Source organism: Ambystoma mexicanum, chromosome 7p, assembly GCF_040938575.1.
Source record: "Ambystoma mexicanum isolate Mex_15411 chromosome 7p, UKY_AmexF1_1, whole genome shotgun sequence".
In the NCBI taxonomy this organism is placed as follows: domain Eukaryota; kingdom Metazoa; phylum Chordata; class Amphibia; order Caudata; family Ambystomatidae; genus Ambystoma; species Ambystoma mexicanum.
The window spans coordinates 783,550,049-784,703,481 of NC_090939.1; the positions used below are offsets into that span (position 1 = coordinate 783,550,049).

At 44.7% G+C, this 1,153,433-nt stretch overlaps 1 protein-coding gene, 1 long non-coding RNA gene and 1 pseudogene across 3 annotated transcripts; 1 reads left to right on the forward strand and 2 right to left on the reverse strand.

Annotated features, from left to right (window-relative positions):
* Positions 1 to 197,321: 197,321 nt before the first annotated feature.
* POU3F3 (POU class 3 homeobox 3) lies at positions 197,322 to 368,768 on the reverse strand. 2 transcript variants are annotated; one of them, XR_011283552.1, is made up of 3 exons: positions 364,712 to 368,768; positions 242,815 to 242,905; positions 197,322 to 197,450 (listed from the first exon to the last, which is right to left on the reverse strand). XR_011283552.1 is itself a non-coding variant. In XM_069636924.1 (1 exon), exon 1 carries the CDS (start codon positions 367,609 to 367,611, stop codon positions 366,400 to 366,402), a length of 1,212 nt encoding a protein of 403 aa, XP_069493025.1. In that variant the 5' UTR covers positions 367,612 to 368,768; the 3' UTR covers positions 364,362 to 366,399. The 2 variants fall into 2 exon arrangements, 1 of the variants encoding a protein (XP_069493025.1); XM_069636924.1 differs by lacking the exons at positions 197,322 to 197,450; positions 242,815 to 242,905 and having other exon boundaries at positions 364,362 to 368,768.
* A 3,787-nt stretch (positions 368,769 to 372,555) lies between these two features.
* Positions 372,556 to 673,384, forward strand: LOC138526323 (uncharacterized). Its single transcript, XR_011283554.1, has 4 exons — positions 372,556 to 373,357; positions 548,804 to 548,904; positions 586,182 to 586,274; positions 671,641 to 673,384. It is a non-coding gene; the product is annotated as an uncharacterized lncRNA (long non-coding RNA).
* LOC138526678 (5S ribosomal RNA) lies at positions 559,021 to 559,129 on the reverse strand (annotated as a pseudogene).
* Positions 673,385 to 1,153,433: the final 480,049 nt, after the last annotated feature.

Below are 1,153,433 nucleotides of genomic sequence, written 5' to 3' on the forward strand. Positions count from 1 at the left end.
GCTTCTGTCAAAGCGAGTTCCGTTCCACGCAGAAGCAGCACAAACTCCTACCTCCCCTTGGCGGTCTTGGTGCCTGGATTAGGCAAACGCAGGTTACCGCGACCCCCACGGGGAAAGAGGGTTGGGGTCCTTGGATTGGATGGGTAGAGGGTTGTTAGGTACACCGGGTTGAGGTTTAGGGAGCGGTTATGGATAGGCAGGGGATTTCTAGGAAAGGCATGCTCCTTGGCTCTGTCCTCGGCTAGCTGTTACAATAGGCAGAGGTATTGCAGCCTTCACGGCTTTTTCCACATCACATGCATTCCCTCATACATGCGTTACCCTTTTCTGAGATCAAGACATGCATCCAACATTCATGCATGCGTTACCCACTTGGTGTTGTAGCCCCACACTCTGTTATAATCAGCACAGAGGTGGAAATTCGAATTGCAGGTTAGAAACAATAACGTAACAGTATGCTATTCAGTATCTCCAGTTGTTCAGGAAAATAAAACAAAATACTGGATTGGAGCGAGCACTCCTGTGCGTGCACAACAAATCAGACTGTTTTCATGCATAGGCAAATAACTTATAGGCACTTAGCTCTGGCTTCGCCAAGCGTCCTGCTCCCTTGCGGTTTGGGCGGTTTCTGTAGGCTGCTAGGGCTGAGGCGTTTTCGTTCCTGACACACACACAAAAAGAAAACTGTTAGTGCGTGCCCCCCTAGAAGTGTGTAGATCCTGTCTCCCAATCAGCCCAAACAATGCCCTCAACTGGCGAGCATAACGTAGCATGCAGTTAGGAGTTAGTATGTTGAAGCGTTCCACTATTCACTCGTGGTCGCTTCCCAGAAGTTAGTATTTCAAAACTGGTCACAAACTCGCTCTGGAAAACTTCCGTAGCAGTAACACTAGAGCGGCATTTATCTCATGAAGCGCGGGGCCAAGGAAGGTGTTTTCCGGCTAGGACGGGCCCCGCAAGGGAGGTTTTGTCAGAGCTCCGCTGAATGCGTCCTGTCCGATGCAATCTCAAGCCCGAACAAGCGTTTGCGGGTTGCGCATGCGCGGTAGCTCTCTCGCGCATGCGCGATGCCTTGGGCGTGGGCCTGGGCGTTGCCTGAGCCATTTGCAGGTCCCGTGTGCCTGGCTTGTTCCAGAGAGTCGGCTCGGCAGCTGGGGCTGTGGTCCTATGCCCGGAGGCTGCTGGGATTTGAAGTCCTGCTACGAGCCTCTTCTTGCTTCTAATTGTCCTGCTATCACACAAAGCACATCTGCAACCTGGACACAAATGACATCTACTTAATGGCTTACCATACCTGTTCCAGCAGCAACTTTATGCTTTCCTTCATTAGTGTTCGCCTTTACGACACATACATGGAAATGTGTGGTCTGCTCACATGCTGGAACTTCAACCCTAACCTCAGGCACTGGCTGGTAGCTGCCATCAATCTAGAATCAGGGAGTCGACCACCAATCTCAGCAACTTCAAAGTCTTTGGTAAAAGTGGTGGCCATTTTAAGAATGACTTTCATTTGACACCAACATGGCAATGCCCAGGTCCTTTCAACTAATGATACCAGGAAAAAGTCTCAAGAACATGTCACAAGAGCAGGTTTCCAGAGCCATTCTGAAGGGTCAGGAAAATAAGGACCACGTCTCCCACAATTACCCTCTTTTACTGAGAGAAAATCCAGCGCATAAGTGGGAAAATCAACCACCAATTCAAGGGAATACAAAATCTGGGGAAAACATGGAAAACCCACAGCAGCGACTTTCCCATCCTGCAGAGAATCGCTATAACAGACCTAGCTTTCCCTACCGCATCCAGGGTAAATGGGAGAGGCGTGCCTAATCCCTACACACCACCCGGGTACCCAGTGACCACTCCACTTCTTCTCTAAAACACAAGGGAACATGAGAAAAAGGGCACCTATTTTCTTCCTACAACTCCAACCCCGAGAGACAGAAAGTTCTCCTGTAATCAACACCTCCGTTGGAATCAATAGGTGAAACACCTGCACAACAGAAACATTTGCCCAAACTCCCTATTCACTGAAGGGAGTTTAGAAACACTGCGTACAGTGGGCAGACAACACCGACGCCAGGAAAAGGAGGTCCTGCAGCAGGATGGTGGACCCAGGACAGCTGCGACATAATGGCAGACAGCAATTTACACAGAATATATATTTTCTAATTCTGGCTGCCATATCTAATGACTCCTATCCTAGATGCTGGACTACAGCATCACTTTTCCTCTCAGCCTTCTTAAATAGAACACCTGCCCTTTCGAGCCAATTAGAAATAACCCTTGAAGACCAAACTCTACAAGGGCCAGATTTGAAGATAAGGAGAGAGCGGAGATGTGATGTGCACAGTTGGCAGGTTGTAATAACAAAGAGCTGGAGTTCTGTTGGACCAAGGTGAGAAACCCAGATTGTACAAAAAGGCAAGGAGAAGTAGAAAAGAAGGAGAGTGGCAAATGGTGGGGAGAAAGAGAAAACCTGGAGATTGGAAGATGGAGATGACAAAGAAAATCTGGAGTGTGAAAGAAGGTGGGAAAAGAAGGAAAACTCAGAGAGCAGAAGAAGGTGGAGAGAAAGAGAAATCACAGAGAGTGGAGAAAGGCAGAGAGAAAGACAAAACCCTGCGATTGGAAGACGATGGAGAAAATAGAAAACCTGGGGATTGACAAAAGGAGGGGAGAAAGAGAAAACCTGAAGTGTGTAGAGCGTAGAGAGAAGAAGAAAAACCAGATAGAATAGGAGGTTAGGGAGATGGAGCATTCCTGGAGAGAGAAAGAAGGTGGAAAGAAAATTAAACCCCAGAGAGTGAAAGAAGTTAAATAGAAAGAGAAAAACACAGATTCAAAGAAATGGCAGAGAAATAGATAACCAGAAGAATTGAAGAAAGTCAGGAGAAAAAGAAGACAAAGAAGACTGAAAGAGTGGAAGATGGCGGAGGGAAAGAGTACAACTGGAGAATGAAAGAACGTGTGGAGAAAGAGAAAATCCAAAGAATGGAAGAAGGTAAAGAGAAAGTGAAACCCCACTGAATGGAAGAAGTTGGGGAGGAAGAGAAAACCTGGTGAGTGAAAGAGGGCAAAAAATAAAACCCTGAGAGTGGAAGAAGAAGGGGAGATAGAGATAAGATGGAGATGAAGATGGTGATGAAGAAGAAAAAACCTGCAGAGTGGAAGAAAGTGGTGGAAATAAAAAGAAAACCCACAGATGGAAGAAGGAAGCAAGAAATTGAGTACACAGAGAGGGATGAAGATTGAGTTGAAGTCAGAGCACCGGCAGTGAAGGAAAAATCAGAGAAAAAGATTAGAGCAGTGGTGAAAGGAGGAAGTGAAGAGTGTCAAGAGGGGGAAAGAGAGAAGAAGTGAAATCCCTTGCTCCCAGGAAGAAAAAAATATTAGCGGAAATGTTCCCACAGGAAAAGAGAGGAGGAAGACGCCCAGAAGCATAAGAGGAGCAGAAGTAGGTGAGCAGAACATCACATATCAGGAAGGAGCAGAAAGAGTGAGCTGGGTCCTTGTACCCAATAACTGGCCAGAAGAATGATTGGGGCAATTACCCAGAAGAGACTATTTCACAATGTGGGAACACTTTTAATAGACCCAGATAAACTAAAAACTACCCTGACAAAGAAAATACCCCACCTTGTGTCAGTAGTGGGATCGCTGAACCTGGCAAAATGTTCAAACCATGGGCCTCATAACGACTTCGGAGATAGCCATGGCGCTATTGGCGACATGGCTGCCTCCAAAATCGGGTCCGGGTTCCCTGAATGGAGAATTACCGGCCATTCCCAGTTTGGAGGGCCCGGTAATTCCTCCTACAGGGTACCCGGGCCCAGTCCTTCCCCATTCCCATTTGAGCCCCCATAGGGCTCAATGGGAATGGGTGCAGGAGCTAACAACGGGCCGATTACGACCGGCTCGTTGTTAGCTCCCTGGTCCCCTGGCGGGACCCGCTCTGGACGTCTGGTAATACCAGACTTCCAGAGCGGGTCCCGCGTGGGGACCTCGTAATATTGCAGAATGGGTTTAACGGCGCCGCCAACATTAGCGGCGCCCAATAACACATTCTGCAATACTTACATTGAGGCCCCATGTCTTCCAGTTAGGTGTGGATGACACAAGCTCAGGAGGTTGCGTCATTTCAGTCTGTAATAAAAACAACCTGATGGGTTCCCCCAATGAAGTCATTTATTTATTTATTTTTTCATTTATAAAGTGCACAAAAACCCGAAAGCATCGAGGCGCTGTTGCAAGTACCAGTTATATGTAGCCAGTAGGCTCTTGATAGATAATGCAGACAGATTCATAGTTACATACAGGAGCAAGGTTAAATTACAGTAGTAAGTTACATGCAGATCATAAGACCAGAGGATCAAGTGTGAGCTCATGTAGTTATGTAAAGAGCAACGTTTTTAAAGCTCTGCAGAAGACCCAAAAGGATTCTTCAGCTCTCAACGCCTGTGGCAGGGCGTTTCATTGTTTGGTGGCAATGGATGGAAAGCTCGAGTCTCCCGCTTTAGTGCGTTTAAATCTGGGCTGGACTAGCCGGTGTGAGTATGGTGTTTTTGTGAGCCTGGACAAGACCGTCTTGGCTATTTTCTGGCATAGGTAGAGTGGGGCAGATCTGGAGATGCACCTGTGACTGGTCAAGAGGGTCTTGAATATAATCCTTTCTTGGACTGGGAGCCAATGAACAGCTCTGCAGGGCGGTCGAGATATGTTCGGTTTTAGGAATGTTCAGTGCCGCTCACAGGCAATTATTTTGGATCGTCTATAGTTTTTTAATGTTTTCTGCCGAGGTACCTTCGAAGAGTGCATTGCAGTAGTCTAGCCTAGCACCGACCACGACATGCACAATGGGTTGGCAGCTATCTGTGGTCAGGAAAGGTCCAGCAGCTTTTAATAGCTTGGTAGTGTATGCTGCTGGCATTCACTTGTTGAGTCAGGGAGAGGGTTGCATCGCGGATTACCCCCAGAGTTTTCACTGCAGGAGAGACTGTAATTGGAGTGCCATCATTGTTGAACGCTGAGTATCTCGGGTCAAGTTTTTTAGCACCGTTGGGGTCCCACCAGAAGGAGTTCGGTCTTCTCGTCATTTAGACATAGGCCATGTCTAGCCATCCAGGCTTGGATGGTTGCCTAGGCTCTGTTGAAGGTGTCAGCATCATTGGAGTCATTTTCAGCGAGGGGCAGAAGGATTTGCGTATCATCAGCATAGTTAGTGTAGGCTATGCCGAGTGAGTCCAAGAGGTTGAAAAGGGACTTAGTAAATATATTATAAAGCATGGGAGGGATGCAGGATCCTTCTGGGACTCCACATGTGATTGGGTCTGGGGGAGCACTTATGTTGTCAGCAAAAGCCTTTCATTGTTCTGTCCTCTAGGAAGGAGGTGATCCATGTTAAGGCTTCTGATGAGCAGGACCCTGAGGTGGTCAGATGGTGGCAGAGGATTTTATGGTCGACTAGGTCAAAGGCAGCGGATAGATCTAGAAGGAGAAGCAGGGCAGGCCTTCCTTTATCCCTGATATCATCAATCAGTTTTTTGAGATCTAGGAGTGCTGAATCTTTGCCATGGCCTGGGTGGAATCCAGACTGCTGCATTCACAGGGTCTGGTTCTCCACCAGGTGATGTTGAATTTGGATGTAGGATTCTCTGTCCATAATGTTTAGTAGAAAGGGGACTGTGGTAATCAGTATGTTGTTGTTTAGCAGTGCTGGGTCAAGAGTGGGTTTTTTCAGCAGAAGGAGAACCCAAGCTTGCTTAAAGGTAGAGGGCACTATGCTCATCTAAAAGGAGGCATTAATGAATGCTGTGATGAAGGGTGTTCATGAATCAGCACAGTCTTTAATGAGCAATGCAGGGCAGACATCTCCTTTACATCTTGAGGTTTTAAGGTCCTTTAAGATGTGAAGTGTTTCTGGTGCAGTTACTTTTTTTAAGCAGAACAGGGAGATGCTGAGGCTGTTGGTGGTGGAAAGGGTGGAGTCGGCGGTGCTGCTGAGCAGCCGCAATATGGCTGCCACTTTCTGAGCTCCTGTGCTGGCCGCCCGCTCTCCGTTCCGAAGAGCCCACTTGTAGGGATCCTACTTGCGTAATAGCGATGGCTTGTAGCGCCGGAAGGGGTGGTGCACATATGTGGTAAATCGGGCCAAAAGTGTGTGCTGGACACTGTGATACTGGCTGTACTTGAAACCGTGGCCTGAGCAGTCTATCATCTGGAAGCAGAGCTGCGGGCCGGAGGCAGTGAGATGCGGTGGGGCTCCGTCGGCTGACTGGTATCTGTGTCAGAAGGGATGGCTGAGAGGATCCTCGGCCAGGAGAGACATGCTATCGGCGAGGCTGTGCTCCTACTGGGGACTGCGTGGGCCCCGCCTGCCATTGGCCGCTCGAGAGGATGGAGAGCCTCAGAAACTCACTCTACGAGGCGAGCGATGGGAGCGGGCAGGGACCCATAGCATGGGGGAAGCTTGGCACTCCTCCACAGTGCCACATTAAAACTGGTCTGGATACTGACTGGGGAACTTACTACCGACCATCACCTCTTGCTTTTGACTAACTGCACACACGTAGTTAGGCTAGTCTTTGTCGCAGAGCTAGGACTTGCTGGTGATACCTACAGCGACACCAGAGCCACATGGGCTTCTAGAACACTCCTTGAACATGCAGTGTGTAACCCTACAGACATTGATAATAGCCACGATTGGAACATACATAATCACAAAGTTCTGCCCACGCAAAACTGAGCAACCCTAAACAAGAGACTGAACTTGGGTACTGCATCTGACCTGCTATGGCAGAGAGCATCTTGGGAGGGACAGGCCCCGCAGTTGGGTTAATATCAGTGCGCCAATACAACTTGGCCCGCAACCATGTCGAAGGGAGGAGGTGACCAGAAGAGGCAAAGCACGATGGATGCGTCTGCGTGACAATCCAGTTACTCCCGGGTGGAGACATCTTCTGAGGCCCAGGTGGTGGTGAAGTCTGCGGCACCACTTTCTGATACTCCAAACCTTAAACACCTGATGGAGGTTATGCATGCTGGCTTCGCCTCCATGACAGACAAGTTAGACGATATTACAACGAATATAAGTACCCCCAATGGTAAAATGGAACGTGTATGTGTGAGGATGATGGAAGCCGAGACACACATTGGAACAGCAGAGGATGATATGCATGCCCTTAAGTCTCAGATGACAACCTTGGCCACAGACTTAAAGAAGGCCCTATCTAAGTGCGATGACCTTGAATCCAGGCTGCGTAGGAGTAACATACGCATTGTGGGGGCTCCGGGAAGACTTTGGCCGTGGCCAATGGTGATGGCTATCGAAAGACTATTGAAAGAGTTGCTTGGTGACCAAGGCTTCTTCTCCATGTTTGTATTCGAAATAGCCCACAGAACACTGAATGTATGCCCTAGACCTGGTGCACCTACCAGAGCAATTATTGCAAAGTTTCTCAATTACGGGGACCGTGATACTGCTATATGCCTGGCCAGGGAGAAGGGTCCACTACAGTATGAAAACACAACAATTCACATCTATCCATACCTCTCCACCGTTGTTCAGCTGGAATGGAAATCCTTCATGGGTGTCAAACGAATGCTGCGCAAGAGGGCCACTCCCTATGCCATGCTTTTCCCAGCATGACTGTGCATACAACACCAGGGTAAAACTCTTTTTTTATGATCCCGGAGGAAGCTGTGGCTTATATTGAAGCCAATATACTGATTACTCCCCAATCGGCAGCAAACCGCAATGACGGGAATGCACCCTTGTCAAAATGACTATGATTACTGTGACACTGATAAGTGCCTTGACTTCACTAGGCGATACTTGCCAGATGTTGCTGCATTTGCGACCTCCACTACAACTTAGAACCTGGATCTAAATATACTACTTAATGTACTTACCTGCTGCAGACTCCAGATTCCTATAACATTTCTATAGGTCTTGAAGGGCGTGCCATCGCCGGGGAACTCAGGTGCAGAGACAGTTGCCCCCAGGCAAAGTTGCTCTTGCTTGTTGACTCATATCGGCACAGGTTGGGGTTGTGCGCTAGAGTTGGGGATGAGGCAGAGGGGGGGCAAGCAATACATGGCCCAGAATGGGAGGGCAGGAAGGGTGGGATAGGGGAATGGGATGAAAAACTGGGTTAAATATTGTTCAGCCAGTCACAAAATCAAATATATGTTTAATGTTTATATGTGGACTTTCACAAGAGTAAAATGGCCTGTTCGTCCAGGAAACACACATGCCTACACTTTCAATTACATTGATGACTCTTAACATCTTAAGCTGGAATGTACGTGGGCTTGGGATTTATGCAAAAGTAAGGAGAGTGATATTTCATGTGAACCGACATGATATCCAGATTCTATTCCTGCAGGAAACTCACGCATGAGGGAGCATGAATGGTACGTTTGCTAAAGAATGGTGACCAAATAGGTTCCTTACAGATTACTCAACATAGTCCAGAGGGGTGATGACACTTATATATGAACAAGTCACCATTGTTTTTCTACACTTGCATATAGACCCGGAGGGCCGTTATGTTGTTCTACATTGTAAGCTACTTAACAGGGAAGTGCTTTTAGTAAATTCATTTGATCCCAACCTAGATGACCCAGGGTTTAATCTAAAACTGGCAGATGCAATAATGGTGTATCTGTTTGTTCGATTGTGTGTGGGGGGATATGAACACCATTTTGAATCATCTGGACCTGGATCGCACCGGGTTGGCACCCAAATCCTTATCAAGGGCAGCTGGATTTATCCTTAAATAATTACTAGATCTCCGACTGCACGACATATGGCTCACCCTACACCTGAGTGAGAGAGGATTCACCTACTACTCTACCGTGCATGACATGTCGCCCAGGATAGATGTGTTTTTTAATCTCTGACCAGTTGGTGGGGATGACAGTAGATTCTATTATACTTCCCTGTACCTACTCTGATCACTCCCCGGTTAACTTTCCCCTGCCCTGGAGGATTACCCCTGGCAGCTGCTGCATTTGGTGGTTTAGATCACTGGCCCTGCAAGACATGGTCTTCCGGACAGACTTGGACGAATGACAATGGAACTGTATCACAAGCTACGCTCTAGGTTTTCATCAAGGGCATGTCCATGTCACGTGAATTCGGTGTACTCCGCGCCATATGTAGAAACATAGCTAGCAGTGAAGACAAGCTTAAGAAAACTGGAAATTGACCTTGGGACTACACCGAGTCACCTTACATGCTATCAAAACGCAGTTAGAGAATTTTCAGCAGCTGGCGGACAGAGAGGTGAAGTATTTTGCCAGACCTGCCATGGCTAGACTATATGGAGAGGGTGAGAGGCCGGGATGAACTCTGTCCAATCTGGCACACCGAAAGGGGGGACGGAGTCATATACTAGGAGTTAGGGATGAACATCAAGCGCTGCGGTACGGAAAGCAGGAAATCAATGCAATATTTATGCAATTCAATATGGCACTCTACCAGGCACAAGAACTGGGAGATGAACAGGGCCTTGAAGACCTATTGGAGTCCATCACCATGTCCATAGTATCGCTGAGTGCCAGGGCTCATCTCAACACTCGGGTTACGCCGGAGGAAATACTGCGCGCAACTAAAGAGCTGCCGAGTAACAAGGCACTGGGCACTGACAGACTCACAGCAGAGTTCTATATGGAATATGGGCCACTCTTAGTGCCCCCTATGTTGAAACCTTGGGAAGAGTCCAGTCGGGAGGGACAACTCCCACAGTTGCTGCGTGAGGCGGTTGTGGTTGTATTACTTAAACCTGACAAACCAAGTGAGAAATGTGCCTCCTGCAGACCACTGTCATTGATGAATGCTGAGACCAAGGTGTATGCCAACGTGTTGACCAATAGACAACTGCCTTTAATCCCATCCCTGATTCATAGTGACCAAGCCAGTTTTATCCCAGGTAGAGCGACATCCCTTCCGCAACGGTTTAATATCATGGCCCACAAAACCCCTACAGCTAATGCGATGGCTGTGCACTTGATGCCCAAACGGCAGTCGATATGGTGTTTTGGTCGTTTTTATTTGCTACTGTCTGAAAATGTGTCCTGGGTGACACATGTATAAAATATATTATGATCCTGTGCACGAAACCCATGGCTACTGTTAGGACTAACACGACACAGTCAGTCACATTTGAACTCAGAAGAGAGACACAGCAAGTTTGCCGATTGTCACCTCTGCCATTTGCTCTGGCAACAGAACCTATGGCTGATTTGATCTGCTCACGGAACAGGGGTAAGGGCATTTGAATAAGTGGACCCCCCGAAATTATATCATTATATGTGGATGATGTCCTATTATACATAAGAGACCCGCAACATAACCCAGACCCTATAAGGCAAGACATCACTAAACTTGGGATGTACTCTGGGTTCACAGAGAACTACGGGAAATCTGAGATATTTCCTCTGGCAGATAACACTCCTCGATCCCGAGTGTGCGTCCCATTAAAATGGTCACCAGACAGCTTGAAGTACCTGGGAATGATGGTGTCTAGATCTAAGAATACTTTGCTTACTGATAACTATGAAACCCTAGTACGCTACGTGAGCAGTAAAATGTCTAAATGGGAGTGAATATCTATGTTACTGACAGGTAGACTGGTGTTAATTAGCATGATACTAGTACCCAAAATGCTATATAAGTTTGGGAATGTGCCGGTATAGACGGGTAGGTAATTCTTTGCCGATCTACATAAAAAAATGTCCCAGTTCCTGTGGCATGCTGGTGCCATATGGATAAAATGAGATACAATGGCATTGCCATACGACATGGGCCGATTCAACTGACCTAATATTGAAGTGTACTGGATGGCGGCCCAAGCATTATTTGTCACCTACTGGTATGGCGCAGATGAGGCTCCACCACATGTTAAGTTGGAAAGGGGTGCTGCAGGCGGTTTAGAAATGAAGACACTGATATTAGACAATACATATAGGGACAACTGCCCGTATGAACCCGTACTTGCTACGATGGGAGCCTGGAGATTTATCTTTCTTAGAATAAATGTTAAAGCTCCATACTACTGCTGGCTACTGCTATGGAGCTTTCGTCACCTCTCCCAACACACAATACTGCAATACGCAGACAGTGGGAGCCGCAGGGCTACCGCACTATAGAGGATCTGTTCCCAGATGGGAAGTTCTTGACACTGGAGGATTGAAAGAGGAAGCATGGGGAAATGGGGTTGGAACTATTACAGTTCTATAGACTCCAAGCAGCAGTACAAAAATGGTGGGAAAGCTCCCTGTTAGAACCCCAAGAAAAAAACTACTGGCTTAAATCTCTAATTCCAGCGGGTGCCGACATATATTGGCTACCCTATATAAGGCAATACTAGCTGGGACCCGGCCGGGGCAGGATCCCTCACGTGCGACGTGGGCGTTTGAGTTGGGCCATGAGATCACTGATGGGGAATGACTGGCCATGTGCACATTTACTACGTTAGTAGCTATGACCATGTGGATGAAGCTCATTCAGTACAAGATACTACATATGCTACATTACATGCCATATAAACTTCAGAAAATATATCCGAACCATGCAGGCTTATGCCCACGATGCCTAGCGGGGGAGGCCGGGTACATTCACATGCTACGGAATTGTCCAGGTTTGATACAGTACTGGGAACAGACATATGTCAAAATGTCTGAGGTTGCGGGGAGGCACTTGACTGAGTCTCTGATGTTTGCATTGTTTGGAATATGGCAGGATATACCTGAGAGACGGTTCAGAGCTTTTCTGAATGTGGGATGTATGCTGGTGAAAAGAGGTATTTTGAAAAAATGAAAAAACTCACTGCCCACCAACGATAGGGGAATGGCTCCAAGACTTAACCTGGGTTAATGAACGTGAAGATATGTACATCTCAACACAGCCGCACACCACGTCTCGCCCCAAAGATATATGGAGGGAGATTGAGCTTATATATAGTTCACGTGACCTGCAACTTGAGGATATCTCATGATAATGTAACAATGCTAATGCAATAACTGAATAATTATATGTATACTGACTGGTTGTTCCTTTGATTTGTGACTGCTGAACTTAAATAAAGTTTTAAAAAATAAAAATTAAAGGGAAATGGTGGAGTCAGCAGTGACCAGTTGGGCAGGTTTCCAGGTCAGTCGTTTAATGCGGCTTATTTTGTGTAACATTTCAATTTTTAGGATCATAGCATTCTGTATTCTTGTACACCATGCCTTGTCTTTAGTAAGGGGAGAAGGTGGGGAGATGGGGGCTTCCAATTCCTTGAGGATGGTAAAAAGTTCTATGGTGTCAGAATTGCCTTTGGTTATTCTGGTATTGGAGGCTGTAGCTTTGGTGTGGATAATGGCTACTTTGTACAGTTTGGCAGCCCTTGTGAATGCTAGACTTAGTCCATCTGAGCTTTTTTTTTCCAGCACGTTTCTGCATGTTGCTTTCTAGGGCGGAGCTCAAGGAGGTCTGAGGTGAACCAGTAGTTAATATGTCCTGCTGGTTTGGCTTTTTCAGGTAGTAAAGATTTGATGGAGTCCACTGTGGTCATTAGGGTAGTGATATAGAGGTTTGCTAGGGTCTCTGGGTCAAGTGAGCCAAGGTGCTCTTGTTTGAGGGGAGTAATGTAGGGTAGGATATGATCCTCTGTGAGTTTGCATGAGTTACGTGCCAGGGTATGGGGGGGTGATGTGGTTGTAGGTTTGTTATGGTGGCTGAGTGGGATAGTGAAGGTGATAATATGATGGTCAAACCTTGGACAGGGAAAGTTGGATCTGTTGTGACAGGGCAATTAAGGTATGCAATCCAGCCCAGGGAGTGGTCTTTGGCATGCGTAGGACACACTCATACAGTGTTTGAATCCCAAGACATTCATGGAGTTGGCAAAGGAGGAGGCATTCAGGTCAGCAGGGTCATTCAAGCCCAGGTTCATGTCGCCAAGAAGGATAATTTTTGACAGGGGCTTGACTTTGTTGCCAAAAGTGAGGAGAAGGTCTCCCACAAAGTTTAGTAAGGGACCTGGTGGGCAGTAGATCACGTGGGCTATACTAGTGTTTATGGGGCAGGTGGTAAGCTTCACAGATATGATGTGGACGTTTTCAATGGTGTCAAATGTCCTGACATACTCTATTGAACTCCAAATCCCTAGTAGCACATGCCACGGAAATTGCCGACCTGATCCAGAGAGATGACCTAGACTTCCTCGCCATCACTGAGACATGGCTACACCCCACTGCAGGTCCTATGCTGACAGTCCCTGATGGCTACTCTATTCTGAGAGAAGACAGACTAAAATCCACAGGAGGAGGCATCGCTATTATTTACAAATGTAGCCTGTCTATGAGATTAGCTACCCCGATCGACGTCCACTCATGTGAACTACTGTCAGTTAAAGTACCACTTACCAATGCCCAAACCCTTAATATCCACCTGATATATTGCCCCCGGGCCCTCCCAGGACATTTGAGGATGATATTAACACTAACCTGTCTAGTAATCTCAAAAGCTCAACGCAAGTACTTCTACTTGGAGACTTGAATATGGGCTTTAATTACCCATCAGACCAGCTTGCCCTAACTACAGCTAACATCCTCTCAGAACACAGCCGCACACTTTTCTGATGACGTGGTTACCTGGATTAGATCATTCTTAAATGGTAGAACAATGAGGGTCTTCTCGCCTCTAGTAGCTGCCGACCCCATACCCATAACCTGTGGTGTGCCTCAGGGATCTTGCGTCTCGCCACACTCTACATTTTTACTAAGACCCTTTTCAATGATCTGGATCATCTCGGTATCACCTACACTAACTATACAGATGATACCCAGATCCTCCTCCGCTTTCAGGGGATTATGAAAAGGATTTGGCCTTGGTGAACAGAGTGTACATCATCATCCAGGCATGGATGGACATGCATGGTCTATGCCTGAATGATGATAAAAACCGAGCTCATCATCCTGGGCACCCCCTCTAAGCTAAAAAAACAAGGTTCTGACTATTCCTCATTCACAATTGATGGCAATAGTATTAAAGTAGAACACGAGATAAAAACACTAGGCTTTTACCTTGACTCAAACCTCTCATTTGCCAAACAGGTCAATTCTTTAGCATCCTCCGCGGCTTACCATGCAAACTTATTGCACCGGCAAGCCATTTCTCTCTGACAGTAGCTGCACCATCCTGGCCAGAGTCCTCATCCTGTCTCGCCTGGACTATTGCAATGCCCTCTACTTAGGATCGACTGCTACTTTCAGAAGATTCCAAAAATTACAAAACAATGCGCTTAGAGCGGCATTAGGCATTTCCAGAAGAGATCACATCTGCAAGAGCAGCCAACAGAACAACTGGCTTCCAATCAAAGACAAAATCCTGCTAAAAACCTTGTCGCTCACCCACAAATCTCTCAACAATGCTGCCCCCATCTACCTGGCCGAGAGATTCCATGAACAGACTTCCCTGAGAACACCTAGATCAGCTAACAGAGATCGCCTCTCCATACCTAGTTTCAAACACTCCACTATCGGAGGCAACAGCTTCCCCGTGAAAGCAGCCAAATTGTGGAACTCCCTGCCTCGCACACTGAGAATAGACCAATCTTAAGAAAAAAAACTTCAGATCCAACATCATTATGTGGATGAAATCTAATAACCAGTAAAGAAAACTCCTGCTCAGCAAGCAGCTAGGACTCACTGCTACGGTACCTTATGCCTGCATGGAGTGTATCATTCCTTGCTTCTCTCATCTTGCTACCTTTGTGGTAACTACAACTGCCCTACTCACTGCCTGTATACCTGTACTTATCTCCGCCCACCCGGTTATATATCTAAACACCCTAACCTTGTATATATAGCTTATGTAAGATGTCTGTATCATTTGTATATACTCCACTTGTATCTTAAATAGGTACCATCTGTATATACCCTCGTGTAGTTAATGACTTGTATGTACATTTTTATACCTTTTCTGTTGTAACTAAGCCTTGCATATACTTGTAACTGCTGCACCCTGTTACCCTGTATGATGCGCATTATAAATAATAAAACAAACAAACAAACAATGTGTATGACATATTCAGTACTCACAACTATTGAGTCCAGGGAAAGGAGAGAGTCCAGCTTGAAATAGAATGAATATAAAGGTTTCACTTGGATGCTGTGGAGTTCTAACCCCAATGCTATCCACGTTTGGCACCACAATCAAGATTACCTTTTGTTTGTCTTCCACTGAACATCCAAGGGAACCTATGGAGCTAGTTTATATTTTTCATTCAAAGGGAATGCCATTGCTTTATTCCATTGTGAGAGTGTGGTTTACAGAAGATCCAATCAGACCCATCTACGCCGAGATCGGATCCACTGAATCCCACATCTGGAGGAGCCCTGGGATCCTGTACTTCGAGAAGAACAACAAGAGGCCAGATTCCCACAAGAGGACCTACATTTCATCTCGGTACCTCGGACACCACCACACCTTTCCCAGATGATCTAACAACCATGCTGAAAAATCAAATACACCACCTTAGAGTCCTGCGTATGTGTCATTTCTAGCGAAAACTGTTATTTTATCGAAGTGAATTACTTTGTGGTAATTCACTCCAAAAAGATAATGTTGTGGGGAAGAAAATATAAATGCGCATTGTGGGGTAAGGGCTTTTGGGGGGCAGTGTGGGAAGGGGTGGAAACTTGAAAGGGGGTATGGCGAGGGGACTCCTATTTTAAAAAAAGAGAAAAAACGAAGAAAAAAAGTTCTTTTGCAGATGTGAATTACAAGAAAGTAATACACTTCGATAAAACAATGTATTACCATTTCTAATGGCATTACAGGGCCTGCTACATGACAATCAAGCAAGATGTGGCCCTGACATGGATACGAAGCCTATCCTGGTCAGCATACCAATGACTGCAGAATGGCAGCTGATGGAGGCTGTGCTGGCAGCACCCTGATCCTTTCAACACTGCTGACAGCTGCTGGTAACCTGTCTTTTCTAACTTGGGGCCTCTGGCCTGGCAAATTATTGGGTTTGCTCGTTTCTCAACAATTGTGCCCAGACAGTAACTCTGCCACCTTTCCCTCTAATCGGGTTCCCTTGAATGCGAGGAGCCTCATGGGTCTGTTCTCTCCCCCCTGCATTATACTCTGTACCCCTCACCCCCAACTCATCTGACAGATGTATTCATGTCCTGTGGCCTGCATGTTTTATGTATGCAGGCAACACACATATTTTCTCGAGGCTACACGGAAACGTACCCAGTACTTCTGAAAATCCTGCCATGGATAGTCCATAACACCCTAAAACGAAACTACATTAAGACATAAGTACTTGCCTGTCGTTCTTATTTATGGTCTGTGCCCCTGTCACAAACATACCTTGGGCTATGTCCTCCCACATTTTCTGTTGTTAAAAAAATGTGGGAGTTAAACTTGATTCTGCTTCCGCTCTAGTCCCGCTCATTTTCAGCCGTTGTACAAAAGGTGTTTCTTTCATTTACCCTAATAGCAAAGAATACTTCACCTTACCTTTCCTGACAACGTGGTGACACACAGCACGCCGAGATGTAACTTGAATAAACATCAACGTTTGAAGGCCATTCCTCTTGACTGACAGCCTACTCCAACCTTCTCAAGGCCCTATTTGGGTGAAGCCCCAGCCCTGCACGCAGTGCACGGGGGCAGACGGTGTGCGCTCCATCTTCTCTCTGGTATGACGCAATGGCACATTTGAACGATGCCATTGCATCCCCGAGAGCGCAGAAAGTAAAATTGGACACTAGTGTGCTTTGCTAGCTTTCAGGCAAAGCACGCTTGGATTCTGTTGCAGCACATGACTGCTGAAAAAGATGACACGTGCTACTTTTTGAAATGCACATATATACGAAATATCGGTATCTTTACATGATCTGTATGTTGGATTACATATATGCCACATAATTTACGAATATATGTGATATATGATTTATGTCACAGCTAGGTCATTCATGTATATACTGTTTGCATATATATGAAACATATACATTTTATTTGTGGCATATGCGTTGTTTAGGTTCCCGCATACGCATTACCGGCACTTATCTCTGAGTTAAAATTTGGCAGCTCTGATGTAAACACATATTACTGGATCAACAGGGGTCCTCGCCTTTTACGTGGGAAATGCATGGCTCTTTAAAATGGAGGACGGTATGAAATGATAGAAAGCTGTATTTTCCCTGTCACCAGGAGCCCCCCCATAGGTTTCTGCAGACACTACATCCTGGCCCTGGTCGCATTTGAGACATTGTAATGGACAGTGGTGGAAGTGTACGAAAAGAAGTAGTGGAACTATGTTCCCTGCTGGCCTGCACCCACTCCCCACAAACCCCATTGCCACGACCCCTCCCACACACAATAAACCCCCCCAAACACTTTTACCTGCTGTTTAAGGGAACGTTCAGTGCAGCGCAATGAAAGTACAAGTCTCAACTTCTTCCTACACTTTTATTTTAAAACGAAACCATTCCGGAACGGTTTCTTTTTAAAATAAAAGTATAGGAGCTGCAAAAGGTAATTTAAAAAAGTAGAGGAGCACCGCTCCCGCCCGCTCCCGCTCATTTCGACCATGGACCATCAAATCACTTATGTTCTGTTAGAAGGGTGCAAACAATTCTGTGCACTGGAATTTCAATACGCAGAGTTGACTAAACTAGGTGGCTCAGAAGCCATAAACGAATGTACTCCATGAGTAATCCCCACTCCCTGGTACTGGCTCCTCACACATGTGCTATGCTTTGCCACGCTGACTCTGCAGGAGAGCTTTCATGTCTAGGTGACGTGCGCTTCTTCAGAGGAGGTTAAAGATATGAACCAGACACGGTCACATATGAGTGTGTGGAAAGTCCTGGTTACCTTGCAAAAATGCCGTTTCTGCTGAATCTTGTAAATAAAAAGATTCTCACACCGGATGCAGTGTTTTAAGGTGTGTTTCATTATTCTTCATAGTGTAGGCATATGGTTTAAAAGTGGTCAGCCGACACATGTTTCGGCCCCAGAGGGTCCTTATCAAGGCAGGTAAGAAATGGTGTGCAGGGGGTGTGTTACCCCAATGAGCTTCAGTAAGGGCCGTGTGGCAATTTCATAAGGTCGGGTCTAGTTGAGTTCAAGGCTAATGCCGCCATGAGTGATTGCATGCATCCTTGGCACTTTCTCATATTTCAGTGGTCTTCAAACGCTTTCATGCTAAGACACGCTTCAGACAGTCGTGAAGCTGCTGGATAAGCATCAGACACCGTTTTCAAGAGACCACCTCTACCCATGGTTGAAGGGCAGGAGGTGGGAGCTGTGAACCAGTCGCACGCCAAGTGACCAAGTGCCCACACACTTCAGAGGCGTAGACAGGGTAGGGCCTGAGTGGGCAAGGCCCACCCAAAATCTGTTAATGCCCACTCAACAGCACTGTGCGGGGATTTACAGATGTTAATGTCACTGCGGTGGGCCCAACTACATTAGCTTCAGGCCCAACTAGTTAGACAATCCTGGCTACGCCTCTGACACACTCATACACACCTCTCCCACTTTTGAGTCTCCAAGGCGTGTGAAATGAGGATGGCCCTGTGTGTTCAGTATTAGGCATCTGTTGTGTTAGCACATTTACTCCAACAAGAATAGCACTATCAAAAGGAGGGAGAGCTGAGATGTTTGTTTTTGTGGTAGGAGTGCTGGGGAGAAGCCTGCTCCAGCCGCTTTACGCCCAGAGACATGGAGGATGAGTGCGCATATCCCACACACCAGGCAGCATCAACATGTTGTTGACTAAGGATGAGATTTACACAGTGTAGGGGAGCAATTGATTCCCTCCCATCCTTATGTCTCTCTTTTTTAATTCCTTATCGCTGCATCGTTGTCTAATATCCACTTCTCAGCCTTGTCCTTCTGCCTTACACAGCCCTGCATTTAAAGCCTATCTCTGTTCTCTCTTTTCCTTCTTCCTGCACGTGTTCTATCTCCCTTCTTCCTTGTCGATCCTGACTGTCCATTTCACCCATTCTCCTGTTCACTCCCCTTCCCACTTGCACGCTCGCTCTTCCTTTTCATCCTCTCAAATTCTCTCCCTTATCTCCCCATGGTGTACACTTACACCTCTCCTCGTTCTCCGGGGTTGTCTTATTTCTCCTGGCCCCACCAGATGATTCTGCCTTTTGACCCTGTTCTACAATCAGTTTTTTCTACTTCTTTCCTTCCTTTTGTGTATGATCCATCTCTCCAACACACCCATTCTTTCTCTTTTCCCCTTCAAATCTGCCTCTTCTTTTCATGTATACCTTGTTCTTCCTGTTCTCTCTTCTACTATTTCCCACCTTTTCTGTATCATTCCTCTTCTCTCTAATCCCTCTAAATCTTATTTCCTCTTCCATCCCCCCTTTCAGCCCTCCCTCTTATCTTCTCTCACCCTCTCCCTCTTGGTCTATCGCTCTCATTCTGTATCCCACTCCCTGCTCATTCTGGTGGTCTCCCTACAAAATAACCTTCGCTCTGTCTCTCCGTCCTATTCAGTCTTTCGCTCTGCTTCTGTATCTCCGTTCTATTTCATCCTATTCTAGCCATCCTTGTTTTCATGTACTAATCTGTCCTTCCCACCTATTCTGTCTCTCCCTCCCGTTTAATGTCTCCCTCATATTATGTCTCTCACATTCTGTATATGCCTCCCATTCTCTCTCCCCCTACCCTCCTTTCTAGTCTCTCACTCCCTCTTGTTTTGTGTTGTCCTCTTCTGCCATAATCTGCCCCTCTGATTCTGTCTCTTCCCCATTCTGCCCGCTCCTATTCAATCTTATTATGTCTCCCATTACTGTTCACTGTCTCCTTTTTATTCTGTACTATTCTGTCTCTCATATCTTGTGTCTTCCTCTTATTCTGTCTTAGTCTAGCTTTTGCATTCTGTCTCTACCCCGTAGTCTGTCTCTCCCTCCTGTTTGTGCCTCTCTCTAATTCTGCCCCAGTTGGCCCCTCACATTCTGTCTCTACCAGACAGTCTGTTTCCCCCACCAAGACTTTCCTATTCTGTCTCTGCCTCCTAGTCCGTCCCCCCTTCTGTTTTGCCTACCCTTAGTCTGTCTTAATCAGTCCATCTTATTCTGTCCTAGTCTGCCCATCACATTCCATCCCTCCCATTTAGGCTATCTCCCCACCTATTCTGTTCTACTCTGTCACTCCCTCCTTGTCTGTTCTGTAGCTCCCTCCTTCTCTGTCCTGTTCTGTATTTCCCCTTTGCTCTGGCTCTCCATCTAATTCTGCCCTTGTCTGCCTCTCCTTCCAAGTCTGTTCTCCATCATATTGTGTCCTATTCTGTCTCTCCTTCCAACTCTGTCTCTCCCTCCTGTTTGTCCTCCTCCCTATTCTGTCCTTATCTTTGCCTTGCATTCTGTCTCTCTGCCCAACTCGGGTTCTCCCATCGTATTCTCTCTTATTCTGTCTTTCCTTCCTGTTTGCTTACTCCCTCTTATGCAGTTCTAGTCGGTTCCTCCCTACTTGCAAGGTCGGGCTGGAACATAAAATTGTCTCGGGCAGATTTGCACATGGCAATTCATTCCTTTTGTGACAAACTCAGTGGTACACAAGAGGTAGGATTTTGATAAAATGTAATGCAAATTGTGCATTTTAAAGAATATTCAGTAACAATGGTCAAACCTACTAGCCAAATGGTGAAGTAACGTATTGAACTGGCCCAATAAAGTGGCCCACTTTGACCAAACAAACTGTCCCATACTAGCATTTTGCGTTTTTGGTTTGGGCTTTGCCCTATTGCCCTATAGGCTAGTCCGAGCCTGCCGGTCTGTCTTTCCCTTGCACAGTGTGTCTGGCTGTCTCGCCCTCTCAGTGCCGGCCTTAGTTGTGGCAGCACCCCGAGCAGAAAAAGAACAATTTGGCGTCCCCTTGCCCCCGCCGCACTCCTGGTCAATTGGGGGAAGGGAGGGTGGAGGCGTCAAATGTTTCTTTTCGGTGGTGAGAGAAGGCGTCCCTTTGAAATTAAATGCACCCGCGGAAGCAGGCGTTTTTAACAACCATAGGGTGCTGCAGCACTCTATATAGATGATTATCTCCCCACACCCGCGCTGGAGCAGGGAGGTAATTATTTCAATAGGGTGCCAGCACCCTATTGTTGTGACACTTCTCCCACCATGCCAGCTCGGGATAGCTCTTGAAAGGCTCCCCGAGCTGGTGCCCTGGGGGTCTGTGATGCCCTGTGCAGTCGCCCAGCCCACCCTGCTCTAAGGCCGGCCCTTCTCCCTCGCATGGTCTGTCTCTGTCTTCCTTCTAGACTGTCTAAGGATGTCTCTCCCTCCTAGTCTGTCCCCTCCTATTCTGCCTGCATCCCTCCCAACCTGTCCCACTCTGCTACCCTGTCTCTCCCTCCTATCTTGTCTCTCCATACCAGCCTATCTCTTCCTCCTTTACCAATTATACTAATGTATGTTTTCCTGAAGGTTGATGCTAAGTCAGCTGCCCTGAACAGCTATCCTTTCTTTCAGGTCTGATTGTCGTATCCTTTCCATTTTCATGCAGCCTCTTTTTTTCAATCCTGTTTCCTTTTCTCACATATAGACACGTGTTCTTTGTCTCTCCCACTTGTTCTCTTCCACCCTCCTTTTCCCCTCCTGTTCTGCCTTTTCTCCCCCCTCACCCATTCATCTTCTCTGACCCTTGTTTTCTGCATTCTCGTTCTCCCCTCCCTGCCTCCCCCACCAATCCAGTGTCATTCGCCAGCTGGCTGCACTGCCTCCTCTCCTTGCTTTCTTCGGTCCTCTAGGCCTGGTCTGGCAGATACCCATCAAATGGAGAGAGAGGGCTGAGGCTGCAGCCTTCCTTCTCATCCATGCCGAGAAACAGGCTCGGACTGGGACAAGAAATAGGCCCGGTCACCCAAAAAAAAGTGGCCCACCCCTCGCCTCAAAAAAGTTGCCCACCTCTCGCCTCACGACCCTTGACCTCTGATGACATCACCAGAAGTGATGTCATTTGAGCCCACCCCAAAGTGACATCCCAGGAAGCTATCAAACACGACCTTTCACCCCTTGACAAAACAGGAAATGGCATCAAATAGCATTGTCCCTAAGTACACTAAATCACTGTGAATCCAAGCAGATGTCCAAGGCCAAATGATATTTTATAGCACTTACGCTTAAGCTCTTTTTATAGAACAAATATGCATACAATATCACCCAACCTGTGTTGTACTCATGTATCGACCTAAGAAGGATGAAAGGCTTTTTGAAAAAAAATGTGGGACAAAAATATCTTTTAAAAAAAAAAAAATCTTCCAAACTGGCCCAGGCATGGGCAGAACCCGGCCCCAACTCCCCAGGGGCGATTTCGTCCCGGCCACGGGCCGAGGGGCCAATCCGACTCTGCCGAGAAAGACAATGAACACTGCATAGAAGTTATTTCATGCTGTATTTATTTTTTGAAAGACGCACTTGACGCTGAGGTCGCAAAGTGGATGTTACTGTTATTTAAGCTTTGGGACTCCTGCCCCCCTGTCCCCACAGGTATGGTGCCAAGCCCCACCAGGTAGGTGCGCCCCACAGTTTGAATTACATTCTATGTTTGCAAAGATTACTCCCTCGACACCTTATAAGGGTTTGTTATTGGATTGCTAGTCTGTAATTAAACAGTACATTAGCCCAATGAAAGTGTGTTGTATCCCATGATTGGAAAAATGATGCAAACCAGTGGCATGGCTGTATGATGTGGAATGCTAATTGCGTGGCATGAGATTTGGTGGCTGGGTGTTGGTTAGGGATGGTGTGTGTGTCCAGTGAGTGTTCTCAATCTATCCTGTGATTGTAGCTGCAATCTAAGAACAAAACAACATGCAACTGAGTCCTGGGGCTCCAGCATGATCCATACAACTTGCACACCTAAATGTCCAAGCAAACTCTGCAGCTCTCGGCCATTACAGTCCCCTCTCTCTGTCTCTCTCTCTCTCTCTCTCTCTCTCTGTACATAGTCCCCTTTTGTACTGGAAATACTATGCTTGTAAATGAAGCCATTTTAGAATGTCACGGTGGCCACCTTAACATGATATTGTTGTCATTTGCAAAGGGTTTTGCTATTTCATTAAGACGAATGAGAAGTTGTGCCTTAATTGATAACGGTCCGGTAAATACAGTCATCCATAGATCGCCCTAATGCTTTCACCGAGAGTGAGCTACTTTAGGTAAACAAATAACAGTAATTACATCAGTGTGACAGGCAAATAGCAGGGTCTGCTGAACATAATGCACACATATAGTTACAGTCTTGATTCATGGAGGGAGAATTGTAGGGCCTCTGGAAGGTTTGTAGCAAATTGCACAATTGGTGACGGACAGATATGAAATATTCAATGTAACACAGCAAGTATCCTTCTTTCCACTGAGATAAATCAAATTCATTTTCATATTTGATATTTTTGCATAGAACCTACTCACTTATTTACATTAACTCGCCTGAGATGTAGTTAATAGAGATGGCGCTCTGTTGAAGAGAGCGGTTTTATGTATCGTGCAATGTTAATAGCATACATTGCAGGCATACACTTGGTACGTTTCAGCGATAAAGACCACAATGGATTCAGTCTTCATTTGTTGAATTCTTTTTTGTTTCCTCTTTCCATGTAGACAGGATGCCGGCAAACTCAGATTTTCCTTGGAACTATGTAAAGGGGAAGCGTTATCCGTAAAATGGTGTGAAGGAATGTGAGGTGTGGAAATGCTAACCTAAGTTCCCTGTACGCTGCGTGTATGTGCCAGCATGCACCAGGGACGTCATTTCACCAAAATGCCAGGGGTAGTGAAAGTGACATCATACGACCCTTGACCTCTGATGACATTGCAGGAAGTGATGTTATTTGACCGCAACCCAAAGGGATATCACAGGAAGCGATGGAACACAACCTTTCACTCTTTGACAAAACAGGAAGTGGCATCACATAGCATTGTTCCTAAGTACACTACTAAAAATATGATCATGATATCACTATAATGTGATATACATTTCATACAAGAATGAATCACCATATGTATCATTAATATCAGTGGGCCTCATTACAACTCTGGCCGTAGTCGTGCCGGTAAAAACAGCAGGCTGCTGCCGGAGTTGCGTATTTTTTTCGGTGCCTGGCAATGGGGAATCACCGGGGTATTACAGCCCGGCGGTCCCTGAAGCCAGGCATTGGAAAAAGGTACTCCCCATTCCCATTTGAGTCCTATAGGACTCAATGGGATTGGGGAAGACTGTAGCACCAGCATCATTCATAATGGTTCCAGTGCTACCGTCAAAGTCTGCGAGTGGGTGCCTTTCCGCCCGCCAGGTCAGACCTGGCGGGCGGAAAGGCACCCGGGCCCACAAACTTGTACTCTGCCAGTCCGGTAACAACAGTGCCGGGGAGCCTACAAGCGCGGGAAGGTGGGTGGGACGTATGGAGAAAAGGGGACTATAGACTATGAGTACACTAGTCACTACAGTAAATAACATTGATTACTCATATGTCCCGTCCCCTTTCCTCCATCCTTGTGGGTGATTCCACCAAACAAGAGCATGGGGTGGAGCAGTGACAGCATGTCTCATATCTAGGGAGAAGTAAACAGGTTCCACAGAACCACCTGACCAAACTCATCATGGCACCTGGAGCTGGTGTCCAGAGGAATAGTGCTTGCAGAAAGCCGACGGAGTGGTCAAAGTAGCTGCCCTGCTGATGAGATTCCAAGAAGCAATTGTCTGAAACGCGAACTGCCGTGGCTTTAGCCCTAACCACATGGGCATGAATCTCCTCCGGTACCCGCTTGTCCATAGCTGTATATGCCTCTGAAATGGCTTGAAGTATCCAATGGGCGATAGAAGCCTTGGAATCCTGAGAACTCGGGTAGGAGCCACCAAAAGTCACACACAATACCTCAGACTTCCTGAAGAATTTGGTCTGAGAGAGGTAAAACCTAAGGACCTCTTGAGGTCCAGGGAATGTAGGACCCTCTTTGCCTCTGACTACGGTTTCGGTAAGAACACCGGCAGGCAGATCTCTTAATTCAGATAAAATGGAGAGACCACCTTGGGCAAGAAGTTTGGGTGAGGGCGCAAGATGACAGTGTGGTTGTGAAATGTGGTGAACGGCTCACATGAAGACAATGCCTGCAGCTCTCTGACCCAGCCCTCAGAGGTGAGAGCTACATGCAAAACGGTCTTTAGCGTTACCAGCCGGATGTCAGCAGAGGCCAGTGTCTCGAAAGTTTTGCGCTGCAAAGCTGCAAGAACCACATTGAGGTCCCAGACCGGATGCGGCCTATTCACCGGAGGAAGCAACAGGTGAAGTGCAATGTAGGGTAAGTGCGAGCCTCCAAGGGTGGAGGGTGAGCAGACGCAAGTGCTGAGGATAGACCGAAGCTGGGACAATTGGATGTGGGAGGTCAGGGCCCCGAGGATGCATAAGAGCCCTGAACACCAATCAAGCAACTGTGCGATTAGCAGAGGAGAGAGGGAGGGAAGGAGGAGGTAAAGAGGAAGGTCTTGAGGATCTTCCAGAATTTAAGAAAGTCCTGCTCAAGACCAAGAGGGAAAGAGGGAGCGGGAGGCTGTTCCAAAGAAGGGAGCCAGCCGAGGAAAGCGATAGTCCTCCTGCCCTCTGTTTAGCAAAACGTTTTACATACAAGGAGTTGGTGCCAGAGGAGCGTGGAGCTCTAGAGGGGGAATATTTTGTAAGAGAGAGTTGTAGATAGTGTTCTCCCCGACCCCAGACAGCCTTATGTTTGATACAGATGTTTTGTTTGCTTGTTTGTTTGTTTTATTTATAAAGGTGCACCTAACCCTCAGGTAACTGGGCACAGATGGTTACAAGTTTACTTTAGGCTTCATGTTACAAGTATTACATAGTAGTATATACAATATGTGCACAAGATAAACAATTTGAAGAAGAAACACAATCTGATATGTACATAAGATGCAGTTTGCAGAAGAAACTAAATTTGATGTGTACATAAGATGCACAGTTTGCAGAAGAAACTAAATTTGATACAGATGCAGATTTGAGTAAGAAAAAAACAGACATACAGTACAGGATACTAGTTATTTACAACATCGTAGATGAGTAGAAGAGGTAATCAGGATAGTCATGACCAAGGTGAGAAATATATGAGATGCTGAATTCAGTACAAGGAGTGCAGTGGGAGTTACTTGTCGTTAGTTCTCATCCAGTTCAAGGTATTACGCCTAAAGCTGTGGAAGGATTGGTTCACTCTTAAGGAGTGTGGGAGTGTGTTCCAGGTCTGTGCTGCCATGACAGGGAAGCTACTTCCTCCAGATTTTTTAATTTGAATCTTAGTATGACAAGGCAATCGGGGTTAGCTTTTCTGGTTGGGCGAGAATTGGGTTTCATGATTATTCTCTCCGCTAGGTACGATGGTGCAGCATTGTTGAGACATTTGTACGTGAGGGAAACTGTTTTGAGCAGAAATCTGTCCTTGAAGGACAGCCAGTTATTTTGTCTTCTTAGCTCTGATATATACTCTCTGTTTGGAATACTTAGTGCCGTTCTAAGTGCATTATTCTGTAAAATTTGAATTTTATTCACAATGTGCTTGCTCGCACCTAAGTATAAGACATTACACTAGTCCAATTTCGAGAGTATGAGGGCATTGGCTAAGGTGATGCAACTCGCTTTAGTTAGGAACTGCCTGCAGGCCCTGATTAACTTACATGTATATGCTGTTGCTGATGCCATGGAGTTGACTTATTTATTTAAGGTTAGTGCAGAATCAAGGTAAAAGCCTAGAGTTTTTACTTCCTTTACAACCTTAATGGAGTTCCTGTCAATGTTAAAGGCGGCGTAGTTCGTGTTGAGTTTTTTCAGATTGGCGATAGTTCCAAGTATCAAGAGCTCGGTTTTGTTGTCATTCAGGCATAAGCCATGGGCTGCCATCCATGCCTGAATGATTAGGTAAATTCTATTCACAAGAGCCGTGTCCTTGGTGTAATCACCTGAAAGAGGTATGAGGATCTGGGTGTCATCTGCATAGTTTGTGTAGGTGACACCCAGATTATCCAATTTGTCGAACAAGGGCTTTGTGAATACATTGTACATAGATGGCAATACAAAAGAGCCTTGCGCTATGCCACCAGTTATTGGGATGGGGTCTGCTGCAGATGACTGAGAGAAGACTCTCATGGTCCTGTTATTTAAGAAAGATTGGACCCAAGCTATCGCATCCTTTGAAAAGTATGCTGATGAGGCCAGGTGTTTGCATTGTACATCATGATCCACCAGGTCAAAGGCAGCTGATAAGTCAAGGAGGAGTAGCAAGGCAGTTTTCCCTTTGTCCTTGAGCTCATCGATTTGGGTTTTTAAGTCAATTAATGCCATTTCTGTGCCTTGTTGAGGCCTAAAGCTTGACAGCCCGGCACCTAAGAGCTGGTTGGTTTCTAGATACCTCTGTATCTTAAGGTATGCTACTTTATCAATTATTTTAAATGGAAAAGGTACTGTTGTAATCAGCCTATAGTTAGTTGGGATAGATGGGTACAGAGTTTGTTTTTTTACAGGGGTAAAACCCAAGATTCTTTTAGGTTGCTTGGGACAATGCCCGACGAGAAGGAAGCATTGATTAGCTTAGATGTGAATGGCGCCAGGTCTCTGGTCACATCTTTGATGATCTGGACCGGGCAACTGTCTCCCTGGCATCTAGAAGGTTTTAAGGACAATATGATTGTTTTTACTTCAGGTGTCGAACGGAAAAACAAATTGTACCCTCTTGATCGTATATATTGGCCTAAGCCCAGTCGCTCTGCGAGGAAATCCGCGTTGCAAGGTCCTGACCTTAGATCAGTTTTAGCCGCCATTTTAGGTTCATCCGCCATTTTGATTCTCACTCCAAAGTCACCCTGTGTTCTAAGATGGTGGACAGTGTTGTTCTGCTTGTAGCATGGTCAGCTTGACCTCCACATATGAGTTAATGCTTAAACTGCCCGGAGGCCAAATGTTAGGGTCATGTAATGAGACCTTGTCCTTCGTTGACCTGTGGATAGAGGATTACCTGCACCAACGATACTAATCAATGAACCTATGTTATGCACAATATTGTTCGAGCGTTTGATGTGAACACTTGTTTGACTATATTGTATGAGAATATGTACGAAGACTTAATATAGAATCCAAAGACACACTGTTGCTATTGTAAACCATTGGAGAATGTATTAAGGATAATCTATAAATGTATAGATGCATAAATTAGGAACGAACTCGGCATGAACCCCTAGCCCAAGGAAATGGTTAACCTGCAAGTGGGCTGAACATCAGATTACATATTGTATAAAAGACACAACCATTCTGATGTACAGCCCCACTCACTGCACACACCGAACAGGGCCGGTATTCGCTGTGTTGTACTGAGGGCCTGATAGCTATCTATTGCTTTGTTCTTTGATAACTGTTCAGTTGTAGAATAATGATCTGTGTATCCTTTGAACCCGCGTTTGGTGTATTTCCTTTTGGGGTACTCAGCCTTGATATTCTCTTTTTGCTTTCACAGATGGTGCCCGAATAGGGACCCTCAAGATTGATGCCAGCTCGTTGAAGGTTGACGCGGCTATCGGACTGGGATCGGACGGTGTAAAGGGGGCCTCTTTCCTGAATGAGAAGCGACACCTCAGCAGCGCTGCATGGCCCGATCCCTGGACGGTGAGCACGCGGTCCGAGTCGGCATCTTGACGAGGGTCCACATATCGAGGTGGGCAGATTTGCCAAAATCACCAAACACGAGGTAAACTTAGTTAGAAAACTTTGAAATCCAATCGGACCTTAGGATTTGATCAGGTGAGTTGTGACCCGATTCTTAAGTATCCTGATAATTTGTTTTGGTGCATTGCACTCGCGAGTTCAATTACTGACTGGGTAACACCAGTATTCTGATATGCCTGGGAAATTGTCTGCCTGCTTCAGGGCGTTATTCCGCAGTGACAGACAATCTTTGGAATTTGGCCGACCGGCACCATTGGAGGGGTCGCTGGCGTGTACTATGTACTGTAAGCACGGCATTGGTAGTATAGTATTTAATAATATTTGGCACAGACAAACTAGGCATGCTTCCGAACTTCAGTGGCCAATCAATGGTAGTTTTCAAATCCCTCGTATAGAGTATTTAGAATCTATATTATTAAAGAAAAAGGCTAGACCTGCAGCATTTGATGTATTACAGAATTGGAAGAAAGAAGCTTTACAGCAGCTTAAGGGTAGAGAAAAACATGCGCGCCGTCATAAGACGAATGCCGAAAAAGCGTTGTTATATTACCAAAATAAACAGTCTGAGTCAGCTAGGAATATGGATAGGGCTTTCTCACTTGGTATCCAGAAAATCTATCCTTCTAAAGACTTTCATGTTTCTGACGAACTTATTGATAAATTGTTGAATGAACGAACGCCACGCGCCACTGCGCCACCTCCGTATGTTCCTCTTCCTGCTTTTATTCCTGTTCCTGCTCCTCCTGCTCCTCCTGCTCCTCCTATTGTTCCTCCTCCTCCAGTTGTTGGTCCTACTTTTGTCACTGCTCCCCCACCTGCTCCACCACCTTACCTGTTGTACCAGTGATTGCACCTCCGTTGAACTTGCCTTCTCTCCCTCTTCCAAGTGGTTCTACACCGCTTGTAGTAGATCGGGGAGCGGGATCGAGGGTTGTCACTCGTAATACTGTGTCTCCTCAGAAAAAACGTGAGTTAATTGCGTGGGCTAAGCATTGCATGGAGAAGGGTGATCAAGGTAGTGTTTTTGCCACACTTTCTAATGCAGACAGTTTTCCTGAGAAAAACGTTTTTATTGAGGGATTAGGGTCAGACTAAATGATATACATCTTCCACAAGGATTGAGGGATCCAAATACTTTAGTGTTTTCTAGAGACACTGCAGAAAAAGTGCAAGAGCATGTTGAGAGGGTACTTGAGTATAGAAGGGAGCTGGAAAGGTTACAGAATGAAGATGAAGATGGAGATAGTTTGGGTACTATGTTCGTGCAAAAACAGTTCCTTGCTTGTTGTAAATTGATAACTGAGGAAACACAGATTTGCACGAAAGACGCGATTAGATGGATCTCAGACACATCGATAACTCACGTTGAAGTATATGGCACGTATAGTCAGTATACGCCAGAAATGCAGAGAAAAGTGATGCAGGTAATGGTAGAATACCTACAGGGTGAGTGTGTAAAAAGAAAGATTTGTTGTCCCGCAGTGTTATTGAGTATTTACAAGAGAGCGTTTTCATTCGACACTTCTTGGGCTGCTCTAGCGCTCGATTTGGCTCTGTTGCTTAGTAAGCGTTCAGAGTTGCCTACTTCTCAGTTGCCGTAGAGAGAGGTTCCTCCGACACTTGTCGCAAAAGTCGAGGTTCCAGCGGATGTCGGAACGGGTGCGCAGGTCTATGAAATTCCTGCACACTATGTGTCACAGTTTGTTCATGTCCTGTTCTCGAGACAGGAAGTGAACACCATTAGACAATCTATCCCTGACATTAGGAAGAACCCGACAGGGTTCTACAAAGAAATAGAGCCTGTTTTGCAATCCTCAGTATTCACGCTAAGTGATATTGATCTGTTATTTCCTGTGCTTCTGCCTGTTGACTTGTGGAAACAGGTTAGAACTATAGACGATGTAGCAGGGCTAGGAGACACATGGACTAACATAATTAGACTCGATGGACTAAGGCCATCTGGTGAAAGACCGCCTAAGGTGATACTAACTTCACCTGACAGAATAGTTGCAAAATTGAAAACTATAATTCCCGAAAAAAGAATTATTTGGGACAAGCTTACTGCCTGTGTTCAAGGAAAGTCTGAGGGTGCTACCAAGTTCTTTAATCGGTTCAAACAGGTATTTTCAGATTTCAGTGGACAAGACTTAGGGACACAGTTTGGGAAAAGATTATTTGTAGACAAATTTGTGTGTGGATTGCTGCCTGACATCCAGTCGCAAATTATGTCTTCTGAGAGCACTTGGCAAGCGAAGTCTCAATCAGAAGTACTGCATATGGCTCAGTACTACGAGAATTGTGTCAATCATGAAAAAGAGTCAAAAAAAGGAAAGGTGATTTGAAGACAAAAATATTATTACAGCAAATTGTTAGAGGCCCTAGAAGGGGTAGTTCACAATTTAGAGGTCAGTATGTTCCACAAGGTAATGCGCCCTTGGGTCCTGTAAACATTAACCAGTGTGCCTATTGTAGGCAAGAGGGTCATTGGCGTGCACAATGCCCGATCCTCCAACAGATGTCAAATAACACATTTTGGGAATATGGGTAGATGATCCAGAGGTCGCCCGGGTGTAGGGGGCCGTGGTAGAGGTCAGTTTTCACTGGATTCACAGCAACCTTTTTCACAGGACAATCAGGCATCAGGTATGGATACTAGAAACATTTTTGATCATCCTTCTGCCGCATACCTCTCTGAAGAACTTCCTTTTGACGACATTCTGTTTCGCCAGGATTGCCCGAAGCAGGGTTTGGAACCAACACCTATTCCCGTTAATCAGAAAGGTCCCTGTGTTGAAATGATAGTGGGAAATAGGAAACATCTATTCTTGATAGATACGGGGGCACAGAAGTGTTCCATTGATCATTCTCGGGTTCCAAACATTCCACTGTCAGGGCAAACCAATGTTTCTGTAGGGTTTTCTGGCACACCAGTTGTTTGTCCGGTTTCTTCGTCGGTACCTATTTCTTTGGGTCCTTTTATGGACCATTGTCCATTCCTTTTGACTTCAAATTGTGGAGAGAATTTGCTGGGGTTGAATCTGTTGAAGGAATTAAATACAGTAATTCATTGTTCTTCTGATGGAGTGCGTTTGACGATTTCACCACTGCAACTTTCTGTCTCTCAAATCTTGACCAGACCTTTGCCCCCGGAATTTAGTGATGTTCCGGAGTGTTTGTGGGCATTGACGACAATGATGTCGGTGTTTTGCAAATTGAGCCTGTTAAAATTGTCTTGAAACATGGAGTAAAGCTACCACGTATTCCACAATATAAGATTTCAGTCGATGGCGAGCAAGCTTTGAAATGCATCGTCTCCGATTTTGTGCATCGAGGGGTGATCGAGGAAATTGCAGGTAGTTTGTGCACTCACTACTTAGTGTTGTGGGTCTAAAGAATGCTTTCTTTAGTATTTCTATACACAAAGACAGTAGATACTTGTTCGCGTTCACCTTAGTGGGACGTTCATTTACTTTCACCCATGCACCGCAAGGTTACACGGAAAGTCCTAGCATCTATAATAGGGCTTTGAAAGAGCATCTCGCCAACCTTGAGTTGCCCTCTACTTGTACACTGCTTCAATATGTTGATGACTTGCTTTTAGCTGCTGACTCAGAGAGCGCTTGTAAGGAGGGCACTGTGTTGTTGCTTATTCACCTGGCTAAACATGGACATAAAGCTTTGTTTAAAAAATGTCAATATTGTTGTCAGGAGGTCGCCTATTTAGGCTATCTCCTGTCAAAGGAGGGAAGAAGGTTGACACCTGAACGGATAAAACTCATTTCTAGTATGTCTGCCCCGAATACACAGAAAGAAGTTAGAGCCTTGATATGAATGGCTTCTTACTGTAGGCAGTGGATCCCTAACTTTTCACTAGTGATTAAGCCGATGTTGGCTCTGACGAAGAAGGGCATTTCTTCGCCATTGCCGTGGAACATGGAGCACCAGCGTGCATTTGATTGTGCTTGGCACCGGTTTTGGGCACACCAAATTATGAAAAGGCCTTTGTGTTGTTTGTGCATGAATGTGATGGATGTGCTTTGACTGTATTAACACAGGATCATGGAGGGAAGAATAGGCTGTGCGGCTACCTTTCTTCCGCCCTTGATCCTGTAGCATGCGCTTTGCCAAGATGTTTGCGAGCTGTCACTGCTGCTGCTGCGTCTGTAAAACAGAGTGAGGGAATGATCCTAGGCCATGCTTTAACCCTGATGGTACCTCACTCTGTGGATGTTCTACTGAACAGAACTCAAACACAACACCTCACTTCTGCACGGTTGATGAGATATGAATTGATCTTGTTTGCACCACACATACAAATTAAGAGGTGTTGTGTTCTTAATCCGGCTGAACTCTTACCTTTCCAGCAAGGTACTGCTTGCAGTGACGAAGATTCACATGATCGCCTTTACACTACCGAACAAGAGACAAAGGGTAGAATTGATCTGAAAGATACTCCTTTGACTAATCCACAAGGGGAGCTGTTTTGCAATGGCTCCTTTTTCAAACTTCCGGATGGTACATCCACAGCTGCTTATGCAATCACTACATTGAGCACGGTCGTGGAAACCAAGAGAATCACACATAACTCTGCGCAGGCCGCAGAGATTATAGCATTGACCCGAGTTGTGAACTTTCCGAAGGGCTTACTGTGAATATATACACAGACAGTCAGTATGCCTTTGGCGTGGTTCACAACTTTGGGAGACGTTGGTCAGAAAGAGGGTTCTTGACTTCACATGGTACAAAAATCCAGCATGGCTCCTTGATAGTACGGCTGCTCTCAGCGCTTGCACTCCCTACTCAGCTAGCTATCGTAAAATGTGCAGCGTATCAGAAGATTGTAGATGATGTAGGAAAAGGGAATGCTTTTGCTGATTAGATAGCTAAACAGACTGCCACTGATCTCTCTTCAGACATGTATACTTCAAGGGAAGCCACAAATGCCTGTTCTATGGATGAGGGTATTGATTCCGTAAGGGATATCCAAGCTGATGCCACATTAGAAGAGTCTAAGAAATGGGCTGAGGGCTTGGGGAAACTTGATGACAATGGGTGTTGGGTGGACAGAGTTGAAGGGAAATGGCTACTTCCCGACGCGTACATTATGATGATGGTTGGTATGGCTCATGGTCCCACACACATATGTGCTTGTAAAATCACAAAAATGTTGGAAAAATTATGGGTAAATGATAAAATCTCTAAAGTAGCTGAACGCTTTGTTCAGGAATGTATGATCTGTTTACAGCATAATGTGGTAAAGGGCACAACAACTCCTAGGGGTAGTTTTGGTCCACCTTCTGTCCCCTTCGAGGTTATCCACTTTGATTTTATTGAGATGGAACGGTGTAATAATCTAAAGTAAGTGTTAGTCGGATTCTGTGCTTTTAGCAAATAGGTCGAGGCTTTTCCTGTTAAAGATGCTACAGCCATGACTACTGCAAAGACTATGTTAAAAGAATACTTCCCGAGATTCGGGCTACCAAGAGTCATCTGGTCGGAAAGGGTCCACATTTTATCGCTGCTGTAGTTCTGCAGATATGTGCAGGATTACAGATCGATAAACGGTTCCATTCGGCCAGACACGCTCAGAGTGCCGATTAGTGGAAAGACACAACGACATCATCAAAAACAAGCTTGCTAAGACGTGTGCCGGCACCAAACTCAAATGGCCGGACGCCTTACTGATCGTGTTATTATCAATGCGGACAACCCCTCAAACTAAGACTGGGCTCTCTCCCTTTGAGGTGGTTATGGGGAGACCTGCTAATATCTGGAATGTTCCGAAATGTCGTTCTTTGCAAAATGTTCAAAATGTACTTCTTTCAGATTACTGTAGCCAGTTGACTAAAAACTTGATTTATCACCGGGTGCGAGAGGCTTTACCTGTATGATACAAGGGGCCCGGTCACAGCATATGGCCTGGGGATTGGGTCCTCGTAAAATCCTTTGAGTGATCTTCTTGCCTCGTACCTTCATGGCGGGGCCCCTTCCAAGTCCTGCTGGTCACACAGACTGCAGTGCGGGTGGCAGGCAGGAAAACTTGGATCCATGCGACACATACCAAGAAGATTCCACACCGAGTGCCAATAAAGAAGAAGCAGAACCCCTCATCAGTTCTGTAACCAACAATCCGGAAGCAGTAAATAGCACCAAAAGTGTGTCGGGGATTCTCCCTGATCCTGTGAGGTCTGGGGAAACAGCCATCACATCCCCACAGTCTCCGACCATTTTGTTTCCGGAGGTGATTCCCAGTTGTACCTCTGACCTTGCTTTCGCTCATTCGCCGATTCCAGTGGGAAGTGACGACATGTTGTTCACGGATCAATCAATACCAGGGATCACAAGGTACGATCTGCTTCCAAGGAAATAGACTTACGGAACGGTTCGGCTGTTCGCTCAGAGGAGAAAGTTGTCAAGGGCTTGCCTTTTTGGCCTGATTTATTGTTTGAAAAGGGGATTCTGTTGGCTAGGGTTTGTGGAAGGACTAAGAAGACGCCCTGCCTGGAGGTCGCCAGCTAAGAACACTGGTGTTTTTGTCTGAAGATTACAATGCCTGCAAGCGCAACCGCTCATACATGACTGATAAGTGAACATGTGACCAGCTGTGAAAATGGACAAACTGTTACGAGGGCCCTGAAAACGTACTGCTGTTTTGTGATAATATTAATTGGGTTTATAATAGTCATTGTTTTAGGCTTCTGGTATCTAGAAGAAGTACATCCACTTGAGAATTTGTTGCCGACTGAAAATGTACCTACTGTTTCTACTCCTTTCGTGCACCTGCACACTCTATCTCCAAGAGACTCTCAGCACAGACAGAGATATCATAATAATACACTATTACTCATCATGAATGCTACACATGCCATCTTCAACAAATCTAATTGTTGGGTCTGCTTGCATTAACCGCAACATGGGGATAAGGGGCTAGGTTGGTATATCCATCCTCCACCTTTGACAACTGCATGCTATGCTTCGCTAAGAGCACTATTCTTTGGTCGCTGGAACGATAGCATCTCAGGGAACTTTGATGGGACTAATTTGAATCAGTTTGAAAAATGAGTTCTGACTCCCTTGGGATGCTCGCTCTTTGCAAATAGGAGTAAGCTCAATGTTGCTTCTATTAGGCCTTTTCAATCTTTGATCTCCTTCAAGATGGTTCCTATAGGCAATAAGGATGCCACAACTCCTTCTTACACTGTTAACCATATCCCCGATTCAGTTTCTTTCTGCATACAGAGGAATGGTAATCAGTCAATGGGTGATTTTAAAGGTTGCGCCAACGTTGCGAATTTGACTGGGGAGGACAGACCTTTGTATGTAGGCGAACCTGTCTACTTTGTTTGCGGTAATGTAGCATTTCCATGGTTACCCAGGGATTGGCAGGGAACTTGTTATTTAGGGACCCTGTTACCCGGGGTATTCATAGTCAGTACTGTGGAAGTTTAAAAGGCTCGCCCACGGCGGGACGAGAATGGTGACACTTCAGCACAAGTTCTGGGAGATGTAGCAAAATCCTTTATGCCGTTTTGGGGACAAGTAATGAACTCTGAGGATATCAGGAGACTAGCGAGAGTACTGGAGAGAACCATCAACCGGACCACTGACATACTCTATAATATGACTTTAGAACAGAAAGCAATAAGGTTAGTAGCACTTCAGAACCGGATGGCATTAGATGTCATCCTGGCTGAACGTGGAGGGGTATGTAAATTAGTGGGGTCTGCTTGCTGTGTTTTTGTGCCAGATTCCTCCCCAACTATCTTCAAGGCAATACAGAATCTGTATGTCTTAAGTTCAGAAGTGCATGTTCCCGAGGGAAACTGGGATCTTAGCGCATGGTTCTGGGACTTCTTGGGATCTTGGGGTTGGAAGCTACTTTCGGTCTTGCTGATCATTTTAGTTGTGTTGTTTCTTTGTTGTTGTTTACAATGTCTTCCTGGTATATGTTCGATGCTAGGGGGATGTTGGGCACAGGCGATGGGTACATTAGGACGTAAGGTATACGCCCCAGACAAAAGCTCAAATGAATATGTGCTGAAAGAAATCTTAGTAACTAATCTTATGGCCATTGATATCTCCGATAGTGATTCAGTGTGTATGGACATTGAGACGTGGAGTTATTCGTAAAGTGACTAGAAGTAGTTTAGCGCTTGGCTTAGGCCAAAAGGAGGGTTTGTCGAACGGGAAATCATATTATACCCTCTTGATCGTATATATTGGCCTAAACTCAGTCGCTCTGCGAGGAAATCCGCATTGCAAGGTCCTGACCTTAGATCAGTTTTAGCTGCCATTTTAGGTTCATCCGCCATTTTGATTCTCACTCCAAAGTCACCCTGTGTTCTCAGCTAGTGGACAGTGTTGTTTTGCTTGTAGCATGGTCGTCTTGACCTCCACATATGAGTTAATGCTTAAACTGCCTGCAGGCCAAATGTTGGGTCATGTAATGAGACCTTGTCCTTCGTTGACCTGTGGATAGAGGATTACCTGTACCAACGATACTAATCCATGAACCTATATTATGCACAGTATTGTTTGAGCGTTTGATGTGAACACTTGTTTGACTATATTGTATGAGAATATGTACGAAGACTTAATATAGAATCCAAAGACACACTGTTGCTATTGTAAACTATTGTAGAATGTATTAAGAGTAATCCGTAAATGTATAGATGCATAAATTAGGAACGCACTCGGCATGAACCCCTAGCCCAAGGAAATGGTTAACCTGCAAGTGCGCTGAACATCAGATTACATATTGTATAAAAGACACCACCATTCTGATGTACAGCCCCACTCACTGCACACACTGAATAGGGCTGATATTCGCTGTGTTGTACTGAGGGCCTGATAGCTCTCTGTTGCTTTGTTCTTTGAAAACTGTTCAGTTGTAGAATAAAGATCTGTGTATCTATTGAACCCGCGTTTGGTGTATTTCCTTTTGGGGTACTCAGCCTCGATATTCTCTTTTTGCTTTCACACAGGGATGGTGACTTTGAAAAATCTAAATGGTTCTGGTAAATTAGTAGAGTGAGTTGGCATTACAACCTGTGTGCCAGAATTTGGCAGGTTGGCTTCTTTATTGCCAATTTTATTTTGGAGTAAGGCAATTTTGTTCGTAAGGGCCTGCTGAATATTGGAGCACCATGATTTGTCCTTAGTAGCATTATTAATGGCTGGGATTGGGGCTTCCATTTCTCTTAGGATCACAAATAATTCTTTAGTGTTGGAGCATGCTTTATTGATCCTCTCGTTGTAGGTGTCTGTTTTTGTGCAAATTATTTCTTTTTTGTAAAGGGTGGCAAAGGTCATCAAGTTAGTCTTATTTTCTCCAGAAGGATGGTGAAGTCAGGTTATTTCCTGTTTTCTTTTTTCTAATCAGAGGGCTTTTAACTGTGCTGTGAGAGTAGATCAGATACTGTGTGAGCATGTTGATTGTTGGAGTCATTAATGCCAAGGATGAAGTCCTCCGGCAGTAAAATTTGTGAGGAGTCTTTGGTGTTGACTGATAGGATTGTGGAGATATCCTCCTCAAAGGTACCAATAGTTCCTGGGTTGTCTGTATACTAAGTCGATAGTTAGTGTTCGTGAGTTAGAGATGGGCACTTTAGCTGAGAGGATTTCACATGATTTAACTGTTGGTGACAGGACTAATCTTATAGCCAGGTTCGATTTAGCGATGAGGGCAATGCCTCTTCTTCTAGTATGAATGAATATGGTAGTTGTCAGGCACTGCTAGAGAGAGGGCTGGGCCTGCAGCTACATGTAGCCAAGACTCAGTAGTAGCTAAAATGTCAAGGTTGTCCAGTAAGATCAAGTCTGCTATTTAATTAGCATGTGCTACTACGGATCAAGCATTGATTAGAGCATCTATCAAATTAGTAGAGGTTTTAGGCTCTTGGTGATCGATAAGTGTGGTCTGGCTTACTTTTTTTGTTGAGAGGTTGTTAGATTTGAGATTTTGGAAGTTAGCGATAGCAGGATTATTTGAACTATGGTAAGATTTGGCCTGCTAGGAGTCATTTCTGGTAATAAGGCATGGATTAGTGAAGGTACTAGTCCTAGGCTCATAAAGACAAGGTAATCTGGTGCGAACTCTATTATTTCTTAATGAACCAGGGCATGGGCTGTTAGATATGGTGATAGAAGTGTCTGCCAAAATAACGGGTAATAATGAGCAGTTCAGGTCGTAACCCTGATGTGATAGGTTAGATTTTGTATCAGACGAAGGCATTGGTCCAGGTTTTGTTAAATTAGTCTCTAGTGATTGTAAGCCCATTTTGGGTAAGCTTGGACCGGACGTTGTTTTTGTCTCCTGTATGAGCATTGTTTTGTTAATCCTAGTCAAGGTTTGCTGGCCTATGTTGTATGTCCCTATGGCTGATGTCGGTTGGGTTACAGCTAGCATGGTATACAAAAATAGTAACAGCTGGTCAGTCATAGGATACATAGTTCAAATCAAGTGTGACAATCGTAATGTATAGGAAAATGTTCTAGGGGATAGCAGTCTGTGAAACAAGATTACACATATAGTAATGAATCACCGGCTATCAGTGTGACTAATTATATGCAGGCAGGCTAGGGATCGCAGGTGATGAAATAGAATAATACTGCAATAATAGTAATAATAAAAATAGACCGTGAAATGACATAAAGATGGTGAGATTATAATCATGAGCATCACAGGCAGGTGGTAGATTAGAGCCAGAGAAGACGGTAATAAAGGCAGTATGCATGTGCAGGCTTAAAGAGCGAGTAATGTGGTCAATTACAGATCGTAGACTTGCAACTCTGGGTGGATACTTGTGCGTGAGGGTGAGTAGACATAGGCCGTGCAAGATGTTATGAACAATCAAAGTGATGGCACGTAATAGATGGGGTGCACAGCATGATTGGTGTGAATTGCAGCAGGCATGTGTTGAGATCGGGAAGGCCCATCTCACAGTGTACGGTTGGGGTCAATGTTAACGGCCAGGCTGGCTGAAAGATTTGTAGTGGAAGGAGTGCAGGGAACCAAGCTCGGTGGTGGAGGCATTAGGCGGCTTGATTAGTGAGCGTTTCAACAAGTAGTGTGGGTGGTCATGAGCATTAGATTGCGTCACCGCCTTATTAGATAGGATGCAGGTGAAATGAATACTCAACCAACTCAACACTCACCAGCAGCTCCGAAGGTACGGTGCCTCAGCCGGCATACATGCAAAGTTCTACAGGTGTAGACAGTAGTTCGGTTGAAGCAGGCAGGTGGATCGTGGGTTGTGTCGAGTACCTGGACTTGGTGCCTGGTGACTCTGGACAGGCTCAGGATAGGAGCTTTATGCGTAGAGCCTTAGCGGAAAGTGCCAGCTTCCGCCTACCGGTTAGCTGGTGGAGGGGATATTGGGACGAGCATCAATGAGTGGCGCTCATGTAGGAGGCTGCGTCCCTCAGGAGAAGGACAGCACCATTTGGAGATTCACAGAATAGCTGTGGGTGAATGTAGAATAAGGCATAGATTACCGGCAGTAGCTCATCAGAGCTGTAGAACACTCTGATCACCACGCTATATTCATCTATTGTTTCACTCGGCTGAGCATGGCAGCAATGTGCTTCATAGTGTCGTGGAAGGCAAGTGCGGTATCGAGCGAGAGTGGGGGTTCCCAAATTGTGTCCAAGGTCTTACCTCTAGGCAAGAAGTCTCTGCGCTGATGGATTTGAATTTAATCCATGAAGCAACCGCGAGCCAGTGAAGATTTTTCAAGTCAGGAGAGATGCAGTATCTGGGTTTGAGGCCAAGTATAAGTCTTGCTACCCTATTCTGGATTAGCTGGAAGGGTCGCAGGGTGGAAGAAGGTAGATTCAGGAGGAGGCCATTGCAATATTCAAGCCTAGAGAGAACCAGGGTTCGGGTAACATTGAGCTTCTGGGGTAATGTGAGAAAAGGTTTAATTCCTTTGAGAAGAAAGAGCTGAAAGTGGGACTTCTTGTAAATGTCCTGAGTTTGAGGGAGGAAGGAGAGAGAGAGGTCGAAGATGATCTTGGCGCATACGTCTCCTTCCATTGCTGTAGTTAAGTCCAGGATATACCTGTTCTGGAGAGTCATCAGCCTGATGGCTCTTAATTCTTCTCTGACTGCATTGAATCCTGATATTGTTGCATTAATCATCTACAGCAGCTCTGATCTTGTAATCTGCAGCCACTTGCCGTTTATTGCAGCTTGAAGTCCTGGCAAGAATATAGCTGTCATTATAATTTCCGTCTTGCTGAACAGTTTATTCTCATCTGGGATATTGTCACAGGACACCATTGATTTTGCTAAAAAATAATTGCTTCTCTTCGGTCGGCGGGGTTCGGGTGATCTTCTCCTCTTCAGGTGTTCATCCATTTATGGAAATTCATCAATATGGAGATCACTTTTGGTAATCACCAATGCTGGAACCTGCAGTATTACAATGGATCATATTCCTCCCCAATTTGTAGGTAACTGCATGTAGGCTCTGGATCCGCAGGCCCTATATCAATACATTAACACTGCAGTTCCTCCATTAATTCCTGGGACTTCAATTATCTGTCCATATCCATTATTTTTTCCAACCAGGATCAGGCCATCAGTCCTGAAGCATGTTGCTGCATTCTTCAGTGGTGTTATAGAAACTGGTCCTGCTTCATTGTTGACCCATGTGAGTCTTTGTGTACTTGGCCCATGCTTCCAGGCATTTGTCACTCACTATCTGCACTAAACTTGCTGATTATTTCTTCAATAGATGTACAGGGCAGGCCAATAGCCCTTCTTCCCATCCAGCACTGGTAAAGACATGTCAATATTTCACTAGCTGAGGTCTTTCTCTGCATCTTGGCTCTCCTGGCTATTCAGTTATGTCTGAGCAATTCAGCTTACTCATCTGCACGACCTTTATTTGTTCTCCTATCTGGGATGGATAAATGAGTTTCTTGCTTGGCCATGCTAATCCATTTTCCATGCTTCTTGTCTTCACATAGGTATCTTCATATGAGAATGCCACTTTGGATCGACATCATAACATAGCCCATTTTCCTTCAAATTGTCTTCCGATGTTGCATGCTGCTAGAGGACTGAGGCATTTTGCAACATGTGCATCACGTGAAGACATTTCTCTTACAGTAAATTGATTGTTTGGATGGCAATGAATCTCTAAAATGTTGAAGCCTCTCCATCTTGTTTTAACCTTAAAATGTACATTTGTCACCTCCTTTTTAATCACTTCTGCATCAAAAACTGGAGTATTATTGTAAGTATCACTCTCTAGACAATACAGTTGTTCTTTGGGTCCTCCAAGAATGTAATAATGTGTATTTCTCTTTGAATTAAAGCTGGATAAGTCTGGAGTATATAGGAAAAAAAGAATAGATAAGAATGTATCTACTAGTATAATAATAGGTATCATAAATGATGGTCGATATTCTTCTTTTTTCCTTCAAAGTTCAGACGGTTGTATGTGATTTTACTGACTCAAATATCAGAGTGGTAAATTTCATCATGATCATAATGGCGAAACACACCGTTTTTTAGAAAACAATTTGGGGGGGGGCAAGACCACATTTATTTACCGTTATAATGCCACCCAACCCCATCCCGACCCATTTTAACGTGTTGCCCCACTACCCCATATATATTTAATTAATATTTTCTGTGTTTTTCAGCATTATGTACTTCGGTCAAATGTTTTGTTTTGAATAAATTACTGGTACCAGTCCAAACTCTCTCGCATTGTCTCTTGAGCCTGTTTAAAAGGAGTGCTCCAAGGTAATTGGAAGTCTATTTTCTCTGTAACAAATCTGGAAACCAATGATCTTTAGTTGGTTTTGAAAAATATTGAACCCTAATCTGTAGGGCTTGAGTGCACTTCTTTCTCCTTATTCTTGTTTCTAGCCATGTGGCGGGTCTGCATATGTGGAACTACTTGTCTTGCTTCTCTTGTGCTGTCTTTGGGAGTGGCCGATGTTTCTGTTTTATATGGTTTGACATCCCCACGCTCTTCGCCCCCTTAATTTCACTGCAGTGGGGGCAGCTTCCTCTACTTCATGAGGACCCTCGAAGTGAGACACACTCCAGGTGCGTACTATCACCTAGTCTCCTGTGTACAACCTTGTTTTATTTTCGTATATCTTCTGTTTCATGCACTTGATTGTCTTTGTTGCTTCCTTTTGACCCTTCCCTTCTATTCTAGATCTGTTGAGACATGAAAGAAACACTTGAAATCATTGTTGCTAAATAATCATGCATCTCATCACCTAATACTCTCCATACGCTGTGGGCAACCTAGTTGAAGGAGTCAATGGCGTTCTCATTCAGCGTCCAGTCATGAACTCATGAGGGGTTAGATGGTGATCTGAACCAGGCTGGTTTCTCAATGCAAACAAAGAAAGGGGCAGACAATGCAACCACCCCTTTTTCAAAGTGATTTTGATTTTGACTATCCTCTCTTTAAGGAGTATGTTTAATCTCTCACAGATACCATTGACCTGTGAGTGACAAGCAGACGAAAATCTGTCTTTTATACCGAACAGAAGTACTATCTTTTTGAAAAGTTCATTTACAAAATACAGTCCATTGTCAGACTGCAAACCCTCACACACACCCCATCTGGGGAACACCTTGTGTACCAGAAACATGGCAGCACACCAGGCATCAGGGTGTGTGCATCCATCCACAAAAAGGACACACTACAACCAGCATATATCTATAACAATTACATATCTGTAGCATATCTACATAATCTATATGTAAATGCTGAAATAGGCCTCTGGGTCTAGGCATTGCTCCACTTACTGTTCACAAAGTGTGTCCTGCAGTGAATTTCTGACACACAATGCAATTCACAATGAACTGTGCCACATGTTCCAGGAGATTAGGTGAGAACCATTTTTCTGCAATTGTTGCAGCTAGACTCTCTTGAGTCGTGTGTTGGGTAGTGAAGCTGCTCCACCACTACTCTCAATAATGCTAGAGGCATAACTGGCTTCCCAGTACTATTCTGCCTCCAAATCGCCTCAGCGGGGGATAAAGAACATCCCTGCTTTCTCCATAAATCTTGTTCTTCTTGTGGACGTCGACCTTGTATTTCAATTAACTGAACAATAGACAGCATGTTAAAGTCTCTTCCTTCACTAACATGCGTTTGTTAAATACCTTCTTTCTCTAAATTAGATATGGGTAGATAATAGGCTGATTTTTGGGCCTCTATGTCTAAGGCTTTGTTTCTGCAGGAAATTAAATTTGCTCGTTAAAAGTGCGCTAAATATTCTATGACTGCTATGCCCAATGAATGACTTAATGCTTCTATAAGACTATCCAATAGGGACGCATGTTGCACTGAAGTGCAGTCTGCATGGAGGAAGCCCCTTCTTTTCCAGCATGACAGACCTGCATGCACAGTTGACGTCACATAGGTGGGGTCAGAGTACACTATCACTTCCTCATCCTCAAAGCTCTGCAGCACATAGATGAGCGCCACTAATTCAGCTGATTGTGCTGAATAATTTGAAGACAACCTCATGCTTGTTACAACCTCAAATTCCCCTTCTCTATTCTTCGGTTTCACTACCACTGATCCCGTATGCCTTTCCACGGTCGTTTGGTACATTTTTGAAGAACCATCAATAAAAACAACTTCCCCCCTCCCAATGGCATTTCTCTAACTTGGGGGATTTCATTATCATTCTCAATATTCACTGTGCAATAATGTACATAGGCATCCTCTCCTACTGGTTCGGCTAAAAACATTGCTGGATTCACTGTTTAACATCTAACAATTTTAACTGCAGGGTTGGAAAAATCATATCATACCCTGATGCTCGTTGTCAGGTCAATGTACTTTTGGGTTTCTCTAAAATTGCAAATAATGCATGCTCTACAAATAACGTTAGTGAACACCCCATCGTTATACTTGCAGCTTTTTTTATTGCAATTTGAGCAATAGCTAAAAATTGCTCACAGGGATAGTGTCTCTTCATTACTGGATCTAAAATCCCACTATAATAAGCCAGTGGTTTATGTCCATGTCATAATGTCGTCTTCTGTGTAAGAACTGCTGTCATGACTTCTCCATTTGAACGGGAGAATACATACAATTCTTCACTGTAATCTGGGATTCCCAACACAGGGGCTGTACTGATTGCTTTTTTCAATTCTTCAAACCCTTCAGTCATTTAATCTGTCCATGTTATCATGCTCTTATCTATTAGTGCTTCATTAAGTCCTTCTAAAAGCGGTCGAATGTATGTGCTGTAATCAAAAACCAAAGCCCTGCAATGATTGCATAGGCCTATTAAAGTTTGCCTTTCCTTCACTGTTTTAGGTGCTACAGTTTTTAAGATTGCCTCTGCTCTTTCAGGTGTCACTTTTCTCCCTTCATGAGAGATCAACTGACCTATATACAAGACTTCCTCCTGACAATATTGTAATTTCTCCTTATCTACCTTGTATCCTTTCTATGAGAGTATAGTCACAAGTTTAATTGAGTCTTCTCTGCACCTTTCTTCTGTCTCACTACACACCAAAATGTCATCCACATACTGAATTATTGCATTTTCGAGTTGGTCATTACACAGGTCCATCTGAAGGATTCTCAGTACCCCAGAGGCAAACAAGTATGTTTCAGGTGGATCCTCTATAGGAAAAGGAATTCAAATCTTGTGAATCGTCATGAAGGATAATCAAAAAGAATGCATTCTTTAAATCAACAACTGTGAAATATTTGCTGCAGACAAAATGTTACATAGTATCATTGCAGGATTTGGAACTAAGCGAAACTCAGCTTCGACTATATTATTTAGGGTGCGAAGGTCCTGGATAAATCTCCACAGCCCCCTTGTTGATTTCTTTCACAGGGTACAAGGCTGTGTTACATGACAAATCTGATGGCATCAATATGCCTTGCTTCATTAAACCGGAAATGGTCTCACATATACCTTCATCCGCCTCTCTAGACATTTCGGTATAACTTTGCTCGTGGTAAAAGAGTTCCTGGTTTAAATTAATGTTTAACTGCACCTGTCCCTTTTAATAACCCCACATCATATGGGCTCTTGGTCTACACAATCTCTAGAACCTTTTCCAAGTCTTCCTGAAATAAATGGTGGTCTTCTTTTTACCAATGCCATTCTCTGCGGTATTTCTATATTTTTTACTTTAATTCAATAATTGATACTTATAAAAAACACTAGCTCATCATCATCTGTAAAATCTGTCAACCCTAACCTCATCTGAGAGCTATCACTGTCCTCCATCCCCTTCTTTCATCATCTGTCCCATGAAGCATCACTCTTTCTTCTATGACCACTTATGCTTCTAATTCTAAGGGAATGATCTGCCTTTCCTCATCATCCATAGGGATTTCTGCCCTGAACAAAAATTCAGCAGGTATTCTTAATATTTTATGTGCCAACCTGCGTAACCATGACAATAAAATAGTCACTCCATACAAAAATACTTCTGGATTTAAAAGCACTCCTCATAATGGTTTATGGGCTGTAAAGGCTAGTATAAACTCTCTCACTTTCATATAGTGTATCCCTGGAGGAGAGCACACAATTCCTTCATCTGTGAAAGATATCGTGTTAAGCTTTGTCATTAAGGCATGTCCCAATATATTGACTGGCGTCTGCCTAGAGTATAACAATGGCATTGACATATCATGTTCTGCTATATAAATTGGTAATTCTTCTATAAAAGGAACTAAATTCATTGCCCCAGAGAACCCTGGAGCATTCATGGCAGTTCCTGACATTTATTTCCCCTCACGGACACAGGAACGAGTGGCTCCAGTGTCTACTAAAAACAAAAATGTCTTGCCTCCTATCGTCACCTTGACCCTTGGTTCCTCTTTGGGGTCTGGTATCACTGATAGTGCTGAACAAATCAAGTCACTCTGTGGGCTGTCCTATTGTTATTGTAATTGTTTATTTGTAAAGAGGTTATACACAAATGGAGTGCTTCATAGTGCTTCAAGGAGGGAAGGGAACAAGGGGATATCATCGTCATTCTTAGGCCTTAAATATTCTGAATGATCTAAGAGCAATACTAGCATATTAGGCCAGGGTATTTCTACTAGTATAGGTGGTGACAAAGAGTGGGGTGGGAGTGGGGGGGAGCAGAACATACAAGACAAATAAAAAGGTTGGTCACCAATGCACCTATGCATGCAGGCACAGCAAGATAGGCATGGGAGTTAGAGGAAGACAGGACAGATAAACATGCTTAGCCAAGTACTTTCAAGGTTGTGCAAGTGCGCAGACAGAAGTGCAAGGGAGGGGGAAAGGGACAAGTACGCCCGGTCCTGCAGGGGCCATGGTTAAGTGCAGAGTACGTGCCACTCTCATGGAACGCATTCCGCATGCAGTAATGCAAGGCAGAGTACGGAGGCCCGGAGGCAAGTGCAGGACTGGCGGGGGAGCCTGGGACCTGTGAGGCTCTGGAGGTGTACCAGTCAACTGAATGAACAGGTTGGGGAGGAGAACGAAGGAAGGAAGCAGGAGAGAAGAGAAAGGTGGTTAGAAAGGGAGATTGAGAGAGAAAGAGGAAGAGAAGAAGAATGTCTTGAGGAGTTTCCGGTACTTAAGGAGGTCTGGCTCAAGACAGAGAGAGGTAGGTAAGCTGTTCCAGAGGGAGACACCTGCAGAGGATAAGGATCTACCCCCAAATCCCTGTTTGAAAAAGCGTCTCACCCACAGAGAGTTGGAAGAGGCCGCGCGGAGGGCTCTGGAAGGAGAATATTTAGGAAGAGAGCGTTGTAGATAGTCATGACCCCTGCCCTGAAAGCTTTGTGGACTATGCAGAGGCACTTGAACTTGATCCTTGGATCCATGGGGAGCCAGTGAAGGGATTTCAGCACTGGAGAGATGCGGTCCCTGGGCTTGAGGCTAAGGATAAGTCTTGAGTTTCTGTTCTGGATAAAATGAAGAGGTCGAAGAGTAGACGTGGGAACATTGCGAAAGAGACTGTTGCAGTAGTCCAGTCTGGAGAGAACCAGGGCTGTGGAGACAGTGAGCCTCTGGGGGAAGGTGAGAAAAGGTAGAATGCCTCTGGGGAGGTGCAGCCATTAATGGGACTTTTTGGACATATCCGAGATGTGAGAAGAGAAGGAGAAAGTAGAGTCGAAGATGGCCCCCAGATTTTTTGCCTCACTAGTGGGTGGGGGTGCAGGACCACGGGTGGTTGGCCAGAGTGAAAGTGGGAAAACAGAAGCAGAGGTCCCTATGAGGATGATCTTTGTTTTACTAGCATTAAGGCAGAGATCATTAGCAGCACACCAGGCCTGAATTGCGGACAGACAGTCTGGGATGAGCGAGGAGGAAGAGGCCGAGGGTAGCCTGAAAGAGAGCTGTGTGTCATCCGCATAACACTGAAAGCTGGAGTTGAAGGCAGAGATCATGTGGGCTAAAGAGGCCATGTACACATTGAAAAAACAGGGGATATATTAGATCCCTGGGGGACACCACAAGTAGAAAGAGAGATAGCGTAGACTAAGGAGCCAAGTTCTACCTGGGAAGGATGGTCAGAGAGAAAGGATGCTAGCCACGCCAGGGATTGATCAGTGATGTCCAGGGTCTCACAGAGACGGGAGATCAGGATGTTGTGGTTTACCGTATCAAAGGTAGAGGAGAGGTCAAGGAGCATGAGGACAGAGGGAGAGTTAGAGTCAAGGTTTAAGAGCAGGTCTTCACAGGTGTTCAGAAGAGCAGTTTCCGTGCCTCTGGATGCTTAAAAGCCAGACTGATGTTCTTGGAGACAACTAGCATATTCAGTGTGGAGGGTAAGCTGTGAGAAAGCCAACTTCTCCACGAGTTTGCCCAGGAAAGGAGTGATGGAGATCGGAGGATAGTTTGCTGGAATAGTAGGGTCGGCAGAGGGTTTTTTGAGCAGAGGGAACACAAGAGAATGCTTGGAGGGGAAGACTCCATTGGCAAAGGAGAGGTTGCAAAGGTCTGCCAAGGCTGGAGCTAGCAAGTCAATGTTGTACTTCATGGCTTTGGGGGGGCAGGGGTACACCTCTTTGGAAGAAACTTTCATAGACCAGACTTGTCCAGAGACCTCCTCAGGTGTGACAGGGGAGAGGGAGGAGAGAAGAAGGGGAGTTGTGGTGGAGGCCGAAGGAAGCCCAGGAGATGATGATGCATGAGTGGGTGTGGAGAGGGAGAAGACAGGATGTCCTCTGTTTTGGTGGTGAAGTCTGCAGCCAGGGCTGAGCAAAGGACCTGGGTGGTTGTGGTAGAGAAAGAGACTGCAGTAGGATTGCACAGTTCCTTACAGACTTTAAAATGTTTGTCCATGTTGTTGGATGCTGCAGAGATATGGACTCTTTTCTTGGACGAGATGCAGAGTCTATATTGCCTTTGCAGAAGACAGCAGGCCAGCTTGTCAGAGGGTGTGCCTGAAGATCCCCATTTCCATTCTGCTGCTCTGCACTTGCGTTTAAGGTCAGCCAGGTCAGGGCCATACCAAGAGTTCCACTTTTTGGCACGCTACAGTCGGACCCTCATGACAGGGGCAAGGATGTCGAAAGTATTGAAGATGGAAAGGTGAAAGTTAGAGAGGGCTGTATCAGGGTGGGAGTCAGCTGCAAGAATAGGACAGGAGAGTAGATGGAGGCAAAGGCAGCCACTGACACTTTTTCATGGGTCGGAGGACCTTGAAACTTTTAGGAAGTGCTGGGTGTGCCAGTGCTAAAGGAGGGGAAAGCTTCAAGTGAGAGGAGAGACAAGAGTGATCAGTCCATGAGAGTGGGGTGGTGAGGGGAACAGAGAGAGGAATGTCTGTGGAGATAAGAGCATCCAAGGTGTGGCCGGCAGTGTGCATCAGACCAGAAGGTAGAATGGAGAGAGAGAGCGAGTTGCATAGGTTGCCGAAAGCTCCTGAAGAGTCAGGAGAGTCAAGATGGATGTTGAGATCCCCCAACAGGACGAGTTGGGAAGAGGAGGAAAGTAGGGAAGAAACCAGGTCAGCCCATTCCGAGAGGAAGAGAGTGGAATGGCCCGATGGCCGATAGAAGATGGCACGAGTAAGAGAGGAGACAGGAGAGAGAGAGAGAGAGCCTGCAGACCAGGTATTCAAAGGAGGAATAGGCCTGAGTGGGGATAGTGAAAACAGGGATCCACTCTGGAAAGATTAGGGCAATTCCCCCTCCTGTTCCCTTGGGCCTGGGTTCAGAGAGAATCTTGTATCCTTCAGGGAAGAGAGAGTCAAATCTCACGATAGAGCTGTCCTTAAACCAGATCTCCATGAGAGCAAGAACATCAGGATCCAGGTGTTCCAAGAGGTGGCAGATGTGGGAAGAGTGCTTGACTACAGAGCGAGAGTTAAGCGTGGCAACATGGAGCAGATCGCTATTTCTGAAAGACTTACAGGGGGTGCAAGGGACAGAGGTCCCCACCATAAGGGGCGCAGGTGCCAGAGAGATAGAGGCAGGAGAAGGCAGAGGGGCTGAAGGGAGTGCAGGCAAAGGAGCTGGGACAGTGATAGAGGGCAAGGGAGCCAGTGAGGAGCAAGGCAGAAAGTTAATAAGGCGAGGGAGGAACTTATCAAAAAGAAGGAGGTTCGGTTGAGGCCGCTATACCAAGACGGCACCATTGCGATAGACATTTAGGATGACCCTGGAGGTCAAGGAGAAGGCAAGAAGGACCTCCCAGCGGGTGCCACCATTGATGTGTGAGGAAGGGTAGCAGCCATATGTAGAGTCCAAAGGTCATGGGAGGGAACGAAAAAGATGATGTCTGTGAGAGCCTCTCTGGCGGATGCACTGACATAGATATCCGCGATAGGAAAGCCTGGGTTGCAGCCAAGTGTGTCCTTCTTAAGTTTCTTCCTGCCAGACTGAGTGAGCAGTGAGGGATAGGAGATAGAGAAGCAGTTTGAGAAAATAGGAGAGATAGAGAGCACAATTGTGAAGGGGACAAGGTGTGGTGCACTTAACCAGACTGAGCAACTGGGGCACGTGGTAGGGAGTCGACATGAGGGTGCAGGCTCACAAGGAACATAATAGGAATTGAAAAGCAGTGGAAGCTAAAAGGGGGGTACAAGAGGGCGAGAAGATGAGACAATACAAGAGCAAGGAAGTAAATTGGATATCGAACTAGCAGAACATAATAGTGCAGGATGAAAACACACCTAAATTCAATTTTTAAACAACAGATACAATCAATGACAGGATGAAAGCACACCTAAATTCGATGTTTAAACTACAGATACAATCAATGACAGGATGAAAGCATTTCTAAATTAGATTTTTAAACAGCAGACACAATCAATGCAGGATGAAAGCACACCTAAATTCAATTTTTGAACAACAGATACAATCAAGGACAGGATGAAAGCACACCTAAATTCGATTTTTAAACAAAAGACACAATCATTGCAGGATGAAAGCACATCTAAATTCAATTTATACACAAAAGACACAATCATTGCAGGATGAAAGCACACCTAAATTCGATTTTTAAAACAACAGATAACATCAATGTAGGATGAAAGCACACCTAAATTAGAGTATTGTGACACAGGTGTTATACCGAAGCAGTGCCGAAGTGATGGCAGTGTGGAGGGGGCTTAGGAATACAAAGAGTCAACCTAGGGGGTAGGTCATGGAGTACAAGTGGACATATGGCAACAGAGATAGGGCAATGAGATGCCCTAGGAGGCAGAGGGAGGAAGTCACAGAGAGATGAGGCAGGCAATAGAACAACAGTCAGCACTCACGTGACGGCAGGGGGGAGTCCACAGTCTAGGGGCACACAGAAAAGAACCAAGCATGAAACATGTCTTTGCCAGCAGTGACAAAAGGAGGGGCTGCATGCCCAGCCAGGCCCGGACAGGCACAGACAAGAGCCTTAGGAGTGGGGCCTGGGGAGGTGGGTCGGCATTTGCCTGCCGGCTTGCTGATTGGGTCTAAGCAGGTAGAGAGGCCGAATCACAGCCTTACAGCCAGAATAACAGGCACTCCAGTGACTAAACAAAGGGAGAGCCATCGTGGAAATGGAGGTCAGTGCTGTCTCAACAGTGGATTCAGCCCAAAAGCGCCAAAAAATACGGCGCGAGCGCTCGAGGCACAAACCAAATTGAGTTCCTTTTTTCAAAATAAACCAAAATTATTTGCAAAAATTCTTCTTTTTTTTTCTTTTTCTTTTTGCCATGTGTGCCACTTGCACAGGGAAAGTGGTTGTTGCCCCAAGAAGCCCAGGAGGGGCTTACCTGTGGAAGGAGAGGGATTTCATAGACTCCCAAACTCCATAAGGAGTGTCTTGATGCAGGCTTCCTTCCTCAATTGTGGATATAATGTCATCCCTGTACCTGTGAATGGATTTCCTCCTATTGCAGTTACACTCCCCATTTTGGGTACAGGTGCCTGCTGTGTTCCTGAAGTCACCATAAATCGTGTAGTCCTCCAGAGTAGCCCCCATCCCAAAAGAGAGGAGTCTGTCATCATCACCAGGGTAGGCTACGTTAGGGTGAAGGGGGCACCCACTGAAACATTGCCATCCATCAACCACCAGCGAAGATCGGGCAGGAGGAGTGGGGGTATTGGAATCCTGTCCGACTGAGACCCCATCTCCTGATCCCAATTGGCCAATAGGTGGAGCTGTAGATGCCGCATCTTGAGGCTAGCCTGCTGTACAATGAGCACACAGGAGGCCATCAGCACCAGAAGGTGCTGGAACTACAATTCTGAGGTGGAAGAGTTGGTCAGAAAGTGCCCTATCGCCTTGTGAAGAGAGAAAAGCCTCTCAGGCATGAGGAAGACAAGATCCTGGGACGGGCATAACTGTGACTTCCTCAGGTTGCGGTATAGGTTATGGCCCTCCAAGTGGAGGAGACCCGCCACTTGGAGGGCCATCAACTTCATCAACTTCATCAAGACACGAGGGGCCAAGATAAGGCCGAAAGGCAGCACCTTGTACTGAAAGTGGTACAACATAATAGTGAACGGTGGAAACTTCTGATGCGGCTGGTAGATGGGGACATGCAGGTACGCATCCTTGAGGTCTATGGAACACATCTAGTCCCCTGCACATAGAGCCTGTGTAATGAGTGCAGGAGTAATCATCTTAAAGCGTTCGAGCGGTAAAGAAAGATTGAGAAATGACCGGTTTAGAACTACCCTCAGGCCAGCCTGGTTGTTCTTGGGTACCGCAAAAACCCTGGAGTAGAAACCAGAGCCCGTGTCTGACTGAGGAACCGGTTCCACTGCCTGCATCTCCAGGAGCAAGAGGACCTCCTGTAAAAGATCCAGGGACCCAATCTGATGAAGAGGAGGAGGGGATGGTAGAGGAAAATGAAGAGGAAGACTGAAGCCCATGGACACTATAGATAGGATACAAGGGTTCTTGAAAAGCCGCTTCCAGTTGTCCTGAAAAAGAGCCAGTCATCCCTCTACTGGGGAGCTGTGTTCCCTGACCGCAGCGTCACTGCTTCTTGGCATCAGAGGTGGGTTCAGAGGAGGGGGAGCGGAAAAACCTACACAAAGCCCTCTGCTGATTTCTCCTGTTGTCACTGGGCGACTCGTCAGGCCTCCACATATCTCAGTCCTGAAACCCCTTGAAGCCAGTGAAAGCGCAAGGTTTGAATTTGGTCCTGCCCTGAGAGGCAAGACTTCTACTCTGGCTTTGCCACGATGGCCAAGGTCTTGGTGGTTCGAGTGGAGATTTTCTTCTTTGTCAACACGTCATCGGTTGATGAATGAAAGAGGTCCATGGCCTCAAAGCGCAGATCTAGGATCCGCTCTTGCACATCAGATAAAAATGTAGCGGCATGCTTCCACACCGTTTTTCTCATCTCAACACCCAGGCACAGCCCTCTGCTGGCTGTGTTGATGTGGGAGACCAAAGACTCCATGACGTCATGTGCAACGGCCCAGGCATCTGCCAGACTGGCCTTGAACGAGGCTTGCCTCTCCAGAGGGAGGTCAGGCAAAATCTCCCCGAGCTCCCCCCACAGATTCTGGTTAACCTTGACCAAAAGGGCATTGGCATTGGCCTGCCGCAGATGCCATCCTGATATGGCATGACAGTGTTTGCCCAAAGGCTCAAAGACCCTCTCCTCCTTGAAAATACAACTGGAACTGGCTACCGAGCAGGACGATGACACAGCTGATTGTTTAGAATAGAGGGAGGCCACAGCCACCACCGAAGACTGCAGCTGAGTATGGGAGGTGGGAGTATTGGCTCCCCTGGGCTTCTCCCATACCTTTCTTACCGCCTGCAGGACATCCTTTTGGAGAGGGATGCCAGAGCGGAATGTGGTGTGCTTGCCAAACACCTCTGCTATCACTCCCGACTGATGGGGGTCTTCCTCAGGCAGATGGACCCCCACAAACTGAACAAGGCACTCAAGGCTGTCATGGTCTTAACGGACACTGAGGTTTAATTGTCTTGGTTGCCATTGTCATCATCGCTGTCACCCCCCCTTTTTTACAGACCACAGGGAGCCCGTGCCTTGGGACACATGTGGCAGCGTGGTCCCCCCTAGGTCTGGAGCCGAAGACAGGTCCAACAGTGTTGAGGGGGAGGCATAGGTCGTATTGGAGGAGGTAGAGGGGTCTGAACATTCGGTAGGGCTTGGACTGGGAGAGCGACTGGTACCGGCACCAGTGGCCCTGCAGAAATGGGCAGAGGGACCAGAGGAGGAGGCCGGGGAGACATCACCTGCAGGATTACCTCCTTTACTATATCCTTCAGGAGCCCTGTCATCTGAGTTGAGCGCATGAGGAGGAAGAAGCGCTCGAAGAAACGATCCTCGGTAGTTGTTGGATCCGTAGGGGCCCAGTCCTGCGAACCACTGGGCCGCTGCTCCTAGTCAAAGCACAGAGGCACTTGAGGTGTGTAGACGTAAGGCTGCGATGGGTAGATGTACCCCTGAGGAGACCAGATGCCTGTATCATACAGTCTGCTGCCGCTTCCTGAGGGAAGGGCACTTGGACCTTATTGCAAGGCTCATTCAATGGACGATAGCATGAGCATGCCCTGGTTTGAATCCAAAATGGCTGCCGGCCTAGCAGGCTCTGCCACGTGCCTAACTGCCATTTTGGGGCCTTGCACCATGCCCTGTGTGGGAGGGTGTGAAGGCGCAGAGCCACGTACAGGCTTTGACATGGGAGGACATGTTCTGGGTCCTGAATCCGAAACAGCAGCGTCAACCACAGAGATCACTCTGGTAGGCTCTGAGCCCTCAGCCGACTGGCCAGTAGTCGAAACACCCTGACTCATGACCTCAGAGTGAACTCTGGTAGGCTGTGCGCCCTCGGCAACTGTAATGGTAGTCATGCTGGATCGTGCCGAGGCCTGACTCTTGGCGGTAGCATCCGACGATCCTTTACCCCTTAGGGTTGAAGAAGAGGACAAACTTGATCACCTTTCCGAGGACAGCCTGATAGGGCCCCTGAGACCTTCAGCTTGAGAGCCGGCAGACTTGACTGCCTCAGGCATGTGCATGGAATTCCTGGAAGCCTTAGAGGCCTCAGGCCTGCCAGAACCTGAATCCAAGGAACCCTTGCCTGTGGGAACCCCCTGGGAGGAGTCACCCCACTGAGGAGCCGTGCTGAACAGAGGGCCTATCTTGTCTTGAGAAGAGGTCCTGGAGATGAAGCTATTAAGGTTCACCGGAGGAGAAGTGTGGAAGATTTCCCTCCAACGCAACAACTGATTCTTCAATGCTCTGTGACTGAGAGTACTGCAAGCCATGCGCACGTCCCAGCAGTGATCAGGCCCCAGACACTGAAGACAGAGTGCATGCGGGACCGAGGCCGGGAACAAGTGGTCACATGAGGCACATCTCATGAATCCTCCAGCAGCTGACATGTGCCGGGAGAGGTGAGGCACCAAAGGGAGGTTAAATAAGATTGAAAAACAAAAACGGGGAGCAAGCGTATAGCTAAACAAGTCTCTGCCCTGGCTGCCAGGTCTGACACAGTCTTTGTGGAAAAAGGGACTGAGGTGAAGCTCCAGAGAGCAGGGCCTCGGAGGGGCGTTCCTATGCCTGAGGCCATGCCCGCACGCTATACTAAATTCAAAGTGGATGCTCACTTTTTCACTGACAAAGGTTCTGGTACTGTCCCCATGTTGGGGGACACCCACAAGGATGGAGGAAAGGGGACAGGATGTATAAGTAGTGCCTTTAACATAATTACTTGCACTTTTGCCAGCATTATTCCCGCACTGGGAAACTTGTAATGAGGGCCATTGTCTGTTCCCTTTCCATATGTTGAAGACCCAAAGGTCCTTAAATGTATAGTTCGCATGAACACAACTACTGAACACCATTTCAGTCTTATTTGGCATCTCCCAGAGCCTTTGCAGAGGAAGACGCCTGTTCTGAGGAGGACAGGCATAATAATACTACTGTGTCATATTAACAAGCCTACATTTAGTTTAGTTTTCTGGGAAACATAGAGGCAACTTTGCCACTAGTTTTCCTTACATGTGATCTATTATACAGTAGACATTTGTTGGACTGTTGTACAATATAAGGTTAATATAAACTGCTGTACTATGATTGACAAAGAAAGAACAATCTAAATTGTCCCCTCCAGCGCATTTTTAGAATTTCAAGAATGTGCAGGGGGAAAACCCCTCAAAACCCCCTATAAATTAGATTTAAACTGAAAGTTTAAAATCAGTCCAGGTGAACCTCATTTTTTGGTCCATTCCATGAACCTGTCCCTCTACCTGCCCTGCTATCCTCTCCTACCTAATATTGCTACATGTAGCCAGACTATCCCCATTAACTCCACAAGGGTCACTGCAGAACTATGTATTCTGTTACTCATCTGCCTCTAACCAAATGAACCTATAATTCCCAGACTGGAAATCAACATGTATAGAGCGGAAGGGGGTGTGTCACGATTAATCAGGCGGTCACTCTCAACTCAGGGGTTTTTATTTCCCGCCAAGCAAAGTGGTGCACACCCAAAGCACTTATACAGATTCAACTTTACTGAGGCCTCCCACTTATTTTGCACCTCCCCAACAAATACCCTATTTACCCCATATAAGCTAGGAACCAGGCCGGTGTATGGTAAGAATATATATATTTATTTAAGGTTTGACAAAATGGAATTGGAACGCCCTCTCACCTAGTGCCCTGATCAGGTGAGACCGCTTTGACAGACAAGGGGAGAGCTGCTAAAATTGGAACAAGGTGTATTTACATTACTATACCGCCCAGGAGTATTTGGTTTTCCTGAGAGATTTGACGTAACAGGTTCTGTTCTTTTTTTGGATGTTTTGATGACATTAACAAATAGCGGAGAGCTGCGAGGAGGTGCAATCTTGCAGAGAGTCCTGACTTTTTCTAATTGAAGTCTTTCTTTGCCTTTCATTGAGGCACAGGGTTTAAAAACCCATTTTGGCAGCGGAGCGGCCGCAGAGAGCTGCGAGGAGGGGCAGTCTTGCAGAGAGTCCTGACTTTTTCTAATTGAAGTCTTTCTTTGCCTTTCATTGAGGTACAGGGTTTAAAAACCTATTTTGGCCACGGAGCGGCCGCGGAGAGCTGCGAGGAGGTGCAGTCTTGCAGAGAGTCCTGACTTTTTCTAATTGAAGTCTTTCTTTGCCTTTCATTGAGGCACAGGGTTTAAAAACCCATTTTGGCCGCGGAGCAGCCGTGGAGAGCTGCGAGGACATGCAGTCTTGCAGTCTGACTGACTGGCTGACCGGGTGATAGCAACACGCAAAGCCTCTCAAGCAAAACAAATCATGATTCAAAACCACTAACAAACAGTTGCAAAAATAGAAAAACCAGAGATGGTAAACCGTACCACTATGGAGATCCCCCCCTCTGGCTGAAGCACCTTTGATAACTGACTCTGAAGAAACAGGCCGCTTGCTGAGAAGTGGCCTCCTAACCACAAAAACCTCATTAGCAATTCAGGCACGTAAGACATTTGAAAGTATCCCCCAAAGTGAAATGGCTAATACACACTGTGTGCCAAAAGCAAACTTTTCACCTCCAATCCCCCCCTCAGATCGCCCCACAAGTATGGCCTACCTTGGAATTGGGCCGCGCAGTCGGGTATCGTGCTCGCCGGCTGCCACGCACCCACAGGGGAGTTCCCAGCTGGAAAGGCAGCTCGCTGCGAGTTTCCCATGGTGAGACTGTGAGTGCGAGCGGGGAAATGTCACCGGAGGAGACGACCGCACGGGTGGGAGGGGAGGAGGAGATAGAGGTGGCCACGCAGCTCCCCGAGCAAAGTCTCCCCGGAGACGCTGGCGGCGCTCGAGCCGCGGAGCACAAGGAGGAGGGGAAGGGGACCCTGGGCAGGCCCGTCGGAGAACAGCAAGGGCCAAGCTCGACGTCTAATGAAGAGAAGGAAGGAGCGTCCAAGGCTGATGGTGGCTGCAATCTGCCCCCTGGTGGCATGTCAAAGAAATCACACAAAACTACAAACATAGCTGAAACAAACTCGCATAATCTAACCACAGAAAAAGGATTAAAAATGTTTCTAGACCAGACCATTTCAAAGAAAGGAAAAATAACAGAAAATAATGCATCCTGTCAAAATCTGCAAGTTGAAACGGAGGTTCATCCAGTGACAGCAAGAGCTGATCTATCAAGCGCTGATTTAAACTTAACAGACATTAGAGAAAACAACTCTCTCAATGGAACCATATCATACTTGGAAGACGCTGACAAACAAGAAATAGACGACCTTAACATCTTGAGAGAACACAACTGGATTAAAACATACACTTAATTGGCAACAGATAATCAGGGCGAGGAATTGCGCCAAAAAGATTCGAATTACTTACCTATCGATCAAAATGATGAAGAAAAAGAAGAAAATACTTCTGAGTTCAAATCAAAGGAAACCTTGGGTAACCAAAACACAAAAACACAAAAAGACATGGATGCAAAAAATTTAACACAACCTGCTCATCAACCCCCAACTTCAGAATGCCACCAAAGTTGACTGACACAAATGAAACCCAAACAAACCTTTTAGAACAACAAAAGAACGAGGTATTTCAGTTTTTTAAAAAAAACTGTGAATATCAGTGCCAGTATCAGTATTATTTTTGGGAAAAATTCTAAGGAGTCCACGTCCCAAAATCCTGGACATCATCCTTGATGAAACAAAGAGCAAAACAAAAAAAAAACAAATGCTGACGACTTGGTACAACAACTTACTGGAACAATCAGAAAAAATTGGATGCTCTGAATGGGACATAGAACGTATTCCTGGAAAAATAAAGAAAAAATAATAAACTCAAGATTGGATCAAGACGCTAGAAAAAGCAGAAGAGCACACATCCCTGACCCATCATACAATCAATACACAAAGGATCGACGAGGTAAGAAATTACCTAACAAAATTTCCAGACAAACGACTACGCACAATTTTTCTAAGAGCACACCTGAATGTCTTGAAGATGAAAGAAATGTTATTCCTGAGAAAGCAGTCAAAAGACAACAACTGTCGCTACTGCAACAGTTTGGAGACCGAAACAGTGCGACACCTACTCCTTCACTGTCCGGGGACAGATAAACTTAGAACAACTTACCTGCAACAACATGGACTTACATATCTAACCATAAGTGAAGAAGACTGGTGGAATAAGCTAATGAGTGGAGATTCCACGACCTTGACCGTGGCAACAGCCAAGTTCCTGGAAAGCTTGGAGTTGGAAGAAAAGTCAACTGGGAAAAAATAGAAAATTGATGATTACAAAGAAGAAAAATAGCACACACGGGAAGTGTATCTGAGGATATAAGCAAGCTAGAGGAAACTTTTACTTTTCCCTTCAAACACGCAAGCAAGAGAATGACTTTGTAAAAATTGTAATTAATTAAACACAAAATAAAAATAAAATGGAATAGCAACCAAAAATCTCAATCACCAATACTGTGGCACTACACCATATTACAACTCCAAATTGCTTTCTGTTATTAAAACAACACAGGTAGAATTTTGAAATATGCAGTCACAACTTACATCAGATTTAATTGCAAATTTACCAATAGAAAGGCTTTATTTTGAGTAAGGCAATGTTTGAGAAAGAACTGCAAATGGGAAAATTGTTTTTTGTAGGCCTTTATTTGAAAGGCAAGATTGGGAAAAGGAACTCAATGGGAAAATCATTTTGGGCTTTTATTTGAAAAACAAGGTTTGGAAAACAAACTCAAATGTGGAAATCGTTTTTCAACACACATTCAAAGGACATGCAGTGCTTTGGGATTCTGGTTTGGGATGCAAGGGTATAAATGGGAAATTGCGTTTGGCAACACACATACAATTGAGATGTAAGGTGTTGTTATTCTAGTTTGAGATGCAGGGGAATAAATGGGAAAAATATTTTAACCCCTCCCCATTCACTTGAAAGGTAGCATTTTAGGATTACTTCTTTCGGGATTCAGGGACCTCCTTTCTGGACAGGAGTTAGGGGTTTCAGAAGGACAGTCACCCAAGTCTTTATTGAGTATACCGGCTCTAACAAACCGGCATGAACTTTGTTAATTTCAAACTCTAACAACACTTATCCCATGAATTTCTATATGGGAATTAACTGATTTAACTTCAATTCAATGTTCTAAGGATCCCCTCCCCACCACAATTTACTGGAAAGGATTAAGGCAGGCGGTTCACAACACAATTCAATTTAAATGTATAGGGGGATTTTATATAGTGGAATTATTTTGAAGTAGACTTAATAAAATGTGCCAAGGGTTTCCCAGTACCACCCTCCTACCCGCTATGCGAGGTAGAGATTAAGGCTGGCAGTTCCCCCAACACTTCCAATAGCTTTGGGATATATCTACTTACATGGGAGGCCTTGGTTAGGAAAAACAACAGAGCTCCTCTAAGTACAGCACATATCTGGTTTAGGGCTTCAGTCAAGGATTTTCTCCTGCACCCAGACTCCCTCTGGTTCCTCTGATGGGGTCTCAGCTGTTTGTAGGTTAAAGGGTTGAATACAAAGGGTCGAAATGTAACACATTCGAGTCAAAAGGACCGAAAATAAAAGACTGAATACCTTTTTTTGGGGGGGGTCTGCCCAAGCCCCTGTTTTTGGCAAATAACCATGAATTTTACCTATACCAAAACCCCCCAAAAAATACATAAAAAAAGACATTTGGTCTTGCATTTGATCCTTTTGTTTTCGAATTAATGACTGGACACTGTCTCAGCTAGCTTCTAGATTTCCCTGTCATTGTCTCCAATGCAAAGATTGAGGCCTCTCTGCCAGTTGTTCCTCACCAGAGTCCAGCAGTAGAGAAACCATGTTCTGATGCCAAATTTACCTCTTACAGGTCTGATGACACTCCTACATTATCATAATTCCCACGGTAAGGATTGTCTAGCACTCTCCCTTCACCTCCCTCCAAGACACCCACTGGCTGCTGATCGGACCAGGAGTTGGGAGGTATGGGTTACAGAAGCTGAGGGAGGAGGAAAAATACATAATTTCAAAACGGCATGTGGGTTTGACCTTTTTGGGTTCTGAAAATCTAACAACATGGCAGCTATGCTCATTTTTCAGGCAACTGCATGAATCCATATATTTTCTAATTCTACTTTTTATGTAGAGTCAGAAAATACTAAATTTATTTTGTCATGCCCTTACTGAGCAGAGCTATAGTTTTTCATGCTTTGTGGCTGCACCGTAATAGTTACAACTCTTACAGTACATACTTCTAACATTAATTTCACCATCAAAAACTCTATCAATGTTTCCAGTTCCTCAGATGTTGTCACAGGTTTCCCCCCTTCTCACCTGTCTGTGTTGCCTGATGTCCTCTTTAGGCGGAGTCTTCTTTCGTATGGTTCGGGACTTAAATAAGCCCGCTCTGCCGTCCTCGGCTTCCAGATTACGTTCAGCTTCGATGTCCAGGATCAAAGGAAAACTCTGGGAATATTCAGGAAGGAGTAGTGGGGCACGCGGAAGTGACGCAGTAATTCCGGGAAGACTGGATAAGAATGGAGAAGTCAGGAGAAGGAAATCCAGGGGCCAGGGGATAGCAAGTAGCACAAGAGAAGGTACGGAGCACATGTCCAATCACAGCTAGTAGCAGCGTTGAAATGCGCGGGGCCGCGGGGGTGTGGTTTCTTTATAGAGGACGTTGCGTAGAACGTGAAGACTGGTGAGCAGCGTTCTGAGCTTGCGGCCATGTTGGTAGTATTATGGAGTGTAAGGCCCAACGTGTCAGGGACCAGGAGGACCAGAAGGGGCGAGTTTGATGGTTCATGACAGATGTATGGACTTGCAAGAATCATAATTCTGATCATAAATTAACTTATGTACATCACAGAAATTTCGATTTTGTATGGTCCCAACTGGCTTTTTATCCCCTTTATTATGAATCCAGGTTGCCAGTCTGGGCTCACAGGGACACACACTGTTCTTTTTATTTTGGAAAATGGGTTTAATGTTAAACATATGGCAGTGCATTATATGAGAGTTAGTTTCACATTCAGATCACACCAAGCAGTTTCATTTTCTCCAAACCACATGACTGGGACATCTGGCTTTTCACCCCATTTGATTCTGCCCTCCCGCCCTGAGCTTCAAAGGTCTTTGCTTGGAGCTAATGCAACCTTTATTGGGAGGTTTGACCTCAAGGGTCATTTATGTTGGTCATGTTATCTGTAGCTCCACAGTTCAAATCTAATTCACTGTATTTTTAACATTTGCACTGAAAGCCAGATATGTTTCCTTTGTTGGCCCAGCTCAGAGAAAAAAACAAGATGCAATTCACAATTCTGAAAGGCTAGCATATTACATTTACCCACTGTGTATATGTAACTTTCAATTCTGCACCAGGGCCTGCTGTTCACAATATAATCTTTCTTTATATACTGTATAAACAGAAATAAGTTCACACAAATCGACCATAGTTACATAAGGAACCAGTGTTCAAATGTGCACCAAACAAAATAGGCCTTTCTCTTTGCATGCTGTGATTTTATATTATGAAATTAAGTCTGTATATTCCTGATGAATGCAATCTGTCATTTGACTTTATTTCTTAAATGTAAGGCATCATTCCTCCTTTTTAGCTTCCAAATGACGAGCGTTTAAAATGTATCTTTTCTTTCAATGTGCACTGTTGCAGTTTTGAATCTGTAAAAGTGTGCATTTTCCCTTTTTACGTGAAGTCAGCATCCGCAATGCCACATGTCTTTTTTTGGAATCCATTGGACAATGTCAGTAATATTACAGTTCTGAGTCTCACTCTTCTTCACCCGAGTGCCTGTACATTCTAACAAAATGGAGGGAGGCCCATTCTCGTTCATTCACTAGGCCTCATTTTGGAAAAGAAGTGATTTGGACTGGCCTGCATATTCCAATGGGTGTTGCACAAGTCAGTTTTGCTCTCCTCGTATGGTCTGGCATGGCCTCTCTTGGACATTCTGGGGCTGTCTTTCTACCCCCAAAGTGCCCCCGGGTCTTTGACTCAGGTGACCCTTACAAAAAAGCAAGGGAGGGAGAGTGGGGTTTTTGTTTTATCTTTTTGTTTTGGGCCTTTCCATGAATTTCCTCACTGGAGCACGTCCACTCTTTTCCTGTCCTGAGGGAGTGGCATGCTGGTCTGCACTCCACTCTGTTCAGATTTTGGGGTTTTGGTCCTGGACGCCTTCCCTTTTTGGAAACTCCAACCATCAAGCTATGAACATAAGGAGTTATTGAATTTGCAGAGAGTAAAGGAGAGGTTAAGTATTTTATACAATACTTCTTCCCCTGGTAAATAGACATATAACTTGAACAACAAAACAACATCACATAACACATTGACATTGATCTCCCTTACATAAAAATATCTACACAGATTATTCATATTTCTTTCCCTGATTTTATACATTATTTGTAAGTATACATTCTTTTACTCCCTTTTAATGTGCAATATTCTCCATCTGGGTTTCCATCCTTTCCTTTCATTCTTCAGATGGTTCCTGGGCTCTACCCTCACTGGGCTCTTCAATCAATCATAAAGTCTGTCTGGGGTAACAGCTCTTCAACTGATTGATAGGGACCGATTTCTCTTTCGTATGTTCTCCCTTAGGGATGCAGATCTTATAGGTGACAGGTGAGATTTTATTGACAATTTCAAAGGCACTGCACCAAGAGGGGAGGAACTTCCACTCCTTGGTCTGGTTCCTTTGGAAATTGTACAAGTATGCCCTGTCTCCTACTTCATACTCCTTCTTGGTGGTTTTTAAGTTGTATTAGGCTTTATTTCCTTCTGCCAACCTTTCTAAATTGCGCTGAGGGTACGCAAAAACATGCTGGAGGTGTTTCCATACATTCTCAATGTACTCATGGGTAGTGGACGCGTTGATCAGGGTCTGCTCTTGAGTTCTGTAGAGCAGATGCTGATGTAGAACAATTTGTCATCCAGTCATGAGTCATATAGAGCGATTTTGGTTGCTGAAGATGGCGTGGACCTGATGGCCATTAGGACAAGTGGTAATCAGATGTCCCAACTTGGTCCAGAGTCCACCACAAACTTCTTCAAGATGCCACATTTGTTTTAGTGTACCTCTCAACTCCCCCGTTTGAGGCTGGGTGGTAGGCAATGTGTAGTTTTCTCTTTACCCCTAGTATCTCCCACATCTTCGTCATCACCTCGCTGGTAAAATTACTTCCTCGGTCCGACTCAATCCTTTGGGGAAGGACAAAATGAGAGAAGATGTGATTGATCATTAGTGCGGCTGCTGTCTCCAACTTACAATTTGGGGGCGGAAGACATTCTACCCACTTGGTAAATAAGCATGTTACGGTCAGCATGTACTTGTTTCCTCTAGAGGAGCAAATCACTGGCCTGATGAAAGGGGAGCTCTGTGTGTGAGAGAACTTGGCTGAAACTGAGGACACACAAGACACCCCTTTAAGTAGATGTCGAGCTCTTGGCCCATGTGTGGCAATATGCGACCTCGCACAAGATTTCTAATGTGGTATGAAACCACCTATGACCCGCAGAGGCTGTGGCATGGGTCTGACTTAACATCAGGCTTTGGAATGACGTATGTACCACCCACTGGTCACATCCAGATATGGATCTCCGTAACAACAAACCGCCTTGGATTCAGAACATTTTGATAAACCTCATCAACAGCCGGAGATCCTCCTTCCCGGTATAACCAGATTCTGTCAGAGGAAAATTCACAGGGTCTTTAATATGTTCTTTTTTGTGCCATAATCAAATCTGCATTTGGGGTTTCTTTACTCCACTGGGCAGTCGAGAGTTCATTATTGGCATGGGATTGGGACCTAGTGATAGCAGAATCCTGCATTTGCCCCAACAGGGATTCATTTTCTATGAGATCCCTGTGAATGGCTCTGGTTTTGGCCAAATGGTCAGCCAAGTCATTCCCAGTTTTGTCTGGTCCCTCTATTTTGTAGTGACCTCTTAAACTTTTTCCAATAGATGGTCCTCTCATTAGAGGTTTCCAGATCATCAATTGATTGGATGAATTTCCTGCGCTTGAGTGGTTTGTTAGCTGCACACAGCATGCCTTGATTTGTCCAATTAATCAGGTGTTCAACTAACCCATTCCTGACAAAATCTGAATCAGTGATTATGACCAGTTCTATGAGTTGGTGTTGCATGGCAGTGAGGATGGCTTGATGTACCACCTTCAACTCTGCCACCTGACTACTTCGTGGACCTATTCTTTACCCAGCAGAGGTTTCTGGGGCATCATTCACCCAGGCATTCCCAATGCCAGCCACTCATTATTTTTTCCCATTATTGTCAACATGGTAGGAGCACCCATCCACATAAACTGTGGGTATCACCTGACACGTGTCTTCCTCATAGACATTTTGCAGGGAAGTAAGATACGCGTCCATATTGTCATTGGTCCTTAGACTTTCATTCTTGAGACAGTTTTCTTGAGCAGAGTCATGCAAGTCAGTCAATCCTTGCACTCAAGGACTCTTATTGGTTTGGTCATATCAGACCTCCACAGGAAAGCTTTGCATGGACAGAAACCAGGAAGTCATTCTGGAATTACTTACATTCCCTGTTCGGATTTGGTTGCTTTGTAAGTATTGCAAGGGTTGGTGAGTCTTGCTCATGTATAAGATTACTTTGTTGACCTTGTCGTGATTATGGTATAATACCGCTGTTAAGCAAGTATTTGAGAACCCTGTTGCCAAGAAGAACTCCTTGTTCTTTATGGGGTAAGCCAAACAAGGGGCTTGGGAAAAGGTTCTCTTTAGTTGTTTTACTGCCTCAGATTGTTCTGGACCCCACTCCCACTTGACCAAGGTCTTTAATAAATGGACCAATGGTTGTGTGACTTCTGCGTAGTCATCAATGAATTTATACAGATTTGTGCTCTGCAAATGTGCCAGACATTCATTTGATTCATTCAAAAAGCCAATGTCTTCTTGAAAGGTTTAATATTTAAGTCTTGATGTTGCATTATTTGGCCATATGTACTAACACGTGTTTCGGCCACCTGGGCCTTTCTCAAAGCTGGCCTCAATGTTGTACATTCACTGCAAGAAACTACTGCTTTATAGCATACAACATTATATTAATAACATATAATATTCAATGTTCATCATATGTTTGTGCAAACAGAAAGCAAGGGATTGGTTTTGAGTAGGATTGGAAAGGGAAGAGTGACAGTAGCATCTACCATTAGTTACACTAAAAGTTTCTACATATCTGACCAATTCATTTAAACAAATCTTCAAAACACTTGGTCGCAATTTTACACATATCAGTAGTGTGCCCATGTGACTCCTTTATCACTCTAATATACAAGCATGGGTCAAAGCTTGCTTTATAAGATGCCCTATCCAGTGTGGTTATTTCACTCAGTTGTTGTCATGAACTTCAGATCACGCCCCTTTTGGACCTCGTGGTCCCTGTCTCAACGGGGCTTACATTCCGTACTACTTCCAACATGGCCATCCAGAGCTGAAGCCCTTGTTGGCTCCATGCGCTGAACGCGGCGTGATCTATTTATAGACCACGCCTTCCGCGGCTCTGTGCGTCTCAATGGTATTGCAGAGTAGCCTCAGACGTGTGTTCGTAGCTCGCGGTATTGTTTCCTTTGTCCCAGTGCTATTACCCGCTCCTGACCCTTTCCCCCTTCCTGATTCCGAGCATTACTAGCCTTCCCAGACTCCCGGATTCCTGGACTCCGCGCTCCCGGAACTAAACGCAACCTGGAACCAGACGAGACTCGAGCAGCGCTGTTCAAGACCAGGAGCGTTCACAAGAAGGCAGCGATCGAAGACACCGGCAAACACCGGACCCAGGTGAGAAGGGGGGAACTCCTTGACAGTTTGAGACGCCACCCGATCGAACCTAAAAACGAGATGGAATCCGCTGTGCAGGACTTAATGCGACGCATGCAAGAATTATCAACCAAGGTTCAAAATCTTAAGGCGGAAAACGCTGCGCTCAAACAATTGGTCTTATCCCGGGATTCTGCTACAAAGGAGGGTGCCCTGTTGGGCGGTATTGTTGACAAGTATGATGGTTCGGCAAAAACACTTCACGGATTCCTGGATTCATGCCTGGTCCACTTTACCTTTAAGCCCTATTATTTCTCGACTCCTAGGGCTAAGGTGGGTTTCATCATATCCCACCTTTCCGGTAACGCCTTAACTTGGGCAACACCCCTTGTTAACTCCGGCGATGCCCTCCTAGACGATTATGATGGGTTCATACAGGCCCTTAAAGGCATGTTTGACCGTCCAGAGCAGGTCTATACTGCCCAAGAACGCTTGCTGGACTTTCAACAGGGCTCCCAAGATATGCTCACTTTTGTGACCAGATTTAAACAATTGGCTAAGGAAGCAGACTGGTCCTCTGAGGCTAGTTTTACCCTGTTCAGGAGAGGCCTGAACGATGAGATCAAGGATGAATTGGCCAGGGTGGCCAGACCTAATTCATTCCAAGCACTAATGGACCTGGCCTTGCAAATGGACTTTCGCATCGAGGGAAAGGAAGGCTGAAAGGAAGAAATCCAAGGGAAACCCACCCAAGACGTCCTTTGAGAGCACAGCCAGAACGAACGCAAACCCAAGTCCAGCCCCAGAACCTGAACCCATGCAAATTGGAGCCCTTCGTGGACCCATATCACCTCAAGAAAGATTGAGAAGGATCCATACAGGTTTGTGTATGTATTGTGCTTCAGACAAACATTTGGTCAGGGAATGTCCTCTGGCACCTCCTCAGCATTCGGGAAACGCCAGCTCCCGATCTTAAATGGAGCAGAGATTCAGGAGAGAGATGTTTTCTCCACATCAATTCCATCCTTGAACTCTCCTGGACAAAACAGTTTGGTCATACTACAGGCCTTCCTGTCCCCCTCCAAAGACAAGACCTGTCCTATTCTGGCCTTGGTGGACTGCGGAGCTATGGGAATTTGCTTTGATCAAGACTGGGTTGTTAGTCATCATATTCCGTATGAGACACGAAACACCATGCAGCCGGTGGAAGCTATTGACGGAAGACCCTTCTCTTCAGGACCCATAAGCCTGCAGACTAAAGAGATCCAACTTTCCATAAACCATCATCAAGAGCGGATTACATTCGACATCATTAGGTCAGACCATTACCCCATGGTTTTGGGAAAGCCCTGGTTACAAAAGCACAATCCGTATATCAATTGGACAGCAGGATCATTATTCCTGGGCTCAGAGTTCTATATGTCCCACTGTCTATCCCTGGACCCCTCCTCGGTAACTTCTAAAGAACCACCAAGAGACCAAGAAACACCACTCATGGTTTCCAATATCATACAACTTCCAGAGGCCTATCAGGGATATGCTGATGTATTTTCTACTGCCATAGTCCAAGCCTTACCCCCTCACAGGTACGGATGCCTCAGCTGTAATTCCCTTCGGCAGAATGTTCATTCTTTCCAAACCCGAGAAAAAGGCCCTTCGGGAATACCTAGACACTAATTTTGAAAACGGCACCATAAGACCCTCGAAATCTCCAGCAGGTGCTTCGTTGTTCTTCGTTCCCAAGAAGGATACCAAGGAACTCAGACCTTGCCTCGACTATAGAGGCTTAAATCAATGCACCCTCAAGGATCGGTACCCACTGCCCCTGATCTCGGATATCCTGGAAGCTGTGAGAGGAGCCGTAATATTCACCAAATTGGATCTCAGGGGTGCCTACCATCTGATCCGTATCCGGGAAGGAGACGAGTGGAAGACCGCCTTTAGAACACCCTTTGGCCACTACGAGTACCTGGTCATGCCCTTTGGACTAGCCAATGCCCCAGCAGTATTCCAACGTTTTATGGATAGGGTGTTCTCTGATATGTTGTTTCACTTCGTCATTGTCTATCTGGATGACATATTGATTTTTTTCAATGACCCTCTGAAGCATGAAGGACTTGTTAACGCAGTTCTACAAAGACTCCGGGAACATCACCTCTTAGCCAAGCCTGAAAAATGTTTGTTTCACGTTACCACTGTGCACTATCTGGGATTTATCCTTAGTCCAGAGGGGATTGGCATGGATCCTTCAAAAGTAAAGGCCATTCTCGCCTGGCCTACTCCCACGTCCGTGAAACAAATCCAATCCTTCCTAGGACTAGCCAATTTCTACCGAAAGTTCATAGCCACTTTTTCCGAGATTGTACAACCTATAGTGGCTCTGCTAAAGAAGGACACCCCATTTGTCTGGTCAACATTACAAGAAACTGCATTCCAGCGTTTGAAGACCGAGTTCACACAAGCTCCCATTTTGGCTCAACCCGATACAAGTCAACCCTTTTTAGTGGAAATGGATGCCTCTAATTATGCTATAGGAGCAGTGTTGAAGCAGAAAATGGAGGACGATTTGGAACACCCCATTGCTTATCTTTCAAGAACCTTAACTCCTAGTGAAACACACTACTCCGTCCTGGAAAAGGAACTCTTCGCCATTCGCCAAGCCTTCACTGAATGGCGACACCTACTTCTGGGAGCCAGGCATCCTGTCCAAGTCCGTACTGATCATTGAAACCTTCAGATTCTATAGTCACTGGAGTGCAGGAACAGTCGTCAGGCACGTTGGGCTTACTTTTTTGCCCAGTATCAGTTCCACATTACCCATGTCCCTGGATCACAGAACCTGATCGCTGACGCCTTGTCTCGCCGTCCTGACTACGTGACCACTGAAGATAAGGCATTCCCTAAAATGTTTTCTCCACGATCTTCATAGCCCAAGCAGTTGATCTCCTGGAAGAAGTCCGATCACAAGCCCAATCCTCAGAAATATGGAAGGACATTTCTACAAGAAATCACTGGAAATTAAGAGCCAAGGAAGGCTACTTATTCAAGGACAATGTTCTACTCATTCCTACATGGAAGTTACAGCAAAAAATAATAAACCTTTGTCATGACACTCTCCATTCCGGGCACCGGGGTATCACCAACACCCTCCATCTTATACAGAGACAGTTCTGGTGGCCTAAAATGAAGTCTGACGTACAGCAATACATCCAGGTTTGTATAACCTGTGCCCAAAATAAACATGATAACAAAAGACCGGCGGGTCTTCTTCTGCAGCCCACTCTACCCTCTAAACCATGGGAAATTATCGCTACAGACTTCATAGTGGAGTTACCACCTTCCCGAGGATATACTACCATCATGGTCACCATAGATTTGTTTACCCATATGGCCCATTTTACGCCACTGATGAAACTACCCTCCTCTTCAGAGCTAGCTGGAATATTTCTGGAACACATATTCCGCCTACATGGGCTTCCTTCCAAGATCATATCTGACCGGGGTCCCCAATACATTTCACAATTCTGGAAACAACTCTGTCGGGTACTAGGAATCCAACGTGCCCTCTCTTCAGGTTATCACCCCCAAACCAACGGAGCCACAGAACGTGCAAATCAGACCATGGAACAATATCTCCGATGTTTTGCCACCAAGGTCCAGGAGGACTGGTCTCTCCTGATACCCATTGCGGAATTCGCCTACAACAACTCCGAACACTCAGCGCTACAGACCAGCCCTATTTATTTTAGTCAGGGGTTCCATCCATTGGTTTTACCCTCGGTTCTTCCTTACCCTACACCAGTACCTACTGTGACTCCTGGATCGAAACTCTTATCAACATTCACCGGGAGGCTAAAGAACACTTAGAGAAAGCCAGATTACAGACCCAGAGGTATGCGGATTCCAAGAGAAGACCAGGTCCTTCCTATACGGTTGGTGACCGAGTGTGGTTGTCATCAAAACGACTCCCCCGACACTTGCGACCAAACAAGCTGGCTCCCCGCTACTATGGTCCATTTCCCATCAAGGAGATTATCAATCCTGTCTCATATCGAATCAAGCTACCTGACGCCTGGAAAATAATTAATCCAGTTATTCACACATCCCTATTGAAGCCCTACATCCAATCCTCTCGAAAATCCAGTAGACCTCCTCCTCTACTGGTTGACAACCAACTGGAATATGAGGTGTCCCGGATTTGTGACTCCAGGTATAAGCGGGGCCATCTTCAATATCTAGTAGAGTGGAAAGGATATCCCCCTAGCGAAAGGACCTGGGAACCTGTTTCAAATATCAAGGCTCCTCGGTTGCTCAGAAGATTTCACCTAATACACCCGGGCAAACCTGGAGGGAAAGGCCTTCGGAGGAGGCATGCTGTCATGAACTTCAGATCACGCCCCTTTTGGACCTCCTGGTCCCTGTCTCAACGGGGCTTACATTCCTTACTACTTCCATAATGGCCGTCCAGAGCTGAAGCCCTTGTTCTCTCCATGCGCTAAACGCGGTGTGATCTATTTATAGACGACGCCTTCCGCGGCTCCGCTCGTCTCAATGCTATTGCAGAGTAGCCTCAGACGTGTGTTCCTAGCTCGCGGTATTATTTCCTTTGTCCCAGTGCTATTACCCGCTCCTGACCCTTTCCCCTTCCTGATTCCGAGCATTACTAGCCTTCCCAGACTCCCGGATTCCTAGACTCCGCGCTCCAGGAACTAAACGCAACCTGGAACTAGACGAGACTCGAGCAGCGCTGTTCAAGACCAGGAGCGTTCGCAAGAAGGCAGCGATCGAAGACACCGGCAAACACCGGACCCAGGTGAGAAGGGGGGAACTCCTTGACAGTTGTTTCACTAATCCCACATTCCTCTTAATTCATACACCCTCTATGGTTTCAACTTCTGTGACAAAACCTACATTTTTATATAAATAATCCTCATCACCAACATGACAGTCCAATTGTTTCCTAAATAAGTTTAACTACTCACCAGTCCCTTGCTAATGCCTTAGTATACCATGCTTTTTATTCACATTTATCAGGGATAGGCCCCTAAGTCCTGCAAAAAATGTAATTTCATTGTGTCTATTTCATTAATCAGTTTCAACCTACACCTCATCTATCTGCCCCTCACTTACTCTTACTGTCCTATTTAAGTCCCACTCTTGTTGTTCTAAGTGTTTATGCTCGTAATAGATATTTGTGGGTTGAAAAAACACAGAGAGACTGCCCACTGTTTTCTATTTTTTACTTTTATCCTTACTATTCCTGTGGTCAATTAGACTCCCAGACCAATGTAGCCTATCTCTGCACCCTCAGCTATACTATCTCCAGATATTTCCTTGCTTCCAACTTTAGTATTTCTTCTGACATCCCACATGCATGTTTGTCGCCGCGGGTGCCATTTCGGATGATTTAAATGTCTGTCAATTCTCAATGACGTCATGTGTTATTGCGTGCAATGTCCTGACATCCCTGCGTTCCCACAGCCATACTTTGGGAAACCCTCTCAGGTTCCCAACTCATATAATGCCATGGCATTGCAGATATAAGCAACAGTCCCTAATTTCCCACTGTTAACTCTATCACTCTGCAAATACTAATGACTTTCTCATCACAAGGTTATTTGCCATATATTTTAATGTCTATAGTACCTTACCTACAAGGAATCTTTATACATGAATGTATCATTATACCTCTGCTTAATTATTAAGTGCCTTAGCGTCACCTACTGCTATGTCAATTGTGCATATTTCATCCGAGTTAGTTAGTTCCATTTATAAGGGTAAATTATTTCTGCATTAGTCAACCCACGATCACTTGTTGTGTAATTTAGTCCACTTACTATACTGCCTAGACTACAAACACTACTTACATAAATCTATTTTTTATTCTTCCACTCTATACTATGGTCGTAATGGGTTATATCTCATTCCAGAAAACCTAATTCCTGATTAGATCCACTTTCCACTATCTGTATTTAATTCCAAGGCACAAATCTATTATCCCATATTCATGTTAGTGGTGCACTAGCTTAACAGCCTCTTAGGTCTGTATTGTCATAAGTACTCTCCACTACTCATTGTTCCCAATTCTGTAAGTGTTGTAAATACTCCACCCCACTTAAACCATATGGCTACTAGTCCTGTGGGATTCCCATTCATAGAAAAAAGCCCATCTGGTGATCCTTATTTAAACTAAATTCAATCATTCATATTTTGCAAATTGTCCTTGCCTTCATCTGTTTTAGGACACACTCCGGGGCTAATTCATGGAATTATTTGCGCTGAAAAACTGGGATTTGTGCGCCATTCTGCCCGCAAATCCCTGTTTAACAAATGTGGATTTGAGGGCAGAATGGCGCACAAATCCCCGTTTTTCGGAGCAAATAATTCCATGAATCAGCCCCTCCATGTTTTCTCCTCTTTTATTCAATACAACCTTCTTTAAGCCAAAAAAATCTCAGGCCCTGCTTGTTCTTTAGTTGATGTTCTGATTGCCAATGTACCGGGTTTTTAAAGGTACTGTGGATCGGATGAATTATCCCACAGGATTCTAATTTTCTAATAATCCGTGTGAGTGACTCCATAGACACGAGAGGTAAACAATATTGCTTCACAAATACTGGAGCTATCTCTGGGTCCGTGGGTATGGTGGTTGAATGTATCTCTGTGCATCCACAGTCATATTAATCCAATGAAAAGATATCTTGAAATCTAGAAAGACCTGCTTTAGCTTCTGTTTTTGCTCTTTGGTCTCAAATGCATCAGCAAGATTGATTTGTTCTTTGATCATCTGCTTAAATCCTGGAAAGACCATGGGCTTGGCATTTTCAGCGGTATCCTCCAGTTGGGTGGAGAGATCTCTTATGATGGTGTTGGCCTGTATGTGAGGTTCCAAGGATGGGAGGTAGTCATTGTTGACTTAGAATACCACCTCATCCTCATCCTTCCTGTTGTCATAGGTCACCTCTTCCACACCATAAGAGCTGAAAGGGTACACCAAGAAACTCCCCCCTTGCCTGGTGAATATCCTTTCCGTAGTGGTACCGTCATTGATATTGAAGCAGTCATTTGGGATTGGTCCAATGATCTCAAACCTAAATCAATAAAATAATGTTGGGCATCAGTCGCCATTCCAATAAAGATGTCTGCACCCAAAGTGATTCTTCAAGGCTCGCTGTTATCCACCAATATTCTAATGGTGTCGTGTTCTAGGTCAACTAGGGGTGTCAGATGTAAGTACAAACCTTGTTGGAGATAATGATTCAAATTTATATAGACGTCCTGATTTTTTAGGTTCTGTCCTTGCTTAATTTTTAGGGGAATTTTAAATTGTCACACCTGTCCTAGGATGGTAACCTCTTGTCTCACTTGAACTTCAACCGCATAAAGAAGCAATGAGTTGACCGGAATGCTTTCTCAATGTTGTCAAAGCCCATGGTGTTACCCCCCCGCCCTCAGTTGGGACCTAGCTTAATTATTAATTAGGTCCAAATTAATTGTGAATCAATTGAGAATGTCAGAACTTAATAAAAGGTGGAAGGGACATCTCTCACGACCCAACAATGATGTTCTATGCATTTGTCGCCAATGTACATTTTTAGCATGCACCTGCTAGGCAGGAGATGTTTGGAATTTGGGGATTTCAGGCCTGCTTCCCGTTTTTCAATCAATTTAAATGTTGGAATGGTCTGATCTTTTGGGAGTTTCCTGAATAATGCTTTGCTGAGGAAGCTTCTTCCTTTATTCAGGCATACTCTGTTGAGAACAGGCTCCTCCCCCTCATTTATCTGAATAGGGAAAAACAGCTGTTCACCCTTTATATGGATGTTGGTCAAACATTGAGCTGGATTTTCACCATCTTTCATCATGGGATTTGGGTTTTCCTCTGATGTTGGACTAGTATAACATTACAGAGTATTCCCTTCCAGAGTGGAATGCCACTTAAAACTGGGAAGAAGGTTGATTTTCAAGAATGGAAAAGGGTTCCCATCACCAGTTTGATCACCTATTGAGTTGAAAGTGATGTATGGTACTTGACTGTCCCTGAAATGGAATTCTTTTTTGTAGGACTGTTCAATCACATGGGAGGTGCCATTCAAACTCACATTATTTGTGCTTTGTTTTAGTTTGATCGTCCAGTTAGTCTGGGTCCAGAGGACTTTGTTCACGCAGTCAATCAGGGGTGATAACCTCTGAAGGAGGTCATTCCCCAATAGACAAAGTGTGCCCTCCAGAGTCAAAAATGTCACTGTATGTTTCACCCCATGTCACCCAATTTGTATTTCCAGATCTGCAGTCCCTTTGATGGGAATATCATTTGTGAGGGAAATTTGGTGACTCACCTCCTTCCTAAATTTAGTTGGTCGAAGGAATTTTTGGACAGGAGGGTGGCTTGGGATCCAGTATCCACCAACGCTGATAATGCACACTGTACCTGTATGGTGAGGGAAGCATAACATCTTCCATCTCTCTCCTCAAGGGGACAAAGAAAATCTGCATTATGGGCCACTTGGCAGTTATCTTTTTTATATTGAACTCTGACACTGGGTGATCTTGGACAGTGTTCTGTGTCCGAGTCCAGGAATCTGTAAAAAAAGATTTTGGACCCAGAAGCAGGTGGGATTGGGAAGTCCTATTATTCCCTTGATTCTTTGCTGTCCCCCTTTTCGTGGTGGAGACAGTTCCCCACACCTGTTTAGGGGGGAAGATACATCTGTGTTTTCTGGGTCCTCTGGGTGACATTGTTTGGGTTTAAGAGCTTCTTGCTCTGGGTCGGTTTCCATACTTTTTAATTTATTTTTATTTTATTTTTTAATTTATTTTTTTAATTTGTCTTATTTATTTTCTGAAAGGAACAACATACAACCAGCACACTGTGCTAAAAAAACAAAAAAAAACCTCCCCCCTTTGACACACCATAGCTTGACATTGTTCATCAATTCTATGAATATAGTTTGCATGGGCAATTATTATGATTGTTACAACTGGTCAGTTCTCAGATTCCTCCAGTAACGTTTAGCTAATGAATGGCATCACACGTGGGTGTATTCTTGTCCCCCTGTCTGCCCAATTAATTCCCCCATTTGGTGCCAACTGCTGAGGCCCCAGCATCTTCAGTTGCAGGTTGTTGGAGCAAATAATGTGTATACGCATCCCACATGCCAGTATCGCCGCACCGTTGCCTGTTCATCGATCCCCATCCATTCTCCATGTCATTACAATACATAATGTCATCTTTCCATGGTGAAATTTTGGGAGATATCCCCCTTCCCCACAGCATGGCCACTCTCCGCTTAGCCAGTATGAGGAGCAGGGTTACTAATTTACACATTCCTCAGGGAACCTCTTTAGTGTAGCCCAACAATCCCATCATTGGGTCAGGTCTCATTTTTTGGCCTATAATCCCACCAATCATTTCAAACACTCCTTCCCAGAAATGTTGTATGTTTGGACAGCTCCAAGCAATGTGAAGGAAATCAGCCATTTCTGATTGACACCTATAGTATCTTCCTGTGGCGCCCGGGAAAAATTCCTTAATTCTAGCAGGTGTGTAATAAAATTGGTGAATATATTTAAAATGGATCAGTTTAAATCCAGCATTGATAGCTCCCTTCCGAATTCCCTCACAACAGTATTTCCATGTATCCTCCGGGATCTCCCTTCCCAATGATCTCTCCCATTTTTCCTGCAGGTGTGGTGCTCCCATGCCCCTGGATTGGATGAACTTCGAGTATAGCCCCATGGTTATACGTCTTCCCTTCAGGACTTTAAGTGTCTTATCCAAAGTAGGGGATATCGGCGGTTGGTTGGGAAAGGTGCTAAACACCAAGCATAGACTCACCTTGAGCCTGAAGTGTAGAAATACATCTAGGGCTGATAGTGTCCCCCTCCCCCTCAATTCCCCCAGGGTCACAAACCTTCCCTCAGGAAACAGATCTACAAAGCATGTGATGCCCAATTTTTTTGTCATATCTAAAAAGCGTTTCTCACTAGCAATGGGTATCCCTGGTGTATATATCACTGGAAGCTGGGGTGAGTAGCAAACTCCACCCTTCCTCTTCTGTTCTAATTTAATCCAGGCCCTGAACATTACCTCCACCAGGTTCTTTGGGAAGTGTACACGACTTGAGGCCAGCAAGATGATCGACCTAAGTAGATTGGGCGCAGCTACCGCTCTTTCCAAGTCTATATGGCTCCTGTCGTGTTGCAGCCTATGCCAATATACCAAAAACCAAGCTTGCACTACCTCATAGTATGCCTCAAACTCAGGTAGAGCTAGACCCCCTTCTGACACAGGGGCCACCAACTTATCCCACAAAACTCTGGCTCTGCCCACATGAATTGTATCATTGCAGCTTTCAGGCTACGAAAGTAATCCCCGGGGACCGTCACTGGGGCATTCAGAAAGATATAGAGAAGCCTGGGAAGCAGCGTCATCTTAACAACGGATATCCACCCATATAAATTCAGTGGGAGCTTCTTCCACCGACATAGGGCTTCCCTGACCTTGTTCAGAGTTTGACGTAGTTGTTATGATACACCACTGGCTGGTCACTCATGATAGAAATGCATAGGTAATTTGTGTAAGTCATGTGCCATTGGAATCCCCATGTGTCTTGAAATTGGGTTGGGGCTTCTGTTAGTGGGAACAGCACTGATTTGGACGTGTTCACCCATAGCCCCGATACCTCCCTGAATCCCTGAACTTCCCTCATCACCAGGGATCCAGATTCACCCCAGGATATTTAATAAACAGTACCAAGTCATCGGCATACAATGAGATTATTCATTTATGGTTATATAGGTGGATCCCCCGGTGCAAATGTATGTCTCTGACCCTTTCAGCCAATGCCTCGATCACCAAGGCGAAAAGTAGGGGTGACAAGGGACATCCATGTCGTGTGCCCCTCTCTAGAGGGAAGGTCGACGTTAGTTGGCCATTCACCCTCAGCCTAGCCGTCGGCTGTGTATACAGCAATTTCACCATGTTTATGTAGTGGGCCCCCATTCCCATGCAATGAAGGACAGAAAACATGAACGGCCATTCAACAGAATCAAACACCTTGGTGGCGTCCAGCAAGGCAGCCAACAGCGAGTCCCTGGGGGCACCGCTGCCATTAGCCCAAACATTCTCCTAAGGCCATATGAGGTAGAGCGGCCCAGAATGAATCCCGCTTGGTCCGCTAATACCATCTCTGGTTTAAAGGGCGATAATCATGAGGCCAGAATTTTGCTAGGATCTTATTGTCACTGTTGATTAATGAGATTGGGCGATATGAGGAGCATTCATTACCTGGCTTATCGGGTTTCAACAAAACCACCACCATTGCCTCCCACAGTGAATTGGGCAGGGTTCCTGTTTCTAAACTATGCGGTACATCTCTAGCAGGTGAGGGGCCAAAGAGTCCGCAAAATACTTATAAAATTCTGCTGTAAACCCGTCGGGCCCCGGTGATTTCCTGGTCGGCAGAGATTTAATTGCATTCAATAACTCCTCTAACGATAATGGACGATGCAGGTGTTCCCTCTGAGCATCCGTGCATCAATGCAGCGCAACCCATCGAAATAGTCCTCAATATCCTCACGGGATTCACGTAGATGCGAGGAGTACAAGTGGCTGTAGAACCGGAAGAACTGCTGAACTGTCTCCATATACTCAAATTTGTTATTCCCTTGCTCATCTGCAATCACCTGATTTCTTCCTGTGAAACTATACATTTTTGTCGCCCTTGCCAGGGTTCGGCCAGGTTTATTGCCTTCCCCATATTGCCATATATTAGTCGCATTTCTCATAAACTTACCTTCCCTTAGCGCTAGTGTTTGAAACTCCTGCCGGTGCTTAAGGATCTCAGCCCGAATTTGGTCTGAGGGAGCCGAGTTGGCTACTTGCAGCTTTTGTGGGATATCCTCCTTAGCCGCCATTTCCCTCCTAATTAGTTTAAGACTGCCTGCTTCCTTGGATATGCATTTGCCCCTTATCATGCACTTCAAGCTCTCCTAGAGTATCCCTGGAGACTGCACTGAGCCCACGTTTAGTTCAAGGGAGGTATTGATCGCTACTTGCAAGCCGTCCCTAAATACCGTGTCTGAGAGGCCTTCACTCTTGAATCGCAATGGGATCTCCCCCCTAACCTGACCTTCTAATCCCAGGTCAAGAAGCGCAGGCGCATGGTCCGAAAGGGTGCGAGCAAGGATCTCGACCCTTCTGACCCAAACCAACGATGATTGCGAGATGAGAAAGAAATATAGCCTCGCGGCCGATCTGTGGTGTCGGAGTGACAAGTATACTGCCGTGACCCTGGGTGTCTCACTCTACACACATCGACGACATCCCACAGGAATGACACCTCTCGCAGACAATTCATCCCTCTACTCCCTCCCTCCTGTACACCTCTAGATCTGTCTAATTTGGGTTGCATCACAGCGTTGAAATCCCCAGCCCTAATCACCTCCCCAGTCGATAAACTTCCAAGCTGCCAATCTATCCAATCAAGGGTCTCTACTATGTCCTTACTGGGCCCATAGTAGTTAATTAATGTGTATAGTTTCCCTTGTATGGTGCCCTGCACTATAAGGCCTCTACCTCCTTCATCCTTTATCACTGTGGTCTGATGGAACCCAACCTCATGGTGGGTCAGTGTGCAAACCCCCCTGGCGTATGTGGAGTAGGACGAAAAATACCTGTGACAGCCCCATGTATTTCCAAAGGTAGTTTCCTTGTCCCTTGTTAAGTGTGTCTCCTATAGAAATGCTATTTCAACCTTGTGTCTCAGTATATACAGCAGTATCTTGCAGCATTTTATGAGGCACTTCAAACCTCTAACATTCCACATGCAAAATTTAAGTGATGCCATACATCAAGCTACTAATTGTGCAGCCCGTAAATTGACCCACCATTCCAGATCGGTGTGGCAGAGCATCCTTAGAAGTGCCAGATTCAAGTGTGTCAAACCCACCCTCCACCCCCACCAACAGCCCCAACTTGTCAGTGAACATATGGCCCCTCCCCCCTCCTTCCTGCTGAACCCCACAACTTCCAAACTGAGATCTGTTCGTCAGACCTCCTTGTAGCTTCCGCCTGAGGAGCCGCTCTGAGCCCAACCAACCCCACACCCCCCGAAAAGTAGAGCTCCCCCCAGCTGCATCAAAAGTAAGCAGCAGTGGCTTTAAAGGATATGGCGAAACAAAGTCTTTAGTGTTTGTTTTTCCCTCTCTGTCGGGGCTGTCTCGGCAGCCTTTCCAAGAAGTTGGAGGCCTCTTCCGGAGTGTGAAAGAACACCACTTTGCCATCATGCTCTATTCGAAGCTTTGCCGGGAACAGCAATGCATATCAAATCCCTTGATCATGTAGTTGCTTCTTTACTTCCAAAAATGTTCTCCTACATGCCTGGACTTTATCCAAAAAATCAGGGAACATTCTGATGTTATCCCCTCTGTAAGTCACTGTTCCCTTCTCACATGCTTTTCGGAGGGCAACATCCTGATCTCGGTAGTTTAACATCCGCGCTATGATCGGCCATGGGGATGCCCCAGGGATTGTGTTCTTTCCCGAAGGCACCCAATGCACTCTCTCCACTATATACATATCGGAGAAGCCTTCAGGAACAAGAGCCTCCTTAAGCATAACCTCCACGAGAGGTTCCTTATTTCTCTGATCCACTGTTTCCGGCACGCCGACTATTCGTAGATTGTTCCTCCAGGAGCATGATTCCAATTCGTCCTGTTTGTCTGTCAGTTCTTTCAATGCCATTTTCACCGATGTCATATCTCTAACGAGGGAGTTGGACTCATCCTCAGCAGTCGACACCCTGCCTTCCACTTCGTCCAGCCGGTCACCATGTTTGTCTAGTCTGACCTGAATGTGGTCGACCTTGCAGGTTCGCGTGTCCATTTTTCCATCCAGGGCCTGTATACTAGACTGTAGCTGGTTGAACATTATTTCTATATCCTGGAAGGCTCCCAAAGGATCAACCGCAGGTGGCGACTGTATCCCCCGGGACTGCTCCATAGGTTCTGCGTTCTTTGCCGGAGCCAAATTGTCGAACCGCAGCTTAGACTGTTGTTGTCTACCTCCTTTGCCAGATTTGGACATCCCTTTTCTACTGATCGGGGGACCCTGCTCGGTACTCTGCAAGGGTTGATCCCTAGGGGTCCGACCCGCAAGTGACTCCGGCCAGGTATTGCTGCTATGTCAGACCCGTGTCAGCTGTGTTGTGGTGTTGCGGGTATGCCAGCCAGTGGTGTTGAACCCGCACCCCTCTCTCCACCACGGGGTCGTATGGTGAACTAGGCCAATATGGAGTATGTTGCTCCTAATGTGATGGATCGGGCTATGCTGCTTGGGCTGCGCCCAGCCCTACTCAGTTCCTGCACTGCCAGCAGGGGCCTTATTCCAATGTGTTGCCTGGTCCCGCACTTATTTAGCCAAGCAGTGTACCTGGATCTCTTTTCGGAGGGGCCCCCACAGATTTCGGGCTGACGCTATCTGGAGGCAAATATCGTGATCCTGCGTCCAGCCGAAGCTAGAGCACACACTGACCCACCCTTTTCTGACATGCCTCCAGTCCATGACCAGTGTCGACCCCCTCGATTACATGGGCTGCGCTGTTGCTCCTCAGCACCACGTGGGCACCGCGTCTCTGCCCGCGACTGGTGCGGAGTAGTGAGTCTTCACCCCACCCAGTGCCTCCATGTCACCCAGATACCGCAGCTCCTCCAGCTATCCGCCGCGTCCGCTCTTGATCTCCTGTCACCTGCGGCTCCCCCGACCCCAGCCCAAGCCGTGAGTGCCAAGGCCTGGGGGGTCGGAGGTCTCTGTACCCAAAGGATCCCCAGGCAATCTCCGACTGTAGCCTTAGTGCCTGTAGGTGCGCGCCATCGAGGCAGAGCTGCACAGTGTATGAGAGGATTGCATCCACCTCTTTCCCCATCTGCCCGAGGGCCAGCTCTGGAGCGTCTGCTGGCTATTTCCGTAGTGCTCTGCTGTGTCGCCATGCCCCAGCCGCCACAGGTGCTTAGGAGAAGCCCCAAGACAGGCAACCAGAAGTCGGATCTCTGTGCCCAGCAGTCCTCCAGGCAATCCCCGACCTTGGCCCTAATGTCTATGGAGGTGTGCTGCTGGGATAAGGCCACATAGCATGTAGGGAAGGATTACACCCACCTCCTTCCCGTCCGTCTGGAGGCAAGCCCAGGCACACCCGCTGGTAAGATCAAAGGTGTTTTCCTGTTCTGTCATATGCCAGCCACGTAGATGTTCATGTGGAGTTCCACGCACCCCCTCTCACACGGATGGCCATTAAAGACCCGCGTGTTCCCCTCACCATCCTCCACACTCCACACTTCCTCCAGATGTGGGGTTCCTGAAAATGCTGCCCCAGTCTCCCGGCCAGATTTGTGCAGCGAGGGCCACTTCCCAGGCTCCGGTGCATTTGTGCCCATCGCTAGTGTGATGGGGGCTGAATCGCACCCAGGGCTCTCCGAGACAACTCAGAGCCTCAGTCCGTGGTAGAGGCCCAGTCCTCCACAAACGGTCCTTCCTGACCTTTAGTGCCTCCGAAAACATCACCAGCCTGAGGACGGCACCCTTGTGTAGACATGCCCCGCTCGCGAGGACAAAACAGTGCGGGGGGAGCTCCTAATATTTGCCGGATTTATCAGGGTATCAGAGAGCTCACAGGCTTGCAGCCATTTTGGCTCGGCTCTCGAGCACCCTCCCCCGGTTTCCATACTTACTGCATCAAAATCAGGGTTTTTTGGGACCCATTTTTCCTTGGGAGGCATCCCTGCATCCCTGAAAGAGAAGATTTTCTTCCATGAACTCTCCAGGGATTCTTCTCTTTCGAAAGGGATGATGCGGACTCACTCCACAAAGTGGGTTGTCTTTGCCTTCGATTTCTCCTGCTTATCCTCTGTGCTTTAGGTTCCAGCTTTTCGGGGGTAGAAGATTCATGTTCAGGCTCAGAGGTGCCAAGGGGTTTAGTTCTGGTGGGAAAGGTTAGGGTTTGAAGGGTATCTGGGAAAGAAGCGTAGATTGGGGGGTGGAGTATTACTTCCCTCCCGAGGGAAGTTTGGAGGGAAGTTTTAGGAATGTTTTCCTGGGTGGTACTTACTTGGTTGGGCCCCCCTTTCTGTGCCGGGGGAGTGTAGACATACCCGAGGATGGGTCTGTTACCCTTGAATTTAGGACTGATGTAGGTGGCAGGGTCAGATGGAACATTGCTCTGGTACCCTCTCGTCCTGCTTATTGGTGGAAGGAGTATTTTTAGGCCCCCCATCACCAAGTCCAATGGGGAATATTTTTCACCTCTGCTAGTTTTGCTTTGCAGCTGCAGGTTTGTTTGATGGTTTGGGGTTTCTGGGGTTATTCTTATTTTCAGAGGGCTTTTGGACCTCATAGATCCTGGTGGCCTATTCAATCACCCAACTCAGGGTCCTACACTCATGGAAATCCCTTACTTGTTTGGTCATTATGTATTTTGGCAATGCATGAAAAAAAGTGCTGATGAACTTCCGGCTATTGATGTTCACGCACCTAAAAGTCTCTGTAAATGCTTGTTTCAGCTCCTGTACAAACTCTGTAGGTGCTTGGTCTTCCCCACATTGCAGGTTGTATGCCGCCATGCGGGCCTCCTGCGGGTTCCTATGAATTGAGAAGTGTTTAAGAATAGCCGCCTTATAGGTGGGCCATTTTTGGAGATTTTGGTCCTCCAGCACTGCAAAGAAGCTGGGGTATTCAGTGGAGAATGTCCATTTAGCAAATTACATGCAATTCCTATAATTTCCAATACCAAATGATGTCATCACTTGGTCATTCAGCTCTAGATGCTCCCATACCGAATATATTCTTATGGTAGGGAGTCATGAAGCTCTTTATGGCCTTTATCTGTGGAATTGGTTCTTTCACAAGACATTTCTTCTGTTTGGCAGACTTCCTTTTATGCTGCATCTGAGTCCACTCATCCTCTGATTCAGTCCTGCTACTGTTGGTCGTCCATTCCCTGCCCTCTAGGCATTCCATACCTCTATGAGAAAGGGAATACCTCCCAGAATTACGGGGTCTGAACTTTACTCTCCTGTGGTACTGTGGGCTCTCTGGGTAATTTCCCTTATGCTCCCCTTTTCACACCGTAGAGTACTCATCATCTTCATCCCCCCTTCCAGGGATGGTGGGAAATTCCCCCACCTCCCTGTAGGTGTGAAGATTTTTAAGATGCTTTTTTGAGGCCAGGTGATCCTTCGTAACTTCATTGTCTGCCAGTCCAACTCCCCGATCTTTTCAGAATAGGAGCCCTCCTGGTCAGAATCCATGCTGGGGTATTTTTAAATTTCCAGACCCCACTGGTCCAGCCACCTTCCCTTCTACTCAGTAACCCTGAACCCTCATCAATGTCGGATAAGGACTGACCTTCTGGATCAGTTGGGCTAGTCCTGGGTGAGTCCAGTTGCCTCATGTATCCCTAGTCTTGAGAGTTGGTTTGCATGAAGTCATCTGCACTCTGTACATATGTGCGGTGAGTTGGCTTCAGGTCTCTGGTAGAGAGGTCATCACTCCGTAATCAGTGGGCACTTTTCCATACCCTGAATGGTCAGGGTGTCTCAAAGCCTGTTTATATTCAGCTATTTCACTTTCCAACCTCTCACATTTTTTTTTTTTTTTTTTTTATTATTGTATTTGGTTTACAAGAAACCTTTACAAAAAAAATTATCTTTAAAAGGTAGAAAAGCATTCATTACATTTAAATTTCAACTATACAAACAAGCGTTAAAACATAGATCCAATTTCCAGTTAAGATTTTAAGATTTCCAGAGAATATGGGACAAATTTAAATTTTAAAGAGTTCGGTGCAAAATACACTGCAGCATTAAAATTATACCGACACTAAACTTTAAAATTTACAAAATTCTAAAATAGAAAAGAAGCCTGCAGAGAATAAAGAGAAATTTCATAGAGTCAGGCATAGTCATAACAAGCATAATCATAACAGCGGGGCGTATAAATCTAAAGCTTTGATAAATCCAGCCACAGCAAGTCCATCCTTAGTGTTTGAAATAGTGAGACACTGAGACCAGATAAAATGGGGCTCCCCCATTTGCCCCATTACATTAAAACGTCCTAGATATTTGTCCCTTAAAGCTGTCAAAGCAGTACAGTCTAAAAAGAGATGCCGAGCGGTTTCAATCACCCCCATAGTTTTGCAGAAACGGCAACTAGGATCTAAATCAGAGAACTCCTTCCTTTTATGTAAAACTTCCCAAGTAGGGAGGAGATTCCATCTGAGTTTAATGAGAAGGGAGCGATAATATCTGTTGGGGAATTGGTTCAAAATAAAAGACAACAGGCCTCTTTTTTTATGATCAAATTGTAGATCTCTCAGAGAGGGGTACGAGTGTAGTTTTTCAATAGTATTACTCCAGTCATGAGAAAAGAGACTCTCCTTGACCTTATTCGGATTCGTTAGTAGGGTGTCCCTATCGGAGGAAATATCCAACAGGGTCCTGTCACAGAGATCACTAAAAGCGTTGAGATATAGATTCTTGACTAAATGTCCCTGGGTAGAAATCATGTGGCCCACATCAGCATAGAGAGTGTCAGGTTTAGGAGAAAGCAAAGCTGAAAAAAGTGAGAGAATCCTCCAGAGAATCCTGGCTCGAAATGAGACTAACCCTAAGTCATACCTAATAGCCGCTATTGGAATGGAATTTGGTAGTTTTAGAATTTTCCTCCAGTAGATACCCTCAAGAGAGTCCCAGAAAGTCAAAAGTGCCAAGTAGTGAAATTCCATTCCGTACAAAAGTTTAGGAGTAACCTTACCCTTGAAAAAATCTACTACAGGCTTAAGGGAGAACATACCATATTTATTATCTAATTTGAGGGATTGGGAGATGAGAGGGAGCAATTTGTGTCTGAGAAATCGTCTAAGTTCGATCGCCGAGGGTCTAGCCAAAATCAGATAACCAAGATAGACGATTTTGTTTGCTCTAATTATATTTTCGCCACCTATTTTCCATACTTTATTATTCCCCATTCTCCCCTTTGAAAAGACCATAGTACGGGTTTTGCTCGGGTTAATCTTAAGGCCATTAAGAATACCATATTCTTCAAATTTACATATGAGTCTCTGCAGGCCCACTTTAGTTTTGTCAAAAAGAAGAAAGTCGTCGGCATAAGCCAACCATGAAAGCCTCAGATCCCCTAGTTTAGCACTCACCATGCCTGCATTTCTCAGGAAGTCATCCACATCGGCCATATAAAGGATAAAGAGACAGGGAGCTAACGAGCAACCTTGTCTCACCCCAATACGTGTCCTAATCCTTCTGGAGAGGGTTCCTGCCAAGTCGAGCCTGATATGGACCCCTGAATTGTCATACATGGCCATGATAAGAGATAGAAGCCCTGCCGGAATGCCCCATTTGGTTAGTTTTCCCCATAGTCTTGACCTGATAACCAGGTCAAAAGCATTTGACAGGTCAATAGATGCAACATAGAGAGGACCATCATATTTACCCCAAGAAGCGGATTGTAGGGCACTGAGAATAAGACCATTGAGATTAGTTGAGTGGCCTGCCCTAAAGCCTGTTTGTAGTTTGGGGAGAATATGATTTTCCCTGATCCAGACATTAAGGTGCGAGAGCAACAAGGAGGCAAAAAGCTTACAATCCGCATCTATAAGTGAGATAGGTCTATAATTTTTGACCTCGTTACGCAGGCCTCTTTTGAAAATTGGGACAATGTGAGCAGTTTGCCAACTAGTGGGTACCTTCCTGGAGTTAACGACATCTTCAAAGAGCAGAGAAAGGAGGTTAGCCCAGAGAACTGGCTCAGCTTTGAATGTGTTGTTAGTAAGGCCTTTAGGCCCAGGAGCCCTAGATTTCTTGGCTTTGGAGATGAGTCCAAGTATTGTCTCGAAATCAGTCAGAGGTTTCCATGAGTCTTTAGAGGGGTTGTTCCCCAAAGGACAGGGAACTGATCCCTCACCCCCAATGTCAAAGAGTTTGGTGTAGTGCTCAACCCATTGAGCCTCAGGAATGGCATTTATCTGGTCGGCGACCGCCGCATTATCTAGTCTAGCTACTGTAACCCAAAATGCCCTCAGATCTCGTTTTATGAGCACTGCAAGCATATGATCTGCATCATTTTGTAGCATAGAAGCTTTTCTAAACTTGCAGTAGTTTTTATATTTTTGGCGGATGGTTTTAATTTTTTTATTTTTGTCGGCCCATTCCGTGTCTAGGGCTTGTACATCTCTAATGAGTTTCTTAGTGAGACCCTTTTCGTTAGCCAATTCTTGATCAAATCTATGAGGGTGAGATATTTTAATAACACCTTTCCTAAGCTGGCCGTGAATACTGCGCTGTAGGGCAGTGAGAAAGCTATCGAAATGACCTGTATTGAAAACTGCCAATTTCCAACAAAAAGAGGTATGGTTGAAAGAAGAGATCAGTTTACGATTCAGTAGGCTGATATTGAAAGGAGTCCAACGAACCCCTGTCCCTTGTCCCACAGTTTGGAGATGGGTAGGTCCCCCCACGGGCAAAGACTTAGTTGGAAGGAGACAAAGAAATGAGACCCGAAGAATACCATGGTCACTCCATGAATTGAAGGAAACCTCGACATTAGACGAGAAAGGAGTGAGAGAATGATCTACAAACACGTAGTCTAAGGTAGATGTTAATGAAGATCTACGCCATGTGGGTCGAGATAGATTGGTAGCGTCGTAGTAACCATTGAGACAAGTAAGACCCACTGAATCCATGGCGAGATTCCAACAACGACCACGTGCAAATTTCATGCCTAGGCGGGAGTCGTCCTCCATTGCTAGTCCCAAGTCGTCATATTTGGATTCGGAAAAGATAGAGCAATCCGAATTAAGATCACCTGCCAGGATCAGTTTACCCCTGGGATGCACAGATCTCCAAGAAAGAAGCATATCCGTTAACTTTTGCAAAAACGGCTCCAGAGGAGAGATTCCCTTGTGCCAATATACATTAACCAGAAGTAGAGTAACCGTAAGATCAAGAGAGAACACCTCCAGGGCCAGGATACCAAAAGGCGTATCCAAAAGCACCTTAGACCTATAACCCAAGGAAGTTCTTAATCCCATGAGAAGACCCCCCGATGGCCTCCCTCCCAGGCTGGGTCTAGCATTTTGAGAAAAGATATTAAACCCATCTAGAATGGGAGTTGAGAGCATCCAGGTTTCTTGAAGAAAAAAGCAGTGTGAAGCCCTGATCACAGTAACAGTATCTAAGTTCGTAAAGAGGTGAGAGTTACCTCTAGAATTCCAAGAGAGAAACTCAAAGGAATTCACAGGAAGAGCATCTGGAGGTAGTTCTGGATTTATCAGGAGGGACTCATTTCCACAGACCTGCAGTGACCTGTGCCCAATTGCGGAAGTGTCCATTTGATTTGGGCATGAATTGCCTCCCATGGGGCTGTGAGGTTCTTTCCGGATAATATACCATAGTGAGATTATCCCTATATTTTGGATCCCCTTCATTGTTAGTGGAGGGCTGGGTGGATTTCAGTAAATTTGCTTCAAAGCCAAGTTGCTTTAACCCTTCCTTATGTCCCATGATCAAATCCAAAACCACTCTTGATTTAAGGATGATGTTACTAACATCTACCCGGTCATGAATGGGAAAGATAATGCTATCCAAGTCATAGCTAGAGATGAGTGAGAGCGAGGGAAGTTGATGGAAGATCTTTAAAATATTTCCACGGTTTAAGCAAATTGGCGTATCTTGGCCCCAAAGGCTGGTAAGTTGTATAATATCCTGAGGAGCTTTTGATTCTGACATATTGGGAAGGGAGTCAGAGATCTTTTTGGTAAAATGAGATAAAGAATCAACCGCCAAGTCGGGACCCCTAGCACCTCTTAGTATAGTCCTATTTTGAATAGCATTTGGACCCACTGGGAGTCTTTCACAGAGATTGAGAGAAGTATTGTAGCAAACAGAATCGAGCCCAAAGGGAGCACCTTCACGGTCCATAAACGGGGCAGCAATAGGTAAACTTAGAAAAGCTGGGTTAGAAGGGAGAGGGGCAGAAGAATCCCTCTCTAATAAGGCTCCCATATCCCCGTCCCTCGTTATAAGCTCAGTTGTCACAGGGCAACCCTCAGTGACAGCAGTGAGCGTTGGCTCCAGAGATAGGGGCGGGGTGGAAGAAGCCCCATCAAGGGACAGGCATACATTAGATTTAGGCACTGCCCCACATACAGTTTTAGGAGCCAGTATCTCCCGGAAAAGATGTTTGACCATATCAATGTTAACCAGGTTTGCTGTAGTCATTGGCCGAGTAGTCTCTGAGTGACTCTGAACTGACCCTGATATACAGTTAGATAAGATAGTCGGGGATACTGCATCAGTAGAGAAATCCTTTGCTTTAACAGTAGCATAAGTAGTAGGCACAGTCAAGGCATTAACGGAGGTCGGCTTTGGTAAAGTTGCGGTTGTTGTCAGGGTACCAGAAGCCACAGAGTCCACAACCCCCTCGATATTGGGTCCCACTACTAGAGAAGGAATGTTATTAATCGAAAGACCATCAACCACACCATCCGGTAAGGGAGATAGAACTGCTGTAATGGGAAGTAGGTCAGCTGTGGCTGCATTAGCCACCCTAGTCGGAATGGGGGTCCTAAAAGCCACTGAATCAGCATGGTTCTCAGTCCCCTTCGGAACGAGAGTAGTAGATGAGGAAGCCACAGTATTCGCCAAGAAGAGATTTTTAAAAAATTGATTCGTATAAGAATTTAGATGTTTCACGTTTTTCTGATTTTTAGTTTTCTTCATTTGCTGAGTGATTTTCCTTTTCCTTCCTATACAGGGCACAACTTTTTGATGTAGGATTTCTTTGATGGGTTCAATGGAAATAGATGAATTCTCAGAAGTCGAAATAGATATGAACTCCAAGGAGGAGGCGATGGGGGGACCCTTGGAGAGATCTGCCAGTTCTGAAGACCCTCCCATAAGGGGAGGACCTTGAACAATAAGATTAGGAAGCTGACCAGCCGCTTCCTCTTGGACTTTCTCCTCCATTGATACCATCGTAAGTTTGGTATGAGGGGTAGTTAGTAGTGGCTTCGATCCAGTAAACTTTCGCCGACCCTCAGAGGTAGTTATCGACATCTTAGCGGGTTGGGTACAAGAATTCAAAACTGGACCTTGAGGGGCCGTAGAACTCTGGCCCTGAACTAAAACTACCTCCTGCATACTTGGCGTGATCACGGTAAGTCCTTTATGTACGGTATGGGCTGCAGAGGGTAGTTGATTAAGAGGAATACGGTCATGACCGTGTGTAGGCAAAAGTGGATGTTCTTCCTTTATAATTTTAACTAGCTCTTCAAATCTGTCAAGGCCCTCTAACCTAGAATAAATTTCAGATAAGAGGAGAGAGTGCGATCTGACCTCAGACCATATATTGTCATACAAACTCACAAAGGAACTCAAAACCATATTCAGAGCCGAAATAGTGGGTTGGGAAAGTTTAATTCTTTCATCTGCCTCCTTAAGAGTGTGATGTAAGATCGATTCGCTACCCTGATCCTTTTTTGAGTCTGGGAGTAAACCCCTTTCTTTCAACCAATTTTGTTTCTCTGTGTACTCATCAATAAAATTGATGAGATCAGTAGGAGAGCCTGCAAAAGAATCATCACAAATTTGCTGGGTGACATTATTAGTATTGTTGCAATTAGGGGCCTGGTGACTATCAGCAATTGCCCTGTCTGCACATTCTATGATGCTGATATCGTCAATATCCTGAGGTAAAGGATCTTCAATCACCAATTTCTTAGCTACATCAACTAGATTGGTATGATCTAATGAAGAAACTGTAGGAAGTGAGTGTAAGGATTTAACAAGGGTACTAGAAGTGGACCTCTTTCCAAAGAAGTGTGAAATGTTTTTCCCTTGAATTGGTTTCCCTTGGATACCCAGATTGGATTTAATTTTAAGGGAGGGATTATGGGATTTGTTAAATGGAGTTTTGAACATAGTAGGAGTCGATTTCCCTTTGGGCGTATATGGAGTACCAGCCACATTAGTAGACAGATAAACATGTATAGTCGAAGTATGATTAATGGCCCTAATTGCAGAGTTAACCTCGAGTGGAGGTTCAGTGGAGGGAAGAGCAGAGTTCCCATTAACCGTTATCCTTGGTAGTGCGGAGGCAGTAGCTACAGAGTCAGCCGCCCTAACAGATAGGATAGGCATCCTGGAGTCAGAGTTGGCAGATGTTGAAAGAACGGAATTAACCACATTGTTATTGGAGTAATCCAGATGGCCCTTATCTTTTTGAGGGGTAGCCCCTTTTGCAAGATTAGAGGCTAAGGTAGCTGCTAGGCGTTCTTCCTGTGTGTCTATCGAGATATCATGAGTTCCATTAAAAATGCAGCTATTGTAGGCTGCATTGCGGGGTAAACTACCCATAGCATTAAGTACCTCGGACCTATCGCTGACATGGATTTGAGCCCGGGCTAGGGTTTTAAGGAGTAAAGGGTTATAAGGGGCATCTGGTGGAACATGCTGTAAATTCCCCATTGTGACCGGGGAGGGACTGACAGTAATAACTGATGAGACAGAGGGTAAATTACCAGTAGCAGACGGAGTCGAGGCCAGGGAGGCCTCCATAGCTGTCTGACTTCGCAGTCCCTTGCGAGTCATTCAGAGAGAACCAGAGCCCAGTAGTTAAAAACAGGGGACTTAAGAATATAGCAGCGAAAGGTTAAGCTAAAAATAGACTGAAATTGCAATGATACCTATTATATACACCACAGTCAATAAGAAATATGAGCACAGCAATCTAATAATTAATAAATGTTACACTGAAGACCAAGGCAACCTCAGCCAACAAAAAAGAAAGAAAATAATAACAATTGTCCCAAGAACACTCTTAGATTAAAAATACAGAAAGAAATGGATCTATGCAGCCCCCCCGCCCCAAAACAGAGTAATAAAAACAAATGTATTGTGAGCTAAGGATAAATAATCTTAGTCCATACGTAATCAAAGAGGATTAATTTTAGCAGAAACCACAGTTGTCTGAGGATCTAAGAGGAGCGCTCAGTCTCAGGGTAGGGAACGCCCGACAGCTTGTGGAGCTGCCAGAGTCCGACTCTCCACCCCAGACCCTTAGAGCTGATGAAGTGATATGTACTTTGCAACAAGATCCGAGGTCAGGCTACTCACAGATCACAGCCGAACAGCAAAACAGCGTCTCCAGCCCTTACTGCCTCCAGGGCTTAACGCCACACGGGCGGTTATGCCTGGAATAAATGCCGGAGATAAATGTCACGTGATGTCACGTGACCGCAACAGTACCCGCCTCCTCCAGGAAGCGATGCGGGGAGCAGCAAGAGCACACACAGCTCGCAGTGCTGCTGTAGTGAGTGGCAAGAAAAAATAACGTTCCTCTTTCCAAGCGCTCCTTCACAGTTCCATAAAACACCTCTCACATTTGTATTTCTCAGTCCCTATCACTTGCTGGTATGCAGAGGCCTGAGTTTTTAATTCTGACACCAGTGATTGAGTGGCTTCTAGCACTTTACTCTGTGCCATTAATCAGTCTCTTAGTCCCTTGTTCTCTTCACAAAAGGGCTCATTTTCCTTCTGTGAGGCTTGCATTGCCTGCGCAAATTCAGAGCATTTCTTTTTCAGGAGACTAACCTACTGACCTTGCACAATTTTGGCCTGTGTAGCCTGCACTAGGTCACTCCCTGCTTGCCTCACACATTCCGTTAATTATGCATTTTCAAGCCTACTGTCAGTCCGTTCCTGAGAACATGACTCACTTTTCTCCATGTCCTTCCTTAACTGACAAACTTCCTGAAACAGGGCACTATTCTCTTGGCTTAATGCATTATTTTCTTCTCTCCACTGCTCTCTCTGCTGTTTCAAGGTGTTCAGATCTTGGTGCATCTGATCAAACTCACCTTGAGAGTCAACCCCTTTGTTACTTAACTGCTCGTTCTCTGTTTTCAGCTTTAGTTGTTTTACCTGTGATTGAAATGTGAAAATGTCCTCTAAGCAGGCTCTATTATGAACAACCTGCTCATTTAATTTGTGTTGACTTGTGCTCCGATTTTCAACACATTCTTTATACTCCCCTTGTAGTACAGAAAATTGAGTCTTGTGCTCTGCATTTGCTTGCTGTTGTGTTGTTAACTCATCTTTTAGCTGTTCAATAACATTTTCAAATTTTAGTTTTTTCTTCTAATTGTTTCAGCTTTTTCTGGGCCTGGTTCAAAAGCTTAGCCTGCTTTTGCACAGAGTCCACACTATTCTGTTATCTTTCTACCATGATCAGCATATGGAAATACATGTATGTTGTGACCTGAGCCATTTTAAGTTGCTCATCTTTGCTGGTTTGTGTGATGTGAAAGTCTGTAAGTGCCTGATGTAACAGACCTTTATCCTGTCACATGTCACCATTTGTAGAGGTAACCTACTGTATCATTCTGGCTCACCACATTTTGTGTTCTTCTTCCACCCATTCATCTTTGATAAATAATTTGGATGGGAGGTGCTTCCTGGCCATATTGATTTCTACGGTGCTCATTCTGAAATGTATTCTGCAACCTTATATACACTCTATACAAGGGCAGAAATCTCAACTCTGTTGCTGCTTAGTTTCCACTCACAATGACAACAAAGCTTTCAATGTACTGTAATGCAATTACATCCAAACAAATAATCTACTGCTACTGCAACTGTCACAAGTGAAAACTCTCAACCAATTCCTGCCCGCGAGCCCCCAGTTTGTCACAATTTATTGGGCGGTCACTCTCAACTCAGGGAGTTCCTCCACCAAGCAAGGTGGCGTGAAACAAAGCATTTTGCAGATTAAACTACAGTGAGGCATCCAACCTATATAATACCATTCAGCAAATACCCTCTTTACCACCAATAAGCTAGGAACCTGGCCAGTGTATGGTAAGAATATATATTTATTTAAGTTTCTACAAAGAATAATAGAACATTCATCAAAACATCAGACACCCACGCAGTGGCACTACACAATATCACAATTTCAATCTACTTGCACCAATTGATAGACATATTTCTAATGGACTTCAAGATACTACAGATAATACAACACACAGGTAAAATTGAGCGATGGGCAGTCATCACTTTACATCAGAGTTCTTGAAATTGAACCCATAGAACAATATAACTCACACAGTGATTGCTTAGTTTTTTAGCAAGCTCTTTTCACCCAGCAACCCCCACCCCCAGGCATCAGTTATATATCACCCCTTAATTTGAAGGCAAAGTACAGGGAGTCGAAATACAGCAGGAGCATCATTTTGGGTTTTTATTAAAAAGGCAGGGTTTGGGAAATAAACACAATGGCAAAATCATTTGGCTTTTTATTCGAAAGGCAGGGTTTGAGAAATAAACCCAATAGGTAAATCATGTTGCCTTTTTATTTGAAAGGTAAGGTTTGGGAATGAACTATCTGGGAAAAATGACCTCTCTGGGAAAAATGTCAACACACAACAAAGTGAGAGCAAGGCTTTGGGGGTTCTGGTTCAGGAATAAATGTGAATAAATGGGAAATTTCGTGTTGTACCACTCATACAAGGGACATGTAACGCTTTGGGATTCTTGTTTGAAATGAATGGGAAAATGTTTTAACACGCTCTACATTCACTTCAAAGGTAGAGTTTTAGGGTTACTTTTTTTGGGATTAAGGAAACCCCCTTCTTTACAGAAGTCAGGGGTTTCATCAAAAAAGTCACCCAAGTACTTATTGTTTGTACCGGCTCTAACACACTGCACATGTACTTTGTTAGTTTTGAAATCTACCAACACTCATCCTGTGATTTTTCTATAAGAGAATTAATTGATTTAACTTTTATTGAATGTGCTAAGGGTCTACACCGTTTTATCCCCGCCCTCACAATTTAACGGAAAGGATTAAGGCAGGCAGTTGCCACCACAATTCAATTTAAATGGATAGGGTGGTTTTCTACAGAGGAATTAATTTGAGTTATATTTAATAAAATGGGCCAAGGGTCTCCTCAGTTCGACCCCTCTAACCACTATTTGAGATGGAGGTTAAGGCTGGTAGATTCCCCCACACTTTTGTTGCCATTTGGATCAATCAATTTAAATGGGAGGCCCTGGTTATGGGGCATCCAGGGAAACAGCAGGGCTCCTCTGAGGACAGCAAAGATCTGCTCACAGGCTTCTTTCATGAATAGTCCCCAGCACCCAATCCTAATCTGGCTCCTCAAATGGCAGGCCCAGCTAGCTTCTAGATTTCACAGTCTGTGTCTCCTATGTAAGGTTTAAGGCCTTTCCGGGTAACAGTTGGCATTGGTAGCTCTCCTTGCCTCTCTGCTAGTTGTTCCTAGCAAGAGTCCAGAAGTAGACTACCTCCAGAAATATAGTGGAAAAGTTAAGTCCAAGAGTCCCTCTCAGATTGAACACTGATCTCCTATAGGGCTGGTAACATTCACATATTATGATAATTCCCTCAATATGGATTGGTTAGCTCTCTCCCTCAATCTCTCCCCATACGCCCACTGCCTGCTGATAGGACAAGGACTTGGGAGGTGTGGATGATGGAGGCTGAGGGAGGAGAAAGATTCTTCATCCCAAAATGACAGATGGGTTTACCTTTTTAGTCTTCTTAAACTCTCACAACATGGCAGCTACCTTAATTTTTCAGATAAATGTAGGAACCTATATATTTTTTAGTTCCATAGTTTATGGCGAGTTGGAAAATACTAATCTTATTTCGGCACGCCCTTCCTGAGAGGAGCTACCATTTCTTTCGATTTGCTCCTGAGCTGAAATAGTGAACAATCTGACACTTCATGATTCAAACATTAATTTCCCAATCTATCACCAGGCCAACTTTCCATTTTCTCAGAATTATGAGAAGGCTGGGATCATAATTGTCTTCATAACTCAAATTGTATACATCACACAGAATAAATATGTCCACGGTACCAATGTGCTTTTTATCCCCTTTAATATGAGTCTGGGATGAGCTCAGTGGAACACACAATGCTCTTTTAATTAAGGAAAATGTAATTCTATGTTAACCAGCCAATGCTACACATGTGTCCCTCAGTTTCACAATAGCCCCCCCTTTTAAAGTTTAATTTCTCTTCTGTCACATGACCAGGACATCTGCCTGGCTCATATTATGCTACCTTCGCCCTCCTTAGCATCAAAAGACCATGTTCGGGGCTAATGGACAGTTAGTGGTGAAGTTTGACCTTAAGGTAATTTCTGCTGGCTGTGTTATCTACAGCCTCCACAATTCTGATCTAATTATCTGTAATTCCTATCATTTAAACTGAAAACCAGGCCTGCTTTTCCTGATGGGCCCAGCCCAAAGGTCTTGAGGTCAAAGTTTCAGAGACGCAGACCTTTCAATTCAGTGGGGAAAGCAAGCTACATACATAATTCTAACAGAATCGCATTTTAAATTGAAAAGATGTATTCAACATGACATTTTTCTATTGCATCTGGTCCTGCTGTTTATAACTACAATACAATATTTATATAGATATAAGTTCACTTTTGGTATTAATCACCCATATGCTATAGTTTAACATAGGAAAGTGTTCACTTCTACAAAAACAAATAGCCCTTTCTCTTTACATGCTGTCATGTTACATGATGAAAATAAGTCCACTTATTAGTACAAATGCAAAATGCTTGGCTTCAGTTTGGATTTCTGGATCACCATCTTGTGCTACATAAAAGTCAATGGGCCTCATTATGAGTTTGCTGGTCCGGGAACTACGGTACCGGTAAGCTTGCCAGTACCGTAGTTCCCAGAAAGGCAAACTACGAGTTGTGCTCGTGGGTGCCTTTCTGCCTGCTAGGTCGGACCTGGCGGGCAGAAACGCACCCGCAAACACAGCATGTCGGATGCACAGGCACCGTTATAAACGGTACCTGTGCATACGATCTCCCCATTCCCATTCGGCCCTATGTGGGCCGAATGGGAATGGGGAGCATCTTTTTTCCAGAGCCTGCAAATAGGCAAATAACGGGGCCGGCGGGGCCAAAATGCCCCGGTAATTGGCCATTCGCGGGTGCTGGAAAATATTTCAAGTTTGGCGGCAGCCTGCCGGTTTTATCGGCATGGCTACCACCAAACTTGTAATGAGGCCCAATGTCCCATGCTGCTATGTCTCTTTAAGTTGAAATTGTAACTTTTCATATTTTAGATACAAAGGTATTTCCAGCACCACATGTCTTTTCCCATTCATTGGGGATACCGAGCAGTTTTAAGCTCTCAGGTACATTCCCTTTCACTTGAGTGCCTGTCCATTTTAACACAGTGGAAGGAGGGCCATTCTTTCATTTCACTAGGTCTTATGTCGGCAATCACTGTTTTGTACTGGCTTTTATATTCCAATGGGACTCTACATCAGCCAGCTTCACTCTCACAATAGGGGCCTAGCAATGCCTCTCAATCTCTGTCATTCTCAGACTGTATTTTCACCCCACAGAATCTAATGTCTGCACCTCTACTTCCACTATTATTCCTATTGTTCCGCGGTCCATTCCAACTTGGGATACTTTCTTGCCTCTCTGTAAGACTGTCTCTATTAGCCTTTTGTCATTTATGCATGAAATGTATGTATGGGATTCAGACAGTGAAACGGGAAGCAACATAATGCTGTACATAGGGGACTATGCAAGGGATTTACAAGTAAGGATTTAGGGGTAGCAGAGGTTCTGAGATTCATAAAGTGAGATGGGGAGGTGGAACACAAAAGGAGCAAAAGGATGAGTGGAGGGATCAGCAGTTCCAAGATGTTCCTTTAACCTTATGGTATTCAGGTCATTCATGAAGTGGGACAGTATCATATGCATTGGTAGCTAGTTTCAGAGACAAGGTGAGTGGCAGGAAAATAGGAAAATGCTGGTTTCCTGTTTTCCACTTTTGCAGTCTTTCTTTCCGACCTGGCTATGTTGCAGCTTCTGAGGGTGCTCTGGTCTCTGAAGAAAGTGAGTGTCTTGGCCAAGTAGAGTCGTGTTCTGGTTGTGACAGCTTTGCAGTTGATGTAAGAAGTCTTGAACAAGATGCGTGCGTGAAGTGAGAGACACTGCAGCTCCTTGAGGAATGGGGCGAAGTGGTCGCATTCTTGAAGACGGCTCCCTTCTCTGATGTTCCACTTCTTGGTTATCTGATTAAGCTGATTACCACACTCATCTCCTCCTTGTGGATTTCTCTTGCAAAAGCCAAATTAAGCCAAAGGATATTCCTACATTCACTACTCGTGCTGCAAAGTAGACAATACTGTTGTGCCCATTGTGGATACATTTCTTGAGAAGTGTGCAGCAGTTTAATTTTCCTTTCACGTATCCAAGCATTCTATTTTGTGGGACAATCAATCTGGTTTCTCTCTTTGGAATAAAACTGAGATGGCTATCTTTCAGGAGGTTGGTGATGCCATGTGCTTGCTGGATTCCACGGGGACAGTCTATATAGTCTCCTTGATCACTTTTGGTATGGTCAAGCACAAGGTACTGATTAACTTCTTATGTGCCAGTATGAGCTTGGCTGATCCTGTCCTGCCCAGGTACATGTTGTTTTCAAGTAGGATTTTCCAGGGCAAGCCCCTTACCAAGGTAGTGTGGAGTTTCTCAGGGATCAATTATATCTCTCATATTATTTGCCATATACATGAAACCTTTGGGCGATTTGGTGTACAAGTTGGGTTTCAAAGTACACCAGCATTCTGATAACACTCAGATCAATCTCAAAGTGGTATCCCTGGCAGATAGCCTCCAAATGAGGGACTGTTTTGGAGCAACTGGATATCTCTATCATCACTGAAACTAAACCCTTCTAAAACTAAGTTCCTCTTGGTAACTTCTGCTTCCTCCCCTGCTGCACATTTTCAAGAGAGACTTACTGCACTTTCTCCTCTTGTAAACACACCAAACTTGGTGTTCCCTATAAAATCCCTTGGGTTCACCCTTGATTCCAGCTTGAACCTTGAATCACTTATTTATCATCTTTCACAATCCTGTTTTATTTTTCAGTTGTCTTTGCATCATATGTGTAACCTTTAATACTTCCCTCAGACTTTAGTACCACTATTCACGCCTTGGTCCTTTCACGTCCTGATGTTATGAATGCTGTTTTCTAGGACTTTCAGCTTTTGCCTTGGCCCATCTGAAGAATATTTTGTTCTCCTGGCTCATTTAATCTTAGAGATACAGCATTTGGAGCACATCACCCCCATGTTAATTTCTCTCCCCTGGCTTCCAGTTCACTCTAGATCACTTTTCAAGATCTGCTGTCTTACGTACAAGGCAGTGGTATTGATCCATCTGGCTTACCTGGCTGATCAATTGAGCATTTCTCATTGATTAAGGCCCACTGGGAGTGCTGATATTTTCTGGTTAGTTGCACCGCGTTTTAAGTATTCTTGCTTTTTGACTCAAGCTTTCGCATCTGCTGCTCCTCGCACTTGGAATACCCTTCCTCATTCCATAAATGTACTCTTTATTTTACTATTTTACTTGAATTCAGGAAGGACTTCATGATGTATTTGTTTCAGATTGCTTATAGTTCATTTTAGTTTGGTCCTTTACAATTGTATCTATTAATGTTTTTAAGATTCTATATTATTTTATCTAGATTTCAAATTGATTTTCCAAACTAATTAATTGCATAATGCTCCAATGCCTTTGGACCAGGGGTGTACTTTATAAAACATTTAAATAAATAAACACATTATGTTTTTTTGACAAGAGCCCCTCATTCTTTGTTTAGTGTTTGCATTCTGTAAGGAACGCATGATGGCAATAGGAAAGATAGACACAATTGATCACAGTTCAAGGTTGATTATTGAACTATAAATGCACGGTGGAAAAATGCCTAACCTAAACCTAAATCTAAGATGGGAGCAACCCTCGACCATCAAATGATAAATAAGGCAGTCCTAGTGGCGTTGTGTCAAAATAAAAGGGCCTATGCTAAGAAAAACCTATTGCCAATTCCTTACAACTAATCACAGAAAGAGTGTGGGATAGGGTATCAAAGTAAGTGAAACAGTCTTCAAATAATAAGTCAGGATGTGATTGCCTTGATGTCTCGATTCCCCACGTTTTTAGCAAAGGACAAGGTGGGACTTTGGAGCACAGCATGCACTCGAGCCTTCCCAGCATGAGCTGACAGTTCCGTTCCAGCTCAGCTGGCAAAGCACCCGCTCGAGCCTTCTCAGCACGAGCCGACAATTCCATTCCAGCTATCAGGTTTTTCAGTAAAGTCTCTTTTCAATAAAAGTCACTTTTCTTAGAGGCTGATGTATTTAACAAACACAAAGTTCAGCTTCACGTAGACTTGCTCAAGGGAAGCCCTTATTTATATATTTTTATGTCTAGTTCGTGTACTCTAGATGACAACCCTTATATAACACCCCTCTCTTAGAATCCCCCTGACCCCACTGAGCCAAGAAGTAAGTTTGTTTTGCAAATTTAAAAGGTTTATTTGAGAATTAAACTATATATATATATATATATATGTATATATATATATATATATATATATATATATCGCACTTTTATAATAAATTAATAATTGATATCACACTTAGATATATGACAGTTAGTGATCAACAATGGATGATGTGATACTAGCACACTGGGTAATTACTTAGGAGTAGTATAGAGGATAAGGTAGCTGAGAATGCTTTATATGGTACAAGGAAATGCAAGGTGGAAAAGAAGCAACACAGGAATAAACTTGATATGATTTCAGCAACACATAATATAATCACTTTTCCCCTTTTGGCAATTCACCCCCCCTCTATGCAATGTAAGGAGGTGTAAGTGACACACACAGTCTTCAGGAATACAATCACAGTACAATCCGAATTCAGTTCCCCCCTAGTAAGCTTAGATCACAAGGATGATTTTAAACACAGGCAAAATCCTTTTAAATGTGGTGGCAATGAAGTGAAAAATATACTCAAATTGCTTTTAATTCCGTATAGGAGGTTCAGGGTGAGTGAGAGCTACTTTAAATTAGTTCAGGATCACTTTAGCAATGCTCTATGAATGATTGTCAGGTTGCAAACGAATTTCAGCAAAGGAAAGCAAGGACAAATATTTTTACACGTGGCTGAAATGAAGCAAAATGTCAAATCGTGGCAATTTAGTCGCGTGCGTCGAGCACAATTATGGAGGAAGTATAGGGAGTAGCAAATCGGGTTAGAGCTTGTTGGAAGCTTAGGATCTCAGCTTCTAAATAAAAGTTAAATCTCGCTTTTATCACAAACGGTTCAAGAGATACGGACAATTTTGTGGAGGCCGATTTTCAGAAATGAAATTGTAAAGTTTCAGAATGACAGATGACAGTTTTGCAGCTTTAAAGTCACAGAAGGACACACAATGCTATGGTGGAGTTCTAGAGAGGTTAAAATAGTTTGAATTAGATTATTTTAAACTAAGAGATTGGTTTAGCACAGTTCTGGCTGGGTACTCACACTATATGTTGTACAGGAATGCGACTTCGTCACGGGTCGGGGCAGGATTGGCTGCGGTTCTCTCGCCACGGACGGTCTTTAGTACCGGTTCTCTGGTTACAGTGGTCTGGGTCAGCTCTGCTCTGCTGGTCTGGTCTGGCACTCGGCGCTTCACAAAGGTCTGGTCTCTGGTTCCGGGTACAGCTCTGCTTTCTGGGTGTTTCTGGCACAGGGTTTTAGGCCAGAATCAAACAGCTCAGCCCGGCTCTTGTACTCTGATGTGCCCCTTGGAAGTCTGGGGTGAATCAGCTTGCAAAAGATTTTGAGGCCTGCTGACAAATTCTGAAGTCTGAATTCAAAGTTCTGGTCTCTGTCTGGATTTGAAGTCTAAGTGCTGGATCTGGTGTCTTCTGGCAAAACGCTACGCAAGAAATCAGCTTGAAGTGGGAAGTGAATGTCCCTACCTGTCCTGCACAGTCTCCTTTTATGTGTTTAGAAAGTGGGAGGGTGGGCTCATCTTCTATGCCCAACCCTCTCAACTTATCATTGGCCAGTTCCTCCTCTCTTCCTTGATTGGGGGAACTGGGTTATGAGTCATAGTGATGAGGTAGGTTTATGGTCAGAGGATCCTCCCCTTGTCAAATTGCACACAAATCTATTTCTGATCCAAATACATATTTATCTATGTACCATTTTTCTAATATTATACGTCCAGTTAACATATTTTCTGTAGCACCAAACCATCCGATCCCTGTCTTTGTAAGATGTTGTGTCCACTTATGACAGAATTCTGCCCTTTTCATCCAGATAACGACCTCTAAACCTTTCCAGATTTTACACAAATGTGCACCAGGGATATGGGTTTCAGATGATAAAGTGTCAAATTCTTAACATGCATACATTTGGAGTAACAACCTTTTTCCCGCTACTATCCCCAAGAACATACCACAGGGTCCTAACAGCTCTTAAAATGTGCACAGAAAAATCACAAGAATGATGATGTTATTTATATAATTTTTACAAGTCCGCACTATGAATTATCCATCTTTTTAAAATTATGCTCTGGTCCCAAAGGGGTGTGGTTTTCCAAAGCACATGGTGGAATTTCTGGTTTATCCACTTCCCCCAAGCTCAGCTGGCTCACAGATGCAGTGCCCCTCCCCGATTCCTTCCAAGAGGAAGCCATTTACGACCCCCCTAATTTAACATTTGCCTGGGCCAAGGACAGTGCTTTGTTTAGTTTCCTGTAGTCCCCAGGTGCTCCTCCCCTAATTCAATCAGAGAGGTGTCATCTCCTTTTGGCAGGGGCAGCAGAATGCAGCCAGGCCTGGGAACACAGCTGCTGATCAAGTTTCAACTCCTGTCGGGGGTGGTTGTCAGGCAGAATTCAATCTCTTTAAGCCGGCTTCAGCTAAATGTCACTTTGGTACCAAGTTTTCTACATTCAAATCAAACTGACAATTTTTACACATGCAGCTAGAACGCTGATTCTAAGTTCAAAACTATGACATTTCAACAGTTGCAAACTATGTGACACTCAACAGTAGGTCACTCATTTATTTTAAACATTTAGATTTTAGTGTCTTTCAGTCCAATTTCACTGCTGACATCCACAGCTCAGCCAGTTTTGTTATAAACATTGTTTTGGGCTCTTTCTCTTTCCAGATTTTGTATACACACAAGACTACACTTTGCCAAATGTCTGCTGGTGTTCATTGAGATTTTTGAATATCTTGCAATGTTTAAAATAGGCATTTTTAGCTTGCATTTCAGAGAAACAAAGGGGATTTCAACGTGCTTTTTTATTTTAGCCACCGGCACTGCTGTTTTTCCTTTGGCACACATTTCACTCATGGCACTCCTGGCCCCTCACGCTCGCACTGGTGGGTGGCAGGTCAGGGGACCATTTTGCTGTGCGCAAAACTGCGCGGTTCTCCAGGATTCTGGTGCAAATGTGGGCTTTTCCGCCCTCTTGGATTTCCTAAGCCCACAGCATCAAGTGTTGCAGCATAATAACTTGAACATGGGCCAAGACACCCAACAAGCCCCCCCGCCCGACTGCGCTTTGAATTCGAGTCGAGGGGGAGTCAGGTGCAAAGGATGTTTTGATCCACGCGTTGGTATGTCCGCATCCTCTTCTTCCAATTCCGCAGATGGCACAGTTCAGCATCTTTTCCTCCATCCGGTTGGATCGATCGGTTCTCCTCGCCTGTCCTGATGGGAATATTGGGTGGTACCCCGGGCCCCTCGGATCTTTGCTCCCGGTCTCCAGGTCGTCTTCTGTGGTCAGTCTCTGGGTTTCATCTCTCCTAGGATGATAAAGCAAAAGCAGCAATACCTATTCGTAGACATTTCTCCCCCACTTTTGATATAGTGGGGCGGCATATACATTTTATAGTCAAAAACATGAACATATACATTTTTTTAACTCAGGAGGCAAGAACATATTCAAGAATCATAGAATTTTATAGGCTATATGTGGAATATTTTAGGGTGGAACTGAATTAATCTGGAGCGGTCCCCTCTGGTATTGCAGAGGACTTCTCCAGTTGCTGCAGAGTGTGCCTGGGATGGCAACACTTTAGCTGATTTATATGGAACCACTTGTCTTCCCCTTCCGCCAGACTACCTTTGGGGATGCGGATCTTATAAGCTACTGGGGAGATCTTGTCTATAATTTCAAACGGTCCCTTCCATGTAGGCAAAAGTTTTCGCTGTTTGGCCTGGTTTCTTTTGGAAATGGTATAGATAGACCCGGTCTCCCACATTATATACTTTCCTGGAAGTTTTCAAATCGTAATGGGTCTTCATGCTATCAGCTGATCTTTCTAGATTCCTCTGAGCATAGGCAAAAGCATGTTGAAGGTGTTTTCTTAAATTCTCCACATACTCATGAGTTGTGGAGGCATTTATCAATGTCTGCTCTTGGGTCCTGTAGAGCAAATGCTGGGGAAGCACCATCTTGCGTCCAGTCATCAGCTCAAATGGTGACATTTTAGTTGCAGATGAAGGGGTAGATCTGATGGCCATTAGGACCAGAGGAAATCGGATATCCCAACTTGGCCCAGAATCTGCCACAAACTTTTTTAAGATGCTCACAATGGTCCGGTTGTAGCGTTCTACTGCCCAAGAAGAAGCTGGCCAGTAAGCAATATGTAACTTCCTTTTGACCCCCAGTATCTCCCACATCTTTGTCATTACCTCGCTGGTGAAATTGCTACCTCTGTCTGACTCAATCCTTTGAGGTAGACCAAAACGGGAAAAGATGTGGTTAATTATCAGGGCAGCTGCTGTTTCTGCCTTGCAGTTTGGGGCCTGGAGACATTCCGCCCACTTGGTAAACAAGCATGTGACAGTCAACATGTACTTGTTTCCTCTAGACGAGCGAATTACAGGGCCTACAAAGTCGATTTGCAAATCTGACCATGGCAGTGTCATCCCCCTCTTTTGGAGAGGCGCACAGTGTGTGAGGGATGATGGCTGAAATTGTGCACACACCATACACCCCTTCAAGTATTGGTCGAGGTCCTGCCCCATGTCTGGCCAGTATGCAACCTCTCTTAAGATCTCAAGTGTTGTGTGAAACCCCCTATGACCGGATGAGGCCACATCATGGGCGTGACTTAACATCAGGCTTCGGAATGAGGTAGGGACCACCCACTGATCATGGCCAGCTTGGGATTTCCTTACCAACAAACCGTCTTGGATTCGGAACATCTTTGGACATTTCATCAACACTCTAAGGTCTTCCTTCCCAATGTAATCGGTATCCGTCAGGGGAAAGTTCTCAGGGTCCTCAATGTGTTGGTAAAACTTACCAATTATTGGATCCCCCTTTTGAGCCGTAGTTAAATCAGCATCAGGGGTCTCCTTACTCCATTGTGCAGTTGAAAGATCATTGTGACCATTTGTCTGGGACCTAGTGATAGCAGTGACCTGGATTCACCCCAACAGGGACTCTATTTCTATTAGATCCCCTTGGATGGCCCCGGTTTTGGCCAGCTGATCAGCTAAGTCATTTCCAGTTTTGTCTGGTCCCTCTACTTTGGAATGACCCTTGATCTTTTTCCAGTAGATGGTCATCCCATTCGATGTGACCATATCATCAATATTTTGGATTAACTTCCCATGTGTCAATGGTTTGTTGTTAACACATAGCATGCCTCTGGTTTTCCAATTAACCAGGTGCTCCACGAACCCGTTCCGTACATAATCTGAATCTGTGATTATGACCAGTTCGCGGAGTTGATGGTGGACAGCAGTGAGGATGGCTTGATGCACAGCCATCAACTCTGCTACCTGACTACTTCGGGGACCAATTTTGTACCCAGCGGAGGGTTCTGGGGACTCATTCACCCATGCATTCCCTACGCCGGCCACCAGTTCTTTCTCCCCGTTGTTGTCAACATGGTAAGAGCATCCATCCACATAGACAGTGGGCATTCCCTCACACTGGTCTTCTTCAAAGACTTTGTGGGGGGAAATAAGGTATGCCTCCATGTTGTCCTTGATTTTTAGACTTTCGTCCTCGAGACAGTTTTCCCTTGCACAATCATGCAAGTCAGCCAGACCTTGCGCGAGGGGACTCTTCTTGATTTGGCCATATCTGACCTCCACAGGAAAGCCTTGCATTGACAGAATCCAGGAAGTAATTCAGGAATTACTCACATTTCCGGCCCGGATTCTGTCACTTTGGAGATATTGCAGAGGCTGGTGTGGAGTCTCCACTATGATGTGTTCCCCCTGGATGAACGGGCGGTAAATCTTCAATGCCCACACCATTGCCAGGAGTGCCTTCTCACAATCGTTGAATTTTTCCTCCACAGAGGATAAAGTTTTGCTCGCATAGGAGATTACTTTATTGACCTTGTCATGCTTTTGGTATAATACTGCCGTCAAGCACGTATTAGAGAACCCTGTCTCCAGGAAGAACTCCTTGTTTCTGACAGGGTAAGCTAGGCAAGGCGCTTGTGAGAGGCTTCTTTTGAGTTGTCTTACTGCCTCGGATTGTTCTGGACCCCATTCCCACTTGACCCCCCCTTCAAAAGATGAATCAGGGGTCTGGTGATCTCTGCGTAGCCCTCAATGAACTTTCTGCTGTAATTAGTCAGTCCAAGGAGGCTCCTTAGTTCCCGCAGAGTGGTGGGGTCTTTCAGTTTCTGAAGTGCTTCCACTTTCTTTTCCTGGGGACAGAGACCCTGAGGAGTAATCTCATGCCCCAAGAAATTAACACGTGTTCTACACCACTGTGCTTTCTGAAAGGAAAGTTTTGCTCCGGCGTTCCTCAACTGTGTCAGAACATAACAAATCTCCACTATGTGTTCCTCCACAGATGAACTTTTGATGAGGACATCATCTACATAAGCCAGGTTACCCCTCACACCCAGGTCGGGCATGGCCTTGTGTAGGAAAATGTTGAATTCATTGCCAGAGTTGAGGTATCCGAAAGGAGTTCGGGTCCATGTGTACTGCTGGCCCCCAAAGGTAAAAGCCAGTTTGTATTGGTCCTCCCTACTGACAGGCACGGTCCAGTATCCATTGGTCAGGTCTATTGCTGTGAATACCTGTGACCCCTGAATCTGGGCCAGCCCTTGGTCAATGTAGGGCAGAGGCCATCGGGAAGTATGGAACCGTTTGTTGAGCTCCCTAAGGTCGGCGCAGAGTCTCCACTGGCTGTTTGGCTTCAATATTCCCAGCACCGGATTATTGAAGGTGCTGTGTACTGGACGGATTATTCCCCGGGACTCAAGGTTCTTAATTATTTCAGTAAGGGACTCAGTGGATGCGAGAGGCAAACGATATTGCTTCACAAACACTGGAGTCATTCCAGGGTCCGTGGGAATTGTTGTGGTGTGGATGTCGGTGCGACCACAGTCATATGAGTCTACCGCAAAGAGATCTTGGAAATCCAAGAAAACTTGTTTCAACTTTTGCTTCTGTTCCAGGGTCACACAGGCATCAGCCAGGTTGACTCTCTCTTCCACCATCTGCCTGAAGCCTGGAAAGACTTCTGCTTTTGCTATCTCAGCGGCCTTCTCCAGCTGGGTGGAGAAGTCCCTGGTCAGAGTGCTGATTTGGACTGGAGGCTTCAGGTGGGAAAGGCAGCCCTCATGGACCTGGAAAATCACCTCATCCCTTCTGAAGTCACAAGTCACGTCTTCCTTACCATAAGGGCAAGAAGTGTACACCAGGAAGTTCCCCCCCATGCCGGGTAAAGATCCTGTCTGGTGTTGTATTGTCATCACTGTCACTGTCAACACAGTCCTTGGGGATTGGTCCTAACAGTTCATTTCCTAAATCAATGGAGAAATGTCGGTCATCAACCACCATTCCAATAATGGTACCTGCGGCTATAGTAATACTCTGTAAGTCGCTGTTATCCACCTCTATTGGAATGGTGTCAAGTTCTATGTTGACTAATGGTGTTGGGTTTACCCCTAACCCTTGTTGTTGGAGAGAAGCATTTAGATGAATATAAGCATCAGGGTTTTTCAATTTTTGTCCTCTTTTAACTTTCACTTCCAGGGAGAATTGTCGGGTCCTTTCTGGGATGGTGACTTCCTCTTTAATCTGAATTTTGACTGCATAAGGTAGCAATTGAGCTGACCTACATGCTTTTTCTGGATCATCAAAGCCCATGGGATTATCCGCTAATCGGGACCAAGCTTTGAAGTTTATTAGGTCCAAACTAATGGCAAAGCGATTGAGAATGTCACTGCCTAAGTAAAAGGCGGCAGTGACGCCTTGCACGACCCAACAATTATGGACTATGCTCTTGTTGCCAATGAAGATTTTGAGCATACACCTGCTTGGCAGGAGATGTTTCGAATTGGGTGTTTCCAGATCCATTTCCCATTTGTCTATTAGTTTGAATGTGGGAATGGCTGGATCTTTTTGGAGTTGGCAGAACATGGCTTCGCTGATGAAGCTCTTACCGTTGTGCACACATACTCGATCGAGAACAGAGTCCTTCCCATCATTTAACTGAACAGGGATGAACAACTGCTCTCCAATTTGCTGAATATCAGCCAGGCTCTGAGCTGATTTCACATCTTTCTGGACTATAGGAGTGGGAGTGTCTGATTGTGGATTGGTAAAGAATTTCAGAGTGTTTCCTTCCAGTGTGGAATACCACCTTAAACTGGAAGGAAGGTTGATTTTCAGAAATAGAGAGGACCCCCCATCACCAGTCTGTTGTCCTACTGCTATTACTGTCACATCTGGAATTTGGTTGTTCTGGAAGTGAAATTCTACTTGGTCAGATTTTTGTTTAACCATGTGGCAGGTGCCATTTAAGCTAACATGGTTGACACTCTGTTTTAATTTTATTGGTCGGCTAGTCTGGGTCCAGAGGACCTTGTTTACACAATCTATTAGGGGTGACAACCTTCTCAGGAGGTCATTCCCTAGTAAACAAGGGGTGCCCTCTGGAGTCACTACTATGACAGGGTGTTTCACCTTGTGTCGCCCAATTTTGATGTCCAAATCTGCAGTCCCCTCGATGGGAATTTCCTTCCCGTCAAAGTTCTGCAGTTGTCCAGGAAGAGAGGTGAGAGGAATACGGTAATTCTCCCCCTTCCTACATTTAGTGCATCAAAGGCCCTTCTGGACAGAAGGGTAGCTTGGGATCCAGTGTCCAACAGCGCCAAAATTGTACCCTGCCCCTGTACTTGTACCGGGGCATAATATCTTCCCTCCTTCTCCTCAAGGGGGCACAGATAATGCACATTTTTGGACAACTGGTGGGCTAACTTTCTGGTTTTGGACATTGAGAGAGAAGAGATTTGGGCAGAATTCTGTGAAGAGCCTGGGTAATCTGAAAGAAAAAGTTGGCAACTGGAAATGGTTTCGGGTTCTGGGCCATCCGCCCTTTTTGGAGGCAGTCATCAGGATGGGTTTGACCCATGGGATTTTGGTATTGTTGGTTCTGGGATAGAATGATGGGCGGCGACAGCTCAATCCTCACATCTACCCAGTCTATTGATTCGGTTTTAGGTTCCCCTGGTTCCAGTTCTGGGCCGCCCCCCGCTCTTTGGAGGCAGTCACCCGGATGGGTTTGAACCAGGAAGTTTGGTTTTGTTGGTTCTGGGTTAGGATGATGGGCGGCGACAGCTCAATCCCCACATCTACCCAGTCTGGATTGGAATCTCTTGGGACCCATTTTTCCTTGGGAGGAGTTCCCCCATCTCTGAAGGAGAAGATCCTTTTCCCAGCATCCTCTGAGGATCCCTCTCCCACAAATTGGAAGACGTGTACCTCCTCCACAATGTGGGTCTGTTTGGGTCCTTTGTTTCTCCTACCTCCTCTCTGCTCCTTGGGTGGCAGACTTTCAGGGGTAGAAGATTTAGTTTCCGGTTCCTGGGTTTCCAGGGGCTGTTTACAAGTTGGGAAGGAAGCTTCCTCCAAGGCTTTACACCCCCCTTCCCCTTGTGCCTCCTCCCTGGGAACCAGTGGGTTATCGGGGTGCTGCCCCCGTCATTGTTCTGGAGCACCAAGCCCAGAGTTTGGGGCATTCTGCGCTGGCATGCTCACATGAGGGTTCTGTTGCGCCCTCAGCATGTGACCCAGATCCCGTGCCATGTTTTGGACCGGGCGCTCAAGTTGGGAAACCCGCTCAGGCTGATACGGGGTTCTGTTTTCTCCCCTGGGCTGATCCCGGGAAGGGTAGCTATCCCTTCTCTGGTAATACCCTGGGTTGGGAAGATTTGGGTACCCCTCCACCATTGGCCTCCCCTCTCCCAGATTAGGTTGTCTGGGCTCAGGGAATTGGGGAAAGAAAGATGGATGGTTTTGGGGTTGGAAATTGGGTGGATACCTGGGAAAAAAGATCTGCCCAGTGTTTGGGGAATTTCTGCCCTCCTGTGGGAAGTTAGGAGGGAGGTTCCCTAGGTCAGGTGCTTGGCTGGATCCCCCCCCTTGGGCTGGAGGAGTCCACACATAACCCAGGATTGGTCTGTTTCCCTTGTAGCGGGGACTTACATAGTCAGGGGAGCGGGGACCCCATTTGTGGGACTACCTCCTCGACTCCCTGTCTGTGACTGGCCCGAGGGCCTTCTGGGCTGTGAATTATTTGGTGCAGGCAGGTTTTTAGGCCCCCCCCATCTCCAAATCTAAAACGGGGGCAACCTTTACCTCTGCCACCTTAGCAGCAACAGGGGTGCTGTTGGTTTTGGGGTTTTTGGGCTGATTCTTATTTTCCACCGGTTTCTGCACCTCATAGATGCGGGTGGCTTGCTCAATGACCCAGTCTAAAGATCTTTTCTCGTGAAAATCTCTCACGAGCTGGGTCATTATGTATTTCGGGAGAGCATGGAAAAATGTGTTGACGAATTCTCTGCTGTCCGTGCGCACCCTTCTGGTGGTCTGCGCAAAGGCACGCTTCAATTCTTGCACAAATTCTTGTGGGGCCTGATCCTCCCCTCATTGCAAATTGTATGCTGCCTTGTGAGCCTCTTGCGGATTTCTATGCACAGAAAAGTGTTTCAAGATGGCCGCCCTATAGGTGGACCATCTTGAATTATCTTGGTCCTCCAGCCCCGCAAAGAAACTGGAGTATTCTGGGGAGAATCTCCATTTAACGTACTGGATGCAGCTACTGCTGTCCTTCAAATGGAAGGTCTCTATCATTTGCTCAAAGAGCTCCAAGAGTTCCCAAACAGAATACTTGGAGTTCTTGTGATAAGGGGTGATGACACTCCGTATTGCCTTGATCTGCTTTAAGGGGTCCTTAAGCAAGGCCCTTTTTGCCTTATTGGCCTTTTTGGTTCGGGTAATCCTGGTCCACTCATCCTCTGACTCAGAAGCACTGCTCCCAGAGGTGCCCGTCTGATCTTCCAGGTTTTCCCAGATTCTGCGAGCCTGGGAGTGGCTGCCAGAATGTGGGGACCTGGTCTCCTGTGTCCTGTGATGCTCAGAGGAGTCTTCAGATCCCTACTTGCTACCAGGATTTGCTGGGTACCCCCTCCCACTGACCTAACTGGGAAGAGGTTTTCAGGATGCCCTTAGTGGGCCTACTCTCCTGGGGTTCCCCACTAAATTGCACTGTGCTTAGGTGCCCATGCCCGGATGCCCGCCCATCCATTCCTGGGTGGTACTGGCTTATGAGCCCCTTCCTTTTGGCTGGATAGTAATCTGCCATCCCTGGGGCCATGTGCTCATGTGCGCCAGGGGACATGAGGGTGGCAGAGTCCAGTGACTGGGAGAGATGAAGGCCTCTGGTACTAGGGCTCCTGAGGTTATGCTCAGGTGTTTCCCTTTCCCAGTGAACTTCATCTCTATCAGCCCCTGCTCCTGGTTGCAATGCAAGAGCCTGGGCTTTCAGTTCCTCAACCAAGGCCTTACTAGACTCTATCAGTCTCTCCTGCATGGTTACCTGTTGCTGGAGCCTATCATTGTGCTGACAGAGAGCCTCATTCTCTCTCTGTGCCTCCTAATTGGTCCTGGAATACTGGGCCAGTCTTTGCTGCAGGAGGGTTATCTCCTGAGTCCCATCCCTACTGGTCTGCTCCTTTCTTGCCAGAGCATCTTCCACCCTCCTGGTGTGCTCTAGCAAGTCGTGATGCTCTTTTTGGAGGTCACCCAGCCCCTGGAGGGTCAGGTGATTTCCTTCAATTTTTTCTTTTAATTGGCAGACTTCCTGGCCTAAGGTGTCCCTTTACTGACTAAGAGCCTGCATCTGTGCCGCCAGGTCGTCCCTCTGCCTTTGAAAGGCACTAGCTTTCTGCCGTTCTTGATCAAACTCTGCCTGGGTATCCAGGTCTTTCAAAATCAATTTATTGCTTTCCTCTTTCTCTCTGTCTAGTCGAATTTGCAGGGTGGCTACCTGCTCTGTGCATGCCCTGTTAAAGTCTAGTTGTTGCTCCAGCTTTTTCTGGCTGTGCAGTAGGGAGTCCAACCCTTCTCGGTACTCCTTCTGCAAGGCCAGAAATCTGGTATCCTGGTCAGCCTTTTCCTTTTGCAGGATATCCATATCCTTCTTCATTTTAATGATGTATTGTCTACTCTCATTTTCTGACTCCTGGCTTCTGTGCAGCCTCTGCTCAGAAGAGACCAGGTCAGATGGGCCTTTTCTAACGCCATCTGTTGCCTATTTGCCAGATCTTGGCCTTCAGCACATTTGTCCTGCATGGCTCCCATATATAGATACAAATATGCTGCTATCCTGGCAATCTTATTGTGTTCATCTTTGGCTTTAGAAGCCATGTATAGTTCACTCAGGGCCACATGTAAGGGACCCTGATCTCTCCACATATCTGACCCAGTTGTAGTGACCTGTTGTGTGATCGCCTGCAACCATAAATTTTGGTCCTGTTCAGACCATTCACCTCTCACAAACAGTTTATGTAAGAGGTGCTCCCTAGCTATCTTCATATCTACCAAGGTCGTCATTCTGGAGATTGATTTCCTTCCTGACTTACAGAAGTTTGTATTTTATTTTGCAAAACAGACCGTTTCCTTAGAGCTTTCCTTTGAGGAGTGCTTTACAACGTAACACAGCGTGGTGATATAACCGGATATGTATCCTGTCAGCTGGCACACTGTATTAATCTGCACCAGTGATAGATCCAATCCAGAATCCCCGGCTACGAGCCCCCACTTTGTTAAAGAATCCAATCAAGCAGTCCGACTAAGTCAGTGCCTTGTCTGGGAATGCTCAAGGGGAGCCCTTATTTATATATTTTTATGTCCAGTTTGTGTACTCTGGATGACAACCCTTATATAACACACCTCTCTTAGAATCCCCCTGACTCCACTGAGCCAAGATGTAAGTTTGGTTTGCAAATTTAAAAGGTTTATTTGAGAATTAAACTATATATATATATCACACTTTTATAATAAATTAATAATTGATATCACACTTAGACATATGACAGTGAGTGATCAACAATGGATGATGGGATACTAGCACACTGGGTTATTACTTAGGAGTAGTATAGAGGATAAGGTAGCTGAGAATGCTTTATATGGTACAAGGAAATGCAAGGTGTAAAAGAAGCAACACAGGAATAAACTTGATATGATTTCAGCAACACATAATAGAATCACTTTTCCACTTTTGGCAATTCACCCCCCCCTCTATGCAATGTAAGGAGGTGGAAGTGACACACACAGTCTTCAGGAATACAATCACAGTACAATCCAAATTCAGTTCCCCCCCAAGCCAGCTTAGATCACAAGGATGATTTTAAACACAGGCAAAATCCTTTTAAATGTGGTGGCAATGAAGTGAAAAATATACTCAAATTGCTTTTAATTCCCTATAGGAGGTTCAGGGTGAGTGAGAGCTACTTTAAATTAGTTCATGATCACTTTAGCAATGCTCTATGAATGATTGTCAGGTTGCAAATGAATTTCAGCAAAGGAAAGCAAGGACAAATATTTTTACACGTGGCTGAAATGAAGCAAACTGTCAAATCGCTACAATTTAGTCGCGTGCGTCGAGCGCAATCACAGAGGAAGTATAAGGAGTAGCAGGTCGGTTTAGAGCTTGTTGTAAAACTTAGAATCTTAGAAACGGTTCAAGAGATACGGACGTTTTCGTGGAGGTAGATTTTTAGAAATGAAATTTTAAAGTTTCAGAATGATAGATGACAGTTTTGCAGCTTTAAAGTCACAGAAGGACACACAATTCTATGGTGTAGTTCTAGATAGGTTAAAATAGTTTGAATTAGATTATTTTAAACTAAGAGATTGGTTTAGCACAGTTCTGGCTGGGTACTCACACTATATGTTGGACAGGAATGCGACTTCGTCACGGGTCGGGTCAGGATTGGCTGCGGTTCTCTCACCACGGACGGTCTTTAGTACCGGTTCTCTGGTTACAGTGGTCTGGGTCAGCTCTGCTCTGCTGGTCTGGTCTGGCACTCGGCGCTTCACAAAGGTCTAGTCTCTGGTTCCGGGTACAGCTCTGCTTTCTGGGTGTTTCTAGCACAGGGTTTTAGGCCAGAATCAAACAGCTCAGCCCGGCTGTTTTACTCTGATGTGCCCCTTGGAAGTCTGGGGTGAATCAGTTTGCAAAAGATTTTGAGGCCTGCTGACAAATTCTGAAGTCTGAATTCAAAATTCTGGTCTCTGTCTGGATTTGAAGTCTAAGTGCTGGATCTGGTGTCTTCTGGCAAAACGCTCCGCAAGAAATCAGCTTGAAGTGGGAAGTGAATGTCCCTACCTGTCCTGGACAGTCTCCTTTTATGTGTTTAGAAAGTGGGAGGGTCGGCTCATCTTCTATGCCCAACCCTCTCAAATTATCATTGGCCAGTTCCTCCTCTCTCCCTTGATTGGGGGAACTGGGTTGTGAGTCAGAGTGATGAGGTAGGTTTATGGTCAGAGGATCCACCCCTTGTCAAATTGCACACAAATCTATTTCTGATCCAAATACATATTTATCTATGTACAATTTTTCTAATATTATACGTCCAGTTAACATATTTTCTGTAGCACCAACCCATCTGATCCCTGTCTTTGTAAGATGTTGTGTCCACTTATGACAGAATTCTTCCCTTTTCATCCAGATAACGACCTCTAAACCTTTCCCGATTTTACACAAATGTGCACCAGGGATATGGGTTTCAGATGATAAAGTGTCAGATTTTTAACATGCATACATTTGGAGTAACAACCTTTTTCTGCTGCTATCCCCAAGAACATACCACAGGGTCCTAACAGCTCTTAAAATGTGCACAGAAAAATCACAAGAATGATGATGTTATTTATATAATTTTTACAAGTCCGCACTATGAATTATCCATCTTTTTAAAATTATGCTCTGGCCCCAAAGGGGTGTGGTTTTCCAAAGCACATGGTGGAATTTCTGGTTTATCCACTTCCCCCAAGCTCAGCTGGCTCACAGATGCAGTGCCCCTCCCTGATTCCTTCCAAGAGGAAGCCATTTACGACCCCCCTAATTTAACATTTGCCTGGGCCAAGGACAGTGCTTTGTTTAGTTTCCTGTAGTCCCCAGGTGCTCCTCCCCTAATTCAATCAGAGAGGTGTCATCTCCTTTTGGTAGGGGCAGCAGAATGCAGCCAGGCCTGGGAACACAGCTGCTGATCAAGTTTCAACTCCTGTCGGGGGTGGTAGTCAGGCAGAATTCAATCTCTTTAAGCCGGCTTCAGCTAAATGTCACTTTGGTACCCAGTTTTCTACATTCAAATCAAACTGACAATGTTTACACATGCAGCTAGAACGCTGATTCTAAGTTCAAAACTATGACATTTCAACATTTGCAAACTATGTGACACTCAACAGTAGGTCACTCATTTATTTTAAACATTTAGATTTTAGTGTCTTTCAGTCCAATTTCACTTCAGCTGCTGACATCCACAGCTCAGCCAGTTTTGTTATAAACATTGGGCCGCATTCCGAGTATGGCGGTAAGGGATACCGGTCACCGTTAATGAGACCGATGCCGGTAATCCCTTACCGCCACATTCCGAGTTCCCTTTGCGCCCTCGTCCTTAACGCCTGCTTTTAGCAGGCGTTAGGAACGAGGGCGCAAAGGGGCTTTTAAGCCAATAACGGTGACCGTAAAGTACGGTCACCGTTATTTGCAATTTCCCCATTCCCATTGAGCCCTATGGGGGCTCATTTGGGAATGGGAAAGAGCCCTGGGGAATGGGAAATTACCGCCCTGGTCAACTCGGAATAGGGCGGTAATTTCACATTCCACCAGGGCGGTGCCGGTACGGGTCCGGCGCCGACCAAGGCGCTAATAGCGCCATTGGTTAGCGCCAGACTCGGAATGAGGCCCATTGTTTTGGGCTCTTTCTCTTTCCAGATTTTGTATGCACACAAGACTACATTCTGCCAAATGTCTGCTGGTGTTCATTGAGATTTTTGAATATCTTGCAATGTTTAAAATAGGCATTTTTAGCTTGCATTTCAGAGAAACAAAGGTGATTTCAACGCGCTTTTTTATTTTAGCCACCGGCACTGCTGTTTTTCCTTTGGCACACATTTCACTCATGGCACTCCTGGCCCCTCACGCCCGCACTGGTGGGTGGCAGGTCAGGGGACCATTTTGCTGTGCGCAAAACTGCGCGGTTCTCCAGGATACTGGCTCAAATGTGGGCTTTTCCGCCCTCCTGGATTTCCTAAACCCACAGCACCAAGTCTTGCAGCATAATAACTTGAACGTGGGCCAAGACACCCAACAGACATTTGGGTGACAGCTTCAACCTTGGGTCCCCATCTTCCGGGCGCAGACCCTTCACAATATTGCTTTTAACAATTTCATTTAAAAAAGTTCCCTTCTCAGTGACCTTTGGGTGATAGCTTTCCACCCCTGGATCTCCCTCGACCGAGCTCGAATCCCAATTGACAAGGGGGATACTTTCCTTCCCCTTGTCTTGCAATACTTCTTGCTTTCACACATATTAATATCTTGTTAATCAGGTTTTCAGCTTTGCCCCTTGTTACTGGTTTCTCTCTGCCGGGGTCACTCTCACCACCATTTGGTTGTCAGTTTTCTTCTGCCGGGTTCACTCGCACCAACCTTTTGGTTGTCGGTTTCCCTCTGCCGGGTTCACTCTCACCGACATTCGGTTATAAACAGTTCATCATGGGACTTTAGACTTCGCCCCTTCTCATTTGCACCCCTCCATCGGGTTCACTCTTGCAAACCTTTAAAAAATACAATTAATGTATTAATGTACACCATACAGGATTCACTTCCCTTTGCTTTCGCAATCATCTGCTGGTCCAAGACTTCCGATGGTACAGAGGACTTTACAAGACCCCTGAATGACCACTTCAACCTCTTTTCGCCTCTCCCCAAGGATTTATGGTTATGGGAGTCTTTCTACCAATGGGTAATCGCCTAGAGTTTCCTGCCTGAGCACCCACGTGGTGTTGGCCTCTTCTATTGCTGGTTTTCCCCCTTTTGTAGCTTCTCAAAGTTCAAATTAGCCATTGGTTATTTTTCGTTCAACACAGTTCAGTTTCTTATCGGTTCTCCCCTGGACTCACTGGCTGTGATGAACTGCTTGCCTTTCTTTATGCATGGAGTCAAGGTTGGTACCACCGAGACCAACGTCCTTCCTGGCTTGATTATCAGCAGAAGAGGGTCTTGCATACCATGGACATCTGCTGCAACATACGCTGCCCTTTGTTCTTAATCTTATGTCTTCATTTGCAGAGGCTTCACAGGCCTGGCTCAGAAAGGGCAAGGTCACTGCTCTCCTTGTCACCCCCTCGGTCTGTGCCGTCTTTCTCCTCCTCTTGAACTGAGGAGGAGTTCTGCTGAGTTAGCCCTTATGTCGTGCGGTCTGTCTTGTTCAACTTGTGCTCTTGTGCTCTACCTTTTATCCCTCTGACGAAAGGAAAGGGCCGTCAGGTGTGTGTCATTCAGATCAACAATTTTAGGGTTAGTCTGTTGTTTTCTACATTGGGGAAAGTGTTGGTATCAGAAAAGGGTGGGCAGTGTTTTGGAATATCCTATGTGGTAGGAGGGGGAAGAGGTGTTGTAGGGAATTGTAACCCTCATAAGGAGAGGGATGGTAGTGATCTTGCAAGGGTGGTTTTTGTAGGATTTGTGGAGTGAACGGGAATGACCCTGATTATTGGCGGAAAATAAACAGGGGGGATTGTGGGAACGGTCGTGTTTGGACCACATAGACTGGGAGTGTGACAAACCATAATCAGAGAGACGTGGAGAAGAATGACTGGGAGTGTGCGGATAGGAAACAGAAAATCAGATACTCTGTGAGTTATGGGTTTTAAGTGTTACAGGGTTCAGGCTCCTAGGGTATTTGACAGATATGGAGGGGTCATTGGATTTGGGTAAGGGGCATTCTGTGGGTGGAAGAGAGGTAGATGTGCAACAACCCATAAAGGTCTCAGGGACTTCATCGTCCTCACCTTTGTCCCTGGGTACATACTATGTCTCACCTTGTTATGCTATGTTATGTTAGTTAAATTTATTAAGTGCACGTACGCCCGAAGGCAGCATGGCGCTGAAGCATGAGCAGAAGTAGATTTTCACCAGAGTCTAGAACACAAATGTTTTCAGTGATCAGCGAAAGGAGAGGTGGTCCACGGTCTTATGCAAGGTGAGAGAAAGAGTGTTCCATGCCTTGACGGCAGCCACCGAGAAAACACGCCTGCCTGTCTGAGTCACTCTAAACCAAGGAACCACAACAAGAGAGGTAGACTGTGAATGGAGGCACTTAGTAGGAGTATAATGTGGACATTTTTGTCTGAATGTATTCTGCCCCCATGCCAAAAAGAGGCATGATGCACAATACACATGGATTTGAACAGAATCCGATTTTCCACTTGAAGCCAGTGGAACTGTCTCAAAAATGGGGTCATATGGGCTCCAAAAGGAGGACGAAGAATGGCCCTAACTGCAGAATTCTGCAGTATCTGGAGCTGATTTATCAAATAGCGTAGTTGAGCAAGATAGAGCAAGTTGCAGTAGTCTAGGCCACTCATTACAAGCGCTGTGGCCACAGGTGCCTGACAGTTTATGGGAATGAAGGGGAGAACTTTCCTAACAATGAAGAGTTTGAAGTGGTCAGCTTACATACTGCCACAACCTCTTCATCCATGGCAAGGGAGGAGGAAATCTTGATCCCCCAAATTCCTGACCGATGAAACCGGTATAGGAAGGGGACCAAGAGATGCAGGCCAGCAGGCTGTGTTTCAAAAGAGAAGAGGAGAGGTGGTACCAACAACCAGCACCTCAATCTTACTACCATTTAATTTCAGCCAGTTAGCCGTCATCCACGCTCTCACATCCTCGAGACACTTCCTAAGCCGACTGGCCATATCAGACTGATTCAAGTCTAAGCGGGCCAAAATGTGCGTGTCGTCGGTGTAGGAATAGTATCGAAAGCCATGGGACATGATAAGCAACAAAAGAGGCCTAATATAAAGATTAAACAAAATCGGTGAAAGGGCAGATGCCTGCGGGACACCACAGGAAAGTAGAACCGGGCTAGAATGAAAAGGGGGAAGAGAGACCAACTGGGAGCAATCGGCCAGATAGACGATGAACCAGTAAAGTACTTTGCCGGACAGACCTGGGGCAGCAGTCTGGAGATCATGGTAGGATGGTCAACTGTGTCGAACACAGCCAACAGATCTAATAGCACTACTCTTCCGATGCCCCTTTGATCCACCAGATCATCAAGTACCGAATTAAGGACTGATTCAGTTCTTCCCCTTCCTGGCCAAAAACCCAATTGAAATGAGTCAAAATAAGAGGAAGATTCCAGAAAAGTGGACAGCAAAGGAGAAACCAGAGCTTCCAACAGCTTCATGAGGAAGGGTAATAATGAGATTGGTCGGTAATTAGCCAACACCTCAGGGTCCAGGGAGGGCTTTTTTAATAAAGGAATTACCAGGGCGTGCTTAAGTGCAGGAGGGATCACCCCATGAGTGAAAGATGCATTAAGTGCTACAGTAATATGAGGAAATTAGAGCCCTCAAATTTTCCTTCAGGAGAGCCAGAGGGTTGGCGTCACCAGTGGAGGCTGATTTCAAATGTTGGATGGCAGCAAGAATGTCTAAATCCAAAAAGATATGAAACAAGGACCAAATCCCATTAACCAAGGAATCCTCACCATGGGCTACAGCAGTAGGCGGATTATCCCCCAAACATAACCCTTGATTCCCCTACGCAGGTGATCCTCTCTAGCTCGTACACCACCAGGGTTGGGGTATGAGAGTGCCAGCCCGTCCTTGGCCACCTGAATAAGGGATTCTTGAAGTCTATCCAGGATAATACCATCAGGGTTCTCACAATTCTTACACATGCTTTATATACTGTTTTGCTTGATCTTTACAGCCAGGATAGAACTTTGAATCAATTATAGCCCTATTCCAAATAAGACCCTATGAGAATTCATATTTTCAGGTCTGCCGGCAAAAAAAAGTTAGGGCTGAATCACTCTGTCATGTTTCAGGAGGATTTGTTTCAGCAACTTAATGAGAAATTAAACAGGAAATTGATTGATGAAGATACATTAAAAAAAAAATGGACTGCACCTGTTTTAGAGAAATCAGGATGAACTAAAATATGCCCCTACAAAATATGTTATTTATACCCACTTAAAAAAATAACACAAATCAGATCAGGCAGAAAAATGACTATTTGTTTAAAGTACAATCTCTTTTATAACTCAAATCTCAGAAAACGTTCTAAGCTGGCTTAGAATTTAGGATCCTTTTTTAAAAGGTATTTCTAGAGACTTGGTGCCCAATTATTCAAATTTTAACTTGTGACAAGCTTTTTTCCATCTTCATAATTTCAAAGACCTGAGGAATTTCCCATTTCTATCAAGGCCCTGAATGTGGTGTTATAGTGCAATGTAAACATGACATATTTATCAAACTGAACAAACATCAATCGTACAAATATTGGAAATAGGAAGACACAGCGGTGCTCATGTTGATTGTGCCCATATATTGCATTATTATGTTTGCACTTATTTATAAGTAGTCCTCTCGTGCAATATGAATTGTCTTCGTATAAAGGTGGACCAGGGCTGAAGTGTAGAATATACACCATTTGATGGATAAGATAGTAAATGTCACCTGCAATGCACATGCAATGCATACAACAGTTACAGTAATACCAATTGTTTCCATATAGTTTTTGAAGTTGCAAAAATCAGAATTACAAGTGGATTCCAACCTCTCTGCCGGGAATCAAATAAATGCAGGTGGCGATGTCTGTGCATTACCTTCACAGAGCGGATGGTGGTGGTGAATGCATGCTTAACACTTTGCCGCTCTGCTCAGTGAAGACAGTTAAAAAACATCACATGGATCATAATTTACTGATGGGACCATGTCTCCACCAGTAAGTTAGGATTTGTGCTAGGCCCCCAATGTGTCCTTGGAACAACAGCGAAATACCAGCAAGTAAATGGAGGACGTATAAACAAACCCCTCTGGGGCCATTTCTGAAAGCAGTTATGAGCAACTCTGACTTAACCTTGACTTGAACCTGAAGATGGCTATTTGGTGCACAGGGAAGTTACTGTGAGTAGCTCTCACTTACTCCTGACTTATTCCTGACTTACTAGGTGAAATACAGGAGTAAGTCAGAATGACTTGTAAAATCTTTGCGAATTGAATCACCATCTCCAGATAACTTTAACATTAATCTGTGAGTACCGGTCCCACAAACAGATGGTCTAGTTCACCCAGGTAGGGGCTTAATACACCACTATCTTGACAAGCTTGGTGCCATAAGATCACTACTGTTGTGATGTATGTAGTATAAAAGCTTTTGAACAAAGCATTTTGTGCAGTATAAAAGATTCCTAGTGTAATCATATGACATTACATTGCATTGCATTCCATTTGATTCCACTCCTTGAAAGTGTTCTTTGGCATAGTCAGGTGGCCAGTCCACAGAAAGGGTGTTTAAGAGAATTTGTCCTTCCCATGGTCTCCTACGTTCTGAATGCAGTGACATAGGGCCCTTTAAGACGAGGTAGCAATACTTTGAGATGGATGGGGATGCAGAAGTTACTCAAACATCAATAATCAAATCGACTGAGGAAGTTGGCAAAACGGCGATGTTTAGTTGCAATTGTCTAAAACAGGGAGTTACAACGGACATCAACAGGCGTCAGTTCGATTTCTCTCACATCATTTCATAAAAAATACAACTTTTATAGTAAAAACTCATCATAAGTGATGTCACACTATGTGGCAAACTACAAAAACCTACTTGTGATAGGATTACAGGGAAGATCTAAGTATATGTTACATACTCACGAGGAAAGTGATTGGGTCTCTACTGTCAGGTGGGCAACTAAACCCATCCCAAGTGCAAATCATCTTTTGTGTCACTTTAATACACAATACTTCATTGGTTATACAAACTATAATGCTCTCTGATACGTGGCCCCCTACCATTGGTTTGGCACCTTTGTAATCTTCTGGAATATTCCACATGCTAGCAGAATACAGGCTACCATACCAGGTGCATGGAAGGTCGGCGTGATCATTCCTCCCCTTCCAATTAACCCCACATCTATCATCACTCTTGCAATCTGCCAGTCAATTAGGCTTTGAACTTGCCCTTGTTGAGCTCTCTGTGCCTGAGAAATAAAGGGAGTATCTTCTTGGTTCCGGTGTAGCTCGACCCAATGTCCATTTTGATCTGACCATGTGACTGGGAGACCGCACTTTCAAGCCTTTTGCAGCATTTGATTCTATTAAATTATGAACTCTTGACGCCTTCAGTGGTTTTCCATTCCACCTCAAACAGAAGTTTTTTTTTTCTCATGTTCATACTACTGGATGGACACCCAGGCTCACAGTGGCCTCTTGTTCTTGGTGCTGGGACAGCCAAGCCTTTCTTGAATTTCTCTTTTGCCATCAGTACTTTTCCAACTACGCCACATTGAAAACTCTTTCCAATCACAGGTTTCAGCCTTGCTTATAGTGCACTGTGGAATATCCAGGTTCTATACATTGCTATGTATTTATACATTGGCCCATCGCCCCAAAACTATTCAATACGTAGCCAATCTTAAGATTACTTTGTCTACTTGCGTTACTGTGTCTGTACACGTGTAAACTGATTTAAATATTCTTCAGCGTTTCTGTAGCTTGTGCATCTTCATCTCGAGCCCAAATCTTTACCATCTTCTCTTCAGAGCTTATAGAATGTCTATATTCTTTTGCCTCATGCATCTTTTCTAGGTGCGTCATCTTCTGCTCCACATGACATAACCAATCTTCTTTCATGTTCAAATGCACACTTCCTCTGGCACTTTATCCAATAGGACACAATGGGGGTCATTCTGAGTTGGGCGGTAAGGATTTACGGGCACCGGTAAGGGTGCCGGTGCCGGTAAACCCTTACCACCCTACTCCAAGGTCCCTTAGCGGGTCCCAGCAGGAACGGCTGGACTGACCAGCCGTTCTCTGCGGGTCCCATTAAGGGACCTTGGAGCTAATAACGGGTCCATTATTAGCGCTTTCCCCATTCCCATTGAGCCCTATCGGGGCTCAAATGGGAATGGGGAATGGTTTACTGAATGGGGATTTACCGGGTCCTCTAGGGTCGGAATGACCCGGTAAGTCCCCATTCAGTCAGACCGGACCCGGGTTTGGAGGCAGCCATGGCGCTAATAGCGCCATGGCTGCCTCCAAACTCGTAATGACCCCCCACCGTCTTTGTGCATGTATGTAGGGTTTTCTCAATGGATACCTTGTTTCCATGATTCTCTGTGGTACAGGCATCCTTAGCGGCACTGCATGTGTTGCAATTTCCACCTCCCAACATATAGGCAGCATGGGGGCGGAGCTTTTGGTGGGGACACTTGACTCCTCCTTTACACTTCCTCCTCTGGACAATTCATCGACCACTCTCTCATCACTCTTCACATCAATACATCCTCGTCTGAAGAAATGCTTCTTTGGTACCCATATCTTCATGACTCCTTTCAGGCCTCCTGCTGATTTCACATGCTCATCAACACTTCAGGTCATAAGCATACATTGTCCAGTGGGACTGCAGTAGAACCATCTCCCCACAGACTTCTTGTGGTTCTTAGGGTGCAGGAACTTCATTCCCTCAGGTGCATGGATGCTGGCCTTTACGTAGTCTCTGATTTCTTCATTTGTCAGCTTCTAAGGTTCCAATCCTGATTCAACATCAATCACAATCTTCATTCCTAGTGCCTTCTTTGCAGTCTTCTTGCATTATGTGATTATTATCCTGATCACAGAGAATCCAAACATGATCATCACCAACAGGGCTCCAAACAACTTGAAAATGTTTGCCATCCATTGTGGAACCTGTGAGCAAATCAATCCAAATCAGCTGTCATCACCAATGTCTTCTACTTCATCTTCCATCTTAACATGCAGGTTTGTCAGCATCATTATGGCCTCTGTCAAGGTACCATTCTCGTCATCATAAGAAGGTATGAATATGCAACATGATTCTCCGATTTTGATACAAACATCTTCATCCTTAGCTGTGATCATGTCCAGGACATATCTGTTCTGAAGAGTCATCAGTCTTATGGCTCCCATCTGGTTATTTGTAACCATTTAGTGTTTGCTTCTGTCTGGATCCTGGGCATGAAGATAATCATGAATATTGATGAAGTCTTACTAAACAATCTGTGTTCATATGGGATGGAATCAAAGGCATCTATTGACTTGGCTGAGAAGTAATTTTCCCTTTACGTAAAATTCACACTGAACCTGGCTTTATTCCATTGGAATCAGAAAGCCACACCCTGCATTCTTTATGGCCTTGAAACACAGCCGATTTGGACTCCATTTTCATTTGACAAATTGCAAGCCAAATTTTGGAGAAGCATTCTCTCCTTGCCATCATGTATTCCAGGCTCATGGCTTCACTATGAACTTGGCTTAGTCTCGCTCCATGCTGTCTACTTGTGGCAGCTATGTGATCTCTTCCGGAAATGTTTGATTTCGACAGATTGTCATAACATCTTACAAATTTTGTCATCACTTTTGTTCTCAACTACGCATGTCTTTGTACAAAAATGGATGAGGGAAGTTTACTTTGCCCTAGCTAGAGCTGATATTACTGTAGAGATCCTCGTCACAAATCCAGACAAAGCTAAACATATGTTATGCCTCCATGACTGGATTGTGACCCAGACTAGATTCCTAAAATATAAGAACCATTGTGATCTACGTTTCTAGCCCAAACATATGAAAATGATGCAATCGTATTTGGTAAAATCCCCTTCACCTGCTATGCGAAGTGCCATCTTAAGGCTGCGCTTCAACCTGTGGCCCATGCGCGTCATTCAAGCAAGACGCAAAATTATAGATACACAAATTAATTTCTGTCGTTTCTGTATGAATAGAGCCTCTCCGGAGGTGATTGAGCATCTCATTTCAATCTGTCCCGCATTAACAGAGCTGCAACAAATTTATTTTGGTGATCATTGTTCCTACTTGGGCTCATTGGAAGTGGAGCTACGATAGCCTTATATTTTATGTGCTGACAAAATGTCCATTCAATTAGCATCTGTTAATTTCCTAAAAGCCCTTAAGTTGGATTCATAACTGACCAAGAAGTGTTTTTGATGTTTTATTGCAAATGTGGTGTGATTCATTTTTTTTAATGAAAAATGTGTTTACTTTCATATGTATGCATATTTTATATTGATATTGAAAAGTTGATATAATGTCAGCTAAATCAATAAAAAATAAAAAATAAATTCTCCCTCTTCATCTGATTTTGGAGCTCAACAGATCTCTTCTTCCTCGGGTGAGCATCTGCTTTGGAAAATTCACCAATGTTCAAGTCCCTCTTTGGGATCACTAATGCTGGAACAGGATCAATCACTATAGAACACAGTTCTCCCCAAACTCTGGGCAGCTTGATGTAAGCCCTGGATCCACAGGCCCAGCAGTGATCCATTATCACTGCTGTCCTGTCCTTCATTCCTGGCACATCAAAGATTCATCCACATTGCTGATTTTCTTCAACTTTTCTCGTGCCATTGTTTCTGAAGCATCGTTGTGCACTACCAAAGGCATTATCTGCAATGGACCTCCTCTGTCTTTGACCCATGTGAGAAGCTTTGCAATCTTTGGCCATAAAGGTTTGCACAGTCGTTCTGCATGTTCTACAGTTGATTTGTATGATCCCTGTGTTGTTGCATGTGCTTTACATATAACCACACCTTCTTCCCATCCATCTGGAGAAAGCACTGTTCCCGGGATCTGCATCTGACCTCTTTCTTTGCATCTTTGAACCTCTTCATCAGTTTTCCCTTGATAGTTGAGTCTTCTGTTGATTTGCCATTTGATTCCTCCTCCTGTCATACCAGGCTGTTCATATCTTATCACATGATTTCTGGTGTGTGCTCTTGCTCTTATCTTTATCTCTTGCACATAGTCGTCTTCATCAGGTGCTGACCATTCTGTCACCCATGCCATAGATGCTGTTCGACCCTGGAATTGACCTTTTCTGAGGCAGAGTACAAGGTGAGTAAAGCAATGGGCTGTTTGAACATCTATTTCAATAGCTATGTATATCTTAGATGTCCCCATAGCATAACGCAGGAGTGCACATACATAGCAATCCTCCTCAGAGGTTCTCTTTCCCACCTCCTTCATGTGCTGATACCACGTAATGTACCCTAAATGTGCTGTACTGTCCATATAATCATTCAATTCATTATAATCAATCCTCCCTTGCACTTCTCTTGGGTCTCTGTTTCATTCTTGCCAAATGCTTCTCCTTATAATGACCATAAAGTAAATAAAAATGGATCTCCCTCCAAAGGTTAGCTTTGGATATTTTGTCACATGTATAGATACCTCTGTATGAGCTACTGGAGTAGGGACATTCACATAAGGCCTTGGCTTTCTCACAATGTCTAGTTCTGCCAAGGTAACTGGAGTGGAAACAATCAAAGGGACTACTGCTTTCTTAGGACCAATGTGAATTAGCAGAATCAGAAAAAACAATGATAAAAGTAGAGCATGCATACATTATACATCAATACATGAGGCTCCTACATGAGGCTCCACCATCAATGCCTCTCCACACGTTGTTGACTCAGCTCACTGTTTGGACCTGCAATATGCTCTATGGAAAATATGTTTGCCTGTGATTACTTTTTAAGGAAGCATAAACTCTCTTTATTCAGGCAGACTTGTCAGATGCTGTGGTAGTTATCGAATCTGCTGAAGGATTTCCACAAGTAACTGGCTGATTGCTAGATGGTTTATAGTGTCACTCATTAACACAAAGGTGTTGGTCTCTCACCAAACAAGGTAAGGATGAACTTGAAGCAAATAGTACAAGATCAAAGCAAGTAGTTTGTGGGCATCATCGTTAGACAGGACCATCTGTACCTCCAGTAAAATGCTCAGGTAATAGTGCAATCTGCTCCATTATAGCTGCCAATAGGCATCTAATAGCCGAGCCATTCTTAGGATCCTGGAAAAAAACATGTATGTTAGACAGCAAGAAGTAGTTTGTGTATGTCAGCATCAGGAAGGACCATAGGCATCTCCAAAGAGAAACTCATTGAGAAACGAATCCAGGAACTGCTCCCTCTTCCAGTCGTCAAAAACAAAGTCAATATCTGGCATGTTTTGCTTACTTCCGCACTTCACAGTCCAATGTCAACAAAGCCCCTGTGGTTCAATAACAAGTAGCTTTTTAACTCCTTGGTTTAGCAGCTACAAGGGAGTGATCACAATCCAACGTACTCTTTATCTGTCTACTGGACAGTCTCTGCGTCCTACGTCCTTGTTATCGATCTAGTCTGTATGTGCTGAACTTCTTCACCATGACTTTCTTCCGAATAGGTTGGGGGTGATGCGGCCTCTCCAGAGTAAACTTTCACGTCACCTTGATGTATCCAAGCCCATCGTCCTAAGTCCTTTACTGCTGATGGAGTAATGTCCTCCACCACCAAAGGGCCATTGAAACAGGTCTCATGTCACTTTCGTTTAAAGTTTCTGATCAGTATTTGATCTCCAGGAAAAAGTCTAGGTACAGGTCATTCTTGAATTGTGGTTGCTGTATGGTCTTCATCTGTGCTCTGAGACAGACATCCCGTCCGCTTGACTTGATCTGAAATGACGGAGATATTAGCCGTCATATGTGTTAAGTACGCATGTAGCTCATCTCCTAACAATTCTTCCGTTTTCTGGGCATCACTCCTAGTCTTCAATGGAGGAGTAAGTGGCATTCTCATTTGCCTCCCTGTAACTAGTTCATGGGGTGTGAGGTGGTGGTCTGAGCCAGGCTAATTTCTTAATGCATATAATGCAAGGGGCAAGCAATGCAGCCATCCCTTTTTCAGTGTTAGTTTCAATTTGGCTATTCTCTGTTTGAGCAGACCGTTGAGCCTCTCACATATTCCGTTCACTTGCGGTTGATAAGCAGAAGAAAACTTGTGCTTGATGCTCAATAATAAGCTTATTTGTTCAAAACCTCATTCACAAAATGGGGGCCATTATCCGATCTCAGCACCTCACATATTCCCAATCTAGGAAATACTTCTCGGACTAAAACCTTCACAGCATAAGTAGCATCAGGGTGTGTGCTTGGACCGGCCTCTATCCACCTAGAGAAGGGACACACCACCACTATCATATAGCTATATCCATTACAGACTTGCAGCATGTCAACATAGTCAATATGTAAATGCTGCAACGGACCAGTTGGTCGAGGAATTACTCCTCTGACTGTTCGCAGCGTGTGCACAGCAGTAAACATTTGACATATGATGCAGTTCACTACATAACAAGCTACATGTTCTAACAGGTTCGGCATGAACCAGTCCTCCGCAGTTGTTGCTGCAAGGCTCTCCCTAGTGACATGCGCTGGGTAGTGCAGCTGTTCTAACACCACCTTTAATAAGGCTACAGGCATCACCAGTTTACCAGTGCTGCCTTGTCACCACAGTACCTCGGAAGAGTATAAAGAACACACCCTGCATGGCCACAGGTCTTTCACTTCCTGTTGGGCTTGACCCTGTACTTCCATGAGTTGCGTTTTCGATAAGTGGTTAAAACTTTCAATCACAACCATCATCCCAACCATTATTTCTTTCACATCAGGCATATCCAAACTCATTGTCAGATGAATATGCGACCCTTTTTGCGTCTTCGTACACTGCTTGTTTTCTGCATGAAATAAAGTCTGTTCTCTTAGTGTGCATTGCTCAGAGGTAGCCCGTCCTTTTCCAATGTGCTAGGCCTGCGTGCACGGTGGACATCACATAGGTGGGGTCACTATACACTGTTACTTTCTGGTCTGCGTGTTTCTCGAGTGCAACAATTAGCGCCACTAATTCGGAAGCCTCTGCTGAAAAGTGAGACGGTAGTCTTGCACTCGCCATTACTTCAAATTCCCCATTACCCTTGTGTTTTACCACAGCGACACCTGAATGCCTTTCTTCATTAGTTTGATGGATCCTCGAAGAACCATCAATAAAGAGAATCTCCCCTGCTGCTCGAGCATTTTCTTTCACTCTCAGAATATCATCATAGAATTCCTCATAATTCTAACAATGATGTACTTGTTCATCCTCTGCCAGTGGTTCAGCTACAAACGTGGCAGGGTTCACCATTTTACACCTGACTATTTATTATCAGTGGCTTCGATATAACCACCTCATAAAGAGAGGCTCTTTGAGATGTCAGTGTGCCTTTAGGTTTCTCCAAGACAGCAAACAAAGCAGGCTCAACAAATAACGTCATGGAACACCCCATTACTATGGTTGCAGATTTCTCAATAGCAAACACAGTGGCTGCCAACGATTGTTCACAAGGGAAGTGACCCCTCATTACTGGGTCCAAAATCCCACTGTAATATGCCAGGGCCTTGTACCCCTATATAGTTCTCTGCGTGTGTACTGCTGTCATAACTGTTACATACGCATGCAAGAATAAAAATAACTCCTCAGAATAATTGGGGATTCCCAAAACTGGTGCTGTGCATATTGCCTTTTTTACTTAGTGAAACCCCTCTTCCATTTCCTCAATTTTTTTACTGATTCACCTGTGCCTTTTTCAGTGCCTTCATCAATGGTCTTGTTTACACAAGAGCTATTAATTCTTACGAATTATAATCAAATATCCATGCTCTAACATAACTGCACAGTCCTAAAAACTGTTGCATTTGCTTTATTGTGTGTGGTTTTGCTGTTTTCAAAATTGCCTCAGCTCTTTCATGTGTTACCTTCTTTCCTTTGTGTGAGATTAACTGCCCTATGTACACCACCTCTTCTTGGCAGTACTGCACTTTCTCTCTGTGTACCTTATACCCTTTCTCTGCTAGAATAATCATTAGCTGAATCAAGTCTCGTCTGTACTCTTCTTTTGATGTGCTGCAGACTAAAATGTCATCTACGTACTGCAGCACAACACTTGACAAATCAATATTGCTCAGGTCCATCTGCAGGGCCCTATTGAAAATCGATGGAGACGCACAGTACCCCCTTATGCAACAGGATTGAGAAAAACACATTTTTCATGTCAATCACAGTGAAACATTGTGCTTCAACAGGGATACTACTTGGGATCGTTGACGGATTTGGAACTAGAGGAAACTCTGCCTCTACAATCTGGTTAATCAGCCTAAGATCCTGAATCAAATGCCATTACCCCCTTTTGATTTCTTGATAGGGTACACTGCAGTACTGCATAGTGACTCTGACGTCACTAAGATTCCTTGATCCAACATGGCCGATATAGTCTTAAAAATTCTCTCATTTGCTTCTCGAGACATAGAGTACTGTCTTGCTTGAGGTACAATTTCTCCTGGCTTCAGCTTAATCTTGACTTCTCCCACCCCCTTCAATAGGCCTACGTCATGGGGGCCCGTAGTCCATAAAGAAGTCAGCACTTTCTCTATATCCTCATAAAAAAATGAGGGACGCAGCCACAAAATCATCATTTTCTGTGGGATCTCTCTCCTCTCTGTCCTGATCCAATATGTAATGCTCACCTCAAAGACTACGGGGGTTATTCCGAGGTTGGTGCTAAGGGAACAACGATGCCGGTAAAGGAATACCGGCATCGATTACCGCTATGGGCTATTCTGACCAGCCGGACCGCTGTTAGCGGCATCGTAAAGTACGATGTCGTAAATAGCGGTCTGGGGCGCGGGCACGCGACCCACCATGCCGGCATTAGCGGCATGCCATTAACTGGAGTAGATTACATGTGAAGCGGACATGCAAATAACGGCTTCATGAAGGTGGAAAAAGTGGTTACCGGCATGCCGTAAATACCAGCATCGCCGACCTACCGTAAAATGCCCTGAGCAGTGTTCACAAGTGCCACAGGTGCACACAATCAGCACAGGTGGAGGCAATGGAGTCTGGCCCAGTATAAAAGGAGCACACCCACACACCACACTCCCTCCCACACCAAGATCATTCCAATAGTAGCAGCATTACTGGAGCTGGAGGACATGCTTGCATTGCCACAACATCAACAAAAACAACAACAGCCACCACCACAGAGGAGAAGGAAGATGAGACAGGGCCAGCATGCCCAACCTGTGCAGCCACTGTTGCCACGCCAGCAGCCCCCAATCCCTCGCATCAGAGCCAGTCCATTCAACCTAACCCCTGAGCATATCCACAACCTCTACCGTCTGGACCGGGACACCATCACCACCATAGTGGAGCTGATACACGACGACATAGTGAGCCTCATTGAAATACGCACCGCCACCCCCCTCATTTGCTTGCCACAGGCACCTACCAGCACACAGTGGGGCACATGCATGGCATATCACAACCCTTATTTTCCCGAATACTGAACCAAGTGCTGGATGCCCTCCTCAAGCGCACAAGGGACTACATATCCCTACCACGGAGTCCCCAGGAGATATTTGATATAAAAGTTGCCTTCCATGCACTGGCAGGCATGCCAAATTGTGTAGGTGCCCTCGACTGCACCCACGTGGAGTTGGTGGTCCCACATGCCATGGAGGCAGTGTACTGCAACCACAAGCAATACCACTCCATCAATGTGCAGATGGTATGCGACGCCAGCAAGATCATCACACATTGTTGTGCCCAATATCCCGGATCAACTCATGACTCTATGGTCCTGGGGAACTCCACGCTACCACGCTTCATGGAGCGACATGCTAGACAACATGCCTGGCTGCTTGGTAAATTGCATGACCGGCCCATGGCATTGAAATGGAGGGAGAGATGCACACACCACCCTGGTGTCATTTGTGTGGTGACTGCACGATGTGCACATCAATGAACACTGTGCCCCAAAGCATCCCAAATGGTACATGACACCCAAATCCCATAGAAATGAAGTAAGGTTGACATCTTTCACTACATGACTAACAGGAAACCACCCCACATCCCACAACACGTCCACCACTCATCAGCGGCCCTCACCCTGCGTAACGCCATCTTGCACCATGCAGTGCATATGCACTATGTGGCTGTCTCCAGCATATCACGTCACAGGACAAGCATGCCTGTGAGTGAATCAAACTGAACCTACTACGGAATCCACTGTCTAGCACAGGGTCGGCACACCCACAGTAGTGCTGCATGTCACCATGGGAATGGTCAGCACTGATTGCCAATGCTCCCTCTAAGTAAATCTCGCAGAACACAACACATCACTGATTTGACACTAACACAGCTGTGTGCGTACACGATGCATGTGCAACAAGACGTCAGTGCACACCATGTATCATCTTGAAGATGCAACCCACACCATCAGTCCATGGCAAAGTACACACTGAGGGACTGAAAAAGGCGTCAATACATCCAGGGACATATGCATGTGGCCAATGCAAACCTGCAGGCATGTGTGACTAGTACAGCTGGCCATCATTATTCACCTGACATTTACCTTTAATTGCCTCTCCTGTAGGTGATAGTGGCTATCCCTTGAAGCTGTGGCCCCTCACCCCTGTCCGAAACACACAGAAGAGGCACGAGGAGGACTACAACCATTACCATACTCGTACCCGTGTGGACATCGAGGAGACCTTTAGCTTGTTTATGGCACGATTTTGCTGCCTCAGCCGGTCTGATGGGGCAGTCCTCTACAGGCATGAGAAGGTAGTCAAGACCATCATGGCATGTGTCAAGCTGCACGATATGTGCATCCGCCGGAACGTGACCCTGCCTCCTTACATTGAACTGCTACCACCTGGTGATGATGAAGGGGAAGAAGAAGATGTGGCTGGACATCATCGCAGTGCCGATGCACATGAGGGACGTGCTGTGTGCAAGTCAGTGATTGCACAATATCAGTGACACACTTGGCAGCAGAGGGTGACATGATGGTTGGACAGAGGGCACTGGGTGTGGGGGTTCATCTACACTATGCACTGTAATTGAATAAATGACACATGCGCAATGATGAATGTCCACTCAGGTCTTGTTTTTCACACAACCAGTGTATTAAATGTAACAATGTAAACGTGAGTGAAAAATCCCTCCACCACCCTCATCCCTCTCCCACTCCCCCACAACTCCCCCACACGCCCTCACCCCCCTCCCCCTCCCCAACAACTCCCCCACATACACTCACCCCCTCCCCCTCCCCCCACAACTCCCCCACACACCCTCACCCCCTTCCCCTCCCCCCACAACTCCCCCACACAAGTCCCATTGTGTCTCCAAAGCCTACATGAAGCTGCCCTGACAATTAATCAGCACTCCCTGGTCCAGGGGGCTGCATGTCTTTCCGGTGCTGGGTACGGGCCGACCTGCGGAGCGGGCTTGTTTGCATAGAACTGGAAAAAGACGGTGTGGCCGCTTGCTGTGGATGTGTAGCGGGATGCCCTGCCTCCATGGCATCCGCAATGCGGCCTAACACCTGCCAGAGGGCCGCGACCTCCTTGCAGAGGCGGCTGGTGTTGTCAGAGAATGATCTTGCCATGGAGGCAGTGTTGTCCATGATGGACCTGTCTAGTGCGGCTAAGTCCTGATGCCACTCCTCTCTGGCCAGCCTGTTGTCCTAGACAAACTCACGCACAAGGGCAGTTAGCAGATAAGACCGCTGAGGCCCTGCGGGTGCACCTGTGGAGGTAGTCGGCCTGTGGCTGTCCTGCCCAGCCCGCTCAGCCTCCCTAGCCCTGAATATTGGACTGAAGTGTCTCTCTGTCTGCTCATGACCAGACGGCTCTGGGGTGGTGGCATGCTCTGTATCGAGCGACAATACTTGAGGGTATGCCGGTGGAGTTGGGGTATGCACCACATCCGAAACATCGTCCTCCATAGGGACCCAGATGTCCTCCTGTGTGTCCTCCACAGTCAGGGATGCCGTGGCTGCCACCTGCCCAGCCAAACTCGACTCCTCCGATTGTGGTGTGGTGCCTCCCCCTCCACGGGCCTTGGTGGCACCGGTGCAATGGGTACCTGGGGTTGCTTGCATGTTGGTACACGGCGCACCCTGGGTTGTCCCCTTGAGGTTGAAGGATGGTTGCTGTCATCCCGGGACCTCTTCCGGGGTGTGGTCTGTGCAGGGCTGCGTCCTGCCCATCGGTGTCATGGTCAGTGCCTGTGGGGGTCGAAGAGAGGGACGGCATGAGTGATGTTTTGATAGGCATCATACATACATTAGGACAAATGCTCCTCCACACAATTGGGGGTAATAGGCATTTGTGTTTGGATGAGCACGTTCTTTGATACATGGGTGGTTAATGCAGGCATACGTCGTTGTCACTCATGTTGCCCAGGAGTAGTGATATCTGACATGCATAGTATTTTGGCCATGCACGCTGTGTGACTCGTGGCATTTCCAACTTTGTGTGGTATGTGTCATGTACGATATTGCCTTGCACCAGTCATCTGCATGTGTCTGTAATGCATCAACCTACTTTGGTGGGAGTGTGTGTGTATGTGGGTGATCATGGCTTGACTCTTGGAACTGACATATTGGTTGACTTTCATCAGAATTGGCATAGCAATGTTTACTTTGGACACTCAACTCCATCGCCCGATGTTGTGGTGCCAAACTCCATCTCGCCAACACCTTCAATACCTTCCATCCCTATCATGCTGGCGCAGATGTCCTCCCATGGGGTGAGTTTGATTGGGGGACTGGGACCTCCTCCTATTTCCATGGCCTTGCTGCGGTTCACACAGTGGATGTTTCTTACCCTTAGTCGCAGGTCGTCCCAGTGCTTGCAGAAGTCTTTAATTGTGCGTGGTGTGTTCCCCACAGCCCTTACCTTCTGGGCAACAAGTGCCCAGATCTCTTTCTTCTTTAGCACTGCCTCTCTCTTCATGTTGTTAGAGAACACAATGGCAGCATGCTCCTGCAGTGTGTCCACCAGCATCTGCAGCTCATCCTCATAGAACCGTTCTTTCCGCAGGCGGGCAGCTCCCTTCTTCAGGGCCTTAGGCATAGTGGTGCTGGAGGTGGATGTTTTGCAAAAATCAACACAGTCCCAGGGATCCTGTGTGGTGAGGATGGCAACAGATTGTGTTTTTAAAGATGGTTGCCGTGCTTCTTCCCGTTCCTGTACGATGACGCTACTTCCGGTTCCGCTTATTAGCGGTGACCGCTAATAACGGTCACTGCTATTTACGGTCACCGCTAATGCCGCTTTGAACAATATCGGTAGTGTTAGCTGTGCTATGCTTGATGCCACTAAGGGCATTTTGGGTGCCTTTAACGGCATGGCGCAAAATACCTTACCGGCATGGCGTAAAGCTCGTGCCCGCGAAGTCTGAATAGTCCTCTATTAGCGGACTGCTGACAGCCCAGACACGCTATTTACGTCATGCCGGTAAGGGACGTTACTTACCTCCAAACTCGTAATGAGGGCCTACATCGTCATCTGACGGGCCATCTATAAACATATCCTTGTCAGTGACGTCAGTCAGTCGGTATCCTTCCCCAATAGCAATCACTGTTCTCCATGGTCTGCCATCATCATCAAATCCTTTGAGCATGGCCAACTCCCCTCGCACTATTGCTGGGGATATATTTCTTAGGGAAACATCTATCCCCCCTCTTCGTCCATGGGAATCTGTTGCCTGAACAAGAATTCATCAGGTATTCTCATTACCTTTCCCACTAAACCGGGTAGCCATGTTAAAATGCGTACCGCATCGTGAAAGACTTCTGGCTCTAGCGGTGCTTCTCACATAGATATTTCTCCTGTAAATGCTATGATAAATTTGCCCATGTTTAAATAATGTATTTCTGGCATTGAACACTATGCCTTCATCAGTGAAAGAGATTGTCATATTTAGCTTCATCATTAGATCTCTGCCCAGTATATTAAGTGGTGCCTGGGTCGAATACAATAGTGGAACAGACATGTCACATTCTCGTATAGAGACTGTTTTAGTAAAAGGAACTCTACTTGGAGCTCCTGAGAACCCTTGAGCATTCATGGCATTACCCGACAATTAACATTTTCCCTCTTGTATACATGAGCGAATCGCCCCATTGTCTACAAAAAAAGAAAAGTATTTGCCTCCTATCGTGATGTCAATCCTTGATTCCTCTTGAGGATTAGGCTTCACAGATACTACTGAACACATCAAGTCACCCAGTGACCTGTCCTATTGTGGGCACATACTTATTCCCGTACCCGTTTAAAGATTCCCACCCATGACAGTGACATCCCCTATCCTAGGAGTCAACACCTGTCCTGTGTTTGCACTCTGCTGTATTTGCCTGGGTGCATGGTGCGACTGCCCTTGAGGCGGATTCAATGGTGCTTGCTGTGCTTACAAAGTCTGCTGTGCTGGTGGCACCTGTGTTTGATACACTGTCTGATCTTGGGCTAACCCATCCCTACTTTGTGGGCTATATGCTGGAGGATAAGCTGTTCCCGCCCTCTTGAGAATTGCCCATTCTGCACATACCCTTGGCTCCCACATGTTCGCACAATGTGCCCTGTCATTCCACATGTTCAACACACAGAAGGGAATCTTCTAACTTGCCCATCCAGCGTGCCTTGATTACCACCCAATTTATTCTGAAAACCTCCTTGATTACTCTGAATGTTTCCCTGATTATTCTGAAAGCCTCCTCTTCCGCGGAAGCCTCCTCTGCCTCTCAGCTTAAATCTGTGCCCTCCTTGATCAAACTGCTGTTAGTTATTCTACTGTGGCATACCTGATGCTTGCTATGCTCCTGGCCCTTCTCCACTAGTCAGCATCGCCCCTTCTATTGCATACTTCGACAACTTCTTCTGTACTAACTTAGTTTCCTCAAGCTTCCTAGCATTCTCTCTCTTTCAATTTTTCTCTTGCAACAATCGGCAATGATGTGCGGTGGTCAACTGTATTTCTGGACATGGTTTCACCTCCATATCATCCAGCTTCTTGAGCTGTCTCTGCACCTGATCTTGCAACCCCTGACATAATATATGATAAAATACAGGTATAGATTTTCCCCATGGCACTCGAGTTTCCAAAGACCACTGCTCTTAAAATTTGAATGTAAGCAAGCAGTTCTTCTCCTTCCTGCATCTTATGTGCCATTATAGCTCCCATATCCGACGTATCAGGATACTGTACTTGGAGCGCTTTCCATACTGCCGCTCTACAATTAATGAACAGTGCACCATTGTGCGCTGTGTTCTGTGGTGTGACACTTGCATACCCTTCTCACGTCCAAATGTCATCAGCCCTATCCCCAAGGATAGCTGCTAGAAGACCCTTAATGACCCCTATAGCTAACTTGTTTCCTCCTGTCATTTTTCTAATTCATAGATCCATTTTCCAGCACCAAAGTTAAACTCAGAAGTTTGCACCTTAAATTATCCTTGTCCATTTGGGGCTACGGAATATTCTGTGGTCTGGTTCCTCCTTTTTCTAACAAGGCAAACTGCAAAATACCAAAATAACAATCGGTTTCCATCGTCTGCCTATCCATAGTAGGGACAATGGTTCCCATTCACACTCTTCCTGGCAGTGACCTTAGTCTGTTCACGTATGGTGGCGAGTCCCCTCTTACACTATGGGATCGCCCTTTAGGTCGACCTGGCCGTGCCACAAGCTCTGGCGTCCTTGGTTTAGGTGGGCCCAGATCTGACCATCTAACCTCTTTATCTGTTCAAAAACATCCCTCAAAACCACATGCACCAGCTCCCACCTACACACAGAAGGTTTCCCTGTCTTCGTCTGACATGTCTTGCCCCCAACTCGTGTGGCTGTCCTTTTTCTTGTCTCCATTTTGAGCCAGCCTGTCCAAAGACAAAGCTCTGGGCTCAAATCTAAACGAGCTTCCCTCCTTACCTCATAACTGGGAAATCTCAAATCGATCATCTTTCCCTTTATTTTTTAATTCACCTTTCATCCTCATCTCTCGATAAACCTTGTCAATTTTATCTCCTATATCTCCTATCTCAAAATCCTCCTCTAGATTTACTCTAGAGGGCCCTGGCATGGTTCTTGCAATGGGAAGAACTCATCTAACTCCTCCCAATGCTACTACTGGATTTGGCTCTCTTAGCTCTTTTTCAATGCGATCATCTCTTAGCTTTTTTTCAATACGCTCAATGTTGCATGCGCCCTGTCTTCTCTTTCTTTCCATCTCCTCATCAAATGCCTTTCAGTTCTATGCTTTGTCTCTGACCCTCTCTTCCTCCTGTCTTTTTGCATCTCCTCTCATTTGCCCTAGGCACCTCTTTGTCTCTGCGTCCTTGCATTCTGTTCTCTCTCAATTTCTGCTCTTCCTCTTCTTCTCTCTTTTTTCTAGCCTGTCTCGTTCTTCGATTGCTCTCTGCCTGTTCTCATATTTTCTTTGTTCGTCCGCTCTTTCCTCTTTTCTTAACTGCTCTTCCTCATACAGTTGCTCTCGTCTTAATCTACTCTTCTTTTTTAGCCGCATCTTCTTTCAATCATTTTTCCCATTCCCTGTCTTTTCTATCTTGCTCATCTTGATCTTCCCCTTGCCGTACTTCCTCAATGCTCTTCCCATCAAGTTGAGCAATGTCTGATCGCCCATCCATTCGTTCTGTATGAGCGCTATCTCGTCCGCTTTGTCTTTTTCTCCTTTCCATCTCTTAATTTCCTGTTCTATATCTAGAGTCATAGTCGGTCATTCACTTCTCTCTTTGTCCCGTGGGACTTTAGAGATCAGACATCCCTTTCTGAATTTTTTTCTGGACTTTTGTCACTGCTACATGCAGACGGCTCATGCGTCAGATTACTATATCCTGCCGCTGCCTTAAGCTCTCTTAATGAATATACTCCATCTTTTGGACTATCATCATTTTCTTCAGGCACGGTGGTGGGAGCAGAAGGTGCGAAGCCCCCCTTTTAACACTGGTTAAGCATCCAGCCTTCAGGAGGCAGGTCTTTCCATTCCTCCTGGTACATTTTCCAAAGCTCCAGGCTAGCTAATCTTTTTTCTAACTTCTTGCCCGTATACGCTGCATGCAAGTATGTGGTCATGTGTTGCAAAACTGCTTTTGCCAGTTATCATTTTATCTGCCGTGCCCTTAACCCAGTCTGCACTATATTATGTAAGCTTGGGTGCATGTGTTGGCAGCTGTTTGCACAGGTGTATGAGTGAAGTGTCATCTTCCATCATGACAGGTCACAATTGACTGTCAATACTTACCGTCATTTTACACAGAAAATACTTTTCGGAAAAATAATACAATATGAGCGTGCACCAATCATTGCAGCTGTAATCCCCTATGTCTCACTTTACATCAATCTACATATTCACTCAATACCTTTGTCAACTAAAGAAATAAATAATCTATTCTCAGCCTTTTACCACAATCTAAAGGTTGTCGTTCTTTGACATTTCATCGTTTCTTTATCACATACACTACATACAATATACGGACAGACAGACTGACAGACTGGCCGGGCCACATATACTTTGACCAATGCTCTTCATGGCTAGTCGCCCCTAATAATGACTCCAATTGGAGTGTGAATTGTTTTCTTTAATGGATCTCCGATATATCGTTACAGGTTTTAAAACAACTCCTTCTAGATGTCCTTGACGTAGGATTTCTAGGCTTATCTTTTATGGATCGCTCCTCATCCACAACCAAGTGGCTCGGAAGTGGCTGTTGTGCTGGGGAGAACGTTCCGTGACTACTGTGGAGTCTGCTTCAATTACCTTGTCCGTGCTGATATTGGCCATGCCCCCCTCCTTACAAGTCATCAATACTTGCCACCCGCGCGCTCCTGCGCGTGCGCTCCGAGAAGTGGCTCAGAAGTGGCTGCTGTGCTGGGGAGAACATTTCATGACTACTGTGGAGCCTGCTTCAATTACTGTGTCCGTGCTGGTATGCACTCAATCACCCACCAAGCCTCTTTTGTGGACTTCTATGGACCTTCTAAAATATTTACAAGTGCTTATACTGAATTATAGTACCTAAATTTACTTTTATTCCACTTTTAGATATTGGCCACGCCCCTTCCTTATGAGTCATCAATACTTGCCACCCTGCAAGCGCCACACCACTTGGCCTAAGGTTCTTTTATTTTCTCCCCCGTGTGATTACCACTATGACTGCGTATCGCAGGCACGTCCAGACTGTAGCAGCCTTGCAATGAGTTTATTGTGGTTTGAATCCAACGTAATTATATGACATTTCCATATGTCCTATTGCCTGTTTTATTTTGTCGAGGAAAGCATGAAAGCCTGCTATTTTAGATCTTTTTAGATAATTTTAGATAATTGTGTCTTGTTGAACATACTCAATTTTAAAGTATTTTGAGTATCTTGTTTCTGTAAATTGCGAATTGCCCTCTGTGCCCTGTGCTGAGTGTGTTTAATGTGTTCAGAGCTACGTGTGGTACTGGGTAACAACACATATTAATGTACTGTCCACTTATTAGTTATTAGTTGGTTTACTTTGCATCGCATTGCTCTTTTGATCTGAAAGAAGATTGATATTGGACCGTCAGCTATTGTTTGTGTGTCATACCGATGTGCAGGCATGGACGACCATGATAAAGAAATTGCTATGCACAAAAATTTGCACGATAGGCGCGTACGTGTCCCGAAGATTATCACACGTCCTAAAAAAGGTGTTGTCCAGGGAAACTCTATTACTGATTATTTTGCGAAAACTCCAATCCCTACCATAAATGCCCAACATGCGACCATTGATAAGGAACTTCGCAATATGGCAACTGTTGATTTGGTATCAGAACTGACATTCAACCTTGGATGTGTGAGTGCTAAGCTCCTATGCGATGTCTTTTGTGCTCAACCTAACACTAACTGCGTGGATTTGTCTGAGGTTAAGGTTTTTAATAATGCTGCTCCAAGTGCCAGTCCTAGTCACCTAGACCCTAATGTTGATGATGTTGTGCCTGGCATTGCCACTACCACTAACTCTACTGTTGTAACGCTTGGGGCCACGAGTAATAGTGGCCTACTAGCTAATGCTAACACTAACGCTATTGTTCATAGGGAGCATGACAATAATGGTAAGAGCACTATCGGTATATCCATCTCCGAGGTTGAAGAACTAGATATTGAGTATATGGGCATTGATCCCGAAATATCTCTAGCTGAGGTTGTCCCTACCCCATTGTTCTTTACTCCTCCCACTAAGATGGCAGCATCATTGGGACCTGATATTTCCATTGTCCCCAATGTAAAGCCTGTATTGAAGAATGAGGGTGGTTTCGATGTTGGCATCCCATATGTATTCAGTTTCAACACTATCACACCACGTAAGAAGAAACTAAGCTGTTCTCATAATGTTATTACTGACTATGGTGAAGGATCATGTGTTAATAATGATGTGGATTCGAGCATGAATTCAGATGAAATGTTTAATGCCCTAGAAAACTTGCTCTCGATGTTACTTGAGAAATGTGCACATTTAGAAACCAAAATTGATGTCCAATCCTTACTAATCCACTCCACATTGAAAGAGTATCATTGTGAAGTGTGTGCAAGTATGCGAAGTACGACACCTATAAAAACCCTGCCCGAAGTAAAGGTTAAGAGAAATCTCAAGGGTCAAGGTAGGATTGTAGCGAAGAAGACCACTCTGGTCAAAAAGAAATCCAGTAGTGTACACCAGGCCATTATGTATAGTAAGCATACTGTTAAAAAGCAAAAAGATCTAGCCATAAGACCAAATGACGGACGTCTGAATGCCACCCCTGTTATTGGGTCTGAAGTACCCATAGAAGTTGAAGCCGAGAATAACTGTGACCAAGTGATAGATATCCCTCGGGCTAAAGAGTTGCCCTCTAATGATATCCAGACTGTTCCAAAATGTAACTGTGTGCTAGTAGAATCCTTGCAGTCTTCTGTTATGGCAATTGAGCCATCAACAAGGCCGTCACAGGCAGCAGGACCTACCAATATTCCCGCGATATCCAATCAATCCACACTACCTGATGCTTGGGTACTAAAAAACACTGCTAACACCTCTTCATTCACACAAATACTGGCAGTGGTGGGAATTGCACAGGAATGCTATCAGCCTTACAAATCACATTAGTTCACATGGAAAAGTGTCCTTCCCCTCTGAACCGTGCTGCTGTACTGAGCTTATTTAAAACCATTGTTCCTTTAAGGGTAATCACATCTAGTGATATTCGTTTGGTTGGCCAGCTCGAGCTTCCTAACCAATACATTACTAATGTATGTTTTGAAGCTGAAGCTACGCTGAACTACATAATGGGTTATGAAGTCGAGCTACTACATCTTGGCTATGCTATACATAAAGTATTGATACCTGCCGTAAAATTGCGTAACAGCTCTGCAGAACAGAGGTCTAATATTACTAACCCACATGTCCCTATTTCAAATACACAAGCAAGTGCGGTATACGAGAAATGTCCGCCAATACAAGGAACCAACACTGTGAAAAATAGTACCGACGTTATCCCTGAAGGTTACTGGCAATGGTTGCCTCTGAGCTTTGAGCCCAATTTTGCAGAATCTCGCCAATGACCAGTTTCTTTGCAGTTTCTCTATTCCTGGAATACCCGAGGGCACACACATCTGTTCCAGGATGAGGGCTTGATTGAATGTATGGCACTTTTTAACATCATTGCACTCCAAGAAACATGGTTAACTGTGTAAATACAGATAGATGACAGAAGCACCGTTCATCAAATAGCCTTGAAGGGCCCCCTTGGTCGTCCGAAAGGTGGTTTGTTGATATCTGTGCAATCACCATGGACGATTATGAAACTAACACTTTCTACTGAGTATGTATTAGTAGCTAAACTAACTTGTCTGTCGGTAGTTCTAATTGTCATCAACATATACGATCCCCCCAATAGCGCCTATACGGTAAGGAATAGCATGACTGTTGATACTGTGTTGAAACTGTACAACCATCGTTACCCTATATGGCCCTTGGGTGATCTGAATGCGAAAATTGGAGACTACTGTCAATCTGACGAGTTGTTGGGTGCCTCGTCCAAATCAGAAATCCACCCAGTGACTAACAGACAAGGTAAGAAATTGGTAAATGCCATGCACACTCATAATCTTGCGAAACGTAATGACCTAACTCTCAGTGATGTTCCTATGAACTACACTAGGGTTGAGATTAGATCTGCAGCCACACTTGATTACATTTTTACTAATCATATTGGATTTCACTCTGCAACCTCTGTGTCTACTATTCGCTATTCCAGGTAAAGGAGTAGAAAGTCATGATTATGATGAAAACGGGATGCTCAGCATTAATGAAGGCAATAACAGAATAGTTCCGCATAGCCGCAACATCGAGTGTGTTTCCCAATTGGTATCCACTCTACTAGCAGAGTTTATCAAGGAGGGTGTGTCTGGCATGAACACTGGTAACCAAATTTTGCAAAACTTCACAGAGCTTATGCAAAATATCCAGAAACAAGTGGGTGAACATAGAAACTACAAATCGGTTGGGGAACGCTGTAATATGCCTATTCCGCACAGGCCTGGGAATGACAAAATGATTAATGAAGCAAAAAAGAATATTCGTAACGAAATTCGTATTGTAGTAAGAAAAAATGATTCTTTGCTGACAGAACACGCGGTTGCATGCCATATTAAAAAACTTAAAAAGAACTATAAAGATTGGCTTAAAATGCACAAACGCGAATGTGAAACCAAATTGTGGAAAAAAAATTGCACTGGTGGCCCTGACTAATAACAAACAAGGAATCTGGCATCTGCTTAGCAAAACCCAAAAAACACGATTTGACAATTAATTGCATTACTGAAGCAGCATGGGCCCATTACATCAATGGTACACTGGGTAAAGTCGAATCATCTGCAAATATCACTCTACCTCCTGAAGTTATGTGGGTCTGTAAATCCTCAGAACTTGACATCGTTAGGATTATTGAAAATCTTAAGAATTCACGGGCAGCGGGACCGGATGGGGTTTGTAATCTAGTCAAAAAACAGCCAGAATTGTGGGGGGGGCTGCACTTATGTTGTTATTCAAACAAATAGGGAAGCTTGGTGCAATTCCTCGATCATGGAAGACAAGCCACATACTAATGGTGTATAAGAAAGGGTCATGGGACAACCCGGCAAACTTTAGAATGTTGGCAATGCTAGATGTTTCATCTAAGATCTTTACCAAGGTATTGCTCCAGGAACTTAATGCGTGGATAAGTGAACATAACATCCTACCCTCGAATCAAATCGGTTTCCGTGACAAATCAAGCACCACACACAATTTGTTGTTATCAACTACTTCGATCGAGCACGCTTGGAGCAAACCCAACCTTGATGTCTATTGCGCATATATCGACTTTTCTGCCGCATTCAATACCATTCTTAGAAACAGACTATGGAATAAATTATATTCATGGGGGATCCCACAAGGTCTCCTAAAGATGATAATGTTGCAACACTCAGAGACTTCTGTACGCATAAGACTCAATGCGGCTGGTAAACTCTCTAAATTCATGGCCACTAGCTGTGGAGTGAAGCAAGGTTGCATGATCGCTGCTATCCTTTTCAACTTCTATCTGTCAGATATGATGAAAGCATTCCTTATCCCTGAGGCAAATCCCGTGAGAGTAAATGGAGTAACTATTGGTTGGCTTGCCTATGCTGACGACATGCTGTTATTGGATTACACTCCAGCGGGTCTTCAGCATATGCTTGTCTCCCTGGTCACCTATTCCTCCGAGAATGGATTGACCATTAATATCGACAAGAGTAAGATAATGGTCTTTTCAAATAAACGTAGAATCAAGAAATACTCGTGGAACCTGGCCTTTAAAAAAGTTGAACAGGTGAAATCATATAAATACTTGGGAGTAATCATTGATGAAAGGTTGAATTGGGATGGACAATGGTCAGAAATCAAAAGCCGTTGCACCGTGGCCGCAAATTCTCTGAGTGTATTCATCGGTAGAAACTGCTGTTTCTCTGCCACCACAGTTCTTAATATCTACTTGGCAAAAATTAGATCAATGTTGCTCTATGCCGTTGAAATATGGGGTCACAAGTTTGCCAAACGTGGTGCGGTTTCTTAATCCAAACTTTTAAGAAAACTATTATGTCTACCCCCAAATGTTAGTGTGGAATACCTATACTTGGAATTTAACATCAGAAGCTATTTGTATGCATATATTTGCCAATGCGTTTTGTTTTATGAAAAAGTTGTGACACTTTCCACTGATACAATTTTTGTGCCATATGTAAAAGTGTATCTCAGTTTTGAAGGCAATGTGTTGATTGGTACTTTTGGTACCATCCAAAGACTCCATCGAACATGGTCAAATGGGTGTGTCCCAGGAACTTTGTACCTCCTAGTCTTCAAAATGAGACTTAAGAAAAAAGTACATGACTATTGCCATGAACAAAACACAGTAAATTTAGCATCTAAAAGGTTCAGTAGCTGGTTCTTGGATGAGTATTTGAGTAGAGTCTCGCCTCCTCAATACATTGTAGCCGACCCCAATACGGTACCTTTCGCACCGAATTAATGATGAAATTCAACACTACTGTTGCACTGGAGACTAATGGTGTCAGAATGGGAATTCCACATATGTCAAAGTACTGTCGCCTGTGTGGAGTTAATGTTGTTGAGTCTCTCCATCATATTATTATGTGTTGTGAAAGTTTAAATGATCTGCGAATCAGGTGCTTTAAATCATATAACAATGGCACTGTGATGACTGGCATATCCGATCAATGGAGGATTTTTAAGAGAGGAAACGATATTAACCTGATATATTTTATTGTTGTTTTTTATCTGAAGATTGTCACAATTTTAAAATATATTGAATGAGATATATTGGAATTCAAATGTTTTTAGATTTTGTGTATTTATGTTGTTTGTCTATGTGTTATCCAAAGCCTATGGCTAGATGTATATCTAACAATAAATAAATAAATACTTTTACTCAATGCTCTTTGTCATTAACTCAAATACCCAACCAAACCTCTGTTACTCTTTCCACATTATCACTTTCCCCATTTAATACACAGTTATGCTTTGCCAGCTCTCTCAATCTACTCACCATTTGCTTTTCAGCTCCTGATCCTCGGGATCGTCTTCTCCTTAGCCGGCCACTTCAGCCTTTGGTCCGCTCAGCTACCTGTAGAAACCGGGAGGGGTATTCCGAGAAGGAGGGACCCATCCCACCTATTTTTTAGTGACTTGCACATTTTTACTACTGGTCGCTATCTACAGGGAGCTTCACGTTCCTAAAGCTATATGGCGGAGGACATCAGATATTTCCGAGACCCTTAAAAGCCTACTGGGTTGACGCACCTCGAACCATCATCTCTCAGCTACCACATGAACCCAATGACCTAGGGCTCTTTAAGATGAGGTAGCAATACTGTGAGATGAATGGGGATGCAGAAGTTACTCAAACATCAATAATGAAACCAACTCAGGAAGTTGGCAAAACGTTGCTGTTTTATTTTGCAATTGTCTAAAACAGGGATTTACAACGGACATAAAAGGACATTCGCCCTGTTTCTCTCAGAGCATTTAATAAAAAACACAACTTGTATAGTTAAAACTTGTCATAAGTGACATCACACTATGTGGCAAACTACAAAAACCTACTTGGGGATGTGATAAGATTACAGGGAACATCTAAGTATATGTCCCATACTCACGGGGGAAGTGATTGGGTCTCTACTGTCAGGTGGGCAACTAAACCCATCCCAAGTGAAAATTATCTTTCGTGTCACTCTAATACTCGACCCTTCATTGGTTATACAAACTATAGGACTCTCTGATACATGGCCCCCTACCCTTCTGGAATATTCCACACACTAGCAGCACGCAGGCTACCATACCAGGTGCATGGAAAGTCGGCGTGATCATGCCTCCCCTTCCAATTAGCCCCACTTCTATCATCACACATGCAGTCTGCCAATCAATTAGGCTTTGAACTTGGCCTTGTAGAGGCTCTCTACCTTTGAGAAATACAGGGAGTATCTTCTTGGTTTCAGGGTAGCTCGACCCAATGTCTATTTTGATCTGACCATGTGACTGGGAGACTGCATTTTCAAGCCTTTTGTAGCATTTAATTCTATTAAATGATGAACTCATGATGCCTTCTGTGTTTTTCCATTCCACGTCAAACAGAAGTTGTTTCTTTCTCACATTCATTGTAACTACTGGATGGACACCCAGGCTCACAGTGGCCTCGTCTTCTTGGTGTTGGGTCAGCCAAGCCTTTCTTGAATTTCTCTTTTGCCACCAGTATTTTTCCAACTACACTACATTGAAAACTCTTTCCAATCATGGGTTGCAGCCCTGCTCTAAAGTGCACTGTGGAATATCCAGGTACTATACATTCCTATGTATTATACATTGGCGCATCACCGCAAAACTATTCACTACATAGCCATCCCTAAGATCACTTTGTCTACATTTGTTACTGCATCTGTACAAGTGTAAAATGATTTACATATTATTCAGTGTTTCTGTAACATGAGCATCTTCATCTCGAGCCCGAAATGTTGCTCATCTTTACCATCTTCTCTTCAGAGATTATAGAATGTTTATATTCTTCTGCCTCGTTCTAGGTGCATCTTTTCTAGGTGCATCATCTTCTGCTCCGCATGACGTCATCAATCTTCTTTCTTGTTCAAATACACACTTCCTCTTGCCCGTTATCCAAAAGGACACTATGGCCTCATTATATGTCAGGCGGTAAGGGGTTAACAGCGCCGGTAAAGGTGCCGGCGCCGTGAACCCCGTACCGCCTGATTACGAGGTCCCCTCACGGGACCCGCTCTGCACGTCTGGGTTTACCAGACGTGCAGAGCGGGTCCTGCGAGGGGAAGAGGGAGCAAACAACGGGCCGTTCGTAATCGGCCCGTTGTTTCCTCCCTCTCCCATTCCCATTCAGCCCCCATGGGGAAGGTCCGTGCCCGGGTTCCTGAAGGGAGGAATTACCGGGCCCTCCGAACTCGGAATGGCCCGGTAATTCCCCATTCTGGGAACCCGGACCCGATTTTGGCATAGTTGGAATGACGGCCTATGTCTTCGTTCATGTATGTAGGGTTTTCTCAATGGATACTTTGTTTCCATGATTCTCTGTGGTGCAGGCATCCTTACTGGAACTATATGTATTGCAATTTCCGGCTCCCAACATGTAGGCAGTATGAGGGTGGAACTTTTGGTGGGGGTACTTGACTCCTCCTCTCCAGTTCAGACTCCAAGATCCCGAGCACAGTCCCCCAGGGTGTACCAACACCTCTTCTGTTTGCAGCAGGCTCCTGAACCATGTATTTATTTATTTGCTGCATTTAGTCCCTAGGCTTTGAAACATGGTGCAGTGTCTCAAAGCACAAGAGAGCAAATTTAAGGCAGTATGTATCTCTATAACAATACAAAAAACAAATAATTCTGCATGCCACCATGTCTTTCCAGTGAGGGTTCTAGCCTCATGCATGTCATTTAGGTGTAGCTAGGGTTACCTCCTGCTGCCCCAGGCAGTCTCACTGGCACTGTTTCTGCAACCCCTGCCCTACTGGCCCTCACACTTAGATGTCAAAGGGTGATTATTGTTCAGTGATAAAAGCATTGTTGGTGTGGAATAAATTACTTTGGTTTTGGCACTTTAAGTGTCTTTAGTACCGTTCACCTTTGCACCAATATGACTGCTTCTACAGTGCGAGCCACTGCCACAAGTAATTCCTGACGAGCTGTGCTTTTACACAAGGAAGCTAAGCATTTCTATCAATAGGACTTACCAAGGCATTGAAAGTGAGCGTCCCCCAAAAATGCAATGCTAACTCCTCAATGAGAATCAGTAATGGACACACACCAGGAGGGAATGAGACCAGGACCAAGTGCGGGTGAAAATAAAAGTAAAGTTTATCCAAAACAAAATAGGGCAAGCAGAGTGGACGGGTCAGCTGGGCTCTTCGGGGTGGAGCACAGGGTCAGGTGATGTCCGAGCTGTTACAATTTATTCTACATAGCAGTTGCCCTTGTGGCCACACATACCTTGAACATCATTTAAATTGAACACATGGGAGATATATTACTAAACATATGACCTGAACGATAAAAGTGAGAATACATGGGTCCAGGTGGCAAGCTTATTCATGAGATCATGTTGTCACATTCATCAACCATTCCTTTAGATCTCAGAAGACAATTATTTATTGTTTGTTATTGTGAAGAGAATATATTGCCAGACATGGGATCAGGGGTCTTGGGTGAACTTGGGTGGCATGCTGATGAGGTGCATGCAATCTTACTTCAAAAGACACTGGGGTGAGCGGTTTATTGCCCATATTTCTGTAACCAGAGTCTGGGGGTGCGAGGCAAGATCATAGTGGCGTCATGAGTCAGGGGGCTGAGGGGAGGGTGGAAATTTGGTGCAGGCTCAGCAGAAGAATGAGAGGTTACATTTGTAGCATCAGAGGATCAGTGAGAACAAAGGCCTTCAGCCATCAGACCAGCATGAGGGGGGAGGGTGGTGGGGGCTGAGTGCACAGCGCTGCAAGGCAGGGAGAGAGAGAGAGTGCTCTGGGGCCTGTTGAGTTGGGTCCCGTTCACTTTGTAGGGTTATATGTAAATCATTAGGATGAGGTAAAACTAAATCATTGTGACTACAGGTACATCAAAATAATGAGTTAACTCTGATTACAATATAGGTTATACGGTTATGTTTACCATAATCATCATGCTGCGAAAATGAATCTAGTTACATTAGCCTTGTGGCTGCGCCGTTTTATATTACATACATGAGAGACGTATAGTAGTTGAACACGTTTGTGAACATCCATAATATTAGAAAACCATCGAGCATCTGGATCTTATAACTTGCATCGTACTGAATGAGTAAATTAACAGATCGTACACCAGTGTAAGTCTTTAACAAAAGGATAATAGTCAACCAACAATATGGGGCGTAGACAGGTAAACCATAGCTTTATTTGCAGTGAAATAGGTAAAGATCGTCTTGTTTCATTTCATAAAATCAGCCCCTTGATATACAACTACAGAAGGGGATTTATAGTCTTCACAGAGGGATTAGCACTGTGGGTGAAACGGAATGGCACACAGGCGATAGGTACACGTCTGTTACTTTAAAAATGGAGCGAGGTTGGTGGGGTTATCCAAAGCATATGTCATAAATGTAGGGTCTCCAAGGGATGGGGACATGTTTGTGGAGATTAATTGTTTTTCTCAATCCCAACCTTTGTGCTGGTCATTCACAGGTCAGTGATAGACTGCGGAAGGTGAAAGATACAGTGTTTGTCTTGTAGCTTGTTTGCGCCTAGTCTCCTGTGAGAACAGGCCTGCTGCAGGGACACGAAGGGGAGGAGGGTGAGGGAAATAGCTGGCCTGCTGTGCACGATCTTAAAGGGAGAGCTGCAGCCCTGCGGGCTGGTTTGCTCATGAGGCCTGTGTTAGCATGTACAAAATGGAGTTGGAGTGTGGTCCAAAAATGGAGTCTGTAATCCGCCTTCTGATCAAGTTATGCATCCACATGGGTCGTCCCGTGTCTAACCAGCATCCCTGGCCACAGGTGCATGGGTAGCCGTTGGAAGAATCATAATGTGCAGGTGGGTTGGAATGGAGGGAAGGGGGGGCATAGAAGACCTTTCCTCCCATACAGCATCCTTGGAAATATTATTGTAGAGACAGCAAGTTTGGTTAAGTGTGATGTTTTATGCCTTATTTGTGACACCTCATTGCTAACTGTGCACTGCAATTATTCCTACGCACTATTTTACATTTAGGAAATCACCTTATGTACATACAAAGGGATGAGGATTTTCCAATGGGATTGTGCCATTATAAAACCGTTCTGTGAACCAGGTCCCAAGTGAGTAATGCCAGGTAGTGTATTCTTCTTGAATTTTGAAAGAAAGAAATCCTGCTTCAACAGGTTTTGTTTCATTTGTATTTTCATATGCTTCATATATCCACTTTATCAAACACAAACAAATGCTCTGCTCATGAAAGAAAACAATGCAGACATGGATGTCATTTGGGGGTCGCCAGGTGTTGCAGCTTCGACCCCTGAGGTCTCCCTTGCTACCCCTAGAAAAAAACTTTTTTTGTTTTTTAAATGCAAGCTCCTGCGCTGTGGCCATCGCCATGTGGCTCTTTCTTTCTGGAGTCACTGGCTTTCTTTTTCAGGCCTCTTAAAGAAACAGGGGGTTCCACCAGTGTAACACTTTGAGCAATGACCCTAAATAAGAAAGACTAGGAATAACAAATAATGTGTCTTTCTTGAATTCTATAGAATAATTGCTAGAATCATTAAAGTTTTATTTCAGGCACACTTCAGGGGGTGAGACACTGATTTAGTTGGTTGTTAAATACCTTAATTCAGCCTTTCATCCTTCTGAGGTTGATTAATGAGTACCAACACAGATTGGGTGATTATTGTATGTATATTTGTTCTATATAAAGCACTGAAGCGTACGTGCTATATACTAACACATCATCATTTGGCCTTGGATGTCTGCTTTCATTCAAAGTAATTTGGTAATATGGGCGGATACACACTGATAATAATTATACATATGGTTATCCATTCTTGTATGAAAGGTATATCACATTATAGTGGTATTGTAACCATATTTTTCATAGTGTACTTAGGAATTTGCTATGTGATGCCACTTCCTGTTTTGCCAAGGGGTGAAAGGCCATGTTCCATCGCTTCCTGTGATGTCACTTCAGGGAGGGATTGTGATGCTGGAAATGCATCGGAGGGACAGGGCCTCTGTATCCTTGTCCTTTACTGCCTTTTATCGTGTGTCTGTCGTGTGTTCATGTGGGACTCCTGGCGGTGTAGCTCTCTCTTTTGGTTTGGTGTACAGACCCATGGGATACCCTTATGGCACCCATGGGTTGGGGTACAACCCTGTGCCCCTAGTGTATGTTTTTGGGCACCTGTCTGTGGCCCACAGAGCAGGGTATGGGCTGGTGGTAGCTCCATGCTGAATTTGACAGGTGCCCTGAGTATCCTCCATTTTGGGATACCCAGGCCCTGCCATTGGAATCAGTTGATTCCTGATAGGAAACAAGATAGCCCCCGTGTCCTCTTGCTTTCTATTGCCTATTACCTTGTTTTCCCAAAGTCCTGGGAAGCCCTGACTCTGTCCCTTCCCCTGACCGGCTGTTGGGTGGAAGTTCCATATATGGTGTTGTTGTGAAGTCCAGGCCAGACTGGCTGGAGCCTTCCCAGTGACTGTATGTTGTGGGTACACCCTGTGGGTGGGACCTGGGTGAATGGAGTGTGTGACGAGTACACATTCTGTGTTGTGGGTGTCTAGTATCTGGTGTTTGACACAATGGGCCTCATTACACGGATGGCGGAGAACCATGGCGCTATTAGCGCCATGGTTCATGCCGGTAAAATACCGGCACCGCCTTGGCGGAAAGGGGAATTACCGCCCCATTCCAAGGTTGGCGGGGCGGTAATTCCCCCTTCCACCATTGCCCTTCCCCATTCCCATTTTTGCCCCATAGGGCTCAATGGGAATAGGGAAGGCGCTAATTACGGTACCGCAAATTGCGGTACCATAATTAGCTCCCTGGGTCCCTTTGCGGGTTGGTTTTTAACGCCTGCAAATAGCAGGCGTTAAATCCCCCAACCCGCAAAGGGACCTTGTAGTAAGGCGGTAAGGATTTACCGGTACTGGTATTTTACCAGTACCGGTAAATCCTTACCGTCATCCGTGTAATGAGGCCCAATGACTGAGATAGCCCTGCCTGAAACTGGTATGAATGCAGTGTGGAGTGTTGAATGGCTGGGTACTTGTCCCAATACACATAACTTGTTGTGAGTGTCTGGAGAGGAGTGAATGGCCTGAATGCACTATGCACCTGATTGGATGCCTGCCTGCATGAATGCCCTGCTGACCGATTGGTTGCCTGTGTGTGACCCAGCAGAATGAATGGAAGATCAACTCATATATCTGGGGGCCTCTCACTGCTAGAATTCGTGTTCAGAAACTGAAGAGTAACTAGAGTGAAACCGAAGCTCAACCTTGAAGCCCTGCTGTTGCTCTCCTTCATCAATCTGAAAGCTGCTGTGTCTCGAAGGACTGACCCAGAGAGGGCATGGTAAGGTGCCCTCTTCCCGAGCTATGAGGGACCATCGTGCACCAGCTGATCTTTGCCAAAGCTCCCTGGTAGACAGACCTACGACAGGCTGCCGACCGGAGATGGGGACTGACACGGAATCCCAAGGAGAAGCACCCAGACTGTTGGCCACTACTGTCGACGATTGCTGTCACCGACAGGAGCGGCCGTGCTCCCGTTTGCCTAAGAACTTCATTTGATCCAAGGACGCTCTCATCTGCATCGCCGCCCGCTTTATCCCACTGGAGAAGGCCCAACTGTCGACGCGCCGAGGAGCATCCGCCGGTGGGTTTCCCACCACCTAAAGACCACAGAGACGCCGATGACTCGACGCCTTTGCTGGGCCACAGTTCTTCATCATCTCTTTGCGGTCCAGAACTATCATCACTGAGGTGCCCCGCATACCTCTTCCTTGCAGGACGCCAACGCTCCGTCATCGATGAGCATCGCTAAGAACGAAGCTGCCACTTCACCGCCGTAGTTCACCCTGTTCTCCGTCGGACGTTCGACGACCTGTGACTTCTGCCTTAAAGGGAGGGCACTCAAGAAGGGCCGTCGATTTCCCGTTGACGAACGCTACAATTCCAGGTACATTGGGGCTGTAGAACTATTGTAGAGGGAAATAAGACTCATAGAACAATACATGGACTGGGCTTGTGATACAGCTTTGCTTTACAGGTTGCCCAGGTGGGGGGATCCCTACACAGAACTGTGTCTAGTGGTAGGGGCCAGTATTCTGCCAATTGTTCTAACCAACTGCTTTCCTCCTACGTCTAAAGTTGGCTTCCTTTATTAATTTGATCTGTGTGACATTTAACCAGAGTACAGTTGATGCACTTTAATGAGATCTGCTAATAATTGTGGTACCACTTTAGAACTGTATATATTTACCATTGTTGATTTTCTGAGCACAAAGTGAGTTATTGTGATAGTGTACATAACCTTGAATATTAATTATATAAAGACTGTGTTTTAACTAATACAGTGTGTGGACATTCCTTTGTGGGGGTGTGGGGACTACACTGTACTTAAGAACCAGCCTGCATCCCCTCCTGAGAAGCTAGGCCTTGATTGCTCGACCATAGCTACCGAATAGAGAATCTTGGCTGGGGTCCTCTGTGCCTCTCCTCTACCATATAGAGAGCAGAACTACAGACACCCTCTCCGCTCCTTTACACTGGTGGCAGCGGTGGGATGCTCATGGTTTTAATATTCAGTGTATAACCGTGCCACTTACAAAATATCTGCACTTTATTAAATTGAGGTTTACTTATGTACAAGATAACTGCATTACAAGCAATGAAGTCTATTGCAAATGGTAAATTGACTAGGATGAGCTTAGCGGCTCTCCAGAGTGCTTGTGAAGCCAGGTAGTTAGACTTTGTGGATAAGTCTAGGGCTGAGCTGATAGCTGCCCTGGTGGACTACTAGACTGATTGTGAAACTCTTGAAGGGGGGATGCAACCAATGAGGACTCTGCCCCTGGGGTTGTTGCTGAATCTATTTCTGGGAATGCCACCATTCCTGCTGCCTCTGCTCCAAACACCAGCAATTCCTTGGAGCTTGAGTTATTAAGGATGAAATTGGCCTTGGAATACCGCAAGTTGGAAATAGATGCTGAGCTTAAGAAAGAGGAGCTGGCACAGCAAGTGGAACTCAAGAATAGGGATCTTGAACTCAAAGACAAGGACACTGAATGTCAGAGAATCCAGCTAGAGAAAGCTAGAGTGGAGACTTCAGCTAAACCCAGAGAGAGTGTCAGGTCCCCAGCCACCAAGTTTATGAAAGATTTGGTTGGTGTGTTTGTGGAGGGTTCTGATATCCTCCAATGGATTGAAGCATTTGAGATGGCTTGTGCAATTCATGATGTTGATAAGAGAGATTGGGCTAAGTGTTTGTTAAGCAGAGTGCCTCAGACTGGATATGACTGTATTCTGAAACTGAGTGTGGAAGAAAGGGGTCAGCATGAGTGCATGAAGTCTGCTTTGATTGCCAAGTTTGGCAAGACACCTACCCAATACCTTAAAGGGTTCAGATACTTTAAGAAAAGAGAGAATGGGCCTCATTCCGAGTAGGGCGCAAAGGGATACCGGGCACTGTTAAGGACATCGGTGCCGGTAATCCCTTTGCGCCCTACTACGAGTTGCCTTAGCGGGTCCCTTCCTTATTGCCTGGTTTTACCAGGCGTTAAGGACGGGACCCGCTAAGTGAAATCAGAGCCAATAACGGTACCACAAATTGTGGTACTGTTATTAGCTACTTCCCCCTTCCCATTGAGCCCTATGGGGGCTGAAATGGGAATGGGGAATGGTTTGGTGAATGGGGACTTATTGGTCCCGCCAAGGTCAGACTGGACCGGTAAGTCCCCATCTCACCAAACCGGACACGGTACCGGTATGGGAGGTAGTCATGGCGCAAATAGCGCCATGACTACCTCCATACTCGGAATGAGGCCCAATGTGTCTTGGGTTGCCTGGGTGAGTGCTGCGCAAATGAACATTATGGGGTAGATTGATGGTTACAAAGTGAAAACGTTTGTTGAATTGTCTCACCTTTTGTTTCTTGAGCATTTTTCTGAAGCTTGTTCACCAGAGCTGCGTCAGTATGTTGCTGACCAGAACATTTTGGATCCCTTTAAGCTGGCTAGGTTGGCTGACAAGTGGGTTTCCCACCCGGTGTCCCCTAAGGACTCCAGTAGGAAGGACAAGGACAAAGAAAAGGGGACCTCTCAGAAAGCTGAGGAGTCCCAAAAGCAGTCACAGTCGGGTAAACCAAAACCTTCCTCTCCTAAGACCCACAAATCTAGTGGGGATAAGTCATCTCTTGGTGGGAATAAGAGTAGTGGTACACCTGCTGCAAAGCAGGCTCCCAGTGGTTCCAGTACCGTACCCCGCACTCCTGGCACTTGTTGGGATTGTGGGGCTCTGGATCACAGAAGGGGTGACTCCAAGTGTAAAGGTAAGCTACTTGGAGTACAGGCTGTCAGCCTGAGCTACCCTTACCCCATGTCTGAGGTGGAGGCCACTGTCCTCCCCTTCTCTACAGGAATCACATTGGGTGCTCCTGTAGAGATTTCCTTAGTGTCCCTTGCGGCCTGGGACCAGTACGCAGAAGTACTGGCGACTATCCCACAGAACAACCGTAGGTTTTTGAGGAGTGTCCTCTTGAATGGCCAGCCTTCTACTGGTTTGAGAGACACTGGGGCAAGCATGACAGTGGTGGACAGGACCCTGCTCAAGCCAGAGGACTATGTAGGTGCTACTCTGAGAACCATCAGGTTAGCTGGTGGGCCTCCGAAATTATCGTCTGTAGCCTTAGTCACCCTCATGATTGAAGACAAGACAGCAAAGCTTCCTGACCTGGTTCAGGACAATGTCCCTGCTAACATTCTGTTAGGTAATGATCTAGCAGAGTTGGGGTTGATCTCGGATGGTCTCCCCATGACTGCTGCTGCAGTCACTAGGTCACAGGTGACACCGGGTCTGGCTGTGAGTCAGCTACCCGAGCCAAAGGCGAGGCCTAAGGCAAGAAGAAGGAAGAACAAGAAGGCCACCTCTGTGCAGGGGGCTCCTTCTCTTCCTGCTGTTCCTACAGCACCCATTGGGATCCATGCTCCAGACAGGCTGGATCCAGTGGAAAACCCAAACTCAACTCCTGAGGGAGAAGAGACAGAAGACTCTCCTGTGGGAGAGGTTCTCAACCTGGAGGCCCACCCCGATCTTCAATGCTTGTTAGCTGAAGGGGGACCCTCCCGGGCAGACCTCTATAAGAGACAGAGAGAGTGCCACTCTCTCGAGGGTCTGAGGAAACAGGCCCTGTCCCTGGCACAAGGAGAAGTGCCTAGGACATTCCGAATCGATTGGGAGGGTGAGCTCCTTGTTAGTGAGCCCACTAAGCCTGAACCTGGTGCCCTCAAGAGGTTGGTGGTACCCCAGGTTTACAGGCCCTTCCTGCTGCAGTTGGCGCATGAGGTGCCCTTGGCTGGTCATCTTGGGACCAAGAAGACTAAGCAGAGGCTATCTGCCCATTTCTACTGGCCACGGATGGGAGTAGAAGTGGAGTCCCGCTGCAGGACCTGCCCAACTTGTCAGTTGTCTGGCAAGACTGGAGGCAGTGTCATTGCCCCCACTGCAACCATTGCCAGTGGTTGGCACACCGTTTGAGAGGGTGGGCATCGACATTGTCGGTCCCCTTGACCCTCCCACTTCAGGTGGACATCGGTTCATCCTGGTCTTGGTAGATGATGCCACCAGGTACCCTGAGGCTATACCCCTTCGGACTGTAACTGCCAAGGAGGTTGCCAGGGCTTTCCTGGGCATTTTTACCTGTGTTGGATTCCCCAAAGAGGTTGTCTCTGACAGAGGGTCCAACTTCATGTCTAGTTACATGAAAACCACGTGGAAAGAGTGCGGGGTAACCTACAAGTTCTCCACCTCTTACCACCCCCCGACCAATGGTCTGGTTGAGAGATTTAATAAAACTCTCAAGGGCATGCTAGGTGCTTTGGAAGAGCCCCTAAGGAGGAAAGCGGATATCCTCCTGCCATGCCTGCTGTTTTCTTACAGAGAGGTACCTCAAGAGGGTGTTGCTTTCAGCCCCTTTGAGTTACTCTTTGGACATCCCATGAGGGGGCCCCTTGCCTTGATCAGACAAGGTTTGGAAGCCACCCCTCCAGGTCCCGCCAAGCAAGTGGGGGACTATATGGTAGGCCTCAGATGCAGGATGACACAGATGATGGGCCAGGCAACAGCAAATCTCAAGGCCAGCCAGGAATTGAACAGGTACTGGCATGACCTTAAAGCCTCGCAAGTGGATTGGACTCCAGGACAGGAAATCCTTGTGATGGAGCCTACCAAGCCTAGAGCTTTGGCAGACAAGTGGACTGGACCCTTCAGGATCATCTCCAAGATGGGCGAAGCCAATTATTTGGTTGACATGGGAGTCCCTGGGGTAGCCCCTCAGGTATTCCATGTTAACAGGCTCAAGCCTTTCCACAGGCGAGCAGAAGTTGCATGTCTTTTGCTAGCTTCAGAGCAAGAAGAGGATGAGAGTGAGCCCCTTCCTGATTTGCTGCATAGCAACCTTCAGGATGGCTCAGTGGAGGGAGTACATCTCTCTCCAGATCTGACAGCAGAGCAGCAGAGGGCCTGCAGGTCTTTGCTCTGGCAGTATGCTGCTCTGTTTTCCCTGAAACCAGGCCTTACACTGTGGTGTAGGCACGAAATTGACACTAATGACAGTGTGCCTGTCAAAAGCAGGTGCTACCGTATGTCAGATACAGTTAAGAACCACATCCAGGCTGAGGTCGCCAAGATGTTGGATCTGGGTGTTATTGAACCCTCAACTCGTCCCTGGTCCAGTCCAGTGGTCCTTGTCCCCAAGGCAAGTTCCCAGGCAGGTACCAAGGATTGGAGGTTCTGTGTGGACTACCGAGGAGTCAATGCCGTCACCAAAACTGACGTGCACCCATTGCCCAGGGCTGATGAGCTCGTGGACACCATAGCTGAGCACCTTTGACCTTACCTCAGGCTATTGGCAATTCGCTCTGATGAATCATGCTAAGGAAAAGACGGCATTCTCAACACCTGAGGGACTCTACCAGTTAAGGGTCATGCCTTTTGGGTTGAAGAATGCCCCTGCCACCTTCCAGAGATTGGTCAATCATGTGCACAGCGGGCTGGAGTCCTTTTGTGTGGCCTACCTAGACGACATTGCCGTCTACAGTTCCACCTGGGAAGAGCATTTGACACACCTGGATAAGGTGTTGCAGGTCTTGAAAAGGGCTAACCTCACTATCAAGGCCACCAGGTGTCAGATAGCTCTGGGGAAAGTCACATATCTTGGTCATGAGGTAGGAGGGGGTCAAATCCAACCTCTCCCCAGTAAGGTACAGGATGCACATGACTGGGAGACTCCCACTACTCAAACACAGGTGAGAGCCTTTTTTTTAGGCCTCACTGGGTACTATCGCAATTTCATGGCAGACTATGGAACCATAGCTGCACTCATGACAGCTCTGACTTCAAACAACCTAGGAAGGTTAATTGGACTGAAGACTGTCAGAGGGCCTTCATCGTCCAGACGGATGCCTGTGTCACCGGAATTGGAGCTGTCTTGTCCCAGTTAGATAACCAAAGAAGAGAGCATCCTATCATATTCATCAGTAGACAACTCAAGGGTAGAGAACTTAGGTGGGCTACTGTTGAAACGGAATGTTTTAGTATAGTTTGGAGCCTTTTAGGCCCTACCTTACTGGGTCTACCTTCTAGGTCCAAACAGATCATAAGCCCCTTAAGTGGCTTATGCAGATGAAGGGTGAAAACTCGAAAATGCTCAGGTGGTCCATTAGCCTGCAAGGGCTAGACTTCACCATAGAGCACAGACCAGGGAAGAGTCACGATAATGCAGATGGCCTTTCCAGAAGGTATGTTGACTATCTGGATGAGGTTGTATATCTTGTGGGAGATAAGGCACCCTAACCTCAGTCTGGGGGTCGACTGTGATGCTGGAAATGCATCGGAGGGACAGGGCCTCCGTATCCTTGTCCTTTACTGCCTTTTATCGTGTGTTCTGTCATGTTTTCCGTGCAGGAGTTCATGTGGGACTACTAGCGGTGCAGCTCTCTCTTTTGGTTTGTAATTGCGGTACCGTAATTAGCTACCTGGTCCCTTTGCGGGTTGGTTTTTAACGCCTGCAAAAAGCAGGCGTTAAATTCCCCAACCCGCAAAGGGACCTCGTAGTAAGGCAGTAAGGATTTACCAGTGCTGGTAAAATACCGGTACCGGTAAACCCTTACCGCCATCCGTGTAATGAGGCCCAATGACTTTGATAGCCCTGCCCGAAGCTGGTATGAATGCAGTGTGGAGTGTTGAACGGCTGGGTACTTGTCCCAATACATATAACTTGTTGTGAGAGTCTGGAGAGGAGTGAATGGCCTGAATGCACTATGCACCTGATTGGATGCCTGCCTGAATGCCCTTCTGACCGATTGGTTGCCTGAGTGTGACCTAGCAGAATGAATGGGAGATCAACTAGTATATCTGGGGTCCTCTCACTGCTAGAATTCGTGTTCAGAAGCTGAAGGGTAACTGGAGTGAAACTGAAGCTTAACCTTGAAGCCCTGCTGGAAGAGAAGAATTGCTGTTGCTCTCCTTCATCAATCTGAAAGCTTGTGTGTCTCCAAGGACTGACCCACAGAGGGCCTGGTAAGGCACCCTCTTCCCGAGCTATGAGGGACTATCGTGCACCAGCTGATCTTTGCCAAAGCTCCCTGGTAGACAGACCTATGACAGGCTGCCGACCGGAGATGGGGACTGCCGGGGAATCCCAAGGAGAAGCGCCCGGACTGTTGTCCTCCACTGTCGATGACCGCCGTCGCCGACTGGAGCCGCCGTGCTCCCGTTTGCCTAAGAACTTCATTTGATCCAAGGACGCTCTCGTTTTACATCACCGCCGCTTTATCCCGCTGGAGAAGGCCCGACCGTCGATGCGCCAAGGAGCATCCGCCGGTGGGTTTCCCGCCACCTAAAGACCGCAGAGACGCCAACGACTCGACGCCCTTGCTGGGCCACAGTTCTTCATTATCTCTTTGCGGTCCAGAACTATCGTCACTGAGGTGCCCCGCACGCCTCTTCCTTGCAGGACACCAATGCTCCGTCGTCGACGAGCACCACTAGGAACGAAGCTGCCACTTCACCCCCATAGTTCACCCTGTTCTCCGTCAGACGTTCGACGTCCCGTGACTCCTGCCTTATAGGGAGGGCACTCAAGAAGGGCCGCCAATTTCCCATCGACGAACGCTACAATTACAGGTACATTGGGGCTGTAGAACTATTGTAGAGGGAAATAAGACTCATAAAACAATACATGGACTGGGCTTGTGATACATCTTTGCTTTACAGGTTGTCCAGGTGGGGGGGTCTCCACACAGAACTGTGTCTAGTGGTAGGGGCCAGTATTCTGCCAATTGTTCTAACCAACTGCTTTCCTCCTACCTCTATCATTGGTTTCCTTTATTAATTTGATCTGTGTGACATTTCACCAAAGTACAGTTGATGCACTTTAATGAGATCTGCTAATAATTGTGGTAACACTTTCGAACTGTATGTATTTACCATTGTTGATTTCTGAGCACAAAGTGAGCTATTGTGATAGTGTACATAACCTTGAATGTTAATTATATAAAGACTGTGTTTTAACTAATACAGTGTGTGGACATTCCTTTGTGGGGGTTTGTGGACTACACTGAATTTAAGAAGCAGCCTGCATCACCTCCTGAGAAGCTAGGCCTTGATTGCTCGACCATAGCTACCGAATAGAGAATCTTGGCTGGGGTCCTCTGTGCCTCTCCTCTATCATATAGAGAGCAGAATTACAGACACCCCCCTCCGGTCCTTTACAGGGATCAAATGATATCACTTCCTGAGATGTCATCAGAGGTCAAGGGTCGTGTGATGCCACTTCCTCTCCCCCTGGCATTTTGGTGAAATGCCATTCCTGAATTCAAACATCTTTGTTGGGATGGTAGTAGATGTGAACTACTGGGTGAATTGCAGACAATGAAACAGGCTCAGATCCTGAGTTTTATACCTGACCAACATGTGCGACCCTGGGCAAATTACCTCACAGGGCCTAATTTCCCTTAACTTCTCAAATGGAGATCACCAGAAGTGATTCACTTTATGTTTTTACTATAAAAAACAAACAACCCTAATCGTTCATCTGTCATTTCCGGCTTTACCTTGCTTATGACTGATGCTGATAACAGTATTTACAATAGCCAGGTGTTTAAGGCTGCACTTAGCAATGATCACGTCACTTGGGTTGATGAGTCAGTCACTTTATATGCTTCTATATGCTTTACATGTTTTTTGATGCTTAACTTGATATAAGTGCATATGAGTTTGAGCTTAGTATATTACAGAAGGGCCTGGCAGGTGAGGCAGTATGTAGCCTATTATGAAGATACCTGGAATGTGAGGCTTTACCAGATAGAAGATGGCAGTAACTGTGCTATGCAACCTGTAATACCCTTGCTATGTTTTGCCATTCCATGAACTGCTGTGTTTTCTTAGGATTGGTGTGATACGCTTTGTTAGGCTATGCAAAGCCATGTAATATTGATACTGCTGGGGCATTATGTGTAATCCTCTGTTACGATCTATTTGGTTGTGGTCAAATGCATGCATTAACTTGAAACTATGCTTTTGATTCACACATTCATTTTGCATTTGATTGGGTGGTCCTTGCACCCTACCCCCTACAGACACACACACCCCCTACAGACACACACACCTGCTTAGGTTTCTATTTCGTGCCTCACTGCATCTGCACCTCACTCTGCTCGACCCTTGTGTTTTCCTTTTCAATCCTCCCTTGCCAGCTGCGATCTTGTAACCGATTGCATGTTTTGGTTTTAAAGGAGCTTTGCTTGTTTTTTGTTTGTACTTATTTGTTCACTTATTCACCCTTTCATTTAGTTTTTTGGGTCATGATGCCGGTTTTGTTATACTGGCTGATTATGTTGTGGTATGTCAAGTTGCATTATGTCATGTTTTGTTTTTTCATTTCACATTGTCAAGTTGCACGTTAAAAGGCTGACGAGCAGTTTGAAGCAGCCAGAAGGTCACAGCAACAAATAACACGTATGAGCGGCCCTCAGTTCATTTAAAGAGCCCTAACCACCAAAGCGGGTCTGAAAATGTACGCTGGTAAGCAGAGTCGTTAGCCCTGTCGGACCCTAAAATCCCATGTTGCCTTATTTTAGAAGGGCAAGGTAACTGTTGAGGAGGATCGACAAGTCTGTATTATGCAGATCAACTTTCGAAAGAGCCCAGCCTCAGCCCAATAGGAATCATGCCTCCCACATCACTATAACCCTCTGCAGCAAGTTCATAACTGGCCCCAGGAACTTCTAGGAACACCATGGTTCTGCTGCCAGAGAATCCACAATTCATAACTCAACCTCATTTATAAGTAAAGTCATTCCTCCCAGCCAGCCGGCCTTTGTAACCTCATTGTATGTGGCTGATGGGCGTCAAGAGATGTTTTTTCTTCTAGCCAGATGAGTGAAGCAAGGGTCTTAAATAGCTCTAGACCACAGCTCGACAACCTTTAGCTCACCAAATATTTTGGACTACAACTCCCAACAGCACTAATTTTACATAAGAGCCAGGCTTATATGTACAGCTGGTCTGGTCGGCGACTCATAATTCAACACTTGTAACTAAGGTAATTCATTTATTTTAGCAGGTAAATCTACTGTGGAATGGGGATTGGAGACCCCTAGTTCCACATGTTCATGTTCCAGTATAGTCGCAGGTCACTGGATTGACGGTAAACCAAGGAAAAACCTGTCATAAACAGTAGTACAAAACTAGAAAGAAAATCCAGGACTTTGCGCCCAATAGAACGGATATGTGTTTTATTACTAGATTGGCCCTTTGGTGATAACACGTGTTTTGGCCCTTCTTGGCCTTTTTAAAATGAGGGCTGTTACATTTATACATATATATCCATATAATTCCTCGCCGGAAGTCATTAACTCGTCTTTGTTAAATTGTGCTGAACTGGGTATAATCCCTTCGACGTAAATGTGGATGTGTATCAGTCATACGCGTTGGCTTGCTCTGAATGCGACAACAGCACTAGCCAGCATAATCAAAGCTGATGGGTCATGGGTAGTCCAAAACACCTGGAGAGCTACAGCTTGCAGACCTCTGCTGTGGACCCTCGCCACATTCATAAGTAAAAGATCATTCCATTTAAAAACGACCACTGGTATGTGTAATCCCATTCTTTCCATTACACTTCCTCTCCTTTGTCTGTGTCCCTATTTAAGTGTGGATGCGTTTTAAAATGCCTGATCATATTTAATTTAGAACTTTGCAAGCTGATCCATTAAACAGCAACATTCAATTTGGTGCCCATGATGGTCAGAACAATATGCAAATACATTGTGCTGAAATGTGTTATTTGTTCACATGCTTGTTTTGTTGTGAATGACCAACACACGTGCCAGGATTTTACTACTTAGTTGGCTGGTGTCACGAAATAAACCCTGCTCCGTAAAAACTCCCCATGGGAGATTTTATTTCCTAGCCCTAAATTAAATAGTGGCAACACTGAGCCTCACACATCATTGGTAAATATGAGCTTCGTAACCATGCACTGCCTAAGTGACAGGGATGGCGGAGCTGCTGTTTTGCTTTGGGAATTATACTGCAGACGGTTGGCTGTTGTTTAACGGCTCCGTTTTCTGTTGGAGTCCAGCGCGTGCAATGTGTTTCACTCTGTCTGCCTGGGGTTATTTTATCGATAGATGCTGCGTTTGCTGCATCGCTTTAGATGCATGGTTTTAATAGATACACACGTTTGGGATGGGCTCAGATGATTCAAATGATTCCAGCAAATCCGAGGCAGGCGTCTGAAGATTGGAAACAGGTTTCAAGAAATAGGCTCGTCCCTGCTTTTAAAATGTATTCAGCATTTTAGCTAATTGCCAACAGATGCCGGCTGACTCTGACAACGCGCCCACTGGAGAGCATGGCGAGAGAGCTGTGGACACTAGGAAAACAGAGAGGGGAGCTGCCTAGGAGAAGCGGGAGGAAGACGTAGGCACTTCCTTAAGAGTTTAGCTGACAGGCGGGTGTACATCGACACGTGCTACACATCTCTCTCTGGACTAGTGCTCGCCCACCTGGTTTTTTCACGTAAACGATATGACGCATTATTTGTTTCTCTCTCTGTCTCCACGATTTCTCTTTCACTCTCACTACACCTGTCAATCAATTGATTGATTGGTCTATCTATCCAGCCTATCTGTCTGTCTGCTGTATCAATTGTGTATTTGTGTGCATACAGGTCGGACTGGAGCATAACATTATCTCTGGCACCAATGAAAAAGTGGCCCATAGTTGCAAATGGAAATTCATTCCTTTTGTGACAGACTGTTTGACCAGTAATGCGATGCACATTTTGCAATTTAAAGAACATTCATTCAGCAGCAGTGGTCAAAACTATTAGCAGCATAGTGAAGTAACTCATCAAACTGGCCCACTTTGATTTTAAAAATTGCCCTATAGGCCAGTCAGAGCCTGTTTTCTCTCTCTCGGTCTCCCTCTCCCTCTCGTTCTCCCTCTCCCTCTCTCCATATGAAAGCCCTTGATACTTTCTCTGTCTCTTTTTCCCCTCTTGACCACTCATGAGACATGAAGAGCTCTCATGATATGGCCTCAGGGAAATCTATTGCATAATCAATATTAAAAATGTTTGTTCCAATAGCCTCCACCGTAGGTTTTGGAGTCTGTTATTTTGTGGTACTTCTTAAATGTATCTTGCATATAAAACATCTCATCAACATAACATTGTACATCATTCTTTGCAAACATCTAGAATCATATCATAAATGAAAGAGACTGCACCATTATGTTACATCCTGAAAGATCCCTCAGGGCCCGTAGTAAAACACGTACCTCAAGTACAGTAAGTATTCAGAGAGAGAGTGTGTGTGTGTGTGTGTGTGTATATATATATATATGTGTATATATATATATATATACATATATATATATATGTTACACAGCCACGGTAGCTATGTTAAATTGCTAATCCCATAGGAAGAGCACTTTTTGGGCGGCTTATAACTTCGCTCCCCCTGGACGAATCCTCACTAAACTTTGCAAAAAAAGTATATGGCCCACTCTGAATTTTGGTGAGGTTTGGTCCAAGGGGGGGCAAAGTCATAGGTGGGTCCCAACATTTCTTTTTTCCCATAGACTTAATGGGGGAAAAACATTGTGCATGGCTACAGGTCAAGCCTCTGGGATGGATGTTTACCAAATTTGCGGCTGGAGCAGCGGTTTGGTGCCGAAAGAGTGCTTTTGCAAATTTGGTGAAAATCTGTACTTTTTTTTTAAACTATCAAAAGGTAGGTCTGAAAAAATTAGTGATATCTATGTCCACTCCGCGGTCACACTTCCCTGTTCGCTCCGTGGACAAGATAACGATTGGCTAATCGGGTGCGTCATGTCCGCGGACATGTGACGCATTCGCTCATTGGATGGTGAAGAGCGTGAAGTGCATCAGTTTGCTCCGATGCGCCCGCCATCTTTCATCCATGTTTTGATGTCCGCGGACATCGCCGCAAAATCATATAATAAAATACAACATTGCACTTGTTAAACTTATCAAATACTGTCTCGGAAGGTGAGGGTTGATGAGGCTGGGATGGATGTGGCAGCAAGAAGTAAAAAAGTGGTACTTTTTGTCATGAAAGTTATACCGTACATTTGGAGGTGTTCCTCAATATAATGTGCGTAAAGTACAGGCGAAGGACTAATGTGACTGTGTTACAATGTATTTAAAATAATATTGGAGTCAGACTGGCACCCCCTAGAGTTTGGCATCTGAGGCAGCAACCTGCAGTGTTTGATGGAAAACAGCAGCTCTGCACGTGTATGTGAGTACCAGTTCTCATGAATGCGTTGAGCCATGTTGTTGCAAAGTGAGAATGTATTTGGATTCTGAGTGAAGGTCACCAGCTTTGATTTTTTGGTTGCGAGCTAAGGAAGCCCACACATGGGACAGACACTATAAGGGTCAATTGTTTTTTGACCTTGAGGGAAAGGAAATATTCAGTAAGAATGCAGTAAGAGGAGGTTTACAATAAGGAACATTTGATAAGGTTATGCATTCCAAAGGTTTGTAAGGAACATGTAAAATCAGTTCATGAAGATTCTTTGGTGCGAGCGGATTGAGCATTGCAGTCTAAGTTACGCGAAGAGAATGGAGACAGTGAATTTTATGTAAGTTTGCTTTTGACGACTGTACACCGGAACAAGCTTTAATTTATTATTGTCTGAACATTAATTTTGGCAATGTAACTGAAGTACTATCTTTCTGTGTGGTTGTCATTTTTTTGTGGTTCTGGGGAGTGCAGAATCTAGGTGTATGTAGACTAACAGTAGATTCACCCAGGTTCAACACTAATATTTCTTTAAAATGTCATGTATGACCATATTGATTTGTGCATCAGTTTCCATGTTCTTTTTGGCTTTTTTGAGATTGTTTCCTCTGCGTGCTAATCGTTAGTTTAGACTGTGGAGCTTCACCTACTCCATAGGCATCCTCAGTGCAGTGACTCAGGGTTGTCTTTTTCAGACTTCCCACTTTAAACTCCATATTCTGGGACTGACTACTGTCTCTCAGAACATGTAATGTTGCCATTGACTTAGCCTTTTTAATTCCACAGACCCAGTACAAACTATCTTACATAGAGTACTGAAAAGGGTTAATAGTTATCCCTTTTTGTATATCTCCCATGGAATATTATTTCGTTCACCTTTCTTTAAGATTTGGCTGGTGGCAGTGGTATCTACCATAGTTTTCCTACTGCGGTCTATGTAAATAGCCTTGGTACTGTTTTAGGCTATCTTAGTAGCCTTGAGCTTAAATCCGCTGGACCCCATTTACTTTTATTTGGTTCTGGCTGGGTTTATTCGCCATTTCTTTTTGTAAAGGTCTTTCTCGTGTTTTACTCTGCGTGCCAAACCAGGTTTGGTTCTTTTGTTCACCCTCCTTTGTCGGGCTTCTGCACATAAGCCCTCCTTAGGCACCTGAGAGTCTAGGTAGACAGGATGTGAGGGAGGGGTTTTAGGCCCCCTGCACAGGGTCTCTTTGGAGACCCAAGTCACACTCTTATTTGATTGGCTAAGTGCCCCTTGCTGTGTGATTGACAGCCAGGCTGTGTGAATGGGGGAAAACTGCATATAAAGCAGGTCTCTGGGATTTGGAAGGCAGAGTTGCCACTGGATTGAGGGAACCGAAGAGAAGCTGAAAGAAGAGGATCACTACCACGACTGAACCTCCCGGTGAAGCCCTGCTGTGGGTACGAATCACCAAACTTTGACGACAGAGAAGATCTGCAAGGAATCTTCTTCCCTTGAGCTGGTGGGACCAACCAGTTCACCAAATATCAAGCAAGGCCCCCCTCCCCTGGTCGAATTTTCTGTTCATCGCTGCAGGAGAACCGGAGAGCCAGGAGGCTCAGACCCTGTTTGGGTTTTAAGGAGCACACCTTTTATTTGTTACTTTGCTCTGCTGCTGGTTTCTTCCCTGGGCAGTGCAGGACCCGCCAGTCTTCCTACTTCATGTCAGTCCGACAGTGGCTTCGGTAACCGTGAGCCTGCAGGACCTGCCAGGAACTTCTGCCTCAGCTACAGCCTTCTTCTCCATTTAAGGTACTGTTCTAACCCGGTTGTCCGTTCCGTCCAACCATGGTGAAAGTGTTTGAAATCTTTTGTCAATCCGAGAGCTTGTCCTTTTCTACTCTTTTAAATAATTTTGCTTTGAACTCTTTGCAAAGACTTGACCGCGAACTACTATGGAATGTGTGATCCTCTGCAAAGACTCTGTACCATTAACATTGGCCCAGGCCTATTGATTTGAATCCTCATGGTAGCCTTTTCTAGATTGCCCTGTCTACTTACTCATTGGCACTGCTTAATTTTGAATAACTTTGTCCTTCCCTCCCTTTTAAATTGCTCGAGTGCCTTTTTGCTCACACTTCATGTTGAGGTTAACTTGTCCAGAATTCATCAGGTGTTGTGTAGTATATTAAGACTGTGATTTTTCTGCTGCTTTACTTAGTGAATTGTTTTACAACTGATGTGTAAATAAATGTATATTGGTCTACTCAGAAACCTTGAGTCAGTGTTTGTTTGAACCATAGTAATGACTGTCCTTTGTGAAACTGTTGATACTGCTCACTTTACTCTTGAGATAATTCTGGCTGCTCAGCCATACCAATTTACTTTGTAGTACAGGCTTGTACCAAAGGTGAATTTGTACTTGCACTTGTAGTCTTAACTGTGTGTGGTGTTCCCAAAGGTACTGCATATGATTCTGCCTAACAGGGGGTGGTGTAGTGCATAGAATAAACAGTAAAATGAAAGACTAAATAAATAAAAGTGAGGCCAGCTGGTGGCAAGTGCAATGGTAAGTGCAGACTGTTAGGCAGAATTACATGCAGTACCCTTTGGGAACACTACACACAATTAAGAATACAGGTATAAGCACAATCTCACCTTTGGTACAAGCCTGCACTGCACAGTTATGTGGTAGCAGTGGCTGAGCAGCCAGTCTTATCTCAAGAGGGATGTGAGCCGTATAAGATGTTACACAAAGGACTTGCAATCACAGTAGTTCAAACAAACACTATTCAAGGTTTCTTGGTAAAGGAATATACATTTATTTACACAGTCAGTTGAAAAACATTCCACTAGTAAGAAGCAGCTCAATACCACACTATAATACACTAGAGTACACAACCAATATGTTTCTGAACAAGTTAGGCTCCCCTGAAGTGGGAGCAAAATGGCACTTCAGTAACTTTCAAAAGGGGTAGAAAGACAAAGGTTAAAATAATTAAAGCACAATTACATTCATAGGCATGGCAAATAGTTGCAGTTCACTACAACAGCAATTCAATTCATTAGGCCTGGGCCAAAGTCAATGGTTCAGTGTCTTGGATAGGATACCACATTTCTGGTAGTAAACGGTTAAGTCTTTGCCAATGTTCGAAGAAGTAGTTTGCCAGAAAAAGAGTTATATGTCGGATTAGGAGCGAACAATACTCCAAAGTTGGGAAAGTTTCACAAACTTTCACCACAGCAGAAAAGATTTACACACCGTGTTTGCACAGTACCTTAGGTATGAAGAAAAGCTGTAGCTGAGGAAGTTGTTCCTGGCAGTTCCTGCAAATCTCGCTGTTCCTGAGCATCAGTCATGGGGACAAGAAGGAGGATGTCGGGAGGTTCCTGCACTGCCCATGGAAGAGGCCACAAGCTTGGATAAGCGTCGGTTTTAAAGTGTGAGTGCCTTAAAGTCCACAATCTGGTATCCTTCTCACTAGCTATCCGGTTTTCAACAGCACTCTGATAAAAATTCGACCAGTATGGAGATGATGCCAGGTGGCTTACGAGTTGGTTGTTCCCACCAGCTCAAGGGAAGAAGTCGTCCTTGAAGGGCTTCTCTGTCGATGGAGTTTCAGACAATTTCGGACCTGCAGCTGGGCATGACAGGGCAAACCAACGGTCCAGGAGATGCAGCAGTCGTCTTCCTTCAGCTAGTCTTTGGTTCTTTCATTCCAGTTGTCGACTCTGCCGTCCAAGTCCAAGAGACCTGCTTTTAAAAAGTTTTCTCCCATTCATTCCAGCCTAGCTGGCACTGACCCAGCAGGGTGGCTGTCATTGCTGGGCAGTCAGCCAGCCAATCACACCAGAGTGCATGCAATTCTGTAAGGAGACTAAGCAAAGGGAGTTTCGGGCACCTCCCTCACATCCTGGTCACCCCAGACACTCAGGCGCCAGAAGAGGGCTTCAGCACTGAAGCCCGCTGTAGGGCATCAGACAAAAGGACCAAACCTAGTTTGGCGCGCAGAGTTAAACACAAGAAGGACCTTTCCTAAAAGAAACGGCGCAAAAAGATGACCGGAGTCTGTTTTTACAGAGGGGTCATGGGCGCCATTTTGAAAAACATGGTGGACCCAATTTTTAGCTACCGGTGTTTGCAATCGGGAAAAATCATGGTAGTTCATTCTAAAACCACCGCCACCAGCCATATCAAGAGGAAAGAGTAACATTTGACAGTTACATGAGAGTTTAGACACTGGGGATGCTAGGCAACCCCTCCAGCACTCTATAGAAAGATAGTGTGTGCTAGGTCTATGAATTTAAAAAGACTAGCAAAGCCAAAGTAACTTTACATGCTCTGGGAGACGGTAGTCAGTCCCAGAGAAGGTATTTAAACCTTGGGGAGTCTGAAAGACACCCTTGTGCCACTGCACTGAAGGTGCTGTGTGACACACAAGAAAAAGATGATGCCTATGGAGTTGTTTAAAAATCCATATCCAAAGAACAAAAAAGTAAAACACACATCAAAATAAATGAAAGAGTGGGAAAAAAGGATCACACTCTTTCCAGATAAAACTTAAAATCATATAAATCCAGCAAAGTTGCTGGGGTTCTCAAAATGTAAGGGAAATTAGCACATTCTTGAGAATTCTCCCTAACACAGACATCAGGTGTCAAGTTCTGGTAAGGGACTGTAAAGATACAGAAACAGTCCCCCATTGCAAGGGTGGCCAGGGTGGTAGTGCAGGTTTGCAGCTGGCGGGGAGTGGACCTGGGCCTGAGCTCAGAGGGTTGCCAGGTAAACAGTGCAGTTTCAGGTTCAACATGGGAGAGGAGGAGAGAAATCAGAAGCAAAGAGGAAAGTCTTGAGGGGCTTCTGGAACCGGAGATGGTTCTCCTCAAGTTTCAGAAAGGCAGGAAGGCTGTTCCAGGCAGAGGCCCCAGCCGAAGAAAGAGATAAACCACAAACTTGTTGCTTGGAGAAGAGACTAACCCTGAGGGAGTTGGAGGCGGATGAGGAAGAGCTCAAGAAGGAAGATATTTAGGAAAAGAGAGTTGAAGGTATTGAGGCCCCAGGCCCCAGAAGACCTTATGGACAATGCAGAGGGTTTTGAACTTAATCCTCGCTACCACTGGGAGCCAGTGCAGAGATTCCAGTCCTGGACAGATATGATCCCTGGGCTTGAGGCCAAGGACAAGTCTCGCAGTCCTGTTTTGGATTAACTGGCGGGCAGTGCGGCACCCGCAAGCACAGCAAGTCGGATGCACCGGCACTGTTGTAAATGGTGCTGGTGGCATCTAACGTCCCCATTCCCATTGAGCCCTATAGGGCTCAAATGGGAATGGGGATGTACTGGGCCCGGCACCTGCGAAAGGGCAATTGCCATGTCTGGCTGTGCCGGAATAGCCTGGTAATTGCCCATTCGCAGGTGCCGGACCCATATGCGAGTTTGGAGGTAGCCTTGCCGGTTTTACCGGCAAGGCTACCTCCAACCTGTAATCAGGCACAGTGAACTTTGTCCTATGGCTGGGCCTTCCATTGTTGGTGCAGGGGATTTCCAGGGCCCAGTTCCTCTTGCATGCAGACAGGGAGGCTGATAACAATTCCCCTGCCACCCATTTACAGGTGGTAGCAGAGGACGGTCACTAAGACCCCTAGTCAATAAGACCGTCTTTTTTCACACTGTGTGCCCGAAGAAATGCTTTGCGACCCACGAGGACTGGATTGGAAACCACATGTGAATATTGAGAAGGTCGTCAGTAGCTGCCTTTGAAAAATGTCTGCACGTTCCCTGTGGGACGCCAAGCAGACCAGACGGAAGAGTGGAAGGTTGTGGGAGAGGCAGTGCCCGAGGGCTTCAGCATATCCGCAGAGTGTATACTACAAATATTGGGGGGGGGGGGAATTGTTCTTTGTCATTTGTTTTATGTCGTTGTGAAGGATCCCTGTTTCCAGGCACTTTAGCTCCGTTACGGATGGATAAAAAGAGAGACAGCATTTTTTCTTTTTTTAAAGGATACCTGTTCTCTAGGCAGTCAGCTTAGTTTGTGGATGAAAAAGTCAAAAGACAAAAAAAGGATACCTGTTTTCTAGGCAATTAGCTTAGTTTATAGATGACTTATGTATGGATCTTTGTATCTATGTGCTAGCGTAGTTCGCTTATGTGACAAAAGGCGGTTTCTTAGTTTATCTCATGGAGATGTACTCCTGTGCGATGGTATCGATGGAGAACCACATGTTTTTGGTATCCCCTGTGATTGAAAAGCAGGAAGACTGCCGTATGTTATGTCATTTGTGTTGTTGTGTTTTGGCATGTTGTAACACTTGAGTGTATTTGAAGTATTGTTATTCTTACTCAAAGTATTGGGATTTTAGTCTTAAGCTTGTGATGTTACATATAAGGTTTTGAATATGACATGGTGCATTGATATGGGAGTAAAGGCCCGTAGTGGGGCACAGATGCAGTGGCAAGAGAAAAGAAAAAAGAGAGAAATTGGAAGAATTTAGAAACAGATGAGGTGTTTTTTAACTTGATGAAGTGATGTTTATAGTGTTAAAGAATGTTATGTCATTTGGGTTGCGCTTGCAGAGCACGTGACAGATTTGTAGCTTGGCCTTTAAGGGCGGAGAATACAGTGTGGGCAGTACGCAGAGGATGCTCTTGTTGACAGTGGTGAGCCGGAGAGTCTGGTGGAATGTTTGGGGAATTGTTACGGTTTGACGAGAATCCGATTGAGAACTGACAATAATTGTGAAATGTATAAATTGGAAAATTGTTTAAATGTGTAAAAAATCCCGGTTTGAGGTCAAGTAAGTATCGGCAGTCAGAAGTGACATGCCACATTGGGGGATACACCATTTAAGCATTTGTGCAAGTCCCTTCACTGATACCAAGACAAAATATGTAAGAAAGTATACCAGGGAATGGACTTGCGATCGAGAGGGCAAAATGGTGAAGCCATGGTCCCGGGAGGGCAGTCTCTCCCAATATGTGCTGCAACACATGACTGTGTATTTACGTGCTGCCTATGAAGGAAAAATATTGAGTTACAGATTAGCTATATTGGAGCTATGGAAAATGAGGATCCACCCAAGAAGGATTGGATGCTGAGCAAGCGTGATGTGTGGGGTGAAGCGCCCACGGCTACAGCTCCTCCTCCCCCTCCTCTAACCGCAGACACCACCGTGGAAATTGAGGGATTTTACCCCTTGAAGGAACTAAAAGCAGTGACAGGATATACTAATACCGTTTATGCACCACCCGCATATAGAGGCAAAGATGTGAGGTGTAGCAGCCAAATAAGAGAATCTGAATATGAAGCACTGACAAAACGTATAAGCACATTGACTTTATGAGACAAGACTGTTTGTACGTCATTTAAGCTTCTCATGTCATCGAATTTACTCACAATGTATCTCATACTAATGAGGGTTAAACACTGGTGCTCCATATAAATTATCAAGTACATACTATCTTGAATGATAAAATTGATCATATGTCAACTATGTGGTACATGGTATTGAACGGATATCATAGTGGTAAGGCATTATTCACTTTATAAGAGAAAATGCTGATAAGCACATTGCACTTTAAGAGACAAAAGTGACCACATATTAATTATGGGGTACATGCTGTTTAATGTATATTATAGCTGTCAGTTATGATGCATTTTATGAGACAAAATTGAACTGAATTAAAACAGAATGTTTGTGCTGTCTAATACTATATAGTTTACATTATTTAGATTTAAGTACTTGTGTCACCAAATCGACATCAATATTGTGGTTTACCACACACCTTATGCCATCGAAGCATCATGACCAATCCATCATCAGTCTAAATTTGACAACAAACATTTTAAAAGCAGTTTGTTACCAAGCGCCATACATTTTATACCACTGACGTAGGATAAATGGCATGTGATCAGTTTTATTGGGAATAAATACTTAAAGTTTGGTTAAAGATTTGTGAATATCATACATATATATTCAAAATGTCTTGTGATTTTGTCATATACACACTCAGCATGGCGACCAAGATGTACCGTGGTAGTCTATAATGCAAATGACTTGTCCTTGTTAAAGGGACGTTATGGTTAAGTTGCGCTACATAAAACCTATAAAATTCAAAGTAAAAAACTTTGTTAAAGTGACATTATGGTTCCAAGTAATACTAAAAACCCCTGAGATTCGCAAGTTATGGTAAGCTAAGTTACCATAACTCGTGCCACCACTGTGCACTGCTAAGACTAAAACCCAGGACATCAAAGATGACATCACAAATTCCATTGATGACATCACTGGTGACATCACATATCTGGCTTCCTCTTTTTTCCATTACTGACATATGTAGGCCTGTAACAGTCAGGAAATAAAAATTAAAAAACTACTATATTTGTAGACTTATACTTCAAATATGTTCTTACGGTAATTCACTTGGGGTTCACTCACAGCATATGAAACATCTACATAATGGAAAACACATACTTCGAAGATAGCAATGCTTTGTATGCATGAAGATGATCAGTAGGGTTATCATCACTTTTTTGTAGTTCTGCTGTTTTTTCATTACTGTACTTTCCCTGGATATACTCATATTTGTATACATTGTATCCACATTACTTTCCTTAGGGTCCAGTCACATTATGTGATACTTGTGCATAGGGAAGTAGTAGCTTTAAAGCAGCGCAATCATTTCTGTACATGAAGGTAATCAGTTAGGTTATGAAGATTGTCTGGTAATACTGCTGTTTTGTTCTTTACTTCATTTTCCCTGTATGTGCTCATATTACTATGTGTTGTTGTCTGTTTCTGTTTTGTTTGCAATATTGCAATTATGTAGTAACTGGGTGTTGTTAGCTACTTACTAAATGTTTCACACTACGCAAAACTCTAATAGGAAAGCATTCACCATTTTGCAATTCAACATGGCAAGATTATTAATATTGCACCTCCATCATGTATGCTCCACACAATGCCTATGTTTCTACATGAGTATCTTAGTATACTAAAGAACTTCATAATAGAATTCTATTTGTAATATTGCATTGCTTAATGCACTACGCACCTCATGATATTTATTCCAATGACCCTTCACACTTTTATATCAACATTACAATGAGAACCCCTTGTACAGACTTTTCCTGAAAAGTAAATACACATGTGATGTCATCAGTGATGTCATCAATGACATTTGTGATGTCATCTTTGGTGTCCTGGGTGTTAGTCTTAGCAGAGCACGGTGGTGGCGTGAGTTATGGTAACTTAGCTTACCGTAACTGGCGAATTTCAGGGGATTTTTGGTTTTACAATGTTTTTTTCTCTGAATTTCATAGGTTTTTAGTAGCACAACTTAACTATAACGTCCCTTTTACAAAGTTTTTTTACTAAATTTCATAGGATTTTAGTAGCACAACTTAATCATAACATTCCTGTAACAATGTTTTTTCACTGAATTTCATATGTTTTTAGTAGCGCAACCTAACCATAACACCCCTTTAACAAAGTTTTTTCACTGAATATATATATAGATAATATACATTTTATAAATGTTTACTAAGATTCCCTTAGTTTATATACATATAACATAGAACATAGTGAACCCCTTTCCTGCGCTAGTGGTTCTGATGTCCACGGACAATGCGCCTGTTCGCAGACGGACTCGGACAACATCAACACTATCCAAAAACTCAGGGAATATCTTACATTGTTGTATCATGCAATAGAAACACTGAACAAGTACAAAAAGCAGCACATAAACACATTACATTTAATAATAACTAAGAAGTGGAAACTGTATATGTAGGACATTGACCGTCCATTTAAATAGCTTATGCAACAGAATGGAATATACCAAAACAAAATAAATATGCCTCCAACATATTTACCTCACAGAAACTACACAGCAAAAAGCAGCAGCAAACTTACGCAGCGGTAACAGCAAAATTTACCAAGAAACTAGTAAGTACACTACATTTATTTTATATATTTATAAACTTTCTGTATTAGGTACAGTAAAACTAATATTTATTTTTTTTACACAGAAATTTCGAGTACTTTGGAATGGCTGGAAGAACATTTCCCTCGGGATGAAATGAGTGAAGACAGTGATACTAATGGTAGACACTACATTTCTCTATATAAGCCAATTAATAACCATTACTTTATGTGTACTTAACATTTTTTTTAACAGACCATACAGACACTAAAAGTAATATACCAAGAGAGACGTTAGAAAATCCTCTGCAGCGAATGGAGCTAAAAATTGATATGTTAATTAAAAATGTCATTCTTTTAAAAGACTTTGTGGAGGACCACATAAAAGAAAACATTAAGAGGCCGATTCATGGAATAATTAGCGCGGCGCAAGTGGGCAAAAACGTGCGAATCGCAGTGGAATAGCGAAAATCGCAGTGCAAGTGCGAAAATCGCACGAAAAGCAGCGCACGTCGATTCATGGAAGGCCGTGCGCGAGAAAACCAGCGGATGTGCGATAAAAAAGTGCGCGGCGCACGTTGGAGCACGTTGGCGCACAGGCCATCTAACAGCGTGCGCCAGGTCACAGCGAAAATCGCACAGGCCACAGCGAAATTCGCACATAGCGCGGCGCACGCAATAAAAGTAGGCGGAACACGGGCGTAACACTCGGAATGGGGAACAACTTGCCAAAACGTGGGCGTCACGGGGGAAGTACAGGGCACAAGTGCGCGGAACGCCCACACGCTCGCCTACAACACGTATTCATGGAATAGAATAGGGGAAAAAAGCGCACGCTCAAACCAGCGCACAGGCACAAACACGACCGCCACAAGAAAGGAGGCGGTAGCGTCTCTGCGGCTGTAAGAAATGTGCGCCAAAAGGTGCGCCAACAAATAGCACCTATATACTGCCATGATGAATCTCCCATACTGTGGCCCTCCAGGAAAAATGACGTGCAAAGGGGTACCCACAAACACGGACACCCGCTGACAAAAAATACGTGTGCATGTATACCGGGGTGCGCGGGAAGTGTCACATGCGATTTGCAGGGTACGTGCATCACAGGGGTTTGCGTGAAGTTATTCACGCGATCGGGCCTGGGGGAGCGGGCTACGTGTATTACAGGGGTTCGCGTGAAGTTCCTCACGCGATCGGGCCTGGGGGAGCGGGCTACGTGTATTACAGGGGTTCGCGTGAAGTTCCTCACGCGATCGGGCCTGGGGGAGCGGGCTACGTGTATTTCAGGGGTTCGCGTGAAATTCCACACGCGATCGGGCCTGGGGGAGCGGGCTACGTGTATTACAGGGGTTCGCGTGAAGTTCCTCACGCGATCGGGCCTGGGGGAGCGTGCTACGTGTATTTCAGGGGTTCGCTTGAAGTTTCACACGCGAATAGCCTGGGCGCGTGAATTTGAGGGGTGCGCGGGAAGTTCCTCACGCGATCGGGCCTGGGGGAGCGGGCTACGTGTATTACAGGGGTTCGCGGGAAGTTCCACACGCGAATAGCCTGGGCGCGTGAATTTGAGGGGTGCGCGGGAAGTTCCACACGCGAATAGCCTGGGCGCGTGTATTTCAGGGGTGCGCGGGAAGTTCCACACGCGAATAGCCTGGGCGCGTGTATTTCAGGGGTTCGCTGGAAGTTCCACACGCGAATAGCCTGGGCGCGTGAATTTGAGGGGTGCGCGGGAAGTTCCACACGCGAATAGCCTGGGCGCGTCTATTTCAGGGGTTCGCGGGAAGTTCCACACGCGAATAGCCTGGGCGCGTGTATTTCAGGGGTGCGCGGGAAGTTCCACACGCGAATAGCCTGGGCGCGTGTATTTCAGGGGTTCGCGGGAAGTTCCACACGCGAATAGCCTGGGCGCGTGTATTTCAGGGGTTCGCGGGAAGTTCCACACGCGAATAGCCTGGGCGCGTGTATTTCAGGGGTGCGCGGGGAGTTCCACACGCGAATAGCCTGGGCGCGTGTATTTCAGGGGTGCGCGGGAAGTTCCACACGCGAATAGCCTGGGCGCGTGTATTTCAGGGGTGCGCGGGAAGTTCCACACTCGAATAGCCTGGGCGCGTGTATTTCAGGGGTGCGCGGGAAGTTTTACACGCGAATAGCCTGGGCACGTGTATTTCAGGGGTGCGCGGGAAGTTTTACACGCGATTTCTGCACGGTACGTGTATTTCAGGGGTGCCGGGGAGTCCCACATGTGATTTGACAGTGTGGGTCCTCCCAGGTGTACCCTGTACACCCTCCACGGCCCCTGCAGGCAGCCCACACCACAGGGGACTACCCTGCATCCCTGGTCATGTCCCGCAGGCAGCCCACCCAACATGGGCATGCCCCCCAGCAAAGGCACATGTCTCCTTGAACTAATGAACACCAACACATGTCCCCTTGCACCCCCACCCCCCAGCACTGTGGGGCACATGCCAGCAGTCCCCCACCCATGTCCAACTCATGTCCCCCACCACCCCCACCCCCCAGCACTGTGGGGCACCTGCCAGTAGGCCCCCACCCATGTCCAACTCATGTCTCCCACCACCCCCACCCCCCAGCCACCAGGGTCACCCTCCACCAGGGCCCCACTCATGTCTCCCACCACCCCCACCCCCCAGCACTGTGGGGCACCTGCCAGCAGGCCCCCACCCATGTCCAACTCATGTCTCCCACCACCCCCACCCCCCAGCACTGTGGGGCACCTGCCAGTAGGCCCCCACCCATGTCCAACTCATGTCTCCCACCACCCCCACCCCCCAGCCACCAGGGTCACCCTCCACCAGGGCCCCACTCATGTCTCCCACCACCCCCACCCCCCAGCACTGTGGGGCACCTGCCAGCAGGCCCCCACCCATGTCCAACTCATGTCTCCCACCACCCCCACCCCCCAGCACTGTGGGGCACCTGCCAGCAGTCCCCCACCCATGTCTAACTCATGTCCCCCACCACCCCCACCCCCCAGCACTGTGGGGCACCTGCCAGTAGGCCCCCACCCATGTCCAACTCATGTCTCCCACCACCCCCACCCCCCAGCCACCAGGGTCACCCTCCACCAGGGCCCCACTCATGTCTCCCACCACCCCCACCCCCCAGCACTGTGGGGCACCTGCCAGCAGGCCCCCACCCATGTCCAACTCATGTCCCCCACCCCCCCCAGCACTGAGGGGCACCTGCCAGTAGGCCCCCACCCATGTCCAACTCATGTCTCCCACCACCCCCACCCCCCAGCCACCAGGGTCACCCTCCACCAGGGCCCCACTCATGTCTCCCACCACCCCCACCCCCCATCACTGTGGGGCACCTGCCAGCAGGCCCCCACCCATGTCCAACTCATGTCTCCCACCACCCCCACCCCCCAGCACTGTGGGGCACCTGCCAGTAGGCCCCCACCCATGTCCAACTCATGTCTCCCACCACCCCCACCCCCCAGCACTGTGGGGCACCTGCCAGTAGGCCCCCACCCATGTCCAACTCATGTCTCCCACCACCCCCACCCCCCAGCCACAAGGGTCACCCTCCACCAGGGCCCCACTCATGTCTCCCACCACCCCCACCCCCCAGCACTGTGGGGCACCTGCCAGCAGTCCCCCACCCATGTCCAACTCATGTCTCCCACCACCCCCACCCCCCAGCCACCAGGGTCACCCTCCACCAGGGCCCCACTCATGTCTCCCACCACCCCCACCCCCCAGCACTGTGGGGCACCTGCCAGCAGGCCCCCACCCATGTCCAACTCATGTCTCCCACCACCCCCACCCCCCAGCCACCAGGGTCACCCTCCACCAGGGCCCCACTCATGTCTCCCACCACCCCCACCCCCCAGCACTGTGGGGCACCTGCCAGCAGGCCCCCACCCATGTCCAACTCATGTCTCCCACCACCCCCACCCCCCAGCACTGTGGGGCACCTGCCAGCAGTCCCCCACCCATGTCCAACTCATGTCCCCCACCACCCCCACCCCCCAGCACTGTGGGGCACCTGCCAGTAGGCCCCCAACCATGTCCAACTCATGTCTCCCACCACCCCCAGCCACCAGGGTCACCCTCCACCAGGGCCCCACTCATGTCTCCCACCACCCCCACCCCCCAGCACTGTGGGGCACCTGCCAGCAGGCCCCCACCCATGTCCAACTCATGTCTCCCACCACCCCCACCCCCCAGCACTGTGGGGCACCTGCCAGCAGGCCCCCACCCATGTCCAATCCATGCCCCCCTGCACCTGGGTCCCAACATTCCCCAATCATGTCCGTAATGCCCATCCTCCCCTTCCAAAAGGCCCAACCAACTATCACACCCACCCACATATCAAAGGCAATTACATGTTACACCCCCAATGTAAATAATGCAATTTAACACATGTCTGTCACACACAATGGCTGCAAGTGAATGACAAAACACCCAACATGACATGCCTGAAAGCAATGAGATGATACGACACATTGAAGATTAAAAAAATAATATGTATTGAACAGCAAATAAGAAAAAACACAAAGCAAATCAAACAATACAAGATGAATGTCCAAGAAAAAATTATGAAAAATTAAAATAAGCCAATTAAGAAGATCATCCTGGGTCCATGAGCCCTACCAAATTAAACCTAACTGACTACTAACTAAAAAGGGAACTATATACAAAAAAGTGGTGCATTGTCCAATCGCAACCAAAAAAAAATCAAAAAAACAAAGGAAACCTAACCCTAACTATACAACTATATACAAAGGCAGCGGGCTATTCGGACGGCTCACTGGTTGTTGTCATGGGCCAGGGCATCATCGAACTCCTGGTCAATGGCTTGGAGGCGGGCATGTTCCCTGGCCCCGAGGTCCCGCAGGGATAACGCAGTGTCAAGCTCAAACTCCCTGCGAAGACCCTCGAGGCACTCAGCCCACCTCAGCGCCCTCCGCATGGAGTCCTCCGCCCTGACCATCGTGAGCCGTTCCTCCTCTGCCCGCTGCCGCTCCGCACCTATCCGCTGGCACAACCTCTCCCACACGGAAGCCACTCCCATTCCAGGGTTCTCCTGCCCTCCGGCCGATGCCTGCACCCCTGATGTTGATGGCCCCGAGCCATGATGCCTCCCACGTTGAGCCTGCTGCTGCCTCCGACGCAACTGCCTGTGCCAGCATGACGGCATCCAGGCTGATGGAAACCACCGACGCCGTCGTGCACGTGCCCTGCCCGATGATGCCGTCACATCCTCCATCTGCTGGGGTCCAGTTGCTCTGGTGTCCACCCCTGCTGGATCTCTGACTCCCGACTGTGGCAGGGATGGGATCCCCACCGAGCTGGCTGCATTGGTCGGGGCAGGTCCACAGGGGGCCCTGGTGGCATCTGGGCTGGAAGACGGCAAGGAGAACGACTGGTGGATAGCCTGCACAGAGGAGGAGAGGGCCGCCACATTGGCCAACACATGCAGGAAACCCCCGAACATGGCCGATCCCAATTGGGCCACGTCGGCACGGTGCACTTCGTGATGACGTGCGTGCTCCTCCCGGGAAGCACGCACGGCATCACGAATCACAACCGTGCGCAACGCGACCCCAATCAGGACCTTCTCCGCACGGCCAGGGGTTCCCACGTCCGCAGGTGGAGGGGAGTCAGGTGACATGGACATCCCCTCTACCTGCGGACAGGCCTGGGACGGGGCATCCCTGCTGGTGCATGGTGGTGCACTCACAGGGTCAGGGACAGCGACATGCACAGGCCCCTCCACGGTGACCTGTGCTGCCTCCTGCCCCTGGCCCTGGACTGCACCACTTGCACCAGCAGGGATGCCCCCACCAGGCCCCATGTGTGCCCCAGTGGCGGCCTCCTCCTCCTCTGTGCAAACCACCAACCTGGATGGCTCCTCACCGTCTCCCACCGTAGCAGGCCCCTGTGGGGGCTCACCCACCCCTTCCGCTGCAGCCGTGGGGGCATCCCCGCCGCCTTGCTCCACAGCGCCGTCTCCGCCCTCTTCTTCACTAGCCGCTACGTAGAGGGAGACAAAGAACACAAGCATCAGGGCACTGTACAATGGTCCCCTAGACAGGAAGCAATAGCAGATGAGCACCACTGTCAAAGTACACTTCCATCATGTCCCTCCACAACACATGGGTCAGTCCAGGCAAAACACACACAGTAACAGGCATGGTGCATGCCATGGACATTTCCATGCATGTCCAATGGACTCTTGAAACATTCAATGATATGTAACTCACATGCATCATGCCTCATGCCCATCACATGCACACACTTCACCTCAGTCACATCCATCTGGCCCCAAACACACCAAACACAGCGGATACAAGGGTAATTTTGCTGCTTTACTGAATCTCTGCATTGTCACACACATGTGTCATGCATCCATGGCATGCACAAGTCACAGACACGCAGGTCAGGCACACAGACATGGCTACCATATATGTACCTGGCATCAGCACCCATCCCTCACCCCCACCCATGTTCAGGTACAGAGACTGGCATGCTCTCATGTTCATAATCTGATTAGGGCTCCCCATGCGGCATTTCAACACATGCAACAACCATGTGCATCACACATCACTGGTCGCACATGCATTACCATGATGTCCCTGCACACATACATGCATACATGGCCTATGGCACACATACAGGCAAGTATCATAGAACCAGCAAACCGCAACATGCCCTGTGTCACACAGTAATGCATGGACACTTACCGCTCAACTCCAGACGGGCCTCCCTCTCAAGGATCTGGGCGTGGAGCGCTGGGCGTACGCGTTCCAGGACCCTCATCTGGATGGTACTCATGCGGCCCCGGCCCCCCTCCACGAGGCGCCGGGCCTTCACAAGGGTCCTGGACCTCAAGTCCTCCCAGCGCTTCTTGATCTTCAGGACGTCGCGGGTTGCCACCCCCTCCGCGTTGATGGCAACCACACAGTCGGCCCAGATCCTCTGCCGTCCTTCCTTGCTGGCGCGGGACGATCCAAAGAGGGCATCATACTGCCCCAGGACATGCTCCACCAGGACACCAACTTCGGTGACAGTGAAGCTGGTGCCCCTCTGCCCCTCTGGCCTGGGGTTGCCACTGGTGCCAGATGTGGAAGTGCCCGACATGGCAACCCCAGAGGCAGGTGTGTGTGGGCAACTGGGTCCTGGGGCTGGGCTGTGGAGCGATGTAATACCAGTCGGGAGTCTTCAGTTCCAGCAGGGGTGGACACAGCAACTGGACCCCTGCAGATGGCTACTGTGCAGGCACCAAATGGCAGGGCACGGTGGCAGCAGGCAGGCAGGCAGGCAGGCAGCAGCAGATGGCACGTGGGAGGCTGCTCGGGGCACTGGGGGGCAGTAACTCGGCCTTCTGGGCAGGAGCGTGGGCTTCCGTGTGTTTTCGCGTGGCCAGCTTGATACGGAGTGATTTGGCACGTGAAAATCCTGCACGTCAGAGTGAAATCCGAGGAAAGGCCCTTAGCGCGTAAGCGCGTCAGCACGCATACGCGATTCTATTGGACCAGAGTCCCTCAGCGCGTAAGCGCGTCTGTGACGTGACCCGCACGGGTGTTCCCCACTCAGGACGTGATGACGGGGCACACGTGGAGATACTGCACGTCAGAGTGTCATCGCGTGTAATTGGACAAAAGTGCGCGTACACGCGATTGGCCTATGTATGTGTATTTAATGGGTGCGCGGCCACTTACACACGCAAGTACGTCAGCGAACCTGTATCACGTGGTGCGTGTGAATTTCCGCACGCTATTGGACTGGGAACTGGATTCCAGGGCTGCGCGGGTCACACGCTGTATCCCGTGGTGCGTGTGAATTTCCACACGCTATTGGACTGGGAACTGGATTCCAGGGCTGCGCGGGTCACACGCTGTATCCCGTGGTGCGTGTGAATTTCCACACGCTATTGGACTGGGAACTGGATTCCAGGGCTGCGCGGGTCACACGCTGTATCCCGTGGTGTGTGTGAATTTCCACACGCTATTGGACTGGGAACAGGATTCCAGGGGTGCGCGGGTCACACGCTCGCCTAGAACACGCGCTAAGCATAAATTGCGGACTTTAACAATAACAAGCTCAGACGCCAGGATGAACATACCGTTCCTAGCAGCAGTGGCAGTGGGCTACCAAAGGAGGAGGAGGAGGATAGTCAGGGCCAGAATATTCACACCCAGAACCAGCCTTTTCGGGATGCCTGATGACCAGGTGTATGGGAGGTACAGGTTTCCACCACACATCATACTGGACCTGGTGAGTGAGTGGGAGGATGACCTCACATCACCCACCCTGTGCTCCCAAGCACTCAGCCCCCTGGAGAAGGTCCTCAATGTACTGCACTTCTTAGTGCCATAGTGGGTGGGGTGTCACAGGCCACCCAGTCACGCTGCCTACACCAGGTCTTGAACATCATGACTGCACGCCCATCAGTCCGCAGGCACATATACCTGCCCAGAACACCTGCAGAAAGGCATGCTGCCGCCCTGGATTTTTACGCAGTGGCACGATTCCCCAAAGTGCTAGGTGCCATCGACTGCACCCATGTGGCTCTACGTCCCCCCAGGGCATCTGAGCACATCTATAGGAACCGCAAGCACTGGCATTCCATCAACGTGCAGGTAGCATGTAATGCCAAGGGAATCATCACCTCAGTATATGCCAACTATCCCGGCTCCACCCACGACAGCTTCATTTACCGAATGTCCACCCTAAGCCGGGACCTAGAAGCTGGGCGGCATGGCGATACATGGCTGCTTGGTGAGTATGTATGCCACTGCACATGCATGCATGTTGGATACTGAGCAAGGTCACAACCTCACCAATGATACCAATCCCCACCTCCACAGGGGACAGTGCCTACCCTCTCAGCCCCCACATGATGACGCCAATTCGGAACCCCACCACGCCACCCCAGGTAAGATTTAACACAGCCCACATTACAACCAGGGGCATAGTGGAGCGCACATTCGGAGTGCTGAAGTCACGCTTTCGCTCCCTTGACCGTTCTGGCGGGCAGCTGTTATACGCTCCCCCAGTAGTGTGCAGGATCATAGTGGCAGCATGTGTCCTGCACAACGTTGCAACACGACGGGGCCTGGCCGTGGACATGGTGGTGGCCCCACATCCCCAACCACATGCACAGCCGCTGCGCATGGGAGGGGAAAGGGCACGGGGGGAGGCAGCCCGTACACAGCTAGTGGCTAATTACTTCACATAGAAATCACACCCCTGTGGAGTGCACACTGCCCTGGCACATTCCATCTGACAATCAATGATGACTCAACCTGACACTGATCCTGAATGTGTGGAGAATGAACCGGGAATTCCATGTCAGCTTGAGATTGTTCACCTGGAAGTGTCACAATGTGTGCATCCCTACCCACACAGACACCACCAATGCAGTTTTGTGAAGTTACACATTGAAGCAGCTAAAATGAATACCCACTTGCAAAATGCAACAAGAGGACAGTGCCATGTCAGCCAACCCAACCCCAGCACTGCCACACGACACACCGTGCCATGTCATGCTAATTGCAGGTAAACAAAGTAATCCCCACAACATGACATCACTCTCACTATGTACAATGGCACTATTAGAAACCTGCAACACCTGAAATGCTCACAGCAATGCCGGACCAACAACATACTTGAGCACGTAGTACCATTAACATGACATCAAAAATGTTACATATTAGTAGTCTCACCACCTGGAAATGCCTGCACTCCCACCACTACCAACTGTGCAGTGTTGGCGCCATGTAGAGTTGTAGGTGCACTGCTGCCAACATGGTCCCCATCGCCAGACTAGAGGTCCTTGTGTGGACTTGAGGAAGGGACCTGCAAATTGGGAGGTAGACACAGAAGAAGAGTTACACATCAATGCAACATGCAGTGTACAACACAACAGCAATATGCACTATGAATGTATACACAGTATTGACTACAGACTGGCCACACAGCTTATGGGAGTCCAACGTCACTGTGTAATTCACTGTCACTTGGGCACACCCTTTGCAAGCCCATGGAAACGGGAAGCAGGAGGGGTGTGTGTGACTCAAACCCAAGCATCTGAACCAAATACATTACAAGCCTGCATGTGCCCAGCCACAATGCAGCGTATGCCCACAGGAACCACGGAAGCCAACAGATCGGAGCCAACAGATCGGAGCCAACAGATCGGAGCCAACAGATCGGAGCCAACAGATCGGAGCCAACAGATCGTCCCAAAAAAATTGGGAATAAAAGAAATCAAAATAAAAATAAAAATAAGAAACAATCAAAAATGGCCATTGATGGGCCCGGGGGGGTTGGGGAGGCCACCCAGGAGGTCCGAGGACAGGATGCACACCAGAACCCACCTGCGTGGATCCTGGGAAGATAAAACACCTCCATGGGCTCATGGCCCACACGGCTACCCTATTGTGGGAGTGTCACTGCTGTCGCTATTATCACCCTGTGCAGCTGCATCCGGAGGTGGTTGCACTATGGGAGGCAGCCCACGCAAGGCCCTAGTCTGCTCCTCCATGGCTGCAAGCATGCGGGTGTGGTAGGTCTGGTTCTGGAGGATGAGTGTGCGGAGGTCCCCATGCAACAACTCACTGGATGCCCGGACCTCCGCCCTCGTTGCCTGCATCTCAGCTGAGAGCGTACGGGTGAGACGCTCCAGCTGCTGTTCTGTCCTTTGGTGTGTTGAAGCCTCAAGCTCAACAAGAGTTGTCCTGAGGTGTAGGAGCTCCTGCCTCAGGGCTTCCCTGTGGCCCTGGGACTCAATGGAGATGGCCTCCTGCAGAGTCGCCAGTGCCGCCCGCCTGTCCCTGTTGGACCCCAACATGTCCTCCCTGTGTGACTGGCAGATGGAGTCGGTTGCCTGCTCTAGTCGCTCCATCAGCCTTTCTGGGGGGACAATGGAAGTGGCCACCCTATCCATGGCCTGAGCCATCATCTCGGATGATGCAGCCTGTTGGGTAGCCATACCGTAAATGGATTGCTCCCATGCGGTATTGCCGGGTGGCGTACGGCCACCACGTCGGCGGGCACCACACCTGTCTGGGGCAAGGCGAACTGCGCCTTGCTGTGCCGGCACTGCCTGAGGCTGCAGGACTGCATTCCCCCTCTGATCTGCTGGCCCAGGAACAGGATCAGATGTCGCGGAGTGTGACCCTGCATCCGTAACCACCAAAGGCGTAGCTGCCAACACTGACATCCCCATGGAGGGTACTGACCCTGGTGCAGGTGGGTGAGACAGAACAGAATCCCTCCCTGGAACACTCACCAGCGACGGCACGTAGGTCTCATCCGAATCAACACCTGAGTACAGCTCGGGGGAGGTGCAGCCAGAGACACCCCTTGAGAGCACGACCTGCAGCACTTGTGGGTTCTCCCCCACCACCACACCACGTCCCTCACTGGTGGTTGGTCGGCCCTGGGACACCTCCTGGGTCTGCACCATCTCCACAACCCCAGCAGTATCAGGTGCGTCTTCCCCTGCAAAGACATGAAAACAAAGTAATGGAAACAGGCATTAGCACCATGGCACACATTGAGGGCTGAGAAGCAAGAGAACCAGTACTTGATTGACACATGTCCCACATGACTAAAACCCTCCCATGCATGCACCCTCACTGCGTATGAAGTGCAGGCAAATGGCACACACTGATGACACCAAGATGGAAGATGAACAAATTTTCTGCATGCTGCCTGGCAGTGGCATCACACATTGGCCTGTGATTGGCAGGTGAAACACACATGCCATCACACAGATGGCATGTACCATTGCTATTGAGTGAAGATGGAGAGGAGGGCAGCACCTATTCATTCAGTCCAGTTCCCGCATGTAATAGCTTTTCTGATTCTAACAGGTCAGATTTTTCACCTGGAGCTGCCAGTCTGAAATGGTCAAATAGCACAGGGACATGTGTGTACAAATGATATCCAGGTAACAAAGTCACTCCACTTTACCATACCCATGTCAGACATGTGACTAGTGGACAGCGACATGCCTAGTGAAAGTGGTGGAATGCAAACAAACTGACTGAATGAACAGTGAAAAATAAGCAAATATGTTGTGTCAAGGTGACACTTCAAGGGCAACTGGCGTGCAGTTGTGCTAGATGTCTACTGTTGGCAGAAGGGATACTGCTATGGCCAAATGCAGCTGCGCAGGAAGTATTGCATGAAGCACATGGCTGACCCATACGACTGAGGCGCACACACTCTCACCTGGCACCCAAACAGAAGCCCTCACACACACACACCATGCACATGTATGACACACACATGCATGTGCACTCACCGGACAATGCCTCGTAATCAGCCAGATCTCCCACGCCTTGGATCTGTTCCTCCGTGACGTAGGTCCCAGCGACTGACTCATGTGGAGTGAGTTCCATGTCTACTACTGGAGACCCACCTCCAGTCACTAGAGTTGTGGCATGACTTGAGGCCAGCTTACTCTTTGCCCTGCGCTTCAGGTCATTCCAGCGCTTATAGCAATCATTGGCTGTGCGCCTCACGATTCCAAGGGCACTTACGATGTCCGCAACGGTCTGCCAGTGTGCCTGGCGTTGTGCAGGTGTGGTCTTGGATCCTGCAACAATGACCATCTCGTTGTCATGTCCGGACACATACTCGACAAGTGCATTCAGTTCGTCATCCGTGAAGCTGGGCTTCCTGGACGGGCCGGACTGTGTAGCCGTGTCTGGGGCATCAGCCTGTGCCGGACGAGCACTCTTCCTCTTCCGCTTGGAAGGTGGTGGTGATCCTGAGTGTCCTGCGCCGCTCTGGACACTAGGGGCAGGAGCCCTGGTGGACTCTGTATCAGGAGTGTGGGATTGCACACTCAGCATGGGAGTTGGTGCAGGCATTGGCTCTAGTGTGATGGTGTCAGGGGGAATGTCAGCAGCATGGACTAGGACCGACACTGTCCTGGCTGGGTGTGTGAGGGCTGGGGTGGATGGAGCCGCAGCTGCCCCTGCAGCCACTCCGCCCTGCCTCCTTGGTGCAGCAGATGACCTTGCTGCCCCAGATCCACGTGGCATGATGGCATCAACGTGCACCAGCGCACGTGTCGTAGCCCTGCTGACCTGGAAGTCAGCCATGGAGTCAGCCAGGTCTGGTGCCACAATGGGCTGGTCCAACAAGGGCTGAGCATGGATGGTGTCAGCCACTTCAGCCTCAACGGGAGGGGGGGAGGGGTGGGAGGGGGGGGATGATGGGTGCCCTTGACTGGTCCTCCACACATGGGGGGACAGGCTCACCCTGCAAGTTACGACCACGTCCCCTACCGGATCCACCACGGCCACCACTTGTGGCTCTTCCACCTTTGCCACCCTTACGGAATCCTCGCCTCCCAGCCATGGCACTGATATTAATGTGCGTATGGGAGTGGCTGTAGACAATTGTCCTGGGCAATTGGGGGTCAAAGGGGTTGGGTACCAGATGGTAATTGTACCCTAGTGCTCTAGCACGGCTGATTGTAACCCCTGGGGAAAGATGACGGGTCACGCAACGCACAGGAGGCCCAAAAAAGGGAGATGACGTGCACGCAACCCCTCCTAGACCACGTGTGCAGAAAGAAAAACCTGCACTACGCTGTGGCACCCAGTAACACAAGAATGAACGTATGCGTGTCACACGCAGCCTAGAATGACCTCTGAAGGGGTAGGCTACACACGGGGCAAGCACAGAAGTTGGATACGTGCATGACTCACCGTCTGCCAGGTAAAAGAGCGTGAAGAATGAGCGCGTTTGGCTGGCTAAACCCCCGCCAAAAGAAGATGTGTACGCTGTCTGAGAAGACAGGACAACAGTAGAAGGGGACACTGTTTGAGGGAACAGGCCCAGGTAAACCAGTAAAAGAGAAAAAAGAGAAAAAGCTGTCAGAGGTAACAGGGAATACGAACTGGAAACGCCGTGAAGTAAATCGCGTGTGAAACGACAAGAAGTACAGAATTCACCCACTCGCTCTCCACGAAAAGCACGTACAAGGAAATGGTGTTCTACATGTACCTTATATACAGGCCCACACGTACAGCGTCACTTACGCGGCGTGTACGTTCACCAATCACACGCTTTGTCACTCCTGCGTGTAGATCCATTTTCACCAATCACACGCTTTGTCACTTCTGCGTGTAGATCCATTTTCACCATTCACACGCTTTGTCACTTCTGCGTGTAGATCCATTTTCACCAATCACACGCTTTGTCACTTCTACGTGTACATCCATTTTCACCAATCACACGCTTTGACACTGGGACGTGTCACGCAACAATTTCCTGCACGTGCAGGTGACTATAGGCGCGCATATGCTGTTGACGGGTTTACGCGCTAAGGCCCTTTGCTGACGTGTGGGATTTCACTACCTATCAGGCTGTCCACGCGTTCACACACGAGAGACCACGCTCCTGGCCAGGAGGCCAAATTACTGCCCCCCAGAGCCCTGAGCACGCTACCACCTGCCATCTGCTGCTGCCTGACTGCCTGCTGGCCACGTGCCCCACAGTGCTGGTGGGTGGGGGTGTTGGGAGACATGGGTGGGGGCCTGGTGGAGGGTGCCCCTGCACTGGTGGGGGTGGTGGGAGACATGGGTGGGGGCTTGGTGGAGAGTGCCCCTGGTGGCGGGGGGGTGGGGGTGGTGGGAGACATGGGTGGGGGCCTGGTGGAGGCTGCCCCTGGTGGCGGGAGGGTGGGGGTGGTGGGAGACATGAGTGGGGGCCTGGTGGAGGCTGCCCCTGCACTGCTGGGGGGTAGGGGTGCAGGGGGACATGAGCAGGTGTGCAGGGTAGTCCCCTGTTTTGTAGGCTGCCTGCAGGGGCCGTGGAGGGTGTACAGGGAACACCTGTGAGGACCCACCCAGCCTAATCGCGTGTGATGATTCCCACGCACCCCTGTAATACACGTACCCTGGCCAATCGCGTGTTAAACTTCCCGCGTACCCCTGTAATACACGTACCCTGGGCAATCGCGTGTTAAACTTCCCACGCACCCCTGTAATACACGTACCCTGGCCAATCGCGTGTTAAACTTCCCGCGTACCCCTGTAATACACGTACCCTGGGCAATCGCGTGTTAAACTTCCCACGCACCCCTGTAATACACGTACCCTGGCCAATCGCGTGTTAAACTTCCCGCGTACCCCTGTAATACACGTACCCTGGCCAATCGCGTGTTAAACTTCCCGCGTACCCCTGTAATACACGTACCCTGGCTAATCGCGTGTTAAACTTCCCGCGTACCCCTGTAATACACGTACCCTGGGCAATCGCGTGTTAAACTTCCCGCGTACCCCTGTAATACACGTACCCTGGCTAATCGCGTGTATAACTTCCCGCGTACCCCTGTAATACACGTACCCTGGCCAATCGCGTGTTAAACTTCCCGCGTACCCCTGTAATACACGTACCCTGGCTAATCGCGTGTTAAACTTCCCGCGTACCCCTGTAATACACTTACCCTGGCTAATCGCGTGTTAAACTTCCCGCGTACCCCTGTAATACACGTACCCTGGCCAATCGCGTGTTAAACTTCCCGCGTACCCCTGTAATACACGTACCCTGGCCAATCGCGTGTATAACTTCACGCGTACCCCTGTAATACACGTACCCTGGCCAATCGCGTGTTAAACTTCCCGCGTATCCCTGTAATACACGTACCCTGGCCAATCGCGTGTTAAACTTCCCGCGTACCCCTGTAATACACGTACCCTGGCTAATCGCGTGTTAAACTTCCCGCGTACCCCTGTAATACACTTACCCTGGCTAATCGCGTGTTAAACTTCCCGCGTACCCCTGTAATACACGTACCCTGGCCAATCGCGTGTTAAACTTCCCACGTACCCCTGTAATACACGTACCCTGGCTAATCGCGTGTATGACTTCACGTGTACCCCTGATATGCACGTTACCCGCTTTGCGTTCCTTGTTTGGCAGCCCTGTAAACTGGTCCAGGGTTAGCGCAGCCCTTTGCGATGATTTAGCGATTTTGATGGCTTTTCCTTGCGCGAGGGCGTTCTTGGGGGCGTTACTGGCGCTGCTGCAGGGTCGCTGCGATACTCTGCGCCACGGCTGGTTTGGGAGCATGAAATCCATGAATACGCTGTGCGCGGAAATCGGTTTTAGCGCACGTGCCTGGCGCAGTCAATCGCACGCGGACACTCTGCGCCAGCCGCTTGCGACACTTTTCAGCGAAATTCTATGAATTACCCTGTCAATATCACTGTCCCACATGTACCTGTTCCCCTTCTCCATGTCCCAGCCAACTATGCCCAAACCCTCCCCAGCAAGAAAAATGTTACAATGAGACTTCTATCTCTTCCTCCCCTCCCATCTATCATGTCCAAACTCCTAATTCCCCTGTATTTGTTTCAGTTTCTGCTTTCCCCTCTCTTTTGTAATTTTTATACTGTTATACAATAATAAAATAATAAGTGTGTTTTTAGTATATTCCTGTGTCTTATTTTTTTAAAAGGCAGTTAGGGTGTCCGCGGACAGCTCGGCTGTTGGGGATGTTTGCAATTAACCAAAATGGGGGTGTCCGAAGGACATTATACCTGTTTGTACTGTAGACAATCAAAATGGAGGTGTCCTTAGGACACACAAGATGTCCACCTGTCCATAATTAACCAAAATGGTAGTGTCCTAAGGACACTATACCTGTTCGTACTGTTCGTAATTTAAATGGAGGTGTCCTTAGGACACATATGATGTCCGCTTGTCTGCAATTAACCAAAAAGGGGGTGTCCTAAGGACACTATACCTGTTTGCACTGTCCATAGTCAAAATAGGGTGTCCGCAGGACACTAAATCAGTCTGCATGTCCGTAACTATTCAAATTAAGGTATCCTAAGAACATTCCCCCTGTTCGCAATGTCCGCAACTAGAATGAATATATCCGTAGAACACATATCCCGTCCACCTATGCACAAAGTTGTGACGCACATTTATTTTATTTGGGGAATTCAACACTGTTCGTAGAACACCCGCGCGCATGTGTATCACACTCTTGGGTCCTACGAACAGTGCGGATGTCCGTAACTGTCCGCCGCCTGTGTGTCGCATTTTTAATTAGTTCGGGGACTGGACCACTGTCCGTAGAACATCTGCACGCATGCGCACAACCGACCCTGCGCATTTGGTGTTCTACAGACAGCCGTCCCTTTCGTGAACGTGTCCGCGATGTCATCATGTGACCACACCCATACTAAGCATAACGAACAATTTCCGGGCCCCTGGACACCTAAAAAGTGATTTTTTAAGCAATCAAAGGTATTTTTCTGGGAAAGTTCACCCTTGCACATGTCCCAGACCATGTCCCTTGCGATCTGCATACTTTTTGGAACTTTTTTAATACTTTTTGGGTGTTCAAAGTGTCCACAGACAGCGCAGGTGTCCACGAAGCTCTCCCCCCACCATAAAAGGCCACACCCTAGAACTGCTCCTTATTCTGTTTTTGGAGTTCCAGGACAGACACTGCTGAATTTTATATTCTGCCAATTGCTGCCTTTGCTGTGCCTCCTGAAACCATTGAAGATGGCAACCATGGCTGCTGCTACTACTACTGGTGTTACTTCTTCCTCAGCACCACCCCCACCCTCTCCACCACCACCACTTCCCCAAGGGCCTGCAGAGGGGAACAGGCGTGAGGATGCATAGGAGAGTGATGAAGAGGATGAAGAGGATGAGGTAGTGGAAGTCCCTACAACTAACAACCATTGTGAATCTTGGGTGTGCAGGTTATTTACCACTCTTGATGGAGTACCAAAAGCACATGCAACCAAGGTGCTCTGCACTCAGTGCCAGATGGTGCTGAGTCGTGGCAAGCTATGGTACTATATCAATGAAGCGACACCTACGGTCATTCCACGGTGGGTGTACCGTGCGATAAACGTAGTAGGTTGAGTTCCCATGCAGCATCCTCCATGTCCACTCCTGCCACCACAAGAGACACTCCTGTGGGACAGAGCATCCCTCCAGCTGCCTCGTAGGCCATACGTGATGCTGTTGACCCTTACCTTTCAAGAGTCACAGTATTGTGCATGTACTGCGAAGCAGTACTCTGCAGGGGGGAGAACCTTCGAAGTGCTTTCGAGGCTGCGGTCAAGGAGCATGAGAAGGACTGCTACCTACCTGAATAAGGCACACCCTACATCTTCTTCTCTCCACCTGCCCTTTCTTATCCCCGTGGTTGGTGTCCCTTCCTTACCCTCCTTTCCCTTCCTTTCCTTGTGTCATATTTAAAAAAACAAAAAATATATGAAACATGAAAAACCAAAAGAAAACGGCTCTTTTCAGAGCTGCCTTTCACAATTTAAAAATAGAAGTGTCAATGAAATTCTGCCAGGCCCTGTGCATTTTTTAGAAGTACGTGGACTGTCCACGGACCTCTAAACTCTTTGCAGTGCTGCCCTGTCAGAACCATTCACCTTTCTCTGGGAGGAAGTGGTGGCTCTGAAAAGAGCCTTTTTGTGGTGTTTTTGTGTGTTTCAAAAACTTTAAATGGTCAACACCTACTGCAAAATGGATTGCTATAATTCCAAAAAGGGTTGCAATGCTTTTTGTATATTTCGCAGAAAAATCTGATTGCCAGCATAAGTAAGATGTACTCCATCTCTGCGAAAAATGTGTGTGCTACAAAACATAATATTTCATTGTGAAAAGAGGACATGCCAACATCTCTCAAAAAGGCACAAACAGCCTTGTTGACATTGCGCCTCGCTTTGTCCATTTGTGGACAAAATGAAGAAGAACGCAGCTACATTTGTCTCTGCGCAATACGAGGAAAAATTACTCCGGAGTTTGGAAACATGTCCATGTCTTTCCCAAGTCTGTCTTTCATTGCAAATTGCAAAGAGATTCTAGATACATGTCCTAAACTGTTCCCTCCACAATTAATAATAATAATGTCTGGATTACGCTGTGTCACCAAAGTAGCACAAAGAGGTACCAAATCCAACTTGTTCATTCCACGCACTTCATGCCAGTGCACTTCCACATGAGGGAATCCAAGATGTACAGCCACTCCGCTGCGATCTGCATGCACCACCAACCAATGTATCCATGAGTCTCCAAAAATCCAGACAATCTGATTTCTAAAACACACAGCCATAGCTATCTGCTCTCCTCTCAGGAAAAAGTCTTTCTGTCAAAGTCCCTCCTTACATATCACACCCAGTAAACCTTATTGACCAATCCCTTGCCCTGCTAAGTTTCATTTGCATGCCTCTCAGCCTCAAAATCCCCATATGTATCACGCACTGTCCGCGGACTACCGCGGTGTCCGTGGACAAATCAAAAAATCTGAGAGTGGGGAATGAAAATTTAAATAGTGTGCCCCAGTTCCCCATTGAGGTTGGCTCTGAAAAGATTTTTTTTGCAGATGCTTCAGAAACATCTTTTATTTTGTATTTTTGTGTTTTTTTCCTTATTTTCCTCCAGAAATCTTCACATTAGCTTCTCCAAAGCAATCCATAGGTTCCAAAACAGCATGGCATTTCCATAAAAGATAAAGACATGCCATCTTCTTTAAAGTATTCAACATTACCAGAGCCAGTGTTGTCATTATTGCAAAAGAACATGCCAGCTCTAGTCATAAAAGTAAACTTGCCTCGGTTGATTAAACACCTAGCAACATTTTGCTGAGGACAAAAAACAGAACTATTGTCCCATATTGCCCTAGGTATCAAACCAAAAAAAAATGATCTTGTCATTTGGAAGTAGTTTCATTACTTCCTGAACCAAGTTTTGCAGATCTTCCAACAAAGTAGGGGCACTGACATAGCCCAAATGCAAAGCACCACAGTGTAGAACAACCACATGTGGACTGTTCACCCTGCCCATATCTTCACAAAATTGTACAATAGCCTGCAAATTTAAACCAGGCACAGTGCTCCACACCACCTCCACTCCTTTTACATCAAAATGTTTTGCCACATTACTACATTTTGCATACTGCTCCAAACCATGCACAAACATATCTCCAAGCACCAACACGCTGACTTTCTCCACCTCTGCCATCTTCACTAAACACAACCTCTCTCAAAACAAAGCAGAACCTCAACACCTCATTGGCTAACCCCAGATGTGGCACGGTGTCCGCGGGGCATGTAACAATGGGGCAGCCCTTCTACCCTTTCCACTTCACTCTCTGCACATTTCCTCATTGGCTACTGTTAAGCAGTCACGCAACCATCAACCAGTCACATGCAAGAACTCTACATCTAACTCCATCATCACAGATCAGCACTTTAGATGTACTAATGATCACTCTCAGTACAATTGGGCTGTGACTGCAAAGGACCTACAGCAATACTCCCCAATATGTCTACTTGCAAATTCATGCACATCCACGTGCATGAACACAAACTACAGGTATGAATATTTTCTGCACAGTACATGTACAGCTCTTGTATGAATGCATATAAACAGAGTAACTGCCACTTACCCTGTATAACCTGTAAAACAAACTTACTGTCATTTCTCCCATCTGATATGATCAAGTGTCACATGTAAACCTGTCTGCTCTCCAAATTTTTATTTACACACGTAGCTTTCTAAGAAAGTGTCATTGCATGTTAAACAATGAGAGAAATAACAGTATAATTGTGGAAAAAGGCTCTGTAGTGTGTTATAAAATGACACACAACCAGGATCCATAGATGCATCTTTATTCATGCACACAGATAAGCAATATCATTTAAAAGGCTCCCAGCTGAAACAACACAACTGCCTCCACATCAAATCCTTCTGCTTTATTTCCCACACCTTCACAAATGCATACATTGCATGCTTTTCTGTACGGTTCCTCCCATTTACCCTGTAAAAATAGAAAAAAAGCATATGATTATTTCTTCTATCTCCTAACATCCAATAACGCTGCCTTAAAAAGCCAAGTGTACTCTGTGTGCTTACTATTGTACTGATTAGTAAAGCACAGTCAACTAATAGATTCTAAAAATATATAGGATGCACATAGGCAAATGAAAGCGCATGTACATACTATGCTCAGTTATCAGAAAGCACTAGTACTGTAAAACAAAGAAATCAATGTCTACATAAACAACAGCGCTATTAACACACATATTTACTAACTTGCTTCTTTTACAATTGCAGTGAAGACCACTCTCCTGAAAAGCAGCAGGGTCTGAAGTATGAACAAGAATTCAGAGGAAACCTACTCTTTCCATACAGAAAAGCAAGTGCAATACTGCTATAATGTTCTAACTGTTACTCAAACACAGTAGAATTCTAGCATTGTAGAACAAACAATTGTATTAACCCTGTAACATTAGATTTAGTATTATGCTTCCCCTCACGAGCTGCATACTTTGTATTGTCATCTGAACACCAGTATAGTAACACACAAATACAAGAATAGCCTTCCCAACCTGATGTAGCTGCTCATAGCACAATCGCACACCTCCACATACATCCTTACCATCATACTCAGACACTCATGCAAAAAGCACACATACACTGCACAACAGCCCAAACCACATTTTCTTTTGTTCTCCAACAGACCCCAAAGAATGCCTACCAAAAAGAAACTCTGTAGAAAGCAACGCAGAAGTAAACAAATTCAAAATAAAACTCTCCAAAATAAGCATCCACCTCTAGCAGAATGTGTACAAAAAGTTCAAACAAAACAGGTAATACAGTCATTAAGGAAAACAAAACAAGCTTCCAGTACAGAAACATTGCCTTCTTTTTCAAAATGTAAAGCAAAACAAAAAGTGATTAACCAGACTTCAGCTACCACTACTCCTAACACTGTACCTACAAATCTTGATGTAGTGGGAAGTATGCATACAAAAAATAAATGTACAAAAAATGTCCCACCACAGAGTCCTTCAGAACCTTATAAAAACAGGAGATAAATCACGCACAACCCTTAAAACCTACCGTAGAAAATTAATTCTAAGCTCTCATAGACAGTGCAATACTTCTCTAAAGGAAATTATTTATTTTGGTTTTAAACAGAATGAAACCACTAACAAAACTAAGTACTAAACTACAAAACAGACTTCACAAAAAACAGAATACAAACAAAAATAGCTTCTCAGACATCTGTGGAGGTGAAAGGAGTCACACCACAAGCACAGAACCATATTTCAATGAAGAAGAATACAAACAAAAGCAAACATACTCAATTGCCATACATAGCAGCGGATGAGGTTATGAAAAACTTAATAATACCATTATGGAACAAGAAACACTGCTCACAAAAATATACCCAGAATAGTCAGTATCACCTCTCCATTCCACTGACCCAATACGTCCAGTCTACAAATGGCTGTGCACACCAATGTGTAACATTGCCAAAAAATCTTTCAAATCTTTACACCAGTTCCTCAATCAGTATGTGAAAGGCAAAGACAAATTCAAAATGAAACTACTACAAAATATGGATGCCTCTCCAGTGCGCAAATACACAGGACTACAAGGACATTTAATAGACTGCATTTCTGGACCTATTTGCAAAAGCACCTCCCATCATATCAAAATGATATCAACACATCATTCAACTATAAGAAATGTGGTTCATAATCTGTACTACGCCAAAAGTCCTGCTTTAGCACTAGTCAATTTAAATAACAATCTTCTACATGGTACAGACAAACAACTACTCAAAGAAATACAGCATATCCAAAGAAAATATTTTGGAAGTGAAAACCACTTATAAAAACTGTAGACATAGCGTACATAATAGAAGACAATGAAGATTCCAAATGGTTCAATTAGCTCTCTATACTATAGCAGAAAACAAATACGAAATCACTGACCCCCTTAATACTTTGCAGTTACTGCACTGCAAAACTTGGCAACAACCAAACACCTTCACGTGCTATCACAAATACCTTGGAATTATTCCCACTACCAAAACCCCTGCAACAACTCAACATATATGAGACCATCATAATTCAAACCGTGCACCCATTTCAATCAATAATAAGCCTTCAAACAAAAACAGCAACATTACCTCTCTCTGAATTAGTGAAAGGCATGCGTGGCAAAGTAGTTTATTTGCCATTACATCTCAAAGAAAATGTACACACTCTGGGAGTGCAACGTCCAATAGATCAATCTTTAATTATCTTAGTAAATGGCGTACCTACAAAAGACAAAGAAATTTGGCGACAACTTGTGGATTTACATAAAGTTAGACAAGCCCTGCAATATCTATAAGACAACAATGAATACTACAAAGAAATGTATATTGAAGAAAACCTGAGGGAAACCACTGAAATAATTCCAGAGTCATTAGAAACTGGTCAATGTCAATTTCTAGACCCTGCTACAGAATCCAATATTTGAGACCATTATACAATTCATCCATTACACTCTAAAGACATCATAGATGATGCACTGGAAAAATACCAAATGCAACAAGCCAAAGGATATCCAATCAGCATATGGGAAAAAAGTATAGAAGCACGTACCTTTCCTCTACTCTTTCCTACTGGAAAAGGAGGAAGGTATGATGATAGACCCACACAAATAACAGCATCATAATACTGCTCTTTACAAATGTATTCTGAAGACCCCAGATTCAGACAAAACTTGGAATTCATATTCCACCTTCTCTTTGAAAGTGAACTAGCAACTCTATGCTACGCACACACATTAAAATCAGGTACTCATTTTCAAAATATGTCAGCTATGCAATTACTACAATAAGTGCAAGAAAAAGATAAGGTTTTACAGTCAAGCATTACAAATCTTTTAGCAAACATGCATGGTACAAAAGAATACTAGTTCCGACGTAACAGAGATGTACGTTGTATGATAAGAAACCTTGGGCCACCCACTTGGTTTGTGACATTAATTTGTGCAGAATATGCAAGGGAAGATTTACACGACTTCCCACGCATAGCAAACTAAAACAAAACAAACATAGAAATAATAACACCAGGAGAACTCTGCTCTCTAGATCCTGTAAATATATCAAGATATTTCCATCATCGCTTCATTGCTATGCTACACTTCATTTGTAATAAAACTATTCCTCCCCTCGGAGAAGTGCAACACTTCTTTTGGAGAAAAGAATACCAATCCAGAGGAGCACCACCCATTCATATGCTTTTGTGGTTTAAAGATGCTCCTAAATTTGGTCAGGACATTGATGCCACTGTTTTACAGATTATCCAAAAATATGTCACTTGTGAAATCCCTTCACAAACAACACATAGTGACCTTCAGGCACACATTTTACAATTTCAAAGACACAAATGTGGGAAACATTGTCATCGCAAATATAAAAACAAGGGGAAATACTACACCAAATGCTGCTTTGGTTTCCCTAGCGCAGTTTCAACAACAGGTCAAGTAAACAACTTCATGTCTTCAGTTAGACATAGTGTCAAAGGTAAATCACCTAATAAAACATATTGCATAAAAAGAACAGAAGAATCATCAATCTACATCAATGATTACAATGCAATCATTGCCCTCCTATGAAATGCAAACATAGATGTGCAGTACATTGCAGACAATTCCACTGCAGTTGCACAATATGTCCCAGCCTACTTAACCAAAGCAGTAAAAACAGAGCTCCAAGACCTCTGGGATGACATATCATCTGACAAAACACTATCACCGAAATTGTACAGTTTAGGCATAAACATGCTGTCCCATAGAGAATGTGGCTGCTATGAAGGTGCAGACCGTTTAACCGGTACTGCCTTGAATCGAAAATCTGAAAATATAGTATGGCTAAGTCTTGATCCTGATAAATCTAGAAAAAGAGTTCTCAAATCATAGGAGGACATAGAAACAATAGCCAAAAATTATCACAACAGCCAAGACATGTTGAAAAACAATTTACTAGACACATACTACCCAAACAGGAGTACCACATCGGAAACCATGTGTGTACACCACGTAGCCCAAAATTTCACATACAAAAATAGTATTAAACCAGATGAAAAGAAAGGTAGATACAGAGTAGCAAACTGTGAAGGCAGCTTAGTGAAACTTACCAAACAGAGCTTAATCAATCATATCAAATTGTCTTTAAAAACTCCTCAACATAAAGAACTGTATTACATGTCCCTGCTACAACTTTTTCAACCATGGAGAAAAGAAGAAGAGTTACTAGATACCTATGACTCCTATGAAGACACTTTCAAAGCAAATGAAAGCACTATAACAGATGTTAACTTTGCACAGTACCAAACAATGTTGCACAATGCACAGCAACACAAAGAAGAACTCCAGGCACACCTAGATGTGGACACTCCTGACAGTAGTTAACCTTCTGTAACTGGAAGCCAAGAACCACTTGGACAGCCACTCATAGCAAATGAGGCAGAATTAGCCATGACAGAAGTTGAAAACACCATGTGTCAGTATGAGCAATCTACAGAAGACTTTGTTGTACTGAAATCACAACTAAGCAATGAGCAGTTTAAGATTTTCCAAGAAGTAACAAAACAAATTGAACATGGTGTGCAACATGAAAGTAAAAACTGTACCTGCCAAGACTACAAACTTATACTATTATACGTGAGTGGTCAAGCTGGTTCAGGCAAAGCATTCTTAATCAGAATCATCAGCAAGTTCCTCCAACAATTGAGAAACAACAAACTGTCAGCTGTTGTAACTGCCCTCACAGGTTTAGCTGCCTACAACATAGGCGGTGTCACTTTACAACGATTACTACTCCTTCCAGTAGAACACCAAAAAAATGAGAATACTTCAAACTTTCTCCAGAAGCTGCAATGGAACTATGCAGAGTTTTCAAACAAATGAAAATGCTGCTAATAGATGAGGTGAGCAGGGTCCCCAACCTAATGTTGGCTTTGATTCACCTCAGATTACAAGAGGTCCTCAAAACAGACTACAAAGAGCTCTTTGGAGGAAAACACATAATTTTTTTCAGAGATCTTCTTCAATTAACACCAGTGAAAGGTGAACCTATTTTTAAAATCTTAGGGCACAAACAGTGCCGTAAAATTCTTGGTAGAATTAGAAATGTCAACCTTTGGCAACATTTTCAATACAGAGAATCAACTGAAAACATGTGTCAGTCTGCAGACCTCACATATGCCAACATTTCTAAAAGTATTAGAGTTGGTGTACTATCTCAAGAAGCACAATCTATATTAAAAACCAGGCACATCCATGCACTATATGGACATAACTCATGTGCTACTGATGTCATGGAACAATTAGCACACAAAAATGTCAATTGTATGTCCTTGATGCCAACTCTTGTAAGCTGTTCAAAATTTTATGAAACAATGTTAAAAATAGAATTTCAGCCAGTAGTTCAAATTGGCTCCACAGACAAACTGGACGTACATGGTATAACACTACCCATGTGTCAACAAGCCACAACAAGGCTTAACACCTTAGAAAACTCTATCTCTAACACAGCTGGTTTGGAGAAAATATTAAAATGATCTTTAAACTGTAGAGTAATGCTTAAACATAACCTTGACATGGAGCAAGGACTAGTTAATGGAGCACTTGGTACAGTTGTTGGCTTTCAAACATACACACGTGACAACATTCAATTTGTCAATATTCTCTTTGACAAACTATCTGAAGTTAAAAGGATAGGATGCTCAACAGCCTGTTTCCTTCTTTTCAAAGACATGTGTGTACGCAGAGAACCGTTTTCTCTAACTCTAGCATATGCAGTCACCATTCACAAATCACAAAGTCTTACCCTAGATAAATCAATCATAGATATTGGTAGCACAGTCTTTAAAGAAGGCATGAGCTATGTAGCACTATCATGCTTATGTACACTTGATGGACTATTTCTAATCAACTTTGATGCATGTAAAGTAAATGCTGCTATTCCTTGCATTCTAGAATACAATAGACTTCGTTCACTCTATACCTCCCATTTAAAAACCTATCCTGTTCCGCAAAAAGCAAATGTTGTAAAAGAAAACTACTTCAGACTCAAACTATGCAGGATTTCAATGCAATTCCTTCAAAGAAATTGAAAGAAGCTAATACTTCATCAAGCACCACAACAAAAGAAGGATCTACTGCTCAAAGTAACTCAACTACCTCTTCAAAGAAGCAACAATACTCTGAACAAATGACTTGGACACAGAACTGTCAGGTCCATTCAAATTTTCAAATACATCTGGTGTAAATTGCTACGCATATTAGCAATAAATATTCTGTTGCAATTGCCACCAATTATTGACAACATTTACTTACATGGTACAGACCAATTGTGTTTGCAAATGTTATTCCTTCGTAGAAATGCAACCAACAATCCTGACAACACTTACAGGGTTCATGGAATAAGACAGGAATTGGACTAATGTGCTGGAATGGTCAAATTCACTCTAAACTCACAGGAAGATCCACAATAATTTCTAATGTAGTTGCTGCAAGTACTAGAAAACAAAAACATACCTATAAATGAAATCTTTCAGATTTCATACATGTTGAAACATACATGCACTCTTTGCAGGCATGTAGTACAAGAAGAAGTTCCTAATGAATGCTTCGTCTATGTATCCATACCTAACCTTGAATCCATTCCATTTCAGGAACTTGTACAAAATGCAAACCATAGCAGATTATGTGCTACCTGTAATTCAGATAATCACTCCAGCTTATAAATACAGTCACACACTGAATATGTAATAGTAATGCTTTTACATTACAATGCAGATGGTACCAAAAACAACTGCAAGCTGACTGGATTCACACATGGTCAAGTATCACTTGGTAAGAAAACCTTCACAACATTGGGAATAGTCTACCATGCAGGAGCCACAACCAATGCAGGTCACTACACTACATATATAAAAAAGAAATGTGACTGGTTGGAATGTAATTATACTACCATTACTCTAAAACAGAGATTATCAGCAAATCTTGTAAATGCTTATTTAATATTCTTACAACCAAAGTTTAAAAACTAATCTGTACATGAACATTAACAAAACTTAAACGTCAAAACTATGTACTGTTACAATACGCCCACAGGTTTCTATCTGCCCCAAGATTCTGCAACAAGTAAACAGATAACTGTATACCACTAAAATGTGAATGAAATAAACAGTTAGAATACACCAACAGGTATCTAACTGCCCTAAAATTCTGCAACAAGCAAACCGATAAATACCACTAAAATCAAACAAGAAATATACAGTTAGAATACACCAACACGTATCTAACTGTCCCAGAAATCTGCAACAAGCCAACATATAGATGTATAGCATGAAACAAGAAATAAACAGAATATGCCAACATGTATCTAGCTGCCCCAAAAATCTGCAACAAAACAGCAGATAGATGAATACCACTAAAATGGAGAAAGAAATACACACATATAATACACCAACTACTAATTGCAACAATACTACCACAACTTCCAAAACAAAACCATACACCTATTCAATTCCTCCTACTGAAATCAATGAAATAAATATATAGAACCACAACGTAGAAAGGTTTTTTTTTTTTTTAATCCAGCATGGATTTCTTTCCCACAGACCCAATGATTTAATAAACAAACACAGGAACCGAGCAAATTGCACAGTACACTGGTTTGAACTATGGCACTTCTAAAGTACTAACTATGAGGGTCAACAAAATACAGAAATGTCTATTGTGCAATGCAATAACTCAGTATGAACTACCTACACTAATATATGATCTTTTCTTTTATCACAGGGATTGAAAAATAATGTCTGCTCCAATTACCCATGTCATGAAAGAACTTACATACAACCACAAACACACAGTAAGTATATCATGAATGGACTCACAAACACCACACCCATTCAAGCAAACATCTACCCATATACCACAATCCAAAATGTTTGCTTCCATGGGTAGCTCTTGCAGCAGTGCTTGTTGCCAAACCCAACAATCTTGAATGCGTGGCCTGACCAAAACTCTACATACAGCCCAAACAAATGAAACAGTACACACACTTTTGAGAACATATATCCCCTAAGCAGCCCACATACCACAGTCATAATGTTTAGTAGCATGGGTGTGTTATGCTGCGGTGGTTTTGGCCAGGGACTAGAGTCTTGGGTGCAGCAAGACCTTAGGACCTGGCCACAACCACTGCAGCATAACACACCCATAGAATCAAACACCTACCAAATATCCACAACCCAAAAACATAATACATCCACCTCAAAACCTATCCACTTCAATTAACATTCTAAAAATAATTACAATCAATGCTCTACTAACAACCCAAAACCAACATCATGCTAAAGTAAAATAGCAAGTAGGGTGCCCCGTATTTAATATGTCCATGGACAACCGCAGTGACCGCCGACACCGCAACCACATCAAGGCCTCCGGCCACCTAAACAAATACAGCATTTGACCCATCTCTTATTCCCCCCTCCAAGCACTCCTACACAACAACACACTCCCCAAAATTGGATTTATGCTCACTTCCGTGCTGTCCAATATGGCGAGTGCATTGAAACAATGTGATGCACCTTACACTTTATCCCAGCCAATCAGAGAACACGTTGCGTGTCCATGGACATGACGTATGCCGATTATCCAATCTGAGTCCTGTCTGCGGAGCGAACAGGGAAGTGTGTCCACAGAGTGGACATAGAGATCACTCATTTTTTTAGACCTACTTTTCGGTAGTTTTAAAAAAAACTACTGGACAGATTTTCACCGAATTTACAAAAGCATGCTTTTGGGACCAAGCTGCCACTCCTGCCACAAATTTGGTGAAAATCCATCCAGCGGTTGGGGCTGTAGGCGCGACAGAAATCTTTTCTCCATTCAGTCTATTGGAAAAAAGAAATTTAGGGACTCCCCTGTAACTTTGCCCCCCCGGGACCAAACATCACCAAACTTAGCAAAAAGAGTGGGCAATATACTTTTTTTCCAAAAATTGGTGAGGATTCGTCCAGGGGGAGCGAAGTTATAAGCCACCCAAAAAGTGCTCTTCCTATGGGTTCAGCAACTTAACCATAACTACACAGCCACTACCTATATATATGTATATATATATATTCAGTAAAAAAACTTTGTTAAAGGGACGTTATGGTTAAGTTGCACTACTAAAAACCTATGAAATTCAGTACAAAAAACTTTGTTAAAGGGATGTTATGGTTCAAAGTAAAACTGAAAAACCCCTGAAATTCGTCAGTTATGGTAAGCTAAGCAACCATAACTCGCGCCACCGTGCACTGCTAACATTAACACCCAGGACATCAAAGATGACATCACAAATGTCATTGATGACATCACTGATGATATCACATGTCTGGCTCACCCTATTTTCCTTTACTGACATATCTAGGCCACATAGTTCTGTTCAGTAACAGTCAAGAACTAAAAATTGAAAATATACTATATTTGTAGACTTATCCTTCAATCAAGTTCTTACAATAATTCCCTTAGGTTCAAGTCACATGATATGAAACATATACATAGCGGAAGACACAGGCTTGAAAGAAAATAATCCTTTCTGTGCATGAAGATACTCATTAGGATTATCAGCACTTTCTCATACTGTAATTTCCTGTAAATAACCATATTTGTATATATTGTACTCACACTTCTTCCCTTAGAGTCCAGTCACATCATGTGATACACATACATACAGTAAGTAGCAGCTTTGAAACAGAGCAATCATTTCTCTGCATATACTCATATTTGTATGTGTTATTGTCTCTTTGTGTTTTGTCTGTAATAATGCAATTATGTATTGAGTAGGTTTTATTAGCTACTTATTACATATTTCACAGTACACAAAACTCTAATAAAAAAGCAGATATTCATTTCACTATTCAACATGGCACGATTATGACTATTGCACCTTCATCATGTATGCTGCACACACTGCATATGTTTCTATATGAGTAGCTTAGTATACTGGATTGAACTTCAGAATAGAATGCTATTTATATCAATGCATTGCTTAGTGCACTAATAAGCTCATGATATTTATTCCAATGATCCTTGACACTTTTTGCTCAGCATTATAAGAATCTCTTGTACAGAGTTTTCATGAAAAGTAAATGCACTTGTGATGTCATCAGTGATGCCATCAATGACATTTGTGATGCCATCTTTGATGTCCTGAGCGTTAATGTTAGCAGTGCACTGTGGCGTGAGTTATGGTTGCTTAGCTTACCATAACTGGTGAATTTCATGGGTTTTTTGGTTTTACTTTCAACCATAACGTCCCTTTAACAATGTTTTTTTACTGAATTTCATAGGTTTTTATTAGCGTAACTTGACCATAACCTCCCTTTATCAAATTTTATTTTACTGAATATACATATTCATAGTGTAAATTTGATAGATGTTCACTAGGATTCCCTTACTTTATATGCATGCAACATTGAACATACTCAACCCCTAGCTAGTGATTCTGATGTCCGCGGACCGTGCGAATGTCCGAGGACGGACACAGACAACACCAATACTACCCAAAAACTCAGGGAACTCTGAAATTGTTATATCATACCATATGAACACTGAACAAGTTGAAAAACCAACACACAAACACATTTTACATAGTAATGAATAAGAATTAGAACTTATATATCTAACACATCAAACAACCATTTAAATACCATATATAGTAAAAATGGAATATACCAAAACAAGAAAGGTATGCTTCTAACATAATTACCTCACAGAAACATCACAACTAGGAGCAGCAGCAGATCTACAAAACAGTGAGAAGACAACTTAACACAATCTAGTAAGTAAACTTTTTTTTCTTATATATTTCTAAAATGTCTATATTAAATACAATAAAAGTAATATATATTTGTTTTCCTCACAGAAATGTCAAATACTTTAGAATGGCTTGAGGAGAATTTCCCACATGGTGAAATGTCTCAAGATAGTGAAACTAATGGTAGACACTTCTCTATATAACCAAATTAACAATAATTACTTTATGTACACTTAACATATATATATATATTTTTAACAGGTCATACAAAAAATGAAAACAATATACAACAAGATACTTTAGAACAAACTCTCCACGGCATGGAAGAAAAAATGAACAAGCTCATGACAAATTTCCACCTTTTGAAAGATTTTGTGGAGGACCATATAAAAGAAAAAAATAGATACCATTGTGCAACATGTGCCTGTCCCCCCTCTCCATATCCCAGTCAATTATCCCCAAACCCTCACCACATAGAAAAACATTTTGATGAAATTTCCACCCCCTCATCTCCTCCTATCCATCCTCTTGAAAACCCCAATTCCCCTGTGTTTGGTCTGCTTCTGCTACCCCTTCTCAATCATAAATTGTACATATATATAATATAATGAAAAATAAATGTTATGTGTGTGTTAATTTAGTCCTTTGTGTTTTTTTTTTTAAAAAAGCCAGTTTTGGTGTTCCTTCGTGTTTTCTTTTTTTAAAAGCCAGTTTTGGTGTCCGCGGACAACATGGGTGTCCTAAAATGTTCGTAAATAAAGGAAATGGGGATGTCCTGAGGACGCTATACCTGTCTGTGCTGTTCGTAGGCAGGTTGATACTGTCCTGAGAACACAAGTGGTGTCCTGAAATGTTCGTAAATAAACAAAATGGGGGTGTCCTGAGGACGCTATGCCTGTCTGTATTGTTCGCAAGCGAGTTGAAACTGTTCTAAGAACACACGCAGTGTCCTGAAATTTTTGTAAATAAACAAAAGGGGGGTGTCCTGAGGACGCTATGCCTGTCCGTATTTTTCGCAAGCGAGTTGAAACTGTTCTAAGAACACACGCGGTGTCCTGAAATGTTCGTAAATAAACAAAATGGGGGTATCCTGAGGACGCTATGCCTGTCCGTATTGTACGCAAGCGGATTGAAACTGTTCTCAGAACACATGCGGTGTCCTGAAAAGTTCATAAATAAACAAAATGGGGGTGTCCTGAAGACGCTATGCCTGTCCGTATTGTCCGTAGGCAAGTTGAACACTGTTCTAAGAACACATCAAGTGTCCCGGGATGTTCGTAAATAAACAAAATGGGGGTGTCCTGAGGACGCTATGTCTATCCGTATTGTTCGCAGGCGAGTTGAAACTGTTCTCAGAACACACGCGGTGTCCTGAAAAGTTCATAAATAAACAAAATGGGGGTGTCCTGAGGACGCTAGACCTGTCCGTGCTGTTCCATAGGCAGGTTGAAACTGTTCTAAGAACACATCAAGTGTCCCGGGATGTTCATAAATAAACAAAATGGGGGTGTCCTCAGGACGCTATGCCTGTCCATATTGTTCGCAGGTGAGTTGAAACTGTTCTAAGAACACAGGCAGTATCCTGAAATGTCATAAATAAACAAAATGGGGGTGTCCTGAGGACGCTATGCCTGTCCGTATTGTTCGCAAGCGGATTGAAACTGTTCTCAGAACACATGCAGTGTCCTGAAAAGTTCATAAATAAACAAAATGGGGGTGTCCTGAGGATGCTATGCCTGTCCGTATTGTCCATAGGCAAGTTGAACACTGTTCTAAGAACACATCAAGTGTCCCTGGATGTTCATAAATAAACAAAATGGGGGTGTCCTGAGGACGCTATGCCTGTCCGTATTGTTCGCAGGCGAGTTAAAACTGTTCTCAGAACACACGCGGTGTCCTAAAAAGTTCATAAATAAACAAAATGGGGGTGTCCTGAGGACGCTAGACCTGTCCGTGCTGTTCATAGGCAGGTTGAAACTGTTCTAAGAACACATCAAGTGTCCCGGGATGTTCATAAATAAACAAAATGGGGTGTCCTCAGGACGCTATGCCTGTCCGTATTGTTCGCAGGCGAGTTGAAACTGTTCTAAGAACACAGGCAGAATCCTGAAATGTCGTAAATAAACAAAATGGGGGTGTCCTGAGGACACTATACCTGTCCGTACTGTTCGTAGGCAGGTTGAAACTGTTCTAAGAACACACGCAGTGTCCTGAAATGTTTGTAAATAAACAAAATGGGGGTGTCCTGAGGACGCTATGCCTGTCCGTATTGTTCGCAAGCGGATTGAAACTGTTCTAAGAACAAACGCCTGTCCGTAACTGTTTGTTTCACTTGTGTCACACCTTTAATTAGCTTCAGGACCCGAACAGTGTCCGTAGAACACCAACGCGCATGTGCAAAACAGTTTCAGTGTATTTGGTGCCCTGCGGACACCCGTTCCCTTCGCGGACATGTTCGCGAAGCCATCATGTAACCGCACCCACACTGAGCGTGTGTTCTGACTGCGGACACTGTTCATGTCCCTGAACAATTTAAAACTACCATTTCAGGCAATCCACAATATTTTTCAATAATAAATCACCATAGCACAAGTCCCAGACAGTAATCCTGACTTTCTACATACTTTTTGGGACTTTTTGAAGCTTTATTTGATGTTCAATCTGTCCGTGGATTGCGCGGGTGTCCGCGAAGCGTGCACAAGCACCCCTATAAAAGGCCACACCCCAGAGCTCATCCTCATTGTGTTTCTTCCTATCTTACAGAAAACAGTGCATTTTTGCTGCCAATTTTCCAGATTTATTTCTGAAACCTGATGGCATCCATGGCTCCACTACTGCCATCTGGTGCTACATCTGCCTCAGCACGACCCCCACCCCCTCCACCACCACCACCTCCCCAAGGGCCTGAGGAGGGGAACAGGAGTGAGGATGGAGAGGAGGATGAAGAGGATGACGAGAATGAGGTAGTGGAAGTCCTTACAACCAGCACTCGCTGTGAGTCTTGGGTGTGGCAGTTATTTACCATTCATGCTAACATACCTAAGGTGCGTGCGAACAAAGTCACCTGCAACCAGTGCAAAATGGTACTGAGTCGTGGGAGGCCTGGTTCGTACAGCTTTGGTACGACTCCTATGAAGTGACACCTAAGGTCGTTCCACGGTGGGGCCGTTCGCAAGGTTGGACCTTCATGGTAGCTTGACTTCCTCTACTACATCCTCCGTTTCCCATCCTGTAACCACAAGGAACACTCCTGTGGGACAGCGTATTCCTCCAGCTGCCTCACAGGCCATTTGCAATGCTGATGACCCTTACCTTTCGAGGGTCACAGTTGTGTGTGTGTACTGCGACGCAGTACTCTACAAGGGGGAGAGACTTCGTAGTGCTTTCGAGACTACAGTCTCAGAGCACGAGAAGACCTGCCCACTACCTAAGTAAGGCCCACCCTACATCTTCCTCTCTCCACCCGCCCTTTCTTATCCCCGTGGTTGGTGTCCCCCCCTTACCCTCCCCTCCTCTCCTAGTTTGTCATGTGTAAAAAACCAAAAGAATATACAACAACAAAAATAAAAAAAAAGGCTCTTTCCAGAGCCGCCTTTCACAGTTTAAAAATAGAAGTGGAAAATAAATGGAGCAGGGCCTTGTGTATTTTTTAGAAGTCTGCGGACAGTTTGCGGACATCTAAAATTTTGGGGTGCTGCCCTATCATAACCATTGCACTTTTGTCTGGGTGGAACTGGTGGCTCTGAAAAGAGCTTTTTGGTGGTGTTTGTTTGTGTTTGAAAAACTTGAAATGGTCAACACCTACTGCAAAATGGATGGCTGTAATTCCAAAAAAGGTCGCAATGCATTTTGTACATTTTTTCAGAAAAATCTGATTGCCAGCATAAGTAAGATGGACTCCATCTCTGCGAAAAATATATGTGCTACGAAACATAATATTTTCATTGTGAAAAGAGGACATGCCAACATCTCTTAGAAAGGCACAAACAGCTTTATGGACATTGCACCCCGCTTTCTCCATTTGTGGCCCAAATGAAGAAGAACGCAGCCACATTTGTCTCTGCGCAATCCGAGAAAAAAATACTTGAGAATTTGGAAACATGTCCATGACCTTCCCAAGTCCTTCTTTCATTGCAAATTGCAAAGACATTCCAGACACATGTCCTAAACTATTCCCTCCACAATGAATTATCATTTTGTCTAGGTGATGCTCTGTCTCAAAAGTAGCACAAAGAGGTAGAAAGTCCAACCACTTCATTCCACGTACTCCATGCCAGTGCACTTCCACATGTGGGAATCCAAGATCTACAGCTACTCCACAGCTTCCTGCATGCACCTTCAACCAATGTATCCACGAGTCTCCCAAAATCCAAACAATCTGTTTTCTGAAACACACAGCCATAGCTATCTGTTCGTCTCTCAGGAAAAAGAGTATCTGACAAACTCTCTCCTGGCACAACACACCCACTAAACTTTACTGACCAATCCCTTGCTCTGCTCATTCTCATTTGCATGCCTACCCACCCCAAAATCCCTGTATGTAACACGCGATGTCCACGGACTACCGCCATGTCCGCGGACATATCGTAACATGGACAGCCCTTCTACCATTTCCACTTCACTCTCTGTGCCATTCCCTCATTGGATATAGCTAAGCAGTCACACGACCATCCACCAGTCACATCCAAGACCTCTACATCTAACTCCATCATCATAGATCAGCACTTCAAATGTACTTTTAATCTGAGTACAAGTGTCATATCATTAGAAAGCACCTACTACAAGAAATACTGTACAAGTCTCCAAGATTTCTACTTGCAGCTGCATGCATATCCATATGCATGAACACAAACTACAGGTATGCATATTTTCTGTATAGTACATGTACAATTCTTATACATTCATATAAACAGAATAACTGACTTTTAACTTGTATAACCTATAAAATGAACTTACTGGTATTTTTCCCATCTGCTATAATCAACTGTCACTTCCAAACCTATCTGCTATTTAATTTCTTTTTACACACACATTTGCAGAGCATGTTGAACTAACATATTTAAAGTAAAATATGAAGACTGCACATAGTCAGACAAAATTGCATGCACACAGTATGTTCAGATATCAAACAAGAATACTTTTACAAAAACATAAAAATCAATGTCTAAATTAACATCAGTGCTATAAACACAAAAAATTACTAATTTGTTTCCTTTACTATTGCATTGAAGACCACTCTCCTGAAAAGCAGCAGCAGAATTTGAAGTACAAACAACAACTCAGAAGAAACCTGCTCATTCCACAAAAAAAGTAAGTTAAATACCACCATAATATTTTTACTATTACTCAAACACACTGTGGGGTTCATTCATGCTATTTCTGCGCCTAAAAACAGAGATTGTGCACCATTCTGTCCACAAATCCCCATTTGTGAAACAGGGATTTACAGGCAGAATGGCGCACAAATCCCCATGTTTCGGTGCACAAATGACATAACTCAGCCCCTAGAATTTTGATATAATAGAACAAACAACTGTTTTAATTCTATACCATTAGATTTACTATGTGTGCTTCTCCTCACCACTAGCTTACTTTCTACTGTCATCTGAACCCCAGTTTAGTAGCCCATAAATTCAAGAATACCCATCCCAACTAGTTGTAGTTGCCCAATGCACAATCACACACTATCACATACATCTTTATCATCATACTCAGACACTTCATGCACACAGCACACATACATTGCAGAACACCCCAACCCATACCTTCTGCCTATCAAAAATCAAGTCCGTAGAAAGCAACGCTGAAGTAGAGCAAATGAAAATAGAAGTGTCCAAAATAAGCATCCATCTCTAGCACAATTTGTACAAAAAGTTCAAACAAAACAGGTAATACAGTCATTTAGCGAAACAAAACAAGCTTCAAGTACAGAAACGTTGCCTCCTCTATCAAAATGTAAAACGAAACAGAAAACGATTAACAAGAACTCAGCTAACACTTCTTTTAAAACTGTTCCTATAAATCTTGATATAGTACCAAGTAAGCATACCAAAAAAATTATTTTAGCAAAAATGTTCTGCCACAGAGTCCTTCAAAATCTTATAAAAACAGGAGAGAAATCATGCACAACCCTTAAAACCTACCGTAGGAAATTAATCTTAGAAGCTTTGATAGACAGTGCAATCCTTCACAAAAGAAAGTTATTTATTTTAGTGTTAAACAAAATGAAACCACTAACAAAACTAATGACTAAATTACAGAAATGACTTCTCAATAAGCGAAATATCACCAAAAAAAAAGAAACAAATACAATTGCCATACATAGCAGTGGACGAGGTTATGAAAAAGTTAATAATACCATAATGGAACAAGAAATACTGCTTACAAAAATATCCCAGAAAACTTAGAATTACCTCTCAATTCAACTGAACCAGAACTTCTAGTATACAAATGGCCATGCATGTCAATGTGTAACATTCCCAAAAAATCTTTCAAGTCTTTACGCCAATTTTCAATCAGTGTGTGAAAGGCAAAGACAAAATCAAAATTAAACTACTGCAAAATATGGATACCTGTCCAGTGCGCAAGTACACAGGACTGCAAGGACATTCATTGGCCTGCATTTCAGGACCTACTTCAAAACCACCTCCCATTATATGAAAAGGATATCAACACATCATTCAACTATAAGAAATCTAGTCTATAAATGGTACTATGCTAAAAGTCCTGCTTTAGCACTAGCCAATTTAAATAACATTCTTCTACATGGTACAGCAAAAGACCTACTTGAAGAAATCGACTATATTCAGAAAAAATATTTTGGAAATGAAAGCCTCTTACAGAATGCAATAGCTTTACAACAAATTAGCAACAATTCTTCGCATGGCAACCTTCTACTACACACATATAAAAAAGAAATACTGAAATTTAAAAGTATATCTGCTGAAGTACCAAACCATGTGTGTGTATGTTGTCACAGAACTTTTTATAAAAGTAACACAAAAACTGTAGACCTAACATACAATTTAGAAGACGATGAAGATTCTAAATGGTTTGAATTAGCTCCCTACTTTATAGCAGAAAACAAATATGAAATAACTGACCCCTTAATACTTTGCAGTTACTGCACTAGAAAACTTGACAACAACCAAACTCCTTCACATGCTATCACAAATAATTTGGAATTATTTCCACTACAAAAACCCCTACAACAACTCCATTTATTTTTTCAAACAGTGCACCCCTTTCAAGCAATAATACGCCTTCAACCAAAAACTGAAAAAATTACCTCCCTCTGAATTGGTGAATTTGTGGCAAAGTAGTGTATTTACCATTAGATCTAAAACAAAATGTGCACACTCTGGGAGTACAACGTCCAATGGAGCAACCTTTAATTATCTTAGTAAATGGTGTACCTACAAAAGACAAAAACATTTGGCAACAACTGGTAGACTTACATAAAGTTAGACAAGCCTTGCAATATCTAAAAGACAATAATGAATACTGCAAAGAAATTATTATTGAAGAAAACCTGAAGGAAACCACTGAAATTCAAGAGTCACCAGAAACTGGTCAATTTGAGCTTCTAGATCCTGCTACAGTATCCAATACTTTAGACCATTATACAATTCACCCATTGCACTCTAATGACACCGTAGAAGATGCACTAGAAATGTACCAAATGCGACAAACAAAAGGATCACCAATCAGCATATGGGAAAAAGTATAAAAGCACGTGCTTTTCCTCTACTCTTTCCTACTGGCAAAGGAGGAAGGTACGATGATAGACCTATTCAAATAAAAGCATCAGAATACCGCTCGTTACGGATGTATTCTGAAGATCCCAGATTTAGACAAAATGTGGAAGACATATTCCACCTACTCTTTGAAAGTGAACTAGCAACTCTATGTTACGGAGTTACACACACATTAAAATCAGGACCCACTTTCAAAATACGTCAGCTACACAATTATTACAAAAAGTGCAAGAAAAAGATGAGGTTTTACAATCAAATTTTACAAATCTATTAGCAAACATGCATGGTACTAAAGAGTACTGGTTCCGACGTCATGGGGATGTACGTTGTATGATAAGAAACCTTGGCCCACCCACTTGGTTTGTTACATTAAGTTGTGCAGAATATGCATGGGAAGATTTACATGATTTCCTACGCATATCAAACAAAAACAAAACAAACATAGATATACTAACACCTGGAGAACTTTGTTCTCTAGATCCTGTTAATGTTTCTAGATATTTTTATCATCGCTTCATTGCTATGCTACACTTTATTTGTAATAAAACTGTTCCTCCCCTCGGAGAAGTGCAACACTTCTTTTGGAGAAAGGAATACCAAGCCAGAGGAGCACCACATATCCACATGCTTTTATGGATTAAAGATGCTCCTAAATTTGGTCAAGACAATGATGCCACTGTGTTACAGTTTATCGAAAAATATGTCACTTGTGAAATTCCATCGGAAGCAACAAATAGTGATCTTCATGCACAAATTTTACAATTTCAAAGACACAAATGTGGCAAATATTGTCGTCGCAAATACAAAAACAAAGGGAAATACTACACTAAATGCCGATTTGGTTTCCCTAGACAAGTTATAAAAACAGGTCAAGTGAACAACTTCATGTCTTCAGTTAGACATGGTGTTAAAGGTAAATCACCTAAAAATACATATTACATAAAAAGAACAGAAGAAGAAAAATATATCAATGATTACAATGCAATCATTGCCCTCTTGTGGAATGCAAACATAGATGTGCAGTACATTGCAGACAATTCCACTGCAGTTGCACGATATGTTACAGAATACTTAACCAAAGTAGAAAAAAACAGAGCTCTGGAATGACCTGTCATCAGACAAAACACTGTCTCAGAAATTATACAGCTTGGGCATAAAAATGCTCTCCCATAGAGAATGTGGCTCCTATGAATCAGCAGATCGTTTAACCGGTACTGCTTTGTATGGAAAATCTAAAAATATAGTATGGCTAAGTCTTGGTCCTGCTAAATCTAGAAAAAGAGTTCTGAAATCATACGACGACATAGAAACAATAGCCAAAAATGAACAGCCAAGACATTTTGAAAAACAATTTGCTGGACACATACTACCCAAACAGAAGTACCACTTTGGAAACCATGTGTCTATACCACATAGCCCAAAACTTCACATACAAAAATAATATAAAACCTGATGAAATCAAAGGTAGATACAGAGTGACAAATTGTGAAGACAGCTTAGTAAAACTCACCAAATTTAATTAATCATATCAAATTGTCATTAAAGACTCCTCAACATAAAGAACTATATTACAAGTCCCTGCTACAACTCTTTAAACCACAGAGAAAAGAAGAAGAAATACTAGATAACTATGACTCCTACGAAGATGCTTTCAAAGCATATATAAGCACTATAACTGATGTAAACTTTACACACTAAAAAAAATGTTGCACAATGAACATCAACACGAAGAAGAACTCCAGGCCCAACTAGATAAGGACACTCCTGACAGGAGTCAACCTTCTGTAACAGGAAGCCAAAACCCCTGGGACAGCCACTAATAGCAAATGAGGCAGAATTAGCTATGACGGAAGTAGAAAACACCATGTGTCAGTATGAAGATAAAGAAGACTTAACTATACTACAATCAAAACTAAACAATGAGCAACGTAGCATTTTTCAAGAAATAACAAAAGAAATTGCACATGATGTACAACATGAAAATAAAGAATGCACCTGCCAAAATTACAAACCTATGCTACTGTACGTCAGTGGTGAAGCTGGTTCTGGCAAAACATTCTTAATCAAAATCATCAGGAAATTCCTTCAACAATTGACAAACAACAAACTGTCAGCTGTTGTCACTGCCCTCACAGGTTTAGCTGCCTACAACATAGGCGGTGTATTAAACAGAGTATTAAAACAAATGAAAAAATGAAATTGCTACTAATATATGAAGTGAGCATGGTCTCCAACCTAATGTTGGCTTTGATTCACCTCAGATTACAAGAAGTACTCAAAACAAACTACAAAGAGCTCTTTGTAGGAAAAAACATTATTGTTTTTGGAGATCTTCTTCAATTGACACCAGTGAAAAGTGAGTCTATTTTTAAAACCTTAGGACAAAAACTCTGCCGTAAAACTGTTGGCAGCATAGGAAATGTCAACCTTTGGCTACATTTCCAATACAGAGAATTAACAGAAAACATGCCGTAATCTGCAGATCTCACTTATGCCAACATCTTAAAAAGTATTAGAGTTGGTATACTATCTCAAGAGCACAAGCAATATTGAAAACCTGCCACATTCATGCACTTTATGGCAATAATGCATGTGCTACGGATTTTATGGAACAATTAGCGCACATAAATGTCAATTGCATGGCCTTAATGCAAACTCTTGTAAGTTGTTTCAAATTCAATGAAACAATGTTAAAAAAAGAAATGCAACCCCTAATTGAAATTAGCACCACAAACAAACTAGACATACATGGTATGACACTACCTATGTGTGAGCAAGCTACAACAAGACTAAATAGTTTAGAAAATTCAATCTCCAACACACCTGGATTGGAAAAATATTAAAATTATCCTTAAATTGTAGAGTAATGCTTAACGTAAACTTGACGTGGATCAAGGACTAGTTAATGGAGCACTGGGTGCAGTTGTTGGCTTTCAAACATACCCACGTGACAACAACAATCAGTTTGTCAATATTCTCTTTGACAAACTTTCAGAAGTGAAAAGGATAGGACGCTCAACAGCTCGATTCCTTCTCTTCAAAGACATGTATGTACGCAGAGAACAATTTTCTCTAACTCTTGCATACGCAGTCACCATTCATAAATCACAAGGTCTTACCCTAGACAAAGCATTGATAGACATTGGTAACACAGTCTTTAAAGAAGGAATGAGTTACGTAGCACTATCATGCTTTCGGTCTATTTCTAATCAACTTTGATGCAAGTAAAGTAAACGCTGATATTCCTTGCATTTTAGAATACGATAGACTTCATTCACTCTACACCCCCATCTAAAAACATATCCTGTTCCACAAAAAGTAAAACGTTGTATAAGAAAACTAAATTAAACTGAAATGCAACAGGATGTTACTGCAAATCCTCCAAAGAGAGTAAAAGAAACTAATACTACATCAAGTACGACAAGCAAAAAAGAACCTATTAGGGAAAGTAAACCATCAATGACATTTGTGATGTCATCTTTGATGTCCTGGGTGGTAGTGGTAGCAGTGCATGGTGGCGCGAGTTATGGTTGCTTAGCTTACCACAACTGGCGAATTTCAGGGGTTTTTCGGTTTTACTTTGAACCATAACGTCCCTTTAACTAAGTTTTTTTACTGAATTTGATAGGTTTTTAGCAGCGCAACTTAACCATAACGTCCCTTTTAACAAAGTTTTTTCATTGAATTTCATAGGTTTTTATTAATGCAATTTTACCATAACGTCCCTTTAACAAGGTTGTTTTTACAGAATTTCTATGTTTTTAGTAGCACAACTTAACCATAATATCCCTGACTTTATATACATGTAACATAGAACATACTGAACCCCTAGCTAGTGATTTCGATGTCTGTGGACTACCACCATGTTCGCGGACATATCGAAAATCTGAGTGTGGTGAATGTAAATTTAAATAGTGTGCCCCATTTCCCCTTTGAGGTTGGCTCTGAAAAGAGCCGTTTTTTGGGGTTTTTTTTGCAGATGCTTGACAGACACCTGTTATTTTGTATTTTTTTTTCTTACTTTACTCCTAAAATCTTCACATAACCTTCTTCAAAGCAACCCTTACATTCCAAAACAGAATGGCATTTCCCATAAAAAATAAGGAAATGCCATCTTCTTTAAAATAAACAGCATTACTGGAATCAATATACTCATTATTACAGAAGAACATACTAGCTCTAAGCATGAAGGCACACATGCCTCGGTTGATTACACACCTAGCATTGTGTTGCTGAGGACAAAAAACTGAACTATTGTCCCATATTGCCCTAGGTACTAATCCGGAAAAAATTACTTTGGCATTTGGAAGGATGTTCGTTACTGCTTGAACCAAGTGTTCCAAATGTGCCAACAAAGTAAGGGCACTGACATAGCCCAAATGGAAAGCACCATAGTGCAAAACTACCACATGGGGACTGTTCATCCTGCCCATATCTTCACAAACTTGTACAATTCCCTGTACATTGCAATCAGGCAGAGTGCTCCACACCACCTCCACTCCTTTAACATCAAAATTCTTTACAACATGCCTGCATTGAGCATACTGTTGTAAACCATCCACAAACATATCTCCAAGTACCAACACTCTGACTTTCTCCACTTCTGCCATCTTCACTACACACAGTCTCTTTGAATACAAATCCACAACCTCAACATCTGATTGGCTGATCCCTACAGTCTTCTTTCCATGCTGGATTTGCAGGAAAACCCCAGATGAAGCATGCCCTGTCCGCGGACCGCGTAACTCTTAGACAGCCTTTCTACCATTTCCACTTCACTCTCTGTGCCATTCCCTCATTGGATACAGCTAAGAAGGCACACAATACGGAGAACGTCCTCAGAACACCCCCATTTTGTTTATTTACGAACATTTCAAAACACCACGAGTGTTCTTAGAACACATTCAACTTGCCAGCAAACAATACGGACAACGTCCTCAGAACACCCCATTTTCTTTATGTACGAACATTTCAGGACATGGCGAGTGTTCTTAGAACACTTTCAGCTTGACAATGAACAATACAGACAACGTCTTCAGGACACCCCCTGCAAACATTCCAGGACCCCACGAGTCTTCTTAGAACACTTTCAATTGACACCGAATCCATTCTGTTTATTTACGAACATTTCAGAACAGCCGTGTTGTCTGCAGAAAAATCGAACACAACAAAAGCGTCTAGCACATAAAAAAACAGAACATTGAACCTATCTCATACTCCCCCCACCCTCCCCAAACACTCTTACACACCAACACACTCCACTAAATACAATTTTAATCCAAGTTTCACCGCGCTGTCCGCGCGGTCGTCGGCGAATGCAAGATGGCGGGCGCCACAAAAAATCTGACGCGCTCCACGCCCCACGCCGTCCAATCAGCGAACACGTCGCATGTCCGCGGACATCACGCAAGCCACCCAGCCAATCAGGGCACTGTCTGCGGAGCGAACCGGGAAGTCCGTCCGCGAAGCGAACAGAGATATCACTAATTTATTTCCTTTACATTTTGGTCATTTTAAAAAAAACTACTGGACGGATTTACACCAAATTTGCAAAATCACGCTTTCGGGAGCGAGCCCCCACTCCTGCCGCAAATTTGGTGTAAATACGTCCAGCGGTTTGGGCTGTAGGCGTGCGCAAAATTTTTTTCCCATTATGTCTATGGGAAAAAACAAAAGTTTTGGGACCCCCCTAAAACTTTGCCCCCCCCTGGACCAAACCTCTCCGAACTTTGCAAAGAAATCCAGAGTGGGCCATATACTTTTTTGCAAAGTTTGGTGAGGATTCGTCCAGAGGGAGCAAAGTTATAAGCCACCCAAAAAATGCTCTTCCTATGGAAACACCAACTTAACCACAACTACATGTACGCTACCGTGTCCATGTAATAAGTACAACCATCGCAGCAAATCTTACTAATAGTGACTTATAACTTCAGTGCTTATAAATTTGGTCTTGGCCATGCACCTAAGACTCTAGGCTCTGGCCACAACCACCGCAGCATATCACACCCATAGTAGCTTATAACTTAAGTGCTTATAAATTTGGTCTTGTCCATGCACCCAAGACTCTAGGCCCTGCCCACAACCACCACAGCATATGACACTCATACTGGCGTATAACTTTGTTGCTTATAAATTTGTTCTTTGGTCCCAAAGTTATAAGCCACTTTGGGTGTGATATGCTGCGGTGGTTGTCGCCAGGGCTTAGAGTCTTGGGTGCATGGCCGTACCTAGACTCTATGCCCTGGCCACAACCACCGCAGCATATCACACCCATAGATTCAAATATTTTAACTATGCCATATGGGCACTTTAGATGTCCGCAAACATTATGAGTGTTCTTAGAACATTTTCAACTTGCCTGCGAACAGTACGGACAGGTAAAGCGTCGTCGTCAGGACACCCCCATTTTGTTTATTTATGAACATTTCAGAACACTGTGTGTGTTCTTAGAACAGTTTCAACTTGCCTGCGAACAATACGGACAGGCATAGCGTCCTCAGGACACACCCATTTTGTTTATTTACAAACATTTCAGGACACCTCGTGTGTTCTTAGAACAATTTCAACTTGCCTACTGACAATACGGACAGCGTCCTCAGGACACCCCCATTTCGTTTATTTGTGAACATTTCAGGACACCGCGTGTGTTCTTAGAACAGTTTCAACTTGCCTGCGAACAATACGGACAAACGTAGCGTCCTCAGGGCACACCCATTTAGTTTATTTGCGAACATTTCAGGACACCGCGTGTGTTCTTAGGACAGTTTCAGCTTGCTTGCGAACAATACAGACATCTCTAGCGTCCTCAGAACACCCCCATTTTGTTTATTTACGAACATCCCAGGATAGTTGATGTGTTCTTAGAACAATTTCAACTTGCCTACGAACAGCACGGACAGGTATAGCATCCTCAGGACACCCCCATTTTGTTTATTTACGAACATCGCAGGACACATGTTCTGAGAACAATTTCAACTTCCCTATGAACAATACGGACAGCGTCCTCAGGACACCCCCATTTCGTTTATTTACGAACATTTTAGGACACCGCCTGTATTCTTAGAACAGTTTCAACTTGCCTGCGAACAATACGGACAGTCATAGCGTCCTCAGGACACACCCATTTCATTTATTTACGAACATTTCAGGACACCACTTTCGTTCTTAGGACAGTTTCAGCTTGCTTGAGAACAATACGGACAGGTCTACCGTCCTCAGAACACCCCCATTTCATTTATTTACGAACATCCTAGGACACATGATGTGTTCTTAGAACAGTTTCAACTAACCACGAACAGTACAAACAGGTATCGCGTCCTCAGGACACCCCCATTTCATTTATTTACGAACATTTCAGGACACCCGTGTTGTCCACGGTCAGAATGAACTCAACAGGGGTGCCTGCCACCTAAATAAATACAACATTTAACCCATCTCTTACTCCCCCACCATCCCCCAACAGTCTTACACGCCAACAACTTGACTAAATAGTATTTTTCCACCAAGTTTCACTGCGCTGTCCGCGGATGTCCGCAAATACAAGATGGCGGCCGTGCCAACGAAAACTGACGCAACACAAGCTCTCAACCACCCAATCAGCAAACACGTCCTATGTCCGCGGACACAACGCACATGGCCCAGCCAATCAGGTCCCTGTCCGCGGAGCGAACAGGGAAGTGTGTCCGTGGACCGAACATAGATATCACTAATTATATGTGACCTACTTTTTGGTCATTTTAAAAAAAACTACTTGACGGATTTTCACCAAATGTGCAAAAGCACGCTTTCGGGACAAAGCCACCGCTCCTGGCCCAAATTTGGTGAAAATCCGTCCAGCGGTTTGGGCTGTAGGCGTGAGCAAAGTTTTTTCCCCATTCAGTCTATGGGAAAAAAAGAAGTTTTGGGACCCCCCCTTATAACTTTGCCCCCCCTGGACCAAACTTTGCAGAAAAATTCAGAGTGACCCATATACTTTTTTTGCAAAGTTTGGTGAGGATTCGTCCAGGGAGAGCGAAGTTATAAGCCACCCAAAAAGGGCTCTTCCTATGGAAACAGCAACTTAACCATAACTACACAGCCACTACCGTGGCTGTGTAATATAAATATATATCTCCAAGGAAAAACGTTAGTTGCAGGGACGCTAAGGTGAGAAAGTAATGCAACAAAACCCCTGAAATTCAGCTAAAGCCACCTTAAATTCGCGCACCTGTTGCGCAGCCTATGACCACAATGATGACATCACAGCACATCACTGATGACATCACTAATTACATGTTGTATGAGAACACTGATGACATTCCAAATCACTTCACTGATGCCATCACTGGTGACAACACTTATTGCATTGACTATAACTGATTATATCAAAAATGGAATTAGACATAACATAATTGATAAGTTAGCTCATGAAAACTTTGATTACCCTCATAAAAATGTAGGCCATGTACTTGGTCATAACAAAGGCTGGGGTCACTGGCCAGTACCAAAGACCATAGCTAGTGGTCGGCTAATGTTAAAAAAATACCAATGTGCTTGGTTAAAAGCCATGCCTAGTAGCTTGTCACTGTTTTCAAATATACAGTGGGCAACATTCAAATCTGCAGTAAATGGCCATGGCTAAAGGTTATAGCTACTGCCCATTACTATGTTAAAATATACCGTCCGCATAGCTCAAAAGCGGCTAGTATCGTGTTGAAGACCATGGCTACTGGATGGTTAGTGTATATAATATACAATGGGCATGGCTGAAGGCCATAGCTAGTGGCTCGTTAGTATTCTATAATACACTGGGGCACGGCCAAGGGCCATCGCTTATTGCATTTAATTATTGTAAAATATACAGTGGACATGGCCAAAAGGTGTCCAAACTGCTCAAGGTCAAAGGCCATGTCTAGTGGCCCATTTACATGTTAGAAAATATAGTGGGCACAGTCAAAGATAGTGGCCACTGGCCTGTATTGTCCTAATGTCCATGGCTAGTGCCTCACCATTGTATATAATATACAGTGGACACGGTTGAAATCTGTACCACTGGTAAAGGCCAAAGTATGCTGTTGGTAGACTATTAGGGGCTGATTCATGGAATTATGTGCGCGAAAAATGGGCTTTGTGCGCCATTCTGCTCGCAAATCCCCATTTGTGAAACAGGGATTTTCGGCAGAATGGCGCACAAAGCCCGTTTTTCGGCGCACATAATTCCATGAATCAGCCCCTTAGTATTTTAAAATGTTCAGTGCACATGGGTGAAGGTTGTCACCACTATTCATGACTGAAAGCCATGACTAGTATCCATTGATGTGTTAAAATATATTGGGTCATGCACACTGACCATGGCTAAAAGCCATGCTTAAGACCAGTTATTGTTGTAATGTAATTATTGTTGTCACCAGTGATGGCATCAGTGATGTGATTTGTAATGTCATCAGTGTTCTCATACAACATGTAATTAGAGATGTCATCAGTGAAGTTATCATTGGGGTCATAAGCTGCGCAACAGGGGGCATGAAGTTAAGGTGGCTTGAGCTGAATTTCGGAGGTTTTGTTGCATTATGTTCTCACCTTAACGTCCCTGCAACTAAAGTTTTTTCCTTGGATTTCAAGGGTTTTGTTACACGGTATTGCTCATCTTAACTTCCCTGCAACTAACTTTTGTCCATGAATTTCAAGGGTTTTGTTATTGCATAGATAATTCATATTAATAATATGCACAATTCAGCCAATCTAAACACTGTATTATGCCTATAAAGTAAAATAGAAAGCAATCGAAGAACCGCATACCCCTAAATATACCTGTTGTTTCAAAGAAAAGTGTGCATATGTACTGAAAGGCAAGTCCCGTTTTACGCTCACTCCAGAGTGAATACACCCCACTAGGGAAATAAGCCAGGAGAAAGCGTTGCAAGGATAACTAGTTTTAATAGTACAGAATACAAATATCAGCAAACGACTCTGCTGCTTGAGAACATTCTGGCTAATCTGAGAGCAGGCAGAATCTTACAAAGCTGTATGGGGTCATCATATACAGTAGCAACTGGTACCACTGATTGGCAAGACCATATACATGGGCCTGCTTCATAGGGGATGCCAGGCTACTATTGGTTGGTTTCCTCGCTGTCTATCATGCTCCACGTGGGTCAGCTGGGCTCATTCTGTTGTCTGGTGAAGGTTAGGTTGCTCTGAAAATGCAATGTTACATTTATACTAACGTGGTAAACCTACTACTACATCAGTGTTACATGCACCTGGGCAGCTGGGGGGTTGGTGCCAGGGCGAAGTAAGGAAGAAATACAGTCATGCTGACTGACACATTCTGGGCTTCGTTGATACCACACCTAAGGTTGCCAGCCTGGTTTTAGATCTATAATGTATCTCTCCCTTTAACTTGCGTTACAAAGGACGTGTTTTCTTCTGGGGGGTGAAACAGTTGCGTACGCTTAGATCTTTTATGGGTGCTTGATTTGTGCTAGCACAGGGGGATTGCTTGCTTACCATAGAATGCAGAGGTCTGGGGATCGGGTCAGTGATGTGGGGTTGGCTTTGGGCTGGCTGGGTGGGGGTAAAAAACCTGCTGGCAGCTTAGTGGTGATGAATGGGTGGTGTGCAGAGTCTGGTTCTGTCTCACACTCTTGCAGGGCGCATTCCTTTGAATGATACTAAATGTTTGCAACAAAGAAGGGACATGGGGGAAGTGGACTTCTATGAGAACTGGCGATGTGGATTGATTCTGCCTTAATGATGTTGGGCCTAGTAACATCTTTCCATGGAGCTCAGCTGGTGCAGCATGGTCATGCAAGCCTTTGTTTTTGTCATAAATACAAAATGGTGTCTCTTTCTACACGTCTCCTAATGCCATGCATCTATTGTTCACGCTATGTTGCTTGTCGTACTGAATTTAATAGTGTGGTTTTCTCTCCCCTTAAGCACTACACTATCTCATAGGGGATTCACCTCACCAGAAAGCACTTAGGAGGGTGTGGAATATACTCAATTCCATTGCAAGAGTACTTAACTTGTTAAAGTATTTAAATGTATATGTACTGTTCATGATTCGGTAATACAATCTTACAGTAACTGCAATATATTTAAATATAAATATTTACTAGACTACTGCCCATATATGCGTAGATAAATGTATATATTTTGTTAAATCATTTTTTTAAAGACGCATCTCCTAAGGATACATGTGTGGCTATGCTATATGACTGGAGGGGCGTGGGTAATCTGCATATCCGAAATGAGCCAATAGAACGTCCGCATCCTTTGACATGGCTATGCATCTTTGCGCCTAATACACCAGCCAATAGTTTCCCATGCTGCGGTTCCGTGCTGAGATATTATACACACCAACAAAGGAACCAATTACAATTTGCGAAGTATGAACGTGATTATGCCCATGCCATTTAATGTAACCTGCACGCACAAATAAACCAATGCGATGTACAACTCCTGTGACGCAGCTATGCCTCTTCTCGAAAAATGCAATCATAATACACACTGCAACTCTGTGCCTACATGTGACTGATACGCCCGTCAATGATTCATCCAAACAAATGTTGCACTTCATCGATATGGTTACAGCTACACCATTTGACAGCATCCACGCATGCAATACTGTCCAATCAGGTGGTCCTGCAGTTTATAGCCGCGAATAATCACCACACCCACAAAAACATAACTTTACATTAATCATTGCTTTATGTACTTACTAGTGAAAGTAGCTACAAGCACTTTTGGCACTTTACCCCTTAATCTCCTTAACCTTTTTGGCCAGTTTTCCCAAAATCCAATTTTCCTTTGTCTTGTGATTTAATTAGTTTGTCAATTTTCTGTTTTACTTTTTTCTTTTCCTTTTTTAAAAAACTTTGCAGCATCGCCTTTTTTGTGCTGTCATTTTATTCTTTTATATTTTCCTCCCCACTTGGACATTGAAACATGTCTGACCATGACAGTAGGAGCAGTGAGGATGGCGTTATCATTTGGATGGACAATCCTTCACCAACAAGGAAGAAGCACACAGGCATGAAGAAAACTGCAGACAGTTTGCGCTTCTTTAAAGTCAAGGAACACCAGTCCAGGAAAGAGGTGGAAGAGCTACTGTGCACCTTCTGCAACAAGACTCTACTCTGTGGTCCTTCCAATATTCTATCTCAAAGTCTGGGAACTTCAATAATGATTAACCATCTGGTGAGAGTCCACTCAGAGGATGTTGATGATGAATATCGTAAAGCCCATGAACATCAAGAAAGAAAAATGCATGGGACCCATTCTTTGAATAGACGAAGGTCAGCACCACCTTCAGAACCTCCATCCAACAGTACAGCAACAACACCAAATACAAATGAAACATCTACATCAGCAGTGGTATCCACTACATTGACTCCTCTGTTGCTGACACCCGACCGTTCCAGGATGCAAGTCATGTTTAAAGGATGCTGAGAATGGGTAGTCAAGGAAGATGCCACAATTGAGCAATGACTAAAGTTAATCACTTAACATCAGATTACCTGTCATGCTTAGTATTTTTTTTAAGTGGCAATTTATTTCACCCTTTTTTTAAAAAAAAATCAAAAAATTCCGAAAATGTGTTGCATTTTATTTTTATTCCCTTTGTTAAATGTTTCATCTTTCTGTCTTTTCCTCCCCTATTCCAACCACCTCTTTCCATTCCCTAAAAAACCTTCTTAAAGGCCACCTTTTAGGATACAAAAATAGATAAAATTAAACACATACTACTAAAATATATTACATTAAACACACACTACTAAAATATATTACATTAAACACACACTACTAAAATATATTACAATAGTTACTGTAATTTATTTAAGGCATTTTCAGTACTCAAAATTGTCAATTGTTGCCTATAGCCGTGACTATCAGAGCCGCAAGTAAAAGTACCTCAGTCGTTGGTTACCTTAGCCGCACACCAAAAATCCTGCTACTGATTGGTTGGTACCATTAACACGGCTAAACATAATATAATGAAACAGAATAAACAATTCTTTGTAAGTGCATATATATTTTACAGAGATACATTTATCCAAAGTCTTACCAAATACCTATGTCCTTCCATTTTTCTTCCATATTTGAAGTCTGAAAAAATATGTATTCAATATTAATGGTACATGCCATTTATGCTGTACACTATCACCAATGCATTGGTACTATGGTGTTCATCATAACAAAAGAAAAACAAAATCATTTATGTTTTTTTCTCCTTATGATACTAAATAATACTGATTGTATTCCAAGTATACAACCATTATCAAGTTGTGTTCATTAATCATGCTATAGAAGAAAGAACTTCTCAATGGAGAAAAATAAATCTGTTCTGTTATTTAAAAAACGTAATATTTAAGTTATCATGAACTACTTTTTGCATCAGCAAATAGGAATACGAATTGCTTCTACAACATCCATAGTTTGTACACCAATAAGTGCATTTCACTACAATGCACATATATTGCAATACTATACAAAGATTACTTTATGCTACATGATGACTAATTTACACATTACTTCATGCAACCTTCAACAGGAAACCAAAACATATAACCTAACTATGTCTTCAGTTTTACAGAGAAATAAATGAAGACATGCCAACACTGTAACATTATTTTGAGTATTAATCTTTTTAGACTATAGTCATATATATATTATAAATAATGTGTAGACAGTAAAAAATGTTGTGAATAAACATATTAACTCTTATCAAAAACGACATTAATATACATCCTTTGTCCTTGGTGCAGTGTGTCTCACTCTGACTGTGATGATGGTAGTGGCACCCCATGCACATATGTGCACATGCATGTTCCATGTGCATCCCATGTATGCCCCTAGGTGTCCTTGACCGCCTGCTCACTGTAGTATGCCTCCAGGATAATCCAAGTGTCATGTTATTTGGACAGCCATTTCATGCTCAATGTGGGTCTGTGTGTCATCACACACGACTTTAGGGTGTCCACATCTGCATCATGCACATGGCTCCCCCTGTTACCGTCCCACTGCCTCTTTTCAACTGATGTTGTGTCTTCTGCATGCATGGGTGTACTATTGATGGTTCCTCATCTGTCCTGCATCATGTCCACTTCTCATCGGCTGTAGTGACATTTGACTGACGACATGCAATAGACGCATGCCAACACTGTCTGCCAATGCACAGTTCTGTGGGGAACCTTTCATTGCCATGCAGTGCCTCCCTGCTATTGCCCAGAGAGTGGGTGTTTCACAATATCCATGTTACATGGTACATGCCATTTGCACATGATGGCTGCAATTGCCCTTACACTGTCGTCATGTTTGCAGATTGACCTCACTACGTATGTGTTGATGTTGGAAGTTGAGGGGCTACACATGCACTGCATCACACACATTCACTCCTGTGCCAAGTTTAGACCTTCAACATGCCACCACAATGTTGCTGTGTGATAGTGACCTGCCATGTATGTACCCATGCCCCTCTTTTCACTGTATAGAAACGCACAAGCGTAGGTGCCTCCTGTGACCCATGTACTCTGCATAGTTGATGGTAGTTGAGTGCTGCACATGAACATGCATGTTACATGTGTCATGGTGTGTTTGTTTTGATTTCCAGCTGTGGCTATTTGTGTGTTCCCCCATGCTTATGCTACGTGCCATCTCTTTGGTGCCATCTCTCATTTCTGCTTTGGATATTTGCCTGCTAGTGGTTGTGTGTGATTGCCTTCACATTTTGCACACATGCCTTTCTGCTTTTGGGATGTGTCTTCATGTTTCTTTTGTTTACGTTGCAGGTGATGACGCACTGGCAGCAGAGGATGAAGATGTCATCCCAGACACGGAGGTCAGTTAACATCAACAACCAGGCACCAGTGGTGCTCGTGGGGTGGCAGCCCACGAGAACCCACTGGTGCTCCAGGCCATCGTGTCCAAAGCTGACTCTGAGTCAGGCTCTGATGTATCCTCTAACCACTATGTTGAGCTGGATCTGCATCATGACTTGTCGTCACCGATAAGTGATCCAGTGTTGGATGATCTTCTATTCCGCGACACCTGCAGTAGGGGGACAGGCAGGGTTGCAATGTCTGCCTGTGGTGGTTACGGGTGCATGGTCACACTCAACACCAGTTGGCCATGTTCATGGGGCATCAGGTCGATGGAGAGATGCAGTCCTGCAGCCGCGGGCGGCACCAACCCTGCAAGGACCACGGCTCCTTGGGCCCAGCAGGTGTGGTGTCCGGCAACGCGGTGGCCATGTGCCACCGGGGGTGAACTGAGTGGGAGCATGCCATGATTGCCATAGCACAGCAACAAGGGGGAGCAGTTGAGATGATTGCTCAAGGTATGGAAAGTGTGGCCTGTTCCATCCTCCCCTCTGCAAGGCAAGTGGAGCTCCAGCAGCGGGCTACGTGTTCCACGTGCCGCTCACTCAGGCTGGGCATGGCGGCGTCTGAAAGGGCGCGCCAGGCTGAAATGGTAGTTCTGCGTCAAGCACTTGATGCTCAAGCAGAGGCACACTGTGAGGCCCTGAGGGTGGAACACCAATCCCTCTGAGCTGGCTGTGCTCTGGATGAACGAGAGTAGGTGGGCAGAAGACAGGATGGTGCAGCTTGGAAGAACCATCTCAGATCAACTCCATGCAAGCCGTGAGTCACACCGTTTGTCATGTGAAGCAATGCAGGCAGAACTCCGTCTTACATGTCAGTCCTTGCAGGAGGAAGCACGTGTGACATTTGAGGTAATGCATGCTGACCTACATGTCATTGCCATGCAGGACCTGGCTTACCAGACCTGCATGCTTGCTGCCATTGAGGGGTAAGGCGCGGCCAGGCGTGGTGAGGCAACTGAGCCATGTCCACCTTCTGATCTCCATCCAGAGGGTGACAATGACAATTATTTTTTTCCTATAAATAATTATTTTATTTTTTATTTTCTGCTGATTTTTCATTAACTGCATTTGTTTGGTCTAGTTTGCATTCATGTGACAGTGTGGTGCTTTGTGGCATTTGAACGCATCCACTGTGTGTTCCAGCTGGGCCCATTCAGGCTTGTCTTGTGTATGTGTTTTGCTTGAGGTCCTGACACAGATGCTACTCCTACTTCCGCTTTCCATGGGCTCACAAGGATGGCTCGGTGTGACAGCATCTCACACAGGGGCATTGGGCTTCCGTCATATCTGGGGCCAGCCTGCAGTCCTATTTGTGTTTAAACCACTAGCGGGTATTCTGGATGGCTTCTCCAATGCATGTCTGCACTTCACTTTGGTGAGTATTCTGTTGACTGTGCATTTCATCATCTTGCTTATGATATGTATTGACTGTCTATGTTCATGCACTTCCTGCTGTAGGTGGTACCATGCACCCTTTGGCTGTGTAACACACACTGATGGTGGGAGGGGTCCGTGTGCTGACAATGTTGCATTGGGACTCTTGCCCTACAGTGATTTTGATATGCCACATGAAGGCTGCACGTTGAATTATCCATGTCACCACGCATTTCAACAACCCCCCCCATTCCTTCTTGCCCTGCTTTGGCTATCTTGCAGTCCTGCCTGGTGTTTTGATGTGCCATTTGAAGTATGGCCGCATTGCTTTTGACTTGACTGTCATGTTTGTGTCCTGGACCTGCTCCCCCCAATGGTTGCACTTGGCCCTTGTGACAATCCGGCCAACCAGGGGACTGGAGCCTGCCACAACTACCAAAGGCCCACAATGGAGGCCCTGTCTAGCCCTGTCCACCACCCTTCTGGTGTAATTGTCTGGGTCCCTTGATTGCCCCCTGTCTCCCCTGCCCCCGCCAGTCTCCCTCTGTCTCCCCCTTCATCATTACACCCCCTCTCCTTCTGCACCATCTTCTTTCCCTCTGCCCCCTGTGTGTGCTTTCTTCCCTCCTCTCCCTCTTCATGCATTTAAACCTTGGCCCCCTCCTCCCTTCTCTACTCCCTCTCCCTCTCCACCACCCTTTCCCCTCCTCCTTGTCCTCTGTCTGTCTTTTTCCGCCACTACCCCAATTGCCATCAGGCATGGTGATAGGTAGCCGCTTGTTCTTTGCAGTCACTTCCCCCTCTGCCTCCGTCCATCCGCCCCCCACCTTCACCTTTTTGAATTTTATTTTGGCACTTACTTTTATCATCGGTCCCTCCACCACTGATTACAGGTCATCTGTTCCCCCTTTCCCTTCTGTGTTTCTTCTCCCCCTCACCAGCACTATCTTGATTCTTTGTCAACCTTCCACACTTGTTTTGTTACTCTCCCCACCTCTTCCCTCCTCTTCCCTCACTGCCCTCCTTATGTGAATCCTGTACTGCAACTATTGCCATCAGGCATAGCAAAGTTGATGCTAGTTTTGTTTTCCAACATTCCCTCCCTAGACTCGCCCTTATTGTTCCAGGCACGTGTAATATGTACTTTGATTTGATAGTTCATTTTCACATTCTGGACTGTTTGAAGGACTTGTAGAAATGTACTGTTCTTCTCCCTTGCTCCTTCCCTTCTTGAGGCACTTTGATAAACTTTGTGTGTAGGCCCTATAAGGATTTTCAATGAATCAGTGATTGCTCACTGTCTGCCATTGTCGATGTGGGTACTCTGTACATGATATGTTCTGCTGGTCAATGGCTGATCCTATGCTGGGCTTTATTTTGAGGTGTCAGGGGATGGGTGTAGTTTAACACACATGGGGGTCCTTGAGTGCAATGTTCACTTGCGTTGTGTACAGGATACTGAGGCTCACTTCATTTCACATGCATGTATTCGATGCATGTCCCTACTGACACAAACACTTAGGAAACGCCCCCCACACCAACTACATTGACACCATGCACACACGTGCACCCAGATTGCCTTCTCAGGCATGCTGTGTCCCGACAATCCATGTTCACTTCCGAGTCATTGATCGTGTTCATGCATGACATGGTACTATTTGGTTGATTGCACTTTTTTTTTTAATGATGCTCAAGGGGTTTCCCCAATGCAATGCACACTCACTGTGCTGTCCGGTGAGCGGTGTGTTGCAGGGGACGCACACACAGCACACAGTGTTTGAAATGCCAATTTTCTATTGTCCAATGTTCATGCCAACAGGTATTCTGACTTTTGTTGCTTGCACCACTGGTGGCAAGCATTTGTGACACCGTTTTCAGGGTGTGAGGTTTTGTTCAGTCATTTCTTCAGATTCCATGTCAGGTGTAATTGTCTGGTGCCTATTTACATTTCTCACGTGGCACTTCATGACTATTGTGTCAATTGTTGTGCATATGGTTTGATGTTTTGCCGTTGCATACCATGGTATGGTGTGGCAGACAGGGGTCATGGGGGTTGGGAGGGTTTCGGTGGCATACCAGTACTTTCGTTCCCTGTTTTCCGGGGGAGGGAGGTGGACATGCACCTTGCATGTGTTCCCTTTGATCATATGGGAGTGGGTGTGTTTAAGTAGCTAGGGATGCACACAATGTAGCACTTCTGTGGACACATTCTCAGGGTGACAGTAAACTGTCCCTTTCTCACCATCGATTGTCACCTGGTATGTGCCAGACCTGTGTGCACTCCGCAGGGGTTGGAGGGGTTGGAGTTTAGGTGAAAAATGTGGCCACAAGCTGGGTAAGGGCATGTGCAGCAGCGTGCGTGTGGTTGGGGATGTAGGGGCACCACCATGTCCACCGGTACGCCATGCCATGTTGCAACATTGTGCAGGACACATGCTGCCACAATGATCCTGCACACTACTGGGGCTGCATATAGTAGCTGTCCGCCAGAGCGGTCAAGGGAGCGGGAGGGTGACTTGAGCACTCCGAATGTGCGCTCCACTATGGCCCTGGTTGCAATATGGGCTGCGTTGTATCTTACCTGGGGTGGTGTGGTGGGGTTCTGTATTGGGGTCATCATGTGGGTGCTCAGAGGATAGGCACTCTCCCCTGGTAAGGTGATAATGGATGTCATTAATTGGGCTTGTGTATTTGTCTGTGTGTGACATGCATGCATGTGCACAGGAATTTGTACTCACCTAGGAGCCATGTGCCGCCATGCTTCCCAGCTTCCAGGGCCTGGCTCAGGGCAGACATTCTGAATATGAAACTGTCATGGGTGGACCCAGGATAGTTTGTATAGACAGAGGTGATGATTCCCTTGGCATTGCATACAACCTGCACGTTGATGCAATACCAGTGCTTCAGTGCTTACGGTTGCGGTTGATGTTTTCAGTGGCTCTAGGTGGACGTAGGGCCACATGGGTGCAATCTATGGCACCGAGCACTTTGGGCAAGTGTGCCACCCTTTAGAAGTCCTGGACCAAGGCCTGCCTTTCTGCGGGTGTTCTGGGCATGTATATGTGCCTGCAGACTGAGGGACGCGCAGTGATGATTGCCAACACCTGGTGTAGGCAACTTGACTGCGTTGGCTGTGAGACGCCCCCCACTATGGCAGTTGTCCGCCGAAATCACCCAGTGGTCAAAAATTGTAGTACATTGAGCCCCTTCGCCAAGGGGCTCAATGCTTGGGAGCACAGGGTGGGTGATGTGAGTTCATCCTCCCGCTCCCTGACCAGCTCTAGGATGATATGAGGTGGAAACCTATACCTGCCATAGACCTGGTCATCAGGCATCCCAAAAAGGCTGGTCCTAGCCAAACCTATGCAGGGCCTGGCTATTCTCCTCCTCCTGCGTTGTCCCACGATCACTGCTGCGAGGAATGGGACATTCATCGTAGCTGTATATGCTTCTTTGTTGTTTGCGTGCACTTTTGTGCTGCACATGGGTGCTTCTGCCTGCTTTCGTGTGGCGGAAGTATTTGTGCATGTGCGTGTGTTTTGAGGTGTGTGGGTTTTCCCTATTCGATTCAATGAATACGTGTTGTTCTCTAGAGTGTGGGCGTTGCGTGTGTTTCCCAGCGGTACTTCCCATGTTACGCCTACATTTTCACGCTTTGTTCCCCATTCCCCGTGTTCCGCCCCCTTTTTAGGTGGGTGCGTGACAAGATGTGCGCTTTCCCCGTTCCTGTTGCTCCCGCGTTTGGAAAGTTGCAGTGACGTGTAAGATAAGCATGGATTTGGCGCACATTTTCAAGCTTGCACAAGTTTATGCCACAATTTCCGGCGCACATTTATTCCATGAATTACCCCCTATGTATAGTAGTGTTCACATAACTAAACCCTGCCACATGCACTATCCTGGCTTTTCCCCTACAAACTAATAACTACTACTGCTAATCAACAGAAATATATCAGAATCTATGTCCTCCCTTCACTGCTCATCCCCAATCTACTAAACTTTCAACGGCTATATGCCCTAACCAGCTCCAGAAAGATTTCTTAACAAACCTCATCAATAATACTGTTTCCCCAACCCACTATGCAACACCATTCATTTGACATCTTATACACATTACCCATTTCTTACATACCATAATAATTTGACATCCACACCACGTCCAGACAAAATGGTGTAAATTGTTGAAACCCAATACATGCCATAACAGAGAAAACAGGATTTAGAAAAAACAGTAAGTCGATAACCTGACAAAATAGATGCTGGAAAATCAGCCATTTGCTCTACCTGCAATGCCAAATTTTGCACAAAAAAACGCCAAAATAACCTACACCACTAAGAAGGTGGGCATGACTGCCACATGCTCTGAAAGGAAGCCAAGATGCATCCACTTCAGCCACTGTGAACATGATAAGCCTACCTGCACTTTATAGAAGACTCAGAGTACCATAAAACCTGGTGGAACCCTCCTCCTGTATCTTATGCACCTGTCCCTACTGATTAAAGGAATAATAACAGTCATGCAACACATGGCCCTGCAGGTAAGGAGAAGAACATGATAGCCACACATATCCAGGGTCACACTGTCCCCATAGGGACAAAGTAAAATGTCAAGAAACTGTATTAGCTGCATCAGCTCCCCATCATCTACATACTCCAGCGCATTGACAGAGACCGTGAATGCAAATGAAATATACACACTACCATGTGACATCATTTGAAGTTGGTAGCTACACGCCATTGTTTTAAACAAACTCCTCCTAATACACTGCTGGCATTGTTCATGACCTGTTACAGCCAACATTTCCACACATACTGACAAAGGTGGTAATGGCTCCCCTACACCATGCAACAACACACATGGCTACCGAAAATCCCAGGGGCAACAGATAATATAGAAAGATGATTTTACATCATTGACCAGTTCGAAAACAACAATGGTTTCCTGAACTGCACACATGTGCGATATGCCATGCATGTCACTGATTGGTAGGAAACAAGCAGGGACGTCTTTTGGGTGTATCGCCAGAGGTGGCAAGTGCGACCTCTGAGGTCTCCCTTGCAACCTCTGTGGTCTCCCTTGTGATCTCTAAAAAAAACAAGATATATATATATATATATATATATATATATATATATATATATATTTAAATTTTTTGCAATGCAACCTCCTGGGCTGTGGCAAGGACCATGTGGCTCTTTAATTCGGGAGTGGCTAGCTTTCTTGTTCAGGCACCTTAAAAAAAGAAGAAAAATAAGAGCATGAGGGCCACAAGTCTAACACTTTCAGCACTTAACCTAAATAAGAAAGAATAGGAATGCCAAAAAATTTGTCTTTCTGGAATTCTATACAATAATTGCTAGACTCATTAAAGGTTTATTTCAGGCACACTTCAAGGGGTGAGTCTCTGATTTAGTCTGTTCTAACGCCTCAACTCAGCCTTTCATCCTTCTGAGGTCGATAAATGGGTACCAACACAGATTGGGTGATATTGGATGTATATTTCTTCTATGTAAAGCTCTTAAGCTTAAGTGCTATATAATAACACACCATTATCATCTAGTCATGGATGTCTGCTTGCAATCACAGTAATTTGGTAATATGGGCCTATACACACTGATCTTAAGGATACATATGGCGATCCATTCAGGTATGAAATGTACATCACATTATAGTGATATCGTAACCATATTTTTCGTAGTGTACAATGCTATGTGATGCCACTTCCTGAATTGTCAACCGGTGAAAGATCGTGTTCCATCGCTTCCCGCGATATCACTTTGGGGTGGGGTCAAATGACATCACTTCCTGTGATGTCATCCGGGGTCAAGGGTCGTGTGATGTCACTTCCGCTACCCCTGGCATTTTGGTGAAATGACGTCCCTGGAAACACGTCTTCCATAACTGTAAACAATAGCAAGCCCTAAATGTACAGATTACATGTGATGCAGACATAAACTGCACACCAAGTTTCACCAGGATCTCTAGGTCCACACAGCACTGCATGGTACTGTAAAACACTACCCTGGATGCATTCATGGTCACACACATGGGCCAACTGGCATGCCTCCTTGCTAACTGAAACATAGAGAGTGACAAGGGAATGACTCGGGACTTCAACACTAAGTGCCACTTAAGGTATAGGGCCCAAATACCGCCTGAGGGTGATGGTACAAGTCTGATTGGAGGTGGACAGTTACTATATAACCCACAATTATCAAATATATCTCCAAGAACATCCCAAATGATATGATATCATGACTCATTTATAACACACCTGTACACATGTATTTCAAGATCAACAAGAAAAGGGAGGGAAGACAGAGGGAAGACAAGACAAACAATCTTACTAGGCCTTATGTCATTCAGATCATACAAGTGCAAAAAAAAAGTGCAAACAGGAAAGGAGGGAGGAAGTGCAACGGAGAGCGGAGAGGAAAACAGGACCCACATGCTGTGAGTAAGTGCAGCCATTGCAGCACTCCTCTGGGTAGTGCAAGGACACTACTAACTGCTTATCCTCTTTGAAGTACACTGGAATTATTCTCAGGAATATTGTCACCTGTTCATGAAGAGTGGTGAAAACAATGTACTGGGTGCTTTACTCGAACATGATAGTGATAACATATCTGCAGAATATCAATCCGGTAAATACTAATACCATATGTGGTCAAGAGAGGTGTACTGGATGATTATTCCTTTTCCGCCACACATGCAGTTATAGCAATTACTGCATGCAAAAACACAACAAAATTGCATTTCAGAAAACCAGTAATCTATCATTGCTTGCAGTAATGGTCATACCAGAAGCAAAAACACCACATATGCTCAAATAGACACCTCCGTGGGTAACCATCATAGCAGTCCAATTCAACAATAATAACAGCCAATGAAAGGCATCCATTTTTCTGGATAGTCTGCTTAGATGCCTGTGATTAGCAAGTGTACATTAAACAAGACCTTTTTAGGATAACATGTATGGTTAAAGCCTCTATGCCCATCGTACGCACCAATGTTCCACATTAGCAAATACAGTATGAATAAGTGTTTGTTTGTACAACATATTAGGCCTTACTACACTCTTGCTTCTGCCAGCACCCATTTAATCACTACTTCTTAGCCATCCTCAACAAAAAGGATACACAATTAACTATCTCAGCTGATTCCACCCTTCTCAGCATAATAACACAGTAGCCTAATACACTCCCCTGCCTTTCCCATACAGGCTAATAACTACTACTGCTAATAAACAAAAATATATCAGCATATATGTCCTCCCTTCACTGTCCATACCCACTTTACTAAAGTTTCAATGGCCATAAGCCCTAGACCAGCCCCAGAATATGTTCTTAACAAACCTCTTCAATAATACTGTTCCCCAACTCACTCTGCAACACCATTAATTTGACATCTTATACACATTACCCATTTCTTACAAACCATAAATATTCGACATACACACAACATCCAGAAAAAGGGTGTGATATATCAAAACCAAATACATGCCATAACAGAGAAAACAGGATTTAGAAAAAACAGGCTATAGATAAACTGACAGATACTTGAAAATCAACAATTTCCTCTATCTGCAATGCCAAATATAAAACATTAAACCACCAAAATAACCTCCACCCCTAAAGAGGTAGGCATGACTGCCATGTGCTCTGAAAGGAAACAGAAATGCAACTGCCCATTAACTTTGCGAACTTCTAATATGTCTGCGCTTGAAACCATACATTTTTCAATGATAAATCTAATCACCAATATGGGGTCTCATAAAACAGCTTAATATTCAACTACAAAGCACACACACAGATACAAACATTGTCAAGAGTAGAGTTATACTGCTTCGTTAACACATGGATTTTTTATGCACCCTCATTCATATCACATCTTCCAATGTCACTAGGAAACAACCTTTATTTGCATATATATTTTCTGGCAAACATTAGCATAGCATACCATGTCATACTGCTTCATCACCCTCCTAAAAGCACTGAGGTAAAATATAGAAAACCCTACTTTGAAAATAATACTTATAAACTTGACCAAATGAGACACCTAAACATACTTCAGTTATCTTATACATACAATAATTCCAACTGTACATAAAGTATATAAAAACACACTATCACTCACCTCAGCTGCTCCAAATAATGAATAGATCTTCAACAGAACCAAATTGAGAACATGTGCAACTCCGAGTTCAGAAAACATATTGTCAAATGTTCACACAAATGTTACTTTCATAGCTTTCACAATTCAATGACACAAGAAGAGGACTGTAGAAAGCAAACAAGTAAAAGGACAAACACATTTCTATCACAAGCTATTTCAATCAATCAACCCCAACACAATCCTTCAAATAATACTTTATATAAGATTTACACACTACATTAAAAAAACTTTTATTTTCTTTCTAATTTTTCCCAATAATGTACCCGCGGCTTTAACCCTAGTTACACACAGAAAACCCACATACATTTCTCTGAGTGGCTCTTAAAAGACCCTTTGGATTCTTCTACCAACACATCACCAAAATATTCAATCAGAGAAATACTCGTCACCACCATGATGATTCAAAACATTTTGAAAAACTTGTCTGTGCTCTTCCTTTAGATGATTAATTTTCATTTTTCAAAGAGAAAAAAACCTGTGCTCCCTGTCAACAATATTTCTCCACAATCGCAGCATATACCTCTAATTTCAAACACTTCATCTAATATAATATTATAAAACCAAAAATCCCTTGTAAGCCAATGCTTTGGGAACGTATCACCTATGTCACAAAATCGCTATTAACTCGGTTCTCAAAACATTCTCCACAACCTTCTGAACAAAGATATTCCTCTCCTTCTGGATCTGCCTCAATGTTTCAAATATCAAATACAACAATAAATATACCCGAAAAACAGCACTGTTTCCTAAGGGTGCACCTCACCCATCTACAATTGTATTGGCATGTATAAACATCACTCAAAAAATACATTCTGTCAAGGGCTGTATACATTTCAACAGAATCTGAGCTAAATGAAATCCTATTGGCAGCCATCCACCACACAAACAATGAACAACCTATCACAAAGCAAACACAAACATTCCACCTTCTCCCCTCATTAATCTTCCACCATTTCAAATTCTAACTCTGAACTCACAAGAAGTGATTCTCAGTACCACTAGAACATTGGAACAATACATGGACATGGAATGGCTGGAGGAGAATTAACCTACAGAAGTAGAAATTAGAAAAGAAGACACGCAAATCAATGCCCCAGAATCAGATACACCACAATCAGGATTTTGTAAGTATTCTATACATTCATGTAAAATATGACTAACAAATACATTTAAATTAACAAATATCAGTCACCAAACCCATGTAATGTATCTACCTATTGTCAAACTATCAAATGTGTATGCACCCAACCCACATATTTAGAAACTGTATTATATCTTCAATTGTTGAAAAATATTTCAAATATTTTCAAACAGATGAAGAAGTGATTCAAGTGTCTAGAAGATTCACAAAGGAAGCACCACAACACGGACCCACCAATCTGATTATGGATTCCTTGATATAATTAAAACAAATAATGATAAATATACAAAAAGGCATGCAAGCAATGAAAAAGGACATTGAACATTTGAAAGTAACCATGGAGAGTACAAATGCAGAATATTTGGCTATAGAACAGGATATATCAAGTATTACAACTAAAACTGAAAAAACATGACCACATCCCCTGCCAAGTAAAGTTGTTTTCAGCAAACTGTGTTTGAATATTTATTTACCCCTTTCAAATATTTATCTATGTATTGGTCATTTGTTAGGCGCTTGTACAATTAGCAAAACTGTTTCAATGCACCCACATGGCAACAGGATGGGGACAGAGGAAGGTAGAAAGGAATTACAACAAAATAAAATTGAATTAAAAGTACAACAAATCATGAATGTAAGGGAGGGGAGACAAACCTACTATGCCTTGTTAGTGTTCAGAACGTGCAAGTGCAGAGGGGTGGGGGTAATGGATAGGTGCTGTGGTGCTCAAGGCGAAGTGCTCTTGGTGAAGTGCTAAGGAGAGAGACATAGGGTGCAACCACCTGTGGGGGTTGAGCCTAAGCAAGTACAGTAAGACAGTGGCTGGGATGTGAGATGTGGGGGGTCAGGGCCCCAAGGAAACATAAGGGCCCTGCACATCAGTCACGCTACTGTATGATTACCAGGGACGGGAGGAGGAGAAAGAGGAGGAAAAGAGAAAGGTCTTGAGGTTTTCCAGAACTTGAGGAGTTCCTGATCAAGACACAGGGGTACAAATATGTACACCTATATGCATAATTATTGATTTAAAAGTATTTCAAATGTTACACTAACTGTTTGCAAACACTACACTCAATACATATTTGAGAAATATTCAAAATGTAATTACTTTTAAAAAATATATGTTTAGCTGCGGCTACCAAAATATCCAATCATGCTGCATCATCGTAATCATGCCTGGGACACCCCTCGGTCATTGCTGCACTTACCAGCATCTCCAACTGCCGATGCCTTATTGAGCTGGATCCTAGCCACGGCTATACATCTATGTTTTAAAAAAAATATATGATGTCCTTCTATCTGAAAAAAGAAAACAGAAAACATTCAATGACACACACACTTTAATAAATAACACAAGTTAATACACACATTTTTATTACCCTCATATTGTATATGCAGTGCATCATATGCACTATATAGGAGACACAACATTAGTGTATAGTACACTGTTGTTCGCCTTGCACATACTAATCATTGGGTCATTGGGAGAAAAAAATCCAACCTGGATTAAAAAAAAACATACAATCTAAAAAAAACTATCAGAAAACATCACAACAAAAAAACAGGTATTTATAAACTGGGTGAAAGTAAGCAAAAAACATTATACTGGTAGCATGCAGAACAAATTATGAGAAGGTTAAGAAAACTTGGAGAACACAAGAAAATACAGTGGGATAAGTAAACTTGGAGAACAAGAGAAAATAGTGTAGGAAAAATAAATTTGGAGAACAAGTCATCAAACAAATATAAGCAGGGGGAGGTAGAGTGACTCGTGGGATGAGAGTCTGCCGTCTACATTCATTGCTGTAGGAGATTGCCGTGTTGAGTGTTCTACATTTGTGGATAGAACGTATAAAACTCATGTCACACGGCGGAGCCATGGCAGAGTGAGGTATAGTGACTCGTGACCCGTCAACTGGTGGCTGGGGTTGAGCACTCGCTGATCTGCTGTTGGATTCTTCTGCCCATTGGATGTGGAAGGTAGGAATTCCAGTATTGATCTATTCCATGGTGAGCGCTATTTACGCACGTATTAGCTACACGTTGAGAGTTAAATTGTTGCAAGGCGAGCGACCATGGACTGTTGGTGCTCAACTTTAAAAATATGTGTATTTAGCGTGACAACCCACGTCAAGGTTAAACCGTCGGCACTACAGTTTTTATTGTTGTTCTATTTATACTGAAATATTGACACGAGACTGGCAGTGTGCCACCCCCCGATTCTATGTAAACTGGACTTTCTAATATATAAGGATTGACTTCCTATTCTCTGACACAGAGACTTTTTAGTCACATTGTCGCACACTTGACCTTTTTGTGAGTTTTTACAGTACAGTATAATATGAAACTGAAAGCTACAAAGCGGGTGGGCCTTAGGAGTGACATGCTCCATAAGGGAAAAAGACAGCGGAGCCCTGACCCAGCCCGTAAATTAAAGGATCAGCCTAAGAAGAAATGGGGGAGGATTGATCATTTTACGGTTCAATCTACAATTCCTGGTTATTTTCCTGGGCTACACAAGGATGAAGTTTAAGGCAGCCGGCTGAACCAGTCTGGCCTTGCTTCTTCTGGTCTGCCTTCGGGGCAGAAGGAAAATCTGGATATGGAGATAGAGAACATTGCCATTTCAGAGATAGGACCTGGAGAGATTAACCTGGATACCATTAAGGACACTATTACTGATTGTTCCTCTTCGGTGCATTCTCTAGACAATAACGGATTCTTACTTAATTTATGTAAGTCTCTGCAAGGTTAGCCGCTGGGCGCAGTTATCCATGGGAAGGAGGTGCAAATCCCGGGGAACTCGCCCTTGACTCCTGATATGGACTGCCTTTTTGGAGATATGGTATCTCAAGGTTGGAGGGGCAAAGACAAAGGATGGGAGGTACCACCATTAGTGGGTAATGGCTTTATTTAATTTGAGTACAAAACCATATCAGAGAGATTGGATGATGTACATAGGATCTGTTCTAATCTAGTGTTAAATCAGCTCCAAACCCAAAAACAATTGAATATTGTGATTAAGGCCTTAGGGCTACAGACTCTGGATCCTAGGTACCCAGGTGAAGATATGAAGCCCTGCTCTATGAGGAAACAACAGACAGATGAAGCTGCAGTATTGAGTTCAGTAGCAGATCAGGCCAGGGTGCCTGTTATATCTGACGAGCAGGAAGATAGAGGCAGTCATATCACTCTTGAAGATACTGGGAACACATGGAGAACAGATGATTCGGTTAACATTACAGCAGCCAATGAAGAAGATGCGCTAGAGGCATTATGTGCCGAAATCTCGGTGATGGGGAGATCTGAACCCTTGATGTCTGACAAACGATCTGAAAACCTGGTAAAGGATAAACATTGGGGACACAAAATCGGATATTTATTAATCAGGAATATTTTGAGAAAACCTCTATTGCAGCAGCTAAATGGTTAACTGGTCCTGTAAAAGTTAAGAGAGTTACTCATACTTTAGCTGATGGATCCAGCAGAAGTGTGTTATTAAGAGCCCCTCTTGACAAATGGACCCTACCGCGGATGGGGACTGGAGAACATGCTGCCACTCTGGGGTTCAAAATGTGGGACCATTTGGGTCTCAATCTGTCTCTACATATGCAGCTAAGTATGGCCCTCATCCTAAGTAGGAAGTTGGAAATGGGTGTCCCTTAACAGAGCATAATCCTAAAATAAGGTTACCACCACGGGTTAAGTTTGGTGAAGGGTTACCCGATGAGGATGTGTTTTTCTCTTCCTTAAAGGCTGCTAAAGGGATAGAGCCTAGTGCAGACCTACAAGTTAATTTACGGGACAAGACAGTAGCTGCAATTAGACCCGGGTGTATGGTTAAGCTGGGTGAAAAGAACACCACGGCAGCCAGCCCTTTTATGAACAGAACTAATTTACTGCAGATGTTGGCCTCAGTGCCATGGTTGTGCACTATGAGATTGGCTGCCATACTGGAATTAGCTTTACCCAAAAGGTATAGTCCCATGAATTGGGTGGTGTTGCGAGTTGCTAGCCCAGCTGTGGCTGCCTTAATGTGTGCCAATGTTGATGCCTTGGAAACATTGGGTTGTAGTCTGCTGGTATGTGAAGAAGTAATGAATGGAGACTTGGGGGGGGGCCGGGACAATTAGGTATATTTATCATCTATGGGGCACTGGGAATCTCTGAATCTACACATGGTGACCGTAGGAGGGTTACGGGGATGGCGATTCCCTCCCAGGATAAAGTTGATAGGTGCTGATCTATTGATTTAATTAGCTGGAACACTCGTAGGCACAGTCATTTGTTTTATAAGGATGGATCTCTGGCAACACCGCTGGGCGCCGATATGTTTATGCTTCAGGAGACCTGGCTTGATTGCCCAGTATATTTTGAGAAAGTTGGTTTGGGTGTTCGGGGTGCAGTCTAACCATTCAGGAAATCTTATAAAACGGAATGAAAGGAAATTGGATACGATTGGTAGAAAGGTTAATAGCCTTGACCCTAATGAGGTGGTGTCACTGGGGGTTATGGAAGGGGATGCCATTGAAGATTGGAATAGGCAATTGGCTACTTCCACCGGGAAATGCTGTACATGACAATATGTGTTACACCCTAAGAATAACCCTACTTTTGACTCTGTGGTTTGAGACGCTAAGCGCGACATGCACAGGGATTAAAAATAGATCAGGGTTTCTACCCAGACCTGGGAAGTTAAGAAAGCTAAAATACGTATAGTTAAGAACACCTACAGGGGATGGTGTAAGCGCTGGAAATATTCCCTTAGAAATAAATCTTTGCAAGAAATGATAGGGATCCTCAGTAAGAGAAACTATAAGGATATATGAAGGCAACTAAATACAGTTAAGTCTGCTAACGAAGTTAGGACCCTTAACCCTATACAGGAAAGAGTATGGGTTGACTATATTAAGAAGACTAATGGGGAGGGTGATTTCTCGCCCTCACCAAGCTTCTCTTTGCAGGAATGGAAGTTGAATATAAATGAGGGTATCCTAGAGGAAAAGATCTTGAGTTTAAGTAATTCCAGAGCACCTTGACCTAATGGTCTGGCTAATATTGTACTCAAGTTGAACCCAGGGATGTGGGCAAAAATACTATATATCCTCTTTAATAGAGTCTGTATTACACAATGTTTTCCCAGATCCTGGAAAGAAGCAGTGCTGGTGCCTGTTTATAAAAAAGGTGTGCCACAGCACCAAAGAATTATAGGCTCTTATCTTTGTTGGATTCAACAGGAAAAATATTTGGGACATTTGTACTTACAGCCATACAAAAATGGGTTGATGACTCAAGCATTTTGAATTTTGCCCAAACGGGGTTCACACCTGGATGCAGTACATCACATAACCTTATTGTGATGGATGTCAAGTATAGGGATGCTACGGGTATGGACGGGAAAACTGTATACTCCATATTTGTGGATTTTCAGGCTAATTTGATCAGATGAACAGGCAAGAACTCTGGGCTAAAATGGAGGGTTGGGGGTGCCCGAGGCGGTTGCTTAATGTTCTCAAAGGCTTGCACCATGACGCATCTGTACGTGTTAGGTTGGATGACAAGCGGGGTCTTTCGGCACCTCTTTATGCTAGCATGGGGGTCAAGCAGGGATGTATGCGGCTGCCCCTGCTTTATTGTATCTATACAGCGGACCTCCTGCTAATATTTTCACAGACTTTCGGCTGTTGCCCTAAAATAGGTGTTCGACTTTTACCATGCATGTTATATGCGGATGATCTTGTCTTGTTTAATTTTAGTGGAATTAAGAGTATGTTTGAAAAACCTATAGAATATACGATTGCCAATGACCTAACAATTAATTTGGATAAAACCATGCTTCAACATTATTGAAGGGATAGGCCACTGAGAGGCAAGGAGTTCTATATCTTAAAAAAAGAACACCTCCCTGCATTGTGAATTGCTTTCTCTCCTGGCAAATACCCATGGCAGTACCTTGAAAGTGGTAAGCAAGGACTTCGATAGCTGGGTTGTAAAATGTCTAGGTAAAATTGCTTGGAGCCCCAACTTTAGTCGTTGCACTAGCTTCAAAGTTCTAAAACGGATAATTTAAAAAGAAGCTTTGCTTGTGGGGCTGGACTAACAATTATGATCATTTGTATAGTTTAAGTACACATGTGGAAGTGGCATGTGTTACCCCTATATATCTTAAGGCGCAAAGATATTTTAAGTGCTGTCCGAGTCCAGGTCTGAGAATGCTTTTGTTCAGACTAAGGACCAACCAGCTACCCACATTGTTGAAGTTAGGTCCTTGCTATAATATTCCTCGTTAAGAGTGTACATGCCGGGTACGTGTTAGTGAGAGTATATTAGTATCTACGAGATATCTGTTTACGGAGTGTCTAGGACTGGCATCTGCTTTTGTAGAGATTCTTGGGTGCTTTGTCCATAATCTTGAGTCCATAAAATCGGATCATGTTTGGTTCTACTGCTTAAATACAGAAAGCCAAGAGCTACACTTTGCTCTGTACCGTTTGTGGAAAATGATTTTGAAAATATTGTTGAGTGTACCCCCTTTGTGTACTAATAGGTGCTAAGGATACTGCAGATTGGAGGGTGGGGATGCACAAGTATGCTAGGGGTCTCTCTCATGGGAGATTTTATGTATGTATACTAGAATTTTTCTGATTTTCAGTTTAATAGTTATATTAATTATTTATTATATTAAGATTAATGGGATTGCTTAATGAACTATATGAATTCCTGATGTGAGCATATGGATGAATTTTAATTTTAATTTTAATGAGTAGTGCTGACGATTTATAGGTTTAGTCGAAGTGGATGTTATGTACTATTAGTTCGGTTGAGTACGTAAAGTAAGATATTAGATATTAGGTATTCTATCAAAATTTGCAATTGTAATTGTATTATCAATTGATTTTGCATGTAAGCATTTTGTGATATGATGTTGCTAATTGATAATGTGTTTTTAGTACATGCATTTTAACTGAATGATCACTGAAATTTGTAAACGTTTTATTACTGAATACAAATAAACAAATAAATAAAATATAGTCTACCAAACTACTTTCTTTTACTTTTTCATTTTTGGCAGCATTGTCTTTTTCATGTTGTCATTTTCATTGTTTTATATTTTGCTCCCTACCGAAACATTCCAACATGTCTGAATATGGGAGCACAAGTACTGACGACGTCATCATTTGGACCAACAATCCACATGAATGAAAATAAACTGCAGAAAGTTGGCACTACTTCAAAGTCAAGAACAATGTGCATAAAAAGAGGCAGAGGAGGTACTCTTCACCTTTTATAATAGAACTCTATGCCTTGGACCTTCCAATGTTCCAACGCAAAGTCTTGGAACGTCAATAATGATTAATCCATCATAAAAGAAAATGCATGGGTCCCATTCCTTACATAGACGGAGATCAGCACCACCTGCAGCACCTCCATCCACTAATACACTAACGTCAACAGCGGTATCAAATGCACAGACTTCACTGACTTCCCTCATCACTGGAGTTGTGAGCAGTGGTTATATGAAATCAACCATCACACACTGAAGGGGCTGCCACCAACAGCCAGAGTCTTAAAATAAGTGGACCAATGCATTTAAAGAATCATCCAAAATGCTAGAAAGGTCACAAAGGAGGCTTTTCATGAAGAGTCTACAGATGTACTGCTCCCATGGCCGACAGTACCACTATTTTTTGAGCATAGGTTGACCTTTCACAGGAGTTAACTGTACAACCTTTAGTGCAAATCCACTGCGATGATGATAACAATGCAGCTACAAGAAAATACAAAAATAAGCACATTACAAAAATGAACTTGCACAACACCACCAACTGAATTACCTCACAAAACACCCAAAACACCTACAAGTAATGCATAGCTCAAAATACATTAGAAGTACAAGAGGTAGAATCAAATAAATCATCAGCCTTAATAACAAATATAAAAGCTACATGTCCACATTTTTCAAACTTAAAAAATACAGTAAATTATAATTGCCACTTAAACACAGCAAATTAATAAAATAATAATGAACACTATATGATAGCAATGGTCACTACAACTAACAGACACAAAACTGCAAATAAACCTTAAAATCTGTAGATATTTATTAAATTACTTTCACATCAGCCACACTCCTGCCATGTCAGAATTCAGAATCAAAAGGACAAAACTGCAGAAAATGACAGATTTTATACTTTCCAAAAGAAACACCTAAAAAGATGACTATATACCAATAAAACTACTAAGATGGCTGCCACATTTTCAGTACAGCCTATCATGAGGCCCTACACAAATGCAAAAGTAACAACCACCAATGACAAACAATGAAACTTACACAAACCCACCTAGCATCTTTCATTGACGCGGCTGTTCGACGCGTATACAGAACCTGATTTGTACGCGCCGCAACACCCACATTTTCCTGCAAGCCCGAAATCAAACTAAACTGGCTTTCAAAACTTCAAATCAAATAAGTGAACAACTAAGTGCATAAAATAACACACACAAATAGAATTCTGTACTGTATCATGCACATGAACATATGCTTATTGCACAGAAAATGTATATTTATAGACACAGCTGTACATTTACCTACGGCTCCAGCCGCGACAAATGAAACATGGAATAGTTTTGACACGCCTACACATGTGCTTTTTATAGACGCAACAATTCTACCGTCCGTCCTATACACCTATTAAGTAGCTGCAACTGTTCACAAAATCCTAAAATTCAAAATTGGGAAACTGGGAGACTTCCCCAGACCTATCATTGCCAAGCTCCTAAGTTATCGGGACAGAGACCACATATTAAGACTAGCCAGGGAAAGAAAAGAACTGCAAATGGGATCCCAAGTCATTCAAATTTTTCCACACTTCTCGGTTGCTGTTCAACAGGAGAGACTCCACTTCAACAGGATGAAGAAACTACTGTGGAAGCGAAGCATCCAATAAGCCATGCTTTTCCCAGCATGCCTTCGATTCCAGTTCCGGGGGAAACTCTATTTTTACTGTCCCAGAGGAAGCGCTAAAATTCATTGAATCCCCGGCGAGCATCTGCCTGAGAATCGCCCACCGGACTGAAGTCTCGCACAAGGTTGATCACATAACACTGCTGTAATATGGTTTGCTTGAGGTGTCCTAACCTACTCGACGTAAAGTATTATATAGTTATGTTTACAAGTTTCATGTGCCGCCTCAGCGACAGCTATCCCCCACACAATGGCTTTGTTCTGGTTTACATGTTTGCCTGCTGTCATAAGCGGGCTGGTTGGGGTTCTAGGGTTTCAAGGGGGAGGCCCAGGGTACATTAAACTGCGAGTTGGGGAAGGATAGTGTAGGTGGGGGTGGAATCAGGGGCGGGGGATGGAGGGAGAGAAATGTTCAAAGTTAGTTGGTGGAAAAGTTCAAAAATTCCTTGGCAGGGGGGTGCAGGCACTCGTTGTGCAAAACAATTCAGGGGAGTGCATGGAACAAGACAGAAGCGGCTCAGGGGGATATTGTCCGGTCAGCAATATGATGATTAAATTGATGAGCGGGAACATCTGGGGGCTGGGGAACTACTCAAAAGCAAGGAAGATTGTGGCTTATGCGAACCAGCACAGGGTCAAAGTCCTTTTACTACAGGAAACCCATGCGGAGGCAGATGTTTGCAGGAATGTTGCACCCGCCTGAGCTGGTAAAAGATACTACACCTCCTATTCAAAGCAATCTTGTCGCATTTTGACACTCATGAATAAATCATTAAGACTCACATAAACACATGTTATGTTATAATGCACTGCTCATTGGCAGGGACGGCTCTTTTACTTGTAAACACCAATGGTCTGAATGTGGACTCCCCGGAATTCTTCAATGAAATATTCGGGATTATCTCCACATATACCGGGTATGATAATTTGGTGGGGACATGAACCTGATCCTGGATTTGATGCTTGATAGAATGGGCGGCGCTCCCAGACCCCTCTCCATGGTGTCCCACCAGTTACTGACATATATGGAGGACCTCCAACTAAGGAATGCCTGACACCTCAGGCACCGACGGCCTGAGAATTGACCTACTATTTGCCAGCACATGACATGGTACCTTTCTGGTTTCCAGTATGCTACTTGGCAGGATAGCTGAGGCAGACATCCAACCACGCACATTGCCTTATGACTCCCCAGTACTCCTAAAATTGTGAACTGACAGGCCCATTAATCAAGCTAATTGCTGGAGATTCAAGTCAGATGCATTGAAAGACATAGGGGCTCATTCTGAGCCTGCTGGTCTGGAAACAATGATGCCGGTAAGCTTACCGGCACGTTGTTTCCGGACTGGCGTATTACAGGTCTGCATGCTGAAGCCGCTGTGCCCGACAGGTTGGACCCTGCCCAGAGGCCACAGTAAGCGGAACATCACGGAAGCACTGGCACCATTATTAACGGTGCCAGTACTTCCAAATTGACAATTTACCAACGTCTGACTTTATGGACTGCCAGGTTTGTAATCCCACAGTGTTACTGACAAGTCAGGCACCAGTAAATTATTATGGGTACGGCAGCAACCTGCCGGAAGTACCAGCACGGTTACCACTGGACTCACAATGAGCCCCATTGTCTTTAAATCTGACATCAAATCTGACATTGAATCCTTGTTTTCCAACAATAGGAAGGGGATACATCTGAAGGCATCAGTTGGCAGGCATTTAAAGTGTCCATACGGGGAATGTCGATCTCCAGGGAGGCAGGTGTCCAAAAATAATTAGGAGGGACCTACAAAAATGTAAAGACCACCTTAAGGCTCTTGAGGGGGAACATGCCCGAACATCAGACCATAAGATGCTGGTGCTTATTCGGCGTGAGTTGAAACTATTCAGGTTGCATGCCGAATGTGAGGTCCGGTTCCTGCCCAGTGACGGCCAGGAAGTATGGGGAGGGTGAACGTCCCGGTAAATTGCTTGCTAGAGTGGTCAGAACCAAACATGGGCAAAATATGGTAGATAGTATACTAGACAACCTGGGGGATGCCAAATGTAACGATCAGAACTTCCTCTGGCTGTTCCGCAAATTTTATGGCTTACTATATGGGGCAGATCCTCATCATGACCCTTCGGGCATAATGGCCTGGTTGGATGGCGTTACATTCTCAAGACTTAGTTCTCAAGCGACAGAAAGCTTGAGTGCCCCCCTCACAGTAGAGGAATTAATTACAATAATAAGAGACCTACCCAATGGCAAGGCTCCTGGCCCTTACAGACTAACAGCTGAGTTCTTCCACAAATACTGTGCTCTGCTGGCTCACCGCCTTATAGAGGTCTGGGATTAATCGCTGATTAACTCTGTTCTACCCAATCTATGCGGAAGGCCACCATCACAGTGTTATTGAAGCCTGGACAGCCTGGTAGTGAATGCAGGTCCTATCGCCCGCTCTCCCTTATGAACGTTGACAGAAAACCTTTGTGAAACCATTTGTAAACCGTATCCTTCCACTTCTTCCCCATATAGTCCACCCACCAAGATCAGGTGGGGTTTATACCTGCCACATCCACATCCCTCAACATTAGGCGATTGTTCAATGTGCTCGCAAGAATAGACCTGACCTCTGAGGCGGTGGCGGTAATGCTTGATGCAGAGAAAGCATTTGACATGGTCTCCTGGGAATGCTTATATGTGGTTCTGGATAAAATGTGTTTTGGTCCTGTGATTCTCAGATTTATTAAACTCCTTTACTCAGTCTCCTTACGAGGGTACTGGTCAACTACTGTCCATCAGACCAGTTCATGTTGGGAAGAGGAACATGTCAAGGTTGTTCCTTCTCTCCTATACTGTTCGCACTGGCCATCGAACCTATAGTAGACTTTGTACGCGACCACTACCACTGTATTCGTCTTTTGGGCTCCCCAGAAATAATCTCACTCTATGCAGATGATGTTATGCTTTATGTACGAAACCCACTTGTTAATTTAAATCCAATTATGCAACACATTACACTTTTTGGCGAATATTCAGGGGTTTGTAATAAATTATGCTAAATCTGAGGTTTTCCCCCTGATGGAATGTCGGGAGCCTCTGGGGGAATTTCCCCTATGTTTGTCCCCAAAAGGCATCAGGTACCTGTATGCTGATTTACCAGGAGAGGGCCTCCCTCATACTAGATAACTATACATCCATTGAGGGGTATATCAGAGATAAGTTTACCAGGTGATCCCCACTTCCAATATCACTGGCATGTAGACTCTCCATAGTTAAAATGATCCTTTTGCCAAAGCTTCTGTATACTTTTAGCAATGTTCCACTCTGGCCAGGCAAGGTATTCTTTGCCAGGATACACGGCATGCTTGTGCAATTTTTATGGCACGCAGGGGCTGTGCAGAAGAAATGAGTTGACATGACTCCGGGATATGAAGAAGGGGGATTTGCAGCCCACACCTCGAAATCTATTGGTTAGCGGCCCAGTCCCAATTTGCATCTCACTGGTATGGGGCTGCCTCACAACCCCCCCATGTAAAGCTGAAACGGCTGGCTGCAGGGGTGCGGGGGGTCAGATCTCAGGACACTCATACTAGATGGTAGGTATTCAGACAACTGCCCATTCGACCCTGTGCAGACAACAATACTTGCGTGGCACTCAATCTTCCTCCAGACAGGGGCACATCATCCATAAAACAAGTGGCTTCCCCTGTGGAAATTCCGGGTATTAGACCCCACATGGGACAAGACTGTGAGCAAACACTGGGAGAGTCTGGGATATCATGCGCTAGCACATCTATTTCCAGATGTGTGCTTCACTCCCCACAAACCTGGCGTCAGTAACATAAAGATGCAGCCACTGAACAGATACAATACTACAGAATAAGAGCAGCTGTCACCTCATGGTGACCCGACTACCCCTCAGAACCCTTGGAAAACGCAGAGTTGATATACATTGCCAATTCTTATGCCTGTCAAAGTATCCCTTCCAGTATATATAAAAAGATTCTGCTCAAAACAACCCATACGTATGTTTCCTTAAACTCCAGATTTAGACATATACAATACAAACTGCTGAACAGGCTTTACTACACCCCCAGGAAACTGGGTAAAATGCCTGGCATGGGGGAATAGCTATGCCCATGGTGCCATCACCCAAATGCTGACCATCTGCACATGTTCTGGGAATGCCCCACCCTCTGGGACTTCTGGGTTTCAGTTATAAAGACTCTGTCAGACATTGTCAATGTTACACTGGTCCCCACCCCACGGGGGGCACTATTTGGGGGATGGCCTGCATTTTCCAATAAATGTCTCCGCTCATTTGACAACTTGGGTTGCATGATTGCTAAGCAATTTATATTGATGAGGTAGAAGGACAGATGCCCACCCGCCACTGAAACCTGACTAGTGGGCTTAACGTGGGCACAAAACAGTGAAGATGCTTATATAGAGACACTGCCCTCTACATCCAGACCTAAAGACACTTGGGCGGAATTTTGATCCTACCTAGCTACCCGAGCCCAGGAGTAGAACTATAAAGGTTGGATAGACTGTAGCCATAACCCATTTGATCACTGTTGTTATAACTCATATGAAATACATACCAACTGTTGACCTACTGCCACGTCTAACCCTACATGCTACTACCCATGTATAATGATGCACTATGATCCTGATATTGTTTTCAGTGTTATACACTGTACCTGCCAGGTTAAATAAAGTTTTAAGAAAACTGTGTGGCTAATTGGAGACAGTTGGCTGTTTTGGTTATTTGCTTTTTGTGAGAAACAAAATATTAACATGGACTAAGGTTTGACAGATTTTACCATTAAATGGTTTGGTTTCGGGAAATGCTTTGGTTCTGCGTTTTTCCAAAATTGTTAAGTCTGAGAAGTACTGGGCACCCAGATGTCATACTAATTCATTGTGGAGGCAATGATTTGGGCAATGTACAAGGGGTGTCCCTTACTTTAATGATGAAACAAGACATGGGAAAACTAATGGAACTATTTCCTCAAACCATCTCTATCTCTTCCAATCTCACTCAGAGGCAAACATGGAACATACAGTTCTTCATGGCCAATTTCTATAGGCATGATGGAGTCCACCTAACCGATGAAGGAAATGCAGTGTTCCTTCATAACATCAAAACAGCACTCCTGATGTGCTAAAGTTCTACCCTCATTGTACCCCCAAAAAAGTCCTTTTAAGGACTACTCATCATACATAACTACACAAATACAATAAATAATAAGTAAAACATTGTTTTATTTAACCCACAACTACAGTTCATTGACTTTTACTTTAGCCGTGGCTACAAAAAAGTCAGTTAAAAGTGAGACTGACTTCAAGTTTTATACTACAATTAACTTAAATGATGAATATAGAGCAACACTACACATGTACTAATGTAAAGTAACTGAAAAATAAGAATCATGAAAAAATACCTAACAGCAAACTAGATAGGCAAACATTGCACACTCACACAACATAATATCATAAGTGAGAATAGACAACCTAAAATACATTGTGTGGCGCACCTAAAACTAGACTATAGTTGCTCCTTTTTATATTAATTTTGTTAAACTATTTTCTTCTATCTTTCTCCAAAGTCTCACATGCTGAAAAGTCTGAAAACACGCATCCAAAATAGAAAAGACTCTCTAATACTTACCAGGTCACTGATTTTTCACCCCCGGTGTCACTGTACCTAGACTAAGTACTTTCAAAAAAATATAAAACACTGACACCTCAAATTATATAGCCGTGGATACTAAACTACACATACCTTCGGCTATCTGTAGTCCTCTGTAGCCCTGGATATAGCCGTGAATATCGGCAAAATGGCCGGAAAAACAATTCTTTCCTGCACCAACCCCCTGCACCTCACCATTTTCCCCCCTCATCTGTGCCAGCTCCACACACTCCCTATATGGCCTCCTCACCTCCCTTGCCCTCTCCCTTTCACTCCAGAGCACACGCTGCTTCTGTGACGCAGTTTGCTTTAAAATGTCGGCTACTTGCAGGTATAGCCGAGGCTACAGAAAACTTTGCTAGCTATCGCCCCACCTCTACCCAGATGGCATTTGTATGTTTTTTGACCTGCAAATGGCTTTTTACTGTGTTTCATTTTCCCATAACCTCGGCTATAGCCTCGAATATCTCTTGCATCAATAGAAAAACAAGGTGGTAGTTTCATTTCTGAAAACCATGATCCTGCAATGCACCATGGGAGATATAACTAAATTTTTTGGGGAAGGGAGCACCTCCTTCTCCATCACATTTTAAAATAACCACAGCATGGAATAACCACAAATTACTCATGGCGTGCGAGTCAACGTTTCATGCCCAAGTTGTTTTGGGCCTGGTCCAAATCCGTCCATTGGTTTGGGCTGTGCACTTTGGCATAAATGTTGGAAAGAAAATGTATTTTATACGCTTCATAACTTTTTGATTTTTTAAGAAATCTTTACAGAACTTTGCAGTCTTGAAGGGCCCTGAGACCTTTAATCACTTAAAGAGAAGACTCACCTTAACTATTTAATTATATCTTGAGTTGCTCTTATGCTAGAGTTATGGTTGCATGACACTTTGCATAGCAAACTGCAAATATGTTTTCCTCTGTAACTTTTGTTCTCATCCATCAATGCTTATCATGCCCAAAATGCCTGCTAAATAAACATGTTTTTTGCTTTACTGTTTCGATAGACTGAAAAATCATTCTTTTGACAAGCATACCTCAGAACTCTCTGCATTCATTTTCAAAATCTTTAGCACACACATAGTCCGTACCCTGATGTTTTGCATGGCGGAGCATTTTGAAAACCAGATCAACCAAACATATAGATACTGCGGGCTTAATTTACAAAAACTTTAGTGTGACGCAAAGTGACTTTGTGCCACGATAAAAGGCTTTTTATGATTCACACATAGGACTTTGCGGTGGGCCTTCTTTGCGAGTTGCTTGAGCGTTTCACGTGTCACGGGCGGGAACGGTCAGCACAAAGATTCATAAGGGGGCGGAATATGCAAAATTCTAATTAAAGGAGGAAAATGAGGGATTACATGGGCGTGGGGCGGGAGGCACCACGCAAAGAAACAGAACCAATAACACAATTGTGCCTGACTTCAAAGGAGAATGATCTTACCGCCAACGTCACCCATCGCAAAGTGCAATGTAAAAGCAGAATGCAACCCAACTAACATACAATTGCCAAAATGCCAGATCCAGCATTGCTAGCGCTGATATTACTGCATGGAAGGAGGAGGAGGGCCAGAATCTTCCATCCCCAAACAACAATATTTGGGATGCCAGATGAGGAGGTGCATGGAAGATATTGCTTCCCTCCCCATGTCATCCTAGACCTGGTCTGGGAGGCGGGAGAATGACCTGGCATCACCCACAATATGCTCACAGCTGTGACACCTATGATCAAAGTGCTATCAGCCTTACACTTCCTGGCCACTGTATCATTCCAGAGTTCCAAGACATTGTTGGGGGTATGTTACAGCCCACACAATCAAGGTGCCTCAACCAGGTCTTGCACTGCATCCTAGCACGTGTGCATAGAGACATCCACATGCCATGCACACTCGAGGCAGCGAAGAGAGTGTGCCAGGAATTCTTAGAAGTGGCACATTTTTCATGGGTCCTGGGAGCCATCGACTACACCCATGTAGCACTGCACCCCCCGAGACATAGAGCACATATATCGCAACAGGAACATGTTCATTCCATAAGTATGCAGCTGATCTGTGATGCAAAGGCACACATCATGCATGTGAATACCAACTACCCAGGATGCATGCACGATATCTGCATCTTGTGTCATTCACCTGTATACCATACCCTGGCATCTGGAACCTTTGACAACACCTAGCTCATCAGTATCAGCTGTCACGCTAGCAGTCCCATTACACACAGAAAATAAAGAAATGACATCCCATTTAATGAATAAACATCACCATAGCAATTGTCATATGGGCATCAATTGATCATGGACCTAGGTTTGGGAAGCAACAGAGTGACTCGCAATCATAGGGGGAATAACACAGTGAGAGAAGCAGAGAGAAAGGGAGCAGAGAAGCAAGCAAGGGAATGTGAGGGTGGGCAATTGGCATCAAGGGAGTGGCAAGCAATCAGGCAGAGGAAACAGCAGGGAACAGATCACAGTGTCCTAGGTAGGGCAGTGAGGGTAGGGTGTGTGGACCCACATTTTAGTGAGGAGACATTTCTTGAAGAGGAAGGTCCTGGGATCAATCCTGAACTCGGAAAGTGACGGGTCGAGTTTGAAGTTGATGGGGAAGATGTTCCAGATTCTTGGAGCATAGTCAAATAAGGCCTGACCCCTGATTCTTTCCTTCCTTCGCCGTCAGAGTGGGAATCTTCACATTACTTCACTTCTGGTGGATTGCGGCCCTCTGTAGATGCAAAGTTTCTCAGTGAGGTAGCTTGGGGACTTCAGGGATCCAGTCTTGTAGATGATGCAACACAATGTGCACATGATGTGTGCCTGCAGTGGAAGCCATATCTGCTTGATGAGGATTGGTGTGATGTGGATGAAATTGCAGAGCCATTTGATGAGCCTTGCTGTAGCATGCAAGGAACATCTCTGGGGTACCGGTGTAGGAGGTCCCTAGCTTTGATGTGTTGGAGGAGGTGTGTGGCTACTGTTTCATCAAGGATCTTACCTAGTAAGGAAAGATGGTGCACTATTTGCTGAGATTGACTGGGTCCATTGTTGATTCCTCAAGATGTCGAAGGATCTGTCCTCTCTTCAGGCGTCGAGTGTAAGGTGCTTTGACTTAGGCAGCAGTTGATGATTGTTACGCAGAATTCTATGCAGTACCCTTTGGGGACACCACACACAATTAGGACTACAAGTGACAGTACAAATTCACATTTGGTACAAGCCTGTACTACACAGTAAAGTGGTAGCGATGGTTCAGCAGCCAGACTTATCTCAAGAGTAAAGTGAGCAGTATCAATAGTTATACAAAGGACAGCAATTACTATGATTCAAACAAACACTGACTCAAGGTTTCTGAGTAAAAGAATATACATTTTTTTGCACGTCAGTTATTAAACATTTCACTATTATCAAGCAGTAGAAGAATCACGTTAACAATACACTACACCGCACCCAATAGATTCTAGACAAGATAGGCTCAAAATGAAGTGTGAGCAAAATGGCACTCCAGCAATTTAAGAGGGAGGGAAAGAAAAAGGTAAACAGAAATTGAGCAGCACCAACAAGTAAGTAAGCAGGGCAATCTAGAAAAGGCAACTACAGTGAGGAAATCAAATTAAAGGGGCCTGGCCCAAAGTCAATGGACCAAAGTCTTTGCAGAGGATCACACAGTTCAGAGTAGTTTGAGGTTAAGTCTTTGCCAAGAGTTCAGAAAGAGGTTTGTCGGATGAAGTTACTTTAAAGAAGAGAGAAGGACAAGCCCTCGGATTGGCGAAAGATTTCACACACTTTCACTGTGGCTGGACGAAACGAACAACTGCGTTAGCACAGTACCTTTAAAGCAGAAGAATGCTGTAGTAGAGGCAGACGTTCCTGGCAGGTCCTGCAGGATCACGGTTCCTGAAGCGACTGACGGACTGACAAGAAGGAGGAAGAATGGAGTGTCCTGCACTGCCCAGGTAAGAAACCAGCAGCAGAGCAAAGTAACGAAAAAAGGTGCGCTCCTTAAAATACAAGCAGGGTCCGTTCCTCCTGGCTATCCGGTTCACTGTAGCTCTGTACAGCAAATTCGACCAGAGAAGGGAGGCCTTGCGAGCAGTTTGGTGAACTGGTTGTTCCCACCAGCTCAAGGGGAGAAGATTCCTTGCAGATCTTCCCTGTCATTGAAGTTTGCAGAGTCGGACCTGCAGCAGGGCTTCACTGGGAGGTTCAGTCGTGGTAGAGGTCCTCTTCTGTCAGCTTCTCGTCGGCTCTCTTGATCCAGTGGCGACTCTGCCTTTCCAGATCCAGAGACCTGCTTTTTATGCAGTTTTCCCCCATTCACACAGCCTGGATGTCACCAAGGCCAATCGTATCAGAGTGCGACACAGGTCTCCAAGGAGACCCTGTGCTGGGAGTCCTAAACCCTCCCTCATATCCTGTCCCCCTCAGACACACAGGCGCCTAAGGAGGGCTTCTGTGCAGAAGCCTGCGAAAGAACGGTGAACAAAGGAACCAAACCTGGTTTGGCGTGCAGAGTAAAACACGAGAAAGACTTTTACAAAAAGAAATGGCAAATAAACCCAGCTGGAACCGTATAAAAATGTAAATGGTCCAGAGGGTTTGAGGCGCTGTCCAGTTAAAGCATCGAATGAAAAAGGATCGAATGTTTTCGTATAGGTAAAAAAAATGTTTTTTACCAAAAAAAATGGAGGTTGGGGGGAAACATTTTTTTTAAAAAAAACAAAAGAAAATTCGATCCTTTTGTTTTTGGTACTTTTGAGTCGATCCTTTGACCAATCAACCCTTTTTTTTCAATCCTTTAACTTATGACCATTTGAGGCTACCAAGATAGCCTAAAACAATACCAGGGCTATTTAAGATAACTGCGGTAGGAAAAATAGGGTAGTTACCACTGCCACCAGCTAATTCTTAATGAAAAGGGAACAAAACAATGTTCCAACAGAAACAGACAAAAAGGGGTAAGTATTGACCCTTTCCAGAACTCTATGTAAGATAGTTTGTACTGGGTCTATGAGTTTTAAAAGAGACTAATAAAGTCAATGGCAACTTTACAAGCTCTGAGAGACAGTAGTTAGTCCCAGAAAATGGAGTCAGAGTTTGGGAAGTCTAAAAAGACAACCCTGTGTCACTGCACTGAAGGTGCTGTGTAACACGCAATAGAAAGATGATGCCTATGGAGTAGGTGAGGCTCCACAGTCTATGAACACAAGAAAATGTTAAACACACACAGCAAAAGACATTTAAGAGTGGACAAAAAGGCTCACACTATTACCAGGTGAAAAAAATAAATCCTAGAAATCCAGCAAAGCTGCTGAGGGACTCAGTAGGTAAGGGAAATCAGCCATTCTGGGGAATTCTCCCTAACACTCACCACCCCTCTTCCCCCAGACTAAGGGACAGAAGGATTTAATCCACTCCTGGATGAATCTCTTCCTCTAGTCGGTTAAAAACATCCTAGAGAGACCATCAGCATTTTGGTGGTGACATCATGCTCCATGCTCAATGGTGAAATCAAACCCTTGCAGGCAGATTGACCATCTTAGAAGTTTTGGGTTCTCCCCTTTCATTTGTATTAAGCATCTCAAGGGTTGGTGGTCAGTTTGAATCACAAAAGTAGATCCATACAAGTCTAAACTTCTTCAAATACGACACAATGGCAAAACATTCACACTCTATGGTTGCCCAACTTGTTTCTGGATCCTTCAGTTTCCTACTGATGAAGCAAATGGGGCGCTCCCTACCTTTCTCATCCAGTTGACTAAGGATTGCACCTATACCTGTATTGGATGCATCTGTCTGCACAATGAAGGGTTGGTGATAATCAGGAGCTCTTAGGACTGGAGCTTGACAAAGGGCTTTCTTCAGGCTTTCATAGGCTTGAGTGGACTCCTCATTCCATCTAACCTTTTTAGGGAATATTGGAGAGGATATTACATGCAAGGGAGAAGCTCTGGTCCCATAGTTCTCTCTGAAATTCCTGTAGTACCCAGTGAGTCCCACGAAGGCTCTCACTTGGGTTTGAGTAGTCGAGGTGGCCCAGTTTTGCACAGCTTGTACTTTGCTGGGCAATGGCCTTATGTCACCTCCTCCTACTTCATGACCAAGGTAGAGCACTTTGCTCTGACCAATTTGACATTTGCTTGCCTTTATGGTCAGATGGGCCTGCTCAAGAGCCTGCAAAACATATCCTAAGTGATCAACATGTTCTTTCCATGTAGGGCTGAACACTGCAATGTCATCGAAGTATGCCATGCAGAAGTCCTACATCCCATTCAGAACTTGATTGACCATCCTTTGGAATGTAGCAGGTGCATTCCTTAGTCCAAAAGGCATAACCTTAAACTGGTAGAGGACTGCTGGTGTGTAGAATGCAGTTTTCTCCTTGGCATGGTCTGTCAGGGCTATTTGCCAATAGCCTGACGTTAGATCTAACGTACTGAGGTACTTGGCTGAACCAAGTCTATCCACCAGTTCATCTGTCCTTGGCAAAGGATGGACATCAGTCTTTGTGACTGCATTTAGAGCTCTATAGTCCACACATAATCTCAACTCCTTGGTTCCTGCATTTGGTACTAGAACAACTGGAATAGACCATGGGCTGGTAGAGGGCTCTATAACCCCTGAGAACAAGCATCTTGTTGACCTCTCCTTTGAACTGGGATCTCACATGTTCTGACATTCTGTAACCTCTGTTTTTCACAGGTAAACAGTCACCAGTGAGAATATCATGCTGGCCCCAAGGGATCAAGCCTGGTGAAAGTGAAAACAGGGAGGCAAACTGATTTAACAGAACTTTGCACTCCTCCTGTTGTTCAGATGTCAGTTGAGAAGAGAGATTGACTCCTTCTATGTTCTCATCCAAAGGTTGGCCTCTGAGGAGGTCAGGTAGAGGTTCACTCTCCTACTCCTTTTGAGCTGAAGCTAGAAGCAAAGCTCCCACTTCTGGTCTTGAGACATATGTCTTCAAATGGTTTGTGTGGATGTCTCTGGGAGCCTCCTTAGGTCTGCCTAAACCCACCAAATAGTTCACCTCTCCAAGTTTGCCCACAACCTTGAAGGGTCCTCTCCATTTGTCCTGCAAGACCCTCTGTCTTGTTGGCACCATAACTAATACAAGCTGGTCTTGAATAAACTCAACCATGCTGGCCTTCTGGTCATGCTAATGTGTGACCAGAGCCTGACCTGCTTTTAAGTTATCACTAGCTTCTGCCATCATGTGTGCAATTCTCCTCTTGAGACCTATCACACAGTTAGTCACTCTGGCTGGCTTGGGGGTAGGAGCACTTTCCAATCCCTCCTTAATCTGAGCCAATGACCTCTAACTGGATGGCCACAGAGAGGTTCAAAGGGACTGTAACCACCTCTCTCCTGGGGGACTTCTCTATAAGCAAAGAGAAGGCATGGCAGTAGAAGGTCCCACTTTCTTTTAAAGGGTTCCTCTAAAGCACCTATCATGCTCTTCATAGTTCGATTAAACCTCTCTACCAGTCCATTTGTCTGTGGATGGTAGGCTGTAGAAAACTTGTAAGTGACACCACAGTTCTTCCACATGGCTTGCATGTGGTGGGACATACAATTGAATCCCCTGTCGGATATCACTTTCTTAGGAAACCCTCCACTGGTAAAAATACCAAGTAGAGCCTTAGCCACAGCCTTAGCCATAACAGTTCTCATAGGTATTACTTCAGGATACCTAGTAGCATGATCTACTACAACCAGGATAAACCTGCTTCCTGAATGTTTGGGAGGGTCGAGAGGACCAACAATGTCGATGCCCACCCTCTCAAAAGGATCTCCCACCACTGGGCGAGGCACCAGGAACTTCTAGACAAGCAAGCTCCACTTAAAAACAAACATGTCCGGCTAAACTCAAACCACCAGAGTTGGTACACGCCCAAACTTGCTACACTCAAAACTGAAAAAATTAAATTGGAGAGAGAATGGCATAAAACCCCTTCCAAGTCCAATAAAGAAAATTGGAAAAAATGTGACCTTTTATACAGAGCCAAATTAACAGAAGTCAAAAAGAACTTCTACAATGACCAAATCACTAGCGCCTCAAACTCAACAGGCAAACTGTTCCAAATTTTAAAATCCCTTGAAAAGCCTCTGACTCTTTCACCATCTTTCCAACCAACCTTGGCAGACTGCGAACAAGTCCAAACAGCGTTCTCCAACAAAATCAAAAAAGCCAGAGATAATATAATTAACTGTAAATTAATAGAAACATTACCCTTGCACCAAACTAGTGAGGGGAATCCAGAACTTAATATTTCCACATTTTATTTCTCACCCGTTTCGGTAGAAGATATGCTGGATATGCTTTCACCCATGAACTGCACTTCCTGCTCCGAAAATATCCTACCCCCCAAATTCATTCTAAATAACGCAGACATGTTCGCCCCCTTTTTATGTCGCATGACAAATGCCTCTTTCAGGGATAGGAAAGTCCCTGTTGAAATAAAAACAGTCACGGTCACTCCATTGGTAAGAAAACCTGGTTTAGACCAACAGGACCCGACAAATCTCAGGCCTATCACAAATTGAAATTTCTTGCTGAAAATCCTTGATAAAATTGCCACAAAACAGCTACAAGAATATGTAGACAAGCACTGCCTCCTGCATCCACAATAATCAGGTTTCAGAAGCGCATATAGCACTGAATCAGCATTGTTGGATTTACAAACCAAAATGCTAGGCATCCTTGACAAAGGAAAGGCAGGCCTGCTAGTTCTTTTGGACCTCTCGGCAGCTTTTGATTTATTAGATCACGGCAAGCACTGAGAGGCCCTAGACACAGCTGGAAATTGCTCCAAGGAAGCTATTGATTGGTTATCGTCCTTTTTAGAGGATAGGAACTCTAAAATCACTTGGGGAGGTAATTCCACATATTCTAGCACAGTGGACTGTGGTGTTCCACAGGGAGCCGGTTTCTCTCCATTGCTTTTTAATCTGTACATTCGTTGTCTCTGCACCCTTCTCACACAGCTTGGGATCTTTTTTACCAACTTTGCAGATGACACACAGCTCATTTTGGAATTGGGTGGTAACCACACTTCTGACAGCAACAGATCAACAGCCATTTATAACACAATAGAAAACTGGATGAAATCACACTGGATGTGCTTAAATAGCTCTAAAACAGAGCTCATTACATTTGGCTCCATAAAAGCCCTAAAATACCTAGGCCCTGACTACTCCTCATTCCGCTGGCTAGCTGTGACTGAACATATCATTTTCAAATCACTGACACTGGTTCACCGTTGCCTTAATGGAACGGCCCCAGCATACCTGAAGAAAGAATTCAACTGGTATGAGCCAGGACGAAGCTTAAGAGCCGCTAAACAAGGACTGCTTAAGCCCAGTCACCCCAGAGCCAAATCCACAGGTCTAGGCAGAGCATTTCCTAAAAAGGCCATCTCCCACTGGAATGAGCTACCTCGGAACCTTAGACTCGAAAGCAATTTGATATCTTTTAGAAAACAGTTGAAAACCACACTTTTCAAATAAGAAACCCCTTACTATGCTGCGCTCATGTAGAGCCTGGTTCCTCTCTTCCTTATTGTTCTGTCCTATCACCTTTCCGTCCTTGTGCCTTTGTCACGCCCTGATGTCTGCGGGCTTTCAGCGTGAAATAAATAAATAAATAAATAAATAAATAAATAAATAAATATACATTCTTGGCTCCACTCTTGCCAGAGTTTTGGCAAGTGTGACAGCTCCTATATACATAATGTGTCAACTTCTGAACCCATCTTAGGCCAGTAGAAGTATAAGGAGAGCCTTTCCTTGGTCTTTTTGAAGCTCAAATGACCAGCCAAAGGTATCTCATGTGCAAACTGTAGGAACTCTCGTCTGTTGGCTAGGGGCACTGCAATTCTTTTGAAGTCCCCAGGGATAGACTCAGCCGGTTCACTGTAGAAGAGGTCATCTTCCCAGCTCAATCTATGCTTTCCAACTTCTTGCCCATCAGGTTCAGAAGCAGCCTGTTGTCAAAGACCTTCGAGAGTAGGACATTCTCTTTGTCCTTTGCTGAAGTCTGCCCTGTTGCGTCCACCTTCTGCCAGTAAAGACTGCAGCTCAGGGTGGTCAACAGGGTCCAGATCCCCAACCAAAACAGGGTCTTCCTCCAGATCTGACTCTTCAGAAACTGGATCAACCACACTGGGTTGTACCTCACCCTCTGCCTCAGCAGATGAAGGAGTCACATGTGTGACCTTGGACAATCATGGGGATGTCCTTGTTGGTAGCACAGGGGTACTGACTGTTTTTTTTTCTTGAGGTCTTGGGTTTCCCCTTTGCCTCTTTCTTTCCAGAAATAGCAGTGAGCAAATCCTGTGGAATAGGAGTGATAGCTTCCTATATCAACTCCTCTGGAGAGCCTCTCAAGGTCCTCTCCCTTGCAGGCCTAGTGAGCTCCTGTCTCATCTTACTGGGAGGCTTGGGGGTACGAGTCACAACTCCAAGAGTTTTCAGGTCATTACCCAACAGGACTCTCCCAGGCACTTCACTCTGCACACTAACAGGTATTTTGACAGTGATATCATTACACTGGATGAGAGCTGGTAACTAGGGAAGCATTTGCACAGGGCCTCCAGCAAACTTGCGTTTGGGTGCCTTAGCAACATCCTCCACCTTGAATAATTATTCATCCACCAAAGTTATGCTGGCTCCAGTGTCTCCGATGGCAGGAGTCTCCTGGCCATTCACAAGAACCCTATCTTTATAATACTCTTTGGTATTATCTGGGATGGAATTATAGACATCTAAATTCTGTTGTTCCCACAAGCCCAGGGACACTAAAGGAACTCTAGCTGAGATTCTCATGGGTTCATCAGCCAGTAGGTGAAGGTTTCCACTTGCCATAGGTACTTCTTCCTCTGGGGAGAAGGCTAAGGAGACAGTGTGGACCCCCGAAGGTTTACCCTTATATCTGGGATCCCCTTTCACATAGCCAGTTGACCCACAAACATAGCATTTACCAAATTTACCAAATGTCTTGATGAATGGGGGTTTGTTCTGACCTCCATCTGGTTTGGGTCCAGATGGTGCACTAGCCTTATTCAGTTTCCCTTGTGTTTTATCCTTATGTTGCTGTTTGTGGCCCTGTTTTGCATTGGAGGTATTTGAATTCTCCTTGTTATCTTTCTTTGGCTGCTTTCCCTCATCCTTCTTATGAGTTGCCCAGAATCCTTGTGAGTAGCCATGTTGGCAACCCACAAGTCAGCAGCCTTAGCTAACTTCTTTGGATCTATCGCCTTAGAATCAGCCAAGTGCTGACTGAACTCAGGAGAGCAGGCATCATAAATTGACTCCAACATAACAAGATTTCACATACCTTCATAAGTGTTTACTCTGTAACCCTTAACCCAACCATCTACGTTTTTCAAACATTCACATACCTGGGTAGCCCAAGGGGTACCATCATGCGTTATGAGAGTCCTAAACCTCTTAAGGAGTCTTTCCAAATCTAGCAATTAAAGCTAGCATCACACATTCATAATCCATCCTATCCACCTCCCCCAACTCCATCACAACATCGGATGCAACAGTGGGTAGCCTAGAGAAGAGCCAAGGAAGCACCTGATTCCCTGTAATGTCTTGAATCCCATGGTTATATTCATACATTGCCAACCAATGCAAAATATCAAGTTTAGCCTCATACACACCCACACGTTCTTTAGGCATACAGGGTCTCTTAGGATTGGAAGACATAGAAGACTCTGGGAGAGAAGCATTTTCAATAGAAAACTTTTTCATTTCCAAGGCATCGTTCATCTCCATTTCTCTGAGCTTAAGTTCTTGATGCTTTTGTTCAGTTTGAACATTTAAACGTTTAAATTCCAATTGAAGCCTCATCTTTTCTAGAGCAATGAATTCAGGACTGAGTGTAGGACCTGCAGGGGTCCCAGTGGACAAAGGTTGAGGTTGCTGAGCAGGTAAGGGAGCAGTGAGGTATACATTATGAGACACCACTGCCTCTTCTAACTCATCAATAATAGACACACTATCATCCTCAATATTTTCCACATTTGCTGAGGGGTCAGGTATTTCAGACCCACCCTCCAGACTTTGTTTCTCTAACAACCTTTCAATCAATTCAGACTTTTTGCCTTTAACAGAGAGTTTCCTTTCTCTACACAAGTTTTTCAGATAATCCACAGTGTAACTAAGGAGGGTCTCCTGACTGTAGCTTTCCATATCAGACATAATTAATATTTCTTTTTAGTGATGTTTAGCCTTGTGGTTAGTTGATCCAAGGTAACAGCAGCACTCTAAGTGAAATCACTATACTTGATCCTCACCGCTGTACACCAGTGTTAGGCAGAATTATATGCAGTACCCTTTGGGAACACCACACACAATTAGGACTACAAGTGATAGTACAAATTCACCTTTGGTACAAGCCTGTACTACACAGTAAAGTGGTAGCGATTACTGAGCAGCCAGACTTATCTCAAGAGTAAAGTGAGCAGTATCAATAGTTACACAAAGGACAGCAATTACTTTGATTCAAACAAACACTGACTCAAGGTTTCTGAGTAAAAGAATATACATATATATACACGTCAGTTATTAAACATTTCACTATTATCAAGCAGTAGAAAACTCACGCTACCAATACATTACATCACACCCAATAGATTCTGGACAAGTTAGGCTCAAAATGAAGTGTGAGCAAAATGGCACTCCAGCAATTTAAGAGGGAGGGAAAGACAAAGGTGAACAGAAATTGAGCAGCCACAGACTTGGTAATCAGAATTGGTAATCAGGCCTCCTTCTCCTCTGGCTCTCCCGTGGTTTTTTCAATCATTGCTCCTGTAGTCTGCATGGAGTTAACACCCCTGTGTTTGGGTATCTATTTATACCTCCGCGTCTGGGATCTTCTCTTGAGTTTATCTTCTTTCCCAGCACCTGATTTATTTTCTCTCTTTTCACTTGGTTTATAATAGGTGGCACATGGTGGGTACATAATTCTAAATCTTAAGTATTGAGTTTGCTTTATGAGGTGTGGCACTGCCGTATATTTATGCAGTAATGCTCTTCTCTTGCAGTCTTCTGTTCCATACCTCCTGATGAAGACGTTGTACAATAGACACACCACGTCGAAACCGGTTGAGTTTTGTATACAAGGGATGTGATCCATACCACATGTTCATCTTTAGATCTGCCCTTGCGATAAATTGTATTAATAACTTTTTTCTATTGTATGTCTTTCTGCTCTTATAAAAACCAAAAAAAAAAACGTACTAAAATTATTAGTTGTGATGTGAGGATTGTGCTCGCTCCCCAGTATGAATTAACTTTGTCATTTTTTAGCCAATGTTATCTGGATGATTGTCACGTTGAATGTTGTATGGGTTGAATGCTGCACTATGAATGGTTTGGATGTTGGACTAATTTTTAGCCATGCTTTATATGTACCTCCATTGTTGTGATATGAAATAACATGTTCTTTAAAGCACTGTGTCATTAACTGATCATTTTTCAAATTTCTGTATCATGATTAAATAAATTTGATACAATTTCTAAGTAACACAGTTTTGTTCTCTGGACAATTTTTCCGGATTTCTGTAGTACAATAATACTCTGGTCCAGAGTATAGAGTTTCCCTGCTCTCTTCTGTTTTTGCAGAAATTGAGCAGCACCAACAGGTAAGTAAGCAGGGCAATCTAGAAAAAGGAACTACAGTGAGAAAATCAAATTAAAGGGGCCTGGCCCAAAGTCAATGGACCAAAGTCTTTGCAGAGGATCACACAGTTAAGAGCAGTTTGCGGTTAAGTCTTTGCCAAGAGTTCAGAATGAAGTTGGTCGGAAAAAAGTTACTTCAAAGAAGGGAGAAGGACAAGCCCTCGGATTGACAAAAGATTTCACACACTTTCACCGCGGCTGGACAAAATGAACAACTGGGTTAGCACAGTACCTTCAAAGCAGAAGAATGCTGTAGCTGAGGCAAATGTTCATGGCAGGTCCTGCAGGCTCACGGTTCCTGAAGCGACTGTCAGACTGTCAAGAAGGAAGAAGACTGGAGGGTCCTGCACTGCCCAGGGAAGAAACCAGCAGCAGAGCAAAGTGACGAATAACAGGTGCGCTCCTTAAAACGCAAGCAAGGTCCGTTCCTCCAGGCTATCTGGTTCACTGTAGCTCTGTACAGCAAATTCGACCAGAGAAGGGAGGCCTAGCGAGCAGTTTGGTGAACTGGTTGTTCCCACCACCTCAAGGGGAGAAGATTAATTGCAGATCTTCCCTGTCATCGAAGTTTGAAGATTCGGACCCGCAGCAGGGCTTCACCAGGAGGTTCAGTCATGGTATAGGTCCTCTTCTGACAGCTTCTCAACGGCTCTCTTGATCCAGTGGTGACTCTGCCTTTCCAGAGCCAGAGAAATGCTTTGTATGCAGTTTTCCCCCATTCACACAGCCTGGCTGTCAATCACACAGCAAGGTGGCTGTCCCGCCGGGACAGTCACCATAGCCAATCATATCAGAGTGTGACATAGGTCTCCAAGGAGACCCTGTTCAGGAAGTCCTAAACCTCTCGCTCACATCCTATCCCCCTCAGACATACAGGCGCCTAAGGAGGGCTTCTGTGAAGAAGCCTGCAAAAGGACGGTGAACAAAGGAACCAAACCTGGTTTGGTGTGCAGAGTAAAACACGAGAACGACTTTTGCAAAAAGAAATGGTGAATAAACCCAGCCGGAACTGTATAAAAACATATATGGTCCAGCAGGTTTAAGTTCTAGGCTACCAAGATAGCCTAAAACAATACAGGGCTATTTAAAATAACAGAGGTAGCAAAAATAAGGTATTTACCACTGCTACCAAAGTCTTAATGAAAAGGGAACGAAACAATGTTTCAAAAGAAACAGACAAAAAGAGGTAAGTATTAACCCTTTCCAGAACTCTATGTAAGATAGTTTGTACTGGGTCTGTGAGTTTTAAAAGAGACTAATAAAGTCAATGGCAACTTTACATGCTCTGGGAGACAGTAGTCAGTCCCAGAAAATGGAGTCTGCGTTTCGGAAGTCTAAAAAGACAACCCTGTGTCACTGTACTGAAGCTGCTGTGTAACACACAGTACAAAGCTGATGCCTATGTAGTAGGTGAGGCTACACAGTCTATGAACACAAGAAAATGTTAAACACATACAGCAAAACACATTTAAGAGTGGATAAAAAGTCTCACACTCTTAACAGGTGAAAAAAATAAATCCTAGAAATCCAGCAAAGCTGCTGAGGGACCCAGTAGGTAAGGGAAATTAGCCATTCTGGAGAATTCTCCCTAACAATGATTGACAGCTAAGTGTGGAGTGCTGCAGTCAGATGGCTCTTGGGAATGCAGGCAGGATGTTGTCGGCATACTATGTGGCCTTGAGGGGTGCTACGGTGTCAGTGAGGGCTTACATAGTTAGTGTTTTGAATGTTGAGCAGGTAGTTGTGGTATTGTGAAATTGGATGTGTAGTCTGCTGTCAGTTGTTGAGTTTGTATTGGTATTGGTATTGTTTATTTATAAAGCACCTATACACAGGCAAGTATTTCAAAGCACTCAAGGAGTGTGGGAACACAAGGAAAAAACAACAGTTGCTCAGACTCCCCTTGAATTTCTGAAGCGATAACGGTCTGCACAGGCAGATTAAGTGAATATGGAACATTTGACAGTTTAAGATACAACAAATAGGCCTGACGGCGATTATGCAGTTTTTTTAATTGCACCTTAAAGGGTGAGACAAGGAAGGACAGAACAGTCTATGGCAGAGCTGTAGTGCACGTGCAGGCAGGACAAGGGAGGGGCAGGGGACCAAGTGCACCCAATCGGAGAGATTCGGGAAGTGCGGGGACAGTAGCTTTCAAGATTTTTTTCAAGTGCAGGGAGTGGGTGGGGTGCAGGGCCCTGAGGCAAGTGCAGAAGGACTGGCAGGGGTGTCTGGTACCTCTGAGACTCTGGGGTACACCAGGTGGCCAGTCAGGGAGCTGTATGGAAAGGAGGGGGTGAGGGAAGAGTAGAGAGCAAGGTTAGCAGGATGAGAGAGAAGGAAGAGGAGAAGAGGAAGGTCTTGAGGAGTTTCTGGAACTTAAGAATATCAGGCTCAAGATATGGGGTGGCAAGGAGGCTGTTACAGAGGGAGGCGCCTACTGAGGAAAGAGATCTCCCTCCAAATCTCTGTTTGGAGAACCTGCTCACTCGCAGAAGGTTGGAGGTAAATGAGCGGAGGGCTCGGGAGGGACAGTATCTAGAAAGGCAATGTTGAAGTTAAGTAGGTCCCAGGCCCCAGAAAGCCCTGTAGACAATACAGAGGGTCTTGGATTTGATCCTTGCAGGCAAGGGGAGCAAGTGGAGGGATTTCAGTGCCAGAGGGATGCGGTCCCTGGCCTTGAGGCCAAGGATAAGTCTTGCAGCTCCTTTCTGGTTGAGTTGCAGTGGGCGCAGGGCAGAAGCAGGGTGGTGGAGGTAGAGGCTGTTGCAGTAGTGCAGTCCAGCCTAGAGAGAACCAGGGCTCTGGAGACAGTGAGCCACTGGGGGAAAGTGAGAAATGGTAGAGTGCCTCTGAGGAAGTGTAGTTGATAGACTTGTTGGAGATGTCAGAAATGTGTGAGAAGAAGGAGATAGTGGAGTTGAAGATGATTCCAAGGTTTTTGGCCTCACATGTGGGGGTGGCCGCAGGGCCATGGGAGGCCGGCCAGAGTGAGAGCGGGAAAGCGGGAGCAGGGGTCCCAATGCAAACAATCTCAGTTTTACTGTTGTTGAGACAGAGCTCGTTTGCAATAGACCATGCCTGAATAGCGGACAGACAGTCAGGTATGAGCTAGGAGGAGGTGGCTGAGGGTAGCCTGAAGGATAGTTGCGTGTCATCTGGAAATTACAGGTGAAAGTGCCAATCACACGTGCATGGGTGCCATGTAGATGTTGAAGAACCAGAGGGATAGGTTGGAGCCATGGGGATCGCCGCAGGTTGAGAGGGTATTAGTCGAGAGAAAGGCATCAAGTTAGACCTATGATAGGCGGTTGGAGAGAAAAGAGGTTAACCAAGCCATTGCCTGACCTGTGATTCCCAGGGTGTCACAAAGCCATGAGATCAGGATGTTGTGGTTAACCTTGTCAAAGGCGGAGGAGAGATCAAGGAAAATGAGGACAGAGGGAGAGTTAGTGTCAAGATTTGAGAGCAGGTCTTCACAGGTGTTCAGAAGAGCAGTTTCCGTGCCTGTGGATTCTCTAAAGCCAGACTGATGGTCATGGAAACAACTGATTGATTCTGTGTGGAGGTTTAGCTGAGAGATAGCCAGCTTCTCCAGGAGTTTTCCAAGGAAAGGAGTGATAGAGATCGGGCGGTAGCTTGACAGAATGGAGGGGTCAGCAGAGGCTTTCTTGGGCAGAGGGTGCACAAGGGAGTGCTTGAGAGAAGTTGGGAAAACTCCAGTGAAAAGGGAGAGGTCGCCAAGACTGGTGCGAGGGAGTCAATGTTGTCCTTAATGGTTTTGGAAGGGCAAGGGTCCACTTGGTGTCTATGTGTTGTCAGACCATGTTGGTCTTGTGGCTGAAGAAAGAGTAGATCTTGGTGGATCATTTGATGGAGTGTGCTATGGGTGGGTCCGGAACAGGGTTGCTGCAGTGCCTGATGGCCAAGAAGAAGGCTCTGCTTACATAGTCAACCTTGGCTATGGTGTTTTGGTAGTAGTCGACCTTAGCAGGGTCAATCAATCATCTGAGTGCAGCTTGGAGTTCCTTGAGCAGGTTGAGGTTGGATGTGCAGCTGCATAATTAGCCAATGTGGTAACTGATGGTTACTCTGTTCATTGACTTGGTTGCTGGGTTACTAGGGATGATGAAGTTGCAGAGGAAGATGTAGATGACATGTGTGAGAGATATAGTGTTCATCAAATCATTGAAGTATTCCATGAATGAGCCATTGGGCTTGGGCGGCCTGTAGATGAGGCAAAAAATGACTGTGTCTACTTGTAAGAGTAGGAATTGGCATGATTGTTAAAGAAAAGAGCCAATGGTGGCATCCTTCTGTTGGATTCATGGCCATGCTGACTTGTGAATAATGGTGAGGCCTCGGCCAACCTTTTTTGGACGGTCCAGTTGTACAAATCTTCAGCTGTTGGGGTTGAGGACATCTAGGATGTAGGTGGAGGCAGATGTTATCCATGTCTCAGTAATGAAGATGTCATCCATGTCATGATGAGGTCAATGATGTCAGTTGGATGGTTGATTTCTGAGCGGACATTGGCGAGCATCACTTTTCGTGTAGTGGTGGATGCTGGGGTGGTGAATGGGTTTGAGGCTGCCGTGATGTGGTGTCCATGATGTCTCTGGTGAGTGGCATGTTTGGTGATGAGTGGTGATGGCAGGGAGGATCTGATGGAAGAGAGGGGTGAAGTACATAAACATAAATGATCCCATTTATTATCTTTTTCTCCTTTGCAGGGGGCAGTGCCTATCCGCTGTCACCATTCCTGTTGACACCGACCAGGAATCCAGGAATCCAGTCACCCGAGGTGAGGTGTCTGACAATGCAGCACACATCGCCACTTGGGGCATAGTGGAACACACATCCAGAATGCGTAATTGGTGTATTGCTATATGCTCCACCTGCAGTATTAAAAATCATTGTGGCATGATTTGTCCTGGATAATATTGCCACACATCTTGGTACAGCAATAACAGTGCAAACGGGCTTCCGTTCTCATCCACTGGCACCACCTATTCCCTTAACAGGCCAAAAGGCACAGGGACTGGACACATGCAACCAGGTAGTACAAACCTACTTTGCATGAATTATAAACCATGTGGAACACAGTCAGCAAATCCACATCCCTGATGGCCTTCAGTGATGCAATCCGGCTGATCCAGCTTGCCCATAACAACACCCTGAGAATGTGTTCAATGGATTGGCAAACACTGTGTGCCCCATAACACAATAGTAAACTGCCAACTCATTGGCATCCTTCACATTAAGTGCAATAGCCACGTCCACACTTAAGTCGGAAGAAAAGTGTCCATGTCACACTCTCAAGATTCTTGGTATTTTAAAGCCAGCCCCTGGAACGATATCTCTATCGCATGTCTTTCCCTGAGTCGCATGCATCAAGTAAAAAGAAAATTAATTCTCACTGGACAGCCATCTTTATGCTAGCTCCTTCTGCACCATTATTGCTGGTCCTGCTCACCTCCACCCACCACTGCCATGCATGTGCTCCTGCAATTGGGTAAATAAACTGCTGGCCAGCCACTGCATCTGTTTACCTGTCCAGTCAGCATAATGCCCTGCCCATAAAACTGTCAATGTCCCCTCATGACTCCCGTAGCACTCTGTACTACTGCACTTCTGTCTCTTCCACATCTCACCAGTGGGGGCTGATATTCACACACATCTCTGCTCCTACCTGGGTGGGTACTGGCCTAGCCACTACCCTAATGCACATGGCATGTGTGGCCATACCACCTGATGGAACCGCCACTGTCTCCAACCTTGGAGTAGCCCCATTTCTGTTGTCCTGACACCAACCCTGGCAGGGTTGGGCCACTTTTCCTGTCATCAGTGGCCACATTTGTTGGTGGAGCCCTGCCCATGCACCCACTCTCCCCCCTGCTTGCTCAAGTGTACCCCACTATCCTATACATTAACAGTTGTGGCACACACATCTACAACCCCTTAAGGTGTCCTTCATGAACCACCACCACTGCAGTACTTCTGCCATCCTCAACCTCTACTTCTCCCTGTGTGTCCTCCTGCCTACATGTCCCGATGCCCCATCAACAGAGGACCCACAACCTTTGTCAGCACACCTGCACCCTATCAAGGCCCTCACCAGTACCAATTTCCATGTCAAATCCCCCCTACTTGAACCACTCCTCTAACCTTGCCCTCTATCTATGTGTCTACAACCTCCTCCTCTGGTGTGACATCCTACCACTTTGTCACTCCCTGTGTCAGTGCACCCGCCACAGAGGTATCTCCCCTACCATCTCTACCTGTTCTGTCATGTCTGACAACAATTCATCCAGCTGGCACATACATACCCTGCCAATGAGACAAAGGCACACACTCTGCATCCCTTGGGTTGCATGCCCCCACCTTCTATTGCAATTCACCCCTGACCACCTGCCCAGACAACAAGTGAAGTGAGAAGAAGCGTAGAGTGCTCTGTTGCCACATTAATGAGAGATCAATCAGACATTAGCACATTTGAGATAATGTTCATACTACCTTCTCACAACAGTGGGCTCACAGTTCCAGTAAAAGCAGTTGACGCTCCTCTGCAAGGGGAAGAAATGTCATAACACCTGCCTCTAAACACTTGCCACCCTCCGCCTAACCTTAGTCTGCGTGAGCTGCATCCCCTTGTTACCTTCCCTGGTTGGTGTAGCACCACTCCATGGGCATTCACTGCCCACACACCCCCTCCTCATGCTACCCTCAACATGTCCATTGTCCTATCATGAAGGTGTTCTCCAAATATTACACAAAGCAATCTAGCTACTCACAGGCTACACCATTGTGGATGAATGATGTACGGTCACATAAACCTCACAATCACAAGTTCTGGAGCACATTAATGTGAACACAGCCACAGCATTACACATGTGACATGAGAATGTCATTTAAGCCTCCAACATCCAAACCTCACCATCAATGCACAACATACTTCACACATCATGCACATGCATACTGGATGCTCCTCCTACGTGGATTGTGAGAGTCAGGTGTGTTGCAGGCACATGCATCATGGAGTTGGGATAAAAGTCTGACATGACAGGAGTATCAAATAAATGCCACAAACAAAATAACCTATTGCATGACGCATCACCAAATACATGTGCACAGGAACTTCCCCGGTAGATTGACTCCAAGCAGTAAGCTGTGGAGATGTAACCTGTAACACAAAGCACATGCACAGCTGATTAAGGAGACATGCACACACTCAATCATGTAGGACAACTCACATCTTAAGAGATAGTGTCCATCACTCAATTATCTCCATCAACTAATGTACATGCCAAACCCTATGAGTGCCACAACATGCACAATTAGAATTCATATATCATCAGCCATGCTAATGAATGACAGTACACAACCTTACCTGGTGGTACTGCTGTTGTGCTTTGCATCCCTCAGCTCCTGCACCTAACACTGATCCTCCACATTGGTGCTGGGAGTGTCAGTGTCCAGCAGAGGGAATGGGAAATTGGGTTGAAATAGCTTGATCAGGTGTGCTTTCAGGGAAAGGGGGCACTGGCTGAGACAAATAATTTGAAAATACATTTGACAAATGCTTGGACTTGCTAGAGGAGTTTGACAGACTGCACATACACATCAATGTAGAATGGAATGTTCACCTGTATGTAGGAGGCCGTAGCAATCCACAAGACCATGTCAGTTGAGTTCACTGTTCATATCCGGTCCCCCCGCTCCATAATGTGCCCAGTAGCATGGGCAGTTAACTCACTGCCCTCTAGACCACTATGTCCCTGTGTTACGCTCACCTGATCTCTGCAGAGACGTTGGGGCACGGTTGCAGCCCTCCCACAAATTAGATCACCCCGTCAGGTCTCTCCCCCTGCGGATAAGTTGTGGACTGCGACAATTGGTGACACTGCTCCTGCATGGATATGAGAAAATGTGAGTGCGCTAATCGAAGACTATGAGACCTCTCAAATCCTTCTACCCAAGGTGCGATTTCTGTGGGCATGTACCAGCCCATAAGGCTCACCTGTTATTTATTGATGGTGAGCTCTCCGTCCTGCTACTTCTGGCAGGGGCGCTTGTTGATGGGATCTAGTTACTTCACTGATCCCTGGTAAGTAATAGTCCAGTCCAGCTGCGACTATGCTTCTCTTGATTGATAGTAAGTGTCTTTCAATGTCTCTTGTCTTTCCCTCTTTCTGTTTTCTCTTTGCCCCTTCTCGCTTTCTGTCTTGGTATTATTGCTCTCAATATTGTTGTTAATTCCTGAATAACGTTTTCTCTTCTGTTTTCTTCCCAATAGTTGGAAATGCAACCCAGAAGCAGTTGTGGAGGTGCGGAACGCGGACGGGAGGAAGATAGATGAAACCGCAATGTCTGACAACAGGTAAGTGATGGTTTAAGGAAAAGCGTGAGGTGCGGTGGTAGCGCGACCTTAAACTTAATGTCTTTTTAATGTCTAACCTTGCCTTTCACTTTTACTTGCAGGTGCTGCGGTTGCGGACAAAGCGCGTAGTGCTGCAGTGCCAAGGAGAAGATTTCAGCGTCCCTGGAGCATTGAAGATGAGCTGCGGTTCCACGATGAATATTTTAGCGTTCCGGAAGGTTTGAAGGTGAGCTGCGGTACCAAGATGAAGATGTCAGCGTTCTGTAAGATTTGAAGAAGACGCACACAGGTGAGAGCAGATTCCCCAGATGGTAACTATAAAGGCAGGAAACAGGATTTCCAAGGTAAAGTTTAATCCCAGGCGGCGGTAAGCGTTATGCTGCATATAAGTGCAGAATAACGCAAAGCGTCTGCCTTGTGGATTGGAGCAGCTTATATAGCTGTGATCGTGGGCACGCCCACTAGGCCTGGTTTGCCTGCCACATCCTGCCACTCCTAGTGAGTCAGCACGTGCAAGGCGACCCAGTAATAGCAGCCCCACCCAAGAGTACACCTGGGGCTGCTTTAGTGATGGAAGTTCCCATGTTAAATGCACCTTGCACCCGAAATGAGGTGCTATATTCACAATAAAAGCATTCTTGTCCCTCGAATGAATGTTCTTGTTGACTTTTGTTCATGAGCCTGGCACCAAAGGCACCAGGACTATGTCTATCCAGGCCCCGTCTGTGTTCTTGGCCCAATGACCATGACACCCTGTCACGTGTACATAATGCAAACAGTCCACCTTGGACATGGAAAATCATAGCAAAATCCATGTGCTTTGGGAAGCCAGGGTGCATGTAGAAGGGGTGGAGATGGTGGCAAGAGACTAGGAGTGTGTGGGTACATGGGCAATGGCATTACCTGAATAGTTTACTTGGAACCCCCATCGTGTGGTGGAAGCTGGGATGGTGCACTCTGAGAATGCAATGGCAAAGCCTGGTGCTCACTGGCTACAGCCACTCGTGAGAGGGATGAACACATGAGGGTGCCAATTGCAACAAGGTGCTGACGATCACTAACATCTCCTCATGCAGAATTTCTCTCAAGGAATCATTGTCTTGACAGTGGCTTGCCCTTGAGGCCAACAGCCCCATATGCAGGGTTTGCCTTGAGGTGGTCAACTCCTGCCGCAAGACGTCCTTTAAAGCCAAAACATCATCATGCAGTGATGCCTATAGGCAGAATCCTCCTTGTGAGTTGCATGGTTCTGTTGTGTCCTTTCTCCTCTCCTGCCGCAATAGGTGTAGTTTGCCAGTGAGTGCAGCATTGGAGGAAATGACATTTTTCACCAGGCAACAGATGTCCCTGGTCAACTCTTGCAGGACCATTGACCACTTGTACACAGCAACTCCTCCTCCCACTCCAAGTGTCCTGTGGGCACACGGCCACCATGTGTGCGTGGCCTACCAAGCCGGGCCAATCGCAGTGAATCCACTGTCATAGGCTGGCACTCTATAACCCTCCCACGGACATCAGCCACCGCTGCTGACTCCATGATGGTTGGAGGCAACCTTGCATAGACACAATCCACCATTGAAGCAGGCCTCTCCACTGCCGGTACCAGGGTCTCCTGGCTCTCCTCCTCAGTATCAGCAGCCTCTAGGAACACAAGGAGCTCCAAGGCATCCAAACTATTCATTGCTGGCCCTTCAACCATGTCCCTCAATATGCCTTCCTCACCTGATTCTGCAGCATTGTCGGAAGACAAGTCGGCAGGCCTGCTGATGATGGCCTGCAACAGTGAAGGATTCTCACCAGACACAACACTGGGGCTGCATTGGTGGATGGTTGTGCCTCACCCCCACCTCCTCCACATTCTCATTCTCCTCATCTGCTGTGTCATCACCTGCATGAAGTCAAACAACAAAATTCGGGGGCCCAGCTATCCACCTCAACATGCATATTCAAATCAAATGGCTACAGACTCAAAAGGGCCTGGCACACATGCATCAGACAGTGTAACTGGCCATTGGATAATGTGAACTGCACGGGTGGGTGACTGCTCTGATCAGTCATGTTGGGACACATTGGGTCATGCATCAAGCCAAAGATTGGATAGGTAGGTGATCATGCACGCAGCCAGACATGTATGAGATTGAAACATGTAACAGTAGACAGGTGGAGTTCAGTGCTTCATTGCTGAGCCCTTTCTCAACTTCATACATGCAACACATACACGTATCATGTTTTCTCCTGCTGACATTACTTTCCAAACAGATTTTGTGTAATGAACATCACCATCACCCCATTTGCCAGATTCGGAAAGGCACAAATAGTTGTTCAACATTCTCACATGCATCTTTCCCATGTTTGAGGAGACTACGACATGGAAATGACCAATGTGCACTTACATGACCACTAAAGAATTGACAATCAAAACGTGTAAGGAACATCACTCATCAAGCATAGTTTGGACTACCACAGTAACTTCTGTCTCAAATACCCCCTCATGCTACTTCTCACAGAAATATTTGCTCATTCATGTCCACTGGCCGCCAGGGCCAGTGAATGGATAACTCTGACATCAATCACTGTTTTAGCATTGCTACAAACTTCTATATACAGTAATGTGTGCTGTGAAATGAATGCCAACCACTAACATAGATCAAGCATCCAGCTTCATGTAATGCAACATGTAATGCAAGTGACCATAGGTGTATTACTGCATTACTTATAGCATATCTTGTGTTGAGGATACACATATTCACCATGCACACATGGCACTCATCTGATGTGGCTGCATAAGTGTCCATGACTCTCACACCAACCACCTGATCACTGGTGATGAGTCCACTGGTGACCCCCTTCAAATGGAGTTTGCTCCTCTAAATGTAGTGTTCCAACTCCAGTAGCCTGGGCAGAGGCCACATTGCTGCTGAGCTTCTCTCCGTAGTAAGGTTAGACATCCTCTGCTAGACCTCTTCTGCAGTGTGCCTCTCCACCCCACAGGGATTTATGAGATCTTGGACCTCCTGCCACATCCTCTATCACTGGTTCACAGTAAGGGTACTGCCGTCCCAAGGGTACAGGTCGACATGGTGTTCTTGCACATAATCTGTGAGGATTGTTCGCTCCTAATCAGTGAAGCACTTCCTTGGTTGGCTCATCTCCATATCCTGTGGCTCTTTGTGGGGTGCTGCCTGTGCCTTATCTGCAGGCTAGCGCGACTTAGCCTTAGTAGTCCTTGGTGCTACTGGGGCACCTGTAGGGACACCAACACGTTCTGAAGGTGAAACCTTCTTCTGTCCTCGTCCCCGTCCTCTCCATGGAGCCCTGTCACTCATGGTGCAATGGGATTGTTGAGTGGAAAGTGTTCTCCAACGCACAATGTAAGGCACGTTTATGGCAAGGTACCCCAAATATCACTGCCTCTGCAAATGCCAGGAAATCTGCTTGGTACCCCAAATATTGCTGTCTCTGTGCACACCACAATATTCACTTGGTACCTGCCAGAAAATGTGCTTGGTACCCCCAAATATCACATCTCTGTACACGACAGGAAATCTGTTTGGTACCCCCAAATATTGTCATCTCCGCGCATGCCAGAAAAAGTGCATGCAGGTTGGATACACTCATGAGCACGTTATTTACAGCGTTACACTGAGTGGGATGTGGAAATAACATGCATGGACCCTTCCTCTGGTTTTGTAACTGCTGCCTCATGCATGAAATGGGAGACACCTGGGCCTTGCTGTTACTCCTGTCTTGTGCCATGTTTTGCCTCCTCCATCCATATTTTGCCTCCAAACCTCTACATCTCCTGCTGCGTAGTAGTGTATCCCTGGCTGCTGACCACTCGCACTACCTTGGAGTGCCCGGTATTTCTCCGTTGTCTGTTCTTCTGTGGCTCTCCTGCTAGGCTCTGTAACCACCTAATCTGCCATATTAGGACTTCCAAACCTTAATACCACCACCACAGACCCACAGTAAATGTAATCAGGGCCCAGATTCACACTACCAGCCTCAGTTGCACCATTTCAGCAACATCAACCAGCACCCACAAGGTGAGGCTAAGGGATGTCAACTTTTTTGCTGCAGAAGTTGGCATCATGGGTGAATAGGTCCTGACCTATTATGAAGTCCACTTGAATCTGCAAGATGTAGCTTGGGACATGTGGCCATCAGAAGATCTGGCCAGACATCATGGCTGCTTCAACGCGGAGGTGGTGGCAGTCCACATAGTGAACAATGCTAAGAATCGCTTGGACAACCTTAGGATCCGGAGACAGGCAAAAGTGAAAGCAGCCCTTAAGGTAAGTGTTTCTGCTGAGGTGCACTCTGCAGGCAGCCATCAGGTGACACCCCTTCACATCTCAATCCGGTAGAGGATCAACCCAGTGGTCCATATCCAGGTCCTTCACCTGCTGGCATGTATACAAGCTGCTGGGGAGTACTCGCAAGGTGAACATTTCCACAGATTTAGTATGTCTTGCATGGTTGTGCATGAATTGAGCAAGTTAGTGCCTTTCTCAGCATGTTTGTTGCACAATCCCTAACTGGCATGTATCATCATGCCGCCACCCGAAGTATGTAATGGCACACATCTGTGAAGTGGACTGGTGTAGGAATGAGCTCTGACAGCTTTTGGTGACAAAGTATACTTGTGTACATGCAATGTGAAATGCTGACAGCAAGACCTCAGATAGAACACTAGCCAGATTGATGTGTTGAAGGCATGTGAGGTACATTCATGCACACCTCCTCTATGGGTTGTTCAATTGTGTATGATGATTGTGTCATCTCCACTCAGCAGCTGAAACTGGAACATGGGTTTTGATGTGTGGTCATGACAATTTAGCACATTTGACTATCTGAATAAACATTGGGACCTGCCAGGCAAACTTGTCATCATGACATTTGTTCATTTTGGGAGTAACAGCACTGCTGCTTCATCCTCTGCAACGGGTGCATATACATGCTGCATGCTTTCATGATGGACTGTCATAGGTGCATGTTGCAAGATGTGGTTGGATGGAGATGTGCCTATGGTGCTACAGACACATGTGGCCAGGTGCCCTTTCTGTGGCCCTGTCTGCAGGACACACTTGGGTCACAGCTTCATTGGGCCTCATTACGAGCATGGCAGTAGCCATGCCCACTACCGGCACCGCCACCCGTGATTGGGCAATAACCGGCCCATGATGAGTTTAATAGGCCGGTAATTGCCCATTCATGGGTGGCGGTATTGCCGGGCTCCCGATTCCCATTCTGCCCAATAGGGCAGAATGGGGGTGGGGAGCATGGAGGCGCCTGCACCGTTGATAACGGTGCTGGCGCAATTACAAGTTATTCTCGCGGGTGCCGCACAGCCCACCAGGTAAGACCTGGTGGGCTGTCAGGCACCCACGTGCATAACTCGTAATTCGGCGGGACGGTATGAACGGTGCCAGTTCCTTACTGGCACCATTCATACCGTCACCGCCAACATTATAATGAGGCCCATTGTCATTGTGATGTGAAACCAGTTATTGTCATGTGTATGTGGCCACACATCCATGTGCTATGCTCACATGTGCATGTCTCATCATTGTGACTTATCATTTTGATTTCAGTTGCCACACTGGCTTCATTCAGATTGTTGAGCATGGTCCTGTGTGTGTGAGGCAGTTGATTGTTCACTAATGTTGACAGAATGCTACTGATACAATTGAGGAGTGTACACATGCATAGACACTTATGATTGATTTCTATGTTCTGTGTTCCTTTTCCCACAGTTGCAGCAGCTGAATAAGAGGATACACACTATGGATCTGGATCCCAGGCCCAAGACCTGCAGACGCAGGCCCAGAACCCAGGCACACCCAGTTGTATCCACCTCCTCTGAGGGTGATGTGCCTGGGTGAGCATCCCAATCAGATGGCACTGCTGCTGAGCAGGAGGAGTCTCCGGATCCCATTGTTGTGTGTAAGGAAGGCATGGTATCAAACAGTAAGACAGACACAATTGACTATGGTTCAAGGATGTTTATTGAACTGCAATTGGGTTTGAAAAATGTCTATCTAATCCCAAATCTAAATATGGGAGCAAGCTACGACCATCAAATAATAATAACACAGTCTTAGTGATGTCTTGTCAAAATAAAAGGGCCTATGAAAATAAACCTATTGACAATCTTTACTTCCAAATACAAATGGTGTGGGAAGCAATGTTATACAGAAGAAAAGTTTTCAAGAAATGATATGTAAGAATAGTTGAGCCGTTAGCTTCCCTTCCCCACGTTTTCAGCACGGGACAAGGCGGCACACTCGAATTTAGCACATACTTTGGCCTTTCTAGCATGAGGATCCAGTTCAAAATCTCAGTATGAGGACCTTCTGTGCCAAAGTCTCTTTGCCATTCAAAGTCTCTTATTTCAGAGGGCCTGATGTGACAAACAAACATTCAAAGTTCCTTTCTCATCAGGATTCTTATATGCACAACTTCTCAGGTGATTCACTATTCAACCCGGGTCCCCCTCTGCCAGCTAAGATCCACTTTAACACAGAGCTTTCAATTGGTCTCCCTCCACGGGCTCGGACCAAATTTATCTCATTTTCCAAACTTTCTTTACTGTGCACAGGATTTTGCTTGACCCGTCACAGGAACACTTCGATTCACAATTATTTGTTCTCTTCTTAATACAACCTTTTAACTTTCATTTCTGCCACTTCTCAGCTGGATACCTTACATAGACCTTCAAATGAGCACCCATGCGGTACCAGAGCACTCTGTTAAAGGTATCATATCTGGCTTTTCAAAGTTCAAACACTCATCAGCAGGTCACCTTTCCTTGTGTCTTTCCAATACTTGTTCATTTCAGCGCTCACCATACAATGTTGCTGCTTGCAACCTTGGCTTCAACACAGACCGGTCCTGTATCGTCTCCCCAACTCACCGACAGTGTTGATTTCACTGATGCTGCTATAGATGCATAGGTGCAAAGCTTCGAGATTGGTAAAGCTCCTTGATGGGTCATGATTATGCAAGCAGGTCAGCTGGACTCATCAGGGTGGAGCTCCGGTCAGATGATGGTTGATTGATATATGTGTGACTATTGTAACATTTGCCCTTGCGGCCACACATACTCATTCAGTGTCACTAGTAATTCATGATGCCCTGTGAAAGCAACTCGTTATTCTAACATCACAAGAAAAATAACACGTAACTCTAAGTGCGAATATTTCATCATCGCAGGATACCCTATACACCAGGTGGGCTGCCGCATGGGTTCAAGTGGCTTATCAGGGGGCACATTGCAGGGATACCTCTATCAATTTCTCTTTGTTAGATCTAGCAAAGGGACATCTTTATAGTCTGTTAGTATAACAGTAAATATATGGCCACCATGGTCAGTCAGGGTTGAGGTGAACTGGACTGCTTTCCAGTCAGAGGGCACATGATATACATCAGAGAGGCGGTGGGGTGAGAGGGGTCTGGGGGCCCATGAAGGTGAATACCTAGTGCTGGCTCCAAGGGGAGGTGAGGGGTTACAATCAAAGCATCACATCGCCGGTAGAACCAAGGCTTTACATCTCAGCCTGGCTAGAGGGGGGAAGGTGGGGGCTGGCATGCGGCGCTGCTGGAGATGGGAGAAGAGGCCCTGTATCTTTCTGGCCGTCCCTTGTTTAGTTCTGCAGGGGACACACTCACACAGGGAGCATATGAATGAGGTAGGAATAGGTTAGTATGTGTGTAAATACAATAACAGGGTGTATGATACACCACATATAACATAGTTTGCACAATTCAATTCTCAGGAATTATACGATTTGAGAAAACTGCTCTATATACACTTTACCACATACCATGAAAAGACCGTACATATGGCGATACTGCTTGGTCAGGCAGAGAATTATACACATTTTAGAAAACGATTGAGTACATATTGGCGTTAAACATTGCCTCGTGCAGTCTACAGCAACCAATGCTTATTTGATCGAGGGTGAGGAGCTTAAACATACAATTCATGGCTTCTCTGGGTACAGACGGGGATAGGTGAGGGTCGCCTTGTTTCATTATATGCAATCAATCTCGTGGCATACAACAACAGAAGTGAATTTATAGTCCCTTGAGGGGAATTATCTGCATGGGTGACACTGTTTGGCACACAGGCTTGGCATACGTGTCTGGCACTTCAAACAGGGAACAGGGTTGGGGGATTATCCACAGCATGTGTTGAGGGGACAGTACAAGTTTTATGGAGTCTGCTTGTTTGTCTCAAACCCCGGCTTCGACCGGTCATTTTCAGGTCATTGATGGACTGTGGAAGGTGAAAGATACAGTGTTTATCATGTAACTTGTTCGCGCCTAGTCTCCTGTGAGAACAGACCTGCAGCAGGGCCACGGAGGGGAGGAGGGCGAGGGAAGTGACTTGTTCGCTGTGCACGATCAGAAGGGAGAGCTGCATCGCTGCGGGTCACCTGTGCCAGTGAGGCCTAAGTTGTTATGTTCAAAATGGAGTCTGAGTGTGTCACAAAATGGAATCTGGTACCATACTACTGAATGAGCTTTGCAGCAACATGTGTCGGCATGCAGTCATCCTGCATCCCAGGCCATGGCGCACAGGTGGCTGCTGGACAAGCCATAGTCTGAATGCTGGTGAGAATGGAGGGCAGGGGGGCATTGAGGACCTTTCCTTCCATAGAGCCTCATAGAGGTGGAAGTCGGTAGTGTGGCAGATGAGGTGGTCACTGAGCCTACCCAGGAACCTACAGGGGAACAGGCTATGGAGGAACACCATGCAATTGATGGCATAAACGTTCTGTACTCCCCCAATGCAGGCTATAATCCAGTTGGAGGGTGTACCTGCACTGCAGACACATTGCAGGCAGCAGGAGATGTTGTTGGTAAGGCAGCAAATCCTGGATGGCATTGCTAGCAAGATGAGGAAAGAAGGTGCATATCTGGTGCAAGTGAGGCAGAATGCATGACAATGCCTGAAGGCCCTGGTGTCTTCAAAGGTGGCTTTTGTGAGGCAGCAGGATGAGGAGAGGCAGTGGAAACATGAGGCGGCAATCGGCAGGGCCAGGTCTAAGGCAGCTGAGAGGTTGGCGCGAGCTGCCCTCCTTGAGGAGTCTTGCAAGGCAACGGAGGACATTGTGTCGAGGATGAGGGAGGGGCTGCAAGCCCTCCAGGAAACACTGAGGCCCGCCTGCAAGAGGCAGATGTGGATGGGGTATCCGGCTTGGTTGAGGCACTTGTCAGAGATTATCAATGACTAGTCCGGTGACTCTTCTATATAGTTCAGTAGTTGTAAGTTTCCTTTTATTTGTTTCATTTATTTTTTCCATAATATTTTGTTTCCGATTTGTAAATAGTTTTGCATTAATACATTTACATTTTAATAAATTATTTTTCTTTATTGTGCATTTGGTTATTATGCAAACCTTAAGCACATTTACAAAATCAGATATACCAAATGTTCAATCAATTATTCACATCACATTTTACACAACAACAACGTAGGGCCTCATTATGAGTCCAGCGGTAGCCGTGCTGGTAAAATCAGCAGGCTGCCGCCAGACTCGTGCATTTTTCCAGCGCCTGGCTTCCTGGAATAATTGGGGGAATACAACCCCAGCGTTCCGGGAAGTCAGGTGCGAGAAAAATGTAAATCCCCATTCCCATTGAGTCCAATAGGACTCAATGGGAATGGGGATGAGGAAAGCACTGACACCATTAATAACGGTGCCATTGCTTCCGTGAAAGTCTGCCAGCGGGTGCCGTCCCACCTGCCAGGTCAGACATTGCAGGCAGGACGGCAGCCATTCACAGACTCGTAGTGTGGCGGTCTGGTAACAATGGTGCCATTAGGCGTACCTCACCTTTGTTACCGGACTGGCACACTTGTAATGAGGCGCATACACATTTAATGTATGTCATTTAAAATAGCTAATATAGAGAAAAATAAAAAAGTTCAGGTATCAGCATCACAATTAAAAATATCAGGAATAAAAGGATCTCCATAAAATACAAATTCTATAGCATCTCATGTTGAAAATATAGTGTTCAAATTAATTTAAGACTTTTTCTTAAAGAGCATCAAAGCCTCTTTCCAAATATAATAAGCAGCAACTCTGATAATTATTCATTGGGCCTCATTATGAGGCTGGCGGTAGAACAGGCACGGCTGCCGCCGGTATCCATTTTTTCCCGGCACCCGCAAATGGCCAATTACCAGGTCATGCGGAGTTCGGCAGACCCGGTAATTGCCCATTTGCAGGTGCCGGTAATAAGGGACTCCCCATTCCCATTCAGCCCCATGGAGCTGAATGGGAATGGGGAAGGTGGTAGCACGGTACCGGTGCTACCATCAAGTACTGCTTGTGGGTGCCGGTACAGCTACCAGGTCAGACCTGGTGGCTGCAAGGGCACCCGTGGGCAAAACTCCTAGTATGGCGGTACAGTAAAAAAAGTGCCGGTAGCGATACCGGCGCCGTTGTTGCCTTACCACCATACTTGAAATGAGGCCCATTCTGCACAGAAAAGGGTACTCCAGAACTGGTCATTTTCAATATTGTCAATATGCTCTATGAAGTTACGTATCGCTTACAATAATGAGATATTAATATAGGATATAAAGTCAGAACATGTCGGCTTGTCTCAATCACCATCCTGCACAGGCAACATCATTTTTTTCATGAGCCATATTTTCCCAAGCACCTACATGATCTAATGTAGAAAGGAGTTTGAGCCTTAAATAAAGAATAAACCATTTTAAGGCCAGAGGACAATACTTAGATTGGTACAGGGAGCATTTAATACAAAACTTTGCAGAGAAAGGTTTGTATATCTTTTCTTATACTGTAGTTTTTCCAGATTATTTAGCCTATCCCAGTCTCTAGATTTTTCTTCAGAATATGGTCTATATTGGGCATTTCAAGAGCCAAACACGATGCTAATCCCAATGATGTCAAAATAAATAATGCAGACTGTTCCAGTTCAAATATAAAAGAGGATAATCTCAAAGTAAGATATTCTTTGCCCATAATGCTCAATAGTTTATTGGGATTAGATTAAGATTAAATCAATTTAAGAAAAATGCTAGAACATTGAATTAGCAATATTGAAATTAATGAAGAGAGACCAAAATCCATCCTCAGATCCTCAACAGGGACTGGGTAAATTCATTACAGAACAGAGCATTTTTCCGTCAAACTTTCCAAGCCACTTGATTTGCCTCAGAGAAAGCACCTGTAAACCATAGACTGTTGCTGGAATAATGCTGTCCTGTACATTTTTTATAATTTTCCAAATTATTAACTCCTCTACTGTCTATATAACGTTTAATTACCAACCATTTTTTCCAGATCTTAGTGGTAATAACAACCTTGTAGAAGTGGAAATTAGGGTTAAGTCTTATAGAACTTTACGGTTATTTAATTTTCAAGAAAAGGGAGGCTTTTTTGGGAGTCTGCCACCTAAACATATGATTTTTGTTTTAGAAGTATTAATTATGAAATTATTTTCTGCAAACTTTGCGAGAGCATCTATTGAATGCTGTAGCCTTATGGGAGTCACATCGAAGAGGATTGTGTCATCAGCAAAACAAAAAAACAAAGCCACTACACAGCCTCTCCATTTATCCTTGGAGGTATGATTTTTACAGCATCGATGGTATCTGCCATATCTGAAAAATATAGATTGCACAATAGGGGTTCAAGAACGCACCCCTGTTTCACACCATGATTAGTTTTAATAAATCCACTAAGGTCCCCCTCCTGATTCAAATGAACTGTAACAGTTGTATGCATATGCAAAGTTTTAAAAAAATATAACAAATGAGCGTCAATCCCCCATTGTTCAAGTTTATTCAATAAAAGGGGATGGCATATTAAATCAAATGCCTTTGTATAGTCTATAAAACAATAATACAGATTAGAAGCAGGGTGATGCCGAGTCTCTGCCATGAGATATTGAATAGTGGAACTATTGGCTAAAATGCAATTTGCCTGAAAACATTTCAATAGGTCTCTATCTTGCACCCATTTATTAAGTTTACCTAATAAAACCAGAGAAGATTTTTTGGCTTGTGTCAAGCATGATATGATATGATATGATATGGCATTTGTAACGCGCCTATACACAAGTGTTTCAAGGCGCATAGCTAATAATCGATAATTTAAAGGGTCATGTCTATCGCCCTTTTTGTGCATAGGTATCATTATAGATTTCCTCCAACTACTTTAAACATTCACTGTTTTTCTATACATATAAATAGTTCCAAAAGGACTTTAGCCCAGAATTCAGGATTTACTTTCATGGTGATATTTGCCATGCCCTCAGGCCCCAGAACCTGGGAGTACTTCAGTTTATTAATGAAGAAAATAATATCATCAATCTCGAATCCCTCATCAAAGAACTTCATCTAGGAGAAATAGTTTTCATCGTCACTCTCTTCATTTTCAGGGTCAAAGAATAATTTAGTAATACATATTTCCCGTTGGCGTTTTGAATCTGCATTTAGTTCAAGGGGGGCCGATCCCACCAAATACTCCCTGTATCTTGACCAGAATGTTTGATTGTCATTTTTTTTCAAAATCCCAAATAAGAGCTTCCAGTTGGGACTATTTATAGAATACTTATTTTGAGTTAATCCTTTTTTATATCTAGTGGTTGGAATGCTAAGCTTTACTTTACTTTACTTTATTACATTTATATAGCGTGGCAACAGACTCAATGCGTGTGAGCGCTGCAAGACAGAAACGACAAATAACAAAGATCATAGAAAAACAGGTGTAAAATCTAAAAAGAGGTAGTACTCAGATAAAAACTATACATAAATTAATTAAAAAGGTAAGTCTTCAGTCTTTCCTTAAAGATCTCAAGTGACACGATGCATCTCATGTCCAGTGGTAGGGCGTTCCAGTCCTTCGGTCCAGTAGAGAAGAAAGCTGACTTGGTCACTCTGGTAGTTTGGCATTTCGGTTTGAATAAAAAGTACTGATTATTAGACCTTAGTGTTCCAGTGTTGTTTCTAATGATAAGGAGCTGTTGTAGATATTCAGGAATGTTGCCAAATCTACATTTTTGTACTAGAGTCAGAGTCCTGAATAAGATTCTGGACTCTACAGGCAGCCAGTGGAGTTCACATCTTGCCGTTGTGACTTGTTCTCTGTATTTAAGTTTCATACCAGTTCTGATTGCCCCATTTTGTCATACTTGCAGTCTGTTACAATCAGACTTATTAAGTCCCATAAGGAGACTAGAACAGTAGTCTATTTCTGATCCTATTATAGCTCTGACGATGGTTTCTGCATTATCTTGAGATATAAGGGTCCTTAAGTGCGCTAAGAGTTTGATATAATAGGCACATGATGATACCAGACTACTAACATGTTGCTTCATAGTCAGATGTTGGTCAAAGATCACCCCCAATGTTTTCACCTTTTTTAGTGGCATGATAGTTTCTTCTCCCAGCTGAAAACCATCATACTATGGCCGAGTTTAATTTAGAGTGTATGGGTGTCCTATGACGAGCAACTCAGTTTTTGATTTATTCAGGTCCAACTTGTGGACCATCCAGGTTTCAATTAAGGTAAAAACTCTATTGATGTCAAGTTCGTCTGCACTATGAGAACCATAGAGCGGGATGACACATTGTGTGTCATCCGCGTAGTTGGTAAATTTTATGTTCTCATGGTCAAGCATTGCGAAAAGAGGAGCTGTGAAAATATTATAAAAACAGGGGGAGGTGCATGCACCCTGGGGAACACTGCAGGTGATTTTGATGGATTCAGATTCTGCTGTGCGGCAAACAACCCTGCTATCACGGTTGTTAAGTAATGATGAGACCCATTTACATGCAAGGGGAGAAATTAGCTACTTCACATAACCTGGTGGCGAAAGATCAAGTAGCATAAGTAATGAGGCTTCATTACGATCCATACAGGACATTAGCTTGGACTTGAGTTCTAAGAGCGCATTCTCAGTTCCAAAGCTGAACCGGAATCCCGACTGGTGGTCATTTAGTACGGGATATTTCTTTAGGTGATCTGAAATTTGTATATAGGCCACACAATCAAGGATTTTAAGGAGGAACGCCATATTAGTAATAGGCCGATAGTTGTTTGGCATATCGACTGAGAGGCCAGGCTTTTTCAGGATGGGCATAACCCATTCCTTCTTGAGATCCTGAGGTACCCTGCCAGTGGTTATAGAGGTATTAACACATTTACAGATAGAGGTGATTAAGGAGGGGGCACAGGTTTTAATCAGCATGGTGGCATGATTATCATTCTTACATTTTGTGGGCTTGAGTTGGTTAATAATAATTTCTAATTCCTTTTCCACTATGGGGATAAGTTAAATGTAGGAATGAGCAGTGACCTTTGAAAGGACCAATCTGCAGGCTTAGGCTGGTACATTTTAAGTTGTTATTCCTTTCCAGGATCTTTTCCTTGATGGTATCTAGTTTCTTATGCATAGCTTGTTGCATTACATTACACCAAGAGACATCATCCGTGATGGATCTCTCTGTGGTGGTGTGATTAGTTCTTTCTTGTTCTTTCAAAGCTGCTTCTCTTCAAAGCATATTGATGGACGTCTTCTAATAATTGCCTTGGTCATATGATATTCCACTTTTCTTTGTTGTATCAGAAAGTCAGATGATGCAAAATTATCTTTTCCAGATTTAGTAGCAAAGGGAGATTTCTTAATATATAAGTGGTCGGCTAAATTTGCAATCATACCATCAATGTCCCAATTATGAGATGCCAACCATGATTCAAGCTAATTTTGATTTGCTAGTATAATATTATTTATGTTGCTTAACATTTTCCCAATCCATAAAACATGGTTTCCTTGTAGGTTTACTTTAACTACAGCACAAAAGTGAGAGCGGAGGTGGGATTGCCTTAAACCAGATGTCCAAATAAGGACAGTATGATCACTTAATTTGTTATGAAAAATATTTAGCAGATCACAACATCTAATCATTTTGGTATTCATAATGAAATAATCTATTTAAGATTTAGACCGCCGATTGGTCTAAGTGTAATTAAGATCAGGATTCTCAAACCTTTCTAAATCATAACTTTAAAAATACTTTTTCCAAACACGATCATTATTACATATAAAATAAGCTGAATTATTTGTAGAGTCATACATTTCGTTTGGCAAATTGCAGAATTAAGTCACCCGTGATCAAAACCCAATTTGTAGGATATCGATTGTACCAAGATAAAAACAATTTTTCAATTAGACTTTGTATTTTCTTTGTAGCCAAGCTACTAGGTGGATTGGATGCATTAATGATCAGTAAACTTTCATTAATCTGATGTTGATAATATGAAGCGGATAACACATAAGGGAGACAAGTATCAATAGTAAAAGGCTCAAGGGTCTATCTAGCCTTAGCTCCAATAGTCAGGCCTCCACTAGGATGGCCTCTACGAGATTGCATTGCAGGATTACACAGGATATGGTATCCATCAATATTAAAATGTTCTATTATCCATGTTTCCTGCAATATAGAGATATCTGAGGACATAAGCAAGGAAAGATCCAGAGGCTTGCCAAGGAAGGATCTATACCCTCTGGTATTCTGTGAAACCAGTTTAGAGCATTCTTTTGTGTTTTTAGTCAGATTTTCTTCATAGCAACCGCTTCACTGATCCATTGCTCATTATGTCATCTATGCTCTGTTATTTTATCAGCATAAACCGCAGAGGCCAATAACAATGCACATTCTGAGCTATGGCTTTCCAATTAATAATTCATATAATCAGAAGCTGACTTCTGTTGTATCTTTAGCTGGCAAGTTCAATAAATGTTTCAGACAAATTATTAATTGAAGACACAGCCTCCAGCTCTTTTGCACATATTTTAAGAGATGCAACTGTTGGGAAGGGGCTGACCCCTTCCCACCACCGTTAGTTCTTTAGAGTAAGGCGAGCTGCATTTGAGGCACTATGATGAGCCAGGGGAGATGGTGGCAGGACCCCAGCCCAATATAATCAACCAACATAGTGCACTGCAGGGCAAAAGCAAGACTGTCATTTTTCGTAGATGTTAGTGATCATAGTTAGGAGATAAGGCCTGCGCAGGGAATGCAGTATTTCATGTACCAGGCCCTAATAGCGAGACGAGGGAAACTTCCAGCCATGCCTGAGCTCCCATGAGGACAACCCATACCCCAACCACATTCAAGCTCATTCATTGTTCTAACAGCATTGCAAAGATGTTTTTCTACCCGAAAGGAATGTGCCCTACAAGGCCGCAAGCATAGACAGGCGCCTGGTATGAATGTTATCTCACACTGGCCAAAGCTCCCAGGCGACCAGGAGTTAAAGCCGATAAAACCGACTAAGCCCCAAGATCCCTGAATTCCATGGCACCAGGTGACCTTATACCATCAACCCTAAAGTAACAAGTCTTGAATGTTCAAAGTGAGTGGACATTGCACATAATTAAGCTTACAATCATACAATTTGTATTGTGAGGTGCTCAGAGGGATACATTATAGTTCAAATCAAGGGTGGAGACCTTGGGAACCAGATGGCACAAAGGGGGGGTGAGTGAAATGTGTGTACGGAGGTCAGAGGGCCCCAGAACCTCCTTTTTGCCAGTCTTAAACCCATCCAGGTGCACAGTATAATGATGAAGTAGCATTGTATTAGGGTGTAGTTATTTTTGTTCTTTGACGTTTGGCGGTGAGAAGAAGATGATCTTGCAGCCCCCATGTGATGTAAGACGGACAGATTGGTCTGGAACCAATGACCTGGCATCCCTTATGGAGCAAGTGGATCCTGTATGGGAGCGCACCAAGCAGCCAGGTGTGTTTTTACTGTATGGTATTGCATGATGATGATGATATGTCTCCTCTTAAACCTCTGCTTGTAACCTTCTTCAGCAGAAAGTTTTTGGCAGCAGTTTTCTTTGCTGTTGCTCTCATCTTTGTGTGCAATTCCTTTCTTCACTAGCGGGTTGTATTCTTTCTGGTCTGAGCATTCAGGAGCATGCATTCAATTGGTGACCCCGAGGTGACCGTAGTGCGCCCCGTATTTGCGGAGGCTTCCATGTAACTTCTTCAGAAGCAGCCATGCCCACCTACAGCGATCAACCCTGAAAAAACATGTATTCTGAGTGGATTAGCAGGAGCTACTTTAAGAGAAGTCCTCTCTGCTTTTTGAAGCAGGGTGCGGCTCTGAGGAGAGTGCAGGCTGGTGATGAAATCCTGTAACGGAGGAATTCGGGTGAGCATACACATGTGAGTACACTCTTGTAGCGATAACAAGTAGGGGACAGAGGCATGGGGAAGTGTGAGAGGTGTGAACATGTGGAGAGCAAGGTTGTTCATGTGACGTGGGTGTGGTTTGTGTTATTTCTTATTGGTGTTTGCATTGTTAAGAGATTATTTTGGTAAGGCATTATAAGGTAATGCAAAGGTAAGGCAAAGGGAAGGGAGGGAGCCCCTCTTCGAAAGGGGAGGCAAGGTGGTAGCATGATAAAATATATTATTTAAAGAAGGAATACGAAAATTAAAGTTCTGGTCTCGTGTAAGTAGCAGACTTGAAACAAGTAGTGGTTGTTATTCCAGCTTATTATTTTAGTTTATTGTATTTGTGTTTTATTGGATGAAGAACAGGCCCTAGGAGGAGCATTAATTGTGTGTGTTTCAGCGTGGTGTGGCATTGAATGGTTTTGTGAAGTAGTGTGTGTGTGGGGGAGGGGGACAAAAAAGGGTGGGGGTACATTTTCTTTTTTGTCACAAGCAGCAGCAGCGTGTGTGGTGCATTAGCAGGGCTTTGCGGGGTCAGTGAGACACAGGCATCACCAGCATGGAGGGAAAAACACCAATAGAGGATATGTACAAGGCCCTGCCACTGTAGTGTGACAGGGTGGAGAAATGCCATAAACACTGGATCGCAGAGATGAGAGCATTGGGGATGCCCTGCCTGTGGCCAGAGCAGGGCTAACACAATAAGAGCATCTTGGAACATATGTCCACATTTTTAGTAGCTACGTATAAGGGGAAACAGCTACAGAAGAGAAATTAAATTTTGGACCTCTGGCAAATGTTTGAGGACACAGTGGTCCAAGGGGATGGAGCGGGTAACAGATACAGAAAGATGGAAAGTGCAGGAGGGGAGAAGGTGATGGTGGGATGCCAGCAGAACATGGGGGATTATGTCCCTCGAAAGCGTGTCCCACAGACTGGTACACAAATCCAACCTAGGTACCCACTGTGATGGAGACACCTTCTGCATCAGTAACACCACAGGCTACCGCTGCCCCACCCCCAAATGCGCACCCGCCTGAAGTATCGGCACACACGGGTGTCAGGCAGAGGGAGTTTGAAGAAAAGTTGGCAGAGTTGCTAGCAAAGCTGAACAGGGTGCAGGTATCCTTAAGAGAAGTGAGGGATGTAAGGGTGTTGGAAAAAGGATCAGAAGAATGGCAATCAGCGGAATTCTTGCTCAGGATGTATAATGATGGAATAAGAAGCGTATGTGTTGAGAAGGAGGGAACAAAGGGTGAGTGAATACTCTTGGGACTGGAGAATACAGTGTTGGGAAACAATGAGAGGGAGGACGACAATGGCATGTTTGAGGAGGGACAGGGTGATGAAGAAACAAGGGGTGAATAGGCAGCTGAGAGTACCCCCCAAGTAGAAGACTCGTGGGGGGGGGTGGAGGTTGAGGAATATGGCGGCCGGGTGGCATTAGCAAGGAAAGGAGAAATTGGGAAAAAAGGTGTGGGAAGTGGGGCAAAGATGCAGATGCCCCTCTTACATAAGGGGGCAGGGAGGACACAGTATGTACCCTGGACACTGACAGATAAAAACAACTTGATTAAGGCTCTCCCACAGCTCACAACAGGGGTGAGCTTGAAAAGCAAACCGCAGGGGAGCCCCTGGCAGTGGGTGATATCAAGAGCATGATGGGCGCTATAATTGTGGACCAGGCTGGGGGATGTGTGGGTGAAACCTGGGAATCCAGGGAGTAACCCTGAGGGACAATGCACACGATGGAGCATCATGCAATTGAAATAGAGCACAGGTGAGCAATACGCTACAAAGGGCTTTCCCAGATACCCCCGATTTACAGTCTCTGATGCAGTGTACAATTGGCGATGATCAGGACCCAGCTAAATTCATTCTTAAATTACAAACAATGTGGAGAGGTGAAATGGGAGGACCGTGAGATTGTTAATACCATTTTTCTATTTTATTGTAAAGAGGTGCTTACCAAAGGAAGTTTAGAAAGCATTAGATAAGATTGTGGGTATCGAAGCAAAGGGGTGGCCGGAGATACAGAGTATAATAGTGCACCACTGTAAAAGAATCAAGGAGAGGAACAGGAAAACAGCCCAAAGGCATCAAATGGAGCAAGCAAAATTGGTAGAAAGGAAATTGGCTAAAGTTTTTTGACCAGGCACCGGTGTCAATGCCAGTACAGGTGGAGGGGACAGAGAGCACCCAACAAGTCATGAGCAGCACTATTGTTGCATTCTGTGCTGAAGGAGGACAAGGACACTGGGGTGGGGGCAACAGTATCTAGGCCCAAAGTGGCAGCCAGCAAGGAGGAACACAGCGAGGAAGAGGAGCTTCCGAGGAGCAAGAGGGGGGATTTGGACCCAGATAAGGGCAATGCTGATAATACACACAATGACAAGGGAGGTGGTGGTTCGTAGGACTCCCGGACACCCAGACATGTTCTTTTATGGTATTACAGTGCTCATGGAGGCAGTGCCTCAGATCGCTAAAGAGTGTTGGCAAGTCCCCACAGATTTCATCTTTTGTGCAGTTGTGTCACCTGAACTGGTGGCAGGAACAATATTGTCACTGCACTTACAGGGATTGTTGGTCTCTGATAAGAGGGTTGTCATGCTAGAAATAGACAAGGATGGGTGTGAGTGGCGCACAGTGCTCTGTATAGATACAACAGTACCGTTAAAGGAATTGACGGATGAAAAAATGGGGAGATGATATTAGAGATTTGTATCCCCTGCGACGTAATGGTGCAGTACCGAAGGGTGCAGTGCCCCCTGATGGTAGTACTAACTCCACCTTTATTTCTTGCCGAAGACTTACAACACATGCCTCCACATTTGTGCACTACAAATCCACACGATGTGGGACTACTGAAAGACGTGACCCCTGTGCAAATAAAAACTAAATACAGGTGCGGTGCTACCCAGGGTAAAACAATACCTGTTATCAAGGGAGGCAGAGGAGTGCATCAGAACAATAACACAGCGATATACCCTGTCAAGAAATCAACAGGGAGCAATTGGAGAATGATTCAGGACTTACGTCCCCTCCATGATTTGATTTGATTTGATTTGATTTGATTTGATTTGTTTATTTATAATCGCGCACCGAATGAAATTAATTGTATCTGAGTGTCGATGTTCACTGAAAAAATTCAACTCTCGTATTTGTAAGGCACTTATCACAAAAAAAAGATTTGACCCATCAACATTCAGTTTGGCAGGTCACCATCAGCAGAACAGGTGAGTCTTCACTGCCTTTTGGAATGAAGTAAGGTTTTCATGTTCTCGAATAGCTATCGGCAGACTATTCCAGAGTTTGGGGCCATAAACTCCAAATCTATGGTCCCCTTTACTCAAGTATCTAGATCGGGGTATTTCCATCAACAACTTGTCACTAGAACGAAGTTGGCGGCCTGGGATATAAACATTGATTTTATCCACTAAGTAGCTTGGTGCAAGCTGGTTCACACATTTGAACATAAGACAAAAGATTTTAAAGTCTATGCGCTCCTTCACAGCCAACCAGTGTAGAGACCGTCTTAGATAGTAGATTGGGGAAGACTTTGCCACCCTGAAAACCAGTCTGACTGCTGCATTTTTTGTTACTTGCAGTCTGTGTAGTTGAAACTCTGGCATTCCCGTCATAAGAGCTTTTCCATAGTCCAGTCTTGAGTTAATAAGAGTCCCCACGACTAAGGCCCGATCCTTGTCTGCTAAAAATGGGAGAATCTCTCTAAGCATCCGTAGTGTATAAAACATGGATTGGACTTTTGCACTCAATTGGGCTACACTCCCCATGTTGTCTTCCCAAATACAGCCCAGGTTTCTTATCTTTGAGGAGAACTCCAGTTGTGAACCAAAGAAACAGTGTGACGATCCCTGATTCGTCTGGTGCAGATGGCATTTAGAGCCAAACAGTGCTACCTCTGTTTTATTGGCATTTAGTAGTAACTGGTTGGTACTCATTCATGTTTGGACTTCCTTTAGGTAGTGTTCAACTAGTTCAAATGTCTGCTCTATTCCTTCCACTCTCAAAATATCTGAGTATCGTCAGCATATGAATGGAATTTCCCCTCGATATTTCCTCAGTATATACATAAGAGGTTTTATATATATAGGTTAAATATGAGAGGGGAAAGTGAAGAAACTTGTGGAAACTCTGAGAAAAATCCTTCAAATGTAACCCTATGTTCTCTTTCAGACAAAAAAGACCTAAACCAATGTAGAGCTTTTGCAGCTACCCCCCACCCCCAACCCTCAACCTCCTCTAAGCAGCTCAACAAGATATTATGGTCTACCTTATCAAATGTGGCAGACAAATTCAGCATAACCAACCTGGATAGATCCCCTTGATCCGCTGACTCCAGCGGGTCATCCCAAATTGTCAATAATGCGGTCTCCATTCTGAAACCTGGTTGGAAACCTGATTATAAGGGGTTTGTTTGTTTGTTTGTTTGTTTATTAATTTGTAAGGTGCACCGAACCCGTAGGTAGCAGGGCGCCACATATACAAGGGTATTTAAAGCTTAGGTTACATAGTATGATAGGTTACCTAGTATGATAGGTTACATACATGTAACCTATCATACTAGGTAACCTAAGCTTTAAATATCCTTGTATATGCAGATACATATAATGGCATATTACATGGATGTAGGATGGTACAGATAGGGTTACATAGTGAGACAGGTTGCATATAGATAGACAGTGGCAAGGATAAAACCAGGGGGTACATAGTAGAATATACTTTGTGAAGTAAGGCCTGGTGAGTACAAGAAAAGCAGGCATGGGTACTGTCATGATGCCCGCTCCCGGGGAGCCGGTTCAAGCCCTGCGTCCCCGAAAGCGGACATCCAGTCCCCAAGGAAGGACCCAGCAACCCCATATAGGGGCCCTTTGGACAGTGTCCTGGCGCCTATGGCGCCAGGCTCATTATGGGAGTGCTTGGGTGCACTTACCTGATGCAGACCATGCTGCAGGATCCCGGCCTCCTTGAGGCCTGAAAGGAACTACTTTACCTGTGGGACTAATTTACCATCCGGGCGTGGTCGGGGAAGGATACATACCTGATTGGAGGAAGGATACATACCTGGAACTTCTTCCAAGGCTATTTAAACCCCACCCGAACAGCCACACGTGCTTCGTGTTGTTCTGTATCTAGCAGCTGGACGCTCACCGTGTCTGCTCCTGCATCCTGACTTCTGCCACGCCTGCCAGCATCCTGGATCACCTGCAAAGGAAGAGAAGAAGAGAACAGAAGAAGGAAAAGTCCTTACCTGCTAAATCCGCATCCCGGAGACATCTCGCCGACAATCCTGAAAAGGAAGACTTTTATTTAAAAGCTCATCGCGTCGATCGCTGCAGCGCCGCATTCCACTCACCTTTACAGGGTGCCTCCATGTTCAGCAGCGATCATCCGGATTCGCAGTCACGCCCCAGTGCCTAGGGAGAAAAAGACAAGAAAAAAAGGGGAGAGAGAGAAGGGAATAAGGAAAGCTAAATCTCCATGTTAAGACTTACCTGTTGATTCATTCCCTTTTCATTTCGGGTCCGCGCCGCATTCTGGCATTTCCGGACCCCGGCCCCCAAGGGGAAAAAAAGACATCAGCGTTAATGAGCGAATGAAAAGACATTACCAAAAAACGCTCATTAAAGACTTACCTGATTTCTACAAGGATTTCACCTGTCATCTCGGGTCGGTGCCTGTTCCCCGGCATTCCGTACCCCGGCCCCTACGGGGAAAAAGACACTAGCATTAGTACATTAATGCATGGACACAAGGGGAACCTCTTATCAAAAAACTTACCTGGAAGCCAAGCAAGTTTGGTTCTCACCAATCCGAAAATCCAGTGAAGTAACTGGATACCAACGCGCCCCTGCATCAGAAGCAGGATGGAGAGCTTGTCCTTCCAGACCCTAAGGTGAGACGCTACGGGGAATCACAGAAGGGTTTCGAGGAGGGTGAGAGGGGAAAGTGGGAGGCCCTTTGCATTACCCCGCAGACAGTTAATCCCCTAGTTTCGCCTACAGAAGGATACTTCTGCGAGCCAGACAAGCCAGATTTGGGGGCCCGGTCCAGTCTGTCTTCCGAACCCTGCGCATCACCTTAGAAGAGGTCACAGCAGCGCAAACCAGCCAGCGCCTCCGTGGGAGTCAGGTGAGCGTTACAGAACGCAAAGCCTTCCTACAAATTCCCTCCCAGGCGCTATGGAAAGTTCTGAGACTGATCAGTTGGCCCAATTACTGGGGGAATTATGGGCCGAAGTATATGCCGCTCGTCAAGAGACTAATGCCCTCAGGAGGGAATTAATAATTTCAAAGGAAAGAACTGATGACCGGGCCAGACAGCTTTTGCAAGGTCAAGCTGGGCAAACTCCTCTACCCGGTTCCGGAGGGAACCCCGCTCCTGTGGTTTCCAGTAACCCTGTGCAGATTAATCTACCTGGAAACATGCCGCTGGCCCCACCCGAACGCTTTGCTGGGGACCCCAAACGATTCGCCGTATTCATGAATCAGTGTCGTTTGCACTTCCTATGCAGACCTGGAGCCTTCCCTAATGATCAGACCAAGGTAGCCTTTGTATTGTTATATCTCAGCGGCTGCGCTGCCGATTGGTCAGTTCCACTGGTTACTCAAGATGACCCGATTCTCCGTGATTTTCAAGGGTTTCAAGCAAGCATGGAAAGGTTATTTGCTCGACACTCTCAGGGGCAGGCTCTGGATGACGAACTTCTATCCCTGCGACAGGGCAATCAGGACCTCCAATCCTATATTGCAACCTTTAATAGACTAATTGTGGAAACAGGATGGCCAGAGGATAAAAGAGTCACGTTGTTTTATCGAGGCCTACGCGGAGAACTTAAAGATGTCTTGGCCCAAGTTGTAAATCCGCCCCAAGAATGCACAGAGTATATAGACTTAGTGGTCCAATTGGATCACAGACTTCAAAACAGAAAAGCAGATCGGTCCAGGTTTGAGACCCGGGTGTTGGTCAAGACCCATGCTAACCCCAATGGAGTTGATGTCACTGAGCCTATGCAAATTGGAGGGGTTAAAGGACCCCTAACTCAAAAGGAACGTGAAAGGAGGCGGCAGTTAAAATTATGTCTTTATTGTGGGAATTCTGGACACTTTCTACGAGATTGCCTGGCAAAACCGCCCCGAAACGCGGTAGGAGCCGCTGATAAAAACCATGAAGACTCTGTTTCGGGAAACGACTCCGCCTGACAAGCGTAGGGGTCCGCTTGCCGAGCTTGAAAACTAACTCTCAGACCTCGCATTTCATTGTGCCAATGGTTCTCGTAGATCCAGAACAGCCTAAGCGGTTGCATGCAATAAAGGCATACATCGATAGTGGGGCTATTGGAAACTATGTGGATCGTGAATTGGTCTCTAGGATTAACCTCCCTCTCCGTCCTAAAACCAGCAAAGATGTCATCACCACAGTCGATGGAACTGAAATCGCCTCTGGACCGGTAACACATTCCACTACTGAGGTGACTCTTATTGGTCCCGACGGCCATCGGGAGAGTGTTGTGTTTGATGTAATCAAGGCTCCACAGTTTCAGGTTAATCTTGGAATCCCTTGGTTAGAGACACATAATCCTCGAATTGATTGGCGAGCTAAGAGAATAACCTTCCCGGATTGTACACAAACCTGCTACCCAGAAAACCTGAAGATTAATCTACCATCTGTAACCTCTGCCTCCATGCAACTACCTCCGGAATACCAAGACTTTCAGGACGTCTTCCAAAAGGAACAGGCCAACACGTTACCTCCTCACAGATCGTACAATTGCCAAATCGATCTGGTCCCGGTGCACAACCCCCTTGTAGCAGGATTTATGCCCTTACCGAACCTGAGAACTTGCATTTGAGACAATATTTGGATCAATACCTAGCTAATGGTTTCATTCGCCCGTCAAAGTCCCCGGCATCCTCGGCTTTGTTCTTCGTGCCCAAAAAAGAAGGCGACCTTAGAACTTGTATCGATTACCGCGCATTGAACCAGATAACGGTTAAAAACCGTTATCCTCTGCCTCTGATCCCTGAACTCCTTGACCAGGTGAAGGACGCTTGCATATACACCAAGTTAGATCTCCCGGGGGCTTATCATTTGGTACGAGTTAAAGAAGGCGACGAATGGAAAACTGCCTTCCGTACTAAATACGGATTATTCGAGTACCAGGTGATGCCTTTCGGATTGTGTAACGCGCTGGCTGCCTTCCAATACTTCATGAATGATGTCCTTCGGGAACTCATCGATGTTTGTGTAGTCGTATATATCAATGACATTCTGGTGTACTCCTCTTCGGAATCTGATCACAGAAAACACGTCAGGGCAGTACTTGAAAAACTGCGCCAACACAAACTATTTGCTAAATTGGAGAAATGTGTTTTCCATACCACAGAAGTCGAGTTTCTAGGTTTCATCCTGACACCCAAAGAGTCCGAATGGACTCAAGAAAAGTGGATGCCATCCTCAAATGCCCATCACCTAGCTCTGTAAAAGGGGTTCAAAGCATGCTCGGCTTTGCCAATTTCTATCGCAGGTTTATCCCGGAATTTTCACGCGTGGTACAACCCATTACTGCACTCTTGAGGAAAAATAAACGTTTTGAATGGTCTGAAAAAGCCGAGCAGGCCTTTCAGGATTTAAAAGCTAAGTTTACCTCCGCACCTATATTGAAACACCCGCGTCCAGATCTCCCTTATGTCGTCGAGACTGACGCATGCAGCCTAGCCATGGGAGCTGTCCTGTCCCAAAGAGATCCCGAAACCAACCAACTGCATCCCGTAGCATTTTGGTCCAGAAAATTCTCGGCACCCGAGGTTAATTATGCAATCACTGGCAAAGAACTGTTAGCCATTAAGTCCACTTTTAAAGCCTGGCGGCATTATCTGCTTGGCGCTCGACATACCATCACAGTGATCACTGATCACCGGAATTTACAGCATTTGAAAACCGCTAAGGCTCAGTCATCACAGCAGCTCCGATGGGCTTTGTTTTTCGCTGAATTTGATTTTGTGATTACCTATCGACCTGGCTGCAAGAATGGCAAAGCAGACGCCTTATCCCGAATTGGAATGGGAGAATCTGATACAAACTCAGAACCAGTACCAATAATTCCCGAACAGAGGATTCTAGGCATGACTTCGTTACAGACGCTTGAAGACATTCAAGCCAGAGTGAAACAACTCCTGGACCCTACAACCTTACAGGATTGGATACAAAAGGGATCAGACTTTACCATAGATAATGGTTTACCTTATTTCCAAGGACGCTTATTCCTGCCACATAAGGAATTACACGAACTAGTTATTTCCGGTTATCATGATACATTAATAGAGGGACACCCCGGTATTGCCAAGACAGAGGAAAAGGTGAAACGACAATTTTGGTGGCCCTCTTGGCGAAAAGATGTTAAATCTTTTGTGATGTCCTGTGGTGTTTGCGCCCAAAATAAAAGTCAAAAGAAAAGACCAGCCGGTCTCCTTCAACCTCTAGACCAGGGGTCTCCAACCTTTACGTTAGCTAGAGCTACTTGTAGTGGAGGCCAACAGTGGAGAGCTACCAGCGGGCGATATCGGGATGGGGATATTTATAAACCTCAGAATTTTTGCCAATATTTCTTGGGCCTGATTATTTCCCCTCTATAAATAGATGGAATAACATATGCCTTCACGATTATATTAAGAACTTCGTAAACCTCTTTGTTGCATTATTATTTATTAGTAGCTGTCTCATAAAAAGACAGATATTTGTTGGACTACCACACAAATATCCTATAATTTATGTGCCCCTTCCTTTGCGTGTTATGCAGGCTCTCTACATGCTGGGCACGCTATTGTTTTCCAAACGTGCATTTCACACTTCCATAAAAAAACAAAAGTAATTTCCAAACTGAAAAATGCTGCTTGCGTTCACTAGTTTTCTTTTAAATGCTTTTTTTGTCAGACACCACACATACTCTGTTATTTGTGTACCCCTCTGTGTTTTAGCACAGGTTATATTTATAAAGATGTTATATGCTTGTCAAACTGGTTTATCACAGCCTTAAGAAAGGTGAACATGTCACTGCTACCAGGCCTTTTCTTAATTGGTTATCTGAAACTCAATATCATGTGCCCGCTACAGAAACAACTTTGTAAAGCGTCCCCCAAATTTTCAACCATCGAGACCTACCTTATAGGTCTGGGGGGGATCATCTGATACACTTCAACCAACCTCCTTTCCATCTGCAAATTCCAATATAAAGCTATTGCTGGCACACTAGTTTACATGTTTTGTACACAGCAGTGGAGCTGTAGTCCAAGCAACCTGAGAAGCCAGCCATCCAATGTTTGCATCCTCAAAGCCCTCACATCTTCTAACATATGCCACCTCTTTAATCCATGTGGTGAGGGAGTGACCCCCACCATTCTGTTCTTTTCAATTCATGCTAGGCTCACGGAGCGGCATGAGAAACATTTTGCTGCTCTTTTCAGTTTGTGTTAGGTTCGCGCAGCGTCCCAAGAAACTTTGTGCCGCTCTTTTAGATTTGTGCTAGGTTCGCCCAGTGGCACGAGATACGTTGTGCTGCTCATTTCGTTCTGTGCTGGGTACACAGAGCCGCATGAGAAACTTTGCACAGCTTGTTTCAGTTCATGAGATGGTACAACAAACATTGTGCTTCTCCTTTTGAGATGCAGCGGTGGTGGAACTGTGGATTGCGGTGAAACAAATCGAAATCTTACCGATTTTGCTTACGCAGCTGGCAGAACAGAATTTCACAATCTTACCAAGCCTATTCCTGTGCAGAGTTCCCTCTATGAATCAGGGGACTTGCATGCAGTGGTGCACAGGATATGAATGTGAGATGCAAAGAGCACAATGATTAGGTTGAGTATAAAGCAATAATTGTTTGGGAGCGTGGGAGCAGAAAATCAGTGTTTGGTTGGATGGATAAACAGGTATTACTTTTTTGGGCGTGGGAGTAGAAAATCAGCTACTGTCTTGAGTGTAATTCACACATGTGACTTTTATGGGTCGAGGAGAACCGAGTCCCAGTGGGTCACTTGCATGCGATACCCATGTGGTGTTTTTGGTCTGTGGAAGCAGAAAATCACATTGTCTGGATTTAGGATACAGGTGCAGAAAATCACAGTGACCTGCTTAAGTGTGATACACATAACTATTTGGGTGAGCAAGTATACAATCACAGAGCGCGTCTTCAATGTGATGCACATGTGATTTCTTAGGGTATGAATGCAGAATATAAGTGACTGACTTGAGTTTGATGCACACCAGACATAACCTTTATAAGAGTGTGGTACGCCCGCTTGGCATTTTGGATGAGGGAGTCATAGAAAGGAGGGCCATCTTGTAGAGCCCAGAACGATCCTCAGAGTTTTGAGGGTCATATTAGCTCCCTGGAATCACAAGGCATTCACAGGGGCACAGGATTCAAGAGGGATTCTGTGCCACCAACTAGTCTTGCCGCTGCATGTTCGGGTCAGGGAGTATGGTGGCAAGCAGGCTTCTTTTTCTGATGCATAAACAGAGGAGCAGATGACGTCTATTTACCTTGCAGGGCCTGCCATCCACAGTCTGTTCCTCAAATTCCTGGTCGACTTTGAAGTTGATTTCGGTAGTGTGGACAGTTGTGTAGGTTTTTATGTAGAAATTCTCACCATTTTGCTTGATCTCCACTGCCGGTTTAGAACCGCGGCCACAGCAATCTTTCGCAGCATGACTTGTAAACCTTGTAAATCTAGATGTCTCGTCCTTAATGGATTCCATCTAGCTGACACTGTGTGGCTCACACTGATCCTGCCCCAGCCCCTCGGACATCTCTGCAAACAAGAGTGAGCTCGCTCAATCAACACAGTGTCGAGGGGGCGCACAAGGCCATCTGTGGTACTACAGGCGACCACAGTAGCAAAATGTGATACTGACATCCGTCAGTGAATTCACAAGCAGCTCCAGTGGCACAGCAGGCAAGCTTCTCGCCTGCAAGTGGGGAGGACCAGGGTTCGGATCCCGAGCATAGACAGTAACTGCAAAACACACCAGAAAACAATTGCAATTCAGATAGTGTTTATTTTTCAGAATCTCCAGCGCAGGCGACTGAAGAGGCTCAGGCGAGCTACTGGTAGCTCGCGATCGACTGTTTGGCGACCTCTGCTCTAGACATACCGCCAGCACCCTGGCACCCCCTATCAATGGATTTTATTACGGACCTGCCTCCTTGTTCGGGGTGCAATACTATTCTGGTAATTGTGGATTTGTTTTCCAAAATGGCCCACTTTATTCCTTTGAAAGGTTTACCTTCAGCTTCTGTCCTAGCCAAAGAATTCCTCGAAAATATTGTTCGGCTACATGGATTCCCATTTATACTAATCTGTGACCGGGGAAGCCAATTCATTTCCCACTTCTGGCGCAAATGTTGTCAAATGGCGCAGATCGACGTAAGATTATCGACCAGTCACCACCCTCAGACCGATGGCCTGAAAGGAACTACTTTACCTGTGGGACTAATTTACCATCCGGGCGTGGTCGGAGAAGGATACATACCTGATTGGAGGAAGGATACATACCTGGAACTTCTTCCAAGGCTATTTAAACCCCACCCGAACAGCCACACGTGCTTCGTGTTGTTCTGCATCTAGCAGCTGGACGCTCACCGTGTCTGCTCCTGCATCCTGACTTCTGCCACGCCTGCCAGCATCCTGGATCACCTGCAAAGGAAGAGAAGAAGAGAACAGAAGAAGGAAAAGTCCTTACCTGCTAAATCCGCATCCCAGAGACATCTCGCCGACAATCCTGAAAAGGAAGACTTTTATTTAAAAGCTCATCGCGTCGATCACTGCAGCGCCGCATTCCACTCACTTTTAGAGGGCGCCTCCATGTTCAGCAGCGATCATCCGGATTCGCAGTCACGCCCCAGCGCCTAGGGAGAAAAAGACAAGAACAAAAGGTGAGAGAGAGAAGGGAATAAGGAAAGCTAAATCTCCATGTTAAGACTTACCTGTTGATTCATTCCCTTTTCATTTCGGGTCCGCGCCGCATCCTGCCATTTCTGGACCCCGGCCCCTAAGGGGAAAAAAAGACATCAGCGTTAATGAGCGAATGAAAAGACATTACCAAAAAACGCTCATTAAAGACTTACCTGATTTCTACAAGGATTTAACCTCTCATCTCAGGTCGGTGCCTGTTCCCCGGCATTCCGTACCCCGGCCCCTATGGGGAAAAAGACACTAGCATTAGTACATTAATGCATGGACACAAGGGGAACCTCTTATCAAAAAACTTACCTGGAAGCCAAGCAAGTTTGGTTCTCACCAATCCGAAAATCCAGTGAAGTAACTGGATACCAACGCGCCCCTGCATCAGAAGCAGGATGGAGAGCTTGTCCTTCCAGACCCTAAGGTGAGACGCTACGGGGAATCACAGAAGGGTTTCGAGGAGGGTGAGAGGGGAAAGTGGGAGGCCGATTGCATTACCCCGCAGACAGTTAATCCCCTATTTTCGCCTACAGAAGGATACTTCTGCGAGCCAGACAAGCCAGATTTGGGGGCCCCGTCCAGTCCGTCTTCCGAACCCTGCGCATCACATTAGAAGAGGTCACAGCAGCGCGAACCAGCCAGCGCCTCCGTGGGAGTCAGGTGAGCGTTACAGGTACAGTGCGTTGTCCAGGGCACACATGTCAAGTGAGTATGATAATTACAAATCTGAACATGCTAGGTCAAATGTCATTGAATCGTAGCCAGTTCACAGTGTTACGTCTAAAGCTGAGGAAGGATTGGTCAGTTCTGAGAGAGAGAGGTAGAGCATTTCAGGACTGCGAGGCTTTTACTGGGAAGCTTTTACCTCCAGGTTTTATTTGCTTAAATCTGGGTATGTTCGGACAAAAAGTGTTAGCCGCTCTAAAGGGGTGGGTGGAGTGTTTTCTTGCGAATCTCTCCATTAGGTAAGGGGGTGCTGTGTTGTGTAGGCATTTGAAAGTAAGGGAGACTGTTTTAAGCAGGATTCTGTCATTTATCTTTAGCCAATGGTGTTCTCTTCTAATTTCTGAGACATGTTTTCTAATAGCTATGTTCAGAGCAGTTCTTAGCGCATTGTTCTGCAAGATTTGGATTTTGTCTAAGATATACTTGTTAGCGCCTAGGTATAAGGCGTTACAGTAATCCAATTTTGACAGTATTGGTGTCTTAGCAAGGATGATGCAGCTAGCCTTGGATAGGAATGGCTGACAAGCCCTAATTAGCTTGCATGTGTAGGCAGAAGATGATGCCAAAGAGTTTATCTGTTTGCTACGGGTTAGAGTGGAATCAAGGTAGAAGCCTAACGTTTTCACTTCTGTAACTACCTTGATTATGTTTCCATCTATATTGAAGGCAGAGTAGCTGGAATTTAGTTTCTTTAAGTTGGCAGCTGAACCGAGAATCAGGAGCTCCATTTTGTTGTCATTTAGGCATAAGCCATGGGTTGCCATCCATGCCTGAATGAGGAGGTAGATTTTATTTACCAAAGCCACGTCCTCGCCGTAATTGCCCGAAAGGGGAATCAGGATATGGGTGTCATCTGCATAGTTAGTATTGGTGACACCCAGCCTGTCTAATTTGTTAAACAGAGGGTTTGTAAATATATTGTACATGGTCGGCGATACACAAGATCCTTGTGGAACACCGCATGTAGTCTGGATAGGGTCTGCAGATGCCGGTGGGGAGAAAGAAAACTCTCATTGTTCTGTTATTTAAGAATTATTGCACCCAAGCTATGGCGTCCCTTGAAAAGGGGCAGCCAAGGCCAGATGTTTGCACAGAACTTCGTGGTCCACCAGGTCAAAGGCGGCCGACAGGTCAAGTAGGAGTACCATGGCAATTTTCCCTTTGTCCTTGAGTTCATCAATTTGGGTTTTTAGGTCGATTAAAGATGTTTCCGTACCATTTTGTGGCCTGAAACCAGACTGGCAAGATCCTAGGAGATGGTTGGCCTCAGGATAGTTCTGTATTTGCAGGTACGCTACTTTGTGGATTATTTTGAGGAGGAAGGGCACTGTGGTGATGGGCCTGTAATTAGTTGGGATGGAGGGGTCCAGAGTCTGTTTTCTTAGCAAGGGTAGCACCCAAGAATCTTTTAAGTTACTTGGGACAGTATTGGTCATGAAAGAGGCATTAATTAGTTTTGTGATAAAAGGTGCTAGGTCTCTCCCTGCATCTTTGATTACTTGGCTGTGGCAGTTGTCACCCTTGCAGTTGGAGGGTTTCAATAATGACATTAGTTTTTCTGTTTCATGAATGGATACTTTAGTAAATCTAAAGGGTTCTGGGAGTTGGTGGGGAAGGTTGGTTGTGGCTCAGCATTTGGCAAGGAGGCTTTTTTGTCTGCAATTTTATTTTGAAGTAGTGTTATTTTGTTGACTAAAGCATTCTGTATGCTTGTACACCATGGTTTATCCTTGGGCACGTTGACGGTGGGCAGATTGGGAATTCCATTTCTCGTAAAATCACAAAAATGTACTTGGTATTGGAACTGGCATTAGTGATTCTTTCATCATAGAGTTCTTTTTTGTGCAAATGATTTCCTTTTTGTAATTTTTAGCAAAGTCGGTGAAGTTCAGCTTGTTTTCCGCTTACGGGGTGTGGCATCGTAAGGTTTCTAATTTTCTTTTTTGTAGACTCAGGTTTTTAAGATGCAGTGTAAACCATGCATTGAGATGAGCATGTTGTTTGCTTCTGTGCATTTTGATAGGTGCGATTGTGTCTAGTGCCTTGGACATGGTATTATGGTAAGCTTCGACCAGGAGGTTAGGGTCAGAGGCACTTGGGAGAGAGTTGAGCGAAGGTAGGATAAGTGGTAGTAGTTTATCCGCTGTAATTTTTTTGTTGCTCCTAGTAGGGAGGGGAGGTGCCATGATTTTGTCTTTAGCCAGTTGCCTGGGCGTGGCTAGGGTAAAAGCTATCAGATGGTGGTCAGTCCACAATTGTGGGGTCACCATAGTGATAGAAGTTTCTCAATTCAGGTAAACCACCCAGTCTAAGGTCCTGGCTTTGATGTGGGTTGGTAGGGATACTCTTTGGGTTAATCCGTGTTCTGAGAGAATGTTGGCTACTTCTTGGGCATCTTTATCCGCAGGATCATTGAAACCGAGATTAAAATCACCCAATAATATTATTTGTGAAGAATCTTTGGTATTATTAGGCAGAATACTGGATAGATCCTCCTCGAAGGTGCCGAAAGGGCCCGGAGGTCTGTAAAGTAGGTAAATGGTTAGAGTGCAGCAATTGGAGATGGGAAGTTTGGCAGTAAGAATTTCACATGATTTGATAGGAGGTGAGGGCGTGAGTCTTAGGGCAAGGTCAGCTTTAGCTATGAGGGCTAAGCCGCCTCCTTTGGTATTAGTTCTGTCTGCTCTGAGTATTTGGTAATTGTCAGGTACTGCTAGTGTAAGGGCTGGGCCAGCAGTATCATGCACCCATGACTCTGTGACAGCTAAGATGTCCAGGTCCGCCGTAGAGATCAGGTCGGCAATTTCTGTGTCATGTGCTACTAGTGATCTCGCGTTGATCAGAGCTCCAGAAATATTGGTCATATTTTTAGGATCCTGTGATCTGGTGCAGAGAGGTTTAAGTGGAATGGTATTAATTTTAGTCTTGTGAGGAAGGAGGGACATAGAGGTCAGTGATCCCAACAGGGTCTCTGTGCCAAGGATAGGTACATATTCGAGCACAGGGGTATTTCTGTAATTTTTAAGATTAGGCGTCAGACTCTTGCTACTCCTAGGCTCATGAAGGCGTGATAGTCTGGCCCGGAGTCTGTTGTTTCTTACCGATAGAGGGCACGGTAGGCCCCTAGTATAGGTCATATTAGAGGCTATGAATTGCAGGATGATTATTGCTAGAATGAGAGATGGTGGGGACAACTGGTAGTTCCTAGGGGGCATAGTTTTACAGTTACTCAGTTACTCAGTTACTTAGTTGCAAACAATTTGTAGTCAGCAGGGATTAGGCCCTGTTCTTATAGTAGAACGACTAGTAGAGCAGGATTAGGCAGTCAGTGCAGTAAGCTAGAAATCAGGCCAGGTTGATATAACTGAGCAGGGCTGGTCATGCAAAAACTATGGTAAAAAGGGATAGCAGGCTAATATAATTTGTCAGATTGCACAGAGATGCTGGTTATGCTAGAATTAAGGCAATCAAGTTGTAAGATAGAGAACAGGCCAGATTGATATAGTTTGAACAGGGACTGGTCATGCATAAACAACGATCAACAGTAAGATAGGTAATAGGCCAAGTTACTATAATTCAAGAAAAAGGGGGTCTTGCATAAACAATAATCAACCGGCATAACAGGCTAATGTGATTCATCTGGTTATATAGGAGTGCTGGTTATGCAAGGATTAAGGAAAACAAGCAGTAAGCTCGAAAACAGGCCAAGTTAATATAATTCAACAGGGGCTGGTCAGGCATCAGCTATGGTCAACAAGCATGGGCTAATATGATTCACGTTGAAATCAAGCATGCATAGGTTACTATATTTCAAGGAAAAAGGTTAAGCATTGGGCAAGGTTAATGCAGGTTCGTACAGTAGGGTGAACATCATACATAACTTAGTGCAATTCAGGGGGGTCTAACAAGTTTTCCTTCTCCACGTGTTCCTAGCGTTTAACAGTAACAGTTTTTTCCCAAATGTTCCTAGGCCATGGTAGGCCTGCCATTGATGTGGTACAGAAAGAATTTCCGGCGGTTCCAAATCCTGTGACAATTCTATGCAGTATCCGCAAAGAGGCCACACATATCACTGTAGCGGACTTGAAGAATGCATCCTTCTCGGTTCCACTCCATCCTGAGTCAAGGTACCTTATGGCATTTACACAGGGCCAAATGAGATTTGAACTCACTAGGTTACCTCAGGGGTACTTTGAGAGCCCGAGCATCTTTAACAGGATACTGCACATTGATTATGGGAACTTCAGGTACCCAGCACGATTACCCAGTACATGGATGATCTGCTAATGTATAGTGACAGTGAGCAGCACTGCTAAATGGATTCCATTATACTCCTACAATTGCTGGCCCATAAGGGGTAAAAGGTAAAGAAGGCTAAGTTGCAATGCTGCCAACTGAGGTGCTCTATATGGGGAAGTTCATATTAGCAAATGGTGAAAGAATACTGCCAGATAGGGGAGCATCAGTACGCGCCACCCCCAGTCCTGCCTCAGTTAAAGAAATGCAGATGTTTTTGAGGCTGTGCAACTACTGTAGGGCATGGATTTTAGATTACGCGGCATACACAAATCCACTTCAGCGGACCCTTAAGAAAGCACACAAAATGATGGAGCATAAGCTATAGTGGACTGCAGATATGATCAAACAGTTTGAGGATCTAAAATAAGTCATTAGTTCAGAACCCGTACTGGCCAGCCCAGACTACACACAGGAATTGTACTTGTTCTCACATTCAGATGGCCAGCTCATGACCTCAGTGTTGACACAGAAGAGCACTATGGGTCATAAGCCATTGGCCTAATTCAGCGGCACACTGGATTCAGTGATGCAAGGGCAGTTTGTGTGCGAACAAGCATTAGCAACTGCTGCATTTGCAATAGAAAAGGTTCTTCTATGGTAATTGGGTTCTCAGTTATGTTGTATGTGGAACACTCTCTATTTGCTATCCTGGAAAGGTCCAAATCCAACCTGACCACACAGTGATCTTCGGGGTACAAGATTATTATTTCAAAGCCCCACATTCATGTGGTTAGATGCAAAACAGTGAAACCTGCCACCTTCCTAACAAATATGCCCACTGCCGAAGATCTAACGGTGCAAACGAGGGGACATTCCCAAAGCAAACGATTACACATTGACAGAGGGTGAGGTACTGTTTGTTGATGGGTCATCCCCAATTGACCAAGAGAGTGGACAGAGACATACAGGGGCAGCTGTGGTACGACTTGAGGAAGGGGAGTATGGATTGGTGGTTATGAAAAGATTGCCCATGCATTATTCTGCAAAGGCGGCAGAGGTTATAGTGCTCATTGAAGTATGGAGAGTGTTTCAAGGGTGCCGTGTTACAATATATTCAAACTCTGCATTTGTCACAACACCTTTGCGCGCCGGTCTATCCCACTGGAAGGGGAGGGGGCTTCTGAGTGAATGCAGCACTTCTAGAAACAGTGACAGAAGCATTATCCCAGCCATCTGTTGTGGCGGTTGTCAAGTGTGCCACCCACACTAACGGGACAGATAAAATATCAATGGGGAATGCAGCTGCTGATGCGCCAGCCACAATAGTGGTATATCTGCCAAATACAATGCCTGCTGAGCACATCGTGACCACCCCACCAGCAAGCAAACATCCAGTACCTTATACAGCATTGCCTATCTCCCAGATAATTGAGGTGCAGGGAAGGGTACCAGAAAGGGAGAAAGAATTGTGCTTACAAAAGGGATGCAAGCAATCCCCAACAGATTTATCGTGGAGAGAATAGAGCTTCAGGAAGACAGTAATGCCCCAGTAACTGCTAGCAGTTGCAACTGATTAGTTACACTACACATCCCACAGTTTGAAGCAGCATATCACAGCAGATATACAGGGGGACTGGTTCATACCAAACATTCAGAAGAACAGCACAGAAATGGTCTTACATTGCACCACATGTAAAGGTTTTAGTACTGGGATGACACTACGGACATTATGGGGCAAATTACTCTGCCCTACTGGGCCATTCCGTGAATTACACATAGATTATGCCGATGTTACGCTCACCTGGTATCCACAGGGATGCCACCCAACAGGGTTACTCACTGGTATGCTTCTCAGCTTTGCCCTGATGTGGTCTGCGGGGAAGGTTCTGCCTGAAAATACAGGAGGACGGTGTTCAAGACTGACCGACTGGGGTAAGTATCCTTCCTCCGCCTCCGTATGATTTCAGTCCCTCTGGCGCCCTCTCCTCACCTTGTGGTACAATTAGGTATGCTCTCCGTCCTGCCTTCTTTGCAGGGGCACGTTATCTTTCATGGGCGAGTGTGGTCCAGTTACTTCACTGACGCCGGCCCGTTTGATATTGTTCAGGTAGGTCTTATTGCTGTTCTTTAGTTTTGTTGCTATCCTGCATGCCTTTCTTTGTTTAAAATGTCTCTTTTTTCATGCGGAGCTTCAGCGCGGCGAACTGGCTTGGTTGAGCCCCGCTGGTAAATGATGGCACATTAAGAGCGCTATGATGCGGTAAGTAAGCGCTATGCGCAGCGCTGCAAAGTCTTGCCTTTGCTAACCTGTGTTTTGCTTCCTTGTAGGTCGCGGTGTTCTTCAGCGCGAGTGGAATGTCCGGAGTGGTGCCAGCCGAGAGGCGACCAGCCAGGTAAGCCTTTTGAGCATTTCGTAATTTGTAAATGTCTCTACTGCTTTCTTTAATGTTGCCTCTATCGTCCTCTTTCAGGTCGTTCTGTCCGGGAGGCGTGCAGATTTGAGGAAGCTGTTCTCAGTAGCTGCAAGCGTTTAAAGATGAAGACTGCAGGTAAGTTGCTGCTGCTAATGATGTTCCTTTTGTCTCCCTGCAGGTTCTGCTTCTCCGAGGTTCGAGGGAATAGCTGTATATACATAATTCATGCCAGCTTTTGTAAACTACTATGTAGGTTTTTGTCAAACTAAATAATAAGTGTACATTTCCATTTTGCAAATGAATATTTGTGTGACACTACTAATGTTGTTATTCTTCCCAATCAAAAACTAGGCCCAACTCATAGTACTCTGTATGTTACTGTTTCACACACAGCACTCATTATTTAGTGCATGACTTGTGTTATTGGTCCAAATTAAGCCAAATACACGATATATTTTTTTTGTCATAATATTGATGTTGATGTTTTTTTAGCCAAAATCAGGCCCTATACACAGCTCTCATTGCTTGATACATGATCTGTGTCATTTACTTTGATTAAGTTTACTCCTTAGACAAGTAAGGGCTAGCCAGGGTTAGTTTTTTCTTTTTTATCTTGGTCCATTTTCTTTGCCACCATTTAATCTTTTTTTCGGCAATATACATATGCTGTTTGCACATGCATAACCTAATGTGGGTACCCCTACTTATGCTAATTTTTGTATGATTCCATTTCCATGATCCTATTTTCATTGATGTAATTGGTAAATCAATGCCTTTTGTTTTTACAAATTGTGTTGTTCATGTATGTTCTCTGTTGTATTATGTACTTATCAAATTGGCATACCTTTTGCCATAAACAATAAAACGAAAGAAAGTTTATTTTTTCAGATTAGTGTCCCTATTTCATTCCCTTATGGTTACTGTGACTGGTGAGATACCTATTGACAATCTGTTATAAACTGCTGTTCAAGCTACCAGTTGACTAACTACTGATAGCTACATAAATCATTTTTTCAACTACGTCCGTTCAGGAACACTCTTGTGTTTTCGAGGGAATAGCTGGACATGGTGAGCGTCACGTTGCAAGCTGCAAAGTAACGCGAAACGTGTTGTCTTGCTCAGGTGTGGTTTAAATAGCCCCAACAAAATAGTCCAGGTAAAGTAGTCCCTGGGCTACCACACCCAAAACACTAGACCGCATAGCTTGGTTTTCAGGAACCAAGCTATGTGGATGCCTCCATGTTGGCTGACAATGCAATAAAGTAGTTCCCAAGCACATTGTTTTTCATGGTGTATGAGCCAGGCTTTGAGGGGGTTTTGGGTGAGGGTTGTGACAGCACCCCCCCTAAGGCCCCTCCCATGGTGTTCCTTCTGTCTGGCCCAGGTTTGGTTGGGAAGTTCCGATGGAATTTCCTGATTAGACGTGGTGCGTGGATATTCTCACTGGGCTCCCAGGATCTATCTTGTGGTCCAAATCCTTTCCAATCAACAAGATAATATAGCTTGGTCCTAGAGTATTTAGAGTGCAAAATATCTTTGACTTCGAATTCTGGTTCTCCGTCAACAAGTATGGGCTTAGGTGGTGTCCCAATCCGTGTGCCGGGTTGCATTGGTTTCAGGAGGAACACATGGAATACCGGGTGGATGTGTAGATTAGGTGGTAAATCCAGTTTCAGGACTGCTGGGTTGATAATTGCCTTAATTGTATAGGGTCCTAAGAATCTGGGATGAAAGGTTCGGGTTCCCTTGATGGGTACGAATTTAGCGGCTAACCAAACTTTGTGCCCTACTTGATAATCAGGGGCCTTTTTCCGGTGTTGGTCGGCAAATCTCTTTTGTTTTTCTTTGGCATGAATAAGGTGTTCCTTTGCCCTTTTGAAAGCCTGAGTAATGGTTGTGTGTAGAGTCTTTACCGCTGACATTTCCAAGCTGGCTGGAAGGTCTAGTTCAGAGGTACGTGGATGTATGCCATAAAGGGTATAGAAGGCCATTTGTCCCATGCTTGAATGCAAAGAATTGTCATATGCATATTCGACTATCCGTAGTAGGTCTTCCAATTCCTTTGTTCGTGGTGCAGCATGCACCGTTAATATTGCTCGAGTCTCTGATTGGTTCTCTCGGTTTGGCCGTTCATTTGGGGATGGTGACTGGTAGATAGCCGAACATCGATCTGCGCCATTGCACAACACTTTTTCCAGAGGTTTGAAACAAACTGGCTGCCTCGATCAGAGACCTGAACCGAAGGCAAGCCATGTACCTTAACCACGCCCTCCAAGAACACTTTGGCTGCGTCTGGGAGGCCTTTGAGACAAATAAAATGGCCCATCTTCGAGAATAAGTCCACAACTACAAGGATGGTGTTAAACCCTTGGCTTGGAGGTAGATCAGTGATGAAGTCAAGGGAAAGAGTGTGCCATGGAACTGGAGGAATGTCCAATGGTTGTAGGAGACCAGATGGTTTTTGTTTCTGTGATTTAATTTGTGCGCAGACAACGCAGGACTGAATATACTGAATGATGTCCTTATGCCAGGTAGGCCACCAAAAGTTCTCTTTCACCTTAGCTAGGGTTTTGGCCATCCCAGGATGCTTTTCAATAAGTAAATCGTGATAGTTTGAAATAATATGCTGTTGTAATTCCTTCTTGGGTACATATGGGCGATCCCTAAAAAAGGGTAGATGTTCCTTGATGGTATATTGTTCTCCTTGAGTTTGCCATGCGAGGTAGGCATCAGGATTCATTGTCCACTGGATTTCTTTTCGTAGTTCTGCTTGTGTTAAGGCTGTTGTGATACCCAAGAGTTTGTCTTCAGGTATAATAGGTACTGGGTCTGGAGTTGTATATACTATTTCATCTATGCCCATGCGAGATAAGGCATCCGCCTTTCCGTTTCTGACTCCTGGTCGAAATGTGATTACATATCCATATTCGGCAAAGAAAAGGGCCCACCGCAATTGCCACGAGGACTGGGCCTTGGCTGTTTTGAGATATTGCAGGTTTCGGTGGTCTGTGATGACTGTAATGGTGTGTCTGGCCCCCAGAAGGTAGTGCCTCCAGGCTTTAAAGGAGGACTTGATAGCCAGGAGTTCCTTGTCCATGATGGCATAATTTATCTCTGGAGGTGAGAACTTTTTCGACCAGAAGGCCACAGGATGTAGCTGGCCGGTTTCCGGGTCTCTCTGTGAAAGGACAGCCCCCATTGCGAGACTTGACGCATCGGTTTCAACGGCATAAGGGAGGTCTGAACGAGGATGTCGCAGGATTGGAGCAGAGGTAAAACTTTGTTTAAGTTCCTGAAAGGCTTCTTCTGCTTCTTCGGTCCAAGCAAACTTTTTATTGTTTTTTCGTAATCCTACTGTGATTGGGTGCACAACCTGAGAGAAGTCTGGGATGAACCGGCGGGAGAAGTTCGCAAAGCCCAGCATGCTTGGTACCCCTTTCAGAGACGTCGGTGAAGGCCATTTCAGAATGGCATCTACCTTGTGCACGTCCATTCTGATGCCTCCTGGAGTAAGGATAAAACCAAGAAATTCTACTTCGGTGACGTGAAAAAAGCATTTTCAAGCTTTGCAAACAAGTGATGTTGACGGAGCTTGGTGAGGACTGAACAAACATGCCTGACATGATCTTGTTCCGAGGCTGAGTATACTAAGATGTCGTCTATGTACACTAAGGCGCACACATCAATTAACTCCCTTAAGACGTCATTCATGAAATATTGGAATGCCGCAGGAGCGTTGCATAACCTGAAGGGCATGACTTGATATTCAAACAAGCCGTACTTAGTACGGAAGGCGGTTTTCCATTCATCTACTTTTCTGACTCGGACCAGGTGGTACGCTCCTCGAAGGTCCAATATGGTATAAATCTGGGCATCTTTAACTTGGTCTAGCATCTCAGGGATAAGTGGCAATGGGTAGCGGTTCTTCGCGGTGATCTGGTTCAATGCGCGGTAGTCAATACAAGTTCTCAAGTCTCCTTCCTTTTTTGGTACAAAGAACAAAGGACTGGCTGCCTGGGACTTCGAAGGACGGATAAATCAGTTTGCAAGGTACTGGTCTAAATAGGATTTCAAATGAAGGTTTTCTGGTTCTGTGAGAGCGTAGATCCTGCCGCAAGGGATTTGTGCACCAGGAACAAGGTCAATCTGACAGTCATAGGGCCTGTGCGGCAGAAATGTATTGGCTTGGTCGTTTGGAAATGCTCCAGGCCTACAAAGAAAATGAAGGCGGCACTGATTGATGAATGCTGCATACTTCCATGGGTCGCCCTAGAACCTTTCTGGTGGTGCCAGGGGCATTGTTCCAGGTAACGTGATCTGTACCGGAGTGGGTGGTATGGCAGGGTTAAGCATTGTTGGATTGCTTCCAGGTAGAGGCGTCTGTCCTGCCTGTGATTGCAAGTATTGCCTGCTAATCTCTTCAGTGAGTTCTTTGGTCACTATTAGGTCTCTCCGGAGGGCATTAGTCTCTTGTCGGGCAGAATGAACCTCAGCACGAAGCTCTCCCAGTAATTGGGCCAATTGGTCAATTTCTGATGTCTCCATGGCGCCCAGGTGGATTTGTTATGGTAGGCTTCGCGTTCTGTTACGCTCACCTGGTATCCACAGGGACGCCACCCAGCTGGGTTACTCGCTGGTATGCTTCTCAGCTTTGCCCTGATGTGGTCTGCGGGAAGGTTCTGCCTGAAAATATAGGAGGACTGTGTTCAATACTGACCGACTGGGGTAAGTATCCTCCCTCCACCCCCGTATGATTTCAGTCCCTCTGGCGCCCTCTCCTCACCTTGTGGTAGAATTAGTCGTGCTCTCCGTCCTGTCTTCTTTGCAGGGGCGCGTTGTCTTTCATGGGCAAGTGCGGTCCAGTTACTTCACTGACGCCGGCCTGTTTGATATTGTTCAGGTAGGTCTTATTGCTGTTCTTTAGTTTTGTTGCTATCCTGCATGCCTTTCTTTGTTTAAAATGTCTCTTTTTTCTCCCTTAGGTATGGGGAGCTTCAGCGCAGAAAACTGGCTTGGTTGAGCCCCGCTGGTAAATGATGGTGCATTAAGAGCGCTATGATGCGGTAAGTAAGCGCTATGAGCAGCGCTGCAAAGTCTTGCCTTTGCTAACCTGTGTTTTCCTTCCTTGTAGGTCACGGTGTTCTTCAGCGCAAGTGGAATGTCTGGAGTGGTGCCAGCCGAGAGGCGACCAGCCAGGTAAGCCTTTTCAGCAGTTCATAATTTGTAAATGACACTACTGCTTTCTTTAATGTTGCCTCTATCTTCCTCTTTCAGGTCGTTCTGTACGGGAGGCTTGCAGATCCGAGCAAGCTGTTCTCAGTAGCTGAGAGTGTTTAAAGATGAAGACTGCAGGTAAGATGCTGCTGCTAATGATGTTCCTTTTGTCTCCTTGCAGGTTCTGCTTCTCCGAGGTTTGAGGGAATAGCTGGACACGGTGAGCGTCACGTTGCAAGTTGCAAAGTAACATGAAGCGTGTTGTCTTGCTCGGGTGTGGTTTAAATAGCCCCAACAAAATAGTCTAGGTAAAGTAGTCCCTAGGCTACCACACCGAAAACACTAGACCGCATAGCTTGGTTCTTAGGAACCAAGCTATGTCGATGCCTCCATGTTGGCTGACAATACAATAAAGTAGTTCCCAAGCACATTGTTCTACATGGTGTATGAGCCTGGCGCCATAGGCACCAGGACTGGCCCCATGAGGGCTTTTGAAGAGGATGCCAGGCTCTAGAGGCCCGAGTCCTGGCTCCACCTGGCCAATGGGTGTGCCAAAGGGGGTTTTGGGCGAGGGTCCTGACAGCCGACATGGGTGAGCGTTCCAATTGCTCCAGGTATCTCATAGTAGTGGTTTGCCCTTTCTAAAGGTGGGTGGAAGCAGGGCCTTGCGCACATCCGGATGCCAAATGTGCTGCTAGGTTTTTGGTGTGCAAGGCTTTTCCTCGATGGGGTGTGTGTGAGGTTTTAAGGTCAGACAATGACACACATTTTTCAATGCACTGTTTCAGCACGTGACAGCACTACTTGTTATTAAGCACTGGATGTGTTCAATTTACCACCTACAGGTCAAAGGCATTGTGGAAAGGATCAACAGGCTCATCAAAAGCAAATTGTCCAAACTGTGTACAATGTTGAAGTAGAACTTGGTGCATTGTTTGCCCTCGGCCTTCTTTAGTTTACTCACACAGCCCAGCAAATACCAATATTTGTCACCTCACGAGGTGGTCACTGGTCGGCATATGCTCACCCCCATATCATCTATAAGAAGAGCTTCAGAATGTATAGGGCAGCAGCGATGTTAGGTGACGAGTTCAAAGATTATTTGACCACACTGATGTGGGCAATTAAATGTGTCTCCCAACAGTCTGCACCTCCCAGAATTGAGACAGTAGACACACCAGACATAGCAACTACAACAGCAACAGATCTTGGCTGCATGACCACACAACCACTGCTGCCTGGTGACTTTGTGTACATTGGAAATTTTTTACATAGGTGGAACAACCCTCGGTTCCACAGGCCCTACGAGTAGGTGTTTTGCACTCTCCTCACTGTGAATAAAAAGGGCTTGCGATATTAGGTCCACCTCTCCGATGTCTGCAGAGCACCTCCAGACAGCACGTAGGTACCTCAGTTATCTTAAAGAAGTGGGTAGTACCTGCGCCCTATCTACCTCACTGGCCTCTGCAGGCACAGCAAGTGTGTAGCGTCACACTCCTCTAATGGGCCAAAGCTCAGCTGCTAGATCTGTATTTTTTTATTTTGGGAGCTCTTTTTCTCTCTGTCTCTCTCTTTTCTCTCACTTTCTCTCTCTCTGTAAAGTAACGTCTTGTACGTCTCTCCTTTTTTTTGTTCAGTGTATTCTGCTTCCATTTCAGTTGAGAAGATGTTGGACCTCACCATTGTAAATAACTTTGTTTTTTTTTATTGGTTTAATCAAACCTTTAAAAAAGATGACATTACATTTAACTGTTCATATTAACAAATATCGCTATTAGCGAATAGAATACATCAAAAAATAAAAAAATGAACACTGAATTCGGCAAAGTACATCACAAATCGAAGACCTATATTTAAGTCCATTTGTCTTGCGATTTGGTCAATTCTTCATCAATGTGTTTAAGGAGAAATATTAGAGCTTATGTTCGTTTATTATTGACATCTCTGAAACATTCTTCCCACCATTCTTCCATGGTATGATGTGGTTTGTTTGCCACAATTGATTCAAACAGTGTCATTCTTATCGTGGAGAAGGCTTTAGAGGTAAGAATCAGCTGTTTGATGTTTTCTCATATTTGGTCCATCTCATAATTACTTGTTTGATCTTAAACTGATTTAGCCTGAATTTCATTAGTAAGATTCTTTTTTGTTTGTCTGGGCATTTTTCAAGATATTTGTAGATTGAATTGTAGGCTTTTCCTTCAAAGGGGACATTCTTCAATGGTGAATATTTTGTTCTGTTTATGCAAGTGCTAATCCAATCGGTTTCCCACAGTTTTTACTTTACGGCATCTGGATTTTCTTTCAGAGTGAGTACATCACTATTTATGTCCGTCAGGATCTGATGACATTAGTTTATCCAGGCTGAAAAAACTGTATTTGATTGTTTATCCGCCAAATCATGCAAAATTTTCATTTGCGGTGCACCATTTGGCACGATTATCTTGCGAAAGATTGACAGAGTGTTCCATGTAACCTTTGCATTTACAGAGATTAGCCCCAATTCATATCTTAATACTGCTGCCGGTATTCCTCTAGCAACTTTCAAAATTACTGTTTGTTAAGTAGGGATTTGAAGTGTAGATGCACAAATGATAATATAAAGGCATATGCCTGTTACTGTGGAATTACCGTTATTGTAGGTTTATGTATGATATTGATGGTATTCTTCGGGCTTTATTGGGGAGAGTCTGTTATTGGGCAGGTCATATAAAGGGGGGAATTGGACTGTATACTTGAATGGGACAGTACATATACATGTTAACAATGTTAGTGGATTTACATATATAAATAGCAACAGGAATGTTAATAATAAAAATGGAAATACATATAGGAGTAGCAATAGTGTTGGTACAAGTAATGGTTATGATTATAGCAACAATAACACGACAACGAGCCTGCATGCACAATTGGTAATGAGGATAATAGTACAGAGTTTGTTTCCAGTAATTCAAGGACTGTTTAATAATTCAAAACAGTATGATGACATTTTCAATAGCAATGTTAAGGCCGGCACCCCTGAGAGTGTGTATAGAAAAATGAAAAGGGAAGAACAAAAGAATAATGATATGTATCAAGGGCTGGGTTTGGATGCGATTGAGGATATACACCACCCCAAGTTTATTAACAGTTGGTACACTGACATGAGTAGCATGGGAAGAAACATTGTGAATGGAAGTTATTATGTGTGTTCACTCATTCCCCATGTGTCAGGGGCTCCCAAGGTGTTAGTACTGCAAGCATTCCCAATTATAGAGGCGCAATGCCTCGTTCATGTTGTACTATGCAGAATAAAAGGATCGTTCCAGGCACATATTGTGCAACTACAAATGATGGGTCCAGATCTTGGGAAGTGCCAATGTAGTAGGGCAATTGTTGGCTAGAAAGCAGGTGCCCCCCTGCCTTCCCCAGAAAAAAACAGAATTACAAAATCAGAACAGACCCATTTGAAACTGCACTTTAAATCCTCCTGGTAATGCAGCTGGCACAAAGAACAGTTATTTTCGCTGCACAAGTAGGGACAGAGAAGTCATTAGCTTGCACAATTAGTGTGCTTTTTTAAATAGAATAGACTATGTGGCAGGTAAGCATGTACCAAGGATAAGATCTTAGCAGGGTAAACGCAGGATGACTACAAAATATTTATTCATAAAAATGTCAAGAGCAGAATGGCGATCACGTATTGCGAACAAGGTCTTGAGCCTCAGCGACTCATGGCATGGGAGCTAACATGGGCTATTTGATTTAAATAAAATAAGGCAAAGCGCTTGTCTCTCTCGCGCTCTCACCTACATAAATGTGTCAACATGCAGCCAGTTTGTGGATAGTGTGACCACATTCTGACCGATGAAGCACATGTGTCTTTTTTCACTACAGAAGTAATTTAGGGCCTACCAATTAATTTCCAGATATGATGAGGTGGCACTTTTTAGGGAACGGTCCATAGGTGGGATTTTAGGTGATGATTGCCCAATCCGTTTTTTGTAGACCTATAGGATTCCATATGTAGCTTAGTAGAGGGTGCCAATTATCAGGAGTGATAGGTTTTCATAACTGTGACATCACAATGACTCATTTGTAATATATAAACTCCTGTTTTCTGTTCAAACGTTGGAGAATGTTGGAGTGAGAGTTTGGCTTTTATTTTGCTTTCTACCCAGTCTACTGCAACAAATTGGTTACCTTGAATTTGGCATACCACAATCACTCTGTGTTGTCTCTTTTTTGACAAATACCAGTTAGAGGGCTATTTGGCTTTGTGAGCCCACTTTGATGGTGAAAGGGCGTAGATATGTCAATAACAAATGGCAGGACACCACACTGTCTTTCCTGCCAGAAGGACTGGTAACATATGACAAGGAAGTGATAGGACAGGTGGACAATTTGTGTTCTCAGATATGGACAGAGCATATCACAAAGCTGATATGGATTGCAACAATGGAAAAGCCGGTGCGAGTGCACAGGGAAAAATTATATGGACTTTGTTTCCGCAGCAAGGGTAGCATCTTTGGCGGCTCAAACGAACGTTGCAATAAGGCTCTCCTGATTCCAGACATGAAGAAGGGAATGGCCGCTGTGATGGATTACTACTGGGTCTGTGGCCAACATGCTTACTTGCACCTCACACCATTATGTGGGGCTATTTTTATTTTTTTTATTTTATTTTATTTATTAATATACTTTTAGCCAAATTGGCTTTGTATATATACATCATTTCATTACAACACATCATTTAAAATACGACGTAATCAGTCAACATAAACCACGTGGCATTACACAGAACAAGAGAGAACATATTTTCACATTTTTCTTTTGAGTTGGTCTTCGCAAGGTGACATCCTACCTCATAATTTAAACAATAAAAATAGGTCATCTGGTAAATATTCAAAAAATCTCTCTTGCCAGTTCCTCTAAAATCTCTGTACATTGCATAAGAAATGTCACAATGTGGGGCTATTGTTCGCTAACCACACTACATTCAGTGCTACTAGTAATACCAGAAGAACACCTGAAGGGGAAAATTGCCTGCTGAGTAGCCTACTAGCCCGCCATATTTGAAAAAGAAGTACAGAACCTGTTTCCCACACAACAGCTGTGCATCCTGCCAGGGAAAGGACAGTTTCAACAACTTCAGAGGAAGAAAAAATCGAATTACATATCCGAAGATCCCTCCTCTTAGCTTGCTGAAATACCACAGGAGTACCGACTCCTCAGCTCAGCAGAATCCTTTTTCGCATCTCTACCAGTTGCCGGGAGTGGAGGCCGCAGCAAATGCCAAATGGCTGCAGATTGTGACCTGGAAGCTGGTCCAGCTGGTGAATGACGCAGAGAATGGGTACAACATGATCAAGGTTGAGTTGCGTGCATTGAGACTTATGATGATGCAAAACCTCTACGTTCTGGACATGTTAACTGCAAGGGAAGTCAGGGTTTGCAAAAGGTTTGGCCATTCCTGCTGTATGTTTGTGCCTTCAGAAGAGGCAGAGAGTGCGTTGTTATCCCACATCATTTCAGCGGTCCATGACCTGGGTGTTCGCATGAATAAGGAGGGAGGAGTACAGGAGAGTGACTGGTTTACCTTAGCATTTGACTGGGCCCCGTCTTGGCTCAGAGTGATCATGAAGATGTTGATGCCTATTATCATGTTCACCTTAGTTATCTTCTGCACCTGCCAACTGTGCCTCCGATGTGTTGCCAATGCGGCACCCAATAGCATAAGAATGATGGTGTCAATTGGGGTTTCAAAAGCATCTTGTGAGACAAAATATAGTGAAGTACATACTGATATTGTACAGAGTGACCCTAAGTATGAACTGCTCCCCATCCAGTATGGAGATGAAGTTGACCGCCAATACAACACTATTATTACTATACCCCCAGATCTAGAGAACTACACAGAGGTTTGGGTGGACCTGGTGGGGGTTGGGGGTTGCATCTATATGACTTGTTCACCTGAGGAATATGCATGTAAGGGGAGAGTTTGAGGTCAGTATGCACAGCCATATGTGGAAGCAGAGAGGAGAGAATGGGAGTGCAGGGGTATTAAGGAGTTTGTTACTGTAGAAGTAACAAAAGGGGGGAATGTTGGGAATGGGGTGACCCTGTCCCACCACCTAAGTGCTTTGAAGTAAGGCGAGCTGCATGCCTGGGTGGGACAGGGGAGAGAGGAGATGGTGGTAGAACCCCATCTGTTATACTTAATTATATTAATGTTAATTACACTTTTCAGGTTCAAATCATCAATAGAAATCACCCCCTGTTTCTCTGGGAAAATGAGGTTACAGGACTGGATCTCCTTATTTGAGACAAATATAGAGCCCACCTGGTTGTCCCTCTGCTCCCCGGCCAAAGCTTGAGAACAGAGAGACCCCAGGGAAACCCAGAAGGGAAAAAAACCCTGTGCAGGGCAGCCAGAGTGCGAAGATCCGTGTAATGGCTCCTGTTCTACTGGAGGATTCAGGATTCACTCTGCACTTGGACTGAAGGTGGAGGGCCGATGACAGGTGGTGTTACTAAATCATACAGAGAATAGAATGATTAGTTAAGAGTTAAGGAGTAGAACTGTACCCAAGAGTGGACAGATACTTTCCTCCTCCCTCGACCTGCTTACCCCTGCAAAAGTACGATAGAGAGTTGTGAAGTGCTTCAAAAGAATCCCTGCCTGGGCGAAAGTATGACGTCTGATGGAACACAAAAGGATAATCAGAATTCCCTATCTCGGAGGTGGAAAGACCTATGCCTAATTTATGAATCTTCGGAAAAGGCTTACCACTTTGAGGAATGTTAAGATTCTCGTTCGGGAGAGGGTTCCTGTCGGAGTAAAGGACGGGGCTGTGGAGGTTATAAGCCGGGTCTGAATGGGAAGAAAGAGCGGTCAGCACTACAATCGGGAACCACAGACTGAATCCGAAACAGATCGTGTCCTTAGAAGAGAGGACTTACCAAATGTGGGTGAGACGTCAGAGACGCATCAGAACCCCAGACGACAACTCGATTTGAAGAAAGAGATCTTGTACAATTCCAGAAACGTAGCAAGTCTGAAATCTATAGTTAAGTAAGATATAACAAAAAAGAAGGATAGGTTAGAGGCGTAGCATGAAAGAAAGTAGCTTAAGTAATAAGCAAGTGATAAATACAATTTGCCTAACGAACTCACCGAGCGTTGCAGAACTCCTTGGAGAGTAGCAACGTGAAATGCACTGAATCTTGTCCAAGAATATACTCCTCCGGAAGTAGGCGTTTCCAACTGTGGGATCTTCCTGATGGCATTCACTAGAACGCATCTCGGGACTACTGTGGCCTCCATATTGAAGGAATCCCTCTTCAAGTCTTGAATGCTCAAAGAGAGAGGACATGGCACGTCTTTAAGCTTACAATCACATGATTTGTATTGTTAGGTGCTGGGAGGGATACATTATAGTTCAAAATGAGGGTGGAGACCTTGGAGCCGGATGGCATGAAAGGGAGTGAGTGGAATGTGTGTACGGAGGTCAGAGTGCCCCAGAACCTCCTTTGTGCCAGTCTTAAAGCCTGCCAGTTGCACAATATATCGATGAAGCAGCATTGTGTTAAGAGTGTAGTTAATTTGTTCTTTGACCTTAGGCAATGAGAAGAAGATGATCTCTGCAGCACCCACGTGATGGAAGACAGATGGACTGGGCTGGGACCATTGACCTGGCATCCCTTATGGAGCAAGCAGATTCTATAGATGCACACACCAACCAGTCGCTTGTGTTTTTACTGTATGTATTGTGTCATGATGATGATGTGTCTGCTCTTATGCCTCTACTTGTACCCTTCATTAGTAGAACGTTCTTGGCAGCAGAGTTCATTGCTGTTGCTCTCATCTTTTTGTGAGATTAAAACTTGTTATCCTCACAAGATCGACTTGGGCCTAGCGGTTTGTATTCTCTCTGGTGTGAGCATTCAGGGGTGTACCTTCACAACCATCAATGGTGAGACAAATTCAATTATTGCCCAGTTAGTTGAACTCTGAATCCTTGGCAGCTCTATATGAATAATGTCCTCAGAGCTTTGCATACAAAGTTGATTTGTCTTGGAAAAAATAGCCAGGATAACACTATTTAAAAATGGACTGGAATTTGTGGGATATAGTTCTTCAAGTTTAACCCATTTGCCCAATGATCTAGTATCGCCATCAAGTATAACCTTCTCATTATCTGGTTGGTTAACTAAGTTCCACTCATTTAGAGGGGGATCTGAAAATGATTGTACCAGAGCCTGCGTAGCAGTGAGATTACTATCTCTTCGTACAGGCCTATAATGCCATAGTAAAAGTTCCTTATCTAGTTGTTGTTGAGGCAGTAGTTGCGCTTGGCTATTCATCACACATGCGTTAGGAACCATAGAAGAGCTTATCATTTGGGGGGGGCACCTGGCCAGTGGGCCCACTAGTAGGTACTTGCAACCAGCGGTCCATGGGACCATGAAGCTGAACCTGACTTACCGTACCATCTTGTAGAGTATGTGTTACTGTAGTCTTAGCAGTTTGAGATAAAACAGTATTTTTGCAGATACAATCTACAGTGACCTTTCCTGAATTTACTAGGACAATACACTTTTTTGTTTACTTCCTTTCTGTGGATTGGTCTAGACTTAGTTTTTCATCTAGGAAGTGTAGATTCTGATGGCAATCGTTCATTAATAGTTATGACCTTATTAGAAAGCAGAGGCAAAATCATCTCCTCATAGTCCCAGTCTTGCTCTGATTCAGTTTGAAGGACTATGGTACCTTTTTCTTGCAAATTAAGTGACCGAATAGTACCTCGATCTAAAGCATGCTCTAATTGGTGTAAATTAAATTGTATAACATGTTCAGAAGAATTCAAAGGATTGTTCCTAATAATAACAGTTCCCGTAGTATTTGGTTCCGCTGGTGTCAGTGAATTCTCCAAAATTACATCTACTGCCTTTGCCAAAATGTGTTTGAAAACGTGTTTGAAATCCTGCTGCTCTCTCACAATGTAAACAGCGCTTCAATGCTCAATGTGATCGCTTTTAAGGTAGACATGGGTAAGGGCTAAGCATTTATTAAAGAACCTTTCAGAGACACTTTCGATCTCACTTTCACTTTCACTCTCATTCTCAAAGGAGTCAGAGAATCAGAAGATGCCAGTCTTGCAAGGTCGGGAGAAGCAGATAGATTTGTCCTGATTAAGTTTTCACAAGCATCAGCAAATAAAACAGATTTCTCTGATTTGCCTAAGAAATCGCGTTGCAAACCCATTCACATATTAATTAGGGAATGATTGTTATTGATGGTTGGCAAGAGGTTAGTAACCACATGAAGAGGCAGAGAGAAGGATTCAATATTAGTTGTTGCTCCGGCTACTGGTGCAGCAAGATCAAGAAGATTGGTAATGGTTGATTGTATGCTGATACATCTGTATACTTTAGCCTTTTTCTGGGTACTGATAGTGCAATCAGGACTTCTTAGTCTCTTGCCGGGTCGAGAGGACGGACTCCCTAGGCCACATCTGCAAGTGGCAGAGTGCTTCATATAGTGTATTTAAGAAAGATAATACTGGTATATGACTCACCACTCCCTGCTCTCGGCACTTGACACGAGAACCAAGACACACTTCGCCACTCCTCGACACATGCGCTGACGCGCGGGCACATGGTTTTTCAAGTTGCTGAAGACAGGCTTAGTAGAGAGCACAAAGCACACTGATACTGGTAGACAAAAAAATACAATCCCGGAGCAATCGGCAGCAATGTAATCCACTCAATGAAAAGTCTATCACAAGACCCGATGCTCCTCGAATATTTTTATATTCAACATCACCATTTTCCGTCTCTTGGTACCATGTGCAACATGTCTTGGTTTGCTTATTTTTGTGCTTTTTTGTCCAGGTGCACCTTTTGTTTGAACATGATCTTCAACTAAATTTGTCCTATGGTTGTCATGTCATGTGGTTCTAGGGCATCTTCTGTGGGTAATATTGGTGTTGGCCTCTTTTCTTGGGACATGTGTGCATGATGCTTCAGGTGAGTGCACTGTTTGCTAGGGTGCCTTCATTTTATTTTATTTTATTTATTGGATAATTGTAAGGCACTTATACAACAAGACAGTGTTTCAAAGCACCACAAGGCATCAGGGATGGAAACAAGGGAGCAAATCACAAAGAAAGTGACAATGAATAAATTGAAATGAACAGCAGTCCTACTAGGCCTTGTGACTTTCAGAGCATGCAAGTGCAGTGAGAAAAGTGGGGTGGGGGTACGTTATATTAGGGGCACCCAGCGGGGAAGTGCCAGAGGTGCCTGTTGGGAAGGCAACAGGTAAGTGTGTGGGTGGAGACATCCGAAATGAAGAGGGAAGTCTACCGCCCAACAGGTAAGTGCAGGGTGGAGGCAAACCACCTGACAGGCGGGTGTGGGCCTAGAGGGAGGTACAGGGGGGTGTGCTGATGGTGATTGGGTAGAAGGTCAGGACCCTATAGGACTCTTGAGGGACCAGGCCACCAATCTCAGTGGCAGAGGGTATGGTTAGCACAGGAGGGGGAGAGGGAAGGAGGAGGATAAGAGAAAGGTCTTGAGATGTTTGCGGAACTTAAGGTGATCCGGGTCAAGATGGAGGGGGAGAGAGGTGGATTGTTCCATAGGAGGGAGCCAGCAGAAGAGAGAGAGATCTGTCCTCAGCTCTCTTTTTGGAGAAATGTTTGATCAGCAGAGAGTTGGAGCAAGAAGATCAAAGGGATCTAGAAGCAGAGTATTTGCTAAGAAAGAGCTGCATGTAGTGGGGTCCCATGGCCAAGACAGCTTTGTGGGTGATGCAAAGGGTCTTGAATTTGATCCTTGCAGCAAACAGGAGCCAGTGGAGATATTTTACAACTGGAGAGATACAATCCCTGGTTTTGAGGCCAAGGATAAGTCTTGCAGCCCTATTATGGATTAGTTTAAGAGGACGGTGTGATGAAAGAGGCAGGTTGAGGAAGAGGCTGATACAGTAATAAAGCCTGGAGAGGACCAGAGCTCTAGAGACATTGAGCTTCTGGGAGAAGGTGAGGAAAGTGAGAATGCCTCTAACAAGTTGAAGTTGAAAGTGGTCCTTCTTGGCAAGGTCCCAGATGTGAGGAGTAAAAGAAACAGAGGAGTCAAAGATGACCTTAAGGTTTCTGGCTTCAGTGGAAGGAGAGGGAGGTGAGCCAATAGAGGATGGCCAGAGTGCAGGAGGGAAAAGTGGAACAGGAGTCCCAATAGGAAGAATCTCGGTCTCACTGGCATTAAGGCAGAGATCATTGGAGGTGCACCAAGACTGAATAGCAGACAGGCAGTCAGGGATGATAGAGGAGGAGGAAGGGAGAGGGGAGCTTGAGGAAGAGGTGTGTGTCATCAGTGTAATACTGGAAATGAGGAGAGAAAGCAGAGATTGGGTGAGCAGGTGATGCAAGGTAGATGTTGAAAAGCCAAGGCGAGAGGATATAGCCTTGGTGCATACCACACATAGAGAGAGTAGTGGTGGAGGTGAAGGAGACCAAGAGAACCTGGCAAGGATGGTCAGTGAGTAAGGAGGTCAACCAATCCAGTGCCCGGTCAGAGATACCAAGGTTATCATGGACCTGTTTTATAAGGATAGAATGGTTGACTGTGTCAAAGGCGGAGGAGAGGTCAAGGAGAATGAGAACAGCAGGAGAGTTAGAGTCATGGTTTGCAAGCAGCTCTTTGTGGATGTTCAGGAGAGTAGTTTCTGTGCCTCTGGATGCTCGGAATCCAGATTGATGGTTGTATAAACAACCATTGAGCTCAGTGTGATGGGTCAGTTGGGGGAAGAACAACTTCTCTAGGAGTTTTCCAAGGAAGAGTGTAATAGAGATAGGCCGTAGTTGGCGGGACACAAGGGGTCAGCTGAAGGATTTTTTAGGAGAGGGTGCACAAGGGAGTGCTTGAGAGAGGAAGGGAATGAGCCAGAGGCTAACGAGTGGTTGCAGAAGTCAACAAGAGCTGGAGCAAGTGAGGAGATGTAATTAATGATTCTGGAATAACAGGGAGACACCTGTTTGGATGAGACCTTCATAGAGCGGATTACTCTAGAGACCTCATTTGTTGTGATAAGTGAGAAAGAGGAGAGAGTGGGTGTGGGTAGAGTGGAGGCCAAGAGGAGCAGGGGGTATGGGGAGAATCGGAGTGGCAAGAAGAGAGAGAGGTCAGAGGCGAAATGGGTAGCCAGAGCAGTAAAGAGGGACTGAGAGGAAAGAGGCATAGTGGAGACTGCAGATGGATTGGCAAGTTCCTTGCAGATTTTGAAGTATTCAGCCATGTTGTTAGAAGCTCCAGAGATACAGGCCTTGATGTGGGCCAGAGTCGTACCAACTGTTACACTTGGAGGAAGGTTTCAGTTGGATCATCATGACAGGGGCAAAAATGTCAAAAGTGTTAGTGATAGCAAGATGAAGATTGGCAAGGAAAGAGTCAGTGGGAGAGTCAGGAAGCGGGGAAGGAGGATGGATGAAGGTGTTGGCAAAGGCAGCAGCTGACACTCGTTTCATTGGTCGGGTGACTGCAGAGGAGGCTGGAAATGCTGGTTGAGGCTCGGTCAGGGGGCCGAGAGGTCCCAGATGAGAAGAGAGGAGAGAGTAGTCAGACCATGAAATATGGGTAGTGAGGGGGTTGGAGAACAGGTGATCAGTTGGGATGAAGGCATCAAGAGTGTGTCTGGCAGAGTGGGTAGGGTCGGAAGGGAGAATAGTGAAGGAGAGAGAGGTACAGAGATCACAGAGGCAGGAATAGTGGAGTCAAGGTGGGTGTTGAAGTCACCAAGGAGGAGGAGTTTAAAGGTAGAAGTCAGAAGAGAGGAGGTAAAGTCAACCCATTCCGAAAGGAAGATAGACACAGCACCAGGGGGCCTGTAGATAGTATCCAGGGTGAGAGAGAGAGAGAGAGAGAGAGAGAGAGAGTCAATAGACACCATGCTTGTAGACAGGACTTTCAAAGGAGGAGTAGGGCTGGCTGGGTATGAGAGAAGTAGGGACCCACGCAGGGAAGATCAGTCCTAATCTACCACCAGATAGGTTGGGCCAAGGCTTGGAGAGAATCTTGCAGCCATTAGGGAGGAGGGAGTCAAAAGCAGTGACAGAGCTGGCATTGAACCATGTCTCGTGAGAATTAGGACATTGAGATCAAAGTCTGTAAGAAGGAGGCAGATGTCAGAAGAATGTCTGACAGCAGAACGAGCATTCGTAGTGGCTAAGTGAAGCTGGTCACCACCTTTTGAAGGTTACGCTCACCTGGTCTCAGGGGGGGCATTGGGGCACGGTTGGAACCCTCCCTGGAGCTGACTCCCTCGGGTTGCTTCTTTTCCCTCAACGGCTGCTTTTTCGTAGGCCTGGAAGGCTGGACCTGTTCCAGTGAGAGGATGAGAGACAATGAGGCTAGCCTGGTGGAGCCGCAGTTCCCTTCCGCCCTTTCGTGCCAGAATGTGGTGCGCAGAAGTTTACCCATGCAGGCTCACCTAATAATATGTAAGGGCGAGCTCTCCATTCTGCTTTCTTTCAGCAGGGGTACTGTGGATGTACCTAGTTACGTCACTGGTCCTGATTGCGGTGGTCCAGACTTGCTGCGACGATTCTGTCTCGAAGGTAAGTGTTTATGACTTTCTTATTGTCCGTGTTCTTGTAATGATACTGTCCCAAGGAATATTGTTCGTAATGGTATATTGTTCTTTCTCCCCTGTAGCAATGAAGATGATGATCCAGGAGCGTGTGATGACAAGGAAGCAGCTGTGGGAGTTTCCAGCACTAGTAGGTAAGCGGGTGGTTTCTGAAACTGCACCAAGTTCATAAATAATGTCTCTTTAGTGAGTTAAGGTCTGTGCGATCGCTCACCTTGTATCTCTTACTCTCTTTGCAGATGTGGCAGGTCGGCGATGGTTGGAGAATGGTATCCGACTCCTGATGGTGGTTGGAGATGAAGGCCTGCGTGGAGGCAGCACCCGAAGAAGGTCCCGGGTAGATAGAATTTGAATCAGGTAAGGTTGCTGGGCTGTACCTGTCGAGGGCTCTGGGAAGGTGAGTATGACTGCGGTTGAGACGAGAGCAGATGGCGATGCTTCCGGCGACAAAGCTATCACAGGTAAGGCTTGCGCGGCGACTGCAGAGTGAAAGCAGATGACTGTGCTTCCAACAATGGTGTGATTGCAGGTAAGGCGTGAGCTGTGACTGTAGAGAGGGAAGCTCGTGACAATGCTTCCGACGATGATGTGTTCCCGGTAAGATGGCCCCACCTAGCTCCTCCTTCTGGCTTCTGCACGTGCCTTCCCTGAGCTATTCGGGCCCCGCCCGGCCTTGCTGCACATGCCCCTGGTATTCTGTGTGCTGAGCACACTTTGAAATGAGATTGGTGCCATAGGCGCCAAGACTGGGTCCATTGGGACCCTGTATGTAGTGGAGGGCTGAGCTCCTGCCTAGTGTCCATGACAGTGGTTCACCCATGGGAGGAGGTGTAGGAGGTGCAGTGAGAGAGGAAGGAGGTGTAGCTGGAGAAGGTAGGAAGTTGATGAGGGCTGGCAGATGCTGGTCGAAGAGAAAAAGATTGGGTCGAGGACCCTGGGCCATGACAGTGCCATTGTGATAGATTTTAATGATGTACCTAGAAGATGAGCAATGCACCAAGAGTTCTTCCCATATATTGTCACCATTAATGGGTCAAGAGGAAAAAGGAGAGAGGGTAGAGATCAGATGGGAGTTCCATAGGTCTGGAGAAGGGACAGAGAAGAGGATTTCAGTGATAGTCCGTCTGGAAGTGGCACTAACGTAGATGTCAGCAATAGGTAGCCAGCATTAGAGGCCAAGAAATCTTTCTTAAACTTTTTTCTTTCAGACTTTGTGAGAGAGGAGGGATAGGTGATAAAGTACCAATTAGAATATATGGGGAAGATGGAGAGAGCCATAGAGGTGGAGGAAGGGGGAACAGGTTAAGAGGCTGCACAATGCATATGCAAACACACCAGGCGGCATAGCAGCCGAGGGAGGCAGGAGGATGCACAGATGTAAAGAACACCTTAATTCAACTTTTCAGCAGGCACATAAATGCAGCACAAGATATAGGATGCACAGATGTAAAGCACACCTAAATTCGACTTTTCAGCAGGCACTTAAGTGCAGCACAAAATATAGGTTGCACAGAAGTAAAGCACACCTAAAATCGAATTTTCCAATAAGCACTGCCAGCACATCTAGATTTGAGGTTCCAAGTACAAGCAAAGGAAACATATATTTGAGATTCAAAGGTGAAGAAGGGAAACCTAGCCGTGAAAAGTGAGGTCAGCTGCAGACATGAGAAAGGCCAAGGCATTAGTGAAGTGAGCGCAGTTTGGCTGTTCCCAGTCTTACATTAGGTCAGCAGGTGGTTGACACACAGATTGCATTGGTGCGGAAGACATTGTAAAGACCATGGCTTTGGGAGAGTCAGGGGGACAGTGGAAGTGAGAGCCCTGAGAGACAAGGGGAGGACAGAGCAGGGAACATGAAGAACTCATGCAAACTGAAACATAACTCCATTTGAGTCAGACAGAACATTTGTAAGGAAGTCTGAGTTCTCAGGTGAATATGGAAAATGCAGGAAATGTGATCCAGTGCAGGAGGTAGAGGCCACAGTATGGGAATTTGCATGTGGCACCAGAGAGAGTTTACAGGCTTACCAGCAGAGGAGCACTGGAAGATACGGAGAATGCAGCCACATTACTGGATAGGGCCAGAATGGGTAAGCCTCTGCCCTTAGGTAAAGCCCTTGGATGAGGGCCAGCATTTGCTTGTCGGTTACCGGGATCACCGATGATAGGTGGAGCAGCCGTATGTATTGTCCACATACGTACAAGGCCCATGTACATATGTGGACAATAGTAGATGTATGGCGATTACATGTTTTCAGTTACACGTGTTTCAAGTCTTTGTCATACAGATCTGTTGCTTTGGTAATTCCATGCTTTACAATACACGCTAGTTGGTCATTATTGGACATGTTGTGCATGGGCGTTTCAACCATGTATGGTGTGGTTGGCATGGCACTTCCTTTGTAAATGTTTTCATGAGTGATGAGTCATGTTGGGGGTTGTTTGGGGTAGACATGGTGGCATTACTTTGATTGACTTGCCCATATGGCCATGTGGACATGTATTTCACAAATAGGGATTTGACCAACACAAGGGTGGAGCTAACAAGGTATCTTTGCCTGATGCCATTCATGGTGCTGGGGCATTTGTTGTTTGCTGTCAGGGTATCAGTGTTTTTTGGGTATGTTTTTGATTGTATGTCTACTGGCGGTGTGGTGGGGAGAAATTTGAAGATGAGAGGTATATTTTATTGTGATGTTTTGGGTCTCTTATTGATGATGCGTACTAATTTGTTCAAGTGTCTGACCAGATATTCCACAGAGAAGAGGGGCATTTGAGGTATCTGGTGACATCTCATTCCCCTCTGCCCATTCACTTTTCCAGATTTCAGTTTCTTGTATGTTGTGTACCTTTATGCTCAGAGCAGTTTAGGTGGCCCTTTGGCACTTGCTTGCCCATGTGGATGTGCTCACACTTCCACAACTGGTATAGCTTATTGGCATTGGGATGACAAGAAGGGATGTGGTCTCACTCTGATTCACAGGGCTCCACACCTCACATGTGGACCATGTCACCTGGGCATGCAGGGAGCAAAGTGTAGCTTCAGAAACAATATGGTTGGCTGTTGTTGTGTTATGTTATTTTTTAAAGGTTCTTATACCGCTCACTCTCACCAACTGCATAGTTTCTTGGCCCTCTGGCAAATCTGTAACGCAAGGGGGGAGTCAGGAAGGTTAGTAGGACTGAGTGGGAGAAGGAGCAAGAGAGCTGTGACGTGCTGTTGACAGCTTCAGTTTGGTTGACTTTGTTCACTGAGCGTAGGTGTGTTTTTCAGTTTGTAGCTGCCATGTGCTGTTGGGTGAAGCTATGTGTGGTTTGTTTCATTGGGGCACAGTAGTGAAGTGTGTGCGGTTTGTTGTGCTTTTGAGGTATGTTTGTGTCAGAGTTTAAGTTGGATATGCAGGAGGGTGAGTTTTTAGTAAGTTTGGTTAGTGGCAGTGCCCATTCCTACCCCCGGTGTTATGACTAACTGTGGCCCATATCCCTTCCCTTCCTATACATTCTGGTGTGCTGTAATGAACACATCTATCGTGTATGCAGAAGTGTATATGTTTGGTAAGGTTATTTATTGGCACTATCTTTTCTACCCCCAATGTTCGGACTAAGTGTGGCATTTGTCACTTCTCCTTAAGTACATTTTAATGTGCAGCAATTACCACGTGCACAGGTTCCATCGGGGGGGTGTTCCCTGCGGTCCATCCATTCTCAGATCGGGACACCTCTCTCCCCCCTGTTTCCATTTTAGGCCCTCTATTAGTGGTCCAAATAAGTAGGGCCCATCTCCCTCCCGTTTCCTCTTTGACTCTCTATAGGGATGGCAAAGAGGAGGTTGCTGCCTGAGCAGTTCTTCCTCCATGACCTATAGGGGTAGGTGAAAATCTGCATCATTGCTTTTGTACTGCCTGGGCACTTCCTCTTTGACTAGGAGCAGTTAATTTTGAAAGGACTGCCGTCTCCAGGCCTGTGAGGATGGTGGATGTTGAAACTAGCGGATGGCTGATCCCAAAGATTTCACTGCAACCTTTGAACCTGTAGCTTCTCTAGACTGTCATCCACCTTGGGCCCAAATAGGTTGGACCATCAATGGACATATCCAGAATCTTTGATTGCACATCAGGGGCAAATGCAGTCATGCAAATCTCGAGATTACTACACTAGACCCCATGCCTCTGCCCATGCAGCCTGACGTGTCTAGGCCCGACTTTAGAGATTGACAGGCAATCTCTTTCCCATCATTTATGATGTTCTCAAACCCTTCTTGCATTTCACCTTCAGGAATGTTCTCCACAGTTTGAGCAATTACATTACATAAGGTGTTGGTGTAGTTTGCAAATGCACAAGATGCGTTAATGGTTTTCAATGCCATGCTACCAGAAGAGAAGACATTTTGCGAGGGTGTCATAACGTTTACTGTCCCTATCAAGATGGATGTAGGATAAGCTGCAGCTTTTGAAGAGGACATTGCGGCCTGTACAACTAAACTCTCTGGAGTTGGATGCCTAGAGAAGAAATCAGGGTCCACAGAAGAAGGCCTGTATTTTTTTTACCGGCTCCTTGTTAACAGCCAGAGTAGTGTCTGTTTTTTTCCATACCTCCATAATTGGATTCTTTGGTGCTGTATGGAATGGCAGTACAAATTCCTTAGGAGGGCAGTTCTCTAATATGTCAGTGAGATCATCTTGGTTTATGGCCTTTGCCAGATGACCCCATCCCAAATATTCAACTACCCTATTCATGACAGTTCTATAGGCAGCATTAGGGTGAGAGTGCATATCTGGTTTGTCAAATTCAACATCAGGGGAGGTATCCAAACTACTTGCATCCTTCAAACATGAGGCCAAATCTTCTAGGCATGATAGATCTGAAATCAATGCTTCTGGATGTTAAAGATTTTTTCTAAAGTCCACCAATGGTAGGAATTTATAAAACTATACCCCTGGCATACAAATCCTCAACTTGTAATACAGGCCTGTACCACTCAAGGTATTGGTAGTATGGCAGAGAGGCCAGGCTCATCCCAGGAGGGAGATGTGGCATGCATAGATATTCATTGCTCTGGAGGGAACAGCCCTGCATCACTGAAACCAGTTCACAGACAGGCCTACTATGCGAATGGCAGACAGTCTTTAAACTCTTGCACTAATCACACATATGCTCAGGTCGCAGATTTGTGCGACGAGAGAGCAGGTAATGAAGTGGTGTGTGGGTGGTTGATGGAGGGGTTAACCACAATCATGAGTGAGGTAGTGGTGGTTGTTTGGTGTCCCCAGAATTCAGAGCGTTCTATGGTATAGCAGGCTGGAGGTGGCCAGGGTGCTGCCCGCACTCAGCAGGGGTTTCCCAATTACTGAGATTCTTGCTGGGAGCTTCACAAACTGCCATGATGTATGTCCACATTGGTAAAGGAAGGCTGGGCAAGCTGGATATCCAGTGGTATCATGTGGAATACCACAATACACACTGGTAGCACCTGGGATGGGTGTAATAGAGCCTCCCAGCCGATCGGGATACTCGGAAGCAGGCTTTACTTCAGATATTGCATGAGTTCTGATTCAGATGCATAGCAGGAGGACACGACATTTGATCCCGTTCAATCAAGCCCTTAGTGCCCCGTGCCCCTTCGCCATTTCCACATACTCCCCTCCTCACCCTAGTACTCAGTTACCTGCCACTGCCTAGCGCCTCACTGGCTCCAGGAATGCTCACTGTTCTAACTCTTCACCTTTGCAGCAATGACCACCATGAAAAGGGAGAAGGGATGACCTGTAGATTCCCTTCTCCCTACGTCCATGGCAGCCATTTTGTTCAATAATTGTTTTCTTAAATTGAGAAAAGCCAACCACGCCATTTCTCAACTGCTGGGAGCTAATAGTAGTAAACCCGTTAATGGCCACATCACAGGGTCTGGCAATGGGCCAGGGCTCACATTAAGGTCAGAGCAAAACTCAGGCCCCCTGGCCGCCACCCGACCCGGCAATGACTGCCCATCAAGGGGTTTATTGCTTAAATGTTTGGAAACTCAGTCACCAGGTGTGCTTTGCACAACAAAATCCCTGAAAGAAATAAGAAAATGTTACCTATGTATAGAATCTTATGTGTTTACATTTTATAATTGATTTCCAGGATAGAGTAACACATAGTGGGTCATTACAAGTTTGGAGGTACACCCCCTTACCAGCTACCGGGTACGGGTTCCTCGAATGAGGAATTACCGGGCCATTCCAACCTTGGAGGACCCGGTAATTCCTCATTCAAGGAACCCGGACCCGGTACATCCCCATTCCCATTCAAGCCCCCATAGGGCTCAATGGGAATGGGGAGGGTGCTAACAATTGGCCCGTTAATAACGGGCCTGTTTTTAGCACCCTGGTCTGCTCGCGGGACCCGCTAAGGGAGCCTGGTAAAACCAGGCGCCCTTAGAGGGTTCCTGCTAGCAGACTCGTAATGAGGCGTTAAACGGTTGACGGCGCCGGCACCTTTACCGGTGCTGTTAACCCCTTAATGCCTCACTCGTAATGACCCCCATAGAGTAGGAAACATGCTCCCTTCGTTTCCCTGCTCACTGCAGGAATCTTCACCATCGCCACCCACACCTAATTTTGATGAGGCCAGATTGACTCGAATCCCTATGGTTTACCACCTATCTTTTCCGTTTGTAATGATGGATTTGTACATGAGGCTGCCATGTTACACTGGTGATTTAGATGTATATTCCAGGTGGGACGGAAAATGTCAAAGATCATTGCAGTTGTGCAGCTAAGTGTTATCCATGGGGGAAGCCATGGAAGGGGTGACTGTCCTAGATTCACCAGCATTGCTTCCAAGTGATTATGTTTGAGGAGGATGTCTTCCATGTGTAGTTCATGGAAGACACAGACCAGAGGAGTTGAAGAAGGTCAGTGCTCCACAGTGAACTGGGCATGGGTGTTCAAGATTCATCGCTGGTAAGTTTTTTTGAAGTTACAACGATTGTAAAGCTAGCACTGCCATCATACCGAACAAGGCCTGAAACCCTGTTCATCACCTTGTAGAGACAGTGAATGGGTGTGGTTATCCATTACTGTTAGGTATATGACTGTACCCCTTTCCCAACAGGCCATGTGTGTGTGCCAGCATACAGTTTTGCTTGTTCAGCAGCCAACAAAATGTGTACATCTGTGGGAGTTTATTTATTGTGTCCCTAAGTGCAAGAGGTATGGAGATACAGGGAGCTGTTGTCAGGAAAATGTTGTTGCCAAATTACATGTGAGTGTATGTGGTCTACTATGGTGGACTGAAGATTCATCATGGACCCCTGCAAGCAAGATAGTTCAATGGATATTTACTTACACATTTCACATTTAATCCAACTCATGGTGTCAGCAATGTGCACTGAAAGAGTACGAGTGGATATCGGGGTAACGTATATTTAGGGTCTATTACTGTGATGTTGCATCTTGTTGGAGCAAGTACTATGTGGGAGAGGATTGTGTATAGCTATTCCGATTTGGGGGTGCAGATTAGTGGGCATGCTGGGACGAGTGTGGACTTGTGGTTGCTGCCTTAACGTAGGGTGTTGAGGCTAAGCTTAGTGGAGGTACTGGGATGTGTCTAGACTTGTCTTGTTCGGCCTTAATGTAGGGTGTTGAGGCGCAGATTAGTGGAGGTGCTGGCTTGAGGGTGGATTTAAGGGTTCAGCCTTAATGTTTGGTGTTGAAGTGCAGATTAGTGGGGGTGGTGGGACAGGGAGGAATTATGGGTGCTCATTTAATGTAGGGCGTTGGGGCACAGATTAGTGGAGGCACTTGGAAGATGGTGTACTTGTGGGTTCAGCCTTAATGCAGGGTGTTGGGGTGCACATTAGTGGGAGTGCTGAGACGGGGGAGGTATTGTGGGTGTAGCCTTAATGTAGGGTGTTGTGGCACAGATTAGTAGAGGTATGGGACGAAGGTGGACTTGTCGGTTGCAGAAGAAGAGTGGAAGTAATGGTGATTGCTGGTAAGTAATCCTTGATTACTTCTTTTTCATGGTACCAGTGCAAAAGTTGTTCGACAGCACTATGTTCATTTTGCCCTGAGGGCGTGATGTGAGCATTGCGGGCACTACTCATTTTTCTTTGCGCTGTAGGTTTCTGCACATCTTTAATTCTATTAATCAGCTCCGAACTCTGTTCATTTGGGCAGCACGATGTTCGTGGAAGCGCTATTTTGCGCAGACTTAGTGGTTTTTTTGTAAATTAGGCCCTACATTTTTCATTTAAATAGTATAATTCATATGTACATGCACGGTAGGTGTGGACAAGAAAAAGAAATAAAAATACACAGCAAAATGCACATAAAAATCTCCTGCCCCCAAGAAACGCATGCAGTCATGCACAGTAAGGTTGGTGGAGCCAAAGTTAAATGTGTAACTTGAAATTAAAAAGTTACAGTGAAATGCATGAGAGGATCCACTGCACCCACCATGCAATAGTGTGGAGACACATGCACAGTATGGTCGAAAGGACAACAATGAAATGAAAAATGTACTCCAAAATAAAACAAATATGTCATAAAATGCACAAGATGATTTGCTGCACTCTACATGCAGTAGGGCTGTCGTGCATGCACAGTAGTGCTGAAGGGAAAAAAAATGACCAGAAAAGCCCAATGCATAATGAAAAATATACTGCAAAAAAACATGCACGGCTTACAAAAAACCCACACAGCAGCCTAGTCATCAATGTATAGTAGAGCTGCAGGGACAAAACTAAATAAAGCTATAACATGCAATGCGCATAAACATGCACGCCACCAACACACATTTGTTCAGGGGCAATTGGGCCTCACTAACCAATAAAAAAAGTATTGGAAAATCATTAAAAAAGAATACACAGATTTAAACATTTGTCACTTCACACATTTCTGCAAACATAGGCAACATACAAATCAGGCAATACTGCCTCATATAAATCAATGAAATCACTTGGTAAAAATGTTTGAAAAAGTTAAGGCTGCTACTTGTTCAGGTATAAGCTCATATTAAGCACTAAATATAACACTATTACACGGATGGCGGTGGACCAAGGTGCTATTAGCACCTTGGTCCATGCCGGTACCGGCACCGCCTTGGAGGAAAGGGGAATTGCCGCCCTATTCCAAGGTTGGTGGAGCGGTAATTCCCCCTTCCCCCATTGCCCTTCCCCATTCCCATTTTTGCCCCATAGGGCATAATGGGAATGGGGAAGGTGCTAATTACGGCACCGCAAATTACGGTACCGTAATTAACTCCCTGGTCCCTTTGCGGGTTGGTTTTTAACGCCTGCAAAAAGCAGGCGTTAAATTCTCCAAACCGCAAAGGGACCTCGTAGTAAGGCGGTAAGGGTTTACCGGTACCGGTAAAATACAGGTACCGGTAAACCCTTACCGCCTACCGTGTAATGAGGCCCTAAGTCATGGAAATTAAATAATTAACCAAGTATGGATTTCAACTAATGGAAAACATGAGCACTATATTGAAATAAATAATGGATAACGTGTACAATACGGTTTATTAATATCATGTTGAACATCTCCTGGCATTTTCAAATGCCTACCTTGTTTATATGTTCATTTTGCCAGATTCCCTAGATGCAATTATGGCAGCATCAGGCAAGGCTATGCATACTGTGTACGTAATGCTTGGAGAAAGAAAACATATACTGTGATATTTTTTTTTTATTTCTGGGGTAGCCATAAACCGTAAGCCCTGTGATGTTGACTGGTTTGGGTTAGCAGAGAATCCAAGTTCAGGAACAGCAGAGGATATTGCATTTGTCACCACGTAATATTGTGAATATTTTGACCATACTCATGGGGGGCTGTATTCGCCTGGGCTTTTTGATATTTTTAATTAAATGGAATGATGGTAGACCAACCTCAGGAAAATGTGTGGGGCAAATCCACACACATTTTCCTATGCTCACACCAAGACAAACGCATAGACCTGTGAACTCTGGGTGGACACAGTCTGCAGGCACAGCAGCCCTATCATATTCAGTTGGAATGTGGCAGCCAGGGGTAAACTAGGTCATCTCCTGGAAGGGGGAGGACTAAGCTTCCCCCTGCCATGGCCAGCCTGATTAACTAATTAAGGCTCCATGTATCCACCCTTCTCTTTTGTTAGGCCCTTCAGCTGGTGGCTTCGATTAACATACCAATTAGATGGTACTTCAAACAGGCCCACATGATGCCTGGCTGCAGAGGTTAACTTTCAAATGTAACTATGTCAACCTGAAGCTAGCTCCCACCCTCAGTATCAATCACAGTGATCTATCATGTCTGGGACTGTGTGTTTACAGTAGGCTACCCCAGTAGGGGGACCCCATTCATAAGGTACAAGAATGTGTTTGCAGGGGCCAGGGAGTCTGGTCTTGCCACAGCTTCAAGGGAGACCTGCCTCTTTAAGAGAGATCCATCAACCAGAGAGACTCTTTGATCAACAACAGACAGGAAGATGGATGGGACACAGTATCACACGTTTTCACCCCTTTACCTTTCCTGTTGAAAAGCACTCTGGTTATGCTCCCATGCATACACGACATTATTTCTAGGGACCCCAAGATTGGTTCATTAAGGTAGGCTTAGCCTGCACCAATCACTGTGCCCCATTTGGCTTTAAAAGAGGGCTGAGCGCCTCTTTTGGCAGGTCATCTGAAGACTTCTCAAGAAGTAAGAAAGAACTCATCCTTGGTCCCTGGCTGAAGGTGTTGTCTACATTATATCTTCTCCTAGTGAAGGAGGACCAGGATATCCAAAGAGGGAAGAAAGATCCCTCCCCTAAACTCCTCCTAGGGAACAAAGGGAGAAAATAACTCAGAGGACCCTCCAGCCGTTCCAGGACTGGTACCCAGACAGCACACAGTGGGCCCAGCTAGGCTCTGCAGCAGGCTGGAAAGGAATGTCCAGAAGGTCTCTGAATCTACACCCAAGGACAAGGCAGCTGCCTACAACACACTCCACAGCTGTGGGCCATCCTCCTCAAAGGACGACACAAGCCCATTGTAGAAGCTGGGAGAAGTGCCTCTATGAGCATCTACCCACTTCCGCCCTAAAGGACATTTTCGACCCAGTTCAGCTCTTCGATCTGCAACCGACAGCAACGCTGACCATTACCAAGCCGCTGTTGCTTTAAGACATCCAGGAACTCTTGACCAGTGCTTCAGAACCGTCGATCAGCACTGAGAAAACGATTCCTGACCCCAAGCCACTGTGTAGGCCAGCCTGCAGCCATTCATCCAGCTTCGCTCGCCAAACCGTTTTGCCACCTGATACCCGCAGCTGACTCCTGTCTCAAACTCTGTCACAGAAGTCCTGAAGCTGACTCGACTCTGTCAAGCACCAAGAACATCTACAGCACAACGTGCACTGTGATTCTATCCCCATTGTCCTTACCAGAATGTCCCTAGGGACATTTTAAGGCTCATTGCTCCCTTTGTGCTGAAGCCAAGAAACCTTAAACTGTTGTGGTTATTAACCATGGCGACTACCCTCCTGTCAGTATCTAGGGTGCATCCCTTTCCTTCTTTGAAACTGTCTGTCCTCTGCATTCCTGTACAGAGTGGGTTGTATTTCGTAGTTTTGCTAGAAATGTCTGTTGTAATATAAATAAAGTAGATATTTTTGATACAACCTTGACTGGACAGTTCCTGTTATCACTGGGTGATAATTGTATTTTCACTCTAATGCAACTAACCAACGATCCATGGCCTTTCTGAGATAAGCCTGCCATTCTATCCACGTTACCAAAATTGGACAAGGAGGTTTCTAATTTGCCAGTTATTCCAATCTGTTCGAATCCAGGGGCTGATTGATGGTTTAGAAACTGATATTCACCCCTAGACCACTGGTACGCCAGAAGTTGATTCATCACAAATATGCTGCATTTTAACTCTATGAAAAATATTTGTGTTTTTATTCGGTGAAAATGCTAAACGTCCCTTTTTACTCAATGAAAAGTAAAATCACACATTAAAAATGAATATGTTTAAGTGGCTTGAGATCTCTGCAGCAAGAGTGCTAACCATCTGAGCAATCTTTTCAGATACATGATGTATGTAGATTCTTGATTGTGTTATGGTGCCTGTGCTTGTGACCTTGTAACTGCTACCTGTCCAGTGTTGCTAGACAACATGGCATCGTTAGGAATTGACAGATCTGCAATCATACATGTTCTGCTCTCTTTCTCTCCCTCTCTCTCTCTCTCTCTCCTTTACTTACGTCCTCTAGTTGTACTATCCAACAAAGATCATTCACTATACAGCTGCAGTTCCTCAATGTAGGAAATAAAACATGATTGCGTGGTTTTCCTGGAATACAGATGATCTGCACGGGACCTGAAAGACCATCTCGAGGTGGTGGCCGTGGGTGACATCAGTAGGTCTGAAGAAGAGCAATGATGTAGTATTGGGTTATGAGGCGAAATCTGCAGTAATGCAACCTCTTCCTATTGGATGGTAAATGCAAACATCTGCCAACCATAGTCTGCAAATCATCAAACGTATGCTGATATCGTCACTAGAGAGAAATATTTTAAAATAATGTCCAACATATGGGTAAAATACATCTTTGTGTATTATTGTGCAAACTGCAGTGATTATTTAAAAAAAATGCTAAATGTATGGGCATTCTTCGTTAAACATACTACAATACTGTAATGTATAATCAAGAAGTCACATATACTTAAAGAGCCAAAGATACAATGGTCCTGATTCACAAAGTGTTTTTCAGTGGGATGATTTTCTTTTAGAAAAACGCGTTTGCTTATCAGTCCCAAGAGGTATATGATGGTTACCAGGTCCTCTGTCTGTGGGTGATGCTCATCTCCAGAATCCGAATAGAGAGATGCAGAGAGAGGGAGGAGAGAAACAGAGTGGGATGTAAATAGTGCTATATCCAGAGAGAGAGAGAGAGAGAGAGAGGGAGAGAGAGAGAGAGAGAGAGAGAGAGAGAGAGAGAGAGAGTGAGAGATATGCATGAACATGATGTTAATATAACGATTAGGATGTCTCTTTAAAACTCAACCGTTCCTTGGACTAACTCTCCAGTTGTATGAAATGTTGAAACGACCCTGCGTTTGTGTTTTTCTTAGTTCTTATGCCTGTGGTTTTTCCAAAGTGTGAACAATGTTAAGTTTACCTACCAGCAACCTCCTTGAGTCCTTCTCGTTGCATCACAGTCCTTGGATGAGAGTGGTTGGGTGTGCTTGTCTTCTTTTCCACGGCTCTTCGCAGTGCCTGTCGCCCTGGGACAGAAACACGGCCGCTCTGTAGTGTTGGTGCCTTTAGTTGCCTTCTCTTCGAGGGGTACTGGGAGATGGTGGGAGTATTGTATGTTTTAAGGCCTTATATCCGTGTACTTTTCCAAAGTGTGAATAACGTTGGGTGTACTTACCTGCAATCTCCTTAAATGGAGCCCTTCTCGTCCCCATCACGGTCCTTACATAATAGGGGTTGGGGGTGTTTGCGTTCATTTCCACGGGTCTTAGTGGAGCGAGGGGTACCCAGGGAAGGAAACTTGAAGCATTTGCAGTGTTGGTGCCTTTAGCTGCCTTCTCTTGGGGGCATGGGGAAGGGGCGGCTACGTGTGAACCAGTTCTAACTTTTTGTCGCAAGTTACTTTGCTGGCTGCGTCATGTGTTCCAGTAAACACTGACTTACGTAAGAAGATCCCGGTGAAGGGGCTTTCTGGAAAACCCTGTCACAGAACACGATGCAGACGGAGCATAATATCACTTATAGGAAGAGCAGTACAATTCATTCGTGCTTCACCCCGTGGGCATTTCGGATGTGTGCAAAGGGCTGCCGATGTGGCACAGCGAACAGTGCGGAAATGTACGCGCACATCTATACCACAAACTACCACACACGTGTATACATTCCTTCCAGAACCTTCCGGCGCAGGGTCGTCGCCTCGTTTGCGATGTTCTTGAACTTCGTCTGCCCAAATAAACATGACGCTGTTTATCATAAAGCACTTTATTTGAATGTCAGAGTTTCTTGACAGACCGTTTAAATTGAGAAAATGGAATAACGGGTTACTTGTATGACCTCATTAACAGCTCCTACCGTAAACGGCGTTCACGGTCAATTGCAACTGTGGACAATTTCGTGGGTTTCGAACATGGGAAAAGTAAGTAAGAGGAAAAGAAAAGTGTGGGAGTGCTAGGATTAGAATTGGGGTTGGGAGCCGAGGACAAGGAGTAGCCAAGGGCAACTAAAAAGTTGGGAAAGCTATGAGATAGAGAGGGGTAAAAATATAGGTAAAAACGGAAGTGCAAAGAAACAGAGATGCGGGTAGCATGGATGGGGGGCTATCAAGTACAAGTGTGGAAAGAACATAGTAAAGAAAGCATGGGAAGGAAAAAAACGTTCAGAGAATGTAGGTACAGGTCGCCACTAAAAAAATGAAAAATAAAAACACAAAGCCAGATAAGAAAAATCGCCATAAAAATAAAATCCACTTTCGTCATCACAAGCGGCCAACACAATATCTATATCAAAGAAAATCGCCGTTAACACATCCAGCCATGTTTGGGGGCATGCTTGCTTGTCTGCCTGAGTTCTCCGTGCATGCTGTTGCTATTGTGCAGTCCAGATCAGGTCACACCCGCACACTGCACGTTTTTCGGACACGTCAAGCAGCCAGTGAGTGGCGGGGCAACTGCACGTTTGAGTCGCGGGTACACGCCACGCACTTACACGTATTCTGAGGCCGTGAACTCCGCGTGTGGAGGATCTAACGAGTTTCGCCTACGACTTCTATTGCTCCAAGAAGTAGCTGCACTTCTCGGCAGGAAAGTTGCTGTAATGTATAAGAAAGAAGGAGGCCAGAGAATGAGGTGAAACGCGGTGTATTTCGACATACGTTATTTAAAGTCACTTTTAAGAAATAGGTTCCCTTGCGCAGATGCGCGTGTGTGTGTTGACTATTCAAGCGCGCGCCGACGAGGGTGTGGGTGATGTGTGGAAGGTGGGTGGGTCGATGATGTGAAGTGTGGGAGGTGGAGACGGCTAGCTAGATAGCTAGTTACATGGACGCCTACAAACGAAACGCAAGTGCGTGGCCTTCAGAGCGCATGTGTGGTACTTGAGTGAGATGGACGACGCGTTCTTTGATGCACGGTGCCACTGCCACGCTTAGAGAGCCACCAACATGGTGCTAAAACTTCAACATGCTTAAAACTAGTCCGTTCATTTTCAAGCCTAACCTTCTAAAATGTCAGTTGTGCAGTGACATAACACGTGGACATGTGTCTGTGTACAGGGGAAAAAAAAGAATCGAGAAGCCGAGACAGCTTCTGGAAATGCGTCTACATAACGGCACCCACAGACTGCGGGAAGGTGAGGCTGTCACGACCCCAAAACCCCCGCCCCACCCACACCTCTAACTCGCCAGGACTCGAATTTATCTGAACGTGGGAGAATGTAGAGGCACGAAGTCGAGGACGGGATGGCGAGGGAGGGTGATGGGAATTACATGAAGGTGACGAGGCGAACATAAGGAGGGCTGGGGATAGCCAGAGGGAAGAGGGAGAAAAATAGAGACTCGGGAAAATAGCAAAATACAGTGAGTAAGAGACAGAGGAAAAGGCGGAGAAATGGGGAGATGTTGGCGTAGAGATCGGGGCTAAAGATAAGGAAGCAAGAAAGAGAGAGAGACAGAGAGAGATAAAGAAAGAGAGGAGCGAGAGACGATGAATCGGGATATTCGCTGTTTGCTGGCCATCTCAGAGCATACGCGTTCTGTTGGCTAGCAACGTTGCATTATGTAATGGGAGTCCTTCCTTCCTAGGTTTGAAGACGGAAGGGTGCCCAGGTGAAACACACGATTCGCACGTTGACGGGGAACACCTTCCATTGCTTGGAATTGGCTGGGGAGGCAATGTTCTGTTGTGGGTGGAAAGCTCGTGGTACCTCGCCCAGAGGTAACGCCTGCATGTGTGCGCTGAATTGTAACGTCAAAGTAAAATGGCGCCTGAGAGGCCATGCAGGTGGTATAAACACACACACACGCGCCCCCGTGTTTCGCAAACACCTTCTGCCACCACATGTCTTGCTTTTGCCACCTCGGCATCAGACGTGGCCTCGCACGGGAGCATGTGCGGTGCTGCAAAGCCCGCAGCCCCCCTGGGAACCGGCTGCCCAGGCCCGCTGGACCTGCCATTCTACGGGCCTGTCAAAGAGAAATCTGAAATGAAAGCGACTCTTGCACCATCAGATTTGACAGGGCTTTCCAAGTGTGGGTGTCTGGCCAATAGGAAATCAGCCCCGTAAAGAAAGTTTCCCTCCATCGCCCTTTCTCTCGGCCGTGATTTTTGTTCCCTTCTAAACGCTCCACGGCTCTAACCCACGAAGGCATTGTGAAAGTTGCCCATTGAACAGTAGGGGGAAGGGGATTAGCCAGGGGAGGGGCCTCTGTCTTCCCAAGGAACTTGTAACAACAGTCGGAGGGGAGTTTTCTTCTATGAAAAGTGTCACTGCTCATTCTCTCTGCCCTTCTCCCCTTTTCTGCGTGGCTTTGTTGGATGTAAAAAGGCCTCATTCACAAAATGGCGGCCATGGAATATTTGTGTGGCAGTGACCTCGTATGCAGGAGCAGAGTGCCTGGAAAATATAACATCTGCTGTTAAGGGCCCCCAGTGCCCCTACTTCACACCGCGAACATTTCCCTATCCTCCTCGTTTATTTCACAAGTTTAAAACAATATATATACGTGCAGGAACCAATAGACCAAGTTGCATAAGAATATCAGAGACACCTAAATGCAGCAAAATGAAGGGGAGAAGGGAAGAAGGGGCTTGTGCCTTTAAGCGCAGGACTCTTGTCTGGCATTTCAACTAGAAGAGTCGGCATTTCTTTACTTGGGTGGAATATATAGAATTATAGATGGATAGCTATCACCTATGGAGATGTAGCGGGTCTTACATTCACTCTGCTGTTGCAAGCTACTCGCCTATAACGGCATTTTGGGAATGGCACCTGTGCATCTATTGTTCACCCCTGTGCAGCCCCATGGACCAACATTGCAGTGGGTGGAGAGGAGGGGACTGAGAGGGAACTATGAAAAAGACATTAGGGTCCTTTAACCTCGCCCTTCAGCAACCCAAGCAATGGCAACAAATAGCAGGCAGAGGAAATGCCATATAACTCTGACATGACATCCAAACAGGAATATATAGCATTTAGAAAGGGGGGATAATAAACAACGACTCGGATTCTGGCTCAGCACAGGCTCCCTGTACGAGTGCAGCCTCATTTCCTAGTTCAAGCAGTGAGCCGGATTCTCAAAGACCCTTCCAATGGGTGCATCCAATTGAAAAACGCGAAGGGAATCAGGCCCAGTGTGTTTTCTTACTGAGGGAGCGCACAGCACGAGGCCATTTTGAGGGTGGGATTTCATACCAAGAGGGGCCCTCATTCACCGGGGTCCAAATGCGTAATTAAACCAGACGGGTTTGTGGGGGGTGTCTATGTGTTTGTATGTGTCCATGTTTACATCTACGAATCTCGTTCTCTTCTCTAAGTACATCTCACTCTGTTTCTCTCTCTCCTCCCTCTCTCTGCATATAGCACTATTTACATCTCACTCTGTTTCTCTCTCTCCTCCCCCTCTCTGCGTCTGTCTATCCCCCCTCTCTCTGGACATACCACTATTTACATCTCACTCTGTTACTCTCTCTCCCCCCTCTCTGCATCTGTCCATTCCTCTCTCTCTCTCTCCCTCTGGATATAGCACTATTTACATCTCACTCCGTTACTCTCTCTCTCCCTCTCTGCACCTGTCCATTCCTCTCTCTCTCTCTCTCTCTCTCTCTCAGGATATAGCACTATTTACATCTCACTATGTTTCTCTCTCTCCTCCCTCTCTCTGCATATAGCACTATTTACATCTCACTCTGTTTCTCTCTCTCCTCCCTCTCTCTGCATATAGCACTATTTACATCTCACTCCATTACTCTCTCTCTCTCTCCCTCTCTGCACCTGTCCATTCCTCTCTCTCTCTCTCTCTCTCTCTGGATATAGCACTATTTACACCTCACTCTGTTTCTCTCTCTCCTCCCTCTCTCTGCATATAGCACTATTTACATCTCACTCGGTTTCTCTCTCTCCTCCCTCTCTCTGCATCTCTCTATTCCTCTCTCCCTCACCCCCTCTGGATATAGCACTATTTACATCTTACTCTGTTACTCTCTCTCCTCCCTCTCTGCATCTTTCCATTCCCATCTCTCTCTCTCTCTCTCTGGATATAGCACTATTTACATCTCACTCTGTTTCTCTCCCTCCTCCCTCTCTGTGCATATCTCTATACCTATCCCTCTTGATATAGCACTATTTACATCTGACTCTGTTTCTCTCTTTCCTCCCTCTCTCTGCGTCTGTCTATTCCACCTCTCGCTCTGGATATACCACTATTTACATCTCACTCTGTTTCTCTCCCTCTCTGTGCATATCTCTATAACTATCCCTCTTGATATAGCACTATTTACATCTGACTCTGTTTCTCTCTTTCCTCCCTCTCTCTGCGTCTGTCTATTCCCCGTCTCGCGCTGAATGTACCACTATTTACATCTCACTCTGTTTCTCTCTCTCCTCCCTCTCTCTGCGTCTCTCTATTCCTCTCTCCCTCTCTCTGGATATACCACTGTTTACATCTCCCTCTGTTTCTCTCTCTCTCTCTCTCTCTCTCTCTCTCTCTCTCTCTCTCTCTCTCTCTCTCTCTCTCTCTCTCTCTCTCTCTGGATATAGCACTATTTACATCCCACTCTGTTTCTCTCCTCCCTCTCTCTGCATCTCTCTATTCCTTTCGCTCTCTGTATATAGCACTATTAACATCTCACTCTGTTTCTCTCTCTCTCTCTTGGTGTCTCTCACTTTGTATACTTTGTATATCTGTTCATTCTCCTTTCTCTAGCTGCACCGCTAGCTACACCGCACTCTTTTTCTCCCTCTCTCCCTTGTGTGTCCCTCTCTGTGCATCGCTGTGTTCTTCTCCCTCTCTGCATCACTATCTAAATCTGACTGTTTCTCTCTGCCTCTCTCTCGGTTCTTCTTTCTATGTGTCCGCAACTCTGTCCATTTCTTTGTAATTAATAATGTATATCTTGACGGCATGGACACACAGCTGTAAAGTGTGTCGTTTATGTGGGAAACAACATACACAACAACTAACATGAAATGATCAAACAGCGAGTAGACATAGTAAACCGTTTGCACGCAGAACCCATGAAAAGTGCTCCGTGTGTGGAGAATTCGTGAACCCCTCCCTCACTTCAGGTGATGTTCCCGGCTAGGAGAACGCGGCAAGTGCCGTCATGGCGTCCCCGGGGGTATCTCGAACACAGTAACAATGGTCGGGCAACCGCCCCCCACCCTCCGAATCTGGCATGAGTTGCTACGTACAATGGCAAGCCTTGCGAGCCAGTGGCATGAACTTAAAAGGGTTGTTTTTTTGCCCCGCCACTGAACTGAGTTGGTGTTGTGGGGCCCACACGCCCCGCCACCCCCTCAGGGGCTGCCTCACTCACATGGCACCTAGTGTGCCCGCGACCGGGGGTGGCAGGCAGTTCCAGGGAGGCACCCCCCCCCTCCGCCCCCCGGCTCCCACTCTCTTCCGGTTGATGCCACAGAGGGAGGTGGGCTGCATTACACTGAATACACAAACACGAGTGTGACACGATAGCTGCCACCAAAAGTCTGACACCTTCATGTAGGTTTCCGAGCCTCTTTAGTGTTGATAAACTGCATGGAAACGCTTCGTGAAATCCCATATGCACTCATTTTTCCACCCGCAGAGACGGCACACAGGGAGCACGCGCTAAGCAGGGGGTTACAATCCAGCCTAACACACGTGACACAGCCCACACCGGTGCCAACCAGGAATGAAATTCTACGCTACCAGGACCCCTCATACACACAGGGGCTGCCACCGTTTGAAATATAAGGCTTCAATACTGCGTTTTTCAGTAATATGGGACTATTGAAAACGCGTTTGTTTTCAATGAGGTTTTCCCATTGAAACACTCTTCTGCATATCAGGCCCTATGTTTTGATACACATATAGCTACAGATATATGGATAGATAGCTAGCAGGTGAGGTGAATGGTGGTCGTATAAGGTATCCCAATGAAAACTCGCAGTAAATGGAGGACCAGGACACACGAGTTTAGGACACAGATGCCAGCCTTCATATTAAATATATGATGACGCGAGGGACTATTATGACACGAGTTTCGTGCGCCGACAATACCTGGGCACCTCTCACTCGAACTTCTGCAATTTGTCTAAAGTGTACGGTTGTGTCTGTTGTTATGTAGCCACGTTTGTCCACGCCACAGGCCCCTCTCACAAACCCACTGTCCAGTTAGGTGTTTCTAAACTTTCTGGGTTACACCCGAGTGCCCGCAAATGGAATTTCCAAAGGAAAAAGCTCGAGTTTGGGCCTCTGTCTGCGGCTGGCGCTGTGGAGCTTCGTGGCTCACGGACGGCTACATCTTTGCCACCGTCCCTGGCCCTGGTATTGGGGGCCTGGAGTCTTGGAATTAGATCGGATGGTGTTAGATACGCCCCGGTTTTTTTAAAAAAAGAATAATAATTCTTTGCTAATGAATACACATTCATCAACATGATTGCACGTGGCGTGGAAGAAAACGTCACTTTGCCGTTCCTGCAGTCATTTAATCGCATGTCTTTTCTTTTTTTTTTGAAAGAAAGAAAAGAGTTTTGAATATATATGACTTTAAATCACCGATGGATGTTTGTCTCAATACTGTAAAATGACTTCCTAGTGGGCGCCAGACACTGTTATTGTCCTGGCGACTAAGTCCAGTCGCTAGCGAGTTGGGGGTGACAGTAGACAGTTCGCTTCCAGTCACCCCAAGAAAAAGCCACGATTTTCTTAATGCCTCGTGCACGGGATTTCTGAATATGACCGTGTCTTTACGTTTTCACAAAAAGTGAAAGTTCAGAATTGTTGGACGGCTTTTTATCGTGTTCACGCCTTCAGCCGCCATTTTCGCCTGTATTGTGACAGTGCCGAATACACACGCGAGCAAAGTAAACATACGTGAAAGTTATAAACAAGAATACAGCCAGGCTAAAAGGGGCAGTTTTGGGCCTCAGTTGGCATGCAAAAGACATACCACTGTGACTATCGCGATAATGAGAGCACACTTCCCTGAGAAAGCAGAGCATTCTAATGCCACAAAGCTCTCGCCGTGACTTTGGGTGGCAGCGAGCAGGAACCCTTCACACGGCGACAAACTGTAAAGCCAAATTCTACAAAGACACGACGACTTTACAAGACCTTTCCCGCTGAGGTAATAAGGGGCACCTGATATGACCTCAAACTGCTTTTACCTCACATAATGTGCAACACCCACATAAAAAAGAGCGAAGCAAAATGTAGCCAGCCCATTCACATACACTTGAACAGGAAAAACAGTGCAACGTCGGTTTACTGGGTCTATTTTTTCACCATTGCCAATCTTGGTACCGTTTCACGAAAGCTGGGTAAACATGGCTATTATGCGACCCGAGAAGAAAAATGGCGCCAAAATGCAATTGTATCTTTTTATTGGAATGACCCAGGCCTTTGTGAAAGGTGGTTGCCTCCGTATACGGCTTCCAATCCCATTTTCGCGACATGGGTGCCAAAGCTGAAGCCATGACGCATATTTACCGAAAGACATGCGTCATAACCCAGCTTGTGCGACACAACCTGCGGTGAACATGGTTTATCCCATTGCCCCACTGGCAGACAATTCGGGTTCCTTGTGAAACGTAGACTCGCGAAGAACCCGCCCCCCAACTGACACGTCCCACCACAACAAAATGATGAATGTTTCTTAAAGGGGATTGATTATTGGGTGCGTAGAAGTTCACCAGGCATTCGGACAGGTACAGGTGTGAACACAGACAAGCAGGAAAGCGGACGAGGTCTGTGAATCTTTACGTTTCTCCATTCACCTCCAAGCTTGCTCGTCGAACTCTTACCGTGGCATGTTAACAATTCACTGCGCTGTGCATTGGGAACCACAATTTGTATTTACACGTTTTCTGGTGCAGATGCGTCATCGCTCGTGCCAGACGGAGGCAAGTGCTGATCATTTATGTGTCGCCGGCGGTGAGGTAGACTAAAGCCCTCACGATCGCATGTAATTAAATGCGGGGGTCGGTGGGGTTCTCATAGGGCGGCAGAGGCCTCTGCCAGGATGCAAAGTTGGGTTGCTGTGTCAGAGTGGCATTTTTATTAATGGCAATACAAAAAGCAGGCATATTATTAGCCCTGCTTGCATTCAGTTACCAGGCAACCAGTGTATGGTAATTCATCCGCGAAATTTAAATCTTGGGGAGAGAGGATCAGGCGGCGTCTGCCTGAATGGTGGCAGCCACGAGGAAGCACGACATACCTCTGCTACAACTACTGGTGGAGCCAGGGAGCAAGATGGGGGGGGGGGCGTTCGGGGGGTGGCGAGGGATTGGGAGAGAGCGAGCGAAACAGAGGGAGAGAGAAGTTGGGAGGACGAGAGAGGCAGAGATGGCGAAAGGGCGAGCGACAACAATCGGGAGAGTGGCAGAGTCAAACAGACAGATAAAATATGAGAGACAGGGAGAGTCCAAGAGAGACGGAGAGAGCTGGAGACAAAGATAGAGAGTCGGGCGGAGGTAGACAAAGAGAGAGACATTCACACGTTGGGGGACAGAGTGATAGAGAGAGCGTGCTCGAGAGGACAACGGGCACGGAGATGAAGAAACTGTTTTGGAGAGAGAGAAAGACGATAGCATACTCGTAATGTTGACAAACTGAAACCAAATAAAGAGTAAAAACCTAACGAAAAAGGCCAGCTTCTCGCAAATCTGCAATGGCAGGGGTGCACAGTACACACACCGCACCATAACGCGCGCACAGCCATTTTATATTGACGCCCCTCATCACGCTGCTCTACAGTAATGCCCATGGTGTGGGCGTCCTGCGTTGCCATATGTGTGCAGGCAAAGCACTTTATTTTTGTTCCCCTACACTTTAGGGTGCACGGGGTCGCGCGTGCGTTTTCTCCGCATCGCAGTGCTCTGCGCAAGTTCCTTGTTTTGTTGAATTCCCCTCTTTTTTATCAGCTGCGGCGGTTCTTGTTTATAGAGAGGCTGGCTGTCCATAAACAGGCCCTTAGGTGACGAATGTCAAACATCCCCCCTGCCTTTCCCTTTTCGAGCAGTAGCGGCCTTCTCTTAAGATTGATGGCAGTGGCACACCCGGCCCCCGCCCCCACCCTCTGCGAGCCGAGTTAACGATTAAGAAACGAATCCCTGTTATTAATTGCCGGAGTCAAGGTCAAGACCCAGAATCGACCCGGCAGCCATCACGTCACCGGCGTGACCTTTAGCTGCAGGTTAACACCAGAGCGATGGGGCTAACGGGGACAGGCCGTCCCCGCAGAAGCAGGGCCCCTGCATTGGGGCTCTCCAGGGGACTGGCTGCGTGTGCAAGAGATGCGATAAACACAACTGCCGTGTTACCCCGCATAAGCAGAGGCAAGCACACGGAAACGCACCCAGGCCGCAAAAGGCACAACGCAGAGAAACGCACAGACAAGCAGGCGCGCTGGCAAACACGCAGACAGACACGCTCACAGATATGGGTGCAGACTAGCAATACGACGACTCCGATATTCACAAAATACAAATATACAAAGCGACACTAGTAGAAACAATGGTGAACTCATATTATACACGTTTAAACACAATGCACATTCTCACAAAGCACTATGTATAAACGGACATATAAACCGATGGGGAATCACACACAAACGCACTAGCACAGTACACCCTCGAGGTGTAAACGTACACCTGTGGGCTGCAGTGCACTTTACAAATACAAATAAACACACACACAGGTTCGCACAGGTACGCAGGCCACTGCTCGCAAGCGAGAGCTCCCGTTTAATATGTAAGGCTCTCTGCTTGGCGTGGGATAGAGCTTCGGCGGCCATATCGCACGCAAGCCACGAGCACGTGCTTTCTGCCACGTTCCACTCATTGTGGCAATCTTAGGCTGGTGACACGCGGCACGCGGGGCAGCATTCTCGCGATAGCTTAGGTCGGGTAATGGTAGGAGCGGGGAGGCACCTTCTCGTCACAGCGTCGCCTACTGAATTCCGCTTCTCAGAGCATGCGCCCTCATTAATTTCAACTTAAAACATTCAGACGAATTATACCAACACGTCTTCCACACAGCTGACACATTTCTCATGAGTTAAAATACGGCACTGGCATCGCTCAATCTGGCAACGCAAGCCACAGCTTTTAAAAGATCCTAATAGATATTTTCCTAAAACAGTATGCGTTATTAAGTTTGCATAAGGAACATGCATTTTGTTGAGTCACTTATCCGATGAGTTCAATACCCTGGGCCTCAGTTACACATTCGATTTTCAATGGCGCACTCCCAAATTAAAACGTGCTGCGAGTCCAGCCCTTTGGAAGGAAGGATGAGGAATTTCTCGACCACTTTCTCTAGCAATGTGTCATGGAGACACCCACACGCCCCAGTGCAGTGGATATTGGTCGTTTCATTGCAGTGCGTCGGGTGGATGCGGGGTACACCGTGGGCATGATTTACAAAAGCGTTTTACAAAGGCGCAATCCCATAGAAAAAAAGACTTTGTAAATCAGGCACTATATATTTCCTTTTCAAATCAGTGAAGCAGGTGGGTGGGAACTAGCCAGAGGTGCGTGCTATGACTACCAAAAAGTGATCAAAACTAGTAAAACAAGTGTGATGCCAGGGTGTCAAATCGCCATACACACTTCACTGCGCCCACAATTGTGACAGAGTGGTAGCTTGATGGACGGATTGCAATAGGGGTGGGCGGGGGGGGGGGGGGGTCGCTGGAGCGAGGGACAGGCCGGGGGCAACGCATAGATGCGCCGAGAGGGCAGTCTCGTGCCCGCGCAATGTCATCAGGTGCACGCCTCGCCGTGTTTCACCGTTGATGCATCTTATTGCCAACGATACAATGCCACATCGGAACCGCCAGGTCACGACAAGTCACCAGTTTTCACCTGGAGACTGCTGCGCAGTGCGCAGACACATGGTGCTATGTTCAAACAGTACGGGCTTCTAGACGCAAATATGGATCCCCTGGTGCAATGGTAAAAATATAGTCTAGATAAATGACAACAGACTGGGAGAAGGACGAGAAAGAGAGCGGGTGGGGGGTGGGCGGGGGGTAGAGGGAGGATAGAGAAAGACAGCCATACCCATGAGGGTACGAGAGAGGAAGCAGGTCAGACAGACACATTGAGACACTGTGAGGGAAAGAGAAAGAAAGAAAGAAAGAAAGAAAGAAAGAAAGAAAGAAAGAAAGAAAGAAAGAAAGAAAGAAAGAAAGAAAGAAAGAAAGAAAGAAAGAAAGAAAAAGAATGGTAGTAGACAAAATAGCGAGAGAGAAACAACGAGAAAAGGGGATGACATAGAGTGAAGAAAGAAAGACAGAGAAACAAAAAGAATGGGAAATGTAGCAAGACACGAGAGAGACAGTGAGAGAGAGACAGGCATGGTGGGAGAGAAAGAGACAGAGGAAGTAAGCAATGGAAAGAGTACAAAGTGAGACTGTGAGAGATAACATTGTGAGCAACTCGGTTCAAGAACTTAAGACAGCGATAAAGGCAAGCGAAGAGTGATGCACTCAGGCAGAGTCAAAGAAAGAAAACAAGGTATACATAGAGAGTTAGCAAGCTAGATATATAGAAGGATGGTAGATGGTGAGAAAGATCCAAGGAGAAAGGGGCGGGGGGGGGGATAGAGAGATAGAGCATGATCACCAGATTCAGCCAAAGAAGAATGGATAGAGAAGATTGATAGATAGACCCAAAGATGGGTGGACAGATTGCTAGCTAGCTAGATACTTGGAATGGAGACAGATAGTCAGACCAATGATGGATAGATAGGTAGATAGAGCCATGGGTGGATACATAGATTGATAGATGTACCCCATGCCAGAAGGACAGACCAACAGAGGTGTCAACAGATATGCCAAATGATGAATGGATAGACAGATAGACACAAGAATATATATATATATATAGCTGGACCCAAGGATGGATGGACAGATAGCTAGATAGACACGGAGTGGTGACAGGTAGATGGATAGATAGAAGTTTCAACAGGTACACACAATGATGAATGGATAGATAGATGGACAGATAGATAGGCCCATAGATAGATACATAGCTAGACCAAACAATGGCTAGACAGACAGATTGGTGACAGATAGATGTATATAGATTGATAGATATATAGATTGATAGACAGGCCAATGATAGATGATGAATAGATAGCTAGATATGTAGATACATAGAGCCAAGGGTTGATAGATAGATGCACCTAATGGCAGAAAGACAGAAAATAGATAGACAGACATGTCAACAGATATGCCCAATGATTAATGGATAGATAGATGGAGAGACCCAAAGATGGAAAAATAGATAGGTAGAGACACGTAAATTGGTGACGTATAGGTAGATAACTAGCTAGATAGAGAGAAAGATAGAAATGTCAACAAATACACCCAATAATGAATAGATAGATAGATGGGTAGATAGACAAATAGACAGACCCAAGGATGGATATATAGCTAGATAGAAAGATTGGTGACAGATAGATGGATGGATAGATTGCTAGATATATTGCTAGATAGTTAGATATGTATATCTATAAAAAGACCAACGATGGATAGATAGATGGAACAACTGTGAAAGATAGTGAGCTAAAGACTCTGGGTAAGGCTCTTGTAACCAGGACTAATGTCTGGCAGAGAGTCTCCCAGGACCCCCCTTGTTATTTAATGAATACACAGAGCCAAGTATCCACAGATAGATGAAGCCAATGACAGAAGGATATATTCATAGATATATCGATAGCAGACACCCAATGGTGGATGATAAATAGACAGGCAGACAGACGGGTGGTTAGAAAAATAGATAGATAGACCAAAGTGTGCATAAATAAATAGATGGGCAGACAAATAGCTCACCAAATGAAGGGGCAGGAAGACAGCGATAATGGTGGACGGTGGCTGTGCGGATGAGTTTATGTGTGGGCGAGACACACGCCTCTACCCATTCTATGATATGGAGACATGTGAGGAAATTACTATTTCAAACACTAAGACGGAGAAAAATGCTCCAGTGAAGAAAGTGAGGCGAACATGCGAGTACCACACGAGAGCACAGAAGACATACGTACTAGGAAGGTTGTGTGTTGCCCATCGTACTGCCATGGCAATCCGGTCTGTGTTACAGTCCCGATATCTACATCTACAATGTGTGCGTGGATCTACACGTGCATGCGTATTCGCGTATAGGTCCACATTCCATGCATGCATTCGGAAGCACGTGATCACAGACTGCTGGGCAAATGCAGGAAGAGAGGGAGGTGACGCGTGGATTCCAGTGTGACACGGGGAAGGGGAGGCGTTATGGGGCACACCTTCTGAGAGACGGAGAGACATGACAGAGTTTCAAAGAGAGGCGCTGGTAGCTGTAGAGCAAGACAGGGAGACAAGGGCTATACATAGTGGATCAAGGAGAACGTGATTGCAGGTCTGTCTATATAGCTTCCCCCCCCTGTCTATTTATCTCTCTATCCGCTTAACTAGCTATTCTGCTCTGTCTATCTCACGCGATTCTTCACCCGCCACCAAAGCTATTGGCATATCCAAGGGTGCCCGTTCCACAGAGAAACTTAAACAGTTCTGCCGAGGCGATGTAGTTACTAGAGAGTGAGGCGCATAGGCGGGGGGGGGGGGGGGTGGACTGACAGATGGAGACAAAGAAGTGAGTTGAGAAGGAGCGGGGGTGAAAGTACGCGGCAACACAGAGCATCACAATGGAAAGTGTCAGTGTGCGTGAGAGAGAGAGGGTGTGTAGGGTGTACATGTGCATCACGAGGCATCCACAAGAGCTACGAGTGCACAGTGTGTATATCATGAGTTAACCCATTCAGTTAAACGTACCCAGCGTCCCGGTCAGTACAAATGCAGATTTGCAAATTTGCAAATCGTTTTTCAATGGGATGTTCCCACTGAATAACTGGTAAATCGGGCCCAGCGTTTGAGCGGGTATACACGTTAACTAAGCCTGCGGGGACATGTCCGTGGGGCAGAAACACGGAAGCATCTTCCAGCCCTATCTAGGGACGCCTCGTACGGGGCAGCGCAGCTTTCTTCCCTTTCTATTATGCCCGCGCCATGAGCCCCAGCTACAGCCGAGCCTGCGGGCCCTGGTCCATGCAGCGCCCAGCCGTTCACGCCACGGCCGGGCACAGAGTGCGCAGCCAGGCCTCTGCGCTGGGCACACACGCCGAACGCCCTATGACACCCCCAAGACATCTACAAACCATCACCCACCCCATGTCCAGATGAACGCCACCACCCGTGGGCCTGATTTACAAAGCGCGTTTCAATGGGAGCTCCCTTTTGACAAACCCCTTGGTAAATCAGACCACATGTGTGTAAAAAGCACTGCACCTCGCGCGCTTATAACAGCAGCCACCAAGAACACTAGACATTGCCGTCAGAAGAAATACCACATGCCATGCAAAGGTTTCGCACGCCAATCCAGCTTTCACGGGAGAGCTCGGGCGCTATAGCCGAGCTGGTCCTTTCCTGAGCCTTGCTTTCAGCAGCTTGTCCCCAAAATACACCCGAGCAGCAGCCCCGGGCACGGCCTGGGAATAATGCACGTTCACGACCAAAGGATTACGCGCCTCGTCCCCTGGATTAAAAAGCAAAACCAGCAGCCACCCTGATCGCATTTGTTATACATATATATCATTAAAAAAAATGCTAATTTGATGAAGGACAGATTGAAAAGTTTTCCAGTGATCGCTATGTTGCCACATACGCAATGGGGCGTGCGCGCTCTTTTGCGGCATAATAAGCACAGCAGATCGATTGCACGTGCAGACATTGCGGGTCACACATTGCAGCAGCGTTGTTGTGATGCAAAGAACACCTTTTCATTGTTAACACTCGGCGTGAGCTCGTAATTGGACATTTGAAATTGTGATGCTAATCACATATTTTAATTTGTGTTAATAAAATGTAATTCTTTAATTGGAAACAGGAAGGACACGGATAAAAACGGTCAGCGTAGAAATGTATGCAGTTTTACCAGTATGCCAGACCTGCGTGTTTTCCAAAATACATTTTAAAAAGGGATTTGTGTTTGTGTGTGTGTTTGCACAATAGCAACGCTTCGGAATACTGATGTGCGCTGAAACATGTAAACAAACCATGCATCAATGAGTCAGGCCTTTCTAAACGACCACATATAAACGAACACCTTACCGGGCTGTAGACTTACTTTACGGTTCTAGTGGCAAAGAATATCGGAAAATACCTTTCCGTTCCTCTACAACGTCGGCTATAGTCAGTGGAAAGGTGTCATGGTGACATCTCTTTGCATTTTGCAGTACTTCCGGTGTCATTAATAGGTCACACAAACATGTGCTCGCTCAGTGCCCGAATTTCGGCAAATAAAAACTAAAAGATAAATTTGAACACACCGTTCCTTATGCACCAGACAAAGAATAAGGTCATTCTAAACAAATTTATTGTCTCCGTCAGCTCTCACGGAATCACTACTCGAAATTAAATTACAATAAAATTATCACATCAAAAAAGAGACCCTTATCGACTAACCACGGTCCATTTTCTCAATCGCTTTTTGATACTTTGTGCTCGTCTGAAAAAAACACGTCATACAAGATCTGGGGAAAAATAAATTACTGTTTGTTTTTTTGCAGCAGTTCATAGGTATTTCTTGAATAAAATATTAAAAGAAGTCATTTGATGAAAATATAAAGCAAATATTTTATTTAGATCAACAACGGATCTAACAACTCTATATTGCCGTCTTTCGAAAAGTCTGTTTATTAAAACCTACCAAAAAACACTGCGCGGAAATGGCAGTATTGCGAGGAGCGCGTCCGGGGCCCCCGTCCGAGCAACGCTGGCAGCCGATCCCGGGGAGGCGGGGGTCCAGATAAGTGCCACTGCAGGCGCCCAGAGTCTTTGCAAGCGCCACGATCCCAAGAAAGCCCGGATATTTAAAACAATAATAAAAATAGTTTTCATATAAAAAGGAGCGACACTACAATGATACGAGTGGGCCTTGCTATTTCCAGCATCCCGAGGCGACGGGGAGAGGTCAACGCCGGGTATGTGGAGAAAGGAAAAGGATTCCTGCACAGTCCCCCGTTGATTAAGTGACAAACCCTAACCCCCCCTCCCCCCCCGCACCCCCTCCCCCCGCTCCTTCCCGTAGGCCGGTTTTTCTGCCTTGTGCCAGGCGCCCTGTTTTCTTTTCCTAACCAGCATTTTATGTTCCTGTCGGGTTGTGCTTGTGAGCCTTGGCCCCTGCTGCCCCACCGCCAACTGTGCAGCTTTATTCCAGCACCGATAAGACTATTAACTGCGGGGGGTGGGGTGGCTACTGGGTGCAAGGGCGGGAATCCCGGGACCTTGCGAGGTGGCACGGAGACACCCCGATATATGGGTATTGGGCAGATCATATTAAGGTTTCCTTGTGTGCAGGGCTATTGGCGAGCACGTGTTCTGGGCATCACCACGATTGTGGATATTACATATAAAAGGCAGAGTTTAACACCTGGCTGGTAGCAGCATTCAGGGAATCCCGCTTAGTATTAGTTTGGCTTGAAAGGGTGTCAATTGATTTTTTTTTTAAGAAAGCTACCTTTGTTCTTTCCTCCATTCATCTGCAAATCAGTGCCCAGAAAACCTAAATATCTTAAATGGATTAGGCAAAGGACATGCGCCCACAGATCAGGGCAATTTCCAATGGGGTGAGGGTGGGGGGGGCTCTGCTTGGCTGCCATGCCCCACCGTCCTGGCTAGGCCGTCCTACGGGGCTGTGAGTGTAAAGGCCCCGTGAGTCTGGGAGATGTGGTACCCCAGTACCCACAACAAAGAAAATAGAGTGATGGGTTCATGGCAATGCCCTTCCAGGGGAGCTACGTGATAGCTGAGCCAGGGGGCAATGCGATGGGCGTCTGAAGATCGCCAAACCGACCAGGATCATGCCAATAATGGAATGCTATTCAGAAATGAAAACTTGACTTTTGGGACAAATCTCCACTGTGCCTCTCATTTGCTATCATATATATATATATATATATATATATATATATATCTGCAGTATGCATGATCTGGTTTAGCTTGGGGTGACTGTGCTTCCCTCTCCCGACTCCTTAATCCACACCCGCTGACCCCCCACGTCTGTCCATCCCTTACATGGCAACGCAATAATGTAGTTTGGGCATGGGTGTGTATATAAAAAAAAAGCAGAGTCTGGTTGTCAGGGCAGCTCTGGTTCGAAGCTCCTGGGGCCACCCCCTCTCCTCTGGTGGCGCCCCCTGGCCTCTCCGTCCCTAGCACCGTCGCCAGTCTTGCAGGGAGTCTGGTCACATAAGAGGGGAGTCTGGCTGCCGCGGCAGCTCTGGCTTGGGGTCCCCGGGCTTCCCTCTGGTCCCACGGGTGACGGGCCTCCCTCTGCGTGGGGGGGCACCGTGCTGTTCGTGTCGGTGCGCCGCCCCCTCCACGGAGCTGCCCCTCTCACTGGACGCTGGTCTGCATGCCGTGGTGCGGGGGCGGCGTGTCGTGGCCGCCCACCTGCGGGTAGCCGTCGTCGGGCCCCTGCTGCTGCGGGGGCAGGCCGGGCGGCGTCATGCGCTTCTCCTTCTGTCGCCGGTTGCAGAACCAGACCCGCACCACCTCCTTCTCCAGCTGCAGGCTGTCGGCCAGCGCCGTGATCTCCTGCGCCGAGGGCTTGGGGCACTTGAGGAAGTGGCTCTCGAGCGCCCCCTTGACGCCCACCTCGATGGAGGTGCGCTTCTTGCGCTTGCGGCCCTGCGCGGCGATCTTGTCGATGCTGGTGGGCGAGCCCGTGGACGAGTCGGCCTCCTCCAGCCACTTGTTGAGCAGCGGCTTCAGCTTGCACATGTTCTTGAAGCTCAGCTGCAGCGCCTCGAAGCGGCAGATGGTGGTCTGCGAGAAGACGTTGCCGTAGAGGGTGCCCAGAGCCAGGCCCACGTCGGCCTGCGTGAAGCCCAGCTTGATGCGCCGCTGCTTGAACTGCTTGGCGAACTGCTCCAGGTCGTCCGAGGTGGGGGTGTCCTCGTCGGAGTGCGGGTCCTGGTGGTGGTGCTGCGGTGGCGGCGGGTGGTGCTGGTGCGGGTGGTGGTGCTGATGGTGGTGGTGATGGTGCTCCCCGAGGTCGGTCGTGTCCCCTCGCAGGTGCACGAGGCCCTGGCTGCCCGGGGGGCTCAGCATGCCGTTTACCGTGAAGCCCCCGGACTGCGTGTAGAGCAGAGGCTGCGGCTGCTGCCCCCCGCCGCCGCCCCCGCCGCCCAGGGAGGAGAGGTGGGCGGCCGTGGCGGCCCCCCACGGGTGAGTCTGGTGAGGGGGGCCCAGGTGCGGCCGGTGGTGCAGGGGGGCCCCAGAGTGCAGCTCCTCTCTGTTGCTCTTGACGTCCTGCTGCTGCTGCCCGGGGCTGCCCGCCATGCCCACCGGGCTGGAGGACCAGGGCGAGCCGCCCTCGGAAGGAGCGTGTGGCAGGGCGCTCACCCACTGGTGGCTCAGCATGTGGCCCCCGTTGCTGGCTGCCGCCATGGCCCCCTGCATGAAGTCGCTCTGCACCATCTTGACGGAGGACGGGTGGTACCCGCCAGACACCGAGGTGACCACAGAGTTGTCCGAGTGGCCCAGGGAGCCCGCCGAGAGCAGGCCGTTGCTGGGCAAGTAAGGGTTAGAAGCCGCCGTAGCCATTGCTTCCCCCCTGCCCGTCGCAATCCACAGGTTGGTGCTTTAGTGTTCCTTCTGGTACTTGGTTAGTAGCTGTCCCTTCACTCGGCCTCTTGTCGCCTTTACTCTGCTCACCGGATCATTTCATGGAAACATCATAGGCAACGGCCTGGACTTCGGTTACCTCTTGCGAATACACAAGCAACTTTTTCCTCGAGTCCTCGTTCCCTTTGGAAGGCGTGTGGATTTTATCTGCTTCCCGCAAGTGAGCCTGCTGTTTTCATAGCCACAGCTTCCAGTGATGGTGGGGACGATGCATGGCTTGGAAAGTTTATTGCTCCAGCCGCCCTGCGGAAGAGAAGTTTGCTCCCGCTCTCTCTGTAACAGTCCCAGCCCAATACATCATGGACACCGTATTCTGCTGCCGCAGTTTTCGGGCGCACCCGGTACCTGTTAATGATGCACAGTACGGGGTTGCACTTTTGGCTTCGTGCTTCTCCACGGTCTCTGTACTGCTCCGCAAGTGATGGACAGGGTGGAGGTGCAGCACTGGCTCTAATGATGCATGGTCTTGAGATGCAAAGCTGGGGGAGTACCTCTTCGCCACTGAGCCAGCACACACCTCCCTAAGTTCTGCACACGCCTGTGCTATTTACTACTGGCTCGGTACCTTTTGCTTCAATGATGCACAGCAGTGGCGTGCCGTGTTGCTTCGGTACTCCTCCAATAAAGAAGCACGGCACTGGCTCGTAGTGCTGAATGGGTCGCTCTTCTCTAGCGATGGCCAGTGTCGCCCTGCAGCGGTGGAGTCCTGCCCTTCGCCAAGAAAGGTTATGCTGGAGTCCGCTTGTGGCGCCTCCTCCCGGGCTGTAGCGCTTGTGGTGTGTGGTGCCGCCTCTGTGCGTCTCCCGCAGCTGTGCCTGGCTGCCTCTCCTGCAGTGCCGGGGCGCTGCGGGGTCACCGCCCGCCTTGTCTCTGCAGCTCCAGCGACGCACGCACAGCTCGGGTAGAAGTTGTCTCGAGCGGCGGTGGAAGAGGCTGGGCACTCTAGCCCCTGCTCGTCCGCTCTCTACTGCCCCGCGCGCTGACAGCTCTGGCGGCCGCTCTCTCTCCCTCCCTCGCCGAGCGGGCGCAGCGCAATGTTTACCCTCAGCCCGGCGCGCGCACACCAGCGCGCTGCACGCGGCACAAGGAAGTCGAGCGGCAGGGCCCCCGCCGATTGGCTGCCCGCTGCGTGATTGGCACCTCTGGAAATGGACGCGCGGGCCCCCCTTCCGGCCGTTTCGATTGGTTGCTTTTTAATTCAGGCGAAGTGTCGTAGTGTGGATGGAACAATCCCCCCCCCTCTCTTCCCACCTCCTCCCAAACAGTTAACTCCTGATCCCCGGCAAGAGAACCTGCTATCTCACAGCAGCAAGGACCTTCACCGCAGGAACAGTCTTTTTTCCTGGTGTCAGATCTCTTGCGTGCATAGGTCTCGCTGTAAACAGATGTGGCTGCAATACCCAGGCGTGTTTAGCGTGTCAGTGTTTTGGCCAAATCCAGCCAGAGTAGACAAAGAAAGAACATTTACTGCGAGATGCAGAGGGTGTGAATTCCACACCACGGCTTTAAAGGTGATAATGCTCCTTTTATTATCTTAAGTGTGCATTACACAGGTTAATATCTCTAAAAATATGCCGCAGCTATATTGGACATATCCCAGACATTTTGGGAGAACGTTGTTTGATTTAGAGAAATATACATTCCTGACTCTAGAATGTTTCTGATGGTGCAACCATAAACGTACAATTAGAGTATACGTGAATTCACACATCATCCACCCGCCCGCCCGCCCATGTTCGAAGTCAAATAGCCTACGTCTTCACCCCTTAACTTGATCCTTACCCTCACGTACACCTTTTCACACCGAACATAAGTCTGTCCCACATAGCCCCCTTCATATATCCAATATTTAGAATACTGTTCCCATAAGAACATTCATACCATATTCTTTGACCTGAAATTGTTTCAGAGAAAGCTATTTGTAGGCTTCGCTTTGCGAATTACCACACGAATATAAATCATAGTTGTTGAGGGTTGTTTTCTTTATCGCCAGTTTACTTTTTAAAGAGTTAATCGGAGTTTCAGCTTGGGAGGAGTGGGGGCAGGTGGTGGATTGGGGAATTGCGTCCAAGCGGAAATGCTTCACACAAGCAACCCTCTTGATCCATGAAAAAAGGGAAAGTGGCAACCAAAACAAGGGCACATTGAACTCTCCTTCGGGACTTCCCCTGAAAAATGACGTTCCAACCAGCCAGAGAAGCCCATTTGCTGGCGTCTCTGTTTATCCTGTGTAGCTACGAGAAAACACATTGCCCATACTTTGATCTATCTGTCTGTCTGTCTATCTATCCATCCACCTATCCTTTGATTGGGCTTTTAATCGATCCATGGGTGGATCATTCTATCTATCTATCCTTGGATGGGGCTGTTTATCGATCATTGGGTGGATCATTCTATCTATCTATGAAATGCTGTGATATGATATGATATTTTAGAGGGTAGCCAGGTAACCCGTGCAGTGACAAACAGGAGATCACCAGGGAAGAGCAAGCAAGAAGGCATCTATCTATCTAGCTCTCTATCTTTCTATCTTTGGATGGGTCACTCAGTCATTCTTTATATCTATCTATCTTTCTATCTATCCTTGTATGGGTCTATCTATCGAGCTATCTGTTTATATATCTTTATCTCTCTCTGTCAATCTTTCCATCTATCCTTTTTTGGGTCAGTCTGTTGATCCCTGCGTGAGTCTGTCTATCTATCTATCTATCTATCTATCTATCTATCTATCTATCTATCTATCTATCTATCTATCTATCTATCTATCTATCTATCTATCTATCTCTATATCCATCGGTCTATCCTTGGGTGGATTTTCTTTCTTTCTTTCTTTCTTTCTTTCTTTCTTTCTTTCTTTCTTTCTTTCTTTCTTTCTTTCTTTCTTTCTTTCTTTCTTTCTTTCTTTCTTTCTTTCTTTCTTTCTTTCTTTCTTTCTTTCTTTCTTTCTTTCTTTCATTGTGTAGGTCTATCCATCTCTATATCCAGTGGTGGAAATGGAAAAAAAATGGTGGGGGATCCCACACGGGCGGGGTGGGGGCAGAGTTTGGGGTGGCTGTGCCCGAGGAGGCGGAGTTAAGGGGGGGCAGAGCTGGCAGTTGACCTCAGATCAAAGGAAATGTCCAAAATAATAGTTTAAATGGCACAATTTCCTTCATGCTGCTTCTTTTCCAAAATATATATATATATATATATATATCAATTCCACTTTAAACCACTTCCATGGTAATGGTGATGAGTTACTTCACTATGCGGATAATAGTTTTGACCAGTGTTGCTGAGTAAATATTCTTTAAAATGCACAATTTGCACTCCCTTTTATTTAAAAAAAAACTTCCCCTTGGGTACTATTCAAGCACAGTGATTTCTGTTCGCCATAAGCAACGTTTTCCTTTACTTGAACCACATCCAGCACAGGTCCAGCAGCTCCCCTCTGAAAGCAGTTGGGTGGCAGCATTGTGTGTGATGTTAATAGGGGTATTTATGTATGCAATGTTTGTCAGATACCTGTATATTTATTTATTTATGCATTGTTTGTCGGATAGAGATATCCCTCAAAGATTGCATAAATAAATAAATTATTTGGGTCCATGTATCCTACAAACATTGCATAAATAAATAAATAAACTGAGTTGTGGCTGAGGGGGTCGTGGCTGAGGACTGTAACTTCCTCTTGTGACCTCTTGCATGGGGTCGCCAGAGGAGGTTACAGTTTGCTCGCAAGTGCTTTTTTTCTTTTTTTTCTTTCTCTCCCCAGCGCAGAGCAAGGGTTTTGGGTGGCTGACTCTGGCCGGATCCCGAGATCCGGCTACATATCTGGTGCCAAATCTCGGATCCGGCAAGAGCGGGCCCAATGACCAGCGCTGTCTATATCATCCATCTATCTTTCGGTGGATCTATCTATATATTTCTCTGCCTACCTATCTTTCCATCCTTTTGTATGTCTTTCTATCTCTATATCCATCCATGTATCCTTGGGTGGATCGCTCTATTTATTTATCTGCCTACCTATCTATCCATCCTTGCGTAGGTCTATCTCTATATCTATCCATCCATTCTTGGGTGGATCTATCTATCTATTTATCGATCTGCCTACCCATCTATCCATCCTTGCGTAGGTCTATCTATCTCCATATCCATCCATCTATCATTGGTCTGTCTATCTATCTATCTATCTATCTATCTATCTATCTATCTATCTATCTATCCATCTTTGTGTAGGTGTATCTATCTTTATATCCATCCATCTATCCTTGGGTGGGTCTATCTATCTATATGTCTACCTATCTATCCATCCTTGTGTAGGTCTATCTCTCTATATATCCATCCATCTATCCTTGGGTGGATCTATCTATTTACCTACCTGTCTACCTATCCATTCATCCTTGTGTAGGTTTATCTACCTCTATATCCATCCATCCTTGGCGTCCGTCTCTCTCTCTCTCTCTCCACCTCTAACCTGTCTATGCCGTTCTGCTGAACCTCTTGCTGGGTTCTTCTACACACGTCTTTGCCTTGTATACAGCAATCTCTCTATTGCATCATCAGTACAGTTGTCCTACAGTATTCCCTATGTATTTCCCGGAATTTTATCTGCATTTGGACGCCCTTGTAATATGGGAAAATGCATTTTAAAACCCATTCGACCGAATCTGTCGACCCCCCCACCCCCCACCTCCCCTCAAAAGCCCCTTATTCAGGAGCTGTTTCGCAGCATTTTTCTGATCCGGTGATTACCCGTGCGCTGATAAGATGGGTTGGGACTCTGCCCAACTCCTGCCCTGACTGGCAAAAGATAGCACCTCGGGGGGGTTTAGAAAAACACTGACTTGAAGTATCCAGCTCCGAGGGGGGACGGCGACTCGGCCATCAACCTGGCCTCTTTCCTGTCCCCCTTCCGTCCTCCAACAGCTCAGGGTTCTTCCCGCAGCAGCGACCCAACACAGTTTTCATTGAATAAATCTGAAATCTCCAGGTGCAGACGTTTGGATAGCCAGTGCCAGAGCCCCGTGTTTTCCTTTCCAGCCGATTTTGCTTGGATCAGGCTCAAAAACGCGAGCGAGTCTCGTGGTTTTTGTTTACACTGAATGGGGAGGATCGGAGCGGTGCCGCGGGGCCGTCTTTCATTAATATACAGTGAGGATTTTGTCTAAATTACTGCTATGAATTTCACAGTGCCGGCTTTCAAAAGGCGTCTCAGGTGGCCCGATGCAACGCGATAGCTGCTCTGCAAACAGACACACGCCACCCCGTCCCAGACTCCCGAAAGCCAGGCAGCAGACGCCGCAGCCACCAAAATACAGCGTTTTCGGAAGTTTTCGCTCTCTTTTTTTTAGTGAAGGACCCTCCTCCCCTCCCTTCTCTTTCCAGAACCTGGTTGTTTTGTCTGGGAGAGGGAAAAAAAACATCTAAAGTATAACAAGGGGAGAACAGTTAGTGCTGATTTACATTTGCATAAATTTTCATATATTTTGGTGAAAATAATAGACCCGGGGAAGGCTCGGCTTAGTGGTGTCAGTGCAAAGGGAAACGCTACGGTGTTCGTTTCTCTGGAGTCGAGAACTCGCGCTTTCTACACCCCCCCCCCCACCTCCTGTGCCGTCGCCTTGTGAAACACCCCCCAAAAAAAACCAAACTTTTTGGTGTCGTCGTTCTGGCAGCTCAGTGGGTAAGTTGCGTTTTTCCTCTCTCTTTTTAAAAGCTGTTGTGACGCAGATTCTCCGGCAGAAACCGTGGCATTTGCCTGGGAGGCAAGGCAGGGGGAATAGAGAAATCAGGGGGCGGGGGGGGGGGGGGGGGGCAAAATGCAACCTGAGGGGAAGGTGGTTTTGCATGTTATGTGCTATTTTTGCTCGATATGCATCTGTTTGCTACTCGTTTCCATAAGGCGGTGCGCATTACTCGGTTGTTGGGATGGTGCCTGTGTGAGAGGTCGTCGAATAAATGGGCAGATATTTTGAAGGGTGCGTTATCCGTGATTCATTAGACTATATATAATGCATACGCTGCAACCACAAAAAATAGGGGGGCGCCGCATATGAACAGATAAGCGACCAGTCGAGCCTGCCGCAGAGGCAACCTTAGACCTCCACCGCGCCCCCCTTTGTGAATGTCCCCAAGGACGAGGGTGCTTGCAGGGGCGCCTGTGATAGCCGGAGGGGTCGGAGGAGTTAGAGAGGGGACAGGAGGCGGATGCCTGGGCACACAAGGGGTTAACGCAGGCACTTGGCAGCAGCCGGCTCAGGCCACCGCATTCCCCACCCCCTCGAGCACCGCCGCAATGATAGCCCACCAGAGGCAGCCAGGGCTCCATCAATCAAAAACTAACCAGGACATCCCTGCATTTCATCCCTCAAAGGCCGCTCGGCGGCAGCAGGGGGACGCGGCGTCAGAGCCGAACTCCAAAATGCAGTCCCACACGCTGCCCCGCACCCACGTCCGAAGCGTCATAGTTTACACGGGGGCACCCGCCCCCCGGCACCCCCGCGTCCATCTCAGCATCAATGTATTTCCAAGTCACGGTGCCAAGGGGCAATGCCATTTCGCGACCGGGCGCTTCTCGCCCTCCTTGCTTTGCCCACACCCGGCTGGGTGCCGGTTGGGTTCAGAATGTGGCGAGTGAGAGAGCACGCCTGGCATTCAGTAAATAAAGGGGGGTTGTTAGCGGGGGGACACGGGGAATTTCCCCTTAGCAACCGGGACTCCTCTGACACATTCACTCTGCTTAAAATTTAACAAAACGCCACCAGCTTTTATCTGGACTTCGCCATTTCACCGAAAAAAAGGGCCGAAGGATTCTGCTGACGATGTCCACGGTGGTCCACAATTTCCCCTCCCCCCCAAAAAAATGTCGGCTTGGAGGACCGCAGCACTAAAACGAGGGGCATGTTTGCTTTGCAATCCGATGGGGACTGGCCCCCTCGTTGTAACCTGGCTTTTCTCGCCGCCTCTCCAAGACGTTCCCCTGCCTCCGTGCTGGGGTTAACGCCGTGTTTGCCACTGGAACAGATGCCGTACAGAGAGCCGCTCCCCGAAGATCATTTGTTCCCTTGACGGGGGAACATTTCTGAGCCGAACACATTGGTTGCCATAGAGAAAGAAATAAAAGAGGGAACACTGGTCGCATTAAGCTATATGTTTGTGCACTGGGCTCAGGATGAAAGGGTGGGCTGCGAGAAACGCGCCAAACCCGACCTTCTCAACTTCACCAAAAGTCGGTTTATTGTGTTCTGAACTTTAGCAGTTGAAACATATACGCTAATTTTATGTGTTGTCATTAATTTTATATGGTACGGTTTACTGAACAAAATAAACTTCTGAAGTGTTGGTTGGGAGCCGGCAATATCTCATTGGGCCGCAGGGGGGCGCCGCTAGACGTCACACGAGTGAGGGGAGAGCAGACGGATGACAAGTCAAACGCGCGGTTGTTTCTGAGCGGAAAGAAGCACAGAAAGTACGGAGACGATCTTGTTTGAGGGGGGCTGGCACCGGACAAGTTTTTTCGTGAAGTGCACGGAGATGTATGCACCGCACTGGCTCCCGTCCAAAACCAAGCCCCAGTTTGACCCCAAATACCCATCCAATTAAAAAAAAAAAAATCTCGAACGTTCCTATTATTTCAAAACCTTAACTGCCATGGCGGTTTTAGCCTGCACTGAAAAAGGCCCAAGAACTCCTGTGACGCCCAGGCCGCTTTTTTTTAAAGTAGTTCATATTTTTGGGAGCCATGAAACATACCCCCGTGTTACTCGTTTCCAAAGTTTTTTTGTTTGTAAATGGCAGGTTGGTGAGGGTGTTTTTGTTCAGGGGCCTTTGCATACAATACTACGCAGTAATTCAATGGGCGCTTCGGCTGCACACATATTTGTAGACGTAGCACCCCAATATCGAGACCATTACATTACAATTCACTCTCTAATCGTAGACGCCGTGGATGTTAAAAAAGAAAACGGACACTTTTTTTTCAATGAGAGCTCGGCACATCGGACTTTAAATGTTAGTCTTCTAGATACTTGTCTAAAACAACTATCAGGCCGTAGAAAAGCGTAAGCTTCACTCGGCAGTGCTCCTGGCCCCTCATAGTATTTGGTTTGCAATCAAAGTTCGCTGGCATAGTCCCTGCTGGCCAGGGTGTCAATGTGTTGCCGAAGAACGTGGCATTGCTTGCCCAATACCCAGCATGTATGAACATTTCGACTCTGAAAATGCAAACGTTTCCGTGGGAATCAAAGCTGTACCTGGCAATGTAAGGCGCGGAGGGCATTCCCATGCTAAAAAAAAAAAAAAAAAAAAAACTCACGTGTAGTCCCAAGTGAGAAACAGCAAACAACAGTAGTGCGTGATCTTAAATGCTGAACAAGCCGATGTCATGTTATAACGCTCCACAAGTCGATGCCACGTTATAACGCTCCCACCGGTGCAGGCGCAGGGCTCCTATTTATAAACATGGCCTTCTCTGCGCTGCCCAAGCACTCGCCCTACCATGTTTTAGTCTCCACTGGAAGTTTAACACCGCTATGTTTGGACTTGTCTTTAGCCGCCATCTTGCCCCCCGCCCCAAAAACAAAACAACAGGTATTCGCGGCATTTTAGATATGAATGCAGCAGAGTGACCGAGGGCGCACAGATGCCTTCTATTCTGTTCCAACACCACTGAAAACCAAGCACATTCTAACGGAGACACAACATGAGCAGGGATTCCAAATTCTTTAAATGCCGAGCAAACGCTTCTACGGTGTTTGCCAACCGAGCCTCCCATGTCTTAAACTTTGTGACAGGGCATGTCATGCAGGACTCGGGAAACTAATTTGAAATTTGCAAATCCGAGGAAATGTGCGAAGGCAGGTGAACACATGCGCGCATGTGTAAGCACACCATCAACCCCTTCAAAGGCAACGCTCAAAGGGAAACACATAATTGGTTTCCGATTTCCATAAATTATGCGTGCGGGGATTTCACTGGCTGTTCATAGTGCACAGCGCCACGAGCCATGTTCTGTCCATGGGAAAAGTAAAGCAAGACACCCCAATGCATAAATATCAACTTCAGGCGACCGATGCAAAATGGGGCCTTCGTAGCATCATTAGAGAACAACACTTTTCAGCAACACACTCTAGGAATGCACCGCAACTTTATCATGTAGTCTGTGGGAAGTGGCCGGAAGCTGGCCATCACTGCATTCCTAGAAGGAGAGTGTTGGGCTGCGTGATACCGGAAGTGGAAAGCAACACACGCGCACTCGGTGATGCCGAATGCAGCCAATATCCCTTTCTTAGCCGTGCCAATTAGCCACTCCAAAGGCAGTCTCCGCTCCCATCTCTGCTATGCACTCTTCGGAAACCCCTCCCTCATTTCCAGGGAGACTGCCAGGCCTTCCACTTGACCAGAGCTCGGGTGAAGGCAGGCCACTGCAGATTGTGACAGCTCTGCCTATGTATTATCCTTTTTTATGTGCAACTAGGAAGCAGGCTATTGTTCCAGAAGCTTGATGCAGAATGAAGCAAGCCAGGTTTAAGGTGCTAATTTTCCGGGGATTCACGTCCACATCCAGACAAGCCCTCTCCTCCCCCCCGTGTTGCTGGTTGTACCCCAGGTCCCCAAGCTGCACTTAACTCTCAATGTGTGCCAACACCGGGCAGCCACGCTCCAGTGTCAATGTGTGTAACGAACGAGTGGAGCGGATGAGTGTACAGCACTGATGAGTATGTAGAGCCGATGAACGCATGGAGCAGATGGGTTTGTAGAGCGAACAAAATGTATAGAACGAACCTACCCGCACGGAACTGCGCGACATACATATTATGCCTTGGAATGAAGGGAACATTTGAAAAACATACATCATATCACACCCCACGCTTACTCTCTCCCTTACACCACCACTCAACTAGAACACAGAGATACTATGACACCATTCGGTATAACTGTTCTCATATCTGCATTCTCCCGCTGACTCCACATCACTCTATGTAAACAATGCTGGTTTTTACACCCCCCAGCCAGGCGTTCTCCTCAGGCCTAACGCAGCCACACTCATTCTGGATAAAGCCGGCCAGAGCGAACACATATTCCTGACCTCTCAACCACCACACCTACCGCTAAGAAGCAGCTACCACTTGAATTCTGCACCAGCTGCACACATACCTGGTGCACACACGCACCTTTTAGACTCTCTCTACTCTCTCTACTGACCCGAACTTCGGTTCCCAAGGGCGTTCAAACTACCAGCGCCTTCAGACCATACCAATGGTATATAAGGCGCTATGTAAATGCAAAATAACATAACATAACATATTAACAACAATGATAATAATTCAAACGAGAACAACTTGGCATGAGGTGAAAGCGGAACTTGTATCCTTGTATCCACAATGCTTAGATTACGTCCATGCTAAATCGCGTATTTCTCAAATGTGTCGAAGTAAAACTACGTAGGCAACCTTAGATAGTACTTATCACGAGGCACAACTCTACCCCGAAGCTGTGTCTTTCACACTGTTCGGGATCATTTCTCAACGCTCTTAAAACAGCACGCTCCCTGCTGCGTCACTCGTCGCAACATGGCGCAGTTCAGAGTAACGTACTGTGGAGTGAATGTGTGCAGCCCACTGCAAGCCCTCTAGCGTATTTACTTCTTACGTGACGCATCCTAGCGGCAATACCGAATTACAAAATACCAGATTTTTAGATTCCACTGCCCCGTTTGTGCCAGGAATTGCTCAAACGCACCTGGGACTATTTCACCAAGGGAAGTGGCATGTCATAGTTTGAACCACCAGAATCCCCCCAAGCCCCAAACCACGCTTGGCATTGACGGGCACGTCCCTTTGTTCACAGAACACCCAAGACAAACACAATTACATATAACGCCCGAATTTCTGGAGAATTCGACCAGGCTGCCCTTTAGTTTTTCTTGCAATGGAAGCTTTGTTTTATTTGCTTTTTGGGTTCAATATAAGTGTATACATATTTTCACAAGACATAAACTTAAGGACCACCGCCACCTCCAGCGAGGTGAGCGGGCAGGCAGTTAGTGAAAGACAGCCGTGCACACGAGGGGGTTTGCTGGAGAGGGGAGGGGGCGGCAACGGACTAACCAATAGGTGGGGGCTCGGAGGATGCCCCACGTGTGGCGAGTACACATATGTGCACGTCGCTGGTTCCCTGTTGATTTATGCACAGCGAGGCGCGCACGGATCCCACCTCCTCAGTGAATGTGCGAGTGTGGGTGGAGGGGGGCGGGGGGTTGTGCCAGGGGCTTCTTTTGTTCCCGGGAGCTGATTGGGAGCATAGCCGCTTTGTTACACGTTTAGCGGGGTTGTGTGCGTTGGCAGGACCCAGCCCAGCACAGAGGATGGGGCTGCACGGCTATCCCTAGAGCAGGCAGCATTTTGGATGGTGGCAGCTGAGAGGGAAAATGTACGGTGTGACGCCAAGACGTGCGGCTCCCATTGATGCAGCGTGACCATGTCCTTACAGCACGCACTGCGTGCCATCTTTTCGCTATCCAGTGTCAGGCCGTCTTTTTGACACTGCCCTGTCTACGTTTCCTCGGAGCTTTACTGGAGCCAGAGGTCCAGCTCGCGGGGTTGTGCTGTCTTCCCCCGAGGCACGAAGGCCTGTTCTGCGGCGTGGGGGATTTTAGGGGGGGTGCAGCCAGGCCTGCAGGGAGACACAAAGGGATAAGCGACCCTGCGCTGGGAGGCAAAACCCCACATTGCTTTTATCCCCGAGTTGAGTCTCTCTGGCAGGAAGAAGAAAGAACTCATTAGCTGCTTATCGCATGTGCTGCCCCTGCCAGTGTGTGAGTGGTGCGTGGCCGTGTGTGTGTGTGTGTGTGTGTGCGTGGCGACCGGTTGCGGGAAACCCACTATTTGACTAGGATTAATAGACGGGGTGGACGCTGGCTCGTGGACGGTCATCATTTCATAAACCGCACGCCCCCCACAGTGGACCGTTCGTCACGCGGACGCGCGAGTTCACACGGGGTGTGGAAAGGCGCTCGATTGCGCTTGACAATGTGGCTGCGCCCCTCCCCCACGCCTCCGCCATGCTCAAGGTTGGGTGCAGCTCGCGGTGCTGCTTGCTCCGCGTGTGTTTGACAAGCAGGGCTGCCTCGCCCAGGAGCGGGGCGTGTGGTGGGTCCCAGCCCAGCATTACGTTAATCAAGGCCTTATTTCCCCTGGGAGACGCAACAAATGAGAGCAAGTCCCGGGGAAATTGCATGGCCAAGGCACTTAGCGCGGGAGCTAATCGCTATGTCCGAGGGAGGCACTTTCCTTGCGTACCGGTGGGCGTTTAGAAATGGAAATCCACGTCATCATTTCACACGCTTATTCCGCTGTTAAAGCGAACACCCCATGTACGGAAAACTGTAACGTACAGGACATATAATAATACATGAAATACGCCGATGCTGCATCAGAGCAGGCCCCCATGCAATTTTAGGACCTGCGTGCAAAAGAAGATGCCTGCGGCGCGTTATGATAAATAAATAAATAAATAAAAAATATGCACTCTGGAATGAATTCCCAAGCAGAGGTGCATAGTCTTGTATCTGGTTCCAAGACACTGCAGCTGCACATGTATCGCTTTAGATTGAACATAGGTTATTATTACCCAACCGAAAAAAGGGGTGCTCAATGTATGGACCGAGGAAGGATGAAAGGCTGACTCACCATGTCAGGATGTGAACCTGCGACCTGCAGCTCAAACACAGACCACAGCAGCGCTCAACCTCTGAGCTATCTTATGGGCTGCGCATGTGGATCTTGTGGATGCCGCGTGCATTTGTACTGGACGCATTCAAGTTATATAGCGGTGGACAGAGCTGGCAATTTATTATTATCACTATGGGTTTGGAACACCCAACCCCCGCTACCTCCACACACTGTATATAATAATAATTTTGATAATATAGCGCTTTAATCTAAAGCACTTTGCATGGGACATATTAACAAACATTACTATTGTCACCCAATCAAAATTGGTACTCATTTATTGGTCTCAAAAGATGAAAGGCTGAGTTGGCCTTGCTGGGATTCTAACCTGTAACCTGCAGATCAAACACAGATCATATCAAGGAGCGTTTAACCCGCTGAGGCAACAGAGCTGACCCCACCTGAGGTCGAAACGTTGCACTTCAAGTCACGCTTCTTCAGACAGAATTGGAAAAAGCCCAAGTACTTACAGACTACTCTGAATGAATTCCATCTCAGCAACATTCACTGAACCTGCTGAGCTACCTTTGCAGCTTTCTAGTTGGGAGCTTGCCACTCAACTTTCAAGTAAATCAACATGGGATGTGCATTCCTAATACTGTACAAAATCATCACACTATCAACAGTCCAGTTCATGTACATGATTTCATCTCCAGCGTCATTGACTTTGCACACAGTCATATTTTGGATGTTCACTCGGATACGAACAACTGTAAACATATACGGGGCAAAGGGAGTTTCCCACCCCCATTGCTAAAGAACTAATAGGCTCTTTTTCCCTATGTACCCGGCACCTATGGTGGCAGCAGCATTGCCCCTGTGTTGGGTATGGGTGATAACTTATACAGCATATCTTTGCCAATTGACATCATGGTCCTGGGTGGAAAATTAGAAAAGGATGTTCAGAAGAGAAAAGCAGGAAAGAAAATCAGGAGGTCAGGTTTGTTGGGGATATTTCAATTTTCATTGTGGAATAGATATGTTTTCAGGACCCGATAAAGCGATGGCCAGGCAACAAATGGAGGCCAGAGGACTATTTCGCAATGCAGTGCCGGAACTGAGAAAGTGTGACCACCTGCGTGGGAATGATGGGACTGGGGCACAGTGAACAGCGGCTGATTAGAAGAGCAGAGAATGGATGGCGGCTCAGAAAATAGGCTTTTCCTGAAGTAATCAAGGCTTCCTTCCTGTAGTCCACCACAGGCAAGGCATCAGACCTTCAAGCTAATTCGCTTTTGAATAGGAAGCCAATGCAGTTTGGCCATGAGGGGTTTAGATGGTGACGAGAGGTAGACATCGTGGCCAGATGGGCTGCTTATAACCAGTGCATAACCTGTGGCGGTGTTTGCCAGGGCCCAGCCCTGGCACTTATTTATGAGCTACTGGAGGTGTCAAGTTGTGGAGGTGCACCCAATTTCCTTAATATGATCGCAATTAAGCGTAATTCAATGAATAACATAAATGACTTTCAGGTGCTCCTTTTTGGGTCTGTGCTACCAGATCTGAAAGTAGTAAAGAAAATCAACAGGGGACAAGCAAGGACACACTTTTAACAATGCAGTTGTTGGATATCAATGAATTTGTAAATGACAGTATGGTTTTTCATAAAACAGAAATTTTTAATATATAGATTTCCACAATTAAAGTATGTTCCGACATACATATGATATATTCCAATATTCAGTGTGATCTCAAAACATAATTCACAAAACAAATGAGATTCAATCGATGCAACATTCGCAGGGTGTACATCGTGATACAATAATACAATTCACATTAGATACTCATGTGTTTCATAATACAGGATTTGTTTGTGTGGTCTATCCGGACCTCTTGATAGGATTTAATATATTAAGAAGTGAACAATACAAACAATTATAACAACTTCTGATTAACAATTCTTATCTCTGATATGTTGGTGGATATGTTGGTGGATGGCCATTCCCAGTATATTCCATTTGTTCATTATAATGTGCAGGCAGGGCAAGTTAGATGACACTTAACTATATATAATTAGCACAGTCATTGTAAACATTTAGTGTACATGCAAATACAGAAGTCATGATGGTTAGCTAAGTCTTATAAATAACAGTTCAAGTCCCACTCCATATTCATCCCACTGGGATGCACAGTGTCAAGTTTGTCAATCCAATAGATTTATCTCTGTTGAAGTAGTCTGGTTAGATCGCCCCATCTCTTTCGAGTAGATTGTTACTGAAATTAAATAGGATAACCCCACTGAAGACTCTGGTAACCATTACTAAATGGAACTATTTCTTTATTTCTAGAAAAGAGTATAAAATTCTGATATCTTAACCTGAAGAAGTGAGGAGGAGGCCCGAAACGCGTAGTCAAAGGATTGGCGATGCGATGCTGAGTGATTTCAGCACTTCAAAAGAATTAATATATTAACTTCTATCAAGATGTCCGGATAGACAACACATACAAATCTTGTATTATGAAGCACATGAGAATCTAATGTGAATTATATTATTGTAACACGATGCACATACACGCTGCACATTTGATATCAATTGAATATCATTTGTTTTGTGAATTATGTTTTGAGATCACACTGAATATTGGAATATATCACATGTATGTCGTCACATACATTAATTGTGGAAATCTATGTATAAAAAAATATGTTTTGTGAAAAACCATAATGTCGTTTACAAATTCATTAATATCCAACAACTGTATTGTTAAAAGTGTGCCCTTGCTTTTCCCCTGTTGATTTTGGAGGGATCTTTCTTTCCTTATTTATGAGCCCCAGCACTTCTTTTCTCAGACGCAGTTTGATTAGGATGTGGTGTTTTAGCAACTTTATTATTGTACCTGCCGGTCACATAATAAACACCTATAGAATGAGAGCAAAATGTAAATGATGATTGTGTTCAAAGACACACAAACATTGGGCTCATGTCAAGACACAATGAGTATGGTATGTTTATTGGCATATGTAAATAACACTTCTGCCACAGTGAGTACACCCATCAACCAAAATAAGACGGTGGTAGTTGCAGCTTTAACCCCATATATGTTGACAGGATGGGGAGCAGCGGTGAGTGATGGCAACACCGGCAGGGAGCTGCCCATCCTGACGTATCATGGGCGTGTTAGAAAATATTTGAACCCCGGCACTTCTTTTTTTTTTTCCAGAAATTAAGCTCTGCTTACAACCCCTGTTTTCTTTTTGGCTACTGATGTCACTTTTAGAATTCTGAATAGCTAAAGTATGCTTTTAACTTTTGACCGTTTTATTAACTTGTTTTCTTTGCTTGCTATATCTATGTTTGTTCACAAAAATTTGAACTCTCAGGGTCAAAGGGCAAGTGATGCAAATTCTTGTGACGTCAGTGGGAGGATATATAATGGGTTAAGTAATAATGTTTTTCATGTAGAGCTTGGTTGGTGCTAATTTGGGAACGATAAAGGGATGACCAGACTGTACTGAAATTCTTAACTCTGATTGCTGGTTACGGACAGATCTGCTTGATTCTTCTACCCTGCTCCACCCCCCACGCCTCCCCGCAGCCTACATCTGCAGGAGTCTGTTCTGATACATTCTGGTTTCACCATCACCGTCTTGGGCCAATGCTGGATTGACTTTTATGGACTTCATTGATTCACGGTGCGTCACCCTTTCTCAACTCTCATGCTGGACTTCCTTTGCATCCTGTACTCATGGTGGCCCTGAATCATGCTGTTCCCATCATCATCTTGTATCCTGGCTTGTAACATTATTTGTTAGTACTGACTTCTGCAATTGTATTCTCTCTCCCCTCTTGCTTCTCCACTCTTTTTGACTGCTTACTCCGTTCTCTCTTCCTCTCCCTTTCTCCCTCTCCCTTTCTCCATCTCCTCCCCTTACTTTCTTCTATGTACTTACTCTATCAGAATTGTCCCTGAACCTAGTATGATGTCAACCTCATCTGTCTCCTCCCCCTACAACACTATCTGAAATGTCATCAGGCCTAGTATGATAGTCACATGTTTTGTCCCCCCCACTCTCCCTCACCTTTGTTTTTCTCCGGCTCTACCAGAAATGTCGTCAGGCCTAGTATGGTAGTTGCCTGTCGGTTTCCATCTCCTTCCCACTCTCCCCCTCCCTTACTTATATATATGTCTTATCTATGTCGCCAATCCAAGTGCAATAGTTAATTTCACATCCTTACTGTTCATGGCGTGTAAGAATGTCATTGTATTTTCCCCTTGTTCCCTCCCTTAACTTGAAGCGCTTTGAAACACATTGTGTACAGGTGCTTTATAAATGAACTATCATATCATAACATAACAATCATATCTTCATGGAGAGCCCAGCATTTATATCTTACTGTCAATTCATGGCAGGTCCCTTCTGCTATCACTGCAACCTTTGACACATGACACTTCTGGAGTAATGTTATGTTGACCTGATTTTATTTATTTATTTATTGCATTTTTAAAGCGCTCAGGCACTGTTAGGGGAATATGTCTCTTAGTTGTGTAATTATAACACACTTAATACCTGGAGGTTTTAAGCGCGTATCCGGGGATCGAACCTGTGTTGCTTCGTGTCATCTTGTTTCCAAGGCGAGCACGTTGCTGCTGAGCTATCCTCCCGGGACACCGCTGTGGTCTCAAAGCACCAATCCTTGCACGTGAAAGTGGTGTATTGTGCCAGACCTTTGTCTGCTGGACGAGGGAGAATGCAGCGTGCAATAATAATGTGGTAGAAAAGTGTGAAACGCTATTACAGACTGAGGGAGGCAGACTCAGTTCAAATGTGAGTTGACACATAGGTGTATGTGTTGAGTTTACATATGGGCTGTATTCCCAGGTAGTTTTGGGGTAATATGAGATCCTATGATGTAGTGCTTGGCCAATCCTGGTAGATTTGTAGCTTTTGTTACCTGGAAGTCTATTCAAGAACCACAGCCACATTCTGAGCATTAATACTCAGACTGCCATGCTATAGCCAGACACTGTTAGGTCTAAGAGCAGAGCTTGTGAAGAAGCCATTTTGTTCTTAACACAAGGACAAAGGGAATAGGTGGGGTATTATGTGGGTAGGTTTTGCCTGGCACCCAAAGAACCCCAATTATGCAGCCTGTGTCACAGGGACATTTTCCATTAAAGAGGATGACGTGGATTTGGGAATGACTGTTATGTGGATGGGGCAGGAGTGGAGAAAACCACATTTTTAATATCAATTCTTGATATGGGTTGGGGCAGCTTTAAAAAAAGAATGCAACTACTTTTTTTTATCACACAGATGGTGGAATATTTGGGGGTGGGCAACCACTGGCACAAGCCACGCTCAGTATATTTGCTATAAATAAACGAATGGATAAGAGCAAACATAAAATATCAGCCTCTTTGGTCATGATCTTGGATACTGAAGTATCCTTCATTCTAGAGGAGTTAAACTACCATATCACGCATGCCTTCGTTCGTCTACGCCATTTTTGAACGACCCCCTTACTGACAATTTCCCAAAGGATTGTCACACTGTGATAGTTCCAGCATCGATTGATGCAACAGTATCTATAGAGGCCTTTCTGCTCAGTCTTCAGCTAAACTCCAAGGGGTGAAAAACAAGTTGACTCATCCTATCATAGACATGGGCTGGCTCGACCGTGTAACACCAGCACTCAAGTTACAGTGTCTACCAATTAAACAGAAGGTTGCATTGAGTACTTCTGCCAAACTCATAAAGGTCATAGGTAACTCATAGGTAACCTACCAACCTACAATATCCCTTAGGTTGATTTGAATAGTAGACTATCCTTACATATAGGGTAGTGTTATGTTACTCTGCTTTTGTGCTGCATACACTGTTATTCTAACTGGGGTCGCCAGACCTTAGTCTGCTTGGAAGAATTGCATTAGGGACGGTAAAGTTAGAGGGAGGGAAAGTGGGAAAGGAGTTTTCACACAGTGGGAAGATACATGCTAGGCAGGGCTAAATGCTTCTATTGGTATGGATGCATATTTGTCTATTATATATGGACTATCTTTTATGGAGGAGAAACTCAGAAAATATGTGTTGAACTAATATATCCACCCGAATTCCAAGGCAGTAGTGGAGTGTTACATGATGGAGATCGAGTAGTGTTGGTTGCTTGAGGGGCTCGAGAGCTTTCGTCAGCAATATTGGTAGATATATAGGCTTGCAATACCTGTCCTGTCTATTAATGGTACAGCAGAACAATCCTTGAGGAATAATTCTGTGGCTGCCAAGCCATCTCAGAAGATGGACTGATGAAAGAGCACGAAACGTGAGAGGCGCAGAGGCGCATGCTGTTGGTAACAAAAGGCAAGGGAATGCAAAGTGAATATGTTAAGTCTAGTCCTAGATTGGAGAGTAGATGATGTTTGAGTTCCGTTTAGCTCTTAACGCCACCTGACAGTACTGAGGGGCAGGGAGACATCTTTCTGGATGCAAGCCAGCAATGCAGCCCAAGACTGCACCAAGAGCAGCCTTGTGCCCGAGCTGCAGTTGCCTGGTTTGCTTAACAGGTGGCATTGCAGAGTCGCAGGACAATCTTCACGCCCATACATCAGAGAATGGTAGTACAAATGTGCTGGTGGCAGAACATTATACCTTCAAGGCTCAACCCTATGGCGTCCTGCCCTCCATCATCTTTGCCCAAAGAAAGTATGCACCAAATTGCGGATAGAGCTTAACCCATTTCCAGCAACCGCTTGATGAACACTAAGCTTTGCACCCTATTAGGCATTGCATCACTTCACATTCTTGCTTCCACCTTCCCTACTCCGAAAAGCGCTCTGGAGCAGCCGAAGAGCATTGATATACACATGTATGCATGCTAAGCTTCACACTCGATAAGAGACAGCTTCACCATAAATCCTACCTTATGCCTACCCTACTGTATAATTATATCCTGAGCCCCTGCCTCGCATCCCAACCAAGAGAATTAATTCAGTAGAGACTCCTAGCCGACGAACTCCACTACCGCAAGTCCTCTAGAGTGGCCGTATAGCCGTGCGAGCACACTCTACAAAAACTCAAATAAATTAGCACACATACATAAGATAAAGGGTGCAGTGAGTGCAATCACTCTTACAACCCACATTATATTGCCAGAAACGTCATGAAACAATGAATGGATCCTCGTTGAAAAGGTATTGTACCGTTTGAAACTACCTTTATTGAACACTCAGGATTGCAACATGTTAATAAACAGTGGTTGATAAGTGGCATACATACCCATAGACACACCTAAAGGCATAGTTTAATAAAAAAAAAAACAGCAGTCAGTTTGATTAAATTACTTGGGTTTGATGGAAGTCACGTGACTATCAAGAAGATATGGGGTAGATATGAGTTTTTACTTACTGATTTTATATTCCTTTGCATAGACTATCTGGAAATAGGGGTAAGGCTTGAGAGCAACCTGGTGACTGACATTCTGGGCAGATACTCTGGTAAAATACTTAGACTATAATGAAGTGTGGGGATACAGCTACAGTAGTCGATCGGGCAGATATCTCTTGGGTTATCTGCTGAGAAGTGCTGAAGTAGTAGAAAGAGAACATTATCCTGAAAACACTTTTTCGTTTTGCTGCAAATATGTTGGCTTCTTTTTGCTGGTAGTGAAAATGCAGTTTGGAATTTCCATTTTTTTTTTACATTGAGGAACCCTTGATACCCTCCTTCCCCTTCCATATAGTCCCCTTCCCATTATCTCTCAGTTTTTACGGGTAAACGGATAAGCTGCAATTGGTGGTATTGCTGCCAGCAAAAATAAGCTGCCAAAAAGAGCTGGTAGGGTTATTTTTTCAGCAGCAAGTATTAGAACAGGGACGTTTGGAGCTTTGTCTTTACACGCTTTATGGGCGCTTTGAAACGGTTTATATCCTCAAATAAAACACATTTTGCTAGCTACTATTTGTATTTGAAGCATCCAAACAGGTCATTTGATTTCATTGTGTATGACTAGAGAAGACAGATATGTGAGCGTTCCCACTTTATTAAGGGATAATCCTTGGCGCCCATATAGAGGAGATTAGAGCGAGTACCAAAGTTTAACAGTGATGTACATTTTCTTTTAAATTTAATAAAAACTTGGAAAAAGTCGGAGCTAAGCAAGTATGCAGGGGGCTTTTTGGAAAAAAAGGACAATGCGTTTTTGGAAGTTAGTACATGTTTCATTAAAGAGTAGTTGCTATTGTACTGCCAACTGATTTGGCTGATTTGCGATTTGCGGCTATGTTCCAAAATTTGAAGCAAATTATGCAAGGCTGTGAAGGATGCCCACAACCTGCCCGCAGCGGAGGTCTTCAACCACCATGTTACTTCTCATTCAGGCGACACCTAAGAGCCGCAACACTTTATCTTCTAATATTGTGCTTCCACCGGATCAAACTCTCGCCTGAATTATATTCTGAGCCTCTACCTCGCACCCCCCATCCCTGAGAATAAATTCAGAAGAGACTCCCAGCTGGCGAACTCCACACCACGCCTACTGGGCTGGCTGTGTCCTTGTCCTGCTAATAAATCAGAAGGCCGACCCAGAGCTCAGCTGTGTGTTCAACATCTTGGAGTTATTATTTAAATGGCACATCTTGCCACGTGTATGTATAATCAACAAATGTTATCAGACAATGTAACTGATTCACTTTCAGTCAAACATGGTAAATCAAAGAGTCCTCTGCTTGTGGTTCCTTGATGCCGTTTTCTAAATGTGATGGAGGAGAACATTAATTTCTTATCTGGCTATTCAGGTAATTCTAAAGATTAACTTGATATAATTCGGCCATTGTCTGTAAACTCCATAATCTGCCCTTCAAGATTAGTGGGTGGGGCTATGCACATTTCCCAAATAAGCAAATTCTTTATAGGAGGTCTAATGGGGTGTAATTCAGAAGTGACCTTCTAGCCCACTGTGAAAAGTTGGGATCTTTGTAGTTCATTGGGTTGCCATGTTGAGTGCTACAGACAATCTTTTCAACAAAACCCTTCTTGCTGAATTTGCTAAAATAAGTGTAACATCTAGATTCCCAAACAGGCATTCAAGCAGGAGTTTAAAAAAGAAATAAATATTTATAAAGCGCAACGTCTGCAAGGCATCTTGGTACTAACCCACAGGTTAAAAAAAATGAAGAGCATCAAAAGCTAAAAAAGAAAAGTCTTCAAAGAGCGACGGAACAGGAGATGATTTTTTGCACTACCAAGTGTTACTGGGAGAGGATTCCATGATTTCATAGCCGCTACCGAGAATGTGCGGCCGCCCACACGAGAGAGTCGGAAACGAGGCACTTGAATAGTATACCCTGCCAATGAAGGAAGCACACGATTGGGTACATACGGATGGAACTTAGGTTGAAGATATTCAGCGCCAGTGTCAAAAAATTTGTTGTGCAAAAAAAACATAGATTTAAATTGGACTTTTTGGTATACAGGGATCCAATGGAGCTGGCGTAATATAGGAGAGATGTGAGCCACCATGGGACTATGGACCACAGCTCTAGCAGCAGTATTCTACAGAAGCTGAAGCTGGCGTATCAAACAGTCAGGCTGGGCTAAGAAAAGTGAGTTGCAATAATCAGCCCTACTGAGAACAAGGGAAGCAACAACTGGTGCATGCAATTGGGATTGAATGAAATGAAGAAACTTTCAAAGTGGCCTGAGTTTAAGATGGCCACTTTGGCAAACTGAGGCTATCTGGTAGTGTTCACTCTATCATATTGTGCAATTCTTCCATGAATGGCTAGAATTATCTTTGAAATCAGTGTCCAAGTGCCATGCTATAGGTTAGGATAAAGATGGGGAGTCCCAACCCATCTCTAATCTATAGTTTCTTCTCAATCATTCAGGATCTCCTCTTAAGGGTAATGACCTACAGATTATTTTTGTGGTTATGGAAATTGGCATGCTCCTGCATAGGGGATGAACTACTCACTGTCGGACCAGAGGGGAGGACTGCAACAGTGGGAGGTCACTACGAGAAGCCGCTCAGTATTGTGCAATCGTTCAATAAATGGACAAAATAAAATAACATCCAAGTACTAGTGGATCCAGACAAGTAGCAACACATGAACAATTCCATGGGGCAATAAGTAGGACCACTTAAAGACACTCAACATTTTGACTACAGTGACAACAACATACACCTGTCTACAGTGACTGCATTCAGAAAGACCCTAAATCAACCATGAAAGAAGTTCAGGGGACACTAAAAGCCCCATTGACTAACCTTTGTTTGAGTGCCAGAATGTGGATACCCATGGAAATGAAGAGCTGACTGGTGGAATACGGCTTTCAAGCAAGCAGGAATTCCTCCTTTTTTAGTACTATTTTGAAGATTCCTTAAAACTTTGTCCAGTCCCTGGGAACTTTGTCCAGACCCTGGGATATTTGTGTAATAGAATAAACTTGGTTGAGCCTTATTTCTCGAGTCCTAAGTTGTTTATTCATTTCTCTTCTCTGACAAGTCCCACAAATGATTATCATGAGCGATTTTAAACCTTTTCTCTGCTTTTGATACGATCAGTAGTGGACAAACCCTGGAAAAAAAGGAAGGCTGGGTTTACAAATGGTTCTTCTTAAAATGTTGTTGGCCCTTTATGAGGACACATGGGTCCAGTTAAGATGGGGCATAGAATGATGGCTCTTAAGACAGATTTCAACACCAGTGGGTTTGAAGCTGTCCCGTGTCCTGGCACCTACCATCTTCAATGTACTTGGGGGTGCTCTTCTTATATACATCAAGAAGTGCACAGAATGCCACCCACATTTGGAGTTGCATACAGTGTAAATGTCATCGTAAGCGAAGAATACCGTATTCAATGAATCGGACCAATCCATGCAACATAGTTTTCTCTGGGACTAGAAGAAATCCCCCTTTCGTTTAGTAAAAAACAAAACGAATATGACATCTGGAACACAAAAAGAAGAAAAAAAGAAAATAGTTTGAAGAGTTAATTCGCTCCTGAATCCGGGATTTAAGATATTAACATAGTCCAAATACGATGTACACTATGGGCAACCCTCCCCTCTTGGTTAATTCACATATTTTCCCCAATATATATATGAAAGGCAATACCCAGGTTCTAACTTCATATCGAACAGCCACCTTAAATGACAATGAGGTTAGAGATTTCACGAAAACAATATTGATAAACTTGTAGGAGTGGGTAGGTGAGGAAAACATCTTCAAATAGTTTCAAGGTAGCTTCACATCAGACGACTCCACCATCTACCAGGATCATATTCTTAACTATCTGGATAATAAGGGCACCAAGATGTCAAAGGGCAATATGTGCGAGGATCTCGGATTACTCATCACAATTCAACTTAATTGAAAGAAAAATGCTCTGAGAGAAACCGAGGATGATAACTATGAAGCCCGATCTCAATAACATGACTCAGCGATTTTACGGGGCTAATTTGGCAGAAAAATAAACATCTCAAAAAGTGTCAAACATGTATCACTTATGGCATGCTTCCAATGAATTCCTTAAGTAGAAGACCTAATGAAAGACTAACAAACTAATGAAGAACACCGAAGACCGTCCTTTAGTCAAAATTATTTGGTCTCCATACTCTTTTATATTAATGACCCAGTATGGCTTGTAACTACACCAACATCAGTACAACTAATTATATTATGCACAGAACACTAATACAGAGGCATTAAGATCAAAACAAGCCCAAGAAAACCACAGGAAAAACTGGGAGAGGTGCAGCGCTCCACTTACATATAAATCAATTTCTTGGATATGATCCACTGATGGACGATATAAAAAATAAGGGAAACATCAGACCAAGCAGCAGTTGGCATTTTCGATTTTACCTACACCTTTGGCGTCTCCCCTTAATTATAGCCACACAATAGCTAGATCAAAATTGACTCTATAAGAAGATATTGTGTGGCGATCAAGGGCACCAATGGGATCCGTAGAAACGTAAACGTTTCCCATCAAAGACTGTGGCAATGGAACCAGAATCCTCCTCACTCCTACTTACCAGCATGCCTGGAAGCAGGTCAGTTTCACTCTGCCCGACATACAAGCAGGAAGGTGGTTATGCACAATGCAACAATGTGAAACTCATCTAAAATCAAGGACCTAATTGACACACGTTGTCTTTCCAGACTCTACCCTTCTAGGAGGCCCTTAGATCCACTTTCTGATTTGAATGTTATGAATAAATAAGAAAAAATCATACCAGCCCACCAGAGGTGAAGACGTTCCTGAAAAAAGAAGCCATGAAGCTAACAATTCTGATTACATCTTGTACTCATTTATTTATTTAATTGTTTTTTATAACACGCTTAATACCTGAGTTTAGTTTCTAAGCACGGATTTGGGATTTGAACTTCTGTTCTTCTGCGTGCTTTTGCTTCCATGACCAGCACGTTGCCCCTGTGTTGGCCTCTGTTCAAGGCTAATACACAGCTCATACCAAGCTAACCGCAGAAAGACAAACACAAAACCATTCTAAACAAGACACATTACAGAATGGGATGGGTGGAAGGGAAAGTCAAAATGGCGGCTCAAACGGGAACAAAATGCCCAAACTGGACCTTTAAATGCAACCTTTTGTAACCAACAGTACACATATGGAAGACACGAAAACCTTTGCCTTGTCAAGCGCAAGCGATATCAAGGGAGCTCGAGTTGGAAGAGAGCTTGGGAATAACAGAGGGTGATCTCTGTGACTGCAAGCTGAACTAAAAAAGACGTATCCACATAACTCTGAAACATACAACTACCGAGAGGCCAGATAACTATAGACAAACCAACAGATGAGCTTCGGAAGGTGATGCTCCTTATCAAAATACATTGCATGGGCTCCCAAAGACATGGCACATATCCCCTACAGATTACGGCCATAAATAATCATCAAAAAGCACAACAAAGTGGAGTGGAATGGCCTTTCGGGACACTAAACTGAAAAAGGTGATTTCCAACTCAACCTAGGATAAGAGGCCATCACCCTAAATTGAAGGGGAAGAAAATATAGGTAGATGAAGCAGAAACTATAAGAAAATTGATATGTCTACCTGGTATATGCTCCAGTAAAGCACAAAAAGAAACACTGATGGGAAAATGAAAGAGGCCATCCTGCCTAAAATACTGCCACCTATGGAATAAGAACTAAAATGCTCTCGATAAAATGCTAGACGAGGGCAGGGGAATGCAACACCAAGATTGCAATTAGATGCACCTAGATCAAGTTGCATTCCCAACCCCTTCTGCAGTAGGGCAGACACCACCAAGAAGAATGCCCTGCCCGCAAATGGGGGTCCTACGATGTCCATCGCCAGAGCTGGACTTCCACCCTGAGCTCAGATTGTGGACCCACGCAAAACTAAGGCTAAGGACATGATTTACCAAACATATTTAGTGGGATTGCACCATTGTAAAATAAATGCTTTTGTACATCAGGCCCTATGTCTCGGATTTCAAATCTCTGTGACACTTGCTTACTACCCTATGCCAGCTCATGCAATACACCATTCGTACGTCTGATCACCCCCCTGCCCACCAATTAATTGCCATATACTTCCCCCTCCTCACTTACCTCCTCTGTTTTTAACACATATTTTTATTTTTATTTACTGTGATTTTAAACTAGGCTTGGAAAAGTTGAAAGACTGAATCCTAAATAAAGGCATTTGGATGAGACCGATATCCCCCGGCAGCAGTGTTTCAATACTATTGTTAAAATGGTTTGATGGTAAACTATATAAAAACAGGCAAGCATGGTTTGTGAAGGTTAGCACTTTGAAAAGGTTGTATACTAATTGACCTTTTCACAATTGATCTCGGTAGAATTGACCTCGGGAGAATTGACCTAATTTAGAAGGTCAATTAGGACGTATATGCGGGGGGAACCCCCCAAAATCCCCACCCAATCCAAAACCCCCCGCAACACCCCACCCAATCCCCTTATATTATTTACAATCCAAAACCAACCCAATACATATATAAAATAACTAAAACAATATAAAGGTCGATTTTTCAGAAGGTAACTTAGGACCACTATAATTAGGTCAATTGTGCAAAAGGTCAATTGTAAAAGGTCAATGTGTGCAATACCCTTTGAAAACACGTGTGCAGTGTTAGTCAGGACCTTATGTGCAGGTAGTTGAGAGTATATGTACATTGTTGTATTAAACAACAAACCTACGTTTTAAGAGTTTGCAGGGGAATACAATTGATGCCAGCACTTTTCTGGTTTGATGGACTGTTCAGGGGTCTACCAGCGCTCCTACGTATCGAAGCATTGAAGGGGAATGTGATCCCATCTGCTATTTTTAGGGTTGAAACTTGATACAACTTCAAAGCAGCGAACCTATAAATATTGGGGAGTAAATTATGAAAGAGGCAAAAATGGGATGCAGCAAAGACCTCAGAGTGAGTTAATTAAGGTACAGCTGGAGAATGACCTACTCAAATCCAGGGCACTTAAGTCACAGTCAACAAACTGTAGCACAGTTGTGTCTTTTCTAGTAGCCAGTGAATGGGGTTGCGTGAGTGATACTCTTATGTTACATTCTGAGAAAAGCAGGCCTTTGGTGTGTGTCTGTATATCAGGATAGATGGGGACCACCAAACTATGGGTATTAGCAAACTCCCCCCATTTGCAATATCCTGGGAGGGATTATAAGCATACATGCCAACCCTCCCAATTTAGGCGGGAGACTGCCGATTTTCGAGTGAAAAATACTGCTATTTTTCACGTTCTCCTGCCTAAAATAATTATTTCCCCAATGCATTTCTATGGCGAAATTGTTGTCTCCCGATTTCGCTGTAGAAATCTCCCTCTCAGCTGCTTCGGAATGTTGGCATGTATGTATAAGACACACTTTACAAACCTGGGAACATGGAGTGATTGTGAACATTCTCCTAACAAAATGTCTCCTATTGATAAAACTAGAAACTGATAAACATGAACAAAGCCGCCCAAGGATATTTGAGTGGGTTCCCTGCATGGCAAGAAAGGGATTCCTGATGTCCGTTTTAACACTTCTAGCTGCTGCCTTTTGAGGTTGCTGACTGTGTTGCGCCATTGTCGAAGCATTTACTGCTTTTGCCTGAACATTTCAAAGATTATTGTTCATTCCACAATACAAGTTTACCAATGGTAGAAGTGTTGAGGTTATTGTTGAAGCTGCCTGGAATACAAGTGTATATTTGTGTGCTGGGATTTTCTGAAAACATTAGAAACAATTAGGGGCCAGGTGTACACTGATAGATTGACGCTCCCTGCATCCTTTTATGAAATATAACGGTAAAAAGCAACAAAAAAAAATCAATGGGTGAATTTGCTCTTGACATTTTTATGGCAATCCAAGATGAATTTGACAATGGTTGTATTTGAGAGATGTCTACGTTCTGTCTGTATTATTATGAATTCATTGGCAAGAGGAAGCAGGCGATTTAATTTTAGTGTGAATTTACACAATTGTGTTTTTTTTGTGCTTTATGAAATACATCGTGCTTCCTATTTAGAATGAATATTAGAGGCTGAAGTAAACAACACACACTATTACACATTCACATTTGAAGCAATGCATGGATGGAATTGTGAACCCAAGCAATCAATGCATGACTTTCATGATGTATAACTAATTAAAAAACAAACAACTAGTACAGTAAGATCAGGAGAAAGATTAGGACAGTACTGCCCACCAGCTGCCAACTCTAGCCACCTTTGTGGGGCAATCATAGAGGTGACGTGCTCGGGGGTTGCCGAGAACAGTCCGAGGTTTCGATCTTAGCAACTGATATTAACAGCCATGCTCTTCTTTCCATTAGGACTCCCTGTAAAAGTGAACGTTTTATCATCAAACCATTATGGGTCACATTGCACACCCCAACATAGGTGTCTGAGAAAACTCTGCAAGGAAAGGTTCACAGTAATTGAGGATTTACCTGTGTCAAATATTGGGAGAAACAGGCTGGGGTTTTGTAGGATGTACAGCGTTCCAGCCGGGGTTCAAGACAAGATTTTGTGATTAAAGTATTTTACTCACTATTTTGGGAACATGGGAGTATACCATTTTTTAAGGGAGTAAATAGATAGCTTTCGTTCCCCACTGGTGCATTTGTAACCACATACAATACATCTCAATGTTTAAAAACAGGCATTTTCTTGTAATTCAGTCATTCTTTGAATGTAGTCATTCTCATAACTCAAAAGAGACATGTTCATCATATAGACTGTCTTCACGCCAGACATCACTACAGCAGATGCCCTCTTCTTAGAAGGAGCTGCTGGCCAGAACACAACACCTGAGCACAGCGGAAATGGCACCAGGGGCCTGGCACATGTACAGCTGTTCCACCAGATTGCTCTTTGTTGGGAATATTGGCCGGATGTAAAGGGGTACAATGGGCAGGTATGCTGCTTGTCTAGAGGCCGGGTCCAGTGTACTGCAAATAAGTGCCATAACGTACCAAGAGCAAACTGATAACATTCTAGTACTTATGTGAGCACTCACAAAGATAGGGTTACTGCTTCATAGCAAAAACGACTCAGATTATAATTCTTCTTTTATAACGCACTTAATACTGAAGAGGTTTCTGAGTGCGATCTTCGAACTTGTGTTGATATGCATTGTCTTGCATACAAGACAAAGGTGTTGCCCCTGACCTATCCTCCCGGCCTTGCCTTCTGAAGAAAAGTCATCTTTAAAAAATTGTTGAACACCTTCCCAAACTTGAATGATCAGGTGATGCTCAAACATCAATGATCAGATAATGCCCACCAAGTGGAAGAAAGCTAATGTTGGATAGAGCTGCTTAAATTAAATTGTTAAAATCCCACCCACAATTTGTTTAACCAAAATTTTGAAATTGATGATCCAAAAAGAAAGCTGATAAATCTGCTGGGGAGTTGAGGGTATGTAAAACATTTTGATCAATTATTTTGATTTTAGTTTTATAATGTTTTATCAAAGCAGTTATCACAGGTTATCATGCTATTAAGCAATAACTATATGCAAAATAATGTTAAAATGGAAAATTGCAATTGATGACAGAGGGCATTTATGATATGCTTGAAAGAGCAGCGTTTAGCTATAGTCAGATGGTGGGCTGAATAGTATTCTAATATTTAGGAGTAACCAACAAGTATGCAAATCATCTCCACTCAATAACAGTCTGTTCAAATATTTGTCAGACATATTTGCAGTGAATATCCATCCAGCATTCCTGCATTCCACAAGTTAGCGGGTTGACGAGCCAACTCACATTCAACGTGAACGTGGGATTCTTAGTGGAAAAAAAATATGGTGATGGAACAGGATGGGTACAGATACAGAACAGATGTAGCGACAGACAAGGCAATGGAAATCTTTAAAAACACAGAGCCAAGTGACATTGAAGACGCAGTAGAAAAAGTCCCAGTGACGAGATGTATTGACATTTATACTCTGCCTGCTACCATCATAGCGGTTTCCTGACATGGACGCTTGTCCAAGTACACGCATAATGGGGGCCACACAAGCGTTGTCCGGATCTCAGTCTGTGATTTGAAGGAAAGAGATAGGGTCAGGGGAGACTGTAAAAGAGGGAGTAGAGGAAAGTATGCTAGGTAGAACATAAAGATATGCTAAGGAGTGAAAGTGTAAGCATGCGTACATGTACTAGTGTACAGGAAAGATGGTGTCCTTGGTGATGTTTGCATCTTTGTTTCCATTTTGGTGATTATTTTTACTTTGTTAAGAATTACCCTTAGGGGGGTGTATGGTCACGTGATAGGCTCATGATGCACTCGAGCCCTCCGTGGATTGTGGTAGCCCGAGTGAAGAAGGGAAATCACTTTGCATCCGCCATGATCTCTCAGGTCAAAGTGCTGGAGTTGCTGAGACTAATAGCGTAAATACCGCTACATCAGAGAGTGCCTGTGTGAGAAGAAGCATACAGGTGCATGAAATGGGCCAGGCAGAGTTTCTAGGATGCTGGGGTGGGGGCTTGTCAAGCCGAAACTAGCTAATCCCAATGGTTCCCAAGAATGTGCTCAGCAACACTGCAGACATTTAATCGCTTCTCCCTTAACATGTTGCCTTTGTTGGCATCATGTTTGTTTTTGGTTTTTTTTACAAAAGTGAATAAGAGTCACAGCTTCAATTATTTCTGTAGATGTAGTGTACTCCATTTGGGGTTAGCCCAGAGCAGGGGGTTGGCCGTCATACAAGCACACACCACTTTAGTGTTTAAAATATGAGGTACGCCTTTAGAAGGAGATGAACAAAATCATTCTTTTTAAGAGATATACACAGTAGGGACGCCCCAAAGAGCAGAGGGGGCCTTATATTTACAACATATATCACAATAAGCAGACAGATTTGTAGCATAGCAAAAGATAACATTATTTAGAGTAAAGTGAACTATTGCTCTGGAGGGATGAAAATCATATGAAGACAAACAGACCAGCAATAGTCCATATGATGAGATAATGGTATAATGCTAGACTGTCCTGGCTGAATAATCAAGCAATGGGTGAGTTCTGTGAACGTTGAAAAGGTGAAAATGTCACCATTAGTTGACAAAAAAGGGTGCAAAGAAAAAGGGAAGTGAAGGAGGAAAAGACATCAAGGTTTAGGATAATGCCGAATCAGAGATAGAGGTTTGAGCAGCCATGATGGATGGAGGAGACAGAAAGGGAAGATGCCAATGAAAAAGAAAGAAAACAGTCGGTTAACTTAAGTGGAAAGTCAAAAGAGAAAGAAGACATCCCAGACTGCACCACAGTGAGCCAGTAAGAGTGAGTAATGGCGATTGGGCAAGAGTGCCAAATGCATAGGCATGGAAGGAGATCACAAAAGAACAAAGTGGTACTGAGTGGTGGTATCAAGAGTGAACTATGGACTAGGCCACTTGGAACACCAAAACCAATAGCATAACCTCCATGTGGAAAAAGCGAAGGTGCAGTCAGAGACGTGAGACCAGAGCCAGTAACAGCGTGGCAAGGGATCCGAATGGACAGGAGTGTAGATAGAAACACGCAGTGATACCGGGAGTGAAACAAAGACGAGAGTTTGAGATGAGGAGAAGCGAGTGCATAAATGAGCTTGTTAGACACATCTGACTTTACAGCACCAGGACCTGCTTCCTAGATCTACTATCGCCAACATGAGCTAAAAGAGCTAGACCCTGAGAACAGTAGTCTTTGCAGATCTCTCTAGACGTGGTACTCAACAGGTTCAGTAACAACAATACCAATATAATGTCACTCCATTGTCCTTGAGTAAAAAAGGCAGTACGATGCAATTACACTTTTTCCGACTAAATCTGGCGATAGTCCTGTAGTTATGACAGCAGAACTGGCCAATTGCATTTAAAATTATGTAATTGTAACATCATAAGTGGAAGATAACAGGATATTCTCTCTTTGGAATTTTACTGGGCCCTTCTCATACTCATTAGCAGCAATGATTCATTGTTACTGTAGCAACGCTGTTGAGAGGAGGCTCCAGTCTTTGATGCCCCGCCCCACATCCTGTTACCAAGGTCCTGGAAGAACCAATGTAACTGACAAGCAACTGAACTGTGCTAAAACACAGTGTAGCAGTCAATGATCTAGTCGCTTCTACAGTAGCAGCCTGCTGTTATTCTTTTAGCATACAGACAAATGCACTGTCATGAAGTGATCATCTGTGACTTATAAATCCTCATAATGTAGTATTCGGGGTTACCCAAGTTGATATTAATCTTCTAGGTGGATATAACAATTTGTGCACATTTGTAATCCACAATGTTAGTGAGAGGATTTTGGAAATAAGCACAGCTCACAGATGAAGCGGCAGCCCAAAGACTAATCGCTCGAGCGTTCAAGCGCATTCTCTCTCGGAAAGCCACTATTTCGAAAAAATAAAGGGCCCATTTTCTAAACAATCTACAACAGTGGGAAGCGTGAGGGAAGGGGGGCCTACAAGCAACCCCTCCAATAGGTTTATGACAATTCACTAATAGACCAAAAAATGCTTGTTGGTCAAACACTGTTTCAGGCGGGGGGAAGGGGCTGGAGGGGGGTGGGGCTAACAGATCCGTCAAGCAAAAAGGTCAGACTGATTATGGTTGTCAACAAAAATACATATTGTATTCTTATACCATAAGGTTAAAAACTTATTTGAATCCTTTGCTACATATAACAGTACAAAAATCCAGTTTGTTACAAGAAAACAAGGGGTTTCCTTCACACTAATGCAATGAAAGTGTCCAGTGCTGTGCAAACAGAATTCACTACGTAAAACTCACATCACGCACGCCATTGACACTCATACTCTTCCAATCATTCCTGTTTATAAAATATCATACATTTTCTAAACACCACAGCATTTGTCCTTCCTTCCTGGCACCTGCTGAGTGCACAGAAAGCATATAAAACATTGCCACTTTGGTATCACATAGAATAACATACCCCCCATTAACCCTTTAAATGCCAGCGACAAGCCGGCCCGTCGGTAAAAACCGCTCCAGGTTGCCACCGAGGAGCCGGCTCGTCGGTGGCACTTAAGGGGTTAATGAGGGAGGAAATGCTGGCGGGTTTGGGCGGTGAATACCGCAATTTAAAAAAAAAACCATTGGCACTGGGGGGGAACCTCAATGGCACTTAAGAGAGTTTAAGGCTATTTTAAGACATCTCTGATTTCGGTGCCTGTACAGACTGCTAGACATTGCCACTTTGGCATCATATAGAATAACATACCCCCATTAAGTACAGTTTAAGGCTATTTTAAGACACCTCTGATTTCGGTGCCTGTACAGACTGCTAGACATTGCCACTTTGGCATCATATAGAATAACATACCCCCATTAAGTACAGTTTAAGGCTATTTTAAGACACCTCTGATTTCGGTGCCTGTACAGAGTGCTAGACGGACCCAGACACTTACCCGGCTGATTACATTTCACTGACATATTATATGCTTGTGGTTTTGAGTGAGGACTCGATTCCTGTGTGGGTACACATCCCTGGTGGTTCGTAAAAACACTGCAATGTGCAATGTATTCTGCACATATGTGTTGCCAAGTTTCCTCCTTGAAGACTCACTTTAGTTTCCATTGAGACCATACACACACACATATGTTGACATCAATGTATTAAGCTACTGTTAATTCGGTGCTGAACAATGTCAATTTTGCTGAGACATTTCTCCATTTTGACATTTTCCCTGTTGGCGTGCTGTTGCTTAAAATGGGGGAAAACCAGCGACTGAAAAATAAACGTAATGCAACATATTAATGTATATTTCATGCGACACATAGAGCAAACCATACTTCTCAAGGGCTTTAACAAAAAACAGCAGACTTATTTTGCCATTGTTTCTCTACAAACATGCAAGAACATGCTACATACTTTGAAGACATATATCTTTATGGGCATGGCTAGTGCTGCAGAGCTCACCCATTTCCATGCAATGCTAGGAGACAGAACAACTTAAAACACACGTTAGTGTAGGGAAAATAGTTTTTCCGAAACTGAAATAGGGGCAATCTAAGTTCACTTCAAATGTAAAGCCAGTACAATAGGCATAGAAAAGGGACATCAATAGGTGAACATTGATATAGGAAAGACCAGAATGTGTTGCCCTGCAGCCCCCTGCCTGGTGGCTCCACACACCACCCTTGAGAGCTGCTTGACCTAGCAGGTAGCCTGAGGTGCTCCTCCTGGCTCCCCATAGCTCTTTCCTTTGGGCCGTCCTCCAGCACTTGTCCACTCCTCTGCTCCCCCTTTTCCTTCCCCGTTCCCCGCACTTCTCATCAATGCACTTGCACGGCTGAATGCCACACGGCTTAGTAGGACCACAACTGTTTATTTAATATTGTTGCTTTTTGTTTCTTACCACTGTTATTATCTTCCCTTCCCATTTAGCCTTGTGGCGCTTTGAAACACAATTCTGTTGAATAAAGCACCTTACAAATGATGAATACATCAAATAAATAAATTATAGCCTAGGATAACAGTGTTTCATACTTCCAGCTAGATTTTGGACATTTTGAAAACCCCACACTGCTATTTTGGGGTCATTGCAACAATTCCAGGATCCTTATAATATAGTCAACACATTTCCAGGGAGATTTTGTTTTGTTTTCTGCTGAATATGTGCATTATAATAATGATTATATATTCTGATAGCTGCCAACTTGGAACAATATTGGGGCAATGGGTGTACATACACTTTGTGCATGTTCTATGCCCTCTTCTCCGTAGCCCCTTCCTTCCTTTTCCCCTGCTTTAAAATCACCTTCTGCTGCCTACTCAATCAATTCTAGTTTCCTCACTTCCATTTCATCTCTTCCCCACACTCTCTTTCATTGATTCCTCTCGATTGCAGAGTCATTGGGTCTTCTGGCAGCAGTAAGACATGTTCATGTTTGCACTGTCTTTATCTGACCCAAGGCTTCCCACTGCAGCTGCAGCCACAGAGAAGGGCTCGGAAAAGGATCATACTTCAACCCTTACTCAAAGTGGCACATTGCATTGTTTTCTAGAGGCATGTAGGGACAGTTGGACATGGTAATAAAACCAGGGACTGTCACACGACTTTAGTCCCCGTTAGTAAAATATGTGTTTTGACTTTGCACATCGCCAAGCACATAATGAGTATCCTCTTATTTGTTGATGGTGTGCAAACGTTGTGCAGTGGCAGGCAAGGGCTGTACTGTTGCTGCACAGTGACCAGTTGAGAATACTGACCTTTGTGTGTATCACTCTGTTCATAAGCAGACGCTGACGTAAATAACAATGCTTCTGTTGCAACATTAGGCTTTTCACTGCTCTTTTATTAATAATAATTCTACTTTGTCCCTATCTACCCCCCCTTCCCCCCGCCACCCCACACAAAACAACACACTGCTTATCCCCCAGTCTTTATCTTCTAGGTTACTAGGATTTTCAAAGGAAGCCAGTTGCCATAGGGAATGTTTGCTTAACATGACTCATTTTCATTGCCTTCTATTTTCAGTTTGCACCAAAGTGCAACAGACTGCTGTGCAAAATAAAAAAATGATACGCTCATCCTCACTGAATGAGATGTGCAACTATTCCAATGGTTAACTGAAACATTTAAGAAGGTCTGAGGCAATTCAGGGCCTTGACCAAAGTTGAAGAATAATTCCGACAATAATATGGCTTTTCACTATGACGTCACTGTTTTTAACCAACTGCACACAAGGCCTTTCATGAGCGAGCTCAGGGAACAGTGGCATAGCATGAAGCCATATTCTCAAAAGAAGGGACAGTGGCACATCATGAGGCTATATTCTGAGAGCATAGGGAACAGCGACACTGCACAATGCCATGTTGAGAGTGCCCAAAGAACAGTGACACAGCATGACACCATATTATGAAAGCAGAGGGCACAGTGACACAGCATGAGGCCGTTTTCTGTGAACAATGGCAGGAGTGACACAGCTTGAGGCCATAGTCTGAGAACAAAGGGAACATTGATACATCATGAGGCCATATTCTGAGAAAACAAGGAGCAGTGATACAGAATGAGGTCATATTCTGAGAACACAGGAAACAGCTGAACAGAATGAGGCCATTTTCTGAGAACACAGGAAACAGCAAAACAGAATGAAGCCACATTTTCTAAGCACAGTGAACAGTGGCACATCATTAGGCTATGTTTTGAGAACAGAGGGAGCAGCAACAACACAAGGCTGCATTGTGAGAACATAGAGAACAGTGACACAAAATGAGGCCCTATTATGGCAACAGACAGCACGATGACACAGCATGAGGCAATTTTCTGATAACAATGGGAAGAGCAACACAGCATGACGTCATAGTCTGAGAACAAAGGGAACAGAGATACAGCAGGATGCCATAATCTGAAAACATAAGGAACAGTGATACAGAATGGGGCCATACTGTGAGAACCTAGGAAAAAGCAACACAGAATGAGGGCATATTCAGGGAACACAGGAAACATTGATATAGTATGAGGCCATATTGTGAGAACACAGGGAACAGCGAAACAGAATGAAGCCATATGCTGAGAAAAAACACAAAGTTCTCACAGTGTACTCCAAGTGAAATGATCGGTAAAAGAGTATACACTAAATGTCAAGATTTAGAGTAAGATGGAACTTAAGGTACGGGGGAGAAAAGATTGATCCTGGCACATGGACCAAAAATACTATTGGGAACTTTATCTGTTGCCATATCTTGAGAAAACTGGGAACAGCGGAACAGAATGAAGCCATATTTTGATAACACGGGCAACAGCAAAACAGAGCGAATCCATATTTTGAGAGCTCAGGGAACAGTGGCACATTAGGTGACTATGCTCTGAGAACACAGGGAACAGTGACACAGCACTAGGCTATATTCTGAGAACAGCGACACAGCATGAAACCTTATTATGAGAACAGACAGCAAAATCACACAGCATGAGCCAATTTTCTGAGAAGAATCGGAAGATCAACACAGCATGAGGCCATAGTCTGAGAACACAGGGATCAGTGATACAGAATGAGGCCATATTGTGAGAACAAAGGAAACAGCGAAACAGAATGAGGCCATATTCTGAGAACAAAGGCAACAGCGAAACAGAATGAGGCCATATTCTGAGAACACAAGGAACAGACAACAGCAACAGAGCCTGACACCATTTTCTGAGAACACAGGTCTTATACTTCATGATTCCATATTCTGAAAACAGGAACAATGATACGACGTGATGCCATATTGTGAGAACACAGGGAACAGCAATAAAGCATGATGACATGTTTTGGGAACACACGGAACAACTATACAGCATGATGTCATATTCTGAGAACACAGGTAATAGCGAAACAGAATGAGGCCATACTCTGGGAACACAGGGAACAGTGATATGGCATGAGGCCATATTGTGAGAACATAGGGAACCGTGAAACAGAATGAGGCCCTATTCCAGGAACACAGGGACACTGATACAGTATGAGGCCATATTTTGAGAACCCAGGGAACAGTGAAACAGAATGAAAGCATATTCTGAGAACACAGGGAATAATAATACAGTATAAGGCCACATTTTGAGAACACATAGAACAGCAAAACAGAACAAAGCCATATTTTGAGAACTCAGGGAACAGTATTCCATTAGGAGGTTACGTTCTGAGAACACAGGGAATAGTGATAAAGCACTAGGCTACATTCCGAGAACACTGGGAACAGTGACACAGCATGAGACCTTATTATGAGAACAGACAGCGAAATCACACAGCATGAGGCCATAGTCTGAGAATACAGGGATCAGTGATACAGAATGAGACCATATTCTGAGAACACAGAGAAGAGCAACAGAGAATGCCGCTATTTTCTGAGAGCACAGGGAACATAGATCATGATGCCATATTGTGACAACATAGGGAACAATGATACGGCATGGGAGCATATTGTGAGAACATCATATTGCGAGAACGTTGGGAATAGTGAAACAGAATGAAGACCTATTCTGGGAACACAGGGAACAATGATACAGTATGAGCCATATTGTGAGAACACAGGGAACAGCGAAACAGAATGAGGCCATATTCTGGGAACACAGGGAACACCGATAGAGTATGAGGCCATATTATGAGAACACAGGGAACTGCCATAACACATGATACTATATTGTGAGAATACAGGGAAGAGTGATACAGCATGATGCTATTTTCTGAAAATATAAGGAACTGAAATAACTCAAGGCCGTATTCTGCACTCGCAGGAAACAGTGATAAAACAGGATACTATGTCCTCAGTACTTTTCAATGTCATAGACATCCACATTGACTTTCCAGTGCCCTGAAATTGTATTTTCTGCACTACAGGCAAGTATTTGGTTTATTTATTTATTTGTTCAGTAGTATTTCTGAGTTTGCACATATCTACAGGGGGAGGGGAGCACTTTGCAGACAGCTATTGCTTGTGCGTCAACCTAGCCACAGGGTCAGTAGAGCACGTTGCAGACAACTGTGGCAAGACACATGTTTCCAATGCTGCAGTGAAGCACGGTGGAAGAAAAGCCCAGAAGAGAGAAAAAAGAAGAAGAAGAAGAAGGGGATAAAAAAGTTGTGTTGGGGGAGAAAATCCCGGTAGTAGGGGAAAATTGTGAACAAAGTAAAGCAAGGCAGTACTACAGAAAGGGCATGAACTCTATTTTAGGGACTCCCACCACAGCGGCTTTTGGTTGATGATTCCAACGGGAACATGCAAAAGATCAACTAATACATGTAAATCGTTATCTAACAGGGATTAGGAGAATAATGTTTGAGGTTTTTAGGCAGCCTCTGTGCAGGACCAATTACAGTTTCCGAGGATAACATGTGGACATTGAGAGTCAGTAGTCACATGATGTACATGTAAACCTCCTTAAAGCATTATAGGCCCTGATAGGTAATGAACCATGGAGAGCTAATCTTGGCTTGGTGGAGCCCACTAGTGTTCTCATTTTATGTTGACACTGCTTTCTAATGCTTGATCAGGAAGTGCTGGAAGGGCAGCACTTTGAAATGTAATCAAAGACGGCAACCGGAGTGCCAATTACAATCCAGATTTTGGCAAAAAAACTTGATAATCCCTTCTGATTTGGGCAGAGGAGAAAGCTCTTAGTTCACTCACAGAAACAGATTTTGTGAAATAAACACTCAGCATTGGTCCTTCTTGGAGGTAAGGTAGTGACAAACCAGGTCCAGGCTTTATGTTCAGCCATTGCTGAGCTTTTGCAGAATGAATCAATTTGTTTATATGGTAGTTATATCAGCTGCAGGGAGGAATCTCTCGAGGATTAGCCCTGGAGCATTTCCCTTCCCTGTTTGAGCAGTCATCCCCTGGAAATGTCTATATCAGACAAAACACGTACAGTGGTTAGAACGGATGGAGTGGGTGGAACGGATGGAGTGGGCGGAACGGATGGAGTGGGTAGAACGGATGGATGGGGTGGAACGGATGGAGAGAGTGGAACAGATGGAGTGGGTAGAATGAATAAATGAATGGAACAGACTGAAGGGATGGTAGGAGTCGAACAGATAAAACGAATGTGTGGGTTGAACGTATGAGACTAACAAACAGATTGTACGAATAGAAAAATGAGTAGCTTTAACAAAATGCAACAGATCAAATGGACTGAACAGATGCAGTGGATGAAATGGATACAGTAGACAGTACAGATGGAGTTGATGAAACAAAAGGAGCAAAGGGAACAGTTGGAGTGGACCAATCTGATGGAGTAGATGGAATAGATGAAGTGAATGGAACAGGTTGAGTGGATGAGACATGTAGAATGGATGGAACTGATAAAGTGGATGGAACAGATGGAATGGATGAACAGATGGAGTTTATAGAACAGATGGAGTGGATGGAGCAGAAGGAATGGATGAAACAGAAGGAGTGGGTGGAACAGATGGAATAGATGGAACTGATGGAGTCGAACGAAAAAGTTGGAATGGATAGAACGGATAGAGCAGATGGAATGAACAGAGTGAACTGGAGTGGATGGAACAGATGGAGTGGATGGAATAGATGGAACAGGTGAAGTGGATAGAACAGATGGAGTGGATCGAATTGATAAACCAGATGGAATGAATAGACCAGTTGGAACCAACCAAATGGATGGAACAGATGGAGTGGATAGAACAGATGGAGTGGAGGGAACAGATGGCGTGGAGGGAACAGATGGAGTGGATGGAGTGGATGGAGTGGATGGAACGGATACAGTAGATGGACCGGATGGAGTGGACAGATTGGATGGAGTGGATGGATTGGATGGAGTGGATGAAACGAACGGAGTGGATGGAACGGATGGAGTGGATGGAACGGATGGAGTGGATGGAACGGATAGAGTGAATGGAACGGATAGAGTGTATGTAACGGAGAGTATGGATGGAACTGATAGAGTGGATGGAATGGATCGAATGGATGGAATGGTTGGAGTGCAAGGAACGCTTGGAGTGCAAGGAACGCTTGGTAGTTGGTGGGTGTTTTGTGATGCCCACCAAAGGCCAGCAATCAGCTGGTGACTTTTTTAAAATCGATTTGGTAGGGTTGTGAAAAAAAAGTAAATTATTTTATTTTGTTTTAGCGTATGTTCTTAAGACAGTTTTCATTTCTGGGCATGCACCTCTTTAACCTTTTTGATCTTTCAATTATTGTTATGGATCTTGGCCCTGTTTTTGTGGCAAGAGGGACACGTACTTAATTCCCCCTGCCAATGCAATGCAACCCTTTTTGAATTTGGGTGAATGCCAGGGTTTTCTTAAAGCCCCCTATTTTGGACATGGGGGGAATTTTAGACCACCCTACATTGGTTTTAGTGGATACATTGGAGACAGCTGTAATTTGGTTTTGGCTTCACTGGCCCAAAAGCCAATTGACCACATTGATAGCCCAATGTACCATTTTTATAGCCATTTAGGTATCAACCTTTTTTTTTTCTAAAGTCTAAATTGTCTTTTCTGCACACATGGCTCTTTGTGAGCCTAGCCAAGCATCATCTATAGTGGTTTGGATTGGTCTAGATCAATTCCTGTCCGTAGTCTAGCTACTTCACATTATCTGGGGTGGCCTTGGGTGAATGGTGAACCTAGGGACCAATAAAACTGGCTACGCAGCCCTGTTTTTTTTTCCAATAGGTTTTTATTAACACATTTCAAGGAAACAAGAGCAATAAGGTCAACAGCCTAGCCCCTAAGCCCCCTCAACTCCCCCCCACTCCCCCAAACCTTCCCCCCCTCCCCCTCCTCCCTCCCGTCCCCTCCCAGATCCCAGAGGTTCAGAGATAGCACAAAGTCAACAAATGAACTAGCGACATAAACAACAGTCAAGGTAGGTTCACAAGTCTGATTCGTCTTGAGGGCGAATTATGCCCAGGAGTTCCATGGCTTTGGGGCACCAGGCACGGCGTGCACCTTCCCTTAGAAATGATAGAAGACTGGGCCAGTCCATGTAAAAGCGCATATGACACCTCTGGATCGAGTAAGTTAACCATTCCATAGCGACCAGTGACCAAATCTTCGCAACCCACTCGTGCTCATGAGGCGGGACCCTCAAATTCCACCTTCTAGCCAAGACCAGAGCAGCAGACAGCATCATTATCACATATAGTTTATGATCCGCTTTAGAAGACAGATCGGAGAAGACCGTGTTTAAGCCCAACAAGCTTCTACCCGTGTCGGCAGATTCCCGAAGCCCCAGCACTTGGGCCGTAGCCCGTTGAACCTGTGACCAGAAAGCATCAAGTTTCGGGCACTCCCACCATATGTGAGACCATGAACCCACCTCACCACATTCCCTCCAGCATTTCTCTGAAACCGTGGGGAACATTTTATGTAGCCTTAGGGGGGTTCAGTGCCATCTTAGTAGGAGCTTCACCCAGATCTCGTGAATTTGAATATACTTTGCAAGTTTTGGGATTTGGGACCATAGCCTAAGCCATTCCTGTTCCTCTATGTCTGACCTGAGATCTTGCGCCCATTTACTCATCCAGTTCCTAGAGTGTATCGGTTCCTCACATTTTATTAGTCTGTAAATGGAGGAAATTAACCCCTTATCATCCGACTCCGTATCTAGAAACTTTTCAATATGGGTAAGGAGGCGAGAACCTGCCTGATTTATTGATGGATGGGAGAGCCACTGCCTGATCTGGAGATACAAGAATCTCTGCTTTTCCCCCACTCCAAAGTCCCTCTTACACTGCTCGAACTGCTTCACCTCCCCCCCTTTAGCATATCACGCAGCATCCTGCAACCCCCCGAGAACCAAGGGTCAAAGATCGGATCATATGTGGCCACAGGGGAGAACTGCGGGTTACCATGCAGGGGTGTGAACGGGGATGGGAAGGAGGTTATCTGAGCTCTCATTACAGCCTGATCCCAGGCCTCCCCTGTTGTTGATGTTAATGCACTACAGTACATTCTAGTTGGCCTGTCCTGCTTTGGGAGCCACAAAACCCCCTCCAGGTCTCTCCCCACCACCGCCCCATCCATCCACCTCCACACCTTGCCTCTATCGTCCCTTTGCCAGTATCTAATGACCCTCAATTGTGCTGCTAGATAGTACACTCGGAAGTCAGGCTCCCCCCAATCCTCCTCTTTCCGGCAATGCCTTCATCGTGGGGGCCGCTACCCTTGGGCGCTTATGGTTCCATACGAACCTACTCGTTCTTTTCTGCAGGGCTCTGAAGAAAGAAGCAGGGACACGAACTGGGAGGGCCACGAAGTGATATAGGAGGAGCGGGAGAATTGCTATCTTTAAAGTATTAATTCTTCCCAACCAAGAGATCTCCAGGGGACCCCAGTCTACCAACTTGGATTTCACCTTCTGCAGAAGCGGGAGATAATTTGATGTATAGAGATGCTCAACCGCTTTGGTCAGTTGGATCCCCAAATACCTCAAGGAGGAGTCCACCCACCTATAAACATAAACCCTTTTGAGGTCCTGAATGGTGGATGAAGACAAGGTAAGGGGAAGCACCTCAGATTTATGGATACTAATTTTTAAACCCGCTACCTGCCCGAATCTGTTAAGCTCTCTTCCTACCGCTGGCAGTGAGGTGGCCGGGTGGGTCAACGAAAAAATCATGTCGTCGGCAAAGGCCGCAATCTTATGAATCTCTCCCCCAAATGGAATTCCCTTGATGTCCTCATGCAACCCTGATTTTAAAAATGTTTTATCCAAGAGTGTGATTGGTTGGGAAAGGCCCTACCCTGGGACAGGATAGATCTAGAAGACACCTTTAGCCTTCATTCAATTTTGATTAAGTTTTCTTGGAAATCATGTAGTTTACCTGCTGGAGGATTCCTGCCATTTTTAGGCCATGGCTATATTTTTATGACCAGTTCTGGCCATACTTGCCAGAACCCCCCAAGCCTAAAACCCGCTGTGTTGCATCTCACCTCATGGTTGCTGGTTCTCTGTGTGGCTTCTTGGGCTATTTCCAAAGCTCTCCTTTGCCGTCCCTTGGAGTTGTTTACTGCCAAACCCACATCTGTGGGGTACAATGGGGACTTAATTTATTTTCTTTATACAGGAGAATCTATCTATTGATTTTTATCCTGGTGATTCCTATGTGGAACACTTTACTCTTGTGAAACACTTCTAAAGTGACTTTGTGGGTATATAACCAATGTGCCACCCCTCTTTCCTCCGTCTCATCGCCATAACTGGGCATTTTTCCTTCATCCATCTTTGTTCCAATGAGCTTCAGGCCAAATACTGGTACTGCTTATGTGAAAGACTGATCAAAGTTTAATTATTTGTAGTCATGCTATTTTTCCCAAGAAATGCAATAACATGGTATTACTGGACTAAATGTATTTTGCCTTTTGGTGTCCCATGGCTGTGTTTTCATCCCTTTTGGCCCTATGTAGATTGGGAGGTTCACATATGTGCTTTCCTAATAGTGTCGTAGAGGTTTAAGGTCACAGTGACTGTTCTGTGTGCATCTGGGGTACTGTAATAACTATTAACCGTGTGGCTTAATGTCTGCGTCACCTCTCTTGCCACCTTTTTTTCTGCACGTAATGCGCCGATCACTAGATAGTGCACAACCTACTGTATAGGAGTGGGTTTGTAATTTATGGGAGTTATTTGTATACATAAGTATTACTGTCCTGTCTACTGAAAGTACTTTTGAACGTAGAGATCTATATCTCTATCTTAATAAAGGTGTCAATCTTTCAGTATACCAATTCTTTGGGTGACTGTTTGAACTAACTACCTGTGTCAGCCTCCCTCACTGCAATTACGCTTGGCTGCTCTGCCATTCTATCTACCAAGAGGTTTGGCTTCCCTTTTGTGGTTCAGTGTTGTGACAAAATGGAAAACAGAAGGGTCTCGACTTTGGGTCTTTTCAAAGAAAAGTTTTTATTAAGCATGTGTAACACAAGACCATCCCTGTAAGAATAAGGCAAACTTAAGGTGCACTTTACCTAGGGAGTCAAAAAGTTGCCCCAACGTACTAAAAACCCTGAAGTAAATGTGCCTGTCACAACTAATCCTCAACTTCACATACATTTTCCTGAAAATAATATTCCTAAAATAGTGACTTGTCAGAATGACTAAATCAAATGGTGAAATGAGGAAAATAACTTAAAGGCATTCCCTTAAGTGGACATGTGTTTTGGGGAGTGGGGTGGTGGGGGCAGAGAGGGGGGTTAAAATCTCTAACTTAAAGTCCTTCCCTAAAGTAACCTCCTCCATCAATTCAGGGAGGCATTCTCCCTGCCTCCTTGGGACACTAGCAACAGGGCCACTTAAACAAAAACTCCAACTGGGACTTGTAGTTGCCTTCCAGATGGAGCACCTCTTAAGTGAGGTGTTAGGGAGATTTTGTATGCTTCATAATGTATGCCCTCTCCTAGTGAGACCCCCATCTTTTTTAGCTGGGCTTCTGGACCTTTTTCTGAAATCCCGAATAAGTGGAGCCTTTTTCCAATTATTCATTCATATGTGCTCTGTCTTTTGGAGCTCTATTCATTGCATTCTACCTGTACTATGAAGTCTATTTTTCTCCATAACTCTTAAAGGCATCTGCATTTCACTATTGCAGCACACTGCTCCTTGTGGGCAGTGTTGCTGGGGACCTTTAGGGTCCTCCTTTGAGATTCTTTTTCTCTGTAGGCATCATGTACAGCAAGCACCTGGTAAGATGTTTCCAGCCTGTGGTCTTATGTGGAGGTTTCATCTGTGTATTAAGTGGAAATTACAAATCGTTTTTTTTCTGCTTGTGCTTGTCTACTGTCAATAGTTTCCCTGGCTTGCAGCTAGTAATTCATAGGCATCCATCACAGCCAGGGCCATCTTAAGCACTTTTGGGGCCTGGGCCACAGACACCTTTTGAGCCCCCCTCCACCATACCAAAGGTATTGAAAGATCTGAATATCTGTTTTTGCCCACCTCATCACGATCAGTAACCATACCCATAGCTTGATATGGTGCCTATGAGAAATTAAAATTTGTCAACAACAGAATAGATTTAGCCTCAGCAGCACACCATAAAATGTCCTGACCTGTACTGTTTATGTTTGGTGAACAATGGAACCTGACTTCTTTAGCTTAGGCAGCCTTGTGGGGTCCACCTCCAAGGTGGGGGCCTGGGGCAAGTGCCCCCTTTGCCCTCCGATAAAGACATCTCTGTGCAGAGCAATCACCCAGTAATATGTTTCTAGCCTGTTTGGGTTTTGTTTGCAGGGTTTTATCTGCATATTTAAGTGGATTTTACAAATCATTTATTTTCCTGCTGGTTCAACTTCTAGAGAGGTTTGCCTTAGGGGTCGGGGTGTAGTCCTTTGTATGTTTCTGTTCCTTTTTCCGCTCCACTCCCATGTTAGCAATTGGCTGAGGGAGTCAGGGTTGACTGTCCATCTATTGTCTGTAGTTTCCCCTGGTTTGCAGTTAGTAATCCATAGACATCCTGTAAAGCAAGCACCTGGTAAGATGTTTCCAGTCTGTTTGGGGTCTTTGGGGATGTTGTATCTGTGTTTTAAGTGGAAACTATAAATAGTTTTCTTCTGCCAGTGTGCCTGTCTATTGTCAGTAGTTTCCCTGGCTTGCAGTTAGTAATCTATAGGCTGCAGCCTGTTTTCACTCCTTCCGATTGGCCTGTGCCCTTTGCCACATGGCCAGGAAACACTATTCATCACCACCCCTCCCAGGGCAGCCTTGCCTGGGCAACCCTCGGCTAAGGGCCAGAGGCAAAGGTCAGCTCTCGAAGAAGCAGCTCCACTCTGTGTTTGCCAGTGTTCGACTGGGACACCTGATGCAGACAACCTACCGTGACGAGTAGGGTAAGTGTGGTGTGGGCGAGAAGCACAACCATTACTCTACTCCAGAAAACCCCCACTACTCTTAATACCTGTTATCAAGCCTAATTGTGAAAGGCAGCCATTTCGGCACTCAGTCTAAGTGTGTAGAATAGCTAGATGGAGCCTAAATTACATACAGTAGCCATACTTCATGCCTGAACTGTTGGTATAGCTTTGTTATATGCCCCTGCTGAACTCTGATATGTAACTGCACTGCGCTCCATAGTTATTATGTTCCGCACCATAGCTAATTTGTGTTGAATGTTGCCACACCCTGTAACTAGCCATTGCAGGGTGATACAATTAGGAAGCACAACCATTACTGTGCTCCAGAAACCCAGCCACTCTTACACTATTACTACTCAATAAACAGTGCTGCCATTGTTGGCCTCTGAGTTGAATTGTGCTACCCTCCACAGTCATCCATTGTGGAATGCCTCATAGTTGGTTATTGTACTGAATTGTGGAAGGAAATGTGTTGCACCTACATGTATACTGAGGGGCAGATGTCATGCAGGATTTAGATGTAGTTTGCGGGAAATTAAATGTGTTGCAACCAAATGTATTTTGGGGGTAGGAAATGTGTAACACAGGGGAGTTGCTAGTTCTGGAAAAGACCCGGGGCTAAGCTGACGTCGGAACTGTTGGGACTGGGGGCTAGCTAGCCTTTTGGCTGTAGCTCCTGATATTCTATCCGGGGCTACAACCAAAAGATCAGGGGCTATAGCCCCCTTAGCCCCTGGTGTAACAACAGACATATTAGTAAGACTAGCAATGCGTTTCATTTGGATAGATCTGTGAAGGATAGCCATGCATCACATTTAGGTAGATTTGCAAAGAATAGCCATGCATCACATCTAGGTAGAATTGTGAAGATTAGCCATGTCACACATATAGATAGAATTGCAGAGATAAACCATGCTTCACATTTAGAAAGAATTGTGAAGAGTAGCCATGCGTCACATTTAGGTAGAATTGTGAAGATTAGCCATGCGTCACATCTAGATAGAATTGCGAAGATTAGCCAAGGTGGTCGCTGATCAAGGCATGCTACCCTGATCTGCATGGGAATTGATGCCATGAACTTCTTCACCCGGGGCGCAGTATCAACTATGCTTGGGTAGGACTTGCTCTTTGTTCTCTTGCAGATATGCACTACGCTCTCCAACCAGTTGAGCTCCTTTGCACTGTTAGCTCTTGGAAGGGACAATATGATTTAATTCAGCAATTCAAACTAAAAACTATGACAGGAATGCCCATCCACCTGCTATAAACATTTACCCGCAACCTGGAAAATGGGCCCATTGGCACTTATAACTGAGCTTCAGCAATGGACTGACTCTGTTCCACCTCAAGAGAATACTCTCCTCTGAATCAGGTGAGGAATCTGGCAAGGCAAGCTCCTGCAGGTGACATTGAGGTACTGTCTCCTGTCATCAATACTCTCAACGCACCCCAGATCAGGGACACTCTAACACCCGCTGCATATAGCACTGCCAGTTCAGACACACCACTTACATCAGGGCCTGATCTGTTGCTTGACCTTTGGGCTCACTGAGTACCGGTCTTCCTACCTAGGATGTACTTGTATGTCTGATAGAACAGAACTGAAGTAAATGTACACTGAGAAGATGTCATCCTATAAGCAATCTACAGACCCAACAAGACACAGGGATGGCCATAGTGGCTATTGTTGGTCCCTGGGTCCATTGAACACCAGTCATTGAATCTAGCTAGTACTCATAAGTCTGATAGAACAGAACTGGATGTAACTGGACAATGAGAAGGTATCTTCCAATAAACAATGGCAGACTCAAAGAGACACAGGGATGACCATAGACCTACAATTCACCTAACCAAATACAGATTAGGAATAGGGCAACTCAACACCAATGACGCTACCAAGCAGGGAAAGACAACTCAAACCTGGTAATCATAACAAACTCTGTGCTAGATTGAGAATCTCTCTCAGTGAACCAATGCTCTGAACCTCTAGAATAGATACGGTCAGCTCAGTGTGCACTGGAAGGTAATCTGAAATAGTGTTCTCCCACCAATCCGCACAGACACTCACACATACCGATATGCTCACTCTCCCCTCTACACCAACTAACAATAGTCTGCAGCTATACCCCTTGATCAATATCGGCCTAGCTGCACACATACTTACACAGCTCCATGAACATCTTAACAGTCTTTAGAACGCAGCTATATCCCATGAAAAATATCAGCCTAGATGCTCACATAATCTCATAAACAAGCTCCACCACCGCCAGAATGCAAACTCTGTGGTCAATGGCCTTGCTGCTCACATTCTACTGACCTCATACAACCACCGCACCACACCTAGCATTAGAATGCAACTACACACCACGTAAGCCACACTGGCTGCACACATACTGAGTGCACACAAGCACTATTTGCTACGCTACTCTCTCCACAGTCCTGTAATACGGTCCCAAAGGCGTTCATTCCACAACGGTTTGAGATCACAGCAATGGTCTATAAGGCACTATACAAATGCACAATAACATGAAGTAACATTTTGGAGTAAGCAGTATTACTGGTCATTGCACCTGGGGAATTAAACTTACTGACTGAACTCTGTTTGGATCCTTGGGTGTGGTGAGGCTTAAAAGTACAAGGACTTAACAGGAACAATTGTCACCTCTAATAGATTGAAACAAGGATGCACATTAACCTCAGAGGCTTCAACACATTCTTTCTTACCAACATAAACATCAACATAAACTAAACATGAATTTGCATACAACTGAGGTAATGATGTTTGGGAAGAAAAAATGAAGAACTTTAATAGGCATTAAGACAACATTATTTTGCAGTCCATGCGTGCGCAGTGCCATCTTGCCATCTCCTTTTGACAACCATACATTGTGTAAACATCTTTTTGAGAGTGAAGGACAAAGTTCAAAAGATCTTATTCATTCATTAAGTAGCACTGATGTGCAATTTTGAAGTTACAAATTCCCTGAGGTGTGCCTCGTCCATATGGAAGTTAGTGGCCCTCTACTAGGTGTATATACTATTACTATAATTTGGTCTTTTAAATAGTGCTGCATATTGGAGATCCCAGTTTCAGAGTGCTTGGTAACATGTGTTACTAATAACCATAATTTCTAGCTACATTTCACATACACAGTTTTTGACCTCGGAAGAATGAAGACATCAGTTGGCCCCAAGGAGTATCAAACCTTTGTCAAAGTGGCAGTTCCTCCTCATTGGAGTCAAATATGCCACACACAGAGCTATCCACCAGCTGAATCATGAAAGAAACTCTATGCAGACATTTCTAGTCATAATGTGGGGAACAAAGGGTGATCTCCTCGGTATTATATGAAAGGGATCCATGGTGGGGCAGGAGGAGCATGAGTCTGTGACTCTTGGGAATCAGATAGTGTCCCAGTCTTTTCATAATCACTTGGAAATTAGATAGTGGCCCAGGCTTTTAATAATTGCTTGGAAATTAGATAGTGTCCCAGCCTTCTGATAATCTTATTTTTTAATCAACCAATCAGTCAATTTGAACTTTATTTAGGAGAATATTTCTATGAAAGTACAGTGCAGAATCCTATATTACAAAGCACATCTAAAATAGTTTAAAGTACATCTACTTTAAAAGAAAAATACAAAAAACATAAGTTTGTAGAGTATTATATGCTGTCACCTTTAACTATTGCGGCCAATCTTAATGTCAACAAGCATTATAAATACATTATTTTCCAATTATTACCAATGATATGTGGGATATTTTGACCCATTCAGATGTGCCTCACAACATCACTTTACTGCAATTGTGAAAGAAACAGCCAAAATGACCGCGCTGACTCCTGTGCGCACCAAGATCTTTAAAACTGCATTTCTGTCACAACCAGAAAATGGCTGCACATCCCCTGCCACACACAGTTCAGGTGGGGTTGAAACAGAGTCCTCACTGCAGGAGTATGCCAGTGGGCTCTGCAACATATTACATGGAGCAAAGTGAATGAAGCAGAGCTCATTGGGCTGAAAACCCAAAAATGCCTTTTAAAATGACACTTTCTCAACCTTCAAAAGTGCTGCTTGGCACTAAATGCATCATTTTCTTATGAACCACTTCAATTATAAAGGACCTGCAGTGCCTAGGATCATTCATTGTGGCTCAGAGGAACTGGCCTCATTTGAATGACAGATCCAGTCCAATGTATCTTTGGAAAATCAACCCAAGGTTTTGCTTTCATTTTCACGGGAAACACAGCTATTTCTTTGTAACAGTTTCAAGGATCAGCTGTCCAGAGAAAGACTATAAACAAATGCTTGATACATGTATCCATGCTGAAAAACAATTCTAGCACTCAAGACAAGAACTATAAGCTGCACAAAGCATATATTTGCTGAGATGAAAACTGAATTAAAGGAATAGTAAAATGGTCCTTTTCCTGAATGAAGGGGGAAAATCGCCTATTTTAAAAGTACTTTGTTGTGTCAAGGTTTAATTACTTAAGAAATGTAAAAGGATTTGTAATGGTAAATATACACTTATAAACTGTTTTAAGTCTATATGTTTAAAGTTAAGATTTAAAAGCTCAACCCAGTCTGAGTTGGTAAACTATGTCAAAGAAAAAAAAACGAGCTCTACCGGTTGCCAGCCCTGACAAAGGGTGACACCTCAACTTCTGTAACAGGAAAAGGCTAATTGCTAACTGGAGAATTTGAATCCCAGGACAATGGGGCTCTTCAAGTCACATTAGACATTCGTCTTTGCCCCAGGCCAAGACAATAGCAGGCTAAAACACTCACCCTTCACGTGGGAGGGGCAGGAAACTTCAATTAACAGATAGAGGCCTCATCCCGCTTCAAAGGATTGACATTTGCTTACACTTGGGAAAGAGAAAAAAAACTCACAAGTTGCATTGGTGTTTAAAAAGCCTATTTGTAACTGAACTTTACAGACATTTAACTTTGCCACAAGAATGAGGAAACATGTGAAAAGTGCACAATTCTAAATCTAATTTTGTGCTATTCATTTGAAAACTTGGTAGAGCTTCTTACTGCGTAAGGAACAGAAGTTAAAATGAACGACCGACTGCGCAGAAAGTAATAATGTTGCGAACATAACCTTTTATACTTGGGAGGATAGCTCAGTGGCAACGTGCTCGCCTTGGGAGCAAGATGACATGGAGCACCACAGGTTTGATACCCGGGTCCGCACTTAGAAACCTCTGGGTATTAAGCGCCTTATAAATAACCTCATACACATTTTCTAGGGGTAATTGTGCATCTATCTACAAAATTTGGAAATGTTAGGCCAAATCGTTCATGGTTAAAATTGCCAAAATGTAGCAGAAAGGCAAAACCAGGTCTCACAGATTTGGGACTTGGATTGAAATGTGACCCACGAAATATGTAATGTGTGCATTGGATTTTCTTAGAGGTTGTAACTACATAAATATGTACTTGTGGGAAAGTTAGATTTTGGTCCCAATAGCTATGGGAGGTTTCCAGACATTGTAAAAGTAACATCATAAAACTTGACATCCTTTTTGTGATCCAATCAGTGAAAGCAAGGTGGAGATTATGCTTTTGCCCAATCCTAGCAGTAGTGGTGTAGACAGTAAGACTGCCACTGCCATATAATTTAGTGATGTCATTTGGCATGATAAATAAGGGAAACTCACAACACCAAGACACACTGATTCCTGACTTCTTCCTGATTTTCTGCGTGGCACCCTGTTCCTGAATTCTTCATCCTTGTTCCTGAATCCTGATTTCATTACAAAGCCAAGGCCTAAGCATTGCTGACTCCTTTTTCAGCTAGACCTCAAATTCTAAACAAATCCCAAAACCTAAGGGAAGAATTTCTTATCCAGCCTGGCTTGCTAATAAATGCATGCCTGCTGCAAACTCACCTTACCACTGATCTTCAGTCTCCAGTAACCCGTGCAGTACAGTGCAGTAACCCGAGGTGCCACTCCGGTGACCAGAACCACCCAGCTGACCCTATCCCGCCAGATGTGCCCTGCTGTCCTTGGTTAGACCTGATCCATGTGATGACCAGAACCCTTGACGGTCCAAAATCCTAAATTAAAGTGGACTGTAACTATTAATAGGAAGCATAGAAAATCATAGCATACCTTGCCTTGTTTTGTTCCATCCCAATCTCTAAACCATCCCATCCTTACCTTCAGAACTTGTAACCTTGTCAGAACCATTCTTGAAACCTTGCCTTTGATTCTTTGCGCTAGTGCTAACTTCTTTAAATGAGTTTGGCTTGTGAAATCCCAAACCCTGAATCCTCCCTCTGGTAATCGGACTAAGTCCGCCAGGGCGGACACGGAGGTGCTGGTGTTGGTTTTGCGGATCAACTCTAGGGCTTACTGTGTTTCAATCTGGTAACCTAGCCTGAATGCCCTAGTGTAGATTAAAACTATCCTGGTAAAGATTGATTTCTGTTTTCTTTTTTGCACCTTTATTTTCCAAAAACACCTCCCATTCAACATTGCATACCATGCCCAATTTAATAGCTAGAGACTTCATTTCAACTCTGGATTATTCCTAAGACCCATAGCTACATCCCAACCTAAATCAATATATTTCACTGGTTTTTCTTCAAAATTGTTTGGTTAAATTTAGACGGGAATCCGCATTTCTGCAAAGTTTTACACGTGTGAATATCTTTTAAAATTATTACCAACCTTCCATTCAGATTCAAAGTGGTTAATTTTGCTCAAACTATAGCTTATGATTGTTAGCATCTTTTAAACATTGCTCCCATAAAAATTAGCATTGAGGTAAGGATTTTTGCACACTTTTCATTGTTTTGCTAAGCCATTTTCGAATGCCATTTTAAAAAGAGTAAGATTGAAAACCCGTTTTTCTCTCTTGTTTGGGGAGGGAAGGTTGTATTTAAATGCTGTTTACTGTTCTTTGTTCCTGAATACCTGCTTCTTCCTTATATCTATTCAGAATTGCTTATTGGTGGGTTGAGGAATATTGCAGGGGGAAATCCTAACTTAAGTGCTATCTTTTCAAACAAGCCAAAGTGTTCTATTTCTCTGGTGTTTTTCTTCTGTGTTGCTAAACGTGAATTTAACTGCCTTACATACCTACCTATCTGTTATCATCACTACATTGGTGATTGCTGCTCCATATTACAAAGCATATGTTTAATTTGATTTTTAAATAAATAAATAAATAAATACTTAAATAAATAAATATTACCTTTACCAACCAGCCTGATTCCTGGTCCATTGTGACCTGGGGGTATTTTGAGAAGGGGTGTGATATGTGTGGTGTATCACTCAGAATAGTGAACCTATTGACATAATAAGATAAGCATTTCAGCTGCATGCTGCATACTAGGCTATGACCACGGTGTATCGCCTGATTGAAATACTTTACAGATTTGGGGGATCGTGCCATGATTTTGAGTTTGAGTTACAACCCGTGACAGTCTAACACAGCAGACTAACCTGCAGGGTAGATGCACCTTGCTTTGTTGGTGTACTGTGCTACACTGTACAAACACCTCTCAAAACAAATACTCCAAAGACCAGGCCTGTTTGTAAAAGTGAAAGTAAATCAGCCCCAAAATAATTAATAAAGAGATTGATATTTCCAAAATGGTGATCCCTGTATAAATCAAAATGGCTAGGGAGCACCTCATGCACAAGCTTTTTGTCAGGGTGAGTGGCCAGAACAGAATAACCATGTCTGGCAGCAGGAAATCACAGAACAGGTCACTGCCATGGACCTGGATATATGGCAGGACAAGGGTCCATTACACCAAGCTCTTAGTGATCTGTACATGTCCCCCAAAAGCTAAAGAGGAGCAGAGTAAAATGGCCAGCATTGCAGCCTACCTATATCTCCACATAGGAGTGATGTAGGAAAAGCAAGCTGAAAACCTAGTTTTGGCACAGAATCAAGTTGAAGCACTAGAGAGAATCGAGAATGATCTAGACTCTGCAGAACAAAAGCTACAGAAGAGCCAAGAATTAGAGGCAGAATCTAGACAGTATGTCACAAAATTAAAAGAAGATCTGGCTCTCCTACAGAAAGAGAATGCAGAGCAAGACATCCAATTACAAACACTGAAAGAGGAGTGTCAGGAAAGGGTTGACTCCCTGCAACAGAATCAACATAAACTGGCGCAACAATTACAGTTTAATAGAGCCTGCGCAGAGCAGGTCGTTACCCTACAAAACCAAATAGAAAACTTGGAAGAGGAAAAAAATTAATTAATTATGAGAGACCTATGCTCTCAAACAGAATTTGATGAGGAGCACCAGAAATCCAGTGCCATCAAAAAACAAAGGGATGACCTGGCTGAACAGAGGGGCACCCTAAGTCAGGAGAGGACGCCTTAGGCCAGGAAGTAAGCCAATTAAAGACTGAGCTAGAGGATAGAAAACTGGCCCTCCAGGAGCTCAATGAATTAAAAACAGAATATGGGAATCTACTAGAGCACACCAGACGGGTGAGGATGCTCTGGAAGGGAACACCCAGACCAAAGATGCTAAAACTCAGGAGGCTAGTCTCCTGTAGCAGAAATTGTCCCAGTATTCCCAGAACATGCAGGAAGCGCAGAGAGACAATGAGGCTCTCTGTGAAAAGAATGATAGGCTCCACCAATAAGTAGCAATGCAAGAGCAAATCATTGAGACCAGTAAGGCCTTGATAGAGGAACAAAAGGCTCAGATTTTTGCTCACCAGCAAGGAATAGGGGCTGAAAAAGGAAAGGTAGAGATAGACAGAGCAACCCCTGATCATCACATAAGGATTCCTGTACTGAGGGACTCTAACCCCTTCAATATCATGAACTCTGCCAGCTTCATGTCTACTGGCTCATATGAACCAGGGGCCACGGGGATGGCAGAATTCAATAGAGTTGGGAAGATGGAACTGACAGATTAGAGCCCCCCAGAAATTGATGGACAGGCATCCCTGTACAGATCCCCAAAGATTAGGGCTAATATCTCCGACCAGGAAGACTCATATGAGGGGAGAGTCAGGGAACTGGATCCACAAAACTACTGCCTTCCAAAAGATCAGTTTGTAAAATTTGGTGGGGAACTCCAGGAAATGAAGCCCAAAAAGAGTATCCTGAAGACCTCTACCCAGTTAGGGCAGTGGGGGGGTACTCTGCCAATCCTGGGAGCAGGGGAGAGTCAGAAGACTCTTCTGAGCACCACAGGAATAGGGAAACTAGGCTCCAACATTCTGCAAGCACTTCTCAAGCTTGCAGAATCAGGGAGTACCTAGAGGATCAAGAAGTCACCTCCAGTAGTAGTCCCTCTGAATCTGAGGATGTGTGGACTCGGGTGACTAAAACCAAAAAGGCAAACAAAATTAAGAGAGCTATGCAAAAAGATCCCCTTAAGCAGATCAAGGCCAATAGGAGTGTTATAACTCCGTATCATAAAACTGCAAAATATTCAGTCTGGGAACACCTTGAATTATATGAACAGATGATGGACACTTTTCATCTGAAAGACAGCAAAAATTGCATCCAGTAAGTGAAATGGACATTCTCTCCTGAATACGCCAGTTTCTTTGCGGGACTGGAGGATCAGAATCACTCAAGATGGTCCACCTATAGGGCGGCCATCTTAAAACAATTCTCTGCACATAGAAACCCCCAAGAGGCCCGCAAGGCGGCCTACAATCTGCAGTGCGGGGAAGATCAGGCCCCACAAGAACTTGTGCAGGAACTCAAACGTGCCTTTGCGCAGACCACCAGGAGGGTACGCACAGATAGTAGGGAGTTCATCAACACCTTTTTCCATGCACTACCCAAATACATAATGACCCAGCTGGTGAGGGACTTTCACAAGAAGAGATCACTGGACTGGGTCATAGAACAGGCAACCCGTATTTATGAGGTATAAATACCTGTAGATAACAAGAACATAAATAAAACCCCCAAACCAGCCAACACCCCTGCTGCTGCTAAGTTGGTGGAGGTGAAGGTTGCCCCCATTTTAGATCCGGAGATGGGGGGGCCTAAAAATATCCCTGTACAAAATCCATCCAATCAAGGAACCAGAAGGCCCTCGGGCCAATCCCAGACAGGTAGTCATGGAGGTAATCCCACAAATGGGACCCCTAACTCCCCTGATTACATTAGCCCCCGATACAAGGGTAACACACCCATCCTAGGGTGCATGTGTATTCCCCCAGCCCAAGTGGGATCCATCTAGGTAGGTCCCAACCCAGGAAACTTCCCTCCTAACTTTCCCCAGGAGGGCAGTAATTCCCCAAATGCCGGGTTGAGTTTCTTTCCCCGGTACCCTCAGAATTTCAACCTACAGATCAACCCTCATTTTTTCCCCACTTTCCTGAGCCCAGACAGCCCAATCCAGGAGAGGGGAGGCCAAGGGTGGAGGGTTAACCGAGTTTTCCAAACTCAGGGTACTATGGGAGAAGGGATAGTTTCCCTTCCAGTGATTCACCTAGGATGGACCAGAGACCCCCGGACCAGCCAGAACGGGTGTCACAACTGAAGCACCAGGTCCAGAACCTGTCGCAGGTTCTGGCTCACATGTTGAGGGCTCAGCAGAACCCTCAGATGTACATGGCAACTCAGAACCCCACAAACCAAGGATCTGGTACTCCAGAACAATGACGGGGAGAGCAGCCAACAATTAACTGGTTCCAGAGGAGGAGGCACAGGGGGAAGGGAGGTGTAAAGCCTTAGAGGAAGCTTCCTTCCCCACCCGTGAAATGCCCCTGGAAACCCAGGAACCGGAAACAGAATCTCCCGCCCCTGTAAGTCTGCAACTCAAGGAACAGAGGGAGGTTAGTCTCCTCCAATTTGAAGGAAAGGGGTCCTCGAAGGATTCTGGAAAAAATATCTTCTTCTTCAAGGACGGGGGAACTCCTCCCAAAGAAAAATGGATCCCAAGAGATCCTAATGAAGACTTGGTGAATGTGGGGACTGAGTTAGAATTGCCCATCAGTGAACCCCAGAATAATAATCAAGAAAACACTGCCCAAACCTATTCTGGTGACTGCCTCCAAAAAGGAGGGGCGGCCCAGAATCAGAACCAGGGGAGCCAAAAACCCCCCCAATATCCAACTGTCATATTTTTCTTGCATATCCCCAAACTCCCATACAGAATCATGCCCAAACTACCCCTGTGTCAGATTCAAGAATCAGGAAATTGACCAACCAACTGGCCCAAAATGCACATTATCTCTGCCCCCTTGATGAGAAGGAGGGAAGATTTTATGCCCCACTCCAAATACAAGGACAGTGTACAGTGGCGGCACTGGTGGACACTCGATCCCAAGCCACTCTTCTGTCAAAGAGAGCCTTTGATCAGCCGAATTCAGATGCGGGGGAGAGATACCAGATGTCTCTCACCCCTCTTCCTGGACAACTTCAGAACTTTGATGGGAATGAAATTCCTGTCGAGGGGACTTTGGATCTGGAAATTAAAATTGGGCGACACAAGGTGAAACACCCGGTCATAGTTGTGACGCTGGATGGCACACCCTGCCATCCTGCGAAGGTTGTCCCCCCTAATAGACTGCGTGAACAAGGTCCTCTGGACCCAGACTAACCGGCCAATAAAATTAAAACATAGTGTCAACCATGTTAGTTTAAATGGCACATGCCACATGGTTGATCAAAAACAGGATCATATTGAGCTCCATTTTCAAAACAACCAAATCCCTGACGTGACAGGGATTTCTGTAGGACAACAAACTGGTGATGGGAATTCCTCTTTATTTCTGAAAATCAACCTTCCTTCCAGTTTCAAGTGGCATTCCACACTGGAAGGAAATACTCTGAAATTTTATACTAATTCACAATCAGAAAATCCCAATTCCATAGTCCAAAATGATGAGAAACCACCTCAAAGCTAAGCTGACATTCAGAAGATTAGAGAACAGTTATTCATCCCTATTCAGAAATGAAGGGAAGGAATCTGTTCTTGCCCGAGTGTGCGTGAACAACGGTAAGAGCTTCATCAGCAAAGCCATGTTCCGAAAACTCCCAAAAGATCCAGCCATTCCCATATTTAAATTGATAGACAAATGGGAAATGGACCTGGAAACTCCCAATTCCAAACATCTCCTGCCTATCAGGTGTATGCTCAAAATTTCTATAGGCAACAAACGCATAGTACATAACTGTTGGGTCTTGCAAGATGTCCCTGTTGCATTCTATTTAGGCAGTGACATTCTCAATCGCTTTGCCATTAATTTGGACCTGATAAACTACAAAGCCTGGTCCTGATTAGGGGGTAATTCCATGGACTTTGATGATTCAGAAAAAGCATTTCGGTCAGCCCAATTGCTGCCGTATGGAGTTGAAGTTCAAATTGGAGGGGAAGTCACCATCACAAGACGGACACGACTATTCCCACTCAAATTAAAAATTAAAAGAGGACAGAAAGTGCAAAATCCTGACGCATATGTTCACCTCAACGCCCATCTCCAACAGCAAGAGTTGGGGTTAAACCCAACACCATTAGTCAATGTAGAACACAACACCATTCCAATATAGGTGGATAACAGCGACCTTAGGAGTATCACTCTGGGCGCAGGCACCATTATTGGAATGGCAGTTGATGACCAACATTTTTCCATAGATTTAGGTAATGAACTGATAGGACCAATCCCCATTGGCTGTTTTGACAGTGATAACGACAATGATATAACACCAGACAGGATCTTCACCCGGCTTGGAGGACATTTCCTGGTGTACTCCTCCTGCCCTTATGGTAAGGAAGAGGTGACCTGTGACTTCAGGAGGGATGAGGTGATCCTCCAGGTCCACATGGACTGCCTTCTCTGCCTGGAACCCTCTGTCCAGGTCCATACTTTAACCAGGGCCCTCTCCACCCAGCTGGAGGAGGCCACTGAAATAGCCAAACCAGAACTATTTCCGGGCTTCAGGCAAATGGTTGAAGAGAGAGTCAACCTAGCTGATGCCTGTGAAACTCTGGAGCAAAAGCAAAAGTTGAAACAAGTTTTCTTAGATTTTCAAGATCTCTTTGTGGTGGACTCATATGACTGTGGTCACACTGAAATCCATACAAAAACAATTCCCATGGACCCTGGCATGACTCCAGTGTTTGTGAAGCAATATCGCTTGCCTCTCGCATCCGTGGAGTCCCTCACAGAAATAATCAAAAACCTTGAGTCCCATGGGATAATTTGTCCAGTCCACAGCACCTTCAATAATCCGGTGCTGTGGATTTTAAAACCCAATGGCCAGTGGAAACTCTGTGCTGACCTAAGGGAGCTAAACAAATGGGTCCACATGTCCCAATGGCCTCTCCCCTACATTGACCAGGGGCTGGCCGAGATCCAGGGGTCAAAGGTATACACTGCCATTGACCTGACTAATGGGTACTGGACCGTACCTGTCAGTAGGGATGACCAATACAAGCTGGCCTTTACCTTCGGGTGGCAGCCGTACACTTGGACCCGGACTCCCTTCGGATACAACAACTCCGGCAATTAATTTAACATATTCTTACACAAAGCCATGCCCAACTTGGGTGAAAGGGGTAACCTGGCCTATGTAGATGATGTTCTGATCAAAAGATCAACTGTGGAGGAACACATAGCGGAAATCCGTTATGTTCTTTCTCAGTTGAGGGTTGCCGGAGCAAAACTATCCTTCCAAAAGGCACAGTGGTGCAGGACCCGTGTCAATTTCCTGGGGCATGAGATAACTCCCGAGGGTCTCTGTCCCCAGGAAAAGATGATGGAAGCACTCCTGAAACTAAAAGACCCCACAACTCTGCGTGAGCTAAGGAGCCTCCTTGGACTGACTAATTAGAGTAGAAAGTTCATTGAGGATTACACAGAGAAAACAAGACCCCTGATCCATTTGTTGAAGGGGGGGTCAAGTGGGAATGGGGTCCAGAACAAGCCGAGGCATTAAAGCAACTCAAAATAAGCCTCTCACAAGCACCTTGTCTAGGTTACATTGTCAAAAACAAGGAGTTCTACTTGGAGACAGGGTTCTCAAATACATGCTTGACCACAGTATTATACCAAAAGCATGACAAGGTCAATAAAGTCATCTCCTTTGCAAGTAAGACTTTATCCTCTGTGGAGGAAACATTTTACGATTGTGAGAAGGCACTCCTGGCAACTGTGTGGGCATTGAAAAATTACCACCCGTTCATCCAGGGGGAACACATCATAGTGGAGACCCCACACCAGCCTCTGCAATATCTTCAAAGTGACAGAATCTGGGCCGGAAATGTGAGTAATTCCAGGATTACTTCCTGGATTCTGTCAATGCAAGGCTTTCCTATGGAGGTCAGATATGGCCAAACAAGAAGAGTCCCCTTGCGCAAGGTCTGGCTGACTTGTATTATTGTGCCAGAGAAAACTGTCTCAAGGATTTTCGTCTTACAATCCAGGACAACATGGAAGCATACCGGAATTCCCCGCACAAAGTTTATGAAGAAGACAAGTGTGAGGGAATGCCCACTGTCTATGCGGATGGGTTCTCCTACCATGTTGACAACAATGGGGAAAAGGGACTGTTGGCCGGCATTGGGAATACCTGGGTGAATGATGCCCCGGAAACCTCCGCTGGGTACAAAATCGGTCTCCGTAGTAGTCAGGTGGCAGAGCTGATGGCAGTTCATCAAGCCATCCTCAGTGCTGTCCAACACCAACTCCATGAATTGGTCATAATCACTGATTCAGATTATGTCTGGAACGGGTTTGTGGAACATCTGGTTAATTGGAAAACCAGAGGTATGCTATGTGCTAATAACAAACCACTCAAATATGGAAAGCTAATACAAAATATTGATGATCTGGTCACCTCTAGTGGGATGACCATCCACTGGAAAAAGATCAAGGGTCATTCCAGAATAGAGGGACCAGACAAAACTTGAAATGACCTAGCTGATGAACTGGCGAAAACCGGAGCCATCCAAGGGGATCTCCATGAGACCGAGTCCCTGTTGGGGGAAATCCTGGTCACTGCTATCACTAGGTCCCAGACAAATGCTCACAATGAACTCTCAACTTCCCAGAGGAGTAAAGAGACCCCAGATGCTGATTTAATCACAGCTAAAAAGGGGATCCAATCATTGGTAAGTTTTATCAACACATTGAGGACCCTGAGAACTTTCCCCTGACGGATACCGATTTCCTTGGGAAAGAGGACCTCAGAGTGTTGATGAAATGTCAAAAAATGTTCAGAATCCAAGACGGTTTGTTGGTGAGGAGATCCATATCTGGCTGTGACCAGTGGGTGGTCCCTTCCTCATTCTGAAGCCTGATGCTAAGTCACGCCCATGAAGCGGCCACAACAGTCATCAGGGGTTTCATACTACCTTAGAAATCTTGTGAGAGGTTGCATACTGGCCCCACATGGGGCAGGACCTGGACCAATACTTGAAGGGGTCTCTTGTGTGTGCACAATTTCAGCCAACATCACTCACACACCAAGCTTCCCTCTAAAAGAGGGGGATGACACTGCTTTGGTCAGATTTACAAGTAGATTTCCTCAGGCCCGTGATTCGCTCCTCTAGGGGGAACAAAAACATGTTAACCATAACATGCTTGTTTACTAAATGGGTGGAATGTCTGCCAGCCCCAAATTGCAAGGCAGAAACAGCAGCTGCCCTGATGATCAATCACATCTTCTTGCGTTTTGGACAACCCCAAAGGATTGAGTCAGACTGAGGTAGTCACTTCACCAGCGAAGTGATGACAAAGATGTCGGAGATACTTGGGTTAAAAAGGAAACTACACATTGCCTAACAGCGGTCCTCTAGTGGTGGAGTGGAGAGGTACAATAAAACCATTGTGAGCATACTAAAAAAGTTTGTGGCAGACTATGGGCCAATTTGGGATATTCGATTACCACTTATCCTGATGGCCATCAGATCTACCCCTTCTTCTGTAACTAAAATGTCTCCATTTGAGCTGATGACTGGATGAAGGGTGGTGCTACCCCAGCATCTGCTCTATAGAACCCAGGAGCAGACACTAATAAATGCCTCCATAACTCATGAGTATGTTGAAAATCTGAGAAAACACCTTCAACATGCTTTTGCATATGCTCAGCAGAATCTAGAGAGATCTGCAGATGACATGAAGACCCACTATGATCTAAAGACAACCAAAAATGAATATTAAGTAGGAGACAGGTTCTACTTGTACAATTTCCAAAGCAACAAAACAAAAGAGCGTACATTTTTGCCTAGCTGGCGGGGACCTTTTGAAATTGTGCACAACATCTCACCAGTCGCCTACAGAATCTGCATCCACAAGGGCGACTTGACTGAAGAAAAAAAGTAGGTCCACATCAATCAGCTAAAGAGTTGCCACCCCAGGCACACTTTGAGGCAAATAGAGGAGTCCATAGAAAACCCAGTAGGGGATACTTCTGAAGCATACAAATATTTCAATTTTCACTGAATGCATGTATATCCCACTGCTGAAATCCCGATTGGAGGACAGTAGGGGGAAAATTGTCATAACCGGTTAGTGTTCTATTTTATAGATCGGCATTGATTATACCATAACCAAGGAGGACCTCCTCGGAGACCTGGAAGTAGAAACCCAAGGAAATCTGGAGTATCACTCAACACCAGAAAAGGAAACCTTAGAGAAGGCTGGGGGATATCGTTCCACATCCTAAACAGAGGCAGTGAGGAGAGCGTTTCACATCATTCGCTGACAGGAGAAGGACTTACACCTGACTGAACCTGCTTTTTCATGAAAAGAAAAAAATCCCACTTGCCCAACAACCCCACGACTGGAAGTGAAGACAAAGTCAGGGGGGGGAGATTCTGTGGGATATTTTGACCCACTCAAATGTGCCTCACTACATCACTTTACTGCAATGGTGAAAGAAACAGCCAAAATGACTGCGCTGACTCCTGTGCACCCCAAGACCTTTAAAACTGTGTTTGTGTCACAACCAGATAATGGCTGCACACCCCCTGCCACACACAGTTCAGGTGGGTTTGAAACAGAGTCCTCACTGCAGGAGTATGCCAGTGGGCTCTGCAACATTCTACATGGAGCAAAATGAATGAAGCAGCTTCATTGGGCTGAAAACCCCAAAATGCCTTTCAAAATGACACTTTTCCAACCTTCAAAAGTGCTGCTTGGTGCTAAATGCATCATTTTCTTATAAACCACTGCAATTATAAAGGACCTGCAATGCCTAGGATCATTCAATGTGGCTCAGAGGAACCGGGCCTCATTTGAATGACAGCTCCAGTCCAATGTATCTTTGGAAAATCAACTCAAGGTTTTGCTTACATTTTCACGGGAAACACGGCTATTTCTTTGCAACAGTTTCAAGGATCAGCTGTCCAGAGAAAGACTGTAAGCAAATGCTTGATACATGTATCCATGCTGCAAAAGAATTCTAGCACTCAAGGCAAGAACTATAAGCTGCACAAAGCGTATATTTGCTGAGATGAAAACCAAATTAAAGGAATAGTAAAATGGGCCTTTTCCTGACTGAAGGGGGAAAATCGCCTATTTTAAAAGTACATTGTTTTGTCAAGGTTTAATTACTTAAGAAATGTAAAAGGATTTGTAATGGTAAAGACACACTTATAAACTGTTTTAATGCTATGGGCTTCATCACACGGTAGGCAGTAAGGGTTTACCGGTACCGGTATTTTACCGGTACCGGTAAACCCTTACTGCCTTACTACGAGGTCCCTTTGCAGATTGGGGAATTTAACACCTGCTTTTAGCAGGCGTTAAAAACCAACCCGCAAAGGGACCAGGGAGAAAATTACAGTACCGCAATTTGCGGTACTGTAATTAGCGCCTTCCCCATTCCCATAGAGCCCTATAGGGCAAAAATGGGAATGGGGAAGGGCAATGGGGGAAGGGGGAATTACTGCCCCAGCAACCTTGGAATAGGGCGGTAATTCCCCTTTCCACGAAGGCGGTGCCAGTATTTTACTAATTGGGCTAATAGCACCTTGGTCCACCGCCATCCGTGTAATGAGGCCCTATATGTTTAAAGTTATGATTTAAAAGTATAAATCAAAGCTCAATCCAGTCTGAGTTGGTAAACTATGTCAACGCTTAACAAGGGTGACACCTCAACTGCTGGAACAGGAAAAGGCTAATTGCTAGCTGGAGGCTTTGGACCCCTAGGACAATGGGGCTTTTCAAGTCACATTAGACATTCGTCTTTGCCCCAGGCCAAGACAATAGCAGGCTAAGACACTCACTCTTCAAGCGGAAGGGGTAGGAAACTTCAATTAACAGAGAGAGGCCTCCCGCTTCAAAGGATTGACATTTGCTTACACTTGGGAAAAAGAAAAAAAACTAACAAGTGACATTGGTGTTTAAAAAGCCTATTTGTAACCGAACTTTAAAGACATTTAACTTTGCCACAAGAATGAGGAAAAATGTGAAAAGTGCATAATTCTAAATCTAATTTTATGCTATTCGTTTGAAAACTTGGTAGAGCTTCTTACTGCGTAAGGAACAGAAGTTATAATGAATCACCGACTGCGCGGAAAGTATTCATGTTGCGAACATAACATTTTATTCACATATGCTAGGGGTAATTGCGTATCTATGTACAACATTGGGAAATGTTAGGCCAAATCTTTCATGGTTATAATTGCCAAAATGTAGCAGAAAGGCTAAACCAGCTCTCACAGATTTGGGACTTGGATTGAAATGTGACCCACGAAATATGTAACGTGTGCATCGGATTTTCTTAGAGGTCATAACTACATAAATATGTATTTGTGGGAAAGTTAGATTTTGCTCCCAATAGCTATGGCAGGTCTCCAGACATTGTAAAATTGAAGTCATAAAACATGACATCCTTTTTGTGATCCAAACAGCGAAAAGCAAGGCAGAGGTTATGCTTTTGCCCAATCCTAGCATTAAGGGTGTGGACAGTAAGACTGCCCCTGCCATATAATTTAATGATGTCATTTGGCATGATAAATAAGGGAACCTCACAACACCAAGAAACACTGATTCCTGACTTCATCCTGATTGTCTGCGTGGCTCCCTGTTCCTGAATGCTCCATCATTGTTCCTGATTCCTGATTACATTACAAAGCCAAGGCCTAAGCATTGCTGACTCCTTTTTCAGCTAGGCCACAAATTCTAAACAAATCCCAACACATAAGGGAACCATTTCTGATCCAGCCTGGCTTGCTACTAAATGCATGCCTGCTGCAAACTCACCATACCACTGATCTCCAGTCTCCAGTAACCCATGCAGTCCAGTGCAGTAACCCGAGGTGCCAGTCCGGTGACCAGAACCGCCCAGCTGACCCTATACCGCCAGATGTGCCCTGCTGTCCTTGGTTAGACCTGATCCGTATGATGACTATAACTCTTGACGGTCCAAAATCCTAAATTAAAGTAGACTGTAAGTATTAATAGGAAGCATAGAAAATCATAGCATACCTTGCCTTGTTTTGTTCCATCCCAATCTCTAAACCATCCTATCCTTACCTTAAGAACTTGTAACCTTGTCAGAACCATTCTTGAAACCTTGCCTTTGATTCTTTGTGCTAGCACTAACTTCTTTAAATAAGTTTGGCTTGTGAAATCCCAAACCCTTAATCCTCCCTCAGGTAATCGGACTGAGTCCACCAGGGTGGACACAGAGGTGCTGGTGTTGGTTCTGCGGATCAACTATAGGGCTTACTGTGTTTCAATCTGGTAACCTAGCCTGAATGCCCTAGTGTAGAATAAAACTATCCTGGTAAAGATTGATTTTTGTTTTCTTTTTCGCACCTTTATTTTCCAAAAACGCCTCCCTTTCAACATTGCATACCTCACCCAATTTAATAGCTAGAGACTTCATTTCAACTCTGGATTATACCTAAGACCCATAGCTACATCCCAACCTAAATCAATATATTTCACTCATTTTTCTTCAAAATTGGTTGGGTAAATTTAGGCGGGAATCCGCATTTCTGCAAAGCTTTACATGTGTGAATTTCCTTTTAAATAATTTCCAACCTTCCATTCAGATTCAAAGTGGTTAATTTTGCTCAAACTATAGCTTATGATTGTTAACATCTTTTCAACGTTGCTCCCATAGAAATTTGCATTGAGTTAAGGATTTCTGCACACTTTTCATTGTTTTGCTAAGCCATTTTCGAATGTCATTTTCAAAAGTGTCAGATAGCAAACCCGTTTTTCTCTCTTGTTTGGGGAGGGAAGGTTGTATTTAAATTTTGTTTACTGTTCTTTGTTCCTGAATACCTGATGCTCCCTTATATCTATTCAGAATTGCTTATTGGTGGGTGGAGGAATATTGCAGGGGGAAATCCTAACTTAAGTGCTATCTTTTCAAACAAGCCAAAAGTGTTCTATTTCTCTGGTGTTTTTCTTCTGTGTTGCTAAAAGTGAAGTTAACAGCAACGACATTGGTGATTGCTGCTCCATATTACAAAGCATATGTTTAATTTGAATTTTAAATAAATAAATAAATAAATAAATAAATACATAAATAAATAACTATTACCTTTACCAACCAGCCTGATTTCTGGTCCATTGTGACCTGGTGGTATTTTGAGAAGGGGTGTGATATGAGCAGTATATCACTCAGAATATTGAACCTATAGACATAATAAAATTCGCATTTCAGCTGGGCGCTGCATAGTAGGCTGTGACTATGGTGTATCGCCTGATTGAAATACTTAACGTGGGTATCATTAGTAAATAACGGTAAGTGGCAGATGATTGCTTAAAATGACTTTTCCTCAAAATGGGATGTATCATCATCAATTCCCATGGGCAACCCTGTACTCCGGGTGCATTTTACAGCAACATTTTAGAATGTTTTTGAAACTTAAGTGCAAAAAATCAATAAATAACAATGGATCTATTTTGAAACCTACCCTCTAAATATTCTAGGAGGGGATCATTTACCATTCCAACTCTAGTCCTGAAAAAGTTGGGGAAGGTTTTGATTTTGGATCACTGTGGGTGGACTTACATGATGTCCCTCAGGAGGACATTTAAGAGAACACAAGCCTGTCCTTCCTCACTGTATAATGGGACAGACAGCATGAAATGAACAAGGGTCTCCCTCTCCGTAGACAATGAATCATGAATGCATACACATTCAACTTCCTGTTTTCATTCATATTTACCTGAGACTGTTCTATTATTTGTTGCTTTGACTGAACAACAGTCCATAGTTAAACCATTATTAAACAATGATTAATGCTGTCACTTAAATCTCTGCACACGCTGGTTTACAAGGTGGATGGACATTTAAGAGGGCCTAGGGTAAATCAGGTGTAAGCATAAGCGACTCAATGTAACTTCTTTTGTGCATAGCATAGCCCTCCCCAGATGTAAATCAGGTGTATGTCTTGGTTTATGATATGATATGATAGGTTATTTATAACATGCTTAATACCCAGAGGTTTCTAAGCGCGGACCCGGGGATTGAACCTTTGTTGCTTTGTGTTGTCTTGCTTCCAAGGCGAGCACGTTGCCCCTGAGCTATCCCCCCGAGTGTAGCTTCTTTATGAATTTGGGCCATACTGAGTCTTTTGGTAACCCGACAGTAGCACCGGTGGCTTACGGGCAGACTTGCCTTACCGTTAATGGTGCCCGATATCCTGGTGTTATCGGGATATTAGCGGGCCGGCAACAGCAGTAAGTTCCCATTCCATGGAGTCCAAGCCTGACTTGGCCCTCCCGGCAGACTGAGCAGAGTGAGCCGGTCCAGAAAAAAATTCCAGAGTCGGTAGCTCCAACATTATTCCTGGCAATATTTCCAGACCAGCTTACTTCTAATGAGGGCCATTTTCTGAGGGAAAAACATATGAGCTTATCATAGCAACACAGCATGGATGTATTGTTTAATGAAAAGTCTTGTAGGGATATTCAGTTTTATTCTATATTCTATATTCATTAAACTACAGAGATGTAAGAGTTATATTAGTGAAGTTACTGCTGAGAAATGTCATGTTATTGCATTTTAAGCAAATCTCTTTGATCACTGCACCGACCGTAACTGCGCAGACAAAAATGTTGATGCCAATTACGGTGCGGCGCAGTGATCAGATAGATCACTTTGTCTGCATCCCCCGGCCCGCATTTACCTTCCCAACCCCTAACCCTACTTACCTTTATGATGGCACACTTCTGTGTGTGCTGCCTGTTTTTCTTTTTTTTTCTTTCTTGCCCCCCGTTTACCACAATGGTAAGAAGGGGACACCCCTGCAACCTCTGACTCCTGTTACGGTGCCCAAGAAGAGCGGTGAACACCCCCACAACCCACGCTCTGCTTCGGTGCAGAAAATGTCACCCTCATTTTGTGCACCCCCAAAGTCGAAGTGACTGCGCAGGCGCACAAATGAGGGCAACATTTTGGCACGTTTCCTTTTAATCAAGTGTTTATTCTTATAGTCGAGGGAGCCTGCCAATTATATGCAATCAGTATTAAGACTTCCCATTTCCTTTCACATTGGCGCAATTAGATTGAAGTTAGGCTTGCAATCTTGGGTTTCCATAATAAAATCAATCAAATTGAATTTGTATTTTTAGATACCCCTATATAAAGATAGACATTTATTGACAGTTAGGTAAGATAGCATTACAGGAAAAAATGAGATTTTTATGAAAAGGTGTGAGGAATATCTTAAAAACTTCAAGCTAACAGACAGTAAAGCATGTGAAAACATTATTTGGTGAAACAAACAATTATTTATCTTGATATATAATTAACATTTCTAAGAGTTTTGAAATTTGTATGATTCATTTGATAATAATGATGAATTTAGATACTTTTGTACAAAACGTATAACGATTTGTAAACCATATTATCATATACTAATAATAATAATAATAATAATAATAATAATAATAATAGAAACAAAGCTTTAAGGAGCTTGATGTCATTGAAAATTGTTACCACGCGTAAGTTTGTGAAAGAATACATCACTTGTCCTTCTCTTATGACATTCCCATGCTGTACTTGATTCTCTGGCCAACTTTGGTTATTAATTTATGTTTTGCAGATTGTACATAATTACTAGAGATGATTTATTTTTAAAGCACATGCCTTTTTAATGTCCTTGGACTTTTGTTGACTTAGGAACTTTGCTACTATGAGGGTAAAAAAACACATAACGGCTAATGATATTTTAATGTCATGTTGTATTAGCTAAACTTGTTTCAAATTGATTACACATTTAGTTATTGGCAATGCTCTTTTATAGTTGTTAATGTTATTCTACTGCTTGTATGTCAGGGGAATGTGTTTTTATGTTATAGTGTATATTTTATTTAATTATTATATTTTATTTTATGTAATACATTAATAAATCATGAATGAAATCAGGTGATTGCAAGCAAGACTTGTAATGGAGTTTATATGGCAATTTGGTGATGCTGCTGCTTTTTAAAACATAGTTTTGTTGTTTGTTAGTTGTATTGGGAAAGTTTTAAATGTAGAACCATAACACAAATAAACCAAATGTACGTTTTGAAACTTTTCTCATCATTTGTTGGAATGTGCAGAAAAAGGATTGGAGAAAGTACTGCATCCTTCCCAACTGCTTACTCTGGGGCAATTGGAGGCAAAGCCATGATATTATTCATGGAATGCACTCCTACATCAGTATGTCTATCTGCAAATACATTATTTGAATGCTTTTATACAAAATAATGGTATAGCTAAGGTTTTGTATTGATAAACTCCACATGAACTTGTATTTGTTTGGCATTTTAAATAGAGTCTATTAAAATGTATTGATAATAAGATGGATTTTAATGTGATGAACATTTGTATAGTGATTACTATGATCTAAAATGACATTTTATAAAACAATTGAAAACTGCTACAACAATCACATAGAATTCAGGGGAAAACCAAAATAGCCATGGGAACTTTGTCTCTCGGCAACGCACGCATATGTTCCACACAAGCACAACTCATGCCTGAAACTGTTTTGCCATATAGGTTAATCACTGTGCAACATATCCACAGCCTTGAACATATAACACAACAGATACAAATATGTTCTATCAGTAGCATACCATGTGCATCATTCACTTCAAAAAATAACCCTTATGCCTCATTTCTTAGAATTGTTGATGAAAACCCTTTTTGATTAGGTGGTTGTTGCATTCTGCTCTGTATTATTCTGTAATTTGCACATCTGAAAGTGAAAGGTATTTCATAGAACAAAGTCAGATGCATTTATGTTAAATAACTGTGCTGTTACACACAAGCAGGCACTCTTGCACACATGCAGACCCACACAATGATTTTTTACTCAGAGAGGCAATGAAAACACCATCTTTGCATGTGACTTTTCATATACACATGGGGCTGACACATAGTTGATACTGCCGAGAACATGGATACTCTTAAACATGCATTTCCATCCTCTCAGCCCCCTTCTCTCTCTCCCTCTGTCTCTTTATCAGTCTCTCTCTCTCTATCACACTGTCTCATTCTTTCCTCTCACTCCCATTCTCTTTCTGTTACAGATGAACCGATACGCACACAGACAACCCATGCCTAATAATATCACACGCGCGCAGTATCTTTTGTTTAATATATGGATTCTTCATTAAGCGGGCACTCCTGATCTAATTCCCCCTAGTATTTAGTCTACCCCACAATTCTGGGAAAGAAACAGATAGTGTGATCAAAATTCAAATTCTTTTAAATAAAAAAATGAAAGGTGGTCCCTAGGTTTTATGTAGAAGGACATCACCACAACATTACAAAATCACAGGCAGCTAGTCCACAGAACAAGGAAATAACCTTCCTGCCCAAATCTCACTATTTCTCACACACAAACATCCATTTACAAAATCAAATCTCTATTTTAAATTCTGAACAGCAAAAGGCATTCTAGACTTCATTCTGCCACATATTCTCAAATCTTTACAACCAAAACACTTCCAAATTACACAAGAAGTTATATTTACAAATGATACAAAGCATTTGTATTTCCCATTAATACCAGCAATTTAGGAAATCATAGAACTGAACATGTCTCTCATTTCCAGGGTAAATATGTTTTGTCGGTTATTTTTATGTATCTGTGCCAGAGCTCTTTCCTGATTTTTGACCGCAAAAACTGGTGAACCCCAGAGACTTCTCAAAGGCGCTCAGTGAATTCAGAAAATTCAAAACACCCCTGGATGAAAAGGGAATTAGAATCTGCAGACATGGAGAAGTAACAGAACACAATATGAATGTCACAATGGAGCCTCTTTAAAATATATCACTTCCTTCTCCAAAAACCCTTCATTAGCTTAAAATGTCTGCCCAGCATACATGTGCTCCTCCACAAAAGACCTCAAGGACATTTATCTTGTTTTTCCTTTTAAGGCTTACATTCTAAAGAAGAAACTTATTTACATGTAGTTATTATTGGTTTATATATATATTTTTAAATAACTACAGGTAAACAAACTGTCCCTTATCAGATGTCATTTTAAAGCCTCCTCGTCTTGATGAATTTTACAGATCTTAATTCTCTTGTGCCTCAAAGTCTTTCTCCTGCAATCTTAAATTGTCTTTGCTTTAAAGAAAAGATATTTATTTTTATTCAGCCTCTCTCTCCTTCACTGAATTCATCAATGTCACATGGAGCGGTCTCCCCGCACTCTGTGTCTTCTTTTGCATTTATTTTGGTGCTTACTTTAAGGTGGTAGTGTCTCAACTTTGTGCTTCCATTGTTTGTAGAACAGAGACACTACTTGGCTCTGGAGTGTTCCGTCTTGTGCACATCCATGTGCGCTAAACGCCAATCACTGTCAGTTTGCTAGTTATTACATGAGGCTCCCTGTGAACAGATTTCTGCACAAGCTACGTTCTGCAGCATATATATAGCAGGCCTGTGCTCAGTTCCTTATCAGCAACTTTCTAAGGATTGTATATATAGGTATTGAGTAATATTGGCATGCAAACTCTAATAAATTAATCACTGCGCTCCCATCATATTCCTTATGCTCTGTCTGTGCAAAAGTCTGCTTTAGTTCAGGGTGCTGCAAGTTGGTTTTTGCTTGTTTACAGAAGTCTTGTAAAGAAAGTAGGTTTCAGTTCAGGCGCTTCAACTAAACAAGTCTTATTCATGTAGAAATCAAGATGAAAGGCAGTTATAGAATCTGTGTTGATAATGGGTACTTCCCAATTTTTTGTGGACCAGTTGCAAATGGGGAAGATACCTTTCCTTGGTTTTATTTAACTATGTAGAAATATCATGAATACATTTATATATTTGTAATAAGCGTTTCTTGACTATAGAATGCTACATTTAATATAGAATTTGCAGAGTATCACCACCACACCAAGTGGCATGTAGGTAAGGGAGGGGTAATCAGTTATAGAATGTGGCCAGAATTCCTAGTTGCCTAGGTTACTTTCAAATCAATCAGGTTCTGGCAGCTCCTACTCCATATTTGTTTGGGAACACTTTTGTTTCCTGCAAAACTGTTTTATGCGAGTATTCAAGTTAACCAACTTCCACCCTCCTAATTCCTAAGTTTCCATCCCACCCAATCCCATTAGATACTACCTTATCCCCAAACTGAGACTTATTTGTAGTCTTACCCGAGTAAAACACCCTCCCATCTCTATGTATCACCACCAGGATCCTCGTTTGACCTGACATGGGACCTGACAGTAACCCCACTCCTGGCAAAGCCCTGTCTCAGGGCCTGGTTTTAGATGTGAAACATGACTACCAACTGCGGAGCATGTATATCATGTGCGGCTTCTCAAGGTCTCTCTTCTGGGCCATAACTATACCAGACTATACGGTACTGCAGACTTCCCAGAGATTAATGAGAATCCAGAATAGATCTAACCTTATATTCTTCAGAGTTGGCCTCAGAAACTAGTGGAGGTGGTGGTTTCTCCAAACGTGTACCTACCCACATAGGTTTCAACAAGCTAACATGAAATAGTGTATGGATTTTCAAGTTCTGAGGAAGTTTTTATCTCATACTCCCCAGGCTGATTATGTTCTCAATTTCAAATGGGCCAATACATTTAGGGCTACATTTACTCTTTCTCCTTATCTCTCTAATGTGCCACATAGACAGTCACACCTTTTCACATGCTTCATACCCTGGGCTTGGCTGGTGTGTCATATCACCAAACCTCTTATATCTATTCTTATATGCTAGCAAGGAAATAACTGCCCTTTCCACATTTTCTCTCATTATACACACTCTATCTTCCACATCAGGATTCAAACTTTCCTCTCTAACCACCATCAGCAGAAAATGGCGATGAGAGCCTTGGCTACAAAGGAATGGAGACATATTAGTTGAATCTTTCTCCCTTAATTGTTGTAAATAAATTCTGCCAACCAAATGAGATCTACCCAACTGCTCCATTCCTGTAGGTACCAACTCAAATATTTCTCCAGTTCCTGATTAACTAATTTTGCCTGTCCATTGGTTTGGGGGCTGATAACCTAAATAATGGAATATCCATTCCCAAGTCTGTGCAGAAATCCTTAATACATTTTGACACATATTGCAAACCTCTAACTGAAACAATATGTTTAGGCAAACTATGCACTACCTCCTATTGGAATTGTTGGGCCAAATTGGTAGTCGAGATCTACCCCTTCATGAGAATAAAGTGTCCTACTTTAGATAACAAATCCACCACCACAATTACTACTAAACACCTTTTATCCTCCAGTAAGTCAACTTTAATGTCCATAGAAATCGTACGCCAAGGACGGGGTGGAACTGGCAGAAATATTACTCCATGCTCAAATCTCACAAGTTGTACCACAATCTAGTATATTGACAATCAGGGAATTTCACCAAAATGCTCTACGGACCTGTTCCAATGTCTTCAGAAAACCTGGGTGCCCCGCCAACCTAGAATCATTACAACCCCTAAGAATATTTTCCCTCATCATTTTGGTAGTTACCAACAACTTAGAATCAACTTATTACAGACTGGATCTTGACTGGCCCAAAGTAGCATCTCAGATTCTGGAATACTCCTTTGAATTTCCTTGTAGTGATCTGCAGAAATGAATCACTTCACAGCAATAATAGGTATAGATTTCAATTCCTCTTCCTTTTAACAACTGAAAAGTTGGTGAGAGAGGGCATCTGCCTTTCCATTAAGTCAGCTAGGTTTAAATGTGACCACAAAATCATAGTCTTCAAAAAATAGGGACCAACGGAGTTGACACAGAGAAAGAGTTCTGCCAGACTTCGACAATAAAGCACATTCCCATGATCTTTGATCTGTCACTGTGTGGCTGGCACCGAACAAATAGTGCCTCCATTCTTGAAAGGCAGTTTTGATAGCAAGAATTTCTCTGTTGATAATAGTGTAATTTACCTCAGCTGAGGACAGAGCCTTTGAAGAAAAGCCACAGGATGTTACTGACCAGTCTGTGGATGTCTCTGGGAAAGCACTGCACCCATTGCCAAGTTAGAGGCGTCAGCTTCAATGAAGAAAGGCTAAGACTGTCAGGATATAAAAGGGTCGTTCCAGTCGCGAAACAGCTGTTGAGCTGCAAAAAGGCTTCCTCTGCTTGTGCGGTCGAAGCAAACTTTGCTCCTTTCTGGAAAAGCTGAGTGATCAGAGTTACAGTTTGAGAAAACCCTTTAATAAATCTTTGTTTGAAGTTGGCGAATCCCAAACATCTTTGTATATCCATTACACTAGCGGGCATTGGGCAGTTATGTACTGCTTGTACTTTGCACAAGTCCATCTCAATTCCAGAAGGGGAGATGACAAATCCCCAAAACTCAACTTCCTCAGTATGGAATTTACTTTTTTCTAATTTTGCGAATAGATGATTCTCCCTCACTTTTTTCAGCATCTGGCACACATGATCTTGATGTTGCAACTGATTTTCAGAATAAATGAGAATATCATCATATATGATATCACAAACACATCTAAAAACTCAAGCAAAACCTAATTTTTAAAATCCTGTAAAGCTGTTGATGCATTGGAGAGTCAGACATCATCTGACATTCATACATACCAAACCTTGTCCTAGATGCAGTCTTCCACTTGTCGCCTTGTCAAACCCAAACAAGATGAGATGCCTCGCGCCGATCCAGCTTGGTAAAGATGGCAGCACCACAGAGTTGATACAATATCACAGAGATAAGGGGAAGCGGATATCTGTTCTTCAATGTTATATTGTTCAAGGCTCTGTATTTGATTCAGAGACACAAAGATCCGTCTTACTTTGTCACAAAATCTTGATAACATGCAATATTTTTCCCACTGAAGCTACTATGGTGTATGCAGATGTTGATGCCCCACCCTATGCAAGCCCAATTATCAGTATAGAGCTAACTGCTGAAAATCTATTAGAAGAATGACCTTCCAAACAATTTTGGATACAGAAACTAGAGCTAAACTCCAACACTCTTCCTTCCCAGTTGATTCTAGGATTATGCACGGTCAGCCAGGGCACCCTTTTTCCAGTGGTACCTGAGTCTAGGACTACCCGCCCGCTTCCCTTATAAATTCCCTCCACAAAAAATGATACATTTATTGTAATATGTGGTGCCGCTACCTGCAGAGTATTTGTGACTTGCTATGTCCTGGGATTAGGAAACAGGAACTTCCTTGGACACAATGGACAGTTACCTGAAAAAATCCCCCCTTACCACAGTACAAACATAAACTATTCTGGCGATATCTGTCCCTTTCTTCCTGGGTGAGCGGGCCCCATAGTTTGCTTACATTTTGCACAGACCTTGATCTTAAATCCATATTTCCTAGCTATATGTTTGGCCTCTCACCCCAGGGAAAAGCCACAGCCACTTCTCAATTCCTTTGTACAATCTGCTAAGCCAAAATACATCTGCATCACTAAGTCCAAAAGGACCTGGCAATTTGTGGGTCTATCTGCCGTTTATCAAACAAATCTTTTGGACTCTGACTTAAATTGCACCAAATTTATTAGAACTGGACTTTTCTGTGCCTCTAACAACATGGACCAAGCTGCTGCTTCCCCTGAGATAAGAAAAAATTAAGGCAATCTTTGCAACATCAGTCAGGAAGGCTTCAGGCCTACACAAGAGGTGCAACTCACACTGTGTCGTAAACACCTAACATCTCTTGGGGTTTCCCATGTAACACTCAGGAGGAGCCAATGAGTTGGATGTGTGTGTAATAAAGAGTGTACTCTTTGTCCACTCCTAAATTCCTTTCTAAATCCTGCCTAACCAATTCAGGAGGTACCTCATTAGGTCTTAAACCAGATGACAACATAGATCCCTAAGTTACTGGCACCTGCAGTTCATTTACCTTTAAGGTCAATTCCTAGAACCTCTGCATTAAAACAGAATTCTCCTTTCTAGTAGCCTTCAACCCATCCCTTATTTCTCTAAACATCTCTCTCACTGATTCCATAGAGACTTCTGTGGGGTCCATGACAGTTCAGGTAGTTTTTATTAACTTGGGCCTTTCATCCTGTCAGGACTCTTTTCTGATTTGTGACTGAGGAGTTGCTGAACCCCACAGACCCCTCAAAGTTTATAAGTATCCAGCTGATTCTAAATATCCAGCTAAATTCAAAACACCCCTGGAGCAAAAGAGGAGGGGATACAATAACAAACAACAGAGTTGCTCCTCACTTCCGATTTTGGAATCTGCAGACATGGAGACAGAACAGAAAACAATATTAATGTTACAATGGAGCACCTTTAAAATATATCTCTTCCTCCTTCCAATACCCTCCATCAGTTTACATTTCTGCCCAACATACCTGCGCTCCTCCCAAAAGGCCTGAAGGTGATTTATTTTGTGTTTCCATTTTTAACTCTTACATTCTGAAGAAAAAACATATTTACAAATAGTTATTGTTGGTTTATATATATTTTTACATAATAACTATCCCTGGATTAAATATCTAATGTCATATGCAAGTTTAATTTTCTTGTGCCTACAACTCTTTCTCCTGCAATCATAAATCATGCTTTAAAGAGAATGGGCCTCATTACGAGTCTGGCAGTAACCCTGCTGGTGCTACCGGTGGGCTGCCACCGGACCCGTAAAAAGTTACCGGCGCCTGACTTCCTGGTGCCACTGGGCTATTACAAGTCTGGCGACCGGGAAGTCAGGAGCCCGTAATTTTGTTAATCCCCATTCCCATAGAGTCATTTAGGACATGGAAGCACCAGCACTGTTGTCAAAGGTGCTGGTGCTTCCGTGACAACTTTGCCTACTATTACTGCTGTGCCCGGCAGGGTCAGATCTGTCAGGCACAGCGACTACAGCAAGCAAACCCGTAGTTTGCTGGTCCAGAAAAAAGGGTGCCGGTGAGCTTACCGTCAACCTTATTTCCAGACTGGCAAACGTATAATGAAGCCCAATATCTTTGTTTTAACCCCGTTTCTCTCTCTCTCTCTTCTTTACTATGCAATAACTGACACATGAAGCAGTCTCCCCACATTTGGTGTCTTCTTTAGCATTTATTTTCTGCTGACTTTAAGAAGGTAGTGTTTCAGCTCTGCATTTCTATGGACTGTAGAACGAAGACACCACTTGCCTCTGGATTGTTTTTTCTCATGCACAGGCACGCACACTAAAAGCCAACGAGGGTCAGCTTCAAAGTTATTACAACGGCATCTCCCTGTGAATAGATTTCCTCACAAACGAAGTTCTGGAGTATAGATACAAAAGTTCTGTGTTCCTTATCGGCAACTTACTTAGGATATTGTATAAAGGTATTGAACAAAATTGGCATACAAAGTAAACTAAACGAATCACTGCGCTCCCATCATTTTCGGTATACTCTGTCAATGCAAAATTGTGCTTTAGTTCAGGGTACTTCAAGTTGTTTTTTGCTAGTTTCTAGAAGTCTTGTAAAAAGAAGTAGGCAGGAGCTTCAACTAAACAAGTTTTATACATATAGAAATTAAGATGAAAGGCAGTTATAGAATGAGGCTTCCAAGTTGAGTGGGTTCCTTTTGAATCCAATCAGGTTCTGGCAGCTCCCGCTCCATCTTGGTTTGGGAAGTCTTTTGTTTCCTATAAACCTGTGTGAAGGAATTATTAAAATGAATCAATTTCCACTCTCCTAATGCCTGTTTTCATCTGAACCAACCTGTACCATTAGCCAAAGCCGTATTCCTAAACTGACTGAATAAAGCATGCCCAACTCTATGTATCACCAGCAGGATCCAGTGTGACCTGACCTTGGACCTGACAATGTGCAGTTGATAGTAAGCTTATAATGAATTGCATCAAAACAGGTTTTGATTAGGCCACAATATTATAAGTTCAGAACACACAATGATTTTATTAAATGGTATACGTGTGCCTTACTCTCAACTCACTAATAGAGTGCCACAGAGCAGTTTCAATAATAAGAGGCATATGGGATTTAATTTGCATGCACTTCATGAGAGTAGAAATGACACAATTAAAGTTGCACTCATTTCTCATTACTTATTAAATAGCTATGGCCTTCACAGAATACACATTATTGAGCATAGTTTCATAAGGCTATAGTATGGATGCCTTCCAATCGCAGCTTATTGTTCACTATTTCTATGAAAACACTTTTTGTACAATTCAATGAGATTATAATTTACAAAGACTTGCGGTCAGACTGCGTAAAATGTTATATGTATCACTGCACAATAGCTCAACAATGTATTTGGGTTGGATTGAAATTACATCTCATTTGATTTTAAATGCAGTGAGACTGCATTTTACATTTACCATTTAATCAATGAATGTTGTTATCACATTCCCAAATCAGCCTTTCTTGGGCTTTAACATAGAAATGGTGGCTAGAGAACAGATATCATCTCATTTAGGGAACTCTTGCACTCACTTTTGATTATTTGTTAGGGGCTCAGAACCAGCAGAAGCTCTCACATGTTCTCAGGGAAGTTTCAGTCAACAGGCCCTTTTTGGTCAGCTTCCATGAAGTTAGGATTGCCTAAGCTTTCCTTCTCTCCAGGTTGCAATGTGGACACGACTAATCTCCTTAGAACATGTATCCTCTGTTTAGCAACCCTTAAGTTGGTAGCGCCCACTAACCCATCCATCCGATTGAAATAGGTGGTGCTCTTTCCTGCAGCTTTTACCAGATTCAAAATCCTACTCCCTGTGTGCTTGCACTTTTTAAAGTGTGAATTATTCTCATGTGCATGTCATGAGTATGTCACACTATATGACTGGGTCAATTTTCCACTGGTCTGCCTCATAGTTAGACACTCCTATAAATACACACCCCTTATCACCATTGCTTGATAATCATTTCTACATTTGTTACTAGAAAAAGAGGGGACCCAATCTGCACTTAAAACATTTGAATGGAAATTTGTTTTTATTGCATAATTCACGGTAGCAGACTGCTACTTCAATGAAGGATTATTGAAAATTGTCTCTCAAATGCACATCTCGATATGCAACAAGTATGTATAGCATATTAGTTCGTAATTTTATGAATATTACTAATTTAATTATTTTTGATAATCATAGGGAATGTAAATTTGGTGTCATACTAAAGAGGAGACTTTCAGCCTCAAAATGTACCCAGTTACAATTTCTGTAACTGGTATGGTTTCAATGTTATCAACCAAATTTGTTTCCATACATAATGCCATTTTTGAATAATGCCCTGCATTTACCCTATTAACACCATTTTGTGCTTTAGCACATGACTCATGTCGATAACTATAATGGTTCAGTGAGAGTTTGATTCGAAATGATATTATAGACCTCCTTTGTTCTCCTGCATTAGCCTAGCAGTTGGGCAGTTTTATTACCATGCAGAGTTCAAAAGGTGCTACTTTTAATCGATGAATTTGTTCTTGATGCTCAGTGAAAAAATAAAAACAGGTTGAGACCAACAGTTTCTAATCACCTGTTGGTCCACATATTTGATTTGAGTTGTAAAACATTAGAGCATTCTTCTAATATTCTGCTCTGCCAAGGAGTTTTAAAAGGTGGGGACTGCTCTGAGGCAAAACTCTAGTCAACTTGAAGTCAGCACAATATCAGGTTGAATTGAGCACATGTTTTATAATATATAATTATGCATGTTTTTATAAATTCTGTACAATAATCGGACAATTGTTAGAGAAATTAAAATCCTGTTACATTGGAGAATACAAATATGGTGATAATACATTTTGGCTTCATTCTTCAGGTACAGCAGGGAAACTTAATTTCAAAATGAAGGTTTCTTTAACACATGCCAGGTTCTCCAGTTTTCAGAAAGTATTTTTGCCTTGGAACTTTCTTCATTTCTTGCAGTCAATTTAAAGTTATTCAAAACGCAATCATTGGGTGAAATGTTCTCATGGCCCATTATTGTTCCTGAAATGGTTTAGTTTGTGGCACAATCTACACTATGTGTCGAGTACTGTCTTTCGGGTGTGCAGGTTACTGCCTGCATGCCACAGGTGCAACCTATTCATTGCAATGGACAAATATTACATCAGTGTAGCAGGTTAAGTCATTCTTCTGGCACCTCTCACTTTGAATTCAGACAGCCTTTATTTGCATTGGTATTCTCCTACAGTAAGCCATCTGCCTCATGCTTGAAAGAAGCAGCTGAGTTTTTTGGCATCAGTTTGCTTTACGAAAACAGTTTTGGGTTCCATTAATCTTCACATATCAACCCCCGGACCAATGCCTAGAGTGGAGGGACATTTCTCCAGTGGTTATTGCTACCACATCACATGTGGTCTACATCCACCCCACAAACATGATCAACTTCTGCCAGTGTCATCTTTGTCCAGAGCCTCGACAGGCCTTGGCTTGACAATGCTGTGGTTTAAGTTCAATTTATTTGGGTAAGCATACTCAAATCCAAACCTATTTTCTTTTGTTGGGCTGCCAAGTTTACAGCCATTCCTCCATTTCCCCTTTTTTCCCTCTTTCGTTCAGGAGGGTGGAAGGAATGGCTGTTAATTCAACAATATAGAGTGGTAGAACACTTGGTTTTGTATAACATAATAATATCGGTTGATTGTACAATTTCTATAGAAACACTAGTCTCCACTCTAATCTCTACATCAAATTCTTTAAATATAACTAAACATATATTTTGTTTAATTTATTGCATAAACATTCATCCTTTTACCCAAGCATTCGTACTCACCAATTTACGAAGAATAATTTTAATTCAGATGTCATCTCATTGGGAAGAGGAACTGATTCCTCAATCAGAATAGCAGTGTTTCAGGGATGAGGTGCCTGCAGCTGGTTCAGATGGACCCAGCTTGGCGACAGGTCTTCAGCTGGTTCACGTGGACCCAGCATTCCTCTGTCTATTCTCCTTTTTGTAGATGGACTTTGTAGGCAACAGGAGAGTTCTGATCTGTGATCTTGAAGGGTCTGCAACTAGACGGGAGGAATTTGCACTAATTAGATTGGTTCTTATGGAAATTATCAAGGGAATCTTGATCACCTACCTTTGTGGAATTCATCAGGTCGTAATAGGATTTCATCCTTACTGCCACCTTCTTTGAGTTCCTTTGGCCATCTGCAAAAGTTGCAAATGTTTCTGCAGGTTCTCCATATATCTATGAGTGATAGGGGCAGTGATTGATATATGTTCTTGTGAAAGGTACTATTAACATGAAAATTGGCAGGTAACCTACAAATATACCTTTACATCTAAACGTCCTGCACACCAGTGCTTACTTACAAAGAATACAGAGAGAACTAATTATCCGAAATGTAATCTATACCTTGCCCTAGATGATGGAGATGGACCACCAATCTATGATAATGGATAGAAAAAGAACAAGAAGAAATTAAGCACATCATTGGAACACCTTTTTTTGTTTCGTATATATTTTTGTCCTTTATTATCTCTCTTTTTTTTACCATGCACAACACATGTTGCATATCCCTCCTCATTCGTTTTTGTCTACAATAAACTCCCTAAATGGCTGACTATCCAGTGAAATGGACAACAGATGTTGAGGAAAGACCATTTATCTGGTCTGCAATAAGTTCAAAAGTGGACAACTTAGTGGCAGAAGCAGGAGTAGACCTCAGAGCCATCAGGATGTGTGCTAATGGTAAGTCCCAATTGGGCCCAGAATCGTCCACAAATTCACTGTATAGCTTTATTATATCGCTCCACCTCTCCAGCTGGATGCTGGGTGGTAGGCGATATGCAACTTCCTTTTTATGCCTAAAATATCTGACATCTTAGTCATTACCTCACTGATGCAATGACTACCTCCACTCGACCTCAATCTTTTGAGGATGGCTGAATCAGTAAATATGTAATAGCGTTGATGAAGTCTCTGCCTTGCAATTCGGGATGGGGAAGCATTCTATGCACTTGGTGATGAGGCCCTTAACCATTAACATATATTTGTTGCAACGTGCAGAACAAATCACTGGACCAATGAAGTTGATCTGAAGATCAGGCCATTGAGATGTCATTCCTCTCGTTTGAAAAGGAGGCTGGTGAGTGGAAGAACTCGGTTGAAACTAAGCACACACTAGACACCCTTTTAAATATTTTAAATATACATTTAGGTCTTGACCCGAAATGAGAAAGTTACCACCCACTGGTCATAACCAGTTTGGGGTTTCCTAACCACAAGTCTGTCTTGAGTTTTGTGTTTTTTTTTCCAAAATATCTTTAAGACTCAAAACTCTTCCTTTGTCTGACAGCCCGGTTTAGATAAGGGAAAATTATTTTAAGAATTTCTCAATTATCGACTCTTCTTTCTGTGTGGTAATTTGGTGTTGATCCTGAGAATCTACACCATTGAAGCGAAGAGAGCTTGCTTTCAGTTTAGGATTGTGATTATGTTACTGGTGTTATTTTTATTATTTAAGCAGATGTTCCATCTCAATGTATTGTTTATTGCTCCAGTTTGGGAACTTTAGAGTGGCCTTTTATTTTCTTCCAGAATAAAGTTACGTTGTTTGACATCACTAAATCACCCATTGTTTGGCTTAGCTTCCCATGTTATAGGAGTTTGTTGTTTGCACAAAGCATACCTCTGTCTTCCCAGTTTACTAAGTACTGAACAAATCAATTTCAAACACTGTCTGAATTAGTTATGATTATTGAGTTGCTGATTTACGGTAGTAAGCAAAACTTTGTACGTGAACATCAGTTCCACCAACTGACTACTCTGGGGATTAATTATATAACCGACTGTGGGTTCAGGGATGTCATTCACCCAAGCATTTCCAACGCTACTAATGCCATATTATAATTGTCTTTAATATTGTCGAAACATCCAGTCCAACACACAATCGTCATACACTTTATGAGGTGAAGCAAGATATGTCTCCACATTATTGGTTGCTTTAAGTTCTTCATCCGCCACACAATCATCCTGGACACAGTCATGTAGATAAGCCAATCCTTACACCAATAGACTTTTATTATTTTGACCATATTTAATTTTTACAGGATGAACCTGCATGCAAAGAATACAGGAAGTAATTCTCGAATTAGAGACATTTCCATTTCCCATCTGCTCACTCTGTAAATATTATTGAGGCTGGTGGGATCAATGTATGGTAGTTTTCCAATGCCCATATTGGTGCTGGGAGTGATTTGTCACATTCATTAAATTTGGTCTGAATGCGCAATAAAGTTTTGCTTGTCTAAGAGATCACTTTGTTAAATTGGTCATTATTCTGGTATAGTACCATGGTTAAACAGGGTTTGGAAAATCCTGTTTCCAGGAAAAATCCTTATTTTAAATGGGATAAGTCAAGCATGGAGCCTGGGATAGATTTCTTTAAACAATTGTCACAGCCTCTGTTTGAGAGTAGCCCCATTCCCACTTTACTCGTGCCTTCAAAATGTGAACCAAGGGATGAGCAAGCTCAGCATAATTCTCTAGGAATGTATGACTGTAGTTAGTCAGTTCAAGCAAACTTCAAAATTCACATATATTTGTGGACTTCTTAAATGTCAGTAGAGACTCACCCTTCTTTCTCTGGTTGGGGATTTAGAATCTCAGCTGTGATTTTGTGGCCTAGAAAATGTGCTTTAAAAATGTACTTTAGTTCGGCACCACTGTGCTTTTTGAAGTGATAAATTCGTACCTGCATGTCTTAGTTGAGCATGTGTGTGGGGGATCCCAAACAGGGATCCACTTCCACAGCTTTAGTTTTGATTAATATGACATCTACATTGGCCAAATATGCTCTTTTCACAAGGCAGGCATGTCTTTCTATAGTAATAGATGAAACTAATTTCCACTGTTAATATACCCTGAGTGAGTTCTGGTAATGCATATTGTTGCCCCCAACTTTATTTTGGTGCCAGAGTATGGATTCCGATTAATCAAATTAGGATCAGTATATACCTTAGAACCCTGGATCTATGCAAGGCCGTGATCAATATGAGGAAGAGGACACCATTACATGTGTACCCTCTTATTTAATTCTTTAAGATCTGGACAGAGTCCAAATTGTCCATTGGCTTTCACTCCTCATCGGACTGGGTTTTTAAAGGTACTGTGGATTGGTTGAAAAATCCCAAGGGATTCCACATTTTTGATAATCTCTGTGAGTGGTTCCATGGATGCTAAATGTAGCGGTTACTGTCTAATAACTACTGGTACCACAATAGGGCCTGTATGTATGGTGGTATAGTGAAGTTACGTATACCCACAATCATAAGAATCAATTGAGAAAATGTTATGAAAGTCTAAAAATACTTGCCTTAGTTTTTGTTTTTGCTCTTCTGTTTTACAGGCATCAGCTATGCTCATTCATTCCTCAATCATCTAATTGGGTTGTGGCGTCTTTGCTTATGGTGCATTTCGGGGCGATTGAGTACCTAGCTTTGAGATGATTACTAGTAACTTTGAATACTATCTAATCTTCCAGAATATTGCAACAGGTAACATCCTCCACTCCATAGGGGCACAGGGAGTACACCATACATTCCCCCATTTTCAGGTATTGAGAATGTCTGGTCTGTTATCATCACTATTGTTATAACAATCTTCCATTAGGAACCAAAAATGGGAATGGATAAATCCATTGCAAAGTGTCTGGAATGAACAGTCATTCCAATGAAGGTATTTGGAGATACAAATACACTTTGGGGATCATTATTACCAACTCATAATCAAGTTAACTAAAGGAGTTGGGTGTCAAGACATGTTGTGTTGCTGGAGAATATTATTTAAATTAATAAGTGCTTCTTCATTTAACAAGTTCTGTCCTTTTTTAATCTTTATTGGCAACATGAATTGTCGAGTATTTTCTGAAATAATGACTTCTTTAATTTGGACTTTGGCAACATAAAGGCAGCTATTGAGCAGACCTAAATGCCTTTTCTGGATCATTAAATACCATCAGGTATCCCTAGACTCCAAGCCACACTTTGTTGTTAATAAGATGCACATTAACTGTGAATTGATTAAATATATCATTATTGATATCCAAATCAGAAGCCACATTTCTTACAACTCAATAATTATGATTCACCTTTTTGTTTGCAGTTTTGATCTCCAGTATGCACCTGCTGGTAATCATGTGTTTTGGATCGATCACATCAAGTACAGTATCCCATTTATCCGCAAGACTAAAAATGGGACTTTTTTTATTCTTATGTAATTCCCATATAAATGGTTTGCTAATGAAGCTTCCTCCTTGAGTTAAACAAACTATGGAGAGAATTGATTCCTGACCTTCAATTAATTGAATATGGAAGAATATGAGTTCTCCTTTCCTTTGTAGCAGAGTTAAACTGCTGATTTTGTCTCCTGAGTTATTCATCGGTTCATTTTGAGCCTCACCGGAGGTCTGTTGTGGAAAGAACTTCAGCATATTACCCCCCAAAGTGGAAAACTCCTTTTATTTGGAGTATGATTTATTCTCAAAGGTACGGTGGGAGTCCCTTCACTATCATCTTGTTCCTTCACTGACATGATAGTCATGGATGGAACATGTGTTTTCTGGACACAAATCTCCACTCAGTCAGGATGTTTTTCAGTCAAATGGCAGGTGTCATTCAACTGATATAGCTGGCAGCTCTTTATTTGATTGGGTGGCAGGTTTGAGTTCAGAGGACCTGATTCACACAATCATACAATCATTTGAAAACCTCAGAATTAAATTGTTTCCCAGTAAAACAGGTGTGAACTGAGGAGACACAACTATCATTAGATAGTTGAGTCTTTGTCACCCTATTTTAATTTCTAAAATTATGTAGTTTTCCAAAGAGAGGGCTCAGGGTAATATAGTGATTTTCCCTTCTTTGGTTCAGGGTTCAAGGATTTTTCGAGATATCAAGGACATCTGAGACCCTGTGTCCATGAGTCACACTGAGAAAGCATGGGATAGTGGCTATTTCAACTGCTTCTTGTTAATGTTGGAAATGCTATGAGCTTGACTTTGGGTAGCCCCCTCAGGGCTATTCTCCTCAGGGTCATGTTCATATGGGCTGGTCATAGACACTGTTGGAATGAAAATACACTTAACATCGGCACAGAGACCTTCCCCTCTTCTGCAAGCTCCAGGTCACCACTATTGATTGGATTGGGGTAACTAGAAAAAACCAGAAAAATCTGCTCCCTGTTTTCCTGTTCACATTATTTTATTTAGTTCCAGGGATGGACTGGGCCTCTTTTGGATTCCAGTCCACCACTGCTTGGGTCTCATATTTAGGGGTTTCTTATATTTGGGAATAGAAGACACACTGGGTTCTAACTCCAGAGAGTCCTTCTTCAAATGGTATCATCACTTTTTTCTTCTCTTTTAATTTTACTATTTTATTTTTCAGTGGTTTTATTTCAAGGAAGAAAGAGGGTTCACCATTGGCCTTTGCTATTTTTTCAGCAAACACAGAGGTATTTTCGTGGGCAGCAAAAGAAGCTTCCTCTAATGCTCGGCATATCTTTGCTGTCTCGTCCTCACTTTCCTTTTCTCCTTATGCATTTTTAATTGGAAAAATGTCCTCTTGTCATTGTTGACCCTGACCTGTTGATTGATTCAGACCAAGGTTTCTTTGAGCATTAGAATCAGGATTACCCTGTGGGAATTTCATGATGTGGCCATTGCTTTCTATCAAAAAGTTAATCTGGTGCTCATGTTGTGAGAATCTTTCCCCTCTCCAGATTCTGGGGTGATCTTTGGTCATATCTCTGTTTTCCCTTGAACGGTAACTATCTGTCCTAGGAGAGAAGTTTGTATAACTCTGATTGGTCTCCACCTGCCCTGGTACTGGGATATATTATCTTGGAACCTAGGATTACGTTTCTTGGTTGGCTCTAGTGGGTGGTGATTGACTACATTCTCTCCCTGGAAGAAGTCTGACTTGGATTTCACTGGCAACCTAATCCTGGCTTCTGATATTTTCAGAAGGAGGAACCTATTTGTAACCCAGGATAGGGCTAGAACCGGAATACAGAGTGCTAGTGTAAGTCTCTGGTTTTCTGGGATCAGTGTTTTGTATGCCAGATGGAGGACTAGTCAGCTGGGTTCAAACAGTGGGACTTTTCTGTTAGAACCCATAACAGCAGAGGAATATGTCTTTGGCTCCTCTGTCTCTATGTCCCACTGGGTGGAAGGCTTCACCCCAGCTACCTAAAGGATTTCTGGCGCAAGCATTTGTGTGGCTTTTGTTTCTTTGTTTTTGGGAGGTTTTGGGTTCTCTACTTCATAGATCCATGTAGCTTGTATGATGATCCACTTGAGACTTCTTGAGTCATTGACATCACAAACAGAGTCCCTTTGTGGTTTGGAAGGGCATGGAAGAATGCAGTTGTGAAATCTCAACTTTTGATATTGATATGCCGAGAAATCTGGGCATATGCATGCCTGAGTTCTTGAGAACATTTCCTAGGAGATTAATCCATAGCACACATTACATTTTATGCTGTCTTGCAGGTTTTTTGAGGACTTGCATGAATTGAAAAGTATTTAAAAATGGCTTCGTTGTAAGAGGACCATTTGTAATGATTTGGATTTTCCAACCCAGGAAACTAACTAGAAAACTGAGGGGAATTCCTTGTTGTTTTGGACATTCTTCAGTTCAATGATGCTATCATCTGTTCGTACATATGATGTTCCCAAAACAGATGAATTCATGTTTTAATGCTAAGGGCTGATAAAGCTTTTTATGTTCTCAATCTGTTTAATTCGGTCCTCACAAACTGTGATTGTGGATTTCACTTTCTATATCCCTTTACCTTGGACCAACTTACCTCATAATAATCGGAGCCACTACTTAAATCCCCTTCCCAACTTCCATATTTGCTCCTCTGTCATATTGACCTTAGAGGTTTCTTTGTGTGCATTACAGGGGATCCTCTCTGTATAAAAAATGTATAAAAATAAATAAAAATAAAATAAATAAATACAAATTCTCTCTTTCCCATTGGGTTCCTATGTTTTGGGCCTCACATCTTTTCTGAGGGGCTGAATATATGGGAGTTATCCCCATAATAGTTGGCCTAGATAGGGGTCTTCAAAATGCCCTTTTAAGGTTGCATTTTATGTCTCTCAATGCCAGCCAGATGGGATAAATTGTCTCATTATTGAATCCTATGCTCTAATTCTTGTTCCCTTAACTCGTTTTCAAAGCTTGATTTACTAATTCTGTTTGGGGGTGCTGTCATTTGCTCTCCTGTCTGCTCCTAACATATTAAGTGCACCACTCCCCTCTCCTCTAACCTAAATCTCTCTATATTCAAGAACCTCCTGTGTGTCCCTGTGAGATAGTGATGCGGAAATGTTATGCCTTGCACCCCCCATGTTATGACTATGGCTAGGTGTGCCAAAATTACCAGTATGAGTCTGGGACGTTTTGGGCAGTGGAGAGGTAGTCTCCGAAATTGAGGATAATCTCCTTTCTTCCATGAACTGTCTATGAGTTTCAGATTGGGATTCTGAACTCAACTGGATATCTTTGATTTCTTGTCTCAGCCGAGCAGCATAGTCCATGTCAATTATTCTTTGCTTTTTACTCTGTACCAATTGTTCCTTAGATCATTCTTTTAGTTTTCTGACCTATCTCTCATTGTTACATGTGTATTCATTACATTAACATTTGCTCAGTCATCTTACTTTGATCAACTTGTGCTTGTGCCTGTGTCAGTTGCAAGGTAAGCTGACGATGTTCCTGAATTGCAGTGCCTTTTTCTTGTGATGATTCCTTTTCTCATTAATGATTTTTATATCATTATATACCTGATCAAATTCAGCATGCGTTTCAATGTCCTTCCCACAGATTTTGCATTTGTCTCTTTACTCTCTTTCAATTGTATCTTAATATTAATCAAGTCATCTAACAAGTCCTTGGTATAGTTAGCTAAGGTGCATGTTCTGCATACAATGAAGGAATCTGACTTCTGGATATGCTGCTTAAATACTACATCCAACATGCTATATTAAGCATTATATAGAGTTTGGTTGGAGGTAATCCCCAAATGTTTAAATGAATTAGAACTTGGTGAGAACTAAGGTTATTTTCTCGGTCGCTTTATATTAAGAATGATGTGATAAGGATCCCTCCAAGATAAATTAAGATTATATCAAAGAGTGGGAAGGCGACTGATGTATTGCCGGAGTCACATTTAATAGTTCACTCTTAACATTGACATGAAGTACACCAATGATATGTTTTATTACATGTTTTATTATCACGTGTATCAAAGGTTATGTATTATATATTTTATTTCTATATATTATTTTATAGTGAATGTATTGTAATTTGAAATGTTTAATCAACTAAACACATTAAATAAATAAATAATTCATTCACTTAAACACTTATTGTGGCCCTTAATCTGTTGTGTGAATGTATACATCGGCTAAGAATCTCATTAATGTTTAAAGGTTCACCCTCTGCATTGTTTGTCTTCTCTACCGACATTTGTTCATTTTGTATTGACTCTATTACACTCTGTTGTTTCTATAGACAGTTACTTGACACCCAGATACTCATTCACTGTCTGACCTCTTGTTCACATTGATCATTTGCTTGCTGCACGAATATCAATTCTACTGAGAACCTTTGGGCATTTTTTGTAGGCTGGTGCAAACGATGTAAGTTTTCAGCCAACCTGTTTTCCACCGTTTTAAGTTTTAAAAAGGGACAGGCAGGCAAATTCTAAATCATTTGCTCTCCTCCGGAATAATGGAGGTTAAGTACAGTTTTGTAAGGCATCATGTAGAGGACCTTCTAGTGCTCAAATATATATCTGTTCCGATATTCTCAACAAAACCTTTAAATTCACCTTTCCATGACTGGTGATCCTGCATTGGTTATTGCCCATGCAGTGAATATTTGGCCAGAAGACACTTCCAGGCAGGGGTGTTGCTAGATCTGGAAAGGATCCGGGGGTAGGCTAATGTTGGGAATGTCGGGACTCAGGGAAAGCTAGTCTTTTGGTTTTATCCCCTGAGCTTCTATCCGAGGCTACAACCAAAAGACCCGGGCTATAGCCGCCCCTTGCAAGGCCTCTGCTCCCTGGTCAGCCCTGATGTCATGTGATATCATGACAAGATTGGAAACTTGATCACAAGTGTGGCTCAATCTATGAGACAGTTAATAATACCATAACCAAATAACAATCTGGATGATTTTTTTTGCCAATTTGCAATCACAACCTGTATACTTTTCATGACACTATACAACAGGGATAATCTAATTCCACCTGTGTCAATATCAGTGATGTCCTCTACTTTATGTCTTTGCTTCAAACACCCATTTCTGTAAGATATGTTTTGGTTAATGTATGGCTGTTTAATTAAGAGGGAACCCCTGATCTAATGCCCCCTAGTATTCCCAATCACAATTCTCAACCACAATTCTGGGCAAGAAACAGGTGGCTTAATCAAAGTCGCATTTATTTAAACTAATGAATCAAAGCTGGTCCCCCTTCCTACCTACCCAAGAAGAGTGCGACACAACTCAGATCGCCTTCTTTAACAAAATCGCTAAGGCCAGGGATCTAACAGCAAAATCCCAAACCACCAAAAAGACGCTGGTAACCTTGCCATCCGAGGATATAGTCCAAAACATAGACTCCTTCAATTTTGCAGAAATCTCCACTATTGATATGATAAAAGTGCTTGCCACTATGAAACCCACAACCTGTGCAGAAAACAAACTTGCGCCCAAAATAATACTGGACAATTAAGACATCTTCGCCCCGATCCTGCCAAAAATAATCAACACTTCGTTCAGAGACCAAATAGTTCCAGAAGCTATAAAAAGGGCCACAGTAACACCACTGGTAAAGAAACCCAGCCTTGACCAGAGAGACCCAAATAACCTCAGGCCCATCACAAACTGTAATTTCGTTCTTCGGATCATGGACAAGTTCACCACCATGCAACTCCAAGCCCATGTAGAAGCATCAGAATCCCTAAATCACCAACAATCAGGGTTCCGTCCTGCCCATAGCACAGAGACTGCTATGTTGGACTTGCAGACCAAAATACTTAGAATTATGGACAAGGGGAATGCCGGCCTTCTCATCCTTCTTGATCTGAGTGCAGCATTTGATCTGCTCGATCATAACCTATTCAAAACAGCACTAGAGAAAACTGCTAACTGCTCAGAAGAAGCTATCGGCTGGATAATGTCATTTCTCAAAAACAGGATGTCTGGAGCCCACGGGGAGGATAAGTTCTCCTTGTAAAAAGATTTTTTTGTGGTGTCCCACAGGGGACAGCATGTCACCACTTCTATTCAATCTGTACCAGAGATACCTCTGTCTAGTCCACGACCATATTAATACTTTTTTCACCAATTACGCTGACACTCAGCTGGTGATTGAACTAAGTGGGGATTTTCAGAAAGACAGTGAGCAGCTATCCATGGTCTACTGGTAGGACAATGGATGGACACGAATTGGATGTGCCTTAATGGCAAAAAATGGAGCTTATGGATTTTGGTTCTAACTCGGCTAGAATGAAGTTACCTACAACATACAGTTCATTTATGATAAAAGACACACAGATACAAGTCCTGAGCAAGGTCAGAACTCTTGGAATGTTGCTTGAAGCCTGCCTGAAGCACAAGCTCAATATATAAAAAATAAAATGTGTGCATACCATCTCAGACTGCTAAAAGCCATTAGGTCATATATATCAGAAGATAAATGTGCTACCATTGCAAGAGCCAATATTTTATCGCACCTTGATTATGGCAATGCACTCATACTAGGATCAAATAAACATTGCCTCCACAGCTATCAGGTTGTTCAGAACAACGCAGTGAGGATCATTAAACAAAAAAAACCAGAACTCAGCACATCAGCAAATCTAGAAAGGAGCTACACTGGTTACAATTCGAAGACAGGGTAAACTTCAAGGCTCTGACGTTGGTGCATAGATGCATCTACGGAAAAGCTCCAGACTATCTAAAAGCTAAATTATTCCTATATGTGGCGAACAGAAAGCTAAGATCTGCTGATCAAGGCATGATCACAGTGGACACACACAAGCGCAAAAATGGTGCGAGAAAATCCTTCCCCATCATAGTCACTGGCCTATGGAACAAACTCCCTACACATACAAGAATGGAAGAAAACTATATGCGTTTTCGCAAATTGGTGAAAATCCACATCTTCGAAAAATGTTCCTCCGCGACTATCTCTTTGTCTGACCTCGTCTACTGTATCGTGCTATCTATGCCCTTTCATGTTTGTCCAATTGTTTTCATGTCTCTGCGCCCAGAAGCTTGGAATCTACCGGCACAATATAAATGAATAAATAACAATAATAATAATAATATGCAGGGAAAGTCAACACAATATTACACAATCACAAGCAGCTTGTCCGCAAAAAATGAAAATTTATGGAATAAGTGAACTGTTGCTTGTCTCTCATTAGGTACATTTGGTGTTGTAGGTTATTATTAACTTATAGGTGCAGTTTAAAGAAAGCTTTTAATGAATTACATACAACTTGTGCAGGTTCTCATTAGGGAAATAATACTATTGGTTCAGAAAGCATAAAGATTTTGTTAAATGGTAAAAGTGTCCCTCCCATCTCAACTCACTAGAAGAGTGCCACTGCGCAGTTTCACCTGCCCTGCTGAAAATCTAATTTAGCCTTGCCCCGTTGCTGCATATATTTCACCTGCCCTGCTGAAAATCGAATTTAGCTTTGCCCAGCTGCTACATGTATTTCACCAGCCCTGCTGAAAATTGAATTTAGCTTTGCCCAGTTGCTGCATGTATTTCACCTGCCCCGTTGAAAATCGAATTTAGCCTTGCCCAGTTGCTGCATGTATTTCACCTGCCCTGCTGAAAATCAAATTTAGCTTTGCCCAGTTGCTGCATGTATTTCACCTGCCCCGTTGAAAATCGAATTTAGCCTTGCCCAGTTGCTGCATGTATTTCACCTGCCCTGCTGAAAATCAAATTTAGCCTTGAACAGTTGCTGCATGTATTTCACCTGCACTGCTGAAAATCAAATTTTGCCTTGCCAAGTTGTTGCATGCATTTCACCTGCCCCGCTGAAAATTGAATTTAGCTTTGCCCAGTTGCTGCACGTGTTTCACATTGCCCTGATGAAATTCGTATTTTGCTTTGCCCAGTTGCTGCATGTATTTCACCTGCCCTCCTGAAAATCAAATTTAGTTGTGCCTTGTGGCTGCTTGTGGTTGCTTGTATTCTTCACTAGTTGGTGTGCTTCCCGGTGCCCCCCTCCCTTGTGCCCCCCACTACCCCTACCCCCTACCTCCAAGTGAATCAGTGCTTCAGCCTGGTAAGTGTCCCCCCCTCCACTTCAGCCAACCATGTCGCTATCTATCTCTCCTATCCTCTCCAACTGCTTCACTATCTCCTATTCTAGTACATACTGGGCTCCAACCCAGGCCTTCCTATTACAGACACTTATGTTACAGCTTCTGCCCTAGAAACAATCACTGACATCCTCTTCTTCGTTAATGTACCTATGGACTCGCTACATGGTTAGCTTTCTCTCTGCTATCGCCTCTTTCCCCATTAATGGTGGCCCTCTTTGGGAGGTTCTCCTTGACCTCTTCACCATTTCCAGAGTCATCATTAATATTTATCTCAATGGCACCGTCATGTTTTAGGGTCCTCAACCCAACCTTCTTCTCTTTGACAGGCTCCTACGTTGCCTCTTTAACCTCACCTCTCCCTCCAGCCTGGCTCCCTTGCATTCTGTGCCTTCCTCATCATCTGCACAGGCCCCCTTGCCTTATGTGCCTTCATCCTCCACTGTATAGGTGCCCCTGCCCTGCCTTACTGTCCTGGGCTCCCTTGTCGCCCTTGGCTCCTTTTCCATCCTCCACTATCCCCCTGGCCCTCTTGCCACCCTCTGGGTGGACCACTGTCTCCTGTGCCCCCCTAAGAAAGACCCTCAAAGATGGCAAGCTGCTCCACATTGCCACTCTCAACAACCGCTCTGCCGTCAAACACTCATCTGACATCTGCAACCTCCTTGAACTCATGGATATGGATATGCTTGCCATTACCGAGCCCTGGTTCAAGGATTGCTCTGTCATGAGCTTTGACACACTCCTCCCTGAAGGCTACAAAATCCTCTCTGCTCCCAGGCCTAAGAAGACATGTGGGGGAGTGGCACTTATCTTCCCAGAATGGATACCTGTGTACATCACCCCTACTCAGGCATACTCCTCCTTTGAGTGCCTAGTTTGCAGACACTCACTATCCCCCAAAACCTTCTCTCATTATGGCCACCCTCTATCGGCCACCAGGTCAGTCCACTCTCTTCCTCTCTGAATGGGCTCACCTGGCTTCCTCCCTACTCCCCTCCTCCTCTCAACTCCTCCTGATGGGTGATCTTAATATCCATCTGGACTCTCCTGATTCCTCAGGTCCTTTCCGCAACTTTTGCGACTCTCTCACCCTTTCTATCCTTCCCTCTGGCCCCACACAAACCAGGGGCCACACCTTGGATGCTCTCATCTCTACTGACATCCCTCTATCTGTCCCTCTCACTACCTCCCTCTCTTGGACTGATGACTCTCTTCTCTCAACACACCTGAAGCTCTCCTCTTCTCTTGCAGCAACACACCCGGCACAGCCACTTGTCTCCAAAGTAACAAGACCCATGAAAAAAGTGACAGTGGCTGCTTTTGCCTCCTTCTACTCTCCTCGACCCACTCCTTTGGCGGACTCTCACCCTGACACAGCCCTTGCTAATCTTAACCTCTCTTGCCTCTGTCATGAGGGTCCAACTGAAGCCTTCCGAAAAGTGCAACTCTTGGTATGACTCTGACCTGGCTGCCCTTAAACGTATTATTATTATTATTATTATTATTATTATTATTATTATTATTATTATTATTATTATTATTATTATTATTATTATTATTATTATTATTATGTGTAGGGCAGCTGAGTGAAAATGGAATGCGTCAGGCGAACCATCTGACAAACTGGCCTGCCGCCTCCTTCAAAGGCATTATCATCTCTGCATCCACACCAAGAAAGAGTCGTTTTTCAAGCCTGCATCTCTACGGCATCAAATAACATGGCTGAACTTTTCAAAGCCTGCAAGGAACTGGCCAATCCTGCAGAAGCCTCTTCTTCTGTCCCACCCACCCAGGACCTTTGTTCGGCCATGGCTGCACACTTCACCACTAAAACCCAAGACATCCTTTCCATCCTCTCTGCCACACCACAGCATACACCAACACTGAAGCCTCCCTTGGACCCCTCCTCTTACCCTCTCTTCTCTTCCGCCCGTCACACCAGATGAGGTCACCAGACAAGTTCGATCTATGAAACCTCCATCCCAACAGGTGGACCACTGCCCCTCCAAAACCATTAAAGACAATGGGCCTGATCACGACCTCGGCGGTAATGCTTACGCTATTAGCGCGGGGCTATTAGCGCGACCGCCATAGCCCCCGGCGCTAATAGCGCGGGATCACGAGTTGGGTGGACTTGGAAGTCCCCATTCCCCATTGAGCCCATTCGGGAATGCCCCATTCCCCATTGGGCTCAATGGGGAAAATTCTCGCTCTTACCGCCGGCGGATTTCCCGCCGGCGGTAATAGCGCAAATTGTCGGCGGATTTCCCCCCAGCCAAGAGCTGGGGCAAAATCCGTCGAAGCCTTGATTCGGCGGACCCTTAAATCCAGCGGTAATAGCGCTACCGCCGGATTTAAGGGTTACCGCCGAGGTCATGATCAGGCCCAATATCAACTCCCTCACCCCAGCCTTGGCTGATCTCTGCAATCTCTCCCTTTCCACTGGAGCTTTCCCAACTGCTCTGAAGCACTCCCTTTTGCACCCTTTGCTCAAAAAACCCTCTGCCGCCCCCTCCATTCTGACAAACTACTGCCCTATCCCCATCACTCCTTTCTTGGGCAAACTCCTGGAGAAACTAGCTATCTCTTAGCTGACCCTCCACACTGAATCTATAAGTTCCTTCCACAACCATCAATCTGGCTTTAGAGCAGCCAGAGGCATGGAAACCGCTCTTCTGAACACCCGTGAAGACCTGCTCTCAAAACTTGACACTAACACCCACTCTATCCACATTCTCCTTGATGTCTCCTCTGTCTTCGACATGGTTAACCATGGCATCCTGATTGCATGTCTCTGTGACACCCTGAGAGCCACAGGTCAGGCTCTGGTATGGTTAACCTCCTTCCTCTCCGACCGGCCATCCCAGGTGGAACTTAGAGCCTTTCACTCGACGATCACTCTCTCAACCTGTGGCGTTTCCTAGGGATCTAAGCTATCCCCCTGGTTCTTCAACATCTATATGGTTGCCCTGCCATGTTTGATTGCCACTTTCACCTCTAACTTCCAGTGCTTCGCGGATGACACACAACTATCTTTCAGGCTACCCTCAGCCACCTCCTCCTCCCTCATATCTGACTGTCTGTCCGCTATTCAGTCTTGGTGTGTGGCAAACGACCTCTGCCTCAATGCCACTAAGACTGAGATCGTTTGAATTGGGACCCCTGCTCACTCTTTCCCACTTACACTCTGGTCGGCCTCCCTTGGCCCTGTGCCCACACCCACCTGCAAAGCAAGAAACCTTGGGGTCATCTTTGACTCTATTCTCTTCTTCTCCTCTCACATTTCAGACATCTCTAAAAAGTCTATCAGCTTCACGTCCTCAGAGGTACTCCACCTTTTTTCACTTTCCCCCAGAGGCTCAATGTCTCCAGAGCCATGGTTCACTCCTGGCTGGACTATTGAAACAGCCTCTTCATCAACCTCCCTTCTTCTGCCCTGCACCCTCTGCAACTCATCCAGAACAGAACTGCAAGCCTTATCCTTGGCCTCAAGCCCAGGGACCGCATCTCTCTGATGCTGAAATCCCCTCACTGGCTCCCCATGACTGCAAAGATCAAATTCAAGACCCTTTGCATTGTTCACAAGGCTTTCTGTGGTCTGAGACCTACCTTCCCGCAATGCTGACTACCTAAATATCTCCGCTCATCTACCTCCAACCTTCTGCTAGTGAGCCAGTTCTCCAAGCAGAGATTTGGAGGGAGATCATTATACTCAGCAGGTGCCCCCCTACGTAATGGCTTACCTGCCGCCCTCCATCTTGAGCCGGATCTCCTTAAATTCTGGAAACTCCTCAAGACTTTCCCCTTCTCCTGTTCCTTCTCTCTCCCTCCACCCTGCTATCCTAGTTCTCTGTTTTTTCCCTCTCTTCCGCCTTTTCCTTACACCATGCTGACTGGCCTCTGGGTGTACCTCAAAGACTCAATGGTCCCCGGCACACCCACCAGTCCTTTGTTGCACTTAGCCCAGGGCCCTACACCCCACCCACACTCAATGCACTTGAGAAATTAACCCATGAGTGTGTCTCTCTCTGCACACACCCACTCTCAGCCGACCGGATGCACTTGATCCTCCCCCTCCCTGTGACTCTCTGTGCACTTGCTCGATACGTACACACCACGCCTGAAGATGGTCTGTCTGTTCTCCCTTGTCTCCACCCCTTAATTGTACTGTCAAACTGCAGAATCGCTGCCAAGCCTATTTGCTATCTCCCAAACTGTTAAATGTATTTTTACGCACTCACTCTGCCTGTGCAAACTATTATTATCTCATAATTTCAAGGGCTCTGAGCGACTTTTTGTTTTTTCCCCATGCTCCCACCCTCTTTGAGTGCTTTGAAACACATGCCTGTGTATAGGCGCTACATAAATAAACAATACCATACCATACCATACCAAGAATGAGGGGTATATGGAACTTAAAGTCACATCATTTTTATTGGAGTAGAAATGAAACAATTCAACTTGCTCTCATTTCCCATTCCTTATTAAATAGCACTGACTTTCACAGAACACACATTATGAAGCAAAACTTGATTAGGCTATGATATGGATGCCATCGTATCACAGTTTAATGTTAGCTATTACTGTAAAAATACTTTGGGTACAATTTAATAAGATCATAAAATGCTATCGGTACCACTCTGCACACAGCTCAAAAATGTATTTTGGGTTGGAATAAAATTAGATGTCACTTGAATTTAAATGCAGTGAGAATGCACTGTACAGTTCTCAATTAATCAATGTATTTTGTTATAAACTTTCCAAAGCACCCCCTTTCTGGGACTTAACAAGAAAAAACAAATGGTCACTAGAGAATAGATATCATTTCATTTAGGGAATTCTCACACTGACTTGGGTTATTCTTTAATTATACAGAGCCAGCAGAAACCATCACGAGTTCCCAGGGAAGTCTCAGTCAGCAGGTCCCCCTTGGTCTTCTTCCATGAAGTTAGAACTGCTGCAGGTTCCCTGCTCTGCATCTTCTTGTAAGAGGAATCCTCCTTTCTTCAGCCCTTACCTTGGTCGCCCTTATTAATCCATTCATTCTATTGGAACAGGTGGTGTTCCTTTGTGCAGCTTTTTCCAGAGTTAGAATCCTATCCCCATTGTGCTCCCATTTTTTAAAGTGTAAATATGTATATGCCTCTGTTATGATTATGTCACACTATTTGATTAGTATGATTTTTAAATTGTCCTGCATCATAGCCAGACACTCTTACAGAACCCCCGTGACCTCCATTGACAGATCACAATTTCTATTTTTGTGTCCAGAAAAAGATGGTGGCTCAATCTGCTCCTAATAATGTTGACTGCCAATTTGTTTCTATTCCATAATTCACAGTAGCAACCTGCTACCTCAATGAAGTAAGGACTTCTGAAATCTGCCTTTGCAGACCCACATCTGGACATGAAAAACACATCTATAACATGCTTATTTATAATTGCATCAATATTAATGCTTGGATTTGTTTTTGATAATCATAGGGAATGCACATTATCAATGCAAATCAAAACAAAAAGACTCAGTAATCTTGTCAAAAATGGACAAAACAAGATATAATTTATTACTGGTTTGCAAATCACATAAACAGACAGCACCCCATTAGCCCACTGCCCAAACTAACCCAACCCGCCTCCAATATGCCTTCCTCTTATATCTCCCCATGGTCTAGCCCCGCAGAATACATGTCACTTCCGTTTGACCTCACCTGTCCCGAGACACAACAATAACCCTTCTTGTATATCCGCATATTCTGTCTTCATTTTCCATCCCATCTCTTCTTATCACTTGATTCTCTGCTTCTGGGTCGTTCACTCAGGTCTGACGATATTCAGTGTCCACCTTCTCAGGTGAGGGGTGTAGGGCCTCCACCCCCTGATGCACTTCTGGCGGAGGATAAGGTTCCAATGTCCTAACTGGTACGAACCAGCAAAAATCCAAGATGGAGGAACAGGTGGCTTTTGCCCATTGCCTTGAGAGCTTGTGAATGCAAAGTCTCAGCAGTCTTACTGCGCATGTCCATCTAAAGGAGCACTCAGGGCAAGCATTTAAAGAAAAGTAATAAACACTTGGCATTATATTATAGATGAATGACACTTCAGGTATTCAAATATACTCCCAGACTCCTCCCATATCATAATTTACCCTCTTTGATGTCCACTGTGATCTCATTCTTTTATGGCGTCATTACACCCTCCCCCAGAGGGGGTCATTAACATTCACAGACCCCCTGTTTTGCGCTTATTGCACAACTAATCTAACTGAACATCTTATTCCCCTGCACTACTTCCCAATTCACCTCTTTTGTATTTCAACAGGAAATTCTGTTCTAATTTCCCCCCTAACTATGGTCCATTCCAGCTTTAAATTTGTGCAGATAAACCATCTATCATTACAACATTATACTTTACAGTACATACAATCACCTTCATGTGTTTGCAACAACTTCCCCAATTCCTCATGCAGCATCACAGTTTCTTGCTGTATTTCTAACAGGGCAATGGAAGGGCTGAGATCAGTGGCTGACTGAAATGGAGGCAGGCTGGAGAGTCTGTTTTGTATCACCATAGCTCCTGAATGGTGGCAGCCCCTTGTACAACATCAACTTACTTCTGCCTATATTAGAGAAAATGCCGTGGGACATACTGTGGTGGTAATGTAGTCTTTTCAGTCACTTCCTGATTTAAAGCACACAAAATATCTCCTGTTAGACATATCGTGGTTGTGTGATGGTGTACCTCAAATGCCTGCTTCTCTTTATTAACTACCATCTCCAACACCTACAAACTCTTTGTCACATCTGTTGCATGTCTCTCTGCTTCTTCTACCTCGTCGAAATTCTGAAATCTATGTGTCATTAACTTTGGCCACTCCTTCAAGAATTCATTGTATACCTTTGCCATCCTCCTCTCTGTAGCTGGCCAGAAAACAGTCAATTGCATAGTACTTTTATGGATAGTAAAATGCACATCAGACTCTGGCAGAGCTACTAATTCTATGCAAAAATCTTTCCTCTAAAGAACCTTCTTTCCACCAAACTATATCCGACTCCCTCACCTTCCCAGCGCACCTTGTTTCCAACCAAAACTATCTGTCCCTCACTTTACATGCTCAGACAATGCAATGATGGAAGCTGTAAAGACCATAACTCCGAATTTGAATCAAGCCTAAACAACAAATCAGAGGTCATCACTGGGGCAGAGATCAGGCATCTGGAACCTTTGTTAGGTGGTTTGATTTCCCACACTTGTGATCTGTCACCCACTCCAAGTTGCATCCTTCCCACAGTCCAGGTAGTTTTCTGCTGGCCAGTGTCCACAGTCCTTTGACTGGCCTATATGCTGTGAACAAACATTCTTTATCTTTGCAGTACCAACCACTGTACTTCAAGAAATCCCTCCATTGCCATAGACTGTCATGTATTTTGGAGTCATTCTTCAACAATTTAGGACAACTGTTATGCCACACATCTTCTCTGATTGATGTTAATTGGATATTCAGATAATTGTGCACCTCTTCACACAGCATATCACACCCCAGGTTCTTCCCTGCTTCCAGCACGCCATCCATCAGTCTTTGAAGTTCACCTTTTGTAAGCTGACTGAGGCTGCCTACACATTGAGCTCGCCAATTCGTGCCTCACTACCTGTAAGCTGTGGCCCAGATATGAGCCCGGTGCCCTTCTCAATTCGGTCAACTCAACCCTCTAAATGTGTTCCTTCACATATACACCCCAGGTTGCAAGTGCCATATTAGCCCCACTCCACATTTTGTCCAATGCTTTGCTTTACTGTCATCCTTCAAACATCTCTTCCCACTGTTGGGCCAATCGGAGACCTGCCCCCTTGGAGCAATTACGGTAATGGGTGGTCAGCTTGAAAGCAAAGGAACAGTAAACAAAACCCATGGCTACAGTTGAATTTAATACAATATATCGATAGACGGATCGGACCGGATTCGACACCATGTTGTACCGCAACCATTAAATATACACAAGCATACGTCACAAATTCTCCTGTTTCCATCTCTGGGGACTGCAAATGCTGAATCATGGTGCACTTTCAATTGTCTAGATTGTCTGAAAAATGACAAAGGGCATCAGTAGAATTCAGGCTCACCTTCACTGACATGGTGCTATTTTCCCATTCACCATTGTTAGTAAATAACATGCTAGACAGACAGGGTGTTCCTTTACTTTGCCTACTACAGCACTGAGATCACCCAACTCACAGTACCCTGGCACCATCACTCTGTGAATAGCCATAGCAAGTTTACCAAATTTGGAGCTACACTTCCATTACCACCAAGTTCTCTTTATGCTGTCACCACTGTGGTTCATGTCCACTGTTTATACCAATAGATTAGTTATGACATCAATTTGGTTCTCCTCCTAGTAAAATGAACAGATTGACAGTAATATATTTGACCAGAAACATGTGATGGCTCCGCATAAAACACAGTCGGTTTTGAGGTTATAGTTGTAGGCATGTTGGTAGCTGCACTTTTTTCTCTATTTCTAAGGTTAGGTTTGGGCGTCACTGTGGGCTCTTCCAGCTCAGAGAGCAGAACTTTTAAATAATATTCATCACTCATCCAATTTGGTACAGCCTCACAGTGAGGTGGTACTACCCCCACGGGGCATTCATCTGTTCATGGTATAAACCCCATTCAAAGGTCCACGCCATATTACAAGGCTCCTCCTTACCAATGCACTATCCATTATTCTTTATACAACAGCCAGGCCATAACATCACATGTGGTTACAACGTTAGTCAGGTTTCTTATAGCTAATATAGTTTGCACAACAGGGCCATGTTTTCCTATAGCTAAATTAGTGCAAACCAGTACAGACAAGCACATCAACAAAACAACAGGAACAACACTGCAAGGGTTACCACCCGTTTGCAGTGACTCACATGCACTCATGTTTGGTGCCCCTCACCCTTGACAGCTGAATTTGAGATGAGTAGCACAAGGAAAGGCCCCTTCCACCCGGGGCCCAGTACTGTCTTTCTTTGGTAAACCTTTATCAGGACAGTGTCACTGGGTTGCAATGAATGACCTGGAGAGTCTGGTTCTCGTGGTAGAGCAGATTGTGACTGATTGTGAATAAGACTGACAGAAGACATTAATGTTTTGACATATTCCAACATTAGATCATTCAACAATTGCAAATTATATGGTACAATTTTCACAGACGGTGCTACAGGCAATCCCATAGGTCTTCCATAAAGAATTTCAAAAGGAGTCAAGCCCATTTTTCTTAGGTCTTCCATAAAGAACTTCAAAAGGAGTCAAGCCCATTTTTTAAGCAGGAGTACTTCTCGTACTAAAGAAAACATATGGAAGGGCTTCTGGACACTTGAACCCTGTCTTCTGACACAGGTTGGCCAATTTCTTCTCCATGACCCCTTCTAATCTCTCTACTGCCCCTGCTGACTGCTGAATTTCCTGTTTCATGCTGCTGTCCCTGCACATGTCGCTGGAGACTTTCCATTCTAGTCTCATGATTTTATTGTAAAACATCTCCTTTCTATGGTCTTGACAAGCGCAGCAATGATTCTTTAGTACCAATATCACTACCACAAACTCCACCAATGGCTTGGGGTGCAATCCTATGAACACAAATCCCTCCATTGCCATAGACTGTCATGTATCTTGGAGTCATTCTTCAACAATTTAGGACAACTGTTATGCCACACATCTTCTCTGATTGATGTTAATTGGATATTCAGATAATCGTGCACCTCTTCACACAACATATCACACTCCAGGTTCTTCCCTACTTCCAGCACACCATCCATCAGTCTTTGAAGTTCACCTTTTGTAAGCTGACTGAGGCTGCCTACACATTGAGCTCGCCAATTCGTGCCTCACTACTTGTAAGCTCTGCCCCAGATATGAGCCCGGTGGCCTTCTCAATTCAGTCAACCCAACCCTCTAAATGTGTTCCTTCACATATACACCCTCGGTTGCTAGTGCCATATTAGCCCCACTCCACATTTTGTTCAATGCTTCACTTTTCTGTCATCCTTCAAACATCTCTTCCCACTGTTGGGCCAATCAGAGATCTGCCCCCTTGGAGCAATTACGGTAACGGGTAGTCAGCTTGAAAGCAGACAAAGGAACAGTAAACAAAACCCATGGCTACAGTTGCATTTAATACCATGGCCCTCATTACGACCCTGGCGGAAAGTAACTGACCAGACCGCTATAGCGTAAATAGCGTTTCCGCCATTGCACGTTGGAGTAAAGTGCGGCTAATTCTGACCCATCGGGCACGAGCATTACGCCATGGCGGAAGTGCAAAGTCCGCGATGGCGGAAATCTCCCCAAAACGCCCCTCACCGCCGTCGTACGGCGCCCTAGGTGCAATTCCGCCACCCATCATAGCGGTCACCGTAATGAGCGCTAATCGCAAAATACGGTGACCGTAAATATACGGAAACGGAAGTAAAAACATGGGGCCGGAACGGGAAACAGCACGCCGTACACCCATAAAATCAGAATCCCAACACAACCATTAAAAATCCGACCCTGAGACACATCCCAACCCGTTAGCCACCCTAGTTAAAACAATCAAAATGGGAAAAGTTGCCAAAAAAGCGTGCGACCGCAAGCGGCAGGTCCACTTCTCCCATGAGGAACTCACCGTGCTCACAGAGACCCTCCAGGAGAATGCTGGCGTCGTCTTCTGGACGCAAATGACCAGGACGGCACTTGCGAACAAGAAGGCCATATGTGCCCTGGTGGCACAGCGGGTAAGTGCGGTGGGGACCGCACCCCGCAACCCACAGCAATGCAGAAAGCGATGGGACGACTTGCGGATACGCGTACGGAGCATACTATCAGCCAACCGTAACATTGCCACAGCTACCGGGGGAGGATCGGAATCACCCATCAAGTTGACCCCCTGGGAAGAAATCTGTGCCTCCACCATTGGAATGGAGAGTATAGAGGGAGTCGGAGGGATGGAGAAAGGAGTGCAGACATCCGAAGAATCAGGTAGGTGGGCCAAATAAAACAATGCTAAATCCACAATGTCCAATCATGTGAAGTACCATGTGTCCACATAGTGCAACAGAAACACATGTCCAGGAGAACGTCCACATACATTGGCCTGATAGCGCACTTTAAAAGTCACATAAAAAACATAAATAATTGAAAATCCTAAAAACACCCTCTACACGTGCAGCATGCACACCCTAACTGCAGGCTGCAAAACAACTGCATCCTCAATCCACACAGAAATGAAACCACCTCCAAGGCCCTGACCCAAATCACCCTCAGGTACCACCCCAATGCATGTGACACATTGCCATTCCAATTTCCACAGACCCATAAATAACGCTCTCCCTCCTTTACTCCACCACAGGGTCCGAGTCAAACGACGAGCTGCAGGACACCCCTACCAGCACACCTGCAAAGAGGGCCAAGACCAACGGCCAAAGACCCTCCACCTCAGCTGCACGGATCAAGACACGGCAGCAGCACAAATCAAGTGGCAGCACACAGGAGGGGACTTCAACAGGCACGCCAACAGCCAGCATGCCCACACCAGCAGCACCACAGGTCCCCCCAATGGATGCCACAGAAGGCACTGCTTCTGATGGCAGCAGCACCATAGGTGACACTGCATTAATGCCAGCATGCTCCGACACAGACAACGGTGCTGTCGATGTAGGACCCATCCATGACCTGTCACAATCCCCCTGTTTGTTTCATCCCGTACACCATGAGGATACCACGCAGGGGCACCCACAAGACGACGACTAGCCATCCCCCACAAGCCCTGTGGCAAGGCAACATGAGTTGATCAGCCCCTCTGTGACACCACCGCAAATGGCCATGGCCCAGCAGAGGCAACAGTCCCTCGACCAGGTGATTGTGCAACAGCAGCAACTGGCCACGCTCCTCAAGGAGCATGCTGATGAATGTGGGGCATCTAAGGCAGCCATAGAAACATCTACTGAGACACTTAGGGCACAAATGGAGCGAAGTACAGAGATACTAAGGGTACAAATGGAGAGAAGCACCGAGAGCCTGAGGGGGGAACTGCATGCGACGTCCAAAGACGTATGTGGTGAACTTGCCGCTGTGCGCCGTGTGCTCACTGAGCTCTCACAAACCCTTAGGGACATGCATGGGCGTGAGCAGGCAGAGACATCATCCGTTGCAAGTTCCGTCCAGGGCAGCCCCCAACGTAGATCTGGGAGGAACCTGCGCTCCACAGGCAGGGGTGCCCCTGATACCCGGAGAGGGGGCTTGCAATAGCGTCTGCCCACTGACAATGAGCATCTTTGGACACTGGTGTTCGGGGGGGGTAGGAGGGTGGAGGGGGGGTGTTGGGCTTTCTTGGGTTGCGGGTCGATGGGGTGTGTAACATAATTTCACATATGCTATAAACATTTCATAATCATCCAATGAGATGTGTGGACATTGTTCCTTGTGTACGAGGCCTTTATAGGCGTACAGTCCACATTGTGCATGTTCCCGACACACACAGTGCCACAAGTCCCGTGTCCATGCATCAGCCACCAGGCGTGAGTGCTAGAAGCATGAATCTATGATATTCTGACGAATTTCACGGGCCTCCTGTGCCTCGCGGACTCCTTGAGGTGCTGCCACATCCCCAGCCTCATCATGACCATCTTCAGGTGCTAGCAGTTCTGCGTCAGTGGGCATGGGCACATTTCTACGTACGCACATGTTGTGTAGCATGACACATGCCATGACTATCTTTGCAACCTTCTCATGGCGGTACAGGAGTGCCTCGCCAGACCTGCTGAGGCAGCGGAAACGAGCCTTCAGTAGGCCGAATGCCTGTTCTATGACTACACGGGTACGTGAGTGGGCATGGTTGTAGTCCTCCTCATGCTGGTCCTGTGGGTTCCGGAGTGGTGTAAGGAGCCATCTCTTCAGTGGATACCCGGCATCACCTGTATGTGGACAAGAAAGGATGTTTGTGGGATGACATTGCTACGTACGCATCCCCCCCAATTCCTGCCAGGTCATTGCCGCATCACATACCCCACATTATCATGCATGGATTGAGACTCACCGAGTAGCCAGGATCTGTTCCCTGCATGTCGCTCCATGTAGCGTGGTAGTGTAGAGTTCCTCAAGACCATAGAATCATGGGTTGATCCAGGAAATCGGGCACAACAATGTGTAAAGATCCTGTTGGAGTCACACACCATTTGTACATTAAGAGAATGATATTGTTTCCGGTTGCGGTACTGGACCTCCATGGCATGTGGGACAACCAATTCCACATGGGTGCAGTCGATGGCACCAATGCAACCCGGTATGCCGGCAAGTGCATGGAATCCCACTTTTGTGTTTGTAATCTCCAGCTCCGAGCGTGGTAATGAGATGTAGTCGTCTGCGTGCTTCAGGAGGGCATCGAGCACTTGCAATAGTGTCCGTGAGAACAGTGGCTGTGAAAAGCCATGCAACTGTAAGACTGTGTGCTGGTAGGTGCCTGTGGCCAGGAAGTGGAGTACAGACACCACCTTCAGTAGGGGTGGGATGGCGGTTGGGCTATCTATCATGCTGACAAGGTCAGCGTGTGTCATGTCCACAATGGAGATTATGGTGTCCCGGTCCAAACGGTAGAGGGTGTGGATCTGCTCAGCAGTGAGGTTGAACGGATGTGCTCGGAGGCGTGGGATTGCGGGCTGCCTGCGTGGTGGTAGTGGCTGTGCTGGTGGGCCTTGCTGGCCCTGCCTTGCCCTCCTCCTCCTCCTGCGTCTCCTCTGTGCGGCCGGTTGTTGTAGTAGTTGGTGTTCGTCTTCTTCTTGGAGTTGGAGTACTTGCAGTGCTATCAGGTCCCCCAGGCCCAACATCGCTAGTCCTGCCGGTAGCATTTTGGAGTTGGTGTGGTTGTGGGAGGGGGTTGGGTGTGCAATTTATGTGTTTTCAGGCTGTATAGCCTCCACCTGTGGTGATTCATTCCACCTGTGCCAGCTGCAATCCCCTTTGGGCGAGCACTGTACCGAGGTTCACCGACGGGCGGGGCGTCCCATTTGTGAGTGAAGCCAGTTGCCATTTTCACACACTGCCGCACTACATGGATGAATTTGTGATTTCAAGCGGTCACAGATGCCTTTTCGACGTGATGTTGCAAATGAGGAATTCGAAGGACAGCGCTTTCGGTATTCAGCTAGCGGCGAGGAGACGCCCACAGGTCTGACTGCAAATATAACGTTCTATTGTTTAATGTCCTTGGGACAGGGGCCATGGCGAGAATGCAATGATTGATATGATTAGTATGGGATGCGCAATAGCGTAGTGGACGAATAGGCAGGACGTTCCGAATACATGTTACTTCACAACACTATTGTTCCGGCCTGGAGCACAGTGGATTTTGCAGGCTGCATTACGCACAGACTCAATGGAGATTTCAAATGTTATGTGAGTAAATAATCAGGCGTTTTAATACCGGGATGAGGGAATGATGTATGGATGCATGGACAGATGATTTAATTGGGAGTTTGCCATGTACATGGCTTATTGGAATCTATCCCCTTCCCCTGCGCTATGTGATGCAGAGCTGCCATAGTGGGACCATCGTCTATCTGCCCTTGTTGAACCCTCCCAGTCTCGACGCGCCTTCCAACACTTGTGTCTATGCACGTTACTAATCCCATCTCATGGATTCTGTTTTAACAGACGCATGCACACAAACACTCGTTTGTAATAGTGTTTTCACCTCGATTTATATGGTTATGATTGGCAAGTGATTTTTGGGTGGAAATAATCCTTTTGAGTGGGCTAGCATGCATATGGCTGTAGATTTAGTGTGATCATTGAAGTGAGTAATACTAATGAAGTTCTGATGGCCATACTATTCTTTTTCATTTCATTTGGGTGACAGGTATCTCCTCCCCTTTTGCCGCTGCCATCTGGATGCCACTCCTGCAGATGGCTTTTACTCCCGACACCTGCTGCTTCGAGTTAATCAGTGGAGCACCATTACGATCTTATGGGACGATCGCCAATGGGCCACATGCCCTTACGCAGTACTAGTGGCTAGGAGCAACATATCTACCTTTCAGCTGGACTAGTGCCTACCTAATGGGACGGCCCTGCGGTTCTAGGCGCTTCCATGTTGCCTTTTTGAACGTGAATGTAGCCCCTGTGTACCATGAAGGAACAGGGCGTCACACAAGGAGTAGCTGGTCATTTATTGCGGATGCAGCCCACAGTAATGTAGATATTTTGGGGTTTATGACCTGATAGCTGTATGGGCTTGGTGAATTTGATGTGCATTAAAATTTTATTCTGATGTTAACCGTGTAGCGTTATTCTTTGCAAGTAATGTAGCATATTCCTATTTGTGGAGCGATGTATTGTGAGTAGATCTGCATTGGGTTTCGGCTTCTGAGTATAGTTGCGTGGTACTGTACTGGCCGCGTTTGCCTACGAAGCCCACTAAGGTCAGGGATGGGGCTGCCATTATGACTGTTTTAATGATGTCATGCTTAGGGGCGGGGGATTAGCTTTTGTGTAACAGATGCCGGTCAGTCAGGTGGATTGGTGGAATGACGTGATTATCAGAATATGGCTGGTCACAGGTGCCTGTGTTTGCGTGCGTTTCTTGGAGGGAGACTGAGGTCATGTCCATTGGAATAGCTTCTGTATTCGTGCCATCTGTGCCCTGCAGCTCCCATTGGCCCCTCTTGAGATGAGCCTGGCTGCTCAGTCACTCTGCCAACTTGTGTGGTACATGCTTATGCTGATGGTTGGTTTGTTTACTGGCATGTGTACAGGGCTGGTGCAGTCTGCCTCGGGATACTGCTTTGAATGTTGCCTTACACTGGTGTCAGGCGATGGGGGCCTGTTGTTGTTTTGTCTCATCTTTCAGTTCATTTTGCTGTACTTGAACCTTCACATGCCTGTGCTGCATCAGTACGGCAATGGTGACATGCCAAATATGGATGGCCACTCAGAAGGCACTTGGAGCCCCTACATTCATTTGTTCGTTGGCATGCATGGGTGACTTGTGCATTTCACTGGTTGCATTGTGTAACTTCATTGCACCTACGAGGAGTTGTGCAATGTGGCCAGGGAGTGGTGTACAGGCACTCAGTAGGGCCATTTACGGTTGGTTCACGATGCCGTAATTCTCACCATGGCGGAATGGTACTTTCCGCCTTGCTTGATGGCGTTAAGTAAATGTCCGCTGGGGTCTGAATTCGCGTACCGTTGCGCCATGGTGGTAATTACGGTTTTGCATGGCGCGTGTGCGCGTACTTGGTGCAGTTAGCGTTGGCGTTCACTACGGTGTCGCTAATGGCATCGTACTTTACGGTGACGGGTCATAGTCGCACCGAGCGGTATTCGATGGCGGTATTACATTTCCGCCATCGTTTTTCGATTTCCGCCAGCGTCGTAATGAGGGCCCATATATCGATAGCCAGATCGGACCGGATTTGACACCATGTTGTACCGCAAACATTAAATATAAACAAGTATACTTCACAAAGTCTCCTGTTTCCATCTCTGGGGACTGCAAATGCTGAATCATAGTACACTTTCGATTGTCTAGATTGTCTGAAAAATGACAACAGGCATCAGTAGAATTCAGGCTCACCTTCACTGACATGGTGCTATTTTCCCATTCACCATTGTTAGTAAATAACATGCTAGACAGACAGGGTGTTCCTTTACTTTGCCTACTACAGCACTGAGATCACCCAACTCACAGTACCCTGGCACCATCACTCTGTGAATAGCCATAGGCAAGTTTACCAAATTTGGAGCTACACTTCCATTACCACCAAGTTCTCTTTGTGCTGTCACCACTGTGGTTCCTGTCCACTGTTTATACCAATAGATTAGTTATGAAATCATTTTGGTTTTCCTCCTAGTAAAATGAACAGATTGACAGTAATATATTTGACCAGAAACATGTGATGGCTCTGCATAAAACACAGTCAGTTTTGAGGTTATAGTTGTAGGCATGTTGGTAGCTGCACTTGTTTCTCTATTTCTAAGGTTAGGTTTGGGCGTCACTGTGGGCTCTTCCAGCTCAGAGAGCAGAACTTTTAAATAATATTGCCTCACAGTGAGGTGATACTACACCCACGGGGCATTCATCTGTCCATGGTATAAAACCCATTCAAAGATTCACGCCACATTCCAAGGCTCCTCCTTACCAATGCACTATCCATCATTCCTTATACCACAGCCAGGGCATAACATCACATGTGGTTACAAAGTTAGTCAAGTTTTTCATAGCTAATATAGTTTGCACAATAGAGCCATGTTCTCCTATAGCTAAATTAGTGCAAACCAGTACAGACAAGCACATTAACAAAACAACAGGATCTACACTGTAGGGGTTACCACCCGTTTGCAGTGACTCACATGCACTCATGTTTGGTACACCCATTACCCTTGACAGCTGAATTTGAGATGAGTAGCACAAGGAAAGGCCCCTTCCACCCGGGCCCAGTACTGTCTTTCTTTGGTAAACCTTTATCAGGACACTGTCACTGGGTTCCAATGAATGACCTGGAGAGTCTGGTTCTCGTGGTAGAGCAGATTGAGCCTGATTGTGAATGAGACTGACAGAAGACATTAATGTCTTGACATATTCCAACATTAGATCATTCAACAATTGCAAATTATATGGTACAATTTTCACAGACGGTGCTACAGGCAATCTCATAGGTCTTCCATAAAGAATTTCAAAAGGAGTCAAGCCCATTTTTTAAGCAGGAGTACTTCTCGTACTAAAGAAAACCAATGGAAGGGCTTTTGGACACTTGAACCCTGTCTTCTGACACAGGTTGGCCAATTTCTTCTCCAAGACCCCTTTTATCTCTCTACTGCCCCTTCTGACTGCTGAATGTCCCATTTCCTGCTGCTGTTCCTGCACATGTCCCTGGAGACTTTCCATTGTAGTCTCATGATTTTATTGTAAAACATCTCCTTTCTATGGTCTTGACATACCACTACCACTATCACTACCACAAACTCCACCAATGGCTTGGTCTGCAATCCTATGCACACATTCCTAAGCTGCACCTGTACCTTTGGGAGCAATATTGCTACAAATGAGTTTGATATAGCCTCCTGCTCTGTTTCTTTTTGATTTTGTAATACCTCAATGTTGACGGAACACTACCTTCAGTCTGTCTATATAGTCGGATGGTGATTCGCCTTTATTTTGTTTACAATTCAATTTCTTTTCCCAGTCTGTTTTTCTCAGATGTACCTCCATGACCATCGTCACTATCCTATCTCTTGCTTGCATCAAGGTGTCCCCCCATGCCTTGATCGACAGCTGGCCAAGCCATCTGTTCTGTTGATCATTGTCTCACCTCTGGTAGTTTCACTACTCTCATAAGTTGATTCATGTCTGCCCATTATGGGTTAGAGCACTGCATTATTGTCTACATGCCTCCTTCAATTGTTGTGGTTCTTCCCTTAGATTGGGGAATTCTTTACTAATGTCCTATGGTCTTCTGGTGTCCATGGTACATGGACTATCATTAGTGCATTTGGATTTTCCTTGCCTCCCTGTGGAGCTGGAACTTGTCAGAGTGGAGCTTCAAATGTGTATGAATCCCTAACATATATTGTCCCCCTCTTGTTACTGAGGGGGCCATATGCCAGATGGGGTCCCATGAGAGTTGGTGCTCCACGGTGTCCCCCTCCATTTGGTTCTGGGGTTTCTGTTGCGGTGGGTCATATCAGGGAATTATCCTCTATGAGTGACATTTCTCCTAGTTGCTGGCACGGTTTGTGAAAAAATCAAGTACATCTTCCAGGGTCCCACTATCCTGACCCTCTGCTTTGTCAGTTTCCTTCGGTCCCTCCTCTTCTAATATCTGTGGGCACATCCTGCCCACATATAATGCTCTTCTACCCTTTCAACATATTATTTGACTTCTCAGTCCATTGTTACTCTCTCTTACTGCCCTTACTTTCCCATTGTCTCTTCTAGCTGTGGCCTCTTTCGGAGTTGTGGTGAATGCTCCCCATTGTACTGCTGATATTTTTGTACCTTCCTTTTCCAATGGCCATCTTAGAGCTTCAAATATATCCAAATTAAACATCCCCTATATTGGTAATTGGGTCTATCTGTTTCAAACAAATCCATAAGTCAAAAAAATCGCAAGACAGACTGTTAAATTGTGCTAACATGTAGTGAGTGGGCGAGCCCTTTTGGTATTCCACTACCTCTTTTGACTGTTGCTTGCCAATTTTATTTCCCTATTTAAACTTACTTTTACTCCTTACTTGCCTCAATACCCAGGTGCCCCTGCTCCATTCGTTATTTGACTACACTCCTTTGCGGTTTAGAGAGAGAAAACAGATCAATAACCAAAGACCCCACGAAGTGGCCTTGATAGGGATAAGGGCTCTGACCATGCACTCATTGCTTTAAACAGTACCCGGGTAATGTACTGGGAAAAAATGGATTTCAGCATATCCCATGAATACATCCCTTCCTGCTTTGTCTGTTCCCTCGTCCCAAATGGGACCCTCGATTGCCTCTGCAACTTCACATGCACTCTCTCCATCCCTGATCTCCTCAGTAAGACCCTGAAGGAGCGCTTGTGGGGTGTCAGGAAGGAGGTCCTTAGGGTCTGGTGGTTTGCAGTGTTGCACAACAGGTCTGAGTCATGAGTACAATATATCAATGAAAAGTACCCACCGAGTCATTTCAGAAATTGAACCATCATAAACAGATAGCATCCTATCACCCCACTACCCAAACTAATTACCTCCCTCCACCTCCAGTTTGCCATTTCATGATGTCCTCTCCTGGTCTTGTCCCTTACATTTGTCGTACATCCAATTAGGTTTCCCTGACCCACCTTACAGCACAATGAAACACTCTGTAAACACTCGTAGTCCATCGTCGGCTGTCGTCTTTCTGCCTGGGACCGCATGGTTCTACGATGATTCTGGGTCAGTTGCTCTAGTCTGACGATATCCAGTGTCATCATCCTCAGGTGAAGGCTGTGGGGCAGATGCTGTCTCATGTACATTTGGTTGAGAATAATATCCTATTGTCCAAGCAGGTTTAGGCCTGTACAATCCAAGACGGGGGTACAGGTGGCCTTCACCCAGTGCCCTTAAGAGTTTCCAAAACACTGCCTCGGCAGTCCTCTAGTGCAGGCCCATTTTATCAGACACTCTCAAGACACAACAAATTATGCAATGCTTTATTCAGAACTTTAGTATAAAAAGGTGATCAGTTAGTAAAGATATCCCACCAATGATGTTGTGTGAAAGCACTATGTGCTCTGCACATAAAACAAGTTGTAGTTAATCTATAACCATTCTGAACTCAGCAGTCAATGTTGACCTCTTATTTTCTCTAAACTATACCCATGAAGCTTGGGCAAATTACCATATTGCCTGAAGCCTCCGAATGTATATCCCATAAGCAAACTCCACTTAATCACATCATTAACTTGCACATGATGCTATGTGTGATTCCAGGTGTATTGTATGTGTGAACTGCTAAATCTAAAATCTTAGCAACATTGGCAACACAAATACATTCACACTACTTTCAAGTTCATACCTATTAGTCAAACGTTAATGGTTAGCAACAATACATGCTTGCTCTTAACTATTTCGAAAACTGTTTGTAGCATCAATGTTACACTGCATCTAACTGCATACCCCAGCTATGGGATGTCTGCAGGGAAGTGGCAAGCATTCTGTCTATGAGCAGACTGATACTTGCCTCCCAAAGCTCACATGTTCAATTGTGTACAATTCTGACTATCAATTTCCCACAAATTGGTTTAATTTAATTGGAAGCAACACAAACGAATAGCAGTAAGGTATTATCTGAATGAATGTAATACTTTCTATTAACTGGGGAGGTCAGATCAAAATGTTACATTGGCTTATTAAGAAATGTATGTTAAATAGACAATAGTATATCAATGATATTTGTGATGCCATCTTTGTTATCATGGTGTTACTCTTAGCAGTGCACGGTGGTGGCGCGAGTTATGGTTGTTTAGCTTACCATAACTGGTGAACTTCAGGGTTTTTTCGTTTTACTTGTAACCATAACGTCCCTTTAACAAAGTTTTTTCTCTGAATTTCATAGGTTTTTAGTAGCGCAACTTAACCATAACGTCCCTTTAACAACGTTTTTTCACTGAATTTCATAGGTTTTTAGGTTAGCAACTTAACCATAATGTCCCTTTAACTAAGTTTTTTCACTGTATTTCATAGGTTTTTAGTAGCGCAATTTACCATAACATCCCTTAAACAATTTTATTTGCACTGAATATAGATAGAGATATCATGAATTTCATAGGTTTTTACTAGAATACCCTTAGTTATATGAATTTACCATACAACATACTGAACCCCCTATCCCACGCTAGTGGCTAAAATGTCCGCAGACCATGTGAATGTCCGCGGACAGGCTTGGTCAACATCAACACTGTCCAAAAGCTCAGGGGGTATCTTACATTGTTGTATCATACAACAAACCCACTGAACATGTACAAGGAGCAGCATATACATAAATTACCTTAAAAATAATTAAGAAGTACAAACTGTATATGTAAGACACCTACAGTCCAATTACATAGGATATGAAACATAATGGAACATACCAAAAAAAAATAACATATGCCTCCAGCAGAATTACCTCACTGATACTTTATACAGAAACTGCACAACAAATATCAACAGCACATCTATAAAGCACTAACAGGAAAACTGAAAAACAAACAGGTAAGGACACTATATTAATTCCTATACTTATAAACTTTCTATAGTAGGATACACTAAAAAATAATGTATCTTTTTTTATACAGAAATGGCTAGCACTCTGGAGTGGCTTGAAGAAAATGTTCCCCAAGATGAAATGAGTGAAAACAGTGATACTAATGGAAGGCACTGCAGTTTTCAAGGTAAGCCAATTAATACACATTATTTTATATGAACATACAGAAAATAAGAATAATACTGGAAGAGATACTGTGGAAAATCATCTACAGCGTTGTGAACAAAACATGGATCAATTAATGACTAATTTTATTATTTTGAAGAATTTTGTAGAAAACCATATCATGGTAAAAATTAAATATCACTGTCCCACATGCACCTGTACCCCTTCTCCATGTTCCAGTCAACCATCCCTAAAAAATTCCCATCACCAAAAACGTTATGATGAGACTTCAATCCCTTCCTCCCCCACCATCCAACATGTAGAAAGCCCTAATTCCCATGTATTTGTCTCAATTTCTGCTCCCCCCCTCCTTCATGATTTCTATATTTTTGTAAAATAATAACATTTTCAGGGTAATTCATAGAATTCAGCGCACAAGTAGCGCACGCGGCTGGCGCACAGCGTGCGCGTGCGATAGTCTGCGCCAGCCGCGTGCGCCAAAACCAAATCCGGCGCACAGCGTATTCATGGATTTTAGCTTCCCCAGGCAGCCGTGGCGCACAGTGGCGCAGCGACTCGCTGCAGCGCCAGTTACGCCCCCAGGAACGCCCCTTGCGCTGGGAAATCTCATAAAAATCCCAAACCAGCGCAAGGGGCTGCGCTAACCCTGGACCATCACGGCAAGCGGCCCATGCGATTTTCAAGGGTGCGCGGGAAGTTTCACACGTCAAATCCCAGGCTACGTCCATTTCAGGGGTGCGCGGGAAGTTTCACACGCGAAAAGCTAGGCTACGGGAATTCCAGGGGTGCGCGGGAAGTCCCACACACGAAAAGCCAGGGTACGTCCATTACAGGGGTGCGCGGGAAGTTTCACACGCGAAAAGCTAGGCTACGGGAATACCAGGGGTGCGCGGGAAGTCCCACACGCGAAATGCCAGGGTACGTCCATTACAGGGGTGCGCGGGAAGTTTCACACGCGAAAAGCTAGGCTACGGGAATACCAGGGGTGCGCGGGAAGTCCCACACGCGAAAAGCCAGGGTACGTCCATTACAGGGGTGCGCGGGAAGTTTCACACGCGAAAAGCTAGGCTACGGGAATACCAGGGGTGCGCGGGAAGTCCCACACGCGAAAAGCCAGGGTACGTTCATTACAGGGGTGCGCGGGAAGTTTCACACGCGAAAAGCTAGGCTACGGGAATTCCAGGGGTGCGCGGGAAGTCCCACACGCGAAAAGCCAGGGTACGTCCATTTCAGGGGTGCGCGGGAAGTTTCACACGCGAAAAGCTAGGCTACGGGAATTCCAGGGGTGCGCGGGAAGTCCCACACGCGAAAAGCCAGGGTACGTCCATTACAGGGGTTCGCGGGAAGTTCCACACGCGAAAAGCTAGGCTACGGGAATACCAGGGGTGCGCGGGAAGTCCCACACGCGAAATGCCAGGGTACGTCCATTACAGGGGTGCGCGGGAAGTTTCACACGCGAAATCCCAGGCTACTTCCATTTCAGGGGTGCGCGGGAACGTTTCACACGCGAAAAGCTAGGCTACGGGAATTCCAGGGGAGCGCTGGAAGTCCCACACGCGAAAAGCCAGGGTACGTCCATTACAGGGGTGCGCGGGGAAGTTTCACACGCGAAATCCCAGGCTACTTCCATTTCAGGGGTGCGCGGGAACGTTTCACACGCGAAATCCCAGGCTACGTCCATTTCAGGGGGGCGTGGATAGTTGAACACGCTACTCCGATCGTTGGGTCTTCACAGGTCTTCCCTGTACAGCCTCCATGTCCCCTGCATGCAGTCCACACCACAGGGGATTACCCTGCACACCTGCTCATGACTCCCACCCCCCAGCAGTCATGGGGCACCCTCCACCAGGCCCCCACCCATGTCCCACTCATGCCTCCCACCACCCCCACCCCCCAGCACTGTGGGGCACCTGCCAGCAGGCCCCCACTTATGTCCCACTCATGCCTCCCACCACACCCACCCCCCAGCAGTCATGGGGCACCCTCCACCAGGCCCCCACTTATGTCCCACTCATGCCTCCCACCACCCCCACCCCCAAGCCCTGTGGGGCACCTGCCAGCAGGCCCCCACCCATGTCCCACTCATGCCTCCCACCACACCCACCCCCCAGCACTGTGGGGCACCTGCCAGCAGGCCCCCACTTATGTCCCACTCATGTCTCCCACCAACCCCACCCCCCAGCAGTCATGGGGCACCCTCCACCAGGCCCCCACCCATGTCCCACTCATGCCTTCCACCACCCCCACCCCCCAGCACTGTGGGGCACCTGCCAGCAGGCCCCCACCCATGTCCCACTCATGCCTCCCACCACACCCACCCCCCCGCCACCAGGGGCAGCCTCCACCAGGCCCCCACCCATGCCCCCCACCACCCCCACCCCCCCGCCACCAGGGGCAGCCTCCACCAGGCCCCCACTCATGTCTACCACCACCCCCACCCTCCCGCCACCAGGGGCAGCCTCCACCAGGCCCCCACTCATGTCCCCTATCACCCCCACCCCCCCAGCAGTCAGGGGCACCTTCCAGCAGGCCCCCACCCATGTCTACCACCACCCCCACCCCCCCGCCGCAGTCAGGGGCACCTGCCAGAAGGCCCCCACCCATGTCTACCACCACCCCCACCCCCCCCGCAGTCAGGGGCACCTACCAGAAGGCCCCCACTTATGTCCCACTCATGTCTCCCACCAACCCCACCCCCCAGCAGTCATGGGGCACCCTCCACCAGGCCCCCACCCATGTCCCACTCATGCCTCCCACCACCCCCACCCCCCAGCACTGTGGGGCACCTGCCAGCAGGCCCCCACTTATGTCCCACTCATGTCTCCCACCAACCCCACCCCCCAGCAGTCATGGGGCACCCTCCACCAGGCCCCCACCCATGTCCCACTCATGCCTCCCACCACCCCCACCCCCCAGCACTGTGGGGCACCTGCCAGCAGGCCCCCACCCATGTCCCACTCATGCCTCCCACCACACCCACCCCCCCGCCACCAGGGGCAGCCTCCACCAGGCCCCCACCCATGCCCCCCACCACCCCCACCCCCCCGCCACCAGGGGCAGCCTCCACCAGGCCCCCACTCATGTCCCCTATCACCCCCACCCCCCCAGCAGTCAGGGGCACCTTCCAGCAGGCCCCCACCCATGTCTACCACCACCCCCCCCCCCGCAGTCAGGGGCACCTGCCAGAAGGCCCCCACCCATGTCTACCACCACCCCCACCCCCCCGCAGTCAGGGGCACCTACCAGAAGGCCCCCACCCATGTACCATCCATGTCCACCTTCACCTGGGTCACAACCCCACACAATCATGACCGTAATGGACAGTCTGCCCTGCAAGAATTCCCAAACAACTATCCCATCCACCCACATATCAAACACAATGACATGTGACACACCCAATGTAAATCATATGAATGAACACATGTCTGTCACACACAGATGTTGCAAGTGAATGTCCAAACACCCCACATGTCATGCATGAAAGCAATGAGATGATACAACACATTGAAGGATCAAATGAAAATGTATTAAAAATAAACAAGGATGGTAAAAATAAAAAATAACAATAAACATGCAATGCAAACTAAATAATAAAAAAGTACAACCAAAAAAATCAGGAACACTAATTAACAAAAATAAAGTAAAATAGGGGTCCAAAGTCAAAGTCCAAAATTAAATCCAAGTACAAATGAAAGAAGAAACACATTGCCTCATGTGAAAAATTAAAACAAATATTAACATCCCTCAAACTATCAACATGATGATCCGGGTCCATGAGCCCTAATAAATGAAACCTAACTATTTACACTAAGTAAGAAAATGTCTATATACAAAAATGTGGTGCATTGTCCTTTGGCAACCAAATAATAACATTAAAACAAAGGAAACCTAACTACAACCAAACTACAGAACTATATACAAAGGCGGCGGGCAAGTCCTGCGGCTCACTGATTGTTGTTCCGGGCCAGGGCATCATCGAACTCCCGCTCGATGTCCCGGAGGCGGCCCCGTTCCACAGCCCCGAGGGTCCGCAGGGACGCCGATGTACCCACCTCCAACTCCCTGCGGATGGCCTCGAGGCACTCGGCCCGCCTCAGGGCCCTCCGCATGGAGTTCTCCGCCCTGACCATAGCGAGCCGCGCCTCTTCCGCCCGCCGCCGCTCCGCATCTATGGCATGGCCCAACCGCTGCCACACGGAAGACACTTGACGTCCAGGGTCCTCCTGCCCTCCGGCTGATGCCTGCCCCTCTGATGGTGATGGCCCCGAGCCATCAAGGCTCCCACCTTCTTCCTCCTGCTGCTGACGTGCTGGTGCCGGTGCCCTGACACCTGCTGCCTGCACATCCTCCATTGTTTGGGGTGCTGTTGTTGCGGTGGCCACCCCTGCTGGACTCACGACTCCCGACTGGGGCAGGGATGTGTCCTCCACCAGCCTGGCCCCATCGTCAGAGGCAGCTCCACAGGGCACCCAGGTGACAGGTGGGTAGGAAGATGGCACGGAGGACGACTGGCGCATAGGGGGTTCAGGTGAGGAGGGGGTCGGAACAAGGCCCAGTGTATGGAGGAACACAGCCTGGTCTCCCTGAGAATGGGTCCGGACGTGGGCAACCCTGCTGGTGCAAGATGATGCAGACACAGGACCGGGGACAGGATTACACACAGGCACCTCCGCGGCGGCCTGTGCTGCCTCCTGTCCCTGCCCCTGTGCTGCACCACTAGCACCAGTGGAATGCCCACCTCCAGACCCCATCTCAGTCCCTTGCACGGCCTCCTCCTCCACCAAACCCACCACCAACCTGGATGACTCCCTGCCATCTTCCGCCGCGGAACCCTGTGGGGTCTCAGCTGCCCCTTCTGCTGCCGAGGAGTCCAACTTCCTCCTGCGCCTCCTGGACCTCCCCTCGGCAGCTGCGACCTGGGACACAGCACCGGACTCCTCACTCCCCGACGAGATGACAACAGGGGAGGGGAGCCGGGCCTTGCGTCTCCGGCTGGCGGTGGCATCCCTGCCGCTGTGCTCCACAGCACCTTCTCCGCCCTCCACATCAGATGACGCTGCAGGCAGGGAGAGACAGGAGACAGGCATCAGGACACTGTACAATTGACTCACACACATAACAGTTGTACAAGAGTGGCATTGTCATACTCCAGACCTGGCATCACAATCCCCAACACACATGTCTCCTCAACGCACACACATGAGTCATTCAACAGCCATATTGCTACAGCCCGCTACATACATTCACATAAAGCAGCATGAACAGACAAAGGTGAGCCACACATCACATGATACACACGGACTCAAATACACATGCACACATGCAAAGCACACATCCAAGCATGTGTACCACTCCGCAAACTGTCAGTCATGAGATGAACATCCATGTCACATTTGCAATTCACTCTCCAACATGACAGTGTCACCTGCATCCATGTAGCAACACTGTTGCACCCTTCACAACTACACACACGCACACGCTGCAGACTAATGCACCTGGAATCAACATCCATGTGTCACACCACAAGCATGCCAACTCACATGCACAGTCAAACACATGTGCCCACACACAAGCATTTGCACTGCAAGCACACACACACACACATGCACCATCCTTGTCTCACACATCACAGGCACACATGTGCTTGTCTCACAGCCCTGCACACACACATTTATACATGGCCACACAAAGACATGTGCAACATGCACACTCCTGGCACACCACCACACACACAGCTTACAATCAGTATGCATGTACACTCACCGCTCGACTCCAGACGGGTCTGCCTCCCAAGGACCTGGACATGGAGCGCTGGGGATATGCGTTCCAGGACCCGAAGTTCATCTTGCGACAAGTGGCCCCGCCGCCCCTTGGCATCCACTGCCTTCACGAGGCGCTGGGCCTTGTTCAGGGTCCTGGACCTGTAGTCCTCCCAGCGCTTCTTGACTTGATGGAATTCTCGGACTGCCACCCCCTCTGCATTGATGGCAGTCACAATGTCCGTCCAGATCCTGGTCCGTCCTTCCTTGTCGAGGCGCATCCGTCCGTAGAGGGCATCATACTGCCCCAGGACTCGCTCCACCAGGACACCAACTTCGGTGGCACTGAAGCTGGTGCCCCTCTGCCTCCCTGGCCGGGGGTTGCCAGTCGTGCCAGATGTTGTGCTCCCTGACTTGGCAACCCCAGAGGCAGGAGTGGGTGGGCAACTGGGTCCTGGGGCTGGGCTGTGGAGCGATGGTACGGCTGTCGGGAGTCTTTGGTTCCAGCAGGGGTGGTCACAGCAACTGCACCCCTGGCTGATGTGCAGGCAGCAAACAGCAGGGCACGTGGGCAGCAGGCAGTCAGGCAGCAGCAGATGGCAGGTGGGAGCGTGCTCGGGGCTCTGGGGGGCAGGATTCCGGCCTTCGGGGCAGGAGCGTGGTCTTCCGTGTGTGAACGCGTGGCCAGCTTGATACGGAGTGAATTGGCACGTGAAAATCATGCACGTCTGCGTGGAATCCGAGGAAAGGCCGCGTAAGCACGTCAGCACGCGTACGCGATTTCATTGGTCCAAAGGGCCAGGCGCGTAAGCGCGTCTACAACGCACGGCCGTTTCCCAACCCGTGTGAAAAAATAAACCTCCCGCGCGAGCGCGTCAGCACGCGTACGCGATCTCATTGGTCCAAAGGGCCAGGCGCGTAAGCGCGTCTACAACGCACGGCCGTTTCCCAACCCGCGTGAAAAAATAAACCTCCCGCGCGAGCGCGTCAGCACGCGTACGCGATCTCATTGGTCCAAAGGGCCAGGCGCGTAAGCGCGTCTATAACGCACGGCCGTTTCCCAACCCGCGTGATTGGTCCAAAGGGCCAGGCGCGTAAGCGCGTCTATAACGCACAGCCGTTTCCCATCCCGCGTGAAAGAAACACAAGCCAGTGTCAATGCGTGTGATTGGAGGCTGGCCCTTCAGCGCCTACACGCGGAAGTGACGCAGGACCTGTGGGCCTTCATAAAAGGTACATGTAGAACGCCATTTCCTTGTACGTGCTTTTCGTGGAGAGCGAGTTGGTGTATTCTGTACTTCTTGTCAGTTGACACGCGATTTACTTCACGGCGTTCAAAGGTCGTACTCCCTGTTACCTCTGACAGCTTTTTCTCTTCTGCTCTTTTTCCTGGGCCTGTTTCCTCACACAGCGTTCCCTTCTACTGTTGTCCTGTCTCCTCAGACAGCGTCCCATTCTTCTTTTGGCGGGGGTGTTGCCAACGCGCACACGCGCGTCTTTTTGACGCATTTCTCCCTGGCAGACGCTGAGTTGCGCACGCATCTATCATCTGTGCTTGCCCCGTGTGTCACGTACCTCTTCAGAGGTCAATCTAGGCTGCGTGTGACACGCATACGTTCATTCTTGTGTTACTGGATGCCACAGCGTAGTGCAGGGCTTTTTATACGCACACGTGGTCTAGGAGGGGTATCGTGCACGTTCCTTAACTTTTTTGGGGTGCCTGTGCGTTGCGTGACCCGTCATCTTTCCCCAGGGGTGTCATATAGCCTTGCCACTGCACTAGGGTACGAATACCATCTGGTACCCAACCCCTTTGACACCCAATTGCCCAGGACAATTGTGCACACCCACTCCCATACGCACAATAACATCAGTGCCATGGTTGGGAGGCGTGCAAGCCGTAAGGGTGGCAAAGGTGGCCGAGCCACACGTGGTGGCCGTGGAGGATCCACTAGGGGACGTGGTTGTGACTTGCAGGGTGCCCCTGTCCCCCCCAGTCTGGAGGACCAGTCAGGGACATCCATGCCCCCCCCGCTCCCCCCCCCAGGTTGAGGGTCATGTGGCTGATACCAACCCTGATCAGCCCTTGTTGGACCAGCCCATTGTGGCACCAGACCTGTCCGAGGGTGACTCCATCGCTGACATCCAGGTCAGCAGGTCCACTGCACGTGCACCGGTGCACATTGGTGTCATCAGGACACGCGCATCTATGCCAGATAGGTCATCTGCTGCCCCCCGTGGGCAGGGTGTGGCTCCATCCACCCCACCTCTCATACACCCTGCCAAGACTGTGTCGGTCCTAGTTCATGCACCTCAGATCAGGCCTGACCCTATCCCTCTACCCCCAATGCCTGCACCTACTCCCATGCTGAGTGTGCAATCCCACACACCCAGTACTGAGTCCACCACGGCTCCTGCCCCTAGTGTCCACAGCGGCGTAGGACACTCTGGATCCCCACCCCCTTCCAAGCGGAAGAGGAAGAGTGCACGTCCGGCACAGGCTGATGCCCCAGGCACGGCTGCACAGTCCGGCCCATCAAGGAAGCCCAGCTTCACAGACGCCGAACTGAATGCACTTGTTCAGTATGTGTCAGACCATGATAGGGAAATGGTCATCGTTGCAGGGTCCAAGACCACACATGCCAGACGCCAGGCACACTGGCAGACCATTGCTGACAAAATAAGTGCCCTTGGAGTAATGAGGCGCACAGCTAGTGATTGCCAGAAGCGCTGGAATGACCTTAAGCGCAGGGCAAAGGATAAGCTGGCCTCAAGTCATGCCGCAACCTTGGTGACTGGAGGTGGGTCCCCAGCACAGGAAATAGAACTCACACCACACGAGTCCGTAGCTGGATCCTACGTCACCGAGGGACAACTCCAAGGTGTGGGAGATCTCCCTGATTACGAGGCATCATCCGGTGAGTGCACATGCATGTGTGTTATATCCATGTGCATGGTGTGTGTGCGAAGCCTTCATGTTGGGTGCCTGTCAAGGGGGTGTGTGGCAGAGTTGATAGTGTCACCCATGTGCCTCATCCAGTATGTTCAGTGCAACACCATGTGCCCACAGCACTATCCCTACTGCCAACAGTGCACATATGGCCCTACACCATGGAAGTTCCCCTTGAATTGTCATTTTGTCACGACATTGTTGCTCATTCTCCCCTGTCTATTCATCTTATGTCTTACATACCATTCCTACACTTTCCCCCAGCCATTCAAGTTCCATCGTCACATGCCTGACATGCAATGATACCACATGCTAATGCGTCCTCTGTATATACATGGCACTCAACATGCTGTCATACTCTGGAATTTGCCTTGACACCCACCTCCTACCTGTGTGCTCTTGTTCCGTCTGGTTTCAAGCCCCATTCCCTCACACTCCATGCTGCTCTTCATGGTCTATCTTCCCTGACTTCTACTGTTCAGACCATCGTGCCCTACTCACGACACCTGCTTGCAAACAGTCAAATGAGGGCACCCTGCCCTCCAATGCGACCCACCCTATTGCTGACAAGTACATCTGAGCCTACTCAAGGTTAACTCTCACTGACATCTGCTCATACATGCCTTTGCCTGTCCCATGGACCCTTCACATGGTCCCAGTCCTCTCTCCTTGCTCCTCTTCCACCATCAATGGTGTGACCCGTTGGGGTGTACTCTTGGCCTCCTTCCAATCCTCAGAGGCCACAATTGATGTGTATGGTAATGGGAGCATCTCAGTCCAAGGCCCTCAGGCCAACCTTATTCTCCTTGACAAATGCTACCCACATCTCATCAACTTCCTTTCCTCTCCTGCTGTCCCCCCTCCTCTCTCCTCATCTATCCTGCACTGCCTCCCTGCACCCTCCCATGATCCTTCTCCGCCTCCCACTCCAACTCCTACACATGCTGCACCTCTGATCTGTAGCACTCCCCGTAAGTCCTACAAGGCTGTCAACCTCCTCCACATTTACACTCCTTACTCTGCCGCTGCATCAGGCATTCCTCCAATATATGTCACTTACATGAGGTAATGCACCTTGACATCCTTGGTCTCATGGAAACATGTCTGACGGCCAGCTCTGTCTGCATCTTTGACACACTCCTACCTGACGTTCAGGAGATCCTCTCCTTGGCCCGGCACTACTGTGCAGGGGGGGGTGTGCCCTTGCCTTCCCTGAGGGTATTCCTGCCACTGTCACTCCTACGTAGACCTACTCCCCTCTGGAATGGCTTGTGTGACGTCTCTCTCCATCTCACCTCGACATTCACAAACTGTGCGTACTGTGTATCGGAAAACTGGTCAAATGTACTACTTCCTTTCCGAGTGGCCTCACCTCTCCTCCTCACTCATGTCCCCAGACACTGAAATCCTCTTCCTTGGTGATGTACGCATCCACCTGCATGCTTGTTGTCCCCCCCACGTGACTTTTCCGTGACCTCAGCAACTCCCTATCACCCTCTAAAATCCCGTCTGTCCCTACTCATTCTGCAGGGCACACTCTTGATGCTCTGATCTCATCTGACCTTCCCCTCTCCATCCCTCTCTGCACTCCTCTCTCCTGGAGTGATCACTTTCTCCTTTCCTCCCACCTCACCCTCACCACCCCACAGGCAAAGCCACCCTCACCACTGTCACACACCTTCTTGGTATTCCAACCCATGAAGTGTGTGTCAGTCGAGGCTTATGCTGCCAAAATCTCCCCCCCATCCAGCTCCCCCTTAGGCTCACTCCCATCCTGACAGGGCCCACTCCATGCTCCACTCTATGTCAGGTACACTGGATGTCTTTGCCACGGTCATGACAATCCGCCTGAAGCCCCATGCCAATGCTGACTCCTGGCATGACTCGGATCTTGTGAACCCAAAACACAGGTGCCGGGTGGCAGAGAGGAAATGGCCTGCATCATGCTCATCCTCTGGCAAACTGGCCTGCCGCCTGCTCCAAAGGCAATAGCGTCTCACCCTTCTCACCAAGATGAGAGCCCCAATCCAAGGGCACATATCTGCGGCATCTGACAACTCTGCAGGACACATTGAAATCTGCAAGGACCTTGCCGAGCCAGATGCAGTGTGTACCTCCCCTGTCCCCTCCGAGCCCACAGCACTGCATGACTGTCTCTGTACCCCTATAGGCCACCCCCCCAGCACTTGTCTGCGCCTACCACCATCTGCCCTCGACGTTAAGTCCTATTTACCTTGTACAGCACTTCCAGCCGCAACTTCCCCTTGCACTTCATTGTGCCACCCACCTCTGCACTTGCGTTACATGAATGACACCAGCACCAATAGGATTGTTGAATGGCATCCCCTTCTGCCCCACCACCCCTCAGTGCTCCGCTGTACCTTCATACATTTCTGTACAGGTGCTTCACGAATGCTATATGAATCCATTACAGGTGATGGGGAGGTGGAATCTCATTGTTTACTGCATTTTGTTAATGTTGACAAGGCACTGTGCATCTTGGCCAATTGGGACTAGCAGATCCATGTCCAACATGTTAACTTCTTGATGTGATGAAGCAATGTCAGGACCACAGTGGCCAAAATCCAAATTAGTTGCCCTCCTCTCCCTCTTCACTTGGTGGCTATGTCACATGCCATGTGTGTGATGGCATGTGCATTTGACATGGCAATCACCGGCCAATGTGTGATGCCAGTGCTAGGCAGCATGGGGAGCAGGCGTTGCTCTCCATTCTCTGTGTCATCATTGTGTGCCCTGAGCCTCCCCTCCAGACCCAGTGATGGTGAATGCCTAGGAGGTTTCCCAGTCATGTGGGACATGTGTCATTGAACTACTGGCTCTGTTGATCATCAGCCCTTGTTGTATGCCATGGTGCTAATGCCTGTTTCCATTTCTCTCTTTCATGTCTTTGCAGGGGACGACGCACTTGTTGATGCTGGGGATGTGGTGGTGGAGCCGTCCCAGGAGGGCAACCCGGGCCGACCTTCCACAAGTGAGGGACGTGGTGTGTTTGTGGGTGAAAACCCACAAGTGCTGCAGGTCGTGCTGTCGAGGGGTGTCTCTGGGGGTTCCTCCCCCGAGCAGTATTCAGGTGTAGACTCGGAGGATGACACCTATGTGCAGTCGCAGGTGAGTGTTCTTGGGAGAGAATCTCCTCTGTCCGACCCACCTGCAGCCGGGTTATTGCCCTCAATGGGGATGTCAGTGTCGGCAGCTCAGCCTCCGGTGGTTACGGATGCAGGGCCACACCACACAATCTCTGATCCTGTTCCTGGGGCTGCAGATCAGAGAGGGAATGCAGTCCTGCAGCCTGAGGCTTTGCCGGCACAGCAAGGCGCAGTCCGCCTTGCCCCAGGCAGGTGTGGTGCCCGCCAACGTGGTGGCCGTATGCCACCTGGCAATACCGCTTGGGAGCAATCCATCTACGGTATGGCCACCCAACAGGCAGCATCATCCGAGATGATTGCACAGGCCATGGATAGGGTGGCCACTTCCATTGTCCCCCCAGAAAGGCTGATGGAGCGACTGGAGCAGGCTACAGAGTCCATCTGCCAGGCACACAGGGAGGACATGTTGGCGTCCAACATGGACAGGCGGGCGGGACTGGCGACTCTGCGGGAATCACTTTCCATGGAGTCCCAGCGCCACAGGGAAGGCCTGAGGGAAGAATTCCATCACCTCAGGTCGACCCTGTTGGAGCTTGAGGCTTCATCCCATAGAAGGACAGAGGAGCAGCTGGAGCGTCTGACACGGACGCTCTCGGCCGAGATGCAGGCAACTCGTGCGGAGGTCAGGTCATCCCGGAAGTTACTGCATGGGGACCTCTGCATGATTATAATCCAGAACCAGACCTTCCAGACCCGCCTGCTTGCAGCCATGGAGGAGCAAACTCGGGCTTTGCGTGGGCTGCCTCCCATTGTCACACCATCTTCTGAGGCAGCTCCCCCACCTCCTGAGTCAGCTGCAGGGTCTGGCCAGAGCGATAGCGACTCATCTCCCACAACAGAGTAGCCGTGTGGGCCACGAGCCTATGGGGTGTTTTTATTTCCCATGATCCACACAGGTGGATTGTGGCGTGCATCCTGTCCTCGGACCTCATAGGTGGCCCCCCCCTCCCCGCCGGCCCTTTCATGGCCATTTTTTCTTATCATATTTTTCTTTTTCAAGTGTGTTGCCTTGTGTGGGTACCTGGGCATACACTGTATTGTGGCTGGGCACATGCAGGCTTGTCCTGAGTTTGGTTTCGATGCTTGGGTACCTGACATCCACACCCCTCCTGCTTCCATTTCCATGGGCTTGCAAAGGGTGTGCCCAAGTGACAGCAAATTACACGGTGACATTGGACTCCCATGAGCTGTTGGGCAGTCCATAGTCAATACTGTGTAGACATTCATAGTGTACATTGTTGTTGCACCTAACTATGCATGATGGTTTGATATGTGCCTCAACTTACAGATGTTACTCATGTTTTGCAGGTATTTCACACAGTTCTTCACACGGGCATACTCTCTGGAGTCAGACTACATGTCGGTAGATGTGCAGTGACACTTTTGCGTGGCGCCATCACTGTACATCTGGACGGTGTGGACATACCAGCACAATCAGGTATTGAGACTACCATTGATTACATGCATTGTGTCTTGTTTTGGTGGGCTTCAGGGTGGGTTGGTGTGTAATTTGATTGAAATGACTCTTACACAGGTGTGTAGTAGTGCCTCCATCACGGTTAGCTGTTCAAGTGCGGCTATGTTCCATTTGGGGCACTGCAATTTGTGACACCGGTGTCATGTTGTGAGGGTCAGTTTGTTTGCTCTCACATACCATGACATGGTGTCCTCTGTGGCGGGACTGTGAAGGGATTGGGTGACATGGCAATGTTGTCATGTAGCAATTCGCCTGTGCCAATGCATATTTGATGAATGGAGTTGTGTCTTTTCATAGTTATGCATTGCTGGTGTATGTGTAGGTAGGGGTGCACACATAGTGACACTTCCATGTTAACAATCTCAGGCTGATGTGTTTCTGACAGTTTATTGTCAAGAAATTTTGTGACATTGTCAGGTAGTGTCATCATTGATCGTCAGATGGTATGTGCCAGAGCAGTGTGCACTAGCCAGCACTGTGATTCCTAGGTGAAGAAGTTGGCCACCAGTTGCGTACGGGCTGCCTCCCCCCGTGCCCTTTCCCCTCCCATGCGCAGCGGGCGTGCATGTGGTTGTGGATGTGGGGGCACCACCATGTCCACGGGCAGGCCCCGGCGTGTTGCAACGTTGTGCAGGACACATGCTGCCACTATGATCCTGCACACTAGTGGGGGAGCATATAACAGCTGCCCGCCAGAACGGTCAAGGGAGCGAAAGCGTGACTTCAGCACTCCGAATGTGCGCTCCACTATGCCCCGTGTTGCAATGTGGGCTGTGTTGTACCTTACCTCGGGTGGCGTGGTGGGGTTCCGGATTGGGGTCATCATGTGGGGGCTGATAGGGTAGGCACTGTCCCCTGCGGAGGTGGTGATGGGTATCATTAGTGGTGTTGTGACATGACCCTGTATCTGACATGCATGCATGTGCAGTGGTATTCATGCTCACCAAGCAGCCATGTATCTCCATGCCGGCCAGCCTCTAGGTCCCGGCTTAGGGTAGACATTCTGTAGATGAAGCTGTCGTGGGTGGACCCGGGATAGTTGGCATATACTGATGTGATGATTCCCTTGGCATTGCATACAACTTGCACGTTGATGGAATGCCAGTGCTTGCGGTTTCTATAGATGTGCTCTGTTGCCCTGGGGGGACGTAGAGCCACATGGGTGCAGTCAATTGCACCAAGCACTTTGGGGAATTGAGCCACACCATAGAATTCCTGGATGCACTCCCGCCTTTCTGCAGGAGTCCTGGGGAGATATATGTGCCTGCGGACTGATGGCCGTGCAGTGATGATGTTCAAGACCTGGTGTAGACAGCGTGACTGCGTGGCCTGTGACACACCACCCACTATGGCACTTGTCCGCTGAAAGGATCCAGTGCCCAAGAAGTGCAGTACATTCAGGACCTTCTGCAGGGGGCTGAGTGCTTGGGAGCACAGGGTGGGTGATGTGAGGTCATCCTCCCACTCACTGACCAGGTCCAGTATGATGTGTGCTGGAAACCTGTACCTCCCATACACCTGGTCATCAGGCATCCCGAATAGGCTGGTTCTGGGTGAGAAAATTCTGGCCCTGACTCTCCTCCTCCTCCTCCTTTGGTAACCCACAGCCACTGCTGCTAGGAACGGTATGTTCATCTTTGCACTGAGCTTGTAGGATGTTTTCACGTGAATATTTAGACGTGCCGGGTCACGTACGCCTGCTTCCTGCAGGCGTACGTCTTTCCGTATTGCCTGTTGTAATTTTGCACGTGTCGTGGCCGAGCGTGTGTGACTACATGCTCGAGGTTTACCAGGTTAAATGTACGTTATTAATATTGTAATTGTATTCAGATGTAAATGGTAACCGGGCGTTTTTCACGCGCGCTGTTGAATATGCGATTACTCGCTGTGTGCCTTTGGACCAATGAAATCGGGTACGCGTGCTGACGCGCTCGCGCGGCACGTGTATTTTTTTCACGTGGGTTGGGAAACACCCGTGCGTCATAGGCGCGCTTACGCGCCTGGCCCTTTGGACCAATGAAATCGGGTACGCGTGCTGACGCGCTCGCGCGGCACGTGTATTTTTTTCACGTGGGTTGGGAAACACCCGTGCGTCATAGGCGCGCTTACGCGCCTGGCCCTTTGGACCAATGAAATCGCGTACGCGTGCTGACGTGCTTACGCGCTGAGGGCCTTTCCTCGGATTCCACGCAGACGTGCATGATTTTCACGTGCCAATTCCCTCCGTATCAAGCTGGCCACGCGTTCACACACGGAAGACCACGCTCCTGCCCAGAAGGCCGAGTTACTGCCCCCCAGTGCCCCGAGCAGCCTCCCACGTGCCATCTGCTGCTGCCTGCCTGCCTGCCTGCTGCCACCGTGCCCTGCCATTTGGTGCCTGCACATCAGCCATCTGCAGGCGTACAGTTGCTGTGTCCACCCCTGCTGGAACTGAAGACTCCCGACTGGAAGAACACCACTCCACAGCCCAGCCCCAGGACCAAGTTGCCCACCCACTCCTGCCTCTGGGGTTGCCATGTCGGGCACTGAAACATCTGGCACCACTGGCAACCCCCAGCCAGAGAGGCAGAGGGGCCCCAGCTTCAGTGTCACCGAGGTTGGGGTCCTGGTGGAGCGAGTCCTGGGGCAGTATGATGCCCTCTTCGGAAGTAGCCGCGCCAACTATGAAGGACGGACTCGGATCTGGGACGACATCGTGACTGCCATCAACGCGGAGGGGGTGGCAGTCCGCGACAACCGACATGTCAGGAAGCGTTGGGAGGACTGCAGGTCCAGGACCCTCTCAAAGGCCCGGCGCCTCGTGGAGGGGGGCCGGGGCCACATGAGTTCGATCCAAATGAGGGTCCTGGCACGCATACACCCAGCGCTCCACTCCCAGGTCCTTGAGAGGGAGACCCGTCTGGAGTTGAGCGGTAAGTGTGCAGGCATTGCTGTGTGAGACAGTGCATGTTGCAGTGTGCTGGTTGTGTGATGCTGTATGTGTGGAATGGGCCTTGTAGGCATGTATGTGTGCAGTGTTGTCATGGCGATGCATGTGCGACCTGTAATTTGTGGATCACATGGTTGTTGTATGTGTTGCTATGCAACCTGAGGAGGCCTATGCAGATTGGACACATGTGAGCATGCAAGTGTATGTTCGTGGACATGGGTGTGGGTGAGGGATGGATGCTGATGCCAGGTACATGTATGGTGTCGAGGTCGGTGTGCTTGACCTGCATGTCTGTGACTTTTGAATGGCATGGATGCATGACACATGTCTGTGACACTGTACAGATTCACTGATGCTGCCTAATCATCCTTGTATCCACTGTGTTTGTGATGTACGAGGCCACATGGATGTGACAGAGGTGAAGTGTGTGCGTGTGATTTGCATGACCAATGATGCATGTGAGTTCCATGACATCGTACTTTAGAAGAGTGCAGTGGACATGTATGTTGATGTGCATGCCATGGACCATGGGTGTTGCGTGTGTGTATTGCCTGACCCATGTGTTGTGGAGGGACATGATAGAAGTGTACTTTACCATTGCCAGTCATCTGATATTGCTTCCTGTGTAGGGGACCATTGTACAGTGCCCTGATGCTTGTGTTCTATGTCTCCCTCTATGCAGCGGCTAGTGATGGAGAGGGCGGAGACGGCGCTGTGGAGATAGACGGCGGGGATGCCCCCACGGCTGCGGCGGAAGGGGTGGGTGAGCCCCCACAGGGGCCAGCTACAGCGGAAGAGGGCAAGGAGCCATCCAGGTTGGTGGTTTCTACAGAGGAGGAGGCGGCCGAGACTGAGGCACACCTGAGGCCTGGTGGGGGCATCCCTGCTGGTGCAAGTGATGCAGTCCAGGGCCAGGGGCAGGAGGCAGCACAGGTCGCCGTGGAGGTGCCTGTGCATGTCGCTGTCCCTGACCCTGTGAGTGCACCACCATGCACCAGCATGGATGCCCCGTCCCAGGCCCGTCCGCAGGTGGAGGGGGTGTCTATGTCATCTGACTCCCCTCCACCTGCGGACGAGGGGACCCGTGGGCGCATGGAAAAGGTCCTGATTGGGGTCGCGTTGCGCACGGGGGTCATTCGTGATGACGTGCGTGCTTCCCGGGAGGAGCACGCACATCATCACGAAGAGCACCGTGCCGACGTGGCCCAGTTGGGATCTGCCATTGCCGCGGGTTTTCTGCAGGTGATGGCCAATGTGTCGGGCATCTCCTCCTCTGTGGAAAGTATGCGCCGGTCGTTCTCCTTGCCGTCTTCCGGCCCAGTTGACACCAGGGCCCCCTGTGGACCTGCCCCGACCAATGCAGCCGGCTCAGTGGGGATCCCATCCCTGCCACAGTCGGGAGTCGGTGGTCCAGCTGGTGTGGACACCATGGCAACTGGACCCCTGCAGGTGGAGGATGTGCCGGCATCATCAGGCAGGGCACGTGCACGACGGCGTCGGTGGATACCATCAGCCTGGATGCCGTCGTGCTGGCAGAGGCAGTGGCTGCAGAGGCAGCGGCAGCGACGTGGGAGGCGTCATGGCTTGGGGCCATCAACATCGGAGGGGCAGCCATCGGCTGGAGGGCAGGAGGACCCTGGACAGAATGTGTCTTCCGTGTGGCAGCGGTTAGGCCACGCAATAGATGCGGAGAGGCGGCGGGCAGAAGAGGGGCGGCTCGCTATGGTCAGGGCGGTGGACTCCATGCAGAGGGCCCTGAGGCGTGCCGAGTGCCTCGAGGAGATCCGCAGGGGCTTGGAGGTGGACACTGCGTCAGCCCTGCGGGCCCTCGGGGCCATTGAGGATGAACGCCTCGGGGAGATAGAAAGGGAGTTCGATGATGCCCTGGCCCATAACATCTCTCAGTGAGCCGCAGGACTGGCCCGCCGCCTTTGTATATAGTTATGTAGATAGTAGGTTTCCTTTATTTTTATTTATTATTTGGGTTGATTGGACAATGGCCCACGTTTTTTGTATATAGTTAGCATTAGTTAGGTTTTGGGTAGGTTTCATTTTATGGTTTTTAGGGATATTGGACCCGGACAATCATCTTTGTACATAGTTTGTGGATATTTTCGATTTTATTATTTGGACCATGGGGCAATGTGTTTGATTTTGATTTCCATTTTGATTGACTTTGCACCCGTTCTTTTGGATTTCACCTTTCATTAGATTTTTTTTTGTTTTTTAGCTGTTACTTTGTGTATTCATTTAGGTGTTTCTTTTTTTTTCCTTCTTACATTTTAATACATTGTTCTTTTGATTCTATTGTGTGGACTTCTCTCATTGGTTTGTTGACTGTCACAATCTGGGTTTTCACAGTCATGTGTTGCCATTGTGTGAGTCTGACGGACTTGGACTCATGCGCATACTGCTCATTGGTTATGTATCATGTAATGGGTATTTGATTTTTGAATGGATGTGTACCTTGGATGTGTGTATGGACTGGGGTGACATGGGGTGGGATGTGGTTGCCCATGGGATCCTGGGATCTGTATTGTGATTTCCTATTGGCAGGGGAACATCTGTGTGGGCCTGGTGGAGGGTGCCCCATGACTGCTGGGGGGTGGGGTTGGTGGGAGACATGAGTGGGACATAAGTGGGGGCCTGCTGGCAGGTGCCCCACAGTGCTGGGGGGTGGGGGTGGTGGGAGGCATGAGTGGGACATGGGTGGGGGCCTGCTGGCAGGTGCCCCACAGTGCTGGGGGGTGGGGGTGGTGGGAGGCATGAGTGGGACATGGGTGGGGGCCTGCTGGCAGGTGCCCCACAGTGCTGGGGGGTGGGGGTGGTGGGAGGCATGAGTTGGACATAAGTGGGGGCCTGCTGGCAGGTGCCCCATGACTGCTGGGGTGTGGGTGTGGTGGGAGGCATGAGTGGGACATAAGTGGGGGCCTGCTGGCAGGTGCCCCACAGTGCTGGGGGGTGGGTGTGGTGGGAGGCATGAGTGGGACATGGGTGGGGGCCTGCTGGCAGGTGCCCCACAGTGCTGGGCGGTGGGGGTGGTGGGAGGCATGAGTGGGACATAAGTGGGGGCCTGCTGGCAGGTGCCCCATGACTGCTGGGGGGTGGGTGTGGTGGGAGGCATGAGTGGGACATAAGTGGGGGCCTGCTGGCAGGTGCCCCATGACTGCTGGGGGGTGGGTGTGGTGGGAGGCATGAGTGGGACATAAGTGGGGGCCTGCTGGCAGGTGCCCCACAGTGCTGGGGGGTGGGTGTGGTGGGAGGCATGAGTGGGACATGGGTGGGGGCCTGCTGGCAGGTGCCCCACAGTGCTGGGGGGTGGGGGTGGTGGGAGGCATGAGTGGGACATAAGTGGGGGCCTGGTGGAGGGTGCCCCATGACTGCTGGGGGGTGGGTGTGGTGGGAGGCATGAGTGGGACATAAGTGGGGGCCTGCTGGCAGGTGCCCCACAGTGCTGGGGGGTGGGTGTGGTGGGAGGCATGAGTGGGACATAAGTGGGGGCCTGCTGGCAGGTGCCCCACAGTGCTGGGGGGTGGGTGTGGTGGGAGACATGAGTGGGACATAAGTGGGGGCCTGCTGGCAGGTGCCCCACAGTGCTGGGGGGTGGGTGTGGTGGGAGGCATGAGTGGGACATGGGTGGGGGCCTGCTGGCAGGTGCCCCACAGTGCTGGGGGGTGGGGGTGGTGGGAGGCATGAGTGGGACATGGGTGGGGGCCTGGTGGAGGGTGCCCCATGACTGCTGGGGGGTGGGGTTGGTGGGAGACATGAGTGGGACATAAGTGGGGGCCTGCTGGCAGGTGCCCCACAGTGCTGGGGGGTGGGGGTGGTGGGAGGCATGAGTGGGACATAAGTGGGGGCCTGCTGGCAGGTGCCCCACAGTGCTGGGGGGTGGGGGTGGTGGGAGGCATGAGTGGGACATAAGTGGGGGCCTGCTGGCAGGTGCCCCATGACTGCTGGGGGGTGGGGGTGGTGGGGGGCATGAGTGGGGGCCTGGTGGAGGGTGCCCCTGGTGGCGGGAGGGTGGGGGTGGTGGGAGACATGGGTGGGGGCCTGGTGGAGGCTGCCCCTGGTGGCGGGGGGGTGGGGGTGGTGGGAGACATGAGTGGGGGCCTGGTGGAGGCTGCCCCTGGTGGCGGGAGGGTGGGGGTGATAGGGGACATGAGTGGGGGCCTGGTGGAGGGTGCCCCTGGATGGTGGGTGGTGGGGGTGGTGGGAGACATGAGCAGGTGTGCAGGGTAGTCCCCTGTTTTGTGGGCTGCCTGCAGGGGCCGTCGAGGGTGACAGGACCCACCCAGCCTAATCGCGTGTGTAACTTCGCACGCACCCCTGTAATACACGTACCAAGCCAAATCGCGTGTGATAATTCCCGCGCACCCCTGAAATACACGCGCCCAGGCTATTCGCGTGTGGAAATTCCCGCGCACCCCTGAAATACACGCGCCCAGCCTATTCGCGTGTGGAAATTCCCGCGCACCCCTGAAATACACGTACCCTGCTGTAATCGCGTGTGGGACTTCCCGCGCACCCCTGAAATACACGCGCCCAGGCTATTCGCGTGTGGAAATTCCCGCGCACCCCTGAAATACACGTACCCTGCTGTAATCGCGTGTGGGACTTCCCGCGCACCCCTGAAATACACGCGCCCAGCCTATTCGCGTGTGGAAATTCCCGCGCACCCCTGAAATACACGTACCCTGCAGTAATCGCGTGTGGGACTTCCCGCGCACCCCTGTAATACACGCGCCCAGACTATTCGCGTGTGAGACTTCCCGCGCACCCCTGTAAATGACGTACCCTAGTTTTTCGCGTGTAGGATTTCACGCGCACCCCTGGAATTCCCGTAGCCTAGCTTTTCGCGTGTGAAACTTCCCGCGCACCCCTGTAATTGACGTACCCTGGCTTTTCGCGTGTGGAACTTCACACGCACCCCTGATATCGACGTGGCCAGGGCAATCGCGTGTGGGACTTCCCCGCACCCCTGAAATACACGCGCCCAGCCTATTCGCGTGTGGAAATTCCCGCGCACCCCTGAAATACACGTACCCTGCTGTAATCGCGTGTGGGACTTCCCGCGCACCCCTGTAATACACGCGCCCAGCCTATTCGCGTGTGAGACTTCCCGCGCACCCCTGTAAATGACGTACCCTAGTTTTTCGCGTGTAGGATTTCACGCGCACCCCTGGAATTCCCGTAGCCTAGCTTTTCGCGTGTGAAACTTCCCGCGCACCCCTGTAATTGACGTACCCTGGCTTTTCGCGTGTGGAACTTCACACGCACCCCTGATATCGACGTGGCCAGGGCAATCGCGTGTGGGACTTCCCCGCACCCCGGGATACACGTACCCAGGGCAATCGCGCAAGTGACTTCTCGCGCAACCCGTTGTACACACACGCGCGAATTGTTGAACAGTGGGTGTCCGTGTTAATGGCGTACACCTTTGCACCTCATTTGTCCTTTGGGGTCACGGTATGGCCCATTGCTGTATGTGGGTGGTATTTGTTGGCGCAGGTTTTGGCGCACTTTCGTTAAGTGCGTCGGGACGCTACCGCCTGCTTACTTGTGGCGTACGTTTTTGGGCCTGTGCGCTGGTTTGATCGAGCGCTGTTTTGCCCTGTTCGAATCCATGAATACGTGTTGCCGGAGAGCGTGTGGGCGTTCCGCGCACTTGCCTCCTGTACTTCCCCGTGCCGCCCACATTCTTCCCCATTCCGAGTGTTGTGCCCCATTTTATTCCCCATTCCGAGTGTCCCGCCCTGTGTTCCGCCTACTTTAGAGCTGTGCGCTGCGCTCGGAGTGATAGCGCAGTGGCCGTGGCGCACGCCGTTGGTTGACCTGTGCGCCGGCGTGCGCCGCGCACTTTTTCAGCGCACGTCCTATGCTTTTCTTACGCACGGACTTCCCTGAATCGACGTGCGCTGGTTTCCCTGCGCTTTTCGCTATTTTTCGGCGCAGCGCACGTATAGGCCCCTCTGCGCCGGTATTTTCGGCGCACATTTATTCCATGAATCGGCCTGCAAATGTATACTGTTACTATATTTCTCTGTGTTTTTTTTATTTTTTTTAAAAAGGCCGTTAAGGTGTCCAGGGATGGTGCGGCTGTCCGTGATGTCCGCAATTAACCAAAATGGGGGTGGCCAAGGGACACTATGCCTGTTTGTATTGTCCGCAATCAAAGTAAAGTGTCAGTAGAACACGTAAACGGTCTGCATGTCTGCAAAGTTTTGATGCACCTTTAATTAGTTTGGGGACCCAAACCCTGTCTGGCGGACACTTATGCGCATGCGCATCCCACCCTCAGGTCCTACGAACATCGCACCTGTCCGTAACTGTCTGACGCACGTGTGTCGCACTTTTAATTATCTTGGGGACCCAAACACTGTCCGTAGAACACCCGTGCGCATGCGCACAACAACCCCACACATTTGGTGTCCTACGGACAGCTGTCCCATTCGCAAACTGTCCCCGATGTCATTAAGTGACTGCATCCATGCTAAGCACGGGTCCTTGTCTGCAGACAGAGTCCGGGTCCCCAGACACCAAAAAAGTGCAATCCAAGGTAATTTACTGTGAAACTTCACCTATGCACATGTCCCAGACCATGTCCCTAGCAATCTGGATATTTTGTGGAACTTTTGGGTCCTTTTTGGTGTTTGAGGACAGCGCCGCTGTCCGCGAAGCACGCATCAGCACCAATATAAAAGGCCACACCACAGAGCTAGTTCTCATTCTGTTTTTGGAGTTCCAGGACAGACACTGCTCCACATTGCTGGATTTGATTTTCTTCAAATTGCTGACTTTGCTGTGCCTCCTGACACCATTGAAGATGGCAACCATGGCTGCTGCTGCTCCTGCAGTCGCTAATTCTGCCTCAGTACCACCCCCACCCTCTCCACCACCCCCACCTCCCCAAGGTCCTGAAGAGAGGAATATGCATGAAGATTCAGAGTTATGAAGAGGATAATGAGGTTGAGGTAGTGGAAGTCCCTACTACTAGCAGCCCCGTGGATCTTGGGTGTGGAGGCTGTTTACCACCGTTGGAAGGGTACCCAAAGCTTGTGCACACAAGGTGCGCTGCACTGGGTGCCAGATGGAGCTCAGTCGTGGCAAACCAGGTTTGTACAGTTACGGGACTACCTCCATGCAGCGACACATAACATCGTTCCACACAAGGGCATTTCGGAGCGTCGTCACCTACGATAAAATAAGTAGGTTGAGTTCCTCTACAGGAAGCTCTGTTTATGCTCCTGTCACCACAAGAAACACTCCTGTTGGGCAGCACATCCCTGAACCAGCCTCGCAGGCCATACACGCTGCAGAAGATCCTTACCCTTTGAGGGTCACTGTATTGTGTATTGACCGCCATGTGTTTAATGTCTCATCCAGAGTAATGTGATTATTAGGGTATCTCCCTTCAAACTCTTCCCCAACACCCTGCTCCACCTCATTTTCTTGGTCCACAAATAGATCCTTCATTGTGATATCCAGATTCAAAGCATCATATTTCTGACTAACCACACCATTTTGCTTCAGCACAGGGGTCAATATACCCATTGCTTCAACCACCATAGCTAAAGTTTTTTTCATACAGCTTTGGTTCGTGGCCAATTTGGTACACAAACTTAAAACTGAACTGAATAAACTTCAAGTAGTTCAGAATAGCTCCATAAGAGCCCTTATGGGATTAAAGAAATACGCCCATGTCTCTGAGGTAAGACGGATGCTGCACTGGCTACCGGTTGAACCAAGAGTAAAGTTTAGACTTCTAACTATTACATTTAAGGCCCTAGCTGGTGATGCGCCTCCATATATAATTAATAGGCTAAAAGCCAAACAAGCTAACCGCTCACTTCACTCAAATTGTGATAGGAAACTTGAGATACCCAAAACTGCACTAGAACTCGTGAGAAAGGGAGCGTTCTAGTCAAGTGCACCGACAGCATCGAATGCCCTTCCAGCTAACATAAAAAACTGTGGCACTGTGTCACAATTAAAGAATTTAAAAACAAACCCAAGGCCCCCTATTTAGATAATCATGTACCACTTGGTTTGTCTTAAATTATCACTTCTGTCTTCACGATCTGCGCCCGTATGCCTCCGGGCCATTGTTGGTTGCGCATAATAAATAATTATAATAATAATAATAACACAGCCTCGAGTTACGAGTTTCAGTTCAAAATTTAAAAAAAAAGTCTGCTTTTCATTTATAATACTTTTTAAAAAAATGAACTTTTCCTTCTATCATTTCACTTCTGCATTTTACTGGGATTTAAATACATTTTCGGACATGTATGAATTCCCTGTAGTATATGCCGCCTCTTGCCCCTGCCATTTTGAAACTTTCCCCTTACCAATATAGTGAGACACTGTCTTATTTATTCTGGAATTATAGCTCCTCCAGGATTGTTTATCACACTGTGTGCTTCTGTTATTATCTAATTTTAATTCTACACTAATGCCATGTTATTTTAGCTAACTAATTCTTATGACACTTATGTTGTCTATTCAAGTTTGTCAGGAAAGTGAAACTAAGACATTTTTCCCAACACAAGTAACTAAACACCCAGACAAACCAGATCCAACCATCCGAGTGAGTTAAAAATAGGAGATTTAAAAAATATACATCTTCTTAGAACACTCCAGGAAACAGAAGATTTCCCAATCCATCAAATTCTACAAGAATTTAGGATTAAATCCATGAACATGACAGCAGGAGAACTTAAACCTAAATCCACGTTCATACCTCAACTCCCACCAGACAACTTGATTGTTGCATTTTACAAGTCAGTTACACAAGATTTATACCAAATCACAGAACAACAAAAAAGAAAGCTAGGGAAACCAGGATACATAGGCATAATGTAACCCCTAAGGGACTGAAAGCACTTAAAGCACTGAAAGAGAACCAAAATATAGTGATAAAGGAAGGCGATAAGGGCGGCAATATTATCATCATGTACCGAGCAGACTACATCCAAATGGCCATGAACCATTTGAACACATTGGCCCTCATTACGACCCTGGCGGAAATCGTGGCGCAAAATGCACCATGGAGCACGGCGGAAAGCTGCCGATAGCGCCATGGGGGTTGGCAGATTTACCGCCCCATTCCGACCTTGGCGGGGCGGTAAATCCCCATTCCCCATTTTACCCTTCCCCATTCCCATTTTTGCCCCATAGGGTATAATGGGAGTGGGGAAGGCGTTAATTACGCCACCGTAGAATACGGTGGCGTAATTAACAACAAGGTCCCGTAGCGCCATGGATTTCTCCGCCCGGAAAAACCAGGCGGAAAACGCTCCATGGCGCTACGGGAACTCGTAGTAGGGCGGACGGGTCCGCCGCGAATACCGCTGGCGTAAACCCACTCCGCCAGGGTCGTAATGAGGCCCATTGAATTGTTATGAACCGTTACGCACAAACCCCAAGACAGACATCATAAAAGGCTTGAAACAAATGATTGACAGTTGGCAGGGTGAAGGTTTAATTACAGACGATGAGAAAAGATACCTTTTTATTCTGAAACCTACCATCCCAACAATATACTTTCTGCCGAAAGTACATGAGCCCTTTTCAGAAATCCCAGAAGGAAGACCATTCCTGAGTGGTATAGGTTGGGCCACAGAGCCACTAGCTGAATATATAGACAACATGGTCAGGCCTAGAGTCCACCAAGTCAAGGCATACTTGAAAGATACAACATCAGCCATCAAACTATTGGAACAGATTGAATGGAACCAACATACCATCTGGCTACATGGGACTTCAAAGCTCTTTATACGTCCATCGGAAATGATCTAGCATTAGACACAATAGAAAACAACATCTTTTTTTTTTATACAAAATTCTACAAACAAACAAGAGGCGTAGCCATGGGCAACAAACACGCTCCAGCGCTATCAAATCTGGTCATGGGAATGTTCGAAGAAATGCACATATACACTACAAATGCCTACAAAGATCGTGTAGTTAAGTGGACACGTTATATTGACAATGTTCTCCTGGTTTGGAATCGGTCCTTAGAAGAACTGGAAGATTTTAGAAAGCATGTGAATCTAAACAACGTAGGAATCAAATTAACGAGAATCAGTAGTCCCACAGAGATCAATTTTCTTGACCTAACCATCTATGTCAAAGCAAACCATCTTAAAACCATGACTTTCCGAAAAGAAACAGAGGTAAACTCGACACTTTTTGCCACAAGCTGCCATTACAACTCAGTTATCAGGAATATACCTAAAGGGGAATTTATAAGAGCAAGAAGAAACTGTGGAGATACAACAAAGTTTAATGCGGAATGTGACCTACTAGCAACAGGGTTTACAAGGAGAGGATACTCTGATAAATGTATCAAGGCTGCAAGAACCAAAGCACAACAAATTGCCAGAACAAACACCTCAGAGAGCAGAAAAATAGACCAAAAACAACAAGACAGAACAGTGAATTTCATCACCAATTTCTGTGATAACAACCATCAGATGAGGAAAATACTGAAAAATAGCTGGTATCTGCTCAAACAGGATCCCCACCTTCAAAAGACTACCCATCCATCATTTACACCAGAGCAAAAACATTGAAAAATGACCTATGTCCATCACTACTCCCAGAAACCCAAGAAAATACACACGTGATGTGGCTTCAACCACCCAACAAAGGGTTCAGAAAATGTGGGACATGTTCCATGTGCCAATATGCTACCAAAAGCACTGAAACGTTTAAGGACTCCTATGGCACTTCCATTGAAATAAAAGAACAGATTAACTGTCGCTCCAAGTATCTGATATATGCTATTATAGGCATATGTTATCTCATCCATATTGGAAGCACGATTCGCAAATTGAGAACAAGGATACGAGAACACTTATCAGGTATTAATAGCCAGGACAAAAGCCTCCCTTTAGCCGACCACTGGCAGAAAATGCACCAAATGCACAACAAAAAAGACTTTAGATTTATTGGCCTTAGGAAAGTCACCCTAAACCGAAGAGGAGGCAACCAAGAACAAAGATTGAGACAAGAAGAGGCCAAACTCATCTGCCTCTTCAGATCAGTTGATCTCAGTCTCAATTCTGACAACCAGATGGCATCATTTTTATAAACATACTAATGAAGATTGTAATTCTAGGCTTCGAGCTAAAATATGTAATTTTAATGAAAATATAGCAAATATATATACAGTTGGCAGAATGGGTCTAAAAGTATCAAGCAACGCGACTAAAAATGTACCTCAAACAAGTAATTTTGAAAAGCATGTGATATATCAACAAACTCACTAAGTGAAATAATGATGACCGCTACACCGTATACCCAATAGACACACTACAGGCAGCAGGGGTCTATAAATGTTAGGTAATGCAAGTGATTTATATCATGAATATGTAAATATATGTCTAAACTCGTGATAGTACATTAATTATATCGTGAACAAGTACCCTTAATGATATGTAAATATATGTCCAAACTCGTGATATTGCAGGCAGCCACACATAAAGGTTCACCCATACAAACATTTTCTTCACGATCATATCATGCGCAACTGTCACTTGTTTCTAACGAAACAAAATGAGGTATAGTCATAGTGTCACACATTCAGTGCAATAAGACTTGTAAACCATCTGTAGCAGCATATATCAATTGCATTTAGATCAACACCAGCACAAGATTAACACTAGCCACCACTCAAACATGGTCGCCACGGCATAGGCGAATGTGGAAAGCGAAGTAGGGCAACTGCGTTGCCAGGGTAACGATTCCAAAACAGAAAATGACTCGAATGTAGTATCAAAGAAAAGAGGTATGCGGGGTGAGATCAAAGCTTTGGGTCAGGAGTATGTGGCAGGAAACGAAGGATACAAGGTGTATACGGATGGTTCAAAGGATCCTGTGTCTGGGAGAGTGGGAATGGCGTATTATCTAGAAAGCATTGGGGAGTATAAAATAGGACGACTGACGAATGATGTGTCTATTTGTACGGCTGAGTTGGTGGCGATTGCATTGGTGATTGACAGGGTGTATGAGTTGGGGTATGAGAAAGTGGTGGTGTTTTCAGATTCATTGAGCGGGTTACAGGCGATCGTGGCAGGGGATGGTGATAGGAAGGATGTGATTTTGGACATTAGAATGAAGATTGATCGGTGTGTACGCGGAGGTATGGATTTGGAGTTGGCGTGGGTTCCCAGTCATAGTGGCATTTTGGGAAATTTGTTGGTGGATCTGGCGGCGGGTGAGGGTATGAGGAGGGGAGCGATTGAGGTGAGGTTGCCTTTGAGTGTGGATGAGGTGAAGGCTGTGATGATGAGACGGGTCCTGGATGAATGGCAGGAGAGGTGGGTGAATGGGGTGAAGGGCAGGTGGATGTTCGGTGTTCGTGGGAAAGTGTCGGTGAAGGTGGATGCAGGGAGTTCGGAATGGAGAAGGGGGAGGAGGTGATGCTGAATCGGTTGAGGATAGGTCATGTGGGGCTGAACGACTGTCTATTTCGAATAGGGAAGCGTGAATCAAGGGACTGTGCGGTGTGTGGGGTACCTGAAACGGTGGGACATTTTTTGATTAGATGTGAAAGACATGTTACGGAGAGAGAATTGATGAGGGTTCGGTTGAATGCGTTGGGGGTGGTTGAGCTGAGTGAGAGGATTATATTGGGAGGAGATGGGGAGAGAGGCAGGAGGAGGAGTAGTGTGATGTTGGATTTTGTGAGGCAGACGGGTAGGTGGGAGGAGTTATGAGCTTAAATGGAGACAAATAATAATTAGTGGGTATGGTGCACATCATCCTATAGGATGGGGAGGCGCCTGCGTGGGTCCGCCCACGCTTCCGATAATTAAGAAGAAGAAGAAGAAGAAAATGACTCGCCAGTTCCAGCCTAAGGAACACACGAGAGACGTAGAACCAAACACTTTAGAGGTAAGTCCTAACATCTGTGCGAGAAAAGCATTTGCAGCGAAATGCTATTATCCGTGCGCTGCAGCTAGGAAACTGCAGGGAACAGGATACCTTTCTGACAACCTTAGATGCAACATGTTTTAATAGAACACATGCAGTACGCCGCGGTAAACGATGGATCTCCACAAGTAATAGATTTTAGATGTCGGGAGCGGGAGCATGTTCAAACCGCATATATCCAAAAGTACTATTTGCTAATCACGATCATTGGGACAAATAAAACAGAGGGAAAGAAAAATAACAAACAGGGTGCGCAGAGGGCACTGTAGATTCAGCAGCTATTTTTGACATGATGCGGACAGTAACTAATGCATAAAATGCTAGAGCATGATTTAGGGGAATTTTAACCCTATGCCACCTTTTTCATGCAAGCAGGATTTAACCCCATGAAATTCAATCAGCACAGACGTAATGTTAACCATCAGCAAACACCAGTAAAGCGGTAAAATGACTGTTTCTTTCCGGCAAGCGGCTAACATGTATTTAGGGAGATCATAAACCAAGTTCCAACAAATCACTGTTACTTAAAGTTCAAATCATGATGCTTTGACTCAGTCTATGCCAACCCACGCCTGTAGCTTACTCATACACCCCCCAATGCAGGAATAAGATTATGGCCAATACAAGCACAATAATGTTGTGGAAATGGAAACTGTTGTTAGGCAGAATCACCTGCAGTACTCTTTGGGAACGCTTCAGGCAATTAAGACTACACGTGTAAGCACAATTTCACCTTTGGTACAAGCCTGTACTCCACAATAAAGTGGTAGCGGTGGCTGAGCAGCCAGACTTATATCAAGAGTTTAAGTGAGCAGTAGAACAAGTTACACAAAGGACCAACCAATACAGTGATTCATATAGAAACTTACTCAAGGTTTCTTGGTAAAAGAATATACATTTATTTACTCAGTCAGTTAGAAAACATTACACTAGCACAAGCAGATCAATATCACACACTAATAAACCACAAAAATCCAACCGGTAAGTAAATGAACAAGTTTAGCTCCAAAATGAAGTGGGAGCAAAATGGCACTTCAGATATTTAATAAAGAAGGGAAAAGACAAGTTTATGTAAATAGACAGCCCAAATACATTCATAGGCAGGGCAAATGGTTTCAGTTAAATACAACCAGCAATTCTGCTCAATAGTCCTCGGCCAAAGTCAATGGTTCAGAGTCTTTCGTATAGGATAGCGCAGTTCTGGTAAGTAACGGGTAAGTCTTTGCCACAGATTTTTAAAGGATTTGGCTAGGCGAAAAGTTTGATGAATGTTAAAGGAAGCCTTTGTAGTTGAGGAAAGATTCAAGCACTTCCTCGATGGCCGAAAAGATTTCCGGACGTCAGGAGGTTCCTGCACTGCCCAGGGAAGAGGCCAAAAGCGGTAGCAAGACGTCGGTTTAAGGTGTGATCTTAAAGTCCACGAGTTGGTTTCCTTTCCTCTCGCTATCCGGTTTTCAACAGCACTCTGATAAAAATTCGACCAGGGGCCTCATCAAGAGTTGGACGGTAACGCCGGCGCTATTAGCGCCAGCGTTAATAGCCCTACTGCCAAACCCCCCGGCGCTAATAGCATGGGATCAAGGGTTTGGCGGAACGGGTATTGCCCATTCTCCACTGAGCCCATTCAGGAATTCCCCATTCCCCATTGGGCTCAATGGGGAATTTTCGCGCTCTTACCGGCGGCGGATTTCCCGCCGGCAGTAATAGCGCACATTTTTGGCGGATTTCCCCCCAGCTCAGAGCTGGGGAGAAATCCACCAAAGCCCTGATTTGGCGGACCCTTAAATCCGGCGGTAATAGCGCTACCGCCAGATTTAAGGGTTACCGCCAAACTCGTGATGAGGTCGCAGATGGGGACAGTGTCCAGGTGGCTTGCGAGTTGGTTGTTCCCACCAAACTCAAGGGAAGAAGTTAACCTTGAAGGGCTTCTCTGTCGTCAGAGTTTCATGCACTTCAGACCTGCAATAGGGCTTCACTCGTCCTCCTGGAGTTCCAGCAGTCCTCTTCCTTCCTCTCCTCTTCGGTTCTTTTGTTCCAGTGGTCGACTCTGCTTTCCTAGTCTCAGAGACCTGCTTTTAAACAGTTTTCCCCCATTCATTTCAGTCTGGCCGTCACTCACACAGCAGGGTGGCTGTCCTTGCCGGACAGCCAGCCGGCCAATCACGGCAGGGTGCATTCAGGTCTCCTAGGAGACTAAGCACAGGGAGTTTCGGGTATCTCCCTCACATCCTGTCCACCCCAGACACTCAGGCGCCAGAGGAGGGCTTCAGCACTGAAGCCCGCCAAAGGCCTATGAACAAAGGGACCAAACCTGATTTGGTGCACGGAAACAAACACAAGAATGACCTTTCCTAAAAGAAAAGGGCGAAAAAAGATGACCGGAGTCTGTTTTTACAGATAGGTCTTGGGCGCCATATTGAAAAACATGGCTGACCCGATTTTTAGCTACCGTTGTTAGCAGTCGGGAAAAATCATGGTAGTTTGATCTAAACCACTGCCACCAGCCATTTAAAGTAGGAAAGGGTAACATTTTACTGTTACATGAGTGTTTTGACTCAGGGGAAGCTAAGTAACCCCTCCAGCACACTATAGGAAGATAGTGTGTGCTGGTTCAGTAATTTTAAAGTGACTAGCAAAGTCAATTTAACTTTACATTCTCTGGGAGACAGTAGTCAGTCCCAGAGAAGGTATTTAAACCTTGGGGAGTCTGAAAGACAGCCCTGTGTTACTGCACTGAAGGTGCGGTGTGACACACAGAAAAAGATGATGCCTATTGAGTTTGTTTAAAACACCATATCCAAAGAACACAAAAGTAAAACACATTGAAAATTAAAAGTTCAAAGCCCCAAAATATAGCAAAAGAGCTGGAGGGCTCTAAGGTAGAGGGATTTTAGCACTTGTGTGAGAAATCTCCCTAACAACTGTTATTAATGGAAGAGGTTTTTCATATTGTGAAACTAAATTTATTTTTCCATCACCCCATACCCTTTCTCTCTTTCTCTTTCATGTACAATCCCTCTTGAACCTCCCCAACTCCCGAATCTCTGTGTTAAACATGTTTTTTCATTGGGCCATATATAACCTTTATATACTCATGCTACATATTCTGTCATGAATTATGTAGTTTGTTTTTTTCTGTTATTTTTTCCGTTTTTCTTGTCTCTTTTCTTTTTCTTTTTCTTTAACATGTAAACCAATTGTATTCTTATGGCATATTAACCTTTTTCACTTCCTGTTTAACTAATGCTTAGACTAGCCCTGATTTGAAAAAGACACAGCGTTGTCGAAACACGTGTTATCACAAAGGGCCATTTTGTTTTGGAAAATATTGCAAAATAAAGAATTTCTTGTTAAACCATTCTTACGGACAATGGAAACACAATGCAATTACTGTGTCAATGAACTCACCATGGCACAGTAACAGGTGTGTGAGATACTCAACATCATCCTAATTCTTATGACAGTCAACATATGTATTGCCCATTTAAAGGTAAGTTTGTGGATTCTGCTTTCGACGCATGCGTGCATGTGTCATTTTTATATCTCAGGAATGTAGTAAGGCGGTCTGTGCTTGTATTTCTGTTTACCTGCTCGGTACTGGAGGTAAAAGCTGGTACTGGCAGATTTATCGGCACACTTACACTATTATTGGGCCTAAACGTCTAGCAATGAACAATTATGGTTTAGGCCACACCATTCTACTGTAAGCAATATAAGCAGGCTGATATAGTATAATATTTCCCCTAACTAAATCAATGACTATTTCAATTTCATTTATAATAGATACATGGATAATAAATGTACAATTCAATTGTTGCCTAAGAATCAGTACTTCTAGTCTATGTACAGCCTCTGTTCTCGGTGACCTTTGGAATATCTTTGCCCACAAGGTATCTAATCCTCCACATGCAAGATCTGCCTTCATTACCCCTAAGATCTGCCCCTCCCATATAGCCCATATTCTTTCATAGGTACAGTGGGTACATTGGGACATACAACGTTTCAGATAACCTGAACATTGATGAATATCACAAGTGTCACTGTTCCATGGGCAATGCCAGCACTGAAGAACAGAACCCAGGTCAGTCCAGTTCACAGTAACCTGGGAGCCAAGGATTTTATAATCTCCCCTTATGCATGAGAGTGACATTGCATGTTTATTAAAATGCCATAGCATAATACACACAATTTTATACAGCTCAGGCATCTTGGTTTGATAGAAGATATGGTGCAGTTGTAGATGTCCCACAGATAGGTTGCATTTGGGTAATTGCACGTCAGGTGCAGGGTCCAGGATATGTTGTACAACAAGCCATCCCATATATAACATGCATGGACTTCCCCATCCAGTGGGGCAGACAGGATCATCACAACTCAGAAATGATTATTAATAGTGCACGTTGTAAGGGTGAACACCTAATGAAATAAACACAATAAATGTCAAATTCATGTGACAAGGCAAAGAAACTTCTACCACCGAGACACAGAAACTTTTTTGAGGTTCAGGTCTTATTCATATCATCTAACCTACTTTATCTTAGTTTGCTTTGCATTGTGAACACAATACTTACCCTATCTAATTAAATATGGATTGATCATTCCACTTTGCCTTGCTCAGGCCTGTTTTACAGTAATAAAGTGCAATGTTTTCCTATTTATTCACCAATTTATTCACCAATACATGAAGTAGTGTTCTCCAATCCCCGGCTTGGATGGCTTTCAAAACGTCTCTTTCAAAGCAAGTTCATTACATTAGACTGAGTCCATTTTGCAGCACCAGCTTTATTGTTTTATTCTTGCTCTATCTTGTTTCTGTTTTTGCATAGACAATCAGCCTTCATAGGCTGGACACAAGTTAATTGCTTAAGTCCAGTCAGGTTTATTGCAGTGATATTTTATCACCACTCAGCATTACATGCATGAATTTCATGAATTCCTTCACCTCCTCTGGAAACAACCCATATTGTGTTACTTGATGGAGCAGGGTACAGAAGGCAATGATGAACCACCCCTGCAATGGAAGGTTCAGTCTAATTCTAAACTTGGCACAGCGTTTTTTGCAACACATCCTGGAAAATGTAGTAAACAACGAGCTACTAGACCAAGTGCAAGTCGGATTCAGACCAATCAGAGGAACAGAAATATGATTACTTTCAATATGGGATGATCTAAAAACTAAGCCTAACTCCAACGCCACCTCAGCGCTAATACTACTAGAACTATCAGCAGCCTTCAACACAGTCCACCACAAAAACCTCATAAAAAGACTCAATGAAATCGGAATCAGCGACATGGCTTTACAATGGCTAAAATCCTTCCTACCAGAAAGGACGGAAAAAACGTGGCTAAGCCCCTACCACTCGTCCCCCAGCACTACAACCTTTAGAGTCCTACAATGTTCATTACTCTAGCCTCTACTATATAACATCTACAAGACCCCTCCCATCAATCTAGTCAAAAGAGACAGGTTCACCTGCTACAACTATGCAGATGACACACTAATATCGCTATATATAAAAGGGAAATGTGTGGATATGTGGGTGTGTCTGTTCGAAATGTTCAGCATATATCCCAACATGCTACAAACCTGAAATTTGGCATGTGGGTAGGTTCCTTGGTGTAGACAGTGTTAAAAGTATGAAATAGAATTTATTCAATTGTTGTAACTTTTTTTTAAGCGGCCTGCAATGCTTGGCCATGTGTATGTGTGTGTGTTCGAAATGTTCAGCATACTTCCAAACATGCTACAAACCTGATATTTGGCATGTGGGTAGGTTCCATGGTGTAGACAATGTATACCTTTGCTAATTTATTTTTTAGTAGGAATTACCATGTGAAGCACAGGTATAACTGCTAGCCATCTATAAAGTCATCACATGTGGAGAACCAGACCAAGCCCTCAGAAACTGCCTCTCAGAAGTAAACTAATAGATGACCATCAACAGCCTTAAATTCAACCCAGACAATCAGAAATCATGATCATGCCCAACAACCCCTTGAACCCACTCTACATCCCATGGCCTACGGAAATGGGAAAGCAACCAGAAACCTCAAAAGTAGTTACAAACCTCAGAATACTAATAGACAACGATTTAACACTACAATCACAAGTCAACACAATAGTAAATAAATAATTCTTCCACCTTCTTACAATTTACAACGAATACTACTGTACTTCACCTTCCAACATAGAACGATTGCGTCATCTTCCTCATCATGTCAATAATAGACTATGGCAACAGTATCTATCTCAGAATGAGGGACCACCTCTCCAAAAAACTACAAAGAATTCACAATGCAGCAGCAAGAGGTGAACACATCACACCAGCACTAAGGACACTTCATTGGCTGTCAGTCAAAAAAAGAAACTTCTTCAAGACACTCTGCATAATCCACAGAGCAATCCACAGCTAAGGAGCAGAATTCACAGAAGAACAAAATCTCAATTTTCAAACCAAATCAAACACTTAGATTGAGCAACAACATCTGTCTCAAGCTGAAATAGTACTCCAAGCTGAAATTATGTGGATCAGCATTATCCTGGATATCAGCAAAACTTTGGAACTCACTCCAGCAGAAAATACGAACAACAGAAGAACACCTGGTGTTCAGAAAATGACTAAAACATGGCTATTTAACTCACTGAACTAAACTCTGTAGAAGAGAAACAGCTATCACAACAGTACACAGGCGAGACACCCAAAACAATCTAAACATAATGAAGCGAAACTTGGATAAATAATGAAATGAAGCATCTCAATGTGGATGAGCATAAAAGTACTGGTACTCTGCTAAACCAACATAACCCCAAGCAAAAGGGCACAGACCACCCTCACCACTGACCCTACTAATAAAACTTCCAATTAATCTGCATACCCGCCTTCAAACACCAACATACTCTCACATACTCCTCTATCTCAACAGAAACCTGAAAGCATCACAAACTGCACACATTCTGCAGTGCAACACCCACTACCCCAAACACACCACAGAAAAACATACCACAAACATGAAAACCACCCATAAACATGCATGCTCAAAACACAGCTTGACCACTACCGACCAAAACACACCCAGCACACAGTGCCCGTTTATTCTGAAGTGAAGTTACCAACAGCACATCAAAGCTTTCTTGCTTTCTCCCTCTCAAAATTATTAACCAACCCCTGCTTCCTTTTCAGATCCTCCAGAGCGACTGGAGACCATGAAAATGGCAGCAGTTCATGGTATAAATCATGCTAGTATGGCATAACACAACTCTCACTCAGATGTCACACTGCCACTCTGCACAAATATTTCAGATGTTGATCGCCCCACAACACAATTAAGGGGTCCATTTGGCAGTTTGAAGAACAATGTTCAAAAGTATCCGCAAACATCTATTCATTCACATTACATGACATTTCCTCTTATCCCATGAATTTTTTTTATTTATTGCATTTGTTACATGCCCAAACCCTCAGGTATCACAGCATAGGTTACAGTAAGCTTAATTCTCTGGTTACAGCGGGAAAGACATAGGCAATATGCATGCATAGTTAGTTCAGGCATAGTAGGTTACACGTTTAGTTTGTAGTTACATGTGGAGGAAGATACAATTTCTGCAGCAGTCCAAGTAATACATCAATAAGCATGAATAGGTTGAGAGGAAAAGCATGAGTGGTTGGGGTGACCGTTTTATCCTGCCAACCCGATGGCATGTCTAAATCACTCAAGTATTTATTGAAAAGCCACGTTTTTAGTATTTTTTTTAATCTCTGGTAGGACGGCTAATTTCTGGTATGCGTGGGGAGGGAATTCCAGATTTTGGGTGCCAACACAGGGAAATTGCTTCTTCCTGCCTTTGAGAGTTTGAAGCGTGGAACAAATAGTTGGGTACAATTGTTAGATCTAAGAGTTCTACTGGCCCTGTTGATGGTAATGGCATTGTTAAGGTAGATGGGTGCCATCTTAGAGAGGGATTATATGTGACACAGAGTGTTTTAAAGATGATTCTTGCTTTCACGGGTAGCCAGTGAGCTTCCCTCCTGGTCTTGATTATGGTGTCTAGGAGGACACCTAGTGTTTTTACCTGTTTGAGGATGGCAATGGGTGTTCCGTCAATCATTATGGATAAGTAGCCTGGGTGGAGAGCTTTGATTTTGGCAGCGGATCCCACGATGAGAATCTCAGTTTTCTCATCGTTAAGACATAAACTGTTAGTGGCCATCCAGTTTTGGATTGTGGCATACATCTTGTTCACGATGGTAATGTCCTGCTCATGGTTCCCTGTAATGGGGATAAGAATCTGGGTAGCATCCATGAAGTTCGTATAGATGACACCCATGTCATCAAGAGCAGCAAATAGCAGTTTTGTATAGGCATTGTAGAGAGTGAGCAATAGGCATGGGCCTTGCGGTACCCCTATGGGGACTGGTCTAAGGTCAGCAGTTTCCTTACCTAATGAAACTCTATAGGTTTGTTCTGAGAGAAATTATTTAACCCAGAGGGTGGCTTCTTGAGAAAAAAATAAGTTTTCTGCCAGGGTATTACATAGTTTACCATGGTCGACCAGGTCAAATGCGGCTGACAGATCTAGTAGTAGTAAGATGCACAGCTTGCCGGTATCTCTTATGGAGTCCATCTGGATTTTAAAGTCCAATAAGGCAGTTTCCGTGCTGTAGCCAGGCCGGAAACCAGATTGTCTAGCTCCTAGTAGGTGATTTTGCTCAAGATGGGCTTGTATTTGTGAGTAGGCAATTTTATCGATTATTTTAGTAGAAAGGGAATGGTAGTTATGGGGTGGTAGTTGGTGAGTACTGAGGGGTCGAGAGAGGGTTTTATAAGAAGAGGGGTGACCCAAGCTTCTTTGATGCTTGCAAGGACAACATTGGTGTCAAAAGAAGCATTGATGAATTTAGTGATGATGGGAGTTAGCGCAGGAGCGCAATGTTTAACTAGCTTCGCGGGGAAGCAATCTCCTTTGCAGTTGGATGGTTTGAGCTTGGCTATTGTGTCCAGGACATGGTCTTGGCTGACCTTTGCAAATTTGAATTGCATTTCTATGTTTCTACAGTCTGTGCTTGGTGGTGGGAGAACTACTATTTTTCAGGTGAGTACTTCTCTTTTGGCTGTGATTTTATCTTGGAGTTTAACAATTGTGGAAGCAAGAGCTTTCTGAATGGTGGCACACCATTCTTTGCTGGTATTGATGGTACAGTTTGTCAGGACAGGGTTCTCCAACTCTCTCAGAATGGTGAAGAGTTGTTTAGAATTAGAGGCTGCATTGTTGATCCATTTGTTTAGTGCATTAGCTTTGTGTGCTATGATGGCGCATTTATAGTGTTTGTTAGTTTCACAAACAGATTTGGCAGAGTTGGCCGTTGGAGATTTTTTATGAACATGTTCAGGGGTTCTTTTGTTGCATCAGAGCGCTACTAGTTCCAAGCCAAAAATTGGAGCGTTTGGCTTCCTGTGGAGTTTTGGTGATAAGTGGAGCTACTGCATTGATGTTGTTTATGAGGCACTTGTGGTAGATGTTGGCAAGGTGTTTGGGGTTGGAGTTAGTAATATTCTGGGTGGATAAGGCGTCTTGTAAAACCGGACTGAGGTTATCAGCTGTGAGGTTAAGGGTGTTTCTAATTTCGATGGGACAGTGTGGGATGGCTTGGGGGCGGGGGTGTGGGTTTATTTTGTGTTAGAAGTTGGAAGCATATTAAATGGTGGTCAGACGGACATTGGATGTTAATATCCATTCTAAAGTTCTACCCTTATCGTGGGTCGGTGCTGTCACAAGTTGGGTGAAATTCATGTCCATAAGGGAGGCATGAAGAGCGCTGGATTTATGGTCTAGAGCGTCATTAAAACCTAGGTTGATGTCACCAAGTATGATGAATTTAGTATTGGGTTTGAGATAAGGTGTGATAAGAAGGGCTGATTGGCATGGTTGGGAGCTCTGTAGATAATGATTATATTAGTAGTAGTTTTAGGGTCTGTATTAAGTTTTGTGAGGAGCATGTTATATACTCCCAGAGTTTCTAATGGCCATGTTCTGAGTTCAAGGCCGGATTTTGCAATAATGGCAACACCACCTCCCCCTGAGTTTGTCCGGTCAGTTCTGTGTATACTGAAGTCACGGGGGATGGCTAGCGCTAATAGGGGGCCTGAGGCTTGGTGCAACCAAGTTTCGGTGACCACTAGAACGTCTAGTTGTTGGTCTGAAATGAGGTAGTGAATTTCGATAGCATGGGCTCCAAGTGAACGAGTGTTCAGAAGGGCTCCTTTTAGGGTTGTGCTAGGCTCAGGAATGGGCTTCAGTAACTGCGGGGCACTAGGCTGATAGTGATGCATTCTTTTGTGACTTGTGGTACAGACAAGGCAGGGGTTTGTGTTGTCCGTTGCTGGTCTAGGTTGAGGCTCTGAGCATCAGTGTGATGTTTTTGCTTGGTAGTATGGAGGGTGTGATAGTTGAGACGTGATGCCAGTCTTGTTCGTCTGGTGTTCCCTCTGATGGGATACATGATAGATTTGAAGGGAAGGGTTAGTCTGGAGCCAAGGCGGGTTCTTCTTAGTGGGCCAGTGCAGGCAATGGTTTTATCATTCAAGATGTTTTACTTGGTAAACTAGCTCTGTGATATGTCTCATCTTGGTGGTGATTTTCCCATATGCAATCAGCCCTAACATATGTTTGAGCTTCAATTCTATATAGTACAGCCAGCTCACCATTGCAAGGAGTTCCTATAAAAATCCCACTAAGCCCCCAAAAAGTCTCCTAGATCGTCTTGAACCCCCTAACAATATAGTTAGCATCTAGCCACTTCTTTTCAGTGCAGTTCTGTGCATTTCACTATGGTTTAATCACCTATTCTCTCCAACAGTTAATAATAACAGTCACTGTACTTTGTGAACAATCTTCGCAGCCTCCACTCTCATGGCAGAAAGCCAGCCAAACAAATACATGCACGCTCAAAACTCCACGCAAAAACATTCTGCTATCGTTTCAGACAACTTTAAGCCCATCTGCCAACATAAACTGTGTGAGCTTGGAGAATACAAAACATTATATATTGCCTATTGATTTTCCATAATTCTGATTGTATGTTCCTTCTTAAAATAGCCTCTCTTGCTTTCCACGACTAAAATAAACACTTGAATCAAAAAGACTTCTCCTCGCCCCCTCTGAACAGTCATACAGCGCATGTTTGAAGAATACATTAAATAACAATCTACAAACCTGTACTGACGTTATTTCAAAGGCATTCCTACGCGCCGTCATCAGCACTTTTTGACGCTGCTAGTGTGCAGTTTAAAGCACATAGCCCCCAGGATGGAGTTTTTTGCACAACACATGCATGTTGTTCTATTTACAATTTTCAAACACAGATTTCAACCTTTTTCTACTACAGATAGATGTCATAAAGCACCCATTTTTGCCATGTTGTTTTTCCCTTTTCTTTTATATTTTTACACCAACGAATTGTTTCTGTTTCTCACAATGGAGCATGGCCAAATTAGGTCACCTCCAGCTAATTGCCACTTTCTGCTTCCACACCATGAATTATGGCATGCTCCTCAAAAGGACATACCCCCTACCTGATACAGACGTGTGGACAATGGCCACAGCATGACCCCTCCAAACAACGATGGCTGGCTCAGAATGTAGGAGCCTGGCCAGACATGTGCTCTTTGGTTCCTTCCAAATATTTACAACTTTTTCTGTTCTCTTCAATACCCTGTGTATGGCTGGTAATGACACAACAAAGATCCCTCCTGACTATAAAACGTTTGTGCACCAACATACATCTCTGTGTGAACGTATGCAGGACAGATACCCACAAATGCTAAAATGGTTCCGGTATTTGTTTTCATGAAAAGTAATGATAAAGAAACCAGTTTTGAACTAGGACTGAATTTTATTCTGTGCCTTGTACAGAAGAAGAAGCTGTTCCTATTTTGCAAACTGAAGATCAATAGCCCAGACTTTCTATGTGCGTTAATAGGACAACACATAGAGAATGGGCCAGGAAAACCTGTTCACTGCTTCACCCAACAGCGTTAGAAATTAATGACTCATTTTGAAATAACCACAGAATTGCTAATATTACATCCAGTAAAAACAAACAAGAAAATACTTGATACTGATTGGGTGAAGACATGTGATGATGGAGGAAAATATAGATTAACAAAAGAAATCAGTCTAGAATGCAAATGAAGGGGGCAACTATTGCTATCTAAAGCAATACCGAGACAGACGCTTTGCCGAAACATTCATGCGATTTCTCTTCAATTTGTTACCCGGATGAGGTCTTTTAGCCCAGAGGTCAACAAAAGGATGCGACCTGCAGATACTGCCAAGACCTCATGGGTCCTTGAAACATCTTATGCTATATTGTCCTACTCTACAGTAGAGCAGTCGAGAAGATAGCTTCACCTGCTTTACACATTGCTCCAAACAATTAAACACTGAGAGTTTATGGCGTTATATGTTACAAGGTAGACCCACAAAGCTTCTCATCAAAATTGTGCAATATTTAAAAAAGTCTAAACTTATTGACAAAGTGACACCGTATTGATCTCACAGTCTCCACTTGCGATTGTTCCTAAGGATCCTTACATGTGGTATTGCAAAAACTTGGAAAATGTTATTTTAATTATGTAATGTGAATTATTGATTCAGAATGTAAGTGAGATTTCTTTTTTTTAAATCAATTTGCCATTTGCCTTTCTTATTCTTTTTTCCTTTTATTTGCTTGTGAATGTGTAAAGTTTAATTTAAACCATTTTACAATAAAAAAGTAAAATGATACATTACTAATGAGGCTGTTAGAGCGCTTCCCTATTGGTGTCCAATCAGCACCTGGGAAACACAGCCGAGATCAAACATCTAAAAGGCGGACAATAATGTGCAGGCCTTGGGTGACCTAGAAAACGACTTGCTCTAGCCGAGAGACTGCTAGGCATGTCTAATATGCTCTATTAAAAACCATAAACAATATTAGCTAAAAATGTCATCTTCTCTCCAACATCAAATGTACCAGAACCTGGCACAGCCAATGGACAACTTCACCCATAATTGGTAAACAGTAAAATCAGTCCCTGTCTCTCATGGCTGCCCCGTGGCTCCCCTTGTAAAGTAAAAACACAAACATCTGCAAAATCGTAACATCTGCCTGCTTCTCATCAAAATATGTCTAGTTGACTCGCAATACTATGATGCCTGCTCCACCACACATAGTCACATATACAACTCAACTGCTATACCATAACTATTCTTATATGGTATTGGCTGACAAATGAAGTACAGAATTGTATTCCCTCGTTGGCAACGCAGCATTTAAGTTCCTTTTTGTGGGTAACACAATGACATGCAGAACAAGTTTTTAAAACATTCTGTATATTTTCCTTCATATAATCATTGTGTGAATTCATTCATATTTGCACTGGATTTGTAACAGTAAGCTTGCTTTCATTTTTGCAAACAATAAACACAGAAGAAATGTTTTGGGCAAGGGGAGTTCACCAAAATGTTTGGCACATTCAGTGGACTGTAAGCTGCAGTGTTCCAACAAAGACTTAAGCAGTGCTGCAGAAGAAAATGTTGATGAAAATACTAAATGGACATTTAAAAGTGTGTCTGTAATGGCTGAGAACGAGACATAAAACATACATGTTGCTGTAGTGTTTAAGAACTGTATGGTTTTGCAGGACATAGAGAGGAATTGTGGAATGGAATGCTGGCTCTTGGGAATTCTGTTTCCAATGGAGACGCAAGATGGGGATGGAAGGGCACTGCATCTGAGTTGAGGTCAAAGTCTCATGATCTGCCGCAGCCATATACACTCCCCATGTCTATCATATAGATGTGCAGATCATCAGACGACTAATTAGACTCTCACCTTTCATTATGTATTTGTATTTTATCCACCATATGCGCAGGTCGCCTTTAGATATTTGGCAGCCTGTGTCAATCCCTGACTTGGACAAATAAAAAAGTACATCTTCAGCAGTAAGTATGCCTGGCATGATTGCCTGCCATAGTGTGGTTCTAAACTATCACCGGCACTTTGGTTGAGTGGTTAAGCAGCTGCATCCCAAAAATATGTGGTTAATATAATAATGTTGACAATTCTTTCACTGCACATTTTAAATAAAATAGCACAGTGCAGGTGCTATGCACATACTGGAGCTAAAACCCAAAGCTTCCTGGCACGTACCTTACTATGATGCAAACCTTCCTGAATACAATTAATTTACAGCAAGTCCCGCACGTAGCAGCATACTTATCGACTTCCTCATGCTCTTCACTTGTACCACAAGTTACTGTGTCTGACTTGGACATATATAAAAAAATATCTTACACCACTGTTAGTGGTGGGAAAGCACCTGACCTTGTGTACAGCTAAAGGCGAAGGTAATAGCCTCCTGCCGACAGTACACACACTGGATAATGCGAAAGGCCATTAACACCCCTATAGACAACCATTAACACCCCTATAGACATTTTTCATTTAACTAATTTAAAACATATACATGATGGCATGACTCATTAATTAAAAACAAGACAATCTGTCAACATGTAAAAACTAACAAGTGCCTGCAAAAAGTTGATATTTCAAATTATAAATGGTTTACAGCTTTAATGGGACATCAATGATGCTCTTAAATGTATGAAAACATACCACCGAGATAAACGTCGAAACCAGAATACCAAGTCATGAACAGTTCCAAGAAAGTCTGCAACTGTTATGACAATGTGCAAATTGGGTACCACTTAATAGTTTAGTGTAGGCGTTATTATTTAATTAATATAAGAGTTTAATAATGAGTAACCCAGGCATAAACTATTGTGTAACATGCATACCAGGTCACATATAAAATGCAAGAATACAATCTAATTAAATCAACAAAACAGAAACTCCAAGATGCAGCTTAATGTTCTAACTAACAGAGCTACAACCGCAAACAGGGCCTAATCCAAGATGGAAGAACTCTCACTAACACAGCAAAGAGCCCTCATGTCACTAAACATCAACATCTATCCTACTAAATCTCAAACTATGTGAGACCTCAGCCACCCTTTAACCCAAATATTCATAATTCTCCTAAATATAAACAAAGCACACTACAATTCATTAGCACTAGCTACAAAGCTCTTAAATTGTTGTTGGCCTAAACTCTACACATTATAAACAATATTGTTGCTGCTTCTCCTTCCACAATGTGATGTTCTCTAATGTGTGCTGAAGCTAACTACAAAAAAGAACTTCACTTGTGCACAAATGCCGAATCAAATGGTGAAAATTCTGACACTAAATAACCAGTTCTATATGCTAATAAAATATACGCAGTTGGAACCTCCTCCCACGTTTGGGACGTTGCACTTGCATCCCAACAAAAACATCTCTGTCATCATTGTTTCCTTATTCAATACAACAGTATTTTATACACATGAACTGATTGCTAAAATAAGGCTTCTATATGAATTACCCTCTAATGCCCCTGCTTATTTCCACCCCTTTTCCATATATATATCATCAACATCATCATCATCATCATCAATGCACTTGTGTAGCGCAGCTCATCACCAAAGGCATCAAATGAACAGACAAGGCAACGAATGAAGGCCCCTCTGTGCTGTGGAAACATGATGGCCGTAAGGAATACTTTTGGCCAGGCAAATGACTTATTTCTGCAGTGCCTACAATCGATTGATCAGGTAATTAGGTTGAGCTAAAAGGTCACATTACAATAGTCCAAACTCCCATTTATAAATGCAGCTATGACTGGAGCATGGAAGTTGTTGGGAATAATGGCAAGATTCTGCTCAGTTTCTTCAATTAGAAGAAACCCGCACTGCAGATTGAGTTTATCTGTGCCTCAGAAGAGAGTGAGCTGGTAACATTTAGGCCAAGATTCTTTACCACCTTCACTGGGACTGGAAGAGAGCCAAAAGAAGGTGTCCAAAAGTATGTGACCCATAAAGCAGAAGGATCAGGAGTACCCTCCACCAGAACCTCTGCTTTTTCCCCATTTATTTTCAGCACGTGTTTTCTCATCCAAGAGCTCACTTATTTCAAACTCATATGCAGGCACATTGCTGTACTGCCAAGATCGCTGTCAAGGCAGAACAGAAGTTGAGTGTTGGCCGTGTATGAGGAGAAACAGAAGCTATGTGAGTGGATCAGGCGAGAAAGTGGTTGTACATAAATATTGAAAAATGGAGGTGAAAGGTTCGAGTCCTGAGGAACACCACATGTAACCGAAGTAGAAACACAGTGAAAAGATGCAACACCCAGCAGAGGTGAGTCAGCAACACCATCTCAAAATCCAAATCTATGCAAAGAACAAATTCTACTGCTTGGGCAAATACATCAGGCTGTCTGAGGCACATCTATTTTCTTGAGTCAAGAGAGCTCCCTTTCCTGAAATAGATTCAGGATGAAGGTCTTTCTGGTAGGTGGCAGTATGAACAATACTCTTACCTTTGACTGGACAAAGAAGTTGGGCCAACATCAGTGCAACTAGTTGGAGCTAGATATGTATTTACCTCCTCCATAGAAGAGCACACATTTCCATGCTATGATGAAAAGTAACTCCCTTCACTCCTCCAGGGGAACTACCAAATCTAGATCACAATTTCTCTGGTTACTGGAGCATTTTAAATGTGGGTACTCTTAGAAAAGAGATCTACAAACTCCAAAAGACCCAAAACCAAGCAAAGAGACTTTGGGTCTCATTATTACTCTGGCAGTAGTTGTGCGGTAAAACCGGCACGGCAGCCGCCAGAGTAATATTTTTCCAGCATCCGGGATTGGGCAATTACCAGGGCATTACAGCCCCGCCGGACCCGGTAATTGCCCATTCCCGGGTGCTGGAAAATATTAATCCTCATTCCCATTTGAGTCCTATTGGACTCAAAGGGAATGGGGAGGCCGGATGCACCGCACCATTCAGGAATGATGCTGGTGCATCCAACATGGTCTGCTCGCGGGTGCCATTCCGCCCGCCAGGTCAGACCTGGCGGGCGGTAAGGCACATGCAAAAAGAACTTGTACTTTACCGGTCCGGTGACAACAGTAACGGCAAGCTTATCGGTACCATTGTTACCAGACCGGCAAGCTTATAATGAGGATCTATGCCTTAATTTGAATAGATCAGAGCATATTTCACGCCAAGTTTTGAACATAATGATTCAGGACTATATGTGAACAGGATCAGTGTACCTCCAAAACCAGGTGCCCCACCACTCTACTTCATGGAACCTGAGATTGAGCACCTTCCTATCCATGTGCCAAACATATGCAAGCATTGTGGACAGTCCATCAAACTATAAAACCCCAAAGTAGGGTATGCTTTAACTAAAGTTATTTCTTTCTCTGAATACAGGTGTTTAAGAAGAACCTGAAAACTGTCCTTATGAGGAAGTTGTCCCCCTTATAAACATGTGTTTCGGATTCAACCTGAAGACTCAGAGGAATGCAAAGGAACCACTCTGGCAAATCATCACTGGGATTACTTACTGAGCCCTACAATTAGTCTGCACCTCAACCAGGAAAGGCTGCTTATATGGGACAGAGATGATGCATTGTCTACACCCCACTGAGTCTACCCCCTCAAATGAGACACTTGGCCTAAACCATTTTGAAGACCAATTGTTCTTCCCCTGACTCTGGGCTGCACTGCTTACAGTCTATGGCTTAACACCCAGTGATTGGCTTAATTCACCCAGAGATGGTCTTCAGCACCTACCCTTTTTGCTGAAAAGTAGCCATAAGGGAGCATCAGGATGCTCTGGAAAATACCTAAATAAATCTTAAATCAATAAGTAAATATAACAGGTATTTAAATTAAGTGCAGGAGTGGGTGGAGTTTAAAATGATTCCTTATCGGAATTCAGTACAAACATATTTGCCTTTAGCACTGAAGTGGTTAATTAGAGATACACAAATGAAAGTTTAATTGGTAGGTACCAAATGTGTAATATGAGAGCAGTAATGAATAACAGTTAAGCATTTGTGAAAGTGGACGTGCTAGAAGTGAATAAAAGCTACTTTGTACCAACATATTACATAACACCATTTGTCAAGCAAGATTCTGTTTCAAGGCATTCAAGGCATTTGCATTTGAGATTCCATCTATGATACATTTCCTGATCATTAGTTGACTTGACTTAACTAGTGCTAAGGTGTTGTGCACAAATGTATATTAGCACAGAGTAATCCTTATGTATTGCTTGGCAGAGGCAAATCCTCTATTAAAATAGTTCGGGCACTTCTAGTCTAAGGCTATCTCCTATCTTGGTGATGTTACCACCAAAGGCATATGGAATTGTGGGGATAATTACCTATACTTAGGCTTCTGTGCATGGGCCTTCAGTGCAGAGGAGTTACCCTGGACTCTTTATGTCTAGAGCAATTTGGAATTCTTGCAATCCCCCTGCAGCCACACTCCCCAGTGTCTATGTAATCTCACTGAATCCCCCTGTGATGCCACACCTCATTTTTAAATCAGACCTGGTGGGCAATACTAAAGCAATGGAACACAAGGAGGGGGACATTACCAGTCTGGTAATGCCCCCGGGGTGATTGTTACAAGTCTGAGCAAAGCAAGGGCTTTAACATAGCCCCGGGGGCATTACCAGACCAGTAAAGCCCCCCTTTCAAGAGTTCTATTGCCATAAGTACTCGGCACATTGCACAGGGGTACGAATAGTGGGGGTTTTGAGTTGAGAAATTATCAACTTGAGAAAAAAAAGATAAAACATTTCTGCCATGGATCAAAGAGTAGTCCCTTCTCCCATTCCATGGTGGCCAGACGAATAATGGAAAGTAACTTGGAGGGACGTGGCGCTCTGAGAGCCCATAGCAGGTAGGTCTTTCTCGCGGAAGTTTATCTATTTAAGATAAAGTAGAGTGATCAGAGGGGTGTTCAGACCAGTCAAATTGTATATTGGTAAAGGTAAAAAAAAAGAGTAAGTATCCTTTTAAGGGTTCTAACCTGTACTGACCTTCCTGATTAAGTTCCTTGCTCACACGATGAGAAAAACCCACTTCCAATGGGGAAAACTCTCATGTGAATCTGCTCAATGGTGTATATGTAACCCAATGTGGGTAATGAAATACACTTGTGTTGACCCACTCGACTCTCGTGGGCCATGTGAAGCCATTGTGTTAATATGGTGGCCATCCTGAGGTGCAGTGAGCTTGTATAGCGCTCCTGTCTCCTCTTTGAATGTTGTCCAGTATTCCCTAATCTGTAAAATTAAGGGGTAGCAAATTGCCTCTCTTTGTGAGAATTATTTCAATATTTACGCATCGTAAAAAGATTTAACTACCTCACTAACTTCCATCAATCATACATTTCAAGAGATCGCATTTCCAATCTCTTAAAGTTTAACTAATCATCATCAGGTTATCCTCCCCATCATCGAGACGATTCGATAATATTGGTTCTTTTTTCTTCTCATGAAGCTCCGTTGGTAACAGTCTTTTTTGTTTGTTAAACTCTGCCAGCAACTCGCCTTCTTCTTAAAGCATTTCAGGCACTGAAAGGCTTTCCCCTGTACTTCTTCAGGTTCAAGTAGCATCCTCTTCTCCTTGTCAGCATTTGGATGAAAACAGTAACCATTCCACTGTGAATTACAGTTTAAATGAGAGGTAACTTCTCCATCTGATGTGTTATCTCTGTTCTCTTGAATAAGGTTTGGGTAATCCTATAAGGAGATAAAATGTGGTTAATTACTCCTTTGTTCCTTCCCCTCCCAGGCTTCTTTATCAAGGCTAGGGGGATTTAGGTTCTGGCAGCAATCTTGAAAATCATACATCTTGCAGGATGCTGCATTTCCATGTAGAAAAAGAGGGGCACCTGGCTATTCCCTGATCCTCCAGGTAAAGTATAATGTATAGAGCAGTTAATCAGGGCGACCCCGGTTGTACAAGAAGAGACAAAAACAATACGGTGGTATTTAGGATCTGCGTGAAATGACTGAAGAAAAAAGTCTGAGTACCAAAAGTCTGATTTATTTTTTCATTTGTTCGCATATATATATATATATGGGGGGAGACCCCCCACAGACCCTCCACCTTACGCCTGTACATTTCCTATGAACTTTACCTCCCCACATATACGTATGCAAACAAATGGGGGTCGAACATTTGGTACTCAGATTTTTTGCCACAGTAATTTCGTCCTGTTCCGGTATTTATACGATAAAACTCATATTGTGTGTAACATCCACAGGTAGGTGTTCCCGAAACATACCCAACATAAAACATTTACAACAACGGATCTAGTCATAATAACAATAGGTGAATTTTTTGAACGTCCAATAACTCATAACGTACATCCCCAGACACTTTGCAAGCGGACTGGTATCAGTGTTGGTTAAATATCAATGGTCTATATCATTTGACTACAACAGGTCTATAGAGTGAAACATGTGTTGGCAAATTTGTATGAGTTACAGGAGAATTGTAACCAAGGAATTTGTTGTCTTTCCTCATACTCTCTAAATTGGATTACTGTAACATGCTCTACATTGGTGCAAACAAACAGATTATCCATAAAATACAGGTTCTCCAGAACAATGCCCTGAGAGCAGCATTTAAGATTGACAGAAATGAACATATTTCTTCCACTAGAAGAAAATTCAAATGGCTATCTACCTTTGATAAAATCCAACTTAAGCTGCTTCCTTCACATACAAGTGCCTCAATAATAGAGCACCGCCATACCTTACAGATAGAATCTGCAGAAAAACTTCTCTCAGACTGACCAGAACAGCCAACTCTAACTGCCCTCAAGTACCACGCTTCAAACTCTCCACTATTGGGGGACATAGCTTCCCAGTTAAGGCTGTGCAATTCTGGAACTCCCTACCTCCTGGTCTTAGAGAACACCAATCCTTCTCCAAATTCAGACAGAACATGACTGACTGGCTGAAAGAAAACGATAAATAATTATCCTGATAAACATTCTTTCGACTATCTATATTCTCCATTACTGTATATCCTTTCTGCATATTGATTTGTTTATTATGTGTTAGTCCCCTTTGGACACCTTCTCTGTGTTGTACTGTGATCACTTTGCATCTAGCCGCTCAAGTAATGTTACATTGTATCTAGCCTATGTATCTCATGTACCTATCAATGCCTTTGTATTTCATGTACCCATGTAACTAAGCTGAAAGTATCCTTATTTCCTGTGCCCTGATGCCCCTGGGTTTGGTGCGCATTATAAATAAACAAAACAAACAAACAAACAAACAAGGAGTTAACCATCATATTGTGAGTATGCACAAGTGGGAATGAACATGAGCTATCTGGTTGCAGAAAGTTTCTGGGATATCTTTGGGCCTCATTACGACTCAGGCGGTAAGGGTTTTACGGCGGCGTAAACAGCGCCGACCCTTACCGCCTGAGTACGAGGTCCCTTAGCGCCATGGAGGTTTTAACACCTGCTTTTAGCAGGTGTTAAAATCCATGGCGCTAAGGGACCATGGAGTTAATTACGCCACCGTAATTTACGGTGGCGTAATTAACGCCTTCCCCACTCCCATTATGCCCTATGGGGCAAAATGGGAATGGGGAAGGGTAAATGGGAAAATGGGGATTTACCGCCCCGCCAAGGTTGGAATGGGGCGGTAAATCCGCCAACCACCATGGCGTAAACTTAGTTTACGCCATGGTGGTAAAGTCACGGCCCAGGCGGTAACATACCGCCTGGGTCGTAATGAGGCCCTTTGTCTCATATTTTATATTAGGAAGAAATTAAAAGCTCATACAGGACTTTAATGCCTTTCCTGCATGGATACTGAGTACTGTAACTTTGTTAATCATAGAAATATTCTCTCTGTTTATCCTTTTCCTTGACTGTCTTCAGTGATGAAGTCCCGCACGTGGGTCTAGGGACAACCAATGGGGTGACTCAGGGGATGGGTGCTTCATCGAGACAGTAGATGATGGGCCTAGGGCATTATATAGAGGATCCCCGGGTACCACTCCCATGAAATCCATCACAGGGCATGGCACAATCATAGGGACTCTGGTAGTGGTGCATCAGTGGCAAAGGTGGCGCAGGGGATGAAATAATAACATCATGAGTAGAGTGGTTGGTAACATCAAAAGGTGCAGGTGGGATTAAGATAGGTAAGAGAGAAGTCCACTCAGCTTGCAAGGGATGGTTCCAGTGTTCCCGGTGACCCCCTATGCATGAGCCAGAGTTAGGAGGAGTGAGAACCAGCTACAGTGGTTATGGTAAGATCATAGAAGCAAGCAAAGAAGCAGGGTGAGCCAATGTTAGTGCAGGCCTAATGTGCAGGCCTAATGGGATATCACCCCAGCTCTTATAACATGTGATTTTAATGAATCACAAAACAACAAATTAATTTTGAACGAATCAAAAATACCTAAAAAAAACCACATTTTTTCTTGGTTTTTGGGGTGGGGGTTCTACCTCAAGCCCCCTTTTTTAATTCATACTTCCCCATCCCGAAAACTACCATTCCCATTCCCAACTACATATATATAGTTTTACATCTTTTACATTTTTTTTTCGGTGTTTTTGGTTCGTTAAAAATTCCATTTGATAAAATCACTGCATACCCCCAGTCCTTCCTGTTGGCTTCTCCTGTTGGCCCGTCTGCAGGCAAAGCTAAGTCAGACTTGGGCTCTGGCGGCACCTTTAAAAGCCCACATTTAGCTTGTCAGCCCTGAATAAAGAGTTTGGGAGACCCTAGAGCTGTAAGGGCATATATATATATATATATATATATATATATATATATATATATATATATATATATATATATATACATATAAATATTGTACCAAAATGTAATAGCATTTTTTATTGCAAAATGTAGTGGCATTTGGTTGCCAGCAGTAATATGGCACATATATAAATATTTTACCAAAATGTAATAGCATTTTTTATTGCAAAATGTAGTGTAATATGGCACATATATATATATATATATATATATATATATATATATATATATATATATATATATATATGTATATATATATATATATATATATATATATATTTTTTTTTTTTTTTTGCCAGTATAACATGTAAATATGTTGTTGATGGCATGCAAGGTACAGGTTTTACAACATAGCCAAGCCCAACTTGCATGCATAGAAAAGCTTAGTGCTGCCAGGACAAATATTGAAGTGCACCAATTATTTTTTTGATGCATTATACATGGAGACTACATTAAACATATAACTGACTAACTTAATTAACATTGCTAAATACTAATTCTAACCCCCATAACATTCTAATGTAGTCTCATGCAAAATTAGGTGAAAATACATGTTTTGGTGGCACTACTGAAATGCATTTTAAATGCACACTGGCGTTTACTTTAGCTTGCAGGGAGCAGAAAGAATGCTGCAGCAGGAAACCAAAAAGCTACAATAATATTGTTCTGAAGCTCTCATTGTTCTGAACATGAGGGTTGTTACAGAACACATCCTTGTTAACCTGATTGGGGGAGAATTATAGGCAGACATGCCACGTCAAAATGGGAAGGATCCGAGCTTTGCTAATGGCAAAAATTGCGGAGAGGAGTTAGTTCAGACTGGGCTGTGAAGATAGACAGAGTTCCAAGGGGTTAGAGCGCTGGCTATGAGAGATATCACACGGGCGCTCCCCACACACAAGATTTACAGATGCATTTCGCACTGTCATTGGGCCTGCCTTTGCGAGTGGAGCAAGGTCGTGCTGAGAACTTCAAAGAAGTGCTCATCTTGGTAAAATTTGTGCCAATTGAGGATCATTTGAATGCCTTACGTTTGGCAAGATTTATTACAGTGTAGAAAGGTTAGGAAATCACTGCATGTTTATTCTTGTCATTTTCAGAATGTGGGAACATTAATCTAGGTTTCAAATAGACCTGCTTGTTCTGTTTTGCTTTCTTTTGTATTCCACAGGCTGCTGTAAATAACTATGGTAAGACTTGATGACATGTAAATGTAATTCAATATTATAATTACCAATGAAAACAAATGGGAGTTTGTGTCATTCATGCATCTGTGAATTATTTTCAATAGATGATGTCTAAAGGGAGGCTCATATTAGTGCAGTAGTACATTTGCCAATTTACCAATGCAAGTAAAGTAACAGATAAGCGAAGGTTTGTGTGCGGTATGATGAATGCCCTTTTCTTGCATGCTGATGGAAAAGGATCTGATTCATAGATTACTGTATGTAAATAAGCCAGTGATACTTTATGACACATAGATTACTGGATGTATATAAGCCAGTGATACCAGCCACAAACTAAAGGTGGCGCTCTAAATAATATCATTGGGTTCTAACAGTGTATAAGTCTGAGGCTCTCTATAGACCACTGGGAGGTATTCTAATAGAAAAGAAAGTTTTGTTTTATGATGGGGTTCTAGTATAAGGAAGAAAACCATGCTCATCACTATCCCACAGAAGTTATTACCGCAAAAAAACTACCACTAAAATTACCACCATTATAAACTAATAAGGTATGGTCACTAAAATAATGTGATACCAAATCCAATCTAAGTGCAAGTCTAATTTACCACCAAATTACCACCACTATTTTTATGGTAAGAAAATACCACCAAATCCCAAATTTACCCTAGTAAGACAAAATATCTTACAGAGCCCACAACTCCCAGAGATAGATATGAGAAAAGGGACAGAGCTCCTTTTGAACTATAAGAAATGGAAGGACAGTCAAGAGGCCAAAAAGACCCTAGAGCCTTTGGGTTATTTTCAGTGACATTGTGGGCACCACCGCGAAGCAGATAGTTCCAGTTAAACACAAGGAGAAGAACGATCTTAACCCTTTTTGCACTGGAAGTTACTATTTTATTTATTTTAAGTTGGCCCTTACTTGTAATTATTTCCCTTAATAAAAAGTTGGAATTGGATCTGTGGTTTTGGTTTTTTGGTGTACTATTTGGTCACAGGCATCTCTTGGACAGGCGGCGTCAAAAGTGGGGATCAAGAAGACTTAGACTTGTAGTCAACCCAATATGCTTTATCCTTCTACACTAGTGACATATACTTTTCTCAATCCATGGGAAACACCCTGACAAGAAATACTAGTAAATACACAATAGTAGTAGGCTACCTCTCCCTCTTGTTTGGTTTTCAGCAGCCCCAGGAACAATGCAGGTACAATGTATTACTGCATACTGTCTTTGCCACATATATAAATGCCAACTGCTAACACAGAATAAACCTTTTATACCTAAAGAATTAAAAAAACAATATCAATTAATCTCTCTAGGAATGTAAAAGGGAAATCTGTGGATATGTGTGTGTGTCTGTTTGATATGTTCAGCATTTAATTTTTTTTAAAGCGGTCTGCAATGTTTGAATATGTCTGTGCATCTGAAATGTTCAGCATACTTCCCAACATGCTGCAAACCTGAAGTTTGGCATGTGGGTAGGTTCCATGGTGCAGACAATGTAACAAGTGTAAAATATACCTTTTTCAGATTTCTTTTTTAAGCGTTCTGCAATGATAACCCCTGCCATATGGCTCTTCGCGCCGTAGTTATGCTATAGTTCTACATTATTTTTTTCTGAAGTTCAGCAGTTCATGTAAACTTCAGAAGTTCACTGTTCCTAAATTTTCCACATTATCATCGTTCTAGCTGACATTGGCGGCACTCACTTTTGAAGATATGTGGGTGACACAATATGGTGCTTTTGTAGTAATGCGGGTGAAAGGAAACAGTGCATGTCTCTTCAATAATGTCCGCAATGACATTGCATGTCACATTGCAGCAAATCTCTCATGATAATTACTGGAACTTGATCTCCCACGGAAGTTGATGAATGTATGCCATCTCAAAAGTTTGAAGCTTACATGATTTAGCCCTACACGTACGGCACCTATGTTGAGGTTGCTGCTGCCTCCGCTGTGGATCACATGGCTTGCTTCAGAGTTGGAAACAAAGACAATGGCCCTCATTAGGACCCTAGCGCTAAGTGTTTAAGGGCGCCGTAAAAGGCTGCAGCGCCGTTAAACACTTAGCACCTTACTACGAGGTCCCTTTGTGGGACCCGACCTGAATTTCATTCCTAGCACGTACGGTTCAATGGTTACAGAGGTTTTAGTAAAGGTAGATTTTTCTCAAAAAGAGTCAAGATTTTACAAATGGGATTGCGCTTTTGAAGATTTACCAACAAGAATGGGCTTATACTAAGGGGCTATGAAGATGCAAGATACCCAACAGCCAGCCACCAGAGCAGCGGCGCCTCCGCTCCGACTTTTGTCCGCCAGGGCACTTGACTTTCTTCAGAAAAATATCAGCGCACAGATGATTATCACTACAATTATCACAGGATTATGTGGATGGGAGAAGGATTTCAGGATGGACAAAAGAGATTCTATAATGCAGTTCTGGATTTGTTGGAATGGGTTGGATTGGATTACTTAATACTAAGAGGTTGGTTATGGACAGTTTTACGCTAAATACACATAACTATGGTTTGGAATGGGCCCGTCAAAGATCTGGTCAAAGGTTTGGCTGGAATTCGCTCGCCACCGGACAGGTCTCAGGCGATTGGTTGTGCTCTCAGCAAGGCACTCTGGTCTGCATGGCCTCTTGGAGTGGATCTGACGGGTTGGGTTCTGGGTTACAGCTCTGCTGGACTGATCTGGATCTCAGGGTTCTAGCAAGGGTTCTTAGCCAGAAGCAGCCAAAACAGCACAGCCAGGCTGTTGAACTGGTTAGGCCCCGTGGAAGTTTAGGGGTTAAAATCAGGTTGTAAGATTTTAAAGGCCTCCTGAAAAGGGTTCAGCTTTTTGGGTTGGGCCTCTGCTTCAGGGTTCTGGAGTCTGGATCTGGGTTCTGGAGTCTGGATCTGGTTCGGGAGTCTGGATATGGGTTCTTCCTGCAGAGCGCTTCGCCGGTAGATCAGCGATGAGTGAATGTGTGTGTTTCTGGGTCCTCAACAGTCCCTATTTATCCATCTTCCAAAGGGGTGGGGAGGCTGATTATACTATGCCCAACCCTCTAAGAATCTGATAGTTAAGATAATTCCCTCTCCCCTGATTTGAGAAGGGAACAGTGTGTCATGATGTGTCATCATGTGTCAGAGTGACACTGTGTTTATGGTCCAGAGAAAAAACCTCCCCTTTGTTTATACCCAGAAAATCTATTTTTCCTAAAAAAACATATTTCCAATATCCCCAACTTGTTAATAATACATATTTACATTACAGATTAACTAAGGTATGTTTCTGTCAAAGCCTTATCTTCCTACGAGTTTTGGTTCACAAATGACAGTTTTTCACGCTTTTGGGCAGTTACTCAGTGTCAGTTCTGTACCAATTTTTACACATATATGCACATACCATCTGGGCATATCCCTGTAAATTTTCATATTCATAAGATAATCACAATAGCTAGAATATGAACATTTCCGTGATTCAGTCTCTGAATATCGCACAGATTCCAGATTAGTTTTAAACTGTGAGCGAACTTTTCATTTTAATAACCTATAAATTCCATACTTTTATCAGTTCAGTACAATTTGCTATAAGTCTTTTTCAAAAAGATATTTCCTGTGCTTTCTGAATACACAAAACAGTTTGTTTCAGCCTCCAAGGTCTTTGCTGGGCCAGAGAGTCGCATGGGTTTGTCTTCCTGGGCAGTTGGTTTCAGTTCACACCCGAATTAGCATTTTCTTTCAGTCTTTTTCAACATGAAAATCAATAGTGGCACCCTATATTGCATTTGATGGAAGTCCCTTCTTTCTCCACACTTAGATTTTGAGACACAAGTTTAAGATGACAGGTTTAGAGATCGCCAGCTTCTGACAGAGGCGAGTAGCGGTATTGCGCCTATTTTCAACGTATTTTTCCAAACAAGCATCTTTAAATGTGGATTTTCTTCTGATAAATGTACTTCTGCTGACATTATATTTATGTGGATTCTTGAAGTAGAATGATGTCTAGCATCCAACAAGGAGGTTCGGTCTTTTGTGTGGTTTGTGAACCATGATTTTTGCAAATTTGACAACCAAAAAAAACAGATTTACAAACAGCTGTGTGTTTCTTTTGCAATCAGCATTGCTTTTTCAAGTAGTTACAGGCTACTCTGTGGTAGCCCAATGGTGGGTTTTGGTAGTGGTCTCCTGTGTTCCCACTGACATAGGCAAAAGTGGATTTGCAGCCTATTTTTCAGGTTTTTCCTGAGCCCTTCTGGGTGATTTTAGCATGCATAATGCTTTCCAGTGGCCATTCTGATGTTCCTGATGCACACAGCGCACAGTAATGTTGCGGGGCCCGGACTAGTGGGTTAAAACATCCCACAGTTGTGTGCAAATTGTGCAAGCCCAAACGCCTGTAAAAAATAGGAAAACCTTTCTGTTCCTATGGCAGTGGACATGGACAGCCATGGGTGGGGGAGCGCCGTGAAAAGAGCACATAGCTCCAGCCCAGCAGGTAAGTGGGGAGGGAAGGGACAGGGAAAGGGTATGGATTATTTTTGGAGGCAGGGGACGGTGGTGACATCGGGAGGCAACAGGGAGAGACACTCTGTTGCCTTTCCACAATCAAGATGGTGCCACCCAGAGAAGGGCCTCATGTGGCTGTTAACAGCGGGTGGTACACAGTGTGTTCTCGCCAGCTGTTCCAGCCAGCTGATTTGCTGAGCGCCCTTCCTAGGGTGCACATTTACATTAACATTAAATACCTTCAGTCTGTTTAACTCATTTTTGGCATTCATGATGGTCTCGAGACCAATGGCTACAAAAGAGCATTCAGTAATGTACCCAATTCCTGTACTGCTTCAATCCCACTCTCTGTTGAAGGCTGATGGTGTATTATTTCTAGCTTGGTATGCTGCCCACCTAGCTGTGTCTATTCTCTACTTCCAGATGCTTGTCCCTTGAGGATTCTACGGAACCAGCATGATACCAAGTCTGTAACACATTTCCCTTTCCATGCCCACTGGCGAATCCCCAGAAGACAATTCTCTTGTGTACATCACTTTCTCACAAGAGAGTCTACGGCTAACACCACCTTGTGCCAGGGTCATTGTATGGTTGGGAACTTCCATAGCATATGTGTGAAACCTGCCCCATCATACCCGCACCTCTTGCATTGGCCTGAAATGGTCTGATTTATTTCATGTAATTGCAGTGGCGCCATGTATGTTCTGTGATGAAAGTTGTATTGCATTAATCAGAATCTAGCAGTATGTGATCCTGTCAAGGACTTCATATGTACTTGCATTGCTGCCCTCTAACATCATCCTTACATCACTGTCCCAAGCCTACCATAACTTCCAAAGGCCCTTTTACCAATTCATACTGGAAGGTGTTGTACTGAGCTGATACTTGTCTGCCTCACAGTGTTACTATTATTTCTAGTCCTGGGCATACACCATCTCCCATTGTTCATCTAATGCTTTCACGGTTTTAGCATGGGTCATGGACTTCCACATACCATCATGCCCAGTCTTGGAAGTCCAGCAGAGCACAGCTCACCGATACACCTCTCATCAGTATGCAACTTGCTGTGTCCCATTACCTCTTCTTGTGCCACCCATCCTGGGAGTTTCCTCAATGCAATCTGTATACATTATAGAGACTGAAGAGTTTTCTCAGTTGGGGTTGACTTTAACATGTTGCATTTTGAATCAGGGCTTAGGCAGCAAATGCTACATTGAAAATGGCCATGCACTTTCACACAAGTGTTACTATGGCTTAACATTGCAGTAGGTTGATAACAGTCACTGATCAACTAAGCACATTCAGAGAGACACGGCAGGTTAAAATTGGGACCACTATTTAAAGCCAATTATTGAATGAGAGCATGTGGGGTAATAGACAACTGAACAATATTTCCTACCTATTTTCATTTTGAAGAATTATTACAGCACACATATCGCCAAAGCCTCAAGGCACCTAAAGATGGACAAACGTACCCAAGCAGTGACTACTGTCTGAATCCTAACACTACTTTTATTGCACCCACTTAAACCTGTACATTTCTCTATATCGTTTTAGATTATATTTTTTAGATAGATTGATTATCATTTTAGATTAAAAGTAAAATAGAGAGAGGGGTTCTGGTTTCACTTAAAGGATAGTTCCGGGACTTTTTTTTTATTGTCCCTACGGTTCGGCCATGTGTTTTTAAGCATAACTCGGTAGATCGTAGAAAACTTTCCTATGGACCTTACCCGACTTTTCGTCCATTAACGCACTCGAAATCAGCCGCCATTTTCTGATAATCCTATCATTTCCCCCCATCGCCCTGGCTCACCTGCTTTTGCGGCACTAAATCAAATCCCCCGCCCCTGAGCCTGACATCAGCAGACGCGTACCGCCCATTTCCCAACGCCAAAGCACGTTTCGTGTCAACAATCGCTGCGCCTCAGCTAATGAAGTGTCGCCATGGAAATGGCAGGACGCCTCTTTCCTCAATAAGTATAAACACACCATTTCACAACACACAGCAGCAGATTTTCGATTCCATTACTCTCTCTGTGTTACTTTGAGTATTCTGTGACTCGTTTCTGTGCTCTGGTCAGCTACCTTCGCCGCTTCTAGGCCTTGTGAACACCTGTACCATCTCTGTAAATTATTTTACTTTCTTTACCACACAATGGCTACAATAATGCCGTATATGTACGAGCCCGAGTACACCGAGCAAGAACTACTGGAAAGGCAAGCACGCGAAAACGATGGGGATTCGGACGGCAGTTGGGAGGACCAGTCAACGGATGAAGAGCCTGGACCATGTCGCATGGACGGCGTCTCCACCTGGTGCACATGCAATCGGTGCCAGCTAATGCCAACTGAGGAGGAGAACTGCTGCTGCCGTGAAAATTCCGGGTGCTTGGCCTACATTTCGGAAGGCGAGCCAAGTCCGCAATGCATCATCGAGCTGCCAGAGTTCAGGGAAGCCTGCCTCTCACGGACCGTGTTGAGGATGATGATGGTGCTTATGCACGAACTTCGCGGCACTGTTCGTCCGCGTAATCCGAGTAACGAGTAAGTATATTCTGGTTTTGATGTCAGTGATGCCACTACTATGTCATGGTCGTCTCCCACATATACAATGACATCTACATATCATTCGAATGCATGTAAATTGGTTCCATATTGTGCATTTTCTAGATAGAATTTTTTTCAAAGCAGAATGACATTTTTTACCTGAATCGACAGTGATAAGAAAGTTTTGTCATTTTAATACAGTTTGCATCTTTCGTTTTCACAGGTGGTACAGGCTGGTGGCCTATCGTTGCTTCACTTGGTGGCTTCACGGGAGGCTCGGACACCGCGTTCGGAGAGTAATACCTGCCTGTGCGGTACTTGCCATTAGACAACATTTCCCCAGCGACAGTGGACAATACCGTGGATTTTCCCTGGATGTGCTGCAACCGGAACTTTACAATGTGTAATGTTTATTATTTATGTTCAATTGAAATTAAGATCTAAAATAAAACCCAACATATATTTTAACAATGGTTGTTTTGATTTTTTAAATGAATCTAGTGTGTCTCCATTGAATAGTCTTCCTGTGCCTTGTCTTGTCACACCACATGTCTCCGGCCAGCATCCTCCCTCACGCTGGCCGCCCACCTTCAATCCACATAACCGTTGAACCCATATGCAGCAGACATACATATGTTATTTTGCGGGTTGGCATCAAGCCTCCCGGCCTTGCCTCCTCCCCCAAAAATACTTACCACACCACTTTGTTCAAGCGTTGGCAATAAAAGGAAGGCCGTTGGATTTTATTGATACAAAACATGGTTATAGGTAAATAATCAATATGGTTGATCATAATAAATCATCCTTTTGGGCACCGGGTACAGAGATGACCCCCTCTGGCCCGTGCCGCCTTGCCACCACAGGCCAGCCTGCTGCTGACTAACTGCCTAGGCATCCAGGGTCTCCAGGGTGAACTGCACCCATATATTCTCCTGGGAGGGTGAGGTATTTATAAACTCACCCCCCTGCCTTCCATGTACTAGATCCTGCAGCCTGCATCTTACATGCAGTTAGATGGCCTCTCCTTGGTGAGGCCCTGCGGCAAACGAGTCTTGTCTGCACGACCACCGCCCTAATCCACACCCCCCCGCCCTATCAAAGGCAGTTCGCACCGGGGTACTTGTGCTGCCAAGTGGAGCTGTCAGGGAGCGATAAAGGCCAAGAGGTGCCAAAGACCATGTACACTTCAAAGTGGTCTATAGAGCATGGGTTGTTGTTCCCATGTCTACCTCCAGACCCCGTGTCTCCTGCCAAGCATCCCCCCTCACGCTGGATGGCCCCCTGCAATCCACATAAGTGTGTCTCCATTCACGAGTCTTCCTGTGTCTTGTCTGCACGACCACCGCCCCAATCCACCCGCCCCCGCCCTATCAAAGGCAGTTCGCACCGGGGTACTTGTGCTGCCAAGTGGAGCTGTCAGGGAGCGATAAAGGCCAAGAGGTGCCAAAGACCATGTACACTTCAAAGTGGTCTATAGAGCATGGGTTGTTGTTCCCATGTCTACCTCCAGACCCCGTGTCACCTGCACTGCCTCCCTGTCAACCCCTGCACTGGGGGACTGTCTCAGTATCCTACAGCCCCCCCTTGACGTATAATACCCAGTTGCACTGTCCTAGCTATGAAATAATTTCCCGACCTAATATATAAAATGAATAATTTTAATAAAGATCTGATGGTGAGACTAATTTCATTTTTTATGTTTTTAAAACAGGTACATCCTTCATTATTGTATGTGTCACGAGTACCAGACACCGGCGGATGGCTTTTTCAACCGCCAGTTGCTTCTCCGCGTGAACAACGTTACCACCCTGACCATTTTATGGGACGATCGCCAAGTACAAGTATGCCCTTACGCCGTACTAACGGCTAGATGCAACATACAGACCGTTGTGGTGGCCTAGTGCCTCGTTGTTGGAACAGCCATGCGATTATCAGTGCGACCGAAGAGCTTATTTTATCGTAAACCAACACCCTGTGTACTGCACACGAACATCGCTTGCCTCAAGACGAACTATTTTGGATCGAGAGCAAAGAAAAATGCAAATCGCTGAATATTCTCAAAACATTTGATGTCAAATAAATGTACTTTATCAAATTTACAATCTTGCGGTTTAATTTAAAAGTACAGTTTCATATTCCCAATTGTGGCGCGCTGTGTTGTGTGAGCTCATCTGTGTTGATTTCCGGGTTCTGTGTGGAGTCGTGTAGAAGACGCCTGGGCGCGTTTGCCTACGCAGCTCAGTCACGTCACGGATAGAGGCGGGGAATATGAATGTTTTGATAAAGTCTATTTCAGGGGCGGGGGATTTGATTTAGTGCCGCAAAAGCAGGTGAGCCAGGGCGATGGGGGGAAATGATAGGATTATCAGAAAATGGCGGCTGATTTCGAGTGCGTTAATGGACGAAAAGTCGGGTAAGGTCCATAGGAAAGTTTTCTACGATCTACCGAGTTATGCTTAAAAACACATGGCCGAACCGTAGGGACAATAAAAAAAAAGTCCCGGAACTATCCTTTAATGCTGTGGTGTCTCAGGATTTTCTGTTATTGACAGTAGATAATACAGTTTACAAATGAAGTGGATGTTTTTTAAGGTTGTTACCCCAGAGGCTCTGAAACAAACCTACACAGGCTTGAATCACTGTGGGGGCGCTGCGTGCACCTGTAGTCAAGGCATGGTTGCCTATTTTGTTGGGGATAGAAACAACACACATAGTTATGCAATGGCCATCAGAGAATCCGGCAGCCTGGCATCAATGGCAACTTGAGGCCAAAGGTTTCAGGTGAGTCACAGTGAACTTGCTGCATGTGCATACAGAGCTGAAGAAGGCATCAAGTTACATATGCATTAAAAGGGGAACGATTGGTCAGACTGACCATTGCCCATTCGTCAAACCACCTGTTTGCTCCACGTGTTCCTCTAGACAAAGGTTGTCCAACATACGGCCCGCGGGCCACAATGCGGCCCTCCAAGCCATTTCATGTGGCCCGCGAGGCTGTACAGACAAAGAAAGGAAATCCCAAAGGACCAATCCGGCATGGGTTGTGATTTCCATTGGCTGAGAAACAGACAATGGAAATACTGTTGCCATGCAAGGTACGTCATAGTAAAAAATAAAGAAAACCTTGCATGGTCACAGTATTTCTATTGGCTGTTTCTCAGCCAATGGAAATCACATATGGGTGGAGTGAAGGTAAGGTATATGTGCCAACGGCACAACCTTCACACTTCTGTTCCAGCCAGCAGCCCAGCCCAACCTAGCCCAGCCCAACATCACGCCGGTGACCGAGCGAGGCCTGGTAAATTTTCTTGTCTTTCTGTTTTTTTTTTTGCAGGCCACGGCCCACTTTATTTATTTATTTGATCAATGTTTGTCCGGTCCGTGGACCTGATTAATTTATTTATTTCTGCAATGTTGGGCACGACCAACATTGCAGAAATAAATTAATTAATCGGGTCTACAGACCTGACAAACATTGAACAAATAAATAAATAAACTGGACTGTGCGTGGCGGAGCACTATAACTGCCTCTGGTGCCTCCCTGGAAGGGGCACCAGAGGCAGTAACAGGCCACGGCCCAGTTTATTTATGTATTTGTTCTATGTTTGTTGGGTCCGTGGACCCGATTAATTAATTTATTTCCGCAATGTTGGTCGTTGGGGGACCAACTTTGCGGAAATAAATAAATCAATCGGGTCTACGGACCAGACAAACATTGAACAAATAAATAAGTAAACCAGGCCATGCGCGGCGGAGCTCTGTTACTGCCTCTGGTGCCCTGGCACCAGAGGCATTTACAGGCCCGGTTTTTGTTTTGCCACAATGTTTGCCGGGTCCGTGGACCTGAATTCTATGACGTGGCGGGGGACTGTTACTGCCTCTGGTGCCCCCAAGAAGGGGGCACCAGAGGCAGTTGAAGGCCTGGTTTTTGTTTTGCCGCAATGTTTATTTATTTATTTGTTTCATGTTTTTCGGATCTGTGGATCCAAGTATTTTATTTATTTCCGCAATGTTGGATCCGACCAACATTGCAGAAATAAATAAAATAATCTGGTCCACAGACCCGACAAACATAGCCAATATGATAGCTCAGTGGGTTGAGAGTCCAATGCTGCGCTGTGTATGTGATCTGCATGTTCTAATCCCAGCAAGGCCATCTCAGCCTTTCTTCATTCTTAGGTCGATAAATGAGTACCAACACAGGTTGGGGGATATTGCATGCTTATTTGTTCTATAAAAAAGAGCTTTAGTGTAAGTGCTATAGTTAAACAATAACATATTATCATTTGGCCTTGGACGTCTGCTGCCACTCATAGTAATTTGACAATATGGATATATACCCAAAGATATTATTGATACATATGGTGATCCATTCTTGTAGGAAATGTGTTCAATGTTTGTCGGGTCCATGGACCTGAGTAATTTTATTTCTGGGCCGTGGCAGAGGACCCGTTCCTGCCTCTGGTGCCCCCTGGACCAGTCAACTATGGTAGCAGACATACAGGCTGCAATGGATCTAGTTGCAGCTCACTAATTGTGCCCCCTGCTCTTCATGAACCCCCATAGTTGGCCAACTTAGTGGTGTCATCAGTAATCAAATTTAGAAGGGGCACAGAGGGGGCCAAAGGAAAAAGTAGGGGACATGGTCAACATAGATACAGAATATTTACTTGACAACACTGGTCAAAACTATTATCTGCATAGTGAAGTACCTAATCACCAGTGCCATGGAAGTGGTTTGAATTGGAATTGATATATACTATATGTCATTATGTGTAGTGGTTAATAGCCTTGCCTTTAATTTGCAGCACTACAAAGCTGGAAGACTCTGGTAACAAGCACGACATAACAAATAAAACATGTTGTTGTTCTACTCAACAGGCATAACTTGTTGGCCACCTCCAACTCCATCAGCTCGCCGCAGCAACAACTTTTCCGGTTTACCTGATACTATCGCTGACCTCCTCTCTGCCCTCCACCCGGTAAGAGCACCATCCTCCGAGTTTACCTGCGTTGGAACAAAGCTGACAGAGCAATTGCTTATTTTTCAGTGGCATTTTAGTGTTTCATCTCCCTCTGGCTGCCTGCCACGTGAGAATAAGAGCATTCCTTTGCATTAATCATATTTAAGTAGCATCACAAGGGTGCCACAGCCTGTGTCCACACCCACCCCCACTGACTTGTATATCACATGCCAAACACTGCTTCTCTACAGGCATTGTTATAGATTTGTGGGCCAATACTATGAGTGAGGCTTTTTTTAATCATGCCATACAGTGTGGCCCAATATTCTGGCTATATTAAAACCACATTATTACTTAGTAATACAAGTAAGTTTGAATTGTTTTTAATGTAATGGGCCTGTGACAACGTAGCTTTCATATGACTAAAACCCACCCAACTCTCAATAGATGATGAATCAGAAGAAAAGAAAGATTGATGCTGAATGTCCTGTTTTCAAGGATAGTTGGGCCAAGGATTTCTTTGCGTGTGAACAAAAGGGGAACATCCTGTGTCTGATTTGCCAGGAAAAAGTAGTTGTCTGCAAGGAATACAATGTTAAGCGGCATTATACTACAAAACATGCCACTGAATTTGACAACCTGATTGGTCAGATTAGGATTGATCGGGCGAACTCGCTCAGACCCTGATCGGGCAACAATCGTTCTTCAAAGCTGGCAGACAGAACTCTGAGGCAGCAACCAAGATAAGTTACTTGATATCCGAGGCCATAGCGAGGAGAGGGAAACCATTGTCCGATGGAGAATTTGTCAAAGATTGCTTTCGAATATTGACATTTGTAAGCAATGATGGAGAAAATCAGTTTCTCACATCAGAAAATTGCTAGACGAGTAGATGACCTATCATCAAACATTGCAGACACACTGACGAAAAGAGTGGGTGCCTGCAGTTTTACAGCTTGGGGGTGGTTGAAAGCACAGATGTGAGTGATACCGCCCAACTGGCGATCTTTGTACGAGGAGTGACCAAAGAATTCCAAATTGTTGAGGAACTACTTGACCTATGTTCAATGAAAGACAAAACAACAGGACAAGACATTTTCAATGAAATAAAAAGTGTCTTGTTGGAATTCAATCTGCCAGAGGACAAACTCTGTGGTCTGACAACTGATGGGGCCCCTGCTATGATTGGCAAACACAATGGATTTGTCAGTTTAATGGCAAAGTCAGTTCCCCAAAATGTCATCACGCATCACTGCATCATTCACCAGGAACAACTGTGCGCAAAGGCCTTGGAGATGACGCATGTGATGGAAAAAGTTGTTTCTACAGTGAATTTCATAAGGTCAAAGGGCTTAACCATAGACAGTTTCAAGCATTTCTTGCAGAGATGGGAGCAGACCATGATGATGTGATCTACTTTTGCCAAGTTCGTTGGCTTAGCAGGGCAGCCACACTATCCAGATTCTGGTTACTGCTTAATGAAATTAAAACATTCATGACGAACAAAGGGAAAGGTGTCAGCTTCTTGGATGATGCGAGCTGGTCGAATGACTTGGCATTCCTTGTTGACATAACAAAATATCTTTCAGACCTGAATATAAAACTGCAAGGGAAGGATCAGTTTGGGAACAGGCTGTATGAGCACATCCAATCCTTTGTTCATAAGCTGGAATTGTTTCAGAAACAGCTGAATGAAAAAAATGCTACTCATTTCACAGTACTGATGACTAGATCTGCTCACAGCATCAACCATGACAAGTATTCTGCACTGATTGGGAATCTTTTGAATGAATTTAAAAACCGATTTTAAGATTTCAGGGAGCACAGTGATGAGCTGAAGATGTTTGCAGATCCATTTGGTACTAATGTCACCAATGCTCCTGACATGTTTCAAATGGAATTAATTGACATGAAAAGTAATGGTGACCTGAAGAGAGCCTTTTCTGAACATACCCTGCATACATTTTATAGTAAATACATGACATGGGACTCTTTCCCAAATCTTTCTAATCATGCACTTCGGTTCATTGCACGTGTTGGCAGCACATACTGCTGTGAACAGCTTTTCTCAAGACTCAAGAGCATAAAAACAAAATCAAGATCACTTTTGACAGATGGACACCTATCTGGAATACTCTGCATTGCCACATGAAGTGTGCCAGCGGATATTGAGAATTTGTGCAAGCAAAATCAATGCCAAGTGTCACACTGAAAACATGTGTAGGGTTAGTAGAATTATTGGACTTCTTCTTAACTGTGCTGAATGCTTTACAAGTTGCAACTTTACAAGTTACTATTCATGCAATAAAAAAAGTCTGTCATACTTTTAGTTTGTGCTCTCATCACGTTTCTTCAATTGGGCTCACCTTTGGGTGATCAATTTTCCACATTTTATCTTTTGAATGGGATTATGCTTCTTTCATTACCACAGAAGTAATGAATGTGTATTACAGAGATAAATAAACTGCCATATGTTTTGGGGACACTGCAGGCAGCTCAAACATTAACAAAGAAGTAATGATTGTGTATTACAGAGATAAGCTGGCATATGTATTGGGCACACTGGACATGCTCAGGCAGCATCAATCATGCTTTGTACAGGACAATGCTGTCCTAAATTGGGAACAGCCAGCATAGACATATTGCTACAGAGGCATATTTTGGGCACAACCAGCATGCCAATGTGTTACATCAGTGACAGTGCTGTCTTACACTGTAGACACATTGATCATTAAAATGTGTTGTGGTCTACAATGTTCTTGTCTGCTGTTGGCGACATGGAATGTACATGTTCCCCTTTAGACCTGATTGTAAACTTATGGCATTTTGGCCACTTTTCCTGCTGTAAAATGCACCATTTCAGCCCCATATTTGGAAATGAAATCTTGGGGGGGGAAGCCCCCAAACCTTCCCTAGATCATTATAGCTCCCTCCCTACGCTCGGTCGCCCCCACTGTTTCAGAAAAATATCAACATGTACACATTGATGGAAGAAATCCCAAGAAACTAACCTTTGATCACTGTCCCTGACACCAAAAGCTATCTTTGGAACTGCATGGCTATCACTGCCCGTGATGCTATTGTGTCAAAGGTCACACACCGTTGATTTTGAATATACTGCTTTGGGTGAAGGTGTTGACTTTTAGCTCGCCGGCCCACCGGGTGAAAAAAAGTTCATGCTTCGGCTCCACATTCAAAAAGGTTGGACAAGCCTGCTCTACACTGTCTTTCTGTGCTCGCTCTTTGATCATGTGACTACTGTAGTCTATTCACATGCTGTCAAGATTTCAGTCACAGCTGCCTAACCTCTCTAGGCTTTTTAAGTCAACACACTGATTATGTTTAACCGTAATGTCTGCACACTTTGGAAATGTCCTTCATTAATCGACGAGGACTCCATGTTGACGATGCCTTCCTAAGCAGCATGTCCATTCTAATACTTGAAGATGTTCTCTCATGTTCTGTTCACAGGTGTTCCCTCGACTCTCCACATTTTTGATTTGAATGTACTACTGCTCTGTTACGCTCACCTGGTATCCACAGGGACGCCACCCAGCCGGGCTACTCGCTGGTATGCTTCTCAGCTTTGCCCTGATGTGGTCTGCGGGGAAGGTTCTGCCTGAAAATACAGGAGGACTTTGTTCAAGACTGACCGACTGGGGGTAAGTATCCTCCCTCCACACCCGTATGATTTCAGTCCCTCTGGCGCCCTCTCCTCACCTTGTGGTAGAATTAGGCGTGCTCTCCGTCCTGCCTTCTTTGCAGGGGCGCGTTGACTTTCATGGGCGAGTGCGGTCCAGTTATTTCACTGACGCCGGCCCGTTTGATATTGTTCAGGTAGGTCTTATTGCTGTTCTTTAGTTTTGTTGCTGTCCTGCATGCCTTTCTTTGTTTAAAATGTCTCTTTTTTCTCCCTTAGGTATGAGGAGCTTCAGCGCGGCGAACTGGCTTGGTTGAGCCCTGCTGGTAAATGATGACGCATTAAGAGCTCTATGATGCGGTAAGTAAGCACTCTGTGCAGTGCTGCGAAGTCTTGCCTTTGCTAACCTGTGTTTTCCTTCCTTGTAGGTCGCGGTGTTCTTCAGCGCGAGTGGAATGTCCGGAGTGGTGCCAGCCGAGAGGCCACCAGCCAGGTAAGCCTTTTGAGCAGTTCGTAATTTGTAAATGTCTCTACTGCTTTCTTTAATGTTGCCTCTATCTTCCTCTTTCAGGTCTTTCTGTCCGGGAGGCGTGCAGATTCGAGGAAGCTGTTCTCTGTAGCTGCGAGTGTTTAAAGATGAAGACTGCAGGTAAGATGCTGCTGCTAATGATGTTCCTTTTGTCTCCTTGCAGGTTCTGCTTCTCCGAGGTTCGAGGGAATAGCTGGACACGGTGAGCGTCACGTGGAAAGCTGCAAAGTAACGCGAAGCGTGTTGTCTTGCTCGTGTGTGGTTTAAATAGCCCCAACGAGATAGTCCAGATAAAGTAGTCCCTAGGCTACCACACCATAACACTAGACCGCATAGCTTGGTTCTTAGGAACCAAGCTATGTGGATGCCTCCATGTTGGCTGACAATACAATAAAGTAGTTCTCAAACACATTGTTTTTCATGGTGTATGAGCCTGGTGCCATAGTCCCCAGGACTGGCCCCATGAGGGCTTTTGAAGAGGATGCCAGGCTCTGGAGGACCGAGTCCTGATTCCACCTGGCCAATGGGTTTGCCAGAGGGGGTTTTGGGTGAGGGTCGTGACATGCTCTTTATAGATGTTGTGTGTTGACTCCAGATACTGAATGGATGAAGTGCAGACTTTGATTAACCTGTGTGTAAAAGAATATACAATCTTAAGCAATCAAATTCAGGTTCACCAGAAATACCAACATTTTTACACACAGTAATTCTTACTGCATGGCCTACAACACAAGAGTTTTTGTTCTTCAACAAAGCAATTCACAATGTGTGGAAGGGGGTAAGACACTTCTTGAAACTAATTGGAGGAGCTTGTTCTACCATTTACCCTCTAAGTGGGCACAGTCTTTGCCATGCAGTGATGCCAAGCTGTATGTATTTATTTTTGCAATTTTTAAGCGTTCACACAGCCAACAGGCATCGAAGGCGTTGTTACAGGAATTGTTTGTTTTTTAGTTGGTCAGTGTTTTTTTTTTTCTTAGTTATTTATAACGCTTAAATACAGAGGTTTCTAAGCGTGAACCCGGGGATCGAACCTGTGTTGCTCTGTGTCGTCTTGCTTCCAAGGCGAACACTTGGCCACTGAGCTATCCTCCGTAGGAACGACAATACATTGTTAGCCACTGCTTTGCACGACATGCAAATGTCAAATGTAATCTTTCAGAGAACTAGGGACGGGTCTGTACAGTTATTTGTGAACAATGGGGGTAGAGCCTTACAGATAATATGCATTCTGGCTGCACCCCACTATAATCTTCTGCAGGATGCAGCAAGGCTTCTCAATTTACCGTGAATTGAAGCGTGTAGCCGAAGCATGCGCATACTTGCACTGCGACACACAATTTAAGAAGCATGGAAATTGAATTTTAGCACTCCAGGGTAATCACATTTGTTTATAAAATGTATACAGTGCGTGGTAATTACACCCAAAAAAAATGAATTGTTTGTCTTTTTGAGTATTATTCACCATTTTATTAGTTGCAAAATAAAGTAACCACTAACAACTGACGTGTTTTGCGCATGGTGCTCATCTGGGCTCACATTCCTAAATATTGTATATTCTTCATTCCCAATGTGGATAGAATGGAATTTCTCATTGCAGTTTGCTCGCATTAATATGAAGAAATTATTTAAATGGTTAGGCCCGTGTCTGTACACGGAAGAATAATGATGAGCGTGTCTTTAAACGGCCTTTTAGAAACATGTGTCATGTCAGTTTGCATGCCTACTATGCTCTGAACCTAATAAAATATTGAATACTACTGAACACGATGGATCATTAGATTTCTGGGATTGAATTATATTACATCCCATTCATAAACATATGTGATTAGCCTGAATTCTGCAAGGCCTCCAGAGGCTGAATAAGGCAGTGCCACAGTAGGACATTGCCATAGTAAAGTTTAGCTCCAATAACAGATATTGGGGTTCATCACGAATTGGGCAGTAGCCCTTGAATGCAGTGATAACGCTGTAACCGCCAGATTTAAGGGTCCGCCAAATCACGGTTTTGGCAGGATTTACTCTCAGCTGGGGGTAAATCCACCCCAAATTTGACGATTTTTGGTGCAATTACTGCACGGCAATACCGGCGACAGTAGCGGTGCCGAAAATTCCCCATTGGGCCCAATGGGGAATGGGGAATTCCTGAATGGGCCCAATGGGGAATGGGGAATTGCTGTTCCGCAAAACCCGTGATCCGGCTCTAATAGCGACAGGGGGTTTGGAGGTAGTGCTATTAGCGTGGGCGGTATCCCGGCAGGAATACCGCCAGGATACCGGCCAACTCGTGATGAGGCCCATAGAAATCAATGCGCAGTTGACCTCAGATAGCATTAAAGGAATTCACAGTGAACATTGTAAATAGGGCGATACAGTTACTATTGTGAGCATAGAATCATACAACACACCCAAGGACACATGTTTGGCAGGTTTGCAATGTAGATAGTAGCAATGGAGGTTTATTAAACAACTGGGTCTATCTTGGGTTTCTTAGGGTGCCATGAGCTACTTCTTTAAACTCATCCAGTTTTTCCTCAATTTTGAATAACTTCTGAATGGCACCCATATAGTTTAAATACCATCTGAGTGTTGACTGTGTATACATGAAGGAAACGCCCAATGAGTGAAGGATTTCACGTAATGGCTGAACATGGAGGTTTAATAAAAGGGAAGATAAACAGGGCACCGGTAGTTCATTCAACATGGAAGTAACTCTGGATTTCAGATTCTTAATGTTATTTATTTATTTATTTATTTATTTATTACATTTGGTTATACGCCCAAACTCTAAGGTATCACGGCGCAGTTTACAAGATTACTTAGAAACTTAGTATTTACATATTCTCAGCTTGACATACATATAGTGTTATGGTTACAAGGTGATGCAGGATTTCGAATTGCAAGTCTAATAATTGCAGTCAACAGTTGAACGGTTAGATGGTGGTGCAATGTTACAATTTTACAGTCAAGTATTTACAGTCACAGTTGAGTGGTGTAATGGTGGTCTAGTGGTTATTTAGAATTTATTGAAGAGCCAGGTTTTGAGGATTTTCTTAAATTTTTGGAGGGAGAGCTCCTTACAGATATTGGCTGGTAGTGAGCTCCAAATTCTGGGGGCTGCTACTGGGAAACTGGAGTTCATTGTGCATTCTTGAAATGAGGGATGTCTGAGTTAGATCTCAGTTTGTAGTTGTGGTTTTGCGTGTTAGACATTGATTGAGGTAGCTGGGTGCAATGCCAGATACACATTTATGTGCTATGGTGAGGATTTTATCTAGTATCCTAGCTTGAATGGGCAGCCAATGGGCCTCTCTCCTATATTGTGAGATATGCTCTCTCGTTCTTATGCCCAGGGCTGCGCTGAGTGCTTTGTTCTGGAGTAGTTACATTTTGTTTATGTTTTTTTTTTGAGGTTCCTAAAAGGAGAATGTTACAGTAGTCGATCTTAGCCAGGATGAGGGCTCTGGCAATCGTGATATTATGGTCTACTAAGTCGAAATCTGCAGATAAATCAAGTAAAAGTAGAATACAAAGTTTCCCTGAGTCCCTAATAGCATCCATTTGTTTTTTTAGATCCAGTAGAGCTCTCTCTGTACTGTGTCTCAGTAGGAAGCTTGATTGTCTTTCCCCTAGCAGTTGGTTATTTTCGAGATGAGATTGGACTTGTGTATATGCAATTTTATCTATGATTTTGAGTAGAAAGGGGACGGTGGTGATGGGCCTATAATTAGTGGGGGTAGTGGGGTCTATTGATGGTTTCATAAGGAGTGGGGTGACCCAGGCTTCTTTGATGTTGGCTGGTATGGTGCTAGTGTTAAATGAGGCATTGACGAAATTGGTGATGATGGGCACGAGTATGTGGGCACATTCCTTGACTAGTTTGGTGGGGAAATTGTCACCCTTACAATTAGAAGGTTTGAGAGAGGCTATGGTTTTGAGCACCTGGTCTGTGTTCACTGCAGGAAATGGAACTCTGGGATGCTAGTTGTGGTGTGAGTCGAAGCTAACATGGTTGGCTCGGTAGTGGGTGTTAAAAGTTTTCTGTGCATCAACATTTTATTTTGAAGTGTGTTTATCTTAGAGGCTAGTGCATCCTGGATGGTGGTACACCATTCCTTGTTCACTTTAACTAGGCTAGGAGGGGGAATGGGGTTTCTAATTCTCTAATGATGGAGAACAGCTCTTTTCTGTTTGAGGAGGCATTAGTGATGCGTGAGTTCAGTGAATTGGCTTTCTGGGTAAATAGTAATACTTCCAATTTGTAGTCTATGGAAATTAGCTAAAGCTCTTTTTTGGACTCGCTGGTGGGGTTTTTCCTGAAGAGGTGTTCTAGCGTCCATTTTTTCCTTCTGAGTTCAATGAGGTCATCGTTGAACCATGAGTTGCTGCGTTTTAGCTTTGGGAGTTTGGGTCTGAAAGGAGCTATTTCATCTATAGCTGATTTAAGACACGTATGGTAGTCTAGAGCGATGTTGTCTGGGTTGGTGTCCACTAAGGGGTGCACATTAAATAATTTGTTTAGCACGGGATAGATTTTCGGGTGTGAGTTTACGTGCATTTCTCACTAGGATGGGTGTGGGTGGGGTAGTGGGTGGACTAGTGACCTTGGTTAGTATGATGTTGAATTTAATGAGGGAGTGATCTGTCCAAGACATTTCAAGGATCTCTTCTAAGTGGACTGTGGTGTTCAATGTAAGAATCCAATCTACAATGGGTGGGGGAATTGACAATTTGTGAGAATTGCATTTCTGAGGATGCATTGTGGAAAGCAGTAGCTTTATGGTCAGAGATATCATTATATCCTAAGTTAATGCCTCCTAGGAGTATGAATTTGGTGTTGGGCTTCGAGTGGGGGGTAATGAGGAGTGGTAATTTGGTGTCTGGGTTGCTGGCTGAGCTAGGGGATCTATATACTATTAGGAAGTTGATAGTGGTTTTGAAAACTGTGGCTAGTTTGAGAGCTAGGAGTTTGTACCCTGGTTTCCGTTTTACATTCACTGAAGTGAAGAGAGGTTTTGGAGATTATAGCAACTCCTCCGCCAGTAGTATCATGGCGGTCTGATCTTAATAGAGTGTAGTCTGAGGGCATAGCAATGGTGATTAATGGGCCTGATGCTGTGTGGAGCCAAGTTTCCGTTAGGGCTAGGAAGTCCAGTCCGTGTTCTAGGATAATGTCATGTATGTCAATGGCATGTGCTCCTAGTGGTCTTACATTGAGCAGGGCTCTTTTCAAGGGTGTTATGTGTAAGGGGGTGGACGTGTTTGAGCTATAGGTGTTGGTGGAGAGGGTACAGTGCTGCACTGGGTTTTGTATTGTTTGAAAATCAATTTAGGCGATGTCGATGTACAAATGCTAATGGTTTTGTGGTTGCTGCTGGCTTGGTGTCTGTTTGAGTTTTTGGAGGCGTTTGGGCAAGAGAGGGTCTTGGGTGTTCTGGAAGAAAGCGTTATTTTTCTCATAGGGCCTAGTATGGGTTTAGTGAGTACAAAGGAGCTGTGTGTTCTGGATGAGAGTCTGACGTGGCGTGGTGTGCCTAGGATAGATGTGGTGAGGGGTGCCATGGGGCTTGTTGTAGGTACGGTAGCAAAGGCTGGTATGTTTGGCAAGAATGGGGTGGGGCAGGGTAGGGGTGGTGTCTAGGGAAATGTAGTCACGCTAGTCCTGTGCCTAAATGGATGTAAGATCCTCTGGCGCATGGGGAGGTGGCGGTGGTATTAGGGGCCATTGTGTTGGACAAGGTGAGTGGGTAGAGAGCCTGATAAAGTTGTTTATGGGCAGGCCTCATTAGTATTAGCAAAGTCACCAAAACGTCTAGCGTTGCGCCTGTTTGCTTACAAAACCTTGTATGCATTTAATGTTTATTCCAGTTCAATGTGCGTGTCACATACACATTACCCAATCCAAAGCCTGGCTGTTTTTGAAGCCCCAACCTCTTTTAATATTCTGTTATATTATTTTTTTTTTTACCTACAGCACCTGGTATTCCCAGGCGGTCTCCCATCCAGGTACTAACTAGGCCCGACACTGCTTAGCTTCTGAGATCAGGCGCATTCAGTGTGGTGTGGCCGTTATATTGTCAGACTTGGCAAACCTGTGTATGTATCCTGCGAGTGAAGGGGCAGCTTAGTGTAATCACCACATAATGCACTGGCCTGACAGAGATGGACAGTCATCAAGTTGTGAGGGAGCACTTTCCTTGTGAAGCGGGAAACTTTCTAACTTTCTTACATGTGACACACATACGTTTTTGTGTGTGGAAATGCTCTACCTTTTTGGAGTCTTGTCCACTGAAAATCTTTCGCAATAGTGATGTAAGAAGAAAGGGAGTACAGTTGCTGAACAGGTAACATTGCTACATGGCCAAAATGAAAGAAAAAAATAATGGATAGCTATTGAAAGAAGGAACAAAAAGCTGCAGAGAAGCTTCAACCTGATGAAAAAGAAGAAACCGAGGAGTGGAAGGCATGATTGGCAAGAGTCAGACCTGCCAGGAAGCAGTCATTGTGTAGCACAAAAGCAGGGATTGGGCATTGCAAAATGTGCTGTGATGGCCCTGACATTACTAGACATAGAGACATCACATGGTGTGGGCCAATGTAGGGGGCAATGAATAGAGTGGGTCAGGGGGCCCTCAAGTACGGTCCACAAGGAGTCTGTAATGTCCCTGATGGAGAATTCAGATACCCATAATTTAAGACATTATAGATCACAAGCTTGAAGTCCAAGGAAGCACTCAGCTAGGAAAGAGGATCGACTAGAAAAGAAGAGAAAAGTTAAGGAAACCGGTAGTTTGACTCTGGAAGACATTTGATAAGGAATGATGAATCGTTATATTTTGGGGCACCCTTCCGTGGTAACGTTCAAATAGGATTCAACACTAGGCTCCCCTGCTTTGTCTGCTGCAACCTGTATGTCTGCCATTCACCACATTTTCATTTTCTGGATGAATATGTTTCTGCATTACTGTATTGGCAGCAGGCAGCATTGGCAGCAGTCTCTGGCTTGACCTTCCTTTCATGGGTATACATATAATACTGGCCTTATTTGTTTGCTTTTCACCCACAACATGCCAAATACCCTTACACGATGCCTCCGTACTGTTCCAAACCTGCCCTGTACCATACAACAGTAATCATTTAAAATGTTCTAAGATCATTCTCTAGAATAAAATAGGAATGCATTTTATATGCCCTTTTAAATGTAGATGGCAATGAACAAAGATTACCTGCATTTACTAAAAGGCATTAATTGGTAATGCCAAGTCTGTGAATTGATAGTAGCAGATTTACTAATCTGTTACTATCAGTTCACAGACTTGGCATTACCAATTCATTGGAATGCCTAGCGATGGGCAAGGGGGACATCTACCATTAATTCAGCTTTACGAGTGTTTGCCATTGGGGGGGGAGTCGGCGAGGCATATGCAGCTCCAGGTTCCCCATCTGTTTACATTGCTACATTTCAAACCAAGAGGAGTTCTGCCCTTCTCTAAATATTCAATACACTGAACACTTTAAATAAGCTGTGCTGGGCAAATATTCCTTGCGAAAGCACCGGTACAACTCGCCTCATTTGGTGGTAAATGGGTTACTGCAAGGATCTTCTTCATAAGTGTGAGTGCACAAATACAAACAGTACGATTTGAATGGAAGGTGTAGCCTGTGGCCCAAATGAAGCCCAGCTGGAATGGTCTGCAGGCTTGGTGTGTATGTGTGTGTGTGTTTGTCTGTGTGTGTATTTCAATGTTTGGAATAGTCCATCCAACCGAAACATAGGGATATAACTACCTTTCCGAAGAATAGGCTGGACAGGAGAGAAAAGAATCTAGCAAAGATTTGAAAAGAAAAGACAGTTAGAGCATAGTTGGAAGAGTTGAAATAGAAGAAAAGGATAGAAGGAGAAAGAATAAAAACAGTGGGGGAGAAGACAGAAAAACAATCCTGTGGGCCCCAGACATTGCAGGCACCGGGCCATGATAGGGGTGGCCCGGCTCGATAAACTTGGGATTGGGCTGCATGCTATAGAATCACAGGCACATTTGGGGATGTGGCGCCAGTCGGGTAACCTGGGGGCCAGGCTGGATGAGTCCATCAGCATTAAAAGACCCGGGCAGTGAGTGCGCGGTGCACTGAACCAAGCAATCCCAGCCATGTCCCTGACTGTTCAACTCAGGGCTGGCAAGGCAGACCCAACAGTGAAGTCCTCTTGTCCCGCCAATCCGCCTGGGAGGTGAACAGTGGCGAAGTCTGAGAAAAGTCCCAGGCTGCCTTGTCATGGCCGCATGGAAGAAGCAGAGCAGCCCGACCCCTGCATCCCTCTGAGGTCATGCAGAGGGGACGAGCCACAAAGACTTCTGCGACCCGTGGGGTGCAGTGGTGATAACAGTGACGTTCCCATGGGAACGGGGACGCCGCATGGCACTAAGATAGCACCATGGGTGCAGCAGTCAGAATGGCAGCATCTTCACATAAATAGAAAGGCCATCTGGATTAAAGATGGCGCTGAGGGGCTCTCAAAGAACCGTACGGGGCAAAAGAAAGAAGGAAAGCTTGGTGCAATGGCACATGGAAGGGAAAAGATTTTGAGAAACTAAGTCTGAAGATAAATTCCAATAAATGTAGGAAAACAATCAAAAGCTTAAACATCTCTTAAAATAAACAGTTAATGGACAGCTCAGTAGGTGGAAAAATCATTGGAACTTCTGATAAAAGGTCTTAACTATGAACAGGGAGGTATGATATCCGAATGGAGAGTTGCAAGATTGTAGATTTCCCACAAAGGAAAATCTGAAGCCTCAGAACCTTCTCTAAGGTCACTGCAGGTAGTGGGAAGCAAAGAAGAAGAGACCCTAGTGCTTCAAGTGGGCTGAATCTAGCCATTTTAAAAACTGCTTTTGAGCTGGTGCTCTGCTTGGCTCCACTGGAAACACCAATAATGATTTCTGAAATAGATAATGTTATATAAAGTCATCCATCGCCATTGTGTGGTTAAAATGTGAAGATCACTTAGTTCACATTTATTCGGGGGACCCTGTTGAGGTTTTTTCTTCCTCACTCCAAACTACTGCAAAATGTGGCAATGGATTACAGGTAGCGGGCTGATTCTTTTTTTACTGCTCTGGCTCAATTCCGCAGTAAATAAGTGCGACCAGCATTAGACAAAGCCAGGTCCTCAGTGGCATGATGGGTGACCATTAACACAATGGGGGTCATTATGAGTTGGGCGGTAATGGATACCGGGCACCGATAAGGAGACCGGTGCCGGTAATCCCTTACTGGGCAATTCCAAGGTCCCTTAGTGGGAACCGTAAAGGACGTGTGGTCTGACCACACGTCCTTTACGGGTCCTGCTAAGGGACCAGGGCGCTAATTGCGGGCCTGTTTTTAGCAGGCCCGTAATTACCGCCTTCCCCATTCCCACTGAGCCCTATGGGGGCTCAAATGGGAATGGGGAATGGCTGGTTGAATGGGGATTACCGGGTCATCCAGGGTCGGAATGACCCGGTAAGTCCCCATCCAATCAGACTGGACCCGGACCCGGTACTGGAGGCAGCCATGGCGCTAATAGCACCATGGCTACCTCCAATCTCCTAATGAGGCCCAATGAGAGTGAAATGCGCACCTGCAGGCATATGCCTTGGGCTCTGCAGGGGGGCATACCTAGGAGAAGAGTGAACACTCTAGACGCATTCTGTTCTGATGCCATTCTAGCCAAATTTATATTACACAGCAAAACATAAATCAACACCAAAAATGTGGCATTCCTCATAAAACATTCATTAATAATGAAAATGCAATTCAACATCTTTATACTGACAAGTGGTCCAGGCAGACCATAGCTCCCGCCCCATATGGGCATCACATGGTGATGAGGCCCTGTCCCCTCCCCACCATGCCCTTCTCTGAGAGGCAATACCAGGAAGCAGCCCCTTTGTCACTGGCACAAACTACCCCCTGATCCCACCGCCACCCTCCCGGACCCTCCGGGGGCTGTACACCCCTTACAATGGGTGGGGGCCTGTTCCCTTCTCTCAGGACTATTCCAGCTCCGAAGTACCCTGGACCATGGTCCTCCCCCACCAGCCACAGGGGCACAGAACTACCGGTCTGTGAAACCGCCCACCTGTACCAACCATTGTTCTTATCATGGCCAAAAAGTACTGCAACAATAGTTTGGTCCCCAACTCGGATAGATGCACCTCATCCTGATGACATGTTTCAGGGCCCCTCAACAGGCCATTCGTCACGATCCACAGGTGCCCGTGTCATGCGGCCAGCCGAGTGAGTACATTGTTTAGTTTTCGAGCTGAAATGTTTAATGGGTGTGCAGGCCCCATCCATCCCCAGTTCAACCTTGGAATGATCTGAGACCAGGCGAGCAAAACCCTGGTCAGTAGCATCCAAACCAATAAAAGAGGGTCAACAATTGGACATTCAGGTCCTTTTTGCTCAACTGTGCCAAATCATTGCTCCCCACGTGCAAAATGATCAATGCTGGGCTCGGCAAACCCTTCTTTCTCCTTTGCGATTCCACCAACGGGCACACATGTGAGCCCCCAGAACAATTTGAATGTATGTTGAAGGTTGCCATGTCTGATAACAACCCAGTGCACTCCCGGACCCTCACTTCCATTCTGCATAGGAACGAGTATCCCACAACCCATGCCAACAGCCTCGGCATTGGTCCTGTGCAGAACGATACAAAGAAAGTATGTTAGAGACATCTTGGTATCAAAGCTGGGGGGCTCTCCCACACACATTATGTCACAAGCACACACCTGTTTTAGCCCTGTTCCCTCTGTCACCGCCCCATCATCCTTTCTCCTTTTCCCTAGCTGAGTCATCAACATGGGAGATGAGGCCTAATGTACCCTTTGTAGGGGTGGGACTTCCATCGCCCGATCGCCATGATCTGTCTTTCCTCGCACCCGTAACCTGCGGCTGTGGTAGCTGCCCCAATTAAAAAGGAATGTGGAGCAAACCCCAACCCCCGAGACCAACTTTGTCCAAAGATTTCTCAAAGATCTTCCTGAAATCTGGATAAGAATGAGCCATCCCTATGTAAGAACAGTGAGCCGCCCCTACCTCCCCTCTGTACCAAAATACTTACAACATTCTTATCGGGCAAATATCTACCATGCCATGGACCGTTACTGTAACCATGTTACCATTTCCGTCTTGATCAGTTTTTGAGCGTCTTAACCACAGTTGCGCCATGAGATCCTGAAGGAAAGACTCGAAGGAAAGGTCCTCCCTGGACAACGCCCCACCAGATCTGTTGTGGATGCGCCCACCAGTTCCCCTATCCTGAAGGCGCCAACTAAAGCAGTAGTAAAGGCTGCCCTGAATAGAGAAACTCCCATTCATACCCACAGATCTCCCCTCACACCTTCATGATAGCCCCTAGTTCTTGAGGGGACGGGGGTGCCTGTTATCTCCACGGGATACCACTCCCTTTCTCCATTCGGTCAGTGCTTTCTTTACCGCAAAGTTAGCTGAGAGTGGGGACCTTCCCTGCTGGCCTGCGAAAAACCCAATAGCAGCCATCTTTGTTCTGGTCACCCCTACAAATATCCCATCTGCCCGCAGCCGACACTGAAATGTAATCATCATATTATATTATTATTATAATTATAATTGTTCTTTTATAATGTGCTTAATACCAACCAGAGTTTTCTAACTGCAGGCTTCAACCTGTGTTGCACTGTGTTGTTTTGCTTCCAAGACAAACTTGTTGCCCCTGAGCTATCCTTCCTCCTCTATAAAATATGTCCATCAGACCTAGAGCCCCACAAAATTCCCTGAAATCTCTGAAGGATCTTTCATAGGCCCTCTTTGTTGTCCTTGATACTGAGACCCCAGTCAGTGAGGCTAAGTCCAGGCACCAAGCTCCCAGAGTATCTTGGGAACAGGTGACATTGCTGGGTCCAACCTCAGTAGGCACCGCTCGAACTCCTGTAGTTTGAAATGGGACAAAGCACCAGCTGCATTGTTATGAATACCTAGTGCGTGTTTTGCCTAAAAACACACATTCCCACAGAGACACAACAACGACAACCTCTTCAACAACCTCAGTACCAATGGGGAAGTTAGCCCTCGGGCTATTAATGGAGCAGACCACTGGCATCCTGTCTGAACAGAACAACACATCCCTGCCCTTCAATTCATCCCTCCAGATCTTTAACACCGCCTCTATCGGGAAACGTTCCAGAAAGGTTATGTTCTTGGTCAGCACACTGTCTGCCCAACTGGAAACCCACACACGCCCACACCATTTGTTACCCATTATGGCTCTAAATCCCATGCTGCCTGTGGCATCAGTGTGAAGCCCCAGTTGTACACAGTCCTTGACTTCTGATGGCTACACCTGCAACCTGTTGAAATTGGTTAAGAAATTGTCTCAGGTCACAAGGTCCTGTTTCAGATTTTTTGACAACCATGTGTGGGGATGTATCTTGGTTAACCCTGACATGGCCCTCTTAATTGCCAGAGAGAAAGGCCTCCCATAGGAAAGTTCAATTACCCCACCAGGCTCTGCAGCTGTCCCAATGTCACTTTTTTCCCTCTCAGACAGGTTGCCGCCACCGCCTCCCTAAAGCCACATAGTGTGTCCTCGGGGAGGGCACATTCACCCAACTTAATGTAAATCCCAATCCCCAAGAAACAGAGGGACTTGGTCGGGCCCTCCATTTTGCCTGCGGCGAGGGGCACCCCCAGTGCGTCTGTCATCTTCTCAAATGCTATTAGTGTCTTTGCACACCAATCTGTGCCCTGTCTGCCCATTGACTCACCCCTTGACTCTCCCTGCACCGGGGTCATTCCCCCACACCCATCCTCTATGTGCCATCTACACATGGGAAAACTGGCCCACAGGTGAAAACCAACCCTGATGCTGATGCCCCCATTGCCATCCTCCATAATTTCTCCCAAAGAGCCATCCTCCTTCTCCCCCGGGGACCAGGCCGCACAGTGCCCCAACCATATCCTGCACCCTGCCAGTTGTTCATCACCCAGGGGCTATCATGTATTCTGGCACACAACCCCCAATGACCCGCATTCTGGGAGCCCACGGGTTTGGTAGAATCGCAGCAGGCTGCATCTTGCCTATTGTCTCCCCCTCTGTGGGGACCTTTGGCACCCCCAAATGACCTTATGCCACTACCCCTGTCGTCTTGGTACCCCTCACACTGGGCCCATTGACAGCCAGGGATGTGGGGGTGGTTATTTCCATGATCTGCACTGGTACGGGGGATCAGGCAACACAGTTCCACCACCCTTCCTTCTTTTAGCCGGGGGGGGAAAGCAGCACTAGGTGCCACATTCTTCCTCCATGGCTTAGTAGGTGGAGGCACCTCCCTATTGGCCCCTTCATTCTCCAGCGTTCCCCCTGCTTGAATTGGTGGTGTGTTTCTGGGCAAGGAGCTGAAAACTGCCTCAAAATCCTTTCCTGCAAGAAGGCAATGGCTGTCGCTACTGTGCCGGAGTCCATGGTGAATAATATTTTTTTTAACTCTTGCCCAAAACTCCTGCTTACTCTGGGTTCCCGTTAACCAAATCCACAATAATGCCTTTTCAATGCCTTTTCAAATTAAAATGATATTCTTTTCAACATGTGCGTGAAGTTGTGGCACTGATTGCACAGTTAACATACAGTTTTAACCAACCACACTGTTTAAACAAACATAATTCATAGCTCCCGAGCAGGGTTGTGCTGCACAGTTAACAAAGCTTTGGGTGTTGCCACAGAAACCAGCAGTTGAATGCCGTGTGAGTGTAATCCAAACTTTGCATGCAGAAAACAACACCCTTTTTAAACAATGTAACTTGTACAAGCGTTGCTATGCAACAACGACTTGCCCTCCTGTCTGCAGTGCATACAACTACTAAAACACTTTTCCCACTATGCCCGCAACATACAAATGATGAACCTTGCTCGCTGAGTGTCCTCCCTGCTACCTGCCATCCCAAACACCGGACCTGACACTGCCTCCTTGATCCCAGCTCCCCTTACCTCCACGGTCCACCTTACCTCACTGTGTGCCTCTTCCAGGTCAGACGGAAGAGCTACTCCTCCTGGATCTGCAAGATTCCCTCTCTATCCAGAGGACAGCAACCAGTGAATCGGCGATGGAGACGGAAAAGGAGATCCTGTAGAGGGCCACTGGAACACTGGAAAAATCAGAAAAATGAAGCAAAGGCAGCGGTCGTTTCTCGGGTCAGGCGGTAGGAGCATGCAGTGACAATCCCCTGGAAGGATGAGGCAGAGATCTGTGCACTCCTTGCCCTCTGGCCCTTTCTTTTATGTGCCAAAATTGGTGCAACAGCCACCCCACACCCATCAGACCTGAGCCCATGAATTGCGACAACCCTCTGCTGGGGGCCACCAGTTTTTGCTGGCATCCGCCAGCCACTTTGCCCCCACGCCCAACCTGGCCCGCCCAACCCGGCATCCCTGCAATGGCAGGTCCTTTGCTTTTCTTAGGCACTCACGCACCACGGTTCATCTGCACTGTGCATCTTGATAAAACAGAATTCCAACTCCTTTAAAAAAAAACAGGCTCAGGTGAAATTGAGTTAGTTATGAAGTAAAACACTTTTCTGACACTGAAAACCACCAGTGAGACTCCACAACTACCATTATTTAGGCCATACTCAATACCCAAGCCATGCCCCTTGTTAAAGGCACCTCAGTTTCTCATCCCACTTAAAGCACTGACAGACCTTCTAGTGAACTGATTTTGTGTGCTTTTTTAATTGAACGTGGATCCAGGAGATCCGATCAGTGCACACATTTGGCCATTGCAGTGGTTAAGAGAGGTTCCTGTTCTTTAACTGGGTTATCCTGCTACTCTCTAAAGCAGGGATCTGCGGCCTTTGAAACTCCAGATGTTTTGGACTACAAATCATCAGCCCTAGCCAGCATTGCCAAAGGCGATGTCAAAATTCTGGAGAGCCATAGGCTACAGACACCTGCTCTACAGGAACAGCAGTACAATGGATTTGCATGTAGAGCGGAACTAATTACAATCTCAGTGGCTGGTTGGGATTGAAAAGCTGCTTCCCTCTCCCAGAATATTTCATAACTTTGATAAGTGACTGTGTACACCTATTTCCCACACTCAGCCACATCTCTAAGGGCCTCATTCAGAGTTTGGTGGTGCAGCACTTGTGGTAAAGGAAATACTGACTGATTTTACCACACCACCATATTATGAGGTTTAAAGTGATGTATAGGAAAACCTCCAGGTAAATGCTGCAGGGTTTTCATCCATTTTACCACAAAAAAGCCTGAGGGTAGCTTTTGGGGAATTTCCTTCCATGGTAAGTGCCTTAAATCTGCAAAGGAGCCCTAGAGACTCCATGGGTGGGGACTAAGAAATGACTTAACAACACTGGTATTCTTGATTGTAATGGTAAACGAGTTTGGTGGTATTGGTATTTGATCACATATCACATACCCGGAGGAAGCATTGATGTGCATGCTCAATTCCTATTCCAAGATACGATTCCGCAGACCCTCAGAGATTCACTATCATATAAACAAAGTGGTGTTGGATATATTTTATGGTTATATCTATTACTTTGTTGTATTTTATTATTATGGTGGTGTTTGGTGGTATTTTATAATCCATGGCAATATATTGTGGTAACCTGTTGGGGTATTCTTTATAGTGGTAATACTGGACTTGATACACTTTGGATAGATGCCTCATGCCCTCCTGTGGTACCTTATGTACAATACCACACTATGCCCTTTTAGCTGAGTTTCAACAATTGTAAAGCTTGCAATTGAAATAGTGCACATTCATTCAATCTCTCTAGATAAACAGCTCATAGCGGCTACTTTGCTTTGAGACATTTCTTACTACACCTCTGTCTCTTTATGCATGTCAAATAAAAGGGGCTGAATGCAGAACAAATATCATTAGACTAAGTTATTTTTTAATCTATTTTTTTATATCGTAGTATAGAATATGCAAATTATACAGAGAGGTACATATGTCCACATTGTACTTCACAGTGCAAGTACATTTCTTCTTGTAATAGCTTTCAGCACTTTATCTATGCATAGCTCTGCCAACTGTCCTTGGCATCATGGAACTTGGCAAGAGAAATACACTTTAAAAAATATAAACACAGCCTTAGATGCACATTATAGATAGGATCCCGAATAGAGCACCTAAAATGAAATTAACTATTTAACCTAAACTACCTGTTATCATTCACATCACCAGCCCCTCACTTAACTACATATTTACCTAGATTCGTTGGTGGAACCTCTGACTCAATTTGGCAGGGAAATCTTCCCCAGTTTTTTTTGCCTGCCTTGCACAGGGTGGATCCAGATAAGGACAGCTTCAGCATCAACCAGCTTTCCACCACTGAAAACCACCTGCCCAGCTAGCACTCTGTTCCTTCGTCTCTCAGCACCCGAAGGGGAACCACCTCCTACTCTGTCTCAACACCCTTTTAACCAAAACCCTGTGTCAATCTAGAAAGACACCTCCCCTTGTATCCCACTAAGAATCATGCAATCTACCTCTATGTGTTTTCCTCATTGTACTAACTGCACTGCTGAAGAGGAATGAAACATTTTTCTCTTGTGCTTCCTGCTTCAAAACAAAGTTATGTTTCAGCAGAACAGAACTTCACATTTTTCAGCTTACCACACAGCGCAAATCCAGCCTGCACGTCGAAAGTCCGTTTTTCTTCCCATTTTCACAGCATCATGCATTTACATCAGTCTACATTCAGCTTATTTCATGAACTAATTTGCACTAAATGTTGTTATGGGAATCTGTTACATGTTAACTGGGGTTGGGTTAATTAGTATGTTAATTTATGTTAGTATTATATTTAATGCAGCTCAGTTCATTGAAATATATTCCTGACTCAAAATGCAATTTCAAGCATGTGCTCTGTGCATTGGCATCTATTTAATTCTGCCTGAGACTCTCACTCTTGAGTCCAGTAATGAGTTTCACACCCTGGGCCCCAGTTGCAGTTCAAACCCACGCTAAAATATGAATGCTACAATGATGTTAAAATTCGGAGCCCATACTCCTACACTGGTCAGGTCACATCAAAATGCAAGTAAATAATTCAGTACAGTACAGATCCAAGATGACAATGCAATCAATGAATTTCAATGCAATAATGACAAAGCTTTTACCAGTAACATGGATATTATTGATCAATGAATATTTTTTCGGGGGAGAATAAACTCTTTTACTTGAGTATAATAACAATGTTAAAAGGACTAAATAGGTATATCCTAGGCAAAATAGTCAAGTGTTTTACTTAGGCATTACAGATTCATGTTCTACTTTTTTTTTAAATATAGGCCTAGATTAATATTGTGATGCTTTGATGGTATGTGAAGGATACATATACAGCACAAGAGACACAACATTAAGTTCTGCTGCAAATGTACAATGGATTAGTTTTGCGATAGTGTAAGCCCTCCATTTCTATGGTGGCCATGTATGGTGAGGATTTGTTTTCTGCTTACCGCTGCCTGTTATTTCAGGCAAATTCATTGCTCCGAGTACCTTCTATAGGAAACCCATTCCCGGGCTGTATCTGGTGGTAACAGCTCGGGAACCCTCATTAAATTGCCTTACTGTGCTCAGGCCTATCAAATGGGGCACTGGGACATTACCACCAGGTTCAGCGAGAGGAGAGGGTGATTATTGCTCAATTAAAGCCTCACCCAACCCCAGCACTACCTGAGTACAAGTACACTAAACTTAAATGGTAATGTTTCTAGTGCCGACAAACCAATTTTCTTCAAGGACATACTAGTGCAATACCATAGTTGGGGTTAGCATATGGACAGTTCATTGGTGGTCAGCAGTTGGTAGTCCCACTCTGCTAATGCTATTTCAAATGATATGATATGATATGATATGCTATGCATTTGTAATGCTACTATGCACAAGTGTTTCAAGGTGCAACGAGGCAAGGAAGGGGGGACAGAGGGAGGACAGAGACACACAACCACAACCTACTCTCTCTTGCCTCTATAGAGATGGGGACATTTTAAAAAAGACCTGACATTTTGCTCCGGCTCTGTAACTAGATATATGCCTCCTTTGAGAAGGATTGGTCATACATGCTTATACAGTTTGGGAAGTATTCCAACTTTACATTTGTGATAAGTGCATATAGACAGAGCTGGACATATCGACGACTTTCCAAGCAGAACTGGGAATGAGAGAGAGTCGAAAAATCATTCATACACTGTGAGGAGTTCCATGAATCAGAACTACTTTGAGCATGCTGTGGTGTTGGAAGTCAAGTTCTTGGGAAAGTCACAGGGTGGCAGGAAACGCAGAGAACTTTAGAGTGTGTGCACATTTCTTGCAGGCTAGAAAGTATAGTATGATATGGAGGTATGGGGGCAGTGGAGGCCATAATTAATGGAGGGTACCAAAAGAACATGAATTCCAGAATACATCTGTGGCATCCTCTGGGACTTTTATGCCACAAAACAATTGAACGCAGCCACACTGGTAGATGTGTTTCTGAGCAGGCCAGATGGGCTCAGAGTTATCCTTGTTCACTGTGCATGAGGCTCCACTTGATTTACAAGATGTGAAGAAGGCCATACAAGATCTGCAGGAGGAAAAGGACACTGCCTCAGATGTTCTGAGAGAGTAAGTTGGGCCCTGCCTTCAGGGGTTGAGGATGGTTGGTTAGTGGGGATTGATGTAGCTATATTAAGAGTAACTGGAACCTATCATACATTTAAACTACAGTTACCTGGACCTTTCTAACACGAGGCTAGTTAACTGCAAGATGCTCCCCATGAGTTGATTTTAAGACCAGCAACATGATGTAATCAAGCAGAGGGTGTGTCAGCTTAAAGCAGGCAACATTGCTTGTAGTATGGAGCATGCCCCCTTATAAATAAATAAGTGGATGGTGTCACTTTCAGCAGGTAGGGCTTAAAACTATCCACCCCACCATCCCACCACATCACCCTCCCTTCCCGCATTGAGCATTAATGCGCAGTTACATGGAGCACCTGCTGGTGGAACAGTAGTGATGTTCTGGAAAATAAGCAGGCTACTTTCTTATTCTCAAACATATTAAATGAAAGGTTTGTAGTAAAAGTGGTGTACTATTATGTCTTCTGTTTACTGACACATAACTTACCAAAACTAATAATATACATATCCACTGATCATGCAAGATTATATATACACTGCACTGCCAAAGTGCCTACTCTACAGAGACAAAAATAGGCCAGGCATGCTTCAATAGATATGCAATCATTTGTATTTTGAATTGTATTTTATTATGTTATATAGCGCTTTTTACCAATGTGCTTCACAGAGAACAATCAGAAGTACAATAAAATCAGCATAAACAATTGTGTTAAAGATCAGCCAGTAACAATCAGGCAGGTGACTGAAGTAAGTGACTTTTTAAGGAAGAGCAAGAGAATAGGAGGGTATAGTGTGGAGAGACAGAGGAAGGAGATTCCAGAGAAGAGGGGCAAGCAGTTGGCCTCCATAGTAACAATCATGTTGTTGTATATCTGCAAAATCCACCATTACCGCATCAATAAGGGCAGTAGAACGGGAATATAAACCTTTCCATTGCGAGCAAATTCACACATCAACCCCAAGAAATTAACCTCTCTCGCCAGCCCTTGGCTTTCCTAATTGCATACATACATGTGTTTCTTAAGGATATTGCCACTCCTGTTAGCGTATCACTGCTTTACGCAAAGCTATCTAACAGAATTTATCAATTGGAAGATTTTATTTGTGCAAACATGTTTGATAACAGAATGTGTCCACAAACGATGTCCAAGAAGATTTAGCAATGGCAGAGACATGAGGTGAGAAGGAAAGAGCAGAGTTAAAGATCACCCGCAGGTTGCGGGCTGCAGGGCTAAGCAAGAGAAGAAAGATGAAAAGAGATAGCAATAGGGAGGGAGAAGAGGTGGGATAGTGGAGGATGGGAAAAAAAGAATTTCAGTTTTTGAGGCATTGATCAATGGGACAGCAAGGAGGCAGGTGGAAATCTTAGAATGAAGGGAGTCTGAAAAAAAGACAGAAACACAGATTTGGGAGTCATATGCGTAAAAGTGGCAGGATAACTCAAAGTGAGAAATAAGAGAAGAAAGAGGGGTAGTGTAAAGTGAGAAGAGAAGAGGGCCAAGGACATAACCTTGGGAAATCCTGTGCAAAAGGGGATAGGAAGATGAGGTGTTACCAGACAAAGAGACTGAAAAGAAATGGTTATGGAGAAAAGAAGAGAACCAATGTACAACAGAGCCAGAGTGTGCGAGTGAAGGAAGCGTAGAAAAGATGAGTATGGTTGGCCACAGTATCAAAAGCAGCAAATAAGTCAAGTAGGATAAGAATAGAGGAGAGTTTGGAATGACGTGCAGAAAGAAGAGAGTTGGAAACTCTTAGCAAAGCTGTTTCAGTAGATCGATAAGAGTGGAAACCAGATTGGAGAGGAGAACGTAGAGAGTTGGCGTCAAGGTAGGAGGAATGTTGGGAATAGGCAACCCGTTCAGGTAGCTTGGAGAGAAAGGATAGCAGGGAAATGGGAAGCAAATTAGAAAGAGAAGTAGGATCAAGAGAGTTTATTTTCAGAATGGGATTCTAGTGGCCTTCTTGAACAAGGATGGGAATGTAGCAGAGGCAAAAGAAGAATTGTTCAAAGAGGTAAGGGAAGATAAGACCAGGGGGTAGATTTTAGGGATGAAGAGGGATGGGATAGGATCCAAAGAGGAAGCCGGAGAGTGGGCATATGTGAGATATCGAGCAATGTTAGAATCAGAGTAGGAAGAGGAGGAAATCGATGAGCTGGAATGAAGAGGCCAAGAAAGGGTTGAATGATGAGAAGAAAGAGAAGAGCGAAGATTAGATACTTTGTCGAGGGAGAAGTCTGAGGGAGAAATCGAGGAGAGTAGAGAAGGGTTGGGAAGGAGGAGACAGAATCTGGTTAAGAAAGTGGAAGAGACTGTGTGGGTGAGGAGAGTAAGAGAGAATAAGATTAGAGTAGTAGGTATTTTTAGCTACGTGTAAAGAGAGATCATAAGAAGAGTGCAGAGAAGAGAGAAAAGAGAGGTTAGCAGGAGAAGAGTCCTTTTTCCATTTAAGTTCCGCACAGTGCAAGAAGGTGTGGTGCGAATGGAGTGGAGGAGAGTCCCAGGGCTGGAGAGCCCGACAAGAGGGGCGAAAAGGTTGAGCTGGGTGGAATGAATCAAGGGTGTGCAGAAGAGCAGAATTAAGAGAGGACAGTGGATCAACAGGAGAGAGAAGCGAAAAGTATGTAAAAGGGTGTGATTGAACCCAGAAGTGCTGAAAGAAAAGTAGAGGGATAAAAAGTAGCAAGGTATCAATGATAACAAAGAAAGTTAGGGGAAGAGTTGTGGAGCAAGGAGATGGAGCGATAAAGGAAAATGAAAGAAATAAGTTTCCAGAGCCTGGAATAGGAAGAGAAGTCATAGCCATAGACAGAGGGTTAGAGGAGAAAATAAGGTCCAGACACAAAACAGAGATGTCAGAGGAAGGGGAGGAAAGCAGAGAAAGATCAAATGAGACAATAAGAGGGAGAAAACGTGAAGAATGAGTAGATGAGAGATGGTGGTTAAAATCCCCTAAAAGAAAGAAGGGGACAGAAGAGGGGAGAACAGCGAGAAGAGAATCAATGTTGTCACAGAAAGAAGATAAAGGCCCAGGTGGGATCCAAAATGCAGCCAATAATGGCAAAGCGATGGGGTTATGTCATAATTATGAGGGTGAGTGCAATAGAGAGATTGGGCCTAACTACGGGTCCGGCGGTAACCCTGCCGGTGCTACTGGCGGGTTGCCGCTGGACCTGCAATATTTTACCAGCGCCTGACTTCCTGGTGCCATGGGCTCATTATGAGAACGACGGCCCGGGAAGTCAGGCACCGGCAAATTGTAAATCCCCAATCCCATAAAGTTCTATGGGACTCTATGGGAGTGGGGACAAGGAAACACCGGCACCGTTAGCAATGTTGCCAGTACTTCCGTGACCAGTCTAACTACTGTGGCTGCTGCGCCTAGCACTGTCGGACCTGTCGGGTACAACGACCATGGCAGGCAGACTCTGAGTTCGCTGATCCGGAAACAAGGGTGCCAGTGAGCTTACTGGCACCCTTGTTTCCAGACCGGCAAACTTAGAATGAGGCCCATTGACAGGCTTTGAGAAAAGAGGACAAAGGAGCTGAAGACAAGGAGGATCTGGTATAAATGGCATTGCCATGCCAGAGAAGGCAACAGCCTAACATGTTGCGAGTTTGAAAAAGGTTTTGGCTTTCAGGGTCCGTTCTATTAAGGCGACATAGGTTGAGCAAAGAAAACTGTTTTAGCTTCGGTCACAGTAGACCATTTGTCACGTTTTACTGAGTTGTGGTTAAAAAGCCAAGTAAACCACTGTCAAAACTAGTATTTAGATAAATACTCAGATAACAGACAGTGCCAAATTAGTGTTCACAACATATATTTATTTATGATTGCCCTTAGTGATGGTTGCCCATGGTGATGACACGTGTTTCGGCTTATTATAAGCCTTTATCAAATCAGGGGCTTGTTACACTGTGTTAGTCAATCCATGGTTACAAGTTCAAATTCAACATATTTTTCAAAGAATGCACAAAGGTCAACATTGCAGAATTTATTGTTGCAAATTGATTGTTTAAACCATGACACAAAATAAATGACGATAAATTCAAGGTGAAAATGAAATGTTAATTCACATTCATATATAATACGTTTTTTAAAACTTTTTTTAAGCGACAGAAAGTCAAGGGTTGGTGAAGGGAAGGATTCATGGGGTTAAGAAGACAAAGGAAAAAAGAAGAAAAAACAGAAGAGAAAAATGACAGAAATAGAGGAGACAAAATTAGTTTGAGTAATTTGAGCCCGATCAAATGCACTTAATAAACCCATACATTCATTCAAGTTGGTTTAGATTGTTTTACCTTCAAATGTGTGTCCCCATTGGACTGTTATATTGATGCTCAGCAAATAACTGGGTTCAATCCCTCTGTGGTAAATTAAACATAATTGTATGTTTTGTCAGTATTTGTACTCTCATGATATTTTGTTTTTATGCAAGTGCTGTTTAATGCACTTATTTGCCACTTGGCTGTATTATGATATATCTGATAGCCTTCTTGTTAATGGATGCTAGTGAGGAGAATATGCAATTCTATCATATTTGCCATTTGTCAGCACTTACAGAGTGTGTTTTTTAAATAAATGCCACTCATACCTTAGTTGTCGTGTGCTCTGCTATTTCTGTATGAGCGCTTCTTAAATTCAAAGGGTAGCCTAACAGCAAAGGACTATAGTTTTCAGATGGTCTCTTACCGTGTATTTTCATCCGATACCAGTATCTACGCTCATCGGCTTCTAAATGAGGTGCTGAATGGTGTCTGAGTGGAGTATTTAAGGTTGTTGTTACGTCGCCATGGGAACATTCATGCCGGAGTCTCTTCTTAGTTGCTACTCACGCTTTGGTCTACCGCGCCATCTTTTGGGACTTGATTGGCGTGTTCCCGATAAGGAAATTGCTGTGGTTCCCCAATCTTGTTCAAACATATATTTGGAAATGTTTTAGTCTGATCAGTAGTTGTGTTCGTAACATATAAATATTAGCATGCAAATGTTTGGCATACGACTATTTATATTTACCATTTTCTCGAATGCTAGTCGCATGTTAGTACATTTTGAATCAAAAGGACTTGTATGTCTCTAATGTCCCAATGTGTTATGATGTTCAGTGAAAAAAATGTACGTCCAATCTGTTAGTACATAAATTGCATCATTTGGAAATAATCATGCACAAGCACAAATTTAGTCCACATCATATGCAGAAAGTGGATGGAAAAGGTAAAGAGAAACCTTTGTATATTTTGTGGTAATTTGGTATACAAGCGCTAAGGCTTTTATATACATTCAAACCGTAATCTATCCATTCTGACAATTGCTGCATTTAGGTACAATGAAAAGCAGGCAGTAGGGGCTTAGATGCACGCCATAGTTTATCCACTCTGTCACTTGCTGCATTGAGGAGTATGTTGCATAGAACAAATTATTCAGTTAGATGCTGGTCCTTCATTAGTCAGATGGTGACATAATAATAGTAGAAATTAATCAAAATGACAGAGGGGCATGTTGTATCAAATGTTGTATCAAATGTTATAAATCATCAGTTGTTTGTGTAACTGTACATACATTATTTCACATATAAAGAGTCGTAATTAATTATAAGAAAGACACCATCTCATTGTCCGAATTGAGGCCCAAAACTGTAGTGTTAAGTTTGCAAATCATTCTGGCCTCTGCCTGGCGTAGTGCTTTTTCTTTATTTCCTCCCATTGATATTCTTTGAAGTCCTATGAATGTGGTATCAGCTTTGTTTGCCATTTGATGTTTCTTCTTCCAATGACAGGCCAAAGGTAGTCTCAGATCTTGGCTTCCAATCTTTGCCAGGTGTTCCCGAATGCGGGTTCTTAGTTCTCTGATGGTACTACCTATGTACACTAGATTGCATACACAGATAATACCATACACCACGTGTTTTGTTTTGGAGTCAATTGCCTGTCGAATCCTAATCTTATTATTGTATTGGTCTTTGAATAGGTTGCTTTAGTCATAAGCATATCTGCACATGGTGCAATTCCCGCATTTTCTGAATCCATCATTAGGAGGTTGTAACCAATGTGTCTTCTCTGTGTTTTCCATGTCTGGTAACAGTGAGGGGCTTAGTTTATTTCTTAATGTTTCTGCCCGTTTGAAAATAATTCTTGGTTTGGGATCAACATGGCTCTTTATATTTTCATCTAATTTCTAAAGATACCAATGCTTTGACAAGATTTTTTGAGAATCTTGTGATTGCTGCTGAATTTGGTAACAAATCCAACTTTTGGTTGTTTTTCTGTCGTTTTGTTGCTTGGTACCAAGGTCTGTTCTTGTGTAAATCTTTTGTTTTTTTTAATTGCTCGTTTGACACAGTCTTCCGAGAAGCCTCTTAACAGAAATCTTGTTTTCAAAAGTAGGCATTCTTTGTCAAAGGTATCTTGGGTTTGGCAGTTTCTTCTAGCTCGGATGAATTCTCTGGATGGTATGTTGAGAATGGTGGATCTGTGCTGACAACCTTTAGCATTAGTCTAGAATTAGCTTCCGTTGGCTTCTTAAAAGTACACATATCGAGTTTGTTGTTGTCCACATAGATTGTTAGATCTAAATAATATATTGTGTGTTCATTGCATGTCCTGGTAAATTGGATGCCAAACTGATTGTTGTTAATATGATTCGTGAACTCGTTACATGCTAAGTCTGTTCCTCTCCAAATTATCTGAATGTCATCGATGTATTGCATCCATTTTAGCAGTTCTTTGCAGTGTGCCTTGTCCTGGCATATGACAGTGTCCTCAAAGTAACCCATGAAAATGTTAGATAATACCGGGGCATATTTTATGCCCATGGCCACACCTTTTGTTTGTCTCTAGTAACAATTATTAAAGTTGACAATGTTATATTCAAAGTCAGTTTGAGCATTTCTCTGATCATTTGCAATTACTGATATATTGATGATGAGTCTCCTTTAAATGTGTGATCTATGGTTGTTATCTCCCACTGGTGTTGGATGGAGGTATATAATGCCTTGACATCTAGGCTTGCCATTTTGTAATTTTCCTTCCATTGTATTTTAATTTCAAAATCACATCTGTGGTGTCCCTTAAGTATGATTGCAGTTTGCTTGCTCTTAGTCTGAGGATGTTATCCAAATATTGTGAAATATTTTCCATTGCCATCCCAATACCGCTCAGGATAGGCCGGCCTTCTGGTATTGTGTCGTACTCTTTGTGCACTTTAGGCAGAAAGTACATGGTTGGCCTTACTGGTTTTCTGATTAAAAGAAAGCTTTTTTCTTCATCTGTCAATAGACCTTTCCTGTACCAGTTTGATATCTCTTGCTCCAATTCTTGTATGATTGCCTTTCTTGGGTTAGCAGGGAGAACCTTGTAACATCCAGGAGTTTCTAAATGTCTTTTGGCCATTTCCAAATAGTCCAATCTTTCCATTATGACGATGTTTCCCCCTTTGTCTGCTTCCTTGATCACTATGGATAGGTCAGTTGCTAGGTGTTGTAGAGCTTTATGTTCTCCCGAAGTCAAATTGTGTATTTGACCTTTTTAATGTTTCTTGCTGGTAAGTTTATAAAAGTCTTCTGTTACAGCCTTGTAAAAGGTGTCAATGATGTTGTCTGGCAGTAGCTGTGGCACAAATTTGGTTGTAGTTTTCAGTTCTTTGTTCGGCAACATGTCTGGTTGAATATTCAATTCTTTGAGTACTTTTGGTATGTCAAAGTCCTCTGATTCTCTGATTGATCTGATAAGATGTATATCTTCTATCTCTTGAATCGTTATGTCATTTTGTTCGACCTGTATGGGAATTTGGTAATTGGTTGGTGCTTTGGTTGTGAAAAACATCTTACGTTTAAGCCTGCACACAAATTTGAAAAGATCAATATGGATGTCGATGTTGTTAGACCAAGTTGTTGGAGCAAATGAAAGCCCCTTGTTGAGTAGTTTGTGCTCATCTTCCGTCAATACTCTTTTTGACAAGTTTACAAAAAGATCTCTTCCTATTTGTTACTGTTGGGTTCTTTCGCACTTGCTGTGGTAATTCTTCTGTTTGTATTTTCTTGTGGTCCTTGATTTGTTAGGTCTTATACACCCCTCCTTCTTCTCCTCCTTGTGTAAGTTGCGTGGGGGCCAAATTCATTGGTAATTGAAAACGGACCTGCTTGGGTATTTAGTTTCTGTTTCCTTTTTTGTACCGTTTTAATTGATTCATATATCCTAAATTGTTTTATTTTTCAATAGTTGGTCCATCAATGTTGGATTTATCCTTGGTGATTGTTTCTCCTTCAGAATATGCATCTGAGCTTGATGAGGATGTCTTCGGTGTACTGGTTTTAGATCCAGTCTTTGTATATTGTTTGTATTTGGCTTGGAAGGTATAAACTCTATCTTTGATATAGTCTCTTTCATCTCTGTAGTGTTTTCTTAGTTTCCTTAGTTTAATCTCATCTTGATAATTTTTCAGAATTTCATACATTGTATTGTAAATCTTTTCTTTGGTTGCCTCTAAAGATCTCTATTCTGTATTTTCCTTCTTGATACGGTCTATCTGTTCAATTATTCTCTGTTCTATCTGTTCAATTATTCTCTTGTGTTCCCTTGTGGCGTGCTCAATCAGGAGTTCTAACATCTTCTTTGAGCTGCAGTTACGGTTCTTTTCCCATCGGTCTGGGAGGTCCTTATCTTTGTCATTACTGAAATTTGGAAATATTAAGATCCGAAGTCCTCTTGGGATAAGTTCACTTTTTACATAGTTCTCTAATGATACTATTTCCCAATATTTGTCGATTTCCTTTTTGGAAAATCTCTCTAATTTGAAAAATAATGATCTTAGGTCCTCTTGCTTAGGAGTCGGGTTGAAAAATGGATGGGTCATATTACCTCTGGGTGTGAATAGATTGGCAGTTTCTTCCTGCCGATTCCGTAGATATTCTGCCATGTTTTCGCAAGTTTTGCTAGCACTGTGTCTGCCACAGGCCAGTCCCAAATTTAAAGAGTTTGAAATAATGTATGTACAGTTACACAAACAACTGATGATTTATAACATTTGATACAACATGCCCCTCTGTAATTATGATGAACTTTTACTATTATTATGTCACCATGTGACTAATGAAGGAGCAGCATCTAACTTAATAATTTGTTCTTTGCAACATACTCCTCAATGCAGCAAGTGACTGAGTGGATAAACTATGGCATGCAAATAAGCCCATACTGCCTGCTTTTCATTGTACCTATATGTAGCAATTGTCAGAATGGATAGATTACGGTTTGAATGTATATAAAAGCCTTAGCGCGTGTATACCAAATTACCACGAAATATACACAGGTTTCTCTTTACCTTTTCCATCCGCTTTCTGCATATGATATGGACTAAATTTGTTCTTGCGCACAATTATTTCCAAATGATGCAATTTATGTACTAACAGATTGGACGTACATTTTTTTAATTGAACATCATAACACATTGGGACATTAAAGACATACACGTCCTTTTGATTCAAAATGTACTAACATGAGACTAGCATATGAGAAAATGGTAAATATAGATAGTCGTATGCCAAACATTTGCACGCTATTATTAATATGTTACGAACACAACTAGTGATCAGACTAAAACATTTCCAAATATATGTTTGATCAAGAATGGGGAACCACATCCATTTTCTTATCAGGAACACGCCAATCGAGTCCCAAAAGATGGCGCGCGGTAGACTGAAGCGTGAGTAGAAACTAAGAAGAGACTCTGTCATGAATGTTCCCATGGCGATGTAACAACAACCTTAAATACTCAACTCAGACGCCATTCGGTGCCTCATTTAGCACCCGACGCGCATAGATACTGGTGTCGGATGAAAATACACGGTAAGAGACCGTCTGAAAACTATAGGCTTTTGCTGTTAGTCTACCATTTGAATTTAAGAAGCGCTCATACAGAAATAGCAGAGCACACATCAAGTAAGGTATGAGTGGCGTTTATTTAAAAAACACACTCTGTAAATGCTGACAAACGGCGATAGAATTGCATATTCTCCTCACTAGCATCCATTTACAAGAAGGCTTTCAGATATATCATAATACAGCCAAGTGTCAAAGCAATGCGTTAGAAAAGTACTTGCATAAAAACAATATATCATGACAGTACAAATACTGACAAAACATACAATTATGTTTAATTTACCACACAGGGATTGAACCCAGTTATTTGCCGAGCATCAATATAACAGTCCAATGGGGACACACATTTGAAGGTAAAACAATCTAAACCAACTTGAATGAATATATGGATTTATTAAGTGCATTTGATCGGGCTCAAATTTTTCAGACTAATTTTGTCTCCTCTATTTCTTTCATTTTTCTCTTCTGTTTTTTTATTCTTGTTTCCTTTGTGTTCTTAACCCCATGAATCCTTCTCTTCACCAACCCTTGACTTTCTGCGACTTAAAAAAGTTTTTAAAAAACGTATTATATATGGATGTGAATTAACATTTCATTTTCACCTTGAATTTATCATCTTTTATTTTGTGTTATGGTTTAAACAATCAGTGTGCAACAATACATTCTGCAATGTTGACCTTTGCGCATTCTTTGAAAAATATGTCGAATATGAACTTGTAACCATGGATTGACTAACACAGTGTAACAAGTTCCTGATTTGACGAAGCCGAAACACATGTCATCACCAAGGGCAACCATCACTAAGGGCAATCATAAATAAATATGTGTTGTGAACACTAATTTGGTGCTGTCTGTTATCTAACATGTTGGGAGTCCTGTATACAAACTATGGTATTACAAACAAATTGAAAATGTTATACACAGCTACTGGATTACGCTTTATGCAAGCAAGGAGTTGGCAGTAGATCTCTTTCTTCGGCTGGGGTTTCCCTCTGGAACAGCCTCCCTGCCCCCCTGAAACTTGAGGAGATTCATCTTCGGTCCCGGAAGCACCTCTAAACCTTTCTCTTTGCTTCTGCTTTTTCTCCTCCTCTCCCTTGCTGACTTCCTGGCTGACACTGAAATTGCAATGGTTACCTGGCCACCCTCTGATCTCAGGCCCAGGTCCCCTCCCCACCAGTCACACTTCTGCACTGCCTTCCTGGCAACCCCCACACTTGGGGACTGTTTTCTGTATCCCTGCAGTCCCCCTACCAGTACTTGACACCTGTTGTCTGCACTTGCCCTGCACTTGCCACCGGCTGGCCGTACTTTTACTTACTGTTTATTTATTTATTTTCTTGTCCCTTGTACTGCACTGTTCGCTATCCTTCCCCCACGCCCTTCTCCTCCCTCCCCTTCCCATGCACTTGCGCGATCTGAATGATACCTGGCCTAGTAGGATCGTTGTCTGTCTTCCCTCTGTTCCCCTCCCTTGCCTCGTCGTAGCGCCTTGAAAAACATGTGTATAGGCGCGTTATTAATGCCATACCATATCATATCATACACGGATGGTCATAGGGGACTTTTAGATACCAGAAACAGCACAGAAGCAAAAATGAAAACCATGCTCAAAATCTGAAATAGAAATTAGAAGTCAAATTACAGAAAACCAGCAATGAAAAAGTAAATTCATTTGGTGGATTTCATGGGACAGCAGGGGTGTCATTTTTCAAAGTTAGGCAGAACTGCAGTTTTATGAACTGACAATGGGCCTCATTATGAGTCTGGCGGTAGCCGTGCCGGTAAACACCTGCACAGCTGCTGCCAGAGTAATTTTTTTACGGCACCCGCCAATGGGAACCTACCGGCGCATTACAGCCCCGGCGGTCCCGGTAATTCCCTATTGCCGGCACTGGAAAAAATGACTCCCCATTCCCATTTGAGTACCATTTAACTCAATGGCAATGGGGAGGACGGATGCACCGGCACCGTTAATAATGCTGCCGGTGCATACGTCAAGGTCTGCGAGCGGGTGCCGTTCCACCCGTCCGGTGAGACCAGGCAGGCGGAAAGGCCCCCTCTCGCAGACCTCGGAGTGTGCCGGTCTGGTAACAACGGTAACGGTAGCTAACCCTCCAGCCTAGGCATTTCTGCTCAGGCCTAACGCAGCCAGAATCGGTCTGGATAAAAACTTGCCAGAATGAACACATACTCCTGATCTCTCAACCACCCCACCTACCGCTAAGAACAGCTATCACACGAATGCCACACCAGCTGCACACATATCAGGTGCTCACATGCACCTTTGACTCCCTCCATATCTCTCTACTGACTTGAACTTGGGTTCCCAAGGGCGTTCAACCTACCAGCGCCTTGAGACTATACCAATGTTACATAAGGCGCTGTATAAATGCAAAATAACATAACATAGCATAGTTACCGGACCGGTACACTCGTAATGAGGCCCAATCAATTGATGTGCTCCGTGAGGTTTTTGCTGAAGCCTGATATGATCAGGAACAATAATATTTACAGGAAAACAGACAATTACCAAGAGCATTGGCTATATGGTGATGAGGTTCACTATTTATATTTTAGTAGAAGTTCCTATGCTTGGATTATCCTGTGCACATCCATTTCTGGAAGCAAACACATGGAATGTACACAGTTATGATTATATTCATTATTTGTTACAATGTAATACACTAATGCAAAGCTAATTAACATTTCCATCCACCTTCATATTTTAACCTTCATTTGGTTGTTACACAAAATGCAATCATATTGGAGAGTCAATTATTGTGTTCTTTGAAGCCATTATATTAGCTTCAAGGTGCTTTTAGAAATGTGTTTTACATGTGTTATGTCAAAAGGTTTTTGATTTACGTGAGAAATTATACCCTCTCATTCTCCTCATGAAAATAACAACATATTTATACCATTTGCATTTCTTCATATTAAGACACAGCTATTTGTAATGAAAATATTTTTAATATTGCAATCTGCATATTATCACCGTGATAGCCTTGAGGCATTGCTTTATTTATATTGGGCATTAGGGCTTTCCATGTTAGCACCAGTGCCCCGGTTGCAACCAAAATTACTAGGCATATTTTAAATTAAAAGGGATTAGAAGTCAGGGTTTGTGATCCCAAAAGAGATCATCATACAGAAGTATACATTTAGGGTCCTCCTCTCTGTGCTAGGTGTTGTGTAAATCCTGTGTGCCTGTGAAACTACCTGCCCAATCCAGTTGTTTGAGCTTGCAGCATCAGCTTCACATATCCCTTTTTAGTATGTTCTGCGTTTGGAGAGAGGAATTTGCATTGCTCCTGTGTGTTGACATGCATTTTTGCATTTTATATACTGGGCCTCCTTATAAGTTAGCCCGGTCCAGTAATAACGGTACTGGTAAGCTTTCTGGAACGGTTGTTACCGGACCGGCAAACTATGAGTTCTGCTAGCAGGTGCTTTCTCGCCCGCCAGGTGTGACCTGGTGGGCGTACAGGCACCCGCGAGCAGAGCATGTTGGCTGCACTGGCACCATTCTGAATGGTGCGGGTGCATCCGACCTCCCCATTCCCATTGAGCACTATGGGGCTCAAAAGGGAATGGGGAGCATTTTTTTCCAGAACCCGTAAATGGGCAATTACTGGGTCCGGTGGGGCCGTAATTACCCTGTAATTGCCCATTCGCGGAGCCGAAAAAAAATGATACCGGCGGCAGCCGTGCCTGTCATACCAGCAGGGCTACCGCCGGTATTGTAATGAGCACTCTCTGCAATGTCTGCAGAGCTGTGCAAACAGCCAGAAGCACTGTCATTTGTTTTTGCCTTGCTCCAACCGGTGGTGTGTAGGCTATATATGAAGTTATGTAGAAAGATGGAGGCTGTTTTTCCAGGGGGAATTCTCGGTCCCAAGGTTACTAGATAGTACTTAAAGATTGTGTATACCATCTTGTGTCTGCAGCCGAGCATAGGTCTTTTTAAAGATAGAACTATTGAGGTTAATTTGCTATGGACGAGTGCCTTGGCAGCTTGGGCGATTAGCTCTTACTATGTGATCCAATCTGTGGTCCGGAGCAGGCAGTGGCTCTGCCAGTTCAGTGTCGAAGATGCGAGACGTGATGCAGAAGCGGGCAGCTGATATATGTGCTCAGGCGAGGCTTTGTTTGAAGAAGATCCTAAGAAATGCATTAACTACATTGAACGAATGCATGTTTTGCTTTGGGACAATTTTGCTTTTTTTTGAAATATTGCATTATTACAATGCATTTTTGCATCAGGTCAACATGTAGCCTAGTGCTAACACCACTCTATATTAAACTCGGGTAAACTTTGCCCTGGTACAAAAAAGCATTACAAGAATACATATGTGCAGTAGGATAATTTCTGCCTGTGTTCTAATATTGTGCAAAATTACAATTGCACTTGTGCAAAGTTTTTGTAATGTAGACCCGGTTGATTTAGTGCATTTCTTCTTCTGGAAGGAGGTTGAAGGAACTGCAGCCTATTGTTATCGCTTTCCATAATGGTGTTTAACTTGGAAATCAAACAGAAGAGCAATGAACCTGAATATATATTTTTTACCTTACAGATAACTGGAAGAAAGTCGAAAGGGAAGGTTTTTACTGCCTTGCTGGCACAACGAAAGATACATTATTTATATCACCACCAGCATGTCTTTTAAGTAAGCAAGCAGTCTTGTGAAACAGTATTTAGCATATTGTGGATGTGTTTTGTTTTAAGTTTAAGGTTGTTTAGTTTTATAATCTTCAAAACATTCACATAATAAAATAGAATAAACATACTACAAGTACAGTTGCAACCCCCCTTCCCGCTATTTATTTATCTTTTTATTTTTGTAGTTTTTCAATATTTATTTATTCATTGATTTATACCACGCCGAAAGCCCGCAGGCATCAGGGCGCAAACATGGAGACAAGGTACAAAATCATGTATGACACAGGACAGGAAGTCGGTCAGTCGAGTTCAACTTGGCGAGAGGACTGGATCAAAGCATTTACTTGAATAAGTGTGTCTTCAAATTGTTTCTAAAAACAGTGTAATTAGACTCAAGTCTAAGCCGTAAAGGTAGATTGTTCCATTTTTGTGCTGCCATCACTGGAAACGCCTTACCCAGGCCATTAGATAGCTTATATGGCGAGCAAATGATCTGGCCTAAGGCCTCCGATTTCAGTGATCGCCTGGCTACATATTGGCTGATCTTTTGCTTCAGGTAGGCTGGGGCTTTCCCAAAGAGACATCTATGAACTAGAGTCATGATTTTAAACTGGACCTGTCCTCAACCGACAACCAGTGAAGAGCTCTGTTGGCGGTGATGTGATCTCTTCTTGTTTTTCATTTTACTATTCTTACTGCATTATTTTGAATGATTTGGCATTTTGTTATGCATCCCTTGGTTGCTCCTAGCAGTAATGCGTTGCTATAATCAAGCCGGATAATATGGTGGCCCTGGTAAGCGCTGCACAGTTTTCTTCACTCAGGTATGGTTGGATGGCCTTGAGAAGTCATCGGTAGTATGAGCAGTTTTTGTATAAGTTCATGACCTGTGTTTCAGCACCCAAGGAAGCTTGCAAGAAAAGCCTGAAGGTTTTCACTTTCCCTGCCACAAGGATAGAAGAGTCTTTGGTGTTAAATGATTCATATTCTGGGCCTAGCTTTGCCTGGGTTTGATGATCCGAAGATCATCATCTCTGTTTTGCTTCCATGTAGACACATCCAGTTATTTTCCATCCAGGCTTTGTTGATGTTATTGAGTGCTGCCACCCTGGTGCTGTCGTTGATGTAAGAGCCACTCAGTTCCACCACCAACTGAGTGTCATCTGCATAGTTTGTGAAGTAAGCTCCAATGTTATCGAACACTATGCAGAGACACCTGAGGTAGAGATTGAAAAGGAGTGGCGACAGACCAGCACCCTGCGGTACACCACAGTAGATTGGAGTTTTGTGAGAGAATTTTTCTCCCCACTGAATTTTAGCTTTTCTATCTGCTAGAAATGATGCCACCTATCTGGGGGCTTCTTTAGAGCAGTTAGCCACCTTTTCTAGCGCCCATTGGAGCTGTTGATGATCCAAGAATTCGAAAGCTGCACTAAGATCTAGTAGCACGAGTAGGCCCGTTTTGCCTTTGTACATAATGCTCTGCATGTGCGTTTTAAAATCCAGCATAGCTGTCTCTGTGCTGTGAGCCGCCCTGAAATCTGACTGCCTAAGGTGCAATATGTCTTTTGCCTCGACATATGTTTGGAGCTGTGCTGTGGCCACCTTATCCAAAACTTTGAATACAAAGTTACAGTTGGATATGGGGCGCATGTTTCCCGGGTCCTTTTGGTCCACGCCAGGTTTTTTCACCAAGGTGTGATGGTGACTGTCTTAATGCTTTCTGGTATAGTTCTGTCTCTGAAGGAAGCATTCGCTATCCCAGTAAGCAAAGTTGCAAATATTTCTTTATTGTCTATAATTATTTTCAGAGGGAGAATATTGTCTGCACAGGAGGTCGGTTTCATAGATGCCAGCAGTTTTACCATGTCCTCTGTGGTGATTGGATGACATTTAAAGCAGGCCTCTTGCACCTTTACACACACACGCATTTCCATGCCATTTCTATGTCTATGGTTAAGCTACTGATGGAATTTAACGACTTACTGTCTGAGTAGGGTGACGTTTAGCTGGTGCTGTCCGTTTGCCCCTTTGTGTTTTCTTGCTAGGAATTTATGTAATGCAGACATTAAAGAAGGCAAGTGTAAAAAAAATAGTCAGTATAGATAAAGTCAGTATAGATAATGGGTTCAGAGAGAGCACAAACGATATCACCAACGTGTGCCAGGTGACCTTTTCAACACAACAATCCCAACCATCAAATTGAAGCACAGCTGCTGCTACATTTGAACTCTTATCAAAGATGATGTCAGAAACCACAGACAAATCCCAACCATAATTATGCTAAAAAGAACTGTTTCTACTTAGGAATGTTTGGCTTAAACATCTTACCACAGGAACAAACACAAGATCCCAAATTATAACGCCCGAGGAGTCTCATCGAAGATTTGTTTCTGCAATTGGATACTGGTTGCTGAATGGACTCTGGGGAATGCTGCTTGGACGTATGGACTCATCTGCTTTTTCTTAGAGTTGGGCTACACCAGAATAATCACTGAAAGATTCTATAAATGATGTATTCCATGTACAGTTCTTTTGCAGCAAACCCTACCTAACTTGATATGATATGATAAGTAATTTATAACGTGCCTGTACACAAGTGTTTCTAGGCACGAACACACACCAGAAACCTGTAGCAAACTACATACTGCTTGTAGCAAACTGGAGACTGCTCCCTATTATCTTTTTAGCTACTTCCCCGTTACTGCACAAAGCCCATTAGTACTTTACAGCTGTGTAGATAAAGAATATGTTAATATTTCTTAGTGTGATATTCTGTTTATTCCAGGTAATAATGCACTACACTGTTTTCTTTTTCCAGATCCCCACAATTCAGGAGTCTGCAACCTTTGGGTCTCCAGATTTTTTGGACTGCAAATCCTATCAGACCTGGCCAGCGTAGTCAAAGGTGAAGTATCATGGGAGTTGTAGTCCAGGACATCTGGAGAGCAGCAGGTTAGAGCCCCTGACCCACATCCATCCACTCCATAGATGTGTGCCTTGGATGCTCGGCCACAGCTACTCTACTTGAATGGAGGACTTTGAGGGAAAACCATTCTTGCTTAGATTGGCGTGAAACCACATAGGGCTCTAAACACTTGGTAAAGACTTACGACCCCGGCGCTAAACCATGGTGCTATTAGCACCATGGTCCATGCCGGGGTCCGCCATGGTGAATGGCGGAATTACCGCCCCATTCCAAGGTTGGCGGGGCGGTAATTCCCCATTCACCATGGGCCCTTCCCCATTCCCATTTTTGCCCCATAGGGCTCAATGGGAATGGGGAAGGCGCTAAGTACGGTGCCGCAAATTGCGGCACCGTACTTAGCACCAAGGTCCCTTTGCGGCACCCTACTTTAACGCCTGCTAAAAGCAGGCGTTAAGGTCGGGTCCCGCAAAGGGAACTCGTAATGAGGCGTTAAGGGTTTAACGGCGCCGACACCTTTTACGGCGCCGTTAAACCCTTAACGCCAGGGTCATAATGAGGCCCAGTGTGTCCGATGAAAAGGAATTTCATCAGACCTGGGGTTGCCAATTAGGTAGTGAAAACTACTGTTGAATTTTACTCATTCATTGGATATACAAGAAAACAAACAAAAGTTCCATGTAAAAAATATTTTTTTCTCATTTTGTTTGTGGTCCTGTGTAGTTGGAAGCAGAATCCAAATATTGCCAATGCATATCGGACCTATAGTTGGTCCCTTTTCAGGGCGAATTCTACAAAATTAAAGCAAACAATGTACAGACTTATTTAGATCAGGTTGAGAAAACATTACTAGTTCTGCATAATCAGTAAAAATCAATAAAAAAAAACATGTTACTGGCACATGGATGCTAGAGGACATGCTAATTCACAGCGTTATTTATGTGAAGTATCTGCAGTTTGTCTTTGCTTGGAGCATATATTATGTATGCTTTTGCTCAATTCCATAAATACAGTTTCTATATGGCCGCACAAAATTTCCATCACTTCAAGCAGGAAACCATTTGTTTGTATCAACTACGTGTTTTGGCCAATATGTACCGCTTCAATCCTTTTCTGAAAAACACATAACAACGGGACTGTTCTGTTATTCCAATACAATGGGCCTCATAACGAGGTGGGCGGTAAGGGATTACTGGCACCGGTAAGGGCACCAGTGCCGGTAATCCCTTACCCCCCTACTACGAGTTCCCTTTGCGGGTCCTCCCTTAACGCCTGGTTTTTCCAGGCGTTAAGGACGGGACCCGCAAAGGGACTCTGGAGCTAATAACGGTACCGCAATTTGTGGTACCATTATTAGCGCCTTCCCTATTCCCATTGAGCCCTATCGGGGCTCAAATGGGAATGGGGATGGGCCCTTGTGAATGGGGAATTACCGGTCCCGCCAACCTTCGAATGGACCAGTAATTGCTCTATTCACCGGGCGGAGTCGGAAGGGTTTTGGAGGCAGCCATGGCGCTAATAGCGCCATGGCTGCCTCCAACCTCGTAATGAGGCCCAATATGTTAAACTGTGTGTGTCTCTAGTGTCTCAAATAAACATAAGTACTCCAACCATTATGTGCAGGGAAGATGTCTCTCACCGGTGTATTCTGTGGACCAGATAATGATGAACGTTACGGCGGCATCTAGTCGAGCCTCAATCTAGTTATCATGTAGCGTGGGACCTTAATGAATTATTCAATATGTGCGCATTACTATTGCTGTCTACATCAAAGAGAATCACTAAATGTATTGGCAAGGTTCATCAGCAACTGGCTTACCGTGATGGTCCTAGTCGGATCGATGCTCTCAAAGCCGCATATATGCTGCCGCGGTCGACAATCGGGTATACAGACGTTGCCAAGGAAGTGTTGTTATAACGCTGTCACGTGCTTACGTGCAAGTAAGCCGTGATATGTCATAATGCTGGTAGTCAAGGGAACGGTGTAACCATAGTCCTACGCAAGCGTAGTTTTTAAGACTACTAGCCTGCTATATAGAGTCCCATACCGCTCAATCACTAAAATGTGCATTACCGTAAAAACGGAGAGCATATTGAGTTCAGCAATAAATCAGAAAAATTGATCTAATGGGGGTACTCAATGGATGTCCATATTAGAGTATAAGGTAATACCATGCACTATCTATTTAATAATGGTATTAAGTGAAATAAAGACACGTCGAGTGTTGTTAGGATGCTGATTCTCTGATCACATAGATAGCGTGCATTGCCTACTAGTTAATGACGTGTAAGGAAGTCCAAATGTGCTGATTGTTACTTTGGCGAATCTAGCATTGCCAGTGTGATGTATGGCTTATGTGGAATACCTGCGGTCTTAATTACGAGTGGTAGCCAGAGAGAATGAGGTATATGTCTAGTCAAATGTTGCTATGGGTAAATGGACTATGTAGCTGGATCTTGATATTAATGAGAAACTGGGCATATGTGGCACCTTGTTTATGGGTCAAAGTATGTCTCTGTATTCAGAAATGAGAAAGTATGTCAGCATTCATTGTGTACTCAATGGGGATATACAGGCTTCAATGCAGGCAAATACATGATATACATCTCTTGATTACAAATTATACAGATGTAAGCTAATATGTACAACAAAAAGAAAGTTAGTATCTTACATATGTTCTGCACAATATTTATGTGGTGCAACGTAGGTGAGCTTTACATGCAATGTATATGAATATAAACATCAAAGAAAGTTAAGCCAACATGTACAAAACAAGGAAGTAGTCAGTTCCATATATTTCACATCATGTATAGATGGTACAATGCAGGCGAGCTTATCATAGAGTACTCACCTCTCCTGGTGGAATTTGGTGAATGGCATTTGCATCTCAGAAAGGGAAGTTCAAATGAGGGCCAATGCCCACACACAGAGTGCAAGAAGTTATTGATTCAATTATGTTATTCCACTTTAAGTCCCTTTATTTTTCATAGGAAGCAATGCAAATCCAATTCTTTGTTAAGTCCGCGAGGGGATACTGTATCGAGCCTCTCGATCCAATATGCTTACCTCTGTTCAAGTTTCTAAGAAACACTGGTTCTTAAATTAGTTGTCTGTACCACTTCTAAGATCTGGAATCTTATTTGTGCCACTTGGTGTTTAGCCTTATCAAAGTGTCTTGCAACTGGTGAGTGTTGGTTGTGGGTCCTTATATTTGATTTGTGATCATTCCATCTAAGCCTTGCTTTTCTAGTAGTTTGTCCAATGTATAGGAGGCCACATGAGCATTTGATGCAGTATATAACTCCTTGGTATATACAGGTCGCATGATATCTAATTTTGATTTTCTCTCCATTCTTGGGGTGCGTAGCTGTATTGCCTTTTATGATGTTATTACAATTACTGCATGACATACATTGAAAAGTTCCTTGCTTTTTTGTTTTCAGTGTTTTAGTTGCTGTTGGTTTTGTCTTCACAGGCAGGTCCCTTAGATTGCTGCCCCATTGGTTGGCAAATATCGGTTTGTTTTGAAAAATGTTCTGGAATTTGTCATCATAGGTTAGCAGGGGCCAATGTTTCAAAATTATCTTCTTGATTCTTGGTGTCTGTATGCTATATATGCTCACAAAGACTAATGGATTTTCAGTTGCAGTGGTAGTTTTAGGAGTCAGTAGGGAGGTTCTTTTCTGGAGTGATGCTTTGTCAGATGCTGTACAGCGTTCTTCCTCCTTATATCCTCTGCCTTTAAATTGGCCTAACGCCTTTTGTGAATCAGCCCCTGAGTGCCCTAAGCAATCACACTCTTTAATGAATCAGTTTAAATACTGAATTCACTGCAACAGGGGAATTCCAAAGACTTAGGGCCTGATTCATGGAAGCATTTTATAATGGCGCAATCCCATAGGAAAACACTCTGTGAATCAGGCACTTAATGTTCCAAGCTCCTTTCTCCATTCTCTACAGTGTGCTATTGCCACGTTATGATGGGTGCCTCCTCTCCTGGTGCATTACAGTAGCCTTCTCTGACAAGCAATGGCAATCCCAACAGTTTGGGCTTTTGTACACACCTGCGAAAGACATTTGCCAGGCACTGCCGTAGTGTTATTAATGGGCCATCAATGGAAGCAGATGCAAAATGGTGTGAATACCTGGGCATATAATAGCAGTGCCTGGCAAATGATTCATATTTATACACAAGTCAAACTACTGACTTTGCCAATGAGTGTTTTAACAGGAGTTCAGTGAAGGACACGCATAGTGCATATATGATAAGTGGCTGAAGGCAGACCTCTTTAAGACATTCTATTGCACCAGTAATGCACTTACAGCTCCAATTAAGTCATTAACTTTCAGAAGACTACTTTGAAAAAACACTAGTGGGCACTTGGAGCTGAAAGGTCGATGGTAAGGCTTGACAAAGGTAGCTGAAAGAGATCCTAGAAGGATGTGTTTTGGGCAGGGTGGGGCTGGAAGTGGGTGGGAATGGCCATAGGGATTAGCTTGTCCACGGGGAGTCAATGGGTGGGTAAATATCCAAACAACACCTACAAGCTGTGTGTCTCTCCCCATATGCCATATCTGACTAGCAGTACTTCAATGCAATAGTTTCGGCTTATGGGTGGCACCTAATAGCCAAATCTAAATACCAGAATGGCGACCTGACATGCAGCTGAAAGGGCAGAAACACAGAACTTATATTAGATTAGTTACTATACCCCAGAAACATCCACATGACCTCTCAAACAACCTATGTTGTCTTGGAATGCTTTTTCCCATATCCGTTGCATCTCCTGTGGATCACTCTCTATTGAAAGTACATCATCCTCTGCATGAGGTTTGAGTTTCACTTGCAACCTCTTCTGGTGGGCCCAACTGTAAAGTGGCATTGTTGTGGGGATGACAAACTCTGGATCAGTTGGGCGCTGGTAGGGTATGGTGGCCCAAGGGTCGCTTGTTGAGCGATTAGATCAATTATATGGTCCAGTCAGGTCATCGTCATTAATTTGTTTATTTGTGGTTAGTTAGCACCAAAGAAAACATCATTGTACAAATGAAATGACAAGTTTTTGACATGGTAACTCGCTACACAGCCGACGCGCTTTTCAACCTAAGTCTTTTTCAAGGCTGTGATTGGGTGATGTTGTGATGTGCACCGTGAAGTGACATAGGGATACCCATTGTTTATTTATACCATATATATTGTATTCAATATGCATGTATTTAATAATTTGTTCCAGTCATGAGGAAAGGAAGCACATTGTGATAACAGATTAGTAATTTAGCAAAACCCATGATCATGAGTGGTGGTGACGGGGTAAGTGACAGTGCAGACCATATAACAATTGATGGTTACATTTAGGCATGAAAAGATGTATAGTTACAGTGTGAAGTCAATTGAGACAGAGTAAGAGACAATGTACCAAGGGAGAGAAAGAAAAGGGAGAGTAAATTAGTTGAGTCAAGGGCCAAAAGAATTTGGTAAAACAGCCTAGTTGGGTAACTGTAAAGGAAGCTGAGTCTTACCCAATTAAGTTGAAGGGTGGACTTCAATTACTGTAAGCTGGTCCTCCCAGATAAGGGCGCCAGGGGTGCTGGTTAGCTGATCTGAAAATAGATAGATAGGGTTTTCAGCGGGGATGGGACCCATGGACGAATGGCCGATGTTAATTACATATCAATGGGAGAAGTGGGGTGCTAGGTAGTAGCAATTGGGCAGGAGGCCGGGGAGGGTCATCTAAGAGGGGGCGTCTGCTGAGAGGCTTACCGTTGGCCGGGTCCGGCGAGTTTGTTGTGTGCGAGCGTTCTCGGAAATCCGTGTGCTGTGGATCAGCCCTACTTACGGGAATTTATAAGAGCATGAAGCGGATTGGTTGGTTAGTCAAGCAGTGTGATTGGTCTAAAATGGCCGTCCCGCGTCATGGGTCCTGTCATGGTTTACGTCAGAGGGGTGAAAATAGAATGTAGGGGATTTACCCAGACTGAGCCTGAACAGGATTGGTACATGTAAGGAAATTACCACAATTGTATTCATAATGCATGTGTAGGCAGAAACTCTCACAGGTTTGTGTGCTGCTGATTTACAGGAAAACATGGAAATCATGGACATCACCTTCGTGGGACTGGAGAAAATATCAAACAACATAATGGACGGAGACAGAGAACTACAACTACACCAGAAAGAAGCAAAACTGATATGCAAATATCGCGCCGTTACTTTTGGATTAAACAGTGACCATGATTTTCATGTTTTCCTGTAAATCAGCAGCACACAAACCTGTGAGAGTTTCTGCCTACACATGCATTATGAATACATAATACATACAAACTGATTCAGACCTGGATGATAAAGAATGGACTTGTGCTTAACGATGAACAAACTGAGCTTATTATAGGAGGCTCCCCAAACAGAATTCACAAACTAGACCCAGCATACCAACAAAACAGTTAGTAGAAGATCACCATCCAGCAAAAAGCGAAGACTCTGGGGGTCTTCCTGAATAACACATTGAATATGCGGGCCCAAGTGAATCATTTAGTATTTACCACGGCCTATCACATTAGACCTATCTCAGGTATGGCCACAAAGCTGCATGACAATAGCCATAGCCACCATAAGCAGTAGAATTGACTATTGTAGTAGATTATTAGTTGGCATCAGTAAAAGGGACGGTGCCAAGCTCCAAACTATTCAGAACAGTGTGGTCAGAGCAGTTGTAGGACTTCATAGAATATGGAATGTCGCATGACAGAAGAAAGCTGCACTGGCTTCCTATTGAAGCTAGAATACTCTTTCATGTTCTTTCCATAACACACAACTGTCTAGCAGGTACGAGGCCCACTTATCTCTCAGAAAACCTGAAACTTTGAATGTTAGAACAGTCGCCAGGCTAGATGGCCCCATTTCGTTTTTGTCATATGACATGAACCTTGCATTAATTCCTGGCTCCACTAATCAAATGGCTGATGCACTATCGCGATATGCAGGAAGTGACAAAGCACAATTTGTTCCAGAGAAAATGTTACCACAGGCTTCTTTCCTTTTCTTTGTCACCAATCTCCTGCAATCCATCAAGGACCAATGTCATGCTTTGACAGACTCTGCTAAGCAATATATATTGACGTACGAATGACAAGAAGAAGACAGTGGGCCTCATTATGAGTCCCGCGGTAACCGAGGCGGTAAAACCGCCTGGTTACCGGCGGACTTGTATTACCATTCCGCCTCCGTGACTCCCAGAAATACCAGGGCATTACGACCCTGGTGTCCCGGTAATTCCGGAGGCAGAATTCGGTAAATCCCCATTCCCATTAAGTCCAATAGGACTCAATAGGAATGGGGAAGTGGAAACACCGGCACCATCTCGTGATGGTGCTGGTGTTTCCACGTCCGCCTGCAGGCGGGTGGTGTTAAACCCACCAGGTCAGACCTGGCGGGAACATCACCTCCCGCCTGCAGGACTCGGGATCAGGCGGTCCGGAATTAACAGTGGCGGCGGGTTTACCGCCACTGTTAATTTCCGGACCGCCCGACCTGTAATGAGGCCCAGTCTCTTCTTTCACAAACAACAAATGTGCATAACCACTCCTCTTCTACAACAAGAAATACTAATGCTCTGTCATGACCATAAAACTGCAGGACACAGAGGAATTCATACCGCGCTGGATTTGGTAACCAAGCATTTCTGGTGGCCTAAAATGTCCATGGATGTTAAAGAGTATGTATCCTCCTGTTTTGTATGTCTACAAGCTAAGACTCCTCATAAGGCTCCATCAGGAAAGTTAGTCCAACCAGCCTTACCATCATAATCATGGGCAAACATTTCCGCTGACTTCATTGTGTAACTTCCCCCTTCTTCCCAAAACACTACCATCATGGTCACTATTGATTCCATGACGAAGCTAACACATTTCATTCTGATGGAAAAAATACCTATTGTCGCACAAATGGAATCCTGTTTTTCTCAAACAAGTTGCAGATTACAAGGCCTCCCTAAAACCATACTATCAGACCGTGGATCCCAACACACCTCTACATTTTCAGAGTACGTTTGTAAGGCATTGGGAATACAACAGTCTCTCACTTCAGGATTCCATCCACAATTTAATGGACAGATGGAGAGACTTAGGGGCCGATACATGTAACAAATGTGCGCCGAAAATCTTGGTGCAAGCAGGCGCAAGCATAAAAAAGCAAGCGCACATGAACGCGTTTGATTCATGGAAGGGCCTGCATGTGTTCACTGCGGGATGTGCGCCAAATCCGAGCGTGGCGCGCACGGACGCAAATGTCACAGCAGCATCCTAAACGCTGTGCGTGATGCGCACAGGGAAAGCGCACAACGTTGGCGCACACACCAAAAAGGGGGCGGGACATGGGGCGTAACATGCGGAATGGGGAAAACCGTGTGAAAAAGAAGGCGTAACTGGGGAAGTACTGCAGGGAAATACACGGAACGCCTACACGCACGCGAACAACATGTATTCTTGGAATCGAATACGGGAAACCCGCACACGCTAAAAGACACGCACAGGCGTCAACACGTCCACCACACAAAGGCAGTTGGAATCATCCCCACGTGCAGTATAAAAGTGCGCGCAAACAACAAACACATATATACAGCTATGATGAATGCCCCATTTGTCGCAGCACTGATCGTGGGATACCACAGGAGGAGGAGAATAGCCAGGCCCCGCATTTTTTTTCCCCGGACTAGTCTTTTTGGGATGCCTGATGACCAGGTCTATGGCAGTCATAGGTTTCCACCTCGTATCATCCTAGACCTGGTCAGGGAGTGGGAAGATGACCTTACATCCCCCACCCTGTGCTCCCAAGCATTGAGCCCCTTTGAGAAGGGGCTCAATGTCCTGCATTTATTGGCCACTGGGTCATTTTAGCGGACAACTGCCATAGTGGGGGGGGTCTCACAGGCCACACAGTCACACTACCTACACCATGTGTTGGCAATCATGACTGCATGCCCCTCAGTCCGCAGGCACATATACATGCTCAGAACACCCGCAGAAAGGCAGGCTGTGTTCCAGGACTTTTACAGGGTGGCAAACTTCCCCAAAGTGCTGGGTACCATAGATTGCACCCATGTGGCCCTACGTCCACCTAGGGCCACTGAGCACATCTATCGAAACCGCAAGCACTGGCATTCCATCAACATGCAGGTTGTATGCGATGCCAAGGGAATCATCACCTCTGTCTATGCAAACTACACTGGCTCTACCCATGACAGTTTCATATACAGAATGTCTGCCCTGAGCCGGGCCCTGGAAGCTGGGAAGCATGGCGAAACATGGTTCCTAGGTGAGTACAAATGCCTGTGCACATGCATGCATTTCACACACAGACAAATACACAAACCCAACTAATCACAACAATTATTACCTCCCCAGGGGACAGTGCCTACCCTCTGAGAAACCACATGATGACACCAATCCGGAACCCCACCACACCACCCCAGGTAAGATACAACTCTGCCCATATTGCAACCAGCTTTTAAAACAAAGAATAGGCGTCCCCGACCACATGAACCCAGGGGAGAACCAAAATAATATGTACCAAGAGGGAAGAGGGGTTCACATGTATGCAACCGGAGAACAAATCGCCGGGATAAACTGCAACAAGCACAGGAGTCAAGTCGGGGGATAGATCAGGTCAAGGAAAGTAGAATTTCATCAATCTTTAATAGACACATATTCAATTATATCATACATAGTGCTGAAATTACAATAAAAGCAGCATAAAAACATACCATCAATACTCCACATTTCCTATTAAAGTGCATATTAGCTTGATAATATTCCTAACCTATTGGAATAAATACACTGGAAAAATTATAATGGTAGTTTGAATTAACTAGAAAAAACAAAGAGGAAAAAATATTCAAAAAGAAAAAACCAAAAAGAAAAAGAAAAAACAGAAAAACAAGGGCACTCATCCAGGCAAGACTGAACATTCAGTATCTCCTGCGAGGTAAAAAAGTTGCCCCCTATTCAATCCAAAACAACCAGTACCTCGTACAGCAACCGACCATTTCATGGGCTGTACTGGTATCATACACGGGTGGTTTCGACGACTAATTAGCACAGTCTAGGCAGTCTATCTCCTGCCCTAGCAGGGGAGAGAAGGCCTGACAGTCGTCTTCCTCAGGACAGGACAGATTAGATAATTTAGTAATACAATTTAAACATTTCATTTCTTCACATATCTCAAGGCACAAAGCACTTGGTTACAAGCAATATGGAAATAGTTTTAAAATTCTTCCATGCAGACATTTATCTTCATGTAGATCTTCCGTAATTCACAACGATGAGATACTTCTCCATCTTAGTGATACTCAAACTTCAAATTGAAAAAAGAGCTCCTCCAGAATATGAGTGGGTCTAAACAATACAGCTCCGAATTCTTGTAGAGGTGCAATGCGTGATTCGCTAGGACACGAGAAGGTGGGGCCATCTAGAGACCCAATGCGGTCCGTATCCTATCTACGATGTAGTCCTCCTATGAGGCTGTAGCCGCTAAGCAGGTCAGAATCAACTGACTACTGCTGAATGCGTAAGTTCCTCCAATGGCTTTGGCTTAGTTCCCGGAAGTCTTCCGCTTAGCGGCTACAGCCTCATAGGAGGACTACATCGTAGATAGGATACGGACCGCATTGGGTCTCTAGATGGCCCCACCTTCTCGTGTCCTAGCGAATCCCGCATTGCACCTCTACAAGAATTCGGAGCTGTATTGTTTAGACCCACTCATATTCTGGAGGAGCTCTTTTTTCAATTTGAAGTTTGAGTATCACTAAGATGGAGAAGTATCTCATCGTTGTGAATTACGGAAGATCTACATGAAGATAAATGTCTGCATGGAAGAATTTTAAAACTATTTCCATATTGCTTGTAACCAAGTGCTTTGTGCCTTGAGATATGTGAAGAAATGAAATGTTTAAATTGTATTACTAAATTATCTAATCTGTCCTGTCCTGAGGAAGACGACTGTCAGGCCTTCTCTCCCCTGCTAGGGCAGGAGATAGACTGCCTAGACTGTGCTAATTAGTCGTCGAAACCACCCGTGTATGATACCAGTACAGCCCATGAAATGGTCGGTTGCTGTACGAGGTACTGGTTGTTTTGGATTGAATAGGGGGCAACTTTTTTACCTCGCAGGAGATACTGAATGTTCAGTCTTGCCTGGATGAGTGCCCTTGTTTTTCTGTTTTTTCTTTTTCTTTTTGGTTTTTTCTTTTTGAATATTTTTTCCTCTTTGTTTTTTCTAGTTAATTCAAACTACCATTATAATTTTTCCAGTGTATTTATTCCAATAGGTTAGGAATATTATCAAGCTAATATGCACTTTAATAGGAAATGTGGAGTATTGATGGTATGTTTTTATGCTGCTTTTATTGTAATTTCAGCACTATGTATGATATAATTGAATATGTGTCTATTAAAGATTGATGAAATTCTACTTTCCTTGACCTGATCTATCCCCCGACTTGACTCCTGTGCTTGTTGCAGTTTATCCCGGCGATTTGTTCTCCGGTTGCATACATGTGAACCCCTCTTCCCTCTTGGTACATATCATATTGCAACCAGCGGCATAGTGGAGCACACATTCGGATTGCTCAAGTCACGTTTTCGCTTCCCTGACCGCTCTGGCGGCCAGCTATTATATGCACCCCCAGTAGTGTGCAGGATTATTGTGGCAGCGTGTGTCCTGCACAATGTTGCAACATGGCAGGGTGTACCGGTGGACATGGTGGTGCCCCCACATCCCCAACCACAGGCACAGGCGCTGCCCATGGGAGGGGAAAGGGCATGTGGCGAGGCAGCCCGGACCCAGTTTATGGCCACATTTTTCACCTAAACTCCCAACCCTGTGGAGTGCACACAGGCCTGGCACATACCAGGTGACAATCGATGATGACAAAGAGACAGTCAACTGTCACAACCTTACCACCCTGAGAATGCTGCCAAGGAAGTGCTACATTGTGTGCATCCCTAGCTACTTAAACATAACCAATCCCATGTGACCAAAAGGAACACATGCAAGGTGTGTATCACCCCCCAAACCCCAGCAAAACAGGCCATGACAATCCCTGGTATGTCACCCAAACCCTCCCAACCCACATCACCCTTGTCTGTCACACCATGACATGGCATGCAATAGCAAAAGCCCAACACATGACCAATAAGATACGAAGTGACATGTGATAAATGGAAAGTGGCCCGAGACAATGACGCCTGACATGGAATCAGATGAAATGACTGACCAACAACCTCCCACACATACCAAGTCATACACAAATGCTTTCCACCAGTCGTAGCATGAACACAACACTGAATGCCTGTTCAAATGCACATTGGGCAAGGCAAAATCGCTACTCCCAAACCTTTGTGCTGTGTGTGTCTCCTGCAACACACTGCTCAGCACACAGCACAGTGAGCAGCCATTGTGTTGGGGATACACCTTGAGCATCACATGAAAAGGACAAACAAAATAAATAACCAATTGACGCATGTACAGGATCCCCAAATGGTAATAGATCATGTGCTGCAGGGACCCAGCGTGCCCGAGAAGGCAATCTGTGTGCACCTGTGGGCATGGAAGGGTGGCTGTACGTGTGGTGGAGCATTGTGCAACTGTGTGTTAGTAGGGACATGCACTCAATATATGCATGTGAAATGAAGTGACCCTCAGTGTCCTGTACACATCACATGTGAACATTGCCCATGTGTACACCCCAGCATGTCAAACCACACCAATCCCCTGACACCTGAAAAGTAACCACAACACAGGAACAGGCATTGAGCAGCAGTACACATCATGTACATAGTACCCCACAATTAGAATGTCAGAGTGCCCAAACACTGTAGCCCAAGCCAACTGTCCAAAAACAAAAGGCCCTCCCTCATTTACCCATCACCATGACCTTCTGAACAACTCTGTCTGAGGTATGTAGCCTTCGTCCTTCAAGTCTACCTGACTACAGGATCACCCTACCCCTTGGTCTCCATGTTCCACCTTGCATGTAAATAGGGTCCAGCCCCCTCAGAGGCCACCTTGACTGGTACAAATACCAAATCGCAGAGAACTCCAAGGAGCCAAACCCCCAAACCAGGGAAAAAGCCTGTAGGCACCAAAAAAAAAACCTGCAGAAGTCTCCAGTAGATGACTTGAAGTAGCAGAAAATGTCCAAGCACCTGTCCAAGCAGAATTATAGAACAACCAAGGTAGCACAGTTCAACAATGTTTCAACAGGATGTGTTACATTTTCTGTACATAATATACAATGAGGATGCAACAACTGATGGGTAGTGTCACAGCTCCGGTGTCGAGGCGCAGGAGTGGCACGAACCAACCACCCACTCCATGGTTGGTCCATGATTTCAATAGGTAGTGCATATGGCAAATGATACGAAACGAGTCTGTGCCTCGCTGAGTGTCCCTGTGCGCTGTATTCGTTTCTGGCTAGGAACACTACTGAGCTAATAACTCAGCTTCTATGGAGCAGGTGGGACTCGAGGATATGTTCGACAGCCCCTGGGTGTGCCCCTGACAACTTGTAAAGCTACTTGGCATTTGTCCCTTAACACATCTTAGCTGTACTGTGCGCTTCTACAACAATGCCTGGCCAGCACTGGCTGTACTTAGCATGCATGTGCAAGTGGCCTGGTGGAAGGTTGGCTGCGGTGTGGCCCCTTGTGCTGCTCACCTTGCTTGGAGCTCCTGGAAACACATCTGCTTCTGTCGGACGTCTGAGCACAAGCCCTGTGCTTCTGCTTGTGCACACATGCACACGTCTGCACCACCGAACGTGGCCAGGTTTCTCTAGCACTTTGCCCTGTGTCTGCTGGCAAAGGTAGTCATTTTCCTGCAGAAAGGGCATAAAAGATATTAATAAGGCTGGAAAGTTCCCTGTGTGTGTGTCTTCAAGCTGGTTGTCACTGGGCCATGTTAGGGACCTACATCCAAACTCCTCCCTCCATCAGTGTGACTTTGGCAGGCAAAGGTTGCAGGCTACTGTCTACAGCATGAAGTGCATTAAGCACATATACAGGCAAGAAAAGAACATATATCACAATCCACATCAATTAATGGAGATATTAATCACGTACTCATCCAAATTGATTACAGACATGCAGGGATAAAACCCACTCAATCCCCACTGGGGGTGTTAACACAAGTAGTACAGCAGCAGACAGGCCACAGATATGACGAAAGTCCAAAGCCCTTGTGTAAATGGTTGTTACACCGAACCATCCTTGCGAGCCCATGGATAAGGGAAGCAGGAGTGGCCTATGTGAGTCAGGATCCCAAGCTGCAAACACATACACGAGACAAGCTTGAAGAGCGCAGCTGGAACAGACAGTGGATGCGTTCAAAAGCCACAAAGCACCACACCGTCACATGAATGCACAATAGACAAGCAATTTTAAATGATATTAACTAATTAAACTAACTATAAAAAACCTATATTACCTAATTAAACTATCAACAACCATATCAAATAACTAAACTAACAATAAAAATCAAAAATGGCCTCATACAACCCAGGGGGGAAGGCACCCAGGAGGGGAGAGCTACAGGGTGCACCTCAACACCCACATCCGTTGATGTTGAGACAAAAAATAAAACCTCCTTCAGCTCAATGCCTGCACAGCCTGACCTGTGTGGGAGATATCTCGTCATCCTCATCACCCTCTGGCTGAAAAGGTTGACGTGGCACAGTACCCTGACCATGCCTAGGCGCAGCTTGCCCCTCATCGGCAGCAAGTCTGCGGGATGGGTGAGCCTGGTTCTGTGCGGCGATGACACGTAGGTCAGCATGTAGAACCTCGCGTGATACGCGTGCTTCCGCTTGCAAGGTAACACGTGTAACACAGAGTTCTTCCTGCATGGCCTGGCTGGACAACTGGTACACCTCCCGGCAAGCACAAAGCTCAGCCGAGATGGTATTCTCTAGCTGCTCCAACCTCTCCTCTGACCGCATCCTCTGGGACATCATGAGCACAGCCAGAGTAGATTTGAGGGATTCATAGTCAACCCTCATGGCCTCCATGTATGCCTCTGCGTGAGCAGCAATTGCTTGACGCAAAGAAACCATTTCAGCCCGGCCTGCCCTGTCTGAGGGCGCCATGCCCAGCCTGAGCGAGCGGGCCGGGGACTGTGCCGCCCACTGCTGGAGTTCCACCTGCCTAGCAGGGGGTAGCACAGATTGGGCCACATGTTCCATGCTCTCTGCAATGTTATCAATTGCTGCCCCCTGGTGTTCTGAATTGGCAACCATGGCTTGCTCCCACTCAGTATACCCCAGTGGCATGCGGCCACCGCGTTGCTTGGCTTGACACCTGCGGGGCCCAAGGAGCCGACGTCCTTGTTGGGTTGGCACCGCCCGCGGCTGCAGTACTAAATTCCTCAGTCGACGTGATGCCCCAGGCACATCAGCAACTGGTGTGAAGGGTGACCCTGCGTCCCGATCCACCACAGGCGGAGGTCCCATCACCGACTGGCCCCTTAGTGCAGGTGTCACAGACAGAGGAGCATCCACATCAGAATCACTCACCCCTGACAAATGGACCCGATGCACATCCAACTCGACATTGTCGTCAGAGTGATCATTCGGGCTAGACTCATTGCCAGCCCTAGACACGATGGTCTGGAACACAAGTGGGTTCTCGTGGTCTACCACCCCACGACCCCCACTTGTGCTGGGATGCTGGTGTGATAGCAACCATGTGTCTGGCATGACAACACCATCCTCTGGCTCCATTGTGTCATCATCTGAAAAGTGGAGAAAAATTAACATTAGTACAAATGTCAGGTGCACATAACACACACACACACACACACACACACACACACACACACACCACATCACATAGACAGCCAACACATGAAGCAGACATGTCACACACAAATGAGAACCTGGCATGCATCCAGTGGCCTTGATATGCAAACACATCCCAAAAGCAGAAATGGATACAAGTACAAAATGTAGTACATGAACTCCATCAGACACCACCTCTGTCAGGCACATTTCAAAGGCAGAAAATACAGATGGCAACTAAGAGATGCAACACACCATAAGCATTTCGGAACTGCAAATTGACCACTGCTGCAAGTGCATCCAAACACACAATGACACAGGTAACATGCATGTAGACATGCATCACTAAAGCATCATCATAAATATAGCTCCATCCATCTGCAGCTCGGCCCGTACAGGGTGGCCTGGGCCATGTAGATATAGTGAATGTCCCAAGCAAAGCAAGGGCCTGCAACCAGACATGAGGGACCATAACGCCTAGTACCGTCCGAGCTGCAGGACATGAGGCCTCCACAACACCCTTCAGGGCCTGATTGAGCAGATTGGGCTATGAATATGTGCCCTATTACATCATTCCTTGTGAAAATCTCCATGCCCAGGACCCACCATAGTAGCTAAGTGGGCCTGGACATACACATACTGCACAACAGTGAACATTTGGGATCATGCCAGTTCCACATAACGTGCACAATGCAGAAATCTCACCAGCATAAACGTCTATCAACTACATATTAGTAAACAAAAAAGCTGCGGAAGACACATGTGTAAATGGACACTTTCACAAACACAGTACTGGCAATGTTGCACCATACGATGTTAAAGCTGCTTGCATATGTATGTACATGTGGAAGCGTTCAAAAGCACCCATTTCCCCAAACACCTGTATTGTGAATATGACCAGCATCCAATACACCAAAGCAAGCAGCTATAACGCTGCATGCTTTGATGTATGTGGAAGTGCACACATACACACGTGAAGGAAGCTCCACAGTCATTACAACCCGATTGGCAGGCTACATCCAATCAGTGCCGTATGCCAGTTGGTATAGGCCGCAGATTGACCAATCAACTCATCTGAACAACCACTAGGGAGTACCAATACTGAGTACATGTGTCACAGGATGCACCTGTGCCCGTCGCATTCATGACAGAGAAGGGATGAAAAACTGGCCATACATGCCAGGTGACTTTGACATTGCACCAGTGAGTAGGCATGTAGAAGGGGAGTGTAACACGGCTCAGAAGTGGGTTGATGCAGTGCAGAACATGTGTACGTTACCCACTATCTACATGAACAAATACATTATGATGTCTATCAGTAAACGTTAAGGCAGTGCAAGGGCAAGTTCAGGCATCACGTGCAATGTGCATGCAATGGGTTGCATGGCTACAAGCAAACCCCACAACCCCCTAAGTGAAACTGCAGGGAGGCATTGCATGTCAGCGAAAGGGTGACTCGAGACCTGTGTATTGGCAGACAGTGTTGACTAGCGTCAATTGCATCATCTGAGTCCACTGACAACACAGCAGATGATGATGGGACAGCAAGCAGGACACATGATGAACCCTCAGTAGTACACCCATGTGTGCAGTAGCCACTACACCAGTTGAACAGAGTCAGTGGGCCTGAAACGGGGGGAGGCCTGTGCCCCACACAGACTATGACACCCTAAATCTGTGTGTGATGCTGGACTGAGCCAGGGTGGGCATGGAATGGATGATCAAATGCCATGAAATGTAGGTCATCCTGGACATGTACTACAATGCTCATCCTGTCAAGGACATATAGGGGCATGCATGGAATGCAGATGGAGCATGAATGGGCACTCATGTCCCTGCAGAGCATCTGCCATCTGCACAGTCCAAGTGAGACACCCTGCATCAAGGACAGAGGATGTACCCCACTGTATGTGTCTGGCAGGTTGGCTGGTGGACATTTGTATGTACACAGGAGCCTTGAACAGGCCATTGCAGTACGCCAACATGATGCACAGCAGTGCCATGGTGAAACTGGGGTGCAGGGGGGTGGAGGGGCAAGGGAGCATGCCTACGTGGAGTACCCGCATGCAGGCAGAAGACACAACACGAAGTAACAACACACACGTCGGTCTTCACAAAAGGCACATACATCGAACTGCTGGCCCCGCTCACCTTTAACCTGTGCTGAGGGAAACGCCTGTGCACGTCACTTCTCTTATGCGCTTAGGCCCATTCCTCGGATTTCACGCATGAACACGCGTACGTGATTTTTTTGCACGTGCGGATGCACCCGTGCCGAGGGAACGGCCCGCGTGTATCACATATGCACTTACGTGCTAAGGGCCTTTCCTCGAATTACAAGCTGATGTGCACTTTTTTCACATTCCAAATCACTCCGTATCGAGCTGGCCACGTGCCAACACACGGAAGACAACGCTCCTGCCCAGAAGGCCATTTTCCTGCCCCAGAGCCCTGAGCACACTCCCACCTGCCATCTGCTGCCTGCCTGCCTGCTAGCCACGTGCCCTGCTATTTGGTGCCTACACGTCAGCCATCTGCAGAGGTCCAGTTTCTGTGACCACCCCTGCTGGAACAGAAGACTCTTGACTGGTAGTCCATCACTCCACAACCCAGCCCCAGGACCCAGTTGCCCACCCACACCTGCCTCGGGGGTTGCCATGTCCAACACAACACCATCTGGCACCAGTGGCAACCCCCCAGCAGAGAGGCAGAGGGTTGCCAGCTTCAGTGCCAATGAAGTTGACATCCTGGTGGAGCAGGTCCTCGGGCATTATTATGCCCTCTTTGGAAGTTCACGTGCCGTCAATGAAGGATGGAAGAGGATCTGGAAGGACATTGTGTCTGCCATCAACGTGGAGGGGGTGGCAGCCCGCAACATGCAACACGTCCGGAAGCGCTGCGAGGACTTCAGGTCCAGGACCCTCAGCAAGGCCCGGCGCCTCTTGAAGGCAGCGGACGATGAGGGGTGCCGGGTCTGCCTTACCGACAACCCGATGAGGGTCCTAGAACATATACGCCCAGTGCGCCACCTCCAGGTCCTTGAGAGGCAGACTCGTCCGGAGTTGAGCGGTAAGTGTACATGCGTACTGATTTGACGCTGTGCATGTTGAGATGTGGCAGGAGTGTGCAGGTTGGACATATGTCTTGAAAGGCCCATCTATGGATGTGTATGTATAGGGACATGAGACTGCCGCAAGTGAGTCCAGTCATGTGTGAGGCATATAAATGGTGTATGTGTTCAAATGCATGGTGCCCAAATGCATGTGTTGGTACACACATGTTTAAAATTATGTATATGTACTGTGGCATGGTTGTGGTGTGACACATGGATGCTGGTTCCACCTTCATGTATGTGCACAATGTGCATGTGCGTGTGTGTATTTGACATGTGTGCCACTGTGATACACCATGGATGCATGTGACACTGACATGTAGGAGGCTGATTGGCAGATGTGACATGGATGCCAATGATTTCACTGCGACAGGTGGTGGAGATGTACAGATGCATGTATGTCTGGTGGCGTGTGTGCATGTGTTTGGCACTCCCCGTGTTGCATGTGATGTCAGGCTAACCTTCGGATGCTTATGCTGTTGTATGTGTATGGATGGTGCAGCCTGCTGCAACATTCCTGTGAATTTGTGCATGTGTGTGGGTTCAAATGATATGTGTGTTGGGGAGTGTGATGCCATGTGTGAAGTTTGACACTGCCACTCATGTGCAACTGTCATGTGTGTATCAGACCATTGTACAGTGCCCTGATGCCTGTGTTCTGTCTCTCCCTGTCTGCAGCATCAACTGATGAAGAGGGCGGGGACGGTGCTGTGGAGCACAGCGGCAGGGATCCCACCGCCAGCCGGAGACGCAAGACCCATCTCCCCTCCCAGGTTTTCATCTCGTTGAGGAGTGAGGAGTATGGTGCCGCATCTGTGGCCGTGGCTGCCGAGGGTAGGTCCAAGAGGCAGAGGTCGGAGGTGGACTCCTCAGCAGCAGAAGGGGCAGCTGAGATCCCACAGGGGCCTATGGAGGAATATGGCATGGAGTCATCTAGGTCGGTGGGGGGTTTGGTTGAGGAGGAGGCCGTGGAAGGGCCACACACGGGTTCTGGAGGGAGGGATTCCACTGGTGCTAGTGGTGCAGTCCAGGGGCAGGGACAGGAGGCAGCACAGGCGGCCGTGGTGGTGCCTGTGTGTAATCCTGTCCCCTAACCTGTTACTGCATCATCCCGCACCAGCAGGGATGCCTTCGTCCAGACCCGTTTTCAGGGAGGGGATCCGCTAACAAATGGCCTTCCTCTCCCTGCGGACATGGCAATCTTGGACCGTGTTGAGCCTGTCCTGGCTGGGGTGGCGTTGCGTCAATGTGGCATCCGGGATGATGAGCAGCGTTCTCGTGAGGACTCTGCACGTTATTTCGGATGCCTCATTGACCGCGTCGACATAGTAGGATGGGTCACCAGTGCTGGTTCCTCTGTCTGCTGGACCTTCTACCGACCCCCTCCTCAACTGAACCCCATTTGCACCAGTCATCCTCCATGACATCTTCCTGGCCATGTTTCACCTGGCCACCCTGTGGAGCTGCCCCTGACCCAGTGGCCAGGCTGATGGAGGACACATCCCTGCCACAGTCGGGAGTTGGAGGTCCAGCAGGGGTGGCCACCCCAAAAACTGGACCCCATCAGAAGGAGGACGTGCAGGCATCAACAGGCAGGGCACATGCACAGCAGCAGCAGGTTCAAGGTGGGAGCTATGATGGCTTGGGGCCATCAACATCAAAGGGGCAGGCATCGGCTGGAGGGCAGGAGGACCCTGGATTGGGAGTGTCTTCAGTGTGGCAGCGGTTGGGTCAGCAAATAGATGCGGAGCGGCGGCGGGCGGAAGAGGCATGGCTCACTATGGTCAGGGAGGAGAACTCCATGCGCAGGGCGTTGAGGTGGGCTGAGTGCCTCAAGGACATTCACAGGGAGTTGGAGGTGGACATTGCTTTATCCCTGCGAGACCTCGGGGCCAGGGAACAGGCCCGCCTCCAGGACGTTGAACAGGAGTTCGATGATGCCCTGGCCCAGGAAATCAACAAGTGAGCCGTAGGACTTGCCCGCCACCATTGTATATAGTTCATTAGTGTTAGGTTTTCTTTCTATTTTTCTTTCATTTGGGACGCATGGACTATGCCCCACCTTTTTGTATATAGTTATTTATTAGGGAGGGTTTTTTGTAGGTTTCCTTTGGATTGTTGTTCTCATGGACCCTTGGATGTTCTTTTGTAAATAGTTTTCGATGTGGATTTCATTTTCTTGTACCCATGGTGGAAAACTTTGCTTTTTTTGAACTGTGATTTTTTTTTTTATGGACAGACCCATAGGAGCCATTTTACTTCGGATATTGTTTGCAGCATTTATTTTTTTTTATCAATTTTGGAGTTCCGGACTTTGATTATTTCTTTTCATTATTGTGTGATTTGGTTTTATTCATTTCGTTGATTCTTCAATACACTTTTTTTCTTTGCTTTACTTGTGTGGTCTTCTATCATTTGTTTTGTGCATGTCACAATGTTGTTTTTCACAGTCATGTGTCACCATTGTGTGCGTCTAAGAGACATGTATTCATGGGCATGCTGGTTATTTATTTTCTATCATGACTTTGGGAATTCAATGTGGGGTGTTTGGACTGGGGTGGCCTGGGGTGGGATTTGGGTGGCCATAAGGCCCATGGGTCTGGAGTGTGATGACGTGTCGGGTGGGGGGACATGAGTCGGGGCCTGCTGGCAGTCGGGGCCTGCTGGCAGTTGCCCGTCACTGCTGGGTGGGTGGGGGTGCAGGGGGACATGAGTCAGGGCCTGCTGGCAGGTGCCTGTCAATGGTGGGTGGGTGAGTGGGTGGGGGGACATGAGTCAGGGCCTGCTGGCGGGGTGCCCGTCACTGCTGGGTGGGTAGGGGTGCAGGGGGACATGAGTTGGGGCCTGCTGGCAGGTGCCCGTCAATGGTGGGTGGGTGAGTGGGTGGGGGGACATGAGTCGGGGCCTGCTGGCAGGTGCGCGTCAATGGTGGGTGGGTGAGTGGGTTGGGGGACATGAGTCGGGGCCTGCTGGCAGGTGCCCGTCACTGCTGGGTGGGTGGGTGTGCAGGGGGACATGAGTCAGGGCCTGCTGGCAGGTGCCTGTCAATGGTGGGTGGGTGAGTGGGTGGGGGGACATGAGTCGGGGCCTGCTGGCAGGTGCCCATCAATGGTGGGTGGGGGCACATGAGTTGGGGCCTGCTGGCAGGTGCCTGTCACTGCTGGGTGGATGGGGTGCAGGGGGACATGAGTCGGGGCCTGCTGGCAGGTGCACCTCACTGGGGGTGGGTGGATGGGTGGGGGACATGAGTCGGGGCTCACAAGTGTGCTCACAAGTGCATGGTGGCTGCCGCAGGGCATGGTGAGGATTGTAGGGTAGTCCCCTGTGGTGTGGGCTGCCTGCAGGGCATGGGGAGGGGGGAAACCGCACACCCGGGAGGGTCCACGATGCCAAATAGCGTGTGAAACTCCCTGCGTACACTCCAAATACACATACCCCACTCTCGCCTGGAGTATCGCATGTGAAACTTCCCGTGCACCCCCCAAATACACGTACCCCACTCGCACAGGGCCTATCGCATGTGTAACTCCCCACGTACCCCCCAAATAAATGTACCCGCTCGCACAGGGCCTATCATGTGTGAGACTCCCTGTGTACCCCCCAAATACACGTACCCCGCTCGCACAGGGCCTATCACGTGTGAAACTCCCCCCGTGCCCCCCAAATACACGTACCCTGCTCGCACAGGGCCTATCGTGTGTGAAACTCCCCGCGTACCCCCCAAATACATGTACCCCACTTGCGAAAGGGCCATCGCATGTAAGTCTCCCCACGCACCACTCAGAATACACGTACCCCGCTCGCACAGGGCCTATCGCGTGTGAAACTTCCCACGCACCTCCGAAATTCGCGCAGGCTGCCCATCCACCCTCCCCATACCGCACAGGCAGCCCACACCACAGGGGGGACTTTTTCCACGCAATTTATCTGGCACGAGCGGGGAACGTGTATTCCGAGGGGTGCGCAGGGAGTTTTACACGCGATAGGCCTGGTGCGAGAGGGGTACATGTATTCTGAGGGGTGCGCGGGAGATTTACATGCGATGGGACTGGCGCGAGTGGGGTACGTGTATTCTGGGGCATGCGCGGGGAGTTTTACACGCGTTTTCGTGGATGGGGGCTGTATGCTGGTCCACTGGCCTTTGCGCCATGTACTAGATTTGTGTGATGTTTTTGGTGCACGGGCGGGGTTGGGGGCATAACTGGCGCTGCTGCAGGGTCGCTTCGCCACTCTGCACCACGGCTGCTTATGGATGTATTAATCCATGAATATGCTGTGCGACACGGCTGGCCCAGACTGCCGCACGCCCACTCTGTGCGCCAGCCGCATGCGCCACTTGTGCGTCGAATTCTATGAATTACCCCCTTAATAAATCTTTGGAACAATATCTCCCTTGTTTAATTTCGGCATCTCAAGACAATTGGACCTCTTTTTTTTATTGGCATTTGGTTTAACAAAAATATGTGCTGGCATATTAATATCCAACCCCAGATATGAAAAGAAGATACAGTTTCTGTCAACTCTGTCTCTACTTTTCACTTCTGCGGTTGCCCCTTGGCCCATACATTCGACCTCTGGGTGGGTCATTTTAATCAGATATGTCATCACATGTTTTTGTGGTACACAGATATATTTTCTAGTCAGACATTGCACTGATGAAGAACTAGATAGATCCGAAACGCATTGGCCATTTTCTGTCTGCTTCACCAAATGGAAGATATTTTGTTCCATTAAATTGATGTATTATATACCACAAACGTGATTTGTGTAAATGTATATTCATATGTTCCTGAAGATTTCACTGTCATATTCATTACTAAGGCACGATTATATTCAGAGTATAACTCACTATGTTGCTTTGGTTCACGCTACTAAGTGTATGAGCATTTGTCATTAGTTTGACTGCATTCTATGCACAGTAAATGCAGATGAGGTTCTCAGTACTTTGTCCTTCTTTTATACCTACAACTCCATTTGGCTTGTACTGCCACTCCAACCATACTGTATACCTCTCACTAACCCAGAAATGATGTACCCTAACACCACTACACTAAAACAAAATTCCAACCTGACCCCTAAGTTTACCTAGGCCCTATTATTGATTTCATTCTACTGTGACCTACATTGCAGTAGGTATGATATGATATGATAGGTTATTTATTACGTGCTTAATACCCAGAGGTTTCTAAGCCTGTGTTGCTCCGTGTTCTCTTGCTTCCAAGGCAAGCACGTTGCCCCTGAGCTATCCTCCCGAGACCACAATCTCCTCCCTTGATAATTGTCACTTCTGCTCTTCAAATTGCAACCACTACATGTCCAAAGTTTCCACTCGCCTGTCATTATATAGACATGAGTTTGAGCCTAGAAGAACCTCATATTTCGAACTTCAGGAACACCCTGTAAAGTTGTACCGGCTCAAAAACGCGAATATTGTAAAAATGGTATGTATGGTTTGGTTTTGAATAATGCTTATTACACGACTTCCTTATTTCATTGCATGAAATAAGGAAAAAGTGTACTTTTGGGTGTTTTACAAGCAACATTTTAATATTAAACAAAGGTCATTTTAGGTAATGTGTTTATTATTGTATATGGAATGGCATGGTGCTAAAGGTTCTTTGAGCTAAAATGCACTAAATAAATGAATAAATAAATAATGCCCTGCCTAGTACCTGCCTTCAAAAGGGAGCAAAGGGAGTGCCTCCAAACTTCAAAATGATGCCTGGCTAATTGAAATTCTTCATGAGCACAACACATGGCTCAGAGAGGCAACATCATTCACTCAGGTCCTTGAACCAATCCAATGGCCCTCATTACAACCCCATGGTTGGTGCCGGAGTTGTAACGAGTCTGCCATGGTGGAATGGGGAAATACCGCCCCATTCCAAGGTTGGCGGGCCGGTATTTCCCCATTTCACCATGGCCCTTCCCCATTCCCATTTTCGCCCCATAGGGCTCAATGGGACTGGGGAAGGCGCTAAGTGCGGTACCGCAAATTGCGGTACCGTAATTAGCACCAAGGTCCCTTTGCGGCACCCTACATTAATGGCTGGTAAAACCAGCCATTAAGGTTGGGTCCCGCAAAGGGACCTCGTAATCAGGCGTTAAGGGTTTAATGGCGCCGACACCGTTTACGGCGCCATTAAACCCTAAACGCCAGGGTCGTAATGACCCCCAATATCCGGAATTAAATCAGGAAAGAAGAAGCCACATGAATAAAATGAAATTCCAAACAAGGGATACCTAATTCCCACTCGCAAAATATTCAGGAAAGGTGAATAACCAATAGAAAGCTTTGTATGACAAACAAGGCAATTAGCGTAGGTGTGAAAGGGAGCAGCCTGCCTCATTAGATGTCAGAGTGTAGGGAGAGAATAAACACATGCAGAGAAATCTGGTTTTACAGATGAAGACTGGGTTTACATTGCAGCTGCTGCAAACACCTTGCTGACTAGAGGAATTGTTGCCAAACGTTTGGTATCCAAAATCAGGGTTAAGATTGCAACTGAAGGGAAGCACTTGAAGGCAAGGGTCATTTCGCGTGGCCCATCAGTGAATGAAAAAAGCTGGTTACAGCATAAATATGCCATAGAGAGAGACCCATGGATGAAGGGTGAGAATGTCTGCAGTCTTAAAATCCACCCAAAGTAAGAAGGAAGACATATTTGTAAATCGAAGTAACCCTGTGACTGGACTGGGGAATAGTTCAGCTCCCAAGCAAGTGCAAAGAAATAACTACTGGAGATGATTTTCCAGATGCAAGCATGGCACTATATCCCCTGCACCATAAAGAAGTAAACACATTGCTATAACCCTTGAAGGAGAATTGTCCAAAAGTGAGCATGGTACTATAAACCTTGGAGCTGGATTGGCAAGAAGCAATCTACAGCCAACCATAAGTGAGAAGGGCGATATATCCCTAGGGTCAGTGTTAGGCAAGATTGTATGCAGTACCCTTTGGGTGCACTACAATAACCCTGACCTCCTGGCAATAGGGACCCGACCTTCGGTATAAGTCTGAACCACACAGGTTGGTAGTGTGGTTGAGCAGCCAGGTTTATCTCAAGAGGGGTCAATATGAGCAGTAATGTTGTGACACAGAGTTTCACAATACCATTATACAAACAAACACTTACACTCAAGGTTTCTTGATAAAACAATTATTAATTTATTTCACAGTCAGTTATATAAGCCTTCTTCAGAAAGGCAGCAAAACATGTAACACTTAAATATACTTCAAAACACACTCTTAGTTTCTCTAAATCAGAGGACACCCATTGAGGATGGCACACAGACACTTCCTACACCCTCAGGTGACTTAAATATCTAGGACACTGTGGACATTGATATATCACTGGGACATTTAGAGAAATACAGAGTTAGGTGTTAAAGATAGAATAGAGGAATAAAACAAAGGTTAACAAATAACTCATAAACAGGCAAGTACTTTTAAACACCTTCCAAAGCACAAAGTCAGAGGTAAAGATGAGTCTCTCAGGGAGCCAGTACAGCCAATGTTAGTTGCACAATATCAAGGGGAGCCTGAGATCTTCTTTGCAGGTAGATAACAAGTCTTGCACAATGTTTTTAGAAATGTTTGTAGAACATAGAACACTTGAAGGACCACAAGCTGAGAGGCTTGTCAGTGGCAAAGCTTTAGCAACTCAGCAAGGTAACCATGACAGGTCTCAACTGAGAGAAAGCAATGCTACAAAACAAGAGGTAAGTTCTCTTACACGTTACAGTACCTCTCGTTAGAATAACTGGTTCCAGCTGGCTTCTGTTCCTGTACAGCTCTGCAGATCCTGTTGTTCCTGAGCCTCAGTCATGGGGACAAGAGGGAGGACATCTGGGGATGCCTGCTCTGCAATGGTATGGTCAGTGGCAGCAATGGGCAAACTTCAATTCAGCGGTCCTTCTGTGTTTCAGCTCCTTGCGTCTGCCAGCAAATAGCAACACTGCAGTTCTCGGATAGCACACTTTCCTTGCTTTTTTGGTTGAGCACTCTGTTGTGGTGGCTCAGGCTTTGTCAGTCCTGCATCAGGGAAGTCCGGAGGATTTTCCTAGCGCTCGGGTCTGACTTAAATGCAACACACACAATCTGGTGTTCCTCTCCCTGGCTCTCCGGTTCCAGCAGCAGCAGCAGCAGCAGTGGAAATACAACCAGCTTCGAGAGGATGTCCAGGCGGGCTTACTTTGGAGTTGATGGGTCCCACCAACTCAAAGGGAGAAATCGTCCTTGCAGGGCTTCTCTAGTCGAGGCAAATTCAGAGCTTCAGAATAGCAGCAGGACTTCACCGGGCTAACCAACGGTCCAGGAGTTGCAGCAGGCGTCTCTTCCAAGTTCTTCTTTGGATTCCTTCGTCCAGTGCTCGACTCTGCCTTCCAAGCCAAAAAGCCTCACCTTTTATGCAGGTTTCTCCCATTCATTCCGGCCTAGCTGTTAATCACACAGCAGTGTTGCTGTCCTTGCCCGCCAGCCAGCCAGCCAATCACCTTTGGGTGCATTCCTGTAACCAAGGGGATTAAGCACAGGGAGATTCGGGTACTTCCCTCACTTCCTGCCCCTGCCAGACATACTGGAGCCAGAGGTGGGCTTCATTTGTGAATCCTGTCAAAGACAAAATGAACAAAGAGACCAAACCTGGTTTGGCGCACAGAGTAATCTCAAGAAGGACCTTTCCAACAGAAAATGGCAAAAAAACAAGACGGGGACATTTTGAAAAAATGGGCATCCATGGGTGCCTTATCGTGGCTGCGAACGCAGCCCGTGGTAAAAACACACAATGGTAGTAAAAAGTAAACCACTGCCAGCAGCCATTAATCGTAGAAAGGGCAACATAAAAATGTTACATGAGAAACTAAACAAAGGGAATACTAAGTAAAAGTAAAATGATAGTGCATGCTGGGTCTAGAAAGTTGTCAATTTCACTTCACTGCTCTTGGAAACAGTAGTTTCACCAAGAGAAGGTATTTAAACCTTTTAAACCTTTTGGAAATCCACAAGACCTCCCTGTGCCACTGAACTGACGGTGCTGTGTGACACAATGTACAGATGATGCTTTTGGAGTTTGTCAGACTCCAAAGTCAAAAGAAACACAGAGAATAAATCACATTAAAATTATATGAGAGATAAAAAGTCCTAAAACCAGCAAAAAGAGCTGGGGCTCTCTAAGGTAGAAGGGAATTAACACATTTTTGAGAATTCTCCCTAACAGTCAGCTCAGGATACCCTTGAGGTCAGGGTCTCACCACCTGCCCCTCAGACACACTTGGGCGTGGCACGTGGCCCAAGGGAAAAAGCTATTGTATAGACACTTCCAGCAGAGTCCCAGGTGCCTCTATCCGGCTCTCAGGAGACACGGCTCCCCAACCACGCTTCAGCCCTCCTCAAACACATTGCCAGCGTTGCAGCATGCCGCTCTCCTCTGTATCCTTCTTCCTGCAGCTCCCAGCTTCGTGGCTTCTCTGGTCTAGTATGCCTTCCCAGCTAGCTCATCCATCTGTGCAAGACCACACCTTTTATAGTGAAAAGACCAGTAAAGTGGAGTTAGCTGTGAATGGTCACTATTAAATGCCTGACCCTGCCTGGAACAACTTGAGTTCTTTCGAGGGTAGGTTCCCTTAGTTTGCCCATGTAATTCCTATGGGTAATCCTTACTGATCTTAGTTGCCTCCTCCTCGTCTCAGTATTTGTTGGAAATGGGGAGGGGGCAATGGGGTGAGATGGGAATTGACATTTACGTGCTATATTATTACAAGGTTATTGGTAAATGAAAGGAAAAACCCCTTGGCCCTAGTTTGGTAGACACAAGGTGATTCTCTTTGCATTAAATAACTCCCTATGTTACCCACCAGAACATGCAAACACTGACCTCTATAACACTTCCCGTGATCTGAACTGGGGAAAGACAAAAAAAGTGCTGGAATTGAGATTATGTCTTTGTCTTACATTGTTTTCCCCTATCCCCGTGATTGCTCTCGGATAATCGGTCTGTCTCTCTCTTAGGTTAGGGATAATAGGACCAACATAACCCATAAAGGCTTCTGGGATCTCGTCACCTATCGTCCCATTGGAATGCTGCGTTTCTCCTAGGTGATCCTCCCTCGCTTGTCCACCGCCATGGTTGGGATCCAAAAGCGATGGCCCTCCCCTTGCCACCTGAATAGAGAATTCTCAGGGTCTACATGGGATAATACCTCCAGGTTTCTCACACTTTCTTTTTTCCTTAATTAGTTTCTCTTTTTAATTCCTCACTATTCTCCCAATTCTTTTCAAAATAAACTTATCTTAACCCTTTTCTCCCTGCTAATTATAATCCTATTTTTCTTCTCTTTGTATATGAAATCTTGGAATGTGCTGATCAAGAAGTTGTGATCTCCTGAGTCCACTTCTTAGGGTTTTGCCCTGCTGACATGGCTGAAGATACTCAGTTGCATATTAATTATTTCCTTAACTCTTCTCACTATGCTAAACAATCTTATCTCCTTATTCTCCATGACTTATCTGGCCCTTTCAATACAGTAGACAACTCGATTTTGTCTAATCTCTGCTCTTCTCCTTCCCCAATTGGTAGATCAGAAACTGCCTTTTCCTGTTTTCTTTGTAGCACACACATTTTGTTGCCTGGGGTGTTAACTCTTGCTGTTCTTACCAATATACTTTAGGGGTTCCACAAGGTTCAGTGTTCTGCCACATACATTTTTCATTTTCTTTCTACTTTATTCCTCATAACTATTATCCAATATTGTGGTTTCCATTGTCATTTCTTTGCTGATGACTGATTTTTTTCTTGTTTTCTTCATTTTCTGACTCTACTCTTCCCTTTCTGAATACGTTCACACTATCGCACCTGCATATTCCTGTTTCTACTTTTTTGTTCATTAAACTATGACTACTCAAAAGCAAAACATTAAAACCGATACAGTAAAATAAAAAGCCAATACATGAGGGCTTTGAAGGTGAACTTTGTGGACTGAAACTGTAAAAAAATAAAGACACAATAAATAAAACAAAATTGATGATGAATGGCATGGAGTATCTGAACTAACTAATTAGTACGCAAATGCTAAGAAACACCGGCAATGCAGACGTTTGTGAAAGGGCAATTTAGGTGGATGAGCAAGTGTGTTCATGTGATAGATTGGCAACAATGTCACTGTTCAAGGACTTGTCTTTGAAGACAAAGGTAGAGAAGTGGTCTTAAAAGTCACTATTGTCACAACAAGTGGACCATGGGGACATGGCCTCTTCACAGTAGTATTATTCCTATCTTTGGCACTTGACAGAATCAAGTTCTATTCTAGGCATAGATATGGGATCCTGATGGGTCGAGTCAACATTCAAGCAAGTGAGACGATGGCTTCCAATGGTTTGGGCAAGTGGTCAAGTTGGAGGCGAGATGAGGGCTCTGATGGGTCGAATCTGTACTCACAATGGGCGATTCAATGTCTTCCAAGAGTTGAGTCAGTGATCAAGAGAGTTGTTTCTATGATGTCGATCCTGCCTTCAGGTCCAGAATAGACTGTCTTTTTCAATGAGTCAAGCTGCTGCTTGGATGAGTAATTTGCATAGAGTGCCTAATGCAGGACTTTGGGTCCTGTTGAGGCTCAAAGTGCATCGAGCATGGATGAACCAGCTTACAGACAAGGAGGGAGAGCCCCATTCCTCATAGAGATAAAACCTCAAAGAAGATTGGTCCAACGAAATACCTGCAGTAAAGGGTCCAATCCAGGATGTTGTGAAAAGTGCCCTTTGCCTCATTAAGACATCCCACCAAGAGGGCCTTGCCTGCAGGAACTAAGTGTGGGACAGAAAGCGGTACAGGGATCCAACAAACCACCTCTCTCTTCTGGCTGGTGTAAATGCACACCTTTACAGCACCCTATTGTGAGAGTGGCATTGTTATGTCAGTATTACCTCTGAAGCATCTGTCCCCGGAGCTCCCCTGGGGAGTGTTCAGACTACTAATATGCCTCATTCCTATTATAGCTGGCCCTTCACCACAAGTCAATCAATCAGCCAAGATCTTTATTTTGGTTTAAGTCAACCATAAAGGTTTGCATAAAACCCAGTTCACATTAAGAACAATAAGTACATTACATTTTTAAAATGTTGGAATCAATATAATATAAAATACGCCTTCCCTTGATCACTGGGGTAATTTAAAACTTGATCAAATCTTATTCATATTCTTTTTCTCATTGCCCAGCAACTTGATGCAACAGTTAGACTATATTTCATGTGCTCCTTAACTCCCAAGTCAATTATACATAGGCCTATACTCTATCAGTTAGACATGCATGAATAGATATGTCAAGTCTCTAATTAAAAAATTCAACAAACAAAGCGAAGGTTAACACGTTGTTTTATGATTGTCCAACCACGCAATGCCAATATGCTTTTCAACCTTCACAGGATCCTCATCAGGGCTTTATATTAAATCTACATAAAAGATGGCAGTCTCATTGCAGCATTTGCACGCCAAACCCGATTGCGGGAGGAGTGGGCCAAAAAGCAACTGTCAAGTATACACAAGGTTAGAGATTTATATACAACTGATTGCTGCTGAATTTGAATGGTAGCACTTATCTTTATATCCCATAATATTGTGTAGTTGCAAATGTGTGCTTTCATGAAACATAATCTTTGGAGGAACAGATGCTGTTGCTTTTCTAGAACTGGGTGTATTCAGGACACAGCTAGGTACCAGGAGACAAACAAAAGAATATTTTGTTCTGTCTCTAGAACATAAAGAAATTTAGCCGGACGAAGGAAGTTTTATATGGACTGGCATCTTTTGCATAGATTTAATATCAATCCTTAATTAAGACCTTGTGAAAATTGACACACGTGTTGGCACTGAGTGTTTGTACAATCATAAAACACCATGTTAAACTTCACTTTGTTGAATTTTTTTATTAGAGACTTGGAATATCTATTCATGTATGTCTAACTGACATAGTATAGGCCCATGTAAAATTGACCTGGCCTAAACACGTCTGCCACACGAAGGAAGGCGGTAGCGTCCCTGAGCATGAAACAAATGTGCGCCAAAATGTGCGCTAACAAAAAGCACGTATATACAGCTCTGATGATTGTCCTATACTGTGGCCCTCTAGGACAAATGACGTGCAAAGGGGTACGCGACAAACATGAACACCCGCTGTGTCAAAAATAGCATGTGCGTGTATTTCGGGGGTATGCAGGAAATTTCACACGCGATTGGCCTTGGGCAAGCGGGGTGCGTGTAAATCTGGGGTTCGCGTGTAGTTTCACACGCGATTGGCCTGGGTACGTGTAAATCTGGGGTGCGCGGGAAGTTTCACACGCGATTGGCCTTGGGCGAGCGGGGTACGTGTATTTCGGGGGTGCGCGGGAAGTTTCCCACGCGACAGGCCCTGTGCGAGTGGGGTACGTGTATATCTGGGGTGCAGGGGAGTCCTACACGTGAGTTGGCAGTGTGGGTCCTCCCAGGGGTTCCCTCTACACCCTCCACGGCCCCTGCAGGCAGCCCACACCACAGGGGACTACCCCGCACTCCTGGTCATGTCCCGCAGGCAGCCCACCCTCCATGGGCATTCCCCCCAGCAAAGCCACATGTCAGCTTGCACTACTGATCACCAACGCATGACCCCCTCCACCCCCACCCCCAGCAGTGCAGGGCACCTGCCAGCAGGCCACCACTCATGTTCCACTCATGTCCCCTTGCACCCCCACCCCCCAGCAGTGCAGGGCACCTGCCAGCAGGCCCCCACTCATGTCCCCTTGCACCTCCACCCCTCAGCAGTGCAGGGCACCTGCCAGCAGGCCCCCACTCATATCCCCTTGCACCCCCACCCCCCAGCAGTGCAGGGAACCTGCCAGCAGGCCCCCACTCATGTCCCCTTGCACCCCCACCCCCCAGCAGTGCAGAGCACCTGCCAGCAGGCCCCCACTCATGTCCCCTTGCACCCCCACCCCCCAGCCCTGAGGGGCACCTGCCAGCAGGCCCCCACTCATGACCCACTCATGTTCCCTTGCACCCCCACCCCCCAGCAGTGCAGGGCACCTGCCAGCAGGCCCCCACTCATGTCCCCTTGCACCTCCACCCCTCAGCAGTGCAGGGCACCTGCCAGCAGGCCCCCACTCATATCCCCTTGCACCCCCACCCCCCAGCAGTGCAGGGAACCTGCCAGCAGGCCCCCACTCATGTCCCCTTGCACCCCCACCCCCCAGCAGTGCAGAGCACCTGCCAGCAGGCCCCCACTCATGACCCACTCATGTTCCCTTGTACCCCCACCCCCCAGCACTGAGGGGCACCTGCCAGCAGGCCACCACTCATGTCCCACTCATGTCCCCTTGCACCCCCACCCCCCAGCAGTGCAGGGCACCTGCCAGCAGGCCCCCACTCATGTCCCCTTGCACACCCACCCCCCAGCAGTGCAGGGCACCTGCCAGCAGGCCCCCACTCATGTCCCCTTGTACCCCCACCCCCCAGCACTGAGGGGCACCTGCCAGCAGGGCCCCACTCATGTCCCACTCATGTCCCCTTGCACCCCCACCCCCAGCAGTGCAGGGCACCTGCCAGCAGGCCCCCACTCATGTCCCCTTGCACCGCCACCCCCCAGCAGTGCAGGGCACCTGCCAGCAGGCCCCAACTCATGTCCCCTTGCACCCCCATCCCCCAGCAGTGCAGGGCACCTGCCAGCAGGCCCCCACTCATGTCCCCTTGCACACCCACCCCCCAGCACTGAGGGGCACCTGCCAACAGGCCCCCACTCTTGTCCCACTCATGTCCCCTTGCGCCCCCACCCCCCAGCAGTGCAGGGCACCTGCCAGCAGGCCCCCACTCATGTCCCCTTGCACTCCCACCCCCCAGCACTGAGGGGCACCTGCCAGCAGGCCCCCACTCATGTCGCACTCATGTCCCCTTTCACCCCCACCCCCCAGCACTGAGGGGCACCTGCCAGCAGGCCACCACTCATGTCCCACTCATGTCCCCTTGCACCCCCACCCCCAGCAGTGCAGGGCACCTGCCAGCAGGCCCCCACTCATGTCCCCTTGCACCCCCACACCCCAGCAGTGCAGGGCACCTGCCAGCAGGCCCCCACTCATGTTCCACTTATGTCCCCTTGTACACCCACCCCCCAGCAGTGCAGGGCACCTGCCAGCAGTCCCCCACTCATGTCCCCTTGCACCCCACCTCCCAGCAGTGCAGGGCACCTGCCAGCAGGCCCCCACTCAGGTCCCACTCATGTCCCCTTGCACGCCCAGCCCCCAGCACTGAGGGGCACCTGCCAGCAGGCCCCCACTCATGCCCCATTCATGTCCCCTTGCACCCCCACCCCCAGCAGTGCAGGGCACCTGCCAGCAGGCCCCCACTCATGTCCCCTTGCACCCCCACCCCCCAGCAGTGCAGGGCACCGGCCAGCAGGCCCCCACTCATGTCCCCTTGCACACCCACCCCCCAGCACTGAGGGGCACCTGCCATCAGGCCCCCACTCATGTCCCACTCATGTCCCCTTGCACCCCCACCCCCCAGCAGTGCAGGGCACCTGCCAGCAGGCCCCCACTCATGTCCTCTTGGACCCCCACCCCCTAGAACTGAGGGGCACCTGCCAGCAGGCCCCCACTCATGTCCCCTTGCACCCCCACCCCCCAGCACTGAGGGGCACCTGCCAGCAGGCCACCACTCATGTCCCACTCATGTCCCCTTGCACCCCCACCCTCCAGCACTGAGGGGCACCTGCCAGCAGGCCCCCACACATGTTCCACTCATGTCCTCTTGCACCCCCACCCTCCAGCACTGAGGGGCACCGGCCAGCAGGCCCCCACTCATGTCCCCTTGCACCCCCACCCCCATCAGTGCAGGGCACCTGCCAGCAGGCCCCCACTCATGTCCCACTCATGTGCCCTTGCACCCCCACCCCCCAGCAGTGCAGGGCACCTGCCAGCAGGCCCCCACTCATGTCCCCTTGCACACCCACCCCCAGCAGTGAAATGGCGATCTCATGACACAAACCAAAAGTCAACTATGTACATCAACACATGTCCGCCACACGAAGGCAGGCGGTAGCGTCCCTGCACATTAAAAAATGTGCGCTAACAAAAAGCCCGTATATACAGCTCTGATGAATGTCCCATACTGTGGCCCTCTAGGACAAATGACGTGCAAAAAGGGGTACGCGACAAACACGGACACCCACTGTGTCAAAAATAGCGTGTCTTTCGGGGGTGCGCGGGAAGTTTTACACGCGATTGTTCCTGGGTGAGCGGGGTACGTGTACTTCAGGGGCTCGCGGGAAGTTTTACACGCGATTGGGCCTGGGCGAGCGGGGTACGTGGATTACTGGGGTGGGCGGGGAAGTACAGGAGGCAAATGTGCGGAACGCCCACACGCACGCGCCAAAAAAGACACGCTAATCCGGAAACACGTACGCCAGCAGGAAGCAGGCGTACGTGGACCCGCGCAGCATAAAAGTGCACGCAAACAACAAGCAAGCTCAGACGCCAGGATGAACATACCGTTCCTAGCAGCAGTGGTCGTGGGATACCGCAGGAGGAGGAGGAGGATAGTCAGGCCATAATGTTCACACCCAGAACCAGCCTTTTCGGCATGTCTGATGACCAGGTGTATGGGAGGTACAGGTTTCCACCTCACATAATACTCGACCTGGTCAGTGAGTGGGAGGATGACCTCACATCACCCACCATCTGCTCCCAAGCACTCAGCCCCCTGTACAAGGTCCTCAATGTACTGCACTTTTTGGCCACCGGATCATTTCAGCGGACAAGTGCCATAGTGGGGGGGTGTCACAGGCCACAAAGTCACGCTGCCTACACCAGGTCTTGGCCATCATTACTGCACGCCCATCAGTCCGCAGACACATATACCTGCCCAGAACACCTGCAGAAAGGCAGGCTGCCGTCCAGGATTTCTATGGGGTGGCACAATTCCCCAAAGTCCTAGGTGCCATTGATTGCACCCATGTGGCTCTACGTCCCCCCAGGGCATCAGAGCACATCTATAGAAACCGCAAGCACTGGCATTCCATCAACGTCCAGGTAGTATGTGATGCCAAGGGAATCATCACCTCAGTATATGCCAACTATCCAGGGTTCACCCACGACAGTTTAATTTACAGAATGTCAACCCTAATCCGGGACCTAGAAGCTGGGCAGCATGGCGATACATGGCTGCTCGGTGAGTATAAATGCCACAGCACATGCATGCATGCCAGATACTGAGTAATGTCACAACCCTACTAATGATACTCATCACCACCTCCCCAGGGGACAGTGCCTACCCTCTGAGCACCCACATGATGACGGCAATTCGGAACCCCACCACGCCACCCGAGGTAAGATACAACACAGCCCATATTGCAACCCGGGGCATAGTGGAGCGCACATTCGGAGTGCTAAAGTCACGCTTTCGCTCCCTTGACTGTTCTGGCAGGCAGCTGTTATACGCTCCCCCAGTAGTGTGCAGGATCATAGTGGCAGCATGTGTCCTGCACAACGTTGCAACACGCCGGGGCCTGCCGGTGGACATGGTGGTGCCCCCACATCCCCAACCACATGCACGCCCGCTGCGCATGGGAGGGGAAAGGGCACGGGGTGAGGCAGCCCGAACGCAGTTGGTGGCTAATTACTTCACTTAGAATCACACCCCTGTGGAGTGCACACAGCCCTGCCACATACCAGCTGACAATCGATGATGACACAAGGGACAGTGAACTGTCACAACCATACCAGCCTGAGATTGGTCACCTGGAAGTGTCACAATGTGTGCATCCCTACCTACAGAAACACCACCAATGCTGTGTCATCAAAAGAAACATATGCTGCTAAATGCATTACACCCTTGCAAAATACAACCTGAGAACAGTGCCATGTCACCCACCCCCTCCCCAGCATCACCACCCAACACACCATGGCATGTCATGCTATGTGAGAGCAAACAAAGCAATCCCGAAAACCTGACACAAGTGTCACAAAGTACAGTGTCCCTAATGGAAACTGGCCACACACAATATGCTTCCAGTAATGTTGAACTAACAACACACATGACCCAATACTTACCAACAATACAATGTAGCTGCACAAGCTCAAACATAACTAAAACATGACAGTACTAAGTTAAAGTAGTCGTAGTCTTACAACCTGAATATGCCACCACATCGCCGCCTTCCAACTGTAGTCTTGCAGGCTTCAAAACTTGTCTGTGTACTGCATACAACATGAACTCCATCTCCAAAGTAGACGGCCTTGTGAAGACATGAGGAATGAACCTGCAAATTCAGAGGGAGACATGGAAGCAGAAGCATACATAATTCCAACATGCAGTGTACAATACAACAACAATATACACAAGGAATGTCTACACAGTATTGACTACAGACTGCCCACATCACTGTGTACATCACTGTCACTTGGTCACACCCTTTGCAAGCCCATGGAAACGGGAAGCAGGAGGGGTGTGTGTCTCACGAACCCAAGCATCGAACCGAAACTCAGGACAAGCCTGCATGTGCCCAGCCAGAATACAGTGGATGCCCACGGGAGCCACACAAGGCAACACACTGTTAAAAAAATAATAAAAAATAAAAAAGCAAAAAAGCAAAAATCAAAAATGGCCATGTGGGGGCTGGGGTGGGGGGAAGCCACCCAGGAGGTCCGAGGACAGGGTGCACACCAACAGCCACCTGTGTGGATGATGGGAAAAAAAAAACACCTCCATGGGCTCATGTCTTGCACGGCTATGCCAATGTGGGAGAACTGCTGTTGTCACTCTCATTAACCTCTGCTGCTGCCACAGGAGGAGGTGGTGCTATGGGAGGCAGCCCACGCAAAGCCCTGGTATGGTCCTCCATGGCAGCAAGCATGCAGGTGTGGAAGGTCTCGTTCTGGAGGATTATAATGTGGAGATCCCCATACAGCACCTGACGTGATGCACGGATCTCCTCCCGAGTTGCCTGCATCTCAGCTGAGAGCGAACGTGTGAGCCGCTCAAGCTGCTGTTCTGTCCTCAAGTTAGTGGAAGTCTCAAGGTCAACAAGAGTCTCCCTGAGGCGATGGAGTTCTACCCTCAGGGCTTCCCTGTGGCCCTGGGACTCTATTGATATCGATTGGCGTAGAGTCTCCAGTGCCATCCGTCTGTCCCTGTTGGACGCCAACATGTCCTCCCTGTGTGATTGGCAAATGGAGTCTGTTGCCTGCTGTAGTAGCTCCATCTGCCTTTCAGGGGGGACAATGGAAGTGGCCACCCTCTCCATTGCTTGAGCCATCATCTCAACTGATGCTGCCTGTTGGGTTGCCATACCGTAAATGGATTGTTCCCATGCGGTATTGCCTGGTGGCGTACGGCCACCGCGTCGGCGGGCACCACACCTGTTTGGGGCAAGGCGATCTGCGCCAAGGAACAGGACCAGATGTTGTGGAGTGTGACCCTGCACCCGTAACCGCCAAAGGCTGACTAACCAACACTGACATCCCCATAGAGGGTTCTACCCCTGGCTCAGGTGGGTTGGACAGAACAGAACCCCTTCCAGAAAAACTTACCTGCGACGCCACATAGGTCTCATCATCCGAATCAACACCTGAATAGAGGTCTGGGGAGGTGCACCCAGAGACACCCCTGGACAGAATCGTCTGCAGAAAGAGTGGGTTCTCACCCACCACCACACCACGTCCCCCACTGGTCGCCGGTTGTGCCTCAGGTTCCTCCTGGGTCTGCACCATCTCCTCAACCTCAACAGCATCAAGTGCGTCGTCCCCTGCAAAAACATGAAAGACAAAAAATGGAAACAGGCATTAGCACCATAGCACACAAATAGGCCTGACAAGCTACAGAACCAGTACATGATTTACACATGTCCCACATGACTATAACCCTCCCATGCATGGCAAGGCTAAAAACCTCAGGGTCATCTTCGACTCAACACTCTCCTTCTCTCCTCACATATCTGAAGTCTCTAAGAAGTCACACTACCAACTAGCAAGGTATTCTTCCCTTCCTCTCCTTCCCCCAGAAGCTCACTGTCTCCCGAGCCCTGGTTCTCTCGAAGCTGGACTACTGTAACAGCCTCTATCTTAATCTGCCTGCCTCCACTCTCCGCCCTCTGCAACTCATCCAGAACAGAACTGCGAGACTTGTCCTTGGCCTCAAGCCCAGGGACCGTATCTCTCCAGGACTGAAATCTCTACACTGGCTCCCAGTGGCTGCGAGGATTAAGTTCAAAACCCTCTACATTATCCACAAGGCCTTCTGGGGCCTGGGGCCAAAATACCTTCAACTCTCCCTAAATATCTTCCTTCCCGAGCCCTTCGCTCATCCGTCTCCAACTCCCTCAGGGTCAGTCGCTTCTCAAAGCAACGAGCTGGGGGTAGATCTCTCTCCGCGGCAGGGGCCTCCCTCTGGAAAAGCCTTCCTGCCTCCCTGAAACTTGAGGAGAACCATCTCCGGTTCCTGAAGCACCTCAAAACCTTCCTCTTTGCCTCTGCCTTCTCTGTCCCTCTCCCCTGCTAAATTCTACACTGAATTTGCACTGAATCTGCAACTGGGCCACTCTCACCGACCTCGGTCCTGGGCCCAGCTACTCTCCACTTGCACTGCCTCCCTGGCATCGCATCCCCTGCACTGCGGGACTGTCTCTGTATCCCTACAGCCCCCCCTTCCCAGCACTTGCCTGCACCTACCTTGCACTTGCCACCAGCTGGCCCTATTTATTTATTTATTTTTATTCTACTTACTTGTACTGCACTTCCCCCTCCCCTTCCTCTTGCACTTTTTCCCTTCCCCTACCCCTGCACTTGCGCGGTCTGAATGATACCTGGCCTAGTAGGATCGTTTTCTATCTTCCCTTTGTTTCCCCCCGCCTCGTCGCGCCTTGAAACACTTTTGTATAGGCGCGTTACAAATGCCATATCATATCATATCATATCATGCACTGTCACAGAGTTGGAAGGGGAGGCAAAAGTCTGACACTGATGACACCAAGATGGAAGAGCAACACATTTCCTGCATGCTGGGTAGCACTGCTATCACACATTGGCCTGTGAGTGGCATGTCCTATACACATAAATGACACATGCCATCACACAGATGGCATGTACCATTGCCATGGTACATTCCACAAGTACATCCATATGTCAGTGAATGAGTACTGTCACCCATCCATGTGAGATGGACATGAAGAGATGAAAAATGCCACATAGTGTGAAAAGATACGCCATGTGCCACACACTGCAACACATCCAGTGTACAAAAATACAGTGATTGCAGGGCCATGTACACATCAATGGTTGTGTACTTCAACATGACAGGAAACAACTAGCATGTTTCACATTCAAACAGGCCCAAAAACATCATGTGATCAGGACAATACTCATTCAGCCTGAATGGTCAAATCATTCAACTACCAAGGTGACACATGTGGGCCAATGTGGGGTTCTTCAATGACAGAAGCATGTCACATATGTCACAATAGGGCTGAGGAATGTGTTGCAAAAGTGGGAGAATTGAAACAATCAGCCTGAAAGAACAATGAAAAATACAAACAATGTTGTTGCATGATTCCACCTCAAGGGCAACTGCCGTAATGTTGCGCTAAATTACTACTGTGGGCAGAAGGGATAGTGTCACACCCAAATTAAAGGCCGCGGAGTTGGAAGCTGAGGTGGAAGCAGTCTGGTGCAGTCCCCCCTGTGCTGAGCAGTCTGTTGTCCATTGCCATTGCTATTGAAGGAGGAGCCCACCCTTGAAAAACCACCAAACACCGCGGAGCGGCCGTGGAGTTGGAAGCTGAGGTGGAAGCAGTCTGGTGCAGTCCCCCTGTGCTGAGCAGTCTGTTGTCCATTGCCATTGCTATTGGAGGAGGAGCCCACCCTTGAAAAACCACCAAACACCGCGGAGCGGCCGCGGAGTTGGAAGCTGAGGTGGAAGCAGTCTGGTGCAGTCCCCCCTGTGCTGAGCAGTCTGTTGTCCATTGCCATTGCTATTGGAGGAGGAGCCCACCCTTGAAAAACCACCAAACACCGCGGAGCGGCCGCGGAGTTGGAAGCTGAGGTGGAAGCAGTCTGGTGCAGTCCCCCCTGTGCTGAGCAGTCTGTTGTCCATTGCCATTGCTATTGGAGGAGGAGCCCACCCTTGAAAAACCACCAAACACCGCGGAGCGGCCGCGGAGTTGGAAGCTGAGGTGGAAGTAGTCTGGTGCAGTCCGGGGCTGCATGGGGTGGCCTGCCCGGTTGCCTGTACCCAAAATGGAGGATACAGGACGAAGCACGCGGAGCAAACGACCTGGTCGTGAGGACTTCGGTTTAGACAAGAGAAACCCGCTGAAGCAGTTACTCAGACTGCGCCAACGACGACTAGTCTCACCGTCAACGTCACCTATAAACATACAGGTGGAGCCAGGTACGCAACAAAACATCTTTCTTTTTCCTAAATCAACGCTCCACAACATAATCTCTCATGCTCCCCCACCACTTGTAGAAACATCTGAAACAATTAAAATATTTCAAAATTCCACGATCCTAAACGAGGAAGAAAAGGAGAACGTGGAAAACGCTCATGAGCAAGTTTTTTCCTACTCTCCTGCCCCCTCCCCCTTCCTCATGGTCGGCAAAAACATAAACACTACCTTAAAACACCCACGAACACCCCTTCAATCCTCCCGCCGAACCGTGGAGTCCCCCCTACCTGGTGGTGAGTCTGGAGAAGGGGTGGGGGGTGCGGGAGTCGGGGAGGTCGGCACGCTCCCAGTCGGAGGGGGAGGAAGTCCGCCGGTGCTCCCCGGCATGGACGAACAGCCGTCTTCACCTTTTCTGCAGGAGCCGCCGCTGGAGCGGCGGTTTTCGTCGGGAGGGGGCACGGAGGGAGAGAAGGAGCCCGGTCCTAACAGTGGGCGAAGCGGAGCCGCCTGACGAGGCGGGAGGGGCGGAGTCCCAGGGCCCGTCGTCGCCGGGAGTCGGGGGGGGTGTGGCCCAAGAGTCGCTCTCACCAGACCAGCCCGCGGAGGGGGCGGCACAGACCCTAAGCACGGCAACTTCTAAGAGAATTGCAAGTGTTGGCCCAGCAAAAGTGAACCCGAACAACGTGTCGAACGTTATTATTCAGATTCATCACCAAATGTCAGGACCAGACCTAATTAGTCCAAGTGAAGAACTCAGAACAGAAAACCAACTGTCGCCAGGGGCCATTCATGTACTAAAGCTCACTGATGGAAAGGGTACAAACATAGACAAAGAAGATGGTTTGGGAGATCGTAATGGAGATGAACTTGAAGAAGCAGAACAAAGCAACAACTCCCCACTATTAGAGGATAAACCAATGACTCCAAACCCTAAAGGAAAACACTTTAGGGAAAATTTCGCAAGAAAAGGTAGCACAAAAAGAACAGCTAAATTGACGTATATAACGTCCTTCTTTGAATCCTCAAAGCTAAGTAACAGGAGAGCAACCCGCAAAACCATCCCGAGAGGGAGAGCAAAGACTGCAGCTTTAAATTCAACGACAAGATTCCCCCAAAACACGTTAGGGAAGGACCTAACGATGCTGGACGAAGTGTCTGACGCGGACTTACTGGATGGGACCAGCATGTCTATAAATGAAACCCCACTAAGTGGGGAGTGTGTATGGCCAGGAACCAAAACGTACCCTTCCGGTCCATTCCTAAAAACAGGAATTCGATACTTCAAAGACCCCGAATTACAACTGGAAGGGAACCAAAAATCTAAATGGTCCACAACCAACGAATCACACGAAGACCCGACGAGGCCCCGGACTGACGGTCCGGGGACAAACAAAAACCACACGACAAACGGAAGTGTTCTGGCCCCGAGTGAAAATATTAAGGCAAATATAGGCAAGAGCCTTGAATCAACCCCTAGACAAGAAGCACTCCACACAACGACATTTGATAAAGATTTCCCTTTAAGAGAAACAAACTAGAGGCCCAGCTCGAAGGAAACGCCAAGGATTGGCGTGGACCAAAGGAAGCAACCATCGGGAGTCCCATGGAACGTGATCAGTGACGCTGAGAAACATACAAAAACACAGAACAGGGGTCGAATACCTTGTATAATACCCATCCACAATCTCCATCGAGGAAGAGGAGATCTTCAACCCTGGACTCGAACAACGAGAAAGAAACGTCCACAAAACAAGTCGACATCTTGACAGTAATGTCGGCAATAACTATCGCTTTGACACCATACTGCAAATTGTACGAATCCATTCATGAGGCATTAAAGGACCAGACAACTTTGGTAGCAATGCTTTATACAAAAATGACATTTATTGAAGGATACATTACAGCATTAGAAACGAGAAATGGGAGAACTACGCCAGCTAATAAACCACAGGGTGATGCCACAGGAAACACGGATAATCTGGCTGTGGTAGTGGAGAATGGGACGATATTAGGGAAAATCACGCTGGCTGGACAAACGAGGACACCTACAAAAGTAGCCTTAGTTACAATCGTGACAGATGACGTGCAGCTACCGAGGGAACAACAGAACAAAGTAGCAAAATCAAAACCCTTAGAGGAAGTTAAGGAAACCCTGGAAATAGTGCAGCCAGCAAAAGTACCCAAAGAACAGAGGCTCGCCGCCCCGCTTTTATCCAAGAAGCATCAATCAAATGGCTGTGTAACTACGTTTGCAGAAAACGATTCATTCACTATAGAGGAGATCGGGGAGGGACCGGAAACAGAGCCACAAAGCAAATCCCACAGATCAAACAATCCCGGACCCAGGGATCAAAAAGAACTCGATAATCGAGGGATGACCACGAAACTATACCCGCTCTTTGCAAAGGGAAAAAGTTCGTCGAACAAGCGAGTGGAAAAGGTAACAACTGAAGACCCCCAACCCTCTAAGGTAGTATCAGGAAAGAACCAAAGAGAAATCCAGAAAACAAAAGTTAGGGAAAACAAAGAACTAAAAAACAGAGTGGTGGTATTCCAGGTCACGGAACCATCAAACACAGAAGAAACGAGTTTGGCCGACAACCCGACCAAGAACTATCAGATCATAGATGAGTCTGTAGAAAGTATCGATTTATTGGATTTGTCGGTATACTCGGTTGAAAACTCGGAACTAGAATCCCTATCAGAGAGGCAAGAAATGAGCGTTCCGAGAAAGCACTGCGGAATCGAAGCAAATGAAGATGCCCAAAACCTGAGCCCTTTCCTTACTTTGGCAGAAAGACGGGAAAAAGTAGCTAAGGCATACGGCAGAAAACAACTTTCAAATCAATATCCTCTGGAATCGGCGAACTCAGAGAAAGACCCCAAAAGAAGCACCAGGACAGCCGCAGCAATAAACCTGAAGCCTGCAGCCCCTTATACCAAAGGAGACATGAACTGCCACATAGAGGAGAAGTCGCGATCTGGAATCCATAACAACAAAGAGGAAAAGAGCAGATTCATAGTGGATCAAACTAAGGAGCACAACACAAAGACTGATAGAAACCAAGCTCAAGTCAGAGAACGAGATACCCACACCCCGTACAGTAAAAAGCTAGGCAGCGAAAGAACTTTTAAACTGGAACGGGTAGGAGAGAACAGAGATAACCTGATCCTGAATCGGAAAAACATCATGGCCCTATTTAACTGCATTCCAAAACTAAGGCAGATCAACACTGAAGACATCAAGATCGTGGAGTTCAGTACCACGGGTAAAAGAGACCGTGTTTACTTACATATTCCCTCCCCGGTAATTAGACAAATGCTGACTTCGGAACAAGAAAGCTTTCAAATGCTGGGCTATGACTTATTGGACTGCCGAACAACTGGCGCGAAACTACAACAGCCGCAAAACGCAAACCTGAGATTAAGCCAAAAAGATTAATTTAATAATCAGGACGAGACTACTTTTGGCTCAACCAAAGAGCGGACACAGAGAAAGGAAGGAACAAAGATAGAGAAGCAGACACGCATCCAAGACAGATATGATCAAAGAGTAAAATCAAACAGCATGAATGAAGACGCAAGCACTGATCACGATGCTGTGAATAACGACAGATATCCAAAAGGTCCCCTACGGAAGATAAAAATTACATTCGCTCAAGAAGTTAGTGAAACGGTCAACGATGAATCAGCAGCAAGTATCAACCCTGGAGATGGAGAAGACCTGAACCTTAAGACGGCTGCCGCGAAAGCATCAGGAAAAAGAAGGTAGCCATGCAAGACACGGAAGGATACCAAGGCAGGACCCGGGACCGACGTTGTGAGGCCTCTGGAAGAGGACAACATCGTCATGGCATGTTGGAACACTCGGGGATTCAGCCACCTCCTGACAGAGAGTGACGTCAACTTGGGAGAGTTTGACGTCATCTGCCTGCAGGAAACGTGGCTAACTAAGAAGCCATTTTTGGAGGGTTATGAAACCTACCTAGCCCCCGCGGATCGTTCAAACAAAGGGCGCCCTTCCTCGGGCCTGTTGACTGCCATTAGATCTGGATCGGGACTACACTACGTCGAATCGGTGATCTCAAACAGCCATTTCCAGGGGTCTCTATTGAACTGGTCGAACCAGCTGTCAGTAAATAGTAAAAACACTGCAAAGGACGAGGTCATAATTGTGTTGAACACATATAGGAATCCCGCAGTGATTAAAAACGAGGACTACTTGGAAATGGCGGATAACATTCTAGAAAGAATACACCTGGAGTGGACACCGAAATTTGTCATTCTATGTGGAGACCTTAATGCGATCTGCCCAAAACCCAACTCGAAATACGGGACTTGTAAGAAGGTGCCATTGAATATGGTACGTGGGCATCTTTGGATTAAGGTAATGACTGCCTGGGGTCTGCAGAGCGTACAAACATCAGTACACACAGATAACACGAGAATACCGACATGGGAGAGAGATAACTCTGCAGCAAACCTAGACCATATCTTTGTTTCTGATGAGCTACTTAAAACTATAACAGAGTACGAGGTTGTGAGAACGACCAATAGTGATCACAACCTATTAAAGGTAAAATGGGCATGTACAAGAAGAACAAAACCTATCATGGAAGCAAAAATTGAGACCGACAGTAGTGGTACAAAACTAAGACTGTCGGCTAATGCAGTTGTGAAGCTAACAGACTCATACAAAAACACCTGAAAGCATACAACCGAGCAACCACGAAAAACAATATCGACTATCAACCTTTGTTAAAAGTATATGAAGTCAAAAGAAAGTTCCTGCAAAATGATAAATCAAAAATCCACCGACACGAATTTAACAAAGGAATTGTGGAAGAAAGGAAAAAAATGAGGAAACTAAAACAACAAGTTAATAAATCACCTATTGCTGAACTAGTCAATGAAATGAAAATAGCAACAAGGGCCTACAAAAACTGGCTGAGACAACACAGAGAAAGCATGAACCAAGCCGATGCAGCAGGTATGCTGAAGACAATATGCAGTAGGAGAACCAGAGATTTCTGGACCCTAATCAGGAATACGTCAGACTCACAAAAAGATCCGATAAATAATTATGTGGGAGAAGAAGCATGGTCAACCCACTTTACGAAAGTATTCCGGAAAAAGAGCTACGTCGATCTTCCCAACAACGAACATGGTTTTTTGCGCGATAACCAAGAAATGCCAAACTCAACTTGGGAAAATGCATGGGATCAAGAGGACATAAGAAGAAAACTTGTCCGACTGAACAACTCAAGAGCCCCTGGGCCCGACGGTATCACTAACGAAGACCTGAAGGAACATGCTGTAGAATGGTCAAACTTTATACACGAGGTACTTAAAAAATGCAATGAAACAAGATCGATACCCGTGTCATGGACTACAGCAACAATTGTCCCAATTTACAAGTCGGGGCCAAGAGACCAACCTAAGAACTATCGACCGATTGCTTTGTTAGACGTTGTTGGGAAGGTGTTCGGCTCACTGTTGTTAGAAAACTTTCAAAAATGGTCCAGAGAATCAGGGCATGAGGACCCCCTACAATCAGGGTTCGTGAAAGATGGGGGAACGGCACCAAACATTCTCCTACTAACCGCCCTAAAAAGCAAGACACAAGAAGGAGACCAAAAGATCTACCTTGCTTTCATTGACCTGGTCCAGGCTTTTGACCAGGTCAACCGTGAAACACTTTGGGGAAAACTAACAGCGAGAAATTGCCCAGAAAACATCTTGGGGCCCATTAGAGCATTGCACCAGAACACCTCCATAAGAGTGCGTTTAAACCAAGGAGGGATGTTAACTGAGTCAATCCCTACGGCGAGAGGTGTAAAGCAAGGATGCCCTCTTGCACCAACACTGTTCAACTCCTATCTCTGGGATATCGAAGAAAGTGGCCAGGAGATACGGTCTTTTACACCTACAGTAGGGAAGGTAAAGATCCCAAGATTACTCTATGCGGACAACCTTATTTTAATGGACTATACTCTGATTGGTCTACAGCGTCAACTAAACGCTTTGGCACTATATATAGAGAAGAACAACTTGGAGATTAATAGGGCCAAAACCAAAGTGATGATCATGGAGAAACAAACCACCCGCACAGAGAATTTTAGCTGGACCCTGGAAGGTGAGAAAATAGAACAAGTGGTGCAATTTAAATACCTGGGGGTAATCCTCAGCAATAACAAACAAGAGCACCCCATGCAACTGCACCTTCTAGAGAAGGCAAAAAAATTGGCACGTCAAGCAAAAATAATCAACAGAAGATTTGGCCGATTCACAGCAATCCCACTGATTCAATTTTACAAAGGGAAGGTGGTCCCCTCCTTGATCTATGGTGCAGACGCACTACTGGCGATACCCTCAGATTTCTGGAAACGATTAGAAGGAGTGTTCTGGAAACACACTTTGAACCTACAGCAATCCACACCGCCTAAGACCATACGCCAGGAACTGTGTCTGCAATCACCAGAATCGATGTTTGCTAGAAACTCACTAATGCTATACAGGAAATCACTGACTAGCACTTGCCCGAATGTAATGTCTATTATCCACACGGAAATCGAAGCACAGAAAAGCAAAATTCTGATGTGTTGGACGAAAGAACATAAAAAAAAACTGGTGGAAATAAATAGCTCTGAGGAAGAACTTATCCTGAATCCGAATAAAGTAAAACGAAAATTGCAGGAATACGACTGGATACAGACAACGTCCTTGGACCAAAGAAGTAAACTGATAAGCCACTTGCCACCAATAACGAGAGGCTTAAATGACCTACCGAAATACTTAAAAAAATTCCCAAGTAAAACTGTACGTGAAACCTTCCTAAGAGTGCGAATGAATCTCCTGCCTACAAATGAGATCAAAGCGATCAGGAAATTAACATCCGACAACAGCTGCCGATTCTGTAAAAACAAGACGCAACCAGAGACGCTGCGCCACCTACTCTTAGTGTGTAGCGCTTTAATAAGGCTGAGAACGGCACACTTGGGCCACTTTTTCAAGGAGTCAAGAACGTGCAACGAGGAGGACTGGTGGAACCGCTTAATCGAGGGAGACAACACCAGTTACGTAATAGCAGTCTCCCAGTTCTTCATGAATTTGAAACTCTAAAAACACAAGGTGGAATCATTCGGGGGAGGTGACCTGAAAAAGAAAAAAAGATCCGTCTATGGGTTACCTGAAACCACTGATGCTACCAGACAGACGAAGTGATGAGACAATTGGAGTAGAGAATTGTACCATATTCTCTTTTTCTTTTCTTGTAAATTATTTTTGTAAATTATAACAAGTAAAATAAAAAAAAAAAGTAAAAAAAAAAAATTAAAGGCCGCAGAATGTTTTGGATGAAGCACATGGGTGACCCATACTACTCAGTCACACACACCCTCACCTGGCACTCAATCAGAACCCGTCACCCAAACAACATACACATGCATTACACACACACGCATGGGCACTCACCGGACAATGTGTCATAATCGGGTAGTTCTCCCACACCTCAGATCTGTTCCTCTGTGACGAAGGTCCCAGCAACAGACTCATGTTCAGTGAGTTTGTTGTCCTCTTGTGGAGACCCACCGCCAGTCACCAAAGTAGCAGCATGACTTGAGGCCAGCTTGTCCTTTGCTCTGCGTTTCAGGTCGTTCCACCGCTTGTAGCAATCATCAGCTGAGCGCCTCATAAATCCAAGGGCACTTATGTGGTCGGCCATGGTCTGCCAGTGTGCCTTACGTTGACCAGGTGTGGTATTGGACCCTGCAGTCACCACCATTTCGTGGCTATGTTGCACCACATAGCTCACAAGTGCATTAAGTTCCGAATCATTGAAGCAAGGCTTCCTTGAGGTACCGGAGTGTGTAGCCGTGCCTGGGGTCTCAGCCTGTCATGCCAGAGCACCCTTCTTCCTCTTTTTAAAAGGTGGAGCGGAGCCAGAGTGGCTAACGCCGCTCTGGTCAGTAGGGGCAGAATCACCGGTGGACTGTGTTGTTGGAGTGTGCAAATGCACATTGACCATAGTACTTGGTGCAGGCATTGTCTGAAGTGTGATGTTGGCAGGGGGAATATCAGTATGATGGACCATGACCGACACTGTCCTGGCTGGGAGAGTCAGAGCTGGGGCGGATGGAGCTGCAGCTGCCCCTGCAGCCTCCCCACCCTGCATACCTGGGGCAGCAGATGACGTAGCTGCCCCAGATCCACGTGCCTTGGTGACAACTTGCACCGCCACACGTGGCTTACACTTGCTGACCTGGAAGTCAGCCAGGGAGTCATCCTGTGCCAGGTCAGGTGCCACAATGGGCTGGTCCAACAAGGGCTGAGCTGGGATGGTCTCAGCCACGTTTCCCTCAACCATGGGGGGGGCATGGAAGTCCCTGATTGGTCCTCCACACATGGGGGTATAGAGGCACCCTGCAAATCCTGGCCACGTCCCCTACCGCGCCCACCACGTCCACCTTTTGAAGGTCGGCCACCTTTGCCTCCCTTACCGCTTGGTTGCCTCCCAACCATGGCACTGATGTTGTTGTGCGTATGGGAGGAGCAGTAAACTATTGTCCTGGGCAATTGGGGGTCAAAGGGGTAGGGTACTAGATGGAATTCGTACCCTAGTTCTCTAACAAGGCTGTCTGTGACCCCTGGGGGAAGATGACGGGTCACGCAACGCACAGGCAGCCCAACACCAAAAATAAACGGGCACGCAACAGCTCGTAGACCACGTGCGTGGAAAAATGAACCTGCACTACGCTGTGGCACCCAGAAACACAAAAATAAGCGTACGCATGATACACGCAGCCTACAATGACCTCTGAAGGGGTACGGGACACACGGGGCAAGCACAGTTGCTAAGTACGTGCGGAACTCACCGTCTGCCTGGAAAAAGAACGTGAAAAATACGCATGTGTGCGCGTTGGCAACACCCCCGCCAAAAGAAGAATTGTACGCTGTCTGAGGAGACAGGACAAAAGGAGAAGTGAACACTGTTTGAGGAAATAGGCCCAAAAAAAGTAGAAAAATGAAAGCTGTCAGACGTAACCGGGAGTACGAACTTGAAATGCTGTGAAGTAATCGCGTGTGAACCGACAAGAAGTACAGAATCCACCCACTCGCTCTCCACAAAAAGCACGTACAAGGAATTGGCGTCCTACACGTACCTTTTAAACCAGCCCACACGTACACGTCACTTACGCGTGTACGCGCCCTTTCTTCCAATTACACGCGCTGACACTCGGACGTGCAGCTTTTCCATGAGTGCTCTGTCATCACATGCTATGAGGGAAACACCCGCGCGCGTCACGTCACAGACGCGCTTACGCGCTAAGGGCCTTTGATCCAATGAAATCGCCTACTTGCGCTGACACGTGCTAAGGGCCTTTCCTCGAATTACACGCTGACGTGCAAGATTTTCACATGCCAAATCACTCCGTATCAAGCTGGCCACGCATTCACACACGGAAGACCACGCTCCTGCCCAGAAGGCTGAATTACTGACCCCCAGAGCCCCGAGCACGCTCCCACCTGCCATCTGCTGCTGCCTGATTGCCTGCTGCCCACGTGCCCTGCCATTTGCTGCCTGCACGTCAGCCAGGGGTGCTGTTGCTGTGACCACCCCTGCTGGAACCCAAGACTCCGGACTGGGATTCCATCGCTCCACAGCCCAGCCCCAGGACCCAGTTGCCCACCCACTCCTGCCTCTGGGGTTGCCATGTGAAGCACTACAGCATCTGGCGGCACTGGCTACCCCCAGCCAGAGAGGCAGAGGGCCACCAGCTTCACTGCCACCAAAGTTGGTGTCCTGGTGGAGCAAGTCCTGGGGCAGTATGATGCCCTCTTCGGAAGGTCGCGCATCGACAAGGAAGGACGGACCAGGATCTGGACGGACATCATGACTGCCATCAACGCGGAGGGGGTGGCAGTCCGCAAATTCCATCATGTCAAGAAGCGCTGCGAGGACCTCAGGTTCAGGACCCTCAACAAGGCCCGGTGCCTCTTGAAGGCAGCGGATGCTAAGGGGCGCCGGGGCCACCTGTCGGAAGACCAAATGAGGGTCCTGGAACACGTATGCCCAGTGCTCCACGTCCAGGTCCTTGAGAGGCAGAGTCGAGCAGTAAGTGTACATGCATACTGATTGGACGCTGTGCGTGTGGTGGTGTGCCAGTAGTGTGCAGGTTGCACATGTGGTTTTGTAGGGCCATGTATGGATGTGTATGTACAGGGCCGTGAGGCTGACACATGTGAGTCCTTTCATGTGTGAGACACATGGATGGTGTATTTGTGGGTAAGCATGCAGGCCAAATGCAGATGTGTGAGCACACATGTTTGAATGACTGTGTATGTCAGTTGTCAAGGTTGTGGTGTCACACATGGATGTTGGTTCCAGCTGCATGTATCTGCACTGTGTAGATGTGCACGTATGTGTATCTGACAAGTGTGCAACTGTCATGCAACATGGATGCATGTGAGAATGATATGTACAAGACTGATTGCCAGATGTAACGTGGATGCCAATCTCATCACTGCGACACTTGGTGGAGGTGTACACATGCATGTAAGTGTGGTGGCGTGTGTGCATGTCTAGTGCACTCCCTGTGTCTCATGTGATGTCTGGCTCACCTTTGCCTGCTCATGCTGTTGTATGTATATGCATGGTGCTGGCTGTTGCGATATGGCTGTGGAATAGCTCATGTGCGTGATTTGAAATGACATGTGTGTTGGGGATTGTGATGCCATGTCTGAAGTTTGACAATGACACTCGTGTGCAACTGTAATGTGTGTATGAGTCCATTGTACAGTGCCCTGATGCCTGTGTCCTATCTCTCCCTGTCTGCAGCGTCGACTGATGAAGAGGGCAGAAAGGGTGCTGTGGAGCACAGCGGCAGGGATCGCACCGCCAGCCGGGGACGCAAGGCCCGTCTCCCCTCCCAGGTTGTCATCTCGTCGGGGAGTGAGGAGTCCGGTGCCACGCCCCAGGTCGCAGCTGCCGAGGGGAGGTCCAAGAGGCTTTGTCGGAGTTGGACTCCTCGGCAGCAGAAGGGGCAGTTGAGACCCCACAGGGCCCAACGGAGGAAGATGGCACGGAGTCATCCAGGTTGGTGGGGGGTTTGGTGGAGGAGGAGGCCGTGCAATGGACAGAGACGGGGTCTGGAGGTGGGGATTCCACTGGTGCTAGTGGTGCAGTGCAGAGGCAGGGAAGGGAGGCAGCATAGGCCGTCACGGAGGTGCCTGTGTGTAATCCTGTCCCCGATCCTGTGACTGCATCATCTTGCACCAGCAGGGATACCTACGTCCAGGCCCGTTTTCAGGCAGGGGATGAGCTTACGACAACTGGCCTTCCTCTGCCTGTGGATGTGGCTATCCGGTACCGGGTTGAGCCTGTCCTGGGTGGTGTGGCGTTGCGTCAACGGGCCATGCGAGGCGAAATGCAGTCTTTCATGGGGAGACTGCATGTCGTCTCAAATGGCTCGTTGACCACGTCGACCTACTGGGACAGGTTACCAGGGCCAGATTCCTCCGTTTGCTGGGCCTTGTTCCGACCCCCTCCTCAACTGAACCCCCTATGTGCCAGTCATACTCTGTGCCATCTTCCCACCCATGTGTCACCTGGGTGCCCTGTGGAGCTGCATCTGACCCTGCGGCCAGGCTGGTGGAGGACACATCCCTGCCACAGTCGGGAGTCGGACGTCCAGCAGGGGTGGCCACCTCAACAACTGCACCCCAGCCGGAGGAGGATGTGCAGGCAGCAAGAGCCAGGGCACGGGCAGAGGCACAGCAGCACCATGCGGAGGGCCCTGAGGTGGGCCGAGTGCCTCGAGGCAATTCACAGGGAGTTGGAGGAGAACATGTCATCATCCCTGCGAACCCTCGGGGATACGGAAGAGGACCGCCTCCGGGACATTGAGCAGGAGTTCGATGATGCCCTGGCCCGGGACATCCAAAAGTGAGCCGTCGGACTAGCCCGCTGCCCTTCTAAATAGTTAGATAGTGTTAAGTTTCCTTTGGTTTTTTCTTTATTTTGGTTGCGCTTGGACAATGCGCCACGTTTCTGTATATAGTTTTTCATTATGTAGTATTTTTGATAGGTTTCATTTCTTCAGTTGGGATCATGGACCCTGGATTGTTCATCTGTATATAGTTCACTATTGGATTCATCTCTTTTTTTTGGATTTCCCCATGGAGCAATGGCTTTCCCTTGGATTTGCTTTGTTGGACTGTGACTTTGGACACCTTTCCTTTGGATTATGATTTCTTGTTTTTCATTATTTTACGGACATGCAGCTTTTCTTTTTTTATTCCCATTGTTGTTTGTTTGATTTAAATTCCATTCATGTTGCTTTTAATACATTTTTTTCTTCATAGTTCGATGTGTGGTATTATCTCATTGGTTTCATGCATGTCATGATATGGGTTTTCACATTCACTTGCAACCATTGTGTGTGTGTGACGGACATGTGTTCATTTACATACTTGCCATTGGGGTTGTATCATGTAATTGCCTTTTCTATGTGGGTGGATGCAATACTTGGTTGGGTCTTTGGGCTGGGGAGGCTGGCCATAAGGGCCATGATTGAGCATCGTCATGACCTGGGGGCAGGGGGACATGAGTGGGGGCCTGCTGGCAGGTGGCCTGCACTGCTGGGGGGTGGGTGTGCAAGGGGACATGAGTGGGGGCCTGCTGGCAGGTGCCCTGCACTGCCAGGGGGTGGGGGTGCAAGGGGACATGAGTGGGACATGAGTGGGGGCCTGCTGGCAGGTGCCCTGCACTGCTGGGGGGTGTGGGTGCAAGGGTACATGAGTGGGAGCCTGCTGGCAGGTGCCCTGCACTGCTGGGGGGTGGGGGTGCAAGGGGACATGAGTGGGGGCCTGCTGGCAGGTGCCCTGCACTGCTGGGCGGTGGGTGTGCAAGGGCACATGAATGGGGGCCTGCTGGCAGGTGCCCTGCACTGCTGGGGGTGGGGGTGCAAGGGGACATGAGTGGAACATGAGTGGGTGCTGCTGGCAGGTGCCCTGCACTGCTGGGGGTGGGGGTGCAAGGGGACATGAGTGGGGGCCTGCTGGCAGGTGCCCCAGGACCCAGTTGCCAACCCACTCCTGCCTCTGGGATTGCCATGTCGGGCACATCTCCATCTGGCACCACTGGCAACCCCCAGCCAGAGAGGCAGAGGGCCACCAGCTTCACTGCCACCGAAGTTGGTGTCCTGGTGGAGCATGTCCTGGGGCATTATGATGCCCTCTTCGGAAGGTCGCGCGCCGACAAGGAAGGACGGACCAGGATCTGGACGGACATCGTGACTGCCATCAACGCGGAGGGGGTGGCGGTCCGCGAATTCCATCATGTCAAGAAGCGCTGGGAGGACTTCAGGTCCAGGACCCTCAACAAGGCCTGGCGCCTCGTGGAGGGGGGGCCGGGGCAGCATGAGTACCATCCATGCATAGGCCCAGCGCTCCACGCCCAGATCCTTCGGAGGGAGACCCGTCCGGAGTTGAGCGGTAAGTGGCCAAGCATTGCTGTGTGAGACATGGCATGTTGCAGGGTGCTGGTTGTCTGATACTTGCCTGTATGTGTGACATAGGCCATGTACGTATGTGTGTGTGCAGGGATATCATGGTCATGCATGTGAGACCAGTAATGTGTGAACCACATGGTTGATGCATGTGTTACAAAGCAACATGCGGAGCAGCATGGGGAATGCACACATTAATGCATGGCTGTCTCTGTTATTGGACATGGATGGGGTGTGAGAAATGGGTGCTGCTGTCATGGACATTATGGTGTCCATGTCTGGGTGTCTGACATGCGTGTCTGTGACTTGGAAATGCCATGGATGCATGACACATGTCTGTGACAATGTTCAGATTCACTGATGCAGCCTACTCATCCTTGTATCCACTGTGTCTGGGGTGGACGAGGCCAGATGGATGAAACTAGGGTGAAGTGTGTGCATGTGATGGGCATGACCCATGATGCATGTGAGATTCAAACCAGCATTGTATGTTTGAAGAGTCCCTTGGACATGTATGCTAATGTTCATAGCATCCGCCATGCCTGTTACTGCATGTGTTTTGCCTGCACTGACCCATGTGTTGTGGAGGGACATGATGGAAGTGATGTTTGACAGTGCCACTCATCTGCTATTGCTTCCTGTCTAGGGGACCATTGTACAGTACCCTGATGCTTGTGTTCTATGTCTCCCTCTACACAGCGGCAAGTGATGAAGAGGGCGGAGACGGCGCTGTGGAGCAAAGCAGCGGGGATGTCCCCACCGGCCGGCGACGCAAGGCCCAGTCACCCTCCCAGAATTTACCATCGTCCTGGAGTGAGGGGACTGCTGCTGCGTCTGCCACTACGGCTGCAGCGGAAGGGGTGGGTGAGCCCCCACAGGGGCTTGCAACAGCGGAAAACGGTGTGGAGTCATCCAGGTTGGTGGTTTCCACAGAGGAGGAGGAGGCCGCTACTGAGCCGCACATGGGGCCTGGTGGGGGTGGTACCACTGGTGCAAGTGGTGCAGTCCAGGGCCAGGGGAAGGAGGCAGCACAGGTCACCGCGGAGGGGCCTGTGCATTGCGCTGTCCCTGACCCTGCGACTGCACCCCCATGCACCAGCAGGGATGCCCCATCCCAGGCCCGTCCGCAGGTAGGGGGGATGTCCATGTCATCTGACACTCCTCTAACTGCGGACGAGGGGACCCCTGGCCATATGGAGAAGGTCCTGATTGGTGTCGCGTTACGCACGTGTGACATTCGTGATGACGTGCGTGCTTCTTGGGGGGAGCACGCACGTCATCACGAAGAGCAGCGTGCCAACGTGGCCCAGTTGGGAGTGTCCATGGTCGGGGGTTTTGTACATGTGTCGGCCACTCTGGCGGCCCTCTCCTCCTCTGTGGAGTCTATGCGCCAGTCGTTCTCCATGCCGTCTTCCGGCCCAGATGCCACCAGGGCCCCCTGTGGACCTGCCCTGACCAATGCAGCCAGCTCGGTGGGGATCCCATCCCTGCCACAGTCGGGAGTCGGAGATCCTGCAGGGGTGGACACCACAGCAACTGGACCCCAGCAGATGGAGGATGTGCCGGCATCATCGAGCAGGGCACGTGCACGACGGCGTCGGTGGATTCCATCAGCCTGGATGCCGTCGTGCTGGCAGAGACAGTTGCGTCGGAGGCAGCGGCAGGCTCAACGTGGGAGGCATCATGGCTCGGGGCAATCTACATCAGAGGGGCAGGCATCGGCCGGAGGGCAGGAGGACCCTGGAATGGGAGTGTCTTCCGTGTGGCAGCAGTTGGGCCAGCAGATAGCTGCGGAGCGGCGGCCGGCAGAGGAGGCACGGCTCACGATGGTCAGGGCGGAGAACTCCATTCGCAGGGCGCTGAGGCAGGCTGAGTGCCTCGAGGGAATTCGCAGGGAGTTGGAGGTGGACATGGCGTTATCCCTGCGAGACCTCGGGGCCAGAGAACAGGCCTGCCTGCAAGACATTAAACAGGAGTTCGATGATGCCCTGGCCCATGACATCAACAAGTGAGCCATTGGACTTGCCCGCCGCCATTGTATATAGTTCATTGGTGTTAAGTTTCATTTCTTTTTTATTTCATTTGGGGCGCATGGACTATGCCCCACATTTTTGTATATAGTTAGTAAGATGGTAGGTTTCATTGTAGATTTCATTTATGTCGTAGGGCTCATGGACCCTGGATTTGCTATTTGTACATAGTTTTACAGTGGATTTTTCTCCTTCATCTTTATTAAGCTTTTTTTTCCCTTTGGATTTGCCTTGTTGGACAGTGACTTTGGACACATTTTCATTTGGATTAATTTGGATTCTCTTTTTTTTTATTTATCATTTTTTGGGACATGCTGCATTTTCATTATTATTGGCATTATTGTGTGTTTTTATTTCATTCCCTTCATTTTGACTTGATTACATTTTTGTTTCTTACTTCAATGTGTGGTCTTCTCTCATTGGTTTCATGCATGTCACAATGTGGGTTTTCTCAGTCATGTGTTGCCATTGTGTGGGTCGGACAGACTTGTACTCATGCGCATACTGCTTATTTGTGATCTATCATGTAATGAGGATTTATATTTGGAGTGGATGTAAAGCTTGGTTGGTTGTTTGGACTGTGGTGCTGTGGTGTGGGATTTGTGTGGCCATAAGAGCCAGGGATCTGGATTGTGATGACGTGTTGGCTGGGGGACATGTGTCAAGGCCTGCTGGCAGGTGCCTGTCAATGATGGGGGGGTGGGAGTGCGGGGGACATGTGTGGGACATGTGTGGGGGCATGCTGGCAGGTGCCCCTGACTGCTGGGGGGTGGGGGTGCTGGGGGACATGTGTGGGGGCCTGTGTGGGGCCTGCTGGCAGGTGCCCCTGACTGCTGGAGGGTGGGGGTGCAGGGGGACATGAATGGGACATGAGTGGGGGCCTTTCGCGTGTGAAACTTCACGCGCACCCCAGTAATACATGTTCCCCGCTTGGCGTTTGCTGTTTGGCAGCCCTGTAAACTGGTCCAGGGTTAGCGCAGCCCTTTGCGCTGAATTGGGAATTTTGATGGTTTTTCCTTGCGCGAGGGCGTTCTTGGGGGCGTAACTGGCACTGCTGCAGGGTCGCTGCGCCACGCTGCACCACGGCTGGTTTTGGAGGCTAAAATCCATGAATACGCTGTGCGCGGAAATCGATTTTAGCGCACGCGGCTGGCGCAGACATTCGCACGCGCACACTGTGCGCCAGCCGCGTGTGCCACTTTTGTGCGAAATTCTATGAATTACCCTGATAATTGTGATCTGGTCCTCAATTGGAACTATAGCAAGCTGGAGCTGTAGGGTCATATTTGGTGTACTTGCTGATAAAATTAGAAGTTTTTATATAAAGGTGTTTCTGTGACAGTCAGGCATGTAGTGTTTGACTGACCACATAGCTGTGCCCCATAGCCAGGAGCAGCGCTTGCCTGAGCCATGTAGACCTTCAGTGTTGCGATAGAATATTGTTTCCATAGGTTTTGGAGAACCCAAACATAGCTTTGCTCTTTTAGGGCCTCATCACGAGTTGGGCCTATTCGCGCTGGGGCTATTAGTGCTACTGCCAAACCTCCCCGACGCTAATAGGGTTTGGGGGAGAGGTTGGTTCCCATTCCCCATTAGATCCAATGGGGAATTTTCGCGCTCATACTGCCGGCGGATTTCCTGCCGGCGGAAATAGCGCTGAAAATCAGCACATATTCGGCGGATTTCCCCCCAGCTCAGAGCTGGGGAGAAATCAGCCAAGGCCATGATCTGGCTGACCCTTAAATGTGGCAGTAATATTGTTACCGCCGTATTTAAGGGTTACCGCCAAACTCGTGATGAGTCCCTAAGTTGTTTTTCCCACCATGTGCGTCACTCTTTCCATTGCAGGTTAGCCTGATCCCTAGATAATCGAATGGCCCGTCTTCTTCAATCTTGGATTCTTCTATATATAGGTGTAGTAGTGCAAAAGACCTGGAATATTTAGCACACAGCATTACGTTCGTTTTTTCATAGTTGATCACCACACCACGATTAATGCAAAATTCCATAAAAATTGATCTTTGAGCTTAGTGAAGCCATGGGGAGTGTGGGACGTAGCAGAATATCATCTACAAACATCAGTAAGCAAATCCCCCCCCCCAGAATGAATGAATCAATCTACCACCACATCGAAAAAGAGGTTAAACATTGGAGGAGCAAGAATGCAGCCCTAACTCACTTTTCAACTGGGAAAGGTGTTGTATGTGCTCCACCCAGTCCCCATTTTACTGTGGCCATTGTATTACCACATAGCTCAAATATTGTTTTAAGCAATGATAGTGGTATGTTTTTTTCTCCTTAATGCTTGTAGATGAGATGTGCAAAGCCGTTGTTAGCTGTATGTTACTTATTAAATAATTAAAATAATTAATGCTTTCCTTAGCTCCAGTCTAGGTATGCTGTCAAAGGTGCTTTTAGGTCAATGAACAAGAAATAAAATGCTCCACTAGCGATGAACAAATACTTGTTCACAATTAGGATACGCTTAAAAAGTTGATCAGCAGTACTAACACTCTAGAGAATGCAGCCTGCAGATGGCTAATTCAATTCAATTGTTTTGCCCAGTCTTCAAGTCTTGATAATAATAGCTTGTAGTAGATCTTGCTACTAGCATCAAGCAATGATATTGGTAGATAATTATCTGGCAAAGTTGGCCCACCTTTTTTGCATATTGGTAGAATCTCATCAATGCTCCACGATTGTGGTATTTTACAGAACTTTGTAATTGAGTTAAATAGTGGCAAAAAATACTATTGCCATATTAGTATTTATCCTTTGTATAAATCCACTGGGATCCTATCCAGCAGCAAACCCAAAAAGGAATTCCAAGGCACCACAAGCTACACACAAGCAGTGAACTCAAACCTATCCCTGGACTCAAGAATCTCTGGTATAAACAAAGTGAGATTTGAGTATCGTAATTGGTGCTTAAGGACAGAGGAGTTCCCATTCTATATCAGAATATAAAAACAATTGTATTCATTACCTTTAGTATAACAATACAAAAATGACTTAATGAAAACTCAACTTCACTAGCACTGTAAAGTGCGTGACCAACCACCTTGTGACTTAAAACTTCTCAATTGATAGAAAAATATATAGCCATATACAAAATATAATTATCTCTTGTCTCCTGTGTGTGGTTTGTTTAAGAATCGCCTATATTAAGGCATTGCATCATCCATCGCCTTTTTCAGTCTACATTGCATCTTTCATGTTCTGGAATCTCACAAATGCCCTGCGCTTTTCAGGAGCTATTTGCTGTCATGCAAAAAAGATTTAGTGTGATTTATTTTTCTTGACTATTTTTATTGGAATTTTAAATGATTTTTCACTTCGCCTTGTGGTGACATTTCTGTGGTGTACACTCCCCTGGAAACAACCAGTACAATGTAATGTTTTGATCAACATTACATTGCTTCTGATTAGCTTCTATTTCACACACCAACTAGAATTACAGCAATTACCTGTATGAAGTCGGCTTTGGCTCCCCTTCTGTTGTGGTGCCTTTTTATTGTAATGCAGGGTCCAGTATGATCACCTGCAAGGATGAACTTTAGGTACCCTCTTTAGTTAACCTCTTCAGTTATAGGGGAGCAACCAAAAAGACCTTCCCACCCCCACGTACTCTTCATGCTCTCTTGATGGCAGCTAAACTTTCTGGAACCGAGAATTTCAACAGAGGTTGAGTGCTTAGATTCCCAATATCGTAGTAGGTAGATAAGAAAGCAGATCTATCTTCCATATAAAGTGTTTTAAAGTGCTTGATCAATGTATTTTCAATGATAAGATTTAGGAAAGCATTATCTTCGGATTTGGTACCTTATTGTACCATTTTCCAAACCCTTTTAGAGTCCTTAGATTTAGGGGCCATGATAAGTAATTCCCATTACTCCTCTGCTTTCTTAGCCTTTTTAAATTGAATCAGGTTCTTGTGTTCTGATCGTAGGTTGTTAACATGCTCATTATCCCTTGTTGTCTGTGCATTTAGGACTTTCACTAAACCATTCTCTTTACATTCCTTGTCAAACCAGGTGTCTCTAGTTATGTGGGCAGCTAAGATGGTTTTGTGAATAATGGTTCAAAGCTGCTATAATAATATCATCTGAAACCCATATTAACGGCAAATGCAGTTGGTGCTCAACCATAATCTCCACGAAGTTTGGAAGGATGTCAACATAGGGCAGGGGAATACTTTTACCATGGTCACAATCCTCCAACTTCAATGTCCTTCTTTCCTTAAGGGACAAATGACCTGGCCCCAATATGCTTTTTCAATCATAGTTGCGAGGCCCTCTAGGGTTACTGTTAATGCATCATGGCCACTTTCCTCTGTCACAATAACTTCCATTTTATTTATGGACCTCCAATCTTGGATGCTGATCAATATATAATCAATATGACTAGTTATTCCACCTGTTCAGTAAGTAGGGGCTTGTGGTGTATCAGGTAGTATTCTCTAGTTGCAGGCACGCACTCCCAGCTTATAGAAAAGTCGGGCTGGTAGAAGAGCATATTTGTAATGTCTAAGGCATTCTGGTGGGGCTAGAGGGGGAATATCCTCCTCTATAAAATCAATCCTTAAGGGCCTTAAATTGGACATTAAGGTCTTCCATGATTATGATGATTGGTCTTTTACCGTTCACAGGATTCCAATTTGCTATTGCATGATCCAATTTGTTTAAGGTGTCCATGCCATGGGGGCCATAGGGCCGATTATAGATGTTAAATACTAAGAAATCATCCTGTTCCACAAGTTCCCTTCATATCAGTTAGGTGTTTGCTTGGACACATTTACTGCATATATTGACTGACCAAGTATACCAGAAATAAATATGGATTTGTAAAAGTGCTTGTGCTTATATGGGGGATGATAGTTTTTGCTAGGAACGCCTGGGTGCTGGTTTTTTAGGACCTCTGTTACTCTTGAAGTGTATGAATTTGGGAAATACTGATGTCTATTCTGAGAGTTAACGCAGGGAGGGCAATCCCTAATGTGCTTCTCTATCACCTGTCTAAGAGGATATAATTGTGGTTCTGGAATGCCAGAATATGTAATGCATTTGTAGATTGTGATCCTCTTATTGACTCCTTACGAGTTTTTAATTATTTCCCCATACATGTCACTTCCCTCTTTAGGGATTCTGTCAGTTTATGCAACTGGGCAATTTCCAACATGATGTTTGCGCAGTAACTACAAGTTACAATTTGCATATTACCAACATTTCTATCACCACTACAAGCACTTTTACTATCATTAAGTGAAGGAGTGAAGCCCTTTGTGCATTCGGTAGTCGTCACTCGGGAGACAATGTTATTTCCAAGGTCACCGTCCAGATCCACCAGCAGCTGGAATTCTTTGTGCAAGGTAATGCCATCTGCAACCTGGTATTTGGCAACCGTGGGTCTAGTAGTTGAGATGTCATATTCAAAGTAAGAATATTAGTTTCAATACTGGCTCCTTTAGTCGTGTGCAGGGATAAGATAGTTTCTGCCCCTTCCTGGTTCGGTATTGTAGGCATTGGTAGTGGATTACAGTCGTAAACCTCTCCAGAGATTTTGGTGGTGTTGGGGCCTGTGTAAATAGTAACTTGGCTTGCTGGGTTTTTCAGTTGGTCTTACATTTTGTGGTGCCTTTGGGTAGATTCTTGGATCCCTCTGGATGAGTTGTGCGTGCAGTTCCTTCTGGATTATCCATGTCGTCTAGTAGGGTTTCTACTTTATTCATCAAAATATTAAATTCCATTATGGAGCTATTAGGCGTTCCGCCTTTTTGTGCCAATTGAAGGTAACATACGGGACGTGGCCTTTCGCTTGGCCATTGCTAAACCACCAGAATCACCAAGAGCAGTGGGGAAACACCTGAATGGTTTAAGGGGTAGTCATAGTCCGTCTCTTCCACCCCACTGCTTAAGAACAAGTCGCTTTGTGGTAAGGCAACGACCAACTCTCCTAGGCTCCTTAATCAAGGTGTAGCAAATACAAAAGTTGAGCAAAGAGGTGATGTGCAAAAACGCAATGTGTATAAAATATGCATATTGTGCAAGGATAATGTTTGCATTGCTTTGCAATGTGTAAAGTTGATTTACAATTGAATAATAGGCTAAAAAAGTTAAACACGTTAAAATAGATTACTGACAATAGGTGAGGAGGAACGCAGTCTTGGGCAGGAGCTAGGCACTAGTCTCAGTCTACTTCCCTTTAGGGATCCAATGCAAGTAGTCTTACCTTGCTATGGTATATGTTGGTCTCAAGCAGTGCAAACAGGTCCCCTCTTAATGTGACGGCTCCCTGCAGCTGACTGCCCTTACCCTTTCCCTCTGGCTTTGCCGAGGGCTAGATATGGCTGTGTTTTTCTCTGTAGGGGGTGCAGAGCCAAAAGCTCACACAGGAGAACAACAGTGCTCGGGAGGACGGCTGGTGTGATGGCTGCGTACCACTGACTGTCCTTGCCCTTTCCCTTGGGCTTTGCCGAGGGCTAGATCTGGCTGTGTTTTTCTCTGTTGGGGGGGGGGGGGTTCAGCGCCAGAAGCTCACACAAGAGAACAACAGTGCTCAGAAATATGGCTGGTGTGATGGCTCCCTACCACTGACTGCCCTCACCCTTTCCCTTCAGCTTTGCCAAGGGTTATATCTGGCTGTGTCTTTCTCTGTTTGTCGGTCAGGCCAAAATCTCACTCAGAAGCACAATGGTGCTTGGAAGGACAGCTAGTGTGATTGCTCTCTATCGCTGACTGCCCTCGCCCTTTCCCTCGGGCTGAGCAGACACTAGTGTGATGTCAAACTATGTTGGCTTTACAGTTGTGTGAGCCTAGCAGCCACCAGCTCAACCCAGGCATGACTTAGATTAACAAATGTATGTGCCACCAGGTCGGCTATGTCACACAATAATATGAATTCGCATTAGAGATGCAGACAGCAGAAAATCCACCTCTGTCTTCCGGTCCATGAACCTGTGCTGTTCCATTGCTAGGTTGGTGCTGAGGGTGTCAAGAGGCTATCTCAGCAAAAGCCCAGGTGTGCACTATAATTTTGTCAATGCTCACTTATCAATCAGCAGACCTTATTTTCAAAAACAGAATTTTCTGCATCATTTTATGTAATAAAAACCAAAAAGGCTTGGGATATCCTGCCCTCACTAGAAATAATTCTGTCACAATCCTATTTCTCTGGTTTTACAAAATGTCTTGTTGTTTTGTCAATCATGCTTCTGTCTTCCAAGTCAGGGTGGCCCAACTGTAATTCCATGACTTCTTTGTAAGTGTTCAACCCCCTACACCGGTATCTGCAACCTTTAGCTCTCCAGTTGGTTTGGACTACAACTCTCATCAGTCCTAGACAGCAAGGCAAACGGTGAGGGATCATAGGAGTCATAGTTCAAAACATCTCTAGAGCTGCAGATTGCAGACCCCTGCCCTACTCCCTGTCTTCCGGCCTGGAGATCCTTCTTTCTGCCTCTTGTAATCTGCCCATAAAAGCTTTAAACGCACTGCATATGCCCCTGATATCTTCCTGCATAACTCCCATTGTATTATCAGGATTTGGATGCTCTGATGGCGGTTAGATCCTATAGAAATGTGCTGTTGTCTAAGCGCAGCTGGGAATCCTGCATCTTCAGACCGTGATCTTTGTAAGGTTGATTGCAATGTTGACCTTTATATTGGTTGCCTCCAACCAGTGTCCTGGGAATAGCAGGATCTTATGTTTTTTCCCGCCATTGATACACTGGTTTCTGCTGGTGTAATACAGGTGTGTTGCGGTATCCCCCAGTTCATTTGGTGTGAGTTAATTTGTCCTCTTTGTGCTAGTTTAGGGTGCAATCCATTTTACCATACAAATCATTTAGTCTGTAGTAATCAGCTGTCAGCAAGTTTCAGTGCAGGAGAGATAGAGGAGGGAATTTACACAGATAAGCCTAGCTTTCAGTTTCTTCTAAAATCAGATGGGGTTCTCGCAGGCATAGGAGTCCATGGTCAACCTGTGGCCCCACTAGAAGCTTGTGGTTTATAAGGGGAGTAATACATTAGTACACAGTGTTAGGCTATATATTCAGATTAAACATGTGGTTGCAGACTCTGAGTGGGCACATTCCCACAGCACAGGTTATCATGCTGTGTTCTTTCTTGCAGAGGGGCACCCTGACCTATTTTTGTATATAAAAGGAACTTGGGGTCGGTCACCCTAAATTACCTAGGGTTATTCAGACGTGGACCCCTTCCTCACTGTGCTTAGAGAGGCACAGCTCCACCTCACTGATGAGGCCCGACTAGGTCGATACACATGCCTGGGATTGCTTTTAATACTCTTGTTCAAAGAAGGATTGCCATAGCATTTCGGTGCTGGACTACTCAAGTGGGTGGGACAAAGACTGATATGCAAATGGATATTCCTCCTTTGTGAAGGGTACAATGAGCTAAAACATGTGGCTGCAGACTCTGAGTTGGCATATTCCCACATAACAGGTTATCATGCCATGTTCCTTCTTGCAGAGGGGTGCCCTAACCTCTCAGTCAATACGCCCATAAGACTCTTTTGTTGTTCCAATTAGTACACTCTACTGTCCCCAATCACACCTAATGCTTGTATCTATATCTCTGCACTTCTCAAAGCAGTCCCCACTCTAGCAAATTACCCTTTTTTTTTTACATAAAAGGTTAGTGCAGAGTAAAGAGGTTCAGTGTAGCTCAGTCATAAGGTCAGTCTTGCCGAGTGACGTAAGACTGCCTCCTTGCACAATCTGAAATAAACATGTGATCTGCACAGCCTTAATAGTGGAAGAAAATCACTTGATGACATACAGTCAGTTTTGTTTTCAGGGCTCCAAATGTCTGCCTGTCTTGTTGCTAAGGAGTATTAATGAAGGAGCCATACGCTTGAGTCTTCTTTAAGTGCAAGTACGACATAATTCAGATAGGCATGAGTAGTTCTCATGTTAGCATGCTTGTGTTCTAATGCAATGGCTGTTTCTCTTTATTTTATGTCAGTGTTGCCCAAAACATTTCTGCGGCTTGTATAGTTGTTTTTAGTAGGTGTGAAGGCTGATGAGATCCTGCCACAGTGTTAGAAAAGACCACCCTAATCACTGTATTCCTGCCTGAGAAGTTTTGCAGAGGGGATGCGACGCTAGTCCCAGTGACCCTTGGCTCTTTGGATCCTTGCTGCTCATTCACTTCACCAAATATCCATTCCCATTTGGCTGACAGATCCTTTTTTTAGATGAGGACAAGGACAGAGCCTCCTCATAGGGATGGCAGTGCAGGTCGCCCTTGCCCCCTCATTGGGAGTTCTGCTCCTCTCTGACCCCTGCATTGCTCATGCACCTGACTGGAGTCTCTGCTCCCAACCTCTGCAATGATCCCCACTCAAAACTATGCTTCCCCTCTCCCAGCAGGCAGGCAGGTGGCAGGATACCAGATGGGATGTGCTGAACAGTGGAGCTGCACATCAGTGCTCCTCCAACTGTTTGGATAAAATAATTTGGTTATTACTCCCCATCTGCCGTGTTGTTCTAAAGCCACGTTGAAGATACCCTTTCCTTTTTCTTCTTGAAAGGATCCTCTTTGATTATGGGATCAATTTGTTCCTCAACATTCCCGCCTGTCCTCCAACTATGAGCTATAACTTAATGTATCTACCTTAAAAGGGCATTTATGAGGATTGCATACGTGGAGGTAGGAGGAGATCTAGGGCCAAGTAACAAACTTTTCCTCTGCAAGCTACACCCACAACCCTGTTAATTTCTAAACGAAACAAACCATAATGTTGGAGGTCACTATCATTGGAAAAATGGCCACAGTCAATTTATTCAGGTCACTTAAAACATGTTATACTTCTGACGCGATACCCCATAATCTCAAGGTTTTGAAAATGTTCTCTGAAACTTAAAGCATCCTGATTTGAGACTGCACTCCTCTTCAAGGTTTTTCTGGATCTCTCTTCATATTTCACTTGCTTCAGGGACAGGCTCTTGTTTTTCTTGGCATCTTTTGCACTGATGGTTTAAGGAAATGACTTCCTGGCCCTCATTGTTCAGAAGGTATAAATGGTGATAAGATTATTAATAAAAGTATTATGACCAGAATTTAGACCAAGTAAACAAGCTGACATATCTGGGGCTGACAGTTACTTAGCCTCCTAACAAAACATACATAATCTCTCTTCTTAAGAAAAAGGTGGTGAAATGAGAACACCAGATGAGGCATTTCCTATTTAAATATGGGGAACTTACAGTGATGTAAACAAAAAAATGTGTTGAGGGGAAAGCCACCCAGCGTTGATATATGATATGATAGGTTATTTATAACAGACTTAATATCCAGAGGTTTCTAATCGCGGACCGGGTATCGAACTAGTGGTGTTTCATGTCGTCTTGACGAGCACTTTGCCGCTGAGCTATCCTCCCGAGTATGGCTTGAGAAATCGCCAATCCTTATTAGCATTTGATTTGACCATTTTGGAGGGCTTAGTTTGGAAGCATGTTTTATCACTGGCAAGTAGGTAGCTATGCTTCTTATTAGATATGAACTTGTTTCAATTAATTCACGTTTATTATGAAAGGGATTTTTATTGTGTGGCAAGGTTTATGATCCACCAGTATCATCTTTACTTGCAGATTTCGGGACTACTTCTCAGGGAAAGAGCAAAAAATCTGTTCAGATTTGCAGTGTGGCCTAAGAGATTGGCATTACACTGGAAGAAGGCGTATTAAATATGCAGCTGCTAAAAAAGAATCTGTTTCAATGGGATTGGAAAGGAAACACGTACGAAAATGTTGGAATATAAACAATATGGATGGAGACTTGGGTTTAGTTCATAAGCAGTTAGGCATTATGCTAAAATATTTGATGCGCTTTCCGTTGCCAAAAACTATTTGCATTTTAGACTGCATTTTTTTTTTTTTAGAAACAAACCAAAGTAAGGCTAGATGGAACCGAAAGTATGTGAATTTCCCCATATGCCGTTTTTTTTGTAAAGAGAATGGATCCGTGAATCATTATTGTTAACTTGTGGTTGTCTTAATGAGGAAAGCGTGATGATTTTTAGTTGCTTTCTACACGCCCTTTCCTTTATATTGAGTGATGTAATGTGGAAACAGCTCTATATTACAGAGCCAGTCACATCGATTATAACACTGGCACATTTTTTGCACAAGATAGGATTAATTAAGTAGGGTGGTTGATTTGGAAAAAGTATTTATTGGGGGTGTGATTATTGTGAATGTTAATTTTAAATGATGGTGCAAAAGAAAAAGATTGTCATATCACTCAGCCTTTAGGAAAGCCATTAAAACCCACTTGTTCTATTCGTTCATGTTGTGGTCATAGTTTTCTCTCTAGCGCCAAGATACCCTGGGGTGATCGTGCACTGTAAAAGTTTTGTTAACATAACATAACATAACATACATCAAAATCAAATTCATCTAAGACCTTTCATTGAATTGTATTCAATGAAAATACTTTCTATCTAAATGCATTTTCATTGAATAAAATTTGATGGATATTTGATGGATTTTTAAAATTTAAAATTAGGGCTAGGGTAAGGGGTAGGGCAAGGGTTAGGGCAAGGGCAAGGGTTATGGTTAGTGTAAGGGATATGGTAAGGTTTAGAATTAGGGTAAGGGGTAGGGCAAGGATTCAGGTTAGGGTAAGGGTTAGGGCAAGGGTTAGATTTAGGGTAAGGGGTAGGGTAAAGTTTAGAATTAGGATTACGGTTAGTGTAAGGGCTAAGGTAAGGGTTACAATTAGGGTAAGGGGTAGAGCAAGGATTAGGGTTAGGGAAAGGGTTAGGGTAAGGGGTAGGGCAAGGGTTCGATTTAGGGTCAGGTTAAGGGGTAGGGCAAGGGTTAGAATTAGGCTTAGGGTTAGAGTTGGGTTAGGGTTAAGGGTAGGGTAAGGTTTAGAATTAGGGCAAGGGGTAGGGCTAGGGTTAGGGTTAGGGTTAGGGTAGGGGATAGGGCAAGGGTTCGAATTAGGGTTAGGGTAAGGGGTAGGGCAAGGGTTAGAATTAGGCTTAGGGTTAGTGTTGGGTTAGAGTTAGGGTTAGGGGGTGTCTTGGGAGTTTACAAAAATAAAAACAATGAAACAGTACATTAAACTGGCCAGTGGCAAAATCCTTTGAAGATTTCAGCAATGGACAGCTCCATGTAACGTTTTAACTTTTCAAAAAATGCACCCACATGCTATTTCTTACATTTAAAAGTCCATATCCATTCAAACTTGTCAATTTCTATATTCGATGGACAGGTTTCAATGGATATGCACTTTTACATATAAAGAAAGCATTTCGATGGATTGGCATTTGATGCATTTCCATTGATGGAAAGACCATAAACCCATGCATATGATCTTGTAAACTGTGTATTTGTGTAAAGTTCCTTTGTAACCACGAACACAACAATACATTTTTTTAAAGTATTATTATTAATACTGTTTTTACTATCATTCCTGTATTATTCCGCGTCTCTCAGATAAAACCTTTCAGTGATCTGCGATTACAAAGGCCTGGACGGATTTTTGGTTTTATAACTGAAAGCTGCACAATATTTCCTTACTGGTTAATATAGCTGTCACCCCCATTTTAGGGGGCCTACGGGGCCAGTAACGGCCTGCCAGCCCGAGTCTCGCTGATGGCTCAGGACCATTACTGGCCCGCTTTGCCCCAAAAGCGGGGGTGATAGCTAATCTCTTACCAGGGCTCCTTCTAGGGTGTGAATATTTTAAATGTTTCTTTCCTCGGAAGATGGGCTCTGTTCGTATTGCGTGAGTCCAATCTCCCATAAGAAAATAAAAAACAAGATGGCCAACACTCTAGCAAATAGAAAAGGGACCAAGTTACTTTCCATTTCTATGCTAGGTGCCAAGGACAGGGAGATAGAGGGAATGGGGGGAAGGGCTTCAGAATATCTTGGGGTCTTGCAGCAGAGGGAACAGGGGGGATCTGAAGGCTGGCAAGGAACATAGGCATGGCAGCACAAAGGGAAAAGTAGGTGGCTGCTGGAAAGTGGGTCGGAGTAGTACTCGCCCATGTGATTGGCTGAGGGAACTTCAACAGGGCCATCTTAAATATCAAATTTGATCTGAATTAACCAGCTCCAGACCAACAGTTGAATCTTAATCATGCTGCTGTCAAAATGTGTTAACATGGGCTTGCACCCAATTAAGCATAGGATATTAACATGTATTACATTTTATAACAACCTGTTCCTTTAGCAAGCAGAATTATTGAGCTACAATCTCTTTCTTGATGAGTTCTATACAAGTACTAGCCACAATAAGATGTCCTTCTGAATTCATCATAGTTTTAAGTCTAAAGGGGTTTCACATAATCACAGAATGCATAATTTTGAACTAATAGATGTCGACAAAAAGTAATGTTCATTGTCTTGCTGATAATAATTTAATTGATTTCAGGCAGAGGTTTCCAAAAATGGTGAACAGTATTTGTATCTTCCTACAAGCTATGAGACTGGTTCTGAAGCACTGTCTATCATTAGCGTTGACTTGCTGGGCTACAATTTTAAGTTAGAAACAAAAATGACCCACTAAAACCTAGCAAGAAGCCCAGCATCACTCTCTTTGGCAACTGCTGTATCATTCAGAGAAAATAATAACTAGCATTCGTGCACACAGTTCAATTTAAATTTAAAAAAACATAGTTTTGACTAACATAATAGTGTTCGTCATAACATGGAAACGAATTTTCTTAACAGTGGTATTTTTTTCTCAAGCAGCCATTGTAGGCTGTAACACAAATCGAACCCAAAATTACTATTGCAAAATGACATGCATCAAAAATATATTCTTCACAAAAATGTTTTTCATACAACTACATAAATGCCTTCTAAAAGTGTCTTCATAATTTGAAATGTAAAGAAGGTTCTTTGTGTATGAACAAATAGCCCTCAATAAGTGTTATTCATGTCACACTTTCTGCACAATACGTTTCGGATCTCAAGATCCTTCTTCAAGGGAATCAAAAACCTTCTCGCGTCTGAATCATAATAAATCAAATAATGAGCCTTAACCCCAAACTACCTACAATAGGTAAATTAGTAAGCAAATGCGATGAATCTGATGAGATTATCCTAAAGACCCTGGCCTTGGATTCTTCTCATGTGGCCAGGGAAAGGCAGACGATTTCTGGTCCTGACCTTGGGGGGTGGGGGGGTGTTCTGGTGGAGGATCACATGGGAGGGGACATGGGACAGGGACATTGGGAGACACACATTAACTTATTTCTTTGATGACTCCACAGTTTTGATGGCCTATTGTAAAATGGAGGACTTCAAACTAAAATGAAGGCCAAACATTAGAGACTTCAGGTCCCATAACGCACTAGGAACCGGGACAAGGAAAAGAGGCTTGGAGGCACAGCGATGCAATGTGAACTCTAGTGTTCCTAACGGCCCACACAAGAGCATGACATTTGACTATTTAAAGCCACTCCAGGCACAGGCCATTAGAAATCATGGTGGAAGTCATGACAGAAGTAGCGGGAGAAGCAGTGAGCAGCCTTGCTTGCAGTCAGAGAAGACACCGGGACCATGTTGTTTATAATAGTGTGAAATGGTGCAGAGAGAGTCATAGGATTAAGACTGCAGAGTTCACTCAGCAGGAAGCATTGAGGTGACATGTCTCCCTATAGAAGAAAGAAGCTTTCTGTTCACTATTCTTCCCTCCGGTGGCTGGCAAGCATCTGAGAACACCAGGAGCAAAGCAGGCTCCTTTTGTGAAAGACACAGGACGGGGAAGCTGTCAAAGGCTCCGACCGCAAGGACTGAAGAGGTCGTAGCAGCAGTGGATAACAGTGACGTGCAAGGAGAGACCGGTCAGTTGGCCTATGAAAGGTGAGACTGGGGCGCTCCGTGAGACACTGCATGCTGCGTGTAATTGTTTTGCATTCCGACCTAATGAAAGAAAGCATATTTGCTACTCCCCTCATGTAAAGAGGAACCAAGAGGGGGCAAGATTAAAGTAAACTGTATCCTACATTGCCAAAGCCATGAAAAGGCAATAGCAAAACCTAACTGTAACCCATACTACCCAAGCCAAGAAAGGGCAATATTGAACTGTCATTGACAGAGCCCAGAGGGTTTAATATTGAAACCTAGCTACGCCCAACATTTCCAAAGTCAAGATGGAGCAATATTAGAGACCAATAACTACAAACATTGGCTACACCGTCACAGAAAAAGGGAAAACAGCTGGACATATGGCAAGTGAAAAAGAGGAATAAAACAACATCAATGGGTGTTGTATCCTTATAGGAGAAGTTGTGAATCTTTGAATTCTGGGAAGCCTCTTTATAATTTGATACACTAGATGAGAAGAGTATGAGAAAAAGTTTGGCATTTTACTGACTGACAGTTTGTATGATTAATTTCAGTGATTTGAGGTGTGACTGTGGTGAATAAGACTACCATGCTTCACTGACCATTGACGAGCATTGGCTACTTTGAATCCTGGCAAACTTTATTACGTGTAATACACCATATGTCGAGGGACAGACAGAATCATTTAGGGTTATTATATCTCTGATACCTGTGTGTTTGGTTACAGAGGTTAGATTCTTTTGGCACTACTTGTAAGCACAGCATACATAATACTGGCGCTACTTAATTTACTAGTTGACGGATTGTAGGTAGTTTGGGTTTAAGGCTCATTACGTTTTTTTATTATGATTCATGGGAGAGAATGTTTTTGATTCCCTTAAAGAAGGATCATGAGATCTGAAACCCATTGGGCAGAAAGTTTGGACGTACCACGTATTGAGAGCTATTTGTCCATACACAAAGACCCTTCTCTAAATTTCAAATTATGAAGACACTTTTAGAAGGACATTTTGTGAAGAATACATTTTTGATGCATGTAATTTTGCAATTGTAATTTTGTGATGTTGGGTACTAATTTACGTTACAGCCTGCAAAGGCTGCCTGAGAAACAAAAATAACTAAGTAAAGAAAATTCATTTCCATGTTATGACAAACATTGTTAAGTTAGTAAAACTATTCTTTTGAATTTAAATTGAGCTGTGTGCATGAATGCTAGTTATTATTTTCTTTGAATTATACGGCAGTTGCCGAAGTGAGTGCTTCTGGGCTTCCTACTACGTTTAGTGGGTGTTTTTTTTGTTTTGATAATCTGACTTTGGTCCTCTTGACGGGGCAAAGGCCCTTAGCACCTGAAGTATGGGAAACATTTTAAATGATAAAATACATCAACACATTTAGGATTTAGCTCTGCATCCCATACCCACACTTCTTTTGATATATTCTTAAGCTGTCACATCCTTCTAGACACACATTTAAAGTACCATGTGTCATGCCATAAAGGATTGTGCTATGAAGGAATGGGTTTGTTCAGTTAAGAGCTAGGTATCTAAATATGTTTTGTTTATTTTATACAGCAGCAACAATGTTGGCTTGTAGTGACTTCTTAGCACTTAGTCACAAAAATTGGGTTCTGTTTAATGTATCAGCCATAGATCAATAATCATTGTCACGTGGCTATTTCGGTAGTGCCAGAGGGTGCGGTAACTCTATCTATAGTAACAGGTAAATTGTGCCCATGCCATTTACTGGCAGTCAGAGCTTGTATGTATCTTCAAGGTGATGATCTGGAGATAAATGCTCAAGGACCTACCCACATCTATTCAAAGCATTGGGGCCTGTGCCTCTGGGGGACTTGCCCACAATGTTTTTCTGCTGAGATGAACGTGTTAGTTTGTTAGGGTTTGGTAAGAACCAATTTTCCTGGTGAGTGCATTGTGGGAAGTCGATTTCTGGAGGCACCGCAGGCCATTGTGCAGGATGCATCAGACTTTGAGATTATTCCTCTACTGCACTGGCAGCGAGGGAGTGCTTTTAAGGCAGGAATCATGTGAGCGTGATTGTGTCATACTGAATCTCAGTTTGGATGATTGGAGTTCTTTATTTTGTAGCCTGTATCAGAATAGTTACAGTAGTGCAGCCAGTGGAGGGTTATGACTCTGGACATGCAAGAGAGAGAATGATTTTTCAGAACACTGATTATTGGAACTTGGTAGCCTTGACCACTTGAAGTATTCGAGAAAGGCAGAAAAGAACCACTTTTCCTTCCAAAGCTTTACAGGTGAGAGATCATTTCAGTTTCAATGATACTGAGGAATGTTTGTACATGGTAAGTAGAGAGCGAGTTGTAAGACATCCAAAGTATTCAAAGAACCTGATACATTGAACAGAAGAAGCCCAATTACTCTCACATTATATCCTGTACATTGCATTGTAATGCATACAACCCGTTCCATTCATTTATTGGCACCTACATATTGCAGCACAGTCAAAGCAACCACCTACCACCAGTCTTACAATTTCACAGGTAGAAGAGGGCACACCCTGGCTCTAAGGACAAGTAAAGAAACTTCAAGTCATCCACTAAGCAAATGGATGACTAAAAGGAAGAGCCGGATTTCTTACGCCTTGGTTTTGAGAATACAAAACGTACATAGAAGCCATAAGAAGGCTTACAAGTATACAATGTATGCGTGAGAACATGCCATTGAATATTTAACTTAACACACCATTTTTGATTGTGCAATATATTTTGTTTTTTAAATGGTTATTCCTGCATGAGCTTCCACAGATATTGTTTGTGTCTTTTATATTCTCATGGAAGTGGCCATTGAGGGGAGAAATGAACACCAGTGGCATAGGTTTGATACCCATTCAATCAAAGGATCATTTCCTGCGCTGTATTTTATTTTGCTACCTCAGAAAAGGATTACGCTAAAAGAGGAGCAGCCCTAATGTATACATTTCGACATTTTGTCCCTTGTATAGTAAATGCAATGTATATTCAATATATAGTCAGACTTGCACTTTTTCCGTAGAGACATTTCCAAAGTTAAATGACTACTCTGGCCCCCAGAAAACAACGGCTATTGTTGCAGGCTGTGACCTTTTTGGTCAATGTACTGCTTATAAATAAGGAACAGCTACCCTGCCTGAATAGCACTTTTTATTTCAATAATGTCTCTCCTTCCACATCATTGTTAATTGGAAAAAAAAGATAGTTGATTGGTCTTATTTTTCCAAAATATTTTAATTTTAACTTTATATGTTAATGTTTCAGTTTATGTTAATGTTTGTTTGTGTAAAGGAAGAGACTACTGTACCACCAGTATTAGTGAGACTTTGACAATGTCATCCGATTTTTCCATTTCCAGTGAGTCAAAGTAGAAGACAAGAAAAGACAGTAAAAAGCACTTTCTGGGAAGTCCAAGCAAGATGCATCAAATGTGCACATACAAATGAGGCGTTGTCTGGCATATTTTCTTTTGTTTGCTGTGCTGAAAGTAAAAATGGGTCTTCACAGAGTTGTTTAAAAATCTTTAAGTAGGCCGGGTTCCTTATGTGTAGTGACTAGCTCACATTCAATCTTTACCTGGAATGTGCAGTTGTGATTTCCAGATTCGTACTCCAAAAATAAAACAAGATGGTTGCCTTGTCTATAGAGAGTCTGGCATAAGTGGTGCATCGAGTAGTTCTTTTTTCTCATATGTCTGAAAGTTTAGCGATACTGGGCCTGATTTACAAAGTGTTTTCCAATGGGATTACACCATTGTAAAACGCTTTTGTTTGTAAATCAGGCCCAGCACATTTGATGATGGAGGATATTCAAGAGCATGACATCCAATGTCATTACCTCATTAGACTGTATTTTTTTACACCAAACGTCTTTTATAGACATAAAATGGCAAAACATTCATCAATTAAAAATTAAATAACTGGAAAAAGACAGAATTAAAAATACATCAAAAATAGATTATTATGAGGTTAAGAGAAAAACAAAACATTATAACAAAATACATTATTATAATATTAAATGCAATGAGCTAAGCAGGAGATGAGGGAAATAAATTTAAGTGGCTACATAACTAAGGGGGCAGGTAATTTCAGTCTTCACTGTTACAAAAGAAAGATAGGTGCATTGTCAGGAATGTAGGGTCTCCCTTCATTTCAAATGTGGCAAAAGAAGACATTTTGTTATTATTTTAAGGGGAAAAGTTGTAACAAAATATAAATTTGAATGATAATGTTAAGCCCTTAGACAATGTATTTAGCCACATTCTGGACATTGACACTTTTGGGAACAAGCAAACAAAATGAATTGGGCCAGAGGATGCCCAGGAAAGGAGGTATATGTAAACCCATAAAACATTGCCTTTATTGGAGAAGAAGTGTTGAAGATATAGCACCTGTGCGCAACTCAAATTCCTTGATTGTAGTGGCTATTTATTTTTGGGATTCACAAGGGATTCAACCCAATACATCTGGAACGTTGTTAAGCATCCAGGACATCTGCACTGTTATGTGGAAGGCGGGGCTAGCATGGTGGCAGGTTGTTGGAAGTGACGCAGTGAGACAGGAAGCCTCGGGGGTTGGAGCAGTTTAACAAAGTTTGGAGTTGATACCAGTTGTTGCTGTCTGGGCCTCTGTTTTCTCTGTGCAAACTGCACACCTACTATCTTGTGCCCGTTTCCAAGTCAGCGTGGCCTGTTAGAGGCATGTAAGTGATTTCAATCCGGCACTTCACCTAAGTCAATGCCTAGCGTGTAATGCACAACCGAAATCCTTATTTATTTTGTGTCTAAAAGTTATTTTATTCTGAGCGATGTACCACCTATATCAAGCCCCTCTCTTGGAACCCCCACCCCCCGTCACACTGAACCAGGAATCAGGCTGGTTTGCAAAGTTAAAATATTTATCTATGTAGTTCATCATATAATCACACTATGTTTAATCGGTATACAATAATAACCAATGGGGTGATGTCACACTAAGCAATCCCTTTTATCATAAGGAGTAATAGTAAGCACAAACAATGCCGCACAGAATTAATACTTCTACGTGTGTGTGTTCAATCAAATTGCAATGTAGTTAATATTTCCCCCTGCACACCCCTCAACCCCCCCAATATGCAATATAAAGAGATAAAAGGAGAGAGAGCAGGTATTCAGGAATGCAGAATTCAAACAAAAATGTCAATCCCAATTTGCCATCAGCAAACACAAGAGAGAAACAGAACTGATTGGCAAACTGTCAAAATCGTTTTAAAGTTATCTGAGAATGGATTGGGTAAAACACTAAATCTGGTTTAAATTGCTGAAATTGTTTAATTCTAATGGGATCCGCTTTAGATAGTTACAGACAAACACTAGCAATGATTCGACACTAATAAGCAATGTGAAAACTTAAAACTGAGGTCGGGTGCAATCCCAAGCAGTTTTACACGTGTAATGTTTTGCCAAAACGAAAATTTGCAGCAAAGTTTTCCGGTGCCATAATCGCGATCGCGGGAGTACTATATGGATTTGGAATGCGGTTTTTGATTCTATGGAAAGCTGTGGATGTTAGTTTTGTTTCTATCATAAAATCTGAGGAAGTTATGGACGTTTTAGTGGAGGTCATTTTTCTGAGATAGGCGCAAGAATGAGAAAACAGGGATGCGATTTCAAAAGACAAACAGGATTTCTTTACACTAGGGGATGACTATGAAGAAGCAAATACCACACGGAAGCACAGCCACTGGACCAGGGTGCCACTGGATCCGGGTGACTGCCTGCCGAGGAGCTTGCCTTCTTCAGGTGAAATATATGAGCGCAAAGATATTTAACAATACTAGTACCGAAGGAGCTAGTAGTTATAATATAGAGAGTTCGGGCAATTCAAAAAGATTTCTAACAATGCAGGTTCTGAAGAAGATATGATGGATTTGGATAGGGATTGGACTATGGATAGTACATATGCTAGTGACACAGTCCTATTCTATGGATACTCACTATATATGTTTGAACAGAACCGTCAGGAATTCTGGTCCGTCAAGATCAGGGATTCTGCTCAGAAATTCTGCTGGGCACATCGGACGGGACAGGCTGCTGGGCACACCGGACTGGACAGCGAGGCGCTCTGGTTTGCACGGCACAGCACGACTGGACTGGGTCTGCAATGGCTCTCTGGTCACAGCACACCACGGAACAACTGGATTGGGTCTTTTGATTCTGGTAATAATTCTTTTAGCAGGAAAGCAGCTGCAGCACAGCCCGGCTGTTTCTTTTGTTCCCCTTAGATTTTGTGGGATTCCTTCTGGTTTTTGAAATTCAAGGCCTAGTTGAAAATGGTTCAACTAATGGAATGGCCTTTCTGCCTGCCAAATTTCTGCAGTCTGGAGCAAGGAATATGCATGCTTCTTTTTCAGGGTACTTCGCCAGGATCAGGATAGTGGGTGAATCTGTCTGTCTTTCTAAGTCCTCGGCTTTCTCTATTTATGCATATGGTAAACGGGTGTGTGTGCTGGACTGTCCTAAGGGCGCCCCCTAGGCAGGCTATAGGTTAGAATCTCACAAGGTTGAGATGGTGTGAGATGGTGTGAGTTTATGAGTCAGAGAATCCGCCCCTTGTCCCTTTGAACATAAAATCTACTTTTAATGCAATACATATTTACAAATGTGAAACCTTTCTAACAATAACATACGCAGATCACATATTTTGTGGAGCAGATACTCTTCCAATCCCCATCGCTGTAGGATCTTGGGTCTGCTTTTGACAGAATTACACCCTTTTTGTCTGGAACACATGGTCCAATTTCAGAGTAAATTCCCACAAATGTGAGCATTGTATATGGACATAAGCGTGTGAAGTTTCATGCTTTTGACATAATTACATCTGACTCTTCACACTCTGCATATCCTTTCAGCCAGAGGAAGTCCATTGTCTCCTTCTGGCTCACCAGCAATTGGCACCTCTCTGTGAGTTTCAGCTGGGGGGAAGTGCCCTCCTTCTGGGAAAAAAACTTGCCTTTAAAGTTCTTGCATCTTAACCAGGCTTAAATTTAAATGTTATTTCTGTTGCAAATTTTTCATGGATTAAACTAAACATGCAATTTTCAAACAAGCAGCTAGAACACTGATTCCAGCTTCTAAACCATGGGATTTAAATAGTTACAACCTAGGTTACTCTCAATAACAGGTCACTTAGTTTTCAGACATTAGATTTCAATGGTACAAGTTTAAATCCTTATGATGCGATCTACTGACAGCTGTCATACAGGCGGCCGCTGGTACTGCACCCAGATTTTGACAGATTTCACAGGCAGGCACATTTGCTGTGAATGTTTTAATGACCAATTCCGCTTTTTATGACATAATGATTTCTTGAATGAAGTGACTAGTAACACCCAGCAAGAATATTGGATGTTTGATGGCGTTTTGGACCGGCATTCTGTATTTTCAGCAACCAAGGAAAAGATTTGAAAACAAGATTCTGGATTCCTTTCAGCAAAACACTGCCTTTGATGCAGTCTCCATTTTTACTTGTTGTGAAGCCCAGTGACATATTTCAGCAGTGAGGTCTCCGTTCCACCACTGACAACATGCATGGTAGATTGGGCAGCCATCTTTTCGTGTTGTAAGGCACGATTTCCATAGGTTTTGGCGCGCTGTAACGCTCATCTGGTATCCACAGGGACATCACTCAATCTGTTCTGACCTCGAACCCTTCCCAGGAGGCTATTCGACTGCAGACTGGGCCTGAAACACAGGATTGATGGAGTGTAACTCCCTATTGTCTCTGTGTGCTTGAACCCCTTCTTCCCCGGGGTCCAACCCTTCCCTTTGATCCACAGCTCACCTTGTTTTCTTGGATAGTGTGCTCTCCGTCCTGCCTTCAGTGTAGGGGCGCGTTGTTTGATGCGGGCTCATTGCTTCCTATTTACTTCACTGGCAAGAGTCCGACAGGTAAGTATAATGAGTCTTTTGAACAGTTCTCTAACTTTGTTCCTTTCCTTCCTTAGATGATGGCGGGATGGATGGTGGCGTGCTGCTGAGATGAGGAGCGCTGAAGGTGAGTGAGAGCGCAATGCGCGATGCACTCCTTTCGTATTTGCATTGAACTGAGTTCTTTTTCTGTGTCTTTTAGGTGCCGCGACGTTTTCAGCGTGGATGCCGGCTATGAAGAACAAATGCGGTGGGTAAGCGTGGTATGCGGCGCCTTTAGATGTTTCCACGCTAACCTGGAGTGTCTTTTCTGTCTTGCAGATGGATGAGAAGTTCCGGAGACAGAGTTCCCCCAGAGTGGCTGGGATTCAGGTAAGCGTTTGAAGCTCGTACAGTATTTAAAAATAAGCGAAGATTTGCAGAATGCTTACTTATGCCTTTTTTCTGTTCTTTTCCCTTTTCCTTAGGAAGCGGCGTGCCGGGATGGGAATGACACCGCCGAAGATGCCCGCAGAACAGAAGGAGCGATGACTGATGGGCATAAGCGCCGCAAGGTAAGGCTGTTCCTAACGGTGTTCTTGTTCTTGCAGGAGCTGAGCGCAGAAGAAAGATGCAGGTCTGCTGTAGACCGATCCGAACACGGTGAGTGTCACGCTCCAGGTGCAGAAAACGCAAAGCATGTTTCTCAGCCTGGGTGTGGCTTAAATAGTCTCTGGGTATCCCAGGTGCCTCTGGGCTGAACCACACCCAAAAGACTAGACCGCACATGCAGTTCTGGGAACCGAAATATGTGGGGGCATCCATCTTGTCCCCATCAATGCACTACAAGTCCAATCCCCAATGTTATCCTATGGGAGTGAGTGAGTCTGGTGCCACAAGCGCCACGTCTGACTCCAAGTGGGTCTTTGGAGGGATGGAGAGGCCCTTGAGGGCCATGTAGGTGATCGTGGCCTGGCTCCAGCCTGACATCTTGGAGGGCTGGGGACATGAGGGGCAGGAATCATGACACACGCATAGGGGTTTTGAGGCCATTTTGATAATACTGGCACCATCAGCACACAGTGATGCCGCAGGGCAGAGCATAAGTGGGTTAATACATCCCACAGGCCTCATTGTCGACAAAGGGTCTAAGCCTTGACGCTCGCAACAAGAGTTCTTTGCCTGAGCGGTGGCGGTGAACAGCAGAGTCCTCACACATTGAGGAGCTCATACCTCCTTCAAACTGGGTGGCGGTGGTGAGTGGCTGCACTTTCCATCTGCAATATTTAATTTTCTTAATTGCTGGGCAGCGGCAGTGACCTGCTGCACATTATTCAGGGGTGTGAGACAACCAGAGATAACTGGTGCATGCCAGGAACGAGGTGCCATTGAAAGCTGAGTCTGCTGTGTCGCCTAGAATCCCCAGCACACGTGTCTCTGCAAGGGTGGGGCAGGTTGTGGGATGTGACTGCATGAGGCAGGAAGCCTCAGGGGTTGGGGTAGTTTAATAAAGTTTGGTGTTAGCACAAGTTGCTGTGTGGGCCTCCGTTTTCTCAGTGCTCACTGTACCTACTATCTTGATCCCGTGTCCAAGTCAGCATGGCCCATCCTTGAATATGATTAATCGATCCCAAACATATCCTGAAAATTGATCAATAATTGTTTTACCTATATATACCTAGAGTTTTTCCATCTCAGATGAAATTTCAAAATAGTCATTCCTATTTTAAACTGAAAAATGTCCCTATATGTACGTTACTCCCATTCTATTTCATTGTAAGGTTGTACTTGGCTCACAGTTTACATTAATCATCTTGTCTTAGACCCCGCTCAGTGTTCATATTTCTGCATGGTTCTCTTGCTTGAGATAGCGATAGCCAATCCGAGTCTTAAGGTAAAGAATGGGCTTCCTCGCCTATTCAATAGATGGATCTTTAAATAAGCCCTAGCATGGGGATGGGGAATGGAAAACCTTTCTTATCAAACCTTATAGAGAGCATAGAGTTGGGAATGGATTCTTACAACAATCTCTCTCTCTCTCTCTTTCTCTCTCTCTCTCTCTCTCTCTCTCTCTCTCGTTTTTGGAAAAGAGCCAAACTGCACGTCCGGAGCCTATATGTGGTTATCCCTGGTTCTTTTCTTCTGTTGTGCATGTTGTGCAAGAAATAAAAATGCTTTTATGCTTCAAGTAGTGTCTTTATTCCCAGACTGTGTAAGTGGCCAGAGCCCTGCCGTTAACGAACAGGGAAACAATGATGGAACATAACTTCACAAGATGGCCTATTGGGCCATCAACGTGGGCCTTGTGGATGGGTCATTTCAGTCATGGAAATACCATATGCTGGGGGTCTTAATCAAGTAGGATTTTTGACTTTTTAGCATGCACTCGTCACCTGGCTACCCTGTGATTTCAGGCCCAGGTCCCTGCCCTTCCAGTTGCATACCTGCACTGCCTCCCGGCAACCCTTGCACTTGGTCTCTATCTGTAACACTACAGTGCCCCTACCTGCACTTTTGGACACCTGCTGTCTGCACTTACCCTTGCACCTGCCACCTGCTGGCCGCACTTCTTGTTATTGTTTTGATCCCATGTACAGCACTGCCCCCTCCCCTTTCCCCTGGCAAAGATCCTGTTGGTAAACTTATAACACTAAAATCTGCTCTTTGTCAGACTATATAAGGCTGTGCCCAGGCATATTTTTGTAAATCGGGGCAACAGTTGCTTTAATTGATTGTGGAAATGTCTGTTTGCAAATTTGTCAGCACAGCTCGGATTAGTATATAGCAAAGGAACTGTAGATTTATATTTCCTAAACAAAACATTAATATATTTTTCATTTTAGTTCGCACTCCAGCCGAAGTACTTGATGGATACAAGAAATAACTTTCTACATACCAAAAAATAGAAGCCTATCCAAAATATGTACCCGGCACCAGGTGGACAGAAATACAGTTAGCAACACTTCTGCAATAGCTAAACTATTTATTGCTGCACCTGATTTGGAAAAGAATGAAAAGGACTTCGTGTTGGGATGAGACAACCTTCTCAACTATGCAAAGAAATGTGCACGTAGCATGGACGAGAAAGTGAAAGCCAAAGTGAAAGAAAGGAAAACTTAAGGGAAACTTCTCCCCTTGAAATCGAAATGCTAATGTGGTCAGTAGCAGGACAATGTGATTTTGAAATGTTCACAGTGGAAGTACGAGTTTGCTACATGTTGGTGGTGCACGAGCCACAGAATAATTATAGAACGCATTGTCTTTCTAAGCATGCCATCCTGTAAAGTTGACTTGAGCGGATGTTTCTTAGGGTCTTTATGAAAATCATGCAATTAGACTGAAATGCAACACTGTATGTGGTTTTTATTTTTTTTAAAAAGCATTTGGGAGTATTACAAAATAACCTCACAAGCAATGTCTCTAGCAGAGCAACGTATGTACTTCTTTTGACAAAAAAATGTTTGTTGAAGATGATGTTATAGAAATCCATGGAAAAATAGTACCTTTGAATTGTAACAGAAGGATGTGGATGGGTGGTGATTAAAAAAAAGTTAGAAGTGATGGAAAAGATAACCAGAAAACACTACTTGGTTTATATAGGACCGGGAGGAAAGCTCAGGGTAATGTGTTTGTCTTGGAAGCAAGACAAAGCGCTTAGAGACTAATTAAAGATCAATCAATTATGGCATTTTGTTGTTGCTGCTGATGAAAAAAGTCTTCATAATGACAATCTTTGCGTTATATGTTTGTAAAGAATAATTGGGGAAAGCCTTAATATTGTTAATAAAGACTGCATATGTGCAATGTTCAAATGTAAATAACCATGTCCATTAAGGTTGTGTTTTCATTTGAAGATACAAACTGGATCATTTTGTGTTTAATAAGAGATTGAATAGGTGTCTACAAGAGGAACCATGGCATGCTTCCCATGATGTAAGTAGGAATATGATAACCTTTGGTGAGCACATACAAAATGAACTTTTACAACAGAACCTCAGCCAATAGCTTTCTTAGCACTGGGTAAGTAAAAGCTCTATTTTTTATAAAGTCCTACATGAAAAAAACGAAACCTTACAAAATCGCAGAAAATTAATGCAACTGTGACATCACCTTGTAATACAGAACGTATACATCATTCTGATACATATTTCAATGCCTCTAAGCAAATCATATTTTGTAACATAATGTTTTGTTTCTGACACAATATAAAAGATAGAAATATGTCTAACAATATACAGTTATCATGTTATCAGTTATCATGTTATTAATACTGTGTATGATTATGGTACAAACAGCATAGTGCAGCAACTCATTTGGCCTTTAGTTGTGTAATTGGTTCTATGATGTTTGCTTGAGAAATGTTGTTTGAGGCCCATTTGCTCGGATTACACATTTCACTGCAACGAAAGTGGTGGGGAGACCCCCTGCAACTCCCTACATCTCTGCCACCTTAATATATACCTACAGCTAACCACCATTTACTCTTGCAGCAACATGTGCAAACAATACATCACGCAAATTGGCCTCGAACGGGATGGGCCTGCAATTAAATAGGCTCGTAACTAAATAAAGTGGTCTTGCATTGTGCGCTTCTGCCTTTTATTGATGGCCTTGTGTGAGGGACTACGAGAAATGAGTGAAGGGTTTTTAGGGTGATAGTGGGAGAGGCAGATGTGAAATCTGGTCTGGATGGGTGCATGGGTGTAATGGGGAGCCACTGGGATATGTTACCCAGAAGGGAGAGCCCAGGATCTCAGGGGCTAACTAACTCTACTTTGGATAGTAGTACATGCTGATGTGGGATATGTGATAAATCTGGACGATTCGTACCTTCTCCCTATAGGGGAGCCATCCCCTTTGAGACCATGGAGGTGAGCCCACTATGCAAGACCCATCCTACAGATCTGGGCAAGTGGGACCTCACTGGGAGTGACTCCCCTCTTGGGGGCAAGGACTCCCATTCCAGAGCGAAACTCCCAGTTCAAACAACTTTGTCTGCATCGATGGACATGGAAAAGACTTTAATATCTCCTGTAATTACTACATTCCATAATGATCCTCTTTACCTCTATTGCCTACAGGTAATGCTGAATACAGCCTGAATCCCATGATTAACGAAGAAGAACACTGTTCAGTGTATTCCTATGATGTGTAATAGAGGAGAATGGATTGTAAAGAGAAGAGAAACTCCAATGGAGGAAGGAGAACGGCTACTCAATCACAAGCCTCTGCAGCATCGATGTCCTGTAGGGGGGGAGCCATGCTTGTCCGTGGAGCCGTTGGCAGTGAGGAGGGTGAGCAAAATGCTGGCTGAGTGCCTGACGGTTGGCGAGGAGCCAAGGTCGAAGAAGAGGTGTAGAGGGAAACACACCCGTCTCTTCTGGTGGCACAACCACGAAGGAGCTGTGGTTGGCTGGCAGGCCGGTCACCAGCACCGAGACCATATAGCATGGGGGAGCCCTGGTCTCCTAGCTCCACCCAAGTCAGATCATCACTACTGAGACAAGTAGCAATAGGGAAAGCCAACAATGTTAGGGGAGCTTGAGAAACCAGACGGAGAGTGTACTGGTGAGAGATACAAACACCTTGAACGACATCTACGAAGGCTGTTGAGGTTACGGGAGCCTGAGAAACCCGACCAAGAGCATACTGCTGCAAGGTATGAACATTGTGAATAATGGCAGTGAAAGCTATCAGGGTGAAAGGCGCCTGGGAAACCTAAGTGTGCAATCACCCTATAAAAGGGGGATTGAGAGGGATACAAACATTGTGATTAACCACTGGGATAGATTTCAAGGTTACAGGAGGCTGAGAAACCTGACTGTGCAAACACCCTATGAAAGGGGAAAACATAGAGCCATGAACACATTCAGTTAGAACTGAGAAAGCCGCAGAAATGACAAAAGTCTGACAAACCATGGTGGGCAATCACCCTGTTTGAAATATTGTGGGTGAAAGAAAAACAACCTGTCTAAGGATTACAGGACTTTGGGGCGAGTACCAACGCCTCAAAGGTGGAAGTGTTTTTTATTTCAAAGCAAACCTGGAGGAATGGAAATGTTCACACTAGGAGACAATGCTCTTGGTTAAGGAGAGAGTGAAACCCATAACTTGATAGGAACACTGGGAAGAATATCCTGCTGTGGAAAAGGAATTTTAAAGACTAAGAACAAGTCAAGGATAGGTTGGACCAGGCAGAAGCCCTATTGAGGCTAGTTTAGAAAGCCCCCCTTTTCCTGTTTAGTTAGATGTGCTTATGGTAGGGCCAGTTAGTTGGATAGGATGTAGAACAGAAAACGTTATTTTGGACTTTAACGTACAATGTTAGCTTTTGTTTTGCTGGGTATGTAACTTCCCTCATAGTGAGAGGCCAAGTTAGGTGTTTTAGTTCTTTTATTTTAACAAAACACATTGAACATGACCCCTAATTGTCCCAGTCCTGCTGGTTCAACACAGAGAGTTAAATAAGACTAATGTGGGGAGCTGGGAAACAGCTCCATGATGTTTGTATGGTATTGGTTAGGCCTGTGCTGAATATCAGTGGAGGATGTCTGTTTTTAGTGTAAGGTGGGTAAAGATCATACTGGCGAGTTGGTAAGTTACGGGGAGTGGACACAATTGGGAGTACGAGTAGTGAGGGGAGGAGGTGAACATTGGCCAGTCTACGGAAGCAAAGTAACTGCCGCTTCTGTTGAAGTGTTCAACAGGTTTTTTGGGTGTTCAAGGTGACAATCATTAGATTATGTTTCATTTGTTCTGAGTCTGTTACAAGTGAGCTCTTTTCTAATAGGTTTGTAGGCAGGGTGCATATGAATTTATGGTAATTTCATTAATTTAGAAAGTGCCTTTCTCTGGTGAGATTGATTTGTGAAGGTGAAGTGTTGGGTGTGTTCTGCTGCTGATATCGTGATGAATTTAGTTGAAAAGGCAGGTTTTTCAAATTTTTTATGAAGATTATGTGAGGTGTCAGAAATGGGAGATGGACACAAGGTTGTTGTATTCTCAAGTGTAGACATTTTAATAATTGGAAATGGGTTGGAACAACGCCTCTCTGACCGTATTCTACAAAGGAACTTCCCTACCTAGAAACTAAAAATAAGGATATGTCTGTGTCAGGATGTCAGCAACTAAAAACCCATACCTGTGTCCAAAACAACCTATCCTGACCCTCACACTTATGAAAAAACATCACAATGTGCAAGGACATGTCTTCAACTTGATGTTAGGAAAAAAGGGTTCAAAACAAAAAAGAGTATGAATGACCCCAACACAAATGTTCCCAAAGGTACAGACCCTTTGATCCAGAGGATGGCCCCCTTTCCCTGCAGTCTTAAACAGAATGGCAAAATGTCTCTGTAGCCAACAGTTCCTTGGTGTCTTCAACAGTCTCACAAAGTTCTTGTTTAACCAAAAAGTTCTGTTTAAGCAAAAGGCTCTGCAACAGTCTTTCTGTAACAATTCTTGTATTTCTACACATTACCTGGTATACTCCCTGCCAGAAATCTTAACACAACTTTCAACTGCCGGGTGTACTCCCCTGCCAGGACTTCTCTTTCGGATTCTCAGATTCCCTGATGTACCATTCTGCCAGGATTCTTAACACAACTTTCAACTGCCTGGTGTACGCACCTGCCAGAACTTCCTCTTGTGTTTCACAGTTTTAGGTTCAACTTTATAGTTCTTAAGAGTACTACAATAGCATATACCATGTGATGCTTGGTATCCTGTTCAAATGAACTTGCTCATACATCTCCCCCACTTTGGCATCTCACACTTCTTTATTTGATTGGGGTTTTGCTTTTATACTTTGTCTTGTCTGCATACAAATATTCTTCTTAAGGCACCTTGCCTTCGTTTGTTGCCTTGGCTGTATTCAACCAAAATGTTGCCTCTGGAATTTGCATTGGCTGCATGCAAACCAACTTTGCTTTTGATTTTTTTTGCATCAAACATTCTTCTTCTTGAGTGTTCAATCTGTACATTGCCTTGATTGCATTCAAACACACCTTGCCTTTGCATATTTAGCTATCTTGTAACTTTCAATCACTTAACAGACACAGTTGTCGGAACGCCCCTGGGTCCCCAGCTGCTTTGGCCAGACTCACCAGTCTTCTCCAGTGTTACCAACATTGCGCCCCTTTGGTATGACTTCTTCCTCTGCTCTCCAGCCTGGAGTGTACGGACACTTCCCCAGCACCAGCACAGCTCTCTGGTCACCGTCTCAGCCCAGGGTGAAGTCTGCTGCCTCGCTCATCGATCATGCCTCCAGGAGTTTCTGCACTGCTCCTGGTATTTCCACAGTCCTTCCTGCTCACACAGCGATCCTCTTCCTTTCCCAACAGCCTCTTCTGCTTTGCCAGCCCAGTCAGTGTGATTGACGTTCAGGATCCCCGAAGTGAATGGAAACGTCAGTTTCAGCACCACCTGCTGCCTCTCTGCTTTCCATAGTGCGGTGGCCATTTTTAAAGATCCCGCTCATTACAGGTTTGAGGAAACAACTAGTTTGCATGATGCAGTTTGCGATCCTGTAACTCTGTAAAAACTCTTTTGTCCTCTTCCTCATCTCAGTACCTGAGTGGTTATGGGATTTGAAGTCCATAACTTCTTTTGGGCTTTTAACTACTGGGTGTTTTTTTCCATGGCTTTCACAAAAAGGTATATCAAGAACAAAGGTGTTATGTGTGAGTCGTGAGTGTTTGAGTGAAAGGTGGAGGCCTGACTAGAATAACAATAGGCCATTAAGAACTTGAGTATCAGAGGGTCTTCCTCATGGGGAATGGGAGAACACTGTGACTCCTCCAATGAAGTCATGACATCTCCCTGGTAGTTGTCTCCTCCTCAAATGCGATCCTCCCTCATAAAAACACACCGAGGGTCCGGATCAAGTAGCGGCTACCGTCCCCTGACCACATTGGATTGATCACAGTTAGCTTTTCTTCTTCTGGACAGATGTGTTTGGATGGGGAGTTTAATAGTTTGGTAGCTTGGAGGGAGAAAGGTGACCCTCCATGCAATTTTCAGCTGACGTTTCAAACTGATGTTAGTGTATTGCTAATGATATTGAGTGTTCTTAATGATGCACAGTGTTAAAACAGACCTGTGATGGATTGCTGCACTTGCCATGGTTGGTGCCTTTAACGATGCATAGCATTTTAATGTGGATCATCTTTATACACAAATGTGCACTAAATTCTTGATGTTAATCGAGTGTTATGTGGTAATTACTGCACACACAGTGTGACATATCCCGAGATGGGAACCCCTTCCCAAGAGGCCAGGGCGGTGGGACCGCTCCCCGATAGTCTGTCTGGGGTTGGTGCTCAGTGGGAGGGTCTCATGGGGTGTGATTCCCCCTCTGGGGAACAGGGAGGACATCTAGGGAGAACATGGTGCAACACCCCTCACCCTCCACTCACTTCCTTTACCTCCCCATAGTCCATGAGGCGTCACCATCTCTCACTTCCACACCGCCCACTTCTCTGTATATATGTGAGGCTGAATACCCAAGAGCCACTGAGACAAGGAAGAGTAGGGATGACTTAAGAGGATCTACTTGACAGGTACTGAAATGAGGAGAAGTTGCCGAGCAATGAAGAGTCCTCCTAAGAACTTGAATGAGCGTTCTAGATGCCATCGCTCATTCATCATAAAGAGAGATGAAGAACTTAGCTTTTTGTCAGACCCTTCCAAGAGGATCTGCAAGTCTGGAGGACGTCCAGCGTGGAAGAGAGAGGCTGCTGCTGACCAGGGACACATGCAAAGGAGCAGAGGCAACCCTATCTGGTCCAGTGCATGCATGGGAAGAACACGGACCAGAAGATCAGAGATCTGGGTGGAAGCAGTAATCTGACCACACAGTCATAGCAAGATGTGCAACCTGCCTAGACAGAATCACTGCAGAGCCACTGCAGACAATGTGGAAGCAGCACAAGAACATGAGAAGCGAAACATGTCAGAGAAGCATGCGACTGGTGTAGAAGGACCAGCAGAGTCCCAGAAGGTTCATGGGCTGATTGAGCAAAGGGGCAAGAAAAACTTCAGACTCAGGGTCTGGGACCCATATATACCCAAGGGGAATATCTTATGAAATTGGCCATATGATAGTACCTGGCAGGAGAGTTAACCAGGTATGTCAGGACCAAAATACAGAGGAGAAAACAGGGTTGGGGCCAGCCATGTTCTTCATTGGAGTGCCTGGCAGGCGAGTGAACCAGGTTGGCCCAGATGAAGTCCTGATGAAACTCGGGTCTTGGAACCACACCAACAAGTTTATATATGAGAAAGGCCAAGGTAAGGCAGACAGTCCCCCTGGCATTGTGAACTGTGATTAAAAGCGTGAGAAAATCCAGGGGAAGAGAGACATCCCCACTACATTGTGAATTGTAAAAGTAGAGACAAGAAAGACCAGGGGAAGGGAGTCATTAACCCTGGTGTTGTGAATCGTGAAACTAAAGCCAAGAAAGGCCTGGGTAAGGGTGCCATTCCCCCTGGTGTTATGAACTGTGAAACTAAAGCCAAGAAAGGTCTGGGGAACGGATTCATTACCCCTGGTGTTGTGAACTATAAAGGTAAAAGCCAAGAGAGTGTGAGAACAAAACCACAGAAGGCTAGGGTAAAAGAGCCATTCCACTGGCATTGTGAATTCATGAAACCAAGTGAAAAGAGAGACCAGCGGAAGGGAGTCATTCCCCCTGTTTTTTTGTGGGAGAAAACACTGAAACCCAGTCACCAGGAGAAGGGAGACATTCTCCTGGTAATTGAGTTTACAAGAAGGATCAAACCAGTGATCCAGGTAGTCATTCCCCCTGGAGGGAAACAAGAACGACCTTTTGATGCAAAGCCACAAATCCTTTGTTTGGAAGTATTGAAGTCAGGGGAATGGAGACATTCCCCCTACATTGTGAATTGAAAAAGTAGAGACAAGAAAGACCAGGGGAAGGGAGTCATTAACCCTGGTGTTATTAACTGTGAAACTAACGCCAAGAAAGGTCAGGGAAGGGATTCATTCCCCTTGGTGTTGTGAACTGTGAAAGTAAAAGCCAAGAGAGTATGAGAACAACGCCACGGAAGGCCAGGGGAAGGGAACCATTCCCCTAGTTTTGTGTGGGGGAAAACACTGAGAGCCAGGCACCAGGAGAAGGGAGTCATTCTCCTGGTAATTAAGTTTACAAGAAAGATCAAACCAGTGATCCATGTAGTCATTCGCCCTGGAGAGAAAAAAGAATGAACTTTTGATGCCAAGCTGGCAATCCTTTGTTTGGAAGTATTGAAGTCAGGGAAAGGGAGACATTCCCCGTTGAGAGACGTGCAAACAGATTTGTGCCATCCAGTCCAGAAAGAGGGAGCCCTTCTCCTGCACCAAGAACATTGGTACAGCTTTATTTTAGCTATAAGTGTAAGGGATAGAGATAGGGACGTCTGACACATGGCAGTGGACTCTTTTTAGTTGCAAGGACATCCTGACAGATCCATTAGCACTTTTTGTTGAGGCTTGGAAGGTCCTCATAGAAATAGGGAAAGTTAGGCTTTCTCTTAATTTTGATCTTAAATACAAGTCCAAAAGGAATCACTATGCCACCTGTTCGTCAGTCCCCTCCTTCTTCACCCTTACAACAGATGCATTTGAAATATGTATATTTTATGCACTGAAAATTCATACTTTAAAAAAAGTGCATGCATTATTTTCCATTTGTGAATTGAAATGACTATTTAGCACCATCTCACAAATCAGTGGAAGTTAACGTTCACTTTGTCACCTGTGTACTCTTTTTTTATGTTGGTTCATAAACTTATAACTAGGCAGAATGTGCTAAATTACTCATGCAATAGCTACTGCATGCTGCCAGGGTAACCAGCGGTGTTAACTGCATGCTTTTAGCACCTGCCCAAATTACAATCAGTCGATAATTCATTGTCTGCTGTACTACCATTGATGCATGCAGTACATGTTGCCCCAACTCAGTGGTCGAAGTGAGCGGGAGCGGTCGGGAGCAGTGCTCCTCTACTTTTTTTATTACATTTTAAAGCTCCTATACTTTTATTTTAAAAAGAAACCATTCCAGAATGGTTTCGTTTTAAAATAATAGATGAGGAAGCAGTTGAAACTTGCACTTTCAGTGCACTGCACTGAACTTTCCCTTAAACAGCAGGTGCAAGTGTTTTGGGGTGTGTGGGAGGGGATGTGGTGATGAGGTTTGTGGGGAGTGGGTGCAGGCCAGCATGGAACATAATTCCACTACTTCTTTTCGTACACCTCGAGCACTGCCCCAACTGTGCATTGAAATGAAGCCCTAAGTATTAATTGTTGTGCAACATGTTGCATTCATTCAAAAATTCCAGCTGTGTCATTGACATACTCATGTTGCTCGTTGTACCTGTGTGACATATTAAATAAAGTTTTTTTTAAAACTAAAAAAAAATGCCAGCCGCAGAAATGCCTTCAAACAGTAGAAACTCAATATGTCAGGGCAACTGTATGACTTGCCACTGTATAAATACAATACATCAACGCATATCAGTCATGCATTGGGTTTTGAATGGAATTTAGAAGGGAGAACATTACATGAATGCATTCCCTATTGATAACGCATATGCCAACCCTTTCTACTAAATATGCTTAGAGATTGAGTTTACAATTCACACATACATCACACATTTAATTACATTGAATGTAGTACATTGAATGATAGAAAGATGGTTCTTTAGAGATTGTTTTATTGGGGCGGCGGCGAATAATTTAAGTCATAAACATGTTTGTTAATACTGAGAGATAGTTTCAATATTCGATCAATTGGGAAACACGTGAACACTAAAAATCGGAAAAACAATGCATACATGAATGATAAAGAAAAATGAAACATCTGTCACTTTATGATGGAATGCAGATCTAGACTTATAATACATCACTTATGTGTTATTGCATACACTATGGATATATAAATACGCATTAGCTATCATAGAACCTCTTGAATACATTGCTTAACACTGACTCCACATAATCATCATCCCACCCAATTAGATTCAGCAATGCATCAGCGTCATCTTTTGGATATATATTGCTATTTGCCAGAGAGGACAGCAAAGCAGCCCAGGCCCTATTGAGCACGCTTTGTATGCTGGCTCTGTCCAGTTTATATTTAAAAATACAATCTCAATTGAGGGTTGCATTAGGTTTCCAGGATCCTGGAAGAGGCAGGCCCCTTGCTGAGGATATTATTCTATTTTGCAATGGCGGCTAAAGGTGTTTGAGCACACATTTTAGAACCCTTCAAGAAGAAATGCAATGGTTTTAAGAGATGCATGAAAATCATTAATCTGCAACACTAGACATAATGGGGTCTGAATCACAAAGAGAGTTCTGACTAGCAATTCTGACGTCTGCCTCAGAGTCGATGCAACCTACTCCAGCCCAAGTAATACCTAATTCACAAAATATGCCTGTGGTTCAGGTGTACATCTTGTCATATCATTAGACAATTGTCCATAACGGTACCCCAAACATGCAAACATACAAAGTCGTAAATCCACGTGTAAGCTGGACAAGAGGCCATTTTCGGGGGCATGTCTGGGGTCTGTGAGCATGTCTACATGCATAATTGGTACAGGTAAGGTATAACTTGAGGTGTATTTACAAAAGTCAAACTTTTGAACACACTTAAGTTACACTTGGAGTTTGGAAGTGTGGGTGGGCAGGTGCAAAAGCATAAAGGCGTGCCTGTAAATGCTATTCACATAAACTCTCTGCATAGTTACACTACGCCACAACACCTCTGACAGCAGAATGCAGAACAGACCTACAACAAATTAGGGTAGGCTGAGCACATAGTGAGTCTCTAGCATTGACGCTACCCCTACTCCTCTCAGCACCCACCCACCTGCCTGACTGCATGGGTTGCTTCTCTACCAGAGCCTGGCCAGCCCTGCTAAGCTTTTATTTTGGCCAAATGCACACACGCATCATGATCGTGCAGCATGAACTCCAAAACTCTGTACTTCAGTCCACCAAGGGCGTTCCCACTAACAGCGCATTGAGATTATAATAATGGTACAATTGACGCTATACAAATGACAAGTACAAAACAATACAAATGCATGGAAGGCATGCACGATGAAGGAACATGTGGTGAAAAATGTTTCAGGATGGAAGAAATCATTAATTGAAAATCTCTAATGAAATTGCATAGTTTTTCAATGTCTTACATAACGTAAGCATAGACTGGTAACATTAGGGATGTCAGACCACCATTTAGGGACATATGTAGCTGTTTTAGTGATCCTGTGTACCGTAAGCTACACCTGACTTCTCTGTGACCACTTTATCGGTGCAAAGTTATATCCAGACATAGATAATGTATGCATGACAGACCTCCTATGATAGGAACTCTTTGTGAAATGTCGAAAAAGCAGTATTATGTCGGTTAAAAGAACCATCACGTTATACTACAGTGCATATATTCCATGTGTATGCAGCTTGGTAGTACACATAGTATGAACTTTACTATGAAATAACTCCTAGCAATCGCATATTCTTGGATTCTTTGCAAAATGCCCAACTCTTAGATGTGCTCACATATAATTAGATCGTCATCATAGCAGTGCATGATTTTGCATTTATGTAGCAAAATAGCCTTTAGCCAATTTACTGTAATGATCAGATGAAAACAGGAACTGTGTCTAGTTTGTAAATATTTTGCTCCCTAAGCAGGAACTATTATTCATATGAATTCTTGGCGGCAAGTAATCCACTTTGACTGATAATTAAGTGATGTTAAAAGTAAGCAAAACTATGTGGACACCTGGTTAGTAGAAACATCATATTTGATCTGGACGATTAAAGAAGTACAACTTCTTTTGAAAAATTGGGCAAGAAGCTAATGTTCACTATTTTTTTAAATCTGCAAAACTGGACATATAGAAATGTGAAAGCAGAGTAAAATAGCTGTTAGTATATAATACATTGCAGATTTATACTCCTTTGTTAGCCGTTACTGTTCAGTATACATTTAGTTAGCACAATGAGATTGTTAATGAGCTGCTCTCAGTCACTCAGAATGCTTAGTGTGCGGTCAATAACTACTGGTACTGACTGCGTTCTGAACATCCTGTCTTCAAAAGCAGAAAAAGAAGCAACAATGCAATTAACAGGCAAGATTTCGCTCAACAAGACGCTTCCTCCCCGAGAGCACCTTTTCTTTGCTGTGACCTCCTGAAACACATGAAAAAGGAATCTAAAACATGGGAAAACGTTTGGCTGCTGAATAATTTTTTTTAATGAAGTGGTGTAAATATTTCCCCCAAATATGCCTAGAGACCAAGCATAGGGAGGATGCCTGAATCAATAGATGCCCAGTAAAAAGTGCTATGCCTGCCACCCTGGATCCCCCAGCGCCTCGCAAGCACACAGAATCACTTGTGTGCGTGCAAGGCACTGGTTGCCCAGGCATGGCATTTTTTACTGGGCATCTACCATAGATGCACAGTAGAAAATGCCATACCTTCCCTATGGGTCAGCCAGCACCGCACACAAAGCGATAAGCAGTTTTGAGTGCATGCGAGGTACTGGGCTGCTCAGAGGGCAGGCATTAGATTGCATGCGTGGCACTGGGAATACCAGGGGACTGCCGTGGCATTCTTGACTGGGCATACCCATTACAAAATGCCATGCCAGCACCCTGGGACCCAGAGTGCCTGACACGCACACAATCAATTGTGTGCATGCCAGGCTCTGCAGTGTCAAGGGGGCAGGCATGTTTCTCTTTACTAGGCATCTATGCCCAGTAAAAAAGAAAAATGTCATGCCTGCCCCTTGGGTCCGCCAGCGCCTCACACAGAGATACACTTACTATGCATGTATGCAATTTGCTAGGTGGCCAAAGGGGCAGGCATGTGATTTTTTTACTAGGTATTTATTGTAGATGCCCCATACAAAAATACCATGTCTGTCTCCTGGGCGCCCCCTGCACCTCACACATTCACACAATCAATGTGATTATGCGTGTATGCAAAGTGCTCCGGGGCAGGAATAGCATTTTTTACTAGACATCTATCAGAAATACCATGCCTGTTCTCTAGGCCCCAAAGTGCCTCAGCTGATTTTGGCCCGTGGGGAGTGTGGTTGTGCAACAACGCCATTTTTATAATGCTGCTGTTGTACAACCCCTTTCAAAGCCCACGAACCAATTTTTGGGAAAAAGAAACAAAAGGAGAAGAACGGGGAGGCCATTAAACAGCGGTGTAGGGTGGCTTTTCTGAAAGCTTTTTTGAAAGCATTCATCATCCGGATGCAAAGCAAAGGACAACAAATGGATTACTCACCGAACAGACCGACTTAACACGATGAACTCTAGCACACGGACGCTTATGATAACTGTGAAAGCTAACTCAACAGACGAAATACAGCTGAATAGAAGTGAAAAAGAGAAAAAAAGAAAAATAGAAAAAAAATGTATTGGAGGAAGCCATGCACATGAAAGTTTGCTACTGGGCCCACTGGTAGAAAATGGAGTAAGACATGGACGCAATTAAAAGAGCTACACAGAAAACGACATACTGATGCACTAAGACAGGACACAAGAAAAGGCATCTCATAGTATAGCTAGGACTACATGCACTTTAAGTTTGCTTAAAAAGAGTGGAAATGAAAAATAGTGCACCCCTGATGAAATTCCAGGCTAATTGTTCTTAATTGTGAGCGTTGAGAAGTGAAACATTTTGGGTAGTAAATGTAGAAATGGAGTGACTGTTAACATTTCCCTGCGCCCTGATGCCTGCGGGCTATCGGCGCATTTTAAACAAACACATACATACATACATACATACATTTGAAGTAGTATGCGAGGTAAGAGTTTTAATGAAAAGAGGAAGTGGTAGTAGATTTCTAAGCTACCATTTGCTAAACACGATTGTTTGTCTTTCCACAAGAATTGTTCTATAATGACTGTTTTTTAAGATTGTCATAATTATGTACCAAATTATGATGAATTAAAAACTTTTTTGTGTGTCCAAAAGTTAGTATATGAAGGTTTAATGACAAATAGATACACTTATTCAGATGCAGTAAAAGTCTGAAGCCAGATACTTACCCATCTACCTGGTGGGTAGGTAGATAGGTAAGGAATACTAGTGTCTCTTGTTGATAGGCTATATAGGGGAATTATTCCTATAGGTTCCTATAGGTTGTAAAACCTTCCTCTGGTCTCTTTTACATATTATTGGTACAACCCCTTTCCCCACTTGCAAAATCGGCTCTCCAGGCCCAGCAAAAACTTACGTGCAGAGCACTTATTCACATGATAGTCACACGCAGCATGAGCTAGCTCATTCACACATGTACCCATCATCATACACTCACTCATTACACAAAACACAAGCATATACACATCCATGCTCATATTTAAATTGACTTACCTTCTGTTTCCTCCCAGAACTCCAGCTCCCACGTAGCATGAACCGGAAGCAGGAGGTAAGCATTTCCTGGCTCCTGCACATGCACACCGGACCCAGGGCATTGGTGAAAAAGTGCCCCGCTCCATGGGTATGTACAGGGAGGTGCAGGAGTGCCCCCTTGCAGATAGAAATATGTAGTTCCCCAGCCAGTATTCCTAATGGGCTATGCAAGACTGGGAAAGGAAAACACCCCTGGCCTTACATGGCTTGTTAAGCATGCGTGGCTGGGGAACGGAAGTGTCAAAGGGAAAGCGTATTACCTTTTGACAGTTCAACCCAGCACAGACGTGCTCTCCCTCAGGTGCAAAAATCAGCTGAGGGAGCGCTCAGTGTTAACACTTAACAGGCTCCTCCATAATGGTCGAGGGTGCCGGTGGGTTGCCACCCCCTCAGCCACTTGGACCAGCCACCACTGTACACTTTCTTATAGAGAAATCATTTACTTTTACATGACACCAAATGCATGTCCATGTTAAACCTGTTTCATTTCAATCAAGTTTGTAATGAATATACTTAATATAAGAGGACAACCATGTTATTGCAATACTACAAAATAAAACCACATTTAATGCACTAACTCAGTTGCCTATTTTCTTACTATTATAAAGTACATTTTTTTACTGCACCACCAAAACTGCAACACATGCATTGCTACCACCATTATGTGCTAAATGCCTCATGGGTCTTGGGAGGAGTCAATATCACTTGGGATAATGACCCTTCCCCCAATTTATGGCACTTCGGCTTCGCCTTACGTCATAGCTTGGTGGCACATCAATATCCCGCAATAATGACCCCTTCCTTGGCTACATTAATATTTTGGAGTGTTTTCCATACTTGTATTCATTCACTTAGTCACTAGCACTTTAGCATTATATCAGTAAAACTATAAACCAGAGCTGTGATTCAGAAAAGCAATCTGTGAGTATTGTAAGCAGTAAGAATAGGCGTACTCACTCAACTGTGAAAGTGTTTGATTGTCTGAAGGGTGCATTTTTAGGGCAATGTCGTCACCTCGCCGGCCATTTTCACAGCAACACTATCACTGGATACGAGTGGCTTTACACTGTCCCTTATACTACTATCTGATGGACCGCAATTTCTGTGGGAGCTAGGAACCACCTCTCTCTTCTCAAACCTGCCAATCATACTCACAACTACTTTAGCCATATGTCATTTATGCCATATGCCTTTAAGCTCACTTATCAAAATAGGTTGCCAATGTGAGGAATATTTTACTTAGATTGGGAAATTACATTATTGGTTGATGTGGTTATCCCCAGAAATCGTTTGATGAATTGGTTTCCTACCCTGACTAATTCCGAGATTCCATGGAGGCCCATATTTTACAGCGACAGGTAGCCCATGCCCTTGATTTTGCATTATATGTAGTAATTGCTGCCCTAGGCAATGAATAACTCAAACCTTTATAAAAGGATAAAATCTCACCTTCAGTTTGCTTAGTGACATCACACACTTCGCTTCCCAAAATAATTTCACAAAAAGCAATATTGTTTTTCAACAGTGAAACTGTGCAACATGGATTTGAGCTATATTAGGTTAATCAATTTCAATCTGCAGAAGAACACTGTGAACTTCTGAGTACCCCGTTTATTATTATTTTACTTATATCCTTGTGTTGTTATGTCTGAAAACGAATGAGAACTTACTGGATAGGTTCTGTTGTGGCATAAACTAGTGATAATGGCACTTTGATGCATTGTCAGCATGTGTACCGCCACACCACTTTCTCTGGAATTAATGTTGGGGAGAGGGACACATTAGCAAGAAGAGAGCCACCAGGTGGAGTAAGGTCACGGTTTCTGATGGTCTGTGTTGGGTATGGGATCAAGATGACAAGGGACACAATGCGATAGGCAAAGTGCAAAATAGTCAAATAGTCATAGTGGGTTAGCAGTTGTGTTAACTGTTAACCAACTAAGCAGTACCACTGGCAGGACTTCAGGTAGCTGCATGGTGAAAACATGTGTTGGCAATGTGATATCGTGCCAGTAACACTGACATTTATATAAAAAAATACACTTATAATACAAATAAATATAAAATACATCCACAACATAATGAATCAACATCTATGCGTCTTTACGCCAGCAATACACAAAAACATGAGTTACTCCGCAAAATGTATTAATTGGCATAGGAATACATGGAGATCCAAAGGCAACACAACACAGGAATCTCCTATGCCACATTAAATCAAATTTAAATCAAATTTGTTACAGTGGCGATAAGACAATTCAGTAATTAAATGCAACATTATTAATTTTTTCATTTTCAGTTAGTAAAAGGTACATACATTACATAAATGGTATCAGATACATTTGATAACATTTATGTATGTGGTGTCACATTAAATGGTGTCCGGTCAAATGGTCGACAGACAAATGGTCGACAGGACAATTGGTCGACACAATTTGGTCGACAGGTCAAATGGTCGAATTTTTTTTATTTATATATATATTTTTCAGGTTTTCGTTTAGGGAAAAAAAATTCTGAAAAAACAAAAAAAAATTCGACCAGTTGACCTGTCGACCTTTTGGTGTCGACCAATTGTCCTGTCGACCATTTATTTTCGACCAAATGACCTAGAACCACATTAAATCACATGTGTTACAGTGCCAATGAGACAATTCAGTAATTAATTGCAAAAGTATTTATTTTTTCATTGTTTCATTTTTACTTAGTAAAGGGAAATACATCAGATACATGGTATACAATACATTTATGACAGACTATTTATGTAATGTATGTCCTTTTTACTAATTAAAAATTAGAAAAGGAAAAAATAAATACTTTTGTAATTACTGAATTGTCTTATTGACACTGTAGCAAATTTGATTTAATGTGGCATAGGAGATTCCTGTTTTGTGTTGTCATTGCGCCAGCAAGCCGCATGTGCCACAACTAAACTTACATTTGCTGATGTCTAAGTTGAGTTTCCGGGGGAGCCATTATGAAGTCAGTGGACTTCTCATGGCTTTCGAATCTAGCAGACAAGCCAATCATCAAATGTCCGCCGCTCAGTCATACACCTGCAAATACCTGATGATAATGTTACATTAAACTTGTGGCCACATGAAGCAGACCTATCGAAAATAAATGACACCTACATAAGAAATTGCTTTGAGGTACTGATATCATTGGGTTTGCATTGTACACATTCTGCATGTCTTTCCGACTTTCTAGGGAGCACGTTGGTTCAATGAAGTCTAAACCAATAATCCCATATCTGAGAAACTATGTATTAACGAAAGTGAAAGTAACATAAAACAGCTGTCACTTAGGAATACAGTGCAAATCTTCAAGAGTCAAGGAAAATAAATTGAAAGGTATTCAGCGAATACATGAACCTCAGACCAGTATATGGCTTTGTAAACCATGTTCTTTGCCAAGAAAAGCATTCAGCCATGTTGTAGATGTTTTCCTTGTGATGGTAGAATGTGAACCACTCTGCATCACCTTCTTTAGACACATTTACACTGACTATTCTTTGCAAATAATACATGTTGGAAAACATTTCATGATGGCATTAGACTGAAGCCTCCATACCTGTGCCTGAAGGGGGAGGTCAGGCACAGGGGTGTCCCTTGTCAGGTTTCAGGTGATATAGGGGAGTCCGACCTCGAGCAGGGACAGTGCCCATATCATCATGGTCCGTGGAGCACTTTAGCTTGCAGGGGGGTACGTCTGAGAGGGGGCAGGAAAGCACTGTGATACGCAACCTATGCAACAGTCCATAGAAGCAGGGTACAACAACGAAGGGTTGCTACTTTCCGACCAAAGCAATGCAAAAGCAAGCATGTTCCGAGTAGCTTTACACGTCTGCTTCCTGTGACACTTGTTCCATAGCCCTCTTCAGTGCTAGGGACAGCAATGAGGGCGTGTCCTCACAGGATGAACCACTTGCTTGTCAGACACAGTGACACGATCTGCCTTCAGGACCCACCTGCTTAGCCTTCCCAAGCACTCCTGCCTTCCCTGCATACTGCATCAGTGGTACCATATGGATCTTGTCAGATAATAGACAGGATATTTGCCAAGAGAGTAGCAAAAGGCCAGGTAGGTTGATTGCTCTCAGAACCAGAAGGATAGACCCTAAATATTGCGCAATTGGAACTCCAAGTGTAAAGGAGGGTCACGATGAGTGACAAGTTGAAAATGGTGGTGAAACATTACTTGAAGTGAAAACAGCTAATTACAATAGACAAAATGTTGGCCTACATGTTTGTGATTTGCATAAATAAGGTGCTGGGACACTGCCATATAATTCTCAGTTGTTACAATGTATTCATAACCTTCCACCCAGCACATTTTAGATTTTAGTTTGACTCCCTCTGTCAGAGGGGATACACTCAGACATGAGTTGCCTTTCTCTCCAAACCCTAGGGAACCAAGCTGCACCTCGCTGTTGTCTAGGGCTGCTTGCATTTCCATGCAGAGAGGACGTGGCCTACCAGTGTTCTAGATACCATTTTTTAGAATTCCTCTTGCTAAGATATAGAATGAGATAGTGTTTTTGCAGTGATTTTTATGTGGAAAAGAAATGTTTATTTAAACAGAAAAAAACTGGGGTTGCTTGCGAGGGGACCTGACCTAGCAGTTTAGTCTGGATGGCTCCATTTGGTGACAAGACCAAGACTAATTTGCATATTGCTAGTTCCCTTCAGCAATGGCACAGATGGGCTAAAAAGAATGGCATGGGCGGATGCCCTGAGTGATGCCAATTGTTAAGATTGATCCATAATCTTTCACCTGTCACATGTTTTGCTTTAAGCTTGCTCCCTAAATGAGAGAGGGTATGTCCAGACATGGGTCCCATGCCTGCTGCACGATTCCTAGTAATTTCATCGAAACTGAAGCATCGAAATGCCACACCATCGAAAGCAAAGCATTGTTTACCAATGCATCGATAGGCTATCTATTACATGTAAACGTTTTTTTCCATCGAAACCAGTCCATCGAAAATGTAAATGGACTGGTTTCAATGGAAATGCACTTTTACATGTAAAAGATAGCATTTCAATGCATTTTTTGTAACATTGAAACGTCATGTGGAGCTATCCGGTGCTGAAACGTTGGCACTGGCCAGCTCCTTGTAATGTTTTAATGATTTATTAGTATATTGGGGGTTCCCCCAGGCCCCACCAACCCCTATTCCCACCCCCCAACCCTAACCCTAACCCTAATGTAGCCCTTAATCTAACCCTAGCCCCAACCCTAACCCTTACCCTAATGTAACCCTTACTCTAACCCTAACCCCACTTTCGATTATACCATCAAATTATAGTCAATGGAAAGGCATTTCGATGGAAATGCTTTTCGATGCTTATAATTTGATGGTATAGCATTTGATGGAAAGGGTTTAGATGAATTGACTAGATACCCTGCTGCACCATAGGGAACCAAAATGCTCCTCATTAATAAGGCCCAAGCAGGCAGAAACATGTCTCGGGTTGCTTGTGTTTCTCTGCAGAGGGGATGCGGCCTAGCAGTTCAGACTGGACTGACCCCATTGGTGGCAGGGTCAAGAATAATTTGTATAAGGTTGGTCCCCTTCAGCAATGGTGCATATGGGCTAAACATGTTGGTTTTGAATTGTTCCTAATAAAATGCTTGTGGTTAAACTTGATGAATAACTTGTCACAATCACATTCTTTTATTATAGGTCGTCTCTCTAAGTCTGAGAGGGGATGAATGGCTCCCTTGCCCTTTGTGCTATAGGCAACCAAGCTGCACCACTGATGAGGCCCAACAAGTCCAAAACATGTCCAGGGCAGCTTTGCATGCCCTCACTGGTTGGGCTGAGCTGCTCCTATTGGTAGCAGGTCCTTGGCTGGTTTGCATATGGCTGGGCCCGAGCTAAAGAACAATAGTGTGCAAGGTTGTTCAGAGCAATACCAGTGATTAAGATTGATTCATAAGTATCCACCCATCACAGTTTTTAGTTATACAATTTGCAGATGGCAGCAATCTAATTGATCATTTCCCCCCTATCATTAGTGTCTTTAGTTGCATTTTCCAACCACAGCTTGCAAAACACTGTCAGCTAGGAATGGGCCTGTATTGTTATTCAACGGTCATTCATAAATGGAAGAAAAAACAATATGTATTTTACATGGTGGAGACATATGGAAAATGCATCAATCCAATGTCAATAATGTTATCTTACAGAATAAAATAAACACAGAAAGAGGCAATGAGCAAAAGGATTGTAAGAAAGATCAGTAATACTACTTTAACAGCATAATTGATTAGCCCTGCCAATTAGTCATCTTGTTGTCATTGGTGGCCTGGGTTACAAGTATGTTTTCTAAACCTACTCTTTAGATCGTTTCAATTTTGGAAAAGCACTAGTAAACTGCTGTCATTCATAGAACATGAGGCTGCACCACAGCAAATCATTGGATTTGAAACCTGCATCATGTCCCGCCGGTTATTGGGCTGCTATGATTAGCAGAAAGTGGAGTTTTCAAATAGTGCTAGTTTTTGCAGCTCGCATTTCACAGGGAGAACAGAAAAAATGCCAGAGGCTACTACAGTGTGCCCTTTTGGAAAGTTGATTTCTGTCCAGTACTGGGGTGGTTAAAGAGGAAGCTGAACTTAAGCACACAACAATAATAGCACTAAAGGCGTTCATAACTAGTCAGGCTGCACTGCGGCAGTCATTTCAGCTCTGACACAGCAGCAGCAAGATTTTTAGGGGTAGAATTATGAAATAGGGCGGCATGATTATTGGCGACTCGTGAAAGAGCTCATCCCAGCCTTGCTTAGGCTATTGCTTAATATGGCACCACAAATATGTGGTATGGTGTTAGGTCAATAGACCTTTTTTAAAAAAACGAACAAAAAAACAATTTTGAAAGACCGCTTTGTGATCACAGACCGCGGTCTTTCTAAATTGAACTGTCATCCCCTGCGATGCACACAAGTGCGTTCAGGCGCTGACAGACATGCTGGGACGCGGAAGCAGTCGTCACGGAGAAGGGGTACGTGTGTGTGTTGCTTGTGTCTTTGTTTGTGTTGCATATGTGTGTGGGTGTTCGTTTATTTTCGGGGAGTGTGGGGGCAATGTGGGTTTTCACTTTTTATAGGCTGCCCAAAATCAGCCCAAAAAAATCAATCTTTTTGTTGGGCGACCTACAAAAAGCGAAATTATCACATAGCACCATGTGGTCCCCATCTTGGTCCCAGAACTTCCCCTTCAGAACATTTTATTGCAGTGGGCAGGTGGCAAGATGTTGCTGTTCTTTATCCAGTAGCTTTAAGAACTTCAACTATTTGAACGTTCATGCTGGAGCAAGAAAACATGTAATCTGATCCTCTTTTGGTCATGAATGTACTGATGGTGGATTTTGTGCGGTGGCTGATAAATGCTGTTTTTCACATTCAGAAATCACAGGCTGTCTTTAAAAGTTGGCATAGAAAGGTGGAAGAGTAACCATGTAATTCGCTCTTATCTCTGTATCTGTGGCACTGGTCTGGATGTGGGTGCTGGAGAGCAGGAGCATCCCTCATCTTGCAACTCTGTACTTGCTTATCTGAGCTCATTAATACATACAATCTGTAACTGTATCCCCGTTAGTATTTGGTCTGGCTGCTAAAATATAGTGCAGTCACTTCACCGAATATATGAAAAAAGGTGTATATGACATTCTCTAAGCAACTAGTATTTGATAGTGACACTAAAAGTCAAACTACTCGGTTAAATACATTAAGTACAATCTCCTGGAGCCTATAAAGAAATGTAAGTCTTACAATGACTGTTTCACTTACACCCATTGAATGGTGGTCGGTCATTTTTTCGAAAAAATAATGTCGAATGACAATTTTTTAGAAAAAATAATGTCGAAAAAAAAATGTCAAATTCCGTTTTTTTAAATTATTTATTTATTTTGGGGTTTGGGCTAAAAAAAATGGGTAAAACAAAAAAAATGTTTTAAAAAACAGGGGTGTGGGGGGAACCCCCCATTTCGAAAAAAAATGCATTAAAAAAAATGCGACATTTTTTTTTCAACTTTTTTTTTCTCGAAAAAATGACTTTCAACATTATTGGTTTCGAAATTATTACTATAAACCCCATTGAATATAATCCCCTCAGGTCTACCAAGAAATATATTGCATTTTCTCTGAAACTAATATTTGGTATGACCACCAAAAGACAATGGCCCTCATTACAAGTTTGGCAGTGCATGAAAAACATGGCAGTAATTCTGTTGCCGCCACTTTTCCTGCACCTTCAAACTACAAGTTTGCCCATGCGGGCTAACTGATTTCACTCCAGCCAAGAGCTGGACGTAAATCAGGCCCCCACTGCAAAAACAGCCGGTATTACCAGCACCGGTGATGGTAATACTGCCAATTTCCCCCATGGAGTCCAATGGAACTCCATGTAATGTAGAATTACAGCCGTTGCTGGCAACTATATACGGCACTCGTAATGGTAAGTCCATTTGGCAGTATCCCACCATAATTATCATCGGGATACTGGCAAACTGATAATGAGGGCCAATGTACTCAGTTACAGACATTGAATATAATCATATAAACTCCTCTGTCAAAAAAATAACAGACTTTTTCATGAACCTAGTCCTTGGTGTGGCCCCTATAGGATAATGCAATCAATTACTTCAACTGAATATAATCTCCTTCTGACTACCAAGAATGATGTGTATTTTTCTCTGCAACAATTATGTGGTCTGGCATTAAAACTTTTAAAAGACAATTTTTTCTCAGTTGCACACACTGAATGCACTCTCTTGCCTCAAAAGAACTCTAATATGTGTTATTCACAACTTCACAGGTTACAAGTATTTCGTCTGAACAGTAAAATATGGTCACTAAAAGACAACGAACTCAATTACATATATACTGATATACTATTCACCTGCTTACAAAATAATAATATGACCTTTTTTCTGCAATGTGCCTTTTGTATGCCCAATACAATATTTTACACCAAATTAGAGCAACTAAATATAATTTTGCTTGCATACAAAGACGCATATGTCATTTTCTTTGCAATTACTATTTCATATTGCCACTTAAACCCAGTGCAGTCAGTTAAATACAAAGAATACAATCATTGCCTTGCGTACCAAGACCTATAAACAATTTCCCGGCAACTGGTAATTGATAAGGCTACTAAAATGCAACACACTCAGTTTGCAGGGTGGAATGTGTAAAACATGCTGGCTCACTTGTCTGGTGCTTTGTGCGGTGATGGGTTTGAGTTTGTCTTGAAGGTAAGATGGGGTTTTGAGGTGGATATCCTTGAATACAATGCAGAGTCCTTTGAATTACCACTAGAATGTCTTTCTGTTTTTCTTGCACTCACTACAATTTGTCATTTCAGACCCCCCTAAATAGAACTTTGCTCTTCATCCAAATAATCGCCAAGAATTGCCCAGGATACTCCCCTGAGCCCACTAGTCAGCCTGCAGGTAACTTTTTGCCTGTCATCCTCTGTTTTCAGTCGTTTTGAAACACCATGTTCTTGATGTATAAGCAACTTACAAATGTCCAATAAAATAAATAAAAATAAATTATGCAATTGTATGGTGAACGTTGTGCCAGTGGTAGTGGGTGACAACTGCGGTGATATGTGAATGTTTGGCTAGGTGGAGGATGAGTCTGGATGCTACATTATGTATAGCTTGAGGGGGGGTGCTATTGGGAGACCAGTGAGGAGAGCATTCCCACAGGCCAGTTTGGCAGAACCAGTGCTTGGACTACAGTGTGGAAGTAGTCAGGGCGGAGGATGTGTCTGACGTTGCATATGAGGTGCAGCTCTAGATTGCATGTTTTGGTGAAAGCAGCTATGTGGTGTCTGAAGGAAAGATGGGGGTGTTGGTGGAGCCAAGTGATTTGACAGCTGTGAATTGGGCTACATCTGGGTTGTCTGTGGCGAGGCATTTAATCCACGATGTGAGGTTGAGTTTGTGCCTGGCGGTGCAGTGGGCAGATGATGTGGTATTCAGTTTTAGAAGGGTTGATCTTCAGGAAGTGGCCATCCAGGTGGTGACGGTGGAGCAACAGATGTGTGTGAAGTAGAAGAGATTTGGAAGTACATGTGTGTGTGTCATATGCGCATTGGTGGAAATTAACATAGTTTTTGCTAAGGGTCTTCTCAGGGCATCCTACAAATAAGTTGAAGAGCAGTGGAGAAAGGGAGTGTCCATGTGGGACCCCATACTTGACTGGGTTGGGGTCAGAATGGTAAGGAAGAATGGAGACACAGTGTGTTCTGTCAAGGAGAAAGAAGGTGAACCAGTCGAGTGCACTGCCCGAGAGCTTCATTCTGTGGTATAGTATGTTGAGTAGAATGGTGTGGTCAATGGTGTCGAAGTCTGCAGGTAGGTTGAGGAGTATGAGTAGTGCTGTGTCCTTCATCAGTGATTTCGAGGTCATCAAAGATGCAAAGTGTAGCAGTTGTGGTGCTGTGTCCAGAACAACATTTGTCTGTAGTTTTACAGGGTTGTCTCACGTTTGCCGTGCGAGCAAAGCCCAAAAACTACACTACCCAACATCCCCATCGTATTTGAGGCCATTAGAATGTGTCTGAGCACCTGCGCATGTGCCCGATTTGCCCAGGTTAAATTTCAGCATAAATATAGTCCCCTGGTGTGCACTGCTGTAAACTAACATTGTCTCTCTGTTTTTCTTGCTCCCACTGTAATTTGTCATTTCAGTGCCCCCTAAATAGAACTTTGCTCTTTATCGAAATACTTGCCGAGAATTGCCTAGGATATTCCCCTGGGCCCTCTAGTAGGTCTGCAGGTAACTTTTTGCCTATCATTCTCTGTTTTCAGTAGTTTAACTGGTTGTCTTGCATTTGCTGTGCTAGCAAAGCCCAAAAGACTACACTATCCAGCATCCACAGCGTATTTTGGCACATTAGCAGGCATATGAGAGCCGGCGCGTGCAGCCGGTTTGCCCTGGATAAATGTCAGTATAAATACAGTCCTGTGGTGTGCGCCACTGTAAATTAACATTGTCTCTCTGTTATTGTTGCTCCCACTGCAATTTGTCATTTCACATTCCCCTAAATAGAACTTTGCTCTTTATCCAAATATTCACCTAAAATAGCCTATGATACTACATTGGGCCCACTGATCGGCCTGCAGGAAACCTGCTCTGTTTTCAGTACTTTTAATGGGTTGTCTCTCATTTGCCAATGCGAGCAGAGCCCAAAAAGCTACACTACCCAGCATCCCCAGCGTTTTGAAGCCATTTACAGGCACGTGAAAGCCAGCTAAATTTCAGTATAAATATAGTCCCACTGTGTGTGCCGCTGTAAATTGACATTGGGGGTCATCAGGAGTTGGGCGGGGCATTAAAAATGCAACGGTAACGCAATTGCAGCCACATTACCACTCCGCCCAATACTGAATTTGACCGGAAAGTGGGAGGTGTACCTCCAACTTTTTTGCTGGAGGTAAAAAATTCCCCTTTCTGTCCATTTGCAGAGCTATTACTGCAGCATAAATTGCGCTGTTTTAATTGCACCCAGAATGTCTCATTTGGTCAAATGGATCCAATGGGAATGGAGACTTACCGCCCCCACAACTCGGGATCCAGAACTTATAGCGCTGGACTGAGTTCTGGTAATGCAATTTGCACTGGCAGTATCCCGGCGGAATTACAACAGTGATACCGCCAGACTTGTGAAAGAGCGAAACGTCTCTCTGTTTTTCTTTCTTCCACTGCAATTTTGTCATTTTAGCTCCCCCTGGCTAAAACTTTGCTCTTTATCAAAATAATCGCCTAGAATTGCCTAAGTTACCCCACTGCGCCCACTAGTCCACCTGCAGTTAACTTTTTGCCTGTCATCCTCTGTTTTAAGTAGTTTTACTGGGTTGTCTCGTGTTTACCGTGCGGGCATAGCCCAAAAAACTACTCTACCCAGCATCCACAGCGTATTTTAGCCCATTAGCAGGCATGCGAGTGCCTGCGCGTGTGCCCAGTTTGCCCTGGCTAAATGTCAGTATAAATATAGTCCTGTGGTGTGCGCCATTGTAAATTAACATTGTCTCTCTGTTATTGTTGCTCCCACTGCAATTTGTCATTTAACATCCCCCTAAATAGAACTTGGTTCTTTATCCAAATATTCACCTAGAATTGCCTGTGGTACTACACTGGTCCCACTGGTCGAACTGCAGGTAACTTTTTGCCTGTCATCCTCTGTTGTCAGTACTTTTAATGCGCTGTCTTGCATTTGCCATGCAAGCAGAGCCCAAATAACTACACTACCCAGGATCCCCAGAGTTTTGTAGACATTTAAAGACGCTGATGTGTGTGCCCAGTTTACCACGGATACATCTCTAGCCCCACTGTGTGTGCCGCTGTAAATTAACATTGGGGGTCATCAGAAGTTAGGCTGAGCATTAAAAATGCAGCGGTAACGCAATTACCGCTGCATTACCGTTCTGTCCAATCCCGAGTTTTGGTGGAAAGTGGGAGGTTTACCAATGGATCCAATGGGAATGGAGATGTACTGCCCCCGCAACTCGGGATCCAGCGCTAATAGCGCTTGACCGATTTGCGGTAACGCAATTTGCACTGACGGTATCCCCCTAGATTTACCACCGGGATACCGCCAGACTTGTGAAAAAGCCCAATGTCTCTCTGTTTTTCGTGGTCCACTGCAATTTTGTCATTTTAGATCCCCCTAAATAGAACTTTGCTCATTATCCAAATAATCACCTAGAATTGCCTAAGTTACTCCACTGGGCCCACTAGTCCGCCTGCAGGTAACTTTTTGCCTGTCATCCTTTGTTTACAGTAGTTTTACTGGGTTGTCTCGCGTTTACCATGCAAGCAGAGCCCAAAAAACTACACTACCCAGCATCCCCAGCATATTTGAGGACATTATCTGGCACATGAGTGCCGACGCATTTGAACGGTTTGCCCAGGTTCACATCTAGGAAGCATTGGGAAGATGGCTCCATGCTGCAGCTGCCTCAACTGATGCCACAGGTAAGCCCACTACACCGCTCTCCACTAAATAATATGAGCAATGAATGCAGTATCATGACCACTGCGATTGAAAGAAATAGGCAGAAATGAAAAGAACTGGTAGAGCGCTACCTTAAAACTGACTTGGAGTGTTCACATACAGATCGTAGGCCACAAAACCATGACTCTCACCCCCACACCAATGGAACTCCACCCAAATACAATAATGAAACCACTAACCAACTCACTGCTATGCCTGGAGTGCTCAGCCTCTGAATAAAGGTGAAACCCAATGGCAGCAATTTAGCAGCTCACATAATATACCTGTGAATGCACCCAAGGTGTCTAGCCCATCCAACACCAACCCCTTTGATAGCTCACAAGAACTTCTTAAAATAGCGTTACTCAACATTAGATCTCTGGTCTGTCATGCCAATGAAATTGCAGACTACATATTGGAATCACAGGTTGACTTAATAGAAATGACTGAAACCTGGCTGCAGGATTCGGCCACACACACACCGCGATTGCAGCCACCGCCTATGGTTATAATATACTTTGCATGAACAGAAAGGAGTGTTGGGGAGAGCTGCACCAATAAACAAACAACACCTAAAAATCCACAGCACAACCATATCTGACCATGACCACTTTGAAACTTTGTTGGTTAAACTGAGTATCAACGCCACATCCACGATTTACATACTTACTCTGTACAGGCCATCCAAAAAGACAGCAGATTTTGAGGAACAACTTCTGGCTATCCTGGGTGCCTCACTGAAAGCCCCCTCACATGTATTCATTTAAGGGGATTTTAATCTCTGGGCTAACGACCCACTGGATAACGAGGCTGTATTTCTACAAAATTTGATTGATGTATAAGAATTTTCACAAAATGTTAAAAACCCCCACACACTGTGGAGGACAGATCCTGGAATGTATACTTAACAGAAATTCTGCAATCCCTGCAATTAAATCCCGTTTGCCGTGAGGTCTTAGGGCTGATGACAAATGACATATTACAGGAGAATGTAACATTAGTGAGATGGCGGACTTATCCACTCTGCTCAAAAAAGATAAGGACACAGATGGTCACTCAGCCATGGGAGAAAGAATGTTAAGTGTTTTATTGCAAACTGAGTCAACAGACACCAGAGGACCTAGCCTACATCTACGTTTGGGGAATAGAAATGTGCCGTTTTATCGAACTAATAATATGCATATAAAGGGTCTCATGTGATTAAATGGGAAATTATATTTGTTCCATTAACGTGGGCACTGTGACACCCACAGAGATGGTCCAGACATCTCAGAAAAACTAACGAAGAGCCATACCTATTGACAGAAAACCCCTAAAATGTCGACTTTGGGAACCAGAGTTATAAGATAAAATGTCATTACAGCTTCTCAGAATAAATTACAGATAGGTGATTTGGGAGTAGGGTAGCTCATTGAGTCAGATACCTACCTATAAAATATATATAGGTGCTAATTTATATACATTTGGAAGAAATCATAATTACTGCCATTCGCACCTGCAACCCGTGCCAATGCCAGAAACAGTGCATTGGGACACTTATCTGTAAATTGAAGAAAAGTGTCATGTTGAAGATATGAACTTCATATCTGAAGTTGTTCAGAAATCCATTTCAAATGGGTGGAGCCATAGCTCCCAGAGATTGAGGCTAGAAACATAAGGATCAATTAGAGGAAATTAGCTATGCCATGCGTAGGAGGAAAACAATAGATGGCCTATCAGGATATTCAACCAATGATCCTGTGTCTTTTAAATTAGATAATTTTGGGGTGTGGTTAGGAGATTTTAAAAGTAGAGGTAAATAGAAAAAAGGAGGAAGAAAGACAAGCAGAAAGGTGGACTAAAATCTGGAGGGAACCAGGACAGAGGCAGAGGTTGGAGCATCCAGAACCAGAGCCCAGGAGAGGCAAACAGAGGGATTGATACTGGAGGCTATCCATAACTGAGTCTGGAGAGGCAGTCTAATCAGGTCCATATGCTTCCCATGAGATGATCCTGGAAGCCTGATGACTTTTCCTGAGCATGAACCTGAAATGATTTAAAGTACCTGAGCCACATTATTGGTGGGGATCTGTTTGAATTAATGCATTCCCCTTATTGATTGGGTTGAGATACAATAGTAGATCTCTAGCATTTTCTTACTAATTAAAAATTGCATTAATTCACACATAGTCAACGTACACTGGAGTGATTTTTGGGAAAGTTGAAATCTCCAACTTTAGTGCAAGTCATGATAAAGATATAGGGGTTTAGTACGAGTTTGGTGGTGTGAGAAAAAAAACTGTTTACTTCCATTTTTCCCACACCGCCAAACTGCAAGTTTGCCGGTATTACTGGTGCCAGTATTACAGGATGGTAGTACTGGTGAGTTTTAGAGGTAAAGGGGAGGAGTTACCTCAAGCTGGAGGTAACTCCTCCACCTTACCTCCAAAAATCACTGGTATTATCATCTGGTAATACCGGCAGCGGTAATACCGGCAGTAATCCCCAATGGAGTCCATCATTGGAGTCCAATGGACTCCATTAAATGGGGATTTACAGCGGCAAACTGCCACTTGTAATCAGGTGGTAATACTGCCTGACCAGGTGATGGCTTCGGTAATTCTCTTTGCCAGCAAATTCATAATGACCCCCATAGTCTTTAAAGTTATTGGGTACCCTACATTATTCTTATCAAACCCAAAATCCCTGAAAATTGAGGGGTACCTTTGAAAACAAAATTCCCAACTGTTCACCGTTTTCCATATCCTGCCTTAAAGCAGAGAGGTTCCAGATGATAAACTGAATATCTGGGTCTGTGCTGTGCAGAAAAGTGACTTCATGGTTAAGCAAAGTGAACATTGCTGTTTTTTAAAGCATACTCTGGAGATAGAGAGAACAAGGTACTCCAAATTGAATGGGAACATGTTCACTGTATAGTGGCATCTTTTGGAAAGAGTCTGTTAATGAATGTTGTTGTGGCAGGATCTTGCTAAAAGGGAAAATGCTTAGGGAGTTTAGAAATTAAGAGTGCTACACATGTACATTTATTTACATTTATTTTAGAAGAGTGCTACATTTTATTTAAATTAGACCACATACAAAGTTAATTGTAAAGCACAATTGTATGGTTGGATTCTAGATTGCTGTTTTAATGCTCGTTACATGAAGGGATCCTCATTAGTCACCCACGTCTCTAAAGTTTTCTTTAGAGCTTTGTTTTCTTTTTACATGTTAAGTGGGGAATAGAAAGTAAAAATGTAACATTCACAGATTCTCTAACACAACAACATGTAAATACATGTTGTTGTGTTAGAGAATCTGTGATTCTTCTTATCTTAAACAAACTGTATTTTCAATTTGTCTGTAACGTTTTGTGAGGGAGGAAATGTTTTGTGCCACTGAGTGAGGTGGTGTGTATTTTCAAATACTATAGTGTGATTATGATTGTGTTGACTTATTAATAAATCTATATTCTTTCTGGACATCGGCCTGGTTCTTAGCTTCTATATTGTGGAAGGGGAGGGTGCACTTTGGTATTAAAGTCAAAAGTATAGTTGGTCAAGAATCCAAATATTCTCAATTGCAGTGGCACTCCTGATTGGGGGGGAAGGAAACCCCCAGAAATAATTATTGCCCTATAAATATATCCATCAGAAATGGGGGCTTGTGCCAGGATATGGCTTTCTGATTTGATTAATGGCAATTGCACTGCTAGCAGGCTATTAATTTTAGTGCAATGTCAGAGATTTGCATGGCTGGTTGTTGGTGCGGTTGTTAAAGTGCCTTTGTTTGCTTCACCCCTGAGAATCAGGAAGGTGTCCAGAACAATAAGATTGTGAAGAATTAACACAAAGATGATTTGATATGCTATTGTTGATTGTTGAAAGGACTAAAGTGCAAGGTTTTGGTTCCTGTGTATTGAAAGATTTAAGGGTGGCTGAAAGACATTTTATAAATGAGTGATATAGAGGTAGAAGATGCCAGGAAACGTTTCCTAGCCAATCCCTTCATTCAGGGAGACTGGCTTGAGCAGGAGACTAGGTCTTGGCAAGCCACAAGGGTACTGACAGTCACATTAGTAGACATTTGGTATGATGGTGGAATTTTACACAAAGGCCTACAGGATTTCTATATGACCCAAAATGTCTGTGAGGAACAAATTAAAATGGCCCAATTTACGGCTCATTTGTACTTCAACTTAAAATTAATAAAAGAGTGATATGCAAAATAAAGAGGCCACTATGCTGAAACAAACCGGAGAACTGAAACAAGCCAATCAGTGAGCTGACCAAGCACAGCAATCACCCAGACAATTAGAGAACATGCTACAGCAAAACCAAATTAGTGAGCAACAATTAAAAAACCTCATTGAACATCATAAGTTGAATGACCAAATTATACACACTAGTCCATTAATGAGCTAAAACAAGAAAACCAAAAAACAGGCAGTTAATCACTAAAGAGATTGACATACAAAAGGAGTTTGATCAGATGCACCAGGATTTCAATATTCTGAAGCAAAAGAAATTGCTGCTGATCAAAGAAAAAGATACTTTGAAATTGAAAATGGAAGCAGAAATGGGTCAGTCTGTTTCTCGGGAACTGGGCAGAATCAGGGAAGAAGATATAGATCTTGTGGAGTGTTTGAGACAAGCAGAGGCTGACCTGTTAGATGCTACGCACAGTAGAGACACTCAGAAGGGAGAACTTTCTATTTTAAAGGAAAAATGCAGTGAAAATGCACACATCGTGCAAGGCTCTCAGAGGGATAACTAAATCATCCAAGAAGAGGTACAGAAAGTCAGGGACCGATTGGTGGCTCAGAGCAGTGTACTTGAAGCCAGCCAAGCTACAGTGTCAGATTTAAAAATGTAACTCTCTGAATGTAGCAATAAATCATGGCAGAGAGAAACAGTGTGAGAAATTAAATAATGTAATGTAAAAATACAAGCTAGCACTGAGACAGTCTGACCAACCAGTGGATGGGATTGGGTCCTATGGTGAGAGGAGCAGCCACTCGACCATCATACCAATTATTTACAACTCCCCATGTACAGACTTGAGCTGACCACATGCATGCATCCCATGGGGAAAAGGTAGACATGAGACATGTGGCTTGTCTATCCATAGCCAGTCTTATCAGAAGGCCAGTCCTTATCTGATATTGATGAGTATAAAACATTACCAAAAAGGTGGCCGGGCCAGTGTGTCGTGGGAGGTTAAAGGTAGTAATGTGAGTACTTCTGAACCTGAAAACACATATGATGATAAAATATGAGAATTAGACTGACAGAAAATGATGCTGCAAAGAGACCACCGAACTCGCTTTGCTGAAAGGGAAAGGCAAAATCATCAGCCTTGGAGGGGCATTTTAAACCTCCACACATTCAGTTGAATGGTTGGATTCACCCAGGCCACCTGGAAGGAGGGATAGTGCATATTTTCAACAATCAGAAGAGACTGTATTACTGCGTCAACAAGTGACTACAAGGAAACTGACCTTGAGAGCTCACAGCAACATAAGGTGAAAAGAGGTGTCCAGTTCCCATGCTTTTGAAAGGCATTCCCAATCTCACAGAGATAGGGAGTGCCTAGAAGACAGGGACTGGAGTTCCAACAGCAGCACTGGTTCTGATGGAGAATGGACTCAGGTTCAGACGTGCAGAAGGAATACCAAAATGACAAAGGGTTGTGTTCAGGACCCCATCAAGCAGATTAAAGTTATAAAAAGCTTTATGACCACATACAACAAGAACTCTAAGTAGTCATTGTGGGAAACATATGGAACTTTATCAATGAATGATGTCATCATTTGAAATAAAAAATGGCGCTGATTGTATGGAATCTGTAAAATGTACATTTACTCCACAGTACTCCAGTCTCTTTATGGGACTGGAAGATCAGGGTCATTAAACATGGGGCCTCATTACGACCCAGGTGTTAACCATGGCGCTACTAGCGCTACTAGCGCCATGGTTGACGCCGGTACCTTACCGATTCCGCCATGGTGAATGGCGGAATTACCGGCCCATTCCAAGGTTGGCGGGGTTGTAATTCCCCATTTACCATTGGCCCTTCCCCATTCCCATTTTTGCCCCCATAGGGCTCAATGGAAATGGGGAAGGTGGTAATTATGGTACCGCAAATTGCGGTACTGTAATTACCTCCAAGGTCCCTTTGCGGGTCCAGTCCTTAACGGCTGGTAAAACCAGCCATTGAGGGAGGACCCGCAAAGGCACCTCGGAATTGGGAGGTAAGGGATTACCGGCACCAGTGCCCTTACCGATACTGGTAATCCCTTACCTCCCGGGTCGTAATGAGGCCCATGGTCTACCTATAAGATGGCCATTTTAAAAAGATTTTTGAACCACAGTAACCCACAAGAAGCACGCAATGCTGCCCATTACATGCAATGTGGGGAAGATCAGGCTCCCAGGGGTTTGCACATTAGAACATGCATTTGTGCAGACTTCAGAGTGGGTGAACACAAACAACAGGGAATTTGTGAACACTTATTTTCATGCATTACAGTTAGATTTCCATGAGCGCATGTCACTAGATTGGATGATAGAGCAAGCCGTAAGGATTTATATGGTACAAAAACCCACAGACAATTAATGCAACCAAAAAAATTCAAAACCAACTACCACACCTGCCACTGCAAAGGTGGCAGAAGTGAAAACCACCCCTCGTTTGGACCTGGAGATGGAGGAGCCTAAAAATACCTTTCCAGCTGACAAACAGAATGAGAGGCAGAGGATACCTTCCACCCAGGCCCAATCGAATGGCAGTTAATCAGGATATCAAAACAATGACACTTTTGACCCTAGCACCTACATGGGTCCTATGTTGAAAGGTACGAGGACCATTCCAGGTTTTGTGTACACTCCTCTGGTACAAAGTGGTGGGGGCTGAAACCAGGTAAGTACTCCCCCGGGAATTTCACTTTGAATTTTCCACAGGAAAGAAGTATGATGCCACCTTACAACATTCATTTTTCAAACAGGTGTCCTCCAAACCCTCATTTTCAAAACAATCCTCCTCTTTTTCCCCATGGCCGGGACAATAGAACCTTGATCCAAGGACAAAGAAGAACCTGGACTGAAAATGATGGTGGACATTTTCAATACCCGAGTTACTTCACTAGAAGTGATAACTACCCTTCTAGGGAGCAACGGAAGTATGAGCAAAGACCTTCCTACAGCCCTGAAGGAAGATAAAAAGTTACCCTGCTGGAGCAAAAGGTCCAACAATTAACTGAAGACTTGGGGCACATGATGAGGTCTCAGTCAAACCCTCAGTCCAACCATGTTCCTCAGAATTCCCCAACACCAGGGTCTGATGTCGCCGGGGGGCACTAGAAGAAAGTCCAGACCACCAACAGGTTCCTGGGGATGGGGCCACAGTTGAAGGGAGATGCCAAGTCATTGAGGAAGCTTCCTTTCCTACCCAAAAATACCCCCTGCAAACCTCTCAACCTGATACTGACTCTTCAAACCTAAGTGAGATAGAACCCAAAGAACTGAGGTTAGGTAGAAGAGGCTGAAGAAAAACTCACTTTGAGAAGAAAGAAAACAAAATAATCCCTTTTGAGAGAGAAGTATCCTTGGAGGATACAGGTAAATAAATCTTCTCTTTCAGGAATGGGGGAATCCCTCGGAAAGAAAGATGGATCAAAATAGACCCTCAGAATGATGGTGTAGAGAGTGAGACTGACCCATATGGAGAAACCCCTAGACCTCCACTCTGCAAGCCAGATAATCCAAAGACCATCGATGTATCCTCCCAAAAACAGCTCCTGAGGACTGCCTTCAGCAAAGGACAAGGACAGCAAAGAGTCTGGGGAGAAAGGGGGAGAAAGGGGGCCCATACTACCAACATCATCTCCAAATGCAGATCTGTTCCTACAGATTACAGATTTCAAACACTGCAAACAGCCCAAGATCACACAGTGACAAAATTCAATATTAAGGACATGGCCACTGGGCTAATCACCAACTCACACTTTTTCTGTAAACTTGAGGCAAAAGAGGGCAGATTTTATGCCACAGTCAAGGTACAGAGTCAGTGTGAATTGCCATCTCTGATGGATACTGGATCCCAACCTACTCTAATATCTAAGGAAGCTTTTGACTGACTGAATCTAAAAAGGAGGGAGAGTCACCAGATTCCCCTCATACCGGTCTGCGGAGAACTCCAATGCTTTGATGGGAACAATATTTCTGTCGAAGGGACTGCGTATCTAGAAATTAAATTAGGAGATATTGGTTGAAACACTGGAACATAGTAATAATGTATGTAAATATGTGCTATGTAAAGCGATTTGGGTAAAAGCCCTATAATAATAACAAATTATTATTACAATTATTATAGTTGTGACTCTGGAGGGCACTCCCTGTTGACTGGGGAACAATTTATTTCAGAGGTTATCACCTCAGATCAATTGCATGAACCAGGTCCTCTGTACTCAGACTATCAAACTCAAGAGGAGTACAAATCATATTAGCCTGAATGGAACCTGTCATTTGATTGATCGGTGTACCAATCAATTGAAATTTCACTTCCAGGACAACCAAGTCCGAGAAATCCCCATTTTCTCTGTAGGAGAACAAAGTGATGTTGGGAACACTTCCCAACTAGTGAAAATCAACCTGCCCTCCAGCAACAAGTGATACTTCACACTGGAAGGGAACACTTTCAGATTCTATGTAAATCCAGATTTAGGAGACACCCCAAGTACTTTAAAACAGAATGATGAAAAACTTGCAAATCTCAATTGCTGCCTTATGCAGTAGATGTCCTAATGGGGGAAGAAGTTACCATCCCAGGACAAGTGTGCCAATTCACAATTCCCATCAGAATTATACTAGGACAAAACCTTGAAAATAAAGAGGCGTGCATAAATTTGAACTCTCACCTTGAATAACACGGCTGTGTTTCTATCCAACATCTCTGGTGGATCTAGAGCATGACACCATTCAAATATTGGTGGATAACAGCAAGCCTCAAAGTATCACTTTGGGTGTGGACACCTCTATTGGAATGGAGGTTGATACCCAACACTATTCTATTGAGTTAGGGAATTAAATTATAGGACCAATTCCAAACAACTGTTTCAACACCATTGACAGTATTCCTCCAGAAAAGATTTGTAAAGGTCATGGGGGAATTTCTTGGTCTACTCTTCATGCCCTTATGTGGTGGAAGATGTAACCTGCGACACCAGCAAGGATGAGGTGGCCTTTAGAGGAAACAACCCTTACCTCGAATCCACAGAATCTCATGTCCAGGTAAACATCATCGAAAGAGATCTCGCTACATAACTGGAGGATACTGCTGAGATTTCGACAGCCTACGTTTTTTCAGGTTTCAGGCAGATGGTCGCGAAATGGATCAATCTAAGTGATACCTTTGGGACTGAGGCTCAAACAAAGCATCTGAAATAGGCCTTTCTAGACTTCCAGGATATCTTTTCAGTGAATTCTTATGATTGTGGACTTACATCGATTCATTCAACCACCATACCCTTGGATCCCAAGATGGCTCCAGTTTTCGTCAAACAATACCGTTACCTCTTGAGTCCATGTAGTCACCCACAGAGATTATCAAGAACTTGGAAAACCATGGGATAATTTGTCCGATCCGCAGTACCATTACCAACCGGTACTGGGGATACTGAAACCCATTGGACAATTGAGACTATGTGCAGACCTAAGGGAGTTGAACAAACGGGTTCACAGGTCAAGATGGCCACTTCTCGACATCGATCAAGGGGTGTCACAGATCCAGGGGTCAAAGTGTTATCAGCCATTGATTTGGCCAAGCATTACTGGACGCTACCTGTGAGGAGGGAAAATCAGTACAAACTTGACTTTTCCTTTGGGGTGCCGAAATATACGTGGACACAAACACACTTTGGATATGCAAACTCTGTAAATGAGTTCAATGTATTCCTTCATAAGGCCATGCCCGACTAGGGCACAAGGGGACACCTGGCTTATTTAGATGATTTATTGATGAAGAGCCCAACTGTGGAAGAACATTTTGCCCAAATTTGCTATGTTTTGGACCAGTTTCTGAAAACTGTAGCAAACTGTCTTTTCAAAAAGAACAATGATGTCAGACTAGGGTGAACCTTTTGAGGCATGAAATCACCCCTGAGGGTCTTAGTCCACTGGCAAAGAAAGTGGAAGCATTATTGAAATTAAAATACTCTACTACTCTGCATGAATTGGGAAGCCTTCTTGGACTCACTAATTATAGTAGGAGGTTCATTGAGGACTATGCAGAGGTCACTGGGACAATCCGACGCAGTAAAACAACTGAAAATAAGCTTTTTTGAAGCTCCTTGTTTTTGCTTACCCCATTATGAATAAAGAGTTTTTCTTAGAGACAGGGTTTTCAGATGCCTGCCTGACAGTGATATTGTTTCAAAAGCACAACGAGGTCAACAAAGTTATCTCTTTCGTGAGCAGGACTTGGTCCTCTGTGGAGGAGAAATGTAACAAATGTAAAAAAGCACTCCTGGCAATCGTATCAGCATTTAAAAACCACCACCAGTCTTTCCTGGGGAGCCAATGATTTTAGAGACTCCTCACCATCGCATGCAGTATTTACAAAGTGACAGAATACGGGCTCGTTATGTTTCAAATTCCAGAATTACTTCCTGGATTCTGTACATGCAAAGCTTTCCTGTGGAGGTCAGGTATGGCTAAAACAAGAACAGTTCTCTAGCACAAGGATTGGCAGACTTGCATGATTTGAGGTTGAAAGTCTAATAACCAAAAGCAGTATAGAGACACACATAGCTTCCCCACCCACACAAGGTTTATGAAGAAGATACGTGCCAGGTGATACCCAGGTGATGCATACAGTTTATGTGGACGGGTGCTCCTACCATGTTGTCAACAACAGGAAAACAGAATTAGTGGCTGTAACTTGGAATGCCTGGGTTAATGATACCCTTGAGCTCTCTGCTGGTTACAAAATAGGACACAGTAGTAGTCAGGTTGCAGAGTTGATGGCTGTGCATCAAGCCATCCTCATTTCATTACACCACCAACTCAAACAATTGGTGATAATCACTGGCTCTAGCTATGTCAGGAATGAGTGTGTAGAACACCTGATCAACTGGAAGAATAGAGGCATGCTTTGTGATAGTAACCAACTATTAAAACATAAAAAAAGATCCAGTCCATTGATGATCTGGTGACCTCTAATGGAATAACCATATATTGGACTGGGAATGACCTTGCTTACCAGTTGGCTAAAACTGGAGCTCTATAGGGAGACCTCATAGATATGGAGTCCCTGTTGGGAGAAATCTAAGTCACAGTTGTGCCAAAAGTGAACTCTTAACTCAGTGGAGTAAGGATGCCGCAAATGCAGATTTTATCACTGAACAAAAATAAGACTCTATTATTGGAAAGTGCTGGCAACATATTGAAGACCCAGGGGGCTTTCCTCTAATGGAACCAGATTATGTCGGAAAAGTGGATCTCCAAGTGTTGATGGCATTCAAGATGTGTCAAATCTAAAACTGTGTGTTGGTAAGCAGATCACTATCTGGATGTGCACAATGGGTGGTACCTACCTCATTCTGGAAGCTGATGTTGAATCACGCCCCTGACACAGCTACTGCTGGTTATAGCGGTTTTCACAAAAAATTAGACATCTTGCGAGAAGTTGCAAACTCGCCAAACATGGGCCAGGACCTCAACACATATCTAAAGGGGTCTCTCGTGTGTGCTCAATTCCAGCCCAATGCTTCCACAAACAGAGTTCCCCTGCAAAAAAGAGGAATGATAATGCCTTGATCAGATTTGCAAGTTGATTTCATTGGGGCCAGTCATTCGCTCCTCTAGAGGAAATAAGAATATGTTGACAGTAACATGCTTATTCACCAAGTCGGTAGTGTTCTCACCACCCTGAATTGTTCAGCAGAGACAGCTGCCTCACTAATGAGCAACCACATCTTCTCTCGTTTCAGCCTTCCACAAAGGATTGAGTCCACATTGAGTCCACAAAGGATTCCACATTGAGGATTTAGAGGAAGTAATTTTGCCAGTGAGGTGATCACTAAGCTATGCAAGACACTGGGGTAAAATGAACACTCCACATAGCTTACCACTTGGAATTGAGCACAAGGGTTGAAAGATACACTAAGACCATTGTGAGCAAACTAAAGAAATGTGTGGCTGACTCTGGACCCAGTTGGGACATTCAATTACTGCTTATCCTGATGACTCTTAGGTCTAAACCATCTTCTGCAATCAAAATGTCTCCATTAAGAACTGATGACCCTGCGCAAAATTGTGTTACCTTAGCATCTGCTCTATAAAACTCAGGAGCAGACGCTGATTAACACGTCCATCACTCATGAGTGCATGGAGAACCCAAGTAAGCACCTCCAGCACTCTTGCTTTTTCCCAGAGCAACTCAGAGAAGTCGGCTGAAGGGATGAAATCATACTGAGATTTGAAGACCACGAAACAATAGTATGAGCTAGGTGAAAAGGTTGATCTCTACAATTTTCAGAGAAACCAAACTAAGGAATTGAAGTTTCTTTCATTATGGTGCAGCAGTTTTGATACTGTGGATAAAATCTTGCCTGTTTCCTATAAAATCTGCATTTCAAATGGAGAACTGATGTAAGGGAATTGGGTCCTAAAGGCTGTAATGCCAGACTAGTTTTAAGGTTGGTTGAGGAGCAAACAGAAGGTAGAATGAGGGACCATCTGAGGAATGAAAGGTAAGATCAAAACCTCGGATGGAAACTAAAATATCTTACCAGTGAGAAATTAAATTAAAATGGTAATCTATGAGCTTGATTGTAAATGAATAATGTCTGTGATTCAACATTTTCTAATCCTGCAATGTTATATGGGGAAATCATGTTTAAACAATGCTTAACAACTCCTTTTTACTCCTCTCTTTAGAAAAACAAATGCAAATTCCTCCCAGCCTGGGGACTGGGAAAATAGGAGTCCAGAGAGGACCCTTGAAACCTGTAAAGAAGAGAAAAGTCAAAGAAAAGTGTGGAGTTCCCTTTCATACCCCAGAAACCCAAAAGATGGTTGGAATCCAGACCACCCACTACTGGACAATGAAGAGAGGAAGGGTCATTTTCGATAGAGAGAAATTATTGCGACTGGAGGGAGAAACAAATAAAAACCCCACTCTCCCCTGCCTTTTCACACTAGCTACATCATGATAAGAACAGGGGGGGGATTTGTGGGCTATTTTTCGTACAGGATAAGTGAACTGCATCAGGATAAATGTTAGGCCCAAAGGTGCAGGATTGTTGACAGCACAGTGTTGACTGGCAGGCAAAAAAGGCTAGCATTTTACCTTATTTATTTATTTATTGTTCATTTGTGATATGCCTATACACAAGTGTTTCGAGATGCAACCATGCAAGCAAGTGAGACAAGGGGGAACAGAAAGAAGACCTTCAAGGCATGGTACATTCAAATCGTGCAAGAGCTCAGACAGGTGAAGTAGAGGGGATCAGGGTCAAGAGCAGGGGGAGGGTGTAGGGTGGGTAGCAAGTGCACCCAGTCAGTCAGAAGCTGGGATAAGTGCTAAGAGATGCCACTCTCATGAGTCATTGACTAAGTGCAGTAATGATGAGGCAAGTGCAAGGCCCAGAGGCAAGTGCGAGAGGACTGAAAAGGGTGCCAGGGACCTGTGAGACACTGACGTACACCGGGTGGCAAGTCAGCAGGCTGTGCGGACAAGGAGGAAGGGAGGCATATAGTGGTAAGAGAGGTTAGCAAGGTAGAGGGCAGGAGAAGGAAGAGGAGAAGAGGAATGTCTTGAGGAGTTTCCAGGAATATAAAACTAATTTTGATCTGTGTTCAAGTGACACGACCTAAAGAGATGAGGCCTACTTTTCCTTAAAGGTGAAAGATGCACATGGAGAAATGTGTGAATGCTGCAGCCTGGAGCAATTCATATTTTAAAGATGAATCTCCATTACCAGAAACAAATTCAAAGGCCCACATTAATGAAATTTGAGACATTGTAAGCTTATCACAAATATATTAAATTGAGCAGAGAGAATGAAAATGAAGCTAAAGGTGTATTTGTGTTGGAAGGTAGTGATGCAGGTCTCATGTGTAATGAAAATGCAGCAATTCCAAAAATATCATTTATTTTGCTGTTCACAAGAAGTGAAGTAAAGCTGTGCTTATCCCAGAAACGTTCCCCCATCATATTGCAAAGATCAAACCCCCTTTCACTCCTATATCTGGAAATCCCTTTGAATCCTCAGCAGAGTGACAAAAAGGATGGAGCTTGTGGCTTTGAAGAAGGTTATTGGGGATGGAATGACAACACTGAATTAACAATGATTCTGCTCATGGGTTTTGAACTCGGTATAATACTCAGAATTAAATACCATTTGTGGTGACGTACAGGGTCTGATGTCAATTGACATATTACAGGCGAATGTCACATGAGTTAGGGGGTGGCGTTATCCCCTCTGCTTGAAAAAGAGAATGACACAGACAGTCAATCAGCCCAGAGAGAAATAATTGTAAGTATTTTATAGCAGACTAAGTCAACAGACACCATAGGACCCAGCCTACATCTAAGTTTGGGGAAGAGAAATGTGCTGTTTTAATGAACTAATAATATGCATCTAATTAAAGGGTCTCATATGATTATATGGAAACTTATACTTTGTCATTTAACATGGGAACCGTGGCACTTACCGAGATGGTTCAGACATCTCTAAAATAACAACGAAGAGCCCTGTCTGTTGATAAATATCCCCTAATGATGTGACCTTGGGAACGAGAGTTATACGATAAAATGTGATTATAGCTTCTTAGAATAAATGACAGATCAGATATTTGGGAACATGCTAGCGTATTGAGTCAGAAAACTGTTAAAAAAACGAATGATGGTAATTTTTAATCGTTTTGAAGAAATCACAAAAATCTGCCATTCGCACCTGCAACCACATGCCGCCGCCAGACACTGCATTGTGAACAGTAGGATCAGACCAATTTAGATATATATAGTTTGTAACACTTATCTGTGAATTGAAGAAAAGTGTCATGTTGCAGATTTTAACTTCTTGTCTGAAGTTTTTCAGAAATGCTGTTTCAAATGCGTGGAGCCATAACTCCCAGTGATGGAGCCTAGAAACCTAAGAATCAATTAGAGCAAAGGAGCTAGACCTTGTGTAGGAGGAAAAATAATAGATGGCCAATTAGGATAATCAACCAATGAGACCGAGCATTTTAATTTAGACTACTTTGGGGTGTGGTTAGGAGATTTTGAAAGTCGATGCACAATGGGAAAAAAGAAGGAAGAACCACAATTGCAAGGGAGACAGAAGGAGGTGGAAGACACAAGGAGAAAGTTGTACTAAAATCTGGAGGGAACCAGGAGAGAGGCAGAGGCTGGGTCATCCATAACCAGAGCCAAGGAGAGGCAAACAGAGGGTTTGATGCTGGATGCTATCCATAACTGAGTCTGAAGAGGAAGTCTAACTAGGTTCCTATGCTTCCCATGACATGACCGAGGAGGCCTGATGATTTTTCCTGAGCATAAACCCAGAGTGATTTAAAGTAAGTACATGAGACAAAACATACTCTAGAGATGGTGGGGATCTGTTTGAATTAATACCTTCCCTTTATTGACTTGGTGGGCATACAGAAGTAGATCCCTGGCCTTTTCTTACTAATTCATATCTTGAATGAATTCCTAAAAAGTCAATGTACACTGGGTAATTTTGGGCAAATTCAATATCTCCAACATGTACCCAAGTGATGGTAAAGATACGGGGCCTCATTACGCAGTTCTGTGACAACCATGCCGGTATGGGCCTGATAACACGGTAGGTCATACCTGCCGGGGGATCTGGGGCTCCTACCAGCATTGTTGTAGTATGGCAGTCCGGAAAGGGTGCCGGTACGTTGCTACTGGCACCCTTATATCTGGAGCGCCATACTCTGAATGAGGGCCACAGTCTTTAAAAAAGGAGAGGCAAACAGAGGGATTGTTTCTGGATGCTATCCATAACTGAGTCTGAAGAGGAAGTCTAACCAGGTTCCTATGCTTCCCATGACATGACCCAGGAGGCCTGCTGATTTTTCCTTACCATAAACCCAGAGTGATTTAAAGTAAGTACATGAGACAAACCATTGGTGGGGATCGGTTTGAATTAATACCTTCCCCTTATTGAGTGGGTGGGCATACAGAAGTAGATCCCTAGCCTTGTATTACTAATTTATATCATGAATGAATTCCCACATAGTTTACATACACTGGAGGGATTTTGGGGAAATTAAAAATCTCCAACATCTATCCAAGTGATGGTAAAGATCTGGGGCATGATTATGCGGATGCCGGGAAACCAGCCGGTAGGCGGTGGATTACCAGCATCCCTGTAACACTGTTTCTGCTGCCTGACTTCCTGTTGCCACTACAATATTATGGCAGGTGGCAGAAATGGTAAATCCCCATTTCTACAGAGCCCCTTGGGACTCTGTGGAAATGGGGACATGGAAGCACCAGCGCCATTGCTAACGGTGCTGCTGCTTCCCTGACAACCATGTCAGTAGGGGCCTGAAAACCTGCCAATTCATGACTGCCGGGGGATCTGTGGCCCCTACCAGCATCGTTGTAGTATGGCTGTCTGGAAAGGGTGCCGGTACGTTGCTTCTGGCACCCTTATATCTGGACCGCCATACTCGGAATGAGGGTATCCTTACATTATTCTTGCCAAACCCAAAATCCCCTAAAGGGGAGGGGTGCATTTTTCCTGAGCATAAACCCAGAGTGATTTAAAGTAAGTACATGAGACAAACCATTGGTGGGGATCTGTTCAAATTAATACCTTCCCCTTATAGACTGGGTGGGCATACCGAAGTAGATCCCTAGCCTTTTCTTACTAATTTGTATCTTGAATGAATTCCCAAATAGTCAACATACACTGGAGTGATTTTGGGCAAATTCAAACTCTCCAACATCTACCCAAGGGATTGTAAAGATATGGTGCCTCATTACGCAGTTCCATGACATTCATGCCGAGTGGGGCCTAAAAACCCGGCAGGTCATACCTGCCAGGGGATCTGTGACTCCTACCAGCATCGTTGTAGTGTGACAGTCCAGAAAGGGTGCCGGTACATTGCTACTGGCACCCTTATATCTGGACTGCCATACTCTGAATGAGTGCCAGAGTCTTTAAAGAAGGAGAGGCAAACAGAGGGATTGATGCTGGATGCTATCCATAACTGAGTCTGAAAAGGAAGTCTTACCAGGTTCCTATGCTTCCCATGACATGACACAGGAGGCCTGATGATTTTTCCTGAGCATAAACCCAGCGTGATTTAAAGTAAGTACATGAGACAAACCATTGGTGGGGATCTGTTTGAATTAATGCCTTCCCCTTATTGACTGGGTGGGCATACAGAAGTAGATCCCTAGCCTTTTCTTACTAATATATATCTTGAATGAATCCACACATAGTCAACATACACTGGAGTGATTTTGGGCAAATTCAAAATCTCCAACATCTAACCAAGTGATGGTAAAGATCTGGGGCATCATTACCAGTTCCGTGACAACCATGCAGGCTGGGGCTTGAAAACCCGACAGGTCATCTGGACCGCCATATGCGGAATGAGGGTATCCCTACATTATTCTTGCCAAACCCAAAATCCCCTAAAGGGGAGGGGTGCATTTAAAAATTACATTTACAACTGTTCCCCATTACCCGGACCTTGCCTTAAAGAGTCTGTTAATGTTGTTATGCCAGGATCTTGCTAAAAGGGAAGAGTTCAGGGAGTTTAGAAATTAAGAGCGCTGTGCATGTAAATTTATTTTGCCCAATAGGAGAGTGCTACATTTGATTTAAATTAGGCCCCATACAAAGTTTATTGTAGAGCTCAATGTTACGGTCAGGTTCTAGGTTGCTCCATTAATGATCCTTACATTTAAGGGAACCTCATGAGTGACCCACGTTTCTGAAGCATTCTTTAGAACTGTGTTTTCTTTTTACATGTTAACAGTGGGGAAAAGAGTAAAGATGAAACATGTACATGTTGTTGTGTTAGAGAATCTGTGATTTTTCTTATCTTTAACTAACTGTGTTTTCATTTTGTCTGTAAAGTGAAGTTTTGTCAGGAAGGAAAGGTTTTGTGCCACGGAGTAAGGTGGTGTGTATACGATTACTATAGTGTGATTGTGATTTTGTTTACTTATTAATATATCTATATTCTTTGCGCACATCGGCCTGGTTCTTGGTTTCTATATTGTGGAAGGGGCGGGTGCACTTTGGTATTATATGAGTCAAAAGCAGAGTTGGTCAAGAATCCAAATATTCTCAATTTGTGTGGCGCTCTTGATTGGTTGAGGAGGAAACTCCCCAAATACATTTTACCCCATAAATATCTCTAACATAGTGCCAGAAAGAGGAGTTGATGATGTAGTTAAAACAAGGGGCATCCTGGGAGTCTCTCTACCAGACATTAGTCCTGGTTACGAAAGCCTCGCCCAGATTCTTTAGCTCACTATTTTTCACAGAGGAGAAATATCCCAAACATATCAGTCGTTGTCCTGCCAAGGGGCAGTCCAGCACCAGCATGCTAGGCAATTCTCCTCTCAACAAGAGCACCAACAGCAACCCAGACACATGTTTCAGTATGGTTGGACCTCATCAGTAGGGGGGAGCTGTGCCTCTCTAAGAATAGTGAGCAAGGGGTTCACGTCTGGATTCCCCTAGTAACTTAGGGTGAGAGCCAAAGTTACTTAAAATATACATAAAACAAGGGGGGTCCTGGGAGTCTCTCGTCCAGACATTAGTCCTGGTTACGAGAGCCTTGCTCAGATTCTTCAGCTCACTATCTTTCACAGAGGAGAAATATCCCAAACATATCAGTCTTTGTCCTGCCCACAGGCAGTCCAACACCAAAAAGCTGGACAATTCTCCTCTGAACAAGAGTACCAACAGCAACCCCAGACATGTATTTCAGTCTGGTTGGACCTCATCAGTAGGGTGGAGCCTTGCATCTCTAAGAATAGTGAGCAAGGGGTCCACATCTGGATTCCCCTAGTAACTTAGGGTGAGACCCAAAGTTACTTAAAATATGAATAAAACAAGGGGGGGGTCATGCGAGTCTCTCTGACAGACATTAGTCCTGGTTACGAGAGCCTTGTCCAGATTCTTTAGCTCACTATCTTTCACAGAGAAGAAATATCCCAAACATATCAGTCTGTGTCCTGCCCTGGGGCAGTCCAGCACGAAATGCCAGGCAATTCTCCTCTGAACAAGAGTACCAACAGCAACCCCAGACACGTGTTTCGGTCTGGTTGGACCTCATCAGAAGGGTGGAGCTGTGCCTCTCAAAGAATAGTGAGCAAGGGGTTCACGTCTGGGTGCCTGCTGGGCCTAGAGACCCAAGCTACTCCTCACTGATGACACTCAACAAGGCTGAAATATGTCTGGGGATGGTTATGGTCTCGTGCAGAAGGGATGTGACCTAGCAGTTCGGGCTGGATTACCCTTTGGGGGTAGAACCATGCCTGATTTGCATATGGTCTGTCCCCTTTTGTAATGGCTTGGCAGGCAAAGAATGATGGTCTGGAGGTTTGCCCAGGGCAATGCCAGAGGTTAAGATTCATTCTAAACCTTCCAACCATCACCTTTTTAGTTTTGTTATTATCACCCCGATTGGGACAGGTATGCCCAGACGTGGGTCCTGTGCCTGCTGGGCCTAGAGACCCAAGCTACTACTCAATGATGACACCCAACAAGGCTGAAACATGTCTTGGAGTGCGTGTAGTCCTGTGCAGAAGGGATGTGACCTAGCAGTTCAGGCCGGACTATCGCTTTGGGGGTGGGATCATGCCTGATTTGCATATGGTCTTTCCCCTTTTGTAATGGCTTGGCAGATGAAGAACGAAGGGATGGAGGGTTGCCCAGAGCAATGCCAGAGGATATGATTTATTCTAAACCTTCCAACCATCACCTCTTTCATTTTGCTATTGTCACCCTGAGTAGGACGGGTATGCCCAGACGTGGGTCCTGTGTCTGCTGGGCCTAGAGACCCAAGCTACTCCTCACTGATGATGCCCAGCAAGGCTGAAAAATGACTGGGGATGCTTGTGGTCTCATGCAAAAGGGATGTGACCTAGCAGTTCAGGCTGGACTACCCCTTTGGGGTTCAGACCATGCCTGATTTGCATATGGTCTTTCCCCTTTTTTAATGGCTTGACAAGTGAAGAACAATGGTCTGGAGGGTTGCCCAGAGCAATGCCAGAGGTTAGGATTTATTCTAAACCTTCCAACCATCACCCCCTTTGTTTTACTATTGTCACCCCGAGTGAGACGGGCATGCCCAGATGTGGGTCCCATGCCTGCTGGGCTTAGAGACCCAAGCTACTCCTCACTGATGATGCCCAACAAGGCTGAAACATGTCTGGCGATGCTTGTGGTCTCCTGCAGAAGGAATGTGACCTAGCAGTACAGCTTGACTACCTCTTTAGGGGTGGGACCATGCCTGATTGGCATATGGTCTTTCCCCATTTGTAATGGCTTGACAGGTGAAGAACGGTGGTCTGGAGGGTTGCCTAGATCAATGCCAGAGGTTAAGATGTATTCTAAACCTTCCAACCATAACCGCTTTTATTTTGCTATTGTCACCCCAAGTGGGTTGGGTATGCCCAGACGTACGTCCTGTGCCTGCTGGGCCTAGAGACCCAAGCTACTCCTCAGTGATGACGCCCAACAAGGCTGAAACATGTCTGGGGAGGCCTGTGGTCTTGTGCAGAGGGAATGTGACCTAGCAGTTTGGGCTGGACTACCCCTTTGGGTTGGGACCATGCTTGATTTGCATATGGTCTTTCCCCTTTTGTAATGGCTTGGCAGGCGAAAAACGAAGGGATGGAGGGTTGCCAGAGCAATGTCAGAGGTTATGATTTATTCTAAACCTTCCAACCATCACCTCTTTTGTTTTGCTATTGTCACCCCGAGTGGGACGCGTATGCCTAGACGTGGGTCCCGTGCCTACTGGGTCTAGAGACCCAAGCTACTCCTAAATGATGATGCCCAACAAGGAAGAAACATGTCTGGGGATGCTTGTGGTCTCGTGCAGAAGGGATTTGACCTAGCAGTTCGGCTGGACTACCCCTTTGGGGGTGGGACCATGCCTGATTTGCATATGGTCTTTCCCCTTTTGTAATTGCTTGACTGGTGAAGAACGATGGTCTGGAGGGTTGTCCAGAGCAATGCCAGAGGTTAAGATTTATTCTAAACCTTCCACCCATCACCTCTTTTGTTTTGCTATTGTCAGCCCGAGTGGGATGGGTATGCCCAGACGTGGGTCCTGTGCCTGCTGGGCTTAGAGACCCAAGCTACTCCTCACTGATGACACCCAACAAGTCTGAAACATGTCTGGGGATGCTTGTGGACTCGTGCAGAAGGAATGTGACCTAGCAGTTCCGGCTGGACTACCTCTTTGGGGGTGGGACCATACCTGATTTGCACATGGTCTTTCCCCTTTTGTAATGGCTTGGCAGGCGAAGAATGATGGTCTGGAGGGTTGCCCAGAGCAATGGCAGAGGGTAAGATTTATTCTAAACTTTCCAACCATCACCTGTTTTGTTTTGCTGTTGGTATGTGGTGCCAGCATGTGGTGAGGGAGATGATGCAATGGGATCAGACTTAATGTGGGCATTTATCTTCTTTGAAGTATCTAGGTTTTGTTTTGGTAGTAAAGGCGATGAGGGTGTCTATGTTGATTCCATGTAACGTTTGGAGGTGGGGGGTAAAAGTGGGAGAGCTTGCTGCTTCTGTCCTAGTCTGAGCTCTGGATATGGTTACTATATACTGAATTAGTGAATTCTCAGTGAAAGTGGAAGAGAGACATTTTATAGGTTCATGAAACGTTCACAAGGACTATGAAATTGAAAGCCATGCAGTGAGATGTACTGAATGAATTGCCGTGGCCTATGGAAAATAAAACTGTTATATGCAGGACAATAACATCAAAAAGGTTCCTACAGCTGACCGTGTGTGAACAGTACTTTATAATGAAATAGTATCAAGCAGTATTCCCAATTAAATGACAATTGGAGGGTTTTGAAGCTAAACCTAGTTGTAGGAAGATGTTGCTTAGAAGTCAAATCAACTGCCAACTTTTTTTATTACGGCTGGAGCTGGTTTCCGATGCAATAATCCGTTCAGAAGGATGTTTGAAAATAACAATGGCAGCCTAAGAAAAGCACATTGATTAATGCTATTGTTCAGTATAACTAGGTGCAAAGAATTCGTGGGTGTTTTTGCTCTGCGAGGGTGACACAGTGGCTGAGAATGGTTATAGGGATAATCATGGCCATGGCAGTCAATGGGTGGTTAAAAATAGAAACAACACCATTGGCTGTGTGCCCCGCTTCATATCCCAACTACCTCCTATGTGTACTCCTTTGCCAATGCTGCTGACTAATAGATGGTGCTAGAGTGCCACCTAATAGCAACATAAAAAATCACTTACAAAATGCCATAAGTAGATCGGCAATAATCATGTATCAACTTAAATGTATGTAAACATGTAGAGTTTCTCTTAGTTTTTTAATGATTATCTTTGCAAACAAAGCATAGTACATAGAAAGGGTTTTATTTTAAATTAATTGTTCATTACTTGTTCACATTTCAAATTATTGCATATAATTGAATCAATTCATAGTCACTCTTTCTGTACAGTGCTAACCGCCTCCTTATGGGAAATGCAATTTTTGAAATAGAGCTAAAAATAGAATAAACTGAACACTTTTCTAGTTTATAATATTACTCATGGTAGAATGCATTCTTAAAATGTACAAGTGCTGTATAGTGGGGCATAACATTGTGGTGTTGATTTTAATTGGATAGTGTCTGCAACCCCCTTTATGTTGTAATTGCATTACCCATTATTGCCATTAATGAATAGCCAGTTCAAAGATAAAACAGCAATATTTACTACATATGGTATTCTGCGTTAGTTTACTATACCATTCCATATCGTCAGTATCTTATACCCAATCCTCATTGCCTCACACAAATTCCAAATAATGGCCTCGATCAAGCTGGTGCCATTATTTGCGATGGTGGCTTCTTGTGATCTCATGGATTTTAGATTCCTTTGAAACCATTCCATCTAAACATAATTCACGTCGTATTCAGTGGTACTGATAGTGACACATCTCTTCTTGTCATGCTAAGAGGATTAGCATGATAACCCATCCAAAAGTATATCGGCAGCAGCACCAGGAGAGTATAGGGGTCATTACGACCCTGGTGCTAAGGGGTTAACGGCGCCGTAAAAGGCTGCGGCGCCCTTAACCCCTTAGCGCCTAATTATGAGGTCCCTTTGCGGGACCCGACATTAACGGCTGGTCTGGACCAGCCATCAAAGTAGGGACCCGCAAAGGGACTTCAGAGGTAAATACGGTACCGCAATTTCCGGTACCGTAATTACCGCCTTCCCCAGTCCCATTGAGCCCTATGGGGCAAAAATGGGAATGGGGAAGGGCCAATGTTCAATGGGGAATTACCGCCCCACCAACCTTGGAATGGGGTGGTAATTCCCCATTGAACAATGGCGGACTCGTTACAATACCGGCAGCAACCATGGTGCTAATAGCGCCATTGGTTACCGCCGGTGTTGTAAAGGTTTCCCAGTTGTGCTTTTTTTCGATGAAACAGTCATGATGTAATCCAGCTACCATTCCTTTGGCATTCTGTACATTTCTATCTGGAAACAGGTCCCATTCATGGGAGGGTACTAACATGACTCACTCCCATAATTCTGCCAATCAATTGTTCCCACATCCTTGAAGGTTTCTTTGATCAGATCTTAAGGCAACAGTTTATGGAGCGCATGCCAATTGGTCTGAAATTTGGATCACAAACATATTTCTACAACCGTTGTGTTTACACCCTGATATCTACTTAAAAAATAATGTTCATATACTAGCAGGGTGATGGAATTCACAGGTAATTTGAGGTCATGGTCTTCAAGTTTATAGTTCACAATCTTGATGGACCCGTGATAGAAGTATTCGGGATGGGCAAATCCACTAGACTCATTCTGTTGCTAGAAAGTAGAGTAGTCTTGACAGTTGCCTATTGCGAATGGTTTAGATTTTGACCAAGTATTTCGGATATTGCTCAGAGAAAGGTTCAGGTTTGTGAATACCTGTTGTTCGACCTTCACTAAATGCGTAAAATGTTATTCAAGTGGTGCACCAATCACCTCATTATTGAGATATATGTAAATGCTCCAGGTGGTTCTTTGTTAATCTAATAACCAGGGAGACAGGTTTTGTTTTGCTGAAAGAACACATTAATTAACCAGTGCAAGCAGCAACATAGCTCAGCAAGTTAACCACACAACCCACATATACGTGTTCAACCTCCAGGAAACAAGTTTGAATAATCTTAGGAAATATCAATCCAGTCTTCCTTCAGAGGCAGATAAATTGAGTACTATTATATTGGCACATACTAACACAGAGAGAATGGTTACAGAGTTCCTGGGATTGGTAAAACACACAGGGCCTGATTCACAGAAGCGTTTTATAAAGAGGAGCAACCAAGGGGTGGCTAAGGGGGGGCACAGCCACCCCTATCGAAACGCTGGCCCCACCACTGGACGGCCTGCCTCTTATGAATGCAACTTCTTGTGCTACCCCAAGATTTCCAGTGACCTCATCAGGCCACCAATATGAAACATGTCTGGGGGGGGGGCACTAGTTTTATAACGGTGCAATCAGGAACGCAGGGTTTCAGAGTACCGCATTTACCGCTCTGCCAAACTCATTCATTACCACAACTCTTAATTTCTTCCTATTTTTCTGTAAAGAGGACATTTCGTCCAAACAAAAGAAGCAATGCACGCGATATTGCTGCATGTCGTAATTCTGCACCTGGTTGCATGGCATTTTCCCTGGGAGTCGTATGGGCCTCCAAGATGGGTAACAACTAAAGGGCTGTACGACTCAAAATCATGCAGATGCTGCAAGTTACAGCATGTTCATTGAAAACAGTAAAAGCCATTTGTTTTATACCCAAGGTAATACCGCCAAACTCGTAATCGCCCCCTACATTTACTGCATTTAGAAATGGGAGAAAACCAGCATGGAGCCCTACTTATAAACGTGTCATGGTCATTATTTGCATTATCAATGAACCAATTTTAGTGCATTGTCTGCAATATCAATTTAACAATCAGTCATCATATAGTATTCTTTTCCACCAGCATTTATGCCGAAAAACAGATGAATTCAGGCAAGGGTCTGTGAGGACTCTGGTCTGCACCAGCCTTTGCCCTGTGTCTGGCCTTATGCAGGGAGGACGGGTGTGGGGCAAATACACTCCGTAACTTCCACATCCAAGAGCCCACACCTGATTCACAAATGTTCCCTTGCGGAATGTGCCCTACTCGTACCATGATCTGCCCACGCAGAGGGAGTTGTGAAGGATTCTGCAGTTTCCTTTACATCCAAAATCATGACTGTGCATTATTATGACAGATTCTTCATAATGGATAATGCACATTTGGCATTCCAGCCAAAACAGTTGGGGAGGTGTAAAGGACTGCTTGGCAGCAGCAGAAAAATCAGCAGTGTTTGTCAATGACTGTTGACTTTACTGACCACCCAATCCAGGGTTTGGTTGAATACGTCTTGAGATGTGCGCTTTAAAAATACGAATAAATAAATATCCTTTCGCAAATCCCTCAAAACCACACTATTCATATAGCCCCACACAACACCCTAGGCCTCCAAGCTCTCCTCGCCCGATGTAACTCTAAGCTGAACTGTAAATCGGTAAATGCAATTTCTATGTAACTATTAAGCCTTCCTCCCTTTGTAACCAGCAATGAATATGTTTAACAGCACCACGATGCCCTTGCGCTGATGTGTGCTTTAAAAATACGAATAAATAAATACAAATAAATAAATAAATTCCATGGGCGTATACCTGGAGGATTTTCTACTTAAAACCAGACAATTTCTACTTTCACCTCAGAGGTGGAGGTGAAAATTCCAGAGTGGCCCCAACAGTTTAAAACACTTTTTTTGTACTGTTTTTGTTCTGTTTAGAAGGGAAACACAGCTGTTTTCCTTTAATACAATAAAACAAATGTTTGCGATGGGCCATGGAAAGGGGGCGGAAAGGTGTGCTTCTCTGATGCCACCTCTTACCACAATACCAGTGCAATGCACGCAATGCAATACATAAAAGGGTCTGAATTGAGCTTTTTCATCATTAGAAAATTCGACTGTGGTGACTGTACCATATCCATTTCCACCATCGCACTGATGGTGGAAATGGAAATATAACTTTTTTAAAAGATCTTCAGAGGATTCCAATGGTGGGGACGGCATTTCTGGAACACCACCGGGGGAATTCCATAAATTAGGGAACAGATCTGTTTGTGCTGCCATATTCTCTCCACTGCACCTCTAGAAAGTACTGTCTTGGCCACTTGCGAGTGCTCTTGACAATTGCAAGTGGAAGAAAACGTTTCAGCATTTTCCCACAGTGATTATAGTGATCTGGGATCGCAAAAAAAGACCTGTTCAAATCCTGGTTGAACTTTGCAGGAGAACTGCGCATTTGGCAAATGCCTGTAATGACTTAAAATTCTACACCTTTCCAACACAATCTATCCAAAAATAAAATCAGACTCTGCAATACCATACAGACTCTCATTTTTTGATGAACATGAAGATTCTGTTAGTGTTGTTAAAGGTAGAAATGTAATCACATTTGTGGCATGACATTACTGTAAAGTGAGGGACTATATAAGGGCATCAATGTTTTTAAAGGCATTTAGGACCTAACAATCCTTTTGTAGCCGAGTTGACTGTGCTATCTTCGGCTGTGTCTTTGTATTGTTGTCACAGCCATAACTTCCCCTATTTTGCTAGAGTGTGGTGTCTGTAGGCTATACATCTGTGATTCAATATAGGAGAGCTATAGTACCTATTGTGACAAGGCCAGTCGTATGGATGGGATCCCCTCTCAGGCCGGGGTGGATGACCTAATAGAGAAATCCGGAGCCAGTCCTACCCCAAATGGGGTTGGTGGTATTGTGAGGGCCCAATCCCTGTACCCTCATCATTGGCCAGTTTCTTGATGGCCAGTACGTATTTGCACAACTCAACGTCTAAAATGCACGCAAAGGAATTGTTCCACCATACCGCAAAGGGCGAGTCATGAGGGATGGAATCAGAGGCCAAGCGTGCCACCTCACTCTTCTGTGGGATCGGGCATGCCAAAACCACCAGAGCAAAGTAGATCACCAACCTAGGGCTCCGGCAATCCTGCCTGCAGATCTGTTCCCCCACTTTTATCCCTTACCTCACCCCGCTCATATACTTTTATTAAAAATGTTGACATTTTTTTCGTTATTCGGGTGTCACTGAAAATGTTTGTTATTTATTTTTCTTTATTAACACTGCATAACCAAATGTTGCATACATAATTTTGATTACGATATTATTATGCATATCAATAAAATCATAGTTTTAAAAAAATGTCCACACCTCGCAACACCCAAGACAGCTCTGCTCCAAAACCAATGAAACCATGCGTTAACTCTAAGTTTAGCATCCGAGAAACCAAACATCCAAAACTAAGTGACAAATGAGCAAGCACGGGTTAACGGATCCAGTTCCAACTCTGTGACAGTATGCTGCGGTTCAAAACAACCTTACACTGCAGTTTCCTAGAGAAACATGGAGTCATTTGGCACAGGACAAACTAACCAGCACCACTGGCAGTCAAGCAAAACTGCATTAACCTTGTCTTAGCACAAAACTACCACAGCCTGCGTAAGAAAACTCTGCAATGACAAAGCTTTGCCACAACTACAATACCTCAAATAGGTATAAAATTGTGGCACAAAATAAATATATCCTTACCTAGCTCATGTTAAAATCTCCATTTCTTGGCTAATGGAAAAGTAACACAGTTGCCAGCAAAGAGCGTAACACTTTGCTAACACTCTGAAATAAATGGTCACTGTGCCCAGCTTGCATGCAATATATGCTCGCCTCATTGCGAGGCCTTACTAGTTGAACAGTGCCTCTGTGAAGAAGAGCAGGCCATTCATATTTTACACGGGATCCTAGTAAGTCCCTCTGGCCTCTGCCAAGAGGCACCATTCATTGCCTTAACTCGATCTGGACAGGGTCAGCATGGCCGAAAGGAAGCAGCAATACACAATGGAAGCCATAGCCTGCCAATTTGAGAAAGCTCCCCAAATGTGTAATAAAACACCCACTGCAAGAGCACTAGCTTGTGTTGCGGTCTTCATGATTGCTTTTACTATTTACTGCAAGGCTTTTCCCCCAATTTAAGGCATCCCCGTCCATTTATGGAATGGATTAAACAATCTTACACTTAGTTTTGTTTTGTATCTACCGAGGGACCCTTTATTGGTATGTTGGACACGGTATATACATGTGGTATTTTAAGTACCACTTACTCTAGTTTAATTCCATCTAATGATAAGGTGGCATCATGTTGGGTATTTACTACTTAAGAATTACGGACAAGGCGCAAGTAAACCATGCTTACTACTACTAGCATTGCTTTCTATGTAATGAGAAGTAGGTTATTTTAACATTGTTTTCCTCAGTGCAATCATCTTTCCTGCAAACCCATTTTTCTTTGGTAACCAGGGCTAATTGGGGAATGTTTGTAGATGTAGAGTTGAGACAGGTGTTCCCAGTATCTAGAGCCACGCCTATATCTGCTTCTCCCCCCAACCCCCGCCCCCTTGTCCTTTCCTGTTTGTTTATGAGCTGTGGCGAACATAACAGGCCTGGTTTTCAAAAAAGGACAAAATAATTTTCGCAAAGCTTAAGTGCAAGTGATAGGCTAAAATTGCACCTCACAACGTATTGCACTGATTCACGGAATAAGAATAAACCGATTAAAGTCTGCCCAGAATCCAAAGGCACAAAGGTAAAACAGTAGCAACTACACACCTAGCGCAAACCCAGATTGAGCTGCAGGCCCACATTGCACCTCAAAGGGAGCATTAAACAGGCGATTGCATCGATTGTGTGGTGCAATCATACAGCACGCATCAACGAATGCTCGGATTATTTACCAGTAATCCTCAGTACTCCTACTCCAACTCTTCCTCATCAGCATACTTACTCTATGAAGACGCTTCACCTTCAGACAGAACCCGTCCCATTTTTTTTTTAAATGTTGACCACCCGCCCCTCTAATAGCTTGTGGTATAAAGCACCTCACTGATCCCATAATCCATCTGCCAATACCAAAGATATCGATCGGGTCGATCTTGCTACCGGAGAGGGAGAGAATAGTGTCAGCACTGCAACAAAAAATAGTAGGACTAAGACTAATGAAGGTAGGGCCAACACAAGGGCAGAGAAGCGGGTGGAATATGCATTAAACCTTATTAAGTTGTGAAAAAGAAGGCTGTGATTGAAGAAGTTTAGGAGTAGGAGCAATGAAGATTATCGGTATGTAATCTGAGCATTACCTCAATGTCCATCTTCCATCCCTCACAGACACCAACAGGGGAGGGCCAAATAGACACAGCCATTGTGCACACATGTGCCCAGACCACTCAACAGGCCTCAGTCAGGCAGGCTGAGGGCCTTAGTCTTGGATAGCCCAAAATGAAGGACCCCCAGGTAATCACAGATGCCCCGGGCAAAGAACAGTGAATAAAGCAGCTCTAGTCCAGCTCCCAACTCACATAGCCTCAAGGAACAACCGAGCAAGAAAGGGGCTCAGCACCCCCAACCACATACACGGGCAGCAACCACATCCCTATTCCTAGAGCTAAACAATTAAGAAGAGCCTCCCAGGAAGACCCCATCCAAGAACACTCCGCCGACATCTGACCAGTAATCGTCCAAGTGTGGGACTGCACAACCATTGGAAGGGGGAACCAAAGGGATTACAAAGGATTTCCAGGGTTGGAGGCTGATGCCTGAGCATCAGGTTAGGTACACCCCAATGAATGGAATGGAGTTTGGGGCTCCTAAGTTCCTGACTCCCAGTATGGTTTATGATCAATGAACTGTGATCAGTGGGGAGAAAATATCCTCCTCAATGAAGAGGTCCACCAAATTGCAGTCCCTTTAGCTGCATCCGAAGTGGACTAAACCAGGTGCCAAAGTGACCAGACTCAGACCCCCATCCACAACTTTCAACATGTCGCTAAAGCAGATCCTGCTGGCTACTACAGAAACTGAAAGATTGGAGGTAGGAGCCTAAGGAGGACATATGCTGATTCAGAGAACAGGCACTGAAAAATGACTTAAACAAATCTGCACTCAGCTCTACAGCATACACAATATGAGAATTACCTCACCCTCACAACTAACATAATAATGTTGGGGGACTGACAGGGAGAACACCCTCAGCGATGTTCTAAAATTCAAAAAAGGACCCACTGTCATACTACAAGACCAGTCGATCTACCGTAAACAGTCAAAAGATAGGACATTGGTATTCAAATTGTTGGGCTGGCTCCCCCTTTAGGGCCCAGTGGATGTCCAGGGGGGTGCAAGTCTACTTCAAACGAGGGACTGTCAAGTGTGAGTCATCTCAACATGCAACAGAATAATGTAATAGTCAAATACATCACAAACAGGCCAAACACCAGTAATCATGTTAGTAGTGTCCGTGTTGCATTTGGCACAGAGGCAACATTGCTTATACTGAAAGATATAGTGGGTCCACATCTGCTGGAGCACATGTGAGGCCACTGTATCCTTTAGGAGAAAACCTACAATGTCAAGTTGTGGCAGTACTTGATGAGCCTCTTGTGGTCCACTCTTGGATGCTGGCCATGGACAATGTTCCCATCACTGAATATAGGTAGTCAGTTGTGCAGTTGATGACTCATGTGGATTCAGAACAGCCACAACTTGATGATGCCTCCCTTGGTATTTGAATACTCTGAGGACCACTGTATGTTTGTGCCATGTACACACTCCATGCAATGTGTCATGGCCCCCAAGAGAAATCTCACTTTGATGCTCTCTTTGCCTATGGTGCAAATGCATCATTTGCATATTACACCAGACATCAGCGAACTGTGCGTAGCCACTCTTACTGGAGTTGGCCATGATTGATCACTCATTCTCTGATGTAGAGGATGGTTCCCTCCGTGTATGAGGATGTGGAAGTAAAAGTCTACAGGCTGTGTCAACACACAGGTAGATGGTGGTCCACACTGTTAGCAACACCATTGCATCAGCTACTTGCAGTCATGGTACTTTCACAAACATCAGCCCATAAGAGCAGGATGTTGTTGCGAGTGACCCTGACAGCCACCATATGAAGTGACTGAATGATTACAATGCCTGTTTGCTGACAAGCCAATGGGGGTGTGACTCATGTGAAATTAAGTGTTACATTCAGCAACAACTACAATGTCATTGATCACCCATGACAGAAAGTGATCATGGCATTCATGTGGAGGAAGGGTGTGGTACCTTTCATTTGTGTTGCTATGAATCTGAGTAAACATGGTGAGCAAGTCTGCAACCTCTCTAACTGAACATTGCCCTGCCTTGGGTGAGATTAACATGAAGTTCAAGCAAACCATGTCTGTAATTGAAAGTGGGAAGCTACTGTAAGGCAGATCCCAATCCAAAGAGCCACAAAAAAGCAATGACAAAATATGAGAAAAACAAAGGTTTAGTGAAACTGCCAGGGCAGGACAGGAAAATATCTAACAGACATTCACATTCTAATAACGAAAATGGCTGGATATTTAGTAATTACAGAAAGGAATAGACATCAGTTATTGAAAACTTCATCACTGTTCATTGGCTGATGTGGTCAAACATATAGGTATTTCTATACATGTTATAAATTAATTAGCCTATTCAAACAATGTTGTAAGGTGACGCGCTTGCTGGTTAGCTCATGTTGGGTGAATTCATTTTCCTCCTCATGCACCACTATTGGGCAGAAGCATTAGACACTGGTATCAGTCCAAACTACTTTTAGTTTTGCTCGTGGAGTAGTGGATGTGGAGTAAACAATTACAGAAATCTGAATCAATCATCACTGTGAGATGTGCCAGTGTGACACATAAAATATAACTTTTAAAACACCTTCTTGCTGACCTCCGCAGTTGGCACCATCGTACTGTTCTCATCATTGTAAACCACTTACCCTCAGTTCATGCTGCAACTCCAGTGTTGGAAAAATTACTTGCATGTCCTTCCTGTTCTCATGAGTTCATCTGTTCTGCCTGTGACCTGATGGGCTGAGGCTTACCTGCTTGAACGCTTTTCTCTTTCGCAGTGGCACAAATGTTTTTATGTGTTTATATGCTTAAACTGTTTGTGCAAGGTGAATTGGCATAAACGTGCCTGTGTTTATTACTATATTCTTGCGAACTAGGTGTGAGTAGTTATATGGAGTACTGGATCCCATGTGGCTCTAGTACAGGGTCAATAGTGCTCGTGTAAGGTATGGCTTCATGAATGGTCCGTATCACCTCTGTGTTCATGCAGTGTGAGTTAGGCCAAAGTTTCTGTATTAGGACTACTCTGTGGATTATGGTGATTTGCATAACTGTTTCTTTGCCATAGAGAACTCTGCAAGTCAATTTACCCTACAGGGGGCAGTGTTGTGCTGTGATTGTTCTAGTTCTGCAACCTTGCATTTTATTGTTGTTTGGCTCCTGCCAATTTATGACATTCATTAAGTTGCATTTGGTTGTTCTGCCTAGGGACATAAATTGTTATAACTCTCTGTAAAATGGCTGTGGAAACGTGGCAAATCTAAGATGCGTTGACCAATCAGTGTACAGTTTCTTGTCCTTAAACTCCGGGGTCTAGTATCTTATTTTATTTCTTTTGGGTGACTTCACAACCACAAACTAAGCTCCGGGAAAGCATGTGCCCATCTTGCATTGACCAATCGTTATGCTGCATTCAACCTTTGGCTGTGTGAATTGTTGCAACTTGGAATGTGTCTTGTGGGGTGAAATATAGCCCCTGAATGCCAGAAATAAAGAGGCCAGAGTGATTTAGGATGTCCCAGTAAAGTATAAGGTCACCAAAGACATGGTGATGTCAGACATGAGGCCTATTGAACCAAAAACAAGCCTAAATCTCAAAGGAAAGACACAATGTATTTCAGCAAGGAAAAGAAAAGACATGGTTGAAAATGCTGTTTTACTAAATCCATGTAAAGCTGAACTTTTTCTTAAAGAGACGGATCACAGCGTGTACAATATCCTTATGCAATATGAGACTGTGATCCTGAAATTGTAATTGAAACCAATCTTCTTGCATTTACAAGAAATAAAAGCACTTCCTTTTTTGTTTTCCTTCATTGAAATGACAGTATGCAGAGAGAAGTGCCTACCAGACTTACAGAGTTTGAACACGGTTTTCTCAAATAACTGCCCTATAAATATGGACAATCCAGAAGTGATATTCATGTATTTTGGAACTGTGAGATTGAACAAGTACATTACACATGGATATAAGGCTCAGACGCCTTATAAAATGTCATGTAAAATGCATTGTGTGTTAGTTTAAAAGCCATTGCTTGCAGAATTTTACATGCAGCCAGTCGTTTCTCCTAAAGATGAAACTTACTCTCCAAGACTTTTCCTCTGCTGATCCAGGAGAGGGAGGTCTGGTTGTCAACCATCAATCAGGGCCATTGCTTAAAAATAAAGAAAGAAATACATTGCCTAGATTGAAACCATGGTGGAAACAGATAATGCCATGCCTGTTCTTTCAGGAGAAATGACCCTGAGGTCATAATTCCCATAAATGTCCATTAGAGTTGCAGCCAGGGCCATTAGTGGCTATTAAGGGAGGGGTAAACATAAACATGAGCCAGATTTTGATCCCATGCTCAAGGGAAAATTAATCTGAAAGCGAATAAAGAAAAAAAAACGGCAGTTTAGTTAATAGAAAATACATATTATTGCATAAAAAGGGCAGTGTACATGCCACAGCGGTCATTACAGACTTTTATTAAAGGTGACAATAACCCCCTTTGAACCACGCCAACACCATTTTGGTGTGATAAACATAACTAAAGTTATTAAGTAAAATTTGATTTGGACCATCCTTTGATTTTGAGAGATTTGAAAGTTGGTTTGAGGGTGAAGGACAAAATTAACATGGGAACTATGAAGTGGCATATTTTTCACTGACACGGCTCATGAGTAAATGATTAAAAACTGTATCCCTGCATAGGAAGGGTGTGCCAACTTCAGACAAGTATCGTCTGATTTGCCTTGAAATGTAGTTCTTAAACATATATTCATACATGTAAAGATTTGAAAAATGTGGGTACTTGCCATGTTGATAGGTTTTTTTTAGTTTTAAACATTCCGAGCCCTAAAGTCAGTTTGGGATGACAAAGCTCTCTCCTCCCACAGCTTTCCTTACTCCCACCGCTCATCTCCTTGTCCTATTAGCACACAAGTGGGGGCTGGGTAGAGAAAACCAACCAATCCATTTTGTGGGAATCATGACAAGTTTGTGATGTCATTTGCCCTATAAGCAAACCAGTTTGCATTTGAACTAGGCTTTTTCCACGTATTCCGGGTGGTAACCTGCTGCTGAACTCTTGCGAGAAACATCCAAGCAGAGAGGCCCCAATCCTTGCATCGTAGACAGGGACCAGGGGACATAGAAGCTGACCGGGAACTTTGGAAGATTCAGAGGAGACTACCCTTGACTGACATCCTTGCTGACCCAGAGGTGCCCTGCTGTTCCTTGATGCTCATCCCAAGGCATGTCCTGTAAGTAAAAACACTATCCCCAAAACCATAGATTGTGTAGGCCCTGCATTTTAAAGCATTGTTTTAGTTATTTCCCCATAGCAAAATATCTTGTTTGTCTGTGTAGATCCTTAGCATACTTAATTAAAGTAAATCAATGAATTCCCCTATCAAAATCATGGGATGTGTTTTGTTGGTATTCAAAATGAATAAGCTCTTCCCAGTGTGTTTTCAGCCGGTATAGACATAAATATTTGCCAAAAGAATTAATCCCAAAACCATGTTTATACGTGAGTGTGCAGGGTGCAAAACAAAACTGCCCCTTTGTTCCCATTGTGCTCTGACCAAAACCAGAAAGACCTGCCTGTTCTTTTTAGATGTGGAAAAACACATTTTTCCATTGCCTTTCTTTCCTTCATATTGCATCGGTAGTAATAAGTAAAACAATAAAAAAATTTTGCCCCTTGAATACCTTTTTCCAAAAAGAGCATTTTATCAGAATCCCAAAATGATTTTCCCATTGTGTTCCCACCCTCTGCCACTGGCCTTCAATTCAGAAGGGTCAAGTCTAATTGAAGTTTGGAGGGTGGGAGTTGCTCCGAGAAAAGTATCATAAACAAATCAGCAATCACTGTGTCTTTATTCTGTATTGATGGGTGATTTGAAAAGAAAGCTGCAGGAAATTGTGACTGCATAGCTCAGTATTATCTCTGTGTTGGTGCCATTACGGAAGTCATTTTTGTTGTTCTTGTATTGCAACATCATTGCTGGCTGATCTTAGTCTATTTGTCAAGTTTGGATCAAATAAATTGTTAAATCTATATTCTTACTACACACCGGCCTGGTTCCTAGTCCATCATGGCACTGGGTATTTATTGGGGTTGGGTGCGAGACGAGTTGGAGGTCTTACCAAATAGAACCTGAATCAAAATCCTAGTGATTTGTTGTGCGCCACATTCATTGGGGGGAAAGGAACTCCCTGAGTTGAGTATGACTGTGTAATAAACCGTGGCAAAACTGGGGGTTTGTCCGGGATTGCTAGAGAGTTTCCACTCATGACAGCGCAGTAGCAGCAGACTATTCATTTAGGTGTAATTGCATTTCTGTGGATGGAAAGCTCTGTTGCATTGTGAAGGCGCCAGTCAGACCTGTAACCTGGGTTTCAGGGTGGTGTGTAGAGAAAACAGTGTTAATTTGAGTTGTCATTGTGAGTAAAAACTAAGCAGGAACAGGGTTGAGATGTTGCCCTTTCATAGAGAGCATATTAGGTGTAGGATAGATTCCAGAATGAGCACCGTAGTAATCAATATGACCAGGAAGCACCTTCTATCACAATTATTTATTAATGGGTAGAACAGGAAAATGAAATTTGGCAAGCTAGAATGATGCAGGAGGTTACCTCTGCAAATGTTGATAAGAGGCAGGATAATGGGCTATTACATCACGCCCTGACAGACTTTTATATGGCACAGACCAGCAGAGAGGAGCAAATTAAAATGGCTTAGCTCACAGCATATATGTAATTCCATATGATGATCATGGAAGAAAGATACCAGGATAATGTACACTCTGTGAAAAACCAATCTGAGCTTTTAAAACAAGCACAGAGAGAGTTGAAACAATTAGAGGATAAAACGCAACAGAGCCAAAATTCAGAGCTAAAATTAGAAAACATTATTCAGCATCTAAAAGATGAGTCAATGACAATTCAGCAAGTTAATTTAAAGCAAGAGGCTACATTTTCTGCACTGAAAGACTAGTATCAAGAAGGTGTTGAAAACCTCAGAGCGAGTCAACACAAATTAAGCAAGAAAATTGTTCACAATAGAGCCTGCATAGAGGACATTTTTGCATTTCAAATGCAGATTAAACAACTGAATGATGAAAATAGCCAGTTGATCATTAGATATGTCAATTCCCAGGCAGGGAGAGCAGCTCAGGGAAGAGAATAGCAAATTGTGTCAGGAGAAAAGTGCCCTGTTTCAGGAAGTGTCAGTTAAGGACGGACATGGAGAAAAGTGAGTCATGTTCTCAGGAATCGACTGACATGAGGATAGAACATGAGAAAAGAATGGAACACATGAGGCATTCAGAGGCTGACATAGAGCAGGCAACACCGGCCAAAAGTGCAAAAAGGGAGGAGATTAGTCTCCTGCACAAGAAGAGGTCTGAATATGCCCAGACAATATAAGCTTCACTGAAGTAAGATGAGTCCCTTTATCAGGGGAACAAGGGACTCAGTGTCCAAGCATTGGCACAAAATAAAGTGCTAGAAGCCACTCAAGCCCTGGTGTCCGAGTTGAAAACTCAGGCCTTTATATATTACCAAGAGGTAAGGGCTGCGAAAAACAAATCTGAGAGATTGGAAAATAAATAGCCAAACACAAACAGGCTTTGAGGCACCCCGACCAGTTAGAGTATGGAAAGGCACCCTCCGATCACAGAGCAATGACCTCATCCCAGGGACCTCAAGCCAACTCACCACCTTATATGCACAGGGTGCTGCTAACTTCATGCCTGCCAGTTTCCAAAAACAGGGAAACATGAGACAGCTTGACCCAACCAGGCCTAGTACAACTGAGCCAGAAGGCCAATCTTTATCAGATATTGATGGGTATTCATCCCTAGCCATATTTAAAAATACCCTAGCATGTACTTCTAACTAAGAGGGCGCCTATGATTTGAAGATCAGGGAGATAGACTGGCAGAAACTAAAGTTACAAAGGGACCATCTGGTCCGCTTTACAGACAGAAAAGAACCAGAGTCCGGGCCTCAAAAGAGTACCCTGTATTGGGTGATAGAACCGGCCACCCAGATTTATGAAGTAAAAAAACACCCTCTGAAAACAGAAATAATCCTAAAACTGTCAACCACACCCACAGCTGCAAAGGTGGCGGAGGTAAAAAAATACCCCCATATTTGAATTAGAAATGAGGGGGCCTAAAATACTCCTCCCACTAATACTAATAAGCAGAATGAGAGGCAGAGGAGACCCTCTGACCCAACCCAATCAGGTGGTAGCCAGGTGGGGTATTTGACCAACACTCATCTGACCCTACCACCTATATCAGCCCTAGATACAAGGGAAACATACCCATCTTGGGGTATGTATGGACTCCCCCAGGATAAGGGGAGTCCAATCAGGTAAGTACTGCCCCAGAAATCTCCCTCAAAACTTCTCTCAAAATTTCCCTCAAAACTTCCCTCAGGAGGGAAGAAATACTACACTACCTAACCTAAATTTCTTTCCCAGATACCCTTCAAACCCCAATTTCCAGAACAACCCTCCTCTCTCGCCCCGCCTTCAGGACAATAGTTTCCCAAATCAGGAAGAAGGGACACCAAGGATGGAGGGTTATCAGGGAAACTCTCAAAACCCAAGCTAATCTGGGAGAAGGGACTGCTACGCTTTCTGGATGAGGCAAAGGTATGAATCCAGACCCCCCTACCAACCAGAAAGGATGTCTCAACTGGAGCGCCAGGTCCAACATTTAACACAAGACATGGGTCTCATGTTGAGGGCTCAGCATAGCCCTCAAATGGAAATTGCTTCCCAGAACAGCTCAACACCTGGGTCTGGTGCCCTGGAGCAATGAGGGGAAGAAACCTCTGACAACCAACAGGTTCCAGTGCAGGGGGCCCGGGGCAAAGGGAGATGCAAAGCCCCGGAGGAAGCTACCTTTCTAACCAGAACAAAACCTCTGAACCTGAACACAAATCTTCTATCCCTGAAAAGCTGGAACCTAGGGAACAGAGGGTAAGTAGGAGAAATCAAGAGCAAAAGAGAACCCACTTTGTGGAGGAAGTCTGAATCATCCCGTTCGAAGGGGAAGAATCCCTGGAGGATTCAGGGAAGAAAATCTTCTCTTTCGGGGATGGAAGGATCCCTCTGAAGGAAAAATGGGTCCCAAAAGACCCTAACTTAGACTGCGTAAGTATAGAGACTGACCCAGAACAACACATTCTTAAACCCCAAAAATGTCACCCAGATGACCCTGAGAGCAATGAGGGATCCTCCACCCAAACAGGTTCTGATAACTATCTCCAGGAAAAGGGGGGCAGCAAAGAATCAGTGGAAAAAGGGGACTCACCAACCTCACAGATATCTCGGTGCAAAATATTCTTTACAGATTCCGGACTCTGACACAGAAAACTGTCCAAGATCACACAGTGTCGTAGTTCAATGTACAAACATTAACTGTCAAGCCGGCACAAAATGCGATTTTCTTTGTCCCCTTGATGAGAGAGAAGAAAGGTATTATGCCTCTGTAAAGGTACAGGGTCAATGTGCATTATTAGCGCTGGTGGATACTGGATCCCAAGCCACCCTCCTGTCTAAAAAGGCTTTTGACCAAATGAATTCAGGAAGGGGGGAGATTCACCAAATTCCCCTCACACTTCTTCCTCGACAATTCCAAAACTTCGATGGGAATGATATTTCTGTTGAAGGGACTGTGGATCTGGAGATCAAAATTGGGAAACACAGGGTGAAAACAGAGGGTACACCTTGTCTACAGGGGAATGACCTCCTTTGAAGGTTATCACCCCTGACTGACTGCGTGAACAAGGTCCTCTGGACTCAGACTAACTGGCCAATCAAATTAAAACAAAGTACACATCATGTGAGTTTAAATGGCACATGCCACATGATTGAACTACGGTCCGACCAAATAGAATTCCACTTTAGGAACAATCAAGACCCTGACATCACTGTCCTCTCGGTAGAAGAGCAAACTGGTGATGGGAATCCTTCTCCATTTTTGAAAATCAACCTTCCTCCCAGTTTTATGTGACATTCCACACTGTAAGGAAATACTCTGACATGTATACTGCAAGGAAGGAGGGGTCCGTTTAGCCCCGCCATACATTCTACGCGAAAGGGAGCACATGCTCTTGCACTAGTGGAGGGACGACATCCTTGCCCTTCTAAGGCCATAGGGACAAGGCCCTGGCATAAGCAGAGGTGGAGCTATTGCAAGACATACTTGGACTCCATTTTGTGTACCCTCAACTCCATCTTTGGACTAGGTCACATTCTGGTATTGCGAAGTCTACTCTCCCCCCAGCAGCGCCATGCACAGTGAGCACTGACAGACCCCACTTTTTTCCTCCTGCGTCTTTGCCTCCCAAGTCCCTTTCTCACGGATGCCTTGAGACAAGATGTTGCAAATAAACAATGTATTAATTTAATTCTTCCTCTGAGATCACTGTCCTGTGTGTGATCCGGCTGAACCATGACTTGTAGTTCATCCATCTCAACAAACCTGCTCCCGCACCTCTCACCCCCACTGTTGGAAAATGACTGCCTGTCCAACCTTGCAACCCTCCAGAACTATTCTTTTGATGTAGCAGAAGTGTGACCCTTCCTTGCTGACCTAGAGGCACCCTAGAGTGCCCGCAATAAAACTAGACTCCTGTCACAGTATATTTTGTCCTAAACTAACAAGTGTCACCCCACCCCCTCCTGCTCTGATGTGCCAGACCTGACAGCTATCAATCTCGCCTCCCACAGGTTACCTCAGGGGAAAGACCACCGCATCCTTCACCTCGCCAGTGACACGGAGAGATAATGCAAACATACATGTACAATTTATAGGTGTCTCATAAAAATTTTGAAGGTGTAGTAATTATCATTATTCACTATATGTCTAGGATAAGTGTGTATATTAGTTAGCCAGAACCAGCAGCCTCTCCGGACCTTACCCAACCTTCACCTCACACGGACTGGCCCAGATTAACCATGTGATGTCCAACCTCCCGCCAAGTCATCAGCCAATCTAGTGGAGCCGGCCCTTACAGCGCTATACTCGCACCCCTTCCTTATCCAATGAAAATGTGAAATTGTCACTAATGACACTGTAACTCTTTAAAATGTATTGTTTCTGTATTGTTTGCCAGAGCTCTCTCAAGGCAGCAGAGTTCTCTGGATACTGATTCTTATATAAACCTTTGCTGACTCTCAAAACCAATCTCTGGGTCTCATTCCCTACTGGGATGTGTCCTTTATTCTGAGTTTTATTGGTGATGTGGGGAGTGAGCGCCTTCAATACCAATCCACAATCAGAAGAAAACCCAAATCCCATGATAAAAGATGATGAAAAACCAGCTCAAAGTTTAACCGACATCCAGAGAAAGGGTGAACAGCTGTTTTTCTCCATTCAGGTAAATGAGGGGGAAGCTTCATCAGCAAAGCATTATTCAGGAAACTCCCAAAAGATCAGACATTTCCCACGTTTAAGGTGATTCATAAGTGGGGAATGGGCCTGGAAACTCCAAATTCCAAACATCTCCTCCCTAGTAGGTACATGCCATAAATGTCCATTGGCGACAAAAGCATAGAACATAATTGTTGGGTTGTGAGAGATGCCCCCTCTGCCTTTTACTTAGGCAGTGACATTCGCATTCGACTTGCAAATAATTTGGACCTAATTAATTACAAAGCCTGGTCCTGACTGGGGGACCCCATGGGCTTTGACAATACTGAGAACACATTTTGGTCAGCTTAATTGCTGCCATATGCGGTTGATGTTCAAATGGGAGAAGAGGTCACCATCCCAGGACAGGTGCAACAATTCACAATTCCCCTAAAAATTAAGCAAGGACAGAACCTCAAAACAAGGACACTTCTATAAATTTGAATTATTACATCCAGCAGCAAGGTTTGTATTTACATCTAATCCCACTAGTTGACCTAAAACATGACACCATTCGAATATTGGTGGACAACAGCGAACCTACAAGTTTCACTTTGGGCATAGGTACGTTTATTGGAAAGGGGATTGATGCCCAACATTATTCTATTGACTTAGGTAATGAGATCATTGGACCAATTACAAATGACTGTTACAACTGTGACGACGATATCCCTCTGGAAAATATTTTCATACGGCAAGGAGGGGAATACCTTGGTGTACTCCTTCTGCCATTATGGTGTGGAAGAGGTGACTTGTGACATCAGGAAGAATGAGGTGGCATTTCAAGTCAACATTGACTACCTCTCATCCTTGAAACCTCATGTCCAGGCCAGCAAGATAACAAGAGATCTCTGCACCCAACTAGAGGATGCTGTCAAAATTGCCAAACCCGAGGTATTTCCAGGCTTAAAGCAGATGATCGAAGAATAAATCAATCGTGCTGATGCCTGTGAAACCGAGGAGCAAAGGTAGAAGCTGAAACAGGTGTTTTTGGATTTTCAGGATATCTTTGCCATGGATTCGTAGGACTGTGGACACACAGTGCTACATTTCACCTCCATGCCTACGGACCCTGCAATGGCTCCAGTGTTTATGAAGGAATACCGGTTGCCTTTCATGTTGATGGAGTCACTCACAAAGATTATTCAAACTTAGAATTCTGGGGGAGAATGTGTCCAGTCCAGAGTACCTTTAACAACCCGGTACTGGGGATACTCAAACCCAATGGCCCATGGAGACTGTACGCAGACCTTAGGGAGTTAAATAAATGGGTCCACATGTCAAGATGACCCCTTTCCTACATCGATCAGGGACTGGCTCAGATCCAAGGGTCAAAGGTGTATACTGCCATTGACTTGATCAACAGTTACTGGACAGTACCCGTGAGTAGGGAAGACCAGTACAAGCTTGCCTTTACCTTCGGGGGCAGCAATATACATGGACCTGAACCCCCTTTGGATACATAAACTCTGGCAACAAATTGAATATCTTCCTACGTAAGGCCATGCCCGACTTGGGTAAAAGGGAAAACCTAGCCTATGTAGATGATGTCTTAATCAAGAGCTCAACTGTGGAGGAACACATAGCTCAAATACGCTATGTTCTGACCCAGTTGCATAAAGCTGGAAAACTGTCCTTTCAGAAGGCACAGTGGTGTAAGACCCGCATGAATTTCTTAGGGCATGAAATCACCCCTGAAAAAGGTGGAAGCATTATTGAAATCAAAAGACCCCCCTACTCCGCATGAACTAAGAAGCCTTCGTGGACTCACTAATTATAGAAGAAAATTGATTGAAGACTACGCAGAGGTCACCCGACCCTTAGTCCATTTATTAAAGACTGTGGTCAAGTGGGAGTGGGGTCCAGAAATATCTGAGGTAGTAAAACAACTAAAGAGAAGCCTTTCCCAAATACCTTGATTGGCATACCCCATAAAGAACAAGGAATTCTTCTTGGAGACAGAGTTCTCAAATACTTGCTTAACAGCAGTATCATACCAAGATCACGACAAGGTAACAATGTGATCTCGTATGCGAGCAAGACTTTGTCTTCTGTGGAGGAAAAATTCAACGATTGTGAAAAGGTACTCTTGGCAATGATGTGGGTGTGGAAGAAGTACCGCCCGGTCATCCAGGGGGAGCACATCATTGTCGAGACCCCTAACCAGCCGTTGCAATATCTCCAAAGCGACTGAATCCGAACAGGGAAAGTGAGTAAATCCAGTATTATTTCCTGGATTCAGTCCATGCAAGGCTTTCCCGTGGAGATCAGATATGACCAAAACAAGAAGAGTACCCCTTGCACAAGGTTTGGCTGACTTGAATGACTGTGCTCAAGAAAATTGTCTCTAGGACAAAAGTCTAAAGACCAAAGACAATATGGAAGCATACCTTGCTTTACCGCCAAATGTCTTTGAGGACGACATGTGCCAAGGGATACCCACAGTTTATGTGGATGGGCACTCCTACCATGTTGATAATCATGGGGAAAAAGAACTAGTGGCTGGCATTGGGAATGCCAGGGTGAATGATGCCCCAGAGCCCTATGCTGGGAACAAAATAGGTCCCTGAAGTAGCAGGTGGCAGAGTTGATGACAGTACATCAAGCCACCTTCACTGCCGTGCAACACCAACTCAAGGAACTAGTCATAATTATGGATTCAGATTATGTCAGGAATGGGTTCCTGGAGCACTTGATTAATTGGCAAAATCTAGGAATGTTGTGTGGAAATAACACACAACCCAAGCCACCTTCACTGCCGAAATGTTCAGAATCCAAGATGGTTTGTTGGTACGGAGATTCATATCTGGATGTGACCAATGGTTGGTACTTACCTCATTCTGAAGCCTTGATGTTAAGTCACACCCATGACGCGCCCACTTCCGGTCATAGCGGGTTTCATGCAACTTTAGAAATCTTGCGAGAGGTCATACGCTGGCCATACATGAGTCCGGACCTAGACCTATACTTAAAGGGGTATCTTGTGTGCTCAGTTTCAGCCAAGTTCCCTCACACACAGAGCTCTCCTACAGAAAAGGAGAATGACACTGCCTTGGTTGGATTTGCAAGTCGATTTCATCGGGCCAGTGATTCGCTCATCTAGAGGAAACAAGTAAATGTTGACCGTGACATGCTTGTTTACAAAGTGGGTGGAATATTTTCCGCCCCCAAATTGGAAGGCAGAGACAGCTGCCGCCCTAATAATCAATCACATCATCTCTCGTTCCAGCCTTCCCCAAAGGATTGAGTCAGATCGATTAAGTCATTTTACCAGTGAGGTGATGACAAAGATGTGGGAGATACATGGGGTAAAGAGAAAACTCCACATTGCCTACTGCCGAGCCTCGAGTGGGGGAGTTGAGAGGTAAAATAAAATGATTGTGGGCATCTTGAAGAAGTTCAAGGCAGACTCTGGACCTAGTTGGGACATCTGATTACCGCTTGTCTGCTTGTCCGGATGGCCATCAGGTCTACACCATCTTCTGTGACAAAAATGTCTCCATTCTGGCTTACGACTGGACGAAAAATGGTGCTACCTCAGCATCTGCTCTACCAAATTCAAGAGCAGATCCTGATCAACGTGCCCACGACTCATGAGTACATTTAAAATTTACAAAATTTACAAAAACACCTTCAGCACGCTTTTTCTTATGCTCAGCGAAACTTCGACAGAGGGGATGAAAATCCACTACGACTTAAAGACCACTAAGATAGAGTACGAAGTAGGAGACAGGGTCTACCTGTACAATTCTCAAAGGAAACAAACCAAAGAGCGGAAGTTCCTCCCCACTTGGCGCGGTGCTTTTGAAATTGTTGACAAAATCTCACCTGTTGCCTATAAAATACGCATCCTTAAAGGAGAACATACGGAAGAGAAATGGGTAATAAGCCCACAGCAGCGAAAAGGGCACTGCATTGCTGTTAAACTGTTGGTTATTGCTTTTGGAGCCTTAAGTACGGATAAAATGCTGGTAAAGAACTCTATTTAAAATTTGCTCTGGTGCCTGCATCTACTCTTTTAAGGACCTTGGGACTGCCCATACAGGAAATAGGAGGCAAGAGGAAGAATAAATAAAGAGCGTCATCGCCCTTGCGGTGATAAGCCCACAGCAGAGAAGAGGGTGCTGCATTGCTGTTAAACTGTTAGGCTGGAGGCTGACGAGGTGAGGTGAGAAGTTCTGTCCATGTTAATGCAAGGTGTTTAACCTAACGCCGGCAGCCTTAATTCCAATGATTAAAACACACAGGCTTACAGCAACGTTATCTGAACAAAAATGTGCCTTGTCACCATTACTTAGGTGAATATTAACTAGTAATAAGACACAGTGTTTTGAAATACGTCATTTCGAGTGTTTCTACAGAGCGAACTGACAGCACGGGGAGAGTCAGACTTAGGCAGCTCCTTAAACTGTCGGGTGTGCCCCGTACTGTCAGGGTAGAAAGAAGGCGAGGTCCCCTTATCATACTACTGGCACTAGGGGACTGTAAACACAGGTGGACGGTCTCCTGGAGAAGGAGTACTAGTAACTTTTTGATGCCGCACTTCGGAGGAAAAAGAACTGCAGGTAGGACTAAAAGTTGAATGAAATAATATATTATTCTTGTAAACCCTGGCAGAGGGCTAATGTCTTCTTAAAAGTTTGTGAGCAGCTGTGAGTGGCCTTTTACACTGATAATAATAGTGTAAACTGATATTGAACTGGAACATTTTATTGAGGAGGAAAATACTGGAATTTTAAACGCACTGCCTTTTGTTTTCTTTTTTTTGTATTCATTACATTTTTAGCGGCATCTTATATAAAGATCTGCAAAATTAGCACTCTATATTGCTAATACTATCGATGGTTTACATTCTACATTTGCATTTTATACTGAAAATTGCATTGTTAGCGATTTTAAACTGCTGCTACTTTGGATGGTTTATACTCTGCATAGGAACTTTATATTGAGAATTGCAACGTCAGTGATTCAAATCTCTGATACTTTTGATGGTTTACACTTTGCATAGGCACTATAATACTGAGAACTGAAACATGAATTATTGAAATCATTGATACTTTTGATGGTTTACACTTTGCATAGGCACTGTAATACTGAGAACTGCAACGTTAATGATTCAAATTGCTACTACTTTTGATGGTTTGCACTCTCCATAGGCACTTTATACTGAGAACTACAATATTAATGATTCAAATTGCTGCTACTTTTGATGGTTTACAATCTGCACAGGCACTTTCATACTGAGAACTACAATCTTAACAATTCAAATGGCTGTTCTTTCGATGGCTTAAACCCTGCAATAGCATTGAATTAGGTGAATTGCAACATTAGTGATTTGAATTACTAATATTTTTGAAGGTTTACATCTTGTATTTGCATTTTAAATTGATAATTGAACCGTTAGCAATTTGAATAGCTGCACTTTGGTTGGCTGACACTCTGCACGGGTATCTTATATTGATGAATTGATTGGCAAAAACTTATGATATAAATATGGACAGGGAATTGCATACCTTATTAAGATAATAAAAGGACTCAAATAGTTCTAAATGTATAGGATCCCTTGAGAGTTGAAATAGAAAGCTGGTAGGCACATTTTTCCAGGTATAGCATGGCTCCTAAATTAAGATCACAGAAAGGGGGAAGAAATAAAGGCACTAAAGGAACCACCCTAAATGGGTCTTTGAAAAAACCTACTACTAGGACTAGTGCAAAAAAAAAAACAGGGGAAATTGACCTCTCTAAATCAGAACAACCTAAAATCTTGGATTACCTGACCAAAAAGAAAGGAGGGAAGGAATGCTATAATGAAGATATAACCCCACATTCGGGGAATAGTGCGGTTATAGATAATAACTCCCTCCTTAATCTTTGTAAGGATTTTCAACGCCATTCCATGGGTCAACCATTAGGGCACCCAAGTAAGAAGGACATATTGCTTTCTAATATGACACATGAATTTCAGAGACACTCTATGGGGTTGGTTAGCAGTGATATAAGAGTGTGAAATGAAAAAAGGTATGGAGAATCTGGCAGACATGAACAACATAATTGGAATGGACTTGTCTATAAAGCCTGATTTAGAGAAATTGGTGAGCGATAGCATGATGCAGGATGAAGAAGAGAATGGTTCCTGGTGTGATTCTGATGTAGTGGCTGATAGAACTCTCAGTTTAAATGGTAAAATTGACACACTAACAATTACTGTGGATATTCACTTGAGCGTTTGCACTAAAATGATGAATGAGCAACTAATGCTTAAAGAAGTGGTGCTGACGTGGCATGAGACTTGCAAACAGACTAAAGCGCAAAAAGAGGATAATTATCAAAAGACATACACTGTAGTAAATGTTAGCAAATGGGAATAAAATGAAGATGAACTGAGTGCACTCTGCATGTTGGGTAATTGAGAACATGTGGAGAATAAAGTAGAAGGGGCTGATGCACATGAGATACAGACCTTGGCCCTTGACTTAGAAAGCAGTAGAATCATAGAGAGTGAGGGGGAAGGGGAAATAGTTCTCTCCCAGGGTCTAAAAAGACAAACCCCTCGTAAAAGAAATTATAAAAAAGGCAATGTAAACAAAGGGGGAAAGCCTAAAAAGAACATCATAGCCAAAAAGAATAGTATAGCCCTCGCTGACACTTCTTTAAATGATATAGAATGTATAGAGGTTGTAAATAGATTCAAACTGAACCTTAATAAGGAAGACATTCTAGCAGGTGGTAAAGTATGTAGACAAAGGAAACAGGGACTGAAGGATTGGCTGAAAGGAAAAGGGAAGTGGAAGGGGAAGGGGAAGAAAGAAAGCCCAGAAAGAGAGGAATCCAATGAAATCACTGTGGACAAAAGCAAATTAAGTATAGATATCTCTGAGGTAGATGAGGGGAATGGTGAACAGTTGGAAGAAGTGGAGGTAGGGATATGCTGCACTGACATGTAGTTAAATATGGAAAGGGTTGATCTAAGCCCTATAGAAAGGGAGATATATAGGGTTTAAATGGAAAGGCTGGCGATGAGTAAGAATAGAAATGAGAAAGAGAGTGAAAGTCGGGTAAATAAGGCAGAGCAAGATATAAGGGTAGTAAATAGAGGCAATAGTGTAAAAATAATAGAAAAATCCCCCAACAAAGATAGTCCCTTCCTTAATCGAAATTGGTTGTTGAGCGGCCTTCATAAAGTACCCAAGCTGCATTGTAACCTATGACATAGAAAGGGTTATATTACTGAGGTGGGAAGTTGGAAAAATTGTGCTATCATACAATTCAAAACTGCTGTTATAATAGAATTGATTAATGATCACTTGAAGCAGATTTGGAACAACGATTTTAAAATAATTGTATGTAATAACATTGAGGAAAAATAGAGAAAGATAGGAATAACATGAGACAAAATGCAGGGGGAAAAATAGAGGATTGGGTAGTAAGGAAATAGAGAAATGGTCTCCTGACGACAATTATTGTCATGATTCCTGCCCCTCATGTCCCCAGCCCTCCAATATGTCAGGCTGGAGCCAGGCCACGATCACCTACATGGCCCTCAAGGGCCTCTCCATCCCTCCAAAGACCCACTTGGAGTCAGACTTGGCGCTTGTGGCACCAGACTCACTCACTCCCATAGGATAACATTGGGGATTGGACTTCTAGTGCTTTGATGGGGACAAGATGGATGCCCCCACATATTTCGGTTCCCAGAACTGCATGTGCAGTCTAGTCTTTTAGGTGTGGTTCAGCCCAGAGACACCTGGGATACCCAGAGACTATTTAAGCCACGCCCAGGCTGAGAAACATGCTTTGTGTTTTCTGCAACTGCAGCGTGACACTCACCGTGTTCAGATCGGTCTCCAGTAGGCCTGCATCTTTTTTCTGCTCTCAGCTCCTGCAATAACAAGAACACAGTTAGGAACAGCCTTACCTTGCAGCGCTTCTGCCCATCATTCATTGCTTTTTCTGTTCTGCGGGCATGTTTTGCGGTGTCATTCCCATCCCGGCACGCCGCTTCCTAAGAAAAAGGGAAAAGAACAGAAAAAAGCCATTAGTAAGCATTCAGCAAATCTTTGCTTATTTTTAAAGACTGTACAAGCTTCAAACGCTTACCTGAATCCCAGCTGCTCTGGGGGAACTGTGTCTCCAGAACTTCTCATCCATCTGCAAGAGGGAAAAGACACTCCAGGTTAGCGTGGAAATATCTAGAGGCGCTGCATACCACGCTTACTCACTGCATTTCTTCTTCATAACCGTCATCCACGCTGAAAACGTCGCAGCACCTAAAAGACAAAGAAAAAGAACTCAGTTCAATACAAATACAAAAGGGTCGCATCGCGCATCGCGCTCTCACTCACCTTCAGCGCTACTCATCTCAGCAGTACGTCGCCATCCCCGGATGCCGGCCATCATCTAAGGAAGGAAAGGAACAAAGTTAGAGAACTGTTCAAAAGACTCATTGTACTTACCTGTCAGACTCTTGCCAGTGAAGTAACTAGGCAGCAATGAGCCCGCATCAATCAACGCGCCCCTGCGCTGAAAGCAGGATGGAGAGCACACTTTTCAAGAAAACAAGGTGAGCTGTGGATCAAAGGGAAGGGTTGGACCCCAGGGAAGAAGGGGTTCAAGTACACAGAGACAATAGGGAGTTAAACTCTACAAATCCTGTGTTTCAGGCCCAGTCTCCAGTCGAGTAGACTCCAGGGAAGGGTTTGAGGTCGTAAGAGGTCAGAACAGGCTGAGTGACATCCCCGTGGATACCAGGTGAGCGTTACAATTATCAAATGGAAGAATGAGACAGGGGGGAGAGGTCAACTCTGACAATAATATCCTGGAATAGCAGAGGCTTCCGCTCAATAATGCATAAAGATAGTATGACCCTCTTGAAAATCTGTGATATCTTTGCCCTCCAAGAGACCTGGGTGCAGGGAACAATTTTAATGGATGGGTATAATATACTGACTAAATCTGCTAGTATTGGAGATAGATGAAGACCTAAAGGAGGGTTATGTGTAGGGGTTAAAAATCCCTTAAATATGAGAGAATATGATCATTTTGGTAACTCAGATTATGTCATGTGTGTAATAATAGAAAACAATGGAACAGGAGATGAATTGTTACTGATCAATGTATACTCACGTCCGCAGGGGGTTAATCTTAAGGAGATTCGAAAGGTCATCATAGACACTATGGAGGGTTGGTTAGTGGAATCCTCTAAGGCTAACATAATGGTAACAGGGGATTTAAACACTATTGTGATGTGGCCAAGGTTAGGATAGAAGAATGGAACGTATTGTGTGGGGAATATGAGACGCGCAATCAGGATGACTTTGTGAATTCAGAACCTCCCAAGCCCACACATCTCAAATATTGAATGAAATGACCTGGTTGAACATGTTACAAGGATGGGTTCTTGAATTTCTGGAACCTGGAGTTGAGGATGGCAGCTAGCCTACATGGCCAAACGGTAGTGTGGGCTACCGATTGGATTATATGTTTGCCAGCAATTGGTTGTTAAAGTTAATAGAAAATATGGAACATCTATCCTCTAGCCACAGTGACCATAAAATGTTGAGATGCACCATGAGAAGATCAGAATTGTGCGTTAGAAAGTACGATAAAAGTGTGAAAATACAAAATAACCCGAGTGGAAATAGGATCTGTTGGACCGAATCAAATTTGGCAAGGTTTGATAAAATGTTTAATATTCTACCAATAGGTGGACAAGACATGGCTCTCAATGGTTTGAAGATTATTGCAGATCTTTTGGGAATGATTCAGATGACTGAGAGTAGAACATTGATAAACAAAAGAACAGGCAAAAAACACAAAATAAATTTTGATGGTATGATAGACGTTCAGAAAAAAGAGGTAAAGAGTGAAATCAAAGGTATCAGGAGGGATACGAGTATGAATGAAAGGGAAAGAAAATAAAGTATTGCTAAATTACAAATTAAATATAAGAATTGGCTGAGGGGACACAAAAATAACTTACAAAAAGCTAATTCAAAAATAATATTCAAACTCTTTAGGACTCATGATGCAAAAAAAGTTGGTATCTTTATAGGCAGTTTATCACAGAAGAAGAAAATACTGATGTCAATATCATATCTATAGAAGCTTGGACAGAATATATCTCATTACTATACTTTGACGAAGGGAGAACTAAACCTCTAAGCGAGATAAGAAGGTATCCTCAAGATAGGATATTTCCTTTTGGGCTAGAGGATATCTTAAAAACTATAAAAAAAAAACACTCAAATCCTCTAGGGCTCTGGGACCCGATAAGCTAGCAAACATAGTAATCAAATGTAACACAGAAAATGGGCTTTCATTTTCCTAGAACTTTATATTGGAATCTGGAAGTGTGGGCAGATACCGGACAGCTGGAGGGAGGCACTATTCATCCCAAATTACAAAAAAGGGGGGAGAATGTGTCCAAGTAATTAAAGGCTGCTAGCTATGGCAGACTGCAGCTGTAAAATCTTCTGTTCCCTTTTGTTACAATTGATAAATAGGTGGAGTTCTACAAATAACCCTATCTCACCCTTGAAAACTGGATTTAGAGCCGGCTTCAGTACGATAGACAACATGGTGACTTTAAACTATGTAGTGGCCGAAGCGCTAAAGAAAAAAACACATTTATACGCCTGTTTTATAGACTTTTCCAGAGCGTTTGATTGTGTAGATAGAGAAAGACTGTGGGGAAAATTAGAAAAATTGAAAATATGTCCTACAGTTCTGAACTTTCTGAAAGAAATATACAGGGAGACAACTGTAAATATCTGTGTAAATAAAGGAAGTATAAGGGCACCATCTATCAGAACAAATATTGGACTCAACAGGGTTGTGTGACATCACTGACTCTATATAACCTGTACGTTGCAGATACGGGCGATAGTTTTGAGGGTATAAACAACTTCCCACCTAAGATTGGAGATTTGGCAGTAAGCTGGATGTCATATGCGGATGACACCATCTTACTGGAAAAGACTCCATTAGGTCTCCAAAGGATGCTTAGTGAATTAAGCAAGTATGCAAAAGAGAATAACCTGACCCTGAATGTGGGCAAAACTAAGATCCTTATTTATGGGGGTAAGGGAGGCAAGAAGAAAAAATGTAATTCCAGATTGAAAGTTGACTCACAAGAGATTGAAGTAGTGGAAACATATCCATATCTGGGAATGACAAAAAGTATAATCTCCCTATACAGTACTTTGAGGACATGATAGAGAGAAAGGTGTTAAATTTTTTTTAAATGTCTTTAGATGTCCACAAAGGCAGGCCATTATATTGAGGGATTCATTGAAATATACAATACTTGCATTATTCCTAGTGCTTTGAACACATTAGAAACAGTGATGTCAACCTTTATAAAGGAATTAAGTAAAATAGAAGGAACATCGTGGAGATCAGTATTGACATTAGCTAAATCAACTCCAATTGAAGCTATCAGGTGCGAGTTAGGCTTAACTTCCATGATGACCTTATGGAAAATCAGATGCTGTAAATTATATATAAAAATGAACATGGAAGCACAGGAGGGGGACAGCATGCTGAAAAAGATAGGTATTCTTTCGAACAAATAAGGCAAAATTAACATAGCAGTGAAAGATTTGGAAGCAACCTCCCTCAGTTTTATTAATCTGATAAACATGCGATTGCCAACAGAAATAGATAATGTGAATTCCCTGTGCAAACTATTGAAGAAACAAGCTCAACAATGAGACTTAAATAACAACTTAGACAGGTTGGCTAAGAAGAACAGGTCTTCAACATACTGCCTCCAGGGAATGCAAATTAACAAACCCAGGAGTTATCTGAAAAGGTTGGAAATAGAGAATTGTCCAGATTAATTATGTTATTGAGGTTTATATGCTCCCTTTTTATGATTATGTAGCTGCTTGGAGTGGTGTTCCTATGGAAAAAAGAGTTTGTAGGTTCTGTAAATTGTAGACTGAGACATCCAGGCATTTACTCACTGAATGTATAAAAATGAAAGGTTGGTATTATAATGGCTACAAGAATCTAGTCAGTGATGAGAGAATTATTGTGTTAGACCAATTCTGGTATTCTATCTACATGGAGTCTTTGATGTATGCGGGTGCCTCATATTAAATTTGGAAAAGAATAGTGTATGAAGGGGACAAATTGAATATAGAGTTTTAGACAGAGGGAAAGGTTTGAAGTGCAATATCTGTGTCCTGCACATGCTCCTGTCTTACATTCAGGTCTGCAGCATGTTCTTCACCCTCAGATCCTCTACGTGGGCATTGGAGGCATTGACACTTATGTGGCCACATCAAGTGAGGGACATTTGTGCATGATGTCTTTGTTGTTGTCCATACATTCAATGTGAACATAAGTACATGGGACATTACTCTGGCGCTTACTCTTCTTTCCCCTCCTCGTGTCATGTGAACACGCCCTGTCCCATTTTATGGGCTGTTGCATGCCTGATAAAGACATCATCCCAGTGACAGTGTACCATAGCTGTCCTTTCACTTACGACTCTGGCATTTGCACAATAGAAGAACGGTACATGGCACTGTGCCTTTTGAAGGAAATACACATGTTACAGCAGACACTCTCAGTGTTAGGTCAGTGGATGGACATGCAACCCCACTACAGTTGCCTTTTCCTGGGTTAGGCCTTACTCCTGTCCATGTAGGAGTTATACACCTAGCAGCCACTGGGTGATTAGGCGTTAAAATGAATGGTTCACAAGTCATCTGGTGTCTTGTGCGCACCACAATCCTGAGGTGGCAGTGGTTGGAATGTCAGTCGTCATGTTTATGTTTATGTTTATGATTAGCATTTGTATAGTGCACCAGGTACCCTAAGGCTTAAGGGCGCTTAGAAAACGACAACACAAACAATACGAAAACAGACAAGTGGGGAAAACAACTCCAAAACAGGTTCATATACAGAAGTCATACACAGGTCAAAGTCCGGCCTACGAGAAGAGAGCGGTTATCCATGTGGTATCCATTGTGGCTATACCCATCTTTCACTCATGGCAGATATGTTGCAGCTGCATAGGTGCATGGACAAGGACACCAGTGTACTTATGTAATGTATGAAGAAGAAGGTGATGATGAGGATGTAAGTCCCATATGTCCTATCATGCATATTTTGGCTGTAAACCATGACGGTTGACACTGAGGAGTAGTAAATCGGTAGAACTCATATGCACATTTGGCACACCATTGAAGTCTGATACTGCCAGATCCCTTTTTATGAGTGATATACACATGTATGTAGGTATGGAAATGTGCCATATTCTCTATGTTACTTGATTCGGGCCCTCTAGAGTGTGTGCATGAGGATGTGCAGTGTACTGTTCAATGTGTTGGTTTATAGCACATTTGCTGAATTCATTTGGGAGTGTATCAAATGATGGCCAGTATGTGCAGATACAGCTCCAATGACTTACCTGCCATTAGAGGGGCCCACTGAATCACACTAGGTAAAGGTCCACCAGTAGTTGCTGTTCACCCCTCTTCATTCTGGCATTTGTTTTTCCTTTTGTTGGCACAAACATTGGACAGGGGTCAGGGAAGCAAAAGTCCATCATCGATACGGAGTAGCTGTGAATTGGACATGGATGTGTGGGCCACAGGTGCCCTGCTAGATGAGAATGCCTCGGTGATTTTGAGGGAGAGGGCCATACATATCAACCATCATCAGAGACAATAAGGGAGTGTCAGGAAAAAGGCAGCAGACTGTGGTCAGCGACTCTTTTAATATGTGCCTCTGGGTGATTGCCACAGTGTGGCATTTTTAATTGGAACAACTTAAATGTGATGGTGTGCAGGACATTTGGGAACATTGCATATAGCATGTTTGTTTGCTCTTCCAGTATACAATGTGTTCTGTGAGTAGGTCATATGGGATTGTTATAAAGGGCCAATAAATGCATGTGATGCTGAGTTATTGTGAGACACTGTTTGAACATTGTGGCCTATGTGCACAACCTCTGAGTTGCATGATAGTTGTTGTCTGTTATTTTACAAGTGAGGATTCCACAGTGGAAGACCATGCCGGGCCGTCGACCAGCACAAGGCAGGTAGCAGTGTCGGGTGAAAATCCCCCGTGCTTGCAGGCAAAAGTAAGCAGTCCTACTGATGCGGATGACATACTTGGAGAACGTTTGCACAGGCTTGAGCTAACAAGCCAGGATGAGGAGGAGCTTCTCCAGTTCATGTCAGTGGCTGAGTCAGAGGAAGACGCCCAGGCCATCTTGGGCTTATCTGGTGTGACCAAGGCATCTGTCCATGGTGCCAGAGACAGTGGGGCACATGTGAGTTAGCAGTAAAATGTGGCTTGATCTGGTGTGTCATCCACAGGCCATTGGGGCATTACGACTGGGCAGACTATGTTCATCACACCTGGATAAGCCACACACAGTTGGCACCACATGTCTACCAGCCAGTCATCTGAGTGGGAGGAGGGGCTCTGCATGCAAGCAGAAAACAAGGACATGCCCTGCACGAATTGTCTCAGACTATGCCCTAGATGGGCAATATAGTGGTATCAATCATTGGGGATCTTTGACAGAAGATTGGTGCATTGAGGGAGGACACGCATCTGGACATTGAGGTATTCTGGGAAGGCATGCAGCAGGGAGTTGGTGACAATGAGTGGAAGCTTTCACCAGGACATGGTGGCATCAAGGTACAGCATGCCACAGGACATGGCTGCCATTGGCGGTTTGTTGAATCTCTGTCATGCATTGCTGTCACAATGCAGGATCTGACTTTGGCCCTGTATGCTTTCAGTGGTCCCTCAGTCAAGCATGCACCTCTGGAAGGTGGTTCCAAGTGTCTGTGGACATGTTGCTTCTCCTGAATTGGCTTACAGGTGGTATGCATGCTATGCCCTGTTGGTGTGTAGACATTGAAGGTGGTGTTTGGGATGTCTGATGGTGTGATGTGTTTTGTTTGCAGTGCAGTTCTTCTTTAGGAGATCTATTTGTGATGTGGTCAGCCTTTGTTGTGGCAAACATATTTTGTTCTACAGTTTTGTTCCTCATAGTCAAAGTTATGTTCCATGGCAGAAGCTTGTCTGTGACCTCTGCTGTCACAGACAGTGCACTCCTCTAGTACTCAGAGGGGTGTAAATATTGTACTTTTGCTGATCCTGTGTGGGCTATGGGCTATCAAACTAAAAGAAAAAGTATTGTGCCATTGTGATGTGTGGTTTTAGTGTATTCTTTTCCATATTCACGGGCTGTGTGTCATGGCTTTTTTTGGCAGGAGTCCTTAACGTTGGTTGGGTTAGATGTGATATTTTCAAATATTGAAGGATGCATGCAAAAAAGGACAGATTTTTTTGGCTGATTTGTTGTAGCCTTAACTATTTGCAAATCTCACTTCTTGGAGGGGGATTACAGCAAAAAACCCTCAGTACACTCATCCTCTGCCCACTCTCACCATTTAAATGAGGGGTTTCACCCCTCAAATTCCCTCTCACCCACCCGCTCTCTGTCATCAACATACCTGCATAAACCCCCCTTCCTTTAAAGACACACACACGCACAAACTGAAACACACACACTTATTCGCTCACCAGCCCCCTCCCTTCCACACAACAAACACTCCTCATCGACGCACACAAACACATGTACACTTACCTTTGCCCCTGCACTCTCCCCTCTATACTTGCACTTACCTTCTTCTGCGCCCCTTAACCTTCACACTACAAATATTTCCTATTAACATACATAAACACACAATTAACTTCCTCACCCGAGTCTTCTGTCTTCCAGCCCGGACCAGCCCTGCCTGTCAGCCACTGTGCACACTCGTGTGCGGTGAGGGGCTAACCGTTCAATTTATCAAGACCACTCTGAGCGGTCTCCGAGCAGTCTTTCTAAATCAGTCTTCTTTGCTTTTCACTCCACGCAGTTGGTTGTATGTGTCATCTCCTTGTGTATATGGATTTCTTGGGCTCCTGCATGGTGGGGGTATTGTTGGTGATTTGGAGAATGTTATGTTATGTCATCGTTGTAAAGCACCTCCTGCCATATGTAATGATGTCAAAGCACTGTAGGATGCATGGCCTTTCATCAGACCATAGTCAGGAGCAGCTCAATGCATGCAGCATAATTTGCAGTTTAGGCCCTATACAGAAAACAGAGATGGAGAGAAATCTAGTCTGGAGACGTTTGAAGACACAGAGATGAGAGAGAAGAGGTAAGGAGTGTATTAAAGATGCTAGAAACTATGTGACAGCCTGAGCGTATTATTGTGGGATCCAGCATTACTCTATGGGGCGGAGTGATACATTCAGCATATGTGACTCAGCCAGGCTGCTCTAGGGCACTGCATTTTGTATTGCCAACAATGGCCTCACAGCAGGTCCTATGAGCATGTGTTAACAGTATTGCCAAAGTGGGCCCCACAGTAGGCCACATCTGTATTTGGTAACAGTATTTTAAGTAGTCTTGTATAGCACCCTTCTACTATTTGTTTGATTGCTACGCTTGGCTCTGTATGAAAAAGGGGTGAGTGGACATTAGTGGGATGGTGGGAGAGGCAGTTGCGAAACCTATGGTGTTGATGGGTGCAGGTCGAAAGTACCCGGTTCCTGTGTGCCAATCCGCTTTCTATGGTTTTGACAGAGATACTTGGGAGTATGCTATCCATAGGGAAGAGGACAAGATCTGATAGACTAAAGTGCTTTGGGTCTGGTTAGCTGCTGATGTAGGAGAGATTAATATGGCTAATGTGGCGGCTTCATCATGGTTTGGTTAGTGTTAATGCAGTGATGGCTAGGCCTGTGGCAAACATCTGTGGGGACAGTGGAATAGGTGTGAAGTGTAAGGCGGTAGTTGATCGTAGAGGGGAGGTGGTATGGCAGCGGAACAGTAGAATAGGTCTTACAAAGGAAATCTCTGCACTCTCATGACTGGCTTCTTGCAGACAGGTCCCATTGTTACACTAGCTCACATTGCCACTGTCAATCCCTCTCTTACTTTCTTTCTCTCAAATTGATACAGTGTATCTCCTGTGCAACAAAACAGGCATCTGTTATGTTATGTTAAGGCATTTTTAAAGCGCAGCATTCACCAACGAGGGCATCAAAGCGCTAGGCAAAGAGAGTTCTAGGTCAGAAAGGAAAGAAGTGTGGCAGAAAAAGCACAGAATTTAATTACAGGGGAAAAGTAAGGTCCTGAGTTGGCACCGAAAGGAGAAATGGTCTTGAACCTGACACAAAGTAAGGGGAAGCAGGTTCCATAACTGTCCGGCACAGATCGAGAAGGAACGACCTCCGAAACAGGCATGCTGAATACGGGGGATGGGAATACGGCAAGAAGAAGCCAAACGGAGAGGGAGTGGACATAACAAGTGAATTTTGCCTGAAGATAGACATGTCCACTCTGGTAGATAGCGCAATGGAAAATTCCACTGGGATTTAAAATTCACCCTGCTAGAAATTGGTAACCAATGCAGAGCCTTAAGGGCAAAAGAGGCCAAGGAGAACCGTGGGGGAGGGGGCCCAAAGCCAAACGTGCCATGGAATTCTGAAGTACCTGAAGACGATGGAGCAAATATTTAGGTTTTGCCTAATATAGAGAGTTGCAGTAGTCAAGAGAGCCTGAGATAAGAGAAGAAACAACCATAGGATGGAGAGAGACAGGGGGGAAGGGGAGAGTCTTACGAAAAACACAAAGTTTAAAGTGTACAGCTTGGCACACTGCACTCACTCTGCAAGTTGGCTCATGAGGTGGGAATTGGAAATCTTGAAATTCCGCTCATGTAAGGGTTAAACGTTATGGGGGACAAGAGCCTTTTGTTCAGGGAAAGGGCTACGTGAAATTTGGGGTGACAGTTACCCATTTTGCCTTTCTTAGTAAGACAGATTGCAGGCTGAGAGACACCTCACAAGTCACTTCAGCATGCTCATGCGCTGCGCTTAGTAGCCTGGTCGAAATACACCCTGTCAATGGCAGGGCCCATCTTGGCAAGTGCAAGAGTGTGTTTGTCAGCGTTCATCAGGCAGTCCAGTCAGGGGCCAGATCCCTACTTGTTCCTCCGAGCGGTCCAACCTACTGTCTCCTAGAAGCCTCAAAACTCTTGTCACCTACACCAAAATGACATTCCTTTAGCCCCCAAGATCCAGAACTCACCAGGCAACAGGACGTCAGTATCAGAGTGAAGCTGCAACCCTGCAGGGGTCCTTCACAATGAAACGAGCAGCAGAGAAGATAGAGTTCGGAGTCTTAAAAATTGCAGCACCTTGGACTAATGGGGGGTGCGGAGACTTCAGGATGGAGGAAAGCTGCATGCTGACAGTGTCAGAAAGGGGATTTTGGCAGGGGTAGTGGAATAGGATGGACAGTCCAAAAACATTGAAATCTCGAGTTTGCAGTCTCTCAGGCGTCTTGCTAGGTAAGGGCATCACAGCAAGCCCCTACAAAGTTGTGCGCCACAGCTAAATAATTGAGCCGGGGTGGAACACAGCCATCCCTTATTTAACTAGACGTTAAGGGAAATCCTTCCCACGGTAGGTAGGGGCTGTCACGGATAAGCATATGCACAAGCTAAGAGCTGCTAACCACAGGGGCTTCCTGCAGCAGGAAAGTACCACCACACCCATTAATTGCTATTTACAATGAAAAAGAGAGGAAGAGCAGAAATCCTGCCTTTACACAAGTTGGCATGATGTCTGAGGAAGAACGTCTGAGAATGATGCTTGCGTCGGATTTACAAAACACGCCTTACAGTAGGTCACATGTGCAAGTGATGATGGCACCGCATGTAGTACATTTGTTCTTTCTGGCTAGCGATGTTGTGAGGTATGTGTTTTGGGTGTCCTCTGTGTTTGTGTATGTTTTCAGCATGTAGAGGGAGATGGGCATACAATGCGTTGTTTCAATGATTGTGCACTTACTCATTGCTGCTCCGAGACAGGCATTCTGAGGGTGTTATGTTTGGGCAGACTGGACATGCCCTTTTTCATCACTAAAATGCATTTGGGATGCAGGTTTGTAGTGTGTCCACAAACAGTGTATGATTTATGCAAAAATGTTTTCACCACATGGTTACAGTTGACCTCTCCCTGCACCCTTTGCCCCATTAGGGGTATAGGTAGGTTCTGTAGACTGGGGCACAACCCCTCCTGCACCTACACTGGTATGCCACAGTGTGTTGCAATGTTCTGCAGGACACAACATACCAGCATCATTTTACATACCATTGGTGGTATATATAGCCATACACTACATGAGTGGTCAAGGGAGTGGGACCATGACTTGTGCACTCTGAGTGTGCACTCCATTACGCACCTAGTGGCAATGTGCACTGCAGTGGGTCTCAGCTTTAATTGCAGGATTCCTGATGGGTGTCAGAAGAAATGGTGAGAGCGGGTAGGCATTGTCCCTTGCTAACGGTAAATGGTACATGCTGTTTAATTTGGGTCCTGTCGTAGGTGTATATTTTGTGTGTGTGGGGGTGTGTGTGTGTGTGTGTGTGTGTGTGTGTGTGTGTGTGTGTGTGTGTGTGTGTGTGTGTGTGTGTGTGTGTGTGTGTGTGTGTGTGTGTGTGTGTGTGTGTGTGTGTGTGTGTGTGTGTGTGTGTGTGTGTGTGTGTGTGTGTGTGTGTGTGTGTGTGTGTGTGTGTGTGTGTGTGTGTGTGTGTGTGTGTGTGTGTGTGTGTGTGTGTGTGTGTGTGTGTGTGTGTGTGTGTGTGTGTGTGTGTGTGTGTGTGTGTGTGTGTGTGTGTGAGTTTGGATGTGTGTGATGGGTGCTATTCACCAAGGATCCACGTGTTACCAAAGGTTCCAGATGCCGGAGCATGATGGATAAGGGAATGACATTGACTGTAGCTGTCATGAGTTCATCAAGGGAAATTGACATTCACGTGCACAATGTGACCATTTGTATTGCAGATGACCTGCACATCGATGGAATGCCAATTTATTTTATTCTAGTGTGCCAGACCCTGGAGAAACGTCCGACAGCAGAGAACCCCCGGGGCCTCTCTTTGACATTCCTGCAGAGTGCAATATCTATGTGGCTATGCAGCTGTGCAATGATGCACCATAAGACCTGATGCAGGCACCAGGATTGTGTGGGCTGGGATATGCCCTCCAAAATGGCAGTGGTCGGCTGGAATGACCCAGTGGCCAATAAGTGAAGACAAATAAGACTTTCACATGCAGAGGTGCTTCATGTGCGCAAGCCAGTTAAATAACGTTTGCTGCTTTCTTGTTAAGTTATTGAACAAATGTATGCATTGTGCAGTGCGCTTTTAAAAACTATAGTTTTAAACATTGTAAGGTGCTATCCACTGCTAGCTTCTTTTTTATGTGCCATTTACCTCTGCTTTTAGTGCAAGATTTCTTTGATTGTTGTTCGCAGACTGGGAAGTAACTCATCTCTGTCACTTAGCCCCTGGGTCGCGACACTTGACACACAGCACTTATGTGCTGCTGGCAGAATCATACGTGCAGTTGGCGGGTGCAGTGCACGCACGTCCAGCGAGCCAAAGGTGTGCTTAAGGCAAACCCGTCTATGTCCATCTGGCCCACTATGGGACCGTGGGACGAACCACTCTGCCAGATAACTCCCCTGATCCCAATGCAAAAAGTAGCTGGTCTGATTACCGATTATGTTAACGTTCGATCAAATCTGTTCACTAAGGATAAACTTCTCCCCCTGGCGCCGGACCACATCTCCCTCACTTTAAACCTTAGGGTGGCACGAAACGCAGCCTCCCAGGGGGTGCCAGAATACCGGGCGCAGTACTTTTACAGTGCGAGTCGGGTTACGACCTGGACGGGGCTGCTGATAAACTCACGCACCGTTATTGCACATCGAGAAAACATTTTTGATGTTATATCTGATCGATCACAAGGCCGACCTGCTGTGCCTCAACGAAACCTGGTTCAATGACTCCTCCAGACCTGATTTTGCCCAGCTACTCCCTCCTAACTATATGATAAAGCATGTGGGCCATCCTCACTCTATAGTTGGGGGTGATGTTGCGCTTAATTCATCGTACGCTTTGAGTGCACCATCATCCCTGTTACTCGGGTCTCTGCCTGCAAACATTTCCTCATAGCTTTCAACGGTTTCATCTAACTGGAATGTCCATGTATCACTTGCATACCGACCCCCTTCTTTGCTTTCTCAGGTGTTCTTGGACAGGTTTCTTCAGGCGATTGCTGATCTCACGCTGTCCACTACGAACCTACGAACCTTGTGGTGTTAGGTGATTTTAATGTGCATGGGAATGACAGGGATGACCCTCAGGCACTTAGGATTACTTCGGTCCTTGGTGTCCTGTATCTACTGGTACGTAACTACTTGCCCACACACAAGAAAGGCAATACGCTTGACCTTATCTTCTCAGCAGAAGAGTCATGGTGCACCTTTAAACATATTCCGGTTATCTGCTTCCTTTTGTGTTCTGTACTCCCTCGCCGCATAGGCTTGAATATCAAGTTCAATCTTATCAGCGTTTATGGGCAAAAATGACCCCAGCGCCAGTTGCTGTCTCAAAGACGACATATATAATCTCATAGGCCCAAATGGTGATTCTGTGGACCCTTGTACTGCTCTCGTAACTGCAATGACCATTACGGCTGATAAACTGGCCCCTATGAAATTGGATCTCTGTCACAGGTTTCACTTTTTCTCACCTGTTTTCGCTGCTTTGCGGAATCCTTCACCAGGGTTTTCTTCTGTGCTGTTCGGGTCTTGTATAAGCCCGCTCGTCCGTCTTCGGATTCCTGGATTCGTTCACCTTCTTCGTCCAGGATCAAGGAAACTCCAGGAAGACCAGGAAGGAAGGCAGCATTGGGGGGCGGACCACGTGGAACGCAGAAGGATACAGGTACAAGGAGAGGGGAAGGAAAAGGAGTAAGGAATGGGTTCCAGGAATTCAGGAAGCAACTCAGTTCCAGGAGTACGAACTACAACACACGTCAAGCCACAGCTAACGGTAGCGTTGAGACGCGCTGAGCCGCAGGGGAGTGGCTAATTTATAGAACGTGCTGCCTAGGACGTAAAGGTCGATAGACCGCGTTCCCTGTATACGGCCATGTTGGGTGTACTACAGCGAGTAACCCCTGATGTGCCAGGGACCAGGAAGACCAGAAAGGGCGTGATCAATGGATCATGACAATCTCTGCTGCTTAAAGACCTCAGCTCCACGGTTTACTCCAGAACATCTGCTCCTCAAGCAGTCTTCCTGAACTACCGAACATAAGTGGCATCTGACCACTAACTCGATGACTTGTGCCGACTATAGACAAGTTCTTCATGAATGTCAGAAAGCCATTAAACTGGCCAAATCCCTTTACTTTGCCAATCGTATCACCTCAGCTATCTGCTCCTCGCGGGAACTGTTTAAAATAGCAAAAGAGCTGCCTTTGCCCCCTCATCCTAGGATTGAGCCTTCCCGCTCGCATGCAGTGTGTGATTAAATTAGTGTTTTTTTCCATGATAAGATCATTAAGATTAGGAATTCCATAGGAGAGACAAGTACGGACAGTCTTCGAACTATGCCCCTGTTATCTGTGACTCCGAGTGCTCCTCTAATATCCACTTTTCTTTTTGAACCTGCTTTGTATTTGTATTTATTGATTTATAGAGTGCCTTACACCAAAACACTGTACAATGGAACAACTTAGTACATAAAAACATCAACAATATAACGGTGGAAGCAAAATTACAATATGAATCAATCAACAAAACAGTGAGAAGGGCAATTAACTGAAGGAAATAGGGAGAATAGTGGAGTAGGACTGGGTGGGGGGGTATGTTATAGATGAGATTGTGATTAAAGCCATTAACAAACTAAAATCGGCATCCACTCAAGACCCGTTGCCTCCCCACCTAGTTCAAACTCTGGCTGTAGAATGCACCCCTCTCTTCACGGCTGCCTTAGAGCATTCCTTTACAAAGGGTACTATTCCGGGTCCATTTAAACATGCCATTGTTTCTCCCCTCTTGAAAAAGCCACTACTTAACCCGGTCTTCCTGCAGTCTAAACTCAAAGCATATGTGCCTTATTGCAGGCGACGCTCGGCGCAAGGAATCTCTTGGTGATCCCCTGGTTCCGTAAAACCAGATCTGGGGGTCGCTCTTTTTCTGTCCTGGCCCCCTCCTTGTGGAATTCTTTCCCTAAGTCCGTTTGAGAGATCCCTGAGTATTTGTGTTTTCAGAAGGCACTGAAGACCTATCTGTTTAGGGTCTAATCCTTGCCGTCCTGTCTGGTCTCCCTGTTAGTGTCCAGATGCCTTCGGGCCTTGGTTTTTTTGCGCTTTATAAATATACATGCAATACAATACATCTGCCAGGTCATCCTGCTACTGCCTGACCATGTCCAGGATGACATGTGGGAAAAATCAGTATGTGGCATACACTTCCACATCTGTCCTCCCAAAAATGGTGGTGCAGATGTGGAATATCCTGGGGCTTCTCATCTTCCTCCTTGTGTTTTGTGCAAACACAAGTGCGAGCATTGCGTGGCTGGCATTCTCCCTGGGTTTTATTATAATTGCACAGACTGGCAGTACATTTCAGGGCCTTTGGTATTCGTGTTTTGGGGAGTTTGCCCTGTGCCTCCTTGCCATGCGCATGACGCAAATTAATGAGACTTTTTACATATTTCGTCCCCTTATCAGCCACTAAATTGGCCCTTTCTTTGCGCTAATATGGTGCTAACACCATGGAGCATGGGTGCAATGGGCAGGGTGCAATGTGCGCTGGGCCAGCACAAAGCACATTCTATGAATTGCATGAAGAATGTTTTGCATTGCAAAAAGTGCAATTTCTCAGGGGATAAGTCCCCTTTCGTGGTGCAAAACGTTTTTGTCAATCAGGCTCAACACATTTTAGACTATTTACTTTAAGTGGGATGAGGAAGAGGACCTTGTAGGGTGTTCTAGTTGAAAAAAAAATACCTGGGTTTGTCATTCAAGACTTGAGCCTGGGGAAAATACAATCATAACGGATGCTTTCAAGGGTAATAAAATGCAGCAATCTGCATGTTATGTTGGATATCCATCTGCTGAATACCATGATTGTTTGCTTGCCCGAACTCCATTTTCATCTCAGTGGGGATTCTGGCCGCTGTCTTGTGCTAAACTGCTGCTGCAGCTCGTGCAAAGGACTTTGCTTGATATTTGTAACTTGCAACTGAATCGAAAGGCCAAAGTATTCTGGCAACAGACCATGGGACAGGTTATCGTATAGGTTGCCATTCAACTGCTTTCTTGCAACTTAATGTAGCTGGGTGAAAATTAGCATATGCTCACAAATGAAAGTAACACATATGAATGAATTCCCATTTTTTTGAAGACCAGATTTGAAAAGCAAGATTTCGATTTTACACACGTTATTGTTAGTTGCTGCTTTTTTTTCTGTCAAACTGACTTGCGTTTGGAAAATCCCCATAGAAGGGTCGCCATTTTCTCTGCAATGGTAATGCTTAAGTGAGTGTGTGTAAGGAGGAAACTTTCTGCTTATAGGGCAGCCTCCCCTAGCATTCCTATGAAGACCTGGACTAGCCTTCAAATGGGATCCTCACTCAGAGTTTTGATACTGAAGTGTCATCCCTTTTTTCCTGTGGTAAGAAAAGGACCATTTTCTCGGCACACTTTACAGGCAACCATATTTTTTTGACAGGAAATGGACCCTAAGATTCTGTATGCACTAAGGCAATCCTTGTGGGATATGTCTTTGTGGCAACTGTACCGGAAGCGATTGGTTGAGCTCTATAGTGCTCGAGCATGCTACCAGCACATGGGCAAATACTGGCCGGATGCACAAATGCATTAAAATAATTGTTTTGCACTGAGGCAATGTTTGCCTTCCTGCTTTTACCGTACAAAAGTGCCCTGAAATGCGACCCCAGCTCTCCAACGCTGCAATACTAATAGTTGTTCCTATGTCCCCCCCACTCCTGGCTAAACATGCTGGCCTTTTAAGTATAGCATGCACACAATGGGCCTGGTTTAAAAAAAAAAAAGAGTGAGGAAATCCCATTGAAAAGCGCTTTGTAAATCAGGCCCAGTATCCTCAAAGGAGAGCCGGAGCTGTACCTTATCTGCGCGGTTGTATCGGGCCCACATTTCTTAAACTCTCTGCTTCGTCTGTGAATGATGATATGCTCATGCAGGCTTTTTGCACCACCGAGAGAAGCACAACATATTTGCTGAGAAGTAGAGCTTCAGGTAATTTACTAGAATTATCTTTGATTTTTTGCCAAGCAAACCCACTTAAGCAACCGCGCGCTACCTAAATCCCTGCCTGGGATTCGTTTCTAAAACTCACTAATGAACACAGCGCCACAATTGAGGACAATTTTACCAAAGCGCCTCTATTAAAACAACACAGTAATGGAACATCAAATTGCATATAATGTCAGCTACTTCAATATCAGTTTCAGAGTAAAATGTCTACACTCAATTTACCCGAAAACAAAGCGAGAGAACAAAGACAATAAACACAACGCACTAAGCGCCTTGAAGGGGTCGGTAAGGCAGGCTACTGATGCTGAACCGAAGACACTTTTGAAAACGATGACATTTCAGGGATCTGGTCGGATTCTTATTTTTCGGGAATGCCCAAAATGCACTTGGCTTAAAAGTTTGGTTGGATGATTGTTCAAAGCAGATCAATGTAAAAAGTCGGTGTGTGTCTTTCAGATTCTAGCCTGAAGCAATTAGCAGCGCCATCAATCATTTTATTAGATGGCTGACACCCTAGAACATACGACCTCCCACACGCCCCCAAGAAGCCACCATCTCTCGACATCCACAGGATCGGATGGGCCTGATTTACACAGCATTTTTCAATGGGATTACGCCCAATGGGCCAGATTTACAGAAATGCTTGCGCGATGCATAAGCATTTCTCGCCAGAATAAGGCACTATGCGCCACGCAAAAATATTGGCCCCGAATTACAAATCGTCCTGCATGATGCACGATGCACCATGTCCGCGAGCCTTGTGTGACTCGGTCGGGACTGGACAGTGCAAAGGGCAAGAAGGGGGCAGAATATGCAAAAGCCCTCACTAAATGGGAGAAATGAGGGATAACATCGGCGTGGAGGGGGAGGCACTGTGACAATGCACAAACTTGCTCAATGAAGTGCAAACAGACACGTATTTACAGAATCCCATCTACATCTTCGCCAACAAAAAAGCACAAAAATCCTACCACCACCCGTGACCAGGCGCAAGGTGAGATTGTGGCGTGTAATCACAGCAAACTGTCGCCACAATGCCCATGCCTGCATGGCTTGCATACCTACTGCTACATGGAAGGAGGAGTCGAAGGAGGAGGGCCAGAATCTACCATCCATGCACAACGATCTCTGGCATGCCCAATGAGGAAGTGTATGGCAGACATCACTCCCCCTCCCCATCTCATCCTTGAATTGGTCAGGGAGTGGGAGAATGACCTTGTGTCACAAACCATGTGTTGGTAGCCAATACCAACCTTGGTGAAAGTCCTAACTGCACTCCGCTTTCTGCGGAATGGCACATTCTAACGGACAACAGCCATTTCTGTGATTATCACACATCCCACCCAATCACGCTGCCTCAAGCAGGTTCTACATTGCCTTATTGCACGTGTGCACAGCCACATAGACATGCCATGCAATGTGCAGGCAAGGCACAGAATGACACAATTATTTTATGCCATTGCCCCCTTCCCACGGGTATTTGGGGCAAAAGACTGCACCCATGTGGCACTACAGCCTCCACAAGCCACAGAACACATTGTGAGGAAATCGACCATCTGCACAGGGAGAGTGCGGTCACCTGGGCTTGTTGATTTTTGTTTATTTAAAAAGAATGATTGATGGATCAACCTGCGGAAAACATGTGGGGCCATTCCCGCACATAATTTCCATGTTCACTGCACAGCAGAAAAATAGTCATATACTCTGGGAGGACAAAGCTTACCAGTGCCACCCTCCCCTGTCATGTGTAGCTGAAACTTGACAGCTCTGGGTACATCAAAAGCCTCTGGCCGTGGACAGCCTTTTTAGCATTTCAAGGCCCATGGATTTGCATCTCCATTGATACACCTTGCTGGTGGTGGCGAATACTGAGGAATGTTAGTTAGCAGGCCTCAGGGAAAGCCTGGGTACAGGAAGCGACACTGGAGACCAGAGATCAACACCTCTTTGTAATGCAATTTGTCAACTTGGTACTAACACCCCTCCTTTGTATGAAAGGGCAGTGAATGTCCTGTCTGGAACCACTCCTTTCAGAGCAGGTAAATATGTGATTTGTAGGGGCCAAACGTTGGCCTGCAACCCTCTACTTCAAAGGAGGCCCATGTTGTGATCAAGCGCTGCATAGCGCTCAGTTAATTCGGGAGACAATTTGACGTACAGCAGACAGGAAGATGGGTGGGACTTAGAAGTTTATGTTGTCATCCTTCCCCTGTCTGTTGCCAAGCGCTCTGATTCTGACCTGAAGCATCACTGAAGATTTTTGGTGGGGACTGTAGGGTATTTTGTGGAGATTTGGGGCCTGACGGTATTTTATTACCGCCGAAAAATAACTTAGCAATAATCACTCTTTGTATTCAGATTTGGCCATGTGCAACAATAATACAATGGACATGCATTATTTCAGCACCCAGACCTGCATATTTGGTATACGTGGTTGGTGGTATTTTGGTGAGCATAATTCCCTTGTTGTATTTGTGGCCCCAATGTCCAGAATCCCTTATCTTCGCTTAGATTTTTCGTGTGATCACTAGAGAGACCTCAGACCTGCATTCTAGAGATACCACAATTTCCAGTGATAGTGTTGGTGCGCCACCATGGGCAAACTCACTGACTTATTTACGACAGAGAGCTATATGTGGTAGTCTTGTGGTAATTTCCACTACCTTATATACGGTAGGGAGCTATGTTCAGAGAGTCTCTCTTCCCGTTGGCTCATGTACCTCCAACAAGTTATACTACAGTCACTCACAATTATTCATACTGATTCTGACATACACACATCTGTCTTAAAATGACCATTGCACTGTTTAAAAACCTCCCCACATCATTGGCATTGTAATGGTAAATAGAAAATAAACCACCCGTCTGTTTTCAAATATTTTCTGTATTATAAAAGTTGCATTTAGACATGATCTCATTCTTTACAGCAATAAAATGGAACAATCAAAGCATTTTCAATGACACACTGCAATTATAGTGGCGGAGAACAGAACTTAAATTGCAACATTAGCACTTGATTAAGACACGCACGGGACTTTCATTTTTCTACACTGACTGCATACTTTCGTGCACACACACAGCTCCCCCAGTTAGGTAATTACCTTATCTGTTCAGATGCTTCTCTCTGTGAATGTGGCTCTCTTGGCTTAACTCCAACAAAAAGGAACGCTTGCCTTCTCAAGCCGGGGTCATTGCCTGGAATTCTCAGCTTTTTCAGATAGGACTGCCTCTGCCAGTGGGAAGGTAATTCTTTCAGCTTTCCCCAGTCTTGACTGCAGCAGGACACCCCCACAGCCAGGTCTTCTCCCCAGTAGTGCAGAAAGATGTCTGCCTGTCTTTTTCCCTGCTACTGCCCACTAAAACTTTCCTCTCAGCCCTCTTTATGACGTGTCCCAATGAAATCCATCATCTCTCATCCTCCTACTCTTTAACAATAGCTTCGCTTATACATTTGCAATTGTTGCAAATCTGACTTCCTTCCTCCTGCAGTTACTGTGCACAACAACACGGATAATCAGGCAGAGAAGAGAGGAAAAAAAAATCTGCACACTCATTTAACTGGTTTTCAAAGTATGCCTAATTCTGCAGTAGAGAACACATTTTATTAGTGAGTTATATTAAAATAAGGTTTTATTAGTCAGGTTAATGGTTAATATGTTAGCTGTTAATTTTCAAATGTGTCTCTAGCAATATAGGCATTTCAGGTGAAAAATAGTGTGCATTTTTAAATGAACACGTGTGCTTTTAACTGTAAAAATAGATTTGCATCTTACATGTTAAAATCGTTTTTGACTGAATAGTCTGTCTTTCCTTGTTAATCTGCTAACCCATATAGCAATGCACCGCACCCTTGTGGTGGTGCTGCAAAAAAAATGCTACTTGTGCAGTAGTGCTGTACTCTGTGCTGTAACATGCCAAATATCCTTACATATACCCTCCTTTTTTTTTAGAACTTGGCTATAATCCAAGCCAATCTCTAAAAACAACTTGTTCTTTTTTTTTTTTATACAATATATCAATCCAACAAAATGAATATTCATGTGCATCAATGAAAATTTGCAATCAATATTTCATCTGAGTCCATAAGTCCATAAAATGTTCCACATTTGCCTTCTCAGTGGAAGTGGCATTACTTTAAGTTTAAATTTTCCAAGTCAATTAAAAACAATGAAATAAAACAACTAACTAAAACAAATAAGTAATATAACAAGTTAAAATAAATAATTAAAATAATAAATACGTGGAACTTCATATGCCGGAACTTTTGTTTTGTCTCTTTTGGTATGTCCCGGCCAGCGATGTTATTCGGTTCATTCGAGTACTTTTTCATCTTGGCAATCTTGAATCCACAGTAGTCATCTCTTTTGGCATTCCGGTTATTTTGTCTTCACCTCCACCTGGAGGCAGGCATCTTTTGGTCTTCATCCAGGGGACTCCAGGACTCCATCGTCACCCGTGGCCTCTGATCCCGGAACCTCCGACCAAATAATGTTAATTGTCTAAATCAAAATAGAAAATAAACAGATTAAGTACATAGCACAATACTAACTTCATCCTTTTGCCAAAAATAAAACATGCTTGGTAAAAATACTTCGTTTTTTTTTTTTTTTTTTCTGAAATTAAACACAAGTTAAAAGAAAACAAACACATATAAAACAGCATTCAATATTTAACACACTTTCTCTCTGCACACCAACCACGAGCTTCCGTTATATGTGCATTTATTTATTTATTTATTTATTTATATTATATATTTTTACATATATTACAATGTTTATGTGCCATCATAACAATCAACTTTTTTTTTAACTTCTTTGTCACTGCCTCCTGATTACACCCATTTATTTTCTCAAGGGACTCTATCCGTTTCCACATGCTCAAGCTGCCTGATCTCATGTCTGGGATGGCATGGTTTGATTTGATTTACATGGACAAACTGCTCTATTGCTGTTTCACCTTCATTTTTCAAAATTTTATACACTACAGGAGAGACTTTATCTATAATTCGAAATGGCCCCTGCCAGGCTGCCAGAGATTTAGAATTTTTCTGTTTACTTTTTCCAAAATGAAACTTGTACACCTGATCCCCTACATTGTATTCCTTTACTGATGTCTTTTTGTCATAATATGACTTAGCACTGTCAGCAGCTCTTTCCAGATTTCTCTGCACAAAAGCAAATGCATGTTGCAAATGCCTCCTCAGTTCATCAATATATTCATGAACTGTGGATGCACTCACTAGAGTTTGCTCATGTGTTCTGTATAGTAGGTGTTGTGGTAACACCATTTTCCTACCTGTTAAGACCTCATGGGGACTAACACCTGTTGCTTTGGCAGGAGTCGACCTGATTGCCATCAAAACCAATGGTAAACGCAAATCCCAGCTGGAACCTGCTTCTGCCACAAATTTCTTTAAAATGTCCACAACAGACCTATTGCTTCTTTCAACTGTACCTGAAGACGCCGCCCGATATGCGATATGTAGTTTCCTTTTCACACCTAGTATTTGCCATACCTTACTCATTAGAGTACTTGTGAAATGACTTCCTCTGTCTGACTCAATTCTTTGTGGCAACCCAAACCTTGAGAACACATGGTTCACCAGCAATGTGGCTGCTGTTTGCGCACTACAATCTGGTGCGGGAATGCACTCAATCCACTTTGACATCAAACATACTACACTCAAAATATAGCGGTGTCCCCTGCTCGACCTTTTTAAAGGACCTACATAGTCTATTTGCAAATCTGACCATGGGAGAGTTAGGCCTCTTTTCATCAATGGTGCTCTATGCATTGGTGAAGCAGGTTTAAATTGGGCGCATACTAGACATCCTCTAGTATATAATTCCACATCTTGGGACATATGTGGCCAGTAAGCATAATCTTTTAGTATTTCTAATGTCTTTTGTGAACCTCTATGGCCTGCAGTTATGGCATCGTGTGCATGGTGTAGCATTAGTCCTCTGAATGAAAGGGGTACTACCCACTGTATTTGCCCTGTTATGGACTCTCTAATCATGAGCCCATCCTGTAATCTAATTCGTGTTTTGTTCTTTAATAACACCCTCAATTCTTCTTTTCCCATGCAATCATTTTCTGTTAAAGGATTTTGTTCAGGATCTATCAAATGATTATAATAGATTCCCAAAATGTGATCATTCTTTTGTGCCTCAATCAAATCTTGGTCTGGCGTGTCATGACTCCACTGCACCACCGGTTGATCTACCTCCTTTGGTGCTTTAGAACGTGTGACTGCATCAATTTGTATTTCACCCATTAAATAATCAATAGGTAGCAATTCTCCCACCACAGCCCCAATCTTAGCCAGATGGTCTGCCTTATCATTTCCCTCCTTATCCTCTCCTGGTGTTTTTAAATGCCCACGAATTTTTCTCCAGTATATTGTTAAATTATTTTCTGACACCAATTTGTCTATGGCTTGTATCATTTTTCCATGTTTAAGTGGCTTTTTGTTGTATGTAACCATGCCTCTTGCTTTCCAACCAGGCAAATATTCCACAAAGCTATTCCGTGCATAGTCAGAATCAGTCACCAGGACAATTTCACTGAACTTTTTATCAACTGCAGTAGCAATTGCTTTATAGATGGCTGCCAATTCCGCCACCTGACTGCTCCTATCTCCAATCCTCATCCCTATACTAGGAACGCCTTCACATTTCAACCAGACATTTCCTATTCCTGCCACTAATTGTTTATTACTGTCATTTTCAATGTGAAAAGCACAACCATCCACATATACAGTTGGCAAATCCTTGCATGTTTTTTCATCAAAAGCTTTGTGTGGTGATTGTTCAAATTCCTGTAAACTAGCTTCCACATCCATTTCATTTGTTATTTGTTCAGCTGCACAGTCATGTAAGTCAGCTAACCCTTGAGCAATTGGGCTCTTTTTATTTTGTCCATATCTTACTTCTACGGGAAAACCTTGTAATGCCAGTGTCCATGAAGTGATTCTGGATTGCGCTAGATTGCCTGATCTAATTCTTTTACTCTCTAAAAATTGCAAAGGTTGATGATTTGTTTCAATAATCACCTTTTCTCCCTGAATAATGGGGCGGAAATGTTGTAGCGCCCACACAGTGGTTAATAGGGCCTTTTCGCATTCATTAAATTTCATTTCAACTTGGGAAAATGCCTTACTTGCATATGCAATGGTTTTGTGATTCAAATCGTGTTTTTGTGATAACACTGCTGACATACAATGTTCAGAAAAGCCTATTTCTATAAAGAAATCCCTGTCCTTTATGGGGTATGCTAAACATGGTGCCTTTACAAGACATTCCTTCAATCTAGCCACTGCATCAGACTGCTCTCTTTCCCATCTCCAGGGAGTATTTAGTTTAAGCAGTTTAGTCAATGGTTGAGTGATTTCTGCATAATTCTCAATGAACTTTCTGTTATAGCCTGTCATCCCTAATAAACTTTTTACTCCTTTCACATTTTTAGGATCTTTTAATCTTTGTATGGCCTCTATTTTCTTCCTTTGTGGATTTAGCCCATGTTCAGTCACTTCATGCCCTAGAAAGTTCACTTTTTTCTTGCACCATTGTGCTTTTTGCAAAGATACTTTGGCGCCTGCTTTCTGCAATTGGCCAAGCACATGTCTTATTTCATCAAAATGGCTTTTAAGGTTTTCATTTTTTATCAAGACATCATCCACATAAACTATTGTCCCTCTTTCCGCTGCATCCGGCATGGCCTTTCTCAAAAATATGCCAAATTCACTCCCACTATTGATGTACCCGAACGGAGCTCTAAGCCAGGCATATTGAGTCCTGTCAAATGTAAAGGAAAATAGGTGTTGTATCTCCTCTGCCAATGGCACACACCAATATCCAGATGTGAGATCTAACGTGGTAAATACATTTGAACCATGTATCTGAGCTAGGCCCTGATCAATGAATGGAAGTGGCCATCTAGATACTGGTACTCTTTTATTTAACTCTCTTAAGTCTGCACACAGCCGCCATTGACCATTTGGCTTTAACACACCTAAAATAGGCGTATTGGATGTGCTATGAATAGGCCTAATTATTCCCCGTGATTCCAAATTTTTAATAATCTCTGCCAATGATTCTAAACATGCCAGCGGTAGTCTATACTGGCGTACAAACACTGGATTTCTGCTACAACCTTCTGGTAGTGTGGCCACATGTAAATCAGTTAAACCACAATCATAAGCATCTTTTGCAAATACATCCTTAAACTCCATAAATATTTCCCTCAGATTGCGTCGATCCTCATCGCTGTTACATGCATCCGCTAAGGAGATCTGCTCTTCTACCATTCTGGAAAATTCTGGAAACTCTTCTGGTAAAGGAATCTCAGCGCTTTCCTCTAACTGTGTGGCTGTGTCTTTTTGTAGAGCTGCCACTTTCAAATATTTTGGCATATCAGCTTCCACTTCAATGGGCTGATTTCCTGTTTCATTTTCATTTAAATTAAATATTATGCAATCCTCTTGATGGCAGCACACTGTCTCATTTGAATCATAAGGATACACAGAGTGAATTTTAAATATTCCTTTGGGCTGAGAGTCCAGGTGTTCTGGCAACTCGCCCTTGGCATCTACATATTTTTCAGGAATATTCCCAATCACCATGTTATTTAAATCTGCCGTATAATGTGATTTTTGTATGGCCATTCCTAATGGGGAGTTTTCCTCTAAATGAACGTCCTGACAACCTTTATTATTTACCATGATTTTTACAGATCCCTCACCAATGTCTACCAATGGAATGTATTCATAATCCAGGCCTTGCTGTTTTATGGATTCATTCAGGCATACAAATGCATCAGAGCCTTTCATCTGCTGTCCATTTTTGCATTGCAGTGTTATTGCAAACTGTTTTGTAAATGCAGGAACAATAGTATTTTTCCTCATTTGTAATTCGACTGCATAAGGAACTAGTTGTGCACAATGATAAGCCCTTCTTTTGTCTTCAAATTCAGGTGCCGGACCACCTAGGCGTGACCATATTTTTTGATTAAGGAAATCTAACACCATACACATTCTGTGCATGATGTCATTGCCCATGTAAAATTCATTTTGTGCTCCATTCACTATCCATACATTATGGTAAATTGTTTTCTGCCCAATGCTAATTTTAAGCATGCATCTGCCTGTAATTCGGTTTTCAAAGTCTGGACTGTCCAACCCAGAAACATATTGGTTTTTAATCCTAAATTTCGGGATTTCTTCCCTCTCCATAATTTTTTGCAACAATTTCTCATTAATGAAACTCCTTTCATGTTCAAGCGCTAAAGTGGCTTTTATTGTTTTAAGATAATCATTTATACCAGCGTGAACCCATGGTTGCTCATCTTCCATGTGTATCTCTGCCAGAGTGGTAATGTGTTTTTCTGAATCTGTTTTAGGAACAATATTCTGTTTGCATGTATTCTCTTTTAAATAGAAACGTAATGTGTGTTCGTCTATGGCAGTCTGCCAATCTTTCCTTGGGTCCAAGTATATTTGTACAGGTAGTTTTTCATTGTCGCTCTGATCTTTGTCTTGACACATTAATATAACAGTGACACTAGGTATGCAGCTATTCTGGAGATATACCTCCACAGCATCATTTGTTTTGGCAACGGTGTGACATTCTTTTATATTGCTGTTTTGTGATTTTAGTTTCTTAGGCCTCAATGGTTTTTTGGTTAAGGACCACAGCACTCCATTCACCCCATCTATGAGAGGAGACAATCTTTTCAGGCAATCTGTCCCCATCAGAAATGGAATTTCACAAATAGATGTGATCAATACCTCTTGTTTCATCCTGTGCTTTCCTATTTTTATGTCAACCTCAGTTACGCCTATGATGGGCACCTCCTCCCCATTAAAGTTATGCACTGGGCCTTGATTTGCCTTCACTGTGATCTGACTCTGTGGAGGCCTCCCTTCATTGATACTCTTTACCAGCTCCTTGGACATAATTGTGGCCTGTGCGCCAGTGTCAATCATAGCAAAGGTGTGGCATTTTTCTTCTACAGTGATGGGTGCATAATATCTGTCCTCAACTTCCTCTAATACACATAAGAAATGTGAATTCTTACTGATTTCAGGGCTCACCTTTCTCAGGTCTTTTTCACTTTTGGCTAAGCACATTGGTAAATGAAAAGACATTTTTCCCTCCTTTTTACCCATTTCTGTGCGAGATATTTTATTCATTTCTCCATGTTCAGAGGTTTTTTGGAGTGTGGCCACCGTTCGCCCATCCATCTGGGTAACATCAGAGACCACATTACAACCTTCCAACTGAACATGTGTAACCACGTCATTCAGCAATTTGTCATTTTTTAATTCTGTGCATTTGTGATCATTTAGTGTAATACCAGCCCTTTCAGCCTCTTCAAAAATATGTGGCTCAAAGAATTTTTCAGGTGATTGACTTGTACCCTCCTTGTGAGTATTTCCTTTTTCTGTCTGTGTTTGGTCATTGTTTTGCTTGCCCAGGGAAGGAGCCATGGCATCCCCACTTACTCCCTGTTCACTGGTATTCCCCATGCATGAGTCATTTTTCTTAAATCTGTCCCTTTGTTCTTTTGGAATTCCTAATGTTTCTTTTTCATTTGTGCAAATCTTTACTGTTTTATTTAGCTCTAAGTTAAACCGTACCTCTTTTTTAGAAGTATTTACACTTTCCATCACAATTTCATTTACTGGTACTTTCATTTTTAATCCATTAGTCATCTCAGAGTCGTTATGCAAAGTTATATCAGAGCAATCTGTCATTTTGGCACTGCAGTTATCATGAGTACTTAGTCACTTTTCGGAAGCCCCCCGGTCATTGCTATGGCCATCAGCCCCCTCTTTGGAAGGTTGTTTTTGCGCTGTATAGAGCTTTCCTATTTGCTCAGCTAACATTTTCACTTGGGCCTCAAGGCATTGGAACCTTTCCACCTCTCTAGGATCCTCTTTCTGTGGCCTAGGTCGATATTGGTTGTTTTCCCCCTGATTGGATCTATTCTGATACCTCTCAGGTGATTGATACCGGTTGGAATGGTTTCTGAACTCTTGATTCATTTGTGGAGGGGAGCGGGTTGCACCCATCCTTTGATTATAGTCCCCTGGTGGGGAATCATTGTACTGGCGTGGACTGTAGTTCACGTTTTGCTTCATGTCCTGTCTCTCAGATTGTGGGTACTGGCCCCTATGTTGATTTCCATTATCAGTAAATCGATCCACATATCGGGGCCTATCCTGATTACCATATATCATGGTGCTGGGATCAAATCTGCTCTGTGTCCCCAATGACTGGTAGGGACCATCATCTCTTGGATCTTGATTTTGTCTCTGGTTATGGTTCATACCTGCCATATCAGACCGGTATCTTACCCGGGGTCTATCTCCTAAATATCTAGGGCTGATGTAGCTCTCTCTATTACTAGGATCATGTGATTGGAACATTGGTACAGGAAATGGCGATCTTTGTTGATTACCCCTTTGTTCAGGTGTCACATTATTTTTACCTTGGCTTTGAGCAGACTCAAGGGACATTTTGGCTGACCTGATTTCCATTACTGTGGCTGAGGGTTCTTTAGATTTAGGCCTAGTATCTTTCATTTTATCACTTTCTCTACCCTGACAATAGAGTACCTCATATAGCTTGGTGCTTTGATGTACAATCCATTCAAGGGACTTGTCACGGTCAAATTCACGGACCAATTGGGATATGATGTCTTTCTGTAGCCCATAGAAGTATGCAGTTTTAAACTCATTGGAATTTGAGTCAAAAGATACATCAAAGCGAGAGAATGCTCTTTTTAAGTCTTGTAAAAATTGGCGAGGTGATGTATTAGGCCCAGCAGTAATAGTGTACGCGACTTTCTTTGCCTCCTGCAATGACTGAAAAGGAGAAAAATGACGCCTAATTTCTTTTTCAAACTCCAGCCATGTCATATTCTGCTGTTCATTTAATCCCCTTATGATGCTGGCCGTCGGGGCATCTAAAGTTAAATGAAAATATTGTCTGTACTGTTCCTTAGGTATCTGGAGCGCTTTAAAAATGTCATGCACCGCTTCTAAGTGATCCTCAATGCAGCATTCACCTCCCTTTTTAAATGGTTTGATCAGGGCTTTAATGGATTTCATTATTTTTATGGGGCTACTTGTTGCAATGCATGGAATTGCACTATTTTGTGATTCAATCCTGTTTTCAGGTGTATGAGATTGGTGGCTGCCCCCAATGGGAGTATCAAATCCCCCAAGGGCGCTGCAACCAAGTTCAGTCACCGGCCCAGTCACTGGGGCACTAGCTCTTTGGGCAGAGCTAGAATTCACCTCCACTCCATTGAATGTGGTACCCTGCCGCCTCTCCTGGGACCTGGGAATGCACATTTGCTGTTCTAAGTCCTTACACTTTTTAAGGAGTCTGTTGGCTTCATCATGCAAATAATTATTTTCATCACTCATTTTATTAATTGCCTCCTGCATATCGCACATTTGCATTTGGCATTCATTGAACTCTTTATTTCTCTTGTCTCTTTCTTGGATCATTTTAATCATTTCTTGTTCTGCACTCTGGAGATCACCTTCTTTTTCGCAATGTTCTTTTTGTAAAATCTGCATTTCTGAAACAACCTCATCTTTATCCTGCCTAATGTGATCCACTAAGGCTTTTAAGTGTGTCAATTCTTGCTCACTATCTTCAAATTGCTTCTTGCTTTTGGATAACTGAGTATCAAAGTCTCTGCATTTTAATTGCATGTCTTTTTGGCATACATCCAATTCTGCTCTCAACATTTCCTGATTTTTACTTGCCCCATCTAATTCAGTCTTTAACCTGTTAATTAACTGAGTATCATTCTCTTGCATTCGCAGGGACTTGTTTAAAATAAACCATATTTTGCCGCATAGCCGTATTAAACAGTCTTTCTCTGCACTTTTATCGGCTGCATTCAATAATCTTGTAAGGCAGACCTGAATTATGCTGCCTTCTGCAAAAATATTGTCTAGTTTTTCTTTCTGCACCTCACCCTGAATGCGGTTACTCCATTCTAAGGTACTGTTCGAAGACCAATTCCCATGTGCAAATAACTTTGCCTCTAAATATTGCACTAGATCTGAGAATGTGGTTTCCCTTTGTGACATTCTGAAATTCGTTTTTAGTGGCACACTGCTATTATAAAATGGGTTCCCTTTAATGTGCAAATGGCAGTGTGAGACACACTTGCCACGCCCAGTAGGTACTCTATGATCACTTTCCCGGCCTGCAACGCACCATAAATATGTAGGGTATTTTGTGGAGATTTGGGGCCTGACGGTATTTTATTACCGCCGAAAAATAACTTAGCAATAATCACTCTTTGTATTCAGATTTGGCCATGTGCAACAATAATACAATGGACATGCATTATTTCAGCACCCAGACCTGCATATTTGGTATACGTGGTTGGTGGTATTTTGGTGAGCATAATTCCCTTGTTGTATTTGTGGCCCCAATGTCCAGAATCCCTTATCTTCGCTTAGATTTTTCGTGTGATCACTAGAGAGACCTCAGACCTGCATTCTAGAGATACCACAATTTCCAGTGATAGTGTTGGTGCGCCACCATGGGCAAACTCACTGACTTATTTACGACAGAGAGCTATATGTGGTAGTCTTGTGGTAATTTCCACTACCTTATATACGGTAGGGAGCTATGTTCAGAGAGTCTCTCTTCCCGTTGGCTCATGTACCTCCAACAAGTTATACTACAGTCACTCACAATTATTCATACTGATTCTGACATACACACATCTGTCTTAAAATGACCATTGCACTGTTTAAAAACCTCCCCACATCATTGGCATTGTAATGGTAAATAGAAAATAAACCACCCGTCTGTTTTCAAATATTTTCTGTATTATAAAAGTTGCATTTAGACATGATCTCATTCTTTACAGCAATAAAATGGAACAATCAAAGCATTTTCAATGACACACTGCAATTATAGTGGCGGAGAACAGAACTTAAATTGCAACATTAGCACTTGATTAAGACACGCACGGGACTTTCATTTTTCTACACTGACTGCATACTTTCGTGCACACACACAGCTCCCCCAGTTAGGTAATTACCTTATCTGTTCAGATGCTTCTCTCTGTGAATGTGGCTCTCTTGGCTTAACTCCAACAAAAAGGAACGCTTGCCTTCTCAAGCCGGGGTCATTGCCTGGAATTCTCAGCTTTTTCAGATAGGACTGCCTCTGCCAGTGGGAAGGTAATTCTTTCAGCTTTCCCCAGTCTTGACTGCAGCAGGACACCCCCACAGCCAGGTCTTCTCCCCAGTAGTGCAGAAAGATGTCTGCCTGTCTTTTTCCCTGCTACTGCCCACTAAAACTTTCCTCTCAGCCCTCTTTATGACGTGTCCCAATGAAATCCATCATCTCTCATCCTCCTACTCTTTAACAATAGCTTCGCTTATACATTTGCAATTGTTGCAAATCTGACTTCCTTCCTCCTGCAGTTACTGTGCACAACAACACGGATAATCAGGCAGAGAAGAGAGGAAAAAAAAATCTGCACACTCATTTAACTGGTTTTCAAAGTATGCCTAATTCTGCAGTAGAGAACACATTTTATTAGTGAGTTATATTAAAATAAGGTTTTATTAGTCAGGTTAATGGTTAATATGTTAGCTGTTAATTTTCAAATGTGTCTCTAGCAATATAGGCATTTCAGGTGAAAAATAGTGTGCATTTTTAAATGAACACGTGTGCTTTTAACTGTAAAAATAGATTTGCATCTTACATGTTAAAATCGTTTTTGACTGAATAGTCTGTCTTTCCTTGTTAATCTGCTAACCCATATAGCAATGCACCGCACCCTTGTGGTGGTGCTGCAAAAAAAATGCTACTTGTGCAGTAGTGCTGTACTCTGTGCTGTAACATGCCAAATATCCTTACAGGACCCAGGATTGGTTCATTAAGGTGGGCTTAGCCTGCACCAATTACTGTTGCCCGTTTGGCTTTAAAAGAGGACTAAGCCTCACTTAGCAGATCATCTGAAGACTTTGCAAGGAGTAAGAAGAAGGACTCATATGGACCCAAGCAGAAGATACAGTCTACCTTATATCTTCAGCCAGGGAAGGAAGGCCAGGAGTTCCAAGAGGGAAGCAAGATCCCTCCCCTAAACATCTCCCAGGAAACAGAGGGAGATGCCATTCTCAGAGGACCCGTTCAGCAGCTCCAGAACCGGTACCTAGCCAGCACACAGTGTGCCCTGCCAGGTTCTGACAGCAAGATTCCTAGGTGGGAAGTGCTGGAGAGTCTCGGGACAAAGTACAAGGCAATTGCCTGCTAACACCCTCGTGAGCTTTGGGCTGTCCACCTTGAAAGGACACAAACCTAGTGAAGAAGGTAAGAGGAGTGCCACACAAGCATCATCCAGCGTCCATCTTTTTAATGATGATTATGAGACAGTCGAGTCCTCGAACCGCATTCAGCTGCACCGCTGACTTTTGTCACGCCACAGTCACCAAAGCTATCCAAGATACCTCGACCAGCATTCCAGATCTGCCAAACAGCATAGACAATGATTCTTGGCCAGAGCCGCTGTGCCAGACATCCTGAAGATGTCTATCCAGCCTTGCTTGCCAAACTGCCTGCTGCCTGGTACATGCAGCTGTATCCCACCACTAACTCTGTCTCCTGGGCTGTGAAGGCCTCTGGAACCGCCTTGATGCTGTTGAGCACCAAGAACTTCTTCAGCACCAGGCAAATTGTAGTTCTACCCCCATGGTCCTTCTCAGAAGGCCCCTAGAGACAGTTACAACCCTTTGCCCCTTTGGTGTTGAAACCAAATAATCTTGAACAGGAAGACTGATTGCTTTACCAACTACCCTCCTGTCAGTTTCCAGAGTGCATCCCTTTCCTTTGTGAAACTGTCTGTCTTCTGTGTTCCTTTACAGTGTGGGCTGCAATTGTAGTGTGCTAGAACTGTCTGTGTAGTAATAATAAAGTAGATATTTGTATACAACATTGACTGCATAGTCCCTTTTATCATTGGGTAATAATTGTATTTTTGCTGTGTTGCAACTAACCAACGATTCATGACCTTGTGGAGATAAGCCTGCCGTTCTGTCCATGTTACCAAAATTGGACAAGAAGGTCTTATAATTTACTTGTATTCCAATCTGTTCCAATCCCCTCTGGTGTACTAGAGATGTGCGGTTGATTGATGGTTTAGAAACCAATATTCATCCCTGGACCGCTGGTGCCCCGGAAGTAGATTCATCACTCACATATACCGGAACTGGAAAAATTGTCACTTACTGAACATGCAGGTAATCTGAGATGCCAAGGGTCTCATAATGCATGCCAATGCAAAATACCCTGGTTGCACCCACAACAGATACGTACTACACCATTCCCCAGTACATCAGGCACTGGCATCTCGAACATTCGGCAACAAGTGGCTCATTAGTGAGTATCAGCCAACACACACACATGAACACAAAAGGGAGAGTCACGTCCAATTCAATCCACCATACCAAACAATCCCATCACCAAATATTGTTGTTTTCTCATCCACAGGGGACAGTGCATATTCGCTATCACCATTCCTGATAACACCCATCAGAAATCTGACCACACTAGAGGAGGCCCGTTACAACACAGCACACATTGCTACCCGTGGCATAATTGAGAGGTCATTTGGAGTGCTAAAATCACACTTGATCATTCAGACGGAGTACTGTTGTATGCACCAGCTGCGTAATGAAAAATAATATTGGCATATTGTATCTTGCACAACATCGCCACCCGCTGTGGCATACCAGTAGAGGTGATAGAGGGGTTGCGGCCACAGGTAGGACCCATACAAACAGCAGGTCAAAGGGTGAGGGGCCAGCACATACGATACACAACCAGGTAGTGCAGACATACTTCACTTGAAAAACATACAGCGTGAAAGTCACACCATACCCTCATCCCTGAATGCCTTTGATTATGAAACGTGGCAAGTCGAGTTGGTCCATACAAAACTACCTCAGAATGGCATACCAGGGTGGACATGTAGTGTGTGCCTCGTACCTGTTGAAAACAGACACCCTCCACACCGACAGTCCCATAGAAAATTATGCAAACATGGTGACACAACTACCACACAATGCATACCCCAAGCCACTCACTGAAGCATACAAATAAACACATCAGTGACACATGGCAACACATTACTAAGTAAGTCCCACCTACTCCCCAAACTCCTAGTGCAATGCAGATGACACACAACTCTCCTTCAAACTACCCTCTGAACCTCTACTTACTTCCTCCATCATTCCTGAATGCCTATCCACCATCCAGTCCTGGTGTACTTCCAATGATCTCTGGCTCAACACCAGCAAGACTGAGATCCATCTTATTAGGACTCATGCTCCCTCTCTCTGTCCCTCACTCTGGCCATCTTCTATGGGCTCTCACCCTACTCCTACATCTGAAGGCAGACACCTTGGAGTCATCTTTGACTCCTCTCTCCCCTTCACTCCCCACATTTGGGACCTTGCCAAGTAGCCCCACATCAAACTCCACCCCTCAAAGGGAATATTCCTCACCTACCCTCACAAGCTCAATATCTCTGGAGTTGTTCTCTCTAGGCTAGACTTCTGCAATAGCCTTTTTCTTAATCTACCCTCGTCTCCTCTACGACCCCTCCAGCCAATCCAGAATAGGACTGCGAGACTCATCCTTGGCCTCAAGCCCACGGACCACATCTCTCCAGCACCAAACACTCTGCATTGGCACCTGGTTGCTGCAAGGAACAAAATAAAATCCCCTTGCATCATCTACAAGGCTGTCTTGGACCGGCGACCACGCTACCTACAGCTTCCTCCCACCTGATACTCCCCTTCGCCAAACAGCAAGTTGGTGGCCAATCACTTTCCTTAGCAGGATCCCTCCTATGGAACAGCCTCCCCCTTCATCTTCGTATTGAGACGTATCTCCTTAAAATTTGGAAGCTCCTCAAGACCTTTCTTTTCATCTCCTCATTCCACTCCTCCCTCCTCTGCTAAATCCCAAAGTAGCTGAGATTAGTGACGAGGGCCCATATATGAGCTCCCTGGGTACTGGCCTCCCACACCCAATCGCCCACAGCCTCCACCCCTCCAAGCACTTTTCCTTTGGACCCACTGGCCTATGGCACTACGGGCTTGCACTTACCTGTTCATTGCTGGCTGAACACTCCACGTAGGCATGTACTGCTGCTCACTACTTACATATCCCCTCCCTCATCCCTTCACTTACACAGCAGTTGCATGTTCTGAATGCACGCAAGGCCTAGTAGGCCTGTCTCCATACTTCCTTTTGCATATGTTGTTTATTTCCATGTCCCCTCCTTGTTGCCCTATGGACGCTATCAGATACTATTCACTTTATGAATAATCGCGGTACATATGCGCAATGAAAATAATGAAAGAAATAAATGCAAACATCTGAAATGCATGAAAAATGTGCCAGCATGTCACCTCACAAAAAAATAAATATGAGTAAGGTGAGACTCACGCGTATATGGCAGGACATGGCATGCAAGGAACACAGGTCATAACACCTAATAACCCAAGAACAGACCCAGTTGACAGTTAATGGGCCATTACCAGAAACACATGCACCTAAGCACCACAAGTGTGCAGACTACCACCAGCAAGCATAACATGCCCAATAATATTAATAGTGCCACCCTCATGTCAGCTGCCTGTGACAACCACCCACATAACACCAGATCTGCACATACAGTGAACAATCTACCTGTGCCACATCAGGACAGTACTGGACTGCATAGGATAACAAACATGCAAATGACAGCCGAACACCACATTACCGAATTCCTCTGATGTTGTGCTATGCCTCCCCATCCCCCACCTAGCACTCTGCCACCTCATAAGTGTCAGGAGGGCCAGTGTACATCAGAGGGAATGGGAAAATTGAATGTTGGACAGTATCCTGTTTGCATTCACAGGGAGTGTGGGAGCTGTCAGGGAAAACTTATCTAAACAGAAAACAGATACATTACCATTAGTGTGCATGTGCCCTGTCACACCTATGCCACACAAAAAGCAAATAATGGGCAAACAACATATTTACCTGTATGGCAGATCATGCCACTTTAGAAACCAGCATGCCAGTCGACATCAACGAACATGCCATGCAGATCAGTCCACCTTCTTCGTCTCTTTGAATGCACCACCATATCAGGACCTACTGGCCACAGCGCATGATGACAAAGTACATATAAGAAAAGTAATGATTCCTCAGTGGACAGAAATGAAAAATGAGAAAGAAAAAATATATCCATGTCCGTGCACAAAGTCAGTGGGGGTGATGAGGAAGGGGCGTGTTGAATTGTGAATGTGCTACACCACTCAGTGCAGAGAACCAAAAACATATCACCACTCAAAACAAACCAACTACAATCATCATGGGGAGGGATACCGTGGCCATGCGTTGAAATACCTTGCCCTCCTGTGTGGCTGCCTCATGTGACACAGAGGCATGCAATGGGCTGCCAAGTCCAACAAGGTCCTGGTTTCTCTCCTTCGGTGCCTCACCCATGTCTGCCTGCATAGCAGCCCTTCATGCCTTCATCTGTGCACTGATGGTGTCCCTCAGGGCAGACATCTAAAGATGTAGACTCTCCCTTGAGGCCTTCATCTCATCATGCCGGTAAACCTCCAGGGCAGAGACCTCACGACACAACAGCTGATACTCCCTGGTCATTGAAGCATTAGATGTGATGATGCTTTCAGCAAGGCGATGCAGGCCACTGCCAATGTCCTGCATTACCATGCCTTGCTGCACAATTTCCTGGACCAACTCATCCTCCCAGTCAAGGCATGGAGCAGGCAAATGTCCTTCATGTGTATGGGGGTGCTGTAAATTGAAGATGCAGTGCCACCCTACCTGGGTGCACCCCACTACTGGCACGCACATCCTCTGTCACCATGGGCAGTGTTGTGGGCACAGTGCTGCACGATGATGCCTGACTCACCACAGGCAGGGCCACAGTCTCCTGGACACCCTCCAGCTCAGTCCCCCCCCACCAGCTTGAGTAGGAAAATGTCCTCAGAACTGCTCATTGGTTGTTCATCCACCATCTGCCTCAGGAACTCTGCCACGTCACCCCCCTCCTCCTTCCCTTTAGATGCCAGTGCAGACATGCTGATGATGGCCTTCAACAGCTGTGGGTTATCACCATGCACATCAGTGCGGCCACTGCTGCAGCCTAGTTGTGCATCCCCTGATGGTCCCCCAGCCACCTGGTCCCCCTCAGCTGCGGCTCCACCTACAAGCGTTAGACAACACAAATGAGGGCAACATCTGGATATACCTTCATGACACACATGAGACGCAAGCAGTGAAAATGGATAACTGACACATGCTACAGATTCCAACCCTGGTCCCATAGTCCAGTCCCACATCCAGGTCCCACCCTATCCAGATCACCATTGCACCCCAGACAACCTGAACCAAACTTACATGATGGCAGTGTAATACTGATGGGTGAGTAGAGCAAAAACCATGTAACAACGGCATGATATGTAAGCCAACAGGAGGCACATGTACTAGACCCACGGTGGCATGCATTCGCATCTGTGCCACATGATCTTGCTTTGTAAGTTCCATGTACAATACAAGCACACACCATTAGCCTCCCAATCTAGACCCATCAGGCCGGACCTAGTCAACATCCATGGAGGTGCGTGTTCACATGTGCATGCACGTGTCTGCTACAGTAAACACACATGTCACCATCACCATGTAGAAACACTTACTGTGCATGCATGAGGTGTAAGTTGTGGCAGGACAGGCAAAAGGCATGCCAACACATAGCTGGCCTCGAATGGGCAGTCAAAGGACAATTTTCGTGATCAAACGGACGAGCAAGTAGGTGAATGACAGAAGTAGGAGTATGAAATGGATACATAGGTGTAACCACAAGTCCTGTGTGCCAAGGTGGCAAGAGACTGGTGCACTTGGATGCCAACCCTGCAACAGTGAATCAAGTCCACAAATGTGTGGACGTGGCCATGTGCAGTAATTGGTCAGGATAATCACAATCCCCCCCTGTGTGGACAGGCAATGTAAAGCTGACAATCCTCCCCCCTGCAAAGGTCACAGTAAAGGTTGCACCAAGGGACCAACACACATGCACCACATGCATGACATGCCAAGGACCCACATGGATGTCACAGGTGGGCACCTTCATGCCAAACATATGCTGGACTCCTGTATGCACCTGCATCCTGGATATGCATTGCTGGCCAGACTGCTACCAGCATGAAGGCCGCAGGCCATGCCCCCACACCCTTTCAGTACACCACCTTTGCACACATCCATGGGTCCCTGTATGACCAAAGCATTGAACCACACACACTTGCATGAGCCAATGGCATTGGTGGAGCCATGTCAGTGCATGAAACATTGACAGTACACAACACACAGACAAGGCAGATTCTGTGCATGCTGTCATGCATCAGCTGGACACAGTGCCATGGCGACAATGCCATTCACATCTAAACTGGCAAGGTCTATTGATGTCTACCCTACGCAGCCAACAGCCACAATGCATCCAGTATGAAATTGTTACCCATGTATGTGCAGCCTGTACGCCAATACCATGAAGTGCATGCCACCCTGCAACAGCAATCCACACCCACTTTGCCATGCAAAATGTTGTCAAGATCACAGCCATCAGTCACACATATCACTCACCTGCAGCATGTCCAAAGGTGTCAAACACCAATGACCTGTTTACTTGAGATGAGGCCAGAGGCTACCTCCTCAAAAGGTGTGAGTTCCTCTATCTGTGGCGTCCCAACACCAGTTGCCTGTGTAGAGGACACATTGACTCCCAACTTCTCCTTTGTATGCCTGGCCAGGTCATTCATTCGCTTATGTACCTCTTTTACATTGCCCCTCTCCCACCCCACAGGCATTCACAAGATCTGTCACCTCCTGCCACTTCTGCTTGCTCTGGGCCTGTGTCACTGTGCTCCCAGCCCAGGCGTACATCTCGGACAGGTTCTCCTCAACGAAGTCCGCGAGGATCTGCAATTCTTTGTCAGTAAATTTGCGCTTCCGACATGGCCCCTTCTCACTGAGTGTTGGCTTGTAGGGGTACCAGTGTCGACTTCAGTGGTGGTGCTGGTGCCCGCATGTGGCAGTGGTGCATCCCCAGCACATGGTGGTGTTGGTCCCCTCCCCTTGCATGTCTGTGTCCCTGGAGATGTACAGTAGAGATTACTGCTGTCCTGTGGTTGAGCTGCGTATTAAACACCTACGCTGTGAAAGCTGGCATTCCCCACAAATATAATAAAATAACCAAATAAGAGGCACTAATGAGCACACCCCAGTAGGGAATGAGACCAGTACCAAGTGCAGATGAAGCAAAAGACAAATCTTTATATAAAGTAAAATGGGGCACGCAGAGGACTCTGCTTACTCCGAGAGCGCTCTCCCCAAACATCAGAAAATACACATTAAATTACAAAAACATGTCATCTACGACATGTGCTATGGGGGATACATACAATTGCTGTCATTCGACAAAGGGAACAGGACAGTATCCAAACTTTAGGGGTAGTGTTCCCAGATTGGCTGATGTTGAACTGGTTACTTTGTGGAGCACACAGGTCAGGTGGGCTCATCTGGGAGTAGTGCAGGGTCAGGCGATGTCCAAGTTGAAATGATGAAGACTATCTGACATCTGCCCTTATGGCCACACATACCTTGAACATTATTTATATGTTTTGACATGTAAGAATTATATTACTAGACGTTTGACCTGGACTCTAAAAGTGAGGATGCATGGGTCCAGCTGCCTAATCTATTCACAATATTTCATTGACACATCCATCAAATATTCCTTTAGATCTCATGAGAGAATGGTTTATTATTTGTTAGTATGAAAAGAATATGGAAAAGAATATATTGCCACACATGGGATTACTACTAGGGGGTGAACTGGGGTAGCACACAGGCGAGGGGCATGCAACTGTTACATCAAAAGGCTTTGGGGTGAGGGGGCTTGTAGTCTATATTTCTTTGAACAGGGTCTGTGGGTGCAAGGCAGGTTTGTGGGGACAAGTGGTTTTTCCCAGGACCAGGCTCCGGCCCGGTCATTCACAGGCCAGTAATGTAAAAGGGAAGGCGAGAGATACAGTGTTTAGTTTGATACTTCTCGCGCCCAGGCTTCCTTGAGAATAGGACAGCCGCAGAGAAGGCAGAGGGGAGGAGGTGGGGGGTTGGCTTGCTGACTGTGCAAACACTGAAGGGGAGAAATGCAGGCTGGCTTCTAACATTTTAAGTGTGGCCTAGTATAAAATGGAATCAGTAACTAAACAAAATGGAGTCTCGTGGCCTACAGGCCATACAGAGTTATGAGTCATTCAACGGGTACCACACACCTTGGCCAGAGTTGCATTGTCCCATGGAATGAGCATATCACGTGTTTCAAATGGAAATGAAGGGGGGCCTGGGAGACCCTTCCTCCCTTACAGCTGGTATCACCAAGCACAGGACTGCTCCGCGTCCGACGACCATTGAGATTAAAACGCGTGCAGATGCACCTTGTGCATGCGCACCATATTCATAGTTGGCCACGTGTGTACAGTATGCACGTCGTGACACGCTTAACTTTTGTGAAATGGATCAGCTCGTCTGTTCCATCTGGAGTTGCTTGGGTCTACAGGAAGCTTTCCTGCCAATTGTACCAGACATTCATTGGCGTCTGTTGTGACAGCTTGTGTAATTTGTAGTACTTTGCAGGTGTGCCATTGCCCAATTCATGCTGCATTGCTGCATGTTGATACTCACTGCAGCAGAGGGGTGGGAAAGGACATGAGCAAGTGGTGGCAGAAGGACATTTCATGTAGCGCAAGTTCTTCTGCCCATTCATAAAGAGCTAATTCACATCATTTGCAGTTACACAATTCTATGTGTGAGGAAATCTGATGTTGTGTGAACAATTTGCCCATGCGCACATTGTCAATTAGCTATTTGTTCACAGAAATAATGTTTATTTTTTTACATTTTTTTATACTTGATTCAACTATTTTACTAGTTTTTACAAGTTTTGTGAGCCTTTTAAGTTTGTTTCCCTCTCTTTGTTCCTTTAAGCGGTTAAACGTTTTTGGAAGGTCTTTCTTTGCGAAAGATAAAATTTGCCCATGCACACTTTGTCATTTATCTATGTGTTCACAGAAATAATGCCCATAGCAACATGTGCATGAGTGCAAATAATTCATGGGAATATTTGCCACTGCCAAGTTGGCTATAATCAAGTTTCCCAGGAGAGTCTAGCCCATGAGAAGTTTGCCCTGGAACCTAGAGCAATTTTCCTCTTTCTGCCCAGAAATATGTTGACTATATTTATTTTCCTCATTTTATTTATTGTTTCAGTGTCACTCTGTGGTTACTTCACAGCGTTGCTGTTGTGGCCCAAATGTTGAGGTTGTCTTCCTTGGATGTGCCTCTGTTTGGTGGGTATGGTCTGGTGCACTGGCCATGCACTAGAACAGTTTAAATTATGCTCCGCTGTGGAGAGTGAATTCATTGAGTGCTGCTTATGAATTGCTGCGCCTCTAGTGGTTAGGCCTCAGCACTGCGTCAAAGAATGCCAGAAGAAATTGATGCAGGCCTGAGGTCTTCAAGCTGAAGGCTGATCTGAACTGATGCATTTTTAGGCCCATCTCATGGATGAGATATGTCTTCTGAGCTCTTAGCAAAGGTTTGGTCTTGCCAGGGTCTGGGATCTTGCTCTCAGATGGTTTTATATTCAACGCGAATGAAAGACTTGTCTCATCTCCTCAACTACTGTCCCAGACGAGCTAACACCCTTACCATCCTTACTTTCCTTACCTGAGGGGGCAAGCCTTTCCTGCGCTAGTTCTACAAGGTTCATGTGTAACTGGTTACAATAATAGCACCCTGATTCCCCAGGGCTAAGGCGCTTTACAAATGTAAAAATAAATAAATAAAAAGTTTCATGAAGCTGATATTGGGTTGCTCATTTTTTAACTCGACTTTCAGGCACTTGGTCTGAGTTTCTTAAGGAAAGATGCCAGATGTGTGATGTATAAAAGGAATTAGCGGAGAAACTACAAGTAACTATCCACTTCTTTGGTGTCCGGACTCTGAACATAAAGTCAACACCACTTGATTCGTAGTGATTTAATTTTTTATTTCCATTAATTCATTTTATTTCTTGCTATGATATATCTTTGCCAAGAATAGTCAAATAATGTATGCTTATATTCAGAAAACATTACATTTAACAAAATAATGGTCTGCGAAATGTGGCACGTTTCGATGCCTATCATGCATGTGATGTCACAATGTATTAAAAGTAGCTATGATCACACATTTGAAACCGGGTAAGACCTTCATGTGGCAACATTATGCCACTCACATTTCATCAACGGTTGTTAAGCATGATTGCGGTATGCGGTATGCGGTATGCTCAAGAGACAAGCAGAACTGTACAGGAAAGAATAATACAACATAAGAATGACATGCTGGAACTGATACTGAAACATCCAAAAGGTGGTGCCAGAAAAAGAAAAACATTTTTTACAAAAGGAAAAGTACTGGATACATACATTATGGCTGTTACCAGGTGGAAAAATTGCTTTTCTTTAACTTATTTATAATTGAGAAAAAGAGCGGTATATTCATTGTGAATCTGTTTATGATTTAGCAGTGTGGACATATCCGAATACTAGCCTCTGACGTAGGTTTTATCATGATGTTCTTTCTGCTTCCGGAGACTACCACACTAGAAGTGAGAACGTTGATACTGTCTTTCCTCTGGGTAGGCAATGTTTTGTTTGTTTCGAAATTGCTTTGTCCCAATTTTCAGCTCATTCTTGAAAGTTGTTCATACTGTTTGTTAATTTAGACCGCTGGAGAAGAGCGTCGTAGTGATTGTTGCATAGTCACAGGCTCCACCGTGACCCCCGTGAGCCTGCCACTGCACAGACCACACATGGGATGCGTGCGTTCAGTTAGGGCTCCACAGTTGCTCTGACACGGCCGTGGAACGCCCCGTTTATTTAAAGCACACATGGCGGAGTTGCATCCCTCCGCCTCGTGTGTCCACCCTTAGAGGGGCAAGCACCACACTCCTCCTTCTTCAGAATGAAACAGCAAAAGAGGTAAACCACACACAATGCAGAACAATGCACTGCACCCAAAATAAACACCCCTTTAATTGCATGCCACCCCAGACCCATAAATCACGTTCCAGTCCATGGGCTGGGCCTACCAGTTTAGGGGTCCAAAACATAGTCATTGAGATGGGCAGGCTTCCTCCTCCTGACCATTTTGGGATATCTCCTACCCGCCTAAAGGATCGGGCCCTCCTCTCCTGTGTCCCCCGACCTGGGCAACTCAGCGGCGGGGCCAAGCCAACGCCCTCATCCGGTACACCACAATAGTCACTTCAATGAATCGCTTCCGATCTGGTTTCTCCAACCTTCTAAAAGAAGCTGGCGTTGCGGGTGACAGTGGCAGTCCTGTCTGAAGCAGTCACCATTGAGCCGTGCACCGCCACCATGTCCATTGGACCAGGCTTGTATGATTGCAATGAACCAACAAGGATGGGTATGCCCAACCCTGTAGACCAGGGGAGCAATATATTAGAAGAAACAGGAAATAGGTCACACGGGTAAGTACAACACTGTCAGCACTTTCAGAACTGGCCAACACACATATTACTTATGAACTACAGATGGATTTTTTGTACATCTGTTAGCAAGTGTTAGGTCAGTTTGATTATTATTTTTTTGTTTTTTTGACAATCTTTGTTAATTTGTTTACATGAATATAAATTTAAATTTATTTTTTATGATGTTATGGTGTGAATGTGATGAATATTTTTATGCGATTATATTGATTGTGATACATATTAAAATATGATGTTTATAATCTATTTATCTGACTGAGCCTTTGTTTCCCTCCACCCTTGTAATCAATTGTGATTCATAAAAAGTGTTGCACTTACCCCTGTGACCTATTTCCCGTTTTTTCTCGTAGGATAGCAACAACTTGCCTTGAGGGTGCTGGCTCATCACAAGCACCTCATCTCCTGGAGCTAACTGCTGTGGCCGGAGTCCTCTCCTGATGTTCTCCTGTTCCATCCTGAGACTCTTCTCCCATTCCACCTGAGCATTGGCCAGTTCTCTCTCCCTCACTTCTGGAATCAGACCCCTCGGATAGCGCCAGAAAATGGCTTCTGCCGGGGCCATTCCTGTGGACACATGCGGGGTGGCCCTGTTCCCCCTTAAAAATGGATACAGCCCTCTCTGCTGGCAATGTCCTTGACCATGGCCGATCCGAAAGACCTTATTTAGCCTCCTCATTAATCTTTCCGCTTCACCATTCGCCCGAGGCCAGACAAGAGTGATCTTACAATGCACTGTATTCCGTATTCCTCCATCAGTTGGGTGAAACTGTCCCCCTGGAACAGTGGTCCATTGTCAGAACACACAGTCGGAGGCAGGCTGTGAATAGCAAAGATCTTCTCCAATGCTACAGCCACCTTAATAAATGATACCAAGTCACTAAACTCAACCTCCGGATACCGGGACCATTCGTCCATGACCACCAGGAAGTGTCCCAACCTGTTACGCTCACCTGGCTCCCACAGGGGCGTTGGCCGGACCCGGACAGCTGCGGTCTCCACCCACGTGATGCGTAGTGCAGTGATGACCGACTGGATCTGCCCTCCTAATCTGTCTGCTTAACGCGTAGAAATATTCCCCTGCAAGTGGAGAGATAGATTTAGCCACTTGTGGATTCAAGTGATGGCACCCCCACAGTCCTCCCCAACTAATCACCTCCGAAATGCCCTCACAGCAATCTCACCTTATATTCTTGAAAGATGAGCTCTCCATCCTGCGTGGATTTGCAGGGGCACGTCGATTCCAGTTACTTCACTGGTTTGAAGGCTCAGGAGAGTTCCGATGAGTATTGAGTCTGAGGTTCCTGGTGAGGACCAGAAAGTATTAAGTTCATAGAGTTCAATATGTCCGATGTTCACTCTTGTTCCCCCCTTCCTTTCTTGTCTTGCAGCTGGCTCGTGAAAAGATGCTCTTTCGGCAGCTGGTGGCGCTCAGGTAAGAGTCTGTATTACCCGGCGCTGTCCGCTAAATGTTACACGAGGAAAATGTGTTGTTTTGTCTCTCTTTACAGATGCAGCATGTGAAAATATGCAGAGTCACAAAAGGATGCCTCCGGTGGTAAATCAGGTAAGTCTATGGTGGTAAGAATTATATTTGTTGGTTCCCTCGGCTCACCTTGTGGTTTTCTTTTGTCTCCTAGGTGCCGAAGTTCGGCGAAGAAATGATGGAGGCAGCGCCGACCCGAAGGATGCTGTGAAGACTGGTGAGTATGGCGCGGCGCTGCAGCTGGATGTGCGGCGCATGCAGAAATTATGTTCTTTACAGGTCTGGAGACAAGATGGATCCAGAATCAGGTGTGGAATAGAAATAAGATCGTTTTCTAACCTTGTCCCTTTCTTTCCTCTTGTTTTAGGAGCTCCGGATTCGAGGGGGGCGTGGCAGAAGACTGGATGCAGGCTGCAGGCATGGTGAGTGTTACGCTGCTGGATGCAGAATAACACAAAGCGTGTGTTGCTGGTCGGGTGTGGTTTAAATAGCCTCAAAAGTAGTCCCAGGTAAGAAGTCCCTAGAACCACACCCGAGTAAAAAATAGTTCCTGTAGAAAAATAGTCCCTTTCAGGCTTCATATTGAATTGGAGTCATTTGCAGCATGGTCTGCCTGAGGTAAGTAATGACTATGAGCCTGGCGCCTTAGGCGCCAGGACTGATTCCTACTATGAGCCTGGCGCCTAAGGCGCCAGGACTGAACCCAGATAGCCCCTAGCCGGGGCTGCTGGGGTTTTACTAAATGTCTAGATGCCTGCTCCCGGGGCTGATGGGCTTGGTCCGGATGCCTGGGGGTAGGCACCATGACAACACTCCCCCCAAGGCCCCTTCTAAAGTTGTTCTTCCCCTGGGCCCTGGTTTGTCTGGGAAGTTCCGATGGAATCTTTTCACCAACCGAGGTGCATGGACGTGGTCACTAGGTTCCCATGACCTTTCTTGTGGCCGTAGCCCTTCCAGTCGATTAAATAAAAAAGTTTTGATTTAACCATCTTGGAGTCCAGGATATTTTTTACCTCAAATTCAGGTTCTCCATCTATCAAGATGGGGTTGGGTGGTTTGGTTAATCTTGTTCCTGGTTGAACTGGTTTTAAAAGTGAAACATGAAAGATAGGATGAATGCGCATATTGGAGGGTAATTCCAATTTGACGGCTACCGGGTTGATAATGGCCTTAATAGTGTAAGGTCCCAAATATCTAGGGTTAAAAGCCCGAGTTCCCTTCAGAGGTATGTGTTTTGTAGCCAGCCAAACTTGATCCACAATCTGGTATTGTGGAGTTTTACTTCTATGTTGATCAGCATTTTTCTTATATTTCTCTTTTGCTTGTTTCAAATGTTCTGTTGCCTCTTTAAAGGCTTGTGTAGTAGTAGAATGCAAATGACTAACTGCAGGCATTTCTAAATGCTGAGGCGAATCTAGTTCTGAGGTTCGAGGGTGATGTCCATATATGGTATAAAAGGGGCTTTGTCCGGTTCCTGAATGTACAGAGTTATTGTATGCATACTCGGAAATCCATAAAATATCTTTCCAATTACTTTCGGTCTGGTGTAGCATGCAACGTAGGTACTGTTCAAGGGTCTGGTTGGTCCTCTCCGTCTGACCATCGGTCTGGGGATGGTGACTGGTTGATAACCTCAGGTCGATTTACGCCAGTTGACAACATTTCTTCCAAAAATGTGAAATGAATTGACTACCTCGGTCAGAGACCAATACGGAAGGAAATCTGTGTATTTGAACAATGTTTTCGAGGAACTCCTTGGCCAGAATTGAAGCAGAAGGTAATCCCTTTAGAGGAATAAAGTGGGCCATCTTGGAAATCCTCAATAACTAGAATGGTGTTAAATCCATTACATGGAGGTAGATCTGTAATAAAGTCTCAAGATAAGGTGTGCCATGGTGTAGGTGGAATATCCAAAGGTTGTAAGAGGCCAGCTGGTTTTTTCTTCTGACTTTTGTTTTGGGCGCTAATGCCACAAGACATTACAAATGACTTTATGTCTTTTTGCCAGGTGGGCCACCAGAATTGTCTCTTAATTTTAGCTTCAGTTTTTGCGATACCTGAGTGTGCTTCCATCAGGGTGTCATGATAATTGGAGATGACTAGTTCTTGTAGTTCCTTGTGTGCTAGAAATAGTCGCCCTTGATAATAAGATAGGTCATTGATGACTGAGTAGTCCGGGCCTTTCTTCACCCAGTCCTGCAGGGCTGTTGGATCGAAGAGTTGTTGGATCTTTACTTGAATATCCTCTAGTGTCTGTAGAGTGGTTATGTCAAGAATTCTTTGTTCTGAAATTATAGGCACCGGTTCCGGGTTCGCATATGCTTCTCCCATCCCTATTCGGGATAAAGCATCTGCCTTGCCATTTTTACAACCTGGTTGATAAGTGATCACGAAATCGAACTCGGCAAAGAACAATGCCCATCGAAGTTGACGCGACGATTGGGCCTTGGCTGTTTTTAAATACTGCAAGTTACGGTGATCGGTGATTGCCGTAATGGTATGCCTGGCACCGAGAACATAATGCCGCCAAGCCTTGAAGGCGGATTTGATGGCTAATAATTCTTTATCGGTATCCGCATAGTTTAACTTGGGTGCCGAGAACTTTCTGGACCAAAATGCTACTGGGTGAAGTTGACCAGTTTCAGGATCCTTCTGGGACAGGACAGCTCCCATGGCTAAAGTGGATGCATCAGTTTCAACTATATATGGAAGTTCGGGGCGTGGATGCTTTAAGACAAGTGTAGACGTGAATTTTTCTTTCAGCTCTTGGAAGGCCTTTTCAGCTTCTTCGGTCCACAAGAAGCGTTTGTTTTTTCGTAAAAGTGCTGTGATAGGGTGTACAACATGTGAGAAATCCGGAATGAATCTGCGGTAGAAATTAGCAAATCTGAGCATGCTTTGTACCCCTTTAACTGAACTGGGTGATGGCCACTTGAGGATTGCGTCCACTTTTCGAGAGTCCATTCGGACTCTTTTTGGAATCAAGATAAATCCAAGGAATTCAACTTCCGTAGCATGAAAAACGCATTTTTCCAATTTTGCATATAACTTGTGCTGGCGTAGTTTCTCAAGGACTGCACAAATGTGCTTCACATGGTCTGATTCTGAAGAGGAGTACACTAGAATATCGTCTATGTATTCAACAACACAGACGTCAATGAGTTCACGAAGGACATTGTTCATAAAATACTGGAAGACTGCTGGTGCATTGCACAACCCGAAGGGCATCACCTGGTATTTGAATAACCCGTACTTAGAGCGAAAAGCAGTCTTCCATTCGTCGCCTTTCTTTACACGTACCAGATGATAAGCCCCTCGGAGATCTAATTTAGTGTAGATGCAAGCGTCCTTTACTTGGTCTAGTAATTCGGGGGTCAGAGGCAATGGGTATCTGTTCTTAACCGTGATCTGATTTAATGCACGGTAGTCTATGCACATTCTGAGGTCAACTTCCTTTTTAGGCACAGAGAACAAAGCTGAAGATGCAGGGGACTTGGATAGACGAATGAAGCCATTAGCAAGGTATTGGTCCAAGTATTGTCGTAGGTGAAGGTTTTTGGGTTCCGTAAGGGCGTAGATCCTACTACATGGAGGTTGTGCACCGGGTATGAGATCGATTTGACAATCGTATGATCTGTGAGGTGGTAGGGTGTTTGCCTGTTCCTTTTGGAAAACATCCTGGAATTCTTGATATTCCTGAGGTAACTGCACGACTGGAGTAGCGACTGTGGCCAGGCCTTGGTTCAAGGATTTTTTTTGGGTAACAAGTATGTGCACAATCCGGGAAGGTTATTCTCTTCTCTCGCCAATCAATACAAGGATTATGTGTTTCCAACCAAGGTATCCCCAGTATTATTTGGAACTGCAGGGCTTTGATTAAATCAAACACAATAGTCTCTCGATGCCCATCCTGACCCAATAGTGTCATCTCTGCGGTGGAATGAGTTACAGGCCCAGATACAATTTCAGTTCCATCGACTGTGGTGATGACATCCGAAGTGGTCTTTTTGCAGAGAGATAGATTCATCCTAGAAGCCAACTCGTGGTCCACATAGTTTCCTATGGCCCCGCTATCAATGTATGCCCTCACTGCATGCATACGTGATAGCTGCCTCGGATCTATAAGGACCATTGGTATGATGAATTGCGAGGTCTGAGTATCCTTCTTCAAGCTCGGCAAGCGGACCTCTACGCTTGTTGGGCGTGGCCGTTTCCCGAATCAGGCTCTGTTTGATTTTTATCAGCAACTCCAACTACTTTTTTAGATGTTTTTAAAGGGCAATCCCGTAGAAAATGTCCGGAGGCCCCACAGTAAAGACACAATTGCATCTGCCGTCTTCTTTCTCTTTCCTTTTAAGTTAAGGGTCCCTTGATCCCCCCGATCTGCATCGGTTCTGATACATCTGTTCCTTTGAGGGTAACATTGGGTTTAACCAATACCCAATTCTCGAACTTAGCTCAAATAGCCTTTCTATTCTGAAGTCTGTGGTCTAACTGGACCATTAAGTCTATGTATTCTGCAAAATCCTGAGGTGGGTTCACAACTTGGGCCAAAACGTCTTTGAGTTCACCCCGAAGTCCACGATGAAATAATGTAATTCGTTTTACCTCTGGCCATCCGGTTTCCACCACTAACCTATTGAAAGTGGCAATATAGGTTAGTAGATCCTGTTTCCTTGTCGTAATGATAAAAGTTCGTTATCCAGGGCCTGTCACTGTGAATGTCTGGCAAATAGTCTTTCCATGCTCAATTGAAAACCTTGAAAATCCTGAAGAAGAGGGTCATCCTGGTTAACTAATGGAATTGACCAATCCGCTGCGCTGCCACTAAGATATGATAGTACAAAGGCTACTTTGGTTTGGTCGTTCGGAAAAGCTCCAGGTCTGCATAAAAAGTGCAAGCGGCATTGGTTCATAAACACAGCAAACTTCTTTGGGTCCCCAGCAAAACGTTCAGGTGGAGCTAAAGGAATGCTCCCTGGTAGAACCACTTGCACAGGATTGCTCGATGAAACAGGAGTTGGATTCCCCCCGAGTCCAGGTAATGGTGTTTGCCCAGCTTGGTTTTGCAGTAATTGTCTAGCAAGATCATCAGTTCGCTCCTTTGACACAATCAGTTCTCTCCTGAGGGCATTAGTCTCTTGGCGCACGGAGTGCACTTCTGCCCTAAATTCCCCTAACAATAGAACTAGTTGGTCTGTTTCTGAGGTTTCCATAATGCCCGGGTGGGGATTTGTAGATAGGCTTTGTGTTCTGTTAGGCTCACCTGGCTCCCACAGGGGTGTTGGTCGGACCCGGACAGCTGCGGTCTCCACCCACGTGATGCGTAGTGCAGCGATGACTGACTGGATCTGCCCTCCTAATCCTGTCTGCATAACCCGTAGAAATATTCTCCTGCAAGTGGGGAGATGGATTTAGCCACTTGTGGATTCAAGTGATGGCACCCCCACAGACCTCTCCAACTTATCACCTCCGAAATGCCCTCACAGCAATCTCACCTTATATTCTTGAAAGATGAGCTCTCCATTTGCAGGGGCGCGTCGATTCCAGTTACTTCACTGGTTTGAAGGCTCGGGAGAGTTCCAGAGAGTATTGACTCTGAAGTTCCTGGTGAGGACCAGAAAGTATTAAGTTCATAGAGTTCAATATGTCCGATGTTCACTCTTGTTCCCCCCTTCCTTTCTTGTCTTGCAGCTGGCTCATGAAAAGATGCTCTTGTGGCAGCTGGTGGCGCTCAGGTAAGAGTCTGTATTACCCGGCGCTGTCCGGTAAATGTTACACGAGGAAAACGTGTTGTTTTGTCTCTCTTTACAGATGCGGCATGTGAAAATATGGAGAGTCACAAAAGGATGCCTCCGGTGGTAAATCAGGTAAGTCTATGGTGGTAAGAATTATATTTGTTGGTTCCCTCGGCTCACCTTGTGGTTTTCTTTTGTCTCCTAGGTGCCGAAGTTCGGCGAAGCAATGATGGAGGCAGCGCTGACCCGAAGGATGCTGTGAAGACTGGTGAGTATGGCGCGGCGCTGCAGCTGGATGTGCGGCACGTGCAGAAATGATGTTCTTTACAGGTCCGGAGACAAGATGGATCCAGAATCAGATGTGGAATAGAAATAAGGTCGTTTTCTAACCTTGTCCCTTTCTTTCCTCTTTGTTTTAGGAGCTCCGGATTCGAGGCGGGCATGGCAGAAGACTGGATGCAGGCTGCAGGCATGGTGAGTGTTACGCTGCTGGATGCAGAATAACACGAAGCGTGTGTTGCTGGTCGGGCGTGGTTTAAATAGCCTCAAAAATAGTCCCAGGTAAGAAGTCCCTAGAACCACACCCGAGTAAAAAATAGTCCCTGTAGAAAGATAGTCGCTTTCAGGCTTCATGTTGGATTGGAGTCATTTGCAGCATGGTCTGCCTGAGGTAAGTAATGACTATGAGCCTGGCGCCTTAGGCGCCAGGACTGAACCCAGATAGCCCCTAGCCGGGGCTGCTGGGGTTTTACTAAATGTCTAGATGCCTGCTCCCGGGGCTGATGGGCTTGGTCCGGATGCCTGGGGGTAGGCATCATGACACAACCTGTGGACCGGAAGTCAGCATGGATGTTCTCCCAGGGTTTCATCCCTCTGGGCATGGTCTCGATCAGAGGCTCCTTCTGCGCTGTGGATGCCGCCTGGCACCACACACCAGCAGAAAAAATCTCCTCAACCCGGCTCTCAGGGTCTGGGAACCACACCTTCTGTCATAGGCGGGCCTTGGTTTGGCAATTTCCTGGTGTCCCTGGTGTGCCAACTCGATGACCTGGGGGTCCTTGCACTGTGGTATTACTATTTGGTCCCCTCAGAGTAACAGTCTCGACTCCACTAACGCCAGCTCGCCCTTGACCCTCCACAGCTGTTCCTATGCTGACCTTGCCACTTGGGTCCTCTGAGCCAATGCATCCACAACCGACCTCCATGAACCCTGTTGAAGGGCTGCCTTCAGGATGTTGAAGCACTCATCATCGGCTGCTGCCTGTTCCAGTTCGTGGATGGGCACAGAGTTTGAAGTTGCTGCCTTCACCACCAGCCTCACATGTTCATTGGCCTCATCAGCACTGATGTTTCCTTGTCCATCTGGCTTGCACCTGGGGTGCCTGGACAAGTAGTCGGCCACATTATTGCTGCCGGGCCAGTACACCAAAGGGACACCAGATTCCAGCAGCACCAGCATCCACCTCTCGATGCGGGCGGGAACCTTGGACGACAAACCAGCCATGATGGCCAGCAGGGGCTTTTGGTTCGTTATCACGGTCACCGGCCATCCCATCACATATAGGCACGTCCTGACTATGTGCCCCCGTTTGGGCCCACTGTATATGTGCATGCTGGGAAAGCTGGTAAACAACTATGAGACTATTAAGGGAGAGTCCTTTTGGGATTACTGTTTAAATTCCGATTCAATTAGGACTCAACTGGCACTATACAGGGTATGGGTTAAAGTTAAAAGCTTATTACCCACCCATCCGGCATTAGTGGAATTGTGCGGGGCTCCTCTGGAACCTTAGGAACCTTAGGAATTAGTCCTTATGTCCAAAGCTGGACGTTTGAGGTCGGATCACCACAATTGTTTCCTGGTACTTAGTTGTATGCGTTCTTCCGTGTCATTCATCCTGTGTGTAGAGTTACAAATGGTATGTATGGAGTGTGCCGCACTTACCTCCTATATTCTATCTCTGCATTGTACTGTATTATCTTTGTACTGTAAGTGTCTGACTATGCATACATGTATAATTTTATTCAATCTTTTATATTCAAATATTTAATGTATTGATTGTAATATGTTTGTATCAAGTTTTTATGTATTTGTATCTTTTGTGTAAAGTTCAAATTTGAACTATTTCACAATAAATGTGTTATTATTATAGGCGAAAATGGAGACATCCCCACAGGACCGCCAAGGCCTCTCTCTCAATCTGGGAATATCGCTGTTCCATTTCTGATAGTGCCTTGCTTGCATACGTGATCGTCCCAACCTTACCGTTTGCATCCGTCTGTGTAAGTACTGCTCCCAGACCAAACGGACTGGCATCCACCACAAATTCTGATGTCAAAGCCTGGTCGAAAAAGGCTATTGTATCCTCTGCCATCAGCGCCCCCTTCACCTCCTCAAACGCAGCCTGCTCAAGGGGTCCCCAATGCCAGGTAGCGCCCTTCTTGGTTGACGCCGGCAGAGGTTCTGAATGGGACACAAGATTTCTGATGAACCGGCTAAAGTCAGTGAGCATCCTCAAGAAGAATCGGACCTCCTATAAATTCTCTGCAGGCTGTGCCTCCATGATGTCCTTAACCTTCCGTGGATCTGGTGACACACCCCTTTCTTTGAACACAAACCTGAAGAATTCAATAGTCTTCTTGTGGATCTCACACTTGTCCTTATGCAGCGTTAACCCAAGTGCCTGGAGCTATTCCAAGGTCTTCATCAGCCTGTCCAGGTGCTCCGCCTCTGTTCTTGCAAACACAAAGATGTCATTGCTAATGTTCAGGACGCCATCCAAATCAGCAAGGGGCTCACGGATGATATTCTGAAAAACATCTGCCACCGATGACACCCCACAACTGAACCGTTTGTACCTGTAAAGGCTGCGGTGTGTGGTGAAAGTTGTTATGTACCGAGAGTCCGGGTGTAACACCACCTGTTGGTACCTGGCCCAAAGGTGGAGTTTATAGAAAAAACATGCCCTCTGCAGTTCTGCAATGATATCATCAATTGTGGGGGTGATATGAAGTTTGTGCTTAATCACCTTATTGGAAGCCTCATGTCCACACAGATCCGTACAAAGTCAGGTTGTTTGGGCTTTCTGGCAATGACAATCAGAGACACCCAAGGGGTCAGACCATCCACTTTCTCGATTATGTCCAACTCCACCAGACTATCCAGCTCCTTGTTCGCAAGGTCCCACAGATAAAATGGGACTTGAAAGTGTTTAAGGGCAATGGGCTGGATTGACTTGTCGTCATGGAGCATCATCGGGATGCCCGCCATGCAGCCAATTCCCTTGAACAGCTGGCTGTATCCTCCACATACACTGCATAGGCGAAACCCATGATGCTGAGTGCTTCCGCTGCCGCACAACTCAGGAGGGTGTTGCTGCTGACGGTTATGACATAGAACCAGGCTTTTATGGATGACCCTCCATGCTTCACATTGGCTACAAATTCCCCAGCCAGCGATATCGGTTGTTTGCCACAAATGTAAATATGTGCGCCTTTGGCTTCTGTAGTTTGGACGGCACCAGTATGGTGTCATAGTGCACCCTTGCCATCACATTAACAGACATGCCTGTGTCCACCAGCACCGGCACCATTGACTCATTCACCTTGACCAGACACTGTGGCTGTCTCCTGTTGGTGGTCCGCAGCACACTGACGCTTGAGATGAAGAAGATGTTTTCTTCCTCCTCTTTATCATACTCCTCGTGAGGGCTGCTGTCCTCCCCCTGGTCTATCTGGGAGACATCGGGCGGGCGCAGTGACCTGAAGAACCCTGCCCTCACTGGCCCCTTGGTATCTCCACCGGTACTGGAGCTCTGCACATGCGGGCATAGTGATCCAGCACCGCGCAATATCCACACAACTTCCCTTGTGCTGGGCATTTAGCATGGTGTGGGAGGATGTACCCACACTTTGCACACAAATAAAAGACACTTGCACCCCTGTCCCTAGGGCCTCTGCTTGGATGCCTGGCTCCTCTGCCACCTTGACCACAGCCCACAGCACACAGATTGTTCACTTTCCCTGGGCGCACAGCTACCTCCATCCTTGACGCCTGCACCTCCGACACCTCTTGGCAGCGTCCAAGTTCCTGTGTGTGAAGCAGTGTGATTCCCAGCTCTCGCAGCACCTGCTGATGCATTTTGCGAGACGAACATCCCTGAATGAGCTGGTTCCAAATCATTGTATCAGGGTAATCCCAGGCACATTGCAGGGACATGCGGTGCAGGTGTCTGTAGAATTTGTCCAGGGACCCAGCATCAATTTGCCTGGCGATGCACATCACAAACCGCTCGTCGTCCGCATTGGCAAGTGGCATGAAATGCTCCCCTCAGTGCGTCTTTTGCCACAGCACAGGTTGCTTTTGTAGGTTCCAGGGACTGGAAAACCTCATGTAACGCCGGTCCTGCTGAGTACAGGAGCGTAGCCACCTTGCCTTCTTCATCTGGCTTCCCAGTGGCCCAGAAGTACATATCAAGCCTATTAACCCACATTCTCCATCTCAGTCCCAGGCTGGATGGGGCCCCCGAGATATCAAACTCGGAAACTCGGGCATTGATATGAGTGCCCCTTATTGTCTTGGCACAAGTGGCGTGATTGGACCAGCAGGCCCTGGTACTTGGGTGGCAGCGGCCACTGGCGCAGCCTGGGAATCCATGGTAGCGAGTGCACAGGCACCCCACAAGAGGACTGGGGCCGCAACTCACTAACGTGCTTTTCCCCTTTTTTGTAAATTGGTAAAATCAGACTATTACACACATTCCCTGCAATTTCCTCAATTACATCTCAGTGTACGAAATCAGAAATAATACTCTTCAAAGCCTGTCCACCTTCAACTGAAATTTTATATTGCGGGATATGCATTGGTAGAGAGGTTTAACCATACTATGAAGAGCATGATAGGTGCTTTAGAGGACAAATACGGGATACGCTGCAATTTAACACGTGGTTTCAACACAATTTGAATTGGCTCAATTTGTAAAATTCCAATGTCATTATCATTAACTGCCCATAAACATGTCTGCAGGTTCCATAAGGAATTCAGACACTGAACTTTAGTAAACCTTTAAAAAATGGCCTATGGCGGATCAGAGAGGACAACTGGACATGGTTGTAAAACACTCTAGGTATTAATAAAGAAAAGAAAAATACCCTACATAGCCATATTGCTATGAGAGTGATTCCATGTCTAATAACTCAACAAACAAGGTGCTTGTCAGGATATCTTACATAAACTGGTTCTGTCCTCTGTCCAAAACCTATGCTATCTACCTGACCCTACTATTATTAAAGGAAAACAGCTGTACTATAGATACTTGCACTCTCAGTGTACCCTTGCGGCACATGAGTACATGTGAACAAGCATCCCCCTAGGGTGAGTGTGAACAAATATCTGCTATCAACATGCACAGGAATACTAAGGAAAGCATTTTTCAAATCTACAACACTCAAATTTGGAGCCGTGTCTGAATCATAGTTAGAATTCTGGTGACATCAGGTACAATTGGAAACTGTGAAGCAACAACCTTATTAATGGCACGCAAATCAATAATAAAATGAAAAGGAATCGCATTATCCCCTTTTTTGTAAATTGGTAAAATCAGACTATTACACACATTCCCCGCAATTTCCTCAATTACACCTCGGTGTATGAAATCAGAAATAATACTCTTGAAAGCCTGTCCACCTTCAACCAAAATTTTATATTGCAGGATACGCATTGGTAGAGAGATTTAACCATACTATGACGAGCATGATAGGTGCTTTAGAGGGCAAATACAGGATACTTGGCAATTTAACACCTGGCTTCAACACAATTTTAACTGGCTCAATTTGTAAATTCCAACGTCATTATCATTAACTGCCCATAAACATGTCTTCAAGTTCCATAAGGAATTCAGACACTGAACTTTAGTAAACCTTTAAAAAAATGCCTATAACGGATCAGAGAGGACAACTGGACATGGTTGTAAAACACTCTAGGTGTTATTACAGAAAAGAAAAATACCCTATATAGCCATATTGCTATAAGAGTGATTCCATGTCTAATAACTCAAAATAAAAGGTGCTTGTCAGGATATCTTACATAAACTGGTTCTGTCCTCTGCCCAAAACCTATGCTATCTACCTAATCCTACTATTATTAAAGGAAAACAAATTCAAAACAATTGGTCTGCTAGTTGTTGGTGGGTGCATGACATCTCTTAACCAAATGTCTCCGGATATTGCCTTTCTCGGTTTTCCAGGTTCTCTGTTATTTTCACAGTTCCAATGAGTTACACAAGTTCTTATGTAAACCAAATAAAAATGTTCCTCTTGTCTTTCTCAGACCGGGCTTCCTATCATATTTCAATAAGGTTCCCCAAGATTCAGTATGTATCCCCCGTTTGGGTCTGTTCCACATTCTGACTGAAATAACTTTCGGGAGTCCTATGTGGACCATTAGATTCAGGTTCAAGCGACTGCCAGAGTGTTTTTAATGCCTCTCTCTGATTTTGGTTTTCTGTCTGCTCCAGACCTCTGGCTTGCACCTGGTGTCTGTGCCAAGAAGACTACATTGTTTTATGTAATGCCCTCTCAGGACTTTTCCTCTTCTTAGTTCTGCCCAGCTCTCGTTCCAATCTTTTTAGGTATTCCTCTGTCTCCTGGTTTATAATATCCACTTTAGTTGTTCAAGATTCTCATACCCCTTTGTAGGAGTTTCTTTCATCTTCTTTGTTAGGCTCCCAGGGCCCGTGAGTTACTTGAATGGCTTTGTTGCTCTGAGTCCCTTGCGTATGGCCACGTAGCTCACCCACCATCCTTCCTCTCCTTGTTACTTTCTGTGTACCTGTTGTTCCAAGGCCTCTTTCCAAAGGGCAGGTGGATGCTGCCCCTTAGCTGGATGCTGGTTCCTGCCACCCTTTTGGGTGTGCCTTTTTGGCAGCTGGCTTCTCTTCAGCTGCCTCCTTTCTGACAGGACATTCTTCCAGTCTTGGACATTGGTTGCGTTTTGATCTCTTGCTGGGAAGGGCCTGGGTCTGTAGTTCCCCGGCACACCTGGGCTCGGCAGCATTGTACTGGGCTCGGCAGCATTGTACAGGTATTCCATCCACCATGTGACAGTTGTGGTCCTGTGTCAAGGCTGTGTTGGCTCCGCTCTCAGTAGTTTTCTTCAATCTGTCAAGCCTCACATCAGCTCCTCCTCCTCCCCAAGTAAGGGCTGTTTACTTTGTATACCAATCCCGAATATGAGGGACATCTTCCCATTTGTCCTGGGGCTCCTTTTTTGACAAAGGGTCAGCCACCAAGCTAAGCATGTCTGCATGCCCCATTACCTTAATACTTTCATCTCTTCCCATGTATGCAGAAAGAACATGGTGCATTGGGGCAGAAGGAGATGTGACCAGCTTCTTCAACTGGGAGTCATTGTCCCCTATGGGAAATTCACACCTAGTGAGATCCAGCTTGCCCAATCCCTTAGGGAAGGTTTTGCATAGGAGTCTTTCTCCCCTCATCACACAGGTGGTGGCTCTCCCTTGGGGGGAGGGGATGAATTCTCGGGATTCGTCAGAAGCCCCAAAGCCTTATTGAATAGTTTAACACTATAGTCTAGATTCTGAATTTTTGTGTGGGGGCAAGTGATGAGAGGCGCTACCCCCTCTCATCACTTGTGCCCAAAATAATATGTGCCCTATGCACAAAGGGCAAATGAATGTGTGCATTGTGGATGCACACATTCAAATTCACTCTTTTCCCTCCTTTGAAAATTTGGCAAATAAGGGAGGTGTTTCTGCGCATTTCCACCCCTGGAATCTGTTTGGGACAAGTGGCGCTATATGTGTTGCATTCGAGAGCCATTCCTGACCCTACCTTGCCTTTTTTGTAATCACTGCTGTCCCCTGGTATTTTTAAGGTCCTGTCATTGTGAAATGCACTCCCAGTTGGGAGCCAGTCATACATTTGTGTCGGGTGCGTGCAAGAGGGCTCGGCAGCACATTTGTTTCAGTGATGTCCAGCCTTGTCCCATGTAATGAAAATAAGGCGACCTCCGAATTTCTCAAACTACCGCATATCAAAAACAAAAACACTTTCAATTAGTTTTTCTTATTTGTGGTAAATTATGAGAAGTTGCCCTTATGTTTTGTCAATGTTATAGAAACATATGCCCTGATTCTCGAAGATTTGCACTGAAACAAATCAAATGGATTCCCGTGATCATTTCTGATTAGCGCCAAATAATTTAGACTGGATTCACAAAGGCTAAACTAAAGCAGATCTGGAGATGCCCGACGCGTCTCTCAGCTGCTCACGGGCCAAAGGTATTCCCAAAGTTTTGCTGAAGAGCATCTCCAGATGTGCTCCAGGAATCTCCAGATGTGCCCCAGTATTAGGCTTTGCGAATCAGGCCTAAAGTAGCAGGAGCAGATCGGAGACGCTGATGCACATTTCTGATTTGCTCCAATGCAAACCTTCCTGAATAAGGACCATTGTGTTTGTTGACTCTATTGTCACCCCGCTCCTTCTAGTGGTATTACATAAAACAAACCTCATCACCTTTAGTGGGCGGCCCTTTCTTTAACTCCTAAGTGTCTTGCACAGTTCTTGCTGCCACCTTAATTCTCCAGCACCTCCTGCAGGTTTAAGACATAAGCTCACCCGTGCAAACCTAAATGTGATGCAAGCGTACATATAGAGCCTTTGACTCACCTATGTTTGTGAATATCTGAGTAGTAGCAAAGGACGATTGGCTACATACGCTATTAACTCCAGAGGCATCTTTACACCATACATTTACAACAACAAAACTTGGGGAAAATATCTGTTGGTGGGCAATGTGCACTCCTGAAAGCACATGCACAAATGGTGGGAAATGTGCAATTCTGAAACCACATGCACACATGGATCCTCCCACATGTGCCTTTGACCTGATAAAAGCTATCACAAAGTGGAATGTAAATAATTCTTGCTTGAAATGTGATGGGGCCGAAGGACTTTTTTTTTTTACATAATAAAAATCAAAAGTATTGTGTTGTTTGGCAGCACAGTTTCTTGAAGGTCAACAGAAGCCGAGACCTGCAAATTCACATCACAAAAACTTGTGCAGAAAGGAAAGGCCGTCAGCCAATTGATTTTAAAGTAAGCATTCCGTCCATGCTTGTTAAAGCAATCCAGGGACACTGGGTTCCAGCCTAATAACAAAAATATATCTATAATAGTATGATGAAGAAAAAAAAATCGTTGCTCCCATGCTGGACGCCCAGGCAGAACTACAGCTACACATAGCATGATTTTCAAGTAGAAGCTTTAACTTGATTCAGGTTTTAGAGAAATTCAATACTAGCCCAGGCATTTGGAGGCAAAATATAGACGTCAAGAAATATTTTGCAACAGAATATGTTCTCCTTTGTCCCACTCAGCCCGTTTAATAAATAATACAACATTATTGTATTTCCTTTCAGGGACGTCATTTCACCAAAATGCCAGGGTTGGCGGAAGAGACATCACACGACCCTTGATCTCTGATGACATCACAGGAAGTGATGTCATTTGACCTCACCCGAAAGTGATATCACGGGAAGCGATGGAACACAACCTTTCACCCAGTGACAAAACAGGAAGTGGCATCACATAGCATTGTTGCTAAGTACACTATGAAAAATATGGTTACGATAGCACTATCATGTGATATACATTTCATTCAAGAATGGATCGCCATATGTATCATTAAGATCAGTGTGTATAGGCCCATGTTACCAAATGAATGTGAATGCATGAAGACGCCCATGGCCAAATGATAATGATGTGTTATTATATAGCAGTTACGCTTAAGTGCTCCACATAGAACAAATGTACATACAATATCACCCAACCTGTGTTGGTACTCATTTATCGACCTCAGAAGGATGAAAGGCTGAGATGAGTTGTTTAAGAACAGACTAAATCAGTGACTCACCCCCCTTAAGTGTGTCTGAAATAAACCTTTCATGAGTTTAGCAATTATTATATAGAATTCGAGAGGCAAATTATTTGGTATTTCTATTCTTTCTTATTTAGGTTCACTGCTGAAAGTGTTAGACTAGTGGAAACCATGTTAATTATTATTATTTTTTTAAGAGGCCTGAACAAGAAAGCAAGCCACTCCAGAAGCAAAGAGCCACATGGCACTGGCCAGAGCCCAGGACCTTGCATTTAAAATAAAGGTGTTGCAAGGGTGACCACAAAGGTGGTTAACCCCTGGCGACCCCTAAATGATGTTCCTGTTTCCTTTAAGATAAACTAGGCCTGGAATGCAGGACTACACATAAATTGCATCGCCAAGAGTCCAGGGTGATACTGTGGATATACTTGGCAACGGGTTTACGGAATCACAGAGATGGACCTCCTCTATCAGAACAATGCAATGAATGTGGAATTCTCTCCTTTCACATTATTCTCACCTTTTAAATCTTCCACATTGTTTCTTCAGCAATGACAACAAACCCCTCTTGTGACCTACTTTTTACAATCAAACATTTTTCGCTCACTGACGATCCTTCTCCTTCCTTCCTTCCTTCCTTCCTTCCTTCCTTCCTTCCTTCCTTCCTTCCTTCCTTCCTTCCTTCCTTCCTTCCTTCCTTCCTTCCTTCCTTCCTTCCTTCCTTCCTTCCTTCCTTCCTTCCTTCCTTCCTTCCTTCCTTCCTTCCTTCCTTCCTTCCTTCCTTCCTTCCTTCCTTCCTTCCTTCCTTCCTTCCTTCCTTCCTTCCTTCCTCCCTCCCTTCTTCCTTCCTTCCTGAAATGCTCAGTGTGTAATTACAAATGACAAACAAGGATGTATTTCTTCAGATTGATATATCAGTCACCCTGGTCTGTCCTTGTGTGGCACGGACTTTAGTCAGGCAGGTGAATGTGTGCAGGAGGCATTGAATGAAGTTCCAAACTCCTGAGTTCGTCTCCAGGAGGTGTTTGTGCCCACCACTCAGGACTCTCTTGCATTAAGAGTAGCACGACTGATTTCACTTGCGTTTGTCTGCTTATAGTTTCATTCTAAATGGGGCAGGTAAACGCTATTTACATTTCCTACACACAGCTGCTGAAAATAAGTTCCCTCACTGTGTGGGCATCCCACGCTGGATGTCTGCACCAGGGATCATGTGCAGGGCCTCTCACTTTATGCTGCAAATCCTCATGGTCCTTGAGGAGTATCATTCTGATCCCGGCACTAGCCGCTTATTTCCAACAGACTGTGCCTATTGCACCTGCAGCAATAAAAAGCAGATTCAATCAGTCTGTATCAACAGAGCCAGGGAATTCTACTTGTTATATACGGCAGCTGTCATTGGAGATCGTTGCCATGTGCATCCATGAAAGGTGGGGACCAGCTCAACGTGTGCAGTGAAAAGGACACAGATCTGGGCTGTTCCCTGGATGTTTGCCTTTCTCTGCCCGGATTAAATAGATCCCTGATCTGTTACTGCTGTATGCCGGCAATCTGCTCTGATTTCCATCAAACCTATTGCTAGTCTGAAATGGTTCAACTTCATACATAAGCTTGCACTGCTCCCAGTGGCAGGAGGTTCCATAATGCATGTTAACTATGAGGTTAATAGAGATAGCTTCATCTGTAGGAAGCAGATCCAGACAAGCTCCCTCACCTTCTAATTTCCTCTGCCACCTACCCCGTACCTGAAGTGAATCGCAACACTTAGTGACTGACTGTTGTTCTAGTCAGCTGGAGCTCACATTCGCAACTTTGCCCTAGTCTACCTTGTCTCTGATGACAAAATCAATCATGTGATATTGGCTTTCTCAAGATAAAGCATAGTAGTCACTTTCCACCGTAACTGTGTGGGCCTTATAACTGTGACCAGGGACATATTGCTGTTTCCTTGTAAGAGCACTGGGTCCAACAGATTATCAGAAGAGCCTTGTCTAAAGAGAATCCCCTTACAAGGAATGCAAGCAGAAGAATAGGTATAAATACCACTGTTCTCGAGCAACATAGGCCATCATTACGAGGTTGGTGGTAGTCATGGTGCTATTTGCGCCATGACCACCACCAATAATGGTACTGTGTCCGGTTTGGTGAGATGGGGACTTAGCGGTCCAGTCCAACCTTGGCGGGACCGGTAAGTCCCCATTCACCAAACCATTCCCTGCTCCCATTTGAGCCCCCATAGGGCTCAATGGGAATGGGGAGGGCGCAAATAACGAGCCGGTGTATGCCAAGCCCGTTATTTGCGCCCAGGTCCCTTAACGGGTCCCGTCCTTAACACCAGGTCAGACTTGGCATTAAGGAAGGGACCCACTAAGGGACCTTGTAGTAGGGCGGTAAGAGATTACTGGCAGCGGTCTCCTTACCGGTGCACGGTATCCCTTACCGCCCCACTCGGAATGAGGGCCATAGTCATGAAATCCATTACATTGGATCGTCCGACCCTGCCTATCATTTGTACCCATACAATCAATTGCCACATTAAACCCTCCAATTGACAGGATATACCATGAAACTAGAGGGTGGCACACTGAATGTAACATTTCTAAATGAACAATACAGAATTTTCTGATCATTGCTTGTTAAGAAGGCATACAATATGGCTGTCATCACACAGAGAAAAAGCTCTGATTGTTAATCTTTTGAACTATCAATATGAGACCTGGTTTGGCAATTCACAATGGAAAATGGAGGGATAATCAAAAAAGGTGGAAAGATATGCATCTATGCAACCTTGGAGGGTCCCGGACTACAGGGAGAGGTTCAGTGATGTGAAGGCATCATTTGCATATCAAGGATATTAATGCTCAATGTTTGTGGATAACTTGGAACAGTCCACAAAAAGAAGCACACTTTTTGACATGTAATTTATTTTTAAATGTTCAGTAGATGTTGATTCACTATTATCTGGTTCTTTTGCAGATTTGATAGTGATGTCAGGGACTTCATTGTTTCGGGAAATTAATTTCCACTCGGCCTGGATGCTTTTCAATCAGGAGACAATTAATATTAAAACTTTTATCATTTGCAGTTATTTTTATTTCAATTGGCAGGGTGTTTTAGTTCAGGGGGCCTTGTTCCTGCAGTCTATGAAAGGCAAAAGCATTCTAGGTAAAGTATTCATCAGTAAGAAAGATATGCCCTGAGGAGTCATGAATACCAGTGGAAGGGTTAGTCAATGTGGCCCTTTTCTGATATCTCATTTGGTGACTCCATCTGTTGGATTCTCCCTTCCACCCGATATTGGATAATTATGCAATGAAGGGTTTGAGGGTAATGCAATGATGTTCACCTTTTCCTTGCTTCAAAGTGTTGAGTACCTCCAGAGAGTTAAACGCTGCCTGCTTTCTAATGTTTGAGGATACAGCCCTCGCATCACAAACTCCAGTATGGCTCATAAACAGTTTGCCCTATTCAAATATTTCTGCAATGAAAGGGGCTAGTTCATAAATTATAGGTACAATTGATGATCTATACCAAGAAAAGGAAAAATCAGCCCACTTTATTGATGCAGACAGAGAGGAGAAAAACCCATTTGCATATCAGTGTTTGTCCCACCCACAAGTTCTGCTCTGAGCAAAAGCACCATCAGCAACCCCTGGTACGTGTTTTGGCCTATTCGGGTCTCATCAGTAAGGTGAAGCTGTGCCTCTATAAGCACAGTGAGCAAGGGGTCCAAGTCTGGATTACCCTAGGTTGCCTAGGGTGAAACCCCAATTTTTGCAAAATTACAAATGAGTGAGTGAGCCCCTCTACCGAGAATGAAAATGGGTCAACTCCTCTGTTCTGTGCAATTTCTTCCACTCAGGAGGGTCTACAACCACGTTATAGCTCACTGCACCCTTCACAGAGGAGAAATATCCATTTGCATATCAGTCTTTGCCCCACCCACAAATGAATCCAAGGGAAACAAGCACCCTAACCAAACTTAATAGGAACAATGTTTTTCTAATGGTATTGCCATACACCTAAGACGAGCAATCTCGTCCTTGGCACTTAAGGGATTAGGAGCTTTTTTTGAAGACAAAGCGATGATGGTAAATGATTTATAATTCTATTTTACTATTGGCTTAGTGGGGGAATAAATTGAACCCAGGTTATGAGAATAAATTAGATGTAATGAGACCGAAATTCATACATTAATTTTCAGTTTGGGATTGTACCGAATGCCCAGTGCTCAATTACATTGGACAGAAAGTCAACTGATAAATGCCCTCAGTTTGATGATGACTGAAAATGAATAACATTTTGTTCTATGATGCCCACAGTATATGCAGTATAGAAAATCGTGCCCTCGACCAGGATTCGTGAACTGCGGCATATGATCTGTTATACAAGCTATGTCTCTCTGTAAAAAGATCAACGATGATGCAACAGTGAATGCTGTAGCCAAATATCTGTATAGAGCATGGAATAAGAGAAAGGAATTAGTCAAGTCAGTAATATAATAGCAGAATGCATTTTATTTGTTTGTTCTATGTGTAATGGGTCCGAAACTCTTATTTGGAAATATCTATGAATGTTTATACTCAGGACTGGGTACATTGTGCAATAATGGCATATGCAGAATTTTAATATTAATGAATTATTATTTATTCATCTTGATATGTACTATGAAGAATTATAATGAATGTGTATGCCTAATGGTGTAATATCGATTAAGGCAAAATAAAGTGAAAGTGTTGTTTGAGGTTACATGAACTTGACTGTTAGCTGCCAAAATGTGAGCATTTTCAAGTGGGTTGGTCACGGACTAGGAATAAAAATACATTTTGAAATCACAAATCGAATATGGCTCCCCGTCTCCTCGTCAGGTTCCAGGACACTGCCTCTACTTGGAATGTAGTTTCAGTGGGATTCATTTGATTTCCTTCCATTTGCATCACATTTCTGGGAGTTTCTTGGTTAATATAATTCTTCTCTTTTTGTTATGTGTCACACATCTTACAAGTTTGACTCACTGAAAGAGAAATCTTTGGTGGCTCTATCATTACTATGTTCTCCAATTTCTCAAAATGTGATTGTGAAATGTTTTCTTTATTGAACTATACTTTCATGCTTTTATTTGATTTTGTCTCAAGGAATGAAGTGGCCTTACTATTAGTTTGTGTACATGTTTCAGAAAACCCTGGGGTGTTGCCCTAGTATGTAAAAGAAATCCCCTGTAAGGTTTGGCATATCTTTTCTTCCACATCACCCTTTTCCTTTGCTCATCTCATATTTTTATTTGGAATGTTTTCCTTCTGTGATTGTCCACTCTGACCTGTTGAATTCGTTTGGGCAGTGTTTCAAAGAACATTAGTATTAGGATTCCCCTATTGAGGTGTCATAATTTTACCAGTATTCTCTGTCAATTGTTTGACCTGTTGATCCAGTACAGCCATTTCTTTCCACAGTTTTGACAGTGGGTGGTCTTTGCTCATATCTCTGTATCTCCATATGAAAATAATTATCCCTTCTTTGGAGTAATTGTAGTAGATCTCATAACTGTTGTTGTATTGATTGCTAGGACACCACACACCCTGAAATGGGGATATTTTACCCTGGATTCTAGGAGGAAGAGGAAGAAATTGTCTTGGTAGATGGTTCTAGGACAAGGAGATTGTTTTGTTCCCAAAAGAAATTCTGGTTTGGATTCCCAGGGTGCCTGATCTTGGGTTTTGATAAGCTCTCTATGGAGGGATAATATATTTGAAGCCCAGGATAGGCCTCGAACCTAGGTACCCAGAAATAATGTTAATATCTGCTTTCATTGGATTGGTATTCTTCATGCCAGGTGGAAAACGATTTAGTTGGCTTTGGAAAGAGGGTCTTCTTTGCCTGTTGGTATCTTTAACAGCCAGGGAGTATGTCATAGACCCATAGCTCTAAGTCAAATGAGGAGTACCCCGCTTAAGTAGCTTAATGGTGGCTGGCACAGGCATCTGTTTTGAGTTCTTTTCTTTCATTTTCGGAACAGTTACATTCTCTACCTCATATATCCTTGTAGCATACATGATAAACCAATCAGATGATCTGCAGTCATTAAAATCAAGGACTGAATTGATGTATATTTTGGAAGGGTGTGGAAGAAAGTAGTTTTCAAATCCTAATTGTCAAGAAATTTGGGCAAATGCATGCTTGGGTTCTTGAAATCAAGCAATGTCAATGTTTATGTCTGCGTTGTGATGTATTTGCATGTATTGCCTAGAATAGTAATTCATTTTTTTAATATATGTATGTTTCTGAGAATGTGAATGAAACCATTAGTGAGATAAAACAACCTGTTTCTTGTTCCAGATTGCAGGGTGAGATTATTGCACTAAGGGGATATTTGTCCTGTAAGCAAGAACCAAAAACGGCAAACATAAATATTTACCATAGATAGAAATCATTACAAATGGGTGCTTGGCTCGAGATGCAGAAGCTACAATGTCAATAATGTCATAATATTAATGAATTGTGCAACACAGTTTGTGCTCAAGACCATAGAACTGTGTGAAGTTGCATTGTCGTTTTGAATTAAATAGTCTGTGTTAAAAATAATCTCATGAAGGAAACAGATTTCTTTTGGAATAAGACAGACACAGGAAAATTGAGAATTGTATTGTATTTGTGTGACAATTTGGTTTGATACAATATTGATTTAATGGGCCAAAGAAATATGATTCAAGCAGAATATTTATGTTATTATTGATTATTGATTTGTGATCAAATATCCAGTCTAAACATGTCTAAATAGGTAGTTGTTGATTTAGCAATGGCCCATGATTATGCACTGTCCAAAGAATTACCTGCATGGGCAATTGTGTTGCGTGATCTTGAGTCGTAGAAAATAACAATGAAGGAAAGTGTGGAAAAATTTGGAGCAAATGTTTGGGAAGAACAGTGCCTGTTGGATCAATGACTTCCACTAATAAGGAAGAGAGACATATGCTTGTGAACCCTTTAGCTGATTTCTTTTGCCAGCCGAAGTTGGTGGATGCTAGGCTAGTAGAAAGGGAAAGTTATGACTGCTCAAATGACACAGCAGACTTAACATATATTTAACAAGTCAGTAATTAGTGAAAACAAGAAACCCGACATTTGCAGGAGGTTCTATATAGTGATATAGACATATATAAAACAAGACAATACAAGATTAATTGAAAGTGTGAAAAGAAACTAAGCAATGCTTAGACAGATCCATTTGAATAATAATGGCACACATAGTCAGTGTTTGCAGACACAAGGTCAAGGGCAAATATGGCTTATATCAATTGTTTATTCAATGATATTATGACTATACAATTGGAACTCAAAGAAAGTCAATAAACAGTTGCAGAACACATAATATATTAGGTCAATTTCCAGCTGAGTTTGCACAGTTTCAAAGAAAAATAATAATCGAACAGCAGAGAACCCAGCAGTCACAAGAGAAAGAAAATACCATCAAAAATAAACACCAACTCACCTAACAATTGACACAAGCAGAGACACAAGGTCATCATGGTAGGGCATCTGTACAAGAGTTACTTACAAGGATAGAAAACATTGTGACATTGTGAGAGAAATCGAAAACGGTATTGAATGGTCTTCCTTGCAAAGGGAGTTACAAATCCCATATCAATCACTGGCTTCAAGAGACAAAGAGTGTGAGTCCAGTAAGGCCAGTCTTATTGATTCTAGTGAACAACTAGTACAATTTAAACAACAAATAATAATTGAAATGCAAAATAATGGCAGACTAAGGCAGGAAATTAATGATAGTAAGTTTAGTTTTGAATCAGTACTTAAAGTTCAGAGACAAATCAATTTCATGGAAGAGGGGGGTGCACTCCCCTGTTGCAAGTCTGTCTCTGTACATCCCAGTCTTTCCACGCGAAAAAGCAGATCTGGTACACTTGGCCATCTACAGAGGCGTGAAGAGCTGAGTTCCCTCTCAGATAAAGTGGTATATATAGACCTTCAAGTGACATGAAGGGGAACGGCCCCCTTACTATGTCAAGAGTTGCCAGTAGAGTACATGCGACTACTCCCAACAGAGATTCAGCACAGACATTCCTCAAACTGAGTTATGTGTTGAGTTTCATAATCAGAAAAAGGGTTCAGAAGTTATAAATAGTAAAGTGTTTCCTATTGCCGTTATGAATTCATCTTTTGTTGCAGCATACTTTACTGCATAATTTAGTTTGAAATTGAACGTGTGGATACATCAGTATCAATAGACCAATTGCTGTGGTATGAACAAAGGACCATTTTAATAGGCAGCTTATTGGAACAACCACGCATTCCTCACTGGCCTAGTATTCTGCAAGGTCAGGGGTCGATGACCTGCCTGAAGTATCAGCTTCTACAATTGCACTTAGTGGTCAACCAGACACAAGGATGGCTGACTTTCACATTAGTATATACATTTAAGGCCATGCATTCTGGTCATTCTGAGGCACAATACTGTAAATTCCATTTTGGAAACTGGGCGTTGTATTAGGTACACACAGATGAGCCCATTACCATCTCGTCTAAAGCATTGATCAAAGTGATCGGTAATAGATCTGTACGTTCTTGCTTTCCAAAAGCGCAGAGGTCTTCACAAAGAGCCTCATAGCATTCAAACTTAGTTGACAATTCACAGTGGTAGGAGCTTCTGTTTATAATGGGGAAACATACTATTGAAATAAGTTTTAGTTGTAATTGCAGTCTGCTAATGTGTAGGTTTGTCATTGGATAATATGAGTAAGCTATGATTTATAAGGCATATTCTAACATGGTAAAGTACTCAATATGCTGTCCTTTACCCTATGGAAGACTAAAATGTATGCTGCACAAATCATTATTTTCTTTTTTACATGACAAAACCCATGCAGAAACTCCTTGGAATGGCATTATTCTGTGTTTATCAAAGCTTACAAATATAACATGTTTTCTTATAGAATACTGACTGGTGAATTTGGTGTTTGCTTTGCATTGTCTCTTTAGCACTACATTCAATCAGAAAATACTTCGTTTTAATGTAGACACTTGTACAGGATATTTGTAGAAAACACACAATGAGGTCTATTGCACATGGTGTTGGTAGTTAATGCATGACTATTCATTTGCGTGTATTGATATTGATAGTTTATTTGTATCGTGCTCATACACAAGGGTTTCAGAGCGCAACGAGGCAATGGAGGGGAACAAGGGTGAACAAAAACCTCGATCTTACTAGGCCTAGTGACATTGAGAATGCGCAAGTGCAGGGAAGGGCGAAAGTGCAGGGGGGGGGAAGAAGTGGAAAGTGCTGAGCAAAGGAATAAAAAAACAACAACAGTGGTAGTGCAGCCAGCAAGTGGCAAGTGCTAGGTTTAAGGTACAGACAGGGGGTTTCTGATAAGTGCAGAAAAAGGGGGGTACTGTAGGGTTACAGATACAGACCCAAGGGCAAGGCTTACCAGGAGGCAGTGTGGGTGCCTGTCAGGGTGAGAAAGCACCTGGGCCCAAAATCAAAGGGTAAACAGGTGCATGATGCCGAAGCAGAAAATCAGCAAGGCAGAGTAGGAGCAAAGGCAGAAGCAAAGAGGAAGGTCTTGAGGTGCTTGCGGAACCGCATATGGTTCTCCTCAAGTTTCAGAGTGGCAGGGAGACTGTTCCAGAGAGAGGCCCCAGCCAAAGACAGAGATCTACCCCCAGCTTGTTTCTGTGAGAAACGACTGAACCTGAGGGAGTTGGAGGTGGAGGAGTGAAGAGTTCGAGAGGGAAGGTATTTGCGGAATGAGAGGTGAAGGTAATTTGGACCCAGGCACCAAAAAGCCTTGTGGACAATACAAAGTGTCTTGAATTTAATCCTTGCAGCCACTGGGAGCCAATGAAGAGATTTCAGGGCTGGAGAGATAAAATCACAGGGCTTGAGGCCAAGGACAAGTCTTGCAGTGCTTTAATGGATGAGCTGCAAAGGGCAGAGAGTAGAAGCAGGTAGATTTAGAAAAAGGCTGTTGCAATAGTCCAACCTAGAGAGAACTAGGGCTTGAGAGACAATAAGCTTCTGTGGGAAGGAGAGGAAAGGCAGAATACCTCTGAGGAGGTACAATTGGACATCAGAGACTTGGGCAGAAAAGCAAAGCATGGAGTCAAAGATTCTCCGAGGTTCTTAGACTCGCAGGTGGGGGTAGGCGGCGGGCCAAGGGAGGCCGGACAAAGAGTGACAGGAAAGGAGGGTGAAGGTGTGCCGATGAGGAGGATCTCCATCTTGCTGGCATTCAGGCAGAGATCATTGGCGGCATACCACTACTGAATAGCAGACAGGCAATCAAAGATGATAGAAGGAGAAGAGGTGGCCGAGGGAAGCCTGAGAATTAATTGACTGTCATCAGCATGGAACTGAAAATTGGAGCAGAAAACGGCAATGCGATGGACGAGAGTTGCCAGGTATTGGAGGAAAAGCCAGTGTGAGAGGTGAGACCCGTGGGGAACACCACAGGTAGAGAGGAAGATAGAAGAAAGGAAGAACCCAGGTTGGATGTAAAAAGATGGCTGCAATAAATACAGAGGGCTATGGAATTGGCTCAGCACAAATAGAGCTCAATCAAAAAGAAAATGGTCCTTTTCAGTGTCCCAATTATTTATTCAGATAACAGAGGAAAGCTGTGCATTTTTTTGTTAGGTTGTTTTATGATAACCCTAATATGATTTGCTGGTGTTTGCGATGTTCTCTCCAAACTGGTAGAGTGCTGATCAACATTTTCATCCTAGAAAACGTTATACTACATAACTTGGGATATCTCATTGCCTGTGCCTCACTGTGTACTGTACGTATATAGAATACACGTTACCTATCTATGTCACTTATGATCCTTAATATGGCTTTATGTAACCTATGATTGGAACAGCCTATACTAAGAAATTAAGTCTATGCATTCTTTATTCTGACAGGGTAAATGAACCTTGTGCCAGCATTATTTCATGCTACAATTGTTTTATACTTGACCATGTCGCTTACCAACGTGTTAACTGGGTCACGCTGCACAATTAACTGTACTGTAATATGACGGTTTGTAACTCACACTTGTAATTTGAACTCATGCTATACCAATCTAGCCCCTCCTAGCTAACCAGCCTCTAGCACCAGCATATGCCAGCAATCTCAACTATCTTATGCAGCCAGAGTGCCAGTTCTGCAATATGAATTCACATTGGCCATAGTATTTCATGTTTAACACCCATAAACCTTAAACCTATAGCCTAGTCTAATGCAAAATCACCAGGTGTATACCCAGACACCTGCTTAACTTTATCAGAATTAGCCATGCAGCTATCTTGTCTAGTGCTAGTCTTCATCATATACTGCCTCAACTATTTAGACATGCCTGTAGCAGCACTGATGACAGGCAGGCCTCCTTTGATACCCATAGACACTTCAACCACTCACAGAGTACTCGCTACTTGCTTGACTATGGCAACCAGTCTCCCGCCCTCAGCCCTCATACCACCATCTAAATTCCTACAACCATGCCTTCATTCTGAACTTTACCACCCTCAGAGACTACCCTCACTAGACTTAAATACTGAACACAAAGCCCATCATTCGACCGATGCAACCTTTTCTATCACACCAGCACAACCACTTGCAACTTTGCCCCTATGCAACACCAATCCCCAGCCACACCAACCATTAACACCCACTTCTACACCTTGCCCCACTTCTCCTTGCTCTATACCACTTAGAAATCACAGACTTAGCTCCAGATCCTCACGTCAACACCACACATTGATCAACAAAGACAGTATCGCAGTAACCATCACTCCAGCCAATACAACTACGCCTTCTACTGCATCTGAAAACAGTCAGAGTTTTCCAAAAGCCAAACAAAGTAATCCTACTCCCATTATCAAAGTTGGCCTCATCAATGCAATATCGCTTCAAGCTCACGCATTAGACGTAGCTGACATTATAACACTCCATGACCTTGACTTCATTGCCATCACAGAAACATGGCTTCATCCAGCATCAGGACCATCACTCGCCCTTGCCATCCCGGATCTATCATACGATCTGACAGAGATGCCAACATCTTCAAAGGAGGAGGCACTGCATTCATCTATAAAACGCGTCTAGGCCTAAGAATTGTCAACAATCAACCTATAACGTCAGCAGAAATATTATCTATTAAACCGTCCACTTCTACCACATCTACCATCACTATCCACTTGATCTACAGCCCTCCAGGCCCAACCATTACTTTTGAAAATGACATATCACATTTGTTATCAACCAATACCAAAAGTAACTCTCAAGTCATTATCCTGGGAGACTTTAATTTAGGTCTTCAAGATCCTAAAGACCTCAAAGCTTGTGCCCTTAAGGATACAATTACTGAATTAGGGTTCACGCACCGGATAACCAATCCTACTCACAATAAAGGAAGAACATTAGATTGGTTAGCAGGCCTCAACTGTAATATCGATACACTCTCCAATATCCCATGTGCCTGGACATGCCACCACCTAATAACATTCATTATCAAAGACGTTGTGCCACCTACTCCTCAAATTCGAGCACCTGCCACGATGACTAGAAATAAACAGAATTTCACCTTAGAGAAACTCTTACCATTACTACAACCTATCACTCACCCCACTATAATGCATTCTGACCCTACAGCACTATAGACCGGAAAAGTAAAACTATCCTTAAGGCTATTAACACCACAGCTTCCCTTAGACTATGTAAATCTAAACCTCGCACTCACATCCACAACTGGTATACTCCACGCCTCAAGACTCTCAGGAAACTGAAAAGAACAGCTGAAGCATCATGGAAAAGTTCCCCATCATCACTAAATAAGGAAAACATTTTTGCAGCTTCATTAAACTATAAGGTAGCCATTGTCCAAGCTAAAAAAGACAACATCAGAAATTGCATATCCAAAGCTAAGTCCAGTACGAAGGAACTATTCAACATTCTGAAAGAGCTGGAATTACTTGCCTGCCAATCTCCTGATACTTGTACTAAAGACACCTTATGGTGTACTAATATATAGAATGCACTTCAAGACAAAATTACCATGCTCCTAAATAAAATAGAAACTAAGAAAACCCTTATCACTGATATTGATCCTACTCAGGACTCTCCCTCCCACACAAAAAACGTGTTGCCCCAATTTACCCTTCACACCCCTTTCTATCAAAGAGGTGGAGTGGAGACCATCATCTTGAAACTCAAACCATCTAAATGTCAGGGAGACACTTTTCAAGCTTCACTTATCAAGGAGGCTGCCAATGAACTAGCCCCCTTCATCACTTCTTTCATTAATGCTTCATTGAAATCCAGCACAGTACCTAGTAATCTGACGACGCCTGGGTACTCCCGTTATTAAAAAAAAACTTCATTAGACCGCAACAACCCCTCAAACTACAGACCCATCACAACGGTTCCTTTCCTGTTAAACATTTTGGACCAAGCAGCTTATCTGCAGATACAGCAAGCAACACCTTAAAACCAACAACCTGCTAGGGCTGAGACTATCATGATTTAGACCCAGACACAGGACAGAAACAGCATTCATTGACCTGAAGACTCAAATCCAGACTCTGACGGATAAGGAAAAATTAGCCTTGCACCTGTTACTTGACCTTTCAGAGGCATTTGACTTGGTGAACCATAACATCTTATGCAAACACCTCTCATCTGCTGCACACTTTTTGGACCAAGCAAATGCTTGGATTGAGTCATTCCTTAACAATAGATCCATGAGGGTCTATGCACCCTCAGCATCTGCCTTACCCACGGTAGTTACCTGTGGGGTTCCACAAGGATCCTATGTGTCCCCTACTCTCTAAAATGTGTTCCCTAACCCTCTTTTTGATAAACTTGACTATCTGGGGGTCACATACACCAACTACGCCGATGACACCTAGATACTCATCCCCATTACTGGTGATCACATTGTAGACAGTAAGACCCTCAACGACATTTACAGCATTATACAAACCTGGATGGCAAAGCATGGACTATGCCTCAATAACGAGAAGACTGAGTTGCTAATCTTAGATTCACCAGCCAAACTAAACACATTAGGTGCCCTATTCACCTCATTTAATATCGATGGCAACATTATTAAAGTAGCAAACATGGTGAAAACACTAGGAATCAACATTGACTCTGCTCTCACCTTGACAAGGCAGGCTAGTGCCTTGGCATCCTCCACAGCCCACACATTTAAGCTCATTACGTCCTGCCAACCATATCTGACTACAACTAACTGAATCTCAGTAGCTAGAGCATTAGTCCTATCGAAGCTCGATTATTGCAATGCGCTATACTTGGGCGCATCACAACAAAACCTCAACAAAATGCAAGTCATGAAAAACAACGCTATTAGATCAGCCCATAACCTTTGCAGGAAGCAACATATTACCACAACAAGACACACAATAAAATGGCTTAACATTAAGCAAAGAATTGACCTGAAAACATTCTCCATCACCCATAAGTGCCTTTCAACCAGGCGCCTATCTACCTGTCTAACACTATCTAACGTCATTCCTCTACATGACCCACCAGAACAGCTCAGTCGCCCTGTGTCTCCATTCCATGTTTTAAACAACAACGTGCAGGTGGGGTTAGCTTCCCAGTCCTCGCTGCGAAGAAATGGAATGCACTCCCTGTATCATTAAGAGAGGATCCATCTTTCCTTTTATTCAGAAAAAAGGTTGAAGGTTGACTCCATGAGCAAGACCTCAACCTGGTTGCATAAATAGCTAGACTAACTGGATGCAATCATTTCCTGTTGTACATGTTACCTTTGCCCATTTTGTAATGCTGACCGATGTATATTTGTAAATCTTTGTATATAACCTTTATGTGTATCATCATTGTATGCCAGATTTGTATTTTGTGTTTTTGTAACTTGTATTACTAGCGCCCAGATGCCTCCGGGCTTGGTTGCACTCTACAAGTAAATACATATATAAAAACTTGTTAAAGGGAGAGCTAACATAATAATTCTGAAGAAGTGCCTCCCACGAACCTGTCAATTTCATCATCCTTACTTCTTTCTTTAAGACCTGGCTCACAACATAGACCACTTTGAAATATACGCATCCCTGTCTGCCATTCACTCATCAATTGAGACAGGAACCTCTTGAGTAAAGTTTGTCATAATTGCTTGCATTCCAAGTCAGAGATTTTGACTCCCAGTGACCAACAACGGTTTCTGGACTGCAGCTCTGTGAAAAGAATCTATGGCTGATCACAAGTATGTCGGTGCAGGAACAATATTGGTGTTAATGGAATTACTGCCACTTTTCCTGCACCGCCATACTACGAGTATGGCCCTGGAGTGGGGGTTTAGCTCCAGCAAGATGCTGGAGGCAAATCCTCCCACTGTTCACCATAAAATCGACAGAATTACTGCAGCACTAATTCCGCCAATGGTAGTTCCGCTGAAAAAGCCCCATATCATCCAATGGACTCTGAAAAAATGGGGATTTAATCAGCCACTTGGAATCCAGTGGTAATTCCATCGGACCAAGTGACGGTAACAGTAATTCAGTTGGGTGGTATGTTAGATGATTTACCACCGAAATACAGTCCAACTCTATGCTCTTCAGAAGGAACATGATTTCAGATGCCTTGATTATAAAAAGACAGGACTTTCTGTCAGGGAAAATACAGAGTTTACCTCCACTAATTGTGTCTATCAAGACAGTCAGATGATCAAAATTCACTTACTTGTAGGGTCAGTCCATGACATAGAAACATCCTGGGTACCAATAAAAACATGGCATACAATAGCACATTGAAGTTTAATGCTTTTTGGACCAGACTGTTTGATTACTACCTAAGGAGTATTCCTTGGGGAAAGGTGTTGTGCAAGTGATTTCAATCCGGCACTTCACCTAAGTCAACTCCTAGCGTGTAATACACAACTGTAATCCTTATTTGTTTATTTGTGTCTAAAAGTTCTTTTATTCTGAACGATGCACCACTTATATCACGCTCCTCTCTTGGAACCCCCACCAATGGGGTGATGCAAAACTAAGCAATCTCTTTAATCACAAGGAGTAATAATGAGCAAAAACAATGCAGCACAGAATTAATACTTTTGCGTGTGTGTTCAATCAAATGGCAATGTGGTTACTATTTCCCCCTGCACACCCCTCTACCTCCCAATATGCAATGTAAAGAGATAGGAGGAGAGAGAGCAGGTATTCAGGAATGTAGAATTGAAACAAAATGTCAATCCCAATTTCCCCCCAGCAAACACAAGAGAGAAACAGAACTGATTGGCAAACTGTCAAAATGGTTTTAAAGTTATCTGAGAATGGATTGGGTGAAACACTAAATATGGTTTAAATGACTGATATTGTTAAAATTCTTATGGGAGCCGCTTTAGATAGTTTCAGACAAACACTAGCAATGATTTCATACTAATAAGCAATGTGAAATCTTAAGCTGTTTCACACATGTATTATTTTACCTAAGAAAGAATTTGCGGCAAACTTTTCCGTGCGCGGTATTCGTGATTGTGGGAAACCTATATTGGAATAGTGTTCTATCGAAAGCTGTGGATGTTAGCTACAAGCAGACGTTTAAATTTTGTTTCTAGCATAACAATTGAGGAATTTATGGACGTTTCTGTGGAGGTCGTTTTTCTGAGATAGGCGCAAGAATGGGAAAACAGGAAGGTACTTTTAAAGACAAATGGAATTTCGTTTACACTAGGTTATGACTATAGAAAAAGAGAATGCCACACATGAATCTCCATCAATCCTGGCCAGGGACCCTTTGCGTGGTGGATAATCAATTTCTTTCTGGGATTCAATTTATTTATTCACAACACTATAGATTTATGATTTTAGAAAACAAATGAGAGAAACTGAGCGCAAGAAACACTCTGACAATTCAAACTACTCCCAACAATCTCAGGTTCTAAACACAAGATAGGATGGATTTAGATAGGGATTGGACTATGGACAGTACATATGCTAGTGATACAGTCCTATCTATAGATACTCACTATATGGGTTTCAAACAGAACCGTCTGCTGGGCACACCAGACTGGACTGGGTCTGCAATCAGCAAGGTGCTCTGGTCACTGAACGACATGACTGGACAGGATCGGCACAGCACGGCACAGCATGGCACATGATTGGGTTTAATCTGCCCTTCTTGGTTCTGAAGATAATTATTTAGCAGGCAAGCAGTTACAGCACAGCCCGGCTGTTTCTTTTGTTCCCCTTAGATTTGTGGGATTCTTTCTGGAAATTCAAGGCCTAGTTGAAAATGGTTCAACTAATAGAATGGGCCTTTCTGCTTGCCAAGTTTCTGGAGTCGGGAGCAAGGAAGATGGATGGTCCTCTCGCAGGGTGCTCCACCAGCAATCGGTTAGTGGGTGAATCTGTGTGTCTTTTCAGTCTGAGCTGTCTCTATTTATGCTTATAATAAAGGGGTGTGTGCTGGTTTATCCTAAGCGCGCCTCTTAAGCAGGCTATTGGCTAGAGTCTCCTCTCTCCCTTGACTGGGGGAGAAAACAGGGTGTCACCATGATGATGTGGGTTTATGAGTCAGAGAATCCTCCCCTTGCCTTTTGAACATAAAATCTACTTTTTGTACAATACATATTTACAAATGTACAATCTTTCTAACAAAAACATATATAGATTACATAGTTTGTGGAGCAGATACTCTTCCAAGCCCCGTCGCTATAGGATCTTGGGTCTGCTTTTGACAGAAGTTCGCCCTTTTTACCCTGAACACATGGTCCCATTTCGGAGACAATTTCCACAAATGTGCGCATTGTATATGGGCATTAGCGTGTGAAGTTTCATGCTTTTGACATAAATACATTTGGTATACAACCATAATTTCCACTGTTACTTCCCAGAAAATAGCACAGAGTACTTGCGCCTCTTAGAATGTGCAGCCACAAATTAGATTCATAAGTCTGGGTTTTACATATTTTTCACAATTTTACACAGTAAATTATCAGTCTTTTTAAAAATTTGCTTTTTGTCCTTGTGAATCAACAAATGGTTGTCTGTCCCCACCTCCTTCCTCTTCTCGCAGCTCAAGAGCAATCTCCTCCCATTTCCTTCTGGCAGAGGCCATTTATGATCCTTCCTAATTAGCATCTCCTTGAGCTGGAGGAAGTCCATTGTCCCCTTCCCACAGCAGCCCCAATTCTCCTCCCACCCCTTAATCATCACATGGGTGTGAGTTCCTGTGGAGGGAAAGGCCTGCCCGTTGTGGGGGAAGTTGTTATACTGGTTTGGCTTTGAGTCAGGCTTAAATTCAAATGTCATTTTGTTGCAATTTTTTCTTGGTTTAAAATAAACTTGTAATTTCCAAACAAGCAACTACAACACTTATTTCAGATTCTAAACCATGAGATTTAAATAGTTACAACCTAGGTTACTCTCAATAACAAGTCACTTAGTTTTCAGACATTAGATTTCAGTTGTACATGTTTAAATCCTTATGATGCAATCTACTGACAGCTGTCATACAGGAGGCCACGGGTACTGTGCCCAGATTTTGACAGATTTCACAGGCAGGCACATTTTTGCTATGAATGTTTTTATGACAAATTCAGCTTTTCAGGACATTGGGGCTCATTCCGGGTTCGGAGGTAACCACGGCGCAATTTGCGGCATGGCTGCATCCAAACTCGTCCAAACTCCGGCCTGGTGAATGGAGTAGTTACCGGTCCATTCCGAGGTCGGAGGGATCGGTAATTCCCCCTTCACCAGGGCCATTCCCCATTCCCATCTGAGCCCCCATAGGGCTCAATTGGAAGGGGGAAGGCGGTAATAACGGTACTGTAAATTACAGTACCGTTATTGACCCCGGAGTCCCTTTGCGGGTCCCGTCCTTAATGCCTGCTAAAAGCAGGCGTTAAGGAAGGACCCGCAAAGGTAACTCGTAGTAGGGTGGTAAGGGTTTAACGGCACCGGTCTCGTTACCGGTGACCGTTAACCCTTACTGCCCTGCTTGGAATGAGGCCCATTGACTGTTCATAATGATTTCTTGAATTAACTGAATTGTAGCACTGAGCAAGAATATGGGATGTTTGCAGGTGTTTTGTGCCGGCATTCTGCAGTTTCAGCAACCAAGAAAAAAGGATTTAAAAACAAGATTCTGGATTTCTTTCAGCAAAGCACTGCTTTTCATGCAGGCTTCGTTTTCACTTGTTGTGAAGCCCAGTGACATGTTTCAGGAGTGCGCTCTCTGTTCCACCACTGACAACATGCATGGTAGATTTGGCAGCCATCTTTTCATGTTGTAAAGCACGATTTCCATAGGTTTTGGCACGCACAGGGGTTTTGCAACCATTTTGATAATTCTGGCACCACCAGAGCACAGTGATGCCGCAGGGCAGAGCATAAGTGGGTTAATACATCCCACAGTTGCAAATAGTGCACTTCCGGTCATATTTGGTTAGTAGCTTTGGTTACAACTATCAAACTGGCCGACATGTCCAGAAAATCTGCCTGAGGCTAGGATGTGGGCAGGCCCTTCCGACGTTGCGCTATTGCTTTAGAGGTCAGTCTGAGGCTGCTGGCTGTATCAACATTTACATCAGTGCTGCATCACAAATTGCTCATTTTCAATTAGAAATTCATGCCATACCTTTGTAATTAATGAATTAATCATTTAGAACATGCATACTACCGGAGACCAGGCATGTAACTGAAGTGTATCGAAAAATCTATAGTTCTCTTTCAACATATTGTTGACAGTGGCCATTATATTAAAAATCGATGCCACAGAAGTTGTGAGGTCTGCTGCTCTGTTTCCAGATCTCACCTGGGGTAATACTTTGACATTTCAATTCTCTACGATAATGTTCTTGGCTTCTTAACTCACATACCAAATTGCTGACATTGATAACATACAGTGGTGTTATTGTAACAATAACAATAATTTGTCGAAGGATCAAAACATTTGGCATTCGATCATCCAACCCAAAGCATGTCCTTGGCTTACATGACAGATATTACATTTCCATCCAAAGCACTGCATGGATAGACACAAAGCATGAGGCATGTACTGGGAAATGTTACTATTTTGAAAATGAATACTGACTGAAAACAGTGGTGGCTCTGGAGATATCCTAACAACATGTATTAAGTTCGTTTTCCAATGTTCTGCAGTACATTAGCTCCCATCAACAAAAGACTTATCGTGGTATGAGGGTTATTTTAGTCTGAAACCTAAATTGCAAAGAGGGGATTACTTCAATTTGCATTTACGTGCAAAAGATTCCCTCCGTGCAATTCTTAACTTCTCTATCCCATAGTGCAAAGGAAAAGAGTAAAACAAGTCATAACATCCTTTCAACTTTACTTTTCCATTATGTTTGTGGACATCCCTCCTGCAAAGAACAATTGCAGGAGTAATTTACAATGGTTTGCCCTGAAATCTGTCTGCTTTTATCAGATGGCAACTACAGTTTGATTCCATAGAAATCTGCTGCATTGCCACCAGCATGAAAGTACATGCTGGTGGCAATGCAGCCCGACTTGTAAGGCAGAGGGGGAACAGCTTGTGGACATGTACAATCCTCCTGGTCCTCTACTCCACTAGACAAACTGTAAATAAATCCCATGGATCAGTAAAAAAAGGGAGGAAAAACATACTGCCTCTTTTACCACCATTATTACTGATCTGTGGAAAACAAAACAGGGCCCCAACTGAATCTACTCCCCAACTGATTCTTGATTTATCAAAATGCTGCTTGGAAACCATGTGTTTATAATGACTTTTGAATTCCCCTTATATCACAATTGATTGTGGTTTCAGTTCCCCTTGATAAAACCTGGAATAAATGTTCACTTTTGGTGGTTTTGTTTTTCATTAATAAGCACAGTTCATGTACCTCCGTAGTCTCTGTGTACAGAGTTTAATGCCAGATTTCTGCCACTTTAAGTCACTGTAGTAAGGTTTGTTACTCTTATCAAATGTAATGGTACTCAATTTATTTTTTAAGTCAAAGCTGCCAGGTTTCAATTCTGCCACAGTTCAATTTAGATAGATGGATCCCTGAAGCTATTGTTTAACTCATTTATATCCTGTGTGCCTTCTTAACTTCTGCACATTAAATTGTGAATTCATGTTTTTTGTTAAGAATGTTTACATTTCCTTTATGGATCACCAACTGGCAGTGCCTTTAGATCCCCTCCTATGGCGTGCTGCTCTCTTTATTTGTAAAACTGAGTTTTTATGTTTTTTACCTAATACATACACAATTTTACCAGTTATGACCCTGTTGAACAGTGCATTCAGACCTATTATTTTTTCCTGTAATGCTCTTTTGTAGGCCTCCCATCTTATGGATTGTTAACCTTTCCTGTATCATTTTGTGGACGATATTGAATATCTTAGATATCCTCCACCATTACTTAGACTTGAGTAGGAAGTAATTTATTTTAAAGGATTTTCTATTTCTTGATTTCTCTGCTTCCTTCGATAAACATGGGAGATCAATGGGAGCCTGATCAAATGTGGATGTATGGGCTATACAATAATATATTGTATACAACCTCTAGACCTTGACTCACTGTTTACAAGGAGAAAGTGTCTTAAGGAATCAAGAAACTCAAGGACATCATTGTGAAGCCTACAATTGTACGTTTGCTTCGATAATTTGGGAAGATCTTTGCTTAAATGAGTCCATACCAACATTAATATACCCATCGATTATCAGAAAAAGACTAGTGTAAGGAACAGTAATTTGAAAACTGGAGTTTGTTTTTCATTTAAAGCAGAGTGGATGTTCACCTACTATTGCCCTTAGAGTTAGCACTAAGCTGCTTTGTCTCTACATATTGGATTGACTTCAAAATGCATTCCGCAATCCAAAAGGATTGACAGATATCTTTTCCTTTCCATGCCTGAAGCAAAGACATATCTTTATTGATTCATGATGATCTGTCTTCGCATGCTGAGTATCCTGTAGCACAACCACATTCATGTCTTTCCCTTTATAGTTTCAGGATCACAGTGGCAGAAGAAGCTTAATCCCTGGACTTTCAGGGAAACCAGATTGACTGTCTTGTCATTCTAAATAAACATCCAATTAATTTAAGTTTGACACAACATTAAATTTGCTTGTACATCTCCATGTCCCCATGAAAAGAAATTGCTATCTCTGTAGATGATATTTCAAAATGGATCTCCAGGAAAAAGTGGTCTACCATAATTGAATAGATAAAAATGCCATCTAAATCTAAACAAATTTTAGGCAATTGCTTATTTTGTAATCTAAAATTAATGTTGTTAGGAGGACATGCACATTTTGGCATTGTCCAGTTATCACTTGTGTCATGCCTTCATCAGGACCATAAAACAAACTGTAACTAGCAGGTTCCAAATCTTACATAAATAGGGTATATAAGCAGCAAGGGTGTACTTATGCTAATCAGTATCATATCAGTGAATGCAGGAGCATTAATTGCAACTGGAATATTTGTCAGATATTGGCAACTGAGCCTAGTGATTTGTAGTCTAAGAACAATGAAAAGGAATTGCATTTATGTACCATTTGGAGAGTTGTTTAAAAGATATATCCCAGCAGTCATGTTTAGGTGCCTATCATTTTGCAGAAATATGGTCTGATGATACTTCACTGGAAACTTTCCTCTACCATCCAAGCTTGGCTCACACCTACCAAGTAAATATGAATTGTCTCCTCCTTTTATGCTAGTGACTTTGCTCATTATCTTTCCTCTAAGAACTTTTAAATTCATGTTACTCTCAAATCTCTCAGCCCCCTTCTGTCCACTATTTTTTGCCCTACTCATTCTACTTTCTACTATGTCTTCCTCATATCTCCTACCAAATTATTACACATCTTTCACAAAGCCTGCTCATCTTATGTTTCTATCATCCAATTTGCCCCCCAAAATGGTCAAAAACTGAGTCACAATCATATGCCCTTATCTCTCAAAACTCTTTAGCCTCTCTCTCGACTGAACTCTTCCCTGCCTACTTCAAATCCACAACTTTTGTAAGAAACCCACTGCTCACCCAAAAGTCCCAGTGAATTATCATAAAGTTTCTCTCCACCCCCATTATTTAAAAGTGCTTGCGTTGGATGCCTTCAACCAGATCACCAAATACCTTTAGTACTGGAATACTATAGCCCCCTAGTACTGGAATACTATAGCCCCCTAAAAAGTTTTGAAAAACCAAGAAATAGAAACAGCCAATGGTACAATGACTAGTTAAGAATAATTAAGAAAGAAAATCAAAATAAAGCAAAAAAAATGGTTGACCACCAAAGACAGTAAAGACTGTTCAGAGGCAAAGAGAGTGTTGAATACTCATTAAAAAAGTATAATTTCAGCTTTATCGTCATGCTTAAAGAAGCAGATTGAGCTTGCAGAAAACAGACTGAAGGCTCTGTTTACAACCATAATGAATGTAGCCTCTCCGATATGTACCATCCCTTGTCTTCCATCATCACTTAATTTGGCAAATTAATGTAATGTCTTTTGCTTGGATAAAATAAATGTGATCCGGAAAGGAATTGACTGTCAGCCAGTCAACCAACAGGCAACAACACTAAATTCAGAGGTAATACATGTAGCAGAAACAACTTCAACCGTGGTTGCAATCTCATTGGTCAATTTAGAGACAGTCTCCAATCTTATTTGTATACTTAAACCAACAAATTTTAACTAGGACACAATACAGCATATCTGGCCAGACATAACGCATCTGCACTAAGTGGGCCTATTCTATCAGTTGTAAATGCCTCACTAGCTCAGGGTTGCATCTCAATGGATAAAAAAAAAATCTACACTAGATCATAAAGTGCTCTCAAACTATAACCCAAATGCTGGCCTTTTTTTGGCCTAAGATCCTGGAGAAAATTGTTAAAGTGCAACTCCAGAGTTTCCTTGAAAATAATGGAATTCTGGATATCTAACAATCAGGATTCAAACCAGGACACAGTACTGGGACTGCTCTTATCTCTGTTTGGGATGATATTCTGAGGGCTGCCGATGAGGGTGAAATCAGCATGTTAGTCATGCTGGGTCTATTGGCAGCCTTCGATAAAGTTGATTTCGACATCCGTATTTCAGGATTGTACACAGTGTCCCAGGTATCTGATGAATCCCGTAAATGGGTTGTCTCTTTCCTAACTATTCACTCTCAGCAAGTCAAGTTGTGCCCAGACCTGTCTGACTCTCCACCGGCCAAGTGTGGTGTACCGCAGGGATCCTCTTTGTTCACGCCATTGTTTAATATTTACATACACGCAGTGCTGAGTATCCTCTACCAATTTGGCCTGCAGTACCACTCATATACTGATGATACACAAATTTACATTTGGCTAAAACAACCAGTGGAACCAATCGACCGAGTAGTATCCTGTGCAGGGAAAATGAAAAAATAGATGTTGGAGAATAAGCTCCAATTGAATCCTTCGAAAACCGAAGTTATTGTATTTGGGCATAAGAAGAAACAAGCAAATATCATACAATGTGTCTCATGCCCAGCACTCTTTGATGTCCCAACAGTGTTTTCAGCTAAGGTAAAGAACCTTCGGCTGCATTTAGCAGGCACATTTAAATTGTAATCAAAACGTTAAAGTGGTCCACTTCCATCTTAAATTGCTGAAACCTCTACTACCTCTCATTTTAGAAAAAGTTCAGTTCAGTAGTACTTGCAGCATCAGTTAACTCCAAGCTGGATTATTGCAATTCCCTACTCATGGGTATTCCGAAAAACCAGATGCAGCGGTTACAGGTTGCCCAGAACTCTCTCGTTAGGCTGATTTTTTCCCTTCCAAGGACATCCCCTTTTTCCCAGTTCTGTAGGGGCCTCCATTGGCTTCCAGTGCAAGAGATGTTCCTGTTTAAAACTTTATGGCTGGTTTTTAAATGTCTCCATGGCTTGGCTCCTGCATATATTTCTATACAAATTGCAGTCTACCACCCAAACCGCCCACTTTGTTCTTTGGGATAACGCTTTTGGTGGTACCATCAACTACGGTTGCCTCTTGGAGCGATAGATGCTTTTCCTCTGCAGGTCCACCAGCCTGGAACATGTTGCCAAATGATCTTTCTGAGGTTCAGTCTCTTTATGACTTTAGGAAAAGGTTCAACACTTTCCTTTTCGAATAGTGGTCCATGATGACTATTTAGCTTTTTTGCTTAGACTATTTACATCACCTGCTCCCAGATACAGTTCCTGCTTGGACCCACAGGATATGCGCAATATCAATTTAAAAGTCAAAATAAAATAAAATCAGAGTACAAGGATCTTAAAATAAAAAGTACTGCCACAACTCTGTATTTTTCAAAGTGGGAAAAGAGCGCTATCAGTTATTCCAAAGCAAACAGGTGCTTTTCTGAGAGAACGAGGGCAGGTCTTGAATTTCTTAAGACACTTCAGCAAGGAAAGAATGCAATAAACAGGGGTGACATTGTGAAGCTACATACTATCGCCATCTCTAAATAAAAAATGAAGGTGTAATTTTCTTGGGTGACCTTATGTGGGATTGGGGTATTGCAGAGGATGTATCTTCTGTACATTATCACTGCCCATGATCTACACTATGTCACTGTAACCTACGATATGCTGACTTTATATGATTATGTCATTGTAACCTAAGATATGCGCCCAGATGCCTTTATTTTATTTTATTTTATTTTATTTTATTTATTTGTATTGCGCCGGTAGCTCGCAAGCTTCGGGGCGCAGAGACAGGAACACGAGAGACAAGTGACGGATGACATACACGAAACACAAGACATTAGAGCAGATATAGAACTGGGCAGGAAGTATTATATGTTTTACTTGAAGATGTAAGTTTTCAATTGTTTTCGGAAGCGTTGGTAGTTGGCTTCCATCCTTATCTGTCCCGGGAGGTTGTTCCAGAGGCCTGCTACAGTGACAGGGAAGGATTTGCCCGCTCCGTTTTTGAGTCTGAAAGGGGCTGTCGTAATCAGTCCTTGTTCGGCTGATCTTAGCTCTCTGGAGAGCTTATATGGGATGATTTTACTTCTCATGTAAGCTGGAGCTTTGCCATATATACATCTGTGTGTACGCGTGAGCGACTTAAATTGGACTCTTTCTTCGATTTTTAACCAGTGTAGTTCTTTCCTGGCTTTGCTAATGTGCTGGTTCCTAGATATTTGTTTGATGATTCTCACTGCATTGTTTTGCAGGACTTGGTAGCTGTGGTAACAGTTTTTGTTAGAACCCAGTATTAACGCGTTGCCGTAATCAAGGCGAGATAGAATTGTGGCTCTTGCGATCATGGCGCTGTTTTCCTCCGATAGGTAGGGTCTAATGGTTTTCAATAAGCGGAGTTGGTAGGAGCATGTTTTTTTCACATAAAGGGTTTGAGCCTCGGATCCCAGGGATGCTTCTAACATCATCCCCAAGGTTTTGACCTTGTTAAGGACTTTGATTGGAGTGTTTTTGATGGTAAAGGTGTTATATGCGGGGTGGAGCTTGGATCTGACCAAATTGGAACCAAAGACCATGAGCTCGGTTTGTTGCCATTTAGACACATCCAATTTTGGTCCATCCATTTCTCCACTGCTTTGTACACTGTGTTGAGTTTTTTGTTGTCCTTTTGATGGTCTCCACTTAGTTCTATTACCAGCTGAGTGTCATCAGCATAGTTGGTAAAGAGTGTGTTGATGTTATCAAGGACTATACATAGAACCCTGAGGTATATATTGAACAGGAGTGGGGACATGCTAGCGCCCTGGGGGACTCTGCATGTAATTTCTTTTTCTATTGAAAATAAATTTCCCCAATGAACTCCAGATGTTCTATTTTGTAAGAAAGACATGATCCAGCTTATTGCTTCGTCTGAGCAGTTTGCTGTTTCTTTTAGAGCTGACTTAAGTAAGTTGTGGTCTAGTTAGTCAAAAGCCGCGCTCAGATCTAAAAGTATTAGCAGGCCGGCTTTTCCCTGATCAATAATGTTAAGCATCTTGGTCTGTAGATCCAGCATAGCTGTTTCTGTGCTATGTGCTAGTCGAAATCCTGACTGTTGATGATGGAGGAGTTCTGAGCTTTCTACATGTTCCTGAAGTTGTGTGGTGGCAATGTTGTCCATGATTTTAAGTATAAAATTGCAGTTAGTTATGGGCCTTAGGATGTTTGGGTCCCTTTGGTCTAGGTTAGGTTTTTTTTACAAGGGGCGTGACTGTTACCCTTTTTATGCTTTTTGGTACATTTTGATCACGGAAGGATGTGTTTATTACTTTAGTTAGAGCTGGTGCAAAAATGGCTGGATGGTCTAGGATCAGGTTGGCCGGTAGTACGTTTTCGGCGCACGTGGTGGATTTCATGGATGCTAGGGTTTTTATCATGTCATTGGTAGTGATGGGATGGAACTTGAATTGGGTCGTCTGGTGTACACGTTCCTCTGGTGTGTCTTTAGTGGGTGACTTAGAGGCTGCTTGGGATTTGGCTATGATGTCCCTGGCCTTATTAATTTTATTAAAGAATGCAGTCTGTGTTGCGTCGCATTCTTCTTGGGTGGGCGAGAAGGCAGGGATTATGCCTTTTGGCTTATCAATGGATTTCAATATATTGATAAGTTTGCTGGTGGAGTTGGCTGCTACTGAAATCTGTTTATCGTAGTAGTTTTTCTTAGCCTCAATTATCATTTCTTTGTAAATGTTCTCGCTGATTTTCCAGAGAGATTTATTTTCCATCGTGGGTTTTTTTCTCCATTCATTTTCCCTTTTCCTTTTAAGCTTCTTCTGTTCGAGAAGTTCCTCTGTGAACCACTCTTGTTTTTTTTTTTTTAGGTCTAAAGGTTTTAATTTGGAGTGGAACTTCATGGTCCACTAGTGCCTGTAGATGGCTGAGTAGGTTAGATAGGGTGATTTCGCATGTATCCTCGTTTTTTCCCTCTATTTCGTGAGCATCTAGGCATTGCATCAGGTGCTCTTCGCTGATGTTTTTATAGTTCCGCAGTGTTTTTTGGTAGGAAGATTGGGAAGTTTGGGCCCTTGTGCAGGGGGATAGATATGAAAGGTCACACTGTAGTGGTCCGACCATATACATGGGTCAGTTTTGTAATCTTGGGATGTGAGGTTGTTGGTGACAACCCAGTCAAGTAGCTGGCCGTTGTCCATGGTGGGATCGGTATTCATCACTTGGTAGTCTATGTTGTTCAGGAGTTTCTCCAATCTAATGGCCTCTCTGTCTTTCAGGTCCCCCCGCCACTGATTGAAATCTCCTAGAAGTAGAGTGGCGGTATTGGGTCCTTTGATCATATTAAGCTGGTTTGTGATTTCTTCGTTGAAGTTGGGCATAGTGACAGGTGGTCTGTACACTACAATTAGTTTAAGGCTGCTATTATTGGTTTGAAGATGTTTAAGGTGGAGGATTTCTGTACCGTTAAATTGTATTTTGGTCGGGAACAGTTGGATGGTGTCCCTGGCGCTTACGGCCACGCCACCCCCTTGTCCTGATTCCCTGTTGGTATAATATATAGTTTAGCCCTCAGGGACTGCTAGGTCACAGGTAGGGCCGACAGGCTCTTTTAGCCAGGTCTCGGTAATACACATGATATCTATTTTCTCCGCGGATATCGTATCATGGACGCTGATGGCATGTTTGTTGAGGGAGCGTGTGTTGAGGAGGCAGATCTTTAGATCTGGAGGAGGTTGGAGTGGCACTTTCTTGAGGATAGTGTTCGATGGTGTTCTTTTCTCACGTCTCTTAATGGCAAGGGTTTCTGTAGAGGTGAGTCTAACATCGGGGCTAGTTCGTTCAAGGATAGCATCACAAGCTGCTTTAGCAAGCTTTGTGTTTTGGTAATTACGATTGATGTTGGCCACTATGTCAAAAGGTAGTAGCCCCATGGTTTTTGATTAGCAGTGGTTTCTGGGCAGCGTACTGTGCACCGGACGCCGTGGACGGCGAGGACCGGCGCAAGACCGGCTTGACCCAGAAGCGCCGGCGCTGAAGCGCCTGACGTTTCCCTATGAAGGGCGCTGGTGCTCCTGGGAATTGTAGTCTGTAAGCCTGCTTAGCCAATGGCAGAGGCTGATGCAGGAGTCAGTGTCAAGTTCGCTGACTATAGGTCAGAGTTTTAGTGCACCGCAAAGAGGCTGCAGTTGCCAGTAATTAACACGTGGTCTCAGGGGCAAGGATCTCCTGGGCGTTCCTGCCGTGCCTGAGGACCCACAAGTAAGTACTTTCCTAAGCGTGTGAATCTAGTTGCTGTGCTCGCGCTATTAAACTCAAAGCAGTCACTTAGTGCGTGAAAGCAGCACAAGGTGTTCTTTAGTTAAAGCGGCTAAAAGGCAATTCAAACTATGTTATCAAAGCACGCATTCGTTGCTTCATTCATTCAAATGGCAAAACACTTGTACAAAGGCAGGCAGACCGTAAGTTAATGCTCGTTACAAAACACGTGAGGATTAACCCTTAAAAAGCAGAGTGTCGACCTCCCACCAAGTTACCTAATGATGAATGCAAGCTCTCCTTGCTGCTTTTAAGAGTAAAGTCCGGCGGGACCGGCGCAAGACCGGCTTGACCCAGAAGTGCCGGCGCTGAAGCGCCTGACGTTTCCCTATGAAGGGCGCTGGTGCTCCTGGGAATTGTAGTCTGTAAGCCTGCTTAGGCAATGGCAGACGCTGATGCAGGAGTCAGTGTCGAGTTCGCTGACTATAGGTCAGAGTTTTAGTGCACCGCAAAGCGGCTGCAGTTGCCAGTAATTAACACAAGGTCTCAGGGGCAAGGATCTCCTGGGCGTTCCTGCCGTGCCTGAGGACCCACAAGTAAGTACTTTGGGCCTTTGGGCCAGGCGCGCTATACAAATAAACAAAATACAAATACAAATGATGCAGGGGCATTAGAGACTGAGCTAATCTTCTTGTCTATGTTAAGGTTAGTATCAATGAGACTGTGAATACTGGAATTTTTCTAGTAACGCTCCCGAAGAGGATAAACAAATGCTGTTCCAGATGATTTTGTCCTGGATCATGACACATATTCCAGTCTTCATTGGATTACACTTCAGCAGGCTATTTAATATCCAGATCTTAATTTCGCTTAGCAGTACAGGAACCATTGCGTGATTTCAGCCATGATGTAGGGAGTTCCTAAAATCATCAACATGCATAAAGGCTTGATGAGATGGAATGCTGGTGCTAGAAAATCTCTACAAACTACGGACAATAATAGTGAAATCACTAAGCCTTGTGGAACCCCAAGCCCCCACGCGGGGGGGGGGGATTGTTATATGTACCAAGTACCTGCCCATCACGCCCGGTGCAATATCGGGAAACAATACTTTAAATTCTGATGATGAATGTGCAAAGATCACAGCGGAATGCGCCCAGTGGTTGTGATTCATGAAGGTGTGCTTGAAAAATAAAAATGAATTATAATATCTGAGCAATTATGCATGTTCTCCTTTATCATGGAAGTCCTTTATGAAGTTATTTGGGTAAAAAAGGGCACTCTTCGAGAATGGAAGTGTAAATGTTGTGGTAATAGAAGCAGAGTCCGCTTGGGAAACTGGACTAAGACAGTAAGGAGGATATTGTGGGTTGTTTGCTAGTCATTGTCCCAATGTTCATTATTTCAAAGCAGGTGGCCTTCTGGCGTCGTTCTGAGGACACATTGGCAGGTGTCTCTGAGGCAGTTAGATTAGGGGTACTGGTCTTGCATTGAGACACAGAGACTCGCTTTGAAGATATTAAAAGTCCTACCTGGCTAAGCAAAATCCACATTTCAAGTTACACTGCAACCTTGTTTATCATTGTTTACTTCTCTGTAACACTTTTAATATATTGGCTGGCAGTAAATTAACTTGCAGGACAAAAAGCTGCTTTTGTGTGACTTTTTAAGGGTTAAGGAAATGTAGGTACCATTAGGGTTGGTTGAAAAGATGTGCAGGGGCTCCTTTCAAAATGAAGTCTGGGAAGCCCCAGTCGCCATATGTCAGCAACAAAAATGTATTGTTGCGGAGTAGCATTAGGCTTTTGTAAGCAAGAGGGCAGTGGCAAATTGTATATTTACATTTTTGGGACCCCCAAACGTGTATTCGGGGCAATTTTGTGTCCATGGCGTTCCCTTATCTGATTACACAATCAACATATCATAAGGAATGGGAAGAAGTATTGTATCATTTATGGATAATCATCTGTTTGTGTTTCTCATACTTCACAAGAATGTTCACTTCTTTATTCTTGGAGTTACGGTGGAATTGCAACATATTGCAACTTGAGCGGCTTTCTTAGTGAATGTGTGCATTGCCCACAGCTTCAGCATGTGTCTGGATTTTGTGACAAAATTGTAAATAAAGCAACGCAGAGGATGTGTGACATGCAGAATATCAATTGAATGTTTATGGTCCGTTGAGGAAAAGAAAAAAGACAGGCAGTCGAAAGGACTCCCTACGACAAGCTATCAAGCTTCCTTTGACAGAATCACATGGGCCCCCAAGTCGTGAGGGACCATTTCAATTGAAAAAGTGGAAAGGCCCTGACACCACCTTTGGGTACCATCTAAGTCGACTACTTGCGGCTGCATTTGTATTCGCAGTCTTTCTCACTCAGGAATAAAGGTTACACTTTTTATGCTGTGCTCTAGCCTATCAACATCCAAGGCACTAACCTTTCAGTACAGATACTGGAAAACAGCATGGTGTGTTCTTTAAAAGGAATATGCAGGGGTATAATTGTATTACATATGGCCATAATCCTTCAAGAAGTGGTATGAGTTTTAGAGAAAGGATGAACATTTAAGGTTCTACAATGATATAGGTATTCTTTGCTCCATCTGAAGATCAGTCTAGCAATTTTACTCTATTTCCCTGTGAATCTCATTAGCGAGGTAGTTAAACCTTCAGAGTATGTGTTCATTAGTATGGTTACTCCAAGGTTTGTGAACCATTGTCAAAGATTTCACAATCTCACTCTCCCTTTAGCGCAGTATGATTGTATTCATTGGATAGCCACTGCCTTCTGATGATGGCCTGTGCCTGGTTCTTCCTCTTTATCTTAATGCAAAAGAACACTGCCACAGTGCACACAAACATCAGTTTAGACAATGCACTTTTGGACATGATCAAGTGCATAGGACAGGATTTGTACAGATTACATGTTTCAAAGAGAGAAAAATATCCTTTGAAGATGAAGATTTCAATGAATAACATTGGGTTGCTTATGGGATATTATTTGTGCCATTTTGGCTCCCTTGGTCTAAAACAGACGAATTCAAACTGTGGGGCGCGCATTCCTGTCGGGGTACAATACCCCAGCCTAAAATGTAAAATCCCGTTTTAGGGAGAAAAGAAAAATCTGGGCAGGGGGGAGACCTGGGAAGGTGTGGCTTGTCAATGATGGGCGAGGGCGCATCGGCCCAGTGGCTCCCTGCCCCATTATGGAGGTACCAGCCCAGAGAAACATTGGGCACTCCATCAGCTGCTTTTTCCAGCTGAGATAGTACTTCTGGGCTGGCTGAACTGTGAAAGGGAAGCGCTGACAGTTCAGTTCCCCAGCTGCACATGCTCAATGAGCTATGCAAAGCTGAGAGCGCTTTGCCTAGCCAACTTTGCATATCTCTTTGGAAATGCTGGCTGAGGAACAGCATGTCTGTGTGTGCAAGGGGGAGCTCCTGCACCTCCTCGCACTACAGACGGAGCAGGCTGGAGCAGTGCGTTTCAGCACCCACACTCAGGCCCCTGCATGCATGTGCTGGAACCAGGAAGCTTTCTTGAACCTCACATGCAGCGTCAACTACAAACATTAGTTATGATAATAATGATAACAATAAAAATAACAAAACACAAAATAATGCACCACAAGAAGTATAAAATCCATCAATGTACCAAGCAGCATCATCTCAAAACAAGCTCCCAAAAGCAACATTCAATAAATCTCTCCTCCAGTTAATGAGTTCCATTATCTTCTGCAAAATGACTGGCGCCAGAACAGAGATTTCACCACAATGCACTTATTCTGCATCACTGAACACCCCTAGGTGTTCCCAAAGGCTCGATCCTCTTGCCACGTCCCTTGAATATATACATACACCCACTCCGGGATCTTATCAGAGTCATGGGCCTCTCATGCTTCAACTACCTAGAAGACAGGCACATTGTTTACAAATTCACTAATGACGCTAAACAGACACAACTGACTTCAACACATGCCATACACATCTGGACTCCTGGATGACGCCTGACAGAGTTAATCTCAACCCATTCTAAACTGAACTCATGATTACTGGTGCAACACCTTACCACTCCAAATCAATCCCACAGTTGGAAATAATGGGCTCTTGATCGCAGCCTACTTTTAATGGGAGAAATCATGGAATTACTATTGATAGCGACCGTACATTAGATACACAGGATAACTCCGTACCTAAAGACACATTACCCCCTTCCTACACTTCACACACAGGACCACAGCGGTTATCTCAGTAGTACTTTGAAGACTTGACTGTACAAACCTCCTTTCCCATGGACTCTGCGACTATATATTCAAAGACAATAACAATAAGCAGACAGACTAGTTCTTAGACTGAAAACATGGAAACACATCAGCACTTTCCACAGTAAGATCCAGCAACAACACACTAGTAATGATGCAGAACTGTAAATGAAATTCTGTAGTCTCTGTCATCACCATCGAACTCTGGAATTCCCTACTCAAATTCCCCCACACAAAAGAAGACCACCTACTTTTCAGATAACAGCTGAAAACTTAGCTTTTAAATTAACTTGCTCACAAGACCAGAATCAGAACCCCTCCAAACTGAATACTCAATTCAACCTCCTTCCACAGAAGACACATTTGACCTACAGAAATTGCCAGGCACGCTTATGCATCCCACCAACTACCCAATACGAAACGGCAAATGCGGGCCAGACTCCACACAACTGAAAGGGAGGCCAATGACCATTACAGCGAACATCTGATAAGCCACCTTCTTCTTGTCACCAGTAGGTGTATCATACTTCCCCATTCTATCATCTGAGACCTTGTGCACTCCCCTTTGAATAACAGCCCATCACAGGTCTTCACCAAACTCACAGAAGAATAAGGCTTCAAGGGACCCAGGCACTTTCGAAGTGCACCCACCAACAGCACGGGTTTTGTGAAAGCCTCTCCCACTATCTCAGTTGCAACCCCTCCTTCCTCTTTACTCACAAAGTCACGTGCGGGAAGGCCCGCATAAGTAGCAGAAGGGATCTATGCCAAACCACTTTTATTTATTTGACACCAGGGTCCCTCTCAAGAATTCAAAGCCCTCTGTTGAGTTACTTAAAAATGAGTCCTGATATAATGATTTCAATCTTCAGTGAACGTCCTCTAACAGTGTGATGTGTCAGGGAAGTAAAATCTGGAGGTAGAGGGGCACGTTTTCAATTGAAGAGTGCATTGGACAGAGCAGACCAGCCTCATTTGTAATATGGTCATCTCATTGCAATTTTTTTTTTATTTCTTTTTTTAAAATTTACATTTTTATTAAGTTTTAAAAGCATAAGAACATAAATACATATCAATATAACATTAAAACAGTAAAACCCAACACAATAACATCATATATATCACATTCATCGCAGTTGATTGGAACAGTTGTGAACAACCAGTAGAATGACAATTAAACCTTTAAGCAAATAGATCCAGGAACCTACCCCAAATCAAACAATTTCATCTTTTTGTTTCTGTAGAGAATCAGTCTCTCCATTCTGGCCACCTGTCTTAGAACTGAAACCCATTCTTCAAACCCCGGGATGTAGTGTAGTTCCGAAAACAGGCAGTAGACCTGGATGTTCCCATGTTGTTTTGCACTACATTTTCGTAAAAGCGTAAATGTCTCCTGTGATTAACGATTGCAAGAGGCATTTACAGTGGCTTCCTGAGGAATCTGCTGGCTTCTAGCGGGTGCGACAAGCAGGTGGATTGCAATTGAAATTCATTGGTTTAACGCCGGCATGGAAATGACATGCTGGCATTACAACAATTTACAGCAGAGTAGTGAATCATGACACACCCTATTATGTGCCCCCACCTCACCTGCACACATTATGAAAATCCCCTGGAACAGAATAACAGTGTTAAAACAGGTGATAAAAATTAATGCCTGCCTTCAGCACCTTTATTTCTGATTGGGGAAGTGGAAAATGAGACCCACAGACTTGTCCTTGTCAGCAACTCATCCTAAATCCCATGATCGTTAAAGTGAAGTGCAGAAGCAGCGCATATTCTCCTCACACGTCACTGGATGATCTGGGGATTATGGCACCCTTTGGGGGCGGATTGGGGACACAGAACGGCATATGTTGTCACATGCTGCTCTCACGGTCGGGCCGACAAAGAGCGCCATGGATTTCCACCATTAAGTATTTTCATGCTGTCAGAAAACCAAAGGATTCTGATGGAATTCAGCTGATTTTTGCACTTACCCAAAGCAGGCCGAGAGCACAGGGATCCAGTGTAAATGGAAAGCGAGCTTTGCACTTAAGAGCTAATGGCCCCAGTCCCTTTCGTGCAATTTTGGACATTTCCAAAAAGGAGTGAACATGTGATAAGTAAAACATGAGCAAAACGCACTGTAACGCAAAATGTTCGAATCTTTTGGGGAAAGCATACAGTTTTCCAAACAACATCCATCAAAAATTCTTTCTTCTGATACTCGATCAGGGGAACCTAAAGCCCATCCCTGCACCATTGAACGACTCAGACCACACATTGGCCAGCTGTTTCCAAATTATGAATTCTCCCCAGGCTCGTCTTTTTCTTGTTTTGTTTCGCATTTGAGCCCTTTAAAATGTGGTTAACACTAGATTGATGCAGACACCATACCGAGGGCGTAATTGAGGCTGGATATGGTCGGTGGCATGTTCGAATGTTGAGTGATTACAAATGGAATAGTTGAATAAAGCGTCATGCTGTGTGAATCAATGACTACAAGCAGGTGATTTGTATCATGCATTATCTTTCACAGTGTTTCTTTCTCTTGATAGTTTAAAACCTAGCAGAACTATGTTTAGACTCCCATTGCTTTGCAACGTGGTAATTGTAGGCTTCTATTTACAATGAGGAAAATAAAGCTGCAATCGTGCTGTTTTTGCTCAACATGTCAGTATCCAGATTAACATGTTGTCACATTGGCGTACTATTTAGAGTTTTGAAGTTTTACAATCTTACAATTTTTACAAGCAGAATAATTGCCTGCTATGTCTTCACCACTCGCTCCACCCTCATTGCTTTAGCCACTCTGTGTTCCCAGCTCTCCCTTAAGAGGTAAGATCCCATAGTACATTTTTCCATGTACAGCAATGAATAGCTAGGTTTCTACAGGCAAAAGTGTGACTAGGTATTGTCTTTGCAGGGAGACAGATCTAATATGGTTTCGGACTAATTTTAAGTGTATTATAGAAAGTAGATAAAAGCAATTCTGGGAGCGTTCCATTGGTCCCCTTGTATGTTTATTTATTTATTTATTGAGTATGTATAATGCGTCTATACAGCAAATTGTGTTTCAAGGCGCAACATGACAAAGAGTGGGGAGGAGTGCAGGTATGAAGAATAACAACAACGGTCTTACTAGGCCTTCTGACATTCATATTGTGCAAGTGCAGTAACACATGCCTTCATTTGTAATAGGGAATGCTGTATTTGAACATGTTTGGAGAGACATGCTTCCTTGCTATAATATGATATGGTGACTTGACTGACATTTTACCTTGATTTAGGACTTCTTCAGGTGCAGAAAATGCTGCACCCTGCTGCCCTGGAACAGTGGGGCCTTATGTTGTGTAATGGAGTATGCAAGATACCTGCTCTCTGGGTGCCATGGAGTTAGAATGGGTGAAAGGAAAGGAATAAATCACCGTCTAAAATTCTTGAGGTCTCTAAGGAGTCTAGCACAAACGTTTCTTGAATCGCAGCGTTGCTGCCTCTGTATCAAGAATTGAAAGGGAGATGGAATTGTGCAGCAACAAATATTGTTTTCGATTTTGTCGTCTTGTTTCATAAGCCATGGAAAAACGAAATCCAGAAAGCAGGAGAACTGTCGGATCACTGAGAGCAACTCCAGGGACTGCCCGACTACATTGGGCACCTATCGCAGTGACCCTATTTCCAGAGTGTCAACAGCCAGGCAGGCAACCAGTTTGCTATGTCATAATGTATATCCTTTAATCACGTGAGAGCGGTGCAATTTCCAGAGAATCTGTGGATATATTGTTTGCCTTCCTATACTCAATTAAAGAGGTGCCTGGAACCCTGGCTGTGCTATATCCCTTTCAGACAAAACATTTCTCCTTTTATTTTTGCTATTTACCAAAAAAACCTATGCACAATTATTTTAAAAGATACAAATGTTTACCAAATTTTAAAAACATAATTTATAATACAATTCACAACAAAAAAAAAGAGGAAAGGGAAACATGAACACACATTAATACAAGAACCTTCATTAAGGAATGAAGACAAATTATATTTAACATACATTTCTGAATTGTTATTTAAAAGATACCATCCTCTGTAATACAGTACAAACTCCCATAACGGATTAAGTCTTCAAAACGGAATTCAACCATTAAAATAACTAAATTCATTTTTAAAAACAGAATTTTGCTTCAATAGAGCTTCAGAGTTTCTGTTGGATTAGCCCACACACGTCTGACAAAAACTTAGTAACAGCGATCTTGAGTGGCACATGAGTTCCATTTAACATATCCCACCATAGTGAGTCCAGGTTGACTCTCTCGGTATCAGTGACAAACTTTATTAAACTATCAATGCGCCTTGAGACTATTGAAACACATTCTAAAAGAAGATGCCTAAGGGATTCCATTACATTTTCACATTTACAAAATCTGCAAAGTACTCTGCCTCTAGGGGCTTGATCGCGAATCTCAATGATTTCCCCCGTGATTAAGACGTTAAAAATCTGAATCTCATGCAGGCATTGTGCCATAACCTATCTGGGAAGCGAACCAAGTAAGACTCTGGTGTGCCCAAACATTTGTAATTTTCTGGTAATAAAGTTTGGAGATAGACACAGTGTCCATGGTATCAGAGCAATCTGCATATTGTAATAGACGTTTCACTCATTTTGGATTATACAATAGGATATCCCTTGTCAAGCCAACCTTTTCTAAAGAAATTTGACACTCAGTACCCAGGTGGACCATGAAAAGGGATTCCTGCATCCCAGTTCTTAACCTTGTTCCCATCTCAAAGTATAAACTGTTGCCCGTCTCCATAATAAGTTCCCTGTAGAGGGAAGGCACCTCCATTTAATTAGACTAACAAAGGGTTGGAGGCCCAATTCATACCTCAGAACGTGTAATGGGATACGCTTTGGTAAACAAAACCAAATGGCTTGACAAATTCTAGACTCAATCTTGGATAAATCTAGCTTCAATCTAGTGGGGAGTAACTCCAGGCCATATAACAATTTTGGGATCACTTTGAGCTTATAAAAGCGTAGAAGGGGAGACATAGAAAATCTACCAAATTTACGCTCGAGCATCATCATTTGAGCTATCAAATAACTGGTCTTCTTCAATAGATGCTGCTGATAGTGACTTTTCTTAAGATTATCAAACAATGGGAATCCCATATATTGCATTGAAGTCCTTAAAGCCAGCATCCCCTTATTCAAAAACGGACTAAATACAGTTTGTTGTTTGTGACTTTTTTTGCATTAATGACTAAACCCTTGGAGGTGATATAGTTGGAGAAGGCGATTCAGACAAACCTAACCTTCAAAGGATAGCAGCACATTTATGATTGGATTGGGGTGGATTGGATTACGGTACTTATAAAGCACTGGCACAGCAGACCAAGCAAACCTCATTGCCTCTGGGCATTAGACAGCAGTGGCGGGCTTAAGCAAACAGATTAGTCTTCAGTTCCTTCCTGAATCTAGTTGGAGTATTCAGGATCCAATTGGAAAAGGAAGGGAATTGTTGAGCCGAGTGCCCTTCACAGAGACCTTCCTCCCCTGGTTTAAAATGTAGATGCCAGGACAACATGATGTTGTTCCTGTGACGTGAATGCACAAGGATGAAGGCAGGTGCTACGTTTCTATACAAGAAGTCCAGGGATAAACCATTAAGGCATTTATAGACTGAGCAGGAGACCTTGACTGGAAGCCAGTGTAACTCTAGCCAAAAAGAGGAGACGGATTGAAATCTTTGCAAACCAAAAAGTTGATGGACTGTGCATTTTGAACAGTTTAAAGGTGGACACAAGGCCTGTGGACTGACTGACAGAAATGGTCTGTGCACAGTCCAACTTGGAATTTACAATAGCACCAACCAAAGGATGGTGCAGATATTTTGGAATAAAGGTGAGTTTGCTTTTCAGTTGATGTCAAGTAAAATAGGTGGTCTTAACTATTGATCTAACTTGGACGTTGAGGTTTAGGTCTGCTTCACATATGTTTCTGATTTTCCAAGCAAAGGTCACTTGCTAACCTGACAAATTCGGAGGCAATACAAGCAGCTGAATTATCTAAGAGATTTCTAGGTCCCAGCAGCATTACCTAAGTTTAGCTGCATTTTACTTGAAACCGCTTTCACGCATCCATGCTCTACCGTCTTCAAGACCATCTGAATGCACAGAGAAATCATTGGAAGGGCCTCAGTCTTTTGGGTATCTTCTACATAAAAGACGTATGGCAGGCCCAAAGAGTCTAACATGATGAGCAAACAGAGCAAATAGATATTGAAGAGCAGATACAGTGGAGATGCCAATGCTACACTGCACACTACCGTAAGAAATGTCGATTGGACGTGTCACAACTGCCCACTGTTTCCAGTTCGCGAGAAGAGCCCTAAACCACTCTAGAGAGCATACACTGACACCCGGGTATCGGAATAATAATCAAAATGCCTTGAACAGATCAATAATAATGTTAAGAGAGAGATGTCCCTTGTCATCCAATGTGATAATATCATCCCAAGCAGTTAGGAGTACAGTTCCCATCCCTTGCAGGGGCAACGTGTTTGCCTTGGAAGCAAGACGACACAGAGCAACACAGGTTTGATCCCCGGGTCCGCGCTTAGAAACCTCTGGGTATTAAGCACGCTATAAATAACCTATCATATCATATCATGAAAGGCTGACTGAAACGGGTTCCACAGACTAGCTCTATCAGGTGCGATTGAAGTAGTGTAACTTCTATTTTCTCCAACATCTGGAGACCCATGAAAGTTCTGCGATAGGTCAATAGTTATTTAAGTCTAAATGCTCCAGTCCTGGCTTTTCTTAAAAGTGGGGTGAGAGTTTCTCTCTTAAAGGCCACAGGAACAAGCCCCGAATCAGAAGCAAGGCCATTCAAATCAGAAATCAAGTGTGATCAATGCTCTGCATACTCTCTAGCAAGTCACTGCTGTTGATAGTGGGCTTCAGTAGACATAACGGGAGTCTGATTTCTTCTGAGGTTCTATGAACACAAATAAAGGGATGGGTCTCTCCGGACATTAAGTCTGCCCAGTGACATGTAAAGAACAGAAATTGAATCTGTAACGATACCAGTTTGAATAGATTTGATTTTATCAACACAAATCCTGATGAATTCTTTACAATTTTCCAGTGAATAAGCCAGCCGGCCCTTTGTGCAAGAGGGTGCTAAGAAATCCTGGACTACTTGAAAAAGTTTTTTAGGGCAATTAAGGGTACGAGTAAATAGATAGATAGACACATAGACTGGGCTTGCTCTTCTTCTGATACTTTAACCTCTTCTTCTTGCTGCTATTATTTCATCTTTTGGGATATCTCACCACTTCTGTGCGGGTGACACTCAACTTTTTCTGTCCTTTTCCTCTTTTTACCTTCTATTCATGACAATCCAACTTCCTGCCTTCTAGCAATGAAATCCTGGATGTCAGACCATGTTCTTGTTTTGAATGCAACCAAAACTGAAGTTCTCTTTTTCCCAGCTACTACTATTCCCCTCCCTGCCTCTTTTGTCTCTTTTTCTCCTTCTCTCCTGCCTATCTCTAGCACTGCTTGAAACCTTGGTCTCTATCTTGATACTGATGTATCTTTCTCTCATCACATTTCAATCATCTCCCGTCATTATCCTCTTTTTAACAACCGTCAAGCACTGCCCTTTCTGACATTTAATGCTACTAAACTTTTGAGCACCTCACTTATTTTCTCATGCCTATTCTCTTGATCTACTGCACTTGTTGGTCTTCATGTTACTCACTAAGCTCCTCTAAAGTCTGTCTTCAATGCTTCCATTCGTCTTTTATAGTCGCTCTTTCCCCGCAATTCTATTTCAGTGTCCCTATCTTCTCTCGGCTGACTTTCTTGTCATTTACGGCTTAAATGTAACTTCTCTGTATTGTCTTTAAATCTTCTTATGGTCTTGCACCTTCTTATCCTTCCTCTCTTGTCTCTTTTCATTCCCCCTCTCGTTTGCTCCGTTCTCAGTCTCAATTTCTATGATCAGTTCCCCGCCTCCATGTGCTTAATCACGATTTCATTATTTTACGTTGCTTGCTCCACTCTACTGGACTGCTGTTCCTCTTCTCTCTTTGTTGTATTACCTCTTACTCTCTATTTTGCACCACTCTTGAGAGCCATCTCCTTCACCCAGGATGTTGATCTTGAAAATGTTGTATAGTCTGCAATCTCATCTTATTGTATTATGAGTGTGTTCTGTGCAGCACTTTGGAGTTAAGCACTATATACATGACAAATAAATACAAATACATACAGAGGTTTGTGGACATGTTTCCATGAAGGAAAACTTGCTTTAGGAGCAAAACGTGCCTTCATGCACATAGTGAGAGCTAGCTCTAGTGGGGTGGGTAGGATCCTCAGCATGTCCAGATTTCATCCATTTATAGTAGATTGTCTGCACGTTAGTTTCAATGTCAGAAAATTGAAATAAAGCCACAGAGGGTCTTTACATTTAGCCTTACAATGAGAACATGCTAAAGGGTAAACCAAGACACTGACCTCCCTCAAGGACTTTTGTATGAGGCAAAATATATCTAATCATATTAGCTAAGTGGTGACATAGACAAGGGAGAAAGACTTGTATTGTTATTCCTGCTTAATTTATTATTCTGTTTATGAATGTGCAAGTCCAGTTTATTGTTAGAAAACACGTTGAGTATGCGAGCAGCATGATTGGACGAAAACAAAGGAAGGGTGGTTAAGTACCTAAGGTTAACCGCTCCAGAATGATAAAATCCAGACCTGTCCTTTCCCATTAGTGGAGGAAAAAGTTAGAACAGGTAAAGTCATGCACAGATCAACTCACTAAAAATATGCCACTATTTTATGAATGGGCGTGTCTACCCATTCATTAAAATAACGTAAAATAATATTGTGAAGGCAACTATCTGAGATGCGACTGGATATACATTATACAACACTCGGAGAACCACTGGATTCAGCAGCAGCAGAGCAGATATTCTCCCAATTGTGGTTCATGAGAGGCCATTTTAATCAGAACCTCAACAGTGAGGCAATGCCAGGTCATAAGGTCCCACCAAACAGCAACTAAATAATCCTGCAAACCTTGTTACTTATTCAACCAACACCTTATTTGAGGGATGCTGTTTCGGAATACCCGCTCTTCCACACAACCTTAGCCAAGTACTGATTGATTTATTAAAGTTTTCATTGTGCTGCATGCTGTCGATTATCAGTGTGAGGCAGTTCAAATGCTGCTGCCGTCCGGATACAAAGGCTTTCATTCTGAGTAAAACAGATCTCTTTATAGCAATTACTGCTGGTAGTGCATGTTTGCAGGGGAGGGTTTTAACCTTGTTCCCAGGATGCAAATGGTGCGTGCAAAGTAGCAGATCAGACTGCTACTGATGCAGAAAAGGATACTGTTTACCCTTCTCTAGATTCTGTTGCAATGAGGATGAGCATAGAAATATCACGTTTTTACATAGTGCTCCCTGCCAGTTTCCGATCGGTTCTAAGCACTGTGATAATAGCTGTTATTATTACACACTTTAATAGTCCACGAGTTAACAATTTTGGATGGATGAAGGGATTAGTAAACCCTTCTGAGATTTGAATATGTGAAGTGCATGCTTGCCTCGTGCCAGAGGGAAGGACTTAAACTGTAAGCTATCCACCTGGACTAACGTGGCATCAGTGATACCCACATTATCATGCCATCAAAGAGACCCCACACTATAATTTACCCATTATGTGAAGGAAAGCATGTGCACTGAGGTAAACATTGGAGGAGCTTTAAGAGATATTTGATCTCATAACGAGGCAGTATTTACTGCATGCGATATTCAAAGATACGTCACATGTGATAAATACCCCTACGTTCATAATATGGTGGGTGATAATTATGTGACTATTTGAAAAGGCTGCCTGTTTTTATTGTTTTCATGATACTCATAATATGGCACAGTTGGACCTTATTACTAGTACAATGGTAAGGGAAAAATGATGGTAAAGCAGGCGTAACTGCATTATGGCTGCACTTGATCCTCCATACTACAACAGACTGGAGGTAAATCTTCCATTTTACCATGAAAAACTCCAATATCTGAATTTTTACCACTTGCGGAATTAATGCGATAATTGGGGCAATAATTCTGCTGAAATCCTCATGGAGTCGTACATACGCCCAAAAATGGGGACCTACAATGCCTACCACCAAATGTAATCCTGCAGTAATTCCGGAGGGCCAAGTGTAGGTAACAGTAATTCAGTTTGGCAGTATTTCAGTGTATTTACCACCAAAATACGAACAAACTTGTAATGAGGCCCTTTACTTATCCTATAAGCAACTCTTTACATACCGCATTGACATCTTCTCTAGCACTCGAGTGAATTGGCCATCGGAAGCTTCGAGATCTTTCTTTCAGACATTTCTGGCATGATTGTATTCACATTTCTTAATTTCCTCATATAGTAACAATCTAATTAACGCACATGAACGTTAAGGAATGGTTGTAACTACACAGTCGTGATCGAAGGTAACAACATAAATTGCAATCAGTGACCAGTGATGAAACTGACTTTACAGACTTTAAAAAAAGATCATCTAGAACATATGAGAATGGGAGAGAAGCAAGTGCAAATTTTCCACTTAGAAGTGGGACATTTCAAGGATATCTTTATTACAACTTCCTCATTTCCCTAGATTCCCCCATTCTATCCTCTAATATGTCGTCCCCCTTTATCTAGTTGTCCTTCTTCCCTATTCCGTCCAGTCAGTAACGTCCTAACCCTCTTGCAGACACAGACTTTTGTTTTTTGTGCGTGTGTACGAGGCATTACCAGAATTGCAGAAGTCAGGGAAGCAAATCTGAGGGCTGTATTTTCAGGATTGTGCTGTTCCATGGAAGTAGAAATGGAGCTTTGACAAAGAGTCTATCACTGCCATCAAAAGAACGAGCAAAGACCAACTAGCTGGGAGGCCATTCTCAATCTTAGTCAAGGTCATGGAAATCGCTTAAGACACTGCTTGCAATCTAATGTATAATACACAAAATATAGGGTTGCCCCTTGGTTATGGTGTGGATTTGGGGCAGTATGCAATATTAAACAAAAGAGAGGATACACACTTTACACAGCACAATTTCCTGTCACACATTCAATTCAATTCAATTCATCAAGAGCTGTTCTGTGCTCAAAACAAGTCACAAGTAAGAAAAACATACAAACATGTCTGAAGTTTGTCGACATTTAATCAAAATGAAATAATTAGTGACAAATACATACAACAATAACAAATCTATAAATTGAAACAAAAATCAGTGTTTTACAACCAATATATACATACACCAATATCAAAAGGGCAAATAAACACAAACGTTTTTAAGGGTTTGGGAGCATAGTTAACACATAAACTTGGGTCACAAAGATCAATTAGTGTTCCTTTGTAGTCAACTTTCTTGCTCCTTCAAACACTATCAGGGTCCCTAATGGTGTACTCCTAATTAATTGTCCTTTACAATCCATGATCAACCCATGATCATGTTTATAATCTGCCAACGTGCATATTTATAAATCTAAACCTTCTTGTTCAGGAAAATGAGCACTAAAGACACGTTTTGGTTTGCCAAATGTTAGCGTCACCTATGCTGAGCCTTACTCAGGGCGGGTGGACCTCATAGTCCTAGAGTGGACGGAGGCAGAAAAAAGGGAGGGAGACAAAAAGGATACAAAGTGTGTATCAGTATTCCATTCAAGACACAGTAATACGTTTTCTTATAAAGAACAGTCTACAACAGCTGCTTAGTTAAAAAAACAAGTGTCCACTCAATACTCACCCTGTACCATTTGACAGGGGTATGAGGAGCGTGTGACCTTGGTTTCAGGAACGAAAAAGCCTGTGGAGTGGGTAGACTGAACCTTGTTGTCACCTAGTGATTTGTAGGGTAGTCGGACCAGCCACTGTAAGGGCAAAAACAGAGGGCATATCTTTACTTAAATTTTACTTGACTTAAAGGGAACATGGTGCCGTATTGCCATGCAACACACTACCATAGGTTGGTGGGTAAGAGCGAGCATGCTGCCTTTTACGTTACCTTAAGACTAAGTGCCAGGCTTAAAAAAACTCTTCTTTCGATTATTCTCAGTTTTGCTTCTTGTTTTCCACCAGTGTGAATAAGTGGGGGAGAGAGAACAATGTAATGTATGGAACTCTCCTTAAGGAATGCATTTGAGAGGCAACGGTGAAAGCTGCAAAGTGGATCCAGCAGCCAGGTTTCCTCTATGGCATCTCAAGTATTATTCACTAGCGTTTCCCACTGTTATATTGCCATGGTTTGTCACTAGACACCACCTGAGTCAAATGTTCTCTGAACATTCTTCCAAAGTTACATTTTCCCCTTGGGCCCAACTGCCACGTAGGACCACCCATGTCTACACATGGCTAGGCTGCCTGTGGATCACAGTTTCATTGACAGTACTCATAGAGACACTCAAAATAATCACGATAAAATCACACAGGGCTCCATTGAAAATAATTCTCATTATCCTCATTTGTAATTTATTCGAACATTAACTTCATCAAATTTAAAACAGCAATCTAGTACATTATTTAAAATAATTTCCATTGAGAGGATATTAAATACAATCAATAAAATATAACCTAATGTCAGGGTATAAAAAGCCACTAGGGTGTTTCCTGCAGAATTTTGTATTATACAAAAGAGAAACGAAAAAAATGTCCATCATCCCTTATGAAAACATTATTAACTTGCAGATCTAAATAAAATAGTAAAGTGTACTGTGTTTTCACTATTTGAGTATGGATTAAGTACAAGTAAATTGCAGGTGTCAGCAGGAAAGTTATTGTGCAGATCGATTCCTTTTCCATCAGACAGACACATTCTGTGGTGAGAAATTGGCAAATCGCTAGTACGGCTGGTTACACCAACAGCCAATCGATTTGACTAATTTCTAAGGCATGTTTAGAAGAGCATCTAATCTATGAAGAGCGTTTGGTTTCAGTTAGTTTAACAAACATTTCAATGCCTCTTGGCGGTGTCCACAGTTTCCTTTTTGAAGAAGAAGCAGCAGTGACCGTCTTCTCAAACTAATGTGCCACAAATAAAACAAAATAACATTTACCCAGTTCTCAACTCCTTTACCCTTAAATGGACACAACATCAGTGTGGCTCTCTTTTCTTTCTAGAGGGAAGCACTCTGCTCCAAAGTCATCAGGTCCAAATAAACTTTAGATGTTAGCACCATGTGTTCTTATTTCAGGATAATGAAGAACCTATCTATCAATAATTTTGAGAGACGATTGAGACATCTTTGCTCTGTTTTGTCCAGTATCACAGTGGCTTAGAGATACATTTTAGCGGCTCCTGGAGTAGTCTCAGTGTGCAATATAGGTGAACAAAAAACTCTAACCCTCTATGAATGAACCAATAATTCCAAAATAAGATGATGGCACATAGAAGGGTCATACACCTATAATACATTTACTCAAAATTCTGCAGCCTTTTGGAGCTAACTTTCCTAACAGCCCCTGCATCCAACTCTCTGTACCTAGGAGATTTTTCAGGAATTCATTCTCAATAATATCTAGGCATCCTGACTCATGGATCCCCCAATTCTCCACCCTATTCATGGCTTGTGATGCAGATTTGGCATTGCATATTTTTAGTGCCACTTTCATCACAGTGCCACACATTTGTGAGTGAAACTCTAGGATGGCTCCTAAGGTTTGCATCATCTTTTGCTGTGTCCATTTGATATGATATGACAAAAGCCATCCACATACATTAGCACTATCTACATACATTAGCACTATCTATTTTCTTGATTTTTTACAAACACTTTAGTTTCGCATGAGAATGCGGGCCAAGAGCCATAAACTTTGATTTTGCAGAGATAAGCTTGAGGAGATACGAGATAAGCTTGAGGAAAAGATACGTACAAAAGCTGCTTAAAGCACTTTGCCAATCCATTCTTGGTCTTTGCGATGATGACTGTATCCTCAGCAAAGAGATATAGTGGAGCCATTCAAGTTTTATTGTGTTGACATCCTTTGATAGACTCACCAACAATTATTCCAGGTTGTTCATATACAGAAAGAACAAGACGGGGGGCCAAGACACACCCTAACAGATGCTCTGAGACACTGGAAATGCAGCAGTGTTTGGACTACAGGTACCAAACTAAGCCATCCTCATTATCCGAGGAAAGAGCAATGATGCAATTCAGAAGTATCTTTGGTACTCCCAGGCTATCAAGAATCCACCAATGGGTTACCCTCTCAACAAGATTAAATTCCATTTTCAGGCAAATAAAGGCCAGCCAAACACTCTCATCTCATCCGAACCAGTACTTTGCTGTCAAGAGATCTAGCATTGATCAAGTGTCCTTCAAAGCCCACTTATGAAGGACATTTGATGTTGCTTTTAGCAAATCAGCCCTGTAATCGTACCTGTTCTGAATATTCTGAATGCCTCTACATACCTGGTTTGGTCTGGAGACTGATAAGAGCACATCATTTGATATCATTCAAGTGTCAACCTTGTGATCCCAAGTAAATGATGTTGAAGTGGTGTATATTCAAGAGAGTAGGCATGGATGTGACAAATCAACTTCCGGGCCATCAGTGGCCCAGGGATGAATATTGGTTTCTAAACCATCAATCAACCCCACACCTCTAGTACACCAAACGGGATCCAAACAGATTGCAATAGAAGTGAATTCTAAGATCTCCTTGTCAAATATTTGGTAACGTGGACGGAACTAACCAACAATTCGCAAGTTTGTGGATTGTTGGTTAGTTGCAGTATAGCGAAAACACTATTACCCAATGATAAAAGGGACTGTCCAGTCAAGGTTGTATACAAATATCTACTTCATTATTACTACAACAGACAGTTCTAGCACACTACAAAATACAACTCACCATGGAAAGGAACACAGAGGACAGTTTCACAAAGCAAAGGGATGCACTCTGGATACTGTCAGGAGGGTAGTTGGAAAAGTAATTAGTTTTACTGTTCAAGGTTATTGGATTCAGCACCAACGCGGCAAAGGGTGAAAACTGCCTGTAGGGGCCTTCGGAGAGGGACTGGGGGGGCAGAAACATAATGTATCTGGTGCTGAAGAAGCTCTTGGTGCTCGACAGCATCAAGGCAGTTCTGGGGCACCTCGTAGACCTTGAGACTGAGTTAGTGGCGAGAGACAGATGCAGGTACGAGGCGACAGGTAGTTCGGCAAGTGAGGCTGGATGGACGTCTGCAGGCTGTCCGGCACGGCGGTTCAAGGCCAAGAATCTCTGTGCTGGTTGGCGGATCTGGAATGCTGGGTGATGCATCTCGAAAGGCTCTGGTGACTGCCGCGTGACAACAGTCAGCGGTGCAGCCAGATGCAGTTCGAGGACCCGACTGCCTCAAAAATGTGCTTTAAAGATGGACGCTGGATGATGCTTGTGTGGCACTCTTCCTAGCTTTTTTGTAGGACTTATGTCCTTTCAAGGCGGACACCCCAACGCTTAGGACAGTGATTGAAGGTAACAGCCTTGTCCTTGTCCTTTGTCCAGTGACTCTCCTGCACTTCCCACCTGGTAAGCTTGCTGGCAGGACCTAGCAGGGCACGCTGTGTGGTGGCTGGGTACTGCTTCTGGAGCTGCTGGACGGGTCTGGTATCTCCCTCTGTTCCCTAGGAGATGTTTAGGGGAGGGATCTTGCTTTCCTCTTGGATCTCCTGGCCTTCCTTCACTGGCAGAAGATGTAAGGTAGAATGTACCTTTAGCGTGGGTCCAAATGAGTCCGTCTTCTTACTCCTTTCAAAGTCTTCAGATGATCTATTAAGTGAGGGGTTCAGCCCTCTTCTAAAGCCAAATGGGCCCCAATGATTGGTGCAGGCTAAGACTTAATGAACCATTTCTGGGTACCCACCAACAATCTTATGTTATGCATGAGTACAGGACCAGAGTGTTCTGCAACAGAACAGACTAGGGGTGGTGACATATACCTAAGTACCACCCATCTTCCTTTCTGTTGTAGATCAAAGTGTCTCTTTGGTTAACTGAGCCTTCTGTGACTCTTGATTAAAGTTCAGGGTTCCCTTGAAGTTTGTGCTGGGAGCAGACTTCCTGTCTCCCCCAAACCACATACTTCTCCCCTCTGAAAGAGGTCTCCTCTGCAGGGACACCTTTGGTAACTGCTGGACCCAGACAGGCCATTCATTGCCTTTCATACAGAGACGTGGGAACTAGCTACAAGTTGACACATTGCATACCAAAGGGGTGTTAGCCGCACCTTTCCTGTTGTCTATTCAGGCAACCAAGTCTCTTCAGGCTTGCTTCAATTATCTTGTTAGTATGCACTGCCACCAGCCGAAGGTCAAAAGGAATGCAGATCCATGGATCCTTCTATATTTAAATTAGGCAGCCCTTGCTGACGGAATGTGTGCCTTCCCCCACCTTGACATGCTTTGATGTATCCAGGGATGTCACATTCCAGCTGAATATGACTGGGGAAACGGCGCCTATAGGCTGTGTCTTCCGCAGTACATGTGACTATGTATTTTGTGCGGGAAAAAGATGAAAAGTGTGTGGAACTGCCTTGTACATTTCTCAGAGGTTGGTCTCCCATCATTAATTTTCATCATTAAAAAATCAAAAAAGCCCAGGCGAGCACACTCTCCCTGTTCAGATGGTAGAATTCCTCACAAAGGATATTGTGGGTCCTTTGTTCCCTCTGACCACCTCAGGGAACTAGTACAAGAAGACCTTGCTTCCGTGAACCCTGAAGCAGTGCTTTTGAGAAATATCAAAGCTCTTGTGGTGGTGAAACCTTTGATATAGATAATATCTCATGTAGGGTTCCCTGAAGAGGTAATTTCTGGCAAGGTGCAGTAACCTAAATGTTCTCTACAGATTTCTACCCATACAGTAATGGGCCTGATGAGAGATTCAGCTAGACCCTGAAAGCCATGGTAGGTGGTTTGGTAGAACACCTGAGAAGAAAATGGGATATGTGCCTGCCATGCCTTATGTTGACCTACCAGGATGTGCCACAGAGCAGAGTAGGGTTTAGACCCATTGAGGCGCTGTTTGGTTTGGTGTTTGAAGGATGGGAGGGCAACCGCAAAAGTGCTTGTAATGACAATGAATTTTTAACTTGGGTGCAGGTCAAAAATGGCCCAGTACAAAGAACAGAGTACCCAGAATCTCAAGGTCCAGAAGGAGCTCATGATGCACTGGCATTATCAGAAGTCGCCATGGTGACAGAGTCCACTACAAGCTAGTAGGTCTGGGTCATGGAGCCTGTCAAGACCCATGCCCTTTCAAATAAGTGGACTGGTCTTTATGGGATTCTTGAGACAATCAGTGAGGTTAATTACCTTATTGCTACAAAGGCTCAGAGGCAGATGCACATTGTCCTTCATGTCAACCGATTGCAGTGTCATGACAGCGGGGATGACTTGGTGTTGGCTCTCATGATAGATGATGATATGGAGGAGGAGAGCGATCCCCTCCTAGACTTGTTATACACAGATTCCACAGACGGGTCTCTGGAGGGAGTTCAGATCTCCCTAGACATGACAGATCAGCAATCACGAGACAGCCATTAGCTGCTGAGCTCGCAAATCTGCTCTTATTGACTCCAGGTAAAATCGACTGGATCATCCATAGTAGTGACACTGTGGACAGTAAACCAGTGAATAGTAGAATTCACTAGATGTCTGACAAGACGAAGGACACCATCAAGGAGAAAGTCTCCAAGATGTTGGACTTAGAGTTCATTGAACCATGTCATTGCAAATGGGCTACTTCAGGGGTACTGGTACCTAATAAGTCCAGTAATGGGAAGTCCACTTTTGTGTGGACTATGGAGGTCTCAATTATGTCACAAAGAAAGATGCTCATCCCGTACCTCAGGCAGGCAAGATGATTGACAGATTGAGCACTTGCAAGTTTATGAGTACTTTTGAACTCTTGGCCGGGTACTGACATGTTGGCCTAACTGGCATAGCAAAGGAGTGGTTCTAATTTCCAAACACAGAGGGGCACTACCAGTTCACTGCTATGCCCTTTGTGCTACTAAAAGTCCCTGTCACCTTTCAGAAGACAGTAAACAGGCCCTACCTGGGTGAGAGGATCCCAACATTGCCTATTTAGATGACATTGCCATCTTCAGCCATACCCGGAAGACCCTCCATCCCACCTAAGACAGATGCTTCAAGCCATACATTGGACTGGTTTCACTATTAAAGCTTCTAAGTGCCAGATGGGTAACTTAATTAGGACACTAATTACGTGAAAATACGAAACAGCAGCTCCAGGCCAAAGTGCAAGAGGTGATGGATTAGGACATCCCCACCACCCAAACATGGGTGAGAGATGTCTTGAGCCTTACTGATACTACAGGCCTTTCATTAAAGTGTATGTGACTATTAAAGTGTATGTGACAAAATACCTTCAGTTATCCCTCCGTAAATACCTTCCCTCTTGAGCTCTTCGCTCCTCTACCTCCAACTCCCTCAGGGTCAGTCGTTTCTCAAAGAAATGAGCCGAGGGTAGATCTTTGTCTTTGGCCGGGGCCTCCGTCTGGAACAGCCTCCCTGCCACTCTAAAACTTGAGGAGAACCATCTCCTTTTCTGGAAGCACCTCAAGACCTTCCTCTTTGCATCTGCCTTTGCTCCCCCTCTCCCCTGCTGATCTGTTCTCTCTTGGCACTGTGCATCTGGCCACCCTCTGTCCCCTTGGCCCCGTTACCTGCTCACACTGCCACCTTTCTGCACTGCCTCCCAGCCATCCCTTGCACTGGGGACTGTATCTGTACATACAGTCCCACATCCCTCCATTTTCTTCTTTTTATGCACTTATCAGAATTACCAAGTTCTGCTGCCGTAAACACAGCACTTGCACTTGCTGGCTTCACTACCCCTGTTTATTGCTCCATTATATATTTTATTTGTATTTATTATTATTTATCTGTTTCTCACCTGCTCTGCACTTTCCACTCTCCCCCTTCCATGCCCGTTTCCCCCTTTCCCTTTCCCATGCACTTGCACGATCTCAATGGGCCTCGTAAGATCGTTGTTTTGTTCTCCCCTGTCCCCCTCCCTTGACTTGTCGCGCTCTGAAACATTTGCGTACGAGCGCTATACAAATAAAAGATCATATCATATCACATATATCATATCATATTTTCCATCCTTAGAATAAGTTGACATGCAAGAAAATGACAAAGAATTTCACCTGCACAATTAATTAAGAAGTGTGAGTTAGTTGAGTATAAAGAAAGAAAGTTAAAGTGGTCAAGCAATTTTACCATGCATGGTGGGCGAGGTAGCCTGGGGGGACCCTGAGCATTGGGGGTCCAGGCCTATAACTGTATCGAGAAACATAATACACACTGGGGATTGTTCAGAAAGGGGTGCATGAGCAGGCAACTCATATTTATCTGGAGTCTTCTGAAACATGAGAAACTACCTTGGAGATGCAAGGGACTAAGCAAGGCAGAGGGAAGTACAGCAGGGAAATAGTTACATTGGTATCAATCTTTGCCATCTATACTCTAACAGCCACCCTTTTGGAGTCCTGGTTCACTGCAAGTCAGAGGAGCATGGGTCAGCTCCTGTGCATCCTCTTCATCCTATCATATTTCCTTAATGTTTTTCATGGACTTCAGGCAGAAGACTGGTATGGGTCAAGCAACCCTTTGTTTGGTCTAGGCCCAGGCAGGTGTCAGAACTTGCGCTCCAGTGCCCATAGAATGCCCGTCATTCTAGACACAGAGAGGAATTATTTTCAGCTTCAGGACTTCCTTTCTGCGACTAGCATAGCCCAAGTCACGTGGTACTTCTTCAGCCTATCGCACATCCCAGATGTTAAGCAAGGTCAGCACTGAGAAATTTGGAATGTGGCAAAGATCTCTTGCTGTTCTCAGGGTCTAGGAATGTTTTAACGCTTGGGCTTCCTCTTGATCAGCCGGGGTTTGGTTGAATTATTACACATAAATAAATACAACTATACCATATAGTATGTTGTGGTTTAATTCAGATTGCCAATGAAATGATACATCGGTGTACACATCGAAATGATCATAGTAATAATAATAACGATAATATAATAATAAACATAACATTATTAATCATAGGAACATCAATGCTAATAATAAACGTTATTGATATTCATATTATCATCATTCATTTCATGCATAGTGAGTTATTATTAAAAGCAAAGCAAATCTACTTGTTATTAGTAATAGAGAACACTTTTTTTCATGTATTAAAGAGGTTTCTAAGCCACAAAAATACTGGAAATGTGTTCATGTCTTTCTTGCTTGAAATGCAAATTGGGCTTCACACTTGCCATTGCAAAATAGTTGGCAGGAAACAAAAGGCATTTGCTATTTTTTTTAATCATCACAGTGATGCACAGTGAGGACAAAGGCACGTGAGAAACTCGTGGAAAAAAGGTCCCTAATTAACTGCAATATATTCACAGTGCTAGAAAACAGCAGAGGTTATGGGTGGGGATGATCATCTGCTCAGAAAAGCAGGCTGCACTGTTTTGGCAAGAAATGTATTGAGTTTCTGGTTGCAAAAGAATTATTGAAAACAAAACAAATGTAATGGCAAATAACAGTTGAGATAATTTAAATATATGCTGAATAAGTTGAGAGGGTCTTTGACATTATTTTTTAATTCGAGCCAGCTGTGAGAGAGACTGTTATTTATTGTTAAGTGGTAAACAATGTTGCTCAATCCTGCCTGCTTGTGTAAAAAGAGCATTCTGACGCTCTTCGACGAGCTGCTGCTTTCCACGCTCGATTGTTAATATAGCTACACTGACAAAGGCACGATCTATAAGCAATTGTAAGGGACATATTTTGTGCGGCCTATACGTTATGGCTCTAATTCCGTAATCAATTTAATTGTCAAGGCAGGTCTGTGCTTGTATTTATTCGGATAAGGAGGATAGCTCAGAAGCAACGTGTTTTCCTTGGAAGAAAGACAACGCAAAGCAACAGAGCTTGGAATCCTGCACCTGTGCTTAGAGACTGGTCTCTAGTATTAAGCGTTTTTATAATAGATTAATGGAGGAAGTGCCCGCTCCCAGTACTATAACCAGCACTTATGAGGAACTTTCTGCCTCTTCTAATCCCAGGCCCCCTCCTCCTATCCAGGAGAGAAGCCCACCAGGAAGGAGCACCCGGTGAGTATATACTCTCACACTTTTTTATAAAGTGGGCACTACAGAGTCCAATCCAAGCCGTGCCCTCCTCTTTCCGGGGGGCTCCTTGCAGAGATGAAGCCAATCACCCGGGACCTCCGCAGCTAATTGCATGCCATGGTGTAGCCTATTGGGAGCGGGTGCCGCAGGGAGCCAGAGGAAGCCGCCGCGCCGTGCAAAATTTATGTCAACCGTGTAGATTTTATGTCACGGTGCGGCACGGCTCAGCGGCAAGTATCCACGTTATTCCATTCCTCAGGGTCCTCAGGGTTCTCACCTGCTTTTGCCTGGACCTGCCTGCTGCTTGAATCTCTCTTTCTCCTTCGTTTCTCCCGTAAGATGTTTCTCCGTCACTCGCTCCGTCGCTCGCTCGCTCACTCGATACGCGAGACGCGAGATACGAGATTCGAGGAAAGAACCCACTAACGTGGGCTTGCGTGGATTTGCGTGTCAAGCCGCACCTCTTGCTTCAGCACCAGTTTTACTTATGTTTTTTATATATCTGCATATATTTATGATTCAAGTTCAATGCTTTGTAATTCTTGTAAATTGTAATATGTGTAAAGTCTGAATTTATTTTCATTCTATACCACATTAAAGTTATTATTATTATAATAGATTAATTAATTAAGGAGAAATAGTGCAACAACAAACTCTGTTCGCAACCAGATATGGATGATTGGGAAATGCAGAGATTGGTTGCCTTACAATTACATTTGAGATGTGTGGGAGGGATCATAGCTCAGCTGCAATGTGCTCGCCTTGGAAATAAGACGACCCAAAGCAACGCAGGTTGATCCCCGGGTCTGCGCTTAGAAACCGCTGGGTATTAAGCGTGTTATAAATACGCAACTAAGTCATATTCCTGTAACAGCGCTTCAATGCCCAAGGGCTGTGTGAGTGCTGTAAAAATGCAAATAAAGAAGTAACAATCAATAAGATTAAAAATAATTGTGGGTGGGTTGGTTTTACCAGAGCGCTCATGTTTTACAGTTCCATGCAGTCCGGTTTTCTTTTCTTGATATTCAGGGACTTATACTTTTGTTATTTTTCCATTATTGATTCAGGGCGAAAAATCACACAATTCCAAGAAAAACAAACAGGACTGTGTGGCCTGCTCAACCATGGAACCGGGAAACATGAAAACCAGTAGTCCAGTAACATTTCAAGATTGGCAGTGCTGTCCGGTTCTTTTTACAATGGGGGTGGCCGAAATATTTTGCAGTAATGAGCATGAGTTTCCTGGGTAAACCTTTAGAGAAAGTAGTGGCATCACAACTTATTGATTGGATAAAAAAACAGCATCTTCTGGCGTTGTTTCAATCAGGTTTTAGATAAGGCTGTAGCACTCAAACAACAACGCTCAACATAATAAATGATGCTCTGAAGATGATTGATGATGGTGGTGAATGTGTGCTAATATTATAAGATACCAGTCGATATCATCGATCATACAGTCCTACTAGACACACTCCAGTAGTGAATGGGAATAGGAAGAAAGGGAGTACACTGGTGAATGGGAATAGAAGGAAAAGGCGTTTAGACTGGTTTTGGTTCTTTCTCACAAACTGCTCTCAAAAAGGAATTATTGTACAAGAATGATCCGACAGTAGTAAGGTACTATGTGGGGGTGACCAATGACTCTATTGTGTCTCCAGTCTTTTTTAATCTATACGTGGAGCAATTGGACGAAGTAAACAAAATGTGCATATACATCAGTATGCTGACAATACACAGCTATACATCAAGGTATCTTCCAAAGCAGCAGTCACGCAATGGAGTGACTGTTTAGAGGAGATCACTGAATGGACGGCAGTGCATTTCTTGTAGTTAAACCCTGCAAAGATGTTTCATTCTTCTCTCATAGAACATCAAATTTCCTAATTAAGAAAGTGTTTAAGGAGTTGAAGGTAGTGGAAATGCAGGATGTTGAGTTTACAGATACAGCACAATCCTTAGGTTTCTTATTGAATTGTAAATTGTCCCTTTTGACATTTATAAATGCTTCGGCAAAGGCTGCACATTTTTCACTCCTTAAGTTAAGAGCATGAAACGTTTTATTATGGCAGTCCATTTTCGCCTTCTTACCAATCTTTGTTAATGTCCCGTATAGATTTTGGAATTGCATTGTTAATAGGCCTGCCAAGAACTGCCTTAGCCTCAATAAAAGTTATTTTTAACGCCGCGGCCCGGCTTATTATGGGGGGTAAAAGATATGATCATGTAACGCCAATTCTGAAAACTTAACTTTGGTTGCCTATAGAAAAGAGGATCATATTTAAATTTCTTGGCATTACGCACAGATCACTTTATTCTAAGATTCCAACCTTTGTAACAGGAAAACTGAAAATATCTTGAGGAAAGAGAGGTCTTAGCCGTGAGTCTTTAAGATTAGAAGTACCTAGATTCAAAAGGTCGAGTTTCTGAAGTGATCATTCGCTGGGGAAGCAACAAGGTAAGTAATTGAATGAACTTGAAAGTGAGTGAAGAATGACATCAGACTACTTAAAATTCGTAGATTGGTAAAAGCAATTTATCACTCTCTGAACCGATGTTTGCCATTCAACTCCATTCGCTGCTGCACCGTGCCTGCATGTAGGATATTTTGTGTAGATTTGGGGTCTGGCAGTATTTTCTTACTGCCAAAGAAGAGCGGTAATTTGGTGATGACTTATCCTTGCATTTAGATTGGGTTTGGCCTTACCTCCTTTCAGTGACCATGTTTTATTACACTATAAGGGATAATTTAGTAGTATACACTATTGGTGGTAATTTCTAGTGGTGAGCATAACTTTCCTGTTCTATTTATGGCCCCAACATACACAAAACATTCCTTATTCTTATAATGTTCTTGGGATCTATAGAGAGCCTCGGACCTACATTCAGAAACACCACAATTTCCCATAGAGCATTTTCAATAACCTGTGGTGTTATCACTGATTTATCTACATCAGTGAAATATGCTTCTGTAGGCCTCATTACTGATTCATTACTGGTTCACGGACCCCCAGTAATCTATATATTGTATTAGATTTCACCCAGACACCATGCACTGGGTGAACACACGCATACAACTATTTATCACTGCTAAATCTATTCCATCTGCATGGGAAACATGACAAATGTACCATCTAAAAAAAAAATCTTCCCCGTGTCATAAAATATTATTCCAAAGGCACCAAGAAAAGAGAAAAACAAAATTCTATGCACGTTCTGCTTTTATATTGTGTGTATTAGAAACAATTGCAATTCAAAATAACATCTTACCACTATCACATTGTGTTGTTCTGTGTAATGAAACAAGAAAAGAAACAATACAAAAACAGAGCAACATTCACTTTGCAACATTATCATATGACAAATTAAATGCATGAAATTTCTTTTGCTTTGCTATCCTAACTGCCTAGCATTTTTTAGAGCACTTTCGCCAAGCAATCGCATAAAAAAAAATAACCTCACTTGAACTTGACTGCTTACCAAAAGATTTGTGGTTTTCTCCCCCAGGCGATTTCCCTCAGAAGAGCGGCCCGGTCGGCAGGGGTTGCCTTCGTAATTTCAGTGTGTAAAGTGTGTGTGGCGAGAACATAGGGTTCTCAAGCCAATGTTAAGACAGAATGATCGTCCATCTCTGGAGCCCAGCAAAAGCGATCTGAACTTTTTCTGTCAGACTTTCCCCAGCAGAACTCTGCTGCTTACGTGGCATAACTGCCGATGCACTTCCTTCCAATTATATTAGCAGAAAATGTATTCTGTTAACACCCTCATTTCACAAACAATGATAGCTTCAGATTATAATAACTGAATCCTTTTTGAGTTCCTGCTGCCTTCCTGCCTTCTGCATTCAGTACAGTAAGAGAAAATAAGAGAGAAAAATGAACGTTTAAAAACGAATTTCAAAATATGTACTTTCACCTCACTTTGTAAATGGGACTACATTATAATGTTAATGAGTCGGCATTATTGATTAGTACTTGTTAATTAAATCAGTCAGTTATATAAATAATATTCAATAATGTAGTCCTCTATGCATTAGGGAATCCCGAGGGGAAAAAAAAAATGATGCACTTTTACTCTCTGTGGAAAGAAAGAAAAATGATGCACATTTACTCTCTGTAGCTTTATATTGGGCTTTGGCTGCATTATGAATTCCATGCCTTGCATGCCCCCAGCCACATATTCACCTGTTATACTGGCAACATAGGGCTGGCTATATGTGTGTGCCACATTATTGCTGGTAACAAGATGCCAGCACATTCAGTGAGTTGCTATAAACTTCAAGGCGCTATACTTCAAAGCACTATAAATTATACTACATGCCTAAGCGCATTGTCGCCTCAAACCAACAAAGTACTGCTGCCTTGCATTGCTCAAATCACTGCTTGAAGCACCAGTTTCTTCACCATTGCTCCTGTAAGCTGATCAACCTGACCATGGTGTCCCTTGAACAGCGACCTCAGAGCCCCTGCATCAAATCTACTCACCTGTTAATCCTGGTACCAGCTCACAACCGTTGAACCTCGCCCGCTGACTGAACATGGTGACTGCCCAATCCAGACTGCTTGAGGATAAGCTTCGAGACTGCAGCTACCTTCCCTTCCACTGTGACTCAATGCCAGTTTGCCGCTGCCCCATCGCAACTGCTGCACCCTTGAACCGAAACAAACCCTCAAATAAGACTGAGAAGCCAAGTTCAACATTGTTGAACTGCCAAGACATTTGAAACTGTATTACCGACTGATTTCTGTCCTCCCCATCTTTGGGCACTAGAGACTGTATAGGTCATTTTAATCCCTTTTAGAACCTCAAAAAAATCCTTTTGGAACATTGTGATGTTTTCATTGCCTTTTCTCCCCTGCCTCATTATCCAGAGTGTTGCATCTTTTGTATACTTACATATTCTGTGTTCTTCCTACAAGAGTTGATTTTTACCGTTTTTTCTAGTTAGGTATTTTATCTGGGATTGAGGGGGGAACTTAAAGATGTATTGACACAGGTGATCCACCCTGTGAAGTTTGTCCAGATCTAATAGATCTGGTAGTAAGACTGGATCACAGCCTATCTGAAAGGATGGCAGATAAAGGATAAGGGGAACCTCAGATGTTTTACATGAGAAACAGGGAAGGAATGAACACCAGACCCAAAACTGAACCAGCTCAAAAGCCTATGCAGGTCGGGCACTTAGAGGACCCTTCACCAAGGAAGACTGAGACAGACATCACTTGCAACAACTGTTTCTTTACTGCACAACCTTGGTTGCCATGGTTGTAGGTCAACTGGTCGAAAACGAAATGATCGAATGACCATTTGATCGAAGTCAAATGGTCGGAAAAAAAGGTTGTATTTTTTTATTTTTTTTATTTTTTATTTTATGGGGGGGTTCCCCCAAAACCCCCCTTTTTCTTTATTAAAAATATTTTTTAACCAACCAAAACTCCAAAAAAAAAATATAAATAAATAAATAAAAAAATTCGACCTTTTTTTTTCCGACCATTTGACTTCGATCAAATGGTCATTCGATCTTTTATTTTCGACCATTTGACCGGTTGCCAATGCACATAAGGTACCTTCTCTCATAACAATACAGGTCCGGATCTGCATTCTTCAGCACGCACCACTACATACAAGCTATGCATGAGTATTTTATGAGAACACCCAGTCCACAACAGGAAGCTTGACCCCTTCCCTCTCTTCTGATAAACAAATGGATTGCAGGTAAGACTAGCATGTTGCCTTTTTGAATGATTAGGCATGTTTTAATTGTAATTTATAAACCTTGGCCCTTTAGGTTAAGGTACATATATTTCAGTCTGTTTATATATCAATCATTCACAGATTCTGGTTTCTACACCATTATCACCTCAGTTCCCAGTCTAAAGACGAATAATTCTACGATGGTCGTGTCACAGCGGATGTAGCACATATAGGTCACTTTAATCATCCACTCTACCTCATGTCATTTGATGTAATGTCAAGAATAATTAATTAGAGATACATATAATTTATTATGTTGACATGCAAGTCTTCACCTAGAACAACTGGCCCTGAAGAAGGCAATAGTTAATTCATCAGAATGTTGCTGAAATGTCTCGTTGGAGGAAAGTTAGGCTCATCAAACGGGCACCGGTTCATTCAGTTCAGTTGTAGACCTGCATAAAAAATCTTCTCTTTAAAAGTTTGAATAATTAATTGCATTAATCAGCTTGTGTTCAAAACACTAGATGTAATGCAAATGTTATGAAAGATGTTTTTGTTTTATGTTGTGTTTGAATTGTGTCCTTCGTTTGAACTGTTCCTTGCACACAATTACATCATTGTTATTTATGTTCTTCATTAATAACCTTGATCCATTTTTCATTGCATCCAAGTATTGTTAATAGAGATATATTTTTCTGTTTTTATGTATTGGTTAATGTGGGGAAGATGATCGTTTCATTTGGAAACAAGGGGTAGTGTAAGTGTCCTTTTTGGTTTCATTTGTCGAATCGTAAGGGACCAAAACTATGCATGTGATAAGGTATAATCTAGTCATGCTTTAAAAATGTTTGTACATGTGTTGGGAACGCCACCATTTATGTTGTCTTTACTGCATTAGGGCAGGGAATAACATGCGTGATTGCACAGCGAAAACTAAGACCGGTCCTAAGGCAATACCCTTGAAGCTACAGAACAAGGCCCGAAAGAGTCTGCGTTCCCCCCTGATGCCAGAAATTTATTAAACCCAGGAAGAAAAGGGGTCGCCTCTCCAGGGCTGTATCCTAATACCTCAGATTTATCTACTCCAGTGACGCTGGTGATATTGGAAAAAGCTAATGGTGTATACCAATCCTTATATAGATTGTGGTGCAACAGGCAACTACTTGGACGTATGGTTTGCCACTACACTCCGGTTTACCAATTACATAGAAAACCGGTCCTTGGGTCCTATCACTACTTGCACCAAGATGATAATACTGTTATGTTGCATCAGACACAGGGAACATGTACATTTTGACCTGATAGATGTACCACAATTCAAACTCATTTTGGGAATGCTGTGGCTAGTAGCCCATAATCCACATATTATATGAGTTGAACGAGTTGTGGACTTCATCTCCTCTCACTGCAGAATGCTTTGCCTTCCTAACACTTCAAGAGTGAAAATATAAGCCTTTGGTGCCACAATGCCAGCACGGACAATGGTGGATACATCTATAGGGCTACTGCGTGCCCTACCAGTGGAGTACAGTGACTTTGTGGATGTCTTCCAGGAGGAGCAGGCCAAAACTTTGCCTCTTCACTGTCCATATAATTGTCAGATAGACTTGGTTCCTAACCCTCAGATATTATGTATTCACAGTTATGCTCTGATGACCCCTGAAAATGAGTACCTAAAAAAGTATTAAGACCAATACTTAGCAAATGGATTCATCCTACCTTCCAAATCACCTGCGGCTTCCCCGATATTCTTCATTCTGAAGAAAGACGGACATCTGAAAACTCAGCAAGGAAATGATTGAGGACTGCTACCCTCTACTTCTGATCCCGGTTTCACTAGAGTTAGTTAAGGAAGTTCGCTTTTATACAAAACTAGATCTGATGGGGGTCTGTCCCCTGGTACGCGTCAAGGAGGGTGACGAATGGAAAAGAGCATTTCAGACCAAATTAACTCTGTACATACGAGTACCAGGTGATGCCCTTCATGCTGTGCAACATCCCAGTTCATTGATGTGCGCCATGGTCTATTTTGATGAGATACTTACCTACTCACAGTACTCTCAGGAACACATCTGTGATAATGGAGATGAAAGTTGTACCAGGTAGGCCACAGCCTCACACGTTCCCCGAACATGAACGAAAGACAAAAGTATAAATGGAGATCCAGTCAGCAAAACGCCAAGAGCCATGTAGCTACCATTCCGGGTAGAAACGTTTGTGCAGCTTAAGTAGCGTGACAGGTAGATTTCATTTTTGCTGCATACACAGGCAGGGAATAATGAAATGGTGACACATAACAGACACGAAGAACACTAACTGGTGGAGAATGTATCACAGTACCGCCATTACTCAGACCAAACCCTGCAGGTCTCATTCTTAAACAAACTATCCTGGCATAAAATGTCTTAACACACAGTTTCCAGGCCTCACAAAGTTCAGACAATAGTGTCAGGCACCAAGGTCAGTGCGCAAAAGGGAGTTCTGCTTAGCAGCTGAAACTGCACCAGATAATGTTTCCCAGGGCACACAGTTGCAATCATTGAAGTTAATTAGTTTCATTGGTAACAAAGAGAAATACACATGTCCTTAAATAACAGCTGTAGTAGTTACCGTGCCAAGCGATCCCATAACAAATTAATACACATTGCCCCGAGTGACTGCGATAGCAAAGCACACACACGTTGAGATAGCAGAAAATCTGACAAATAAATGAAATTGAGCTCTGGACAGAGGTCCTTTAACAGGTGATCCACAACAATGTCCACTAATTTCAGGCCCAATTAGGTAGTGCACCTGCCACTTCCTTAGCACATCCAGACACAGAGATGACAGCCAAGGCCACAAACAAAACTGGGAGATAAGGCCTCGGGCCTGGGAATGAGACAGGGAGTAACTTCTTTAAACTGGATCATAACAGTTTGCCTATCTCTCCTCTCCCCACAATGTAACTTGGCACTGCATTAAAGGGCCCAAGGACAAATGAGCAAATAACTGACCAATTAAATTGGGCTCTTCTTATCGACTAGTAGTAGAGTGCCAACCAATAGCATACTAGATCGAAATGTATCATTTGTAGATGGTTGAACCTAGGAGTTATTAGTTGTAGAAGAACCCATAGTAAAAGGTTCACATATGTGTAAATATGTGTTCTGTACTCTACCGACAAGTAAAAACCGAGAATAGAAGTTTTTTTATGATTGTGCTTACCATGGCATCAGAGATGACGATTATTTTGTTCAATACCTTGTTGTTCCTAACGCCATTTTGAGATTGTCTTGTGCATGCTCTCCAGCGGCCATCTGTATTGGAATAAAGTGGGGGTTTCTTGTGCAATCGGAGTTACTCTGTTATTGAGTATTGGTACATTTGGGCCTATCTTAACACATCGCTAATGTACGAGTGATCCTTACCCAGCTCCGAAAACACAAGCTTTTTGTCAAACTTGAAAAATGTTCCTTCCACATACAATGGGTGGAATGTTTGGCCTTTATTCTGATACCAAAAGGAATCATCATGGTCAATCAGATGGTGGAATCCATCATACAGTGGTCATCATCGATGTAGGTTAAGGGGGTCCAGAGACTTCTCAGATTCACAAACTTTTACAGACATTTCATACCTAACCTTTCTCAGTTTATACACCTGATAACCAACCTGTTGAGAAAGAACAAGAAATTAATCTGGTCTCCAAAAGCAGGAACAGCATTCTGAACTCTAAAGAACCTGTTCACTTCTGCTCCAATCCTGGTGCACCTAAATTTAGAAATCCCATTCATTGTAGAAATGGACACTCCACATATGGCAATGGGTGCAGTACTTTCACAGCAGGGACAAGATGGTCAGTTTCACCCTGCCACTTTTGGTCACACAAGTTCACACCATATGAAAAGAACTATGCCATCATGGACAAGAAACTATTGGCGATTAAGGAGGTGTTTAAGGAATGGCAGTACCACCTCTTAGTTGCTCCGCATACCACTACTGTCTACACCGATAACTGGAATTTGCAATTCCTGAAGTCAGTTTGGGCACTGTCAGTGCAACAGCTTGGGTGCTGTTTGTAACAAACTTTGACTTCCAGATTACATAACATCCTGGAGTAAAAAACAGCAAAGTGGATGCCTGGTCTCGTATCGATATGAGCAAGGAGGCGGAGGAGGAAACTAAAACACCTCCAGAACTCCTGCCTATTATCCAATCACATCACATTGTGGGAGCAAGGGGGATGTCAGATACCACCATCCATTGCACAAGCAAATATAGGAAGTGTTCTCACCAGCTGCAGAACTAGAATGGATGTGGTGTCAGCGAGTGATAAACGAAGGATAAAGAAGTGTTTTGCCATACCAAAATTCCACATTGTACTTACCTACTATGGCATTACAGAACACAGCTTTACAAATGCATCATGATTCATTGTTAGCAGGACACCCCAGGGTCAAAATTACCATTCAAAGAATTCAAGGATTGTATTTGGAGCCTACAATTCGGAGAGATATTGAGAAGTATTTACATTTCTGCAGGATTTGTGCACAGCACAAAGTGCTTTGACGAAGACTGCAGGGTTTGTTGCAACTGCTCCCCATGTGTCATGATGCCTACCCCCGGAGCACCAGGCCAGGCCCAGCACCCCCGGGAGCAGGCATCACTTCCCCGGGTAAAAGCCCAGCGGCCCTTTATAGGGGCTCTTTGGACTCTGTCCTGGCGCCGTTGGCGCCAGGCTCATGTTGGACATCAGTCCTGGCGCCATAGGCGCCAGGCTCATAAGGGGAAGTGTTTGGTGCACTTACCAGAAGCAGACCATGCTGCACACTCACCTGATGCAGACCATGCTGCATGAAGAACCAAGCCAAATGAGGCTTAGGAGGGACTATTTTTCTGAAGGAACTATTTTGTTACTTGAAAAACTGTGGCTTTGAAAAACCTTGCTCCACCAGGGCGACTCCTTACGATCCCGATAGTTATACGTGCAAGATTAAAAGTTTCAAAATCCGGTCAATGAAGTCGCAGGTCAACTGTATAAGGACGGTAAAAAGCCTAACCGTCCCATACGTTGAAAAAATTAATTAATGAAAATACAGGACTCTGCGCCAACAACTCAAGTTGAGTTAAATCTTAGATTATGCTTTATTGATCATCCATGACCATTGAGCCCATAATTGATAACATGTTTCGGCTCCACTGAGCCTTTTTCAAATCCGGGCTACCCATAATTGTAATATAGGACATACAAAATATCATAGTCAAAAAACAATTTGTATGAACGACATCATAAAACATAATACCAGTTTTCAAATATCGTGACCACAAAATATGCATAATAACATGAAAGAAATTAGACAGAAAAACAAGGATGGGCAAAAGGGAAGGGTTCATGGGTGTAGAAAAATAGGCAAGCATATCATAATACATTGTTATGTTTAAGTAAACAGAAAAAGAGCACAAAAAACAGAAACAAAAACACAAACAAAAAGAAAAAAGAACCCATTAGTAATCATTATTCTTCAATTCATTGAATAATATAACCAAATTCTGCAATGGTCCCTTGAGACAAACTGACAACTTAGTGGATGTCCTTACCCGAAATTTGATGTAACCAGTTCTTATGACTATTTGTCCATGTAGTAGTAACGGGGTACAATCCCCAATATCAATCTAAACAAAAAATGTAAGTAGCGAAGGTAAATAAAACTGATTGTCCAATTTAGAATATACATTAATTGTGTATATCAAGGTTGCCTATGGCAACTAGGCATTTTCACTTATGAGAATAAATCCCGCCCTTCACCAAACGGGCAAAACAACTCTACTTAATGGTCACAGGCCATTTCTGCCTTATTCAAAACAATTCATTATAAGTTCCGTAGTGAAGACAATTGTAATTAGCCATCATTACGTGAAATGATGATGCATTTCAAATATAGAACACGTATTTCAAGTACGGAAAGCACAACATATAGCTTATTTTGTTGTTACTCGTCAAGTACCATTAAAGCTAAATCTCATTGAAAAGTAAACCATGAGATAAGCGGTCCTCTCTTACCAGTTCCTGGAACACAAACAGTCACACGCGTCGGCAGGTAAGCCGAACGCTTACCAGGTATGCCTTCTTATACTAGGCGTCATCACTGTGCGCGGTTACCACGGCGACGCAAGGACAAGCGTCGTCATTGAAAACCGCATTCTATCCCCCAGCATTCTACAAATTACATATGCTATATAGTTCAAAATATTTGAATAAAGCCTGAAAAACTAACAAAGCATGTATACGCTTCTCCTAACCCAATTTATATTTGTTGAATACTTAAATGGTTACTATCACAATAATGTATAATCACGGGCACTAATGCACCTAACTACAAAAGGTTGGTGAACATTACACGCAACATTCAAATAACATACTGAGCTACCAATTATGATGGGGTATCCCTTTAACAACACCCTGAAATACATGTAACCTCCTAATAAACAATGAGCCGTGTTCTAAATCAAGTATAACAATGAAAATTATTCGAGCTTGAGAAGCCAGATTGCAATGTACTACATCTCACAAGAATGAAACCATTTCATTATCTGTATTAAGTCCTGTGTTTGTCGAATTGAAGTAACAAATTGCTCTTGCTTCCGCTTGTCGTAATGCCTTCACTCTGTCACCACCTCTTTTGTTCAAGGATACTTGTTTAAGACCAATGAATCTAATTTCCGATTTGAGATGTAGCTGATGTGTTTTTTGCCAATGTTCAGCTAACGGAAGTGATGGGTCTTGACTGCCAATTTTGGCTAAATGTTCACGGATACGGATTCTCAACTGTCTCTTGGTGCTACCAATATATAGTTTGTGGCAGACACAGATGATGCCATATACTACAAAAGTTGTTTTGCAATTGATTCCTTGTTTAATGATCCAACATTTTCCATTTTTATCTTCGAATTCCGTTGTTCTTTGGTATGCATATTTACATTGTGGACAAACTCCACATTTCCTGAAACCAGAATCTTTCTTGTGTAACCATGTACCTTGAGTAGTGCTCTCAATGTCCGGTAATAACGATGGACTAAGGATAGATTTAAGTGTATTTGCTCTTCTGAAGGTAATGCGTGGATGATCACTCACAAACTCACCAATATGACTGTCCAATTTAAGTAGGTACCAATGTTTGTTCAAAATTTTTCGTAATCTCTGGTGGTCTGAACAATATTGAGTGATAAAGCTAATCGGCATGTTAGCTTCCAAATTATTCCCTTGTCTCTGTCTCAAAGTATCCTGCTGCCGCATCAATTTGGTTCTCTTATATGCTTTACTTATGTCTTTTTGGGCATATCCCCTCCTTCTAAAACGTCGTTGTAATAGATTACATTCCTCTTCAAATTTTAAGTTACTATTACAATTTCGTCTCGCTCTGATATATTCACCCAATGGTATATTGGTGATAGTTGGTCGAAAATGACAACTTTTAGCATGTAATATTGAGTTAACTTCAGTTGGTTTTCTGAATGTAGTTGTTTGTAGTACTTGATCTTCCAAATATATTGTCAAGTCCAAAAAATGTATCCGCTGTTTGTTGCATTCTCCAGTAAATTGAATATCAAAACAATTAAGATTTAACTTGTCCACAAATGCGTGAAATTCCTCTATGCTACTATCGACGATGCAAAAAACATCGTCGATGTACCTTGTCCAAAATTGGATTTTCTCAATGAAAAATGATTCAGTATATATTGCTTTGTCTTCCAACATCCCCATGAAGATATTCGCCAATGCTGGGGCATATTTAGTACCCATAGCTACCCCCTTGGTCTGTTGGTATACCTTGTTGTCAAAGGTAAAGACATTGAGATCAAACGTGAGGTGTAACATTTCTTTAATCATGTTCAAATGGTTGTAATACGAGGCTGACTCATGCCTGAAAGTATAGTCAACTGCAATCATGGCCCATTTATGCTGAATAGACGTGTACAGTGCCTTCACATCTAGAGTCGCTAGAAGGAAGGTACTCTGCCAAGTAAAGTTTTTTAGTTTCCGTATAAGGCTGGTGGAATCTTGCAAATATGAATGAAGTGACATAGCCCTTGGTTTGAGTAATAGATCCAGATATTCCGAGATATTCTCTGTGACCCACCCAATCCCACTCATGATCGGGCGGCCCTCTGGTATCCTTTCATAGGGTTTATGTATTTTCGGTAAGAAGTACATTGTTGGAGTTACCGGTTCTTTTATCCATAAATAAGTGCGTTCATCATCCGTTATCAATCCTTTTCTATGCCAATTGAGTATGTGCGCTTCAACTTGCTCCAATGCTGATTTTCGAAAATCATCCATTCTTAATTCATAGCACCCAGGGGTATTTAGATGTCTGGATGCCATTTCCAAATAATCCTCCCGATCCATTAGCACAATATTGCCTCCCTTGTCAGCCTCTTTAATTACTGTCCGTGAATCCAATTTAAGCGAAACAAGTGCTTTCCTTTCCGATTTAGTTAAATTATTCTGAGTAATCCAATTCTTATGTTTTTTACAATTAAGATTATATAGATCTCGTGAAACTGCTTGTTGAAAAGTGTCGATGACGTTGTCAGATGCCAACTGTGGCATGAATTTTGAACGTACTTTAAGTTCCTTTATGGTCAGGGTATCAGATTTTATCTTAAGTTCATCTAATAAGTGAAATACATGATATTGATCACCTTCGGTCAATGAACGCAATGTATATGTATCTTCAATATCCTGGATCGACTTGTCACTGATAAGTATGCTAGCCTCTTCAGGTTGAAAATCACCCGGTGCTTTGGTTGCAAAAAAATTTTTTAACTTCAATTTTCTGGTAAATTTAAATAAATCGATTTGTACGTCCAATGGACTGAAGTTACATGTGGGTGCAAAGGATAAACCCTTGTTAAGAAGAAGTCTTTCCTCTTGAGATATAGTTTTTTTAGACAAATTGAGAACAAGATCATCTGTTATTTGTTGGTGCTCATCTCCTTGGAGCTGGCCCTGGTTTGTCTCTTGTTTGCTTGTAAGCTTCCTATGTTGCCGTCGTTTTCTACACCCCCTCCTTCCTCTTCTCCTAGCACAGGTGTCAAAATACCCATAGTTGGTGGTAGCTGAAAACGGACTGTTTTCTGAGTAGAGTTACGATTCCCTTTCTTGTATCTTTTGATCTGATTCAAGTATCCTCTTTGTTCAATTGATTTGGAACTAGCACTAGCTTGGTTGTCTTGGTCTGAGTCTGCATCAGAACTGGCCGATGATGTATTGGGGGTTGAGTTTCTGGACATTGGTTTTGAACTTGAGTCATATTTGGTTTGGAATGTATATACACGATCTTCCCTGTAATCACGTTCATCTCTATAGCTTTTCCGTAATTTCCTTATTTTTACTTCATCTTGATATATTTGCAACAATTCATACATCTTCTCATAGTTTTTGGCTTTAGTATCCTCATTAGATTTCATCTCAGCAATTTCTTTGCGTATGCCTTCTATACCATCTAATGCCCTTTTATGCTCCCTAGTGGCATGTTCAATCAATAGGTCAATCATCTTCATGGAGCTGTTGCTCAAATTAGCTTCCCAGCCTTCTGCTAAATCTTTATCCAACTCATTGTTGAAATTTGGAAATATAAGAATCCTCAAACCCCTAGGTACTCTTTCATTAACGACATAATTTTCAAGTGATACTTTTTCCCAGTACTTGTCAATTTCCTTTTTCGATATTCTTTCCAGTTTTATAAATTTCGAACGTAAATCTTCTCGTTTCGTAGCAATACTTGAAAATGCATGTGACATATCCCCTGGGGGGGTAAACAGGTTTTTAGTTTCTTCTTCACGGTTCTTCATATATGCTGCCATCATAGAAGAATGTTAATAAAGGTAACGGGTCAGCCCAATTTGCAAGTTAAATAAAGTTTTGAAAAACTGTGGCTTTGAAAAACCTTGCTCCACCAGGGCGACTCCTTACGATCCCGATAGTTATACGTGCAAGATTAAAAGTTTCAAAATCCGGTCAATGAAGTCGCAGGTCAACTGTATAAGGACGGTAAAAAGCCTAACCGTCCCATACGTTGAAAAAATTAATTAATGAAAATACAGGACTCTGCGCCAACAACTCAAGTTGAGTTAAATCTTAGATTATGCTTTATTGATCATCCATGACCATTGAGCCCATAATTGATAACATGTTTCGGCTCCACTGAGCCTTTTTCAAATCCGGGCTACCCATAATTGTAATATAGGACATACAAAATATCATAGTCAAAAAACAATTTGTATGAACGACATCATAAAACATAATACCAGTTTTCAAATATCGTGACCACAAAATATGCATAATAACATGAAAGAAATTAGACAGAAAAACAAGGATGGGCAAAAGGGAAGGGTTCATGGGTGTAGAAAAATAGGCAAGCATATCATAATACATTGTTATGTTTAAGTAAACAGAAAAAGAGCACAAAAAACAGAAACAAAAACACAAACAAAAAGAAAAAAGAACCCATTAGTAATCATTATTCTTCAATTCATTGAATAATATAACCAAATTCTGCAATGGTCCCTTGAGACAAACTGACAACTTAGTGGATGTCCTTACCCGAAATTTGATGTAACCAGTTCTTATGACTATTTGTCCATGTAGTAGTAACGGGGTACAATCCCCAATATCAATCTAAACAAAAAATGTAAGTAGCGAAGGTAAATAAAACTGATTGTCCAATTTAGAATATACATTAATTGTGTATATCAAGGTTGCCTATGGCAACTAGGCATTTTCACTTATGAGAATAAATCCCGCCCTTCACCAAACGGGCAAAACAACTCTACTTAATGGTCACAGGCCATTTCTGCCTTATTCAAAACAATTCATTATAAGTTCCGTAGTGAAGACAATTGTAATTAGCCATCATTACGTGAAATGATGATGCATTTCAAATATAGAACACGTATTTCAAGTACGGAAAGCACAACATATAGCTTATTTTGTTGCTACTCGTCAAACACGGCTCATTGTTTATTAGGAGGTTACATGTATTTCAGGGTGTTGTTAAAGGGATACCCCATCATAATTGGTAGCTCAGTATGTTATTTGAATGTTGCGTGTAATGTTCACCAACCTTTTGTAGTTAGGTGCATTAGTGCCCGTGATTATACATTATTGTGATAGTAACCATTTAAGTATTCAACAAATATAAATTGGGTTAGGAGAAGCGTATACATGCTTTGTTAGTTTTTCAGGCTTTATTCAAATATTTTGAACTATATAGCATATGTAATTTGTAGAATGCTGGGGGATAGAATGCGGTTTTCAATGACGACGCTTGTCCTTGCGTCGCCGTGGTAACCGCGCACAGTGATGACGCCTAGTATAAGAAGGCATACCTGGTAAGCGTTCGGCTTACCTGCCGACGCGTGTGACTGTTTGTGTTCCAGGAACTGGTAAGAGAGGACCGCTTATCTCATGGTTTACTTTTCAATGAGATTTAGCTTTAATGGTACTTGACGAGTAGCAACAAAATAAGCTATATGTTGTGCTTTCCGTACTTGAAATACGTGTTCTATATTTGAAATGCATCATCATTTCACGTAATGATGGCTAATTACAATTGTCTTCACTACGGAACTTATAATGAATTGTTTTGAATAAGGCAGAAATGGCCTGTGACCATTAAGTAGAGTTGTTTTGCCCGTTTGGTGAAGGGCGGGATTTATTCTCATAAGTGAAAATGCCTAGTTGCCATAGGCAACCTTGATATACACAATTAATGTATATTCTAAATTGGACAATCAGTTTTATTTACCTTCGCTACTTACATTTTTTGTTTAGATTGATATTGGGGATTGTACCCCGTTACTACTACATGGACAAATAGTCATAAGAACTGGTTACATCAAATTTCGGGTAAGGACATCCACTAAGTTGTCAGTTTGTCTCAAGGGACCATTGCAGAATTTGGTTATATTATTCAATGAATTGAAGAATAATGATTACTAATGGGTTCTTTTTTCTTTTTGTTTGTGTTTTTGTTTCTGTTTTTTGTGCTCTTTTTCTGTTTACTTAAACATAACAATGTATTATGATATGCTTGCCTATTTTTCTACACCCATGAACCCTTCCCTTTTGCCCATCCTTGTTTTTCTGTCTAATTTCTTTCATGTTATTATGCATATTTTGTGGTCACGATATTTGAAAACTGGTATTATGTTTTATGATGTCGTTCATACAAATTGTTTTTTGACTATGATATTTTGTATGTCCTATATTACAATTATGGGTAGCCCGGATTTGAAAAAGGCTCAGTGGAGCCGAAACATGTTATCAATTATGGGCTCAATGGTCATGGATGATCAATAAAGCATAATCTAAGATTTAACTCAACTTGAGTTGTTGGCGCAGAGTCCTGTATTTTCATTAATTAATTTTTTCAACGTATGGGACGGTTAGGCTTTTTACCGTCCTTATACAGTTGACCTGCGACTTCATTGACCGGATTTTGAAACTTTTAATCTTGCACGTATAACTATCGGGATCGTAAGGAGTCGCCCTGGTGGAGCAAGGTTTTTCAAAGCCACAGTTTTTCAAAACTTTATTTAACTTGCAAATTGGGCTGACCCGTTACCTTTATTAACATTCTTCTATGATGGCAGCATATATGAAGAACCGTGAAGAAGAAACTAAAAACCTGTTTACCCCCCGAGGGGATATGTCACATGCATTTTCAAGTATTGCTACGAAACGAGAAGATTTACGTTCGAAATTTATAAAACTGGAAAGAATATCGAAAAAGGAAATTGACAAGTACTGGGAAAAAGTATCACTTGAAAATTATGTCGTTAATGAAAGAGTACCTAGGGGTTTGAGGATTCTTATATTTCCAAATTTCAACAATGAGTTGGATAAAGATTTAGCAGAAGGCTGGGAAGCTAATTTGAGCAACAGCTCCATGAAGATGATTGACCTATTGATTGAACATGCCACTAGGGAGCATAAAAGGGCATTAGATGGTATAGAAGGCATACGCAAAGAAATTGCTGAGATGAAATCTAATGAGGATACTAAAGCCAAAAACTATGAGAAGATGTATGAATTGTTGCAAATATATCAAGATGAAGTAAAAATAAGGAAATTACGGAAAAGCTATAGAGATGAACGTGATTACAGGGAAGATCGTGTATATACATTCCAAACCAAATATGACTCAAGTTCAAAACCAATGTCCAGAAACTCAACCCCCAATACATCATCGGCCAGTTCTGATGCAGACTCAGACCAAGACAACCAAGCTAGTGCTAGTTCCAAATCAATTGAACAAAGAGGATACTTGAATCAGATCAAAAGATACAAGAAAGGGAATCGTAACTCTACTCAGAAAACAGTCCGTTTTCAGCTACCACCAACTATGGGTATTTTGACACCTGTGCTAGGAGAAGAGGAAGGAGGGGGTGTAGAAAACGACGGCAACATAGGAAGCTTACAAGCAAACAAGAGACAAACCAGGGCCAGCTCCAAGGAGATGAGCACCAACAAATAACAGATGATCTTGTTCTCAATTTGTCTAAAAAAACTATATCTCAAGAGGAAAGACTTCTTCTTAACAAGGGTTTATCCTTTGCACCCACATGTAACTTCAGTCCATTGGACGTACAAATCGATTTATTTAAATTTACCAGAAAATTGAAGTTAAAAAAATTTTTTGCAACCAAAGCACCGGGTGATTTTCAACCTTAAGAGGCTAGCATACTTATCAGTGACAAGTCGATCCAGGATATTGAAGATACATATACATTGCGTTCATTGACCGAAGGTGATCAATATCATGTATTTCACTTATTAGATGAACTTAAGATAAAATCTGATACCCTGACCATAAAGGAACTTAAAGTACGTTCAAAATGCATGCCACAGTTGGCATCTGACAACGTCATCGACACTTTTCAACAAGCAGTTTCACGAGATCTATATAATCTTAATTGTAAAAAACATAAGAATTGGATTACTCAGAATAATTTAACTAAATCGGAAAGGAAAGCACTTGTTTCGCTTAAATTGGATTCACGGACAGTAATTAAAGAGGCTGACAAGGGAGGCAATATTGTGCTAATGGATCGGGAGGATTATTTGGAAATGGCATCCAGACATCTAAATACCCCTGGGTGCTATGAATTAAGAATGGATGATTTTCGAAAATCAGCATTGGAGCAAGTTGAAGCGCACATACTCAATTGGCATAGAAAAGGATTGATAACGGATGATGAACGCACTTATTTATGGATAAAAGAACCGGTAACTCCAACAATGTACTTCTTACCGAAAATACATAAACCCTATGAAAGGATACCAGAGGGCCGCCCGATCATGAGTGGGATTGGGTGGGTCACAGAGAATATCTCGGAATATCTGGATCTATTACTCAAACCAAGGGCTATGTCACTTCATTCATATTTGCAAGATTCCACCAGCCTTATACGGAAACTAAAAAACTTTACTTGGCAGAGTACCTTCCTTCTAGCGACTCTAGATGTGAAGGCACTGTTCACGTCTATTCAGCATAAATGGGCCATGATTGCAGTTGACTATACTTTCAGGCATGAGTCAGCCTCGTATTACAACCATTTGAACATGATTAAAGAAATGTTACACCTCACGTTTGATCTCAATGTCTTTACCTTTGACAACAAGGTATACCAACAGACCAAGGGGGTAGCTATGGGTACTAAATATGCCCCAGCATTGGCGAATATCTTCATGGGGATGTTGGAAGACAAAGCAATATATACTGAATCATTTTTCATTGAGAAAATCCAATTTTGGACAAGGTACATCGACAATGTTTTTTGCATCGTCGATAGTAGCATAGAGGAATTTCACGCATTTGTGGACAAGTTAAATCTTAATTATTTTGATATTCAATTTACTGGAGAATGCAACAAACAGACGGATACATTTTTTGGACTTGACAATATATTTGGAAGATCAAGTACTACAAACAACTACATTCAGAAAACCAACTGAAGTTAACTCAATATTACATGCTAAAAGTTGTCATTTTCGACCAACTATCACCAATATACCATTGGGTGAATATATCAGAGCGAGACGAAATTGTAATAGTAACTTAAAATTTGAAGAGGAATGTAATCTATTACAACGACGTTTTAGAAGGAGGGGATATGCCCAAAAAACATAAGTAAAGCATATAAGAGAACCAAATTGATGCGGCAGCAGGATACTTTGAGACAGAGACAAGGGAATAATTTGGAAGCTAACATGCCGATTAGCTTTATCACTCAATATTGTTCAGACCACCAGAGATTACGAAAAATTTTGAACAAACATTGGTACCTACTTAAATTGGACAGTCATATTGGTGAGTTTGTGAGTGATCATCCACGCATTACCTTCAGAAGAGCAAATACACTTAAATCTATCCTTAGTCCATCGTTATTACCGGACATTGAGAGCACTACTCAAGGTACATGGTTACACAAGAAAGATTCTGGTTTCAGGAAATGTGGAGTTTGTCCACAATGTAAATATGCATACCAAAGAACAACGGAATTCGAAGATAAAAATGGAAAATGTTGGATCATTAAACAAGGAATCAATTGCAAAACAACTTTTGTAGTATATGGCATCATCTGTGTCTGCCACAAACTATATATTGGTAGCACCAAGAGACAGTTGAGAATCCGTATCCGTGAACATTTAGCCAAAATTGGCAGTCAAGACCCATCACTTCCGTTAGCTGAACATTGGCAAAAAACACATCAGCTACATCTCAAATCGGAAATTAGATTCATTGGTCTTAAACAAGTATCCTTGAACAAAAGAGGTGGTGACAGAGTGAAGGCATTACGACAAGCGGAAGCAAGAGCAATTTGTTACTTCAATTCGACAAACACAGGACTTAATACAGATAATGAAATGGTTTCATTCTTGTGAGATGTAGTACATTGCAATCTGGCTTCTCAAGCTCGAATAATTTTCATTGTTATACTTGATTTAGAACACGGCTCATTGTTTATTAGGAGGTTACATGTATTTCAGGGTGTTGTTAAAGGGATACCCCATCATAATTGGTAGCTCAGTATGTTATTTGAATGTTGCGTGTAATGTTCACCAACCTTTTGTAGTTAGGTGCATTAGTGCCCGTGATTATACATTATTGTGATAGTAACCATTTAAGTATTCAACAAATATAAATTGGGTTAGGAGAAGCGTATACATGCTTTGTTAGTTTTTCAGGCTTTATTCAAATATTTTGAACTATATAGCATATGTAATTTGTAGAATGCTGGGGGATAGAATGCGGTTTTCAATGACGACGCTTGTCCTTGCGTCGCCGTGGTAACCGCGCACAGTGATGACGCCTAGTATAAGAAGGCATACCTGGTAAGCGTTCGGCTTACCTGCCGACGCGTGTGACTGTTTGTGTTCCAGGAACTGGTAAGAGAGGACCGCTTATCTCATGGTTTACTTTTCAATGAGATTTAGCTTTAATGGTACTTGACGAGTAGCAACAAAATAAGCTATATTTTGTGCTTTCCGTACTTGAAATACGTGTTCTATATTTGAAATGCATCATCATTTCACGTAATGATGGCTAATTACAATTGTCTTCACTACGGAACTTATAATGAATTGTTTTGAATAAGGCAGAAATGGCCTGTGACCATTAAGTAGAGTTGTTTTGCCCGTTTGGTGAAGGGCGGGATTTATTCTCATAAGTGAAAATGCCTAGTTGCCATAGGCAACCTTGATATACACAATTAATGTATATTCTAAATTGGACAATCAGTTTTATTTACCTTCGCTACTTACATTTTTTGTTTAGATTGATATTGGGGATTGTACCCCGTTACTACTACATGGACAAATAGTCATAAGAACTGGTTACATCAAATTTCGGGTAAGGACATCCACTAAGTTGTCAGTTTGTCTCAAGGGACCATTGCAGAATTTGGTTATATTATTCAATGAATTGAAGAATAATGATTACTAATGGGTTCTTTTTTCTTTTTGTTTGTGTTTTTGTTTCTGTTTTTTGTGCTCTTTTTCTGTTTACTTAAACATAACAATGTATTATGATATGCTTGCCTATTTTTCTACACCCATGAACCCTTCCCTTTTGCCCATCCTTGTTTTTCTGTCTAATTTCTTTCATGTTATTATGCATATTTTGTGGTCACGATATTTGAAAACTGGTATTATGTTTTATGATGTCGTTCATACAAATTGTTTTTTGACTATGATATTTTGTATGTCCTATATTACAATTATGGGTAGCCCGGATTTGAAAAAGGCTCAGTGGAGCCGAAACATGTTATCAATTATGGGCTCAATGGTCATGGATGATCAATAAAGCATAATCTAAGATTTAACTCAACTTGAGTTGTTGGCGCAGAGTCCTGTATTTTCATTAATTAATTATTTTGTTACTTGGGTGGGGCTGTGGAAGAATACTCACCTGGAACTTCTTCCAAGGCTATTTAAGCCACGCCCGGACAGTCACACGTGGTTCGCGTTGTTCTGCATCCCAGCAGCTGAACGCTCACCGTGTCTACTCCTGCACCTGGACTCCAGCCATGCCCGCCTCGAACCTGGAACACCTGTAAGGAAAGAAGAGAAGAGAAGGGTGAAAACCAAGAACTTATTCAACCTTCTTACCTGCATCCGGAATCTTCACGCCAGCATTCCTGAAGGAAGACTTCCATTTAAAAGCACCGCGTTGCTCGCTGCAGCGCCGCGCTTCACTCACCTGTTCCCGAGACGCCGCCCGGCTCCATCGCGGCTCTCAGCACCGGTCGCCACATCTCTGCACCTAGGGGAGAGAAGAAGAGACAAAAGGTGAGCAAGGGAACACAAGAGGAAAGCCGAATTTTCAGCCATATTACTTACCGGCTTTTCTTGGTGAACCATTCCACATCTCTGGTCGGCGCCGCATCTTTGGCAGGTACCGCACCCCAGCCCCTATGGGGAAAGGACAAAAGACATTACTGGGGAATTATAAAGACATTTAGAGGGGTCGCCCTCATCACTAACTCACCTGATTTTACCACCAGCAATTTAACCCCTCAACGCATCGCCTTTGTTCTGCACCTGAAATAAAGGACAGATCACAGGTTAGGAAAAAACAACATAAAAGGAGGCTCACACTTGAACTTTTGCATCTTCATACTTACGGGGTATCGCTCAGAAAAGTCAAGTGGATTTGCCAGCGCCATTCTGAAAACCAGTGAAGTAACTGGACGAACGCACGCCCCTGCACAAGAAGCAGGATGGAGAGTTCATCCTTCCAAACCCTAAGGTGAGCTTAAACCGGGGGTTTTGGAGGAAGTCAGAGAAGAACGAAGGGGGTAAGGGGGGAGCAAGCACACTATTCAGCAGACAGTTAATCCACTTTCTCATCTGCAGAAGGATATTCCTACGGGCCAGACAAGCAAGATTTGGGGGTCCTGTTCAATCGGTGGTCCGAATTCTGCGCATCACGCTTGAAGAGGCCACAGCAACCCAGACCAGACCAGCGCCTCCGTGGGAGCCAGGTGAGCGTTACACCATGACCCCTGCACTGTGGCACACATGGCCCATTGACCTTGTAGCGGAGTTACCCAAAAGCAGACGTTTTACCACCATCATGGTGATAGTGGATCAATGCACAAATATGGCACTCTTCATACTGCAGAACAAGATATCTACGGTGCAAGAACAGGCACAAGTGCTTCCAGAACACATGGAGATGTTACATGGGCTACCTACGGTAATCATATCAGACTGGAGGAATTTGTTTTTATTCCACTTTAGGAAGGCATTCTGCAATGCTGCACACATTAGTCTGCAACTTTCGTCTAGTTACCATCCACAAACAGATTGCCAAACCAAAAGGGTCAATCAAGCTCTGGAGCAGTATTTGCGATGCACTTTAGCGCAGATTGAGAAAGAGAGGACGGGGGTATTATTAGTGGCTAAGTTTGCATACACTACCTTGCACACATCTACCTATTTTTCACCATTCTATCTGTTATATGGGTGGGAACCATCCAGTCTCAATGTACACACAACCCCTCGAAACACGAGTACCATCAGTGCAAGACCATCACACATGGATCCGAAGAACACTGTCAATAGCCAAGAAGAACCTGGCCCTAGCTAAATTCACCTACAAAAATACGTTGATAAAAAAGGCAGATGGTGCCTGACTACCAGTCAGAGGATCTAGAATGTGTTCCCACCAAACACACAGACAAGGGCTTCAAAAATTCCATCTCTGATACCTGGGACATTTCCCTGCCATAGAGAAAGTAGGGGAAGCAGCAGTTAAGATAGACCTGTTAGCATCAGTGGGAGTGCGCCCAGTCTTTCATGTCTCAGTGCTGAAAAAGGCCCACCCATGAATAAGACCAGTCATAAAACCTCCCAAACCAGTGGTCATAGACCAAGAACGTCAATATGAGGTCAAGGTGATGCTCAATGGAAAAAGAATGAGAGGCCAACTATATTTCCTCATTGATTGGAAGGGTTATGGACTGAAGATCAGACATGGAAACTGGCTGGTGGTCAATGTTAAAAGGCTGGTGCATCAATTTCATCAGCACTAACCAGGGAAATCATAGTCAGGAAGAGGACTTTTGGTGAGGAGTACTGTCAGGTCTGCACCTCTAACCACATGCATTGGGAACGCTAAAGACCCACACTTTCACAACATGACATAGCATACCATGGGCCAGGTTAGTTAGCACTTGGAGGCAGGGGAGAACTGTACCACAATACCTAGCAGCCCTTGAACTCTCATGAACAGAGAGTTCTTGGCAGCCATTACACTATGACTATTTATAGCATGTCCTGTTCACAAGCCAGTGCCTAGCATTTATACTGTGGACATGGTGTGGGATATATTGACCCACTCAACGGCACTGCACCACATCTCCAAGCTGCATTTGCACAAGAAACAGCAACCTGGCTGTGCTGGCTCCTGAGCGCACCAGGACCTCAAAACCGCATTTTGCCAGCAACAAAAAAATGGCTGCACCATGCTGCCTAACACACTTCAGGCAAGGTGGAACAAGGAGACACACTTCAAAAGTATGCCAGTGTGTTCTGAAACATATAAATGGAATCAACTGAAAAGGCAGCACTGCTTAGCGGAAAACCCAAACTCCCCTTCAAAATTAAACATATTCACCCATTTAAAATGCTGATTTGACGCTAATTCCATCTGTTCATTCTAAAACCACTGTGATTCAAAAGGCCCTGTCATGGCCAGGATATTTCACTGTGCTTCACCAAAACCAGGCGCAATTCCTGAGTGACAGGCCCAGTCAAACCAACTCTGAGAGGAATCAATAAGCAACTTCACTTTCACTCTCATGGGAACACGCGTTTATTTCTTGTCAAAAGTATCCAGGCTCAGCAGTTCAAAGAGACTTTAACTCTCTGAGCCAAGTCAAGTGTAAATGTATTTATACTTTAGATAAAACTCCTGCATTCAAGGAAATGACTACAACTGCAAAGACAGCGTGGCCATCTGAGGGAGCTGCAAAACCGAATTTTAAGAAAGGAATGCTAGCAGTTTGCTGACTGAAGGAAAAAAATGGCCTGCTTAAAAATAAGTTGTTAATGAAAGCCTGCTTACTTACCAATTTAGAGGGATTATGTTAGTGGTGATAATACACACATAGGCTATCTTCTTTCACAGGTTTGTTTTAATTCAGGACCCAAAATAAGAAATTAAAGAGTTTAAACACATGGGCTGGATTTGCAAGCTCTCAGAAAAACCCCTCATTCCAGTTGCCAGCCATGAAACTTCCCCCAAAGAAGGGAGACACACCATAAATACAGGACATGTAAGTGAAAATTGCCAGCTTGAAAAACTTTGAATGGGCCAGGACAAAGAAAGTTCACACGCTCGTCAGACATTCATCTGTGCTTCAGACTGGGACAATAGAAATCCTGGGACACTAACCTGTCAAGTGTATGGGGCAATAAAACCTTCAATTAAGATGATAAACCCCTACATTGCCTTGAAGGAAATAACAGTTGGCAGCATTTGAAGTTAAAGAAAAAAAAATGACCCAACAAAGGAACTGCCATTTGGAGCCAAAGACTATTTTATAAATAATCTTTAAAGACTTTTTATCACAGCAGCAAGAATTGGTAAAAATGTAAAAGGTTTGCAGTTTCAAATCTAATTTTATGGGCTTTCTTTTAAAACTTGGTAGAACTCATTGTCACATGGGGAACATAAGTTACAAAATAGGACAGATTACAAAGAAAATAGTAATGCTGTGAACATAATATTGTGTACACACATCCCTGGGGATAATGCCCATCTGCGTATAAAGTTACTGAATTTTAGGCCAAATCTTTCATGTTTAAAATTACCAAAATGTATCAGAAAGGCGAAACTAGGTCTCACAGACTGGAGGATTGGACTGATTTGTGCTGCACATAATATGTAACCTGTCTGTATAATTTGCCAAGAGATTGCAATGGTGTAAATGTATGTTTTTGGCAAAATCAGATTTCCAGTAAAGTAAATGTGGGAGTTGTTGGACATTGTAAAATTCACTTCATAAACCTGACATCATTCCCTTGGAAGCCCAACCCATTGAGAGCAAGGCGGAGACTAGCACCCCTGCCCAATCCAAGTAGTTTAGGGGCGTGCATATTTAACCCAGCCCAGCCTATACTTTTATGATGTCATTTTGCACTATAAATCACTATAAGTCCCTGACAAGACTCTACACACACACTCTTCCTGATTTCCTGAGCTGCGTTCCTGTTTCATCTATTCAGATTCCAGAACCCAACTACAAGGCTAAAACATTGCTGGCCCTACTCCAGGGCCCATTGCAAAACCCAAACATTGCTGATCCTGCTCCAGCAAGGCCTACAATATTAAAAATCCACTACATTTCCCATTAACAAGGGGAAAACTCTGGTACCATTGGCATCCTGATTCCGATTGGCTTGCTGCCTCTCACTGCATGCTGCTGCCATCCTGCTACCCTGATGACCTATATTATCCAGTGACCAGAACTGCCAGTCCAGAAGTGCTACCCGGTAACCAGTCCCTGCCCAGATGATCCTATCCCGCTGATTTTGTCCGGCTGTCCTTTGTTAGATCAGATCCATGTGGTGACCAGAACGCTGACTGTCCAAAATCCAAAAACTAAAAAGTGGATTGTGAATATCAATAGGAACCATAGAAAACCAGAGTATGCCTTGCCTTGTCCTTAGTTTCCCTCTCTAAGTCATCCTATCCTTATCCTGATAACTTGTAATATTGTCAGAATTATTCTTGAAACCCTGACTTTGATTTCTAGTGCTAGCGCCATCTCTGTAGTAATTCTGCCTTGTGTAAATCCTAAACTATTAATCCGATTTCGAGTGATCAGACTGGTTCTGCCAGGGCATGCGCTGGGGAGCTAGGGTTGAATTTGCGAATCAACCCTGGAGCTTACTGTGTCCCTCTTTGGTAGTCTAGCCTCAATGCACTAATGTACAGTAAAACTGTTCTAGTCAAAACTGATTTCCTTTCCTTTTTCACCACTCCATTTACTCAAAACGCACCTTTCTAGATCTTGGCATAACTCACTCAATTTAACAGCTAGAGACCTAATTTGACTTCCATCGTGTACCTATGATCTATAGCTACACCTCAACACAAAAACATATAATATTTAACCCATTTTTATTAAAAACCATTTAGGTAATGTCAGGCGAGAATTCCAAAGTTTCCAACGTGTCATTTGCTGCAACATGTTTTAAAACCTGCCACTCATTTTCGAACTGTGTGCTCTTGCTAATCCATTGCTTGTGAGTGTTAGTACCTTTGCATTGTTGCTTTAGTGAAGAATATTTGTTTTAAAGTTTTTGCACACATTCATTATTTTATTCATCCATTTCCGAGTGTCATTTTTAGCATTGCCAGGGTTTAAAATCTGTATTTCTCTCTTGTTTGGGGTGGATTTCAATTCTGTTTTCCATTTGTCATTTCTGATTACCCGCTGCTTCTGTTTATCCACTCAGCAATGATTACTTGTGTGTTAAGGAAACATTGCAGAGGGAAATTCTAACTTAAGTGCTATCTTTCCTAAAATCAAAATGTGCTCCTATTTCCTGGTATTTTGTAGAAGTGTCAATAGAAGGTTAAACTAAGTGCATTGCTTACATTCCTATTGTTATTATCACCCCGTTGTTGATTGCTGCCCATATTAAAAATGGTATGATTTCTTTTAATTTTCAAAATAAATGTTACATTTTATCAACCAGCCTGGTTCACGGTCCATTGTGATACAGGGTATTTGAAAAGGGGGTGTGATATGAGTGGTGTACCATCTCAATATTGTATCTAATCTAAAAACATAAGCATTTCAGTCGTGTGCTGCATACTGGGTACTAGTCAAACAGTGGTGTCAGAAAAGGAATGAATAGCCATTTGCAACTGTGTGCCACTGTTTCATTAGTGCTTTAGACAATTTTATGGCACAGTCCAACCCTGGGGAGGGGCATCCTCCAGTACAGACCAATATTAACACATAAGCAGAAATAGAAATAAAATAAAAATACTGTGAAATTCATGCTAACGGCCAATGTAATTAATAACCAGTAGGGCACCCCTCAAACAATAATAAAGGCAAAGGCCAAATTAAATGGCTGCTGAAACAGCAACAAAGGAAGAGTTTTCTCGATTTTCCCAGAACGGGGTCTAAATTGAAAGGTCTAATGACTTTGCATTGGCTGCAGGACTCACATGAACTTGGAGTGCACTACATTTTATATACAACACAGCTGCCCAAGTATTGCTGGGAAATGTAGTTTTATGTTGAAAAATGTTGTTTGCTTCTCAACGAATGTAAATGAAAGTGAAGCTAAATACTCGCCTCATGGTCTGGTGCAATAGAGTGAATGACACACATTTCACAATGTAGAATTAACTGGGCGTCGTCTAAACGTAGGCATTTCTTTTTTTATTAGTGTTTTGGTTTTAATATAAACCTTCACTATGTAGATTAACACAAAACTTGTAATAATAATTTCTATCGGCAAAAGTAAACATTAACGTTAATGAGTCTTGTAGCGCGCACTGTTGCCGTTAGCGTGATTCTTGGCGCTCTAAATTAATTCTATCTGTAAAATGCACAACTCCTCGTTGATTATACTCATGCCAAATATATGCTTTTGTAATTTGGCATTGCAGTTGTTATTCATGCACGAGAGTATTTATTTTCCTGCAATGAGAGGAAATGTTTGAACAAGTTCTCATTTTGAAGAATCACTACTGCGGTGGCAGGAAATGACCCTCAACATGTCTGCGTGAAGGGAAACAAAAACACACAGGGCCTCATTACAATTTTGGCAGTAGCCATGCCGCTACCGGCAGCATGGCTGCTGCCAAAATTGGGTCCGGGTCCGGGTTCCCAGAATGGGGAATTACCGGGCCATTCCGAGTTTGGAGGGCCCGGTAATTCCTCCCTCCAGGAACCCGGGCCCAGCCTTCCCCATTCCCATTCAGCCCCTATAGGGCTGAATGGGAATGGGGGGAGGGAGCAAACAACGGGCCGATTACGAGCGGCCCATTGTTTGCTCCCTCTTCCCCTCGCGGGACTCGGTAAGCATGCCTGGTTTGACCAGGCGTTACTTACCGGGTCCCGCGAGGGGAGTTTGTTATGAGGCAGAATGGGTTTAACGGGTCCGCCTCCTTTAGCGGGTCCCATTAACCCATCCCGCCTCACTTGTAATGAGGCCCATAGACGTGGCACATAGTTTATGATTCAAACTGACTTGTGTCCTCGGGTAAAGCAGTGACAGGTGAGGTGACAGACAGGAGAATGAACAACATCAGAGCAATTTTTAATTGTGATAAAACCATGGTGTTAGTGTGGCATGTGAGAGATTATACTTTGAAAAGGGGGATGGGGGCATATGGATTTACCAACAGTGGTGTATCTTATTGTGGAGGATCTCAGGGTGTTTGGTTGCAACTAGTATGTTTTGTTAATTGGGACTATCGGGGACAATGCAGTTTAGTACCAGTGGCGGCATCTTAACCAGCAGCACTAACCCCATGGAGTTGGTTTCACCTTAGGGATAGGTGCCCCACTTTGGTACTGGCCATTGCATGCCCGCTGGCTGTAATTGGCAGTTATCGCAGAAGTCAGTGCACCCCACTTGCATAATAAGGCCTCATATGTCAGCCATGTTGCACAGAGCTTCTATTAAAAGAGACAGTGAAATATCAAGAATTATGTCCAAGAATCAATTATTGTAGCTCAGAAAATACTTTGGAAGTTATCTGGTCATTGCATCTAATGCCATTGTATCTAATAACATTCCATCGAAATGTTTCCATTTAAAAAAATTCCATCAAATGCATATTTTTGGGGGGGTAAAGGTTTCATTTATGTTTAGGTGCATTATAAAGGGTAAAAAACAAGGGTTTGAGTGGACCCCCAAAAACAACCCCCCCAAAAAATGCATTCGATGCTAATTGTTTAGATGGAAAACATTTGATGCAAATGCATGTCTATGCAAGGAATTCAATGCGATGAACATAAACCCGTGGGAATTCTGGGAAAAAAGAACTCACAGGGAGCAATGCTACAGTCCAGAAATAACAGATAGAAGTTGTACACTGAAGGGAGGTTGTTCTGCAAGTAAAACACACACGCGCGCACACACACACACATATAAACACACACAGACACACACACTCATGTATCAAGTGTGTAAAGGTCAGTTTAGTAAATTTGATTATTCACACTGGTCGCGAATGATAGATGATTAATAACCAAGAGAAATACTGCCTCCCGGGAGATATGTAGACCCTAATCTCACACGTGATAACAGAAAAAAAGATGCAGATCAAATCAATTCAAGATGATTTTTGTGGCAGGGTCATGGTGCATACGTGGCAAGCAGTAGAAAAGGCAAAGGCAGTAATAACAATTATACTACATAGTTCGCACATCTGAAATATAATGGCTTACACCTTTTCTTTGGTAAATACATTCCTCACATTACATTTCACCAATGCATATATCTGGTCCAGCAGAGGCGGGGCAGTGGCGTCACTGCCTCGCTTCAACAGGAAATGACAAGCATGAACCTACTTCTGGTTCCTGGCAAACAAGCTCTGGAACTGAATGCAAAGGTGACTATGCGCACATGCCTTTCGGCGAAATCCCACAAAACCTGCTGTTCACACCACAGCAACAGTCAAACCAGCATGCCACTGCAAAGACCACCAGCCCAATCCGATCTCCTGAATTTACTAGACGGACAGGTTTTTTGTTACATTAAAGTCAGCCAGAACTACTCAGACGAAATTAAGATGAAAAAGCAAAACACAAAAGGCTGGGCCACTTTGATGTTAACAACACCATAGCCTTCAAAATTGTGATCCCCGAATCTTGCCAGAACAAGAACCTTTCTCACCATGATGAAATAGAGACAGGGCTCTTTGGGTCACGCTCACCAACTCTTCAATTACATCCGTGCACCATGCCTAATCAAGGAACGCTTGGAGGCCAGACTCACTCTCCCCAACTTCTTCACAACTTTGGATTTATGTCACAATTGCCACCCCCACAATCTCCATACAATTGAACCCAACATAGTGAGAATATCTCGTGTAAACGTATAACAACATGACAGGGCCTCATATGTCTGCCCAATAGCAGAATGGAACCTGCCTAGCCCTGAACGCAGATAACAGGACTCCTCAATTGTCCTCAGGCCTCTAATCACCAACGAATCATTTCACCCTTCAACCTCCCAGAACCACTATAAACCCCTCACACAAGAGCGTTATGCCTGATGGCACCACCCCACCACATTAACTTCGGCACACCTTTTCAGAACCCACAGCAAGGCCAGCTGAATCTTTGACATTATTCCACACCGCTCCCAGTGCCCAGACCAGTGACTCTTTCTGTATCCCTGCACTGCCATTCAATGCTTCTTTGCTTTTTCAGTGTCCAGGTAAAACGTATGCCCTGATGTCACCGCCCCAAACCTCATAGATCCATCATGGCACTCAGGACTCAGGTACTTCCGGTTTGCCATCACCAACACTGCAGGATCCACAGCTCCCTTTGTCTCTACACCAGTTCCCCCCCTATATTTATATGTAACCATGCACAAAGAGGCCCCCAAAAATGGCATAGGTGTGCTACAGAAGACAACTTTACCTTCCATTACAATATATAATGTACAAGCACTTAGAAAGAAAACATATTAGCTATCAAACATTAAAACTCTCATGTGAAATGTATTACATTCTAAGTCGTATAGATAGTACATGTAAATGAGGATTTACCTCAAATAAATATTGCAATACATGCAGCTTTTAAAGGGGATAACATAGGTACCCCTATACATTGCAGCAACCCAATCCCATTCCTCACGACCCTGCCAATTCCACCCATCTCTGTAGCACAGTACATGATGTTTTAATCTCTTCCTTCATATGCAGTTTTTATTCAACTTAAAATATTCACCCTTTATTTATTCCGACTGGAATTTAAAACTTTAACTTGACACCCACCCAGTGGTCTTCTTTCATTTTAATTCTAGTCTTACTGTTTCCCTTTATACTTAGTTTTTACTACTAATAAACCCATGCCATTCTCATTCAGGAGGTGGGTTAATACCTCATTATCATTCCGCTTAATTCTCAGGTCACCCTAGTTACCCAGCCTTCGGCCCAGCACTACAGATATGGGAAGGACACAGCTCCCTCCAGTAGAAGAAGCTACCAATTGGTGGTGCGCACTGTTCATCACAGAGTTCCAGCAATAACATGCAGACCATACTTCCAGCAGGAAATCTCAGCTGAAGTAAGGGTTTGCTCAATCATGTTGAGATTAATGAGATGTCTGAGGTTATATTTGGATGCACCGCACATATGCCAAACTGTTATTATGGAGTGGGCGGAGAATCTCCCCCTTCTTTAGGGCATCCACAGGTCCCTCCATGTCTGTGGCTTGTTAGGGTGTTCTGTTGAGCACAGGGCCCAACAGACAAACCACTTCCTCAGGAAGCGTGCGGAAACGCAACTTTGCCTCCATCTGCAGATCGAACACATGTATGCCCGACAGTCTTGTAGAATGCTGGGTGAAGATGGTGAAGCATGGAAAGGGTGCCCCTCTGTTCTTTTCTCCATTCATATGTTGGAGGCCCTGCTGAGAACTATTGATTTAATCTGCAAACTCACAAACCCACGCTCAATCACAAAGACTGGGATCCTCAATATTTATGACTGATTCTTTGGGTGCCTCCTTGCCACTCCCCAGCCTCGTTGTCCCCACATGAAGAGACTAGAGTAAGGGCCAGCAGGAAGCGGTGCCAGAAAGAGATCCATTGTTCGTTACAGTGTCCAGGGGAACAAGGGAAGCTACTGGAAGCCAATCAGGTGGCAGGCTTCCCTTTTAAGGGATTACTCTCCCGTCAGATGCACTTGAAATGGGAATGCTAGAAAAGGACATTGAGACATGGACAAAACAGGTTTGACCCTGTTCAGCATGGTTTAGGTGTATCATTTTGCCTGGGCATGACTCTGCACTCTTCAGAGGTACTTATGTTGCTCAGCCATTGGGGATATATTCCGGGCTCCAATATTCTATCCTGAATTAAATACTTAGGGATTGGTGTTTTACAGCATCACAAAGATTTTAATGCCCGACTTGCTTCGAAATTGCAGCTATGTTGTCTGTAATGAATTGTGAGGAATTGACTTCTGCCCTTCAAAAGTACAAGGATGAGTGGAGGGTGAAGCACCCTCTCAGCCTTCACACTTCTACAAACCGAGAGCCGACACAATCATGAATGTAAAACAGGTACAGTTAAAATATAGTCGCCTGTTGTGGTAATGTGGGCCTAGGGAAGGCTATACTCTCAAGAGGGGTTTGAATGTGGTTCAGTAGTAACACAAACAATGACGTTTCATGGTCCAAAATAAAGGAATGTCCAATCTAGGTTCTATAAAAATATATACTTTAATCAAACACACCATGCACAATAATAACTAATTAGAAACCACTGTAAGAACCCACCCATGTAGAAAGGACAAAGAATATGCAAAGATAGAAAGGATGTAGCACTCTGAGTAATTAGACTGACTTAGAAAAGGCAATTAAGAGACCACAAATTTAAAAAATGATATTTCTTGAGGTTGCAAAAGGGATTACAATGACAGTTTCTAGGGTCCAAAGATGGACTGTGGGGGCAGATTCCAGTCAATAATACATTTGCAAATGTCTTGGTGGTTCAACAGCATTGAAACAGGCTTCTCTGCCTCTTTCGTTGGTTCTCTTTGGTTCAAGGATGTGGTGGTAACAATGGTCCAGTTGCACGCTGGTGTCGAGTCAGGGTTGAACTGAAGGTAGCTGTGGTCTCAAACTGACTACTTCAGCTGTGCAGATTGGGCTCTTCACCAGGTTTGGTTTGACAGTTGTGGGCCAATGACAGTCGAGCTGGTACAAGGGTGCACAAGCTAGTTGATTCTTTGTGGTGGCTCAGAAGTCGTGGTTAGGGAGACACCAGGGTTGGATTAACAGGCTGGTGCTTAGGATGGGGACACGATCAATGCAAGGCAGCAGTACTTTGTGGGTTCAAGCTGAGGCAATGATGCGAGTCACCTGGCATGGTGCAGTCGCAAATGGGGGTTCGAAGAACCATGAACACCAAAGACAGCATCGAAGGGTCCTGATAGTTCGCTATGTGTCAAGCCGACTCAAATCATGGCACGCAGTGGGTCAATGTAAAAACAGGGATCTTTACTGTTCTGGATTCCAGGTGCAGTGAAAACCACTTCAGGGTATTAAGGGCCTGGTTAGTCCTTTTCCCATGTTCCCAAACACAGAGGAAGCTGGAACACAACTTTAGGAAGAACCCTTCATTTAAGGGCAAAAGCCCACAGATGATTGGATTAAACCTATCCTGCTTTAGGGGTCCAATTCCTGCACTTGAAATGAGCAGACTTTGTTCTTCTGACATCAGGCCCAGTTGCTTTGTGCTACAGGAAGTAGAGGGGACAGGGAACAGAGAGAGAGGCAGAGAGAAAGAAGATGGCAGAATCTTCACCAAACTGTAGAGATGTCTCCCTGGCTACACTAACCCCACCCCTTCCCTTCTCCACCATGTGAGAGACCCAATCTTTCACAGAGTATGTGCAGGCAACCTGTTTACAGGTCGTGCACTTAATAAATATGCCATGGCAGTAAAACTAACATTAAATGTACACTCTTATTTTGGATGACTAGGCTGTAGGCACAGTCTGTTACAAATCCCAACCGCTACCTACCAGTGTGATGAATTGACTTCTGCCCTGCAGGAGTACAAGGATGAGTAGAGGCCAAAGCGCCCACTCAGCCCTCACACTTCTAAAAACCAAGAGCCAACACAATCATAAAGGTTAAACAGGCACAGTTAAGCGATATACCTCCCTTGCATTTTGTGGTAATGTGGGCCAGGGGAAGCTTATACTCTCAAGAAGTGTGAATGTTGCTCAGTAGCAACGGAAAAAAGCAAAGTTTAACCATCCAAAATAAAGGAATGGCCAATGAAGGTTCTGTAAACATTTATACTTTTACCCAACTTATCATGTGCAATAATAATTAACTAGAAACACTACAAAACCCCACCTCAGAAAGAACACACAATATGCAAAGGTAGACACAATGCAGCACTCTGGGTAATGAGGCAGGTTGTAAAAAGGAAATTAAAAGACCACAATGTTCAAAAAGGATATTTCTTGAGGTTGCAAAAGGGATTAAAATAACCTATCCAGTCTCTACGGCCCAAAACTGGAAAATGGGGGCAGATACATGTCAATAATAGCTTTGCAAATGTCTTGGTGATTGGACAGCATCGAACCAGGCTTCTCAGTGTTGTTCAGAGGTTCTCTTCGGCTTGAGGATGCAGCAGTCGCTATGGTCCAGTGGCGAGCTGCCGTTTAGTCGGGGGTCGAACAGAAGGTAGCTGTGGTCTCAAATTGTCTACTTGAGCTGTGCGGATCTGGTGGTCACCATGTTTAGTTACGCGGTCAAGGAGCGACAGTGTTTGAGCTAGTACCGGGATGCAAAGGCAAGTCCATTCTATTTGTTGGCTCAGAGGTCATGGTTTGGGAGACAGCAGGGTCAGTTGATTGACATACAGGAGCAGCGATAAAGAGGCAAGTGCTTCAGATGGGGACTTGAGCAATGCAAGGCAGTGGTACTTTTTTGGTTTGAGCTGAGGCAGAAGCGGTGCGTCTGCGAATGGAGTCGAACAGGCTAACTGCACTGTCGGAAGGTCCTGATAGTTTTCTCAGTGCCAGAACTGCTCAAATCACTCCAGGGCCTCAAGTGCTAAGATTAGTCCTTTAGCCGGCTCCCAAACAGAGGAGGCTAACACACATCTTTAGGGATCCTGAAACACAGTGAGGGTGTAGGCAACAGGGTGGCTGGCAGAGATGCAGCCCTTTATCTAGCAGCAGAGTGCACCTCCAATGGTCCTGGGGATGGCTAGGGGACAGAGCTCACCTCTGCCAAGGGACACCTGCCTTCACCTCACAACTGGAGGACTTTAGAAAGGACTGCTCTCTCAGGAGTGTCCAGTGAATTCTTCTTTCAGGTTTTGATTCCAGAGATGATTAAACAAAAGTGATGTGAGACTCTTTATTTGAAAAGCAAAAGCCCACAGGTGATTAGACTGCAGCTAGCCTGATTTAGGGGTCCAAACCCTGTTCTTGAAATGAGTGAATTCTGCCCTTTTGACATCACACCCAAAGTGTTTTGTGCTACAGGAAGTGTAGGAGAGAGGCAAGAGAGAGAGAGGCAGAGAGAAACAAGATGGCAGAATCAGACCCAAACTGAACAGATGTGTCCTTGGCTACACTGACCCTCCCCTTCCAGTCTCAAGAGAAACAAATGCCTTTACAAATGCACCTCCCTGGTGTGAAACCTTACCATTTGTGAAGGGATGTTCCCTTTGATTCCTGTTCCTAGGGCAGCTTTCTGCGGAGTGGCTGTCCCTGGGCAACGGTGTTTACCTGCCCTTACAAAGTAATAAAGAAGGCTACCGACCTGCTAGTGGACAGGGGGAGCTTTGCCTGAAAATAATACACATGGCCCGTCCACAGCCAAACTGGGTCACCAGGGCTGACTCATGTGTAATATCAATTTAATAAGGCTGGTATAACTATGGGAGATGCTGCCCACCATACCTTAACTCAGGTAAGGTTTATATTTACAGTTTACCATGGTACCAGGACAGGAGCATCAGAGTTATGCAGGCTTTAGAACAAGGGTGCAGATCTTAAATGCAGTACCTCCACTGCTCAGATTTGGCTGTCACTGAACTGGCAAGAGGCACCTGTGACCACTGAACCTGTTCTTTGCCACAGGTAGAGCAGGCGCTGCAAAACAGGAAACTGGTGCAGCAGTGTACATGTACACACTATGTTTTTAGCGTGGAGTTATATGAGAGGGGAATCTGATCAGCAGACTACGATTTCAGAAATGGAATTACCCACATCATTTCATTATTTCATAAAAATCAAAAAAGCCATGGCTTTCACACCCTTTCCAGATGGCAATTCATCACATGCATGTTATATCTATGATTACATTAGTACACTGCAGGCATATCTGACTTCCATAACAGAAACATGGATGACAAATCATTTTGGTCCAGCTATGACAGCCATTTTCCCTTCTGAATGCTTAATATGTCACATTTCTCAACTCAACAGGCTGGGAGAATTGTTATCATCGACTGGAAGGAATATGCTGTATCTATCATCAATTTCCCACTTGAGCTTATTGCCTTAGAAATACTGATTGCTAAAGTGAAATTGTTGAAACAAGTTGACAGTCATTCTCTGTTACTTTTATTTTCCCTCTTCAGCGCTGCATATTGAACAACTAGACTATATGGTAGCAAATCTGGCCTAATGCCAATCTTCCATGGATATCAAAATTATTGCATCTTTTGCCACCTCTGAGATTATAAATGTGTTGGGACTAACACACTTTTGGAAGGCCATCAATCTGATATTCTTATTTTGTATTTATTGTAGTGTGTTACAGTTTACAAAAAACTTTTCACACTCATAAAAAACAATTTAGAGATAGAATACTAAAATCAATACCATCAATAACAAAGATATTGAGATATGCAATATTACCATACATTTTGATTTAAAAATGGAGGTATAAGCTTATAGAATCCATTCTGAAAACAAAATCAATTCATATCATTCCAAATAAAATTCCAGTTATTCCTACAAGAATTAATAATATTTATTTCATTGGCTTCTCTTATTAATTCATTGCAATGAGCCCATCATGCAATAACATTAAATCATAAGATTAACTCATCAACACAGCACCAATCCATAATTTCCACTCTAGATGGCTTCTAAAATGGAGTTAATTACTCTGACAACTGCAGTGGTCAACAAGGTCTAATAGAAGACAGATAAACGGTTCCAAGAATAAGTGGAAGCTAACATATCCCTAGATCCGGCAAAGGCACTTAAGTGCACATATTGCATATTTAAAAAGCTTGTGCAATCAACCAATAGATCTTTCCAGGATTCGATTTGTCCCTCGTTTCCGCAAAATCTACAAATGTGAGAGTGAGGTCTCTGAGTAGCTCGTAATGATAGAATATCTCCAGTTAGTAGTGTGTTGAATCTAAACCTCAGAAATGTATTCTGAAAATTGAGCTAAGGGAAATCTCATAATTTATTGGGGGTTAATATATAAATATCCCCAGTTCCTTGAGTTTAGGCCCACGGTCCATATATAGTTCATATTTGAGGATTTTTTGGTGATTATCAATACAGTCATATTCCCACATGTCGTCCTTGACCTTGACCTGATTATCAATCAATACTTTTTTTTAATCTATGTGCAAGGTTTCTATAATGAATTCATATTTTCTAGACAGTAATGTTAACGTTTTGGAGTCTCCAGGATGCATTGATAAACATAGCCTTTTCCATTGAACACAAGATCTCAATGAGTTAATGCCCAATTCATACTTGATCACGGCAATTGGCACTTATTTGGGTAGAACAAGTGTTTTCCTCCATAGACTACCGTCTAATCTTGCCAACTAAGGCCAGTCCACCAAGAGCCAAAGTTCAAACCCAAAAGTAATCCTGGGCACAATTTTCCCTTTATAATACTTGATCAGAGGAAGGAATTAGAAACAGCAGTACCTAAAGTGTAATCTTTGTAACTGGGATGCAAACAATAAAAAAAAATGTTAACAAAGAAAATAGTACATGACAACAGGGATTGTCAAAAATATGTGATCCCAGATATTTAAATGAGTTCACCTTTACTATAGTCCCTCATTTTGTGTATAATTCCACCACTTAAAGCTCACATGCGTTACAGTGCTTTCAAAATAAATTATGTTGGTTTTCTCTGTGTTAATCACCAATTTGTTCTCCAAAATATAAACATATAGAGCACCCAGTGCTCGCTGAAGGCCCATTGCAGGTTGATCAACTAGTAAAATATCATCAGCGTAAGCTATACGATTTTATGAAATGCCAGACTCAAATCAAACATATATAGGTTAAAGAGACAGGGAGCAAGCACACAGCACTGGTTCACACCTCTTAGGGTTGGAATCAAATAAGTTAGTCTCTCTAAACCATCCAAACATAACATAATGGTAAAGTTGGTGAGATGTTTTATGATTATAGCCAACAAACTTAGAGGGAGACCCCAGCAGACAGTTTTTTCCAAAGTCTCTTCCTGTTTACTAAATTGAAGGCTGAGGACAGATTTATGGTTGCCACAAATAGGTTATTCGCATTCTTCTGCCAAGCCTTATTTTGAAGAAATGCTAGGATATAGACATTTACATGTGTCCTTACAGCCTTTTTGAAACCTGTCTGAAATTTCTCAATTCTTCCTGTACTATCATCCCATGCTTCAAGTTTGCGCAAGATTAACAATGTAAATAGCTTGCTACAGGCATTGAACAGAGCATTTGGGTGGTATTTCATAGGAGAGATTCTGTTGCCTTTTTTATATATAGGCACTATGTAGGCTTCAGACTAAGAGGAAATGTGTTGTCCGTATTGAATTGACAAATAAGATGAAAAGGACCTCAGCCCAAACCCCAGGGTCAGCCTTCATTGCAAGATTAGGCATTCCATCGAGTTTGGCTGCCCTAGAATGTTGTGATTATGTATAAGCAGATAGATAATCTCTATGTCTACCAGAAAATACTTCTTTGTAAACATTTGGATTTGGACTGTATCCTCGTTATCTCTTGGAGGGCCATATATTATTTCACCAAATTCAGCGATAGGATTGATCTGCATTGTCTGTTATGTTCCAATTGCTACATTTGTAAGTGTCCAAAATTCAGCCGGCTGATTGGAAGCCAGAGAAGGAAGCATAGGTTGGCTATCTTCATTATAGAGAGGTCATCTACGGTATTTAAGCCAATTCTTATACTGTTATTTGAGTCATCAATTAGCAGTTATATATCTGGAATCACCCACACAGGAAGAAGCTCTGAATCTTCCAGGTGAGGCTCGCAGAATTATTTTTAAAAACTCTATATCTTTCCCATATTGGTCCAATCTGTTTTGTTTGCTAGAGATTACGAGCCCTCCTCTATGTTTTAGTCCAGTTACTGGTGCAGAATTACCTTTGATAAAACAGTGGAATTGAGAGGGATATTTATTAAAGCTCTCTAGTATTTCTCCTGTTTTCGACAATCGAGCGAGAGCTGACCCCAATGTTAAAGTTGGAGATGCTACTATTATTCCAAATCAACCTGTTACCCTGGGCTGAGACCTGGAGACCTGGGGAGCCTGGGGTACCATAGTAGGTCCAACATTATCATATTCATAATTTGTATGAGCCGGGAGGAAATTGTGGTTACTCAGGGTCATATGGCTTACACAAAAGTGAGTGCAGAGATCAAGGAGACAAAACCAAAATCTATATCCGAGGAAAAGGATTGGTTATGCCAGATAGGGGCTGGAGGTATATCTCATTTCATGTGTCTGTTCAGTTTGAACAAACCCCAAGAACCAAAGAAATGAGCCCACTTTTGTTCTTTTATCTTTGCTCTCTTTGAACCAGTAATTAGTGTGCTGGATCTTTCAGCAAGTATTTTCCCCTAGAAAATCAGGGCAATAGCTATTCAGATCTCCTCCAAGGAGAATTTAATCGGGATTTCCTTGATCAAAACATAGTGTGAAAACACAAGACATGTAATCTGAGAAGTAATCAAATTCTTGATGAGCAGGGATCCAATTTATATTGATTGCTATAGATCTTTGGAAAGGACTGATGCTAGTGGATTTGGCACTTAACCCCAAAATTACAGGATTACTGAATTGTAATCTTTCAAAATTATTAAACGTATCATTTTCGAGCAAAATCAAAAGGCCCCCAGTAGGTCTACCCTTCAGACATAAAGGATGTAGGATGAAGAAACGCTGAAAAGCCATACAGTAAGGGGCAGCTGGTAAGCCAGACATCTTGAAATAATATTATTCTGAAATAGGTAAAATGAGAGCAAAGGGCCCTAGAGGAAAACCTTTTATTGTCCCTCACGAATTCCAAGAGATTATGGGTACATTTTGTGTGTTAAAGAGATTGGTACATCAGTCATGAAGACACTGGATTGGAGATTCCCTTTCTAGCCTGGAGCTCTGTTAAAAATGAACTGTGTGCTTTGTTATTGAGCTAATGTGACATGATACCATCAAATCAAAATGTTTTGATTGTGCAAAGGCATTCTTGGGTTTAATTGAATTTTTCCCAGATAGCTCTATCTCTCAGTAAACATAAATAGATCATTGCCCAGTGAGAGTAATCTTTCCCTTTCATCTAGACCACTATCCGTGAGTTGAAATGTAAACAGACAAGATCAGTGAGTTCGGTTGGACTCAAACAGGGATGTGTTTTGGACCATGAACTTTTTAAGGCCTAAATTAGTGACATCAAGCATCTCTGGGAAAACAGTGGCATCTTTCCAGCAAAGTTGGGTCAGTTAAAATTAAACTGGTTGGCCTTTGCTGATGACCTGGTCTTCTTTGATAAAACGGCCATTTGTCTTCAGCAAATGCTCACCTTGTTTTTCGTCTATGCTTGTTCTAACAATTTATTGGTCAATGGAGAGAAAACTAAAATTGTCATTTTATTTATTTATTTCATTTAATGTGATACAGTTTTACAAAGAAAAACTTTTCACATGATTAATCAATTAAATCACAATAAAAACACAATAAAAGAGATCTGAAAAAAGAGCTAAAATTGGAATAAAACAAAATTTGCATAAAATGTGTTCACATTTCAGATAAGCCACTAAAATACATATGTTCCATCACTAACCCTTAACGATGATCCTTACACACAACTCAGTTTAAATAACACCAGTGATCTCAAGGTTAATTCACCAATCAATTGAGCCAAATAATTCAATTGACTTTAGCAACAACATTCATTTACCATTACTCAGTCACGCTATCATTGATTAGTTAATTAGACAATTTTTTTAATTGGGCTTGCTTATTTTAAATCAACAGAAACGAGTCCCGGCAAGGCTTTTTCTTTGATATACCACAGTCGTCCTGCCATAGACCATTCTCTGTATAGAGACATGTGCAGACTCGCATTTTGTGTATTGATGCATTGATACCAAAACGAAGGTTCATTTATTATGAAATCCAAATGGTGTACAAATCTGCCATAATAGTTTATGTATGTATTTCCCATACTGGGGCATTCAGTTAATATATGCTTTGCAGATTCGCAGACCATACTAGTCATACATATTCTGCATGAGCGTTTGTACTTAGGAATCTGGTGCTGAGTACCCAATGCAGCCAATACTGGTAGATGATCAATTCAGAGTAACAGTATAAATCTCCTGAGTTTGGCCGGTGGGTAGAGACGTTTTAATGGGAGGGCAAAAGGGGCACTTGCCCAGGGCCTCCACCTTCGTGGGGGTCCCACAAGGAGGCTGCCTGATCTGAAGAAGTAAGATTCCATTGTTCACCATTCCACGTTAGGATATTTTATGCAGATCTGCTGAGGCTCTAAACCCATTGCCGTTCTGTTTTGACAAGTATATTCTGCTCTCATCAATTCATCATGTATTGCTTTCAGTGTTCACTGTGATATACATAGTTTGTGTGTTCCTTATGGCACAACTCTGTAGCATTCTTTCCTTCCTGTGGGAATTATGTTGATCATGTGCAATAGGCAACAATGAAATGCATATTGATAAATTGAGTGCCACAGTGGTTCAGAAGTTAGCTCAGTGTGTGAAGCACACATTGCAGAGATATGTGTTCATATGCAAAATTAGAATATCACATTCCAGCAAGGCTGGCTGAGCCTTTCCTATGTCTGAAGTTTATAAACCTGCTTGCATATGTACTTGGTTTTGCAGAACAACATCTGCTATTATCAGCAATGTACCTGCACCAGATAGGGGTTGCTATAAAAACAAACATATCATCCGTATGGTGAAGGTCTAGAAATTGGTTTGTTCAGATGGGGTGTTGTAAAACCCAGGCAATCGCCTCCAACAATGGAATAAACTGTTAGTCCAAGAGGTGAATAAGTATCCAAATTCAAGACTATGGAACAAAAGCGTTCATGCTTGTATTCTGGATTTGGCAGCAGATGATACAGTGATCCTGGTGAAATCATCTAATTTATCTCACATTAATGTGCTGTCTTTTGTGAGGTTTGCCTTCTTGCATGCTACTGGTATGGTTTAGCCCATTACTTGATCTTTCTTCTTATGTAGGCCATTTGAGTGGAAGGGTTATAGACAGAAAGAAGAGAGCAGACCAGATGTTGCAGGCCTCAGGCGAGCATATTTTAAAGTCTGCTTGTTTGACACAAAAAGCAGTTTGCTTTTTGGTAAAAGTCAAAGGTTTTTAGGCACGTTTAGAAATGTAAATGTGAAAAGCCATTGTTTTGGAAGTATTTAAAGCTTTAAAATACACAAAAGACAAACCCAGATTAAATTTCTTAAATCACATCAATTGGTATGCTGGTACTTATATACTTTCCTTGATGGTGGAGAGAATGAAGCTAGGACCATTCCCATTTTGCATAGCACCTTTCTATAGTATTTTGTTTTAAAATTGTCATGTTTGGCAATGTGATTTGTGTACTTTTCAAGTCCGTTTTTATAAACTAAGATTGTTTTAGTTCATGGTAAGAACTGGAAAAGAAAGTGTACAAATGCAGACATTGCAGACTTGGCACAAATCACAACTTCACCCCTTAACCATTGTGTGACCCTGGGTATCTCATTTAATCTTGTATTGCCTAACCTCTCAAACTTGCCAGTCCCCAAACCTTTCAATATTGTCACCCCTTCAGAGTGATTTCCTTCTCATGGTATGATCTTCAGAAAAGACTTATTCATGGCTTCACTGGCTATAGGGTTGCTTCGACTTTATTAGTGAGCATAGTTATATCGCACACCACAGGCATTTGTTCATTTGATATCTAATGGCAACACAATTTGGAAACCACATCCCACTTCTAATCTCAGTCTGTTTGGATAAAGACACCATCCTGGTAGCTTCTAATCTGCATCCACTATCCATGCTACGGTATGTGTAGCTTTCTCCTTCCTTCTAGTTGGTCTCCTGTCCATGCATGAACATTGTTGCATTCTGTGAGGCAGCTAATGCGAGTTCTCTGTTTATTATGGGTTACATGTTCCTTTTACATACGGTCCTGCATTAATACTGTTATTGATAAAAATGATCCTGTATGTACTAGGACAGTAACCTCTTTGTAGACTGCTAATGTTGGTCTTCAAATGCTACTTGTATATCATTCTGATTAGAGCAAGAATGAAGTGGGTAAGTGGGCTTAAAGGGAGTAAACATGCCTATCAACCTAACATGCAAGACATATCAACCTAAAGGTTGTGAGCTTGACAGGTGGGGGGCGCAACCAGTATTATTGATTCCTTCGGTTTGGCGGAGGGGGCCCCAAAGATGTCCGTGCCCAGGGCCCCAACAGTGCTTAAAATGGCCCTGCCGGTGGGCATAGGTTCAAATATTTATGTGACCTCTTGAACATATACCATATGTTATTGATTAATGTATAACATTTTAGGCTATCCAGATGGACAAAATGTCCATGCCAATCCCAGTTATCCATACGCCTACCAAGAGTATACTCAATATCTCAATATTGACTAACTCCTCTTTCCAATAAGGGGTCCAACGTATGTCTCCAAACAATGTGTCCACTTTCTTTTCTGATGTCCTCTCCCTTACTAGCCAGGAGCATATTTACTGGGACATTAAGAATTTTAATATATAATTCTGCCCTCTTTTTTAGGACCAATGATGTTAGTGAGAGGAGACCCGGTTCTAACCTCAAGATGGCAACCGAAAACACTGAGGAACCCCTAATAACTTCCTCCAAAATTTCCCCTCAATCATTTGGAGCCACTTCAGGCCCATATTGGTCGGTGCTTCCAGTCCATATATTACCATTGGAACCATACATTGAATGTATAGTTGACATGCACCCCATAAAGAGTACCCACTTTGTTTGCATGTAAATTGGTGTATTAGCACAGTTAGCTTTGCAGCTTTAACTATGCATGACTGTATATAGCGATGATAGTTCCCATTCTCGTCAAATACATACCTGGGCGTGCTATCTTTCTACCAGTGTATACCATCAATAACATTTTAACGTGATTAATGCTCAAACCATTCATGTCAGTTTATAGCCAATGAGCCTTAGCTGATCTCTGTAATCCACTGAAATCGTGTTCTAAGATCCCTAAATCATCTGCATATGCTAATACAGAACAATGTGCAGCATCGATTTTAGGAGGGCAGTTATGGACCAGCTGAATTTATTGCGGGATGTCGGACACAAATAGGTTGTAACATTATAACCTCTTCATTGTAACCTCAAGTTAGACGCCCAGATGACTTTGGACCAGGCGCACTACACAAATAAAGAAATACAAATACAAATAAAGAAGGGGGGCAGTAACTCTTCCCTGTTTAATTCCCTGTTTTGTTTAATGGGTATGGTACTAGTGCCTGAAGTGTCAAGTATGAGGCTAACCGTGGTATTACTGTGCAGAAGCTTCAAATATTAATAATATAGTATACCCGCCCGGCAGCCCAGTTTCGCGAGGTTCTTGAGGTTAAGCCAAAGCTGCTCTCCGCACGGCATGTCAAATGCCACTTTGAAATCTATATAAAGGACATATAGAGGGGAATTATTGGGTCGGAAAGCTCTACTGCTAAGGATGTCGTTAACTAATAAATTGTGTGCAGTCGAATATCCTGTTCTAAAGCCACTCTGGAATCTATCCAGGACCCCCCCCCTTCTTTATCAGCCCAGATTTGCAAATCCCGTAGGAGTAATGCGGCGAATAATTTTCCTGTGCAATCCAACATCGAGAGTATTATATAGTTGCCGGAATCAGTTTTAATCCGTCCTTTGAACACAAGGACAAGAATAGCAGTCTGCCAGGAAATATGAATGAACCAGCCCAAAAATGAGAATTGTTTTTAAGTACTATATTGGCTAGTTCATTGTCATTGTCATTTTTACTAATAGGAAAAATCCCAAGACCATGTAATGGGAAATTGGTGGACAAAAGTTTGATAGAGTGTCTTCTATCAGATACTTGCGTTACAACCTTACAAATGTCAACTTGATGGTTGTCTCCCAGATGAAGAGGCTTTATTGCCATTTTTGTAAATTCTCCATCCTACCATTATTAAAATTCTATCTGGCAAAGATCAAACCGATCTTTTTGTATGGGTGAGACACGTCCACAATTGATTTAGGTCATTTTCTGTGTATGATACAGGGTCAGATAACATGAAAGCAAACTTTGGGTCTAGCTTCAGCTGTTCCTACCGCCATCCTCAAACATCAATTGGGGTTAACTTCTTTGCAAACTAGATTTATGTGGAGACAGCTGTCTTGTTATGCAAAGATAATTCCACCGCCCAACCCCACTAAATTCGTTGTATATTGACCTGAAGAAAATAATGGGGATGGATCTGCAGGGACCATTAACACCTTTAGGAAGGAAATGAAAAATCTCTAAGGGCCTCATTACGACCCAGGCGCTAAGTGAAAAACGATGGCGGTAAATGATTACCGCCATCGTTTTCCGCTAGGTCCGATCATGACCCGTGACCGTTAACTACGATGCCATTAGCGGCATCGTAGTTAACGCTGCCGCTAACTGCACCAAGGACGCGCGCACACAACATCCCACACCGTAATTACCGGCATGGCGCAAAGGTACGCGAATGCCGACCCAAGCGGACATGCGCCTAACGCCATCACCCAGCCCGTTAAGTACCTTACCGCCATGGTGCTAATTACGCCATTGCGAACCAACCGTAAAGGGCCATGTAAAGTGAATCCAGCTGCCACAGGTGCACAGAATCAGCACAGGTGGAGGCAATACAGACTCAGGAAGTACAAAAAGAGCACACCCAACCCCTTCCCACACCCAGTCACACTCCACAATAATACCAATAGGACTAGCAATGTTGGGGCTGGAGGACCTGATAGCAATGCAAGTGCTACAACTTCAAATACAGCAACAACAACAACAACAAGAGGCTGCACAGAGGAGACGCAGGAGGAGAAGGAGGGCAAGACAGGGCCAGCAAGCCCCACCAGCACAGCCAGTGGCACCACGCAGGCAGCCCCCAATCCCACGCATCAGAGCCAGTCCATTCAACCTCACTGCTGAGCAGATCCACACCCTGTACCGACTGGACCGGGACACCATCACCACCATTGTGGACATGATACACAACGACATCGTCAGCATGATTGAAACACCCACCGCCACCCCCCCCCCCTACTGAAGGTAGTGTCCGTGCTCCACTTCCTGGCCACAGGCACCTACCAGCACACAGTGGGGCACTTGTATGGCATATCACAACCATTATTCTCACGTACACTGATCCAAGTGCTGGATGCCCTCCTCAAGCACACAGATGACCACATCTCATTGCCACGGTCTGCCCAGGAGATTGCTAACACCAAAGTGGGTTTCCATGCACTAGCTGGCATACCTGGTTGCATTGGTGCCATCGACTGCACCCATGTGGAATTGTCGGTCCCACGTGCCATGGAGGTACCGTACCGGAACCGTAAACTATTTCACTCAATCAACGTGCAAATGGTCTGTGACTCCAACAGGATCTTCACACATTGTTGTGCCCGATTCCCCGGATCAACCCATGATTCAATGGTCCTGTGTAACTCCACAATACCACGCTACATGGAGCGACATGCAGGGCCAAGATCCTGGCTACTCATTGAGTCTCATGTCATGAGCATGGAAATGTGAAGTGGGTAGGTGATCGACGTACCAATGCATACTTCACCTGGCAGAAAGGGGGGTGGGAATGATGCATACTTCACCTGGCTGCGACTAGCAGTAGCCTGATCATACCCTGAGGCAGCACTTACGTCATCTGACACCTGTATACGTGATGCCTGACCTAAGCAGCCCTAACATGTGAATGAAGGTGTGTCCCAACCATGACCCAACCATCTGCAAGTGCATTGTACAAAATGTGACCACATTGACTCCAACGAAATGCACCTACATGCACGTCACCAAACACCATCTACTGAAAGGCCTGTCCCCCATAACTGTGCCCAAAGGAGGCACATGATGGACTGGAACATCAATGCACCACAACACAGACAGCAAGGCCCACAAACTGTCCGTATTGACATCAGTATTGTTCACTGGGGTCATAATGAGGCAGACAGCAATGTTGCGATCATGTGAGCGTTAACCTCACAGGACACGTGCCAGGTCACCTAAAGAAACGGCCTGAACGTACACAGTGGATGGGCACTCACAAGGCACTTGTCCCCCCTGCATACATTGTGTTTTGGCATGCAAAACAGTACATGAGAGCCATGAACATATACCGGTTGCATAGTGTGAATCCATTAGCGCAACTAAAAGTGGTGCAAAGTTACAGTTGAATGCAAGGCATGGTGGCACGTCATGTTCAGAAATCAATCTCATCCCTGACACATACATTGTTGCCCACATACAGGTGATGCAGGCTATCCCCTGAAGAGGTGGCTTCTTACACCAGTCCGGAACCCACAGAACCAGCATGAGGAGGACTTCAACCGTGCCCATGCACGTACCCGTGTGGTGATTGAGCAGACTTTCGGCCTACTGAAGGCACGTTTCCGCTGCATCAGCAGGTCTGGCGGGGCACTCCAGTACCGCCATGAGAAGGTTGCGAAGATCGTCATGGCATGTGTCATGCTACACAATATGTGCGTCAGATGAAATGTGCCCCTGCCCCCTGACGCAGAACTGCAACCACCTGACGATGAGTATGAGGAGGGTGGGGATGTGGCAGCACCTCAAGGAGGCAGCGATGCACAGGAGGGTCGTGAAATGCGTCAGAATCTCATTGACCAATGCTTCTAGCACACACGGCGGGTGTGTGTAACATGGAGACGGCACTTGGGGCACTGTGTGTGTCTGGGACATGCACACTGTGGACTGTACAACAATAAAGCACACATACGCAATGAGCAATGTCCACACATTCGATTTGTGCTAAACGATAAAGTGATTTATAATAGTGAAAAGGTATGACACACCAAGTCCTCCCTCCCCCTGAACACCCCAACACACCCACTCCCCCTCTCCCCCTCCTCCCTTAACACCCCAACACACCCACTCCCTCTCCCCCCTCCCCCCTGAACACCCCAATACACCCACTGCCCCCTCCCACCTCCCCCCTGAACACCCCAACACACCCACTCCCCCCTCCCCCCTGGAATCCCTACGAAGGTGTGGTTCAGTCTGTGCAGCAGTGTGTGATGTAGTTCTTCTCCACTGTCCGGCCACTAATGACAGTCCCCTCCCCTGGCACCCGGGGCACCCCTGCCCGTGCTGCGCAGGTTCCTCCCTGATCTGCGGATGGGGCTGCTCTGTGCCGAGCTGGTTGACAAGGAGGGTCCTGGCTGCACATTTGGACGGCTGTCCCGAATGGTCTGCACCAGTTCTGAGAGGACGTGCCGCACATCGGCGAGTTCTGTGCAGATGTCCTTCGTGGAGGACTCAATGGCAGCCGTGACTCTGTCTGCACATTTCCCCATGGCATCCCTTGCCCCCCCACACTCTGCAACGTGTTCATTGAGGAGGGTGGATAGCTGCTGCTGCCGGGTGACAATCTCATCCAGGGTCTGCTGGTTCCTCTGGCTCATGGCCAATGGCATTGGCATGCCCATTGGGCTGCTCACCTCTGGCAGCGGGGATGGGCTGGCTGGCCAATCCTCAGCCTCCGACTGCCCCTGTGTGGCATCCGCCTTCAGGGGGCTTAGGGATGTTAGGGGGAATGTGGGTGGGCAGTGGGGCTTCCATCATCGATCTCCTCGATGCTCCCTGCCTCACTGTCAGAGGATGCTGCTATTGCAGCAATTTCGCCAAGGGTGCTGCTTGCAGCAGAGCCTGTCCCTTCGGTGGGCACAATGTGTGTCATGTGCGCTGCTGCTGCTGAGTCTGTGGTGACAGTTGTGGTGGCTGTCAGTGCCCTGTCCTCTTCCCCTGGCAGGGTTTGTGGCTGCTGGGGTGTTTTCCTCGGGACGGCAGAGGTGGAGGCTTGCGGCCTAGGCAAAGTTGTCCTGGCCCTCCTGGTGGCTGTGGAGGCAGTGGTGTCCTCATCCTGGAGGTCTGAATCAGAGCCTGTGGTGGAGCAAAGGAGGGATAGTGTTATTGATGGGTCTGCGGACATTGGGCGTGCATTGTGATGAATGACATTTTATCAGTAGGTACATGCAGCACATTTGAGGCAGGGGCATACAGGTTGTCTGCCTTTTGTGTGGAAGTAGCATGGTGGTATGTGGGTGCCGGCAGTTAGGGTGTGCATGCTGCATGTGTACAGGGTGGAGTTCGGATGTGTCTGTGGGCAGTCTCCTGCTGATGTGTTGCATTTGCACTATGGGGCAACATAGTACTTCACATGATTGGACTTTGGTGATTTTTGCAAGGCTTGATTGGAGCCACCTACCTGCATCTCCTGATGTCGGGACTCCTCTCTCCATCCCTCCGACTCCTTGTATGCTCTCCATTCCAATGGTGGATGCACAGATTTCCTCCCAAGCTTGCAATTTGATGGGGGAATCAGATCCACCCCCGGTTGCCGTGCCCAGGTTCCTATTCGCCGAGAGGATGCTCCTGATGCGGAGCCTCAGGTCGTCCCACCGCTTTCTGCACTGCTGTGCGTTGCGGGGTACGGTCCCCACCGCACTGACACGCTGTGCCACCAGGGACCATATGGCCTTCTTTTTGGCTATTGCCGGCCTGGTCATTTGCGTGGAGAAGACCACCGCAGCATTGTCCTGGAGGGTCTCAGCAAGCATGGTTAGTTCCTCCCCGGAGAAGCGGTCCTGGCACTGCCGATCGCATGCTTTTTTAACAACTTTTGGCATTTTCAGGTTGGTAATTGGGTGGGTTATGGGTTTGGACAGGTCTCAGGGTCGGATGTGGAATGGTTGGGGAGGAGGGCAATGGATTGTGTTTTTAAAGATGGCCGCCGTGCTCTTTCCCGTTCCGCCGCGATGACGCTACTTTCGGTTCTAATTACGGTGACCGCTCACTACGGTCGCCGCTATGATGGGTGGCGGTAGTGCACCTTGCGCGGCGTACGATGCCGTTAGGGGCCGTTTTGGGGTCATTTACGCCATGGCGTAATTTACAGTACCGGCATGGCGTAATGCTCGTGCACAATCGGTCGGAATGTGCCGCTCTTTACGCCATCGGACCACGGCGTAAACGTTCATTACGCCATGCCGGTAATGTTCAATACTTACCGCCTGGGTCGTAATGAGGCCCTAAGACTAAAATGATTAAGAACTGGTTACACGCCCTGCAAGTACTAAACAGAAATTATTTAGACATTACTGTTCAGAAACCATCGACCAAATGAGTATGTACAGTTCTTATAAAGAATATGTTAAATTTCCATTAAGAAAGGGTGAATTACCCAGGTACTTGCACGTTATTCCTTGTAACAAAATGCAGAATGTGTATGTTTGCTTTCACCTAAATCAGATGCCCACACTGGAACTAATAGGCTAATGGAAAGCCCACAAACATCTGGGACATTATTGTCGTCTATGTGGAGTTGTGGACATGCTAGAGACATTAAAACATGTGGTTACTGTATGTCCATCTCTGAATAATTACATAGTGCATTACCTTAAGGACAAGACCCCAGTGGGAACAGACTTTTCAGGGGACATGTTTTGGCATCGCCTTATGTGGGGTGAAAATGATTTGCTGATATTGGCATTGTGTAGATTTCTTTTGGAGATTCTAGAAATAATAGAGTCTAAAAAAGCCATTTCTTCTTAACCTTTTAAGGTTACACAAGGTACTTGAGGCATGTTATCGGTTACCTTATGTGTTGTATGGTTTTATGTATACTGTTTATCTCCTGTATGCTTTGTATTTTTATTTTATTTTGTTTTGTTTTTATGCTTTTTAAGAGTTGTGAATGTTTTTTTTGTAAACCAAAAACACAATTAAAAAAAAAAAAGGAAGGAGCGTTTTGAAAGAAGTTCATAATATACCCTCCCCCTTTTCTATGGCTCAAAAAAGAGTGCTTTCTCTAGAGCTCTGCACCAGGTTATCTGATCTATTTGAAAAACAATACAGATATAAGAGTGTTCCTTAGCTGCAATTGATACCCAGATATAGCCACCTTTAAACATTGTGTTTTTTTATGATATTATCTCTCCCTTTTGTGTCTCTTTATTGACGTCTGACTTAGTGGGAAGTACATTTAAATGTATTTCAACCAGGGCTTCTGCCTTCAATGGTGACTTGAAAATTCCATGATTCAGAATCAGATTCAGATTCATAATAACTTTATTCGATGATAAGTCAACAGGTAAACAGACTGTTGACATTTCACATTAATACAAAGACTATACATACATTGCAACAGACCCATATGAATCAGTTAGTGCAGGAACCATTAATAAAAGCACTTGATTAAACAATTCAAAATTCATTTAAAAAATGCAACTTGCTAAATTGAAGTAAAAGCCTACATTGTACGGAGCATACACACATCAAAGTCAAGCATTTTAATATTTCATAACGAGATCAAGCTGTACATTTAAAAATACAAGCCATATCTGTTGGCAGATCACAATACTTGGTAGAGATGTTAACTCTGACCTGTTAAATTAATACCTGTGTTTATATACAGGAACATGCATAACTACATTTGTTTAAGGTAGGTTCAAATGTTAAAACAGCAGTGCTCTAATGAATCCAGATTTGGAGTCTTTGTTGAACAAGACAAGTGAATATCAAGACTGATAAAGATATGTCTCAGGATTGATTCCGGTATATTGAGGGTCATTAGACACAATTGTGTCCGTTTTCATGTTGATTCCTCCCAGTCCACAAGTATTGAAATTATTATGCCACATTGTTCACCCTTGTGCATCTTCTCAAACAAGCCTGATGAATATACTTGGCCACAAAATGTACCACATTATTGTCATGTATCGATTTGCAGGTTTCCAATGGCATCCCTCATGCTGCTTATGTTGTGGTGATTTAAGATTGGTTTACGGTAGGAGGCTCTTAGATCTCTATAGACTGTGCATAAGAATACAAAGTGTTCTATGGTTTCCTCCATTTCAATAGATACTGGGCATATCATATTCTGTGGTTGTTTCCATGTCCTTGTAAACATTGCAACATTCCAAATTCCCATTCTAAATTTAGTGCATAGGAAATGTGCAAAAGGAGGGGAAACAAAATCCAAGTAATCCTCGTACCCAAAATCCATTTTGCATGACCAATAGGAACATCCTACTGATAATCGCATGCAAGATGCCTCTGAGTTTGTTCTAGTAATAATGGAAAAAAGGCTTTTTAAGCAGTACCTTGATTTCTACATTAATATCAGAGGGGTTATGCCAAAAGTGGGTCTAATCCAGTAGCACTGAACAAGATTTAATGTTTTGCAGCCATCGGAGGGCCCGGCCACCCTCCTGTGCCATTACGTATTGGATGGCTTCTTTATATTTTTGGAGGTCCAGAGAAACCCATAAGCATATCCAATACATCACAGGTTTTAAAACTATTTCGTTGGTGGTACGGCTGACGTCTGTTTCCAGATGCACTAGAGCATTTGGACTAATTGGGGGAAGTCAGAGTAACTTTTTAAGAAACGTATTTTCTGTTGTGGCTAGGTCAGATGCCTTGGTATGCCCCCATATTTCTGCCTCATACGTGGCTGCAGGCTTCGTCTGAGCTTTGAATATCTCAATGGCTGGTTTCACAGCTCCACTTCCATGCCTGTGCGCAAACCTTAATATGGCCCCACTATTTCTTTCTAGTGTGATATTTGCTTTCACTAGCTGGGCTACCTATCGGCAATTCTCAGTGAATATAATGCCTAAATAATAGTATGCCAAGACTTGTTGTACTCTCTTATCATGGTGTATGTATCTAATCTGGGACTCTTTGTGGAACACCATGTCCTTTGCTTTGCCGATATTCATTTCCAGGCCCATGATCTTACATTGGTCAATGAAGATGGCCAATAACTTCTTAAGCCCAGATGGTGTTGTAGCTTGCAGGAGTGTTGGGATCCTATCATGTCCTAATCTGTGTGGGTCAGGCATATAAATGTTAATGTTAATGCATCGATTATCCCATTAATAAATATACAAAAGAAGGTTGGCGCCAGCACACACCTTGCCTGACACCACTTTCAACTCTGAATGGCCGGGTTGTTTCGCCCCCCCCACTGCCCCCAACATACCATTCTTGATTGTTTGTGTGCAGTTGCTGGATAATCCCCAGCAGTTGTTCAGGGATACCCTTATCTTTAAGCACATTCCATGATTCTTTTCCACCCCGCTTGTGTAAAATTGTTAAAACCTCTTTCTAGGAAGGTATTGTTCCCTCATTTTACAAATATGCTAGACCTATAGCCAATCTACCCCATGACTCAAAGATGTTGGAGTGCTACATAACCACTTAATTCCAGGGTTTTGTCTCCTGCTGATGTCACAGTATCCAATACCATGCTATCAGCAGGACACAATGGTAAAGGTGACTCTCCTATGTCTTCCAGATTTATTGGCTGCTTTTGATTCAGTCCATAAAAGAGTCCTTCTGGAAAAGAAAGCTGTCCATTGTGTCTCACTTGTCTTCCTTGATCTTGATCTGGTTTGACTCATTCATACATAAAAGGTTTGTAACATGTTGAACTATTCACCTTTTAATTCACCCAAATCCATCAATGTTCCCCTGCATTGTTTAATCTATATAATTATTTGTTGTTAAATATCATCAGGCTCTTTGATGTCTCATATCTTTCATTAGGTGCATACACTCAATTGTACATCACATACCCAATTTCCCTGAACAAACTGCCCAGCTGTAAGGAGCAGCAGGGTCACAGGTGGTTCGGTCTCCTACTCCGAGGGTGACTTTCCTCCTGAAATAATCGTCTATGAGTTTAATGTCACGATAGACCGAAAGGCTCTGAGAGTGACCCTAAACATAACCTCTTCCCGCTCAACCCCTTACCAAACGTGTGGTGCTACAAGATCTGGTGATCAATCCTTGGGAAGTGTCTCCCCCTGGATTGGAAGTCCAGGGATCAGAACACTGCTTGACATAACATTGCCATTGGGAGGCAATATTAGGGTTAGTGCAAAATTCAGGGGGCCATGACCCGAACGTTACGAAGACACACTTCTAATGGACAGAGATAAGGGAAGGCAGTCTTAGCTGTAATCACAGACATCCCACAAAGGGTCTTTGTTAGGGTCAAAGCAAACCAATCCAATGAGAAAAAAGAAAAATAGTCCAACCAAAGAAAGGAGTTTAGAAGAGTAGTCAATGAGGAGACCCAGGAGCGGGTCAGGGCATCAAGGCAGAAGCAAGACTTAATCCAAAAACTGTTACAAGCAGAAAAATGCAGAAAACGGATTCAGGCGGAAAAAGGATTCAGTACACAGATGAGGTAATAACGTTCCACCTAAGGTCAGGTAGGAGGAAAGCCAAAAGACAGAGCATGGTTCAAAGCACAGAAGAGGCAAACGAGTTCCAAATGTAATGGCAGAAACATAGTCAACAGGCGAAACAAGGTTCAATACATGGACACATCTAAACAGTATTACAAGGCTTACAGACAGAACTGGACAGCAAGGTCCTTACTTCAGTTGTGAAGCACCATATGGTTCCTCATCACCACAGATAAGGTGCCTCTTGCGACACTAGCAGCGTCCGTTCGAGATGTATGCAATGACCTCACACACAACATCCTCTGTGTGTTTAATGTCACTTGCGTTCTACTGGAGGAGGGAGTGCGATGGAGACGCTGTGCGAATCTGCATGGAAATCTCCAGCTAATTTACCATGATCGGGTGCCGACTCATTTTATGACACCAGCTAGTAACATGTTTGGAGGGCACCCATGATTAGCCAAATTCATGTGGACACTGAGTCAATGTGCAATTTATTTCATATTTTGACCTCTTTTCTCTCCAATGTATCTCACATCAAAACCTCATCATAATTTGGGAGACTGGTTGGACTCTAACATATCCCTATTGTTTCAGTTGTCTTTCGTGTACAAATAACCTGACTCATTCAAATCAAGTAACTCCGGGAAAACTTGTATTTCTATTCTACATGAAAACAGTTCCACCATGCAGGGTGTATTTCTATATGAAAGTGTTTCTTATGAAGAATTCCTTATATTCAGGCCTCCTCATCTGCCATTAAAATTCAGCAATTACTTTAGAATTCAAAAGTACAATTGAGCTGAAGGATCTGCAAAAGAGATTTTGCGTCACCACTCAAGACTCTCTAGATCATGCCATGGTCAGAAAAACAATCCTCTTTAAAAATCTATAGGTGATTTTTGTGGTGCAATGCCTGATACCCTAGTTTAGCTTGCAACCCGGGCTCTCTCGGGGCCCAGATAATGGAGCACAATTCTCTTCTACACACATTCAGAGGCCTGCCAGCTATCCTTCAGAGACTTTCCCAAAACCCAACTCTGTAACCAATAGTCTGCCCATTATGCATCTTGCCCCCCCCCGACTAGCACATTGAGGCATTCAGTCCAGAATGTGCACTTTATAAATCAACACATATACTCAATCACTGAGTTCATCGTTGTTGGCAGAGCCAGATGTCTTAGAATAAAGAGAAGTGATAGTATATTTCCATAATTTTCCTTTTCTAAGTTATTGTTCTGGTTCTATGTTGAAACACCAAAAATAAAACAATGAGGACCAAAATAACAAATTTTAATTTGTTGAATTTTGCACCTTTTTAAATGTTTAATGCGGAGGAGACCCTTGCCCATCCCACCACATCCCCTCACCTTGTTCTATTCCCTAACCCAACTTCCCATCTATTTATTGCTAAAAAACATTTGACCAAAATAAAAGCTATTTTCATACTCGTTTTTGGATTCGTTTTTGGAAGGGATTACTAGTTTTCTTTGGAGGCCTGGCCTCAATCCAATATTGTTGTACACTAGTGATACAGACAAATCTGGAAGAAAGGAAAGCTTCAAGTAAAATCCCATCCTGCAAACTCCCTCACCACTGTTCTTACTTTTCTTATCACGCTCTCTATGATAATTGCTTACTCTCTACTAAATGTGCTTATTTTTCTGATCTACCACACACTCAATCTGCCCACCCTATGTGTCTTTTTCAAACCCTTGCACGACATCTTTCTCATCCCACCACAGACTATTCTCTTAACTCAACATTGTGTGCCTCTGACTTTGCATATTTTTTTTCTTTGAAAGTTCTTTCTCTCTGTCGTGATATCGAAACTTCGCTTCCATCCACCACATCATTTCCGACTATTCCTACTCCTCAAATTTTTATTTCAGACTTTGCCTTGGTTTCTAACACTGATGTTCTTCTACTATCTAAACCTCACCCTACAGCCTCCCACACGGATCCACTTCCTTAGGCACTAAGTTCCTAAGGTCTATACTCTTCTTTTACCTTATCTTGTCTGTCTCTTTCTTTAACATCTGTCTCACTACATCTATTTTTCGTGCCTCATTTAGACATGCATCGATTATTTCAATTTTTTTTAAAAACCCACCGCTAGCCCATTGATTGCCTCCAATTTCGGTCCTATCTCTCTTCTATCTTTTCTTTCTAAACTCTTAGAGCTTCTTGTCTATACTTAAATCTCTTTTTTTGTTACTGATTCTTCTCTTCTTCCTCGATTCCAATCTGGCTTTCATCCATTTCAATCTACTGAAACTGCTCTTGTCTTTGTCATAAACTCTCTTCTTTCGGCTCACTACTCTGAGCACTCTTCTTTTCTTGTTCTCTTGGATCTCTCTGCTGCTTCCGACACAGTGGATCGCGCTTTACTCTTGACATCACGTTCATCATATGGTTTTAAAGGTTCTGTTCTGTCCTGGTTCAAGTCCTACTTGTCCAACCAAACTTTTAAGGTCTCTTGGGCGGGCAAGACCCCTTCAACCTTTTTTCTTGATCATGGGGTGCCTCAAGTGTCAGTTCTAGGCCCTTCCTTTTTTTCGTATACACCTCACAGTTTGCTGCTATTATCTCTTCTTTTGGTCTACCACAACATTTCTATGGAGACAACACTCAACTATTTATTTCTTTTTCCTCTTTTTCCCCTATTATCTATCACACTCTTTCAGCTTGTCTTGTGCCTATTAAATATTCAAATGTTCTCACTCTCAATGTTGTTCTCACACCTCCATTTCAATCTTTTCCACCTTCTGAGCTTCCAACTTCCACCACAGCTCGCAACCTTGGTCTTCACTTTGACGCAAATCTTTCTTTCTCTCACCATATCTTCCTCACTTCACGTACCTGCCATTCCACCTTGTCAACATCTGCAAAGTGCACCCATTTCTCACTTTTCAAGCATCCAAACTATTAATCTACTCTATGATTTTATCCCGCGTCTTCTACTGTTCTTCCAATCTGTTTGGTCTTCCTAGATCTCATCTGGTTCCTCTAAACTGAGTCTTTAATTCTTCAATTCGTCTATTGTGTCTTCTTCATTACCGGGGCTCTATTTAGTTGTTTCTTGCAACACTCCATTGGCTACCTTTTCACTCTCAAATTAAGTTTAACTGTCTTTGTCTTGTTTTTAAATCTCTTTATGGTCTTGCTCCCAACTACCTTACTGAAATCATATCTTTCTACACTCCATCTCATTCTCTTCGGTCTTCTGCCCATTTTAGACTTTTTTTTCCTCGTCCTCCCTGCTTTCAGTCTGGTTTCCGATCTTTTGAACTTCTTGCTCCTCTTCACTGGAATGCTCTGCCACTCTCTATTCTCGCTATTAATGTCTATTCTGTCTTCTGTGGTTCTCTCAAAACACATTTACTTCCACACCATTGAGTGATTGTAATCTGGATTCAATTGCCTATTCAGTTTTATTGTACTATGCTTTCATTTTAATGTACTGCGCTTTGGCTTAAGGCGCTTTATAAAAGAGAAAGAAAATACTGTTACGCTCACCTGGAACCCACAGGGGCATCAATCGGACCCGGACAGCTGCGGTCTCCGCCAACGTGATGCGTAGTGCAGAGATGACTGTCTGGACTGGCCCGCCTAGTCTTGTCTGCTGGACCCGAAGAAGTATTTTCCTGCAAGTCGAGACAGGGATTTAGCCACCCGTGGGTTTTAGTGATGGCCCCGCAACTGTTCTCATTCTCCCCCACTAATCACCTCCGGTATCCCCTTTAGTAACCACACCATATGTTTTTAAATGATGAGCTCTCCATCCTGCGTGTCTTGCAGGGGCGCGTAGATACCAGTTACTTCACTGGTTTGAAGGCATTGGGAGAGTTCCGGAAGGTATTAACTCTGAGGTTCCTGGCGGGATTAGTGAGTATCAAGTTCAAAGCGTTCAATGTGTCCGATGTTCACTCTTGTCCCCTTCTTTCTTTATCTTGCAGCTGAGTTCGTGAGAAGAAGGTCTCCTGGCTGCTGATGGAGTTCAGATAAGAGTCTGTATTACCCAATGCTGTCCGGTAACTATTGCATGAGTTAAGGTGTTGTTTTTCTCCCTCTTTACAGGTGCGGCATATGAAGATGTGGAGAGTTATACAATAATGCCTCCGGTGGTAAATCAGGTAAGTCTATGGTGGTAAAGAGGTTGTACTTGTTGATTCCCTTGGCTCACCTTGTTTTTTCTTGTGTCCTCTAGGTGCCAGAGTACGGCGAAGAAATGATGGAGACAGCACCGGATCAAAAGATGCTGTGAGGACTGGTGAGTATGGCGTGGCGCTGAAGCTGGCGAAGCGACGCGTGCTGGATAGATGTACTTTCCAGGTCCGGAGATGAAATGGATCTGGAATCAGGTGAGGAATTTGAAATAAGTTTGTTTTCTAACCTTGTCCTTTTCTTCCTCTTTATTGTAGGAGCTCCGGATTTGAGGCGGGCGTGGCAGAAGACTGGATGCTGGCTGCAGGCACGGTGAGAGTCACGCTGCTGGATGCAGAATAACACAAAGCGTGTGCTGCTGTTCGAGTGTGGTTTAAATAGCCTCCAAAGTAGTTCCAGGTAAGAAGTTCCCCAGAACCACACCAGAGTAAAAAATAGTCCCTGTTGTAAAATAGTCCCATCCAGGCCTCACGTCGGCTTGGATTCATTTGCAGCATGGTCTGCATGAGGTAAGTAATGTCTATGAGCCTGGCGCCTATGGCGCCAGGACTGGTTTTTGTTATGAGCCTGGCGCCAAAGGCGCTGGGACTGAACCCAGACAGCCCCTAGCTGGGGCTGCTGGGGTTTTAATAAATGCCTGGATGCCTGCTCCCGGGGCTGATGAGCTTCGTCCGGGTGCCCGGGTTTCAGTCTAGAAAAATGGATACCTATACTTTGTGACCGCAAATGTATTTTGGTGGCCGTGGGCCAACCGTCTCATGCAAGATATGACAGAATATAGGTTTTCGAGTTTGCCAATGAACGGCCATTTTGATGTAACAAGAATCGCCATTTTGTTTTCTAACCATTGCTCATTGCTTTCTGTTCCTATTACTTCGCAGTATATTTTCCGCGTACACTGCTCGACTGTAAAACATTGTTGTCTGGATGTGAAAAGGACAAGGCCGCAGGGCCGAGAGGATAACAAGAGTTTGTTGAAACACAAACGTAGGCAGCGCTAGGAAGAATGCCCAGCTCCCTCCCGAATGTAGCCTTGAAGCAGAGCTGCAGGGCATTTAATCATTTCACAGCTGCCAGCCAGTCTCGTTATATGGCAGAATATGTTAGAATAATACCGCTAAAGGCTTGAATTATGCTTTTCTTACGGCCCCCCTTTTCTGAGCCCGCTAGAGTGTGTCGGCTCCCAGGACACGAATAGCACCTAATAGATAGCAAGGTCCGGAATGCAACTCCCCCCCCCGTATGAAGCTCGCTTCCAAGAACAGAAGCGCTATGTTCTATTCAACAACTGAAAGATGCCTTTGAGCTCACAAATTGAAAATTGTTACTAGAATAGATGTTTGAAGGTGTCATAGTTGTCGGAGATGTCCATCATCACACCAAGTTCAAAGAAACCCAATAAAAGGGAGGTTTTAAACATGTCATAGCTGATTGTTTGATATGCATTTTGTATATATGTAACTGATGTACGTAATTCACCTCTTGCGTCCCTCGAGGTCTAGAGATACACGTCGCGGGGCGTGAGACCGAGTTGGCCAACTGAGACTTTTGCTTTGCAATAAACCCTAGCTTTGGGAATACAACCTTGTGTCTGGCGTATCTATTGTGTGTGGTGACTCGCCTTGTTTCCATAGACGTCAGGGTCCCCTAAGGGGCCCTTTCAAGATGGCGCCCGAATAGGGACCCTCCCCCACTTGTTCCATCGCATAACGTTGTAATTGAGTAAGGCGGAGAACGGCGAGGATGGGACGATCGAGCCGGGATCAGGAGGTGTTCGGGGCGCCCTGTAAAAGTGATGAGAGACTCCTTTGCAGATCTGCACACATCTGATCCCTGATCGACGTGCCTCGCTAGAGAACAAGGAGGCGAGGGTCCCGAAACAAGGCGGAAGCTAAGAAACGCAGACACGACGTCCTTTTGTGCGTCAGTATACAGACGACTTGATTTATCAGGAGAGTCAATCCCCGATTCAAAGTAATCCTGATATTGGTTGATAGTTGACTTTGCAAAATCAAACGCCCTAGGTAAGGTTGATTAACCAGGGGGAAGGTTGAAACATGCCTGGGGTATTGTCCACCTTATCAGGGTTTTTCCGCTGTGGTAAACAATCTTTGGAAGATGGCCAAATTGTACCACCTGGGGGAACGCCGGCGTATGAGATGTATGTGAAGTATGGAGTGGGTGCGATAATATTCTGTGAGACTTGGCATAGGCAAACCAGAAAGCAACAAGACCATCAGTGACCGATTAATGGTAGTTTTGAGATAGCGAGGATAGACAACCTGGAAAGGGTGTTGATAAGAAAGAAAGCGCGTCCTGCAGCATTTGAGACTATTAAAGACTGGAGAAAGGAAGCAATGCTCCGATTTAAAAGCAGAGCGAAGCATGCGCGCAGGCATAAATCAAACGGTGAAGTAGCGGACGCGAAAGACGAGGAGGAGTGGACTGAGAGTCTAAGAAGGGCAGGTAGGCGAGACCAGTTGAATATAGAAAAGATATATCCGCAACGGGAATTACATATAGCAGATGAATTAATAGAAAATATATTGACCCATACAAAACAAGGCCCAAGATCAGAAGTGAGGCCAGACACGTCAGTAGCTATCGCCCAAACCCCGCCCTTAGCCCAAGCTCCCCCTCCGGTAGCTCAAGCCCTCCCACAGCCACAGACCACGTGCGTAACACTTCCTATTAGCCAACCAGGTCCACAACAGACACTCCCTGTTGCCATTGTCCCATCCGCGCCTCCCGCCTCAGACACAGACTCGGTACCGTCCGTTCCTCCCGGGGTTGAAGTTGAAACCACGGGTGCAAGAGGCGGGACTGACCAATGGGGATGCACAAGGGTAACTCGCAGCGCAATCAGCAAAGAAAGGAAGGTGGAATTGCAGCAACAGGCAGAGATGTATATAGACGGGAATGATGGGACGACAACATTGGCTTCGATATATGACTTCCGTAGAAGCAACGAAAGACAGGTAGTGTTGGAATGCATGGGTGAATAGTTGGTGGAGAAATGGAAACAGTTAATTGGGAAATTACCACTGCAGCGATTGTTAGATCGGAATGCATTAGCACGCTGTAGAGAGAGGGACGAAGAAGTGAGAGAACATGTATATAGACTTTTTGAGCTTAGAGATAGCTGCAGGGCATTTAATCATTTCACAGCTGCCAGCCAGTCTCGTTATATGGCAGAATATGTTAGAATAATATTGCTAAAGGCTTGAATTATGCTTTTCTTACGGCCCCCCTTTTCTGAGCCCGCTAGAGTGTGTCGGCTCCCAGGACACGAATAGCACCTAATAGATAGCAAGGTCCGGAATGCAACTCTCCCCCCCCGTATGAAGCTCGCTTCCAAGAACAGAAGCGCTATGTTCTATTCAACAACTGAAAGATGCCTTTGAACTCACAAATTGAAAATTGTTACTAGAATAGATGTTTGAAGGTGTCATAGTTGTCGGAGATGTCCATCATCACACCAAGTTCAAAGAAACCCAATAAAAGGGAGGTGTTAAACATGTCATAGCTGATTGTTTGATATGCATTTTGTATATATGTAACTGATGTACGTAATTCACCTCTTGCGTCCCTCGAGGTCTAGAGATACACGTCGCGGGGCGTGAGACCGAGTTGGCCAACTGAGACTTTTGCTTTGCAATAAACCCTAGCTTTGGGAATACAACCTCGTGTCTGGCGTATCTATTGTGTGTGGTGACTCGCCTTGTTTCCATAGACGTCAGGGTCCCCTAAGGGGCCCTTTCAAGATGGCGCCCGAATAGGGACCCTCCCCCACTTGTTCCATTGCATAACGTTGTAATTGAGTAAGGCGGAGAACGGCGAGGATGGGACGATCGAGCCGGGATCAGGAGGTGTTCGGGGCGCCCTGTAAAAGTGATGAGAGACTCCTTTGCAGATCTGCACACATCTGATCCCTGATCGACGTGCCTCGCTAGAGAACAAGGAGGCGAGGGTCCCGAAACAAGGCGGAAGCTAAGAAACGCAGACACGACGTCCTTTTGTGCGTCAGTATACAGACGACTTGATTTATCAGGTGAGTCAATCCCCGATTCAAAGTAATCCTGATATTGGTTGATAGTTGACTTTGCAAAATCAAACGCCCTAGGTAAGGTTGATTAACCAGGGGGAAGGTTGAAACATGCCTGGGGTATTACCACCTTAGCAGGGTTTTTCCGCTGTGGTAAACAATCTTTGGAAGATGGCCAAATTGTACCACCTGGGGGAACGCCGGCGTATGAGATGTATGTGAAGTATGGAGTGGGTGCGATAATATTCTGTGAGACTTGGCATAGGCAAACCAGAAAGCAACAAGACCATCAGTGACCGATTAATGGTAGTTTTGAGATAGCGAGGATAGACAACCTGGAAAGGGTGTTGATAAGAAAGAAAGCGCGTCCTGCAGCATTTGAGACTATTAAAGACTGGAGAAAGGAAGCAATGCTCCGATTTAAAAGCAGAGCGAAGCATGCGCGCAGGCATAAATCAAACGGTGAAGTAGCGGACGCGAAAGCCGAGGAGGAGTGGACTGAGAGTCTAAGAAGGGCAGGTAGGCGAGACCAGTTGAATATAGAAAAGATATATTCGCAACGGTAATTACATATAGCAGATGAATTAATAGAAAATATATTGACCCATACAAAACAAGGCCCAAGATCAGAAGTGAGGCCAGACACGTCAGTAGCTATCGCCCAAACCCCGCCCTTAGCCCAAGCTCCCCTCCGGTAGCTCAAGCCCTCCCACAGCCACAGACCACGTGCGTAACACTTCCTATTAGCCAACCAGGTCCACAACAGACACTCCCTGTTCCCATTGTCCCATCCGCGCCTCCCGCCTCAGACACAGACTCGGTACCGTCCGTTCCTCCCGGGGTTGAAGTTGAAACCACGGGTGCAAGAGGCGGGACTGACCAATGGGGATGCACAAGGGTAACTCGCAGCGCAATCAGCAAAGAAAGGAAGGTGGAATTGCAGCAACAGGCAGAGATGTATATAGACGGGAATGATGGGACGACAACATTGGCTTCGATATATGACTTCCGTAGAAGCAACGAAAGACAGGTAGTGTTGGAATGCATGGGTGAATAGTTGATGGAGAAATGGAAACAGTTAATTGGGAAATTACCACTGCAGCGATTGTTAGATCTGAATGCATTAGCACGCTGTAGAGAGAGGGACGAAGAAGTGAGAGAACATGTATATAGACTTTTTGAGCTTAGAGATAGCTGCAGGGCATTTAATCATTTCACAGCTGCCAGCCAGTCTCGTTATATGGCAGAATATGTTAGAATAATATTGTTAAAGGCTTGAATTATGCTTTTCTTACGGCCCCCCTTTTCTGAGCCCGCTAGAGTGTGTCGGCTCCCAGGACACGAATAGCACCAAATAGATAGCAAGGTCCGGAATGCAACTCTCCCCCCCCGTATGAAGCTCGCTTCCAAGAACAGAAGCGCTATGTTCTATTCAACAACTGAAAGATGCCTTTGAACTCACAAATTGAAAATTGTTACTAGAATAGATGTTTGAAGGTGTCATAGTTGTCGGAGATGTCCATCATCACACCAAGTTCAAAGAAACCCAATAAAAGGGAGGTGTTAAACATGTCATAGCTGATTGTTTGATATGCATTTTGTATATATGTAACTGATGTACGTAATTCACCTCTTGTGTCCCTCGAGGTCTAGAGATACGCGTCGCGGGGCGTGAGACCGAGTTGGCCAACTGAGACTTTTGCTTTGCAATAAACCCTAGCTTTGGGAATACAACCTCGTGTCTGGCGTATCTATTGTGTGTGGTGACTCGCCTTGTTTCCATAGACGTCAGGGTCCCCTAAGGGGCCCTTTCAAGATGGCGCCCGAATAGGGACCCTCCCCCACTTGTTCCATCGCATAACGTTGTAATTGAGTAAGGCGGAGAACGGCGAGGATGGGACGATCGAGCCGGGATCAGGAGGTGTTTGGGGCGCCCTGTAAAAGTGATGAGAGACTCCTTTGCAGATCTGCACACATCTGATCCCTGATCGACGTGCCTCGCTAGAGAACAAGGAGGCGAGGGTCCCGAAACAAGGCGGAAGCTAAGAAACGCAGACACGACGTCCTTTTGTGCGTCAGTATACAGACGACTTGATTTATCAGGTGAGTCAATCCCCAATTCAAAGTAATCCTGATATTGGTTGATAGTTGACTTTGCAAAATCAAACGCCCTAGGTAAGGTTGATTAACCAAGGGGAAGGTTGAAACATGCCTGGGGTATTGTCCACCTTAGCAGGGTTTTTCCGCTGTGGTAAACAATCTTTGGAAGATGGCCAAATTGTACCACCTGGGGGAACGCCGGAGTATGAGATGTATGTGAAGTATGGAGTGGGTGCGATAATATTCTGTGAGACTTGGCATAGGCAAACCAGAAAGCAACAAGACCATCAGTGACCGATTAATGGTAGTTTTGAGATAGCGAGGATAGACAACCTGGAAAGGGTGTTGATAAGAAAGAAAGCGCGTCCTGCAGCATTTGAGACTATTAAAGACTGGAGAAAGGAAGCAATGCTCTGATTTAAAAGCAGAGCGAAGCATGCGCGCAGGCATAAATCAAACGGTGAAGTAGCGGACGCGAAAGACGAGGAGGAGTGGACTGAGAGTCTAAGAAGGGCAGGTAGGCGAGACCAGTTGAATATAGAAAAGATATATCCGCAACGGGAATTACATATAGCAGATGAATTAATAGAAAATATATTGACCCATACAAAACAAGGCCCAAGATCAGAAGTGAGGCCAGACACGTCAGTAGCTATCGCCCAAACCCCGCCCTTAGCCCAAGCTCCCCCTCCGGTAGCTCAAGCCCTCCCACAGCCACAGACCACGTGCGTAACACTTCCTATTAGCCAACCAGGTCCACAACAGACACTCCCTGTTCCCATTGTCCCATCCGCGCCTCCCGCCTCAGACACAGACTCGGTACCGTCCGTTCCTCCCGGGGTTGAAGTTGAAACCACGGGTGCAAGAGGCGGGACTGACCAATGGGGATGCACAAGGGTAACTCGCAGCGCAATCAGCAAAGAAAAGAAGGTGGAATTGCAGCAACAGGCAGAGATGTATATAGACAGGAATGATGGGACAACAAAATTGGCTTCGATATATGACTTCCGTAGAAGCAACGAAAGACAGGTAGTGTTGGAATGCATGGGTGAATAGTTGGTGGAGAAATGGAAACAGTTAATTGGGAAATTACCACTGCAGTGATTGTTAGATCTGAATGCATTAGCACGCTGTAGAGAGAGGGACGAAGAAGTGAGAGAACATGTATATAGACTTTTTGAGCTTAGAGATGAGTTAGATAATGAGTATATCGAAATGTTTACTACACCTGTCAAAATGTTTACTACACCTGTGTACAGGAGTAGGGATATCGGGAGACCTGGGAAGGGGGAAAAGGGGCCGCATAATAAACGGCAGCAGTTACCATCAACGGGGCAGAAGGAGATGGTGAACGAATTATTGTTGCTAAAACAGGTGGGGGCAGACTTGAAAGAATGTCTATTGAGAACACAGGTATTAATGCAGCAAGTAGTAAGACATAATGTAGGGCGAGGGAACGCACAAGGAAGAAGTAGGTCGAATATGTATGGGGAACAGTGGGACCGAATCAGTGTGCATATTGTAAGGAGGAAGGACATTGGTGAGTGCAACGTCCGCATCTACAGAATAGAAATGGGTCTGGTCAGAGGAGACAGCATAGAGGACACCCAGGAGCGAATGGACCAAATACGAATAGTATGCAGCAGCATCATAATAACGGAGGTAATCAAAACCAAGGCCAAAACCAAAATGCCCCAAACCAGAGTCAGGGACAGTAAAATCAACATTATGGAAACCAGAGTGGGGGAAATAGAGGAAAGAGTGGGAACGTTTTCGATACACAGCCAAACACGTATTACAGTAACAGTAATGATTACACATCGGACGATGTGTTATTTCCCCAATAGGACAGCCCAGGACAGGGGTCGGAACCAGTGTCTATTCACGTGAATCAGGGAGGACCCTACGTAGAAATGAGAGTCGGGAATGAGGAGCACCGCTTTCTTGTAGATACAGGAGCGCAGAAGTGTTCAATAGACCACCACTTGGGCCTGGATATACCACTGTCAGGGCAAAAGAATGTTTCCGTAGGGTTCACAGGTACACCAGTCATAAACCCAGTGTCCAAACCAGTCCCAGTTACAATAGGACCATTCACTGAACCTTGTCCTTTCCTTTTAACAGAAAATTGTGGGGAGAACCTGTTGGGATTAAATTTGTTGAAAAAACTAGGTTCCGTTATGCATTGCATGGCAGACGGGGTGTTCCTAACGATTTGGCCACACGATGCCCCTGTGTCAGAATTCATGTCTGAAGCGTTACCAGGGGAACTAAGTAAAGTACCAACCTGTATATGGGCAATGCATGACAATGATGTAGGATGTTTAAAGATAGAGCAAGTAAAGATCATCTTAAAAGAAGGTGTTAACCTACCGCGAATTCCCCAATACAGAATTACGGCTGAAGGTGAGAAAGGATTGAAGAGTATTGTTACAGATTTGGTGAAATTAGGAGTAATAGAGGAAATTACAGGCAGTACATGAAACAGCCTGATTCTTCCGGTTTATAAAAGAGGAGGTAATGAGGTACCATACCGTTTCATAATTGATTTGCGTGCATTGAATAAGGTAGTAGATCCACAATTTCCTCTAGTGCCACATGTCACTACAATATTAACAATGATACCTGTTTCAGCAGAATATTTTAGTGTAGTGGATTTGAAAAACGCGTTCTTCAGCATTCAAGTGGACAAGGACAGCAGATATTTGTTCGCGTTCACATTAGGAGGACGATCATTTACATTTATGCGGATTCCACAAGGTTACATGGAAAGTCCAAGTATATACAGTAGAGCATTAAAAGAGCAGCTAGACATGCTGGAATTACCCGTGAGTTGTGTGCTCTTGCAATACATAGACGATCTATTGCTAGCTGCAGACACAGAGGAGATTTGTAAAGAAAGCACTGTATTACTACTGTCACACCTAGCGGCACATGGCCATAAAGCTAGTTTGAAGAAATTTCAATATAATCGAAAGGAGGTGGCCTATTTGGGCTACCTACTTTCGAAAGGAGGGTGAAGACTAACGCCAGAACGCATAGAAAGTATTTCTTTTATGCCTATTCCAAAGACACAAAAAGGAGTCAGACCATTAATAGGCATGGCTTCATATTGCCGACAATGGATTGGTAACTTTGCGTTAATTGTGAAACCGTTGGTGAATTAAACTAGAAAGGATGCGGTTATGCCTTTGCAGTGGGATGAGGAATGTCAGAAAGCATTTGATGGATTGAAAACTGCATTATGCTCAGCTCCAGTTTTGGGTACGCCGAACTATGAGAACATTTTTAGACTATTTGTGTGTGAAAGTGAAGGATGTGCATTGGCGGTTTTGACACAGGAACAAGGTGGAAGAAATAGGCCATGCAGCTATTTTTCTTCTGCGCTGGACCCTGTAGCGCGCGCCCTACCACGATGTTTGCGATCTGTCGCGGCGGCTGCTGCGTCAGTGAAACAAACAGAAGGGATGGTATTGGGGCACACTTTCATTTTGATGGTGCCACATGCCATAGACGTTCTATTAAATAAGACACAGACGCAACACCTCACCTCTGCTAGATTGACAAGATATGAGATTTTCTTGTTCGCGCCCCATATCCAAATTATGAGTTGTAGCGCTTTGAATCCTGCAGAATTAATGCCACCAACCATAAAAGAAATTGGGAAGAATGAACCACCCCCCCACGATTGCTTAATGGTCACTGAGGAAGAAACCAAGGGGAGAGTTGATTTAAGTGGTACCCCACAGAAAGAGCCAGATGGAGAGTTATTTTGTGACAGCTCATGTTTTAAATGAACAGATGGCACGACAACTGCCGCATATGCTATCACTACCCTAGAGAGCGTTGTAGAAACCAAAAGAATTCTCTATAATTCAGCACAAGCCGCAGAAATAATAGCATTATCCAGAGCCTGCAGGATTTCTGAAAATTTGAATGTAAATATATATACTGATAGCCAGTATGCTTTTGGAGTGGTTCATAACTTTGGTCGATTCTGGGCTGAGAGAGGGTTTTTGACATCACATGGTGCCAGAATTCAACATGGCCCTTTGATTGTACGATTACTGTCTGCACTCATGTTTCCAAAGCGCCTAGCAAAAGTGAAATGCGAGGCACATAAGAAAGTAACATTCAAGGTAGGAGACGGAAACGTGTTTGCAGACAGAATTGCGAAACAAACTACCACTGATTTGAATACCAAAATGATGACGGTTCAGACTGAGGAAGTACCATGTATGATAGAGAATGGAGTTGCCACTGTCAAAGAAATGCAGGCCGAAGCTACGGCCGATGAAATACAGGGGTGGGCAGAGGGATCTGCTCAATTGGAGGGTTGTTGGGTGGACAAGGGAACTAGAAACTGGATGTTGCCAAATTTGTACGTGACTGCAATGGTCACAATGGCCCACAGCCCTACGCACATCTGTGCGAAGAAAATAATACAGCACCTTTCTACAGTTTGGCAGAATGTAAATATAAAAAAGAATGCAGAGAGGTTGGTACAGAACTGTATCACGTGTTTACAACACAATGTAGGGAAGGGAACAGTGACTCCAACAGGCAGTTTTGGCCCGCCCTCTATGCCATTTGAGGTGATCCATTTTGATTTCATAGAGATGGAGAGTTTCCAAAACTTAAAATACGTCTTGGTGGTGATCTGTGCATTCAGTAAGTGGGTGGAGGCATATCCCTTGAAGGACTGCACAGCAATGAGCACGGCAAAAGTAATGTTGAAGGAATACTTTTCCAGATTTGGCTTGCCCCATGTCCTATGGTCTGATAATGGATCACATTTTTTGGGTGCAGTGGTATTACAGATATGTACTGGTCTTCAGATTGATAAGAGATTCCATAGTTCAAGGCATCCGAGTTCTGCCGTTCTTTTGGAGAGGCACAACGGGATTCTTAAATCAAAGATTAGCAAGATTTGTGCGGGAAGCAAGTTGAGTTGGGTGGATGCTTTACCAATAGCACTATTATGCATGCGTACGTCTGTACAGGCTAAAACTGGGCTCTCCCCGTACGAAATTGTGATGGGGAGGCCGGCAGATGTATGGTGCGCACCACAGCCAAAACGACTTAGTGAGGTAGAACATCCTGTGCTTAGTACTTATTGTGGCCTTTTAATGAAGAAATCGCGTTTGATTCATCAGCAGGTGCAGGAGGCATTACCAGTGAGATACACCGGTCCGGGGCATGCGCTGGAGCCAGGAGACTGGGTGCTGCTAAAGAATTTTGAAAGAAAGTCATCATTAGCACCCAGGTGGCGCGGGCCCTATCAAGTACTCATGGCGACACAGACGGCAATACGGATGGATGGAAGGAAGTCGTGGATCCATGCCACCCATGCCAAGAAGATTCCAGCTGCACTGAAAGACTTGCCTGACACAGATGACCGGAAAGAGACAGCGGTCCTAGAAACGAAAGAAACTGTTGCCAGTAAGCAGCCACCTAATCTGCCAAAATGAGAAGTGAAACTCGAAACAAAGCCTGAGACGATTGCCAAAGAGGGGGAAGGGCAAAGAGTGCCCCAACGTTGTTCAGCAGAATCGACATCACTGCTGGCCGATACGAAATCTGCCTTGCAAATACCAGCAGAAACAAATTGTGTACCCTTTTGTCGCCCACCAGCACTTGCCAGCATGCCAAAAAACAGATCTGCATCATTGGCGCACACCAGCACCTGCAGTAGCGCCACAGGCTGACTTTGAGCCTGAATCTGGAAGTGCACCGGCACTGTTCACGGATCATATGATACCAGGAGTGAGGCGATACAACTTGCGGCCTCGAAAGACAAAGTGACCCCCAGTTCTTTTTGGTGTTTATGTCAACCTCTGGTTCAGCTCATGGACGGAGAAGGAACTAGAGGTGTAGAGGAGAGAAGCATGAGAATTGCGCAAGTCGGACAATTCAAGACTCGCGGCTCCTTGGTGCGATCATAAAAAGTACATGTGTCAGGAACCAGAGGGGACAAGCTGGGCACACATGGCAATAAGATAACTGATCAAAGGTCCTCTGAGCAGTATAAGAAAGGACAAGTGATCTTGCCTAAAAACGAATAATCGAATCCAGGCTTAAAAAAAAAGGACAGGCAGAACTGAACTGTGACAATTCCGTTGAACTTATTGACATCAGAGCAAGCGCGAGGAAGAGAGATGTCCACAACGAACTGTGATAAGAAAGAAGAAGGACGACGAGAAACATGCCGGGACCGGTTCCAGCCTCCTCCTGCACCACCACTGCTGAGAATGAGTCAATTATAAAGACTGTATGCTTAAGAAAAACGCATGGTAAAACGAATTTTATGCTGGCACTGACAATAATAATGTGCTTTATGAGCGTGGTAGCACCAATATCGACAGACCTAATATTATGGTGGGTGGAAACAATACACCCATTAGAAATGTTTTTACCAATAATTAATATATCCACTACTGAAAGCCCGGCTCAGGTGATCACTTATACCCTGCCTCCAATGGAAGAAAGACACAGGGAAGGTTTTGGAATTAATACTTTGCTATTAATCATGAACATGACACATGCAATTCTGAAGAAAACAAATTGTTGGGTATGTGCCCATTTACCACAGCATGCTGGGAAAGGAATAGGGAGGTACATGCAGCCACTTCCATTAGGTTCTGCATGTAGTGCATCTTTAGGTGCAATGTTCTATGGGAAATGGAATGAGAGTAATACGGGTGATTTAGACAGAACCAACATGAATGAGTTTGAGGAGATAATAATGAAATCTTTGGGTTATTCAATTTTCCATAAAGCACAAGTAATAGCCCCAGAGCCCATGAGGAAAAGTACACGAAAGATAACACGACAAAATAGACGAGATAGATTGTCCCCACCAGAAAAAACATCTGTAATGACATTTCGTGTAAGAACAGAAGGGGACAAAGATGCAATCCCCCCATCTTACACGGTGAATTATAGCCCAAGAACTGTTCCTTTTTGTCTAAAAAAGAAAGGCTCTTTTTCAGTCAGAACATGTACTGGTTGCATGAATACAGTGGTATTAAAATGGGAAATAGAACCAGTATATGTAGGTGATCGAGTTTATTTTATATGTGGAGAGAAAGCATATCCTTGGTTACCCAGAAACTGGGGAGGTACATGTTACCTAGGGCTACTGTTCCTGGGAGTATTCCTCTTAGAAACAGCCGCCATGGCCAGATTATCCAGAACTAGAGTCAAAAGAACTGACAAGGGTGTTTTAATAGCAACTGATGTAGCAAAATCATTCATTCCATTCTTAGGGCAGATGGTGAACTCCTATAAAATAAGGCAACTGTCCAGAATCCTAAGAAATACAATAAACACAACAACAGATATACTATTTAACATGACGTTGGAAGAAAGAGGAATCGGGTTAATGACGCTGCAAAATAGAATGGCTCTCGATGTGATCCTGGTTGATCGTGGGGGAATTTGCAAAATAGTGGGATCAGCATGTTGCGTTTATGTCGATGACTATTCCCCCACGATCTTTGAAGCAATAAAGAAAATGCATGTCCTAAGCTCTGAACTCCCTACTGAAGAACGAAGCTGGGGAATAGGATCTTGGTTTTGAGGAATACTACGTTCCTGGGGATGGAAGTTGATCTCAATATTAGTAGTGGTGTTTGGAATATTCCTAACATGCTGTTTTTGTATACATTGTCTACCCATAGTTTGCGTTGAGGTAACTGAGGGATGTACGGAAGAATGTATGCATATGATGACAAAGAAAAAACAACCTCATGGTCAAACTGACCCAGACCCAAATGAGATGAAAGCAGTAAAAGAGTTGATGGCAATAGATATTGATGAAGACGATGATGTTTACAATAGCAAAATTCAGACATAAGTACTTCAGACTCATCATCAATAGAGGAGGTTTCAATAAATAGATGAGACATTTGGCATACGGCCAAAGGAGGGTTTGTCAGTCTAGAAAAATGGATACCTATACTTTGTGACCGCAAATGTATTTTGGTGGCCGTGGGCCAACCGTCTCATGCACGATATGACAGAATATAGGTTTTCGAGTTTGCCAATGAACGGCCATTTTGATGTAACAAGAATCGCCATTTTGTTTTCTAACCATTGCTCATTGCTTTCTGTTCCTATTGCTTCGCAGTATATTTTCCGCGTACACTGCTCGACTGTAAAACATTGTTGTCTGGATGTGAAAAGGACAAGGCCGCAGGGCCGAGAGGATAAGAAGAGTTTGTTGAAACACAAACGTAGGCAGCACCAGGAAGAATGCCTGGCTCCCTCCCGAATGTAGCCTTGAAGCAGAGCTGCAGGGCATTTAATCATTTAATCATTTCACAGCTGCCAGCCAGTCTCGTTATATGGTAGAATATGTTAGAATAATACCGCTAAAGGCTTGAATTATGCTTTTCTTACGGCCCCCCTTTTCTGAGCCCGCTAGAGCGTGTCGGCTCCCAGGATACGAATAGTACCTAATAGATAGCAAGGTCCGGAATCCAACTCTCCCCCCGTATGAAGCTCGCTTCCAAGAACAGAAGCGCTATGTTCTATTCAACAACTAAAAGATGCCTTCGCACTCACAAATTGCAAATTCTTACTAGAATAGATGTTTGAAGGTGTCATAGTTGTCGGAGATGTCCATCATCACACCAAGTTCAAAGAAACCCAATAAAAGGGGGGGTGTTAAACATGTCATAGCTGATTGTTTGATATGCATTTTGTATATATGTAACTGATGTACGTAATTCACCTCTTGCGTCCCTCGCGTCTAGAGATACACGTCGCGGGGCGTGAGACCGAGTTGGCCAACTGAGACTTTTGCTTTACAATAAACCCTAACTTTGGGAATACAACCTCGTGTCTGGTGTATCTATCGTGTGTGGTGACTCGCCTTGTTTCCATAGACGTCAGGGTCCTCTAGAGGCCCCTTTCACGGGGGTAGGCATCATCACAGCACTCCCCCCCAAGGCCCCTCCTAAAGTTGTTTTTCCCCTTGGTCCTGGTTTATCTGATAAGTCCTGATGGAATTTTTTCACCAACCGAGGTCATGAACATGGTCACTAGGCTCCCATGACCTTTCTTGTGGTCCGTAGCCCTTCCAGTCGATTAAATAAAAAAAAGTTTTGATTTGACCAATTTAGAGTCCAGGATATATTTTACCTCAAATTCAGGTTCTCCATCTATCAAGATGGGGTCAGGTGGTTTGGTTAATCTTGTGCCAGGTTGAACTGGTTTTAACAGTGAAACATGAAAGACAGGATGAATTCGCATATTAGAGGGGAATTCCAATTTGACAGCCACCGGGTTGATAATGGCCTTGATGGTGTAAGGTCCCAAATATCTAGGTTTAAAAGTCTGAGTTCCCTTCATAGGTATGTGTTTTGTAGCCAGCCAAACTTGATCCCCAATCTGGTATTGTGGAGTTTCACTTCTATGTAGACCAGCATTTTTCTTGTATTTCTCTTTTGCTTGTTTCAAATGTTCTGTGGCTTCCTTAAAGGCTTGTGTAATAGTAGAGTGCAAATGACTAACTGTGGGCATTTCCAAGTGCTGAGGCGAATTGAGTTCTGAGGTTCGAGGGTTATGTCCATACATGGTATAAAAAGGACTTTGTCCGGTTCCTGAGTATACAGAGTTATTGTATGCATACTCGGAAATCCATAAAATATCTTTCCAATTGCTTTCGGTCTGGTGTAGCATGCAGCGTAGGTACTGTTCAAGGGTCTGGTTGGTCCTCTCCGTCTGACCATCGGTCTTGGGATGGTGACTTGTTGATGGCCTCACGTCGATTTGCGCCAATTGACAACATTTCTTCCAAAAACGCGAAATAAATTGACTACCTCAGTCAGAGATCAATACGGAAGGAAATCTGTGTAATCGAACAATGTTTTCGAGGAACTCCTTGGCCAGAATCGAAGCAGAAGGTAACCCCTTTAAAGGAATAAAGTGGGCCATTTTGGAAAAAAGATTCACAATAACTAGGATGGTGTTAATTCCATTACATGGAGGTAGATCTGTAATAAAGTCTAAAGACAAGGTGTGCCATGGTGTAGGTGGAATATCCAAAGGTTGTAAAAGGCCAGCATGTTTTTTCTTCTGGCTTTTGTTTTGGGCGCAAATGCCACAAGACATCACAAATGACGTCACGTCTTTTCGCCAAGTGGACCACCAGAACTGTCTCTTAATTTTAGCTTCAGTTTTTGCGATACCTGGGTGCCCTTCCATCAGGGTGTCATGGTAATTGGAGATGACTAGTTCTTGTATTTCCTTGTGTGGTAGAAATAGTCGTCCTTGATAATAAGGTAGGTCATTGACGACTGAGTAGTCCGGGCCTTTCTTTACCCAGTCCTGCAGGGTTGCTGGATCGAAGAGTTGTTGGATTTTTGAATGAATATCTTCTAGAGTCTGTACAGTAGTTATGCCAAGAATCCTTTCTTCGGGAATTAGTAGCACCGGTTCCGGGTTCACATATGCTTCTCCCATCCCTATTCGGGATAAGCCATCTGCTTTACCATTTTTGCAGCCTGGTCTGTAAGTGATCACGAAATTGAATTCAGCAAAGAACAATGCCCATCGAAGTTGTCGCGATGATTGGGCTTTGGCTGTTTTTAAATACTGCAAGTTCCGGTGATCGGTGATTGCGGTAATGGTATGCCTGGCACCAAGAAGATAGTGCCGCCAAGCCTTAAAGGCGAATTTGATGGCTAAGAGCTCTTTATCGGTAACTGCATAGTTTAACTCAGGTGCTGAGAACTTTCTGGACCAAAATGCTACTGGGTGAAGTTGACCGGTTTCAGGATCCTTCTGGGACAGGACAGCTCCCATGGCTAAACTGGATGCATCAGTTTCAAATATGTATGGAAGCTCAGGGCGTGGATGCTTTAAGACAGGTGCAGATGTGAATTTCGCTTTCAGTTCTTGGAAGGCCTTTTCAGCCTCTTCGGTCCACAAGAAGCGTTTGTTTGTTCGCAAAAGTGCGGTGATGGGGTGTACAACATGGGAGAAATCCAGAATGAATCTGCAGTAGAAATTAGAAAATCTGAGCATGCTTTGTACCCCTTTGACTGAACTGGGTGATGGCCACTTGAGAATTGCGTCCACCTTTCGAGAGTTCATTCGGACCCCTTTTATAGTCAGGATAAATCCAAGGAATTCAACTTCCATAGCATGAAAAACACATTTTTCCAATTTTGCATATAACTTGTGCTGGCGTAGTTTCTCAAGGACTGCACGCACATGCTTAACATGGTCTGATTCTGAGGAGGAGTACACTAAAATATAATCTATGTATACAACAACACAGACGTCAATGAGTTCACAAAGGACATCGTTCATAAAATACTGGAAGGATGCTGGTGCATTGCACAACCCGAAGGGCATCACCTGATATTCGAATACTACATACTTGGTGCGAAAGGCAGTCTTCCATTTGTCGCCTTTCTTGACACGTACAAGATGATATGCCCCTCGGAGATCTAACTTAGTGTAGATACAAGCATCCTTTACTTGGTCTAGTAATTCGGGGATCAGAGGCAATGGGTATTGTTTTTTTACCATAATCTGATTTAATGCGCGGTAATCTATGCACGTTCTAAGGTCACCTTCCTTTTTTGGCACGAAGAATAAAGCTGAGGATGCAGGAGACTTGGAAGGACGAATAAAGCCATTAGCAAGGTATTGGTCCAAGTATTGCCGTAGGTGAAGATTTTCAGGTTCCGTGAGGGCGTAGATTCTACTGCATGGTGGTTGTGCACCGGGTAGGAGGTCGATTTGACAATCGTATGATCTGTGAGGCGGTAATGTTTTGGCCTGTTCTTTTTGAAAAACATCCTGAAATTCTTGGTATTCCTGAGGTAACTGCACGATTGGGTTAACGATTGGGTTAACGACAGTAGGACAAGGTTTTCTCCAGGTAAAAGGTGTGTGCACAATCCGGGAAGGTTATTCTCTTCTCTCGCCATTCAATACAAGGACTATGTGTTACCAACCAATGCATCCCCAGTATTATTTGGAACTGTGGGGCTTTGATTAGATCAAACACAATAGTCTCTCGATGCCCATCTTGACTCAACAGTGTCATCGCTGTAGTGGAATGAGCTACAGGCCCCGAGGCAATCTCAGTTCCATCAACTGTGGTGATGACATCCGAAGTGGTCTTTTTGCAAAGAGGTAGATTCATCCTTGACACCAATTCGTGGTCCATATAGTTTCCTACGGCCCCGCTATCAATGTATGCCTTTACTGCGTGCATACTTGATGGCTGCCTGGGATCAATTAGGACCATTGGGATGATCAGATGCGAGGTCTGAGTGTCCTTATTTAAGCTCGGCAAGCGGACCTCTGCACTTGTCGGGCATGGTCGTTTCCCGAATCAGGTTCTATGTGGCTTTTATCAGCAACTCCTACCACATTCTTGGGTGGTTTTATAGGGCAATCCCGTAGAAAATGTCCTGAGGTTCCACAGTACAGACACAATTGCATCTGTCGTCTTCTTTCTCTTTCCTTTTGAGTTAAGGGTCCTTTACCCCCACCCGATCTGCATATGTTCAGATGCATCTGTTCCTTTGGGGGAAATGTTGGATTTAACCAATACCCGATTCTCGAACTTAGCTCGATCAGTCTTTCGATTCTGAAGTCAGTGGTCTAGCTGGACCACTAAGTCTATAAACTCTGCGCAATCCTGAGGTGGGTTCACAACTTGAGCCAAGACGTCTTTGAGTTCTCCCCGAAGTCCACGATGAAACAATGTAATTCGTTTTTCCTCCGGCCAACCGGTTTCCACCACCAACCTATTGAAGGTTGCAATATAAGCTACCAGATCCTGGTTACCCTGCTGTAAGGATAAAAGTTTGTTGTCCAGGGCTTGACCCTGTGAATGTCTGGCGAATAGTCTTTCCATGCTCCTTCGAAAACCCTGAAAATCCCGGAGAAGAGGGTCATCCTGGTTGACTAATGGAATGGACCAATCCGCTGCGCTGCCACTGAGATGAGATAATACAAAGGCTACTTTGGCTTGGTCATTTGGAAAGGCTCCAGGTCTGCATAAAAAGTGCAAGCGGCATTGTTTCATAAACACGGCAAACCTTTTGGGGTCCCCAGCAAAGCGTTTGGGTGGAGCTAACGGAATATTTCCTGGTAAAACCACTTGCACAGGATTGCTTGATAAAACAGGGGTTGGGTTCCCCCCATATCCAGGTAGGGGCATTTGCCCAGCTTGGTTTTGCAGTAGTTGCCTATCCAGATCATCAGTGAGCTCCTTTGAGACAATCAGTTCTCTCCTGAGGGCATTAGTCTCTTGGCGAGCAGAGTGCACTTCAGCCCTAAGTTCCCCCAATAATTGGGCCAGTTGGTTGGTTTCTGAGGTTTCCATGACACCCGGGTGGGTATTTGTAGAGAGACTTTGCGTTCTGTTACACTCACCTGGACCCCACAGGGGCGTCAATCGGACCCGGACAGCTGCGGTCTCCGCCAACGTGATGCGTAGTGCAGAGATGACTGTCTGGACTGGCCCACCTAATCTTGTCTTCTGGACCCGAAGAAGTATTTTCCTGCAAGTGGAGACAGGGATTTAGCCACCCGTGGGTTTTAGTGATGGCCCCCCAACTGTTCTCGTTCTCCCCCACTAATCACCTCTGGTATCCCCTTTAGTAACCTCACCTTATGTTTTTAAATGATGAGCTCTCCATCCTGCGTGGCTTGCAGGGGCGCGTAGATACCAGTTACTTCACTGGTTTGAAGACGTTGGGAGAGTTCCGGAAGGTATTAACTCTGAGGTTCCTGGCGGGATTAGTGAGTATCAAGTTCAAAGCGTTCAATGTGTCTGATGTTCACTCTTGTCCCCTTCCTTCTTTATCTTGCAGCTAAGTTCGTGAGAAGAAGGTCTTGTGGCTGCTGATGGCATTCAGATAAGAGTCTGTATTACCCAACGCTGTCCGGTAACTATTGCATGAGTTAAGGTGTTGTTTTTCACCCTCTTTACAGGTGCGGCATATGAAGATGTGGAGAGTTATACAATAATGCCTCTGGTGGTAAATCAGGTAAGTCTATGGTGGTAAAGAGGTTGTACTTGTTGATTCCCTTCGCTCACCTTGTTTTTTCTTGTGTTCTCTAGGTGCTGGAGTACGGCGAAGAAATGATGGAGACACCGCTGGAACGAAAGGTGCTGTGAGGACTGGTGAGTATGGCGTGGCGCTGAAGCTGGCGAAGCGACGCTTGCTGGATAGATGTACTTTCCAGGTCCGGATATGAAATGGATCCGGAATCAGGTGAGGAATTTGAAATAAGTTTGTTTTCTAACCTTGTCCTTTTCTTCCTCTGTATTCTAGGAGCTCCAGATTCGAGGCGGGCGTGGCAGAAGACTGGATGCTGGCTGCAGGCACGGTGAGCGTCACGCTGCTGGATGCAGGATAACGTGAAGCGTGTGCTGCTGTTCGGGTGTGGTGTAAATAGCCTCCAAAGTAGCTCCAGGTAAGAAGTTCCCCAGAACCACACCCGAGTAAAAAATAGTCCCTGTTGTAAAATAGTCCCATCCAGGCCTCACGTAGGCTTGGATTCATTTGCAGCATGGTCTGCATGAGGTAAGTAATGCCTATGAGCCTGGCGCCTATGGCGCCAGGACTGGTTTTTGTTATGAGCCTGGTGCCAAAAGTGCCAGGACTGAACCCAGACAGCCCCTAGCTGGGGCTGCTGGGGTTTTAATAAATGTCTGGATGCCTGCTCCCGGGGCTGATGAGCTTGGTCCGGGTGCCCGGGGGTAGGCATCATGACAAATACAAATACAAACTCAGGCCCCACAGGAATCAGCGCCACCCAAACCAGGAAGATCACAAACCAGAGCACTTCCAGATACAACAGCCAAGCCTACCAAAATGGTTCCTGGGTGAATACTAGCCAAGCAAGGAAGACAGGCAAAGTCCCAGCCTGGGCTTGGGATAGACCACGTGTCTCTGTCACCAGCTTCTTCTATTAGATGAGGACAAAAGAACATCAATAGATATACCTAAAAGTGTGAGGGTTCTCTAATTACCAGAGTTCCCTTTTTCAGAGGCCACATTACAATGCAGATAGTGTCTCTGGTGTGGTCATAGAATCCCCAGGCAAACCTGATCTAATTTCATGTAAGCCATTCACTCGCTAGGAGCTAGATTTCGAATGTGCTGGGATATTCCTTTAACAACAGGAAGTAAACCTTTCATTGGAACGTTGTCAAAAGGCAGACTAAAATGGCGTTATCTGCCTGATGCTCCTTTTAGGTCCCTGCTTAATCAGTGACTCCTCCCACCAAGTGCAGTGCTTATGGAGTGGAGACTTTCTTTGGTGGCTTGGACTTCCTCTGAGCATATGAATGTCCTTCTGTAAACTGATGAATTTTGTTCTGGTTTGTGGTTTGGAGATATGAGCTCTCCTACAACCGAGAGCTGAATGCATGCAACACACAAAAATGGTTAGGACTGGCAAGCCTTGCTACTTAGAACCCTGTGTCTGGGCTCTTATCATTCTTCCTCGTGTTGCAGGGCATCACTCACGGATGAGCGGGAATGATGTAGTTGGGGGTGCTCTAGTTTTCTCTGTGCTCCGTCAAGCTTGGGTGGCACTGGGCTGGTGGGTCCTGGCTGAGAATCCCTGTGGGGCCTGTCATCAGTGGTGGGGAGCTCGCTTGCTTCATTCCTGTATTCCAAGTGGTGTTCAACCAAAGTGGGCAGCAATGCCGGATTGAGTTTGCCTTCTTTTGCAAGGTGGTGAAGGCAGATGTGGCATAGCAGCCATTTTAGGTTGGTGTGATATAACTGGGTTTACCAATGGATGTAGGGGGACTAAACACTTGCAAGCAGGGTGTGGACCAGTCCAAATCCCTAGAGTTTGCTGCTGCGTGCCCTCTTTGCCCTTTTACACAACTACTGACTGACGGGTGATTGAAGATAATGCTCTACTATGGTAACCCTGTAGTAACCCTTTTGTTGGGATAACAATTCTGTATTGCCTACAACTACAACTATCTTCCTCGCAGTGGTGAACGGGATGCTCAAACTGTTTTGTGCACTTTTCTTTTCTGGTGCTGCCTTGGGAAACTTGGCTACATCTAATTACACCAATGATCCATACACGAGCAAACACCTTGAGCGGAAGTGTATTAGGGGTCTACAAAGAACTTTTCCCTACCACAGGTGCTGCACCGGCAATCTCTATGACTGAGCCCTCATCTGATACCATGATTGTCCAGATTGCCCCTACTTTGGGCGGTTCGAATGGGGAGAAAACACAAATAGGCATTTCGGCCATTAACCAGAAAATGCAAGCCATTAGGTCTGAACTCTCTCTTAAGGTCAATGAACTAGAACAAAAGGTTATCACAATGGAAGTAAAATATGCTAACATGAAACTCCATCTTGACTCCGTCACTGACATGGGAGTACAACATGGCAAAAGGTTTTGGAGATTGGAGAAGATGGAATACGTTTTTGCATACCGACTGGATGGCTTTGCGAACAGGGAATCAGCATGTTTAGTATGCCAAAGGAGAGTTGGGAACAGCCTGAAAATGTGGCCAAAAAGATTCAGGAAATCATTAATGCAATATTCCAGCAGGTGTGGGGTCTCTAGGTAAGCTTTCACAGAGAACATATTGGACTAACGCTATTCGAGCCCATTGAGTCATCATCACAAAGATCCACAATTACAACGACCATCAAATGGCCCTTACTAAATTGAGGGGGCCTGACTTTTCCAATGGCAAGGTTATGAGAACTAAACATATCAAGACCTACCATCCTTAATGTTGCAGTGAGTACAGATTCCTTTTTGGGTGGCTCAAGGATAAGCTAGTGCATTAAAGAAGGGGATTTCCCATTTCCTTCACATTTGAGCTGGAAGGAACAATGTACCATCTAGTGATTCCGGAGGACATTAAATTGGCCACATTGAATGCACTGGCACCTTTACAGAGGGTCCCCTCTACTGGAGAAACACATCAGAATGATATCCCAAGGAAAACAATTAACTTTGAAGATTGGTCACCTCTGTCATGGAGGAGATATAGGTCAGATTTCACCAAATTCAATGGAAGGAAGTTTAAAATACTGATTACTTCTTATCCCAGAGGTTATAAAGTGTGGACCTCTACTGAGTACTTCCAAACTGACAGGCGCTAGCTTTTGTGTTGTCTAATCCATAAGATGTTCCTCACATGTATATTATCTCTATCATTTCCCTAATGACCTTCCCCATTGTGGTCTCTGTTGAAGACTTTGCTTTTTCTTTTCTTGTCTTGCCTGCAAGGGATCAGAATGCATCAATGTCAGATGACTTGTGGTCTTAAATTTGTATAAGGATAACCCATGATTAGGGGAAGGAGTATGTTCATCCACTGAAAGGTGTCCATGCGTGGCATCCTCAAACACATGCAGTATTCTTTTTCCAACACTCTCTTCTAAGATTAGGGTAAAAAAACAGTACACACTCAACAGTCCTTACATCACCCTTCTCAGAGTATTTCATTTAACATGTCCCCATCGTCTTTCTCGTAATGTACTACTGCCTGTTTCCTCCACCGCTTGCTTATCTAGCCTGCCCTCAAGTTGTTGGGAAGACCAGGGATAACTAACAGTCCCATTTTGGAACCATTTTGGAACCCAGATCCTTCTTGATCTCTTACCACCTCACTGCCCCAACACTAAGAATTTGAAATTGCTTTTCCTTGGAGTTTTACAAAGATGCTTGTGGATTACATATGTTTTGCACATTACCAATTCAATCTTTTTGTTTGTATTTTTGGTTGTGTGAATTTTATCTTCACTTTTTGATTTGCCAGGTTTGTATTATGCGCTGACTGACTCTGGCACTATATGCATGAAGCACCACTGGGATGGGGGTATGTAATGCACAAAGATTTGAAAGTTATCCTACAGGCCCAGGTAAAACAAAAATGCAACAGATCTATCACTCTTAATTTTTGGGCTTCAATTCTCTTAACTGCCATTATTTTCTACTGAGGGTGCTTTGTCAACATAATGCATCATTTGTGCAAGAGACACACTATTTGAAGTTCAATGAGCTCCAGATTAGAGGCAAGAGAGCTGGTGCCGGGGGATGGCCTGCGCGACTGAATAAAAACTCTATGGTATGACTCTTTTCAGTGAAGAATGCTGGTCTATGTTTACGCGAGGATTGTTTCCTATTTGACAAAAATACCATTGAAAACTATTTCTACACTTATATTAGTATTTATTTCCAGGACCTTGTTCAAAATTAATTCTTGACTATTACATATAAGCATTTTTTGCAGAATGCTCTATGGTGTTGGGGGGAATTTAGTCAAAAACTGCATGTCCATATAGACCTCTTCAATGAGATGGGACATACCATGGTTGTCAGGGCCACACACGTGATGTATTGCAGCAGCAGAACCCTTAAATGAGATTTTGAATTCCTACAGTTTCCTCCACCCTTCCGCTAGCTTCCCCAAATTATATTCTCCACCCCATAGTTCATTAAATTAAATACGAATTGTCTTTCAAACAATCTGTCTCACTCAATCATCCAGGCTAACTCTTTCTGTGCCCTGTGAGCACATCACAATGCTATGTTAACCCACTTTGTAAAAGGTTCAGGGTGAAATGATTTCTTGATATTTGGATAAAAAGAGGTGGCCAACGTACTTAATACATTTTTCAAACTTTCAAATCCAGCACCAAACTGATACGTGATCTGAGATGCCACCAAGAAAACAGTCAGGGGTGTACTGATTCAAATGAGCACCACTTATAAAAAGCAGTGAGAGTAAGCTTTCAGGGAAACCTGAGGTCTTAGGGAAATTAGCATTTCCATTCTAATAGACCTGCTGATACGAAAGCTGATCTTAAGAACTTACTACTAGAAGATACAGGAAGTGTACTGATGACTGTGTTGATATAGGTGACTATGCTGATACAATGTCGTCTTAAATGCTTAGGAAGCAAAGGGAGAATGGACACATGCAATGCATTAGAGACCCTGACAAAGTCTGAAGGGGCAACCCCTATTAAGGAAAGAGACCCATTTATATTTAGGATACCTTTAGATATGTTCTTGAAGGCGCAACTAGTGGGACTAGAGATATTCATCAGTCTGAAGGAGGTGCTCCTTGCTATAGAATCAATGTAAAGAGTCAAGGTTTGGGGAATAGATGGCGTTGTGAGGCCTTTATGCAAGTATTTAAATAACTACCCATTTTGCATCTACCCAGGGGTTGCAATGATGTAATGGTTGTAGTGTTCTGCCACATAGTATGACCTTTGCACTCATCTATGTTATTTATAAAGAGGGTAACAATCACCATGAGTGATTTTTGTATAGACCCATCTGGATCCTTAATGTTTATTTTAAAATTGTTGCCAAGATTCTCACTACCAGGGTTATCAAGGTCCTGCGCAATCAATCAAGCTGGGTTTGTGGTGGAAGATATGGTCCAGACAATGTTAGGTGAACACTGGATCTAATTTACCACCCTCAGTCTATCAGGGAGGAATCAATCACTCATTTGCTTAATGATGAACAATCTTTTACACAGTTGAATGGCGCTTCATCTTGGGTACACTACACATAGTGACCCTTGGCAAGGTCTTTAGAAAATAGATCCTTGCCATTTAGAGGGATCCAACTGCCTCTATACTGTTGAAAGCATTTATATCAAAATAAATTCCTGTGAACAGGAGTATCATGCAGGGTTGACTCTGTCTACTTTTTGCTTTGTATATGAATCATCTAGCCATGAGAATCAGGGCAATTCTCCAGTTCCTAGAATAAGGATATGCACAAACAGCCATAAAACAGCTCTCGTTCTTGATGATGTATGGTTATATCATCATCTCCTGAGTCACCAGTTCTTGCTATTCAGTAAGAACTTATTTTGTACAGGGCTCGCTCAAACTTCAAAGACAATCTTAACAAATAGTTTATTATATCTGTATCGCTATCTCCTGAGCAGAATTATTTTCAGTCTCTTCTTTTATATTTGTAACTAGCTTAGATTACCCATTCTCCAAACGGGTTATGTGGACAGACATGAAAACAATCTCATCTATTGTTGAAAATCAATGATCCTATAGGTCACTGTTCCCATTCCCTTGTTGCTTGATTTGCTTTGCACTCTGAAGTAAACTGCTCTGAGAATGGGCGTGTGTTGTAGGATTTTTATAACTCTGATTACCATCACCCTTTGCAACAGCATGCAACAATGTGCCCATCCTTTGTTTGCTAAAGCATGCATCTAAAACATGGGGAATTAGCTTGCTGTAATACTCCTTTTATTCGGGTCCTTTATGGATGTAATTGCCAGACTTAGTGCAGGGTGGTGCACAGTAATTTGACCACAGATGGTGGCAAATGCCCCCAAGCTTTGCACTCTATGCATCACCAGAATAAACAGATCACACAATAACCAACCATGCACAGCTTTTGTGATTCTGTAATTCACTTTATAGGTTTTCTGCAGATCATAATAAACACGTACAGAGAGCAACACAATGGACATTTATTGGATACATGTAAAATATTTGAAACAAAACAAAACAAAAACATATTCCAGCTTAGAAGATCATGCAGTTTTCGCAAACTGTCAATAGAATGCAATGCATTTATGTCAACAGCTATTTCAGTATTAAACCCTGGCTTCTTTCATACCAGGCAAAAAGCTCTCCTCCGTGTCCAGCGAAGCAGGCCGATCCTTTTGCAAGCTTGGCAAAGTGCAGGCTTTATTTTATAATGAGCCTTGAGATATAACTGTTGCTTTGGCAGTGTGGTGAACTCCCTTTTTACAAGTGGCTATCTATATACAGGAACATCCATTTGTTCTCCAGTGAATAAAGAAGAAATAAATGTTCCCCTTTCGTGCCTGATATGACTGTTCGCTAATTAGTGTAAGAGTATCTAAAACATGTTTGAATCTCTCTTTATTTGGCACTTCATGTTTACAAAGTGATCAATGCCACTTAGTCTGCATGTCAAGGTGGAGGGTGTATCTCCCGTCTCACTGCCTGCTAGCATCCAGCGCGGACGTCGCACGTCACTCTCCTTCCTGCACTGGAATCGGCTGCAGTCTCCAAGCACTCAGTTCAGCACTTAGATGGCCACCATACAGAACCCCTTCCATTTTCTCATTCTTGCCTCTTCTTTCTTCTTTCATCCAACCTTGTTTTGCCAGCCCCTGACACCACTCCTCCTAAGCATTTTGAACCTGCGTTTGTTTCCCTCCCTTTACTTATATCTGTATAAAGAAAACATATGTTTTCAGCAGAAATTTCACACCTACTTTTGTGATGTCATGCATCAATCAAACCTCCCCTTCTAAGACAGCACTGTCATTTACACAAAAACCCTCTGCTTCTATCAAGCCCCGGAAAGAGATTTAAAACACTTTAAAATATATATATATTGAAATGTAACGTATGTACTATTTAAGAAGTGGGGCTTTGGAGGCTGATCTACATTCACCTGAACTTGACAATCCGGGAGTAGTGGGGCATTCTGTTGTAAAATATCTTTCTCTGGTGGGAAACACAATGGAAACTCCTAAAATGGGACCCCCTCCAGTTCTGGCAAAGTCCTTCTCAGCCGAGGAAGATAGCACAAATGCCCAGGAAAATGGCCAAGCACCCATATTAAATATCCCGAACATATGTTTATCCTACATGCGGAAATGTCGAAGTGTTGGGGATATTGATCTCTTTGAACTGGAGGATCTCATGGGAAAATCAAACTCGAGCGAGACGGGTGAGAGTAATAGAAGCTCAGCTAAATGAAATCAAAAACAGACTCTCCCTACTACTGGTACACTAATTCCCTTACCATTGAATTTAGCCTTTAGCCCAATTCAAACACCTGGCGAGGCTCGGGCAAGTGGGTCATTAATAGATGAAAGAAGCATGAGTCTCCAAGAAACCCGGAAGAACAAAATTGATCAACAGAGAGGAATGAATGATGATACATTACCGGCTCTTAACTTGGTTCTGAATTCCCTAGTTTTGAATTATTAAGAGGGGAAGTACAAACACATTCAGGACTGCTACTGGAACTAACAAGGGAAGTCGGGGAGTTTGAAAGCTCCATGGCGGCCTGAAAACAGTCATTAATGATGGTGTGGTTGCCCCTCTAGCAGAATTAAAACTAGAGGCAATGGATCAATATAAGTATCACACTGGGCTGACGGACTCACCCCTTTATCAGGTAGATCGGTAATGTCTTCCTCATCAGTAGAACTCAACTCGTCCCCCTGTTCCCTTTCCTCCTCACCTGAACTCGAAGAGTAATTTAACTTCTTTCTTCTGACGTGCAGAGCTGGAAGCCTTTTCTTCTTTAGAAGGTAAGGTCAGCCTCGAAAGGAAGCCACCGCGGCTCCACACAGGAGGCACGGTGACCCGCCTCCATGACGGACTAACAACGGAGTGAGGGGAAAAGCCAAACGGCGTAAAAACCCCTACGAAATACTGAAGCAAGCAGAAAACCGGAAACAGGAACAACTCGGTGAAGCACCACCAGGCGATCCAAAGCGAGGAGAGTATGAGAGAGTAAAAAGAGAGGCAAGCACCGTAGGCAGAGATGGAGCAGGGCGATAAACAGCAAGGAAAAGGAACCGTCCGTTACCCAACCGGGGAAGGAAAAATGGAAAAGCAGGGAGGCAGAGGCGAGCAAGGGAAAAAGAGAGCAAGGGCAGGGAAGAAAAAGAACAGAGCGGGCAGAGCACCGCCAACGAGAAAACTATAGAGGAGCGAGAGCAACAAAGGGAAATCCGAAGTTGCAACGCGCCGAACCGCCTAGCGTGTGGAAGTAAATACGCGTAGGCGGCAGCCATGTTGAAAAAGACTAGAACGTTGGTGCTGTCAGGGAAAAGACCTGACGGCACAATCTAATGGCGGCCCAGCTTCCACCTCTTCCACAGCCGCCAGCGCCCAGCGGTCGTGACAGTATGCCCCCCTCTAGGGCGGCATCCCCCGGGCTTGCCGGGATGCAGGTTGTGGAACCGGCGTAACAAACGGGGTGCGTTAACATAAGATCGGGGTTCCCAGGAATCCTCGGACGAAGGGAAGACTTTCCAATGAATAAGATATTCCAGGCGACCCCTACGTAACGAGAATCCCTGATGTGGGAGACTTCGTATTCTTCAGAGTTAGGGTCGGGTGGAATGTGAAGTCTGGGAGCTCTCTGCCTTCTCTCATCAGCCACATAGGAGCGGAGTTGTGAGGAGTGAAAAGTCGAGTGAACACGTCTGAGCGACTTAGGTAACTTGAGGTGGTAAACCACTGGGTTGATTTTGGACAGGATGTCGAAAGGTCCAATATACCGGGGGGACAACTTGGAAGGTCTGACCCAACGGGGTAGAAACTTGGTAGACAGCATAACCTTTGAACCTTTTTCCCAAGTCGGCACCTGTCTCCGGTGGCGATCTGCTTGGTCTTTGTATTGAATGCTTGCCTTTTGAAGACTCTGTTTGGCGGATATGTGAGCTTCTCTCAGCTGCGCCAAACCGGATTCAATCGATGGGATAGAGGTATCTTTCCAGAAAGTGGGTATAATAGATCTGGGGTGGTATCCATAAGTACAATAAAAAGGACTCATACCTAAAGAAGCATGAATCAAATTGTTGTACGTGAATTCAGCAGTTGGGAGAAGAGAAACCCAATTGTCTTGTGACTGATTTATGAAACACCTCAGATATTGTTAAAGGGTTCCGTTCAGCCTCTCAGTTTGGCCATTAGTCTGAAGATGGAATCCAGAAGAAAGAGCCCTCTCAATCCCCAACAATTTGCACAAAGCTGACCAAAACTTAGAGGTGTACTGGCTGCCACGATCGGATACAATCTTTTGAGGGAGGCCATGCAATCTGAATATGTCCTTAAGAAAGACTTCAGCAGTGACCGAAGCAGAAGGTATGCCGGACAATGGGGAGAAATGCGCCAATTTGGAATAGGTATCGACAGTTACCATGATGCACGTACAACCTTGGGATTCAGGTAAGTCAACAATGAAGTCCGTAGAAATGTTAAACCAAGGACCTGGAGGGAGAGGGTTGGGTTGAAGTAACCCCAACGGTTTCTAGGTGGAATAGGAAAAGGAAATCTGCTCCAGTTCAATTTGTTCGAGCTATTTGTACAACTAGAAACCCGCCAAAAACAAACAAGACCTTCTTGTTAACCAATGCCCCAAAACGTGATCATCAAATTAAAGTAGGATACAAATGCTTAAAGGAAATAGGGGGAGAGTTAAAGACAGGCAAAGGGAGAAGAAATAAGAAAGGAACCAAGAACCCAATAAAATGTTGCTCTAAAATCACCATTGGGGAACAAACAATGCACTCACCAAAATCTATAAGGATAGCTTCAATATTCCTTTGCAGCAAGAGAGACAAGACCTGTACCCCCAGAGGGTTACCAATAGAATCACAAAAAGGAATAGCGTCTAGCTGGAGAAGCACACAGAGCTAACTGCAGTGATCCAAGAATCCAAAAACTGAATAGATTACAATTGGATGGGGCAGCAGAGTTAGCAACAGCACAGCAATTAAAATTTGGTGAGGGTCTTCCAGAGGATCAAAACTCACTCAGAGAAGGGGACTAATGTAGCAGAGGACTCGGACTGCGCACTGCACCCATTTATTTATTTATTTATTGCATTTGTTAAACGCCCAGACCCTTGGGTATCACAGCGTATTTACAGATAGTTTTAAGAAGACATTACAGGCATTATCAGAAGTAGTTACAAAGAAATAGTAGAAAACAATTACAAACCAATTAAACTAATTATGTACAAACAATTCTCTGTCAATACAGGCATTAAAGTCAATTCAGGTATCAATACAGAAAGGAGAGCGGAAGGCATATTTTCAGTATTACTTAAAGACATGATGAGAGAGGAAGCTGGAGTATAATCATACTCGATTAGACTGTGTTAAATAGCCATGTTTTTAGTAGTTTCTTGAAGTGAGAGAAGGCAGATTTATTTTTCTAATTAATTGGGAGGGTATTCCAATGAGTGGATGTCAGTACTGGGAAGCTCTTGCCCCCAGCTCTACTGCTCTTGTAGCGAGAGATGGACAGGAGTGATTTTGCATTAGATCTTAGTGATCTGTTGACTTCTTTTTTAGTGATGGATTTGTTGAGGTAGCTATGTGCTTTGTTATTGATGAATTTAGGGGTAAGGCATAAGGCATTAGTTATGATTCTGGCTTTGATTAGCAACCAGTGAACCTCTCTTGTGATGTGTGAGATATGGTCTGATTTAATTAGTCCTTTGGATGCTCGTAAGGCTTTATTTTAAATGAGTTGGAGTTTGGCTATATTTGCCATAGAAGTGTCTTGGGGTTATAGCTCAGGGAAGGAAGAATACACGGAGCACCACAGGTTCAATCCCCGGGTCCGCGCTTAGAAATCTCTGGGTATTTAGCGCGTTATAAATAACCTATCATATCATAGTAGGAGAACATTGCAGTAATATACTTTAGAAAGTATTAAAGCTCTGGCTAATGTGGTGCAATTGGCTGGGGTGAGGAACTGGCAGCTGAGGGCTATGAGTTTTGCTATATAGGAGGTGGATGAAGCAAGGGCATTAGTGTGTTTCGTCATAGTTAGGTTGACATCAAGGTAGACACAGAGGGGCTGATTCATGGAATAGGTGCTCTGAAAAACAGGGATTTGTTCGCCATTCTGCCCGCAAATCCCCATTTGTTAAACAGGGATTTGTGGGCAGAATGGTGCACACATCCCCGTTTTTCGGTGCACAATTTCCATGAATCAACCCCAGAGTGTTTTAACTTGTTTGAGGACAGGAATGGGGGTGCCATCGATTTTGATTGAATTGTAATCTGTGTGGAGAGTATTCATTTTAGTTGGGGAGCCCACAATGAGGATCTCCATTTTCTCATCATTAAGACAAAGGCTGTCTAGGGCCATCCAGTTTTGTATGATTGAGTAGATGTTATTTATTAGGATGGTCTCTAGTTCATAGTTCCCTGAGAGTGGTATGAGTATTTGGGTGTCATCGTCAAAGTTGGTATAGATAACACCCATGTCATCCAAAGCTGCGAATAGAAGTTTAGTGTAGGCGTTGCATAGGGTGAGGGGAGAGGCAGGAACCTTGGGGGATGGCTATTGGAACTGAGATAGGGTCGGCTGCTTCTTTTCCTATGCAGATTCTGGATGTGCAGTCTGCTAGGAAGGATTTAAACCAGCAGGTTGCTTAGTTAGAGAAACCGAAATCATTGGCTAAGGTGGTACAAAGTTTGTCATGATCCACAAGGTCGAAAGCTGCCGATAAATCTAATAGCAGGAGAATACATAGTTTCTCTGCGTCTCTGATGGCATCCATCTGGATTTTGAGATCAAGAAGGGCTGTTTCCGTACTGTGGTTAGGGCAGAATCGTGATTGTCTAGCGACTAGAAGCTGGTTTTGTTGTAGATGGTCATGGATTTGGGTGTATTTGTCGATAATTTTTAGCAGGAAAGGGACTGTGGTTATGGGACAGTAGTTAGTAGGGACAGTTGGGTCAAGGGTGTTTTTTTAATAAGGGGGTAACCCACACTTCTTTGATGCTAGTTGGAACCAGGTTGGAGCTAAATGATGCACAGAGTTTGACTAGGTGGGCAGGGACTTGATCACCTTTGCAATTAGAGGCTTTAAGTTTGATTATGGTTTGTAGTACTTGATCCTGGGTGACTTTTGTAAAGTGGAAGAGAGAGTTGGCACTGGCAGATGGCACTTTAGGGGTATTAGTGGGGCCATTTTTTTCAGCTAGCCATTTCCTTTTTTTGTTAATTTTTAGTTTGGAATAAATCAATCTTAGAGGCTAGAGCGTTTTGGATTGTGGTGCACCAGGCTTTACTAGAATTGATTGGGGTGGAGTTTGGGACAGGGTTATCTAGTTCTCTGAGGATATTAAAGAGTTAGAGATATGGGTGTTATACACATTTGCTTTATGACTGATGATAGCTGATTTGTATATTCTATTAGCTGATTTGAAGGTGTTTTCGGTGTCTATATTTTTTTTTTGTATAGGTGTTCCAATGATTGTTTGGTATGTCTGAGTGCTACTAGGTCATCATTGAACCAATAGCTCTTGTGTTTTTCGGTTTTAGGAATGTTAGTGGTTATAGGGGCCACAGCATCAATGGAGGTGGGGAGGCAGTTCTGGTAGATATCTGCTAGAAGATTAGGGTTATTTGTATTGTCTATGTTGGTTTGGAGATTTTTGTTAAGAATAGTGGAGGGAGAGTCAGCTTTGAGTTTGTGGGTATTTCTAGTTTCATAGGTCACCATGTTATTCGAAGTGTCGTTTAGCTATAGAAAGATCTCGAAAATCTGGATTAAACGTACTAATATGAGGAACAAATCTAAGTTTCTTAACAGGAGCATAATATTATCAATCTTTCGTCAAGTAGACAAGCTATTCCTCTTCTCCTCACAAGACTTTGAGTACATACAATTTCTGGAACACAGTAACTATAACATAAAGGAGATAGGTCTGAAATCCAGCCTAGGAGTAAAAGCAATTCTAGCACCTGCACCAGCTCTAAGGGTTCTAGGCGTAGAGGTATCAGCAAATTTGTTGAAAGAGCCTGGAGGGAAATCAAATTCTAGAGGAGGCAAACTAGAAATTTGTCAACTGGAGGGGTGCTTAAAGTCCCCAAAAAACATAACCTCTAATATGAAGGAGGTAGTATGCACACACAATTCCCCTCAATTGTGCACAAAGCCCCAACACCCCTGGCCTCTGGTTCCATATATAATCTCTCAGGTTTTTCATAAACTGGACTCGCGGAGGCATCACTGTACCCACACAAGAGCTAAAATAGTTAGGTTGGAATACAAGGGATTCCAGCTCCTTTAAAAACAGAGGGAAAAGAGAGGAGCTTTTTGGTAATAATGACATAATAACATTGCAAGAATCATGGTTAAAACAAACATTTAAAATTGACTGTTTCACAATAGTAGAACAGCCAGCTGTACAAAAAAAGGATCAACCAGCAGGGGGAATGCTAATTGATCTAAGGGATTCAATCTTCTCAGGCATGGAAATAAAAAGCAACAAAACTCTGGGTATCCTAGTAATAACAACTCAATTTAGGTCAGTTAAAATGGAAATGACTCGTAGTGTGATCAACATCCACTATAGCCCTGTAATATCGTCTCTATCGGCCTTCTTGGGTTGCTTGGCTCGTGTCCGAACCCAGTTAAAATTGAGCCAGGGGCGGGAGTAATATCCTAACAGACAATTTAAATGCCTAGTGCATTAAATCACAATCAGAGAAAAATCTCTGGAGGGAGCCTACACTGAATATCCGAGCGTGGCTGTCATTTTTAAATAATTGGAATCTTTCTGTGGCTAATGGCGTCATCAGGGGGTATGTTGATCCTGCAACCTCCTGGAGTGGTCGACTATTGATTACTTATTCTTATCACAAGACCTCTTTGTCCTGTTTAAAGAATTCATCATTAAGTCAACTGCTTGGAGTGACCACCTCATGCTAACAGCTCCTTTGAAGCTGTCACAACAAAGACAGCCAGTTGTTATTTGGAGGCTTAAAGTGTAAAAACATCGAAAAATCAGTTCTTAAAGTTCAGAGGAGGTGGAATGCGCTTGAATAATGTTCTTTAGAGGAGGGTTCAGAGTATGATGGCCCAAGAGTCTCAAATCCTTCAGAATCCCACAACATTCATGCCTTTTCTGTGGGACATACACAGTCCCACATTATCAGGGGAGTGGTCAGTGAAAATCCATCAGCATTCCTACAATGAAGAGCCCTTATTAAAAAAAAAGAGAATTGAGGAAAGATCTACGCAGATTAAATACTAGAAATCTTAGCATTGAAGATTTTTAATATGGAGCGCAGAAGGTTATGCCTCAAATATAGGCAATGGTCAAAATCTCAGAGGTATGTTTGCCTCCAAAATGATGGCGAACACAGGGAAACACAACTCCATAAATGTCTGGGCCATAATCAGTAGGCGAGAGGAAAGGCAAGTAACTGCTCAGTGTAATCCTATAGAGGAGCTAGTTTGGCTGCAACATCTCAAGGCCCTACATGGGCATTTGAATCACTCACCGGAATGAGGACCAGTGAAGGAATTTGGGGTCTCAACCTCACCATAGACCTAGTAAAGGAAGCAATAAAGAAGTCATCAGAACCTAGGGCCTCAGGGCCTCACAGTCTAACAAACCAGGTCTTTAAATCGGATATTGCTCTATGGTCAAACATCTTATACAGTCTCTTCAAATAAATAATCAAGTCAGAAACCCTCCCTGATTCCTGGAGAGAGGCAATAGTGATACCAATTTATAAGAAGGGTGATGGAGCAGATCGGCTGAAGTATTGTCCCAGCCATCTCCCTTCTTGATGCGGACAACCAAATATTTACAGGCATGGTCCTGAGGGACCTAGAAATTTGGGTAAAGAAATAGGGAATCCTGTCGAAGAACCATATAGGGTTCTGATCAGGCCTGTATATCACCTTGAATGGCTTGATCTTAAGCACACTGCCTGTCCCATTTGATCTGCAGCAACGTTACAGGGAGGGCAGGAGCCCATCCCTCCTCATCCCTCAATGACATCGGGTGAGCAGGAGCAGATCCAGCATCAGCCAACGCTGCAACCTATTTTGGCACCCCACATTCTACCCCATCTGCAGCCTGAGCCTCTTCGCAGCTACATATGCCTCTAAACAGGAAAAGCTGCAATAAGCGCACTACACGCCTTGCCTTCTAGGCGAAGTACGCGACCTAAGATGGCCGCCACATTACTTTTGTTTATCGGTTGCTAGGCAACCTGATCAGCTGTTCTTCGCGAGCACTGCATGCTCAGATTGGCCCGGTACCTACACTTATCCCGACCTGCACCGCTGGAACGCGCAAGCTGGGTGGCCCTCCCACTCAAGGCCCTGCACATAAGGCTAGAGCCTGTCTCTGCCTGTCTATGCTGTATAAAGCCGCGAGACACGACCCCCTGCAAGTCTCACCATCAACCCGTATTTGGACCCGACCTACAAGGTTCGTCAGTCGGTGCCAGGCGGACTGCAGGACCACACTTAGCCCACAGGAAAATATCCACCCTTCCGCTACGAGCGGGAATCCGTGTTGAGGACCACTGCACTGATAGTCGCCCTGCATGGAACACCCCATCCTAGGTAACAGGACTTCTCACTTGCCCCTCGTTGCCTGTTCTGCAGCACTGCATCCTTTAATGAACCTTCCCATGCGCATAGGGGATTTTGCTGATACTTAATAGATACTTAATAGAAGTTATGTATTGTCCCTAAAACCTCTCACTGTGCGCTAACCTCAGAAACGCTACTTCACTTAGCATTTGTCTCTGATTGGCTAACCTTCTCTCACCTTGCAGAACTATATCCTAATCATGATTGCTTATGTTTGTGCCACCGAATCCACCAACAGAGTACCGTAATCGGGCTATCGTGTCTGCATACATCATAGTCTCTTTGACTTAGGGTGTGGTTCGCCACACCTAGACTGCTAAAACACTGTGCATTTTATATATACTGCCTTTTGTCTCTGAGTGCCTCATTTAGCCTATTGCGACATTGTGGCTTCAAATCCTATGTCCCATTGTCTCTGAGATTCTTACTTAGCCTACGTTGATGCTGTGTACTGTGTATTCATGCCCCACTGCCTTTTGTCTCTGAGTGCCTCACTTAGCCTATTGCGACATTGTGGCTTCAAATCCTACATCCCATTGTCTCTGAGAGTCTTACCTAGCCTACGTTGACGCTGTGTACTGTGTATTCATGCCCCACTGCCTTTTGTCTCTGACTGCCTCACTTAGCCTATTGCGACATTGTGGCTTCAAATCCTACATCCCATTGTCTCTGAGAGTCTTACCTAGCCTACGTTGACGCTGTGTACTGTGTATTCATGCCCCACTGCCTTTTGTCTCTGACTGCCTCACTTAGCCTATTGCGACATTGTGGCTTCAAATCCTACATCCCATTGTCTCTGAGAGTCTTACTTAGCCTGGGTTGACACTGTGTACTGTGTATTCATGCCCCACTGCCTACTGTCTCTGAGAGTCCTACTTAGCCTACTGTGGCCCTGTGTATTGTGCATTTATGCCCCACTGCCGGCTGTCACTGTGAGACCTATCTATCCTACCGCGCCATTGTGTAGTAAAGTCCTACTGCCCACCGTCTTGAGCGCTTTACTTAGGTGACTGCATTATTGTGCATTGCATTCTCATTACCTACTGCCTGCTAGCGGTATACTCTACCTGGGACCACCTTACAGGTACTCTTTCTAGGTCTTCCCATTGCTTTGTAGCACAGTTGAGCGCCTGATCTAGCCTCCTCGACATTCAATTCCCCACCTGTAAAGTTGAACCCTCAGTGACTAGCAGAGCCCTGTGCCCCCTACCACTCGAAGACCATTGTCACCTAGATGCACCTAGAACTTGTGACCCATACCAGCATACCCTGAGCATCACCAACAATGTATGCCACCCTTATTGTCATCATTAGTATGCTTCAGAGCATGCTACTTGCCTTTCCTCTACCAGGCAGCAGAGCCAACCCACCGCTGTCCCAAACTTCATGGCCCAAGACACCTACATCATCAAGCAGATACTCTGAGACTATGGGCCTCATTACACGGTAGGCGGTAAACCATGGCGCTATTAGCGCCATGGTTCATGCCGGTAATTTACCGGTACCGCCTTGGAGGAAAGGGGAATTACCGCCCTATTCCAAGGTTCGGAAGGCGGTTATTCCTTCTTCCTCCATTGCCTTTCCCCATTCCCATTTTTGCCCCATAGGGCATAATGGGAATGAGGAAGGCGCTAATTACGGTACCGCAAATTGCGGTATCGTAATTAGCACCCCAGTCCCTTTGCGGGTTCGTTTTTTAACGCCTGCTACAAGCAGGCGTTAATGTACCAACCCGCAAAGGGACCTCGTAGTAAGGCGGTAAGGGTTTACCGGTACCAGTAAAATACCGATACCGGTAACCCCTTACCACCCACCGTGTAATGAGGCCCTATACCTACCTATGCCAACCCCGCAAACTGGACCAAGCCTACCAGATTTCTTCCACCTCTGATCCTCCCAGATAGGATCAAGACGACACCATTCCTGCCTCCATTGAACCTTCTGACCTTCTGTGCCATAAACTCTAATGACTCCCAGGTGTTATCATGAACAAACCAAATGTCACCCTAACAACTATGGATGACCTACCTAGAATAACACCTAACCACCCATGCCCTTTCGTATGCAGAAACGCCAGACTTGACTCTAAACTAGGTAAATCCTACACCTTACCAATTAGCCCCCTTGCCCCCAGCCAACCTCAAAAGCATAATAAAACCCTACCCAAAACCCACAAATCTCAAACCAAGTCTAGATGGACAACGGCTGTACTGGACACCACTGTCCAAAGCAATAGCCCCACTGCTATCAATGGTGTACTAATCAATGCCAGATCAGATCCCTGATGGCACATGCAGTAGAAAAAGCGGACCTAATTACCACTAAAGAACTGGATTTCCTTGCAATAACGGAGAGGTGGCTACATGCAGCTGCAGGCCCCTCCCTTCTTATTGCCACCCCTACACAGTCCTAAAGTCTGACAGAGAGTAAGCCAGAGGCGGTGGAATTGCCTTTATCGTCAAATCCTCCTTGGGTCTCAAAATAGTCCTGCAGCCTCCAACCAAGTCTTTTGAACTGATGTCAGTCAAACTTCCGCTCACTAACTCACGGACCATAACAATACATCTGATCTACAGACCCCCTGGTCCTATCAGCTTCTTTGAAGAAGATATCATGACCCTTCTTACCTCTAACACCAAACCGTCCTCACAAATTCTAATATTAGGTGACTTTAACCTGGGGCTCAACGACCCTAATGTCCAACCTGCCATAACACTGGCTAACTCATTGTCCGACCTAGGCCTTACTGAAAGAGTACTCCACCCCACTCATGATAAAGGAAAAATCCTAGATTGGATAGCAGACCTTTATTGTGAAACCACCATATCGTCTATCGAACCATTCCCTTGGACTGGCCACTCCCTGCTCGCATTTACTATCCAAAATTGCAAACTTCCAATTAAATAGAACCCTGTCGCTCCTCAGATCCCAACCAGAAATAAAAGAACATCACTGTGGAAAATCTCAAGCCATTTCTCCAACCTCTACTCAACCTCTACCTGCACCCTCCAATCTGGCAGAATTAGTGGAACTCTACAATAAGACCATCACCTCAGTGCTAGACAAAATTGCCCCTTTCAAGATGCGCAAAGACAAACCTAAAGCACACTTGAATATCTGATTCACACCTAAACTTAAAGCCCTATGTAATGAAAATAGAGAACTCGAAAAGTCCTGGAAAAACAACCCTACCCCTTCCAATAAAGACACCTTACTTAAAGTTACAGCGAACTACAAAAATGAAATCCTACTAGCCAAATGTAACGCCTACAATGATAGGATTGAGAAAGCCAGTTCAAGTTCCAGAGAACCTTTTACCATACTAAGAGAACTGGAATCCCCCATCAATCCAGCAGATAACTGCATTAAAGACAAAACTTTGTGTACCAAAATCCAAGACACACTAGCTAACAAGATCACCTTTTACAAAACAAAATAATTACCAAAAAAAGTAACCTCCCCACTCAAGTAAATATCACTAAAACATGCCCTGACCAGCCAATACCTCCTCAACCCTTTAGAATTACCCAAGTATCCACCATTGATGTGGAAAACATTATTGCTTCACTGAAATCATCCAACTGTCAAGGAAACTCTTGCCCAGCATCTACTATCAAGGAAGCTGCAAGTGAACTTGCTCCCTTTATCACCACGCTCATCAACTTATCCTTCCATACTGCACCGTCTCTACCAACCTAAAAAATTCATGGGTACTCCCTCTTCTAAAGAAACCGTCCTTGGATCCAAGTATCCCAACCAATTTCAGACCAATTTCACCTGACCCCTTCCTGCTTAAGATCATTGATAAGGCAGCCTGTATCCAGATTCAGTCCTACTTAGAGTCTAATAACTTACTTGGACTCCGACAATCAGGCTTCAGACCACAACATGGCACGGAAAGAGCCCTGATTGACCTGAAGACCCAGATTAAAGACTTAAAAAATAAAGGAAAATCCGTACTCTTGCTCCTGCTGGATTTGTCAACCGCTTTTGACTTGGTTGATCACAAGGTGCTTTGCAAAGACCTCTCATCAGCGGCCCACTTTTCATCAGAAGTAAGAGCATGGATCCAATCCTTCTTAAACAATAGATTGATGAGAGTTTTTTCATCATCGGCAGCAGCAGACCCTATCCCCATAACCTGCAGTGTCCCGCAAGGATGTTGTGTATCACCTACCACGTATAATGTGTCACCAAAACATCATTTGATGACTTAGACCACCTCGGTGTCACCTACACTAATTATGCAGATGACACGCAGATCCTCATACCTCTGACAGGCAATTACAAGACCGATCTAGCAGTGGTGAACAAAATCTAATTCATCATTCAGGCCTGGATAGCCACTCATGGTCTGTGCCTGAACAATGGGAAGACAGAGCTTTTTCTCCTAGCCACCCCATCCAATCAGAAGAAATTAAGCGATCAATATATCTTTTTCAACATCAATGGCAATGACATCAAGTTGGCTAATTTATTAATTACATCTGTTATAACCCAGACCAGGAGGTATCACGGCGTAGTTACAGACAATGGGTAAGCACAATCTTTATCTTATAGCAGAAAAACATAATAAAACAATGATAATGTAATATACAGTTTATATAGAAGTGAGGGTGAAGGTCTGGTCAGGAAAGGTAGGTGATCTTAGCTAAGTTTAATATTGGTTGAATAACCAAGTTTTCAATTATTTTCTAAATTGTTGGTAGGATGTTTCATTCTTGATATTGGTAGGTAAGGAATTCCCGTGTCTAGGAGCAAGGACTTTGCAACGGCTGCCCCCTGCTTTTTCTCTTTTGTATTGTGGGATTTCGAGGTGTGAGTTGTTGTTGGATCTGAGAAGTCTGGTCTGAGATTTCTTCATGACTGTGTTGATAAGGTTTTTGGGGAGCTTTGTTAGCAATGCATTTATGTGTGATGCTTAGGGTTTTGAATAAAATCTTGGCTTGGATGGGGAGCCAGTGGTTGTCTCTCCTGATATTGGAGATATGTTCAGATTTTTTGATGCCTAGGGCAGCTCTGAGGGCTTTATTCTGCATCATTTGGAGTTTGGCTATATTGGTTTTGGAGGTGCCAAGGAAGAGGATGTTACAATAGTGAAGCTTGGAAAGTATACATGCTCTTGCTAATGTAACACCATTATCAGGTGAGAGGAATTTACGGCTTAGTGAGATGAGTTTAGAAGTATAGGAAGTGGAGGAGGCTAGGGTATTTACTTGTTTAGACATAGTAAAGGTACTGTCTAAATAGACACCCAGTGTCTTAACTTGTTTTAGTACTGGGATTGTGGTGCCATCAATGATGAATGATTTATAAACAGGCTGAAGAGAGTCAATTTTGGAGGATGAGCCTAATATGAGTAGCTTTGCTTTATCATCATTGAGGCAAAGGCTATTGTTAGCCATCCAGTTTTGGATAAGAGAATAGATTTGGTTGATGAGCAGTGAGTCTAGCTCATGGTTTCTTGTTAGTGGGATGAGGATCTGTGTTACATCTGCAAAGTTGGTGTAGATGACATCCATGGCATCCAGGGCTGCAAATAGCAGTTTGTTATAGGCATTTTACAATGTGGGAGATAAGCATGAACCTTGTGGGACACCTACGGGGACTGGTATGGGGGCAGCTGATTCTTTGCCGATAGACACTCTTGATGTCCTTTCTGCTAAGAAGGATTTGATCCAGTCAGTGGCATTTTTACATAGATTGAAGTTGTTGGCTAGTGTGTCGCAGAGTTTGTCATGGTCGACCAAATTGAATGCCGCTGAAAGATCCAGTAGCATTAGTAGGCAGAGTTTGCCTGCGTCTCTGGAAGAATTCATTTGGATCTTCAGATCGAGATGGTACTGTCTCTGTGCTGTGATTGGGGCAGAAGCTTGACTGTCGGTCCCCCAGTAATTGGTGATGTTCTAGGTGGTTTTGTATTTGGGATTAAGCTATTTTATCAATTATTTTCAGGAGAAATGGAACCGTTGTGATAGGTTGGTAATTTGTGGGGATGGATGTATCCTGGGTTGTTTTTTAGGAGGGGGTCACCAATGCTTTTTTAATGCTGGTGGGGACTGAGTTAGTGTAGAAGGAAGCATTAACAAATTCGCAGATGATGGGTGGGGGCACAGACTAGGTGGGTTGGGAATTTGTCTTCTTTGCAGTTGGAGGCTTTGAGTTAGGCTAAGGAGATAAAACCACTGGGATTCTACTTAGACACCTCCTTGAACCTGCGCAAACAAATCAGTACTACGGCCTTGGTGACTGCATAAACCTGTAAGCTGATCCATGCCTACAAACCCATTCTTTCCACAGAAAGTTGTTTGACTTTGGCCAGAGCTCTTATTCTGTCAAAAATCGATTACTGCAATGCATTGTCCCTAGGTGCCAGTAAATACATCACCAATAAACTCCAGAATCTCCAGGACAATGCTCTCAGAAAAGCACTGGGCATTCCCAGGAGACAGCAGATTTCTATGACTAGACTTAACAACAATTGGCTATCTATCATCGATAGAATTCAACTCAAAACAGCCTCCATAACCTGCAAATGCCTCAACAATGCAGCCCAATACCTTGTTAATACATTCACCAAGAACATTCCTGTAAGACCTACCAGGTCCACTAATTCCAGATGCCTGAGAGTACCCAGATTCAAGCTAAAAAGAGCAGGGAGCAGTATCTTCCCTGTCTTGGCAGCCCAACTGTTGAACTCTCTACGCATCACCTTAAGAAGCAGACCAATCCTTCTACAAATTCAGGGAAAATACTAAACTCTGGCTTACCTCTAAAGGCCTCCCACCCTGTTAGATAGCCTCCCACATCCAGCCTAACGTACACACCTATGGCTCTCTCATCGTGTCTATCTCTATGAACACATGCCCCGTCATTATATTATAAACTTTCCGTAACACGCACGTATCCTTCTCTCCACTGTAAAAAAGGGATAACTATGTATTATAACTGTATTGTAATAACCATGTACCACAACTGTATTGTAATATATCATGTTCTTTTCCTACCTGTACTGTAGCTAAAGAAATGCATATTCTTCTAAGGCGCCCAGATACCTTTGGGTGTGGATTGCCCTATAAATAAACAAACAAACAAACAAGACCATCAAGATCCTTTCAGAAGGTGTGGCATTAGACTGTTTGGGGTCTCGGTTGATATTTCAAAAGTCTTCGACTCAGTCAATAGAGGTCGACTATGGCAGAAGCTGAGGCAGTGGGGGCTTCCAGAATCTCTGCTTGCAATAATCATAGAACTCCACAGGAAATCCTTTTTGAGGATAAGATTGGATGCTACAGGTAACTTATCCCCCCAAATTCCAATTTTTAGGGGAGTGAGGCAAGGATCCATGGTAGCCCCATGCTTATTCAATCTGTATCTCACGGATCTAGTCAGAGGCATGCAGGATCAGGGCCTAGCGAGTTCAGTATTGGGTTTGGAGAGGGTGAACTGGGTGGCCTATGCAGACAACATTGTGCTTTTGGACTATACACCCATAGGGCTCCAGTGTCTCCCTGATGCCCTGCGTGAGTTCGCTGCATCTATCAATCTCAAAATTAACTCAGCCAAATCCAAAATAGTCTGGGAAAGTAGTAGCAATAGGAAAGGAGGTTTTATATCTAGGATTTAATATCCACTGCTTCCCTTCAAAGGGTATCTTGTGGGCATCATGGAGGGTAAATTAACCAAACTAGGGAGTCAAATGAAGAAAATCAACTCTCAGTACTGCACATTTTCTTAGTACCTCTGATTAAATATTATGGCAGTAAAGTGATCCCTAATTTAAAATAAGGAGTACACATCAATCCTGCCATTAATGCAATACATTGGGATAGGTTGTAGGGTATATTGTGGAAAGATGTCTAAGGCTCCCTCAGTCTCTGCCTATTTCGATTTTGAGGTATGAACTGGGTCTGTTATCTCTCCGAGGCATCTCGAATGGAGAAAATAGTCGGTCTTCAGACTCATCTGGGAACCGCAAAAGAATACCCTATATGAAGATCGAAACTGGAATTAGCTAAAAACAATAACATCTTCTTGTCTGGCCTGGCTAACCATGGCCAAAAAATATTAAAAGGCTGTGAATGCGAAATAGTTGATCTAATTAAATATCCAATGTTTGGAAAAAAGCGACTAAAAAGAAAGGATTGGATTTTAACTATTGATGAAATGAAATCAACAAAACTGCCAAATTCCAATTTGCTATATGAAAAACCACAGGGTTTCCTATTAAGATACCAGTCCTGCTTTCCTAATGCTAGAGGTCGGAATGACTTCCTTGGGTTCGGACTAAATCTACTAACCAGACATGAAATCCCCCACCCTAGACATAAGCACCTGTACTCTGTACAGGACGGTGTGTTCTCACGCACACTGAGACCTTAAGGCACATTCTGATAGAGTGCCCCGGTACTGCAACATTTAGGTTGGCCAAGTTCTCGAGGTTCGTAGATTAAGATTGGTGGCTCAACACTCAAGCTTATTAGGATCGTCTACGATCAGGGCAAGAATGCCTTCTAACTAAGGAAGTAGTAGTTCTCCTGCGTAATCTGGAGCTCTTAAAGTGAAAGTAATACCGAAATGATTAGAATAGTATTTCTCTATCAATTCTCCTGGTTAGTCTTGTTTAATATTTCTCTCTGTCTGTTTTACTGTCAAATAGGAATGAGATATGTGTCTGTTTATTTCCTGAATATTGATTTTAACCATTTTTTTTGTATTTTGTGAAAAGTTGAATTACTTTTTGAATAAAATACACAAAAACCAAAAGAAAAAACTTTCATCTAATTTCCTGTGCTGCAAATTCATCAAGTTCAGAGCTTCACGCCCACACTGTGGGTCAGTCTGCCTTTAGTGAATTTTATTTTCTAACACATCATCCACAGTCTGCACCTACAGTTTGCACCAGCAGTTTGCACCATGGGCTATGCTACTCCACTCTAACCACTAATTAGATTAGTTGGGTTATAGTTAGTAAGTTAAGTATGTTAAACATGTTCAAAGCATTCCTGGTTAGTCCCTGGCATACTACACCACACTGTCTGGCTAATCTACACTATTCTATTCAATCAAATCAAGCTATACTTTGCTCGCACCTTGCTTTGGTTTGTATGAATTCTCATCAATGTCTCACATCAATGCTAAGCCACACACACCAGCTGCAGTCTGCAACAACATCATATACTTCTACACTGGCATACACTTTCTGTAGGAGTCTGAGGACGTGCTTACATGCTTGCATATCTAAAATGCCTGGCTACACTTCTGAAAGAGAATCGGAGGCCATTGTGTTTGTTACGTTCTTTGTGAGCCTCAGTGTGGCTTGATTCTCTATTGATCATGCATCACGCATCACGTGAGACGAGGAGACGAGGATCTCACAGGCCGCATTTCCACGGCATCTCCAGCTTTCTGGTGTTTCCTAGCTTTTCGGCTCTCTGTTTATTGCAGCTACTCGACGCCCAGGACCCAGTGCCCAGTGCCCAGAGGAGAGCAGAAGCTGAGCGGGATTTGCTGGTGGACTATTCAGCGGCATTGGCGGATCCGAGGCTCGGTGTACACTGTATCTAGGTGTAGCGCTTGGAGGCCACCTAAAGCCTAAAGTGTGAAGGTAACCATTCACTGCTCACTGTTTCTGTAAGCTGGTAACGCTGCAGCCGCCTATAGCTGCCTTTGTGTAGTGTGGGCGGGTGGGCGGTATTTACAGCGCTTGCTGGGCAGAAAACCGGATAGAGAGCCAGGCAGAGAGAAAGGAAAGGAGAGAAAAAAAGGGGGAGAAAAAGAGAGGAAACAAAAAAATATCTTTTTTTTGTTTTTTTCCTCAATTAAGTATATAATTTGCCTGCTGCGTGGCCCTGGTGGCTCAGGGTGAGGCTCTGCAGAATCGGCACCCCAATCAGGTCCCACAAGTTCTTTAGCTCCCTTGTCTGGCCAGCTGTAGAGACAGGCGTGGAGAAAGCGGAACCGTGGGCATTGCGGTAAGCTGCAACTGCAAGCCGCTGGAAGCAGTGGGGTATTAAACACATCACGTGAGGATTGGGAACCAAGAAAAGCTGGAGTTGGGTGGCGTCAAGACTCTCAGGGGAGAGCTGAATCTCACGTTGAATGGTACAACAAATTGTACACAAGCAAGATCGAGCTGACTCCAATTCAAGGGAGCGTACGCTAACAAAGAGCGGGAGACTGCTGGGAATACCCTTTGATCCCATTCTGGTTGTGCAAATACCAGTGATTGTTGTCTCATCAATCGTCCAGTGCTATTGGGGTGTGGCTGGGGGACCCTATGTTTCCAACGGCCAGCTAATCATTTTTGAGACCCTCAATCATAAATTGCCAATCTCCAGCAAAGTTAAGTTAAGGAGCACTTCAGCTCTTGATTCTGCTAATGGTGCAGACTGGAATGGCTCATATACAGCAAAAATGGGGAGCTCAACAACCTTGGAGTCACCACATCCTGTTGCTCAAAGTATGACACACACCAAACAACCGGTAGTTACAGTGGCATTGGTGCATGAAACCCAATTGAAAGCGACTGAAATAAAAGCAACCCAACCTGGCCAAACAGCCTTTGTTAATCAATGGAGGCGAGGGTTGGAATACACAGTTATAACAAAAAATATTCAAAGGAAGATCAAAGAATATTTCGGCAAAAAGAGACACAAAAGCTCAAATGATGCTGCCGACTTAAGAGAGGGAAGCTGGGTCTCGCCAATTCTGAGAGCAGAGGAAATAAGCGAGAGTTCTGCCTCTTTAAGTCATTCTGAAGCCCCAAAGCGGGGAGACCCAACGGGACCAGAAAGGGAGGTCCTGGAGCTGGAGTCTAATACTGATCTGACAGGGGAAAACAGTGGTTTAGTGTTGGAATATCCTGGCCCAGAAGGAGACAAGGAAAATCAGTTAAACCATCAGGAAGACAACTCGACTTTAAAGGCGTTGAGCTTCGTGCTTAACTCACTGGTGTCAGTGTTCGAACTGTTAAAAGGGGAAGTCCAAAGCCAAGCCGGTATCCTCTTGGAATTAACGGATGAAGTTGCCAAATGTGACTCCTCGATGGTGGGGTTAAAGAATACAATCATCTCCTCTATCTCCCCCATGCTAAATGACTTGCGAATCGAAGTGGCAAAGCAGGGTTTAGATATCGCCTCCATACAGCGGCTATCCCTGGCAAATAGAAAGGAGGACGCCACGTCACAGTCTCAAATTCGAGACTTACTGCAGACTAACCTCCGGCAACCGGGACCACATGTGCCAGAATGGAGTGAATCATCAGAGATCTCTAATATCTATAACGATACTCCACTGTCGGAATCAACCTTGGAGGAATTTAAGCGATTGCCCCAGGTGGTGGAGGCCCAAGTACTGGAAGCCGATGAAAGGAGTGCAAGTGGCGAAGGGCAGGAAGATACCGGTGATCCGGGGGTTGCCGTGGTCTGTGATTGGACTACTGCAAGCAACCAAAATGCCAAGAGGAGGAGGCGAATGAAAAGAAAGGAAAATGCGAAAAAAGAGCAAAAGAGCACAAAGAGCGCAAAAAATTCAAAAAATAAAAAATGTTGGAATTCTTAAATTTGTGAATAACATCAACACAACAAATAGTGGTGACCATCCAGACATGGCTAAAGAAGCTATTCACAATAAAGAAATTGTTAAGTCAACAAGTAAGCTGGGACCGCAGACAAACATTTTGCGCACACCAAACAGAGCTCAGCTAGAGGCAAAGTCTCCACAACAGAAAGTAGTGGAAAGTGACCCCGTGATCCTGCGCATGAGTGTGGGAATGCAGATAGAGCACTTCCCTAGCCTGGCCCAAGATCCGCGGAGCCAGAATGAGGGGGATTCCATAATCCCAAAATTGAAACTGGCCCCCATCTTTACACAAAATAGGCTGTCTTTGAGAAGATTGGTGGTCAATAACACAGACACTGATGCGAGAGGAGCACAACTAAAGATTGCACCTTTATTCCTTACTGCCGCAAAGAAAGCAGCGAGCCCAGGAATTGTAAGAGAGTGAACTACTTCGAATAAGGCTATATTCGAAAAGGTTGGAGGGAAGCCCCTGTCAATTCAGGGGATATGGAATGGTGCAGGAAAATCAAAAGAGATTGTTCAACAAGAAACCAGCTCCTCCCCTCCAAGATATAAAGAACTGGAACATATGCTCCCAAAAGAGGACGATCGAACTGGTTTTGAAGCTCCCAGACTATGGTTAAAATTCATACGAAAGAACAACCACTATAAATCCGTAAGTAGAAATATCATCTTAGGGGAGTTTAAGAAAGTAAAGCGCCTTTACCTAATTGCCTCAGGGGATATAGAATATGTAAAATTCCGCAACTATAATAACGGTAATGTGGTGGAAGTGGGGCTGAGTTCCACTAGGGCCTATGATGCAATTTTAAAAGCAGCTGGGGTGCTAGAAGGAAAAGGTATGAGTGGTTAAAGACGTTTGTGAGCTTCATTTAAACGAGACCAGAAGAGCACAAGGGTCTGGACAGACAATCTTGCAGAACCAAGAAAGAAGGCCTGGACCTCAAAGAATAGAGGGCTGTAGGGACAGGTCAGAAACTAAGAAAGATGAAAACATACTGGCTGTTCTCCCTGAAATTCTGGCTCAGGTTCTGACGAGTATAGGTTTAGGGTCAAAACAACTTTAGTCAGTCTGCCCTGTGTGTAGTGAGTTGGAATACGTGAGGTTCCTGTACGTTTAGAGCCAAAAAAGTTAAAGAAGACCTTTGGGGTAAGATGGATATTCTGATATTCCAGGAAACCTGGCTGGTGAATGCAATAGAAATAGAAGGCTTTACCATTCATTGCCTTTCTGCAAGTCAAAAACCGCTGGGTAAACCAGCTGGTGGACTTTTGATAGCACTAAAAAAAACAGCTCAGTGAAGAATGCCAAGGTGCTCTTTGAGAACAAAATTGGCAACCTGGCCAGCGAAATTGAACTTAATTTTGATATCCAGAATCCATGGGTGCTGGTAGTAGATGTTTACTGGAACCCGGCCTCTTCCACACTTGCTACATTTTTGGATATGTTAGGGGGAGTGTTGTCTGGAGTGAAGTCAGATTCAGGGAAGGCTAATATTATTGTGGCAGGGGATTTTAATTCCATATGCGCTGAGTGCTTAAATGAAAAAGAGGGAGTCAGGGGAAAAAAAATCTCCAGTAGAGGGCGGAAATGGTTAGCATTTATTAGCTCATGGGATCTGGTAATGCTAAATGAGAGCTTGAAGGAGACAAAGGTGCATCCCCGACATGGAGTCGAGGAGAGTCAACACCTATACTGGACTACTTCTTCGTCAGTGTGAGCCTCTTTTCAAGGTCATCCACATTGATAGTGAATCAAGAGGGGGGCAGTGACCATGCCAGGCTGGAGCTATCTTTCCCAGATATTCAGGGGCATCGGCAGTGGTTACATAAGCAAGAACTGAAGGGAAGAGTAGGCACAGTTAGATTAGTTAAATATGGTCAAAGAGTGGCGAAATTAAACAAAGCATGGAAATCTATCTCAAACCCCTCCCTGTCTGATCACTGCCACCCAGACAAATATATTAGTTTTATCTGGTCAACTGTCCCACCTAAAATGCCATCAAGAGGAGTCAAGCAGCACCATCTGCATGATTTTGACGAGGAAACTATGACCAGAAAGAGGGAAATAAGAAACAAACTTCGGGGCCTAAAAAAACAGATTATGGCACCAGATAAATCCATTAAGGTGGCAAATAGCATCAGGAACAACTATAGAGACAAATGGTTTAACAATAAACCAGTTAAAATCTAAGATTCTTGTGTTTAAACATCCACATAAGAAAATTAGCTCCAAAAACTGGTATTTGAATGGGCAGGTTATACCTCGCGTGGCAGAGTTAATCTGTCTCAGTTATAAGATCTACGCCAGCACGAGAAATCAAGAGCTTGATATCTTTTCCAAGGCTCATGAAATGATCCCTCATATGAAAAAAATCAAAACTAAATATTGCAAATTCTCTGTCCTGCCAATGTTCAACTACTATGTAGCGAAACTAATACCGGTTATTTTATATGGCATAGAAGCTAAACCCTCACTTTGGAATACAAACTGGGCCAGGATAGAAGGTAGAATCTGGAAGGACTCCCTTAACCTTCCAATGAGCACACCAGGCTGGAACTTGCGGTTTGAATTGGGCCTTATCTCTTTAGCATGTCGCGCAGAATGGAAACTAGCCACACTTTATAGAGAGATCATGTCCCCTAGGTTGGGCTCACTGTATGAAGATGTTAGATGCCACCTAAAAGATTCAAAGTCTAGGATCTTGAGAGGGCTGGATCTAAAAATAAAAAACATGTTAGACAGAGCAGTTTTGACCTTGAAACTCTGATTACCAACCCCCTTAAGGCAAAACGCGATTTCGAGCGGTTAGACTGGATCAAAACTATCTCTCTGGTGAGAAGCTCCAAGCTTCGTAATGAGTTCTTGACTGCGTAAAGAAATGTAGGCCAGCTTCCGCCTTATTTAATAAAATACCCTGACCCCAGAATAAGATCCAACTTCTTGCGGGTGAGATTGAATTTGGTCCCCACAGGGGAGGTATTGGCAATAAGAAATCAAGAAGAATCTGCAATCAAACTATGCAAAATATGCTCCAACCCAAGACTCCAATCACTCCGTCACATTCTTATGGAGTGTGAAGGGACTTGGGCCCTGAGGTTAGCGAAATTAAGAAGATTCACGCATAAGGAGGAGGGTTTAATCTCAGAACATTTTTGGGAAAGATTGATTGCAGGCCACGAAGTTCAGTTCACCGCAACAGTTGTCGATATTCTGGAAAAATGGAACCTGTTAAACTAGCGCAGATGAGAAATGCTCAGGTTAGGGCAAGTGGGGAAGAGGGGAAATTGACACTTATACTTAGGAAAATAGCTTCACGCGAATAGCGCTGATGCGCATTTAAAATATGGCCAATGACAAATATATTTTTATGCCAATAGGAATGCAACCTTTGAATAGAGGAAAAGATGAACTTGTCCCAAGAAGGGCTTTAAGAAGTGGGGAAAATTAACCTATTTCATTGAAGTTACTGTTTCTTAATGGTTATTGATTGCTTTATTGCTTTTAGTCATTTCCTTTTTTTTTAATGGTTTATTTTCTCCATTTCTGGGAATGTTTAAATCTGTTTTATGATTAATAATTGTAAAGGTTCTAATGTAATTTTAATTCTTCTTGAACCAAATACAATAAAAAAATGTTTAAAAAAAAATGCCTGGCTACTTGTTCCTCCATTTCCTCCATGTATTCCCCTGGTGTATCTGTAAGGTCCTAAAAAAAAGTAAGGGCCTCTGCAGAAACAATATCCTGGCTGTAAATGTAAAGCAGATTTGAACTAACATGGGCCTTAAAACATGTGCACTCCATTTAACTTACTTTTCCTTTTTTCAAAAGTCAACATGATGAACATTATCAGATATAGCTTGACCGTAAGTACAATCCACTATACAAAGATGGATAGTAAGGACACAGTCATAATCACTAAACCCTTTTCTGCCCATCTTCCCCCTGTGTAAGCATCTCCCTCGGTCAAAGTGATATCACTCATAGTGATATTATTCTTCCTCATAGTCATTTTAATCGCGTGCACGTATTTATATCTCAACAAATATTCAATTTCGGGATCAATGGGAAATGTATCTTTCTGGAATAATTTAACATTCTCTATCTTACCTTCCCAGAGGTCCCCATCCAAGTGAAACAATGTTAAAGCTCCAACTGTCGCCACTGTGTCTTTTGGGATAGTCATATACAACAGCCTGTACTGCAATGGTTTGATAAGAAATTAGCCATGCTTGAGATGGGTCACTGTACATTTTTGATGCACACGTACTGACCAGCCACCTGTGTTTAACTAATTTGGCATATTCAAACTCATCATTTGTGTTACTTATAAACACTTCACACCCTTAAGCAATACTATGATCTCCCCCCAACCCACAAACAGCGCTTGATGTGTCAGGTATAAACGGGTTCCCCATACATCTGTACTTAAAACTAGAACAAGTGTCCAATTTTGGCACTAAATACAAGTCAGGCTCCCAATCCTGAAAACCCACTATTTCAGGAATCACAATTCTGCTGTATTTGCTCCTCTGCCAGAAGCCCACATTGTGCACCAATTTAGTCTGATAAATCAATTCTGAAGTGACACATGGGATACACAACAGAAAACCTATCTCCATTCTATTGACATCTGTATATAAGTGAATTGCAGTCTCCATTTCAAATGCAATTTTCTCCTGGATTGTTTCCACCTTTCTCCGTGTGATCCGTGCCGTCATTTGACGGATGATATCGGATGACATAAAATGCAAAAGAATGTGCCCTTGTATCAGTTGGGACACTCCTTGTTGAACTTCTTTTAGGAACTATGTCAATACACTTTCCAGAGGATTCACCACCTTCAAAATATCTGCTATCAGTTAGTCATGTGTTACTACAATGTTGATTCCATCTTCCATTATCCTCAACTGTTTGTTGATAGTCAAAATAATTTGATTCATATACTGAGTTACTTCCTTCTGTTCGAACTTGAGATTGTCTAGCCTTTGCTGAATCACTTTCAAATCCTGCCCCAGTTCCTGGGCCTTACAGCCAAAAGTACTAACATAAATCACTTTTGCAGTAGACACTGTCGTCTCCAGAATAACACCAATTATAGTCATGATATTTGCTGCAACCAGAAAGCCAGCCATTCTTTGCTCCCTCTTTTTCTTATAATGCGATGAATTCATAAAGGTCTTCTCTAACTAACAGTATTTCTTGTATTGCCCTTTGAGAACTTGCACCCATTCTTTCACTTGGGCAGATTTAAACTCAGATGTATTAAGAAATCTCTCCAAAAGTAGCTCTGGATTCACGCTGGTGTATACATTCCAATATAACAATCTCCTGTTCATGAGAATGAACCTGGGCTTTTTCAACTACCAGTCCAGGTGCAGTCCCCAGTTCTATCATAACCTGACAATTCACTGGCTCACCACACACCGATGTTAAGAGCAACAACACAGTTAAAATGTTTTTGAATAAGGTGATACAATGTCATCCACCACGCTGCATGGGATGCTGTTTCATCATCTAGATTCCTCTTCCTCTGCCTCGAGTTCTCCTTTTACTCCGAGGGATATTGGTCCAATGGCCTTTACTCCAGCAGACTCCTCCAAAACACCCATCCGACGACACCCAGCTCCACATGTGCTGGCAAAGTAAGGAAGTTAGTAATGTAAATCAGAAGAGAAACTGACAAGTATCAAGTAAAATACTTTTAAAATATTGTTATTTCCCTTTGCCACCTGGTAAAATGTCATGTATTATAAAACATACAAACACATCATACAACATCTCATTTCATTCTATTTTCTTGAAACAAGAGCATGTGTTATACAGCATATAATCACAACATTCATTTTAAAATCATAGTTCCCTCTGCAACTCTCTAAAAACAAATGTATGGATTAAACATAATGAAAACATACAATACAAACACATCCCCCATTTGTTACACCTACTTGGAAACCAAAAAAGTATACTACCTATCATTAACCTAGAAATGCAATATTACAAGCCTAAACATGTTTATTTTTATTTTTATTTGTTCTTATTTATTTTCACACCTCACAATTAAGCTCTCACACACACCAACTCACCTGTTTTATCCCCCTTTTTTCAACTTATGTTAATAATTCGATTCACACCTACATAACTGCTACAGTGCATCTACTTACCTGTTATGGTGAATCCCTTCAAAGTAAAAAGCCATATATTTGTTCTTTTCGCTTTGATCTTAATGTACAGCTACACCTTTCAATCCCTGCTAGTTTCTCCAGCTTGTTCAAGCCTTTTAACCTCATGATTTGGCTAAACTGGCTTGATTTGGATCACATGGACAAACTGTTCCTCAACGAGATCTCCTTCCTTTACTATAATCCTGTAGACAACAGGTGAAACCTTGTCCACAATTTTGTATGGGCCATGCCAGGAAGCTACACATTTGTCATTCGTATGTTTGCCTATCGCAAAATTGAATTTAAAAACTTGATAGTCTATTTCATATTAGCACCCAGCGAGGGCTCAATCAGAATGAAATAACCATTCTGATTGGCCCTCCCGAAGCATTACCTGGCTGGGAATCCCTCGGTCAGGATTCCATGGCCATTGTTCCCGGCGGGGGGCATGGTAGCCCCTCAGCCAATGAGGAGGCTTGTAGCGGGGCCATCCTCGCTCCGAGCCTCCCCACGACTGAGAATCTTCCTTTGCCCCCTGCCGGGGACTCAGGTATGTTTTGTTTTGTATTCCCTTCCCTCCCACCCCACTTACCTTCAGCCTGCGTAGTGGGGGAGGATGGCAGCCTCCAGCCGCGTGGAGACTCGGATGAGGGCCATGCCCGCTCTAAGTCTCCACACGGCTGGAGGCTTCCATTGTCCCCTGCCGGGGACTCAGGTACATTGTTTTTCTTTTTTTTCCTCCCTCATTTCCACCCTCCCAAACACACTTACTTTCTTGTTCTTTTTTTTCAGCAGCGGAAGCGCTGGGAACGCTTCTGTTCCCAGCGCGTCTGCTCCTGATGACTGCCATGGAAAGGGAAAATGAACTCTGTTTTCCCTTTACCGGCAGCCATTTTCTTGGTCATTATTTTTTCTTTTTTCTTGCTTTTAATGCCCCGGTCATGCAGATCTTATGGGCCGGGGTACTAATAGCAATATGCCCCTCGCAGCAGGGGCATTACCAACTCAGTTATTGTCCCAGGGCCTTCTATAACTATGGGCCCCCGGGCATTACCTGAGTCGGAAATGCCCCCGTCACTCGGGGCATATTGCCTAATTATCTCGCAGATGTTTTCTTACAATAGTCTATTGTGGCACTGTCAGCGCTCTGTCTAAATTCCACTGCGCAAATGCAAATGCATGCTGCAAATTCTTTCTCAAATCTTCCACATATTCATTAATTGTAGATACATTTACTAGGACTTGTTCTTTAGTTCTGTATAGTAACTGTTGTGGCAAGACCATTTTCCTGCCTGTCATAACTTCATGTGGGCTGAGACCTGTGGATTTTGATGGTGTTCACCTAATAGCTATTAGCACCAGAGGGAGTCACAAAGCCCAGCTGGATCCTGCTTCAGCTACAAACTTTTTCAAAATGTCAATTATTGATCTATTGCATCGTTCCACACCACCATACGATGATTGCCAATATGAGATATGTAGTTTCCTTTTCATTCCTAAAATGTTCCACATCTTAGTCATCAATGCACTAGTAAAATTACTCCCACAGTCCGATTCTGTTCTTTGAGGCAAACCAAACCTAGAGAAAATATGATTCACCAGCAATGTGGCTGCTGTTTGCGCACTGCAGTCAGGTGCTGGAATGCACTCCAACCATTTTTACATTAAACAGCTGACTATCAGCATATATCTGTTTCCCCATGCTGATCTTTGGAGTGGGCCAATAAAATCTACTTGTAAATCTGATCAGGGAATCGTCAGACTTCATTTCATTAATGGTGCCCTATGTGTTGGATCGGTAAGTTGAAACGGTGCACACACTAAACATCCCATAGTAAACAACTCTACATCTTGGGATAGGTGTGGACAATAAGTATATTCTATTTTAAAATGTCCAATGTTTTGCTGTGACCCTCTGTGAGTCACTGTTATGGCATCATGGGCATGATGCAGCATCAATCCCCAAAATGACAGACCACCCACTGGATTTGGCCTGACACAGACTCGCAAACCATCAGCCCATCTTGTAATCAAATTCTCTTTCTGTTCTTTAACAACACCCTCAATTCATCTCTCCCTTTACTGTCCTACTCTGTCACAGTATTTTTGCTCTTTATCTAGTAAATGATTATAGAGTAAATTTAAAATGGGATCTTCTGAGGGGCTTGGCTTGGTGCCATGATGGTCGGTCTGGCGCTCTAAGAGCTCTCGGCCGTGTCCACACGCATGCACTAATATGCCCCAGCGAAAGCAAACCTACAGAAAATCTACAAGTTGCCTTCGGGTACGGAAGGGCTGTGGCACATAATGTCCAGCTAACAGCCCATGGAACCGCCAGAATCCCGAGAAGCGAGCCAGACTCTACCTGAGTGGGAGCTGCGGCTCTCTCCTGCATCCAAGATGGCGGGTGCAATACCGATGTAGGACCTTCCAGCTCTGCTCCACAGGGAGCCTGCTACCGGCCAGCTGCAGCTGACTCTTTCGACCCCTTCCGCAGGCTGAGTGCTCCTGATGGCCCGCATAGGGGTCTAGGCCTGGTGAGAAGCCTTCCTCGCTCCAGCCCCTTACCTGCCACGGGCTCCTCCTGCACCTCCACTCCTGTGGTCCAGAATCAGCGTGGGGTGCGAGGTGCTGCCACCAGCGGGAAGAACGAAGCGGAGGCACTGCGGGGAATCACCCGCTCCAATACAGCTGGAGGTGCCTGCTGGGGGTGTTTCCACGGTCCACCCCCATCGGCTTGAGTGGGGCCAAGCAGGACCTGCCAGAGCAGTTGCCATGTTTGGTAGGGGGTCTGCCTTCCCCATCTCTGACCAGAAGACCGACGCTGCCCGGGTCCCGGAGGTCGAAGATGTCTCTCCGGGGGCCCATCTGCACTAACGGCCCACCCCTGTCCCCCGTCTGTGACTTTCACTGACCCGAGCCCTGGGTCTGAAGTTCTGATGCACCCCTGGACACCTACTGCGGGGCCTGCTCTGGTGGGAGGATGCCTCTGGCCCTACCCTCCACACTTCATCAGAGCCATAGTCCGAGGTAGGGCAGCACCACCTTCATTTGCTTAAGAGACTCTCCGGCGGCCTGAGCCCTTCACAGCATCGCCCCTCTGCCCTGGACACTGAGGCCCACAGAGCCCGCTGCCAACTAGACCGATGCCCGCCACTACATCCTAATTGATTAACACTCGCCGGGAGCCCCCCCCACCTGCAGGTATATAACCATAGTGCCTCAACTGCGGGCTCTGGGGCAAGTGCCTGAAAGCCCCACTGAACATTGGGAGCCCTCCTGAGCACCTCAACAAGCAACTCTGTCCCCCCAATAGTGCTGGTCCCAGTGGGCTGGAGAGCCCCCCCGCCCCCCCGGTACCCCGCTACCCGGGGGACTTAATGAAGCCCTTGGACTCTGTACCTTCTAGGCCATAACAGCAGCCTCACTCTGCAATTGTAACCCGGGAAGCCTACACTACCCTGGGCCTTCGTCCCGCTCCCCGGGGGCGGGAGATAGGGGGTAGCTGCAGTCATGCGGGCAGGAGCTGGGGTGCCCCCCACTTGGTGAAACACTCTGGTGCCCATTTCCTTGTGAATAGCTCGGAGGCCTCCCAACCCGGGGCACTGCCCAGGAATCAAGCAACCTGCAATCCAGAATGTCCAGGAACCCCAGACTCCCGAAACAAGCGGATATCACCTCTCTATTCGCGGCGACCATGACTGAGAAATCCAAACACAGAGAGCGCAACGAAGAACCCAGCTTGGGGGTACACGCAGAATCCAGCCCTGACCAAACAGCGCAGGGGGTCAAAAAAGAGGACCTCCAAGACCTCTTTGTGGCAATCACCAAAGAATACCAAAAACGGACCGAGGAACTGAAAAGCAAGATCTCCACCCTGGATAAGCTGGTGGGGGAAATTGAATTTAGAACTGAAGAAATAGAAACCACCCTGTTCGAACATAACTTCGTAATCGGCAAGGGGGCGGACAGAATTGCAGCACTTGAGGCCAGGTGCAAAGCCCTTGAGCTCAAACAGGAGGACGCCGAGAACAGATCCAGGTGCAACAACATCCGCCTGTGAGTCCCTGACGAGGAGCGGGGTGCCTATGTTAAGATGGAGCCCCCCCTGGAACTCGACAGAGTCATAGAACTAGGTCCAGGCAAAGCAACGCCTCCCCTCTGGACGTCTTGGTAAGGGTGCACTTCTGCAAAATGAAAGAAGAGATCATGCATGAATCCACCCTGAGGCCATCACCACAACCGGCACTGGAATCTCTGGAACAAGCAATTACGACAGAGGAAGTATCAGACAAAATCTGCATCTTGAAAAACACGATCCCTGGGCCAAACGGGTTCTCATCAAAACTTTATAAGAAGTTCGCTCATATTTTGGTGCCGCAGTTGATCTGTTTAACTCATTCCTGATGACGGGGGCCACTACGGCATCCCTGGAGGAGTCCTACACAGTCCTCATCCTGAAGCCGGGCAAACACAGGGCACAATGCGCATCGTACAGACCCATCACTTTGCTGAATAACGATGCCAAACTGTTTGCCAAAATATTGGCTAACAGATTGACCCCCATCCTCCCAGACATCATCCACCCGGATCAGGCATGGTTCATCCTGGGCTGGAACACCCAGGACAACATCCGAAGAGCCATTGACATCATCGAGTCGGCGAATAGGATGAGCTCCTCCCTGGTGGTTCTCTCGCTGGATGCACACAAAGCGTTTGACATGTTGGACTGGGCCTACATAGGAGAAACGTTACGCCACTATGGGTTCGGCCCGAACTTCACAAAATGGGCTCTCACCAATTATCAGCACCCGTCCACCCACATGAGACTGAACAGAGCCACCTCAAGGAAAATCAGCATCACCAGAGGCACTAGGCTAGGGTGCCCTTTCTCCCCGTTCATATTTGTGCTCTCCATGGAACCCTTGGCCAACAGAATCTGGCACAACCCGGCGATCCAGGGCTTGGAATTCAAGGGAGAATCCTATAGGACAGCCCACTATGCGGACGATATATTGCTCACGCTCACCCAGGTGGAGGGTTCCATGCAGGCCGTATTGTAAGAGTTGGATGAGTTCCGAGAAGCCTCTGGGTTCACGATAAATATTGCAAAGTCTACAGCTATAGGCGTCAACATGCCGGAGAGCCTCCAAAAGTGGCTGCAAGCCACATTCCAAATCTTGTGGGCTACAACACAGATAAGCTACCTGGGGGTGCAGATTCCAAGCAAGTCCGAGAACATCTACAAAGCAAACTTCCCCCATCTGATCAGAGAACTCAGAGACGACCTGGGGCACTGGCGTAAGCAGGAAATCTCCTGGTTCGGCCACATCACAGCGCTAAAAATAAACCTTCTCCCGAGGCTACTCTACCTCTGCCTGGCTCTCCCCACACCTTCCATAAGAAAGCCCTGCAAAAACTGCAAAGAGACATCCTGAAATATGTCTGGGAGGGCAAGAAACTGCAAACTCCGAGACACATCATGCTCCGTGGCCCCCCACTTGGGGGCTCGGGGTCCCAGACGTCACCAAGTATTGCCTTGCGGCCCAGCTCTTGCACGTTTTTGCATGGAAAACAACTACCAACCGGGCCATATGGCTGAAGCTGGAAGAGGACTGGAGCATTACCCGATCGATGCATTACCCCATGTGAAAGTTTGCAGCAAGCCCCGGATCTCGGGCCCACTACCGGCAACATGGAATACTGTGTCAAGCTGGAAGAAAGCAGCCCGGCTCTGGAAATGCAGGAGCCCGACGGGCCCGCTCACACCTATCTGGGGCAACCCAGACTTCTCTCCTGGGATGGCTCCGCACAAATTCCACAGGTGGCTGGAGGGTGGTCTGAGGACTATGGCGGACTATTTTGAGAGTGGAAATCCGCTGAACCTTGAGGCCTGTAAAGCCATATTCCAGATCCCGGGACGGAGAGATTCCGATACACTCAATTTAGACACTAGCTATCCAGTGGAACGGCCAAGAAACATGGCGGCAGAGATCTAACTGCCCTAGAGCGTGCACTCACTTTGAGGCCTCCCAAGGGGAAAATATCGACTTTATTCACATTGCTGGACAAAACGAACCCAACCAAAAAAGAATTCTATATGTTCAAAAGGGAAAAAGACATCAGCAGAACCATCAAGCATGAGGAATGCAACCAGATCTGGTCCCAAGCTCACAAGAGCTCAAAATGCATGACAAATAGAGAGGGCGCCTACAAGGTGTGTTACAGATGGTACCGCACTCCAGAGGCCATGAACAAATTTGATCCGCCGCCATTCTCCCACAATGCTGGAGAGGTCACCCAGACCTGGGCATCTGCTCTGGTCCTGCCCGAAGTCCACTCTTTTCTGGAAATCGGTCCTAGAACAAATCAAGGGTGTAACGGGCCTCACAATCCCCTGGGACCCAGTCATAGTCCTCCTAGGAGGCACAGGCGAGGGCCAAGTCCCACTCACAGGCCGCATAGCGGACCTATGCAACCAGTTCCTGACGGCCGCAAAGATCTCCCTCACCAGACTCTGGAAGAATCCTGAGGGCCCTGCTATTCAAATTTGGTGTTTGAAATGCTGGGAAATGGTGGTGGCCGAAAAAAATCACAGCCATAAGATTCAGCAAAACATCCAAGTTCGAACAGGTCTGGTCCCCCTTCCTGGACTACACACAGGAATACCCAGGCCTGGCGAGGCAGTCCTCCAACCTCCGTTGGATGGGGGATCAGGTCTGAAGACCATATAACGAGGAGGGCAGGGATGGGTCAAACCTTCACAATCAGCACATAGAGGCAGGCCATGCCCGACCTCCCTCACCGCCCCGGAGTGGTGGATGGACGCACCTCGACGGAACCCCGAACTTGAATAAACGCTATGACTCTCCCTTCGACCTGCTACACCATGACAATCAGCTGCCCCCTTGCTCTGCCTCCGGCCCTGTTCCCCCCGATCCTCCATGCCCCCACTGTTGGGTTACTATGTTTCCCTTATTTCCTGTTCTGTTCCTCCCTCCTTCTGTTTTCCCTTTATCTGCATGCCGGCTGTAAGAGGCTACCTTGCAGTTTTACCGTTAAGTTTGCATGTACAAAAACCAATAAAAACATAATTGAAAAAGAAAAAAAAGGATCTTCTTTTCATGCCTTGACCAAGTCCTGATCCGGGGGTATCAAAACTCCACAAGCTGATCAACTGTCCCCTGAGATTTGGAGCATGTTATCCCATCCACCTGGGTTTCACCAAGTATGTACGCAATTGGAAATAATTCCCAAATCACTGCCCCAATCCTGGCTAACTGATCTGCCTTGTCATTCCCCTCTTTATCTTTCAGATGGCCTTCTATTTTGCTCCAGTGAATGACCATGTTATTCTCTGACGCCAGCTCATTTATGGCTTGAATTATTCAACCATGTTTTAGTGGCTTTTTGTTATATGTGACCATTCCTCGTAATTTCCACCCAAACCTATTGTGGGCATAATCAGAATCAGTAACTAAAAATATTTCTTTGAATTTATTTTCTACTGCTGTGGACATTGCTTTATAGATGGCAGTCAACTCTGCAACTTAACTGTTTTTGAAACCTAACCTCATGCTTATTCTTTTTTTTGTAATTGTAATTGGTTATTTATAATGCGCTACATGACTTTGTTGCTCCAGTCGACATAATATGTACAAAGAATGATAAAATATTACACATTCTGTGAAAAGTCTAAATGAAAAGTTTATGTATAAACAATATCATTTTAATTAAAAATAAAATATATAAAAATATATTTATATAATGCGCTTAAGACCCACAGGTTTCTAAGTGCAGACCCGGGGATCACACCTATGTTGCTCCACATCGTCTTGCTTCCAAGGCGAAGGCATTGCCCCTGAGCTATCCTCCCTAGATGATGGGATCCCATTACACTTGACTCAGAAATTCCGTATTCTGCTACCAATTCTTTTTCAGAATCACACCACACATGGTATGCACATTCATTTACACACACAGTTGGGAGATCCCTACATGTCTCTTCATTGAACGTCTTGTGTGGGGATAGTTTAAATTTGGTTAGATTTGCTTCTAACTCTGTGACATCAGAGGCACAGAGAGCTGCGCAATCATGCACATCTGCCAGACCTTGAGCAACTGGGCTCTTTTTATTCTGTCCACATCTCACTTCTACTGGGACTCCCTGCAACAGCAATGTCTATGATGTGATTCTTGACTTAGCTAAATTTCCTGATCTGATCCTCTTACTATGCAAAAATTGCAGCAGCAGATGATGTGTTTCAACAATTACCCGCTCCCCCTGAATAATGGAAAGGAAATGTTGCAATGCCCAAACTTTGGTCAATAGTCCCGTCTCTCCGTTTTCACTGCCTGCCAGCATCCAGCAAGGATCTCGCCAGTCATCCTCCATTCTGCACTGAAATTGGTTGCAGTCTCCAAGCGCTCAGTTCAGCACACATAGGGTCAGCATACAACACCTCTTCAATTTTCTCCTTCTCACCTCTTCTCCCTTCTTTCAACCAATCTCGCTTTGCCAGTCCCTGGCACTCCTCATACTCAGCCTTTTGAACCCCCTTTTGCTTCCCTCCCCTTTAATTATATCTGCATAAAGAAAACATATGTTTTCACCAGCGACTTCACACCTCCTTTCATGACGTCATGCATCAATCAAGTCTCCACTCCTAAACCAGCCCCGTAATTTTCCAGAAAAAACTCTGCTTCATCACAGTTAACTTTGTACAGCGTTGGGTTCGGTAGCCCCAGAACAATATTTGAAACACTTCCATTCTAATATCCTGCACTGCAAGCTCTAAACAATGGCTGCTTTAGGCATAATGATTCTGCAAATTCATCATGTTCAGGCTCCAGGCCCACACTGTGTGTCGGTATGCATTTTGTGAATTTTATTTTCTAAGCCATCATCCACAGTCTGCGCCTAAAGTGTGCACCAACAGTTTCCACCATGGCTAAGCTACTCCACTCTAATCACTAATTAGATTAGTTGGTTTATAGTTAGTAAGTTAAGTATGTTAGATATGTTAAAAGCATTAATGGTTAGACCCTGCCCTACCACACTACACTGTCGGGCTATGCTATGCTATTCCATTCAATCAATTCAAGCTATGCTATGCTCGCACCTTTCTTTGTTTTGTATGAATTCTCATCAGTTTCTCACATCAGTGCTAAGCCACACACTCTGGCTGCAGTCTGCAACACCATCATTCACTTGTATACCGGGATACACATTGTATAGGAGTCTGAGGTACTGCTAAATTCTTGTATTTCTAAGATGCATGGCTAAAATTCACACTACGTGTTCCTACATTTCCTACAGTGTGGCTGGCTGACATACCCTAGAACAGACATTGGGGGGAGGCGAGAGTTAGTGTGCTGCTGTATCCTGAGACCTACTGCGCTTTCTGCCCACCTGTTGCCTCCCCCTGCTGCAGTTTGTTGCAGTGCACATATTTAAAAACCATGTATCCAAGGGCATAGAAATTTGTTTTTTGAGGTCCTATTTGGGCCTTGAGTTTTGTTCGGCGTGTCAAGACTTGTCCTTCTATGACCACATTGATGTTTCGCCAATTTCAGGCAACCGTCTCATGTGTGAAGGTGCTGAAATCCAGAGAAAGAGGTGGGGTGTCCAAATGACATGTAGCCAGTATTGTCTGGAGTATCCCAACAGGTAACTATGCACAATTTGGTGCAGACTGGCAAAAAGATGTGGAATTCTATAAGGAACAACGCTTCACCAAGCCACAAACGCACAAATAAATGTTGACTTGTATTAATATAGAAAGAGAGAGAGAGAGAGAGAGAGATAGATAGATAGATAGATAGATAGATAGATAGATAGATAGATAGATAGATAGACTGACTAATGGGGCTTTCTAATGGTTAGGGATGCAGATTCCAACAGACATTGCTTGTCACAACAGGTTAAATTGACACCCCTTATATGCAAAAGTAACCAGATTAGATGGAACCCTTTGCGCAACTCCTGGTTTGGAGCAGTAACAAGAAATAAAATACATATCTTTCAATATTTCTCTTTCTCTTTTAGCCTTCATCACATCTCTATCTCACACTCTTTCTTCAACAAATTATTTAGGGCAGTCTCTAGATTTGTGTGTGTGGGGGATGGTGCAGGCAGTCTAGGTTCTCAAATAGGATTTTTATTTCATAAAGCATAAGGAGGCAATGTACAGCCTGATTTCAATGTTACTATAATACATCCCATTTCAGAATATTAGTCAATTTTCTTAAGCCAGGATAAATACTGTGTTGCAGCGAAATATTTAGTCAAATACCTCCTTTGGGATAAGAGACTCTCCCTGGTCAACTCTCCAGTTTTTTCTTGTTTTAAGATCAATGCCATCCTCTTTACAAAATATTGTGGCCAGTCCTGTACAGATGGGTGGGTGGGTTTAAAAGCCTCTTCCAGCCTTCTGATGTCTCATCCCTCTGGGTATATCATCCTGGCTGTTTACCGGCACATCTCTGTAGAAACCTGTTCTTTCCTTCTCCTATGAAGACCCAGAACTTTTAGGTGGATGAAGAGATGAGAGACTTGGATATTCTGTCTGCCAGAAGGTGGGGCTATAAAAGAATTTTCCTGCCCAGAGACTGAATGTACCGAAAGTACCTCAATAATTCCGATCTACCTTCAAGCTAAGGGTGAGATGTTGGATTCACAGTTGCAAATGTAACTGGTTCAGAAGCTAACCGTGCTAGATGATAGGGAAATCATTGTCTTCAAGATCATACAAGGCCCTTTCTCTTTTCACATGCGGCCCGATCGAGGACTTCACACTCCAGCTGACCACCTGTTATGTTATGTTATGTTATGTTACTTGGCATTTATGTAGCACCTTATGTATCATTGGTATGATCTCAAAGCGCTGGTAGGTTGAATGCCCTCGGGAACCACAGTTCAAGTCAGTAGAGAGAGAGAGAGTCATAAGGTGCACGGGTGCATTGGATATGTGTGCAGCTGGTGTGGCAGTTGCATGATAGCTGTTTCTTAGCAGTAGGTGTGGTGGTTGGGAGGTCAAGTATATGTGTTCATTCTGGAGGCATGGCACCCAGACTGATTTGTGGCTGCGTTAGGCCTGAGGAGACCCTTAATCTAGCGGTGTGTGCATATCTAGCTGTGTTTAATTAGGATGATGAGGAGTATGTGGCGGGTGTTAGTATGAGAACAGCTGAATGTGTCATAGTATTGCTGTGTTCTAGTTGAATGTTGGTGTATATGAGAGCGTAAGCGTGGAAGTGTGATATGGTCGTAATCAGTAAGGCACTTGAGATCGAGCACTCCATCTGTTCCATCTATTCTATCCGTTTTATTTACTCTGTCCATTCATTCCACTTCATCGGTTCATCCATTTAGTCTGTTGCATCCATCTGGTTATCAGTAAGGTGTTTGAGATTGAGCACTCCATCTGTATCATCTATTCTATCTGTTTTATTTACTCTGTCCATTCATTCCACTTCGTCTGTTCATCCATTTTGCCTGTTTCATCCATGTAATCTATTAGTCCTTCCATCATTCCATCCACTCAACCTATCTTCCACATTGTCTACTCCATCCATTCCATAGACCCATTTCCTTCTTCCCATTGTTTAATGTGTTCTATCGGTTTCATCCTTCCTATTCATTTGATTAGTTCTGTGTGTTCCACTCATTCCAACAGTTCCATCCACTCAATCCATTCCATCCGCACCATCCGTTCCATCCATTCCATCCAGTCGATGTGTTCTATCCACTCCGTCTGTTCCATCCACTCCATCTGTTCCATCCCCTCTGTCCACACCATCGTTTCACTCCTTCTGTTCCATCAACTCCATATCTTCCATCCATTCCATCTGTTCCATCCATTCCATCTGTTCATCTGTTCCATCCACTCCATCTGTTCCATCAACTCCATCTGTTCCATCCACTCCATTCGCTCCATTCGTTCCATCTGCTCTATCCATTCTATACACTCCAACTGTTCAATCCACTCCATCTGTTCCATCCATTTGATCTGTTCCATCCACTCTATCCACACCATCTGTTCCATCCACACCATCTGTTCCATCTAATCCATACATCTGTTCCATCCACTCCATCTGCTCTATTCGGTCCATCTGCTCTATCCGTTCCATCAACTCCAACTGTTTAATCCACTCCATCTGTTCGGTCCACTCGATCTGTTCCATCCACTCCATCAGTTCAGTCTACTGTGTCCATTTAATCCACTGCATCTGTTCCACTCGATTCATTCCATCTGTTCCATTTGTTAAAACTACTCATCCTTTTTATCCGTTCAATCTGGTCGTTTGTCACATCCGTTCAATCCACTCGTCCGTTGTATTCATTTCCTCCCTACCATCTACTCCACCTGTTCTTTCCACTCTGTTTGTTCCATCCACTTATCCGTTCCATCTACTCCATCCGTTCCATCCGTTCCATCCACTCCTTCCGTTCCATTCACTCCTTCCGTTCCCATCCACTCCTTCCATTCTATCCACTCCTTATGTTCCATCCACTCCTTCCCATCCATTCCTTCCATTCCATCCACTTGTTTCGTTCCATCCACTCCTTCCGTTCTATCCACTCCATCTGTTGCGCCCGCTCCATCTGTTCCAACTAGTCCCTCCATTACATCCACTCCATCCGTTCGATCCACTCCATCGATTCCATCCATTCCATCCATTCCATCCGTTCCATCCATTCCATTGGTTCCATCCACTCCATCCTTTCCATCCTCTCCATGCTTTCCATTCACTCCATCCGTTCCATCCTTTCCATCCACTCCATCCGTTCCATTTGTTCCATCCACTCTACATGTTTCATCCATTCTGTCGGGTTTTTTCTTTAATGCATCTGTTCCATCCACTGTATCCATTCCATCCATTTCATCCGTTCTATCCACTTCATCCATTCTATCCACTTCATCAATTTCTTCTGATCCCATTTGCTCCTTCTGTTTCAACTTCCATTCGTCCCATCTATTTCTTTTGTTGCATCTATACCATCCGTCCCATTCCTTCCAACCAGTACGTCCACTCCATTCCATCTGTTTCATTTGCTCCATCCTCTCCATCTGTTCCATCCATTCCATCCATTCGTTCTGACAAGTAGACTCAGTCCAAAAAGCTCTCTGTTCCATCCGTTCGATCCGTTTCATTGGAGCTCATTACGACGCAGGCGGAAAACCATGGTGCTAATAGCACCATGGTCCATGCCGGTAACTTACCGACTCTGCCATGGAGAAAGGGGGAATTACCACCCCATTACAAGGTTGGTGGGGCGGTAATTCCCCCTTCCTCCATGGCCCTTCACCATTCCCATTTTGGCCCCATAGGGCTCAATGGGAATGGGGAAGGCGCTAAGTACGGTACCGCAAATTGCGGTACCGTACTTAGCACCAAGGTCCCTTTGCGGATCCCTACTTTAACAGCTGGTGTAGACCAGCCGTTAAGGTTGGGTTCCGCAAAGGGACCTCGTAATCAGACGCTAATGGGTTAACGGCGCTGCAGCCTTTTACGGCACCGTTAACCCATTAGCACCAGGGTCGTAATGAGGCCCATTGACTATATCTGTTCCATTCACTGAACCTGTTCTGTCCGCTCTATCCGTTCTATCCATTGCATTCGTTCTGTCCACTCCTTTTGTTCCATCTACTCCCTAAGCTCACTTTGTACACCCTTTCCATTCATTTAATTCTTTTATCCACTTTATCCATAAATTCCATACTTTCTACGTGTTCAATCTACTTTTCATTTCGTCTACTTCATCCGTTCTTTATATTTCATCCGTTCTTTATATTCCATCCACTCCATCCACTTCATCCGTTCTACCCACTTCATCCTTTCCACCCACTTCATCCGTTCCATCCGCTTCATGCACTTCATTGGCTTCATCCGTTCAATCCGCTTCATCCATTCCTATCCACTTCATCTGTTGCATACACTTCTACCGTTCCGTCCACTTCATCCGTTCCATCCACTTCATCCATTCCATCCACTTCACCCGTTCCATCCACTTCATCTGTTCCATCCACTTCATCCGTTCAATCTACTTCATCCATTTCATCCACTTCATTTGTTTCATCCACTTCATCTGTTTCATCCATTTCATCCGTTTCATCTACTTCATCCGTTTCATCCGTTTCATCCACTTAATCTGTTTCACCCCTATGTCCACTTCATCCGTTCCATCCACTTCATCTGTTCCATCCACTTTATCCGTTCAATCTACTTCATCCATTTCATCCACTTCATTTGTTTCATCCACTTCATCTGTTTCATCCGTTTCATTCGTTTCGTCCACTTCATCCGTTTCATCCGTTTCATCCACTTCATCCACTTCATCCGTTTTACTAAGTTTATCCGTTTTATTTACAATGGCCATTTTAGTTTTCTGTTTGTTCGATTAGGTCTCTATGCTGGATTATTAACTTTGATGCAACAACCTTGGGTTTCTATTTATTGTGGTTGTTTATTCTGTTTGGGATAAGAGTCCATTTTTGAGGGACGAGCCACGTTTTCAGTAATTTGCAGAAAGTCATGAGGTCTTTGGTGAGTCGAATGTGGGGTGGAAGTGAATTCCACAGAGTGGGGGCCAAGGCTGAGAATGATGATCTACCTAACCTGTCTGAGTTGGTGTTTGGTATCACTAGGAGGTGACCAGAGCTTGATCTTAAAGTGTGCGGTGGATGGTAGAGTTTTAGCTTGTCCTAAGGGTATTGAGGTCCGTTTTATGCATTGCTCAGTGACAGATGCATAAGGTTTTCAAGGTCACCCTTCGTCCAGCCGGGAGCCAGTGGAGAGTTTTGAGAGCTGGGGGGGGGGGTGTGATCTCTTGGGCCAAGTGCTAGTAGTAGTTTGGCTGCAGCATTTTGTGCTCTTTGTAGTTTAGTCAGGTGGTATGCTTGGACTCCGAGGTAGAGGGAGTTAGCATAGTCCAGTCTTGACATTACAATTGATTGGACCACACAGGTCTGATGGAAAAGGAGAGGTATGGAAAAATGGGCCTAAGAATTTTGAGGTGGTAGTAGCAGGAGTTAGAGGTGTTGTTGACTTGGCGTGAGAGGGTTAGGTCAGAGTTGAGAGTGCATCCAAGGTATTTTACTGAAGTAGAGGTTGTCGGGGATTGCCCATGGATGATGGCCAGGATAGAGGGTGCGGAAGAAGTTTGGTGTTGCCACACACCATGAATTCAGTTTTGTTGGGGTTTAAGAGGAGGTGGTTTGTAGTCATCCAGTGATCAATGTCAAGTAGGCATGCAGCGAGGTCGGACTGGCAGTTGGGTTTTGAGTTAAGGAGTTTTAGGATTAGTTGGGTGTCATCGGCATAGTTGTAGCACAGGATGTTATGCGAGTGGATTATTTGTGGGAGGGTGGACATATAGAAGTTGAACAGGAGATCTCATAGGCACGCTCTTTGGGGAATTCTGGTGTTGACTGGTCGTGTGGTTGGAGACAAAGGAGGAGAGGAGGGTTATTTGTTACCTATTGTTAAGGAAGGATGCTATCCAATTGAGAGCTTTTCTAGGATTCCTAGGGAGTGGAGGCGGTCGAGGAGGATTGAGTGGCTGATTGTGTCAAAGGCAGTTGATAGGTCTAGAAGGATTAGTGCAGCGCATCCTGCAGAGTCTGCAGTGTTTTTAAGGTCATTCCAGATTGAGGTCAGGGTGGTTTTGGTTCCGTGTCGGGGTCTGGAGCCTGATTGAGCGGGGTCTAGGAGATTGTTGGCTTCGAAAAAGGCATTTAGTTGGGAGTAAGGTTCGACTGATGAGTTTAGCAAGGAACCTGGTATTTGAGATGGGGCGGTAGTTTTTGGGGTCGAGAGGGTCGAGGCATGGTTTTTTTAGGACGGGCTTGACATGAGCAGTTTTGAACACGTTGGGAAAAATTCCTGAGGAGAGGGACTCGTCTATGATGGTTCTCGCGTATTCTTCTGTGCAGGTAGACGTGAATATTTCAGTGAGGGTTGAGGCTGGGCAGGGGTCTAGCGGGGAGCAGGATGGTTTCCGGGCAGAGAGAAGTTTGTTAAATTGGTCAGTTGAGACCTGTGCCAAGTGCTTGGGTTCTACTTCGACAGACACCTCTCCTTGAAAGAAAACATAGCAAGGAACACATAAACAGTCCGCTTGGAAATAACCTTCTCTCCAATGGAAAATGAAGCCCCTCATCCAAGCAAGCAATTTAAGATCTGCTGTCCAAGCCTTGATCCAATCCTTCCTTGGTCATGGTAATGCCCTTCTGGAAGGGCTTCACACCACTGAGATGTGTCCTTGTGTCTTACATGTTGAAGCATGCCTCATCAAAGGACTCTGCAAATTCAAACACACCACCCAACCCTCATCGAACTGTGCCAGTGACAGGTCCAAGCACATGTTACCTTCATACCCTGCTGCATCATCAGCAGGGCTGTTTCCCACAAGCATCCAATCTACCTCACTGAGAAGCTCATCAAACTATTCTTTTGTGGGGGAAAGTCTTCAAAATAAGAGACTTCTACTCCATTTACTCTGTCGACCAGTTTCTGCAGGTAGCTAGTTTTTACATTCTTCAGGGATGTGACTCCATTTGATACTGGGTCACTTTTAATTTTAGCTTCAATGCATGTTCACCAGTAGCAATGAATTCCTCATCTGCTATTTCTTCTTGAAAATGCTGTAAAATAGCAGGACAAAGAAAGAAGCTAAATATTAATATCTCCTGTCTGTTACTCTGATGCATCCATCACCACTTATTTAGAGGCACACCATATACATGTTTTTATATATTTTTCCACCTTGTATGGTAGTTTAAATTGCCAAAAGGTATACAAGGACTTCAATTATCAACACATGTGCAGTTCTTACAGCTCTGAGAAGGAGTTCCTAGGTGTGCAATAAATCAGATTATTATAATCTAGTATGATAACATTTGTTATATTATCATTTTGCAATGTTGTGAGCATCTCAATTTACCTTTCCTCTTTGCACTTTTCAAATCTTGTAGTCATTACCCTTTAATAAAACATGAACTCCCTCCTTAACTAATGTTTATATGCATATTTTGCCATATATGTCCCTCAAGCTGCGCTACCCTTTAATATGCTTACCTATATATTATACATTTGCCAATATTACTCCAGAGACATTGCGATCCAACAACATTCCTACAAATTAGTGCTCACTGAGCCATCCACCATCTTAACATGTGATGTAGCGTATCTCATAAACATCGACCGGTCCTTATGCATGACCACCATTTTGGAATATGTATACTCAAATGGAGTTGTTACTAAAGATATACTCTGCATATAATTTACATTCCAGATCTTTTGCCCTGTACATTTCAATCTATCACATTACTATGCTAATAAACTCTCCAGATTAAGGGACACACCAGTCTCATATAGTACCCAGTCTTATATATTTGAACTTATTTAATGATAACGCTGCACCAATGGGATATTTTTGCAAAGTATCATTAGCTCACAACATAACACTCTTACCTTGTCTGGACTTAGAACGTCAGATTTCTTCTTAGACAGATGTTTCTCTCAATATCTCTGAATTGTCATCCCTTTTTCGTATTATAAATTAATGTTTGTTAGGAGCCCAACAACTCTGTTGTATATGAACAAATGGAACACGCCTGACTGTATAGGAGAAAAGTGCCTGCAGATGCATATCCAACCATATGTTTTCTGATGTTTTTAAGCTGGACCTGCTGCATTTTTTAAAATAACTGTATACTTTGTCTGTCAACATGTGTATGTTTGAAGCCGTATGAAGGTGGTGTCTTCTTTTGTACACATGATATCTTTTACAAGTAACCATTATGCCATAAACTAAAGTACACAATTTGTATATTTTCCACACATGTTCTTTTCCTGTATTTTTTCACATAGCATGGTGCATCCTCCTGTAACTGGGCCCTCATGTGGTAAAGTGTATTGTCTAGATTGCTGTTTCAATATGTTATTATCCACTGTCATTTTGTGGATATTACTAGATTGGCTTCCAATATTGCAGTATTCTACTCACTAGGCAAAACATCCAATTGGTGCCATTCAATTTACTCATTTAAACCCCTCGGTACAGTATGCAAACTAAATAGCAACTCTTGCTTTCTCACAAAATAACCTTCGCATTATGCATCCCTTCTTGGTGGCATCTTCACTTTTTCAATTACAGTCAAGCTATGTTGATTGGCCATATGCTCTACAGTCTTAAAATTTTGAACTAGAGAGGTATTAGGTTTCAAATTCCTAATGCATGATTTATATTCAATAATTACTATTTTTCTACTGGTGGCTTGTCATTCCTACATAAATCAGCTAACATAGGCATGTGTTTAAATACATCAAATGTGAAGAACTCCAATTAGTGAATTCCTTTGTCAACATGGGGGTTCTTAAACCCAGATCGAGTTGCTTTATATATTTTGTGTGCCGACAAACTGCGTAGTTGGCACGTGGTGTATCTACCAGACCAGCAGAGAAGAGAGATTCCTATTTTTGTTTTCTTTTTGTCTTGTTATTTTGCAAAGGGTCCTAAAGAAATAGGAGATGCACATTTTAGGGATAAATGTGTGAAAAGGAACACACTTTGAAGATGAAATTAAAAGTCTTCCTATATAAAATGTTGTCACTGTCCTGAAGAATGCAGAACTAACCATCTGCAGAAAGCAGTCTCCATAAAGAATGGAGTAGAACTCTGTTATTTCAACGACTTCACCTATCAAAGTAATTTTTTTAAAACAAATTATTTATTTTAAATGTTACACCAGGGTAGCAACATTAATGTAGGAAATGTTTACATCGGGAAATAAACATATTTTTAAAATGAATGAGAATGAATATCGATTAACGTGCTTTCTCATAATGGGTGCTCTCAGGAAATAGGACTTCTTGTCTTTTATCTTTTAGGTAGGCACCAAACACACTGTGACTAGGGAGATAGACACTCAGATTAAGGAAGGTTTAGGTCTTCCTGACAGTTTAACAGGCAGCGGCCGTGTAGCTATTGTTAAGTTGCTCATCTCAATGGAAGAGCACTTTTTGGGTGGCTTATAACTTCGCATCCCGTGGACAAATGTTTACCAAACCTCACAAAAGAAGTATATGGCCCACTCTGAATCATTTTGGCAAGTTTGGTGAGTTTTCATCAAGGGGGGGCAAAGTTATAGGGGGGTCCCAAACATTTCTTTTTTTCCGTAGACTAAATGGGAAAAATCTTTGCTCATGCCTACAGCTCCAACCTCTGGATGGATTTAAACCATATTTGCGGCAGGATCGGTTGCTTGGTCCCGAAAGCGTGCTTTTGTAAATTTGGTCAAAATCCATTCAATAGTTTTATTTAAAACAGGCAAAATGTATGTCCCCAAAAAGTAGTGATATCTAGATCCGCTCTGCCGAGCCACTTCCCTGTTCGCTCCGCGGACAGGACTCTGATTGGCCGAGAGGGCCACGTGATGTCTGCAGACACACGCCATGCTGGCTGATTGGCTAGATATCCGTGGATAGTGCAGTGGCGAAGAGGGCTGAAAACAAATTTTGGGGCATCTGCTGGTGGGAAGAGGGACTGGAAAGCGTGGGGGGGAAGATGGGTCATATTATGTATTTGTTTCGGTAGAAGAAGGCAAGAAGACCATGCTGTGTTCGCGCTGTCCGCGTACACTGCGGCAGTTCGCGGATAGATTCTCAACCAAGCAGCTTATGTGGTGAATTCAGGCAGGATTCATTAGGGTGGGGGAGTGGAATGTAGACGATATGAGGAAGTGTATAGAAGTGGACAAGGCCTCATGTGGCTGATTAAGTGTGTTGGCTGTGGCCAGTTTACAGATTGTTGGGTACATGGCTGTGTTGTGCTGTGTTCATTTTGACCAGTGACTAGAGTCTTGGTGCATGGCTGGAGGTGATGCACCGAAAAGTACAGTAGTGTGGCCACTCGTTGAAGTACTGTAATGGTATGTGTAGAAAAGCGCAGAGGGCCTCAGTCGTCTGTCTTATTGGTCTGAAGTGTGTTCTGACTAGTTGCACGTACTGGAATGCTATGTGTACAGTAGTAGACAGGGCTTCATGTGGATGCCTTATTTGTTTGGGTTGTGGACACTGGGCAGATTTTTGGGTATTTTACTTTATTATGATGTATTGGTTGTGGGCAGTTAGTAGAGTATTGGGTGGAGAGGCCGTGCATTCAAGAGTTTGTCCATGGCAGCAAGTACTGTAATAGTATGTCAGGTGCAGTGGATAGGGCCTGAGGTGGTTGTGTTATGCTTGTGGGTTGTGGTAAGGGGGCAGATGTTTGCATGCATGGCTGTATTATGATGCAGTGGTTGTGGCCAGGGCCTTGAGTCTTGGGTACATGGCCTGGGGCTGTAGGCCATGCATCCAATACTCTAGGCCCTGGCCACAACCACTGCAGCATAATACAGCCATGCATGCAAACATTTTGGGATTGCATAGAAGGCAATGTACCCAAGAGTCTGTCCACTGACTGCAAGTAATGTAATTGTATGTGTACAAAAGTGGACAGGGTGTGTTGCAGGTGGTTTGTTGGACTGTCTTGAGAATGTTGGGTGTATGATATTCTATGCAGTGGGAGGTAATTGTGGCCAGGTACTATAGTGTTTGGTCCATGCACCCAAGAGTCCCAGAGTCTGTCCACTGATTAAAGTACTGTAATAGTATGTCTAGAAAGGTGCACAGGGCCTTAGGGGCCTGGCTTATTGGATGCAAGAATTTGTTGAGTGCTTGTATGTCCTTGAATACTATGTGTACAGAAGTGGTCAGAGCCTCAGGTGGTTGGCTTATGTGCTTGGGTTGTGGCAGCGTATAGATTGTTGGGTGCATGGCTGTCTTATGCTGTGGTGATTGTGACCAGCTATTAGACTCTTGGGTGTCTTGCTGTAGGCCATGTACCCAAGAGCATTTCCAGTGGCTGCAAGTAGTGTACTAGTATGCGTACAGATGTGGATAGGTTCTGCGGAAAGTCGTTTGTTGGAGTGCCCTGTGTTTCATGGGTGTATCATAGTCTGTGCAGTGGGTGGGAGTAATGTTATAGTATTTGAAATGAAGTGGATAGGGGTTTAGGTGGATGAGTTATGTGTTTGGGTTGTGGCCACTGGGCGGATTCTTGGGTACTTCACTGTATTATGCTGTATTGGTTATGGGCAGTTAGTGTGTTGGGTGTGCAGACGAGAGTCTGTACACTAGCTGAACTGAAGTGGATAGGGTGTCAGGTGGCTGTGTTATGTGTGTGAGTTGTGGTCAGTGTGTAGATGTTTGCATGCATGACTGTGTTATGCTGCAGTGGTTGTCGCCAGGCCCTACACTATTGGGTGCATGGCTGGAGGCTGTAGGCCGTAGGCCTTACACCTTAGAATGTAGGGCCTGGCTACAACTACCACAGCATAATACAGGTATGCACTGAACATTGTTATATTTGTATATGGTTTGTACAAATATTTGTACAGAATGAAATGTGTAGATTACAAAGACGTATGACACCCATCATTGTATAGTAACTGTTTGTACTGTTCATACCGTATGCAGTTCTTTTCATGGTATGTGGAAATGCAGCAGAAATTGTTCTTTTATTGTCTATGATAAAAGAAAGCATAACATGTTAGGGTAGGTACATCGTAATGTGTTATAGCATTGCATTGCAGACATATGTGTACTTTGTGGACCCTCATAATTAGTACTTCACAAGTACTATGCTTCAAACAAGTGCACTGAACAATGTGCTCAGTTCCTGCGTTTGTTCGCATAATCATTTGGTCTGTGGGAAAAAGTAATCCATGCAGGATTAAAAAACCCTTTCTACGTTTGTTTGTTGTTATGTGGCACAGTCTGTTTTAGTGATGTGTGCACTAATTATAGCAATGTTTAAGGTGATATGTTGTAGAAGTAGGAATTGAAATGGTGTGTGATTTTCATTTTGGAAGTGGTGGTACTATGGTTGCAGTAAGATACGAGTTGGCCTATTCTAACTGTTTATTTGTTTCCGCCTTTTAGCAGTATTTCTTTATGCGTTTGGTTGCTGTTGATGTTTTCTAAGTACTGTGGTATTGCACAGTAATATTGCAGAATTGTGGGGGTAGTTAGATACCTGTTCGAATATTCTAACTATTGATAGTTTCGAAGTTGTTGAGGGTATGTTTATACTTAATAAGTGTTAAAGGGTTTCCTCAGAAGAACTTTTATTTTTGCTGGTGGATTTCAAATTGTGTAGTAATGGGAAGTTATATTGTAGTATTATGGTTGCAGCCAGATACATATGGCGTATTCTAACTGTTTACAGTTTCTCACTTTTGCAAGGTATGTCTTCAAGCATGTTCATTCTTGTTGGTGGATTTACATTTTTCACTCTTGGGAAATGCTTTTGCAACAGTATAGGTGTAGTTACAGTAGATGCGTATTTCTTGCATTGGTATAAGCATTGTTAGATAGCTGTTGCATTATTCTACCAGTTGGTGGTTTCAAAGGTTATTGAGAACAGTTTGTAGACGCTCATCCTCAAATCAGAGAGTACATTTTGGTTTCAAGAATATTAAGTAGGCATTTGCAAGATTTGCTGGTAATCTCTGCTGCAGAGTAATGGAAGTATTATTGCATTGAAACCACCCACATTTCTTTTTAATGTATGCAGTATAGTGACATGCACTGGTAGTGTCACCCATGTGGTAGATTATGCTTACTGTTGTGAAGGTTTTCTAGCCAAGTGATACTTGTCCATGTGTGAAGCCAGTAAGTTTGCAGTTGTTTTTGGTACCATCTGCATTGTATTGTAAAAGCATTACTATTACGTATTGGCTATTTGATTGTATCTGTAAGGTGGAGCGCTTATCGGAATTGCAAATAGTACATAATATGACATGGTTTGCATTTTGTATGAGCTGCTGAAATGAAATGGATTGACAGTTAGGTATAGATACATACACAAAGCGTTCGTTAGGGATTTGGGCGTGCATGACATGGCTGCATAGAGTGCATGTATGTTTCCACATGTATGAAATCTGCAGGTTGTTATTTATAGGTATGTTTTTCTTTTCCAGTACTTGTAGTGAGTACATTAGACATTCTTGTGGATCTTCTTGTGTGTTTATAGTGAATCTCACCATTCCCGCAGAGTAGTCCAATTCCTGTCTTATTACAGAAACACTGTAAATGCTGTCAGGATTGTTTGTTGCATTTCTGTGAAGGAGTAACATTTGCAACGACAATTGGTCTGCACTGTGTAAGTAAATGTTTTCAAAAATTGTCGACCTTTGGAATAAACATTGATTGCTACATTTGCATAGCAATTTACACCAGTTGTATTGGAACATTTGAATGGACCAGACAGTTCTGTGTCTTTTGATGGAAATGCAAGTAGTTTCTTTGAAGAGGTAGTTGTCTTTGTTTGTGCAGTTAGGTATGCATTTGTTTTTTCAGTAGATCCTTCTTTGGTTGTGGTAATTGATGAAGTACCAGCTGTTTTCAATGTCTTTGGTGGTATTGTTGTGAGATCAAGTATAAGTTGAGTTTGTACCACTTTTCTTTTACAAAGTTTGCCTATTTGAGGAAGAGGGTACATTTTGAGATGGGGTGTGCAGAGTGCACATAGCCTATTGTACTCTACAATGCAAGGAATGTCATCAGTGACTTTATATGCCTCAAAATCGACTAGAAATAGTCCTTCAAGTGTGCATGGGCATGACAGTGCTACGTAACTCATGCCTTCTTTAAAGACTGTGCTGATGATATCAATCAATGCTTGATCTAGGGTTAGACCTTTATGGAAGGTGACTGCATATGCTATAGATAGAGAAAACCGTTCTCTGCGTACATGCATGTCTTTGAAAAGAAGGAATCGGGCTGTTGAGCATCCTATCCTTTAAACTTCTGAAAGTTTGTCAAAGTGAATATTGACAAACTGAATACTGTTGTCACGTGTGTATGTCTGGAAGCCAACAACTGTACCAAGTGCTTCATTAACTAAACCTTGCTCCACGTCAAGGTTACACTTTAGCATAACTCTACATTCTAAACACAATTTTAAAATGTTCTCCAAACCAGCTGTGTTAGAGATTGAGTTCTCCAAGGTATTTAGTTGTGCTGTGGCTTGTTGACACATAGGTACTGTCATGCTGTGAATGACTAGTTTGTCTGTGGAGTAAATTTGCACTAGTGGTTGCATTTCTTTTTTTAACACTGTTTCATTGAATTGTGCACAGCTCGCTAGAGTTGGCATTAAGGAAATAAAGTTTACATTTTGCTGTGCTAATTGTTCCATGACATCAGTAGCACATGTGTTATGGCCATATAGCTCATGGTTGCATCTGCTATTTAAGATAGACTTTGCTTCCCTAGAAAGTACACCAATCCGAATGCTTTTCAAATTGTTGGCATAGGTTTGGTCTTCAGACTGATGCATGTTTTCAGTTAGTTATCTGTATTGTAAATGTTGCCAGATATTTACATTTCCTATGCTGCCAAGAGTTTTACGGCACCATTTGTGTCCTAAGGTTTTAAAAATAGGTTCACCTTTTACTGGTGTTAATTGGAAAAGATCTCTGAAAACAATAACATGTTTTCCCCCAAAGAGCTCCTCGTAGTTGTTTAAGCACTTCTTGCAATCTGAGGTGAATCAACGCCAACATTAGGTTGGAGACCATGCTCACCTCATCTAATTTGTTTCAAAACTCTGCGTAGCTTCTTAGCAGCTACTGCTGAAAGTTTGTAGTAGTCTAATTTGTTTTGATGTTCTACTGGAAGGAGTAGAAATCGAAGTAAAGTGACTCCACCTATGTTGTAGGCAGCTAAACCTATGGGGGCAGTTAGAACAGCTAAAAGCTTGTTGTTTGTCAATTGTTGAAGACATTTGCTGATGATTTTTATTAAGAATATTTAGCCTGAACCAGCTTGGCCACTTACATGCAGGTGTATAGGTTTATTGTTTTGACAGGTACACATTTTAGTTTTGTGCTGCACACCATGTTCAATTTCTTTAGTTACTTTTAGGCAAACGCTACACTGCTCATGGTTTCTTTATGATTTCAGTAGAGCAAAGTATTCTGCAGATTGCTCAGACTGACAAATGGTGTTTTCTACTTTGGTCATGGCAAATTCTGCCACATGTGCTAGGAGTGGCTATCCAAGTGATTCTTGGCTTCATGTAAGAGAAGGTTGACTGCTGTGCGGAGTCTCTATATTTAGTTGTGCTTGAAGTTCTTTTTCTTGTTGGTGTTCATTGTCCAACATGGTTTTGTACTGCGTAAAGTTTATATCTGTTATAGTGCTTTCATTTGCATTGTAAGCACCTTCATAAGAGGCATGGGTGTCCAATAAATCTTCTTTTCTTATGGTTTAAAAAGCTGGAGTAGGGATATGTGGTACAGTTCTCTATGTTGAGGAGTGTTTAATGATAGCTTCATATGATTAAGCAGGCTACATTTGGTAAGTTTTACCAAGCTCAAGCTGCCCTCACAATCATTGACTATGTATTTACCTTTTTTTCTTATCTGGTTTAATATTATTTTTGTATGAGAAATGTTGGCCTATGTGGTATAGGCATATGGTTTCTAAAGCAGTTCTCATGTTTAGGTAGTATGTGCCCAATAAATTGCTTTTCAACATTTCCTGGCTGTTGGGGTCCGTTTTGGATATTGTTTCTATGGGCCTCATTAGGACCCAGGCGGATTTCGCGGTGCTAAATGCACCGCGAAGCACGGCGGAAAGCCGTCGATAGCGCCATGGGGGTTGGCGGATTTACCGCCCCATTCCGACCTCGGCGGAGCGGTAAATCCCCAATCCCCATTCTGCCCTTCCCCATTCCCATTCTTGCCCCATAGGGTATAATGGGAGTGGGGAAGGAGTTAATTACGCCACCGTAAAATACGGTGGCGTAATTAACAACGAGGTCCCGTAGCGCCATGGTTTTCTCCGCCTGGTAAAACCAGGCGGAGAAAACCTCCATGGCGCTAAGGGAACTCGTAGTACGGCGGACGGGTCCGCCGCGATTAGCGCTGGCGGAAACCCACTCCGCCTGGGTCCTAATGAGGCCCAATGTCTTGGTATGATTTGAGAACTCTTTTCCTGGAGGCAGCAGGACCAAGGCTTAGCCAGACAATGTTTTCAGATTTCCCATACAAGGCGTTGCCGGTTAAACGGTCTGCGGCTTTGTAGCAGCCACATTCTCCATGGGAGAGCATTTTATGCCAAAGCTGTACACATTTTGTGAAAGTGTTTAGTCAGATCTTTTTCAGCTCTGTTTTCTCTGCTTTGGTTAAGTAGGCTGTGACATATCGTGCAACTGCAGTGGAATTTTCTGCAATGTACAGCACATCCATGCTTGCATTCCATAGGAGGGCAATGATTGCATTGCAATCATTGATGTACTTTGATGCTTTGGGTCTTTTTATGCAGTATATGTTCTTATGTGATTTTCTTTTCACACCATGGGGGTCATTCTGAGTAGGGCGGTAAGGGTTAACGGTCACCGGTAACGAGACCGGTGCCGTTAAACCCTTACCGCCCTATTCCGAGTTCCCTTTGCGGGTTGGTACTTAACGCCTGCTTTTTTCAGGCGTTATAAAACCAACCCGCAAAGGGACCTTGGTGCTAATTACGGCACCGTAATTTACGGTGTCGTAATTAGCACCTTCCCCATTCCCATTGAGCACTATGGGCCAAAAATGGGAATGGGGAAGGGCCCTTGGTGAATGGGGAATTACCGCCCCCGCCAACCTTGGAATGGGGCGGTAATTACGCCATTCACCATGGCGGAGTCGGAAAGATTATGGCGTCAACCAAGGCGCTAATAGCGCCTTGGTTAACGCCAGGCTCGGAATGAGGCCCCATGTCTAACAGAAGACAAAAAGATGTTTACTTGTCCTTTAGTTGAAACGGGCCAATGGAAATCAAAGCGGCATTTGGTAGTGTAGTATTTGCCTTTGTTTTTAGATTTGCATCGACAATACTTGCCACATTTGTGTCTTTGAAACTGCAAAATGTGTGCATATAGGTGTCACGACCCGTGACCCAGAACCCCACTGGCATGGTCACATGCCAGGTAAGGTTAGGACTCGGGGTTCATTTGGGGCCCCAAGGGCCTTACATTATCATCACAGACTCTCCTGGAGTCAGTCCTGGCGCTTTTGGCACCAGGCTCATGTTCAGATTGGGACTTTTACTTAAAGGGACTACTTTTTCTGTGAAGGCCTGCAGCCGACATGGAGGCACCCACACAGTCTAGTTCCTAAGAACCAGACTATGCGGTGCTGTGTTTTAAGGTGTGGTAGCCCAGACTACTTTACTTGGAATACTTTACAGGGGGGCTATATAAACCACACCCAAGCTACAGAACGTGCTTCGTGTTATTCTGCAGCCAGCAGCGTGACGCTCATCGTGTTTGGAGACCAGCACCCGGTGAACCTGAAATAGCGGACCTGCAGAGGAGAAAAAAGAAAATCATTAGCAGTCTCAGCTTACCTGCAACTTTCCATCCATCGATTACTGCTGCTCGCGGTCTTCCATCTAGTTGGCAGCATCTTCAGGACATCACGCACGCACTGGAACACAGCACCTGGATAGAGAGAAAAAGAAGGACAATGTTAAACAGGTTACTCACAGCATTCACAGCAGTACCATAAAGTCCTCATCTGGCTGTGCATTTCTTGGCCGGTTCCACTACTGAAATCTTTGCACGCCCAGAAAGACCACTGCGACCTGAAAAGGAATAAAGAATACAGGTTAGCCTACAAAGACATTAGCACACAACACTTCACGCTTAACCTACCATCCATCATACGCTACCGCATCCTTAATCCCGGCAGGAGCCTGATCCAAGCATTGCAACCATTGAACCTCCGGACACATAAGGGGGAATCAAACAAGGAAAGACATTAATAGCAAGAAAGAAAAGCAAAAGCCTTCAGAGACTGCTATAATCGGACTTACCTCCTTAAAGACACTTGAATGGTTGGCACTAGTGAAGTTAACTCGGTCGCTTCAACCCGCATAAAAACTGCGCGCCCCTGCGCAGAAAGCAGGATGGATAGCACGCCAGACATCATAACAAGGTGAGGAGGGGGCCATCAGGTCGAAACCAAGGGGCTGGTGGGAGGAAACGAGATCAGTTCCTAAACCCAGTCCTCCTGTATTTTCAGGCCCACCTGCCATCGAAGACATCACCCCTAATTGGGCACCTCCAGGGTGAATCTGCAACCAGGGCATACGGGCGTCCCCGTGGATACCAGGTGAGTGTAACAATAGGTCACTATGTGTACTTTCTGAAGGGATTTCACAATAGACATTTGCGAATGAACTGCAAAACAGTGGCATCAGTGTCCTGACCAAATTTTGGAGCATATTTAATCCACAAAAGCATGTGGGTGCATGGTGCTCCTCTGGCTTGATATTCTTTTCTCCAAAAGAAGTGTTCCACTTTGCCGAGGAGAGGAATTGTTTATTAGAAGTGAAGTGCAGCATGGCAATAAAGTGATGATGGAATACAATACATGCGATACATTTACAGGATCAAGAGAGCAGAGTTCTCCTGGTGTTTTCATGTCTACTCCAGTTTTATTTGGTTTGCTATGCGTGGGAAATCATTCAAGTCTTTCCAGCCATACTCTGCACAACTTAAAGTGAGAAACCATGTGGGTGGGCAAAGGATGTATAGAATACACCGTACATCTGCATGATGTTGAAACCAGTATTCTTTCATACCACGCATGTCTGCCAAGAGATTTGTAATACTTGACTATAAACCTTCATCTTTCTCTTTCACCTTTTGAAGTAGCTGTGTAGCAGACATGTTTAGACAATTGGAATCTGTTTTCAATGTGTGTGCAACTCCATAACATAGAGTTGCCAGTTCACTTTCAAAGAGGAGATGGAATATATATTCAATGTTTTTTCTGAATCTGAGGTCTTCAGAATACATTCATAAAGAGCGGTATTCTGATGCTGTTATTTGTGTGCATCTTTCATCGTATCTTCCACCTTTTCCAGTTGGAAACAGTAGAGAAAAGGTGTATGCTTCCACACTTTTTTCCCATATGCTTATTGAAGATCCTTTGACTTGTCACATTCAATATGTTTCTAGTGTATCATCTATGGTGTCTTTGGAGTGCAGTGGATGAATTGTATAGTGGTCTAAAATATTGGAGGCTGTAGTAGGATCTAGAAGTTCAAATTGGCCAGTTGCTGAGCAATCCTGCATTTATTTTGTCCTTTGTGGGTACACCATTCACTAGGATAATCAAGGATTGATCTATTGGCCGTTGCAATACTAGAGTTACTACGTTTTATTTGAGATCTAATGGTAAATAAACTACTTGCCACTAATGCCTTTCAGTAATTCAGAGGGAGGCAACTTTGCTGTTTTAGGTTGAAGGCGTGTTATCGCTTGAAATGGGTGTACTGTTTGGATTATAATGCTCTCATACAAATTAAGCTGTTGGAGTGGTTTTGGCAGTGGGAATATTTCCAAGTTATTAGTGGTAGCTTGTGAATGCATTTGGTTATTGTCAAGTTTTGCAGTGCAGTATGTGCACAGTATTGTGGGGTTAGCAATTTCCTATTTGTTTTCTGCTATAGGATAGAGAGCTAATTGGTGCCATTGGGATTCCTCATTGTCTTCTGTTTTGTATATTATGTCCATAGTTTTCGTGCTCTTTTTATAAAAAGTTCTGCGGCAACATACACATACTTGGTTTGGTACGATGTGCTTTTAAACTTTAGTATTTCTTTTTTGTATGGTTGTAATAGAATGGTGACATATGCAAGGTTGTTGCTACTCTTTTCTAAAGTTACTGGATTTTCTAAGTGCTCTTTAGTTCCAAAATATTTGCTTTGGGTGTGGTCTATTTCTTCCAGCAGTTCTTTGGCTGTACCATGTAGGAGAATGTCATTTAAATGCCCTAGTGCTAAAGCAGGACTTTTTGCAAAGTACAGTTTGTGAAAAAGATTTTGCACAGTTGAATGGTTTGTTGCCAACATCTTGATATGGTGGAAGATGCTTTTGCAAGCAGGTCCAGAAATGCAGGCTAATGAATGTACTTATTGTCCTGTGTATGTGTGCACTGGACAGGAGTCCATAGTTTGTAATAGTTGAATTTTTAATTTGTCTTTGCCTTTCACATACAGATTGAGGAACTGCCGTAAAGATTTGAAAGATTGTTTTCACATTTTACATATTGATATGCACGTCCATTTGTAGACTGGACGTATTGGTTCGGTGGAATTGAGAGTTGATTCTAAACTTGCTGGGGATATTTTTGTGAGCAGTGTTTCTTCTTCCATAATTGTATTGTCTACCTTTTCATACCCTCGCACACTGCTATGTATGGCAATTGAGTTTGTTTGCTCTTGTTTGTATGCCTCTTCATTGAAATATGGCTCTGTGCTGGTGGTGTGACTCCACTCACCTGTACAGACGTTTCCAAATGTATCTATGTTGATATTACGTCTGTTTCAAACTACTTGTTGTAGTTTAGTAATTAATTGTGTTAGTGGTTTCATTCTGTTTAAAACTAATATAAATAATTTACTTTTGAGAAGGATTGCACTGTTAATGAGAGCTTCCAGGATGAACTTTCTGCAGTAAGGTTTAAGGGTGGAGTGTGATTTCTCCCCTGTTTTTATAAGATTCTGAAGGATCCTATGGTGGAACATTTTTTGTAAAATGTATTTTTTGGAGTGCATAATTGTGGCTACCTCAACATTGGTAGGTGCACTTTTAGCACTAGTGATAGTTGTAATCTTCGTAATACATTTCTTTTCAGTTTTACATTTTGAAAGATGAGTCACGGTTTCTTTTGTGCTAGCTGCTTCAGTTGTGCTCAGTGAGTGTATTAGCTGTTTTGTTTGAACTTTTTGTACAAATTCGGTTAGAGGTGTATGGCTATTTTGTATGCCTTTAGTTTGATGTGCTCAACTTCTGCATTACTTTCTACCGAGTTGCTTTTTGGTTGGCATTGTTTACTTTCTGTTAGAGAAAAAAGGAAAGTGTGGGTTTGGAGGTTGGGCAATGTATATGTGTGCACTGTGCATGAGTGTCTGAATATGAGGGTAGGCATACACATAGTGGTGTGCAATTGTGGAATGAGTTGGTAGTTCAGATTGGGAAGGCTGTACTGGTATGTGTGTGTTACTATACTGGCGTTCAGATGACAATATAAAGTGTGCACCTGCTGATGTGAAATTCAAGCAAATGATGTTGGGTGATAGAATTTTGTAGCCTTCAATAGAAAAACACTGCACTGTCTGGATAAGAGGGAGAACACTACGATAGTATTTCACTTACATTGTTGTATGTGAAGAGTAGGTTTCATCTGGGTTCTATTTTGCAGTTGAGGCGCAACTGGCTTTCAGGAGACTGGTCTTCACTGCGATTGCGAAAGAAGGACGTTAGTTCATATGTGTGTTAATGGCACAGTAATTGCACTTGGAAAACACATTATTTAAAATTGTAGGAGGGTTTGTTAGAAGGAAGAGTTGGTGTGCATGGCATGTGAAATTGTACAGCATTGTGTATGAATGGGGACTTGGGAGCACCAGCATTGCTGCTATGTTGTCCAGTGGTGCACTTTTAAGTGTGTCCTATGAGGTGCACTTGTGTAAGTGTGTGTGTTTTTGTTATTGCAGTATTTTGTTTGGAAATTGATTAGTGTATGTTGTAGTACAGTGAGAAAAAGGCTCAAAAAGATGTAGAGATTGGAAAGGAGGGTGTTGTTTTCTTTTTTTTATTTACAAATACAGCAGAGAGAGTGGTGAAAAAATGGAAATATGAAATTTGAAACAGTTATGCAAGTGGTCATTAAAAGAAAGGTTTTTAAGCAGACAGGATTGTAAGAAAGTGCCACTTGATGTTAGGAGATGGGCCAAATTAAAGTAGGATTGTTTAGTAGTTTATGCAAGGTAAGTGGCAGGCACCCCTTTTAAATGCATACAATCAATGCACTTTGTATGCTTTAGTAAGATACATGCAGTTTTCATTTTCTGTGTACATTTTAGGCATTTTAGAGCAGGTGTCTTAGTGGTGGGGAAGTGGTTGTAAAAATGATAGAAGGAAAGTAGAGAATAAGAGTGCACATTTCAGTCGGTAATATGGGTAAAAGAACAGTTTCAAAGCACACAGCATTGTAAGCGCCACTTAATGGTAATAGATGGGAGAAATTACAGTATGCTTATTAAGTAGGTTATACAGGGTACGTGGGAGGTAACCTGTTCATATGCGTTTGTAAAAAAGTTCAAAATGTACTCTACAAAATATATGCATACCTGCAGTTTGTGTTGATGAATGCAGATGTGGATAAATCTGGAAGCAGGTATGTTGTAGAGTTATACAGTACTTTGTTCTGGAGGTGCTTTGCAATCACAGCAGAAAGAGTGTTCAACAGTAGATCTAAAGTGCTGAACTGTGATCACAGAGGTAGATTTAGAGGTCTTAAATGTGGTTGGTGGATGGTTGTGTGACTGCTTATCGGTAGCCAATGAAGGAGTGGCGCAGAGAGTGATGTGAAAAGGGAGAAAGGACTGCCTTTGTGTTGCAGGGTCTGCGGACTTGCTGGCAGGTATGGAAATGGGTCTCTGAAGGCCAGGGGACTGGTCAATAAGGTGTTCTGGATGTGGTGTGTAAGGAGAGACTGTGGCAGAAGGTCATTTTGCTGAGAGGAGTGCAGATGGCTATAGCTATGGCTGTGTCTTTCAGGAGGAAGTGTGTCTGGATTTTGGAGACTCTTGGGTACATTGGTTGCAAGTGTATGCACAGCATTGTGAAGTGGCTGTACATTTTGGATTCCATCAAGCGGATGTGCATTGGTATGGAGTGCGTGGAATGAAGTGGCTGAATTTGGTTTCTCTTTCTGCCACTTTGGTGACGCACCATCATCCAGACATTATTATTATTGATTGTGGAGGGAACAGTTTCAGACATGTTACTGGAATCTCACTGCAGTTTGCGATGAAGGAGGCCCTTGCGAAAGTCATGGACATGTTTCCAAACTCCCGAGTAATTTTCTCTCGCACTGCACAGAGACAGCGTGGCTTCATTTGGTCTTCAAATGGAGATAGCACGGCGCAATGTCCACAAGGCGGTTTGCGCCTTTTTGGGAGATGTTGGAATGTCACTCTTCCATAACGAAAACACTACATTTCGTAGTATGAAAATTTTTCACATAGAAGGAGTCCATCTTACTGATGCTGGTAATCAGCTTTTTCTGCGAAATATCCAAAATGGATTGCAGCCCTTTTTGCAAGTATAGGAAGCATTTTTCCAGTAAGTGTTGGCCTCTTCCACCCTTCCAAAAACCAACAAACACCACAAAAAGGCTCTTTTCAGAGCCACAAGATTCTCCCGAAAAGAGTGCAATGTTTTTGAAAGTGGCACCCCCTTTATTTTTTTAGAAGTCCCCAGACTGTCCCTGGACTTCTCAGAATGCCCAGGGCCCTGCACCATTTAAGTGGCACTTCTATTTTGAAGCTGTGAAAGGTGGCTCAGAATTTATTTTGGGTGTTTTTATAAATGACACAAAAGGAAAGGAAGGGAAGGGATGGTAGTGAAGAGGCACCAACCACAGGGATAAGAAAGGGCAAGTGGAGAGAGGGAGATGTTGGGTGGGCCTCACTTAGGTAGGGGGCAGTTTTTCTCATGCTTTATCATGCTCCTGGACTGAAGCCTTGAAAGCTCTCCTAAATTGCTCCCCCTGCAGAGTACCGCATTGCAGTACATGCACAATACAGTGACCATCGAAAGGTAAGGGTCTGCCGCAATGCGTATAGCCTGCGAGGCTGGTTCAGGGATCCGCTGCCCCACAGGAGTGTCCCTTGTGGTGACAGGAGCTAATACAGAGGATGTTGTAGAGGAACTCAACCTACTACTTTGTTCAAAGGGGACGACCCTCCGAACTGCCTCCTTGTGGTTCGACCTCAGGTTTCGCCATATGGAGGTGGCCCCGTAGCTATACAATCAAGGTTTGCTGCGACTGAGGACCCCTTTGCACATGCTTTAGGTACCCTTCCAACAGTGTTAAAGACCCTCCACACCCAAGACTCATGCTGCCCAGGATTAGTGGGGACTTCCAATACCACTACTTCATCCTCGTCTTCTTCTTGATCCCTCTCTACATCACCACGCCTGTTCCAATCCCCAGGCCCTTGGAAAGGTGGTGGTGGTGGAGAGGGTGGAGTGGTGCTTAGGCAGAGGCAGCAGCAGTAGGAGTAGCCATGGTTGCCATCTGGAATAGTCCTCCAAAAGTAGCACAGCACAGCAGCAAAACCAATCTCATGAAAACAGCAATCTGGAGCAAAGCTTTGTCCTGGTAGCCAAAAACAGAATGAGGAGCAGCTCTGGGATGTGGCCTTTTATAGGGGTGCTGGGAGGCACTCTGTGGACAATTGCGCACTCCCCAGTTTCGGACCCCAAAGCGGGCTCAATAACCTCCAAAAAGTGTCCAGATCTCCAGGGGCATGGTCTGGGATCTGTCCAAGGGTGAAGTTTCACAGTAAAAACACATTGGATTGCTAAAAATAACACTTTTTTGGTGTTTGGGGGTCCAGACACTGCCCGCAGATAAGGGCCTATGCTGAGCATGGGTGCAGTCAAATGGTGAAGTCGCAGATGTTCGCAAATGGAACAAGTGTCCGTAGGACACTTATTGCGTGGGATTTATTGTGGGTATGCGCATAGGTGTCCTGCGGACAGGGTTGGGGTGCCCGGACTAATTAAAAGTGCGACACACATGCCGCGGACAGTTCTGAACAGACACAATATTCATAGGACCCTAAAGGCAGGATGCGCATGCGCACAGGTGTCCGCTGGACAGGGGTGGGGTCCTGAACTAATTAGGGGTGCGTCACAACTTTGCGGACATGCGTCCAGGTGCGGTGTTCTACAGACTCCTCCATTTTGATTGCGGACAGCCCGGACAGGTGCATTGTCCATAGGACACTCCCATTTTAATTATTGCGGACTGTGGGGACAGTCGCCTTGTACGTATGACCTCAAAGGTAGGATGTGCATGCCTCCAGGTGTCTGCCGGACAGGGGTAGGGTCCCAGAACTAATTAAAGGTGTGTGACAACTTTGTGGACATGCGGACAGGTGTGTTATGCTACAGACACCTCCATTTTGATTGCAGACAAGCCAGGACAGGTGAAGTGTCCGTAGGACACCTCCATTTTGATTAATTACGGACATTCTGGACAGCCGCGCGGTATGCAGATACCTAACAGGGTTTTTAAAAAATAAAACACAGACACATACAGCAACAATATACATATAAGTTTATTTACACACATAAATATACAAATTATGAAAGAGAAGGGGAAGCAGAAATTGAGACACGTACAGGGGAGTTGTTTTTTTTTTAGAGGTTGGGCATTAGGGGAGGAAGGGCTTGAGGTCTCATCGTAACGTCTTTAGTGATGGGGAATTCGTGGGGATGATCGGCTGGGACAGGGAGAAGGGGTACAGGTGTCAGTGGGGCAGTGATATTTAATATCGTCCATGATATGTCTTTGTACAAAATCTTTTAAATTGGCAAAAGTGTTCATTAATTGATCAATTATTTCTTCCAAGCTCAGTATGTGATTTTGTACACTGTTACCTTGCTGTTCCATGTGCTTATGGACTTGTGGATGATGTACTGTTTCTGGGGCATTCCCTTTATTTTCTCCATGTACTGTTAAAGAAAAAAACTTTTTGTCAGGTACATGTTAATTGGCTGACTTTGCAAACTGCACTTTGTACCACTAGTATCACTGTCTTCACTCATTTCATCCTGAGAAAAATGTTCTTCAAGCCACTCCAGGGTGCTTGCCATTTCTGTGTAAAAAAAGAGAAATTATTTTTTTGTGTAGCACACTGAACAAACTGCTTAGTTATAGGAAACAATGTAGTGCACTTAGCAGTTTGTAGTTCAGTTGTGCTGTCAGTGCTTTGCAGGTGTGCTGTTGACCGTTGGTTTGCAGCTTCTGTGCAAAGCAGCAGTGAGGTAATTCTGCTGGAGGCACAGGCTATTTTTCTTCTTGGTGCATCGCATTATGTTGCATACCCTATGGAATTGCTTTCTTAAGTATAGCCTTTGTAGACCTACTTTATTTTTCTTTGTAATTCACTTATGTGCTGTTCTCTCAACATGTTGAGTGTCTCTGTTGCACGCTACAACAATGTAAGCGAACACCTGAGCTTTTGGGCAGTGTGGGTGCTACCCGAGGTCCGCAGACAGTTGCATAGTCCGTGGACCGTGTCGTTATAAGCATGGGACCAGGGGGTTCCATATGTTGTATGGTACATCTATAAAAATTAAGGGTATCTGTTAAAAAGCTATGAAATTATTACTAATAACAACCTATCCATATTATGGTTACAAGTAAAACCGGAAAACCCCAGAAATTCGACAGTCATGGTAAGCTAAGCAACCACAATTCGCCCCACCACCGTGCACTAATTAGTTCAAAATAACTATAATGTCCCTTTACACTTTAAAAAGGTTTTTGCACTGAATTTAATTTGTTTTTCTTAGGGCAACTGAATCATAACATTACGTCCCTTTAACAAAGTTTTTTCACAGAATATATATATTTATCATTCCAGATTTGATTAACCATGACAATCACCTGAGGCACTGGACACCTCTTGCCAATCTTAAGAGATGGGTCAATAGACTTAAGGCCTAGTAACCCTAACCTAGCACTTAACATATTCAACTGAGAAGTTGCCTTCTGGTAACGAACCACCTGATTACTGGACCGATTGCTGGACCATCTCTTGGCTAAGAGACCAAGACACTGTTTATCTATCCAGGAGCCTGCTATCCCACCTGGATGCACAAACTGTATCTTTGAGGCTAAGGTGACACCCACACTCAGAATGTTCACTTTTTTGTATTGAGGTTCACAACCTCAGGGACTGACTTGAGAGAAGCAACCTTAGAGTTGCCGTTCTAGCTCTCTTCAGGGAGGTCAAGTGGCAGCTTCCCTATCCGGGGGCAGAATAGCCAAACTGGATTGAAGTAGGTGCCTCACTGGGGTAGGTGCAGGCATCTCATGACTCTCCAAATGCAGCATCCTTGGGTGTTTCTAGGACATAGGGATGGGTTGAGGCAACAGTCTCCAGATGTTCTGGGGCTGAGGATCTCTAGCCAGCGGACATAAGGATCCTTTCTCCTTGCTCACATTCTCTAGTTTAGAGGTTTCCTTCTGGGACTAGATACTTCTGTTTTGGCATTGCTTTGCCAGGACAATATGCTCTCTCAACACCTCATCGGAAATAAGCCTGGTCTGGGCCTCCTGGTGACCCTATGTGGTGCCAGCCATTGGGTTGGGAGGGCTGAAGCCCTTCCACTTTGAGATAGAAGACGTCACTCGGATGCGGGTGCCAGCCCCTGGCTCTGACAGCAAAAGCACATTTCTCATCTCAGTGATGACACAGCAGCAGCAGCAAACACAGTGGCAGAGGACAACAGCCTGCTGAGGCAATATCAGTAGACCTCCCAGTGGTCTTCAAACTGTGGGACATGTTGCATTGTGAGGGGCTGGCACCTTCCCAAATGGGGTGGGGGGGTTGCAGAGTGAGGTGAAAGCTGGGAAAGGGCAAATCCTACAGCATAAATCACCGTCAGAACTATTTAAACGTATCTACATTTCAACTCAGGCAGAGGCTCTATTCAGTGAATCAGCACATTAATGGAAATACGTGCAGCCTGAAAGAAAGTTTATTTCTTGGTTACTGTAAATGGCAGCAGAGTCTTATGAAATAGGAGCACGCTGCAGCAACTGTATCTGTTACACAGAGAAAAAAAAACATCAAAGGAGGGAAATCAAATTGGAAAAGGGCTCAGAGGAGGTGAACGAGCAACACAGAATAAAAGTAATGGGATAGAAGCATTGTATACGAAGGGATAAACAACACCAAAAGGGGGACGCGTGACAGAAACAGACATGAAAGGAGTGAAGGGCAAGGGGAGTGTGAGAGAAAGAGAGACAGAGGGGTGAGAGCAAGAGTCAGGATGAGAGAAAGAGAGACACAGTGTGCAGAGAGACAGACGAAAGTGAACAGGTGGGACATTAAGAATAATAGAGGAGAATAATGAGTAGGAGCGAGGACAAGGCAAGAGAATGTGTGAGGGAAGCAACAGATTGAATGAGTGGAGGGGAGATAGATGGGAAGAGAAAGAAAGTGAGAAAGAGGTATATAGAAAGACAAGTAGATACAGAGGGAGTGAGAGAGAAAAAAGGAGAGGGAGACCAAAACACAAGAGAAACGCAGAGCTATGGAGTTTGCATATGTGGTGTATAGTTAGGTCATCCAGTCCAGGCTTTATTCTTTGATACTGGGACTTTTAATCTTCTGGGAAGGAAACTTCGAGGCTGGACAACTTACTCATGGATGGCAAGTGGCTCTGGAGAAGAGGTGTAAGAAAAAAAATACAAAACAGGATGTGAAAATATAGAAGACCAAAAGGAGGAGAAAGGAGAGGCAGAATAGGTGGAGGAACGAGAATAAAATGGCGTGACAGAGAAGAACATGAGAGATTGTAAGACAGGGTATGTGAGGCAGGACAATCCAAGAGACTGCATGAAAGAGTGAGTATAGAGACAGCATGAAAGTGAAGGAGAACCAACAAACTGTATGAGAGGGAGAACAGAGGATATGGGAGGGATAAAGGGAAAGAACTAAACAAAATATAAAGTCAAGGTGGGAGGAAAAAGAGTGACAGAAAGGGAACAGGAAGGAGCAACAAAGACAGAGAGGGCACTGACCAGTAAGGGAATGAAGGCAAACAATTATCAAGAATGCAAGAGCGAATATGAGAACACAAAGGGAGTATGAAAGAGTGAGCAAGGAACAGTATATTGTGGATATTCGAAGGAAGAGGAGTTTGAAGATTTTAAATATAGTGGAGTGAAGGGGAAGGGGAGTGATGAGAGAAAAAAGAAGGCAGTGTGAATTAAAAATCCAAAACAAATGTACATGTTCTGAGCAACCCTGTATCATGAGTTGTAAATTCCATCCTCAATGATCAAGCTTTGGATTTTTTAAATTGGAAACATGTGCTCCCTCCCATCCACTCGCAGTGAAACAATCTAAGACCTACCTCAATCCTCCTGCCGCAGAAGTACAGGGTTCAAAATCGCTGGGGGCTGGGAGCTACTTAGCTCCTGCTTCTATTTGGGGAAACCCTGGTTAGCTTGAAACCATCAGTTACCAGAAGCTACATTTGGCTCCCCTGGCCAAATGGTGCCTTGCAAACATACATATGAGATATTAACTCTTTGGGCCGCATTACGGCTTTGGCGGTAACCATGCCCTTAATAAAGGCATGGCTGCCACCAAAACCTGGTCCGGGTTCCCTGAATGGGGAATTGCCGCCATTCTGAGTTTGGAGGGCCCGGTAATTCCCCCTACAGGGAACCACGGGCTGGACCTTCCCCATTCCCATTTGAGCACCCATAGGGCTCAATCAGAATGGGTGCAGGGAGCTTACAACAGGCCGATTTCGACCAGCCTGTTGTTAGCTCCCTGGTCCCCTCGCGGGACACAGTTAGGAAGTCTGGTAAAACTAGACGTCCACATTGGGTCCCACGAGGGAACCTCGCAATGAGGCGGAATGGGTTTAACGGGTCCGCCACCATTAGCGGCATCTGTTAACCCATTGCGCCAGGGTCACAATGAGGCCCTTTGTGTTTGGTAATATGAATGAAGGGAACTAAAGGACACATTTGAGGGACATTTGAAGCAGACTGGAACATACATCATGGACAGAAATGTTGAGAAAATTGTTACTTTTTGATACAGTCTGTGAAGATGTGCACAGCAGTCAGGGGCAGAGAACTTCCTCAATTTGTTGAAAAGCTCATCTTTTTCCGGCCCAATTCCTCCCTTGGTTTGGACCACTTCTAATTCTAAATACAGCATTCTACTGCCTCACCTGGGCAAAGACACAGCTGAATGTCAGGAGAAATATATAAATGTTCTTGTTAGTTGCATACAACACACTATCAGGCTGTCCTGATAGTGAAGAACACCCTATCCCTATCCCAGTAGGTCTCTCCATAGGAATTGGATTGTGTACCGCCTATCTAAAAGGGAGAGCACAAAGAAATCACCCTATCCAACAATTGTATGTATCAATCAATAATATATCAGACTTAGGTCTACAGAGTACCACAGAAAAACATTAAATGATGTCTTTTTTAATAGTGACTGGACTAATCCTATCGTATGCCAATCAACAAGAGCAGAAAAATATATAGGCTGATACAGCTATCTAGTTATAAAAATGTACTGTTTGTGATGTGAGCACAAGTGTTAGGTTGAACATTGTAATCTGCATGAGAGCACTCATGCCTGCTTGGGTCGACCGGATTCAATAACCGTAGTTATTAGAGTCATCTTCTTCAGGACCATTGATTCTTGTAGTAGAGTTCACTCTCTGGATCTCTGTTGTGATGCAGGTGACACCTCTGCTTCCTAAAGGGAAACATAAGGAAGAGGAACAGCAGGGTAGGCATACCCCACATGTAGCACGCATGTGTATGACTGCAAGTTATTTCGTGTGTGTGACTGCAAGCTATTTTGTGTGTATTCTTTTTCATCTGGTTATTAATTTAGGTGCAGTGACTAAAGGATCTACTACTTGTATCCTTGTGATAACACCTTATTCATGCGGGAAAAGAGGAGGTGAAAGAAGGTTGTATATGGTGCCTAGGGGTCGTAGGGTACCTGGCTTATGTCTTCAAACCAACGCCAAATCACACCTTAGGTGTGTAATGTATGTGCATGCAGCCCAAAGGCGGACATTCTATTGCATGCAGAAAATCGTACCCGGAAACCGTGTAGTGGTTGTCACACAGTGCATCAGTGTATGGTGAGTAGATCTTCATCTCTTAACATCTATCAATAAAGATGTGGGAGTTACACATGAAATATTTATGGCACAGGCACAACATGTCTGTCTTTTTTATAATGGCATCTGGGCTTACCTTGGCAAGTTGCATGTGCGTTGCAACTCGTGTTGTTTCCATAAATGGCAAGCTAATTTAATGGCGCTGAGCGTGTTTCATTTGGATGTTCCTTTGGGGCACATACGACACAATATGTTCTAGGTAGGATTTTATGCATGCAATAGAATTTCCACCTTTGGGCTGCATGCAGATATATTACATAACCGAGTTGTCATTTGGCGTTGGTTCAAAGACATGAGACAGGTGCCCTACGACCCCTAGGCACCATATACAATCAGCACATGATTTTGGGCTAATATTGGTACCCTCTTTCCCCTCCACTTTTCCTGCATGAATAAGGGGTTATCACAAGGATACAATTAGTAGATTCTTCAGTCACTGCAACTAAATTAATAACAAGATGAAATAGAATACACACAAAATAGCTTGCAGTCATACACATGCGTGCTACACAGGGGGTATACTTACGCTGCTGTTCCTCTTCCTTATGTTTCCCTTTAGGAAGCAGAGGCAGAGGTGTCACACCAGAGATACAGAGAGGGAGTGAACTCTACCACAAGAATCAATGGTCCTGAAGAAGATGACCCTAATAACTATGGTTATCGAAACCGGTCGACCCAAGCAGGCATGAGCGCTCTCATGCAGATGATAATGTTCAACCTAACACGTGCTCACATCACAAACAATACATTTTTATAACTAGATAGCTGTATCAGCATCTAGGTTTTTCTGCTCTTGTTGAGGAGCAAAACATTTTTAGATCATCAGAGCCATGTCTGAGCTGACAGGACTACCTTTTGAAACTGGTGATTGAAACACAGAGAGAAATTCCAGACGATAGGATTAGTCCAATCACTCTGAAAAAAGACATAATTTAATGTTTTTCTGTCTTGAAGTGGTACTCTGTAGACCTAAGTCTGATAGTTTATTGATTGATACATACAATTGATGGATAGTGAGATTTATTTCTGCTATCCCTTTTAGATAGGCAGTACACCATCCGATTCCTAGGGAGAGACCTACTGGGATAGGGACAGGATTCTTCACTATAGGGAGAGCCTGCCTGTGTGTTGTATGTAACTAACAAGGACATTGATTTATTTATCCTGCAATTGTGTTCTTCAACACTGTTCTTTTGTGTTACGATACTGTATCCTAACGGTAGGAATGTATTTAAGACCACACAGCGTTTAATTAGACCCTAGGTGTGTTTGGCACAGACAGAGATACACACCTTCCTTCACTGGAACGCTTAACACTGTTCATGGCACTCACTGTTCTCAGACATGCTCCGCTCAGCACAGCAACCTCTGTGTGAAAAGGATGGCTGGGCCTCTTGAGGGTCCCATCTTTGTGTCGCCATTATTGTACTTGGGAAGAAGGACAGTCACAAGGGGAATACATTGAAAAGGGGTCTCCTTTATGCCATTTTATTCCATTTCCATTATGAAGTGCAAAAAAAGACTTGTTAACTGGTGAAAATAAGTGAACAATTTTTTTTGTCTTCATAGTTCAAAATTGCAAATGTCTCTCGCAATTAACTCTTGCAGGAAGCATTTAGACTGAATTCCTTTGGAATCTGCCAGTATTTTAAAGCAAACCTATTGCTTTTCCACAAGCATAAAAATGTGAATCTAGAGGAAAAGCAATTCTTTTTGGCATATGGGTAAGGCAGATGCATACATTTGGCCCTGTGCCACATCTACAACTCCAAAATCTACACAATCACTTGAATCGGAAAAAAGCTGTAAAACCATGCCATTACATCTGGTCGTATGTTCTTCAGGGGGACTGGAAAATGAGATTGTAATACGTTTGACCAACTTCTATGTTGACTGAAATTCCAGTAATGCAGAGGGAGAAATGTGCCAAGAGGGCATGTTTTGTAGAGGAGGAGCCAAATACCTCCACCGGAAATCCCGTCCCTATTTTGCCTATATGTTGGAAGCCGAAAATTGCGACATGCGCAACACCAGTAACGGTACCTATCCCACAAAGAATCCTCAAAGCAAGGTATTCATTGAGAAAACCATACATGATGTATTCACCAAGAATTGGCAGTCTCTTAGGGGAAATCCCTGAAGAAGTGTGAAAATGAAGGAAAGAGAAGACTGGTGACATCACATGAAGCTGAGATGACGCACCAAGAAGAGATGTCAAAGAAGAAAGTAAATAGACCTCATAGAATCTGATGACAAATTAAAGAATCAAGTAACATTTTATATGCAGAATGAAGATTGTGAGTGCGAAGAGCACCAAAGATAATGCAAGCAATTATATAAGTGTACAGATGCTGAAACGCAAGTAGACTAATTAATCATAAAGGCTGACTATACATAGTGACTAGAGTGCATGCAGTGCCGCCAATATATATATGTATGGAATATGGATGTTCCACGTTGCATTTTAGCAAACCAGAACCTCAGTTGCAACAAGGCTGAAAGTGTGGCGCAGCAGAACGGAAAATAGCTGACGATAAAGGAAGAATCAAGGCGGTTGTCTGGCCCAGTGTCAAGGGTTGGAGCAACTGGTTCTCTATTCAAAAAGATACAATGAACGTGAGATGTGAGGCAAGCTCCTGTTGAGGTGCAATGAGAAAACACTATGGGTGCCAAGACAGAGCTAAAAACACAGTCTCCTGTCACATGGTCTAGATGGAAATAGACTTTGGGCAAGCTACATCGAGACTGAAGATAAGAACATGCTCACACTCCTTTCTGTTCTCAGGCGTAGTGATATTTTGCAAGGCCGAGTTCAAAGACAATTCGAATGGCAGACAACAGGAGTGATTGTGGATGATGGGATAATTGGGTGGGGGGGCATGATCAAGTCCACCCACAAACACCTGGGGTACCAGCTTGTGTGCTGCTAGCGAGTGTAATATTCCAGAAGGGGACAAACATGCCAACCAATTTAAGAGGGCCACGTAGCAAAGCGCCCTATAGTTTGAAAGCCAATGAAGTGTTGTGTGTTTGATGACAATGAAGATGACTTGCACTAGGGGTGGGCAAAGTTGTCCACCTGACTATAGAGACCCAATCACAATCTTATCCCCCATAGAAAGTATACCTAGATGTTCCCCGTAGACCAACCACAACCTGAAGAAAGTTTTCTTAATTTGCCACGTTGCATGACGTCAATGATGAAGTGTTTTTTCTATAATTATGTATTTTTTCATGTAAAACTTGGAGAGATATGCTGTGAGACATCCCTTGATGTCCGTTGTACTCCCTGTTTTAGATAATTGCAAATAAAACAGCTATGTTTAGCCAACTTCCTGAGACGGTCTTATTATTGGTGTAAGAGTAGCTTCTGCATCTCCATGCATCCAATAAAGCACTACCTCACTTACAGGGCCTACGGGTTCAGTTCTAAACATTAAAAATGGAAGGTTGGAAAAATGTTACTTTTGCAACAGAGGATCTCGCAGGGTCAGCCAATGAAACACCCCAAAATCCCCCAAAAAATGTCTTCTGCATGTGTAAAATATAACATGACATGGAGGTCATTACGAGATTGCCGGTAAGCCGCAGGTAGTACCGTAGGTCTACCAGCAACTTTGGCTTACTGTTTCTGCCACCCAATATCCCGGGATATTATGGTCAGCGGAGGAACGGTAAATTCCCATTCCCATGGAACCAATGAAGCATCAGTGAATTATCTGCTGTTAGGGGCATGAACTACCGGCAGGTCAGGCCAGCCGGAAGCTCAATGCCTCAACCAGCAGACTCAGAGTATACTGGTCCAGAAAAGGTTCCGGACCAGCATTCTCCTAATGATGAAGCTAGGAGGAGCTGGGGTAGTATTGATGTGATTTTTAACACGGAAATGCGAATTACGTTTTTTTGGTGAAATTATGCTTAAATTAAGTAGCAGGAAGAATAAGAACAAGGTTTGATGCAAAACTAACAGTTGACATTCTTTTACTTAGGGAAAGTAAGCAAAGTCACCTTGTGAAGAATTGTGTGGAAACAGTGCCTTCATTTTTGCTCACACCTATTCCGAACCCTGAAAAATGACTCTCTTCACAGCATGTGCAGATGCAGTCTAGGCTTCCAAACATTGCCATGCCAAGTGCATCAATCGTGCTTTGAACGGTGGAAGGTATTTCAGGCTGCAGTCTAATTTAATTCGTTGCCTCTCTGCCGACAGCCAGCAAGGGTGCCAATTAGCACCTTTCATGGAGGTGTTTTTAATACTTTTCTGAAATGCTGACACCTGCAAACTGAAAGCCGGACTGACACTCCTAACTCACATCCCTCGAAGGAATGCCTTGACCCATTTCATTCGACTTTTCGGATCTTTCCTTGTAGTCATCAAATTGTCATGAAAGTCATAACATGTGTTAACAACATTCTTTTTAATAGCACATTGTCCGCACTTTTCTTCACAGGAGTTTCCCGACTGACCCTGCGTGCCTTCACCTCTCCGTCTCCTGCCCCCGTTTTGGAAGACATTTCAGTGTTTTTTGAAATACTTCAATAGACAGGTTGTTATGAAAGAGCCCGAAGAGAAGCGTACTTTATTAATTTTATGAAGAAATTCCCATGATATTCTTGACACATGATGCGAAGAGAAACCCCACTCATGCAGGGTTCTGAGGTGGGACAGTGAGTGTTTGAACCAGTGTGCGCGATACTGGCTCGAGCTGTTTCGATAAAAGGTGAACATTTTTAATTACAGAATGATTTCTCTGGTGGACAATTGTGAGCTGGTTGACTGTTGGATAGTTGACAAGGTGATTGATCATGTTGACTTGCTGGCTGGGCCACAAAGGACCTGTCCTGAGGATGGGAGGATGGGGGCCACAAAATGTTGGAACACAAAATGCGACTGTAAGTAAAATTGATGTTAACAACACAACAACGTTGTCTGTAGTTTCAGCTCAAATAGTTAGGTGGTTTTTTATGGCAGCTCAACAGTTTCATGGCTTCTTATGATTACTCACAATGGCCTTGTACAGTCTCACCATACATTTCTCATGCCAGCAGGCATTGCTCGGTCCCCATGTCCAGCTGTAGATAGCAGCAGAGTCTCTCCTCATTTGCAAGTCTTGTGTTCAAAGGGTTTCTGCACTCTTCTTTGATTAATTCTTCTGGTTCTTGCTTCTCAGGTAGTAAGGGTTTCCCACACCCTTTATTCCTCCAACAATGGATTTCTTGAGGACCTCCATCACCTCCTTGGCTGAGGCTCCTGACTCCTGACCTTTCCAGAACCTCAATACTCCTGATGAAATCCTGCTCCTTCTTGTCACCATGCCATGTGCTGTTACTGCTACCCAGCATTGGATGGCCTTCTAATTAGGTTTTCGCCCCCGCCCCATCCCTTGGACTAGTCTTGCCTTCACAAACCATTTGAGTAAGGCTGACATGGTTCTTTCTCTCACTCTTCGGTATTCTCTCACGAGTTCCTGGTCTTCACTCCCTTTTACCTCTTTATTCTCTCCTCCATCCAACCTCTGATTCTCGCTTCCTCCCAACTCCAGATGTTCACCTCCTTCCAACACCTCTTGCTGTCTTCAACTAACCTCGGCCAGACTTAGCTACTTGTCTAATGTCTGATCTCCTCTCTCCAAGATCCACCCACCCCCAGCCCTTTCCCCCTCTCTGTTCAGCCTCATCCAAACTCCCTCATCTCTCTGTATCTTCCTCCAAACTCCTGAAACCAGCCGCTACTTCAGTCACCACTGGGTTTTTGTGATTTATAGGTGTATAACTCCTGAAGCATCGATGGTCTTCTTGTGAGGATCTGCACCTGTGGGGTAGATCTACAAGGAGGTGTAATTTGTTTGCTTTGATTGGGTCTCCTGTGTTCAATTCAGGCACACGAGGGTAGGCCAAGCTTTTAAAGGAAGGTCTGACATTTTGAATTGGACTTGTTCATGAGCTGAGTATGTATGCCTCTAAATGTTTTGGCGTAGGCATTCCCCACTCACAGCTGTCTTTGGTAAAGGTAAGTAAAGGAAAGGCTCTCTTCTGCCACCTGTTCCCTCCAGTCTCGCAATTGGATGGCTCTGCAGGTAAGCGTTTGCGGAGCTATGCTAAAAGCTGATTCCTGAATCTGTCCAGGCTTAATCTACTGGGAAAGGACTGCAGCATTGCTCTCTTCAGCAGAACTTTGGGGCAGGGCTTGCTGAAAGGTACGCTTTAGTTTCAGTATCCCACATACTCATGAAGCAGTCTGTGTAGGAGTATTCATAGTGTTCCTGAGGTGGGCACACACGCACCTTGTGGTTGTGTGACAATGTCCGTTCTGCTTCATGTGTCTGAGAGTGGTCTCAGTAACAGCAGCATTTCAACTCTTAATGGGGCTGTGTCAGGCATTGCACAAGCTTCCTGAACTTCACTGTTTGATGACAGGGGAAAGGTTATTGCACTACTGTCCCTTATGTTCCCCAGGCAAGAGCTGAATTTTCTAAAGGAGCATGGTCAATATGTCTCATGTCACAGTCCCCTGCAGTGGGCTAATTGACAGTGGCCAGGGGGATCTTGATCATGCCACCTCCAGCACCATCATCAAGTAAGTTGGAGAGGACCCAGCTCCATTGGGCCCCGTCCTTGATGCTTCCGGAACCTTCATCACAGGTCCTACAGATTTGAAGAACTTCATAAACATCAGCCTGCATGATATGTCTGAGGTGTTTGGCCTTTCGCCAGCCAATGAGGTGGTGCAAACACTAGCTGACAATAACTCGCTGACCCTGTCTTTGAATTTGCCCCATTCATTGGTATGTTTAATATTGAGTTAATGATTGGCTAGTTTGTGAAATGACTTAAATGCAGAAATTGGATTGTTGAATGTCTGAACAATTAGAATGAAACAGCGGTTCTATGTGATTTTACCGAATGAAAAAATTGAGAATTACATTTTTACAAAACATAAACAATGAAAAATATCAGTTTTTTTGGGGGCTTCCCCCCAAACCACCGTTTACCCATGTTTAAAACCCACCCCTAACCCCTCCCGGCCAGATTTAACCCCTTACCCCACCCAACATATATATGTTTTTAAATCGGTATTTTTTCGTCATTTTTTATTCGTTTCAATTTATTTCTCTATTTGTTATTCGGTATAATCACTGGATACCTGCAGCAGCCTGTGTAACATGGAGAGACTTTTTTAGTTGGGATTGTTCATCCACTGAGGGAAGAAACTGATATGAACAGCATGGAGCACCTCTAGGGAGACTTTTTCTTTGTGGGCTGGGGTTTGGCAAAAAGGTGGCGTACCACACCATAATTTCGACTATGGAGGCAAAGTGGAGGAAAATCCTCCAACACTTGGCTGAAGGTATGTCTGTCAGTTTACCTCCATTCTGCCAACCCCAATGGAGTCTTCTGGGGCTCCAAAATGGGGAATAACACCAACTTGGAATATGGAGGATTTACCTCCATTTCCGAGGTGGTAACACAGCGGTAACAGAAATTTCATTTGGCATATTTACCACCGGTAAATCCGACAAACTCTAAATGTCCCAAAACAAGTGGTGTAAACTGACCCTGATAAATGTAAGGAATGGGAGAGAGTGATACTTTTTGTGGAGGTCTACAGAGTGAGACCTAAATAGATGTTTTCTCTTTCTACATCTGTCTTCATTTGGAGCTGGCTGTAGTATGAAAGTAGGCCTGGAAATGGTGAGAACTGTTTTAGCTGCTTTGCTGGTGGGCCGTGGTATTGCTGGCCATTTTCTAGCTCTCTACAGAGAGCACGGTACCCAGGTGTTAGAGAACTCCACTAAGTAGAGTTGATTGTGGGTTCCCACATAGAGTTCCTGACACACATATACACAGGCACACATGCACTGTTGTTTCCAAATTCTACATGCATCTTCAGAGCTTAGTACACGTAGCAGACTTTAAATATAGACAATATTGATTCTTGTAATGGGAATAGTGACTTATCACAGTAGTTGGCTGGCACAAGTCTTAAAGGAAAGCTATTCTCAATGTCGTAGCTTGTGCATTTAGTGGCAATGTTTGATTTTTAGACTGTACTTTGAACATCTCCAAGTTCACAGAAAAGGAATACTGTGAATGAATATTTAATCAAGAACCAGACGTTCTCAGTCCAAGTGACTGAACAGCTCTCTCAAGGTAGGGTCCCTGTGACTGGTGGTTAGTGGTGTTCAATGTTGTATGCTTTGTTTGGACTCTTTTTGGATGAAGTACTAGGGTGACCAGTTCTTTGTTTATATCTTTGTGACAGAGAAGCTTGGATGCAACTTAGAAGCAATTAAAAGTGATTGGATTCTTATTGAATTGAAATTGTTGGATTAACTCTATAATGTGGCAGAAGTATCATGCATAGTCAGCAGGTATTTCCTTGCATATGAATATCGTGGTCCGTGTGTAGCACAGGCGTTCACCGTGACGTATTATGTTTTTGTATTGCAGTGTGTATAGATGCAATAATAGCATTAGGAATCAATTTGGTGATATGGTATTTTTTCTTTTATCCCTTTAGTGTTGTTTATACTGCAATGAGTTTTTTACGTGAATGTCACCCACAGCACAAGGTTTTGGAATACAACCTAACTAATGTGTAACGGGCATCCCCTGATGAATGTCTACCAACATGGTGTGATGAACAGAAACAGGTTGGGACTTTGAAATTGTGACACATTATTTGGATTGAGTTATTATTTTTGAAAAATTGTGTCTTATGAATTGTTTATTGTGTATGTTTTGTTATTGATGTGTGATTTTATTGTATGGATATATGAATTGCTTTGTGTATTTTTTGGGTGTTAAGTTTTTACAAGCTGTTATTGTCATACGGACAAAATAAATAGAATTTGGATTTTTTACTTTTAAGGTCTACTGGGTAAATTCTTTCAGGACATACAGCGGGATAAGAAAAGGTTCATTTACCAGATATGAGATACTCGTTGAGAATCAGATTTATCTATCTCTTTTCTTTATACGCATAATTGGGTCTGCCCCAGACCAGAGAGATAGACTGACCTTGTTTTGGGACTTCTGTGGGATTTTTGTGTATTACCTATATTGGGTACACATGATCATTTTTAAGTAACAGGAAATATTGTGTGAAGAAAAGGTAGCACACAGGAGTCCTGATTCAAGGGAGTTTCGGAAGGAGACGTTTCAAATCCCAACGGGGTAGAGCAGAACATGTAATTGGAATTGCGTAAGGTGATGTCTCAAACCCTGTTTAGGGTATGAAGTAAAGGCGAAAGAGAAAAAGGTGATCACAGTGTTTATTAATGTTTAATGTTGGAAAGTCTGTATGTTGTTTGTTGAGTAAAAATATTGAAGAACGATATAAGTTGTGAAGAAATTGAAAAAGTTGAGGAACAACAGTGATTGAGCATAGCAAAGTGATTGGCGCCAATCAAGAGAATAGATAGCCAATCAAAAGGTATAGATAGCTAATCAAGACATTAGAGGCTTAAGCAGCGATTAATGGTGCATGCTCATATTTGTTGTTTTAAAGACGTTGAAAATTGGTGATTTAAGCAGATGTATAAAGGTTATTTCATAAGTCTAGTAAGTATTGACAGACAATTGAGACTCATCATTATGGGAGATACTCCTCTGATGCACTTATGTAAAACATTACCAAAGCACATGCTCAAACAGTATAATGCGGAATAGGTAAAAAGCATGGCAGATAACATGTTCATGCCATGGCCACAAGGGGGATCGTTGTCAAAAGCGGTATTGCAACACATGACCACATACTTGCACACTGCGTACAAGGGGAAGAAATGAAAGAAAAGATGAGTCATTTTAGAGCTCTGCAAAATGTACCAGGAAGAAAGGGAAGACCCTCCACCTGAGGAGTGGATGCTTAGTCAGCGAAAGGAGGAAGGTGTTGAGCCTTCAGTTCCCCTTACCTCGCCCAAAGTAAAAGGCGCTGGCATGGAAGAAATAGGGTTGTACCCTTCAAAGGAGTTGAAAACACTGACAGGGTATTGTAATCCAATATACGACCCCCAGTTTACAATACTGACGATAGTCCAGAGGAGAATAACAGGAAAGAAGTGCACCATGGCTACCTCCAAACTCGGAATGAACCCCTAGGTCTCCAACATATAACTTAGGTGCTGGTAGTAATTTAATTGGGTTGGTTGTTGAATTGTATTCTTCTGTGTTCTGAGACCAACCCCCCTTGCGCTTGACTTGATCTGAAAAGAGAGAGATACTAGAGGTCATACATGTCAAATAGTCATGCATTTCATCAACTAAGACGTTTTTAACGATTAAAATTGTAAGATGTAAAATAGTGAATCATGCCACGTTTATAACTGAGCCTATGGAAGAAGGAGATCATGTGCATGATTGTGCTAATTATGTTGAATTTAATGATGATATACCCGAGTGAAGGAGAATGCTTTCGCTGGAGCGGAAATTGTATTAATAACCGACAATGGTGTACTATTGTCAACTGTATCTCAGCCCAAGGCTTTGCTTCCATCCAAATTTGTTTCTTCGTCTGTCTCTGTTCTGGCTCAGGAAAACCCTGGCATAAAATGTAGTAAGATAATGCCGCTGCCTTTTCCCATGGGTCACTAGTTTCAAGCTGCCATTTTGCCTGAAAATCCTGAATGTAAGCAATAAGGTCTTCATCTTCCTCCATTTTACGTGTCATAATTGCACCCATATCTGAAGTGTCAGGATACTGTACCCTGAGTGCTCTCCAAACATCTGCTCTGCATAGCCATGTTTAGACAGATTAGCACCATGGCTGCCTCCAAACTCAGTTCTAGGTCCGGGTAGGCGGAATGGGGACTTACTGGGACATTCCGACCTATGCGGACCTGGTAAGTCCCCATGCCAAATACCATTCCCCATTCCCATTCAAGCCCCCATAGGGCTCAATGGGAATGGGGAAGGTGCCGGTAACCCCTTACTGCCAAACTCAGAATGACCCCTCTAGTCTTAATTAAAAACTTTACTTATTCAGACTATAACTCCTTCAGCTGTGAAAGTCCAAGGGAGTCGATCTTGGCTTCACCTAGGTGATGTAAAGGCCTATAAAGATGAGATCCGCCCTCCCACCATTGCCGATACAGAAGCAAGACAAGAAGAAGAATTTCAGCGTGTGCAGACTCTATCGATGACGAAGAAGGACGATAAAGTAACCAGTGGTAAATACAGATTGATCTTGGACTGAAATTCAAGTGGACACTCCTTATAGATATTGTAGCAGTGAGTGAAAATACTTGCAGAGAATTTCAGTGGTTTTAAAATGAACTTTAGAAATACATATTTAACCATTAGAGTTATGCCTAAACATCAGTTCTTGTTTAGAAATTGGAAATAAGATCAGTATCCATATTCATTTTGTGAGAATACCTTTTCTAAGCAGTTAATCAAATGGTGCTTACCAACAGCGAAGTTCATCGACTTTTTCTTGCTGTCTTTGTTTTTATACTTCAAGCATAACCTGCTCTTGTGAGAAGAAACGTTGATGATCGCACTTTCTTAAAGGATCCTAAAAAAGGCAAAGTGATAAGGAAGCTCCATATAGCCATCACCGAACAGATTTTGCAGTTACAAGTATAAAGAATTTGATGATTGTATTAAAAATGATCAAAGAGGAAAGTGGCACGGTTCAAGGCAAAGAACAAGTGCAATGAGTAGTTGCATGGTGCAAGAAATGGATGCCTATTTTCTTCTGCATAATATATGGTTGTATGATTGTTCTCTTTGTCTTTCTCTTGCTCATCTTTCACACTCTCTATTATGTTAGTACCTCTGCTGAAGGAGAGGTCCCTATGCCTCTCCCTACTGTGAGAACTACCTTTGATTTGCTTCATGAGTATTACACAACCTTTGGGAGACACAGGAGAAATGTAGAGGAAGATTGCGAGGGGATACATACTTATCTAGGTAATGCAGCACATTTGAGGAATAACATGTATCAGCACATGAGAAAGGTGAGAGAAAGAACATCTAAGGAGAGTTGCTACGTCTGCTCTCTCATAGCATATAATACAGAATACAGTGCAATCTTTCATTGCCATAGAGGTTCCAGAGCATGATGCTAGGTGCCTCGGCCATCTTGCAGCATGCCTGACCAGAGGACAATTTCAAGGAATTTGGGCCCTTTGCAATGGAGATTGAAATGGTTGTTTCCGTACCAGGATGACTACATCAAGTCTACACAGATGGAAAAGGAACCTGGATGGAAGAGCAAGATGCTTGTGTGTCCTGCAACAGGACAGGATGAGGCAGTGATTCAAGAGATAAAGAAAGTGAGTTGCCCTGATTGACAGAAATAGCTGGATCACCTGGATATTGGGAGCAAACACAAGTCTTAGTCTACGGATGAGTGAAATCCAAGAAGGGATGCGAAGAAGGGCTGATGTTCTGTGCAGCTCATCTACTGAACCCAGAATATGTACAAGAGGTACAGAGAGTAAATGATGGGTGTTTGAAGTCATGGGCTAAGCATGCCAAACTGCTGACATGGTTAGAAGATAAATCAGGCCCCATGGCTGTAATCCCATTGGCTAATGCAACATTGCGCTTCTGAAGATATGGAGAGAATCATGTGGGAGACAGACACAGAACTACAGTTGACATTTCCAGGATGGGAGCAGAGACAGCCATCCTGATGGATCGATAGTGGGCTTGTGGGTCTTGGGCCTACATGAATCTGCCCAAGGATTGGGGAGGAACATGCTCCTTGGTACTCATTCATGTTCCAGCATGAGTGATTCCTCAGAGTGAACTGAACATAGTATAATTTCCAAAAGCAGATGCCCATTTCAGAAAAAGAAGATTGCTTGAGTTTCTCAATCGGACCAGAAGAGATTATTACTTCTCAGCCAGATCAATAGAAACATATGATGCCATTCCGTATGAACACAGGTTTCCAGCAAGGCTGCTTCAATCTTCACAACTATCTTCATTTCTGGGATCGAAACGATGGCCAACACCAAATGGTTGCAGATCACAAGATGGGAGCTCCTGCAGACGATCAATACCACCATCAAGGGATTCAATGCTATCAATGAAGAGATGAGGGCCATTTGACTAATGACCCTGCAAAACAGATATGTCCTTGACATGATTACAGCGATGGAAAGAGGAGTTTATGCCAAAATTGGGCCTTCATGTTGCACATTCTTACCTTCTCATTATGATGAGAATGGGACCTTGACAGAGGCCATAACGTTGTTAACAAACCTGCATAACAAGATGGAAGTCGAGACAGAGGACATTACAGATGACATTTGGTTTGCCTGCTTGTTCTTATGGATTCACAGTTGTTGGCAAACATATTCATGATCCTTCGGGAATGTTGGTCTTGGTGATGTTTGGATTCTGTGTGAACAGGATAATAATTGCCTAATTCAAGAAGACAGCAACAAAGGCAGTAGGAATGAAGATCATGATCAATGTAGAATCAGGTTTTGGACCCAAGGAATTGATGGATAAATATGTCAGAAAATACATAGAGGCCAGCATTGTAGCACCCGAGGTAACACAGTTCCTGTATCCCAAGAATCACAAGTAGTACGTGGGATGATGGGTCTATTGTAATCCAAATGGACAGTGCAACTACAAGACCTAGAGTGTAGACAAACATGTTAAATCAGCCAGCACCCTGAGAGAGGTGTTGAAGATTTGGGCCCTCATTACGACCTCGGCGGTAGCCATGCCGCTATTGGCGGCATGGCTGCTGCCAAAATCGCGTCCGGGTCCGGGTCCACAGAATGAGGAATTACCGGGCCATTCTGAGTTCAGAAGGCCCGTAATTCCTCCCTCCAAGGACCCGGACCCGGTCCTTCCCCATTCCCATTTCAGCCCCCATAAGGCTGAATGGGAATGGGAGAGGAAGCAAACAACGGGCTATTACGAGTTGGCCCAGTGTTTGCTCCCTCTTCCCCTCGCGGGACCCGGTAAGTACGCCTAGTTTGACCAGGCGTTACTTCCTGGGTCCCGCGAGGGAACCTCGTAATGAGGCGGTATGGGGTAAATGGCACCGGCACCTTTTACGGCGCCGTTAATCCCATACCGCCAGGGTCGTAATGAGGCTCTTGGACTCCGAAGAAGCACTTCTTCAAAAGAAAATACCAAAGTGTGGAGAATATTGAAGAGGTGGTCGAGGACTCAACCAGATAGGGGAATGTAGTGGAGTAGCTGCATGCCTCTGCAGGAAATCTCACCCCCTGCCTCCTATATGTGCGATGTCAAAGACTGTGCCATGTTTGACACCAGAAGTTGTGCCAATACTGCAGCAATTATTTGAAAAAAGGCATCCACTGAGAAAATCCTATCAAATGTATCCCCCAAGAGACGACAATCTGAGGGAGGGACTCCATGAATTAATGTGAAAAGGAGTAAAAGAGAAGTTAGTGAAATCACAAGAGACGAGTGTGAGGCACTGAGAATACTGGCTGAAGAGAATGCATGGATTTTATGGAAACAGATGATGAAGATAAGAATCAAGTAAACTTTCATATCCAGAAAAGAAGATTGCATGTATGCAAAGTGCTATAGAAATGCAACTGTTCAATAATTGTACAGACGCTGAAATGCAAGTAGACTAAGTGATCATAGAAGCTGGCTATCCGTAGTGAATATACGGCAGATGAAGCTGCCATTTTATAGGAACTGGACATCTGTGTCTTGAATTTAGTAAGCTGGGACCCATGGAGAGGAAAGGCAGAGAATTGTGTTGCAGCAAGAATAAGCTGAGATTGTGGAAGAGCATGGTGAGGCTGTCTGGCCTGGTCTCAAAACAGAACTAGCCATCGTCAGTTATATATTCTTGAAAGCAGTTAATGTGCAAAGGATGAATCATCCCTTATTAAGGGGCAAAGAAAGAGCACCAAGAGTGCCACGTTTTATTCATTTAAGACATTTAAATGCTGCAGAATTGGCTAGAATCATGGCCTCCTGTTACATTAGCTGAGGACAGGAATAGAGTTGAGCTTTAAGGCCTAGAACAACAATAGTGAGAGCCTGTACTCCCATATATTCCCACAAACAAGGATACTTTGCAAGGCAAAGTTCAAAGATAATCTGCATGGCAGAAGGCATGAGTGGTGAGTGATGTTGGGCTAATTGAGTGGGGAGGTAAAGTCAAGTCCACCTCCTTGCACCTGGGTATGAGCGTACGTGCTGCTAAGTGAACCAAATGTTCCAGACATGGCACAAGCTTGCCAACCAATTATAGAGGGCCATATAACAAAGGGCCTTATCGTTTGAGAGCCCATGATAAACCATGTACTTAACAGCGTTGAAAATTACATGTTTTAGAGGTAGGCATACGTTGTAGACCTGACAGTAGACAGCCAATAGCAGTCCCAGTCCTTAAAGAAAGTATACTTAGATGTTCCTCTTGAACCAATTATAATCGGTTGTAGGTTTTTCTAATTTTGCCACATAGTATGTCACTTGTGACATATTTTTAGTATAAAGTGAATGTTTTATGAGAAATTTGTCGCGAGCTGAGCGAACGTCCGTTAATGTCTGTTGTAACCTCCCTGTTTTAGATAATTGTTAATAAAACATCCACCTTTGACATCTTCCTGAGTTGGTTTGATTATTTGGACACAGATTTATTCTGTGAGTGAACCCCATCCATTGCATGCACGTTGCTAAAGAAACATAAGTTCAACTCCAAGGATTATGGCTTCAGTTTAAGACAAAGGGGGGAGCCCAAGGAGGAAGGCCAGCATGAAGGGAAGAAGAAGGTAGCAGGGGTCCCAATAGGAAGGATTTGAGTTTTCCCAGGCGTTGATGCAGAGATCACTGGAAGTGCACCAGGACTGAATGGCCAATAGGCAGTCAGGGATGATGGAAGGTGCACTAGGATCATCAGGGAGGCTTAGAAGAGCTGTGTTCCATCTGCGTAACACTGGAAGTTGGAAGAGAAAGAGGAGATGAGGCGTGCGAGGAGTGCAAAGTAGATGTTAAAGAGCCACGGGTAGACTGTAGGGCCCAGTGGGACACCACAGGTGGAGATGAAAGGAGGAGGGGAGAAGGGGCCCAGGATGAATTGGGAAGAGTGGTTAGCGAGGAAAGAGGGCAGCCAATCCATTGCCTGTGCACATTGCCCGTGCCGAGATACCAAGTGTATTGTGGAGCCTTTGTATGAGGATGGAATGGTTAACTATGTCAAATGCAGAGGAGAGATTGAGAAGGATAAGGACAACAGGAGAGTTAGAGTCCAGAGATACAAGCAGTTCTTCACAGGTGTTCAGAAGAGCAGTTTCCATGTCTCTGGATGCCCAGAATCCAGATTGATGGTCATGGGGGCCTCCAACAAGTTCAGTGTGAGAGTTAAGTTGGGGCAAGGCCAGCTTCTCAATTAGCTTCACCAGGAATGGGGTGATGGAGATTGGGTGATAGCTTGCAGGGCAGATAGGGTCAGTGTAGTGTGTTAATGGGCTTGATGACCAGTCAAGTTCTGTGGTTAAGGCAAAGCACATGGCTGGTTGATTATTTCTATAATAAATGAGTCCATAAAAATGATCTATATGGGCGCAAAGATCAGGCACAGCATACTCTCCTTGGTGAAAAGGACCTTCCCTGAAACATAGTTTTGGTGATCCAGTCTGCGTGACTCATGTCAATAAAGTGAGTAGTAGGAGTGCGTAATTATAGTGACAGTGATTATTACAGCACTTAGAAGCTGGTGGACTCCAGCATGAAGTGGTATGTATATCAACAAATAGTATTAATAAATACAATTGGTGCACAACTGGACCCAACCATTAAGCACCTTTAATCATTGTTTACCTCCGCTAACACACAAAGCCCACCCGCAAAATGTATGCTGCAAATTATTCCAAATATTTGGTTAACTACTATTATGTTTACTGATCATGTAGATGTTACTCATTTAGGGGCCACCTAGCATTTAACTTCTAGTCTCTGGAAGTTTCATTTATCTTTCAAGGTGTCGTTTTATTACCTTTTTCTTAGCTTTGTTGTTGATTCCATTGATAGTCCAGCCGTAGATGGAAACTGTTGGCATTTTTCTTCATTTCACAAGCTTCTGACTTGATTAGCTATTCATCTGTTTTTTCTTTGTATGATTTTGTGGTTTTTGCTTCCCTCCCTTTTCTCTCCACCAGCTCACCTCCCAGCGCATATTCCCCCACGCCTTTAGTGCCCTTGCAGGCATTGAGGTTTCACAGATGTAGCTGTACTTGTTCTTGTATTTTCCATAATTGCCATTTATTAACTGGCAGTGCCTAACTTCTTTAAGAGCTGATACCAACAAAAAAAAGAAAATAATTCTGAGCTCTGCAAAGCTTGCTTACTTCTTAATAAGTTGGGTGCTTTCAAAAGCACCTGAATAAATAAGTAAAGAAATACATGTGCCATTAGTCGTACAGGCCCTGCTTTTCCATCACAGATTTCCCGTGATGTGGATCAACAAAGCTAGGATGTTAACAGCCCATGTTAAGATATGCAAGATCAACATTAAATTGACTCCTCTATGAAACATGGCTTTATAATAGGACACACTACCACAAGGCACACACGACATTTGTAATTATTTACCTTGCTTAACAGATTGATAAGAACAGCATCGATGCAGTATGTCTGATGCTAAAAAGGCAATTGATTAAGCAAATAGGAGTTTTCGGCGGGAAGCTGTTGTGAGTAAGTGAGTACAGGCCTAAGAGAAACACAAATGCCCCTTAGCATCCAGATGCTCACTCAGGTTTCTAAAGGTGATAAACCTGGAGTGGTGGGCCATAAAGGCCTGTAGCAGTCATTTAGCCATCAAAGCTATCCTTCTCTTTACTCCGGTTTTTACCTAGCTGATTCCATAAGAATGGTATGTCAGTTTGTAAACTCATAACTACAGCCAGAGCATGACAATACCTTTAATCAAGCTGTGCGCTTGCCAAGAATTGTATTACAATACATTTTCATTTTGCTTAGTCAATTGTTTATTCTATACAATATAATTGGAGGGCTAACATTATTTTAAAATACCAAATTCTGATTGGTCGGAGGGAGTGATTCTGCAGTGCCAGAATTATTCCAAGTACTTCGTAAAGAAAAATGTAATCAGCCCAGTAGAGGCTTTCTTGCATAATGTGCATCAGGGTTATTTACTTTTTTGACTTGATACCTTAAAGATCAGAACAAACCAGATTAAGATACACATTCTGCATTATATAGGTTTATTCACCGGGATCAAGTCCTAAAAATTAAAGTGGGGGGATTCATCAACAAATGCAATGGGATGTGACATCACCAGAAATTAGAATATCAAAGTGAAATATGCGCATTTCATTAAATTGACTTTGCATAACAACCCAAATTGAACAGGACGAATGGCATTTGCCTTTCATAACATCAACACACACACAAAACCAAGACAGGATATTTTCTTCTAATAGAGTTTTTGTAAACGTTAACATGTGTGCATGTTTTAAACTCCAAGAATCAATGCAAATGTTTTCCCTGGGACTTTTCCTCAAGTTTCTTGTCTGCGCCATTTATGATTCATACCGAAATACAATGTTTCTGTCATTCAAGTTCACCATGGGCTAAAACGACACACCTAGCCTCATTCTGTGTGTCTAAAAATCCCATGAAAACTGTCATAATATTAAACATGTCATAAGATTAAACAAAACAAGGGGGGGTCTGGGAAACTCTCTACCAGCACAAACACAGCCCATTGACTTGTTCTTGGGTGGATGGCCCCTAGGAGAGTCTCAACCAAGTCTTTAGCTCACTGTTCTTTTCACAGAGAAGAAATATCCCCATTTATCAGTCTTTGCCCTGCCCAGAGACAGTCCAGCACCGAAATGCTAGGCAATTCTCCTCTGAACAAGAGTACCACAGTAACCACATACACGTGTTTCAGCCTAGTTGGGCATCATCAGTGAGGTGAAGCTGTGTCTCTCTAAGAGCAGTGAGCAATATATGTCAAAATAGTACATTACTGCTCATTCCGGTTATTGAAATAAATGTCTTAATATAAAAAAGTTCTTTAAAGTCTATGGATGGCATTTGTCACTTTATGGGCGGTCCTACAAATCTCCAGAGCCAACCTGCTGCCTCTGTGCCAGTCTGAACAACAGGGTTACCATGGCGCCCTATGATCCTAGGCAGTTGAAGCTGAGGAGGTGTGTCAAAGGAATTCACACTTCTTTGTGACAGTGCTAGTTCCCCTTGGCCCATTGTTCCTTGTTGTAGAAATGCCAGCCAGTCTGATGAGGTTGCGAATTTCCACACTTTGGCCCTTTCATATTTGTGGAGAGGCTTCCTTTCCCATCAGGACTGGTGCCTTTTAAGTACCTGCCTTGCCAAACTGGTTCTGCTGTTTTCAACAACAGCAAAAAATCTCTCTTTCTTTAACAGAAACCAAGTCTCTTTGCAAATAAATATAATATACATTTAAACCAAACCCCATCCCAACACATATAATACTGTTCCTGTGCGAGTAATGGCATTCTTTCACATTTCGTTTTCAAAGTGTCATTTCACTGCTTTGCAAAAGCGGGTTTCCAAGTGTGCTTCGTAGCTCATGTTCATTTCACAAAACGTGGTTTCTTGGGCATTCATTTTCTGAAAGGCTTTTACAGATCAGGCCAATTTCTGAGCTCAGAAATATGCTTGCAAATAGTTTTCTTGGTAATTGACACACGGCAAGGGAAGGCATTTTTCTTTGAAGAGCCTCGCGTGTGTTAGTTTGTTGCAAAATGAACTCCGAGCTACATGGATTTGATGCAGATTCCCTGCTCCTCATGGACTTGATTTTATAAAAACAATGCCTTTCTACAGTGCTAGTCTGATTTCATGGCATCCAAATACAATACACAGGTAGGGCTGTGATGAATGGAACAAAATAGGTGCTGTTTAAAATAAGGAGAGACACCAGTGCAATGTCATCTGGAATGCAGGTCGTTTTTCTGATGTAGCTTTGAATTTTTCACTGACAGAAGAGAAATACCGGGCCCTTCTGCCTTTAAGTTATTTTCTCGATATTCACATGGGGAAGAGCAAATGTAGCCATTCCTGGGGGAGGCTGTGTTTAAATCTCACTCCATATGTGCACAGCAGACACAGCGCAGCAATTTTTTTGAAACTGCTAAACATGCTGTTTTGTGAAGCAGAGGATTTCTGTTGGGGCTGGTAAATGTACCCCACCAGTTTTACATGGCACAACAAGCACTTTTTTGGTGCAAAGGGCATTTGCGCTGCGCACATCTATCTGTAAATCAGGCCCATGTAGTTCTCACTTTGCACAACTGAGATTGTGTGAGATTTGAATGAATATGTTATGTGTTGGTAACTTTGCCAATTAATTACGTGACATATCTAAAAAGAAATGAAATAATAAACAGAAACAGCAAAACAAGATCCCTCAATCTGTAAAATCCTTTCAAAATATAGAATACATTACTGACCTCATTGCAATGTACTTTCGAATGGATACATTTATCCTTTATCCTCTGTTTATCATGCACACCAGTCTGCTGCCCCAAAAGGTGACACCGACGTGCTTCAGGTTTGAAAGTATTGTTTGATTGTAGGTGGGAGTGGTGGCACTGATCATGAGAATGACATTTAGCAATACCACTCTTTTGACTCAGTCATTCTCTCCTTCCATTATGTATTTAGTCTGACCAGTTAACTAGTTCAACATGCATGCTCATCATCAGTAAAGATGGACAGTAGAATATACCTGGAGTACATAATCTGGCAGTGCAACATTGTCCTAAGGAAACTGGTTCATTCCCTAAAATGTTATTGTTAGTCTAAATTCAAGCATGTACCTAATTAGATCTCTCCCGGATGACAAATTACCTAAGGGGACTTCTACTGAAGAAGGGCATGATTAGCAGAAATCAATATTTTCCTTGGTTCTGTCCCCTTTGATCAACCAATTCCGTTAAACTTGATGTTTATTTGCAGAAGCGATAAACTGAAAACAATATTTGACAGTTGAGCTCTTAACCCTCTATACATTCACCGTAAGAAAACGTATCTCATTGTTCAGCTTTCAATATCACCTATTAGCTGATGACACTCAAATATGTTTCTCCTTTCCCTCCTTCACCCTAGCCGTCTGCGAACAGATTACAAACTGTCTCAATTAAAATCGTCACTGGATGGCTCTCTGCTGCTTCATGCTGAACTTCTTCCTCCTAGTTTCCAATGCCATCCCTCCTCTCCTATCTCCTCCCCCTGTCCATCTTGCTCCCTCTCCCATGGTTTGCAATCTTGGGATTCTCTTTGACAGCAACCTACGACTGTAACAATTAATCACTACCACTGCCTCTGCTGCTCCAAATTCTGAAATTGTGTCCTTTTCTTACTAACCACTGTTCAAAATCTCTAATGTCCACTCTTGTGTTAACCAAACTGTATACAAGTAATATGGGTTCTGAAATTATTTAAAAATGCCAATTCACTGCTCGGGGTCGAATTCTGCAAACTGCAGCAAACTGGACTACTACTACTCAAACATACTCATTGGTCTTTCTCTCTACTCCTTAATCCCTCTAGACAAAGTCCTGAAATGTGCTACCAACACTCTTTACAACTGACCCAGATCCTCCCCCACTTCTACCTACCGGCAACATCCTTTTTGGCCCTCGGTGCACACATGCTCTCTTTTCAAGTTCATTCTCCTAACTTACAAATCTATAAATGGTCTTGATCTTGCTCCTCAGTACCTGTCTGATTGTATCGCAATTAACTCACCACCTTGTTCCCTTTGATCCTCCTCTACGCTCAGCCTCAAGGTTCCATACCCTTCCAGTGTCTCCAAAGGTTTCTGTTCTTGCTCCCTACTCTGGGAACTTGACGCTCCACTGGAACCCACCGACCATAACAATCAAAGCCATCCCAACATTGAATCTCTTCAAAGCCCGGCTTAAAATTCACTTACTTGCTAAAGGGAGAGCCCCTGCCCTGCACCATACCTCACCCCACTACTGCCTCCAGTGACACTTAATAATGTAATTTTCTATGTTGTATTGGTACTCCTCTTTAGTTTGAAGCACTTGCCCCCTTAGTTTAATGTCACCTGTATTCTGATATACATTTTATTTGTTTATTTATTTTTGTCCCTGGTGTATGTCCTAATTTTTGTACACCCTCATAAACTGACTCGCTACTTGTTCTCATCCTTATGTCCTTGTACAGGCACATTCCAGGGAATGCTTATGCCATCTAAAAATGTGCTATTGTAAGTCATTTATGATCAAAATTAGCATCCCTGTTCTTCAAATAAAAACAAACACACAAAATAAGTTTTTTCACACAGACATCTTCCAGAGATGGTGACTTTATTTTATAGTTAACTCAACACCTGCAACTTTCTTGAGTAAAAACAATCTCTCTAAAATGATGGCTAGCTGCTGTGATTCTGTCTCCTGCCCACACTATTGTAGAGGAGCCGCCAAATGCCCCTATTGGAAGTCCTGCCACCTTACTGCCTGTATGTTGGAAGCCTGAACCTGCACCATGCTTGACACCAGTAATTGTGACCATAACGCAACAAATGTTCGAGAAAAGTTATCCATTAAGAAAGCCATACAATATGTATGCCCGAAGAGATGATAATCTCTTGGAAAAGGTCCCCGAAGGAATATGAAAATGAGAAAAATAGAAGCTGGTGACATCACACGAAGTAAGAGTGAAGCTCTAAAAAGAAGTGTATGCACCATATAGAACCTGATGACGAAATAAGGAATTGAGTGAATGTTCCTGTGCAGGAAAGAAGATTGCAGGTGTATATGTGACTTACTGAAGACAATGCAAACAGTTCAGTAAATGTACAGACACAGCAAAGCAAGTAGAGTGAGTGATCATAGAAGCTGGCTATACGTAGTGAATAGACTGCAGGCGTAGCTGGCATCATAAATGAAGAAACTGGACATCAGTGTCATAATTTTAGTAATCTCATACCCACGGAGAAGAAGGATCGAAAACTGTGTTGCAGCAAATAATTAGCTGTGAGCATGAAGAAGTCAAGAAAGGCTGCCTGGCCTGATGTCAAGACTGGAGGAAGCCAAGAACTTGTTACCTGTTCTCAAAGGCAGAAAACGTGAGAAGCTGGATCATCCCTTATTAAGGTGAAAATAAAGAACACCATGAGTACAAAGTTTATTAATTCAAGACAATTAAATGCTTTAAAACAGGCCAAATTGTGGTCTCCTATCACGTGAGCCAAAGATGAAAATAGGAGTTGGGAATGCGGACCAGAACTGTGATAAGCATGTACCCATACTCCCATGTATTCCCAGAGAAAAGAAACTATTGCAAGGCCAAGTTCAAAGACAGTCTGCCTGGCAGAAGGCATGAATGATGGGGGATGTGGGGCTAATTGGATGGGCAGATGGAGTCAAGTTCACCCCCTGGCACCTAGGTCTGAGCTTACATGCTGCTAGTGAGCCAAATGTTCCAGACATGGCACAAGTGTGCCAACCAATTGTAGAGGGCCATATAACGAAGGTTCTCATAGTTAAGAGCCAGTAGTAATCTGTGTACTTCAGAGGTGTTGAGGATGACTTGCACTAGAGGCAGTAGATGCCCTATCACAGTCCCCATCCATATAGAAAGTATATTTAAATGTTCTCCTTTATCCAGTCCCAACCCATAGTAGGTTTTTCTTATTTGCCACGTAATATGATATCATGTATGATGAATTCTTGCTATATAAACATGCTTTATGTGATTTGCGCTGAGAGAAATCGAGTGAACATCCGTTGATGTCCATTGTTACTCCTTGTTTTAGACAGTTGATATGTTGAAAAAGACTTAGCCAACTTCCTGAGTCGGTCTGATTATTTGGAGTAAGAGTTACTCTGCATCCCATCCATTGCATGACATGTTACTGATTAATCCCATATGTTCAATTGGTAGCAATGTTGGATTGTTCAGACCCATCGACCTGTTAAGCTCCAGAGTTTCGGATGATCGGACATCCTCCGCCATTTAGCCGGAAGATCACAGGTTTTCCTGTGGAGAGCACCAAATAGAATTCTTGCAGGAAAATGGAGATGGTGGGCATGGTCACTCTTTGACGAAATCACTACCTGGTTTCCACAGGCGCTTTGCGGACAGAAGGCGAAAGCAGTTGGTTGGAGTAGGAGACCATACCGAAGTATGGTGAGTAGATTGAGGGGAATGGAAAACTAAGGGGACGGGATTGTGGTAATTTTAAAAGTAACAAGAGTAATGGAATTAACTGGAAATCACTGTCAAAAGCGGTAATGCAACACATGGCCACATGGCCACATGCCTGCACGCTGCGGACAAGGGGAAGAAGTTAGGGAAAAGGTTCACTATTTTAGAGCTTTGGAAGATGTACCAAGAAGAGAAGTAAGATCTGCCACCTGAAGAGTGGATGCTTAGTCAGAGAAAGGAGGAAGGTGTCAAGCCTTTGGCTCCCCTTGGCTCGCCTGAAGTGAAAGGCGTTGATATGGAAGACGTAGGGTTGTACCCATTAAGGGAACTGAAGGCAGCAGCAGGGTATAGTAATCTGATATACGAACCATCTGCATATAGTAGTGACTCTAGTCCAGAGGAGAGCAAGAGAAAAGAGGAGATATATAAGATCATACAAGACAACAAAAAGAAAAGTGAACAATCAAATGTATCGACAGAAATAGAACAGGAGATTAAGCATTTTTTGACAAAGACTTGGACAAGGTGTCCAGCGTCCTATGGACCACAGGCCTTTATGATGTAGGAGGAGAAGTTCAAATAAAGTTGAAGCCAGGGGCAATTTTACCACAAGCATAACAGTACCCCATGTCTCGAGAAACCGATGAGGGTATATTGAAAACCATTTCAGCACTGATGGAACAAGGCATTCTGGTACCATCAGAATCATTGTGTAATACCGCTGTGTATTCTGTCAAAAAAAAAAGGGAGGGTTGTGGAGATTCATACAGGACATGAGACCGATTAACCAGATTGTAAAGGCAGAGTTTCCTGTAGTTCCTAACTCGGCAACAAAACTAGTCAGTATCAAGTAGAAACACAATATTTCACAGTGCTTGATTTGAAAAATGCGTTTTTATGAATCCCAATGCACAACTACTCACAAGACTTCACTTCATTTACATTCTGCCAGACTCGTCTGAAACATATAAGGCTGCCCAAAGGGTACTTTGAGTCTCCATCGAGCTTTAACAGGGTCCTCCAGATGACCTAGGCAATGTTGATTTGAAAAGCATGGTGATCCAGTGCATAGATGACCTTCTAATTTGTAGCACTACAGGAGATGAGTGCAGACAAGGCTCAATTCAGTTGATATCTATCTTAGCAGACAAGGGATACAAGGTAGACAAAGAAAAATTGCACTATTGCCAAGAAGAGGTGTTATACACAGGACAGTCGATTTCACATGAGGCAAAAAAGGTGACACCTGAAAGGGCTGAGGTGATTATGAAAACTACAAAACTGCATATTGTAAAACATGCAATAGTTTTTGTGACTATGTAATTACATTAGAGCATGGGTGTTTGAACACAGTTCATACACAAGACCCCTTTTGCATGTTTTGAAAAAGGCACACATGGACAAAGTTACAATAGAATAGACTTAGGAGATGGAGGAGGTTGAAGAGTTGAAAAAGCAATTCATCCAGCTCCTGTTTTGGGGATTCCTAATTATGCTAAGGAGTTTTTATTATTTTCGCACACAAATGGGACAGTCATGACTGCAGTACTTACACAGAGGACCAGATTGGGGTACAAGCCTTTAGCATATTATAGTGGGATTTTAGACCCAGTTATGAAAGGACATTTTCCTTGCGAACAATCATTGTCAGCCGCCGCGTTCACAATTGACATGTCTACAAGCGTTGTGATGGGCTGCTCTATGACACTTTTTGTGGAACATGCTTAGTTTGCCATTTTAGAGAAACCGAAGGGTACATTCACATCTCAGAGAGCTTCTGCCTATGAAGTAATGATTTCAAACCCATGTAGTTTATCAGATCATGGACTCTCTGCTTAAGATAACATGCTCTGATGTGTCTCTTCCAAACAATAGAAAGTAGATTGCAGTCTGGACTAGAGTACTTCTTACCTGCAACCATCAACACCACAGCTTTTTCATCTGCCACTCCCACTTTCTCACTAACGACTAAGCCTTGGTAAATAAATGTGGCTGAACCACCCACATCTTCACTGTATTTGGGTGGTTCAGGTTTTGCTGTACTTTTAAAGGTTTGAGGTGACAGATTTTGGGTACGAACATGACAATTTATGCTAATAGAAAGTTGTTTTAAACAGTGGATTGAAAAAGTTATTCCTTTCCCAGCCAGCACATGTTGAAATCAAATAAAGTATACAGTTAATGTAATAGTTCAGGAGCCCAGAACCTTTCCTGGCAGGGATGCTCAAGGAAAGCTAAGTCTAATACAGTGATGGTTTTCACCTGGCTGTTTCTTTAATATAGAAACCACATTTAACTTTCTGTTGGCAGGTCAAAAATAATTTTAATATAGTTTTTTTAAGTGCCAAAGTCACAAAATTGAATGCAGATACATATTTGCAGAAAATACATTATTTTATTTGCTTTACTTTGAGAAATGCATGTCACCTTTTATACAAAGGTGGCCTAGTCATTTTCAGGCAGTGTTATTGCAGCACAACTTATCCACTGGCCAGATCCCTTCCATACATTAATGTCAGGAGCATCCATGGTGCTCCCTGCACCTACAGGCCCCTTGTAAATCTGTTAAGTGTTTTATCACAGGTACAAAGCTCAAAACATTACAATTCTATCCAACTAAATAGCATTTGTTTAAGGAACATCAGAGTTTAAATCATCAATGCTTGAATTGTGACTGGCTCTGCCTCAACTGTACTGCCTCTCTGACGTCATTGACTTGCAGTCATGGACTCTCCCTATTATTAAATGAATAAATAACCTCAACTGTTCTCATGGAAGCACATTCACCAGTACAAAACATCATGCAACCCTATTACATGTCTGACTCTTCTCCAGCCCTATAGGCTTTTTAGAGGTTAGTGGGCCTCATCACAAGTTGGGCTGTAAGCCCTGAAAGTGATCTCAATAGAATTACTACTGCCAATACCGCTCTGCCAGATGATGAGCCGCAGCAAATACTGCCGACTGCAAAACAGCCAGCTGAACTGCTGCCAGTGCTATTACAGCTGGCGGAATCTGCACCGATACCATGAAACAAAGTCACTGCTGCATCACAAGTCCCTATATGGCGGTATTAGCGCTGTAAAAAATGGTTCTAAAAAAATGTGCAATTTGCACCATCCTACAGTTGGAGGTAAAGGAGGGCGGGTGGCAGGAATTAAGCCATGGGTGATCCCAATCCACTCCAGAGGGCTACATAAGGCACACACCTTCCCCAAAGACTGTTTCCAACACCATGCTACCACTAGCTATTGTGAAATAGGACATGCAGCTGATGATGCTGCGCTTGGAAGTACAGAGGCAGGACAACCAGCCCAGGGCACAGAGTGTACAGGGGAGGAGGAGGAGGAGGAGAGGCCAAGCAAGGCGTGGACCAATCCTCAGGGACAGGCCTTCACCCTGGACCTTCACTGACAGCCAGTCATCACCCTGTACTGCCTCAATGGGGAGACCAGAAACTGAGTTGCTCACCATTATCCAGGGTGACATAGAGAAAAGGAAAACATCTGCAGAGCTGTGCCCCCACTGGCTGAAGCTAGTGTCCGTCCTACAATTCCTACGAATGGGCACTGAATGGCACAGCAAACATTTTGTGCAGTGCTGGCCCAGGTGCTGGATGCCCCCCTTCGGCATATCTCATGTCACATCTCACTACCCACCACCCCAGCACAGGTGAGCGCCCTGAGCCGTTGCCGAAATGCCAAATGTAATTGTGGCCTTGGACTATGCCTATGTGGCGTTGGTAGCGACTGGTCCCATGATACAGTGTACTGCAATCTGAAGCACTACCCCTCACTGAATGTGCAGGTGACCTGTGATCCCAAACTGTTACATCACCCACTGTTGTGCCCAATATCCTGGTTCCAGCCACAATGCCATGGTCCTGTGGAACAGAAAACTGCCTGGATACATGGAGAGGTACAGAGGACAATGGACGTGCATAGTGGGTGAGTAAAACTGTCAGCATGCAGGCGCTGCAATGCACCTGACCACATGGGGAGTGGGGGCATGTGCAAAACACCGCAAAGCATGGCATAACAGGCGTCTGTAAAAGTCAGGCCTGCCCACCTCCTGCACCAACGTCACAGTCCATCCCCCGGAAAATGCATAGGTTGGACATACCCGGATGGATAAGCTGATGCCCACATACAGTAGCAACTCTAAACACACACATGACTGCAGGTACCTGAATGCAACATGCAAAATCCAAAATCAATGTAGAACTAAGTGTCACACAACATCAACCCTACCAGTATGACAGCCAAGTACCCATGTATACTCAGCCCGCAATGCAGACCTGCTGGTCCCAGAAGCCTATGGATGGCCAATAGGAGACACATCAGGCCACATGCACCAGAGCAATACACAGCCACAAGACAGCCGCCATGCTGACTTGACATTACACTTTCAGGCACATGATGACACATCCACTGCAAGGGAACAGGGTGCATGTTAAGAAAATACAGTGCATGATGCGAGTGACAGAACATGCACAGACATTGAAACGACACATGCCACGCAATGAGGCCTCATGTGCATGCACATGAAGTCCATTGCCCTGATGCAGTGTAAGGCCACCCCCACATATTACACTGTGACTAATGGCTGTGCCTCTCTCCATGCAGGTGACTCTGGATACCCGCAGATGCCCTGGCTCATGATACCAGTGCGTGATCCACAAACACCCCAGGATATTGCCTGCAACCATGCTCACAGCAAGACTTGTGTATGCATAGACCATACCTTTGGCCTTCTCAAGTCCCGTGTTTGCTGCCTGGACCATACTGGAGGAGCCCAGATGTACACACCAAAAAAGTGGTTAAAATGATGTGTGTGTGTACCATGCTGCACAATATCTGCCTAAAGAGAAATGCACCCCTACCTCCCGATGTGGACATGCCACCTGAAAGGATGAGGATGCAGTGCCTGTGGCAGAGGCAACTGCACACATTGCCAGAGACGATGTCAGGGATTGCCGACTGGTTCGCTAGGGACTGAAGACAATTTATTTGGAGATATTCACATGGAACATGCCATGCACCACTGTTTGACACTCACGTCAATTAATAAACACAATGAGACAATGAGGAAGGTCCATGCATTGATGAAGTTAAACTATTCTAGTGTAATTAAGTGCACTAACTATCCCACTTCCCTTCCCACCACCAACACCCCACACTATAAACGCTCCACCCTCCCACCAACAACACTCCCACACACTATGCCCCTGGCCCCTCCCACCACCAACACAACAGCACACCCACTGTGGGCAAAAGGTGAGTCAATTTCACTTCCGTGGCCTCTTCCCCTCCCCAGGCTGCCCCTAGTGAATTAGGTCCCAAATCGCACTCAGACCGACACCTGGATGTGCTGGGTTATGAACCCTCAGTTGGTGTTGCCAAACTTGAGGGTACTGACTATTAACCCTGGCTCCCAGATGTGCTGCAGAGTGAGTTCTATGCTTTGCTGCATCGATTCTGCAAAGTCCAAACTCCATTCTGTTAGCTCCCTGACTCGCTGCCCATACACCATCAGGGATGAAGTACTGGCTGCTGCCTTTGCCCTGTTCCTCTCCATTGTCCTCACGATCCTGCCGGTGGCCCCTTGCATGCAATCATGTATGGCATGGAGGTGCTGGGAATGTGTGTGGCCCTTCATCACCCTGTGGCAATGGGATTGTATCCCCCTCGGTGTCAACAGAGACTGTGCCAGCAAGTGTGGTCTCTGTGTCTGCCACTGCAGCTGCCGGAGTGGTTGCAGTGGGTGTGGAGGTGGTCCTGGTGGCATGTCGGGTTGGTGCATGGTCTGCGCTGGAACCTGGCATGGCATGTGGCCGCCCTGGAGAGGTGGTGGTGGTGGACCCTGAGGGCATGGAGATGCCACTTCCTGACGTGCCTAACCCCTCATCAGATGCTTCCAGAGATGCGTGAGTGGGTGTCCAGTCATAATTTCGAAAACATAATTTCGAAAGTCAAAAAAGTCGAATCAAAAATGTCGAAAAAAAAAATGTCGAATTGTTTTTTTTTTCGATATTTTTTTTTGGGCTCTAGTTTCTGTGAAAAAAATAGGTAAAAATAAAAAAAGGGGGGTTGGGGGGGGAACCCCCCCATTTCGAAAAAAAAACGTCATTAAAAAAAAATTCGACATTTTTTTTTTCGACGTTTTTTTTTCGACTTTTTGACTTTCGAATATTTTGTATTCGAAATTATGTCTATGAACCGCGTGAGTGCCTGTAGGATACATATGAAGTGTTGTCAAGAATGGATCTTTCACATTTGTTGGCATGCACAACACATATGCTATATTACAGAGTGGCACCCCACATGTTTGGGCAGATGGGCATGGTTGTTCAGGGGACATTTCATATTTCATATGGGCACATCAGTGTGGGAATGGTTGCAATCATGTGTGTGTGGGTGTCCAGTCAACTGGTCGACAACAAACTGGTCGACTGCAATTTGGTCGACACCATTTGGTCCAATGGCAAATGGTCGAATTTTTTTTTTTTATATATATATATGTGTGTTTTGTGGGTTTTCGTGTGGGGAAAAAAAAAAAAAAAGAAAAAAGGGGGTTGGGGGGGGACCCCCCCAAAAAAAAACAAAAAATGGGTAAAAAAAAAAAAAAAAAAAATTCGACCATTTGCATTCGACCAAATGGTGTCGACCAATTGTCCTGTCGACCAAATGTTTTCGACCATTTGACTGGTAACCGTGTGTGTGACATTGCCAGGTGGCCTTTGGCCTGTGTGTGGTGCAGGCAGGACATCCATGCAGGGACACCTGACATATTAGATGCATGCTTGTTGTTCTTCATGTCCCCACAATCCCCCCGGATGATGCACACCTTGTGAAAGTGGGTCTGGTAACTTTGTTGATGGCACTGCCATGGCTCTATGGAGTGCTGATTTGCAGCTAGCAGTATTGCGCTGGTGTGTTTTGTATTTGGCTTGCTGCACCCTTGTCGGTGTAGGGGGACATGAATTTCCATGGTGCTTGTCTGCCATGCCAACATGGGGCAGGCCAACTGGACCTGCAACATGTTGGTGTGACTGCTGTGTGGTGTTGTGGTTACTCATGCATCACAATCCTGCTGGCACAGGATGCACCAGCTGGAATGTGGTGGGCATTGCACATGGATTGGTTGCTTGCCACCCCTTCACTCTGCAGTACTGCTCAGGGGTTCACTCGGTACCCTGCCCACTGGATGCTGTGGAGGGTGGCTAATGTGGCACCCCCTCACTTCACCCTGATTGGCCAGCCAAGCTGCTGGGTCTGCTGGCATGTGTCCCTGTACACTACAGCGTCTTGTGCTAGGCTGACATTTATGCATGGTCATTTACTGTGTGGAGGTGTTGTTGACTCACTTCCTGCCTCCTGGCTGTTGGCACCCACCTTTGCTCCATTGACTACCTCGATGCCCTCCATGTCGAGGATCGAACTGCATTTCTCCTCCCATAGTGTCAGGATCAGTGGCTCAATGGTACCGCCTCTAGTTGCTATGGACTCCTGCCGGTGTTGGGAGAGGAGTCCCTGCAACCTGCCCCTGAGGTTGTTCCACCTCTTCCGGCAGTGCTCTGCATCATGGGGGATGCTGCCCACTGCAGTCACCTTCTGGCTGATGGAAAGCCAGATGGCAGTCTTGCGCTGGCCTGTGGTTTTCCGTTGTCTGCTGCCAAAGAGCTCATCACAGTGGGCCACTACCGCATCAGTGAGAACGACCAGTTCTCCCTTACTGTATTTAGGCTTTCTCAGCCGGTTCTCTGGCACCTTCCCTCAGGTCTGCTCCTTAGACATGTTTTCGGTGTATTTCAGATTTGTATGGCTGCAGGAAGTGAGTCATTCAGGTTTGATAGAGTTTTTAAAGATGGCCACTGCTATGCTTCCCGTTCCGGCGATGATGCTATTTCCGCCGGTGCCAATTGCGCTGGCTTGAATAGCACCGGGGGACGCCGGCGGTAGCACTACTAGCACCAATATTTCAGCAGAAGGCCTTGTTTCAGCACTGATTCAGCAGGTGGGTATTAGCGTTATCGCCAAAGTGGGGCACGCACATGCCAGGTTGTGATTCGGCGCTATTGCCGCAGCTCGTCCTGGCAGTAACGCTAATTCCGCTCTATGGAAATTATGCCAAAATGACGCCCAACTCATGATGAGGCCCAATGTCTGTAATGAATTCCTTGTCTTGTAATTCTATAAACCTCACTTATACACAATGTGATGAGCTTTGAATGATGAAAAGCAGACCCAGGCATACCTGACATGTAACAGACTCTGTGTCATATCTCTGAGAGTCTTCCAATACCACAATGAGGAACCTTGTCACAGAATCACTAACTTGGTCAGCAGAGGCGTACAAGAAGATTGTGAGTATCCCCTCGAGGTCCCTACCGTTCCCAGCCTACCAAAGGGGAGGAACTGGGCACTGCAGGAATCCCAGGGAAACCCTCTGGGGTAGAAAACCCTGTTGCTGCTCTTCAGGAGACTGGTGGAGCGTCTTCCTCGAAACGTGGAGTCCTGAAGGTTTACTGGGTTGAGTCTGGTAATGCGAACGACAGGCATGAAGGCTGGAGTCTAATTTATGTAAAAGAAACAGGTTAGAAATGGGAAAAGATGGAGTAAGCAGCAGGTTGGAGGTTTCTAGAGAGAACGTAGTGTACCTGAATAGAAACCCAGAGGAGATCACGATTTCGTTCCGTAGCTCCGAGGGTGGAACTGGAGGATGGAAACCACGGGAGGAAGGAGGTGAAGTCTAAGGGCAGAATGAAAGAGGGTTGAGTAGGAAGCAGGTTATAGCCGCGAAGCCCCCGGAGTGTTTCCTACCGTTGCGGGGCAGAGTACTGTCTTGGATCGTGTTGATTCGCGAGAGGAAGAAACAGCGGCTGGCCGCTGAACGCGGTAACGGATTCACATGAAGAGCGGGGATGATAGAAGTGTTTGCTAGTAAGATTTCTGAAACGATACAAGGTATAAGTAGTAGGCAGAAAAGAAAGCACATAGAGCTAGGAGGCTGCACGAAGAGGTTCTTAGTTGCGAATTTACGGAGCATCTGTATATGAAGTAGCGACGCAATGCTGGGATTGCGTTCCTGCCTGAAATACGGTCACCTAACCGTTCGGGGGCGGAGGCTCCTCCTCAGTAGACACTGTAGGAGGCTGGTTCGGTACAGGTCCGTAAGGTTCCGCCATCTTGGGAGGATCTTGTGCAACATAAGCCCCTTAATGGATGCAACGGACACTCACATATCGCTGCTGATTCCTCCGCCACCACGACCACCTGGATAGCGGAGTCATGACAGTATGCCCCCCCTTCAAAGGCGGACAACCCGGTTTGCCCGGGTGGAGCCGATAAAAGCGGCGGATCAATCAGGGGGCATGGACCTCAGAGGCCGGTTCCCAAGACCTGTCAGCCGGGGAGTAACCTTTCCAGTCCACCAAGAATTGCAATTTCCCTCTGTAGTAACGTGAATCACAGATCCCAGAAACTTCGAATTCAGGTCCTGTAGACGTGTCCACCGGTGGAGGACGTGGAATAGCAGACCTAGAGAACCGGTCTGAGACATGTTGCTTAATCTGGGAAATATGAAAGACTGGATGCATACGGGACCACGATGGAGGTAAGTGAAGGCGCACAGCAGCTTCACCCACCAGATGGGTGACCAGGAAAGGGCCAAAATACTTCGGGATAGTTTAGATGGCACCAGGTGCCGGGGTAGAAATTTAGATGATAACCATACACGATCACCTATTGTCAGTAGAGGTGCTGCTCTTCGTCTACGGTCTGCATAGCGTTTGACTCTTTCCTGGGCCTCCAATAAGGCTGTCCGTGCCAGTCTCTGACTTCGATGTATGCCTTCAATCAAAGCATCCACCCCTGGAAATCGTGATGATGAAGGGGAAGCAATAGGCAGAAATGACGGATGAAACCCATAGGAACAGTAGAAAGGGCTTGAGTTCAGGGCCGTATGAATGGAATTATTATACGCAAATTCCGCTAAGGGTAATAACTCCACCCAGTCATCTTGCGCAGCAGTCAAGAAACATCGCAAATAACCTTCTAGGGTTTGGTTTGGGCGCTCAGTCTGCCCATTTGTTTGGGGATGATATCCAGAGCTTAAGGATCTTTGGATCTGAAGAATGGAGCACATCTTCTTCCAAAATTGTGAAACATATTGTGTTCCCCTGTCTGAAACAATTCTTTCTGGGAGTCCGTGACGAGAGAAGATTTCAGAAATGAAAATACGGGCCATTGGAGAAGCCGAAGGGATCCCAGGAAGAGCCGAAAAATGGGCTAGCTTAGTGAAGTAATCAATAGTTACCATGATAGCTGTAATATTTTCAGAAGCAGGTAGTTCCACTATGAAATCGGTAGATATGATTTGCCAAGGTTTGGTAGGTACAGTCATACGTGAAAGAAGGCCCATAGGAACTTGATGAGATGGTTTAGATTGCAAACAAGTAGTGCAAGCGGTTACATAATCCCGCACATCTATGGACACCGAAGGCCACCAGAATTGCCTTTGGACGAGGTCCAGTGTCTTTCTGATTCCTCGATGCCCAGCTGCCTTCGAATCATGATACATAAAAAGTACCTTCTTTTGAAGATCTACTGAAGGAACCAGGACTCTTTCCTCCTTGAAGTACAGACCCTGATCCAGAGTTAGATAGTGTGCATGTTTCAAGCTTTGACAAAACTCTTGGTTTTCAATAGTAGATTGACGGATCTCTTGTAGGAAGTTGGTCACCACTTGCACAAAAACTGCCTTCGGAAATATCTGGTCTGCCTGGAATCGAACCTTAGGGGAATCTCTTCGAGATAAGGCATCTGCCCGGAGATTTTTGTTTCCGGGTAAAAATGTAAAAAGGATTTGGTAAGGAGAAAAGAAGTAAGCCCACCATGCTTGGCGGCTATTAACTGTTTGGGCATATTGTAATACTTTCAAGTTTTGATGGTCTGTGCGCACCTCAATAAGATGGGAGGAACCCAGTAACAGATGTCTCCACTCTTCGAAGGAGCGTTTGATGGCCACAAGTTCCTTCTCTAGTACTGAGTAATTAAGTTCTGAGGGCCCAAAGGTCTTGGAGAGGAATGCTACAGGTCTTTCGGTGCCCTCTGAGTCCTCCTGAAGGAGAACGGATCCCATTGCATGATGTGAGGCATCGGTTGCAAAAATGAATCTCTTTGATTGATCCGGAGTTAGCAGTATGGGTGCAGTGGTAAAAAGCTTTTTTAATAATTCGAAGGCTTCTTGGGCCTGTGAGTTCCAGATGAAGGGAACATTCTTTCCTAGAAGTCTGGTAAAGGGAAGAACGATCTCAGAAAAGCAGGGGATGAACTTTCTGTAAAAGTTTGCAAAACCCAAAAACCTCTGGTTTTCCTTAACATTACTCGGAGTAGGCCAATTTATCACTGCGGTCACTTTCTGAGGATCCATAGAGATTCCATTGGTGGAGAGAACAAACCCTAAATATGTCACTTGAGGCTGATGGAAAATACATTTGTCCGCCTTACAAAACAACTGGTTAGCTTGTAATCTCTCCAAAACAAGATTGACATAACGTATATGTTGATCCTTATCGGATGACAAAATCAAAATGTTGTCCAAATAGATAACTACGGAATGTAATAGTAGGTCAGCAAACAGATGGTCCATAAATCGCTGGAAGACTGCGGGGCGTTTGAAAGGCCGAAGGGCATTACGTGATACTCGTAATGTCCGAAGGGTGTTCAGAATGCAGTCTTCCACTCGTCTCCCGGTGCAATTCGAGTGAGATGGTAGGCCCCTCTAAGATCCAACTTAGTGTATATTTTAGCTCCTCTTACTGCTTCTAAAATATCTGTTGTAAGTGGCATTGGATATTTATCCGGAATAGTGATCTTGTTCAATGCTCGGTAGTCAATACACGGGCGTAACTCGTCCTAGTCTTTTTTGGGGATGAAAAATAATGATGCCCCTGCCGGTGATTTGGATTCAGTTATAAGACCGTTTTCTATGGGGTCGATTCATGGAAATAATGTGAGCCGAAAATTCCTGCGCAGAGGTGCCAAAACGTGCGAATCGCAGGAATAGTGCAAAAATCGCAGTGCAAGTGCGAAAATCGCAGGGAAACCAGCACACATCGATTCATGGAAGTCCGTGCGCGAGAAAAACATTGGATGTGCGCTAAAAAAGTACGCCACAAGAAAGCAGGCGGTAGCGCCCCTGCGACTGAAAAAAATGTGCGCCAAAATGTGCGCTATTAAAAATCACCCATATACAGCCATGATGAATGGGCCATACAGTGGCCCTCTAGGACAAATGAGGTGCAAACGGGCACCGACAAACACGGACACCCGCTGTATGAAAAATAGCGTGTGCGCGTGTTCCTGGGTGCGTGGGAAGTTCCACACGCGATTGGCCTGGGTACGTGTACTTCGGGGTGCACGGGAAGTTCCACACACGATTAGCCTGGGTACGTGTACTACGGGGTGTGCGGGAAGTTCCACGCGCGATTGGCCTGGGTAGGTGTACTTCGGGGTGCGCGGGAAGTTCCACACGCGATTGGCCTGGGTACGTATACTTCGGGGTGCGCGGGAAGTTCCACATGCGATTGGCCTGTGTACGTGTATTCCGAGGCGCGCGGGAAGATTCACACGCAATTTCAGCAGGGTACGTGTATTTCGGTGGTGCCGGGGAATGCTACACGTGATTTGGCCATGTGGGTCCTCCCAGGTGTTCCCTCTACACATTCCACGGCCCCTGCAGGCAGCCCACACCACAGGGTACTACCCTGCACCCCTGCTCATGTCCCACAGGCAACCCATCCACCATGGCCATGCCCACCAGCCAACCCACATGTCACCTTGCACTACTGATCACCAACACATGTCTCCCATCACCCCCACCCCCCAGCAGTGCAGGGGCAGCCTCCACCAGGCCCCACTCATGTCTCCTATCACCCCCACCCCCAGCAGTGCAGGGGCAGCCTCCACCAGGCTCCCACCCATGTCCCCCTGCACCCCCACCCCCCAGCAGTGCAGGGACAGCCTCCACCAGGCCCCCACTCATGTCTCACATCACCCCCACCCCCCAGCAGTGCAGGGGTAGCCTCCACCAGGCTCCCACACATGTCCCCCTGCACCCCCACCCCCCAGCAGTGCAGGGGCAGCCTCCACCAGGCCCCCACACATGTCCCCCTGGACCCCCACCCCCCAGCCACCAGGGGCAGCCTCCACCAGGCCTGCACTCATGTCTCCCATCAACCCACCCCCCAGCAGTGCAGGGGCAGCCTCCACCAGGCCCCCACTCATGTCTCCCATTACCCCCACCCCCCACCCACCAGGGGCAGCCTCCACCAGGCTCCCACACATGTCCCCATGCACCCCCACCCCCCAGCCACCAGGGGCAGCCTCCACCAGGCCCCCACTCATGTCTCCCATCACCCCACCCCCCAGCAGTGCAGGGGCAGCCTCCACCAGGCTCCCACACATGTCCCCCTGCACCCCCACCCCCCAGCAGTGCAGGAGCAGCCTCCACCAGGCCCCCACCGATGTCTACCACCACCCCCACCCCCCAGCCACCAGGGGCAGCCTCCACCAGGCCCCCACTCATGTCTCCCATCACCCCCACCCCCCAGCCACCAGGGGCAGCCTCCACCAGGCTCCCACACATGTCCCCCTGTACCCCCACCCCCCAGCAGTGCAGGGGCAGCCTCCACCAGACCCCCACCCATGTCTACCACCACCCCCACCCCCCAGCCACCAGGGGCAGCCTCCACCAGGCCCCCACTCATGTCTCCCATCAACCCCACCCCCCAGCAGTGCAGGGGCAGCCTCCACCAGGCCCCCACTCATGTCTCCCATTACCCCCACCCCCCAGCCACCAGGGGCAGCCTCCACCAGGCCCCCACTCATGTCTCCCATCACCCCCACCCCCCAGCAGTGCAGGGGCAGCCTCCACCAGGCTCCCACACATGTCCCCCTGCACCCCCAACCCCCGGCAGTGCAGGGGCAGCCTCCACCAGGCCCCCACCCATGTCTACCACCACCCCCACCCCCCAGCCACCAGGGGCAGCCTCCACCAGGCGCCCACTCATGTCTCCCATCACCCCCACCCCCCAGCCACCAGGGGCAGCCTCCACCAGGCTCCCACACATGTCCCCCTGCACCCCCACCCCCAGCCACCAGGGGCAGCCTCCACCAGGCCCCCACTCATGTCTCCCATCACCCCCACCCCCCAGCAGTGCAGGGGCAGCCTTCACCAGGCCCCCACTCATGTCTCCCATCACCCCCACCCCCCAGCCACCAGGGGCAGCCTCCACCACGCTCCCACACATGTCCCCCTGCACCCCCACCCCCCAGCCACCAGGCGCAGCCTCCACCAGGCCCCCACTCATGTCTCCCATCACCCCCACCCCCCAGCAGTGCAGGGGCAGCCTCCACCAGGCCCCGACTCATGTCTCCCTTCACCCCCACCCCCCAGCCACCAGGGGCAGCCTCCACCAGGCTCCCACACATGTCCCCCTGCACCCTCACCCACCAGCCGCCAGGGGCAGCCTCCACCAGGCCCCCACTCATGTCTCCCATCACCCCCACCCCCCAGCAGTGCAGGGGCAGCCTCCACCAGGCCCCCACCCATGTCTACCACCACCCCCACCCCCCAGCCACCAGGGTCAGCCTCCACCAGGCCCCCACTCATGTCTCCCATCACCCCCACCCCCCAGCAGTGCAGGGGCAACCTCCACCAGGCTCCCACACATGTCCCCCTGCACCCCCACCCACCAGCCACCAGGGGCAGCCTCCACCAGGCCCCCACTCATGTCTCCCATCACCCCCACCCCCCAGCAGTGCAGGGGCAGCCTCCACCAGGCCCCCACCCATGTCTACCACCACCCCCACCCCCCAGCCACCAGGGGCAGCCTCCACCAGGCCCCCACTCATGTCTCCCATCACCCTCACCCCCCAGCAGTGCAGGGGCAGCCTCCACCAGGCTCCCACACATGTCCCCCTGCACCCCCACCCCCAGCCACCAGGGGCAGCCTCCACCAGGCCCCCACTCATGTCTGCCATCACCCCCACCCCCCAGCAGTGCAGGGGCAGCCTCCACCAGCCCCCCACCCATGTCTACCACCACCCCCACCCCCAGCCACCAGGGGCAGCCTCCACCAGGCCCCCACTCATGTCTCCCATCACCCCTACCCCCCAGCCGTGCGATTTGCCTGGGTACGTGTACTACGGGGTGCGCAGGAGGTTCCACACGCGATTGGCCTGGGTACGTGTACTTCGGGGTGCGCAGGAAGTTCCACACGCGATTAGCCTGGGTACGTGTACTACGGGGTGTGCGGGAAGTTCCACACGCGATTGGCCTGGGTAGGTGTACTTCGGGGTGCGCGGGAAGTTCCACACGCGATTGGCCTGGGTACGTATACTTCGGGGTGCGCGGGAAGTTCCACACGCAATTGGCCTGGGTACGTGTATTCCGAGGTGCGCGGGAAGATTCACACGCGATTTCAGCAGGGTACGTGTATTTCGGTGGAATGCTACACGTGATTTGGCCATGTGGGTCCTCCCAGGTGTTCCCTCTACACCCTCCACGGCCCCTGCAGGCAGCCCACACCACAGGGTACTACCCTGCACCCCTGCTCATGTCCCACAGGCAACCCATCCACCATGGCCATGCCCACCAGCCAACCCACATGTCACCTTGCACTACTGATCACCAACACATGTCTCCCATCACCCCCACCCCCCAGCAGTGCAGAAGCAGCCTCCACCAGGCCCCCACTCATGTCTCCCATCACCCCCACCCCAGCAGTGCAGGGGCAGCCTCCACCAGGCTCCCACCCATGTCCCCCTGCACCCCCACCCCCCAGCAGTGCAGGGGCATCCTCCACCAGGCCCCCACTCATGTCTCCCATCACCCCCACCCCCAAGCAGTGCAGGGGCAGCCTCCACCAGGCTCCCACACATGTCCCCCTGCACCCCCACCCCCCAGCAGTGCAGGGGCAGCCTCCACCAGGCCCCCACTCATGTCTCCCATCACCCCCACCCCCCAGCCACCAGGGGCAGCCTCCACCAGGCTCCCACACATGTTCCCTGCACCCCCTCCCCCCAGCCACCAGGGGCAGCCTCCACCAGGCCCTCACTCATGTCTCCCATCACCCCCACCCCCCAGCAGTGCAGGGGCAGCCTCCACCAGGCCCCCACACATGTCTACCACCAACCTCACCCCCCAGCCACCAGGGGCAGCCTCCACCAGGCCCCCACTCATGTCTCCCATCACCCCCACCCCCCAGCAGTGCAGGGGCAGCCTCCACCAGGCTCCCACACATGTCCCCCTGCACCCCCACCACCCAGCCACCAGGGGCAGCCTCCATCAGGCCCCCACTCATGTCTCCCATCACCCCCACCCCCCAGCAGTGCAGGGGCGGCCTCCACCAGGCCCCCACCCATGTCTACCACCACCCCCACCCCCCAGCCACCAGGGGCAGCCTCCACCAGGCCCCCACTCATGTCTCCCATCACCCCCACCCCCAGCAGTGCAGGGGCAGCCTCCACCAGGCTCCCACACATGTCCCCCTACACCCCCACCCCCCAGCCACCATGTGCAGCCTCCACCAGACCCCCACTCATGTCTCCCATCACCCCCACCCCCCAGCAGTGCAGGGGCAGCCTCCACCAGGGCCCCACCCATGTCTACCACGTCTACTACTTCGGGTGCGCGTGAACTTCCACACGCGACTGGGCCTGTGAGAGTGGGGTACGTGTATTCCAGGGGTGGGCGGGAATATTTACTCGCGACTGGGCCTGGGAGAGCGTGCTACGTGTATTCCTGGGGTGGGCGGGAAGATTCACACGTTTTCCTACGACGTGCCGAAAAATAAATGGTCCAATCCTGAAACACGTACGCCAGCATGAAGCAGGCGTACGTCGACCCGCACAGCATAAATGTGCGTGCAAACAACAAACAAGCTCATACACCAGGATGAATATACCATTCCTAGCAGCAGTGGCCGTGGGTTACCAAAGGAGGAGGAGGAGGATAGTGAGGGCCAGAATTTTCACTCCCAGAACCAGCCTTTTTGGGATGCCTGATGACCAGGTGTATGGGAGGTACAGGTTTCCACCACACATAATATTGGACCTGGTCAGTGAGTGGGAGGATGACCTCACATTACCCACCCTGTGCTCCCAAGCACTCAGCCCCCTGGAGAAGGTCCTCAATGTACTGCACTTCTTGGACACAGGATCATTTCAGCGGACAAGTGCCATAGTGGGTGGGGTGTCACAGGCCACGCAGTCACGCTGCCTACACCAGGTCTTGAACATCATCACTGCACACCCATCAGTCCGTAGGCACATATACCTGCCCAGGACTCCTGCAGAAAGGCAGGCTGCCACCCTCGATTTCTACGGTGTGGCACAATTCCCAAAAGTGCTAGGTGCCATTGACTGCACCCATGTGGCACTACGTCCCCCCAGGGCATCTGAGCACATCTATAGGAACCACAAGCACTGGCATTCCATCAACGTGCAGGCAGTATGTAATGCTAAGGGAATCATCACCTCAGTATATGCCAATTATCCAGGGTCCACCCACTACAGCTTCATTTACCGAATGTCTACCCTAAGCCGGGACCTAGAAGCTGGGCGGCATGGCGATACATGGCTGCTTGGTGAGTATGAATGCCACTGCACATGCATGCATGTCAGATGCAGAGTTATGTCACTACCCCACTAATGATACCCATCACCTCCTCACCAGGGGACAGTGCCTACCCTCTGAGCACCCACATGATGACGCCAATTCGGAACCCCATCACGCCTCCAGAGGTAAGATAGAACACAGCCCATATTGCAACCCGGGGCATACACATTCGGAGTGCTCAAGTCACGCTTTCGCTCCCTTGACCGTTCTGGCGGGCAGCTGTTATATGCGCCCCCAGGAGTGTGCAGGATCATAGTGGCAGCATGTGTCCTGCACAAGGTTGCAACACGCCGGGGCCTGGCTGTGGACATGGTGGTGCCCCCACATCCCCAACCACATGCACGCCCGCTGCGCATGGGAGGGGAGAGGGCACGGGGTGAGGCAGCCCATACGCAACTGGTGGCTAATTACTTCACATAGAAATCACACCCCAGTGGAGTGCACACAGCCCTGGCACATACCATCTGATAAGCAATGATGACTCGACCTGACAATTGAGACGAACAAAGGGACAGTCAACTGTCAGAACCATAGCAGCCTGAGATTGTTCATGTGGAAGTGTCACAATGTGTGCATCCCTACCTACACAAACACCACCAATGCAGTGTCATCAAAAGACACTTCCATGCTGCAGAAATCAATACCCACTCGCAAAATACTACATGAAAACAGTGCCATGTCACCCAACCCCTCCCCGGCACGGCCACACAACACACCATGGCATGTCATGCAATGTGAGAGGAAAGAAATTAATCCCCACAACATGCCCCAAGTGTCACCAGCTACAGTGTCCCTAATGGAAACATGTCCACACATGAAATGCTCACAGTAATGCAGGACCTACAACACACATTACCAAATACTTACCAAGAATACCAATCACCTACACAACCTCCAACCTACCATAAACATGACATTACAGACTTAAAAATGTGCTAGCCTCACTACCTGATGATGCCAGCCCTCCGAACACTTCCAAGTATACAGTGTTAGCGCCATGCAAGAGTGTAGGTGCACTGCTTACAACATGGACTCCAGTTCCAAGGTGGACCGCATTGTGAAGACATGAGGAATGGACCTGCAAATTAGGAGGATGAGATGGATGCAAAGGCACATATCAATACACCATTCAGTGTACAATACAACAACAATATGCACTATGAATGTATACACAGTATTGACTACAGACTGCCCACACAGCTCATGGGAGTCCAATGTCACCATGTACATCAATGTCACTTGGGCACACCCTTTGCAAGCCCATGGAAACGGGAAGCAGGAGGTGTGTGTGTCACAAAAACCCAAGCATCTGAACCAAATTCATGACAAGCCTGCATGTGCCCAGCCACAATGCAGCGTATGCCCACGGGAGCCACACAAGGCAACACACTGTCCCAAAAAAAAAATAATTAAAAATAAAAAATGGCCATTAATGGGCCCGGGGGGGTGGGAGAGGCCACCCAGGAGGTCCGAGGACAGGGTGCACACCAAAACCCACCTGTGTGGATCTTGCGAGAAAAAAAAACACCTCCAGGGGCTCATGGCCTACACGGCTACCCTATTGTGGGAGTATCACTGCTGTCGCTCTCCTCACCCTCTGCAGCTGCATCAGGAGGTGGTGGCATTATGGGAGGCAGCCCATACAAAACCCTAGTCTGTTCCTCCATGGCTGCAAGCATGCGGGTGTGGTAGGTCTCATTCTGGAGGATAAGTGTGCGGAGGTCCCCATGCAACAACTCACGGGATGCCCGGACCTCCGCCCTAGTTGCCTGCATCTCAGCTGAGAGCGTACGTGTGAGACGCTGCAGCTGCTGTTCTGTCCTTCTGTTTGTTGAAGCCTCAAGCTCAACAAGATTCGTCCTGAGGTGAAGGAGTTCCACCCTCAGGGCTTCCCTGTGGCCCTGGGACTCTATGGAAATGGCTTCCTACAGAGTCGCCAGTGCCGCCCGCCTGTCCCTGTCGGACGCCAACATGTCCTCCCTGTGTGACTGGCAGATGGAGTCGGTTGCCTGCTGTAGTCGCTCCATCAGCCTTTCGGGGGGGGACAATGGAAGTGGCCACCCTATCCATGGCCTGAGCCATCATCTCTGATGATGCTGCCTGTTGGGTTGCCATACCGTATATGGATTGCTCCCATGCGTTATTGCCAGGTGGCTGACGGCCACCACGTCGGCGGGTACCACACCTATCTGGGGCAAGGCAAACTGCGCCTTGCTGTGCCGGCACTGCCTGGGACTGCAGGACTGCATTCCCCCTCTGATCTGCTTGCCCAGGAACAGGATCAGATGTCGCGGAGTGTGACCCTGCATCCGTAACCACCAAAGGCGTACCTGCCAACACTGACATACCCATTGAGGGTTCTAACCCTGGTGCAGGTGGGTCGGACAGTACAGAATCCCTCCCAGGAACACTCACCTGCGACGGCACATAGGTCTCATCATCCGAATCGACACCTGAATACAGCTCGGGGGAGGTGCAGCCAGAGACACCCCTTGAGAGCACGACCTGCAGCAGTTGTGGGTTCTCACCCACCACCACACCACGTCCCTCACTGGTGGTCGGTCGGCCCTCAGACCCCACCATCCACAACCCCAGCAGTATCAAGTGCGTCATCCCCTGCAAAGGCATAAAAGAAAACAAATGGAAACAGGCATTAGCACTATGGCACACAATTAGGGCTGAGAGGCTACAGAAACAGTACTTGATTGACACATGTCCCACATGACTAAAACCCTCCCATACATGCACCGTCACTGCGTGTGAAGGGGAGGCAGATGGCACACATTGATGACACCAAGATGGAAGATGAACACATTTGCTGCATGCTGCCCAGCAGTGGCATCACACATTGGCCAGTGATTGGCAGGTCAAATACACATGCCATCACACAGATGGCATGTACCCTGGCCATGAAGTGAAGAGGGAGAGGAGGTCACCAATTGTTCATTCAGTCCAGTTTGATCATGTAATTGATTTTTTAATTGAAATGGTTCAAATGCTTAACCTGCAGCTGCCAGTCCAAAATGGTCCTATAGCACAGGGACATGTCTAAACTAATCATGTCCAGGAAACTAAGCCAGTCCACTGTACCATAGCCATGTCAGACATGTGAAAATAGGACTGAGAAATCCCGAGTAAAAGTGGTGGTATGCAAACAATCTGTCTTAATAAACAGAGGTAAATAAGCAACAATGTTGTGGCAAGATGACACTCCAAGGGCAACTGGCGTGGTGTCGGGCTGGATGTCTAATGTTGGCAGAAGGGATGCTGCTATACCAAAATGCTGGTGCCAAGAATGTATAGGAAGAGACACATGGGTGACCCAAACCACTCAGGCACACACACCCTCACCTGGCACCCAAACAGAAGCCCTCCCACACGCACCATGCACATGGATGACACACACATGCATGTGCACTCACTGGACAATGCCTCGTAATCTGCCAGTTCTCCCACGCCTTGGATCTGTATCTCGGTGACGTAGGTCCCAGCAACCTGCTCATGTGGAGTGCGTTCTATGTCGTCTGCTGGAGACCCACCTCCAGTCACTAGAGTTGCGGCATGACTTGAGGCCAGCTTATTCTTTGCCCTGCGCTTCAGGTCATTCCAGCGCTTGTAGCATTCATTAGCTGTGCGCCTCACGATTCCAAGGGCACTTATGATGTCCGCAATGGTCTGCCAGTGTGCCTGACGTTGTGCAGGTGTGGTCTTGGATCCTGCAACAATCACCATTTCGCGGTCATGTGCGGACACATACTCTACAAGTGCATTCAGTTCGGCCTCATTGAAGCTGGGCTTCCTTGACGGGCCGGACTGTGTAGCCGTGTCTGGGGCATCAGCCTCTACTGGACGAGCACTCTTCCTCTTCCGCTTGAAAGGTGGTGGGGATCCTGAGTGTCCTACGCCGCTCTGGGCACTAGGGGCAGGAGCGTGGGATTGCACACTCAGCATGGGAGTTGGTGCAGGCATTAGCTCAAGTGTGATGGTGTCAGGGGGAATGTCAGCATGATGGACTTGGACCGACACTGTCCTGGCTGGGTGTGTGAGAGGTGGGGTGGATGGAGCCGCACCTGCCCCTGCAGCCTCCCCAGCCTGCCTACGTGGGGCAGCAGATGACCTAGCTGCCCCTGATCCACGTGGCCTGATGACACCAACGTTCACCGGCGCACGTGGCCTAGACCTGCTGACCTGGAAGTCAGCCATGGAGTCACCATGTGCCAGGTCTGGTTCCACAGTGGGCTGATCCAACAAGTGCTGAGCATGGATGGTGTCAGCCACGTTAATCTCAACCAGGGGGGGGCATGGGTGTCCCTGACTGCTCCTCCACACATGGGGGGCTAAGGGCACCCTGCAAGTCACGGCCACGTCCCCCACCGGATCCACCACGGCCACCACTTGGGGCTCGGCCACCTTTGCCACCCTTACAGCTTGGTCGCCTCCCAGCCATGATGTTATTGTGCGTATGGAAGTCGATGTAAACTATTGTCCTGGGCAATTGGGGGTCAAAGGGGTTGGGTACCAGATGGTAATCGTACCCTAGTGCTCTAGCAAGTCTGTATGTCACCCCTGGGAAAAGATGACAGGTCATGCAACGCACAGGCACCCCAAAAAAGGGAAGTAAGGTGCACGCAACCCTTCCTAGACCACGTGCGTGGAAAAATAAACCTGCACTACGCTGTGGCACCCAGAAACACAAGAATGAACGTATGCGTGTCACACGCAGCCTAGAATGACCTCTGAAGGGGTACGCGACACACGGGGCAAGCACAGATGTTAAATACTTGTGCGACTCACCGTCTGCCAGGAACAAAAGCGTGAAAAATATGCGCGTGTGCGCGTTGGCAACACCCCCGCCAAAAGAAGAACTGTACGCTGTCTGAGGAGACAGGACAACAGTAGAAGGGAACGCTGTTTGAGGAAACAGGCCCAGGAAAAAGAGGAAAAGAGAAAAAGCTGTCAGAGGTAACAGGGAGTACGAAATGGAAACGCTGTGAAGTAAATCGCGTGTGAACCGACAAGAAGTACAGATTTCACCCACTCGCTCTCCACGAAAAGCACGTACAAGGAAATGGCGTTCTACACGTACCTTTTATACACACGTCACAGACGCGCATACGCGATGAGGCCATTTCCACCAATTACGCGCTTTGACACTCGGACGTGTATCTCTTTTTTTTTACACGCGCCATTCTCTACGGCCATGCGCGTGATGTCACAGCTGCGCATGGTGGCCTTTGGGCCAATGAAATCGCATATGCGAGCACACATGGTAAAACTGCACGTCCAAGTGTCATCGCGTGTAATCGGAGGGAAGTGAGCGTACACGTGATTGGCCTGGGTACGTGTATTTCTGGGATGCGCAGGAAGTTTCACACGCGATTGGTGGAAATCCACGTGTGCTTTGTCATCACGTGTAATGAGGGAAACACCCGCACGTGTCACGTCACAGACGCGCTTACGCGCTAAGGGCCTTTGGTCCAATGAAATCGCATAAGGGCCTTTCCTCGATTTACACGTAGACGTGCAGGATTTTCACATGCCAAATCACTGTATCAAGCTGGCCACGCGTAAGCACACGGAAGACCATGCTCCTGCCCACAAGGCCGAATTACTGTCCCCCAGAGCCCCGAGCACGCTCCCACCTGCCATCTGCTGCTGCCTGACTGCCTGCTGCCCACGTGCCCTGCCATTTGCTGCCTGCACATCAGCCAGGGGTGCTGTTGCTGTGACCACCCCTGCTGGAACCGAAGACTCCCGACTGGAATTCCATCGCTCCACAGCCCAGCCCCAGGACCCAGTTGCCCACCCACTCCTGCCTCTGGGGTTGTCATGTCGGGCACTGCAACATCTGGCACCACTGACAACCCCCGGCCAGAGAGGCAGAGGGGCACCAGCTTCAGTGCCAGGGAAGTTGGTGTCCTGGTGGAGCAAGTCCTGGGGCAGTATGATGCCCTCTACGGAAATGTGCGCGCCGACAAGGAAGGACGGACTCGGATCTGGACAGACATCGTGACTGCCATCAACGCGAAGGGGGTGGCAGTCCGCGACTTCCAACATGTCAAGAAGCGCTGGGAGGACTTCAGGTCCAGGACCCTGAACAAGGCCCGGCGCCTCTTGGAGGCAGCGGATGCTAAGGGGCGCCGGGGCCACTTGTCGGAAGATCAGATGAGGGTCCTGGAACGCATATCCCCAGCGCTCCACATCCAAGTCCTTGAGAGGCAGACCCGTCTGGAGTCGAGCGGTAAGTGTACATGCATCATGATTGTAAGCTGTGCGTGTGGTGATGTGCCAGTAGTGTGCCGGTTGCACATCTGTTTGTATGGGGCCGAGTATGGGTGGGGGTGTACAGGACCGTGGGGCTAACACATGCGAGGGCTGTCATGTGTGAGACATGGATGGTGCTTGTGTGTGTAGGCTTGCATGCCAAATACAGTTGTGTGGGCACACATGTTTGGATGAATGTGTATGTAAGTGGGCATGTCCGTGATGTCACGCATGTATGTTGTTTTCAGGTGCATGTATCAGCACTGTGTACATGTGCATGTGTGTGTGTATTTGACAAGGGTGCAACAGTGATGCAACATGGATGCATGTGACAGCGGGAGGTGGAAGCCTGATTGGCAGATGTGACATAGATGCCCATCGGAACACTGCGACAGTTGGCGGAGGTATACACATGCATGCAAGTGTGGTGGTGTGCGTGCATGTGTAGTGCACTCCCTGTGTTGCATGTGATGTCTGGCTCACCTTTGCCTGCTCATGCTGTTGTATGTGTATGGATGGTGCTGGCAGTTGCAATGTGACTGTGGTATGGCTCATGTGTGCAAGTTGAAATGACATGTGTGTTGCCGATTGTGATGCCATGTCTGAGGTTTGCCAATGCCACTCATGTGCAACTGTCATGTGTGTATGTGTCCATTGTACAGTGCCCTGATGCCTGTGTTTTATTTCTCCCTGTCTGCAGCGTCAACTGATGAAGAGGGCGGAGAAGGTGCTGTGGAGCACAGCGGCGGGGATTGCACCGCCAGCCGGAGACGCAAGGCCCGGCTCCCCTCCCAGGTTGTGATCTCGTCGGGGAGTGAGGAGTCCGGTGCCGTGTCCCAGGCCACAGCTGCCGGGGGGAGGTCCAAGAGGCGGATGTCGGAGTTGGACTCCTCTGCAGCAGAAGGGGCTGCTGGGACCCCACAGGGCCCAACGGGGGAAGATGGCACGGAGTCATCCAGGTTGGGGGGGGGTTTGGTGGAGGAGGAGGCCGTGCAAGCAACAGAGACGGGGTCTGGAGGTGGGGATTCCACTGGTGCTAGTGGTGCAGTGCAGGACAGGGACAGGAGGCAGCACAGGTCGCCGCAGAGGTGCCTGTGTGCAATCCTGTCCCTGATCCTGTCACTGCATCATCTTGCACCAGCAGGGATGCCTACGTTTCAGGCAGGGGATGAGCTCACGACAACTGGCCTTCCTCTGCCTGCGGACGTGGCTATCCGGGTCCGGGTTGAGCTTGTCCTGACTGGTGTGGCGTTGCGTCAACGGGCCATGCGAGGTGACCTGCAGTCTTTTCATGAGGAGACTGCACGTCATCTCGAATGGCTCGTTGACCGCGTCGGCCTACTGGGACAGGTCACCCAGGCCGGATTCCTCCGTTTGATGGGGCTTGCTACGACCCCCTCCTCAACTGAACCCCCTATGCGCCAGTCGTCCTCCGTGCCATCTTCCCACCCATCAGTCACCTGGGTGCCCTGTGGAGCTGCCTCTGACGATGCGGCCAGGCTGGTGGAGGAGGCATCCCTGCCACAGTCGGGAGTCGGACGTCCAGCAGGGGTGGCCACATCAACGACTGCACCCCAGCCAGCGGAGGATGTGCAGGCAGCAGGAGGCAGTGCACGGGCAGAGGCGCAGCAGCAGCAACGTGGTGGGAGCCATGATGGCTCGGGGCCTTCCACATCGGAGGGGCAGGCATCGGCCGGAGGGCAGGAGGACCCAGGATGGGAAGTGTCTTCCGTGTGGCAGCGGTTGGGCCACGCCATAGATGCGGAGCGGCAGCGGGCAGGAGAGGCATGGCTCACGATGGTCAGGGCGGAGAACTCCATGCGGAGGGCCCTGAGGCGTGCCGAGTGCCTCGAGGCAATCTGCAGGGAGTTTGGGGGGAACATGTGGACGGCCCTGCGGACCCTCTGGGCCATGGAGGAGGAGCGCCTCTGGGACATTGAGCAGGAGTTCGATGATGCCCTGGCCCGGAACATCCCGAAGTGAGCGGTCGGACTAGCCCGCTGCCCTTGTAAATAGTTCTATAGTTAGTGTTAGGTTTCCTTTGGTTTAGCATTTTTTTTGGACCTTTTGGACAATGGGCCACATTTTTGTATATAGTTATTTTCTTTAGGTAGTGTTATTAGATAGGTTTCATTTCTTCGGTTGGGATCATGGACCCTGGATTGTTCATCTGTACATAGTTGACTTTTGGATTTTAATTTTACATTGGATTTACTTTTGTGGACTGTGACTTTGGACACCTTTCCTTTGCATTATGATTTGTGGTTTTGCATTATTTCACGGACCTGCTGTTTTTTTTATTTTTTATTTCTATTATTGTTTGTTTATTTTTGATTCAATTTATGTTGCTTTTAATACATATTTTTTCTTCAAAGTTCAATGTGTAGTATCATCTCATTGGTTTCATGCATATCATGATATGGGTTTTGATATTCACTGACACCCATTGGGTGTATGTGAGGGACATGTGTTCATTTCCAAACTTGCAATTGGGCTTCTATCATGTTTTTGCCATTTCTAAGTGGGTGGATGCAATACTCGGGTGGGTGTTTGGCATTTGGAGGCTGACCATAAGGGCCAGGGATCTACATTGTGGTAACATGTTGGCTGGGGGACATGAGTGGGGGCCTGGTGGAGGCTGCCCCTGGCGGCTGGGGGGTGGGGGTGGTGATAGACATGGGTGGGGGCCTGGTGGAGGCTGCCCCTGGTGGCTGGGGGGTGGGGGTGCAGGGAGACATGAGTGGGGGCCTGGTGGAGGCTGCCCCTTCACTGCTGGGGGGTGGGGGTGGTGGGAGACATGAGTGGGGGCCTGGTGGAGGCTGCCCCTGCACAGCTGGGGGTTGGGGGTGGTGGGAGACATGGGTGGGGGCCTGGTGGAGGCTGCCCCTGGTGGCTGGCGGGTGGGGGTGGTGGTAGACATGGGTGGGGGCCTGGTGGAGGCTGCCCCTGGTGGCTGGGGGGTGGGGGTGCAGGGAGACATGAGTGGGGTCCTGGTGGAGGCTGCCCCTGCACTGCTGGGGGGGTGGCGGGGGGTGGGAGACATGAGTGGGGGCCTGGTGGAGGCTGCCCCTGCACTGCTGGGCGGTGGGGGTGATAGGGGACATGAGTGGGGGCCTGGTGGAGGCTGCGCCTGGTGGCTGGGGGGTGGGGGTGATAGGGGACATGAGTGGGGGCCTGGTGGAGGCTGCCCCTGCACTGCTGGGGGTGGGGGCGGTGGTAGACATGGGTGGGGGCCTGGTGGAGGCTGCCCCTGGTGGCTGGGGGGTGGGGTGCAGGGAGACATGAGTGGGGGCCTGGTGGAGGCTGCCCCTGCACTGATAGGGGGTGGGAGGGTGGGAGACATGAGTGGGGGCCTGGTGGAGGCTGCCCCTGGTGGCTGGGGGGTGGGGGTGATGGGAGACATGGGTGGGGCCCTGGTAGAGGCTGCCCCTGCACTGCTGGGGGGTGGGGGTGGTGGGAGACATGAGTGGGGGCCTGGTGGAGGCTGCCCCTGCACTGCTGGGGGGTGGGGGTGGTGGTAGACATGGGTGGGGGCCTGGTGGAGACTGCCCCTGGCGGCTGGGGGGGTGGGGGTGGTGGGAGACATGAGTGGGGGCCTGGTGGAGGCTGCCCCTGGTGGCTGGGGGGTGGGGGTGATGGGAGACATGGGTGGGGGCCTGGTGGAGGCTGCCCCTGTTGGCTGGGGGGTGGGGGTGCAGGGAGACATGAGTTGGACATGAGTGGGGGCCTGATGGAGGCTGCCCCTGCACTGCTGGGGGGTGGGGGTGATAGGGGACATGTGTGGGGGCCTGGTGGAGGCTGCCCCTGGTGGCTGGGGGGTGGGGGTGATGGGAGACATGGGTGGGGGCCTGGTGGAGGCTGCCCCTGGTGGCTGGGGGGTGGGGGTGCAGGGAGACATGAGTTGGACATGAGTGGGGGCCTGGTGGAGGCTGCCCCTGCACTGCTGGGGGGTTGGGGGGGTGGTAGACATGGGTGGGGGCCTGGTGGAGTCTGCCCCTAGTGGCTGGGGGGTGGGGGTGATAGGGGACATGAGTGGGGGCCTGGTGGAGGCTGCCCCTGGTGGCTGGGGGGTGGGGGTGATAGGGGACATGAGTGGGGGCCTGGTGGAGGCTGCCCCTGCACTGCTGGGGGGCGGGGGTGGTGGTAGACATGGGTGGGGGCATGGTGGAGGCTGCCCCTGGTGGCTGGGGGGTGGGGGTGCAGGGAGACATGAGTGGGAGCCTGGTGGAGGCTGCCCCTGTACTGCTGGGGGCTGGGGGGTGGGAGACATGAGTGGGGGCCTGGTGGAGGCTGCCCTTGCACTGCTGGGGGGTGGGGGTGATAGGGGACATGTGTGGGGGCCTGGTGGAGGCTGCCCCTGGTGGGTGGGGGGGTGGGGGTGGTGGGAGACATGAGTAGGGGCCTGGTGGAGGCTGCCCCTGCACTGCTGGGGGGTGGGGGTGGTGGGAGACATGAGTGGGGGCCTTGTGGAGGCTGCCCCTGCACTGCTGGGGGGTGGGGGTGATAGGGGACATGAGTGGGGGCCTGGTGGAGGCTGCCCCTGGTGGGTGGGGGTGGTGGGAGACATGAGTGGGAGCCTGGTGGAGGCTGCCCCTGCACTGCTGGGGGGTGGGGGTGATAGGGGACATGAGTGGGGGCCTGGTGGAGGCTGCCCCTGGTGGCTGGGGGGTGGGGGTGGTGGTAGACATGGGTGGGGGCCTGGTGGAGGCTGCCCCTGGTGGCTGGGGGGTGGGGGTGCAGGGAGACATGAGTGGGGGCCTGGTGGAGGCTGCCTCTGCACTGCTGGGGGGTGGGGGGTGGGAGACATGAGTGGGGGCCTGGTGGAGGCTGCCCCTGGTGGCTGGGGGGTGGGGGTGATGGGAGACATGGGTGGGGGCCTGGTGGAGGCTGCCCCTGCACTGCTGGGGGGTGGGGGTGGTGGGAGACATGAGTGGGGGCCTGGTGGAGGCTTCCCCTGCACTGCTGGGGGGTGGGGGTGATAGGGGACATGAGTGGGGGCCTGGTGGAGGCTGCCCCTGCACTGCTGGGAGGTGGGGGTGGTGGTAGACATGGGTGGGGGCCTGGTGGAGGCTGCCCCTGGTGGCTGGGGGGTGGGGGTGCAGGGAGACATGAGTGGGGGCCTGGTGGAGGCTGCCCCTGCACTGCTGGGAGGTGGGGGGGTAGGAGACATGAGTGGGGGCCTGGTGGAGGCTGCCCCTGGTGGCTGGGGGTGCAGGGGGACATGCGTTGGTGGGCAGTAGTGCAAGGTGACATGTGGGTTGGCCGGGGGCATGGCCATGGTGGATGGGGTGCCTGCAGGACATGTGCAGGATAGGCCCCTGTGGTGTGGGCCACCTGCAGGGGCTGTGGAGGGTGTAGAGGGAACACCTGGGAGGACCCACACGTGCAATTCACGTGTGGTGCTCCCCGCGCACCCCTGTAATACACGTACCCTGATGGAATCGCGTGTGATACTTCACGCGCACCCCTGTGATACACGTACCCTGCTGCTTTTGCGTGTGATACTTCCCGCGCACCCCTGAAATACACGTACCCTGCTGTTTTTGCGTGTGATACTTCCCGCGCACCCCTGGAATACACGTACCCTGATGGAATCGCGTGTGATACTTCCCGCGCACCCCTGAGATACACGTACCCTGCTGCTTTTGTGTGTGATACTTCCCGCACACCCCTGAAATACACGTACCCTGCTGCTTTTGCGTGTGTTACTTCCCACGCACCCCTGATGCACACGTACGCAGGACAATCGCGTGTGGAACTTCCCGCGAACCACTGAAATACACGTTCCCCACTTGGCATTTGCTGTTTGCCAGCCCTGTGAACTGGTCCAGGGTTAGCGCAGCCCTTTGCGATTATTTGGGGATTTTGAAGGCTTTTCCTTGCGCGAGGGCGTTCTTGGGGGCGTAACTGGCGCTGCTGCAGGGTCGCTGCGCCACGCTGCGCCACGGCTGGTTTTGGATGCGAAAATCTATGAATACGCTGTGCGCGACAATCGATTTTAGCGCACGCGGCTGGCGCAGATTCGCACGGGCACGCTGTGCGCCAGCCGCATGCGCCACTTTTGTGCGAATTTCTATGAATTACCCTGTATGTTGGTTTATAGATATTCTTTCAGAACCTTCTTTTCTTTTTGGGAAAGCATATACATTCGACCAAATGGAATGGGATGGTCCGGTGTAAGTTCAATATGGCAATCATCTCTACGATGGGGTGGAAGAGATGAGAACTGTGGGTGGTCAAAAACGGGGAGAAACATCATGTGGCATACTGGGATGTGGCATAGACTGCCAACCGTAGTGAGCGGCTCGGTTTCAGGCACCTGGGAAGTGACTGGAACTGGGTTTGAACTCTGTGGAAAACAGTGAGAGACGCAATATTCCGAGCCCATGAAAAGGGTTCCAGCCGTCCAATTTATGTATGGGTTATGAGTCCATAACCACGGCAATCCTAAGATAATAGGGAAATGAGCCGCCTTGATTAAGTGAAAGCTCAGTCTTTCTTGATGAGTGGAGATCTGGCATAGTAGTGGATATGTTTGCTCCCTTATAGGTCCGGAGCTGAGAGGATTGCCATCGACCCCTTGGATGGGAACAGCTAAGGTCTTGGCGAATCGTCTAATCCCCATGTCTTTGGCCCATTGATCATCAAGGAAACATTCCCGCTGCCCCACTATCCACCAAGGCGGGTGCCTCACAAACCCCTTGATCTTCCTAATAGAGTTTTACCAGAACGATGACCATAGAGGTATTAGAAGGACAGGTATTTTGAAGGAGAGGTAAGTTCTGGGAACCATCCCGTACTACCCGAGCTGAGGTTCCCCTTATGACTGGGTGCGGGAGTTTCCCGACTTCTTGTTCACCCATCTTCGGGGTGGAGTTTTTGGGCAGTCCTTGACTACATGAATGGACGATCCGCAGTACATGCACAGACCTCCATAACGTCTCCGTTCTCGTTCCTCAGGTGATAGAGGTCCTCTAGTCACCCCTAGTTGCATGGGTTCATCTTCGGAGGATTCCCCTTTAGAACAAACACTGGTTCCTTCCATTCTTGATTTAGGATTTCTGGTATTCCGACTCCTCCTACATTCAGACTGCCTTTCCTGAATTCGGTAGTCGATCTGTAATGCCACCGTGATCATATCGGCTAAATTAGGTGGTCTAGGTACTTTTGACAACTCATCCTTCAATTCCTCTGTAAGTCCTCTACGGAACAAAGTCACCAATGCACTATCTGACCAGTCGGCTTCGGCGGAGAGTTGCTTAAACTTAGTCACATATTGTAGTAAGTCTTGGGAGCCTTGACGTAAATCGAGTAATTGTTCTTGAGAGGAAATTGAAATCTCTGGCCTACTAAACATGGACTTAAGAGTGTTGACAAATGCAGGATAAGAGTCCAGAATAGCATTTCCTGAGGTAACTAGTGGCGTAGCCCATGCTAAAGCGGCTCTGGTGAGGTGGGAAATCAGAAATCCCACCTTGTCTTTATCAGTTGGAAAGTATCTAGCTTTAAAGGTGAACTGAACAGTGCAACAGTCTAAGAACTCCTTTAATTTATGGGGAGAACCATCGTACTTCCCCGTAGGGATTGAGGAGGGGGGTAGTTCTGTATTAGCCTTCCCTACTTGTTGTCTAAGGTGAGCGTTCTCTTGTTTTAGACTCTGCATTTCATGTGATAAAGATTGCATGGCAGACATAATTTGTTGCATCTGCTGTTCCATTGTTTCTGTGATAAAGCTCTAAACCGGTAGTACCCCTTCTTAGCTATAATTTTTGGCGTCGCTATCTGTCAAATCTCTGAGAGTCTTCCAATACCACAATGAGGAACTTTGTCACAGAATCACTAACCTGGTCAGCAGAGGCGTACAAGAAGATTGTGAGAATCCCCTCGAGGTCCCTACCGTTCCCAGCCTACCAAAGGGGAGGAACTGGGCACTGCAGGAATCCCAGGGAAACCCTCTGGGGTAGAAAACCCTGTTGCTGCTCTTCAGGAGACTGGTTGAGCGTCTTCCTCGAAACGTGGAGTCCTGAAGGTTTACTGGGTTGAGTCTGGTAATGCGCGACAGGCGCGAAGGCTGGAGTCTAATGTATGTAAAAGAAACAGGTTAGAAATGGGAAAAGATGGAGTAAGCAGCAGGTTGGAGGTTTCTAGAGAGAACGTAGTGTACCTGAATAGCAACCCAGAGGAGATCACGATTTCGTTCCGTAGCTCAGAGGGTGGAACTGGAGGATGGAAACCACGGGAGGAAGGAGGTGAAGTCTAAGGGCAGAATGAAAGATGGTTGAGTAGGAAGCAGGTTATAGCCGCGAAGCCCCCGGAGTGTTTCCTACCGTTGCGGGGCAGAGTACTGTCTTGGATCGCGTTGATTCGCCGAGAGGAAGAAACAGCGGCTGACCGCTGAACGCGGTAACGGATTCACACGAAGAGCGGGGATGGTAGAAGTGTTTGCTGGTAAGATTTCTGAAACGATACAAGGTATAGGTAGTAGGCAGAAAAGAAAGCACATAGAGCCAGGAGGTGGCACAAAGAGGTTCTTAGTTGCGAACTTACGGAGCGTCTTTATACAAAGTAGCGACGCAATGCTGGGATTGCGTTCCTGCCTGAAATACGGTCACCTGACCGTTCGGGGGCGGAGGCTCCTCCACAGTAGACACTGTAGGAGGCTGGTTCGGTACAGGTCCGTAAGGTTCCACCATTTTAGGAGGATCTTGTGCAACGTAAGCCCCTGAATGGATGCAACGGACACTCACATATCGCCGCCGATTCCTCCGCCACCACGACCACCTGGATAGCGGAGTCATGACACTCTGCTGGACTGGCATACAATCTTACAATTCCCAACTTCAAATGTACAATTTTCATCAACTTTAGAAGGATGAAAGAATGATTTTTTTAACCTAGATTCAAACTTGGGACATGCGGATACACACAGATCCAAGGCATGAATTAGTTTTCAAAAATGGATTAGCAGAGTTTGCTCATTAACACTAGGCCTCATTACAAGTTAGCCGGTCTGGATTTCACGGTGCTGGTAAAACTGTACCAGCACCGTTTTCTGGACCAGCTAACTATGAGTTCTGTGGCCGTCTGGTGGTACACCCGCTTGGTCTGACCTGGTGGGCGTAACACCACAGGGCCACAGACGGTCGCGGAAACACTAGCACCATTACAACATGGTGCCGGTGTTTCCACTTCCCCATTCCCGTGGAGTCCCATGGGACTCCACGGGAATGGGTATTTACAGAATGCCGGCTCTGGATTTACCGGATCACCAGGGCAGTGATGCCCCGGTAATTCCGACAAGTCCGGAGCTGGTAAATCCCTACAGGTTTGGCGGCAGCCTGCCGGTTTTACCGGCATGGCTACCTCCGGGCTCGTAATGAGGCCCATTGTCTTGATTAGCAAACCAGCCCATTTGATTAGCAATGTTGTACTAATATGTATTTTTTTCATAAACTTTTATTTAACAGACTGTGGGTATAGCAGAAAACATACAGGAAATGTAATAATGTCACATTATTGTGGGTTACAAACATCTGATCAGTAAGCCCACATTCCCTCCCAGATCTCAGCCACAACCATCTCAGCCTTCTCACTACACATGTTGAATATTAGTTCTTAAACCACCATTGTGTATCTTACAAGGTGACCACATTATTCCAAGCCTTCATGATCAGAGGAGTGAAAACTGTCTGCATATTCAATAAATGGCAGCCAGGTCAAGACATATTTTGCAAATCGTCGTTCACACACTGCGGTAATCTTTTCTGTCACCAAGGTGTCCCACATTTTCTCGCACCACAATTTGGGGCGCTGGACTCTTCAGGTTCTTCCAGTTGTGAGAAATTGTTATTTATCTGCCCTCAACAGATGCTCAATTAAAGTAGCCTTAGGGCCAGACAATGGTAGCACACCCTCACCTTTATCACCAAGGAGTGCATCCAGGCAACCCACTTCAAAGCAACCCCTCTGACAGTTGCAGAATAGCCCCAATTCATGCAGTGTCATCGTTGAGTTGTTAGGTATCACGTGTTACAGAGATTGTATACACTTTATCTATCTGTTGCACACCTAGAAGATGTATGCATGCAAGCCCAGATGTGGTACCACGCCTCATCTATTTCTACTCCCAGATCTTGCTCCCACTTGAGCATGTATGGCATATGTACAGTGGGATCCCACTGTCTAGTAGTCTGTACAGATTTGTGATTTTAGATCTGGATGTCAGGGATTGTATCGAAAATTCCAAGGCATTCAAGGGTCTAGTAGCTTTACTTCTGGTCGAGGGTGTGATGTCCAGTGTCTCAGCTCTGCATAGTGGAACCGCTTAGATTCGCCCTGACTAAAAGCAGCCCTGCATTTGTCAAAAGATAATGGGTTCACCTCCTTATAGAGTTGTTGTAGGGTCTTGAGACCCCGGAACACCAGGCTCCAAACCACCCCTTTGCCATGCCAGGTTGAAATGCAGTATTGCCCCAGACAGGCATGAGAGGGCCTGTGCCAAACGTTGTACCCCGCAGCGAAGAGCTCTCCTCAAGAAATAACGACTAATATTTTTAATGTCAACAGATGTTATTTGTACCCAAAACAAAAAATTAGCATCAATGTAACACTTGTTTACCACTGAAGTAAGACATTAGTGAGATGTGTCAGGTCTGGAAAATTCTTTAAAATTCTGCTAGACCTGCAGATTCAGTAATTTATTTACCTACTCAACCTCAGGACAACAGATGACAGAAAATGTAAATTAGATTTCTGTAAATGTGTGCATGTGACCACAAACCCATGTTATGTTTGGCACACTGCTGTCACCAAGAGGTTAGCCATTCACAATGAAACTTTTCTTTGACATTTACTGTAAAGGAACTGTTAAATAAAAGTGTAAACATCTCCAGCAAATGGTACTAGCCCATCATAACATCTACACAAGTGGGCAAGCAGACTTTGCAAGACCTGGATAAGTGTCTGTAAAATGTAAAAGGTTAGCTGCATGAATGGACACAAATAAATAAATAGATATGATAAAAAGGCTCTGAAAACAGTTGGACCAGCACTATAATCCAGGTGTGAATATACATTACAATCATAATCATAGAGAAAAGCGAGCTCTGGAGGTCAACTACAGTGTATTGTATTGCAGCAGATCTGATGCACAGACTGGATTGAACTATTGATCACTACTTTGCATAAACATCTAGTTAGCTGTGTACATTCATTATGCAAGAGGAAAGAAAGTAAGAGACTAAGCAGAGTGGATGACGTAGTAGGCAGAGAATTGGTAAAGTTAGGTGGAATATTGCAGTATTCAGCCATTTCACTTACAGGGTAGCTGGTATAAAGCAGCAGAGTGATAACATAGAAAGTCAACAGGAATGGGAGCAGCTCATGGGTTGAACACCAGTTGCACAGAGGTATGCAACAAGCATGTCACAGACCTAGGTTTTCCACCATAGTATGTGGCCGTGTGATCATTTAAATTTCAAAAGTGTTCACTTGTCAACGTGATGCATCTTCCCCAATCAAATGAAATATAGTTGAGATTTAGATGCACTAACCTACATTTAAGGGTAAGGATTGGAAACAAAACAGTGTTTTACATTAGCAATATTGTAATAATGCATTATGTAACAACTTAAATTTTTAGAATTGCAATTAAATGACTGTCTTTTAAAAATAAAAATAAAGTTAATACATACTGCTGGTCTTTGCCAGACAGGTTAGTGAATAAAAGTATAATCCCAATTACGTCTAGTTAACAATTACTTGAAAGAAAAATGTTGCTTAATACTCCAACACAGGCCTTTGGCACTTAAGATTGGAGGAGAGGGTTAGAGCTGCATTATCTCTCCGTTAGACCCATTGAACTTGCAGTGAACAGAGAAAGAGTGTGGAGAGAGACCGGGCCATGAGAGGAATTCAGGGTGAGCTGTGCTTTCATTGATCAGGGTAGCTTAAATAGCTACCTTTGCTAAACAAGTGTCAATTTAATTAATTCAAACCTAAATACTGTATATCAAATTGCTATGCGACACTGCTTATTTCATGTCTTGCAGATCTCTTTAGTAGGTGCAGTAATGTACTGAAATATCCCATTACAGTATTTAATGTGCTGTCCTATTTGGACAACTTTCAGAAATCCAGAGGGCACAATTTCCTCCTGCTAGCCAACACCTCCATGTCCCTTTCCCATAACGAAGCCTTTTAAGTTATTGTATTCATGTGTTTTTCCCACAAATTAGCCAGAACCTGCCCAAAATTCCCTAATTATATCTCTTAAATGAGATTCAGGCAGATTCAGGCTTCTAGAAAAATCCACTGGAACCCAAAAACATAATCTCACTAGAATATTCACCAGAGCCAGCGGATAACTGTTCAGAAAGTTCACCTAGGCTTACTAATGACGCCACTCCTATTTTCTTACAGAGCCAAGCCAATACCAATCGAAATGGCAAAAGGATGCTATATAAGTCCGAATTTGCATTGCATTACATTGCCCTCACTGTGTTTAAGAGCTGTATTGACTCTCAAGTCCTCTGTTGTTCCCTTGCACTACAATATCATACATATCGCACTTTCATCTTCCCTGCAGCTCTGAATTACAGGCCATATATGGAAGGAGCTTTGCCATGACCACGTCTAACTAACAAATATAAGAGTTGAAGTTATTGCAACATCATGTAACATTGCACTCTCATGTTTTTGCGCCAGACGAGGGATATTCGACATCAAGTGGTCTTGAACTTCAGTTGTCTTTTTTTACAAAATAACTAGATGCAAAGTATACGTTATACTATTGCTTATTCAAAATAATATTCGGTGAAAATGTAGACACCATACTGTTTTATGCTTCGGATGTGAAAATTAAAAAAAATGGCCTCAGCACTGACAAGTGCTTCCATTTTGTTTTTTTTAGAATTGTCTCTATTACTGGTACCTAAAAATGTAGTTTTAAGTTAGTGGATGAAAGTGAACCAAGGCATGTGAATGTAGCTGCAGTCTGCATGCAGGGTAGGTATAGATAATAACTGTGTATTTTCTCAATGGCTCTCAAGTCCAGAGTAATTTTTCTTTTTCTTTATGATCTTTACACAGACATTCCTACTTATTCAAAAGCTAGCAATTGAGATTAGGGCACTGACGTATCGTACCAAGAAATGGCGTCAGCGGGCAAAGTGTTTGAAGATTTTATGATGTTAAGATTGCATTTGATCAGGTGTAACTATTTAGATGGCAAGAACATGAATAATGAACTCATACCTTTTATTCTTTATTTTTTTGCAATGCATACGTGAAATTGATAGAAAAATCTTGACATCCAGCATGCACAGGCTTTATGTACTGTATACCTCGTGAGACTACACTCACTGTACCCGGTCAATTCTGTATTATGGTACCCATCATACCATGAAAATGGTATGTGTTTTTTAATATCAGTGTAATTCTCAGTTGTTTCACTTATGAGTAATTACACTACTTTTTTGTTGTAAAGAGCAATTTCCTTGAGCTTTATGACTCCTTTTTAATGTTATTGTGTAATGCTAAATGATACTGGTATATTATAACCATAATTTATCACAGCAGAAACTACAAAGTTTACACAAGCCTGAATACATCGAGCACTGGCAAAGCCAACGTATTTGTCTTTTATATAGGTATGGGGTTGGCATTTGCCAGGCACTTCCATAATTGTACTTCTTGGCCATATGAAGTCAACAGCTCGAAAATTGTGCAAGTACATGGACATATTTGATCATAGTGCATGGCAAATGCTTATAAAATACCTGTATTGAGCCACAGGTTGTCCACGTGAATTCATTGCAAGGAACAGATGCTGGGACACACATATTTCGGCACCAAAAATGTAGCCCAAGACAGCTTAGAACAGGGCTACCTACACACGTCATTTATGACTGTGTATTGCCCTTTTATGTAGCCCATGTATGCATGTGACACTATTATTCAAGCCAACTCATTCACTACAGCCCCAAGTTGCATGCACAATATCCAATCAAAGCGTTGAGATTTGGATGGGCACAGATCTCTATAGGAGGTCCATTAACGCATTGTAGGTGTATATTATTTATAAGAGGACAAAAGAACGAGTCCCAGAATGCAAAGAGCCAGGAAAGCCAAAACTGGCCAAAGGTTTTCATTTGCATGCCACATAGAGGCTGTAGAAGAATAATACATGTACGGGCACACAAACAGAACCATACCTGAATTCTATAGGTGCATAATCTGATTTGCCTTGAAAAGTGACTCACTAGGTCACACTGTGTGCGCCAAACAGTACAGGTTACACAGATTCAAAAACACGCCATTTGCTATTTTGTGGGCCGGAGAAAGTGAACTGTGGTGCTATTATTATTATTATTATTATTATTATTATAGTGCTCAGGGGCATCAGGGTGCACAAAAACACATAAACAATGGCCGGACACACGAGAGTCATAGGTGGGGGGAGAGGTGCTAAAACAGGCTATGGATTATGATTCTATTCTTAGGGCCTCACCACGAGTTGGGCTATTAGCCCTACCGCCAAAACCCCCGGCGCTATTACTGCCGGATCATGGGTTTGGTGGAACTGTTAGTGCCCATTCCCCATTGGGCCCATTCGGGAATTCCTCATTCCCAATTGGGCCTAATGGGGAAAATTTGCGCTATTACCGCTGGTGGATTTCCCGCCGGTGGTAATAGCACCAAAAATCGGCAAATTTGCTGCAGATTTCCCCCTAGCTCAGAGCTGGGGGGAAATCCTCCATGGCCATGATCTGGCGGACCCTTAAATGCGGCGGTAATAGCGCTACCGCCGCATTTAAGGGTTACTGCCAGACTCGTGATGAGGCCCTTAGTATAGTGATTCAGTGTGTGCTGTCCTGGAGACAGTTTCCCTTCTCTGTAAAGGTCAGATACTTGGATTATGGACAGTAAGCAGCCTGTGCCTACCTGTGCATACTTTTCTTTTTGCTCTGTTCCGATTGTTGTCCCATAAAACAAAACCTTAATCTGATATTAAATTGAACTCTAATAACCGTGTTGTATTATTCACTTAAATCTCAGTGGCCCTCATTACGACCTTGGCGGAGAACCATGGTGCTATTAGCACCATGGTCCATGGCGCTAAGTTGCCAACTCCGCCATGGTGGTTGGCGGACTTACCGCCCCATTCCGACCTTGGCGTGGCGGTAAGTCCCCAATCCCCATTTACCCTTCCCCATTCCCATTTTTGCCCCATAGGGCATAATGGGAGTGGGGAAGGCGTTAATTACGCCACCGTAAATTACGGTGGCGTAATTAACAACAAGGTCCCTTAGCGCCATGGATTTTAACGCCTGCAAAAAGCAGGCGTTAAAATCACCACGGCGCTACGGGAACTCGTACTCAGGCGGTAAGGGTCGGCGAAGTTTACGCCGGCGTAAACCCCTTACCGCCTGGGTCGTAATGAGGGCCAGTGACTCCAGTTGCGTATGACCCAGGCAACCCTCAGCCCCCAGATGTGCCCACTTAGAACGGACGGTGGCCCTTTCCTTGGCCTCTGTGGCTGGGGAATCCCTGTGACACCTGCAGCGCAGTTTCTTTTCATGTTTCTCCGAGCACCCCAAGTAGCCATGGCTTGTCTGTGGGCTATCAGTAGCCCTTAAGACTTGTTCAGATACAGGATGGCACCAGAGACAATGCCCCAAGTTCACTTTGCCTGGGGCCTGGCCTTCAGTTAGGACTCAGCAAACCATTAGCCCTTCCAGGTGAATGGGCTCCTACTTGTTATGAGTCTTGTATTTAAAGTTATACCTTAGGACGATACAACAAGGTAGTTTAAACCGCTCCTCTTCTTTATTAGTAGGTCTCTTAATGAAAGGCTACAGGTTTAGTTGTAGCCATGTCAGGAGAGCACCCACCGGACCATCCATCCACATCCAATGAAGATATTCTGTGGGGAAACCTGCTGGCGCTCATGGAACAGGCGTACTTAAATCACACCTCGGGCTCCACTCATCGCATCCCAGCAATGACATCCCACACACACTGTCAATCCCCGGAGTAAACATTCAGATAACAGAATGTGGGTCCAGTCCACAGATCCTAGATGTATCCAGGGGTCTGAGCCGGGCTCGCGCATGCAGGCCTGGACATGGACCACAAGCCCAAGACTCAAGCCAGAGACTCGTCAAATGGTGAAAGTAACCATAATGTGTCCTATGCCATCGTAATGCAACCAAAACTCAGCCAAATGACAAATTCCATCGTTATTGATGTTCCAAGGCATTATCTCTGAAATAAGGGTCAGTACAGAATGACACAAACAATTGCAAAAATTGTCTCAGTGACTACGCATCCATCAAAACAAGCATCAGCTGTACTATCGAATGCAATGTGGATTGGCGACATTGGACTGGACCTCGGTAATCTGCTGTTTGGAGAAACATTGTTCTCATCTGCTTCCTTTAAATTTTCATTAAGGAAATATTCGGCTACCTGCTGCCTGCTCTGGCTATGTTTAATGATGTCTGCAAACTCCATCTTCTCGGCGCCAGCGGGGGCTTTTTTAAATTGGTCAGCTCCATGGAACACAAGGCTCACGTCAGCTTTGTTTTCAGTGGTCTAATATACTTTGGAATCAACCTTGTTTTTGAAATGCCCCTCAAGAAATCTTTGATATTCAAAGTGTCTTCATCTCCTTTGCCCGGGATACCAGCAGCATAGGCAGTGCGCAGACACTGTGCTTTTGCATTGAGAGATTCCAATTCTGAAGGGCGCTTTGATAAATCTCACCCTGGCTCTGCCAGGTCGTCAAACATTTCTTAGCACTACATCAGACTGTGAGAAAGCACTGATTAAGTAATCTAATGATATCATTACTGTGAAGCCGTGCTTTAGCGGGTCCGTGTCGCGCGCAGTGTGCTGTGCTGTTCTCATCCCTTTGATGCAATAGAGCCCTCATTAACATGCTCTTTTCTGAAAGACTGGTGTGAATGGCCACGAGGCGATCGTCGTCATAAAGATAAAGGTGCTTAACTCGAATGCTGAAATCCTCGACACTTTCTTCTTCTAGATAATACCCAGTGGATACGTGATGCATTTTAACCACTTCACAAGAAAAACAAAATCTTAATGTATAATTGGTTGCTTAAAAAATGTGTCATCTAAACCAACCAAAGGTGACTTACATGCAGGGTGGTGCCGGGGCTGTGCAGGAGTAGGTGCACCAGGGCAGGCGTACTTGGCATTGTATTGGCTGAGCAACCTGGAGTTATAGGGACACACCGACCAGTGAAGGGTGAGCACATGGGTCCAATGGTGGCATTGCTGTGTGTCACTGTGGGGCCTTGGATGAGCTCTTCTTGCCTCCCCTACAGACTGTGGAATGCAAAAGGGGTCATATACAATGCAACACAGGCTAGCATTTATTTGGTAGGGACAAGCAACATGGTCGTGAGCCACCATACCTCGTTTTCGTTTTAGCTACTAGGTGACAGAAACTATTGCAATGGAGTACAGCTAGGGAGAAATGGCATATGAGGAGTGAGACAAAGGGCCCGATTCACTGAGTTTTTCCACGGTTCAAAGTGACTTTATACTGCTGAAAAGTGACTTTGTACTGCCGACACAAACCCTGATTCATAGAACTGCGCAAAGTGTATTTTGGCAGTACAAAGTCAATGCAAGTGGTAATTTCCGCAGTATAAAATGACTTTGCAGTGCAAAGGTACTGTTTGCCCAGTTCCATGGATCAGGGTTTGTGTCAGCAGTGCTAAGTCACTTTTCAGCAGTGCAAAGTCACTTTGAACTGTGCAAATAATTCCATGAATCTGGCCATAGCGTGTAAGTGTTGTTTGTTTATTTACCCACTCATTGACTGCCCATGGCCGTTCTAATCCCTATGGTCATTCCCACCACTTCCTGTCTCCCCCCACCAAAATCACATCTTCCTGGGATCTCTTTGAGCTCGCTTTTTCAAGGCTTAACATCAAACGGTGCTCAAAGTGCCTGCCAGTTTTTTTTTCAAAGCAGTCTTCTGTGGGTTAAGGACTAAATTGGAGCTGTAAATGGCTTCTGGTGTAATACAAATTTCAGCCAGTTTTGCTTTTAGTCACTCGATGTATAGGCACAATGAGTTTTCTTCACCGAAATCCTGTTAAACAAAAAATATGTTTTTATAATACATTGGCAAAGCCAACAGCTTTGGCTTGTATCTAAGTGTAGACATGCACTAGATTTGGCTAATATATGCCCACTCACACCATTTTGCATTTTCTTCCATCGATGGTCAGTTAATACCACTACAACAGTGCTGGCAAATTCCTTTCCCATGCCTAAACAAAAGCCAAAACTGTTGGAATTGCCAATGCGTGTTTCAATTTGTGTTTGCAGAGCAATCCTGTGCCTTCTCATTCACTGTCTCTGTCTGCCTTCTCTTTGTAGCATTCAATAAGGTGACAGAACAAGCAGAACAACCCAGCTAAATTGTTTGGTGTGCTGCTGTAGACAATGTATGGGCGGCCTGCTATACGTACTGGTAGTGTACAATTAATGTGTTACATATCTACTGACAACGTGCTGGTAGCTTCTGCCACTTACCACCATTGTGTACAATCCCAGCTAAGAAGGGTAAAGGACAAATAATATTATGTTTTCATATAATATCAGTTTTTGTTATAGAACTTTATGATGTATTTATTCTTCCTATTTCCAAGCACTGTTGTACCCAATTTAAAGAAACCCATTCTATCAACCTTGAAAGGAGGAATTTGATCAGAAAGATAACATTGGAGGCCCCATCAATCTTTGTTCTTTATGCTTCAACTACAAACAAGTTATGCACAATCTTACAAATGTGTACACGCATGCAATGCGCCTTAATCAGTTATGGTTCATGTAATTTATAGCATGCCTCTCACAAAAGATCGGATGGTGTATTGAGCAGGGTAAATCAAGTGAATACAAGCACCACAGTACACCTACTATTTCCTTACATTAGGTGTTGGTTGTGAAGCAGAACATATTCCCTCACACCATATCAGGCATTTGTATTATTTGTATGTTTTTTGTTTTTTAATCAAGGGTAATCATATACCAAAATGCATCTTGGCAGTGTCGCAGATATGGTGTAAAGGTGAGTGACGACAATTAACATTTGTTTTTGTATTTATTTGGAGAACAATGATCTCGATTTTGATAAGATATTACTTACAATAAAACATTTACAGATGTGGTGGCATTCCCTCAAAGGGTGTCTGCACAGTAACGCAAAGATGAGAACAAGTCCTGAGCCAGTTTATGTGGGTGTGACAAAATGGACCCTACACCAGGGACAAAACAAAACAAACAAACAAATATAAATTGGAAACAGGTGTCGTACAATCGTAACATTAACGCCAGGGGGAAAGTGCTTCAAAATAAAGAGGAGTACTATTTCAATACACAAAATTACATTACATTAGTAAGCATCACTGGAGGCAGTGGTGCGGTCAGGTAGGGAGAGTGGGGGAGAGGGCAGGGGTTCTCCCTCTTTACCAAGTAAGTGAAGTTTAAACTGAGCTTTCAATAAATCCACAGTTGGGCTGGCTTTGATTGTTATGGGCAGTGGGTTCCAGTGGAGCACGGCAAGTAGGGAGCGATAGCGGAAGTGCGAAGAGGCAAAGTAAGGGTATAGGATAGTATGGTTGAGTACAGAGAAGGATCAGAGGGAACAAGATGGTGAGAAAACATATATACCATCAGATAGGTACTGAGAAACAATACCATTGATAGTTTCGTGAACTAGAAGGAACTTGTAAAGTGAGCGGATATATATTGTGAGCAGACAAGCATGTTGTTGGTAGATAGAAGTGTTGGCAGATCTGGATAGGTTGCAAAGAGTGGGTTGCATAAATGAGGACTTTGTCTGGAAGAGGGAAGTAGTAGAGAGGAAGGCCAAGGATAGGGATGATTAGTAGCCAAATTTTCCATTTGAAAAGAATGAGATTAGAGATTTTGTAGAGTGGTTTGTAAGAAAAGGATTTATATTCCCAATGTTGGCAATGATGAATTGTTACACTTGTAGGTTGTAATCAAAGTGCCCACAAGATTGTGTTCCTGGAGTAAGCGAGCAAGAGGGTCAGGAGGGAAGGAGGTAGGAGTTGGAGGGTTAGAATGGCTTTGGAAATTTGGATTAAAAATGACGTTGGGTTTTGAAGAGTTCAACATGAGGCAGCATGAGGCAGCAGAGAGCCATCCAGTGAAGAATTGCAGTGAGGCAGTTAACAATCACAACAAAACAAGAATTGATACACCATCTAGAAATACAAGAAGAATGTATACGGACCAATGACCTAAGGAAGAAGACCAGATTCACTCCCAAATTACAGAGAGACAATGCAACTGACATCTTCTAAAAAGCTGCTGTGACAAAGAAACTCCATAGAATGGAAGATGTTACAAAGACGAAACACAGAAGGGTTTTACCACAAAATCTCAGGCCAATGGAAAAAAAACCCTAGTCCAACTAAGAGATGAAGAACAAATCATAATAAAGGAAGCAGACAAGGGTTGTAACATTGTCCTCATGGACAAAGCAGGTAATAGCCACATGGCCAACAACCATTTAGGAACGCTTAATCCTGCCAAAGATAATAGCACAGAAGCTAATAGAATAATTGACAAATGGCACAGAATAGGGTTACTCACAGAAGAGGAAACACTATTCTTGGTGGTTGAACAACCATGTATGCCTACAATATACTTTCTACCTAATGTACACAAGGAATATATCGAGATCCTGGACGGCAAACCAATTGTCAGTGCCATGGGCTGTGTTACAGATACAGAGCCTATAGCCCATGAATTATATCAACAATACAATTCAAAAAGATGTCCCAAAAATCCCCACCTGTGTAAGGGACCCCATGCACATCCTATAGATCCTACAAAATCTGACTGCACCTTTTTTCTCACACTTGGAGATGTTGAAAGAAATATGTCTCTTTTCACTCTCGAACAATGGGTGTCTCTCTAATGGAATTTTCTATAGAGAAAAAAAGGGGTTGCCATGGGAGCAACTTATGCCCCACCCTTAGCTAACCTCTTTATGAATATGCATGAAAAGGTCCACACACTATCGGATGACAGGTACAACAGGAGCATTGTAAAATGGTACCACTATGTTGATGATGTGATCATGATTTGGTCAGGGACAAAAGAAGAACAAAGCAAGCAACTCTGTGCTACATGCCAGCAGCTTCCATAAGAAGAGTGTGATTCACAACATCCCCAAAGGGGAATAAATAAGAGCAAGAAGGAATTGTAAAAATGAGCCAGTCTTTAGTAAGAAATGCAAACTACTGAAAGATAGATTCATGTCTATAGGCTATCCCATATAGGTAATTACCAAAGTGGAGAAAGTGAAAATCAAGATCGACCGAGCAGCCCTCCTGACACCTAAGGTCGTGCCAGTGAACAAGATGACAAGAAGACAAGATTTGTAACCAGATATAGCCAAGGCACTCACAAAGTCCAACCAGCTATCAGTAAACATTGACACCTTCTTCAAATTGAGCCAGATATCAAACCCCGGCTATCATGAGTACCTTTATTCTTCTTCAGAAAATCATCAACACTTAAGAACATGCTCAGCCCCTCATTTATGAAACCTACCACCACAACTCAAACCAATTGGCTGCTTACAGCCCAAGCTAGTCGTTTATGAAAATGCATGAAATGCACTATGTGCCCATATGCCAACTTCACCACCGAAATTAAGTTTGGGGATATGGACCAACACCACATTAAACAATACATTAATTGCTGTTTGAAATTTGTGGTGATTGTTATTATCTGTGTTTGTGGCCATAAATATATAGAGGGCATTATAAGAGAGTTACGCACCAGGATTAGGGAGTATCTGAACCTACTAAGCTCCCAAGACACTAAATACCCACTTGCCAACCAGTGGCAAACTGAGCATTATTTGGCCAAAAAAAGGGACATTCGCTTCACTGGATTGGACCTGGTACCACCCGACATCCGAGACAGCGACAGAGAACTACACCTTCGACAACAGGTGTCATGGGGCCCACCAGTATCACCAGTGGCTCCCATCACCCCCTCGTGTCACCAGTAATCCCCATCATTTGAGGCCCACCAGTATCATCAGTGGCTCTCATCACCCCCCTTGTGTCACCAGTAATTCTCATCATTTCACAGGGCACTCCAGACTAACACTTCTCCACATTGCCAGGAAGGGAATTCCTCCAAGTGAGGGCTGGACTCTGTTGCTGCACACCTGGCGCTCACATGAGCCACTACCTGCTGTGTGGCCAACTGGGGCCTCCAACATGGCCACTGTTTAAGGCTCCTTGCGACCCTCAATATGGCTGACAATGTGTCCATCTCAAAGAAAAGGGAACTGCAGGCTAGTAGCAAGTATGCGGTTCTTCTAAAAAAGCCATAACCATGCTTCCATGAATGCTTTGCGTTAAAGTACCTCCGCCCTTGCACAAACCTGTAAGACAAAGGGAAAAGGAGTTAGCGCAAGCAAAAGGTAAACAAGGAACAACACTGAAACGAAGGCAAGGGCAGTGCCACCTACAGACGTCCAGCAAAAAAATCCAGGGCACGGCCACAGGGCAAACAAACCCACACCATGGTCAAAGCCTGAGGCAAACAGACTTCTGCCTGGACTAAAGACAATTCAGCTGGAAGCCCAGAAAGCAGCCATGAAAGGAACTAAATGAACAATAAGTTGAAAGATCTACAAATTAGTAGCATACACCACCCCACACGCTGCAGTTGCTGTGGGCATCGCCAGTGGAGTTAACTTGCACGGATTGAACCGAGTCTGTCTGCACCTGTGCTGAGTACAACAGATAAGTCTAGCCTTCCGGAGGAGGTGCACAGACTGGGTACTTCCCTCCACAGAAATACTAATACCCATGCTTTGATTCTCAGGACCCCATTTCATGCATCAACACATCCAGTAGGACACTGGATATTCCTGGGGGTGCAGGATCCATCAACAAAATCCCGCTCCTTCCACTCTACACCCGGTTGGTGTGTTATTGCTGCCATATACAGTAGTGGAGGGGAAGTGGTGAGGAGCTGTCATTGGAGAACGCTGGACGCTCCTGCAGAGGCCAAAAGGCAAGTGTTACAACCGGAAGCAAGACTAATCTGCAAGCACAGACTTGTGACCACTGTATTGAAAAAAGAACACACATTCAATGTATTTTTGTTAATTCCATCCTGTATCTACTGTATAATCGGGATTCGCTGTATGTATTGCTGTACCAATTACATTGGTAACAACATGGGGTCCTGCCACATACCCCCATTCAGTGGCAACACCCAACACTGTCAGGTAGAATTCTCCAGAATGGCTAATTTCCCTTACCTACTGCGTACCTCAGCAGCTTTGCTGGATTTCTAGGATTTATTTTTTCACCTGGTAAGAGTGTGAGCCCTTTTTCCCACTCTTACATGTGTTTTGCTGTGTGTGTTTAACATTTTCTTGTGTTCATAGAATGTGGAGCCTCACCTACTCCATAGGGATCATCTTTTTACTGTGTGTTACACAGCACCTTCAGCGCAGTGACACAGGGTTGTCTTTTTGACTTCCCAACTCCGACTCAATTTTCTGGGACTGACTACCTTCTCCCAGAACATGTAAAGTTGCCATTGACTTTATTAGTCTCTTTTAAAACTCACAGACCCAGTACAAACTATCTTAAATAGGGTTCTGGAAAGGGTTAATGCTTATCCCTTTTTGTCTATTTCTCTTGGAACACACTTTTGCTCCCTTTTCATTAAGACTTGGCTGATGGCAGTGGTTACTACCCTATGTTTCCTACCGGGGTTATCTTAAATATCCCTGGTATGGTTTTAGGCTATCTTGGTAGCCTCGAACATAATCCCTCTAGACCATATACACCTTTTACACGGTTCCGGCTGGGTTTAGTCACCATTTCCTTTTGTAAAAGTTTTTCTCGTGTTTTACTCAGCGCGCCAAACCAGGTTTGGTTCCTTTCTTTGCCGTCCTTACATGGGCTTCTGCACAGAAGCCCTCCTTAGGCGCCTGTATGTCTGAGGGGGACAGGATGTGAGGGAGGGGTTTAGGACTCCCTGCACAGAGTCTCCTTGGAGACCCATGTTGCACTCTGATCTGATTGGTTGTGGTGATTGTCCCGGCGGGACAGCCACCCTGCTGTGTGATTGACAGCCAGGCTGTGTGAATGGGGGAAAACTGCATAAAAAGCAGGTCTCTGGGGCTGGAAAGGCAGAGTTGCCACTGGAACAAGAGAACCAAAGAGGAGCTGATAGAAGAGGATGCCTACCACGACTGAACCTTCCAGTGAAGCTCTGCTGCAGGTCCAAATCTTCATTCTCTAACCACAGGGAAGATTTGCAAGGAATCTTCTCCCCTTGAGCTGGTGGGAACAACCAGTTTACCAAACTGATCTCCAGGCCACCCTTCTCTGGTCGAATTTGCTGTACAGAGCTACAGTGAACCAGATAGCCAGGAGGAGAGGACCCTGCTTGCATTTTGAGGAGCGCACCTTTTATACGTTGTTTTGCTCTGCTGCAGGTTTCTTACCTGGGCAGTGCAGGACCCTCCAGTCTTCCTACTTCGTGTCAGTCCGACAGTCGCTTCAGGAACCGTGAGCCTGCAGGACCTGCCAGGAAAGTATCCCTGAGCTACAGCCTTCTTCTCCATTTAAGGTACTCTTCAAATCCGGTTGTTCGTTCCGTCCAGCCACGTTGAAAGTGTGCGAAACCTTTCACCAATCCGAGGGATTGTCCTTTTCCATTCTTTAAAGTAACTTTCCGTCCGGCCAACTTCATTTTGAACTCTTGGCAAAGACTTAACCACAGACTACCCTGCAGGACTCTTGAATTTGATTTCCTCACTTTAGTTCCTTTTTCTAGATTGCCCTGCTTACTTACTTGTTGGTGCTGCTCAATTCTTGTCTAACTTTGTCTTTCCCTCCCTTTTAAATTGCTGGAGTGCCATTTTGGCCCACTTCATTTTGAGCCTTACTTGTCCAGAATCTATTGGGTGTGGTGTAGTGTATTAATAACGTGATTTTTCTACTGCTTGATAACAGTGAAATGTTTTACAACTGATGTGCAAATAAATGTATTTTCTTTTACTCAGAAACCATAAGTCAGTGTTTGCTTGAATCATAGTAATTGCTGTCCTTTGTGTAACTATTGATATTGCTCACTTGATATTGAGAGAAGTCTGGCTGCAGAGCCATCTCTACCACTTTACTGTGTAGTACAGGCTTGTACCAAAGGTGCATTTGTACTGTCACTTGTAGTCTTAATTGTGTGTGGTGTTCCCAAAGGGTACTGCATATAATTCTGCCAAACAAACACCATTAAAGATCATATCTCGGACCAGACACACGGCTTCCCATTCTCCCACAACTCCCTTTGTCCTTATGGGCCCATCTCCTTTCCATCACACATTCCTGCTCCCTGGGTCCCTCCCATTCAGTGGGACTGTGGCTGGCCCTAGGAGCTAGACTGTCCACTTCCTTGAATTAGATAAGCACCTCAGCAGCTATGACACCCAACCTACACAGGTTCCTATTGCCAGCTCTACAATGGACATAGTGAGCACATTTCAACCCGTTATCAGCTGGGATGGAATAGACCTGATCACTCTAGGTCCCTCCAGTGGCTCACCAACCTCTGCGGTACCTCTGGATCACCACATCCCCATGTTGCTTCTGTCTATGCACCCACCAGATGCAGACAATCTGTTTTCTACATACCAATCCAGTGTCCTATCCCCTTTTGCTCATACAGTTCTTAACCATTTATATTATTCTTGCACAGGGGCTAACTACCACAAAACCATTGAAACATCACCCAAATGCCTCCAATTGTTGGTATCTGTCCAGAAACATCCCACTCACATCTGAGATCAATTCAAAGTTAGATCTGCTTTTCTTAACTGCACTTGGAACCATTGGTATCCATCGACATGTGGAAGATGAGGCTAACATTCGCCACTTTACTTACAAACATTTTTATTTTCATTGTCATTTTTTCCCACGGGCACTTACTCAACAGCCCGGCATGGAATAGGCCACTTTGTGACTCACAAAGTGTCATATGGGCATATGAAGCTTCCATAAATAGTGACTTCCGACATGGCAGCTGTTACTAAACACAGTGCGGCTGACAGGAGACTCCGTCTAGGGCCCCACCGCGTAAGGACCCATGACCTCTAGTGCATGTTCAGCACATGCCTTAATTTCTAATTACGCCTTGCTTACCCAACTGGCTCACTGGCACCTCCATTCATGGGCAAAGCCGGACAGTTCTACTTCACTTTTCCATTTTATTTTCCCTTTCGATATGCAGCAGGTGCAATTTTAATTCCCAATGTCTTCTGCATCTGACTCCAGGATTTACATCCCCAATGTTCATCCACATAAATGCTTGTGCACCTCGCACATTTTGCTTAAATAGGGAGTGTTTTACAACTACTGTTCAGACCCCATGTGCACTGTCACTAATTGATTGCAATTGAGCCTTCATTACCGGACCGACAGGCCAGCACAATAATTTCACAGGTTAACCAGCTGATTCTATTTTTTCTTTCTCTTGTATTAACAATCTTGCTAGACTCAAAGCAGTGGCATTATTGGCTCAGATCACAGCATATATGTATTTTCATATGCTGATCATGGAAGAAAGCCACCAGGATAGTGCAAAACCAGTCTGAGATTTTGAATCAGCCCAGAGAGAGTTGAAAGAATTAGAAGAAAAAGCGCAACAGAGCCCAAATTCTGAGTCAAAATTAGAAAATATTATTCAACAGCTAAAAGATGGGTGAATGCAGAGCGAGAGGCTCAATATTCTACACTGCAAGGGGAGTATTAAGAATGTGTTGAAAATCTGAGCGCAAGTCAACACAAATTAAATGAACAGGTTGTTCACAACACAGCCTACTTAGAGGACATTCTCACATTTCAAGCACAGGTTAAACAACTGAAAGCTGAATACAGCCAGTTAGTCATTAAGGATGTTAATTCTCAGGGTGAATTTGATCTGATGCACCAAGATCTGAACACTTTGAAACAGAAGAGATAGCAGTTGAAGGAAGAAAATTACAAATTAAGTCAAGAGAATAGTGCCTTGTTTCAGGAAGTGTGTCCGGTCTCAGGAACTGACTGACATGAGGCTAGAAAATGCTAAATTAATGGAACATCTGAGGCAAGCAGAGGTTGGCATAGAGCAGGCAACACAGGGCAAAATTGCACAATGGGAGGAGATTAGTCTCCTGAAAAAAATGAGTCCAAGGAACTCAGGTCTCTGCAAACCACCAAGAGATAGGGACTGAGAAAAACAAATATGAGATGTTGGAAAATGAAATAGCCAAATTCAAACAGGCTTTGAGGCACCATGACCAGTCAGTGTTTGGAAAAGCACCCTCCGGTCACAGAGTGTTGACCTCTCTACGAGGGACCTCAAGACAACTCAACACCTCATATGTACAGAGTGCTGCTGACTTCATACCTGTACGTTTTCAAGAACAGGGAAACATGAGGCAGCTGGACTCAACCAGGCCTAGTTCAACTGAGCCAGAAGGCCAGTCCTTATCAGCTGTTGATGAATATTCATCTGTACCCAGTAGAAGGATAGGTGGCCAGACCAGTGGGCTCTGGGAATTTAAACCACACAGGCATGTTCTTCTGACCATACAGGGAAGGAGGGATGAGGAGGATGAGTACTTCCCAGTGCAAAAAGGTGAGTACAAGTGAAGTGACCCTGAGAGCCCAAGCACCAAAGGGGAGAAGAGACCAGACCCCTTAATTCTGGGAGGGATTCCCAGTATCATAGAGGTAAGGAGTGCCTATAGGACAGGGAGTGGACCACCAATAGCAGCAGCTGTGAGTCAGAAGGTGAGTGGACTCAGGTGCAGTGGAAAAGAAAGTCTGCCAAACAGAAGAGAGGTCTTGTAAAAGACCCAATTCGGTAGATAAAGGCTATAAAGAGCTTTATGATTCTCTACCATAAGAATGCCAAATATTCAGTATGGGAGCATCTAGAGCTCTATGACCAAATAATGACTTCCTTTGGTATTAAGAATGATAGAAATTCCATGAAATGTGTCAAATGGACATTTTCCACTGTATACTCCAGCTTCTTTGAAGGGATGGAGGACCAAGATCACCAAAAACAGTCTACCTACAAGGTGGCCTCCATTCACAGGAACCCTCAGGAGGCTTGCAAGGTGGCCTACAACCTGCAGTGTGGGGAAGACAAAGTGCCTAGAGAGTTTGTGCAGGAGCTGAAGCAAGCATTTGCACAGACCTCTCGGAGGGTGAACACCAATAGCCAGGAGTTCATCAACACATACCTCCATGCGCTCCCGAAATACACTATGACCCAACTAGTAAGGGATTTCCCTAAAAAACCCAAACCCTCAAACGCACCTGCCGCTGCAAAGGTAGCGGAGGGGAAAACACTCCCCTCCCACATTAGACTTGGAGATGTGGGGCCTAAAAATACTCCTCCCACCAACAAGCAGAATGAACCAGAGGAGACCCTCAGATCCAAGCCAATCGGGTTATAGCCAGGCAGGGTATCCGAACAACGCTCCATCTGATCCTGCCACCTATATTGTCCAAAATACAAGGGTAATAGACCCATCCTGGGGTACATATGGACTCCTTAGCACACGGTGTGAGGTGTCCAATCAGGTAATTACTGCCCCAGGAAACCTCCCTCAAAACTTCCCTCAAAGCTTTCTTCAGGAGGGAAGAAATACTCCACCCACTCCCAACCTAAGTTTCTTCCCAGATACCCTTCAAACGGAACAATCCTCCTCTCTCTCCCTGCTTTCAGGACAATAGATTCCTGAATCGTGGAGAAGGTAGACCTAGGGAGAAGGTTATCACAGAAACTCCCAATACCCAAGCTACTCTGGGAGAAGGGACAGCTACTCTTTCCGGTAGCAGCAAAAGGATGAATCCAGACCTGCCTACCAACCAGAAAAAATGTCACAACTGGAGTGACAGGTACAACAATTGACCCAAAACCTGGGTCGCATGTTAAGGGCTCAGCAGAACCCTCCACTGGAAACTGCTGCCCAGATCAGTCGACATCCGGGTTTGGTGCCTCGGAACAATGACGGGAAGAAACCTCCAACAACCAACAGGTTCCAGAAGAGGGGGCCTGGGTGGAAAGGAGATGCAAAGCCCTAGAGGAAACTTCCTTTCCCATCGGAACAAAACCCCTGGAAGCCAGTGCACATGAGCATAAATCTTCTACCCCCAAATAGCTGGAACCTAGGGAACAGAGGGTTAGTAGGCAAAATCAAAAACAAAACATAACCCACTTTATGGAGGAAGTCTGCATCATCCCTTTCAAAGGCGAAGAATCCCTGGAGGATTCAGAGAAGAAAATCTTCTCGTTCAGGGATGGAGGGATCCCTCCCAAGGCAAAATGGGTTCCAAAAAACCCTGATTTATACTGGATAAGTATGTAGGCTAACCCAGAGCAGCACATTCTTAAACCCCAACAATGTCACCCAGATGACCCTGAAAGCACTGAGGTATTCCCCCCCAAACAGGTTTGGGTAGTGGTCTCCAGAAATCGACACCTCAGTGTCTGCAGGTGACAGCAGGGGAAGCCAGTGAAGCCAGCAGTGAACAGACACCAACAAAACTGTAAGTCTGGCATGGGTGGGGTGTAGAGCAATCGCTCTACTCCAGAAAGCCCCCGCCACTCTACCTTACATTTCCTTAACATAAACTGCCATAGACTCACACCATGCACACCTATAGAGATTTGACCACCAAGCTAAATGCATTCAAGGCTGGACTGTAAATGTTGTCCTGCATAACATACTAACATACTTACCAATGTTAACTTGTGCCACTCCAGAGACAATGATTAGCCAGCCTCACACTAACACAGGTGGAACAATGTTACCAAGAGCCACACTTAGATGGAATCATGAATGATATCATGTCACACACTTAGATGGAATTGTTAATGATAGCATGTACCTCATCTAGACAGAATTATGACTGGTAGCACATAGCTCACTTAGTTGGTACTATAAATGATAGATAGAATTGCGAACAATAGCATGTGCCACCCCTGAAAGGAATTGTGGATGATAGCATATCCCGCAATCAGGTAGACTTGTGAATGATATCTAGAGAGTGTGCCCGCCCTAATAGCGTTTCTGTGTTAGTCCTGAACTTGGAAGGTATGCCCTAATAGCATCACTGTGTTAAGGTTGAATCTAGAGAGTGTGCCCTAATAGCATCACTATCTTAGAATTAAACTTAGAAATTGTGCCCTAGTGGCGTCTCTATGTTAAATTTGGACTTAGAAAGCATGCCCGAATAGTGTCGCTGTGTTAAACTTGAACTTAGAAAGTGTATCCTAATTAGCATCACTGTGTCAATGTTAAATCTAGAAGATATCCCCAACATCATTGAGTGTGCCCCAATAGCATCACTGTGTTCGAGCTGAATCACAATGGTATTCCCAACATTATTGAGGATGCCTAATAGTGTCAGTGTGTTAGTGCTAAATCTAAAAAGTGTGCCCTAACAGCGCCACTGTGTTGAGGTTGAACTTAGAAAGTGTGCCCTAATAACTTCACTATGTTAAAGCTGAACTTAGAAAGCGCACCCTTATAGCATTATAGCATTATTAAACTCGCAGCAGATTGTGATTTCGTATGATTGTTAGCATATCCCACTCTTGGTTGGAATTGTGAATGTTAGCACGTCCCACTCTTGCAGAACGCTGAATGATAGCATATCCCACTCTTAGTTGAATTGTGATTGTTAGCATATCCCACGCCTGGTTGGAATTGTGAATGTTAGCGCGTCCCACTCTTGACTGAACGGTGAATGATGGCATATCCCACTCTTAGTTGGTTTGTGATTGATGTCATGTCGCACTCTTAGTTTAATTGTGAATGATGGCATGTGCCGCACTTAGCCACAATTGTGATAAATAGCATATGCCCTAATAGAGTCAATGTGTTAAAACTGAATCTAGAAAGTGTGCCCTAATGGCATCACTGTGCTAATATGGAAGCTAGACGGTATTCCCAACATCATTGAGTGTGCCCAATGACATCAGTGTGTTAAAGGTGAATCAAGAAAGTGTCACCATGTGAAAGCTGAATCTAAAAGTGTACCCTAATTGCGTCGCTGTATTAATGTTGAATCTAGAGTGTGCCCTAATAGCATCACTGTGTTAAAGTTAATCTTAAAAATGTTGCTTAATTGCGTCACTGTGTTAGAATTGAACTTAGAAAGTGTGCCCTAATAGCGTCACTGTGTTAAAGTTGAACTTAGAAAGCGTACCATAATTAGCGTCACTGTCTCAATTTTAAATCTAGAAGATATTCCCAACATCAATGTCTGTGCCCTAATAGCGTCATTATCTTAAAGTTGAATCTAGAAAGTGTACCTAAAAACGTCACTGTGTTAAAGATGAATTTAGAAAGTGTGCCCTATTAGCGTCGCTGTGTTAAAGCTGAAGTTAGAAAGTGCAGCCTTGTAGCATCATTGTGTTAATGGTGAACCTAGACGGTATTCCCAAAATCATTGAGTGTGCGCCAGTAGCGTCACTGTGTTAAAGTTCAACCTAGAAGCATCCCCTATTAGAGTCACTGTATTAGAGTTGAATTAAGATAGTATCACCAACAACATTGAATGTACCTTATTAGCGTTACTGTGTTAAAAGTTAAATTTAGTAGGTAGATTGAGCCTGATCGCATACACTTCACTGATCACCACAATATCACACTACTACGCTTACTCTCTCCTATACACCACCATTCAACTAGAACACAGCAGTACTACGACACATTCGGTAAAGCTGTTCTCATACTAACATGACCCATCAAACCAGTCATCATCCTAATAAAACACAGCTAGCTAGCACACACCGGCTAGCTTAGGTGTCTCCTCAGGCCTAACGCAGCCATAACTCAGTCTGGTTGTCAACCCTCCAGACTGAACACATTCAACTGATCTCCTCAGCACCACACCTAGCGCTAAGAAGCAGCCATCATGCAACAACCATGCCGGCTGCACACATACTTGGTGCGCCCATGCACTTTATGATTCTCTCTCTCTCAACTGACTTGAACTGCGGTTCCCGAGGGCGTTCAACCTACCAGCGCCTTGAGATCATACCAATGGTACATAAGGCGCTATAAAAATGCAAAATAACATAACATAACAAAAGGGGGACAACAAAGATTCAGGCATAAAAGGGGACTTCCCAATCCCACTTGTTTCTGGGTGCAAAATTGTCCAAGAACACACAGTGTCAGAGTTCAGTATAAAAAAGTTAACTGCCAAGCTTGTACAGAATGCACACTGTCTTTGCCCCCTTGAAGAGAGAGAAAAAAGATTTTATCAATCTGTCAAGATACAGGGTCAGTGTGCATTATCAGTGCATTGGATACTGGATCCTAAGCCACTCTCCTGTCCAGGAAGGCTTTGACCAACTAAATTCATGAAGGGGGAGGGTCACCAAACACCCCTCATCCCCCTTTCCTTGACAACTCTAAAACTTCGATGGGAATTATATTTTTGTCCAAGGGACTGCGCATCTGTAGATCAAAATTGGGCGACATAGGGTGAAACGCCCAGCAATAGTCGTCACTCAATAGGGCACACCTAGTCTTTTGGGGAATGACCTCCTATGGAGGTTATGACCCCTGATTCACTGTGTGAACAAGGTCCTCTGGACACAGACTAACCGGCCAATCAAATTAAAACAAAGTACAAATGATGTGAGTTTGAATGACACATGCCACATGATTGAACAATGGTCCGAAAAAATTGAATTCTATTTGAGGAAGAATCAAATCACCCACACATCACATTAATCTCTGTTGAAGAATAAACTGGTGATGGGAACCCTTCTCCCTTCTGAAAATTAACCTCCCTGCCAGTTTTAAGTGGCATTTCACACTGGAAGGAAACACTCTAACATGGTATGCCAATCCACAATCGGAAGAAAACTCAAATCCCATGACAAAAGATGATGAAAAACCAGCCCAAAATTTGACCGACATCCAGATAAAGGGTGAACAGATGTTTTTCCCCATTCAGATAAATGACACAAGGGTATGCCTGGATAATGAAAGAAGCTTCATTAGCAAAGCATTATTCAGGAAACTCCCAAAAGATCATACCATTTCCACATTTAAATAGATTGATAAGTCGGAAAGAGGCGTGGAAACTCTGAATTTTCCAAACATCTTCTGCCTAGCAGGTGCATGCTAAACAATCCCATTCCCAACAAAAGGATAAAACATATTTGTTGGGTTGTGAGAGATGTTCCCTCCACCTTTTACTTAGGCAGTGACATTCTCAATCGATTCAGAATTAATTTGGACATAATTAATAACAACGTTATTACCCCATGGTCTTTGACAACACTTAGAAAGCATTTCAGTCAGCTCAATTGCTATCCTACGCGGTTGAAGTTCAAGCAATAAATGCGGCCCTCGAAGTATCAGGTTGGGCACAGACACATTTATTGGAATGGCAGTTGATGCCCGACATTATTCTGTTGATTTAGATAATGAGATCATTGGACCAATTCCAAATGACTGCTTCCATATCGACAACAGTATCCTTCCAGAAAAGATTTTCACTAGGCAAGGGGGGAATTTCTTGGTGTACTCTTCCTGCCCTTATGGTGGGGAAGAGGTGACCTGTGACATCAGGAAGGATGAGGTGGTATTCCGAGTCAAAAGTGACTACGTCACATCCTTGAAACCTCATGTTCAAGCCAACACCATAACAAGAGATCTCTCCACCCAACTGGAGGGTATTGCCGAAACTGCCATGCCCAAGGTCTTTGTAGGCTTTAAGCAGATGGTCAAAGAACAAATCAATCTCACTGATACCAGTGAGACCGAGGAGCAAAAGCAGAAGCTGAAACAGGTGTTTTAGTATTTTCCAGATATCTTTGCAGTGGATTCATATGATTCTAGACACACACAGATACATTCAACCACCATACCTACGGACCCTGAGATGGCGCTAGTGATTGTGTAGCAATACAGGTTACCTCTCACATCTATGGAGTCAATCACAGAGATTATTAAAAACTTAGAATGCTGTGGGATAATATGTCCAATACAAAGTACCTTTAACAACCCAGTTCTGGGGATACTCTAACCCGATGGCCAATGGAGACTATGCATAGACCTAAGGGAGTTAAATAAACAGATCCACATGTCAAGATGGCCCCTTTCCTACATCAATCATGGACTGGCCCAGATCCAAAGGTCAAAGGTGTATACCGCCATTGACCTGACCAATGGTTACTGGACAGTTCCCGTGAGTAGGGAAGATCAGTACAAGTTTGCATTTATCTTCGGGGGGCAGTAATACATGTGCACCAGAACCCTATTTGGATACATAAACTCTGGCAATTAATTTAATATCTTCAAACGTAAGGCCATGCCCGATTTGGTACAAATGGGAAACCTGGCCTCTGTAGATGATGTCTTAATCAAGAGCTCAACTGTCGAGGAACACATAGCTGAAATATGCTATGTTCTGACCAAGTTGCAGAAAGCCAGAGCCCAACTGTCCTTTCAAAAGGCACAGTGGTGTAAGATCCGTGTGAACTTCTTAGGGCACAAAATCACCCATGATTGTCTCAGTCCCCTGGTGAAAAAGGTGGAAGAATTATTGAAATTGAAAGACCCTACTACTCTGCGGGAACTTAGAAGACGTCTTGGACTCATGAATTATAGTAGAAAGTTCATTGAAGACTACGCAGAAGTCACCCGACCCTTGGTTCATCTATTAAGGGCCGGGGTCAAGTAAAAGTGGGGTGCAGAACAATCTGAGGCAGTAAAACAAGTAAAGAGAAGCCATTCCCAGGCCCCTTGTTTCGCTTACCCCATAAAGAACATGGAGTTCTTCTTGGAAACAGGGTTCTCAGATACTTCATTAAGAGCAGTATTATACCAAAAGCATGACAAGATCAACAAAGTCATATCGTACGCGAGCAAGACTTTGTCCTCTGTGGAGGACAAATTCCTGGATTGCGAAAAGGCACTCCTCGCAATGGTGTGGGCTTTGAAGAATTACCAGCCCTTAATCCAGGGGGAGCACATCATAGTGCAGACTCCTCACCAACCCTTGCAATACTTACAAAGTGACCGAATACAAATAGGGAACATGAGTAATTCCAGAATTACTTCCAGGATTCTGTCCATGCAAGGATTTCCAGTTGAGGTCAAATATGGGCAACACACGAAGAGCTCTCTAGCGCAAGGATTGGCTGACTTGCATGACTGTGCTCAGGAAAACTGTCTAGAGGACGAAAGACTAAGAGACAATTACATTATAGAGGTGTACCTTACTTCCCCACACAAAGTCTATGAGGAAGACACGTGTCAGGGGATACCCACAGTTTATGTGGATGGGTGCTCCTACCATGTTGACAATCGCAGGGAAAAATAACTAGTGGCTGGCATTGGGAATGCCTGGGTGAATGATGGCCCAGAACCCTCTACTGGGTCCAAACTGCTCCCCAAAGTAGTCAGGTGGCAGAGTTGATTCAGAATATGTCAGGAATGGGTTTGTGGAACACCTGATTAATTGGAAAAATTGAGGCATGCTGTGTGCGAATAACAAAACGCTCAAGAACAGGAAATTAATCCAATCAATTTATGATCTGGTAACCTCTAATGAAATGACTCTATTAGAAAAAGATCAGCGGTCACTCCAAAATAGAGGTACCCGACAAAACTGGAAATCACTTGGCTGACCAGTTGCCCAAAACAGGAGCCGTTCACGGGAATCTCATAGAAACCGAATCCCTGTTGGGGGAAATGCAGGTCGCTGCTGTGACCACGTCCCAAACCCACAACAAGAATGAACTCTCAACTGCCAAGTGGAGTAAAGAAACCCCAGATGCATATTTGATTACTGCACAAAAAGAGAACCCAATCATTGGGACCTTTTATCGACATAGTGAAGACCCTGTGAATTTTCCTCTGACAGAATATGATTATGTCAGGAAGGGTGATCTTCGGGTGTTGATTATTTTTTCAAAATGTTCCGAATTCAAGACGGTTTGTTGGTACAGAGAGCCATATTTGAATATGACCAGTGGGTGGTACCTACTTCATACCGAAGCTTGATGTTAAGTCACGCCCATGAAGCGGTCACTGCTGGTCATTGGGGGTATCATAAAACATTAGAAATCTTGCGCAGGTTGCATATTGGCCACACATTGGGCAGGACCTCGACATCTACTTTAAGGGGTTCTTGTGTGTGCTCAGTTTTAGCCAAGTTCTCTCACACACAGAGCTCACTATAGAAAAAGGGACTGACAATGCCTTGGTTGGATTTGCAAGTCGATTTCATTGGGCCAGTGATTCGCTCCTCTAGAGGAAACAAGTACATGTTGACCATGACATGCTTGTTTGCCAAGTGGGTAGAATATCTTCCGGCCCTGAATTGTAAGGTGGAGACAGCTTCAGCACTAATGATCAATCACATCTTCTCTCAATTCAGGCTTCCCCAAAGGATTGAGTGGGACCAAGGAAGTCATTTTACCAGCAAGGTGATGACCAAGATGTTGGAGATACTAACGGTAAAAAGAAAACTCCACATTGCCTACCACCCAGCTTCGAGCAGGGGAGTTGAGAGGCACAATAAAACAATTGTGGACATCTTGAAGAGGTTTGTGGCGGACTCTGGACCTAGTTGGGACATCTGATTACCACTGGTCCTGATGGCCATCAGGTCTACACCATCTTCTGCAACAAAAATGTCTCCATTTGAACTCATGACAGGCCGAAAAATGGTTCTATCTCAGCATTTGCTCTACAGAGCTCAAGAGCAGACCTTGATCAACATGTCCACGACCCATGAGTACATTGAAAATTTACATAAACACCATCAGCATGCTTTTGCTTATACTCAACACAATTTAGAAAAGTCGTCAGAGGGAATGAAAGCCTACTACCACTTAAAAACTACCAAGAAAGAGTATGAAGTAGGAGACAGGGTCTACCTGTATAATTTCCAAAGGAACCAGACCAAGGAGCAGAAGTTCCTCCCCTCTTGGCGTGTTGCCTTTGAAATTGTTGGTAAAATCTCACCTGTCGTCTATAAGATCTGCATCCCTAAAGGAGAACAAATGGAAGAGAAATGGGTCCATATCAATCAGTTGTGGAGCTGTCACCCCAGACAGACTTTATGACTGATTGAAGAACCCATTGAGGGTAGAGTCCAGGAACCATCTGAAAAATGAAAGGAAAAGATGGAATCACAGATGGAGAATACCGCAAATTAACAGGTAGTAAAGCAGATTTAGAGAAAGAGAATGTTGTTGAATTGTGTATTTCAAGTGAAATCAATGCTAACATTTGGTTGCTATGTATAAAATGTTGTTTGTTGTCAATTTGTATCCCTATTTTCTGGGTACAAAAGTACTATATAAGATACTTAACCTGTTACGCTCACCTGGTATCCACAGGGACGCCACCCAGCTGGGTTACTCCCTGGTATGCTTCTCAGCTTTGCCCTGATGTGGTCTGCGGGGAAGGTTCTGCCTGAAAATACAGGAGGACTGTGTTCAAACTGACCGACATATTGCTGGTCTTTAGTTTTGTTGCTATCCTGCATGCCTTTCTTTGTTTAAAATGTCTCTTTTTTCTCCCTTGGGTATGCAGAGCTTCAGCGCGGCAAACTGGCTATGGTTGAGTCCCGCTGGTAAATGATGGCACATTAAGAGCGCTATGATGCGGGAAGAAAGCAATGCGCAGCGCTGCAAAGTCTTGCCTTTGCTAACCTGTGTTTTCATTCCTTGTAGGTCGCGGTGTTCTTCAGCGTGAGTGGAATGTCCGGAGTGGTGCCAGCTGAGAAGCGACCAGCCAGGTAAGCCTTTTGAGCAGTTCGTAATTTGTAAATGTCTCTACTGCTTTCTTTAAACGTTGCCTCTATTTTCCTCTTTCAGGTCGTTCTGTCCGGGAGGCGTGCAGATTCGAGGAAGCTGTTCTCAGTAGCTGCGAGTGTTTAAAGATGAAGACTGCAGGTAAGATGCTGCTGCTAATGATGTTCCTTTTGTCTCCTTGCAGGTTCTGCTTCTCAAAGGTTCGAGGGAATAGCTGGACATGGTGAGCGTCACCTTGCAAGCTGCAAAGTAACGCAAAGCGTGTTGTCTTGCTCGGGTGTGGTTTAAATAGCCCCAACTAAATAGTCCAGGTAAAGTAGTCCCTAGGCTACCACACCCAAAACACTAGACCGCATAGCTTGGTTCTTAGGAACCAACCTATGTCGATGCCTCCATGTTGGCTGACAATACAATAAAGTAGTTCCCAAGCACATTGTTTTCCATGGGGTATGAGCCTGGCGCCATAGGCGCCAGGACTGGCCCAGTGAGGGCTTTTGAAGAGGATGCCAGGCTCTAGAGGCCCGAGTCCTGACTCCACCTGGCCAATGGGTTTGCCAGAGGGGGTTTTGGGTGAGGGTCATGACAGCACTCCCCCCTAAGGCACCTCCCATGGTGTTCCTTCTGTCTGGCCCAGGTTTGGTTGGGAAGTTCCGATGGAATTTCCTGATTAGACGTGGTGTGTGGATATTCTCACTGGGCTCCCAGGATCTATCTTGTGCTCCAAATCCTTTCCAATCGACGAGATAATATAGCTTGCTCCTAGAGTATTTAGAGTCCAAAATATCCTTGACTTCGAATTCTGGTTCTCCGTCAACATGTATTGGCTTAGGTGGTGTCCCAGTTCATGTGCCGGGTTACATTGGTTTCAGGAGGGACACATGGAATACCGGGTGGATGTGTAGATTAGGTGGTAAATCCAGTTTCACGGCTGCTGGGTTGATAATTGCATTAATGGTATAGGGTCCTAATAATCTGGGATGAAAGGTCTGGGTTCCCTTGATGGGTAAGAATTTAGCGGCTAACCAAACTTTGTCTCCTACTTGATAATCAGGGGCCTTTTTCCGGTGTTGGTCGGCGAATCTCTTTTGTTTTTCTTTGGCATGAATAAGGTATTCCTTTGCCCTTTTGAAAGCCTGAGTAATGGTTGTGTGTAGAGTCTTTACCGCTGGCATTTCCAAGCGGGCTGGAAGGTCTGGTTCAGAGGTACGTGGATGTCTGCGATAAAGGGTATAGAAGGGCGTTTGTCCCGTGCTTGAATGCAAATAATTGTTATATGCATATTCGGCTATCCATAGTAGGTCTTTCCAATTCCTTGATTCGTGGTGCAGCATGCACCGTAAATATTGCTCGAGTGTCTGATTGGGTCTCTCAGTTTGCCCGTCTGTTTGGGGATAGTGACTGGTAGATAGTCAAACGTCGATCTGCGCCATTGCACAACATTTTTTCCAGAAGTTTGAAACAAACGGCTGCCTCGATCAGAGATCAGAACCGAAGGGAAGCCATGTAGCTTAACCACGCCCTCCAGCAACACGTTTCCTAAAGTGGCTGCATCTGGGAGGCCTTTGAGAGGAATAAAATGGGCCATCTTGGAGAATAAGTCCATAACTACAAGGATGGTGTTGAACCCTTGGCTTGGAGGTAGATCAGTGATGAAGTCAAGGGAAAGACTGTGCCATGGAACTGGAGGAATGTCCAATGGTTGTAGGAGACCAGATTGTTTTTGTTTCTGTGATTTATTTTGTGCGCAGACACCGCAGGACTGAATATACTGAATGATGTCCTTACGCCAGGTAGGCCACCAAAAGTTCTCTTTCACCTTAGCTAGGGTTTTGGCGATCCCAGGATGTCCTTCGATCATTGAATCGTGATAGTTTGAAATAATATGCTGTTGTAATTCCTTCTTGGGTACATATAAGCAATCCCTAAAAAAGGGTAGATGGTCCTTGATGATATATTGTTCTCCTTGAGTTTTCCATGCGAGGTAGGCATCAGGATTCATTGTCCTTTCGATTTCTTTTCGTAGTTCTGCTTGTGTTAAGGCTGTCGTGATACCCAAGAGTTTGTCTTCAGGTATAATAGGTACTGGGTCTGGAGTTGTATATACTATTTCATCTATGCCCATGCGAGATAATGCATCCGCCTTTTCGTTTCTGACTCCTGGTCGAAATGTGATTACATAATCCTATTCGGCAAAGAAAAGGGCCCACCGTAATTGGTGCGAGGACTGGCCCTTGGCTGTTTTGAGATATTGCAGGTTTCGGTGGTCTGCGATGACTGTAATGGTGTGTCTGACCCCCAGAAGGTAGTGCCTCCATGCTTTAAAGGCGGATTTGATAGCCAGGAGTTCCTTGTCCGTGATTGCATAATTAATCTCTGGAGGTGAGAACTTTTTCGACCAGAAGGCCACAGGATGTAGCTGGCCGGTTTCCAGGTCTCTCTGTGAAAGGACAGCCCCCATTGCAAGATGGGACTCATCCGTTTCAACGACAAAAGGGAGGTCTGGACGAGGATGTCGCAGGATTGGAGCAGAGGTAAACCTTTGTTTAAGTTCCTGAAAGGGTTCTTCTGGTTCTTCGGTCCAAGCAAACTTTTTATTGTTTTTTCGTAATAGTACTGTGATTGGGTGCACAACCTGAGAGAAGTCTGGGATGAACCGGGGGTAGAAGTTTGCAAAGCACAGCATGCTTTGTACCCCTTTCAGAGACGTCGGAAAAGGCCATATCAGAATGGCATCTACCTTGTGCACATCCATTCTGATGCCTCCTGGAGTAAGGATAAAACCAAGAAATTCTACTGCGGTGACGTGAAAAAAGCATTTTTCAAGATTTGCAAACAAGGGATGTTGACGGAGCTGGGTAAGGACTGAACGAACGTGCCTGACATGATCTTGTTCCGAGGCTGAGTATACTAAGATGTCGTCTATGTACACTAAGGCGCACACATCAATTAACTCCCTTAAGACATCATTCATGAAATACTGGAATGCCGCTGGAGCGTTGCATAACCCGAAGGGCATGACTTGATATTCAAACAAGCCGTACTTAGTATGGAAGGCGATTTTCCATTCATCTCCTTTTCTGACTCGGACCAGGTGGTACGCTCCTCGAAGGTCCAATTTGGTATTAATCTGGGCATCTTTAACTTGGTCTAGCATCTCAGGGAGAAGTGGCAAGGGGTAGCGGTTATTCACAGTGATCTGATTCAATGCGCGGTAGTCAATACAGGTTCTCAAGTCTCCTTCCTTTTTCGGTACGAAGAACAGAGGACTAGCTGCGGGGGACTTCGAAGGATGGATAAATCCCTTTGCAATGTAGTGGTCTAAATAGGATTTCAAATGAAGGTTTTCTGGTTCTGTGAGAGCGTATATCCTGCTGCAAGGGATTTGCGCACCAGGAACAAGGTCGATCTGACAGTCATAGGGCCTGTGCGGCGGCAATGTATTGGCTTGGTCCTTTCGGAAAACATCCTGGAAATCATGGTATTCACTTGGCAAGGTATTAGTTGCTCCCAGGGTTGATACTGTCGCTCCGGGAGTCATGGGGATACAGACTTTGGGTTTCTCCTCTTGGTAATAGCAGGCAGGGGAGCAGTCACTGGGGAAGGTTAATTTCCGTGCCCGCCAGTCTATCAAAGGGTTGTGAGCAACCAACCATGGCATCTCTAGTATTAGCCTGAACTGAAGTGCCCTGATGAGATCGAATGAAAGAGACTCTAATTTCTGTCCCATCCACGGTGGTTACCTTGTCCATAGTTGGCTTAGAACAGAAAGGAAGCCCCATCTCTGCTGCCAGTTCTTGATCAATATAATTTCCAACTGTTCCGCTATAGATGTATGCTTCAACAGCATGCATTCTTGTTGACTGTTGGTGCTTAATTAAGATCACTGGTATTGTAAAGTGCAAGGTCAGCAACTCTTTCTTCTCACTCGACAAATTGACCTCTACGTTTGTCGAGCTTGGTAGTTTTCCGATGCCTTAGCTTCATCCTTCTCTGTGGCCCCGACTGTTCTTCTTGGGGGTTTTACTGGACAGTCCTTCCCCACAATACAAACAAAGCTGTTGGTGCCTTCCTTTGTCCCTCTCTTGTTTTGTTAATGGAGGCCGTATCCCTCCAATCTGCATGGGATCTACAGCATTTTCAGGTACAAGGGGTGTGTTTTGCCTTGGTTGAACATACACGGTCCAAGGGTCCGTCTTAGACCAGTCTGCCATTCGGTCCTGCAACCGGTGGTCTAGCTGCATGACCAGATTTATGAATTCTGCACAGTCTCTGGGTGGATCGACCACCTGTGCTAAGACATCCTTTAATTCACCTCGTAAGCCTCGATGGAATAACGTGGTTCTTTTGTTTTCTGGCCACCTAGCTTCGGCAACCAGTCTGTTGAAGGTAGCAATGTACGTTAACAAGTCCTGATTCCCCTGTCGGAGGGACAAGAGTTCATTGTCTAATGCTTGTTCCTGGGTATGGTGAGCAAAAAGTTTTTCCATTTCCCCCTGGAACCCCCCAAATTCATGTAATAGAGGATCGTCATGGGTTACCAATGACACCGACCAATCTGCTGCACTACCACTCAGATATGATAAGACAAAAGCTACCCGAGCTCGGTCGTTTGGAAATGCTCCAGGCCTACAAAGAAAATTAAAGCGGCACTGATTGATGAATGCATACTTCCGTGGGTCGCCTGAGAACCTTTCTGGTGGTGCAGGGGCACTGTTCCAGGTAACGTGATCTGTACTGGAGTGGGTGGTATGGCTGGGTTTTGCATCGTTGGATTGCTTCCAGGTAGAGGCGTCTGTACTGCCTGTGATTGCAAGTATTGCCTGCTAATCTCTTCAGTGCGTTCTTTGGTCACTATTAAGTCTCTCCGGAGGGCATTAGTCTCTTGTCGGGCAGAATGAACCTCAGCACGAAGCTCTCCTAGTGATTGGGCCGATTGGTCCATTTCTGATGTCGCCATGGCGCCCAGGTGGATTTGTTATGGTAGGCTTCGCGTTCTGTTATGCTCACCTGGTATGCACAGGGACGCCACCCAGCCGGGTTACTAGCTGGTATGCTTCTCACCTTTGCCCTGATGTGGTCTGCGGGGAAGATTCTAACTGAAAATACAGGAGGACTGTGTTCAAGACTGACCGACTGGGGTAAGTATCCTCCCTCCACCACTGTAAGATTTCAGTCACTCTGGCACCCTCTCCTCACCTTGTGGTAGAATTAGGCGTGCTCTCCGTCCTGCCTTCTTTGCAGGGGTGCGTTGTCTTTCATGGGCGAGTGCGGTCCGTTACTTCAGTGACGCTGGCCCGTTTGATATTGTTCAGGTAGGTCTTATTGCTGGTTTTTAGTTTTGTTGCTATCCTGCATGCCTTTCTTTGTTTAAAATGTCTCTTTTGTCTCCCTTAAGTATGCAGAGCTTCAGCGCGGCGAACTGGCTATGGTTGAGTCCTGCTGGTAAATGATGGTGCATTAAGAGCGCTATGATGCGGTAAGTAAGCGCTATGTGCAGCACTGCAAAGTTTTGCCTTTGCTAACCTGTGTTTTCCTTCTTTGTAGGTCGCAGTGTTCTTCAGCGCGAGTGGAATGACTGGAGTGGTGCCAGCTGAGAGGCGACCAGCCAGGTAAGCCTTTTGAGCAGTTCGTAATTTGTAAATGTCTCTACTGCTTTCTTTAATGTTGCCTCTATCTTTCTCTTTCAGGTCGTTCTGTCCTGGAGGCGTGCAGATTCGAGGAAGCTGTTCTCAGTAGCTGCGAGTGTTTAAAGATGAAGACTGCAGGTAAGATGTTGCTGCTAATGATGTTCCTTTTGTCTCCTTGCAGGTTCTTCCTCTCCGAGGTTCGAGAGAATAGCTGGATACGGTGAGCGTCACGTTGCAAGCTGCAGAGTAACGCGAAGCGTGTTGTCTTGCTCGGGTGTGGTTTAAATAGCCCCAGCAAAATAGTCCAGGTAAAGTAGTCCCTAGGTTATCACACCCAAAACACTAGACCGCATAGCTTGGTTCTAGGGAACCAAGCTATGTGGATGCCTCCATGTTGGCTGACAATACAATAAAGTAGTTCCCAAGCACATTGTTTTTCATGGTGTATGAGCCTGGCACCATAGGTGCCAGGACTGGCCCCATGAGGGCTTTTGAAGAGGATGCCAGACTCTAGAGGCCCGAGTCCTGACTCCACCTGGCCAATGGGTTTGCCAGAGGGGGTTTTGGGCGAGGGTCGTGACATAACCTCTCTTTTAATCTCGGCAGATTTAATAACTCCTTGCCTTTACAGCTTGGAGGTTGTAGTTCCTGGAAAGGGAGGGGTCCAGGACCGAAACCCCAAAATCTGAAACGAGTGAAGGGCAGACCGGAGCACTGCTCCCTCAGGACAGATAAAGAGGGGACATGCTTCAACAAGGAGATTCATGGAATGAGCCAAAGCCAAAAGGATACAAAACTTCCCTCTCCCATTGCTCTTTTCTCTGAGTCACCTGAATCAAAGACCCAGGGGTGGTTGTGGGGTAAAAAGACAGCTGGCCCCATTGTGAGAGTGAAGCTGGCTCAGTGTAGCGTTCCATTGGAATATAAAAGCCAGTACAAAACTGTGATTTTAACATGAGGCCTAGTGAATGAGCGAGAATGGGCCTCCCTCCATTTTGTTAGAATGTACAGGCATTTAGCTGGAAAACGAGTGAGACTTAGAATTGGAATATTGTTAACTGCGGCCAATGGATTCCAAGTACATGGAGCATTGCAGATGCTGACTTTGAGTAAAGTGCACCTGGAAGGAAATACATTTGATTTACTGTGCATTTGGAAGCTAAGCAGGAGAAATGTTTCCGTGCCTTGGAAAAATAAAGTTGAATGACAAATTGCCTTCATGAAGAATAAAGAGACTGACAGGCCGATTCATGGAATTAATGTGTGCTGAAAATGTCCACGCAAGCGTGCGAAAGCGTGCGAATCGCAGCGCAAGTGCGAAAATCGCAGCGAAACCCGCACACAGCAATTCATGGAAGTCCGTGCGCATGTAAATCCATGGATGTGCGCTAAAATCCTGCGTGGCACACGCTGACGCACACGTCTTCAAACAGCGTGCGCTATGCGCACAGCGAAAGTGCACATAGCGCAGCACACACAACAAAAGTAGGCGTAACACGGGGCGTAACACGCGGAATGGGGAACAACGCATGAAAATGTGGGCGTCACGGGGGAAGTACAGGAGGCAAATGCACGGAACGCCCACACGCGTGCCTACAACACGTATTCATGGAATTGAACGGGGCTAACGCGTGCGCCAAAAAAGACGTGCTAATCTGGAAACACGTACACCAGCAGGAAGCAGGCGTACGTGGACCCGTGCAGCATAAAAGTGCGTGCAAACAACAAACAAGCTCAGACGCTAAGATGAATATACCGTTCCTTGCAGCAGTGGTCGTGGGATACCGCAGGAGGAGGAGGAGGATAGTCAGGGCCAGAATTTTTACACCCAGGACCAGCCTTCTTGGGATGCCTGATGACAAGATGTATGGGAGGTACAGGTTTCCACCTCACATAATACTCGACTTGGTGAGTGAGTGGGGGGATGACCTCACATCACCCACCCTGTGCTCCCAAGCACTGAGCCCCTTGGAAAAGGTGCTCAATGTACTGTACTTCTTGGCCACTGGTTCATTTCAGCGGACAAGTGCCATAGTGGGGGGGGTCACAGGCCACGCAGTCACGCTGCCTGCTCCAGGTGTTGGCCATCATGACTGCACGGCCATCAGTCCGCAGGCACATATACCTGCCCAGAACACCTGCAGAAAGGCAGGCTGTCGTCTAGGATTTTTACGGTGTGGCACACTTCCTCAAAGTGCTAAGTGCCATTGACTGCACCCATGTGGCTCTATGTCCTCCCAGGGCAACTGAGCACATCTACAGAAACCGCAAGCAATGGCATTCCACCAACATGCAGGTAGTATGTGATGCCAAGGGAATCATCACTTCAGTATATGCCAACTATCCAGGGTCCACCCATGACAGTTTCATTTACAGAATGTCAACCCTAAACTGGGACCTAGAAGCTGGATGGCATGGCGATACATGGCTGCTTAGTGAGTATAAATACCCCTGCACATGCATGCATGTCAGATACTGAATAATGTCCCAACCCCACTAATGATACCCATCATCACCTCCCCAGGGGACAGTGCCTACCCTCTGAGCACCCACATGATGATGCCAATTCGGAACCCCACCACACCACCCGAGGTAAGATACAACACAGCCCATATTGCAACCCGGGGCATAGTGGAGCGCACATTTGGAGTGCTCAAGTCACGCTTTCGCTCCCTTGTCCGCTCTGGTGGGCAGCTGCTATATGCGCCCCCAGTAGTGCACAGGATCATAGTGGCAGCATGTGTCCTCCACAACGTTGCAACACGCCGGGGCCTGCCGGTGGACATGGTGGTGCCCCCACATCCCCAACCACAAGCACGGCCGCTGAGGATGGGAGGGGAAAGGTACGTGGTGAGGCAGCCCGTACGCAGCTGGTGGCTAATTACTTCACCTAAAATCACACCCCTATGGAGTGTACACAGCCCTGCCACATACCAGCTGACAATCAATGATGATGACATAAGGGACAGTCAACTGTCACAACCATACCAGCCTGAGATTGGTCACCTGGAAGTGTTACATTGTGTGCATCCGTACCTACCGAAAGACAACCAATGTTGTGTCACAAAAAGACACACATTTATGCTGCATGAATGACTACCCCCTTGCAAAATACAACATTAGAATAGCGCCATGTCACCCAACTCCTCCCCATCTCCGCCACCCAACACACCATGGCATGTCCTGCAATGTGAAAGCAAACAAAGGAATGCACAACACATGACACACGTGTCACAAAGTGCACTGTCCCAAATGGAAACAGGCCATAGACAATATGCTCCCAGTAATCAATAACAAATGGCACACATGACCAAATACTTACCAGCAACACAATACAGCAACACAGCATGAAACATTGCCAAAATATGACAGTACAAACTCAAAGTAATGTAAGTCATACAACCTCAATAAGCCAGCACATCGACCCCTTCCACCTCCAGAGTGTTGAAGTCAGGCAAATGTGTCAGTGTACTGCATACAACATGAACTACATCTGCAAAGGAGACGGCCTTGTGAAGACATGAAGAAGGTACCAGCGGATAAGGAGGAAGACATGGATGCACAAGCACATATCAATACACCATGCAGTGTTCAATACAAAAACAAACCCCACTAGGGATGTCCACACAGTTATGACTACAGACTGCCCACACAACTCATGGGAGCCCAATGTCACTGTGTAAGCCACAGTCACTTGGTCACACCCTTTGCAAGCCCATGGAAAGGGGAAGCAGGAGGGGTGTGTGTGTCAGGAACCCAAGCATATAACCCAAACACAGGACAAGCCTGCATGTGCCCAGCCGGAATACACAGTGGATGCCCATGGGAGCCACACAAGGTAACACACTGTAAAAAAAACAAAAAAAACAATGGCCATGTGGGGGGAAGAGGGGGCGGCAACCAAGAGGTCCGAGGACAGGTTGCACACCAACACCCACCTTTGTGGATGTTGCGAAAAAAAAAGACCTCCATGGGCACATGGCCTGCACGGCTACGCTACTGTGGGATAGGTGCTGCTGTCGCTCTCATCACCCTCTGCTGCTGCATCAGGAGGTGGTGGTGCTATGGGAGGCATCTCACGCAAAGCCCTGGTATGGTCCTCCATGGCAGCAAGCATGCGGGTGTGGAAGGTCTCGTTCTGGAGGATGATAGTACGGAGATCCCCATGTAGCACCTGACAGGTTGCCTGCATTTCTGCACGCATGGCCTCCCATGAGGCCCGGATCTCCTCCCGAGTTGCCTGCAGCTCAGCTGAGAGCGAACGTGTGAGCCGCTCCAGCTGCTGTTCTGTCCTCAAATTTGTGGAAGCCTCAAGTTCAACAAGAATCTCCCTGAGGTTATGGAGTTCTACCCTCAGGGCTTCCCTGTGGCCCTGTGACTCTATAGAAATGGCTTCCCGCAGAGTCTCCAGTGCTGCCCGTCGGTCCCTGTTGGACGCCAACATGTCTTCCCTGTGTGATTGGCAAATGGAGTCTGTTGCCTGCTGTTGTTGCTCCATCTGCCTTTCAGGGGGGATAGTGGAAGTAGCCACCCTCTCCATTGCCTGAGCCATCATTTCAACTGATGCTGCCTGTTGGGTTGCCATACCGTACATGGAGTTTTCCCATACAGTATTGCCTGGTGGTGTACGGCCACCGTGTCGGCGGGCACCACACCTGTTTGGGACAAGGCGACCTGCACCTTGCTGTGCTGGCACTGCCTGAGGCTGCAGGACTGCATTCCCCCTTTGATCTCCTGGCCCAAGAACAGAATCAGATGTTGTAGAGTGTGACCCTGCATCCATAACCGCCAAAGGCGGACTTACCAACACTGAAATTCCCATAGAGGGTTCTATCCCTGGTACAGGTGGGTTGGACAGAACAGAATCCCTGCCAGAAACACTCACCTGCGACGCCACATAAGTCTCATCATCCGATTCAGCACCTGAATGTAGGTCTGGGGAGGTGCACACAGAGACACCCCTGGACATTATGGTCTGCAGTAAGATTGGGTTTTCACCCACCACCACACCACGTCCCCCACTGGTGCCCGGTCATGCCTGAGATTCCTCCGGGGTCTGCACCATCTCCTCAACCTCAACAGCATCAAGTGCGTCATCATCTGCAAAAACATGAAAGACAAAAAATTGAAACAGGCATTAGCACCATAGCACACACATAGGCCTGACAACCCAGAGATCCAGTACATAATTTACACATGTCCCACATGACTATAACCCTGGCATGCATGGACTGTCACTGAGTTGGAAGGGGAGGCAAAAAGCAGACACTGATGACACCAAGATGGAAAAGCAACACATTTGCTGCATGCTGGCTAGCACTGGCATCACACATTAGCCTGTGAGTGGCATGTCCAATACACATACATGACACATGCCAGCACACAGATGGCCTGTAGCATAGCCATGGTACATTTGACAAGTACAGCCATATGTCAGTGAATGAGTACTGTCAGCCATCCATGTGAGATGGACATGATGAGATGAAAAATGCTACATAGTGTGACAAAATATGCATGTGCCACTCACTGCAACACATCCAGTGTACAAGAATAGAGTGATTGCAGGCAGATGTACACATCAATGGTTGGTCACTTAAACTTGACAGGAAACAACTATCATGTACCACATACAAACAGGCACCAAAAATCAATGTGAGCAGGCCAATACTCAATCAGCCTGAATGGTCTAATCATTCACATAACAAAGTAACAAATGTGGGCCAATGTGGGGTGTAATCAATGACAGAAGCATGTCACATATGTAACAATAGGGCTGAAAAATCAGTGCAAAAGTGGGAGTATTAAAACAATCAGCCTGAATGAACACTGAAAAATTCTGAACAATGTTGTTGCAAGATGACAGTTCAAGGGCAAATGCAGTAATGTGGCGCTAAATGGCTACTGTGGGCAGAAGGGATACTGTCATACCCCAATCCAAGGCCAGTGAATGTTTTGTATGAAGCACATGGGTGACCCATACCACTCAGGAGCACACACCCTCACCTGGCACTCAATCAGAACCCGTCACCCACAGAACATACACATGGATTACACACACATGCATGGGCACTCACCGGACAATGCGTTGTAATCTGGTAGGTCTCCCATGCCTTGGATCTGTTCCTCTGTGACGAAGGTTCCAGCAACAGACTCATGTTCAGTGAGCTGGTTGTCCTCTTGTGGAGACCCACCGCCAGTCATCAGAGTAGAAGCATGATTTGAGGCCAGCTTGTTCTTTGCTCTGCGTTTCAGGTAATTCCACTGCTTGTAGCAATCATCAGCTGTGAGCCTCACAAATCCAAGGGTACTAATGATGTCTGCGATGGTCTGCCAGTGTGCCTTACGTTGACCAGGTGTGGTATTTCACCCTGCAGTCACCACCATTTTGCGGCTATGTGCCATCACATAGGCCACAAGTGCATCACGTTTGGCGTCATTAAAGCTGGGCTTCCTTGACGTGCTGGAGTGTGTAGCTGTGTCTGGGGTCTCAGCCTGTAGTGCCAGAGCACCCTTCTTCCTCTTTTTCAAAGGTGGTGCAGATCCTGAGTGGCTTACGCCGCAATGGTCAGTAGGGGCAGAAGCGCCAGTGGACTGGGCACTATGAGTGTGCAAAAGACCATAGGTCTTGGTGCAGGCATTGGCTGCAGGGTGATGCTGGCAGGGGCAACGTCGGTTTGATGGACCGGGACTGACACTGTCCCGGCTGGGAGACTCAGAGCTGGGGTGGATCGAGCTGCAGCTGCCACTGCAGCCTCCCCACCCTGCCTACTTGGGGCAGCAGATGACATAGCTGCCCCAGATCCACGTGGTCTGGTGACACCAACTTGCACCGCCACACGTGGTGTAGACTTGCTGACCTGGAAGTCTGCCTGGGAGTCATCCTGTGCCGGTTCAGGTGCCACAATGGGCTGGTCCATCAAGGGATGAGCTGGTATGGTGTCAGCTACGTTTCCCACAACCATGGGGGGCATGGTGGGTGTCCCTGATTGCTCCTCCACACCTGGGGGTCTAGGGGCACCCTGCAAATCCTGGCCACATACCCTACCGCGCCCACCACACCCACCTTTTGGAGGTCGGCCACCTTTGCCTCCCTTGCTGCTTGGTCGCCTCCCAACCATGGCACTGACGTTGTTGTGCGTATGGGAGTAGCAGTAAACGATTGTCCTGGGCAATTGGGGGTGAAAAGGGTAGGGTACTAGATGGAATTCGTACCCTAGTGCTCTAGCAAGGCTGTCTGTGACCCCTGGGGAAGATGACGGGTCACGCAACAAACAGGCACCCCGAAAACAAAAAATAATGTGCACGCAACCCCTCGTAGACCACGTGCGTGGAAAAATGAACCCGCACTACGCTGTGGCACCCAGAAACACAAAATTAAGCGTGCGCGTAATACACGCAGCCTACAATGACCTCTGAAGGGGTACGCGACATACGGGGCAAGCACAGTTGGTAAATACGTGCACGACTCACCGTCTGCCTGGAAAAAGAACGTGAAAAAGTCTGCATTGGCAACACCCCCGCCAAAAGAAGAATTGTACACTGTCTGAGGAGACAGGACAAAAGAAGAAGTGAACGCTGTTTGAGGAAACAGGCCCAACAAAAAACTTGAACACTGTCAGGGGTAACAGGGAGTACGAACTTGAAATGCTGTGAGGTAATTGCGTGTGAACCGACAAGAAGTACAGAATTCACCCACTCGCTCTCCACGAAAAGCACGTACAAGGAAATGGAGTCCTACACGTACCTTTTAAACCAGCCCACACGTATAATGTCACTTACGCATGTGCGCTAAGGCCCTTTCCTCCAATTACACGAGCTGACACTCAGACGTGCAGTTTTTGCACGTGTACGATGAACATGCACCCGTGTTGAGGGAAACACCGTTGCGCGTCACGTCACAGATGCGTAGGCCCTTTCCTCGGATTACACACATTCACACGCGGACGTGCAGTTTTTTCACGTGCCCTGAACCACTATGCCCACGTCACAAGGGAAACCCCTGCGCACGTAAAGTCACAGACGCGCTTACACGCTAAGGGCCTTTCCTCGAATTACACGCAGACGTGCAATTTATTCACATGCCAAATCACTTCGTATCAAGCTGGCCACACAACAACACACGGAAAACCACGCTCCTGCCCAGAAGGCTGGATTACTGCCCCCCACAGCCCCTAGCATGCTCCCACCTGCCATCTGCTGTTGCCTGCCTGCTGCCCACGTGCCCTGCTATTTGCTGCCTGCACATCAGCCATCTGCAGGGGTGCAGCTGTTGTGACCACCCATGCTGGAACTGAAGACACCTGACTGGGATACCATCATTCCACAGCCCAGCCCCAGGACCCAGTTGCCCACCCACACCTGCCTCTAGGGTTGCCATGTCGGGCACACCACCATCCAGCACCACTGGCAACCCCTAGCCAGAGAGGCAGAGGGCCACCAGCTTCAGTGCCAGGGAAGTTGGTGTCCTGGTGGAGCAAGTCCTGGGGCAGTATGATGCCCTCTTTGGAAGTTCTCGCGCCGACTATGAAGGACGGACCAGGATCTGGATGGACATCGTGACTGCCATCAACGAGGAGGGGGTGGCAGTCCACGACATCAAACATGTCAAGAAGCGCTGGGAGGATTTCAGGTCCAGGACCCTCAACAAGGCTTGGCGCATCTTGAAGGCAGCGGATGCCAAGGAGCACCGGGGCCACATGTCCGACCACCAAATGAGGGTCCTGGAACGCATATGTCCAGCGCTCCACGTCCACGTCCTTGAGAGGCAGATCCGTCTGGAGTCGAGCGGTAAGTGTACATGCATACTGATTGGAAGCTGTGCGTGTCGTGGTGTGCCAGTAGTGTGCAGGTTGCACATGTGTTTTTGTAGGGCCATGTATGGATGTGTATGTACAGGGGCGTGAGGCTGACACATGCGAGTCCTCTCATGTGTGAGGCACATGGATGGTGTATGTGTGGGTAAGCATGCAGGCCAAATGCAGATGTGGGAGTACACATGTTTGAATTACTGTGTATGTACGTTGGCATGGTTGTGGTGTCGCACATGGATGTTGGTTCCAGCTGCATGTATCTGCACTGTGTACATTTGCATGCGTGTGTATTTGACAAGTGTGCAACTGTGAGGCAAAATGGATGCATGTGACACTGATATGTAGAAGGCTGAATGCCAGATGTGACATGGATGGCGATCTCATCACTGCGACAGTTGGTGGAGATGTACACATGCATGTAAGTGTGGTGGCGTGTGTGCATGTCTTGTGCACTCCCTGTGTTTCATGTGATGTCAGGCTCACCTTTGGCTGCTCATGCTGTTGTATGTGTATGGATGGTGCTGCCTGGTGCGATATTGCTGTGGAATTGCTCATGTGTGTGAGTTGAAATGACATGTGTGTTGGGGATTGTAATGTCATGTCTGAAGTTTGACACTGCCACTCTTGTGCAACTGTCATGTGTTTATCAGTCCATTGTACAGTGCCCTGATGCCTGTGTCCTATCTCTCCCTGTCTGCAGCATCAACTGATAAAGAGGGCGGAGAGGGTGCTGTGGAGCAAGGCGGCAGGGATCGCACCGCCAGCCGGAGACGCAAGGCCGGCTCCCCTCCCAGGTTGTCATCTCGTCAGGGAGTGAGGAGTCCGGTGCCGCGTCGCAGGCCACAGCTGCCGAGGGTAGGTCCAAGAGGCGGAGGTCGGAGTTGGACTCCTCGGGAGCAGAAGGGGCAGCTGAGACCACACAGGGTCTGACGGAGGAATATGGCACAGAGTCATCCAGGTTGGTGGGGGGTTTGGTGGAGGAGGAGGCCATGGAAGGGACAGACACGGGGCCTGGAGGTGGGGATTCCACTGGTGCTAGTGGTGCAGTGCAGGGGCAGGGACAAGAGGCAGTACAGGCCGCCGCTGAGGTGCCTGTGTGTAATCCTGTCCCCGATCTTGTGACTGCATCATCCCACACCAGCAGGGATGCCTCTGTCCAGACCTGTTTTCAGGGAGGGGATCCGCTTACAACAACTAGCCTTCCACTCCCTGCGGACGTGGCTATCCGGGACCGGGTTGAGCCTGTCCTGAGTGGGATGGCGTTGCATCAACGGGGCATGCGAGGTGACCTGCAGTGTTTTCGTGAGGACACTGCACGTCATATTGAATGCCTCGTTGACCGCGTTGACCTACTGGGATGGGTCACCAGGGCCGGATTCCTCCATTTGCTGGACCTTGTTCTGACCCCCTTCTCACCTGAACCCCCTATGCGCCAGTCGTCCTCCATGCCATCTTCCTACCCATGTATCACCTGGGTACCCTGTGGAGCTGCCTCTGACCCTGCGGCCAAGCTGGTGGAGGACACATCCCTGCCACAGTCGGGAGTCGGACGTCCAGCAGGGGTGACCACCTCAACAACTGCACCCAAGCCGGAGGAGGACGTGCAGGCAGCAAGAGCCAGGGCACAGGCACAGCAGCAGCAGCAACAAGGTGGGAGCCATGATGGCTCAGGGCCTTCAACATCGGAGGGGCAGGCATCGGCCAGAGGGCAGGAGGACCCAGGATTGGAAGTGTCTTCCGTGTGGCAACGGTTGGGCCAGGCCATAGATGCGGAGCGGCAGCGGGCGGAAGAGGCATAGCTCACAATGGTCAGGGCGGAGAACTCCATGCGGAGGGCTCTGACGCGGGCCGAGTGCCTTGAGGCAATTCGCAGGGAGTTGGAGGTCCACATGTCATCGTCCCTGCGAACCCTCGGGGCCATGGAAGAGGACCGCCTCTGGGACATCGAGCAGGAGTTCGATGATGCCCTGGCCCGGGAAATCGGGAAGTGAGCCGTCAGATTAGCCCGCTGCCATTGTAAATAGTTTTTAGAGTTAGGTTTACTTTTCCTTTTCCTTTGATTTGTGGTGAATGGACTTTGCCACACACATTTGTATATCGTTTTTTTTATTAAGTAGTTTCTTAGGTAGGTTTCATTTCTTTCGTTGGGTTCATGGACCCTTGACAATGGATTGTACATAGTTGGACAATGGATTTATTTGAACTTTTTATTTGATTTTGAACATGGTTTAATTGATTTTTCTTTTGGACAATGGATTGTACATAGTTGGACAATCGATTATTTTGAACTTTTTCTTTTGATTTCACCATGGATCAATGGATTTTTCTTTTTACATTTCCTTTGGATTTGCGTTGGTGGAGGGAGAGTTTGGACTATTTTTCTTTCGGATTTCTTTGGATTGGTTATAATTTTCATTTACTCATCTTTTGCATATGCTTTTCATTTCATGTTTGCTATTTTGTTATGCTTTCATTTCATTGCTTTATTTTTGTACATAATACATTTTCATATTTTAGTTCCATGTGTGGGATTCGCTCATTGGGTTAATGCATGCGAAAATGTGGGTTTACACAATCAATGTCAACCAGTGTGTGTGTGTGACGGACATGTGTTGATGTACATAGTTGACTTTTGGTTTGTGTCTTGAGATAGGCATGTCAGTGTGGGGTGGATTGGGAAATCATTGCGTCTCAAGAATGGGGTGGCGTGCTGTGGTATTTTGGTGTAGAAGTGGGCCATGATTGTGCATCTTTATTTCATGTAGGGGGGGACATGAGTGGGGGGTGGGGGTGCAGGGAGACATGAGTGGGGGCCTGCTGGCAGGTACCCCTCACTGCTGGGGGGTGGGAGTGCTGGGGGACATGAGTGGGGGCCTGCTGGCAGGTGCCCCTCACTGCTCGGGGTGGGGGTGCTGGGGGACATGAGTGGGACATGGGTGGGGGCCTGCTGGCAGGTGCCCCTCACTGCTGGGGGGTGGGGGTGCTGAGGGACATGAGTGGGAGATGAGTAGGGACCTGCTGGCAGGTGCCCCTCACTGCTGGGCAGTGGGGGCACTGGGGGACATGAGTGGGGGCCTGCTGGCAGGTTCCCCTCACTGCTGGGGGGTGGGGGTGCTGGGGGACATGAGTGGGACATGAGTGGGGGCCTGCTGGCAGGTGTCCCTCACTGCTGGGCGGTGGGGGTGCTGGGGGACATGAGTGGGGCATGAGTGGGGGCCTGCTGGCAGGTGCCCCTCACTGCTGGGGGTGGGGGTGCTGGGGGACATGAGTTGGTGATCATATTGCAATGTGACATGTGGCTTGGCTGGGGGGCATGCCCATGGTGGATGGGCTGCCTGCGGGACATGCCCAGGGGTGCAGGGTAGTCCCCTGTGGTGTGGGCTGCCTGCAGGGGCCGTGGAGGGGATAGAGGGGACACCTGGGAGGACCCACACTTCCAATTCACGTGTGGGACTCCCCACGCACCACACTGGATACACGTACCTCGCTCTGACAGTGAAATTGCATATGAAACTTCACGCGCACCCCCGAAATAGATGTACCCCGCTCTGACAGCAAAATCGCGTGTGAAACTTCTGACAGTGAAATTGCGTGTGAAACTTCACGCGCACCCCCAAAATCCACGTACCCCGCTCTGACAGCGAAATCGTGTGTGAAACTTCACGCGCACCCCAGAAATACACGTATCCCACCCGCACAGGGCCAACCACGTGTGAAACTTCCCGCGAACCCCAGTTATACACGTACCCCGCTCGCACAGGGCCAATCGCGTGTGATACTTCCTGCGAACCCCAGTAATACACGTACCCCACTTGCACACGGCCAATCGCATGTGTCAACTTCCTGCAAACCCCAGTTATATACGTGCCCTGCTCGCACAGGTCCAATCGCATGTGAAACTTCCCGCGAACCCCAGTAATACACGTACCCCGCTCGCACAGGGCCAATCGCGTGTGAAACTCCCCGCGCCGGGGTGTACATTTATTCAGTGGGGTGTGCAGGGAGTTTTACAGGCGTTTTTGTGGTTGGGGGCCTGTGCGCCATGTACGGGATTTGTGCGCTGTGCATTGTGCATAGGGAGGGGTTGGGGCGTAACTGGCGCTGCTGCAGGGTCGATGCGCCACTCTGCCCCACGGCTGGTTTTGGATGTTAAAATCCATGAATATGCTGTGCGCGGAAATGGATTTTAGCGCACGCGGCTGGCACAGACTGTCGCACGCGCACATTGTGCACCAGCCGCGTGCGCCACTTGTGCGCTGGATTCTATGAATTACCCCTTAATTTCAGCACATAAAATGACAACATTAATAGGGAAAGACCTTTTTCATTTTTTGTAGCAATGAACACTGGTGCTTATGTAACTTTGGCTTATCTGTGTTCACCAGATTAATGTTGAATCTACCTCTATTCTAATGTAGTAGAAAAGAAAGATTGTATTTATGAACAGCAGACCTCAATATAATGCTAAAATGTTACTTGTAAGCACATCTTGTCAATTTAAAGCAGTTTTTTTCTGAAGGCTGGACGCAGCTGCTGTTTTACTCACTAAACTGAAAGGGCTGTGCCTTCCTTTGAACATTTGAGCTCAAGACCTTTGACTAAGGACCCCAGGAGACAAAGGTCTGGTTGTCAATTTAAATGCTAAGATATACAAAGAAGTAGATTAATATTATGGGATTTAGAGATAACACAACCAACAGAAATGGCCTTTAATGCCATGTCCCCGATTAATGGTGCATTAGCTCTGAACAAAGACCCTTTGAAGCTCAGGAGGAGAGGGTAGAATACACATTGGCCCAAGCAGGCGGCAGGGGCCTGGTCACAGGCTTAAGGAGAAATGGAAACTTAAGAATTGGACGGGGGTCATTGTAAGTGTGAAACTGGGAGCACCTATGATGCAGTGGCAGTGATTAATCATTCAATGCATTTTCTCAAAGAAAAAGTGCATCATGTGTCCCTTCAAGCTCACCCTAGGTTCATTTTAAAGGGGATAAAATGCCGTTTGGAACCATGATGTACGCAACTTAAGTTATGATCAAAATTATGATTCTGGCATAAATCTGAGGAATTGGAAATATTAATAGATTAATAGACGGTGAAATTAATGTTGGAAGTATGCAGTGTTAGAGTTGTAACTATTTTGGCGCAGCAGCAAACTGTGAAAAATGGTGGCTCTGCCCAGGGACTGCGTGCCAATATAAAATTTGTATTTTCCGACTTGCCATATAATGTAGAATCCAAAAATATATAGATGTATGTAGTTATCTGAAATAATTGCATATTGCATGTTGTTTGATTTTCAGAACCCGAAAAAGTTTAATCCCACATGTCATTTTGAGACAATAAATCTTTCTCCTCCCTCATCCTATATCATACATATCTCCTAACTTCTGGTCCTATCAGCAGCCAGTGGTCGTCTTGGTGAGAGGTGGCGGTGGAGTGCTAGCCAATTCTTACTGTGGGAATTATGATGATGTATGAGTGTCATAAGCCAAAGACAAGGTCAATTTTGCATTAGAACAGGGCTTTTTCATTTTATGCCTGCTGTCAGACTCTTGAGAGGAACAACTAGCAGAGAGACCTCAATCCTTGCATTGGAGACAATGACAGGGAAATCTAGAAGCTAGCTGGGACCCAATCATAGGGAGTCTGGGTACAGGAGAAAATCCTTGACTGAAAATCCTTGACCAGATCTATGCTGTCCTCAGGGGAGCCCTGTTGATTTTCTTTGACCAAAGCCTCCCATGTAAATAGAAATATCCTAAATGCCATCAACAGTATGAGAGGGGAAACTGCCAGCCTTAATCACCATCTTGCAAAGCGGTTGGGGGGTGGTACTTTGAAGGCCCTTAGCACATTGTATTAAATTCAATTTAAATTAATTCCAATACAGAAAAATACCCTATTGTTAAGATGGATTTCTGAACTCTGTCCTGGAGGGGCAGAGGTTCAGAAGGGCAGCCTATTTTCTTGGAACAGGGTAACCTCTGGACAAGCCAGACCAATCAAGGTAGCGATCGCGGCAGTCAAGACTAGGTCTCAAGAGGGGTGAGGGTGACTGAAAGCCCGCAACGAGCACACAAAGCAAGGACACTTACAAATTACTCCAAGCAGGTGTTATATTAAAAATATAGACACATTTATTACAAGGCCTTTGTAACATTGACCGTAGCGAGAAATCACAATAAAACTCAAGTAAACCAACACATCACTATCAAATACAATATATATACAATTACCAACGAGTCTAACGATTTAGACGCACGAAATGTGCAGACCACCTAGATGGGGAGGAAAACAGGCAGTGCGATTAATAGTTAGACCCAGTCCACCATCAGAGGCACCTAACTAGAAGGAAGTCCGAGCCCTACAAAGAGTGGAGCCTTGTGCTCAAAAGTACCTGCACACACGGGTGCCACTGGGCAAAGGGGGTCTCCTCGAGGGAATCAGGCAGTTCAGTTCAGTGAGCAAATGAAGATGAACAGAGCTCCGCGACTCAAGCGCAGCCTCCACTGTGGGCAGAAGCAGAGCGCGAGTACGGAAAGGCGTGCTGTTTGACACAGAGGGGAAAAGCTACGGGCTACTGCAGGAGGGCGACCAGTTCCTAGCGATGCTACTCACCAGTCCCCAATGCAGGCAGACCCAGGCTTCTCCGCGTCAGTTTTAGTGCTGGCAGGTCCAGATACGAGCAGGGGATGTTTCGGCCTCGTGTAGATTCTGCAGCAGCAGAAGTTAGAGTTGAGGATGTCCCAAACACAGTGAACCCGCACAGTTTGTTACCACAGCAGGGCAACGGAGCGGCCATGTGTATTTCAGCCCAATGTACACTGCTCACTTCAGACCTGGGAATGCCAAGTGTACGAATCGTGTGAGAGTGGCAAGGACTCGTAATACAACACAACCTGACGGCGGTTACAGAGCAAGACTCCTGGGTAGGCTGGTCAGTCTGCTGGATGGCCCAGAGACACTTCCGAAGACTTACGTGCAGGAGATGGTGAAGATACCGAGAATAGTTGTTCCAACTATTCCAAGGGGTTGAAGTACCAGTACAGGCGTTCTCGTTCGATCAGAGGTAGAAAAGGTTTCACCAAGCGACAGCAGTGCAGAGGAGCAGTCCTTCAGCAGGTCACCAGCGATTCCTCGGTTCAGCCTCGTAGATGCAGGATACTTGGCTCCTGTATTCCTTCGTTCGTGAGAACTCAGGAGATCGACATGGTAGTGGGGTTTCCAGCCTCCTCTTATCCACGGTTCCCTTTGCGCCAAAACAGAGGGGACCCAATAGGACATCTGCTCACAAAACACTCACACCATACGTGGACCTATCACGGACCACGGTGGTCCCAGGCATTTACAACACACTAGACTCTCTGGCACCCAGGATGTGTATTGGGACCAGACATCCCAGCCCACATCCTGGAGGCACACACAAGGCCTGTAGAAGCCCGCGAAAGTATCTGTGTTTCGCGGGAAAGTACATGCCCAAATAAGGAAGGCCCCGGGTCGGCTCGACCTGGGGAAGGTGAAGGGGGCAAGACGGTCAGCGGGCAGGACAAAGAGCCTCTTTTGGGAACCAGGCCACCATTTTGGACTTAGCGTGAAAAACATGCTTAAACGCCAAAAGAAGCTCAAAAACACAAAGAAACGATCGCTGCCACCAGTCCCGTCCGTGATTCACTTGCACCATTCATTAACAATCCAAAGAGAGTATCTAGGGCCTGTAGAAGACTAGAGACCCAAAAGAGCAGTAACTTAGCTTACAGTGCCCTCTTGTGTCATGTTGCGCGAAAGCTGCAACATGATAAAGAACTACGGAAAACAACATTTCCCGGTACTGACTGTCTTAAGGGCATGTCAGTTTCCCCGTAAGAATGGAGCGAAAGCCCAGAGGAGTGCGGCAGAAGGCTGCACTTCTCTGGCAAAGTCTAGATCACGGTGAAAACAACAGCAAAAAGTTTAGGGGTTGCCACATGGAAGGAAAATTACCCACAATTAAGAAAACTTTCCTAACACTCGCCCCTCCCAGACTATGGATACGGGGAACTAATCCACCCCTGGATGAGTCTCTTGTTCAGGTCGGTTAAACATTCTGGACAACCCATCAGCATTGCTATGTTGGACAACTGGCCTATGCTCAATAGTGAAGTCGAAGCCTTGTAGACTTATGGACCACCTAAGCAACTTTGGATTCTCTCCCTTCATGTTCATTAGCCACTTTAAGGGTTTATGGTCAGTTTGCACAGTGAAGTGGGTCCCATAGAGGTAGGGCCTCAGCTTCCGTAGGGCCCACACAACAGAGAAACATTCTTTCTCCACTGTGGACCATCTGAGCTCTCTGTCATTAAGCTGGCGACTAATAAAACCAATAGGGTGTTCCTTACCCTTCTCATCTACTTGCGATAGTACAGCTCCTATCCCAGTGTCAGAGGCGTCCGTCTGCACAATAAAAGTCTTTGATAATCAGGAGCCCTGAGGACAGGGGCCTGGCACAAGGAGTCTTTTAAGCCGTTGAAGGCCTTCTCACACTCGTCGGTCCAAGTTACCTTCTTGGGTTTCTTTGGAGTGGTGAGGGCAGTCAGAGGGGCAGCTATGGTGCCATAGTCTGCCATGAAGTTGCGGTAATACCCCGTGAGTCCTAAGAAGGCTCTCACTTGGGTCTGTGTAGTGGGGGTAGGCCAGTCTTGTACTGCTTGTACTTTACTGGGAAGAGGCTGTATCCTCCCTCCATCTACTTCATGTCCAAGGTAAACCACTGAGCCTTGTCCAATCAGGCATTTGCTAGCCTTTATGGTCAAGTGTGCTTTCTGAAGAGCCTGGAGCACAATCCCGAGGTGTTTCAATGGTCTTCCCAGGTGGCACTGAAAACTGCTATATTATCCAGATATGCAAGACAGAATTCGTCCAACCCATTCAACACATGATTCACAAGCCTCTGGAAAGTGGCAGGTGCATTCTTCAACCCGAACGGCATTACCCTGAATTGGTAAAGGCCGTCTGGAGTAGAAAACGATGTCTTCTCCTTGGCCTGTTCTGCTAAAGCTATTTGCCAATAGCCAGCAGTGAGGTCAAACGTGCTGAGGTACTTGGAGGCACCCAAAGTATCCACCAGCTCATCTGTTCAAGGCAAGGGGTGTGCATCTGTCTTGGTGACAGCATTCAGAGCCCTGTAATCCACGCAGAACCTCAATTCAGAAGTACCTGCCTTTGGAACCAAAACCACAGGGCTGGACCAAGGACTACTAGAGGGTTCAATCACCCCAAGGTCTAACATCTTGTTGACCCCGGTCTTAATGTAAGACCGTACTTTGTCTGACATCCTGTATCCCCTACTTTTGGTAGGTACACTGTCTCCTGTGTCTATGTTATGTTTGCACCAAGGTGTCAAACTAGGCGACTGTGAAAACAGGGGGGAAAACTGCCAAAGCAAACTTTTCACCTCAGCCTGCTGATTAGAAGTCAGGTGAGGGGCCACTTGGACACCCTCAAAGGAGCTATCTAAAGGACCGCTTTGGAACAGGTCGGGGAGAGGTTCAGACTCCTCTTCCTCAACATCTGAAGCCAGTAGCAGTGCTGTGATTTCGACTCTTGGGATGAAAGCCTTCAGCCTATTTACGTGGAACACTTGTGGAGCCTGTCCAGGCCTTCCAAGGTCCACTAAATAGTTGACCTCACCCAGGGGCTCCACCACTGTGTAAGGGCCTGACCATTTGTCCTGTAAAGCTCGAGGCCTTATGGGATTCATGATCAGGACTTGCTGACCAGGTCTAAAGTTGATGAGGGAAGCTTTCTGGTCGTACCAATGTTTCACCAGCGCTTGTCCTGCCTTCAATTTATCACTAGCCAAGCCCATCAGAAGTACCATCAGTTTTCTGAGCCCCAGCACATAATCTACTACGTTGGTAGTAACAGTGGGAGTGGGCATCTCCCATCTCTCTTTGACTATGGCTAAGGGTCCCCGTACAGGATGACCAAACAGAAGTTCGAAGGGGCTGAAGCCAACACCCTCCTGTGGTACCTCTCGGTAGGCAAACAGTAAGCATGGTAACAGAAGATCCCATTTTCTTCTCTGAGGTTCTTCCAGAGCCCCAATCATGCTTTTTAACGTTCTGTTGAAACGTTCCACCAGACCATTGGTCTGGGGATGGTATGCAGAAGAGAACTTGTTGGTACCCCACATTCTTTCCACATAGCCTGCATATACTTTGACATAAAGTTGCTGCCTCTGTCAGACACAACCTCTTTAGGGAAGCCAACCCTAGTAAAGATGCCAAGTAACGCTTTTGCAACCGACTTAGCAGTTACAGTTTTCAATGGGATGGCCTCAGGATATCTGGTAGCATAGTCGACTAGCACCAAGATAAACCTATTGCCCGAGGATGTCTGCGGGTCAAGGGGACCAACGATGTCGATCCCTACCCTTTCAAATGGTATTCCCACAACTGGGAGTGGTACCAATGGAGCTTGGATTGTTGAGCCACTCCTACCAGATAACTGGCAGGAGGCACAACTCCTGCAGTGACTTTCTACTTGCACCCCCATCTTGGGCCAGTAGAAGTGCATGGATAACCTTTGCTTGGTCCTCTTAATACAAAGGTGACCAGCAAGGGGCACTTCATGCGCCAGCTGCAGGAGGAAGGGTCTTACAGCAAGGGGAACCACCAACCTCCTATGGTCTCCTTCTGTAGACTCTGTGGGCTCACTATACAGGAGTCCACCTTCCCAATAAATCCGATGCGTCCCAGGCGGTTCACCCTCAAGCTGGGAGCAGGCCTGTCTCCTTAGGCCTTCCAGAGATGGCCACTCACGTTGGCCTTTACTGAATTCTTCCCTGTCAGCACCACCTTCTACCAACAAGTCTTTTAGTTCAGGATGGTCGTTGGGGTCAAATACTTCAGGCATCGCCACCTCCTCATCAGGTCCGGGCGATTGACCAACTTCCTCCACCGCAGTGGTAGGCGAGTTCGGGGGAATGTTCTCTTTCCCTCGTCTTGACTTTCTTACTCCTTTCGCCTTGGGTTTCCCCTTCGGCTGGGGCGGCGTATTGGTCTTGGCCAATGCTGCCCGTTTTTGAGACCGTGTGCAGGGTCTGTCGGCAGTGTCTCCTACGAGCCCTAAAGCTCTGAGATCATTGCCTAACACGACCTTTCCTGGGACGTTTCTCTGAATGCTCACTGGAATCCTGACGGCTGTACCATTTAAAGTAAGATTTACAGGTATTACTGGAAACATGCGAGGTGGGCCGTCAGCCAACTTAGTGGGCATCAGAGTAGCTCTGGCAACTTCGTCTGAGTCTACCAAGGTAGAATCCCCTACAGTTCGACTGCACCCACTATCCCTAAGAGCTGGAGTATCTACTCCATTGATCAGCACACTGTCTTTAAAGTAGTGCTTGGTATTATCTGGAATCCTAGCATAAGCCTCTGTGACTTTAGGCTCCCAGGAACCCAGGGAAACTAAAACTACCTCAGCTTCTATCCCGCTGGGGAAGGGGTCTGAGGAGAAGGATGCTCCTGTAATCTCTTCTTCCTCGTAGGAGGAGAAGGCCAGATTAGCGGAGTGGAACCCCAAAGGTTTAACCTTACACCGAGGATCCCCCTTCACGTGGTCAGTTGCTCCACAAGCGAAACAAGATCCTTTGGGTATGTTTACATGGGGAGGCTTATTGTAACCAGAGTTCTGTTTCGGAGGCTGACCTCCACTACCCTGTGAGTTCTTTTGTGTCTTACCCTTATTTTTCTTTTTGTGGCCCTTTTGAGAAGAAGATTTATCAGATTCTCCACCCTCCTTATCTTTGGACTTTTTCCCTTCCTCCTGCTTACCAGGATGAGTTTTGTCCTTATGGGATACTCGATGTGACACCCATAAGTCTGCTGCAATGGCCAGCTTCTTAGGATCTATCTCCTTTGAATCAGCAAAATGCTGCTTAAGCTGCGGGGAAGAAGATGCAAAAATATGTTCCAGCATGACAAGACTTATCATGCCTTCAAAGGTAGAAACCTTATAATCTTCGACCCAGCCAGTCAAGTTTTTTAAGGATTCGGTTACGTAAGATACCCAAGTACCACCTTCTTTCTTCTTATACTCTCGGAATCGTTTTAAATATTGGGAAGGAGTCTTTCCAAACTTTAAAATGAGAGTTTGCTTTAACATTGCGAAATCCGCTTGCTCAACCTTCGACATTTCGATAATGGCCCTACAGCCAGAATGGGGCAGTCTGCTGAGTAACCAGGCAATCTTATCAGCATTGTCAACTTGTTGAACTTCACATGCATACTCAAACGTATTCAGCCAGTCCATAATGTCATTCTTTTCCTCATACACACTGAGCAGATCTTTCGGAAATCGTGGATGAGAGGAGGCCCCAGACCCATGTCCAGGCCCCTTGGATCCATTTGCAACCTGAAGCTTGGCCAGTTCCAACTGGTGATCCCTGTCTTTCTGTTTTTCGGCCTGTTTGATTTTTAGTTTGGTCATGTTGAAATCAAGCTCCTTCTGCCTAAACAGCAGTTCTTGCTTCTTGAATTCAAGCATGGCCTCCCCATCAACACCGGCAGAGGAAACATTAGACATCTCATCCTCCCTATCCTCGTGGTCGTGGTGGACCAGTGCAGCGGTAGAACCGTCGGTTCTACCAGTGAGAGCAGCCCCACCTCCTTCTCACTGTCCTCAGAAGTTATAGCGTCAAGCTGCGCTTCTTGCCACGCCACGATTCTTTGGATCATATCCAATTTGGTGCCTTGAGAGGAGACACCTCTCTCCGCACACATCTTTTCAATGTTTCAGATTTAGAAGCATGTAAAGTTAACAAGGTATTTGTTTCCATACTGTTAGATAGGACTATGGCCTTTTAAAAGTTATACTACGACAATTCACTACGTGTCCTGGTAGAAATAACTTGAAATGCCTTCGCTTGTGCGCATCACTGGATACCTCCAGTCGTATCGCACCGCTGTACACCAATTTGTTAAGATGGATTTTTGAACTCTGTCCTGGAGGGGCAGAGGTTCAGAAGGCCAGCCTAGTTTCTTGGAACAGGGTAACCTCTGGACAAGCCAGACCAATCAAGGTAGCGATCACGGTGGTCAAGACTAGGTCTCAAGAGGGGTGAGGGTGACTGAAAGCCTGCAATGAGCACACAAAGCAATGACACTTACAAATTACTCCAAGCAGGTGTTATATTAAAAATATAGACACATTAATTACAAGGCCTTTGTAACATTGACCGTAGCGAGAAATCACAATAAAACTCAAGTAAACCAACACATCACAATCAAATACAATATATATGCAATTACCAACGAGTCTAACAAGTTAGACGCACGAAATGTGCAGACCACCTAGATGGGGAGGAAAACAGGCAGTGCGAATTATAGTTAGACCCAGTCCGCCTTCAGAGGCACCTAAGTAGAAGGAAGTCCGAGCCCTACGAAGAGTGGAGCCTTGTGCTCAAAAGTACCTGAACATGCGGGTGCCAACGGGCAAAGGGGGGTCTCCTCGAGGAAATCAGGCAGTTCAGTTCGGTGAACAAATGAAGATGAACAGAGCTCCGCGACTCAAGCGCAGCCTCCACTGTGGGCAGAAGCAGAGCGTGAGTACGGAAAGGCGTGCTGTTTGACACAGCGGGGAAAAGCTACGGGATACTGCAGGAGGGCGACCAGTTCTTAGCGATGCTACTCACCGGTCCCCGATGCAGGCAGACCCAGGCTCCTCCGCATCAGTTTCAGTGCTGGCAGGTTCAGATACAAGCAGGGGACGTCTTGGCGTCGTGTAGATTCCGCAGCAGTAGAAGTTAGAGTTGAGGATGTCCCAAACACAGTGAACCCGCACAGTTTGTGACCACAGCAGGGCAACGGAGCGGCCATGTGTATTTCAGCCCAATGTACACTGCTCACTTCAGACCTGGGAATGCCAAGTGTACGAATCGTGTGAGAGTGGCAAGGACTCGTAATACAACACAACCTGACGGCAGTTACAGAGCAAGACTCCTGGGTAGGCTGTTCAGTCTGCTGGATGGCCCAGACACACTTCCAAAGGCTTACGTGCAGGAGATGGTGAAGATGCCGAGAATAGTTGTTCCCACTATTCCAAGGGGTCGAAGTACCAGTACAGGCCTTCTCGTTCGATTAGAGATAGAAAGGGTTTCACCAAGCGACAGCAGCGCAGAGGTGCAGTCCTTCAGCGGGTCACCAGCGATTCCTCGGTTCTGCCTCGTAGTTGCAGGATACTTGGCTGCTGTAATCCTTCGTTCGTGAGAACTCAGGAGATCGACATGGTAGTGGTGTTTCCAGCCTCCTCTTATCCACGGTTCCCTTCGCGTCAAAACGGAGGGGACCCAATAGGAGATCTGCTCACAAAACACTCACACCATACTTGGACCTATCATGGATAACGATGGTCCCAGGTATTCACGACACACTAGACTCTCTGGCACCCAGGATGTGTATTGGGACCAGACATCCCAGCCCACATCCTGGAGGCACACACAAGGCCTGTAGATGTCCGCCTAAGCATCTGTGTTTCGCGGGAAAGTACATGCCCAAGTAAGGAAGGCCCCGGGTCAGCTCAACCTGGGGAAGGTGAAGGGGGCAAGACGGTCAGCGGGCAGGACAAAGAGCCTCGTGGTCTGGACATTTTGGGGGCCAGGCCACAACTTTGGGCTAAGCGTGAGAAACGCGATTAAACACCAAAAAGAGCTAAAAAACACAAAGAAACGATCGCTGCCACCAGTCCCGTCCGTGATTCACTTGCACCGTTCATTAACAATCCAAAGAGAGTATCTAGGGCCTGTAGAAGACTAGAGACCCAAGAGAGCAGTAACTTAGCTTACAGTGCCCTCTTGTGTCATGTTGCGTGAAAGCTGCAACACGATAAAGAACTACGGAAAACAACGTTTCCCGGTACTGACTGTCTTAAGGAAATGTCAGTTTCCCCTTAAGAATGGAGTGAAAGCCCAGAGGAGTGCGGCAGAAGGCTGCACTTCTTTGGCAAAGTCTAGATCACGGTGAAAACAACAGCAACAAGTTTAGGGGTTGCCACATGGAAGGAAAATTACCCACAATTAAGAAATCTTTCCTAACACCTATCCATTTAAGTAGAATTGTTTTGGGAACAGTCTGCGTTAATCCTTTCCATTATATTGTGTGGAGGGGGGAAACTGTGTAGAACCTTAGCGCATTGAATTGAAGTTAAATCAATTAATTCCCAAATGGAAAATCACAGGATGAGTGTTGTTCGTATTCGAAACTAACAAAGTTCTTGCACAGAGTGTTAGAGCCGGTATAGACACTAAGGACTTAGGTGACTATCCTTCTGAAACCCCTGACTTTGGTCCCGAAGGGAGGGTACGGAATCTCAAAAGAAGTAATCCTAAATGCTACCTTTCAAGTGAATGTAGAGGGTACAAAACAAAACTTCCCATTTATTCTCAGTGATTCCAAAGTCAGAATTACAAAGCATTACATCTCATTTGTATGTGTTTTGCAAAACGAAATTTCCCATGTATTTCCTTGCATCCCAAATTGTATTTTGAATGGTTTCTATTGGTTAAGTTGCAATTAAATCTGAGGTAAATTGTGACTGCATGTTCAAAATGTTACCTGTGTTGTTTTACTAACGGATAGTAATTTGGAGTGTTGATATTGGGTGTTGCCACTGCATTGATGGTTGATATTGGTTGATATTCCATTTGGTCAAACCTTAAAAAAAAATGAAAAAATATTTGTACTCTACACCAGCCTGGTTCCTAGTCCACTGGTGACACAGGATATTTGTTAGGATGGGTGCAACGTGGGTGAGAGGCCTCACTAAAGATGAATCTGTAAAAATGCTTTTGGTGCACGCCACCTTGATTGGGGGGGAAAGGAACTCCCCGAGTTAAGTGTGACTGCCTAATAAACTGCGACAAAGCCACGCACTTCGCAAGGATTAATATCCCTCACTGTGCAACCACGGAAATCATCACGCACCTCACACATTAAGCTTAGAGAGGCAGTGTTTTACAAATACTGCCTACACAGGAACTGGCCTCAGTTACTGACCTTCGGCACTTCAGTCTTTGGGTCAGCCCCATTGAACCTCCCCAATCTGTGTATTATGCTGCCTACCAGGCATTTTGATCTTAGTTTTCATTATGAACATTCTGTGATGTCAACCGCCTTTGGGAATTGCCCTATGCCACAAATGCCCATGATTCGTTGTGCACCAGGCACTTGGCCCATCCTGTATCACACTTGGGACCCCCCTCAGCCCATGCTGAATTAATCTCAAGGCCCCCATGTAGGCCGGTGAACACCTTCCTTCTTGCACACACAGCATGGTCCTTGGCCCCCTGCACTCATCAGAAATTATCTCAATTACCTCACAGACACAGGGGAACACCTCACCTTGCCTCTTCTCAGGGCCAGTCTGTCACTTCCCCCCATCCCCCGTGACAACAGTCACCAGCTTAATGCTTTTCATATATATACTTCTATATCTATCTGCATTTTCTACCCATGGGGGTTTTATTCAGTCATCCTTCCCTTTGTTCAGGCCTTTCTTTTAAGTCACCATGTGATTTATCCACTGAACAAGTACATGGAGCTCTTCTCCAGAACACATCCTTAGAATTTCACTAGTCCAAGCAAATCAAATTGGTAAAATTGATCTTCCATGCCCTGCATTGACCTTCCACGTGGTCCCACACGTGGGGGTGTGACTATCACAATCTAATGACCTTCTTCCTCTCCCTCTTCTCTCTCTCTCTCTCTCTCTCTGTATGCTGTGTCTGCCATGACAATTATTTGTTGGATAACATATTGTCATGCTTAACATCATTTGTAACAAATGTGATGCCCTATGGACTGGAAACAACTATATTGTGTTTCCAAACAGGGTAAACAGGTGAGAAGACTGGGACTGCATAGCTAGTAAATCATTCAATTTTATTATGAATTTATAAAAAAAACTGGTTAAAACAGTATACATCACACAAATCTACAATTTGGTACATCAAGACAATCGCCATTTTGTATGTGCAAACCATGCAACATTTGTGCAAAAAAGGCATTCTGTGTGCAAAGAACGCAAAAGATATGTCAGCCATTAATTTATCTTGGCCAACCTAATACCTTGCAGTTATGCTGCTATGATCGATTTGGCTCCTATTAGTGCTCCATAATTAAACATCAATAGCTTGTTGTTTTGCATGTTCTAGATCATTTATCTCAAACTTCTGATCCACATTTAAACATCAACTATAGGTGTCCAAAAACATTTGACAATACTTTTCCTTGTGGGATTTCCCTTAATTAATAGTTTTGACTTGACATCAATTGGTTAAAGTTCTTATTAACCACTGGCCAACGTCTTCGTTAGGATTTGTGGATTTTAGCCAAATTTGTTGTTCTGTGGCTTTTTCAATATTAAAAATAAACAAGTAAAAATGCATAAAAGATTAAAAATGCAGTCTGCCTCTCCTTTCCATCATACCACTTCAATTATTTGTTTATATATTAACGGGGAGCAACATATTACTTTAGGTGCTCATAACCCACATTCTTATAAGGGTAAAAACCTTTCTAAGAATCTTAAGAAGCAATGCTGATATTCTAAAACCAGCATTAGAATCTGCCATCTGTTCATTAAGATAAGCACCAAAATGACCTAAATTGGTTCAAAAGAAAACTAAAAAAGCTTGAATTGACTAGGAGCTTGTGAACACTCATTCTTAACACAAACGGAGACCACAGCTGAACTCCAGTTCAGTTCTATCTGTGGAGGCCCATGTACATGCCTCAAATCGCTGGCTCTGTTTCTTTATAGAAAACATTTCTTTTAAAACCGTGTTGTTTCCTAGCTATACAGTAAACATAATTAAAAGTTAAAAGGTACCTTAAACACCCTGTGGATGTTTGTTCATTTTTCCGTTGGTTTAAGCTGGGGAACCCTGATAGTATCAATTGGTCCTCCAATTCGTCTCTGTATGTAACAATGAAAACGCGTTTAAATGGCTGTTTAGAGGATCCATATCAACTGGTCTGATATAAAACAATCAAACCATACCATGAAATGCGAAAACGCCTTTCGTTTATCTGCTGTCTTGCCTGATGTCAAGACACCTGCAATGCGTTTCGCTTACAAGGGCCCCTGGTTCTCAGAGGTTCTTTCTGTTTATCCAGTGTCTTTCCCCAGGCAGAGCTACACGCGGTACATCTCACTAGGAAAGGTCGCTGATAGTTGAGTGAGGAAAAAGACAGGGAGCGGGGCCCGCATTAGTCCACAAGGAAGAGTAGCTAACTCCCATTTTGTGGATCTAAAACAAATAAATCAGGGGGACATTACCGTGACAGGCCGGATTTTCGTCTTCACCAAAGCCGTGTGTGAGATATCGCTGCTGCATTTTCCCTGCACGTTCTTATACCTCTGGAATTGTATAATCAGGCATGCCAACTTCTGGTCCTTCTCCTCATGATAACCATAGAAATTGGACTGTAGCAGCTCTTCTGCTTTTTGTGTTAATATTCACCTCTTGCTATGGTCATAGAAAGAGAGGTACCGGCGTGCACTGTGTGTCTGTCAGCGTAAAGTCTTTTTCGAAAAACATGCTCCATCGTATTATATGGAAATGGTGGAAAAAGCCAATTACCTCAAATTAATTGCATAATCTCTGAGAACTTGGGCTAAACGACTTGTGCTTTTGATATTACTCATACATTCATTGTCACAATCTATATTGTTTCCTTCACAATGGAAAAACGATAGTTTAACAGAAACAGATGACACACTCCAATATCTGTTATGTTGACTCCATTATTCTCGTAAATTGAGACCATTTGTATAACTCTGAGTATGATACAACCACCATTGCTCTCTTTGCGACAACCGATTTGCGTTGTTGGCTTCATCTGTGCCTGTTACTTTTTCTATTGCCCACCACATCAGATCTTCAAAACCATGATTATTCTCCAGAAAATGTGCCACAAGTGAGCATTTAGCTCTTTGTTCTTAATCTGATGTTCAGTGATTCTTAGCTTCACTGCCCTCAACGTCTTTCCAATATATGTTTTATCACAAGAACATGTGATTGCATAAATGATGTTGTTACCTTTGCGCGTTCTGTGGTTCCTTAGCATCCATTTTCTTTTATTTATAGTGACGCTGCTGCTTGATGTGGTTAGGACACAATTACAACAGCCGCCACATGGGTAATGGCCTAAGATGGATGGCATTCCCCATGCAGCAGTAATCGACAGCTGTTTATCTTGTATTGTGTTCCTATCAGCCTTTGACACCCACTCTTTTATGTTTTTAACTTTTTTAAAGACATACATAGGTTTGATTCATTTTGGAATGTTCCATTGGAGCATGGGCCAGTGATTAGTTATAATTTTCTTTATTATATGATGGTGTGAATTATATGTTAGTGCAAACGCCAAACGTTCATTTCGAGGCTTAGAATTGCCATCCTTCTTCGAAAGCAATTCATCCTGATGTTGGCACCTGGCGCTTTTCCTTGATTTTTTTTAGCAATTTGGCCGGAAATAGGTTGTCGCAAAGAGACGCAATGGTGGCTGCATCATACCCAGAGTTATACAAATGGACTCAACTTACAAGAAGAATGGAGTCAACATAACAGATAATGGAGTGTGTCATCTGTTTCAGTTAAACTATCGTTTTTCCATTGTGAAGGAAACAATATACATTGGGACAATTAATGTATGAGTAATATCAAAAGCACAAGTTGCTTAGTCCAAGTTCTCAGAGATTATGCAATAAATTTGAGGTAATTGGCTTTTTCCGCCATCTCCTTATAATACAATGGAGCAAGTTTTTCTAAAAAGACTTTACGTTGAAAGACACACGGTGCACACCGGTAGTCCTCTTTCTATGACCATAGCAAGAGGTGGATATTAACACAACAAGCAGACGAGCTGCTATAGTCCTATTTCTATGGTTATCATTAGGAGAAGGACCAGGAGTTGCCAAGCTACTCTTCCTTATGGACTAATGCGGGGCCCCCGTTCTCTGTCTTTTTCATCAGTCAAGAATCCGCGACCATTCTTAGTGAGATTTACTGCGTGTAGCTCTGCGGGGGGAAAGTCACTTGATAAACAGAAAGCACCTCTGAGAATCTGGGGACCTTGTAAGTGAAACTCATTGCAGGTGTCTCGACCTCGGGAAAGACACCTGATAAACGAAAAGCGTTTTCGCATTTCATTGTAATGGTTTGATCGTTTTATATCAGACCAGTTGAGATGGATCATCTAAACAGCCATTTAAAAATGTTTTCTTTGTTATATATAGAGACAAATTGGAGGCACAATTGATACTATCAGGGTTTCCCAGCTTGCACTAAAAGAAACATGAACAAACATCAACGGGGTGTATAAGGTACCTTTTACCTTTTAATTATGTTTACTGTATAGCTAGGCAACAAAAGGGTTATAAAGAAACAGAGCCAGCGATTTGACTCAAGTACATGGGCCTGCACAGATAGAACTGAACTGGAGTTGAGCTGTGGTCTCCGGTTGTGTTTAAGAATGAGTGTTCACAAGCTCCTAGTCAATTCAAGCTTTTTTATTTTTCTTTTGAACCAATTTAGGTCATTTGGTGCTTATCTAAATGAACAGATGGCAGATTCTAATGCTGGTTTTAGAATATCAGCATTGCTTTTTAAGATTCTTAGAGAGGTTTTTACCCTTATAAGAATGTGGGTTATGAGCACCTAAAGTAATAGGTTGCTCCCCGTTATTATATAAACAAATAATTGAAGTGGTATGATGGAAAGGAGAGGCAGACTGCATTTTTTAAAATCTTTTATGCATTTTTACTTGTTTAATTTTAGTATTGAAAAAGCCACAGAACAACACATTTGGCTAAAATCCACAAATCCTGAAGCAGACGTTGGCCAGTTGTTAATAAGAACTTTAACCAATTGATGTAAAGTCGAAACTATTAATTAAGGGAAGTCCCACAAGGAAAAGTATTGTCAAATGTTTTTTGGACACCTATAGTTGATGTTCAAATGTGGATTAGAAGTTTGAGATACATGATCTAGAATATGGAAACCAACAAGCTATTGATGTTTAATTATGAATCACTAATAGGAGCCATATCGATCACAGCAGTATGACTGTAAGGTATTAGGTTAGCCAAGATAAATTAATGGCTGACATATCCTTTGCGTTCTTTGCACACATAATGCCTTTTTGCACACATTATGCGTGGTTTACACACACAAAATGGTGATTGTCTTGATGTACTAAATTGTAGATTTGTGTGATGCATAATGTTTTAACCAGTCTTTCATGAAGTCATAATAAAATGGAATGATTTACTACCAATGCAATCCTAGTCTCCTCACCTGATCACCCTTTTTGGAAACACAATATAGTTGTTTCCAGTCCATAGGGCATCACATTTGTCTAACATGTATACACTCCTACCCCAGATGCCCATTGTAATAAAGATGATGACACTCAAGTACATTTATAGTGAGTTTATTGTCTCACATGAAGACATCTATCAAAGACCCCCAGCACAACCAACAACCAGGGCTTAACTGTCAAATCCTAAGAAATAACAAGGTAAGAAGCTAGCATTCTAGAATAGAGTTACTTCACTGGTTATTCTAGAATAGAGCCTGCTACACTAAGGCAAAGTCTTTTCTATTATGAACTGCAATATATAACTTGACCTTTATATAACACAACCCCCTCCCTTATAAAAAAAAATCTTTAATCCAAAAATGAAAACAGAGGTAAATGCACAACTATTCATATATACATGTGGCTCTATCTCTTTAACTTCGCAACTCTAGACATATTCCAGATTTGACCACCTTCCACCCCCACAGCATTTCTATAAACTCACACAACTCTAACAGGATCGGTATAAAGAGGCTCACCTTTCCTTTAGAAAACAGCTCTCCTTATCTGGATCCGATCCCCAACCTCAACCACAGTTCTATTTCTTGGATGCTTTTCATTAACCCTTTTCACCCACTTGTCTTTGCGAGCATCCATACTTTTCCTCACACCATCAACAGCCACATCTGTTTCTCTTGCTCTGCCCAGCCAAGCTGGTGACCCCAAAGTATTCGCCCTTCGACCTCTCATAAATTCAAAAGGGCTCGCTCCTGTTTCAGGCCCTGGAGCCATCCGCAATGCATACAGCTGTTCTCTCACCGCTACTCTCCTGTCTAGTCCACATGCATTTGCTCCACGAATAGCTTCCATGATACATCAATTAACTCTTTCAACCATACAATTTCCCTGGGTATAATATAGAGGAGTTCTTCTGTGCCCAATCCCACACTTATCAAGATATTCTTGAAACAAAATCCCCATAAATTGCAGACCATTATCCGTGAGAATGCTCCTGGGTAGGCCTTCCCTCTCAAATACATCTTCCAGGAATTCTATGATGCAGTGACACGTCACATCCCTCATAATCTTGAATTCAGTCCACCTCGAGAAAGTGTCAACCAAGACAAGTATAAATCTTCCTCGACCTGCACCCATATCCACTGGTCCCAAAACATCCATCGCTAAATCCTGCCACACTCCCTCAGCTACATTTGTCTTTCCCATTGGCTGGGACACCGCCATTAAATTCTTTCCTGATTTAATACAATCAGTACATGCACCAACAGCCCTCTCAATTTCACAATTAATCCCTGGCCACCAATAATCTGCCTTTAATACTTCTTTGGTCTTACATACACCAATATGTCCTTGCTGGGCAGCTCTTATCAACCTTTCCCTCAGGCATCCAGGAACAACCAATTTGTCCCATCGGTACAATAACCCCTCCTTCACAGACAGTCCAATCCTTACTTCCCATAATGATCTTTCCTCACCAGACAGTAATCTCTTCTCGGGCCATTCCTGCTTTACAAAATTGATGATACGTTTCCACATTTCATCAGATTCCAACACTCGCACCCACTCTTGCTTTTGTATAATTCCTTCCACTGTGGCAAAAACCATATCACTTTCACCACATATTTTGCTTTCACCCTCACCTTTGCAACTTTCCAATTTCACTCTAGAAGCATGATCAGCTTGCACATTGTCTTTGCCCGCAACCACTTCTATGGTAAATTTGTGACACTGTAATCTTGTTACCCAACAGGCAACTCTCCTTGAAACTTTGTCGAGTCCTTTACTCTCAAATATCGACTTAAGTGGTTTATGATCCGTTCTTAAAGTAAAATCCTGACCCCACACAAAATTCCTTAACTTCTCTATGCCCCAATGGCACGCCAAAGCTTCTTTTTCCAGAACGGAATAATTTAGTTCTGCACCTTTCAACATGCGAGAAGCATGCATAACCACCACCTCTGCACCATCAACATCGGGCTGTAACATTACAACTCCTATGCCTGTATCACTGGCGTCAACAGAAAGAATTGTTCTCTTACTTGTGTTAAACATCGCTAGGGGTTTCGCTAAATCGATCTTCCTTTTAATGTCTTCAAATTCTGTTTCACAAACCTTGTTCCAGACAAAATCCACACCCTTTCTTAACAAAGCTCTTAAATTAGTCACACAATCAGCATAGTTCTCAACAAACCGATGGTAAAACTCAATAGTGCCCAGAAATGATCTTAATTCTGCTTTATTCTTTGGTGGTTGAGTTTATAAAATAATATCCACCAAATCTCTTTTTGGCTTGAGACCTTGTTCCAATATCTCATGACCCAAATATTCCACAACCTGAGTCATAAAAACACACTTTTCACCACGCAACATTATACCTCTAGCCTTGAAAATTCCAAAGACCACACCAAGCCTTTCCTTCAATTCCTCCTCATCTTTTCCACATATGAGAACATCGTCCTGAAAACAGCACACTCCACTTACATCCTTTAACAACTTGTCCATGACCTTTTGAAATACAGAAGATGCCGAAATCAATCCGAAAGGCATGCACCGAAATTGATATATTCCCTCATATGTAATGAAAGCAGTCAGTTTGCGAGATTCAGCGTCTAAACAAATCTGATGGTAGGCACTTGCCATATCAAGTTTTGCAAAGAATTTAGCATTCCTGATTCTACTTAACAATTCTCCCATGTTGGGAAGGGGATGACGATCAGCCACAACACACCGATTAAGTTCTCTTAGGTCAATACATACTCTCAAATCCCCATTGCCTTTCTTCACCACCACTACAGGAGAAATCAACTCAACTGCCTTGGCAGGCTCAATACTGCCTTCCTTTTCTAGTTTTAGCAGCTCTTCCCGCACAGCCTTCCGCATTGACACCGGTAATGGTCTGAGTTTAGCTGCAACTGGTTTACTACCCTCTTTTATAACAATTTTGTGCACCATCCCTTTGATACTTCCTACAGTATTTTTGAAAACCTCTGGGTATTTCACAATCATCTCATGACCCTTGGAGGTCCCATTAGCCACATTAAGCACCTGTTCCTCACTATTGGGATCTAACTTAATACATAACCCCCTCTGCTCCCTACACCCAAGCAAAGTTTCCCCTCTTTTGGTGACATATATTTTTCCATATGTCATCCTCCCTTTAAATTTGAACTCAGCATTACAGCATCCCAAAATATCTATTTTTTCTCCATTGTATCCACCGGGGACCTTGTCAGAGGGAAACAAATGTTTCATAGAACCACCTATCACATTCTCAAATACCACTCTGGACATTTACGGGATTTTTGAACATGAATCTGCTAACATTTTCACTTGATGTCCATTCAATTCTATCCAGGCGGAAGGGTGTTCACATTCATCTAACCCAGAGCATGGTACCATATGCACAGTCACAATTTCATTCTCTGACATATCACCTTCCTCTGTCGATACACCGTCATACTCTTCAATCAAAAGGGTCCCTTTCCCACCACCAATCCTATAATTTTTACAACAATTTTCGAAATGGCCCCATTTCTTACAAATACCACAATTTACACGCCTTCCTGGACATATGGGAGATGTGGATAAGTGGCGTGCACTACCACATCGGAAACACAACCTCTCATCTCTTTTTATGTTTACTTGTCCGCTATCCTTTTGAATGCGTTTATTTCCTTGCTCACCACCCCCACCTTTACTCTGATCAATCTCATAACGCTTATTAGTCCTAGCTTTATGTTTCTTCTTTTCGTTCACATTAAATCTTTTTCTATCTCCCACTTTTAAGACTTCAGTGGTTTGGGGTGTTTTACTTTACTTAACTGATAATTTAGCCACACATTGTAAAGTATGCACAATCCTTTTTGCAATACATATAACTTCTTCCAAGTTGGGATCATCTTTTAACCAAATCTCCTCACAAATTCTATCATTGGAACAGTGAAGCATAAACTGATCCCTTATGTGTTCATCCAACCCACCACCAAATTTGCAATGTATAGACAAATGTCTTAGAGCTGTAATGTAATCTTCAACAGTTTCTCCTTCATGTTGGCACCTCATACCAAAATGGTATCGTTCTAGCACTGTACTAGTTTTGGCTTCAAAGTGTTTATCTAGCTTAGCCAATGCCACATCAAAGTCAGTAGCTCCCCCTTCAAAATCCAATTCAGCAACATCAGGGAGGGTGTCATATATCCTCTGACCCTCATAACCAAGGAAATGCATCAACATCGCCACTTTGCGCTCTACAGACATTCCATTCCCACATGTCGCCTTAACATAGTGCAAGAATCCCTTTTTCCAAGGGGCCCACTTAATTCTAGGTGGGCCTGGTGTGGGCATAAACACCTGTGGACCCGGAACTCCAAACAGTGCCATATCTCCTGTTCACAATAGAATTGCAGCAGAAGTGCGTCTCACCAACTATGGGAAAAGCAGTACAGAGGCAGTCACTCACAAATTCTGGTGTTTAAATCCCACACCCAAATATAGAAGAAGCAGTTTATAGTCACTTGCAGATCCCCCGCGTGAAAAATCCAAAAGTGCAGTTCACAGTACTCAGCTGGGACGAACACAGCACAATGAAATTCCAAAGGTGCAGTTCACTATACTCAGCTGGGATGAACACAGCACCGTTTACCTCTTCATGGTTGCAGCCCATCCATTCCAACCTTCAAACATACAATAAGGGCGTAGGGAGTTGATGCAAACTCTCTGGCTCACCTGAAAACCACAATGAGAGCACTCACCAAGACCGCCTTCCCGATTGGGCACTGGGCAGGTCGTTGTGCTCGCCTGCTTTGAGTACTGTTCAGCAAACAAATCAGTGCTCAGCGTGACATCGCTGTTACTCTCTGCATCAATTAGAGTTAGATGCTGCAACGCTGATGCTTTCAGCGTTGTTTCCCTTCCTGTGGAAACACACACACTTCGCCCACTTCCGCGTTGCCTGCTGATCGCGGCACACGTGACTCCCTCACGTGACGGGTGTGCGATGCATCACTCACTGGCCAAAATGGGAAACTCCCAATTGCTCAGCCGATGACGCACCCCTTGCCGAGTCGCACTTCTCGCCGACTCTCATTTCACAGCGTCCATACACAAACAGCTCCGGAATACGGGCAGCTCCAAGCACTCTCTTCTCCAGGGAAAGCACGGAAGGTTTGCTGATTGCGCTGCCGTCCCCGCAGCTTGCAATCCTCAGGAGTCGGGATGCGAGCAGCTCTTGACGTTCCCTTCACCGACCAGAATTGAAGGGTACCAATCGCGCTGTCGTCCTCGCAGCACTGTTGGGTCTCGAAAGCGGGATGAACAGTGCTTTATATGTCGGACAAGCGCACAATGGGGAACTGTGCCTAGCAGACTCACAACTGGCTTGGTGTGACCGCAACCAGGATGCCGGTTTCCTCCCTCAGTGCAATCCTAACAGATGCTGTCCTTTCCCGACCCGCAGCCGCTGGGGATCTAGATGTCGTGTTGGTGTCCAAGGAAGTAGGGATCACTTCCTCCATCCCACCTTCGTCACCATTGTAATAAAGATGATGACACTCAGGTACATTTATAGTGAGTTTATTGTCTCACATGAAGACATCTATCAAAGGCCCCCAGCACAACCAACAACCAGGGCTTAACTGTCAAAGCTTAAGAAATAACAAGGTAAGAAGCAAGCATTCTAGAATAAAGTTACTTCACTGGTTATTCTAGTATAGAGCCTGCTACACTAAGGCATAGTCTTTTCTATTATGAACTGCAATATATAACTTGACCTTTATAAAACACCCATGAAGTATAGGGGATTCCCACCTTTCATTATATAACATCATTTGTAACAACATTTAATTTACATTGCCCAAAATGGTTGTTCAAATTATTTTATATATGCTGTTTGTATTTTCCAATCACTGAACTTGCAATGCCACATCTAAACCTTTTAACATTAATCACAATTGGGCACCCCACACTATGGGGTGATTCACTGAACAAATGAATGTAATCAATGTCAATGCCTAGCCTTAAAAATGATCCCTGAATGTTGAAACAAGTGTCGGCTAAACAAATAGAAACACTTGTTACACTGCTAAAAAAAACAAGTTTCCGACTCATCAATAGAGAGAATAAACCTTAATCCATGTATTAGTACCTAGTGCAACTATGAAGGGTCTCCGACTCTTTTCCAGTTCATAATGTGTTCAGAGAGGGCTTGGGTGAAGGGAGGAAAGGAGAACAATATTGGACTGTCAGCAGCAAAAATATGATAGTGAAAGCCAAAGAATGAGAAAATTGTTCCATGAGAAGTGGTATAGGGGATGAAGAGAAGAGGTCGAAGGACTCATTATTGAGGGGTGCCAAGAGAGGAGTGGGTCAGAGGATTCTGAGTTCCAAGATATTTAAAGAATTATCCTTTGAGGTAGGAGGCATCATGGCAAGGGCAGATATGTGGAAACCAAGGTCCGGGACAGTGAAGAGAAGAGATGAGTGATTGGCAGTGTCTGGAGACATGGATGAGTGCAGTCTCGGTAGAGTGTTTACTTCGGAAACCAGATTGAAATGGATCTCCAATACCATTATCCTCAAGGTACTTAGGTACCTGGTCGAAGACAACACAATCAAGGACTTTTGAATATTGGCGAAGGAGAGAAACTGGGTTGTCATTTGCTGGGATGTTTGAGTCAACAAAGGGTGTCTTCAATTGTCGTAAAATAGTTGCAGATTTGAAGGAGACAGAGATGAGTCCAACACCATTATCCTCAAGGTACTTAAGGATCCGGTCAAAGGCCACCCACTCAAGGACTTTTGAATAATGGGGAAGGAGAGAAACTGGCTGGGAGTTTGCTGGGATGTTTGGGTCAATGTAGGATTTCTTCATAGTGGTAAAATAGTTGCAGATTTGATAGAGGTAAGGAAGAGTCCAGCAGAGAAAAACAAATTAGATTAGATATATATGATATATTCGCTTTTTTCACATTAAGAGTGGTCACAAGCGCACAGTACCAGCATATCGAATCCACAATCTTCAAATCTTTTTGATTAGATATGTAGTTTCAATAAGAATTTTATGAAGAAAGTTAATATTCAAGAACCCTTGTTGTAGCTTTTGTAAGGGTGTGGAAGAGGAGGCCGACACAAAGGTGGCATGGATTTGTGTATGGACTTTCATTAAAGTGATGATAGGAAAGAAATACTTCACTATCCCTACCTCTATCAGGGGTGTCCCTGCTTCAAAACTATTAATAATGTGCTTGTCAGAATGTCAGTGAAACATAATGTCCATCATTCTGTGTTGCAACCTACTTTTATCCCTCATGCTATAACTAAAGAGATAATGCAGTTCAACAGAGTGTCCCTTCGCCAGGAGAATGACTCCCTTCTCCTGGTCTACAGGTATGGTCTCAAGCAGTGTTCTTTTGCAAAACATAACCAGGGGGAAATTACTCGCTTCCACTGGCTTAGAGTTCCAACAAGTCTTATTACCAGGAGAATGACTCCCTTCTCCTGGTATCTTTAGGAATGTTCCAATATAGTTCACCAGAGCACCAGGAGGAATGACTCCCTTCCCCTGGTATCCAATCCTTAGGTTGTAAATACTGTTCGACACAAATGTCCTGGGGTTTATTCTGTGACTTTATCCAAGTCTCCACAGAGTCCCACGTCCCCTTCAGGTTTCTGGTGGACAGGTCGCTGCCAGTCTGGCGAGTAAGACTTCCTCTATTGCTCATAATACTTTTGTCAGGTCCCAAACCCGTCTCTTGTGCTCAGTGGGCTTATCTTTGCCACTGAAGTGAGAGACGTCCCCTCCAAGGTTTCCCTTGTGTTGGTTGGAGTTCTCGACCCTTCCTTTATGGTTAGTGGACTAATCTCTGGCACTGTGGAGAGGGACAGTCCTTCGCCAGCTTCTCTGATTTTGGTAGGGGTCATTCAGCGTTTTCTGGTGGGAAGTGGTTTTATCTCCACCACTGTTGTGAGAGGCGCCCCCTATCAGACTTCTCTGCTCCTAGTAGGGGTCCTCAACCCTTTTCTAGTGGTCAGTGGTCTCATCTTTGCCACTGTGATGAAGAGCAGGAGATACACTGTACTTCTGGGTTCAGGGTGTGTCCCAGGGATGTCATTTCACCAACATGCCAGGGGTAGCGGAAGTGATATCACATGACCCTTAACCTCTGATGATATCACAAGAAGTGGTGTAATTTGACCCTCTCCGAAGTGACATCACGGGAAGCGATTGGAACACGACCATTTACCCCTTGACAAAACAGGAAGTGGCATCACACAGCAGTGTTTATAAGTACACTATTAAAAATATGGTTACACTATTACTGTAACGTGATATACATTTCATACAAGAATGGATCACCACATGCATCGGCAGAAAAAAACATGCTATGACTGCAACTTGCGGAAAGCAAAATACATAGTCCCAAATGGATGCTTATTCTACTCGAAATTCTTTTTTGAGAATGTAGTCTGCATTGTGAATTTGAGGTGTTTAAGAACAGACCTAATCAGTGACTCACCCCCTGAAGTGTGCCTGAAATAAACTTTAATGAGTCTAGCAGTTATTGAATAGAATTACAGAAAGACACATAGCTGAAATTGCCACATGGCATTTGTCACAGCCCAGGAACTTCAATTTGTAAAAAAAAAGAAAAAGAAAAAAAAAGTGTTTTTAAAAAAATAGTTTTTTAGGGGTAGCAACGTAGACCACTGGTGTAGCAAGAGAGACCCTAAATGACGCCCCTGGTGCCCCCTAGAGATAATCTGGTGAAACGGGTTGAGGCTTAATTGCCTTTACCTGCTCGCTGTGCGCCGCAGCAACCCCTTTGGGTCTCTTGTGTCAACCCTTTCCTTGACCGGTGTTCAGCTTCTCCAGTGTCTCACTCTCGGTGCGGTTGTTGGACGGCATTCCTACTAACAGCTGGCTTCAGCTCGCCCACCTTCTGTGCACAGATCTGCTCCTGCGGGTCCGCTGATGAACACACTTGGCTGACTGCCAGTGTTCTCAATTCTCCATCCTCTCGGGTCTCTGAGACTCATTTGATGCTCCTGCTTCAGGTGTGCTCCACACCTGCAGTTTATCGTGGATGTCCTCGACAAAGATGGTAGTCCATTGTCGATCTTTATACATTGTTGCCAATGATGTTGTAGCCCTTTTTCTGAGTCCTTTGTTTCTTTTGCTGTTTCAATCCTTAAGCCTCCATGGGGCCAGCTCGTACCAGTACTGGGATGATCAGTACTCCTGTTGTTCTTTCTCATCCCAGTACTTTTGCTTCTCATAATGTTGTTAACCTTGCAGAAGTACGTGGGTTTAGGTTTAAAATAACGTTTGGAAGTAGAGAGGGGGCTAAAGGATGTTGAGGTCTGATGTAGCGGGTTATCTTTTCCCCCAGGTGGGGAGTGCCTCCCGCATTAACCCACCCCTGGGGGAGTATTAGGTAGCAACCTCACCTCCCTAGCCTCATGGAAAGGAGCTCCCCACTGGGGAGAAGTGACGACACCTAGTGAATCGTCACAATATTTTCATATATTTCATATTTTTCAATGAAATGAGATAATAGACCTGTCTGGATGAAAAATATTCTTTTGATATATGCAGCGTTTGTGTTTCATGTTTTAAGTGCCCTTGGGAACTCATTGTGATGTACTTTTATTTGTATGTATTTATTTATAAAACACTTTCAACAAAGCTTTGTACAAGAATGTAATCTGTACAAAATAATGCAAGTGCCATTAAAAAGTCTGTCAGATACATTAAATAACAGAAAGGAAGAAAGAATATACGCCTTAGTACTACCGCAGAAAAAGAAAGAGAACAGAAACGAGATGGGGCACAGGGAGGTTTTGGAACAGTCAGGAGAAAATGAGTTCAAGAGCATAAAGTACAAGAAGGAGCATACATTGGGACTAGAGAAGACACATAGGGACGAACCAGACCATGAATATATTTAAAAACAATACAGCGAAAATCAAAGAGAAGATGAGATTTGGAGGACAATCAAGAAATAGAACAGAGAGAAGAAAGGATAGAACGCAGAGGGACAGAAAGGGGTACACATATCAGAAGCAATGATAGAGCCGAGAGGAGTTAGTTGATTGGCCGGGTGACCAAGTAGTAATGAAAATGAGAAAAAACAACAGTTGTGATCAGAAATGTATTAGCATGGAAAAAAGAATCAAGCTTTACAGGAGGCAACATGTGCAGGAAATATTAATCACATGTGAACGAAAGAGAGTGTGACAAATATGACTGGAGGATTACATGCAGATAGTGCGGGGGGGGAAAGCAGAAGGAGGAAAGATGATAGTAAAGGGAGGGACAAGAGGAGGAATAGTTGTTGCGGAAACGAATAATGTCAGTTTTGCAAGCATTTAGATAGAGGAAAGGAGAATGCACCCTGGATTGAACTCACATCAGACAAGCATTATATGCGTTCTGTAGAAAGCTTGACAAAGGAGGAAAAGGAGGCAACGATCCGAGGGTCATAAGCATAGAAATGACAAGAGAAGCTGAAAAAAAAAATATTTGAAGAAAGGTGCTATTACAAAAATAAAGAGAAAGGAAGTGGGCCAGGAATAGACCCATGCAAAACACTGTGGTGCACAGGGAAAGTGGAGAACTGCTTGCCTGCTCAGGAGATACAGAACGCGTGGTTAGAGGAATAGGAATGAAACAATTTCATCACAGATTTGGAAAAACCCAAACAGGAGAAAGTGGAAAAGAATGTAGGGTGGTTAACAGCGTCAAAAGCAGCTGACAGCTTAAGAAGAATCACGATTGACGACTGACGATATCCCAGTGTTAGGCAGAATCCTATGCAGTTCCCTTGCGGAGCACTACAGAAGATTAGGATTACAGGTATATGCAATAAATCCCCTTTGGTATCAGTCTGTACCACACAGATTTAGTTGGTAGCAGTAGCTGAGCAGCCAGACTTATCTCAAGAGGGAGATGAGCAGTATTCAGGGTTTACACAATAGGACTACAGCATTATGGGACAAGAAAACACTGACCAAAGTGTTGTATCAAAAATAATATTTATATCTATTTTACACACTCTTAACTCAACACACAAGTCACGATCATTAAAGCAAGTTAAAACAGTCAAGAAAAGTATACACAACTCCCTATTTAAATTGTAAAAAAGTTTGAGCAAGAGTGAAAACTGAGCAAATTGGCACAGTGTAAACCAAGCAGAAATGGCACTCTAACAATTTCTTCAGAGGGAGGGAAAGGTCAAGTTATACAGGGTTAGACTCCTAAACACACCAGCAACACTTCCCAATTGGATTGTGAACAAGTTAGGCAAGGTAGTACTTTAGCATAAGCAATACTTAGGTGAAAACCGAGCAAATGGCCCTTCAACAATATATAAAGGAGAAGGAAAGGTGGTTATAAGAGTTTAGCCAGAGTCAATAGGCCTGTGCCAGAGTCAGTGGTACGAGGCAAAGTGCCCAGGATCAAACGGTTCTAGTAGCTGCAGTCAAGTCTTTGTTTAACGGTTGAAAAGGAGGGTGCAGAAGGTAAAAAGACAATGTTAGACGATAGGGGCAGCCAGCCCAGAAGGTAAGTAAAGGATTAAAAACACCTTTAGCAGTAACCAACGAAACGGGAGGCCTGGCGGAACAATGCACCTTAAAAGTGGAAGAGGCTCCGGCGGTGCTGGTAGTTCCTGACAGTTCCTGCAGTTCGGGAGATCCAGCAGAGGAAGAGAGGCTCTCATCGTGGAGGTAGGTTCGAGTCACTGCACTGCCCAGGGAAGAAGCCGGCCGCAGTGATGCTAAAACGGAAAAAAAGGAACGCTCGCTTAAATCGCGGTCGTGGTGGATGGATGCCTGGCTATCCGACCTCCTAGTGCTTGGCACTGGCGATTCGACCAAAGCAGGTCCAGGAAGGTGATTGGCGAACTGGTTGGCACCACCAGCTCAAGGGAAGAAGGCTCTTGCAGGTGAAGATCTTCTCTTGTCGTTGGAGAAAAGTGGTG

Excerpts from the sequence above, each read along its gene's own strand:
- POU3F3 (XM_069636924.1), bottom strand. The coding sequence starts at position 367,611 with ATGGCTACGGCGGCTTCTAACCCTTACTTGCCCAGCAACGGCCTGCTC.